Consider the following 1,103,266-nt stretch of genomic DNA (forward strand, 5'->3'; position numbering starts at 1 on the left):
TACTGTCAGGTTAGTGTTAAAATGCTTCAAGATATCATTTTCATAGAAATCTACTTCAATAAACTTTCATCGATCCTCAGTTCAACCCTGCTTTCCGTTCAGTCGTCTTCTTCATTTCATGCAGTGTAATTTGCCTATGACCCTATATCTTTACGAGACATATAGCATTTGGACTTCGTATTTTTGTTAATTCTTCCGATAATTTTAGTATCTTTTCTCTAAAATCTGCTATTTCTTTATACAGTAGCTTCTTGAAATCTTCTGTGTATATTCTTCCTTTTTACGATCTTCGAATGTTCCTACTGTTGGTTTATGGCGTTGCCTACGCTATAATACAAGGCCTGGAAATAGAGCCCGTAAAACGCTATAGAAGTGGTCACACTGCAGTTCATTGGCGGACCGCTAGGATCGCTACCTTGCCCCCTGTTTACCAGGTTCGCGCCTTTAAACGTGTGTATTGAGTTGGTTGTGAATGTGTGTATTCTTGTGATAATAAGCACTCGCAGGTTCAATCATGGTTTATTGCTGTGTTCCTTATTGTCATTCACGACAAATTAAAGGTAGTGGAATTTCATTTCACAAGTTTCCAGTGACTAGTGCTTTAAAAGAACGGTGGCTTGTTGCTATATCTCGCAGAGGAGAAGAGCCGGGATCTCTCTGGGTTCCTACAGAAAAATCGAGGGTGTGCAGTAAACACTTCAGAGAAGAAGACTTTAGTATAAGTACATCTAAAAAGACGCTCCTGGCTAATAAAGTCCCTTCAGTTTTTACAGAGTTCCCCAAACACAAACAAGTCACTTTAAAATGTAGGAAAGCTCCTAAGAAAAGACAGCTTGAAAAAACGGCAGTGAAAATGAGTATATAAGAAATAAGAGAAAATGTGCGGAACAATCGGATTCTCCTGTGCCTGATAATACTGGAGAATCTGACCTGATAAATGTAGGCACCACAACAGTAGGTACACAGTTATCTCCCGTCCTAAAATCAACAGTACCAAAATACATTACCAGGAAATTAAGGAATGAGATCAGAAGAAATAGAAAGCACGTGACAATTATTAAGAAGTTGCGCGTAAAAATTCGTGACTTGGAAGCAGAACTTAGTAAAGTAAAGGAGGATCCCGGAAATCTTGCAAGTCGAGTTTCTAAAATTCAGAAGGAAGCTGAGGGAGGTAATATGAAAGCAAACTTTTTGTTAGAACAACTTCAGAGCTTTGGAAAAAAGAAATGTAAATACCAGGAGACTACAGTTAAAATTTGTGTGCTATTATCTTCAAGGTCGCCAACTGGTTATCGACTTCTCAGAACACTCGATATTTTGCATCTTCCTCATCCAAGAACGTTGAAATCTTATGTTGGATACTCAAAAGGGGAGACCGGCATAACTTCGCTAACTAAAGCCCGATTACTGGTAGAAAAACTGTCGTTAGTGAACGATAACGAAAAGGTTGGTTCCCTTATAATAGATGAAATGTCCATAAAGCCGAAAATTATGTATGACAGGAAATTAGATATGTTTATTGGACTGAATGACATTGACATTGACGCTCTTGGAATCGAAGATAGGTTGGCCAATAAACTACTCTGCATTTTGTTCAAGGGACTCTCTACATATTACAGAATACCGGTGTCTTTCTATTTCACTTCATCCATTACGGGCTCACAAATTGCAAAATTAACCTTGGATGCGTTAAATGCTGTTGAAGAGTGTGGTTTCAGAGTGATCAGAATTGTGACCGACAATTCTCAGGTAAATGTTTCGATGTTCGAAACATTATGTGGAGGAAGCATTACGCGTGAGATACAACATCCAGCTGATAAAACTAGGCCTCTGTTCCTAAGTTTCGATCACAGTCACGTCATAAAATACGTGCGATCCCAACATTTGTCACGAGACCTTTTTGTAAACAATGCTATCGTGACCGGCGATCATTTGAGAGGTCTTTTCAAACTCCAGAAATCTTCAATTATGAAGCCGGTGAGGAAACTAACCAGAAAAGTAGTTTACCCTACAAATTTGGAGAAAATGAATGTAGCAAGAGCCAAAATTGTATTTTCCCCTGAAACAATAGCTGGTTTGAAGAGTATGGAGGTGGTTTGTTCCGAGAGCATTAAAGACAGGAACAGTTTAAAAGAAACAATTTCTTTCATGGAGCATTTTATGAAGTGGCTCGATGCCCATGATGTCTGCAACACCTCGTATGGGACATATTCCAGGAATGAGAACAAACTGGCATTTTTCAGCATTGAAGATGAACGCCTCAGTTGGTTAATAAATTATTTCCTGTCATATATCAAGAACATTCAAATGCATCCAGAGAAAGAGAAAAGATTCACGAGGGAAACGTATCAGGCGTTGGTCTTGACTACCCAATCCACTGTGGTCTGCGTAAAATACCTCATAAGTATAAATTTTCATTATGTCTTGACGAGGAATCTAACAAGCGATGATATCGAACTTTTCTTTAGCCACCTACGACGCAAAGCGGGATACAATGACACAATGGACGCAAGGTCATGCCTTAACGCAATCGAAACAACGCTCCATACAGGAATTATTGCGGCATCAAAACATGGCAATGTTGAGCTGAGGGATGAAAATAAGATCCGCAATGTACGAACCAGTTTACTACAACCAAGAATGTGCCAGATGGATGAAAGATATAGAAGGAATGAAAGTCGCGATGATGTGCAAATTCCGCAGCTTCCTGAACACGTAATGTCTATCATTGCAAAACCCTTGGAAGGTAAATTACATCAGATCTGTGTGAACAACACTTTTTATTTAAGTGTTCGCTAGTACATAAATATGATTAATTTGTTTCAGATTCAACAGCTACAATACCTGGTATTTCTCTAGCTATGGTAGCAGGATACTTAGTGCGGGTGGCAGAAGAACAAACAGACTGTGAAGGCTGTTCAGAACATATCACTTCTCCAGCTAGTGAAAGTCCAACATTGTGTCTTATTCGCTTTCAAGATCTAGGAGCCCTCAGATACCCGAAATCATCGTTTGTGGCTCTTCTACAGCGCATGACGGAATTTGTTACCTCTGCTGTGCAGTTTTTACCCCGACGACAGTTACTAAAAATGTGTACGTTTTTTCTGAAAACCAGGTTCATCAGTGAAATTAAGTGTAGAGAGTGTAAAGACGACAAACTACCTCTTTTTCTACTCCAAAAATTTCTGAGACCTCTATTGGACAACATTGCTTCGAGCCACTCAAGTAGAAGTGAGAAAGTTTTGAAACTGGATAAGAAGCCCCTGAGTAGGAAAGTTTTAAAACTGTAGACACCTACAACATTCAGCTCTCTTTATTTAGGATATAATTTACTTATAGACATACACGGCCATGCGAACACAAGGGGGCAACAGCGCGATCCTAGTGGCTGAACGGTGAACTAAGGTGGCACCCGTTTTCATTAATGCATTTCAAGGCCTTGTATTATAGCGTAGGCAACGGTTTATGGTGAACTTTTCTTATATCACGGTTACCTGGATTCCGTTTGCCTGTATATTTTCCCTTATGTTAGCGGCCATATGGATTCCATTAGTCTGTATTTCATTACTTCGAACTTTCTGCCGCACGATTTACGGAACTTTACCGCTATCCTCGGCAAATGACGATTTCAATTCCCTGTTATTGTTTTATAAACATTTTATATTTAGGGCAATGAAATGGTACAATAGTTATCAAAATAGAGGAGAAAGGAAATGTTTTCGCTGCGGGGAAACAAATTACTTAGCAAGTGATCCCCAGTGCCCTGCAAGAAACAGAGTTTGCCAGGCTTGTAATTTAACGGGGCACTATCGGAAGTGTTGTAGAACAAAAAGGACATGTACGATAGAATCGGAGGAGTCAAATGTTGATGACGAAGTTTCGTACGTGGGCAACGTCAAATATGAAGTCGGCCCTGGATGTAGTAGTGATTTAGACTACACCTTTCTTACAAATGACGAAAAAAACGGGAGACAACGGGGAAGACCACTTGTCTATTGTCAGGGGTACCCTTCGTTTTTATTATTGACTCAGGATCTACTTCCGATGTTATTGACTAAGAAAATTGGAAGGAATTTGAAAGGAAGCGGGTAACCGATAAAGTAAAATTACTAATTAGTTCGAAAAGACTTTTCACGTACGGTAGACCGATCCGTTGGATATTTTAGGAGAGTTCGAGGCGGACATAACGCATTCCAATAGAAAAATTAGTACCACTGTTGTAGTTATTAAAGGTAGGGGGCCACCTATTTTGCGACGTTCCTCGGCTACAAAATTAGGAATATTTCAAATTTCTGAGCACGTTAACCAGACGGTGGTTTCTGACACATCGTGGGTGGGCAAAATAAAGAATTTTCAGCTTAAATTACCAATCGATCCAAAGTCCTGCCAGTTATTCAACCTCTGCGGAGGGTGCCATTGGCATTGAAACAAAAATTAGCAGAACGTATCCTTGAGCTGGAGCAAAATGACATAATTGAAAAGGTTGAAGGAACGTCAAGATGGGTTTCCCCTCTTGTACCAATTCCAAAAGGTGACAGCGTTAGATTGTGTGTCGATATGCGAATGGCAAATAAAGCTGTACTAAATGCTAGTCATCCATAACCAACCATGGAAGACCTACACCCAGAAATTAGTGAAAGCAAATACCTTTCAAAGTTGGATGTTAGGCCAGCCTTTCACCATGTGGAGTTGCTTCCAGACTCACGGGAGATTACCACATTTAGCACACATTTAGGCTTATATAGGTTCAAGCGGCTAATGTTCGGTTTGAATCGGGCAGCTCCTGAGTTCCAAAAGATAATGGAGCATCTGATAAGGAACAAGAATCCTAAAGGAGTTTACGTATTTATTGATGACATTCTGGTGTATGGGGAAACTAAAGAAATACATGATTCAAGATTTAAAAAAGGTTCTTGAAGTTTTTCGCGAGCACGGTATTGAACTGAATGAGGAAAAGTGTGAATGTGATAAAATTTCAATTAAGTTCTAGGGTCACATAATATCAGCTAATGGCATTAGGCCTACCGAAGACAGAGTGGCGGCTCTGAAGAATTGCAGAAGACCACAAAATGTGTCTGAGCTGAGAGGTTTTCTAGGTCTACTGAACTATGTAAGTAGATTTATTCCGAACATATCAACCATGACAGCACCACTGCGACAGCTTACACATAAATCTGCATAGTTTGTATGGAAACAAGTACACCAAGAAGCTTTTAATACAATAAAAAAGGTACTTACATCTAGTTCAGTTTATGGATATTTCAACCCCAAGGACAAAACGATAGTGATGGCAGACGCTGGCCCAAAAGGACTTGGTGCGGTGCTGATACAACGGAACAATGAAGGGATCCCACGCATAATTTGCTACGTTAGCCGCAGCCCGTCGGATGTCGAACAAAGGTACTCTCAGACGGAGAAAGAAGCACTTGGAATTGTATGGGCGTGTGAGCGTCTAACGATTTTCCTGACGGGTAAGCAGTTTTGCCTGTATACGGACCATAAACCACTAGAGGTAATTTTTGGGCCTAGATCAAAACCCTGCGCGAGAATTGAACGTTGGCTTCTGAGACTCCAATCTTTTGACTTCCAAGTTAAGTATGTAAAGGGAAAAAATAACATAGCAGATCGTTTATCACGGTTAAGTGAGAATTCAATCGGTGAAGCCGAGAAGGACAATTATCTGATGCACTTGGCTACGTATTTGGCACCAGTTGCATTATCTTTGGAAGAAATAGAGGAACCTTCAAAAATTGATCCCACTCTAAAAAAGGTCCGGTCACATTTAAAAACAGGGTGTTGGGATCGTAATGACGTTGACCTCCTTCCATTTCGGGCGATGATGTCGCAATTACGCGTCATGGACAATATATTACAGAAAGAAACTAAGTTGGTAATTCCGAAAAGTTTACAAACTAGGGTCCTTAGTTTGGCACACGAGGGTCATCCGGGAATTTTGGAAATGAAAAACAGACTCAAATCTAAAGTATGGTGGCCTGGAATGGACAAAGCAGCGGAACTGACAGTGTGAACATGTCTGGGTTGTCAGATTACCAGCAAACCCGAGAAGCCCGAAAAAATATCTCCGACAGTAATTCCTAAAAAGCCTTCGGAACGAATAGCTGCTGATATTCTGGGTCCTTTCCCTAATGGGGAACAACTATTGATCGTGATAGATTATTTTAGCCGTTTCATGGAAGTAACAAAACTAAGTAGTACTGACTCTAAAACCATAATAAAGGCCCTAGATGGTATTTTTGCAAGATACGGGTATCCTGAGGTTCTCTCAACAGATAACGGCACGAACTTCGTCAGCGCAGAGACGGAAAATTACTTGCAACAGTGTGGAATTCATCACCACAGAGTTACCCGGTTACACCCACAAGTCAATGGCACAGTGGAAAGACTGAAACCAGGGATAACTCAACGACTACAGATTTGCCAATGCCATGAAATTAGATTGGGAGTTAGAGCTAAAAAAGTACCTACTGATGTACCGGAACCATGAGCACCAGACTACAGGGGTTAGTCCGGCGGAGTTATTTTTTTAACAGAAAATTGAGGGACAAAATTCCCGGTCTGGCCCCAAACAAAACAGAAAAGATATTAGAGGAGATGGTGGAACGAGACCTTATTCAAGAGTTTAAAAAGGGAGAATACGCAGACATTAGACGTGGGGCCAGAGGAAATAAATTATCAGAGGGCGACAAGGTTTTGATGCGTAACCCCAAAGTAAACAAATTTTCAACCACATTTGGACCCAAACCCTTGAAAGTCGTCAAAAAGAATGGCAACGCTGTGACAGTAGAGACTTCGGATAGTAGACAAATAACTCGCAACTCTACATTCTTCCGGCTTTTTCATGAGCTGTTGTCTGAGGACGAGTCGGAGAGTGGGAAAGAGCAACCAGAGGAACCAGAAAAAGAAGAAGAATATCAACCAGAGAAGAAAGAAGAAGAAGGGAGTCAAGAATCGGGACCTAGACGAAGTCAACGGCAGAGGAAATCCCCAGGATTTTTGTCAGACTACGATTTAAAGTAAAAAAGAAAAAAGGGAGTGATGTAGTGTACTTTCGATATATAGGAAATCGATGTGTGTGTTGCAAGATCAGAGAGAAGACAATTGTTTATGCTTTGGATGTAATGGCGACTGTCAATAAAGAGGTTGTTTATTTCGTATAAATCGCTAATTATTCAGCGCTAATTATTCAGTACACTGAATGTTCGTAAATTTAATAGATTTTATTCGAAATCTTTTGTGTTAGCACCGGTGTATATTATTGTAACGTTTATTGGTGTATTTAAAGTGAGTTTCTTGTCTGCCGATTTTTTATGCATTCTCTAGCATTGCGATAATAAGAACTTCGTAGTAGATTTATCTCGTATCATTTTGTGTGATATATTTCATTGTAAACTTTATCGGTGTGTTGAAAGTGCGATTGTTGTCGGCCGATTTCATTTGTATCGTGTATCGTCCCGATAGCATTAAAAATATTTCTCTCGTGTTTTTAAAATCTTACGTGTCGTGCAATCAGCTGTTCTGTTCTGTTCGTGAAGTTGATTTGGGCTCGTTATTTCACCCAGACACAATACTTTATTATATTTGTACTAGTTCTACACACGCACACAATTTCAATAAAGTAGTACACCAATGCAGTTGACAATGTTTTCTGAGTACGAAGTATTTGAAGATTGAGGGAAGTAGACCATGGAGCAGACTCACAAAATGGGTTCAAAGCACTTGAGGTAGTTCAGGAAAAGACGTATCACCTAGACAATTGAGAGTGAGGAAATACCAACGAGCTAGAAAGAGCACTATAGAGTGGCTATTATTACTATTAGAAAAGCGCACGAATGTGCATTACAAAGATCATTGACCGTTTTAGTCTTTGCTATAGTCGCATAGAGATTTGTTGTTGTTTTTACATCTTGTGATGTGATACATGTCACAGAACTGATCACACAGAGAACATTCACATTTTTCATTTGGGTCGTGATAAGACATATTTTTACATATTTTATGGTGGTATCCGTGTACTGCTAGTCTTATTATCACATGTCTTAGCTTCTGGTTGGCGTTCGTCCAATTTCGATCCAACATGGCATCTGTGCTGTAGAACTCTAGCGGAATTTCTTCTCTCTTCTTCCGCCTCTCCGCTAGGTGTGCTTCTACATTCATTGTGGATGGCAGTGGTAGTTTTATCCTCAGTTCTTCAATAAGAAAGGGTTCCCGTGCTAGTTCGTATGTTAGGCGGGAACGCGTATATTTTGAAATGCCCATTATGGTCTTTAGGAATTTTGCCTTAACTCCTTCTATGGTGGCCAGGTCTCTCTTTGTTAGTCTTTCCCATATCAAGTGGATTCCATAGGTGAGTATTGGTAGGATCGTTGTGTCAAATAGGCGCATAGCTGTTTTTAAGGATAACTGCTGTAGATTGTTGATGTCGTACATGGCTTTCATGGCTGCAATTGCTTTGTCTTTTATGTGTAGTCTGAACGTCCCAGTAGTCTGTAAGGTTATTCCCAGGTATTTGAATGAGTTTACTATTTCCACTTTGCCGTCTTCGTATTCTATGTTGTCGTTTGTTGCGTTTCGTCCGCCTTTCCGAAAGACCATCTGTTGAGTTTTTTCCAGTTTATTTTCAGGCTGTTATATCCTGCCCATTCAGCCAGCGCTAAGAAAGCGTGTTGGAGATAGAGTGGCTATTGGACCGCCATATTTGAATCTACTTGAAAGCCACGTCCGCCATATTGTAAGCGACCAAATCGAGTGGACTTGTGATGAAGCAAGTACAGAGGCTGCGGGAATAAATACCGTTTCACAGTTTTCTTTATTAGGGAAGCACTCAAAGATGCGCAATGTCTGTTTAAAAGGACATAAAAAAATACAAGATACAGGCTACGTACTTACATATTGTATAAAGAAAGAAAATTAGCGCATTTCCACTAGTCCGAATTACAAAACAAATTACAAGACATTGCCAAAAATTTAGACCCACTTACAGGGAATGAAAATATAGAACAGAAAACCTTGAGCAAAGCAATATAACAACATCGAGAAATAATCTAAATATTGTAGGTGTGGCGTTGGACTGCAGGCGTCTTGTAACATCGTTGTTCACTTTATATTTATTTTCAAAATGCTGGGGAAATGTGCTCTGTAGGATACAATGCAATAATAAATAGTGGTATTGGTTTTTCGTCCTACCGACTACTTAGTACGGTTTTCGGAGAAGCTGAAGTGCCGGAGATTTGCCCCGGTGGAGTTCCCTTACGGGCCGGTAAATCTACTGACACAAAGGTAACCTATCTGAGCACCTTCAAATACCAAATACAAGAAAATAAAAGTAGGCCTAATGCACACGTGCTGGATTGTGCTACACAGGCAACGTAATTCTGCTAATCGCCCAAAACTGTGTACTTTAGTAAAAAAAAGAATCTTATCTAAAATATATTTATTCTTTGTGTTTTCTCTACAATTTATGCAATTGCATGCCACACACGTAGAGAGCATATTTTCTTCGATCTAATCTATCAGAAGTATCGCATCGTATGCGGAGAAATTATATGAATGGCGCTTAAAGTATGGAGTCGCTATTTCGCCTTGGCACCACCCAGAGCACTGTAGCAGCCATGTTAGCCACTCTATAGTCCTCTTTCTAGCTCTTTGGGAAATACGTATACAAGACTAGGAGATATAGGAAAAGCACAGGGACACAAGGTATACTAATCTTCACGCTAGAGTGGCCGTCTCAGCGACTTCTACAAAACATACACACCGGGCCAACATATAAGGGACAAGCAGGAGAGGGCAGGGGAACGACGGAGGGGTGGATATATGTGAGAGTGTAGGACTTTGGACAGATGGAAAGAAATATCTGAGCAACGTATATGGGGGATGTAGGGAGGGCAAAATGTCAGTGAAATCGTAAACAAAAGATGAAGAGGGGCGACAGTGTGTTGATATGAACATCAATGAAAGTGTACACGCGATCGGTGGAGGGGGGAGATGAGAATAAACGGTAGCTATGTGTCTTGGTTGAAGAGGAGGCGTTAGGGAGGGCGGGAGGCAAATGAGAATATGATGAAAGATGTAAGTAGTGTCAATGTATTGTGGGAAAGTGGGGTTAGAGTTGTAAATTAGAGTGATCTAAGAACTGATTTAAGATACGTATGATTGTGGGAGAGGGCTTGTAGACGAGACATGCAATTGACGAGGGGAGTGGATAATTGTTTGGATTAAGTTGGAGTACAGGCATCGGCGAGGAGAGTTGTACAATGGGCATTGAAAAAAGTGATGATTGATATCAGCATCTACAGATCCACAATGGCATAGGGGATGCGGTTGTAAGCGAAATCGAAATTTATAGAGAGGTGTAAGGGAATGATTAAAGCGAAGACGTATGATATTGATGATATGACGACGAGTGTAGGTGGCGTGTTGATACCAGAAAGTAGTAGGTAGTATGGGTTGGAGACTATGATAGAATTTGCCCTTCTGACATGCATATATTGTCCATGTGTTTAGCCATATTTGTCGTTGTTGTGATTTGAGGAGAGATATGACATCTCTGGCTGGAACAGAAAATGTAGCTGGGGTTGTAGATAAGAGGGAAGCCTCTTTCGCTAAGCGATCAGCTCGTTCATTGCCTGGTATGTTCTTATGTGCAGGTATCCAAATGAGGGTTATTTGAACACCTGATTGGTGTAAATTGAAGAGGATGTGTTTGACATTATAAACATACCAGTTCAGCGTAAACTTGTTAGATTTTAGTGTTTGTAGCACGGAGAGAGCGTCAGTGAATATATTAGCAGATTGTATGGATGAATGTTTGATGTACAGTAATGTTTGTCGTATGGCAAGGAGTTCAGCCGAAAAAATAGAAAAGTGGGACGATAAGTGAAACAATTCAGCATACTGAGTCTGTTCATAATAAAAAGCAGCGCCGACACCACAAGAATTTTTCGATCCATCAGTATAAAAATTGGGACAGGCATTAGTGGATGAAATGCGAACTTTTTTAGAATGTAGAGGAAAAAATGAAAGCCGGTAAGGGAGCATAGCAAAAGAAGATTCTTTAGAATGAATAATAGTAGGAGTATATTGAATCACGTCGTATGCCACAGAATAGTATGGTAGCACATGACTACGAATAATAGTAGATTTAAAAGGGGAGACAGACTCAAATGCCCAAATTAAGGCAGGGGCTCGGCAAGGATGTGTGATAGGTGTTGAGAATGATTGAGCGAGTAATTGTATTTTGGGTAGAAGGTTATTGGAGAGCACGAGAAGTCGTTTGAGGAGATACTTAGATGCTAGAAATCTGCGTCGAAGGAGAAGAGGAGGGTCACCAGTTTCAACCAATAAGGCATTAGTAGGTGTGGTAGACAACGCACCAAAACAAACTCGTAGTGCTTGATTTTGAATTGTGTTGAGGGATTGAAGGGCAGATGGTGATGCAAGATCAATTATATGTGCACAGTAGTCGAAACGAGCACGGATGGTGGAGCAGTAGACTAATTTTGCTGTAGCAGGATCAGCTCCCCAGGAACGAAGTGTAATGGCTTTTAGGAGGTTAATATACGTGGCAGTACAGTTGCGTAGGTGTTGTATATGTTGGGAAAATTGTAATTTACGGTCAAGGATAATGCCAAGATATTTATGGTGCGACCGTATGGGAATTTCATAAGTATCGAACAGTAAAGGCTCGGAGTTGTAAACCCGCTTGGTAGTAAAGATTACTGCAGAGCATTTATCGGGTGATAAAGAGAACCCATGAGTGTGTAACCAGGACTGAACTTGAAAGAGCAGCCGTGTTATGCATTTGCGAGCAACATCTACGTCTTTATGGGAAAAGTAGAGAACTATGTCGTCGGCATACATAAGAATTCGGGCAGATTGGAGTACAAGTTGCTCGAGGCCGGATAAATATAAAGCAAACAGTATTCCACTGAAGATATCACCTTGAGGGACGCCGACAGTAGCGTGACGAGGGGATGGCGTAGTGAGAGGAGGTTTGAAGATTAGAGGGCGAGACGTTAACAGATGACGTAGAAGAGTTATGAAAGTGGTTGGGATGCCTTTCTGTGATAACACATCCCATAACATATTCAGGGGGACGGAATCAAAGGCACCTCGTATATCGAGGAAGACAGCAATAGTGTGTGTTCTTTTCGAGATTTAGCTAATAAGATGTCTATTATAAGCATATTGATCGCATCCTGAGCATTTCGACCGTTACAGTAAGTGTTATGTTCTGAACACTCTACTAAATATACGTATCCAGTACTTAACATTATTTTATTAGGAAATGCATTTGTCACAGCATTGCGTAACTATTCACTACAAAGAATGTTCCAATGAGAAGAACAGCTGTTCTCTCCAGAGAGTATACATCTCTGTGTTGTTAGGCTGTTGTTACTAGCGCACTCACTGTATTATTATTTTTAAATACACTATAGTCTCCCCCACTTAGAAATGTGTTATAGACTGAATTTTAAATAAACACTTTGAAGCTGTGAACTTATCAGGTAAGGAATATAGACGAATTAAAAAAAGGGAAAACCAGATAATCTATTGAATTTTGAAAAAGGTACTTCACTTCTCACAGAACAGTTGAGCTGTGTTGGTTCACAAAACAAAATCACGGAACCGCACAGGCAGTCGAGTATGTCTTGATGATCTACGGACACGTACATTTGTTGGAACATCGGGATTCTGTCGAGTGTCACTGCCGTATCTGGGGTTGATGGATTTTCTACTGGAACAGCTGGATCTTGGCGTGGTGATACTATTAAATCAGAATTAAGCGAGACATGGCATTCTGGAGCTCTAGGTACGTCGTATGACTGGGCTGGTTCAAATGTAACTGATTTAGGTTGAATCAGTGTCCCACGCATTTGGTCAATATGGCGTTTCAGTGTCCTTCCTGATTCGTCCAAAATAACTAGGTAGTGTCGCTGACCATACTTCTTTACAACCTTACCAAATTTCCAAGTGTACTTGTTATTGCAAAAGAAGCGCACCTGGACTCTCTCTCAGCTAAATTACGTTGAAGAGTTGCGACAAAATCGGCGATAGACTGTCCCTCTTTCTGATAGACATTTAAAAAATAATGCTGAGAGATAATGGTACTTTTCTTGGGAACAAGCATTTGGCTGAACAGTTTAACCAGATCTGTAAATGACTGAGTTCTGATCGATTTTTCTGGGCCTAGAAATGCAGATAGACTGTTGTAATGCACAGAACCTATAGAGACGCATAGTAGCTGTGCTTTCTTTTCATCATCTGTGATATTTTTCATTGCTACGTAATTCTCAAACCTCTCCATATAGCATGCAAATTTTTCCTTCCTAGAATCAAAATTTTCAAATGGTTGTATGCTTGAACAGTTACCTGAATGCGAGATTTCTCTTCCTGATTCTCTCTGAAATGTTGTTATAAACTGAGTAAGCAGGGTTTGTTGTTGTCGGTTGAAAGCGTCTAATAGTTTAGCAAATTGTTCTGAATCCATTCTTCTGAGAGTAACCTGATTGTGTCAAAATAGCGGTAAATATTTTCGGTGGTCGATTGATAGTACTGTGCAGGATATTAATAATACTTATTTATACTTTCACCTCGTCGCCAACTGTTATGTTCTGAACACTCTACTAAATATACGTATCCAGTACTTAACATTATTTTATTAGGAAATGCATTTGTCACAGCATTGCGTAACTATTCACTACAAAGAATGTTCCAATGAGAAGAACAGCTGTTCTCTCCAGAGAGTATACATCTCTGTGTTGTTAGGCTGTTGTTACTATCGCACTCACTGTATTATTATTTTTAAATACACTATAGTAAGCATACTGATACTTGGGAAGGAGAGAATAATATTCTAAGTACCAGAGAAACCTTTGGAGCAGGAGTTTAAGAAATAGTTTTCGTATACAAGACGGCAAAATTATTCCTCTAATATTGTGAGGGGAGGTCATTGGACGTCGAGGCTTTGGAAGCGGAACTAGGAAAAAAGTGTTCCACTCGGGAGGAGGAGTCGTAGTATGTAACACAAAATTAAAGTACTGAACAAGCACTTGTAGGGCTTTGGTCGGCAACTGTTGTAACATAGCATAAGAGATATAATCAGGACCGGGAGTGGATGATTTGCAGGAATTAAGAACCGACGTGAGCTCAGGGAGAGTGATGGGACGTGAAAGGACTGAACACTGACGAGTGGAAGCAGAGATAGCTGGAGTATAAGGTGGAAGTGTATGATCTGGAGTGAGGGACCTTAGAAAGTCATTCAGAATAGTCGGCGGGATTTGAGGGCGTGGGACGTGAGTGCAAGCCCGGGTGAGAGCACGGATAGCATTCCATAATTGAGATGCAGATCTATGGTTATGGAAAGAGGATATAAAAGTTTTCCAGGCCTGTCGTCGTTTTTGATTGAATACACGTTTGATATGGGCAATATGATGTTTGAGGTGAAAGTAGTGTGAAGGGGTTAGAGTTTTACGATAAATTTTGAAGAGTCTCTTGCGTTTAAGAATTAATTGGTGACATTCACTGTCCCACCACTTTAACTGAGAGGCACCAGTTGTCATGGAGTTTGATGGGGGTGTAAAAGGATGTTATAGGTCCAGATACTGTGTTATTATTTTGAGCAGTGAGTGATAGGATAATTCTGTTACAGGGAAGGTCTCCAATTTGGTTACCATGTAGGAGTTAAAGCACGAAGCATTGAACTGTTTCATGGAACGGAGCGGAGCGATATAATGGTCGTTAAGTGGGTTTTTAGTAACATACCCGTGGCCATAAGTAATGAGGATAGGAAAGTGATCACTTGTATGAGTGTCACTGAGTACCCGCCACCTGGGTATAGAGGCAATGGAGTTACGGCAAAGTGATAGATCGACTGCACTAGGCAACGAACCAGGAGGAGTGAGCCTGGTAGGGGAACCATCGTTCAGAAGCAAGAGATTATGTTGAGTTACAGCATGTAAGAACTGTGTGCATTTGGAGGTGTTGAGCGGGGTTCCGCACTGAGTATGATGAATATTGACATCGCCCAAAAACAACAGTTGGGTATCAGGTGGAAACTGATTAAAAAATTTGAACCATTGGTCAAAAGAGATGTAGTTATCAGGGGGATTATACAAGTTTATAACATATGTGTTCTGATATATAAGACCTAGGGAATAGGTATTTGGTATTATGTATTGTAGATGTAATGGAGTGTACGATAACGAAGTATGTATCATAAGTGCGACACCATCAAATCCTGGTCCGTCATGGCGTTCGATAGAATATCCTGGAAAGTAAAAGTGAGTGGTATGTGAAAACCAAGTTTCTTGCAAAGCGACTGTATGAGGAGATGTTTCGTGCATGAGAATTTTGAATTCGTGTTGTTTATTTTGTAGGCTCCTAGCATTCCATTGAAGGATGCGTACTACCATTATTAAATATAAGGTGTAAACTTTCGCGAAGTTGACTAATAACTGGTAAGATATTGGGGTGATCGCCAATTAGTTGAGTAAGCTGCATGAGAAGATTGAGAACACACTGATGAACATGTTCTCGCTGAGGGAGCGTAGTACCTGTTTGAGGATGCTGTGCGGGTTGCAGAGGCATTGACGGGCTCGATGTTGAGGGAGTTGTCTGACTGGGTTGAATGGGGCATTGATAACTCAGAGATTGAGAGGGGCGAGAGGATGTAGTGGATTGCACTAGCTGGAGATACGCAGCTCTATCATAGCCGGGAGAAGGTTTAGGTGGCAAATCCTTAACAATCACTTGTGTGAATTTGCGTTTGCGAGGGGCGTCTGGTATTGGAGAAGGATGTGGAGAGGGTAGGGGAGGAAATTGTTGAATGTTATTATACTCAGAATAAGTAGGTGGAAATAGTCGAGCAGAAGCTTCTGAGAAGGAAATGTTATCAGTGCACATGAGTTTTTTGATTTCCACTTGCTTCTGATGAACAGCACAATCTGATGAACCCGTTTCGTTTTCCCGATTGCAATGTACACATAATTTGACATTAGCAAGGCAGTCTGAGGTAGGATGATTCAAACCACAGTTGCGACAGCGAAAGTTAGTGGACTGGCAATTGCGTATGGTGTGTCCATAACGCTGGCATTTGGAACAAATAATGGGGTAAAATATAAAGGGATTGACTTCTAACATTACATGATAGATTGAAACATATTTGGGCAACGTTTTGGAGCAAAAAACAATCTTGACGGAGCCGGTAGGTATATATACTGCCTGACCATCTTGGAGGGATTTACGGCGTAGGCGATGAACAGAATGAACTTTGACGTCACTCTGAAGTAAAGTAAGAATATCGGATTCAGTTAGATCTTTCTCAACACCGCGTATAATGCCTACGCGGAAGATATTGGAGTGAGGAATAAAGGCATGCAACTTGTGTGTATCAAGGAACTTATTCTGCAGAAAGTCATTAGCATGATTAGGAGAGTGAAAGTTTACCTGAATCCTGTTACGGCCTTTATACTGGATGGATTTAACAGGAAAGTTCCTTTCATGGAGTAAACGCCCTATAGCCATAGGGTGTAGGTTGCCAATGTTATTACCTTGTTTGGATGAAACAAAAACAAGATATGGTCCTGGGTGGTTTAATGGGTATAAATTACATGCACTAGTACTAGGAGGTTGAGCAGGAGGGGGAGGGTTAGTATTGCATTGGGTCGAAGTTTGCAACGAAGGGATAGGAGTAGAACTATCATTCACGTTTGTATCCATTTTCACTTCTTCTTCCCGTTCAACATTACAATTTGACGCGGGATGAAAGTCCCGAGTACCTCCACTATCAGAACTCATGCCACCACTGCACAATCACACGCAAGCTAGCACTCGAACCCAGGAGTAAGTTCTAGAAACTTCAGACACCGAACACGAAACCTCGAACACAACGAACCGTACAGTACGATGTCGCGGACGAGACTATACAATCAGCTGTTGCTATGGCGGCAACATCGCTTCGTGCGCCACTGCAGGGTGACCAACATTTCGCGTAGCTGTCATGTACAACCTTACGCCGAACCACCTATAGGTGAGTTGCATACGATTGTTTACGCTCGACGATAATTATAACTCTATTATTTAAATATTCATTGATTTCTGTCGAGATGTCGCTTGACAGTTATTGATTTTCCGTGAGTGGATCAGAGACCTTGACAATGTTTTAAAAGCTTTTATAGAAGGTTATCATAACCTAGCTTTATTTCAAATATTGTGACCCCATTAGGAAGAACACCGACATGGCAATGAAAACACACAAATAGCAAAATAAACACAAATCACAAATTACTTACCATGATGGCAGCAGCACAAAATACAACGCATGGAGGACCCAAGCAAGAAGGGTAAAGAGGACTGGTTCTTAAAATTAATGCTTGAAAGATTGTCAGATCAATATTGCTAACTACTAAATAAAAAGTGAGATTAAAAATTAAACTAATTAGTTTAATTGTAAAATAAGTCTTAAAATTTCCCTCAAAATTAAATATCTTTTAAAACCAACAACTCAAAGAAAATCAAACTGAGGACCAAATATTTCATAATGAATTTTGAAAGACATAAATGAAGCTGATATCTACATAGTCTACTTCAAAAATTAAATATTTGGAAGACTTAAAAACTTATAGCTTTAAATGAATAAATAATGTTTAGCTAAAATGCTGAAAAACTAAAATATTGAAAAAAGTCGCAAACAATTTAATAATTTTTAAATATTTGAACCATAAGGTGAATTCATAAATTAATACATTAAATAGATGATCATCTTATTTAAAATAATACCCACTTGATAATTAATATACGGGCCCGCAACAACTAACACTGTTTAAATTTGAAATTTGTTATAGTTCCTACATTAATAATTACAAGCAACACACATGGACGCACGTACTATAAAACAACTGTAGCTCCAACCGCGAATATATTTTACCGAGCTCGATAGCTGCAGTCGCTTAAGTGCGGCCAGTATCCAGTAATCGGGGGATAGTGGGTTCGAGCCCCACTGTCGGCAGCGCTGAAGATGCTTCTCCGCGGTTTCCCATTTTCACACCAGGAAAATACCGGGGCTGTACCTTAATTAAGGCCACGGCCGCTTCCTTCCACTTCCTAGGCCTTTCCTATCCCATCGTCGCCATAAAACCTATCTGTGTCGGTGCGACGTAAAGCAAATAGCAAAAAAATAGTGAATATATTTTACACAAACAAATAAATGAAGATTGAATGACAATAAATAAATAGCAGAAAGCTTTCCCAAATTAAGTCACGTATTACAAGGAAAAATAATATTAACGTTCCACAATAAATAACAGGACACGTACGCACACAACAAGAGCTAGTCGTTACCGACACCAAGCCATCATTTTACAAAAGTAGTCAAAGCCACCACAATTAAATGCGAGCCCATCAGATAAGATAATAAGACACATTACATAATGAATAACAAAGGCGAAGACCGCGAACAGTGAGTAGTATGTTACAAGAGATCGTAAACAGAATGGCATATATAAAATAAAAAGTCGACCAACAAATTTCAATATTTCACAGACTCGATGTTATTGAAAATCATAATAATCATTATTATAATTATTATGGATGATAGTACGAAATTACATTTATTTTTGTTACACAGTTCGCCAAAAGCTTAGATAACTTTGAATGGAGGGGCTTTGAATAAGGCCAGATGCATACATGAGGTGTCATTTAATTAAGGTCCAGAAAAATGCAAATAACGTTCCCATAACGAAAGACCGGGCAGAAAACGCAATAACAACACAGTTAGAAAGCCAATACAAACAAGCAAGAACATTGGGAAGGAATATACACATCATCTTTTAATGATAATAATAATAAAAATCCCGAAGAATGAATTGACAGTATAGCACGAACTATAAGATAATAAGTTTAAACAAACAGAACAATGCACAACCTCATGGACGCATAACTAGCTATTCGAAATAGAATTAGATATGTTAGTCTATACCAATACCTTAACAAGGAAATTTAGGTTTACAGAAGTTTACACAGTTCAATTAAACAACCAACCGTTGGCGAAGTGAACACAGTTCAATTAAATAAAGAAACGTGGTCGATAGGATCCATAAATATGTCGGCAAAATTCACGGTAGCGTTTCTTACTTCAAATCATCCACGGTCTTATAAGATCTGCCGAAATAATTATGATTTTCTAGTACTTACATATTTGTGTGGGATATCCAATTCAAAACTTACACTCACAATGCTTTCTATCTACGCAAATAAATTAAAATTTAGGTTGGAGCACACACCTAAATGGACAAAAGGTTGTCTCTCACTCATCCTGGAGTGTCACACTCCATTTTTAACACTCTCCCAGTACGCCGAAATGTCTTCTTAACGACACGTGTGAACACAGCAATCATAGAAGCTGACAGGAGGCAACTGGCTTCCTTCGTCCCAGAAAAGACGGAAGTGAGACTGCTCGCAGCGCTCAGAGTAGAAGTTCACACTGCGCAACCGCGCAGCTTATCGATCCCCAATCTTCGATCATATATCCAATAGATGGCTGGTGACGTTACATTCCTGAAGCAAGGATCTCAATCAGCTGACTGGTGGGTAGTGCGAGAGTTTTGAACATTGTGTTATAGGCGAGAATAGTGACCAGCGTACTTAAAAGTGACTTTTAGCTACTGTTAATGAAGCGATGGTGCACTATTGCGTAGCGTATGGATGCAAGGAGACCTTCAAAAAAGGATCTGGCATTTCTTTCACGGGTAAATAAATATTTACATAAATATGATGATGATCATACAGTTGTTGTTAGGTGTCTGTAGAATACGTAAAATTACATGTAATTTATTTTATTGGTTACAGTTCCAGTTTCCCGGTTACAGCAATTTTGAATACTGTGCTTTTATTGATTTCAGTTTTCCTGCTGATGAGACAAGAAAAAAGTAATGGGTAGTTGCATTAAGAATTTCTTACTTGGAAAGCATTCAAGATTATTCTCTAAGCATTTTTCACCGGAATGTTTTGATAATGAAGCATTTGGTGTGGGAGTTAAACTGAAGCCAAATGCAGCACCAACAATTTTTAATTTTTCACCCCACCTTTTATCAGCTGAGAAGAGGAGAAAACCTCCAGTGAAGAGGAAACTTCAAGTGGATCCTGTTGCATCAACAAGTTGTGTGTGAGCATATTTTCTTATTTATTTTTTATTATTTTCCATATATTATGCAGGAATGTGGCCTGTCATCCTTATGTGAAATATTTGTGTTTAAGACATTTGACATACTGTTCAACTGCAACATCTATTGCAGCATATTAGGTTACTATATTACACATAGGTAAGACATTATTGTTGCTGACCCTTATAATTTTCATATTTTTTCAGTGTTCCTCAGGAAGAGGAGAATGAGTCTCTTCCTAAAACAAAGTTGTTCAGAAAATCTTACACTGAGGAAATGGTAAAGTCACTATGGAAAGCCCAGACCTTCATGCAGGTTGCCAGGCAAGTTATTCATAAATCTCATAAGAAGCTAAATTTGGAAAGGCAGAAGTATCGGCGAGCTATTAATCAGTTGCAGAATGGGAAAGCCTTAGAAAAAAATCTGAAGGAGAAAATGATGATAACTGAAGATGCTGCTTGCACGCTTGAGGTAAGAAAACAACAGCTTAAATAACTTTTTTCAGTTTCCCTATATCCGCTAGCCTTTGGTGGTGCTATTTGAGGATCCAACCAGTCTCTGGGTTGATGACCTAACTGACAGACATACATAAAATTTGGAGCCTTTAGAAGTCTGTAATTTGTTAAACAAGATATCTGTTAAACAAATGTTTCAAAAATAATGTAATACCATAAATTAACTTATAAAAAAGCATAATGCACTTTTTAACTTCCATTGTTCCAGAAATGTATTTCTCCTGCTGCTGCCCAACTTCTGATGCGAACAAAGGATGGTGATACAAGAGCAGAGTATCTTCCTGAACTTCGCTGCTTTGCACTTACATTGAATTTCTATTCAAGTCGAGCATACAGCTATTTGAGGGATGTATTTCCTCATGGTTTGCCCCATCCAAGTACACAGTGGAAGTGGTATCAGTCGGTGGATGGTAATCCAGGATTCAGTTCAGAGGCCGCAACTGCTCTCATTTCGAAAGGGAAGGAGATGGCTATCAATGGAAAGCCCCTAGTGTGTGCACTGATGATGGATGAAATGTGCATCCGGAAGCACATTGAATTTGATGGAAAACAATTTCTTGGTTATGTGAATTGTGGTACTGAAGTCGAGGATAAGGAGGCTTTAGTGTTTATGATGGTCTCACTAAATGGACACTGGAAAATTCCAGTGGGTTATTTTTTGATTAACGGTTTAAGTGGCTTGGAGAGAGCAAACCTAGTGATTGAGTGCTTTAAATTTTTAAATGACTTAAATGTAATTGTAGTGTCATTTACTTTTGATGGTGCTGCTTCTAATTTATCCATGGCCCGTTGTATGGGAGCTTCTCTTGATGAAAATAATATGGTGAACTGGTTTGAAAATCCCTCAAATGATTCTAAAGTGTTTATTCTTCTAGATGATTGCCATGCAATAAAATTAGTGAGGAATACTTTAGGAGCTAAGATAACTTTTGCCAGGGGTGATAATGTCATAGTGTGTAGGCTTATATGAGGATATCTATGCTTCCTGTGACATTGAATATTTATATAGACTCAAGTTGCTTATGTAAGAGGATGCTGGTGTGGTATGCTAGTTTCACTGATTTGTATTAGTGTTCTACTTTTAGGCATATTCCCTCTAATCATTTTGTCTATAAGTCAGGTTGATTTTTATAGAAATTCATTCTTAAATTACTTTTATATTGGCATGTCTTGTTTCTGTACTTTGGGAACAACATTACTGAATGCTGCAGGATGTTTTCTTTTCTTCAGATGTGCCTCCTATTTATAGGCCTACTTCAAATGTGGCATGTGCATTAGTTTATGTTGGGCTTTAAACTAAGCTTAATTTAGTAGGTGGCAGTGGAGTGAAATTTTACCTGTGTAGCATTTTATGTATCCCTTTATTATTATTATTATTATTATTATTATTATTATTATTATTATTATTATTATTATTATTATTATTATTATTATTATAATTTTGTTGTTGTTGAAGCAGCATATTATAACAGATCCCTACTTCATCGGCATAAATAAGTACTATAACCAGTGCCAATTGATATGCAGTTGACCCTACTGTATTGTTAATTTTTGTTACTTATAAGTCAATATTTCTTGTTATGGTACCTGTTTATCGTTTACCCTGGAGAGTTCATTTTTGTTGCGATCTGTTGGTGGTGTATGGTTCACTTAAGTATGATACTTGTGTTATTTTCTTTCCATAATGATCCTGTAGGTTATGTGTCACTCTTTGCATTTTGTGTTGTTGGGCATTGGTTTGCAGTAGGCCTTTTTCAGTCAAACGTACACCAAGCAAGGTAAATACAGTATTTTAAAGTTGTTTTTGGAAGTTATGAAGTGTTTATTGTAGATGTCAGTCGCATTAATATTTAAAATTAGGCTACACTTCCTTACAGACAACTTTCAGAGGTTACCTTTCAGCTATTAATCTCAATATGATGCGGTAATTGGAAAAATTACTTGTCTCTTACATTATAATAAATAATTAACATTAAACAATTAGTGTTACTCACGGCGATGTAATACTTGCAAAAAACCGATCATAATGAGGGTGTATCCTATCGCAGGTATCTTTTGGTTTTAAACATTTCCGTCGTAATTACGCATTTATGTCCACGGTTTTTATTGTAATTTACGCTTAACCACAACAGCTAAGCAGGGTACATCTCATGTTCCGATTTCGCCGCCTTTTCGAATGTCACTGTTTGACAATTTCCTTATATCCTTTCAGACTCTGCTTCGAACTACCCCCCAGTCATCTGATCGAGATGTTGGCTTCAAGCCGCAACATGGATGAGGTGGCGCCAAACGCACTCTATAGTATTAATACTCTAAGTCCCCAATCGAGTGAATAAGAAGTATCCATCAATGACGTAATAATTGGAGACACGGTTTCAATCACAGTCTAATATACACAGTCGCGAAGCTCGACTCATTTTTTTATCCATGCGACTGCAGCGCTCCACATGGTCAGCAAGCTACCGGTCTACTGGGATGTGTAATTCGGTATACGTTTCGCGAGGTAAACGTGTGGTAATTCCATTATAGATGATTGGTTTTCTATTAAATTAACAAGGTATTTACGAAAGGAGATGTGTATGGAGCAATAAACTGCTCAGTTACAAGAAAACACCAGAGCTATTATTCTTTAGGTTTCCTAAAGATCTGTACAGTAAAAATTGAACTACCGTTTACATTTTCGGATAATAGAACAATATTGTGAAGATTCAGAAATGGAGCTTCAGGTAAGTAGGTATTTCGTTCATCAATGATACAGGAATGTACTCTTAGGTAAATTCTTCCAATTACGAAATTTAAAAAGTTTTAACGCAATCGTAACATCCAACACGTAGCGGTGTTACAATTTTCATTGTGTAGAAAATTGCTTGTCCACCTGTGTCGTGTAGTGGTTAGTGTGATTAGTTGCCACCCTCGGAGGCCCACATTTGTTTCCCGGCTCTACCACGGAAATTTGAAAAAGTGGTACGAGTGCTGGAACAGGTCCACTCAGCCTCGGGAGGTCAACTGAGTAGAGGAGGGTTCGATTCCCAGCTCAGCCATCCTCGATGTGGTTTTCCGTGGTTTCCCACTTCTCCGGGAAAATGCCGGGATGGTACCTAACTTAAGGCCACAGCCGCTTCCTTCCATCTCCCTTGTCTATCCCTTCCAATCTTCCCAACCCCACTAGGACCCTCTTCAGCATAGCAGCTGAGGCTACCTCGGCGAGACACTGGTCCTCCTGCCTAGTGGTATCCCCGACCCAAAGTCTCACGCTGCAGGACACTGCCCTTGAAGCAGTAAAGGTGGGATCCCTCGCTGAGCCCGAGGGAAAAACCATCCCTCGAGAACAAACGGATTAAGAAAGAAGAAAAAGAAGATTACCTGTAAATAGTAGGACTGATCTATTGAAGATAAATGTCAACTATTTGTACAATGACATAAAGTTATGTTCGAATGATTTTGAAGACAGCCAGTGTATGTCAGCAGAGAAGACATTCGTATGGAATGCAGTTCCATTCCGCATAAATCTCCGCAGATTGATTGATAAAGAGATGATCAACCCGTGTCAAAGGAGAACAACACATAGTTAAACGTCGCACCGACACAGATGATGAGTCACTTGACAGCGATGGGATAAGAAAGGGCTTGGAGTGGGAAGGAAGGGACCGTGGCCTTCATTAAGGTACCATCTTCAGTGCGGACGTCCGACTCGTTGGTTGAATGGTCAGCGTACTGGCCTTCGGTTCAGAGGGTCCCGGGTTCGATTCCCAGCCGTGTCGGGGATTTTAACCTTCATTGGTTAATTCCAGTGGCCCGGGGGCTCGGTGTTTGTGCTGTCCCCAACATCCCTGCAACTCACACATTGCACTATCCTCCACCACAATAACACGCAGTTACCTACACATGGCAGATGCCGCCCACCCTCATCGGAGGGTCTATCTACAAGTGCTGCACTCGGCTAGAAATAGCCACACGAAATTATTCAGGACGGACGACAGTGGGGGTTTGAACCCACTATCTCCGGAATGTAAGCTGATAGCAACGTGACCTAAAGCGCGCGGATACCTGCTCGTTGTCAGAGGAGCAGAAATTATCTTGTGGGAAGTCGAGAAGAACCGTGAGAACAGGGGTTATTAGGTATTTCCTGTACGTTTAAGGAGAACGCTCACGAGCTTTGATGTCGTAAAATGATAATTCCTTAATGTACATACCTCTTTTTCCACATTAATGCTGTGAAGGTACTAAGTTATTATTTGTGAAACTAAGATTAGATTACAATGTGAAATTTTGCAAAAAAAGTTTTCATTGCCATAGAAAAATCTTCAAAGTAGTTAAAATTCAGTCATTTAGGTTCCTGAGATCTTCGAATATTATTTGAATAGTTTTTAGTTCATTAATAGTTGTATGATTTCTTTGAAATTACCAAATTCGATTCAATAATAGGATTTCAAAAATGGCTAAGACCTTGACTACAGTGGAGTGATCAGTTGTTCCTTCGGAAAAGAATTACTGTCGTTTACCTTCGGTATTATTACTACGCTGCAGCAATAAGTTAGTCTAGTGTATCAAAGTGTTTTCTTAAATTTACGATTAATATAGTTGTGGAGGTGGTTACAGTTTATAATTTACGTGGGAAGGTGCATTCACCTGTTGGGTAGAGAATTGTACCTGACAGAGCTTGCTGGCCGCTGCGAGCGCTGGCGTCGTTCCGCCTGTCAACGCGATGCCATTTCATCATTAAGGAGTTTCGCGACTGTGTATATTAGACTGTGGTTTCAATTAATTATGCATGGTAGAGTTCACAAATAAGCGAGCGTTCCAAACAATGGGCGATGATGGTGGACAACTTTTCAATCCACAAGCAGACATGCCAAATAAATATTTGTTGATATTTTCAAGTTACAAGTACAAATTGTTTATTGTACAGTTGGTGACGTGAATTTGCGGGAATGTGCCGTGTGGTTGTGGAATATTGGAAGTCGAAGGTGCATTATTGTTAATATGTGTGTCCGACATGTTTGATTTTGGAAACAAGTGCGAAGCTAGTGAGTTGAGAGCAGGTGCGATGCTATCCTTGTCTAATTGGTTAAAGAGTTGTATCATAATTAAAATCTGAACACTGATTAGTGGAGAACCTGTATCATAATGGGACTTGAACTATAATGTTCCTACCGAGCTCGATAGCTGCAGTCGCTTAAGTGCGGCCAGTATCCTGTATTCGGGAGATAGTGGGTTCGAATCCCACTGTCGGCAGCCCTGAAAATGATTTTCCGTGGTTTCCCATTATCACACCAGGCAAATACTGGGGCTGTGCCTTAATTAAAGCCACGGCCGCTTCCTTCCCACTCCTAGCCCTTCCCTGTCCCATCGTCGCCATAAGACCTGTCTGTGTAGGTGCGACGTAAAGCAACTAGCAAAAAAAAAATATCCTAATTAAGATTCCAGTCGTCTTTGAGTCAGCAAGGAGTGCGGATGTACTGAGTGGAGCGCGGAGCAATGGGTAATGCGTTGACACAATACAGGATAGGGATTGGTAGCTGGAACTGTAGAAAGGGAAGCAGAATGGAGGCATGAATGGAGCTGAAGGGTGAAAAAAGGAGGATGGTGGCTAATCTACTGGTAGCGGCGGTGGTGATGGTGCTGTTGATAATAGGAGGAGTGGAAGTTAATCCTGGCCCAGGTCCAGTGGGTTCCATTGCATGGGAAGAGTTCGAAACGATAAGAGATATGATAAGAGAGGCTTGTCAGACGGAGCAAATAAGAGAAATGTTTCGAGAGCTATCCAAGGAGTTTACGGACCTAAAGTTGAGTATTAAGGAAGACGTAAATATATTAGAAGAGGAAGGGTGTAATAAAGATGAGTTGGACCTGTTGAAACAGAAGGTAAGAAGCTTGGAGCGGGACCTGAGAGAAACTAAGAGATTAGTAGAGTGAGGTGTTCAAGAAAGTGTGAGGAAGATTATTCTTATATATAGTGTCCTAGAAGAGGAAAAAGAGTCAAATGTGGAACTAGTGTACAAATTGGTGGAAGTGGTCCAGAATAGGATGAAGATCAACTTTAGTGAAGTTGATATAGACGATGTACATCGTGTGGGGAAAGTTAAGGGAAGGAGGCCCATCAGAGTGAAATGATTATCTACGATGATGGCTAACAGTTTGATAAGAAATTCAAGCAATTTAAAAGGAGAGAAAGTGTGGATAAGAAGTGAGATGAACAGGGAAGCCATCGAGGAGAACAGGATCCTGAACAGACATTTAAGGGAGGCAAAAAGCAAGGCCTTAAAGAGCATATATTAGAGGGCAACAATTCGTGGTTGGAGACGGCAGATGGAATCATATATAGGGGTGGTCCGTCTGATAAAACTTGATGAGGAACACCAACTCAGCAGAAGGAGTCCTTGACGGCAGAGAGAGTAACAAGGAATGGCATAAGGAGAAGTAGCAGTGACGTAGAGGAGAGTGATATTGCGGAAGTGAGCGAAGACAACATCATATCATGTGCAGGAAGTAGAGAACTGCTGAACAGCAGTGCAAGCAACCAGATGGTCGGGAATGCAGAGATCTTGAAGAGTCAGCGCAGCGTAGAGGTGGAGGAAGCTAGTAATGTGTCACGAGTGGTGCGGAGTGAAGTGAAAGGTGTGAATGAAGATAATAGGAAGCAGGGTAATGATTCATCCTCCCCGAGTAAAAGGAATACAGAAAGTAAAATGGAGAGAAGGCAGGTGCTAAATAAGGAACGATCATAAAGTTTGAAGGATTTATGGGGAAAGAAAAAAGGCGTAGGTACGGAGAAAGGGAACGAGGACGAGAAAAAGGAAGAAGAGGAGAGAGATGGAGAAGACATGCAAGGAAGGGTGACAGGGAGTAGGGGAGGAAGTGGTGAAGCACAGAAGCAGAGAGGGGGAGGAAATAAATAACTAGATATGACGATAGGGTTGTGGAATATTAAGGGGTTGATGGGGAAGCTAGGGAATAAAGAAAAAGAGAAATTAGTAAAGGAGTTTGTGATCATTGCCCTAGTAGAGACCTGGTTAGGGAAAGGGGTAGAAATTGAATGGGATGGGTATAGAGTAGTCAACGTCACAAAGAAAAAAATGGGGAGGATTGGAAAAACCCTGGCGGGATAACAGTTTTAATAAAAAATGAGATAGTAGGGAGAGTAGAGAGAATACCGAATGAGGTAGAAGGGGTGGTGTTGTTTAGAATTAAAATGGGAAGTGAAGAGAAGGAGGCAATTTGTCTAGCTCTATTATGCAATCATCCTAAGGATTCAGTTTATGGGAATAAATTTTTTGAAGAACTGATTGAAGAAATAAACAAAATTAAAGGTATATATTGTGACCTTTCACGTACATCTCAATTCGGGGTTCTTAATTTTGGGTCGCGCCTCGGCTGGTAATCATGCGGAGATACATGAAACTCCACTCACGGGACGTGCAAGTTCGACGAGTTTGGTCACAGATCTTACGGTGGACTAATATTGTTCAGGTTGGTGTGAAGAGATGATTACCACCTACTATCCTAAATCAGATAATTATACTAACATTCCTTATACTACAACAAATGAGAACGCTGAAAATATTTCTTTTATGGAAGGATTTTCCGTTTAATGACTAAGAAAATAACTTTAAATGACACCTACATAAATTAATAAACAAATTGAAAGCAACACAAACAGACATAAGTAAAATTGAATATTACGTTAATTAGGAAATAAAATGCCTAACTTTCAACTCTGGTTAACAATTGTTAGTAATATCACCCATTAAAATCGAAAATAAAAGAAACAAGTATCTCAGTGCTGAAGGCTTAAAGTGGATGAAATTTATCGTCCATCACACATATTCTTAAACAGGTAACTGGGAATTGCTAAGTCATCCGCATCGTAGAACTATCCTTACTTAAATACGTTTCAACATTCCGTTGTTTCTTACTCAAATCATTGCGTAGACTGTTAAGAAAAGTCTATTTGACAACTTGAAATCACCGCTAAGTTATGTTTATGATCATCGCGCAGGCAATAAAATGTTCGAATGACATGAGATTGCACCATAATACATCATTCACCAACATTATACAAGTGAAAAAGTAGCTCGGTCCCTCTTGGACATTTCCAACATCTGCACCTAGATAATGGACTTCAGAGAAATATTGCAACATCTACTATGATTTTCTAACTAGTTGATTCTGCATCTCTGGAGTCCACGGCGAAGTTCAGCCTGGAAAACTACGTCAGCTCTAGGCACCAAGTCAAATGATCTACAAAAATATACGACTAGCAAAAGAATTGACTTACTCACCCTCGAAGATCATATCCTTTATATCGTGATCCGATATCGTGCAACATTATTTAATTCGTGAAGATCCCAAATGTTTCCATTAATGCTGTGCGCGCTTTTCTACATTGTATTTAATTGGAATAATCTGACGATCATATTAACAGTGTTCTCGAAACGAAACCCTAAGAATATCATTCCAACCTACAGCCTCATGCCCAAATAATTATCAATCATTATGACAATATTAAAATTCACACGCATGACCGACTCAATTCTTATTATAATAACTTTCATCAGGACCTTCATATCATATCATCCTAAGAATCATAATCCTAATGACACATCTATAACAATTCATATTATATTAACCATTTACATATCTTCAACGATCCTATTATATTAAACACTTCATCACATCACTCAAACATCATGCACAGCGAATTCACACTACTTTAAAGAAAATCTATTCAGGCATTTCACTTTGAAAACTACTAATCTTATCGCCGTATTAGCACAATATTACCGTGACAACATCGCGATTGCATTTCCCGAACACTGTATCTAGTACAAGAACATGATTTCTGATGACTCAAAATTGCGCACATCACGATTACTGAATTCCTCCGAAGTATTTCGAACCACAAATTAAATTAACAATCTTCCCGATGACACTATTTCGGCACGAGCACCATCGATGCCTAAATCATCCCGTATAACCTTGCCAGAGATCGTTAAGGATTCACACGACTCATCGTATATTATACCACGACACAGATTGAATTATCACACAGACGCAATGATCTTGCTCAACAAGAAGCAAATGATAAATAATTGAAATGGTCGCCTTCAAGTTGCAAGACTACATGTCATAAATCGACATAAAGAAAATGCTACTCTGCATTTAAAAGAAAGCAGCTACATAGCGGAATGGTGAATCATTATTTAAGTACTCATCCTTGGTTGAGCTCCGTGACGATGACACCTCTCGTCTTCCAGTTTTATCTTTAGCCATTGGAATCCACCATATTTCTCATCAGATCCTTTGACGTCCCTCTATTGCTTAACTACTCATGTTGGGATTTGCTGTTATTTCATAATCACATCCGATATTCATTAGCTCCATATCACCTGAAACTTAAAATACCTATTAGGACAGGGTTACATGCGTTAGTATAATCCCAAAGTTCGAGTACCACACTTGCCTGAATGTTCTGACAGAACAAAATATATATTTTGTTTTACAATAGCTTATTACTGAATAATATGCTAATATTGCGCTATGTTTAGCTTTACAATCACTCTCTCCGCATTTAATAGTTCTAATCCTTCCAAGACGTAGCAAGATTACGATCCACCTTCATCAGAAAAACAAATTCCATACTACTATATAATAATAACAGACGGTTTGTTTTTTTAGGATTTCTTCTTTCTTGTAGCTCCCATATGTTTTTGACAATTAAAACACATGACACATAATGCGTAGTGATCCCGTACGAATCTTTATATCAGCAAAGGAACTCGTTTAACAATTTACTGCATCGTATCAAGACCAACTACAATTACATCAGACCCTAATGCAGAAAAAGCATGGCGGACATCGGCGTGCGATATGAGAGGTTGAGGGAAAGGTTATGCATGTTTATTCCGAGTCACCTAAAGAAAATATCACAAGTCGAACCTCATGAAATGCAACTCACTAACTCAAAATGTGAATAATTAAACACCATAAGTAACTTTATCGCGTATTGTAAGTCTAAATGAAATTTCAGAGGGGGAAAAACGAAGGGAGAATTATTGTATCAACGTCAGGTTGAAACACAGTATAAAAATATTTCACATATGAATCTCCGGTCAGCAAATGCGATATGTAGATGTCAACAAAGTACATTATTAACCTTATATGAAATACTATGTAACACCATCATTAACCACATAACCCTCTAAAATCCACCTGTATTGTTGAGTAGGTACAAGCGATATTTGTATGATAAACTTGACCGTCTAAAGCACTCGTCACCTTAAAACTCATCTGAATTGATGGCATAATTGTATTTTATATAAAAAAGAACATAATCCTCACGTTAACTCACGGGAAATGGGGTTAGGTTTAGTTTATGCATGTTCACTGTAAAACGTTGAAAATGAATTAAGTTACATCATTCTTGCACCACAGTTTAAGATTAATTTAGTCTCTAAATCATAAATCTTGGTCATGATTTTCCGGATCTTTCTGGGACTGATTTAATTTTCTTTGTAGTAAGGTACGTTGGCTGATAGGGTAAATGCTAGGATAGGCATCATTAGTTTTAACTTCGGAAGTTTGCGCGGCACTGGAATTAGATCACCTATAGGTATATGTCTTCTCTCAGAATACATTTGATTTCAAAAATGATAAAATCATTAATGCACACAACATTATTAGTCCTATGATTCGTTTCGAAGTTTTCATTACGAATGCTCTTAACCCAATTTTGCCGTAATACTAGGACTATTGGAAACGGGAACACTGAGCTCTTACTCACATCCAGGCACAACATATTGCATAGGTAACTAAAAATAAAGAAAGTACTTTCGGAGAACACGAGAATCAAAATTAACCTAATCACCACCGACATTGTTGGAATAAATAAGCTCTTTGAGAACAAACAGCTTCTTACGGTACTAAAAGAGGATCTATAATCTTCTGAAGACCATAAATAAATATCATGTACGATTAATAATATTCAAATTTCCATAAATATTTGGTAACAACACGGCTTACACAAATCAAAACAAACGCATCTCAGCACTCCAGCTGCCGCCATTATGGACAGTTTCGATAGTTCGGTTAAGGTCTGAGATATTGTAGTTGGTCTTGATCGTATTTTAGGTTGTTAATCGACAATTTCTTCATCAATATCGATCATCGAATCGTACCAGACTAGATGAGCAAGGTATGGCCACCACATATAAACTCAGCTTATTCCGATTAATTCAACCGTTCCATGGCCTTCGGTACCTTTCTTCCATATATGTTTTCCGCCATTTATACACATTTTAACAGCCTTTACTTGAAGAAAGTGGAATATTCATTTAATTCTACATTATGTACCACGACGTCTTATTATTTACCGAAATTTTGTGAGGCACCACAGGGCTTAGAGCTTATCATCATTCTGCCGACACCTTCAATCTGCCGCTTGTCGTTCACATAATTAGACGAATCACCTGAGTTCAGACACTCCTGGACGTATGATGATCGGACATATGATTTCATTGACGTTATTTTCATCATAAACTTCCAATATATTTACCAACTTCATCCTGACATACATTGGAAGGTTATAATATGTGGAAAATGGAATGATATTAATAGGAAATTGGAATGCAAGAGTGAGTAATAGGGTACAAGATTATGGGAGGGAGAATAACGAAGAGAGAGTGTACAGAAGAAGCAGTAAAGGCAAAGATATAAATAGTTATGGTGTAAGGTTGTTAGAGTTATGTGCTATAGAACAATTATAAATCTTAAACGGATGGATGAAGGGAGACAGTATGGGAGAATTGACACTCACCACATCGAAGGGAAGGAGTGTGATAGATATAGGAGTAAGCACGGAAACAGCTTTAAGGAAAATAATTTTTGAGTTGGCAGAATGTGGGACAACAGAACACATGCCCATTAAGATAAAATTAAGAGATGATAATGGTGAAGTGATGAGAGGGGCAAGAAAAAGGGTGAGGTATAAGGAGGGATGGAAGTATATTTGGAATGATACTACGATTGAGAAATTGAGATTAAAGAGAGAGGGGAGATAATACAAGGGTAGAATGTGAAAGGGCGCTGCAAGGAAAGGATATGGATAAAGTTTTCAAAATAATAGAACTCCCAGTATGGAAGGTGGGAAAGGAAGTGAAGATAAGAGAAGAGGGAGACAAAAACAGAGTCATGGGGTGGTTTGATGAAGACTGTAAGAGGAAACGAGAGGTTGTTATGTCGGCTCTAACAGAGTTTAAGAAGGGAGGGAAACAAGAAAAAAGAGGGGAATATTGTAAATTAAGAAGAGATTACAAGAAGTTACTGAACGAGAAAAAGAAATGCTGGAAAGAGGCGGAAGCGGAAAGAGTGAACAGATATTGGAAAGAGAAAAGATTTGAGATGATTTGGGAAACTAAAAATAAGCTAAAGAGAACAAGGCCTACGGGGAAGGGAACAAGTATAGAGGAAAATGAGTGGGTAGGATATTTTACAGGTCTTTTGGGTGGGAGGGGAGACTAGCATGGGGATATGGGCAAGACTTACATTCTAAGAGAATTCCAAGTAGGTGCACAGTTACTAGATGGGGAGATAACAAGACAGGAAGTAATTAGTGTGTTAAGTAAAGTAAAAACGAAAGGAGCGGGTGGGGCGGACGGTATTACTAACAGAGTATGGAAGGATGTAGGGACAAATGAATCGATGTTGAAGGTGTTGGTTAAATATTTTAACAAGATACGGGAAACGGCGAAATTTTCTAGTGAATGGAGGAAAGGAGTATTATTTCCTATACACAAGAATAAAGGGAGTCGAAGTGATCCAAATAATTATAGAGGAATGACACTCCTTGACTCGCTGTCGAAGGTATATACAGGAATTCTAGCCAATAAGATTTGAAATTGGGAATAGAAGTATGGAAGGATATCGGAGTATCAAAATGGGTTTAGAAAAGAGAGAAGTACGGTGGATAATGTATGGATTTTGGATACCATAAGTACGAAGTATGCGAAGATAGCAGGGATGAGATTATATGTAGCAGCAATAGATTTAGAGAAAGCCTTCGATGAAGTGAATAGGTAGGCGTTATTTACTAGATTAAGGGATATTGGGTTATCGAAGGAAATGAGGATAGCAATAGAAGGAATATATGAGAAAGTAATGGTGATGGTTAAATTACAGGGGGGCAGGGGCGAATTTTCAAGTGAAGTGGGTGAAGTGCCACTTCACCACTTATTTTTACCATAATGAATTACTTTATTTTACTTATGACATTTGTTGGTTTTACGGAAAGAAAATGTTTTATTGCACGGCGTTTGGAGCACCAAGAGCTCGCATCAATTGATAAGAACCAGGGGAACTCACGAAAGCGCCGGCTGTCGGCCACAGTACGGCGCGTAAGACTGAGTGAAGACGAGAGATTCCGCAGCTGCCTCTAACTCCCAAGTGCTCCCTCCTAGCGCTTGGCCTTGGCGGTTGCCATGACAACCGTGATGTTACCCGCATACTTTCCACATAGCAGAATGTGCAAGTGAAGTTGTCGACGGATCGGAATATTTCGTCTTCCGTGCGTCAACCTGTGTGAAGTACGAGTACTTACGCATCGTGCTTCATTCGTAGTGTTGTGTTGTTTTATTTAAACATGTATTCTATTTACGACATAGTGTGCATTTTATTATAAACACCCTTTTCACGTTGGAGAAACGAAGATCAGAATGAAGTTCTACGTTTTGATGTCCCTACTGAATCACTGCAGATTTGTGCTACAAAAGAAGTGAAACACTCCGGTAAATCTTACAATCTTAGTTTCAAACGATCGTGGTTTAAGGAATTTCCATGGTTGTGCTCCTCTCCAGCTCTATAGAAGTTGTTTTGTTGAGCTTGCTTGCCTTTTATCAATAAAAATAACGTTTGGAATAAAGAAGGATTTTCAGCCCTTTAGAACATAACACAGTCTTTACATAAGCACTCAGACTCTGCAGAAAATAAAATATGGCAGCTAGATTTGAAGACATTGGAAACAAACCAAAATACGATCTCTGATGTCCTGAAGGAAAATGCCAGACTATATATTGTAACTGTACAGTTCAATAAAAATGTACATTTAAATAGGCTTTTCCTTCAGTTGGTAATTGATACAGTGCTCTATTTAAGTAAGCAAGAACTAGCTTTTCGTGGTCATGACGAAACATTTAATTCAATAAATCGTGGTCACGTGCTAGACACTCCGCCAGTCACAAGTACGAGGTACGAGTACAAAACAACCAAAAGCACGTAATTGCTAAATCTTGTCCGCCTCTGTGGTGTAGTGGTTAGTGTGATTAGCTGCCACCCCGGAGGCCAGAGTTCGATTCCCGACTCTGCCACGAAATTTGAAATGTGGTACGAGGGCTGAAACGGGGTCTACTCAGTCTCGGGATGTCAACTGAGTAGAAGTGGGCTCGATTTCCACCTCAGCCAACCTGGAAGTGGTTTTCCGTGGTTTCCCACGTCTCTTCCAGACAAATGCCGGGATGGTACCTAACTTAAGGACACGGCCGCTTCCTTCCCTCGTCCTTGCCTATCAATTCCCATCCCTGTTCAGCACAGTAGGTGAGGCCGCCTTGGCGAGGTACTGCTCATTCTCCCAAGTTGTGTCCCCGACCCAATGTCTCGCGCTCCATGACACTTCCCTCGGGGCGGTAGAGGTGGGATCCCTCGCTGAACCCGAGGGAAAAACCAACCCTGGAGGGTAAGCAAATAAAGAAATAAAGAAGTTTCTAAATCTGTCGCATGAAACCGAACGGGTTATAGCTCTTCACCATACTTTACAGCCACGAGCCGCCACTGCAGGGGGTGAGTTGAGTAAGTGTATTGAATCGAAGAGGAGTGTGAGACAAGGTTGTAAGCTGTCACCGATATTTTTTTGCTTATAAATTATATATTAGACAGACATGGAGGTGAGGGATGGCAATGTCCTTGGATAGGGAAACGTGAGATACCGGGACTTCTATTTGCAGACACTAACAGCAAGTGGATTGAAAAGAGGACTAGAAGAGGTTGTGGAATACACTAGAAGATGGACACTTAGAATAAAAGTACAGAGACGCAACAGTTACCGGTACCACTCAACTCAAGAGGCATTCAGTGCTTGTCAACATACTGGAGTAACATTTTAGAAACACAATATCGGTAATTACTTTCTTAATAAAGAAAACCCTGAAGGTAATTTATTACAACTGTCTTTTAGTACTTTAAGTACGGTACAGTACTTCAAGTTCAGTATTTCATGTACCGATAATCATAATATGACAGAGGTACTGTACAGATTTCTATGTTTCTGTCAATAAGATTACGTATTTGACAGATGATATTAATAAGAAACACAGTAAGACAAAGTTGTAAGGAAGTAAAAGAGTAGGACATGAGCTTTTTCTGTTGATTCTTGTTTCTAAAAAAATAATAATAATTTCACGCTCTGTTAACTATCTTCCCATTCAAATAGCTGTGAATGTATTCATATCATCTGAGTGTTATATGGTTATATATGCATGAACAGTAGATGCCCAATTAAATTTTTTATGAAAAATAGTTGGTATTTTGTTTTTATTTCAATGTACGGCACCGAAATCCACCAAATTCGAATAAATGTAAAATGTGTATTTCTAACTTCAGTGAATGCATTTACTGATGTGTGTGTTTCTTAGTACCATTTTACGAAGAGTTTGTATTTATCACAATCATCATGTTAGTCTAAATGTAGTGAATATAGTTTATGTCATTCAAAATTGGACACGCCCCCCTTTCTCTCGGCCTCCGCTTGACAGATAGATACAGCGTTACCGAGCGCACCCTCTGGCTTTAACTGTAGATGGCTCTGGTTACTTCCCATAAAATATCACCGACTTTGAAATGTTTGTTTATTTATTTATTTATTTATTTATTTATTTATTTATTTTTTATTTATTTATTTATTTATTTACTTATTTATTCAGGAGCAGCAACAACATAACGCCGAATTACAAAGATCCGAGCTATGTACAATAGATATGAATCTAAAATGAAAGATATATAAATACTGTATTTACAAAGAACACAAATATACACAACAAAAACTGTACAATCATATATAATACATATTTACATAAACAACGATTTTAACAAAGAAAAATATATTTACAGTAAATACAGGAGCAGAACTGGAAAGAACAAAAAGGAAATTTAAGTTATATTAGAAATATCATGACCGAAGGAAGGAAACGTTACGAAGATGTCTAGGTTCTTGTTGATAGATAATGTATTAAACATTCCTGGAATACGTATAGAAAGGGACCGTTGGGTGAAAGAAAGCCGGAAGTAAGGAATATGGAATATGGTCTTCATTCTGGTACTACGGGATGGGACGTGGAGGGGAATAAGGAAGCTAAATCTGGAGACCTAAATAGACATTAGCTGCTTTGTATGGCAGCTTTAGGTCGACTACTTTCCTCCGAGCAGAAAGAGTCTTGAGGTTCAGTTTCCCAAGCACTTGTGTAGTGCTTAGGTTCCGACATGCATGGACCCTGGCTCTGACGATAGCACAGAAAAAAGATTGCACACGGTCAAGGTGGCAGAGGTTTGAAGAAGCAGAAATGGACCAGACTGGAGAGGCGTATTCAACAATAGGTAAGATACAGGAAACGTAGAATGCTCGGAGGGTATTTACATCTGTGATGTCAGAAAACCTGTAGAGTAAACTGAGGAGTCACATAGCACGTGAGGTAACCCTGTTTATGTGCGAGACAAACAACAATTTACTGTCAAAATGCACTCCTAAGTCTTTTTGATTTTCAACAAGAGCAATCGGTTGGTTCAGTAGGTGATATTCTTGTAGAACAGGGAATTTACGGAGAGTGAACTAAATGGTGAAACACTTGGAGGTATGAGGTTTAAGACGCCATGTAGTACACTAACCTGACAGTGAATCAAGAGCATTTTGCAATTGGAGTGTATCTGTAGGAGAATCGATCTGCTTGAAGATTTTACTATCATCTGCAAAGAGAAGGATTTCACATGAATGGTGGGAAACAGTATCGATAAGGTCATCAATAAACAGGGCAAAAAGAAGTGGACCTAGGACACTACCCTGTGGGACACCAGAGAGGGTGGTGGTGGGAGAAGACCTGCATCCATCAACGACCACGCTCTGTAGTCTTTCGCTCAGAAAGCTATTAATTTGTCCTAGGACTGTCCCATGAACGTTAAAACTTTCAGAAAGTTTGTCTGCAAGAAGCGTGTGATCCACGGTATCGAACGCCTTCACGATATCGATATAGCATACATCAAGTTGAGAGCCCGCGTAGATGGCAGACGTGGCATGATGGAGGAGGATAGCCAAGTTAGTTACGCAGGAGCTTCCAGGAAGGAAACCATGCTGGTGAGGGGATATATATGGAATTGTAAACGCAAGCAAATGCTGATGGATGATTCTTTCACAAATGATTGATAAAGCAGGTAATATAGAGACCGGGCGATAATTTGCGATATCCGACCTCTGTCCACCTTTAAGAACGGGTGTGATATAAGCAAGTTTCCAGGAGCTCGGAAAGTAGCCGACTGAGAAGCACCGATTGAATATCACACTGATAGGGTATGAAGGACTTACTGCTGTATTCCAAAGGAAGATAGGACTGAGACCATCAGGACCAGTGGGTTTATTTTCTGACAAAGACGAAAGTATGGAGTACACTTCAGATTCAGTGGTAGAAATATTACTGAGGCTATGGGAAGTAACAGGTTTGATTTTAGGAAACTCAGCATACTGCACAGGTTTAACAAAATTAGAGGTAAAATATTCATTGAATAATTCAGGCCTATCTTCTTCACTGGCTACAGAATGGTCCCAGGTTACCACTTCCGGTATTCGTTTGTTGTCTCTTCTGTTATTTATAAGTGACCAGAACCTTTTACTGTTGTGTCTTACTTCAAGGCAGGCTCCGTTAATATATTCTGAGTAATCCCGCCTTAATAAATACTTGTGGTGTTTGCCAAGGTCAGAGAATATTTTATACTTTCTCTCGGAGGGCGCATTCTTCCATTGTCTCCAGGCTACCGATTTTTTTAGTTCAGCACTTTTAGTATCACTCTTCTTCCATGGGGGGAATTTCCTATACATCGAACGAGTAGGAATGAGGTCAGGGATCACAGCAAGCGTCCAATCATAAAATAAGTCTACCGCATCTTGAACTTCACCCACTTGCAACAAATGCCATAGTAAAAGGGACAGGCTACGATTCACAGTCTGCCAGTCAACTTTACGCCACACAGGCACAGAGCTCCGAAGGACAGGTCGATGACATCTCGAAGCACGCGGAGATGTGAGAATGAAAGTTGCTTCAACGGACTTGTGGTTGGAGTTAAAAATATTTCGCCCCACAGAAACAGATGAGGATTCGTTATAGGAAAGCAGGTAGTCAAGAAGACTATTTCCGCAGGTGTTTTCCAAGACATGCTGTTTGAAGTTCAGTCCAGTAATATAGTGGTCCATATACCATTTGTCCATGCTATTAGAAGGCTACCTAATGAAGGGGAAATCCAGGGGACAGACAGATTAAAGTCTCCTAGTATGACAATGTTATCTTTGGAATGAACGGCTTTAAGCACAGAGGAAAGAAAAGCTTCAGAATAGTTGAGATAGGAACGAGGTGGTCTATAGAAACATGCAAATAGATATTTTATGTTATGAAATGTAACTTCAACCCAAACAGCTTCACAGTCATTCATCAGGTCGGAGCGTAGGTTCGCTTGCCATTTAGATTTGAGCAGGGGCGATTTCTCCGAGCATGCTACGCTTGCTGCGCAAGCGCAATATTTTTCTAAAGTAGGCGAGTTAAAAAAATTACAATATGTACCGTATCTGTAATAGATCTGCATTATACAAATCGCATGTTGCATTTATCTTGGCGAGTTTAGCGAGGCTTGCTCGTATCTTGGGAGCTTCAGCGGAGCTGTCGACAAAGCGAGAAATGTATGCGCGCGCAGGTTTCTTCTCTCCAAAGCCGGTTGCAAGCTGTCACATTGTAATGTGTAGTTGGAAGCTCTGGTCTGAGAGCTACAGATCTAGTGTGTTATGTCAGTGAGTAGTGTACTGTAAAGGTCCGCTCCCACCTAGTGGAATCGAATCGAACCGAACAGTCGAAATTTCCGCTCGGCCGCTCACATCTAGCAGCCAGCAGCGGAATAGAATCGAACGGGATTCTACGCGGGAAATATAAGGCACACAATTGACAGTTTAATAGCGCTAGCACTTTTGTGTGAAGAGGCGGAAAATGAAGATAATGAGAGGAAAAGAGAACGGAGAAGATTCTGGGTACATGAAATTAATTTAACAAGAGAGCCGAAAGGAGAGTATGCAACTTTATTTGAATATTTATTGCGCGATGAAGCTAAGTTTCGGCAGTACTTCAGAATGAGTGTGTTGAAATTTCAACTATTTCAGATGGCAGAACCACATTTAACGAAACAGTTTACAAGATTTCGTGCACCAGTACCTCCTCTTCTGAGAATGATCGTCTGCTTGAGGTAAGTTGTAAAATTTTTAAGCCAAAACCGAATATATATATTGAAACGGGAACGCCCTACGAGCATTCACGTTTCATTCTTTTATTATGAGGAGCTCGCTAACACCCGGCCGTAAGCATTTAAAACTTGCGCTGAGCGCACAGGCATAGTGGGAGCTGCAAACAAGCTCGCGATGTTCTAGAACACCGGCCAAGGACAAGCGACGTCACGCAGAAGGTTCCTTCGTGTTCCATAGCATTGCTGCATGAACGAAATATAATATCAATGTTTCAATAACGTCACCTTGCAGGCAGGAATAATGAACGCTGCTAGCCGAAATTTCGTGTCAATCGGTGTGAAGATGGCCAAGATAAAAAAAATTCTTGGGGCCCACATGTGTAGCCACGCCCACCGGCCTTCGGCAATATAAGCGAGTCGCCAGCCTGGGGTAAAGCAGAGAGAGAGTGTGCGGTACGCAGCGGCAGTGTGCTGTAGGCAGTGAGTGAATGGAGTCGGCAGTAAGCCGTGAGTTTAGTGAGTGTGTGCAAGCAAGCACGTCGCGACATAATTCGTCACTCGGTCCGGCTGTATACTTGAGTTCAGAACGTTCGTGTTAAGAGCTTTGATTTCATTTAAAGACTGTGTTCTCGCATAAACTGTGCCAGCCTTGATTTCATTTAAAGACTGTGTGAAAACAGCGGTAGTGTTTCTAGCCAGCCTTGATTTCATTTAAAGACTGTGTTCTCGCATAAACTGTGCCAGCCTTGATTTCATTTAAAGACTGTGTTCTCGCATAAACTGTGCCAGCCTTGATTTCATTTAAAGACTGTGTGAAAACAGCGGTAGTGTTTCTAGCCAGCCTTGATTTCATTTAAAGACTGTGTGAAAACAGCGGTAGTGTTTCTAGCCAGCCTTGATTTCATTTAAAGACTGTGTTCTCGCATAAACTGTGCCAGCCTTGATTTCATTTAAAGACTGTGTGAAAACAGCGGTAGTGTTTCTAGCCAGCCTTGATTTCATTTAAAGACTGTGTGAAAACAGCGGTAGTGTTTCTAGCCAGCCTTGATTTCATTTAAAAACTGTGTTCTCGCATAAACTGTGCCAACATTCCCTCTTAAAGACAGTGGAATGCAGTATCGTGATTTCTTTCCGAGGAACCATGTCAATTCCCACCATAACCTGTTCAGAATCACGTATGATCTTAAGTGCCAGTGATAATCTTCTAAAATTTACGACGTAATGGAACTTGGACTGTCATTTATTTCAACAAGTGTATTGTGCTGATGGAGTACAGTGCAGAGACTGTACCCGGTAAATTTAATTTTCTTTATGAAGTGCTTAATCACTGCACCTCGGAAGGTCCTAGATTGTTTTCATCTTATCCTCGTGGAACTGTGACTCTAACTTTATCCTTGCTGCTAAAGTGCGTTCAACATCATTGACTGTGGGAACTATTTCGGCGTGCTTCGCCTTAGAGAAGTGTCACACCAGTGTCCCATGACGTCCAATGTGGAAGCTCCACATTTCCCCGTTCCTGCCTCAGGTTCGAGTCATCAACACTAATACAGAGAAAACCCCAACAACGGAAGACAACGCCGACGCCGACCGCAAGACGACGCAGCCGCCGCAGGACGACGTCCTCTCCACGCCTTCAGGGATAACTCCACGATTCAGCTGTAAAAAGTGACATAATTCTTTGCATACCTATTGAATAAACTGAAGGATCCACTTAATCATGAAATTTTTTTTCACTACCCTTCTCTCTCACTCTCTTAGCATGGGCCGTACACGCCTTGTCGTTCCTCATGCTCTCCGATAAACTGAAGTACGGGCGTTCCTGTTACAATATATCATAATATATGATAATGACAATTATGTGGGTAGGCCTATGTTTAGACACTTCGTTATCAATCCTGTTGAGTGTTTCCGGCAAGTGAGCTTGTTGTGGGCAAGTTTTATTACAAATTATTGACGAAATTCTAGCGAGCTGTTACGGAGAATGTTAATTTCTCCATAGCAGTACCGATATTATTTTAACGTCAACTCGAACGTGAAGCCTAACCAGTCGTCAGCTGACTGGGAAATTTGATAGCAATAGAAGTAAATAAAAGCAATAATTGTTATATAATTACTGCAGTATAAATGCAATCTAGCTCCATCACTTCACCGTGAAATAATCATCGCATGCATCTCTACCGGTACCGGTACCTACTTTGTAGAAATTTACTGGAAAGAGCAAGTTGGCGTAATCCCGCCGTGATCTTCTAATTTTACTTATTTGTTCTATTCCCTGTCGAATAAGAGTTTTGTGAAGTTCGAAAGCTACTCGGTGTGAACTTATAAGATAAATGACTTATCCTTATTCATATATTCGTTATTAATGGCTATAAATAGGTTTTTCTGCTGCATTCAAACTTTGAGTTTTAGGCCTAAATTCTAATAACAGCCTATATCGAAATAAAATCTTGATCATGACCTTTTAGAGCATTATAAAACTTTGCATTTGTTATTCTGGCTACTGACAACCTATAGCTATTCTGTTCTACTTTTTTGAATTCCTACAAGACAGCAAATTTAAATTAGTGTGGTGCTTTCCAAGTATTAGTGGGCTATTATGTTCTGTAAAATTAGGACTATAGATTGTAAGAGTGGAACTTGAACTCACATAAAAATATCAAAGGAAATATGTTCAAACTTAAAAAAAGAATAAGGAACGTAAAATACTTTCAACACCAACAACTGAATTACCCCCAGAATATCAGAAAAAGTTGAATGAGAGAAAATTGTTCATTTCATACTAGGCCTATTGGTAGACAGATAGGAATAGTCCTGCATAGAATCCTCATTAGAATAATAATTTAAATCCTCTAAGTTTATAGCATTAGGCTTGACAGCAGCTTTATTAAACATTATTAAATTTAAATTTGCTGTCCTGTGGAAAATCAAAAGTCAAACAGTATAGCTGTAGGGTGTCAGTAGCCAGAATAACAAATGAAAGGTTTTATAATGCTTTAAAAGGTCATGATCAAGATTTTATTATAATATAGGCTGTAGGCCTAATTAGAATTTAGGCATAAAACTCAAAGCTTGAATTACTTAAATTTAAATTTTCACTGAATAACTAGGGCTACTAATTTTTAATTGCACTCTGGTTGGACCTGATAATGAAGGTGCCCCAAGTTCTTATTGGAACTAAAACAAATTTTATTTTGTTTTTAGTTCTTGTTTGAGGTTGTTCCCAATAAGTTGGCCTACTAATTGTTAACCTAATTTAAATGATATTTGTACCAGTAGTATTAACATGGTTGATGAAAGTAGATTTGTCTCCAGTACCTATGTTAAAACATTATTAATGGGAGACCTTGTAATAAATATACAGGCAGGTCTCTTAGCAAACTTTTTACAACCTGTCAGTAAGATATTTTCTAATTTCTTGATTCATTGGGACCAGATCATATGAGTTATAGGAAGCAGTTGATATTAATTTTGAATAACTCGTAACAGGTCGAAGGTAGATACCACTAGAGAGAGATTAAAAGTAGCATTCATTGATAACACATGTGATATACAGGAAGGTTTCTTGGAATACACCATAATATGAGGGACTAATGTATATTTTAAGAAGAAGTTTACCCAGTTTTGAAGTTTCTGAGAATAATTACTTGAGGTAAGCTGCAATAATTTTAAATTTAATAAATACAGTAATTGAATCTTAAAATAATCTATTTTATTACAACTTATAGCAGTGAACAGAACAATAACAAAATAATGTACTTTTTGTACTTTTCATTGATAACCCTGTCGGTTGACTGCTTCCATCTCAGCATCTGTCACAGCTTCTAGTACCCTTCTCTTCGTAGCAATTTGAAGGTCCAGAGGCAAAGATTTTACAGTCTCTGCCATACTTAAAAAGAAGTGTGTTATCGCATCAGTTTTGTTTGTTTCAAGAGGGTTCACCTTTTCCAGATAATTAGACAAAACTGTAGCTACAGATGTGGATGGAAGTGTCTGGGATCGTTTCCTTTTAAAACCAGAATGCACTGTTTTTGTTGATGGTGAGATTGTTGCCTGTGAAGTAGATGGTTTTTCTTGTGTGAACTGGTTAGGATCTGCAGCACAAGTTCCTTCAGTGGTTTCTGGCTCAATATACACTACAGACTCAGGTGTTACAGGTTCGGTTGATATAATGGTGTCATTGTCATTCAAAAGAAAATATTGAGTTGGTTCTATTATTAAATTCTGGGATGTGTTTTCTGTGGAAATATTGGATAACTGTGGGGAAATTGGTGCAAGGTATGGCTTCAAGAATGACAGCTCATTCTGAAATCTCCAGTCTTTTTTACCCCTCCCTGACTTCCACTTTTTTCTTTCTTGATCAGAGATTTCCTGTAGCATTCTCTCAAACGCTTCCAGGATTCTTTATATTCAGTTGCTGGAAAAGAAAACAGGCCCATAAGTACCATAATTTAAATTTGTAACATAAATACTATATAAGGCAAAATATAGTGAACTGTTCTCTATTTTGTTTCAGGTTCCTTGCTACAGGGGATAGCTTGCGAACAATTTCGTTCAGCTACAGGTTAGGACATTCCACAGTCATCAAAATTGTTAATGAAACATGTGAAATTTTATCGAACATTCTTCATCCTATATACATGCCAAAACCGACTGAAGAAAAATGGAAAAGTGTTGAGAAGGGATTTCAAGAACGATGACACTTCCCAAACTGTATAGGTTCCATTGATGGGAAACATGTCATCATACAAGCACCAAATAAAAGTGGTTCTTTGTTTTATCATTACAAGGGCACATTTTCTATTGTTCTTTTGGCATTGGTGGACTCGAACTATAAATTCATAGCCGTGGATATTGGAGCATTTGGTTCTAATAGTGATGGAGGAATTTTTCAAATTTCAAATTTAGGAAAAGCGTTGGAAACAAAAAACTTGAATATTCCGGAAAAGAAAAATCTACCTGGTACGGATATCCATTTACCCCATGTTATTGTAGGGGATGAAGCATTCCCCTTAAAGACTTATTTGATGCGACCTTACTCCAAAGCTCAATTAAATGGCAACAAAGAAAAGAAAATATTTAATTACAGACTCAGTAGAGCGCGAAATGTAGTAGAGAACACATTCGGAATAATGGCTCAAAAGTTTAGACTGTATCAAAGACGTTTGCAGCAAACTCCTCAACATGTAAAGAACATAGTTTTCACAACTTGTGTACTGCACAATTTCTTGAGAGACGATGTAATTTCGTTCGTTGAAGAGGAATCGTTAAATTCAACTTCAGCAGCTCTGCAGCGGTTGCATTTTACAGGAGGAAATGCTACTTCTGTTGCAATGGGAGTACGTGATGAATTTAAAACTTATTTTAATGCAGTAGGTTGCGTACCATGGCAAAACGACATCATTAATAGAGGTAGACTGAACACAAATTAAAATCTGTGAAGTGTTTGTTGTCCGCAGCAAAGTGTGGCACTTATGAAATTGTTCAATGTAAATATATACTTTTTATTGTAAATACTGTAAATATAATAAATATAGACCTAAGTGATGTCAATTATCGTACTAGTATACTATATGTGTCCTTCAACATGATACAGTTTTATAGTAAGGTCAACAACAATTATGATATAACTTGTATATAATCTTTCTAACCTGTTTGATTTTTTATTTCCTTGCTTATTTCCTCCCAGGCATTGTCTCTTACGTTGTTGTTACAGTAGTGCTTGTGGGACTTGTCATAAAGAAAACTGTATTTCTGAACTAAACTGATCAGCTTTTCTGTGTCCATTATTATAAATAAAGCAAATTAACTATCGCAAATTAAAACGTCTCTTCAATCTGTAGGAAACAGCTGACTTCCACCTGATACACATTTGCCGCCAAATCCCCGACCGAAAGATGCCGATCGTTTACGAAGTTACACGAATATTGATAATGCTGTTCGATTCCGCTCCGCTAGTCGAAAAATATTCTTGGCAGAGAATCCTGTTCCGTTCGGTTCGATTCGATTCGACTCGTGGCGATCGCCATCTCTATCTCCCATTTAAACACATGTTAAAAAAAATTCTGTTCGGTTCGATTCGATTCCATTCCACTAGGTGGGAGTGGGCCTTAAGTTCCTGATCATCTATTCTGAATGATTTGACGTGCTGCAATGGGTGCCGAACCGTGCATTATTGACAGCTTGTTATCAAATCTATTTTCTCGGAGGACTATCCAAGAGAAAACTGACATTATTAAGAATGGTAGGCCCTGTCCGGCGCTGCCAGATTTAAAGACACGGCACAGGGAGAAAAACAGAGAATATGTACGTTCGTTCTCTGTATCTCAGCTATGTTGTCGATTGCAAAAATTAGATTACAGTCCTCTTTCTATGATGAAGTTATGGATGGTTTTGTAAAGAGAAGCCGAAGAGTAGAGTTTGTTTTCAAGTAGGAAGATCTAATAAATAGTTGCAGTTTTTCTGTGTACGTAGTTTGACGTTTACTTCTTTAAATTATATAATCACTGGCTTGTCATGATTTGTTAATAATTATAAAATTTGTCTCATTGTTATTCTTTTGGCCATTCTTGAATGTGTGACGTAACCAGTTTGAATGCATGATTAAAATGTTCGTGTGATTTACCGATTTTTGGGTTTATAAATTTTATTCATTCAGAACTATGCATGTCCCACCCCACCAACTTTCACGAATGGAAGAGCAAGCCTGACTTTCATGACCAGCATTCGCCCCTGGATTTGAGAGCGATTAAAACACCCCCTCCCCGGGATCAAGTTCTACGATCGTCCCTGAATAAGGAAAACTCTTTAGAGAGTGGGATTTCAGAGTCTAACACAAAATCCGTCAACCAAGTTTCACTTAAGGCGATAACGTCTAAAGCAGCTAATTCTTTGGCATGAAGTTCACAGTCTGTAATCTTATTTTTTATGGACCTGATATTCTGACAGTACACAGAGGACTCATTATTCATTGTCGGACCAGGGTTAATTTGCACATTACCAGACAGGAGTAACAGTGTTAGTAAGAAACTTAACGGGGAACGGCGCGCAAGACAGCGTAATTTAAACGAATCGTGGGTCGATGTTGGGACCGTAAGAAAACAAGACAGGTTAGCCGTCGGAAAGGAAGGAAAATAAAACTTACGATCCGAAGTTAACCATTCTCCTGCCTGTGAGAGGGCGAGGGAATTTCCACGTTCCATTGCGTACCTGCAGGCGGATTACTCGCAGCAGCAGTTGAAGAAGCCGGCCCCGTAGTGTGCGTAAGCATGTCACAGCCCGACCACGTGGCGCACAAACACAATCTCATTGATTTCACCATTATATCGTCACAGATCGCCAACTCACTACACTCCAATTCACCACTAAATTCCTGGGAAGAAATTCTAACACAATTCGAGACAGCAAATCCTTGATTAACCACACACATATTACTAAAGAAGTACAGAGGATACCCACACTGAGACATTCACTCGCCGCCATCTTGAACATGCTGTAAAATAATGTATCACCGTGAGCGAAATTCGTGCATTTACAGAGTGAATCGGCCTAAAACCAACAGCTCTTGTAGGTGGTATGTTTTAATGCGTATAGTAGTATTAAAAATAATAATACCGTTGAAATAATGTATCCCATGATTGTGAGCTAACATAACCTTATATCATTGAAGAGTAAATATGCCTATATATCACCAGCTGTTGCGTGTAGTTAAATACGTCATAGACCTATACTCATTATGATTGTGTGAGAATGTAATAATCATAGTTACTTACCATTGACTTATTAGTAAATCTGTAGTCTTGTCTTGGAATTGCACGTAAACATATCTGCCGCATAACCTCGTCTTTCGTAAACTTAATTCATTCAATTCATTATCACTGTCGGAATTCTCCTTACAGTTGAGTACAGTACGCAACACAGCAGTGCCATTACGTACAACGGTACTGGTAATTGGACAATTGGCAGTCTTTAGGCCCTTATGAGTAAGAATTTTATCATCTCATGACCATATTGTTTGTGGCTAAACAATCTAATCTGTTTACATACGATACCAACAATCTAGGTTAGGTGCTGCATTTGGACATTTGATTGGATATATATTGAATTTATATAACAAATCTTACAATATAATTAACTGGATGAAAATACTGCGGTAGAACCTTTATGTTATAGTATAGATTATTTTAATGATCTGCACCTGATTTTCCTCCGTTACATTACCAATGTACAACCTCCGTGATAACATTGTGGGGTACCCTCTATGACGGCTTCGTTGGTTGATTTCTGTACCACTGTCGTTGAACATATGACGATATAAAAGCAGTATTATTATTCTGACACTTCACATCAGCTATTTACCTTTGTGTTAGCAGTGGAGAGAACCATCTGACTCGGTAAGATCTATCATTCAAAAACAGCATTATTACAGATGAGCCAAACACTCCAAAGCATGGTCGATTCTCGGGAAGCATCAAGCACTTCAAGTGCTGTGCCTACATTTATTGAATGCAAGATATGTCACAGAAAGTTTACAAAGAGGGGCATTAACATACACATAGCAAGAGCTCACGAGCAACTATCTCAGGACTCATCAATGCTAGATAGTGAACAGTTGCACGTTAATTTAGGAATTCCTCAGGCATCTCAAACTCTTCATACAAATTTATCAGCTAGACACAGTGCGAATTCTTCAAACCAGGCATGTGATAACATAAATTGTCAGTGTCCACACTGCGGATGTCATTACTCCAGTTCCCGTGGGGTCAAAATACACATCAGCAGAGCTCATCCTGATATTCACCGTCAAATTTTAGTTTCTAGAAATCGACAGAGGGCTGATCCCTCTCAAAATGTCCAAACAATCGTTCAAGAAAGTGACCCTAATGCTAACACGGAAACTAAAGATGTCAACACACTACCGCATGAATTTAAGCAGAAAATGATGCAGTGGCGAAGTAGATGTTTAAACAATTTGACAGACGAGCAATTTGACAATGAGATTAACATTTGGTGTGAGTTCTTGGCCTCTGCGATTGATCTACTTCCTGGCCCCAAACATCCGTCACGGAAATACTACCAGTATAGGAAAAATAAACAAATCACAGACAACCAAAGGAAATATAAACAGACAACCAACCCTGAACGGGCAACAAAACGGGACCGAATAAAACGCCGCGAAAAATACAAATATCAGCTTACCCAGTACCATTTTTACAATCAGCGCAGAAAGGCTATTAGATCTGTTTTAAATTCCAATGCTGAAAACTGTAAAATTCCTTCGGATGAAATATTTCATTATTTCTCTGAAATTCTCGGGCAACCTAATGACATGATTCGACCCGAATACCCATCTCATACAAGTGATATTGATAGGGAACAAATTGACATTTTATTTAATGACACTATAAGCCCAGATGAAATCAGATTTGCTATTAATCATATAGCCGTAGACACATCACCCGGCCCAGACCACGTCCTCGTCAGAGTTATCAAAGAAAGTATTGCAATTGACATAATATCTCACATTGCCACACGTATGTTGAAAACTGGGGTTGTACCTTCTATCTTCAAAAAGGCCAGGACTGTTCTAATTCATAAAGGTGGAGATTCACTCAATATTAAGAACTGGAGACCTATCACAATCTGTTCAGTAATAAGGAGAATAATTGAGCGGGTCCTTGACAGGCGTCTTCGTGAACATGTTGTCTTAAACCCCAATCAACGAGGATTTACCAACTCCTCTGGAACGCATGTCAACACTGCGATACTCGACTCTCTTCTCCGTGAAGCCAAAAATAAACAAGCTAATCTGACTGCTATATTCTTAGATATCCAGAAAGCCTTTGACAACGTTGGTCATGCCCATTTAAATGAGACACTAAAGTCGTTACCAATTCCATCCAAACTTACGAATTTAATCATGAATCTGCAATCAGGAAATGTCACACAAATTCAGACGCAGGGAAGCAAAACAAGACCTCTCTTGATAAGCAGGGGAGTTATGCAAGGTTCTCCTCTGTCGCCAATCCTGTTCAATCTCGCCATCAATCATATTCTGGATGACCTTAGCGAAACGTCGATATCTACCCAATATGGCTTTCAGTTGAGTCCAGATCATGAAGCTCTAACAGTGTTAAGTTTTGCTGATGATGTAGTTATTGTTGGAAAAGATTCTGAGTCAGCTTTAGTACTTGCTCATGCGGCCATACATCAACTACAAGAAATTGGACTTAGCATCAATACTGGAAAATGTAAAGGAATATGCATCAAACATGGTCACCTGTCAGAAGAAAAACTATTCACGGCAGATGAAAAACAGATACCATGTCTGAAGAAAGGAGAATCTATCAAATATTTGGGTGTAAATTTTTCCAATGAAATTACCTTCCAGTCCGTCGAGGTCCTAAATAAGCTCAAAAACACCCTAGAGCTCCTCATTTCTTCACCCCTTTTGCATTCCGATCAAAAATTTGTAATCATAAACACTTCAATCTGTCCCAGTTTGGTATATAAATTTCAGACAGTACCACCACAAAAGATTCCAGTCAAATTTACAAATGACGCCGATATTATGGTTAGGGGGGCATTAAAGGAAATTTTGCAACTTCCCATGGATGTCCCGAATGATATGATATACGCTGAAATGAAATTTAAAGGTCTGGGTTTATTTTGTGTATCATGGGAAATATATCTGCAACATATTAATGCATGCAAAATTTTGAAATCTTCCAATAGTAATTTTCTACATTCAACGAGAAACTTATGTCAAGAAATCAGCACAAGCCTTGCCGTATTAAATGTAGCAGAAACAGAATCTATTCGAGACAAAAGACATGGCTTTGTAGATACAAAGAAAGTCCGACTCGAACTGAGAAGAAGAGCCTTTGACAACTGGAGCAAAAAAGAGCATAAAGGCAAAGGTGTAGTCCTATTTAAACAGTATACTCCAGCGAATACATGGATTCGTGATCATAAAGGATTGTCTTGCAGTGAATGGCGTGATGCAATAAAAATGAACGCCAATGTCTCTGCTGTGCGTACTGTACCTGGCAGATCCCAGGGCAACAGCCTCTGTCGGCGTTGCCACAGAGAGTTCGAAACTCTTTCACACGTCCTGGGAGCCTGTCCACATGGTGAATTACTGCGCACCTCACGCCATAATGTAGTCAGATCAATGATAGCTAACGCTCTTAGAGGACAAGGTTATAATGTCTATGAAGAAGTACACGGTCTCTCCAACAGAGGAAGCAACCGACGCATTGACATTATTGCTTTTAAGCCATCCTGTTCTGAAGGTTTCATCATTGATCCAACAATTAGATTTGAGACCAACGAAAACCAGCCGGAAGAAGTCGATGCAGAAAAAAGAAGAATTTATGAAGAAACGGCGGACTTCTACAAGCAAAAATATAAGCTCTCATCCATTTCTGTAATCGGCTTGATGTTAGGTGCTCGAGGAACAATACCTGCATTTTTTGTCAACTTCTGCAATACCTTTGGGCTAAATAGAGATTTTATCTATAACATCGCCATTACCACACTTAAGAAGTCCATCATGATCTTCAAGAACCATGCTTGCGGACCTCAAATAAATGTTTGACATGCCTCACTCGACTGCCTACATTTAACATCATACGAACACATTATCTATTGTATCCACATCCATTATTGTTGTGAAGGTACTCTTTGTCTTTGGGCAACCTGCAGCTGTTGCAGGAAGATTGTATAATAATAAATACTCTTCTAATTTCAGCGTTACATGGCCAAACTCATTGATGTGTTATTTACTGAAAAGGTTCAAGCTTGCCTCCCCATGTTGACGTCACAGTATATTCCCAGAACAGTTGTGAGACCTTATATATCTAGGAGGTGTTGATAGAACCTGGACAAGACCATTTAACGTTAGTATTAATTTAAATTACTGTACTGCTGTAGTGTATTTCATATTTCACATTGTTTCCTTTACATTGTGTTTTTCTTTATCCTTTTATTCAGTCGGGGTTGGTATCACGGAGAGCCCAGTACAAATACAGTATAGTGTATTCTGTATTTGCCCATTACAACTTTTTTGGTTCATTACAGGAAGATGTTCTTTCATCTATACCCTCCCCTCCTTCCAAGTAAAACATACGGCTATTGTAATAGACTTGTAGGAGCACTTTCCACACATCCGCCTCAATCGTGTCTGTACGCTTACACATCTCTCTTGCCTTACTTTTTTTTGACAGTACTTTCTGTCCATGTGGCCGAGTAGTCAGTACTGTAACTCTTATTTTTTTTCTTTTTTTCTTTCACTCTCCAACATATGAACATCACCGTCGCGAATGCCTAGGTAAGCCTTTTCATGAGGGTTACCAACTGTCGTTAAATGTTTCGTGTTTCGTGTCCTCACCGACTTTTCACCTTGTGGACTTAATCATCAATGTTTTTTGTTGTATGTACCACCCCTTTGTAACCTTTTCCTTTCATCTGGGTACGGACTTGCACATACTCACCCTTATATGTGGTCCGGTTTTTGTTTGTTGGTAGTAAGACGTCGTGGCAGACCACACAGACGTGAAGAATTAGAACCTTGTGTCCCAGTGTTTTTGTGTTCTTCCCTGATCGTTTAGCTTATATATCATTGGTATTTTCCTAAGTTTCCTCATTCACCGTTGCAATTCGGTTTTTTTTTTTTTTTTTTTTTTTTTTTTACATAGCTCTCCCTCCTCTTTCGTAGTGTACTACTTTCTTTTACTGTTGACATCTCTCCCCGACATTCATTATCCCGCAAACCAGTGACTGGACGTAGAGTCTTACGACGATGTCCAACAACTAAACAAGAAGAAGAAGAAGAACTTTTTTGGTTGAAGAGAAGAAGAAGAAGTTGTTGTTTGGGATTTTCGTTGTAAACAGTGTCTGTGTGATTATTCTTATCATAGTGGAGTTCGAAAAACCGGGAAGATTTTTAATATTTTGTACCAATTATGACTAAAGGTAAGTGTCTCTATGTTAGTTTGTAGATTGTTTTCTCTGACATTTTGGAGAATTAGGCCCATAGTTATTTTCAGGTTATGGAATGAATAACCAAATATTTGACCAGGATCTTAGGTGGACAGCCACTTGCAGTAGCGGGATGTTACAATCTCCTTCCCTCCTGGTTCATATTATTCACTCGCCCTTGTGAGAAATCGGTACGAGTCACTGCAGGTAGAACAACAGAGGGAAGATGAGGAACAGGGAACTGTTGCTGATGTGTATGGAAGTAGGAGGTAGGAATTCTGTCCCCAACGTAATATTAATATATGTTGCTATTTTTCGCAATACGGTTGGTCGCACGGGTAGACATTGTTCATTAACAGTGTTTATTAACAAAGTTAACAAAATACTACTTGAGGAGTCAGGAGGGGATATGCCAAGGGGATGAAGGAAGAACTCAAGAGGTTAGGAATTGCAGATGAAGAATGTCGTGATAGAGACCAATTCAAGTAAAGACTTTCCAACATAAAAGTTCTTGTGGAAGAAAGAAAGAGTGTAGAGGGTGAAGATGGACTGAAGAGAGAAGAGCGCACACAACATTCTGAAAGAATGAAGGCACTGTGGAGAAAGAGGAAGGAAGAAGGGACGATAAGAAGGAAGTGAAGTGGTATTGGCGTGGTCCTAAATTCGGCCGGTTCGCAAGAAATAATAAATAAAGTTAACTAAAACAGCATTCTGATAAACAACATATCTTTAACTTTAAGGGTGCAGGGAAAGAAAGGGCTAAGTCCATTTTTTAATTTTTTAATGTGAATGAGATGTTTATTCCCGGTCCTAAACAATACCTCAGGTGGATTTGGAAAGAAGGAGCTAGGTCCACAAATACAGCAAAAACAAGAAACAGTGCACTGGGAAAGAAGGGGTCATGTCCAGTAAGTCAGGGAAATAAACTGGCTCTTAAACAGTAGTTTTGAACCTTTAAGTTACCAGCCCTGTCATATTAATTATTATTTCCCTCCATTGTACCATTTGGAGGTTAGTTAATGTGTAACAGTTTGTTCTAGGAGTGCTCTGTGAATGATTCAGCAAGAAAGTGTTCATTAATGCTTCAATATGTGTGACTTACGTGAACTATCAGATTCTTCAATTAATAAGGATGATCAGCACAGGGTAACTAAGAAAAGGAGACGTCATGGAAGAATGTCAGAGGTCAGGACCAAACTTAACCTAAGTAGTCATGTAATGGGGCAGAACTGCAATTGGAGCTTGCATCCGGGAGATAGTAGGTTCGAATCCCACTATCGGCAGCCCTGAAAATGGTTTTCCGTGGTTTCCCATTTTCACACCAGGCAAATGCTGGGGCTGTACCTTAATTAAGGCCACGGCCGCTTCCTTCCAACTCCTAGGCCTTTCCTGTCCCATCGTCGCCATAAGACCTATCTGTGTCGGTGCGATGTAAAGCCCCTAGCAAAAAAAAAAAAAAAAGAACTGCAATTGTAAGATGAAATGTTTTGATGTGCTTGGTGAGGAAAGCAGGAAAACCATTTTAAGGAATTTTAATCTCATGCTAAGCAGGGACATCCAAGATTCATACCTATGCGGTCTCATTTCTGTTTTACCAGTCGCTCGTCGACGGCCTAGAAACTTGGAGGGTCAAGCAAGTACTGCCAAACAAGCCACGTACACGTACAGAGTGAGGGGATGTGCTGGTGTAATGAATGATTACGATGTATGCCGTAAAGCTTTCCTTGCAATTCATGGCATTGGTAAAAAGAGGGTCGAGTGGCTGGTAAGAGGTCTTAAAATCACTGGTGTAAGTCCAAAAAACATGACAGGAAAGCATTCCAATCGGCCGTGGAAGATTCCGGAAGAAAGTTTAGATGCTGTTCGTGAACATATAAAATTATTTCCCTCAAGAAACAGTCACTATGGTATACGAGACACCAAAAAAGCATACTTAGCTGAAGATCTCAATATTAAGAGAATGTATGGTATGTTTAAAACTAAGTATCTTACGATCCATGTTTCGTATGAAATTTACCGTTCAGTATTCAACAATGAATTCAATATCAGTTTTGGATACCCACGAACGGACACTTGTTCTACCTGTGATGAATACAAAGCAAAGGTCGCCGCTTTAGAGAAAGAAAAAGCAAACTGTGGGGACTTTGCTAGAGATGCCCAAATTTCTTATGAAATAAGAAGACTTTCAGTTGGAAATAGGGTCCATCTTACAAGGGCTGACACGTTCTATGCCAGAAAACGGAAAGTGCGGATACGTTGAAAACGTTCAAGCGTAAAAGAAGCAATTTGTATTGATTACGGTAGAAATCTGCCTATCCCTAACATACCAACTAATGATGCTTATTACAAGAGACAGCTGTCTCTTTATGTATTCAATATTCATAGACTATCCTGTGCTGAAAGTCAGTTTTATCTCTATACAGAAGTTGAAGGAAAGAAAGGCAGTGATGACGTTTGTTCGTTATTGCATGATTATTTTTATAATCATCTGCCCATGAAAATTAGAGACATTCAAATATTCTGTGACTCTTGCTCAGGACAAAATAAGAATCACACTGTCTTTCGATTTCTTCACTATCTTGTTCATTTTGAGAAGAGATTTGATTCGTAACATTCCCTATTCGAGGAAACAGTTACATGGAGTGTGACCGCAACATGGGCCTAGTTAACCAAAAGGCACGTATTGAAACCCCTGAAGACTGGGCATACGTCTTCAGCACAGCCAGAGAAAACCCCTCACCATTTCAAGTTCGGCTCCTTCATTTATCGGAAGAACCGTTTGCTACGTCGTCTGCCATAAGTGATTTCATTTTTGCGAAGTGGACAGTGCACCTCTCCCAGTTCTACAAGAAGAAATTCCCCACTCGACCTATTCGCAAGATTGTTCTGGACAACAATGACAGAGGAATAAAGTTCCGCTGCACATACACGGGGGAGTGGACTGATCAGGAAATGATTTCCAGAACCCAGAAGCAGCTTCCCAAAGGACAATTCTTCTCGCCAGGACGTAGCTACTCTTCGGTAAGTTAAATTTACATTATTATGTAAACCCGTATCCGCCAATGGAAAATAATGTTACACATGAGGAGCAAAGTGAGTTATGGTCGAATTACTTATTGTTTCAGGTTCCATCCCAATATCTAAGGCAAAGTACGACGACTTGCAACACCTGGCAAAATTCTGTCGACCAAAGGCCCAAGCATTCTTTCAAGCACTCCCGAGAGAGTAGGAGTGGAGTGAAGTTAAACAGTGACATCTACGGTTCACAATGAATCAATACTCTTAATTTCTACTAATGTATAAATGTCTACTGTACAAATGTTGGTAAAATAAGCAAAGTTTTTTTTAAGTTCCTCCTTAAAATAATAATTAAAATAGAAATAATGTGTTGGTTTATTTGCCGATGTGATTGTCCGTTCACATTCACTATCATTTCCATAATAATTATAATTATGATACAGTATGTAAATTACTTTAAATAAAACTGAAAAATTGTCAAATAATGGATGGGGCACCATTTTTACCACATAGCCTCTGTATGAATAGCCCCGTTCTTTGCCTTTCTGTTGTGTAGTTAGGAGAGCAAAGTTCATTTTTCCGAACATAGAATGTTGTTTTTACACCAGATGTAAGTTAAAATTGTTTAAAAATGATATAGCTAGTAGGAAATAACAATAACTAATGTTCTCTTTAGAAAATAGAGTTGGTAAGCAGAGTTAAAATGTTTAAATGCCATTTACTCAAAATTTTAAAAATGTGACTTAGCTCTTTCTTTCCCTGCACCCTTCTTTTGTGAATATTAGTGTGAGGGAGGAGTTGGAGAGTTTGAGGGAGATAATTAGGATTCTCTCAGAAGACAGGAAGGAAAGTAGGCCTCCCTCAAATTATGTACAGGGTACAGTAGGTGTAAAGGAGGGATGGGAAGGAAATGGGGTAATTGTAGAAGACAGGTGGTCTAATGTTTTAAGGGGAAGGAGATTGCAGGCTAAGGGCTCTGTTCAGGATTAGAATTCAGGACAGGTGTCTGTGAGAAATCGGTACGAGTCACTGCAGGTAGAACAACAGAGGTAAGATGAGGAACAGGGAACTGTTGCTGATATGTTTGGAAGTAGGAAGAAGGGAAAAGGTAGGAAAGGGAAATGTAGTGTAGTGGAAAGGAAAAGACAGGTGGAACAGGGTCATGGGAGGGAGAAAAAGTAGGAGGAAGTAGCTTCTGCAGCAGTGAGAGAAGATAGGGCTGACCAGGAGGGGAGGGGTTCAAATGAGGTGGGTAGGGTTGAGGCTCTGGTCATGGGAGATTCCATCGTTAGACATGTGGGGAAAGTGTGTGGAGAAAAGGGAACCAGGGTAGAGTGTTATCCAGGAATCAGGTTGAGGCAGATGTTGAGGAAAGTATTATCCGCACACTTTATCTTGGTGCATTTACACCCTAGTGCTGAATCGGTCGACCTCGGCAATCTTCGAGATTCGTACTGGCAACCTTTGAAACGCAAACTATGAATCGCTTAAGCATCGTTGTGCGACATCTGACATACCCTTTAAGTACTAGTACTGTTGTTGTTTACACAACAAAGCCAAAGTATAGAATTCATGCTAGGAACAAGATTCGCATCGAGAAATGTTTTATAATGTTATATAATGTGTATGTGACATAGTTGTTGGCTTAAGATGATAACGGTTTAGAAATTTCATATCGATCGATCATATTCTCAATTCAGATTTCATTTTCATTCAGTTGGCAGCACCAGGCAGCACTATCAATACCGGGACAGCTCCCTCCTTACTCCTCACCCCCGTACACAAATGCACCAAGATAAAGTGTGTGGATAATAGAAGAGAAGGAAGAGGGAAAGGAGAAGGTGGTAGTGTTTCACATTGGTACTAACAACGTAAGGCAACCAGGTATAAGTACCAACATAGTTGGGGATGTGTGGGATCTGGTAATTGCAGCACGGATGAAGTTTAAGGAAGCAGAGATTTTTATCAGTAAGATACTGTGTAGGAGGGATACTGACTGGAAGGTGATTGGGTATTTAAATGAGACTATGGAGTGGGTATGTGGGGAAACTGGGAGTGAGATTTCTAGATCCTAATGGGTGGGTAGGAGACAGGGATCTGCGCTCAGATGGCCTTCACTTAAACCGCAGTGGTTCATATAAGTTAAGAAACTTGCTTTAAAGGGTAATAGGGAGGTACATTAAGGGAAACGGGGTGGCCTAGGGAGCAGTGTTAAGCGAACAGGGAACTGGAAGTAGGGATGACATAAAAATGTTAGTGCTCAATTGTAGAAGCATTGTAAACAAGGGAATCGAATTATGTAATTTAATAGATATATACTTACCAGATATTGTAATAGGAGTTGAATCATGGCTGAGAAATGATATAATGGACGCAGAAATATTCTCACGGAACTGGAGTGTGTATCATAGAGATAGGATAGGAATGGCAGGAGGGAGAGTATTCATTCGGGTGAAAGAAGAATTTGTAAGCTATGAAAAAGTTAAGGATGAGAAACATGAAATTCTGGGTGTAAGGCTCGTCTCTAAAGATAATAGGCAACTTGATGTCTTTGGAGTGTACAGACCGGGAAAGGGTAGCGCTGACGCTGATTCAGATTTATTTGATAAGATAATCAGCTTTGTGGGAAATGATACGGAAAGGAACGTGATTGTAGCGGGTGATCTCAATTTACCAAATGGCAAATAAGTTAATATGGAAAGGGCACCTGATTCAGAAAGTGATGGAACCAACTAGAGGGAAGAATATTTTGGATGTGATGCTGATAAAACCAGATGAGCTCTATAGGGAAACCAAAGTAATAGATGGTATTAGTGATCACAAAGCTGTTTTTGTTGTAGTTAAAAAAAATGTGAAAGAAAGGAAGGTATTAAAATTAGGACTATTAGGCTGTAACATATGACTGATAAAACAGGTGTGAGGGAGTTTTTAAAAATTAACTATGATCGCTGGAAAATGGTAAATAAAAATTTAAACAGATTCTGGGATGGGTTTAAAGCAATTGTTGAGGAATGTGAAAATAGGTTTGTACCTTTAAAGGTGGTAAGGAATAGTAAAGATCCACTATATTATAACAGAGAAGTAAAGAGACTAAGAAGGATGTGCAGGTTTGAACGAAATAGTTAGTTATGGTTATGGAAGTAAGGAGAAATTGAAGGAACTTACTAGGAAAATGAATCTAGCAAAGAAGTCAGCTAAGGATAACATGATGGCAAGCATAATGGTGGTCATACAAATTTTAGTGAAAAATGGAAGGGTATGTATAGGTACTTTAAGGCAGAAACAGGTTCAAAGAAGGACATTCCAGGATTCATTAATGAACAGGGGGAGTGTGTATGCGAGGATCTTCAAAAGGCAGAAGTATTCAGTCAGCAGTATGTAAAGATTGTTGGTTACAAGGATAATGTCCAGATAGTAATACTAAAGAAGTATTAAGATTTACCTATGATAACAATGACATTTACAGTAAGATACAAAAGTTGAAAACTAGAAAAGCAGCTGGAATTGATAAGATTTCTGGGGATATACTAAAGACAATGGGTTGGGATATAGTACCATATCTGAAATATTTATTTGATTATTGTTTGGTTGAAGGAGCTATGCCAAATGAATGGTGAGTTGCTATAGTAGCCCCTGTGTATAAAGGAAAGGGTGATAGACATAAAGCTGAAAATTACAGGTGAGTCAGTTTGACATGCATTGGATTTAAGCTTTGGGAAAGCATTCTTCCTGATTGTATTAGACATGTTTGCGAAATTAATAACTGGTTTGATAGAAGGCATTTTGGGTTTAGGAAAGGTTATTCCACTGAAGCTCAGCTTGGAGGATTTCAGCAAGATAGGGCAGATATTCTGGACTCATGAGGCCAAATGGACTGTATTGTGATTGAGGTATTTAAGGCATTTGATAGGGTAGATCATGGAAGATTACTGGCAAAAATTAATGCTATTGGACTAGAAAAAGGAGTGTCTGAATGGGTAGCTATATTTCTAGAAAATAGAACACAGAGAATTAGAGTAGGCGAAGCTTTATCTGACCCTGTAATAATTGAGAGGGGAATTCCTCAAGGCAGTATTATTGGACCTTTATGTTTTCTTATATATATCAATGATATGTGTAAAGAAGTGGAATCAGAGATAAGGCTGTTTGCAGATGATGTTATTTTGTAGAGAGTAATGAATAAGTTAGGCCTACAAGATTGTGAGCGGCTGCAGAGTGACCTCGATAGTGTTGTGAGATGGATGGTGGGCAATGGTATGATGATAAACGGTGTTAAAAGTCAGGTTGTAAGTTTCACAAATAGTAAAAGTCCTCTCAGTTTTAATTACTGTGTTGATGGGGTGAAAGTTTCTTTTGGGGATCATTGTAAGTACCTAGGTGTTAATATAAGAAAAGGCCTTCATTGGGGTAATCACATAAATATGATTGTTAATAAAGGGTACTGATCTCTGCACATGGTTATGAGGGTATTTAGGGGTTGTAGTAAGGATGTAAAGGAGAGGGCATATAAGTCTCTGGTAAGACCCCAACTAGAGTATGGTTCCAGTGTATGGGACCCTCACCAGGATTACTTGATTCAAGAACTGGAAAAAATCCAAAGAAAAGCAGCTCGATTTGTTGTGGGTGATTTCCGACAAGAGTAGCGTTACAAAAATGTTGCAAAGTTTGGGCTGGGAAGACTTGGGAGAAAGACGAGCTGCTCGATTAAGTGGTATGTTCCGAGCTGTCAGTGGAGAGATGGCGTGGGAGGACATCAGTAGACGAATATGAATCTCGTTTATAAAAGTAGGAAAGATCACAGTATGAAGATAAAGTTGGAATTCAAGAGGACAAATTGGGGCAAATATTCGTTTATAGGAAGGGGAGTTAGGGATTGGAATGACTTACCAAGGGAAATGTTCAATAATTTTTCAATTTCTTTGCGATCATTTAAGAAATGGCTAAGAAAACAACAGATAAGAAATCTGCCACCTGGGCGACTGCCCTAAATGCAGATTAGTATTCATTGATTGAATTAAACTTTTCGGTAACCTTTCATGTTTTCGTTGATATTTCTGTTCGCACATGCACAAGAACGCAATTAGAGCACGCACATTCGTAGCACGGAATACAGTGATTTCTTATTTCTTCCAAAAATTGACTATCAAATAGCAAGCGAAATTTCTAATATACAGTACCTTTAATTCTGTTTTTAGCTGTGCTCTGATGTAGTTTCATTTCCAGCTTCGCTCCTCACTGAATAACCTAACTTCCCATATTCACTTGTATGTCATCAAAATAATACTATCCTAACTAGATAGGTTAAATGAAGATTTTCTTTATTTCGAACCTTTTCCAAATCCTTCACCTCAGACACAATAACTGAAATGGCTTGTTTTGTTTAAGCAGCATATATTAATATTACGTTGGGGAAAGAATTCAATGTAATAGTTAATCAAGGGCGGACAAAAAGAGTAAATAGTATGTACCAGAAGGGAAGGAGATTGTAACATCCCGCTACTGCAACTGGTTGTCCACCTAAGATCCTGGTCAAAATAGGTATGGTAAGTGAAATGTCACCAGTTGCTTGGAATCTTTAAAGTTTTATCCTGTCTATATAAAAAAAAATAGCCTGTCATTAGTAGAGCCAGCTTTCTGAAAATCTGTATCATTACTTGCATTATCAGACCCATTTACTGTTAACAAGAACTAAAAGTCATGTGGGGGTATTTTCAAGAGAATTTGGAAAGCCTGCTGCATCATGAATTAAAAGTTCTGACATAAGTTTTCTTTCCAAACTTAATTCTACTTGGCTTTCCAGTATTTTTCTTTGCCACACTTCGCATCTGCGTTTTACTCTAATTGTATCACTAAAATAATGAAAGCTGCAGTTGTAGGCGTAAGTATTTTCTTCTTCCTGGTCCTGTTAATTGTAACCTCACAAACGGCTATTTTGGTTTGGACACAATGTTGAAGAAGTTTGTTAACGAAAGTTCATTAAAATGTGGAGAAATGTTTTCAGTAACATTGTTTATTCACTTTGTTTCATTGACATTGTTAATTAACGTTGGTGTGGACTAACCATTATAGTGGATCTTTACCCTTTCCAGTGTTCTCCCTATTACGTTTTTAATTGGCGGACTGCCCTGCTGTTTTTACAGACCACCTGGCTAGTATAACCTAGATATGTGGTAATTACATAATATTAATTCACATTTGAGTCATTGGGTGCTCCAAATTAACATGTTAATACTGTAAAACTGTTCATTTAAATGATAAATCATTATTGTCAGCATAATTGCATCAATTACATTGGAGTTCAAATGTTTAGCTTGACCACCACGTAGTGTTGTGCACGAGCGGGGTCTGGATTAGTGTGGAATTGCATGCGAGTCCTCTCTTCCGTATGATGTCACAAACCTGTACGGCAGTCCACATGTCTACAGCAACCGAGTGGTAGGCCTAAGCATGCTGTTACATGATTTGGAAGGAGCAGTAGAACACTTGAAGTTCAAAATACTCTGTTGTGTTTTGTTTGTGATAACACTCAAATAGTTCAGTTTTGCAGTTAATGTTTACCTGTCTGATATTAGCCTATTGTTAATGCCCTAAGGGCAATGCATTTAATTTTTTCATATTGAAGTTTTGCGTAGTACTCCCCACATGGCTACTCATTGCTGACTCGCAGCTGACGAAAATTTCTGGGGAGAACACGGCATTTCTTATCATCTTTATAGATATATACTTGTTTTCACACTTCTCAGCTATTAGGCTACTTTAAACTCATCTCATAGGTGGTTTACATTCTTATTTACCATTTTCCACTGACCATGATTACTTCTGAATATCTCCCTACTTTCTTATCAACCATATGGTATAACCGCAAAGTTCTAGTTTTATAACCTTCCTTTGTATCATGTTTATTTTTACTATGACACAAGCAGCTTTGTGACCACCTACACCTTGTATCACTTCAGTTTCTGTTTAGAGCTCATCTAGGTTTATCAGCAATATATTTCCTTCCTGTTGGTTCTGTCACTTACTGATTCAGCTATCCTTTCCAGATGAACTTATTTATCATTTGTTGGTCATGCTTTCTGTCATTCACATTACCCTCCCAGCTAACATTTGGGAAAATAAGATCATTACAAGTAATAAATCTCATTGTAGACTGTATTGGACATCAGATCATAAACATTAAGGAAATAATAATTTACACCACCTTTTCAATACTTGTCTTTCCTTATGTTTAGGATATAAACATTACAACTGGTGTTGTTAGTTGTGACATGTTTCGCTTAACTTGTTATAAGCATCATCAGCCAAAATAATTCTTAGCCTAAAGTTAGGTCAGGGCCCCGAACCTGGTGGCCTTAAAGTATATGGTACCCTAAGATTCACATTTACAATATAGAGAATCAATAGTCTTAAAACTATAATGTAAATTCATCTTCTTCGATAGCTCGATTCTTCTCCGGTTGCCTTCCTAAGCCTTCAGATGTTAGGACATGGCGAAGATTTTCTGCACGGGATTGGGCGAAGTGGCACTTCTCCAGTTGGCAAGTCAGTACAAGAATCTTGAGTCGTTCCAGCATTTTTCTCAGATGTACAAGGTGTTCTTGAAAATTCTTGCTGTGAATTAAAATGTTGTTGAGGTACACTTGGCAAAAATCTCCAACATATCCTGATAATACCTTATTCATCAGTTGCATGAAGGTGGCAGGAGCATTCTTCAATCCAAAAGGCATTACTGCAAACTGGTACAATCCTCTCGGTGTCATGAAGGCGGTCAGTGGTCTAGAACTTTCCTTGCCGGGCTGAGTGGCTCAGACAGTTAAGGCGCTGGCCTTCTAACCCCAACTTGGCAGGTTCGATCCTGGCTCAGTCCGGTGGTATTTGAAGGTGCTCAAATACGACAGCCTCGTGTTGGTAGATTTACTGGACGTAAAAGAACTCCTGCGGGACTAAATTCTGACACCTCGGCGTCTCTGAAGACCTTAAAAAGTAGTTAGTGGGACGTAAAACAAATAACATTATTATTATTATTAGAACTTTCCTCGATCTCCACGTGCCAGTATCCGGAGTTGAGGTCCAGCGGGCTAAAAATCCTACACCCACTTACTTGTTTCAGCGAGTCCTTCAGGTCAAGCATGGGATAGGCATCACTAACGATCTGCTCGTTCAACCTGCGGAAGTCCACACACAGTCGATACTCCCTATTCTTCTTCTTTGGTAGGACGATAGGTGAAGCCCAACAGGATGTAGAGGGTTCAATGAGACCTTGCACTTCCATCTCTTGAATCTTCTGGATGATGAAGTTGCGCTTGTCCGGGTTGATTGGATATGGACGTTGCTTGAAGGGTGAGGAAGCGCTGCATTCAATGGTGTGCATTACCGTGGTAGTCCATCCTATTTTATTGGTGATGACTTCCGGAAAGTCCTTTAAGGTGTGTCTCGGCTCATCTTCTTCACTCGGTCGATGATGTGTTAACTGGATATCTCCCAGGCCTACGTTGACTAATGTATCCTTGCGAGTCCAGAGATTTCCATCGTGCCAGGTGACCCTCAGACATCTGTCTTTTCCCCAAAAAAGAATTCATGAGCTGCATAGTCTAGGATCACCTTGTATTTCACCAGAAAGTCATGACCTAATATGTCAGGTTCTGGATCACTACAACGTCAATTACAATAGGCTTGCTCATAAATTTAGCAGTTAGGTTAGTCTGTCCTTGAATGGAATAGGTTATCCCATCTGCTGCTCCCACTACCCTTCCAAGATGGTGAGACTTCATCGGCGGTAGTAATCTGGCGACAGTCCTGTGGACAAATGAATGGCTGAAAAATTCTCCTTGCCAATCCTTAAGAAGATAGCTGGGCGGGGTTGGTCTGTTCTGCTCACAGTCTGACCAATCTCTCTCCTACTTTACCAGGGTTGCTCGTCTGTCAGGTCTTGAGGCGCATTCCTAGTTCCGGTCTCATCCCAATCCAGAATGGGCCAGGCCAGGGGCGGTTTCTCCATAAGGTTGCAGGTTTGCGCTACCCCCATTAATGTTATATGTTTATTTTAGGTTATTTTAGGTTGGATTACTCAACTGCTGTATTTTCATTCAACAAGACAAACCTTTCAATAGCTTGAAAGAGCAAATATTGACTACAGAAGACTACAAGCTGGTACTCTTAGATGTTCACTGCAGCAGAGAGTCAACCTGAGGTAGGATGAAACCTGGGTTGCCAGATGGGTGCGCGAGGCTGATCGAGGGGTGCTTTTAGGCTGCTAGAGGGGTGTACGGGGAGAAGAAAAGATAGGCGTGGCTTCTTATACATTGCTTAAATGGAGGTTTATCAACCTGGTTCCTCCTACCACGGCCGACTTGATTCGTCACTCTAGCCAGCTCCTTGCAGTGCAGCGAGGGATCCAGTCGGCCGTGCTCCTACGTAACCAACTACTAGCAAAGTTGCTAGAGACTGTTGGTGCTCAATGTGAGAGTCTGTTATAGAACAGGGATGTCACCTAGTGACATTGGATGGAAGTTCATCTGCTGGATAGATAATTAATGCCTTTAAATTTGAAAATAAGAACCGCCATTTCTTTCAGTATAGTTATGAACTTTGTTATGTGCGTACAAGCTAAGTAGCTTATTGATTTCACTGTGTAATCATTTGTGTCAGCGTGTGTTTTTATTATTGTTTGTTTTTATCAGTTAGTGATATTTTGCCAGATCATGAATTCGGTGCAGTCTTTAATGTCTGGGCCGTTTATGCAATGGACTGCTGAAGAAAAATCCAAGGTGAAACGAATGGGTAGGCCCACGCAACGTTTAATTTCGAAACCAGATACAATACCGAAATTAGGCTACCTCAAAGTGTTTCATTTCAATATTGTAAAAGAGTTCTTAAATGAAAATAGAAATGTAAAATGTTTGTTTTATTTTTAATAATAAAAAGTATTGTTGATGTAGGCCCCTACCTGGATTTGAAAATTAGCCTGTAATCATATTATATCAATGGTAAAAATTGTGCACCACTGAACTTTTAAACCATCAACCGCCACTGGGCCAGACCTAGTTTACCGATATAAAGGCTGGGCACTTATTCTTTAGGTGTCCCGCTCTTCCACACTGGTAGCACTTCCTAACTGCGCTGGGCTCTTCCGTAGTTTTGCTCGTGCACTCCTCTTCCAGCTGGGCGATGATTCTGCGTAGATCATCAAAGGATCTCGGTTGTGACACTTTCACTAGGGGTCGAATTTTATCGTGGAGTAGCTCTGTGATGTCTAGTAAGTGCTCGTTTTCGCTTACATCCAGGTGCAGACGCTTGAGGAGTTGGTACTTCTGTAGGACGAAGGTGCTAGCTCTCATGCCAGTGGGTTGTGCCTCAGTCAATAGCTTCCTTTTCATGGAACTCTTCACCCCTTCAGAATTAAAGCTAGCGAGGAATTCCCTTTTGAAGTCGTCCAGTTTAAATTTAAACCCTTCAAGTTGTTCCACCAAGTAGCGGCTTGCCCCTTTAATAGTGGTGTGATGAGTTGCACAAAGATATCCTCTGGTAAACTAGACATGTTCCTAATAGGCTGACCGATCGCTCGACGAAGCTAGTCGGGTTCTCTTCCAGTTGCCCGTGGTATTCTGGAAGGCTTTCTATGATCACCTTCGGGTCTAGGTGTCCTGTATTGCCGGTTAGGTTTGAGGGGGTTAGAGGTGTGGCGGGACGGCCTGTTTGAGTTAATCTATTTTCTACTGCGTGACAGATGCTGTCCCTTATATTCTTGCTGGTCGAAATCCTGTTTTCTAACCTTCCTTCAGCAGCAGAAATACGGCTCCCGAAATTTCCCTCGATGGCAACGATATGGCTTTCAAAATTTCCCACAGCGGTAGAAATTCTTCCCTCAACCTGTTGCTTTAGGCCGGAAACCTGGATTTCCACCTCCTCCTTGAGGTTCCAGGTATCCTCTAGAGCTGGCTTACTTTACTACCAATCTGTTCAACCTGTCCCAGTTTTGTCCTGATGTCCAATGTGCTGTTATTCGATCAGTGATGTTGCTAATTTGTGATGAAATTTTGTCATTTACGCTTGAAATTTTCGATTCTAGGCCCTGTTCAATTTTGTAAAGTTGCGTGTACGCTTGTGATATGTGTTCGGTTAAAACTGAGTTAGCTTGGGAAATTTCGTCTGAAATTTTGCCTGAAAGTTTGTCATTTACATCTGAAATTTTGTCATTTACTTCTGAAATTTGATCAGCAGGTTTGTCATTCTGTTCTGTTAAGGTGGAATTAACTCTTGAATCAACGTCTGAGATTTTATCATTGAGTGCCTGCATCATGGTCATTAAGTTAGAACACATTTTGGGAATATTTACCTCATCTTCCGACGTTTTGTCAGAATTTTCTTCGAAGTCGATAAAATAATTTTTTTTTATCTTCTCATTTGATATAGATGTTGATATGTAGACAACATCTGTATCTTTTGATGGTGAGGCTGGCATCAATTTTTGGTAATGAGACTAAGTCTCTCATATTGCATTGGCACTGCCGGTGGCTCCAAGTAGCCTATGCAGTGGCCTCCACGGTATGCACTAGCCATGCGTCTTGGTGGGTGTGCTTTTTACCAACTGATGAGCCTAACTTAGCACACTGGGGCGAAACGCTGGCAACCGTTAATGAGTTTGCTGGAAAATTTATAAAGTCCAATAACGGATCATTTTTATTGGTATCTTCTCCTTTCTCAGTGAGATCTTCCCGTTTGTTGGGAGATTTCTCTTGGTGAGTTCGTCTTTGAGCTGTTTCACTGACATATTTTCTAGTATCACTTTCATTTTGATCATTTTGCATTTACACTCGCATTTAGTCATAAATTTTTACATCCTGTCATGGTCACCAGTTAATGTATTCACAAAAACGCACTGCCAGTTGTTATGCTTATTTATTTCACCTTAATTTTGCATAAACATACACATAACCTTAATCACTGCTGTCACAAACAAAACACACATATCAACAACCTGCCTTCTTTAACAAATGCCTACCACTAAGCATACGCCACATGGAGATTACAATTTTAAAACACAGTTGAAACATTTGACTGCTTACAAGCATGTCACAACACGTGGTCACAAGTATACTCCTGTTAAACCATAACTCCAACTAAGTAATAACTCGTCTTTACCATCAAGACCATCTCTTTATGTATGTGCCTGGCCAGGCTTCTAGAAAGATACATTTTCTCGTAAATTCTAGAGTCTTAAGGCCCAGATATAATGTATAGAATATTCTACAGAGCTCTCGTCACTGAGTGCCATTCTGGATGTTACATTGTGTTTCACAATTCTGTAGTGGATTACGAATCATATATACAGGTAATAAATTATATACAGGTTCTTACATTAATTAAACTCATCTATATATAACAAATGTTTCATGACATAACCTCACAAATAATGCGATCGTAAACTAATAATGATACTAATGAGTGGATGTACATCACAAGTCATAATAATAATCATAAAATAATAATAATAATCCGAGCTCGATACTTGCATTATTTACCCATGGATGAGAGAATATTGTTTTCAAGTTATATCAGTTTATCACACTTGCGTCAAGGTATGTCATCAATTCCAGGTGCCTTGTTTGTTCCTATTTAGGTTTCTTGAAGCTCTAATTCCGACCTCAAAACTGGGTCTCCCATTTTGTTATATTTTCCTTGATACAATTGTTTAATATGTTCCTGCCATCTTTCTGCCTTATCTTCTTTCTGTAGAAGTGATTTTCCATCTGAGCTCTTAATATTCATATACCTAGTTTTTCTTTCTCCAAAAGTTTCCTTGATTTTTCTGTATGCAACATCTACCTTTCTTACCAACTTTCAACATCCCTGCACTTCTCTTTCAGGCATTCTTCCTTAACTGACCTGCACTTTCTATCTACTTCATTCTTTAATTGCTTTTATTCTCTCTGCCCTCCTCATTTTTGGCATTCTTGTATTTTCACCTTTCATCAATCAGGTCTAATATCTCCTGAGTTATTCACTGGTTCTTATATGATCTTACCTTAACTCCTAACTTTCCTTCAGCAGTCCTGCTGATCTTATTCTTCACGACTGTCCACTCTTCATCTGCTGTGTTTCGTTCAGCCTTTTCATTTAGTCCATATGCAACATGCTCCTTGAAACTATCCCTCACCCTCTTTTCTTTCAACTTATCTAGATTACATCTTCTTGCATTCCTTCCTTTCTTCAATATTTCTTCAACTTCAGATGACATTTCATGACCACCACATTGTGGTCAGTGTCGACGTCTGTTCCTGAGAACATCTTGCAATCCAACACCTGGTTTTTTTAATCTCTGCCTAATCATAATGAAATCTATTTGATACCTTCCAGTGTCTCCAGGTCTTGTCCACATGTACAGCCAATGTTTGTGGTGTTTGAACCAAGTAGGTATTAACAAGGACTAAATTATGATCTGTGCAGAATCCAACTTGCCGACTTCCTCTTTCATTCCTTTGTCCCAGTCCAAATTCTCTTAAAGCATTACCTTCTCTTCCTTGGCCTACCATTGCATTCCAGTCTTCCATCACAATTAGATTCTCGTCACCTTCTACGTATAGTATTAAATCTTCTATCTTTTCAGATATTCTCTCGATTTCATCATCTGCTGAACTAGTAGGCATATAGACCTGCAGTATTGTGGTGTACATTGGCTTCGTGTCTATCTTGACAACAATAATTCATTCACTGTGCTGGTAGTAGTAGCAGCTTACCTGCTGCCCTATTTTCTTATTCATTATTAAACCAATTCATGCACTTCCCATGCTTGATTTTGTGTTGATAATTCTGTACTGAGCTCGATAGCTGCAGTCGCTTAAGTGCGGCCAGTATCCAGTATTCGGGAGATAGTAGGTTCGAACCCCACTGTCGGCAGCCCTGAAAATGGTTTCCCGTGGTTTCCCATTTTCACACCAGGCAAATGCTGGGGCTGTACCTTAATTAAGGCCATGGCCGCTTCCTTCCCACTCCTAGCCCTTTCCTGTCCCATCGTCGCCGTAAGACCTATCTGTGTTGGTGCGACGTTAAAGAACTAGCAAAAAAAAAAGAAGATAATTCTGTAACGGGTGAGTTGGCAGTGTGGTTAGGGGCGCGCAGCTGTGAACTCGCATCCGGGAGCTAGTGGGTTTGAATCCCACTGTCAGCAGCCCTGAAGGTGGTTTTCCATGGTTTCCCATTTTCACGCCAGGCAGATACTGGGGCTAAGGCCATGGCCGCTTCCTTCCCATTCCTAGGCCTTTCCTGCCCCATCATCGCCATAAGACCTATCTGTGTCAGTGTATGTAAAATAAATAGCGAAAAAGATAATTCTGTAGTTGCGTGACCAAAAATCTTTCTCTTCCTGCTAACGTACCTCACTTATACCAACTACATCTAATTTTAGTCTATCCATTTTCCTCTTTGTATTCTCTTAACCTACCACAGCGATTCAAACTTCTAACATTCCATGCTCCGACTTGCAGAATGTCAGTATTCATCTCCCTGATGATTGCTCCCTCCTGTGTAGTCCCATACAGAGAGGGCTGCATAAGTTAGTTACGACTTGTTTCCTGTTGTTTTCAGCTGTGTAGCAGTATCAACACAGCTAAGCAATGTTAAATATTATTACAAGGCCCTATCAGTCAATCATCCAGACTGCTGCGCTTGAAATTTCCGAAAGGCTGCTACTCTGCTTTCATTGAACCCTTTGTTAGTCCCCTCGATATGCTTGCACCTACAGTTCAGCTATCTGCTTCATTGAGATGTGTAAGCCTCCTCGCCATGGCAAGGTCACATGGTTCAGAGGGGAGAACATCTGCATTATAGACTGTTATTCGTTGTTTACATCCATACCTCTTATCTTTAAATCATTAGAAACTGTACCCAACATCATTGTCTTCATCTACCTGTACTTCTCTTACCCTCCGTAAACAAGTCCATTGTCCCCCCCTTGGTAACCTATCCTAAAGCCGACGTACATGGCATTTGTAGATCTAGAAAAGGCTTTCAATAATGTTGATTGGACCAAGCTATTTAAGATTCTGAAGGTAATCAGGATCAGGTACCGAGAAATAAGAATTATCTACAATCTGTCCAAAAATCAGTCTGCAGTGATAAGAATCGAGGGCGTTGAAAAAGTAGTGGCAATCCTGAAAGGAATGAGTCGAGGCTGCAGTTTGTTACCTCTCCTCTTCAATGTTTATATGAAACAGGCAGTAAAGGAAATCAAAGAGGAATTTGGAAAGGGAATCACAATCCAAGGAGAGGAAATCAAAACCCTGAGGTTTGCTGATGATATTGTTAATTTAGCTTAGACTGGAGGAGATCTGGAGAAATTGTTGAATGGTAAGGAGTACAAGATGAAAATAAATAAGTCCAAAACAAAAGTAATGGAGTGCAGTCGTACGAAGTCAGGTGAAGCAGGTAATGTTAGATTAGGAAATTAAGTCTTAAAGGAATTAAATGAATATTGTTACTTGGGTAGTCAAATAACTAACAGCCAGGCTGAGTGGCTCTGACGGTTGAGGCGCTGGCCTTCTGACCCCAACTTGGCAGGTTCGAACCTGGCTCAGTCCGGTGGTATTTGAAGGTGCACAGATACGTCAGCCTCGTGTCGGTAGATTTACTGGCACGTAAAAGAACTCCTGCGGGACTAAATTCCGGCACCTCGGTTTCTCTGAAAACTGTAAAAGTAGTTATTGGGATGTAAAGCAAAATAACATTATTATTATTATTATTATTATTATAACTAACGATGGTAGAAGTAAGGAGGGCATACAGTGCAGACTAACGCAAACAAGAAAGGCCTTTCTTGAGAAAAGAAATTTGCTTACCTCGAACATTGATATAGGCATTAGAAAGATGTTTTTGAAGACTTTAGTCTGGAGCATGGCATTGTATAGAAATGAAACATGGATGATAAACCAGCTTAGAAAGAAAGAGAATAGAAGCTTTTGAAATGTGGTGTTATAGAAGAATGTTGAAGGTAAGATGGGTAGACCGAATCACAAATGAAGAGATACTGAATCAAATTGGCGAGAGGAGATCGTTGTGGCTAAATTTGGTGAAAAGAAGAGATAGAATGATAGGACACATCTTAAGACATCCAGGACTTGTTCATTTGGTTTTTGAGGGAAGTGTAGGAACAGTAGGGATAGGCCAGGGTATGTACTGTATATGACAAAGAGATTAGACCAGATGTAGAATGCAGCAGTTATGTAGAAATGAAAAGGGTTTAGCACAGGATAGGGTGTCATGGAGACCTGCATCAAACCAATCTATGGAGTGATGACTCAAACACAACACCACAACCTATCCTGCTTTATTTGCCTCATGTGATCCTACCACCAAGGACGGTTTATGTGCACCGCTTCATCCATTAAATTTATTTCTAACTTGGCCCTTTTCTCCTCTATCAGAGTACCCTAGTGCCTTTGTTCCAACCTGTTTGTACCAGTGATGATTCTTGGTAATTTCATGTCTGTTTTTAATTTTTAAATGCTATTTGTTCGGGGCATCGACCTAGAGAGATCTTTTGCCCCTACTTGCACCATATGTTAGGAACCTTAGCTTAGTATCACTACTTTGTGGATAATATATCTTGAGTCCACCCAACTTTCAGTCCTATGTAGCAAAATCAATCTGAAAACAAATTGGTATAGTTTTGCTCTGGAGCTGACTTTTTTCTTAAAGTATACTGTTGATCAAAACCGAAAACTTAGCTTTGCTGCACCTATATTCAAACTCTTCTCACTGTATTAACATCACCGAGTGAGTTGGCCGTGCACTTAAACTCAGGCAGTGGTGAGCTGACATTCAGGAGATAATGGATTCGAGTCCCACTGTTGGTAAACCTGAAGATGGTTTTCTGTGGTTGCCTATTTTCACACCAGGCAAATTCTGGGGCTGTACCTTAATTAAGGCCACAGCTGCTTCCTTCCCACTCCTAGCCGTTTTCTATCCTTTCATCACCGAAAAGCTTCGATGTGTTAGTGCGATGTTAAACAAGTAGCAAAAAACAAAATGTATTAACATCCTGGGACAAAACACATCCCAAATACTTGAATTCATCTGTCTGTTCCAGTTTTGTATTCCTGACCTGCCATTCAGTTCTCACTGGTTTATTTCCTAATTTTCAAATCGCACTTATTTTTAGGTACCAGGATATTGGATTGCAGGCTTTCAACACAGTTTGCTATTAAGATCAAGTCAATCACTACTGATCTGCATTTAGGGCAGTCGCCCAGGTTTTCCTAGCCTTTTCTTGAATGATTTTGAACCAATTGGAAATTTATTGAACATCTCCCTTGGTAAGTTATTCCAATTCCTAACTCCCCTTCCTATAAACTAATATTTGCCTCAGTTTGTCCTCTTGAATTCCAACTTCATCTTCATACTGTGATCTTTCCTACTTTTAAAGACATCACTCAAAGTTATTCGTCTACTAATGTCATTCCACACCATCCCTCCTCTGACAGCTAGGAACATACCACTTAGTCGAGCAGCTCCTCTTCTTTCCCCCAAGTCTTCCCAGCCCAAACTTTGCAACAGTTTTGTAACACTACCCTTTTTGTCGGAAATTACCCAGAACAAATCGAGTTGCTTTTCTTTGGATTTTTTTTTTTTCCGTTCTTCAATCAAGCATTCCTGGTGGGGGTCCCATACACTGGAACCATACTCTATATTTCGGGTCTTACCAGAGACTGTATGCCCTCTCCTTTACATCCTTAGTACAACCCATAAACACCCTTATAACCATATGGAGAGATCTGTACCCTTTATTTACAATCCCATTTATGTGATTACCCCAATGAAGATCTTTCCTTATATTAACACCCATCCCCATAAGGAACTTTCACCTCATTAATGCAGTAATTAAAACTGTAAGAACTTTTCCTATTTGTTAAACTCACAACCTGACTTTTAACCCCGTTTGCCATCATACCATTGCCTGCTGTCCATCTCACAACATAATCGAGGTCATTTTGCAGTTGCTCACAATTTTGTAACTTATTTATTACTCTATACAGAATAACATCATTCGCAAAAAACTTTATCTCTTATTCCACTTCTTTACTCGTGTCAGTTATGTACATAAGAAAACGTAAGGGACCAATATTAATGCCTTGAGGAATTCACCTCTTAATTATTACAGGGAGAGATAGAGCTTCACCTACTCTAATTTTCTGAGATCTCTTTTCTGGAAATATAGCAACCCATTCGGTCATTCTTTTGTCTACTCTTAATTGCACTTATTTTTGCCAATAGTGTTCCATGATCTACCTCTCAAATGCCTTAGACAGGTCAATTGCGATACAGTCCATTTGACCTCCTAATCCAAGATATCTGCTATATCTCTCTGAAATCCTACAAATTGAGCTTCAGTGGAATAACCTTTCCTAAATCCGAACTGACTTCTCTCGAACCAGTTGTTAATTTTACAAACAAGTGTAATATAATCAGAAAGAATGTTTTCCCAAAGCTTACATGCAATCATGTTGAACTGACTCGCCTGTAATTTTCAGCTTTATGTCTATCACCCTTTCCTTTGTACACAGGTGCTATAATAGCAACTCTGCATTCATTTCGTATAGCTCCTTCATGCAAGCAATAACCAAATAAGTACTTCAGATATGGTACTATATCCCAATACATTGTCTTTAGTATATCCCCGGAAATCTTATCAATTCCAACCGCTTTTCTATTTTTCAACTTTTGTACCTTATTGTAAATGTCATTGTTATCATAGGTAAATTTTAATACTTATTTAGCTTTAGTCACCTCCTCTACTTGGACATTATGCTTTTAACCAACAATCTTTACATACTGCTGACTGAATACTTCTGCATTTTGAAGATCCTCACGTACGCACTCCCCTTGTTCATTAATGATTCCTGGAATGTCCTTCTCGGAACCTGTTTCTGCCTTAAAATTACCAGTTTAGCTTCCGTTCCGCACCTTTCTTTGGTACTTGTTGGTTCTCAGAAAAAGTGATACAGTAAAACCGGCTTTTAGCGGAACCATTATGAACTGGAAAATTGTCCACATTGGGACATTTTCGCAGTCCTGTGAATTGTAGTTTAATATTCATGTAAATTTACCTGTATTAATCAAAACCTGTCTTATGTGTATACGGAAGGAAATTTTGCTACTATAACGGGGGGGGGGGATCTGTAAATTTCCTGCCTAACCATTTTCAGTACACGTTTGTTCCGAATGGATCTAAGATGGCCGAGATAACATTCGATAGCTGTCTCTGTGCTCGATGCTGTAGTTTTGATCGCAGAAGCAGTGAAAGAAGTGTCACCAAATACGGTACCTTATTGCTTTCACAAAGTCAAGTTTGTCTCACACCCTGACGAAGGAACCATAATAAATGAAAATAATGATGTGCTACAAGAAAGTCTCAGACAGTATAATTGTGGCAGTGTCAGCGCAGAAGATTATATGGCCATTGATCTAGAAGTTGAGACAGAGGCGGTATTAGGAAACGTCGAAACCTACGTCACCTTTCACCTCCAAGTGAAGAAAACAAATATTGATGCCGATGATGACGAGAACGAAGAAGATGATTTATGTAACATGAAATCCTACCGACATGTCCTATCAGCTGTAAAGGACATTCAGGTTCTCATCGCTAGTAAAAAATGACACGAAATAGTTCAACATTATTTGCCATACCCACATTTAATTGAGACCTGTGCAGCTAGGGATAGTTGTGTCCATTGTACGATTCTGTTTTAGTGGAAGAAGTAAATTACTTTACTGTACAGTATTACTGTTGGTACTATTTCTATAAAACATGTAATGTGTATTAAATAGGTGTATGTAGTGTACTACAGAGCACTGTGAGGAAGTTCTAAGCCAGTACAGATTTGTGTTAGCGCTGATGAACTAGAGTATGTATGTGTGTGATTAGTGTCATTGTACCTACTAGTGCACATAATCATATACTGTACATCTACTGCTGCATTATTTAACGGAGGTATGTACTTATGATTTTAATTTTATTTTTTAACCATCTTTATGAATCAGAATCCTGCGTACAGCAGAAAAAAATTCCAGTCCCTTGGGTTTCCGCCGAGGACAGGTTTTACTGTAGGTCACCTATGTTGGCAAAAATTGACTGATTGTTGCTGTGATAAATACCGTCACTGTCTATTATGGCAATGCCATTAAGGCTAATAATTTATCTGTAGCTGATATATGAATAGCAATCTGGGCCATATGGTACGACAAGAATTTCAGTGATGATCAGCTGCAGCATTACTTTTGTCCGAAAGCTGTAGACTCCTGGTGTCCTTACCAGCAAGCTGTGGTAAAGGGCACTGTAGGTAAATATACACGTAAAAATAATCTTGCCCCTGCCATTGTGGAGATAGTCAAACCTGTTGTCAAGAATCTTACGAAAACAGAACTCTTCTTAAGATGTGTAGGTGATGGTAACACCCAAAACAATAATGAGTCATTCAACTCTAAAATCTGGAAGGTATGCTCCAAGACAGGGTTTGTTGGAAAAAGAACTGTTAGTGTAAATGATGCCATCATAACTTTTCATGATGGAACAAGGGCTAGAATGAAAGTTCTGCAACAGTTAGGGCTTGTGGTTTGAACATACTTTTTTTCAAGTTGAGGATGAGAAATGCATACTTTCAGGAAATGAAAGGGCTCTGGAAAAAAAAAAAAAAAAAAAAAAATGTAGAAAGAGACTGAGGTAGGAAGGGGAGGCCAGAGTGAATCGGCAGGAGTGGCCTATGTATGCAGCAGGGGAATTTTGATCCACTTCCAACCCTTTTGAAGACTTTATCATTTTTTTTAAATTTAATTTTTATACAACATTTACATAAATTGTTAAATTATTGCAAGGCTAGCATTCGAAGCGGTAGCTGACTGAACCATCACAATCAGTCTAAGCGGTTCACATAACGTGTTTGCGTAACATATGACATTGACAGGTGTATGATATAGACACAAGCCTGGAATGAAACGTCTGGTGACGAGGAATGTACGAATTTGGAAAACACTGATACAAAATAACAATATGAAGGGACAGGGAAGGGAACTACCTATGTAAATTCTTAATGGCTGGCAACCAGGTATTACTTAATTAATAGCCGGTGTCCCTGTTGAAATTGTTAGGATTTCTACGTATTTCCACAGCTTTCTGTATAATCCTGGACCTGTAGTATCTAGTGTGGGTAAGAGCTCGGGCATCTTGGAACATGACGTCATGATCTGACGATTTCTTCTGAGGACCCAGAGCACAGTTCTCTGCAAAATGTTAAGAATTTCACCTTATTTTCTTGACACGGCCTAAGCCCAAAACCTATACAGTATCATGTCTATAAGTACGGGTCGTGAAAGCATTAATGGCAACATTTCTTTACTTTGTTTAAAAAAAATTATTTTCAGTTCCATGTCTGAGATTGTAGTGCACGTTCTAGATGTGGGTCTTATAAGGAACATAAAACAAGTAATTATATAATTCAGGTATTTATGATGAAAATGCTGACTGACTGCTCAAAACACAGTGTAAGTATTTTAAGTGTACTGATGACTAAAGGTCAGATTTTCTGTAAATTTGATGGTGTCTCAATAATATGGAAGTAGTTAATATTTAAACAAATTTTCATGTGGATAGGATCTATGGTTGCTGAAATAAAAAATATCAAAGTCACTAAATTTATACTGATGAACGGTGTACCTCACGAATAAGGGTAGAGAATATCCAGGATGAGGAAATCAGACAGAAGTACATGGATATGATTACTGAAAAGGTCCAAACAATAGACATTAAACAGATTCAGGATATGGACAGAGAATGGGTGGCATAGTGGGATGCTATAGTAGAAATAGCAAGGGAATGCTTAGAAACAACTGTATGTAAAGATGGGAAAAGTGAACTTGGTGGAATGATGAAAGCGGGGGCAGTTTGTATGTATGTTGGGTATTTAGCCCGAAGGCTGGTTTGATCCTCTACAGCTCCACCAACAGCTGTCACAAATAGCCTAGGCGTCACTGAAGAGGCGTACTAGGGAAATGAGGAGTGAAGTAGTTTCCCGTTGCTTTCCTCACCGAACCAGCAGTGCTATTACATATCAGTCTGCCAAGCCCACTGAAATGCATGCACCAACTGACCCTATGAGCGATATTTTCACACCATTCATAACAAGAACTGGCTGCATAAGGAATGGTATTATTAGCATCACTCATACCTCAGTCACTTTCATATCGTCAAAGCCAAGGATGAGACTGAGACAGGTCAATGAAAGTAACAAATTTGATATAGCCCTTACCAGAAGACATAGTGCACTGTAAACACTACATCTCGTCAGCAAAGGCATGGGGACAGTTTATAAACATGAAAAGAAGGCGTATCAGAAATGGCTCCAAACAAGGACTGATGCAGACAGGAAATTGTATGTAGATGAAAGAAACAGAGCAAAACAAATAATTGTTGAATCTAAGGAGAAGTCACAGGAAGATTTCAGTAATAACCTGGATAGGCTTGGTCAAGTGGCAGAGAAACCTTTCTGAACAGTAATAAAGAATCTTGGAAAGGTAGTGAATAGTGTTTTGGGTAAATCAGGTGAACTCATAGTAGATCCCAGGGAATCACTGGACAGGGGGAAGGACAATTTTGAAAATCTCATCTTGGTGATGTGAACAATTTAGCTTCTTGGGAGGAGGGCAATGTTGTTAGTGAAATTATGCTTTTGATAAAGCAGCAGGAATAGATGAAATGAAACGTGAAATGGTGAAATATACAGGGTGAACCTAAATTCCACCAATAAACTTTCGGAGGATTTTCAGGGATACCTTCTGAGTATATTGGCATAAAGGACCCGTGGTTACTGGTGGCTTGTTACAGAGTAATTTCCATTTCGTTGTGTGTGTTGCCCCAGTTAGCTTTTTATCAGTATTGCACTGAAAATAATAATGATATTGATCACACTGTGATAAAAGTGTATCTGAGGGTTGTTGCATTATGCTGTGTTTTGTGTTATACATTTTAGTTATTGTATATTAGAGGCTTTTTCACTGTTGTGAAGGTATTTTCACAGAAACAAGGACGATTGGGTTAACAAACCAAATAAATCATATTACATTATTACCCAGTGGTGTTCTCCCCAAAAATTTTCATCACCCAAGTGGCAGGATTGAGTAGCTGGGCGGAGAATACTACATAAAAAATGAATGTGATAACATTTCAATTTATTCCCCTCAGGGTGTTAACAAAAATATCAGACAGATAAACATTAGCTGTAGATCTATTTTAGTATTATTAATCATGAACAAGACAAAATAGAGTATTTGAATCTTCTAGTGTTCTACTGTTCGTTCATAATCATGTAATACCAGGGCTTACCACTCGGTAGTTGTACAGTGCCTTACGGGTTTGTGACGTCATTCAGAATTGAGTGATCGCATGTGATTCCACGCTAATCCACATACTGCTCATGCACGGCACTGGTCCGATGTAATTGATGCAATTATGCTGATAATAATGAAGATGTATCATTTAAATAAACAGTTTTACAGTATTTACATTTTAATTTGGAGCAGGCAGTGACTGAAATATGTATATATATTATGTAACTAGCACACATTTACGTTATGTTAATCGAGCAATTTGTAAAAGCAGCAGGGCAGTGGATCCATTAAAAAGGTCCTTCAGAAGAACACTGCTCTGTAATGAACCACTGGAGACCATGGGTTCCTAATACCAATATACTCAGAAAGTATCTCTCAACAACCTCCGAAAGTTTGTTGGTGGAATTCGGGTTCATCCTGTAGTGGGAATGCAGGGGTAAAATAGCTTCACAGAGTAATAAGATTTGCATGAAATGTTAGTAAGGTACCTTCTGATCGGACGAAAGTAATAATTGCACCTATCTATAAGCAAGGAACCAGGTAGGATTGCAACAGCTATCATATTTCATTAATCAGTATACCAAGCAAGGTGTTCACAGGCATTTTGGAAGGGAGGAAGCAATCAATGGCTGTGAGTAAGTTGGATGAAAATCAGTGTGGTCTCAGACCACAGAGCGGCTGTCGGGATCAGATTTTCAGTATGTGCCAGGTAATTGAAAAGTGCTACGAGAGGAATCAACACTTATGTTTCGTAGATCTAGAGAAGGCATATGGCAGAGTACCGTGGGAAAAGATGTTAGCCATTCTGAGGGATTATGAGATTAAGGCATTTATGTTGGTTACAGAAAGAATTGATGATATAATGAGTTCTTGGTTTAAGGTATTTACAGGAGTTGGACAAGGCAGTAAACTTTCACCTTTGTTGTTCATAGTTTTGATGGATCATCTAATGAAAGGCATAGGCCAGGAGGAATTCAGTTAGGTGGAAATGTTGTAAGCAGTTTGGCCTATGCTGACAACTTGGTCTTAATGGCACACTACTGAAAGCTTGCAATCTAACATCTTAGAACTTGAAAATAGCTGCTACTAGTATGATATGAGAATTGACATTACCAAGGCTAAAGTGATGTAAGTAGCAAAAAAAATTAAGAAAATTGAATGTCAGGTCGGGAAGACACAGTGGAGCAAATATTTACGATGTGTATTCTCCCAGAATGGTAGTATAGTGAAGTTGAATCAAGGGGCAATAAAGCTAATGTAGTGAGCTTGCAGTTGTGATCAACAGTATTCTGTAAGAAAGAAGTAGCTCCTGGACCAAACTACCATTATACTGGTTTGTTTTGAGAGCAATTTTGCTGTATGGGATTGAATGCTGGGTGGACTCAGGATATGTTATTCATTAGAAGTAACAGGCATGAAAGTTGCAAGAATGATCGCTGGTGCAAGCAGGTGAGAACAATGGCAGGAGGGTATGAGGAGATAAAGGCTAGGTTAGGAATGAACTTGATGGTTGGAGAGGTACGCATATACTGGCTTTGGTGGTGGGGTCATACGGAGCGAATGGAGAAGGACAGGTTACCCGGGAGTGTAATGGATTTGGTCATCAAGGGTATTATTATTATTATTATTATTATTAACAAATACATCGCAAATGGGAAATATCCCGGTGGCAGTGGTCACTTACAGTAGTGTAATAATAAAGTTAACATAGTTACCCAACAACAACAACAAACAACAAGAGTACAACAAGCAATTCCATGGAAAGAAAATATTACAAGAAATGCTACGAGTTTAACATTCTAAATCCAGCAACATCGTATACAAATTCACACACAACTTAAGTATTTCCAGTGCTTAACACTACAGCTTACAATACTATAGGTTGAGCTTACTACTAGCTTAACGTTACAATGGTAATAAAATAGTGTTAAAAACATAATTACCCTACAAGAACAACAGTACAGCAAGCAAATCCCTGGAAAGAAAATATTACAAGAAATTCTACTAGTTTAAGTTTAAAATTCTAAATCCATCATCATGTACAAATTCACGCAAAACTTATTTCCCAGTGCTTATCACTACAGCTTACAATACTATAGGTTGAACTTACTACTAGCTTAACATTAGGCTACAAGTGATGATAAAGTTAAAAATATTGGTAATTACCCAATAACAACAAAAACTACAACATGAGTACAACAAGCAATTCCCTGGAAAGGGAATACCACAAGGAAAACTACTAGTTTCACAATCTAAACCAAGCAGAAAATCACAAATTCCGTGTCCATAATTTACAACATTTGCTTTTCGCTTTACACTGGCAATAATGGTCTTCTTAAATGAATTAATACCAGAAGGGAATCTATCAAAGACTACTGCAGGTAATTTATTCCAATCCCTTATGGTCCGGTTTATGAAGGAAAACTTGCCAGTGTCCATATGCTGATTTCTGGCCCTAATTTTATGCTTTTATGATCATGAGGATTGTTCCAACCTATTCCTAATACTACTCCAGGCAGCCCTTCCCGTATAGCTCTTATAAAGACCACACAGGCGAGCTCTAGTTCTTCTAGATTCTAGACTTTCCCAATTAATGGTATTCCTCCTATTCCCGGTTACGAAACGCATCACTCTTCTTTGTACTTTTTCGAGGGAATTTGTCAAACCCACCCTGTACAGATCCCAGCACGCAGATCCATATTCGAGAATCGGTCTTACCAGGCATTTATAAGCTTTACTTTTGGCACCAGAGTTAGCTTTCTTGAGATATCGCATAATAAAATATAATGATCTTCAGGATTTCTTAACTACATTTTCCACTTGCTAATTGTAACACCCTAAGTACTTACAACTGTCAACTTCAACACTTTCCCCTCCAATTTCGTAATTCCTCTTTCCTGTCATTTTCTTTTTGCTGAAACACAATTTGTTGCTTTTTCTGCTGTGGATTTTCATTTGGTTTTCACGCACCCATTTTTCAATCTTATCTAAATCCTGCTGAAGCAATACTTCGTTCTCCTCTGTCTTTATCTCCCGGTATACGCCACAAACATCTGCAAAGAGGTGCACTTCCGATTTTATCGAATCAGGCATGTCATTCATGAAAAGTATGAAAAGAATTGGCCCAATATCACTACATTGAGCCACACCAGATGTAACACTTATTGGAGAAGACAGCGTTTCTCCCATGCTCGTATCCATTTCACAACTCTGATGTCAATGCCTATACGCGCTGACTTGTTAAGGAGGATGTCATGAGGCACAAGATCGAATGCCTTAGCAAAATTACTATTACAACATATTAGAATCATTCCGTATTGATGGTTTTCACTTTACAAAGCAAAAATTTTTAATTAATTTAATTGTTGCTTTGTAAAGTGAAATCAATTACTATTGCGTCAATCCTTGACCCACTGTCGAGCTTATCCGATATATCTTGAAATACGGAACAGAGCTGACTTTCGCAGAAGAAGCCTTCCCTAAAACCATGCTGCCCCTTAAATCTCATTCCAGAAGAGTTTTATTTTAACCTCAAATAATCTACTATTAATTGCTCCATTTGTTTGCATACGATTGACGTCAGACTTACTGGTCTGTGGTTATGCAAGTCGCTCTTGTCACCCCCTTTGTGAATAAGAAGTACAATGGCCAATTTCCAATCTTCTGGAACCTTTGTATTGTTCAGTGATATATTAAAGATTCTTATTAAATATGGTAGGATCGCTTCACTTCCCGAGTTTAAGTGACTCCGGAAATAGAATCTGGCCCACAAGATTTACTACTTCTGAGTTTAGAAAGATCTTTACGCAATAATGAAGCTTTAATTTGGAAATTATTATTAGTTTTCTAAAAATTATCCCTGAATAACTGTGGCGCCAGATTAAAAACCTTTCCGTAATGCTTATTTAATACTTCTGCTTTATCTATATCTGTTGTCGCCAGTAAATCCCCCAATACAAAGAGAAAGAACTGACTTGTTCTCTCCCTTCAATCTTCATTTATATTTTAAAAAAGGGTTCCAGGAATTTCGATTTTCATTTAGGATATTGTCAAGATATTTCTCTTCAGCCACTTATTTTTCTGCTAGCAAAAGCTTCACCAAACTTCTATACTCTGCTTGGCATGCATCGTTATTATTTCTTCTGTTGAACGCTCTCCTAGTCTTAATGTTTCAGCTTCCTAATAGTCGCTGTGTAGTATGGCGGATCTGAATTTTCCCTAATTACCCTTTTGGGAACTAATTTATTTTGTCCAGTATTTAAAATGGTTTTGAGGTTCTCACAAATGTCATCTATCCCCTTGCCCTCCTTTAACCAATTGGTATAGCACAACCTCAAATAGTTTTGAAAACCTACAAAGTCTCCTCACGCACAGCACCAAATAGTCTTAGAAATTCCCACATGCCACGTATTACAGGTTTCCCAAGAGAGATCAAGTACCACTGCACTTTGGTCACTAATCCCCTGAATTACATCACAAGATATAACTATGTCATTCGGTCTGACTAGAAAAACATCTAAAAGTGCTTGTTTACGTGTGTTCTTTGTAACGACTTCAGAAAAGCCATTATTCCACACTAATATGTTAACTGCTTCCTGCGATAGCGCTCCTCCCCCCCCCCCCCCCCGCATAGTTGACCCAGCCCAGTTTACTGACGGTAGTTTAAATCTCCTGCAATTATAGTTCTTTTCCTGTAGCTTATATTTACACATGTCAATTCTGAAAGACGAGTGATCATGTTTAAACCTGATTTCGGCAGGCAATACGCTCCAGTAATTACTATATTTTATTTATTGGGTGCATTATTTACCTCCAACTCGATTATTTTGCAGTCATTGAGAACACATTTTAACATACTGCTTAGCTCTGACCTAACACAAATGAAAATTCTCCCTCCTTTCGACCCCCTATCCCGTCTAGGCTAAATGTTAGAAATCTTGACCTGAATATTTCTGAATTATATGTGTATATATATATATTATCCGATAACAAACTTTCTGTTCTCACAATTATATCTGGGTCACTATCACCAAGTAAGTTTTCGAATGTTGCGATTTTATTACCAATACTTCCACAGTTTACCTGCAACAATCTAAGAAACTTACCCGATCCGGTATCACTACCTCACAATATCCTGTTGGTGCCCCCATTATCATTGTAGCTGCATTGAATCTGCTCCTGTTGTGGATTGTCATTTGGCCGCCCGTTCCGCGCCGTCCTCCATTTGGGTGGAAAAGGACTCGGTGACCCTCGAAAAGAGTTCACCTAGTCTCGCCACTCCTCGCTGGTTCAGATGAAGTCCATCTCTGCCGAAGTCCCTGTCATCGATCGAACTGTTGCTGTCTACAGAAGGTGATCCAGAACTTTCGGCCACCCACTAAAGCTCTTCGTTCAATCGGCAAATCTTCTTCCATGATACATCTGGTCTCCTTAGTATACCACTAATTACCACATTTGCCTTCGGAAACTTTTTCTTAGTCGAGTACACTAGATCATAAATATCTCCCATTATATATTCACTCCGTTGCCTTTTAAAATCATTTGCTGCGTGGAGAATTAATACTTCCTCCTTCCCCGTCGCATTCGTCATCATTTGCTACGTGGAGAATTAATACTTCTTCCTTCCCCGTCGCATTCGTCCTCCATTTTCTTGTTCACCTGTTCTGCTCGTATTCCCGGCTTGCACATCACTTTCACTGACTTATTTTCCTGTCCTATATGCCGCACAATAGAATCGCCTAACACCATGCAATTTACAGGTTTCATATTCTTCACAGATGAATGAGTGCCTACATTTTTCATATATACATCTCCTGTAACTTCTTTTGCAGCCCTGCAATCATGAGATTTGCTTCATTTAATTCCCGTTGTAGTTCGTCAATTTATTGTCGCTAGTCACATTCCTAATCATGAAACACTTGTTACATGCTATCCTTTCCGTATCACTGTCCACACTTACCACACTTACTGCACTTGAAATGAAACCACATCCCACATGTATCACACTTAGCACCAGAGCTTAAGTTCCTCTTACACCCATACACTTCACATTCACTACCTCTTAGACTGGTTGACCAGGGCCCGGGTTTAATTCCGAGCCTCCTATAACAAGTAGTGCGGTTGTTGTTGTTTTTGTTTGAGTGATCAGTCCATAGACTGGTTTGATGAAGTCCTCCATGCCACCCTATCCTGTGCTAACCTTTTCATTTCTACGTAACTATTGCATCCTACATCTGCTCTAATCTGCTTGTCATATTCATACCTTGGTCTACCCCTACCATTCTTACCACCTACACTTCCTTCAAAAACCAACTGAACAAGTCCTGGGTGTCTTAAGGTGTGTCCTATCATATCTCTTCTTCTCGTCAAATTTAGCCAAATCGATCTCCTCTCACCAATTCGATTCAGTATCTCTTCATTCGTGATTCAATCTATCCATCTCACCTTCAACATTCTTCTGTAACACCACATTTCAAAAGCTTCTATTCTCTTTCTTTCTGAGCTAGTTATCGTCCATGTTTCACTTCCATACAATGCCACGCTTCACACGAAAGTCTTCAAAAATATATTTCTAATTCCGATATCAATGTTTGAAGTGAGCAAATTTCATTTCTTAAGAAAGCTCTTCCTTGCTTGTGCTAGTCTGCATTTTATGTCCTCCTTACTTCTGCCATCGTTAGTTATTTTACTACCCAAGTAACAATATTCATCTACTTCCTTTAGACTTCATTTCCTAATCTAATATTTCCTGCATCACCTGCCTTCGTTCGACTGCACTCCATTAATTTTGTTTTGGACTTCTTTATTTTCATCTGGTACTCCTTACCCAAGACTTCATCCATACCATTCAGCAACTTCTCGAAATCTTCTGCAGTCTCAGATAAAATAACAATATCATCGGCAAATCTCAAGGTTTTGATTTCCTCTCCTTGGACTGTGATTCCCTTTCCAAATTTCTCTTTGATTTCCTTTACTGCCTGTTCTGTGTAAACATTGAAAAGGAGAGGGGACAAACTGCAGCCTTGCCTCACTCCTTTCTGGATTGCTGCTTCCTTTTCAAAGCCCTCGATTCTTATCACTGCAGACTGATTTTTATACAGATTGTAGATAATTCTTCGTTCTCGGTATCTGATCCCTATCATCTTCAGAATCATAAATAGCTTGGTCCAATCAACATTATCGAATGCCTTTTCTAGATCAATGAATGCCATGTACGTGGGCTTCTCCTTCTTGATTCGATCCTCTAAGATCAGACGTAAAGTCAGGATTGCTTCACGTGTTCCTACATTTCTTCTGAAGCAAATTGATCTTCTCCCAACTCAGCTTCAACTTGTTTTTCCATTCTTCTGTAAATAATACGTGTTAAAATTTTGCAGGCATGAGATACTAAACTAATGGTGCGGTAGTTTTCACACCTGTCAGCACCGGCTTTCTTGGGAATAGGTATAACAACATTCTGCCTAAAATCAGATGGGACTTCTCCTGTCTCATACATCTTGCACACTAAATGAAATAACCTTGCCATGCTGGTTTTTCCTAAGGCAGTCAGTAATTCAGAGGGAATGCCATCAATTCCAGGTGCCGTGTTCCTATTTAGGTCACTCACAGTTCTGTCAAACTCTGACCTCAAAATTGGGTCTCCCATTTCATCAGCATCAACAGCCTCTTCATGTTCCAGAACCAAATTATCTACATCTTTACCTTGATACAACTGTTGGATATGCTCCTGCCATCTTTCTGCTTTGTCTTCTTTCCCTAGGAGTGGCTTTCCTTCTGAGCTCTTAATGTTCATACACCTAGATTTCCTTTCTCCAAAGGTTTCCTTGATTTTCCTGTATGCAGCATCTACCTTTCCCAGGACCATACAGCCTTCGGCATCCTTGCACTTCTCCTTCAGCCTTTCTTCCTTAGCTACCTTGCACTTTCTATCCACTTGATTTTTGAATCACCTGTATTCTTTTCTGCTCTCTTCATTTCTAGCATTCTTGTATTTTTGTCGTTCATCAATCAGGTCTAGTATCTCCTGAGTTATCCACTGATTCTTAGTTGATCTTATCTTCCTTCCTAACATTTCTTCAGCAGCCCTACTGACTTCATTTTTCCTGTCTCTCCACTCTTCCTCTATAGTGTTTCCTTCAGCGTTTTATTTGAAACATGTTCCTTGAAACAATCCCTCACACTCTTTTCTTTCAACTTGTCTATATCCCATCTTTTTGCATTCTTTCCTTTCTTCAATTTCTTCAACTTCAGATGGCATTTCATGACTAACAAGTTGTGGTCAGAGTCCACGTCTGCTCCTGGGAAAGTTTTGCAATCCAACACCTGGTTTCTGAATCTCTGCCTAATCATAATGAAGTCTATTTGATACCTTCCAGTGTCTCCAGGTCTCGCCTACGTATACAGCCGTCGTTTGTGGTGTTTGAACCAAGTATTGGCAAGGACTAAATTATGATCAGTGCAGAATTCAACCAGCTGACTTCCTCTTTCGTTCCTTTGTCCCAATCCAAATTCTCCTACTGTACTACCTTCTCTTCCTTGGCCTACCATTGCATTCCAGTCTCCCATCACAATTAGATTCTTGTCACCTTTTACATATTGTATTAAATCTTCTATCTCCTCATATATTCTTTCGATTTCTTCATCATCCGCTGAGCTAGTAGGCATCCTATCTTCCTAGTAGGCATATAGACCTGCACTATTGTGGTGGGCATTGGTTTGGTGTCTATCTTGACGACAGTAATTCTTTCACTATGCTGGCCGTAGTAGCTTACCCGCTGCCCTATTTTCTTATTCATTATTGAACCAACTCCTGCAGTACCCCTGTTTGATTTTGTGTTGATAATTTGGTAGTCGCCTGACCAAAAATCTTGTTCTTCCTGCCAACGTACTTCACTTATACCAACTACATCTAACTTTAGCCTATCCATCTCCCTTTTCAGATTCTCTAACCTACCACAACGATTCAAACTTCTAACATTCCACGCTCCCACTCGCAGAATGTCAGTATCCATCTTCCTGATGATCGCCTCCTCTCGTGTAGTCCCCACCCGGAGATCTGAATGGGGGACTAGTTTACCTCCGGAATATTTTACCCGGGAGGAAGCCATCATCAGTACATCATTCATACAGAGAGAGCTGCATGTCCTCGGGAGGTAGTTACGGCTGTAGTTTCCCGTTGCTTTCAGCCGTGTAGCAGTATCAACACAGCTAAGCCATGTTGAGTATTATTACAAGGCCGTATCAGTCAATCATCTAGACTGCCATCCTTGCAACTACCGAAAGGCTGCTACCCCCCTTTCGATGAACCATTCATTAGTCTGGTCTCTCAACAGATACCCATCCGATATGGTTGCACCTGCGGCTCGGCTATCTGCATCATTGGGACACGCAAGCCTCCTCACCGCAGCAAGGTCACATGGTTCGCAGAGGAGGAGTAGTGCGGTAATGAGTGCCAATGATACAACACACCCCGGGTAATTGCCTGCTGCAGGTCTGCATTCCAGGACGCACTCCACAGACTCCTGCCTGATTCCCCATGTCCCGATTGCTGCTCGTCAAGCTGATAAGGAAATACCCATCGCTGCACAAACATGTCTGCTTGCTTCAAAAGTCAACTAGCAAGAGAAGTAGAGGGAGACCGAGATGACATTTGTTAGGCTCAGTTTCTAATGATTTATAGATAAACAGTATGGAACTAAACAAGGCTACAAAGCTTCTTACAAATAGAGGATTGTGCTCGTGTTTAGTTCATTTGCAGAGTCGTGCAGACTGCATGCTGAAAGGCATAACGGTCTATAATGAATATGTGCTGCTGCAGTTCCTGGTGGATTAAGTTTAGTCAGAATTGCTACATACTTTATTCAGTATTCTATTGCTGGTTCGAACCCGACTGTCTGCTGATAGTTTTATGTGTTTTCCCATTTTCACACTAGGATGTACCTTAACCCTCTCAGTGCCGCACATAATTTTTAGGTACTAGCCAAGAATGCCACCCACTTTTTTTCCGATTTGCAACACTCTGGAAAAAAAATTAGGCACTCTCTCAATTTATATCCATTCTCAGTAAAACTTCTTTCTATTATGGAAAAGGAATGTCCCCTTGAATTAATGGCACTTTATACCTAAAAACATTTATGATTAAAATTAAAATAAATCACAAATTTAAAAATTTAAAATTCAATTAATGAAAATCCACATTTTAGGGCAAATATGTAGTTCTAAAAATCAGCATGACACACTAACTGATAGCATTTCTTGTAGTACAGCCTCTTGGCTGTTGTTTTGGATAAAATTATGTATTTATTATATTTCATATAAATGCTTCGGTCCAGGTAATTCAAGGAAAGGGTGAGATGGATGGTGTGGTAAATCATTATCACCGGTAGCTTCACTAAATAATGGCAATGTGTTATATTGTTAATACCAATATTACCGTGGAAATTTTCGTTACTTTCCTAATTATATTTAACCTCGGCAATTGGGCGGTGTTACACTTAGAAAATTGTTTTCAGAATCACTCTCACTGACTATAACCTCACTAGAAGTGTTTTCAACAATATTATGAAGTCCAGTTCACTTTCTGATGCAACATAATCATAGTCATTGCCTAATCTAGGTATGTAATCAGTTAAATCATCTTTTGTAAATATGTCATCCCTTAAGTCCGCCATCACTGTTGACACGTACACAAGATGTATGGACACGGCCTTCACACTTTTAAATATTCGTCGTACCAAAACAAATAATTGTATGAGGCTTCTCGTGGTAAATTTGGAGACTACACATCTTCCTTGATAAGAATATACTGATATGTGCTACCATCTAATGGAAAAGGAAGAACTACAACAATTTCTAAACGAGTTTGCATGAGGGATGAAATATTATTCCTGGCACTTTCGGCGAGTTCACGGAGGAATGAAAAATCATCCCTTGGTGCTCAAAGGGTTAATTAAGGCCATGGCAGCTTCCCTCCCATTCCTTGCCATGTCCTATTCCAACGTCGCCATACAACCTGTCTGAGTCAGTGTGATGTGAAACAAATAGAAAAAAAATTTGCTTGTCTTCGGAGTCATCAGTTGGTTTAGATACCAAAACTGCCATTAGTTACAGAATGTAATAAACTGAAAGAAAGCTTTAGGTGACATATATATATATATAGAGAGAGAGAGAGGAACAAGACTGGTAACTCATAATGGGATGAACATAATGGCAGGTCATTGTGGGAAGAGAGAGTAACAGAAAGGGGAGACAAGGACAAAACACGAAAACTCTGATCGACCTTCCATTCTGTTCATCCCATTACGTGGTACTTGTCCTGTTCTCTCTCTCTCTATATATATATGTATTATATATGACCTGATTTGACACTTTTTTTTTTTTCCAATACTGGAAAAACTATTTCGATTACATATCATTTTTGAGCTTCTTGTGCTTAATCAACAGAAAGACAGGCAGCTACATGTCTCTAAGGTTAAATTTGACCATTGTGGCCTTTCAGTTTAGTATTCTAAGTTTCCATCTCAATAAAGATGGAATAATAATAGATATGTATTTTGCACAATGTGTATGGATAAAGTTACAAGTTATTTAGTACAGAGTTCAGTCAATGTTATCCTCCTCCTTTTGCACTCTTTCGCGTGGAAACGATCACATTTGTTTCCACATAGTGTGCATATGGAGCTTTCGTCTGGATCATGGAAAGATTTCCTACGGCATAGTATGTAATGGAATCCATGGATTGCGAATCGTGTTATGGTGTGTCTCAGTTTGTATCCTGGCTTTTTCCACTTGGATGTCGTCATTGCGTCTGTTAGATAAAAGTCTCCCCAGATGTCAGCCTTCTTCACTCTTAGTTCTCGGAGTATGCTCTAATATGGGTGTGTAGACGGTAAGCACATTTTTGTTCTTATCTCCTCGATGTAAAAAGGTTCTCTCGTGAGGTCATATGTTAATCTTGACAGTGCAGTCTTTGCTATGCATAGGGTTTTCTTGGGATAGGTGATTTTGATTTTTTTTAATGGCCATTAAGTCTTTTTTTGCTCAGGTGCTCCCATATGATGTGTATTGCGTATGTAATGACAGGTGTAATCTTGATATGAAGTAAGTCTATTGCTGTCATTATGGAAAGTTGTCATAAGAGTTTAATTCGTTCATCGCCACGATTGCCGCAGTTGTCCTGTCATTGATGTGAGATGCAAAGCTTGTGCCAGTCATTTGTAATGTTGACCCCAGGTATTTGAATGTGTTTACTCTGGTTAGTGCTTCGTTCTTGTACATGATCACGGTTGACAATGGAATTCTTCTGCCTTTTCTGAATATCATGTGTACTGTCTTCTTTGGGTTCAGTGTCATGTTGGCGTGTGCCCAGCTTACGAGCTTATTGAAAGCTTCTTGCAATTTTTGTTGTGATTTTGACACCAACGCCATGTCGTCTGCATAGATGTAGGCTATATAGAGACCTCTGCTGTTGCTGTCACTGGAACTACGTTCACCGTTGCAATATTGAACATTTATGGGCTTAGCAGGTCTCCTTGAAGGATCCCTACTGTCTGTTGTATTGCTTCTGATCTGGAGAGGTTATCGTATATATGCAGGTAATTTCTTTTACGTAATTTTATATAAGTAGTGCTCTTGACCTATGATGGATCCTTGCTTGTCAATCAGTGTAGCTCGATCGATCCAGTCGAATGCCTTGGTGTAGTCTGTGAACACTACATGCAGTTTGCCTCTTTGGAGGCAAAGAGCTTCTTTGATGTCTTCATTAGGCATTGTATGGCATGCACTGTGGACCGTCCTTTCTGGAAGCCGAATTGTTCTCCCGGTATCACAGGGTCTATTATGGCTGTTAGCCTCTTCGTCAGTAGGGACGTAAGAAGCTTGAGTCCTATGTTTTCTAGCGCTGTGCCTCGATAGGAGTTTGGGTCTTCTGTGATGTTTTTACAAGGCATTGGTTGAGTAATGTCGTCCAGGCCTCTGTAAGGAATGAGCTGCTCTGTTTCAGATGCTCGTTGAAGATGCCGTCAATTGCACAGGCTTTCCCATTCTTCATTTCCTTGATTGCATTGACTACTTCTGTAACAGTGAAGGGGCCTGTAATTGCTGCCTCTTTTGATCCTTCCGATATGGCAGAGCATGTGTTCTTGTTTAAAGTATGGATTTGAAATGCATTGTCCAACTATCCATCGATATGTGTCTGGAGAATGTCGGTTTCTTCAGCTGGAGTGCTCTGTATGATTCTTTTCTGGCTTGTTCTACCATGATGGTCTCTTTTGCCTTGCGATACTTTTCCTTTTCACCCTTCAGAATTTCTTTGTATCTTTTATTCTTTCCTTGAGTCTTCAGTATTCACATGTAAATTTCCTTGTAGGGCAGTTAGTACACATCTTCTGGCTTCGTAGCATGTCTTATTAAACCACGGTGTTGCTTTTCTCGTATTGATCTTGGTTGATTCTACATCTTCATGAAGGATTGTGTTATTTTCGTTAGCATTTCCTCTGGACTCGCTGGTGGTTGTTTGATAATAGCTTTTATTTCTTCTGTCTTTCCTTGTAAATATTCGATGTTCAATCTCTTGGGGACACTAGGCTGTTGATGATTGGGTCCTGGAGTCTGTCTGTTGGTGTAGAATACTGTTTCCACTGGCAGGTATTAAGATGGAATAATGGTAAACACTTCCCAAGACTTTGTGAAAGTTAAAACTTTTTTTTTCTGTCTATTTCAATTTTGTTTTGATATTATTATAGTTTGTAGAGTTTGCAAAAATGTTTATACTATTATTGGTCAGAATTCTTTGTATGTTCAAAAATTAAAAATTAGAGCAGTTTAAAATTAACCTTGAACTCTCTTAATGTTTGACATGTTCTTTTTTAATAAGCAGATTTTGTTATGATTTAAGTTGATATTTTCAATTTCAGCTTTTCTTAAGAGAGAAGACCAATGCTATTTCCTGAAGAATCTTTTGTTTGTAATAATGAGTTCATTGTGATTCTCTTGGAAAATGTAGAAAGTATTGATGAGTTATTGTCATTATTAACAGGCTATTTTATTCAAACCTTATTTAATATCTATCAAGAAATTATTTTGTCTTTTTGTATCCAATGTTTTAAAAGAGAAATTTTTGGGTATAATACCTTGATTTTGTTTTTGATGTTTTCATTGCAGTTTGGTCTCATCAATTTTTGTCTTAATAATGGTATGTAAATGACTTGCTATGTTAGCAAACAAGAGATCATTGGATGTTGATCCAGAAGATCGTGGACCCAATGAAGCTGGCCCAGATCCATCTGCTCCTATTACACGCCGTGGTGTTCTAACATCTTTCCTTACTGGAAAACCAATGGAAATACCAGAACAGGATGTGGTATGTTTATAATATACATTGTTGTATTGAACAAATTATTTTACTTATGTTATGAGTGTTATGGCCGGTTTCTGGTATACCACAGTTACCTGTGAGTTACCTAAATGCGCTTGTAACTTTAACTGCGCTGTTAACTTTAATGAGTTTCCAGAAACTTAAATGAAGATTTATAAGCCCTGGTAATAAACAGTACAGTTACCGTCATGTTTAGTATCTCTCGTCCTCCAATAGATGTCTCTACGCAAATGTTTTTAGGGTTATTTTGGTAATATCTAGTTACTTTTACTAGCAGAAGTTTTCTATGGTGAAAATTGGTTGGCAAACATGTAAAAGACATCTCAATCGCAATGCGATTATAAGAAGTCAGTGAATGATAGCTATTTGGTGCAACACAATATGAAAATGTTGGATAATTCTAAACAAAATTGACTATTTTCACCATTTTGGTCCTATTGACTTATATACAAATTTCTATAAAATAATTTTCCGCCTTGTCAATACTTTGTACACTTTATCCTATTTAATTACCGTACATGTACATGTTTCGAGAGCCTCTGCTCTCTTCTTTAGCGGTGCCAAATACTAATTATCTTAGGACTATGGTTCATTGGTATCATATTTCAATTATATATTAAAATATATGAATTTTAAATTAGTTACAATATTACTCTAAGTTTTTCTTTTGCTCATTTATATTGTCATTTGTCACATATTTTACCAGAATTTTACCAATCATAAATGATAAAATCTAATTAAATTAATCTCTCTATGTTAATTTATGTCCTTATTAATATCTGAAAATAGTAACTCTTTCTTCATCTTCTATAAAATCTATAAAATTAGTCTCTATCCTGAATTATAAAATAACAAATAATAAATAGCCACTTTGTAAATTAAATTAATAAACTACATTTATGAAGTTAGTAATTTTTTAAAAATATTTCTTCTCTCTTCTTTCTTAACGTCTGCTTTAATTTTCTAGACTTCTTATGCCTCGATCTGTCATCTTTGCACATGAGAATAATCACGTGTTTCCCTCCCTTGATGCACAATATACTATTATTCCAAACTGAGTTGCTTGAGGACATTTCTCATCATTACATCTTACAAATACAGGTACTACAAAACAGAACTGCGTCAAAACTAGATGTGATACGAAAAAAAAAAAAAGGCATCATTTTCAGACTCAAGGCATCGATTTTCATTAAATATAATTTGTTATATTTTACCGCCAAGTCGTTTTGGTTAGTGTAATGGTCCTTATACAGAACACCCTTCATCATTAACTGATGGCACTCTCACAATGATATTTAATAGATTTTTGATCATCAGTGGACCTTTGACTATCTGAGAAATGGCAGAAGAGTGCAACATTTCCATTGATTCCTGTAGATCCCGACAGGAAGACTGGGAATGTGCCTCAGAGCATCCAAGTTTGTCTCACTAACTTACTTACTTACTTACTTACTTACTTACTTACCTACCTACTTACTTACTTTCTTTCTTTTCATGTCCTTCCCATAACTTGGCAGCTTTTATCCTACTGTCCATAGTGTGTTTGAGATCTTCCTGAGTAGAGAAGTCATCCATCTCTCAGCAAGTGAGGGGGTGCCCTTTGAGCTGGATCTCTCCACAATCCATAATTGAATCTATAGTGTAGCCTCAATTCACAAAATTACTTTGGCACTTCGACACCCTGACCCTCATAACATGTTATAAATTTCATGTTCTTTAGGAAGGTGTAACCGCTACTACAGTGGTTACACTAAACACAACAAAGGGAGGAAGGTAAGAGCAACTACATAATACCAAAAACCACTACACACTCAGTGAAACATCAGCTGAAACTACGCGGATCTCCGCCGATAACAACTTTAGTAAATATCAGTAGGGCCAACTAGATGACAATAAACTAGGAAGGAGGGAAGAGGCTGGGAACCTACCAAAGGCATGGATATGGCTTAGGTCGCAGATTCAGAAATAATCAACCGTGATCCTTAGTTTTCAAAATATTATTTACAAATGGATTTTACAAATAAATTCCGAACAAATTCCTCCATGCGGAAGGTACCGACACATAACGATAATAAAATACAACCTACATGTTCGGCTGACACACACCAATTATTAATACACGTTCTTTGACAATAGCTTCCTACAAGTTCAAAGATTCAAACGAACTATACATCTAGTTACAAATCCAGTTGTACAATGCAATTTAGTAAGTAAGAAGAAACGTAATACGCTATTATAATTTACAGTGAAGTTAAACGTACTTTTCAAAAACTGTGGTGTACATCAAGTGACATGGAAGTGACAAGGAAAATATATTAAACTACAGTTTACATATTTAGCGAAACAAGAAACGGGGAATGCCTCGAAAATAAACAGGCAAACCCAGCTGAAAAGCTAAGGCATCATAAATAATTAAGTGGCGAATCTAGGTGAGGTTAGGGTAGACTCCTATATGGAAAGGCAAGCAAACATTCCAGGAAATTTAAGCTGGAACGGAAATCAAGAGTGCTTACCCTAAAGGTGGCCCATCCTGGTAGCGAGACGTCAAAACTTCGGACAACCAGATAGACTGCTGACAGACCACAGACAGACCACGAACTGCTGCCTCGCTCTCTTAATACGGGAAACCCTGGTCTTGAAGTAGCCAATCAGAACGCATGAGCCCGCCTATCGTCACCCAGATTCACCAATCACAACTCCTACTTCAGTCGCGAACTTAAACATACTTTCTCAAATACACATGATCCCGAAACTTCCATTTCCAGAATAGTCAGAACATACTTTCTAGAATACATAACCAACAAAAGGCGACACACCCTGTTCAAAAATTTGTGTCACAAATTTTCTGGACACTTTCAGTAAATATAGAACTGAATTCTACTATTTACATATACAATATGTTATCAAATATTACACTGTACAGGTTAGGTTGTTACAAACAAAACATCTCACCACACTTCAGATCATACAGAAAGTATTACGGAAGGTTTACAGATAAAGTCTTCAGTAAACACTTTTCACTTTCCAAAACATTCTACACCTGTGACATCTTCCTCCTCCCGAAAGTCGAGCCACGCTCGACCATTAACATAGTTTTACTGGGGAGAAAGCGATGACTTTATAAAATCTTCTCACACAGTATAGATAGTAAAGATACATGACCCTAACAATCATTATTTCTTGAAGTTGACTTTCTAACAGAAAGAAAACAAACTGTCACTACACTCCAAAATGCCTTCTGAACCTTTTACAATTGCTTTGACAATTTCTACTTTGTCTACCAAAGGATCTACACTCATTCCTTCTGCCAATTGTTAATAAACCAGAAACTTCTCACATTGTTGCCAAACAGCGTTCAAAGGAAAGATTATGGACTACATATCTTGCACCACTTTTCCACACCAGTCACAGCACAACTAGGCCACAGGTTCTTGCTGATGATGCGGCTGCCGACACGGCCGTTTGCCGCCAGCCTCCATTCAATTTCAGTCCAACCCAGGTAGCTATGTAATTTGCAGTCCAGTGTATCTTGCACCAGATAAGCAGATGGGTGAGACACCGTCCAGTCAGACTGCCACCATTAGGATGTTCGTCACAGGATCGTGGTGCCGGATGGAAACGCCCAAGGCACAGAGTGCGCCTTCCAACCTGGCACTTCCGGTTGCCGCCAGAAGAAGCTGGTCACTGCAGCCACTGTAACATGAATAAACCGCAGCAGACAGGGGAATACTTGGGGTAAAAGTAAGCTGCTGGGCTCAAAGATCTTGCGTAGAGTCACCCAATGGGTGGCTTAATGAGTATGCAGTACGGACTCTCCCTCGCACACCAGGGATATTACGGCACTAGCCCCGGGGTAAGCACTACTATCTGTAATTCATTTGACAAGATTACGGTGTGGGTGAAAGGAAACTACAGGAGTTTACCCTAAACCTGAAAGTAAGGGGAATAAATTCCAAACAGTGACCCTAAACTAAAACCTACCTAACTTATAATACTAAATCCTTACACTAGAGGATACCTAAAGTATTTACCTACACAATTACTTACAATTAACTTATAACAAAACTTATTATTACCTTATAACTAAAACCTTATAAATACAATAAACTTATCATTATATTATAACTAAACTCTTACAAATAGCTTACAACTAAATCTACATGGTCACCAACAATGGTATTTACCCCTCCCTACGTGACTTAAGGTACCTTGACCTGGGAGAGGTGGACTCGGCTGATCCTTTTCCTTTCGGGATCGCTTGCCAATCCAACATTAACAAAGCAGGGGTTTGCTTGTGGCTTTCATGGACAGCAGTGTTAAATGCAAACGACAACCAGTTTAGTGAAGAATCCCACTTGGCGTGGTCTGAGGAGTGATAAGTGATGAGGGCAGATCACAGGTTACGATTCACTCTCTCAGCATGATTTGGCTTCGGGTAATGCGAGGTAGTGGTTACATGAGCAATGGATAGATCAAAACAGAAATTCCAGAACTAGACAGAAGTAAAGGCTCTTGCGTTATCACTTACGAAAAATTGACAGGGTCCAAATGAAGCGAATATCTGTTTCAAGCACGAGATGGTGGTGTTGGCGTTAGCCATACGAGTGGGGAACAGCCACGTAAAACGCGAAAAGGTGTTAACACACACAAGTATGAAACGATGACCATTCCGAGATATCAGGAACGGCCCGCTGTAGTCTATGAACAGTCTCTCCATTGGGCGAGAAGCTTGCTCGGAAGACAAGAGACCTAGACGAGTATTTGGGGCAGGTTTAATAATAATAATTTTTTTTTTTTTAATAGTGTTATTTGTTTTACGTCCCACTAACTGCTTGGGGCAGGTTTACTGATGTTACAAGTCTTACAGGACTTGACAAGGGTACGGATCTCACTATCCATGGATTTACAAATGAAGTGGTTATGAATCTTCTCTCTTGTTTTGAGAACGCCCAGATGTTCGCCCACTGGGGATTCATGAAAATATTTGAAGAGAGCCGGGACCAGGTTAGTTGGGACTACAATCTTAGGGTCTCTACGACCGCGAGCAGGACAACACAGGACACCATTCTTAAGAATGTAGGGCTTAACATGCTCACCGGATTTAATCCTGTTGATAATACCTTTTAACTCAGCATCGTCCTCTTGATGTTTGGTTTTATCCCGGAAAAGGAAGGGAGAGCCGGTGAGAACTACATTGACAAAGGCTGATACTTGTCCGGGAGAGGGGTCTGCCGGCTCTGATTGAGGGTCACAGCTCCCTGGATAGAACATCGTACTGAGGCCATCAGCCACAATGTTTTCCGTGCCACGAATGTGGCAGGCTTCAAATTGCAAGGCTGAGATGCGCACTGCCCAACGTGCTAGACGACTGGTCCTTCGCGGCTTGGCCAGTACCCAACTCAACGCCTGATTATCAGTTTCCAGATCGAAAGGAAGATATTCCAGGTACATTCTGAAGCGTTCTAAAGAGAAGACAACAGCTAAGGCTTCCAACTCATAAATGGAATTATTTTGCTCAGCAGGATTCAGGGCATGAGAAGCATAAGAAATAGGACGACGCCCTTCTTGAAATTCCTGAAGAAGAACACTGGATATGCCTGAGGAAGAGGCGTCAGTCTGAAGGATGAAGCATTTAGAAAAGTCTGGCATGGCCAGTACAGGACCGTTATATAAGGCAGATTTCAAGTCCATGAAGGCTTCGCGTTGGGCATCACACCACAAAAATTTGGCATCCTTTCTTCTCAAGGCATTTAATGGGGCTGCACGTTCAGCAAAATTGGGAATGAATTTTTGAAAAAATTAACCATGCCAATGAATCTGGCTACAGCCTTGACGTCCTTTGGAGGGGGAAAATTCTGGATGGCGGCAGTATGAGACTGTAATACCAATATAATGGTCCGTTATTGGACATTATACATTTTCCAGCTAACTCATTCTTGGTTGCCTGCGTTTCGCCCTCGTGTGCTAAGTTAGGCTCGTCAGTTGGGACTTAGCACACCACCCAAGACGCAAGGCTAGTGCATACCGTGGAGGCCACTCATTCGGGCCACTCATTTACTCATTCGGGACAAATATTTTAGGTTCCCTATGGGAATCAATATCTACATCAGTATGAGACTGATCGATTGAGACACCCCTCCCCGACACAATATGGCCTAAGAAGGACATCTGGGGTTGTGCGAAGGAAACCTTGGTTGCCTTGAGGGTTAGACCTGCTATACGCAGTCTTTCAAGCACTTTGTTGAGATGAACAAGGTGTTCCTCGAAGGTTTCGCTAAAGATCACCAAATTGTCAAGGTAATTATAAACAAACTTGAACTTAATGTCAGATAAAACATAATCCAGTAACTGTGTAAGGACAGCCGCTCCAGTCGCCAAGCCAAATGGGACGCGCTCAAATTCATATAGGTTCCAATCGGTCACAAATGCTGTGAGATGCTTGGATTCTTCGGCAAGAGGTATCTGGTAATAGGCCTGATTTAAATCGAAGGTGGTGAAAATTTTTGCATTAGCGAACCAAGAAAAACAAGAGTGCAAATCAGGAAGGGGGACAGATTGGAGGACTACCTTACGGTTCAACATCTGATTGTAAACTACAGGCCGATAACCACCTTGCGGTTTAGGGACCAGAAACATGGCAGAAGAATATGCTGACTTGGAGGGGCGTATCACTCCGCCAGCGAGCCTTCAGGGCTCATTTTGGGAGGTGACAACCGATACGGAGGAGAGTGAACAGGTATGTTATCCGTAACCTCAATTTTGTATTCTAAGACATTGGTGACACCTAACCTGTCGGTGAAGACATCAGGGAACTTATCGCAGAGTTTCCTAAGTTGATTGGCCTGCTCTTCGGGTAAGTGATTAAAATCAAAAGCCTTGGGTTCGTCAGTATCTTCAGGGACAGCGTTAACGTGACAAGGCAGAATAGGGGAGAGATCACACAGCTCAAAGGTTCTTGCACAAAATTTAAAATGGAATCTGTTGAACTGCAGGTCCAAAATCATGCCTGTTTTAACAATAAAATTGGCACCCAATATGAATTGGCAGAATAAATCTCTTGCTACGAGTACTGGCATTTTCCAGGTGAAATCACGAACTCTAATCTTGACCACTAGTGATCCTACAATGTTCAATGAATTGGAATTAGCAGTATGGCAGGTTAAGGACACGGGTTCTAATGTAGGTAACTTGCAAACAGTTTTCATAGAATCGTACCATGTCTCACTCATCAAGCTGACACTACTCCCAGAGTCTAGTAATGCACGGACGGGTTCATTATTTACCTCTATGCATACATACGGTAGTTTACAAGAACGTATGGCAGAAATCCTGCAAGATTGCAAAAAATGAACACCAGAGTCAGACTGGGAGCAATCATTAGTCTCAAAATGAAGTAAATCATCCAAGGTACAATCATGATAGACAAGACAAGAAGCCATGTTTTGGGGTTTACCATCAGAACTGGCGGTTTGTCATCTAGCACTACTATGGCCTGGGGGTCCAGAGTCAGAAGTGTTACATGGGCACTGCCTAGAGAAATGCCTAGTTGATCCACAGTTACGGCAAGAAGTACTGGTGGAAGAGTCTCTACCCATTGCAGGTTTCGCATTGCCTAATGCCCCAGCTTGGGACAATCCCGCTTGAGATGAGCCGTGGAGCCACAACTGAAGCACGAACGAGGATTATGTGAGTTGGAGGCAGGTGACGGGGTGGTTTTAGAATCCTAAGGAGAGGGCATGCTCATAGGAGGTGGGGCTAATGCGAGGCGTAACTGGTCAGCATATCGAATGCCTTCAGCAGACACTGTAACGGCTTCCAACTGGGCGAACGTTGCTGGTCGGGGTGAAAGAGCCAGATACGATCTATAGTTCGGGGCGAGACCTTCAATTATGTTAGCAGCCATCTGGGCCTCTGAATAGTGGAGCCGGAAAATCTTAGCTTGGAGCTTAATATCTTGAACATATTCAGATAATGACTCGTTGAGATGCTGTACTCCGAAACAGTGCTTCTGCACTAATGCAGACAAGGCACGAGCAGGAATGAAATATTCAAGCACATGGGCATGAAATTGATCTACAGACAATCTTTCGGAAATGGCCCTGACGATATACTCAGAAAGAGCTCCAGATACATGCGGGTATAGAATTTGAAATACGTGATCGTTACTGAGCTTATACACTATTGCCTGATCCTTGACCTCTGTTAGGAACCGAAGGAAGGAAATAACCTCATCAACGGAGTTAGCTGAAAATGTAGAGACTCCCTTAAACACAGTAGTCAATGGGTGAGGCAGATTAGAGAAAATCTGGGGAAAAACAGGCGTAGGGGGTGCCTGGGAAAGCTTATACTGGTCCAGGAGTGTTACTAAGGCATCGTACCTTTGATTCGGGTGCCCTTGTGAAAAGGACGGAGTACAGGGTACGTTAGCCTGCAACGTTACGGGCGCAGACAACCTCACTTGTGAAAGGTCCTCACCAATCTGACAGACCATCAGGGCATTAACCGGTTGTGTAGAAGTTATGCAACCTAAAACAGCACTTGATACCAGTGGCACTAAGACAGGGAGGGGGGGGGGGGGGTGGTTTTGCACCATAGCATCAGAACCGGGCTGATTAACAATAGAGGGCAGACACTGAGCCTCAACAGAATTACCAGTTAGCACAGGAAAACTTGTATGGATACCAACATGCAAAGGGGATGGATCATTAGAATGAGTTACAGGTGTCCTAGTTCCAGACAATGAAACAGAAGATCCCAGGGCAGCATTAGTCACCTCAGACTCTTGAATAACACCAGCACTAGGTGTCAGATTGCACACTTGAGCAGCAACAGATGCATCACCAGAGTTAACACTGTCACACATTTCAGATGGGATGGACACTTGAATTTCAGAAACTGTGTTATTTAACTTATTGCCTTCAAGCAAACCACTGATTCTGTCGAAAATTCTCGACAACTGTACTCGTAAGGCTTGACATTTCTGCCGCTCAACTTCCGGCAATTTGGGAGACAACAAATCCTTAATTCTGTCTAAGTAATGTAATAACTGCCCCTTAACCCTGCGCTAATTGGTCATGCGAGGGCTTAGAAGCACAAAAGGACACAATAATGGCGTTAAATTCAGCTAACTTATCTTTAATCACCGTCAAAGAGTCACGCAACTCGTCTGTAGTTAACTCAGGTGTGGTTATAGGTAAGTTTAGCAACTGTTTCAATAGGCTAGTGTCATCTCTGACATTGCCTGTTGGATTAATTTTTCGGATACGTTCATAAACGAGTTCAGCATTTTTTCTCAAATGGAAAGGATTAGGAACAGCGCAAGCCATCCTGATGGGTAGAAACAAGATTTAAAGTGATACACGAATCACAACTTTTACGGTGTTTTATGTTAGGTATGATCACTGTTCACTTTTCTTCGTCCGCAACCTAGCGCTTGTCTCTGCTACCAAATCTAACCGCTACTACAGTGGTTACACTAAACACAATAAAGGGAGGAAGGTAAGAGCAACTACACAATAACAAAAACCACTACAGACTCAGTGAAACATCAGCTGAAACTACGCGGATCTCCGCTAGTAACAACTTTAGTAAATATCAGTAGGGCCAACTAGATGACAATAAACTAGGAAGGAGGGAAGAGGCTGGGAACCTACCAAAGGCATGGATATGGCTTAGGTCGCAGATTCAGAAATAATCAACCGTGATCCTTAACCACTTGACGTACTTTGACAGATCTCTCCGTCCAGGCTCTCGATCGCACTCCGGTACAAAGATGGATCTCTCCGTCCGCGCGTAGTGTTAATTTCCGGACCCGCTCCAAGCCGGTTTCCTTTGTGAAAGGATTTGATATTAGTAAGGTAAACTCTTGACAGATGGAAGCACTATTTTATTCCATTGATATATTCGATAAACTCATCTGTGCAGTTATTCCGTGGAAAGAATAACCTGTAGCTTAGCAACCTCATCGTAAGCGAAATCATGGCTGCTTCCAAGTTGAGTGACGAAGCGATTATAAGGGAATTTTTAGAAGATAGTGACATTGATATTGAAATAAGCGATGAAGAATTTAGTGGAAGTGAATGTAGTGAAAGTAGTTCGTGTGACAGCGACGTGATTGCTGGTAGGGGTGAACAAAGTGCTGTTTTGTCGTCAAATGTAACACTGAATTTTAGGCCTACATCTGATGCTACACCAACGGCTTCTAATCATCTTTCACTCGATAGGGAATGGAACTGGGAGCACGTAAGTAATACTCCAGAGTATCATTCATGCATCGCAGCTGGTGAAATAAACAGTGTTGTTCAAAGGCGCCTAGGACAATGCCCTAACGAACTGCAAGTTGTGAACGAATTTCTAACAGCAGACTTTTGGGAACATCTAACAAAAGAGACAAATGCTTACGCAAGTAAATGTCTTGTATCGGCTGCCGAGGATACAAATAGGGTAATATCATATGAAGAGGAACACTGGTTTCCTGTATCTGTGGATGAAATGAAGGCACATTTTGCTCTGTGCATCCTATCATCACAAAATAAGAAGCCCTCACTCCAAGACAATTGGTCTAAGCGCAGGGTTATGGAGACTCCAATTTTTGGAGAAACCATGCCTTTCAAGAGGTTCAAATCCAGTGATGCCCCTGAAACTGCTAGTGATAAACTTAGGAAAGTAAGGCCTGTGCTTGATTTACTTTTAGATAGATTTCAAAAGGTCTATAGCTTGGAAAAAAAGTGTCTATAGATGAAAGTCTGATGAAGTTCTAAGGTAGGCTTTCATACGTACAATATAACCCATCAAAGAGAGCCAGGTTTGGCATAAAAATATACAAAGTGTGTGCATCTAATAATGGGTACTGTTGGAACTTCAGAATTTATACTGGGAAGGAGAATGGCAGTGAAGTAACTACAGTGGGATTACTTTCAAGTGAAAAAGTAGTTATGGAAATGTGCGGAGAGCTTTTGGGTTGCTGGAGAACGCTGTACATGGACAACTGGTACAGTTCACCAACATTATTCAGAAATCTTCTGGATGATAAGACTTATGCTGTTGGTACAGTGAGGCCAAATAGGAAGTTCATGTCCAAGGAACTTAGCAGCACAAAGCTGAAAAAGGGGGAACTCACCTTCGTTTCCAGTAATGGGGTTTTGGCTGTGAAATGGATGGACAAGAAAGTGGTGCGCATGCTCTCTACACAACATAGCAGGCCAGATTACCTTGAAGTGGTGAAGTATGATGGCAAGAAGAAGTTCAGACCCAATCTTATTGTTGACTACAACTGTGGAATGGGTGATGTTGATTCTCATGACCAGAGGCTCGCACCATTCCCCTTGATGAGGAAGTATGTAAAAGGATACAAAAAAATATACTTCTACATACTAGACATGGCACTTCTTAATTCTAACATCATTCATCGCCTCCTCAACCCTGACAAGAAGCGAGTAGGCTTTACCAGCTTCCGGATCAATTTGGCCGAACAGCTGTTGGCAAGTGTGACCTTGTCTGACTATCCAAAACGAGGACGCCCAAGACCTGGGAATACACCATTGAGACTTCAGGGAAGGCACTGGGGACACTTTCCAACCAAAATACCCCCAACAACAAAGAAGGTTATCCCGTCACGGAGATGCAGAGTCTGTGTGACACGGGGTCTGAGGAAGGAATCTTCATTTGAATGCCACCGGTGCAAGGTTGCGCTCCACGTAGATGAATGTTTTATGATCTACCACACACATACAGACTTTACAAAGTAAAACTGACAATCGTTTGAATATTTCCTCCCATTAGGTTTCTGTAAAATATGCTTTTTCAGTGTCAGTGATAATATCATGTGAAGTAAGGAAAATAAATGGTACACCAAGGCATAAATAAGTTGAATTAAATGGTATGTGAATGGGTTAATTTTCAAAATATTATTTTACAAATGGATTTTACAAATAAATTCCGAACAAATTCCTCCATGCGGAAGGTACCGACACATAACGATAATAAAATACAACCTACATGTTCAGCTGACACACACCAATTATTAATACACGTTCTTTGACAATAGCTTCCTACAAGTTCAAAGATTCAAACGAACTATACATCTAGTTGCAAATCCAGTTGTACAATACAGTTTAGTAAGTAAGAAGAAACGCAATATGCTATTATAATTTACAGTGAAGTTAAACGTACTTTTCAAAAACTGTGGTGTACATCAAGTGACATGGAACTATCAGAGGCAAAACCCCAAGGAAAATATATTAAACTACAGTTTACATATTTAGCGAAACAAGAAACGGGGAATGCCTCGAAAATAAACAGGCAAGCCCAGCTGAAAAGCTAAGGCATCATAAATAATTAAGTGGCGAATCTAGGTGAGGTTAGGGTAGACTCGTATATGGAAAGGCAAGCAAACATTCCAGGAAATTTAAGCTGGAACAGAAATCAAGAGTGCTTACCCTAAAGGTGGCCCATCCCGGTAGCGAGACGACGTCAAAACTTCGGACAACCAGATAGACTGCTGACAGACCACAGACAGACCACGAACTGCTGCCTCGCTCTCTTAATACGGGAAACCCTGGTCTTGAAGTAGCCAATCAGAACGCATGAGCCCGCCTATCGTCACCCAGATTCACCAATCACAACTCCTACTTCAGTCGCGAACTTAAACATACTTTCTCGAATACGCACGATCCCGAAACTTCCATTTCCAGAATAGTCAGAACATACTTTCTAGAATACATAACCAACAAAAGGCAACACACCCTGTTCAAAAATTTGCGTCACAAATTTTCTGGACACTTTCAGTAAATATAGAACTGAATTCTACTATTTACAAATACAATATGTTATCAAATATTACACTGTACAGGTTAGGTCGTTACAAACAAAACATCTCACCACACTTCAGATCATACAGTAAGTATTACGGAAGGTTTACGAATAAAGTCTTCAATAAACACTTTTCACTTTCCAACACATTCTACACCTGTGACAGAAGGAAGCCTTTTTGAATTACTGCTGTTTCCTTTTACACTGACACATGCTGGATCTCTGGTTTGGTTTGCAGGGGCACTGTCCTTGTATTAAGCTCCTTTTGGATCTAGGTAGGGTGTGTGGTCACTATGAGGTTAAACATCAGTTGCCTGGGGTCCTCAAGTTTTGCTCCTCTACTTCCCTTGCCACAACATGAGGAATGGCTGGAGGTGTGATACTGGCAAGAGGGTAATCCTCTGCACTGGAGTTAGTCTCAGTCAGTCATTGATTGTGTGGGTGGACTCGTTCAGGCCTATGTCCACTAACTTGGTATGAGCAGATGCTTCCCAAACTGGTTCCCCATAGTGTCCTTCTGCAAAACAGAGTCCCAAGGCTTATGGAATGCAGAACCTGAGGGTTTGTTCCTCATGTTGGGTGCATCTACTTTTGCAGGATACTGTTCTGTGGATGGTTGTTGCCCTTTTGTTGTTTGCACTGCTTCCTGTAGGTCGGGATGTGATCCAGTTTGATGTCCAGTTACTGGGGCGTGTCTTAGTGGTCAAGAGTGGATACCCTCCAGATGATCAACTTTTGTTGGGCCTCCCTGTTGCAAATTTACGTGTAAATTATGTTATGATCTGCCAAAAATTTGTGGATTGCTCGAATGGGTACAAAATGATCCTTAAGTGAATCTTGACTGATGATGAAACATGATTTTATAAGTGCAGTGATGAAACCCATGTTCACTCATTACTTTGAGTGGGGAACATCATTTTCCTAGATCAAAGGGAACTCATAGAGTTGAATCAAATATGATGTACAAAATTGTTTCCAGGGATAAATTGTTAATTGATGGTGTTGTCTGAATGTGTTTCAATGTTTCAAAGATAATGTAAGGGAGCAATATCCGAGCTCTGAAGAAAAACTTTATTTCTTCAAGAAGATAATGCGTGGGCATGTACAGTACATTGTTGTTGGTTTGTAAATTATCAAGAAAAGAAAAAAAAGCCAATCAATAATGTTTCCTCACCCATCGTACTCTTCCATCCTATCCTCCACAGGGTTCTTTTTATTTCCAGAATTGGAATAATCTCTATTGATATTTCCTGTGATAAAGGATATGGAACAAATATTGCAGTGTGATGAGAAAATACTTGCCCAATATTGGAAATAGCTTTTTGGGACTGCTTCCAACAGTGTAAATATAGTTTACGGTACTGTATCAACCGATACAGAGGGTGCTTTGTGGGAGAGAATGCTAAATTAATTAGCTCAAAAACTAAAATAAAGTTGGCCTACTCAAACTTTTTGACCAGGATGGTATTTATGTTTTCTTACTTTATCAGTTATATGGGTGCCCTTATAATAATACCTCATTTGTATGGTACCAAGTGAGTTAGCTGCACTGTTTGAGCCAAATAGCTGTGAGCTTGCATTCGAGAGATTGTGGGTTCGAAACCATCCTGTCAACAGCCCTGAAGATGGTTTTCATGGTTTCCCATGTTCACACCAGGAAAATGCTGGGCATAGCAAAGCCATTTCCATACATGCCGTGAAAGTCCTTGGAGAAGTGAAATGTAAAGGCTTCCACTATCTGCGACCCTAGCACAGAGTGGGGTGGAGTGTTTAGCCCTATGCCCGGTCAGGTTTGCCTCCAGGAATCAACCTGGTACTCATTTTTTGTGTAGGCCGAGTGACCCACGAGGCTATGTTCATTTTCAGAAGTGGAAATATAGCTTACATGATTTGCCTTCCTGGCAGGACATCGAAACCATGTCTTCCTGGGTGATCCGACCACACATTTATTGCCTCGGTTAGACAATCCCTCTGGTCATACCTTAATTAAGGCCACTGTTACTTCCTTCCTAGTCCTAACCCTATCCTTGCCCATCACTGCCATAAGACCTGTCGTAGTTGGTGTGGTGTTATGAAACCAATAGCAAAAAAGGGAATCATTTGTGTGATTGGCAGAAAAATTACTAAGCTTATGCACCAAAAATCCGAATGATTCCTTATTTTACTTACTCTGATTTGATGATGCAAAACATCCATGAGGAACAGGCAGACAAACAGGAATTGGCAAAGAAACAACAACATATACACTGACTGACAGAGCAAATGCAACACCAAGAAGGAGTGGTTCGAAAGGGATGAAAGTTGGGGAAAAAACAGAGACGGCACGGACGAATAATTGATGTTTATTTCAAACCGATATGCAGGTTACACAATGCGCACGGCATCGACTCAGTAGGATGTAGGACCACCGCAAGCGGCGATGCACGCAGAAACACGTCGAGGTACAGAGTCAATAAGAGTGCGGATGGTGTCCTGAGGGATGGTTCTCCATTCTCTGTCAACCATTTGCCACAGTTGGTCGTCCGTATGAGGCTGGGGCAGAGTTTGCAAACGGCGTCCAATGAGATCCCACACGTGTTCGATTGGTGAGAGATCCGGAGAGTACGCTGGCCACGGAAGCATCTGTACACCTCGTAGAGCCTGTTGGGAGATGCGAGCAGTGTGTGGGCGGGCATTATCCTGCTGAAACAGAGCATTGGGCAGCCCCTGAAGGTACGGGAGTGCCACCGGCCGCAGCACATGCTGCACGTAGCGGTGGGCATTTAACGTGCCTTGAATACGCACTAGAGGTGACGTGGAATCATACGCAATAGCGCCCCAAACCATGATGCCGCGTTGTCTAGCGGTAGGGCGCTCCACAGTTACTGCCGGATTTGACCTTTCTCCACGCCGACGCCACACTCGTCTGCGGTGACTATCACTGACAGAACAGAAGCGTGACTCATCGGAGAACACGACGTTCCGCCATTCCCTCATCCAAGTCGCTCTAGCCCGGCACCATGCCAGGCGTGCACGTCTATGCTGTGGAGTCAATGGTAGTCTTCTGAGCGGACGCCGGGAGTGCAGGCCTCCTTCAACCAATCGACGGGAAATTGTTCTGGTCGATATTGGAACAGCCAGGGTGTCTTGCACATGCTGAAGAATGGCGGTTGACGTGGCGTGCGGGGCTGCCACCGCTTGGCGGCGGATGCGCCGATCCTCGCGTGCTGACGTCACTCGGGCTGCGCCTGGACCCCTCGCACGTGCCACATGTCCCTGCGCCAACCATCTTCGCCACAGGCACTGCACCGTGGACACATCCCTATGGGTATCGGCTGCGATTTGACGAAGCGACCAACCTGCCCTTCTCAGCCCGATCACCATACCCCTCGTAAAGTCGTCTGTCTGCTGGAAATGCCTCCGTTGACGGCGGCCTGGCATTCTTAGCTATACACGTGTCCTGTGGCACACGACAACACGTTCTACAATGACTGTCGGCTGAGAAATCATGGTACGAAGTGGGCCATTCGCCAACGCCGTGTCCCATTTATCGTTCGCTATGTGCGCAGCACAGCGGCGCTTTTCACATCATGAGCATACCTCAGTGACGTCAGTCTACCCTGCAATTGGCATAAAGTTCTGACCACTCCTTCTTGGTGTTGCATTTGCTCTGTCAGTCAGTGTACTTGGTGTTCTAGGTTCCAGTTTTATATACGGACATTTTTGTATATTACACAAGAGAATAAATAAAACTATCAAAATAATTTGTGGCTGTACTAACAATTTTTTGATTAACAGTATTGCAAGTCTGTTCAGAAATAAATTTTAAACAAATTACTCGTACAATCTACTGTCAACTTATATCATCTATCAGAGGGAATGTGCCTCATTTTTGAAAGTAAGGTTTCAATCTAACCATCTGCAGGGTTTTCTTGGGCAAACTTAAAGGCTACCTGAGAGAAGAAACACTGGAATCTAATTTACTAATCCCACGAACCTGCTACTCAGGCGTAGCAGGGGGAGAGGTGATACTCCCACGTGGCGCGTCCCAAGTGGCGGATAGGGGGGTCCTAACCGGCTTGCCGGCGGACTTGAGGGAAATAAAATACCTCTTGCGGACCAAACACACTACCCCCTGTGGGTGGGGGACGCCCATGTAGAATGCACCTGCGGTATCCCCTGCTTATCGTAAGAGGCGACTACTAGGGGCGGCCAAGGGATGATTGAATTAGAACCATGAAACTACTCTTGATTCGTACCATCATGCGTGGAACACCATGGGTTGCATGTACTTGCGAGTAGTATCACTAAATTGGTACTGCACCATCCTGAGGGGGTTTCTTTCTTGCACCATATTGGGCAACCATTTTTAATATGTGCGCCAGATTGAGCGACCTAAGAATTGCTCCGGCTATCCTCCCCTCAACCATCAATCGCTTCTAAAGATCATTAAATGGATGAATGCATATAATATAAATGATGCTTTGTGTCGGTAGCTATGCTCACTTTAAATACTCATTGTATAAACAGTTACCGCATCATAGAATTTTAGCGATGTCGTAACCCTCATTTTTCCCATCACATTTATTGAAATGATATTTCTTAACTTGCCACGCGACACCTCTCAGGGATAATTAAATTGCATATGCGAACCGTACTATTTTTACGTGAGATCAACTGAGACACCACATTACTTTTTAAATAAATTACCACCGATACCATTCATCATCCAGAATCAATATCAAATCTATCAAGTCCAATCATTCGAAGAAAAGAAAAGAAAATAAAAATATTTTTTTAAATGAATTAATCCAAAATTATTTATATCATAATGATATTAGCCTATCTCATAAAATAATAACATCTAAATTGGATAATCTATATATATAAAAGCAAGTCGGGCTGGAGCGATGTATATATAAATATTTAAAAATGAAAAAAGACGTGAATTAATGAGGCACTTCCAGAAATCTCAGAAATTTGAAACTTGGTACGAGGGAAACTGATGACCCCAGGATCCCTAGAAAAATCGGAAATTCTCAAAATTCCCTGAAGGGGGCACGCTGGGGGGGCTCAAATTTTGGGCTCAGTATAAGAACACAGTCGTATAGTATATCCAAAACGATAACCTATAGGTTTCGTGGGCTTAAAAATTTTCGGGAATTTCCTCATTTTTATCCCCGATCCCCCCAAATCAAGATGGCGGCACAACCTGCGAGACGAGGTAGACAATTGAAATTTGGTGAAATTATAGCTTTTGGTCCCTAACCGACGGGAAAATTCCAAGATGTTCAAATTTTTCACTTTTTACCCCCAAGGATATCGAAATATGGAGGCAATTTTAATGACTGTGCAGACATTCCTTTTGAGCTATTTTTTGGCTAAACGGTAAGTCGTATCACAAAACAGATGGCACAATGTCCCTTCAATTCGGAGTGATATCATTTCAATCACTTACAGGAAAGATAGTATGATCAAACTCTACACGAACATTGGCCCACCCAGTACCCATATGTGAGCCAAATGCTATGTCACATAATTATCCGAAAAGTAATGCAATGTAAGATAATCTTACACAAATTTCAACCTATTCAACGTTTCTGATTCAATCTGACCCATGAGTAGATTAGATGCGAGAAAATATCATAGGACCAGCCATTTAGATCGCTAAATACTGCGCCTTACGGTACAATCCTTTGTCGATGTGACGTACCGTTTAGCAGCAGTTAATCTGTAAATGAAGGTCTGCAATATTGTAAACATTCATATACTTTCGTATGTCCATCTGTATATATTCATTGATGTCGATTTGTAGCGATCGAGAAAGGATGTGTCTGCTATTGTAATCAGTACTCCCTACACCGACTTTGACTGCTGGCAGTAGGAATGGGGTCCTTCTCCAACTCCTGTGTAACTGGCATTAGTAAGGAGGGCCTACCATTTTAATGAATAATTCACTTTTCGATTTGTCTTGCAGAAGGCAAGGGATCATGCAGTTTTGTTCGAAAGTCCCCTACTCTATTGTGTTTGGCTCTAGGCCAGGGTGCCCGCCATTATAAACAAATGTTCCAATCTAAAATTTGACTAGCATTAGGCATAGTGGCCTGCTATTTTCATGGAAACTCACTAATTCCGTGTGACTGGCAGTAAGCTGGCTAGCAGCAGTAAAAAGGGACTGTCATTATAATGATAACTGCACAACTCAATTTTGACTGGTGTTAGGGAAGTTGCCTGGTATTATAATAAAAACTCCTCAACTGTAACCTGTCTGAAAGTAGGAAATGGGTCTACCATTGTAACTAAAACTCCCCAAATCGATTGTGACCGCGCAGTAGGCATTAGGGCCTGCAATTATAATGTAAACTTGCCAACTCGATTGTGAATGGCAGTAGGCAAGTGAGCCTGGCGTTATCATCACAACTCCGCAACCCTCACTTTACATTGGAAACATCGTAGGTGGACCTCCCCATGCTATTTCTCGGATAAGGCTAAGAGACATGCAATTTTAAAACAATCTCATTTGCTGCACGCACAGTATTTCCGTCGATATCCGTATACAATGTAGAATACCGTAGCGAAGCACGGGTACATTTGCTAGTCTATCATTTATTTCATGATTCTAAAATCATAAAAGAAAATCTGATAATATTTAATGAAATCAATCATCTTCCTCCTCTCTATATAAAAAAAAATAAATTTCAATCTATCTTCGATCTGATTCAATGATTCTTCTTGCATCCATTATGCGTATCACAAAGATAAAAGATTAATTCTCTTAATTACATACATTGAAAGTACATATTCTAACTGTTGAAAACGTAGTATAACATTTTTGGGTTAAAAATAAAATAAGTCCCCAAGCCTTATTAAACTTCATATTAAATATGTTAAATCTTAGTCCATCAGTTCTTGTTTCATTCTTTTTTAAAAAAAAAATGCTTATTTTCATCATCATCACATTGATATCCTGTAACTATGATGCATTTCTTTCGATGTTATAACGTTAGCAATCGCAAATAAGTTCCAAATATATATCAGCTCAAAATAGCTATTTCAAATATATATCGTTCATTAAATGAGAAATATTGGTCACCTTGACCATGTCATTTGGTTAAAATATTCAAATAACACCTTAAAATTAAATGTAGGTATCGTGTAAAGAATAATTATAATCGTAGTTCAATAAAAATTATACCTAACATGATTTATGGTTTTACCAATATTCAATCAGATGTCAAAAGTTTCCGTAGGAATGCATTTGGTAACCTATTTTATCTAATTTTGATAGAGATTTAAATTATGGAATTGTTCTATGAATTAAATACATTCTCGACACCAAACTCCAAATAATATTCAGTACAACGTTGATGTATTATTTATGAAGACAACAAGTTTCCCTTCTTTTATTTCTTACTTGGATATTTAATATGAAGACAGTTTACGGTAACCCAATACGATATCTGCAATGTATTTCATTGTATTCGTGTACCACTAACCCAGTATCTTGCATTACCATATAAATATTTTGCCGCATAAGTCAAACATCACCATTGGCCAGTAATACTCCGTATTTACCGCCAAAATTAACCATAAGCATATCTATCTCTCCATTTACCAATATTAATTATCATAATATATCATTATTTACTCCCATAAACATATCTCAGCGAATAATTATTCGTAAATCCATATCCTCATGCCACTCAAATCATAACTTCCCTACGTAAACATTTATCATTTCCAACACGGCGGCAAATCATCTTATCATCTCATTAATGTATTGCAACGGTACACTTTTGGGTTAGATTTCATATATAACACACATAAACACGTTATCCTTAAAATGAAACACATATATAAGCTAAACAAGTTATTATCTACTCACATGTCATCGCGTCGTAACAGCAATCAGATATTAGTTACTCAGAAATTAACTTCCTTCTTTAAAAACATTAAATCTGGGAAACGTCTCTATATATATATACGTTGCTTGAATCCCTTAATGGTTGAAAATCACATTCTAAATCTTTCCTTATTCAATCATAAACATTCCTATATTATGACGTTGATTGTAAACTCTGAAGAACTACCTACTCCCTTAATAATAAATCAACAAGGACAATCTCATTGCAAAGATGGCAACGACTTAGATTTTATCACGAAGAACTACGTAAAAACAACATACTAATGTTCACTACAGAAACATAAATACTACATTTACTGCACATTAATTTCAAGATAATAAAGTAACTCTTTGGAACTTATCTTGCGATCACTGACGTTAGATGACTGGGTTTGGCTTCGATGTTGTCATCTTAGGACTGTGTAGGTCGTCTCCATCCTCCGTTACGTCACCATCAGGTTGAAGTTTTGGGACCCGGGATAATAGCAACAGCTGGGCGGTTTCCGTCGGAAAGTCGGCTCCATCTCCGATTTAGCCTCTCATGTTGTAGCCGTCAGTCATATGCGAAAGAAACATTTCCAAAATGGCAATTAGTTTCACATCCATACTCTTGAAAATGATAATCTCGTTTATATCTCTGATAAAGGTTATTAAGACAGTAATTCAATGTTAATTTCTTTCGGCAGTTTAACAGGTAAAAATCATCAAGTTAGCTTTCTAAAAATCTCTTTTGTCCAGCTGATCAGCCTATAATGCGTTAAACTCGACTTGATTTATTTGTAACGGCCTTCGGTCTATACTCTGACTACTGTCCGGATATTTTTCCAACTTGCTCTGGTTTTCCGTCACGATATTTCTTCAAATATAGGTGTGATTTAAATGTTTCTTCGCTGTGCAAGTTCTTCAGCCCGTAATAACTGCTATATCTCCCTTCTTCTTTATGCTAGGATTATTTTTTTCTCTTGGATAAATTTACGTAGCTTTGCGTAACCGTATTTTTTTATTGTTCACCAACTTCTTCTTTTTTAACAATTTTAAAAACCTTCTATTATTTTATCACGGCCGCATGGATCCTTTATAACTTTCCATTTCACTCCGTGATCTAGGCATACTTATTTCGCCAAATAAACCTCTTTGCCGTCACGTGCATGGCCTTCTTGTTTTTACACGCTTGTATTATATATATATTCCGAAATCACGGCCTATTTCATTTAATATATGCGTTCTTTTCAGATGTGTGGCCCAATTACGCAATCTTCGCGATCTTATTACCGTGTATGGCAAACTTTTAATGTCGTATGACAACCTTTATTCCTTTATCAGGACGATGAAAACGGTACAGGACAAAATAGGTTTGTGATTAGTTGAGTAAAAAGCCTGGCCTGGTGGATTCCAGTACCCGTGCGTTGTACCCATGTGAGCAGCACCGCGGGTCTGGGCGTAGCCTGTGAGTTGCACCGCTATATGAGCGGCACCGTGGGTCAGTGTTGCCTGTGATTGGTACCCACTATGTGAGGAACACCACGGGAATACCGGCGCCCGTGACTAGTACACCTAGGTGAGGAACCTTACTGGTTTGCGTTGGCTATGAGTGGCACCATTGTGTGAGAAACACCATAGGTCTGCATTCCCTGTACGAATTGCAATACTTGTGAGTAGTACCATCTTGTGTTTACCACCGTGAGTCTTCGCTACTTTTGATCAGTACCCCAAAATGACATATACCATGGTTCTACTTTACTCGCGACATGTACCATTCTGTGGGGCCTTAGACATGAATTTAGCACCCCTTCAGACATCAAGCATCATTATGCTTTATAAATGGTCCCTTGGTCAGTAATACTCTAATTAACTACCTTCTTTTTGAGTCTGATCCACTGGTTTTTTTTTTTTTTTGTATGGTTCATGTCCATCCATTCATTCTTCATGACATTTTTTATTTTATTTTAGTCAGTGGATGAATTTGAATTTTTTGTTATTTCATTTCGTACCATTAGGGACCGATGACCTCGATGTTAGGCCCCTTTAAACAACAAGCATCATCATCATCATCATCAAATTACTGATCAGTTATATAAATACCTTTCTGGATAAAATTCTGGCATTCTGGTATCCTTTACGCCTGATAAGAGTGATAACCATATAGCGCCATTCTGAAATTAAAAATAACAGTTCATCTTGTATCTGAATAATGTTGGTATATGCTCCGTATCACTGTGAATCCTATATTGTGAATTACATCAATCATGTCGATCACTACTGATCTGCATTTAGGGCAATTGCCCAGGTGGCAGATTCCCTATCTGTTGTTTTCCTAGCCTTTTTTTAAATGATCGCAAAGAAATTGGAAATTTATTAAACATCTCCCTTGGTAAGTTATTCCAATCCCTAACTCCCCTTCCTATAAAAGAATATTTGCCCCAATTTGTCCTCTTTTCCAGCTTTATATTCATATTGTGATCTTTCCTACTTTTAAAGACATCACTCAAACATATTCGTCTACTGATGTCATTCCACGCCATCTGTCCACTGGCAGCTCGGAACATACCACTTAGTTTAAAAAATATTACTAAAGTTTATTAGGATCAACCTATTCAATGCAATTGAATAATTAACATACCACTCAGTCGAACAGCTCGTCTCCCTTCTCTCAAGTCTTCCCAGCCCAAACTTTGCAACATTTTTGTAATGCTACTCTTTTGTCAGAAATCACCCAGAACAAATCGAGCTGCTTTCCTTTGGATTTTTTCCAGTTCTTGAATCAAGTAATCCTGGTGAGGGTCCCATACACTGGAACCATACTCTAGTTGGGGTCTTGCCAGAGACTTATATGCCCTCTCCTTTACATCCTTACTATAACCCCTAAATACCCTCATAACCATGTGCAGAGATCTGTACCCTTTATTTACAATCATATTTATGTGATCACCCCAATGAAGATCTTTCCTTATATTAACGCCTAGGTACTTACAATGATCCCCAAAAGGAACTTTCACCTGATCAACGCAGTAATTAAAACTGAGAAGACTTTTCCTATTTGTGAAATTCACAACCTGACTTTTAACCCCGTTTATCATCATACCATTGCCTACTGTCCATCTCACAACATTATCGAGGTCATTTTGCAGTTGCTCACAATCTTGTAACTTATTTATTACTCTGTACAAAATAACATCATCTGCAAACAGCCTTATCTCTGATTCCACTTCTTTACACATATCATTGATATATATATATATATATATATATATAAGAAAACATAAAGGTCCAGTAATACTGCCTTGAGGAATTCCCCTCTTAATTATTACAGGGTCAGATAAAGCTTCACCTACTCTAATTCTCTGAGTTCTATTTTCTAGAAATATAGCTACCCATTCAGATACTCTTTTTTTTCTAGTCCAATAGGACTCATTTTTGCCAGTAGTCTTCCATGATCTACCCTATCAAATGCCTTAGATAGGTCAATCGCAATACAGTCCATTTGGCCTCCTGAATCCAGGATATCTGCTATATCTTGCTGAAATCCTACAAGTTGAGCTTCAGTGGAATATTGCTCTTTTAGAGAATATTTATATGTGATGAATCTTGGTATAGAGTTGGTGCTAGATGGTGGCATGTGAGTGTTTTACTGAATTGAGGGTCATTTTGCTATACAGGGAAGTAGGCAAGTTTGGTTCACTCTGATTATCTTATAAATAAAGGTAAAAACAAGCAGTCGATCACTACTCAACCACCCCTTACTATTCATTATACTGTTTCCCTTCTTTAGCATGTATCGCGCCTGCATTCTATTGTATTATCGAACAACTGATCTCTTTGTAGACAGATGGGGACTCTTGCTCTCATATTCGTCGTTCTTTATTTTTGCCTAGCCTTGTCCTTTTTATCTGCTCTCTTGTTTATTCTTGGCCAGTTTTGAAAAAGGAAATGGCAACTGAGGTTTCTGACACAGCTTTTCTATCCTATCGTTTTAAATATGGTATTGTGAAACTCTCGGTTCCTTTGAGAGACTTCTTGTTCTTATTATCCATCAGATAATTATTTTCCTTTAATTATTATTTTGCTATTTTTGGTTGCTTTTAAGTTTTTCTGGGGTTGCGTATTTGTTCTATTTTAATTATTGTTTTGGTGGCCATGATGGCATCATGTGTGAAGAGGTCTGTAATAATATTATTAGAATTGTGGTTTTTTCTAAATTTATTTACATTTGTTGCTGCTGTTTCTGTAACTTTAAGTCATCTTTGATAGATACATTTATTGGTGTCATGAATTTTTTTTGTTTTGTGTTTATCTTGGGAAAAGGTGAAAATTATGGTGTGAAGGATTGATGATGGTTGCTGTGGTACTATTTACAAATTAATCCTGTTTTTTGAAGGTTAAAGTTTTCCTTATACAGGTTTTTTTTCTTTTTTTGTGTTGGACTGAATTGTGGTGAAGTGATAGAACTTGCTTATCTTTAAAATGTTATCCATTGTTTTTTTAAAGGCTTTTGAGTGCATTAAGTGATTGAACAAAGAAATTATTTCTGTGATGGTGTTATACATCATTTGTGTGGGTGTGATATTGACATTTACTCATCTTTACTGCTAGCTCATTTCTTTTGAACAATAAGTTTAATAATATATTTTTCTCAGTCATAGACAGTCTACACACGCTTGGCATTCACACCATCCATCACACATTAGATGTCCCTTTTGACCAACACGCTAGCATTCAGCACGCACCAACACCATCAAGCTGTGCTACTTACAACTTCACTTCACTAACAACACTAATGAAGGCTTATTTTAAGTCATGATACTCGAAGCAAGTTGTTGTTTTACTTTAACATTTGATCTCTTCACTATGGACTAAGCCAAATATTAAATCATCAAGTATTTTTACAAGGCAAATATCACGAGCCAAAGACTTTTTCAATTTTACGACATTATTTGCGAATAAGGTCTAATTTAGCCATTCTCATATCGCTGGAATGTATTTCTTAACATTCTGAAAAATGTAATATTTAAAAATTCAAAATAGACCACTGCTACTAAGCCCTGTACTATGAAACCTTGACACAACTATTTATCAACAGCTAACGGCTGTTATTGTTCGAAGCATTCAACCTCAAGATCAGCATGACTAAGACCGTAGTGATGGTAGTGAGCAGAGAGGGTCATTCAGCAAGGATCACACTAGCAGACCAACTGTTGGAATGTGTAGAAAGCTTCTCCTATCTCGGCAGCATAATCTGTAGCGATGGCTTGCTCGCAAAGGAGATAAATAACAGGGTGCAAAAGTGTTCCCGTTTCTACCAACAAGTGAGGACACTTCTTTGGGATACCAAAGTTCCAAAGAAGGCAAAATTAACCATGTTCAACAGCTACTTTGTACCAATATTGTCGTATGGTATTGAGACATGCACTCTAACCTCACAAGACTTGTCAAGGCTACAGGCTTCAGAGATGAAGTTCCTGAGGTCCAGTATACAAAAAGACCAAGTTGGACAAGATAAGGAATTAGGAGGTGCGAAAGAGAAGTGGTATAAAGACATGCCTGCCAGATCGAGTCAGCAATTCTAGACTACGGTGGTTCGGACGTGTGATGAGGATGGAACCAGAAAGAATGGCCAGACTGAACCTGGAGGGAGAGGTGACAGGAAGAAGAATGGTGGGAAGGCCTAGAACACGTTGGATAGACATTAAGATGGACATCAAAGACAGGGGATCAACAATAGCAGACATCATGGAGAAGAAGACGTACATGAATAGAATGGAATGGAGGAGGCTCATTAACAGTACCTGGGGAACTGGAACTGTGAAATGATGATGATGATTAATTTTAATGCAGACTTGTTTCTCATTGATCTTATATTCTCGTATGTCTGCCAATTTTTATGTTCTGTTTGGAAACCAAGGACAATGTAGATCCTGTTATGTTTTCTGCTCAGTTTGATTGGTTCGTATGTATGTATACATGTGTGGAGACCTATTTTTTGTACGCATGGGCATTCTATATTTTGCTCGATTCCGACACCCTTTGGTGTTTTCTTGTTCGTCTACTCTGTACTATTCATGTCCACTCGTGGTGTGTGGTATGGATGTGTACTGATAACAAGGGTTTTGATTGCGTGATACGTTGTTGCTGGTGTGATGCACATTTTCCCTATTGGCCTGGTTCTGTGTTTGTTTTACCAGACTGGATTCATGAGCAAATTGGTTGTTTTGATTATACAGTACTTGTTGTGAATTATTACAACATGCTTTACTGACTTGTTTTTCTGCCCTACGTTTCTATGTATTCGTGTGAACGAGTTTGTTATCTGGATCTGCATTGCCTTTTGGATGTCCAGTTTCCAGTATCTTTTGTTATTTCATTCTTGTTTCTGGCTCACCCATCCATTCTCTCGTATTATTTTTGGCTCTGCCATCTTTTAATTTCATTTGTGTATTTTGAAGGTACCCATGGAAATTTTAAATTTGTTTTCTTCGTGTATATATTCTGTGCGTACTTCCTTGCCTCGCCCACCTACCCTCACCTTACTTCTCTTTTGATAATATGTTTTCTTTGTGCCTGAAGGATAATAGATTTTCTCTTTGGGAATTGTCGCCACAAAAAAAAATGTGGTAAGGAGGAAAACACTTTGATTCGAGGTCACTTCATTGGCCCAAAAATTTAAAGGGGGAATATTCTAATACCCTGTTGTAATAGCCTTTTTGCATGAGAGAGGCGACTTCTTAATTCGCTGGCATTCATATTTCATTCTGATAATATTGTAAAAAATTAAAAGGGGGATGAAAGAGAGAGATTTCCCTGATGTAGCTCAACCATACATATTCTGATGTCCCTGGATGTTATACGTAAGTAACGTACTCCTTAGTATTCTTTTCTTCTCTATTATGAGGGTAAGGCAGTTTTTATTATGTGCTTCCTTTTCATTTGAATAAACCCCCTTTTAATTAAGATTATCCCTGTCGTAATATATGTGTATCGATTTTAGTGTTGCTTCCTATACTTGGTCTTATTGGTATTGGAAGCCAAGTTCAGCTACTGACTGTTTTGTGTCAGTTTCAATCACGATCTACTTTCATCGTTCCTCTGCGTCGCTTTGCTACCTCTTTATGTGGGGGGGGATCGAGTTCACTACTGACCTGCATTAAGGGCTGTTGCCCATGTGGTAGATTCTCAATCAGTTGTTTAGATTTCTCTTAAATGATTTCCAAGTTGGAATTTTATTGAACATCTCCCTTGGTGAATGAATTCCAGTCACCAATTCCTCTTATAAATGAATGTGACATCACACTCGGCAAGCTTTCTCCGTGTTAGGAGTGAAAGTTTAAGGTATAAAATCCCATTGCCAATTCTTGAGATTCAGTTAGTAAAGAGATATGTGGAGTTTAAGGCATTATGGAAAAATTTTAATAGTTTGAAAGATCTTAACTCCAATCATTGATTTGTTCAAACCTTGTGCCTCCATATCTCAAAAAGGAGAATGATTCATTTTTTCAGAAGTAGAGTTTAACAAGGTCCCTCTTTGTTTATGAATGCCACCGTGGAGAAAAGTTTTGGAAATTGATCATCGCCTCACCCCTCTTGCTTACTCTCTTCTAGATGCTTAATCTTCCTCTGCATTGTGATGTCTCGTCTTCTCCTTAATGTATTGTGAGTTTGAAGTATGATATATTTTCCATGTTCAAATTCCAAGATCATGGGTTTAAACCTGGTAGAGGTACAGTAGACTCTCGATTATCGATGCTAATTGGGGCTTGGAAAACCATGGGTAATTGAAAACTGCGGATAAATTGCAAATGAGCAGACTGTAATGTTTAAGAAGACATTTGCTGCATTAAAATCCTATAAAGTTAAACTATTTGAGATGAAATCAGAAACATAGAAATCAGAGAGAGAATTAATTGGATTCCCTAAACTGCAAGACAAGATAGAGACCATTAAGCTGAAATGTTGTGGACATGTGATGAGAATGGAAGAGGATAGAGTTCCAAAGCAAGTATTTATGGAGAAAATAATAGTGAGGAAGACAATGGGGAAGTCTGAGAAAGAGGGGGATGGAGACGGTGAAGGAGAGTGTAGAGAAGAGAGGAATAAAAGTAGAAGAAGAATAATAAAATACTAATGATATTAGCTTTACATCCCACTAACTACTTTTATGATTTTCGGAGATGTTGACGTGCCGGAATTTAGTCCTGCAGGAGTTTTTTATGGGCTAGTAAATCTACCGACACGAGGCTGAGGTATTTGAGCCCTTCTAAATACCACCGGACAGAGCCAGGATCTAACCAGCCAAGTTTCAGGATGGTTTCCTGACCAAAATGCATTTGAATGGCATGATTGGATCTCTCAAGCTCTAAGCCTTGAATCCCATAGAATATGTAAAGACAAAGTGAAATTATCTATTAAGTAAGAACCGACATCTTCCTTCACATTCCTATGATGGCCTTGTGAAACATTGCGTTGAATACAGGTTGTATGGTGCACTTGAGTGGATTCAGTAAGTCATTTGACAAATTTGTGAAGCTTATACAATTCGTATAATTTGTATGAGCTGTTGAGTCATATCTGAAATATTCCCCTAAAAAATACTGATTATATAATAACAGGCTAGTACAACTTTCTGGATTGAGTAGTATAAACATACTTTTTAATGAAGAAATATAAAAAATTGAAAAAAATTGAAAATAAGATTTTAGTGGTACTGGTAGCTGAATTTTTAGTCTTTACATTGTCAGTAAGAATTTGTCTCAAAAGTTACCTGATGTTTTCTAGTCCTTACATAGATCTCCTGACCTCTATACATGCACCCCCTGTGGGTGGGGGGTGGTAGAATAACACCTATCTTAACCCCTGCCTGTTGTAAGAGGCAATTAAAAGGAGCCCCAGGGGTTCTTAACTTCGGAGCATGGGTTAGTCATCACAGGGTCCTTAGCTGAGTACTGGCTTTGTTTTAATTTACTTGTGCTAGGCTCCTCACTTTCATCTATCATATCCGACCTTTCTTGGTTAACTTCTGACCCTGGCAGTATTAGGCTTGCAAATCCTAAGGAGTCTTTTCATTTTTATGCCTTTTGTGGCCCTTGTCTTTCTTTGGCCGATACCTTAATTTTGAGAAGTGTCGGATCTCTTCCATTTTTTCCCTTCTAATTAGTATTAATGGAGGATAGTTGCCTAGTTGTTACTTCCTCTTAAAACAATAACCCCACGAACCTGGTACGCAGGCGTAGCAGGGGGTTAGGTGATACTCCCACGTGGCACGTCCCAGGTGGCGGATAGGGGGGTCCTAACCAGCTTGCCGGCGGACTTGAGGGAAATAAAATACCTCTCGTGGACCAAACACACTACCCTCTGCGGGTGGGGGACGCCCATGTAGAATACACCCGCGGTATCCCCTGCCTGTCGTGAGAGGCGACTAAAAGGGGCGACCAAGGGTTGATTGAATTAGAACCATGGAACTACTTTTGATTCGTACCATCACGCGGGGAACACCATGGGTTGGCTGAACTTGCGAGTAGTACCACCATATTAGGTACGAAATAGGTTTGTGATTAGTAGCAACAGAGAGTGGTTCCCCTGTGGGTTTCCAGTACCCGTGCGTCGTACCCATGTGAGCAACACCGCGGGCTGGGCGTAGCCTGTGAGCTGTACCACTATATGAGCGACACCATGGGTCTGCGTTGCCTGTGATTAGTACCCACTATGTGAGGAACACCACGGGGCCCGTGGGACCGGCACCCGTGATTAGTACACCTAGGTGAGGAAACTCATCGGTTTGCGTTGGCTATGAGTGGTGCCATTGTGTGAGAAACACCATAGGTCTGCGTTACCTGTACGAAGTACAATACTTGTGAGTAGTACCATCTTGTGTGGAACACCGTGAGTCTTCGCTACTTTTGATTAGTACCCCAACATGACAAATACCATGGTTCTACTTTACTCGCGACATGTACCATTCTGTGGGACCTTAGACGTGGATTTTGCACCCCTTTAGACATCAAGCATCATCGTGCTTTATGAGTGGTCCCTTGGTCAGTAATACTTTTATTTCTGATCTTTTTTTGAGTCTGATCCACTGTTTTGTTTGTTTGTTTGTTTGTTTGTTCGTTCGTTTGTTTGTTATTTGTTTTTGTTGGGTTCCTGTCCATCCATTCATTTTTCATGAATTTTTATTTTTAATTTTGGTCAGTGGATTTTTTGAACTTTTTGTTGTCATTTCATTTCGTACCATTAGGGGCCGATGACCTCGATGTTAGGCCCCTTTAAACAACGAGCATCACCATTAAAACAATAACCACCTCTATACATGCCACATTTAAACATCAGTTTCTCTAATATATTGTTTAATAGGAATTTTCTGCAACCTTTTGTAGCCCTGGGGATGGTAAATTGGACTGACTATCAAATTTCTTCAGAAATGTGTAGGTTAATGATACATACTTAAATTTGTTTGTGTTTTGATATTGACTAAAGGCTGTAGAACCTTGAGCTGGACATAAAGAAATGTCCATGTGACTGTTATTGATTTCAGAAAAGACTTTTTAGCTGTGTGAGAGATAGTATATTCTATGTTTTAAGTCAACTTTTGATCTGAGGTATTAATCAGATATATTATCTTTCAGTTGGGACGCTGCCGCTTTGTTTCCGAATTTGAGAAACTGAATCGCATTGGTGAAGGAACTTATGGTATTGTGTGTAAGTTATATCTCATTTGGAATATTTACATATTAATATACACTAACATCAAAAAGTTTAAACTCACCTGAAAAACTCCAGTTCTTCTGATTTATTAGACAACAGATTAGAGATATTTCAAATTACACATATGTATTTTAAACAAAAATATAAACATAGGCATCCATCACACACAAACTGACCCACTATAAAGCAATTTATGCTTCAAATAGTGGAAAACTATGCCTTTTAGAGCTACATCGTTCAAGCTCTGTGCTCGTCTATGTGTCTTCCTTTTGCTCTGATTGCTGCTCAAAACATACTTGGCATACTTCTGGTTAGTTTTTTGGTCTCTGTGGTTGTAATCTTCCATGCTTGCAAAAAGGCATTGCCAGAGATCTTCACAACTGTTGACAGAAGATTGTTGTGCCTCACAGTAGAGTTCTGCAAATAACATCTCCCTTAGTAAGTGGGGTTAACTTGCTATAATAAATAGGGGAATCGACCCCTTCAGAGCATGACCCCAGGTGGCAGATAAGGATGTTCTTTATATCCATGGACCAACAGGTAGCCCAATTCCTGGGGGCTTTAAGATATTGGGACATCCTTTCTCCACAGGGTCATATATACTGTATTATAACCGTCCGTGGGTCAGTTCAATTAAGGGTTCAAAGATAGTGTGAGTACGCCTCGGCTGGTATCAGCGGAATTGCACGAGTCTCCACTCATGGCATGGACATTCGACGAGCACCAGTTGTATCTCATTTTTCTACTTAACATTAGGCTCTTATTACTATGGCAATTATTCATTCGATTAATTGTGTAAGGTTAATATAATTCCTAATTCAATAAATGAAAATATCGAGAATTTTAGTTTCTTGGAAGGATATTCCAGTTTAATTAATTCAGTGTGAGTAGAAATAAATAACACTAATATTTACATCACAACATGATTGGAAAATATAATAATGAAATCGATATTGAATGCTTTGTTGGTTTATATTATAATATAATCAATCACACATTGGTAATAAATTAATTTAAATTCAAAATTGATTTGTAATAAAATCCAACATGGAACTTGCCTGAAGGCTTATTATCATAATCCATTAAACTATTCTGTTATCTTTAAATTGTCCGCCAATCATAGAATTAAAAATGAGAAAATATTCAATCATTTCACTCATGTTTATCACTCACGTGTCCAATATTCTATCTTTCTGTATTCCATCAGTTTTATCACTTCTCGCATGAATTAACTATCTATCTATCGACTTGAGTTTTCCTAATAACCTATATCCAATGCTACCGTTTCTTACATGAGTAATCATATTATTCAAATACATTGCAACTAGGTCTAACAAATAAATTCACTCAGATCAGGAACAGCATCTCCTGGAAAATCATATCTGCCACACCTAAAATATACAATATCTAGCTGATACCGTCATTAATAAATAAGAAGATTTGGAAATGATCCAACAGCATCTGGCTTCGCCGAGATTATCCTCCTGAAAATTGTGAAGATGTACTACATACATACATACATACATACATACATACATACATACATACATACATACATTATCATTATAGACTGTTATGCCTTTCAGCGTTCAGTCTGCAAGCATCTGTGAATTTACTAAACGTCGCCACAATCCTCGATTTGCAACTAGTGTTGTGACCTCTTTTAGTTCTATACCTCTTATCTTTAAATCATTAGAAACCGAGTCTAACCATCGTCGTCTTGGTCTACCTCTACTTCTCTTACCATCCACAACAGAGTCCATTATTCTCCTAGGTAACCTATCCTCCTCCATTTGCCTCGCATGACCCCACCGCGGCAGCCGGTTTAGGCGTACAGCTTCTTCCATCGTGTTAATTCCTAAATTAGCCTGTATCTCCTCATTCCAAGTATCCTCCTGCCATTGTTCCCACCTATTTGTACCATCAATCATTCTTGCTACTTTCATGTCTGTTACTTTTAACTTATGAATAAGATATCCTGAGTCCACCCAGCTTTCGCTCCCGTAAAGCAAAGTTGGTCTGAAAACAGACCAATGTAAAGATAGTTTCGTCCGTCTGGGAGCTGACTTCCTCGTTACAGAATACTGTTGATTGCAACTGTGAGCTTACTGCATTAGCTTTATGACAACTTGATTCAATCTCACTTACTATATTACCATCCTGGGAGAACACACAACCTAAATACTTGAAATTATCGACCTGTTCTAGCTTTGTATCATCAATCTGACATTCAATTCTGTTGAATTTCTTACCTACTGACATCAATTTAGTCTTCGAGAGGCTAATTTTCATACCATACTCATTGCACCTATTTTCAAGTTCCAAGATATTACACTGTAGGCTTTCGGCACAATCTGCCATTAAGACCAAGTCGTCAGCATAGGCCAGACTGCTTACTACATTTCCACCTAACTGAATCCCTCCCTGCCATTTTATGTCTTTCAGCAGATGATCCATGCAAACTATGAACAGCAAAGGTGAAAGATTACAGCCTTGTCTAACCCCTGTAAGTATACTGAATCAAGAACTCATTCTACCATCAATTCTCACTGAAGCCCAATTGTCAACATAAATGCGTTTGATTGATTTTAATAATCTACCTTTAATTCCATAGTCCCCCAGTATAGCGAACATCTCTTCCCTCGGTACCCTGTCATATGCTTTCTCTAGATATACGAAACATAAACACAACTGCTTATTCCTCTCGTAGCATTTTTCAATTACCTGGCGCAAACTGAAAACCTGATCCTGACAGCCTCTCTGTGATCTGAAACCACACTGGTTTTCATCCAACTTCCTCTCAACGACTGATCGCACCCTCCCGTCCAAGATGCCAGTGAATATTTTGCCTGGTATACTAATCAATGAGATACCTCGATACTTGTTGCAATCCTTCCCGTTACCTTGCTTATAGATAGGTGCAATTACTGCTTTTGTCTAATCTGAAGGTACCTTACCAACACTCCATGCTAATTTTACTACTCTGTGAAGCCATTTCATCCTTGTCTTCCCACTATACTTCACCTTTTAAGGTCTATTTTCATCTATTCCTGCTACTTTATGACAATGGAGTTTATTTACCATCCTTTCCACTTCCTCAAGCGTAATTTCACCAACATCATTTTCCTCCTCCTCATGAGCTTGGCTGTTCGCAACACCACCAGGATGATTTCTTTTACTTTGAGAAGATGTTCAAAATATTCCCTCCACCTCTCCAGTGATTCCCTGGGATCTATTATGAGTTCACCTGAATTACTCGAAACACTGTTCATTTCCTTTTTCCCTCCCTTCCTAAGATTCTTTATTACTGTCCAGAAAGGTTTCCCTGCTGTTTGACCTAGCCTTTCCAGGTTATTACTAAAATCTTCCCATGACTTCTTTTTGGATTCAACAACTATTTGTTTCGCTCTGTTTCTTTCATCTTCGTACAAATCCATGTCTGGCTTGGCCCTTGTTTGGTGCCATTTCTGATAAGCCTTCTTTTTACGTTTACTAGCTGCTCTCACTTCATCATTCCACCAAGATGTTCGCCTTTTCCCATCTTTACACACAGTTGTTCCTAGGCATTCCCTTGCTGTTTCTACTACAGCATCCCTGTATGCCACCCATTCACTTTCTATATCCTGAACCTGCTTACTGTCTACTGCTCGAAACTTCTCTTTAATCATATCCATGTACTTCTGTCTAAAATACTCGTCCTGGAGATTTTCTGCCCTTATTCGTTTGCAGACAGATTTCACTTTCTCTACCCTAGGCCTAGAGATACCTAGTTCACTACAGATGAGATAGTGGTCTGTATCATCGAAAAATCCCCAGAAAACTCGTACATTCCTAACAGATTTCCTGAATTCGAAGTCAGTTAAGATATAGTCTATTATGGATCTTGTACCCCTAGCCTCACATTTGTAGTGGGGAATAGCCTTATGTAGAAGAATGTATTCGTAACTGCTAAACCTGTACTAGCACAGAAGTCCAGCAAACGCTTCCCATTCCCATTAGCTTCCATATCTTCCCCACATTTACCAATCACCCTTTCGTATCCTTCAGTTCTATTCCCAACTCTCGCATTGAAATCACCCATTAGCACTATTCTATCTTTGCTGTTGACCCTGACCACGATGTCACTCAAAGCTTCATAAAACTTGTCAACTTCATTCTCATCTGCACCCTCACATGGTGAATACACGGAGACTATTCTAGTCCTAATTCCTCCAACTGCCAAATCTACCCACATCATTCCCTCATTTACGTGCCTAACAGAAACTATGTTGCGTGCAGTGGTATTCCTGATGAAGAACCCTACCCCAGACTCTGCCTTCCCTTTCTAACACCCGTCAAGTACACTTTATAATCTCCTATCTCTTCCTCGTTATCTCCCCTTACCCGAATTTCACTCCTAGCACATCCAGATGCATCCTCTTTGCTGACTCAGCCAGTTCTACTTTCTTTCTTCCATAAGCCCCATTAATATTGATAACTCCCCATCGAATTCCATTTCGTTCGCCAAGTTGTTTCCAAGGAGTCCCTCACCTGTCAAATGGGAGTGGGACTCCGTTACTCCCATAGGTCCGAGGCTTGCTTAAAATGTTCTGAGCTCGGTAAATTCATGAAGCAGGATGCTACCCTACTTGCACATAGTCGGAGTGAGGATCTCTCCTCTAACGGGTTATGGACCACCGGTGAATTGTGTAGTCCTAGCTGCCTGAGCACAAGGAGGGCCATGACTCAGAATATGTCCGAGATGCCCACTCCCATTCCATAGCAACTGGTATCCTGACTCTCAGGACCACTTACTAGGCCACTCAGCCGTTACCCATGGTTCACGAACTAGGACGTGACTACAGTAACCCACACCATGAACCATGTACTATTGCCTATGAAAATCCATACTATGAAGCAACTACTCAAATGAACACAAATCATGCATTGCTTCAGGTGACAACCACCTTGCTTAAGTATGATACATCTCACTACATTCATATCAATGTCATTTGCTGTCGAAGATCCTCTATCAGTGACTATCCGTTTAAATGTTTAACATTTGCACATCTTCGTGCCATAAATGAATATTTTGATGACCGTATACACGTTTCAGTACTTATAATCTTCGGTAACATTATGTGAAAACATTAACATCAAACCTTATTGCTTGTCTATCTCTGGTGCCACTTCAATTTTGCATGATGAACATTTTGATCAATTATTCTCAACCTTAAATTCATTGAAACTCTCGAAGACTACATTTCACTCCCGTAATGCTGATTTTCAACAAATCATATATTACAGCAACCTCATTTTATCATATGAATATTTTATTGATGATCTTATCATTTATAATTCACAATACCTTACATGCGCATCATGCCTATTCATAATTATCCATCCCAAAAAATACACAAGCATATTTTTCCGAAGAACCATCTCATCATCAAAAACATGTTGTAATCATCCTGGTATTAATCTGACGAAATGCATCTCCACAACACATGCGTATACGAAATTATCTTATAAGAAGACTTTAAAATCAACATTTAAATCACATCACCTCACAAGAATTATCTACGCAATAGCTAGTATACCATTTCAATTATGGAGAAAACATTTCCTATATTCACGAATAATCATAAGAAATCCCGTAATAATTATGACGAAATGTGCGCTCACAAGTTGAATATTGTGCGGGACAAATAAATCCAATATCTCCTTATTGAAAATTTAACCGCAATTACGGATACCACTGAATGTTTGCGACGATCACATTAGGTTACTCAAGTTGTGTCTTAATTACGTCACCTCATGACAAATAAAAGAGAAATCTACGCTACTGCTATGCATTCTACATGATAGAATAGAAGAAAGACAATATCTTGGGTACTTATCCTTGATGGATTCTTGAAGTTATTCTCCATCCTCTCATTTGGTTGGATTTAAATTGTCATTCTATTGCACCATAGATCCTGGCCTGTCAGGACACTAATCCCGTTCAAGCCCTCATAATGGATCTGATTATGACATTACAGAAACTATCTTCAACCATCGTGTGCATTCTGACTTGAAACTTGTACAATCGGAATTGGTACGATATTTATATCATACAATATCTCAATATTAATCTCGCCTTGTTTCTTATAATAAATGTTAGATATTATTATTATTATTATTATTATTATTATTATTATTATTATTATTATTATTATTATTATTATTATTATTATTATTATTATTCTCTTAATAACTTCAAATCCCACAATTTCAACTAGCTCTTTCTTAGAATGTGTCAACCAGTTCTTTCTCGACCTTCAATCTCAATTTTTACAACATCATTGTTTCATAAAACAAAATCCTAATAAAACTATTACAATAATAATATTGGTTTGCATTTCGTAATTTCTGACAAGATCATTAGTTTATAATATCCCTTCCATCTGTTTTTGACATTTGAGGAATGTCTTATATGATAATGTCACTGTCTTAGTTAGGAAGTTAAGCTAAGGAACACGTTTCACCATTCACTCATATCTTCTTGATGTATACAATCGATTGTCTCATCAACGCCTTCTTGATCACTGAACTTGCATCGTTCAAACCATGGCCTCTGCCGCCCGCATATGTCATTGCTGGACCTGAATGTCACATATAAGGCTTTATTCTACCCCTGACATACAAACTTCATTTACTGGTTTTGCTAATACATTAAATGATATTTTCTGAATATAATTATCCGATGACCACGGGGTTTTGAGCTTATGAATTTACGTCCTCATTCTATTTCCAGCCAATTTCTTATTCAAATGAGCGAGTTATCTCAGCTGACAGACACAGTTGGATGTATAACAACTGGACATATACAGCTGGATGTATATTTCCGTGTAATTTTCGTTGACGTCTTCTTTAACATAACCTTCAATGGCTCTCTGATCTGGAAGCCATTGGAAGGATAAATTCCCCCCTTGCTTGGAAAGAAATTTCGAATGAAAGTGAGAAATTTTCTCCTTACTTGCATCTCTTAATTACAATTTCCCATTCTTACTGTAGCACTCAGTCTATGTATTCGACATTAAATTTCCGAATAACTCGCTATTCATTATCAGCTGAATAATTATATCTCATTACAGCATATTCTGAAATACATTCTAATACCCTCGTTTTCTTTACATGTTCTTTGTAATACATCTGACATGTGTTGATCTTTATTCCTCAGAGGATGTATATTCACTAAACTCATCATTTATGTCATTATCTCTTAAAATAACATTTACTTCCTCCTCACTGGTGATGGGAATGTGGTATTGCTTCAGATTTGAGGCGTTGAATATGGAGATATTGCTGGAGTCTAGGCTTTGGATTTTGTAAGCATTATTATCCAAGATTTCTATTGCCATACTTCATTACCAGATTTACAATCATCTTCTTTTGTTCAGCGTTGCCTCCAATTCCTTTATCGATTGCGTCTTCTTGCAAAACGTCTTCACAATCACACTTTTCCGTGATCTCTTCTGTCGAGACACTCATGGTCTTTTGAAGTTCACTCATTCTTCTATTCTCGACCTTGGCTGTGACATGTGATTGTTCCCCATCATCACCTTTGAATCTAATTTCCTCCTTGTTTAAGTCAATAATGATGTTATTCTCACGTATGAAATCCAAACCAATAATCAAATTGTATTGAATTTTGTCCATAACTATAAGTGGATGTTCGATCATGATTTTCCCAATTTCAACAGGTAAATAAGTCTGTATCTTACATTTGGTGACTCTGTCCGGAATAATTTCTCTAATCTTCATGTCTGAAACTGGGATTATGAGAATCTTGGCTCTGGCTTGCAACTCTGAGAATAATATTTTGACCTAGCTCGATAGCTGCAGTCGCTTAAGTGCGGCCAGTATCCAGTATTTGGGGAGATAGTGGGTTCAAACCCCACTGTCGGCAGCCCTGAAGATGGTTTTCCGTGGTTTCCCATTTTCACACCAGGCCACGGCCGCATCCTTTCCAGTCCTAGCCCTTTCCTGTCCCATCGTCGCCATAAGACCTATCTCTGTCGGTGCGACGTAAAGCCAATAGAAAAAAAATTGGAAATTATACTAATACTCGCTCCCTTATCTAATAATGATGATATGTGAATGCCAAATATTGTCACCGAAATAATAGGAAGTCCCCTTTTTAATTTCATTCTGTTCGATTGGCGATCTTCTAGCAGGAAGATAGGAAAACTCAAAAGGGTCCACCTTTTCAATACAAAAATGTTATAGTTTATTTATAACATATATTTGCACTTGGAACTAGTTTCGACGCTGTTTGGCGTCATCATCAGCCAAAATGTGGGAAATAGGCTAGCATGTAGCCATTTATATTACACAAGGCGTTACATTAAACAATACACATCTTACAAGGAGATAAAAACAGGGACGAATATAGAAACAAATGAATCGTTGAGAAAGCAAAAGTTATACATATTAAAAATAACCTTAACCACACATCTTGCAGTGCGAAAATATTCGTCTTGAATGATTCCTGAATACAAAACACACGCACACACATTTCTGAAGAGCCAGCATGCAGGAAAAAGTAAAGTGAAACCTTAAGAGTTCTTCTGAGAAGAGTTCATCATTTTTTCTATGTTCCGACTAACTAATGAAGTCTCCCTTGAGTTCCTGATAAACATACACAACAGGAAATTCTCCTTCACTCTCAACAATAGCTATAAAGACCAACGGTAAATTTCATTTTAAATATTGTGCAGAGACGTGAAAGCATGATCTTGAAACATGATATAACTTCTTCATTTAACCCAATTTTTTACACAAGGTGTTACATTAAACAATACACATCTTACGAGGAGATAAAAACAGGGACGAATGTAGAAACAAATGCATCGTTGAGAAAGCAAAAGTTATACATATTAAAAATAAGCTTAACCACACATCTTGCAGTGCGAAAATATTTGCCTTGAATGATTCCTGAATACAAAACGCACGCGCACACACTTCTGAAGAGCCAGCAGGCAGGAAAAAGTAAGGTGAAACCTTAAGAGTTCTTCTGAGAAGAGTTCATCATTTTTTCTATGTTCCGACTAACTAATGAAGTCTCCCTTGAGTTCCTGATAAACATACACAACAGGAAATTCTCCTTCACTCTCAACAATAGCTATAAAAGACCAACGGTAAATTATATTTTAAATGCTGTGCAGAGATGTGAAAGCATGATCTTGAACATGATATAACTTCTTCATTTAACCACCTTTGAAAGTCTCTCTCTATATTACATAGCTTTATTAACACCACCATTCTGTAGATGCACAAAATAATCTTATAATCTTCACAGGTTCGGTATTCAGCTCGACAAGAATATAAAATTGGTATTAAGGAATACGTTATCTGAGAGTTTGGAGGTTGACTTATCTGGTGAAGGCAGCCAAGGGACTTAAAATGCTGTACCCGAAAATGATACATGTGACATGTCTTGCACATGCCTTGCATAGGGCAGCTGAAGAAGTTAGAAGTAGCTACCCTGAAGTTGATAAATTAATATTGAACTGTAAGAAAGTGTTTGTCAAAGCTCCACTTCACGTTCAGAAATTTCAAGGAGAAGCACCTTCACTACCACTACCTCCCCAGCCAGTTATAACGCAATGGGGGACTTGGCCTGATGCCGCAGTGTACTTTTGCAACAACTTAGATGTCATGGAGAAGATTGTGAAGTCTTTTGATCCTGCAGAATCGTCCTCCATAAAAACCACTCAAGATTTATTTTCAAGCACTACATTAAAAGCGGACCTGGCTTACATGAAGTCCAATTTTAATTCTTTATCTGGAGCAATCACGCAACTGGAAGTTTCAGGTGCAGAACTAAGCGATGCACTGGATGTTGTAAAGTGCATTGAACAGGAATTAAAGCATGCCAAAGGAACAATAGCATCTAGGGTGTGTAGAAAATTAGAAAATGTACTGGAAAAAAATAGCGGACTTGTGTACCTGCGTGGAATAAGTGACATTCTTTGTGGAAACCCTTCATCTGCATATTTCCAGGAATTTCCTCCAAGTGGTTTAACTCTATTCAAGTACGCTCCCATTACATCGTGTGATGTTGAAATAAGTTTTTCTCGCTACAAGGCGATACTCAGCGACAACAGGAGGGGATTCTCATTCAACAATCTTAACATGCAAGTGGTCATAAATTGCAACATTTCTGATAATGGAGACTAGATCAGGTATGAATATTTCATTCAAATAACATATGTTTTGTGTATAAATTAAAACTGATTGAATATTGAACAGTGAAAGTAACTGTAGTGTTTATGTCTTCCACAGAGTCTGACCTTGCCTAGGAGTATGCAGTGTAACCTTAACGAGTTCATGAAATATTCATTATTTTAGTTGATTTTGGGTTAAAGATTTCAAAGAATTAAAACTTTTTAAACTCTAAATTAATTGCAGCCTGTAGCAATCATAATAAAAGTGTTTCTATGTAACGTAGATGCTATTCATTAAGTCATATTTTGAATTTTATAGGTCATATTTTTATGTTTTTCAGGTCATAAATGCATGTATATTTCATACATTTTTAGGTCATAGAAATCTGCCCCCTAGTCATATCATTATGAACAGTTTGGTTAGCATTTTCCATCTCTCCCGTTATTTTTCTGAATTTCTCTTCCCAACTGGCATTCGACTCCGTTATCTTTCCTTGCACCATGACTACTTTTTCTTTAAGTTCTTTTATTTCCTGATCAACCTGCGTCTGAAAATCACTGACATTTAATCTTAATTCGGCCTTTAATTTGGTGAATCTCTCCTGAATGTCTTTCTTATTCTCGCTGATGGCCATAGTTACTTCTTCTCTTAGATTCTTCATGTCTTCTCCTAATGATACTACCTCTTCCTGCATGGCCTTAGAATTTTGTTGAACTACTATGGTAATCTCACGTAAATTTTTCTGTATCTCACTCTTAATTCCTTCTTGCATTTCTACTCTGAGAATATTCTGCGTTTCTAGCAATCTGTTTTGAATGAGCTCTTGGCCTTCCTGGATTTTCCTTCTGGTAGCCTCTCGCATTTCTTGATTCTCTCTTCTCGAAGTCTCCTGTGTTCTCTCTTGAGCTTCACGAATTTCCCTTGTCGAAGCTTCCTGTATCTTTTCTTGGGATTCTCGAATCTCTTTTATGGTTGCCTCTTGTATACTTTCTTGGGCTTCGTGAATCTCCTTTCTAATACTTTCTTGCATTGATTGATTCTCTTTCAACTTTGAATAACACTATTTCACTTCATGACAGCCGAGGTGTCTTCAATGACTCAGGTAGGGAGAGAGAAACTTCTGAATTTTCTGGGTAAGTTGGTTCCTGCCAGTTCTGTTTTTATAAAGCTTTACTTCGAGATTGACCTTTTTTCTGAAGTAGTATATGATCCCAGGGACCTAATCCATAATGAACTTCTAAGTTTTTCAGCTCTCTTTCGTTGTCAATATACCCTCTTTTGTTTTCTATCTGGGATTCGTGGTTCGGACTTTGCCTGTCATGGCAATGCGGTGAATGTAGTGCCTCTTTTTTTTATAACCATGAAACATTTGGAAAAATAGTCTATTTTGTGCTCAAAAATTAGATTTTTAGGGTGATAAATTTGATGAATTGCAGCTGCGTACATTCAGGGTCTTCTGAAATACCATCTCTGGATATAATATGACCAAGAAACGTAAGAAACTTGGAAGAGTTTACAGTGAGGTTAGCAGTGCGCAAATGAGTCAAAACTTCAGTGATATGTTGCTTGTGGGTTTCAAAATCAGGGCTGTAAATTAAAAGGTCATCGTTATCACTGGATCATCTGCTGAAAGGTATAAAGTGGCAGGGAGGGATTCAGTTAGGTGGAAATCTAGTAAGCAGTCTGGCCTATGCTGATGATTTGGTCTTAATGGCAGATTGTGCCAAAAGCCTGCATTCTAATATCTTGGAACTTGAAAATAGTTGCAATGAGTATGGTATGAAAATTAGCCTTTCGAAGACTAAATTGATGTCAGTAGGTAAAAAATTCAACAGAGTTGAATGTCAGATTGGTGATACAAAGCTGGAACAGGTAGATAATTTTAAATATTTAGGTTGTGTGTTCTCCCATGATGGTAACATAGTGTGATTGAATCAAGATGTAGTAAAGCTAATGCAGTGAGCTTGCAGTTGCGATTAAAAGTATTCTGTAAGAAGTAAGTCAGCTCCCGGACGAAACTATGTTTGCATCGGTCTGTTTTCAGACCAACTTTGCTTTACGGGAGCGAAAGCTGGGTGGACTCAGGATATCTTATTCATAAGTTAGAAGTAACAGACATGAAAGTAGCTAGAGTGATTGCTGGTACAAACAGGTGGGAACAATGGCAGGAGGGTACTCAGAATGAGGAGATAAATGTTAAGTTAGGAATGAACTCCGTGGATGAAGCTGTACGCATAAACTGGCTTCAATAGTGGGGTCATGTGAGGCGAATGGAGGAGGATAGGTTACCTAGGAGAATAATGGACTCTGTTATGAAAGGTAAGACAAGGAGAGGGAGACCAAGACAACGATGGTTAGACTCGGTTCCTAACGATTTAAAGATAAGAGGTATTGAACTAAAAGAGGCCACAGCACTAGTTGCAAATCGAGGATTGTGGCGACGTTTAGTAAATTCAGTTAAGTATATAAATTTCATTATTCGTCCATATTGAACCAAGATTACAATTTATTAAAATTCGTATCCACCTTATTCAATACCAAAAATGTTGTTAAGATGAAATTACAACATGTATATTTATTTTATCAGGACTAGTTTCGACACTTTATATTGCGTCATCATCAGCTGATATACACTGGAAACATTGGCAAACATATATAAGTTTATCTACGTCACACACATTATAAAAACTATGATAAAGATTTAAAAACCATATTATAATTATACTATTTCCGAGTCCATATTGTCCAAGACTTGCAATTATTAAACTTTGGATTGCTAAAATCTGATGCAATTTGGTTTAAATAATCATTAAAATTAAACAAAACTAATAATAAAATCACGATCTTCTTAAAAATATTCACTTTGTTTGACGTTTTTTAAAAAATGTTTTTGTAAAACCATATTAAAACCATTCAATAAAGTCTTCAGGCTATTGCCATGTAGTGAACATAATGTCGCAGAATAAAGTTAAACAATCTTCTTAAATGACATTGACACTGTTTGACACTTCAAAATCTTTTAAAACCATATTAAAATTATTCTATGAAATCTTCAAAATGTTGAAATGTGGCGATCGTGAAAAGAGGCGGACTCAGAAGCCGGTGCTTTATGAAGTTACCAATTATTTCATTCTCAGTTCAATGCGGACCTGAAATAATACGAATATATTAACCTTCACTTTAACTGAAAAAGTGTGAAACTTTACGTCTTATAACATGTGACTCACCTCGTGAGATTGCTGTCCTTGCAAAGCACCGTGTAGCTAAGTGAACTTTGTTGTGTCAGCAATCCAGTGTCCAAGGTTGGTTTTGGGTTAAAGAGGGGAACTAGGGGGAGGAGGGAGGAGCAACTGAGGGGCTGCAACCTGTTGGAGCTGTGGAGGGCGTGATCGTGGAAGGCAGTATGTAAAGCTACTGCGCATAATATGAAAAACCGTCTTATTGTCTGGTATATGTATATTTTTAAAAAACTCAATAAGAAAATCAAAAAGAATATTTGGTTTTTCGGAAATTTCATTTAAATTAAAATTTGGATTAAAATACTGATATAAATGTATATAACAGCCCTCCGTAACATCCAGCAAATTACCTTTCCCTAAGCTCTCCAAAATTTCAATGTCTTGTTCTATAGAAGTGAATTTATGTTTTTTAGATCATGTACATGCTGGCCTACCGCTGAAAATCTGTTATATTTTATTGCATTGACGTGTTCTGTGTATCTAATTTTATAACTGCGTCCTGTTTGGCCTAGATATGTACTATCACAGTCATTGCATTTAAATCCGTATACTCCCGATTTGGTATACGGGTTCGACCTATTAACCGAAGTTGCATTGTGCAATACTATAGTATTATTATTATCAGTGCGAAATGAAATTTCCATGTTATGTTTTTTGAAAATATTAGTAAACTTATAAATATATTTGTTATAAGTAAAACTTGCAAATGTCTTATGATTGGGTTTGTTCTTGACCAAAGCAGTTTGCAATCGGAATTTAAACTTGTTAATAATACGTTCAATAAAGCCTTCACTAAAACCATTAGCCTTAGCTATTGAACGTATTATATTGAGTTCTTTTTTCAAATTATCTTTTGTCGTAGGAATTTTAAAGGCCCGTTCTACTAAACTATTAAATGTATATCTTTCTTGTCTCTTTGGATGTTCCGAGTCCTGTCTAATAGTGGCTGCCGTTTGTGTAGGCTTTCTAAAAATACTATACTCAAAAGCAGAACCTGATCTGTTGATTTTTAGGTCAAGGAAATTAATTGATTTATTACTTTCTGACTCCAATATGAACTTAATCTGAGGGTCAATATTGTTAAGTAAATTCACTTCTATAGAACAAGACATTGAAATTTTGGAGAGCTTAGGGAAAGGTAATTTGCTGGATGTTACGGAGGGCTGTTATATACATTTAGATCAGTATTTTAATCCAAATTTTAATTTAAATTTAAATTTTAATTTAAATGAAATTTCTGAAAAACCAAATATTCTTTTTGATTTTCTTATTGAGTTTTTTAAAAATATACATATACCGGACAATAAGACGGTTTTTCATATTATGCGCAGTAGCTTTACATACTGCCTTCCACGATCACGCCCTCCACAGCTCCAACAGGTTGCAGCCCCTCAGTTGCTCCTCCCTCCTTCCCCTAATTCCCCTCTTTGACCCAAAACCAACCTTGGACACTGGATTGCTGACACAACAAAGTTCACTTAGCTACACGGTGCTTTGCAAGGACAGCAATCTCACGAGGTGAGTCACATGTTATAAGACGTAAAGTTTCACACTTTTTCAGTTAAAGTGAAGGTTAATATATTCGTATTATTTCAGGTCCGCATTGAACTGAGAATGAAATAATTGGTAACTTCATAAAGCACCGGCTTCTGAGTCCGCCTCTTTTCACGATCGCCACATTTCAACATTTTGAAGATTTCATAGAATAATTTTAATATGGTTTTAAAAGATTTTGAAGTGTCAAACCGTGTCAATGTCATTTAAGAAGATTGTTTAACCTTATTCTGCGACATTATGTTCACTAAGTAATAATAATAATAACTTAAATGTTTCCACCTTTTCAATACAATATATTCACAAGATTACAAAATTATACGGTACTAGTTTCGACCCATCTAGGGGTCATCATCAGCCGTATTGGAGCAAAGATCATTTGTGGCGAAATCCTAAGACAAATGATCTTTGCTCCAATACGGCTGATGATGACCCCTAGATGGGTCGAAACTAGTACCGTATAATTTTGTAATCTTGTGAATATATTGTATTGAAAAGGTGGAAACATTTAAGTTATTATTATTATTACTTATATATTGTTCAATACGGACCAAAAACATGAAATTCATAACCATCAATTATGTTCACTACATGGCAATAGCCTGAAGACTTTATTGAATGGTTTTAATATGGTTCTACAAAAACATTTTTAAAAAAATGTCAAACAAAGTGAATGTTTCTAAGAAGATCGTGATTTTATTATTAGTTTTGTTTAATTTTAATGATTATTTAAACCAAATTGCATCAGATTTTAGCAATCCAAAGTTTAATAATTGCAAGTCTTGGACAATATGGACTCGGAAGTAGTATAATTATAATATGTTTAAATCTTTATCATTATTTTTTATAATGTGTGTGACGTAGATAAACTTATATATGTTTGCCAATGTTTCCAGTGTATATCAGCTGATGATGACGCAATATAAAGCGTCAAAACTAGTCCTGATAAAATAAATATTATACATGTTGTAATTTCATCTTAACAACATTTTTGGTATTGAATAAGGTGGATACGAATTTTAATAAATTGTTTAGTAAATTCACAGAGGCTTGCAGACTGAACGCTGAAAGGCATAGCGGTCTATAATGATAATGATAATGTATGTATGTATGTATGTATCAATATAAGGATAAACAAATTAAAATTTTGTCGGCAAACAAATGATCAACCAGGCGTTGCATGATTTGGAAGCCAAAATTAAGGCCAAAGGGTACTTTAGTAAATTTCTATAATTCATTAGGTGTGATGAAAGTAGTTAACTAACGACTAGCTGCATTGAGGTATATTTGATGGAATGCAGGATTGAAATCTAGAAGAGAAAAATACTTTGCATTAGCAAGGTGATGGAATGCGTTTTGAAGTTTAGGAACTGGTTATGCATCATAGATAATTTACGGTTCAACTTAGATTATCCACTACCAAACCTTGGGAACCGTCTGGTTTGTCTACAATGAACGCAGGGGAATCATAATTTGATGTTGATGGTTCAATAGTAGAGTCTGCCAACAATTTATCAGTGACTCGGTGCATAGTTTTTAACTGAACAGGATTTAAATGGTATGGTGGGGAACTAACTTGAATATAATCAGCAAGATCAGTATGGGTGTTTAGAAGTAATTACATCAGTAAATGTTGTTAATAACTGATGAATAGAATCAGTGTGACTAGAGGTACAATAAATGGGTAATCAGAACAGTTTATTAGGGGTATCTTGGTATTTGGTTGAAAGTGGAATTAAATAGAAGAAGTAAACTAGTATGATGAAAAAAATCAAAACCAAGAATAATGGGAAGTGGAAGATCTTGAACGATCTGCAATGTATAATGCCAAGAAAACTGATTAATCCTTTAATTAATACAAGTGTGAGAGATAACTTGAAAACAATGTTCTCTTACCCATGGGTAAATATTGTAAGTGTCACATGTACATACGATACAATCGCATTGTTTGTGAGGTTATGCCATGACAAATGCACTGTATATAGACATTTGTATCAGTTCATTTAATGTAAATACCTGTAAATTGATATTTTATTTTTACCTGTATATATAATTTGTAATCCACTACAGTATTTTGAAACACACTGTAACTTCCAGAAAGGCACTAGATGATGGTAGAATATTCTGTACATTATAACCATGTTGTTAGACACACAAGAATTTACAAGAAGGTATTTTGGTAATGTATCTTTCTAAATAGGGGCTGCCTGGCCGAGGCGGTAGAGGCGTGCTCGGTTCGCCCGGAAGGACGTGGGTTCGAATCGCCGTCAGGAAGTCGTAAAATTTAAGAAACGAGATTTCCACTTCCGGAGGTGCATATGGCCCTGAGGTTCACTCAGCCTACACTAAAAATGAGTACCAGGTTAATTCCTGAGGGCAAAGGCGGTCGGGCGTAGAGCTAACAACTCTACCCCATCACGTGCTGCGGTTAGCAATGGTGGAAGCCATTACTTTCCATTCCTCCAAGGGCCTTCATGGCCTGTACGGAGGTGACTTTGTCTTTGTCTATCTTTCTAAATGCCTGGCCAGGCACATATATAAGGAGGTGGTCTTAATGGTAATGATGAGTTATTGTTTAGTAGAAGTTTCACTGGTGAACACGTGTTTGTGGTTGACATGCAGTGGTTGCAGTCTCCATGTGCAGTGATAGGCAATTGTCAGAATGGCAGTTTGTGATGTGAGTGTTTTGCTAGTGACAGCAGTGATTAAGGTTATGTGTGTGTTTAATTTGTAAATAGATGTGAATAAGTAACTGTACCAACTGGCAGCATTTCATGTGCATCTTTGTGGACACATTAAAATTAAGTTGAATAGTTCCACATGTTTCTAGAACATGATTGGAAATAGAGGTACATTGTAACATTGATGAAATTGGTGTCAAATTTGGAAATATTTTCTTTAGATCATTAAAGAAAGAATTACTAATTAAGAAAATTGCAGCTCCAGAATCTAAAAGAGCAATGGTAGGAACATTATTTAATTGAACGCTAAAATAAGATGTATGGGGTAGTTGAACGGAGGTAGTCTGAAATGTACAGGAGAAAATAGCATATTCACCCCAAATTGCCGTCCACTGCCTAATGAAGACCGTAGAAAGAGTTTCCCTGGCACAATGTAGGGCAATTTCCAGCAATATGACCCATACCCATACCATTACAGCAAACGCATCTGATCGTAGTGTGACTTTTGCGATTAAGAGTAGGGTGATGTGAAATTTGGCGAGGAGGTTTAAAGGATGGTTATGGGGGTGAGGGAATATTAATCACCAGATTAGAATTTGGTGGAGGCACAGCAGAATAATATGAAAGATTACAATATGTAATAAGTGTATCTGTCTGAGCGATGTTTTATAACTGAACAGTAGAAGTTGGGTGTTAAAAGAGATATATTAAGTGTTTGAAAGATGGTGGGGCATAAAATTGAACTCACCGGACCAAAGGAAAACATGGACCCCTCCATTTATCAGAGACCCTTCCTGTCCTTTATTAGCAGTACCCTGATTTGGTCGTTGTTTTCACGGATGGTTCGAGGGAAGAAGCGGGAGTAGTCTGTGCGTTTGTTTTTGACAATAACAGATTTCTTTTTCCTGTACCAAAAATCTGTAGTGTGTACACAGTAGGGCTCTATGCCATCTGTGAAGCTCTGCGGTACACACTGTCCGATGAGCGCCGGCAATTTCTGCTGTGTACTGATTTTCGAGTGTGCTGCAATCTATAAATACATGTTTCCCTCGGCACTTTCAGGTGCAACGGATCAAGGACCTGTTGGCCGGGTGTTCGTATGCCGGCACCGGAACTAAGTCGGCTCCCATACGAAACTATCTTTACATCGGTCTGTTTTCAGACCAATTTTGCTTTACGGGAGCGAAAGCTGGGTGGACTCAGGATATCTTATTCATAAGTTAGAAGTAACAGACATGAAAGTAGCAAGAATGATTGCTGGTACAAACAGGTGGGAACAATGGCAGAAGGGTACTCGGAATGAGGAGATAAAGGCTAATTTAGGACTGAACTCGATGGATGAAGCTGTACGCATAAACCGGCTTCGGTGGTGGGGTCATGTGAGGCGAATGGAGGAGGATAGGTTACCTAGGAGAATAATGGACTCTGTTATGGAGGGTAAGAGAAGTAGAGGGAGACCAAGACGACGATGGTTAGACTCGGTTTCTGACGATTTAAAGATAAGAGGTATAGAACTAAATGAGGCCACAACACTAGTTGCAAATCGAGGATTGTGGCGACGTTTAGTAAATTCTCAGAGGCTTGCAGACTGAACGCGGAAAGGCATAACAGTCTATAATGATAATGTATGTATGTATGTATGTATGTATGTATGTAGTTTGTGTTTGCATATTTTAATGTGTTATTTCCACTTCTAATTTCAATGATATATATCTCTGTATTTGAAAACAATGCCTTATTCCATTTAAATCTATATTTTCTATAATTTTATTAGAAAGTAAAGCTTTGCATATTAGATCCACTGCTTATTTTAATCTCATAATCATTTTTCATCATCATTTATTTTAAATTTTAGTTAGTGGATATATTTTAAAATTTTAATTATATAATTTTGTTACATCTCGTACCATTATGGGCCAGTGACCTAGCTGTTAGACCCCTTTAAAATACAAACATCATCATCATCATCATCATCAAAACTGAACTATGGAAATTAGTTCTTGGGGATGGTCGGCGATAGCTAGAACGTCACTGTAAGTAATGATTGAGTCCAAATAAACGTGGGTGGATTCATCAGGACGTTGATGTCGTCTAATTAACTCATAGCTGAGATTAAAACAAATTTCGTATGGTAGAACATGATTATGTAATACTGTTCGAAATTGAATCCAATTTGGAAATTTATTCTATACTGGCCGGTACTGCCTATGAGCCAGTACAAGTCAAAATAGATAAGGACACGCAAAAACACAGCATTATAGAAAAACAAATAAGAAACTTAGCTTAAGTAGATCAGGGTGTTACAAAAAATCCGTGAATGAAAGTAAATCCTGGCACGCTATGAAACTGGTAAGAGTTAACTAAAGAAAAACAATCTAATTCTTTAGGAAAATAAATTAATTTTAATTCAGGAAAGGCCCCGTGTCAGTAGATTTACGGGCACGTAAAATAACTCCTGCGGGACTAAATTCCGGCACCTCGGCGTCTCCGAAGACCTTAAAAAGTAGTTAGTGGGACGTAAAGCAAATAACATTTTTAATATTAATTCAGGAAAGTTTAATTAATCAAGTGAACAACGTAAAATTATCATCCTCTTTTGAGAAATAAATAATCTTTTAAATAGATTTTAAATTAATCATTATACTTAAGCACAGCCGGCTGACTTGGTTAAATAAAAACAAAGTTAAAATTATAATAATTACAGTAGGTTAAGTATACATCTCTTCTTTTTAGTGACCCTTATTTTAACTCAATTAGGGTTATCTTACAGATTTTTTATGTTTCTTTTTCCTCAAACTGTGTACTCTTCTTTGGGGTGATGTTTCGCCCTGCTAGTTTCCACAAAAAGAGTGTTTAATTATAATCCCAAGATAGGAAATTTATAGGTTATAAAACCACTCACAAAAGTAGAAGAAAACCAATACAGCTGAAGGAAAAAAATTTGCACAAAATCTTAAACGGGGAAAATGAACGTGAATCACTCCACCAAATTCCAAACCGTATTAAGGGAAATCGATTACACCAAACTCGTGAATCAACAATCAACAATAGTAATCATTACCATCGACATCACCATGGCAACGTATACACGCTAAAATGGAAAGAAGCAACCAATCCAAAATCCAACAATAATAGTTTTCATACGTGAACAAAAGAGAATCAAGTAGACTGTAAAACTCAAAATAGTAATATAGAATAAAATAGAAGGTGGATATTAAGAAAGAGATCAAACCCAAATGATGAAGCCCTTGTAGAAACCTGCGTGGTCGTTAAACCACCCATTCACATATTTTCTATAGGTCAGATAATAGTACATTAGAGTTTCTCCCCAAATATTAATAATAATATCATGGTAGTAACCTGATCGTAAAATATATAAATGTGAAACCTGATTATTCGTATGCAGATCTAGGATGATAGATGATTTTAAAGTTCAGAAAGGAATGGATGAATTTTATAGTAACACCAAACACACAAGATATTATGATGAATTGTAGGGGTTTCCTTAGAGGCCAAATACACCATCGATGAAGTAATTCCAAAATGAAGAAAATAAATGCTGGAAACTTACAGTATCAGTTGTGGCTTCCCATAATGTGGTAACACGGTACTAAATACTCATGAGAGATGAACCTTGATAAGGTGTACAAAGGGCACTAGGAAAGTTTTGCAACGCTTTAGACTTTTTCAAAACAATTTGCACCACACTCAATACACTTCTCCATACGTCGAAACCAGTCATTGAACCAACTCTGCCACTTTTCTTCGGTTACATTTTCATACTCTTAATCGCATGCTGCCAGAAGCTCATCGTCGAATGCAAAGCGCCGCCCTTTCAGCTTCATCTTCACTTCTGGGAAGAGTGTGAAGTCACATGGGGTAAGATGAGGACTGTATGGAGGGTGATCAAGCACAGTCAACCCTGATCTGGCAAGAAGATCCATTGTTACATTAGCACGATGTGCTGGAGCATTGTCGTGATGCAAGAGCCAAGTGTTGAGCCATGACTTTGGACGGAGCTGCTTGAGAGCCTGGATGACCTGAGGCAGACAAGTCTCACTGTACCACTTTACAGTAACTGTCCTTTGTGTTTCTAGCATAACCCGAGTCAGGATGCAATCATCCTTTTCTTCACTGACCTTGACTTTCGCACAGTCACAGGAGTACCCTCATCTTCAAACAGCTACACCTTGTTCTGGGATTTTGTTGGGATATATTAATAATAAAGCCAAGTTTCGTCATCTTTAACGATGCTATTGACGTTACACAAAGTCCCATTTTCAAACTGTTTTGCATTTTTCAGCACCATTTCACTCGATGTGCCCATTGTTCCTCTGAAAGTGAATGGGGCACCCAAAGGGAACAAACCTTTCTAACATGGAAATGGTTGTGTAGAATTGAATGAATAGCTGGGGCCTATTCCACAAAAGTATGGTCTTGTACATTACAAGTTACTAGTGTGGGTTCTTGTAATGTATGGAGTTGTACATTTCTGTTCCACAAAAGATTAAAAGATCGTCGCCATAAGACCTATCTGTGTCGGTGCGACGTAAAGCCCCTAGAAAAAAAAGAAAAAAAAAGATTAAAAGTGTCTTGTATATTACCAGTGAATTGTTACAAGTTTTACAAGTGATGACATATCAATAAACATACTACGTCATAGCATGGATCAGCTGCTTATCTTCGTATTCCATTCATTGAATTAGGTTATGCTTGCCTCATTTATCGTAATATCGTATTTGAAGGTAAGTTATGCAGCAAAGATTCAAAGAACTCTAATATTTCTGTGAATTTCTTAATGCTACAATGTTATTTTTCATTTTATTTCTTTGATGATAGGAAATTACTCCGTTATTATCACCCATTCTGTTCTTCCGTGATCCTCGCATATGTTCCACGATACTCTAACATACCTTGGTCTGTCATTAGGAATCAGATGCCGCTCATAACGATATTCGGCCGCCAAACTTTATTGTTACAAAATTGCAGACTCTGCATGAATTTTAAAGTGGTATCAAGAGAAACAAAGTTATTCATTTTGAAGGAAATAGAAAGAAGGAAAGATATTCTTTTCCGTGCATTCAGCGAGAGTCTGAAGAAACGAGATGAAATAAATGGTTGGATGGAAATATTTGGCTTTGATAAAGCTCATGGAGCTTTTGAGGGGAAAAGTTGGACATATGTAAGAGATATACTACTCATTAATGATTCCAAGAATGTCCTTCTTGGAACATGTTTGTTCAGTATTTTCAGGCCAACGAAAACTTTGAGGAAATTTTATATCATTTATTGCAGCTACCACAGAATGTATTGACTTACAGACCGAAGATTTTGCCATCCCATGCATATCTGCAATACGATGGTACTGACCACCATTTCCTAGACAATGTATTGTTGTTAGTAACTGTTGTTTAGCAGAGAGAGATTTATTTCTGTTCGTAGGATGTTTTAACCTATACCCAACGTCTATCAAAAGTTCTTCCACTTGTATTGTGTGTAACCTAAAACGTTCATTGTATTCAAATACAGTATTAAACTGGAAATTTATTCTTTCCCTATACAGACGGTAGTTTTTATTTTCATCACCATCACTAGCAGTACTGCTAGACCACATATTTATCAAAATGTATCTGAAATAAGTATATTCAAATAGCACTAGTACATTTATATATTATTGTCCTTTCACTGGTAGAGAATACTTCCCAGTTCACTTGTAAGTTACAAGTACTAGTACTTTCGTGGAACACACCCATAAAAATTCACTGGTAATTTGTAAATATGGAGTAGTAAAGTACAACTGTAGAAAATTCTTTTGTGGAACAGAAACTCTGGTATTTGTACTAGTTACTAGAGAATTTACTTGTAATGTACAGGACCATACTTTTGTGGAATAGGCCCCAGGTGCAGGGATGTGGAGGGTCTCTTCTACCTGCCGATATGTCAACCACCTCTTTTGCTGCACCATTTTCCTCACAGCTTCAGTGTTTTTCTCAGTCACTGATTCAGACGGTCACCCAGAACGAGGATCGTCTTTAACCCCAAATTTTCCCCTCTGGAACTCTTTGTACCAGCGGAAAATTGTTGTCTGATGTGGACAGTCTTTTCCCAGCACAGGAGTCATTTCCTCCAGGCACTGGTGAACAGTTAATCCACTAGCAAAATTGTAGCAGATAATTGCACGATATTCACCTTTAAACCACACTGACATCTTAACTTGCTTTCAATACCACTGCTTGGTAACAACTGGTGTGAAGATCGCACCTTGCTGTCTTCTAGACAGGTTTTCACCCCACTTTTCATCCCTCACCATAACAGGGGTGTCCAGCCAATCGTTTTTGCGTATTGCAAAACTTTCCTAGTGCCCTTTGTACTTAATCCACAGAGGCAAGCAAGGACGATGTAAATAGAAGAAAAATAAAGAGAACTTCTGAGGATGAAAACATCCAGATTGTCCCGTCCGAAGCCAGAACAGAGTGTCGACTTAGAACACATCTTTCTCCCATCGTGGTTGGACAGTTAATCATGCTGCCACAGGCTTACAAGAAGAAGCCGGCCCAATAATGGACCTGTGTTCTCATTGGCTGGAGAGTGCCAACAAGGTTACACCAACTGCCGCAGAGAGCAACACAAAGTAGAAATGGAATAGCGATTACTCGTGCTGAGAAGACGAAATAGAACATGAAGTATTTTAAAACATAAGAGCGTAATGCTCAAGACAAATATTTTAAAATGAAAAATGTGACACCCAGTCACATAGAAAATAATTAGGTGAAGGCAAGTAGGAAATAAATCTAAGGGGGACAGATTTCTATGGCGAATTTGCCAGGTCTAAAATATAAATGGAGAGGGCTTCAAAACGTTACCTCATTAACTTGTTCTAACCAACATACATACATTATCATTATAGACTGTTATGCCTTTCAGCGTTCAGTCTGCAAGCCTCTGAGAATTTACTAAACGTCGCCACAATCCTCGATTTGCAATTAATGTTGTGGCCTCATTTAGTTCTATACCTCTTATCTTCAAATCGTTAGAAACCGAGTCTAACCATCGTCGTCTTGGTCTCCCTCTACTTCTCTTACCCTCCATAACAGAGTCCATTATTCTCCTAGGTAACCTATCCTCCTCCATTCGCCTCACATGACCCCACCACCGAAGCCGGTTTATGCGTACAGCTTCATCCATCGAGTTCATTCCTAAATTAGCCTTTATCTCCTCATTCCGAGTACCCTCCTGCCATTGTTCCTACCTGTTTGTACCAGCAATCATTCTTGCTACTTTCATGTCTGTTACTTCTAACTTATGAATAAGATATCCTGAGTCCACCCAGCTTTCGCTCCCGTAAAGCAAAGTTGGTCTGAAAACAGACCGATGTAAAGATAGTTTCGTCTGGGAGCTGATTTCCTTCTTACAGAATACTGCTGATCGCAACTGCGAGCTTACTGCATTAGCTTTATGACACCTTGATTCAATCTCACTTACTATATTACCATCCTGGGAGAACACACAATCTAAATACTTGAAATTATCGACCTGTTCTAGCTTTGTATCACCAATCTGACATTCAATCTGTTGAATTTCTTACCTACTGACATCAATTTAGTCTTCGAGAGGCTAATTTTCATACCATACTCATTGCACCTATTTTCAAGTTCCAAGATAGACTGTAGGCTTTCGGCACAGTCTGCCATTAAGACCAAGTCGTCAGCATAGGCCAAACTGCTTACTACATTTCCACCTAACTGAATCCCTCCCTGCCATTTTATACCTTTCAGCAGATGATCCATGTAAACTACAAACAGCAAAGGTGAAAGATTACAGCCTTGTCTAACTCCTGTAAGTACCCTGAACCAAGAACTCATTCTACCATCAATTCTCACTGAAGCCCAATTGTCAACATAAATGCCTTTGATTGATTTTAATAATCTACCTTTAATTTTCTAACCAAGTGCTACTTAAATGGGAGAGTGTTTTTTTAGATAGAGAAGACTCATAAGTTGCTGGAAAGGGGCCAATTCTGTTTTTAAAAACCTAATATGAAATAACAAATGAATTAATGACAGGGGATCTGTAGCAATAAGTTGGGGTACTTGGATAAGTGACTGTTTAATAATATGAAAATTAAGTGAATGGTTTAAAGAAGTACTACCAGAAGATGAAGGGTCAAGTGCAGGTTGAGATGGATGAAAGAGTTTCAGATTTTGAGATGGTAAATTAGCATATATATATATATATATATATATATATCTTTGTAAAATAAAATACAAAATAGAGTTTAGATAGGAATATAATAAATTAATTTCAGTAGCAAAGGTTACAAGACTAGAATTACAATGGTAGGTACCTCAAGCACGAAACACCAATAGGTACTCAGGGGGTAACTTTTCCGTCTTCAAATTTAGAAAGGTAATAAATTTAAATACTCACAGAATATGCAGAATACACAGTTAGAAGAAATCTAAGATCTGAACATTAAAAAAAAAAGAGAGGTGTTCAAATGGAGAAAAGTATACTGTTTAGAGTAGCCATGGCACAAAATTTCAGTCTAGCCAACTTGAGCACAAAATAGACTAGTTTTCCAAATATTCCATGGTAAAGAAAGAGGCACTACGTTCACCACATGGGCACGACAGGCAAAGTCCAAACCACGAATCCAAAGTAGGAAAAGAAAAGGGGGGTGGGGTATAATGACAAGGAGAGGGGGCTGAAAAATTTAAAGTCCATCATGGATTAGGTCCCCAGGGTCATCTACTACTTCAGAAAAAAAATGTCAATCTCAAAGTAAAACTTTATAAAAACAGAACTGGGAGGAACCACCTTACCCAGAAAATTCAAGAGTCTCTCCCTCTACCTGAGTCATTGAAGACACTTCGGCTGTCATGAAATGAAATAGTGCCATCCTGGAGACGAAATCAAAGTAGGTTCCAGCCTCAAACTAATCCGTTGCACACTGACCAAGTGTGAAGAGATGGCAGGGAATTTATAGTCAAAAAAGGGTGAGGTAGACAGATGTAATGGTAGGAGCGAGAGGGGAAAGAGACTGGAATGTTGTAGAATAGAGTAGAAGGTTAAAAGACGCGATTAGCGTTGTAGAAGTGTAAAGATCCAAGGAAATAGAAACAAGTGTAAAGTAAGGTTAGAAACATGCGCAAGGATATTGATTATCAGTAGAATTGGCAATTTCTTCCAGTTTTTGTGCCTGATGAAGTCTCCTAATTATTTGCACGGTTTGAGCATGCCCTTCAAAATATAAGTTATCTGCCTCTTCCCTATCACTAGCCTGATCGGGATATTGGATTTTAATGTTGGTCTGAGTTTTGTTATAATGACTATATACAGCCTCATAATTTTTCAGCGTTTTCATTGGGTTATTAATTTTACTGGATTCTTCTGTCCAGGTAGATAAGTATTTACAAAAGAGATCTAGCTGGCCTTTATATGCAGCACGAGCACGTATCAACTTATTATCCAGCGGCGTCTTAAGGGCAGGAACATCTGGAGCGGCTACAGACTGCATTAGACCAGTATCCCAGATTAAGAGTGGGAAGTGACTCATAGTTACGAAAAGAATGCTAGAACAGTTATTTCAATTAGTTTGATATCTAAAGGTGTATCTGTGGTTCCCAGGTTTTGGCATCAAATGAAGGGGTTTTGGATAGATTTAACCAAAATATCCCCTGGAGTAAGGCATGGAAGATCCATGAGAAAAGAAAGTAGTAGTGGATATCAAATGAAGGCACTTAGGGAAAGTTGAGAACCACAGATGTAACAAAGATTTACAATGTATTAAATAATTTGAAAAATACATTAACTAACAAGAAGAAACTGAAATTGAAAAATTTACTCGGTCTGGAGCTAAAGGCCACTTACCTGCGGTTAGACATTGAATGATTATAAGACCGAAGTCTGACATTTAGAAGGCAACACTGAGTTGCAATGCCAAAATTGGCTAATGAAAATTACCAGCAATGTGAAGTTTGACACAAAAAGTAACACTAAGTTGAAAAAGTGAAAGGTAAATTTAAAGTCATGTTGGCAATGAAAAACATTGACTAAAAGAGGCAACACTAGTTGTAAAAGTTACAAATGGTGAGCACTCAATAAATAATCTCATCCTCAATCATATTAATATTTACAAATGCAACAAGGAAATGGCAAAGTGCTTCAATAAATGATTGAAAAGTTACAAGTGATGAGTAGCCTACTCAATAAATAGTCTCATCCTCTATCATATTCATTAAATATTTACAAATACAAGAGAAAATGGCAAAATACCACAATAAATTATTGAAAACTTACAAGTGATGAGTACTCAATAAACAGTCTCATCCTCTATCATATTAATATTTACAATTACAACAAGGAAATGGCAAAGTGCCACAATAAATTGTTGTAATGCAACCTTTATAAAGTCCTTTAAAACTTCAGATTGAAGGAAATAATTTCCACTTAGAATTCCTCAAAGTAAATGAAGGTATTTTGTATTATTGGTCAATTCACTGATTTAAAATATGAAACTGAATTAAAATATTAATGAAATAAAATATTCAATCATCGGACTGTGTATTCACACTTAGTACTTACACATACAATTATTGATGGGCACCAGCTACATATAAATGTAATGATAATAGAATGAAAGTCTTGAATATCTCTAGGGTGTGAGGTAATAAGCTTACTTTGACAACATAACATATAGGTTCTGGAAAAAGGACATTGAAGTATGGTTTCCCCATTAAAATTTTAGGTTATCTAATTATACCATTGAAATAAAACAATAAATTGTATTTGATACTAAACAAAATATATTCTTTAAATTGATAATTGAAATGGCATGACTTGTTGTGATAATATAGATATGATATGAAATTCTGAAATTACAACTGAAAGAAACTCTAGGCATTAAATTTGAAATCCTCCGGACATTTAAAAGTTGTACAAGAAATTTATCCCTCACTGGTTCATGTAACAGTACCTTCAACACTTTGAATGTTATTACAACGTATTCCTTCGAGTTGGTATGAGCTGTAGGTATCGCAAACCTAATTTGGTGATGTATCTTTTTTTTTTTTTTTTTGTTACTTGCTTTACGTCGCACCGACACGGATAGTTCTTATGGCGACGATGAGGGAGGAAGGGGCTACGAGTGGGAAGGAAGTGGCCGTGGCCTTAATTAAGGTACAGCCCCAGCATTTGCCTGGTGTGGAAATAGGAAACCTCGGAAAACCATCTTCAGGGCTGCCGAGAGTGGGGTTCGAACCCACGATCTACCGAATACTGGATACTGGCCATACTTAAGCGACTGCAGCTATCGAGCTCGGTATGTATCCTTTTAGTTTCACAAACGAACATGACTTGAAATTATATTCACACTTCAGAATCAACTTTACAATTAATTCACTGATAACTGTTTGCATTACGACGACTCAATATTCGAACTGACACAAGAACTCTACCGAACAGATAAACGAAACATACTCCGAACATACAACCTGTGACAATAACGTTCGATGAATAGTCCTGTACTATCAACATAAATGAACAATGCACGACAGTGACCTTACCGTCCTTCGAAATTGTCGCCTCTCATAACTATGCACTGCTGAGATCGGCGATACATGTCCTGGAAACTTTGCAAGAAGGCTTCCTTTGGGATGGTGTTCAAAAGCTACATCACGTTTTGTTGGATGTCAGGAATATCGTAAAATCTCTTTCCTTTCAAAGCAAGTTTGATGTGTGACTTTTTGGCTCTAACCTTTGTCCAATGAGGGGGGATCCTGGAGAACGCCATTCCATGCTTTGCCGTTTCATTTTATGACACCTGAGACACCAGGTTTCATCCTCAGTGACAATAGAGTTAAAGAAATTTGATGTTGCATCCGCCATTTCGACAAAATCCTGTGAAGCCTCTAAACGTGCCTGCTTCTGATCCTCAGTCAAGTGATGTGGCACAAGACGTTTTCCTCTTCCCTAACTTCTGGGTAACGATTTGTCGCATGGATTCACGGTTAATCTGCAGTTCATCCGCTATCATGCGCACAGTTAATCGCCGATCATTCGTGATTAATGTCCTCATCTTCTCAATGTTTTCGTCACTGACGGCGGTCTTCCGCTACGGGGTTTGTCAGAAACACTTTCCAGGCCTCCTCAAAAACAAGCGAACCACTCATACACACACTTCAAGACAGTGCTTGATCGTCATAAACATGTACCAGCATCGCATGCGTTTCTTTTGGTGTCTTGCCAAGCTTAAAAGAAAACTGTACATTAATCTTTTGGTCGTTCATGTTCCTGTTTGCAGTTCAGAACCAATGCACTAAACGCGCACTGTGTCAAACAGGTCTTACACAGCACACACACGATGCTCAACTGAACAACGTTGCGAGCAGGTGGTCAAAACCTGCTGCTATGCAGGTGCAGCATTTTGTGTCGCCAGTGTTGCCAGATCGACCATTCTGACTTCATTCTAAGGTTAAGTTGTAAGGAGATTCCCACCTTTCAATACTTGTCAGTTTCTTATAACAGTTTATTGCTTACATGACATAAGCTAGCTTAATCTCTAGGTGTATACTAAATAGATAGAACATATTTCGTTCCGATTATGGAATATCTTCAGCTAAAAGAATAAACAAAAGTGGCAAGACAATTAACCCCTTAAGCGGGGAGCTCGGTTCACACTAGCTCACTCCCAGGTGGGGAGCGATTTCCCTGATTGAAGAAAATATTTAATTACTTGATTAAAAACAATCTTAGACTAAAATGAACTATTGAAGGGTCAAATGAGAAATATTTATTCGAATATAATGTATTTCATTGTTGAAAAATTCGATTATTTTAATTTTTCAATACTGTGTGCAAAAACATACTAAGTGCTTTCACACTGTGAGATCGAGGTTGCTTCTTCCTAACAGCAAAACTCTGGTTTTTGTTTATACAGTAACTTTCACCTGAATATTTTAGGCAGTTTACTATCAATCTCTGCCTGTAAATAAATGTTTCTGCATATGTAAATTGTAGATTTACAAAGTTTACATGTACTTAAAAGATGTACAATGGAATAATTTATAATACTTACGAATTTTTCTGTTATGTTGGTTAGCACTTTCGAGGGATCAAGTTTATATCGCCTCCCTACAATTCATAAGTGACATAAACAGACTATATTACACTACAATACAGTAATATTTACAGTATTTACAGTCTTCACAGTGTTATGTCTTTTACAGCTGTTCATTATGATACAAGCGGAAGCAGGTCATGTTATATAACCTGTCTCACTTTCGCATAATTTATATAATTCCATTCCGAAACGCGATCGTTTTCTTGTTATGTAAACTTTCCACCCTAGCCACCCTTTCCATAGCAAGAGGTTGTCATCAATTGACATTTTGCCACCAGGGATATAAGCTTCCGAAAATGTTGCTAACAGGTGGTCAAATGCTGAATTTATCTCGTATACTTTGGGAGGAAGTTGTGCATTATTCACCTCATTGTCAGAGATATGTAAAAAGCTGTGTAGGAAAATCTAATAATAATAATAATAATAATAATAATAATAATAATAATAATAATAATAATAATAATAATAATGTTATTGGCTTCACGTCCCACTAACTACTTTTACGGTTTTCGGAGACACTGAGGTGCCGGAATTTAGTCCCGCAAGAGTTCTTTTGCATGCCAGGAAATCTACTGACAAGAGGCCGACGTATTTGAGCACCTTCAAATACCACCGATCTGAGCCAGAATCGAACCTGCCAAGTTGAGGTCAGGAGGCTGGCCAGGCCACTCAAACTGGCGAGAGAAAAGTCTCTTGTGTGTCATCAGTTCATAGAAAATAGGCGTAGTGAACAAGCGATTGAGAGAAATAGTGTCCTAATTTAGGTTTCTCTACAATCCCCTGTGGCAACAGTATGGCCATAAGAAGCTTTATTTCGTCCTTATTTGTCCGGACATGGTCTTGATCTCGATTCCTTCCTTTTGTCTTACTAAACTGGGATTTATGTGCGATTTCCTGCTCGGCATCTTTTGTCTGTTCAGCTATGTTCTGGCATATCTCGTCATAAGAAAGGAATTACAATATTTCGCTCAGTTTTGTTTTCCCTAAAAACACTCTTTTTACTTCACGATGGAAATTTGGATCAAAGCGAGAATTTCTTTGTCCATTTTCAATATAAGTTGACGAAGAACTTGCAATGGTTGGATTGTAATCAGTATTATCGTCACAACTGTCACTGTCATGATCGCTACTTGAACTGGAATCGAACACGTGTTATCTCTTTTGCGACTGCTGAACATTCGCATCAGCTACGCCCAAATCCTGTATATTCGAGCTTGCAGTACTTTTTCCAGGTAAATTCCTGTTACTTTCGAATTCCCCTTCGGCAGAACTTACTTCATAATATCACAATTCTCCCCACTAAATTCCAACATTTTGTTTATCATGACCCGTAAATCGCCTTCCTCTAACAGCGGGGGCCGGTAATTTGTTATAGATACTTTAGCGGAAAAAATGTAAGAAAAAGGATCGAATAGAACCCTGGTCTCAGCAGTTTGGCTGGAAATCATGAAATAGCACTGTATTACGTATGCATACGATAATAAAATGCTGTGTAACTTGCGATGAACACACACTCCAGTCGTGAAGGATGAACTCAAGACTGAGGATAATAAATCAGGTCACAGTTCTAAAATGTCATCAGAGAAGTCTGTTTCATGTCATAATCTCTAGAAATTCCTTCTACAGCAATATTATTACATCCAAGGGACGATTAGGCAATGAGCTAATGCTTCAGCGCGGAGCTATTAGGCACTTAGGTTGTTCTTGCCCGGACTCAGCTGCGTTCTTTATGTTGCAACTCGTGGATGACACATTTGTATTGGGATAACATAATTGAAAACATTCACATCAGAGGGCAGACTCATCCAGAATACGTGGCTAAAAAGGAAATAAACCTCTGCAGGCAGGCAACTGAGGAAAAATATAATTTGAATCGGCAGATATATCAGCGTTCCCCACCGAACAAGCGACTTGTAGCCGCGGATCTCGCCGCTTCGCCCACCGAAGGGGTTAAAACACGTAATGATTATGGTGATGAAATAAAATGTTCATTCATTTTGGGTTAAAATTTCCAAGAAGTCTATGTCCAAGTAACGAAGTAAAATCGGCATAAGGGGTCTTCTTTATGCTGGAGACGTGTATACTTGATGATCTTGAAGATAAAATTAGTAATATAAAAGATTTTCTTAGAATATGGTTGTCGGGGGAACTCTTGAAAACAACCGTTGAAGTTGAGTTTTGGAGTTAGACTGTTAAAATGTGTCTGAAACAAGAAGAAATTAAGTTATAAGAAATTGACAAGTATTGGAAGGTGGGAATTTCCTTATAACTTAACCTTAGTTGTGTTGAGCCAATACGGGACAAAATATGAGATTTATAAGCTTCGTTCACCAAACTTTATTGTCACAGGTTGTATAATCCATTTGGTCACTGACGATTACTTATCCATATCACTGTTCGTCATCCGTCTCCTTCCAATTGACTCCAATTGACTCCAATTGACTTCATGGCAAGTCTCTCCATTCAACTCCTTCCAACCAACTGAATTTCCACTATAGGATACAGCCCTTTATATAAACATAAGTTGTTACACACATCTCATTTCTAAAAGAGTATATGATGTAACTCCCACCCAGCTACAAATGTTACATATTGTGTTGTAATAGCATCAGGCAAACTGGGAACTCCAAATGTTACATATTCTCTCATTGCTAAAAACATACAATGACAGCAATGACTCGACAGTTACTGTAACAGTATTACACCGCATGTTGCAATGTTTTAAAGTTATTTCACAAAATATATCCATATCTGATATTAGGCAGTAAGTATCAATGTACATAATTTTGATGCTAACATACACACACCTACTTGTACACAATAAATTAGATACAATGAAACAAGCAATAATTAATTAATATATAGCAAAATCAGATTATAGAATTGAATCAAACAATAATAACAGTTATAATAATAATAATAATAATAATAATAATAATAATAATAATAATAATGCGCCATCCCGGCTCCCTGAGAGGATGCATAAGATCCAGGCTAGCTTAATTACGATCCTTTTTGACTAACATAATCTATCATTTGGGCTATGAGTTCCGAATATGAGAAAGACATACCATACGGAGCCTAAGAAATCTTAAATTACACATAGAAACAACTCTCATACGTTACTTATTGAACTTCTTACGCTACCAAGATGTCGCAGCATTCATCCACTTAAATCTAAGTCTCTATGCTACGAAACACATTGAAAGAACTGTTTAAATTTTTACATAACTTATTTATTATATACTTGTTTCAATCCAAAGGTCGACATTATGCTATCCTCCCTAAAGAATTTCTAATAGAGGAAACTGCAGGATCATCTGATTATTTCGTCCATCTCTAGAGAGCATGGCCTTAATTTCTTAAATCTACCTATTTCTTCTACCCAAATGCATAATTAATCATTCTATTTCCTCTTTTAGCCTCTCTCCATATCAACTTTTCCATTAACACATCCACATTTCTGGTGTAAGGAGAAATCGAAGAAATGCCAGTATCGGGTAAAATACATGCAAGTGACGTTCATCTTGAATCTGCTGGTAATTGACACGTCCGGCACCCACTATGCATTATATAAGAAATGCTACTTGAGTTAGTCATTTTTTTTAATGAATCTGTTGAAATCTATTGCACTAAGTGCTTAAATCTTGACTGATCCAAAAATCAAGGACAGAATGTAATATATGGCAAATTATTGAAGTCCGTATAATCAATTATTTAACTGAACCTCACTATAATTCAGCTCGTAATTAACAAATTAAAAATCATAAGTCCAAAGATGTCGAACTCACCATCTTAGACTTTTAAAGAAATGATTAAATCGAAATAAAGTGGAAAATTAATAGAGTGAAGCAATTAAGTTAAATATGTTTGGGTAATTAAAACTTGTGAAATAGTTTAGAATATATTTAAGTAATTAAAACTTGTATGGGTAATTAAAACATATTGGGGTAATTAAACTTATTTGGGTGCACCCTAGCAAAGAAAAATATTTACAATATGATACCTTACAAGCTAAAGTGTAGACTGAGGGCGGTTTCAAGATATTCAGGACGCATTTTAGGCCTGAAACCATATCTCATGAATTGGAATTCTCCTCTGTTGCCTATGAAGTCTTTGTGTTAATTACTGGCTCTTACTTGGAGCTCATATTAATCTGCTGACCTATAATTATTCCTATCTCTCACAACATACCAATAGGTACCTATAAATATCAACTTGGGAGGATAGTTCCCTAATATTTCTACAAATAACTGGTTTACAATTCTGAATATTCATACTTCTTATTTCTCTTCTTCTTCTGCGTGAATATTGATAAGTCCTCTTTTAAATCAATGTAATTTTTATAAATGGTTCAATAAGTACCAGTAAGTTCCACATACCATTCTAAGATCTGAATCTTCTCATCATTTTAAATTGAACATACGTCCGACATTATATATTCTAACGACTACTCTACTAGTTTCATCTGAAATATACTAGCTAATGTGGTCTGCATTGTGCGAAGACTCGACCATAAAATACAATTCATACATTTTCAGTCAGTCATCAGTGATAGGATGTTGCCTAAGAAGTTACTACATTCCCTTTCGCCTGAGAATAGATCAGAATTAGAAAACATCTGTGACACAGTGCATGTGTTTAGTTCATCCTCCTAACTGAGACTTCGTTGACACTACCAAGTATGTACGCTAACCAACAGGTGTCACTCCAATCCTACTTGAACTTTCTAATGCTTGCTCGTAAGAGAAATAGTACATATAAATGCTACATATTCATTTCCACTTAGTAAAAACTCAACTTGAAACCATTAAGTCCACTACTACATCACCGTGCTCATATTCGCGAAGAATCAATAACTACCACCATTCTAAATTATCAATCTCATATCAACTTCTCTTAAAATAATCGTTATTATACTTCCAAACATATATTCCGTCTCCTTTACTAAATACGTGTCCACTTCATTTAATCGTGGCCTTTATTATTTAATCACGGTTCATGGACATATTTCACAACATTATGACCTTAATTCCGTCATAACCTTAAATTATTGTAAACACATCTGTCTATTTAGCAAGCACATCCTACTGCTGGTTCCTAACTTGACATTCTTTGGTCATAACCAACGTACACGCATACCTAAATCTCTCTTTGACCTAGTATACAATTCACTGTCACCTTAACAAACTCAGTATTTCACACTACATGGATCATATCTCGAACGTAGGCTTTCATCACTGATTGACTACCTATCTATGGATTTGTCATTCATATACGAAGATTACCTATCCACCTTTGCTCTAATTCAATACACCACTTTCGTCGCTTCATTATTTTGCACGGAACAAATTAACAAATCATATTACACTTACATATGAATATAAACATTACTACACTAATTTAAAAGTAAGACTTATCTGAATTCAGCAGCTCCAGTCGTCGGTATATGTCCAGCTGACAGGACATACGTATACGCCTCCTTTTACTTCCCTAGGTGAATGGGAAATACTGGCATAATTCTCCTCTGGGCTTAGTCATCTCTCGGCAGGCAACGTCATCCGACGGCACCCATTTGGGCAGTCTGGCCTATCATCTTCTTAGAACATCTTGCTCACCTCTGGACTAGTTGGAATAGAATAGCAAACAGAATCAGTTAGCATTGCCATCATGAACAGCTGTGATAATCTGTCTAACGCGAAAGATTGTTTCTTTTGAAAGAGTTGATCTACTTGACAAATAATAATCTTCTTGGGGTAGTATAATTCTATGATTTGAAATGAGCGGATTTTCTCTTTTATCTGTCCAGGAGTTATTATAGGATTCCCACTTCTGTATTTCTTTAACTTGGGTGATATCGAGTAATACGTCGGCAGAGACTGCCGTGACGTAAGCTTGTCGTAGTTTATGCTCGACTTTCCACGTATCTTAAAGTTCGCGGAACGAAATTAATAATCTTCTGCTTGATTTGCGACTCAGCTTCCAATAAATCTGTTCTTTGTTTCCGCTGAAATTATCTCTTGTCGATACCTTCTTTAAACTCTGACGTAATTGCTTTCCGTCTTCAACTCAGATTCAGAAGTAGCAATTCAATCTCGTTTTCTTATTTTTTCCCTCAATAATTGTTAGTAACAATCTTCACATTCATTCTTTTTCACTGCCTTCTGGATCTAAATTCTTTTCTCTAGCGCCTGAGGTGAATACTTTTGCTTTCGCTCGCGGTATCATTAGACATTTTGACGTTAATTATTCTCGGAGACCTGGACTCCATCTTTGTCCTTCTTACGGACGGAATTTCTTCTAACAGTGAAATGGCACAATAATAACAATAATAATAATAATGCTATGAGGCTGCATCCGGGAGATAGTGGATTTGAATCCCACTGTCGGCAGTCCTGAAAAATGGTTTTCCATGGTTTCCCTTTTTTTTTTTTTTTTTTTTTTTTTTTGCTAGGGGCTTTACGTTGCACCGACACAGATAGGTCTTATGGCGACGATGGGATAGGAAAGGCCTAGGAGTTGGAAGGAAGCGGCCGTGGCCGTAATTAAGGTACAGCCCCAGCATTTGCCTGGTGTGAAAATGGGAAACCACGGAAAACCATCTTCAGGGCTGCCGATAGTGGGATTCGAACCTACTATCTCCCGGATGCAAGCTCACAGCCGCGCGCCTCTACGCGCACAGCCAACTCGCCCGGTGGTTTCCCATTTTCACACCAGGCAAATGCTGGGGCTGTACCTAAATTAAGGCCATAGCCGCTTCCTTCCAATTCCTAAGCCTTTCCTATCCTATCGTCACCATAAGACCTATCTGTGTCAGTGCGAAAGCAAATAGCAAAAAAAAAAAAAAAAAAAAAAAAAAAAATACAAATAAGAATAATAATAATAACAAAAATAAAATAAAAATACAGATGAATGCTTGTAACGGGATTTGAACTGTTACAGTATCAAACCAATTTGTAGCTGCTTAAAACGATGGGCTTCCAATCCTGAAGAGGAAGTTCATTCTGGAACTTGATAATTCCAGAAATCCTCAGTAGTGAGGAGCTGATGCGGAGAAATGTCCTTGACCATCATCGATGAGTGAAAACACAAGGCATCTTTCGTAACGGAGAGTGCAATAGCTTGGTGTGCATCAAGTAGGCAGCACACTGTTGTAGAGAATATAAGATGCTTCTAGCGAAGCGCAGTGTGCCGACGCTCGATGTGTATCAAGTAGATAACAGGTCACTGGGCTAAGTACCATTGTGTGGTTATACTGTAGAGCAAGAGACAACGTAAGCCAAGAAGAGAGCCCCCCTTTTTAAACAAGGAAGCTGAAGTACGAACAAAAATGTGGAATTAGAAATAGACTAAAGACTAAAATTACTTATCAGCAGTAAAAAAAGGAATATGCACAATTCAAAACCATAAGATATATGCCTTAAAAGAAAATCTGGGTAAAAAATAAATAATTAATCATAACAAAATAATTTGGATAATTTTAAATAATACAGCCGATAAGAAAAGCAAAATTGCAGAAGAATACATTACATCATTGCGAACCAGTAGTAAATGAAGTTGTGTTGATGAAACCTTGTGACTTAATCAATGAGAAATATTAACATGACCAAGACAAACTTGCCAAGCAAGCAGGTTTGGTAGAAAAGTGAGAGTCGCGAACAAGGACATAGCATCAAAAGCAACTTTAAACGGATGATTATAGTGAAGGAAAAACAAATCCTCAATCACAGGTACAAATTTGAATTTTGATTAAGGGTAATGTAATGTATTAAAACTGAGAAGGAAGGAAAAGTTTAGAGCGATTAACACAGGTGGTGAAAAAATATAAAACTTGAAGAAGATTCATGGAAACGCTAACAGTTGCTATTGCCTGGAAGGACAGAAATCTCACTGTGAAGTTCTGTGTGTGATGTTCATTTTCATGACAAGCACATTATTAAGGCTAATAAATTTGTGATTAACAGCAAAGAGATGGAACGTACATGACTGAGGTGGTTGTCATGGACCACGAGGATGAGGAACAAGATAAAATTTAACGATTAGCTTCTGGTGTAGGTGAGTACCAAGAATGAATCCCACAGTAATGCAGTGTGTGTACAATAATGTTATCTACACAGTAGGCGTAAAAGTGGAACTGGAATAGAAGTTTTTATAGTGAAGTGAATACCTCGGAAATTTTCCACAACACTTTTGGTAGGTTTGGTCTTGAAAGGTAATTTAAACATTAAAAAAAGCTGTTAAGCCCATTAAAACTCTAGGTCATCGTTTTACAAAAAATGGTTTCCCATTGTGTATGAAATGCTTGTGTTTGTTGGCCCGTCTCTGATCCACGTGGGCCGTATTTTTACTTTTCTCTGTGTCTAGAACTGAATTTTAACATCTTGGAATGAAACATAACTTCTTTTTCATAGCCTTTAACATTCCAGAGCGCAATACTGTGATTGTGTCGCACAGCTAGCACTGTTCTGTGGCAGAACAACTGAAACAGGTGAAATGAATATAATTTCTCTTCTATATGCTATGGTAACAGATTCCAGGCTGATGTTTGGTGCACACAGGCTGAAGATTATATTGCAAGCATCACTCTTCAGATATATCTAAATAATTATTAAATATCATATATACGTGTGTAATAGATCACAGTAAACAAATACCTACCTGCAACAGGAAATCACTTTCAAGAATAAATAGAAAATTTCAGAGGTGACCTTAAACCTTTTGATGCTAGTGTAGATTGTTATACAGTCTTATTCCATATAATTTTTTATTTTATTGAGATATTAGCCACTTCATGAAGTTTTATGACCACTTTTTTGTTTTCTGTTTGAATATAAGATCGAGCTCGTGACACAAAGACAGACAAAGTTGTGGCATTAAAAAAAGTACGAATGGAGCATGAGAAGGACGGGCTACCTGTGAGTGGACTGCGTGAAATCTCTGTACTTCTGAGCTGCCGCCATGAAAACATTGTTCATCTTAAAGAAGTGGTGGTTGGGCGCAGTTTGGAAAGGTATAACATTTCTGTACACTCTTATTGCTTTGTGTCATCTGTCCTGCGATGATCCTCTATTTGAATAATGTTGATTATAATCATATTTATGATATTGTTGTAAATGACTAGGTCCTACTAGAGAGGAACCGTGTTTTACTTTTGGCTATGTTTACAGACCTAGGAATTGGCCTCTTTTGTATCTCTCAGTCTCTCTTTTGGGGGTTAGTCTCTCATAGTCTCTTTCAGAATAAGTCTTTTCTATAGCTTTCTTGCCATTGGTAGGTGAAGAATTTAAAAGTGTGGAGTATGAGTAGAAGAATTGTGTAAGGTGTTATTTTCCAAATAGAATAAAGGTATGCTCTTTGTCTTATATTTAAGGCTGATCAATATCTAACTTTCTTCTGAAGTTTCTTATGTTAAAAATATCTGTGTGATGAACACAGAAATTGTTCTGTGTACTCTTCGTGATACTCCGACGAAACTAACCTTGAATTACATTTTTCAGTAGAACGGTTTAAAACAGCGTTTTTCTGTAATATACTTTTTGTCATTTTCTATTATTTTTCCATTCCCCTCAGAATTTATATTGGAATGGTTGGCTGTTCATCTGTGAACAGAAGTGTTAATAATAGGAAAGTGCAATTTTAGAACCAGTTGGCTGCTTAAAAATGACAGGAATGGTCATTTGTTGTCAACAAGGACATCAAGACACAGTAAAACTTTGCAAACTATGTGTTTGTGTAAAAAAAATTCTCAAAACGAGGAGTGACATGCTCCTCTCCAGCACTCACACTATCCTTAACATACAAAATTTACCTCTGATTGCATAGGGTATAAGCAGATCATTTTAGTTGCAGCAAATCCTGGTGATTCTTCTGATACAATCCAAAGTGAAGATACTGAGTCAAGCTGTAGTTCTTCTGTGCATGTTATTAAACTCTATAATACAGTTTGAAGATCATCCCACTGCTGAGAGATTGCTTGAACTGTGGGAAGGATAAATTCTTGCCAATAGTAAAGAATCACAGTTTACTTTGTAGAAAAAGATGACCAAACTTTTAGGTCTTTCAGCAACCAAAGCACAATTGTACTTCACTATATTTTCTCCAGAACTTTTTACATGCTTCACCAAAATATTCCAATGAGATGAACCTTTAATTCATATCTTATACCCTCAAGTACAAGATCTGTTAAGGGCAACTGGCTCGACGTATTTGCAAGTGTATTTCTGTTGGTAACTTTGATCTAAATGTGTTACTTGATTAAAAAAATGTGTGCCTGTGAAAGATATTGTTTCTTCAAAGAAAATTTAAAATGTACTTTCACATTGTCTGGAAAAATAACTTCTGAATTTTATGAACAGTGCTAAAGAGCACTGCAGATCGCTTTAGTTGCAACAAATCCTGGTGATTCTTCTGACACAATCCAAAGTGAAGATACTGAGTCAAGCTGTAGTTCTTCTGTGCATGTTATTAAACTTACAATACAGTTTGAAGATCGTCCCACTGCTGAAAGATTGCTTGAACTGTGGGAAGGATAATATAATTTTTTCTTAAATTCTTGTCAAAAATAGAAAAATGACAGGAGGGTTTTCAGGTGCAAATATATGATTGAAAACGCAATGAAGGATTGTGATTTGATTAACCCACTGAGATGTTTAAACCCCTCTCTTGTAAAAAACCGACAAAGCTATCAAGATATAATTTCAGTCGCCAGAGAACTACCTCTCCATAGAAAAGAGGATGTGTTTGTTGACGAATGGAAGATTGTGCAGATAGAGACAGGGACCAGCTTTTGAAGGAAGAATTGGTAATTATTCAGATAAAACTTTAAAGTGAACCAATGTAGCAGGCTAAAAACAATGTAAGGAATTGGCAGCTTTGAGGCTGCTTTGTCTCTGTCACATTGGAATAATAATTGTATTTCCCTGTTTTACTGTCTTCTGTCAGTAATGTAACAAAATTTATTTCTTGACATGGCTTTTTATAAAAAATACGTATCATACTTTTGTTCCTCGAACATAAGTATTTCATTTAATAAAATGCTGTAATATAATCATGTTTTTTATTTAATGAATGAACAGAAACAAATTAAATTTGGCCTAAAACATCAAACTTCTTACAAAATTGTACAAAAATATTTTAATCCTCCTAATCACTACTGTATATTTTACGTCCAATTAAGATGAAACCTCATACATAAATAGGCATGTTTCGACCTGGCATTGGGTCATCATCAGTAAGAGATGTATAATGAATTTAAAACATGGAATACATACAAAATGAAATGTTAGTTAAAAAGTTTTAAAAATCATGATGAAAGTTAAAAAACTGTGAAATGTTGATCGTTAAAATAGTCTTGAGCTGGAGGTCTTTCTGTTTTGGTTCAACTGGTATCTGTCTGTAAAATGGATAATACAAATCGAATTAAGGTTGAGATGTTGATTGTTAAAACAGTCTTGAACTGGAGGTCTTTCTATGTTTCAATGTTATTGTCCTCTGGCATGATTTCAGATGGTATCTGTATACTGTTGTCTTAGTTGTTGTGTTCCGACGTGGGCTGATATACATATTCATTATTGAAGTTGAACCATCTGAATTCATAGTATGTACTAAAACATAAAATGAAATAGCTACTGTTCTTTATCATTTGTCTTTATGTGTGTATACTTGTACTTACATATTCAGTTATTTCTGGTGTCCACTGGCCTGGATTTTTTTTTGGTTGAGGATTACTAAATATATATATATATATATATTTCATCATCATCATCATCATCATCATCAATGTCCTACTCCAGTCACCTGGGTGTGGTTAACAAGCCTCCTCCACTCCTTTCTGTCCTTCCACTTTTCCTGCTCCATTACTTCCGCCACATCCAATCCAGCTTCTCTAATGTCCTTCCAAATCTGATCCATTCACCTTCTTCTCAGTCTTCCAACTGGTCTCTTTCCCTTAACTTCTCTAATTCCCTTCTAATTCCTTTCCCATTCTTTTTTACATGTCCAAACCATCTCAGTCTTGCTTTCTGCATGTTCTGTACTAACGGTTCTATATTTAGCTATTCTCTGATTTTTATATTTTGAATTCTATCTTTTCCTGTCTCTTTAACCAGTGTTCTTAAAAATTTCATTTCTACTGCTTGGATCTTACTATCTTGTCTCTTATTAGTTACCAGCGTTTCTAATCCGTATGTTACAATTGGTATGAAATATTGTTTATATAATGTTAATTTCGTTCTCTTGGGTACTTTGTCATCCCATAAAAGCTCTCTGACTTGATAAAATGTAAATTCTAAATTCCCATGGAGGGAATTAGATATTTTTCCACCAATAGAGCATAGCAAAAATCAGATCAAAAATTTAGAATTTCCATTTGGAATTGCTAGGTGGGCATTAATTCCATTGTGGAGTTTTATCTCCCGTATGCAGTTATCAGACTGTGCCTCATAAATAGGCTTCTGATAAATTTCACCTGCATACACCCCAGCATCAGTGGGTAGGGTCTGACACATCCCACTCTGACGAGTCTAGTGTCAGACCTAAGACGAAATGCTGGTTAATAGAGCAAACGCCTGAAAATCCATACATCTAATTTTTTGATCTGATTTTTGATAAAATGTTGTACCTTTACTTAGTCTGTTATTAATTTCAGGGTTGATTTCATTATTTCCAGTAATAATACTATCCAGATATGTAAACTGTTCTACATTCTCTAACCGTTCTCCATCTATGTTCACTTGGCTTCTCTTTTACACAGTATATGACTACAGTTTTCTTTTTACTAATTACCATTCCAAACTCCTTCAGATTTTCATTCCAAATGTCCAGTCTCCTTTGTACTTCCTTTCCTCCCTTTCCCAATTATATATTTTCCCCAATGTATTGTACCCGTAAAAATGTGTTCATATCTTTAAGGCGCTTGATATTAAATGAACGAGCATGATTCTTAACCTAGGGAGTGGCTTTATCATTGGAGCTGGTACAGAGAGAGGTATAGTTATCAATTTGAGAGATTATTTTGATAAATTGAGTTTATTGATCATCAAAAGCAAGTTCATATCACCTTTGTACAGCAGCGTGGAAGTGTCGTGGCTGGTTGGTACCTCCAAGTCCTGGGATGGTGCTGGACATCGACTGGGCAGGGACCACACCTGCTCGGATGAGGAGTTCTGGAATGTCTGGAGGTTCTGGAAGTGTCTCGACGTTCTGGAAATCTCGACGTTCTGGAATGTCCCGACGTTCTGAAATGTCTCGAAGATTGGCACACGTTCCTGGGTTCGATTCGAGACGTAATTCACACTTGAATTTCCTGCACGGCACTCCACACATTCAGGGCACTGTCTGAACAGATATGACCTTCTAATTATGGTTACTGCACTCTAGATATTAAATCAAAACATTCTGGAATAATCACTCGAAGAACAAGTACTGGTAGAAATGCAAGTTCATAATGCAAGCTCACTGTAAGTCAGAATGTTCTAGAGGATTACTGTCACTGCAGTCCTAAATGCATAGTTCTGAAGATTTAAAACATATTGGCAATGAACTGAATAAGTAGCACTCGGAAACTGTCCTGTTGCATTAATAGGCGAAGTGAATAGCCATTAAAGAAAATAATATTTGAAAGAAACAGTCTGACTTCATAAATTATGGATCACTCAAAATACTGGAAAGTTCTAGGCTTTCTGGAAATGCGATATGCGTATTCTGAATTGTCACAGTCTTTAAGAATCAAAACATAAGTCCCTGTGCAGCACTTGGAAAGTATTGCATATTTCATAATTAAACGTAATGTTGAATGTCCCCTAAGTTTCATAGTCTTTACAAAGCGTAAATTCAACGAGGCACTTGAGAAAACAAGTCACATCGTTTACACGTAAGTTTATGTTGGTAGGGCACAAGTTCATCCTACACGCTCGGAAAGTTTCAATGTTCCAGAAATTGATTCAAAAATATAAGTTCGAATAAGTTCGAAACGTAAGTTCAATGCGATACACAACACTCGTGAAAATTCAAAGTCCTTTCAATCGTCGTCGAATAAGTAAGTCCTTATGTGGCACTTCAAAAAAAAAACAAAGTTCCAATGTGTAGAAATAACAAAGTTCCAATGTGCCAAAATGTTAAAGTCCCAACACGACACTCGAAGAAAATAAAGTTCCAACGTGTCAAAATATTAAAGTTCCAACACGACACTCGAAGAAAATAAAGTTCCGATGACAATGTTCCAGTACGTCACCTTAAGAAAATAATAAAGTCTTATCGCGACACTTGGCGAAAATAACTAAGTTCCAATGAGACGCTTCAGAAAAAAAAACAAAGTTCTTATATGGCACTTTAAGAAAATATCAAAGTCCAATCACTACACACGAAAAAAAACCAAGTTCCAATGTGTCAATATGACAAAGTTCCAATACGATGCTCGCAAAAAATAAAGTCCCATTCAGGCACTTCAAGAATATGATAAAGTCCTGATACAACACTTAGAGAAAATACCGAACTTGGATTTCGCAGACTGTCGACTAGAAGCTCGACACACACAATACTTCTCCTGTCACCCGTGTCACAGAGACGGCGGAGTGACAGACACTGAATTCGTAGGTCGGGTGGGCCTCCTTTTATACACGTTCGCATGGAAGTGTCTAGAACTCGGGTACTATCTACCCTTATAACTTCTATAATACTCGGTGGATTTTCTTGAAATCTTAACAGATGATGTCCATTGTAAGGGCTTTTAAGATGGCAGTGTCAAAATAGCGATAAAGTAGCTCGAAATGTACTTTTGAGGATGAGCTGGAACATTACCATATATGGTAGCGGATAGCTGGCTTACGGCAGCCACGTCACTCGCTGGGTACGTCACTGCGTTCGGCGGGCTGCCTACCTTCCATCTCGCGCGAAGTTCAACAAACATACTTCGGACTTCTCTCGTAGCGGTGTTCCCGGTAGAGTATATTTATTATTTATCACTATTTTCGATGCAGAAACATGTGAACACCAAATGTTGTCTCTTTTTATTCTCTTTTTCTGCCATTTTAGTCTCTTTTTCCTTTTTTTTAATGGTGTGCTCTACCACTTCTAACCTTGTGTTTATTAAAGCTACCATGTCCTCAAGTTTGAGTTGTCCACTTCATGCAGTTTGTACTCACTAATTTGGCTGACCCCATCTTCTGGCACGTTGAACGATTACTTTCCAACAGGGCCTCTCGCAGCATGGTGTCATCCGCATAATGCTCACAAGAAAGAAACTCTCAACACAAATATTTTCAACACCAGGAAGGACACAGATATCGGAACACAAGATAATATACTGGGAGAACCGCGAGGCCCAAACAGTCCAATTGAGGCTTGGATAATGGACTGACTAAAGTGATCCTATGTGGTCATGAAATTGGAAGAAAAAGGAGAATATAATAACTCACCAACCTCTAAAAAAATTATACCAAATGAAAACTAAAGTGTATGATAGGTGATCTCCCACAATTACGAAATTAATAATAATATAAATTATTTTAAATTATTGAAAAAATACGGAACACTAAGAGCAACATTGGATGGATTACAGAAATTAAGGGAGATATGAGGGAACTACAAATTACAATAGAAGTTTTTAAAAGCAAAACAGTCAAAATGAAGAAACTCGCAAACAAACCAGACTACAAACAAATATCAGTAGACGGACAATAAGACGGATGATTTGAGACAAAGGAAGAAGGCTAAGATCCGAGAGAATGAAGTACTGGCCTAACAGAAAACTAAAAAAACACTTTTTATAAAATTGACTAAAGTGGTCCACTGAAGGCCATAAAATGTAAACAACAACAATAATAATAATAATAATAATAATAATAATAATAATAATAAAATTACCGAAAGTAAAATATACACATTGAGCTAATTTAAGTTACATATTTGGTGCACAATATTCGAAATACAGAATCTGACAAGGTTAACCCATCGTTGTACTTCAGCAAGTCTAGGAGTCATTCCTGTGTGGCTCTTGTTCTTTCTTTGGCTTTGATTCCATTACATTCCTTCATTTGCTAAACCTAACTGTATACTCAGTAAGTAATACTTCTTGGTGCTGCTAGATGCCAAATCTTGTGACCTACGGCTTTTTTCACCAAGAGTCTTTTACTTTGGTAAGGGCTATCTTCCTGCTCTATGGAGCATTGTTATCATGTATGTATGTTTGTTGAGTCCTCAGCCCAAATACTGGTTGCTCAACAGCTCCACCATCAGCTGTCATAGATGGCCTAGGCATCACTGAAGTGGCGTGCTAAGGAAATAAGGAGTGAGTTAGTTTCCCGTTACTTTCCTCGCCAAGTCAGAAGTTGCTATTACATATCAGTCTGCCAAGCCCACTGAAATGCATGCATCAACCGACCCTATGAACAACATTTTCACCATTCATAGCAGGGACTGGCTGCATAAGGAATGGTATTACTGGCATCGCTCATACCTCACTCACTTTCATATTGTCAAAGCCAAGGATAAGACTGAGACAGGTCAATGAAAGTAACAAAGTTGCTCTAGGCTATACCAGAAGACATAGTGTACTGTAAACACTAGGTCCTGCCAGCAAAGGCATATTGTTATCATAAAGGACAGGACTTCAAAAGAATTTTAATTAAAAAAGGACAACTGGAGGGGGAGCTGGGGGATAAAAAAAAGGGCAAAAATAGGGAATATTATTTTCAAAAGGAAGGAAAAGAAAAAAAAGGACATGAATTATAAAAGGGGACTTGTCTATGTCACTTTTCAATTTAATGCATAAGGAAATATTTAAATTTATATTCAACATTTTTATATGCTTAAAGGTCAGATTTTCCTCTTTGAATGTAAAACATCTTTGAAGAAAATGACCTCTCAACATCAACAGAAATATGTGGTGAAAACTTGGTTTTGAATCTGAATTCTAAATCCATGCAAGTCACCAGTTTCTCAATGTGCACATATTTTGCTAAACTTTAACTTGAGTTTATCTTTTGTAAATTCCTCAAGTTTGCCCTGAATTTCTTTTATCACACACCATGGAGTCTCTATGGATATACTCTCTTCCTCCAGTCTTGTGATGGCCTCTGGAAGAAATTTAAACTTGTGGACTGCATACAGTTTGGTCTCCAAATTCGGACTTCTCAGCGTCTTCCTAAGTTCAGGCATGAAGTCACTTGCCATGAAGTTTATTCAACTCTGATTGCTTCCATTACCCTGTGCAAAGCATGTGCAACACAGGTTATGTGATGCAAATTAGAATACATAGGTTCCAGTTGTGAAAATGTTGAGATTGTGTGGTGCCTGGTCAGTAACAACTTGCCATACTTGGTCGTACTAAATCTCCAAAGACCAGTGTTTACAAGAAGTCATTATAACTCTGCATGGTGGTAGTGCTGTTGACTTCCAATTTCTACATTGCATACAGCATTGATTTTGATGGATTTTCTGCCAAAGATAGTACAAGAATATTCAGAACAGCTCTTTAAAAACAATCTGAAGTTTCATACAAAATAAAACAAACAGAACGGTTCCCAACATCCTCTTTAACTCTTTCTATATTTGCTTCATATAATGGTAATTAATTATTTTTTTCTAAACTTTCTTTTGTCCAGGATAGATCTGTGTGTTTATTTTTCCAAGGAACTCTTCATTGCAGGATTGTTTACTTTATGAAGGGGGATGCCACATTTTGCGAATGTAATTGTGTTATCAGTAAAAACAGCATTTTGTTCCCTGCCTTTTTCTTCTACCTTCTGAAAGCATGCCTGAATGAAAGACTGTTTCAAGCTTCCCCCTGAGTTAGTTTTTCTGGTGTTTTTTGTACACAAGATGGTATGCTATTCCATCCTTTATGTGTAATCTTACCTTCTGTCTCAATGTACTCTTTCTTGAAACTGCTTATAGCATTCTGTAACTAGCTACTAGAACATAGTTTCACCATTTCATCAACATTGATTATTAAATACTGTTAACCCTTTTAGGACCGGGTACATTCGCCTAAGAAGACCAACTGTTTAGCATGTGGTATGGCGAAAAAGTCCAAGGCGTTCGAGGCATATTTTTCACATCTCCTTTCAGAAACTTGTAATTTAGTCTGTAATAAGTTTTCTTCATGATTCTTTTTTCAAAATCTTGAAAAAATAACCCTTTTTCTAGTGAGATGTAAACGGAAGCAGTTTGAACAAAATTAATATTTTAAAATAAACAATATTTTATATAGACACTAAATTATTTTTTAAATGTTGAAATGAAATATCTGTAGCTTCTAAACTAAGCAAAATTTATGTATGGCAAATATATTATTTACGTTCCATACTTCATTTTCCGTATTATCACAATTTTTTTATTATTTCGGATTGAAATTAATTAACAAAATATTGTTATTGTCAACTTGATCTGAAGTCTAAAAAACAGCACAGCAGTAAGCACACATTGTTTGCCTACACTTTGTAGATACAAATTCAGAACCTCTGAATAACACCAGTACACACCTACAGTATTACACACTGAAACGGACCCAATAATGTTTTAAAATGTTTCCGCAGCCCTGAAAATGGTTTTCCGTGGTTTCCCATTTTCACACCAGGCAAATGCTGGGGCTGTACCTTAATTAAAGCCACGGCCGCTTCCTTCCAACTCCTAAGCCTTTCCTATCCCATCGTCGCCATAGGACCTATCTGTGTCGGTGCGACGTAAAGCCCCTAGCAAAAAAAAAAAAGTTTCCAGTTGTTTTCCTCACTCACAAAAACTTATTTACAAATATGTTCCGCAATGCATGTACCAAGGCATCCTTCTTGGTATTCTTGACAGTTCTTCAGCTGGTCCTATAAGGATTAAAGATTAATAATAATAATAATAATAACAATAATAATCTTATGACGTTAGGTGGCAAGTAACCTAGTGCACTCTTCTCAGTTTTATCGTTTGTTTGTTTGCTTATTCTATCATAGGTTATTATTTTCATTTCCTTGTTGACGTATAACTAATATAATAGAGTTTGAGCAAGACCAACTCCAATCCTCAGACCGTAATATAAAAAAACATGACGGCCGTAGTAGCCGGATAGCCGGTATTGGCTAACACGAAAATATCACGTACATATTATATAAACGGCGGCAATTTAACATGGTAAGTGTTACATTATAGGGAAAATCACTTTTACACGTATGAAAATGCTTCGCCAGCTAGTACGCACCACATATAATCAACTAGAATCACATATATTCTACCAGAAAAGAGCCCAACAAAGTGATTATTTAGAAATTTCAATTAGTCAAATAATGTTTTCTCTCAGATTTCATTTCACTGCATAGATGAAAATACATAATAATGGCGTATGGCCTCCGGAGAGGCCTTGTGCAGGTCTTTTTCTAGTAGACAGCCTATTAGGCGACCTGCATGTCTGTGAAGATGAGGGCCCTACCTAGGATGATTTCTAATGTTGAATACGCCACACAGACCCAGCCCCCGAGCCATTGGAATTAACCAATTAAGGTTAAAATCCCCGACCCGGCCGGTAATCGAACCCAGGACCCTCTGAACTGAAGGCCAGTATGCTGACCATTCAGTCAACGATTCGAGCATGAAAATACATGATAAAACTGTTAAAATGATATTTCTAACATCATTTTGAATGTTTCAAAATAAATTAAGGTGCAGAATTCCTTGATTTATTCTCTCTCATGAGAACTGTGAAACATAATTTGTTACCTCAGTTTTGAAGTGGTGGACAATTTCTTAAATTCAGCACCCAATGAATGGGAAGTACACCTGAAATAATAATGTTATTGGCGTTATGTCCCACTAACTACATTTTTACGGTTTTCGGAGATGTCGAAGTGCCAAACTTTAGTCCTGCAGTAGTTCTTTTACGTGCCATTAAATCTACCGACACAAGGCTGACGTATTTCACCTTCAAATACCATCGGACTGAGCCAGGCTCGAATCTACCAACTTGGGGTCAGAAGGCAGCGCTTTAACTGTCTGAGCCACTCAGTCCAAGTGCACCTGAAATGATTATGTTAATCCAATGAACGGCCCTGGTAATGTTAAGATGATGTTGACATATAGCATAACAGCACTTCACACAATGATAGTAACCTTAGTAATGAAACGTTCAGACACTAAAGGTATAATATGTTTTTACCCATTAAAGAACATGAGCACAAAAACTCTATTGACTAAACATTGATATTTAACCACATGGACGAGCTTCATTCACAGCATGAATCTGAAGGTGTTGGTAGTGTAAAACCCTACGTTACAAACCCAACTAATCCTTCAGGTCACTATATCTTCTGTGTAACAGTATACAGATTGCTCCATCTGTCACACTTATAAGTTTTGTTATACTCCAAGATCCAGCCAATCATTTCCACAGGCAAAGCACAGATTATTGTAAAATACACTTGCATCTAAATCACTCGACATTTTGAAGCACATAGACACTGATGGAATAAAACAATGTCAATTATATTATATCTAAATTAATATTTTTCGAGGAACACGAATAGTTTGGAAGTAGAGAAATGGCTTCCCTAACCTCAGACTTACTCTCAAAATGATGTATGCACGCTACAGTTTTGTCATGGACTTCAAAATAATCACGATGTATATTCCTAATCCATTTCTTTCTTAATGTTATATTCCATAGAAAACTTAAGAATAGTTGTATGAGAGGCATTAGACTAAAACCTGGTCCACCTAGTGCACTCATGTTCTTTAATGGGTAAAAACACGATCAAAACAAGCACATTCTCACATTACTGTGTATAATTACAGATCCTATGTGTCCACTGACTCATATAAATACACTCGCACACTTATATTCTACAAAGAAACTAACATTTATCGTCAACTTTCATAAAATTACACCGACTACATACAATAACAACAAACCAAAACAAACCCACATTTCCAACAATTCCGGCTATCGATTCGCCATCTTTGAACGATCGAGATAGCATTAAGGTGTGAGGATTGGAGTCGGTCTTGGTTTGAGGGCTGTTCCACCATACAACACAATGTAAAATGTTTGAAATTTATTAAGTGAAGACCAGTTTTGACTCCCTTGGAGTCATAATCAGTTCTTGTAGATAATTAAATCAATGGGAATCTGATAACAATCATCATGGGGATTGCCTACATACATCTCCATAGGTTGACAAAAAATCATGACAAAATTATACACACATTGGCAATTGCCTAAACACTTATCAATAGGTTGTCCTAAAACATAATGACAAATTATGTACACACTGACATGAAACACTTGGCACTTTAAGAAAGATCTTGGATCAGGGTTAAAAATATACTGTCATGTGTTTTGTAGAACAACGAACAGACTTGTCAGTCTTGTTACAATCAACTTAAAAACATGTGAACCAGTTGAAATAAAACCTAATAACAAATGGATGGTGTTATGCATCACTTGACCAAGCGCCAAAAGTAGATTTTGAGATATTGACACAAACGCAAAATCCTTTGTATTAATTCATATTTCCTGTTAAATGTGAGGTATTATATACCAAAATGAAGATAAAAACATAAGTTTTCTTCTTAATGTATTCAATTTAGGGATATTTGAAGTATATCGTCGTAATCTGAGATAACGGTGCTTGGTCACTTTATGCTTTATTGCGGTTACATTAGTTTTTGTTTTGCATCACTTGACCAACAAATAAACTTGTCATTTAGTGATCGATTTGACTTTTAAAAATTCAGTGCAGTGTAAAATATGGTACTTGTTACCTAATTTTATTGCTTATTTAAGTACAGGATTAGATTATACATAACAGCATACAACATGACATAGAAAAAAACATGAATTTTAGAATATACAGTAGTATTGATATTACACTGCTAGGTCATAGTATTAAGGCATCATAAACACACAGTTTCTCCAAGTGTAATATAATGCAAGATTTTAAGATTTTTTGAGTTCAAAATCTTCCACAATCAAATCCATCTATATCATCTATTCCATGATCACTAAACAAGCCTTTATAGAAAGGCTTAGCATCATTGGGAATTAGCTCCACGAGAGAGCGCAGGTCGTTCAGTTTCGCTTCTGAAACTTGTTTTCCATTTGGCCATAACAGAGTGAGCAGACCATGTAGAGCTGATCCATTTTCATTCTGAAGTCGCGACCAACTGAAGATTTCTTAATGTTCACTTCAACAGTGCGTTCTGCATCCAAATGCATTTTGAAGAAAATGCTAAGTTTTATCTTTCTTCAACTCTATTTCTCTCACATGCAGCCGGTTTACCTTCTCACTCTTTGTGTCTGCTTCCTGTTTACAATGTGCTTCTCCAGATGAACTGTACTATGAAAACACAACAAGCAGGTTCTTCTTTCGGTACATCTTCATTACATATATATAGTCTTCGGTGGTATAGAGGCGCTGCTGAAATTTGAAAGCACGTTCTACATCTCCAAAGTCACTGGCATTAGGGAGGAAGCTATGGCCTGGAAATAAAAACATTTGTGTAATCTTTTCAATGGGAGGGTGTTGTTCCAAAACTGTTTACAGAGGTAGAACAATCTTTATATTACGATTCTGGCCTCCGCAAGAATCTGACCACAGTATGACTTCTTTGGCGTTGTGCATGTTTTCCATGAGATGCTTGTACAAGCAGGATCCAACCTCCTGAGCTCCTCGTCCTGCTTTTCCTTTCAACCAGACATAACAGTGACCTTTATTATCTTTCCCACTATGAATCCCTAAGTTATATAACCACAACTGGCGCTTGTAAAAAAACACATTTGTGGGAAAACGGGAAACTGGCAGTGTTTTTTCAAGGTCAAAACAAAACGTTTCCAGTTTTTCATCCAACTTCGATTTTTCCATATCGGAGGATTTTAGGTTCTGGGCGTATGCCGCAGGGAAGAAAACCTGTGCGGAAATCTTCTACGCGGGAATCAACATTTAGCATCACACGACCAAGCGACTGCAAGTTTGTCGTGTGGTCATTTGATGCGTAATTCAGACCCAGAAATGGTGGTTGGTCACTTGATGCAAAACTTCAATTTAATGATTGAGAGGTTGGCGTTTGGTCAAAATGAATTTCCCGCCCAATCATATTGAGAATAAAAGTCCGAACAATAACCTATGTAAAGTTTACACCTTTAGCTACCAAATGGTGCAATAATCTAAAAAAATCCATTTTGGCGCTTGGTCAATTGATGCATAACACCATCCAAATTATATACACATCGACATGACTGCTTTCACAGTCCTTTTTTGTGGCAGCACCCAGCACTCCCGCATGCATTGTCTGTAGGGGAACCTAGCCCGCACAATTGTGCGTATCAACATTCAAAACCTCATGGTATTATGTACGATGTTGTAAGTTCACAATTAATGTTCACTACACAATTTACACACTTCATTGATTACATTCTGATATTCAGTAAATCTTCTAGATTAATATGAATGCAATAAATAAATAAATAAATAAATAAATAAATAAATACATACTTACTTTAGGCTTTACTGCTTCCCGCCATCTTGCCGATGAACTGTATTTTTAAATTCTTCTGCCCCCTGGTGGTCAAGCGCTAAATAAAAACAAATGAAGTACATGCTACGTGTCCCGCACAAGCACTGCAGTCCGGTCTAGAGCCAAGAAAACGTCAAATAAACGCAGACATGAATAAAACAATTAGAAATAGGAAATGACTTCCACCATATCAATACTTATTTATTGCACTTATTATGCTACAGTACCGGTTTCAACCTCCTGTATTGGGTCATCTTCAGCTGAACATTACATTCACATATAGATCATGAAGCTATGATTGAAATTGCATTGTTTGGGGAATGCCATATGATAACAAACATTTGGTCACGTCCAAATGGGGCATGTCAAAATGGGAACTGGCGTGTATGTCACTATGTGTGACAATGCAATTGTAATGATAAGGTGGAAGTCATTTCCTATTTCTAATTGTTTTATTCATGTCTGCGTTTATTTGACGTTTTCTTGGCTGTAGACCAGACTGCAGTGCTTGTGCGGGACACATAGCATGTACTTCATTTGTTTTTATTTAGCGCTTGACCTCCAGGGGGAAGAATAACGATATGCTTTAGGTCTTAAAATGAGTTTATAAAACACGGTCTCCACTTAAAACTAACTTATAAGTACTGTATATAAGACAAAAACAATATATATAGGAACACTTCGTGCACATGAACGTTCATGTCTTGCGTGTTATTCACTTCATCGGTTAACTTCTATGTTCAAGTCTTATTTTCATAGTTGTATATTGGTTGATGTTTTTTGAGCTTGAATAATATGATTTGCTTGTAAAATTATCACATATATGTATAAAAGATTTTGTTTTCCTATATATACATAGAGTAAAACACTTTCCAAGTTTAAAAAGAGTACCAGGCGTATGGATACAATTAGGATAAAATATGTATATTCAGCTCTGCTGTGTGTTGAATCTTGTTGTTTATGTTAAAATTGAATCATGTTGTCCTGTGACATCCATAAAATTTGAGTGGCATTGGATTCAAAGGGGTGGTTCCTTTCCCATCTGTAGCTGTGCAGTGATGTTATAATTATCTATGGAAGATAAGATTGAGCTGTGAGTGATATTTTATGTTGGAGGAATATCTAAGGATTGTGTGTGCTAATTTGAATATGTACTTACTGTTATTGGAGTGGTTGAGTTGTGTTTGATATGTGAGCTCGTTTTATTCTGCTTTGTGTTCTTCTTGGGCTCATACCAGCTGCTTAAGGGAAGAAGGGGTACATTCTCACAAAAATGAACAATAGAAATTATTGAATCCAATCTTAAAAGCCACAACACTCTTAAGCACTTTAGAAATAGAAGAATTCATAAAATTACTTGATTTTTCCATCAGTAACAACCACTTTAAATTCCATGATACTATTTACCAGCAACAAGGCGTACCGATGGGATCTCCCGCCTTTGGTATACTCGCCGAAATTTACATAGACCATTTAGAGCACACATCAATTAGTAAAATAGATTTTTTTTTGGTGTAGATTTGTCGATGACATTTTCGTCATCATCGATAACATGTCCACAAATGAAACCAATATATTAGACAAACTCAACACAATAGACCACCACATAAAATTTACCACAGAAAGCGAAAACAATCACACTCTGAACTATTTGGACATAATGATAACCAGATATGAAGACCACCTTTCTTACAAAATATTTAGAAAACCCACACACACTTCAAACACAATTAAAATAGAATCCGTTCACCCCGTATGTATGTTCAGTCCTCAGCCCGAAGGCTGGTTGGATCCTCAACAGCTCCGCCATCAGCTGTCATAGATGGCCTAGTGGGACCTAGTGTTTAGAGTGCACTATGTCTTCTGGTATGGGCTAGAGCAATCTTGTTATTTTCATTGATCTGTCTCAGCTTTATCCTTGGCTTTGACGAAATGAAAGTGACTGAGGTATGAGTGATGCTAGTAATGCCATTCCTTCTGCAGCCAGTCCCTGCTATGAATGGTGTGAAAATATTGCTCATAGGGTCGGTTGGTGCTTGTATTTCAGTGGGCTTGGCAGACTGATATGTAATAGCAACTTCTGGCTCGGTGAGGAAAGCAACGGGAAACTACCTCACTCCTCATATCCCTAGTACGCCTCTTCAGTGATACCCGTTCACCCCAACACACACAAAAGAGCGGCTTACTACAGCATGATAAACAGAGCATTTAATATACCGTTAACAAAAGAAGATTTAAATAAAGAATTACAACTAATTCATGACATAGCTAAAAACAGTGGATACAAGAAAGTAATGGTTAACAATATTGTTCACAAAATAAAATCCCAACCCAAAACCAAATTAACACAAATAGACAAACCCAAGGAAGATTACGTACTATTTACTTTCAATAGTAAACTAACGTTTTTAAAAAACATAACTTAAGAGTAGCATTTAAAACTACACACAACAGTACCAATATCATACACAATATCAGGACAACCAACAGCAACAATAAATACAACCACTCAGGGGTATACTGCATTAAATGCAATAACTGTGAGACAAGCTATGTTGGACGCACCGGTAGGAACTTTCAAACCCGATATTGTGCCAAATTCGCTTATGGGTGCAATATAATGAACACATAAACGCAGTAAAACACAGTCATTTTTCCTCAATAGGCTAACATATCGAAGACTATAAAAACAGTTTCATGAACATCGAGAATGATACACAAATCATGAACATAAACACCAAAGGCCCCCTGCTTAACATAACAAGAATTTTACATTTCTCTAGATCAGTATACCAATCCAAATTTCAACATAAATGAAATTACAGAAAAAACGAACATCATCTTCAATACAGTCTTCCTTGCCCTAAAAAACGGTTACCTTAAGACAACCAAAAAAAAAAAACATGACATGCGACAGAGAACCATCAAACGACACGCCTAGCTCCACCCCTAGCCCCACAACACCAACCCTCCCTACCCCTCTTCCCTTCCCCTCACCGCAGCTGGTATGAGCCCAAGAAGAACACAAAGCAGTATAAAACGAGCTCACATATCAAACGCAACTCAACCACTCCAATAACAGTAAGTACATATTCAAATTAGCACACACAATCCTTAGATATTCCTCCAACATAAAATATCACTCACAGCTCAATCTTATATTCCACAGATAATTATAACATCACTGCACAGCTACAGATGGGAAAGGAGCCACCACTTTGAATCCAATGCCACTCAAATTTTATGGATGTCACAGGACAACATGATTCAATTTTAACATAAACAACAAGATTCAACACACAGCAGAGCTGAATATACATACTTTATCCTAATTGTATCTGTACACCTGGCACTCTTTTTAAACTTGGAAAGTGTTTTATTCTATGTATATACTTGAAGACAAAATCTTTTATACATATAATGTGATAATTTTACAAGTAAATCATATCAGTCAAGCTCCAAAAGCATCAACCAAGTGTACAACTATGAAAATAAGACTTGAACACAGAAGTCAACCGATGAAGTGAATAACACGCAAGACACGAACGTTCAGGTGCATGAAGTGTTCCTACATATATTGTTTTTGTCTTATATACTTATAAGTTAGTTTTATGTGGAGTTAGTGTTTTATAAACTAATTTTATGACCTAAAGCATATCATTATAAACATATAATTGCATTGTCACACATAGTGACATACACGCCAGTTCCAGTTTTGACATGCCCCATTTGGATGTGACCAGCTATTTATCATATGTCATTCCCCAGACAATGTAATTTTAATCATAGCTTCATGATCTATATGTGAATGTATTGTCAGCTGAAGATGACCTAATATAGGGGGTCGAAACCGGTACTGTAGCATAATAAGTGCAATAAATAAGTACTGATACGGTGGAAGTCCTTTCCTATTTCTAATTGAGTAATTCGTCAATACCGATATGAAGATCATAGATTACGACATGAATAAAATATGAAGCTGCACAGTTGTGCGTACATGGTCTGAAAGGGATAACTTTTGTTATGTAGTATTTTTCGATAGGACCAATAACATAGGTATTTAAACATTTAATTTTAGTTGCCTTCCCCTAAAATACAATTTCATCCAGGGTGAATAAAATTGTTCATAGCTTAGACTGTAGTTTCTTATTCCCCGACTCTATATACCAATTTTCATTAAATTCTGTTTATTCATTTTCTCATGGCCCTGTCGTTGATTTGGACTTAGCAACTAAAATACAAATTCATTAATATATTTGTTATCATAGCCGGTACGGTAAAAAAGTATGAGACATAAATGATCGGAAATTTAATTCTATACAACTTAAGTTATGTAGTATTTATCGATAGGACCACTAATAATATAAATATTTGAGAATTAAATTTTAGGCCTTCCCCTAAACTACAATTTAACTCAGTGTGAATAAAATGATTTATAGCCTAGATTGTAGTGGCTCATTGCCGACTTTACAAACCGATTTTTTAAATTCTCTTCAGCCGTTTTCTCGTGATGCCTGTACATACATACAGACAGAAATTACGGAAAAGTAAAAAGTGCATTTCCTTGTTACTCTGGACATGACTGATACAGAAATACCATTCTTTTCAACTTCTGAGCAATGTGCAGACAAAACTCTTATTTTATATATGTAGATGATTGGTTTTATGTGTTAGCTATACAGAACAAACTGCAGATGCGAGATTTTGTCAGAGGGTGGACATTATATAAATAATAAAATCTAGACCAAAACTTTAGAACTACAGATTCCCTAGTTCGTCACTTTCGCTAGTTTGCCATAGTGGGGACAATATTGAATCTATAAGTAACCTAATCTCAAAACCTACCAGGCGAGTTGGTTGTGCGGTTAGGGGCGTGCAGCTGTGTGCTCGCATCCGGGAGATAGTGGGTTCGAATCCCACTGTCAGTAGCCCTATAAATGGTTTTCTGTGGTTTCCCATTTTCATACAAGGCAAATGCTGGGGCTGTACCTTAATCAAGGCCATGGCTGCTTCCTTCCAATTCCTAGGCCTTTCCTGTCCCATCGTCGCCATAAGACCTATCTGTGTCGGTGCAACGTAAAGCAAATAGCAAAAAAAATAAAAGTAAATAATAATCTAAGAACACTGTGATAAATATTGGCAAACCTGTATATCACTTGTGGTGTGTTTATTAATGGAGCATATATTTTGAAATGTGTATTCGCATTTGTCCTGCTTTTTGAAAGCACGGTCTTACTTTCTTTAATTAATTAATTGATTAAATTAATTAATTGATTTATTCTGGTAACCCTAAGTTTACTATTATCCCTTTCTACTCTTATTTGATTTTGGTTTAATGTACTATCATCTCTTTCCAATTTTATTGATTTTGGATTTTGTATGAAACACTCGACTACGGTACGCCCATGACCTTATAAAACATGACGTAAGACCCGCTACTTTATGGAAGTCAGTCTGCCATTTTGGACTAAATAAACCAGATAAGGTAGACGATTTGGAAGTTTCTCTTGATGAATTGAATAATCACTTCGTATCCTCCCATGTACAATTAAACGAAGAAGCAAAAGAAAATCTTTTGTGTGCAAATTACAACACACCACCCGCAGGCAAAGACAAATTTTATTTTAGATATGTCTCACCCCTGCAAGTGAAAGCGGCTGTCATGCGAATTAAAACTAAATCCACAGTGGTGGACAATATATGAATTATAATGCTAAAGAAAATTATCGACGCTATTATTCCAGTATTGACATTCATATACAACTTCTCCCTTCAAAGTAGTGTATTTCGAACTGTCTGGAAAATGGCCTTGGTACATCCTTTACCAAAGACAAAATCTCGTAGACTAAACAGTGAATACAGACCCATAAATATGCTGTCAATAGTAGCCAAGGGACTCGAACACATTGTGCATAATCAAATCACCAACTATCTCAGCGACCACGACATACTAGATCCACACCAGTCAGGTATCCATCGCAATTACAGTACATGTACTGCCTTACTAAGCGTGACTGACGATATAAGACAGGTTATTGATGAGCAAAAACTGACAATTCTAGTATTATTGGACTTCAGCAAAGCATTTGACACTATCGGCAGCCCTGAGAATGGTTTTCCGTGGTTTCCCATTTTCACACCAGGCAAATGCTGGGGCTGTACCTTAATTAAGGCCACGGCCGCTTCCTTCCCACTCCTAGCCCTTCCTTGTCCCATCGTCGCCATAAGACCTACCTGTGTCGGTGCGACGTAAAGCAGCTAGCAAAAAAAAAGCATTTGACTCTGTAGACCATGAGTTGCTCCTATCCAAACTTTATCACCTAGGGTTCTCCTACAGTACTCTGAGATGGTTGGCAGAATATATACACGAACGTCAACAACGTGTCGTCAATCAAGGTACATTTTCTTCGTGGCAATATGTGAAAAGAGGGTCCCACAAGGGTCAACCCTTGATCCTTTGCTATTTTCTGTCTATATCAACAACCTAGCTAAACAGCTGACACATTACAAACGTCACATCTATGCTGACGATGTACAGTTGTACATCCATGCAAAACCAACAGACGTTTCGACAGCAATCGAGCAAATTAACATGGATCTAGAGGCCATGAGTAAATGGTCTTCCCAGCATGGACTTATTTTGAACCCAAAAAAATCCCAAACAATAGTAATTGCCCACCCAAGACTTATTTCCAGCAATTTCCGCATGTCCATCCCTGACGTATGACTTCAAAATCAAGCTTTGCCCTTTTGCAAGAGCGTAAAAAATCTCGGAGTAACCATTCACCAGCACCTCTCGTGGATGGATCAGACAATATCTGTGAGCAGACGAGTTTTTGCCACGTTGCACACATTAAACAATTTCAAATTTACTTTTCCGTTCAGTTTAAAGAAGAAACTAGTTGAAATCCTCGTTCTCCTAATATTCGATTATTGTGACGTATACAGAGACGCGAAAACCGAGCTTCACGATAAACTACAATGTGCACACAATGCCTGTGTAGGATTTATATGTAATCTGAAATTTTCAGATCATGTTACCCAGTCTTACATCGACCTCGGATGGCTACATCTTGAAAACAGACGGAAGCTGCATACCCTGACTTCTTTGCACCGAATCCTTACATTACAATCCCCGACTTATCTGTGTGAACGATTTCATAGCCTTTCTGAACACCATAATAAAAACACCAGAGCGCTGAGCTCGACATTCCTCGCTATTCCTAAGCATAAATCCTCAACCTACAACAATTCCTTCACTGTTGTGGCCAGCCGTGAATGGAACTTCCTTCCGCAGGAGGTCAGAGGGATATCAAACCATGGAAGATTTAAAAGTAGGTGCTCAAAATATCTGTATGAAACGAGCTCGTAGCGCGACAGTCTTCTTCTTTCTCTTATTCGTCTTCTTCCTCTTCGCTTTCTTCTCCTCATGGTCCTTCTTCTTATTATTATTGTTATTATTGTGATTATTATTGTGATTATTATTATTATTATTATTATTATTATTATTATTATTATTATTATTATTATTATTATTATTATTATTATTATTCAATAGTGTGAGCGATTACTCAGCTGTGGTTTCCTGCATAGTTATCCTTATCCCAATCCCCATTTTGTAATGTTTTTCACCCACAGTAAACACACGAAAACTGTAACATGTGATATATTTCTGGAATTTGGACAAATTAATTGTAAATACTAGTAGGTTTTCTATATTATTATTATTATTATTATTATTATTATTATTATTATTATTATTATTATTATTATTATTATTGTAATTCGTTGTATGTTAATTTCTTCATAAGAAGCAATATGTTAATTTATATTGTATATATAGATATTTGTATGTACAGTAGGATAGCATACTACCATAGTAATTTTTTTTCGGTCTCTTTTTTAATTTATTCAGTATTTTATATATTTTTTATGTTATTTATGTATTTCACTGAGCGAATGATGTGGGTAGATTTGTCAGTTGGAGGAATTAGGACAAGAATTGTGTCCGTGTATTTACCATGTGAGGGTGCAGATGAGGATGAAGTTGACAAGTTTTATGAAGCATTGAGTGACATCGTTGTCAGGGTCAACAGCAAGGATAGAATAGTGCTGATGGGCGATTTCAATGCGATACTTGGGAATAGAACTGAAGGATACGAAAGGGTGATTGGTAAATGTGGGGAAGATATGGAAGCTAGTGGGAATGGGAAGCGTTTGCTGGACTTCTGTGCTAGTATGGGTTTAGCTGTTACGAATACATTCTTCAAGCATAAGACTATTCACCGCTACACATGGGAGGCTAGGGGTACCAGATCCATAATAGACTATATCTTAACAGACTTTGAATTCAGGAAATCTGTTAGGAATGTACGAGTTTTCCGGGTATTTTTCGATGATACAGACCACTATCTGATCTGTACTGAACAAAGTATCTCTAGGCCTAGGGTAGAGAAAGTGAAATCTGTCTGCAAACGAATAAGGGTAGAAAATCTCCAGGACGAGGAAATTAGAAGTACATGGATATGATTAGTGAGAAGTTTCGAACAGTAGACAGTAAGCAGGTTCAGGGTATAGAAAGTGAATGGGTGGCATACAGGGATGCTGTAGTAGAAACAGCAAGGGAATGCCTAGGAACAACTGTGTGTAAAGATGGGAAAAGGCGAACATCTTGGTGGAATGATGAAGTGAGAGCAGCCTGTAAACGTAAAAAAAAGGCTTATCAGAAATGGCTCCAAACAAGGGCCGAGGCAGACAGGGATTTGTATGTAGATGAAAGAAACAGAGCAAAACAAATCGTTGTTGAATCCAAAAAGAAGTCATGGGAAGATTTTGGTAATAACCTGGAAAGGCTAGGTCAAGCAGCAGGGAAATCTTTCTGGACAGTAATAAAGAATCTTAGGAATGGAGGGAAAAAAGGAAATGAACAGTGTTTTGAGTAATTCAGGTGAACACATAATAGATCTCAGGGAATCACTGGAGAGGTGGAGGGAATATTTTGAACATCTTCTCAACGTAAAAGGAAATCATCCTGGTGGTGTTGCAAACAGCCAAGCTCATGGGGAGGAGGAAAATGATGTTGGTGAAATTATGCTTGAGGAAGTGGAGAGGATAGTAAATAAACTCCATTGTCATAAGGCAGCAGGAATAGATGAAATTAGACCTGAAATGGTGAAGTATATTGGGCAGGCAGGGATGAAATGGCTTCATAGAGTAGTAAAATTAGCGTGGAGTGTTGGTAAGGTACTTTCAGATTGAACAAAAGCAGTAATTGCACCTATCTATAAGCAAGGGAACAGGAAGGATTGCAACAACTATCGAGGTATCTCATTGATTAGTATACCAGGCAAAGTATTCACTGGCATCTTGGAAGGGACGGTGCGGTCAGTCGTTGAGAGGAAGTTGGATGAAAACCAGTGTGGTTTCAGACCACAGAGAGGCTGTCAGGATCAGATTTTCAGTATGCGCCAGGTAATTGAAAAATGCTACGAGAAGAATAGGCAGTTGTGTTTATGTTTCGTAGATCTAGAGAAAGCATATGACAGGGTACCGAGGGTAAAGATGTTTACTATACTGGGTGACTATGGAATTAAAGGTAGATTATTAAAATCAATTAAAGGCATTTATGTTGACAATTGGGCTTCAGTGAGAATTGATGGTAGAATGAATTCTTGGTTCAGGGTACTTACAGGGGTTAGACAAGGCTTCACCTTTGCTGTTCGTAGTTTACATGGATCATCTGCTGAAAGGTATAAAATGGCAGGGAGGGATTCACTTAGGTGGAAATGTAGTAAGCAGTTTGGCCTATGCTGACGACTTGGTCTTAATGGCAGACTGTGCCGAAAGCCTGCAGTCTAATATCTTGGAACTTGAAAATAGGTGCAATGTGTATGGTATGATAATTAGCCTCTCGAAGACTAAATTGATGTCAGTAGGTAAGAAATTCAACAGAATTGAATGTCAGATTGTTGATACAAAGCTAGAACAGGTCGATAATTTCAAGTATTTAGGTTGTGTGTTCTCCCAGGATGGTAATATACTAAGTGAGATTGAATCAAGGTGTCATAAAGCTAATGCAGTGAGCTTGCAGTTCCGATCAACAGTATTCTGTAACAAGGAAGTCAGCTCCCAGACGGACGAAACTATCTTTACATTGGTCTGTTTTCAGACCAACTTTGCTTTACGGGAGCGAAAGCTGGGTGGACTCAGGATATCTTATTCATAAGTTAGAAGTAACAGACACGAAAGTAGCAAGAATGATTGCTGGTACAAACAGGTGGCAACAATGGCAGGAGGGTACTTGGAATAAGGAGATAAAGGCTAATTTAGGAATGAACTCGATGGATGAAGCTGTACGCATAAACCGGCTTCGGTGGTGGGTTCTTGTGAGGCGAATGGAGGAGGATAGGTTACCTAGGAAAATAATGGACTCTGTTATGGAGGGTAAGAGAAGTAGAGGGAGACCAAGACGATGATGGTTAGACTCGGTTTCTAACGATTTGAAGATAAGAGGTATAGAACTATATGAGGCACAACACTAGTTGCAAATCGAGGATTGTGGCGGACGTTTAGTAAATTCTCAGAGGCTTGCAGACTGAACGCTGAAAGGCATAACAGTCTATAATGATAATGTATGTATGTATGTATGTATGTATGTATGTATGTATGTATGTATGTATTTCACTGGTTAAACGTAAGACAGGGACATGTGTCCCTAACTTTGCCAGTTAAAATAAACCATATCTATCTATCTTTCTATCTATCTATCTATCTATCCCTTTCCCATTTTATTGATTTTGGTTATAGTGTAGTTTCATCCCTTCCCAATTTTATTCATGTTTGGATTTAGCGTATCAATCAATCAATCAATCAATACTGATCTGCATTTACGGCAGTCGCCCAGGTGGCAGATTCCCTATCTGTTGCTTTCCTAGCCTTTTCCGAAATGATTTCAAAGAAATTGGAAATTTATTGAACATCTCCCTTGGTAAGTTATTCCAATCCCTAACTCCCCTTCCTGTAAATGAATATTTGCCCCAGTTTGTCCTCTTGAATTCCAACTTTATCTTCATATCGTGATCTTTCCTACTTTTATAAATGCCATTCAAACCTATTCGTCTACTAATGTCATTCCACGCCATCTCTCCGCTGACAGCTCGGAACATACCACTTAGTCGAGCAGCTCTTCTTCTTTCTCTCAATTCTTCCCAACCCAAACATTGCAACATTTTTGTAACGCTACTCTTTTGTCGGAAATCACCCAGAACAAATCGAGCTGCTTTTCTTTGGATTTTTTCCAGTTCTTGAATTAGGTAATCCTGGTGAGGGTCCCATACACTGGAACCATACTCTAGTTGGGATCTTACCAGAGACTTATATGCACTCTCCTTTACATCCTTACTACAACCCCTAAACACCCTCATAACCATGTGTAGAGATCGGTACCCTTTATTTACAATCCCATTTATGTGATTACCCCAGTGAAGATCTTTCCTTATATTAACACCTAGATACTTACAATGATCCCCAAAAGGAACTTTCACCCCATCAGCACAGTAATTAAAACTGAGAGGACTTTTCCTATTTGTGAAACTCACAACCTGACTTTTAGCCCCATTTATCAACATACCATTGCCTGCTGTCCATCTCACAACATTTTCGAGGTCACGTTGCAGTTGCTCACAATCTTGTAACTTATTTATCACTCTATAGAGTATAACATCATCCGCAAAAAGCCTTACCTCTGATTCCACTCCTTTACTCATGTCATTTATATATATAAGAAAACATAAAGGTCCGATAACACTGCCCTGAGGAATTCCCCTCTCAACTATTACAGGGTCAGACAAAGCTTCACCTACTCTAACTCTCTGAGATCTATTTTCTAGAAATATAGCAACCCATTCAGTCACTCTTTTGTCTAGTCCAATTGCACTCATTTTTGCCAGTAGTCTCCCATGATCCACCCTATCAAATGCTTTAGACATGTCAATCGCGATACAGTCCATTTGACCTCCAGAATCCAAGATATCTGCTATATCTTGCTGGAATCCTACAAGTTGAGCTTCAGTGGAATAACCTTTCCTAAAACCGAATTGTCTTCTATCGAACCAGTTATTAATTTCACAAACATGTCTAATATAATCAGAAAGAATGTCTTCCCAAAGCTTACATACAATGCATGTCAAACTTACTGTCCTGTAATTTTCAGCTTTATGTCTATCACCCTTTCCTTTATACACAGGGGCTACTATAGCAACTCTCCATTCATCTGGTATAGCTCCTTCGACCAAACAATAATCAAATAAGTACTTCAGATATGGTACTACATTCCAACCCATTGTCTTTAGTATATCCCCAGAAATATGATCAATTCCAGCCGCTTTTCTAGTTTTCAACTTTTGTATCTTATTGTAAATGTCATTGTTATCATATGTAAATTTTATTACTTCTTTGGCCTTAGTCTCTTCCTTTATCTCGACATTATCCTTGTAACCAACAATCTTTACATACTGCTGACTGAATACTTCTGCCTTTTGAAGATCCTCACATACACACTCCCCTTGTTCATTAATTATTCCTGGAATGTCCTTCTTGGAACCTGTTTCTGCCTTAAAATACCTATACATACCCTTCCATTTTTCACTAAAATTTGTATGACTGCCAATTATGCTTGCCATCATGTTATCCTTAGCTGCCTTCTTTGCTAGATTCAATTTTCTAGTAAGTTCCTTCAATTTCTCCTTACTTCCACAGCCATTTCTAACTCTATTTCTTTCCAGTCTGAACCTCCTTCTTAGTCTCTTTATTTCTCTATTATAATAAGGTGGGTCTTTACCATTCCTTACCACCCTTAAAGGTACAAACCTGTTTTCGCATTCCTCTTCTTTAAACCCATTCCAGAGTCTGTTTACATTTTTATTTACTGTTTTCCACCGATCATAGTTACTTTTTAGAAACTGCCTCATACCTGCTTTATCAGCCATATGATACTGCCTAACAGTCCTACTTTTAAGAACTTCCTTTCTATCGCATTTATTTTTAACTACCACAAAAACAGCTTCATGATCACTAATACCATCTATTACTTCAGTTTCCCTATAGAGCTCATCTGGTTTTATCAGCACCACATCCAGGATATTTTTCCCTCTGGTTGGTTCCATCACTTTCTGAATCAGCTGTCCTTCCCATATTAACTTATTTGCCATTTGTTGGTCATGCTTCCTGTCGTTCGCATTTCCTTCCCAATTTACATCTGGCAAATTCATATCTCCCGCTACAATCACATTTCTTTCCATGTCGTTTCCCACATAGCTGACTATCCTATCAAATAATTCCGAATCCGCATCAGTGCTACCCTTTCCCGATCTGTACACTCCAAATATATCAAGTTGCCTATTATCTTTAGAAATGAGCCTTACACCTAGAATTTCATGTGTCTCATCTTTAACTTTTTCGTAGCTTACAAATTCTTCTTTCACCAGAATGAAAACTCCCCCTCCCACCTTTCCTATCCTATCTCTACGATACACACTCCAGTGCCGTGAGAAAATTTCTGCATCCATTATATCATTTCTCAGCCATGATTCAACTCCTATTACAATATCTGGTAAATATATATCTATTAAATTACTTAATTCTATTCCTTTCTTTACAATACTTCTACAGTTCAGCACTAACAAATTTATGTCATCCCTACTTGATTTCCAGTTCCCTGTTCCCTTATCACCGCTCCCTAGTCATATCTCTCTCCAATTTTATTAATTTTGGATTTAGTGTACTATCAACCCTTTACAAATTTATTGATTTATAAGTCCATTGAATTTAAACATTAAATACTTATGTTTTAGTCATCTCTTTTTATCTTGCTAAGATACACTTCCATTAACAGTGAATTTATTTGATAAAAAGATGTAATTGCTGAAAGCACTGTTGCCTATATTAATGTTGCATATTGTGCCTTTTTCAGTATATTTTTAGCAATGGAATATTGTGAACAAGATCTGGCCAGTCTACTTGACAACATGCAGGCTCCCTTCTCAGAATCACAGGTCAAATGCATCATGCTCCAAGTGCTTCGTGGTCTGCGCTATTTGCATAGAAATTTTGTTGTCCATCGAGACCTCAAAGTTTCTAATCTCCTTATGACTGACAAAGGTTGTGTGAAAATAGGTAAGTTCACATTTTGAATAAATTGTGGTAGTAATGATGCTATTGGCATGTTAAAAGTACAAAAGGCACTAAGAAAGTTTTGCAATACGCAAAAACAGTTGGCTGGACACCCCTGTTATAGTGAGGGATGAAAAGAGGGGTGAAAATTGGTCTAGAAGACAGCAAGGCGCGACCTTCACACCAGTTGTTACCAAGCAGTGGGATTGAAAGCAAGTTAAGATGTCAGTGTTTTCTAAAGGTGAATATTGCGCAATTATCTGCTACAATTTCGCTCGTGGATTAACTGTTGACCAGTGCCTGGAGGAAATCACTTCTGTGCTGGGGAAAGACTGTCCACATCGGACAACAATTTTTCGCTGGTACAAAGAGTTCCAGAGGGGAAATTTTGAGGATGAAGACGATCCTTGTTCTGGGCGACCGTCTGAATCAGTGACTGAGGAAAACATTGAAGCTGTGAGGAAAATGTTGCAGCAAGAGAGGGGGTTGACATATCAGCAGGTAGAAGAGACCCTCCACATCCCTGCACCAGCTATTCATTCAGTTCTACACGACCATCTCCATGTTAGAAAGGTTTGTTCCCTTTGGGTGCCCCATTCACTTTCAGAGGAACAAAGGGCAAATTGAGTGAAATGGTGCCGAAAAGTGCTAAAACATTTTGAAAATGGGACTTCGCGTAACGTCAATAGCATTGTTACAGGTGACGAAACTTGGCTTTATTATTACGATGTCCCAACAAAATCCCAGAACAAGGTGTGGCTGTTTGAAGATGAGGGTACTCCTGTGGCTGTGCGAAAGTCAAGGTCAGTGAAGAAAAGGATGATTGCAGTATTCTTCACTAAACGGGGCATCCTGACTCGGGTTGTGCCAGAAACACAAAGGACAGTTACTGCAAAGTTGTACAGTGAGACTTGTCTGCCTCAGGTCACCCAGGCTCTCAATCAGCTCCGTCCAAGGTCACAGCTCAACACTTGGCTCTTGCATCACGGCAATGCTCCAGCATGAAATAAATACAAAGTTTTAAAGTTCCACCTTCTCAATACTAAATATCATTTGATGTTTACAAAAACATTACAGTGATATTAATAGGTACTAGTTTCGGTCCACTGTGGACCATCATCAGCCTAGCCAAAGTATAAAAGCAAAAGACATAGTCATAAGTAATGTGGAGAAATGAGAGAGGATCTAGAAGGATGGGATGGTGGTGGAATGACATACAAAAGTGAGAACCGTATACACGAAGTATGATAAAAGTAACAAAGATGCGTTAACATTGACAAATAAAATCCTTGTGAGGTCACATAAAATCTTCTGATGAGAAAGTCTTTGGTTGACGGTTACTCCTGTGTTGCACAATTAAAGTTATATCTGGTATATACGAAGTCCTGTGTTTCTGGAAAGTTCTAGATGTGAGTTCCACATTAGTGTAGAGGGAAAATTGTCCGTTGAGACCAGCATAACTTACACAAAAACAGTCATTTGAGTAAATTGGAAATTCAAGATTTTATTACATTGCTCAAATTAGTCGTAAACAACAACTTTTTTACATTTCATGGTACATTCTACCAACGAAACGGTCTGGCAATGGGTTCACCAGCCTCAGGTATTCTCACAGAAATCTATTTGAACTTTCTCGAGAATATTAAAATCAACAATAAATTCGACAATATCTTTTTTTGGGCTAGGTATGTCGATGATGTCCTAGTAGTTATAAACGATAATCTGGAAGATGCTCACACCACACCACACCACACTTCAAGCACTAAATAACATTGATCCTCATATTAAATTTACCTTGGAGTCAGAAGTAGATCAAAAAATCAATTTTCTTTATCTTACCATCACTAGACAACAGGAATATTTAACCTACAAAATTTACAGAAAACCTACCCAATTGGCCATCACAATCCGACAGGTTTCAGCTCATCCCCTCCCTCACAAAACAGCAACCTATAACAGTCTTGTACATAGAGCATTCAACGTACCCATGAATAAGAAAGATCTTCATACCGAATTGAATACTATCCGCCACATTGCCAGATTCAATGGCTTCAATAGCCATTTTATAGAAAATATCATCAACAAACATAAATTTCGCCCCAAGACCACACTTAAAAAAGAACCATCTAAACATGACTCTTTTTCCACTTTTACTTACGTCAATGGAATTCACAAGATCACCAATGTTTTAAAGAAAAAAGGTATGAAAATAGCCTTTAAAACCAACAACAACAACACATACATCTTACATAACACATCACATGTTAAGAAAATAAATAGGTACGCAAAATCAGGATTCTACAGGCTTAAATGTAACACATGTTCTAATATTTCTTATGTGGAGCAGACCGGTAGGAGTTTTAACATTAGATATTCGGAACATTTCAATGCAGTCAGATATAACAAATTCTCAACCATCGGCCAACACATGGCCGACTATAACCACAAATTCACGAATATCGAAACAGACATGGACATTCTCGAAATAGCTAAGAAAGGACCTCTACTCAATATAATTGAGAATTTTTACATTCATTTGGATCTATACTTTAATGCCAACTACAATCTTAATGAAATAACTGAGAAACCCAATATTTTATTTGACCTTTTCATTACTTATTACAGGAAAAACCAATCGGTTGTTCAAAACTCTTTCTTTAAGTCAATTAAGGGTCCCCCGCCAACACAAACACCATCACTTCCCCTCTCGCCCACCTCACCTTGAACCATTTCCCATCCCTCCCACCTTCCACCACTTACGTCACTCTTCCCCTCCGTATTTCCTCTCTCCTCCCTCTTGCTGATCTACTCCGCGCGATGCTCATTCCACGAGTTGCATTCAATACACCATATTTGTTCTACATAGCGCAAGGTGAGTCATCGTTATTTTGTTTCTTCCCCTTGCTCGTTTTCTATTTGATTTCTCATGTTAATTCTAACTTCTTTTCCCCAGGTTCATTGGGTTCCGATTGAATTGAGACTACTTCTGTTTAACACAGCAAGTTTTTCATTCCACCATTGAACATGTCCAAATCTGTCAACTTTTAATCTTACGCTGGTCTCAACGGACAATTTTCCCTCTACACTAATGTGGAACTCACATCTAGAACTTTCCAGAAACATTGGACTTCGTATATACCAGATATAACTTTAATTATGCAACGCAGGAGTAACCGTCAACCAAAGACTTTCTCATCAGGAGATTTTATGTGACCTCTCAAGGATTTTATTTGTCGATGTTAACGCATCTTTGTTACTTTTATCATAATTCTTGTATACGGTTCTCACTTTTGTATGTCATTCCACCACCATCCCATCCTTCTAGATCCTCTCTCATTTCTCCACATTACTTATGACTATGTCTTTTGCTTGTATACTTTGGCTAGGCTGATGATGGTCCACAGTGGACCGAAACTAGTACCTATTAATATCATTGTAATGTTTTTGTAAACATCAAATGATTTTTAGTATTGAGAAGGTGGAACATTAAAACTTTGTATTTATTTCGAGTATAGTCTTAACTCAATACGGAACCTAACCGTGAAGTTTATTACTTTGAATAATGCTCCAGTACATCTTGCTAATGTAACAACGGATTTTCTTGCCAGATCAGGGTTGACTGTGCGAGATCACCCTCCATACAGTCCTTATCTTGCCCCATGTGACTTCGCACTCTTCTCAGAAGTGAAGATGAAGCTGTAAGGGCAGCGTTTTGCATCCGACGAGGAGCTTCTGGCAGCATGGGATCAAGAGTGTGAAAATGTAACCGAAGAAAAGTGGCAAAGTTGGTTCAGTGACTGGTTTTGACGTATGGAGAAGTGTATTTAGTGTGGTGGAAATTATTTTGAAAACGTCTAAAGCGTTCACTCACATTGCTAAACTTTCCTAGTGCCCTTTGTATGTAGTCTTGGGGCTGGTTCTACCATTTGCGGCTACAATAACGCATGACTTGCTCTCTATGTAAAAGTATGTTTCCGTTCGACCCCTTCAACATGTCGCTTATCTGCAGCATAATTCGTATTTGTCCAGTGTGTAATATGACCAGTTAGAGGGTCCGATAAGAACTTACCTGCCGGGCAAGGTTTGAGAGCTGAACATTATTAGCTGTATTTTTGATGGCATACAGCTTAAATTAGCTTAGTATGTTGATAACATGATACTGTAACAGTGATCAATATTGTACTGCAGGTTTTTAATCATGAATGCTTCCGTTGAGTTGTAACTCTTACATCATCCTCTCACATCTATAGTGTTGGGGATGCACATTATAGGCCTATGTCAAGCTTTTGTGAAGAAATTCGACAAGGGTATAAAATCAGAACATATTTGGAAATCATCTCAAATGGGTTTTAATTTTCAAAATTAATTTTTTTTTTTTCAAATATCCACCTTAAGCATTCTCGTAATTTAATGGCTAAGGCGCTTGTTTTGTAACAGGAGGTACCTACCTGGGTTTGAGTCTTCGTTATTCCAGATTTTTTACTTTCATAATTAGTTATTGTATTCATATGCATGCCTTTTTCATATATTCTTTTATTGATGATATATTATATATAGAGTTCGTGGTTTATAGCATTTAAAAATCAGAGATTTAGTGTTTTAGTCTTCAAATTTAGCATTTTGTAGCATCTGTACTTCTCAAATTTAGCGTTTTGTAGCAAATTGGTTAAAAATAGACATAATTTGCGAAATTGCACACACAACAGTTGGGAGTAAAATCATACTGTTTAATCACACATTGCTCGTCATGCAGTTTTGAATACACTATGGAAAATAAGACAAACATCAACATAAGACTGCAAGAATATTAACATACACACATGAATATGCATATTTACAAATTTACAAACACAATTTCAAAGTGAAAAATACTATTCTGAACATATTCATTTATCACAGTACAACAGATCTACAAGGAATAGGAATTTCAATGAGGATTGAAGTGTAACATGCCAATTGTTCGAATGGTGTCCTCCTTCATTCGAAACCGCCTATCAGTTACAATCATGTTGTACTTGCTAGAAAACCTCTCTACATCGACAGTGTTCATAGGGGGCCAAATGCACTGCAGTGCTGCCGAGACAGATGAAGGAAACTTTAAACTAAGTGCCATCAACATTTGAAGAGTGTCATTGTGTTTTCAATTTTAATGTTCTGCAGCATCTGTTGGTGATATGCCTTGCAGCCCTCGACAAACTGATCAACGGTGACACTTCTAAAATATGGCAACTTATGCTTCAAAGACACAAGTGATTTGGGTACCAGAGCACTGCTTTGTCCTGCAACTGCAGGATTAAATAAATTGCACACTTCGTTGAAAAACACGTTATTACCACTGACGCTCATGTGCTTCGAGAGCTTAGTTATGCATGTAAGCATACACTGCTTAAATTGCACTTAATTTCCTCTTTTGTTCTTATTGCTTGCCAAATAAACTTGTTGTTCTGCATTTGGTGTGATCGTCCTGAATAGAACAGCACCACGTCTGCCTCGGTTGCCCGACTTCTCGTCTGCGATTACTGCAATGGGTTTCCCGTCCAATGCAGCATTCACCTCTGCCCTTGCTGAATCTCTGCAACGTGGAACATACTCTCTAGTAAGGATACTACCTTGGGGCAGATCTCCTGATCCAGGCACATACCTATGGGGCCAATAAAATCTCATTAAACATGGTAATGATAATAATAATAAAAAAGTTTAGAGGTAACGACAAATACTTAAACATTTTGTGTAGTGCTGGCCTAGTGAATCACTGAACGAGTTTTGAAGCTTTTCCCTATAAACTTCCTTTTACATACATGAAAATAAGTGATTATTTTACATCCTAGATGATCTATTAAAATGTAACATTTTAAAATAACGTCCATCCACGTTTGTTTGGTTTTTATTTTTGGTCAAAAATTAGAATAACCCAAACTTAAAATCAACGTGGAGTTGTCATATTAGGAAACAAACATTCGCGTGTTTGCTGATCGAAAATTTAAGAGACGTAACGTAAAATTCAGCAAGGCCGTATAGCAATCGTAATACTTCAAAACAATCATACATGTGGTATACCACTCAAGATGGTGTAAATGCATTTTAAACACAAATATAAATAAGGTCCAAAAATATATCTGAAATCGGCACTTGCTTTTCAAGGTAGTCTCGGAAAGTAGGGGGATGGTCCAGCTTGTGGAAGGGGATATTAGTCTGCAGGCACATCTTCTCAGTATCCTCAATGAACGTTTGTTTCTCGCTGTTTGCTCTTTTTGTCTTTCTATCCATTTGTGCTATTGTGGCTTGACGCCACGTTGTTCGCATGCTGGTTGGGAAAAAGATCGCTCCTCTAGTTTCTGCTTTTGCAGTATTTCTAGACAACAACTTTCTTCTTCCTTTCAAGTCTTTGATTGCCAAGTCGGCACATCAATATATTTGTATCGCTTACTTAAAAAATGTTCCAATTTTAACTCTCGACACGCTGTTTGATCGTCACTTCGCTTCTACCCATGGCTACCAGACAATAAATCGCTACCGTACTTTTAAACAGAACTACTACTACTAACACCTATGTCAAGAAAAACCGACTATGATCAAGGGTCAATACAAAGCAAATGAATGCGTGTGCTTGAAAGTGTATTAAGCTGTTCAACAAGAGATGAATGTATACTTCAAGACAGCATGATGGCTACACAATTGCAGGAAAGATGTTTCACTCCAGCGAAGCCTAAATAACATTAGATCGGTTTCGAAACATACAGAATGGAGTGGTATATCTGCCATACAGAACTTCTTTGAACATTTCCACTGAAATTCAAAGCATGACTGTATCCTCTACATATATGGGCTCAGCGAAGTAGACACTGCACGAAAACATATATGCATGGGTTTGGCGGGTGAGGCATGGTGTTGGGAAATGTATGTGTATGGGCTTGGCATTGAATAGGTGAAGCATTACACAAGACACTGTAATATGCACTGAGCTGTACTAAGTCAGCTTAAAGCAAAAGAACTGGTCATGATGAGAAGGCTAAATTTTAAGTTGCACTGAACAGTAAATATTTCCCAATACTAATACATCTTTTCAATGAAGTATTAACTATAGAACAGAATGTCATAAGAAAATAATGAGCAAAGATGAAAAAGATAGTGAAGCTGACAGTACCGGTAATGTGATATGGTTGTTGGGATTAATAGTTACAAATTTATTCTTCAAGGAAATGGCTGATCGCTAATATTCTTTGGAATACCTGGGTACCTGTTTAGTATAAATGATTTTCAGTTTGGGTTATCTGTTAAGTATTTTAACTATTAAGGGCTTTTTTAAGTGATAGAGTGCCTCCTGCGGGTGGGGGACGCAGACAAAGAATACACCCACGGTATCCCCTGCCTGTTGTAAGAGGCGACTAAAAGGGGGTACCAAGGGATGATTGAATTAGAACCATGAAACTACTTGTAATTAGTACTATTACGTGGGGAAAGCCATGGGTCGCCTTTACTTGCGAGTAGTACCACTTTGTTAGGTACACAATAGGTTTGTGATTAGTAGCAGCAGAGAGTTTTTTTGCAAGTTGCTTTATGTCGCACCGACACAGATAGGTCTTATGGCGACGATGGGAGATGAAAGGGCTAGGAATGGGAAGGAAGCAGCGGTGGCCTTAATTAAGGTACAGCCCCAGCATTTGCCTGGTGTGAAACCACGGAAAACCATCTTCAGGGCTGCCGACAGTGGGGTTCGAACCCACTATCTCCCGAATACTGGATACTGGCCGCACTTAAGCGACTGCAGCTATCAAGCTTGGTGCAGCAGAGAGTGGGTCACTGTGGGTTTCCAGTACCTTTGATTAGTACCACTATATACGGAACATCACGGGCTGACGTTGCCTGTGATTTGTGCCATTAACCTTTTGAACTCCATTACCTTTAGCGTATGCTTCCTGCTCCACTCCTAATTAATTTCTGCACTATGAACAGTTGTAGTGTAAACAATGCAAAAGAATCTAACACAAAATATAAGTATGTTACATGAATATATTTACACTTAGATACACAAAATACATTAATCCTTGTATGTTTTCACTGTGTGGTACTTTTCAAAACAGTTTTCTGGGTGGAGACCGGGTTTTCTCACTTTCTGAATTTTGACTTTAACATATCTGTTGGTCTTGTCAGCAATTTGCTTGAAAAACTCGTCACTAAAAATAAGTTGAAAAAATCCGTTAGGTGTTGAGGGATTGTTCCTACCTGATGCTTTGTATCCACAAATTGTTTCATTGAATGAGAATGCAGGTAAATCAGGATCGCTAGCTTTCCACTCGCGCCATGGTTATGGAGGAGCATCACCACCTCCGGTTTCATTATCACTATCATTTTGTTCACTTTCACTTACATTATTCAATAATAAATCATCCAAGTCAGTTGTTGGTTCATCATCGTCACTATCACTGTCCACTAACTGTTCTAAAATATCTAGTTCCGTGAGTGAAGGCGAAGCAGAAGCCATGTTTACATTCAAACAACAACATCTGTGAGCTTGCATAAACATTCGAGAATAACAGAGCCTAAAACAGTTACCGCAATTCCCGCGAACTGTTGTAAATAGGAAAACGCGTTCTCTTAGAGACCGTTAGATAGCTCTACAATACCAGAATATGGCACAGTCCTCATACGAGCGCTGAAAGTACGAGAAATTGTCATGTCAAGTGGAGCTCGACATCGGAGCGCAAGTCTAATATTTTAATTTCGAACTCCACTCGACATAGGAGTGCAAAAGGTTAAGTGAGAAACACCACGGGTCTGGGCGTTGCCTGTGATTAGTACCACTATATGAGTGACACTGTTGGTCTGCGTTGGCTGTGATTTGTGCTCACTATGTGAGGAACACCATGGGACAATACGAGTCTCTGTGATTAGTACACCTGTGTGAGGTGCACCAGGGGTTTATGTTGCCTACGAGTGGCGCCATTATGTGAGAAACACCCTAGGTCTGCGTTATCTGTACGACGTCCAATACTTGTGATTAGTATGATAATGTTTGGAACACCGTGAGTTTACGCTACCTTTGATTAGTACTGCAACTTGAGAAATACTTTGGTTCTGCTTTACTAGCGATAAATGCCATTATGAGGGACCGTTGACCTGGATCCCTTTAGAAACAAGCATCATCGATTCAGGATTGTGCTTTGGAAGCAGTCCCTTGGTCAGTCATATAGTTTCTGGGAAGGTGAGGCATTGTGGGTCGGATCCACTGATTGTTTTAAATTCATATTCATCCATTCATTCTTCATCATAACGTTTTGAATTCTGGTCAGTGGATGAAATTTGTATTTTTAAATTGTCATTGCATTTTGTCTCATTTCGTACCATTAGGGGCCGATGACTATATGTTAGGCCCCTTTAAACATCATCATCATCATCATCAATGATAGAGACCCTTTCTTCAAGTACTGCAAGCTAAATATTCTGCTTAAAATGATATTTGCCTGCTCTTGGATAGAATTGACATGATCTTTACTTTTTTTTTTTTTTTTTTTTTTGCTAGGGGCTTTACGTCGCATCGACACAGATAGGTCTTATGGCGACGATCATCTTTACTATTACTACTCTTCCTGTGCAAAGTAGTGTTATAAGTTTGAGTTGTGTCTAATCACAACTGTAATCCAGTAACTTTTCAAACTTCTCATTTAAAAGAGATTTTGGAAAATAATTGAGAAGGTGAACAGATGTCGCTTGCTTTATTTAATATTGTTTTTCCAAAGCTATTGTATAAAGAATGAACATATTAATTTAGCAACTTTTGAAATATTTCTTGCTTATTTAATGGTGAGTTATTCTGGAATGTTTTAAATGTATACAATAATGAAGGAAATGAAGTAATTAAAAACCTTCGAACTTAAACTTTAATTTGATTCTCTATTTTTTGTTTCAGCGGATTTCGGCTTGGCTCGATGGTTTGGCTTACCACTGCGTCCCATGACACCTAGAGTTGTTACGCTGTGGTATCGTGCTCCAGAATTGCTTCTTCAGGCTCGAACTCAGACAACATCTGTAGATATGTGGGCAGCCGGTTGTATTTTGGGTGAGCTCCTGGGCCACCGGCCACTTCTACCAGGTCGAACTGAACTGGGACAATTGGAACTCATTGTTGACTTACTGGGAACACCTTCAGATGCCATCTGGCCTGAGTTCTCATCTCTTCCTGCTCTGCAAAGCTTCACTCTGAAGCAGCAACCATATAACAATTTAAAACAACGTTTTCCATGGTTATCAGCTGCAGGTCTACGTCTTCTGAATTTCCTCTTCATGTATGATCCCAAGAAAAGAGCTACTGCAGAGGAGTGTCTTCAGAGCTCATATTTCAAAGAAGCACCGTTACGTAAGTTTACCTGTCTTCAATTCCCTCACTCGGTTCTTGCTGCAGTGGAACCTCGAATCTCCGCTTTAGGAGGGACCCTGGGGGGAAAAAAATGTACAATACGTGAAATGCGAAAATCCGGGAACGAATTAAAACCATCAACTATTTGGCTAAACATCAATGTATACTGTAATTATTATCTTAGAAAATCTCCTATATAAATTACACTAGTTAAAAATCTTGATACTTTAAATTTAGTTTTACCACGGAAGCTACATTACGTTCCCTTGAATATTTCTTTCAGGCCAGCAAATTTGATCAGCCAAGATTGTCGAAAAATATTCTTCTAAATAATGCCAAGCCAAGCATACAAGTAGTTTTATAGTTCTCTAATCTAGATAATTAAAACACAACAGTTAAGGATGAAAAGATTCTGGGAAGAGAAGAAAATACAAGCCAGTAAACCAGTTTTTCCTGCAGTTCTAAGTATTCCAAAATCGGAAGAAGAAAAGAATAAGAAAATAAAGCACATCTGATACAAAAGCACACAACATAATGGTGAAATCTCTCTTTTTTATCATCCCTTGTTATTTGGTCATCAGTAAGTTATATGTAGTTAGGTTTTGTACAGTAAATCTTCTTGTGAAAATTCACAGCCTGTTTCCAGTCATTTGACCGGGTCAGGAATGGAATGAATGAAGGCCCCTTCTAGCGGCGAAGATGGGAATTATGCCAGTTGCCAAAGCCTGTCGTACTCCTCTGGGGCAGTGATTAATGAAATGAAATGATATTGGAGAGTGTTGCTGAATGAAAGATGACAGGAAAATTCGGAGTATCCGGAGAAAACCTGTCCCGCCTCCGCTTTGTCCAGCACAAATCTCACATGGAGTGACTGGAATTTGATCGACGGAACCCAGCGGTGAGAGGCCGGCGTGCTGCCACCTGAGCCACGGAGGCACAGTACATCTTCTTGTACTGCATAAATTATCATTAGGCCTTCTTGAATTTAAAGGTTATGTTGTACTTAAGAATATGGTTTTGAATGCAAGTATCTATTCTCAAAAGTTCTGGAATGCATTATTTCTGATTCTGCCTGCCACTAATCACAAACCACAAAATTAATTGAAAAAAAATCATCAGAACTCAAGAAATTTTGGTTTATTCGTGACCTTTAGCTCAAGTGATAAAAATCATTGTTATCCGTATTGAAGATACTGAATGTAGGATGTTAAAAGGTTTGTTTTTTTCACCTATTCAATACATATAAATTTTATAAATTAGGAATTTATTGTAGATTCCACTTGAGACATGTTTCGCCCTTCATTGAGGGCATCATCAGTCAAAATATCACCTCAAGGTAAAAAATCAGGTAACTGGTTAGTAGTAGACATGTACAAATTAATACATATTATTAACAACATATAAAAATTAAGTATGGGAAAATTTTTTTTTTTTTTTTTTGCATAAAAGTGATGGTTGAACATGTAGGTTTAGATGAAAAGTCAGCACCAATGCCTAAAAATAACAAAGTAGAGTTCTGCAGTGGTGCTCTGGAGAAACAGTTGACGCAATCATATGAAAATAAAAAGTTTAAAAAATATTTACAATAAAACAATTAAGGGAGAAAAGGTGTAGTGTTTGGCATCAATGTTAGTAACCAAAAATTGATGTCAAAGGTTGGTAACTATACAGTATTTACATAGTTCAGTTGAACAGTTGAGATAAAGTTTTTTAAAAATATTTACATTTAACATTCAGCGTAAATGTTTGTAATAAAAACTAATGTTAATGATTGGTAACTATATAGTAATTACATTATCTAATTGAAAGTTGAGAATTTACAATTATATACAAATTTACACAAGAGCAGCTGGTGCGCAAGGATAAAAAATTTTAGTACCAAGTGCGTCCTGATGTTTTAGAGGTTGGAAGAAAGAATTAGCATTGACATTTCAGAAATATGTAGAGCAGATTATTTTAGTTAAAAATCACTGGGGGTAGGGGAAATTTTTATAGCCAAATGAGGTTTTATAGGCATTAAGCTGAAAGTTTTCCAGTTGAAGCGCCGAGATCGGGACGGAGACTGGTCAGTGTGGCTGGAGGTTCATGGGTAATCCGTGCGTTTGAACGACAACAATGGTGACAGTTAAAGTGGGTAATTGCTAATTAGGAAAAATGTTGTGGGTTGAAACTTCTGCTTATTATTTTAGTTGACTTCTGTAGCATCGATTGTGATGTGGAGACATCGGTGAAAATGCCGGAACAATATCATTTTGTCTCACCGGCATTTCACACCGATGTCTCCACATCACAATCGATGCTACAGAAGTCAACTAAAATAATAAGCAGAAGTTTCAACCCACAACATTTTTCCTAATTAGCAATTACCCACTTTAACTGTCACCATTGTTGTCGTTCAAACGCACGGATTACCCATGAACCTCCAGCCACACTGACCAGTCTCCGTCCCGATCTCGGCGCTTCAACTGGAAAACTTTCAGCTTAATGCCTATAAAACCTCATTTGGCTATAAAAATTTCCCCTACCCCCAGTGATTTTTAACTAAAATAATCTGCTCTACATATTTCTGAAATGTCAATGCTAATTCTTTCTTCCAACCTCTAAAACATCAGGACGCACTTGGTACTAAAATTTTTTATCCTTGCGCACCAGCTGCTCTTGTGTAAATTTGTATATAATTGTAAATTCTCAACTTTCAATTAGATAATGTAATTACTATATAGTTACCAATCATTAACATTAGTTTTTATTACAAACATTTACGCTGAATGTTAAATGTAAATATTTTTAAAAAACTTTATCTCAACTGTTCAATTGAACTATGTAAATACTGTATAGTTACCAACCTTTGACATCAATTTTTGGTTACTAACATTGATGCCAAACACTACACCTTTTCTCCCTTAATTGTTTTATTGTAAATATTTTTTAAACTTTTTATTTTCATATGATTGCGTCAACTGTTTCTCCAGAGCACCACTGCAGAACTCTACTTTGTTATTTTTAGGCATTGGTGCTGACTTTTCATCTAAACCTACATGTTCAACCATCACTTTTATGCAAAAAAAAAAAAAATTTTTTCCCATACTTAATTTTTATATGTTGTTAATAATATGTATTAATTTGTACATGTCTACTACTAACCAGTTACCTGATTTTTTACCTTGAGGTGATATTTTGACTGATGATGCCCTCAATGAAGGGCGAAACATGTCTCAAGTGGAATCTACAATAAATTCCTAATTTATAAAATTTATATGTATTGAATAGGTGAAAAAAACAAACCTTTTAACATCCTACCTTTAGCTCAGCCGTGAAATGTGTTCAGGTACTCGCTCCGCAAGCCAATAGGCTACAGGTGAGAAATGATACAAGGTTTCTAAATGTTAGACTGCGCATATAAAATGACTGCAGTTTGTATAAGGACATCTTAAACATAAAAACATAATTGTAAAAATCCTCATCTTATATTCAAGCCAGTACTGTAAAAAAAATTTTTAAATAAAAAAAAGAAATGGCGTATGGCTTTTAGTGCTGGGATGTGTCCAAGGACTTTGGCTTACCAGGTGCAGGTCTTTTGATTTGACACCCGTAGGGGACCTGCGCGTCATGATGATGAGATGATGATGAAGATGACACATACACCCAGTCCCCGTGCCAGGGGAATTAACCAATTAAGGTTAAAATTCCTGACCCTGCTGGGAATCTAACCCGGGACCCCTGTGACCAAAGGCCAGCACGCTAACCATTTAGCCATGGAGCCAGATGCCAGTACTGTAATATCCCAAGACCTCCAATGGCTCTGTATGTGTAAGATGCAGCATCTGTTCAGGGCACGAGAATACAGTCATATACCAGGTGGCTCTCGAACGCAGTACCTTCTACTTATAAATGCCCCGCATGCACAAATGATGAATGGGATGTCTATCAACTGATTTTCACAGGGGAACTACTGCCAGCGGGCAGGTTATGTCAGAATATGGAGAGATAAGAAACAGAGTGTCGCTCGCACCATGTTACTCAGAGCGACTGGTCTAATGCACCCCTTGCATTAGTAAACATCGTTTTCGACCGCATAGTTCTAGGCTGGTGTATGGTACAGCCGCACTATATTTGCTGTCTGCATATCGGCAATGGCTAGTGTGATCAGAAGCGGTGAATACACAGGCATTATTTTAAGCTGGACAACCTGGTCAGAGTGCAACAAAAGCTCCAAACAGACATATGCCTTCTACACAGATATTTTGCCGAACAGTATTAGTTTTTGTTCTGTACAATCAACTCTTTTATCGAGTTGAATGTCTAAACTTGTATAAATTAAGAAGTTCTTAGATTTCATTTACTGCATCTTTGGCGTGTTTACAAACAGTAGCGGCGGTTAGGGGGAAGGGTGAGAAGGGATAGTCGCTCCCACCTCCACCTTGTAGAATAAATATTACATTTTATTCCACTTTAGCCAGCTGAAACTAGGAATTATTTTAAAAAAGCTATTTGTACAAGCCTTGTTGTCTTATATGCTAAATCTTCATTTATTTTATAGCGCTACGGCAAATAGTGGAGTCTTTGCATGTGCTGTGAGGAAGGGTAGTAGGGGTACATATTTTTTTTTTTTTTGCTGAGGTCGTGGCCATTGAGTTATAATTCACCCGCTTGCCGTGCGCGTTCGTCAGTCTGGCAGTCTTTTTATTGTCTATTAGTTTCTTAGTGTGTATTCAAATACCGTATGATTTTTAATTGCATAATCATGCCGTACATCTATGTAATTTTACCGGACGAGCTGGCCGTGGGGTTTCGGGCACGCAGCTGTGAGCTTGCACTCGGGAGATAATGGTTTCGAATCCCACTGTCGACAGCCCCGAAGATGGTTTTCCGTGGTTTCCCATTTTCATACCAGGCAAATGCTGAGGCTGTACCTTAATTAAGGTCACGGCCACTTCCTTCCCATAAGTTCTATCTGTGTCGGTGCAACGTAAAGTCAATTGTAAAAAAATATATATTTAATTGTAATTGTAATTTCAATGCGAGAGAATACCAACTTTACTTTCACTGGACTAAATATTTTGTTTGTATTATGTTATTTTATATGTAAATGTAATTAATCTGCCACATGGATTATTCGTATATTATAGGTTTTTTTTGAGATTTTGATTCAATACTGTATAATAAAATTTTCACCAAGTCTCACAAACATAGTACGGGGCATTTACTTAATAAATAACATAACACAAAGAAATAATTTAGGAATGTTGGTATTAGCTCCTGTTGAAATATGATTACAACTGAATATTTTCTTTTACAATTGGCTTTACGTCGCACTGACATAGGTAGGATTTATGCGATGATGAGACAGGAAATGCCTACGCGTGGAAAGAAAGCGATCGTGGCCTTAAATAAGGTACAGCCCCAGAACTTGCCTGGTCTGAAAATGGGAAACCACGGAAAACCATCTTCAGGGCTGCTGACAGTGGGATTCGAAACTGCTATCTCCCAAGTGCAAGCTCAGAGCTGTGCACCCATAACTCCATGGCCACCTCGCCCGGTATAATTAAATAGAAGTACGGCATGATTATACAATTAAAATAATTTAGTATTTGAATACTCACTAAGAAACTAACAGGCACTAAAGAGACTGCCAGACTGCTGAATGCGCGCGGCAAGTGGGTGAATTATAACTCAATGGCCACGACCTCGGGAAAAAAAATATGTACCCCTACTACCCTTCCTCACAGCACATGGAAAGTCTCCACTACTTGCCGTAGTGCTATACAAATTGGTTAGCCGCGACGAACAACATTTTGTGCGTATTTCCGTCAATAATTATGTTAATAATTAAAGAAAGTAAACGAAGGAATTAGCAGATAAGATAACAAGGTTTGTACAAACAGCTTTTTTAAAAATAATTCCTAGTTCCAGCTGGCTAAAGTGGAATAAAAATGTAATGTTTACTCCACAAAGTGGGGGGGGTGGGGGGGCGACTGTCCCTCCTCGCCCCACTCCCTAATCGCCGCTACTGTTTGTTGACACGCCAAAGATGAAAAGTAAATCTAGTAACTTATGAATTTATACACGTGTAGATATTCCACTTGATGGAGGAGTTGCTTGTATGAAACAAAAACTAATACTGTTTGGTGTAGTACGTGTGTAGAAGGCATACGTCTGTTTGGAGCTTCTGTTGCATTCTGACCAGATTGTCGAGATTAAAATAATATCTGTGTATTCGTCGCTGCTGATCACACTAGCCATTGCTGATGTGCAGACAGCAAATGTAGTGCTGCTGTACCATACACCAGCCTAGAACTATGCGATCGAAAACAATGTTTACTAATGCAAGGGGTGCATTAGACCAGTCGCGCTGAGTAACATGGTGCGAGCGACACTCCGGTTCTTATCTCTTCATATTCTGACGTAACCTGCCCGCTGTCAGTAGTTCCCCTGTGAAAATCAGTTGGTAGACATCCCATTCATCATTTATGCATGCGGGGCATTTATAAGTAGAAAGTACGGCGTTCGAGAGCCATCTGGTATAATGCCTGATGCTGCCAGAAGATTGAATGCATCATTGAAAATTGTAGTAAATGGGCAGAGAAACTATATTTTTATAAAGACTTGAGATCCCACTTATTCAGAAGTGAGCTATGATCAATCACAGCAGTAAGAATGTCCCAATCATGAGGCATGAGGAGTCTTTTAGGTATATTGCAGCCTTTCAAGTCTCAATTCCTGTCTGAAAGCTTAGTAACTATTGCCCTAAGAGAGGTCCCAAAAACCTGGTCGGCGATACAGCCTTTAAAAAATCTGTCAAAAATAAACATCTAACCCTGGACAAAATGTATAGGTTTTACAAGTATGAACATTTAAAGAAACTCGTTCCATCTTCAGGTAGAGTTGTCGGAATGCACTCTGTCTCCTTCCAAATGTTTCAGCCACTCTGCTTTATGATATCCGTAGTTTTGTAGTTTCCCTAAACAATATCAGGCGAACGAAATGCGAAGAGGATCTTTGAAGCAAGTTCACCACCGATTGTTTTTCCAGTACTTGTTCTAATTACCGCAGTGAGTGGACGTTAACGTGAAGATACCTAGGCATGATGTTGCCATCCTTTCGTTCTTGTTATTTGGTTACTGGTTATGTTGTAACTTTTTGTAAGTCTTGTACCACATAATTTACTATTATGGCTACTCGGCCTTTAAAGGTTATATTATGTGGCACTTGAGAATATGGTTTCGAGTGCAAGTATCGGTTCTTAAAAGTTTTTGAATGCAATATATTTGATTCTGGCCGTCTTGAAACATGCTAGCCGATCAAGAAATTTCTGGACTGTTGAGTGGGAAATCGTTTTGTTGAACAGATAATGCAAGATTTCTAAAACATGGTTCAGTTAGGATCTTCGTAGGACCACGTAATTTGAGTGAATAATCTGGGAAAATGTTATTTCTGAGAGTGGATAATCGAGATTCCACTGTAATTTTGTTTTTGTTTATATGTCTAGTCTATTTTGAATGCATTATTCTTCTTATCAATCATTTTGTTACAAAATCCTATGACAATTCAGATCCTCCTATTCCCCCTTAAATCAGATACAGCTAGATTGGGACAAAAGTTTTTCCTTTCTGTATCTCCCCTTTAGTCCTTATCCCTCACTCTGTTTTTTTCTAGACCCTTGTTCTATATTGTACCTTGATCGGGAGGTAACAGCTTTATGTCTGATCATCTGATCGCCTGATCATCGTTGCTCCCTTAGAACCACCCAGGGGTCACATGTAGGGGACTTTTAGGTTAAACCTACGGACGTGAGTAACGTCGGACCCCCTCGTAGACCTATAGTCCACACTGAACAGGATTCAAACCAACCACGGGAACTGCACAGCCTTCCTCTACAAGTGGAACAGAATTTCAACGCCCGAGTGTGACTGCGGTGCTAGACAGCAGAAGATCCAGCACATCATCACCGATTGTAAGACAAGAAAGTATAAAGGCAGTGCTAGTGACTTTGCTCTTGCGACCCCAGAAATTATAGACGACACCCAAAATTTAGATATTCAGTAGAAGTCCGCTATAGCGAGAATTCATAACGGTGAAAAATTTACTCGCTATAGCGGACTGTCGTTATATCCAATTTTTTGTAAGAGTCAAGAAAACGCCTATACACATTAAAATCGGTATGAAACGGCAATCAGTTTGTTCAAAACTTGCGTTTTTACAGATGATACCCACACTACGGCTTACTTGTTTGTTATTTTTCGAAATCTGATACTATGTGAAAGTGTATGTTTAATTTCATCCAAGATGACCTTGAATGCAGTACAACCCCCACTTTTTCCTTCAAAAAATTTAAATCGGGCTTAAAAAGTACTTTATAAGTCGTATGAATGCCTTTCTTGTACAGTACGCATTTTTAGACTATTTTTGTCCTCACGCCAACGCCGAACACTGGCTTTAGTTATGCCATATTTTTCTGCGGCTACATAATTATTTTTTAATGCCGTGGGTGTAAAAACCAATAACTTAAAACCCTTTGAAAATTTGCCGACAATATTTTTTACACACGTCTCTACGATACGACGATCCATCAGAAAAATATTCTTGCTGTCTATAAAACTATAACTTTTAGGGGGTCTACTCAGCGTCAGCTACAACCGGCCGCTACACGCACGTCTTGCTTGCCGGGTTCGGCCAACTTTGACGGCTAGCGATGTATTGGTCTAGTCGCGGGCGTTGAAGATCAAGGAACGAGTTTGCTGCGCCATAGTATGGTCATTCCACCCTTGCATTTTTCGAGCACATATCTCACAATTTCATCTTCAACTTCTTTAAAGTGTCCTTGTTGTGGGCCACTGAATGCATTTTTTGTATAGTACGCATTTTTTAGCTATCTTCGTCTTTACGCTAACGCCAAATATTGGCTTTAGTTAGGCCTATGTTGTATTTTCTTGCGGCTGCACAATTATTTACATTTCTGAGTGTTTAATAAACACTAACTGAAAATTAGCATCATAATATCAACGAGAACCCGCTGAAAATTAGCCAGCAATACCCGTTCCACGTATCTTTACAATATGACGACCCATCACGAAAATATCCCTGCTGTCTATAAAACTTAATTTTACTAAGCGTCAGGTACAGTAGACACATTATAAATTTGCCACTCAGCCGTGGCCTATCTAAGAATTTGAAAGCTTGCATGTTTTGATGCCATTCTGCAGATTTGAGGAACGTTTTTGTAGAGGCTAATAGAATGCAATTCTCTTTTCACTATTTCCCAGAGATCCATTGATATTATTATTTATAAGTTTCATATTCCGTATTGATTGGATTCAATGTAATAGACAAGAAAAATGTTCCACCGATCAATACATTTATTGTGAATGAATTATTGCACTAGTACCGGTTTCGGCCTATCTTGGCCATCATCAGCTAGCACACAAATTTACAGTCATTAGACAAAATTACAAAGATGTTACGTTAGAGCATCCAGATGTCTAATGAAAAATGGAAGTAAAATATATTGCAGTATGTTGCGTTAAAATATCTCTGATTAAAAGTGGTGATGGTTATAATAAACTAAAACCTATTGATTGAGCATGGACATGAGTACATAAACACATTGAAATATATATGCCACATCATAGGACACTAAAAAATATAGCACATTAAACACATTAAAACATGGTATATTTTTAAAAAGTCTATTAAAATTTGAGTTCATGTTGCGTTGCATTCATTCTTATGATGTGGCATATATATTTTAATGTGTTTATGTACTCATGTCCATGGTCTATCAATAGGTTTTAGTTTATTATAACCATCACCACTTTTAATCAGAGATATTTTAACGCAACATACTGCAATATATTTTACTTCCATTTTTCATTAGACATCCGGATGCTCTAACGTAACATCTTTGTAATTTTGTCTAATGACTGTAAATTTGTGTGCTAGCTGATGATGGCCAAGATAGGCCGAAACCGGTACTAGTGCAATAATTCATTCACAATAAATGTATTGATCGGTGGAACATTTTTCTTGTCTATTACATTCCATTGATATTATACAGAGGGACTGTACAACCGCTTGCTGCGGTTAGCGATGTATAGTAAAGAGGCTGTCGTTTATTGTCAGCAAGTTTTGTGTGCGCGGGCGGAAGGATGAAAGGAAGCAGCGTGGTTACCGTGGTAGTTGCCAGTGGTGTTCATTACCGTCAGGCCGCGAATGCAAGACGACCCTTGATTTTTCCCATGAGATTCTGAGAAATATACGTCGTCTTGGATTCGGAGAAACACGGTATAACTCCAGAGGCTTCTGTGGCAAACATTTCAGTTTTCTTCAAACTGCATGAGCTAACCTAACCGTATGTACAGTAGAAGTCCGCTTTAGTGAGTACGGCTTATAACGAGAACTCCGTTAGAGCGACGACTTTTTTCTGCCCCTTAAAAATTCCTATATTAAACTGTGTATCGTCCTTCGCGAGAACCCTATCACTGGCGCATCCGTTATTACGAGCGATTAAGCGCGCTCAATTTTTTCCATTACCGATATTTTTGCACCCCAGCGATGATATTGCATGCGATCGATTACCTTCGGCATCATTTCCTCGCTATGTGCACTAGCGATTTCTCTCGTCGACATTCGAAGGCGACATCAGAGTAGATTAGTAATATCCATCGACAGCTGTTCCGTAAAGAAAATCTGAAATGAAAGAGAACATATTTTCTAATAAATGCGTAAATGACGTGTCCGATAATGGTTGTTAACTCATTAAAAATTAAGACTAACTAAACAACCGCTTAATTTTGAGGCTAAATACTGCAATTAAGTAAGAATGGGATACACCTCGAGATATGGCAAAGTGCTTAATTTATATCAGAGGTTAGTATATATTTTGTCGCGTCTGGTTAAATTACGGAAAGGCTATTATGAAAATTTATAGAGTGAAAGGTATAATTTCTATACTGGCGCTTGAAGTGTGTTTTCATCATAGGTATAGTACGGTTAAGTTGGGATACGTGACGCTGTTTGAATAAGAAAACTGAAACGTTTGTAACAAAATGCGATTGATCATCTTCGGTACGGTATAGTTTTCTCACTTTGTGCATTTGCGAGCTCTCCCATTGACATTCAAAAGCGATGTTGGAGTTGATTAGTAATACCCATTGGCTGCTGTTCTCTAAAAGAAAATTTGAAATGAAAGAGGATAACACGTTTTCGTAATAAATGCATAAATATTGTGGCCGATAGCAGTTGTTCACTTGTTAATAATAAAGACTGAAGTAAACAATATCTTAATTTTAATGTTATATATGGAAATTAAGTAAGAATGTGATACACCTCAAGATATGGCAGAGTACATCACTGATTTCAGAGGATATTTCATATCTTCTTGCGTCTAGTAACAGCTAATTACATGTACATTTTTCGCGAGGAGGTTATTTCTCTACATGCATTTCAAATATGTTTTCATGATAGGCTACATGTACGGTTAGGTTAGGTGACGCTGTTTGAAGAAGAAAGCTGAAGTGTTTGCCACAGAAATCTCTGGAGTGATACCGTATTTCTCCGAATCCAAGACTTTTTTCTCAGAATCTCATGCGAAAACTCAAGGGTTGTTGAATTTGCGGCCTGACGGTAAGTTAATGGATACCACTGGCAACTACCGTGGTAACCACGCTGCTTCTTTTCACACGCGCACAGAACTCGTTGACAATAAACAACCGCCTCTTTATTACACATCACTAGCCGCGACAACCGGTTGTACAGTACCTGTGTGTTTCTCAAATCTGCAGAATGGCATCAAAACATGTGCCCATTCGAATTCTTAGAAAAGCCATGGCTACTCAGTGGCAGAGTCATAACGCGTCTATTGTACTTGACGCTTAGTAAAATTAAGGTTTATAGACAGCAGGAATATTTTTGTGATGGATAGTCGTATTGTAAAGATATGTGGAAAAGGTATTGCCAGCAAATTTTCAATGGGTTCTAGTCGATATTATGATGCCAGTTTCAAGTTAATGTTTAATAAACACTCGGAAATGAAGAATAATTGTGCAGCCGCAAGGAAATACGGCACAGGCCTAATAAAGCCAATATTTGGCATTAGCGTGAAGACAAAGAGCTAAAAAAAAAAAAAATGCGTACTGTACAAAAAATGTATTCAGTGGTCCGCAACAAGAACGCTTTAAAGAAGTCGGAAGATGAAATTGTGAGGTATGTGCACGAAAAACGCAAGGGCAGAATGGCCATACCATGGCGCAATAAACTTGTTCGTTGACTTTCAACGTTCGCGATTAGGCCTATACATCGCTAGCCGCTGAATTTGGCCGAAACCGACAAGTGAGACGTGCGTGTAACGGTAGCCGGTTATATCTGACGCTGCGTAAAAGTAACAGTTTTATAGACAGCAAGAATAATTTCCTGATGGATCGTTGTATTGTAGACACGCATGGAATAGGTATTGCCGGAAAATTTTCAGCGAGTTCTCTTCGGTATTAAGATGGCAACCTTAAACCCATGGAAATAAAGAATGATTGTGTGCAGCCGCGAAAAAAAAAAAAAAAAAAAAAAAGAAAAAAGAAAAAGAGAAATACAGCGTGACAAAAGTCAGTGTTTGCGCAGTCGTCTTGGAGACAGTAAAGAGTGCGGATGTGCTGAGTAGTGTGCTGTGTAGTGCGCGGAGCAGCGGAACAATGGATATCACGTTGACTCAATACAGGATAGCGATTGGGAGATGGAACGCCATAAAGGGAAGCAAAATGGAGACGAGAATGTAGCGAAAAGGTGAAAATAGAAGGGTGGTGGCTACTCTACTGGTGGTGGCGGTGGTGATGGTGTTATTGATAATAGGAGGGGTGGAAATTAATCCTGGCCCAGGACCAGTGGGTTCCATTGGATGGGAAGAATTGGAAGCAATAAGAGAGATGATACGAGAGGCTTGCCCGACGGAACAAATAAAGGAAATGTTTAGAGAGCTATCTATGGACTTTATGGACCTAAAGTCGAGTATTAAGGAAGACGTAAAGAAGATACTAGAAGAAGGAGGATGTAATAAAGATGAGTTGGACGTGTTGAAACAGAAAGTAAGAAGTTTGGAGCGGGACGTGAGAGATACTAAGAGACTAGTAGAGAAGAGTGTGCAAGATAGTGTGAGAAAAAATATTTTCATATATGGTGTCCAAGAAGAAGAAAAAGAAACAAAAGTGGAACTAGTATACAAAGTGGTGGAAGTGATACAGAATAGAATGAAAATCAATTTTAGCGAAGTAGATATAGACGATGTGAATCGTGTGGGGAAAATGAAGGGCAAAAGGCCAATCAGAGTGAAATTATTATCCACCCCGATGGCTGACATTGTGATAAGGAACTCTAGCAATTTAAAAGGATACGAAGGGAGATGAGCAGAGAAAGCATCGAGAAGAACAGGATCCTAAATAGACACTTAAAAGACGCAAAGAAACAAGGCCTCAAAGCACATATCAGAGGACAACAATTGGTGGTTGGAGACGGAAGATGGAATCGTATATGGGGAGTAAACCAGCTAAAAACACTTGATGAGGATCACTTACAACAACATAAGGAGCCCGGGACGGCAGAGGGAGCAGCAAGGAAGGACACGAGGAAAAGTGGTAGTGACGTAGTGGAGTGTGATATTACGGAAGTGAGTGAAGTCCACATCATATCAGGTGCAGAAAGCAGAGAGCTGCTGACCAGCAGAGCCAGCAAACAGATGGTCGGGACTGCGGAGACCTTAAGAGTCAGCGAAGCGTAGAGACACAGGAAGCAAATAATGTGTCACAAGTGGTGCTGAGTGGAATAAAAAGTGTAATTGAAGACAATAAAAGCCAGGGTAAGGATACATCCTCACCGAATAAAAGGAATACAGAAAACAAAATAGAGAAAAGACAGGTATTAAGTAAGGCAAGATCATTAAGTTTGAAGGATTTATGGGGAAAGAAGAAAGGCGTAGGCACGGAGAAAGGGAAGGAGGACGAGAGGAATGAAGAAGGGGATAGAAATGGAGAAGACTTACAAGAAAGGGTGACAAGGAGTAGCGGTGGAAGTGGAGAAGTACAGAAGCAGAGAGGGGGAGGGAAAAAATAACTAGAGATGACAATAGGGTTGTGGAATATCGAGGGGTTGATGGGGAAATTAGGAAAGAAAGAAATAGAAGAATTAGTCAACGAGTTTGAGATCATTGCCCTAGTAGAGACTTGGTTAGGGAAAGAGATTGAAATCAAATGGGATGGGTGTAGAGTAGTTAACGTCACTAAGAAAAAAATAGGGAGGATGGGAAGGAATCCGGGAGGGATTACTGTCTTAATAAAAAATGAGATAGTAGGGAGAGTAGAGAGAATACAGAATGAACTAGAAGGAGTGGTGTGGTTTAGAGTTAAAATGGGAAGAGAAGAGGAGTCAATTTGTATAGCTCTCTTGTACAACCATCCTAAGGATTCAGTTTATGCGAATAAGAATTTTTTTGAAGATTTGATTGAAGAAATAAATAAAATTAAATGTACATATGTAGAAGATGGAATGATACTAATAGGAGATTGGAATGCAAGAGTGAGCAATAGGATACCGAATTATGGGAGGGAGGATACTGAAGTGAGAGGATACAGAAGAAACAGTAAGGACAAAGAGATAAATAGTAATGGAATAAAGTTGCTAGAACTATGTGCTGTAGAAAAATTACATATTTTAAATGGTTGGATGAAGGGAGACAGTATGGGAGAATTGACATTCATTACATCGAAGGTAGGGAGTGTGGTAGATATAGGAGTAAGCTCGGAAACAGCTTTAAGGAAAATAATAAATTTTGAGGTGGTAGAATGTGGGTCAACTGATCACATGCCCATTAAGATAAAATTAAGAGAGGAAAATGATGTAAAGAGAGGGGTAAGAAAAGGCATGAGGCATAAAGAGAGATGGAAGTGTATTTGGAATGAAACTACTATTGAGAAATTGAGATTGGAGCTAAGGGAGAGGGGAGATAGTATAAGAGTAGAAGCAGAAAGAATGCTGGAAGAAGAGGACATAGACAAAGCTTTAAAAATAATAGAGCGCCCAGTATGGGAGGTGGGAAAGAAAGTGAAGATAAGAGAGGAGGGAGACAGAAACAGATACACGGGATGGTTCGATGAAGATTGTCAGAGGGAACGTGAGATAGTTATGTCAGCACTAGCAAAGTTTAAGAAAGGAGGGAAACAAGAAAAAAAGAGAGGAATATTGTAAATTAAGAAGAGAATACAAGAAGCTACTGAATGAGAAAACGAAATGCTGGAGAGAGACGGAAGCAGAAAGAGTGAACAGATATTGCAAAGAGAAAAGATTTGAGAGGATATGGGAAACCATAAACAAACTTAAGAGAACTAGGCCTACGGGAAAGGGAACAAGCATAGAAGAAAACGAGTGGGTAGGGTATTTTGCAGGTCTTTTGAGTGAGAGAGGGGACTGGCATGGGGAAAAAAGTAGGACATTTATCCAAAGAGATTTGCAAATAGGAGTACAGTTATTAGATGGAGAAATAACAATTCAAGAAGTAACCAGTGTGTTAAGTAAATTAAAAACGAAAGTAGAGGGTGGGGCAAATGGTATTACTAATAGAGTATGGAAGGAAGTAGGGACAAACGAATCGATGTTGAAGGCGATGGTTAAATTTTTTAACAAGGTATGGGAATCGGCGAAATTTCCTAGTGAATGGAGAAAAGGAGTATTATGTCCCATTTACAAGAATAAAGGGAGTCGAAGTGATCCTAATAACTACAGAGGGATAACACTCCTGGATTTGTTATCGAAGGTATACACAGGAATTTTAACCAATAGGATTTTAAATTGGGCAGAGAAGTATGGAAGGATTTCGGAGTATCAAAATGGGCTCAGAAAAGAGAGAAATTCTGTGGATAATATATGGATTTTGGATACCCTAATTACGAAATATGTCAGGATAGCAGGGATGAGATTATATGTAGCAGCAGTAGATTTGGAGAAAGCCTTCGATACAGTGAACAGGGAGGCGTTGTTTACTAGGCTAAGGGATATTGGGTTATCAACGAAAATGAGAATGGCAATAGAAGGAATATACGAGGAAGTAATGGTGACGATTAAATTACAAGGGGGTGAACTGAGTAAGTGTATTGAATCCAAGAGGGGTGTAAGACAAGGCTGTAAACTGTCACCGATATTATTTTTATTGTTTATAAACAATATATTAGATGGTCATAGAGGAGAGGGTTGGCAATGTCCTTGGATAAGCAAACGGGAAATACCGGGACTGTTATTTGCGGATGATTTATTGATTTTGGCACTAACAGCACGGGGGTTGAGAAAAGGGCTAGAAGAGGTGGTGCAATATACAAAAAGATGGGCACTCAGAATAAATGTACAGAAGACACAAATAATGGTATGCAGGAAAAGGAAAGACAAGAAAGAAAATAAATTTTGGATAGTAGAACAAGAAGAAATCAGACCAGGAAAAAAAAATTGAGTATTTAGGAGTGAAAATTAGTAGCAACGGAACATGGGAGGAACGGATCAAAACAGCTAAATTAAAAGGGAGAGGAGCATTGGCTATGGTGGGGGTATTAGAAAATAAATTCCCGGATATTAAATACAAAATTCAAAGAATGGTGTTTCAATCAATGGTTAAAGGAAAAATGTTATATGGAGTAGAAGTGTGGGGATTGGAGGAGAATAGAAATGAATTAAACCGGGTGGTGGCTAAATTTAGTAAGATTATGATAGGGGTTCCAAACTGTACAGCCAATGTAGGGAGTAGATTAGTATGTAAAGAATCGATAGATATCACTATAGCAAAGAGGGTAATGAAGTATTGGATGAGATTGGAAGAAGGAAAAGGAGGAAATTTATTACAAGAGGTGTATAGGTTCCAGAAAAGTATGGAGAACGAAGAGTACTGGATGAATAAGTGCAAAAACAAATTACGAAGGATAGGATTAGAAGAATGGTGGGAAAGATGGGGAGAGAGGAAAGATTGGGTATTGAAAAAAGTAGCAAAGAGAGTGGCTGATATAGAAAGACAGATTTTAATTATGGAATGTAGGGAAAGAGACTCATCAGTTTTAAACAAATTAGTAGAAACTATGAACCCAAGAACCGAATTTGAGGGTAGGAGGAGAAAAAGAGGATTATACTAGTGGATTTTGGGAATTCCAAAAAATTTAGGATGGATAGGTCGAGAAAACAAGGATAGATGTATCTTATGTGGAGAGGGATGGTCGGATATGCATATTTTTTCTAAAGGTAGCGAATTAAAAGAGATGAAAAGGAAAGTGTTGAATAAGAAAGAGATAGAAAAAGTAGAAATGGGTCATAAGATGATGACGTGGCTGTGTAGAGAATGGGAAAGAGAAACAAACATATCAAAATATTTAAATTTGGTTAGAGCCAGGTTTGTAAAAAAATTAAGTGAAAAATAGAAAGGTGTTATGTTCCAGATAATGATTGCCAAAAGGAAAAGATTGTAGTATAGTGTTGGAAATATGAAGAATGTATGATATTTAGGCTAAGCGACGCCAAAAAAAAAAATATATATATATATATATTGTGATAAATAATTTTAGGACAAAGAGTTGAAAATAAGAAAGAAGTGTGCTAACTATAATGGATATGTATAGAAATGTGTAATAGAGAATGGTTTTATTAGACTAAGTGATGTAAATATGAGGAAAGAACTATGGTGTGTAAGAGAAATTGTTGATTTGTGGACAAGTTCGGTGAAAAAAAAAAAGTGAAATAGATTATCATTAGATCATCATAGTGAATAGAAAAAATAAATAGGATAAACAGGTACATCGAGATTGGTAATTTAAAGAAATGTGTAATCGATTAGTGGTAATTTTTTTTTTTTTTTTTTAATCTAAGAGATATAAATAGGATGAAAGAACGGTGAGGATTAAGGAAACTCTAAAAGTGTTGACAGTCCAGTGTTGCTCAATGGTGTATAGAAAACAAACTCTAAGACATAGTGTTGTCAATATAGTGGTTAAGTTATTATAAGGTAGATGAATAGGTGTAAGTGAAGAAAAGAGACGAAAAGATGTGAATTAGAAAGGGAGTGGGGATTATAAGGGGAAGGATGGGGTGAGACCGACCCATCCTAAAGTGTGATAAACAAACATGTCCGTACATAAAGAAAATGGAGGTTCAAGATGGGAGAGGCAATGTGTAACAAGTCGACCAGATTAGATTAGTAGGCGGGACAATAGATAAGAACGTGACGAATCGCTGGACGGTCCGGCTTCCACGTCGGCGATTCGTCACACAAAGAAGGGGAGGGAAACACATTGTCATAGAGGTTTAGGTGGGGACGATATCTGACCCACGGGTGTGGCTGAGAGCGGTATGACGGCAGGAAGGCGTTCCCTCATCACCAAGGATACCGCGATCAGCCAGGTGTGTCTTTTCTTTTTGTTAGGTAGTTGTAGGGAGTAGAAATTTAAGTTTTAGTGAAGCGAGGTGCAGTTGATGGTCTGGAGATCCGCCTCAGCAGCATCTTCAAATTAGTTTGTGTGTTTTTGTGTGTTTTTTTAGCTTTTTGTCTTTTCTCTCTCTGCTTTGTTTTGTTGAAAGATAGAATAGATTTTGTTGGTTTATGTAGCCTAGTGGGTGCCCTAACATGTGGACAGGACATCCGCCCTTGTTAGGAGCATCGTAGTAGATTTAGTAAGTGTGTTTTTGTGGTTTTTTTTTAGTTTTTGTCTTTTTTCTCTCTGCTTTGTTTTGTTGAAAGATAGAATAGATTTGGTTTGTTTATGTAGCCTAGTGGGTGCCCTAACGTGTGGACAGGACATCTGCTCTTGTTAGGAGCATCGTAGTAGATTTAGTGAGGTAGTTAGGTAGTTTTAGGAGAGTTATAATAGATATTATATGTTTGTATGTTTGCCTTTGTTGTCTTTATTGCTTGTAAACCGAAGGTGTAAACTAGGGTGGGCAATAAAGAAATGTTTAATACCTTTAAAAAAAAGTCAATGTTTGGCGTCTAAAAATAGTCTAAAAATGCGTAGGACTACTGTACAACAAGGCATTCATATGATTTTACAAACTTCTTTTTGAGCCTGATTTAATTTTTTTGAAGGAAAAAGTGGGGTTCATCTTGGATTCGGAGAAATACGGTACTATATTTTTTTCAGAATGAAATTAAACATACACTTTCACATAGTATCGGATTACGAAAAATAACCAACAAGTAAGCCGTAGGTTATCATCTGCGAAAACGCAAGTTTTGAACAAACTGATTGCCGTTTCATACCGATTTTTGCATGAAGGGTTTTCCGACTTTTATACAAAGATCGGTATAACGACAATCCCTTATAGCGAGTACATTTTTCACTGTTATGAATTCTCGCCATAATGGACTTCTACTGTATATCCTGAAAACATTTCAAACGCATGTAGAGAAATTATAACCTTCTCGCTAAAAATTTACATGGGAATAATCTTTCCTAAATTTAATGAGACACGAGAAAATATAAACTATCCTCTGAAATCAGTGATTTACTCTGCCATATTTTGAGGTGTATCACATTTTTACTTAATTTTAGTAGATTGTTACTTCAGCCTTTATCTTTAGCGAGTTAACAACTGTTATCGGCCACGTTATTTACGCACTTATTATGAAAACGTGTTATCCTCTTTCATTTCGAATTTTCTAAAGAGAACAGCAGTCGACTGGTATTACTGATCGACTACAACATCGCCTTCGAATGTCGACGAGGGCGCTCGCAAATGCACATAGTGAGAAAACTACTATCTGCGCACTTTTTAGTGATAGATTTACACCCTAGTGCTGAAGCGGTCGACTTCGGTTATCTTCGAGATTCGTATTGGCAACCTTTGAAACACAAACTAAGAATCGCTTATCATCGCTGTGCGCCATCTGGCGTACACTTTAAGTACTCGTACTGTTGTTGTTTACACAGCAAAGCCAAACTATAGAATTCTTGCTAGGAACACGTTTCGCAACGGGAAATGTTATACAGTATTATATATTGTGTGTATGACACAGTTGTTTGCTTAAAATAATAAAGGTTTATAAAATTAATATCGATCGATCATATTATCGATTCAATTCAGATTTCATTTCCATTCAGTTGGCAGTATTAACGGAACCCTTCTTACTTCTCCAACGAGTACAAAAATCTGTCACTAAAAAGTGCGCATACTACAGGGTGGCGCACGCTAAGTCACCTGATTTGTTTCATGAATAACACATTTGTTGTTGACAAGATTTGTAATTTATTGATGTAGAAGTAAAGAATAGCACTTGGAAATACAACCTAATGAATCACATGTTCAGTATGACTGCCGTTTTGTTTGACAACTTCTTCAAGTCGCACACGTGCATTTGTGACGACTCTCCGACACAAATCTTCTGGAATGGCGCGGCATAACTTCACAATGGTGGCCCTAAATTACACTGCATTTTCGGGTTTTCTGTGGTACACCTTCTCTTTAAGGTTAATGTCCGGGCTGTGAGGTGGCCACATTCCTCCTCCTTCATAACGTTCTGGAAATCTGTTTGACAATACCATAAGGCCAAGTCTTTCGTGTAGGAAATCAAGCACAACGTTGTCAGTATGGGGGCGTGCTCCATCCTGCATTAACCATTGTGTCTGCAATGGAAGACCTGTGGCCATGAGTTGAGGAAAGAACTGGTTTCGCAGCATGTCTAAATAGCGTTCACCGGTTACTGTAGCATCGAAGAAAAACGGATCGATGATTCCATGGCCTGACATCGCTCTCGCTTCATATGAACACTGTGGAGAGGTTTGGAATTGAATCCAGGCTTTTAGCATGCAATCTAGTGATTAGAAATTGTATACCACAACTTCTTCCACCCTGCCAGCCAACATTCTGATGGTAAATTTTTTTTGACCAACAGTACTCGAACCAGGTAACCAGAGATCGTGGCCACCAGGCAGGCTACATCTCCAGTAATCATGTTCTTGAGCAGAATTTTCTCTTTGATCAGGTGATAAAATATGAGTTTTTAGTTGTTGTGTCCAGGTCCAGGATGGAAGGTCAGGTTGGTTTGAAACGAAGAGTGGAGTCCAGCAAAGAAGTTGTCTTCCACCACTCCTCCGCATAATCATGATGAAGTTTTAAAAGCAATTAAAAGAAAGAATCCAACAACTAATGCCCTGGTTTTTGCTGATGATGCAATGTTATGGGGTGAGACAGAAGCGGGAGTACAAGCTAGACTAGATCTTGGGCAAGGAACTTTTATAACCTTAGGTCTTAAAATCATCAAAACCAAGACAGTTGGCTTGGTGATAAGTAGAAACTCTCCAACTGTTCATCTAAGAATTGGAGATGAGATGGATATTGTAAACAACTTCCAGTACTTAGTGTTCTGTCCTCAGACAGTACCATACATCAAGAGATTAGCAACATAATACAGAAAGCTCCACATTCTATCACGCTGTACGTCAAATACTTTGGGATGAAACGTTTCCGTTAGTTTCCAAGATCAGCTTGTACAAACTATGTTTGGTACCTATATTGACATATGGTATGGAAGCAGCAACACTTACAAAGACTCATCTTCAGGTAACAGAAATGTTCCTTTGTTCTTGTCAACAAGAAACAAAAATGGGTAAAGTAAGGATGTGGATATCCAACAGCATCTTGGATTGGAAAGAAGCTTGCTGGAGAGCCTAGAAGTGAAGAGATGACAATGTTATGGTCACATGAAAAGGATTGATCCCCCAGGCCTCCTAGTGCATACTTTGACCACAATGTTCCTGGGAAGTGATCAAGAGGATTGGAATTAGAGATGTAAACTGCCGTCGCATAAGTCAACAACATCTGTGGATGGACAGGACAAACTGGATGGGGCTCACACACAACCGCACTCGGCTTGCTGGAGCGAAGAAAAGATGATGAGTGTGTTACCTGGCACTCGTTTAGATTGTGCAGCTCCTATACATAGGCACAGTAACTCGTGACCAGCAGATGCTTCTGGATGATTACATATGATACTCTAATGATGTGCAGAACTTCACACATCATGAGATGTGCAACTTGCATTTGAATTTCATTATTAAGAATCCCTATTCACATAATACTTTCTTGAAATTGAGAAGGGTCCACTTCTTCAATACTGTAATATTGTGTCTCTTAGAAGAAATAACTTTTTTTCTATTCTAAATATAAAAACATGTTTCGTTCCTCCCATGGGACACCTTCAGCTCAAAGAACAGTACAACCTTGTTAATTCGAATTCGAATTCGTTGGGACTCAAAAACCGTCAATTCGCAATTTAGAAGTACTAACCCTTGCCGCGTTACAATATATTCTAAGGCCCGTTAACCTTGATTCACAGTTTATACCTTTCAAATGCCATGAAAAAAGAACTATTTCCAAAATGTATCCAAGAAGGTGCATTTACAGTATTCAAATAATGCACTCGGATATCTCGCTGGCAAACATAACCTCACACAACGAAAGAAAGAAAGAGAGAAAGAAAGAAAAAAAAAGCACGATACAAAGACGAGGAGAAATCTATGCTGGCTCCCATGTGCAAGTGCTTTATTAATTGGATTACTATACTGTATGCATTTTAGATGCATTGTATTTACACAGAAAGTACCCGATGTCCTTTAAATCGAATGGTTTTTCGTGGTTTCCCATTTTCACACCAGGAAAATGCTGGGGCTGTACCTTAATGAAGGCCACGGCCGCTTCCTTCCCACTCCTAGCCCTTTCCTGTCCCATCGTCGCCGTAAGACCTATTTGTGTCGGTGCGACGTAAAACAACTAGCAAAAAAAAAAAATTCCCGCCATGGCACTTCTCTCGCACTTCAGAAATGTAAACACGAACCGTGTCACAAAGTATTATAAGACCCATTAATACATGCAATCACCTCGATTCGCAGTTTAAACCTTGAAATGCCATGGAAAAAACATTCCAAAATGTACCCAACAAGGTGCATTTACAATGTTCAAATATTGCATTTGGATAAATCACTGACAAACATAACCTCACGCAACGAAAGAAAAAAAATCACACAATTCAAAGACGAGGATAAATTATGCCGGTTCCCCTGTGCAAATGCATTAATTTTTTGGATTTCTGTACTGTTTGCATTTTTAGATGCTTTGTACTGGCATGGAAAGTGCCCGACGCCTTTAAAACATTGTGGCTTATCGAACTTTCCTATGATGAGGAGATAAAGTTTCTCGCTTCCATGTACATTGCAACGCACTACTATGACCCCCACCCCCACCCTTGTACGATTCGCCAGCTGGCACTTTCTCCTTTAAAACCATAAGACCGTTTGGGCTCGCATTAAAATAAAGCAATGCAGTTTCACCGGCAATGACAATATTGTTCGGTGCCTACGAATTTATTATAAGAGCCATGTTTTTTCGTCAACTGACGGCATCGCCATTGTTCGCGGATTCTGTTTTTCCACACACTGCCTGTTGCGTGATATTACGGCATTCCTTAAAAGGATGAATACAAAAGCATTCCGATTTCATTCAACTTAGCGATCATGAAGCGCACTGTAGACCCACCGAAGTGAGTGTAAGTGCGGAAAGCTACCCCTCCACATTCCGGAACGCGCGTTCTATTATGACGCAGAGCAGATAAATTTCTAGTTGTAATTACTCTGTAACATACTATTGTTTTAAAATGTAAAGGCAGTTTCGAATTATAAGTCTGAATTTCGGTAATGGGGCCGACATTGTACTTCGAATTACGAATTATCCGTATTTCTAATTAAACAATTTAAATAACATGCAAAACTGTATCTCACGTTTCCGGGAACGAGAGCTTCTTCGAATTAGGATTGATTTTGAATTAATCGATTTCGAATTAGGTTCTACTGTGTATACCAACATGTATGCAAAGATTACAAATAGATGTTTAAAAAATAATTTTGAAAATGTGTTTTTGGATATACAGTTCATTGTATCCTGCGTCCTTGTAATGGTGATATCCCAGTCATAAAAGATGGTATGTTTATATTAAAATTTGATAGTTAAAATCTCTTCCTATAAGCTGTTAATTTGTGCTTGATGTTGAAGTGATGATTATAGGTTTAGCCTAACGTGGGAAGCTCCTCTCAGTATGAATTGTGTTGCAATACGAATGTTAAGGGTTCACCGGTATATAGCTTGAAGATTTTCTAAGGTATTTGTTGAGGAGTCTAGAAAAAGAAAACAGAAAGAAGTTCTAGTGTTTTGGAAGGAAAATGGAAATTATTACAATTGCTTTTAGATTTGAAAAGAGTTGACTACTCACTTAGCTGCTGGTCCCTTTAAAATGTTGTTCTTGTCTTTACATTGTGTTTTCGGCGATTAACTGAGAGTATTTACAAAAACTCAACTAACAAGTTGAAAAATTCCTCCTTTCCACCACTTCAATAATCTCTGATTATTCTTATATTAAAAGAACATTAATCTATTTAAAAACAGTACGTTTCATTTTCCTTTCTAAAACATCTTCAGCCATGTTCATAGTTCAGGATTAAAATCCACACAAAGTACAGGTTTCATAAAACAACACGATTAACACCACATCGTTAAGAACATCTTGTCCTAACCGTGGGAAAGTCGTCATATTGTATAATATTTAAAGATAAAAATTTCATAATGTTCCGTAGTGAACTGTGTCACAATTAAATTGAAACAAGAAATAAAGCGGTTCAACTTATTCAATACAAGGAAAGTAGGAAATGTAATGTTACATTCTTATTTGATTAAAAGCGGGACCTACCGGGCGAGTTGGCCGTGCGTGTAGAGGCGCGCGGCTGTGAGCTTGCATCCGGGAGATAGTAGGTTCGAATCCCACTATCGGCAGCCCTCAAGATGGTTTTCCGTGGTTTCCCATTTTCACGCCAGGCAAATGCTGGGGCTGTACCTTAATTAAGGCCACGGCCGCTTCCTTCCAACTCCTAGGCCTTTCCTATCCCATAGTCGCCATAAGACCTATCTGTGTCGGTGCGACGTAAAGCCCCAAGCAAAAAAAAAAGCGGGACCAGTTTCGACCACTATTCTGGGTCATCGTCAGCCAATTAAATAGAAATATAAAACAATGCATGGGAAAACAATAAGTAAAGGGTAAGTTTTTCACTAGAAGCAGTTCAAGAAGCACTAAGACACTATAGGGATTAGCACTGCGTGTTGTAAGATCCTAAAATCCAGTAGAAGTGGAAGATCAGTCATTTAAACGAAGCAAGGTGCAAGTTCTTGAAGAGCAGCATGACATACATAATGTCCGGCACTGTCTTTCAAAATGTTTATCAGAATTGGTGAATAGTTCAGTGAACAAGCCTGCAAATACTGCTAGGCCTGAAGTTATAATACAATTTAATAAATTTGATGTCCTAAAATTAACTAGAAGTTGAAGATAAGTCACTTAAATGAAGTAAGATGAAAGTTCTTGAAGAGTAGCACAACTTACGTAATGTCCGGCACTGTGCTTCTAAATGCTAATGAAACTCGGTGAATAGTTTAATGATTAAGTCAGCAAATACCGGGCGAGTTGGCCGTGCGGTTAGGACTGTGCAGCTATGAGCTTGTATCCGGGAGATAGTGGGTTCGAATCCCACTGTCGGCAGCTCTGAAGATGGTTTTCCTTGGTTTCCCATTTTCACACCAGTCAAATGTTGGGGCTGTACCTTAATTAAGGCCACGGTCATTTCCTTCCAATTCCTAGCCCTTTCCAATCCCGTCGTCGCCATAAGACCTATCTGTGTCGGTGCGGCGTAAAGCCACTAGCAAAATAAAAAATTAAGTCAGCAAATGCTTCTAGGCGCGAAAATATATACAGTAGAACCTCGATAATTTGAAATCGGTTAATTCAAAATCTCGCCTAATCCGAAGCAGCTCTCGTTCCCGGAAACATGAGGTACGGTTTTGCATGTTATTTAAATCGTTTAATTCTAAATACGGATAATTCGTAATTCGAAGAACAATGTCGGTCCCGTTACCGAAATTCAGACTTTTAATTCGAAACTACCTTTACATTTTGTAAAAAGTAGTATTTTACACAGTAATTTAAATTCAGTACTTCTCCGCGTCATGAAAGAACGCGTCTTCCGGAACATGGAGGGGTAACTTTGCGCACTTTCACCTACTTCGGCGTGTCTACAGTGTGCTTCATATCCGCTATATTCGAGCGGAATTATAATTATTTTGTATTCGGCATTTTAAGGAACGCCACAATATAACGTAGGCCTAGCAGGAAGTGTGTGGAGAGATAGAATCCGCGAACACTGGCGATGCTGACAGTTGGTGAAAAAGCGTGGCTTATAGCCTGTAATCAATTCGTACGCACCATGCAATATTGTCAATGTTGATGAAACTGCATTGGTTTATTTTTTATTTTTTTAAATGCTGAGGCCAAACGGACTTACGGTTTTAAAGGAGAGAAGTTTCAGCCGAGATATGTAACTGACTGTGTTGTTATGCAGTGCACACGGAAGCGAGAGACTTCCTTCCCCTGTCATTGGAAAGTTCGAAAACCCACGATGTGTTAAGGGCGTCGGGCACTTCCCATGCCACGCCAGTACAAGGCATCTAAAAATGCAGAGTGTACAGTAATCCAAAAGATAAAGCATTTGCACAGGGGAGCCAGCATAATTTTTCCTCGTCTTTGAATCGTGTTTTTCTTCCTTTCATTGCGCGAGGTTATGTTTGCCATTGTTTTATCCAAGTGCATTATTTGAATAATGTAAATGCACCTTGTTGGATAAATTTATGAAATAGTGTTTTCCATAGCATTTGAAAAGTTTAAATTGAGAATCAAGGTGATTGTATGCATTAGAATGGGCCTTAGCAGTGCCATGGCAGGAAATCGTACAAGTATAGTCACGTACTGTTGTAATGTGGACGGAAGCGAGAGTTTGATAAGCCGCATCGGGCACTTTCCGTGCAAGCAGAAGGCATCTAAAATGCATACAGAACAGTAATCCAATGAATAAAACACTTGCACAGGGGAGCCAGTATAGATTTCTCCTCATCTTTGAATCATGTTTTCTTTCTTTTGATTTCATTGCGTGAGGTTATGTTTGCCGGTGAGTTATCCAAGTGCATTATTTGAATACTGAACTGTAAATGCACTTTGTTGGATACATTTTGGAAATAGTTTTTTTTTTCATGGCATTTGAGAGCTTTAAACTATGAACCAAGTTTAATTGCATGCAGTAATGGGTCTTAGAATATTTTGTGACGCCACAAGGGTTGGCATTTCCGAAGTACAGTTCGTGTTGGCGGTTAATTCGAAATCACGTAATTCAAGTCCGATTTTTGCGTCCCGATGACTTTGAATTAACGAGGTTTTACTGTAATACAATGTAATATAATTGAAGTATACTGTATATTAATGTTTAAATGAAGCAAGGTGCAAGTTCTCTAGGTGCAGCATAACATACGTAATGTCCGGCACTGTGCTTCAAAATGTTTATCAGAATTGGTGAATGGTTCAGTGAACAAGCCTGCAAATGCTACTAGGCGTGAAGTTAATATACAATTTAATAAATTTGAAGTCCTAAAATTATACAGAAGTCGAAGATAAGTCACTTAAATGAAGTAAGATGCAAGTTCTTGAAGAGTAGCACAACATACGTAATGTCCGGCACTGTGCTTCTAAATGCTAATGAAACTTGGTGAATAGTTCAATGATTACGTCAGCAAATGATTCTAGGCGCGAAAATATAAAATACAATTTAATATAATTGAAGTATATGTTAATGCTCATAGGATGTTGTATGATAGATTCTTTATTGATGCAGAACAGTTGACATAAAAAAAGCAATTGCGAGGAGAAAAATGTTAAAAAGCGCAATGCTGGAAACAAATTAAAAACGCATATGAATAGCGTGTTATTTCTTGAAGATACGAGTTTGGGTCGTGTTTGAGGTAGTGTAAGGTATGAATTTAAGTGTGAATGTTGCAATGATCTGAACTGTAGGTGGTATTATAGTATACAGTTCAATTCGAATTTTTTTTTCCGAGAGGAAGAAGGTGATAAAGGAGGAGGATTAGTAGAAGATTAATAGAACAGGTAGTTAAAAGAAGATAGGAAAGGATAGGATAGGGAAATAAAGGAGAAATAGTTTAGGGTGGGTTAGGTGTATGGGTTATTGGAGGTAGAAAACGTGGGTAGGAACTGTGTAGGCATGGAAAATTGAATTCAGGGTTAGAAATTTAGCATTTTTTAGAAGAAGACTTAGGAAGTCGAATAGAATATTGGGTTTTTCAAAAATGTCATTTAAATTGAAATTAGGGTTGAAGTATTGGTCAAGGTAAATAAAGCAATTTCCAGTAGTGTTTAAAAGGGGGCCTTTGTTAATAATTTGAAGTATTTTTTATGTCTTTTTCAATATTGGTGAAATTATGTTTAGAGTCTTTTATGTGTTGTCCTATTGCAGAGAATCTGTTATATTTAATGGCATTGGTATGAAAATTTCTTTTAGAACCAATAACAGAAATCTTGATATATTACACAACTCTAAATCATTAAATAAATCGAATGCTTTTTCTAAATCTGGAGTATACAGATTCAAATATAACTAGTGCAGTGCCTCATACATTGGACAGACTGGACGCAAATTCAATATCAGAACTCCGAACATATCAACGCCATTAAATATAACAGATTCTCTGCAATAGGACAACACATACAAGACTCTAAACATAATTTCACCAATATTGAAAAGACATAAAAATACTTCAAATTAACAAAGGCCCCCTTTTAAACACTAGGCTACTGCAAATTGCTTTATTTACCTTGACCAATACTTCAACCCTAATTTCAATTTAAATGACATTTTTTAAAAACCCAATATTCTATTCGACTTCCTAAGTCTTCTTCTCAAAAATGCTAAATTTCTAAATCCGAATTCAATTTTCCATGCCTTACACAGTTCCTACCCACGTTTTCTACCTCGAATAACCCATCCACCTAACCCACTCTAAACTATTCCTCCTTTATTTCCCTATCCTATCCTTTCCTATCTTCTTTTAACTTCCAGTTCTATTAATCTTCTACTAATCCTCCTCCTCGTTTGCATGCCTGAATTCCGTCTCCTAAAACAAATTATGTACTCCCAGCTAAAGGATGATCATAGAAAACTTGGAAGACCAGAAAAGCGTTACAAAAGTTACAAAGATGCGCTAAAAACCAACATGGAAAAGTGTCAAATGAAAACTAACAACTGGGAAGCTACGGCACGTAACCGCACAGTCTGGCATCGCAATATCTGGGAAGGAACTCACTGCTTCGAGCAAGAAAAGTGCAGAACAGAAATTGACAAGCGCAATGCAAGAAAACAAGGTAAGCTCACGAAGAAAAAACAAACTACACAGCCAGTACCTAACAGAACAAATGTGTGCCAAAATCTGGAAAAGTCTGCGGTTCTAGGATTGTCCTCAACAGTCACTTAAGATCTCACAAAAACTAAGTTCTTCAGGAAGACAATCATACTCGTTTACGAGGGATAGCCCATCACATCAATCCTCCTCCTATATCACCTTATCCTATCTTTTCTTTTCATCTTTCCTCTCGAAAAAGAAATCCGAATTGAACTGTATACTATAATACCACCTACAGTTCAGATCATTACAACATTCAAACTTAAATTCATACCTTACGCTACCTCAAATACGACTCGAAGTCCTGTCTTCAAGAAATAACCTGCTATGCATATGCGTTTTTCATTTGTTTCCAATATTGCACTTTTAAACATTTTTCTCCTCACAATGGTTTTTTTTATATCAACTGTTCTGCATCTCTAAAGAATCTATCATACACGATCCTATAAACATTAATATATACTTCAATTATATTAAATTGTATTACAGTAAAACCTCGTTAATTCAAAGTCATCGGGACGCAAATATCGGACTTGAATTACGTGATTTCGAATTAACCGCAACACGAACTGTACTTCGGAAATGCCAACCCTTGTGGCGTCACAAAATATTCTAAGATCCATTACTGCATGCAATTAAACTTGTTTCACAGTTTAAAGCTCTCAAATGCCATGGAAAAAAAAACTATTTCCAAAATGTATCCAACAAAGTGCATTTACAGTTCAGTATTCAAATAATGCACTTGGATAACTCACCGGCAAACATAACCTCACGCAATGAAATCAAAAGAAAGAAAACATGATTCAAAGATGAGGAGAAATCTATACTGGCTCCCCTGTGCAAGTGTTTTATTCATTGGATTACTGTTCTGTATGCATTTTAGATGCCTTCTGCTTGCACGGAAAGTGCCCGATGCGGCTTATCAAACTCTCGCTTCCGTCCACATTACAACAGTACGTGACTATACTTGTACGATTTCCTGCCATGGCACTGCTAAGACCCATTGTAATGCATACAATCACCTTGATTCTCAATTTAAACTTTTCAAATGCTATGGAAAACACTATTTCATAAATTTATCCAACAAGGTGCATTTACATTATTCAAATAATGCACTTGGATAAAACAATGGCAAACATAACCTCGCGTAATGAAAGGAAGAAAAACACGATTCAAAGACGAGGAAAAATTATGCTGGCTCCCCTGTGCAAATGCTTTATCTTTTGGATTACTGTACACTCTGCATTTTTAGATGCCTTGTATTGGCGTGGCATGGGAAGTGCCCGACGCCCTTAAAACATCGTGGGTTTTCGAACTTTCCAATGACAGGGGAAGGAAGTCTCTCGCTTCCGTGTGCACTGCATAGCAACACAGTAAGTTACATTTCTCGACTGACAATTCTCTCCTTTAAAACCATAAGTCCGTTTGGCCTCAGCATTTAAAAAAACAAAACAAAAACAAAACAGTGCAGTTTCATCAACATTGACAATATTGTATGGTGCGTACGAATTGATTACAGGCCATAAGCCGCGCTTTTTCACCAACTGTCAGCATCGCCAGTGTTCGCGGATTCTATCTCTCCACACACTTCCTGCTAGGCCTACGTTATATTGTGGCGTTCCTTAAAATGCCGAATACAAAATAATTATAATTCCGCTCGAATATAGCGGATATGAAGCACACTGTAGACACGCCGAAGTAGGTGAAAGTGCGCAAAGTTACCCCTCCATGTTCCGGAAGACGCGTTCTTTCATGACGCGGAGAAGTTTTGAATTTAAATTACTATGTAAAATACTACTTTTTACAAAATGTAAAGGCAGTTTCGAATTAAAAGTCTGAATTTCGGTAACGGGACCGACATTGTTCTTCGAATTACGAATTATCCGTATTTAGAATTAAACGATTTAAATAACATGCAAAACCGTACCTCCTGTTTCCGGGAACGAGAGCTGCTTCGGATTAGGCGAGATTTTGAATTAACCGATTTCAAATTATCGAGGTTCTACTGTATATATTTTCGCGCCTAGAAGCATTTGCTGACTTAATTTTTTATTTTGCTAGTGGCTTTACGCCGCACCGACACAGATAGGTCTTATGGCGACGACGGGATTGGAAAGGGCTAGGAATTGGAAGGAAACGGCCGTGGCCTTAATTAAGCTACACCCCCAGCATTTGCCTTGTGTGAACATGGGAAACCATGGAAAACCATCTTCAGGGCTGCCGACAGTGGGGTTCGAACCCACTAGCTCCCGGATGCAAGCTCAAAGTTTTGCGGCCCTAACCACACGGCCAACTCACCCGGTAAGTAATCATGTGAAGTGTGTTAAACACGTCGTAAGTTATGTTAAATCGGTGGAAGATAACAAGAAAATCAACACTTTTTTTGCCAAGTCTGGAAACATTGACAGTAATACCAATATAAATGGTCCGTTATTGGACATTATAAATTTTCCAGCTAACTCATTCCTGGTTGCCAGTGTTTCACCCCCATGTGCCAGGCTGGGCTCACCAGTTGGTACCTAGCACACCTACCAAGACGCTGGCTAGTGCATACCATGGCGGCCACTGCGTAGGCTAATTGTAGCCACCGGTAGTGCCAATGCACTATGAGGGACCCTGTGTCACTACTGAAAATTGATGCCTGCCTGGCCATCAGACGATATAGATAGGGAATCTGAAATATTTGTTCCAAATGAATGAATTTATAATACCAGTATAAATGGTCCATTATTGGACATTATAAATTTACCAGCTAACTCATTCCTAGTTGCCGGCGTTTTGCCCCCGTGTGCTAGGTTGGGCTCATCAGTGGTACCTAGCACACCTACCAAGACGCTGTTGTACCGGAATTTAGTCGCACAGGAGTTCTTTTATGTGTCGATAAATCTACTGACACAAGGCTGACATTTTTGAGTACCTTCAAATATCACCAGACTGAGCCAGGATCAAACCTGCCAAGTTGGGTTCACAAGGCCAGCGTCTCAACCGTCTGAGCCACTCAGCCCAGCATCCACAAACTCGGAAGAAATACAACTCCTCAGCTCTCCAACTTCTCAAGGCTCTGATTTAGTAATTTCCCTCATTACAGTTCTATATCCTTTTAAAATACTTTGACGGATGACTTAGACTTGTAGACAATTCTGCTTTCCTCTCATATTCATTACAATTTATCATCTTGTATGAAATATCCTTTTTATAACAGTCCTTTTTTTAAAATATTATTTTCATCTTAAATTCTTCCCCTTTTCATATCTATCTTTACAGTGGAACTGGAACTGTTTCCTTTGCAACTGCTTAAGGAGCATTTTATTCAGAATTACTTCTGGAACAAAAACAAACATTTTTTTTATTATAAGCAACCCTTTTACAGACTTTGAAATGTACTTCTATTACTTCTGAATAAATAATTTCATTCACATTAGGCTAATTACCCTCATTACGGGTCTATATCCTTTTTACAATACTTAGACGGATGACTTAGACTTGCAGACAATTCTGCTTTCCACTCATATCCATTACCATACCTGCCAACCCTTCCTATTTACCCGGAAACGTGCCGTATTTTAACTCGCCTTCCGATATTCCGATTTATTTTTATTTCTTCCTATTTTTGACCAGTATAACCTCCAGTGCCGGCCCAGTGGTGCAGGGGTAGCGTTTGGTTGTTTGTTTGTATGCTCATGGAGGTACGCAAGTAAATCGGCTCTCCGTGGAAGCGAATTTTTAAGGTGAACGGAAGCAGTGTGTGGTATGGAAAAGTGCAGATCCGTGGAACTTGTGCCAGGGTTCAAGTTGAGATGAGTTTTCGATTGATATTATTGTGTATATCAGAATTATATTAAAACTGGGTCGTCATCCTAATAAAGCTAGCAGCGGTAGTGCCAGCAGTGGTGCCAACGAAATCAAACAGGCAGTGAGAAAGGCACTGGACAAGGCCGTGCTCTCCGGAACGCTTCATGGATAGTATTGTAAGTGTAGTGGCGAGACAGGTGACGGAAATTGTGGTGAAAGAACTTGAGCGTAGTCTCCAGTTCAATGCCAAATTGGTGAATGATCTAAACAAAAAAACTCGAGTACCGTGAAAAAGAAATAAAACATCTCGAAGAAGAAGTTGAGGTGAAATGCGGCTCCCTGGAACAGTACCAAAGGAGGTCAAGTTTACGTCTGTTTGGTATTGCTGAAAGTGAGGGGGAGAACACAGACGACATTGTTTTGAGCCTCTGCAATAAACTGGAGGCTAAGGTAACCAAAACTAACATTGATAGGAGCCACAGAGTAGGACCGAAGGTTCATGGAAAACCTCGGCCCATCATTGTGAAGTTCACGTCCTTCCGGCAGGAAGCGCCAACGAAAAGGAACACCTACTACGATACGGGAAGACTTGACTGCAACTCGTCTAGCAATTCTGAAGGCAGCCATCACTGTTCATGGACTGAGGAACACTTGGACTGATCACAGGGATGTCATAATTAAGTTGGCAGATGGTACAAGGCGTCGTATAATCCGCATGTGTGATATTCCTAGGTGGTAATCTGCAATCATAACTACCCATCACCACATCAATACATAACTACATTCGCTTTTAATGTGAGTACCGGAATATTGTCTTCCCTTACTTTCGTAGTAGGAATTCACTACAGTTAACTTTCACTCTTTCTTTCTCCTCTCTAGCTCTCGTTCTCTCTCTCTCTCTCCCCTCTCCTCCCATTCACTCAGTATCCCATAACACATTTCCTATCACATCTTTTACTACCGATATATCAGGTATCTGTTTTCCCAGTATAACATCGCTAGCTAGAACCCTCTAATTTAAAATTAGACTTATTTGTGTGATTTTCCTTGTATAATTTGTCTGTAGTGTGTTCTGTCATTGTTATTAGCTTTGCATTGTATTTTATTTTTACAGTAATCAGTATTGCTTGAACTGTATTTAACCGTAGTCCTCTCATTAGTTCTGTTTTAGTTTTAATTTTCTGTTCCAAAGTTGGCATACCTTTTAACACAACAAGGACATGCTTCTGATGACAGCAGGCCTAAGCGCATTCCTTTAGTTCCATCCTCTTACCTCCCTGTTCTGACAACTGCTTCCTTCACACACATAGCTGCTAGAGCAAACCCACATCCTCTCTCAGCCGCTACTATTTGGAAGGAAACCATGAAACACTTTCCAAGAGCGCTTAATGTTTGTCACTGTAATGTGCAGTCTTTGCTCTCCCAAACGCGCATGGATGAAATGCATAACCTGTTTTCTTCATGCCAGTTCCATGCAATTCTTATGTCTGAAACGTGGCTGAGCAGCAAATGCCCCAGCTCAGTTGTTGATATGGACAGATATGTCCTTCTATGTAATGAACGCGAGGGTAAAGGTGGTGAGGGGGTGGCTGCTTATGTTGCCAGAGACGTCAACCCACAAGCAGTTAGCCATTTACCTTCACAGTATGAACGTAAACCGGAGTTTTTGTTTGTAGAGATAACACTGTTTAGAGCGAAAAGCTTGCTAGGAGTGGTTTACAAGCCTCTGAATTTAGGGTATTTGACCGACCTTGAGACTGAAATACTAACCTTTCTGCCAGACTATGAACACGTTATTATAATGGGAGACTTCAACACAAATTTGTTAGACAGTACTGCAGCTTCATCTCGACAGTTTCATAATATTTTCGAAGCATGTAACATGACAATTTTACCCCTCAGACCAATCCACCACACTAATTGCAGTCACACACTTCTCAATCTATTAATAACAAACAATTCAGCGAAAGTCCTGCAGCATGGAGAAAAGTCAGCCCCGGGACTATCTGGACATGACATAATCTACCTGTCCTACCAATTACAAAGCCCGAAACCAAGGACGAAAATATTATCATTCAGGGACCTCAGACAAATTGACGCAGATAAATTGGAAGATGATGCTCTTTCCATGTAGTGGATGGAGATAAATCGCGCCAATAATGTAGAGGAAATGGTCTCAAGATTTAATAATCTAGTAACGCAATTCTATAATTGGCACGCCCCAGTGCGTGCGGGAAAAGGTTCCAGAACTCCTAGACCGTGGATAGATGACGAAATTCACCACTTAATGGCTAAACAAGATGCTGCTCATAGATGATACAAGCACTACCCAATGGAAGTGAACCACCAGACTTATCAAACACTGCGTAATAAAACGACTTCTAAAATTCGAAGCGCTAGACTACGTTACGCCCATAACTTGATTAGACCTTACGTATGCCCTGTGGCGATGTGGAAATCTATGAAATATTTTGGCATCAATAACCAGAAATCTGACGTAGAATTAAATGTTGACATAGATGAATTACTATTTCATCTCGCCAATGGGAATTAATCCACTCGTGAAAGAGAAAACAATTAATACGTATGATAATACGCCATCACCACACAGAGATAAATTTTACTTCAGTCACGTCACACCTCAAGAAGTGATTGACTCAATAAAACACATCAAGACCAAGGCTAGAGGCATGGATAATATAGGCCATGAAATGCTCATGAAAATTCTCCACCACATCATTTATCCATTGGTGAATATCTTTAATTATTCACTGCAACAGGAGACTTATCTGGAAATATGGAATATGGCCATAGTTCGCCCGCTTCCGAAAATAAGACTGGCAAAGGACGTTTGTAACTATCGGCCGATTAGCATCTTATGCATATTGTGTAAAGCTTTAGAATTCATAGTTCACAAGCAGATTACCAACTATCTTACTCAACACAATCTACTCAACATCCGCCAGTCTGGCTTTAGACCGAGACACAGGACTTGCAGTGCATTAACACATGTGACGGATGATATACGGGAAGCTATGGACAACAAACAACTGGCAGTTCTAATACCAATGTAAATGGTCCGTTATTGGACATTATTTATTTTCCAGCTAACTCATTCTTGACTGCCAGCGTTTCGCCCCCGTGTGCTAAGTTGGGCTCATTAGTTGGTACTTAGCACATCCACCAAGACGCATGGCTAGTGCATACCGTGCATATCTATACATCAACTGACAGTTCTAGCGTTATTGGACTTTAGTAAAGCTTTCGACACTGTTGACAGAGACATACTTGTATCCAAATTAAATAGTTTAAATTTCTCCGCGAGTGCACTCCAGTGGATCAGTTCCTATCTCACCGGCATTGTGTACTTAATAACAACAATTCAAATTGGCGTACGGTTGACGTAGGAATACAACAAGGATCTGTACTGGGCCCCCCTATTTTTCTCTTTGTATATAAATGGCATAGCTTCCGGATTAAAACACTGTAAATACTACTTATACGCTGATGACTTACAGATATACACAGCAAGCCTGAAAATCTACACTCAGAAACACTTCACCTGAATGATGACTTGATGACTATAGATATATAGGCCAAAAATCACGGATTAAAATTAAACCCATCAAAATCCCAGGCAATAATTATTGGTTACCCTAAATTACTTTGCAAACGTAATCGAACAGCATTACCACAGTTGTCCATAAGTGGTACTCCCATACAGTATAGTATGGTATAATATTTGACGAACATCTGTCCTGGTCTGCCCAAACTATATCTGTGTGTAGAAAAATATACGGAACGCTACACTGCCTCAGTAAATTCAAATTCACTTTCCCTTTTAAACTAAAGAAAATTCTTGTTGAATCACTCGCATTACAACATTTTCATTATTGTGATATAGTTTACAACAACCTAGGAGTAGATTGGGGAAGGAAATTACAGTGTGCTCAGAATGCTTGTGTAAGATTTATCTGTGGACTTCGTTACGCTGACCATGTCACACCGTCTTACATACAGCTCGGGTGGCTTCGCCTGCAAAAACAATGCACACTTCATACTCTTTGCTTTTTGCTTAATATTCTTAAAACTTCTCAACCAGCCTATCTCCGTGATCGCATCAAGCTACTCTCCACAGACCATAACAAATACCCGACCCTGCAACACCATGTGTTTATCCCTTCCTGTACACAGAACAGCAATCTACACTAAATCATTCACCGTTACCAAAGCCCGACAATGGAATCTCTTACCAGTCGACGTCAGAAGCATGTCCAGCAGCTCAGCTTTTAAACATACCTGTGTCGAAATAATGGTAAACATGCATGAATCATCAAATTATGACCTGAAAACACCTCCTCCGCCTCTTCATCATTATTTCCCTCTTCCTTTCGCAGATCTTCTTACTAATCCTTCTCTTCACCTCTCAGTTGAAGGTGATATTTTGATGTACTGTAGAAATGTATACATTTTCGAAACTTTCTCTTAAGTAGTAGTTATAGTACTCATTATTCATATATTTTTAATGTACTCTACATACGATGGGTATTATATAGATGATATGATTTTTTTTAAGTGTGGTTACTTTTATTAATACTATTACTGTGATTATTGTTAAATTTATCATATTATATTATGGTCATCAGTAGTTATTATTAAGTGTTCTAGGTTAAGACTGGTTAAGTGTATGAAAGGGAGTACATCCCTAACTTTGCCAGAATAAATAAATAAAACACATTATTATTATTACTACCCGGAGTCTCCGGGTTCGATTCACGGCCAGGTCAGGGACTTTTACCTGCAACTGAGGGCTCGTTAGAGGTCCACTCAGCCTACGTGATTACAATTGACGGTGAGATGGCGGCCCCAGTCTAGAAAGCCAAAAATAACGGCTGAGAGGATCCCTGTGCTGACCACACGACACCTCGTAATCTGCAGGCCTTCGGGCTGAGCAGCGGTCACTTGGTAGGCCATGGCCAGGGCGGTTGCGCCATGGGGTTTGGTTTTATAACCTCCAGTACGGTCAATACTTTTCCCCTAGAATAAAGGATAAATTCTTATGTGCTCGTGTAAATTACGCAACCTAATTTTTGAGCGTATTTATTTGATGCTTTATTTCGCTAGTGTTTCGTCTGTCGGCTTCGTGTATCATGTTCGCTCACCACAGCAGTGTGTGTGGTTTATACAGCTGGGGATTCGGGACGGCAATCGTCCTGCAAGTGCGTGCTAGCGACTCAAGTTAATCAAAACGAAAGACTGAGTCAGTTATTGTGTGGTTCGCACGTGTGAACATCGTTTCTGTGCATAGTTTTGTTGGTGTTGTAGGCTACGTATTTTTTCTTGCGTTTCTATGCTCCTCCCCGTGTCAAAGTCGTATATTAATGATGTATGGGATATATTGAATTGTTTTGTATGTGGTAGTTTCACGTATTTCAGTGCATAATTTTAATGAGTTCAATGTATTTCAGGAAGTTGTGTTGGTGACAGTTTCTGGTATTTTCTCTTCTCGTTACAGCCAAAAAAATATAACAAACGTTATTTCCGAGTGTTCAGAGATACCTATAAATTTTGTTGTGTGTGTCGGTGTGACATAAATATAATTTGTATGTGTCATAAATGAAAATGATTAGGTACATTTTCTTGTAACCCTTTTTATGTTTCCTTAGTTTAAGTTTTTAAATTGAATGGTCAATTTGCACTGTTAACTCTAGATATGTATGTCTTTTATCCTGACCTTTTTTCTCCAAGATCATGGTGATGAAATCCAAGAATTAAAAATCTTCCTATTTTTTATTTCTAAAAGTTGGAAGGTATGCATTACAATTTATCATCTTGCATGAAATAGCCTTTTTAGAACAGTCCTTTTTAAAAAGATTATTTTCACCGTAAATTCTTCCCCTTATCGTTACAATGGAACTGGAACTGTTTCCTTTGCAAATGCTTAAGGAGTATTTTATTCAAAATTACTTCTGGAACAAAAACAAATATATATAATTATATATTTTGTATAAGCAACCCTTTTACAGACTTTGAAATGTACTACTATTATTTCTGAATAAATAATTTAATTCACATTAATTGCCCTCATTACAGTTCCTAGCCTCCTATTTACACCATCTTGATATTCATTACATAATTTTGCCAGTTGACTTCCCTAGTCACCATCAACATCATCATCCTAATAAAGCCATATTTATTATTATTATTATTATTATTATTATTATTATTATTATTATTATTATTATTATTATAGTCACTGGTGATCATTATCTTAACCTGTAGTCATCATTATTTATTATTTTAATTTCATGATGATGATGATGATTATTATTATTCATCCACAATTTATACGATTCTGATCGTGTTCGAACGATCACATCATGATTTAATTGCAGTTTTTTTTTTTAAATTTCCAATCTTTCGAATTTAGTCATACATGTTAAATCCCAGATGAACTACTAACTTCTGAATTCTCATCGGTCGGGACACAATAACGGTTGAACGCATGATTGCCAAGGGTTGAAACAGCGACCCTTACATTGGTACCACAACCAATATGGTCGAGACCGTTTACCTGTTGGAAAGGTTGGCGCAAACACATGACTTATGTTGTCCACTCCACCGTTCTCGATATGAGGTCTGCCCGGGATTGTTCAGCACCATCCCTGGCTCCTAACCCAGGACATGCTACAGTTAATAGAAGGAATATGACAAAGGGACACTATTACAAGTAATGAAAATCATTTTTGGTCCTGTTGAAAGTATCATAGGCCTATAATGTATACAAGAAAATATTTATTGATGTCATACCCTTACATATGGATGTTTAGGTTAGTGTCCCTTTAATATAATGTGTACAAGAAAATATTTATTATTTTGCCACCTATTCAATACAATACAATTCCATTATCACCATAAGACCCATCTGTATTGGTGCGACATGAAACAATTTTTTTTAAAAAATGCATACAATTCCTGCTTTTATTTTCTTTTTCTCCCCCCACCCCACCTCCCTTGGGGGGTAAATTAATGTGTATTGATTGTTGAAATGCTCTTAAATATGTCTTTTGTTTTCTATTTCAAACTCTTCAGCTCAAACATTTTCTGTTGTGTTTTCAGCTTGTGACCCAAAATTGATGCCAACATTTCCACAGCACCGAAATTTGAAGGCAACCAAACCAACAAGCACTCAAGGTCAGACTGTTGGTCAGGAAGCATCTGGAAGTGCATCGGGTGATCATACTCTGCATCTGCCAGCAATTTCAGATCTGGTTTGTTTGTTATCAAGAAGTATTATTAACCTGTTTTATCCCTTCATTAGTTCTCAGCTAAGTCTAGCATATTCACAGCAAAGTGTGTACTGAAGAAAATATAACTTTAATTTGACTCAGTCCGTAAAAATCAGTACATAGAACAGAAGAAGTAGATTTTATTCATTCATATTTTGGCTGAGTCAAAGCTGCCCCTCTTAGTCATATCACCAGAATCAAAACTAGCATTGTTTTCACAACCACATTATACTTGCAATAAACTTGAAACTTATCAAGTCGTGGTGAGTACCTATGTTAGGGTTATGACTTTTTTATTTTTTTGTAGGAAAATTTATTTCCTATGTTATGAAATGATGAACTTTTTCTCAAAAGTAATGAAAAAGGCCTTAATTCTCTTTAGCTTTTTAAAAAAGTCACCCACAACTTGAAATCTCTAAAATCACATACAGTAAAATACCAGTATAACAAAATTTTGCGGACCTCAGAATTTAATTTTTTATAGTGAAATTTTGTTATACTGAAATAAATCAATTCTTAAGACATCACTCATTGCTAAACCTGTTGAAGAATCTATGTTATTTCAACATGAATTTACACATAAAAAAACCTTAATACTATATTTATTAAATGAGAGGAAAATTAGGATACATATACTGTATATACATGAAGTAATGATATAAAGTACAGGTACTTGCAAGAAGTTTTCAGCATCTCAAATTATACCTTGTACCGGTACATTATGTCCCCGACTTTATATTTTGAAAAAGTCTGTGATTTTTTCTGAACACTCCCAGACACAAACGAATATTCAAGGTAGTCAGCAACCACTGCACTTGAATTTAACATAGATTCTGGCACATCACTTCGTGACAGAAGAAAATCCTTAAGACTACGTGCCATGTTTGTTGCCTGCACAAGAGTCAAACTCTGTTGAACACTTTGAAGCACATCTTCCTCTTCCTCCTCATCATCACACGGATTCCCATCACTTATAATATCTATTGTTTTAGAAATCGGTATGTTGGAATACATGTTTTTTAATATTACTTTCCTCTAATTCAAAATCTTTTGTTCTGTTGCAAAATTCAATTATGTTGTTGAGTACTGCTGTCGAAGTCAATATAAAATGTTTCTTTAAAAAAAAAAATCTGTATAAACTTTGCTGTCATATAGGTAGAGCTCTGAACGGATGCTAATATCCGTGGATTTATCTGCGGATATCCGCAAAATTAGTGTCTTGGCGGATACAAACTGTATGGCATTGCGAATAATTTTGCTGGTAATTTCTAAATAATGACGTTTGTTGATTTTTACTCAGGTATACTGTTGTTTTTGCTTGTGGTTATGTGACCCTTGACATTGGTATGGAAGAATACTGATATATAAAGAGCGTTGAGACCATGAAGCCATAAATATGAACTAAGCCTAACTGGCTCCTGCCCGCAATTAATGAAAGGAAAAAACAAAGGTTAATGCGTCGGTAGTTGTCGCAAGAGAAAATCCCTCATAACCTGTGACTGTACGGGTTCTGGTGCCAGGTGACAGGCCTATTGTATTATGTTAACAGATCTACCCATTTCAATACCTTGGGTGTAATATATTGTTGTTAAATATTTACAATATCTGCAGATAACCATTTTGCGGATGCAGATAACCATTCGCAGATTAGGGTGCGGATGAAGGAAGTGCGGATGCGGATATTATTTTGTATATCGTATAGGTTGGACTATTTCTAAATTTTACTATTGAACTTATGAATGCGTTTATTTTATGAATTATGAATAGTGTAGTTTTAGTATTCTTTTATGACAATTATGATATACAGTAAAACCTCGTTAAGACGTTTCTACAGGGGACAACATAAAAGAACTGTTAAGCAAGAAAACGTACTACTGAATATACTAATAAAAACTATGCAACAGGGATATAGAAACACTAAATATGACTTTTTCCGACATGAGAGGACTTTATGCCGTACAACCGCGGGTACAGTGTAAACTACAGGGTGATCCACAATTATATCCCTATTTTTATTTCACTATTATTCTGTCATTAACAATGTTACATGGTTTCTTTTAATTCTATTATATACTATGGTCCTTGCTATTTAATATTTCAACGTAGGCACCAGCATTAGCAGCACACTGTTGCAGTTGGGGCCCAGTGTTCCTGACAGACCCTTGTATCTTGCTACAAACGTTTGTTTATCCCATTGTTTCAACTTGGGACTAAGTGGACAATGTGCACTTTATGCATGATGGGGCACCTCCCCATTTTGCATCGATTTCACAAGAATGGCTTGACAATGCTTTTCCGGGCCGCGTTATTGGACGTCATGGAAATGTTGAGTGGCCACTGAGAAGTCCAGACTTGACCCCATTCGAATTTTTCCTCTGGGGGTATTTGAAAGAGAAGGTGTATGCCAGAAAACGCATGACTTGGACACTTTGGAAGCAGTCATTAGGGAAGAGTGTACACGGGTAGCAAACAACATGTTGAAATGGTCTGTCAGGAACGTTGGGCCCCGACTGCAACGGTGTACTGCTAATGCTGGTGCCTGCGTTGAAATATGAAATGGCAAGGACCATAGTACTTAATAGAATTGAATGCAACCATGGAACATTGTTAATGACAGGATAATAGTGAAATAAAAATAGGGATATAATTGTGGATCACCCTGTATATATACTATATCTAAAGATGAGAGGAAAGTATTATTAAAAGGTGTGAAAAACATGAGAGAACAAATATGAAAACCTTTTCTGCTGGGGGTCATAAAATAACACAAGTGCACTGAAAGTTGTGAAAAACACCAAGCTACAAATATGAAAACATGTGCACGGGGACCAATAAAAATATTAAAGTATTATTGCAGATCACACTCTTTCTAAAACAAATGTTACTAGAAGCCTTTTATTTCGGAGCAGGGGGTTATTAAATATTATTCTCTGGTCACACTCTTTGACAATGAATTGGAGGTTGCACTTGACCATGTGTGACGGGCAACAATGATTTTCGCCGCCATTTTGATTCGATCAAAACTTAAGACAATCTTACGTGATCGAGTCGAAACTTGAAGGTGCTAGTTCAACATTGGCGACCTCTGCATGCTTCAAGATGCGGATGCCCAGTCCACTTTCTGACAGATTTTCATTTTGTCTTCATTAGAAAGGAATTTCACGACCTTGAAGGGCTGATGTCATTTCTCCTTTCTCCACTTCCCGAAGTATGTTACATTTTTCTTTTAAAGAAAACTGCTTTTGCTTCTTTTGATCCATATTGGCGAAAGAGTGAACTGGCACACTAATACTTGTTTCACGAATGAAAGATAAACAATGAATGCGTCATGAGACGTGAATAAATGAAATGCAGTTCTGAGTGTAGAGATGCGAAACCGTAACATTCATTGGTTGATTGGAAATGTGGCATTCCTACCCAGCCAATAGCGTTACTTCTTACGTATTGGTTACTTTGAAATCGATATCCAGCTCGACCAATTGCGTACATTGTATGGAAAATGGCTACCTGAACCGTATCCTCTAAATGCGAATACTGTAATCCAATCTGCGCACCCCAATATTTGAAGATATTTTTATTAATAGAAAATTGGCTTTAATTTGCGTTTTATTTATAAGAAATTAATCCTACATAATGATGTTCAGTACTGGTACACCAAAAATGAATAAAATAATCTTCACCTGCTCTTGGGTAGGCAACCCGCTCATCAGAATTGTAATGTGTTTGCTTACCATCCCCTGATTTGTAATCGGGTAGTTTTGCCTGTGTGTTTGTCGTATTCTAGGAAATGGACAGGCTGGGCACTGGGGTCAATTATCAGATTGACCTTGATATAAAACACTTTCTGACACCATAAAATTCTTTCTCTAATTTATTTTAAATAGAATGTCAAGTATACCCTTTTCAATAATACTACAGCATACCTGTAATTATTCTTCTCTCAATATTACTTGTAAATAATTAGTTTATTAGTCTTTGACTTCTTTGGTAATACACACAATTCTACATTTCACTATACAACACATATTAATTCCCTTCAGTCTTTAAGGTCTCTTAACTAGTTGATACTTATCTCGGGTTTTGAAGCTTCTCTCTTCTTGCTTCTTTCTTGAATCCTCGTTGTAGGATTCCTTAGAATCCTCCCTGGCGGTTTCAGGACTCGAACATAGAACTCTTAGGTGAACACACAAACTGAAGCTCCTGTCTCCTTCGAACACTCAGCGAGTTCTCTATGTACTGGCTCTGTACTTTACCCTGTGGGACACTACTAACCAGTTCTACTGCTTAACAGTCTTAATTGCTGCCTAATTTGAATAACTTCTTATACTGCTTTCTTCACTAACTGATGGCAGGCTCAACTACTGCCTGATCTGACTAACTCCATATACTGCTATCTTCACTGACTTTATTCTACAGAGTCTGTTCTCTGCCAAGTGACCTAGTGACTGTCCCTTCCCGAGAGAATGCTCCTTTCCAAGTTAACAGAATAACTGCCTGACCAGAATGCCCGATCAGTATCACCACCAGAATGACGACCAAGAATGACCAACATAATGACCAAGAGTCTCCCTTGTCACTCCCCTTTATGACTTCTCTGAGTTTCTAGAACACGTCATCCCCTACTACTATGTTCCCTCACATCACTGATGTGTTAGCTTCCTATTGGTTACTTCAAGTGTGGTCCCACTCATCTCATGCATCTACAGGTGACTGGTGACCTTCCATAGGTTCCTTCTAGAAGGAATGATTGCACTACAATGTGCGTTCTTATTTTTACAGGGCACCTTGCTATGTGACTAACAGTCTTGCTTTTCCTGGTCCACCTAATTTGAGCCTCTAACTATGACCTAGTCTGTTTACTTCTTTCTCTGACAAATATTCTGATTGCACATGTTTGCTTCACTACCTGGCTCACTGTATGTTCCAAGTTGAGACTAGCTTTAAGAAATGCTTTTAATTATAATTGTAATTCTGCACTTATTCACTACACTGATATTTTATTTACTCTTAATCACTCACTTCAACTGTTTTTTATTTATCTTCTCTTTATATGTTACACTTAAATTACTCATGATTATTAGGGATTTCTGACTGGGAGGTCACGGATCGAACCTCGTTCGATGCGCTCGTCCCATAATTTCCCACGGAAGGACGTGTTGCGAATCGGCGCTCGTGACATGTTGTATAGAGTGTGCCACCTGGTATTAGCCAAGACATATAACCGAGCTCGATAGCTGCAGTCGCTTAGTTGCGGCCAGTATCCAGTAATCGGGAGATCGTGGGTTCGAGCCCCACTGTCGGCAGCCCTGAAGATGGTTTTCCGTGGTTTCCCATTTTCACACCAGGCAAATGTCGGGGCTGTACCTTAATTAAGGCCACGGTCGCTTCCTTCCACTTCCTAGGCCTTTCCTATCCCATTGTCGCCGTAAGACATATCTGTGTCGGTGCGACGTAAAGCAAATAGCAAGACGTATAGAGATATGTTGTGCGAAATACCCGGTGATTAAAACAGGATGAATTTCAGTTATATTTTGAAGGAAAAATATTTTAAATATAAGCAAAAAGGTACTTTTTAATTCGTTGTACTGAAAGTTTGAAATTTGTTACAATTAAATATTTCAACACACATTAACCCCTTCAGTGGCGGGTTCAGGCAGACCTCCTGTGCCAGAAAGGTGAGGGGTTTTTTGGAGGAAATTATTTATTTTTAGGAAGCAAGGAATGAGGAACAATTATTAAGGGAACATATTCACATATTATTCAAGGTTAATAAAAACTTACTTTACACTCTGTTTACACTTCTACAGTAGGCCTGTGGCATGATTTCCTAAAATATTGGTGTTTTGAGATTACTGTCCTTTGACCAATATATTTATATTTCAGACTTTTGTATTATTCCCATCAACACCACTAATGCAGTAAACTGCCGAATTTCATAACTGTGCCCTTGCCTGCGGAGATTTATTTACAAGTTTTTCAGTGCACTTTTAGCATATGAATTTGTTTCGGTCACAATCACATTTACAACGTCATCCGTTAGAATTAGTTCAAAACAGCCAATCGCACTCACCTCTGGTAATGATCCAACCCTAACAACAGGATTTTCCTTAAATGGAATTATATTAGGTTGCCCACTATCCTCTGGCTTACACTTTTTCCACACGAATGTATGTTCAACATTTCCTACCATCACCTTAGCTTCTGACGTAATATCTTTTTCACTTTCACTAGAAATATTAAGAAGGTCATCATCCGAAGAATCAATAGAATCATTATCACTATTATCAGATATACTAATGTCACTTAGAGATTCATCTTCGATGTAGTTCCTTATTTTGTCTTCAAACATCTCTTCCGTTTCGCGCTCGCCATTTCTGTTTACCTCGTCAGCAGGTCAGAGATTGTATATGTAAAGTAAAGAAGATGAGGCATATTTAGGCCAGAGACTTCATGAACACAGCTGGAAAACCTCCTGCCATCTGTTGAGAATGCTGGAAAACATTTTCCAAAGAGATTACAATACCCTAGAAATTATTGGGTGATTGCAAAATGAACACTGCAGCTAAACGAGAAGTTCTCGGGCGGTGATGTTATGGGCAAGCCCGCGCCACCCAAGAATTTTTCAGGCGTGCCACTGAAGAGTTTAAATAGGGAAAAGGGAAGGGGCCTAAAAATAATTTTGCTATTCTGAACATTTTGTTAAATCGGCATTCATTATAATGACATTTTACTGTATATATATATTGCACCCGTTAGAACATCAGTCGTAGAACACCTCAGGGGTGCTCAGTAAGAATTGGCATATAAGAAAAAAATTAACTGAATAAGCTTAAATAATGGCATGGTTTATTAAATAAAATATTTGTCATCCTTGCTATCTGTGATTATGAAAAATGATCACTAATGTAAAAATTAACTCTTGCTCTTTAAGTACAAAAAAAAAAGTCAAAATGAGATGGTAACCTTAAATTATGCCCTATTTACCCTGACAAATCAAACAATACAATATATTTGCTTCTTGCGATTTAAGTTAACAATTTGATTTAATTTAATTGTGAATGATCTGGGTTTCCTCGGCCAGATCTGGAAAACACCAAGAAAATCCGTAAGAAAATCATACCGTATCAAAATTCACTTTGCTGAGATATTGACTAAATTTTAAATTAATGAACATAATTGGTGTGATAATAGTTCTAGAACTGAATCGATGCAAAAGAAATAAATATCTGTTCATGACTGTCATCACTTTTAGTCCAATTAAATCGAAAAATAAAACTCAAGTTGTGAAATATCAATTCAAATGGTCTATCATGAATTAAAGAAAAATCTCAGCTCTCGTAACAAAACAGAATGATCTGCAAGGCTGAAATGTAAAACGACGTTGACTATCTCTTAAATAAGACATAAGAAATGACTAGAACAATTGCTGAAATAAAAAATCACAGTTTCCCAAAACCTAAGTACTAATTCTACAGAATATCTACATTAATCGACAATATTTACACAGTCATATCAACACGTGAATCAAACGCTCGACTAACACAATTCCACATCAGCTGATTTAAGGAAGAACATTAGCTCTTCTAACTTAGACATCTTATCTCGATATGAAAGTCATTGAAGGTTGGAGAACAATCTCGAAGAACATAAGTAATGACAAGTTTGGATAACTCCCGAAAGAAAATTATACTGGACACGAAAGAATCGAATATACGATAAAATACACTCATACTAGTTTAAGAACATTTTAATATCATTTGGGGATCTCTAAATATCTCCACAATCATTTATTCTTGAGTGTGTGACTATTTCCCAATTATCAAGACGAAAATCTCATATCAAATGCCTCTCCGATACACCTATCATAAAATGTAACATATTTATATCGCGAAGGTACTATACTAACAATTTACCAATCATGGCCTCTTCAATATCAGGCCCATTGAAATATCTGAACACATTCGTGATACGCCCAGGATGTCACGAAACTCATATTTATCGTCACGTAAAACATCCTTCGCATACAGAATACAGTATCATTTTCTTTCGGGAGTTATCCGAACCTGTCATTACTTATGTTCTTCGAGATTGTTCTCCAACCTTCGATATCGAGATTATCGAGATAATATGTCTAAGTTAGAAGAGGTTAGTGTTCTTGCTTAAATCAGCTGACATGGAATTGTGTTCGTTTCTCCCGATATCGAACTCCAGTAGACGTAAAGTTTGATTCAAAAGAGTGGAATCAATTCTACTACCCGAATCTCATGACTTCGTAAATTCTCCGACATAAACCGCATGTAAAATTCTAAAGGCATATCATCTGGAATCAAGAGTTTACTTTACATGATAACTCAAAAACGATATAACTATGTGAAGAGCTGAACACTTTTCACGTTAAGTCAAGCCTACACTTAAATGATAAATTGATAATCACCAAAATTTCGACTTAATTCACCACACATGAATTACTGAAATTACTAGCAAATGTACCTGTGCTTCGCTACGGTATTCTACATTGCATATGGATTTCTCCATAAATTACTGTAAAGGCAGTGAGTAAGACTATATTAAATTGTACCTACAAACGGACTTCAACATCAGACGACTCGTTCAGTGTTCTAAATGGTTGGTCCTATGACATTTTCTCGTATCTCCTTTATTTATGTGTTAGATTCAGTTAGTCATTGATTGGGGTAAAATTTGGTACAGTTTCCACATTCTACTTTATTTTTTTAAATATTCATGTGACCCTAGAATCATAAAATTTTGCGAACATATGGCCACTGGTCATGTCAATGTGCATGCTCAATGTCGTGATAGCATCTTTCCTATAAGTGTACCAAACGATAACATATACGTGTAAAAAGTACAAAATTAACTTGAACTCGAGAAATGCAGTACTATTTAACGAATAAGGGATAGAGATACAACAAAAAGACGTAGGCCCAAATTTGTAGATCTCTCCAAATTGAAACGCGATCTTTTGTGATACGACTTACGGTTTAGCCACCAATTATTCCGAAAGGAAGGTGTGCACCGTCATTAAAATTGCATCCATATTCCGATATTTTCCAGGGCCAAGAGTTAAACATTTGCATAGCTTGGAAGTTGTATTTCCTCAAAGAAATGATTATCCAGCTTTCGGGATTAGCACTCGCATACATACGGAGTAATTAAGGAAGAAAGTAATACAGTTGAGAAAGTTGAAATTAATAGAAAATAGGATTATAACTGAGGATGGCGGGATGAGTACAAATATGTGAATACCAAGTGAATTATGCTGGTATCAGTTTTGGATATAAGAAAGCGGTAACAGAGGAGAAATTTAGGTGCAGGGATTCTTAGGTAATTCTTCAGTTTCACCTAAATTTTCCACAAATTAAAATGGCATAACACTGGTCTGAACCAAACAATATGTACTCGCTTTCTGTCAATGACCTTACGGGCGAGCTGCTATTATACTGCCGGTTACGTAATGACCTTGCTAGTCTTCAGTCTCAAATGGTTACCAAATTTATTCACGAATGAAATATTATTACACTAGTCTGAATCAAATAAATGTTTGGCACCGCTGAGGAAGAGAGTATTGGCTCTCGAAACATGTACAGGAATTAAGTATAATAAAATATGTAAAGTATTGACAAGGCGGGAAAGTATTTTATAGAAATTTGAATATAAGTCAATACGGACAGGAATAACAAACATGGTGAAAATAATCAATTTTAGAATGTGGTAACGTTCACAGCGTTCATTACAAAGTTTGCACACACAATCACTGCTGGGGATGTGATACTTCTTATTTATGCACAATTTGGTATAAAACCCGTGCACTGCCATCCTGGTCATCAGATGTCGTAATTTCTGGTTTGCTTGTCTCCATTTGGTAGTCATCACTGCTTCTGTTGTATAGAAGTTTTCCGATATTTGATCTTCCTTCTCCCATCTGTTCCGCAGAGCAGTCTTCACTGCAGATGTCTTTGGTAACAAGTGGCTTAAAGTTAGATCTTCCAACAAAAATGTTTCTTTTGCCATAATATAAACTAAAATGTTAAAAAGATAGATGTTCCACCTATTCAATACAATAATACTCTGTTGCACAAATTAATGTCACAACATGTTTAATATGGTTTGGGACCAGTTTCAACACATATCTATGTTATCATCAGCCGATAGAAAAAACATGGCAAGAAGTCAACACACAAAAGACATTAAAGGCTAACTTTAACACTTATGACACTTTCTTGAAGAATTTAATAATTAAAGTTCATGTAGCACTTTTCAATGAAAATAATTTTTGTAGAGATCATAAGCAGTGTGAAGTTCTTGAGCACTCTTGCTGTAGATCTTTAGGTTAAAAAAGGATGCAGCATAATTTACAATTGTTGTTAGGCAAGGAATAAACTTGTTGCTAGGTAACGAATAACATTATTTTGTTTTTGGTACTTATAAAGGTGGATAGTGATATATATAAAGACTCCTATAATATATTGTAGAATATGAACCTATCAGTACTAACATGGATTTTGTAAGATCTAAAGAAAAAGAAAATAAGTTAGAAATGAGAAAGAAAAACAGTGAAAAAATGGTAAGATAAGTAATACTATGAGGTTCACCTTGTTTAGCTTGCCATGAAGTATAAGAGGAAGTAAGAACAGAAATTGAACATAGGTAGGGGATAGGAGGAGGGAGTAGTTTAAGGTGGATCAGGGGTATGTTGTGGTAGGGGCAAGTAGCGCGAGAAAGTGTTGTGTATAACATGGAAGATCAATCGCCTACTTGTCAACTTGAAGCTTTTGAAAACTAAGGTAAGGAAGTCAAAAAGGATGTTCGGTTTTTCAGACAAATCATTAAGGTTTTGGTTAGGATTAAAATATTGATCAAGGTGTATTAAACAATTTTCAGTGATATCAAAAAGAGGGCCTTTGTTTAGGGTACTGATAATTTCAATGTCTTGGTCTAACATAGTGAAATGATGTTTTTCATCCTGCATGTGTCGCCCTATTGCTGAAATTTTTTGTATTTTATCGTGTTAACGTGTTCTGAATATCTCATTTTGAAGCTGCGTCCTGTTTGCCCAATGTAAGAAGAATCACAGGTATTGCATTTAAAACAGTATATGCCAGATCTTGAAAATATATTAGTTCTGTTTAACGATTGGAGTTATAAATCACTTCCATGTTTCTATTGTTAGTTAGAAAGGAAATTTTGGAATTATGTTTTTTGAAGTTATTGGCAATCCAGTAGACGCCTTCATTGAAAGCGAAGGTAGAGTAAGCTGCTGGTTTAGGATTGCCATTTAATAGCGTTGTATTTGTTCGGTGTTTAAATTTATTGATTATTCGTTCAATAAAAAGTCTGCTGTAACCACTAAATTCAGCGATGGAACATACGACATTAAGTTCTTTATTTAAATTATCTTTTGATAAATTTATTTTGAAAGCGCGGTGAACCATACTGTTGTAAGTGGTACATTTATGTGATTGTGGGTGTGAGGAATCTTGTCTTATGGTAGTAGCTTTTTGTGTGGGTTTCCTGTAAAATCTTATAAGGTAAAGACTAAGGTAGTCTGCTAATTGTTATATCTAGAAAATTGATTGATCTGTTGTATTCAGTTTCAAGGGTGAATTTAATATGAGGATCAATCTTGTTGAGATTATTTAGAGTAGAGGATGCATTAATAATCCTATCATCTGGAATTACCAATCTGTCTTCCACATATCTTGTCCAAAAGAATATATTCTTGAAATTATCGTTGTTGGACCAGACCATAGATAACATCCCCAAACACCATATAAAATTATTAATAGGCGACTTCAACGCTCAACTAGGCAGAGAAAGAAAATACCGTGACATCATCGGAAAATGGCCAGCACACAAGAAAACAAATAAAAATGGAGAGAGACTAGTTGACCTGTGTAGAAACCATAATTTAATCTCAAAATCTACATGTTTTAAGAGGAAACCTCAAAAACTCAAAACATGGAAACACCCTGACTACACTAAAGGAGAATGGCAACTGGACCACGTCTGCATGGACAAATACCACCACAAAGAGATCTATAACGTCAAAGTCCTCCGAGGAATAGACACAGGTTCAGATCACTACGTAGAGGAGACAACAAAAGCAAGCCCTTAAAACTAAAAGAAAAACAGATCCTACCCAGCTAATCAACAACAAAAATTACCAGAAAGCAACTGAAAAAATAAAAATCACAGACAAACTTGAAGACTTAGTACACAACCTTAAACAAATTGCAGAAGACCTAGCTCCAATTAAACCACGTAAAAAACACCAATGGTGGAACAGTGAATGTGATGAAACAGTGGAGAAAAGACATCAGGCATGGCTATTACATCAGTCCCAAAAGACAGAAATATCCTATCAAAAGCTAGTAAAACAGAGAAAAGAAACTACCCAAGTCTTAAGAAGAATAAAAAGACAACATCATAAGGACACCCTGCAGTTAATTGAAGAACAGTTCAGTAAAACTAAATCAAGGGACTACTACAAAACCTTCAGAAAGCAGCTCCAAAAATATGAACCCCCACCCTACTGATGAAGGATGAAGATGGTAAGCTGGCCCATAACAATAAAGACAATGCAGAAATTCTGGCTAAACATTTCAACAAGCTTTTAAATTGTGAGGAACCTACAGAACTCCTTTATTTGGACACCAACACCCCGATAAAAACATCACCAGAAAACATCAATCCCCCCACAATAAAGGAAGTCTACCAAGCTCTGAATAAATTAAAAAACTACAAAGCGCCAGGAGAAGATCAGACCTTTGCGGAAATCTGGAAATATGCAGGAACCTCAGCAAAAGTTGCCCTCCATCAACAACTTGTCTCTATCTGGATTAAAGAAGAACTACCAGAACACTGGACAACAGCCCTCATTCATCCTCTGCACAAAAAAGGGGACAAAACCGACCCTAATAACTACAGGGGAATCTCGCTCCTAGACATAACATACAAAATATTTTCAATAATCATCCTTAATAGGATAAGTTTACAACTTGAGAAAGAACTAGGAGAATATCAAGGAGGTTTCAGACCCTGGAGGAGCTGTCCTGATCAGATCATGAGTCTTAAGTTGATAATGGACTATAACAGGAGAAGAAACAGAGATATGGTGATAACATTTGTAGATTTCAAGAAAGCTTATGATTGCATCCATAGAGAATCTCTGTTTAAAATTTTAAGACACCTTGGACTACACCCCAAATTAATAAACATGATAAAATTGACTCTCACCAATACCAAGTCAAAAGTGAAGTTTAGGGGTGAAACATCAGAGACATTTGAAATTAAAACTGGACTACGGCAGGGAGATGGGCTCTCACCACTATTATTTAACTGTGCTCTAGAAATGGTAATGAGGGAATGGTTTAGAAAATGTCCCCCCAAAATAAAGATTGGCCAAAAAATCAAAACAAATTGCCTGGGTTTTGCTGACGATTTAGCATTACTAGCAGTGGACATAAAAGAAGCAAAAACCCAGATATCAGAACTTCAAAACATTGCAAATAAAATTGGCCTCAAAATATCATTTGAAAAAACAGAAATTATGCCCCAAAAACCAACACAGTTAAAAGAAGTCACCATAAATGGTAATAAAATCAAAATAGTAACTCAGTTTAAATATCTTGGAGAAGTAATAACACATAACTTAAATGAAAAAATCTCAATCCAAGTAAGAACAAATAGATTAGCTAAAGCACAAAAATTAACATGGGATATCTACAAAAAGAAATGTCTATCAATAAATACAAAAATAAAACACTACAACACAGTTATAAAACCGGAAGCTACATATGCAGCAGAAACACTCTTTTACCTGAATAAACAATCAAAGACTGACAGACTTCAGAAAATTGAAAGGAGGATTGGAAGAACCTGTATCAACAAAAAATATCAGAAAGATGGACAGTGGTGGTTAATACCTAACAAAGTCGTGTACAAAGAGCTAGAACCCATTACAGATACTATGCGTAAGAGGAGACTGGGATTCTTTGGACATATCATGAGGATGCAGGACTCGAGACTTCTGAAACAACTAGTACAACACAATCTCGTCTCAAAAAATACCACAACAGGATGTAAATGGATCAGAGAAGTAAGAGAGGATCTGAAGGAAATAGGCCTTACAACAGAAGACACCAAAAATAAGATAAAATTGAATACAAAACTCAAGAATACAAACCTCCGCTTTACCCTTACACAAAACAAACCAACAACACGCACATTTTCAACTGAGGAAAGGGCACGAAGATCGGAGCGTCTGAAGAAGTACTGGGAGGACCGCAAAGCCCGAACAATCCCTTCAAAGAGACCTGAACGACGGACTGCCTAAAGTGATCCTATGTGGTCATAAAAGAAGAAGAAGAAGAAGAAAAGTGTTTTCCAAAAAATCTAAGTATATCTCTGCTAAGATCCCCAAAGTTGGTGATCCCATTGCCAAGCCATCTTGTTGGCATATTGTATTGTCAAATGTGAAAAAATTGTTATTGACTGCCAATTTTAAGACAGTCATGAAATCAAGAATCTCAAATTTACTCAGGTGACTGTTTGTATTCATCTTTCTTTCAATAATGGGAAATAATTTTTTGGTATTAATGCTAGGGTACATATTGACAATATCACAAGAATGTAAAGAATGGTGTGGCTGAATTTCAAAGTTGTTCAGTTTTTTCAATTAGCTCAATAGTGCTTTTAATAGACTTTTTCCCCGAGCTCGATAGCTGCAGTCACTTAAGTGCGGCCAGCATCCAGTAATCGGGAGATAGTGGGTTCGAACCCCACTATCGGCAGCCCTGAAGATGGTTTTATGTGGTTTCCCATTATCACACAAGGCAAATGCTGGGGCTGTACCTTAATTAAGGCGAGGGCCGCTTCCTTCCCATTCCTAGACCTTTCCTATCCCATCATCGCCATAAGACATATCTGTGTCGGTGCAACGTGAAGCAAATAGCAAAAAATAGACTTTTTCGATAAGAAATAATTATTCTTTAGAAATTTCTGATTTGAATTGGGCTGTTATACACAATACCAATAGATGTCAGATGTATATTATACACAATGACCTATGCCAACAGATGTCAAGATTTCGAGCCTACCTTCCGCGATCACACCATCATTATTATAACACCAATTATGTAACTAACCAGATCTTTCTCTTTTCTATACCGTGAATATCGGTCAAATTTTTCTAACTAAATAAGATGACATCAGAAATATGCAAAATCTTAAAATATCTACAATCGTGCCAAATTTATGCCTAATAAAGCCAAATAGTCAAATTGAACTAAGTCTGGCCTCACGTTGCGAAAGCCATTAAATGCACCCGTTAGAACATCAGTCCTAGAACATTGAGACACCTCAGGTGTGCTCCGTAAAGATTGGCATATAAGAAAAAAAATAACTGAATAAGATTAAATAATGGCATGGTTTATAAAATAAAATATGTATCATCCTTGCTTTCTGTGATTATGGAAAATTATCACTAATATAAAAATTAACCCTTACTCCTGAAGTACAAAAGAAAATACAAATCATGATGGGATGGTACACTTAAATTTTGCCCATTTACCCTAACAAATCAATCAATACAATATATTTGCTTCTTGTGAATTAAGTTAACAATTTGATTTGATTTAATTTAATTGTGAAGGATCTGGGTTTCCTCGACCAAATCTAGAAAATCTCAAGTAAATCATACCGTATCAAAATTCACTTTGCTGAGATATTGACTAATTTTAAAATTAATGAACATAATTGGTGTGATAATTCGTTCTAGAACTGAATCAACGCAAAAGAAATAAATGTCTGTTCATGACTATCATCACTTCTAGTCCAATTAAATTGAAAAATGTAAACTCAAGTTGTGAAATATCAATTCAAATGGTCTATCATAAATTAAAGAATAATCTCAGCTCTCATAACAAAACAGAATGATCTGCATCACTGAAATTTGAAACAACATTGAGACATGCTAATATAGCATGTTCGTAAAAAGCGATGTTTCCCGTATTGCTAAGAGCTTGTATCAGCTTTAGCTTGATTGGCTTAAATATTTCCAACGTTGTACTACAGAGGGCAGCACCCTCAGTTGTGAACACGGAGGGTCATTCTTTCCGGCGAGTCTGTAGCTATATCTCTTTGACTCGAATGTTTGTTGTGGTTATGAGAGAGGACTATAAAATGGACTCCACGTTGATCGGAGTGGCTTTTCTGAGCTAGAGATGGGCATTTAGTCAATTTAAACTCAGCCTATACTGCCATCCCTCTATATAATTTGACGGCTGATATTGCAGGTATGGTGATGCTTGTATTTATATTGCTCCTGTGATTATCTCGTGGTTTTCTTGTGCTTTTATTCAGAGCTGACTGATGTGCATTTTCGTGCTCTGCGGCGTGAATGGACCGCGTGTTTGTTGATGTTATTGTGATTGTGAGATGTTGGTAACTGGGTCTCTGATCAATTCTATTTATGCGCACTGCATTCTAATGTAATTTGCCATCAAATGAATGTATGCCCTGCGTGTCGACGCGGAGATCCATTCGTGTCGTACGGAGTGCGTAAGCTGGTGGACTTATGCGTGACCGATAGGTCCCTATTATCCTGCTGATGAAATATTTGCGTCGTGCACGTTACTCTGACATATGTGACACCTTTGTTTGTGACCATGAGAGTCATACTACATGAGTTTGTTTCCAACTTATTGAATGGAGCTACTGCTCGCATTGTTGGCCGGTACCGGCAATGTCTGAATGTTTGTGTGTGTGTTCGTGAGTGTGGAGAGTAAAGAGATGACGTATCGGTCAGTTTAATTTTTCCTTTTGACCTTGTTTCCGTACTTTGTGTTTGTTTTTCGGTACGGTGTTAATTATTTTGCCTTGGTCTCTGTTTTGACCGTTTGCTTGCCCACGAGGCCGCCATGTTTGTTTACTTAAATTCGGGTTATGGGCATGCCTATGATTCTCTTTGAATTTGACTATTGTTCTGTGGTCCAGTGATGTTTTCTCGCTCGGCCACATCGATACCTGCATTCCTTTATTATATCTGCTCTGTGTTTCTTCTCCGGGATGCTTGGGGGATCTTATCTTTCTATAGCTATTGTTGTCGAGATGATGATGGAGTTTGATGGACGCGTATGTAAAACAATGTTATTAATCTCGTGGAAAGAACGACCAAACAAATCCGTGTGGATTGTTTTCAGATTAGCTAATTATGTGGTGAAATTATAATTGAGACGGTGAGCACGTCGTAAATTAAATATTAATTTTGGTGTTTAAGAAATGCTGTGTTCACGCAGTTATGTTACTACTTCGACTGAACCAAATGAACACAAGTATCCTTTTTATTCTTTCTATTGTTGGCTTCATTTTCTTTTTCTTTGAAATCTTTTTATATATTAATAAACCCTCATTTGAATTTTATTGCTAGTAGTTCGTTTCATCCCTGTTGTGCATTGTTAATGAGGGACGTTTGCAGTTCAGGGCTGTGTCTTGGCCTTTCCTAGTCGCGGTCCTCGCCTCGAATCTCCCGATGTGGGTATTATATTATGTCATATATTATCGGTAAAGGAGGGGTGCGGTCCAACATTGACTATCTCTTAAATAACACGTAAGAAATGACTGGTACAGTTGCTGCAATAAAAAATCACAGTCTCCCAAAACCAAAGTTCTAATTCTACAGAATATCTACATTAATCTACAATATTTACACAGTCATATCAACACACGAATCAAACGCTCGACTAACACAATTCCATGTCACCTGATTTAAGGAAGAACATTAGCCGCTTCTAACTTAGACATATTATCGCGATAAGAAAGTCATCGAAGGTTGGAGAACAATCTCAAAGAACATAAGTAATGACAGATTCGGATAACTCCCGAAATAAAATGATACTGAACATGAAAGAATCGAATATACGATAAAATACACTCACACGTATTTCAAGAACATTTTAACGTCATTTGAGGATCTCTAAATATCTCCACAATCATCTAGTCTTAAGTGCATCACTATTTCCCAATTATCAAGACGTAAATCTCATATCGAATGCCTCTCCCATACGTCTATCATAAAATGTAACATTTATGTCACAAAGACACTACTAACAATTTACCAATCATGGCCTCTTCAATATCAGCCCCATTGAAATATCTGAATACATTCGCGATCCGCCCAGGATGTCACGAAACTCGTATTTAATGTCATGTAAAATATCCTTCGCATACAGAATCCTCTAACACTATGTCTTATCAGAAATTTTAGTTTCTCCCAATATCGAACTCCAGTAGACGTAAAGTTTAAAAGAGTGTAATCAATTCTATCACCCGAATCTCATGACTTCGTAATGTCCATAAACCGCACATAAAATTCTAAAGGCATATCATCTGGAACCGAGAATTTATTGTACACGATGACTCAGAAGCGAAATAACTATGTGAAGAGCTGAACGCTTTTCACCTCAAGTCAAGCCTACACTAAACTGATAAATTGATATTCACCAAAATTTCGACTTGATTATTCACCACACATGAATAACTGAAATTATTTAAAATTTCGTGGATAATCACCAAAAATCATCGTAAATTACATGTGACAAGTAGAAATACACAAAGACTGTACAGAAACAACTACAAATAAGAACGTGACAACTACAGGATTACACTATCTTATAAGACCATTTGACCATTACAATGAAATCAACTATCCAACTACTGAACAGATAATTAATATGAAATTTATGTCGACTTAGCTCTTTTCGACGCCTTCATTTTGGACGATGACCTATTGCCCTCAATGTTGTGATCACGGTAGGTATACTCTCATCTTGATGTGGTTGGCGGCGGTCTCATGGTTTAAACTCTCGTGGTGAAGTTGAAGTTACACTCGGCAATGGTTAATGTCCTCATGTTTGAATCGGTCGGCAAGGTCCTCTTAGAATAATGTGGCTGAAACTTGTACAGAAAATATTAATAAAGTTGTCTAGTTGTGGGTTCTTTCCTATACCACAGGCAAATACGTACTTTAGCAGCTTCAATAATGTTGACATCTATAAGCGGCAATGTAATGCATGGATCTGAGAATGACCAGTATACCAGGTCACAATATTACGCGCTGTTGCTGCAAGGTAGAAATGCTAGAGACTGACCCCTCGAGCAAGTGAGTGAGTCACAGCTGGCAGGAGAATGAACTTGTCAATCCATGGCGCTCACCACTCACACGCACACCAGAAGTCGTAGTACAGTTCATGTTCTGTTTAATATTGTGCTAAATTCACTTCATATATAGAGTGCCTTTTTAATACAAGTATCGATGATAACAAAATGCACTATGATTTATTATCTCTAGAATGAACTTCTTCTTGCCTCATAATTGTAGTATTTATTTACCACTCAATTCGCTTGCTGGACTTGACATAGGCTTTCAGCACTCTCGTAACTTTGATCGCAAGATTTCTTTTCTTTTTCCAAACTGGATTTTTACTTATTGATGCGCCAACACAAGTCTAGAATCTCCCGACAGAGACCAAATAACTATGAGAAAGTAAAAACAAAACACTCTGTCTGTCCAAAGCACTATCAGACATAACGAAACTGTCACTATATACATATATAAGATACATCTCTGTTACTTTCTTGCACCTTGTCAAACCTTTTTTTTAAACACCTCAAACTTCTTGGAACTCTATAGAGTATTCTGGATGTTTGTAAAACTCTCTAGAGCCTTGTAGGACATTATAAAAGTTTCTGTTATTTAATAGAAGTGTCCAGAAATTTCTAGAACAATCACTAATTTTAGAAGTATATAAACATATAAGCTTGCACTTTTCTAAATAGTTGTGTAATGTAGTAAATTACTTGAATAACTGAAGAAGTCATGTCCTCTACCAAATAGACTTTGCTGTTACGAATGACACCATAGAATCAGTCGAAACTAACTTGAAAATTTGAGCATGAAGACTTTAATTTTATAATTGACTCGTTAATAGATCGGTTTACTGAGCAGCACAATCTCGAAGATTGTTTACATAATGAAAATAAGGACTTAAAAATGTTGGCGGGGTATATTGCATTCCAAGTTACGAAAAAAGGAATAATCATTAGCTTCATCTACGGAGGAATAACTGGAAAATGCATTAGTATTAGGAGCTCTGACTGGATCTCAGCTTTATCTAGAGGAGGCATAATAAATCCATCTCCCCAGTGGTTCGACACTGTTTGCGAACTAGGAAAAGATTTTCAAAGGTTCCACGAAAATGGTCTAAGGAAGTGTCCAAGAGTGAGTGATGAAAGAACTGATAGATATCATCAGACCTAAGTATAGTGAAGTCGACGACTTCGCTGTTACATGTTTTGTGAGAACTCGTTCATTTATTAGAACGTACGTGCCAACCCGATTTACCCGGAAACTTTCCGTTTTTTAACTCGTCTTCCGATTTTCCGATTTATTTTTAATCCTTCCTATTTTTGACCGATACAACCTCGAGTACAGTCAATACTCTTCCCCTAGGATAAATTCTTATATGCTTGTGTAATTTACGCAACCTCATGTTCAAGCCTTCGTGTATCGTGTTTCCTGCTCGCTACAGCAGCACGTGTGCTTTACGGCTGGGGATTCGGGACGTCAATGGTCCTTCAAGCAAGAGAGGCTAGCGCGCACTAGCGACTCAGTTATTGGGGACGAAAGAATGAGTTTCTTATTGTGTGGTTCGCGCACTGTTAACATCATTTCCGTGCGTAATTTCGTTGGAGTTGTAGGCCACGTATTTTTTCTAGCTGTTCTGTGCTCTTCCTTATGTCAAAGTCGTATGTTAATAATGTATGAGACATACCGATCTGTTTTGTATGTGGTAGTTTCGCGTATTTCAGTGCATTTTTGTTTATTCTTACTTCATAATTTTAATGAGTTGAATGTATTTCAGGGAATTGTGTCGATGACAGTTTCTGGTATTTTCTCTTCGCGTTATGGCCAAGAAACATAACAAATGTTATCTCCAAGTATTCAGAGATACATATAAAATTAAATTTCCATTCATTTTACGGTCTAATACAGGAAAATATTATGCGTTTTGTTGCGTGTGTCGGTGTGATATAAATACAGTGGAACTTTGATATCTCGAATCAGCTCGGGAGATAAATTTTATTTCGTGTTATCGAAATTTCATGATATAAAGAATACCTTTTTTGAGCGTGTATATATAGCACATACGCACATAATTGAATCATAATTATATATGGGCTTTCACTGAATACATCATTTTACGACATCGCTTTAATTATTACACTTATTATAGTACGGTAACTTTTTGGAAGACAGGATACAGTAGTGAAACAAGAAACGTAGCTCCGTTGACACGTTTGGAAAAAAATCGCTTCTGTCGAACCTCAATATCGCTTCTGTTTGTTGCGGTTAACCTTTCCTCCTTTCACGTTGAAATTTCTTGTCAATACTACGCAGCCGAGTTTCGTAAATCGAGCTTGTCATCCGCGACTTCTGGGCTTGCTTTCGTACCTGACCGGTAATTAATTGACACCCGAGAAACAGCGAGGCTTTGCCGATTTTCCGATCACTGGAAGTTCAAGTTTTTCGGTTCGCTTCATATTAGTTCCCAGCTTCTCTGTAACCCTTTCTTTACTTGTTGTTAACTGTTCCTCACATACCACAAATGCCGTATTGCACAGTTAATGTTGCTGGAAATTCGAGTTGCAGAGTATCTTTTGCTTCAAAGGAGGAAATATTTCCTTCGAGAAATTCATGTAACCGAATTTCGAGTAATAGAGAAATACACGTGAAGAATAGTACAAATGGTCGGAAAATTTATGTTACTTCGAGATACTGAAAATTCGAGTAATGGAGGATCGAGATATTGAGGTTCGACTGTATTATTATTATTATTATTATTATTATTATTATTATTATTATTATTATTATTCGTATGTATGTGTCATAAATGAGTGATTAGGTACATTTTCTTGTAACCATTTTTATTCTGCTTTTAGTTTAAGATTTTAAATTGAATGGTCAATTCACATTGTAACTGTAGTTATGTATGCCTTTTATCCTGTCCTTTTTCACTTAGACCGTGGCGCAATATATGTGGTGAAATCCAAGAATTAAAAAATCTTCCTATTTTTGATATCTAAAAGTTGGCAGCTATGGATTTAGAATGTTAAACTAGTAGTATTTCTTGTAATATTTTTTTCCATGGTATTGCTTTTGTACTCAAGTTGCTGTAGTTGTTGGGTAGTATGTTTTTAACTTGACTTTCTTATCGCTTGTAGTGTTAAGTACTGGAAGTACTTAAGTTGTGTGAGAATTTGTATATGATGATGCTGGATTTAAAATGTTAAACTATTAGTAATTCTTGTAATATTTTCTTTTCATATATTTGCTTTTTATACTCTTGTTGTTTGTTTGTTTGTTTGTTTGTTTGTTTGTTTGTTTGTTTGTTTGTTTGTTTGTTTGTTTGTTTTTGTTGTTGGGTAATTATGCTAACTTTAATTTATTATTACATTACGGTAAGTGACCATTGCCACCGGGATATTTCCCATTTGGAATGTATTTGTTAATAATAATAATAATAATAATAACTGATAAACCCAAATTGCCACACTTGGGTGAAACGAAGAATACGTTAAATGGAAAATTAATAATTTCCAATAATGGACCAAGTATATTGGAATTATAAAAATACTCACTCAGTACAAATATTCCCTATGGGAATTAAGAATCTGTATTAACTAAGTCCTTAGTAACTTTGCAATGCTTAAGGTCTGTCACTCTACACCTTCACCTTTTCTTCTTTTGTTATCTCTCCTGAAAATTTCCTCAGCCACATTCCTGCAGGATCAGTGGGTAGTATGTACAGTATGAACAGTCAGCAGCATTTATAGATTTAATTTAGAGACCATACACAGTAAATTTCAATTCATTTGTATACAAATCTGGTCTTTAAAAATAGGATTAAAAAGTAAAACAAATGGCAGTTCAAGGGTGTTCAGCTAGAGCGGTCTCCTTAAATAGAAATGAAAAATACATTATTCTTCTAGAGTTATAAATCTGTTCTTTAAAAAATCTATCCCTACGCTGGGTTTTACTGTACTAATTCAAGTCTACAGATGCAGATTATGTACTAAATGGCTTTCAATTTCTCTGTTCTACATTCATTCTGTACATTTGATAATAAAGAAATGTGTGTGCTTAATGTGGAATTCATTGAAATATTTTCCATGTGTTACAGTTGGGGTCACTAGTCAAGAAACGTAGAATTGAATGAGAATCCTTTATGAACTCCAAACATCTCCTGGATGAAGTAAATGATGCCAAATGAAAAACTGCATTTTCTCATTTGTTGATTACAATATAGACCTTGAATATTTTATGAATACTAAACGAGTAGTTCCTTTCTTCAAAGGGATTTTCAAAATAAATCTTTACAAAAATTATAATAAGAAAAAGGAATTTATTGCTTATTTTGAATTTGTGTGCATGTTTAACCCCCACTCCGCTCCTTCATTCCTGTAATATTCCTATTTCAATTACTTTTTCCAAGGTGTACAGAAAATCAGATTTGATATTGTATAAGAGCTGCAGCTTGCCAAATCAATGAATTTACATCACTATTGTTGTTTGTTTGGGGATGAAAAATACTGTTGTTTCATCCCACAACTTTCACCTTATATCTGCTGTTCAGATGCAGTACCAGAATGATTGGAAGTACTCCCCAATCAAATGAAACAAACAAATATCATTCATTGTTTTGTAAGATGATATTAATATTTCAGTTCATTTTATTTATTTATAGTGCGCCATTCCGAGTAGTCCATATTTCGTGGCGTTCAAGAAAATCTGCAGCTAGTGTCGAACATCTCGGGGATTATGTTAAAAAAATTTACATGACTTCGACTGAGAGTTAGTTATTCACTATCTTTCTTCCATTTACGTTAGGCAAGTTTTCTGGACCTTTCAGCTTAGAATCAACCGCAGGATCAGCAATTTCTTATCAGCTATGATATCATTTTATATACTAATATTATAATCTGTAAATAATAATTATGGATTAAAACTTAATAACTATTATTTATTCAAAAAAGTATAGTATATGATGGATAAGGTAAATCTTAGGTTCAAATATTCATCGTTATTTACAATGATATTTCTTTGGAAACATCGGTTTAAATTCACTTTCTTCTTCTTGATCGTCATAGCCTTCAATAAGAAATATAAATATCAGCTTTTCCAAGCTTTTGATTTCATGAATAAATATAATTCATCTCCTGTGAATCTGCATAGATTTGAATTAATTTAAAAAATTATCTTGACTAACATAAATTGTTTCTTATTAAAGAATTAAACATTCAAGAGTTCATTATGTCAAAAAAAATTAAATTATTTGATTAACATGTTTGAAAGATTTTAAATCTCATAATAATATAATAAAATATCTGGTAGTGGTCCTAAGAATGATTAACTCATAGCACTTCTGTCATATCTGATGTACACAATTAAATGTTTACTTAGGCATATGCAGAATAAGATTAGTTTCAATTTTGTAGCTTCCAATGGCTACCTACCATAATATTAAAAATATTATTAATCATAAATAATTATATTCAAAATGTTTTCCTTAGAAATAGGTGAAATTGTCGTAAGTAGATTCAATAGCTTCGTTGTCAGGTTGAAATTGAGGACCGTTTTTGCAAAACTTGCTTTGTGATAAAATGAAATTTTTCAGGAGGAACAAAAAACTATTTTCCAAGAAGGGCTTTAAAATTACAGACTTGGTTTTTATATGATTATGATTAATTTTATGGTTAGGGCTTATTAAAAGGTGATCATCGGAATTGGTCAAGTTTGGGAATTGTACACTAATAGCTTTATCAAAACTTGCTTTTTACATCAAATAATAATTAAGAAATTGTTAGTAAAACAGGAGTTCTCTTGGTTTTTCCATGAATTAAACAAATTTGTTTACAATGTAATATTGTAGTACAGCATTCTTGCTAATTCTGACATCTGTTTATTTATTTATTGATGTCTTTATTTGTGGCGAAGTTAAGGCTCTTGGCCCTGTCTTACACTCAACCACATTATGCGGCTTAATACTGAATACAGACTTAATATTCAAACTTAACACAGTGTATATAATAATAATATAACTTAATATAGACTAAAAGTAAAAGATTACATCCTAAGTCTAAAATTAGAAAAATAAATTCAATATTAACTATTCTAGATAGAATTCATATAATATAACAGTCATTTATGTAAATTTTGTGGACTATTTACTCCAGACATTCACACATAACTGCATGATATAGCCTACGTATTCAAGAGGAAATCTTTAGACTGTCTTTTGAAGGTAATTAATGAGGATCAATTTCTAATTTCAGGGGGTAAAGCATTCCATATTCTGGCGCCCGACACAAGGAAAGAATTACTGAAGGCAGATGTATGATGTAGAGTTATTGCAATTGTTGACCCAGATCGCGTGTCACGGTCATGAAAGGAGGATAGAAAACGGAAATTACTGGAGAGATATTCAAGTATATTTTCAGTCAAGAGTAGATAGATAACGGTTGATACATGGTGATTTCTCTGCTGCTCTACTTTTAACCAAGGAAGTTGTGCATAAAAAGGGGATACATGCGAGGCAAAATTCAATGAAAAAATAAATCTAATCTAATAATAAATCTAATGCAGGAGTTTAAAGCTCTCTGCAATTTCCTATTTTGTTCACTGGTAGCATCCACCAACACAACATCACAATAGTTAAAAATTGGAAGTATCAATGTTTGAACCAGTTTTATTTTTAAGTTGAGAGGTAATACGGTCTGGTGAATCTTGAGGGGATGAAGTGATGAACGAACTTTCCTGCATACGCTAATGACATGCTCATCCCAGTTTAAAGTTTCATTTATAGTGATTCCAAGGCTTTTTACTGATTTACGGAATGGGATAGCAACGCCATTTAGTTGAATGACTGGAGTTTGTAGACGGTGTAAATGGGCAAGCAGTTTTCTCTGCCCTAGTATGATAGCTTATGTTTTCGTTGGGTTGATGGAGAGAGAATTCTCAGCTGCATAACAGCTGATCTGCTCTAAGTTTCGGTTCATATTTTCAATAGCTGCATTTATGTCATTCACTTTTGTGTGGCAGTAAATTTGAAGGTCGTCGGCATAGAGATGGTAGTTGCAGTTTTTCAACTTAGAAGAGATGTCATTCAAATATAAAATAAATAACAGGGGGCCGAGTATAGAACCTTGTGGCACACCATTAACTTTGTACTTCCAATCCGTTCTCTTGTCATTCATGACAACACACTGTCGTCGGTTATGGAGGTAGGAAGCGAACAATTTTAGAGCAGCGTGACTAAGATGGAAGGAGTGCAATTTCGCTATTAATATGTCCGTACTGATAGTGTCAAAAGCACTGCTGAAGTCTAGGAGAATGAGTACGGTCACTTTACGTTCGTCCATTGCTTTCCTTACGTCATCCGTAATTTTTAGAAGAGCAGTAGATGTACTATGTCCTTTTTTAAATCCAGATTTCAAGTGATCAAGTAACGAATGGTGCATCAAATATTGGAGCAGTTGTTCATGCATGAGTTTTTCTAAGACTTTCGAAAGTGAAGAAAGTATACAGACAGGTCGATAGTCAGATGGAGAATTTGATAGAGATTTTTCTAGTACTGGGAAATTAAAGCATCCTTCCAAACAGTTGGGAAGTAGCCTTCCGAAAGACATGAGTTACATATGTGGGTTAAAATTGGCAGTGCTACATCTATCAAGGTAAAACGAAGGATATCGGGATGTCGTCCACTCCTTTTGTTTGCGATTTGATTGATGTTAGTTTCCTTCTTACATCGTTTTCATTTACTTTACGAAATTTGAACAAAGGCCGTTGTGGTAACGGAGTAGATTGAAGAGAATTTATTGTTGTTTTTATAATATGAGGGTGGGTATTAACTATTTCTCTAGTAAAGTGGGCATTTAATTCACACCAGGCAAATGCTGGGGCTGTACCTTAAATAAGGCCACGGCCGCTTCCTTCCCACTCCTAGCCCTTTAGTGTCCCATCGTCGCCGTAAGACCTATCTGTGTCGATGCGACGTAAAAAAAAACTAGCAAAAAAAATCATCTGGATTTATGTCATGCGTATTGGAGTTTGTAGTTTGCCTCCCAATACTTACGGATCTGAGTTGTTTCCAGGTACTTTTTGTGTTCAAATTACTGGCTAATTGTTGGAAGAGGCATATTTTTTGTTTTCTGATTATTTGTTTAACTTTATTTCTAAGCACACGGTACTTTTCAAAATCTTCAGTTGATAATGTCTGCTTGTAACGTCTGTGTAGTGCATCTCGTTCAGCCATTGCGGACTTAATGTCATTTGATAACCATGGAGCAGCTTTGCGAGTCACCCTAGCAGTACGTTTAGGTACGTGTTTGTTATACAATCCCAACAATAATGTGTTGAACCTCTTTACGTTTTCGTCATTGTCAGTCAAGTGCAGTATTTCGTCCCACGGGCATCGATTAGCATCTTATATTAATTGTTGAGGATTTAACATTTTCATGTCTCTATAGGTTATCATCATCATCATTGTTTTGGGAACTTTCAAAGAATAAGCTAAATATATGAGATCGTGGTATGATATACCAGGTACAGAAGTTTGTTCGTGTTTTAGTATTTTCTGAGGATTGTTTGTGATAAGTAAATCTGTTAGAGTGTGTGAGGATCCGTTAGCCGTGTGCACGTGGTGAGTGGGGTTAAGTGGCAATACTGACATGTTACAAGAGGTAAATTAGTTCTGTAAACGATTTGCTTCAACGGAGTCTATTAACAGGTTTGTGTTAAAGTCACCAAATATGAGAACATGTTTACACGTAGGAACGAGTCTTAGTAAATTTCCTTCGAAGTCGGTGGAATTTCCTGCTTTTCGTGGTTTGTAAACAACTTCAATCAGTACTTTAGTCTTATCAACAGATAGTTCTACAAAGATATATTCAGTTAAGGTGTCAGTAGATAATGAAGTTTGTATAATCTTCCCCGTTAAGTTGTTTTAGTAGTATAGAGCTACTCTTCCTCCTCAGCGCTTCGGTCTATTGTGAAAAGCTGCATTAAATCCTTCTATATTTACCGAGTTCAGAGGGACCGAGTCCTTCATCCAACTGTCACTAATTGCTACAACTTTTACCATGCTTCCTTCAAAAATAGCTTTCAGCTCGGTGTGATGGGCAATTATAGACTGAGCATTGACATGGGCACACAGTAATGAGCGGGGGAAGGACGAGAATTCTCTCTCCAGGTGACTACGGGCGGGGTGAGAAGGGGTCAGGGAAAGAGAAGGGTGGGAGGGTTCAGTATCAAGGTGAAGGTTGTTTACCCTGCCCAGGGAGAAAGCTACGTTATTACCTGTGTTAGCCATAATCAAAAATAAACAGAGGGCAACTTACCATGGTTTCCTCTTGCGTACGTAAGCTACTGGAATCATTTAAACATTCATCCACACTAAACTTATAATAAAACCACTTATAATTAAAATGTAAATCCATGAGTCATGTACTCTACTAATCACCTAGCCCTGAAATAACAGCATTTAGTTCCGTTTTAGTGGTCACAGTGAATTTGTTTTTGTTTTTGCCTAGAACTATGATTCTTCCTTCCTGGGTCCAAACGTTACGCGTTCCGAGCTGGTCTCGGGCTTGATTTAACAGATCTTTTCTAGAAGCAGTCAATGACTCCGTAACCAATAGTTTGGTGCCTATGAAGAGCTTCTTAGCGCGCCAGACACGATCGCGAACATGAAACCGGACGAATTTAACTATAATCGGCCTGTTTCCCGAGGTCACGACTTCCGCAGCTGAACTGCGTAGAGGTCCCAATCGATGACAGCGATCGATGTCATCCATCGATAATTCCACTTGTAGGTTAGATTTTACTGTCTCCTTCACTTTGGCATAGACATTCTCAGCCGGTTCTTCTTTCACCCCGTGTATGGGTGGACAGTTTCGTCTACTGTATTGTTCGGCTTCGTCAGCCCTGGCTTCGTGCTGGTCAAGACGCTGTTGAACAACTAGTAACTCCTCCTTTATACAAGAAATTTCCGCCGAGTTGTACTGGCGAAAGTCTTTGAACTCAGAACAGAGGGAAGACAGATTTTCATCGGCGCGGTCGTTTGTGTTGGCAGCCCTGCTGGCACTGGCTGATGTTAACTGTTCCAAGCGAGCTTGGAACTCATCCATCCGCTTAACAAAGTTTGTTTCAAAGTCCGACACACGCTTATTTACACTTTTTACGGACATGTTTTACTAGAACTAGATGTCAGTTCTCTGGCGTAATTGCTGACACACACTCACCGGACCTGTCTGCTAATTATCTTGCTAATTCGGGCTGGTAACACAGAGCTCTCCTACGCAACACACACAGCACGCGCCATCTTGAGAATATAGTCTACGCTCTTTACGAATATGAATTAATACAGAAAAAGAAAAAATGTTACACTTATTCTATGAAATTTATTTACACAAACATTCTATTCAACCTTCACTCAAAATTCTTCTACATCAGAGTCTTCAAAATAGCGTAAACATTGTATTTGGCATGTACACGCATTACGAATGTAAAAGATACAAAAAGGGAGGAAAGTAAGATTATTTCCTTTTTATCAACACCGACACTTTGTCCACTTTTCATTCCACCTCTCCAATATCAGAGTCTTCAAGAAAAACTGAAACATTGTTTTTGTCACTTACTTCAGTGCTCTTCATCACATCCTCAGAAGGATTTGGCATCGTCCGGAACCTCAAAAAATCTCATCAGTTTTACAATATCTTCCTTCTTCTTTTTGCTCACTTTATTTGATTTCTTCTGAACAGTGGCACCGTCCATTAGTTTAAAGTTTTTCTTCCCTGTCTTCGTTATATCTACCTCCGTTTCTAGTCCTGAGAATGTATTTTTCACTGAAACTGACACTGGTCCTCTCCCGTACATTTTCTTATATTTTATGACTCGAACCTTTGAAATTTGGAATGATAACTTACTTTTCAAAAGCTTGCTTGATTTTTCTTTCAGATCATAGACTTTCCAGTTATCTCCCAGTAGTTTCACAACACCGTAGTTTCTCATTATCTCATAGTACTCATATGGAGATAAGATTTCTTCTTTCAATCTGTATTTCTTTTCTAAGTTACCAAATATCCTATCCGAAGGCATAAAACTGTGTCCTCGAATAGGAAAGTAGTGCTGAACCTCGAGGAATACCTTGGATTTCTCCAAATATCTCGATACAGTTGCCAGAAGTATACTATTTTTGTTCTCCGCCATACAGGAATCTGAAAATTATCTAAGAACCAAATTTTTCTCACCTCCCTTAAACAATTTTTTCTCAAGTTTTTCAAGGTAATCTAGTAGAGCTGAAGCTACCTCATTAAAACCTCGACCAGACTCTGTTTCTAACCAAGTGTAGAAATGCACTTCAGACTTATCTATGGGTGTTCTATTTCTCATAATACAAAGATTGTACAGCCAAGCCTGTCTGGAGTAGAAAACTTCTCCAACATTAGCTTGGGGAGGGATTGGTTCTGTTGCATGTCAAACACCACGTCTACATGAGGGTCATTGGTTTTCTTCATAACCTGGAAAAATCTATTTGCTCTTAATTTATGTAAACGATACTCAATTTGAGCCTTTTTCTTGCTTTCTAAGTCGTTGCATGATTTTGATTTTAGTAATAATGATTTACAGGTCGAACAAGTATCGGAATGGGGATTGCCAAAGCCTAGGTTGAACTTTTTATAAAATACACTTTTGAATTTTGATAATGAGCATTTCTATCTTCCCTCTTTCTGTTGCTGTCTGATGAAAGTACTGTACACGGTGTTGATGTTCAGTTCAGGTGGGTAAATATGATCTCTTGGATTTATTTCGGCTGTAGTGGACACCCCTGCATTTGTACTGTTTAATGTGTATTATTATATCTTCCGTGAGTTGCTCCTGTTCCTTCGTTAGGCGAGATCCCCCACGATTTTCTTTTAGGGGAGCACCGGTAGTTAGAAAATGTCCTGCAATAAGACGAAGTCTACTGCGAGATACACCCGTTATTTCTTGAAAAGCCTTCGCACACACATAGATCATTTCGTTGCCCATTCTTATATATTACCTCACTGACACTCCTTTGGGATTTATAGCAGCACCAGGGTCTACAGTTTGTCTTCTTGGCTGGCGAACTGTCATATACTTAAGAAAAAAGCATCTTGCTCACATTTTGCTTTATTGAAGTAAAGAAGTTTTCTAAATTAATCCATATCTTCAAAAGAAAGGTCAGAAACATAGCAACTATGAGGACCTCGCTTGGTCACATATCCTTGAGAATAATGATTACAAGTAACGTTAAGTTCTCCTGCGCTTTCCTCTGAATATTTCATACTTTTCTTCCTTCTTGAAACACTTCCTCTCCTTCTTTTCCTACCTCGTTCAACTGTTGACACAGGACGTGAATATTCCTCAGCCATGTTAAATTTCTTGTCAGCACAACTTTTATAGCACAAAAATCACACAGCCTCTTTCACTGACCTGACAAGACTATCAATAAGGAATATAAGCAGGCGGGAAGTAACAATCGACAATCAAGATTGTTGCATACTTAATTGTCGTATTAATTTTAAACAAAATCCATGCAGTTATAATGAGTAACAGTTTCAGTGACTTCAAAATAAAAATTATTCCCGCAGAAAGCAAGTTTTGCTGTAACTCTTGAGTTGTAGAAAGCAAGTTTTGGAAAAAATCTCAAACTTTTACAAATTATTATAGCAGCAAAAACCAAGATCTGCAAAGACAGATTGCACCATCATATAGAGAGCTTTAATATACACGTATTGTAACAGTAAATATGGTACTTGGATGAGCATGAGAAACGCAGGGCGTGTACCGTTCTGCTTGAAGTGTTTACAGAGGGAAAGGGTTTTTCCTTGAAAAAATCTTAAGTTTTTTTAAATTTATTAATAAGTTCAAAATTATATCACCTCTGTACAGAAGAAATAGTGGGAAGTGTTCTTTCCTCGTCCTAGGGTTGGCGATGTTTTGGAGTTCCGGCTGCTCCTCCTCTCTGCACCATTGAACCATCATTCCTCCCTCGATGGAAGTTCTTGAAGATCTCGAATTTCTAGAAGATCCATGCGGTGTAGAAGTAAGGGCGTTGAAACAGACCATGTAAATGATAAACGTGAACGGACACCCTTAAGCCTTGGACGTGTTAATGCGAACGGCGGCTTCTGGACGGATGAGAAAAGAATATAGTAACGGTTTCAACGAAGTTTATAACACATAAGAACTGTATAACTGAAGAATTATCACACGGTAGAATGTCACTGAAATCTATTCCGTGTTGTATCATTAATCATTTGAAATGAATTCTATGCGGCAAAATGTCACTAAGTTCGAATAAGCACACAAGTTTAACTCTCGGAAATTAAACTCATAAAGTGAATAGTCACTAGAAACTTGTCGTCGAATGTCAATAAAGTCAACCTAATAAAATAGCCACCTAAAGTTTGTGATACTTGGCATAATCTGAAGTTATTCCATACGACATATTTCTTAGTCTGAACACTGTTCAATGTAATCAATTGGATTAAAATGAAATAAGAATCTTTCACTCGTGAAGTTAATCTTGTTCACGCATGTTAATGAAAAATAAAGTGAGGTTGATCATTTATCAACAGTCCTTACTTCGAATGTTCGTAGAATTGAAAATGCACAGTTCAAATACATAGTCCACAGTCCATCATCTACAAAATATTTACACAGTTTAGAGAATTATCTCTACGCGAAATTGTAAGTCAGTAACGTAGTCACCAAGTTCAAGTTAATTCTGTACTCAATCACTTGTTAATGTTTGCCACTTGAGGAATTCGAAGTTAAAGCACAGTAACGTCAATGAGATTTCCCGAAATATTCAATCACTCTGTAAGGAGCAAAGACTGTTCCAAATCCTATCACCATCCACAACATTAACTTTGAATTATGAGCACTTGGAAAAATAATCGCAAGTCTTAGACATTCATTCAGAGTAAACAATCACTTGAAAATATTAAGAGTTTGATGAAGCACAATTTATGTCGCTCTCTGTTGTAGCAGAGTTCTATCATTCACGAGTTCAAGAAAATTGTGTAAGTCCACACTGGACGCTACGGAGTTAAAGTCCAGGACTCGACGAAATATGACAATCACTTCACGTCGTATCGCAGTCCTTACGAGCCGACCGCTCGCTGCTAGCCGCACGAACTCCACTGCGATACACACTGGTCTGCTAAGGTAAGAAGGTCTCCATTTATACCCGATCCACGACAAAATATGTCTTCACATCTCACTCCACAACTTCGTCGTCTCTCGTCGGATTTCTATCAAACCTTGCAGGAATGAAGATAAAATATCGGGCTACATGGTGATGTGGTTGATTTTGTCCAGTTATTATCATGGGGAAAGGTATTAATCGAAGAATCTCAAGGAACATTCCATACTGATCTAGGCTCTCTCCGTGTTACGGGGAGGCAGGCTGTGACGTCATTCCGCTCTACGTCACACACAGCTGTTGCTCGCTGTTCCAGTCTGTCTTCCGCTGCTGGGTCGGCGCGTAACGCGAAGTTTTATATTTAATTAGGGGGACTTTGTTCCGTACCACTGTTCCCGGTACATCTCCCCGTCCTCCTGGGGAAAAGAAAATTCGACAGGATTTTCTTTCAATGATGTTCCCTCCTGAAATATTTCTTTAGGTTGGCTGCATTGTAAATGCCCTCGACGCTTCCATCCAATTTTCGAGAACCTCCGAAATTCTATGTGGTCCTACATAAAGTGGGCAGATCTTTGCATATATGCGGAGTTCGGGGTGTGAAACAGCTGGTTTTCTAATCAGAACATAGTCATTGACCCTAAGTGGTTGTCTCAATGTGTGGTTTCGGTATCGGTTTTCCCTAATCCGAGCAGCGTGTCTGAGTTTCTCCCTTGTTGCGTCCACGCGAGTCTGATGAGTGATTGCTGGATCTTGAGGTGATGGTAGTAATTGGTCCCATGGTCTGTCAGGCGTGACATCTTGACACAAACGAAACTGCCGTTTGGTTTTCAATCAATGGCCAGGGGGTTCAAATACGGAGTGACACATTTAGAAATGATACCATTATTTTCCATCTCTTTTATCACAGTCCTGGCTTCCTCTCGGTACTTCTCAGGAACTGGATAGGGCCGTTTCTTTGTAAGGAGAAGGGTCCTTGACATTCAACCGGTATTCAAAATCCTTAATAACGCCCGGTTTGTCATCAAAATCCTCAGGAAATGTCTCGAATAATTGTCGAGAAGCCTCTGCCACGCAAGAGTCGAACTCTGGGCTTTCAGCCGCACTGGTGAAAAACATGAAGTGATCACGTCCTCCGTCGAACACATCCTCGATGATGGGCACTTCTTGGCCCTCGACAGGTCCTTCTTGATCGGGTCTACCCTCTTCATAATATATTTCATCGACAGGCAGAACATCGCTCATCTTGCCTTCAGCTTCTATAAATGGGGTACCCAGACCTTGGCACTTCAAGCTATTACAGTCTACCAGCTGCAACTCTACAGAGTCGATGTTAAAAAATCGTATAACGTTGGCTGGATAATTAATTCCTCCGTACTTGGTTAGGAAATCTGATCATAGGATGACGTTGAATTTCATCGGCGAGATGACTAAGAATATATGCTCGAACTCGACACCTTCAATGTCAAATGTAATAAAAGCTTGAAATTTACATTTGATATGCCTGTCCGGTACTATCCCTTTAACTTTGATATGTGCGACCGGTATCAATAATATGTCTTCTTCCCCCCTTAATATCTCAATTAATCTCTCAGAAATTAATGAAGCCTGTGCTCCAGAATCAATTAAGGCAGTTACATGAAAAGTATCCAATGTAATGTTAATGACTGGAAGACATCGTTGGACCTTTGGTGTTGTAAGGGTGGGATCTTCATACAAGAGATCTGAGTCATCCAAGTACCAGTAATTAATGTTGGTGACACAAATTATTTCCCCTCTACTCCGGGTTTCAGGTATCTTATTGTTGCGCTGTTGAAGTTTTTTTATTCAGGGTTTGTCACAGGCGTCGTGTTCTGTCTTCTGGCGTGATCTTGGTATTCCAAGGAGGTAGCGCCAGGTAATCCTTCATCTCGGTTTCGATTCTGGATATATTCGCGAGTTTCTCTCCATCTTCTTTCGATCTCGGCGAATCCCTATATCGAGTAGGCACCTCGGTAGGGTTCCCCACGATTGATCACGTCTGTAAGGTGTACTTTGTCTGTATAGACGTTTCCTAAATCGCCGGTAACGAGATGACGAATCTCTCCGTGATTCTACTTCTTAACGGGGTTCGGGATTCGTTCTCGGAGGGTTAACTTCGACATGGTTCGTTGCAACCTCTTTCGTCTTATTAACCCTGGGAGGACTTTGTGTATGGGCAGTGTCGAGTTTCCTTAATAAATCATCCAGTTGTTCTAGGTTTTGAACGTTGGCTGCCACAATAATTTCCTGTACATGCGCCGGGAACTGTAAAGTTACTACCTGTATTAACTCCTGTTCTGGAAAAGCAGGATCAACGAATTGTATCTTTTTTAATTGTGAAATGAGAAAGTCGGAATATCGCGAAGAATTAATCGCAGTGTTATATTTCCTAGAGTACAACTGTAGCTTAATCAAATGTTGTATCTCAGAATTCCAAAACCTCTTCAACAAAGCTTCCTTGAATTTATCATAGGTTTTAATATTAAATTTAAATGCTGTATACCAATTTAACGCTTTCCCTTCTAATAACTTAGAAGCTATCCTTAATTGATAATCGGATCGTACTTTATACTCCTGAAAGTATTCTTCAATGTTAAGAAGGAATTCTTTGGCTGTGTACTCTTCCTTCCCGGAGAATTTTGCAGGTTTATCGTCCGACAATTTTAAAACTGTGGAGATGCTAGAAGTATCTCCGCTAGACCCTTGGCATTGATGTGTTGACACCTCCTTCTCCACCTGAGATATCCTGTTATCAATGGTCTCTATTTTTTCTTGCAATTCGACCTTGATAGTCTTAACTTGTCCGCGGATGGAGTTTTCCACGCTCTGGACTTCCTTTTCGAGGTCCTGCTTCACTTCATTAACGTCGCGGCCTATGCGAACGATTTGAGTTTGTGCGTTGTCTAATTGAGATTTTACATGCTTATCCGTTTCTTCCTGCTTTGTTTTAAGTAAATTTACTTCATTACTTCTTTTCTGGAAGTTAGTCTTAAGAGATTCATGGTTGTTATCCTGAATAAAGGCTATTTTTGCTTGTGCCTGTGATAACTGACCATGAGATTCTTTGAATTTTGCCTTTAAAATTTCAACTTCCTTAATCAATTGATGTGAGGTAGGAAACGAAGCTTTTAAGTCTTCAACTATTTGATGTTTATGGTCTTTCTTTACTGTTGCTAAGTCACGGGTGAGGCCTTCGTTTATTTCCGTAAACTTTGAATTAATCTTCGCATTAGTTTCTGAGAATCGCTTTTCAATCTTAGAACCAGCTTTAGTAAGCCTATGTTCTAGGTTAGCATTTACTTCGGTAAACTTGGTATCAATTATTTTAGTTACTTGTGTGATACGACTTTCTAGGTTGGCTGTAGTTGCAGCATTAGATTCATTAATGCGAGCTTGTAAATCAGTACTAGATTCATTAATGCGAGTTTGTAAATCAGTACTAGAATCATTAATACGAGCTTGTAAATCTGCACCTAATTTAGCAGTGGCCGCGTTAGCCTCGCTTATACTTCGCCCTAAGTTAGTATTCGACTCGGCAATACGTTCATTTAAGCTAATTTTAAGAGCCTCAATAGCAGCTAAAATATTTTCCATTTTGAGGGTAATGTATTTAAACCAAACAACAAGAAAATCACTTGAAAAAAGATCAGTTATAACCATTATTGTCCAATGGTTAAAAGTTCATGTTCAAACATTCTCAAAAAAATCTTCAAGACATTTAACACACAAAAAAAGTCTCATATCATTGATAGCACTTCTTGTATTAGAAAAGTTATATCTTCTTAAAACGTTCACTGGAATGTTAATATATATTCCACACAAAGCACTATGAGTATATCTGGATTAAGTTACGAAGTCAAAGTTTCACACGATTTGAGTGCTACTTTGTCTATCACTGCACATCTAAATTTGTTAATTGTACTCCAAAATTGAGCCTAGAACGGATAAGTATCAATTTCATTTCTACTGCACTCACAATTAAGCTCGAATATGGCTGAGGCGCTAATTTCTATTTCTACTGGACTCCAAATCGGGCCTAACACAACTGGGGCGCCAATATCTTTACCCCTCTCCTCTATAACAGTAAATATGTTACTTGGATGAGCATGAGAAACGCAGGGCGTGTACCGTTCTGCTTGAAGTGCTTACAGAGGGAGAGAGTTTTTCTTTGGAAAATCTCAAGTTTTTTCTGAACTTATTAATAAGTTCAAAATTATATCACCTCTGTACAGAAGAAATAGTGGGAAGTGTTCTTTTCTCGTCCTAGGGTTGGCGATGTCCTGGAATTCCGGCTGCTCCTCCTCTCTGCACCATTGAACCATCATTCCTCCCTCGATGGAAGTTCTTGAAGATCTCGAATTTCTAGAAGATCCATGCGGTGTAGAAGTAAGGGCGTTGAAACAGACCATGTAAATGATAAACGTGAACGGACACGCTTAAGCCTTGGACGTGTTAATGCGAACGGCGGCTTCTGCACAGATAAGAAAAGAATATAGTAACGGTTTCAACGAAGTTTATAACACATAAGAACTGTATAACTGAAGAATTATCACACGGTAGAATGTCACTGAAATATATCCCGTGTTATATCATTAATCATTTGAAATGAATTCTATGCGACAAAATGTCACTAAGTTCGAATAAGCAAACAAGTTTAACTCTCGGAAATTAAACTCATAAAGTAAATAGTCACTAGAAACTTGTCGTCGAATGTCAATAAAGTCAACCTAATAAATAGCCACCTAAAGTTTGTTATGCTTGGCATAATCTGAAGTTATTCCATACGACATATTTCTTAGTCTGAACACTGTTCAATGTAATCATTTGGATTGAAATGAAATAAGAATCTTTCACTCGTGAAGTTAATCTTGTTCACACATGTTAATGAAAAATAAAGTGAGGTTGATCATTTATCAACAGTCCTTACTTCGAATGTTCGTAGAATTGAAAATGCACAGTTCAAATACATAGTCCACAGTCCATCGTCTACAAAATATTTACACAGTTTAGAGAATTATCTCTACGCGAAATTGTAAGTCAGTAACGTAGTCACCAAGTTCAAGTTAATTCTGTACTCAATCACTTGTTAATGTTTGCCACTTGAGGAATTCGAAGTTAAAGCACAGTAACGTCAATGAGATTTCCCGAAATATTCAATCACTCTGTAAGGAGCAAAGACTGTTCCAAATCCTATCACCATCCACAACATTAACTTTGAATTATGAGCACTTGGAAAAATAATCGCAAGTCTTAGACATTCATTCAGAGTAAACAATCACTTGAAAATATTAAGAGTTTGATGAAGCACAATTTATATCGCTCTCTGTTGTAGCAGAATTCTATCATTCACGAGTTCAAGAAAATTGTGTAAGTCCACACTGGACGCTACGGAGTTAAAGTCCAGGACTCGACGAAATATGACAATCACTTCACGTCGTATCGCAGTCCTTACGAGCCGACCGCTCGCTGCTAGCCGCACGAACTCCACTGCGATACACACTGGTCTGCTAAGGTAAGCAGGTCTCCATTTATACCCGATCCACGCCAAAATATGCCTCACTCCACAACTTCGTCGTCTCTCGTCGGAGTTCTATCAAACCTTGCAGGAATGAAGATAAAATATCGGACTACATGATGATGTAGTTGATTTTGTCTAGTTATTATCGCGGGGAAATATATTAACCGAAGAATCTCAAGGAACATTCCATACTGATCTAGGCTCTATTCGTGTTACGGGGAGGCAGACTGTGACGTCATTCCGCTCTACGTCACACACAGCTGTTTCTCGCTGTTCCAGTCTGTCTTCCGCTGCTGGGTCGGCGCGTAACGCGAAGTTTTAAATTTAATTACGGAATCTTTGTTCCATACCGCTGTTCCCGGTACAGTATATCAATAAGAAAGTAAATTTCATTTTTTTTGCAGAAGCAAGTTTTGAAAAAAACGGCCCTCAATTATGTCTTACCACTTCATAAAATTCATTCATTTAACTGCAGGTTGATAAGGAATACCATGGATGAAATTCTTAACTCCTCAATAGTGATAGGCTGTTGTAATGAAGACACTAAGATCGTATATCCTAATGACCTGCTATTTTAGCGTAAATCATTTTAAACCATATATATACACTGACTGACAGAGCAAATGCAACACCAAGGAGGAGTGGTTCGAAAGAGATGAAAGTTGTGGAAAAAACAGAGAAGGCACGGACGAATAATTGATGTTTATTTCAAACCGATATGCAGGTTACACAATGCGCACGGCATCGACTCAGTAGGATGTAGGACCACCGCGAGCGGCGATGCACGCAGAAACACGTCGAGGTACAGAGTCAATAAGAGTGCGGATGGTGTCCTGAGGGATGGTTCTCCATTCTCTGTCAACCATTTGCCACAGTTGGTCGTCCGTACGAGGCTGGGGCAGAGTTTGCAAACGGCGTCCAATGAGATCCCACACGTGTTCGATTGGTGAGAGATCCGGAGAGTACGCTGGCCACGGAAGCATCTGTACACCTCGTAGAGCCTGTTGGGAGATGCGAGCAGTGTGTGGGCGGGCATTATCCTGCTGAAACAGAGCATTGGGCAGCCCCTGAAGGTACGGGAGTGCCACCGGCCGCAGCACATGCTGCACCTAGCGGTGGGCATTTAACGTGCCTTGAATACGCACTAGAGGTGACGTGGAATCATACGCAATAGCGCCCCAAACCATGATGCCGCGTTGTCTAGCGGTAGGGCGCTCCACAGTTACGGCCGGATTTGACCTTTCTCCACGCCGACGCCACACTCGTCTGCGGTGACTATCACTGACAGAACAGAAGCGTGACTCATCGGAGAACACGACGTTCCGCCATTCCCTCATCCAAGTCGCTCTAGCCCGGCACCATGCCAGGCGTGCACGTTTATGTTGTGGAGTCAATGGTAGTCTTCTGGGCGGACGCCGGGAGTGCAGACCTCCTTCAACCAATCGACGGGAAATTGTTCTCGTCGATATTGGTACAGCCAGGGTGTCTTGCACATGCTGAAGAATGGCGGTTGACGTGGCGTGCGGGGCTGCCACCGCTTGGCGGCGGATGCGCCGATCCTCGCGTGCTGACGTCACTCAGGCTGCGCCTGGACGCGCACCCCTCGCACGTGCCACATGTCCCTGCGACAACCATCTTCGCCACAGGCGCTGCACCGTGGACACATCCCTATGGGTATCGGCTGCGATTTGACGAAGCGACCAACCTGCCCTTCTCAGCCCGATCACCATACCCCTCGTAAAGTCGTCTGTCTGCTGGAAATGCCTCCGTTGACGGCGGCCTGGCATTCTTAGCTATACACGTGTCCTGTGGCACACGACAACACGTTCTACAATGACTGTCGGCTGAGAAATCACGGTACGAAGTGGGCCATTCGCCAGCGCCGTGTCCCATTTATCGTTCGCTACGTGCGCAGCACAGCGGCGCATTTCACATCATGAGCATACCTCAGTGACGTCAGTCTACCCTGCAATTGGCATAAAGTTCTGACCACTCCTTCTTGGTGTTGCATTTGCTCTGTCAGTCAGTGTATGTAATATGAAATTACCTTCGAAATTGCCATATGACTGTCAATTATAGATTACTTGAATTTTTTTGATGATTATTGTCTATTATTGACTCGTAAGTTATTACCAAATTGCCATTAATACGTAATATATAGTTTATTCCACATTTATACATCATTACTATTATTCAATATAACCTTGATCCATATTTGCATTACCTAACCATTCATTATTTAACCTTATATGAAAATCTTTCCTTATATGTCTTCATATACATCGTGATTCAGCTAATTTCTCTTATACAACAAGATTCCATAATCTCGTATTCCCTTTCTCATATTTTCTTCATATATTTATAGTGCATCACATGCCAGTATTACTCACTCGTTTCTACGTAACGCTCATATCAATTCATTTCTTTTTTACTTAAAATAACACTTCATGGATCGACAACTAATCATATGCATAGCAATACGCAACTCACTTATCCATATATCTTCGCATTTAACCTATACTGGCTTATCCTTGGCAATAAGTCGTCAATATTTATGAACTCGGTAAACTACGACTTGATATAAACATGTATCACACTTCATTTTAATCAAAACTCCCTATCCTTGGCATGGCTTATTGAGAATTAACTGAAATATTGCTAACGTAACACTTCACTGACATATATTCACTCTCCTACCTTAGGATGTATTTAAATCTTAATGAAGACTACCTACAACCTTCCTTAATGCATCACTATTGAATCACTCGCGTCGAAACTAGATGTTATTAAACACTTTACGTAGATATAACGACCTATTCCTTCCGAACATCATCAGTCAACAACTAATTTGAAGAAAGAAAAACATACTGTAAATGATCTTAAAATAAATTGTGAAACGTATCTTACTCTGCGTCTGCATGTGGCCGGGATATTTGTTTTACGGCTACATCCTTCCTCGCGTACGTTCTTCTCTTATCAACGGCTCAGTCATCTGGGAGTCTCGGTAATTGAGCTCGTATTAACGGGTGATGTCGGCTGGATTCCATCAGTCGTCAATTCCATCTTTGATTTAGCAAACCATTACGTCGATCTCGAACGCATGCATGAAAAACACATTCAAGGACAATATTAATAACTTCTTCCTCTTAGTTGCAAAGCCTTCTTGTACTATTATTTTGCTTTGTAAAATGTGACGTCAATTTATCTGTTATATATATTTCTAAGATGTTTATGGTAGCTTATGATCGCCTAATTTAATGGTATTTTACTTTAAATGCTAGCGTTTTAAAATGCGTTTCCTAAAGAGACTTTCGTTTTTCTTCCATCAATTCCAAGGTAAATCCTATTGTACTTTACCTCATACTTCGTATTTCGTTTTAAATCTTAAACATATGATATGCACGGAAAAGATTTCTCGTAATATCTTCAGTTTTGAGCTATGAATTTGATATTCTAGCTTCAGAATATGTTACTTTCTTTTACGAGATTACTCTTTCGATATTCACGGCTGCTTATTTTAATTCAGTGTTCTATTGTTCTCTCTGTTGACTTTAAAAAATTCAAAATAGTACATTTATCTCGGTCACGACCACTATGATTCGTATTGCTCGTTTCTGCCGTTTGACATATGACCTTTTTAGTGTTATTCACGGCAAATGACGACTTTTAAATTCCGTATTTTAGTAATCAGGACAATGAAAATGGCACAATAACAATAGCCACTAGCAAGAAAACAATAACCACCACCACCAACCCAATGGATGCTAAACGTGGACTTAAACGGTATCCAGTGCAGCACAATTTGTCTGAGTGACACAAGCAATGGTTTCGACAATAATATCGGATATTTTCCATTATTTTGACATATTATCTCCTCCCATTCCCCACCCCCAGCGGGGTTTGGGATGTTTCATCTCCATAGTATTTTTTTCAGATGGTAAGTCATATGTGCACCAAGTTTCTTTGAGAGCTATTCTGGAACATTTCTACATACATCCATAATCTAGGTTGTTTTTACTTTCATTTTCACCCCTTCTCAAACTCTATACTCATAGCGGTTGAAGTATGACTTAACCATTTAGAGTGTCACAGTTCAACTCAGCGACCTCGTAAACAATATATTCGATATTAATATCAGTCATTACCGGTTATTTTTGTTTTCACCACCTCGCCTATGAGTGCTAGGGGTGTTTTAGCCCTACAGTATTTTTTTCTGATAATAAGTCATATGTGTACCTAATTCTTATGAGGGCTATGCTGGAAGAAACTCATATACATCTGTAATTTCGGCCATTTTGGAGATTTCCTTTCCACCCCCTCTCATGTCCATGCCGATGGGGGATAATAACGGACTTCAACGATATCCGGAGTGTCATTATTCACTAAACTATAGACTGTACATTCATAATTGTCGTCTATTATTTATATACTTCATCTATCATTCTGTGATTTTTATATTTCCACCCCTAGGAGTGCTTAGGGTTATATTACCCCTCAGTAATCTCTTCCAGATAGTAAGTAATATGTGTACAAAATTTGGTTGAGAGGAATGCTAGAACATACACACAATACGTCCTTAAACCCGATCGCTTTGAACATTTTATTTTCTTCTCCCGTTCTCACCCTCCAAACCGCCCCCACCCCGCCCGCCAATTAGGACTGAACTTTGTCCCAGGCGGCATCCAGAGTGTCACAGTTCATCTCAGCGAATATTTTCATCTCACCCCCTCGCACCCCCACTCTTAGGAGTGATGGTGTTTTCATATTTCCACGCAGTTTTTCTCCTGATAGTAAATCATACGTGTACCGTACCAAGTTTGGTTGAAATCACACCCGTAGTCCCGAAAAGTATGGATTCAACACGAAAATCGGTCGTTCTTAGTTATAATTATATTTCGCCCCTTCCTTAAAGCTTCTGGGTGTGTCTTCCCCGCACAGTATTTTTTTCAGATAGAAGGTAAAATTTGTACCAAATTCAGCTGATATCTATGCTGAACATACACACAAACATCCATAATCTCAGTCATTCGGACATTTTCTTTTCTTCACCCCAATCGCTTCTGCTAAAATTCCTTCTAATTTTATATTTGTGGTCAGTCCTGCCGATATAATTATTTTCCAACTGAAGCCTCTCACGAATATCTCCCCATGCTGCTTCTCCTGTATAGGCTCTATATAAAGTCTAGTTTTCTCCCTTCTCTTACTTAAAGTTTCCCACCCTAGTTCCTTTAACATTTCTGATACACTACTCTTTCTCCTGAAATCCTCTGTTACAAATCTTGCTCCTTTCCTCTGCACACTATCTGTTTCTTTTATTAGGTATTCTTGGTGAGGATCCCAAACACTGTTTGCATATTCCAATAATGGACTGTTGCATCCTTTAAGTAGCCTCATTACGACATGTAACGATCTGTATGCTTTCCCAACAATGTCATCCACATGACCCTTCCAGTGCAAATTACTTTCAAATCTTACACCTAAGTATTTGCACTTACCATCTTTTGGGATAACTACCCCATCCAAAGTATATTCAAATTCAGTTTTAAAACTCCTGTTTGTAAATGATGTAACAGTTGATTTGCCTCCATTAACCTTCATATTATTCTTTTCAACCCATTATTGGATACTCTCAAGGTCCCTTTGTAATTCTGAACAATCCTCAATGGTATTTATTTCCCTATAGACAATTATGTCATCTGCATACAATCTTATTTTTGATGTTATATTATTCTCTAAATCATTTACGTACATTAAGAAAAGTAACGGACCGATTATACTACCCTGTGCAATTCCCTTCGAAACTTTCTCTTCCTGCGATACGTTATTTCCTACTTTGAATTTCTGGACCCTTGAATTTAGAAATGTTTTACCCAACGTGAAACCCTTACGTCCAATCTTATTCCCCCAGTTTCTTTAATAATATTCCATGTTCCACTCTATCAAAGGCCTTTGAAAGATCTATGGCTATGCAATATAACTGGCCTCCTGAATTCAAATGATCTGATATGTCCTGCTCAAATCCCACCAGTTGTGCCTCACAAGAAAATTTCTTTCTAAACCCATACTGGCTCCTCATGAACCAATTTTTATCATCACATATCCCCCTGATGTACTTTGATATTAAACTCTTCAGTATTTTACAAACTATACTGGTCAGGCTGATTCTTCTGTAGTTCTCTGGTTTCCTTTTATCACCCTTTCCTTTATAAATTGGTATTATTATGGATTTCTTCCATTCCTTTGGTATTACTTATGACATAGTCAAAGAGAAATTTTAAATAAGGCACTATGTACCACCCCATTGTCTTTAACACCTCCCCAGTAATTTGATCACTTCCTGCTGCTTTTCCTTGCCGGAGCAGTTGGATTTCTCTGAAAATATCTTCATTTGTGAATGAGAAGCTTCTTGTTTCCCTCTGTGTCTCTCCCTCTCTATCTTCTGTTACAGTTTCCAACTCCTGACAATCATCTACTGAATCTCTGAATTCCCTACTAAAGAGGTTTGCTTTCTCAGTACCTGTTAAATAGTGTTCACCCCTTTTCCCACCATTGTAGGAATTTTGATTCCTTTTCCTTTTTGATTCGTGATATATGAATACAGCGTTTTCCATTTCCCTTTGTGGTCATTACGCTCTTGAAGAATGCCATTCATATAATTCTCTTTTGCTTCCTTTTTCACTCTATTCAGTTCCCTCATTAGCTGTTTTGTACTTTCTCTACTCTCCCTACCTTCTTTGATTTTCCTGTTTACTATTCTACATTTTTTTAAAATTTTCTTATTTCCCTCGTATAATAATCAGGGTCTGAGGTCATTTTACCCTTCTTAACAGGTACAAATCTCTTCCCTCCTTCCCAAATGATTCCTTTGAATTTAGCCCAAAGTGTATCCACATTACTCCCTTCACTTATCCAACAACTGAATTGTTGATTTAAGGTAAGTCTCAAATTCATCAACTTTAGTTTTTCTGTATAATTCCTTGTCTTGTGTGACCCTCTTATTAAGCCTTTTTGGTACTAGTCCCACATCGATTATTACAGCCTTATGGTCACCTATTCCTTCAATTACCTCAGTTTTATCAACAATTTCCCATGGTTTAACCAAGAATACATCTAGTAGGTTATTGAGACGAGTCGGTTCTTGTACTACTTGTGTAAATCTTCCCTCCCAAATTAACTTATTTGCCAGTTTCTGTTCATGGGCTTCACTTGCAGCTCCATTCCATTCAACTTCCGGCAAGTTTAGATTTCCCCCAATTATTACCACATCATTATTATTGTTTTTATGAGTATAATCTATTATTTTCTCAAATATATCCATATCTCTTTCCTTTCTTCCAGGCCTGTATGTTCCTATAATTCCCACCTCCTTCATATTATCTCAAATTAATTTTATCCCTAATATTTCATCCCTTTCATCGGTAAACCATTCATGTGAACTATAAGTTTCCTTCACCAGAATAAACAACCCCCCTCCCTTTTTATCTCCTTGGTTTCTACGATAGACTGTGTACCCTTCTGGAAATACTTCTCTATAACCCACCCCTTCTCTCAACCACGATTCCACTCCTATCACCACATCAGTCCCATAAGATTCCATCAATGTACCGAATTTTGATTGTTTATTTACTACACTCTGAGAGTTTACCAAGAGCAATCTTAGACCCCCTTCCTCCCTAAAACTTGACTGTTGCTATTGGGTAACTTGAAATTCCTTACTTTCCTGAGTTTCATTTTCTAGTTGGCTGAGCCAGCTTGAAGTACAGCTGGCTCTTTCTACTAGTTTTCCTGGTCAGTATTATAACTCAAGGGAGTTGCCTTTTTTACAGTACATATCTTAAGATTGATAAAATCTAGAACAATATCTGCTATCTTTCGTTTACCTGAATTGTTTAGATGAAGGCCATGTTTTGTGTAACAGTGTCTCTCGAAACTGCTGCTATCAATTACCTGTGTATTACGAAAATGTTTACAAATTTTAACCATATCTGTATTAACTTTGTCCACTTCAATGTTCACACACACGATTCTCTAATCAAATCATGCCCGTGGGGCACGTTCACTACAAAGATGTTAGTGTGAGTCAGCTTACCTAGTGTACATTTAAGTTCAGAAATGACATTCTTAGCGTCGTTGTGTGCTACGTCGTTCGTCCCGCCGATGATCACTACTGCATGACGACTTCCGAGATTTCTTGACGCCTGCTCCGTGTTTTCCAATACCTTCTTCATTGGGGCCCCAGGATAGACGACAGCCGATGCTGCAATATCTTCATTGTTCATTTTCTCCGCAATTCCCCTCGCCTGGCTATCACCAAATATAACAATGTTCGACACTTTCGCCGGTGCACTGTGTGGGATTTTAGGCCAAACTTTGCCGCTTATCGTAACGGATTTTGCGTTTGACTGCTTCCCGCGCGGACACCTATCGTATCGCTTAATTCCCTCAGGGCTGAAAATCTATTTTTGGTGTCAAAATTGTCCTTATTTAAGTGTACACTTTTCCTCCTAGAATCTGAAGCAACTTGACACCACGCGCTAGAATTCACAGAGCCACCTGTGTTCTGAGTGTTTACTGGTACCGGTACTTTCGATTCCATTATGCATACCTTCTCCTTTAAAATCTCATTCTCCGCTTTTAATGCTTGTAAATCCTGTTGCAATAAAGAGAGAATTACAAGTACATTATCATTACCTCCATCCTCTAAGGAATGAGACGCCAGCGATTCCTTGACCGTTGTAGGCCTAGGTTTGTTACCGCTATTCAAATTGCTCTCGCCACAGCTAACACAGGTCCAAGTATCTTCATTTTTAGCAAAACCAGCACTACATATACACTCAAAATGGTACCAAATTGAACACTTTTCACACTGGATACCATTTATCACTCGCTTCTTGTTTACACCACACTTGTTCCCGATTATTTCGCAAGAGAACCTGGAGCTATCTTCACTTACATCCTTCGCTGACGCCATATTGAAACTTGAAATCCTTGAGCGCCTTGATGGAATTTATTGAGATTGACTTACGTTTGCTTTCAGAACACTAGCTACACGATGAGGTTGTCTCATTCCTGTATCTTAATCGGTTAAAAAGTTAGAAATGTTTTCCAGTACATTCAAGAGAAAGGCATATAACATGTGGCACTGACGTCACCCGCAGGTTCATCGCTCGTGACGTGTCCTGCTTGCCACGAGGAACTTCGCATCGAGCTCACATAAGATGTCGGGCACATGATCACATATTACTGCCGTTCTTTTCCAAAATATTCCGACAACTTTAAAATAATGTACCTGGTTAAAACAGATCCTAGTACTGTATAGAGAGTAGGCAAACGGTATAAGCAGTTAACTTATATTAAAGCGTTGGACGTCTCCATCTCGCGAACCAATACATTTTCTCAAAACTTCCTGCAATTCTTAGCCTAGGTTCACTTAAAACTATGTGCTTAACCTCATAAGTCAGTGAAAGGGTGGATAAAGTTTATTTAATATTATTTTATTAAATAAAAAGAAATTAAAAGAAGAGTTGAAAAGCTTAATATCATGGAAAGGAATCTAATTCTTTTGTCAGCTGACTTTAAATCTGCTTGTCATTCGCAAAATATTTGAAAAGGCCTTTGATCTTAACTGAAAAACATAAATTTACGTTATTTACAAGCTTTCAGTGGGGTCTAGAAAATGTCTCCGCTGCACATTAACCAACACATCATTCAAATATAAAATCACGTTTAATTCTAGCCTCTATCGTTTCGGAAATTAATTTCTAAATTTTTTCAATTAATTTACATATATATCATATTTCCCAATCAATTCACAAGATTCAAGTTAGCTTTGCCTGTAACTAGCTGTTAATATTTCACTTTCAGGACCATTCGGTCCGTTAACTATCATAACAAGAAAAACAGTGATCTTCTCACTCGCATTAATTAATCTTCACATTCACGTAAAGTTCTCGAGTATTTCAAGGTTTTCACATTTTAGGAAGAAAAGATAAGATAATTCATTAATTCATCATTCTGCTCTAAAAATAACCCAAATTACCATTTTGCTGTTTACTTCATTCATCAAAAACAAATGTCTATTTTAAAATAATAAATTAAGTGCCAAGGGATATGTTATACGTGATCTGTCATTCTGCCATTAATTACATCTGACATCCATTTAATGTTATATTTCTGGACATTCAGTAGTCTGATTTGCAAAAAGACTCTACTAATTAATGTCAACATCCTTCAATTGCAAATAACCTTACCACTGATACCATTTGATGTGATCAATTAAGCATCCTAACTTCTCGTATTTGAATAAAAGTATTTATGGTTAGAAATTCATAATAATATAGGATAAATTCGCACTATCCTCCCTAGGTGGATTTGTTTTTGATGATCCACAGGTAATTAATTAACATACACATGCTATACGGATCGTACTTTGTGTTATATATGGAATACTGAAGGATTAATATGCGTTACGGGATCAAATATAACTATTCTCAAACTTAAAATGCGTCCACTGACTCAACATCGTCAATAAAATATCTATCTATTCAATCTCGATGAAACAATAATCATTACCATCATTACTCTTCTTGATACTCGACCATTCTTCATATATATCTCATCTACTTCATATTTCACACCTCATATTTCACTCTTCATTACAATAATCATAGTAATCCATCTTAATTTGACGCATATAACCATATAATCACTATTCATCCACTTTATTATCCGATTCTGTTCTCAATTTTCTTCAGATTCGACTAACTCTGTTCATATGTCCACCTATGACCTCGATATAATCTGTATATGATCTTACTTTAACTCCATTTCGTATTATAGTGTCCTAATGTATACTTAATATTAAACACAATTTCATATCACATCAACAGCTGAGATACGTTAACCTCTTCACTCAATATTGACAGTATTGCGAACGGACAGTTTTGTTGTCACTGGTTAAATATATCCTAATTCAAAGAACTTCTCATTCTGGTCAGATGACTACCTAATAACCTCTTATGTTAAAAATTGATTGCCTCTCCGCGTAACACCACTTCTTTAAATATAATTTACGACATCACTTCACATGTATATTTCTCAAGAATAGAAAATGGCACTTCTTAAAAAAATGATATTTAAACTACTTACATTATACTTTTATAAACTTATCTTTTCTTCCTGTCGTCCCACGTTGCTGTGTATGTCCAAATGCTTAGGACGTGGTCAATGCGATTGCGACATCGTATCAGCCTCTGGGAACATCTGGGAAGGTCTTCACTTCGTCTCGGTCTTCAGGGAATAGATTTGTCTGCTCAAGTCCCAATCACCAAGCAGCCTTTGCCTCAGTCTTCTTAGCACATGACTTAGACCATTTATTGCGCAGTTGAAACAGAAATATATATTAAGTTGGTCAGTTTCGTCATCTTAGAGTACAAAGCGTTCTATGTTTTAGAGATGTGTTGCTACTAATGCTTCTTGTAATTATATCGTATTAAATTCTATCGTTTTCCAATATGGTTATATTAAAGCTTCGATTAGAATGAGATTTAATTTCCTATATCTTCTTTAAATCGCTATTAATCTCTATAATTTCTTAAGAAGGAACTGTAATGCTGGGCATCTCGTCTTCTTGGTGTCTTGTGACGTAAGCTATTACGCAATGTTCTTGCCAGCTGTACTGTTTCGACTTTTATTAAATTATAATTATGCGGTGTTCTCGTTAACTCGTAGGATTTCTCCGCTGAATACTGCTATTTAATCTTCAATTAACCTCCTTTTATCAATCTGGTCTTCTTTTTATCAATCTGCCGTAACGATCTGCTTAATTAGCTCCTTCTCGAATGGAATTATTTTTCAATAATGATTTTTAACAATATTCCATCTTTCTTTCTCTTTCACCGCCTTCCATATTTATTTCTCTACTTATACCTGGTAAAAGTATCATCTTCCTGACATTTGCGATCATATTAGCGTTTCATTTCTAACGTTCTCGCGGAATAGCGACCATTTTTGCTCCAGATTATACACTGCTAACAGTGAAAATGGCACGCTATTCATCTCAGCGACCCCAAAAACTATGGATTAGAGATTATTATCGATATTTTATATCCCGCTCCTCCTAGTCCCCCACCTCAAGGGGGTTGAATTTTGGATTTTCAAAAGTCCGGAGTGTCATGATTCATCTAAGCGAAAAGTATGGATTCGACACTAATTTCGATTATTTTCATATATCAATCCCAGTCACCCCCCGACTCAAAGGAGACGAACTTGGACTTACAAAAGTATTCGAAGTGTTACTATTCATCTCAGTGATCCCGAAAAGTATGGATTCGACACTATTTTAGATTATTTTTATATATCACTACCACCCCAAAGGAGAATGAAGTTGGGCTTCAAAATAATTCCGAGTGTCACTATTCATCTCAGCGACATCGAGAAGTACGGATTCGTCAATATTTTAGATTTTTAAAATATCACTCCCGTCTCTCCCCCACCCCAAAAGGGTGTACTTCGACTTTTAGAAATTCCGGAGTATCACTATTCATCTCAGCGACCACGAAACGTATGGATTCGACACTATTGTCGATTATTTTTATATATCACTCCCCCTCGCCCCCACCCCAAAGGGGCTGTTCTTGGACTTTTGAAATATTCGGGGGGTCACTATTCATCTCAGCGACCCCGAAAAGTATGGATAGACATTATTTTGGATTGCTCCCTCGCCCAACCCCCAAAGGGTCTGAACTTTCCTTTTAAAAAATCCCGATTGTCCCTATTCATTTCAGCGACCTCGAAAAGTATGGATTCGTCACTATTTTAGATTAATTTTATATATCACTCCCCTTTCGCCCCCGAAAACGAACTTGGACTTATAAAGTATCCGAAGTGTCACTATTCATCTCAACGACCCCGAAAAGTATGGATTGGACACTATTTTCGATTATTTTTATATATCACTTCCCCTCGTCCCCAACCCACAAGGAGACTGAACTTGGACTTAAAAAATCCCGATTGTCACTATTCATCTCAGCGACCACGAAAAGTACGGATTCGACACTATTTTAGGTTGTTTTTATATATCATACCCCCTCGCCCCTCACCCCAAATTGGCCGAACTTGGACTTTAAAATAATCCGGAGTGTCACTATTTATCTCAGCGACAGCGAAAAGTATGGACTCGGCACTATTTTAGATCATTTTATATAGCACTCTCACCCCAAAGGGGACTGTAGTTGGACTTTAAAATATCCCGATTGTCACTATTCATCTCAGCGACACCGAGAAATATGGATTCGTCAATATTTTGGATTATTTTTATATATCAACCCCCCTCGCCCCACCCCAAAGGGGCTGAGCTTTCCTTTTAAAAATCCCGATTGTCACTATTCATCTCAGCGACCACGAAAAGTATCGATTCGACACTATTTTCTATTATTTTTATATATCACTCGCCCCTCGCCTTCCACCCCAAAGGGGGCTGTTTTTGTACGTTAAAAAATTTGGAAGGTCACTATTCATCTCAGCGACCGCAGAAAGTATTTATACACACTCTCTTGGATTGCTTTTATATATCACTCCCCCCTCGCCCCACCGCAAAGGGGTTGAACTTTCCTTTTTAAAAACCCGATTGTCACTATTCATCTCACCGACCTCGAAAAGTATGGATTCGTCACTATTTCAGATTATTTTTATATATCACTCCGCCTCCCCCACCCCAAAGGGGGCTGAACATTGACTTTTAAAAAATCCGGAGTGTCAATATTTATCTCAGCGACCCCGAAAAGTATGGACTCGACACTTTTCCCGATTATTTTTATATATCACTCCTCCTCGACCCCCACCCCCAAGGGGACTGGACTTGTACCTTAAAATATCTTGAGAGTCACTATTCATTTCGGCAACCCCGAAAAGTATGGATTCAACACTGTTTTAGATTATATTTATGTATTACTCTCCCTTGCCCCTACCAAAGGAGGCTGTACTTGGACTTTTAAAAAATCCGGAGTGGCATTATTCGTCTCAGCGAACCCGGAAATTGACACTATTTTTTATTATGTTTATATGTTTTTATTATTTTTATATGAAACACCCCTCGCCTCCCCCCTAAGCGTTCTTGGCGTGTCTTAACCCCATGCTGTTTGTCTCCTGATACTAAGTCATAAGTGTACCATGTTTGGTTGAAATCGTTCCAGTGGTTTAGGAGGAGATGTAATACATACATACCCACGTACATACAATGACATTTTTAAATAGATAGACGATATATAAGCATGGACACGTTTATAAATGCAGACATTGATTTCGAGATTTACTGCTCCTAAGCGGAACATCATATCGACAAACAGTTTGCGCCATCGGACGCCCCTTTCATCGTTCTACATGTTTGGTCCTAAAACAATGATCGTATCTCCCATACTTATGGGTTAGATTTAGTAGAAAGTTTGAATAGGGTGAAATTTTGTACATTTTTAACATTTTACATCATGTTTAGCATACTTATCTGGAAGCTAGAATCATGAAATTTGGCTCACATATGGTCATCGGTCGTGTCAATGTGTGTGCCAAATTTGATCGCTCTATCTTTCCTACACATGTGTCAAACTATGAAACATAATGTAAAAAGCACAAAATTTGCGTGCAATCGAGAAATACAGCCAAATCTAACATATAAGGGAGAGAGATACGACAAAATATCATAGGACCAAAGTTCTAGATCATTCAAAATTGAACCAAGATTGCGCCATCAGTTTCGTGATACGACTTGCCGTTTAGCCACCAAATAACTCGAAACGAAGACCTGCACCGTCATTAAAATTGCCTCATTATTTTCCGAGGGGGGTAAAAATGATAAATTTAAATATCTCGTAATATTTACGTTGGTTACAGACATAAAAGCTATAATTATGCCAAATTTCAATTTCCTGGCTCGTCTGGCAGATTGTGCCGCCATCTTGATTTGGGAGATTTCAATTGTAGAATCGACAAGCCCGGCAATAAATCGAGGTTCATGCTGAATATGCTATACGAAGAAGGATACACCCTGATCAACAAACCAGACGAAATAACCTAGGTAGATCATAACGGCACAAGTGTGATCGATCTAGTTTGTTTATAGAGGGAACATCTCCATAACGAATCTAAGTGGTCTTTGGACGGCATTCACTACACCATTTACCAAACATATACCCATCAGGACGACAATCACACTCAAAGAACCCTAAGAAAATGCACTGAACAAAATAACCAAAAGAACTTCCAGAAAGATAGACGTCAATTCCTTAAACAAAAACACTAGAGCAATATATGAAGCTAATCATCAACTAAAAGCCGTGCGTTGGTAACGATACAAGAAGCCCTAAAACCTGCAACCATCCCGGCCATACAAAGGACAGCAAAACCACGGTTCGATACAGAATGCTATCTGCTGCGAAACGAAGTTCTGCAAGCCCTACATGAGGCCAAACTACACAAAGAAAGGACCGTTCTGGAAACATACGCACTCGAACGTAAAGAGTACAAAGCCATGCTGAAAGCGAAAAAAGCACTATATATAGAAAATCAAGCCCTTAGGGAGGCAGAAGAAGCACTTAAAGAACCTTTTGTAGCCACCAGGAGAAAGTCTAATAGAAAACAAGCGGAAATCCAAATGGAAGTATGGAAAAAGCACTTCTCACAGTTTCTGAACCTAGCACAATCGCAAACTGCATACAACACCACCCACACACAGGAACTAGCCCAGTCCCACAATTCACAACAGAGGAAGTGAGAGCAGCAATAAAGGAGACAAAAGATAGAAAGGCGACCGGCCCAGATGGGATCTACAATGAGATGCTAAAAGACTCAGCGGAAACACTAAATGCGCTATGGATAGACCTGTTCAATAGATGCCTATCATCAGGGGAAAATACCAGACGAATGGAGGAAATCCACGAAAAAATTTATCTACTAAGGTAAAGGCGAAAGCAATTACCCAAACTCATACTGTGGTATTGCCATGGAGAACACCATTTTCAAAGTCTTTACAAACCTAATCCTCAAGAGACTCACTCCGGCACTAGATCCAATGATCCCTGAACAGCAATTCGGGTTCAGAAAGGAAGGTCCACCTTGCATGCCGTAAGAAATATATTAAACGACATAGAAGAAGCTCTTAGACATCCCAAAGGAATATTTTACACAGTATTTGTAGACTTCAGAAAAGCTTTCGACTTACTGACCAGATAAAAGCTTGTTCAGAAACTAGAACACATGTTAACGTAGGACCACGGATTCACACGGGTAATAAGGAACATTTTGGCCTACAACAAAGTAGAAGTATTTGACGGAATATCGACCTCAAAAGAAATAATCCAGACAAATGGAGTTCTGCAAGGAGACCCAATGAGTCCCACCCTGTTTAACGACGCGAGAGCAGACGTCAAAATGATTCTAGAGAAAACAACTTCAGTTTATCTCTATGTTTACGCAGACTACATGGTTCTGAGTTCCCCAGACCGATAAGAGATACAAAAACTACTAAACCACCTTCAAAATTGGGCAGTTGATAACGATCTCAGCATAAACCAGAGAAAGACAGTGTACATGGCTTTCCGAAAAAGAGGAAAACTAGCAGCGGAAAACAAAATGACTCTCGGCGAAGAAGAACTCACGTCGGTTAATACACTGACTGACAGAGCAAATGCAACACCAAGAAGGAGTGGTCAGAACTTTATGCCAATTGCAGGGTAGACTGACGTCACTGAGGTATGCTCATGATGTGAAATGCGCCGCTGTGCTGCGCACGTAGCGAACGATAAAAGGGACAAGGCGTTGGCGAATGGCCCACTTCGTACCGTGATTTCTCAGCCGACAGTCATCGTAGAACGTGTTGTCGTGTGCCACAGGACACGTGTATAGCTAAGAATGCCAGGCCGCCGTCAACGGAGGCATTTCCAGCAGACAGACGACTTTACGAGGGGTATGGTGATCGGGCTGAGAAGGGCAGGTTGGTCGCTTCGTCAAATCGCAGCCGATACCCATAGGGATGTGTCCAAGGTGCAGCGCCTGTGGCGAAGATGGTTGGCGCAGGGACATGTGGCACGTGCGAGGGTTCCAGGCGCAGCCCGAGTGACGTCAGCACGCGAGGATCGGCGCATCCGCCGCCAAGCGGTGGCAGCCCCGCACGCCACGTCAACCGCCATTCTTTAGCATGTGCAAGACACCCTGGCTGTTCCAATATCGACCAGAACAATTTCCCGTCGATTGGTTGAAGGAGGCCTGCACTCCCGGCGTCCGCTCAGAAGACTACCATTGACTCCACAGCATAGACGTGCACGCCTGGCATGGTGCCGGGCTAGAGCGACGTGGATGAGGGAATGGCGGAACGTCGTGTTCTCCGATGAGTCACGCTTCTGTTCTGTCAGTGATAGTCACCGCAGACGCGTGTGGCGTCGGCGTGGAGAAAGGTCAAATCCGGCAGTAACTGTGGAGCGCCCTACCGCTAGACAACGCGGCATCATGGTTTGGGGCGCTATTGCGTATGATTCCACGTCACCTCTAGTGCGTATTCAAGGCACGTTAAATGCCCACCGCTAGGTGCAGCATGTGCTGCGGCCGGTGGCACTCCCGTACCTTCAGGGGCTGCCCAATGCTCTGTTTCAGCAGGATAATGCCCGCCCACACACTGCTCGCATCTCCCAACAGCCTCTACGAGGTGTACAGATGCTTCCGTGGCCAGCGTACTCTCCGGATCTCTCACCAATCGAACACGTGTGGGATCTCATTGGACGCCGTTTGCAAACTCTGCCCCAGCCTCGTACGGACGACCAACTGTGGCAAATGGTTGACAGAGAATGGAGAACCATCCCTCAGGACACCATCCGCACTCTTATTGACTCTGTACCTTGACGTGTTTCTGCGTGCATCGCCGCTCGCGGTGGTCCTACATCCTACTGAGTCGATGCCGTGCGCATTGTGTAACCTGCATATCGGTTTGAAATAAACATCAATTATTCGTCCGTGCCGTCTCTGTTTTTTCCCCAACTTTCATCCCTTTCGAACCACTCCTTCTTGGTGTTGCATTTGCTCTGTCAGTCAGTGTACCTACAAATCCCTCAGCGTCATCCTGCAAACAACGTGCCACTCTTTCAGACACCACATAAAGGAACGAGCAACAGCTGACATCAGAGGAATATACGATCTGAAGAACATAACCAAACTCTCACTACGAACAGCAATGACACTCTTCCACGCCAAAATAACTCCCACTATCTCATACGGCCTAAAACTCATATGGGAAAGGCTAACCACAACAGACCTCACCACGATATAAAAAGTGAAAGCACGATTCCTTAAGAGAGCACTGGGCGTGGCAAGAGCATCACCGTCCAGACTAGTCTATGAATTAGCAAGGGAACCTTTCTATATCGAAGACCTTCAATTCAAACTCCACCTGCCATCTACCCTGCAAATGGGGAAGGTACTTGAGCAGAAGCATCTGAAGCAACAGGACATACCGGTACCACCGGATTTTTACGAAACGGAAGCAATGACCGATAGACGATGGACACAGGAAAATCAGGACCTAAGAAACGTAGTCATAAGACTCGCCGTACACGGCTTCCATCACAAAATTTGAAAAAAAAGATATCATGAACCGGACAAAAAATATATATGTTCCCTGTGAGAAGTCATGCGACAAATACCACATAACACTGTGTAGTAACAGGTAAAAGAGCATAGTTGACTATAGCAAAGACTAAACCGCCTCGAGCATACAGTATGTAAATCGCAGTATTTTGTGTGACTTTGTAACCTTGAAATCTAATGTTTTATCCCATTATATGGCCATCTGGCTGCAATAAATTCTTATAATATTTAAAATGAGGACTTTCAGGAAATTTTTAAGCCCATGAAACCTACAGGTTTGGATAAATATATACGACTGTGTTCTTACGCTGAGCCCCAAATTTGAAACCCCCAGCGTGACCCACTAACGGAATTTAGAGAATTTTCAATTTTTCTACGGATCCTGGCGTCATCAGCTCCTCTGGTACCAAGTTTTAAGTTTCTAAGATGCCTGGAATTGCATCATTAGTTCACGTATATTTTCATTTCATTTCATTTTATACCACAATTTATATAATAACAATATGCCTGGTATATATATCGTTCCAAACCGACTTCCATTTATTAGTACAGATTACATTTCACCCACTTCTCTAGGGTTTCTAAGAGTGTCTTGTCCCCAAAGTATTTTTTCCAGATATTTGTTACGCCCCGCACCGGAAAAATACCAAAGGGACCTGAACTTGGACTTCAAAAAATCCGGAGTGCCACTTTTCATCTTAGCGAACCCCAAAACTATGGATTCGACACGATTTTTGATTAGTTTTGTATTTCACTCACTGCTCCCCACTGCAAAGGGGGGGGGTGGACTTGGACTTTAAAAAAACCGGTGTGTTTCCATTTACCTCAGACAACCCGACTACTATGGATTCGACAATATTTTTTATTATTTTTATATATCATTCGCCCACACCCCAAAGGGGGCAGAACTTGTTTAAAATTCCGGAGTGTCACTATTCATCTCAGCGACCCAGAAAACTGTAGAATCGACACCATTTTCTATTATTCTTATAAATTACTCCTCCCTCGCCCCCCACCTCACAGGGGGTTGAACTTGGATTTTTAAAAAATCCGGAGTGTCGCAATTCATCTCAGCGACTACAAAGAGTATTGATTCGGCGCTATATTCAATTACTTTTATATCTCACCCCCTCACCCCCCAATGGTTCTTGGGGTGTCTTACCCCCACGTAGTTTGTCTCCTTATACTAAGTCATAAGTGTATCATGTTTGGTTAAAATAACTCCAATGGTTTAGGAGGAGATATAATACATGCATACCCACAAACAAAGACATTTATACGTTGTATATATAGATAGATTATATGGACTCGCCTTTCCTCGCTCGCCCCAGTTGTTCTTTCTTAGGAGTGGGTGACAACTCGTGTCATTCCACTGTTGGTATTCTACATTTTTCATAGTGTCTGAAATGTTTTTTCACATCTAATACACAGCTATATTCTTCAAACTGGGCAGACCTATCAAAGATGGTCCTACGACATCACGATCACGGCATGGTCATGAACCTACTACAAGAAAGGCACATTTTAAACATCGCAGCGTGTTCCCATCCTCCTATATACTGCATTTCTTACCGGAATATAATTATATCGCGTAAGCTGCTGTCGCGTAGTAACAATCTGTCCATCAAGTCGATCCAGTCTTGGTGTGGCTTTGCAATTAAATTAATTGCATAAAATTACTCATGTAAAGCTACCAATCGTATTTCATTCACACCACTTCGTAACCCTCCCAAAAGTAATAAGTACAAATTGTGCAATTTTCAGCAAAATCGATCCAGTAGTTTTTGAGTCCATTCGAGACAGACAAACATTCAGTTTTATATACACGCCTGACAAAGAAAGTTAAGCATCCAACATGGAATGAAAGAGAAAAGGCCGTTGGCAGTTACAGGTGGAATGTTGGCGCCAGGTCAGTAAGGAGTCACACTCCCCCTGGCTGCAATGCATGCCCTTATGCGGTTCGGAATGGTACCAAACAGCCTATGGATCCTCTCCTGATGCATGTTCGCCCACAGTTCTTACAGCTGTCCCTCCAGATCCCGCAGGTTGGTACTGGGACGGAGTCCCCTTCCAACGTCATCCCACATGTATTCAATGATGGAGGGGTCTGGGGATCTTTCTTGTCACGGGAGGACCTCAACATGTTCTAGGAAGTCCATAGACAAATGTGTTGTGTGTGGACGTGCATTATCTTGTCGAAACACTGTCCCAGGGTGCTGTGCCATAAGGGGTAAGACGTGCGGACGCACAATGTCTGTGACGTGTTGCTGTGCCGTCAGTCTGCCGAAGCACTATTAGAGGTGACCTGAATAAATGGCAACGGAGGATTGGGCGGTAGGATCCCAAACCGGCGGATTCGAGTCGTCAAGACACTGTGCGGAAACTCGCAGGATGTTGTAGAGTCTCCCGTACATTTTCGCAGATGGCGGGTGCCGAAGTTATGAGATCCCGCAATGCTTGGCACACCATACGGCGGTCCTCTCTCGGGGTGGTGTTTCTTGGTTGAACCGAACCTGCACGACGTGACTGGGTGGCCTCATATACCCATTGAGTCCAACATCGGGCCACTGTGACATCTGAATGGCCCATATGCCCGGCAATTGCACGATACGACCAACCAGCCTCAAGCAGTTCCACAATGCGGCATCTGTCAATATTGGTGGATAGGCTGTCTAACGCGTCTGTGAGGCCTCGCGGGTGCTTCGTACTGTACGTAGTCTTCTCTGCACGTCTTGCTTGTCTGACTTGCAGCTGTTGACTGGTAACAAGTTATCAACAACTGGACGGTGCCATCACGAATGCACTCTGGTGCGCATTCTATAATTACAGATCCTTGTAAATCTAATTATTTACTCATACATCAATGGTATGCATGTATACCGAAATGGGATAATATTGGACCACTCCTTCTGGGTGCTCAACTTTCTTTGTCAGGCAGTATATATACAGAATGATCAGAAACAATGTGAACTGGGTACATGTACGTTAGATGGTTGGTCATACTTATAATTATAAATAATTAGAAAATTAGATTAGAAAAAAGAATTAGGTATTGTAACAGGAACGCCTGTACAGTAGCTTTATTGGGGAGCATGGATTCACGCCAGGGCGTGTACAGTCCATGATAGGAATCACAGAGAAGAGGGTATTTGAATACGTTCTTTTGAAATTTAAGTCTTTGTTTATTCAAGTTAGACAAGAAATATATCACATTTTACAGATGCTAGCTATTTGCTTTACGTCGCACTAACACAGATATGTCTTATGGTGATGATCGGATAGAAAAGGCCTAGGAATGGGAAGGAAGCGGCCGTGGCCTTAATTAAGGTGTAAAAATGGGAAACCACGGAAAACCATCTTCAGGGCTGCCGACAGTGGGGTTCGAACCCACTATCTCCCGATTACTGGATACTGGACGCACTTAAGCGACTGCAGCTATCGAGCTCGGTCTTTTACAGATGTGAAGGATGAATTTGAGAAAGGCTAAACAATAGTTGGAAGTAACGCTGTCTATCGGCGTCGGCGATATCCCGCGTTGCCGAACTCCTTCCCCCTCACCATGGATCGTACTGTACGTATTCCTCTCTGCACGTCTTGCTTAACTGTCTGACTTGCAGCAGTTGACTGGTAACAACTTATCTACAACAGGACGGTGCCATCACGAATGCACTCTGGTGGGCGTTCTATAATTACCGCACCACGTTATCCCACGGTGGTTGACAGGTCTTGAAGGTCCCATGGGGATCGGCATCAAATCCGAGAGTCTGACGCCTAATGATCGATTACGTGCGACGTGGAATTATTGATTTAGCATTTAATTCCACTTCGGTCCCATGAAGGGATGAAGGGAGTAAAGAAGTGCATAAGCATCGCACAGAATGTCAATGAGATCTGGTACGACACTTCTTTACTGCACTACTACACATTTTGCGAATTAGTGCCTTCACTTAATATTACTAGTCAATACAGTTCGTAGAATTTACAAGTTCCACAGTTCATAATGAAAGAAGAAGTTTAACACAGTTCAACATACCAAATTAAATTATTGTCATTCGATGCACTGTTCTAGTTCCTCAAGCCTACTTAGCGAACACAGTTCAAAAACCTCGAGTCTATTCTGTCACTAAGGCACAGTCTTATGAAAATTATTCTGTTATTAAAGCACAGTTTTTTACGAAATAAATTCTGTCACTATGGCACTGTCTTGTGAACCTAAATTCTGTTATTAAAGCACAGTTTTTATGAAATAAATTCTATCACTAAGGCACAGTCTTGTGAACTTAAAAGGCATGATTATAACATGATCAGCATAGGTCGAAGGAAATAAATTAACACTGTCCAACAAATAAACGACACAGTCTTTAGAAATTATTATGATACAGTTCGTTGCGAAAGACTAATATGAGTCAAATGGTCTCGTTTGTAACTGAACTATCACTTCCGTGAACATGTACAATAACACGACGGTATACTATTACGTGGCGAGTCCGCCCAGATTATGCAAGTTGAAAATAATTTATGATTATTCGCTCGGACAGTTTCGTTCCGTTCTCAAGAATGTTAATTACTCGAACTGTTCATCAGCTGTTGACGAATAAAAATATTATATCACTTCTTTCTCGCACAAAAATAGAGCTCAAAGTTTCCCCCTTCGACACTTAGAAATTTGTACGTCCACAGGCACGAACACTTGTACTTCCCGTAAACACAACTACCGTCGACAGTCTGCCAAACAGAGTAACGATCTCTGACCGATATCTTCCACAGCTGGCCCGAACACCGTGGCAGCTGGGAATACACACAGATTCTTATTTAAGCTAACTCAACTAGCTCCTTTTTACCCGTAGTCCGGGCATCGTGATTCGTCAATATTGTATCTTCAATTTCTTGGTTATCCCGCCGCCGATTTTAATGAAATTTGGTATTCTACCCTCTGTTGTTATGTACTACACGTTGATGTAATTGGATTTTTTGTATCTTGTTCGATTCTGGAAATCATGAGATTGAAGGAATCGAATGTTCGATGGCCACTTCATATGTCCTTGACCGGCTTTCCATCAGCGAGAAGATTGGGTGCATAGCTGCTACATCCGCCACCTGTGCACACAGCGGTCTTTTCAAACGTCTAGTACACCTGTTGTTACGAGTTGAACTCGTATGCACCAGAAATACTTTGATAATGAATGTCGCTGTGACATTCCCGCTTCAGAATCTCTTGCCGTTGTCATTTATCAGATGCTGAAGTTAGCCACTCAGATCGCTTTGGGGACAACTTCTGCATGTGGCTTATGACCGGCTTGAGCAGGCCAGAAGAAGAAATCAACTTTTCCAGGGGAGAGATTTGAACAAGGACCTCCCTCCTGGAAGGGCTCAGCCCATAGCAAGCACGCTACGGTGGCATTGGCTGAAACTTACGATGTGTTAGGATCTGACGTTCATTTCTCGACATGGCTCTCAAGCGCAACCAAACCACGTGCAGATTTACCAACACCGCCTCGTAAAGCCCATTTGATTTGGCCCGCGAAGCAATCTGATTGGTTAATTTCAGCAGCTGATAAAAACACAACGGCGCGAAATATCAACGTATTTTTTCAAATCACTTATCAGTATGGACAACCTCTAACGCTCATATACTCGGTTCACATGTTCTTCCAATTACCCTGTATATCTATATGTATAAAATAAAAGCTTTGTCTGTATATTGCTCGGAATTTAAAATAACGTTATTTCTGTATTGGACGTGTCCACAGTAACAAGAAAATGCACTTTTTAAATGTTCCGTCATCTCTGACTTGTCTGCCTGTATGTACGTCGTATGTACGTACGTACACACATCACGAGAAAATAGCTTAAGAGAATTGAATGGAAATCCGTATGTAAAGTCGGTGAATGAGCCACTACAATCTAGGCTATAAATCAGTTTATTCACCCTGAGTTAAATGGTAGTTTAGGGAAGGCCTAAAATGCAATTCTCAAATATTTATGTTATTAGTGGTCCTATTGACAAATACTACATAACTAAAGTTATATAGAATTACATTTCCGATCTTTTATGTCTTATACAGTTTTACTGTACCGGTTATGATATCAGAGATCTTCATGAATTTGTATTTTTAATGCCAAATTAATGCTGAGCCACGAGAAAATAGGTAAACAGCATTTTATGACAATTGGTATATAGAATTGGGAAGTAAGAGACTACAGTCTAGGCTATAAATACTTTTATTCACCCTGTATAAAATGGTATTCTAGTAGAAGGCGCCTAAAATTTAATTGTTAAATACCTATGTTATTGTTCCTACGGAAAAGTACTATACAACAAAAGTTATAGAAAATACAATTTCCGATCATTTATGTTTTATTCAGTTTTATCGTACCAATTATGATAAGAGTGGTATTTCAGAGTCAGAAGAAAACTTAATGTGAAAGCCTACAATATAGAAAGCTCATAAAATTGATCAACAATAACATTATTCCGACCATTGTTTGTTGTGATATTCTTTGTCTCTTATGCTGCAACTCATCTCCGATAGATATGGGATTACCGCTATGTACCGAGTATAACAGCCTGCTTGAACATTGGCAGGAAGTAGCTGGGGAGTTAGATAACTTCCTTTTTTAGCATGCCATTCCTCTGGTTCATACATTTTCTGATACCGCTGGTACATAGCACACTGGTTCATCATAGTATTTCGGCTATTCGATCCCTACTGTGAGGCGCTGATTAGAATGGGCAAGGTGTAAAGGAATAATGATGGAGGAGTGTTCACGGCTGTTTGCGGCCGGATCATGCCAGCTTAGGACCTTTGGACTGTTAGATCGTTAGCGTAGTACTGTGCGTTAAAAGTGAGAAAATGTGTGGTTTTTCATTTGATCCAGTATTTCATATGATAGCATTGCTTTTAATCGTGACATTCCTACTGAATTCATTGTAATGACCTATGCTGATTTCAGTTGGGAAAACCACTAAGACAGTCCTTCTGAGGATATAAAACGGCATGTGGAGAGTGAGAGCCAGCATTATAATGAAAACTCCCCAACTTGATTGTGATTGATGGTAGACAAGAGGGCCTATAATTACAATGAAAATTCCCTAACCCAGTCTTCACATGAGAAAAGACGTTTGGTGACTTCCTCGTTGCGTTTCTGGGGTAACGTTGAGAAATATGCAATTTAATACATTCTTACTCACAACGTATACATTACCTAACGTAGAATCCTGTATACATTGTGGAATTCCGTAGTGAAGCACGGGTACCTACATGAGCTAGTATCTTAATATAAGGTAAATAATTTTAGTGTTGAGAAGGCAGAAATATATTTTTTTCTAATTTCAGTGGTATTTAGATTTAAATCAATATGGTTTATAATCAAACCATAATGGTTGAAATAATAAACTTGGAAGATCATCCTATGCCTCAAGTCAAAGATCTACTGCATGATCATCCACCTTGTGTGAGTATATGCTGGTCAGCAATATGGAGACATGAACAGATGCTTCACACATTAGAGATGCAGATGCTCAAATGATCTGTAGAAGTCAGATGGCTTGATTTTATAAAAAATGAATCCGTATGGAATACCTCATCAGGTACCCAGCGTGTTGGCCTTTGGTCACATTGGTCCCGGGTTCGATTCCCGGCAGTGTTGGGAATTTTAAACTTCATTGGTTGATTTCGCTAGCACGGGGGCTGGGTGTATGTGTCGTCTTCATAATTCCAACCTCATCACGACGCGCAGGTCGCCTACGGGAGTCAAATAAAAAGACCTGGACTTGGCAAGCCGAACATGTCCTCATACGCTCCCGGCACTAAAAGCCATACGCCATTTCATTTCATTTCATTTCACCTCATCAGGCAAGGTGAGGGAATCAAGGTCATGTGGTCAAAACAGACCTAGAAACCATTTTAAGCCAGACACTCACACTCTGAAAAATAAGTAATGGATAGGCTGCTTGCAGAAAGACATGCTTGCCCTACGCATCTTTTCTACTAATGATGCAGACTGAACAAAATATTGGGCATGATGCAAAAAAGGTGGATCCCTCATCTTGTGGAAAAAAATACTATCTGCGCACTTTTTATCGATAGATTTGTGTACGGGTTTGAGGAGTAAGGAGGGAGCAATTCCGGTTCCAGTAGTACTGCCAACTGAATGGAAATAAAATCTGAAATGAATCGATAATATGATCGATCGATACGAATTTTGCTAAACCTTTGTTATCTTAAGCCAACAACTGTCACACACACATTATATAACATTATATAACATTTCTCGATGCGAATCTTATTCCTAGAGTGAATTCTATAGTTTGGCTTTGCTGTGTAAATAACGACAGTACTAGTACGTAAAGTGTACGCCAGATGTCGCACAGCGATGCATAAGCGATTCATAGTTTGTGTTTCAAAGGTTGCCAGTACGAATCTCGAAGATTGTCGAGGTCGACCAATTCAGCACTAGGGTTAAATCTATCCAGAAAAGGGGCGCAGATAGTATTCTGTAAACTATTTTGCCTGACTAAAAGAAACCATGACACTAGAACCCTGAAGGGCCTTGGCCTACCAAGAGACTACTTCTCAGTCCCAAGACCAGCAGATTACGAGGTGCCGTGTGGTCAGCACGACGAATTCTCCCGGCCGTTATTCTTGGCTTTCTAGACCGGGGACGCTCACCATCAGATAGCTCCTCAATTGTAATCACATAGGCTGAGTGGACCTTGAATCAGCCCTCAGATCCAGGTAAAAATATCTTACCTAATCGGGAATCGAACCTGGGGCCTACGGGTAAGGGGCATGCACGCTACCCCTACACAATGGGGCCGGCTGATGACCTGACTAGAGGTAAAATATTATCTGCTTAGAACGCATATGTAATTTTTCAGACAACGGGGTAAATAAGATTGTAGTGGTCAGAACAGATATTATTCTAATGAACTTTCAACTTTTTTCTTTGTGTAACGGTCCGGCTCCATGGCTAAATGGTTAGCGTGCTGGCCTTTGGTCCAGAAGGTCCCGCGTTCGATTCCCGGCTGGGACGGGGATTTTAATTTTAATTGGTTAATTCCAATGTGTCGGGACTTGGTATGTGTGACGTATTCAGCATTAGAAATCATCCTAGGTAGGGCCCTCATCTTCACAGACCTGCAGGTCGCCTAATAGGTCGTCTACGATAAAGAGACCTACACCAGGCCTCTCCGGAGACCATACGACATTACTCATTTATTTCTGTAATGGTTCCTGGTATGAAATGACTTTACTTACAAATGATAGGTGTATCATTAAAATGGATTTCTTGTTCATTAAGTTTGGCATGTTGAGTTACAGAAGACTTCTCTGACCAACAAAGATGTTTACTGATTGTGATTTCATCTGTGCCTCAAAACAGCATGCCTGAAAGAAACAATAGCTGTGATATTAAGGAAAGTAAATGGGTGAAGAGAGAAGGAACTCTAGAGATGGTGGATATTACTGGTCATAGTCAGCAGTAAAAACTTTTTCATAACAACATTTATTTAGCATTTATTCAACGGTAACAATGTAGTAAGTGGCTAAAGAATGTTCATCCTTGACTACAGCTTTCTGTTCGTGCTTTTTCTTCACTTGTTTTTCATTTCTTGGACAATCCATGCTGAATATTGTAAAATTATATGATATAAATGAATATAGAACCTTTAGAACAGAGGAATGACTGATTGAGCCAGGATGTGTTTGATTATCTACTAATATATCTGACCTGTTTTTCTATCCTTATAGAAGAGTACTTGATATTTTCTATCTCTGTAGGTGGTTAACATTGCCTTTGTTTGGTTATCGTCAAGATATAAATTTTACAATGAATTACACCAGTTTCAATATTGAAATGAATTGGTACATATACTTTGTTCTAAATTTAATCATCTATGCATAACAGATGTCAATAATAAAGAATATTTTTATTTTTTCTCTCAAAGGTGAAACCATAAATGGGTTGCAGGATTGTGAGCGACTGTAAAAAAAAAACTTGACAATGTTGTGAGATGGACAGCAGACACTGGTATGATCATAAATGGGATGAAACGTCAGGTTGTAAGTTTCTCCAAGAGGAAGTATCCATTCAGTTTTAATAATTGCTGTGTTAATGGGGGTGAAAGTGCTTCATGGGGATCACTGTACGTACTTGTGTTAATATAAGGAAAAGATCCTCATTGGGGTAATCACATTATTGAGGTTGTAAATAAAGCTTACAGATCGCTTCATATAGTTATGGGGGTAAAGGAGAAGGCATGGAATTCTCTGGTAAGATCTCAATTAAAGTATGGTCAGGTTGTATGGGACTCTCCCCAAGATTACTTGATATGATTTGTTCTGGGTGATTTCCAACAAAATAGTAGTGTTACAAAAATGTTGCAAGTGCTGGGTTGGAAAGACGTGGGACTAAGGAGACAAGTTGATCTACTAAGTAGCATGTGCTGAGCTGTCAGTGGAGAGATGGATTGAAATTACACTTGTAGACAAATCCGTACTTGAGAGGCAAAATGGCGTATGTCCACCTTTTGTGATTCTGATATATGGCAACTTTTGTGTTCGGTATAATCGAACGCATCTATGGAATAAGGGCGGATGTACTGTTGCCATTCCCTGTGGATGTAGAGTGTGGCATAAAGGCGGTAGTCCAGAGTGCTTTTAGGACAGAAAAGTCGCATATGGAACATCGGCCTTTTTCCTTCAAAGTAATTTCTCCGTGGGAAGAAAGTCAATGGACATTCGCCTTATGCCTACATTATAGGAGTACGATAATGAAGTCTGCTTATTATTGTGAACTTTATAATTTTTCCTGTGTTACGGTAATATAAAAGATCTGCATTATCGCATGCAAATTTGCGTGAAAACAACATCAGTAAAATATTATAAGCCATAAGAAGATAAAAGTTTCCTGTGATTTGGGTGTTTTAACGTACGCAAGCTGAATAGTTTTTCAAGAGGGAAGATGATATTGCAACTTGCATTGAAGCAAGCATGTGAAGTGAGAGGTAAATATATTTATGTGTCTTACCGAAGAGTTCCGTATTAGCCTACATTTTGTTACTGACTATGCTTTGTGGATTTCCTCCCAATCACCAACTAAGAATTATAGAATGGAAGTAATACTAACTTCAACTGATTAAATTAGATCCCATTTACGCACGTTGTATTATTAGTAATACCTTAATCATCATAATTATTACAACTTCCAATGCAAATATCGCATATTTCTAGAGTCTAGCTCTTGGGACCAAAAACGTCAGATAATAGGAACCTTGATGTAGAAAGTTCCAAGAAATAGAACTCGTAAAGAAATGAGTAGTTCTACAAGAGAAGAAAGATGACAAAACTCTACACACGGGAAAATAAAACATGAAATAATTCATGTGTGTAAATTTTTGTTTTTGAATACGCTGTGTCATTGACAAGTTTTTATGTAGAAAAGTATGAACGGGGTAGTTACATGTGGTCGAAGAGGGAAATCTACGCCGACCAATAAAATACCAGGGACAATGATACAAGTGCAAAATGCTATATTCTGAAATACCCACAATATGAGAGCCATCATTCCTAACAAAGGACAGAAAGGAAGTATCTTGGGCCTCATTTTAATATTTCAATGATGTACAGAGAATACATCACAGAAAAAATGAAATGAAAATACCATCCCTGAAGAAGAAGTAGCCAAAGAATGGTTATATTGAAAAATTTTCAACGAAGACTTCAATCTATTTTTCCAGTTCCGTAACAAGGACTCTTGCAATGATTGTGATTGGTTGCAAAAACAATTTAAAGATGCTGAAAATGAGGAAGAGAAGCAGAAAATTGTAAATGAATTGGAAAATTACCATACGGAAACTGATTGCATGTACAGCTTTAAGAAGAAAAATAAAGAGGAATCGAAAGTAGACGCAAGGAAGAAAACAATCACAATGGGCCTTCAGAAATGTCTTCCTACACCCTGCCTATCAAACTGTCAATCGTTTTATTTGCGCAAGCTCTGGACACTGAATGTGGCAATTCATGACGCCGCTTCAAATGCTGTGGGATGAAACAATTGCTGGGAGAGGTAATAAAATAGTGTCTTGCTTACTGAAGGGGATTCAGTGTCATTTGCCGGATCAAACTCAGGTTTTAACAGTGCGGTCCGATAATTTTGCCGGTCAGAACAGAAACATTCAAATTGCTCTCATGTACAACTTACTTCTGACACAGTTCCCACAACTTCAAGAGATCAACCATAAATTCCTTCTGAAAGGCCACCCACACATGGAGCTGGACAGCATTAATTCAACCATTGAAAGGAAAAAAGTCAAAACTCACCAACTTGGAGATTGCTGTGCCATGTGTTTGTGCTCATGCCAGGTAAAAAAAGTCTCTAGTAGTCCATGAAATGCAATGTAGCGATTTCAATATATCAAATATTTAACTGAAAAATCTGGATCTCCTTTCATAAATCACAAGAAATCTACACTACCGGTAAAATGTTTCTAATCTCAAAAGTTGTATGACAAGATTTCAGCTGACTAACCTGGAATTATTGCCTACAAGACATCCTTCAACGACACGTGATTTCAAGAAAATGATATCAGAAGATATCATAGAAATGGTCACCTGTTACCAAAGGAAATTCCGAACCGTACGAAGAGGACCCAAACCAATTAGTTCAGAAAAATACATAGACCTGCAAGCGTTAACTCATTGGAATCCACGATAGTAGAGTGCATTTTACAGTGATCTCCCTTACAGAAAAGAAGAAAACGAATATCCTGCCGATGAGTGATACTTCTAGACATAAATCGAAAATTCTGGAGAATATTTCATTCGGGAAGAAGTAGGCGGATATTAATTACCTTACACACAACTTCAGTAACAAATATAATGTGAAAACGTGAACATTTTCTTAATGTGATAATTATTATAAAGTTTTGTATGTGATATATATTTTTCTTGCTAATTCAGCTACAGAACAGATATAAATTGATATTACAAACTGGCATTTACCCATTAACTTACTTTTAGAGCATCCAGTTTAATAAGGAATTAAGAAAAAGGCGTATGTCCATTTTCACGATTTTCCCAAGAAAATTTAGATTGGAATTTATGAATATGTACTTGTTTAACATCCACACATATATATATATTATATGCAAAATAAATATATAAAACATTTAAAATTCTACCGTATTTCTAAATTGAGCAATTGGCATAAATGTGCAGCCAGTTACTGATTTTAGCACAAACTGTAAAATTAACAAAATAAGCCCTTTTGCTTCTCAGGCACGGAAACAAACTTGAGTGGAGCTCTTCAAGGTAGGAAAGAAAATAATAATATGAGGATAAAGGTGGAATGCAAGAAGACAAATTGTGGCAAATATTAATTTATAAGAAGAGGAATTATTAGGGATCGGATTCATTTATCAGGGGAATTGCTTGATAAATTTTCATGTTCTTTGAGATCAGTAATGAAAAGACTAGATGAACAATTAATATGGATCTGCCATCTGGGCAACAGCTCTAAAAGCAGATCAATGGTGACTGATGACGATTGAAAATTTCTTTTAATTTGGATACAATATTATGTACACTTCAGTGTTGAATTCCGTAAAAAAATTTAATTATCTGTTACATATTACATGCCTTTCAGAGAAAGCATGTATTATGAATACTACCTATTTTACTGAGATGCATTTAGTCAATGGAAGCTTCTGTATTTCAGTGGTTTATATTAAAATTTATATTTATTTTACTGTACATTTGGAAGTATATCTACTAATATACCTCAGGTATTAATTTTTACATAGCTCAGCTCCATGAAACTTTTTCCTACTTAATAGGAAACAAACCTGTGTACATTCACCAGAATACTTGGGTACATACCTTCTAATAAAACTATGAGTAGCTGAGTACTCTAGTCATCTTCAACATTTCGTATATACTTTCTATCAACTTGAATGATGTATCACTACTTTTATTCTTTGCCATAATGGTGAAGTTATCCTGGATGAGATGATACAAATCAGCATAGAACTGTAAGCAAACAGTGCAGAAATAAGCTTTGGAGTTTATCTTTCTAAATTATGTATACTATTTTATACAGCCTAGGTTGCAATCATATCTCTACCTAAGTTCAAAATATATACTAGATAATCCATAGAAACCATTACAATTTTAATGACAACTTATGGACAAGTTATAGCAAACGTGCGCAATCTGTTCTGAAATATAGAGTAACTGTGGGAAATCCCTCAGGCAAATGTTGAAAATTGCATTCATTCATAACTGTACTCATCACACCATATTCTTTGATGCTATCCAAAGTGTATCCTCAATGTTACTGATTTCATCCCTAATGGCTTCACAGAATATAGCAAGTGACTACTCTTATATATACTCTGTCCATAAGGTAGCACCATAAGAAGAAGTCTAAAGAGAATAGGTCAGGTAATCTGCACAGATTTTGTGAGAACAGGCGATCACCAAAGAAGCCAGCTACAAGTTTAGATGTATGATATGTTGTGTCATCTTGCTAGAAATAGAGGTCTGTCAATTCATTATCATCCAGATGTTTCCTTCCCACTTCTAGTCCTTTCCTATCCTATCGTCCCCATATCACCTATCTGTGTCAGTGTGACGTAAAGCAAATTGTAAAAAATCTTTCTCAAAAATGTTGCTTAATATGTATGATCTTAAATGCTACCAATATCAAACCCCATTTTTGTAGGAAATTTTACGATGGTGAAATAGTTTATTTTAAATTCTGTACTCACTTTTCCCTCCTTGCGTGCTCCTTCATTTTCATTTATCTCACGCTCCTTTATATCATGGTTAGATAATGTGGAGGTAGAAAGCGTGATAAATATATATATATATAATGCAATAAATGATTATGATATTAATTAACATTTCGAGAATGAGTGTAAACACTGTCTGTGCTGGTCATGGCAAGGCGAATTATTGCCTTTCGAACGGGACATGATAGTGGGAGCCAGATGAATGGAACTTTCCATATGCGAACATTTAACATTCCTCGAACGACACCGTGAGGTGTTTATCGGCAATACCTCATGGAAGGCATTACCACCCACAGTGAACAATGCAGTGACCGACCACAGATGTTTATGATCATGATTAGCAGCATCTGCTTGGCCCCGCTGGATCAAATCACACCCACATTCCATGTAGGAGCTACCAGATGCATATGCAGCAGGTCAATGCAGCATTTTTTAACGTCAGTGAGATATGGGAGCAGAAGAATAACCAGAGTGATTTAGTTAACACCACAAGACCGGGCACAGAATCTCACCTGCGCACGTGAAAAATGGACCCAGGAAGAATGACGACATATAAACTGATGAAGAGCAACTGTTCCAGTTGTTTCGGGACCACTTGCAGCCCTTAATGGACTTCACGTATTCCCTACAACGATGAGATATTCTAGCAGGATAATGCACCGTATTTTAAACGTATCGGTAATTGCCTGAGGGAATCAAAGCGTTTTCCAGCATTTTGTTGGCCGTGTGGGAAGTTGTGTTGCATTCGATTGCGTAAGACCTCCGACTATGTGGCGCCGTCTCAAGTATTCTGTGGCTTGTGAAATTCCCGACCAAATAAAGCTATCTCAAGAAAGAACCAAGAGGGAAGACAACATTCTGATCGCCCCGCCCACTAAAATGGCCGAAATACAGTAGTGCCAACTTGCGAATTGTGTTTAAGACAGGATATTTCGGGCTGACTGCATTACTTAATACGTCAAAGATTGGCAAGTCATACGTGAGCATTTTAGACCACTGACTAAACTTATAACGGATTATTAAAATTCAGTAATATTCAAATTGCGCCGCAGAGGAAAAGGTACGCATCAGTAGAGTAGCCGCGCTAGATGTGGACTCAGACCAGAAAGGGAAATACCAGAAGGTGCGTCCCTATTTTAACAAAGATATTAACCTATTCAACGATCGAAATGCACTCCGCATGTGATAATCTGTCATGGAATTATGAGCTACTCGTTTTGTTCGCATTATCAATATCAGAAGACCATTAGAACACCAAGTATAGAAATTAAGAGTGGTGACATCTGAACTCTCGCATAGCTAGTTGGGTGTAGTTTACTTAACGAATCGTCCCGTCGCAGGAGCAGTGATTTACTAACGAGTGTTCGAGGAGGGCAGATGTCTGACCGTGTCGCGAATCTGCAGATATATATTTCCTTTTTGCGGGAGTGATAATGAGTTGTGTCGCGAGGTAGTAAGAAGAAACAATTTGTACCTGAGATATATTGCGTACGAATATTGTTTGCGAACGGAGATTCTGGAAATTCAGGGGATGTGGAAACGGTGTGTTAAATAAAGCGGTCATAGACCGATTGCATTTCAGCAGTACCCGTGGAGGCTGTGTACCGCGATGTTAAACGCGAGGTAGATAGTTTCCTGTAAACAGTGTTGGAGAGATAGTTCTCTATAGGCTTCGTGCGCTGATTGGATAAATGCACTGCTGCGCTGCGAGTGGCGAACATTGAAGTTAATCCGATCGCCACGCACATATCTGTCGTCTCACCGCACGATACCATGGTCGACTAAATAATAACAGTAGGAATTCAGAGTGTTTTATGCAACAACAATCGGACAAATTATTCCAAACTTGCACGAAGTGGTGTATTAAATTTACAAGAAAAACTGTTCGCAGAAAATAGCAACAGGGCGAATAAAAGCAAATGTTATAAGAGAGAAAAGTTGGTTCAATAAATACGCTACAATTTCACGATAGAGGCAACATGGTAATTTATGTGTTACTAGCAAGATACTCGTGCTTCGTTACGGTATTATACTGAAATTTATAACAAAATGCTTAACGTTTTATACATAATCCGCAGAAATTCACGATCTGACTCGTTTTCTGACAGATTACGGTAAAGTTCCTCCCATTTTCAATCTTTCCTTCCAGCAATCGATTTCGTACTTCCCGGGCTAGGTCCAGGTATTCCGCCCGGTGGGTTGGGTCCCTAAATCTTTGCCATCTTTCTTTCCTATAATCATGGTCTCGAACTCGCATCTCAAAAGCGGTGAAAGAGAAATACAACAAGGAGAAGAGATTAGGGGAACCTTTCCTAATAAAAAGGTACCGGTACAGGTTTAATATTCTACCAATTGAAATCCCAGATTTTGGAACCGCACATACACTACCAAAAATTTTACACGAGGATATATAAGAATATCTTATTAAAGTTACCAATAAATGATTATGTGTTTGTATTTATAATATGATCAAATCCACCTCTGTAATATAACGGTTAGCGCTACTAGTTGCCTTCATCGCAGGCCCATGCTTGATTCCCTATACGGCCAGAAATTTAAGATTGACATGAGGGCTGGTATGTGGATAAAACGGTACACGCAACACATTTCCAATAGTGGTGTGCTTGAAAAGAGTTGCACCACCTCTGGTCGAGGACATGAATTTACGTTTGAGACAAATGGCGTCGAAACAGAAGTCGGAGTCTGGGAGCTGCAATGGAAACATGCAACTTAAAGAGGACTTTATCATATGTGACGGCTGTGATAAGTCTTATCATAGAACTTGCGTCGAACATAACAGATTTTTATAAACCTACTTCCTCTAAAACCGGTTAGTGGTATTGTGGTCATTGTAACGATAGTGAGTGTGTTAGCAACAAAAACAATAGTGACTGTCCTAACCCTAAGGACCTTCTTCTTCTTCTTCTTGATGGTGTGGGTTGGATTCTGTGAATTTCGTCCAGTCACTATATTTGTGGTGTAAACTCAAGTGACTTGGATATGGAATTTTGTTATATGCGTTTTATTTTGAATGTGAGATAGATAATATGTTATGGGACCAATTATTGTAAAAAAATCACACGCTTTGTTATGATTCGCTTGTATTTATCTGTAGAGGTTGGAATAAATTTTACAGTGGAAACAAGAAGCATATTTTGACTATATGAAGGAGGGAATAGCTCACCTTTTACAGATGCAATTTGGACTCATCAATAAATTTATTTAATGTATCAATTAAAGTGGGAGTGAGGGTTGACAATAAACAGGAAACACTTCTAGGAAGGGGGATGGATAAATTTAGAAGGCGTTGCATAAATTGATGACGGGGAGAATCAAATTGTGGACACTGAAATAAAATTTGATTACTGTCACCATGTGGGTGGCCACACACGCAGGTAGAGAGGTTAGAAAGGTGGAAATGGTACTTGTATTGTGGTGTAAGTGCGTGGTTGAAAAGAAGACTATGATATTTGTGATTTGCCTACGAGTGTATGATCCATAAGAAACCAAGGTTTATGAGGAATATGCGGCTGAATTTGATAAAAAATTTGCCTTCTGTACGAGTGGAATATTGCCAATTCTCTTGCCACGAACTGTATGCTACATCGTAAAGTTCAGGAAGGAAGTCAAGGGGAGGAAGGGCTACAAGAATTGGTGCTGTATTTTGAGTACTAGCTGCCTTAGCTGAAGAATCAGCTCACTCATTTCCAAAAATACCGGAATGCTCTGGGATCCACACTACTGTTATGTACACGCCTGATTGTTCGAGTTGATACAAAAAATATTTCACATTGTATAAATACCAATTATAAGAGAGTTTGGGAGAGGTTAATGCATAAAGTATACTTTGAGCATCCGTATATATAGTTGTTCGTTTATAATGCTGTTGCTGAACGTGAATAAGTGCTTGTCTAATTGCAAATAACTCTGCAGAAAATATAGAAAAATTATATGATAAATGGAAAGTTTCAATTATATTGAAATTCGGAATAAAGAATGCTGCTCCTACGCCTTAAGTTTGCTTATCGAAAGTGTGAAATGAGCGGACATTGCTACGGATTTGAGTTGCTCTCTGCGTTAAGCATGGTTTTCCAATACCATGCTTGATAAATATAGGATAATGATAACTAGAATATGTGTCTGATAGTGTTTGCCATGTGATCATGGGAGCCATGTGGGATCTACAAAGAGTTAGATCTACAGCAATGGGAGGTGCGTCAGCGGGGTATATTCTCGTGCGAGATCCATCATTTAATCATGTGAAATCATATTGCTGAAACTCAGATAGGAGATGAATTCCCTTTGGTGTATCATGCTGACTTCACCATAACGTATGGTGACAGTTGAAGTCTCCGAAGATAATGACGTGATCTAAAGTATGAAATTGACTAAAAATTGTGCCCATTGATTAGCAGTAATGTAAACATCAGGAGGGCAGTAGACATTAATGAAATGGATATTATTGTGCGTAACACCTACGGCGAAAGTATAAGGAATTAGGTAAGTGAGAGGTAAAATATGATAGGTAAGATTTTGTTGAATAAAAATCGCTACGCCAGCACTACCTGGTCCATCTTGTCGTTCAAGATTGAAAACCGGTAAATGAAACGTGGAAGAGCTAGAAAACCATGTTTCCTGAATGATAATGATATTAGAAGAGGTTTCGCGAATTAATAATTGTAACTCATGTTTTTAGGAACTATGCTTCTTGCATTCCACTGCAAAATGCGAATCATATAATGCCATCATATTAGTTATTTGATCCCTTAAATTATATATATCATGTGAGAGTTGCTCCTCTTCTCCGGCACTTTGTAATAGGAGTCCTATGATTTTTAGAATTTCTTGTTGAAGTTGACTTTTTTTCTGATGTAGAATAGTTGCCTGTTGTGATTGTGAATTGCTGATACTCTTAGAAGCGGGTGAGGTAGAAGAAGAAGAAGTGGAAGGATCAGTAGGGGTTACCTGGTGGGACAGATAGACTGGCCCCTGTGAGGGGGTTCGTTCATTACGTAAAATTGCCATATATTGCTCCTTATCAAACCCGGGGGTTGGAGAGGGTCTTGGAGTAAGTATTACCGCTTGGGTGAATTTCCTTTTTCTAGCCACTTGACGTACTTTGACGGATCTCTCCGTCCTTGCTCTCGATTGCACTCCGGTACAAAGACGGATCTCTCCGTCCGCGCGTAGTGTTTATTTCCGTACCCGCTCCAAGCCGGTTTCCTTTGTGAAAGGATTTGATATTAGTAAGGTAACCTCTTGACAGATGGAATCACTGTTTTATTCCATTGATGTATTCGATAAACACGTCTGTGCAGTTATTCCGCGGAAAGGATAACCAGTATCTTAGCAACCTCATCGTAAGCGAAATCATGGCTGCCTCCATGTTGAGTGACGAAGCGATTATATGGGAATTTTTAGAAAAGAATTACATTGATATAGAAATTAGCGACGAATAATTTAGTGGATATGGAAAGCAGTGAATGTAGTTCGTGTGTTCATTCATGCATCGCAACTGGTGAAATAGTGTTTTCCAAAGGCACCTAGGACAATTCCCGAACGAACTACAAGTTGTGAACGAATTTCTAACAGCAGACTTTTCGGGAACATCTAACCAATGAGGTAAATGCTTATGCAAGTAAATGTCTTGTATCGGCTGCCGAGGATATAAATAGGGTAATGTCATCTGGAAAGGAACACTGGTTTCCTGTATCTGTGGATGAAATGAAGGCCAGATTACCTTGAAGTGATAATGTATGATGGAAAAAAAGGCGTTCAGACCTAATCTTGTTGTTGACTACAACTGTGGAAAGGGTGGTGTTGATTCCCATGACCAGGGACTCGCATCATTCCCCCTGATGAAGAAGTATGTAAAATGATACAAAAAATATACTTCTACATGCTAGACATGACACTTCTGAATTCCAACATCATTCATCCCCTCCTCAACCCTGAAAAGAAGCAAGTAGGCTTTACCACCTTCCGGATCAATTTGGCCGAACAGCAGTTGGCAAGTGTGACCTTGCCTGACTAAACAAAATAAGGCACCCAAGCCCTGGGGATACAAGACTGAGACTTCAAGAGAGGCACTGGGGATACTTTCCGTCCAAAATACCCCCAAAAACGAACAAGGTTATCCCATCACGGAGATGCAAAGTATGTGTGACACGGGGTCTGAGGAAGGAATCTTCATTTGAATGCCACCGGTGCAAGGAGGCGATACACGAATATGACTGTTTTATGATCTACCATATTCATAAAGACTTCACAAAGTACATCTGACAGTAGTTTGGATATTTCCTCTCATTACGTTGCTGTAAAGCATGCTTTTTTAGTGTCGGTGATAACATCATGTAAAGCAATGAAAATAAATGGTACACCAAGGCATAAATAAGTTCAGTTAAATGGTATGTGAATGGGCTAGGATTTTCTGGAGGAAGAGGAGTAGAGGCGTCATTTCGTGGAAGAGGGGGGTAGTGATTTGGATGCTGTTGTGGATAGTAAATGGGTAGCGTAACTTTCGCTTTAGCCTCTTCAAACGAAAGATAATCCGTACTCATAACTTTTTTATTCCTTGTTGGTATTTATGCTCTGGACATCCGTTGGATCCGGTTGAATGACTACCCTTACAGTATGCACATTTTTGAAACTCTTCGGTACACTGATTGGTGGAATATGCAAGAGAACATTTTCTGCATCTGACAAATTGAGCTTTGCACTGTTTTTCTGTGTGACCAAAACCGTTGGCATTTTCGACATAATATGGGTGAGAAAATGAACTGTTCAACTTGTAAATATACGCTAAAAAGAGAAATGTATTGAGGCAAAGCCTGGGTTCGGAAAATAATTTTAACAGACCCTGTAGGTAGATACTCAATAATTTCATTATTGACTACCCGTCTGTTGAGTCTTTGTACTGACTTAATGGGAACGGTAGATTGTATGTATATGAGTATTTCATCATCCGTGAGGTTTTTATCAACGTCTCGGATCAGGCCAACTCTTAGTATATTTGAGGACGGAATGTATGCTTTTAACTTTAACGTGTCGAGAATGGAATGGCATAAAAATCGTTAGCTTGTAAGGCAGTAGTAAATGACACTTGTAAACGATTCCTCCCCTTTCGGGTATTGGATTTCACATTTAAAGCATTTTCGTGAAAATATCGCCCAAGTGCCATAGGGTGTAATTGTCCAAGATGCTGGTTATTATTGGATTCTACGAATACGTTAAATGGGCCATAATGATTTGGAGGGAAAAATTACTTTTCTATTTGAACACTAGCACCGTTATCTACTTGATTATTCTTTTGAGCAGGTGATTGTTCAGAGCTTTGAAGTGATTCATTTTCCATTGAATCTTCGACTTCCTGATTCATTGGTATTTGATCACTCAAATTATGTCCGCCTCCTCCGCTTGAGGCGGCAATCGTACCCACAAATAAATAACAATTAATATTGATTAAGTGATAAACACAGAATAACAAATGTATAGGAAGCATACGTGATACACTCAGTGCACTAGTGAACTTAAGCGAACAGCTTGAATGCTCCGCACGAACTCGTAAAAAATCACTAACTCAATCGCAAAATGTTACGCAGATCTCAGAAATCCTCAATGTACAACGCGGATACTAATAAATACTAATAAACTTTCTAACTATTTTCCGAAATTCAAAACAACACCTTTTTACGGTTGCTAAGATAAATAATGGTGCATTATCTAACCTGAGGACCTGACTAGTGTGATTAACCAAATGAACAATTGACTCACTAAAATTGAATCTATCGATTGTGAACAGAAAGATATTCAAAAGTCTGTCTCGTTTTGTGCCGCAAGTTATGACGAAATGAAAACTGAACTAATCAAAATGAGTGATAATTTCAATAAAGCTATGACGGGAATCACTGTTCTGCGAAACCATGTTCAAATACTTCAAAACGAGCGTGATGTAACTAACAACGAGATACAGCGGCTCAGATCTGAAAATAATGAGCTCCAGCAATATGTTAGTATAAATAACCTCGAAATTCATGGGCTCCCGGTGGTTACCAATGAGAAGCCTATCCAAATCGTGAAAGATGTTGCCAAGTGTCTAGGAGTAGACATAAACACCAATGACATTGGCGCGTGCCACAGACTTTCTTAAAATAAATCTAAATGAAACAGAACTACCGCCCCCTCTGTTGGTAACATTTTGCAGTCGCTTGAAGAAAGATGAAATACTAACAGCAAAGAGAAGCAAACCAGGATTGCCCTCCACTTATGACGGTATTCAAGCTAAATCACGGAGTGTATATATCAACGAACACCTGACATCCCAGAATAATATCTGCACGAAAAGGCAAGGGATCATCGACAGCACGGATTTAAGAATACAGTAGTACAGTATGTATTAATATTAGTACTCAAAGGGTCACTTCAAATTATACGTCATCTTCTCTAAATCAATTTTAACAACTGTTCTTTCTATTCATTGTTATTATTAACCACTGTCGATATGTTATACTCAAATCCAGTAGAGACAATACGCGACACTCAGCGAGATATCGAGGGACAGCCATTACAGCTCTCTCTAGCGGATTGACCTTAGAACTACTGATTCTATTATAAGAGCACCTGTATTTGTGTGTGAAGTTTTTGGTGTTATTTATCCGTTTTCAGTGAGTTGACATAATTAAATAGTAGCGTGTGTCATTCCTTGATATCTCCTCTTAACATGAGGGGAAAGGTATGTGCTGTGTTTGGCTGTAGTAACTATGAAGTAGAGAAGAATGCGCGGTCTTTATTTCGTTTCCCTCGTGACAAGAAAATGTAAGTAATATTGTGTTTGCATATATATTCCTCCAGTGACAAAGAGATTTTTATAGTACTTCATATTCTTCTGACCTGCTCGGCCCATATTTTAACTGGCTTAATATATAATACGCATATTTATTGTATAGTGCAGCAGTTAACCTTCAATACCGATATGTTGTTGTAGGTATGATCTGTGGGTTTGATTTTATTCAGGAAAATACATATGCATATGAGTGTGGCTGGTTGTGTTCCAAGTTACCCCATTTGGAATGCCGTAATGCGTCGTAAGCACTGAAGAGAATATGGGTGATTTAAGAAATGTACATATTTTGCTGAAACAATATGATGATGCAAATTTGCTTTACCCTAATGTAATGGCATTATGGCAAGTATTGCTTATAAGGAAGGTTTGAATGTTTTTGAGGCTAATTTTATAGATTTTCTTTCTGTTAGTAGGCTTCAAGTTAAAACGGAAATTGTCTAGCTCTTAAATGTAAATTCTTTGAATCATGTGGGTAAGGAATGTGCCGATATTTCTGTTGACGCTTGTTTTAATATGATGATTACAATGCTTTGAAATGAGAAAAAAGAAAAATCTAGCCGTGAATGTTCAGGCAGGAATTCTAATGCTAAAAAAGTAATTCACAGCAGTCCATTTCACATCTTGATTATATGTCTAATTTCAGTCTTTAAATAATAACCTGTTAAATAATTGTTCATTCTTTCATCCAGAATTGCTTTAGCAACTTTGAAGTTAATATCTTAGTAACGCTTTCTTTCTAGACGTAATTTATTTGTCCATTTCCGTACATACATTTCCATTGATATTTGAATTTAGCGCGAAGTTTTAGGTCAAGCCACTAGGAGCGCCATTTGCGAATTTTCTCCCATTTTAACAAGGCTAAATCCGGAAGTGTCACGTATTGCCTCTACTGTATTTGATTTAGGTATGTATGGACGAAGGACTGTAAAATTTATGTTGAAAAGGACGACACTGGAAGGACTACGCGTATTACCAGCATAGATGACATCAGCAAACTTCATTCCGATATAACGAACAAGACATTTTACCAAGACAGTGGAAGCCATATTAACAGCAACTAAAAAACAACATCTTCGTGGACATTCAAGATGGCCTTTGCGGTAAAACGCCAATGACGACAGGGACGAAATCGAGAGACCACAATATCTACACTAATCCCTACGACTGTAGGGAATTAAAATTTGTGAGTGTGCATGACTACACTATTCACAGTAATAACATTATTGCTGACTGTAATAAGCTACAAATATTGCATATTAACACTAGAAGTGTTAAAAATAACCTAGACGAATAAGAAATACTGCTCCATAACTTAGGTGGTCTTGGTTATATCCGAAACCTGGGTTAAAAGTAACGATGCCAAATATTACAATTTAAATAACTACTCATGTTTGTTTGCTTACAGAGATACACAAGAGGGTGGTAGGTCAGGGACATTTATCCATAAAAACTGGAAATTTAACATACTTATTAAATGTGAAATGAAACATACCTTAATCTTGTTTGAGATTTGGCGAGACATCTCACCTGGTAATTCCAATTCAGGTAGTCTGCATATAATTGGAGGATACAATTCTATGAGGGGCATTTCAACGTCATTTTTAACATCTTTGCAAAATTTCCGTTCTCAGACTAACAATACTCCTTGTTTCTTATTGGTGATACAAACAGTGACACTTTTACTGAAGACTAGCAGTTTCCCGCTGGCTCCGCCCGCAACGTACAAAGTATGCTGTTGTTCGCTACTATCCTCACGGACGTATTTGCAAAGTTTCGAGTTAATGGAGTAAAGCACATGATCTGCTATGGAAATAGAATGTAATATTATGTCAACAAAACACTTGAAAAGAAATCACACAAAGAAATTGAATTAAACGTTCCTTGGAACAACGCTACCCGCCGAACTGTTAAAAAAGTCCTTAAAAGATCTCCGTCATGGAGGCACTGTACTCATAACTTTTCTCGGAATCTACCAGTTTAAGTAGTTATTACCTCAAAAGAAGGCGCTTGGTCCACTGAGTGTTTTTAGGCCAAAACGAACTGCGTACCTCAATTAGAACGAAAGATATTGCTGCTTCAATGAGAAAAGTGTTCAAAAAAGGAGACGTCAAATTGAATATGCACTCATAACTTTCCTCAGAATCAACTAATTTGAATAGTTATCAGCTGAAATAAAAGAGCTTGATCCACTGAGTGTTCTTAGGCCAAAACGAACTCCGTACCTCAATTAGAACCAAAGTTATGATTGCTTCAAGGGGTCAAGAAATTGAAAAATCAAATAATTTGGGGAAGGTGGAAGTTAAGTGATTTATAGTACCTGATGACTAATCCTTGCATGAATACCTTTCAGTTAAAAAAGAATGAAAGAAATCGACCGGGTAGAATGGCTAAAATGGCTGACTTTAATTTTCATAAATGTTTTAATACATAGACCGTTTTAAAAAGCAGTATATAAATATCCTATCATGCTATGGGTTCAAACTGCATAACAAAATGTCTGCAACATGCACGACTGACAAAACATCAACTCTTCTGGATCATGTAGCAGTTAACACAGATAAAATATATTTCACAGTTTCGAATGTAGATAGTGACATAAGTGATCATAACATACTTATCACAGGTGCTGTATGGCCACATAAGAGAACCTATATCCAAAACAACACTTTGATTTTACCCTTAAAATGCATGGATAAAAATAATTTAAATAACACTAATTTCCTGCCAGATAATGCAAGACATTCTTTGGGAAATTAAGATGAACACATGTACAACTCCCTTATTGCTGAAGTAAAAAAACACACAAATAGAGACAATCACCATACCAAAAAGCAGAAAAACGCATCCAAAACACATCTTGCAATTCCCTGGATAACATCTGAATTGATAAAACTCGTTAAGCGACGTAACACTCTTCACTCTAAACTTAAGATTGGGCAACACAAAGATAATATTCCCTTGAGAGAAGAATACATTAAATGTAGAAATTCGGTAACATTCCTAAAGAAAACTTAAACAAATTATTGTTCAAAAAAAATTAAACGTACATGATAAAAATCTTAAGGGAACGTGGGAAATTTTGAATGAAATTATATATAACAAATAGTACAGCTCAGTAACTATCAAAACTCTGTCAATAGGGAACGTGGTAATTATTGATAAACAAGAACTTGCTAATTAATGCAATAAGTATTTTACCTGCTTAGCTGATAATATTGCATCCCAGATAACCACACATGACTACACAGATCTGAATAATAACTGCCAGTTTGAATAGCTTTTTTTATATTCAACAGATAACATGGAAGCAAAATATATAATTAAGAATTTAAGAATGTTAAAAGGTTGTGGAGTAGATGGGATTACAGCTACTGTAGTCAAAAGGTTTGATGAACAGCTAATAACTAACCTTGTTACATTCATTAATGAATCCATGGCAACAGGGGTCGTACCGCAGGCTCTAAAAATTGCTAAAGTCATCCCGATTTTACGAGGAAGGAACACTAGTAACACAGTGAACTATAGACCTATATCCATACTACCCATGATTTCCAAAATATTAGAAAGCATTATAAAGCTAAGACTAATAATAATGGCGTATGTCCTCCGGAGAAGCCTGGTGCAGGTCTTTTTCTAGTAGACTGCCTAATAGGTGACCTGCATGTCTGTGAAGATGAGGGCCCAACCTAGGATGATTACTAATGTTGAATACGCCACACGCACCCAGCCCCCGAACCATTAGAATTAACCAATTAAGGTTAAAACCCCAACTCGGCCGGGAATCGAACCCAGGACCCTCTGAACCGAAGGCCAGTACGCTGACCGTTCAGCCAACGAGTCGGACAAAGCTAAGACTAATGGCTTTTCTTCAAAAAACAGATAATTTTATCGAGCCCAGTATTGTTTCAGGGAGAATTCCAGCACAGAACTCGCAGTTAATGACCTTGTGTCGATGCTTCAGGAAAGCGCTGACAGGAACCGGATTGCGGCCGGATTTTTCATTGATCTCGCTAAAGCTTTCGACACGATAAATCATGAAATTCTGTTATCTAAATTAGAAGATGTTGGAATTCGTGGTGTTGCATTAGAGTGGATCCGCAGCTACCTTAGTGGAAGAAAGCCATTATTTTTCGTCAATGTTTATCAAAGCACGGACAAAGAGGTGAACTGTGTGGTTCTACAGGGGTACCGGTATATCTTGGTCTATACATTGTTTCTGATATACATAAATGGTATAAATATTATAAATTTAAAAGGTAAAATTATGCTTTACGCTGATGATACAAATGTATTCTACACTGGTGACAAAGTGGACTCGGTAATCAATAATGTGCAAGAGGACATAATCGCAATAAACAAGTGGCTTAGTATCAATGAATTAACTATGAACGTCAATTTTGGTCTAATAATAATCATTTACGCTGGGTAGAGCACGTTGATTACATTGCAAAAATGATAGCTCAAGTACCTGGGCTATTGAGAAAATTAAGATATATAATCCATAGGAAAGTTCTACTCACAGTATATTACTCACTCATTCACAGTCACAGTACCTAAACGTAATTTGCTCTCGTTGCACAAAGACAGTCCTTCATGAACTTACGGTAATATAAAATAGAGGAATCAAAAATTTCTAAATCTTCCTTTTGACACACCCACTCAAGTTCTATACGTTAATAGTAAAATTATGTCCATATCTATTTCCACTGCTTTTAGATCATCAATATTAATTCACAAATTTAAATTAACAGTGTCCTGCAGGCTAGTAAATACACGCTGAATTCAGACATTCATAATAATAACGCACGACAAACAGGTGACATAGCTCTCTTTCAAATACCCTCATATAAGTATGGCAACTGTAGTTTTAAGTTCTCATGCATTCAGTCATATAACCATCTTCCAAGAGATTTAAAATCAGTTTCCAATCTGTCATCTTTCAAAATTAAATTAAAGAAAGTGCTATGGAATCAGTACGTAAGTAAGTAGACGACTTCATTGATAAGACTTTGTGTAATGGTAATATAAAGGAAATATGGGAATATTTAGAGTAACGTTCATTATAAAAAAATTATGTATTTATTTGAAGCCAATGTATATGTATTATATTAATTTTAGACGCTAAACAAATTGTATTGTACAATTCCTGCATATGAGCGTTTGGCTGGTTGGAATTAATTAATAAACTAAATAAAATCAAAATCAAAGTGCTGTGTTTATCTGAGCTATTGATATTGTGCATTGGAGGCCTATTTTTATAATGTATTACATTTCTCTACCGCCTTTTGAAATCCAGTTCGTGAAGTTGTGACGGCATACTATAAAATTTCACGCAGTGGTCTGTAGTACAGTAAGGTACATTATTATTATTTTACTTATATATATACCTGAAAGAACATGTTGACTGACTGATACAACATCGCCAAGGACACAAAGGAATAAAATTTTGGGGATAAACTTATATTGCAGTGTAGGTACTCACTAAGGAAGGACCTCCATTTAGGGCAGTCGCCCAGGTGACAGATTCCTTATCTGTTGTTTACCTAACGTTTTCTTAAATAATTGCAAAGAAATTGGAAATGTATTTAACATCTCCCTTGGTAAGTTATTCCAATCCCTAACCCCCTTCCTAAAAACGGATATTTGCCTCAATTTGTCCTCTTGAATTCCAGCTTTATCTTCATATTGTAATTTTTCCCACTTTAAAGACACCACTCAAACTTATTCGTCTACTAATATCATTTCACACCATCCCTCAACTGATAGCTCGGAACATACCACTTAGACGAGCAGCTCGTCCCCTTTCTCCCAAGTCTTCCCAGCCCAAACTTTGCAACATTTTAGTAACGCTACTCTTCCGTCGGAAATCGCTCAGAACACATCGAGCTGCTTTCTTTGGATTTTTTTCGAGTTTTTGATCAAGAAATCATGCTAAGAGTCCCATGCGTCGCAACTATATTCTAATTGGGGTCTTACTAGAGACTTATATGCCCTCTCCTTTACATCCCTACTACAACCACTAAATACCCTCATAACCATGGGCAGAGATCTGTACACTTTATTTACAATCATATTTATGGGATTACCCCAATGAAGATCTTTCCTTATATTAACACCTAGGTACTTACAATCATCCCCAAAAGGAACTTTCACAACATCAATGCAGTAATTAAAACTGAGAGGACTTTTCCTATTTGTGAAACTCACAACCTGACTTTTAACCCCATTTATCATCATACCATTGCCTACTGTCCATCTCACAACAATATCGAAGCCATTTTGCTGTTGCTTACAATCGTGTAACTTATTTATTACGGTACTATGTACAGAATAACATAACTTGCAAAGAATTTTATCTCTGATTCCAGTTCTTTACACATATCATTGATATACGGTATATAAGAAAGCAGAAAGGTCCAATAGTATTGCCTTGAGGAATTATCATCTTAATTATTACAGGATACGATAAAGCTTCGCCTACTCTAATTCTCTGAGTTCTATTTTCTAGAAATATAGCCACGCATTCAGACACTCTTTTTTTCTAGTCCAAATACTCTCATTTTTGCCAGTAGTCTCCCATGATCTACCCTATCAAATGCCTTAGATAGATCAATCGCGATACAGACCATTTGACCTCCTGAATTCAGGATATCTGCTATTTCTTGCTGGAATCCTACAAATTGAGCTTTAGTGGAAGAACCTAAACCCAAAGTGCCTGCTATCGAGACAGTTATTAATTTTGCAAACATGTCTAACATAATCAGAAAGAATGCTGTCCCAAAGTTTACATGCAATGCATGTCAAACTGACTGGCCTGTAATTTTTAGCTTTATGTCTGTTACCCGTTCCTTTATATACAGGGGCTACTAGAGCAATTATCCATTCATTTGGTATAGCTCCTTCATGCAAGCAATAATCAAATAAGTACTTCGGATATGGTACTATATCCCAAACAATTGTCTTTAGTATATCCGCAGAAATCTTATCAATTCCAGCCGCTTTTCTATTTTTCAAATTTCGTATCTTACTGTAAATGTCATTGTTATTATAGGTAAATTTTAATATTTCTTTAGTATTAGTCACCTCCTCTATTTGGACATTATCCTTGTAACCAACAATCTACAGATCAATATTGATTGATTGATTGATTGATTGATTGATTGATTGATTGATTGATTGATTGATTGATTGATTGATTGATTGATTGATTGATTGATTGATTTTCAGCAATGATTCAACTCCTATTTACATATCTGGTAAGCACACTCAGAAACGAAGAGAACAGTACAACTAACGGCATCTGTTGGCGCAAAACCAAACCAAGAGCATCCCCGACACATACTGCCGTCAACACCAACTGGAGGGCATTGAGGTATCACACAGAGCCCCCACAGTACACATTACGATGGGAGAGACCTCCAAGGCAAACAACAAAACATGAAACTTTCGAAGAAAAGGTACGCCGAGCACCAGCAAATAAGATAGCGACAACACGTTGAATATAAAGACAATGTTTTCGAATATATTAACTGAACTCAAAGAAATGTGAAAACAGAACGAGGAGTTTAGAAACGAAACCAAGCAAGATATCATGAACCTGAAAGAAGAAATTCAAAGCTTAGACAAAACTCTAGAAACCAAATGCGTCACACTAGAGAACAAAATAATCAACGCACACAAAGAGACTAAGAAAAAAATAAAACAGCTAGTAGACAGTATCCAGGCAATGCAAGAAGCGCAAGGGCGCAGACAACGTAGAGAACGTTGAAACTCATCGTTATGAAAAGTAACGAATTCGATAAAGATACGTGAAACAAACTAAACAAGTAGATCGAGGTAGAAGTAGAAGAAGAGTTCACCAGAGCTACCCACATAGGCACAGATAAATCCGGGAAAAGATCAGTAAGGGTCGAACTCACGCACCTGAAAGATTAAATTTCCATCATAAAAAACAGGAACAAATTCAGAAAATGGCGCCGGTCGTGTTGCTCCTCAAGCTGTTGAGAATTTTTTGAAATGCAATAGTTTAATGGAAAGTAGTGAGTGTAGGCTATATAATTTAATGACGGGAGAAGTAGGTGTCAAATACCAGTGGATGTGTTCATCAGAGTAATAGTAGTGACATAGGCCAAAGGGAAAATAATTCGCGAAGTTTTTGTGTATGTGACGCACGCATCGTGCATGCGGAAACGGGAAAATGTGTTGACTGTGTTAATTTATTATCCGAACTGGCATCAAGGATTGAAATTATTCGAATGTTAAGGGAGGACATTGAAAATGTTAAACGTAATGGACTTAGTTTAAATAGTGTGACTGATGTGCAAACTGAGACATGGTCGGAGGTAATTACGAGGAGTTGCAACAGTTGGCCTAAAACTAATCATGACCTAGGCATTGAACTAAGGAATAAGTTCCAGGTCCTTGAATCAATTACCTCTAGTGAATAAGAATGTGTAAAGAATAATAACGTTCCAGACATTACAAAGAAGCCTGCACTGGGGTTGAGGAGGGGAAAATGTAAGGTAGTTGTGTCCGGGGATAGCCATGGTCGGGATATTGCTGTCGAACTTGGTGATATGCTACCGGGGACTGAAGTTGTAGGTCTTGTCAAGCCACGTGCTCTGTTCAAAGAAGTCCTTAAGTCAGATATGGAAGAGATAGGAACACTTGATGAGAATGACTACGTGGTTATTATGGAAGGGACGATGATATTTGCTAGAAATTAATCATCAAATGTGATTTCTGGGATGAAGAAAACACTTTGTAAATTAAAGACCACCAATGTAATATTACTGTAATATTCCACATCGACATGATTTAACTGAATGGTCTTGTGTAAATAAGTTAGTTAATGATGCAAACAGGCGGCTACAGAAGATTGTCAAATGCTTTCAAAATACAGATATAATTGATATGGGCAATATGGATCGAGGATATTTCACGAATCATGGCATGCATCGTAACAGGCGCGGTGCGTGGTATTGTTGCAGGGTTGCACAACTCCCAATAATTTTGCACTTCATTTGTCGTCTTTTCTTCTAATGGTTTAGTATAAACCTAACATACTGTATATTCGAAAACATCTTAAAATCAACCATATTCTGTCGTTTTCTGTACTAATGCTTCGTAACGGACGAACAAACGCTGCTGGCTTCGAAACAAACTCAGGGGGATTGCTTTCCTACGGGAACTCCCTAGCGGACAGCGCGGCGCAATGTACCACTGCAGGGACGAGCCTAAGCCTGCATAGCATCAGGTAGCACACTCGCCGGTATCGGTCTCCGGGAGTTGCACGAGACTAGCAAGTCCCCTACCGAGAAGCAGTTCCAAATGTCCCCGTTAGCTTGCGCCACTCTGCGGAGATTACTTCATTCCTAGTTTATCTCCTCTCGCAAAATTAATTTGATTTCCATTTTTAAAATTTACAAATTTACTGATAAGTCTTACGGCGACGATGGAATAGGAAAGGAGTTTGAAGGAAGCGACCGTGGCTTTAATTATGCACATCCAAAGCACTTGCTTGGTGTAAAAATGGGAAACCGCGGAAAACTATCTTAATGGCTTCCGACAGTAGTGTTCGAACCCCCGAATGCAAGCTCACAGCTACGCGACCCTAACCGCACGGGCAACTTGCTGGGTAATTTCTTTTCCACGCCATACCAGACCATCCACAATATTACCAACATCTTGCCTCAATGAAAAACTGGACGGCAAATTTTAAATTCAAGTGAGGCAAAAGTAACTGTGTCAGGCTGAGTGGCTCAGACGATTCAGGCGCTGGCCTTCTGACCCCAACGTGGCAGGTTCGATCCTGGCTCAATCCGGTGGTATTTGAAGGTGCTCAAATATGTCACCCCGTGTCAGTAGATTTACTGGCATGTAAAAGAACTCTGGCACCTCAGCTTCTCCGAAAACAGTAAAAAGTCGTTAGTGGTACGTAAAGAGTAACTGTAGTTACAGTGCATAATTAGCCTCTTCTTTCCTGGGTTGTAAATGCCGGATATATTACAGTTTTAGTAGGAATGTAGTTCATTACTTAACGATAATGGAGTTTCTTGTTGTTTCTGTAAGCTATAAAAATGTGACACTGGAGATGTTGGTGGAACACCCAACTTCAGATACTACCAGCCGCCACTGAATCTTTAGAAGAAGGAAAAGCAGCAATGTAATATGATAAGGACAAAATAAGAGAGACCCAAGGAACAATTATCATGAATAATGCCATACCATTACCGTTCGATAAAGATGAGGAAGATGCGTAACACTTGCAGGTAATGAAAGTTGGAAGAGTTGATGAAGTAGTTGAAGTGAGTGCTATCACTAAAGAAAGATGCCCAGGAGAAGAAAATCAGCTGAAAGGGATTAATGTGATTTTACCTCAATCATCAGAGACAGCAATACCAGAAAGCACCGAGTATTCAGGGAAAACTCGTGAAGAAACCATTGAGCTCGTCCGTAGGATTCACTTGGATGAACGAGGAGAGGAGTTACTGGAGAAGCTGAGTGTTGGATTACCATCAGGACGAACTGAAGGAGGGCAAGGTAAACAACCAGAAATAAGAACGTCAAGTGGGACAAGGAAACCACGGTAGCTAAAGAGAGACGGTGGGCGTCACGCGCAGCCGGCCAGGAGCGTGTGACGCCAGCGGACTCTAGTCTGCCAGGCGCTGTAACTTACTGCAAATCAGTGTGCCGAGCGCCCCGCTTATCTTCGTTATCACAAACACGTTTACGTAGAAGTATAGTATTTTCACATGAAAACCAGTAAGACAGGGGCGTATATAAGGGGGGGGGGCAGGGTGCCTGCCCCCCCGAAAAATGTATAAGCCTTGAAGAACCGGACCAAAATGATGGGAATTTTCGATCGTTGTTAAATGAGAATCTAATAGAAATAACAAGAATCCCTAGGATCCGTATGTAATGAACTGCATTCATATTAAAAGTGAAATATATCCAGCAATTAAAACACAGGAAATAAAAGTATAACTACAGTTATTCTTACCTCACTTGAATTGAAAATTCGCCCTACTGTTTTTTATTGATGCAAACTTGTCAGTCACCCTTTGATTGAAAACTGCGATTTCCATCAGCAGATCTCTTTCTATAGAAAGCATCGCCAAAGGCCGACAATCTTTCCTGGGTCATAGAGTTCCTTAAGGAAGTTTTTATTTTATTCAACGTAGAAAAACATCGTTCTGCTTCGACAGACGTCACAGGGATTGTAAGAATTAAACTTCAGCAGTTCAAAGCACTCAGTTCAGTGAACGTCCTCTCTAGGTTGTTGCTTATTATAAACTCTGCTAAACTAACAGCACCCGACAATGATCTGAATTCTTGTGCTCAAAAGGGGCTGCCTGGCCGAGGCGGTAAAGGCGTGCTCGATTCGCCCGGAAGGACATGGGTTCGAATCCCCGTCAGGAAGTCGTAAAATTTAAGATTTCCACTTCCGGAGGTGCATATAGCCCTGAGGTTCACTCAGCCTACACCAAAAATGAGTACCAGGTTAATTCCTAGGGGCAAAGGTGGCCAGGCGTAGAGCTAACCACTCTACCCCATCATGTGCCGAGGTTAACAATGGTGAGCCTTTACCTTCCATTCCTACAAGGGCCTTCATGGCCTGTACGTAGGTGACTTTGCTTTACTTTCTTGTGCTAAATAGATGGACGATAGTTCATGGCGTAGTTTCAGTTTGTCCAAAACCGTATACACTATTTGTTGAAACTAAACTACACAAACACCGGCAGCTTTGTGACGAACTCTTACTCATAGAATCCATCAGTTTTAATAATAACGCACAGAAAAATTATCTACAACCAAAACACTCAATCACCTGAAAATACACCAAGACCTGCACGTGATAAATGTAAACATAACGTCTATATTAACACCAACAACTCCATGTCGCAATCGTCCAGCCGTTTACCAACATGTGACAATGTTGGCACAAAGCTCATTTTACGGTTGGCAAATGTATAAAATGAAGTTATGCTGATGAGAAAACGTTTCCTCCGAAAGTATATCCTTAAAACAAATTTGGAGATTTAATAAAAGGTTATGATTGCCCATGAAGTACCAATGTTGGTAACATTGTGAATGGTGCGGTGCAGCTTACCCTTATCTTAGTGGCGTGGAAAAGAAATTACCGTTGCGAGTGGAGAGAAAGCAGGGATGAAGACATCTCTGCAGAGTGGTGCAATCTAACGGGGACATTTGGAGTTGTTTTTCGATAGGGGACTTGCTGGTCTCATGCAACTCCCTAGGACCGATACTGGCGGGCTTGCTACCTGATGCTATACATCGTATACAGGCTTAGGCTTGACCCTGCTGAAACTAAATAGTGGCGCGCTGGGCGCTAGGGAGTTTGGCGTAGGAAAGTCAACCCCCTGAGTTTGTTTTGAAGACGGCGGAGTTTAATGGTTCGTTACGAAGTATTAGTACATCGAACGACAAAAGGTGCTTGGTTTTAACACATTTTAGAGTACATGTTAGGTTTATTAAACTGCAAAATAGGAAGAAAAGACGACAAATGAAGCGTAAAATTATTGGGAGTTGTGCAAACCTGCAACAATACCACGCACCGCCCCTGGTTGAGATACCGAGCCAACAGTGGAGATAATATTCTTAAAGACCAATTGACGACCAGTGGTGGGAAGACGATGTTCACAAGTTCTTTCATTCAAAACGAACTTATTAACACATTCGGTCACTTAATGCAATCAAAAATTGTAGAAAATGTCAGAAAGTCTGTTTTTATTCGATTTTAGGAGATGAAACCACTGACATCAGCCAAATCAAACAGATTTCTCTCTGTGTACGTTATGTAGAGGAACAAACTTTCAAAATCAGAGAAGATTTTCTGACATACGTCCCCGTTTATGACGTCACTGGAGCAGGTTTGGCCAACATAATATTGGAGACCTTGTCAACATTAGGGCTTGACCTGAGCAAAATGAGAGACCAAGGGTACGATGGTGCTCCACGATGAGCCGGCAATTCGGGCTACCGCTGGCGCTGTATACACATTATTCTTCACACACTCTAAATTTATGTTTGTCAGATGCGAAAAAAGTACCCTCTGTAAGAAACTGTATGGGTGTCATAAAAGAATTCTGTGGATTCTTTCATATATCAGCCAAAAGAAACGAAATATTGAAATCAATGATTTCTGAATGTTGTCCAGAACAAAAGAAACAGAAACTTATTTCTTTGTGCGAAACCCGATGGGTAGAAATTCACGACTCTGTAATTTTATTTAAGACTTTTCGGAGCCTTTCTCTCCCTTTGCAATATAGAAGAGGAATTAAGTGATTCAACATCTAAGGCTCACACTCTAAGTAGTGCTATTAGTCAATTTGCATTTCTTATTAATCTTTTTGTTTTGAGCTGGATGCTATCAACCATGCATAACTTATCTGAGCAGTTTCAAAACAACAATATAGATCTTCCACAGGCCTTGACTAACGTCATGAGTGTCTTGCACCTTCTAACGAAGGAGAGAGCAAATGCTGATGACTCATTTAAAGCCTTGTATAATCAAGCAAAGTCATTCGCTGCCAAACTTGACATTAAAGAAGAGATTCCAAGAATTTGCTGCCTTCAAACAGCACGTAGCAACGTCCCTAATATCACAGAAGAAGAATACTATTGAGTAGCTGTTTATGTGCCATACCTGGACGATTTTTGTAACTCACTAAAATAACACTTTGAATCCCACAAGGAAATAGTTCCATCCTTACAAAACATCCTTCCACAATCGTGTATCGTAACAGATTTCGGTTCACTGGTGGCTGATTTTAGTTTCTACGAAGAAGATCTGTCACATAAAGAGATTGTACAAAGTGAGTTTATGTTGTGGAAAGAAAAGTGGAGTCAGGAAGATCCTTCAGATCTTCCCAAAATGGCTGTAAGTTTTCTAGAAAAATGTGACAAGACTTTCTTCCCCAACATTTATACCCTTCTCAAATTACTCGCCGTTCTTCCTGTTTCTATCGCAACCGTAGAAAGAACTTTCTCTAGCCTAAGGAGACTGAAGACTTACTTAAGGAACAGCACATCTGAAAGTAGGCTTAGCGGGCTTGCTTTACTCTCTATCCACAGAGACATTATAGTTAGTGACGAAGAAGTTCTTGATAAGTTTGCAAGTGTACCAAGAAACCTGGATTTCGTTTTGTAACCATTGGTGTACTGTATGTATGTATGTATGTATGTATGTATGTATGTATGTATGTATGTATGTATGTATGTATGTATGTATGTATGTATGTATGTACGTATTAGCCCAAATCAATGTTTCCTTTTTCCTTTCTAAAGTGTTTGAAATCGTCTGACCTCTTAAAATTACATAACCTAACTTTACATCAATCTTGGACCCCCCCCAAAATATATTCTATATTCGCCACTGCAGTAAGACATTGCATTAAAGTTTTGTGTGTGTGTGCGCGCTTTCGTAAATATCGCAGACCTGCTTTAAAGGCAAGAATGGTAAGACCTTTTGCTGATATGTTTAAAAAATCATTTTTAAATGTTCCAATATACCGGAAATTTTAGTATTTGCAGTTCCCAATTACTTGAAAGAATTTAAAATAATTACCCTATACACGTACAGATGAAATATATCAAAGCTTAACAATCAAGAAGTAATATTAACCGATACATATAAATTACACAAGATTAAATACTGCATGGTTTTAATTTTCCTGAAAATAGTAAATACTGTACTAACATTATTGCTGTTTTTATTACTAACAAAAATCTTCTTCTTCCGTGAATTTGTCCTGAGACAGGTATCAACTGAACAGCCTCCATGATTCTCTGTCCTGAGCATCTTGCTTCAGTTGTTCATAGCTTCTCCCTTATTTGACATCTGTCAACATTCCAAATCTTCTTCTTCCTCTTCCGTTTCTTCCATCTATTTTTCCCTCCATTACCCTCTGTTGAAGACAATTTCTACGTAGTATGTGACCCAACCAGGATACTTTCCTCTTCCTTATCGTATTCATCAAGTGTTTCTTTTCTCCTACTTTTCTTAGCACTTCATCATTTCTCACTTTATCTGTCCACTTCACATTTTCCATTCTTCTACACAAACATATTTCACTTTGTTTCTTTCTTAATGTCCATGTTTCAGCTACATACGACACTACACACCATACAAAACACTTTGCGAAACTCTATAATCTATAATAATAATAATAATAATAATAATAATAATAATAATAATAATAATAATAATAATAATAATAATAATAATAATTGTACCGGTCGGTACACCTCCACTCCGCTAATTTAAAATGTGCGCCTGTTGAAACTCCTCTGTTGGAGGAAGTCTGAACTTTATCTACGCTACTAATTCTCTACTTTCTCTGAAGATGTCACCACATGGAAAACTTTGAGTTTTTGAACTGTGTCATTTTTGATGTGTTTTTGTTTCGCTTGAAGTAAGAAGTGTGAACTTTCTCTTCTAGAGGACACTACTGAAGATCACCAATAGTGCAACCTAGTGCGGAGTCAAAGAACTATTTTGTTGGAGAAATTTTTATTTCAAATGTTTGTTCTTTGCTAAATTTCTTTCTGTTATTGTTTAAGTTGGCTGTATACCCCTCTTTTTCCCCTTGTTTTAGATTTATCCAATCCCGAATTTCTTTGAGTTATTTCCGACCAATCCGATGTATCTTCCCCCAACTTGGATATGTTTCTGTACCCTAGCCAATAAAGAATTTACGGGAGGGTGTTTTCATTCCCCTAACGCCTCGAAACTTCTGCGAGAGGATATAAACTGCTGATTTTTGGGTCTCCGGGCCACTTCTGTTCCATCTTTCAGTGTGTAAAGTACATAGCAGGGGGCGGGAAGCGCCTCTTTCTTCTCCAGCTGTTCAACACCAGGTAATGGCCTCTTAATAACTTCTTTTCTTGCTAGGTTGGCAGTTTAACTCTCGGAGCGGGTTCGAAGCGTTTCCACCATGTAACCTTTTCCTAAAATGTAACCAATCTTTTCATCTATTCTCTTTTAAGCGGCATATTGGGATAGAGAGTGCTAACCCTCTCGAGCTCCCACTCACATTGTTTTGAGGTGAACTTATTTTCTCAACCTATTCTTCGTTAATGTAAAACCAACTGCTCTTTTCTAAAGTCACCTCTGTAGTATGGGATTAGCCCTTGCATTAGTGGCCTAGAGCCAGATTAGGTTTTAAAAACAAGTGTATTAGGAGTGCAAGATCGCCTCCTCTCAAATTGTTATTTTAGAGGTCATGTAATTGCCCCTTTTCATTTAATAGACCTCAGTAGGTTGGGTATTTTACCCCTGTGTCTATGTCCAGTGAGGACAACTTGAAGGTGGAGTTTGGTGTGGCCTGGGAGAGGCTTAAATTTGAGAGCGAGTGGCTCTTTTGAAAATTGAGTGTTGTATGCCTCGAGGAGGCTTTTCAGTGTAATTTGGAGCAAGGGCTCCTAGGCATGAATGGGGTTTTCTGCCCCTCTGTTGAAACTTGTGTTTGGGGTAAAACTGAGCTGATTGCCCAGGCATTGTGTTTTCAGGGCTCGAAGCCCAAATCTTGTAAATATTGTAACTACCCTTTGACTTGCTACTTTGTACCTGCCATGCTTGTTATTTCCTTGTTTTTGAAAAGAAAATATAACCTGGTTAAATTTTAAATTAATTTTACTTTAGTAGCTTGAGACCCGTTCACCACCCCGCACCTTCTTTCACGCATAACTACCACAAAAACACGGTAACAAGTGGTAGCAGAGCGTGGTTGAATGGGTCTCAATTTAGCCCCTTTTGACGGCTAAACATTGTTTTGTTCCGAACTCTAACAATTTTCTCAGTTGCTGGAATTTTTTGACCTTTTCAAAATTGTTCTGTCATCATGCCCGGCCCTCGCGATGTTCTCCATCTTAACTATTTGCGCAAGGAGGAGTTGATCTATGAATTGACTATTAGAAATGTACAATCTGGAGGCACGGTTGCAGTAGACACAAACAAGCTTAGAGAGTCCCTAGATTTGCCCATTTCCATCCCCAATTTGGGAGAGAAAGAAATTGACGACTCTCTTTCCACGATCACGGAGAATATTACTGGGCTAGCTTCTGTAGTTAGTTTTTTTGATGAAAATGATCCTTCTCCTAATCAAATTAAGCGTGTGCAAGCTAGGCTGTTTCATTTTTCCAATAGAGTTAACGATCTGTTATCTCTAAAGTTGAATGACGTTCAGAAGAAGGAAGCTAGTACGCTGCTTGAAAATATGTCTGAATTATCTAGCAAGGTCACTCAATTGTTAACAGGGGAGGTTCCTCCCAAAAGCGATCAACCCACCATAGTGAATGTAGGTAGCGAGGAAGAGCCTCATAAGGGAGAAGTTAATAGGAAAACCATCGCCGCTCAAACTATCTCTGCCCCATTGGACGACGAATCTGAACGCCGTGCATCGTTGAGTAACATCCGTTCTGAATTAACTTCCTTGCCATTGAAACCTTTACCTACTATGTCACCCGGGTTTAGCAGCTTGCCTCATCCATTGGCAATGTTGCTAAGAGGAATCTCTAAGTTTTCTGTTAATACCACCAGTGATGTAATTTCATTTTTAAGATTTCTAGTTGAATTTCAGGATCATGCACTTGTGTTTTCTCTTTCTCCATGTCAAATTTTGCAAATTATCTATCCGTATGCTATTGGTATTCTCTCAGATAAAATCGTAAAAGCCATTGCCGAGCAATCATCTATTGAGGATTTCCATGCCCATTTGCTAGCTAACTTCATCCCGGCTAGGGCCAGGTCTTCCCTTATTCAGAAGTACTATTACCGTGTACAACGCTTGGATGAAAACTTGGCTGATTTCATACAGGACATTAAGTTTTATACTAGGGTGTTTGCTCTGCACTTCCCTGAGGACCAGATTGTACAAGCCATTGTAGAAGGCATTTCACCATCTTATAGGTCATATTTGTGTTTCGCGGCATGCCCGCAGACTTTCTCTGAACTTGAAGCGTTGGCCGTCTCAGCGGAAGGAGTTAGGTACGCCGATTCTTTGCGTGTGGCAAAAGAACCCCCTCCTTCGTTCAGTAATACTCGGCCTCCACCTCGCCGACCAGTCACACCCCGTAAATATTATGCTTGCGGGTCGTCTGACCATCTTCGCAATAAATGCCCATTGGTCAAAACTAGTAGGGCAAATAATGGAGCTGGTTCAGCACAAGGCTGTTTTAAATGTGGGGCTTTCTCACATATTGCCAAGAATTGTCCCAATTCAAATAGCACCCCCTCCTGCTCAACTTCTGGTGCAAATTCCACCTATGCCAATAATAAAAAGTGACTAGTGGCTTCGGCTGAGTCCACTAATCCATCTTCCCGAGACTCAGCCCCTGGTAAACAGGCTGTAAATTCAGGGAACGAGCAATTTTCAAATTAATCTTTTGAAGGTCCCAAAGAGTGTCTTAGGATTGCGGCGGATACCCCCGCACCGGTCCCCTTTCTCAAAATTGAGCTAAATAACGAGCCTATAACAGCTCTCTTAGATTCAGGTAGTGTTTGTTCTATTATTTCGGCTGATTGGTATTCAAAATTGAAATCTGTTCGTAAGCTTCCTAACTATTGTTTGTCGGTGATCCAATACGTTTCGGCTAATTCCTCTCCATTAGAAATTCTCGGTTCCTTATATGTCAAAATTCGTATTTTTAAATTCACATGGAAAGTTAAATTGTTTGTGGCCAAGCACTTGTCTTGCCCCATTATATTGGGAGCGGACTTTATTTCTCACACTGGTCTTGTGCTCGATCTTCAGAGTAGGTCTTGCACTTTCAAATTTGCCTCTAATTGTAATATCCCTCTATTAAAGTGTAATTCTGCATCATGTTCTTCTATTTCGCCTACCCAGGATGAGATGTTGTTAGATCTTAGACATCTACCTGAGGAGCAGGCTGATAGTATTCGCAAATTGTGTCAGTCGTTTCCCGAGGTGTTCTCTGATACTCTTGGTGTTACTGACCTGATCGAATACAAAATTGAGGTCACGGATTCGATTCCTGTCCGTTTTCCACCGTATAGGCTATCTCCACCTAAAATGAAGGCTCTAAAAGAAATCATCGATCAGATGTTGAAGGACGGTATTATCAGGCCCTATAAGTCGGCGTATTCTTCGCCTATCTTTCTAGTTCCGAAACCCCAAGGAGGCTTCAGGCCTGTAATTGATTATAGGGCTCTCAATCGGAAGGTGGTGTTGCAATCTGTGCCCCTTCCTTTCATTCTTGTTTTTCATGGTTTCGTAAGGCCAAGTTCTTTACTATCTTGGACTTGAATCAGGCCTATAATGAAATTCCCCTTGCCGAAGAGTCTAAACATCTTACAGCGTTTGCCACGGACTGGAATTTATACGAATACAACCGCGTGCCTTTCGGGCTCCCTACGGGAGCAGCTGTACTCACTAGGCTACTAGATAGGGTCTTCTCCGACATCAAGTTTGAGTACTTTTATCACTACTTGGATGATGTCGTCGTATTTTCAGAGACTTTTGAAGAACATCTAGATCATCTGCGAGAAGTTCTCGATCGCCTTCGTAAGGCTGGGTTAACTGTTAAGTTGTCCAAGGTTGCCTTTGCTAAGCCCTCTATGTCATTCCTAGGGCATATTGTGTCACCTGATGGTGTAGCAGTCGATCATTCTAGAACACAGGCCATCCGTGATTTTAAACCTCCCAAGGACATTAAAGGTATCGCCAGGTTCATTGGTATGGTGAATTTCTTCAGGAAGTTTATTCCTAACTTCGCTAATAGAGCGGCGCCCTTAAACCTTCTTCGTAGGAAAGGCATCAAATTCGAGTGGGGACCTTCTCAACAAGCCGCTTTTGAAGACCTTAAATTAGCTCTTTGTAATGCCCCTGTACTTGCTATGCCTGATTTCTCGAAGAAATTCATTGTCCAAACCGACGCATCGTCGTCAGCAGTAGCTGCAGTCCTTCTTCAAGAGACTGAACTAGGGAGGCGACCCATCGCCTATGCGTCTAGGACATTGTCGGCTCAAGAAGCCAAGTATTCCATCTATGAGCTCGAAGGTTTGGCAGTCTTATTCGCCTTAGAGAAGTTCCGTCTCTATCTAGAACATGTCAAATTCGACCTGGAGACAGATAATCAAGCCCTAAGCTGGGTCTTAGGTAGGCCGCGTCGTACTGGTCGTATAGCCCGCTGGGCCATTCCTATTTCTGCCTTCCAGTTTGATGTTAGACATATCAGAGGTACCGAAAATGTTGTTGCTGATGGACTCAGCCGTATGTTTTCTAACGACGTCGAGACCCATGAACCGGTCGACAGTTCATCACCTTCCGAGTCCATACTATCTGAGGTTAACGCCATCCTAACAGATGCTCCCATGCTCTTTAGGGATATCGAGAAATACCAACGTGAAGATCCGACGCTGGCTCCGATAATGGAAACCCTTTCTTCTCGGGAACATGTTGTCCCTTATGTTCTGAGGAATGGTGTTCTATGTTGCCCTTCGAGGCATGATAAGATGATGAAAGTTGTTGTTCCAGCGGTTCTTGTACCTATGATCTTCAAGTATTATCATGAGACCCCATTAGGAGGGCATCTTGGTATCTTTAAAACTCGTGAAAAGATTCGTGAAATGTTCATCTGGAAAGGTATGGACGGTGAAATCCGTGAACTAGTAAAGGCTTGTAAATCCTGTTTGCTTAGTAAACCGACCATGTCCACCAAGGTAGGCCTCTTGTCTTCTCAGCAAGCGTCGCGCCCCATGGAACGCCTGTATATTGATTATGTAGGACCCTTCCCCCAGTCAAAGGGTAATGCTAACAAGTTCATCTTTGTATGCGTAGATGGTTTTACCAGATTTTCTTGGTTATTTCCGACTAAGCTGGCTACCGCTCAGTCCACCATTACTTGCCTAAATTCTATTTTTGCTTCTTTTGGTCCGTGCCAATATATTGTGTCTGATAATGCTAAGGCGTTCACATCAAATCTTTTTCGTAAATTCTGTTTTGACTTATCCATCTATCATGTAACTACTTCTGCTTATTACCCTCAACCATCTCTGGCTGAACGGGTTAATCGTAATCTCAGGTCCGCACTTATTGCCTATCATCATGAAGATCATTCTAGGTGGGACACGTCCCTGCATTGGTTAGCTTTTGCTTTGAATTCGGCGGTTCATGAATCTCATAAGTTCACTCCAGCTTCCTTGATGTTTAAGTTTGTTCCCAACACGCCGCTCTCTAACCTCTGGTCTCTGAGTGACATTCTACCCGAGACAATAGATCCGGATAACATTAAAGATCTTTGGAAGAAGGCTAAAGCCAATCTTAAGGTATCTCATGAAAAGGTTAGGGAAAGGTATGATCGTGGACGGAGACCCACCACTTTGAAGGTAGGTGACCAGGTGATGGTCAAGAACTTTGTTCCCGCGGGCAAGCTTGCCCCCAGATTTCATGGGCCTTGTATCATTCTCGATTTTCTTACGCCAGTTACGTTGTTAGTAAGCAATCCAGCCACCGAGAGGATATTTAGAGTTCACCTGTCCCAGGTGAAACCGGTGTAATTTCTGTGTTAACTTGCTTCATATTATTTTGAAAGGAATATGAAGGTTATATTTTTTTTGAGTTTTCACTTTTAAGGCTTTCTGCCCCTTCTATAATATTTTGTTTTATATGTAAGCATTTGTGTGAAACCTCCCCCGATTTGTTAAACTGCCATCCTGTCCTTGCCTCGGCCATTACCACGCTCCCGTCTCCTGCTCCAATACACACTGTGGCTGAATTATATTAAATGCCATGGACATCTGCACGCCGCTGACCCCTCAACCTCTTCACCAAGCCTGTGCCCTCAAAAAGATGATGGTCCAACACAATTCGGCCGCCTAGCTTTAATGTTTCAGTGCCCCCGCAGCCGCGCGGCGCCGTGCAGCAACTGGGGCAGAGGACGGGCCCCCTCTTCTCCAGCGAGGACGACATGTGCACGGCGAGCCGGAGCTCTCCTCCCGGCCAAGGCTGATGTGCGGCGCACGACCTGCTACTTGCCCGCAGCTTGTATATCTTCACCGCGGGCGCGGCGTGTTTCAACACCTCTGCTCCCCTCATAGTGCGGGCGAGCGGTATCTCAGGGTACTTGAGGGGTCCGAGCGGCCTCCTTTGGACGCAAGCTGCAACGGCCGGTCTGGCCATCCAACTTCATTAACATCAACCACATGAACAGTTACTATAAGCAATGACTACACTTGGGAATTCAACAGCAATATTTGGTGGACATTGCAAAATTTTTCATCACTTTTAAGTATTAAAAGTCTATCTTCGGAATTCTACTTCTACAAACTTAAAGACTATACTTCACCTGCAACAACAAAATTTTGAAACTGAATCAAACCAAATTAAGAAAATCTTATAATTTTTTTTTTGGGCAATTAATCTCCATATCTACATCAAAACTTGGACCTTGGTTTCAAACAATTTCATGTGTCACCCCGGGAGGAACTTTTGGGGGGGGAGGTCTGTACCGGTCGGTACACCTCCACTCCGCTAATTTAAAATGTGCGCCTGTTGAAACTCCTCTGTTGGAGGAAGTCTGAACTTTATCTACGCTACTAATTCTCTACTTTCTCTGAAGATGTCACCACATGGAAAACTTTGAGTTTTTGAACTGTGTCATTTTTGATGTGTTTTTGTTTCGCTTGAAGTAAGAAGTGTGAACTTTCTCTTCTAGAGGACACTACTGAAGATCACCAATAGTGCAACCTAGTGCGGAGTCAAAGAACTATTTTGTTGGAGAAATTTTTATTTCAAATGTTTGTTCTTTGCTAAATTTCTTTCTGTTATTGTTTAAGTTGGCTGTATACCCCTCTTTTTCCCCTTGTTTTAGATTTATCCAATCCCGAATTTCTTTGAGTTATTTCCGACCAATCCGATGTATCTTCCCCCAACTTGGATATGTTTCTGTACCCTAGCCAATAAAGAATTTGCGGGAGGGTGTTTTCATTCCCCTAACGCCTCGAAACTTCTGCGAGAGGATATAAACTGCTGATTTTTGGGTCTCCGGGCCACTTCTGTTCCATCTTTCAGTGTGTAAAGTACATAGCAGGGGGCGGGAAGCGCCTCTTTCTTCTCCAGCTGTTCAACACCAGGTAATGGCCTCTTAATAACTTCTTTTCTTGCTAGGTTGGCAGTTTAACTCTCGGAGCGGGTTCGAAGCGTTTCCACCATGTAACCTTTTCCTAAAATGTAACCAATCTTTTCATCTATTCTCTTTTAAGCGGCATATTGGGATAGAGAGTGCTAACCCTCTCGAGCTCCCACTCACATTGTTTTGAGGTGAACTTATTTTCTCAACCTATTCTTCGTTAATGTAAAACCAACTGCTCTTTTCTAAAGTCACCTCTGTAGTATGGGATTAGCCCTTGCATTAGTGGCCTAGAGCCAGATTAGGTTTTAAAAACAAGTGTATTAGGAGTGCAAGATCGCCTCCTCTCAAATTGTTATTTTAGAGGTCATGTAATTGCCCCTTTTCATTTAATAGACCTCAGTAGGTTGGGTATTTTACCCCTGTGTCTATGTCCAGTGAGGACAACTTGAAGGTGGAGTTTGGTGTGGCCTGGGAGAGGCTTAAATTTGAGAGCGAGTGGCTCTTTTGAAAATTGAGTGTTGTATGCCTCGAGGAGGCTTTTCAGTGTAATTTGGAGCAAGGGCTCCTAGGCATGAATGGGGTTTTCTGCCCCTCTGTTGAAACTTGTGTTTGGGGTAAAACTGAGCTGATTGCCCAGGCATTGTGTTTTCAGGGCTCGAAGCCCAAATCTTGTAAATATTGTAACTACCCTTTGACTTGCTACTTTGTACCTGCCATGCTTGTTATTTCCTTGTTTTTGAAAAGAAAATATAACCTGGTTAAATTTTAAATTAATTTTACTTTAGTAGCTTGAGACCCGTTCACCACCCCGCACCTTCTTTCACGCATAACTACCACAAAAACACGGTAACAATAATAATAATAATAATAATAATAATAATAATAATAATAATAATTATATTGAATGTCCAGTATAGTATGGAGCCCTATTTCGCAAATGTATATTAGGGCTGTAGTTTATAATCACAAAATATTTCAAAACGAAAGATCTAGAGTTCAATTTGTTAAAGATAATAATAATAATAATAAAAATAATAATAATAAATCTGCATAATAAAAATAGCATCGCTATTTACTTAGGCCTAACTTTCAGGACTTAATTATATTCAACATCTTCGATTTTTCCGTGCAGCGTCAGCCTGCACATTCGTAGCCGGATTTTCATTCACTGACCTCTTGAGTGCCTCCTTTTTATTCAGTTCTTTCTTTGTAATAAATGGACGAGTTCTCGCAAAACACGTAACAGTGAAGTCGTCGACTTCACTATACTTAGGTCTGATGATATCTATCAGTTCCTTCATCACTCTTGGGTACTTCCTTAGACCATTTCCGTGGAAAATTTGAACATCTTTTTCTAGTTTGCAAACCACTGGGGAGATGGATTCATTAGGCCTCCTCTAGATAAAGCCGAGATCCAGTCAAAGAAAGTTCCTAATACTAACGCATTTTCCAGTTTTCCCTCCGTAGATGAAGCTAGTGATGATTTCTTTCTTCGTAAATCGGTATGCAATATGCACCGCCAACATTTTCAGTAAGTCCTTATTTTCATTATGAAAACAATCGTCGAGATTGTGCTGCTCAGTAAATTGATCTAATGATGAGTCACTATAAAATTAAAGTCTTCATACTCTGAATCAAATATGTCCAAGTTAGTTTCGAATGATTCTACGGTGTCATTAGTAACAACATAGTCTGTTCGGTCGAGGACATCTACAATTAATGTTTCACACTCTTCCCTATTACAGTTAACAGTTTTAATTATGTCACATGCACTTTTGCTCAGTAATAGGGACTTCATCATCTGGATAACTGTCATGGGCATGGGAAGGTCATAAAATCGACCTAACTCCATGATCATAGAAAAATATGACTCTAAAACACCTTGATTATATTTCGATGCTAGTAGATATTGATATTCTTCAAATTATAAGTTTTGAAGTAATCCATGCAAACTACGGATGGAAACCATACAGCCTATTGGAAAAGGTAGTAAATCAGTTTTTCCAATAACACTTGCTGATGAAAACAAGTCGAACATTTAATTCAAGGTAACATTCTGTTCCTCTAAACTTGTTCTCTAAGCACGTATGAACTTGTTTGTTGGATGATGAGGGATTCTGTTATTGATAACAATAAATTCATCATTAACAGTTTCAACAAACTGTACTACATGTTCATTCCCAGGAAAAATATACGATATAGCCTTATCCACAACGTCAGAGAGAAGTTCAGCAGCTTTTCTGACGTTTTGTGATTCACTACCAATTACTAGCAAATGTTGTTCGGTTATTTTGTGAGTGATTTTTTAAGTCTCCGATTTTTTTGGTTCTATACTAAGTCTGCAAATATGTCTTTTGTAACAGTTTTTTCAGATGCAAGCGTGTATCCTTGGTTTAAGAGATGGTTTCTTATTTACTTAAGAATGTGAGGAACATAACAAAACGCCCTAATCACATGATCATCAGTACATGGATTTTTTATGGAAGACTTCTCTGGACTTATTCCCAGCTCGATGCTTGGCTTTCGGTTGGAACCACTCATAGCACTCACAAAAGCACTTAGGCGAAATCCTGTTTCCTCAATAAATGTTTACCGTTTCATAAAATAAATCAGTAGTGACGGTCTGGTCGAATTGATAGTAAACAGCCTGTTTCAATTTACCAGTTAGACTTCTTGTTATAATAACCTGCACATTTCCATGGGGCCCTCGAAATACATCTTTAGCACCATCGTAGTATATATCAGATTCAACTTTCATCTCGTCCAAGCTCATCGCTACATTTCTTTTAAAATTATCATTCATATTATTTGCTTGACACTTTTGTAGGTTAAAACTGATATTAAAAAACCCAGGTGGAGTTGAAAATTGTTACAAGTGCCGTGTTATTGTTGTTTCACTGGGGAGGGGATATTTTAGTATCTCCAACATATGACAAAGCTTTTTAGAGATACACCGAATTGTAACTGCTTTGGCTTTCAGGAGACCAGATTGTATGTTTTCCCTTTAGTAAACATTGTTTTTACATTTAGAAAATATTTCCTCAGAGTTTTAAAACATTTCCTCCAATTTCTTTATGTTGGTTCGGGGTCTTTTTAGATCTTCAGTAAGTAATTTGATTTTTTCTTTCTTTCTTTCTTTCTTTCTTTCTTTCTCTTTTAATTCTTCATTTTCGACCATCACACTAGCTATTTCTCACTTCAAGAGCAAGCTGTCTTTTTTTGCGGTACCTGTTCGTCAATTTGTCCTTCCTGAAAAGGTGCATATACTTGCGATTTTAGAGTTAAAAGTATAATTTCTTTACAAAAGTGTAAAATGTAAATTCGACCGGGCAATTTGGCCGTGCGGTTAGGGATGCGGAGCTGTGAGATTGCATCCAGGAGATGTGTAGAAATAATTTAGATAGGGGAGAAATTTTGGAGCATGACGTTATTTTAGGACTATGTAATTCCATCTGATAGTAATGCATGAGCATGGGTTAAAGAAGAAGACATCCTAAAGTTTTAGAGTGCTTTGGGTTAAGTGGGAATATTGTTATTTTGTTAAGGATCACGACCGGTTTTTCTTCTTTGTTGAGGCATTTTTCTTTAAATCCTTAATGTAAGAATATAGCGTCATATATATGCCTTCACTGAAAGATGCCTCTGTGGGTCCGTGGTCGGCCTCCGGATCACAAGATAGCGGGTTCAAACCCGGCAGCGGTAGTCGGATTTTTGAAAGGCGGAAAAAGTCCATTCGACACTCCATGTCGTACGATGTCGGCATGTAAAAGATCTCTGGGGATACATTTGGTATTTACCAGACAAAATTAATTAAATCTCAGCCATAGACGCCCAAGAGAGACCCGGTTTACTCTGTCTTCCATCTAGAGGGCCTAGAGTAAAATGGAACGTCGAAATTGACGAGTAGACAGCCAGATGGCGTAAAATTGAAATGTCTGCACACGGTAGCTGAGGCCATACGATTGTTATCATTATTATTATTATTATTATTATTATTATTATTATTATTATTATTATTATTATTATTATTATTATTATTATTTACTGAAAGATGTGTAAATATCTGGGATAGCAAAGCATTCTGATTTTAAAGAAATTGTGCATGTTCGTAGAATAGTAGGTTCGATTACATGTTCCCCCAAATTAGATAGGTAACGTTTTTCTAGAGGATAATCTCTCCGTATACCGTTAATAATCACCACGTGAATAATCTTAAAGATGTGTTCTTTATAGGTTAGAGGAAAACCTTGTGTTTATTTTCTGAGCGTTCGGTAAGTTCAGAACTCGGGTCCTTCAAAATTAAATTCTGTAGATTGTAAGGATAAAATAATTTCGACTTGAAATAAGGTAAGTGTATGAGTAGGGTACGTAGGAATAATTTTATCAGTTGTGTTTGAAATGAAGACAACCCCGATGTTGTAAGAGTCTTTAGAATGCTGTGGATTAGTTAGGGGTCTGTGTTATTTAAAAGGATGTGTGGCTCGCCTTTTAACGGCGCTTTCATAGTGACAGATGAAATATGCCGGAGGGAGGGAGACCTCTCCGCTCGTCTCGTTTTTAGGACAAACTCTACAGATAGGAATAAATATGTCAGACCTTACTATGAAAAGTAAGATGCCCCTAGTAATAGAATGAGATCTGTATTGTATTCCAAACTACACTGTGTTCGATTCGGTATGGGAATATGATTTATTTGTACACCAGATTAAAATACAGTTTTTTCATTCTATAAAATGAATAGGTAGGGATTTCAGTGGTCCTATCTTGGTGGCGTGCAGAAGAACATCGGTTCGAGTCCCAAGGTAAACCCAGGATTTTCGTCACACACAGTTTTCCATGAAATACAGCCATTTACATTTTTCTGTTACCAGAGGAGTTGTGTATTGTGTGTGTACGTTTATTTTACGATGTTCTTTAATACATATTATATTCCTATGTGTGTGTCAGACTTTGAAAACGGGTTGTTTTGGTTGCTACTCTGTGGAATGTTGGTTCGAGCCGGACATTTGCTTCTTTTTGTGTTGTCTATTGTGTCTTGTTCATATGTATTTGCATTAAATGGCGTTATTTAGGATTTTTAACATATCGCTTGGCAACTACTCCAGAATACGGGAGTATGTTATGTTTTCTTCCAATGTAGAAGAAATAGGTTAATGATAAATCATCGCATTTACAAATAAATATATGTATTAGGGAATATTTCAAAGTAGTGATCAAGGAGTCGGTGTGCTTATCATATGGTACAGAAATAAAAGAAAGATCATTCATCGAACGTGAAATTGAAAATTGAGCGGAGTCATACTTCCGATTTTAGTTATTTTGGCCGACATGTATAGCATTATATTTAGGGTTACTATTTTGTGTGTTTTAACAAGAGTGATTAAACGTGTTCAAAAATATACATTCCTAGTATTCTCATTTGCCGTAGTCTGCATAGCATGCTTATTTTCCCCCGTTGTGATATACCTATAAGTTAGTATTAGAATGTTGTATTTGCCGGGAACACACTACGGCTCCGAGAGACTGGATGTTGTAACTACAGTAACGGAGGGATGTGCGTTCGACCCTCGTACGGTCTGAAGTGCATTTCTTTACCCATCAGTTTGGAGTTATAGATTTTTAGAGGGGATTCCACATGAGGTGGCATATGACTCTTGACCTAAAAGATCCCATGCCTTCCGGCTTTTTCATAAGATGCATTTTCGGAATTTTCAATTGGCAGTTTCGATATATTATAATTTCGAAAATGAGCGAAAGGCATGGCTGTGCCATATTCAAATTATAGGATTTTACACGGAAATTCCAATCCTCACTATTAAATGACAGAACAATTCTGGAGTCACGTAGGGCATTGACATGCTCATTATTGATCTCAGCAGAAATAAATGGAGCTGATATACAATATTATCAAAAACGTTGAGGCAATCTACTGGACATTGGTATTCAACTATATTATAATAATTTTCATCTGATAAAGTATCGTTTAAAGATGTATCAGATTAGCTGACCAAGCTGATCAGTCTAGTCATGGACAAGTGCAATTACAATAGTCTCTGCTATTGGAAGACTTAGAGTTATTACGATGTCTGCTGATATGCTGCAGAGATCCATGATTATAACACCCGGAAGAGGCAGAATTTCCCCCTTTCTGGACCTTAATGATAGATCACATAAAGGGACACTTATTTCGAAGATGTTCTGGTGAACCACAGCCAAAAAAATTGTGAGGAAAATTGGATATAGAATTCTTACGCGAGGGAGTGTCGTACAAAGCATTAAAAGGTGGAGGGGTGCGCAATTCCTAACATGTTGGCATATTCGAACCCCACAGCTGAGACAGACATACCCTCTAATTCAACAAAAGTTTGCAGGCTAAAAGCAAAACACAAATGAGGTCAGTAGGGTGAAGAAATGCCCTTTGATAATAGGAAAGGCAGTTTAGGGATTTTAAATAGTTTGAACTGTACCCAAAAATAGTATTTCTGTACAGAGATGAAAGTGTCCTAGATGCATTAAAATGAGCATGGAACTGCTCCAGCGAACTCTTTTCCGAGATGGCCTTAACAATATTATCTGCAAGAATACCCACAATATAAGGGTAAAAAGTCTGAAATATATGCATCATCACAAAATTCAACCAAGAAATGAAGGGATATGATTATAATTTTCATACAGTCGAACCCGCCCTAACGGACACCCTTATTCAGCGGATACCTCTCTATACGAACAATGTTCCACAGAACCGATTTTATTTTACATAAGACAAGAGTTAAATTGGCCTCTTTTAAAACCATTCTTCAAACATAAGGAAATCGCTTTTGAATGTTTGTACTATTTCGAGTGCAAGGGGAGAGAAGGTGCATCGGAATGCAGTTCTACCTAGTGGTGTATAGGCCTATTCCGAGAATTCTAATTGCTGGGAAATGCTGCCAGAGACTGTTGACTCACAAGTTATCTGGGGATTTCTTCCCTTCTTTCATCATTCTATTATAACTCGGATTGTCGCTGATAAGGTCGAGCTCAGGTAGTCAACTTGAGAAGGAAAGACAGTTCAGGCGCTAATTAGTGAGACAGAAATACCGTAGCATTTCAGTTGTCTGCTAAACATGAGTAACAAGGGACGATCGCGTTTAGATCTCGAGGCAAGAAGAAATGTGATTATAGAAAGTGTGAAAGGACTTTCAGTGAGAAAGCTTGCCGAAAAATTCAACTGCGGGAAAACTCAAATAAACACTATTGTGAAGAATAGAACTGAAATTTTAAAGGAGTGGGAGGAAAACAGGAATCGAGGAGTGAATATTTACACAGACGAAGCTTCACGATTTCTTCACGAAGCTGTAATATTTGTAAATGATGTAAGATCACTTATAATAACTCTCTATGAAATACTAACACAGAAATGACTTAGAATAATCAAAATAAAGATATGTATGCTTATATTTAAGGTGGATGTTCTTTGCTGTTAAAATGTTCGATTATTTTTACAAAGCTGTTTTAGCGGACACCTCTCCTAACGGACATTTTCCCTCGGAACCGACGGTGTCCGCAGAAGGGAGGTTTGATTGTATAATTAATTATAATTTAGGAGTACGTTTTAACAACAAATTAAGAGGATGATGCAAATTACCGAAATTTGGAGCAAAAACAGAATTAATATGGACAGGGGTACAACAGATTGAGATTAATGAGGAAGTTGGACATTTTGACAAAACTGCAATTGATACCCAAACTGATAGATTTCATGATCACTATTATAATCATTGGTGTTATAAACCTCAGTTCGATCATCAATACCCTTGCTGCCAAGAGACCTGGCCAACAAAGTATTCACTTTAGAGGATAATATGTTACTTTTGGTGAAGAACGAATGGGCAGTTTTACATTGTTCTACTGTTAATTTTGGAGGAAATAGATCCTAAATTCAATTAACATAATACAGAATGCATCTTAATTGACTAGAAGAAGGATTCCCACATTCCAGAAAACTAATGACATAAAGTTAGCTCATGTTTTGGATGTCACGGTGGACAGAGACTCACCAAATGCTTCCTCGTCCAGCACAGGATCTGCGATCGGTTGATCCAAGGTTGCTTTAACCCTCTGGGAGACGCGCATGTTTATAAAGTGCAACACGATCACCTTTTTACAATATTTGTTGTTGTAATTGGCAGGAATGTGTTTCCATCACAGTATGTATAGCCTAAGAGGTCATTCACCAGATGATCATAGTTCCATAAATTTTGTTGCACCAAGCATTGTTACTAGAGACTTCATCTCAATAGGTACATTATGTGTTGCACGTTGTTTGCGCAAACCTGGCCATGTGAGTAATATTTGTTCCACATTTCTTGCATGATGTTTAGCTTTAATGACTTAGTGTGAATATTTTTATTTATTTTCAAAATCTTCCTCCACTTGGAGGCTGCTAAGGACAAAGAATACACAAACAATTTCATTCAATAGTAACTGTGATTACAGTTAAAGATGTTTGGTTATTATTGTAATCATTACTTATGTATTGCCTGAAATTACTTTGTGTATTGTTGATAATGGGTCGGGTCCAAGCCAAAATATTTCAAAGACTCACGGTCGCATTCATTGTATGTAAATCATTTAAAAGAATTTGCGTGAATTTTGTAGACATTTCTTGTACAAAAACTATTCAAATTGTATCAATATTTTGCATTCATTTTTTGTAAATCATTTGCAAGATTGTGTGTGTATCCACTGGAAGTAATAAAGGAACTTATGACTGCACTTCCTGTCATTAAAATTCTAGGGGGCAAGAAGTGGCACAAAGTGCAATGCGCGCCTGCTCTCGTAACAAAGAAACATGCACCTGAAAAAGGGTTAAACAGCGGGATGCCAGTATTAAATGTGTCAGCAGGTGGCATTGTTCTTATCTAAAATTCGTTGAGTTCTTCCTTGCACAGAAATGAAGAGCAAGGCACATCCCAAGGAGTTGACATGGCACAGGAAAAAATTAGAAACGAAATTACCAAAAACAAAATTTTCCGTGAGGACACAATAATAGCAATAAGTCAAATTACAATTTGTCCAGGACTGTTAAATTTCAACCTCTGCTAACACTCATTATGATACATAGGGTGTGGGGAAGAAGCGGCAGAGCCGTAGGGCTGCATTAGTATTATTTCCTTCTTTTCCTTTTTTGAATTCACTTTTCCTTTCAACAAACCAACAATTTAACAATCTGACAAAAAACAAATAATTGATTTGTAGCACTAACAAAGGGTACAACATTTACAAATATAAACATGTATCATGATCACAGAGCACTTGACTTTAGTATGAAAATGTGGGTTCCCAGCTTTTAAGAGAGATAATAATAATAATAATGGCGTGTGGTCTCCGGAGAGACCTGGTGCAGGTCATTCGATTTGACTTGCGTAGGCGACCTGCGTTTCGTGATGAGAATTGATTTATGATGAAGACGGCACATTCACCCAGTCCCCTTGCCAGGAATCGAACCCGGGACCCCTGTAGTCAAAGGCCAGCATGCCGACGATTTAGCCATGGAGCCGGACTGATTTGTGGTGAAGGCGAGAGGTTTGTTGGCCATGACCCATACTAGGAACTGTCCCGTTATTCGCCTTACTGTAGGCGAAAGGAAAACCGTTCTCAGGACAGCCAGTGGTAGGGGAACAGACCCTTTCTCTGTCGCAAATGCAGAGGTGTAGAACCACGGTAGAGCCATGGCCACCCCTCCTCTGCTCGGTTGGCCGGTCGGTGTTCAGTGCTGTCGGACCACGGATCAGCTCCCCCTATGGGTGGGGGCGGTAGAATAACACCCACGGTAACCCCTGCCTGTCGTAAGAGGCGACTAAAAGGGGCCCCAAGGGCTCGGTACTTTGGAGCGTGGGTTAGCGACCACGGGGCCCTCAGCTGAGTCCTGGCATTGCTTCCACTTACTTGTGCCTGGCTCCTCACTTTCATCTATCCTATCCGACCTCTCTTGGTCAACTCTTGTTCTTTTCCGACCCCGACGCTATTAGGTTTGCGAGGGCTAGGGAGTCTTTCGTTTTCACGCCCTTCGTGGCCCTTGTCTTCCTTTGGCCGATATCTTCATTTTTCGAAGTGTCGGACCCCTTCCATATTTTCCCTCTGATTAGTGTTATATAGAGGATGGTTGCCTAGTTGTACTTCCTCTTAAAACAAAAATCACCACCACCACCACCACCACCACCACCACGGATCAGCCTACTGTGCAACCACTGAAACCACTGACACATATTTCTGCCTTCGATATACAGTAGGTACAAATGGCACTGTATTTGAAGTGAGTTTCCACTGTCTTTGGCTGGCGTTTCGTCTAGGTCACAGCAAAGCCCCCTGCACACGCTAATGTCATGAAAGGTAGCAGCATATTGTTCATAATACTGTACGGTACGTAAATTAGCGACCAATTCCTTGGACGTAGATCTTAATAGGTGGAGCTATCTTGTGACCAAGGACCAAGGGGGATGTTCGGGGAGGGGCGGGCCACCTAGAAGGTTACGCCTTCTCTCTGGCCAGGAGATTTGGCGGGGTTTGGGAATTTGATGGGGGTTTGAAGTTAAGAAGGAAGAAGCTTTGATTTTGGAGATGTGAAGGGGTTTGGCCTCTTGGCTAAGGGTGCAGTGTCAGCTCTTGTGCTTTTTATTGGTTTAGTTACAATGGTGTTACATGTTTACATATTTTACATTTGGTTTACAATTAATGGTGCTTATATTTAGGTTACAATTGTTAGTATGCGTGATTTTGGATTAGGTTAGACTGTGGGTATGGTGGGATGACTATGGTTGGGAGTAGGTGTGGGTTAGGAGTTGTAGGGTGGCTGTACAGTTGTGAAGAGAAAGGATGAGGAATTGGAGGAGATCCAATGTGGGTGTGGGTGGCTGGTAGGGGCTGGAGTGAGGGAGAGGTGGGAGAGCTTGGCGATATGGTGGGATTGGCGTGGGGGGTGGCTGGGGGCGAGGATGCATAGTGGCTGATGTTTGGCGGGTGGATGGGGGTGTTGAATAGGAGGGTTCCACTCGATGATGTTCGCCGTAAATTTGTGCTCCTGTGCTGATGAGTCGTTGTACGTCTCGTTCAGATGGTAGTTGGAGGCGGACCATATAGGTAAGGCCGTGTTTGTTACGGATCCTTATGGCCCTCTTCATTGGGATGTCTGCGGTGCGGAGTTCCTGTATGATGTCTCTTGTAGGGATGTCCGGGTTTATGCCACGCAGAACACAGCTGTAGATGGACGTGGAAGATGGTGGCTGCTCGGTCGGCGTTGCTCGGTCAGCGGGGTACTCTTGCTCGGACGGTGTTACGTGGTCAGCGGTATAGTCCTGTAGAGTTATTTCAGACGTTGTCTGCTGAGGACTGGGGGTTGGTAGATGGGAAGAGGGGGAGGGTTGATGTCATGACCGGGAAGGAATGGCATGATGTGCTGGTGGTGGTTATAGTTGTGGCGTGGGTACTGGCAGTGGTTGTGATGGTTGTGGTGGTAGTTGTGGTAGGGAGGGAGAGTGGAAGTGGTGTTGTTTTTATTGGAGGCTCATGAAGGATGGGAATGTATTCGGGCTTGGCTTGGACTTGGTCTAGGATGTTGTGCGGCGGTGTTATTACCACGTAGTTGTAGTTCCTTAAGTTCCATCCAGCATTAGGCGGCGCACATCTTGGTTGGCCATGACTTGTAGTAGAAAGTGCTCTGAAGGTCTCTTCGTTCGGCCATCTATTACACGGAAAGAGTTTACAACATGGGCATATTGCGTTTTAAGTGTTTGTTATATTTCTGTCTCTGGGATGAAGAGATCCACCCAGGGGAGGAGTACATTAGGCATGTTTTAGTGGTAGTGGGGAGGCGACTGCCAACTAGGCGTCTGCCTATTTGTGCTTTGTTGAGCTCGGCTGGGCTGCGATTAGAGATGTGGGCCACCCGGCCGAGAAAAAAGTTTGGGATGAGTGATTTGTGGCACTACGAGATCGGAGAGGCGATCTTGTGACGTAGCATGAGAATTTTTGTGCTGGATCAGCTGCATTATTGTTGTACGTAGATCATGATGCTACATAGACATGGTATAGGCTTTTGGGCTTATGCCGTGTTAAGAAAATAAGGTGAAATTCTTTATGTTTCGCAGAAAACTTTGCTCTGCGTCATCAGAAGAAAATCTCGACTGTCCACCAGAAAGGCTACTAAAACATTGAGGTTTGAATTTAGACGTTAACCAATAGAAGTGGAAATGGTACGTTCATTCGTCACCAGATGGCTCCCCGTACGCGGTACAGAACTAGCGTTCGAAGCGGAAGCTGACGGAACCATCAGAATCAGTCTGAGAGGGTCACATAACATAACAGGCGTAGGCCCATATGAAGGCGTGACATTGACATTGTATACTGTACAATGGCCAAACATGCCGGTATTGAAAATGTGGATTTCTTTACATTAAAATTTCTTGCGTGATTCCCAGTTCAATACGGAACAACCGTGAAGGTTTTAACTTTAGATAATATAGTTGATCTCGAGTTTCCTTATCACATTTACGGTGCTTACCTGATTTCACACTCGTCAACAATTGTTTTAAATTCAGCCCATAGGCAGTCTACATTTTTATTTACCATTTCTCACTGATCATGATTTCTATTTAAATCTCCTCCATGCCTCTCTTGTGAACTGTATGTTATTACTAGGGCCCGGATTCATATGCACTAAAAACAACAAAAATATGCATGCATATACGTACTAAAATGGTGAAGATATGCACGCAGATATGCACTAAAATAAAACAAAACACACTTACCAAACGTATTAATTTTAACTCTGTGCTAAACTGATAAACGTGTTTCATTCCTTGCAAAATGATGCATAGCAGTAAGTTATCAACAGTTCTTCAATGTTTTCAGCGGCCAATGATATTCTGTTGTCGGACAGAATTAATTTACACGCTGAAAATGTTCATTCTGCGTCGACGGACGTAACTGGGCAATACTTGTACACTGGCACTGACTGCTCGGAACAGTATTTTGGCAAAGACTGCCTTGATCCCACGTATGTAGTTACTTATGGACTGAATCACCTTCAGTCCTGGGTTTGAGTCCAACACCGCACTGAGTTTCCTTTTAACTTTTTATCCAGTTTCACCAGGGACACCATTTAAAGAACTAATGGTGTTTTGAATTAACTGAAGGGGTGCACTCCGAGTTTCTAGGCCCTTAGTCGCCATCGAAAGTGACAAGTAATGTATATTGTGCCATTTCAATGTTATAAGAAATTCCGTCCGTAAGGACAAAAATGGAGTCCAGGTCTCCAGGAATAATTAACGTCAAAATGTCTGACGATACAGCAAGCGAAAGCAAATGTATTCACCTCAGGTGCTAGAGAAAGGAATTCAGATCCAGAAGGCAGTGGAAGAGAACGAATGTGAAGAGTGTTACTAACAATTATTGAAAAAAATGAGAAAACGAGATTGAATTGCTACTTCTTAAAAATCAGAGTTGAAGACGAAAAGCAACTACGTCAGAGTTTAAAGAGGGTATCGACAAGGAATCAGTTCAGCGGAAACAAAGAACAGATTTATTGGAAGCTGCGTCGCAAATCAAGCAGAAGATTATTAATTTCGTTCCGCGAATTTTGAAATACGTGGAAATTCAAGCATAAACTACGACAAGCTTACGTCACGGCAGTCTCTGCTGACGTATTACTCGATATCACCAAAGTTAAAGAATTACAGAAGTGGGAATCCTATAATAACTCCCGGATAGATAGAAGAAAGAAAATCTGTTCATTTCAAGTCATAGAATTATACTATCCCAACAGTATTATTTGACAAGTAGATCAACTCTTTCAAAAGAAACAATCTTTCGCATTAGACAGATTATCACAGCTGTTCATTATGGCAATGCTAATTGATTCTGTTTGCTATTCTATTCCAACTAGTCCAGAGATGAGCAAGATGTTCTAAGAAGATGATAGGCCAGACTGCCCAAATGGGTGCCGTCGGATGACGTTGCCTGCCGAGAGATGACTAAGCCCAGAGGAGAATTATGCCAATAGTTCCCATTCACCTAGGGAAGTAAAAGGAGGCGTATCCGTATGTCCTGTCAGCTGGACATATGCCGACGACTGGAGCTGTTGAATTCAGATAAGTCTTACTTTTAAATTAGTGTAGTAAGGTTTTATATTCATATGTAAGTGTAATATGATTTGTTAATTTGTTCCGTGCGAAATAATGAAGCGACGAAAGTGGTGTATTGAATTAGAGCAAAGGTGGATAGGTAATCTTCGTATATGAATGACAAATCCATAGATAGGTAGTCAATCAGTGATGAAAGCCTACGTTCGAGATGTGATCCATGTAGTGTGAAATATTGAGTTCGTTAAGGTGACAGTGAATTGTATGCTATATCAAAGAGAGATTTAGGTACGTGTGTACATTGGTTATGACCAGAGAATGTCAAGTTAAGAACCAGCAGTAGGATATGCTTGCTAAATAGACAAATGTGTTTACAATAATTTAAGGTTATGACGGAATTAAGGTCATAATATCGTGAAATATGTCCATGAACCGTGATTAAAATAATAAGGGCCACGATTGAATGAGGTGGACACGTATTTAGTAAAGGAGACGGAATATATGTTTGAAAGTATAATAACGATTATTTTTAGAGAAGTTGATATGAGACTGATAATTTAGAATGGTGGTAGTTATTGATTCTTCGCGAGTTTGAGCACGGTGACGTAGTAGTGGAATTAATGGTTTTCAAGTTGAGTTTTACTAAAAGGAAAATGAATATATAGCATTTATATGTACTATTTCTCTTACGAGCAAGCATCAAAAAGTTCAAGTAAGATTGGAGTGACACCTGTTGGTTAGCGTGCACACTTGGTAGTGTCAACGAAGTCTCAGTTAGGAGGATGAACTAAAGACATGCACTGTGTCACAGATGTTTTCTAATTCTAATCTATTCTCAGGCGAAAGGAAATGTAGTAACTTCTTAGGGAACTCCTATCACTGATGACTGATTGAAGACGTGTAGGAATTGTATTTTATGGTCGAGTCTTCACACAATGCAGACCACATTAGCTAGTATATTTCAGATGAAACTAGTAGAGTAGTCGTTAGAATATATAATGTCGCACGTATGTTCAACTTAAAATGATGAGAAGATTCAGATCTTAGAATTGTATGTGGAACTTACTGGTACTTACTGAACCATTTATAAAAATTACATTAATTTAAAAGAGGACTTATCAATATTCACGCAGAGGAAGAAGAGAAATAAGAAGCATGAATATTCAGAATTGTAAACCAGTTATTTGTAGAAATATTAGGGAACTATCCTCCCAAGTTGACATTTACAGGTATCTACTGATATGTTGTGAGAGATAGGAATAATTGTAGGTCAGCAGATTAATATGAGCTCCAAGTAAGAGCCAGTAATTATCAGAAACTTCATAGGTAACAGAGGAGAATTCCAATTCATGAGATATGATTTTAGGCCTAAAATGCGTCCTGAATATCTTGAAACCACCCTCAGTCTACACTTTAGCTTGTAAGGGTTCACGTTGTAAATATTTTTCTTTGCTAGGGTGCACCCAAATAAGTTTTAATTATCCAGATATGTTTTAATTACTCATACAAGTTTTAATTACTCAAATATGTTCTAAACTATTTCACAAGTTTTAATTATCCAAACATATTTAACTTAATTGTTTCAGTCTATTAATTTTACACTTTATTTCGATTTGATCATTTCTTTAAAAGTCTAAGATGGTGAATTCGACATTTTTGGACTCATGATTTTTAATTTGTTAATTACGAGCTGGATTATAGTAATGTTCAGCTGAATAATTGGTTATACGGACTTCAATAATTTGCCGTATATTACATTCTGTCCTTGATTTTTGGGCAGTCAAGATTTAAGCACTTAGTGCAATAGATTTCAATAGATTTATTTTAAAAGATGGCTAACTCAAGTAGCATTTCCTTTATAATGCATAGTGGGTGCCGGACGTGTCAATTACCGGCAGATTCAAGATGAACGTCGCTTGCATGTATATTTTACCCGATACTGACATTTCTTCGATTTCTTCTTACGCCAGAAATGTGGAAGTGTTGAGTGAAAGGATGATATGGAGAGAAGCTAAAGGAGGAAATAAAATGATTAATTATGTATTCGGGTAGAAGAAATAGGTAGATTTAAGACATTAAGGCCATGTTCGCTAGAAATGGACGAAGTAGTCAGATGATCATGCAGATTCCTCTATTAGAAATTCTTTAGGGAGGATAGCAGGACATTCGACCTTTGGATTGAACAAGTATATAATAAATTAGATATGTAAAAACTTAAACTGTTCTTTAAATGTGTATCGTAGCGTAGAGACTTAGATTTAAGTGGATGAATGCTGCAACATCTCAGTAGCGTAAGAAATTCAATAAGCAACGTATAAGAGTTGTTTCTATGTGTAATTTAAGTTTTCTTTGGCTCCGTATGATATGCCTTTCTCATATTCTGAACTCATAGCCCAAATGATAGAATTATGTTAGTCAGAAGGATCGTAGTTAAGCTAGCCTGGATCTTATGCGTCCTCTCAGAGAGCCGGGAACGGCGCAATATGGATGAAACTGATATCTTCTTCTTCTTCATCATCATTTAGGCCTACGATGGACCACGTGGTTCTTAACTCTGGTGAGCTCTTTTCTTGCTCTCAGCCCAGTATTCCTTCATTCTAGCGCTATGGATGTCTTTTCTTTCACTCCTACTCCTGGACGCAGTGATTTAGTTGTTAGTGACTGGAAACTGATATCTTTGTATACATTTTCAGATTCAAATAAGCACTTTGTTACACGAACCCATGCAGAATGACTATCGTCAATATTTTAATAATGTTATTGGCTTTACGTTCCACTAACTACTTTTACGGTTTCCGGATACGCAGAGGTACCGGAATTTAGTCCCACAGGAGTTTTTTAACGTGTCAATAAATCTACCGACAGGAGGTTGTCATTTGGGCGCCTTCAAATAGTAGTAGTAGTAGTAGTACAGCTTTATTTTCTCCCGATCTTACAGTTTACAAAACCTAATCGATCTTAACGGAGAAAAATAACAATTCTCAATTGGAAAAAGAAGAAAAACAAAAAACATGCAATAACTACGAGAATTTCAGCAAGGACAAAAAACCAGGAAACCTAGATGTCATATACAATACATTGTTAAGAGTACAATGATATCCCCCATTGGTGGGCATAGCAGCATGAAATAAGAACACAAGGGAAAGTTAGTCCACTGGTCTCTCTGCCAGCTGAATTTAAAAATAAAATTGAAATTAAAGGGGCAAATAAAAATAAAATTAAAAGGGCAATTAAAAATAAATTTAAAAGGGCAAAATACGGCAACCCATGTTAAAACCACCTCACTTCCTGGATACGTGATGGCATGTGCCACCCGCCTGAACTAGCAACTGTTGTATATGCTAGTATGTCTCTCTGTGGTGGCACATACCAGCACCTCTCCTCCCCCCTTTCCCGCTACTAGTCAGCAGCTAGGAAGGTCGACCACTCCACTGTGCTGATTCAGTACATTGTTTGTGTCATGACTTGCCACTACACTATCATCCTTCTCTTGGTACAACTGAGACTTCGCCTTTAAGACTACTGAACATCTGTTTCTTGTTTTAGACGAAAACCTACACAAATTCCCGGCACTTTTCCTTTCCACCACTATCCACTCTGTAAGCGTTATTAACATACGCTACTTGTGCCATATATTTGGACTATCAACTGTCTACGCGACACTTATTAAATTATGTGAACTATCCAAGCAAATAACATTTTGTGGATTAAGCATTTTACTGTTGGACTTTGTTTTATTGATAATGTGCCGATATCATCATTCTTAATATTGCCATTATCTGTTTGGAACTGGAATTCAACACTATGTGACTAGTGGATGGTAATACTACTCTTTGGATGTACGACTATTGGGACATGACAGCGCGTAACTTCCTGCAAGTTATATCAAATACAGTAGAGACAATACACGACACTTACGGATTTCGCCTTGCTAAAATGGGAGACAATTCGACGGTGGCGCTCCTAGTGACTTGATCTGAACAAATCGCGCTATATTCAAATATCAATGGAAATGTATATACGGAAATGGATAAATAAATTACGTCTAGAAAGAAAGTGGTATTGAGATATTAACTTCGAAGTTGCTAAAGCAATTCTGGATAAATGAATGAAGAATTATTTAAAAGGTTATTATTCAAAGACTGAAATTAGACATGTAAACAAGGTGTGAAATGGACTGCTATGAAATGGCTTGATCTTTCATTTATGCATTACATTTTTAGCTTTAGCATACCTGCCTGAAATCTTACGGTTGGATTTGTCTTTTTTCCTCATTTAAAAACATTGTATCATCGCATTAAGACATTTGTCAATGAAAATATCGGCACATTCCTTACACATATGATGCAATGAATTAACATTTAATTGGTGGACAATTTTCCTCTTAACACGAAGCCTACTAACAGAAAGAAAATCTATAAAATCCCGGCTTTAATCTGAGAAGAGCGATAAAAGAAAGAAAAGTTTGAAAATGTTGTCGATAGTGATGTTTTGAGGAATAATTACGTACAATTAGAGTAAAAATGTAACATACCCTTGGCTGTATAGTCGAGGATTTTTAAAGTCGCTGGCCTGGCAATTATCTGAACAGATCTTATAATTCTTATACAAGCGTAACGTCCCTTCTTTCTTGTACACTTTATCCAAATCGCTTCTGTGACATTTCAAAACCCACAGATCACACCTACAACAACACATCGGTATTGAAGGTTAACTGCTGCACTATACAATAAAATATGCGTATTATATTTTAAGCCCGTCAAAACATGGGTCGAGCAGGTCAGAAGATTGTGAAGTACTATAAAAATCTCTGTCACTGGAAGAATATATATGCAAACACAATATTACTTACATGTTCTTGTCACGAGGGAACCTGAAGAACGACCGCGCGTTTTTCTCTACTTCGTAATTACTGCAGCCAAACACAGCACATACCTTTCCCCTCATGCTGAGAGCAGATATCAAGGAATGACACACGCTACTATTTAATTAATGTCAACTCACTGAAAACGCATAAATAACACCAAAAACTTCACACAAAAATACACGTGCTCTTATGACTGAATAAGTACCGTTCAGGCCTATCCGCTAGAGTGAGCTCCAATAGCTGTCCCTCGATATCTCGCTCAGTGTCGCGTATTGTCTCTACTGTATTTGGTTATATTTAGTGGAGTCGATCGTATTGTGGACTGGAACTTGTACTCCTGCGCTATCTATGTGCGAGCTGGATTACTAGGTGTGCTTTGACGGAGCCCACCAGGTCGTGCAGTGATGTTGCACAGTGTCGCCCCTTGTGGCGTTGATCGGAGTGCCTCTCTTGACTTGTTGACTTTGACGAGTGTGGAAGCTTAACTGGATTCGGTGTTCGGTTGTTGTGCAGTGCACACGTCTCTCTCCGGTCACTGGTGCAGCGGCTTTTCACGTCTGTAGATAAGTAGAGTGCTTTGTGTTTTGTATCCTAGTAATTCTTCCCTTGTAGCTGTATAGGTGCTTGTATAGTGTAATCATCTTTCGGGGTACTATGTCTGTAGATAGTGGCGGTGGCCCTTTAGGCAGACCTCCTGATAATGGCAAGGATGCCATAAGTGAGGATTTACACATGGACGCTAGTAACACGGATACCCAACGAGACAGTTCTCAAGATACACTACGTGACATGGATCAGCGCCAGCAAGTTCCTGTATCTAAATATTCTAACACTCATATTGGCCCCTACATAGTTTATGTGGAATCGACCGAATCTCAAAATAAAATCGGACATATTTATCCTATGACTCTGGGTCGGATTTTCTATGAAAAACAAATTGGGGAAGTCAAGGCCATTCATAGGAAGGGACGAAATAGGATCCAAATTACTTTCATGTCTAGCAAGGCTGCAAACGCCTTTCTTTTACATCCAATTATGAAGGAAAAGAAATTGAAAGCTTTTATTCCGTCATCGAATATTCATCGCGTAGGAGTAGTACGGGGAGTAGATACTACTATTTCCGAATCCGACATTCTCACCTATTTAGAATCGCCATATCCGGTAGTGAAAGTACAACGTCTAAACCGTCGATCCTCCAAAGAGGGAAAACTGAATATATTCCTACAGGTACTGTGAAGGTTATATTTGAAAGTCAACAACTTCCGAAAAATGTGTCCATTTTTAAGGTCATTTTAGAGGTTCAGGCCTTTATATTTTCTCCTTTATTATGCAAACTATGTCAGCGGTATGGACATACCGCCACTAATTGTCGTTCCAAGGAGCCGAGATGTGGAAAATGTTCACTAAATCACTCTACCGAAGATTGCACTCACCAACTAGTTAAATGCGCTAATTGTGCAGAAAATCACCCTGAGGGGGCTGAACGTTGTGAAATCCACAAACAACAGAAAGAAATTAAACGCATTATGAGTGTTGAAAACAAATCATATTTCGAAGTAAAAAACTATTTTGCCCCATTAGAGTCCATATCTAACCCCCTTATGATGCCGCAACATTTCCCTCCTTTACCCACTAGATCTTCCCAATCGGAAGAAACTCTCCCTCGAAAGCGTAAATTTACTATGGTAGTTAGTAACCCCCCCGCCCACCTGTCACACCAGGTTACGACAGGGCATCATATCTGAATTTAATAAGTAATCCGAAAACGGTTCCAGAACATTCTGGCACTCCAATAGTGCGTTTGATACCTGCTACTCCTACCGAGACTGCATCTACATCACGTAAGCCAAGTCCTCAAGGGCAACCTTCGGATCCCCACGCGCCAATATCGGCATCTCCCTCTGTCATGGCTTTACATTGTAAATCAAACGTTAATTCTAATGAACAATGTCGAAACGCCTTTAACAAATTTGCAGATATACTCGAAGAAATGGGCCCAAACGTCCCATGGAAGCATAAGTTAAAATCAGTATATGATGAGTTTCTTCTATACGTGGGACCTTCCCCTACTGCCAAGTAAAACATGCGGATACTGCAATGGAATTGTAGGAGCATATTAAATAAGAAACATGAATTAGTGAGTTTGATAAATTCTTTTGATCCTGCGGTAATTTTATTGAGCGAAACTTGGTTGAAATCTCATTTTCATTTTCGTATGAAAGATTTTACGGTCATACGGCATGATGCACCCATCTCTGGAGGTACATGCATTTTACTCAAACAAGACATCTACTTTCAGGAAGCTCCATTAAACTATATCATACCGGGCACTCAAGCCCTTGTAGTAAAAGTTCAAGATTGGACCGTGGTTTCAATATACTGCCCGCCGTGGATAAAAGGTAACTATGTCCAATGGGACAATTTTTTTTCACAATTCTCACAAAACAACACCCTAATCGGTGGTGATTTTAATGACCACAATCATCTTTGGGGGAGCATATCTAGTTGCCCCAAAGGGCGGAATATTGGAAGAATCACCGTAAAACAGGAACTGGTTATCCTCAACGACGGTTCTCCTACTCGTTTAACAGCTCCTAACATTAATAAAAGTGCAGTAGATCTCACTATTTGCACAGTAGATTTGGCACATAAAACAAATTGGAATGTAATTTATGATACCCATCAAAGCGACCATTTTCCCATTCTAATAGATATAGGCCCACAGGTTATCAGGAATGTCTCTCACTTTACTGCATCCCGTAATCTCCGCTCTTTTGATTCTACGCTATTCACGACCTTTCTTGCAGATAAAATCCGCTCTACACTTCCAGCTCCCCATATTCTTGACTATGATCTACTATTATCCTTTATTCATTCTTATTTAGATACTTATCATCCTATTGAACACAAGCTGTTTTTTAAAATGCAGAGAAATGCTATTCGTTGGTGGGATTCCGAATGTGCGTCTTTAGTTCGTCGCAGACAAGCTGCCTTAAAAGCTTATAGAACATCTGGCTCCTATGATCACTATATCCAATATTAAAAAATAGTCGTTTCTATACAGACTATTTTTAATGAAAAACGACGAACAGCGTGGAAAGTATTTGTCACATCTATCAATCGACAAACTCCTCTCAAAGATATATGGGCAGCCATCCAACATTTAAGTAATACTCATACAAATTCTGTTTCTCAATCGCACCCTCACGGAATTGCCCAATTTTACCACCAACTAACACCAGATTACGTGGAACCTTCTTATGAATATAGTTTAATACCTTCCTCCGAAAAATTTTCTAGTCTATTACAGAATATCTCCCTCCATGAGCTAGATATGGCACTCGAACATCGAAAAAATACTAGTCCGGGCAGAGATACTATCACCTATAAAATGTTGAAATATCTACCGTTCCACGCTAAGCAAACGCTGCTAAATACATTTAACGCCATACTCGACAGCCATGCAATTCCTGTCGATTGGAACGATTTTCAAATTATACCCCTATTAAAACAAGGTAAACATCCTCAAGACCCAAACGGGTATAGAGGGATCGCTTTGGGTTCTTGCCTTCGTAAAACTTTTCAACGAATCCTCTTGCACCGTCTCCTATGGTGTTTAGAATATTATAATATACTTCCAGTGTATCAGTTTGGGTTTTTGAAATGCCGAAGTACGGCAGACGCTCTTAATATATTTTTTACAGATTTATTACTCGCTCGAAGTCGAGGTGACGTTTTGACGGCTATATTTCTCGATATAAAAGGAGCATATGATAATGTGGACATTGGAGTACTTCTTGCCAAATTACATAAGTGGCAATTTCCTCTTCCGTTTATTAATATCATACGGCAATTATTCACCAATCGTCACATTTTTCTAAAGACAAATGGCCAGAGTCTCGATTCTAGGTACACTTCTAAAGGTCTCCCACAAGGTGATATTTTGAGCCCTATCTTATATGTTATATACCTTTGACTTAGAGCGGGTGATTTCTCAACAGGCTAGAATCCTACAATATGCTGACGATATAGTTATTTATTCCATTAAAGAATCGGCACTTGAATCCCGTACTACCATTGAACGTACATTAACGATCCTCCATAGATGGCTCCTACATCATAATTTAGAAATAGAATTTCAAAAATCCTCTGCAATGATTTTTACGAAGAAACGAAATTATCATACGCCAATTACCTTTGGTTCCTATGAGATTCGTATCAAAACTTCGATCAAATATTTAGGCATTAAAATTGATAACAAACTACTCTGGAAAGAACATATCGAATATATTCTTTCCAAATTAGAAACTAAATACCTTATCATTAAATCTCTCACTAAACGCACCTGGGGATCGGATCCGTATGTCCTTCTTACGGTATATAAAAATATCATCCGGTCAGTATTCGAATATGGCTGTCATTTTCTTGATATAGCATCTAATAGCCAACTACGCAAACTTGATACCTTTCAGTTTAAAATACTCCGCTTAATCATGGGGGCTATGTCTTCCTCCCCAACGAACGCACTTTTAGCTGAATCATCGGAACCGCCATTAAAATTTCGACGACGACTACTCGCTAGCAAATATCTTCTTAACAAATTAAATAAATATCGCCACCCAATCCTCCCGAAACTACAGCTGTTACACGAATATTATCAAAACCGGAATGTTAATGAAGAACATCAACCGGCTCTATTATGGGCATTTAGCCAATTCGGTCACTTTCGTACTAGCATGGTACAAACATTAAACCACCCGAAATACTCTATACCTTTTCGAGCTAGTACATTTAAACCCGACATTCTTCACACTATCTTCGAAACTAGTCCTCCAATACTACGAACAAATAGTCATGTCACGAACAGTCTATTTCAATTTGCGTTCAGTAGGCATAACCAAGAGCAATATATTACTTTTTACACTGATGGTTCAAAGAATCTATCCCCAACTGGTGTAGGTGCTGCTTTTTACTCCCCCCAACTGGATGTGAAAAAAAATACACTCTCCCACACCTCGCTTCTTCTTTCACGGCCGAAATTTTCGCCATACGCCAGGCTTTATTGTACATAAAATATTCTGGAATATTAAAAGCTCTCATTTGTACTGACTCCTTAAGCACCTTGATGGCTTTAGACAATCCCGAACATACCAATAATTGGTACATTCAAAATTTACGCAAATTAAGTTATGACTTGTCCCTCCGTAATGTTAATGTATTATTCGCATGGATTCCGGGCCATTCTGGAATACACGGTAACGTCACAGCAGATATCGTAGCTAAAGAGGCCGCCCTGGGTACTGGATTAGACTACTATATCGCAGTTCCACACACAGACTTATGGGAACACTGTCGTCACTTCATCCACGATCAGTGGTGTGCAGAATGGCGCCGAACTTCCCAGTTGAAAGGTAAGCACTTATTCACGCTTATGCCTGATATTCCTCATAAACCGTGGTTCGCCTTTGGTAACTACACTCGGCGTCATATTACTACAATCATACGGCTCCGCTTAAATCATGTCTGTACGCCTGAACATCTCTATCGCCTTAATCTTATCGAAAGTAACTTATGTCCATGCGGTCGGGCAGTAGGTACTGTAAATCATATCTTTTTTCAGTGTCAGACATATGAACATCAACGTCGCGAATTCATAGCTAAGCTTCTTCATGCGGGTTACCAACTGCCGTTAAATGTATCGTGTTTAGTGTTCCAACCGACTTTTCGCGTTGTAGACTTAATACTTACTTTTTTAGTTACCTGTAACATCCAATTGTAACCTTTTCCTTCCCTATAGGTACGAACTTTCGCATCCCAACCCCTATTTGTGGTCCGGTCTTGTTTGTTTGTAGTAAGACGTCGTGACAGACCACACAGACGTGAAGCATTAGAACCCTGTGTCCCAGTGTTTTTGTGTTATGCCTTGATAGTTTAGCCTCCATATTATTGGTATTTTCCTCAGTTTCATTATTACCGGCTGTAATTAGCTTCATTACATCGCTAACCCTACTATCTCGTAGTGTACTAATTTCTTCTAATGTTGGCACCTCTCCCAGACATTAATTATCCCGCAAACCAGTGACTGGATGTAGCGTCTTACGACGATGTCCAATAACTAACCAAGAAGAAGAAGAAGAAGAAGAAGCTTAACTGCTCAATAATGGCATGCTTACCGGCACATAAAATTTTATTTTACCGTCGGGGATTGGATAAGGTCGTATAACTGCCCCAGCAGGGGATTGTTTTTGCCTTTTATATTCTTCGTTCATATTAGTATAGTTGTGTGATGTAGCATGTAAGTTTATTACTTAAATTCTGATGAGTATGAGTGTTGGTTCGAAACACGTCGGTTACTCAGTTATATGACCTCTTTATAAGTACGCTGTTGTAATTTATTGGTGTTAATGTTGTGTTCTTGGGGTGTGTTATTTATATTATAGGTTGTGTTTTTAAATATGATTTGAATTTTATCTAAGTTTGGTGTATTGCGTTCTAGTTTCAAGTGAACGTCATATGTTGCTGTAAAGGTCATTATTGTCTGCGTAACTTTTAAAATTTCGCCCTTGCCTGTGTGTAACCTTGTTTTCCCTGATTTTCTTTGTTTTCTTGCGTATATGTGTAAGTTTTCTGTGTTATTTCCTGGATGCGAGTGCGGTTACTGTTTTCAAAATTTTGGTATGTATCGCTGATGTTGCGGTATTCGTGTTTGCCCCTGTGTTTGGTGTTGTGATTCTCTGTTTGCTTTTCTGGCATCCTTTCGTGTATTTCGGCCTTCTTGTACGTGTTTCGAACTAATGCTCTGCTGCACTAAGTTTTCATTTTTTAAGATATCTTTTATTATTATTATTATTATTATTATTATTATTAATTTATAAATCTTTATTTCTCATGGGTAATTATTTCCTGAATTGGGTTGCTACCATTCCTAATTTTATTTCTATCGCGGGTGTTTAAGGTGCTATTTACTTAATTAGAAGCATGTAATCTCGCGTAATATTAACATAATATTTCAACTATGACTGTAACGTATGTGGGTTTAAGTCAAGGGTTTTGGGCAGCCCTAGCGCGAGATGTTTGGGGTCTGTCTTATCTCTCATTCCCCATTGTTGTTTTATCTCGTGTGCTTGCCCGTTATGTAACTTCTGATTATTGTGTCGGTATCGGCCGAGATAACAGCATCTTGTTCGTGCTCCGTGTGGATGACAATGCATTTGTTTGTCTTCTCATGTCATATTGGTTTTTCGATCTCAGTGTTGTGAAGTTGATCTTTCTATTTTAACATGTTTTGGGCATCTTATTTATCACCCTAGCTTTCTACTGCTTCTGTTTTTTAAGGGTGCTATTTTCATTATTATGATGATCTTGCGGGATGACATTTGGCTGAGATTTTTGTTACCTTGTGCTTTAACGTGATGTGTCAGGTGTTCTCATTTTCGTGGGTATTGTGGGGACATAACCTCCGTTGGGTGTGTCTGGGGCCCTTGATTTGCCATACAACCCATTTTTCTGGTGTTAATATTAAATTTGATTTCATGTAAATATTTTTATAATGTGTAAGGTAAGAAACTGGTGCACCAGTGTAGCTTGGGGATATGTAATGAATTTATACTTCAGATGTGACCTTATTTACCTGTAGCTTATTTATTTAATGTGAAATTATTATTCTTCTATAACCTCATCATTATTTTCAGAATTTTCCTTTCTTTTCACAATTTTATGTAATGTAGATTATTATTTATTAATTATATTTTTATTTTACCTTTTTGAAAACATTGGTGTCATTTTGATATTGAATTTGCCTCGTAGTTCCTCGATCCCCTCCTCTCCTTCCATTTTGGGTTTGTTCCAGTACTCTTCCTTGTTTGTTATGAATTATTGGATCTTTGCTAAATTATCTTGTACGTGCAAGTCCCTATGACACACGTCATTTATATCTTAAATTGTTAGGGGCGTTGCAACCCCAAAAGCTTATCTACATTGCACGGATGAGAAATCCACTCCAAGTGATGTTTTTTAAACATCCGTCTCTCTTCCAGCATTCCTTTACACTCTGTCAGCAAATGAAAGCCTTTCCTTTCTTCACCACATAATACGCACAACTTATTTACTTTTAACTTAGTCCGACTTTTGTTAACATATACACCTAACCACCACCAGATTAACCCCTTCTCACCCCCCTATTTACATTTGCCATTCTCAGGTTTAGCATCTGATTTACTCTCAGAAACATTTTTAGGGTAGCCTTCTCCCGGTATTCGGCCACCAATTCTTGTTCAGCAATATTTATCGCTCTCTTAATAACGTGTTTCCAATGCGCGCCCTTTCTCCCGCCCCATTTAACGTTATAAAACTCGTCCAACTCCAGTCTATCTAAGGTGTTCTTCACCTTGTCCACCCACTGGTCACCATAATTATCCTCTATTTGACATTGGTAGGCCGAGTCTAGGATCCGGTCCCCCACCCCTTCTCTTAATCTACACCAGTAACCAAGAACTCTTTTTAAAATATCGATCTTAATATACTCCCTACACAGCATCTTCACACCTGCACTCGCTGTGTACAAGGGTAGGCCTGTAACAATCTTGCAGAACCTACTGTCTACCTGTTCTAATATCACACACTCTTATTCTACTCCCCAAAACTCCGAAGCATATAGCATTTTACCCTTAACTACCGTGTTGAATACCGTACTTTGTATAGCACAGCTTGCTCCCCTAAATTTATTTTCCAATATCCTATTTACTGAGAGTGCTGCTTGGGCTTTCCATTTAATACGCCTAATCTGCTCCATCCAACTACCATTTCTACTCAGCATTACCCCCAGGTACTCCATCTTTTCCACCACCTCAATCTCTTCCCCGTTTATTGCACACTTACACCCGGTTTCTTTTTATTCCCTTTCCAGCATACCATCACCTTAGATTTCTTACTGTTGATCTTCAATGGCCCTTTCTCCGCAAAACTCTCTACTTTATTTAAACTTTTTTGCAAACCCCCAGCTATTAACGACAGCAACAACACATCATCGGCAAAGATTAATCTTGGAATTTCTTGTTTGCCTAGTACTGGGTAAGCCCATTTTCTCTCTACATGGCCATCTAGTAGGTCGTTTATAAACAATAGGAAAAGGATTGGGGACAATTTACATCCCTGTTTCAACCCAACTTTCGACTCAATCACTCCACTCACCACCCCGTCTTCCACCCTGATGCTACAACAGACTTTCTCGTATATACTTCTGATCGCTCTTCTCATCTTCTCTCCCGCCCCAACCCTCCCCAATCTTTCAAACAGTGCCTCCCTGCTTAATGTACCAAACGCCTTCTGGAAGTCAATTGTGGCAATAAATCCTTTGGCTCCTGCTTTTCTTACATATTTATCAATTATGGTTCTCACGATCAATAAATTATCAGCCTTCATCCCCCCTTCCTAAATCCATTTTGAAAACATGATATAATTGAGTAATCCTCCGTCCGCTTCCTCAATCTATTTGCTAGAATACCTGTGTACACCTTGCTCAAGGAGTCCAGTAGGGTTATACCTCTATAATTACTGGGATTAGTCCTGTCCCCTTTATTTTTATAAATAGGACATATAATCCCCTTCTACCATTCCTAAGGGAATTTTGCCCCCTCAAATAACTTGTTGAAGAATGTTACCAGACACTCTATCATCTGCTTATTTTTTGCTACTTCCTTCCACTTTCCCTACCCGCAGTCCTGGTCTTCAAATTTTTTATCACTACCCTCACCTCCTCACCTGTTATTCTCTTTTCCAGCTCTTGGCAGCCCCTCTCTAGCCCTCTATCTACTTTATCACCTCCGTCGACCTTAACCCAACCTTGCTGTTCTCCTAATAATTCCTTGAAGTGCTCTACCCATGTTCCATACCCGATTTTCGGTTTCGTCACTCTACTCGTCCCCCTGTTTACTTTTTAACTCTCGCCCATACCTTTTCTCCTTCCTTGTTCTTGCACTCCCTATTTAAAGCTTCCATTTGAGCATCCTGCCAAACTTTTCTTCTCTCCTATAATATTCTTGTATTCTTTCCTCATCCTGCAAAATTTTTTCCTTAACCCCCTCTCACTATGTTTCCTGAACTCAGTCAACGCTCTCAGCACTGCCTTCCTTCTTTCCTTATATTCCTTATCGAACCAACCCTCTCCCACCTCTCTATTCTTATTCTTGTATGATTTTTCCTCAGCTATTTTCCTCCCCGGATACTGCAACATCTCTACAGCTCTGTCAATATTATTACCTTTCACAGCTGCCTCAATCCCCACACTGATGATCTGGAATACATCCTCCTCCAGATATTTGCCTAACTTCGCTCTCCTCTCCTCTGACCAGATATACTTAGGAACTCTTCTCTTCCTGAACTCTTCTCTTCTGCACCCCCATCCCTATTTACGATTATATATACCAAGGAGTGGTGGGATTCCAGCCAATCCACCACTCCCATCCTGTTAATTCTGTCCAACATATCATCCGAACTCATAATTAGATCAATAACACTACCTCCTTCGTATGTAATGTAAGTCATTTTTCCGTCCTTATCACCCTGCCACCACACATTTAGAATATACAATTCACACGCCCCGCATACTTCTAACAACTTCTGACCGTAAATATTATCACTTTATCTTCACTTTTCCTATCTCCCATCTTTACTCTCCTCACTTCTTTACAATACTCTGGACAAGAGCTTCCTATTCTTGCATATAAGTCCCCTAACAAAATCAGTCCATCCTCTTCGTACTTCCCACTAATAATACTGTATTAATTTCCTCTATCACGCCATCGAAGAAGTAATCATTCGCATATATTGATCCCCTTGGAGGGTTGTATATAAAACCCAAACACACATTCTTTCTTTCCACCCCCCCCCCCCCCATTTTAAACCAAACCCATAATATCTCTTCAAGCTCATTTTCTATATCTATGACTTGATCACTTAGTTCTTCTTTAACTAATAATGAAATTCCGCCCGAAGTTCTCCCATTCTTTCCCCGCTTTTTCTTCGTTTTAATCTTTATCACGCACCCCTTCCAGGTTAAATTTGTCCCTTCTTTTAGCCATGTCTCTAGGAGGGCCACTATATCAAATCTCTCCACCATCTTGCAAACCTCTTCATTCCCCAACTTACTTCCCACCCCTTCAATATTTATCACGCCTATCTTCCACCCTAGCTACCTACTACTCTCCCCTAACCCCTCCTTATCACCCTTATTTTTATTTATCTCAGCAGCGTTATTTAACTTCTAGTTCTACGAAGACCTTCTGTATCCTATCTGTTCTCTCCCTTCTTAACCGCCCTTACAGACTCTTTGTTCCCCCTCTCCTCCTGCCCTTTATTTCTCTTCCCCCATAGATCTTTCAGACTTACACTTCTAGTCCTGGTCGTTACCTCTCTTCAGATACTTGCCGCCTTTCCACTCCAGCACTTCCCGGTAGTGTATGACTGTTGACGTCATGCTCCACTCCCTGATCGTCCTCTTCTTCTTCCCGTCCACATGCACTCTTGCCTCCTCTTCTTTCTTCACGCTGGTCCTCGCTCGCCCTCTCGCCAACCGCCGTTTCTCCCTGATCCACTATCGAGCTTTTCTCTTATCTCGTCACTCCTATCGCTCTCTTTTCTGTAATCGTCTGTAAATAATTTTGGACCATATGTTGCAGCCTTTCTATTGACCATTTTCTTGTCCAGCGGCCGTTTCCCACCACCAACTTGTCTCCCCTAATGAACGCTCTCAATCCTTGTTTCCTCGCACGCCACATATGTCTTCTTAGCACTTTCAACCCTCTGCTCGCTTCACTACGTATGTCCTGGCTCAACCATACCTTCTCTTCCTTTAAATTCCCCGCGTTCTTTAGGATAATGTCTGCCATCAGGGTAGACATCAGCGTGACCTTAATTGGTCTCCCACCTCCAACTTTCACTCTTCCCACTCTCTGTCTCATCAATATCTACTTCACTAAAATATATCTTCATTCTGTACCGTATCAAGTTCACTATCTTAAAAACTAAAGCCACCTTATCTTCTTTCGCTGTTTCTTCCACTCGGTATATAAAAATGTTTTTTCTCATTCGTACCTGGATCCCATCAGCCATTTCTCTCTTCAGTTTCGCCACCCCCCCCCCCTCCAGCATCTGGACTTTCAATTGCATTTTATCCATCTCCGCCTCATTTCTCCCCACCTTCTCCTTCAGCTCGTCCACCTCACTTTTAACGCAATGACGCAATTCCTTTAGCTCCTTGGAATGGTTACGTATCATCTCCTTCGGTTGGTCTATCTGACACGCCTCCTTCACCACTTCTTTTAGCGCCTCTATCTCTTCCCACTCTAGGGCACGAATTGGACCTGGCCCTGGGTTTAACTCCACTCCACTTATTATGAGCAGCGCTGATAGCACCACCGCCACCAGCAGCCCTGCCAACACCCCTACTTTCTCAGCCTTCGTCCTCTTGCACAAGTCCGTTTCCTTCTTCCTCCTGCATAGCCAACTCCCAATCCTCGCTCGATAGAGCTCTAGCGCTATCCCTATACTTCAGCACTCACTCAGCACATCCGTCCTCACTGATTACTCGATTAAGACTTGTCTTCAAATACCACCGGACTGAACCAGGATTGAACCTGCCAAGTTGGGGTCAAAAGGCAGCGCCTCAACCGTCTGAGCCACTCAGCCCGGCATCAATACTTTTAACTACATCTTTCACTTGATTAAAGTTCTCATGATAGAACGATGGTGCAGATAACCAAGTTCCCCCGTCTTGTCGGAACAGGTTCCGGTGGAAGAGAAACCTGAGGCAGATGAGTTTTGTACAACTGTATACGAGCCGGTGCTTTTAGGAACAGTATTTTCCACTTGAAATTACTTTATTGACAGATGGAAAGAGTTTATGTATCTCTTCTGCAGTACGATGCAATCCATGGGCCAAACATATGACATACATGATATTTGAAAAAAAATACTCTAAGAGGCTGACCAGGTTTCGACATATACGAAGCTGCATCTGTGACTAAAATGCGCACTGTTTAACAATCACTCTCCGATTTACTAGGCCACAGAAGTCGCAGGGAATCGTTAAAATTTTGTAACTGTAGCGTGGTTAGTTTTTTATAGCACTTTGTAAGAAAGTAAATGAGGTTTGTCGGGTTCCTCTGGACATTCTTTACCCACTATAAAGTTCGCAATGTATTGATAACACTAATCGGTTGTTTCATCTTCCATTATCCAGACACAGTTCCCTCCGATGTTAGACCGTATCGAATCCATGACAAAAGCGTGCAGTGAAAGTGAATAGTTCTTCCTAAGGTAAATTGGGTGATGTTATGCATCACTTGATCAAGCGCCAAAAGTAGATTTTGAGATATTGACACAAACACCAAATCCTTTATATTAATTCATATTTCTTGTGAAATGTAAGGAATTATATACCAAAATGAAGGTAAACACATGAATTTTCTTCTTAATGTGTCAAATTTAGGGGTATTTTAAGTATATTGTCGTAATCTGAGATAATGTCGCTACCGAGCTCGATAGCTGCAGTCGCTTAAGTGCGGCTAGTATCCAGTATTCGGGAGATAGTAGGTTCGAATCCCACTGCCGGCAGCCCTGAAAATAGTTTTCCGTGGTTTCCCATTTTCACACCAGGCAAATGCTGGGGCTGTACCTTAATTAAGGCCACCACGGCCGTTTCCTTCCCACTCCTAGCCCTTCCTTGTCCCATCGTCGCCATAAGACCTATCTGTGTCGGTGCGACGTAAAGCAACTAGCAAGAAAAAAAGATAACGTCGCTTGGTCACTTGATGCTTTATTGCGGTTACTTCAGTTTTTTCACTTGACCAACAAACAAAATTGTCATTTAGTGATTCTATTTGACTTTTAAAAATTCAGTGCAGTGTAGAATAAGGTACTTTAAAACTAAGTTTATTGTTTATTTAAGTACAGGATTACATGTTACATAACAGCATACAACATGACATAGAAAAAACATGAATTTTAGAATATAGTATAGAAATTACACTGGTAGATCATAGTATTAAGGCATCATAAACACACAGTTTCTCCAAATTTAATATAATGCAGGATTTTAAGAGTTTTCAAGTTCAAAATCCATATTTCTACAATCAAACCCATCTATATCATGGTCTATTCTAGGATCACTAAACAAGCCCTTATAGAAAGGCTTACCATCGTTGGGAATTAACTTCATGAGGGAGCGCAAGTCGTTCAGCTTTGCTTCTGAAACTGGTTTTCCATTGGGCCATAACGGAGTGAGCAGACCATGCAGAGCTGATTTATTTTCATTCTGAAGCAGGCGATCAACTGTAGATTTCTTAATGTTCACTTCTACAGTGTGTTCTTCATCAAAATGCGTTTTGAAGAAAATGCTATAAGGTTTACATTTCTTCAACTCTATTTCTCTCACATGCAGTCAGTTTACCTTCTAACTGTTTGCGCCTGTGTTCCTGTTTACAATGTGATTGTCTAGATGAACTGTACTATGAAAATCCGGTCTATTCATTCTGTGCACAACAAGCAGGTCGTTCTTTCGGCATAATTTTATTACATTTATGTATTCTTCAGCGGTATAGAGGCACTGCTGAAATCTTAAAGCACGTTCTATATCCCCAGAGTCGCTGCCGTTAGGAAGGAAACTATGGCCAGGAAATAGGAATTTTTGTGACATCTTTTCAATGGTAGGGTGTTGTTCCAAAACTGTTTTCAGAAGTAGAACAATATTTATATTTCGATTCTGTACTCTGCAAGAATCTTACCACAACATGACTTCTTTGGCTTTGTGCACGTTTTCCGTCAGATACTTGTACAAGCAGGATCCAACCTCCTGAACCCCTCATTCTGCTTCTCCTTCCAACCAGAAATAACAATGACCTCTATTATCCCACTACGAATCCCTAATGGCGCTTGTAAAAAACATTTGTGGGAATACGAGGCAATGGCAGTGTTTTTTCAGGGTCAAGACAGAACGTTTCCAGTTTTCATCCAATTTCGATTTTTCCTTTTCGGGGGATTTTAGGTTCTGTTCATATGTTGCATCTTTAAGATGTTCCTTCTTCTTGTCCTCAAATTTTTTCTGGCGGAGGAATTATTCATCTGGTTTGCCAGAAATTCTCACTGCGCTTGTTCTCTTGCATATTTTGAATTGTATTTGGACATTTTTATGGGGTCAACTACTTCTTTTGTCTTTTTCTGAGGGTATCTGTTCTTTCCACCAGCGATTCTTCATTGATCCCTTCTACCCTTTGGTGATATTATCTTCTTTAAGGTTAGATGTACTCTGCCACTGGAAATTCTAAAGGTCTGGAAAAGAAAGTCCTGCAAGCCGTGTGCCGCTTTGGTACCGAAATATGGCAGACACAAGTGACAGACACCCTCAGAAAAAAAAAAAAAAACACAGAATAAAATCAGTGACGGCCGGTCAGTATGTGCTACCGGGCTCCAGCACGTAGCTTGGAACTGTAAGGAATATTATTTATGTACAGTACAATTATCCTGGTGCCTTTTCGTTGTTTTGAGTACGATATGAATTTGTGTTTCGTGAAAATCAGGACGAGATCTGTCGAACACCTAGCGCCGTTCTCCCGGAGAACAAGGCTCGTGCTCATGTGAAGTGAGCCCTTGCTTGTAGCCTGAAGGAAGCAATACGCAGGCGCAGCCAACCTTGCAACACCCCCGTAGCCGGCGGAGTATACCATAAACCGGGATCAACTTTCACTGATCCCGTCTATAGTTACTTCCTCTCCCGCAAGGGGGTAGAAGTAGTCGATGTCTAGTGCTACCTAGATGTTGAACGTGGTAAGCGAGTCTGCCACTAGAGAGTAGCATCGTCTGGGCTCGAAAGCAAGGTCTGTCTAGGGAGGTCTGGTCACGCTACCACAATCCTTTGCGGTGGCGGCCATATTGGGTCTCAAATATCGTTGTTACGTGGGAGTGCCTGATGTAATGATGTGAGTTATTACTTGTATTTTGAAGGAAAACGGAATACTGCACCGCACCAAATTGTCAAAATAAGACAACTGACGGAATTAGAGTGTTTCGCTTCCCGAGAGATAAGAAAAGGAGAGCTCAGTGGGTACAAAACTGTAGGCGTGACAAATGACAACCTACAGATAATTGCTTCTTGTGCGAGGTTAGTGAAGTTATACATTCGTATTATTCCTGAATAACAGTATGATTATATGAACTATGTTTTATATTTATAGGTCTTATTATGTTTTTTTTTCTTTTTGCTAGTGGCTTTACGTCACACCGACACAGATAGGTCTTATAGCGACGATAGGTGAGGAAAGGCCTAGGAGGTGGAAGGAAACGGCCGTGGCCTTAATTAAAGTACAGCCCCAGCATTTGCCTGGTGTGAAAATGGGAAACCACGGAAAACCATCTTCAGGGCTGCCGACAGTGGGGTTCGAACCCACTATCTCCCGGATGCAAACTCACAGTCGCGCGCCTCTAACCGCACGGCCAACTCGCCCGGTGTATTTTCTTCTAGCATCATTTTGAAGAATGGCAATTTGAACTAAAGAGAGCAGATGGACGGAAACTACTCAAGTGGAATTCCATCCCAAAAATTTTCGAAGTCCCTAATCCACCTAAGTCTTTGACATATAATAGGAAACCTCCCAAAGAAAGAGAATTGTCTTTCAAAACAAGCAAAAAAAGTAACAGGAAATGTGTAATACTAGTATTGATGTTTATGAAAATTTCCTTTTCATGTATCCGGCTCCATGGCTAAATGGTTAGTGTGCTGGCCTTTTGTCACAGGGGTCCCAAGTTCAATTCTCGGCAGGTTCAGGAATTTTAACCATAATTGGTCAGTTTCTCTGGCACGGGAGCTGGGTGTATGTGTCGTCTTAATCCTCATTTCATCCTCATCACGACGCGCAGGTCACCTACGGGAGTCAGATCAAAAGACCTGCACCTGGCGAGCCGAACTTGTCCTCAGACGCTCCTGGCACTAAAAGCCAAACGCCATTTCATTCCATTCCTTTTCATGTAAACTACAAACTGTATCATTCTAACCCTACATGCAACGTAGAAATGTTTCACAGATATTTGAAATACTTGTTCCTGTTCAGTTACCAATTATAATCACAACAAACAATAGGCCTATCACTTCAAACCAACAATTTATGTCCAGCTGGCCATCATTACAACAATTGTATTGATAATAGCAGTCTTATACTGTACCGATACTGTAGTTATTATTTACAGCTAAATTTCATTCATCTTAAATGCTCTATAGAGTACATTCTATGGCTGGACAAATACTTAAAGATCACAATACTCGCTTCACTCGCACTAACCAACTACTGTAATTTAATGTACCGTAGCCTAACATAATATCCTAATGTAATCCCTAAAATAGTCTACCCTAGGTTAACTCAACTTAATAATGACTGAATTTCTATTTCTTATGAAATCGTGTCTACCAATGGCTTTAATTTTCTTAACCATTATTATTATTATTATTATTATTATTATTATTATTATTATTATTATTATTATTATTATTATTATTATTATTATTTGCACGAATATTAGGACTCAGCTAAGAGCCCCGTGGTCGCCAACTCAAGCTCCCTGGTTAGGAGAGCCTGACGCCCCTTTCAGTCGCCTCTTATGACAGGCAGGGGATATCGTGGTTGTTGTTCCATTGCCCCTCTTAATAAAGAAAACGCTGAAGGTAATTTATTACAACTGTCGTTTAGTACTTTAAATACCGGTACAGTACTTCAAGTTCAGTATTTCATGTACCGGTAATCATGATATGACACAGGTGCTGTACAGATTTCTATATTTCTGTCAATAAGATTACGTATTTGACAGATGATATTAATAAGAAACACAGTAAGACCAAGTTGTAAGGAAGTAAAAGAGAATAACATGAGCTTTTCTGTTGATTCTTGTTTCTCAGAAAAGAAAAAAAAAAATAGAATTTCAGGCTCTGTTAATTATCTTCCTATTCAAATAGCTGTGAATGTATTCATATCATTTAAGTGCTATACAGTTACACATACATGGCTAGGAGATGCCCAATTAAATTCTTTATCAAAATTGGTTGGTATTTTGTTTTTATTTCAATGTACGGTACCGAAATCCTCTAAATTCGAATACACTTGCCTTTGGTTACGCTCGCTTAAAGACCCAATATGGCGGCTCCATAAGTAGCATTCGTGACTTGACCTCCCTAGACAGACCTTGCTCGAAAGTAAAGCGTGCGGAGGCAATCTATCTCACACATGCTTATTAAAATATCCATCTTCCTTTTGTGTCAAAAATAAGGAATTCGTAGGTGAGTCAAAGAATCTTTGACTGACCCTAAATGTTATCCCGCATTATAATGTAATTTACTCTGGTGAAATGAAATAGCGTATGGCTTTTAGTGCCGGAAGTATCCGAGGACATGTTCGACTCGCCAGATGCAGGTCTTTTGATTTGATGCCCGTAGGCGACCTGCGAGTCGTGACGAGGATGAAATGATGATGAAGACAACACATGCACCCAATGATGGCTAAAATACTAGACCCTGCCGGGAATCGAACCCGGCATCCCTGTGACCAAAGGCCAGCGCGCTAACCATTTAGCCATGGAGCCGGACATTTACTCTGGTAATAGGGGAGGTCTCAATGAATCAGTTGGCAGCTCTTTCAGTTGCTTTGTGCGGTTTTTAATCTCGCGGTTATATTACTGGTGCATGTTTTTTCTGTAATTGTCTTAGTGCTAAAGTTTATACGAAGATTTATCAAATTATTTATCCACTGCAGTGTATATAAAGTGAAATTAAATTAGTGTTCTTAGTGGAGATCTATATTCCCACATTTCTATTTGCACTGATGTAAGTTGCGCCATTAGGTTAGTAAAAACATTATTTCTCGAATGAATTATTTATCTCGTAGACAGTTGTCGAAGAATTCATCTGCTTCCAAATTAATGTTGTTTTTGTTTGTTCTGAGTTATAAATTGTGAGAAAAGTTGTATTATTATTATTATTATTATTATTATTATTATTATTATTATTATTATTATTATTATTATTATTATTATTATTATTATTATTTGCTAGGGGCTTTACGTCGCACCGACACGGATAGGTCTTATGGCGACGATGGGATAGGAAAGGCCTAGGTGTTGGAAGGAAGCGGCCGTGGCCTTAATTAAGGTACAGCCCCAGCATTTGCCTGGTGTGAAAATGGGAAACCACGGAAAACCATCTTCAGGGCTGCCGATAGTGGGATTCGAACCTACTATCTCCCGGATGCAAGCTCACAGCCGCGCGCCTCTACGCGCACGGCCAACTCGCCCGGTATTATTATTATTATTATTATTATTATTATTATTATTATTATTATTATTATTATTATTATTACCAAGTTTGAAGTATGCGTTGTTCATCATGGCAATATGCAGATTTAAAACAGCGTATTTAGCTTGTTTTTGTAGCACGTAGGACGATTTTTTCACGAGCCGCCCCTGAATAAAATCACAGGCACAGGACAGGCAACTTACATCAAGGAGGCCACGGTGTCTCTTGTAAAAAGACGTGGATCGAAACACTTCCGTGTAGGGATAAATTATCAAAGTTTCAAATAATAATTAGGTACACCTTTTACACTTAATCAAAATGTTTGTAAATGTATAAATGAAAGACACGGAACAACAAAAAAAAATTAAAACGTCGTGGTCTCTGAAAATTTCGAAATGATCTAAAAAAAGTAACTTACTAAGGAGGAAAATTAACAACTAGGCAAGGAAACTAATTGAACGCGCTCGGCTGACGCAAGAATAAAAGAAAATATTAGTACAATAATAAAATTATTATAATTAACCTAGCTTAAAATGGGATACTTGGTACATGATTAATTCTTTGGTTTAATAGAAAAAACCACACAGACGAGTCAATTATAATCTGGTTATTTGTCAAATTTTGATGGTATCAAGGACGTACCACCGAGCTTCCGCAAGCCATTTCATTAACATCCACAAAATTGTACGGCAGATACATTTATGCACTAAAGTAGTATAATTGGATGGTTCGGCGGCCTCCTCCTCCTCCGGCTCTCGGAAGAGGCCTCCTCCTCAGCCAGTGGCCTCCTCCTCCTCCTCAGCCAGTGGCCACCTCCTCCTCCTCCTCAGCCAGTGGCCTCCCAGTGGCCTCCTCCACCTCAGCCAGAGGCCTCTTCCAGTGCTGCCAACTTAACCTAACTAGCGCGAGATAAACAAAGCCACGTGCTTTTTGACAGACAACAACGCACCGCTAACCTCAGTACTGCCATCTTGACGGGCCTAAACCTCAGTAGTGCCAACTTAACCTCACAAGCGCGAGGTAAACAAAGCCACGTGCTTTTTGACAGCCACGTGCTTTTTGACAGATTTGTAAACAAAGCCACGTGCTTTTTGACAGCTGTTATCGACAACAACGCATCGCAAACCTCAGTACTACCATCTTGACGGGCCTAAACCCCAGTAGTACCAACTTAACCTAACTAGCGTGAGGTAAACAAAGCCACGTGTTTTTTGACAGCCACGTGCTTTTTGACAGACAACAACGCATCGCTAACCTCAGTACTGCCATCTTGACGGGCCTAAACCTCAGTAGTGCCAACTTAACCTCACTAGCATGAGGTAAACAAAGCCACGTGCTTTTTGACAGCCACGTGCTTTTTGACAGATTTGTAAACAAAGCCACGTGCTTTTTGACAGCTGTCATCGACAACAACGCATCGCTAACCTCAGTACTGCCATCTTGACGGGTCTAAACCTTAGTAGTACCAACTTAACCTAACTAGCATGAGGTAAACAAAGCCACGTGCTTTTTGACAGCTGTCATCCGCCATCTTTAAACCACAAAGCACTGTGCTGCCCTCTTTATCGCAGTAGCTGCAAAATTCGTCACCTGTCATCCGCAGTGCTGCCATCTTGACGGGTCTAAACCTTAGTGCTACCAACTTAACCTAACTAGCGTGAGGTAAACAAAGCCACGTGTTTTTTGACAGCTGTCATCCGCCATCTTTGAGCACAGTGCTGCCCTCTTTAGCTACTTACCTTTGAAATGTGGTGGCGGATAATTTGAAAAATGCTTTTTGACAGCAGCCATCTTTGTACACCGTGCTGCCCTCTTTAGCTAGATACCTGTGGTGGCAGACAATTTCACGTGACAGCAGCCATCTTTAATCAAGAGAGCACCGTGCTGCCCTCTATGTGGTGGCGGCAATTTGAAAAATTCTACATTCTCTTGTTTGGAAACAAACCCATGCGCTTTTTTTGACAGCTGTCATCCGCCATCTTTAATCCAGAGAGCACCGTGCTGCCCTCTTTAGCTACTTACCTTTGAAATGTGGTGGCGGCAAATTCTACGTGCTCTTGTTTGGAAACAAAGCCATGTGCTTTCTTGACAGCTGACATCCGCCATCTTTAATCTATAGAGCACAGTGCTGCCCTCTTTATCGTAGTAGATGTAAATTCGTCACAGCTGTCATCCGCAGTGCTGCCATCTTAACGGGCCTAAACCTTAGTGCTACCAACTTAACCTCACTAGCGTGAGATAAACAAATCTACGTGCTTTTTTTTGACAGCTGTCATCCACCATCTTTAATCTATAGAGCACAGTGCTGCCCTCTTTAGCTACTTACCTTTGAAATGTGGTGACGGATAATTTGGAAAATGCTTTTTGATAGCAGCTATCTTTGAGCACCGTGCTGCCCTCTTTAGCTAGATACCTGTGGTGGCAGGCAATTCCACGTGACAGCAGCCATCTTTAATCATGAGAGCACCGCGCTGCCCTCTACATAGTGGCGGCAATTTGAAAAATTCTACATGCTCTTGTTTGGAAACAAACTCACGTGCTTTTTTCTGACAGCTGTCATCCGCCATCTTGCATCACAAACCTCTGTGCTGCGCTCTTTAGCTAGATACCTTTGAAATGTGGTGGCGGCAATTTGAAAAAATCTATGTGCTCTTGTTTAGTAAACAAAGCCACGTGCTTTTTTTTGACAGCTGTCATCCACCATCTTTAATCAATAGAGCACTGTGCTGCTATCATGCGGGTAATTTCATCACCTGTCATCCACCATCTTTAATCTACAGAGCACCATGCTGCTCTCTGTAGTAGCGGGCAATTTGAAAAGTTCTGTTAGCTGTCATCCGCCATCTTTGAGCACCGTGCTGCCATCTATGTGGTGGCGGTAAATTCCACGTGCTCTTGTTTAGTAAACAAACTCACGCGCTTTTTTTGTCAGCTGTCATCCGCCATCTTACATCGCAAACCTCAGTGCTACACTCTTTAGTTGAAATATGGTGGCGGATAATTTAAAAAGAAAAATTCTACAGCAGCCATCTCTCGGCGCTAATTGCACAAGATGGTGGCTATACATGACTCCTTAAAGGTGCTTATGCAAGATGGCCGCTATACATAGACTCCCTTGGGATGCTTGCGCAAGATGGCGGTTATACATGGCTCCTTTTGAAATATGGTGGCGGATAATTTAAAAAGAAAAATTCTACATCAGCTATCTCTCGACGCTAATTGCACAAGATGGTGGCTATACATGACTCCTTAAAGGTGCTTATGCAAGATAACCGCTATACATAGACTCCCATGGGATGCTTGCGCAAGATGGCGGTTATACATGGCTCCTTATGAGACGCCCTAGAGATGCTTGCGCAAGATGGCGGTTGCTCTTATGAGGTGGCTTAAGGGTCCTTGCACAAGATGACTAGAGACGCCCTAAGGATGCTTGCGCAAGATGGCGGACGCAAGTTGGCGGCTATACACAACTCCTTATGAGACGCTTTAAGGGTGCTTGCGCAAGATGGCTGCTGCTCTTAGCTTAGAGGCTAACGTGTCGTGCTAGTTCGATTCATTAAATTTGGAGGCTTAAATGCAAAATGTTAAATATCTCGAAAACGATGCATCGTAGAGCAAAACGGACAAAATTTTTCTGACCAATGATTTAACAGCTGCTGTTATGCATGCGGTGGAGGGCAATTTGAAATTCTATGCGCTTAATCAACAGAGCGCCCTGCTGCCCTCTTTAGCTGAAATGTGGTGGTGGATAATTTGAAAAATTCTTTTGACAGCTATCATCCTTAAACAATGGCGACTATACATAGGCTGTTAAGGCCTTATCATGCTCCTCCTCCTCCTCCTCCTTCTCTACCTCCTCCTCCACCTCTTATGTCAAGGCATAGCTTTATATCGAACAAGTTTAAACCTGCATCGCGAAGGCAAGCGCGTGCAGCGATAACATTATTGTGCATGTTTAGACTTTCGAAACATAAGAAGAGTAGAATCAAACGCTGTACTCGATACGACATGTGATCAGAACATTGATTGATGCGTTCAGAAAACAAAATAAGTGATCAAGACTAGAATCGAACAATGTACTCAATACATCATGTGTTTAGAATATGTCAGGGGATACGCTTGTTCTAAGAAGATCAGATTGAAACATAACAAGACTAGAACAGAACACTGTAATCGATGTTGTTAACTTCAACATGTGATCAGAACATTGATTGATGTGTTCAGAACACAAAATAAGTGATCATGACTAGAATCGAACACTGTACTCGACACAACATGTGATCAGAACATTGATCGATGTGTTCAGAACACGAAATAAGTGATCAAGACTAGAATCGAACACTGTACTCAATACAACATGTATTTAGAACATGTTAGGGGGTACCCTTGTTCTAAGAAGATCAGAATGAAACATAACAAGACTAGAATCGAATACTGTAATCGATGTTGTTAACCTCAAGATATGATCAGAACATTGTTTGATGTGTTCAGAGCAAAAGTACAATTTTGATGATTTGCGCAGCTAACTCGCTCGGTAAACGATGTGGCCAAAGTATAACTTCAAATTATTTACCTTCCATCATTCGTCTTGTGTGTAAAAATCAGTCGAACAAGTTATCGCATAAACATAGCTGAAAAAAAATCGTGATAGGGTATGGAACCCAGGGGTTACATCTTGTCAGAAGAGCAAAAAGGATGAAAGGACTCTTCCTCCTCCTTACCGCACATTCCTTGGCTAAAGGGCTAATGGGCTAAAGGGCTAATGGGCTAAAGGGCTAATGGGCTAAAGGGCTAAAGGGCTAATGGGCTAAAGGGCTAAAGGTGCAACAACCTCGTCGATCGCTATCAGCAAGAACGCTTGTACTTTGTAGAAAATTAATCTTTATTTGTAAATGGTTTTATGTTCAGAACAAGGAATGGAACCTAGGGGTTACGTCTTACGTAATAAAATCCCCGAGGTGCGATGAGTTACGTTTTTCGAACTAGTGTTTGGAACACTGAACTTTTCAAGATGATAGCAGAGAGTTTAGCAATGTTCTGTTGTTGGATTTTAAATTCCGCGCTACAACATGCATAAGGTGGCAGCCTTGAGGTTTACCGCCGTAAAGATGGCAAGAGTGAGGTTAACAATGTTCTGTTGTTGGATTTTAAATTCCGCGCTATAACATGCATAAGGTGGCAGCCTTGAGGTTTACCGCCGTAAAGATGGCAGCAGTGAGGTTAGCGACGCTCTATTGTCCTTCAAAGTGAGGTTAGGGTTCGTCAAGAAGACAGCTGTCAAAAAAGCACGTGGCTATGTTTACCAAACAAGAGCACGTGGCTGTGACGTCACGGTCACGTAGTATGCCGCCTCAGCATGCAAAGTTTAATGTCTACAACTACGTAGTTAACACTCTGCTATGTTCACAAGATTTTTTACACATAACTATTCTTTATGCTTTAAGTTCATTCACATAGGCTATGCTAAGATAGCAGCACAAACACATGCGAACTTTGTACATTCTAATGGAATAAGTTTAGTACTATGTGCATCATGGATACATGATGTGTGCACGCATTTAAACTTGACTATACGTAATGCTGCTGCTTTGTTTACAAGATTTTTATACATTGCTATTCTTTATGCTTTAAGTTCGTGCACACACAAGCGATAGTCGTACGCTCTGGCAGGAGAAGTTTAGTACGACAGTCGATGCTTACATTATCGATAGGTGATGTGTACACGCTTTAGAACATAGCTCATCTTTATGCTTTAAGTTCGTGCACATGGGTTTGGGATACACAAAAGCGATTGCTACATGCTCTAGCGGAAGAAGTCTAGTACGATAGTCGATGCATGTAAAATCGATAGGTTATGCTAAGATAGCAGCACACTTACATGATTTTAGCACAATCTAGTGGAAAAAGTTTAGTATGATAGTCGTTTCGTGCAAAATCTTTAGGTAATGTGTAAACGCTTTGAAACAAGGCTATTCTTTGTACTTTAAGTTCATGCGTACAGGTTATGCTAAGATAGCAGCACAATCTAGCGCAAGAAGTTTAGTACGAGACATGCAAAATCGATAGGTGACGTGTACACGCTTTCAAGCATGGCTATTCTTCGTACTTTAAGTTCATGGGTATAAGTTATGCTAAGATACCAGCACAATCTAGCGGAAGAAGTTTAGTACGAGTTTCGATGCATGCAAAATCGATAGGTGATGTGTACACACTTTGAAACATAGCTATTCTTTGTACTTTAAGTTCATGTGTATGAGTTATGCTAAGATAGCAGCACAACCTAGCGGAAGAAGTTTTGTACGAGAGTCGATACATGTAAAGTCGATAGGTAATGTGTACACGCTTTGAAACATGGCTATTCTTTGTACCTTAAAGTCATGCGTATAGGTTATGCTAAGATAGCAGCACAATCTAGCGGAAGAAGTTTAGTATGATATTCGATACATACATTATCGATAGGTAATGTGTACACGCATTGAAACAAGGCTATTCTTTGTACTTTAAGTTCATGCGTCTTAGTTATGCTCGCGATAGTCGATGCATGTAAAATCGATAGGTTATGCTAAGATAGCAGCACACTTACACGATTTTAGCACAATCTCGTGGAAGAAGTTTAGTACGAGAGTCGATGCTTGCAAAATCATTAGGTAATGTGTACACGCTTTGAAACAAGGCTATTCTTTGTACTTTAAGTTCATGCGTCTTAGTTATGCTAAGATAGCAGCACAATCTATCTGAAGAAGTTTTGCACGAGAGTCGATACATGCAAAATCGATAGTTGATGCGTACACGCTTTGAAACATGACTATTCATTGTACTTTAAGTTCATGGGTATAGGTTATGCTAAGATAGCAGCACAATCTAGCGGAAGAAATTTAGTACAAGATTCGATGAATGCAAAATCAATAAGTAATGTGTACACGCTTTGAAACATGGCTATTCTTTATACTTTAAGTTCATGTGTATAAGTTATGCTAAGATAGCGGCACAACCTAGCGGAAGAAGTTTAGTACGATATTTGTTGCATGCAAAGTCGATAGGTAATGTGTACACGCTTTGAAACATGGCTATTCTTTGTACCTTAAGGTCATGCGTATAGGTTACGCTAAGATAGCAGCACAATCTAGCGGAAGAAGTTTAGTACGAGAGTCGATGCTTGCAAAATCGATAGGTAATGTGTACACGTTTTGAGACATAGATATTCTTTGTTCTTTAAGTTCATGCGTCTTAGTTATGCTGAGATAGCAGCACAATCTACCTGCAGAAGTTTAGTACGAGAGTCGATACATGCAAATTCGATAGTTGATGTGTACACGCTTTGAAACATGACTATTCATTGTACTTTAAGTTCATGGGTATAGGTTATGCTAAGATAGCAGCACAATCTAGCGGAAGAAATTTAGTACGATATTTGATGCATGCAAAATCAATAAGTAATGTGTACCCGCCTTGAAACATGGCTATTCTTTGTACTTTAAGTTCATGTGTATAAGTTACGCTAAGATATCAGCACAACCTAGCGGAAGAAGTTTAGTACGATATTTCTTGCATGCAAAGTCGATAGGTAATGTGTACACGCTTTGAAACATGGCTATTCTTTGTACCTTAAGGTCACGCGTATAGGTTATGCTAAGATAGCAGCACAATCTAGCGGAAGAAGTTTAGTACAAGAGTCGATGTGTGCAAAATCGATAGGTGATGTGTACACGCTTTGAAACATGGCTATTCATTGTACTTTAATTTTATGGGTATAGTTATGCTAAGATAGCAGCACGATCTAGCGGGTGAAGTTTAGTTCGATGGTCGATGCATGTAAAATCGATAGGTCATGTGTACACGCTTTGAAACATAGCAATTCATACTGCTGCTCTATTCCCAAGACTTTTAAGCATAGCTAACCCTAATACTGCTCTTAACGACGTCGAGCTAAGGATTGATTACGTGACCGTGACGTCACAGCCACGTGCTCTTGTTTGGTAAACATAGCCACGTGCTTTTTTGACAGCTGTCTTCTTGACGAACCCTAACCTCACTTTGAAGGACAATAGAGCGTCGCTAACCTCACTGCTGCCATCTTTACGGCGGTAAACCTCAAGGCTGCCACCTTATGCATGTTATAGCGCGGAATTTAAAATCCAACAACAGAACATTGTTAACCTCACTCTTGCCATCTTTACGGCGGTAAACCTCAAGGCTGCCACCTTATGCATGTTGTAGCGCGGAATTTAAAATCCAACAACAGAACATTGCTAAACTCTCTGCTATCATCTTGAAAAGTTCAGTGTTCCAAACACTAGTTCGAAAAACGTAACTCATCGCACCTCGGGGATTTTATTACGTAAGACGTAACCCCTAGGTTCCATTCCTTGTTCTGAACATAAAACCATTTACAAATAAAGATTAATTTTCTACAAAGTACAAGCGTTCTTGCTGATAGCGATCGACGAGGTTGTTGCACCTTTAGCCCTTTAGCCCTTTAGCCCATTAGCCCTTTAGCCCTTTAGCCCATTAGCCCTTTAGCCCATTAGCCCTTTAGCCCATTAGCCCTTTAGCCAAGGAATGTGCGGTAAGGAGGAGGAAGAGTCCTTTCATCCTTTTTGCTCTTCTGACAAGATGTAACCCCTGGGTTCCATACCCTATCACGATTTTTTTTCAGCTATGTTTATGCGATAACTTGTTCGACTGATTTTTACACACAAGACGAATGATGGAAGGTAAATAATTTGAAGTTATACTTTGGCCACATCGTTTACCGAGCGAGTTAGCTGCGCAAATCATCAAAATTGTACTTTTGCTCTGAACACATCAAACAATGTTCTGATCATATCTTGAGGTTAACAACATCGATTACAGTGTTCGATTCTAGTCTTGTTATGTTTCATTCTGATCTTCTTAGAACAAGGGTACCCCCTAACATGTTCTAAATACATGTTGTATTGAGTACAGTGTTCGATTCTAGTCTTGATCACTTATTTCGTGTTCTGAACACATCGATCAATGTTCTGATCACATGTTGTGTCGAGTACAGTGTTCGATTCTAGTCATGATCACTTATTTTGTGTTCTGAACACATCAATCAATGTTCTGATCACATGTTGAAGTTAACAACATCGATTACAGTGTTCTGTTCTAGTCTTGTTATGTTTCAATCTGATCTTCTTAGAACAAGCGTATCCCCTGACATATTCTAAACACATGATGTATTGAGTACATTGTTCGATTCTAGTCTTGATCACTTATTTTGTTTTCTGAACGCATCAATCAATGTTCTGATCACATGTCGTATCGAGTACAGCGTTTGATTCTACTCTTCTTATGTTTCGAAAGTCTAAACATGCACAATAATGTTATCGCTGCACGCGCTTGCCTTCGCGATGCAGGTTTAAACTTGTTCGATATAAAGCTATGCCTTGACATAAGAGGTGGAGGAGGAGGTAGAGAAGGAGGAGGAGGAGGAGGAGCATGATAAGGCCTTAACAGCCTATGTATAGTCGCCATTGTTTAAGGATGATAGCTGTCAAAAGAATTTTTCAAATTATCCACCACCACATTTCAGCTAAAGAGGGCAGCAGGGCGCTCTGTTGATTAAGCGCATAGAATTTCAAATTGCCCTCCACCGCATGCATAACAGCAGCTGTTAAATCATTGGTCAGAAAAATTTTGTCCGTTTTGCTCTACGATGCATCGTTTTCGAGATATTTAACATTTTGCATTTAAGCCTCCAAATTTAATGAATCGAACTAGCACGACACGTTAGCCTCTAAGCTAAGAGCAGCAGCCATCTTGCGCAAGCACCCTTAAAGCGTCTCATAAGGAGTTGTGTATAGCCGCCAACTTGCGTCCGCCATCTTGCGCAAGCATCCTTAGGGCGTCTCTAGTCATCTTGTGCAAGGACCCTTAAGCCACCTCATAAGAGCAACCGCCATCTTGCGCAAGCATCTCTAGGGCGTCTCATAAGGAGCCATGTATAACCGCCATCTTGCGCAAGCATCCCATGGGAGTCTATGTATAGCGGTTATCTTGCATAAGCACCTTTAAGGAGTCATGTATAGCCACCATCTTGTGCAATTAGCGTCGAGAGATAGCTGATGTAGAATTTTTCTTTTTAAATTATCCGCCACCATATTTCAAAAGGAGCCATGTATAACCGCCATCTTGCGCAAGCATCCCAAGGGAGTCTATGTATAGCGGCCATCTTGCATAAGCACCTTTAAGGAGTCATGTATAGCCACCATCTTGTGCAATTAGCGCCGAGAGATGGCTGCTGTAGAATTTTTCTTTTTAAATTATCCGCCACCATATTTCAACTAAAGAGTGTAGCACTGAGGTTTGCGATGTAAGATGGCGGATGACAGCTGACAAAAAAAGCGCGTGAGTTTGTTTACTAAACAAGAGCACGTGGAATTTACCGCCACCACATAGATGGCAGCACGGTGCTCAAAGATGGCGGATGACAGCTAACAGAACTTTTCAAATTGCCCGCTACTACAGAGAGCAGCATGGTGCTCTGTAGATTAAAGATGGTGGATGACAGGTGATGAAATTACCCGCATGATAGCAGCACAGTGCTCTATTGATTAAAGATGGTGGATGACAGCTGTCAAAAAAAAGCACGTGGCTTTGTTTACTAAACAAGAGCACATAGATTTTTTCAAATTGCCGCCACCACATTTCAAAGGTATCTAGCTAAAGAGCGCAGCACAGAGGTTTGTGATGCAAGATGGCGGATGACAGCTGTCAGAAAAAAGCACGTGAGTTTGTTTCCAAACAAGAGCATGTAGAATTTTTCAAATTGCCGCCACTACGTAGAGGGCAGCACGGTGCTCTCATGATTAAAGATGGCTGCTGTCACGTGGAATTGCCTGCCACCACAGGTATCTAGCTAAAGAGGGCAGCACGGTGCTCAAAGATAGCTGCTATCAAAAAGCATTTTCCAAATTATCCGTCACCACATTTCAAAGGTAAGTAGCTAAAGAGGGCAGCACTGTGCTCTATAGATTAAAGATGGTGGATGACAGCTGTCAAAAAAAAGCACGTAGATTTGTTTATCTCACGCTAGTGAGGTTAAGTTGGTAGCACTAAGGTTTAGGCCCGTTAAGATGGCAGCACTGCGGATGACAGCTGTGACGAATTTACATCTACTACGATAAAGAGGGCAGCACTGTGCTCTATAGATTAAAGATGGCGGATGTCAGCTGTCAAGAAAGCACATGGCTTTGTTTCCAAACAAGAGCACGTAGAATTTGCCGCCACCACATTTCAAAGGTAAGTAGCTAAAGAGGGCAGCACGGTGCTCTCTGGATTAAAGATGGCGGATGACAGCTGTCAAAAAAAGCGCATGGGTTTGTTTCCAAACAAGAGAATGTAGAATTTTTCAAATTGCCGCCACCACATAGAGGGCAGCACGGTGCTCTCTTGATTAAAGATGGCTGCTGTCACGTGAAATTGTCTGCCACCACAGGTATCTAGCTAAAGAGGGCAGCACGGTGTACAAAGATGGCTGCTGTCAAAAAGCATTTTTCAAATTATCCGCCACCACATTTCAAAGGTAAGTAGCTAAAGAGGGCAGCACTGTGCTCAAAGATGGCGGATGACAGCTGTCAAAAAACACGTGGCTTTGTTTACCTCACGCTAGTTAGGTTAAGTTGGTAGCACTAAGGTTTAGACCCGTCAAGATGGCAGCACTGCGGATGACAGGTGACGAATTTTGCAGCTACTGCGATAAAGAGGGCAGCACAGTGCTTTGTGGTTTAAAGATGGCGGATGACAGCTGTCAAAAAGCACGTGGCTTTGTTTACCTCATGCTAGTTAGGTTAAGTTGGTACTACTAAGGTTTAGACCCGTCAAGATGGCAGTACTGAGGTTAGCGATGCGTTGTTGTCGATGACAGCTGTCAAAAAGCACGTGGCTTTGTTTACAAATCTGTCAAAAAGCACGTGGCTGTCAAAAAGCACGTGGCTTTGTTTACCTCATGCTAGTGAGGTTAAGTTGGCACTACTGAGGTTTAGGCCCGTCAAGATGGCAGTACTGAGGTTAGCGATGCGTTGTTGTCTGTCAAAAAGCACGTGGCTGTCAAAAAACACGTGGCTTTGTTTACCTCACGCTAGTTAGGTTAAGTTGGTACTACTGGGGTTTAGGCCCGTCAAGATGGTAGTACTGAGGTTTGCGATGCGTTGTTGTCGATAACAGCTGTCAAAAAGCACGTGGCTTTGTTTACAAATCTGTCAAAAAGCACGTGGCTGTCAAAAAGCACGTGGCTTTGTTTACCTCGCGCTTGTGAGGTTAAGTTGGCACTACTGAGGTTTAGGCCCGTCAAGATGGCAGTACTGAGGTTAGCGGTGCGTTGTTGTCTGTCAAAAAGCACGTGGCTTTGTTTATCTCGCGCTAGTTAGGTTAAGTTGGCAGCACTGGAAGAGGCCTCTGGCTGAGGTGGAGGAGGCCACTGGGAGGCCACTGGCTGAGGAGGAGGAGGAGGTGGCCACTGGCTGAGGAGGAGGAGGAGGCCACTGGCTGAGGAGGAGGCCTCTTCCGAGAGCCGGAGGAGGAGGAGGCCGCCGAACCATCCAATTATACTACTCACTAATCAACATGGAAAACATTAACACGAAGTATTGAAAGAAAATTTTGAAACATATCCTAGCAAAAAGGAATCAATTTAGGATGCCCCACAAATACCAAAATCTTTTACAGAAAATTCGCCATGCCAGCTAGTTCAAAACAATCATCATCATCATCACTATGGCAACCCCAAAACAAAACAATAGAACAACGAACCCTGGAACAATATCCAACAATAAGAAAACTTACATGCAATCGAAGCAGATCCCATTTCACAAAATAATCACAAGGTTAATTAAAATAAGATGAAAAGAATAACAGAAAATTAATATAATTAAATGGGATCCAATTATTATTTTATGAACCTTCTTGCAGAAACCCTGGCGGTAGTCAAACCGCTCTAACATTTTTTCTCAGATATTACGTAATATTTCAAATCCCATGATAAAGATGATAATAAAAATAACGTGATTAACTGAACACCGTAGATAGGGAAACGGTTTGACAAAATAACAATAACATGTGTGACTGGTAAGAATAACTTAAATTCCAAAAGACACAAGGAGAAGCCCAACCAAATTTTAATTTAAGAAGGGAATATTACAAGAGGTGAATAAGGACGTAATTTCCAGAGGTTACGCAAAACAGAAGGGTCACCACGAGAAGCAGGTGTCTTGTTCAAGAAGATAATTTGAAGTCCATGACGAAAAGGGTAGGCCAAAATACAGAACAATTACTTACAGTTCTTGACGTCATTCCAATACAGCATTTAACTTTAAAATCATCCCAATACAAAACTGACCACTCAAGCATGGGTTTATAAGATTTAAAAATAAACTGTAGAGGCCACAGAAAAGATTATAGAGACCACGACGACAGACACAGTCCTAGGGTGATAACACCCTAATTTACTAGATTCATCCTGGGTCCATCTTGGTGGTAGAGAACGCCTGCGCACGACGCCACCAAACTCCACACCCTTCGTTCATCACGGCGGAACACAGAATGGCCGACAATCTCTTTCTGACTGTGACCGCTTAGCTGAACGAGGTAGCTGTAATTGGCCAGAACAAAACAGAAATTTGTCTCGCTACCGACTAGTGGCAGCACCACATGGGAACTAGTGTTCCAAGCACAGAAACGAAGTAATTCATAAATAAAATGTGACAGAAAGTCACCAAGAAGATTACTGAAGAACAATAATGGGAAAATAAATTACCAGGTGACACGAATTTCCATTTCGAAAATGAGAATGGAGGGGTGATCAAATAACCTCGGCTATAATCTGAATTCCACGTGTGACGTACTTCCTGGTCACTGTTTTTCTCTTTGATTTTCACTCATTTCTTGTGCTCACTCACCATGGCGCAAATGAGTGCTGTTTGAGCATCGTGAGAATCTGTATTATAGAATTTTTGAAATTTATTTCGAGCATTTTCAACACATAACTTGGAGAGACATTTGCAAAGGCATACATATTCGTGAAACTCCTTAGTATCCCTCAATCACATAAATGAGATTGTAAATAAAGGGTACAGATCTCTGCACATGGTTATGAGGGTGTTTAGGGGTTGTAGTAAGGATGTAAAGGAGAGTGCATATAAGTCTCTGGTAAGACCCCAACTAGAGTATGGTTCCAGTGTATGGGACCCTCACCAGGATTACCTGATTCAAGAACTGGAAAAAATCCAAAGAAAAGCAGCTCGATTTGTTCTGGGTGATTTCCGACAAAAGAGTAGCGTTACATAAATGTTGCAATGTTTGGGTTGGGAAGAATTGAGAGAAAGAAGAAGAGCTGCTCGACTAAGTGGTATGTTCCGAGCTGTCAGCGGAGAGATGGCGTGGAATGACATTAGTAGACGAATATGTTTGAATGGCGTTTATAAAAGTAGGAAAGATCACAATATGAAGATAAAGTTGGAATTTAGGAGGACAAACTGGGGAAAATATTCATTTATAGGAAGGGGAGTTAGGGATTGGAATAACTTACCAAGGGATATGTTCAATAAATTTCCAATTTCTTTGAAATCATTTCGGAAAAGGCTACGAAAGCAACAGATAGGGAATCTGCCACCTGGGCGACTGCCCTAAATGCAGATCAGTATTGATTGATTGATTTATTGATTGATTGATTGAATTTTCCTCTCTTAGTCATGTAAGGTTGATTCCTTATACATTTCATTTTTCTTGTCCCCCTATTTTGACTGGGATATTTTCTTTCTTGTCCTATCATTGGTCTTCCAGAGCATAGTTCACTTTCATCACTAGTTTATGTCCCCGATTTCTCCTAAAACAGGAAATTATTACTATTAATAATAATATTTAAGGTTATAAATCTGCATAAAGAAACTTAAATAGATAAACTAAGTTGTAAGTATCTTTAGTAATGCAATTAACACACGTGAAATTCATTTAACCGGGAGAGTTGGCCGTGCAGTTAGGGGCGTGTGACTGTGAGCTTGCATCCAGCAGATAGCGGGATCGAAGCCCTATAGATGGTTTTCCGTGGTTTCCCATTTTCATACCAGGCAAATGCTGGGGCTGTACCTTAATTAAGGCCATGGCCGCTTCCTTCCAACTCCTAGGCCTTTCGTATCCCATCGTCGCCACAAGACCCATCTGTGTCGGTGCGACGTAAAGCCACTAACAAAAAATAAAAATAAAGGAAATGCATTTACTGCAGTCAAGTGTTGTTGGCGAACATCTGCTGGAGACAATGTTGTGGGTCTACACCTACATTTACCTGTTTCTTATCATATTTTCCCAAAGCGATTGGAACAGTTTCCTCTGTTGTATTATTTTCCTAGAATAGTGGTTCTTTGATTACAATCACTTAATATTTTAGGGAAAGCTAGCAAACGTGCATACACAGTTTAAATTTCTTATTCAGCAGTGTATTTAACAGCATATTGTGTCGTGATGTATTTTGATATATAATAAGTGTAACGGTAACAAGCCGCATCAACTTACCACAAATTCGCATAATTTAACAAAAGAATTTCGGTCATCTTCCAGTGAAATCAGCGTTATGAAGCTGTTCGTTGAGTGCCAGTGATCTAAGTTTATTGAAACTGGCGTAGCGATTGCAGGTGTGATGGGATCCTCTGAAATATCTTCGGTTTCCTAAGATAGGAATGCATTTTAAAGTCATTAAACAATACATATAAGGACTGATTTGTGAATTAACAGAAGATTATTGAGTTCTACCATCGCCCACTATTATACATCAGCCTCCCCACTTTAAGAATACATGCGAACATCAAGAAATACTCACTTTCTCCACCGGAGCACTGCAAGCGTGTTCAGTCAGAACGAGCGGCACGCAGTTCCCCACAGCTGTTAGGCCTACATTCTGACGATTTTCCTGTTGATCGGCTTACTGTTTAAGTATTTCACCCTCTCAAAAACGTTCAGTCACTTCATCTCCAATGTTTTTTAAGATACTCGGGATAAGAGTTTTGCAGATTGCCTGACCTAATTTCACAGCATGTTTAGAACTGTCATTTGAGCCGCACTTAAAACCTCAGAACTCTTCAAAACAGGCAGAACTACGGTAGTTAAAGTCGTACAAGCTCCTGTATTAACAAATTTTGCAGCTTCACACCCGAAATCATTAACAATGTTCATAATCCACACCAACCGTTCTGATGGATAGAAGAAGACATTACACCGATCTTGCTTAAAAATTATGTCCATTAGTGGAGAACTACATTTTTTTTGTTGAATTAGGCTACGGCATGATTCACAAGTTACTTATTTTCTTATTTCTATCACAACGAAACAACTGAGGAAAGCAAGCGATGCAAGTTTAATAGACACTACCTCCAGACCTGTAAAAGAAATACGGGTATTAAGTTTACAGCATAATAACAGTATGGTTATTACTTAGAATACTGTTATTTAATAACCAACAGTAAATATTTTTTGTAAAAGTGAGTATACGTACAATGCGGCTTGTGAAGATTTTGCAGGATTTCTGTCAATGTTCCTGGAATGTTAGGGATCACTTCCGATGGGACTGATTGAGATGACTTGACACAGCTAATAACATTCATCTCACGAGTATGTTGATTTGGCCGTTTCAAATGAATTCCTATCTTCAAAATTTTGTTGAGGGCAAGTAGTACAGCCCTTGAATCCAGCAAGTCATTGTTGCCTGAAGTTCTCCTCAAAATGCTAAAGAACATTTCTAGGGAATCGCTGTTAAATACTCTAGTTAGCACAAAATGAAAGCCAGACGACAATGAGTATCGGATACAGAGAACTGTAGAACACGTAGTTAGCCGAATAGCCTCATAAGTTTCATTGTTGAGAAAACTCGCTCCTTGCTCATGGCATGCTTCCTTCACATCCTCAAAATATACCAAAAACTCACTCTCCAGCCAGTGAAGCCTGTCATCATCTGTGTTGAAAAAATGGACTTTGGCAGGGCAAAACGTAGCGTTGTTGTGACTGCTAACATCATGGATATTGAACCATTTCTGAATCATTTTCATGAAGTATATAGTCGCTGTGCAGTCTTGGAACAAGTGGGCTTTTGGATGTCCAGAATGTTTTTGGAAATATTCCAGAGCTGTTATTACTGGTGTAGAAAATATGTCCTTCGCTCGATTCACATTAATTTCTTCTATGTTGTTTGGGCTTACATATTTTCGAGTCAGAAAGCGAACAGGTTTTACCACTTGACTCGCTTGCAATTCATATCAATTCTTCACGTGAGAGCCACTTATTGTGTCTTCTCCGTCAAACAGGGTCTTCTCTAAAAATGTGTTTCTTACGTTCTTTAAAATGTGACATTGGTCAAATGCAAGAAATAAGGGTCGGTTTGGGTCATTTGGGTGAGTAATTTGTGGCTTCAAAATCTTGCTATTGGAAAGTCGTCTCATCATATTAACATTGGTCTTATGATTATCGGAAACTAGACGTATTACAAGAAATCCACAAGCCTCAATCTCTCTGATAACAGACAGTGTCAAATTATACATTTCCTTGCCTGAGATTCGTTTGGTAAAGAAGTACGCGGCTGGAAGTCTGTACTTAGTGCATAACCCCGCTATCATAAAACAAAGCAAATTATTGGCAAGAATTTGATATTTCCTCACATTCTTGACGTTCTTAATTTCGGATCTTGTATTATCTGGAACAGATGTGGTTTTATGACCAAAGAAAGTATCTAGCTTTCTGTCATATTGCAATTGTTGTTTTATTGCCATTTCATCCACTATCAAGGAACATACTCTTTCAGCCTCATTCAAACGTTCAGATTCTAAGGTTAATCTCCCTTTCACAAGGTTCGTAACTCCTGTGTCGCATGAAGTATCACCCAAATACCTGGACAATGTGCTCTTAGAAGGCAAATTTAGTATATATTTTCTAGCATACCTATAACCTTTGGGCGATATGCATTCCCAAACTATACTATGTTTTACCGTGGATTCTGTACAACTCGGAGAGCATTTCTCAAAATTCCTATTTGCTCAAGAAGGAATGACGACTTGGCATTTGAGGGATCATGCTCGGCTGTTTTAATTATTCGTGACAAGGCTTTATGATAATTATTGTTATAAATCTCCAACTCCTGATTAGTTTTATTCAGTTTGTTTTCAAGACGTGAAAGTTTAGCCCGCGCTCTTCACAGTTTTAGTCACAATTTATTTGTTTCTATTTTGAGAAGCTTCTCGTCTAAAATGTCGCACTGGACATCAACGGAAGGATGAAAGTCATAATTTGCGGGACACTCGTGCAGGGAAACACCTGAAGTATTACTTTCGTCACAGCTTTGCTCAGTTGATTCATATTTCCGTTTCTTACCTTTGGCAATGACTGAATGTTTTATAATAGGTCTACGTTCTTCTTTGATCTGTTGGACTTTGTAATAGGGTTGGTCAGACCGGAACATTCAGTTGTTCCGCAGCATTAGGAGCTTGAGGCGGAGTGTTTCGGTATAGAGACGGGACACAGGACTGTAAATGCGCCGTAGAGGGAACTCCGAGAGGCAACATAACATGCTCCGCGTCAGCTGGAATGTACCTGTACCGAAGATAGATTAGTTGGCCTTGGCTGTGTCCGATTGTCGATACCGGCTGTGTGCCGCCCTGTGCTAGAGTGTAAACATTTTTTCATCCAGTTATATCTTTAATTCTAAAGTGATGACCTATATTTTTCACGGGCTTAAAAGTTTCCTTAAAGTCCAAATTAATTTTTAACGTCAATCCCCGTGAAAGTGTTGAGGGAAATTTTCGAGATATTAAAGAAAGTAAATGAAAGTTGAGAGGGAAGGAATTCGAAGTGCAGAGAGCATAACAGCACGAAAGTACAACAATGTTTTCATCCAGTTATATTTTTAATTCCAAAGCGATGACCCATATTTTTATTGGGCTTAAAAGTTTCCTTAAAGTCCAAATTAATTTTTAACGTCAATCCCAGAGAAAGTGTTGCGGGAAATTTTCGAGATATTAAAGAAAGTAAATGGAAGTTGAGAGGGAAGGAATTCGAAGTGCAGAGAGCATAACAGCACGAAAGTACAATGTTTTCATCCAGTTGATTTTTTAATTCCAAAGCGATGACCTATATTTTTCTTGGGCGTAAATGTTTCCTTAAGGTCCAAATTAAGTTTTAACGTCAATCCCCGAGAAAGTGTTGAGGGAAATTTTCGAGATATTAAAGAAAGTAAATGGAAGTTGAGAGGGAAGGAATTCGAAGTGCAGAGAGCATAACAGCACGAAAGTACAACAATGTATTCATCCAGTTATATTTTTAATTCCAAAGCAATGACCTATATTTTTCTTGGGCTTAAAAGTTTACTTAAAGTCCAAATTAATTTTAACGTCAATCTCCGAGAAAGTGTTGAGGGAAATTTTCGAGATATTAAAGAAGGTAAATGGAAGTTGAGAGGAAAGGAATTCGAAGTGCAAAGAGTATAACAGCACGAAAGTAATTAAACCGTACGAAAGACGGTAAACTTTGCATAATGTCGCATGGAGTCCTGTTCAGGACTTTTTTACTAGAGGAAAACCGGACAGAGTGAAATACAATTGATGTTCTATTTTGTCTGCAAAGGGGCCTTCAACCGGCACAATGACAAGACATTTCAAACTTAAACATCCCACAGTTTTTATTTTCGTATTCCGCTTGTACAATGTGTACGTGAATAGAGCACTGACGAATGTTCCTTCAACTGTGCGAGTACACTTTTAATAGGTGAAAATAACATTGTGACATTTATAAACACCTGTACTGCCAGTGTAATCGTGACAGGTCTGTTTCAGAATGAATGAAAACATTCTTCTCCTAAAAAGAAAATTTAGACATGATTTTTGGGTGAGTATTTCATTCAAAGTTCCAACTGCTTTCTCACGTGCCGTGAAGTTTTATCCTGGCCCTAATTACTGACAATACAGGCCAATACATTCAACTGGTGAAAATATTCTTGAATTAGTTACTTTTAAGCACCTGCACTGCTATTGTAACCGTGTTATGATAAAACTTCATATTGGCCGGAAAAATCTTAATCTAAAAGCAGCCTTTAAACGTGATTATTGGGTGCGAATTTCAGTGTTCCGACTGTTCGTTCACGTTCCGTGCAGCTTTATGCTGGACATGGCCATAACTACACACAGGCACACACTACACAGCACGTTCCGTACAGGCACAATCCCGCTGGCGCGGAGCATGTAATGTTGCCTCTCGAAGTTCTCTCTACTGCGCAGTTACAATCCCGTGTCCCGTGCGTCCACTGCACAGTTCAGCTAGTAGGCGAAGGGCAGTTCATAATGGCGCTTCTGACGGGACAGAGAGTCAGTGTCTCCGTCTCGCTTGAGAATGTTTCGGAACAATTGACACTCGGTGTTCTGGAACAGCGGAACATAACTGTGCACCGGCACAGTGTGCCGAAACAGGGACATAGTGTCCAACCCTACTTTGTAAGAAGGATAAGAAGGGAAAACAGAGTGAACAGCAGCATCCTGCAGTTTTTTAATTTTCAATCCAGGTCGATAGTCAGACTCACGAAAATGAAGGCTACATACCACAGAAGATGTAGAATTTAAATTGGGCCTGAATTCTGCTCTTGATATAGCTTTAAGCCATTGTTCTCTGAGGTCAGTTCGGTTGGGAAATTCGTGATATGATACTCCTTTCACTTTACTACTCCGGCTTGTGCAGCAAGGCACGCAGCAATACACCATTGCTATTGATAGAAATCTGCTATAGGACATTAATAAGCCAAGTTAATGTAGCATATGGCAAGATCGTAAGCAATAACTAATTAAAGCAAATATGTTACGATAGCCTTCAGTGAAGTAAGAAATTAGATTAAAAGGGTATGAGAAACTCGAACGGTGCGCGAGATTTAAGCCTGCCTTGTAATTACTGCTTTTAATAAATTACTACCATTACATACCTTCTTATGATTAAATGTGCTTCCACTAATATCATAACACAATCTCAGTAAACTACATAAAGAAACGACACTCGACACATCGTTTACTCCTTCTTTCTTGTTGTTCCTAACGTGCCTTCGGCGCGGGTCTCGTCCACGCTTCTAGCGCCACAGCGGCCAAAGTAGTCCCTACGTGATGTTCGCAAAGAAGCACGCAAGCCGAGCGAAGTGGGAAGGCTGAGAGGTATACCAGAGGGCGATGGCTCTCCTCACCTTAAGCATCTGATTCTTCGCTAACAAAAGAATTTGCTCAGACCAAGATATATGATGATAACGGTCTATTGCTATATTCTTAGGCTTAAAACACTTATTTTCACAATGAGGGATTTCGGTAAATAAAGAAAGGGGAGGTTAACTACAATGATGCCACGTTGCAGAGAAACAGTGCAAACTCGAAAGCTGTGTAACAAGGAAGGAACGGAAATCTGCTACGCAGGAATCCACATTTAGTATCACATAACCAAGAGACGGCACGATTTTCGTATGGTCATTTGATGCGCAATCCAGACTCAGAAATTTTGGTTATTCCCGTGATTCAAAACTTTAATTTAATCATTGAGAGGTTGGCGTTTGGTCAAAATTCATTTCTCGTAAAATCATATTGAGAATAAAAGTCCAAACAATAACCTAAGTGAAGTTTACACTTTTAGCTACCAGATGCTGGAATAATATTTTTTTTAAATCAATTTTGGCACTTGGTCAAGTGATGCATAACACCACCCAATTCATCTGGTATCTTTCGATTAGCACAATACTTTTCAGAAAACGAGCGTAGATGTCGAGTATTCCATTTATTCCGCGGAATGTTGCTGCATACGAAAGCTTTAAAAATATCAGCGGAATATGCACTCACCGTGTTTTCACGTCGGTTAAAAGTAGCCGCTGCGTGTTCTCACTCCATTCTTTTGATCTGAAATGTAAAGTTGTTTTCGAATGCTATTCAATTTGAATTTTTTAACTTTTTTTACACTCTTGTCGCACACTTGACAGCAGGCTACACTACATCACCATCGCTTGTATATTCACTATCCCTAATAACCACTGTTTAATTATAAACGAGCTAGAGCTCTTATCTTTAGGCATTTAAAAATTGACGAAGAGCAAGTTAAGAGATCAACGCACGTGTTTAAGAAAACCTTGGGAGGCTATAAGCAGGAATGTCAGAAAGAAGGGAATAGTTGTTGTGAAAGGATCATTAGCCGTCCAGCTGCTTTTATTCCGACACTGAAAGCACTTTCCTTGATCAGGGAAGACTTCTCGTGTTGCCAAGGGATGTACAACATATAGAGTTCATTAGATATTTCATGGTTAGGAGCGCGCGGTTGTGATATTGTATCCGGGAGATAGTGGGTTCGAATCCCAATGTCGGAAGCCCTGAAAATGATTTTCCGTGGTTTTCCAATTTTCACACCAGGCAAATGCTGGGGATGTACCTTAATTAAGGCCACGGCCGCTTCCTTCCCACTCCTAGGCCTTTCCTATCCCATCGTCGCCATAAGACCTCTTTGTGTCGGTGCGACGTAAAGCCACTAGCAAAAAGATGTTTAATTTTTCAGAAATTCTAAATAATCGATCACACATAAGAGAAAATATAACTACTTATGTTCTAACGTTCAAAACATGCATTTGCATATGCGCATATGCATCTTTTAAATCTAGGCCCTCGTTATTACCTAATAATTTTACAAACTTCGTTTCTATTGCATTCATTTTTAACTACGCCAAAAACAGTTTTATGTTCTCTTATACCATCTGTTTCTCTCATCTGGTTTTATCAACAGCACACCTAGAATATTTTTCCCTCTTGTTTGTCCCATCACTTTCTGATTCATCTGTCATTCCCAGATTAACTTATTTACCATTTGTTGGTCATGCTTTATGCTTTCTGTCATTCCCATTACCTTTCCAGTTAACATTTAGTAAACTGATATCACGCGCTACAATAACCTTCCTTTCTGTATCATTCACCACATATATGATTATCTTATCAAATAATCCCCCGTCAGCACCACTCTTTCCATGTCTTTACACCCCAAAAACATAAAGTTGCCAATTATCTGTAGAAAAGAGCCTTACACGTAGTATTTTATGTTTCCCATCCTTAATTTTATTGTAGCTTACAAATTCTTCTTTCACAGGTATGAATACTCCCCCCTTCCCCCGCCAACCATCGCTATCCTTTCTCTGAGATAAACCCTCCAACTTCCATGAGAACATTTATGTGTTCATAATATCACTTTATGGTTCAACTTCTATTACAATATCTCAGAAATATACCTCTATTAAATTAATTCTATATCTTTCCTTACAATACTTCTACAGCTTAACACTGTCAACTTAATATCATCCTTACTTGACTTCCATCTCCCCATACTGTATTCACCGCTTGCTAATCCACTCAGTTTCCCCGAATGTACCTCCCTAAAAACCCGTAAACAAATCCCCTAACTTATACATACAATTGTGATTCAATAGAAGGACATCTGAGTATGAAACTCTATCTCCTACCTACCAATTAGGACCTACAAATCTCAGTCCCAATTTTCCACACACCCGTTCCATAGTCTCATTTAAATCCCTGATCACCAGTCAGTATTTTTCTATACAGTATCCCATTGGTAACAATCTCCCCTCCCTTTAACTTCTCTCACGCTGTCATAACCAGATTCCGTACATCCCGAACTATGTCGGTACCTACCAATTCATCCTTGCCTTACATTGTTAGCACCAAAATGGAAAATTACCGCCTTTTCCTTACCCTCCTCGTTCCCCCTTATTTTCCTGAACACCTGCCTTCACCTAATACCTAAATAGCACTCTACCCTTGTTCCCTTTAATCACACAATTTCCCCACGTGCCGAGATGCTCGTGACCAGAGCCTCAACTCCACCCTCCTCATTAGATTCCCTCCTCCCCTGGTCTTCTCTGATGCCTGTAGAACCTACTTCCTCCTCCCTTCTGTCCTTCTCAAGATCCTGTTGCACCTACCTCTCCCTATCCTCTACTCTTTCCTCTGACTATCTGTTTAAATCATCTTTATGTGTCTTCTCATGGAAAATATTGTAAAGGGAAAATATTTTAATTTTCCACTTCAATTTTAAAATATCTGGTACTCTATCCCATATCGCTAATGTTGGTATGGTTATTACCTTCATCTGATGAAGACTGGTTGGATTGAAACATTGAGACATCTCAGAGCAGTCTACAATAGTTGCCTCGAATGGTGTTACATGAACTGTGTTCTGACTGGGCTGTAAATCAATACAAATTTGTTTAAATTCTGACATCTGTCATAGCACTTTACAAATTAAATTAAGCAATGTTACAATATACTCGTATATACATGTTATATTTTATAACGGATTTTTTTATTTATTTATTTCAAAAGAGGCACCTGAGCCAAGGCTCAGAATGGTACAGTGCAATTAATTACATTTGGCAACAAAGAGACTTGAGAACATCAGCTTCTAGGACAAAAATATAATATACTGTACAATGAATAATAATAATAATAATAATAATAATAATAATAATAATAATAATAATAATAATAATAATAAGGTATCATAGTGATAGAAATCAAATATGAACAGCAGTGATTTAGTATACTAAATCAGTACTCTATAGGCTTGGCATTTTTACTTTTAGAAAATTAACAAGCTTGGTTTTAAAGATAGGTAATTTAGCGGCTTCTCGAATATGCTCAGGAAGGCTATTAAAAAACTTTACAGAGAAATGCCATAAAGAATTAGTGCTATACTTAGTAGACTTTGATGATTTACAGTTAATTTTAGTAGATCCTCTTGTACTGTATGATTTTAAAGTTCTTCCTTAATTATGATGATGATGATGATGTTGAAGAAGTCATCAGTACATAGACTGGTTTGATGCAGCTTCCATGCCAGCCTATCCTGTGCTAACGTTTTCATTTCTACGTAACTACTACATCCAACATCTGCTCTAATATGCTTGTCATATTCATACCTTAGTTTATCCCTACACTTCCCTCAAAAACCAACTGAACAATCACGATGTGTCCTATCATTCTATCTCTTCTTCTTGTTAAATTAGCCAAATCGATCTTCTCTCACAAATTTGATTCAGTATCTCTTCATTCGTATTTCAATCTATCCATCTCACGTTCAGCATTCTTCTGTAACACCACATTTCAAAAGGTTCTATAATCTTTCTTTAGTTATCATCCATGTTTTACTTCCATACAATGCCACGCTCTAAACAAAAGTCTTCAAAATCATCTTTCTAATTCCTGTATCAATGTTCGAAGTGAACACATTTCTTTTCTTAAAAAAAGGCCTTCCTTGCTTGTGATAGTCCACATTTTATGTCCTCCTTACGTCTCCATTGTTAGTTATACTACTACCAAGGTAACAATATTTTACGTCCCCTAGGAATACCCAGAACAACATATACAAGTGAGTAAAAACCAATCCACAACGCAAATAACAAGAATAGCACCTCCAGAAAATTAAGTTTTTACCTTGGTCTCCGTAACTAGAGTAAAATAATAATTGTGAAGCATATCCATCAAATTAAATTAAAATAAAGAGGCCAGGATACGTGATGAAAACCAAACACTTGATATGTTAACATTAAGAAGAAGTATTTCAAATGAGAGGGCGAGACCTCGCAACATGAAAATACAGTAAATATCTTTAATGAATGGAAGATAATTTAAAATTACGAGTGAACAGAATATATTTTCAATTAAAATGTAAATAGTAAAATCATATCCATGAATGTAGAAACATTTAAAGCATTAGTAAGTAATCTTATTGTTGTTGTAGTGTATAAATTATTAAAATAATTCATTGGAATTTGGAATAATTAGTAAGCAACAGTAGCCTACTACCATCATAATTGACTAGAGTGACTAACATGAGCTTGAAACAATTAATATGTAATGGTAACCTGTTATCCTTTAAAATGATAAAATAATTAATAGGAAGCTTCCTTTCGAAAATAATTCACGTAACCTTGAACTGAAGAGTAATAAACTCATTAAAATAGGCTTCATGATAGATATTCAGTTAATTGGATCCAATTAAAGTTCAAATCAAAGATCCAGTTCAGATCTTATTTAAAGTTGAAATTTGTTTCCAAGTTGTAATTCTTCCAAAATAAAAGAATTAGTCATAATTCACCGTAACACTCTCTTTTAAGGTTAACACCCAACATTATAAGGAAAATGACATATTTCCACATTAAAATCATTGGAGAACAACTCAATAAGTGATCAAAATCTTACAAATTTGCAACACCAGGCAAGACCTAACTATCTCAATAAAAAACAGCCCAAATAATAATGGGATGAAAAACACAACAGAACACGGACATGGGCCAGTAACATGAGTGGCTAAGAATTAAGAAAAGAAAAAGTAGAAGAAAAAACTTCAACTTTCTACCTATTACAGAAATAATTATAATATTATATGTTAGGAAGTATAATTTATATTTTATACAACACCATCAGATAAGGGAAAAACAAAATATTGGATTTGAAAATTAATATAAAGTGCCTCTGTAAATGATTCAACGAACTCATGAGGAAGAATAAAATGCATAAACCCAGAATAAGAAGAATAAGGTAGAGACCACAGAAAAGGAAAGCAAAAGGAAGGAGAAGAAAAACAACAAGAACAACTGTAGAGAAAAGATGAGGAAAAATAACAACCCAGAAAGGAAAACAGAATAAAACTAGAGAACATCACGAGATAGAAAATCACCAGTGAATGATATACTGAGGTTGGAGCCCGCGAAGTTCTGAACAATCCTGAGCGGACACTTTGTTTGGCAGTATTGGACGCTGCCATTGGTATTTTATAGGCAGCGGAACTTATGAAGCTGAGACGGACGTTCTCGATCTGTGGTCACGGAAGGGGGATCCTGGAAATTTCTCCCAAACTATGGCAGGACACCGTTTCCCGGATATCATGAGGTTTCTTCGATTCGATGAAAAATATACCACCAGGGCTCACCTGAAAATTGATAGATTGGCCCTTGTATCTGTTGTGCTGGACAAGTTTATACCTAATTTTACTATTTGCTTCAGACCGAGTGAGAACATTACCGTGGATGAACAGCTCTTTCCATCGAAAGCTGCCCATTTATGCAGTATATGGCCAATAAACCAGAAAAGTTTGGTGTGAAATTTTGGTTGACTGTCGATGTGGAAGCCAAGTATGTTGTAAACGGTTTTCCGTATCTTGGAAAAGATGAAACGCGACCCACCTATTAGACCCTAAGTGAACACGTACTATTGCGTCTTGCTGAGTTTTTCATCAATCAGGGAAGACGTTTGCAAAGGGAACAAGACTATTGAAAGGTCTACAATCTGTATAAAACTGGTCTGCGGTTAAGTTCACTTCAAAGGTGACCGAGCAAAGTGTGTGTACGGTGTAACAAATAAGTTGAAAAGCAGAAAGTGACATTTATGCAGATATGTATCTAATGTAAGCTAAAGTGTGTAAGAAGAACATTCTGCCTTACTAGTGTACTTATTTATTTATTTTTATTTATTTATTTATTTATTTATTTATTTATTTATTTATTTATTTATTTATTTATTTATTTACCCATAATAGTGTTTACAAGTCATGCATGATAAAAATTAAATTATGATCTATGATGTTTTTATACTCAATTCGAACCTTTTCCTGGCACCAATATCCTCAAGAAAGGAATACGTGCCACTATCGGTCAAAGTGACCGCTTTGGTAAAAGTAGGTAGAAAGAATGTTTGGTAATCCTAGTGTTAAGGGGAAGGACCCTATCCCCAGTAAAATCTGTTTAGATAATAAAATTTTGGAAAGAGTCAATGAATTCAATTATCTGGGATACAATTTATCTTACCAAGTGGAAATTGATATCTCTGCAAAAATAACCAAATTTACCAGAACAACAGGAATCATAAATCACATCATGAAGCCATCTCTTGTCCAAAAACACACTCGCTTACGTCTTTATAACACATTAGCCAGACCAACCCTTTTCTACGGCAGTGAGACATGGACAATAGGAACTCAAGACATTTCCAGAATCACAGCACGTGAAATGGTGTGCATGTGCAGAACAGCAGGCTATACAAAATGGGATCGTAAAAGGAATGAAGATGTGCTTAGAGTAATCGATGTGAAACCAGTAATCAATTACATCTATGATTACCAAGAAAACTGGAAACGTCACGTTCAAAGGATGGAATCTGGAAGGTTACCGAAGGAGATCCTATGCTATCAACCAAGAGGACAGAGATCTATAGGATGTCCAATGAAATGATGGAAAGAAAATACAAGACCATAACTGGCCACATGGCCCAATACTTGGAAGGATGATGATGATGCTGATGCTGACATAACATTTCTTGCCCAAACGCCAGCCTCACCTTCCGGAGCTGAACAAACCTGTTCACACAGACGAGGCTCTGTTGACCGAGTCACGGCGGTATAACCGTTACATCAATTACGGAGGACATGCTGTAATTTCAGCTAGTCCATTAGCTGAGAGGTGGCAGCTCCACCAATGGTCTTACTTCCTTCCTTCAGGATAGCAACCCATCGGAAGGACATTTGATTGCTTTCAAGTCTTTCAAAAAAAATGCAAGACAGTAACGGGACACATGGCCCAATACTTGAAAGGAAGATGGTGATGATGATGATGATGAATAGTAGGCTAAGTTCTCATTGCTTGATCATTCTTTCATTTATTCGGCATGGCATTCTTTGATCATTAATCCCAGAGTAGTTACTATATTTTACATTGTGAAGTTGTTTGGATAGATTCACATTGTATAGTGAGAAGGTTAGGAAAGGGACAGCAATAACATTCATACAAAATCATCACTCTGAAGCTTGGCCTTCAAAACTACGTAGGTCTACATACATCTGTGAACCAAGGAGGCAATTCATGCACAATTAATGTCCTGGAGCGACATGAGGAGCCCGACAAACCTTTGGAAATAGTTGTTGGAAGCTGGGAGGACTCAAGGCACTAGACTTTAAGTAATTAAGATTAGGGATGACTTTAGCAAGTAAGGTGCATCCAAGTGTAAGGATGGTCGACACACTTCTCCTTACTAGATAAAGTGGAATTCTAGAAGTATCAGGCAGTGCCTATCGCAGTATTACCTTGAGGTATGTTATAAGCGTATAAATATGTATAGGAACACTGCGGGTAGCTAAATTCTGGGTATACCAGTATTGTACAAATTAATAGTTTGTCAATTTTAGATTTACAAATTTGTTTAAGTGGGAAGATGAGTTGGTATAATCCAATGGTGATTGTCAATATCGTTTTGTTCTTTTTGTTTTGTTTCCAGAATAAATTCACATAGTTAAACTTATGGTAAATCATCTTATTGATGGAGTGAAAACCTGGCATTCAACACATACTTTGTTTTTAAGGTTAAGTAGTAGCAGGTAAGCTAATGGAGCAAGTTTGGAGCCTCATCAGCCCTATGACCATCGCATTGGTAGAAGGAGTTTGTTCATACTCACCCAAGTTATTTAGCTCTGCAAGTATTTTGCAGATGGTGCCCAATTTCATTATTCATATTCAGTATTGATTTCGTTAGTGATATTTTATTCTAGTCACAATCATTTTGCCTGAATTCATCCTTTATTTGCAATAATTTTACTGTGAGAAATAATAATTCTACTTACCAGACGTTTGCGATCCAAATATTCTCTCATGCGTAGCACCATATTACGCCGACCTGCCTGCAAGTTCCACCGGCTCCAAGTGAAATTATGTGAAAGACAAAACATGGCCATGCAGTGGTATAGATGGTTTTCCGCAGACTGGTGCTTTGGATTAGCACCCTCTACATAGCAAAGTGTATCAGATTCTGGAAATAGGTCTACACCACCCAGTCGCATTTTCTGCAAGCAATAATATATTTCTATTGGGAACTTCTGTTTTATGATTGTAAATTTCATAACAGTATTAAATGTATCTGGGAGTAAAAATATTCTTAGTTATCAACTTTGTCATTGTATCTAATAATGTACCTATGTAATTGGAAATGCTGTAGCATTATGTTAAATTCTGTTGTCATCGTTTTAGTGCATGTGTATGTAACACAATTAATATTAATTTTAACTGAATCTCTTACCACCTATATTCATATCCATCTTTGTGCCTCTCCCATTTTCCTATGTATATATGGCCTCCCAGCAAGTGTTGAAGCTAGGAAGTCCAAATGAGTTTGTCAAGGCTGAAATGAAATGGATGAAGAAGAATTGAGATAGATGAGGAGAAAAGATGATGAGGTGAAAGCCTATCCATTTGAAGACAGCAATGTGCAGAGATTGTTCTTGACCTTTTATGTTTTGATGTTTATGCTTTCTCTTTCTCTGTTGCTTCCCTTTATAATTCTGCCCTGTCACTGTGTTCCCTATTACGTGTTCCTATATATATTGCACCCGCCCCTACCCAGAAAGGCTCCGGCATGATATCTACAGGGCGTTAACGGGTTGAAATAAAATGAAATAGGCGCTTATGTAGAGTTACCTTAAAGGCATACAGGGTAAGAGAAACGGGTCATACCTAATTACAATGAGAACACATTCGGGTTAAAGTTTAAATTAATACAAGCGGTTTATTAGCCTTGATGATGATGGTAATGACGCATTTATATCTACAAATGAATTACATGGATTATTATCAATTGTTGTGGTTTGTTATCGACTTTTAGTCGTGTGTGATGGATCCGAGTATTGTTTATCGCAGAGCGATTCGCCATGACCTGATACGAACGGAAAACATTTACCACAAACACTGAAGCTATATGATATTATTAACTAATAAGATTAACATGCATGAAACAAGTCTGAGCAATCCCTATACTAAAAACACACAATTATTCCCCAACGAAATACCAGGAAGAACTCACATAAATGCGGAACAAACGCCCGGGTTTGAACCGACCCTCACTAGGATACAATTCGCCACCCCGATGCTCAGAACCACCGCACACACTCATTATTGTCACATCATGATACATAGACAACTTAGAGAAACACAGATTATATACAGTAAACACGTGAGACACCCATCCTCCATTTTGACATTTTGGAGTACCAATGCCGACGCAGGGAACTGAACTGACACCCCTTTGGATGGAAGTAGGACACGGAAACCCTAGCTACATTATACTCAAATGAATAATGACAGTAAACTAACAAATATTGGTACCAATCGCCGTGTCATTTAATAGCGAATACTTCATTCTGGCGTGTTGAATATTTCCATTATTAGCCGATTCCTACAGGCCTTGTTTCCTTTAACTCAAGGCTCCCCTCTTATATGAGCGGACACACACACAAAAAAACACTTCCCTTTACTAGGTCAAACGCCCCAACCCCCTGCCGTGGGCGGTTGATGGCCTCGGCCTACACAGGCATAACACGCCTTTTTTAACAAAACACCTCATCTCGAGGTTCGTTCACAATAAACTGAGCTCTGTTGCTCATTAAGCATCGGCTCTCAATACTTCACCTCAATTCAACACATATATTCATTTACACTATCTTGTTGCTTGATGCTTGTTATTTTAAGGGGCCTAACATCGAAGGTCATCGGCCCTTTTACACTATCATGACTTCACAACGCGACACCGGTTTCTATGATACCAATACTTGTATGATTACCTTCATTACAATTTATTATTATTATTGCTGGATTTATCATTACACTATCTTCCTACATGACTTACCTGGTAATTAGATCATACTGTGTGATCATACCGAACTTCCTCGTAATGACGATGTAATTGATCCCTAATAAATTTGTGATTACAGATAATTAATTTCTAATTAAATCGTCACACGGTAATACAATAATGAATTAAATATTCACACGCTAATCAGCTCAATCAAAAATTCATACTGTAAATAACTTCTAATTAAATATTCACAGTGATCAACCCACTTAAATTTTCACACGGTAATTACTCAATTAAATATTCACATTTAATTACCCACACGATAATTACCTCATCCTCAAGTTGCACTTAAATTGTGATAAACCTGCCAATTTAAATTGTATCAATCCCTATCTAAACATTTCAGCGGAGGCCTGTGGTGTCAGTTCCGTAGTCATATCTCGTAGTTCTGGGTGCTCACGTAATCTAATTACACTACTTACCAGCCATGCATTATCAACGCTGGACTAACTACAAGCTAACTTGAATTACTCTGAATTACTAAAAATTGGTCTCCTGACGCAACAATAATTACAAGTTCCCCCAAATAAAATGAGTAAGTCAATCTACTACTGCATGCAAACTTATCGTATTATACCTTTATTTACAATTAATCGCCCAGACCTGTTATTAATTACATAACGTAAATAGAAGCTACGTGCATCATGATAGCACATCTACATTAACTGAAGTTACAATCTCTAACATTATAGCGTCAGGTTATGATAACTGTTTCCCGCCCCATCTGCTCATGTCATATTAAATATGGTTAATACTCATCTCCATCACTTGATGACCCGTTGTCGGCTTGGGAAGTCCATTGCTGGTTTAGTGCTGATACATTGGGACCAAGGCAGTTACTGGTGGCACCATTCTTCCTTCAGGCTGGGAGTTCATGGTTCTAGGTTGACGAAACCGCTGCCAGTACTCCTGAGGTACACAATACGTCACTATTTATTCCAAAATATGTTTCGTTGCGTTCAGTGTGAACGTCCGGCCACGATATCGAATCTTACTCCGCAATCCGCGGTTCAGAACCGTGTTCCGCGTACCTTTGTTACTACTCGACATAGTACCGCCGTAGTAGTAGTAATAATAATATTATTATGAATTGTATTGAGTGTTCGCGACACGTCCCTGATCTTAAAATTTAGTCTCGGGTGTCACGTCTATCCAATCTGTGGAATATTTACGCACAGTACACTATTTCACTGGTAAATTAAATTTAAATTCACTCAAACAAAGGATCGATAGGAGCTTAACTTCGCATAGCTCCGCCCTCGGTAAGCCACGAGTCCCGAATCACGCGCTTCACCATCGGAAGTGCTTTTTTTTTACAAAGAGACCATTTCTCCCACCCCTAATCTGCATACGACCTATCCACGGCCCATTAGAGGTGTAATAGTACGACTATCAGGTGACCAATATTTGCTTGATGTGATTGAGACATATCCATTCAATTATCCTTCGTTGGATCTCCTTTAATTAATTAATGTTTGCCCTGCTTCCCCTCCATACTAGTGTGAACTCCCGTCTCGAGCATGTGTGGTGATGATAACCAGATGGCCCTCGGTAGTTTTCCACGCAAAATTGAGGCTGTATTCTTTCTCCCTTCAAAGATTAGCGAGCAATAGGACATTAGAGACTCTAAATAAATGCCCCACTGGCATTAATCTCTTTTAAATCGGGAGACGTTTCTAGAATCCGAATTTCATTAATTTTTAGATCGTAGATAATTAAGTTGGCTAGTCCGAATTAAAGATAGCTTCTATATTTCGTTTCGAAAAAGTTGGTTTCCCCTCATTCTCTGAGTCTTGAGGAAGGGATGTCTTCTCTCGAGTGATGTCATGGGGAATCCCCATTTATAACCCCTCCCGAGTGTAGGTAGGCTTGGCTTCTGCCGCGAGTTCCAGCTACACAAAGGACAATATTGCGCAATAGTTCGCAAACAAAGAAATCCTGTAAAATAACTTTAAAAGACTCCATTTATCTGTCTTAATGATGCGGATATTAATTAATTTCGGTCTCCCTTTCTTTAAATAGTGTAACCCGTAGTGGGTGACATGGTACCTGAGCTGCAAGAAAACGTGTAAGTTTTTATTCTGGATGAATCGAACTATTGGACGGCGATCTCAAGAGTGTTTTTCTATACAACAAGAAATTGTAATTTTAAGAAATTGTAATTTTATTTTGTTTTCTCGGTGAAAATGTTTTGTGTATTTCGAGAAATTGTTTTTCTTTCTAGGTAAAGACTATTCGAAAATTATTTTGAAAGAAAATCATTTAGAAACAAACTGTTTGGACATATGAAGAAAAATGTGTTATTATGTTTTGTGTATTTCAATTAACCCAGTGATAACTAGAAAACTTGAAGATTGTATAATTTTGTCTTGCTGGTTTTATGTTTTAAAATATTGGGTCCAGTTTAAAAATGAACTCCCTATACCGACACGTGTAAGAAATTGATGGATCAACTGTTGCGTCAGCAATTTCTTCATGGCTTGTCGTTTGCTTGTTGCCCATATAAGGTTAGGGTTTTTGTAATTGGTTGTAATTAGAAGTGTTGTAATTGGTTTAACATGAAGGTGTTTTCCGATTGGCGGTTTGATATCGAACGATTTCCGGTATGATGTGAGGTACGCGCGTGCTACCGTTTTCTTGTCGTCTTTCGCTTTCGATCTTCGAAGGGGTCGGACGCGCGGTGCGCGCGGTCCGGGCCTACGGGGCCAACCTACCCTAAGGTAAGCACGTTTAATTATCTTACAATTTTGTAATATGAGATTTTTTTTCTAAATTTAACTTTCGTGTGTTTCGGCCTTTCTTCTTAAATTTCGCGAAATGTAAATGTTCTTATCCTGCCAGGAAATCACCTCGGATCTTAGTTTGGGCTATTTCATTTATGCCTCTGTGTTACACGAGGCCACCCTTTGTTTGGAGGTTTTCTGGTTTTAAAATTTCTTTTATCCTTAATGTTGCAAAGAAGTAATGGAATATCTAACAAATGAAGGCTTTACAATACACAACAGACAGGAGGACTGGACATACATAGGGCATAACGGAGCTAGCACAATAGACCTAATAATCACAAAGGGCTTTAGATCAAAACACCTTGCCACCACAGTGAAAAAAGAAGCAGCAGTCATCCGTAAACACATTCCAGTACAATTAAATATAGAAAACGGTAGAAGTAGCAAATTAGAAGGAAGACGAAATATAACATTTGGCAAGACCCTGGACATGGAAAAAATCAACTATAATAATTGGGGCCACCACACAAGATTCAAATAGGAAGGCGAGGCCATGGTTGGACAGAGAATGTTATGAACAAAGAAAACTGACACTGAAAACACTACATAAAACTAGAGGACAAATGGCAAGCGCAACTACCGAAAATACCAACGAGAACGAAAGAAATACATGGACCTAATAAAAAAGAAGAAAAAGCAACACCTGGAAAAAGAACATAAGAAAATGGTAGAGGAGGCAGAAGAAGACCCCTACCGAGCTATGAGGCCAAAAGGGCAGAAAATACAGCCCAACATACCTATGGAAACATGGATAGATCATATAAGAATAGTAATTTGCTCAAAAGAAACAAGACCCATGATTAAGACACCTATGACTCCACAAGCTGATGAGATCTTCACCACGGATGAAATTGCGAAAGCGATACAGAAAATGAGGAATAAGAGAGTACCAGGAGTAGATGGAATAAGAAGTGAACACTTAAAGCAGACAGCACAAGAATACTTACCGATATGGACCTCCCTTCTAAATAAATGTTTAGAATTAGGAAGTATACCAGACGAATGAAGAAAGTCAACAATCAAGCTATTATACAAGGGAAAAGGAGACACAGAGAACCCAAACGCGTATAGAGGAATAGCGTTAGAATCTACATTACTGAAACTCCTAACAGGAATCCTCGCCAAAAGGCTGGCAGAGAAGCTAGAACCCCTTCTACCAGAGGAACAGTTTGGTTTTAGAAAGGGAAGGTCCACGACTCTGGCAGTAGAAAACCTGTTGGAACAAATAAAACAGACGATAGAAAGACCAAAAGGAAAACTTTATGTGGTTTTTGTTGATTACTCAAAAGCCTTCGATACGGTCAACAGAAAGGTATTAATAGATAAACTGGAGGAACTAATTGGAAGAACGAGCACAACGACCCTGATATCGAATATACTGGCAGAAAACTACATACAGATAGATGATGGAATAGGCATATCTGACTGGCTGTCGCAGATGAACGGTGTCCTCCAAGGCGATCCACTCAGCCCTATCCTGTTTAATATTCTCACGAACGATGTCACCAAAGGAATGGCAGGAACAAGCACATACGCATACGCTGATGACATGGCCATCGCAGCAACAGATATAGATAAACTGCAAGTATCGCTAAACACACTATGTGAATGGGCAGAGAGAAACGACATCCAGATAAACGAAGAGAAGACGGAATTGGTAGTATTTAGGAAAGGAGGAAGACTCACTGAAGCAGAGAACATCAAATGCAATGGCAAACTACTCAAGAGGGCTAATAATTTTAAATATCTAGGTATCACAATTCAAACAACGGGAAAGAGTTTCAGTTTACATATACGATCTAGAGCTTTGGCGGCCATTAGGGCTATGAATGAAATCAGGAACATCACACAACTATCGATCAGCACAGCTATGGACTTGTTTAGGTTAAAGATACTACCTGTTCTGACGTATGGCCGAGAATTAGTGGCAGAATACCTCACGTACAAACAGCTGGAAGAATTGGAGCGAGTAAAGGCTAGATACCTGAAGAGAATTTTAGGAGTCCCGCAGAATGCAAGATCGAGGCTAGTGTATGAGCTTACCAGGGAGACTTTCTTAATAGAGGATCTGAGATGCGAGCTCATACTTCAAGCTAGTACCAGCTTCAAACAGCTTATACAAGATCTGCATGAGAAGAAAAACAACATACCAGAGGACTTCTATGCAACATCTGCTATGCAAGACAGGACCTGGATGGAAGCTAATCATGATATGCGACACGTGACGACGAGATTGGCGATCCATGGTTTCCACCACAAGGTGTGCTGCAACAAATTATTTCACGAACCAAATGACGAATGTGTGTGTGAGTTGTGCATGGAATTCTGTGATAGATACCATATTGTAAAATGCAGGAATAGACAGAAATCCATCGTAGCTTATAGCAAAGAAAAGTAACGTGTATGTAATGTAAATGTAATGTAATGGTATTCTGCACGGCATGTGCACATTTTTCAATAATAATTAATGTTGCAATGTGTTAATTTTCCGCCAATTTGCCTCCAGTAGCTCTGTATAAAGACATCACGAAAAATTTGTAGTCGTCCTATGATGGACCATCCAGGAGATTGTTTGTTATATCCTATCTGGTTTATTGTTCAAGATTCAAGTTGCAGTTGTATTTCTGTTCCTTTTTACGAACTGTTTCCTATAGGTTTCTGTTCTTTTCTTTGTTTTTCTAATTATATTTTATGCGAAGGGTATGGGCGTGTACGTTCTTTTCCTTACAACATCCTACGATCTTACTGCCTCATAGGGTCCAAGTTCGCTTTCCACACTATTCCTGTCTGTAGTTGTCATTTGGACCTTTAAGCTTTAAGTATCCTATCCGCATCTTTTATTTCACTTGCGATTTTATTTTATGTATGTAGCCAACCTTATCCTTGCTTCCTTTGTGTTTTGATCACTTGCGTGATACCGTTAATACCGTATTGCTGGTATCGGAATGATCGTGATGATTATCTTTTTTATTTATTATTACTTCGACGTTCACATTTTATGTATCTTTTTGGCCGCGAAAATCAATCCCGACTACATTTGTCAAACCCGGCTACAAATAGCATTGCGTCCATAATTTCAAGGATCAGTATTAACCAAAGGTCCTTGGATCATGCCCCTGTCGGGTGCAATATATATGCTTTGTCACTTGTTTGTTCCTTTCCATCATTCACCCCTTATTTCATGTTGCAATGTTTTGTGTGTCTTAAACATTATAATAAATTCCATCTTGAGGGGTCAATTTTTCTGTAAGCACACTTCACTACTCGTTTCTTAGAAATAGGGAATACATTTTTAAATGGTACATTTTACACACTAAATGGAATTACCTCACCATGCTAGTTTCTCCCAGGGCAATCAGTAATTCTAAGGGTACATACTGGTAATTCTGGGTGCCTTGTTCCTATTTAGATCTCTCAATGTTCTGTCAAATTCTCAAAATTGGTTCTCTCATTCCAGTATATTATTATTATTATCCACCTACTTCTTTCCAATGATATAGGCCTAGTTGTTGAATATGTTAATCCCATGTCTTCATACCCTAGAAGCAGCTTTTCATCTGAACTCTTAATATAATTGTACCTAGTTTTCCTTTCTTCAAACATTTAATTGATTTTCCTATATGCAGTATCTACGTTTACCATGTTGCTATGCATGGATGGTGTTTGTAAACGAAAGACATCAAAATCTTTTGAGTGCAGCCTTTGTCAGTGTAGGATAAAATAAGAATAATGGTGGTCATTGCTTACAAGTAGATTATTGTGTATTAAAGGGAGGCAGGGAGATAGATGAAACAAGATAATAGAAAGGAGTGGCTGTTTAATTTAAAGGTTGGGTAATTCTCTAGACCTGGGTACCAGCAGACACTGAGGAATTTCTTAAGGCAAGAGTGTGGGAAAAATGGGGGTAAATACTTTGGTCTTCACAAAATCAAGCATTCAATCTTCTCTTACACTCAACCCACACCTGTGATTTTCTTCCTTAAAGCCTGACAGCCATATTCAAGCACCCAAATCTCAAAAACATTCTCACACCAAACCCTTTGCCTTTCTGGCTGTTTCCCTCTGAACACGACTGCGGAAAGACCTGACATTTAAATTCCTTAAACATTTACCCCCATCTTCACACCTTCTCGTCCATAGAGATTCTGAAGTTGGACATAAACTGGTGCTCAGGTCTAACAAAGCACCAAGCATTAACATTAGATAGCTGCCCCTATTTTTCATTTTCTTGTCTCGCCTATCTCCCCACCCCACCTCTTTATCTTACAATAGCATTGTACCACCCCTATAATAATTAACAAAGATGGACACCAATAATCCCAACAAAACAACAGTCTAGAATAAATTCCACGCAAGTAACTCGCAATAGGAAACTTTCTAATCAACCGCACTCAAGAAAAGGAGAATAAAATCCCAAGTAAAACAGGCAGGATGATAACAGTCAAAATACATTGCGATAAATGGCAAGACAACAAGCAGAATGAGAACAAATCAGAAAAATATATCAAGAAAACGTACGGATATACACCAAATACAAAATAATCACTTACCTTGGTGCAACACTTAACAAGCAATAAAATTGTTAGAAGTGTGTATGAACAGGCCCATGAAAGTAGTAACCCAAAAGTCCAAAAGTCCAAGAACCCATGGTTTCCTGCACTAACATTTTAAAACTTAAAAATCAATAAATAAATCAAATTATTCCACTAAAACAATGGCAATCGAAACTACTAGATAAATAAACTGTTTAAAGTAACTTATTAATCAGTTTCATTAAATTATTGAAGTGGACTGAAAGTACAGAATTAAAAAATGTAATTAACAATGTTGATAACAGAAATACTAAAATTAACTCTTGGTGTTTCAATGTAATTAGCAGTATTTAAAACTTCTAATTTACGGTAAAAAATTAGTTTATGATTTGCCAATAGGTTGCAAATAAAATTTTAACCCTAAATTAATTTATTATAAGGTTTTACATTCCGATTGTCCAAAAGGTTGAAAGCTTAATACCCTTAAGACACTGATCACCAGTGCCTCAAATTCAATGTCCCTGTTTACTTCACAATATTTAAACCATAAGATTAAATCTTATTAAATATCAACTCAAAGATATTAGTCGTACCAGTACCAATAAAACACAAAATAGATTCACACATCAAGATTATAAAAGAATATTATCTCACGAAACGAGATCCAAGATCAAAATACATATATTTTATAACTGTTAGACTCTTCAGTCTGCCAAAACTAACTTTGAGTAGGCTAAACAAATTTATAAACTATATGAAAGAGAAAACATATGGTAACAGTGTGTTGTTGTTGTTGTTGTTGTTGTTGTTGCTGTTGTTTGAGTCATCAGTCCATAGACTGGTTTGATGCAATTCTCCATGCCACACTTTGTTGTGCTAACCTTTTCATTTCTACATAACTGCTGCATCCTATACCTGCTATAATCTGCTTGTCATATTCATAACTTGATCTACCCCTACCATTCTTACCACTTACACTTCCCTAAAAACCAACTCCACAAGTCCTGAGTGTATTAAGGTGTGTCATATCACTCTATCCCTTCTTCTGGTCAAATTTAGCCAAATCAAACTCCTCTCATCAAATCGATTCAATAGCTCTTTATTTGTGATTCAATCTATCCATCTTAACTTCAGCATTATTGTCTAACACCACATTTCAAAAGCTTCGATTCTCTTTTTCTGAGATAGTTATCGTCTATGTTTCACATCCATACAATACCACGCTCCAAACGAAAGTCTTCAAAAACATCCTTCTAATTCTTATATCAATGTTCAAAGTGAGCAAATTTCTTTTCTTAAGAAAGGCCTTCTTTGCTTGTGATAGTCTTCATTTTATGTCATACTTACTTCTGCTATCGTTATTTATTTTAATACCCAAGTAACAATATTCATCTACTACCTTTAAGACTTCATTTCCTAATCTAATATTACCTGCATTACCTGACTTTGTTCAACTGCACTCCATTACTTTTGTTTTGGACTTATTTATTTTCATCTTCTACTCCTTTTCCAAGACTCTGTCTATACCATTCAGCAATTTATCCACCTATTTTGCAGTCTCAAGTAAAATAACAATATCAGCAGCAAATCTCAAGGTTTTGATTTCCTCTCCTTGGATTGTGAGTTCCTTCCCAAATTTCTCTTTGATTTTCTTTACTGCCTGTTCTATATAAACATTGAAAGGGAGGGATCAAACTGCAACCTTGTCTCACTCCTTTCTGGATTGCTGCTTCTTTTTCAAAGCTCTCGATTCTTATCACTGCAGACTGATTTTTGTACAGATTGTAGATAATTCTTCATTCTCGGTATCTGATCCTGATCACCTTCGGAATCTCAAATAGCTTGGTCCAATCAACATTAACAAATGCCTTTTCAAGATCTAAGAATGGCATGCATGTGGGCTTGTCCTTCTTAATTCGATCCTCTATGGTCAGACACAGAGTCAGGATTGATTCACCCGTTCCTACATTTCTTCTGAAGCCAAATTGATCTTCTCCCACCTCAGTTTCTTCTTCTTCTTCTTGTATGTTGTTGGGCTTAGTTTAACTCCATACCCAATAACCACATCGTTTGGTAATGCAATCGTTTGCGTTGATTTAATATCCGTTGGTTGGCAATCTTGGGAAGTGCAAGTCTTGGAAGTTGGTTTTCGTGGATAAAGATGAATCAGAGGAGTATGCTTGTGCTGGTAAAGGATGATTAAAGTCTTAAGTAACCCTATATGAGGTTGTAATAAAAAGTTTAGTTTCACCTATATGTGATATCAATGATAGATATGGAAGTTCTTCTATAATCGGTGAGCTGAGGTTTGTACTGTTGTTTATCATGTGCAGGTTAAAGGAATAGCCAGGTTATGTATTGTAAGTGTGAGAATGTTAGTGACATTTGTGGGCAAATAAATGAGTGACCTATAAGGTGATTTTACATTCATCAAGGAAATTAGTGAGCATATTAACTAATGGCTCCGTAGGAGTATGAATGAGACAAGCGACACTTGTTGGTAGAGGAACGTTATGATTTATTAGTACTTGGAAAAATGTTTTTCGTTGGTTAGAATAGTTAAAACATTGGAATACTAAGTGATGAATCGTGCCACTAGCTTGCTGACAGGAGCAAATATCTGTGCCACTGATATGAAATCGGTACTTATATTCAGGTGTAAGCGCATGATTGAATCTTAAGCGGATTAGTGTAGTTATATGTCTCCGAGAGTGAGTGCCCATAGTGAACCAGGGGGTTCTTTGCAGTTCCGGTTGTAGTTGATAATAAGCTTTACCCTCGTTTTTGCGGAATTTTTCCAGAGAGAAGACCATTTTTGAAGTACGTTCTGTTTGATAGTAGGGTAATAATCCGCGTGTGGAATGGCGAGGTGATAGGGAAGACCTTGACCTCTGGCTACTGCTTTAGCTAAGTGATCAACCTGAATATTACCGGGTATGCTGCAATGACTAAGGAAAGGTTGAATAACAACTTACGGATGTTCCATATATACCAACTAGTAGATTCCTGAAGGGTTTTGATACTTTGGAGGACAATTAATGAATCGTACAGATGATGGCATTGGGAATATTATATTGCCGTAAACATAAGAGAGTTTGTAGAATAGCAAAGGTTTCAGCAGTGTATATGGAAGCGTTAGATGGTAAAGTAAATTGTTGCTGGATGTTAAGCTGGGGGATGCAATAGGCAGCTCCAGTTCCCTCTGAAGTCTCAGATCCGTCTGTAAAGCAATTTGTGTATTGTTTATGCGGACTGAGAAATTCTTGTAAAGTTTTATTAACTAGAGTGGGATTCAGATTACCCGGAAGGTGTTCGAAAGTAGTAGTAATGATGGAAGGGTGGTATGTTGATAATTTGTATTCGTGAGAGTATGCCGGTAATGATCTTGACTGTAAAACATTATTCCTTAAGAGAAAAAGTACTTCATATGCCAGTAGAAGCGCCGGTATGTTGCTGGCTTTCAATTTTTGACAGATTTGGTACTCATTTAAAAGCTGCAGTTTAGGTAATATGGGATGACGATTCATTTAACACGTATTATTTACAGAAGAATGGAAAAACAAGTTGAAGCTGAGTTGGGAGAAGATCAATTTTGCTCAGAAGAAATGTAGGAACACGTGAAGCAATCCTGACTTTACGTCACAACACGTGACACCCGAAAAACCAACGCTCAAGGACTGAGGTACTCAAAGAAACAATTTTACGGCTCATTAATTTACGCCCGAGCTCGGAGTCTGATAAATTAAAACATAATTTAGAAAATACTGGTTTAAAACCCTCTTCCTTTAATAACAGAATGGATTTTAATGACATTACAGGTAAGGAGTTACACAACTTCTTACGCCCCAATACACTGCGTAAATTTCAACCAACACATAATTTTACAATTTTAGAAATATGCGTTCAACCAAACCTAATCTTCAAAATATTCATTATATCAACAAAACCCCAAAATGAACATAAGAGCAAATCTAGATAACGATGTCCAAACACAACATCGTAACCTTCAAAACATTATTTTATTTTCCGAAGTAATCCAACACAACAAACATGATTTAGTAGCCCGTATCCAGAAAAGATCGTCCACAGATGGACTTCAGGTGGAATCGATCACTTCATTTCTCCTTGAGTTTAGGTAGAACTGGTAGAGTACTTACAATTTCTTTCAGGAAACCTTTAAAACCAAAAAATAAAACTTATTCATCAATCAATCAATCAATACTGATCTGCATTTAGGGCAGTCGCCCAGGTGGCAGATTCCCTATCTGTTGCTTTCCTAGCCTTATCCGAAATGATTTCAAAGAAATTGGAAATTTATTGAACATCTCCCTTGGTAAGTTATTCCAATCCCTAACTCCCCTTCCTATAAATGAATATTTGCCCCAGTTTGTCCTCTTGAATTCCAACTTTATCTTCATATTGTGATCTTTCCTACTTTTATAGACGCCATTCAAACCTATTCGTCTACTAATGTCATTCCACGCCATCTCTCCGCTGACAGCTCGGAACATACCACTTAGTCTAGCAGCTCTTCTTCTTTCTCTCAATTCTTCCCAACCCAAACATTGCAACATTTTGTAACGCTACTCTTTTGTCTGAAATCACCTAGAACAAAACGAGCTGCTTTTCTTTGGATATTTTCCAGTTCTTGAATCAGGTAATCCTGGTGAGGGTCCCATACACTGGAACCATACTCTAGTTGGGGTCTTACCAGAGACTTATATGCACTCTCCTTTACATCCTTACTACAACCCCCAAACACCCTCATAACCATGTGCAGAGATCGGTACCCTTTATTTACAATCCCATTTATGTGATTACCCCAGTGAAGATCTTTCCTTATATTAACACCTAGATACTTACAATGATCCCCAAAAGGAACTTTCACCCCATCAACGCAGTAATTAAAACTGAGAGGACTTTTCCTATTTGTGAAACTCACAACCTGACTTTTAGCCCCGTTTATCAACATACCATTGCCTGCTGTCCATCTCACAATATTTTCGAGGTCACGTTGCAGTTGCTGACAATCTTGTAACTTATTTATCACTCTATAGAGAATAACATCATCTGCAAAAAGCCTTACCTCCGATTCCACTCCTTTACTCATATCATTTATATATATAAGAAAACATAAAGGTCCGATAACACTGCCCTGAGGAACTCCCCTCTCAACTATTACAGGATCAGACAAAGCTTCACCTACTCTAACTCTCTGAGATCTATTTTCTAGAAATATAGCAACCCATTCAGTCACTCTTTTGTCTAGTCCAATTGCACTCATTTTTGCCAGTAGTCTCCCATGATCCACCCTATCAAATGCTTTAGACATGTCAATCGCGATACAGTCCATTTGACCTCCAGAATCCAAGATATCTGCTATATCTTGTTGGAATCCTACAAGTTGAGCTTCAGTGGAATAACCTTTCCTAAAACCGAATTGCCTTCTATCGAACCAGTTATTAATTTCACTAACATGTCTAATATAATCAGAAAGAATGCCTTCCAAAAGCTTACATACAATGCATGTCAAACTTACTGGCCTGTAATTTTCAGCTTTATGTCTATCACCCTTTCCTTTATACACAGGAGCTACTATAGCAACTCTCCATTCATCTGGTATAGCTCCTTCGGTCAAACAATAATCAAATAAGTACTTCAGATATGGTACTATATCCCAACCCATTGTCTTTAGTATATCCCCAGAAATCGGATCAATTCCAGCCGCTTTTCTAGTTTTCAACTTTTGTATCTTATTGTAAATGTCATTGTTATCATATGTAAATTTTATTACTTCTTCGGCCTTAGTCTCTTCCTCTATCTCGACATTATCCTTGTAACCAACAATCTTTACATACTGCTGACTGAATACTTCTGCCTTTTGAAGATCCTCACATACACACTCCCCTTGTTCATTAATTATTCCTGGAATGTCCTTCTTGGAACCTGTTTCTGCCTTAAAATACCTATACATACCCTTCCATTTTTCACTAAAATTTGTATGACTGACAATTATGCTTGCCATCATGTTATCCTTAGCTGCCTTCTTTGCTAGATTCAATTTTCTAGTAAGTTCCTTCAATTTCTCCTTACTTCCACAGCCATTTCTAACTCTATTTCTTTCCAGTCTGCACCTCCTTCTTAGTCTCTTATTTCTCTATTATAATAAGATGGGTCTTTACCATTCCTTACCACCCTTAAAGGTACAAACCTGTTTCGCATTCCTCAACAATTTCTTTAAACCCATCCCAGAGTCTGTTTACATTTTTATTTAACATTTTCCACTGATCATAGTTACTTTTTAGAAACTGCCTCATACCTGCTTTATCAGCCATATGGTACTGCCTAACAGTCCTACTTTTAAGACCTTCCTTTCTATCACATTTATTTTTAACTACCACAAAAACAGCTTCATGATCACTAATACCATCTATTACTTCAGTTTCCCTATAGAGCTCATCCGGTTTTATCAGCACCACATCCAAAATATTTTTCCCTCTGGTTGGTTCCATCACTTTCTGAATCAGCTGTCCTTCCCATATTAACTTATTTGCCATTTGTTGGTCATGCTTCCTGTCGTTCGCATTTCCTTCCCAATTTACATCTGGCAAATTCAGATCTCCCGCTACAATCACATTTCTTTCCATGTCATTTCCCACATAGCTGACTATCCTATCAAATAATTCCGAATCCGCATCAGTGCTACCCTTTCCCGATCTGTACACTCCAAATATATCAAGTTGCCTATTATCTTTAGAAATGAGCCTTACACCTAGAATTTCATGTGTCTCATCTTTAACTTTTTCGTAGCTTACAAATTCTTCTTTCACCAGAATGAAAACTCCCCCTCCCACCTTTCCTATCCTATCTCTACGATACACACTCCAGTGCCGTGAGAAAATTTCTGCATCCATTATATCATTTCTCAGCCATGATTCAACTCCTATTACAATATCTGGTAAATATATATCTATTAAATTACTTAATTCTATTCCTTTCTTTACAATACTTCTACAGTTCAACACTAACAATTTTATGTCATCCCTACTTGATTTCCAGTTCCCTGTTCCCTTATCACCGCTCCCTAGGCCATCCCGTTTCCCTGAATGTACCTCCCTATTACCCTTCCAAACAAATTTCCTAACTTATACGTACCACTGCGGTTTAAATGAAGGCCATCCGAGCGCAGATCCGTATCTCCTACCCACCCATTAGGATCTAGAAATTTCACTCCCAGTTTCCCACATACCCACTCCATAGTCTCATTTAAATCCCCAGTCACCCTCCAGTCAGTATCCCTCCTACACAGTATTCCACTAATAACAATATCCGCTTTCTTAAACTTCACCCGTGCTGCATTTACCAGATCCCACACATCTCCAACTATGTTGGTACTTATATCAGCTTGCCTTACGTTGTTGGCATAACGCCGAGCGAATAGGTTCAACCGGGGTCGATCAGCAGCACCATTTCTTCTTCTTCAACCAAAATATATATTAGATTTCACCAGTACAGCAAGGGAGGACGCTTCCTTTTTAACGATCGACAACAACCAAAACAAATGCCACACTCTTCATTATAGCACGCCCATACTTTGACAAGTGACTGTCTCGCCAACTAAATGGCCCCACTATACAGTCAGGCACTCGGAGGTGATCGATAGCAGCAGCGCACAATAGAACAATTGCGAAAACACAGAGTAGCAATAATTACAACCCGGTGACATTTCAAGGAAACGGAAACTTGCAGAATAATGTTCCTCGAGTCTTTTCAAGTATGTAGTGGCAAGACATCTCTTAATATAATATAATCGCCATAGTTTTATTCAATATTTTTGTCGTCAACATTTTGCATCCACAGTATTAACACTTGTAAATATTCATCAATACGTTTTGCGTAAGTTATGACTTCTTATACCATGTGTGTTTTAAGATTGATTGAAGCTGATGATGCCCAATAAGTAGTGGGCGAAACATGTACCCTTCAAATTTTTGGTAATTTCCATGTGTATTTAACCATACTATAATGGAATAAATGGTATTAAAATTACTCTTTGTATAAACTTTGTGATTAGCTCCTTTGACATCCAGAAAAACCGCTATAGTATCTTGTTTTCGGCACCGTGCTAATAAGAGGTCCGTTAGAAAAATATTTAAGGCGTCTGTGGTATTTCGTCCTTTTATGAAAGCAAATTGGCATTTCGGTAAATCATTATGATACTCTAGATGCCATATTAATCTGGGGAGAAGGATGCGTTGAAAGGTTTTACGTAGACAGGACCCTAATATTATACCTCTATAATTTTGAGGTTGAAAGGGATCCGTGCCTGGTTTATGTATTGGAATGATGTCAAAATTATTCCAGTCTGATGGTATTAAGGCATCTGTTAACGTTTTATTATACCGGTTAGGAATGATGGATTTAGCCTTAATTGGTAGGGAGCTGAGCATCTGGTAAGTTATAAAAACTGGTCCTGGGGATGTAGTCTTTTATGTAGGCGACTTCTAATTCCTGATGCGTAATAGGAACCATCAAAGTTTGATACTTATTAGAAAGGTGTGAAAAACTTAAGATGCATTCAGGCTGAACAAAATCGGGTGTTAGATTGCAGTAGAATTGATATAATTGAGGAGGAGATAAAGCGATAGGTTGGGGTGTACGCCGAGTGTTACTAAGAGAGCGAATTTTAGCCCAGATGATCTTGCTGGATGTAGTACTGTTAATACTCTCTACGAAGGTTTTCCATGCGGTTCGGCGTTTATTGTTAAATAAACATCCAATTTTGGCACAGATTCGTTTATATTGCATATAATTAGTAAAACTGAAATGTTTTCGTAAATTTTTCATCAGGTTTCTCCGTCGTCTAATCCAGACCTCACATTCTTGATCCCACCAACGAATGTTGAGCGTCGGATTATGGTTGGCTGAGGTTTTGTAAATGATTGGATGATAGATGTCGAGATACGATTTTATACAGTGTAAACGCGAATCATATTCCGCGGATGTCGTTTTAAAGGTATGACTGAAATAATCCTGAATAAATTGCGAAAAGAGATCGTAATCCATATCATTCAGATTGCATATAGGTATCCGAGGAAGCGTGTGAGTTGAAAGAGGCTTGTGATTAGACCATGTAACGAGAAAGGGGAAATGATCACTACCATGAAGATCCTTAATAGTTTGCCAAGATAATTTATGCGCTATATCCGTGGTACATATAGTAAGATCCATCGCACTCGGAGCATTTGTAGGGGCTGTTAGCCGGGTGGGTGATCCATCATTAAGTATGGTGAGGTTGACTTCAAGAGAAGAGGTTAAGATATGAGTTCCTTTGGAGCTATTGCTCTTGCTTCCCCAGGTTATGTGATGAGCATTGAAGTCACTAAATATAATATTTTGCTTCGCACCGCTAAATTGGTTAAAAAATTGGACCAATTATGGTAGGAACCATGTATATCGGGAGGACAGTAAAAGTTAGAAAAGATAAAATCTTTTATTTGTATGCGATGAAAGTAAGTGCCTGCTATAGCCTGTTCCGACTGTAGAAGATGATGGGTATGCAATTCTTAATTAAAATTGCAATTCCACCATATCCTGGACCATGTAATCGTTCGATAGTATATATCCCCTTATGCTAAAGTTAATATAATTTGGAAACCATATTTCTTGTAAAAAGATAATGTCTGGTTGGAATTCGTTAATGAGTAAGATTAACTCATGTCGCTTGTTTACCACACTCCTACAGTTCCATTGCAGTATCTGCATGTTTAGTATCTAAAATACCGGGCGAGTTGGCCGTGCGCGTAGAGGCGCGCGGCTGTGAGCTTGCATCCGGGAGATAGTAGGTTCGAATCCCACTATCGGCAGCCCTGAAGATGGTTTTCCGTGGTTTCCCATTTTCACACCAGGCAAATGCTGGGGCTGTACCTTAATTAAGGCCACGGCCGCTTCCTTCCAACTCCTAGGCCTTTCCTATCCCATCGTCGCCATAAGACTTATCTGAGTCGGTGCGACGTAAAGCCCCTAGCAAAAAAAGTATCTAAAATGGGGAGGATATTATCAAGTATCAACTTTAATATGTGTCTCCATTGGACATTTGGACCCATTAGTTTCATCAGATTAACAAGTCGTCCTGGGTCTCTTTACGTAAATCTTTAACAGGGGTTACTTGTGATGTGGAAGGGGTTATTCCCTGATTGTTTTCGCTAGCAAGATTAGTAGGGACCTCCGGTGTAATAGTATGGGTGGTCGGAGTTTGGGTAGCTGGTGATTATTCCATTGGGGGGTTCGTATTATATTGAGATAGGTCTCCCTATCATAACCCGGACGTGGATGAGTTTCCCTGTGTACATAGGTAGTGATTTTGCATTTACGCGGGTTGAAATTACCAGGTCTGGTTACCAGAGTTTCAGATAAGGACGGAAAATGATGGGGTAGTATGGTAAGATTATAGGTAACGGGCTGCAGTCTATTTCTGGTTTCTTCAAAGGAAATGTTTTCAGTACACGTATGCTTCTTACTAGCCGTCTGTTGTTGCTGTACAGCACATCGAGAGGATCCTACCTGGTGATTCTGATCACAGTGTAGGGATTTGACAAGCGTTTGTTGACAATCTTTCATGACATGGTTATTGCTGCATCGGCCACAACGAGGAGTTTTCGCCTGACAATTGGTAGCTGTCTGTCTGTAACGTTGACAATGTTTACAAATAATAGGATTAAAGATGAAAACCTGAACGTCCAAAATGACGCTAAAAATAGAAATCTGCTGAGGGAGAGCTTGAGTTTCAAAAGTGATATTCAACAGTTCCAGTCGGAACATACTCGAATGAATCAGCGTTAGATTTCCTTCGTTTAAGGCACTGGACACTTACAACCGGCACAGGTGAATCTATAAATTGCTTAATTTCATATTCAGATAACGTCAAATCCACTCCCCTTACTAAACCGACCCTGTAGACATTGGAGGAAGCTATATAAGCTTTCAGGTTTTTCTCACTGAGAATGGGGTGTTGCATAAAATGATTAGCAGCGTCAGCTGTGAAACAAGTTAATTGGATCCGACTTTTCCCTTTTCTATGAATAGCTTTGATACCCGGAATTTCCCGCTCATAAAAGAGCCTACCCAATGCCATTGGGTGTAAGTTGCCCACATTTTTGGTGTCATTTGCTTCAACAAACACAAGATAGGGGCTCGTATGATTGCCAGGGTGTTTTGTCGCTGGTGGAATTTTACTTCTGGGAATTGTATGTGAATTAGTATTCTGTTCATCCCCAATTGGTGGGTTGTCAGACTGTTGAATGGCGGTGCTTGGTGCTTGTGTTGGGTTAGGAGGTCTATCCTCAAGAGAATCCATGGAGTCATCTTCCCCGTTATCTGAATTGAGAATAATTGAATCAGCTATATCAACTGGACCATCTACCAATAAATCGCCACCCTCTAGGAGGTTCGGACTACGGTTAGTTCCTCCTCCCCCACTGTCAAATGCCATAGTGAATAAATTACATGAAAAACACAATAGCACTCAGAATATAGCATACGATATTTAATACTAAGTCACTATGCTACGAAGGCAGCAACTTGCACACGCTAAGATGAATAACACTTGTCTTCGCTGTGAACGACCACACTCAATGAGAGCTCGAACATGACTGAACTCAGTTTCAACTTGTCTCTCCATTCTTCTGTAAATAATAAGTGTTAAAATTTTGGTAACAGTATTATACCTGAAAAAGACTCAACTTAATTAAATCCATCAATCCATCAACATATTTTTAACGAGTCAATTTTGTTATGTTTCAAAAACAACTGCAACTACTTTAATTGATGATATAAAAAACATACAGTATGAGGGACCACGCCCCAATAATATAGAAATAAAAACCAGAAATCATAGGGAAACAATTAAAACATGAAGAAGTAACATATTAATCCCAACTGGAACATTAAATTTCAAGTATTACAATAGAGTAACGGTTGTTTTTTGTTTTTTAACTTTACAGTTCTCATGTTTGAGTAATGAAACAAATAAGACATAATAGATGTTTAAACTGGGAGAGTTTTGAGATAATATCTTCAATACTTAGCAGTGATTGAAATAAGAGAATCTGATCATATAATGGAGTAATTAGTAAGGAAATTAAATTGATGATGTTTGTTGTTTAAAGGGGCCTAACAGCTAAGTCATCAGCCCCTGATGGTACGAGGTGCAATGAGGTAGAACGATAATTATAACTTCAAATTGTATCCACTGACTAGAATCTAAAACAAACGATGATGAAAAAACTACCATGAATCCAAAACAATCAGTGGATCAAATTCATAATGTCTTATTTTTTGAGATGATGCTTGTTGTCCAAAGGGGTCCAACATCCCAGCCATCGGTTCCTCATAATAGTACTAATCACTGGTAAAGCAGAACTATGATTTTCCTCAATAGCGGTAATAATCAGAGGTAACGTAGACTCATGTGTTCCTCGCATGGTGGTATTAATCACAGGTAATCTAAACTCTTGATATGTCACACATAATGACACCACTCACGGATAACACAGACCCATGGTGTTTCTCATATAAGAGTACTACTCACAAGCACCGCAGACCCATGATGTTCCTCACATAGTGGGATTAATCATGGTCGCCGGCTAGATCCGTGGTGTTCCTCACATAGTGGTACTAATCATAGGCCATGGTGTTGCTCACTTAGTGGTACTAGTCACAGGCATTTTAGACTCATGGTGTATCACACATTATTGTGCCACCTACAAGCAACATAGACCCATGGTGTTCTGCACATAATGGTACTACTCTCAGGCAAAACAGACCCATGGTGTTCCTCACATAGTTGTACTAATCACAGGCAACACTCGAACCCGTGGTGTTCCTCACATTATGGTAGTGCTCCTAGGTAACATAGTCCCATGGTATTCCTCATATAGTGGTACTAATCGCAAGTAACATTGACCCATGGTGTTCCTCACGTAATGGAACTAAGCACAAGTAGTCTCATGGTTCCAAGTACATCATCCCTTGGTCGCCCCTTTTAGTCGCCTCTTACGGCATGCAGGGGATACCACGGATGTATTCTTTATCTGCGGCCCCCACCCACAAGGGATGGAGATTTAATTTAAGTTTACCATACGCATAGGGTACATACAACAAACTGCTTAAGGAAGGTTGAATAAATAGTATGATGATAAATTAACCAGAAACCAAAAACAATAAAGACATTCACCAGAGAATAACATATCACGGAACCAAAAAGGAAAAGTAGAAATATTAATACTCAAACAGAAAGGCCCAAAAGAAAAGAAAACCAAAGAGAAGGTAAAAGAACAAATGTATTAAAAGAATAAATTAAATGAAAAGCAGCAAGAAATAATTCAAAAAGATAATAGACAAACAGGGGTCAAGAGCATCAATAAATCTGAAATGAGATGAAATATATTCAACAAAATAGGACTGGGAAAACTACTAAGAACATACACCATGTTGAAAAATTTTGCACACAAGATTAAACGAGAAAAATAAAATCACAGGAATGACCAAAAACATACAGGGTAAAGAAAAAACTTAATTAACTTATTTTCAATTACTTAATCAACCTTTTCCTACATGCTATGAATTAGGATATAATTACACCAATCATAGGGGACCTTTATATAGCAAACTAATGTCTTCATCAAGATAAGATTAAGGCACAGAGAAAACCCTCACCCTACAACTTAAACCATGAGGTTCCTTCCTTCGCCTTTCCTTTTTATCAAGAAGGTAAAATAGAACTATCACAGAAAACATCCTGCTCATTTGAGCTCTCTAGACAAACTGAACAACTGCATGAAGCTTATTCTTGTACAACAAAGGGTACCCACTAGCACTCTCCACTATTACACGTAGTTTCCAAATGCACCAACAGCTACGGATAACATGATAGCAAGCATAATTGGCAGTCATACACATTTTAGCCAAAAGTGAAAAAGTATGTATAGGTAGTTTAAGGCAGAAACAGGTTCCAAGATGGATATTCCAGGAATCATTAATGAGCAAGGGGAGTGTGTATGCAAGGATCTTCAAAAGGTAGAAGTATTCAGTCAGCAGTATGTAATGTCCAGATAGAGGAGTGACTAATAATAAAGAAGTATTAAAATTTACCTATGACAACAATGACATTTACAATCAGATACAAAAGTTGAAAACTAGAAAAGCAACTGAAATCGATAAGGTTTCGGGGGATATATTAAAGACAATGGGTTGGGATATAGTACCATATCTGTTTGGTCGAAGGAGCTATACCAGATGAATGGAGAGTTGCTATAGTAGCCCCTGTGTATAAAGGAAAGGGTGATAGACATAAAGCTGAAAATTACAGGCCAGTAAGTTTGACATGCATTGTATGTAAGCTTTGGGAAGGCATTCTTTCTGATTATATTAGACATGTTTGTGAAATTAATAACTGGTTCGATAGAAGGCAATTCGGTTTTAGGAAAGGTTATTCCACTGAAGCTCAACTTGTAGGATTCCAGCAAGATATAGCAGATATCTTGGATTCTGGAGGTCAAATGGACTGTATCGCGATTGACATGTCTAAAGCATTTGATAGGGTGGATCATGGGAGACTACTGGCAAAAATGAGTGCAATTGGACTAGACAAAAGATTGACTGAATGGGTTGCTATATTTCTAGAAAATAGATCTCAGAGAGTTAGAGTAGGTGAAGCTTTGTCTGACCCTGTAATAGTTGAGAGGGGAGTTCCTCAGGGCAGTGTTATCGGACCTTTATGTTTTCTTATATATATAAATGATATGAGTAAAGGAGTGGAATCAGAGGTAAGGCTTTTTGCGGATGATGTTATTCTCTATAGAGTGATAAATAAGTTACAAGATTGTCAGCAACTGCAACGTGACCTCGAAAATGTTGTGAGATGGACAGCAGACAATGGTATGTTGATAAACGGGGCTAAAAGTCAGGTTGTGAGTTTCACAAATAGGAAAAGTCCTCTCAGTTTTTATTACTGCATTGATGGGGTGAAAGTTCCTTTTGGGGATCATTGTAAGTATCTAGGTGTTAATATAAGGAAAGATCTTCACTGGGGTAATCACATAAATGGGATTGTAAATAAAGGGTACCGATCTCTGCACATGGTTATGAGGGTGTTCAGGGGTTGTAGTAAGGATGTAAAGGAGAGTGCATATAAGTCTCTGGTAAGACCCCAACTAGAGTATGGTTCCAGTGTATGGGACCCTCACCAGGATTACCTGATTCAAGAACTGGAAAAAATCCAAAGAAAAGCAGCTCGATTTGTTCTGGGTGATTTCCGACAAAAGAGTAGCGTTACAAAAATGTTGCAATGTTTGGGTTGGGAAGAATTGAGAGAAAGAAGAAGAGCTGCTCGACTAAGTGGTATGTTCCGAGCTGTCAGCGGAGAGATGGCGTGGAATGACATTAGTAGACGAATAGGTTTGAATGGCGTTTATAAAAGTAGGAAAGATCACAATATGAAGATAAAGTTGGAATTCAAGAGGACAAACTGGGGCAAATATTCATTTATAGGAAGGGGAGTTAGGGATTGGAATAACTTACCAAGGGAGATGTTCAATAAATTTCCAATTTCTTTGAAATCATTTCGGAAAGGGCTAGGAAAGCAACAGATAGGGAATCTGCCACCTGGGCGACTGCCCTAAATGCAGATCAGTATTGATTGAAGTACTTACTTGATTATTGTTTGCATGAATGAGATATACCAAATGAATGGAGAGTTGCTATAATAGCCCCTGTGTAAAAAGGAAAGGGTGATAGACATAAAGCTGAAAATTACAGGCCAGTCAGGTTGACATGCATTGCAAGTAAGTTTTGGGAAAACATTCTTTCTGATGATATTAGACATATTTGAAAAATTAATAACTGGTTTGATAGAAGGCAGTGTGGGTTCAGGAAAGGTTATTCCGCTGAAGCTCAACTTGTAGGATTCCAGCAAGATATAGCAGATATCCTGGATTCAGGAGGTCAATGAACTGTACCGCATCACGATTGACCTATCTAAGACATTTGATAGGGTAGATCATGGGAGACTACTGACAAAAATAAGTACAATTGCACTTGACAAAAGAGTGACTGAATGGGTGGCTATGTTTCTAGAAAATAGAATGCAGAGAATTAGAGTAGATGAAACTTTATCTGTCCCTGTAATAATTAAGAGGGGAATTCCTCAAGTCAGTATTATTGGACTTTTATGTTTTCCTCGAACATACTTTGACCACAATGTTCCTGGGAAGAGACCAAGAGGAAGACCTCACGATGTTTGGGAAAAACATATAATGAAGGACCTTGAAATTAGAGATGTGAACAGGTGTTGCATATATGAGCAGCATCTGTGGACGTATAGAACAAACTGGAGGAGGCTCGTACACAACCGCACCCGGCTTGCTGGAGCGAAGAAATGATGATGATGATAATGTTTTCTTATACACTGACTGACAGAGCAAATGCAACACCAAGAAGGAGTGGTCAGAACTTTATGCCAATTGCAGGGTAGACTGACGTCACTGAGGTATGCTCATGATGTGAAATGCGCCGCTGTGCTGCGCACGTAGCGAACGATAAATGGGACAAGGCGTTGGCGAATGGCCCACTTTGTACCGTGATTTCTCAGCCGACAGTCATCGTAGAACGTGTTGTCGTGTGCCACAGGACACGTGTATAGCTACGAATGCCAGGCCGCCGTCAACGGAGGCATTTCCAGCAGACAGACGACTTTACGAGGGGTATGGTGATCGGGCTGAGAAGGGCAGGTTGGTCGCTTCGTCAAATCGCAGCCGATACCCATAGGGATGTGTCCACGGTGCAGCGCCTGTGGCGAAGATGGTTGGCGCAGGGACATGTGGCACGTGCGAGGGGTCCAGGCGCAGCCCGAGTGACGTCAGCACGCGAGGATCGGCGCATCCGCCGCCAAGCGGTGGCAGCCCCGCACGCCACGTCAACCGCCATTCTTCAGCATGTGCAAGACACCCTGGCTGTTCCAATATCGACTAGAACAATTACCCGTCGATTGGTTGAAGGAGGCCTGCACTCCCGGCGTCCGCTCAGAAGACTACCATTGACTCCACAGCATAGACGTGCACGCCTGGCATGGTGCCGGGCTAGAGCGACGTGGATGAGGGAATGGCGGAACGTCGTGTTCTCCGATGAGTCACGCTTCTGTTCTGTCAGTGATAGTCACCGCAGACGAGTGTGGCGTCGGCGTGGAGAAAGGTCAAATCCGGCAGTAACTGTGGAGCGCCGTACCGCTAGACAACGCGGCATCATGGTTTGGGGCGCTATTGCGTATGATTCCACGTCACCTCTAGTGCGTATTCAAGGCACGTTAAATGCCCACCGCTACGTGCAGCATGTGCTGCGGCCGGTGGCACTCCCGTACCTTCAGGGGCTGCCCAATGCTCTGTTTCAGCAGGATAATGCCCGCCCACACACTGCTCGCATCTCCCAACAGGCTCTACGAGGTGTACAGATGCTTCCGTGGCCAGCGTACTCTCCGGATCTCTCACCAATCGAACACGTGTGGGATCTCATTGGACGCCGTTTGCAAACTCTGCCCCAGCCTCGTACGGACGACCAACTGTGGCAAATGGTTGACAGAGAATGGAGAACCATCCCTCAGGACAACATCCGCACTCTTATTGACTCTGTACCTCGACGTGTTTCTGCGTGCATCGCCGCTCGCGGTGGTCCTACATCCTACTGAGTCGATGCCGTGCGCATTGTGTAACCTGAATATCGGTTTGAAATAAACATCAATTTTTCGTCCGTGCCGTCTCTGTATTTTCCCCAACTTTCATCCCTTTCGAACCACTCCTTCTTGGTGTTGCATTTGCTCTGTCAGTCAGTGTATATATCAATGATATGTGTAAAGACGTGGAATCAGAGATAAGGCTTTTGCTTTTGCAGATGATGTTATTCTGTACAGAGTAATAAATAAGTTACAAGATAGTGAGCAACTGCAAAATGACCTCGATAATGTTGTGAGATGGACAGTAATCAATGGTATGATGATAAACGAGGTTAAAGTCAGGTTGTGAGTTTCACAAATAGAAAAAGTCCTCTCAGTTTTAATTACTGCATTGATGGGATGAACGTTCCTTTTGAGGATCATTGCAAGTACCTAGGTCTTAATATAAGGGAAGATCTTCATTGGGGTAATCAAAAATATGATTGTAAATAAAGGGTACAGATCTCTGCACATGGTTATGAGGGTATTTAGGGGTTGTAGTAGAGATGTAAAGGAGAGGGTATATAAGTCTCTGGTAAGAAGCCAACTAGAGTATGGTTTCAGTGTATGGGACCCTCACCAGGATTACTTGATCCAAGAATTGGAAAAGAATCCAAAGACCGGGCGAGTTGGCCGTGCGCGTAGAGGCGCGCGGCTGTGAGCTTGCATCCGGGAGATAATAGGTTCGAATCCCACTATCGGCAGCCCTGAAAATGGTTTTCCGTGGTTTCCCATTTTCACACCAGGCAAATGCTGGGGCTGTACCTTAATTAAGGCCACGGCCGCTACATTCCAACTCCTAGGCCTTTCCTATCCCATCGTCGCCATAAGACCTATCTGTGTCGGTGCGACGTAAAGCCCCTAGCAAAAAAAGGAATCCAAAGAAAAGCAGCTCAATTTGTTCTGGGTGATTTCCGACAAAAGAGTAGCGTTACAAAAATGTTGCAAAGTTTGGGCTGGGAAGACTTGGGACAAAGGAGACGAGCTGCTCGACTAAGTGGTATGTAAAATCAAATAATAATACTAGATTAAAAATTCCACCTGTTCAATACATGTATTGAAATGTTGGAATGACATCAGTAGACAAATAAGTTCGAGTGGTGTCTTTAAAGGCAGGAAAGATCACAATATGAAGACAAAGTTGAAATTCAAGAGGACAAATTGGGGAAAATATTTGTTTATAGGAAGGGGAGCTAGGGATTGGAATAACTTACCAAGGGAGATGTTCAATAAATTTCCTATTTCTTTGCAGTCATTTAAGAAAAGGCTGGGAAAACAACAGATAGGGAATCTGCCACCTGGGTGACTGCCCTAAATGCAGATCAGTAGTGATTTATTTATTTATTTATTTATTTATGTATCAGGATACATGCATGGCCCAAGCGGACAAGACAGACAACATTTCGAGTGTCATGAACTGATATGGAAAGATACATAAATCAGTGTAAACCCGAAATAAATAATTATATTGATTTAAAAAGGTATAAATCATGATGTAAATTTCTATATATTATAGATGATAACCAAAAGTTATTAAGTACATATTATTGCCACAGTGTCTACTTGTTAACAATGATCACCATTATTTGTTTTCTATCCAACACTGACAAAGGCATCTCACCCCTCCTCACATTACATTCAAACAAGTTCCCACCTATACCAATCTCTTCGCCCGTCCTAAGGTAATGGCCTCCTGGGGTCTGTGACGGCACTACTCACCGCAATCTGTCCCTCGTCTCCCACAACACACACCAACCACCGTATCCCCAGTAGCAATAATGTAATATATGACATGATGCAAAGCCCCCAAAGGTGTCCTCACCCTTCTCCTTCTATTGGCTTGGTTCCGCACTCAACACCCGGTGTCTCCCTGCCTCTAGCGGTCACCAGTAATGCAGTTAGTGACAATGTTTTACGTGTGTTATACATACAAATATTGATATCCTCTTCATAACATTATAATGTAGGTATCAGCATCCTGTAGCTCACCATTTTATAAAAACAATCTCCACCTGGAAATCTGCAAATAGCAACTGCCACTCATAATACCAGGACAAAATTGTATATCATGTACAAATTCATATGGTAACCTAGAACATCTAAACCATTAATTACTGCTAATAATTAACCCATGTACAAACTCTAGTTTAGACACCACCTATTAAAAAACGGAAGATATGTATATATATGTACCCATTTGTAATAGAAAAGTATACATTATGACATAGTACTCTGTACATAACTACTTGTAACCAACATCCTTTATGAAATACAGAAGTAGAATCAGTACCGGTAATAGAGAATAGTGACTCCAGAATGGCTATATAATTATGTATTATAATCAACACTGCACATAATCAAATTACTAGGGTAGAAAGTAACAAAAACCTGTATACAGCTTACCAAAATGTTATTTGTAATCACAGACATTGAGAGCAGCGTCCCTTGTATAATTATAGAACTAATTACCTAATTAATATACTGTAATCAACAATGTAGATATCCAACCATAAAAGTGGTGTGAAGTATGTGGTGTACATAAAAACTAAATCCATTGTGCAATGTACCGGATCTGTTTCATTCGTAAAAAAGTAACGAACCTGTATAAAGCATATCCTCTACATAACGACATTATAACCACATCAAGTACTTAACTATTTTAGGCCTAACTTACACTCCATATTTGATGTTAGAACACTATTTTGTGAATAGGAATGTACGTAAATATCAACTGTGATACATTCAAGGAGCCAAACAAACTTATTACACCAGATGCACCGGGCGAGTTGGCCGTGCGCGTAGAGGCGCGCGGCTGTGAGCTTGCATCCGGGAGATAGTAGGTTCGAATCCCACTATCGGCAGCCCTGAAAATGGTTTTCCGTGGATTCCCATTTTCACACCAGGCAAATGCTGGGGCTGTACCTTAATTAAGGCCACGGCCGCTTCCTTCCAACTCCTAGGCCTTTCCCATCCCATCGTCGCCGTAAGACCTATCTGTGTCGGTGCGACGTAAAGCCCCTAGCAAAAAAATACACCAGATGCAACAAACACTACAAAAAACCATTGTAATTACAATGAGACTATGTAAATATCAATCAGAAATATGTAACAGCAATTCGTAAACTAATGTAAACTTGTTACCATTGATGCTTTCATGGCCCATAATTATAGACATGATATAGGCTTTTGGGCTTTTGCTGTGTCAAGAAAATCAGGTGAAATTACTCATGTTTTGCAGAGAACGTTATTCTTGAGAAGAAAATATTGACTGTTCGCGAGGGGCCGAATCATTCAATATTAAAAACTTCATATCTGGTCCGTATTGAAAGGAAATAACATACAAAAGAGGGAAATTTGATTGATCCACTTTTCAATACATAATATGTTGTTAATATAATCGACAACATTTTTATTCAGTACCGGTTTCGGTGTCTATAGACACCATCATCAGCTGAATCAGGTCGTATGAACAAAGATATACAAGTATGTAGTACGTATAATAGACCCTTAGTAACGTTAATAGGATGAAGTAAAAATACAATGCTTAAAAGAATATAAACAAGTTATGTGCTTGTTGGTCAAAGTATACAATGAAAGTGAAGATATTAACAAATGTTTAAAGACTTGATCACTTTGGAATGGTTAAAAAGTCTCAAGCGTAGCACTGCTAAACACTAGGAGAAAATAAAACATGGACATACAAAAACTGACGTAGGATGCAATCCTTCCACAGAGTATTGATAATAAAATAACAGAAGTAAGTTTGATGGTGGCTTGTAACATCAACTCATAAAAAGAAGCCGACATTTATGAGGTACTCGAAGAAGTGGATCATATTGCAGGCAAAGAGTAGATACATGGCCAGAAAGTTCTCGATCCAATTCGGAACCTGAAGTATGAAAAGAAAGTTAATTAAAATGAGATATTGGAAATAGGGCAAAACACTATAAAGTTAAGTAGGAGGCTCACCTCAAATGGCCTGATGTATGCGTGGAGAGAGGCAAGGAGCAAGTGCTAGAGTTTGCTAGACGCATAGAACATCGTTAAGGGGGGGAAAGGGGCGGGACAGGAAGGGGAGAGGAGGGATGATGGAAGGGGTGGAGTCAGGTGGGCGTGGTAGGGAAGGACAACGTGATAACGTGTGACGTATAATCTGAAAAAACAAGCTATTTTTAGGGAGTTTAACACTGTTGAGAACTGAAATAAGAGAATCAAATAAAATTCTGGGCTTTTCGGAAATGTCGTTCAAGTTGAGATTAGAATTGAAGTATTGGTCTAGATGTATGTAACAGGCTTCCGTGATATCCACTAGGGGGCCTTTGCTCAACGTGTCTAATATTGTTAAATTTTGATCAAATACATTAATTTGTGTTTATAATTTTGTATGTGCTATCAACTTTGGAAAACATTGTATTTAATTGCATTGAGATGTTCGGCATATCTAATCTTGAAGCTCCTGCCAGTTAGTCCTATATATGAACTGTTACAGTCGCTGCACTGAAACCTGTAAACTCCTGACCAATGTAAAAGTTGAGAATAACTTAGGCCTGGGATTATTTTTATTAATATTTAGAGCGGTGCCTGAATTTGTTGATAATACGTTCGATGAACCTTTCATTATAACCATTAAACCTGTCTATCGCACGTATAGTATTAAGTTCTTCACTTGGGTCTGCTTTCGACATTGGAAATTTGAACGCGCGATCAACTAAGCTATTGTAAGTAGCACATTTGTGGGAATAGGGATGCATGGAATCTTGTTTTATTGTTGAGGCTGTATGAGTAGGTTTTCTGTATATTTTATAAGAGAATGAAAAAGTCTGGAGATCGTTATATCTAAAAAGTTGATGGAAGCATTAGTTTCTGAATCCAGTGTGAATTTGATATCAGGGTCTATGTTGTTGAGGTTTGAGAGGGTATTCAGTGCATCGACAGAACGCTCATCGATGATGACAAATGTGTCATCTACAAATTTGGCCCAGAACTTAATATTACTAAACTTATTATTCCTTTCAATGGCATTGTGTTCCAGAAAGTCCATTTCTGCTAAGATGCCAGAGGCTGGTGATCCCATAGCCAAGCCATTTCGCTTATAAATAACCTTGTCAAATATAAAATAATAAACTATATGCCAAGCCATTTATACAAACTTGCTCAGTTTATCAAGGGTTATGAACGTTATGTTGTTGGTCCGTATTGAACTGAGATAACATATAAATTATACACAGGAGAGTTTTCCACCTATTCAATACTAAGTTGTATTTACAAATGTTATTTACATTACATAGCACCTTGCCTAAATCAACCACACTTCAGATTGTAAATTACCGAGCTCGATAGCTGCAGTCGCTTAAGTGCGGCCAGTATCCAGTATTCGGGAGATAGTGGGTTCGAACCCCACTGTCGGCAGACCTGAAGATGGTTTTCCGTGGTTTCCCATTTTCACACCAGGCAAATGCTGGGGCTGTACCTTAATTAAGGCCACGGCTGCTTCCTTCCCACTTCTAACCCTTTCCTGTCCCATTGTCACAATAAGACCTATCTGTGTCGGTGCGACGTAAAGCAACTTGCAAAGATTGTATATTATATATTCATAAGATTGTTACTGCTTAGAAACATGCTTCAGGATTTTGTCAAATATTGTGTATGTATAATATGGCTGTGACCCTGAATAGGGTTGAAACTAGTCCCATGTAATGTAAATAACATTGTAAATAGAACTTAGTATTAATAGGTGGAAAACTCACCTGTGTATAATTTATCTGTAGCTCAGTTTATTCAACAGTTTCTTAAAAATACTGCAGAGCTTATTAAGAAACTATATAAATTTATATTGCAACCGCACTGCACACTGCATTCTTTCGATATCATTAACATGTATCCAAGCATAAAAACGAAAAAACTTTTTTCCATCATTGAGAATAATTTGAATTCTAATCCTCAACTGAGTAAACTTGAAATCTCTGATTTTATGTCTGTTTTAAAATTATTACTGGATAATAATTTTACATTTGACAAGGTTATTTATAAGCAAAACGGCTTGGCTATGGGATCACTGGCCTCTGGCATCTTAGCAGAAATATACTTAGACTTTCTGGAACACAATGCCATTGAAAGGAATGATAAGTTTAGTAGTATTAAGTTCTGGGCCAGATTTGTAGATGACACGTTTGTCATCATCGATGAGCGTTCTGTTGATGCACTGAATACCCTCACAAACCACAACAACATAGAACCTGATATCAAATTCACACTGGATTCAGAAACTAATGCTTCCATCAACTTTTAAAATTTAATGATCACCAGCCACCCTTCTTCATTCACTTACAAAATATACAGAAAACCCACCCACACAGCCTCAACAATAAAACAAGATTCCATGCATCCCTATTCCCACAAATGTGCTACTTACAACAGCTTAGTTGATCGCGCGTTCAAAATTCGAATGTCAAAAGCAGACCTAAACGAAGAACTTAATACTATATATGCGATAGCCAGGTTTAATGGTTATAATAAAAGGTTCATCGAACGTATTATCAACAAGTTCAGGCATTGCTCTAAATATAACTTAACAAAAGATAATTCCAGACCTAAGTTATTCTCAACTTTTACATTCAATCAAAATATATACAGCGTTACCAACCTATTCAAAAAACATAATGTCAATATTGCTTTCCGCACCAACAACAGAAATATGGATGTTATCCACAATTCCAACCTGGTCACCAAATCGGACCCTTTTACTATGTCAAGAGTTTACAGGTTTCAGTGCAGCAACTGTAACAGTTCATATATGGGACAAACTGGCAGGAGCTTCAAGATTAGATATGCCGAACATCTCAATGCAATTAAATACAATAGGTTATCCGCAGTTAATCAGCACATACAAGGTTATAAACACAAATTTAATGGATTAGATTAAGATTTAACAATATTAGACACGTTGAACAAAAGCCCCCTAGTAGATATCACGGAAGCCTGTTAGATACATCTTACCAATACTTCAATCCTTATCTCAACTTGAACGACATTTCCAAAAAGCCCAGAATTTTATTTGATTCTCTTATTTCAATTCTCAACAGTGTTAACAGGTTGACGATGGCGTATTGTTTTCCGAGTTTATTCATTAGGAACGAAGTGAAAAATCAGAGATACGTGAACTCTAATGGATACATTATATAGTATTACACATCTTAAGTATGGCCTATAGGCGTTAGGGTGCACCGTGTGCACTGTGTGCTGAGACCGCCCGGCGGGTCTCATCGTCCACAAGTAAGGAATGGGGTTCGTGCGCACTCGGTGACCCGCCGGTGACCTCACTGAAATTGGCAGTTTATGCAGCATTGTTTGTTTTGGTCAAACATAGTGTTTTGAAGCAACATGTTAAGTGTGTATGCAGTTCTGCTGATATAATCCTTACAATGACTTGGTAAGTGAGCTGAATTTCTTACTTTCTTACGTTTCAAATGAATCAAAGATATGTATTAGTTATATTTTGAGACATATCGTACATTATATCACTGCTTGGGGTATCCAGTGAAGAATATTAGTTTTTTCAGAATTAACGGCATGGATGTGGGAAATATTTCTAAATTACTCCAAGAGATTATGTCAGAGGACGATGAGGAAAACGAAACTGAAGTTAACTCTTGCGAATCAAGCACGTGCATTCCAGATCCCCTTCCGTCAACTTCTCATGAGACTCCAAACCGACTGCGGGAAATCCGTTCATCAGCCGCAATTCTTTCCGTAATCGAGGATGATGCAGAAGACGCAAATGACAGTGGTTCATCTTATGTGGCTTCATCTGAAAGTACTTCAGGTGATCTTACGTCAAAGACTCGGAGGAAGAAGATCGGCCTCGTCCACGTAAAATACAAAAGAGGGACAACCTCCAGCGTCGAGTTAGTGGACACCCACCTGGGGATCAGCTGCGACAACGAACACAACACACAGGGCAGATATCTGCAAATGTACAACCAGGTCTTCAAACACCAGTGAATCGGGTAGGACAGAAAATAAATCTTTCATGGTTCGATGTCACTGGACAACATCTTAAACAGTTCCAACGTCCACCAACAGAGAAAATTCAGAATTTATATAACAGGGATACGCCAATAGAGATACTCAAAGGTCTAATTAGTAATGACATTATTAACTTGATACTGGTGGAAACAAACCGCAATGGAAAAAACACAAAACAAAATAAATGGACAGATGTAACTGAGCCCCAGTTGTGGAACTTCTTCGCACTCATTATTTATATGGGGCTAGTAAGGTACCCTAAAATATCAGACTACTGGTCAAGCATTTTTATACCACAACCCTTTTGTACCGTTAGTAATGACACGTGACCGATTTAAGGATATTTTGAGATTTCTTCATTTTGCAGATAATGCCACACTAGATAAGTCGGACAAGCTCGGTAAATTAGACCTTTGCTTGACCTTCTTGTGCGTAATTTCAAAACTTTCAAAGTTCCTGGGGAAGCTGTAATAATTGATGAAACAATGGTGCCTTTTCGAGGTCGTTTGTCCTTTAGACAATACATCCCTGGCAAAGCTTCAAAATATGGTGTTAAAGTGTTCAAGCTGTGCGATTCGAAAGGATAAACTTATGAGGTAATTGTTTATCAGGGAATGGTGACCCATGTTCCTTCTACATCTGATGACCGAGTCAGTAATATTGCTGTTAAATGTTAATGCAGGATTAAGTTGGTCAAGGTCGTACGTTGGTAACAAACAACTTCTATAATAATTTGTCGATTGCCCATTATTTGATATAAAATGACGCACACTTAGTAGGAACTCTAAGAAAAAATGTGAAAGGTATTCCCAAAAATGTACTGCTATGTCCATCAATGAAGAAGGGAAAGATAGTTGGTAACGAAAGTAATACTGGAATTGTTGTAGCAAACTGGAAAGATAAAGGTAATGTGAGATCCATCTCTACAAGACATAAATTAGATCTGATTTATACAGGAAAAAAGAATAGGAAAGGCAGAAACGTAGTGAAACCTGAAGCAATTTTATACTACAACCCAAAGAAGCAAGGTATTGACTTACTGTATCTGACCAACTGAGCAGCTATTTCACTGTACTGAGGAGGACAATTAAGTGGTATCATAAATTTGCGCTGGAACATCTGCTTGGAACGGCTACTGTGAATGCGCTCATTTTACATAATGAAGTAATGGGGAAGAAATTGCAAATTGGAAAATTTTGAGAGGAGTTAGTCATTGGAATTTTGAGGAACAGTGTGAGAACAGCAGATACTCTCTCCACTTCTCCCAAACGCCGTCATATTTTGAAGAAAACAGAAGAAAAAGCCGAAATAGAAAAGTACGTAAACGTTGTGTCGGTTGTTACGCAGAACTAGTGAGCATCCATGAGAGAACTTATGCTCAGAAGCACTGCAAGAAAGTGTTCACATACTGTGAGGACTGTCCCAAGAAGCCATCATTGTGCCTGCTTTGTTTTCATAAGCAACAGTGAAGTGGTACCTCACATTGTTACATTCATTCCCTTTTTACCATCAGTGTATTAGTTTCAAAATATTAACTGTTTTAATAATCCATGTGCACGATTTAATTTTCTTTATATTATTATTAATAATAATAATAATAATAATGCTGTTAAATATTTAACTCCAGTACAACCGATAGTTATGATTTTCTGAACAGTTTTAACCTGAATGTCTCTGTTCTTATATTTGTAGATATTTTCTTCATAGAAAATGATTTAAGTAATGGAACAAGCATATTGAATAATTTCTTAATTATCCTAACTCCTATGTATTCCCTGCATGTCTCACTGTATACGAAGTTAGTTTGCCTTATGTAGAGACGAACCAGAAAGGACGAAAGCATAATCTGTGAACGGTACGCGATACGGCTCCAGTATATATAATGTGTCACGAGACCGCCGGCGGGTCTCACCGTCTATAAGTAAAGATTTGGCATGATGCGCCGGCGGGTCTCATAGTCGCCAACGTGTTAAACTCCCTAAAACAGCTTGTTTTTTCAGATTGTACGTCACACATTATCACGTTATCCTTCCCTACCACGCCCAACTGACTTCACCCCCTCCATCACCCCTCCTCACCCCTTCCTGTCCCGCTCCTTTTCCCCCCTTAACGATGTTCTATGCTTCTAGCAAACTCTAGCACTTGCTCCTTGCCTCTCTCCACGCATACATCAGGCCATTTGAGGTGAGTCTCCTACTTAACTTTATAGCGTTTTGCCCTATTTCCAATATCTCATTTTAACGCTTAACTTTCTTTTCATACTTCAGGTTCCAAATTGGATCGAGAACTTTCTGGCCATATATCTACTCTTTGCTTGTGCACCCATAATCGAATGAGCCTAATGGAAATGATAATTAAATTATTGAAATTGCATATGTGAATACTGCAGAGGCAGGGAAAAGCTAGCAGTCTCACAAAGCGCCACCCAGGAGCCGCGATGGCTGGAAGTACATCCGTCAAATATGCTTTAAGTCACGAACAGGAAATAGCTAACTAAAAACCTCCCTCCAATAAAATTTTATGGCACCGAAGAATACAGACTTTCTATTTGGTTTCTCACGGGAAGTCGGCGATGTGGAATGTGCCCATCCCTAGTGTGCGACAAGGAAAGAGAAAATACCTGTCACCCCTTAGCAGTAAGTGGTTGCACCCAAGCTACGATGCGCGGCAAGATATTAACCAATCACAATTTACGAAATTAAATTGTCTTGTCCTAGCGGGAATCTGTATTCAGTTTTCCGTGATTTGGTGTCGAAAGTAGTAGTGAAATACAGTGTCCTGTCCTGAGAATAATATTTAACGAATATTTCACGCAAATACGTGGTTAATTATTTCTCAAAATATAAGTTTTCAACATTGTGTGGAAGAGTGGTTGCGCCCAAAGAGCGAAGTGTCATGGCGGCAAGGCGCCGTGCTCCGAGTGTAAATAGGCCCTATGACGCTTTTCACTTTATAAATTAAGCCACGATCATTTCTGATAACGCAGTGCAACACACAAATTACACCAAATTTTGAAATATTTAGAGTGCATTTCCGAACATTTTAACCTACGGACAAGCGGAAAAACGATCCAAGGTACCGTATTACTACGCCGCATCCCCTCCAATCGGACTATTTTCGAAGTGGGGGTGTGAGAATTTACAAAAGCAGTAGCCGCAGTGTGGTGATACCTCAGTTCTACTTGAAATTTCAGTGCAGACAGGCGATTCTACAGAGTGTGCAGCGCTAAGAGACGACTTAACATTTCTGTGAGTAGAGTCTTAGGCAAGCAACAAACATTTAGGGAGAACTCTAAAGTAATATCAGATCATATGAAACAGTCAGACAATTATCATAACAGAAATGACAATGGTAGTTATTTTACAAACTTTTCACAAATGAACATTTAACGTAATGAAACAGGCGGTCAACGGAGATGGACAATAGGAGTTTGCATAACATGTAAATATACTACATTCCTTAGCCCATAGTTAGCTTGCACGTTAGTATTCTAGTGGAGAAGTATTGTTTTGGAGGACTGTATTTTCATAAACATTTCTCAATGTCTTACATGGGAACATCATAATTAAACGTGCGGAATCTATAAAATGGTTATTTTCATCTGAGACATTTGGGAGCAGACATTAGGTGAGATAATTGCAAAGAGAGACTTTGTTTACTAGAGGAGCTTAACAGTACAAGGACTGGTGGCCACTTTCATTTGTCAGAGTGAGGTCGATGGCTGCTAAATCCCTTGTGTAAACAGGCGGTAAAAGGGGGAAGCTGGACAGAGGCGACCGGGAGGAGTCCGCGCCGGGTAGATGTTTTTCCTGACAGTACACGTCAACTCATCGAGAGCTATTGCAGTGTAATTTGTTTTTCTTCATATGATTGTTTAAAAGGCGTGTGTGAAACGTGAGCTACGCAAGTATGAAAATGGATCCAATTCGTGTGTATAAAGTGTTGAAGAGCCTCCGCAAGATGAAGAAAATTGAGTAAAATTACGTAGCGGAGACCGGCGATGATCCAACCAGCATTCCAGCACAAAGGTAAAATGAGCATTGTATAATCATGTAACAATATACTTGAGGGCTATGAGCAATCAGTGGTCAAATTTAGGATAGCGATTTATATAGGTTCATAGATAGTAAATTTTCACGTACCGGATTGTGTAATTACATTTTAGATGTCATTTGTAGTTAGAGTTGGAAGTGAGACTAGGACAATCACATCTGACGACTCGGGATGTGAATGCCATGGTGTCATAATAATAATAATAATAATAATAATAATAATAATAATAATAATAATAATAATAATAATATAATAATCAGAAAATAATCGTATTTTTCTTAGTGAGCCTCTCTCACATATTTCTGGACAAATTTTGTTATGCGTTACTATTTTAATAGACGTGAATCTAAAATCTCTGTAGATATTTTATGTCCAGTGCAATTTCAGATTTTAACATAATACGGGATATTTGATAATATAAATATTTTGTTGATATTGATTTTGTGGACGCTGCCGAGTTGTGTTTTTATTTTAACTAGCTGTAATCGCAGCGTATCCAATTTTATTATTCATTTGAGATGATCGTTTGCGTTGGATATCATACTTTATATTTTGCGATATGTGTTTAACTCGTAAATAAATATTTTTTATTTTTTTTGTGTACGTGGATTCATATTTTCGATAGCTGTATACTTGACAGGCAAATCTTGTTGTTACAGTCTACAAATAAGGATAGGGAAACCATTGCAGGTCAAATCTGATATTTCATGGTATGAGAATCTGAAATAAGATGAAATAGATGAACAAAGAGATAGCAATACCCCTGATGTTAGCAAATGAAAAATGGAGAATATGAAGCTTGAGGACCATGTTGTACTATGGTGTCGTAATATGTAGATGCGTACGACACATTGTATTATTATTTAAGATTGGCCCGTATTCAAATGAGCGAGGCTACATTGGCAAATAAATGTCACTTTGAGAATAATGAGATGAACGTGAATTGAGAGATAAATAATTTAACTAGCATAGTTAAATCTTCGACGATATATGTGACATTGGTAGGTAGAAGGCTTACATATTTATAAATTCTCCAGGGACGAACATATCACTCGAAATATACAAATCAAAGGCCGAGTTGAGACATGGAACAGACTGACAAAGCAATATGTATAATTTGCAAGTTAATTGTAATCATGAATACGTGTGATTCTTAATTAGAATTCATGAAAGTTGTGAGATATCATGCCCAGACCTTTACGCCTGATGTCACGAGATTGCCGTCAAATTCACTCTATTGTTACTTTAAATCGGTTTGATCACGATTTTTGCTGCATCTTGGTTTGTGCGTATTTTCATTTAAATTTTGGGTAGGCAGTGATCACGTCCGTTGTTGGGATTTTTCTTTAACGTTTTCTTTTCTTTTTTGCGCGGATATTTTTTCACCATGTTTTGATATATTTTTATTAGTGACTGAAGGTACGTGAAAGATTGTTCATGATTTAAATAATGTAAATAAGATAGGAGTAGTTAGGTTACTTTGAATTTATTTGTTTTCTTTTGGAGCATTGTGGTTACTCCATTGTCATGTACATTTTGTAAATATTAAATTTCATTGTGTTAAGTTAGCAAGACCTCAGATCGTTCATAGCCAGAATCAAAGTAAATATTTATGCTCTAGGACATCGTAAATCACAAAACTTTGAACCCCACTACGAAAGTTTAATTAGGTAAATGGTTCGACCATTGATAAAACTGTGTTATAAGTGCCGTAAAATAAGTAGACAAGATGGAATTTGCCTCCATCGATGGTGATGCCATGCAATTTTAATCATTCTCTGTGCAAATACAGACAGCGGCAAGTTAAATAAAATTAATATTGTAAAAGGGTCGAATTCATTTAATAAGGTAAAACTAAGGCACTTGGCCTAACTTGTTCTATTTCATTTGTAAAGTGTCCAGGCTCTCACAGCTAGATATGTGTAAATTAATTAAATAAGTAACTGTTCATCATCAACGTTTGATTTGATAACTCTTCTTGGTTCAGCCAATGTTTATTTAAGTTTGTGGCTAAGAATTAATATGGTAGTGAGATATCGTGTTCATGGATTTTTCTTTATTAACCATGGTTATTTGGACACAATAATATATTTTACAGTTTGGTATTTATTCAACTTAATTTGAACTTGGAGCCAACAAGCTGAGGACATCCACATTTTGAAATCTGAGTAATTAATTAATTAATTATTTAATGTTACGCAAGTCCAGTCATTTGAGATATGATGTAAATGAAAGTCATTTGGTGTCTTATTCAAATGCTGTATATAAGTGGACCAGTGGTCGGTTGTGGTTGTGTCACGGACATAAGAGACACCAGTTCGATGGTGAAGTGTATTATTCAAATTTTATCGACCTTCAGTCAAATTCATTTAGGCAGATGTTTTATTTTTTGAGGAGATTTGAATTGTAATATTTTCCAGTAATCTTACTGCATTTCAATTTAATTTAACTTCATTTTAAATTTCATTTATTTAAATATTTTGCCGATTTTGTTAATAAACCATTTTTAGTATTTAAATTTAATTCAGTCTCTGGGTACCTTCATTTTAGTAGTTAGTTGACCCCTCGTCTTTCATTTCCTCACCCCCGATCGTGTGTGGCCTGTCAACCCCGAGGAAAGCTGACGGACGTGACCATCCCTGAGAAGATAAGAGTCTACATGAGCGGTAGGTATTATGTGATGTCATTTCTTACATGAGCTGCCGGCACATGAATCCAACAAGAAGAATACTGCATCGGACGCCTTGAAAAGTATCTCATAAATGACGGCTCCTTTTTATGAGTTGATGTTACAAGTCACCATCGAACTTACTTGTGTTATTTTATTATCAATACTCTGTGGAAGGACTGGATCCTACGTCAGTTTTTGTGTGTCCATGTTTTATTTTCACCTAGTGTTTAGCAGTGCTACACTTGAGACTTTTTAACCATTCCAAAGTAATCAAGTCTTTAAACATTTGTTAATATCTTCACTTTCATTTTATACATTGACCAACAAGCACATAACTTGTTTATATTCTTTTAAGAATAGTATCCATCCTATTAATGTCACTTATTACTAAGGGTCTATTATATGTACTACATACTTGTATATCTTTGTTCATACGGCCTGTTTCAGCTGATGATGGTGTCCATAGACACCGAAACCGGTACTGAATAAAAAATGTTGTGATTATATTAACAACATATTATGTATTGAAAAAAGGTGGATCAATCAAATTTCCCTCTTTTGTATGTTCACGAGGAACAGACGAAGTGGAGAAATCTTCCTCGTGATCAGTTGAGATTTTCTTCCGAACAACAATATCAACTGGTATGTTGTTGTTCTACACCTTTCTTGTACATGTGCATTAACGTACTTGATTGATATTAGTTCTAACCAACAATAGCAGTAGAGCGGAATAAAAGCCAGAATCTGCAATATTGTTACCATCAAGGATTCTCCTCCAGTAATCTGAAATTTCTAATGAGTGAAAATTTATTCCTTTTAGAAACACTTTCTGATAAGTATGCTTTTTGTGTGTTCGGTTTTACAGATTTAAATGTTTTATTTTATTTTATTTTATTTTATTTTATTTTATTTTATTTTATTTTATTTTATACTATAAATTAGAGCCATCAGAAAGGAACTAACTTTTATAGAAGAGTCTGTTAGTTGATTATAATGCACTTGCAGAGTTCTTCAGCTTATTTCTGGGGTCAATAAAGCCACTTAGGCTTATTCTGGTTTGGGTTAAGGGTTTAAGGCCAGATGCCCTTTCTGACGGCATGTGATTTTTGGGATGAAAATCTCAACCCAGGATCGACCAGGATTCAAACCTCAGCCTTCTAGGTGGGAAGCCATCAGCTACGCCACCATGCTAATCATGCCTCCGGTTGAGTAAAATCCACTTCTCAATCATTATTAACACAATATTACCTTTACAAGGACGTGAGGATCATAATAAACTCCTACAATCTCTTGAAGAGCATTGGTAGCACCATTCTGTAATAAGCTCAAGCATACTTTTTCTTCCTGTAATGGAGAATACAATACCAGACATTAATATAGTGCCACTGAGGTACAACTTTATGCATTTTCAATTCAATAATGAAAACTTTTATAATGTCCCACTGCCTAATTTTGACAGATATTCTGTAACAAAGGTTGATTATCGTTCTTGCCATGAGAAAGGAACTAATGCGATACTGTATTAACTTTCTTTACATTGCTCTTATTCCAGCAACTAAGCAGAAATTAGCAGAAAGTAGATAAGTTCGAACGTGTATATAGATGGAGACTGTACCAAAAATAAGAGTAATATCCTAAGATACCACTTTGTAACTGAAATGCAATATGATTTTTAAAAAGAAAGGAAAAATCAAATTTCTGAAACTTTTGAAGTCACTAACAAAGAGAATCCAATGAAGAAAGAAGATGATGATGAAGGTGAAGAAAGTCAAATATATTATCAGTGATGGTCTAATATGAGTGCTTGTCATATCAGCAGAATACCTCACAATAAGCTGAGCTAAAAAATATTCTATCTACTCGCCAGAGATTTTTCCAACAGAAAGATATAAATAGATAATGAATATCCTTGTCACTGGAAAAATATTCCACCTGAAGTCAAGATAAAGGTTTAAAAAGTATTCAAACACCTTTCTGTATGACTAATTTGAATGGTAAGGGCATATATTGAAGTAGAAATTAATATCTTTTTTTGCTAGGGGCTTTACGTCGCACCGACACAGATAGGTCTTATGGCGACGATGAGATAGGAAAGGCCTAGGAGTTGGAAGGAAGCGGCCGTGGCCTTAATTAAGGTACAGCCCCAGCATTTGCCTGGTGCGAAAATGGGAAACCACGGAAAGAAATGAATATCTGTCCATAATATCAGAATACTCTTGATTCATGAAAACAAAGTTGTTCATGACAAATGCATGAAATACAAATACTTCCAGGAGAAATAGAAAAATCTATATAATTGTGTTAGGAAAAGGAAAGGAAGCAGCTATGATGTGTCTATGATAATACTCAGGCATCATCATCACTGGTGGTCTTCCTATCGGCAGGTCTTCGCATGAATTCTCCACGCTGTTATATCTTCAGCCATTCTCTTTGTCTTCCAATAGCTTCTATTTATCTTTACACTGTCTATTAACATATCCCTTCCTTCCTCTCTTCAGTTTTCCTTGTATCTTCCTTTCCAATGCTTCGGTTATTAAACAATTTCGTCGCAAACAGTGGCCTAACCAATTTTTCTTCCGTCTTTGAATGCATTCTGATATTGTTTTCCTTCCTTCACCCACTCTTTTTATACTTCCTCATTCCTTCCGTTTTCCTGCCAGCTGATTTTCTCCATCTTCTGCCAGATCCACATTTCAAATGCTTCTAGTCTTCCTTCTTCCTCTTTTCTCAACGTCCAAGTCTCAGCCCCATAAAGTGCCACACTCCACACAAAGCACTTCACTAACCTCTTCTTAAGGTCCCTATTTAGAGGCCCACTCAACAGTGTCCTTTGTTTCATAAATGCTTACTTAGCCATTACAATTCTAGTCTTCACTTCGTCCAAGCAATAAAGATAATTTCTGATTATGCCTCCGAAATATTTGAATTTAGACAATTGTTCAATCTCCTCCCCTGAAAGTATTACTTTTGCTGTTGAGTCCTTCTTTGAACCCATGATCATTGCCTTGGTCTTTTTCCTATTAATTTTCATGCCTAACTTCTTACAGGATCTGTTCAATTTTTCCAACATAGCATTAATCATTTTCTCAGTTTCTGCTAGAACCGCCATGTCGTCTGCAAATCGAATGCATTCAATTCTTTTTACTCCAAATGCCACACCTTGTTTTCCTTGAAAGCAATTTGCAATTAACTCCTCCAGGTATACATTAAACAGCGTTGGTGAAAGACAACAGCCTTGCCTCACCCCTCTACCAATTCTGCTCCCTTCTGACAGATCATGTCCTATTCTGATTTGGACAGTTTGGTTTATGTAAAGATTTTTAATTAGCTTTCTTTCTTTCCAGTCTACTCCATTCTTCATCAGTATGCCCATCAATTTCTCCCATTGAACTCTATCTAAAGCCTTTTCCAGGTCAATAAAAGTCACAAATACCAGTCTTCCTTTTTCAATGTATCTTTCTCCAATAGTTCTTAGTAACCCAATAGCATCTCTTGTACCTTTTCTCTTTCTAAATCCATACTGCTCTTCCTTAATCAATTCATCTAATTTTTTATGTAACCTTTGATTCAGGACTTTCAATAGTACTTTTGCTGCATGGGAAATCAGACTTATGGTCCTGTGATCGTCAAACTTGTATGCATCCTTCTTCTTTGCCATAGGGATCATTACTGTGGTAAAAAATTTCAGGCCATCTCATATATTCGGTTACAAAGTGATGTTAAAATTTGCGTACCCTTAACTCCTAAACCTTTTACAATTTGTATTGGTAGGCCATCAATTCCACATGTTTTTCCTCGTCTCATTTTTTAATATCAAGTGCAACTTCATCCTCAAGTATAGAGTATCACTTTTCATCTTCAGTCACTTTACTTTCTTCTTCTATTTGGATGTCTAGTGGCCTATCTTCAGTCGCATACAAAGACTCTACATGTCCTTTCCATTGTTTTAAAGTCTCATTTGGATCAGAGATTATTCCATCACTTAATTGAATTGTTCCTCCTGTCCTACAGCTTTTCCTTTTAAATGCCATCTTCTTTGCTTCTTGATACATCTGTTCATATTTCCCTTCTCTTTGCAAACTGTCAATCTCCTCACATTTCTCATTTAACCACTTTTCTTAGCTCTGTCAGTTTCTCTTCTTAACTCATTATTTAGCTTTCTGTACTGCTTTTTGCTTTCTTGTGTTTTAATTGCTTTCCACTTTCTTCTTTCTTCCATTTTCTCCAGCATCTCCTTTGTTACCCACTCTTTTCTGTTTCTTCACCCTTCTCTGATGCCAAGTGCTTGTTTTGCATCCTCTTTCATTCCATCTCTAATTGCTATCCAGTCTTTATTTATGTTTCCTGTATCTACAGTGGTTTCCATCATTTCGGTAAAAATCCTCTCCATCTCATCATGGTTTTCTTTTTCCTTAAGCTTTTTTAGATTTAGCCTCTAACTGCAGCTTTAGTGGTTTTCTTTAGTTTTACTTCCACCTCAGCTACCACTAGGTTGTGATCTGAGTTTATGTCTGCTCCCAGATAAGACTTTGCATTTTTCATCCCATTTCTGTATCTCTTTTGTATGATGATATAGTCGATCTGATATCTTTGATCATTCAGTGGAGATTTCCAAGTATATCTGCGTCTTTTGTGGTGTTCAAATAATGTATTTCCTATCACTAACTGGTTCTCTTTACAGAAGTCAATTAGGATCTGTCCTCTATTGCTCCGTTCTCCAAGTCCATATTTTCCAACAATTCCCTCTTCTACACCTTCTCCAACTACAGCATTCCAATCCCCCATAATAATAACACAAGCACCCTTTTGCTCGTTCCAGATTGTGTCTTCTATTATCACATAATATTTTTCCACCTCATCTTCGGGGGGTTTAATGGTTGGCATATACTCCTGTATTAACACCAAATCTTTTCCTTGGCCCTTTAATCTCATCATCATTATCCTGACATCATTTGCATCTACTTAAATAACTTTCCCTTTGAGGTCGTTTTTTAGTAGGAATCCTACTCCATTGGTTCCATACTTCTCTTCTCCTGAGTAGTAAAAATGGTAATCACTACTTGTAACTTCACCACTTCCACCCCAAAGCACTGGAAACATACCAAGGATATCCAGACGGTTCTTAATCATTTCTTGCTTGGCATTTTCAAGTTCTCCACTTTGCAATAGTGTTCGTACATTCCATGTTCCTATTCTGAGTCCGTTTCCTACATTACTTTTCCTCTTCAGAACAATATGTTGCTTTACTTCCTGGTCAGGAGTTTCTCTCATTATAGTTCTCTCCCGGATATCCGACTGAAAGGAATTCACTGGAATCTCTTACAGTGAGAATCATTTCATGCACTACTAGGGAAATATAAATGAATGTGGTAGTTTCCCGTTTCTTTCTACATTTAAACTAACATATCAAGAGACATGTATAAAATTTATTCTCACTAAACGTTTCAACTATCAAAAATCTGCACCACACGAAAAAATAAAAATCTATAAACACTTCTAGACCTTTCAGATTAAGGATGTATTCCACAAGCAAAAACTGTAAAAATATGTAAGTTTAAAGTAATAAATATCTTCCCTTATCATTATCTCCATAAAACCTGGTCACGTTTTATATCTTCCACCAGCTTTGAGTGAAATGTAGATCATATCCTATGCAACACCATGCGAAGCGTGAAGTTTGCCCTTTTAAAGATGGCTGACTTAGTTAATGTCAAAAGTAGTAAACAAACAATGTGACCTAGGCAACATTATGGAGAGAGTATAGAATTTCCGTCTTCATCGTGATTTCTATGAGAGCGATGGTAAATTGAAATAAGTTGTCGGGCTCTTAGGGCAAGGTTGTAAACAAATAAATCAAGTACCCTTCTTCTTAGTATTATCTATGGACAATTGTAGGCAAAACAAGATGGTTCCACTTAGGCATAAAATTTATAACAAAATATGATCCCAATATTGATTAAAAATCCATAGATTCACCAAACAATACCAACACGTAATTATAATCCAAAACAATGTCAGAATCACTTCCCTGAAAGTATAAATGAAGCGTAATTATTCCAAAAAGATATATGTTTTGCTCACCAAACCTACACATGAACTTATTGCATGGAGTAACGTTCTCAGGACAATATATTAAAATGTATTCTAACTACTGTATTGCTAACAAATGAAATGCTTAGTATGACAGAGTATTTATCAAACAAAAAAAATAACAACTTGGTGACAGTTCTTGTTTGTAACACTAATTATCCTGTCTTTCAAAGGATCTAAACAGAAATTCAAGGATCTGGTAACATAGGTCAGAAGGTAATGAAACTAAGAGGCAAACAAAAGCTTATTATGTGATACATGGAAGTACTATTTAATGTCTATGCTACCTTACTTCATTGGAAACTATACATAATAGGGTTATTAGCTAGTAAGGAGCACCTAAGTGGAAAAATTCCTAATTTCATACTTAATGGTGCAATTTCCCACTGTATTTATGGGATAGCATCCTTTGCTCATACCAACATTCAGAATGCTGAGTAATTATCAGCTTCTAAGGATAATGAAATACACGCAATAATTGAAGCATAACCTTGAACAAGGGTCTATGTTACATTTCGCGAGCTTTGTGAAAATATACTCCGATGCTGCTGTTGCTTGCTGAGTCAGGAAGCCTAGAATAATATAACATAGACCCTTATTCCATAAAAGTCATACTGCTGATTCCTCAAAATAATTATATCTAAAGCATAAAAGTAAACATTGTGAGAGAAAAAAAACGACGACGATCTTTAATGCATATATATATTTCTTATTTAAAGAACCAATCTTTTTTGTCCTTGATCATCTTTCTTATTGCACTGAGTGAAAGGGGGTACATGATCATTGTTGTTATCAGGTTGCACTTTTGTGCTGGTAATAAAAAACATTCACTTTCTAAATTGTACCGCATACGAAATGTATTAATAATCATTTGATGTGGCGAGTGTGAAAAATGTGTAAATTGGGCTTTGTCTTAAAACTGAGCAATAGGATGGAAAAGGAAAATGTCTGAACATCCGGTAGGAAGCCAAATGCTTCCTGCCACCTGACATACTGGCGCAAGCAAGAACATGGTGCCTTTGATTTGACAAGGCATCAAAGAAGTGGAAAATTCCCATCTTCAAGTTAGGGGATGTGTAGACTGCCCTGTCTTGAAATTCTGCATGTGATTGATTGATTGATTGCTTGCTTGCTTACTTGACTGATTGATTGATTGATTGATTCGTTGTTCTGCAAGGGTGCTGCATGTAAACTGGGGATTTATAGCTTGGAGGCTTAAGTTAGTGAGCCAAGGGCGCCCATACCCGGGGGCAAGGTGGGGCCGCCCCCCCCCCTAACTCTCAGGGAAAGGCAAAAATCTAGTCTAGTCAGATGTTTTCCTTTCAAGAAAATGATTTAAAAGTCAGTATTACGTAGAAGCGGTAGTGCCGTTCCCCACCACCAGGCAGGGAACACCATAGGTTATTCTTCCACAGAATACAAGTCGCCATTTATCTTCCAAAACATTAAAAATAGTATGTACCCCCAGGTCTGCCCCCCTACAAACTGTCATATGGGTGCTGATGTAGTGAGTGGATTCTCATCTTTGCTCTCAGTCAGAGTGGACGTCATTCCATTCGAGCTCTTGCTCTACAGTGGAGTTTAGGCTGATGTTGTAAGATAATATAGTTTTCATTTTTATAATGTCTTAAATTGACTTGTTATTTCTTACAGGAATTCTACAGGGCAGTCACGCATCTTTGATGATTTAATTTATTTGAAATGGTTACGCATTTTGTTTTGAAGCAGGCAACCGTACCATATAACTTATAATGTAAAAAGTCATGTCATTGTATTTTCCTTCATTTGTCTCTTCCCAGTAGGACGGAACTAGCCCACTGTATAACAGAATCTTAAATTCTAACTTAGGGTTTTTCTATCTACAATGTAATCGTAAATATGACTTCCTAATTTTCATTTTTGTTTACTCTGGTACAAAGGGACAAACCCACTATATAAAGAAATCTTCGGTTCCACAGTACATGAAATTGGAGATGGTGCCGCCTCATGGCACGCATCCATGTATGTAAGGGTAGTTCATGGTGATGTTTTTAGAATCTCCTTGATGTTTTATTTGAGCTTACTAACAATTTAACCTTTTGCTAATGGAACTTTAAATTCACTTTGACATAGTGCTTTCAGACCAGATGGTGACTTATGTTGAATAACATCATGTGAGCTCATAGAGCAGGATCATGAACCCAAGTGCCTGTGCACAGACCCGTAGTTAAATAGTTCCTTTTAAGAATTTTAAGCATTTAATGGAAATGATTTTTATTTTAACAGTAGGCCTAAATTCTCACATCAAGGTGTAGATGTGGACTTCATAATATTTACAGGTAAGATACATTGTTGTTCTTCCTTAACCCAGCAATGCTGTGCGGTACCGTATAGTACCAGTGCGCCTTACTTCAGATTTTCTCATACTGATCCTTACTCGCACCATAAATCTGGCAACTTCGTTTTATACTGTCAAGGAGATACTCCCTACAATGCCTGAAATCAACAGAGGGTTTTATTTTAGTGTTTGTTTGAGGCAAAAACTTCTTGGAATTTGAGATCGTATCAAGAGGAACAAAAAGGACTGCACATCTAATGTAAGTTGCTCTATTTTGTTTATAAATTTTGACAATACAATTTTGTATCACAAGGTATATTATCTTGAAATATCAGTCTATGACTTGAAATAACAAGCAACTGGTCAGCATTTCTATGTTAGCTGTTACGACACTAATTATTTCGTTGGTACAATATGGTACCGCATGGCGCTCACCGTACCTCTGTGTCCTTTCTTCCTCCTTACTTTTAAGGGTGATTCTAAAGAAATAATTCATACTGTAGTAGCAAACAATGATTTATGTGTGTCATTCAATTGTATAATTGTAGATTTTACTGAACAAATCCACGTCATAACACACGTGGAGTGTGCGATATATCGCGTTTAATGATGTGCAAACTTCATTTGAGTGGCTTGATGATTGAGGAGGTTCTACGTGTTATTGAAGAAGGGGATATTCATGCTGAAGTCATATACATTGAACCATTGGAATCTCATGTATTATCTGATGAAGATTCGGCTGAGGAAGGTGAAGGGGATCTTGCAGATAACCTTACGGCAGGTCAACTCCGAGCACCAGCTGAAGTAGTGCTGAAGGAGCAAATTCATCACAGCAATAGAAAATCCATACCCAATAATGATTCAAAGCCCGCGAAAAGAGCAAAATGATCACCTCGTCCTTCAGCTGCCTGGATAGCGATGACCTAGATCCCACAACAGTCCACTTCCCTACTGCAAAAGTTTCCACTTTTCTAAATATGATTCCGAGCAAAATATTTGAGTTGATTTGACTATGAAATTGTGACCTTTTGTGTGTTCTGAAGCCAGCGAGTATGTGCTTTTTTAAATGAAGAAGATCCTAAAGTAACCCCGAGGAAGTGAAAATATTTGCCGTCATTTTACTTCTAAGTGGCTATGTGCAAGTGCCACCATCAGAAAAGGGTAGGTGCAAAATATTTATTACAATACATATAATTGGGTGGTATTTTGAAGAGAAATAGATACACTTATTCACTCTTTTTTTTCTTCTTAGAGTATCTGATACTTTGAGATTCAATGACCTGCATTACTATATTGCTTCAACAAACCAACGCCGGTGCTGTGCGGCCACCAGATGCGAATCCTGTGGCCACACAGAATGTGTCAAGTACTGTGAGCGTTTTTGTAAACTACATTTTGCCATTCTAAACTAGTGAAAAGTAGAAATAGGTGACTAAATAAGAAAACTGACGTCTATAGTAATATTATTCCTTTTTCCTAAAGATATGTCACGACGTTTGGGCTAATGTTATTTTTTGGAATTCCCAAAAGGATATCACAAATGAACCAATAAACACAGTTTGTTCTTTTGTTTATTACTAAGTAATTTTTAAATGATGTTCTGCAACAATATTAAGCATTAAACTTCATGGTATTCTACGGAGGTAATAATTTTTATGTTTCACCCAAAAGCTATGTCAAGCGTCGTGTGGTACCGTATGGTACCAGGCCCTCATTTACAAACTAACCATCCATTTTTTAGAAAAACACTTTTAAATGTTCCCTGATGTGTAAATGCCAGCAATAACAAATGTAAATTAAAAATCAAAAATGGAAAACTCTGGCATTCTTGAGTTAAAGTTTTGCTCCTATGAGTGGGTTTACAGCTAAAGACATTTTATTCTTGCTGTTACCTCTACTACAGTGGTAACACAAAACAAGGCACAAACACAGTTAAAAGGAGAAGGTAAGAGCACAATATCAGAAATCACTACACATTCGGAAAAACATTAGTTGGCATTACGCGGATCTCCAACGAAAACATGTACGTAAATAGGGGGGTGGTTTTGCACCATTGAATCAGAATCGGGTTAATTAGGAACAGAGGGCAAACCCTGAGCTACAACAGAATTAGCAGGAACCACAGGAAAACGTGTAAGGGTACCAACATGCAAAAGAGATGTATCATTATAATGACTTACAGGTGTCCTAGTTCCAGACAATGAAACAAAAGATCCCAGGGCAGCATTAGCCACCTCAGACTCCTGAATAGGCCTAACACCAGCACTTGGTGTCAGATCGCACACTTGAGCAGCAACAGATGCCTCACCACAATTAACACTGTCACTCATTCCAGATGGGATCGACACTTGAATTTGAGAAACGGTGTTATTTAACTTATTGCCTTCAAGCAAACCACTGATTTTGTTGAAAAGTGTGGAAAACTGTTCTACTAAGGTTTGACATTTCTGCCGCTCAACTTCCAGCAATTCGCGAGACAACAAATCCTTAATTCTGTCTAAATAATGTAATAACTGCCCCCTTAACCCGGGCTAATTTGCCCTGCGAGGGCTTAGAAGCACCAAAAGACACAATAATGGCGTTAAATTCAGGTAACTTTATCTTTAATCACGGTCAAAGACTCACGCAACCCGTCTGTAGTTAAGTCAGGTATGATTATAGGTAGGTTAAGCGACTTTTTCAACAGGTTAGTATCATCTCTGACATTGACTGTTGAAGTAATTTTGCGAATTTTTAACTCGTAAATCAGTTCTTCCTTTCTCAAATGGAAAGGATTAGGAACAGCACGAGCCATCCTGATAGGTAGAAACGAGATTTCAAACGGTATACGCACCACAACTCTTACGAGGTTTTAGGTTAGGTATGATCACGGTTCACTTTTCTTCCTCCGCAATCTAGCGCTTTCCTCTGCTACCAAATGTTACCTCTACAACAGTAGTAACACAAAACAAGGCACAAACGCAGTTAAAAGGAGAAGGTAAGAGCACAATATCAGAAACCACTACACATTCGAAAAAACATTAGCTGGCATTACGCGGATCTCCAACAAAAACATGTACGTAAATATCAGTAGGGCCAACTAGTGGACAACAAACCGGGAAGATGAAAAAGGCTGGGAACCTACCAAAGGCATGGACATGGCTTAGATAGCGGATTCCGAAATAAATCGCCTTGATCCTTAGATTTAAAAAATATTATTTACAAAATAATGTTACAAATACATTCCAAACACAATTCCAAGTTACGAACTATAAGTTCAGTGATATACATAGCTTAGAGGTTCTTTGATATTGCTTTTGTAGCAGTGTAACTTCAAATTTCAAATCAACTATACATCTAGTTACCAATACAGTTGTACAATGCAATTTACAATGAACTGAAACAGGTTCTCCAAAATCTAGCGTACCTCAAGTGATACAGAACTACCAGAGGCAAACCCCAAAGGAAATAATATTACCGTAAACTACAACCTGCATATCTTAGTGAAACAAGAAATGGGAATGCCTCGGAAACGAACAGGTAAGCCCAGCTGAAAAACTAAGGCGTCATAAGTAACTAATTTGGCAAATCTAGGCGAGGTTAGGGCAAACTCCTGTATGAAAAGCAAATCGGAACATTACGGAAATTTTAGCAGGAACGGAATTCAAGAGTGCTTACCCAAAGGAGTACCATCCCGGTAACCGGGCGACGTCAATCAGATAGGCTGCTCACGGACAGGCAGACAGTCCAAGACCGACAGAATTCAGAATACCGAATAATTCGAACACTGCCTCGCTCTCTCTATATAGGAAATTCCGGCCTTGGAGCAGCCAATCAGCGTGCACGAGTTCCCTATCGCCACCTAGACTCACCAATCACAACCTTACTTTCGGTCGCGAACTTTGACTAACATTCTAGAATACGCCTGATCGCGAATGTCGTATTTCCAGAACAGTCAGAAATATTTTCTAGAATACATTACCCACAAAACAACACACCCTGTTCCATAATTCATGTAACTTTCTGGATCCTTCCAGGAAATATAGAACAGAATTCTACTATTTACAAATGCACATGTCACCAATCTTACACAGTACAGGTTAGGTCATTACGTTATATCATGCTTTACAAATAACAGTACAGGTTAGGTCATAATAAATATAACGTCATATTGTACTTCACAAATAAAGTCTTAAAAAGACACTTTCCACTTGCACTACATAGTTCACTTGTGACACTTGCATTTTAGAGTTTTAGGTAATGTTAAGGAACCTGCAATGTTAGAGTTTTATGTTTAATAAACAATATTTTAAGGAACCTGATTTTGTTCAGGAGTGCAGTGTCACCAAAATTAAATTTCCCGTAGGGTTGTCAACACCTTCCACATCCTTTTGTCTGGTCATATCACTTTTAGCAGTCCCTGTATTCTGTTTATCTTTTCCTTTGTTTATAATTGTTCTTAATTTGTAAAATGTTACCATGCAATACACAAATACAGAATAACACTGGCCGTGAATTGCAGAATAGATGGTAGCTGTAATTATTGTAACTTGACATGAGGGAAGCATGTACATTATTTTCATGTTCTTTGTTGAGAAGAAAGTCAAATTTTTTCAGTGTCAACTCTGTTAATACTAATTTAAAGATTTCCAGTCTACAACACTAATTATAACACATAATACTATGAAATGCCTGTAAAAGATAACACAAAGCTTTAACGTTGTACTGTTCTTTCATGTATGACATCGACGCTTGTTCTACGATTGTGGAAAGCACATTTCACTTCAAAATTTTCTGAAGAGTAATGCCAGCTATTATCATATGCTAAAACTACATGTATAGGTAGATGGAAGACGCATCACAAACCTTTATTTTGCAAATAACTCAGTTTTTATAAAATATAACATAGATTCTTGTTTGCAATTATGCTTCAGTTGTTGGGATAGAAGGCATGGTCAGATACAGTACCTCCCACTTATAGTTACCCAGCCATATACATAATCGACTTCAACAGACACCACCCCAAATGGAAATACATGGTTGAGGACAAGTGTGAGTCCCAGCTTGTGAGCTAGTCTGAAGTTATTAACTTACTTTTGATTCTTGATGCTAAGGATAAGGGCAAATTCAAATCAACTTGTTGGAAGCAAGAATACAATGTAGATCTCTGCTCTGTCACAGCAGGTGGAAAAGGAAATCTCCTTCCAGCCACTAATAAATAATAGAGGATCTTCTCCACAGTCAACACAGACTTTCTGTGACAGCTGTTGGAATTCAGATACCTCTAGTTGGGTCAACATCCAGCAATGCTGAAACTTCAATAATGCCAAGTGGAACCAATATTCAACTGATCTAAACTGTTTGACTTAGCCCACCAGTTGTATCAAACTCCACCTGCTTTGTTGGGACTGTGACCTCAGTGGCAAAGATATGTTGCATGAGGAATACATCCCTGTATGGAATGAAACCTGTGAGGACCTATATGAACAAACTTACTCAGAGGAGACTCTGAAATACCTGATGATCTTCTATAAAGCCTGGATGACTCTAGAAGACAGAAGTAGAATAGCATGTTTGGGAACATGGACTTCAAACATTCCAGCAGGAAAGGCTTCAAACATTTTTCAAAAACTCAGTGGAAGTATTGTTGTGTGTACTTCGCTATCTCAGCTCTGCGTCTAATAGCTCCGCAATACGCCGCAGCCCGGATCTTTCTCGACTCTACGAGGTTCCTGTAGTGCGCTTGCTTGTGACGTCAGCCAGCGTTATAAAAGAAGCTGCATTCCGCTCCTTCCCAGGACTCCTCAGTGTCCAATGCCAGATTACACTGCAAGTCGAACACGGAGGCTATCCCTCTTAAACATGTGTATCGAACAGGTGGACTGAAATTCTGGTTGTGAGGTCTCACCTCTAGACACTGCCTCACCTCCCGCTTCCTGTAACCAAGTCGAGCCCCGATGTCAGTATTCTACTCATCCCACAGTCCTCACTTAGGCTCCGACATTAACATTAGTATTCTACTAATTGTGAATATTTATGTCAGCTCCTGACAAGCCTACGACAACTACTAGCATTCTGTTAGTACGAACTTTCATTGCAAGTTACACTACTAATTCTACAAGGCAGATAGTTTTCGACTATCTTGAACACTCTCTATTTGACAGACTATCTCCGCAAGATAGATTCATGTGTATATAGAACTCTCATGTATATAAAGTATATTTCAATAGATCCTCAGTCTACTGTAATATCGTCATTAGTTGCGTACAAGTTCATCCAGCTTCAAGAAAAGTTTAGTTGTATTTATGTACATATTGTGTAAAAACCTATTGAATCAATAAATTTATGTTGTGTTTTCTGTATACCGATTCCTTGTATACAACACAACAAATTTGGCGATGAGGAAAAGTCATACGTCAGTCTCGCCTATTTAACAAAATTTGGCGACGAGGTACAAACCAAAAAGTGCTCTGTACACTTGCCACATTCAACAAAAATTTAGGCATGAGGCAAAGTCATCCGTACGTATCGCCAACACATTGGGACCAGCACACATTCTACACGGGCACGTCAGCATCTTTAATGTCAAGCACACGTTCCAAGTGGTTTCGCAATTTCAGCACTCTAGCTACGAGACACAAGTTAGCAACTCTGCCAACAATTCGCATTTCTACAGTGCAGCTCTGCCCAGGATACCGCCCTGTTCGAACTATGGCCAGCCAGCCTACATTCACGCCTCTCTCCCAGCACCTGTTCAACACGCGCCAGCTCTCTCGCTCTCTCACTCCCAGCCGATCGAGTGAAGGTCAAGTTCACAGCCAGGCTCCTTACACGCTGCTTCAAAAGTTGTGCTCTCTATCGCAAATCTCACCATGACAACGACAGAACAATTCGCCGCTATCTTACAAGCTTTGCAACAGCAACAACAGCAATTCATGCAGCAACAGCAAACAGCATTGCTTACAGCCATACAAACTCTTTCTGCTTCTGCACAGCCCCCAGCAATTCCTCAATTCTCTGCTTTCGACCCGGCCAAGGAAGAATGGTCAGTGTATTTAGCCCGCCTTCAGCAACACTTCATCTGCCATTCAATCATGGACGAAAAGCGCCAACGTGCTCTCTTTCTCAGTTCGGTCGGAAATTCTACATGTGAATTACTGCCAAAATTAAGCCCTGAAGAGCAGATCTCAGAAGTGCCTTTCGCGCAGCTATTAGCTCGTATCAATGATCACTATGTTAAAGATCCTCACATCGTAGCCGCTCGCTACAAGTTTTTTCAAAGCAGGAAACAACCACACCAGACTCACACAGAATGGATAGCAGAACTACGAGGTCTCGCCAAGCCCTGCCAGTTTATCTGTTCCAAGGACGGTTGTCGCACGCCCTACACAGATTCCCTCATTCGGGACATGGTATTCTCCATACTCCCCAGGACAAAGTTCGTTTCGACGCTGTAAAAAAAAAGTAACCCTTCTTTGGAAGAAGTACAGCGTATTGCCACAGTCTACGAAATGACTACCACGACTGCAGCGGAAATAGCTACTAAACATGAAGTCGCTCACGTCTCTCAGCCAGCCCGCCTGTCGTCTGTTCCGTCCAACCGCGCAGCCAGATCGCTCTCTGCCAAGCGCTCTCGACAGGTTCCCTCTCGCTCTTCTACGAAGAAACACACTTCTCAGAAAACGTCTTAGCTTCTGCCTTCCCGCAGAGGATGTTTTAAACATCACGAACGCCGTGATTGCCGTTTCTTCAAAGCCACTTGTGATCACTGTCATAAGGTCGGACACATCAAGACTGTATGTAAAAGTTCGCTCCGTCCTGCCCATACTCATTTGGCACGGAAGCCTACTACACAGCTCAGACAGGACATGGAAATAGATCAGATCAATCTCATTCTTCCTACCAGGAATTCTAGCAAGATAATCGTTCCAATCTCTTTCTCTGATCGCTCTACTAATTTTCAATTAGATACTGGGTCACCTGTCTCTATCATCAACCTTGCTACGTATCACGACTTAGGCTCACCGTCGTGCTCTCCAGCTGACATGCAGCGTGTTACGTTTAACAAGAGGAAGATTAATATTAAGGGACAAATCACTCTTCCAGCCAGCTGTAAAGGTATTCAGAAGGTCATTACATTACTCGTAGTCAACAACTACATGGCATCTAATATTCTCGGCATGGATCTATTCAATTTATTCGGATTCCAAATTCATGACAACGTCAATGTAATCTCTGCCTTGCAACCTACCTCTGATGTTACAGCTCTCCTCGAGCAATTTCCGGAAGTCTTCGAATCTACACTAGGCACCGCCAAAGACTACACAGCTCACATACAGCTGAAATCAGGAGCCAAGCCTCGCTTTTTCAAAGCCTGTCCAGTCCCACTTGCACTTCAGGACCAAGTTATTAAAGAGTTGCAAAGATGGATAGAAGCCGGTATAGTGATACCCGTCAATTGCAGTAAATGGGCTATTCCACTCGTCGTAGTTAAGAAACCCAATGGCAATATACGCATTTGTGGTGATTTTCGTTCTACGATCAACTCGCAAATTGAAACCGACGTCTTTCCAATTCCTCGTCCTGAGGACTTATTTCGCCGTTTAGCCGGTGGTCAGTTCTTCTCTAAAGTGGATCTCAAAGAAGGCTATCTACAGCTACTTTTAGACGAAGAATCCAAGCAATGTCTCACGCTGAATACTCCTCTTGGACTGCTCCAGCTCTAGCGTCTCCCTTTCGGCGTCTCTTCCTCCGCTGCTATTTTCCAGCGCTACTTAGCACAGCTAACCGCCTCCATTCCCGGTTGTGGTAATTACCTTGATGACATTCTTGTGACTGGAAAGGATCATCAAGAGCACCTTCATAATCTGCGCCTCCTTCTCACTAAATTGAAAGAAAATGGCCTCCGAGCGAACCTCGCTAAATGCACGTTCTTTCAACCCCAAGTTCACTACCTAGGTCACATCCTCGATAAGAATGGCAATCGACCTAGTGAAAGGAATGTCTTTGCGATTTTCAACATGCCTGCACCGCAGAACATCAAGCAGCTCCAATCCTTCATAGGCAAAGCGAACTATTATAACAAGTTCATTCCAAGCTTCGCTTCAGTGGCAGCTCCGTTGAACGCCTTGCGCAAGAAAGGTGTTAAATTTCATTGGTCTCAACAATGCCAACATGCCTGGCAAACTATCAACAAGGCCCTTGTTCAAGCTGTCAAACTCACTCACTTTCAGCCTGGCAAGCTCCTAACGCTCGCCACGGACGCCTCTGATTACGGAATCGGCGCCGTTCTCTCCCAGAAGGATCATCACGGACAAGAACGTCCTATCGCTTTCGCTTCAAAGACACTCAATGAGCATCAACGTCGTTACTCACAGATCGAAAAAGAAGCTTTAGCTATCATCTTTGGTATTCGCCGTTTCAACGAATATCTCTATGGCAACCATTTCCTGATCATTACTGATCACAAGCCTCTTGTACACTTATTCCATCCTGGTAATAAGATCCCTGAGTATTCTCTCAGAAAACTTCAAAGATGGTCCATGTTCCTTTCTGATTATTCCTATCAGATTGCCTATCGTGCCACATCCCAGCTGATGCCCTCTCTCGCTTACCAGTAGGTCCTGATACTGCCTTCGATTCTCAAGAATCAGAATGTCTTCAGTTGGCCATCGAACTCGAGAACAGAGTAACCAGCTTTCCCATTGACGCTACCTGCATCGCTACAGCAACGGATAAGGACAAAACACTCGCTACAGTACGTGCTTACATCCGCAACGGTTGGCCTCTTCAACACAAGCTTCCTTCCAGCCTTGTACCTTATCATCGTCTCACGACTTGTGCCGGAGTCATCTTATTAGAAACAGGCACCTCTTCCGAGTGGTTATCCCACTTAGTCTACGACAACACGCTCTCGATTTGTTACATCAAAGTCATTGGGGAATATGACGCACCAAGCAACTCGCCCATCAACACTGCTATTGGCCCGATATTGACGCCGCCATCGAGAAGCTTATCCACCATTGTGAACCATGTCAGATTCATCAGAACGCCCCGTCCTCTGACCTCGCTCCATGGCCTCCTGCTACTTCTCCATGGGAACGAGTACACATAGACTTCGCCGGACCTTTTCTCAACTCCATGTGGCTCATAGTGATAGATTCTCTAGCCAACTTTCCCCATGTTGTTGACATGCATTCCACTACTACTGCCGAAGCTACCATTCGTGCACTTCAGAAGATATTCACAACTGAAGGATTCCCTCAAGAGCTCATTTGCGATAATGGACCGCAATTTATTGCTGCTGCTTTCCAGAACTTCTGTACACATAATGGAATTCGGCATATCCTAGTACCGCCTTTTCACCCTCAATCTAATGGTGAAGCTGAGCGTTTTGTGCAAACTTTTAAGAAAAGTATGAAGAAAGCCGTATCTTCTGGTTTAAGTAAAGAGCAAGCCTTGTTACAACTCCTAGGAAATTATAGAATTCTGCCTGGTGCTGACAATGTCACTCCCGCTCAAAAGCTCCATGGAGACCCTCACAGAACTTTACTTTCTCTGTTGCAGCCTCTTCCTGCCCAGCCAAAGCGCTTGCAACCTAAGTTCAACGTCAACGACAAGGTCTACATACGGACTTTCAAGTCCAATCCGCTCTGGTTACCTGGTATCATCTGCCGCACCTTGGGCCATTGTCTCTACGAGATTCAGACTGCTGAGAAACGCATCTGCCGCCACCAAGACCAGATACGCCTTCGATACCGTCCATCTCCTTCTATTGATTCTCTTGTAAAACCTGACAAATCTATTGCTGAACGAGCTCTAGATCACTTAATCAACATGGGTTCCTTTCAGGACGATTCTGCGCCCCTCCGCAGTCCAGACTCCGGACACCACAACAGAGACGGCCGACTCTCCTGCCCAGCATCGCTGCCGCCGCCGCTTCGCGCCGTATCGGCGTAATTAGGAGGGGAGGGTGTTGCGTGTCCTTCGCTATCTCAGCTCTGCGCCTGATAGCTCCGCAACACGCCGCAGCCCGGATCTTTCTCGACTCTACGAGGTTCCTGCAGTGCGCTTGCTTGTGACGCCAGCCAGCGCTATAAAAGAAGCTGCATTCCGCTCCTTCCCAGGACTCCTCAGTGTCCAACGCCAGATTACACTGCAAGTCGAACACGGAGGCTATCCCTCTTAAACATGTGTATCAAACAGGTGGACTGAAATTCTGGTTGTGAGGTCTCACCTCTAGACACTGCCTCACCTCCCGCTTCCTATAACCAAGTCGAGCCCCGATGTCAGTATTCTACTCATCCCACAGTCCTCACTTAGGCTCCGACATTAACATTAGTATTCTACTAATTGTGAATATTTATGTCAGCTCCTGACAAGCCTACAGCAACTACTAGCATTCTGTTAGTACGAACTTTCATTGCAAGTTACACTACTAATTCTACAAGGCAGATAGTTTTCGACTATCTTGAACACTCTCTATTTGACAGAATATCTCCGTAAGATAGATTCGTGTGTATATAGAACTCTCATGTATATACAGTATATTTCAATAGATCCTCAGTCTACTGTAATATTGTCATTAGTTGCGTACAAGTTCATCCAGCTTCAAGAAAAGTTTAGTTGTATTTATGTACATATTGTGTAAAAACCTATTGAATCAATAAATTTATGTTGTGTTTTCTGTATACCAATTCCTTGTATACAACAAGTATTGCTTGCTGTAGGAATGACTAAAATCACATCACCCCAAATCACGTTTCAAATCACATTGCAAATATGACAAGTGAAACTACTCAGTCAATAGAAGCTCTCAACTCAAACCACCCCAAATTACATGACTCTTTTCATGAAGCTGGATGTAGACAGTTCTGAGAGACATCAAATCATGTAAAGCAGCTGGTTTTGATGAAATTTTCTGTGAGTTTCTTATAAACAGTGGCCCTAACACAAGGTGATGGCTAAGTAGGCTCAACAGATAAAAAATTAGTCACCCTGGTGCAAATGCACAGATGGATCATTAAGACTGTACAGATGGCGCTCAACCACATGTGCACTGACTCTACATAAACATAAGGAAGTAGTGATCAGTGGGATATTGATGTTTCCATCGGACAGTGTACGTCAACATGGGTAGATGCAAGGATGTGACAGAGAGGCAAAAAGGGTTCATTGTGTTCGGCCATACCCATGGCCATACGGTGTGTGAAGTTGCTGGATTTGTTGGTGTTTTTCAGTGGACTGTTCAACATGTCTATAAGCAGTGGTGTACTACATCTGGCCACGAAACACGTCAGAATTGTGGTTGGAACAAAGTCCCGACTGAGAGGGACCGGAGACGAGTTTCATGGCTTGTGAATCAAAATCGCTTCCAAATCTGACAGAAATTGCTGCAGTCAGTGAGTGAAGGTCCATCCCAATCTTTTAGCAAGAGAACATTGCTACAGGAACTACATGCACCTTGCAACAGGCCATTGCCCATACAGGCACATAAAGCTGTGCGTCTTCAGTGGGCTAGAAATCATTGAACGTGGACAGTAGCTGACTGGTGGAATGTAATATGGTCTGATGAATCATGTTTTTGCCTGTATTCCAATTATGCACGTCATCGAGTGGACTGAAGGCCATATGAAGCACTTCATCCTGGATATGTGCAAGGTCAGGTTGCAGCCAGAGGTGGATCTGTGGTGTTTTGGGGGTGTTTTTCATATCATGGATTGGACCTGGCTGGATGCGTATGTGACTAGTTTTATGAACACTCCCCCACTCTATTACATCTTGGTTGGCCAGCAAATTCACCTGACTTGAACCCTATTGAAAATCTATGGGACAAGTCAGAACAGTAGGTAAAACGCCGACTTCAGCATCCCCACAATTTGGTGAGATTGCGCAGTCAAATCCTCAGCAAGCGGCTTAACCTGCATGTAGCGTACCTGCACAACCTTGTGGACTCACTTCCTAACTGAATCCAGATGGTTATCGAGTCCAGAGGCGGAGTTACACATTATTAAATAATGCTTGTAATATTTTCTCTGAGGGGTGACTTAACATTTTGTCCAGTGAGCTTAAATAGGCAACTGAAAAATTACCACCTGAATTTAAGGAAAGCACGGTTATTGCCATACCAAAGCCTACCAGACCAACTGATGAAGTTAAGATATACTGCTCATATTGCCCTTTTGAGCGTGTCCTACAAAACTGTTGAGAGACTCATCTACACCAAGAAAAGTCTAGTGGTCAATGACGCTATTCGAGATGCGCTGATTGAGTGTTGACCCTGACATCATATATAGAGGCAGGCTATCATAGACCCTCCAAGACCTGTACAGTATTTATAGACTTGAAAGCAGCATATGATATACAGCCTGGAGGCAACGATTAATATTCAAGCTACTACAAATCATCCTGTGCCTCATCTTGGCTAACGTAACTTTTTTAAAAAATATGTAGATATGTAGTATATGGGAAGGCAGGGATGAAATGGCTTCATAGAGTAGTAAGATTAGCATGGAGTGTTGGTAAGGTACCTTCAGATTGGACAAAAGCAGTAATTGTACCTATCTATAAGCAAGGGAACAGGAAGGATTGCAACAACTATTGAGGTATCTCATTGATTAGTATACCAGGCAAAGTATTCACTGGCATCTTGGAAGGGAGGGTGTGATCAGTCGTTGAGAGGAAGTTGGATGAAAACCAGTGTGGTTTCAGACCACAGAGAGGCTGTCAGGATCAGATTTTTAGTATGCACCAGGTAATTGAAAAATGCTACGAGAGGAATAGGCAGTTGTGTTTTGTAGATCTAGAGAAAGCATATGACAGGGTACCGAGGGAAAAGATGTTCACTATACTGGGGGACTACGGAATTAAAGGTAGATTATTAAAATCAATCAAAGGCATTTACATTGACAATTGGGCTTCAGTGAGAATTGATGGTAGAATGAGTTCTTGGTTCAGGGTACTTACAGGGGTTAGACAAGGCTGTAATCTTTCACCTTTGCTGTTCATAGTTTACATGGATCATCTGCTGCAAGATATAAAATGGCAGGGAGGGATTCAGTTAGGTGGAAATGTAGTAAGCACTCAGGCCTATGCTGACGACTTGGTCTCAACGGGAGATTGTGCCGAAAGCCTGCAGTCTAATATCTTGGAACTTGAAAATAGGTGCAATGAGTATGGTATGAAAATTAGCCTCTCGAAGACTTAACTGATGACAGTAGGTAAGAAATTCACCAGAATTGAATGTCAGATTGGTGATACAAAGCTAGAACAGGTCGATAATTTCAAGTATTTAGGTTGTGTGTTCTCCCAGGATGGTAATATAGTAAGTGAGATTGAATCAAGGTGTCATAAAGCTAATGCAGTGAGCTCGCAGTTGTGCTCAACAATATTCTGTAAGAAGGAAGTCAGCTCCCAGACAAAACTATCTTTACATCGGTCTGTTTTCAGACCAACTTTGCTTTACGGGAGCGAAAGCTGGGTGGACCCAGGATATCTTATTCATAAGTTAGAAGTAACAGACATGAAAGTAGCAAGAATGATTGCTAGTACAAACAGGTGGGAACAATGGCAGGAGGGTACTCAGAATGAGGAAATAAAGGCTAATTTAGGAATGAACTCGATGGATGAAGCTGTACGCATAAACCGGCTTCAGTGGTGGGATCATTTGAGGCGAATGGAGGAGGATAGGTTACCTAGGAGAATAATGGACTGTGTTATGGAGGGTAAGAGAAGTAGAGGTAGACCAAGACGACGATGGTTAGACTTGGTTTCTAATGATATAAAGATAAGAGGTATAGAACTAAATGAGGCCACAACACTAGTTGTAAATTGAGGATTGTGGCGATGTTTAGTAAATTGACAGAGGCTTGCAGACTGAACGCTGAAAGGCATAACAGTCTATAATGATAATGTATGTATGTATGTATATATGTATGTATGTATGTATGTATGTATGTATGTATTTATTTATTTATTTATTTATTTATTTATTTATTTATTTATTTATTTATTTATTTATTTATTTATTTATTTATTTATTTATTTATTTATTTATTTATTTATTTATTTCGTTTATCTGCTGATATTTCATGAAGCGGGGCCTGATATTGGAAGGTTGAGCAGCATCTATTGGTTGTAAAGCTGAATTTTGCTATGGTATGTCCACACAAATCACCACACTTTACATATGCACAAACTACATTTTTTTCCACCAAACACACAACTCTTTAATGTCTTTTTACATTATTGTCATGAAGTGTGATATACTTTAAAGCATGTGTTGGGGTGCAAAAATGGCTTCTGGCTGCAGGTTTTGCAGTAGTAAATAGTTCCGTTAGAAGATATTTCTGTTCATTTAGCCTTGACTTCTAGGAAGGGGCAAAGGATGTTCTTTTGCTTTTAATGTCACTGTAGAGACAAGTTTCTTCACAAATTCTAGTTACAAGTTCATTACCAAAAAATAGTTCATAATACTCTATAGGCTTCGTAGTGTTGTTGTCAAAGGAATAACTGGGCCAGTACTTACATGCAACAAGGGTACTGTATGAATAGGCCCTGAATCCATATCTGACACATCTCTTTACCCTGAGACACAGCTACCATCAGATGCCGTGCCGCCACTTGTGCCGTTCTTGCTCTCACACTCATCACTTTCACTTGTTTCACTATCACTGTCAGGAATAAAATCATCACTCATATCCAAAGCAGATACTATTTCCTCATTAGGCCTTAGCCTTTTTCATGATATTATACAAACATCACCAAAATAAACACTCCAAGTATGCACCCATTCCTGTGTAACATTGGTAGCTTCTTGCTCCATGAGTAGGTAATGGGTTGGCTGGGGTGGAGACCCATGCCGTCGAAATGCAATCTAAATTATTCAAAATAGGTTCATGATAGAAGAACTGGACCAAACTCCAGGAGGGAATCCATGGATGGTACAAAGAAACAAATGAGTAAAGTAGGCAAGGATAACATGTGAAATAAGCCCAAAGGTATCCGTAAAGGGAAACTGGGTCGAAGAAATCATTCAATGCTTTATTTAGAACAAGAATTATGTAAATGGAAAGGACAAGTTTCTTGCTTAGAATGAAAAAAAAAGGCTTGATCAGGAAACCAACATAGTGGTTTACAGAAATTCCAGACTTTCTCAGTGCCTTTACACAATTGCATAAGATTTGGCATAGACACCATTGATAGATAATTTTCCCAATAAAAAAAAGGAAAAAGAGGATTAAAACAACACATTTTTCATGAGGCTGATAGGATAGCAATTTGAGGCAGTATAAAGACAGCAGTGGGAATTAATTTGAAATTTCTTATTTTATTGTATTAAAATTATTTTTGTATAAGATTTTATTCTGTTTGGCCATTTGGACTTGGAAGAATTGTTTCAATCTCATAAACCTGGACCTATCCAGATCATTTTAAATTCTGTTTTAGAAACTTATTTACGGGTTGTATAAAAAAATTATCATTAATCAGTAAATTTTAATATTTTTGTTTTTGATCCAATTATTGTGTGTCACCCTGTACTATACTGTACTACCCGTGCAGTTCTGGAAGTGCATTTCTTGTGCATTTCTTGTTGCATAAACAAAGACATCTCTCGAAAATTTATTATCACTGTGTCAGCAAGAAAGAAGAGACTTTAGATTGGAGAAAATAAAAGTAAATGTAATTGGTGAATGTGAAAGTCGAAGGTGAATTCTGCATTTTTATTGATCCTCTTTGGTGGTTGCACCATTTTCTGTTTCTCGATCTTACCGCACTTCTTCGGTGGGAGCGAGGTAGCATCTGTGTCTTTGATCATCTGACCATCTTAGCGAGCGGACGTGCTTGTCCTTCGGTCCCCTCGTGGGAAACCCGGTCTCAGGGTAAGCACTGTTTCTGCATTTATTTTGGTTTTTAACTTTGTGCAAATGTGATCATTTACCCTTTCCTTCTGCAGGAGTTTACTCTCGAATTTTGCGTTCACTGCTAAATTTGTCAAAATTATTTGGCTTCTCAGCTAAGATTACATAGCCTACTATTTGTTTGGAGTCAATACCCTTTTTCTTAATCTTTGTATTATGTCGTAATTATCCCTCGGGTTTGCCTCCCGGTATTTCTGTATCACCTTGCATAAGTACGGAAAATCTGTGCACATTACCTGAAGAGTTTTAGATAATGATGTAAGTTTACTGTACCTTTGTGTTTGGTTTTATTTCTATATTTGTGTAGAATGGGACTAGCCCTCGTTTTAATCGACATGTATCGTCAGATTAGTGTTTCTATAGGTTTAAATTTAGTTATTAAATTTCTTTTAGTGAACTGCACATGTCTGCAGGCATGCTCATTAACTCCTTAATTTCCCTTTGTAAAGGTCTTTCAATTTTGAATTTCTGATTTTGTCTTCTTTTCTAAAAAATAAATGTTGTAATCCAAGGGCAATTACCCTCTTTGTTTTCTTTCATAGGAAAAGGTTACGTTCCATTACCTCTCAGGGTTCCACGCCACTTTCCACATCTATTCTGTAGTTATCAATGTTTCCTAACCTGTTTGTTTACATTTTGTGCTGCGATACTTTGGTTGAAACTAAGTTCTTTTTGAAATGAAAATCCACAGCCTGTTTCCAGTTATTCGACCGGGTCAGGAATGGAATGAATGAAGCCCTCATCTAGTGGCGAGGATATGAATTGTGCTGGCTGCCAAAGCATGTTGCACTCCTCAAGGGCAATGATTAATGAATGGCGGATGAAATGAAATGATATTAGAGAGTGTTGCTGAAATGAAATACGACAAGGAAAACCAGAGTACCCGGAGAAAAAACTGCCCTGCCTCTGCTTTGTCCAGCACAAATCTCACACAGAGTGACCGGGATTTGAACCACGGAACCTAGCTGTGAGTGGCCGGCGTGCTGCTGCCCGAGCTACGGAGGCTCTAAGTTATTGTATATGGTTAAAATTTCATTCTCTTTTATTATTATTCATACACTTCTCCACAGGAAATATGGGTAGTAACAGGGCATAGGATGCACCAAATGCCTTACAATAATCAGTATTTACACATTATTATACAAATATTGATGTACAGGTATATCCAAAACTCCAGATCACAGGATCTTTATTCTTGCAAGAGGAATGATGGCACAATGTTGTATGTCGACAGGAGGACAGAATGTTGCATAATTTTGTAGATGTTCAGTGGAAGACCCAGTTCTTGCAGACTCTTGTGAAGTATGTGTGTGGAATGAGGCCGTTGACTGACAGAATCACAGGGACTATCCGTACCAGTTTCATCTTCCAGATCCTTTTGATTTCTTCTGCAAGTTCTTTGCACTTGAAGATTTTTCATGGTACTTCCTGTCAATGTTATATATTTTTTTGGTTCTTTATCTGATTCAGGAGTATGACTTGAAGATCTAGTACTCCTCGGCCTCCTGATTTTTGTGGAAGAGTGACTCTTTCCATGCATGAATTTTGATGATGTAATCTGTTTTTCTAGGTATGCTGTCTATTTCTGTAGCAGACCATTTCAGAATTCCGAACGAAGAAACAAGAGTTGGAATAGCGTACGTGTTTATTGCTTTAATTTTGTTCTTGGCAACCTCAATATATATATTTGTCAGTGAGTTCCCGTTTGATTTTCTTGTGCTCCAGAGTTATATTCTGAGCAAATCCAAGGTACTTGTAGGTCTCTGTTTGTGTCATTCCCTCAATTAAAGATCCGATATGTTCATATATTTGGGAGTTTGCATACTGACCACGTTCAATTGTTAGCAGATTTTTTTAAAAATATATGTGCGTGCGTGTGTGCGTGCGTGCGTGCGTGCGTGCGTGCGTGTGTGTGTGTGTGTGTAATCAGCCAATAATGGTTACACAATTCAAGAAATTCTTGCCCCAACACTATAAGGAAAGAGGAGTGAAACTCTAAAAGCACTATGTAAGTCAGTAATCAGGTACAGAGTATAAAATAATATCAATTAAGTATGGAATGAAAAAATATATAGTGCTCATATTGTTCCAGGAAAACTAACTTATTTTCTCCGACTGGGATTAAGTAACAAACTGGAACACAAAACAATGAAAGCAAATAGTCTACATTTTGACAAATCAATGCTAAATTTAAGTTACTGGTAGTTGAATAAATCAGCTTTGACTAGCAAAGGTGCTGTATCTCAGTAAGCTCATGGTTACCATATGAGAAATGGTTACAAACTCTGGGAACAATGGCCCTAAGAGCTAATAAGAGGGAACAGTAATAGTTCGCTTCAGTAGAGAATAGTGTAAAAGAAAAAGATTAACAGTTAAGCTAAACACTTTCTCAGAAAAGTTTTGTAAGGGAAGGGCACATCTAATGGAGGTTATAGAAGCACCAACACATATCACAAAATAAAACATGGGTCCAAAATTTTCATTTGCAGTCTTTGTCAATGGAGGATAGGACGATGATGGTCATTGTTGGCAAGTAGATGCTGTGTGAGGTGAGGGGAGTGGGAGGACAAACAGACAAGAGAATGGAGAGTGATTATCTAATGTTAAGGCTGGGTGCTTCCCTGAACCTGAACACCAGTTGACATCCCACTTTAGAATCTCTAAGGGCGAGAGGGTGGAAAGTAAGGGGTAAATATTTGAGGACTGTAACTGTAAAACATTCATCAAACGTTGTTTGATGGTGCCTGGTGTGAATGGGGACAGGAAGATCTATGCGGGAGTTTTGCAGGTACTGCGGTGACTGCAGATTTGTTTAACTAGTGTATTGTTAGTTAAGCCAATGTAGAAAGCTGGATAGAGTCTGCACTGAAGTACAGTCATTGCAACCTTATATGGGGTGAGACTTTTGTTGTTGCTGCTGGTAAAAGTGGTGGTTGGTGTATGTAAATGGCAGGTCTTACAGTGGCTGTGTTCACAGGGGAAAGAGCCAGAAGTGGGTGGAGGTTGGCATGGTTCATAATTTTAGGTGTGTGCCTGAAAATGACTGTGGGGCTTCTTGGAAGAATATCCCAGGAGGTGTGGGGTGAGGATGAGAGAAGACAGAATGCTTGTTATAAAATGTGATTTATTTTGTGTAGACCCGGATGATATGTGGTAATGAAGGGTATGGGGTTAGGTTGCTTAGGGAGTCTGCAGATAGAGTTCATGGCCCAGGTGATCTGGCAGTCAACCAATTGGGTAGGGTAACCCGTAGCAGTAAATGCCTTCCTCAGGTTGTTGCCGTAGGAGGCATGGGCTGTACAGGCTGATCAAATCCATTTGCCCTGGATGTCCAGGCAGAATGATAAAGATCCCCTTCCACTCTGACCTCAAGGATACAATTTAATGTCAAAAAAGTCATTATTGGTCCGAATTGAAATAAAATTTACAATCAAAGATAAACGTAGGGTTTTCCACCTGTTCAGTACTAAAAAATAGTGAAATTATTAAAATATCACATTTTTGTTGTCATTTTTGGTACTGGTTTTGGCAACTTTATTTGCCATCATCAGCCTAGGAGATTGTTGCAGGACATTTTGATAGCTACATTAAAGTATTTATAACATATGTGGGATTCGAACCTACTATCTCCCGGATGCAAGCTCACAGTCGTAGAGGCGCGCGGCTGTGAGCTTGCATCCGGGAGATAGTAGGTTCGAATCCCACTATCGGCAGCCCTGAAAATGGTTTTCCGCGGTTTCCCATTTTCACACCAGGCAAATGCTGGGGCTGTACCTTAATTAAGGCCACGGCCGCTTCCTTCCAACTCCTAGGCATTTCCCATCCCATCGTCGCCATAAGACCTATCTGTGTCGGTGCGACGTAAAGCCCCTAGCAAAAAAAAAAAAAAAAACATATGTATGTACATAAACAGAACCTTCTAAAATAAGTTTTGTTATTTACAATTGCGTATATACCATAAAACTTATGTAGTTGAAAAACAGAGACTAAATCACTCCTTATGAGGTTCTAGAAAAGGCATAAAAAATAATCTATATACAATCATTTAAATGTACACTATGTGGTAAACTTGAGGCTGTGAATTAATAGACAAGATTTCATTGAAATGCGCTATTTTCAGGTGAATTATCTGGAAAGATCTCGAATCAAACGGACCTCGAGCACCAAATTCACGAGCAAAGAGTTAAAGAGGAAAGGATACAATTTGAGAAGTAGAAGTCGAGCATCCTTTATTAGTCCGAATACACTCAAAACGAATAAATAACCTGAAGAAGGCATTTACTGCGGCCTAAGGGGTAAGTGATATCAATATTTACTCATCTTTACTGCTGTCACCTACTCTCACCGCTGCATTGTGTGACTTCGCCTACCTTACATGTATATTACACAAGGTGTTACATCAGTGTGAATAAATGAGGGAACATGAAGACGCAAAGTACAAAGTCAGTTTCAAAGTGGTCATGAAGGGTGAGTCAAAATTGTATAAACATGAGATAACATAATCACTTAAACAATAAACATATAAACATATAAACTGTAACAAAACCATGCGGAAGTACGAGATGATTGGTATTGGAGATTCAAATTATTTCAGACACTTCCATTGAATATTGCCTGCCGCGAGTGTAGTACAAAACATCGGTTATATTTCAGTAAACACAATCTTCTCAAAAATGCACGTAACATTATAAAATATTTGGGTTGAGATGAAATTTGGCAGTTAGGGATTGAAATCACTTATTCAATAAGCGTCAATTCAGAAAACAGCTGTGAAGGGTTAGACAAGAATTGCACAAGCGTGAGTTTGGACTCGATAAATGCAAAAAACACATGAAACACACTCGAAAATGTAGGTTCGTGATGGATTTGGCACAAAAGCTCTGCGTTTAATCATTCATTGAATGGCACCGGTGCGAGTGTAGTTCAAATGTGAGGTAGGATTTAACAGCATCTTAGAATTGCACGTGACATCTGAACTCATGGTGCGAGATGAACTTGGCAGTGAAGGTTCGAATTGTAGATATTCAGTAATGTCAATTCAAAACAGTCCATGAAGGATGAATGCAAAAGCTATATCATACGAGTTAGGATTTTAATTCTTTAACTGCCAATTTCACCTTGTACTACAAAAAGTTGAATATGTTATTTGTATTTGAAAATATTATTTAATGAGTCCTAACTCGTATGATATAGCTTTTGCATTCACCCTTCATGGACTGTTTTGAATTGACATTACTGAATATCTACAGTTCGAACCTTCACTGCCAAGTTCATCTCGCACCATGAGTTCAGATGTCACGTGCAATTCTAAGAGGCTGTTAAATCCTACCTCACATTTGAACTACACTCGCACCGGTGCCATTCAATGAATGATTAAAAGCAGAGCTTTTGTGCCAAATCCATCACGAACCTACATTTTCGAGTGTGTTTCATGTGTTTTTTGCATTTATCGAGTCCAAACTCACGCTTGTGCAATTCTTGTCTAACCCTTCACAGCTGTTTTCTGAATTGACGCTTATTGAATAAGTGATTTCAATCCCTAACTGCCAAATTTCATCTCAACCCAAATATTTTATAATGTTACGTGCATTTTTGAGAAGATTGTGTTTACTGAAATATAACCGATGTTTTGTACTACACTCGCGGCAGGCAATATTCAATGGAAGAGTGTCTGAAATAATTTGAATCTCCAATACCAATCATCTCGTACTTCCGCATGGTTTTGTTACAGTTTATATGTTTATATGTTTATTGTTTAAGTGATTATGTTATCTCATGTTTATACAATTTTGACTCACCCTTCATGACCACTTTGAAACTGACATTGTACTTTGCGTCTTCATGTTCCCTCATTTATTCACACTGATGTAACACCTTGTGTAATATAAATGTCTACATGCTAGCCTATTTCCCACATTTTGGCTGAAGATGATGCCAAACAGCGTCGAAACTAGTTCGAAGTGTAAATATATGTTGTAAATAAACTATAACATTTATTGTATTGAAAAGGTGAACCCTTTTAAGTTTCCTATCTTCCATTCTCAGTTCAATACGGACAAAAATGAACTTCTTAGATTTAAATAATTTTTAAAAAAAAAACCTTACATGTTTCGTCATCCTGCTGTTCTGCATTCTCCGAGCTGCCTGCTGCTATGTGTCGCATCTGATCATCTGTCCGTCTACTCGTCCGGCCGGCTCTTCGCTTACTGTGCATGATTTTGCTCCCTCCTCCACTCACGTCACGTATTACATCAGCTTTCTCGCATGTTCTGTGTTCGTTACCCTCCGCCTATAAAAGCTCACGTTGATTTTCTTTGTGGCGATTTAGGATATGAGGTGATATTTGTGTGGAGGGTTTCGTTTGTCGTTATACAGCTGGACAGTATTTCTTCTGGTCTACGAACTGGTTTCTATGACAAGGTGGGCGAGCAAACAACATGCACACAAACGTTTGAATATTTGAGCTAATGGTCTCGCCTTTCTGGCTTGACATACAAAACTTCATTTAAGTAAAAATTCTTTTGAAACATGGGCTTACTATTTTGGTGGCATTTCAAGCCTTGTAATTCCTAAATTTTGGAAAGTGTTGCGGCAGTATCTTCAATTGTGGACATATGATTTTGAATTTGATAATGGGTATCTTGTAGATCATTGGAAAGTTGTACATATTTTGTGGGAACTGTCAAGCATTTTGAGTGCACAGACTTTTTCATCCTCTCTCCTCACCTTTCCACTGAGTCATTTCCTTTCGATCCTCAAAAAAAAAAAAGTGTAGGACCAAAAGTTAGAAAATAATATGTTTGTTTTGGATCTGTCATTAATTAGTTGTGTCATTCACACTGATTATGTATAATTAAGATGATTTCAAAAGAGATTACATTGTGGGATTCATAAAATTGTGGCTCACAAACCCCAATTCTGTTTAGCTTTGGCCTGTTTTAACATTTCTCATCAACATTGGTGCTGATCTAGTCATTGTTCCATGTAAAATGATTCATCTTACTTCGACCACTTTTAATTGTAAGAAGTGCTTTATTACTCTGTTTTTTTCTAGTTGTGAGGTTTTTGTCGTTCCTCGATAATCTTTGTACAATCTTGGTGATTTTATTCACTCTGTATGTGTACCCTAGGTATTATTACAATCAGTGTTTGTCCCTCAAATTTTGTTCCTTCTTTTGGATTACATTCTTTAATCTATTTCTGCACTTTCCTACTGTAATGCAAAGCATGTTGTTTTTTATCGTGTGAAAAATAGTAGAAATTCTAGTCAGGATCAATATTGCGCCTAAGCATTTTGAAACTACTTGCTGAATGGCCTTGTTAGTCTTGGATGTTGTATGAAATTGTTCTTTTGAGTATCACAACAACAAAAAACAGGGAAAATTGTAACAGTTTAATCCTGTTGATATAACTAAATTTTTCAATAGCAATTTTGAAAATACATATGCTCTGCCCTTTGGTTGTTTTCAAAAATTTTTATTTACCCTATTCATTCTAATGTCCATGTACCTGCCATGACTTTACCTTCTGGGTTTGCCCCACAGTATTGCTCGCTGCCTGTAATGGACTCTGCTGTCTAGCTGTATGTTGTTGACCACCTTATGCGGAATATAACTGGTATTATTATTATTATTATTATTATGCAGTGTGGGAGGTGGAGAATACAGCAGAAAGGGCACAAATGGGCAACCATCATTCCCGTAAATTGACACTTCTTGTGACCCTGGATGTGAAGAATGCCTTCAATTCGGCAAGATGGAGTGACATGTTGGTAGCTCTTGAAGAAACTTTCAAGCTACCACAATATCTTATGCGCATAATGAGAGATTACTTCAAAGATCGCACTCTGTTGTATGATACGGAAGATGGAGAAAAGACAAAATGTCTGATGGTTTGTGCAGCGCAGGGATCGATCCTTGGTCCAGATCTTTGACATAATATATGATGGCTTGTTATGTTTGGAGATGCCAGAGGACACAAAACTTGTGGGCTACGCTGATGATGTGGCCGTGTTGATAGTAGCTCGTAATGTTGAAATGGCTCAAATCAAACTGAACCAAGAGATGCGGCGCATAAAAGAATGGATGATGAGCCACAGTCTAACATTAGCCGAACACAAAATGGAGATAGTTCTTCTGACGAGGAAAAGGATCGAAACTCTTGTACCAATGACTGTTGGAGAGTTAGTGATTGAAACATCTGCAAACACAAAATATCTAGGAGTGACACTTGACTCCAAGCTCACATTCTGGAATCATATTCAGAGAGCGACAGACAAGTCAGTAAAATACACGACTGCACTTAGCAGAACTAATGGGAAATATTAAAGGTAACAGTAAACGACGTCTTCTCATGTCGATGGTCCAGTCAGTGCTCCTATATGGCTCTGAAATCTGGGCTGGATCCTTGAGATTTGCTTGATACCGGAGAAGGATAGCTGCCGTACAACAGAGAGTGTCTTTACGTATTGCATGGGCATACCGCACAGTTTCCGAACCTGCAATCCTCACGGTGGCAGCAATAGCCCCAATACACCTACTTGCATTCTAGCGACATGAAGTCTGGCGTACCCAAGGAGAGCTGTGAAAGAAATGTGTAAAGAAGCGTGCCTTTAGTCAACGGATGAGGCGATGGCAACTCAGATGGGAAAGTGACCCTCGAGGCAAATGGACCAAGCGACTGATACCACGCTTGGATATCTGGGTTGAAAGGGCCCAAGGTAAAGTAAATTACTACCTCATGCAGCTTCTAACAGGACATAGATATTTCTGGAAATTCCTGCATAAAGTGGGCAGAGCGAGTGACGCAGCATGCATATACTGTGATGACACTGACAACATATTTCACACCTTTTTTGTATGCGGCCATTGGACGATTCAGAGAAGATGTGTGGAAACTGAACTAAGAGAATTGACAACAGATAATATTATTTAGGTGATGCTGCGAAACCAGGAATCCTGGGATCGCGTGGCAATGCATGTGGAGGACGTCCTTCGTCAGAAGAAGAAGGATTTGGAAGCATACGAACGTTCGTAAAGGAGAAATGAAGAAAGAAAACGTCTGAAAGACAAAGCACGATATCACCCTGAAGTAATGTGAGAGCGGTTCTGGGGTGATGACACACATCGTGGGAAAAGGGTGTGTGGTTTTTAGTGGGTAACAATCCCACACACTTGTGAAGTGGGGACCCTTCACAAGTGTCTTTTGAAGATTTTCCACAATCCCTCGTAAAAAAAAAAAAAGAAGAAATTATTATAACTAACTCAAATTTCATACCCGACATATGGTAGCAGAACATTTCTTTTACTATCAGTTAACTTGTTGTCTTTTCGTATTATATTACTAATTGTTGACTATGGCGTGTTTTTCAGATAATTTTCCCTTAGGAGATAACCATACCATTTCCTCCTCTCCATCTTCAAGAATCTTTCCTTGCCTATTTTACCTCCTGCAGATTTAATTTCCTTTTCTGACACACCTACCTCATCTAGTTACCTTTCTTCTTCCCCACAGGTATTTGATTTATTAACTAGTAACGGTCTTAAACCATCTTCTTTTGTTCATCAGCATTCTAGATACTTCTATCAGCTTTGTCAAACGTACAAATGTCCGACTCATTGGCTGAATGGTCAGTGCACTGGCCTTCGGTTCAGAGGGTCCCGGGTTCGATTCCCGGCTGGATTGGGGATTTTAACCTTGATTGGTTAATTCCAATGGCTCGGGGGCTGGGTATTAGTGCTGTCCCCAACATCCCTGCAACTCACACACCACACATAACCCTATCCTCCACCACAATAACACGCAGTTACCTACACATGGCAGATGCCGCCCACCCTCGTCGGAGAGTCTGCCTTACAAGGGCTGCACTCGGCTAGAAATTGCCACACGAAATTATTAACGTACAAATGTGTTATATTATGTCTTCAGGAAACTCACAGGGATGAGCAACTACGGCGACCAAAAATAGCGGGAATGAGACTTGTGGCCGAGATTCCCCACAGACAGTATGGCAGCGCTGTTTTTGCCAAACCAAATTTACAAATTTTGTCTGTTGCAGCCACCACTGAAATTCAAATCGAGATAATAACTGTGGAACTCAGTAACTGCACCGTTTTGGGTGTCTACAAACCACCAAATGTAGATTTCTCCTTCAAAATTCCAGATAACTAATACAAGCAAAAGACAAAATTTGTGGTCGGAGACTTCAACAGCCATACCAGCGCATAGGGATATACAGATGATGATAATAATGGAGAAGCTGTGTTAGAATGGGCTAATGATTTCCAATTATAACTCATTCATGACCCCAAACTACCTCCATCCTAAAAACAGCAGTAGATGGCGACGAGGCTTCAACCCAGATCTGATATTTGTGAGTGAACACGTGGCACAGCAATGTGTGAAATCAATGTACAATCCCATTCCAAATACACAGCATCGACCCATAATGTGTCAACTTTTCTCAGCAATTCAACCAATAAAGGTTCCGTTTCAAAGAAGATATAATTTCAAAAAAGCAGACTGGCAGAAGTTCAGCTCAACTCTTGATAAAATAATATCAGATATCCACCCAGCACCAGAGTTTTATGATCAGTTTGTTGAAACTGTGAAGGAAGCTTCCCGTGTTTCCATACCACGAGGATGCAGAGTTAACTATATACAAGGTCTAACTTCAGACACAGCTGCCCAAATGAACACATATATTTCACTGTTTCAGGAAGATCCACTAAGCGAAGACACTATCTCAGCTGAAAGGAAACTGCATTCCTCAATTGCAGAGGCAAAGAAAGAAATTTGGATCTAAATTATGGAGGAAACAGACATGTCAAGGAATAGCCGAAAGGCTTGGAAGCTTCTCAAATGACTTAGCAATGATACAACCAAGGGACCAGTCCTTGCGAATGTTATGGCAAACCAAATCGCAAATCAACTTGTCATCAATGGGAAAACAAATCACCCAATAAGGAAAATGGAACATAATATCCTAAAAACTGAGGTAATGAAGTCCAGTAACCTATCCCGGTCATTTGAAATAACAGAACTACAGAAAGCGATTCAATGTAGCAAAAATGGAAAAGCGGCAGGATTAGATGATATCACAATAGAACAGATAAAACACTTCAGTTCAACCACACAGGCATGGCTCTAAAACTTCTTCAACAACTGTTTTACTTCCCTAAAAATACCAAAAATATGGAGAAAATCCAGGGTGATCGCATTTCTGAAACCTGGAAAGGAACCTTTGGACCACAAAAATTTCAGACCAATCTCCTTACTCTGCCACCTGTACAAAATAATGGAAAGAATGCCGCTCAATTGCTTCATGGGAGCAGTAGACAAAGTCCTAATCCCTCAGCAATGTGGCTTCCACCAAGGAAAGAGTTACAAAGCACAGATTTTACATCTAACCCAGCACACTGAGGACGGGTTTGAAATGAGGAAGATTACTGGTGTGGCTTTTGTGGATCTCTCAGCCGTCTACGATACAGTAAATCACAGGATACTATTACACAAACTTTATAGAATGACTACAGACATTAAGGTAACCAAAATGATAGTTACTCTCCTGGAAAATCATCGCTTTTTTTGTTGAATTCCAAGGACGCCGAAGCAGATGGAGAAATCAAAGGAATGGACTACCTCAAGGCAGTGTACTGGCTCCTATTCTTTTCAACATCTACACTAATGACCAGCCATTGCCAGAAAATACTAAAAGCTTTATCTATGCCGATGACTTTGCACTTACAACTCAAACTGATACCTTTGATGAAGTAAAGATCTGTTTAATTGCTGCATTAAAAGAGCTAGGTACCTATTATGAGAAAAACCAACTCAAACCAAATCCAGCTAAGACTCAAATCTGTGCATTCCATCTGCGGCATGCACAGGCCTCTCAGAAACTCAAAGTACTCTGGAAAGGGAACTTACTGGAACATTGCTTTACACCAAAGTACCTGGGAGTTATTCTGGATCGCACATTAAGATATAAAAAACATTGCCAAAACTTAAAACAAAAGATAGCTGTTAGAAACAACATTCTATGAAAATTATCAGGAACAAGCTCTGACTCGTTGGCTGAACGGTCAGCATACTGGCCTTCGGTTCAGAAGGTCCCGGGTTCGATTCCCGGCCGGGTCGGGGATTTTAACCTTAGTTGGTTAATTCCTATGGCACGGGGGCTGGGTGTATGTGTTGTCTTCATCCTCATTCCATCCTCATCATGACACGCAGGTTGCCTAGGGTGTCAAATAGAAAGTCCTGCACCTGGTGAGCCGAACCCATCCTGGGATATCCCGGCACTAAAAAAGCCATACGACATTTCATTTTCATCAGGAACAAGTTGGGGAGCACAACCACAAACAATTAGAACATCAGCTCTAGCTCTATGCTACTCTGCAGGAGAATATACCTCACCGGTTTGGTACAGGTCAGCTCATAAGAAGCAGGTCGACATCGCTCTAAAGGAAAACTGCAGGATCATTACTGGATGTTTGAAACCTATACCCGTTGAGAAGGTCCAACTTTTAGCTGGTATTGCTCCTGGTGAGATTCGTAGGGAGGTAGCAGCTAACAAAGAAAGGTTCCAATCATCTTCTTCACAAGCACACCCTTCTATGGATATCACCCAGCCACACAAAGGCTAAAATCTAGAAAAAGTTTTTTCCACACATCAGTTAACCTTGAGGGGAAAGCAGAGAATGCTTAGGGTCAAAATGTGGAAGGAAAGAAAGAATCAACCACCTTTCCAACTGGATAGAGCCGAAGGAAAGTCTTCCATGTGGACACCAGGGGAAGTGGATAGCATGGAAAGCCCTTAACAGACTCCGCACAGAAATTGGCAGAACAAAAGTAAATTTGCGGAAGTGGGGTTTCTTAAGTGATTCATCACTTTGTGATTGTGGATAACAGCAGACGATCCAACATCTATGTCAGTGTGTTTTATGTCCTTCAATGTGCACTATGAAAGACTTGATTGCAGCCTCCCCCAACGCTATTGATGTCACCCAATACTGGGCAAGAATTATCCAGCTCTTGAACTGTTGCTTTATCTGTGACTGTATAATAGACCTGTATATATGTATAGCAGGAATGTAGATATCATGTTTTTTTTAATACTGTGACTGTATAATAGACCTGTATATTTGTATAGTAGGAATGTAGATATCATGTTTTTTAAATACTGTGACTGTATAATAGACTTGTATATTTATATAGTAGGAATGTAGATATCATGTGGTTTTTTTAATATCTGTAAGTAAGGTTGATACTTCTGACACGAATAAAGAAAGATCAGCATTCTATATCTCCACATCCACCACCTTTGCTTAATTCAGTTGATAGCTCCCTTAATGTTCAAATAGTAAAACAATCATTACTTCAGGTTCCTCAGTTGTTAGCTACAGACCATTGTAACCTTACTATTTGATTTTTTCATGTCCAAAAATTTTTTAATTTAAACATGGCTCTTTCTCTCAGTTGATTGGTCTTTTGTCTTGTAAAACTACTGGGTTTTTTTCAAAATTTTGGGCAGATAATATGTCTTATTTCTCTACATGGTACAAATTGCGTAATGCTAAACATAACTAATTTCTTCCGTATGAAATTCGATACAAGCCTAGTGGAGAGTTCATTCGACGCCATCAACATTCAAATGAACCAGCACATGATTATTTGGATTCCATTACTACATACAGTAATGTGTTGAATATTGCTCACACTACCACTGAATTAATTTCCATTGTACAATTTTACTCCACTCCTTCTTTTCGGCAATTATTTAATGCTTTAAATCCCCACACTTCTCTGCTTCATTTATATTCAATGGCACAATCTCATGCAATTTATGCATTAGGAGATATTTCGTATCATCCATCTGTTCCACCGCATATTCCTTTTCCTTCTCAACCAGCTATATCATTATCACCGTCATCTCCTCCTCCCAATGTTATTCATCCACCTACGATTTGCTTTCATTGTAAGGGTGTTGGTCACATTTCTGGAAATTGCTCTACTCTTTATTCGGGAAACTCCCGTTACCCTTGTCCTTAGGCAGCGGATATAATAATGGGGAAAATCTGCCAATTCATAATGAAGCTCTTTCCCCTCCTTCGCACAGCGCGTCTTTACCTTCATGTGCCTCACAAATTTCTTATTATTATTCTTTTATTAACTCTTCTCCATCTATACCTAGTGCCTACCATGTGTTAGTAACCATTAATGGACTACCTACTCTTGCTTTATTAGATTCTAGGGCTGTGGTCTTATTTATTAGTCTGAGCTTATTTGAGTTAAAAAAACATTTTTCCTCTTTTGAAATGTTTGCCATCTAGCACCCAGTGTGTCTCTGCTTCTAACCATGTGATCCAAGTCCTTGGTTCTATTTCTTTAAATGTGAAAATGCCACTTTTTCCTTGGTCGTTTTCCTTTTTAGTGGTTCCATATTTGTCTTCCCCTCTCATTTTAGGTTATGATTTCTTTTCTCATGCTGGCCTTATTTTGGATTCTGCTCCTTCTACGGTTTCTTTTCATTCTTCTTCTAAATGTATTCCCTTGATCAATACTGTTTTTTATCCTTCTTCTTACCATTTCTCCTCTTCTAATATTAGTTCCATTCACTCTGATCAAGTACAATCTTTACTTACTGAATTTTTGGATGTTATTACTACCACCTTAGGAACTGTACAAAAACTTTTCTGCTCATATTCATTTGATCGACACTACTCCTGTCCGTTCCTCTCCATATTTTTTTAAGCCCACCAAGGATGAAGATTGTCAATCAATCGGTTGACAAGATGCTTCTTGCTAACACTATCATTCCCTCATCATCTAATTACACTTTCCCCGCCTTTATTGTCGATAAACCCAACAGTTCATCAAGATTTATTGTGGATTATCGAAAATTAAATTCTCGAATACTGTATGATTTTTCTAATTCAAAATTTTTCACCATTTTGGATTTTAATTTGGCTTATAACCAGATACCCCTTGATGAGATTAGTTCTTGATACATGGCTTTCATTACTCCAAATGGGTTGTATCAATTTACCAAAGTCCCGTTTGATTTAAACTTGGGTTCGCAGATTATGCAGTGTTTTGTTGACTCTTTGTTTTCTGACATTAAATACAAGTTTTTGTTCCCCTTTATTGATGATATTTTAATTTATACTCCCGATTTTTCTTCTCACATCCAACATGTTCGGGAAGTTTTAACCCGTTTACGCTCTGTTGGGTTGACCGTCAATCCCTCCAAGGTTCTAATTACTCAAACATCTATAAAGTTTTTAGGTCACATTCTCAGCGCTCAGGATGTCGCTGTTGACCCCGATAGTCTCAGCTATACATAAAATACCCCCACCCAAGAATTTAAAATAACTACGATCCTTCCTCGGCATGATCGGTTTTTATGGCAAATATATTCTAAAGTTTCACAAATTGCTGAACCTTTAAACCTATTAAAAAGAAAAGGCATAAAATTTCATTGGACTGAACCTCAACAAACCACATTTTGCACTCTAAAAATCAAAACTATCTCAGGCCTCTCTTTTACAGATTCCCGATTTTAATCTCACATTTGAACTTGCTACTGATGCCTCTGATATTGCTATTGGAGTGGTCTTGCAACAAACATTTAATGGTCAGACACTCCTGATCGCCTTCTTTAGCTGAATCCTATCCCCTGTAGAACGCAAATAGTCCGTATATGAAAAGGAATCTCTTGCTATGATCTTATCCATTGAACACTTTTCTGAGTACATTGATCATCGTGAATTTTTGTTTAGTACTGTACCATTACGTTACAGCTGAGATGATAATTAACATGGAGATGTAGCGGATAAAATGGCGTGGAGCAGCTTCTGACAGCGCAAATATATATGAAGTGTATCCAAGTGGCATGTTGATCGTAATTAGAAGGCGGAGACTTATAAAGACTGGCGAGAAAGAAAAGAGTTTCTTAGATAGAACAACTATGGTCCTTAAAAAATAATTGAATTCATTCTATTCTTAACTACTTTGTAAGAGAAGATCGCATTTAAAAAAGATAGTAATTTTACTGCGAGCCAAGAAGAGTGTTATCAATGTATGAGAAGAAAGCCGAGAGATAATATGCATTCGAGCGGAGAATTTAGTTATTTACGCCTGCAAAATAAGCCGAGACGAGAGGAGAACTCATACACTTTCGTTTTAAAATATTGAAGTTAAGGAAAGCTATAGACCAGTAAAAGATTGAGGAAAAAAGGGCCAGTTGCATTATAATAAGTGGCCGGATACCGTCAAAACAGCAGAGATATTAATTAGAAGCATTAGTCAACATTCAGCAGACAATATTTTAAATGAAAATAAGCTTTATTGGGGATGTATATATATTTAGAGCACAATTTCGAAGTGTTAAGAAATACCAATAACCATTCATACTTCCTAGAAGGCTTATTATGAAAGATATAGCTATGTATTCTGCCCAAATAATGTTGTCTTCTTCTTGCATGGACACCGGTGTTATGATGAAGCAAGCTTAAACTGGTGGAGGAAGACTACCTGAGATGCTATGACTCAAGCCAGACTGCCGAGACCGATACCCAGCTGTGACGTATACGGAGACTGAAGCTAATTGCTTAGAGATGGCATAATAAATGAGCAGGAGCCAGCAGTTGACCCAATTGAGATGAGATAAGTAATAAGTTTCCAAATTACCAGTTCAAAGTTATTTGTAGTTGTTGAAATATAATAGTAGGAGTGCAGAATTGTCTACAAATAAATTATATGTGCCAGTATGTGAATGTCAGTGCTAGGTTTTAAGAAGTTAACCGCAAGCGTGTGCCAATTTGAGTAATAGTTATACCGTACTTGTAAGATGATTTTAGGTTATTGTAAGCATATATGGAATGTGTATATCGATGTTTATGTACCAATCTACTCGGAAAGATCATTTAGCGTTGAACTAGGCAAGATCAAGAAGAGAGTCTGTGAATTGCAAAGTAAAACCTGGATACTGAAGAGACCAAATCGGCAGACATGGCCATTATGACTGTATTATAAGAAGAAATGGATTAAATATTGGGAATTCACGGTTAACAAGAAGAATATGTCGTCGATGGACTAGTAAACCGTAACAAAGAGGTTGTTTAGAAGATATGAGTTGAGAATTTGTATATGCAGATGAGTCTATAAGAAGAGATATATGAGAATTATGAAGTAATGATAGTATTGAAGAATATTAATTGTTCATTGTGTGAGCAATGGTAGGAAGATGATGTTACGGATTTATGTGTTAGTTACGGTTATTGTACGATAAATAAGACACAAGCAGCAAGGTTAGATCATGCTCATATGAATATAGAGATACAGTCCAGGTGATTAAAGGTCGATTGGTAGTATAACATAAGAGATTATGCTAGGTTAATTGAATCTCACATACAGTACTTTATGGAGTAGATATAGGGATATTAAGGAACATCGCCTTACAGAACAAATGTTACCCAATGTGAATGTAGATTGGTGAACTGAATTACAACATAGTATCGGCACAGCGGTAAATGATATAAGAGTTTATTTTAATTACAGTAGCACATGAATATATAATCGTACAGCATGATCTTCATAATTTGAACTGATTGGTTATTCTATTAGTGGCACTTATTGATAAAATATTTGATTTCTACTAGCATATACAAATGAATATGACAATATTTACTTAGTATTATTATAGATATAGTCATTTAGAGTGTGATGACAATTTGATACCATTCAGGAAACTTATTGATTATCTCATATCTCGAAAAAGTTAATACAAAAATCCAAACTAAATATGAAGAATCCCTACTTCCTCTTGAAATAAAGAATTAAACCTCATTTACCCCATGAACTATTTGTATGCAAAAGTGATGAACTGAAATGATTCAACAAAAGTATTAATGACAAGTTATGAGTGAAAGGTTATAGTAAATCCAATTTCAACTATGTCAAATGAAATAATGTATGTATTCAAGTTAAATATGTAACACAATTTCATTTTCTTTTCTCTACAGCCCTCTATACGATTTTATTTTATTTGATATCATATTAGCATGCTAATAAACTAGAGTTAGGATAATTTCTGCATTTTCTTTCTGAAAATAGGAAATGATATGTAGCCATAAGGTAGTATAAATGCTAACAGTAATAATCTATGAGATGATATGATCGATATCATGGTAACTTGTAACATGACTATTCTCCCGCTACAACCCACCAACCACATGTATGCAACAAACTGTTCATCACACACACTCATAGAGCTCATTATAACAAACAACCCAGTAAAGTAATAACCCATGGACAAATCCCTGTACCATCCATTTTGACCCACAACCTTATATATTTATCGTATTCGCTCAAAGTGCCTAAATACAAACCCAAGTACATAACTGTCAGAAATACGAAGGACTTAAGCTTGGATTACTTGAAATATGATGCTTATCAACTACCATGGGATGATATACGGAGTCTAAATGATACTGACACTAAAGTTAACTTGTTTAATACGATGGTAAAGAACTTATATGACAGACATGCCCCCAAATGTTGAATAAAGGTTTCTCGCCCTTCTTGTCCATGGCTAAATGATGAAACCAAGAGAATGATGGCCCACCATGACTCTTTATTTTGATATTATAAGCAAACCCTAGATGACAGTCTTTGAATCTTACTGCATCTTAAGAAATTGCACAAAGCAATTGATCAGAAATAAAAAATGTGCATATTTCCGGAATTTAGCTAACAACATAAATTCTAATCGTGCATGGGACCAACTTAGAGCTCTGGGAATAGGAAAACATCAACAGAGACAGATAACTCCTGACATTCCACTTGACGAACTGAATGATTACTTTAGTAGAATAAATATTCAACCTACCCCAATTAACTGCACCGACTCACCACCCTCCCCTCCAGCCAATCCACCATTCACATTTCACAGTGTCACAGAAAATCAGGTTAAAAAGGCTTTGTACTCGATTAAATCAAAGGCCACAGGTGTAGATGATATTCCTATTGGTTTCATACATAACATTATGGGTGCTGTCCTGCCTATACTGATGCACATACTGAACTTTTGTTTACTAAACGGAACTTTCCCAACTGTATGGAAAACAGCCAATATTATACCAGTACCTAAGAGTTTAGACCCACAATCACCCTCTGACTATCGTCCAGTGTCCATACTCCCTACGCTTTCTAAAGCCTTCGAACGTTTAGTATACAAGCAGGTTCTGGAGTACCTAAATAAAAAAGCTCTTTTGGACCCTTTGCAGTCTGGATTTAAGAAGGGGCACAGTACCACGACAGCACTTGTGAAGGTTACTGAAGACATTAGAAATGCTATGGACAAACAACTGCATACTATACTTATCCTTCTTGACTTCAGTAGCGCCTTTGACACTATAGACATTCAGACTATGATAAAAAAATGGAACTGCTAAATTTGGACCTGGCTGCACTTAAGTTTTTTAGTTCTTATTTGAGTAACCGTCAACAGCGTGTAATAGTAAACGACAAAATCTCTAAATGGAAAATGAAACTTAGTGGTGCCCCACAGGGCAGTATTCTAGGGCCCTTACTTTTCTGTATTTATATCAATGACATATCATCTGTGACAGGAAATAACACACACCACCTCTATACTGACGATCTTCAGATTTACCGACACTGCAAGACTTCAGACTTAGATGAAACAATACAAGATATTAACAATGACCTCCGACGACTCAGTATATATGCATAACGAAATTCTCTTATACTAAACTCCACAAAATCTCAGGCAATCATAATTGGAACACGAAAATTATTGAACTGCTCAAACAATATTGCAATCCCGCCTATCCTACTAAATGGTAACATTATTCCCTACAGTAAAACAGTTAAAAATCTCGGCGTAATTATGAATGAAACACTTGATTGGTCTGATCACACGAAAATCATCTGTAAAAAGATTTTTGGAGTGCTTCACCCTCTTAAACAGCAAAGGTATGTATTTCCATTTGAGCTTAAGGCCAAACTAATACAGACACTGGTTCTCCCTAATCTTGATTATTGTGACGTTGTTCTAGTTGATATGACAAGAGAAGAAACACTTAAACTTCAACGAGCACTGAATTCCTGCCTGCGATTTTTTTACAATATTGGGTACGATGTTCATATTACCCTATACTATAAGGCTTTCTCATGCCTGAAGCCTGATAAATGTCGGCAGTTACACACTTTAACGATGGTGTTTAGAGTACTAGCGGAAAGTCAGCCACTGTATAACTAAATTAACCTTTTTATCATCATTTCAGAACTTAAATACATGTTCCAGATCCTCTCTTTCTATTCCAGTGCACCGCACAAATAAAATTAAAAGATCGTTTGTAGTGAGCGGTGCCAGATTATGGAATTCCCTGTCAGCTCAGGTCAGAGAAACTAGCTCTTTATAAAGGTTTAAGGTCACCTGCCAAGACTACCTGCTGAGGACAGCTAACTGAATGGCTGAAGTAGGAATGTGTGCGCGCCTGATGATTAGTCATTATTAAGAGTTCTTACTATTAATTAGTTTTATTATTAACTTAGTAATGTATTTAAATTTGTTCTCAATTCTATTAATATTTTGTTTGGTTTTAACTATTTTAAATATCTCAGTATTTTATTTATGATTTTGATCAGTACCGGTTTGTGGTTAAGTGGAAGAGAGGGCCTCGAGCCCTAACTTCGCCACTGAAAAAGGCATTAATAAATAGATAAAATAAATAAATAATGGCTTGATTATGGGGGGTTGAATGATTGAATATACAAATGTCTTTACTCTTCAATGGAACCTGCGATTATATTAACAGATTTTTATGGACTAAGTTGATATTTTTACCCTGAGTAGCTGGCAGGAACATATACTTACTACCACCATACATGATTTATGCAATTAACCCCCATTCTTGAAAAGAAGAATGAAATAATGGTGGGTTGAAGGGTGTAGTACCGATAATCAGGCCCTTTCAAGGTTACACAACAACGCCCCTAAAATTGGGCTAACTGGTCGGTGGTTACTTCGCCTTTCTCATTTCAAATTTACGTTAAAATTTGTTTCTGGTATCCATAACTTGGTTGCTGATGCCTTATTTCATCTTTTTGACGATCAACTCTCCCATGATTCTGAAATTTATCAACTTCCTGTACATTCCGTTATGCCCATTTCCTTTTTGACGAATTTTCTCCTTTCTTTTCAGTCTTGTGTAGATCACCAAAATTCTGACTCTTATTGTCAACAAATTATTAAAGATCTTTCTACCCCTGGTTATTCTGGTCTCTTTCACCTACAAAATCAATTATTTTTAAACCCACTCCCAGGGCTACTCCTCGTCTTGTTCTTCCTTCTGATTTACAATCCATGGTCTTTAAATACTTTCATAATTCACCTGTTGGGGTACATTTTGGGATAGCAAAAACCTATTCGCACTTGGCTTCTCAATTTTTTTGGCCTTGTATGAGGAGAGGATTTGGTTCCAAACACACTCTCACAACATAAGGAAAATGTCAAGAGTGTTAGCACGACCAGGGATAAAATAAGTGAAGGACTACTTACGATTATCCCAATCAAAAGGTCGTCGCACACTGTGGAAACTCTGGACACAAGAGGTCTAGCGAATCATCTTAAAATAAGCTTACTTAATTAATTGGCTGAAATAATAACTCAAAATAAATTGATCAAACCAAATTTAATTAGGAAAATAATTTAAAAAAAAAAAAAATTTTGACCTCAAACAAAATAACAAATGAATTACCACCGCACAATGAACGTGCACACCATTCAGAAAAATTAATTAAGGATATTAATTGAAAATAAATTATTTTAACACTGACTCAAATTGCCAGGATGCAGTAAATGTTTTGAAAATAAACAAACGTAGGCCAATAGAAGATTTAAAATCTTAAGACAACTATTTTGAAAGAAGCTTGAAAACTTTCCTAATGAAATTCTCGGTCACTCCAGGCCTGCATTTAAAATTAATCAAATCGAAGAAAAGGCATGACTTCATTTAATACCAAGAAATTATTCGAAACATGGGCATAAATCCAAAATTAGGATTAATAACCCAAATACTCTCCAATGAACGGTAGCTTAAACCAAATGAATTAATCAAACTCAACGAAAAACATTCCACACGCACAAGGATCTACACCAAAAATCAGCTGAAATAATAAGTTACCAATAATACGACGATCCTCAAATGTCAATGTCAACACGGCATGGCCACGGTAAGTTTGCATTCTGTTACACAGATGTAACATGACGAGCACCGAAATCAAAACAAGCACTTGAAGTACCGAGGAAGTCATTAGAAGTCCTACATTAAAGTCCCACAGATTCTCTTTTAGTAGCCCGACATTCGCTTGAAAATATTATAATAAAAAAAATAACTTGTTTTGGTGCACCAAACTAAAATTAATTGAAGTCAAGAAGGTAAACAAATGCCAACATGATTATTACAACACTGAAGCCTAAAACAAATATTATCATGTTACAAGATTTTTATGAAGACCTGTTTTAGGAAGTTAATTTCTTTTAAAAACACATGCCCAATTTCACATACGAATTTAAATATCTCCGCGTATTAACACAATTATCTAATCCATTCCTAGGTCGCTTAGTTCACTACAAAGATGGATGCACCTTACTTAGGAGGTCGAAGAAAACAAATATACAACTAAAAAATTCAGAAGGATAACCAAATATTCAGGCCTATCGCCCAGATGGACAATCCATCACCCATGGTCTAGTTTCTCCACCATCTCCTCTTCTTGCATCTTGATTTACTACTCTTCTTAAAGCACAATCAGTAGAGAATAGGTTCCTCCGTCTTCAAACTACAAATCAATAATCGGAACAACTGCTATCTGCATTGTCGACAGACTACGACAGAGAAAGCTTCACATCTAGCGCCCAGATAGCACCACAACTAGCTATCTCGCTGCTTAAATTCCAAGTCGACCGCTAGATAGCACACCATCATCAATTATAGAAGTCCATGGAATTCTGAAGTTTGAATACACGGAAGGCCAGACAAGAAAATAGACACATAACCAAATGCATCGTACCATCGCGAAAAATAATTTTAAATCCATTACAGCCTCCCCCCCGAAACCATCAACTTGGGGTGGGGTATAACAAGCAGTCATAGATAAAAACCATCTGTTGTCTCAAGAATATATGTAAGAAAAGTTCCATCTAGAATAATTTAACATAAACACTTCTCCAGGAGAGCAGAGGTATACTTGGGTGAGGTATAACAGGGATACAGACCACACGCAGTTGTTTAGTGTTCAATTAAGTCCAGTTTTCACGCGCAATATCATCAGCACGCCAGTTTTCCTTGAAATGTGCAGATAATACCGAGGTTTCTAAGGTAATCGAACTTCGCATAATCACAATAAATTTTCAGAGGTACAACCTACACAATAAGACAGGTCTTACAATGTTTTAAACATAACAAAATTCTCTTTTGAAATTGATTCCGGGCTACAATAATAGGGGAAGACAAGACTTCATGAGTGATAACCAAATTACCACATAAATACCTCCCAAAAGAAAACACAAGAAGAAGAAAGAAAATAGAAAAATAATTAGGAAAACATAAGCCTCCACGAGAAGCAAGTCAGTGCAACAAACATTAGATAATTCTTTAAGTAACTTATCGCACTAATCACTTTATCATCAGTTTCCTCCAATCAGTACAGAATACTACAGCAAGAGGCATAATCAGAGTATCAAATCACTCACGCTAAATTACCACATCAAGCTAATAGTAGCGAATAAATCAATACATGAATAAAGATAAAATTTTAACAGTCATATCTGTGAAATCATAACCCCCAAATCAATAGATGATAAAGCCTTTCTTTTTAAATTTTCAAATCATTTCTTGGCTTAAATTAATATTCCATTCTCACAGCTTCAACTTCCATAGGCTTACTACACATATACTCATTCCAAGCAGAAGGTGAAAACAAGAAACAATAAATAGAAGAATACTGAATAACACGTTTAGAACAATAAGCAAAGCTAGCGTAGAAGATATGAATGTTTAGAGCCAAGGGTAAAAGGTTAATTACAGTTGGAGACATATGTACAATTCAGATGTAAGGTACGCGTAAGGTGGGTCATCAACAACCGAACTATCAGCAATTACCAGGCAATCACACACAATATCAACACCTACACCGGGACAGAAAATGACCAGAAGAAACACGGGAAACAACACTATTCTGAAATCATATACTCCTTCTACAAGCCCCCATATGCAGGTAGAGGATCGATGACCGCAGTACCGACTGCACGAACCGAATAATCCCATACTTATTCTTCTACATCACAGAACGATAACTTACCATATCAACGACATCATTCAGGTGAAACTCCCATAATAAAATGCCTTAGCCAGGCAGGTTAATTAAAATGAACGTTTAAATCCCCAAGCAAAAGCAAGATGACTTCAGAAGAACGGGTTATGGCAGAGAATATAAGAAGTTGAACCACAAGTCAGGTGACAGACCCGAAACTAAACACATAGTTAAGAATTTTTCCCAAAATGAGTTGTAGATACATAAAATGAGTTTTCACCAAATCCACCTTTGACACCAAGAGAGAAATAAAAAGGCAATGTACAACCTCCTCAAGGTGTCCATACTACAATAACCCACAAAATAAGTAACTCAAATAACAACAATACATCACCACTCAAATGACCGCCAGTGCCGATGTGTCAGCCACGAAGGTAAAGGACATACAAATCCTCGACACCATCTCACAAATCACAGAGTGCCCACCCAATATCATTTCACAACAACCACAATAACACCATCATGACTTCAGAGGAACACAGTCACCTCTCAACGAAACCATAATGCCACCCCAACATAATTCCCAAAATCAAACCCATGATACCAAACTTCACCAATACTCAAGGATCAGAAACCATACCCTAAGGTCAAAAGGAGGTACACTCCTTAGGTCATGAATCCTCTAACCATCTCAACATCACCTCACAATAACGGACGGAAGAAGTAAAACTCTAAGTACATTACATGAACCTACAACTCAAATTAAACAACATTTTCAATAAAACAAGTCCCAATTTCCCCCAAAACACCTAAGGAAATGATGATAACAGCGATGAATAGGCAGGATACCAGATCACCTTACAACATGAAGTCCACACGAATATTCAATATTTCCACAGGATGAAATCACTTAACACAACTTTCCTTACACTTCCCCTTTGAAGATGGCAAGAACACCTAACAGTAGACTATACTACAACTTCAAAACACTAGAACATAATTGACAGACCAGAACGTAAAAATAATTTTTCAACAGCCACAGGTTCAACTTTCCTCCACAACTACATCACCAAGTTGAATAAGAAGAAGGACAAGCAATCGATCCACAATTAATAATTATGTTTCAAATAATCTAGAACTAGATATCAAACAAGCAAAATCCAAGATAGAAATGGTAAACAATTCATAGCGAGGCAAAATAGGCCCGATCAGTTGGAGACCACTAGTACTATTAGATGAAGAGAGCTCAATAAGTTTGTCATCACAACAGATCAACAATTAATGGAAAGCTATCAAACATCAGATCAAACAGCATAGAATTAGAGATAGCAGAAACTCAGGAGGGAACATAATCTAGAATCAGGTAACTAGCCTACTTCACAGAAACACAGATACAATTCATCCCACCATGGAACATCCAACCAATTAAAAAGGGCAAATTAAATCCTTCGATTAGAAGAACCAACAGGGAAATAACGAGCAAGAACCCAAACTACATATACCACAGTTGTCCTTTGCAGAACCTCGGCATTACCCGGTCTATAAATAGGTGATGTCAAGATCACACTGTCGCTCCACGGCAAAACAGGTACCTTCCCCAATATTCCCCAGGGGACGAGGTAAATAAAATATAAGTAGCGGAATAGAAGTCGAGTCGATGGAAATGCTCAAGAATCCTTGAAAAAGACAGTTACACCGCAAATGGCCCCCATAAACCATCATTAGTAGGATTCCAGTACCGGCTAGAGGATTTGCTATTTAGTCCCATACCTAAGTATCAAATCCAATAACACGGCAAGATGACAACAACCATGTCAAGAGACATAAGAACCACTGAGAGAAAATGCCATTGAGTGGCAGGTAAACATAAAATGGGCTTTACAGAAAAAGGTTAAACACAAGAGGACGTCGGGTCAACAGGCAATGAATGAAGAGAGGAAGGAAGGAACCAGATCACAAGAACCAGATACATAATTACCACGAGGGTGCACACTAACAACAATGCAAGGGACAGTCAGGCATGAGAAACATCAATCACCAAATAAGGTTTACCCCAGGATGAAAACAAACAGAAATTAAGAAAGGCCAGGTAAATTAATTAATACTCAACCAAGAAGATCACGATTACAGAAACTTGAAGTGGCTCAAACACCTGATGAATACCTCACAACCAAGGTAAGAGGGCTTCGACACATCAGAATAGCAGAACACATGCAAGCAATAATCAAGACAGGGAAAACCAGTAAAAACTCCAAGGTTTAGGTACAAGACCAACAAGTCATCCCAATCAGATACTGATCCACATGGCTCAACCATGATGATAACTGCCCAACAAACGGTTGACATATAGAGATAACCAAAACATTAACCAGGTCAGTAACGATAGTCATACAAGGTAGATGGTATTCATATCGAATTCCACACAAGGGCAAAATAAAAAAAATATATCACTAATTGATTGTGACATAACCCATACTTGATCGCACAAGAGTGGATGCATATAACGGCACACATCAAGCTCACTACACATTAGAAGTAGGTAAATTAAACCCAATTTAAGAAATAACCTAATAAGTCAGATAAGATTCATTAATTTCAGAATAAAACACACCAAAGCGCACAGCTACATCACTGATTAAATAATTTTTCAAGAAACCATGATGTACACACCCGATCATCAAATACTAACAATCAAGGTACAGTACCAACATGAAAATAACAGTGGTTATTAAAGGGTAATAAGGCCAAATAAATATATACCATCATCAATGTCAAGGTAACAGACCTCAGCCAATAATAATGAAAGAGCGCAACACATCACAGCACACCATTCCACACCTAATGTTTTACACCAGTAAACAGATATAGAAGGCCATGCTCAGAGATTAGGTTGAATATTTTCTCGGCTGCTCCTTAGCTCCATAAGCATACCCCTTATTGGATGAAGAAGAGATGACACGATGAGTAGTAAAATTATTAGTCCTACACGAAACAGAGGGAGGAGGATACCTAGTGTGCCGGGTCTCATCTCCATGTTTTACATCCTCGGCAAATGTACAGGCTTCCTCAAGTTCTCCAAAATTACTAGGACACTTAGTCAAAGATAAAAAGGACCGATTTTGAGGAGTAATGCCTTTGATTACACAAGCTACCATCTCTTCTTCCGGTACCATGATTTTAAAAACCTCGCAATAAAATTTCAAATCCAAGACATAGGCCAATAGATTTTCATGCAAGAACTGCGTCCTATAACAATGTTTTGGAACCAGACTTTGCAACGCAAGGGACGGAATAAATCTTGCCAAGATCAACTCGTGAAATTCATTTACACTTAAATTACTGCTAATAGCCTTAGAGATTTCTCTTTTAAGAACACCTTGACAGTTGGGAAATAACACTCTAAAAATTTCCAGGGCATCCATGCAATACACATTAGCCGACTCAGATAACTCTACTAGAAACCGCAGGAATCTGATGGTTTCGTCAATGGAATCTACAGAAAAGGTCATTACATTTTTGAAAAGATCCTTAATAGAATTAGGAGCCGAACATGACCTAATCAACAAATTCTCAACCGCAGGACTAAGTCCGCAGCAATGAGATAAGGATGGATTATTGACGGTCTGAGAAGTAATTAACTCATTAGTGGCACCAAGGTTGTTACCTTCGTTAGTTTCAATCTCATCACTTAATGATAACTGACCAACCTTCTTCATATTAATCATAAAATCGAGTTCAACCGAAACATTAATTACTGAAGTCAATAACGAAGTACATTGAGACATCAATTCACCTTCAGGTCCAAGAGAAATCAAATCTTGCACCCTGTTAATAAAGTGATTGGTACGAGCTTTTAATCTTCTCAATTGGTAATCTGATGGATTACACTCTTTTAACTGTTTTACAAACACTAATAATTCGTTAATAGAACTGGACATTGCCTGCACTGACTCACCCAAGTCGATGCTCATGTTACCTGGATCTACAGGGGAATCAAGGCAGGCCAGAAGCAAGTTAACATCGCCTTCCATAGAACCAGTGGACACCAAACCCCGAATATCGAGCTCGTACAACAGCTCACCCTTCCTCAGCATTCTTGGCAACAACACGGCACGTGCACTCATTTTGATATGAAACAGAAAACGCCAAGGTTAGCACTCCACACAAGCCTGTCTTTCCCTTCACAAGTTTAGTTAACTAGTCTCAATTGATTTATTATTTCAGCCAAGGTGATATCAACGGCCTGACAACATAGCCAACGGTTACAATAAACAAGAAAGAAAAATATGCTTCCACAAGATATCAGAACGTAGCTGTACAGAAAACTACACAATCTGATACCAACACAAATAATGAGAATAACAGAACGTAGTTGCAAGGCAACCACGCAATCTGCTACCAAACACACTCTCACAACATAAGGAAAATGTCAAGAGTGTTAGCACGACCAGGGATAAAATAAGTGAAGGACTACTTACGATTATCCCAATCAAAAGGTCGTCGCACACTGTGGAAACTCTGGACACAAGAGGTCTAGCGAATCATCTTAAAATAAGCTTACTTAATTAATTGGCTGAAATAATAACTCAAAATAAATTGATCAAACCAAATTTAATTAGGAAAATAATTTAAAAAAAAAAAAAATTTTGACCTCAAACAAAATAACAAATGAATTACCACCGCACAATGAACGTGCACACCATTCAGAAAAATTAATTAAGGATATTAATTGAAAATAAATTATTTTAACACTGACTCAAATTGCCAGGATGCAGTAAATGTTTTGAAAATAAACAAACGTAGGCCAATAGAAGATTTAAAATCTTAAGACAACTATTTTGAAAGAAGCTTGAAAACTTTCCTAATGAAATTCTCGGTCACTCCAGGCCTGCATTTAAAATTAATCAAATCGAAGAAAAGGCATGACTTCATTTAATACCAAGAAATTATTCGAAACATGGGCATAAATCCAAAATTAGGATTAATAACCCAAATACTCTCCAATGAACGGTAGCTTAAACCAAATGAATTAATCAAACTCAACGAAAAACATTCCACACGCACAAGGATCTACACCAAAAATCAGCTGAAATAATAAGTTACCAATAATACGACGATCCTCAAATGTCAATGTCAACACGGCATGGCCACGGTAAGTTTGCATTCTGTTACACAGATGTAACATGACGAGCACCGAAATCAAAACAAGCACTTGAAGTACCGAGGAAGTCATTAGAAGTCCTACATTAAAGTCCCACAGATTCTCTTTTAGTAGCCCGACATTCGCTTGAAAATATTATAATAAAAAAAATAACTTGTTTTGGTGCACCAAACTAAAATTAATTGAAGTCAAGAAGGTAAACAAATGCCAACATGATTATTACAACACTGAAGCCTAAAACAAAAATTATCATGTTACAAGATTTTTATGAAGACCTGTTTTAGGAAGTTAATTTCTTTTAAAAACACATGCCCAATTTCACATACGAATTTAAATATCTCCGCGTATTAACACAATTATCTAATCCATTCCTAGGTCGCTTAGTTCACTACAAAGATGGATGCACCTTACTTAGGAGGTCGAAGAAAACAAATATACAACTAAAAAATTCAGAAGGATAACCAAATATTCAGGCCTATCGCCCAGATGGACAATCCATCACCCATGGTCTAGTTTCTCCACCATCTCCTCTTCTTGCATCTTGATTTACTACTCTTCTTAAAGCACAATCAGTAGAGAATAGGTTCCTCCGTCTTCAAACTACAAATCAATAATCGGAACAACTGCTATCTGCATTGTCGACAGACTACGACAGAGAAAGCTTCACATCTAGCGCCCAGATAGCACCACAACTAGCTATCTCGCTGCTTAAATTCCAAGTCGACCGCTAGATAGCACACCATCATCAATTATAGAAGTCCATGGAATTCTGAAGTTTGAATACACGGAAGGCCAGACAAGAAAATAGACACATAACCAAATGCATCGTACCATCGCGAAAAATAATTTTAAATCCATTACACTTGTGAGCTTTGTCAGAAGCATAAGCCTCTTAATCACCAACCTTATGGCACTTATGCTGCTTCTCCAGCTACTTTTCCTGCCGAAAAGTTTTATATCGACATTGTAGGACCGTTAGTTAAATCCTCACAATGTAATTCCTACATTTTCACTCTACTTGATGGCTTTTCCAAATTCCTTATCGTGTGTCTGTTGCGTAGTGTATCTTCTCAAACTATTATTAATCTTCTGCATAATTAAATCTTCCCCATCACAGGTCTTCCTAAAGTTTTGATTTCCGATAAGGCTACCATTTTTACATCAAAGCCCTTTTATGATTATTGTTTTTCTAATGGCATAAAAAAATCTGTATTTCACCGTATCACCCCCAAACAAGTATCGTTGAGCGATACCATCAAAATCTGAAATCTTTCCTATCTATCTTTCACTCCCACGACCATAAATCTTGGGATAAGGAATTACACTAATTTGTCCTTGCCCTTAATGCTACCAAGAATAGCTCTACATCTTATACTCCTACAAAGTTGTTTCTCAGTCTTGAATTGCACACACCATTGGCTTTAACTTGGAACTTGTCATCTTTGCTTGATACCCCTCCTCATTTACTTACTCATTCTCAATTGAACGATGCTTTTCAAAAACTGCTTCAGGCTAGATATTTGCATAAAAAACTTGTAACTCTCATGTTAGGGCACCTACATTCAAGCGTTTTGACCTCGTTTTATGTAAGAATCATCCCATTAGCTCTGCTTCTCACAATATTTCTGCCAAGCTCTCTCCTCGATGGCTTGGTCCATTTCAGATCCTTTCTTTTCCTTCCTGTACAACTGCTCTTTTGCAATCCGTCTTTAACCCTCAAGATATTAAGAATGCTCATTTTTCTCTTTTGAAAAAGTTTTCTCAATAGCCTTGTGTTGGGGGGAGAGGGTGATTCTGTGCCTCTCGCTCCTAGTCCTTGACAAAAAGTTTTTTCCCATTTATTGTTCCCCTAGCCACCTTTTTTTCTTTTGTCTATATTTGAACGTATTTGGCTGCATTGATATTTCTGTTTGCTGAATATGTTTCTGCTTGCTCAGTCATCTTCCCTCCATCCACCTATCACTTTCATGCCTGACTCCCCCATGATAATCCCCCCTTATGGGTCTATTTAGGACTTTTCATGGGATTTATGAAACTTAAATTTTTTATGAAGCCACAACTATTTTGTTACAATGCTAAAAAGAGAAAAATGTTCCACCTTTTCAATACAATAACACTGTTGCGTGAATCAATGTAGCAACATATTTAATTAAATATTTAATTGCTGAATATGTTTTTGCTTGCTCACTCATCTTCCCTCCATCCACCTATCACTTTCATGCTTGACCCCCCTATGATAATTCCCCCCTGATGGGTCTATTTGGAACTTAAATATTTAATTAAATATGTTGCTACATTGATTCGTGCAACAGTGTTATTGTATTGAAAAGGTGGAACATTTTTCTCTTTTTAGCATTGTAACTATTAGTTCAATACGGATCAGTGATGAAGTTTTTACTTTAAACAACTATTTTGTACTGTTTTATTTGGTCCTGGCCTTTTTCATTCCTCCTTTATATGTTTTTGCTTTTCCCATCCCTTTTCTTCTTACATTTGTTGTCTTCATTTTTCTGTCCGACTCGTTGGCTGAACGGTCAGCGTACTGGCCTTCAGTTCAGAGGGTCCCAGGTTTGATTCCCGGCCGGGTTGGGGATTTTAACCTTAATTGGTTAATTCCAATGGCCCGGGGCCTGGGTGTGTGTGTTGTCTTCATCATCATTTCATCCTCATCATGACATGCAGGTCGCCTACAGGCGTCAAATAGAAAGACCTGCACCTGGCGAGCCAAACTCGTCCTGGGATATCGCGGCACTAAAAGCCATATACGACATTTCATTTCATTTTCATTTTTCTTTTTCTTGTTTCCGCTCCTTGCTGCTATCGACGACCACCATCATCGTGTTCCGGGGAAGGCGCCTCTCCGGGAGATCATCATGGATCTTTTACCTTCTACGATCACCCATCCTTTGGATTACCTCTGGAAGCGGGAGTATTGTGTGACTTAGGACTCCACTTTTCTTCACCTACCTTACATGTTTTGTCGCCCTGTTAATCTGCATTGTGCGAGCCGCCTGCTGCCATGTGTCGCATCTGATCAGCTGTCCATCTACTCGCCTGGCTGGCTCTTTGCTTACTGTGCATGATTCTTCACACCTCCTTCCTCCGCTCACATCACGTATTACGTCAGCTTTATAATACCAATATAAATGGTCCGTTATTGGACATTATAAATTTTCCAGCTAACTCATTCCTGGCTGCCAGCGTTTCGCCCTCGTGTGCTAGGCTGGGCTCATCAGTTGGTACCTAGCACACCTACCAAGACGCTGGCTAGCGCATACCGTGGAGGCCACTGCATAGGCTACTTGGAGCCACCGGCAGTGCCAATGCACTATGAGAGATAGTGTCTCACTACCAAAAATTTATGCCTGCTTGGCTATCAGATGATATAGATGTTGATTCCCAAAGGGAATCTGAAATATTTGTCCCGAATGAGTAAATTTATAATACCAATATAAATGGTCCGTTATTGGACATTATAAATTTTGGTATTGTCCCTTTGGGAATCAACATCTATATCATCTGATAGCCAAGCAGGCATAAATTTTTGGTAGTGAGACACTATCTCTCATAGTGCATTGGCACTGCCGGTGGCTCCAAGTAGCCTATGCAGTGGCCTCCACGGTATGCGCTAGCCAGCGTCTTGGTAGGTGTGCTAGGTACCAACTGATGAGCCCAGCCTAGCACACGAGGGCGAAACGCTGGCAACCAGGAATGAGTTAGCTGGAAAATTTTTAATGTCCAATAACGGACCATTTATATTGGTATTATAAATTTACTCATTCGGGACAAATATTTCAGATTCCCTTTGGGAATCAACATCTATATCATTACGTCAGCTTTCTCGCATGTTGTGTGTTCGCTACCCTCCGCCTATAAAAGCTCACGTTGATTTTCTTTGTGGCAAGTTAGGATATGAGGTGATACTTGTGTGGAGGTCTTTATTTGTCCTTGTACAGCTGGACTGTACTTCTTCTGGTCTATGAACTGGTTTCTATGATGAAGTGGGTGAGCAAACAACATGCACACAAACTTTTGAATATTTGAGCTATTGGTCTCGCCCTTCTGACTTGACATACAAAACTTCATTTCAGTGAAAATTCTTTTGAAACATGGGCTTACTATTTTGGTAGCATTTCAAGCCTTGTAATTCCTAAATTTTCGAAAGTGTTGTGGCAGTATCTTCTACTGTAGACATATGATTTTGAATTTGATAATAGGCGTCTCGTAGATTTTTGGAAGGTTGTACATATTTTGTGGGAACTGTCAAGAATTTTGAGTGCGCGGACTTTTTCATCCTCTTTCCTCATCTTTCCACTGAGTCATTCCCTTCTGATCCTCAAAAAAATAAAAGAAAGAAGTGAAGGATCAAAGGTTAGAAAATGATAATGTTTGTTTTAGATCTGTTATTAATTAGTTGTGTCATTCACACTGATTTTGTATAATTGAGGTGATTACAAAAGAGATTGTATTGTGGGATTCATAAAATTGTGACTCACGAATCCCAATTCTTTTTAGCTTCAGCCTGTTTTACCATTTCTCGTCAACATTGGTGCTGATCTAGTTGTTGTTCCATGAAATATGGTTCATTTCACTTCAACCCCTTCTAATTGTAAGAAGTGCTTTATTACTCTGGGTTTTTTTTTCTAGTCATGAGGTTTTTATCGTTCCTTGATAATATTTGTACAATCTTTGTGATTTTATTCACTCCGTATATGTACCCTAGGTATTATTACAATCAGTGTTTGTTCCTCAAATTTTGTACCTTCTTTTGGGTTATGATCTTTAATCTATTTCTGCACTTTCCTACTGTAATGCAAAGCATGTTGTTTCTTATCATGTAAAAATAGTAGAAATTCTAGTCAGGATCAATATTGCGCCTAAGCATTTTGAAAGTACTCGCTGAATGGCCTTGTTAGTCTTGGATGTTGTATGAAATTGTTTCTTTTGAGTACCACAACAACAAAAAACAGGGAAAATTGTAACACTTTAATCCTGTTGTTATAACTAAATTTTTCGATAGCAATTTTGAAAATACATATGCTCTGCCCTTTGGTTGTTTTCAAAAATTTTTATTTACCCTATTCATTCTAATGTCCATGTACCTACCATGACTTTACCTTCTGTGTTTGCCCCACATTATTGCTCACTGCATGTAATGGACTCTGCTGTCTAGCTGTATGGCATTGACCACCTTATTCAGAATATAACTGGTATTATTATTATTACTAAGATAAGTGTCATACCCGACACTGCTTAGCTCATTTCTTTTGAACATTAAGTTTAATAATAAATATTCTCAATTACAGACTATCTACACGCACTTGGCATCCACACCATACATTACAAATTAGAGTCACCTTTGATCAACACGCTGGCATCTAGCACGCACCAACACCATCATGCTGTACTACTTACAATTTCACTTCACTGGTAAGATTAATGAAGACTTATTTTGAGCCAAGATACTCCAATGAAGTTCTTATTTTACTCTAACATTTGATCCCTTCGCTATAGACTATGCCAAATGTTAAATCATCAATTACTTTTACTAGGCTAATATCACAAGCCAAAGATTTCAACATGTTGTTCCTTTCTTTTTTCAATTTTACAACATTATCTCCGAATAAGGTCTAAATTAACCATTCTCATATCACTTGAATATTAAATATCTTATCATTCTAAAAGAAAAATTATATTGAAAAACTCAAATTGGCAACTGCTACTAAACCCTATACCATATACCCTTCACACAACTATTATCAACAACTAACGGCTGTTATTGTTGTTGTTCATAATGCACCAAAGGTGTTTATTCGACCTTTTCTTCAACTGCACCTATTTTAAACTAGTAAACAATTTAAGAGACTCCAGTCAAGCTTTCCTTTTACACCAATGTTAAATCATCAATTACTTATTGCAAGCCGAAATTCTCGAACCTAAGACTTCAACCAGATATTTTTCAATTATTACATCTTTACTTCTGAATAAGGTCTCAATTAACATTCTTTCAAATTGCTGGAATATTTTTCCTAACATTCCAAATAATATAATATTTAAATTTTCAAAACAGACCACTGCTACTAAGCACTGTACTATGTACCTTTGTCACAGCTAGTAATCAACAGCCAACGGCTGACATTGTTGTTATTCATTTTAATACCAAATATTGTTATTCTTTTCCTTTAGACTGCTCCTATTTTAAGTATGTTAATATTAAATCTTAGTAATTATATTTTAATTATAAATCAAGTGCCTGATATAACCTTGAGGAGGTACAGTGACTGAAGATGCCTTCTAAGAAAGGTGAAACATGTCTCACATTTCATAAGGTAATAATGATCAATTCCTAATTGTATAAAAACTATAATGTATTGAATAGGTGGTTAAATAATAAATTAATCAGCATCCTACAAGTATAGTATCTTCAATATGGAACCATAATTATATTTATCACTTATAACACAGCAGATATCTGACAACAGGTCAAAACTAGGACAGGCTGACCAGATAGATAGTAGAGTAAGCCAACTGGAACGGGATATCTCGAACCTCAAGGAGGAAGTGGAAATCCAGGTTTCCAGCATAAAGCAATAGGTTGAGGGGAGGATTTCTACCATTGAGAGAAATGGGAAATTTTGAAAGCCGAATCTCTGCTGTCGAGGGGAATTTTTGGAGCCATATTTCTGCTGTTGAAGGAAGGTTAGAAAAGCGGTTTTCGACCATCAAAGGACATATGCAGAATATAAGGGAAAGCATCCCTCATACAGTAGAAGATAGATTAACTCAAACAGGACGTATCAACATACCTCTAACCCCTTCAAACCTAACCGGCAATACGGCACACTTAGACCCAAAGGTGATTATAGGGAGCCTTCCGGAATTCCACGGGCGACTAGAAGAGAACCCGACTAGCCTCATCAAGATATTGGTCAGTCGGTTAGGAAGGACTAATGTACCAGTAGACATCTTCGTGGAACTCATCACACCGCGATTAAAGGGGCAAGCTGCTACTTGGTGAAATAACTTGAAGGGTTTAAATCTAAAATGGATGGACTTCAAGAGGGAATTCCTCACTAGGTTTAATATGGATGGGGTGAAGAGCTCCATGAAAAGGAAGCTACTGACTGAGGCACAACCCACTGGCCAACTCTTCAAGTGTCTGCACCCAGATGGAAGCAAAAACAATATCTTTCCAGATATCATTTCGATAATTACTTATAAATTGTATAATTTTTAATTTATAAATTGATCTTTTTTCATGAATTATTAAGAAAAGAATATTTATTAGGACAATATTTCTCTATGGAATATTGTACAAGTGTTTCCTTGACGACTGCTTTCTATTGTAGAAATAATTTATATATTTTCTCTTGAGTTATTTGTTTGTTTTAATCTTGTCAATCTTATGTTAATTTTAAGGACACTTCCTCTAAAGCATTACTTTGTCAATTTTATATATTTTTCATCTAAACAGTGTTATGTGGCTGAAGATGTTGATAATATATGAAACATGTACCACTTTTGACCATTAAAAATTGCCTTAAGCAATCATTGTATCGACTAGGTGGAAAATAAATAAATACTTAATTATGAATCTATTGAAGTGCGATACGGACCATGAAGCTGATTTTATGTAATCCTAGTGAAAGTATCACAACCAAGATCCTTTGATGATCTATTCAGAATCATCGCCCAGCTGGAGGAGGAACACAAGAGCAAAGCAAAGCTGCAGTTAGGAAGTGCTACCAGTGTAGAAGTGCGGGACACCTGAAGCTGAAGAACAAGTGCCCAGCCTTGACTAGGTCCGGCCCGTTCTGGATTGAGGTGGGGATGGGACCGGGAACAGGAATGTGCATCAGGACATGAAGGACAAGCAACCCTGGTCAAGGGGAGAGGGATTGGTCAGATTGTGAGTAGAACAGGCCAACCCCGCCCAGCTATCATCTTAAGGATAGGCAACGATAATTTTTCAGTGATACTCAACAGCCAAGCAAGCCATTAATTTGTCACCAGGACTCTCACCAGATTACTACTGCCTATGAAGTCTCACCCTCGTAAGGGTAGTGGGAGCAGCGGGAGGCGTAACCTATTTCATTCAAGGACAGACTAACCTAACTGCTAAATGCATGAACATACCTATTGTAATTGATGTTGCAGTGATTCAGAACCTGATACTTGACATCATATTAGGTCATGACTTTCTGGTGGAATACAAGGTGATCCTGGACTATGCAGCTCATAAAGTCTTTTTGGGAAAAGACAGACATCTGAGGAATGCCTGGCACGATGGAAATCTCCGTACTCGCAAGGATACAGAAGTTGACATAGACCTGGGAGATATCCAGTTAAAGCATTTTTGACCGAGTGAAGAAGAGGAGCTGAGACGCACCTTAAAGGGCTTTCTGGAATTCATCACCAATAAAATAGGATGGACTACCACGGTAACGCACACCACTGAATGCAGCGCTTCCTCACCCATCAAGTAACATCCATATCCAATCAACCCAGATAAAGACAACTTCATCATCCAGAAGATTCAAGAGATGGAAGAGCAAGGTCTCATTAAACCCTCTACATCCTGTTGGGCTTCACCTATCATCCTACCAAAGAAGAAGAATGGGGAGTATTGACTATGTGTGGACTTCTGCAGGTTGAACAAGGTTAGTGATGCCTAACCCATGCCTGACCTGAAAGACTTGCTTAAACAAGTAAGTGGGTCTAAGGTTTACAGCACGCTGGATTTCAACTCTGGATATTGGCAAGTGGAGGTCGAGTAAAGTTCTAGACCACTGACCGCCTTCATGACACCGAGAGGATTGTACCAGTTTGCAGTAATACCTTTCGGATTGAAGAATGCTTCTGCCACCTTCATGCGACTGATGGATAAGGTATTATCAGGATACGTTGGAGAATTTTGCCAAGTGTACCTTGACGACATTTTAATTCACAGCAAGAATTTTCAAGAACACAGTGTACATCTGAGGAAAGTCCTAGAATGACTGAAGATTCATGGACTGACTTGCCAACTGGAGAAGTGCCACTTCGCCCAGTTCCGCGTAGAATATCTTGTCCATGTCCTAACATCTGAAGGCTTAGCAAGGCAACCAGAGAAGAATTGAGCTATCAAAGAAGATGAATGCCCGTGGGCCAAGCGACAAGTACGTTAGTTCTTTGGGTTGTGTGGGTGGTATAGCAGCTTCATGCCACACTTTGAAGAGAAGGCAATACCACTCACCGATCTACTCAATAACAACCGCCCATTCCGATGTACTAACAAGGAAGAGGCAACATTCCAAGACATTAAGGCTGCGATATGTAACGCTCCCTGTCTAGCCCACCTGGCCCTCAAAGGGAGATGTGCCTGCAGACGGACACCAACGACTCAAGCTTAGGAGCAGTGTCATTCCAGGAGAGGAGTGACGGCGGAAGGGACATCATCGAATATGCCAGCAGAAAGCTATCTCCCACCGAATAACGCAACTGCACTGCCGAACAGGAAGCCTTAGCCGTGGTGTGGACCATGGGCAAATTCAGAGGCTACTTAGAGGGAAGGAAGTTCCAGCTCTACACCATTAACGCCACTCTCAAATGGTTGAACTCGGTCTCTGGCTCAAAATCTAAATTGATGCAACGGGCTCTGTTAATTGCAGAATTTGATTTTGATATGTGTCACCGTTCCAGGATCGACGAACATAGGAGCAGACTGTTTATCCAGGCACCTGGTGATAGAACCTGAAGCTAAGAACACCATTGTCGAGGGGGAGTTCCCACGAAAATACCAGAGTGAGCCTAAGGAACCTGTCCTTATAACCATCAAGATGGAGCTTGGTCTGAGAGTAATCAAATAGTGGCAGGAACAAGACAAGCCCTGTAGGAGCATGAAGGAATGGATTAGAAGATGGAACACCAACAGTCAACTCGTGCCGAGGGAATTCAAGATGTACTACAAGAACTTCCGGGTTCACGGAGGACACTTAATGTAGAGGTCGCACCTCTCCGACATGCCTGCAGTAGTGGTGATCCCCAGACAGCACACGGCGGATATCCTCGAGAAGTTCCAAGACAGCACTGAAGCCAGATATCCAGGAGGCGAAGAGACGTATCAGTCTATCTGACAAACATTCTTCTGAGTGAACATGCGGAAAGACATCCTGGACTACGTGAAGGGGTGCTACATATGTGCCTGCACCAAAGCGAGCAACAGGAAGGCAGGTTCCAGTCAACAAGGAAAATGGCTGCAACGCCCTAGGGAGGTTGTAGTCCTGGACTTGATAGGTCCTTACCCTGGAACTCCACGAAGTAAAACAGGACTCCTAGTAATCACCGATCTCTTCACAAGATGGGTGAGGCCTTTCCGATACCAGAAACCACGACGGGACACATCACCAGCCTTCTACAAGATGAGGTATTCAGCCACTATGGTTACCCACGGTGTATTCTGTCAGACAACAGGTGTCAGTTCATGGTGAGTAAGTGGCAGCATATGATGACAGAATGGGATGTGGAGCACTGGAGCACCCCTACCTACAACCCAAGGGCCAATACAACAGAACGACAGAATCAGGAGCTAAAAAGGATGCTACTGGTCCACCTGATAGACAAAGAACATCAATTGTGGGACCGTCAGATACCGAAGTCAATCTTTTCCCTGCGACAACGCATCAACCGTGTCACTGGCTATTCCCCAGCAGAGCTGCTCCTTGGCTGACAGCTATACAGCACCAGGGATTGGGAGATTCATCCACCACCCACTTCTGGTCAAGGTGATGCAGCTGTTTCTCTGGCAGAGTAGCAGCAGCAGCAGCAGAACATCAAGGAGATGCAAACTTTGGCCGAGAAGAGATCCCTTACCCAGGCCAAGGCTCAAGATGTCGTAGAGACCAAGATCTTCCTACCAAGCAACAAGTACTGCGATGTAAGCACCCAGTCAGTAATAAGATTGGACGATTTCACGTAGGTCTCACACCTAAGTGGGTTGGTCCCGTTGAGGTGGATAAGCAGTTGGGACATGACGTCTACTTACTAAAGACCAATCCTCCTGTCAAGGTCAATGTATCGGAGTTGCAGTGAGTCACCCAACCGCGGTGCATACAGAGGAACCCTGGTACTACCACATGTCCACCTGGAGGAGAGGCTACTGATGACACAGTTCAGTCTTGTCATGAGGAGAATGTGTCAACTATCATCGAGGAAGAGGCTGGCAGCGTGGCAACCCCAACCCCAACCCCTGACACGACACGATCTGGTCAAGTAGAGGAAAGCACATCCAGCGACATCAAGGAAGAGAGAAATACAATCTACGACCAAAGCAAAGTCGACGAGTGTGACAGACTGTGGAAATTGTTTCAAGTTATAGGGGGGAAATTGACGCAAGTGTGATAAACTGATATAACTTGAAAACAATATTCTCTCGCCCATGGTTAAATAATGCAAGTGTCGAGCCTGAATTATTATTATTATTATTATTATTATTATTATTATTATTATTATTATTATTATTATTATTATTATTATTATTATTATTATTATTATTATTATTATTATTATTATTATTATTATTATTATTATTATTATTATTATTATTATTATTATTATTATTATTATTATTATTATTATTATTATTATAATATAAGATTGACATCGGACTTAAAGTTTACTATGCTGTTTAAAATATTATTTTGGATTTACTGTAGAAAACAAATAATGAACATGTATGGACAATTTTGATTTTAAAACTGTTAAGGTGAAATTTTATGTTTGTTTGAAGAGATTTTATATTGTGTAACAGGATGTTTTAATGGGGTAGGTAATTTGTGAAACACACTATTTTGTCACGTGTTATTTGTGGTGAAATCTCAATTGCATCATTCTAGAACTTACTGGACTAAAGGCAGAGTGAGTTCTTATTGGCCATAATAAGAAAGTTTCTTATTGGTGAATGTGAGAGCTGCAACTGTATTCCCATGCCCTAAATGATTATCTCCTGATTACTCCATTTCCGGCTTCTGGCACCTTGGCCATAGTCAAGCTTGTTTCCTGTGTCTTTTATTATGACCAGTGAAGAGAGCAGACGTCTTTGCAACTGAGCTGCTCAGCGGCATGGCGTGATTATTATTATTATTATTATTATTATTATTATTATTATTATTATTATTATTATTATTATTATTATTATTCATCAGTGTACAGTTCCAGTTTCCCAGGTAAAGTTAATGAGGCTCTTTCACTTCTTCCTGTCCATATACAACTTGTCATGGAGAACATCATCCACTGTCCATCCTCTGGTAACTAGATCAATCTTGATCATGTCCATCCATCAGGTTTTAGGTCTTCCTCCAGGTCTTTTTCCCTCCACCTGTCTTTCCAAATTTATTCTGGCTGTTCTTATAGGCTCCATCCTCATCACATGCCCGTACCACCGTAGTCTGGATTTGCTGATTCGGTCTAATAGGGATGTCTTTATTCCGGCTTCCTTCCTCACTTCTTAATTTCTTAACTTGTCCATCTTGGTCTTCTGGATGGTGGATCTAAGAAATTTCATCTCTGATGCTTGCAGTCTTGATGAATCTCTTTTTGGGAGGGTGCACACTTCTTTACCATAGGTGAGTATTGGTATGAAATAGCTGTTAAACAACATCAGCTTGGCTGGTTTTGGAATCATATCATCCCATAAAAGTGTTCTTACTTGTTGGTAGAATTTTGATCCCTTTTACATGCTGTTTGTAATTTACTTTCTGACCATATTATCACTAGAGATTACACTTCCAAGGTAAGGAAAACTATCCACACACTCTAGCTGGTGGTCTCCTAGTTTTACACTTGCTGGACACCCTTCTCTGTTGACTGCCATCACCACTGTCTTGGTCTTGCTGATGTTGAGATTATATTCCTGGAACTGGGATTTCCATATGTTGAGTCTGGTCTGTACTTCCTCTTCTGTTTCACCCAAAATTCATTATATCATCAGCAAAGGCCACTGCATTCAGTTCACCTAACTTTTCCTTGATGTTCTTCATTATATTGTCCATAACAGTGATGAACAGTAGTGGGGACAGTGCACTTCCTTGCTGAACTCCACTCTTGGTCTCAAACCATGATGATCGACCTTTCCCAATTTGTACACAGCTAGTACAGTCTTTGTACAACGTCTGAATTTTCCTTACCAGTCCTTCAGGCACATTTCTTTTCCTCAGACACTCCCAAATCTTATCTCTTATAACACTATCATAGGCCTTTTCTTTATCCAGGAATACAATGACCAGGTTCTTGTCTTTCTCCCAATATTTCCATTAGCATGCGGGTCCTAAAAATTAGATCCATTGTTGATCTGTTACTTCTGAATCCATATTGCCCCTCCTCTAACTGTGTTTCAGTTACAGTTCTCAATCTCCTTTCTATGATCTTCTCTAGAATTTTTAGCCCATGAGACAACAAGGTTATTCCTTTACAGTTGGTGGGTTTCCATCTGCTGCCTTTCTTAGACAGGGGAATTATAACGCTCTTGCTCCAATCTGCAGGTATCTTGTTGTCTGTTGCATTCAGTACTCTGTGCAGCCATTGTATACCCTGTATGCCTGTTGCCTTTATCATGCCCGCATTCACTTCATCTGCACCTGAAGATTTTCCTTTAGGCATAGATTTTAAAGCTGTCTCAGTTTCTGTCCAGGTGATGGGAGGTTTTTCATTGTAGGCTTTGATTTCCAGTTCTGTATTTTGTTCTTGAACTGGTCTATCAGTAGGTGCTCGAATTAGTTCTTCAGGATTCTCTCATGTCTTTTTCTGTCTAAACCAGATTTCCATTTTCATCTTCAAGTTCCTTTATGGTATTCATTGGTTTCCTTTTACCTCTGATAACACTATATAGTATTGACTCTGCTGTCTTCCTCCAGTTTCTGAGTGAATATATTCCATGCCTTGGTCTTTTTTATTTTTATTTTATTTATTGGTGACAAAAGGTCCCACGAGCCTTTGGCTCGTAATATGGACAATACAGTACATACTTTTTTAAGGCAACACAATAATTACATTTCATATACAATGGCTTTTCTGTAAAGTGACAAGTACATTTTTTTTTAACATGTTAGGATCATTGTTTTTCAGAAGTATATTCAGATATTGCATGGCTGTAATATACTAAATATGGACAATATATATATTATTGTATTAATTAAAGCAAGTTATATAGAGATTATATTAAGATATCTGTAAAAGAGTAATATTCCTTCAGTTTTTTCTTAAAATATATAACCGATTTAAAGTTCTTTATAACAGGAGGTAACACATTATATTCCCTAAACATTGATGATTCTATGCCTTTCACTCCGTACTTTACTGAATTAGAATGAGAGGGATATATCCTTAATGATCCTCTAGTTTCATATCCATGAATTTCACTAAAATGGGAGAAGTTAACAGTAGAATGGGTTAATTTCCTGTCTAACTTATACATAAAGACTGCTGATGAAAATGCAATTTGTTTATGGAATGGCAGAATATTTGACTCTGAAAAAACTTCATGTGATGGTTTGAGGAAGGGGAATCCATACATGATTTTGATGACTCTTTTTTGTAGGATTTCCAAATTATTAATGTAATCTTTCCTACATCTTCCCCAAATAAAGCTTGCGTATGTTAGATGTGGGTGGATCATTGCATAATATATACACTTCAATAATTGTTGATGAGAAAAATTACTGTATCTTAATCTGTGCATTATTCCTATCAAAGGGGTAATTTTGCTGATTACGTAATCAATATGGCTTTTCCAGGAAAGTGTTGAGTCTAATATTATACCAAGATACTTAGCTGAGTTGACTCGCTCTATTACTTGGTCCTTTAGGATAAAAGTGTTAGCCGCTGTTATCTTATGGGCTGTTTTATGAAAGATTAGGTATTTTGTTTTAGTCACATTTATGATCATTTTTTTTAGATAAAGCCCAGTCCGATAACTTGTCCAAGTCACAATTTATGTCTTCCATAATTTGCGTTTCACATAGTCCTTTGTAAGTTATTAAGATATCATCAGCAAATACTTTACATTTCCCCTTTAGTGTTAGAGATTGTATGTCATTAATATAAATCAGAAATAGAATTGGACCTAGTACTGAGCCCTGTGGTATTCCCGTTTTTGTCTGCTGCTTAAAACTTTTAGTATTGTTAATCATCACATATTGTGTTCGATTTGATAAATAATTTTGGAACCATTTGTGTGCTAAACCCCTAATTCCTGCTAATTTTAACTTGTTCAGAAGTATTTTGTGGTCAACGAGGACAAATGCTTTTTTAAGATCTATGAGTAGCCCTGCTGCTAATTTATTTTCATCTAAGGTCTTTTGAACATCTATCACTGTATCAAATACAGCATTATCAGTTCCTTTATTTGGGATAAACCCATATTGATTATTGGAAAAGTAATTAGTTTTACACAGAAAATTTACCAATCTAATTTTTACTACCATTTCTATGAGTTTTCCAATTGCAGATAATATACTAATTGGTCTGTAATTGGATGGATCTGTGTTATCTCCTGATTTAAAGATAGGTACAATTCTGGCACATTTGAGTAATTGGGGTATTTCTCCACTGAGAATTGAACGGTTAATAATTTCCACAATATATGGCACTAAACTTTCAACACAGGTTTTTAACATGACATTGGTTATTTTATCTTCAGTTAAATTATTTTTATTTTTTAGAGAAGTGATAATTTTGAGCACTTCACATTCATCAGTAGGAGGCATGAAAATACTATTAGTTTGGCTTTCAGCTGTTGTGCTGCCATGAACTTGCTCATCTTCAGGAAGACCTTTTCTTATATTTTCAGCTACATTAACGTATAGTTCATTTAGGTTATTGCATATGTCCTCTGTGTTTGTAATGCTGACATCATTTACCACCAGATGGCTGATTTCATGTTTCTTTTTGGTTTTTGCAATTCTGTAATCTGTGTTCATAATACCTTTTTTGTAACTCTCTCTTCAATTTGGTTATTTTATTACTGATTCTTTTGTATTCTTCAATTACTTCTGCAGAGGGGTTTTTTACTTTAGATTTTGAAAACAGTGAGTCTCTTCTGTAACTGTTCTTTTAATGCCCACTTTCTTGTTTGGGTATAATTGTTCAAGGTTTCCATTCTTTGACGCTACTCTAGTAAGATCTGGTTTATTTTTCTCCCGATCCCTTTCTTTCCACAAGATATATCTTTCCCTGAAAAGAATGAAATGGCATATGACTTTTAGTGCCGGGATTGTCCGAGAACATGTTCGGCTCACCAGATGCAGGTATTTTGATTTGACTCCCGTAGGCGACCTGCGCATCATGATGAGGATGAAACGATGATGAAGACGACACATACACCCAGTCCCAGTATAGAAGCGAAGAGTGATTGCTACGACACTGGTTTAATTTAAATCATTTAGCTCATGGAAAGCGGGAGAGATAAGAAGAAATTTTGGTGCCAGCGAAATTAACCAATGATGGTTAAAATTCCCGACCCTGCCAGGAATCAAACCCGGGACCCCTGTGACCAAAGGCCAGCATGCTAACCATTTAGCCATGGAGCCGGACTTCTTTCCCTGATTGCTGCTCTCACACTTTCATTCCACCTTCTCCATTATTTTCATATTTGTCTTACAATAACCTTCAGTTGCTACCTTAACCAATGTGTCCCTTAGTCTGGTCAATTCTGCCTCTCCAGTTTTCTTTTTATCTCTTGGTAACAGGGTTTTGATCCGGTTCTGATACTCAGTTCTCTTATCTGCTTTCTGGAGTTCCCATACTTTGATTTTTGGCATTTTCCTGTTCTGTACTTTTGGCACATAGGAGTTTGTCACGTCCACTGCTAATAGATGGTGGTCACTGTCAAGGTTCTCGCTGGTTATTACTCTGACATCTGGTACCATTCTGCTCCTTTCTTCATCTGAGATGACATAATCAATTACAATCTTTTGTAGTCCATCCCAACTGTATCGTGTTATCGCATGGCTCTGTTTCTTCTTGAACCAACTATTTTTCACCACCAACCCATTCCTGATACAGAACTCAAGGAGATGTTCACCTTCCATAATTTGTCCACCATATCCATGAGGTCCCATTACGTTCTCATATCCTGTTCTATCCATCCATCCCAATCTGTGCATTCAGATCTCCTATAATGATTACTCTCTTTTTACTAATAACTTTTTCAAATCATCAAGAAACTGGTTCTTATCCTCTTGACAACATCCAGTTTGAGGTGCATACACCTGTACCAAAGTTAGTTTTTCTTTCCCTAAATGCACAGTCACCTTTATTATTCTCTCACTAACATAATGAATGTCAATGACTCCTTCTAGATCTTTATTCATGATGAAACCAACACCATTCCTCATCTCTTTGTTATTTCAATGCCAATACAGTGTATACCATTTTCTTAATTTCTTCATTCCATGCCCTCTCTATTTGGTTTCACTCAGCTAGAGTATCATTAATTTCCTCCTTTCCATGAGGTCCACTAGTTCTTCACATTTTCCTGTGAGTGAGTGAGTTGATGGTCCCAATCCGTGTTAGTCTCCTCCAGGATTTAGGCATTTTTGCAGGACCCTGTCTATCATTAGGCCATAAACCATCATCCCTGACACGAGTGTGCTCATGCTGGCATCTTAATTTAGTTGATAAATGCGTTCCTAGGCTCTTATGTGTTTTGAAAGCAACTACAAATAAGCTCTTTTACTGGCTTGCTAGGCCTAACACAATTGAGGATTTCCTTTTGGGGTTTACTCCCTTAGCCTTTGAGGATCCCTCCTCATCCCACAAGGCAGTAGGTTCCATCTGTACTAACCCCAGAGGAAAGGGTTGCCTCTTCCGCCAGCTCCACCGTACCAAATCATATTCTCCTCTTTTGCTGCTGTTGAAGTCTTCACTCGTTACCTTGAGCTGGGACCCTTTACCAGATGTTACACACCAGGTCAATGTGCTCTGGGACTCACATAAGCAGGGGCGCCACTCCCTGGTCAGGGCTGCCTCTAAGAGGGTCCCTATCTCTATGATTGTGTATAACTGTATGTTGTTAAGGAATAGACGTAGCGACAATAAAGTGGTTTTATGTAAGGAAGCGAATGTATCTTGTGTGATATTTATCATATTTACTCGTTTATTAGACCCCCTTGTGTATTAAGACCCCACCCCTGGCTTTTTGAGATGAAGAAAATGAAAAAATTAAAAGAATAATTATTATTATGACTTGTAATGTATGGCTATGAATGTTTACATCCATTTATTATTATTATTATTATTATTATTATTATTATTATTATTATTATTATTATTATTATTAATGTTGTATATAGACATTTATATGAGTTCAGTTTATGTAAGAACCTGTATATAATTTATTATTACCTGTATATATGATGTGTAATCCACTACAGTATTGTGAAACACACTGTAACATCCAGAATGATGTATCTTTGACACTAGATGATGGTAGAATATTCTGTACATTATATCTATGTATTAAGCACTCTAGAATTTACGAGAAGGTATTTTGTAACATATCTTTCTAAAAGCCTGGCCAGGCACATATATAAGGAGGTGGTCTTGATGCTAGAGACAAGTTACTGTTTAGTTGGAGTTATGGTTTGACAGGAGTTGTACTTGTGACCACATGTCGTGTTTGTGCCAATATGCTGTGGCAGTCAGCAATCATCTGTTTCAAGGTTGTTCCGTGGGTTCCGTGATAGGCAGTTGTTGAAATGGTAGTTTGTTGATGTTTTCGGAGTGAAGTGTTTTGTTTGTGACAACAGTGATTAAGGTTATGTGCATTTCATTTGTAAATAATTGTGAATAAATCTATGTACGCAAGTTGACAGCATTTTGTGTGCGTCTTTGTGGAGACATCAATCTACTCCAATCGAGAGGCCAGTCAATCGATTGATGTTCAGATGTGTTCCAGTTAGAATGTTGCAAGAACATTTCCAGAAGTCGATATTTCTAGACTCTTTGTTGAACAGTATAAATATTGAGCTGACAGGCCAAGAGTCAGCCAGTGTTGGACTCGGAGTGAGTGTGGGGTTCCATGGTGGGGTCAGTGTTGGACTCTGTGGTGGAGTCAGTCGGTTGGTCAGTCAGTCAGTCAGTCAGTCAGTCAGTCAGTCAGTCAGTGAGACAGTGACAGAGAGAGAAGGTACAATAAGAGTATGTAGAATGTTGGTTGGAGTGAGTTGATATCTGTATTTGTCAGAATCAACTTGAGTAAGAGAGTGGTCAGTCTTGCCTTGTGATGGCAAAGTGAATAACGAGTGTACAGACTTGTTGATATCTGTACTTTTCAGAATCGACTGTGTGATGTTGAAGTGAATGACCAGTGTGAGAACTTGTTGATATCTGTACTTGACAGAATCAATAGTAAATTGCTTCAGTGTGTTTCCCTTAATAGTGTAGTGTTGTGTATAACTGTATGTTGTTAAGGAATAGACGTAGTGGCAATAAAATAGTTTTATGTAAGGAAGTGAACGTATCTCACGTGATATTTACCATATTTACTCATGTATTAAGGCCCCCCCCCCCGGCTTCCTGAGACAATGAAAATGAAAAAAATCTCGCATACAAGACCCCCCAGCATAATTCGTCAAAGAAGAACAACAATTCCGCTTCAAAGTGGGTACAAGCCTTACTGCAGCTCTGATGACATCGCACAAATTCGTTAATAGTTTCGTTCATACGATCCACGCAATGCTACACATACACAAACTCTCCAGAAACCATTTGGGAATAAATTCTCACTGTTTGGACTCGTGGCTGAAGATGACGCAGTGTATATGGGGTAGAAACTAGTCCCAATTATATAAGACACTATACAAACTAATGGTATTGAATAGGTGGCCCTTCTCTACTCTTTGATAGTGATCAATTGTCAATATCGACCATAATGAAATTCATAACCTATGATTTGGACCCTACCGTCAGGAACGAAACTATTTTTAAAAGTTTCAAAAGGATGTGATCTCGAATGTTCTCAATGGCAGTGAAGATGACGTCATTTGGAATGACAACATGCCGGCAGCAGGGAAGTTGGTGACACAAGACCATAATTCAAATGAAAGCAGTGATTAGATTTACTCAGGTTTACTATACGGTAGGCCTACTGCTCAAATGACAGAGACAAATGATTGGCCATTAAGTTCTTTTCTATCAGTATTGCATAATATGATCATACGATACCCTTCTCCCTTTTCTCTACGGGTCGAGTATGAAGTGAGACAAATTTTTGTACAGAGTTTTCACGATCTTACACCCTTCCTGACATCAACCTAATCAGAGGAATTAATGAGATGAAACGAATGAAGTGATATGATTAACTAAAACTGACTACATTTACTTTAGTCCGGCCCGGCGATGTAGGGGGCAACGTGTCCGCCTGTCAACCAGCGACCCTGGGTTCGATTCCCGGTCGGGTCAGGGGTTTTTAATTGTAAAATGATTAATATCCATGCCCTGGGGACTGGGTGTTTGTGTCGTCCCTAATGTTCCTTTCCTCACATTCAACACTCTACACTTCCGCAATTACACTTACACACAGGCTCCTATCATATGGTGAAAGTAGTGGCAAAAGATCTGCAAAGGTTTACGCCACAAACAAATATCATAAATTTTTAAAAAAACTTTATATGTAGGCCTAAAAGCCGTGTTGACCATTTATTGTCTTTTTACATTTAGAAATACTGCCTTCCAATGAAAATAGCCAGTATAACTCAAATACATTCATAAGTTTGTTAAAGAATAGTGCAGAATGTTTACATGTATAATTTATAGCTCCTTATTAGCCTAGAAGCCATGTGTTCTCTGCACAAAATTTGAGGTTATCGCATATTGAACCCCCACTTACCTTTTTTGGCTGTAAAAGTGGAAGAAAAAAGGGTCTAATACACAAGTAAATAGGGTATTTACACCAAAATAAAATCACATTGAGAACAAAAGTATGAAGATGGCTATGCTTCTGATACTTAGAAAGTGTAATTGTCCAAGAAAATAGATACCAAATTATGAAGAAAAGACTAACCATGGCAAAACAATTAAAAGGAAAAGGCTTTCTATCGAAAAGTAACTATGGTCCAGATTTGCATTACAAAAATTTACACCTCACTTGTGAATTCTCTCATGGAAAGAAGTTTAATACAAATGGTTATGGTGATTCCTTCACAAAGAAGAGTACTCGTAAGCACTGAAACACAATATAATTTGTGATAGTGGAAGCCATTTCTATGCAGTTTCGACTCAGTTACATATAAAGAAACTAAAACCCACACAATTCTTTTGATAGAGTGCAACATCTTACACATTATTTTCATATCATTTCTTGAGATTATTATAAGACAGACCCAACAGCATAGCCATGTTAAAACACTGGATCCCATGAAGTTAATCAACAATAAGTGGGATAATGGCTTGGATAGATAACACTAGCGAACATGATTTTGTGGTAAAATAGAAAATATGTAATTCTTATGGAAATTGCTGCCCTGATTCTGAAAATGATGCTATTTTTTTCCTATCATGTCTAGTTTTGACGCAATTCAGTGTTTTAGTATCTGCATGAATTTGTAAGATGTAATGTTGAGAGATGTTCTCGCGCAACTATTTTTTAGAATACAATTATTTGATTTGTTATTGTTTGCATTTTATTATAGGTTTATTGCTGTCTAAATTTTCATTTTGTAGTTGGGGGTTTCCTGGTAAATTCATAACAAACTCCCCCAGATACGCAATAGACCGCGTGGTATGTAGGATTGAAGATAAGACAGTTAGACCACCTGAATAACCAGACGTGTTAATTTTCCTGTTTCCTATGCGAATGGGATAGCAGGGCATGGGATAAACATTGGGATACAGTGAATTGGCCAGAAAGGAAACAACTACAACCAGGATCCAAAAATGTCTTGAATGTAAGTCTCGTTGACCATGAAAAAATTCTACTTCTACCCTTGCACATCAAATTAGGATTGATGAAACAGTATGTCAAGGAATTAGATAAAAGTAGCCTATGCTTCCAATATTTATCCACTAAATTTCCCTCATTATCAGATGCAAAAATCAAAGAAGGCGTATTTGATGGACCACAGATTCGTAAACTGATGAAGGAAAAAAATTTCACAGACACGATGACCAAAATTAAGAAAGAGGCATGGAACGCATTCAAAGATGTAGTGACTAAATTCCTTGGCAACATTAAGTACCCTCAGTACAAAGAAATTGTAAGGAAAATGTTGGTAAAGTTTAAGGAACTCAGTTGTAATATGAGCCTTAAGATTCATTTCTTAGCTTCGCATCTGGATTATTTCCCTCCAAATTTAGGAGCTGTCAGTGAAGAACAAGATGAAAAGTTTCACCAGGATCTCAAAGATGCAGAACGACGCTATCAGGGACGTTGGGATGTGAATATGATGGCCGATTACTGTTGGCCAATTGCACGAGACGACCCTTCTAGAGATCATTCGGGAACTTAAAAAAACAGGAAATTCCACAGAAAATGGGAAAAGACGGAGGTGTGAATCTAACCTGTACATAATGTAAGTAAAAAAACTATGCATGTTTAACCATGTAATTTTATTCAAGGTACAGTTATATTAATTTAAAAGCAACTGTACAGCCGAAAATAAATAGGCGCTTTATGCTTCAGTTTCACGAATTTCAATTACATTAAAAATATAATGCAAACCATCTACTTGCTTACAAAGCAGCATTTATGTGTATTTAATGCATGCAAAATATGATTATGTTTTTCAAGCTGAAATTTACATTAATACATCAAATTTAATCAATACTAAGAATCAACAATTTTACGTAAGAACAAAATAAAATTTTGTAAAATTGCCACTAATCCAGACGTGATACGCCAGAACTAATTTTTTTTCTCGAATTCTGCGTTAAGAAATTCATAAAACCCACCTATTTTCATTTTTACTGCACAAAAAAGTTTTTTTTGCAGGCTAGTGTAACCCACATACTGTTGGCTAGTGGAGAAGTGGAGTGAAACTGCACATCCTACTGCAAGTAACTTTTAGATCACTGCACAAGAATAACAAGAATATTTCATGATCTCCAGGATATATTGTAGTAAATTCAAGCGACTTAAGATTTTTAATTTAAATACTGAAATTTCTAAATAAATAATAAACAAAAAACTTAAGATCTAACATACCTTGAAGGTGAATTCAACACTAACGATAGCAGCTGTGATACTGAGCACAACTTTGTCTTCCTTGAAGTCCGGCTTAATCTCCCAAGTCTGGAATGGGAAGTTGCAGTAGCGATAAGCAGCAAGTCCAAGAAGTCCAGAGCGTCCCAGACAGAATGTCAGGATCTGTATAATATCACTGCAATTGATTTGTGATTTTGAAGTTTAACTTCTAAAATGTACAAGGGCGAATCAAAAAGTAAGTTACACTAGCTCACCGCGAGAGCACACTGTGTTACATAAAATCAACTTCATGGTCCGTATCGCACTTTAACAGATTCACAACTAAGTAATTTTTATTTCCCACCTTGTCGATACATTAGTTGCTTAAGGCAACTTATTGGTTAAAAGTGGTACATGTTTCATATATTATTAACATCTTCAGCCACATAACACTGTTTAGATGAAAAATTCATATATTGACAGAGTATCAATGCTTTGAGAGAAAGTGTACCACATGTACCACTTCTAACCAATAAGTTGTCTTAAGCAACTAATGTATCGACAAGGTGGGAAATAAAAAATACTTAGTTGTGAAGCACACTGTGTGTTGTGACCATGGCCAATGCACAGCAAACTACAATAACTGCTGATATGTCCGATACAAAGGTTCGTTATTGGACATTATAAATTTTCCAGCTAACTCATTCTTGGTTGCCTGCGTTTCGCCCTCGTGTGCTAAGTTAGGCTCATCAGTTGGGACTTAGCGGTGTGGTATCCTGTCGTGTTGTATGCGCAGCACGGGCTAGGCTCAATGGCACGTCAACTGGATGTTCATTCCATATTGGAGGTATGTGCAAGGATCAGATTTCTATGGGCTAAACGGCTCAATTGCACGGACATTCATCATGAAATCACTGCTGTATAAAGTGAGCGTGCAATTTCTCATCCAGGTATTGCAAAGTGATATAAGCAATTTGACGCTGGACACACGGCTCTCACGGACGAATATCGCAAAGGCAGGCCCGCAACGTCCAGTACTGTTGCAAATGTTGACCATGTGGGTGGGATCATTAGAGAGAATCGGCGCGTAACACTGAAGGAAACTGCCAGCATGCTGAACATTTCGTATGGCAGTGTGTCCTCCATCGTTCACCAGCACCTTGGATTTCGTAAACTGTGTCAAAGATGGGTCCCATGTCTCCTGCCGATGTTTACAAGGGACAACCTTTCCAATCGTCACTGGCATTTTTGCAACGGTATTCTGTGGAGAGCAACGAGTTTCTACAGTGAATCATCACAGGGGATGAAACATGGATCCACCACTTCACCACCGAAACAAAGAGAACATCGATGGATTGGGTGCATGCCATATCACCACCACGAAAGAAGGCCAAGGTCCAACCTTCAGCAGGAAAGGTAATGGCGACAGTGTTCTTTGATATTATAACCTTTCAATTGTCTCGAGGTCAAGAGCGTTTAAAAGAGCTCAATAACCAACTATACGACGTCAATATACGAAGGCGAGTTTAGTAAACGAAATTGAGAATTTGAAACTCTGTTTAGCACTATTCTAATCTGGTCTTTACAAGTTTCAGGGTGGAAGAACAACGAAACTAGTTATTATTACGATGAAGGATCTAAATAAGACGGAGATGTGTGCCTAAGTCGAGACTGGGATCCTGATGGGTCCGAGTTCTGCTGGAGCCGCCACAATAACATGAAAACAGATGTCCATAGCTACCACAACCTAAAAGATGGGATGAACAACAGAGTCTTCGGATGTTAACTACCCAAGCATTGTCTTCCCATATTCTATTTGTAGAAGCTTATAGTAGTGTTAGATCTGTCATCATTGTGGGTGACCTTTTAAGAATATGACTTGAGTAACCTAACGTGTCTGTCATTATGTATCTGTGTGAAGTGTTGATCCGATCATTGGTAGGAGTGGAATTCGGTATATTGTCGGTATCAAGTAGTAGAGGTATACAGGCACGATTATATTTCATCTAATGTCCTGATACTGTCTAAATAATCGTAAGAATCTATTTGCGATGAGATAATATCGAGTGCTGTGTAGGTAAGTTCAGTGAGTGATGGTGCGTAATTTAAGTCAATGTCAAGATCCTCTTAGAATGACTTGTGCCGCAGAATAATTTAATGAAGTGTGTATATGCTGTAAGTGATATGTTTTTATATGCGTATAGCTGAGGTTCTTCGATACCTGCGCTTGTATATTTGAATAATGATGTAGACATGGTGTACGTTTTTGATGAGATATGGTAAATATTAGGGTCGTCAAATATATTATGATAGAATAGTGTGATTATGATAAGAATGAGGTTTGTTGAAATTGATACTACAGTACCGTGGTAAATCTTCGAGAAGGTCAATGAACCTAGGGTAGTAATGTTATGTGAGATGTTCATCGTGTGATTTTAAAGATTCTGAATAGGCAAGCGGAATAATATAATGCTAGTATTTTCAAAGGTATCCCCGAGAGATTAAATGTTAAACGTGTAGAAAACATCAAAATACGAATTTATGGCACAGCATAGAGGTAAAACGGATATATTAGCAGATGAATTGTTAGGATCTTCGGTAAAGGAGATATCAAAACAGTAAAATAAGGTGTTTAAGAGGTTAATGTCACCTGATGAAGTGCGTTGGCATTCAAGGTAGCAGCTTGCTGTAGTTATTTGGCAGTAGTAGTATTTTCAGGAAACTGGAGGAGAGCAGATGCAGTATAGTCCTTCCGATATTATCATTTCGTTGAACATGCCAGTAGTTAGATGTTGTTGATTTTCAGGTACGGCGAAGCTGAATGTTCCCGATGAGTGTAACAGCACCATGATTGTTCATTTATTGAATTTATTTGTGTCTTTGGATAATTGATAGATAATTATATTTTTCTTATGCAACGTTAGGGAGACTAACCGTCAGGATATTCAAGTTGTATACTAGATAGCTAGACAGTTAAATGATCAAACAGATAGAACTGGAGAAGGCAGACTATGGGCAAATATTGACTCAGATGAATGAACAAAGTGAATGACTTTACGATTGGCAGATTTTCAGAACTGTTAATAATTTCATTATTTGTGGAAAATATTTCAGATATTGTGATGAATTACTTAAGAGTTTTAATTTAACGTCAGATAATGTTCTTTTTTAATGTGTTTTCAGAACCAACAAAGATTGATAAGATGTGTGTTACTTCTCCGTCATGTCGTCTAATCAGATGATGATTATTATTATTATCATTATTATTATTATTATTATTATTATTATTATTATTATTATTATTATTATTATTATTATTATTATTATTATTATTATTATATTTTTCTTCATGATTACTTAATTAAATGGAATATCCTTCCAAAATGTTATTGTGATCTTTCATTTTTAAATTATAATTTTAAGAGCCTTTACATAGTTAGGTAGGACGTGGAAATTACTCTGTTTGAGCTGATGTTGGAAGAGATCCGACCGGTACTTGCTGAATGGCCATGCCCACGAGTGGAGTTTCTTGCGAACCGTTGATACTAGCTGAGGTTTAATTGAAGAAAATCATATCATTTCGAACCACCTACATCCACAAACGGTCACAATATGGAGGGTTGGTGCACGTGAAATTTATGCCAAAAAGCACAACAACCAACTTGGCTTCATATTATCAAACATTCAACCGGTTGCATAAGGCAATTAAAGAAAAGTGGCAGGGAAAATTGAGCGCCGGTGTGATTTTGTTGCATGATAACACAACAGCTCACACGGCCCGCCAAACGTCTGAACTGCTGCAGTGATTCAAGTGAGAGATATAGGAACATCCTCCATACAGTCCAGACTTAGCGCCATGCGATTATCATGTGTTTGATAAGCTGAAAAAGGATCTTGGTGGACAATGATTCTGAAACAATGAGGAGGTGAAAGTAGTTGTCTCCATAGTACTGGAGGTGATTTCTACACATCCGGAATCAAAAAGTTGGTTGACCATTTCTAGAAATGTATACAGTCTCTTAGGGACTATGTGGAAAAGTGAACTTACATTGTATGTTCTCATAGCTGTGTTGCCTATGTGTAGGTGGCCATAATTTGGAAGTTTAACTTACTTTTTGATTCACCCTCATAGGTGTCAAGCTGTAAACATATAGCACCAGGTTAAGACTAAAATAACACTAATTTTCATGTCTTTGCATTCTTTACTGAACATTGTATCTCTTGCCAAACATTTATTCTCAGTTTCATGCCATATCCAGAGTTTGAAATTAATTGAGTTAAAGTCATTGCATTACTTGTAACAAATGTGTTATTGTATTTTCTTACCTGTAATCAGTACTTTTTTACAAAATGCCATTTTTACATTTGATTACTTCTTGAAATAAAATTGTACCATATGCAACAAAACAAATGGCACTGGAATGTTATTTAACTGTGTTGCTGCAATATGTGTTCAAAATATATACCATCATGTGTCACACATTGTTCATAACTTCTTTGAAGGCTATTGAACACGTTGATGAACAAAGGTTGCTGTAAGGACACGAAAAATGACTTTATCTTCTCATGCAATTCAGGAATATTATGTAGGTGGGTCTTCCGTCTTGAAAACAGATTCTTTCAACATGGGTCACGTGTAGGCATCTGGGGGCCATGAAATATGGGGAGCAGGAAGGGCACAGGAATAGAGTTCTATGAGAAATTAGGCAATTTCCTATGTGTTGTTGTAGAAGGATAAGTGACTCACACTGCAGTGTGGGCTATAGCTCCGTCTTGCTGTATCCAATGACGTTGGATGGGTAAATATCTGGCGCAACAAAAAATGGTGCAAATCTCACATGAATGGGGTAACAGTGACATCTCTGTAGACTACCAGGTCCAATGTTTTTGGATTTTGTGCAACATCCTCTAAAATATAAGGGCCAAATATTCTACGACTGGACACAGTGTGCACCAAATCATAACCTGCGCACCGTGTAGTGGTTCTCTACAATGACATCAGGCCATACAAACCCTAAAAGATGAGTTGTTTATTGGTTTATGTAGCCATCGAGGTAGGTATGGCTTTCATCTGAAAACCATATGTTCAGAAGAAATCTGGATCCTCATACATCATGGACATCACTTGTCTTTAAATTCTATAGACAAGACTCACTCATCCCTTTCTGTTAAACACTGAGCAACTTGAATGCGGATGAAAATCCACCAGGTTCTTTAAACATCTGCCAAATAGATCTATCACTGAAACCGAGTTTCAGCAATGTTTGACATAGGCTATGCTTTGGGGAGAAGTTGCCCATGATTCTCATTTGTAGTGACAATTCTTTGGCATCCTACTGTCCCCTTTCTTTGACTGATCCTGTATGATGGAATTAGTCAATGACAGCTAGCATTGTTCAGTTATTTGGTGCCTCCTTATTAAATCACTCCTTGTACTGTACTCTAATGTGAAATAAATTCAGCCCATTGTGATGTCCCACTCTGTACGACCAAAAATTATGTGCCATCATAAATACCTTTCCCTCTGTTGTGAAAACCATAACTGCAGAAATCAATACAACACTGAATTCACAACATGTCAAATTAGTACATACAATAAGTAATGACTTTGTAGGAAAACATGGACAGCAGATGAGCAATAATTTCTGTGACATTTGTTTTTCTGCCTACCATAATAGTTACATTCTAGTAATTGTTACACTCTAGTAATCCAAATGGGCTATATCACATGGAAGCAGAAACAGGGAACAATTAAGTGGTGAAAAGATAACATCTTCAGTTCTACTACTGCAGAACCAGTAGCTGCACCAATGCTGGAAGAGGTTCTTTCTTACCTCTCAGTACTTCCAAAGACATCAGACTTATCCTACAGTATCCACATCTACTGGGGATGTTATTAAAATTAAACACGGATATTTCTTCAAGTGCCACTCTAGAGTGTATTTTCAGTAAATGAAAAGATGTACATTGCTCCAAAATGTCAAGGCTTATTGGTAAGAATTTTAAGAACCAATTATTTTGTAAAGTAGGCCTAAATGGCAAATTATTTGAAATTCTGAAAGTCACTAAAATAAAAATAATAAAAATGAAAAAAAAAATTTTGGAAGTTCCAGTCATGTTTAGTCTCACTTAGTGATGATAGTCACTTAATGTCTCTATACTAAAAATTAAAAAAACTATTTAAAAAATGAAGTAATATCTTTTTTGGTGCAAGCTATGGTATCATATCAGCTATGACCAACTCAATAGGTAGCTCCAGCCTTCTACACTTGACATTTCCACAGGGATGACATAATAGTTATGTTTTAATATGGAGTCACAAGTCTTATTTTCGTGATGGTTTGTAAGCATGTCATTGTTATTTCGACATTATTAAATATATTCATTGGTGTTTTCAAGTGATAATTTTATAAAAATCATTAGTAAAAGTGTGTTTTGTGCAGTACTATGTACAGAGTCTGCCAGAAAAAAGTATACACTCCTTGTCAGACTGTATTGGGATATTGACATAGTCCATTGTTTTGAAGTACCAGTATGATGTAGTATGATCTTTCGCTCAACAGATGTCGGGACTTGCATTACAATAGTAGGAAAACAAAATGACTGGAGCACACTTGACGTTCAAGCAGCAAAAATGCATTCTGAAGTGGTTTATCAGGTTTGATAATGCCGTTGAAGTGTAACATCAGTGGAGGAGGGAGACTGAAACAGAACCTCCAACATGCCTAACAAATAAACTCATCACGGATATGTTTGAGACGCATGGAGTGATTTGTGTTATTCTCAAAGGAAGATTGGGAAGAATGCGTACAGCTACTAGCCATGCTTTGCCGGCTCTCGTGTTGGAAAGGTTTGCTACTTCTCCACAGAAGTCCGCTATGCAATGTGCATGGGCAGTGAGGATTAGGTGCAAGTGTATGATGAATTTTGAAAGCCGCTAAGTGGAAAGGTTATGCCCTAGGATTACTGCATGCGCTTAATAATGCTGATCCTGATCGCCGACTGCAATTTTATGAATGGTACCAACAAACAGTTAGTCAAGATGAACACTTTCTGATGGAGGTAGTATGGTCTAATGAGGCCCGGTTTAAACTTAATGGAACAGTGAATCGACATAAATGTGTCTACTGGTCACTGCAAAATCTGCATGTTCATGTGGACAAGGCGATCGATCTACCAGGGGTTGTTTTCTCATGTGGACTGTCATCTAGGGGCTGAGTACGAACCTTTTTCTTTGATCGTACTGTCACTTGAGAAGTGTACTTGGAAATGTTATGCACATTCATTTTACTAGCTATATGTGTGCTTTATGGAGCTGATGATGTGGTCTTCTACCAACAGGACAGGGCACCACTACAATCCTGTGTAGCAGTATGAACTTTCTTCGATGACAATTTGCAGGGGCATTGGATTGGATGAAGAGGGCCCATTGAGTTTCCCCCATGGTCGCCAGAACTTACCCCTTTGGAATTTTACTTGTGGGGAAATGTGAAAGATCAGGTCTATCAACATAAGCTGCGCATGCTGGAGGCCCTTTGCCAGGAAATTACAGCGGCACATACAGCGATCTCCATTGCAATGTTGACCAACATAGTTGCAGCGAACGCTCTTCGTTCTGTTATGTGTCTGGCAACCAATGGCGAACATTTTAATATAACCATATGCTTAACTAAAGAATGTATTACATGTGTGATCAATATTTTAAATAAATAATAACAAAAAATTGTTTTTGTTCCATAAGGAGTGTATACATTTTTCTGTTGTACTCTATATTGTACTATGGTATTGTGCCAACAATATTTCCTGGGCAGCCCTCATATATGTCACAACCAACATGTGCCAAACAAAAATCATCAGAAGAAAGGAGAGGGGATATATTGCAGAATTATGAACTTTCAAGACATAGAGTGAAGGAGACAAGATATCAGAGTATGATGACTTGATGGATAAGTTAACAGATATAAATGTACTTGAATTTTCAAGCAAAATTTATGTCAATAAAGTTTTGTTCTACAAACTTCAAATTAGATGAATTCCAACTTTCAAGGTATCTTTTAGATATCTATAAATTTCCAAAGACTTAAATTCTTAAATGGTCACCAGATACCTTCTAAAAAATCTAGCTGTGTACCAGCCTCATGCAAAAGATGAAGTGTCAGTGATTTCCTTAAATTGGTATTCTGTTAAGGGGAGATTGTTTCCTGTGTCTAAGTCAGCACATGAATGTTTTCTAAGTCATTTGAATGATTTCAGTAACTCTTCTCCATCACTGGATGCACTTAACAAGTTAAATAATATGTGTTGAATTCCAGATGAGTGTATTAATAAGTTATTAAACCTAGACTGAGATGACACATTGCCACCCATTCAAAAACTCAGGCTTTTAAAAGAAGAACTCTAGCTCAGTGTCTCTAAAGAAAGAAAGAAAGAAAGAAAGAAAGAAAGAAAGAAAGAAAGAAAGAAAGTATTCATCAGATATATTTCTCTGTGTGCCCTCAAGATATATATTCATATCTTGAATTGTTACAAACTTCTCTGGAGAGTAGGAAGCTGGACAATTAGCAATAAATTTCAAATGGAATTCTCTGATGGCTGCCAATCGCTATGTCGCAATGCATACATTTCCAGTAATTACATCATCAAAATGAAGACATTTCATCAAAAATAGAAAGCGCCTAGAGCTAAAAATTTGCTTGTAATAAGAAATAATGCCCTCAAAAATGTCATAATCTTGGTAGATGTAGTATTCTTGTAGTCCCTATTTCACTATTCTTCATTCTTTGACTGGCCCTTGTAAGGGAATAGAGATAAGTAATTTTAATTTCCCTGTGATGAGATTGATGAACTGATGACAACATCTGGATCATTTTTAATTTGATTATTTTGAAAGCATTCCCTATTTGAATGCCTCATTCATTCTAATGGAATTTTGAATGAATAATTGAAAAAATAATTGAATGGGAAAAGAATTGAATAAACAGTTATTTTGTAGTCGATTATCCCATCACTATACTAACATTTATGATTCCAAGGGCCAATCAAAGAATGAAGAATAGTGAAATAGGGACTACAAAGATACTACATGTACCAAGATTATGGAACTTTTGAGGGCATTATTTCTTATTACAAGCAAATTTTTAGCTCTAGACACTTTCTATTTTTGATGAGATGTCTTCATTTTGATGATGCAATTACTAGAAATGTATGAATTGTGACAGAGCAATTAGCAGCCATCAGAGAATTCCATTTGAAATTTGTTGCTAACTGTCTAGCTTTTACTCTCATGGTGGTGGTGGTGATTATTGTTTTATGAGGAAGTACAACATTTTTATCTGGTTAATTAATGATTTTGATACATTCCTTTTCTGTAGGCATTCCCATACATGTTTTCTCTTAACTGCATCAAAAGCTTTTTCCAAATCCAAAAATACAAAGATGATTTCCTTCTTCCTTTCCAGATGTTTTTCCATCATCGTTCACATTGTAAATATCAAGTCTTTTGTTGATCTATTTGATCTAAAGCCATATTGTTCTTCCTCTGTGTTTCTATTATATCCCTCAGTCTTTTGTGTATGACTTTCTCCATTATTTCTAGCCCATGTGATAATAGGGTTATATCTTTACAATTTTCACATTTCTTCCTATTTCTTTTTTTGAACAATGGTGCAATGCTTCCTTGTTGCCAATCTTCAGGTATCCTTTCATCCTTCCATATGGCATTGAGGGCTTGGTATAGCCACTGTAGTCCATTGCTTCCTGCTGCCTTAATCATATCAGCAATTAATTCGTCTTTTCCACTTGCTTTACCTTTGGTCATTACTTTCACTGCCCTTTCAAGTTCAAACCATGTTATCGAGTTCTCTTTTTCTCCATATATTATTTCCATATTCTCATCTCCTTCTTCCTCTGAGCAGTCATCCTCACTATAAAGTTTTTCAAAATATTTTGCCATCACCTTCTGAAGACCCTTTTCGTCATGTACTATGGATCCATTTTCTCTCTCTAATGCCTCAAATTTTTCTTGATTTATTCTTTTTTATTTTATTACTCTGTATAATAGTTTCTGATTTCCTCGACTATCTTGCTCAATTTTGTTGGTAAACTCTCCCCAACATTTTTCCTTTTCTTCCTTGATACACCTCTTTACCTGTAGGTTCAATCTTTTGTATTCCACATGTAACCATTTTATCTTATCCTCATCACTCTGATATGTTCTTTTTGCTTTTCCTTATCCATTTTTTTCTTCACCTTGTACCTTTCTTTTAATTTTTATTTTATTTTTTATTTTTTATTTGTTTTTTATTTTTTTATTTTTATTTTATTTTATTTTTATATTTTGTCTGTCCACCACCATGTCTCCTTTCCCTTAAACTTTGCTTTTGTTTTCCCACATACCTCAATTGCTGCTTCCACAAATGTCTGTCTTAAACTGTCCCACTTATCTTCTCCACTTCATATTTCCATGCTAGGCAATTTCCTTTTTATCCATTCTTTTATCCACCTCCTCCAATTCACCTTCCATACTTTTACTGGGGATTATCTTCACATTCTTTAAGGACAACAAAATTTTAAAAGTTTAATTAAAAGCTCCAATTTTCCCCTCAATGAACAGGAACAACAAAAACTTCTTAATACGAACCCTAGTATACCAACAGCCAGAACCATGCCTAATAATAATAATAATAATGTTATTCGCTTTACGTCCCACTAACTACTTTTACGGTATTCGGAGACGCCAAGGTGCCGGAATTTAGTCCCGCAGGAGTTCTTTTATGTGCCAGTAAATCTACCGACACGAGGCTGTCGTATTTCAGCACCTTCAAATACCACCGGACTGAGCCAGGATCGAACCTGCCAACCTGGGGTTAGAAGGCCAGCGCCTTAACCGTCTGAGCCACTCAGCCTGGCAGAACCATGCCTAAAATCCACAAAAAGGATATACCGATGCACCCTATCATAAACTGTAGAAGTAGTCCTACCTGCAGGGTACCTAAATGTATTCACAATTTCCTAAAGAAACATTTCGTTTTCAATAATAAATACCCCTTAGGAAACTCAGTTAAATTTTGTGAAATTTTGAATAAGTTTATTCTAATACCCAATCATGTGTTAGGTTCTTATGATGTCGTAAACATGTACCCAAATATTCCAACTGATGAAACAGTAAGAATCATCAGCGATAACATCAATAAACATAGTAACATTAGTAAACAAAAAATCGAAGATTTTATGAAGATCTTAAGATTTGTTTTAAGTAATTATTTCTCTTTTAACGGTACAGTTTACCAACAAAAAGGTCTAGCTATGGGCGACCCTCTATCTGGCATCCTACCAGACATTTATACGGTTTCTATAGAGCATACAAAGACTTTACCACAAATTAAAGGCATGTGTTTGTGGCTCAGATTCGTGGATGGTACGTTAGTAATTATTGACAAGGAGATCACCAGTAGTGATGAGATCTTTGATCATTTAAATAAAATTGACCCTAACATTAAATTTACTAAAGAAGACGGGATGAATAATTCCCTAAACTTTTTAGACATAACGGTCACACGTTTTCATAATGCATTCAATTTTTGTATCTTTAGAAAACCTACACACACTCCCACTACAATTAAGAATAACTCCCTACACCCTAAGGCCCAAAAACAAGCCTCATTCTATAGCTTGATTTATAGAGCTCTGAAAATTCCCTTTTCTTCTAACAACTTAAAGGCTGAATTGAATTATATAAGAAATCTTGCCTAAGTTAACGATTTCAAAATTGATATGGTCAGTAGTCAGTAGTCTAATCAACAAAGTAAAAACTAAATTATCGATGAACCTCATCCCAGACAAGCCTAAAAAATCAAAATTCGCTACATTTACTTTTAATAATCCTGCCATCCACCAGGTCGCTAATACCCTAAAGATGCACAAGATTAATATAGCTTTCAAGACGGTCAGCACCAATCAAAACATATTTCTTAACCACAATAAGGTCAATTACAATAGCAACATTTACTCAAGATATGGTGTATATAGATTAACCCTCCTCTGCGAACCATGTGACCTTGCCGCGGTGGGGAGGCTTGCGTGTCCCAATGATGCAGATAGCCAAGCCGCAGGTGCAACCATATCGGATGGGTATCTGTTGAGAGACCAGACTAACAAATGGTTCATCGAAAGGGGGGTAGCAGCCTTTCGGTAGTTGCAAGGACGGCAGTCTAGATAATTGACTGATATGGCCTTGTAATAATACTCAACATGGCTTAGCTGTGTTGATACTGCTACACGGCTGAAAGTAACGGGAAACTACAGCCGTAACTAACTCCCGAGGACATGCAGCTCTCTCTGTATGAATGATGTACTGATGATGGCTTCCTCCCGGGTAAAATATTCCAGAGGTAAACTAGTCCCCCATTCGGATCTCCGGGTGGGGACTACACGAGAGGGGGCGATCATCAGGAAGATGGATACTGACATTCTGCGAGTCGGAGCGTGGAATGTTAGAAGTTTGAATCATTGTGGTAGGTCAGAAAATCTGAAAAGGGAGAGGGATAGGCTAAAGTTAGATGTAGTTGGTATAAGTGAAGTACGTTGGCAGGAAGAACAAGATTTTTGGTCAGGCGACTACCGAATTATCAACACAAAATCAAACAGGGGAAATGCAGGAATTGGTTTAATAATGAATAAGAAAATAGGGCAGCGGGTAAGCTACTATGACCAGCATAGTGAAAGAATTATTGTCGTCAAGATAGACACCAAACCAATGCCCACCACAATAGTGCAGGTCCACATGCCTACTAGTTCAGCGGATGATGGAGAAATCGAAAGAATATACGGGGAGATAGAAAATTTAATACAATATGTAAAAGGTGACGAGAATCTAATTGTGATGGGAGACTGGAATGCAGTGGTAGGCCAAGGAAGAGAAGGTAGTACAGTAGGAGAATTTGGATTGGGACAAAGGAACGAAAGAGGAAGTCGGCTGGTTGAATTCTGCACTGATCATAATTTAGTCCTTGCCAATACTTGGTTCAAACACCGCAAACGACGGCTGTATACGTGGACGAGACCTGGAAACACTGGAAGGTATCAAATAGACTTCATTATGATTAGGCAGAGATTCAGAAACCAGGTGTTGGATTGCAAAACTTTCCCAGGAGCAGACGTGGACTCTGACCACAACTTGTTGGTCATGAAATGCCATCTGAAGTTGAAGAAATTGAAGAAAAGAAAGAATGCAAAAAGATGGGATCTAGACAAGTTGAAAGAAAAAAGTGTGAGGGATTGTTTCAAGGAACATGTTGCACAAGGACTAAATGAAAAGGCTGAAGGAAACACTATAGAGGAAGAGTGGAGAGTCATGAAAAATGAAGTCAGTAGGGCTGCTGAAGAAATGTTAGGAAGGAAGAAAAGATCAACTAAGAATCAGTGGATAACTCAGGAGATACTAGACCTGATTGATGAACGACGAAAATACAAGAATGCTAGAAATGAAGAGGGCAGAAAAGAATACAGGCTCTATAAGTAAGTGGATAGAAAGTGCAAGGTAGCTAAGGAAGAATGGCTGAAGAAGAAGTGCAAGGATGTCGAAGGCTGTATGGTCCTGGGAAAGGTAGATGCTGCATACAGGAAAATCAAGGAAACCTTTGGAGAAAGGAAATCTAGGTGTATGAATATTAAGAGCTCAGATGGAAAGCCACTTCTAGGGAAAGAAGACAAAGCAGAAAGATGGCAGGAGCATATCCAACAGTTGTATCAAGGTAAAGATTTAGTATGCAAAATATATGAGACAGGAGAAGTCCCATCCGATTTTTGGAAGAATGTTGTTATATCTATTCCCCAGAAAGCCGGTGCTGAAAGGTGTGAAAACTACCACACCATTAGTTTAGTATCTCATGCCTGCAATATTTTAACATGTATTATTTACAGAAGAATGGAAAAACAAGTTGAAGCTGAGTTGGGAGAAGAACAATTTGGTTTCAGAAGAAATGTAGGAACACGTGAAGCAATCCTGACTTTACATCTGATCTTAGAGGATCAAATCAAGAAGGACAAGCCCATGTACATGGCATTCACAGATCTAGAAAAGGCATTCGATAATGTTGATTGGACCAAGCTATTTATGATTCTGAAGATGATAGGGATCAGATACCGAGAACGAAGAATTATCTACAATCTGTATAAAAATCAGTCTGCAGTGAGAAGAATCGAGGGCTTTGAAAAAGAAGCAGCAATCCAGAAAGGAGTGAGGCAAGGCTGCAGTTTGTCCCCTCTCCTTTTCAATGTTTACATAGAACAGGCAGTAAAGGAAATCAAAGAGAAATTTGGAAAGGGAATCACAGTCCAAGGAGAGGAAAGCAAAACCTTGAGATTTGCCGATGATATTGTTATTTTATCTGAGACTGCAGAAGATCTCGAGAAGTTGCTGAATGATATGGATGAAGTCTTGGGTAAGGAGTACAAGATGAAAATAAGTAAGTCTAAAACAAAAGTAATGGAGTGCAGTCGAACGAAGGCAGGTGATGTAGGAAATATTAGATTAGGAAATGAAGTCTTAAAGGAAGTAGATGAATATTTTACTTGGGTAGTAAAATAACTAACGATGGCAGAAGTAAGGAGGACATAAAATGCAGACTAGCACAAGCAAGGAAGAGCTTTCTTAAGAAAAGAAATTTGCTCACTTCAAACATTGATATCGGAATTAGAAAGATGTTTTTGAAGACTTTCGTGTGGAGCATGGCATTGTATGGAAGTGAAACATGGACGATAACTAGCTCAGAAAGAAAGAGAATAGAAGCTTTTGAAATGTGGTGTTACGGAAGAATGCTGAAGTTGAGATGGATAGATCGAATCACGAATGAAGAGATACTGAATCAAATTGGTGAGAGGAGATCGATTTGGCTAAATTTGATGAGAAGAAGAGATAGAATGATAGGACATATCTTAAGACACCCAGGACTTGTTCAGTTGGTTTTTGAAGGAAGTGTAGGTGGTAAGAAGGTAGGGGTAGACCAAGGTATGAATATGACAAGCAGATTAGAGCAGATGTATGATGCAATAGTTACGTAGAAATGAAGTTAGCACAGGATAGGGTGGCATGGAGAACTGCATCAAACCAGTCTATGGACTGATGACTCAAACAACAATAGATTAACATGTTCACAGAGTGGATTTTCATATGTTGGACAGACTGGGAGGAGTTTTTCCATGAGATACGTGGAACACTGTAACGCCTTTAAACACAACAAGTACTCAGCTGTAAGCCAGCACATGACTAAGACAGGACACCACTTTACAACTATAGAGAAGGATCTTACTGTTATTAAATGTATCAGTAAAGGAAAGTTAATGAATGAAATAGAAAATTTACACATCTTTTTGGACCAAACCTATAATAACAATCATAATTTACATGAGGTCACAGAAAATAAAAATCCTTTATATGAATTAACACCCAAATTAATACACATTGTGAATTCACACCAAAATAAAATCCTGAATCTTTTTAAATCCCCTCATCCAAATATTTCATCCACCAAACCAAACGTCAGGTCTACCCACACCACCCTTATTAACACCCCTCCAGTAATGACACAGGCGCTTAAAGATCAACGTAACCTCTCGCCCCTCTACACCCCACCCCTCCTTTACTGCACCAGTATAACACCATGAATAGAAATGTTAGTCAGGCAGGGTCTGCTGGAACAGTCAGATCTACTTAACACTACCTTGACAAGTAAGTTACTTCTCAATTGACATATTAACTACTTGAAGTTTCTTGTCAATAAGCGTGCTTCAAAATATTAATTTTAACTTCTCTTTTAATTCATTACAGACAATATCCCTCTCAAAGGCTAATAATCACATCTACAAGTAAAATTATTGACACCTGACTGTTCCTAACGTCAAAGACACAGTTCAACAATTAAGCAGCAGCCTAAATCTGGAAAGTGACACCGCTTTATGCGACAGAAAACATATGATCATTTTTCAAATTTACAAAATTTTAATCACAACACTCAACTTATCTAATTCATTTTTAAATATCCAGCTGTTGTTTATAACTAAAGGACATTGTTTTTATCAAGTTCAGATGAAGAACATTTGAGATTAATGTACCCAAAGAAGATTACAATCTTTACTCAAGACTGTTACTATCCCAATGATCTGCAAATTCCTAATTTTCATTTTTTAAAATTTTTTTTAGTTTTCATTTTAATTTTTAATTTTCATGAGTATAGACAATATAAATCACAATACTCTTAGTGTGCAATCTGGCATTCTTTTATATTATAATTGTAACATGTTAACTTAAGATGTTTTTAATGTGTAATGCATTTTTCAGTGTAATCCTTGTATGAAGATAATGTTTCAGACATTTGACCTTAAGGTTACCTACAGGCTGATGATGCCCTTAACAAGGGGCGAAACATGTCCCTGAGAAGTGTATATTGTATTATGAAGATTTCACCCATGTAGCATGTGGCATGTATTGAATAGGTGGTGATAATAGAATAAATTATGTTTGTGATAAACTGCTTATTGTTATAACAAAATCGATGAGTGTTCCATACTGTCCATCCCAACTATATCGACTGATCTTATGGCTATTCCTCTTCATAAACCATGGCTTCTTTATTATCAGGTTATTTCTGATGCAAAAGTATAACAGTTTCTCTCCATCTTCATTTCTATCGCCATACCCATCTGGGCCCAGAACATTCTCATATCCCATTCTATCAGTTCCCACATGGGCATTCAGATCTCCCATTATCATGATCCCATCTCCAACAATATGTGTTTCCAGTTCTTTGAGGAAATATTCTTTTTTCTTCCATGTTACATCCTGTCTGTTATCTTCAGTAGTTCCTTGTTTACATGTATGTGCATTATTATAATTCTTTCATTTACATACTTACTCAACTTCAGCTATTGGTTCAACATTCTGATTCACTATAAATCCCACTCCATTTGTTTTCTCTTTACTGTTACTCATCCAGTACAAGGTGTACCCCTTTCTTAGTTTCTTCATTCCTTTCCTTTTCCATTTTACTTCACTTAATTGATGAGATGCTGGTAGGTTTTTGTGGCCACTGTGGATATCCAGTATACATAGACTCAAATTTTACACTCTGTGCAACAGTAGAATATTTTATATGATCAATTTGAAACTCTACTGTGGCAAATAAGCTGAAAGTCGTTACAGTTGTTCCAACAAACCGATGGACGTTATAACTGACCACCCAATAAAGAATTCATACAGGAACATTACCACTGATAATTATTACAGTAGCATTCCACTGGCTGAATTATTACTGGAGCAAGGGTAGACATTTGTTGGTACTGTAAACAATTAAAATTTAAAAGGGAAATTACTCTTGAATTTCTGATACACAAATCTTGTCGGGTTGGTTCTAACAGGTTTGGATTCCAACCCATGTCCTATATGATGAAAAAGAAGACAGTTGTCCTTACTTTATCGACTATGCACGCCATAGGTAAAATAGACCCCACAACTAATAAACCATTTGTTATTGTTGACTACAATGGGACTAAGTATGGCACAGATATTGTTGATCAGATGTGTTCTACATATACAACAGCAAGGAAAAAAAAGCGATGGCCACTTGTAGTGTTTCTCCGAGAACTTGATATTGCAGGGATAAACTAATACAAGATATTTCTGGCCAACAACCCATCAAAGGATTGTGTGAGAAGGAAATATGTCACCGGTTTGGGAATGTGTCTGATGGAGACAAATCTCTGAGAAAGACCTCAGCTTCTTTCTCTTCCAAATGATTTACAGGTATTTTTATCTAAGTAGGCCTACCTATCCAAGTTTCATGAAACTCAAGAGACTACTAAGTGTACATCACAAAAGAAAATCTGCTTTATTTGTGGAACACACAAAAATACGAAGACTGGTGTTGCCTATGACTTATGTCAATGAAATATGTACTGCAATCTCAGCCAGCATAAAATTACTTGTGAACAGTGTAGTCAAGAAGATGAAGATGAAAACTAAATGTGCTTGATTTCCTTGCGAACAGTAATTTTCTACTTCATTCCATGTCTGTAATGGAGTCCTGTGATTGAATTTTTGGACATCTGTTTGTGTGTTTCCTAAAATGCGTTCCATGTATACAGTGTATATATGTTTGTCTTTTTATAATAAACACTACATCATTCAATTACTGTATGTTAATTAATTTTCTTAACCTACAAAATAATAAAATGCACATATTGTTCAAGAAAGTTGGTAAAGTATGTTGTGCAATACAAACACCACAGTGTGCAAAATAATGGGACATGGAGTGGTGCATGCAGTCCAGGATTAAATAGTGATTGATGTCTCAACTTTATATCAATTAATACCCAAATGTAAATTACATTATTAGTCCTGTTTAATCAATATTTCTTTCGTAGGCTATCCATATAAATAAAATTACAATTTTGTCTATACACTTCAAATTTTTACCTCATAGATCATTTTTATCTCAAGTAGGTGTACAAATAAATTTTTGTCTGTCTGTCTGTTTGTTTCCTTGTTTGTTTGTTTGTTTGTTTGTTTGTTTGTTTGTTGGTTGGTTTGTGTGGTCATCATAGGAAAACAGTTGGTCAGAATTTCTTGACTTGGAGAGTGCACTAGGCTACATATTATTCTATTAGTATGTAAGTAGCATAGTAATATTACAAGGACCACAACAAGAAATGCTAAATTTCTTCAATAATCCAATAATATCAGCTGTATAAAAAATCTCAAGATTATAAATGCCTCCAATGGCACTACAGCCCTGATGGGCCTTGGCCTACCAAGCGACTGCTGTTCAGCCTGAAGGCCTGTAGATTACAAGGTCACATGTAGTCAGCATGACAAATCCTCTCAGCTGTTATTCTTGCTTTCCTAGACCGGGGTCACCATATCACCGTCGGATAGCTCCTCAACTGTTATCACGTAGGCTGAAGGGACCTCAAACCAAACCACAGGACCAGGCAAAAATCCCTGACCTGGCCGTAAATCAAACCGGGCTCTCCGGGTGAGAGGCAGGCACACTACATCTAGACCGTGGGGCTGGATATTCATTAGCCAATTGCAAAATCTTACTCTTGCAATGAAATCTGTAGGTTGTATGTTATGGACTGAATGAGTCTGATAAGATCATAAATGTAAAAATTTTGTTGCACTGCGTGTTGATGAATGTGAAATAACAGTTTCCTGATCTACTCTCCAAAGCGACTTATGTGGCCTGACTTACAGTCTTGCCTGTATATCTTCTAACCTCTCCTATTCTCCTTTGCTGTTTTTCTTATTAGTTATGGAATCATTACTATGCCACTTGTGAACGAGTTGTTGCACGTAACGTTTTGAGGGTACTGTAGAACCGGGAAACGGTCTATGGAATTTTCAAAGGCACTTATTAACTGGTTTCTTCTTCTTTTGCAAATAACACTATGCCAAAAATATTATGTGTGCTGTAGAGTACTTAACCATTGTGATAATAACCTCACAACACACCTTAAAACTCCAATAGTTACTAGCAAACTGCTATATTAGCTGTCAAGACTTCTTATCATGCCAAACTTGACACGAGCCATATGGTGCACGCTTGGGGATTTCCATTTCCTGTGAGCAGAAGTGTGAAGTCTTAAACTATAACTTATTCCCTGTATCATACTTCTCATAGTATTGTCTCCTTCCGAGCTCTTACTTTTTCCTGACATCACCTCATTCTACATTTGAACAAATGCACATCTTTTGGGAAAGTGTTGAAGAAGTCCTTTGGTAAGCTGTTCCATTTTCTTTCCCCACCACTCACAAATGAATATTTCCCTCAGTTATTGTACCATTGACTTAGCATGATTTTAAACTCATGATCAAAATTACCCCTATAAACTCTTTCAGTATTCAATTTCTTTCCATTATCCTCCCCGACACTTTACCCTGTATATGCCAAGTACGTATTAATTCATATATTATTCTAACCTGTTTGTCCTCATTGAATTTGAAGTCATGGCATTCAGCAGTTGACCAGTAGCCTTTTTCCTCATCCCACAGAACTGTAAAAGGCGGTTCAAACCACAACACAGTCTCAGGTAATCTGCATCAAGAGTAAAAAGCATAATATAATTTACATTAACTTAAACAACACCAATGAATTATTCAAATCATCAAGTTTGCAGATACATATTAATTTCCATAGGCAATTATTCAAAATAAACTTAAATTCCCAAACTTAGTGGCAAAATGAAATCGAATGGCAGGAATTAGAATGCTGAGTATTGGTGAAGACATCTTTCCTTATGGTTCAGGCTGTTTCACTGCTATTTATTTATTAATATCTTTCTGTACATGGCAGGGCTCAGGCTATGAAACCTGCTATTATGCCAAACCATATAAATGTACACCTGCATAAATAGGTTCAAATCTCAGTGACTTAAAGTGAAATTTGTGATAACTGCCTTTGTTGATCAGTGGTAGAGTGTTGGAATCTCGATCAATGATTGTGGATTCAAACCTGAGAGAGAGAGTTGGGTTTCTGAAGTTGAAAAACAGTTCATTCACTACGCCGTAATGTTTGATGTCGGGACGCAAAAGATCTCTGGTGACACATTTTAGTGTTTATCCAAAAAATTAAATAAAACTCTGCCATGGATTGTCCAATAGAAGTCTGTTTCCGTGCCATCTGGTAGAGTAAATGGAATATCTAAATTGACACCCAGGTAGTCGAAGTGGCATCAAATCAAAATACTTGCAAGTAGTAGTAGTAATAGTAGCAGTAGCTGTTAAACTTTGTGATAAAATGCACTCCTAAATTGTGTCCTCCAGCATATTTCTCTGTTCAATCATGAACTCTCCTATTACTCAACAGCAATAATTTTGTCTCTGATTGTTACTACTTATTGGTACAGCCATGTTCCATAGTCTCCATATTTTGCTTAGCCCTGTCCTTTTATTATCAATACTACCTTACTTTCTCAATACTTTTTATTTACTGCATCAAAGCTTTTGTCCCAAAGCACAATCATCAACTAATAATATTATCCATAGGATGGCCAAATCCCAAGATGTAAAAAGAGGGGCAGGATGGCTAAAAATGAGGAACAGTGGGAAAATATGATGGATAATGAATTTTTGTATCCTTTAATAAATGTCTTCATTGAACTGAAAATGAAAATGCACAGCCTGTTGACTGGATCAGGAATGGAATGAATGAAGCTGCCATCTAGCAGTGAGGATAGGACTTTTGCCAGCTGGTGAAGCCTGTTGCACTCCCTGGGGCAATGATTAACAATTGACAGATGAAATGAAATGATATTGGAGAGTATTGCTGGAATGAAAGATGACAGGGAAAACCAGAGTGCCTGGAGAAAAACCTGCCCCACCTCTGCTTTGTCCAACACAAATTTCACATGGAATGACTGAGATTTGAACCACGAAACTCAGTAGTTAAAGGCTGGCACGCTGTTGCCTGAGCCACGGAGGCTAACAAATGTCTTCATTATCGTACATAAATTTCAGTACTTCTCCAGTATTAGTCACCTACTTTATCTGGACACTATTCTTACATCCAACTATCTTTACATACTGCTGACTGAATACTTCTGCCTTCACATATACACTCCCCTTATTCATTAATGATCACTAGAATTTCCCTTCTAGCACCTGTTTCTGCCTATATGAGTACATGCATACACGTATGTATGTACATATTTTATGTAGCTTTTAATTTTGTATCACAGACTTTGGACAAAAATTATGAAATATTGTAATGTAATATACAACAGCAGAGGGAAAGAGGGTGCCCAGCAAGAAAGCAATGCACTGCCTGTGCATGACCGAGAGGCCAGCAATTTCTTGTCCTGCAGTATAGTAATATTGTGAACATGTCTCATACAGTGACCCCCAAACAATAGCTTATGGCAAACTCAAGAGAGAGGTGCATAGCAAGCTGAAGGGAAAGACAGACTGTATTCCCCCAGAACCCTACTGGTCCTTCCTGCTGGAGACATCCGCTGTTCTCTTCAATGAGAAGGAATTAGGAAACAGGCACATTATCATTAAAAATGGGAAAAATGAAAAACAGGCAATTATTTCCCTTTTCTTACTTTAATGTCATTGCAACTGCCAAAAATTACTACCATTTTTATTTAGCAGATCTGGCATCTTTGAAGGAAATTCTGCAACATGCATCATAATTCATCTTCTGTTATTCCACTAATCACTCTTCAAATTTCGCTTTGCAGGGTTTCAGCTGTACTATACATGGATTGTTTTGGTAGATTTCCTGTTTCAAATTTACAGACAAATAAAAGTCATACATACTGAGATCTAGAGAAAGAGGTAGGCATAATTGCCTGCTAATTATCTGGTCACCAAATTCTTTTCTATTTTGCAGCCATAGAAGTAGTGCACTGTGGGTCATAGCATCATCTTGCTAAAAGTAGATACATTCTCTCTCTTTCTCAGTCAGTATGTTATAGAAGTGATGTCCAGATATTGTTGGCAGGTCATATTTTTGTAAAAAAGACTAGGGGTCCAATTTTTTTGTGTCCACTAACTGCACACCAAACACCCACTTTCATGTTTTGAAGAGGTATCTTGTACATCACAGGGGCTGCCTGGCCGAGGCGGTAAAGGCGTGCTCGGCTCGCCCGGAAGGACGTGGGTTCGAATCCCCGTCAGGAAGTCGAAAAATTTAAGAAATGAGATTTCCACTTCCGGAGGTGCATATGGCCCTGAGGTTCACTCAGCCTACACCAAAAATGAGTACCAGGGTAATTCCTGGGGGCAAAGGCGGCCGGGCGTAGAGCTAACCACTCTACCCCATCAAGTGCCGAGGTTACGGATAGTGGAAGCCTTTACCTTCCACCCCTCCAAGGGCCTTCATGGCCTGTAGGGAGATGACTTTGCTTTTGCTTTTATCTTGTACATCACATGGGGATTTTCAGTGCCCCAGTAATCAAGTGCTCTGAGAATTACTGTGCCCAATGAAGTCAAACTAAACTTCATCAGACATGATGAAAAGCAAAAGATCTAAATCTCCGTCATGCATGGAATGCAGCACCCACTGGCAGAAGTTAACACAAGCGACAGGATCTGCAGCATTTCACTTGTACACTACCAAAACCTTATAGGGTAAAAAATGTCTGAATTGTAAGTCCTTTCATCACTGAAGTAGGCAAGATACCTCACTCCTATGCTAAGGGCTAACCTGAAGACTCGCTTGTATATCTTCAAGTTTTTCATCAGTTAAGACCCTCTTCTTTTAATAAGATTTTGTGTTTAAGATGGGATCCAGTTATGTACCTTTTTCCAAAAAATACAGACATATGAATTTAATGGTATAGAACTTTCCAGAAATCATTTGCAATACTTCCGCACAAACTTATCATATGATTTCTGTTTTAAAAGATATGTTTCAAAAAGAAACACTCGTTGCCCAGTGATGTACTTAACCATGATTGATAATTGTTACTGTGAATTTTATAACCCCAATCACTGAGCATATCAAGTAAATCACATGTCTCACTAACTCAAGTACAGATAATGTCTGAGCCTTACAGGACAGAGATGGTACAAAGTAGCTGTTGTCTCCCACCAGGTAGCTCTTTGCTCATGCCTTGAGTGGGGTATATAGCCTGACCTTCCTGTCAGCTCGATGTGCATGCTTACTTGAGTTTGTTGTAAACTTGTGTGGTGGTCTCTGTATAACCAGAAAAAATGCTTTTCCAAAGCATACATCCAACACAAGTCAAGCTGAATGGTCTGTAATTATCAAATTTATGTATATTACTCTTTCCTTTGCTCAGCGAGGCTACTATAGCAACTCTCCATTCATTTGGTATAGCTCCTACATGGAAATAGTAATCAAATAAGTACTTCAAGATACTACTGTATATCCGAACCCATCGCCTTTAGTATATCCCCAGAAATCTTATCAATTGCAGCTGATTTTTTAGCTTTCAACTTCTGTATCATTTCTGTAAATATCTATCATAAAAGATAAATTTTAAAACTCTATTTGGACATTATTCTTTTGTACAAATATCTTTACATACTGCAGACTAAATACTTTTGCCTTCTGTAAATATTTACATGTACTGTACACTCCTTTTGTTCATTAATGATTCCTGGAATATCCTTCCTCGAACCTGTCTGTGCCTCACAATACCTATACATACATTTCCAATTATTCTTACCAACAGAATTGGGCAATCCAAACACAACAAGCTACTGTATAGCACTGTTAAAAACAAAGGAAATTATACTTACTGAACTGTTATACAATAAATGACCCACAAGATGATCCTGCAAATCCTATAAGCAATAATACTGGAAGGTTGACCTGGCTGGAAGTGGTGACAGGAATATGTAAAATGGAAAACAACAAGTCTGCAGGACTGGCTAGATGAGTTCAGTGTGGATATGATCAAAGCACTTGGAAAACCTGGAATGCAATGGTTGTATAGAGTACTGAATAAAGTTAGGGAAGAAAATGAAATCTCCAGTGATTGGAGGCAAGGCATGATCATTCCACTATTTAAGAAAGGTGACCAAAAGAATTGTAACCCTTCTATCTCATCGGTGAAAAATATATGAGTCCATCCTGGAGAAAAAAATTGAGAAAATTTGTTGAACCTAAACTTGAGGAAGGACAACATGGATTTAGAACAAACAGATCAATGCTAACGTTCATTTTTCCAACAAGAATGCTCTTTGAAAAATATCCAGATAAGAATAAAACGGTTATAGTTGTATTCTTGGATATTGAGAAGTTATGTGATCATTAGAGATGGGAATTTGCCTATTTGACTATTTTATTTCTGTGTTCAGAAATGTAGGCTTTTGAGATATAAACCCATTTTAGGGTCCTTTAAGCTAGATTTCATTGGTTTTATTGTGCCTATAAATGCCTATTTGGAATATAATTGCCTACTTGATGCCTTTTGAATCTATTGAAGCTGATTTTCATCCAGTGCATTATATTGTAACTGATGTGCTTGACAGTATTATCTCCCCACGAACAAAAATGGCAATTCTTGGAAGTCACCAGAAATAGTCCTCAGGAAATTTCCATCAGGAGAAACAAAGAATAATTTGACCTCGAAGCCTTTAACCCTTCCAGCCTTCTAAGACATATGTGAGAACCAATTAACGTCAAACTACGTTGCACAACACATATCCCTTATTCCTCCTTCTTGATGTGAACTGTTGTATGCATACACTTTATCTTCAGAATGTATTGTGATTTATTGTGAAGAAGAAGTGTGTCTGTGGCAATGCCCAAAGAAAAATCACCGGGCAAGTTGGCTGTGCGCTTAGGGGTGCAGCTGTGAGCTTTCATCCGGGAGATAGTGGGTTCGAGCCCCACTGTCAGCAGCCCTGAAGATGGTTTTCTGTGGTTTCCCATTTTTACACCAGGCAAATGCTGAGGCTGTACCTTTATTAAGGCCACGATCACCTCCTTCCCACTCCTAGGTCTTTCCCAGTCCATCACCACCATAAAACCTATCTATGTCGGCGTGACATAAAAAAAATTGCAATTGCAAAGAAAAATCATCGCCCTACTGGCTGAAGCGGTGGATCTCACAGAGGATCCCAATTTCACTACGGATGGAAGGGAAGTCTTCTGCCAAGCTTGCTGTAAGGAGGTTTGTTTGTTCCATTTATCTTTATTTTTTGTAAATGAACTATGATCGCATTTCATCTTAGCATTTGTTGTTGTTGTTGTTGTTGTTTGAGTCATCAGTCCACAAACTGGTTTGATGCAGCTCTCCATGCCACCCTATCATGTGCTAACCTTTTCATTTCTATGTAACTATTGCATCCTACATCTCCTCTAATCTGCTTGTCATATTCATATCTTGGTCTACCCCTAACGTTCTTACCACCTGCACTTCCTTCAAAAACCAACTGAACAAGTCCTGGGTGTCTTAAGATGTGTCCTGTCATTCTATCTCTTCTTCTCGTCAAATTTAGCCAAATCGATCTCCTCTCACAAATTCGATTCAGTATCTCTTCATTCGTGATTCGATCTATCCATGTCATCTTCAGCATTCTTCTGTAACACCACATTTCAAAAGCTTTTATTCCCTTTCTTTCTGAGCTGGTTATCATCCATGTTTCACTTCCATACAATGCCAAGCTCCACACAAAAGTCTTCAAAAACATCTTTCTAATTCCTATATCAATGTTTGAAGTGAGAAAATTTCTTTTCTTAAGAAAGCTCTTCCTTCCTTGTGCTAGTCTGCATCTTATGTCCTCCTTACTTCTGCCATCGTTACTTAATTTACTACTCAAGTAACAATACACATACACTTCCTTTAAGACTTCATTTCCTAATCTAATATTTCCTGCATCACCTGCCTTTGTTCGACCGCACTCCATTACTTTTGTTTTGGACATTTATTTTCATCTTGTACTCCTTACCCAAGACTTCGTCCATACCATTCAGTAGTTTCTCGAGATCCTCTACAGTCTCAAATAAAATAACAATATCATCGGCAAATCTCAAGGTTTTGATTTCCTCTCCTTGCATTGTGATTCCCTTTCCAAATTCCTCTTTGATTTCCTTTACTGCCTGTTCTATGTAAACATTGAAAAGGAGGAGGGACAAACTGCAGCCTTGCCTCACTCCTTTCTAGATTGCTGCTTCCTTTTCAAAGCCCTCGGTTCTTATCACTGCAGACTGATTTTTATACAGATTTTAGATAATTCTTCGTTCTCGGTATCTGATCCCAATCACCTTCAGAATCTTAAAAATAGCTTGGTCCATTCAACATTATCGAATGTCTTTTCTAGATCTATGAATGCCATGTACATGGGCTTGTCCTTCTTGATTTGATCCTCTAAGATCAGACGTAAAGTCAGGATTGCTTCACATGTTCCTACATTTCTTTTGAAGCCAAATTGATCTTTTCCCAACTCAGCTTCAACTTGTTTTTCCATTCTTCTGTAAATAATACATGTTAAAATTTTGCAGGCATGAGATACTAAACTAATGGTGCGGTCGTTTTCACACCTGTCAGCATCGGCTTTCTTGGGAATAGGTATAACAACATTCTGCCGAAAATCGGATGGGACTTCTCCTGTCTCGTACATCTTACACACTAAATGGAATAACCTTACCATGCTGGTTTCTCCTAAGGCAGTCAGTAATTCAGAGTGAATGTCATCAATTCCAGGTGACTTGTTCCTATTTAGGTCACTCACAGCTCTGTCAAACTCTGACCTCAAAGTTGGGTCTCCCATTTCATCAGCATCAACAGCCTCTTCTTGTTCGAGAATCAAATTATATACACCTTTACCTTGATACAACTGTTGGATATGTTCTTGCCATCTTTTTGCTTTGTCTTCTTTCCCTAGAAGTGGCTTTCCATCTAAGCTCTTAATATTCATACACCTAGATTTCCTTTCTCCAAAGGTTTCCTTGATTTTCCTGTATGCAGCATCTACCTTTCCTAGGACCATACAACCTTTGACATCCTTGCACTTCTCCTTCAGCCATTCTTCCTTAGTTACCTTGCACTTTCTATCCACTTGATTCTTTAATCACCTGTATTCTTTTCTGCCCTCTTCATTTCCAGCATTCTTGTATTTTTGTCATTCATCAATCAGGTCTAATATCTCCTGAGTCATCCACTGATTCTTAGTTGATCTTTTCTTCCTTCCTAACATTTCTTCAGCAGCCCTACTGACTTCATTTTTCATGACTATCCACTCTTCCTCTATTGTATTTCCTTCAGCCTTTTCATTTAGCCCTTGTGAAACATGTTCCTTGAAACAATCCCTCACAACCTTTTCTTTCAGCCTGTCTAGATCCCATCTTTTTGCATTCTTTCCTTTCTTCAATTTGTTCAACTTCAGATGGCATTTTCTGACCAACAAGTTGTGGTCAGAGTCCACGTCTGCTCCTGGGAAAGTTCTGCAATCCAACATCTGGTTTCTGAATCTCTGCCGAATCATAATAAAGTCTATTTGATACCTTCCTGTGTCTCCAGGTCTCGTCCACGTATACAGCCATCGTTTGTGGTGTTTGAACCAAGTATCGGCAAGGACTAAATTATGATCAGTGCAGAATTCAACCAGCCGACTTCCTCTTTCGTTCCTTTGTCCCAATCCGAATTCTCCTACTGTATTATCTTCTCTTCCTTGGCCTACCACTGCATTCCAGTCTCCCATCACAATTAGATTCTTGTCACCTTTTATATATTGTATTAAATCTTCTATCTCTTCATATATTCTTTTGATTTCCTCATCATCCACTGAACTAGTAGGCATATAGACCTGCACTATTGTGGTGGTGGTGGTGGTGGTGGTGGTGGTGGTGGTGGTGGTGATTTTTGTTTTAAGAGGAAGTGCAACGAGGTAATCATCCTCTCTGAACAAATAAGTGGAAAAGAAATTTAAAATATAAAACAAAATTATTTATTCAACAAAGGAATTTGGAAACGCAGTACAAAATAAAACAAAAAATAATTATAAAACTAGGCCGAAAGGATTACTAACGTATCAAAAGGGAACGTACGTTCCCTGAGTAACAGTACACTTGTAATTTACATACCCTTGATAAGTCCACTGTCGCACATAAAGCGGATGACGAGATCAGCAGTAGTCGCGTCATTGGCTAGTATGCGTTCGAGTGTTTCCTGCAGGCCGAGGCTCCGTCTTAGGCCAGAGAGATCGGCGCACTCTGTGAGGATGTGGGCCACGGTGAATTCGGCACCACAAGAACACACTGGGGGTCTTCCCTCTTTAGGAGATAAGAGTGCGTGGATCGTAAATGACCTATCCTCAGCCTGCACAGTACTATGGCCTCTCTCCATGAAGGTCGGAAAGAGGACCGCCACACGGTAGTTGTCTTCTTAATTGCTCTCAGCTTGTTGGGAGTTCGGATATCTAGCCACTCCGATACCCAGAAAGCCAAGATGGTTCGACGTAGCTGAGAACAAATATCCTTAGCAGGTACATTGACGGGTCTTGGAGGTAAAAGTGGTGGGCATTGGTTTGGTGTCTATCTTGACGACAATAATTCTTTCACTATGCTGGCCGTAGTAGCTTACCCGCTGCCCTATTTTCTTGTTCATTATAAACCAACTCCTGCATTACCCCTGTTTGATTTTGTGTTAATTTGGTAGTCGCCTGACCAAAAATCCCGTTCTTCCTGCCAATGTACTTCACTTATACCAACTACATCTAAATTTAGTCTATCCATCTCTCTTTTCAGATTCTCTAACCTACCACAACAATTCAAACTTCTTACATTCCACGCTCCGACTCGCAGAATGTCAGTATCCGTCTTCCTGATGATCGCCCCCTCTCGTGTAGTCCCCACCCAGAGATCTGAATGGGGGACTAGTTTACCTCCAGAATATTTTACCCGGGAGGAAGCCATCATCAGTACATCATTCATACAGAGAGAGCTGCATGTCCTCGGGAGTTAGTTATGGCTGTAGTTTCCCGTTGCTTTCAGCCGTGTAGCAGTATCAACACAGCTAAGCCACGTTGAGTGTTATTACAAGGCCATATCAGTCAATCATCTAGACTGTCGCCCTTGCAACTTTCGAAAGGCTGCTATCCCCCATTCGATGAACCATTCCTTAGTCTGGTCTCTCAACAGATGCCCATCCGATATGGTTGCACCTGCGGCTCGGCTATCTGCTTCATTGGGACACGCAAGCCTCCCCACCGCGGCAAGGTCACGTGGTTCACAGGGGAGGTGTAGCATTTATGGGCCTATTCATTTATGTATTGTGGAAAGTTGTCTTGTTGCAATGCTGTATTTGTCGTGAACTTTCAATAATTGATATTGCTAAAATGTAAATAATCATTTAATTATTGAACGAGGAGTTAGAACGCTGGTGGTCTCTTGTCACAGCATGGATGAAAATTAAAAATTGGAATTTGAACTCTGATTCATTTCCTGTGAAAATAGAGATTACAGCTGAAATATTTTCTTTCTTTCTTTCTTTCTTTCTTTCTTTCTTTCTTTCTTTCTTTCTTAATCGTTTACCCTCCAGGGTAGGTTTTCTCTCTGACTCAGCAAAGGATTCCACCTCTACCATCTCAAGGGCAGTGTCCTGGACCGTGACACTTTGGGTCGGGGATACAACCGGAGAGGAGGACTGATACCTCGCCCAGACGACCTCACCTTCTATGCTGAACAGGGGCCTTGAGAAGACATGGGAACACTGGAAGGAACAGGCAAAGAAGAGGGAAGGATATGGCTGCATCTTTAAGTTAGGTACCATCCCAGCATTTTCCTGAAAGAGAAGTGGGAAACCACAGAAAACCACTTTGAGGATGGCTGAGGTGGGAATCAAACCTCTACGCCATGGCCTCTCAAACACCCAAAATCGCACATGCACAAACAACGGTGCAGAGTTCCTGTGCACAGTGCATCGGTCCCACTCGGTTCGGCTCGGACCAACGCTTCGCCTCTGGGCTACTCGGCTAAGCTTGGCTCAACTCAGCTTGGATTTGGAACGCTACAGAGCAAGTGAGGAGGAGGGAGACAGGGGGAGCGAGGGAGTCAGGCATGGGGAAAAAGAGAGTCAGCGCTATTGCTCCAAATCGAGGAGTGGGGGTCTGCACTCTGGTCAACCAAGCGAAGTCATCTTTTGCACCGTGCACAATGCATGCACCAAGCGCATGCACCCTGAGAGGCCCTGCTCTATCCCCACCTCTACCTCCCCGTTCCAACTATCGTGCCACTTTTCAAATTCCGTGGCAGAGCCGGGATTCGAACCCGGGCCTCTGTGAGTGGCGGCTAATCACGCTAACAACTACACCGTAAAAGTGGACTACAACTGAAATGTAATTTTAAGAATTCATAATAACTTTCACCAATGCTGTGTGTAGGCTACAGTGAACTCTATTATGCTTTCCCAAACCCTTCGCGAAACATAGGTTGAAGATCGAATGTGGTGCAGCTAGGACGATTTCACAGAGGTTGGACATATATCATGGCTTGGATGATGTCACAGCGTGTTTTACAAGGCTGCAAAGACTATCTTTACAAGACCAGGCCAGTGAAAAGACCTTTGGTCTGGTGTGATGAGGTCCAGTTAGTAACCGTTGTGCTGGTGCAGGGAATAAGCAAAGAGAGTCTGGGGTGTGTAAGTTCAAGCATTCCACTTAGAGTCTTGCAAAACTGTGACAAAAAGTAAGGTTATGGGCGCATGCCACGACAATTTCAAAACACGCAGTTTTCTCATTTTCAACGAGGGTGGCAGCCTTGTGGACACACATGATGCAGGATCTATTGCAGGCAACAGAAAATAATCTTCATGACCATGACAGCTGACCCGGCTGACCAAAGCCAGCGAATAGCAACATATAAAATGTTCATAGGTCTGAGATTTATAGTGCCTCCATTTTAATTGTTCTATATAAGTAAACTGGTCCGACTCATTGGCTGAATGGTCAGTGTACTGGCCTTCAGTTCAGAGGGTCCCGGGTTCGATTCCCGGCTGGATCGGGGATTTTAATTGCTTCTGATTAATCTTCTGGCTCGGGGACTGGGTGTATGTGTCCGTCCCAACACTCTCCTCATCATATTAAGACAACATACCACACTACCAACCACCACAGAATCACGCAATAGTGATTACATCCCTCCATATAGGGTTGGCATCAGGAAGGGCATCCGGCCGTAAAACAGGACCAAATCCACATGTGCGACACAGTTCGCATCCACAACCCCACAGGTGTGGGGAAAAGCGGTAGGAAAATAAGAAGAAGATAAGAATACTGCTAGGGGCAGCTTGGTGAGTCTTTGGCAAGCATATAGGAAGGATCTCTACGCTCCTCAGGTATCGTTTGATGTCATTTTAATTGTTTTCTCACCAAGTGAACTCGACAGGAAACTGCCAGATTATAACTGAACATTTTTGAGGACATATTTCCATGTAAATTATGAATTCTCTTTATCGTTCTGCGATGCGATTTAATTTAACATACTAAATATCACACGAGAACACGTTCACTTTGTTGTATAAATTACTTTATTTACACTGCATGTTGCAACACACAACTATACACAGTAGCAAATGACACTATATACAACACTCAATAGCGGAGTACCCTGAAGTCGATTCTGACAAGTACAGATATCAACAACGCTGACGCGCACACTATAACATACTCTCCCTTGAATTCACCGCCTCACTCACTTGAGTCCAATACTCAGACTCCACCTCGGAGCCCAACAGTCACTCCCAGTCCATTACTTGCCTGAGTCCCAAGAACTAAGAACTGCGAACTTAGAACTGACTTCACTGACTGACGGCTCAATATTTATACTACTCGATCAACCATCTATAATGATTGACATCTGATATGTTTTTGACATAATGGAATTTTCTACTGCTTTCGACTCTAGATTTTGAGGTTAAACGTATACATAATTCGTATTTGAGGTTATACAATTTTATACTACATATTTACAGAGAAACCATGTACTAGTCATGTTTAACCTTTAATAAAAGATAATTTAGCATTAAATAAACTATAATTAAAATATATTAAACATACTAAATGAAGGTTTTACACCAATTACGATGTCGTACCTATGGCATCTTGTCCCTACTTTAAAGTTTTGTAAGTCTAGAAATATTGCCTCTAATAGTCTTTCTCTTTTTCATGAAACAAAGGCATGGTTATACTAAGCATTACTGCCAATTAGCCCAGCTGTATAAATTTAAGACATATGAACATTGTAATTTAAGTCAATTTTATTGTTTATCAGATCAAATGTGAAAAGATACCATATAGATCAACATAGAGAAATACTGCGATGCATTTGACATGAGTACAGAAAGTGGATTGCACCTTTTCTACCAGTCCACTGTGAACATCAATCAACAACAATTTTCTATAGACCTATGCACTGCAATGGTGGGAGCTAATATCTCTCTGCATAAACTGGAGCATCTTCACACTTCAACAAGCTGCCGGGAGCAATCACCGAGTTGGAGAAGAGTGACTTCCCCCTGGTGGAGTCATTTAGGGTTGTGGAAGAAGTCAGGAGAAGTTTTGACTGTACCTCTGGGAAGGTAGCCGCTGTCAGCAGAATCCATGATGGAAAGTGGCAGTAAAATTAGCCAGGGTGGTACGAGGTGAGGTAAATGAAGCAGTTGAACTTAAACCAGATGAAGTGGCTTCATTGAAATTTTGTCCAATCACTTCCTTATCTTCCCAACGTAAGGAAGGTCCGACAGACACTACGAGACAGAGAAGTTCAGTCATGGACGAAGTTGCCGCACAAAGGAAAGGGCGTCGGACTCTTCCAGGAATACACGCCAGCGAACAAATGGATAAGAGATCACCGAGGCTTATCCTGTGCGGAATGGAGAGAGGCCATCAAGATGACAGCGAACGTGTGCGCCGTTCGCTCCGTGCCAGGAAGGTCCCAGGACAACACCCTCTGTCGGCGTTGCCACAGAGAGCACAAAACCCTTGCCCATGTCCTGGGAGCCTGCCCTCATGGGGAGGTATTGAGAAATTCCCGCCATCATACAATACGACACATGATTGCGACCTCGCTGAGGGATCACGGTTTCACGGTGCACGAAGAGGTCTCTGGCCTAGCTACCGACGGGAGTAACAGACGTATTGACATGATAGCCTTTCAACCAGCTAGCAAGCAAGGACTAATCTTAGATCCCACAATACGCTTCGAGTCGCACGTTAGCCAGGCCGAAGAGGTGGACGCCGAAAAGAAGTCAATTTACCAGCCAACTGTAAACTACTATAAAGATAAATATCACCTAGACAATATTTCCGTCCATGGACTCATGATCGGAGCTCGAGGCACAATCCCTAAATTTCTTGTACAGCTATGGGATTCTCTCGGTCTCAGCCGGACACGACTCCACGACATCGCTATCACCGCAATACGAGGTTCAGTGACCATACTCCGCAATCATCTATATAACATCTGACGAACCGTATTGCAAATCTATTCCTGAGCCTTTTGGGGAATCTTCTACCTGGCACACTAGCAAAGTCAACAGTAACTTAGAAGACAAAATACTGTGTAGTCGACATACTTTGTCCTTGTGGCAACCTCTGCATGGGGGAAGTTGTAATAATAAAATGATGTTGAGAGATCTTTCTCTCAGTACAAAATATTCTGCCCGACAGGAGAACAAGATTGTTTCCGGATAACATTGAAAAGTTGCTTGTTGTAAATTCCTTTTATAGTAACTGAGTGTGTTATTAAGTATTTTTTCATGCCAATTTTGTTGCCTATTTTATACGTTAGTGCCTATTTACATGCCTATTTTGGCTAATTTAAGAGCCTATATAACCTGCCTATATTAACTGTTTTAGTGCCTATAATTCTCATCTCTAATGATCATGTACCACCTAAGAACAAAGGGGAATGTCTGAGATGTAAAGAAGTGCCAGATGAGATTATAGCCTGAGTAAAAGAACAATATTGAGAGACAAAAAAAGAATTGCAAATTCAATGAGGCAGGTCAAGTTGTTTTGAACCAAGAGCAGAGTCCAACAAGGAAGTTGTCTATCAACACTTCCCTTCTTCGATGAGGTTATAAAAGCAGTGAAAAGAAAAGATCAGACAACAAATGCATTTGCTGATGATGTTATGCTACGGGGTGAGACAGAAGCAGAAGTTCAAGTTAAACTAGATTTTTGACAAGATGAATTTGAAAGAATGGGAATGATCATCAGCCAAACTAAAACTGTTGGTTTAGTGATGAGTCTAAATCGTGAAGCAGCCCACCTGCAAGTGCAAATTCGCAAGGACTCATGCGCAGACTTCTAACATGAGGCTGCGCGCGTGTTCTTAACGACTACAATTATGCTTAAGTGAAATATCACTTTCAAATGGACTGAATACTGATTTGTTGCTTTTTTATAATGTTTTTGTAGCACTTTAGCGCATACAAATAATAATAATAATAATAATAATAATAATAATAATAATAATAATAATAATAATAATAATAATAATAATAATAATAATAATAATAATAATAATAATAATAATAATAATAATAATAATTTTTTGCGAGGGAGTGTGGAAAATCTTTCATAAGGCGCTTGTGAGGGTCCGCACTCAACAAGTGTGTGGAGATTCTTACCCACTGAAAACCACACTCCCTTTTCCCACGACATTATCTCCGCCCCGGAAACCGCTCTCGCATTACTTCAGGACGGATGTCATGCTTAATGCATCTTGTGCTTCATCTTCCTTCTTCTGCTTTACTGTCTGTCGTAATCGTCCAGGTCCTTCTTCTTCTGACACAGAATATTTTCTATGTAGACTGCCACTTGGTCCCAAGATTCTTGACTTCGTAGCATTACTGACACGATCCCTTCTGGCGTCAATTCTCCCTGCATAACTTCTAAGCATCTTCTTTGTGGCAGCCAATAATAATAATAATAATAATAATAATAATAATAATAATAATAATAATAATAATAATAATAATAATGATGATGATGATGATGATGATGATGATGATAATAATAATAATAAGCACACCATGCCACTGAGCAGCTCAGTTGTAAAGACGTCTGCTCTCTTCACTGGTCAGAATAAAAGACACAAGAAACAAGCTTGACTATGGCCAAGGTGCCAGAAGCTGGAAATGGGGCAATCAGGAGATAATCATTTAGGGCACGGGAATACAGTCGCGACTCTCACATTCACCAATAAGAAACTTTGTTATTTTGGCCAATAAGAACTCACTCTGCTTTTAGTCCAGTAAGTTCTAGAATGATGCAATTGAGATTTCACCACAAATGACATATGACAAAATAGTGTGTTTCACAAATTACCTACCCCATTAAAACATCCTGTTACACAATATAAAATCTCTTCAAACAAACATAAAATTTCACCTTATCAGTTTTTAAATCAAAATTGTCCATACATGTTCATTATTTGTTTTCTACAGTAAATCCAAAATAATATTTTAAACAGCATAGTAAACTTTAAGTCCGATGTCAATCTTATATGCATAATTTCTTCAAGTTACATAAATAATTTTCTTCTTCATTAGTCCAAATAATAAAACAAGAAAAACAAGAATTTCTATTTCCAAAATTAAATAACACAGTAATAACTTCAGAGAATGCCAAACAAAATTCTGAAACAGTGATTCTTCTTTTAGTCCTCATCAAACACTACAAATACAGGTCACAGTTTTTGTTTTGTTTTAGGCTTCTTTTGATGCTTTTATCATATTTTACTGAATTATATTGTTATTGTTTTATTTGAAATAACAACACACAACATGTAATAAAGTAACATAAGCAACATAATAAAATAACACAAATTTGATTAATCAGTGAATGAAAATCTACAACCTGTTTTCCAGTCATTGACCAGGTCAGGGATGTAATGAATGAATCATATATAGGCTATTAGTACGATGGAGTCACCACTCCCAAATTGATTTATGAATGACTGAGAGATGCTATGAAATGAGAATGGAGAGTGTTGCTGGAATGAAAGATGACAGGGAAAACCGGAGTACCCGGAGAAAAACCTGTCCTGCCTCTGCTTTGTCCAGCACAAATCTTACATAGAGTGACCAGGATATGAACCACTGTATCCAGTGGTGAGAGGCCGAAGCACTCCCATCTGAGCCACGGAGGCTCTTGATTAATCAGTATACAAACTAAATTAACAATGCTACATACATTAAACAATTTCTGAAATTAAAATGGACATAAGCAATGAAGTATATTGAAAAAACCGCTACATAAAACTAAATTTCTGAAATTAAAATGAACATACGAAACTAAGAATATTGGGGGAAAAAACTGTTAAATAAAACTGCAATTTTACAGAGAAGATAATTAAATATCTTTACATAGTACAATGTTCAGTACTGTACTAGGTACTATACTGAACACTGATAGTACAGTACTGTACTAGGTAATATGCTGAGCAGTGAGAGTACAGTATTGTACTAAGTATACAAAGTGAACCAAAATGCGTGCAATCAGGCATCGCAGCGCGACTCCTCACATGCTAGCAATAAAAAAATTGTCTATCACAAAAGTTCGTCCTGCGAGTATATCCGACAGAAAAAGGACGTTGAAGAGTGTAACCACATGTACGGTAACTACCTCTGTCAGCATATTTTAGTCGTGCTGTACAGTTGGTGCAGTGGATAGAGTTGTGGGTTAGCATGCAGGAGGTCGAGGGGTCGATTTTGGGTTGAGTCGTATGTTTTTTATTTTGTAAATGTAGTCCAGGTAGTATGGTATCTGACATCTTAATTGTCAATAGCGATTGCAGCGGGTCCCCTAGAAACCATTTGCACTTTCATTCTACGATCCTAGAAATGGACGAACTATCGTTTTCATTGGTCAGCTTTGAAAGATGCCCTTTCCACATCATGGGCGTGAATTTGTTGGCTGTTGACGATTAAGACCTGGACTACATTTACGAAATAAAAATCATACGCCTCAACCCAGGATCGACCCCTCGACCTCCTGCATGCTAACCCAAAACTCTATCCACTGCAGCAATAGCACGACTAAAAGTGCGCTGACAGAGGTAGTTATCCTACCTGTGGTTACTGTGTTGCCAGATTGTCACTCTTCAACGTCCTTTTTCTGCCGGATATACTTGCAGGATGAACTTTTGTGAGGGACATTTTTTTATAAATGGCATCTGAGGAGTCGCGCTGTGACACCCGAGTGTGCGAATTTCGGTTCACCCTGTATATTGAACAGTGAGAGTATAGTACTGTACTAGGTACTATACTGAACAGTGAGAATACAGTGCTGTACTAGGTACTATACTGAACCGTGAGAGTACAGTACTGTACTTAGGTACTATACTGAACAGTGAGAGTACAGTACTGTACTAAGTATATACTGAACAGTGAGAATACAGTGCTGTACTAGGTACTATACTGAACAGTGAGAGCACAGTACTGTACTAAGTATATACTGAACAGTGAGAATACAGTACTGTGTCTTATGACATTCATCTCTTCATCTTCAGAATCAGCAGATTCCTTGGTGTCAGTGTTATGGTCATTATTCTCGACAACATCTTCTACATTATCTGCCTCTTCCTTCAAATACAAGTCTTCATCACTTTCATTTTCCTCATTACCAAACAGATTTCTTTTTACTGCACCTAGTTCCCTTTCTAATTGTTAATTATGTTACTCCTCTTTTTCAACACTTTTAAGCAACCTGAGAATGTTTCCTTGTTCAGTTGAGTTCATCTTGGTAACACAAATTACAGCACATGAGCACTCACACATGGTCCAAAAGACTACAACATTCGTTTTGTGATAGCGTGCACGTGCTACCACGGTCTAGTAGTCTTCACTCCAGACAAGACTCTTGGTGACTGTGCGACTGCTGTAGCAGCAGATTTGCTTGGTAATACCCCCACCATGGATATCATGGAGGAGGGGACCGGTCTGCCAACCACACGACCAATGGCAGAGTAAAAGAGCCAGCACGTGGTCTTTTCCCCACTGTGCGAGTTACCGCAGGTTAAGAATTCGGTATCATTAATAACTTCAAATACTTAGGAACCTGTGTTTCTTCTGACCATACCAAAAACCAAGAAATAGGCACTAGGATACAAGCTGCATCAAAATTCTACCATTTCATTCGTCAACTATTTTCGGATGATACCTTTCCCCCAAACTTCCAAGCTCACACTGTACAAAACATATCTTGTACCAATTCTAATGTACAGACAACAAACAGTAATGTTGACTACACCAGAAAAAAGTTGCCTACAGGCCACTGAAATGAAGTTCATTCTTATCTCCAAAACCCAAAGAGAGATGAAATAAGGAACGAGTATATCCGACAACAACTTGGATTAGACAAGAGGCTGTTAGAAACCTTATAATTAAGCAGATTATGATGGTATGGACATATAAGAAGGATGGCTTCAATTAGAAACCCAAAAGCATGATGTAAATTGACAGCAAAAAGTAGAATAAGCAGTGTATGGACGAGATGAACTGAAAGACGCATATAAACACCCCACACATGGCTTGTTGGAGCAGAGAATTGATCATCATGTTATTCTTAGCTGACTGTTTTGCTAAATTCAAATTCCTAGATCCTTCAATCTCTCTTCACCTCCACAACCATTCCTAACTCTATTTCTTTCTAAGATACACCTCCTTCTTAATCTCTTTTATTTTCTGAGTCTTTATCATTCCTTACCTTCTTAAAGGGTACATTCCTGTTTTCACATGGCTCAACAATTGCCTTAAACCCATTCCATAGGCTGTCTATTTTTTCTTTACAATTTTCCATTGAATATAATTACTTTACAAAAGCTCCCTCATGCTTGTTATCCACAATACTGTATGGCACTGCTGAATAGTTCTGTTTTTACAACCTTCCTTTCTATCACATTTGCTTTATCTACAGCTAAAAAAGCTTTGGGATCAGTTATACCATCTACCACTTCAGTTTCTCTCTCTATATATATACCAAGCTCGATAGCAGCAGTTGCTTAAGTGTGGCCAGTATCCAGTATTCGGGAGATAGTGGGTTTGAACCCCACTGTCGGCAGCCCTGAAGATGGTTTTCCGTGGTTTCCCATTTTCACACCAGGCAAATGATGGGGCTGCACCTTAATTAAGGCCACAGCCACTTCCTTCCCAGTCCTAGCCCTTTCCTGTCCCATCATCTCCATAAGACCTATATGTGTCGGTGCAACGTAAAGCCAATAGCAAAAAAAAAGTTTCTCTATACAGCTATTTGGTTTTATTAGCACCACATTTAGAATATTCTAACCTCTATTCTCTATAGAGCTATTTGGTTTTATTAGCACCACGTTTAGAATATTCTAACCTCTGGCTGTTTCCATCGCTTTCTGATTCAGTTGTCCTTTCCAGATTAACTTATATACACTTGTGTCCATAAAAGGGGGCGTGACTCAGTGTGCTGCATTTTACATAAATGTCAATATCTCAAAAAGTAGTTAAGATAGGGTTATATAATTTACAACAAATTAAAGCTGATAAAATAACGAATCCAGATAATGTGAAATTCAAAATAGAAAAAAATGAGACTTTTTGGCAATTTCTGGGTGTACACATACCTTAATTAAGGAAACCACGGTAAACCATCTTCAGAGCTGCCGACAGTGGGATTCGAACCTACTATCTCCTGGATGCAAGCTCACAGCTCCACACTCCTAACCACACAGCCAACTCACCCGGTATCCTGGTGTTTCTTGGAATCAGTTTAACATTGATTTTGGATAGATAGTGATCCAAATCTAGCTTGGCATTCCTTAGAAACTTCACATTTAGTATCTCTCTCTGAGTTTTACGGGAGACTGTGATGTGGTCAATTAGAAACTCCCAGAGATTGAGATTCGGAGATGTCCAAGTCTTCTGCTTCCTGGGCAGGTGTTTGAAAGCTGTAGATTTCATAACCAACTTAAAGGCCTTACATAGCTCCATGAGCCTTTCTCCATTGCGGTTTGTCCTCTGGTGTGCCGGATAGTTTTCGATACTGTTTTGGAACTTTCTCTCTTTACCCAGCTGTGCATTGAAATCACCACGAAGTATAATCGTGTGTTTGTCTGGGATCTCACAGAGAACATCTTCAAGATCTTCCCAGAATTTATCTGTTCCTTCTGGGTCTCTCTTATTCTCTTGATTGAATGGCGCATGAACATTCACGATAGTGTAAACTTTGTTTGTGCCAGAAGGAGAGTGTTGAAACCTGGCTACTAGGTGAAGTGAAATTAATGACTGAATCCAGAATCTTCCTACCGACTATGAAACCTATTATTATTATTATTATTATTATTATTATTATTATTATTATTATTATTATTATTATTATTATTATTATTATTATTATTACTGAAATCAGTTTTTTCCACCCTGATAAAAACTTTCAGACAACGGACATGGCTGACATTACACGTAAGCACTTACACAATAGAAATTGATATACGAATTGTAGATGAACATACGTTATATTGACTAGAATAAGCTTCTCCAGCTGTTCTTCCTGTTTCTTCAGTTCAGCCTCAATTTCTTCTGGAAGACGACGTTGCCCAGGTTCAGGTGGAGGTGGGGGTGTGTACTTTATATGAAAATCCACTGGTTCAAGTTCCTGAGGTAGAGTCACTGTAAAGAAAGTGCTTATTTCAGTACCATATGTAGCAGGAACATAGTTCATCTCATTTATAATTGCTATGATCAAAGAACTAACCAGTGAAATCTATATACAGGGTTATTCACCTAATATGATACACAGATATAATGTCTAAGCCATTAAAGATATCAGTATTCTGTTTTCATATTTGTAAATGATACCCAGAGGCTTGTAAAATAATGTGCTATGTATTCCCATGGGGTGATTAATATCCAAGATATTGATAGTAACTCCATATTTTTAAATGGAATGACAAATTCAAATATGTATTTTGAGATATCAATAAGAAGAGCATGCACGGTTTTGCATGCCGCATCAGACAGTGTGAAGTCGGGCAAGGTCATAGTGGCACGCAAGCAGATTCCTGGGTGTGATTTCAGCCACAGAACGGATACCAAGCATGTAAGCATATCATACACATATGATGGGTTTGCAAAGTGTGTATGACAGGCGAACTCATAACACGACAGGGAGGGTTGATGTTTTTGAAAGGAATAAAATAATAACTATGACCTGAGAATTGAGAAATAAACATAACACAGAACACCTGAAGATCTCCTTCTAGAAAAGCAAATGAATAATGTAGTAGCGTGCATTCGGGTTCGAGTCCTGCCTCGCTCAACCTGAAAATGATTTTCATGGTGTCCCATGTTCAACACCAGGCAAATACCGAATTGGTACCTTTGAGATAGACCACGGCCAACGTCCTTTCCAAATCCTTCCCATTTCAATCCGTGGGGAAAGATGCCAAACTGAGCGCAACCCGTTACACACGGATTTCAAAACAAAACAAAGAAACTTTAATCTCCCTTCCCCGTTGTGTGTTCGCCAGTCATACAATAACGTTGCACACCCAGGGTATGTTCCGGTACATCACATTATGTGTACGATAGTTTACAGTACATACCCGGTATCCACTCTGTGGCTGAAATCAATGCCAGGAAACAGCTTTCATGCCTATACATCCTTGACCGACTGCATGCTGTCTGATGGGGCATGCAAAAGCCCAAATGTGGTTTTTATTGATATCTCAAAAAGTAACTGTCCGATTTTGAAAATACTTACATATTTGAACTTGTACGCAGTTGTACTTTTAGGCACGCTGTATGTACTTGTGCCGTTCCTTTTAAAAATATGGAGTCAGTATCAATATCTTGGTTATTAACCACCCCATGGGAATAAGTAGGACATTAATTTACAAGCCCCTGGGTATCATTTACGAATATGAAAATAGAATACCGATATCTTTAATGGTATAGACGTTATTTCTATGTAACATCTTAGGTGAATAACCCTGTATATAAAACAACATGTCCCAACCGACCCATCATCATCACCAAGCCAAAACTCCTGGACATAAAGAAACAAAATTTTGGGGATACATTTACTGTATAGAGAGCAGGTGTTCATTAAGATAGGATTTTTGGATATTCCATCGCTAATGGAGTTAAAGGGGGGGTGAATTGTTTAAATAAGTATATATATATATATATATCTCAAAAACTTACAAGTGTACAGATGTAAAAATTGGTATTTGGAATCTTCTTTAAAACCAAAGAAACAATAATGTTTTTGGAAAATAGCCTTAAGGAGCTTGAAAAATGGTGAAAAAGGGGTTGAATACCTTTTATGAGGTATCTCAAAAACTGAAGAAGTTACAGACATAAACATTGGTATTTGGAATCTCCTTTAAAAATAAAGAAACATGTATTTATTTGTTTTTTGAAAATCCAATTTATGGGGCTGAACAGGCGTGACAAATGGGGTTAATTTTAAAAAGACTATATCTATAATATATCTCAGAAATATAAGAATGTTACAGTCGTGAAGATTGGTATTTGTAATCTGCAGAGAAACACATACAATTTGTTTTTGGAAAATCCACTTAAGGGGAACTGAAAGAGGGGGTGAATTTTAAAATGAGCATATCTACAGTATATCTCAAAAACTTAACATATTACAGGTGTGAAATGGTATTTTTAATCTTTTAAAATAAAGAAATATGTATTGTTTTGTTTTTGGAAAAACCAGTTGAGAGGGGGGTGAATTTTTAAAATGAGCATATCTGCAGTATATCTCAAAAACTTAACATGTTACAGACATGAAAATTGGCATTTTTAATCTTATAAAAATAAAGGAACATGCATTTCTTTTGTTTTTGGAAAAGCCACCTAAGGGGCGTAGAAAGGACTGAAAAGGGAGTTGAATTTATATTTATTGGGACACCTGTACTGATATCTCCACAACTGAAGATGTTACAAACATGTAAATAAGTATTTGGGTCTCCCTTAAAAATAAAGAAATACATATTATATTTGTTTTTGGAAAATCCACTTGGGGGGGGGGGGTGAGAGAATTGAAATATTAGTTGAATTCTTTGCATGAGGATACCTATATCTCAAAAACTAATGATGTTGCAGATGTGAGAATTGATACTTGGAATCTCTTTTAAAAATAAAGAAATATGTATTCTTTTGTTTTTTGAAAATTCAGGGGTTGAAAGAATTGAAACATTAGTTGAATTATTTGTATGAGGATACTTATATCTAAATGAAAACTGAAGATGTTACACACGTAAAAAATGGTATTTGGAATCTCCTTTAGAAATTAAAAAACACACATTTAGGGGAAAATAAACTCCTAACCCTCCACCACCAAAAGAAATAGGAGTTGAATTCTTTTCATGAGGATACATATATCTCAAAAGCTGAAGATGTTACAGTCGTAATAATTGGTATTTAGAAGCTCATTTATAAATTAAAAAAAAAAAACCAGGTTTTTTAATTTTTGGAAAATACAGTTGGAGTGTGAAAAGAATTGAAGAAAATTGAATTATTTTTATGGGGATACTTATATCTCAAAAACTGAAGGTTACAGGCATGAAAATTGGTATTTGCAGTCCCCTTTAAATATAACGAAACACACATTTTGGTGGGGGATGATGAACTTAACAGGCAAAGAGTTGAATTATTTTTATGAGGATACTTATATCTCAAAAACTGAAGATGTTCCAGACATTAATTTTTTTATTTGGAATCTTCTTTCAAAGTAAAGAAACCCCATATTCTTTTGTTTTCAGAAAATCCACTGAAGTGGGTGTGAATGAATTGGAAAATTAGTTGAATTCTTTGTATGAGAATACTTATATCTCAAAAGCTAAAGATGTTACAGAAATGAAAATTGGTATTTGGAATCTACTTTGTTTTCAAAAAATCCACTTAAGGGAGGCAGGAGGGTGAAAGAATTGAAAACTTAGTTGAATTATTTGCGAGGATACTTAAATCTAAAAAACCTAAAAGAAATTACAGACATGAATGTTGGTATTTGGAATCTCCTTTAAAAATAAAGAAATGAATATTTTTTTGTTTTTGGAAAATCGACTTGAGGGGGATGGGGGTGAAAATAAGTAAAGTAGTTGAATTCCGTTTATAAGGATACATATGTCTCAAAAACTGAACATGTTACAGGCATGGAAGTTGGTATTTTGAATCTCCTTTAAAAATAAAGAAACACATAATTTTTGTTTTTGGAAAGTCCACTTAAAGTGGGAGCAGGGTGGAAAGAAGTGAAGAAGAAGTTGAATTATTTTTATGAGAATACTTATATTTTAAAAACTGAAGAAGTTACAGGTGTGTTTATAAAGAAACACATATTTTTTTGTTTTCAGAAAATCCACTGAAGAGAATTGAAAAAGCGGGTGAATTTTTAAAATGAGAACTGGTTATTTATTTATTTAGCATACAACATTAAAAATGAAACACACAATCACAAATTAAATATACAATACACTATGTAGGTTACAATTTCACCTTCAAGCTCTGCAAATAGTCAATACAAAAAGGATTTGGGTCAAGAAAGTCTTTTGGGTTACCCTGATAAGCACTCAGGGGGCATTGTTCCACTATGTGACGGACTGTTTGCTTAAGGGCACCACAGTTACATTCTGGGGAGGGAAGTTTGCCCCATTTATAGAGGAAGTCAGCGCACTTTCCATGGCCTGTCCTGATACGGCATATCTACAGCACATGTCAAAAACTTAACATGTCACAGACATGAAACTTGGTAATTTAAAAGTCCTTTAAAAATACAGGAACATGTACCTTTTTGTTTTTGGAAATGAACATTTCTTGTTTTCAGAAATGAAATGGCGTATGGCTTTTAGTGCCAGGAGTGTCCAAGGATGTGTTCAGCTCGCCAGGTGCAGGTCTTTTGATTTGATGCCTGTAGGCAACCTGCGCGTTGTAATGAGGATGAAATAATGAAGAAGATGACACATACACCCAGCCCCTGTGCCAGCGAAATTAACCAATGATGGTTAAAAATTCCCAACCCTACCGGGAATTGAACCCGGCACCCCTGTGACCAAAGGCTAGCATGCTAACCATTTAGCCAAGGAGCCAAACTTCGTTTTTGGTAAAAGCACTCAACAGGGGTGAAAAGAAGTGAAAAAAAGAGTTGAATTATTTTTTGTGAGGATAATTATATCTCAAAAACTGAAGATGTTACAGATATAGGTGTTTGAAATTTCCTTTAAAAATAAAGAAACATGTTTTTTTCGACTTGAGAGAAGACTCAGGTTTACAGTTCTATGTCGCATGGTCATCTTGGCCCCAAAAGGCAATACCAACAAACATGGTTTAAAAAAGTTTCTGACCGAGCTCGATAGCTGCAGTCGCTTAAGTGCGGCCAGTATCCAGTATTCGGGGGATAGTGGGTTCGAACCCCACTGTTGGCAGCCCTGAAGATGGTTTACTGTGGTTTCCCGTTTGCACACACCAGGCAAATGCTCTGTACCCTAATTAAGGCCATGGCCATTTCCTTTCCATTCCTAGCCCTTCCTGTCTCATCATCGCCATAAGAACTATCTGTGTCAGTGCAATGTAAAGCAACTTGCAAAAAAAAAAAAAAAAAAATGTTTCTGGGGTAAATGAAACCCAATTTTTTGGTGAGGTTTTGCTTTAGAGATTTTCAGATAATGTCTCATTACAGTACCAAGAAACAATTACATTTTTCAAATAATGAAATCCACGCGAGCAAAGCCACAGGTAACTGCTAGTATACAAATATTTCTTACATACACCATATACAATGTTACTCGTCATTATTGCAGTGATTATGAGATAGAGTGTTTATGGTGCACAGTATCTTCTGGAATGGGTTAGAAAAATGTTGTTGCTTTCATAGATCTGTCTCAATCTTTGGGATTGACAATATGAGCAATGGATATGAAATTACACCTTGTGAGTAGGCTAGAAATCTCCAGCCCACATTTCAATAGCAATATAAATAATTGAAGCAAAAGTAACATCATATCCATACAGGCTATGAAAGCCTTTGGAAGCGTGGAAGGTAAGGAAAGTAAAAGCTCCTTGGCATTTGGTTGGGTGTTCATATGGACTAAAGTCATATGATGCTATTGATGGTGATTTGCCCATTGGATGGAGATGTTAAACCTTGACCAGACCCCTTGGTGCTATTTAACAGGAGTAAGCTATGTGCCTTCACTGGGTTTCACTCTCTCCCTTCCTTCAATCATATATCACGTCATTCATTTAATCTAATAAACACCTTTGATGAGATTGATATTAGGAAGGGCATCCAGTCATAAAAATCACTATGAAAATTCATCTCAGCTTCATACCTGACTGATTCCGGAGAGAAATGGGACAAGGGATGCACACACATTTTGGGGTGAAAGGAAACAAAATCTAGAAATAAGATAGGGCAGATATTAAAAAGAATTTCACTTTAAATCATTATGAGAAATACAAATGGTATTATGTTCCAAGAACCGGGAAATGCAACTGACAATTACAACTGCATGTTAACTAATCTGACAAGAACGTCAATGTAAAAAGTAATGGTCCTATTCTTCATACGTTCCATACACTGAGGCTCATAAGCAGTGCAAGAAATGCAAAGCTGATTTTCAAGAGTGATATCCATAAAACTACTCCTGTTCTTGCATTCGAATGGTAATCATTGTACTGAATGTGCATTCACAGATCCATGTTGATTCAAACATTGTCAGTATTTTGATTACTGTATCTGTGATGAATGGAAATTTGTAAATTTTTCTTAGTTCAATACAGAATTTTCTATAGTTAGTGGATGTCTTGCAAAGCTCATTCATACTTAACAGAGAAATTTCACATTTCCAGTGTTGATCTCACTTCATGAATGGGAAACCAATCTTTAAATTCAGAAATGAGCTGAGGTATACACTAACACATCAAATATTTTGTCTGTACTTGAAGACCTTTGAAGGAACTGAGGAAATAATGTTTTTCCCTTGTACCTTCATGAATTTTGAACAAAGCAATTTACTTTTGTTATTTTCTTTGAAATATTCAAACTGATTTTTCTCTCATTTCTGACATTTTGTGGTGGGTCATAGTTAATAAATCTCTCTGCAAGCCAGGTGTGGTCTGTGGTCTGGCTATTGAGAAGGTCTGATGTAAAATAATGCCAATTGGGATTGAATGTGTGATAGGAAATCATAACCTAATATTTGTCAACATTCAGAATAGTTAAGCACAAGAAGTTACGCATTCCACACACACTGGTGTTATTATTCTGTATCGGTGAGGGGTAGATCATGTGGTAGCTAACCTCAGTTCTTCTTGAAAATGATAATCACGCACCATCTTTGTAGGGAACTGCTCCTAGCATTTTTGAAGGTTAGTAAAGGAGTGAGTTGACTGTGCATTTAGGGAGCTTGCATTCGGGAGATGGTGGGTTTGAATCCCACCGTCGACAACCCTGAAGATTAAGATAGATGTTCGTAATGTTTCCTGCTTGGTTTTCCATGGTTTCCCATTAAGGCCACAGCTGCTTCCTTCCCACTCCTAGCCCTTTCCCATCCCATCAGCATCATAAGACCTATCTGTGTTGGTGCAGCATAAAGCACTTTGTAAAAGAGAAGGGGTTTCTAGCTTGTGAAGTGATGAACTAATTGATTATGCTTATTCCTAGTTCTTGGTATAGTTGAATATAACAAACAAACCAGGGTGCACTGACTGGAATGTGGAGAATTTTGTTTTGAACACTGGAATTCATTTACTGTATCTAACTGACTCCTGATACAAGATCTTCTGAATAGCTAATACTGTAGCTCTTCTGTATAATGTGTTCATACATTGTCTGTTTACTAAGAATGTTGACACTTTCATTTGTGGTGTTGTATGTGAATATCTTTCATACTGATTCAGAGTATCGAGAGAGTGTGTGTGTTCATGTTGATGTGTTTGTATTCTAGATCTGTTTCCCATAACTGGCAAAAGTCAATAATGAGTTTTCTTGAGTTCATCGGTGAGTTTTTCTTACTGGTATTGTGTGCTAGAATTTCGGTCAATTTGGAGTAGGTGGCAACTATGCTTCGTGTTTTGTTCTTTGTTCTGAATGCTGTCTTGTAGTTAAACTTCTAAATGTTCAGCTATGCCTTTGTAGATTGTGTGTAAAACACACTTATCCCATCTCCTGATGACTCAATGGTTTCAAAGTATCCTATGGCATCAACGCCTGGATCTGTCATCACTATTTTCAAATATCTCTAACATGCTCCACTGAACGCACTTTGAAGAAGTCATTGTGCAACTGTTCTCGAGACATTTGTACAAGCTAACATTTCGCCTTTTCTGTCACTGACTTGTCTACATCGTGGCTTATCTAGAATAGCTGAGAACAATCACTGATGTCAGCACACCTTTTACCAGTACTTTGTTACTTTGTGTGGGAATGAGAAGCTGACAGATGCCGACCTCATGAGTTTTAGGTGGGACTTGCCCTTCAAGCTCTACGTTCTTTTGGGACAAAGTTTTGCCACCCTACTTTGCCATCATGGACTCAGGTCAGTCAATGGGGGGTGGTTTAATTCATTCCATAACTGGACAGGGTATGGCAGGCATCCTAGATGGTAATGCCATCTCTCACGCCAGGGAGATTTGTTTTGGTGATGTGCTCTGCAGAGAAGGTAGGGTGGGTGCTGCCATGGCCTAAATTAGGCACTGTCCTGGCATTTTCCTTAGTGCAGGGGAATGAAAAACCATGGAAAACCATTCTCTGACAGCTCGTGGTGAGGATCAGCACCTCTGCCTCCCAAAATGTACAGCTGCAAGGCTAGCCAAAACTAGCTGTTAAGTTGAAGCCTACACTACTTGGTTCCAGCCAGTGATGGACGGATGGACGGGCAAGAGGTTGGTTCAATCCTTCTACACTAGATGGTGGAGAAGGCAGACCCTGCTAGCAAAACTTAAACGCACCGAATAAAAACTTTTGTGGTAGTAGTAGCAATTTTGTTGTTAAAATTATCCCTCCATTCTGATGATTTTGGATGTCACCTGACCTTCTGGTTTTTTCCACAGAAGGCAGAAGGCAATGGGAAACCACTGCACTACTTAATCCCAAGTTAAGCAACCATGGTGTTGTCACAGCAAGATGTATCGTTTACTGATCATGAGGCACGATACCCAAGATCCGTCAGGGGATGTAACGAGGCTTCCAAGGTCGTCATTAAGCTAAATCCTCGCATAAACGAGTGAATGAAAATTGGAAAGTGGAATGTGAGAACGCTGTTGGAAGCAGGAAAAATGAAAGAAGGTAAAATTGTCATGAATGAAAGAGAACTAGATATTCTGGGTCTATGTGAAATAAGACGGCCAGGAAATGGTGATTTCTACAGCGATGACTTTAGAATCTATAGTGGTAGTACAAGTGGAGGCAGTAATGGAGTAGGACTGCTAATTAGATGTAACTGGGCAGGAAATGTGATGAACACCTATCACGTTAATGAGAGGATTCTAGTTAGGACAATCAAAACAAATTCCAGGAATCTGGTTATTGTTCAAGTGTACTTTCCAACATCAAACAGCTCGGATGAAGAAATAGAAGAAATGTATGAGAACACTGATGAAATATGGAATCTGACAAAGGAATCAGATAATGCCATAATCATGGGAGATTTCAAAGTTATTGTTGAAATGAAACCAGAGCGAGAAGGAAGTTTGGTCTAAGTGTCAGGAACAAACAAGGGGAGAGGTTACTAGACTTCTGCGATCAGTACAATATGATCATGACAAACATGTTATTTGACATTCCATTATTCAGGAGATACACTTGGAAAGCCCCAGGTGACAGTGCTCATTATCAAAATGACTATATCCTTGTCAAGAGAAAATATTGCAATCAAGTCAAAACAAGTCACAGCTATCCTGGGGCAGAGATTGACAGTGACCATTGCCTAGTCATGGCCAAATGCAGTATCCAACTGAAAAGAGTTGATCCCCAAAAAGCAAAACCTTTAGATTTAGCCACGTTAAAAGACCATCAAACTATGGACATTCATGTAAAAAAAAAAAAGAATTAAAGAAAGGAAATGAAGAATTGTAATGGGATACTATAAAAGAAGGTTTGCTAGGTGTAACTCGTGAAATAGTGGGAACAAGAAGACTGGAACCAAGAAAACCATGAATTACCAGATAAATATAAGATTTAATAGTGAAGAGAAATCAGTACAGGAGAGGGAACATGACAGAAAGCCAAGAACAATACAGAAAAGTCAAAAATCAAATTACAACTCAGTGTAGAAGAGCGAAAGAAGCGTGGATGGTCAAGGTGACTGTGAATATCAGAAAAGATGTAGTTGAAGGAAGGACGGACAGAACATAATAGAAGCATAAAAATTTTAAACTGGAAACCTAAAGTGAAGAGCTCCGTAGTAAGAAATAAAAATGGGAAAATATTAACAGATAATGATGACATCAGTACAAGATGGAAAGAATACCTTGAACAACTGTATAAAGGAGGAAATGTGCTGAACGATCTAAGGTGTATTGAACCAGAACATGAAGTAGAGTAAGATGATAAAGGTCCTACAATAACAAAGAGGGAGTTTGAATCAGCACTTCAGTGATTACATGAAAATAAAGCTACTGGTCCAGAAACATACCTCGAGAACTGCTTAAGAATATGGGAGAGAAACTGAAAGAATGTCTGTCTGCCATTGCAGATGCTATGATGAAGGTGAAATTCCAAAAGACTTCATCAAAAGAAAACGGTTATGATACCAAAGAAGGGAAGTAGTGTAGAAAGTTCCAGTCACAAAACCATAACTATGCTCTCTCATATATCCAAAATACTATTATCAAAAATTAAAAAAACAGGATAAATAACAAATTAAATTTATAAATCGATCAGGACCAGTTCAGCTTTAGGACAGGGATGGGAACAAGAGAAGCTGTCTTAGCTCTCCAAACAATATTAGAAAGGAGGTTGGAGATGAATAGGAACACCGCTCTAGCATTTATAGATATTGAAAAGGCTTTTGATAATGTGAGTTGAGACAAACTGCTCAAAATTCTTAAATCTAAAGGAATGGACTGTAAAGACAAGAGGCTGGTATTGCGACTCTATGAAGGACAGACCACGATGGTAAGTATCGGAGGAAGTATCCAGACACAAAAATCAGGAAAGGGCTGCTCTCTCTCACCATACCTTTTTAATGTATTTATTGAAGAAGCCATAAATAAGTTTAAGGCAAATACCAAAGGAGTAAACATAAATGGGCACCATATCCAATTCATTCGATTTGCAGATGACATATCCAGGTGTTAATATAAGGAAAGATCTTCATTGGGGTAATCACATAAATGGGATTGTAAATAAAGGGTACAGATCTCTGCACATAGTTATGAGGGAGTATAGGGGTGTAATAAGGATGTAAAGGAGAGGGCATATGTCTCTGCTAAGACCCCACCTAGAGTATGGTTCCAGTGTAAGGGACCCTCACCAGGATTACTTGATTCAAGAACTGGAAAAACCCAAAGAAAAGCAGCTCGATTTGTTCTTGATTATTTCCGACAAAAGAGTAGCATTACAAAAATGTTGCAAAGTTTGGGCTGGGAAGACTTGGGCGAAAGAAGATGAGCTGCTCAATTAAGTGGTATGTTCCGAGCTGTCAGTGGAGAGATGGCGTGGAATGACATTAGTAGATGAATACGTTTGAGTGGTGTCTTTAAAAGTAAGAAACATCACAATATGAAGATAAAGTTGGAATTCAAGAGGACAAATTGGGAAAAAATATTTGTTTATAGAAAGGGGAGTTAGGGATTGGAATAACTTACCAAGGGAGTTGTTCAATAAATATCCAATTTCTTTGAAATCATTTAAGAAAAGGCTAGGAAACAACAGACAGGGAATCTGCCACCTGGGCGACTGCCCTAAATACAGATCAGTATTGATTGATTGATTGATTGATTGATTGATTGATTGATTGATTGATTGATTGATTGATTGATTGATTGATTGATTGATGGGACCTTGTCATTGTCTTCCCAAAAGTAGTACTGCACTAGACTACTTTTCTCTTATAATTGATAATAATATTTTTGAACATCTTGCCACTCATACCAATTGGCACGATGTTTACTTGCAACATAGGAAATGTTTGATATGGCATGGTTTGATATTACCAGTGAAGACATACATGCGTATTTTGGAATCCCAATATACCAGGTGGTCCACCAGCCCCTTGCGATCCAGTTTTATACATCCCTTCACATTCACTACAATTCTGAAAGACATCAGTCCCTCTCCTTAAACCGAAATAATATAATGAGATGTGTGTTTACAGGCTAGAAGACAGCAGGAATCGTGAGCGCCACTATTAATTCATTATAGGTACCTTGAATGAACCCGTAAAATGAGTACAGATATGCAGAACACGTAATTTAAAACAGGAGGTGGACACACAGACCGGGAGCACGGTACTATATAGGCTGGGAAGTGGGTGTGGTAGGTCAAGTGTCGCAGTAGCTCATATGACAAGCGGGCGGGGAGATATGTGATAGTGGACAGTGCTCAAGGTAGGAGGTCCCAATCCCACATAAGAATATTCTTTAACAGCCAGTTGCCTGGGGTGTGGTAAGGTTACATACTTGACAGCTTCCAAGGACTGATTTGTTTATTTGACCCTGTAAAAGACCGTACGTATCGTTACATTGGGTATGGTGCTGGGTTGGATGAGGATGAGGAGATGATGGTCTGTGGCCAGTTAGCTACGTCATACATGTTTCAAGCTTCGTAGACCACAGGTAGGGCAAGGTATGCCCCATTGGAATGATAATAACATGCGACTGGTTACGACCCGTACATGCCGTATTTTTTTTATGATTAATTGTATTCAATCATTACGCAAGACGTTCAGAGCTAACTTGATTTGTTTACGTTCGGAAGAGCGAGCAGGCTAGCCGCTGACAGCTGTGTGTGTGACGTAGCTGCAGGGAGAAGATAGACTACCCGCCTGACACCACGTGTAGCCTGCATGGCCTGGGATGTTCTGGATATGAACGTCATGCCTTCGCGAACATTCGATTGAAAAAAATTCATAACTTCTCTAATAATAATCACAGCAACTTGAGCGATACGTCATTTTGAAGAGGATAGCATAAACATCTCAAATTCCGAAGCCCAAGGAAATTCGTCAAGGGTTTCGTGAGAAAATCCGCTTCAAAGAGATCGCGTTATGTGATGACGTAGGAGCCCCAAACCGAATATAAGGAGAGCTCACTTTACCCAGATCAGTCATAGCTGAGTGTTCAGCCTGACTCTCCACGCTGCAGTGTTTGTCGAAGTGCTGACAGAGTCTATCTTTGAATATTTAAAGTCTTCATGTGGGACTTAAACTCTGACAGTCGTGTTGAACTCATCAATTATGCGCGTGTGAACTCTAATGTATAACAAAGTCTTTATAATGGACAATGAGTCTATCAATCAAGTTGAACTTATAATCTGTGCGCGTGTTTGAACTCTGATTATGACAAGTCATGTATTGGACTTAGGTGACAACAGTAATGTATAACTTATATTCTGTGTGCATGTACAGTAGAAACTTTTCAATATAACTTACTTTCGTTTTTGTGGAACTGAGTTCATTACCACGTTGCCTGTGTGAAAATCTTGGAACCAATATTAATTTAAATGTGGCACTACCACGATATACTACAAACTGTGATATTTCTTTTAAATATCAGTCAGCAGAACTTAATCTCTGAACCCATATCATTAATATCAGTGTGACACTATTACGTTATACTATTAACTGTGACATTTTTTTCTTTAAATCTCAGTCAGCATGATTTCCTTAATAGACATGAGTATTTATGAAAGTGTTCATACTTTCCCATGAATGTTACTGCAAATGATTACCACGATAAAAGTATAATCGTGTGCTACGACACCAAGGTTTCACTCCGAACTCAAACTGTGTTCTTTATCCCGTTCAAACAAAATTGTGTATTATTTCTTCTGAAGTGTGTAAGTTATTTGTGTGTGACTGACAGCAGTGTCTTTGATAAACTCTCAAACAATCATCTATTTTATTTAATGTCAAGTGTGCCTAACAATGAACTGTGCTTTTCCTTTCAACCTTATTTCTTCGTCAAAGTGTTAAGTATTATTTCATGACTGACAGCAGTGTCTTTGATAAACTCTAGAGCAGTCATACATTTCTTTCAATGTCAAGTGCTACTTTATTTAGTGGAAAATCACCACGAACTGTGCCAAGTGCATGAAGAATTTTCAGTTTCAGTCATTCTATTCATGAACTGTGTGCTTTATTTTCTTCCAATCTCAATGCTACTCACATCTACATCTTTAGTGAACTCTTAAATTCTATCTACAAGATTAAGAGTGAATTCGATGGCATATCCCAACCATATTAAATGAAACAGTGCTGTTAAACCAAAGTGTCGGGGAACTGTGTAATTCTGGACACTCGTATAAGTTATGTGACGAGTGATTACCCCGCAACATCGTCGGAGATCATCGGAGAACGTCGGAGATCATCCAGAACGTCGAAAGTTCGAGACTCAAACCCATTTCAAACCAACCTGGGTGTTCCGGCCTTATCTTAACATAATATTGGCAACTTCCAGAACGTGTTCCAGCCCCGTTCAGCCTGGTGAACTGGGAGCACGGGTCATCAAAAGGCGATGTTGAAGACAGCTACTATCAACAGTAAGGTGATGTGCACTTTGAAATGCATTTTTTGAATAAAACTATTATTCAATCAATTTAAAAAATTTCTTGTAGATAGGACCCTGCCTCCTGTACCAGGCCCTAGCTAGAAACCACCCAGAATTGCCCTGAGACCTACTTCGTGCTAACTTTAAAATTCATTCATAAAGTCGGGCTATTTTACTGGTACAGTATGTAGCTGTGCGAACTCCCCTCCTTTGAAGAAATTCACAATACAAAGTTTATTCACTGCCTCAAGGTGTATTCCAGTGACAAGTATGTGGATATGTTACTTATCTATGGAGAAGCTAGACAGAATGCATACCAGGCACAACACCTGTACCAAGAACACAAAATTATAATAATAATAATAATAATAATAATAATAATAATAATAATAATAATAATAATAATAATAATAATAATAATAGTAATAATAATAATAATAATAATAATAATAATAATAATAATAATAATAATAATAATAATAATAATAATAATAATAATAATCGTATGGCCTCAGCTACCGTTTGCAGACATTTCGATTTGACGCCATCTGACTGTCTGCTCGTCAATTTCGATGTTCCGTTTTTACTCTAGGTCTGCTAGATGGCAGACAGAGTAAATCAGATCTCTCTTGGGTGTCTATGGCTGAGATTTAATTAATTTTGTCGGGTAAATACCAAATGTATCACCAGAGATCTTTTACATGCCGACATCATACAACATGGAGTGTCGAATGGACTTTTTTCCGCACTTCAAAAATCCGACTACCTCTGCCGGGTTTGAACCCGCTATCTTGGAATCCGGAGGCTGACACTCTGCCATGGATCCACAGAGGCACTATTCGGACAGACAACCAACGGGCATGACATTTTGGAGTGTAGAAAGATGCCTGCAGGATACTGCATCCCTGGGAAGGACACAGCCTATTCGAGATCATCCTGTGAGGTCTGCTGACAATGAAGAGCTCACGTTTGATGCTATCCGGCGTAACCCTCATACTAGCACACAGGCCATTGCACAGAAGACGTGGTGGTGGTGGTGATTTTTGTTTTAAGAGGAAGTACAATGAGGTAATCATCCTCTCTGAACAAATAAGTGGAAAAGAAATTTAAAATATAAAACAAAAATATTTATTCAACAAAGGAATTTGGAAACAGTACAAAATAAAACAAAAAACAATTATAGAATTAGGCCGAAAGGATTACTAATGTATCAAAAGGGAACGTACATTCCATGAGTAACAGTACACTTGTAATTTATATACCCTTGATAAGTCCACTGTCGCACATAAAGGGGATGACGAGATCAGCAGTAGTCGCGTCATCGGCTAGTATGCGTTCGAGTGTTTCCTGCAGGCCGAGGCTCCATCTTAGTCCAGAGAGATCGGTGCACTCTGTGAGGATGTGGTCCACGGTGAAGTTGGCACCACAAGAACACACTGGGGGGTCTTCCCTATTTAGGAGATAAGAGTGCGTGGATTGTAAATGACCTATCCTCAGCCTGCACAGTACTATGGCCTCTCTCCGTGAAGGTTGGAAAGAGGACCGCCACACGGTAGTTGTCTTCTTAATTGCTCTCAGCTTGTTGGGAGTTCGGATATCTAGCCACTCCGATTCCCAGGATGCCAAGATGGTTCGACGTAGCTGAGAACAAATATCCTTAGCAGGTACGCAGGTACACTGACTGGTCTTGGAGGTAAATGTACAGCTTCCGTTGCAGCTTCATCCGCAAGTTCGTTTCCCGCAATCCCAACGTGGCTTGGAAGCCACCTGAAAGTGATTCTGGTGCTAGCATCCCTTAATCTGGCTAGAAGGTCATGTATCTGCTCCACAAGTGGGTATTGCGAGAAACAGGTTTCAATAGATTGCAGAGAGCTTAATGAACCGGTACACATAAGAAGGTGGCTTCTTTCGCCACATAGTGCAAACTGCAGAGCCTCTAAGATAGCGTAAAGCTCTGCAGTATACACGCTACATACTTTAGGGAGCGAGATCTTCGTACTCATATCATCAATGACGAAAGAGCAACCAACATTATCTCCGGTTTTAGAACCATCCGTGAAGATAAGTCTCGCAGCCAGATATTGGTGAACGAAGTCCTGGAAATGCCTCCGATAAACGGAGGAATCCGTGTTCACCTTGGGTCCACGCAGCAGATCTAGACATATATCCAGTCGCGGAACCAACCACGGAGGTACCTCGCTAAGAGTTCGTTCAAGACAACCACCGATATCAATATTCAAATCATGACACAAGTATCAATCCGAAACCCAACCGGCCGTGCGGCATTCGGCCGGTCTTGGCACCGCTGGTGGTATTGGGTACGATAGATGCATTGATAGCTTAGATGTAGCAGCATTTCACGAATTTTGGCAGCGTACGTGAAGAGTAACTGCTGCCTCCTTATCCGTAAAGGTGGAACTCCCACTTCAGCGAGTAGGCTGGGAATGGGGCTAGTACGGAAAGCACCCGTTGCCAGCCTTACTCCACTATGGTGAATACTGTCTAAAAGGCTCAGCGTAGATTTTAATGCTGAGCCGTAAGCCGCACTTCCATAGTCAATCCGGGAGAGGACCGTAGCCGTGTAAAATCGTAGCAGTACCGCACGGTCAGCCCCCCACGAAGTGCCGCTGAGAAACTTAAGCATGTTAAGCCTCTTCATGCAGGCAACCTTCAATTGACGGATGTGGGGCTGCCACGTAAGTCTCTTATCAAAATGGAGACCCAGGAATCTCCTGGTGTCAACCATGGTAAGACACTGTTTCACAAGCGGAGCTCTGGTTCGGGATGCACAGGCCGACGTCGACAGAAGTGTACAACAGAGGTTTTTGCTGCTGAAAATCGAAAACCATGTTGCAGGGCCCATCTGTTGACTCGGTTAATAGCTTGCTGTAGCTGTCTCTCAGCAAACGCCACCCTTCTGGAGCTGTAATGCAGAGCTAAGTTGTCTACATACAGCAAAGGAACGACTGCGGGCCCAGCAGCGACAACTATGCCGTTGATGGCAATTGCGAACAGCGTGACACTCAGTACCGATCCCTGAGGTACTCCATTTTCCTGAATATAATATTGAGAAAATGCATTCCCTACTCGGACTCGAAAGAGACGGAGTGACATGAAGTTCTCAATAAACTTTGGCAAATTTCCCCGAAATCCCCACTGGCGTAGTGTGGACAGAATTCCATATCGCCAGGTAGTGTCGTAAGCTTTCTGCAGGTCAAAAAACACGGTGACAAGGTGTTCCTTCCGGAAAAAGGCCTCCTGAATGTCACTCTCCAGTCTGACCAGATGATCAGTGGCAGACTGATGAGAGTGAAAACCACACTGGTAGTTAGACAAGAGACCCTCCTTTTCACGGCCCACACAAGGCGCCGGTTAACCAGCCTTTCAAATAGCTTATAGAGGCCATTTGTAAGGCATATTGGCCTATAACTATCCAGAAGTTTTGGATCTTTACCTGGCTTGGGAATTGGTATCACAATTCCCTCACGCCATTGAGATGGAAACACTCCCTCACTCCATATTCTGTTGAATAGGGTGAGGATATCCTTGAGACATCTCTCAAATGCTTGGATTTTGTCTGGTCCAGGAGCCGTATCTCTGCATAGCGCGAGTGCACTCCGCAACTCCCACTCCGTGAAGGGCACATTGTAGGGATGCGAAGAGATGGTGTGCCTCTGCTTCGCGCTTAATTGGAAGAAATGCAGAGTCGTATCTCCTAGAGCTGGACGTATCTGTGAAATGTGACACGATGTGGTCTACAATGACTGAAGGAATCGTAACTATATCTCCATTAATGGCGATTCTGGGTATTGAGGGCACATTCTGTACTCCGACAATACGGCGGAGTTTTGTCCACACTTGTGATGATGGAGTATGTGTCGTGATGGATGACACATACTTTTCCCATGTAGCTTTCTTACTTTCTCGCATCAAAAAACGGGCCTTCGTGCGCAGACACTTAAAAGTGATATGATTGGCCACCGTAGGATTCCAACGATAATGCTTAAAAGCCCGTCGGCAATCATGTATGGCCGCTGCAATTTCGTCCGTCCACCATGGGACCTGTTTCCAGTGACAAATACCAGATGAGGAAGGAATTGTTTCCTCCGCAGCAGCCAAAATTCCAGTAGTAATGGAAGAAACGTGGTCGTCAACAGACTCCAGCATATCATCAGCCATCACTGCGCGTTTCAAAAATTCTGGCCAATTTGCCCGCCGAAGTAACCAGCGCTTGGGTACTTCGGACTGTCTTTGATTCAAGAGAGAAATAATTATCGCGAAGTGGTCACTATCACAGAGGTCGTCATGTACTTGCCACCATAGCAGGGTAACTAGCGCACGGCTGCACAAAGTGACATCTAGGTGTGAGAATGTGCCATGTGCGCTGCTGAAATGTGTTGGTTCCCCTGTATTAAGCACGCAAAGATCAAACAGGTTGATCATTCGCTCCAGCATCCTTCCCCTAGCACAGGAAGACGGAGAACCCCCTAGTATGTTACGGGCGTTCACATCTCCCAAATTGAGGAAAGGGGGCGGCAACTGAGTGATCAAATCTTTTAGTGAACGAATTTCAAGGTCGTAATCCGGTGGAATATCCACATTGCAAACCGTTGTCATTACTGGCAAGGGAATGCGAACTGCAACTGCATCTAGCTGAGTACGGAGCGGTACTTCTTCGCTGAAGATGTCGGAGCGAACTAGGGTACAAACGCCCCCAGTTGCCGCGCCATCCACAGCTAATCTGTCTTTGGAATAAAGACGATATGCTCTCATAGTCATGTCGTGTCCAGGTCTCAAACGAGATTCCTGTAGACAGACTATGGAGGCCGCATAGATGGAAATCAATTGACGTAACTCAGCTAGGCAACAGTGATAACTACTGCAGTTCCACTGTAATAGTGCCATTGTGTGGATAGGTAAAGCCTCGAATTCAGAGCAATTTCTTACCCTTCGTTCGGTCCATTACCTGCCAGGTTCCGCCATCTTTGTCGGTATCGTTATTGTCACAATCACCATCCACGACAATGAGTGGTTCAGTCACCATTGTCTCCTCAGAAGAAGGAGGCACGGTGACTGGACCCTCCGCGGATGGTGATCTCATTGTTCGGGAACAGTGGGCCTTCTTCCTGGGAGAACTAGGTTCTCCAGAAAGTGATCGAACAAGAGGGTGTCGGGGCCTCTTGCTCTTGCCCACTGTTTTTTTCTTTTTTGGAGGAGAGCCGGCAGATGGCTTGCCGGATTTCTTCGAGGATCCAGTGGACCCCGACTGAATTGGAGAAGGCTTCTTATCCAATTTCTTAAGGGAGCTCTGTGGCTTCACCTTCTCCTCCTTTATGATCTGGGCATTGGAAGGAGGGCTGGACTTTCCAGCCCTATTTGGGGAAGTCTTTCCCCCCGCCCTGTTGGGGGAGGACTTCCCAGCCGAACGTTCCTGGGTAGGGCCCTTCCCAGGCAACGTCGACAGTAACGCTCTTTTCAGTGCTTCACGATTTGAATCTCCAGTTTCATTAGTTATTGAATTTTGTTGCTGGCTATGACTTTTCAATGCATTTTCAGTACTGGTGTTCTGTACAAAACTCTGTGGAGTGATCCGCATGTTTGCGACCTTTTCAGCAAAGGAGATGGAGAACTCTGGAGCAGCCATGGACTTGAACTTCCTCCGGGCGTCTGGATAAGATAGCTTATCCAGCATTTTTATCTCCTGGATCTTCTTCTCCCTCTTGAATGTGGGGCACTCCTTGGAGATGCACACAGGTGGTGGTGTGCATTCAACCCCAACATGCTCGCACTTCTCACACATTTGCAGGTTGTCGAACCTGTACATCGCAATGAGGTGTGGCCAAACTTTTGACAGTTATAGCATCTCATTGGTGCCGGAATATATGGACGAACAGTCAGACGATACATTGCCACTTTTATCCGTTCAGGTACGGTCTCGGCGTCGAAGGTAAGAATGAAAGCACCCGTATCAAGTAGCTTATCACCCACACACCTCTTTAACCTCTTCACGTCAGTTACACCCCGATGTGCTAGGTACCGGATCATCATATCATCGGAAGACTTAACCAGATCCCTGTGGAATATAACTCCCTTGCAGGAGTTAAGGGTTTGGTGCTTCTCGATTTTCATCTCTACCTTTCCGAATAACTTGGCTTTAAGTAGCCGTCTGGACTGTTCAGACAGTAGATGTCTTGATAAGTACGGATCAATCGCGGAGCTTGCGCATCTCGTCGACTTCAACAGCAACAATTTCTTTGATGGAATTGCTGATCATGAAAGGACATTCATCAAGAAAACTCTTACCATCGACCCTGGAAGCAACCGGGAATCGAGGAAGACGTTCGTCACTTACATAATCCACTGGAACTGGAGTATACCGCTTTCGTTTCTTAGCAATCTTAGATGCTGTTTTTTGAAGGGTGCCACCCTTTGGAACAAAAGAATTAGAAGAGAGAGGTTCCGTTTTTGGTCCCACGAGTACTCCGGAAATATGAGGTCGACCTTCGGCAGAGCCAAGGAGATGTACCGAAGGCAAGGCTATTTACTCCAGAGGGCGCCCAGTATCTGGAGGGGGTCGCTAGGAACTACTCTCCCAGTAGCCATGCATCACCTCGCCACGACCCCAAACCTGTGATTGGGGGAGGATAAAACCTCCGTACTAACCTAATCTACCCGAGGCAGAGAGGGTGGCCAGACAGGAAGAGGAATGAAATTTAAGAAGGTGAGAATAGAAGGGTAGAAATAGTGATGAAGAATAAAGAGCACAGACACCTCTCAAGCAACTCGGGCAACACCTTGTTAGTCTGGCCCTACACCAAGGCCAATCCAGCATGGGTAACCCTAAGCTGACACAGCCCTCGGGATCAACAAGCACACAAGCCTCCACACCGACGTCAAGGCCATGGTGTCCCTAGAGGGGGCACAGAAAACAAACATCAGTCGAGCGTCTGTTATGCGGATATTGCATACCCACCGGTTTTACCCGTACCATCTGCACTTACACCAGGAGCTCCATGGTCATGATTTCAATGCCCAGGTGGCATTCTGTCAATGGATCCTACAGCATATGGACACTGAACCTGCTTTTCTAGCGACTCATTTACAGACGAAGAATGATTCCACAACAATGGAACTGTTAATTGCCATAATATGCATTACTGGAGTGATGCATTACTGGACTGTGGATAATTCCTATTGGGTGTGGCAGACAGCTTTTGAGGTGAATGTATGGTGTGGAATCATGGGTGATCACCTCATCGGTCCCCATTTTTTGAGGGCCATCTAACCAGCCAACACTATCTGTGGTTTCTCCAAGATGAACTACCACCGTTTATGGAATATGTGCCACTTCTTGACCGCTGCGGGATGTGGTTTCAACATGACGGAGCTCCACTGCATGTGGTGGTGGCCGTCCGGAACCATCTCCATGTGACGTATCCTGATAATAATAATAATAATTTCGTGTGGCTATTTCTAGCCGGGTGCATCCCTTGTAAGGCAGACTCTCCGACGAGGGTGGGCGGCATCTGCCATGTGTAGGTAACTGCGTGTTATTGTGGTGGAGGATAGTGTTGTGTGTGGTGTGTGAGTTGCAGGAATGTTGGGGACAGCACAAACACCCAGTCCCCGGGCCATTGGAATTAACCAATGCAGGTTAAAATCCCCGACCCGGCCGGGAATCGAACCCGGGACCCTCTGGACCGAAGGCCAGTACGCTGACCATTCAGCCAACGAGTCGGACAAAGGTAAACTCGTGTCCTCATCCCAAGGTGGCGCAGCTCTTTTCAGGCACACCCCCATTGGAGGTGAGCTGCATGTACCATTTCAACCACATACCAGCCCTCCTGCCAGTCTTAAATTCCTGACAGTACCGGGAATCGAACCCGGGCCCCCGAGGACGGCAGCTAAGAACACTAACCGTTACGCTACGGAGGCGGAGACGTATCCTGATAAATGGATAGGAAGGGGAGGACCTGTCCCCTGGCTGCCAGACCACCCAATCTTATGCCCCTAGATTTTTTTCTGAAAGGCCATGTAAAACAACTGGTGTATGCACAGGAGCCAGGCAGTCCTTGTTACCTTGGACAGCTCATCATCGAGGTATGCCGATCCGTTTCGCCAGAGATGTTGCAACGGGCCAGATGGTCCTTACAACATCGTGCACGGCTCTGTATCGACCACAGAGGTTGTCAGTTCGAGCAGGTGCTGCGTTAAATGACATGGATAACTGAAATCCTGTTACATGTTTTGCTAGCCTCTATCAATCCAGCTCCATAACAATGGCCTCTTTCAGGACCAAATAAACAAATCAGTCTATGAAAAATACTCGTATTAAGTATACAACCTTGCCGCATCCCAGGCAACTGGCTTAAAAAAATTACTTGCATGGGATTTGAACCTTCTAACCCTCGAGCACTGTCAACTATCACACATCCTACCACACGTTAGCCATGTGAGCTACTGTGTCACTTGACCTACGGTGCCCACTTTCCAGCCTATACAGTACCATGCTCCCGATCTGTGCGTCCATCTCCTGCTTTAAAGTACGTGTTCTGCATATCTGTACTCGTTTTAGAGGTTCATTTAAGGTACCCATAATGAATTAATAGTGGCGCTCGTGATTCCTGCTGTCTTCTAGCTCGTAAACACACATCTCGTTATATTACCCCGGTATAGAGAGAAGGACCGATGTCTTTCAGAATTGTAATAAATGTGAAGGGATGCGTAAAACTAGATCGCAAGGGGCTGGTGGACCACCCGTTATATGGGCATTGTCCAACATCCTGACATTGAAATGTATTGTTCTGATGCTCTTTTGGAAATCCAGGCAATGCCACGCAATTGTTTCAAAGCACTTATGAAGTACCTACATTTGGTGTCAGAGGAGGAACAAACCTGGAAAAATAATGATTACCTGTACAAGATAAGCCCGGTACTGGATCGTGTGTGAGTTTTCAGAGAGATTTACCAGCCAGAAAAGGAATTGTGTGTTAATGAAATCATGATCCCTTTCAAGGGCAGGCTAGGCATAAAACAGTACATGAAGTCCAAACCTACCAAACGGGGAATGAAGGCATAGGTTCTTGCTGCAAGATATTGAAATCTACCTGGGGAAAAATTAAGAGAGGAATAAGGATTTGTTGCTTGGTGAACAAATTGTTCTGGATTTGAGTAGGAGCTACTGGGGGCAAAATCACCACATAAACTCAGATAATTTCTTCATCATACCAAGACTTTCTCAATACTGCATGAACACAAGACGTATGGATGTGGAATGGCAAGAACAAACAAAAAATACTGACCAGGAGCTCTAAAAATTTCCAAAAATTTGAAACTAAAACAAGATGGTTCCAAAACCTTGCAAACTGAAGAAGTCATTGCAACAGTATGGCATAATAAAAGAGATGTTGCCCTCCTTAGTACTAACAGCTATCCTGAAAATTTTGTTATGGTCAGTAAGAAAACAGGACATGGTAAGGAAAGGATCAACATACCAATCCCTGAAGCTGTAATCAACTATACGCAATGTATGGGTGGAGTTGATCGAAGCGAACATTTTTGCTTGTACTACGGTGTTGGCAAACCATCAGTAAAATGGTGGAAGTACGCTTTTTATTTTAAAATAGACACTGCTACAGTGAATTCATTAATTGTGTTCAAAGTAACAGGTCTACCAGCAACAGACATGGAAGAACACAGTCAGACTTCAGGAAAGCAGCTTGTTAATCAGCTGACAGGCAATTTTACTTGCTGCAAATGAGTAGGTGGAAAAGAGGTTCCCCTACTGCCACAACATCTCGCAAACAATTACATTCAATAATAAATGTTTCTGGTGGAGTAAAGAGTTGTGTCTTGTGCACCTATGATAAAAGAAGGACTCCATCCGGAAGAAATGTGCAGTCCGCATATTAGTGTAAACAGTGTGATATAAGTTTGTGTAAAATCAATTGTTTTCTGGTGTTTCACCACCAACAAAGAGGAGTCAAAATCTCTAACATTATAATGATCTCTAATGTAATAACCAGATATTGTTAGCTTTTCTTTGGTGAAACAATTATCTTTCTATGTTTGTTGGTTCTTGTATAATACAAGAAAAAATACTTTCCTTTCTGGAGATAACATATATATGAATGTGGCCGGGACAGGGTTAAATGACTGACTATAGTTTGTTATGTCAGACATCAGTTTAGAAGCTGGTTGGAACCTCAAAGAGCACCATCAAAGTTTATGTGATTTTAGGAAAATATATTAATTTAATGAATCTAATTAATGAAGGAAAATATATTAATACAACATAGTAATTTTAGAGCCAAGAATATATAGTAGATGATAAAATTGACTGTCAGATGAGAGAATACACTTTAACAGAACAAAGGCCATTAAAATTGAAGCACACTAGGCAAGATAAGGTGTGAAGTAGGTTGCTGTTCATGCTATCATCACTGAGCCAGAAAGTACTATTGTAATACCAATGACACTATGAATGACACCTTTTATAGCTCTGTGGGCTCTGGCTTTATCCTGAATATTGTTTCTCAGTACCACCCTTACCTCATAAGCTTTCACAAATCACAGACACAAATATGACACATATCAGTGAAAGCTAAGCTATGTTTTACTTCAGTGAGTGCAATGAGATAGATGGAAAAACAAAAGCTTCCATCAAAGATTTGAAAACAGGTATAAACATATGACTACCTTGGTATGTTTTGTTGACATAAGAGGTATCAGATAACTAGCACTGTAACATTTGATGCAAAATAATGAAGAGGAATAGAAATGTCATACTCATCAGTTTCCACTGAAGGCAGTATATATTATGTGTACTTGAACAACACATTATATTGATTAAGTAGAAGAGGTGAACTTATCAGTCATTATCAAAATGAAGAAAACAGGTGGACGTCATGTGAGATAAAACATATAAGCTGGTAATAATGTGTCCATTGTTTGTGAGTCAAGAGCAGGGGATCAAGGCTAGTGAGATGCCAATATTGAATCTAGCTCATGTCATATGTGGAGATAAGATTAGTATGCATGAGAAGATCTTGATTTTTAGTATAAGTGAGTGTCAGCAGTGCAACTTTTCACTGAAATGGAAACAGCAATGTGCTTCAATCATACTGAATTAGATGTGTGCAATTGATTTACAAAATAACCTGTAAATACTGAAAAAATGTAAGAAATAGAGAGAATTGGTGTGTAAGACAGAAATGTCAAACACTTCCCTTTTATTCATTATTATATCTAGTAAGGAAGCTTCACTACATTAACACAACATAGTCATTTTGGAGTCAAGAATATATAGTACTGTAGATAATAAAGTTGACTGTCAGTTGAAAGAATACACATTGACAAAAGAAAGAAAACTGAAAATATTTTTACATTTCTCTACTAAGAGGTAATATTTTCAATGCATATATTGCAGTTCATAAATTCATTTTTTCAATATTTTGATATTATTTGAGAGTTTTCATACATTTAAAAATGATCACACAAAAACTCATTCAGTCATTCTCATGATGTCATGTTTGAAAATTAGATTTCAGTCATCATTTATCTGCATTTAGGACTGACACCCATGTGGCAGATTCCCTACCAGTACTAACTGTTTACCTAGTCTTTTCGTAAATTATTTCAAATAACTTGGAAATTTATTGAACATTTCCTTTGATACATTATTCCATTCCCTAATTCCTCTTCCTATAAATTAATATTTGCTCCCAGTTTGTCTTCATACAAAGGGTGTACTATATTGCTTTACACTTTTTTTTTTTCTACCCAAATGAAGTACATTACACATCAGTTATTCCGTCCACCTTCTCAACATAATCTCCTTGTAACAGTATATGCACTTTTGCCATCAATGTGTCAGTCTCCCAAGACCTTCCCAAACCACTCTTTCGGAAGGCAGCATACCCATGCCTTGACAGCTGTGTCCAGTTCTGCAAAATCCGCAAAATGGTGATCACACAGAGGTTTCTTCATATCCCCGAACAGGTGAAAATCACTTGGTGCCAAGTCGGGAGAGCATGGTGGGTATGGCAGCATCGTGAATGCCACTTGATCAATGGTGACGGTCTCATCACGTCACAAGCCTAACTATGAAGTCGGCTGGATCTTGACCATGGCATTGCATAAGTTCTCTGCACACGTCCACACGCCTCTGCTTTTTGTCTGCAGACCAGAGTCTAGGCACCCGTGTGGATGATACCTTCTCCAACTGTAAGTGGCCATGCACGATCTGCTGCAGGGTGTTTTGGCTAATTCCCGTGGCTGCCTCCATTTCCATAAATGTGATGCATTTGTTTCCTTGGATGGTCTGTTCGAACCGGGCAATATTGGCTGGTGTTGACACTGTCACATTCCTTCCAGAAATGGTTCCCTTGTCCACCGATGTGTGCCCTGTTTTCCAACCTTCCTCCTAGTTGTAAACTGTTTTCCGTGACAGCACATGTTCTTCTTGTCATAGGAACCAAGTTGTATAGCACTGTCCCCGACAGTTGCTTTCCATGTTGTCTGCTCCTACGCTGACAGTGTTGTTATGAAATGGCTATGACGAGTGCATTCATTGGACCCTGTATGAGTGCTGCTACCAAACGGTGGAACAAGACTCTAGGTACACGTCACAACCTTCAAAAGTGAAATGTGAACCATTTCTGGACGTACAAAAAATAAAGTGCAAAACAATATAGCACAACCCTCGTAGTATGGTCTTTCCTACCTTTACATGCTCCACTAAAGCTTATTCGTTTACCAATGTCATTCCATGCCATTTCCCCACAGATAGCTTGGAACATCCTGCTTAGGCAAGCAGCTCATCTCTTAATTCCTAAGTCTTCCCAGACCAAAGTTTGCAACATTTTTGTAACACTACTCTTTTGTCAGAAATCACCAGAACAAATAATGCTGCTTTCCTTTGAATTTTTTTCAGTTCTTGAATCAAGTAAACCTGGTGCAGGTCCCATGCACTGGAACCATACTCTAATTGGGGTCTTAACAGAGATTTATACACCATCTCCTTTATATCCTTACTACAGCTCTTAAATAACCATGTGAAGCCTTATTTACAACCCTGTTAATGTGATTACCCCAATGAAGATCTTTCCTGATATTAATACCTAGGTACTTTACAGTGATTCCCAGGAAATATTTCCACCCCATCAAAATAATTAAAATTGAGTTGACTTTGCCTCTGGGTGTAACTTACAACCTGACTTTGCATCCCAGTTACCTTCATACCACTATCTTCTGTCCATCTCACAACATTGCTGAGGTCTTTTTGCAGTCACAATCTTGTAATTTATTTACTACTGTATAGTGTAGAATCATCTGCAAAAAGCCTCCCCTTCCTATAAACAAATATTTGCCCCAATTTGTCCTCTTGAATTCCAGCTTTATCTTCATATTGTGATCTTTCCTGCTTTTAAAGAAACCACTCAAAACTTATTCGTCTAATAATATCATTTCACGTCATCTCTCCACTGACAGTTCGGAACATACCACTTTTTACAATTTACAGACTTCATCATACAGATACAGTTTAAATTAAGAACTAGTGTAATTTACGGTAAAGGAGTGAGTTACTGTATAAAATATAAAAATAACTTGTGATGGTGAACAATTATTCACTCAAAAGTCAATATATATCAGCATTTTAATGGTATCTGTTTTTGTTTATGGAGAGGAATCCAAATTAGATTACATAATCTCATTAAGCACTTTCCAGGAGCAATATACTTCTCATAATTATTTATCATATTAAATTACAGGCCTTTCTACTTGAAAAATTGAGCATTCTTTGAATTTTCTCCAGATATTTGCTGAATGAAAACATCACTCTATGTAAAGTGGCACTGCCACATTCAGTGGAATCTAATTCTTGTAGTATTAAATTTGACCATAAAAAATGGGACTGGTGTCAACAATATTGAATCACAAACCAAAATGCTTAGTTTTAATGGAGAGCTGCGTATTCCAGTGACTAATGTCAACACTCTACGGGAGGAGATGAAATGCCCGGATGAAATTAGTCAACTTCCCCTACTGAGCTGCTATGTTTTAGGTGAGTACCTCATTGTCAAGCTTTGGACAATTCAGTGTGTTTATTCTAAGTTAATAAGCATAAACATATCCCTGGCTGTCAATATATACAAGTTGGTATATGTTTCACCACAAAATATGGTCCAGCGTGCTTGGAACTGAACCCTTAATCAGATAAAAAAATGGCCGGTTAAACCAAAAATATAAAAATAAAAGTTTTATCCAGCATTTTAAAGTACCATTACAGTATATTTACTGGACTTATCTCCGACTCCTAATTCATTACAAATAATAAATATATGTTGTTCCATATTGACTTTATAATACCTTACAATAATTTATTTTTGGTGGTCCAACTGTTAACACTCACTTAAAATTAAATAGTGTGTACAGTCATATAAAAAACTAGAACATGTTTCAATCCTTTTGGGGTCATCTTCAGCCAGCCCCTGCGGGAAAAATTCTTAGAATTCAAGAATAAATTTTTTTGACAAGAAAGCATGATAAAAAAGAAAGTTTATGGACATTAAGACATTAAACAGTTTTAAAACAACATGCTGAGCTTTTCATAGTCTAGAAAGTTTTTGTATTACTAAGCTGATGGTGAACTTTATATCTCTTGTAAAAGAATGCCACTTAATGTTGGTTGTAAAAGTAAACAATGCTAGAAGAAAATTTCTCCTTAGTTTATGTGGTGGACTTTGTTGTCAGACAGAGCATTTCAATTACATAAGCATCAGTATTGAATGTTAAATATGATGATAGGTGTTGGTATTATTTATATTGTTTTAACTGCACAGATTCATATTTATCTAAATGTTCTAATGCACTGTATGTTTCTGCTGGACTGTTAAAATATTCCATTTCCTTACAATCATGAAAATAGAACACCTGCTTACTGCACTGAATGAAAATGGCATCCACTATTATATCAATCAGTCACTACTGATTTGCATTTAGGGCAGCCTCCCAGGTGGCAGATTTATTTATTTATTTATTTATTTATTTATTTATTGGTGACAAAAGGTCCCATGAGCCTCTGGCTCGTGATAGGGACAATATTTTCCTAGCCTTTTCTTAAATGATTGCAAAGAAATTGGAAATTTATTGAACATCTCTCTTGGTAAGTTATTCCAATCCCTAACTCCCCTTCCTATAAACGAATATTTGCCCCAATTTGTCCTCTTGAATTCCAACTTTATTTTCATATTGTGATCTTTCCTACTTTTAAAGACACCACTCAAACTTATTCATCTACGGATGTCATTTCACGCCATCTCTCCACTGACAGCTCGCAACATACCACTTAAAACTAAGAAACAATGTTAGGTTTTGGTTCACCCAATCAATACACATCATTTTTCAAGTGAACTATTTAATTAATAAACATATTAAATTATTTAGGGACATGTTTCGTCTCTATTTGAGACTTCATCAGCTTTAAAATCATGTGGTAGATTATAAAACTCAAAATCATGAAAAAAGTGGAAGGACCCAAAAGCCTTTTTAAGGACTATTTGAGAAACGCAAAAGATATAAATATATATACATTATTTACATAAAATGACCTCACTTCTTCCAAAAAATATTTTTTCTTCAATGTTAAGAAATGAAATATAACTTGAAATATGACAAGCCTGCCATAACATCTCGTACGCAATAAATGTCCATTGTTGCTGTCTGTATTTAAAATTGAAGTTCCTTTTGAACTGTTGAGAAAACACGGGAGAACAAATATACCCATTTTTAATGAGGTAGTTTAACAATTCTTGCAAACAATCTTTCTGCAAAGTTAAATATGAACGACCTTACTTGAAAAATGTTTCAAGCATTGTTGGAATCTGGTAGTTTCAGCGTATTGACTGGGGAGATCAAAATTCTGGCCTTGGAAAAGGATTGGTACTAAAATCATATTAGAATATTCAAAGGCATTAACTTGTATAATTTTCTTTCAAATTGAGCTATTCTGGTAGAAGAAATCTGAAGCCTTATGAGACCGCCTGTCATATGGCAAAGACCAGTGCTGCATAACCACCATATTGTGGCTTAAATCTTAAGAATATTCCTTTTTAAAAAAGACAAGGTCTGGAAAGAAAGAGAGATAAAAATTAATGGGTTTAAATCCCTTAGATATCTAAGAAAAGAGATTCTGTCACGAATGTATGACGTAAAAGCTTACCATAAATGAAACTCCCTATAGCTGGTTTAGAATGAGCCTTGCTCTGACTTGCTTCTCGCCATGCTACTGTGCGTGTTGTAGTGGTGTTTTCTTTCACCCAGTGGAACTTGGCTAGTGGCAGTAGGGGGGGGGGGGCAGTGCTATTAGTGGGGGAAGGGGAAATAGCTCGGCCTGTAGTAGGAGCAGGAGGGCAGGAAGTTTGAATTAGAGGCGGTGATTCAAATTATTAATTTTTCGTGATGATAGAAGTGATGGAATTTGTTCATATAACGGATTTTTGTTCTCTTATTCGTCATTTAAATTTTTGTTAGCATTAATACTCTGGTCCAAACCTATAGAATTATTTTCTAATTGCTCATCAGGTTCCCTTTGCTTTTACTTTTTTTTTTAATGGTCAAGTCTTTATTTATGTCAGTAAATTAATGACCAGTATCCCCCATAAGGACAATCATTGCAGAATACTTCTTGTGTCTGTTGGCATTGACGTGTTCAAGATATCTGGTTTGAAAACTTCTACATGTTTGTCCCACATACGTGATGAAGCACTGATCGCATTTAAGTTTATAGATTCCTGAATCTAAGAAATCCTCTTTATAGAGATTAACACTATTATGGTTATAAAATATATGACCATTATTGCTTTTAGTCTCTTATAAATTATACAGAAAGGATACTTTTACTCCTGTGACCATTAAAAATGATTCTTTACATCCTGGGAGTCATAAGAGGGCTGCCTATTTCAGTATGGTTTATCAAGCCTTCAATTTACCTTCATCTCATACAGAAAGAGAAAAGGAATTATGATACATACAGAAGATAGCTATTATGAATGGGTTTAGTGTTAATACCATTAATAAAATTATAAGTAAAGTAAAAAGAAAGAACAACATAAGATTAACACCAAAGAATCCCAAGAGTTCAAAATATGCAAATTTCACTTTTACTAACCCAGGGATTTTTCAAATTACAAAATTATTTAAGAAACATGACTGTCAAGTCTCATTTTTGACTAAAATTTTTGCAACACTGTCGGTTATTATACTTTTCACACTTCGCTGTACACTGAACAGTGGTACAGTATGCAGCGAGCCACTGTCACTTGCCTAGGCCTAGCCTAAAAGGGAAAAGAAAAGTGGGTGAATCCCTGATGTGTCATAACACTCAGTCGAAGTCAGTTAATTTGCACCTAAGACTTATGGTCAGCGTAACGTTGCCTTGAAGAGGAAATAGTTCACAGGAGGACGAACGATCGTAAGAGGGGCAAGAGGAATAAAATAACACAAATTAATAATGCTGGAAATGAGGGGAAGTGGGAGATGGATAACATTGTGATTCCTCTTAGTTATATTTTTTAAAATTTTAAAAATACATTGCACTACAAAATTTCTTTTCTCTTTCCTTCTGTAATAACTGAACCCATTTCTTTACAGTTTCGAGTCAGTTAGTTTCTTCAGTCTACCAATACTAATTTTGAGTAATAAATTGATTAACTACCTGAAAAACAAAACATATGGTAACAGTATTATATTTGAAAAAGAAACAACTTAATTTCATTTATTGAAAGACATATTTGTGATCATTTGATTTTCCTAAAGGTAAACTTGAGCCGGCCCCGCGGTGTAGGGGTAGCGTGCCTACCTCTTACCCAGAGGCTTCAGGTTTGATTCCTGGCCAGGTCAGGGATTTTTGCCTGCACCTGAGGGCTGGTTCAAGGTCCACTCAGCCTACGCGATTACAATCGAGGAGCTATCTGATGGTGAGATGGTGGCCCCGGTCCAGAAAGCTAAGAAAAACGGCCAAGAGGATCCGTCGTGCTAACCACACGACACCTTGTAATCTTTAAGCCTTCGGGCTGAGCAGCGGTCGCTTGGTAGGTCATGGTCCTTCAGGGCTCGTGCCTCATGGAGGAGAAGGTAAACTTGATACCATGTTTTCTCCTGTCTCCCAAGAGATATTTATTTTTCAAGTATATTACTGTTACTATATGTTATCATTTTCAGACAGTTTATAAATTTATTACTCAAAATTAGTTTTGGCAAACTGAAGAACCTAACAATCATTTTATAAAATCTACAAAATTTCAGCTAGACCGTATATGATGGATACGCACGTATGGTCCAATAATCGGACCACACACTGTACATAATGGGAAAACACTGTATTTGTACGGTCCAGACTGTACAGTTGGTAACACTGCCTACCAGACACCACCACCACCACCACCACCACCACCACCAACCACCACTACACTAAACAACTTCAAATGGTATTGAACGCCGGAGAGCATTGGATGCAAAATAAAAAGGCTGGGGGTTTGGTTCCCACCAGGTTGGTCATCTTTGTTCTGCACTTCAAGTCTCCTCACTATACACAAGATGAACAAAAATAACATTATAACCTAATAGGCTGAAAGTCTATTTCAAAAGATATGCTTGGTTTACTTGGAAGGGTGTGAGTTTCATTCCTGTTGTGAAGTCCTGAAATTTAGAAATGAGGTTTCCAGTTCTGGAGAATTCCTCAGCCTACACCAGAAATTAATATTAGGTTAGTTCCTGGTGGCAAAGTCAACAGGGCATAGAGGTAGCCACATTATCCTACTTAGTGTTAAGGTTACAAATTGTGGAAGCCTTTACTTTTCATTTTTCCTGGCCTGTTCTTAGATGGCTCTTTCCTTTTTTTTTTTTTTTTTTTTTTTTTTTTTTTACTTTAAAAGATGCCAAAAAACTTGACTGATTACATATTTTCTCAATTTGACTTTTGGATTCTGAACAAAATAAAATGTTTCAAAATCACAAAACATCAAGAAATTGACATGTATCAATAAAATTAAATGAAAAGACGGATAACTCTATCTCTATGTGTACAGGCATGGGTTTTATGTAAACTTGTTAGAAATGTTGTTCTTGTTGTCTTGGTCAAAGCTAAAGTCAAAGCTAAAAGGAAGCCCTTAAATACTAACACCCACTACATTGTCCGGCCCCACAGTGTAGGGGGCAACGTGTCTGCCTGTCACCCAGCGGCCCCGGGTTCGATTCCCGGCCGGTTCAGGGTTTGTTTATTCTAATGATTAGGTAATATCCCAGGCCTGGGGACTGGGTGTTTGTGACGTCCTTAATCTTCCTTTCCCCACACACAACATTCCACACTACCGTCATTCCAATTACACGCAGGTTTATACAATATGGTGCCAGTAGGGGCACAAGATCCACATGGGTCGACACCCCAAACAAATAGCATTTAAAAGAAAAGAAAAAAAAAAAACACCCACTACATAGTGACAATAGTAATTTACCATGAAAAATAACAACTTCACTACAGTCTTTAATGTAAACAACAATAATTAGGTACCAAATGACTCTTGTGTGGGTATTTATTGACATATTGTTATAGCATTAAAGCTGTGTCCCTCAAGGGAGAAGTGGATAATTTCCAGTCTTGTGTTGATGTCTGCATATTCATGTCCTGTGCCTAGTAATGTCCAAACCAGATTCAGTTTTATGTTTTAGTGCTCTGAGGTGTTCTGTGTATCTTAATTTGAAATTTTGACCAGTTTGTCCAATGTAGTTTAGGATTCACTGCATCTGAATTTGTATGAATTTGTAAATATCTGGTTAAGCTGTGTGCTGGATGTTGTTTTTAGTTTGAATATCTGTTCTGAATTTTGATCTTTGTTCTGTCTTGTATGCTAATTTCTGAATTTTAGGTTTTAGGACAAGTTCTTTTTTTTTTTTTTTTTTTTTTTTGCAAGTTGTTTTACGTCGCACCAACACAGTTAGGTCTTATGGCGACAATGAGACAGGAAGGGGCTAGAAGTGGGAAGGAAGTGGCCGTGCCCTTATTTAAGGTACAGCCCAAGCATTTGCCTGGTATGAAAATGGGAAACCACGGAAAAACATCTTCAGGGCTGCCGACAGTGGGACTCGAACCCACTATCTCCTGAATACTGGATACTGACCACACTTAAGCGACTGCAGCTATCGAGCTCGGTAGTTCTTGTGTTAGTATTGAAATATGTTAGTCTGATTTTGAGATGTGATGGGTTTGTTTATTCCTTTCATTATGTTCAAGTCTATCAGGAAGTATGTATATGTAACCTATAGAAACTGTTGGGTACTGTATCATATGTAGTTCATATTTGTAATGTTTCATGGAGAGTGGTTCATTGGTGAGTCTGTGTAACATGAATCAGAAAGCAGAGTGCTTGTGTTATTGATCAAGGTGTTAGTTATAGTATACCGTATCTTGGATTTACATTTCTGATTGTTGTTTCATTGTAACAGTGAATAAAATTGAACTCATCTATTGGATTCATATTCTGGTGAGTAGCGTAAGATTTTGAGAAGTCTGCTGATATGAGCGAGTAGTTGTGCACATTCTTTGGGACTGCCTTTGTCAATTTGTTAGTGTCAGTATATTATCTATCTACCAGACGAGTTGGCCATGCGGTTAGGGGCGCGCAGCTGTGAGCTCGCATCCAGGAGATAGTGGATTCAATCTCCACTGTCAGCAGCTCTGAAGATGTTTTTCCGTGGTTTTCCATTTTCACACCAGGCAAATGCTGGGGCTGTACCTTAATTAAGGCCACGGCTGCTTTCTTCCCATTCCTAGGCCTTTGCTATCCCATCGTTGCCATAAGACCTATCTGAACCTGTTGGTGCGACGTAAAGCAAATAGCAAACGAAAAAATATATATATCTGGTTAGCATATTTACTTTTGCTGATGTATAGGATTTTGATATGTGTAATGTCTTAGAAAATTTGCCTGAAATAGGTAACTAGGTAAAAACTATAGCAAAGAAATTACTTAACATTGTCTCATGACAGCCAAAGATATTAGAGTGGGTATAAGAGAGTAAATATGATGTATGAAAGTGACAATAATTTTCAGTTCAAGGAGTACTCCAGTATTTTCTTTCATGGAAAAGTATTTATAGAATGGCCCCTTAAAAATTAAATACTACACAAAGAGGAAACATGTTTTATTTCTTAAATTTTTTATTTAAACAATAAAGCACACAAATTGTGCATAAAATAAGAGGGTCACTTAGTTTGTACAGTGGTCAATTATAGACCTTGCTCGTTTTATACACTCCACAACATGATAATGGTCACAATGCAGTCCAAACAGTTCACAAACATAGTGGGGATCAGGCTCATGGTAGAACTTAGACATGCAGACCTTATGGTGGTAGCCATGCACCACCAAAGAATTTACAAAGTGGTGAAGGTCCTGGTTTGCATTAGTCTATGCCCTGTTCATCATGTGATATAGATATTGATTCCCATAGGGAGAGAGAGCTCTGTCTAGGTCTCCTCCCTTTTCATTTTCCTTTCTTCCATGAGCTTTTTCCAGTCAACCGTAGAAGGTAGGAATAATTTGAATCTCAAATCTTTGATCAGGAAGAACTCTCCAGCAAGTTCATAGAGGAGTCTGGAGCATGTATATTTAGATATGCTGATGGTTGTCTTTAAGAATTGCACCTTGACCTTTTCCAAGGTGGCTAGGTCATTCTTACGATGGAAGTGTCTGAACTGGGGAATTGTAAATTGTGCTGAAAACATGTATACACATTGGGTGAGGCCAATTAGACAGAACCATGAAAATAAATATTTCCAAAATTAATTCCTACCCTCACTAGACACCAGTAAGATTATAACATTTTTGAACTGAGCATGCTGGTCTGCCTCGCGCCTGGTTGGCGGCTCAAGAGAAACATTCCAAACTACTGTCCTTCTGTACTCAAGCTCACAAGCTGCACTGCGGCATGGGTCATTTTATGTCACAGCCTTAAAATATATTGCAGGTTTTATTGTTTTATTTTTGAATCATGTAATGTAAGGTATCACAAACAAGTATCATTACAACACAGACCAAACAGAACCAATAGTCACACAGGTGACCACGCTACTCCACATACTCAAAAGCCTTTCATTTATAGTACATATCTACACATGCGTCTCTCATGTTCCTGTTCAGCAGCAATCAAATTATCATCATCAGAATTGTTTGTTTTACTGTCATATGATAGCTCATTTCAGGTGACAATAAGAGCAAAATAACTGTCCAGGTTTATTTTGCTGCTTTTCATGCAACTTATAGTGATCCCTGTAAGTACCAATAAGTACAAACAATAAACATACTGTTTACAAGAGATGAATGCTGAGAGGCATTTCAACACATCTTCCATATGTTTTCCCCACACAAAAAGTAACTTTTCCAATGTTGATATCCATCATTCAAAACATGGGATACTTCCTGTGCACAAATATATCGGAAGTGGTTTTCGACCGACCGACCAACCAATCCTGATCTGCATTTAGGGCAGTCGCCCAGGTGGCAGATTTTCTATCTATTGCTTTCCTAGCCTTTCCTTAAATGATTGCAAAGAAATTGAAAATTTATTGAACATCTCCCTTGGTAAGTTATTCCAATCCCTAACTCCCCTTCCTATGAATGAATATTTTCCCCAATTTGTCCTCTTGAATTCCAACTTTATCTTCATATTGTGATCTTTCCTACTTTTAAAGACGCCACTCAAACTTATTCATTTACTAATGTCATTCCACGCCACCTCTCCACTGACAGCTCGGAACATACCACTTAAAGAAGAAACAATAAAACTTTTGTATCCACCTATTCAATACATTAAAAGCAATTATAAAATTAGGATATCATCTTTATTTTATTGCTTAAATATTAAAACATAGTAGGCCCTACATGTTTCGTTCATATTTTGAACATCTTCAGCTATAAATTTTCTTGCAAGGTTAAATGATAAATGAAAAATTGCCCTACACTGGTCAAGACTACAAGCAATTTATGAATTCGACAAATTTGAAGTTAAATATTTAATGTAGGACAAAATTCATAACCTACAATCAACAGTGCACATCAGTTTTGTCACTTTTATGGATGAATAGTATAATATTTAAACCTAACCTCAGTTGTTTTGAGAGTGTAAAGAGTCTAATATGTGAAAAGTTACACCAGTAGTAACAAAATTTTTGAATGTGTATACAACAAATAATTTGAAAACATTAAACAATTCAACAGATCGTAAATATATTGACATTATATTTTAAATGTTAGAATACCCTAAGGTTTTAAAGGTTGAAACTTAATTATTATTTTCAATAAGACGACATAATATACAAACATTTTAATATTTAAGAGGTTTTTCAAAGCTTATTATGGATAAGTTAGTCAATGGAAAACCATAAGTGTAAGTTCTAAAACAGTGTTATCATTTAACCTTGCAAGAATATTTATAGCTGAAGATGTTCAAAATATGAACGAAACATGTCCTATGTTTTAATATTTAAGCAATAAAATAAGGATGAGATCCTAATTTTATAATGGCTTTTAATATATTGAATAGGTGGATATAAAAGTTTTATTGTTTCTTCTTTAATAGACTTTCAATACAGAAAAATGAGGATAGTCCCTTGCAATATACCACTTAATCAAGAAATTAGTAAAATAACCACCTAATCAATACTTTATTATTGCCTCAGGCAAAATTGAATATAAATTAGCACTTACAGGACATGTTTCGACCACTTAGTGGTCCTTTTCAGCTGTATAAAGAAAGAATTGAGAAGAAAAAACATTAGGACAATAAACACAAATAATAAAAGTTCTTTGGAGACTCCTTTGTTAAAAAATGGAGGTCATCAGAACAGGACATCTTGCCTCTCGTTCTTCTTTGGAAAAGATGTTTATTCTGCACTGTCTAGATGGTTTGTCTTTGAGCACGACCTGGTGAAGTAACGATGTGACACAGTCTGACAGTTCATGCAAAGCTCTGGAGAGAAGGGAAGTAGAGTTTTGTCGTCATCTAAAATATCATGTGAGGGAGGAGGGAGATTGCGCTGTGCTTCTGCGATGTCGTGTTTGATTATATCTCTTGTCCGTCTTGTCTGTTTTATGTCTACCCATTCCATGTATTTACTGATGTATGATAAATAAAGGAAATCTAATGAACAACCTTGAAAACATCCACATCGTTCTTGATAAATTAGAAAACGGTGAAGAGAATCTTAATGAAAACAACGAACAAAAAAACATCTTATATGAGAGCATTAATAAATACTTGGAATGGGTAGACATAAAACAGACAAGACGGACAAGAGATATAATCAAACATGACATCGCAGAAGCATAGCCCAATCTCCCTCCTCCCTCATATGATATTTTAGATGACGACAAAACTCTACTTCCCTTCTCTCCAGAGCTTTGCATGAACTGTCAGACTGTGTCACATTGTTACTTCACCAGGTCGCGCTCAAAGACAAACCCTCTAGACAGCGCAAAATAAACATCTTTTCCAAAGAAGAATGAGAGGCAAGATGTCCTGTTCTGATGACCTCCATTTTTCAACAAACGAGTCTCCAAAGAACTTTTATTATTTGTGCTATTGTCCTAATGCTTTTTCTTCTCAATTTTTTCTTTATACAGCTGAAGACGACTACTAAGTGGTTGAAACATGTCCTGTAAGTGCTAATTTATATTCAATTTTGCCTGAGGCAATAATAAAGTATCGATTAGGTGGTTATTTTACTAACTTCTTGATTATATTCATCGATATGGTCATGAAATGGACAACTTGTAATATACCACTTAGTCGAGCAGCTCATCTTCTTTCTCCCAATTCTTCCCAGCCCAAACTTTGCAACATTATTGTAACGCTACTCTTTTGTCGGAAATCATCCAGAACAAATCGAGCTGCTTTTCCTTGGATTTTTTCCAGTTCTTGAATCAGGTAAGCCTGGTGAGGGTCAGATACACTGGAACCATACTCTAGTTGGGGTCTTACCAGAGACTTATATGCCCTCTCCTTTACATTCTTACTACAACCCCTAAACACCCTCATAACCATGTGCAGAGATCTGTACCCTTTATTTACAATCCCATTTATGTGATTACTCCAATGAAGACCTTTCTTATATTAACACATAGATACTTACAATGATCCCAAAAGGAACTATTTGTGAAACTCACAATCTGACTTTTAACCCCGTTTATCAACATACCATTGCCTGCTGTCCATCTCACAACATTATCGAGGTCACATTCCAGTTGCTCACAATCTTGTAACTTATTTATTACTCTATACAGAATAAAATCATCTGCAAAAAGCCTTACTTCTGGTTCCACTTGTTTACTCATATAATTTATTATTATTTATTTATTTACATATTTTACGCCCTTATTGGAGCACTGAAATCAATACATTTGAGTTAATTTCTTCTTTTTCTTCTCCCAGAACTTTCTCATCCTCTCCGACCTGGAAGCCCTTTGTGTGTCCGATATAGTATATTGTTTCCGTTCAACTGTTTTTAGTTTGAGACTTATGCTCTTGTTCTTCAAAATCCTCTTCTCTTTTCTGTCTTTGATTTGTTGCCGAGTTATACCCAATTCTTCCAAATCATCCTGAACTTCTTTGAACCAATTATTATTGATTTTATTCTTCAAACAGTGATCGAATAGTTGTTTCACTATCCTGGTGTCTGGTAATCTTGATATGTGACAGATAAAGGAAATTCTTCTTTTACGCATTGTAGATATTATTGATTCACATTCACGATATACAGTGTTGTTAGGCAACAATCTCCACTGTCCATCAACTTGGTGTTTTTTATTAATAAATGTTCTAAGAATTTTTCTCTCAGTTTTCTGTAATTTGTCTGTTGTAGATTTTATATTTAATTTGAATAAAGTTTCACTAGCATACGTTGCCTCTGGTTTAACTATGGAATTATAGTGTTTCAGCTTAGCATTTATCGAAAGAGATTTTTTTTAATAGGTTGGCCAGGTAAGTCTTTGTGCTTGTTTAAATTTAGTTGTTCTGTGTTCTAATGCTTCTTTTTGATTTGTGTTCCATGTTATTTATTCCCCATGATATTTGAATTTCTGAACAATTTTAATCTCTGTATTACTGAATTTTTTAGCTATAATTTCTTGTTGTTCAATTTGAAATTTAGCCTCTTCTATTGTATTTGCAAGTAATGCTAAATCGTCTGCAAAACCAAGGCAGTTGAGTTTAATATTTCTACCAATCTCGATAGTTGGTTGGCATTTCTTGCTCCATTCACGCATAACCTTCTCCAATGCACAATTAAATAACAATGGTGAAAGTCCATCTCCTTGTCAAAGTCCAGTTCTTATAGTGAATGATTCTGATAATTCACCTCTACATTTAACTTTTGCCTTCGTATTTATTGTATATAAGAAAATATAAAGGTCCAATAATACTGCCTTGAGGAATTCCCCTCTTAATTATTATAGAGTCAGATAAAGCTCTGCCTACTCTAAATCTCTGAGATCTATTTTCTAGAAATATAGCAACCCATTCAGTCATTTTCTTTCTAGTCCAATTGCACTCATTTTTGCCAGTAGTCTCCCATGAGACACCCTATCAAATGCTTTAGACAGGTCAATCACGATACAGTCCATTTGATCTCCAGAATCCAAGATATCTGCTATATCTTACTGGAATCCTACAAGTTGAGCTTCAGTGGAATAACCTTTCCTAAAACTAAACTGCCTTCTATCAAACCAGTTATTCATTTTGCAAACATGTTTAATCTAATCAGAGAGAATGCCTTGCCAAAGCTTACATGCAACGCATGTCAAACTTACTGTCCTGTAATTTTCAGCTTTATGTCTATCACCCTTTCCTTTATACACAGGGGCTACTATAGCAACTCTCCATTCAATTGGTATAGCTCCTTCAACCAAACAATAATCAAATAAGTACTTCAGATATGGTACTATATCCCAACCCATTGTCTTTAGTATATCCCCGGAAATCTTATCAATTCCAGCCGCTTTTCTAGTTTTCAACTTTTATATCCTATTGTAAATGTCATTGTTATCATATGTAAATTTGAATACTTCTTTAACATTAGTCTCCTCCTCTATCTGGACATTATCCTTGTAACCAACAATCTTTACATACTGCTGACTGAATACTTCTGCCTTTTGAAGATCCTCACATACACACTCCCCTTGTTCATTAATTATTCCTGGAATGTCCTTCTTGGAACCTGTTTCTGCCTTAAAATACCTAAACATACCCTTCCATTTTTCACTAAAATTTGTATGACTGCCAATTATGCTTGGCATCATGTTATCCTTAGCTGCCTTCTTTGCTAGATTCAATTTTCTAGTAAGTTCCTTCAATTTCTCCTTACTTCCACAGCCATTCCTAACTCTATTTCTTTCCAATCTGCACCTCCTTAATCTCTTTATATCTCTATTATATTAAAGGTAAAAACCTGTTTACACATTCCTCAACAATTGCTTTAAACCCATCCCAGAGTCTGTTTACATTTTTATTTACCGTTATCCACTGGTCATAGTTCCATTTTAGAAACTGCCTCATGCCTGCTTTATCAGCCATATGGTACTGCCTAATTGTCCTACTTTTAAGACCTTCCTTTCTATCACATTTATTTTTAACTACGACACAAACAGCTTCAGGATCACTAATACCATCTATTACTTCAGTGTATCTATAGAGCTCATCTGGTTTTACCAGCACCACATGCAGGATATTTTTCCGTCTAGTTGGTTCCATCACTGAATCAGCTGTCATTTGTTGATCATACTTCCTGTCGTTCACATTTCCTTCCCAATTGACGCCTCGTAAATTCAGATCTCCCGCTACAATCACATTCCTTTCCATGTCGTTTCCATATAGCTGATTATCTTATCAATTAATTCTGAATCTGTGTCAGCGCTACCCTTTCCCGGTCTGCACACTCCAAAGATCTCAAGTTGCCGATTATCTTTAGAAATGAGCCTTACACCTAAAATTTCATGTTTTTCATCTTTAACTTTTTCGTAGCTTACAAATTCTTCTTTCACCAGAATGAATACTCCCCCACCCACCATTCCTATCCTATCTCTATGATACACACTCCAGTTCCATGAGAAAATTTCTGTATCCATTATATCATTTCTCACCCATGATTCAACTCCTATTACAATATCTGGTAAGTATATATCTATTAAATTAATTCTATTCCTTTCTTTACAATACTTCTACGGTTCAACACTAACATTTTTATGTCATCCTTACTTGATTTCCAGATCCCTGTTCCCTTATCACTGCTCCCTAGGCCACCCCGTTTCCCTGAATGTGTACCTTCCTATAACCCTTCCAAACAAATTTCCTAACTTATATGTACCACTGCGGTTTAAATGAAGGCCATCCGAGTGCAGATCCCCATCTCCTACCCACCCATTAGGATCTAGAAATTTCACTCCCAGTTTCCCACATACCCACTTCATAGTCTCATTTAAATCCCCAATCACCCTCCAGTCAGTATCCCTCGTACACAGTACACAGTACACAGTACACAATCTCCGCTTTCTTAAAATTCACCCATGCTGCATTTACCAGATCCCACACATCTCCAACTAGGTTGGTACTTATATCAGCTTGCCTTACGTTGTTGGTACCAACGTGAAACACTACCACCTTCTCCTCCCCTTCCTCCCTCTCTTCTACTTTCCTCAACATCTGCCTCAACCTAATTCCTGGAAAACATTCTACCCTGGTTCCCTTTCCTCCACACACTTTCCCCACATGTCTAACGATGGAATCCCCCATGACCAGAGCCTCAACCCTACCCACCTCATTTGATCCCCTCCCCTCCTGGTCAGCCCTAACTTTCCTGATGGCTGCAGAAGCTACTTCCTCCTCCCTTTTCTCCTTCCCATGACCCTGTTCCACCTCTCTTTTCCTATCCTCTACTCTACATTTCCCTTTCCTACCCTTTCCCTTCCTCCTACTTCCACACATCTCAGCAACAGTTCCCTGTCCCTCATCTTCCCTCTGTTGTTCTACCTGGAGTGACTCGTACCGATTTCGCACACACCTGTCCTGAATGTTGATCCTGAATAGAGCACTTAGCCTGCAATCTCCTTCCACTTAGAACATTAGACCACCTGTCTTCTACAACTCCCCCCTTTCCTTCCCCTCCTTCTTGTACATCTACTGTAACCTGTACTTTGTGTGAGGTAGGCCTATCTTCCTTCCTGTCTTCTGTGAGAATCCTAATTATCTCCCTCAAACTCTCCAACTCCTCCCTCATACCCCTCAATTCCTCGCCACATCCACAGTTCCTGCACTTGCACTCCTTAGTCATTCTTTATGGTAAAAATAAAAATAAAAATAAAATAACTTATATGCAAAAAAAAAAAAAAAAAAAAAAAAATTAACGGAGGGATATATTGTCTGGGATAGTACTCAAAGATCACACGACAACAAGGTAATTAATGTACGACTCTGCAATACTACTTGGTCTTACTCTATTTTTATACTACAACACCCTAACAGAATAAAAACTCCTGTTAATTACTGAATACTGTAAGCAATACACAAGAATTACACAATTCTAAACTGCAATTAAGCCGATCCTAATTACAACAAAATTTTAGTAAGAGTGTTTCTACGGATACCTCTACTATACCAGTACTACACAAATATTTTACAATAATAAAATGAACACGCTAAATTCTAATAAGATATTACTCGTATACTACTGTACAGTTCACTACAATAATTTTAAACTATGTTCAGACGTATCCTAATTACAATACCGGTAGCCTACCGTATGTCACTACTGAACACAAACAGAAATGAAAATTGCAAGTTTGTAATGTGCAAGAACTACTGTACTCAAAGTATACCAAAATGCTTAGACAGATTATTATTAGTACTGTGCTCTAATAGATGCACACGAATATAGCAGGCAAGTTACGGTACTATCTAAATATACTGTATCTACACTACAATTCTCAGCTGAAATGTGGTTATATGAATTTTTACCGCTGGTGGATTACTATTATTTTCCCTACTACGCGGGACGGAGAATAAGTGTCCTTAAATGCTGAAAAATAAGAGGTTGTCTACAATAATTTCTGTCAAATCTACGCTGGGGGCTTGAACGGCAATATTATTAGGATATAGTAATTTGATTATTTGATTATTAACTTTTACTCGATGAATAGACGAAGGTGGAAAGTAAAAAGTATGCAGGGAAATAAGACTATAAATTATCGGAATAAAGTACAGCTGATTTTGTATTTATTTACACAACTACCATGTGCATGTAACAACAATCGTCAACAATCGAAAAACTGTTAAGTACCATAATTATCCAGTGAAATTACCATGTATTCTCTTTAACTTCTTTTTAAATTAAATTTTACAGGCGTATCGTGTTATTTACTTTAATAAATTTTTACCTTCGTGATAGTTTGAAGGGATATCTATACGAAATATCAGAAAAGTGCGGCGGAAGTTACAATGAATTACAACTCCTTATGATAATCTTCCTTTGTAAGTAATATACCAACGAACCTAAAGATATTTAAAAATATTGTTATAAAATGTTAATATTATTACCTAAAGTATTATCTAAATCTAAATTCGAAACAAGGTACACCTAGCTAGCCTACTTAACCTAGAATATGTAATACTAAATGGAGAGAAAAAAAACACGTGCGCGCGCACACACACACACACACACACAATTTCAATAGGTTTTAACTATTTTATCACTACGCCAAAGTACAGGGAGCACTGTACTGTAATGAAGAGACCTCTGGCATAGCCAATCATGCACACACCTCTGGCATGGCAATTTGAACGTATGCATCTTAATTGTGCCTTCTAGTATGAGGGGAAAATTAATTTCAGAATTTTTATTTTTTTCACGGTTTTATTTAGTTGAGCTCACCCAATGTGCATGCAAATTTTCAGCACAATCGGCAATTCCTCAGTTCAGACACTTCCCTCATTAGTTAATTTGTCCTATGTAATCTTTATCCCATAAGTGAGAACAGGACTTATTTTGGCATCAGTTAAGTACCATGGCTGTCACAAGAGATAATCTGTTTATGATTGTCACTGCTGCTCTTAACCTTGTGTGTAGTTTGAAAGAGGTAGTCATCATCTGAAGATATTTATAGCTATTTACTGTGTATTTACTTTTGCTTGAAGATCACTCGTTCATGTGGGGATACACGTCCACCCTTCCTAAAGATCATATGTTCAGTCTTCCCTGCATGCACCTCTAACTCATTTGTGTCTGCCCATTTGTCTGGCACAGTTATTGCCACTTGTAGTTCTTTAATGCTATGTGACCCTATAACCATATCATCTGCATATAAATATATCATCAATTCTTTCAATATTTCTTGTATTGCCCGAACAACGTCATTAGTGGTGACATTAAATAGCAGAGGGGTGAGTGGGTCACCCTATAACATACCGTTGGTCTGCACAATCTCTTCAGAAGTTGTTACATTGTCTGAGATAAGACAGTGTTCTTCCTCAACATGCTGTGTATCAATACAATAAGCTCTCTATCTTTCTCTACTAGTGACTCAAGTTTTGCAGAGATGATGTTTCTGTTAACGCTGTCAAAGTCTTTTGAAAAGTCAATGAACACTATAGAATTTGCCCTGAGGGAATCAAATTATATTTTTTATATCATCCAGAAGTTTTCTAATTGCTTGTGTCATGTTCCTACCTCTTCTGGAGCCAAACTGCTCTTCTGGTAGTTAATTGTCAATTTCTGCAGAGAGCCTCCTCATTAATAACTCAGTAAAGTTATTGAACTACTGTTTACAGTTAATTACAAGTTCGCTCACAGTGAGTTTCCCACTCGACACAGTTTTACTGACAGTCATAACACACATTTGAACGCACATATAAACACTGGTGCATCAAACTCCTTTTCTCCACATGGCTTCTCACAGTACAGCATTGTTCCAGAACAGTTAATAACTAGCAAGCCTTGATGAACTCTGCATAGCTGTCTGATGGAATCACTGCCAATGGATGACTCGCCACGGACTCACAACCAAGTTACATTCACTGATCTGCAATTAACTCACTCAAGACTGATTTGCATGTGCCAGTTGTGGTCTTACATAGGCCTGAAGAAGATTCTAGTAGATCCCACCTCCAGGTCATCATGAGCACCTAGTCCATTGTCAATGAGCTTCCAGCTTCTTCTAAGAGCTTCCTAATTGTAAGCCTCAAAATTTCACTGGCGCTCTTGAGCCAGTCAAGATTGTTGTTGCTGTGCTGAGATTATTTATCATTCTCTTGCTGGCATTATTGCTGGCTGCCCTAAACTTGGTCTTCATTTTCACAGAGTGTGCTCCTTAGACCTGCTTAAGACACAAGCTGGTCTAGATGGATGACCATCATTTTCCCTTGGGGAGGCTGCTGAATCCTCTAGATTACATCATTAATCCTGGAGAGAACAGTCTGGAGACCTTCCTGTGGTGACTGGAGTTTCAGTGTCTTTCCCTTCATCTGTACAGGTCAGTATCGCCAGACTCAGTCACCTTCCTGGAACCCTGCCAAGTTTGCCTGCAGGTCATATTAGACTTTCATCCCATTGCTGTCTTGAACATTTACTGTCTTGCTCTCAGGTCTTCTTGGGTGGTATGCTTGAAGACTGTCAGCCATTTTTGTATGAAATTACATAATATTTTCTAAAACTTTCTAAAACACATTTGTAGATCATCATCATTTTCATTTCACCTTGTCCAGCTCCTGCAGGTTATTGCCTCTCCTTCTACCACTCCTCTTCAGTAATTGTATTTCATTGCAGTCTTCTTTTTCTTATACTGTTCTTGACAGAATCTATCCGTCTTGCTCTGGGCCTCCCTCTTGTCCTCTTTCCCTCTATCTTAGCCTCTAATATTTGTTTTGGTATCCTTTCCTCTGCCATCCTCATCACATGTCCAAACCATCTCAATTTATTCTTCTCCATCCTATCACTCAGTTTATCTACCCCTATTTCTTTTCTGACTTAAACATTTCTACTCTGTCTCTCCTTGTCCTCTCCATTATACTTTTCAGGAACTTCATTTTACCAGCCTGAATTTTACTCTCATTTCTTGCTGTCAGTGTCCAAGCCTCTGATATGTACATTAATATATGGATATAGTACGTCTTGAACATTATCTATTTACATTTCATAGGAACTCTTCTGTTCCACACCAGTTCCTTACATTCTGTGGAACTTATTTCCTACTTGTATCCCTCTGCTGATCTCCTTGCCCATCCTTGCATCTTGCATCTTGCATTATTTCATTTACTTATATTTGAAGCACTTAACAACCGCAAGGTTTTGTCCCCTGATACTAACAATTCTTTCTCTTTCTCTTCCTGTCATTATCACTGTTTTGCTCTTCTCCACCCTAATTTTCATGTCATATTTATCAATATTGCTATTTAAAGCCTCTAGTTGGATTTGCACTTTTGTATAGTTAACTCCCCAGATCACTTTGTCACCTGCAAACAACAATATTTTCATATTCTCTCTATATGTTGCCTTTGTTTCTTTTAGAATTTCATCATTATAAATATAAGTGGAGACAATACACTTCCCTTAGTCCAGTTTGGTTTCTAAATCAGTCTGTTCTCCTCATTGGAGTCTGAACACAACTGGAACAGTTTTTATATATTGCTTTAACTTCCACAGATATCACAACAAAAATCACAGATGTAGCATAAACAACAAGCATATGGGAAAAAGTAGTTTATGGCCATATATTATCCACAAGGTTGACCCAAAATTAACAAAAATAAAAAAATAAAAAAATTGCCAAAAAATGTAATTTTAGATTAAATAATAGTTGAGTCTGTCACATATACAATTCCATTATAAATACAGTATATAATTATTCACATCTCTATGTGATCTGATTCTTTTTTGTGCACTAGTTTCAGATTTACCAAAAAACAGAACAGTAAAATAATTGTTAAAAACTGAGGTTATGCCAGCAATCGTATGACAGAATAAATCAGAAATCATACATTATTAACATTTAATAGATAATCACATTTACTTTCTTACCACTGAATAATTCATGCTGTTATACAATTGTTTACTAAATATTTGACAATATCAACATGATGAATGATGAATTGATGATACAGCCACAATGCAAAAATGTTCACACAAAAATTTTATTTACCTACGATACGCTATGACATAGCTAATTTTATCTAAACATACAAAAACTTCAAATGACAGTTACTAATGACCTTCTGGCTACATTCTATATATAAATCAATGAAAACAGCACCAGAAATCACCACTGTAATATATTATTTTGACTCAATCTTAGCTAACAATCATGTTCAACAACATAAACAAACTTTATTTTATTTTAATGGTAAACAAACAAGAAACACAGTGCAAACTCTATGAGTAAATGAAGGTTGACATCTAACTTGTGCTGTCTAATGATGAATTGTAGAACTTATTCAAGCTTCCAGTGTGAACAAGCAAAGTGGCCGCTTGTGTTAACATGCTAAGGCTATGAGCCAAGTGTTCTGCATTCGGCAGATGAGTGGGTTCAAACCCCACTGATAGCTGTCCTGAGAATGGTTTTCTATGGTTTTTCATTTTCACTTCCATACAAATGCTGGGCAATACCAATTCGTAGCCCACAGCTGATTTCATTCACCTCCTTACCCAATTTCATTCACCGTAATTCATTTCATCTTGATTAATCCTCAACTGAGGTTGGCAACAGCAAGGGCACCCAGCTATAAAATCATGCCATATAATTTCATCTCACCTCATCCCTGACCCCGTATCAAAGGAAATGAGCAAGTGAGTGCCTGCATACTTTGGATCACATGGCTATCAACTCACATTAGGGAGACAGTGGGTTCGAACTCCAATGTCGGCATTCCTGAACATGGTCTCCCATGGTTTCCCATTTTCACAGCTGGCAAATGCTGGGGCTGTATCTTTCTTAAGGACACATTCATTTCCTTCACACTCCTATCCCTTTCCTATCCCATCATCGCCATAAGACCTATCTGTGTCTGTGCGACATAAAGCAAATTCTTAAATAAAATAAAAATAAAAAGGGAAACAGGACTAAGGGGTGGACATACATTCAAGCTTTCAGTGGATGACAATCTGGTGCTGATATGTTGCTACCCTGACAGTCTTTGCACCAGACATGGGTAACAATATAGGGATGGATGGTAGACCATTAGGATTATGGACATCCTCTAATCTTGGTTGGTCTGATGTGTTGACACCAGCTTCCTCAGGTGCTCCTTGGTAGTCTTCACAAAATGTCCTACTGAGCTGTTCGACTGGAGGTGGAGAAGTGTTGTTCAGGCCTTGCATACTCCAACTCACTACAGAATTTCCTTCATCAACCTTGACTCAAAGTTCCTGCCCTGATCACTGTGCAGCTCTCTCGGAAACCTTAAGCAACAGAAGAACTTCACTAGGGCATTGACCACTGTTAATCCATTCTGATTGGGGATGGAATGAACCACAGGCCACTTGATGAATAGTCAATGGCTTATCTAAATCCCATGAAATGCAGCATCTAGCTGATACAAACAACACCCTTGCTTTCTTCAATGCAACTAAAACTATATATGGTCCACCTCACCACTGAATAAATCCCATAAAATCAAAAGATGACACTGAATTTCTTAGATACCCAAACTCCATCAACTCCTGCTGGAAGGAACAATTTGAAGAACTACCGAACAGGGACACACAAACTGATGATAACATCTTTACCCAAATTCCTCAGAGCCATATACAAGACCACCTTGATGAAGCCCCCACTCTATTAGAAGTGGAAATTGCCAACTCAAGAATAATAAGGCACCAGGCATGGATGGAATTCCTGCTGAGCTCTTCAAGAAAGGGAACACATCACTAGTTCTTCACATACACAAGCTCATTGAAAAGATATGGAAAACTGGAACCCTACCTAGTGATCTAAGGAAAGCTTTGATAGTAACCATATTTAAAAAGGGTGATAGAGTGCAGTGTGGCAACTTATCGAGGGATATCATTGCTTTCTGCTGCTGGCAAAATTCTTGCTAGAATTCTGTCCAACTGCCTGAAACCACTGGTTGAAACAACATTGCCTGAAACTCTATGTGGTTTTAGACCAAATTGAGGCACAACTGATATGATCTTCTGTGCCAGGCAATTGCAGAAGATACCTGGAACAAAGTCAATCTTATATACAGCATTCATTGATATCGTAACAGCCCTCAATTCAGTCAATCAAGAAACAATTTGGAGAATCCTATCTATAATTGGTTGCCCTCTAAAATTCATACAGATTCTTTGATTGTTGCATGATGATATCAGTGGTGCAGTCCTTAACAACAGTAGACCTGGAGAACCATTTAAGGTGTAAAACAGGGCTGTGTAATTGCCCCCACACTGTTTTCAATATAATTATATTGGTGTCATACTTTATCTGGTCAAAGAAAAAATACCAAAGAGTGTAGAAATTGTATATAGGCCAGATAGAGTCAATCTTAGAAGACTACGAGCAAACACTAAGATATCTACTACTTCTATTCTTGATCTCCAGTATGCAAACAATTATGTTATATTGGCAAACTCAAAATATGATTTTTAGCATACCCTGGATGCATTTAACGAGGCATGTAGTAGCACTGGTCTAGAAATAAATACCACTGAAACACAAATTTTATATGAACTTGCATGGACCTGTAATGCTGCTGCTCCTGCTATCATCATTAGTGGAACTAGCTTAAAAAATATTGAACACTTTCCTTATCTGGGCAGTCACCTCTCAACAAATGAGAATATTGACACTGAAATTCAATATTGCCTCAAGTGTGCCAACGTAGCCTATGGTTGTATGTTAATTAGGGTATTTGATAACCACAATATCAGTACTCGAACTAAGCCGTATGTATACTAAGCCATTGTTGTTCCAACTCTACTTTAGGTTTTGAAACTTGGGTTACATACAGAAGGCACTTATTACATCTGGAAAAATACTATCACTGCTGCAGTAGGAGAATACTAGGAATAAAGTGGCAAGACAGATGCATTAACATACAGTAAGTGTTTTGGAACAAGCTAATACAACCAGCCAACTTTGTCAACTTGTGAATACAAAAAATAGCTCAATTTTATTTAAAATATAACTGAAAGTAGATAAGATTGCAGACTGAAATAGCTTAAAACAGGCAAGATGAACTCGCCTAATTATTGAAAAGTATGGTCTCTTCACCTACCGTCTTCAACAGCACTACTAAAGGTAGCAGAAAATGCATTAGCAGTATGCTGCTGTGGTTCCAATTATTTTAAGCACACTTGTGGGGAGTTTAAATGAATGGCAACAGCTATTGGTTTTTCCAAGGCCAAAATATACAAGCAGAATGGCATCTAATATTTGTGTCATCCTTTTGTTTCTTGATTTTGATTTTACAATATTAACTTAACCAAAGTCATGTTGTACATCAGCATTCGAATATGGCAGTCTTAATATAGAAAATATCATGTATACAAGTTCTTGATAGCGATTTTCATCACCATCATCTACCTCAAACCAAAACTCTATTGTATTAAAGTATTTTCCCATTTGGTGTAAGTAATATTTTTTCCACTGGATTACCAATAAGTCAAGGTCACCTGCGATGGATTTTAGTATTTTCAAGTTTTTCCCCAACAGAAAACACGTTTGTCATTTTCTTAGTATTTATATTGTGTGAAAGATGTGACTGCAGTTCATCAGTCAAATTTATAGTAAAATATGTTCATCTTTGGCTAATTTTAAACTCTATGTCAGTTATAATAATATGTCTAATGTTCATTTAAAGCTGGCTGAAAATCAGAAACAAGATATTGTTTTGAGTCCAAATAACTTTCAACTGAGATGACTAATCTATACATATAAAATAAGAGTTTTGTCTGTACATTGCTCATAATTTTATTTTAGCTAATGTATTTACCACCCGTGTTTCACCTACAGGTATATCAAGGGATATTTACAGTTATGATAACAACATATGGATAAATTATTGAATTGAATGGAAGATTTTCTTGAGGAATTCTGTTACTTGGACAGTGTTCCAGTGGTATTTCACAATCGTTGGCAGGGGAGTTGATCGTAGCACAGCTGGTCGTTCTCTCAAGTATGTGGTGCATTCAGTCAACAGGTGTCAAGCAGACTGTGGAGATTTTTCCGGGCAGCTGCAGAGTGGTGAATCCATTATGTTCATTTTGTGGAGATAGGATTTAAAGCGACCATGATTTGTAATAAACTGGGTGGTTATGAAGTTGGGCCAGATAGATAAGGACAGTCTGTGTGGTATATTAGGAATGAATAATTTTGTATGGAAGGAATCTTCGGAGCTGGTATATATGGAGTTCCAAATTGTTCTATAGTATTCAGTTAATACTTATTTGGCATAATTTAGAGGTGGTGATTTGTAGTCTATTGTAGATTTATAGCTGGCAGCAATCCTGGAAAGATAGTCAGCTCTCTCATTCCCCCCAAGTCCTGTGTGTCCTTTAATCCAGTGAAGAGTAATCTTGTTCGTTTTGTTGAGGGTAATAAGTTTGTCTCTGATTTGAGTGGCGAGAGGATGGGTAGTTTTCTTATTAGCTATGGCAAAAATTGCAGCTTTTGATCAACATGAATAGCATAAGTTGAAGTATAGTTTTTATGTAGTTCTATCCATTCCACAGCCATGATGATGCCCAATAGTTCGGCTTGGAATACCAAGCAATTGACATCTAACCTTTTTATTTGAATGAAGATTTCCTTCGAGTTTTTCTCGACTACCATTCCTGCTCCGACATGGTTTTGCGTTTTCGATCTGTCTGTGAAGATGAGGACGTCTGCTTTACCTACAGCACCTGAAGTATTTATGTTTATATGATTATCTCTAGGATGGTGTCTTCTTGATCTTGTTTGGATTTCAGTTCCTTTCAGTGAAGGAACTACTGCATTTGTGGGTTGACCTCTGGAGATGGCTTTGATGTCGTTATGTAAAAGAATGGCTGCATCTATGGGCATTGTGCAGGCTATAGCTTGCAAAGCATTGTTTGAGACTGTTCTGTATGCCTTTGTTGCAAATATGAGAAAATATCTTTGTATTTGTTGCAATTTCAATTTGGCTCTTTGTGATATGGAGATGCTCCATACTTCTGCGGCATACAATATGATGAGTAGAATAGCATGATTATATATCGTCATCAAATGATGATAAGACATGCCCCAAGTCGCTTTGGAACATCTGACTAAGTTGTTCCGGATTTGCATTATTTTAATGTCCAGGTATTGCATGTGCGGGTACCGGTCCATTTTGTTGTCCAGCATTACTCCCAAATACTTCATTTTTGACACAATGTTGAGATCCCAAGCTGTAACTGAAGAATGACTGGTATATTCTTCCTTCTTCCTGATATGCATTGGCATTAGTGCTGACTTTTCCTTAGATATTTCAAGTTTGTGTTTTTCGCACCAATCCCGCGTGATTTCGAGGGCTGTCTGAAGCGTGGAAAGGATATGAGAATGAGAAGGACCTGTGAACATGAGCATAAACAACTATACCCAGGTCGGGCTCATTTGATAGCTATACGATTAAGCCACTAATGATGATGTTCCACAGAGTGGGACCAGCGACCGAACCTTGGGGGCATCCTTTTGTGATGGCTTTTGAGGTTGAAGTCTTTCCCAGGGTGAAGTGGGCTGTGTGATCTTGTAAGAAGTCCTTAATGATGTTAAAAATGTTTGAAGGACAGTTTTGTTCCCGTAAGCGAGCTAGAATACTAGGGTGCCATGTATTGCCGAAAGCACCTACAAAATCTAGAGCAAGAAGACAGCTTTTCAGTCCAAGTCTTTTACACTGGTGAACAAAATCTGACACTGCTTTTATTGCATCTGTAGTGGATCTTCCTGCTGTGAATCCGTATTGTTGTGATGGTACCTGCCCGTTGGCTTGAAGAAAGTAGTTTAACCTCTCCATAGATAGTTTTTTCCAGACATTTACCAGGGATTGATAGTAAGCTGATCCCTCGGTATCCTTCTACTGACTGCAGTTTTCTGCTGTCTGCTTTAGGAATTGCTATTACGTTGGCGTTTTTCCATATTTTAGGGAAGCATCTGAAATGCAAGCAATTATTGAAAGTAGTATTCTAAAAATTTGGTAGGGTACTGTGTATATTTTTAACTATTGCTCCATCAATTCCATCGGGTCCTGGGCACTTTTTATCATTAATTTTGGTTATAATATCCTCTACTTCATGGTCTGCAAATTCGAGTTATGGTTATGTGTTAGGAGCCCTCAAGTTCGAGTTTATCAATCTGATGTTCTGTTGTTCATCATTATCAGAATCCGAGACATCATCTGGAAAGAATTTTTTGAGCAGTGCCTTTGCTGTGTCTATCTCTGACGAGGTTGAGGATCCATCTGTTAGGGTTAAAGTAGTTGAAGGCATACATTTGGTAAAGCCTGTTTTACTACCCTTGTAAATTTTCCAAGGAGATTCTTTGATGTTCTCTGTACAGAATTGTTTCCAGGATTCACGTTTCACTTTAATTAACTCCAATTTGTATTGATTGCTGAGGGTTTTAAATTTATTTTCATAGATAATTTTAAGTGTTGGGTTTCTACTTTTCTTCAGTCTTCTTTTAGCTGTGTTAACTTGTTTCCTGAGGGCATTTAACTGGAGAGACCACCAAGGCTTGAAATTATTTGTTGGTAAGAAAGGTGGGAAACAGATTTTATTTATTTCATTAAGTTGTTGCCATATGGATGCTAGAGTGTCTTCCATGTGTGTTCTTGTGTTAACATTAATTAATTGCATCATCCATAGATTGCCAATTTGACTGATTTTATGTTGGAATAATTTCCAGTTTCCTACTTGCATGGCGAATTGTCTAGTAGAGTTGCTGACTTGACAAATTAAGTTTCTAGAGGCGGTGTGAGTAGATAATTAGAAGGAAATAAGGTTATGATCTGATGGAATGTCTTCTTCACTGACGTGCCAGTTCAGAATTCTGTGGGCTAAGTTGGTAGATGTGACAGTAATATCAATCCAGCTATCCCCCTGAGCACCAGAGAATGTGGGACCATCCTTTTCATTTGCTGTGATCAGACTGTTCGCAGAAAGAAATTCCACAAGTATTCTGCCTCTAGCATCTGTGATTGGGCTGAACCAGAGACTATGCTTACAGTTGGAGTCTAGACCCCAGATGAAGTTAGTTGGGTGCATGGAATTCAGGAACACTTGTATGGGTGAGAGATCTTGCTGTAGTGTATCATACGGAGGCAGATATGAACTGGCTATGTAAATATCTTGATTGGCTGACAAAGCAATGATAACATTATCAGCAGTGGAGAAACTGTGAAGTAGAATAAAATTATGTGAGATGTTGCTTTTGACGAGAATGCAGGCTCTAGGGTCATTATCAGACGTGATGTAGTAGGATGTGTAATTTGAAGGAATAAAGCAGGTTATTCCATTATAACAATAGGGTTCTTGGTTGAATAATATTTCATCATTGTTGTGATTTTAAAATAATGATAAATGCCCCATAGCAGCTTTGCAGTGATGAGTATTTAATTGTGCACATACAAGAGTATCCATGTTAGAAGTCGGTCTTGTTGCTAATTATTGACTTTATTCTTTGAATTCTGGGGCATTCTTGGTTAAAGGCGCTGTGGTTTATGTCGAGCTTCTTGCTGTTGTTTTGTATGAATGAATTCACTCTGACACAGTTAATACAGCGTTGAATTCGTGGGTTATCACAATCTTTCCAGTGATGGTCACCAGCATATTTTGAACACTTTTGCTGGTTGGAGCAGAATTTAGAAGTGTGTCCAAATCCTAAGCATTTAAAGCATCTAGTGACCATTATGAAGTCTTTAACTCTGCACATGGTCCAGATTAGTTTGATTCTTTGGAGTGCAATTAATTCTCTCCTTAAATCCGGGCTCACTTCAGCAACAATATGCCTGGAGTCGTCAAATTTCGCTTTCGTAAATCTTGTTTTCAGTGTAGGTTCTTTAAGGTGAGTCAAATTGTTCTGCTGAACGATGATGTCTTTTATTTCGGAGTCGTCTATATTACTGGGGACGAATTTTAGAAGTACAGTTGGAAGTTTCTTCTTTGGGTGTTCTACAGAGACTGTACTTAATTTTTAAAATTCCATTTCTAAAACTTCACAATCTGAATTATTGTTGCACTCGAGTAGCAGCTTATTGTTCTCTAAATTTTTCATCCTGTGGATACAAACTTTCAGTGCCTTGGGGTCTATGGATTCCTTAATCAGCTGTTTTATTTCATGTCCATTCATGCTTGGGTCGACCGGTTTTATGATGAGGGAAGCAGATGCTTGCTGGATGGGGCTGCTAGGTGTCGCAGAGGGGCTGAGTAGAGGGGTTTGCCTGGGCGTGATAGCTTCTCTGTCCACCGAGAGAATGCTCTATTTGTTCACTATACAAGCGTGGAGTGCTTCTGTCTTCCGTTGTTATAACTTTCTTTATTGTGAGTTAAAAGCCCAAAAAAATGCCACTAATTCTATTTAATAGATCATTCATCTCACTCACTGATTTTATTGCCTCTTCCTTTAATGTTCTGTCCATGTTGCTTCTTGAGTTTAACGCTTGTTTCACTTTTTCTAAATGATTTAGTATGACAGTCACTAACTCACTTCCAGCTTCTTCCGCCATCTTGAATAAAGAATGGTATTTCTGTATCAGTGATGTCCACAGTAACAAGGAAATGAACATTTAGCTTTTCTGTAATTTCTGTCTGTATGTACACGCATCACGAGATAACAGCTGAAAAGAATTTAATGCAAATCAGATATGAAGTTGGTAGATGAGCCACTACAATCTAGGCTATAAATCATTTTATTCACGCTGAGTAAAATGGATGGTTCATGTTTGTGGGTTACTGTAGTCACGTCCTAGTTCGTGAACCATGGGCAACGGCTGAGTGGCCTAGTAAGTGGTCCTGAGAGTCGGGATACCAGTTGCTATGGAATGGGAGTGGCAATCTTGGACATATTCTGAGTCGTGGCCCTCCTTGTGCTCAGGCGGCTAGGACTATACAATTCACCGGTGGTCCATAACCCGTTAGAGGAGAGATCCTCACTTGGACTATGTGCAAGTAGGGCAGCATCCTGCTTCATGAATTTACTGAGCTCAGAACACTTTAAGCAAGCCTCAGACCTATGGGAGTAATGGAGTCCCATTCCCATTTGGCAGGCGAGGGACTCCTTGGAAACAACTTGGCGAATGAAATGGAATTCGATGGGGAGCTATCAATATTAATGGGGCTTATGGAAGAAAGAAGATAGAACTGGCTGAGTCAGCAAAGAGGATGCATCTGGATGTTCTAGGAGTAAGTGATATTCAGGTAAGGGGAGATAATGAGGAAGAGATAGGAGATTATAAAGTGTACTTGACAGGTGTTAGAAAGGGAAGGGCAGAGTCTGGGGTAGGGCTCTTTATCAAGAATACCATTGCACGCAACATCATTTCTGTTAGGCACGTAAATGAGCGAATGATGTGGGTAGATTTGTCAGTTGGAGGAATTAGGACTAGAATTGTCTCGGTGTATTCACCATGTGAGGGTGCAGATGAGGATGAAGTTGACAAGTTTTATGAAGCATTGAGTGACATCGTGGTCAGGGTCAACAGCAAGGATAGAATAGTGCTAATGGGTGATTTCAATGCGAGAGTTGGGAATAGAACTGAAGGATACGAAAGGGTGATTAGTAAATGTGGGGAAGATATGGAAGCTAATGGGAATGGGAAGCGTTTGCTGGACTTCTGTGCTAGTATGGGTTTAGCTGTTACGAATACATTCTTCAAGCATAAGGCTATTCACCACTACACATGGGAGGCTAGGGGTACCAGATCCATAATAGACTATATCTTAACAGGCTTTGAATTCAGGAAATCTGTTAGGAATGTAAGAGTTTTTAGCGGATTTTTCGATGATACAGACCACTATCTGATCTGTAGTGAACTAAGTATCTCTAGGCCTAGGGTAGAGAAAGTGAAATCTGTCTGCAAACGAGTAAGGGTAGAAAATCTCCAGGACAAGGAAATTAGACAGAAGTACATGGATATGATTAGTGAGAAGTTTCGAACAGTAGACAGTAAGCAGGTTCAGGATATAGAAAGTGAATGGGTGGCATACAGGGATGCTGTAGTAGAAACAGCGAGGGAATGCCTAGGAACAACTGTGTGTAAAGATGGGAAAAGGCGAACATCTTAGTGGAATGATGAAGTAAGAGCAGCCTGTAAACGTAAAAAGAAGGCTTATCTGAAATGGCTCCAAACAAGGGCCGAGGCAGACAGGGATTGGTACGTAGATGAAAGAAACAGAGTGAAACAAATAGCTGTTGAATTCAAAAAGAAGTCATGGGAAGATTTTGGTAATAACCTGGAAAGGCTAGGTCAAGCAGCAGGGAAACCTTTCTGGACAGTAATAAATAATCTTAGGAAGGGAGGGGAAAAAGGAAATGAACAGTGTTTTGAGTAATTCAAGTGAACTCATAGTAGATCTCAGGGAATCAGTGGAGAGGTGGAGGGAATATTTTGAACATCTTATCAATGTAAAAGGAAATTATCATGGTGGTGTTACAAACAGTCAAGCTCATGGGGAGGAGGAAAATGGTGTTGGTGAAATTATGCTTGAGGAAGTGGAAAAGGTAGTAAATAAACTCCATTGTCATAAGGCAGCAGGAATAGATGAAATTAGACCTGAAATGGTGAAGTATAGTGGGAAGGCAGGGATAAAATGGCTTCATAGAGTAGTAAAATTAGTGTGGAGTGTTGGTAAGGTACCTTCAGATTGGACAAAAGCAGTAATTGCACCTATCTATAAGCAAGGGAACAGGAAGCATTGCAACAACTATCGAGGTATCTCATTGATTAGTATACCAGGCACCGGGCGAGTTGGCCGTGCGCGTAGAGGCGCGCGGTTGTGAGCTTGCATCCGGGAGATAGTAGGTTCGAATCCCACTATCGGCAGCCCTGAAGATGGTTATCCGTGGTTTCCCATTTTCACACCAGGCAAATGCTGGGGCTGTACCTTAATTAAGGCCACGGCCGCTTCCTTCCAACTCCTAGGCCTTCCCTATCCCATCGTCGCCATAAGACCTATCTGTGTCGGTGCGACGTAAAGCCCATAGCAACAAAAAAAAAAAAAAAAGTATACCAGGCAAAGTATTCACTGGCATCTTGGAAGGGAGGGTGCGATCAGTCGTTGAGAGGAAGTTGGATGAAAACCAGTGTGGTTTCAGACCACAGAGAGGCTGTCAGGATCAGATTTTCAGTATGCGTCAGGTAACTGAAAAATGCTACGAGAGGGATAGGCAGTTGTGTTTATGTTTCGCAGATCTAGAGAAAGCATATGACAGGGTACCGAGGGAAAAGATGTTCGCCATACTGGGGGACTATGGAATTAAAGGTAGATTATTAAAATCAATCAGAGGCATTTATGTTGACAATTGGGCTTCAGTGAGAATTGATGGTAGAATGAGTTCTTGGTTCAGGGTACTTACAGGAGTTAGACAAAGCTGTAATCTTTCACCTTTGCTGTTCGTACTTTACATGGATCATCTGCTGAAAGGTATAAAATGGCAGGGAGGGATTCAGTTACGTGGAAATGTAGTAAGCAGTTTGGCCTATGCTGATGACTTGGTCTTAATGGCAGACTGTGCCGAAAGCCTGCAGTCTAATATCTTGGAACTTGAAAATAGGTGCAATGAGTATGGTATGAAAATTAGCTTCTCGAAGACTAAATTGGTGTCAGTAGGTAAGAAATTCAACAGAATTGAATGTCAGATTGGTGATACAAATCTAGAACAGGTTGATAATTTCAAGTATTTAGGTTGTGTGTTCTCCCAGGATGGTAATATAGTAAGTGAGATTGAATCAAGGTGTAGTAAAGCTAATGTAGTAAGCTCGCAGTTGTGATCAACAGTATTCTGTAAGAAGGAAGTCAGCTCCCATACGAAACTATCTTTACATCGGTCTGTTTTCAGACCAACTTTGCTTTACGGGAGCGAAAGCTGGGTGGACTCAGGGTATCTTATTCATAAGTTAGAAGTAACAGACATGAAAGTAGCAAGAATGAGGAGATAAAGGCTAATTTAGGAATGAACTCAATGGATGAAGCTGTACGCATAAACCGGCTTCGGTGGTGGGGTCATGTGAGGCGAATGGAGGAGGATAAGTTACCTAGGAGAATAATGGACTCTGTTATGGAGGGTAAGAGAAGTAGAGGGAGACCAAGACGACGATGGTTAGACTCAGTTTCTAACGATTTAAAGATAAGAGGTATAGAACTAAATGAGGCCACAACACTAGTTGCAATTCGAGGATTGTGGCAACATTTAGTAAATTCTCAGAGGCTTGCAGACTGAACGCTGAAAGGCATAACAGTCTATAATGATAATGTATGTATGTATGTATGAGTGAAATGGTAGTTTAGGGGAAGGCATAAAATTTAATTCTGAAATATTTATATTACTAGTGATCCTATCAATAAATACTACACCGGGCAAGTTGGCCGTGCGCATAGAGGCGCGCGGCTGTGAGCTTGCATCCGGGAGATCGTGGGTTCGAGCCCCACTGTCGGCAGCCCTGAAGATGGTTTCCCGTGGTTTCCCATTTTCACACCAGGCAAATGCTGGGGCTGTACCTTAATTAAGGCCATGGCCGCTTCCTTCCAACTCCTAGGCCTTTCCTATCCTATAGTCGCCATAAGACCTATCTGTGTCGGTGCGACGTAAAGCCACTAGCAAAAAAAAAAACTACATAACTAAAATTATAAAGAAATTTCAGATCATTTAAATCTTATACATTTTTACCATACCAGCTAAACACAGATATTCATGAATTTTTGTTGCTAAATCCATATCAATGCTGAGCCACGAGAAAATGTGTTAACAGAATTTAATGAAGATCGGTATAAAGAGACAGTCATAAGAAACTACAGTCTAAGCTATAAACAATTTAATTCACCCTGGATGAAATTGTAGTTCAGGGGAAGGTGCCTAAAATTTCATTTTTTCAATACCTATGTGATTGGTCCTATTGAAAATTACTACATAACAAATGTTATAGAGAATACAATTTCCGATCATTTATGTTTTATTTAGTTTTACTGTACTGACTATGATACAAGTGATATTTCAGATTTGGAAAAAAAACTAAATGTGAAGGCCTACAATATCAAAAGCTCGTAACACTGATCAACAATAACATTACATTGACCATTGTTTGTTGTGATGTTCTGTGTCTCTTATGCTGCCACTCAACTCAGATAGATGGGATTACTGCTGTGTACTGAGTATAACAGCCTGACCGAATACTGGCCTGAAATAATCGGGGAGTTAGAAAACTTTCTTCTTTAGCATGCCATTCATCTGGTTCATATATTTTTTGATACTGCTGGTACGTAACACACTGGTTCATCATAGTATTCCAGCTATTCGATCCCTACTCTACGCGCTGTTTTGAATGAGCAGTGTGCACACTTAAGGCAGAGGCTCAGTTAGTAATAATATGACCCGGTCTAGAATTACAATTTAGGCCTATTCCAAATTATAGCACCACAATTCACTAAATAACTCAAAATTCAATCCTGAAAAGAGCTGTTTCTTATGAAAAGCTTCTTCCTCTTCACGCATATTAAATTCTACATTCATTTAATTCCAAATTAGCAGTGAAGAGGGGGTTTCTCCTCTGACTTGGAGGAAAAAATTGCCTCCAAGTCAGATAGATTTTTCCGCCACCAGTGTAGTGAATTGAGATTTTCCAACTCATCGGGTACCCCTATTAAACATATTAGTAAAAGGGCATAGTATTTGCCCTGGGACTCTCCCCTATTCGACCCCCCCCCCCCCTCCCGAAAAGAGACGAAGAGAGTTCACAGATCACGGCTGTCTGTGGGTTGGTCATTCCAGCTCTGAAACTTTGGACTGTTAGATCGGCAGCGTAGTGCTGTTCATTAAAAGTGTGAAAATGTGTGGTTTTTCATTTGATCGAGTCTTTCATATGAAAGCATTGATTTTAATCGTGCCATTCCTACTGACGTCATTGTAATGACCTATGTTCACTTCAGTTGGGAAAACCACTAAGAGGATGTAAAAAGGCATGTGGAGGGTGAGTGTCTGCCATTATAGTGAAAACTCCTCGACCTGATTGTAAGTGGTGGTAGGCAAATGGGCCTACCATTACAATGAAAATTCCCTAACCCAGACTTCATATGAGAAAAGATGTTTGGTGACTTCCCCATTGCGTTTCTAGGGTAACATTAAGAGCTATGCAATTTAACACAATCTTGGTCACAACGTGTACACTACCTAACCTAGAATTCTGTATACAATGTAGAATTCCATAGCGAAGCACAGGTACATCAGCTAGTCTTGCTATAAAAATCAACACACACCTACTCAATGACTCTAGTGATTTAGTTAGTCATTTATTAACTTAGTTGGATCAATATTCTCTTCCTCAAAGGCTTTATTGGTTTTCTAAATTTTCACCAAAATTGGTTTCAAATAAGAAAAGTAGGTCACTGCACATGGCAGAAAGCATTCGAGCAGGTTATCACTTTTCTCCTTGTTTCAGCAAGTCAAAATATAATTTCAGTTCATTGTACTGATTTAAAATGCAACTGACACTGGACTCTATAGAAATCCAGCAAGTATTGTTCATTTGGGAAATTTTAAACGATTTGTTGCCACAATTTATTCTTCTTCTTCCTCATCCATTCCCTTTTCCAGATTCTCTCTGGGTAAGGTAGTGTACCAAAGCCCTCCACCTTACTCGATCATTTCAACATTCCTCTTCTAGTACTTTATTGCTATTGACTCCTCCATTTGCAATACAGTCCACAACAAAGCTCCTCCATCTCATTCTAAGGCATCTCCTAGGTCTCTTTCCAGTCACTGTATCCATGAATGTTCTCTTTGGTATTCTCTCTCTTGGTATTCTCATCATGTGTCCAAATTATTTTAGCTTTGCTATATCAACTTGAAGTTTACACACTCCCACTCTTCTCCTTATTTCCTCATTTCGTATTCTATCTCGTCTTGTCTTTCCCTGTATGCTCCTCAAGAACCTCATTTCAGCTGCTTGTATCTTACTTTGGTTCCGCTTAGTTAACGTCCAGGCTGCTTGAAGCATAGGTCAGTATAGGTCCTTTATTGGTCCGTATTGACTGTGGCAAACAATTAACACAAGGGTTCTTAATGGGTCTGCTCTGTCAATATTTACAGTATTGTTTTCACTAAAACATAGTTAATCTACATTATTCATTATCCATACATGTTTTGAGAATATTATACCATTCTCTCCATCAGCAATATCAAAATAACCTGCAAAATATCCTTGCGTTCTAGGACCCAAGACAAAAATTACAATTAGTCAACACGTGTTGTTACATATCTAAAAACTTAACACTAAAATATATTCTTCTTAATGTTGCTATTTTCAGGATATGATTCCTTAAATGTTAATGCATCTGTTCTTGAAATTAATGTTCAACAAAACACACTTAAAAGTTTGTATAATGCAGGACCAATATGATGAGTTGGAAAAAAAAAAAAGATTGTGAATGTATTGAGATACAAGGTAATGAAAGGTTATGTCATTAATACCTTATAGACCAGCTATAATAAATAAATAAACATTTTTACATAAAATTCAGTGCTTGTGTTAAGGCTGTCAATATCTTATACTACTATAAATTCAATTCTTGGTTTTGCTGCCCTTTTTAACAAGCTTAAAGATAAGTAATGGAGCAACATCGTCATCTGATAATATTGACCAGAAATAAAAACAGTGCAGATGAGTCTGCCAGGTTGTGTGATGTTCTTCTTTATATTTGTAGTGTGGCACCATGCTATGTGTCGCTCTGCGGGCAGACACGCAGACATTTTTCTAAGATGTTTACTTCTAGGCTATTGGTGAAGATAATCGAGAAGTATGATAGAGCATGTTAGAAATGACAAACATTTACTTATTTTCAGCTCAGATTATATTTTACCCTCTGTTTTTGTTATAAATTAAATTTACAAATAAGATCATTTTATCTTACTTAACAACATCTTAATAATGACTATTTTTATTATGTTAGTAGCTCCAAATGTACCATTAATATACTGTACTTTTTATTCACTGATATTATAAGTCTTGATATAAAATTTATCTTTTAAAACCAGACTAAACAAATGAAAATTGTTACATTATTTAATTTATTGATGTTATAAATCATTATATAAAAGCTCTGATTTGAACTTTACTTTGACAGATGAAATATGTTTATATTATCACTGAAGAAGATAATGTTTGTTTTTCTCGAAACATGTACGGTGCATTTAGTAATAATTTTAATTTCATGTGGCTATTTCTAGCCAAGTGCAGCCCTTGTAACGCAGACCCTCCGACGAGGGTGGGCGGCATCTGCCATGTGTAGGTAACTGCGTGTTATTGTGGTGGAAGATAGTGTTATGTGTGGTGTGTGAGTTGCAGGGATGTTGGGGACAGCACAAACACCCAGCCCCGGGCCACTGGAATTAACCAATGGAGGTTAAAATCCCCGAGTCGGCCGGGAATCGAACCCGGGACCCTCTGAACCGAAGGCCAGTATGCTGACCATTCAGCCAATGAGTCGGATGGTGGTTTTAGTGAATAAATAAGACTGATAAACATAAAGTGTGTTTGCAAGGCGGATCTTTCCAGCATCCTATTTTAAATAATTTTTTATGTTCAGAGTTGTCAATGGAGAGATATTGTGGAGTGACATTAGCAGACAAATAAGTTTGAGTGGAGCATTTAAATGTAAGAGACAATTCTCATGATTGATCCGTACTGAAACTGACTATAAGCAAATTATCGCTTGCGGCTTGTATTGAATAGGTGGTGATAATAGAATAAATTATTTTTGTAATAATTTGCATTTAAATGTAGGAAAGATCATAACAGAAGATAAAGATGGAATTCAAGAGGACAAATATTCATTATCTTATATGACAAGGAATACGGGACTGGAATAATTTATCAAGGGAAGTGTTCGATAAATTTCCAAGTTCTTTGAAAATGCTTAAGTAAAGGCTATGTAAACAACTGATAGGTAATCTGCCACCTGAGTGACAGCCCTAAATGCAGATCACTGATTGATTGATTGACTGACTGATTGATTGATTGATTGACTGATTGATTGATTGATTGATTGATTGATACTCTTTAATTGAATTCCATACTCTTATTTCATCAAAATCATTAACTTATATTTACTCTCTAATACACAAAAGTACATTATAAAATGAAGCAATACTTCCTCTTCCATCTCCAATGAACAGAATCAATGCCCACAACATTGCTCTCACCTCCACTACTTACCCTCCTCTCTCCAAGATATTGTCTACAGAACAACATTTCACACTTTTTGCATTACAGCTTAATGAATTCCACAAGAGGCTACTCTGATTTAAATGTCTGGAATGTGGGTTAGGATTTCTTATCTGTAGTAAATTATCTGAATTTATGCAGTGCTTCTGCTACTCAAGGCGTTTTAGTGGGTTATTATTTTATCACTAAACATGCCTTACAAGATACCCTTTAATCCAATTCCACACTTTCATTTTTTAAATTATTAACCACATTTACTCTCTAATACACAAAAATACATTTGAGATGAAGAAAAAGCACTCCCCTCCCCTCTCCAATGAATGGAGTCAATGCGTGTGGCATTCCCCTAACATCCCTGGTTCACCTCTGCTCTCCATGGAACAGAGTTGTTGCCAGCAAAATTTCTCCTCACTGTTAGCTGCCAGGACCAAACCAGGGGAACTGGCTTCAATCCAAACATGGTTGCTGAGGGTAATGGATGATTAGTTGCTTAGATCAGTACAGAAAAATTTGTAAAAGTTACTAAAGTGACAATGGACGACTACAATATTCATTATTTACAATTCAGAATCATTGACAAGTTTGCACAATGTGCATGATTTAAGGTGACCGATAGCATCTGAGGGCATTCCTATAGAACATGCCATTTTCTGTTTAATAGGCATACTATTTTTATAGGTATGCTATAGTGTTATATATATTATAATTAGTGCTTTCGAGAGACTGGAAACCTTTAAAGTTACTTCATTTCCTTGTCGTTTCCAAACCACATGGACAACTATGGGCCGTAAATCCACCATAATATCTTCTTGTTTGTTTTTGTTTTTCAAGACTGCCTGGTGGTGCCAGTTAAGCTTCATGAGGGACTATGTCTCCAACCTATAGAGAATGAGTAGGACTATAGTGTTGTAGAGTTATACTTTTGTGATGTTAAATAGGAAGTATGATTAGAATAGTAATTTGCATGAGAGGAATGCTGTTTTGGTGATTTTGTTTGAGGTTTAGGACATCCTCCTTGATGAGTTTGTCTTAGGTAAGTACAGCTTTTAGGTACTTGAAGTTGCTGACCCTTTCGAAGGCCTTATCGAGTATTCTAACGTGCCTGTTTTGGTGTCCATTTCTGCTGACAGCCAGTTACTTCTTCTTCTCTCATTATTTGCTTTTATTACAAAGAATAGCTGTATCATTCCAATTGGTTAGATCTCATTGTTTTGAAATTGTATCTTATTTTGCAGTCTCTATGCATCATTTTTGCATCATGTTTGGAAATGTTTTGGCCTTCTCCCTACAGACTGGAAACCTTTAAAGTTACCTCATTTCCTTGTCGTTGGTCACTTAACTATTATAGACAAATCATACATAGAGAGCTAAGAACATGGAAAGCAACATGAAAATAAACATGTACAAGGATATAAACAACAACGGCAGGTTAATGCAGGAAGAGGGAGCTATAGAAAGAAGAGAAAAGGACAAACTTAAAAACATAACAGGACAAGGATTATTTCCACATCTTCATACACTGCTGTCTTCAACTTACATTTGCTCTCTGATACACAAATACATCAAAACCAGTTCTTCCACATCCACTTTTTGTGAGCCCCTGAAGATCTTGTTTCTGCTTTCCATCTTCATCAGTAGTGCTGATATCAACACTCACTGAATATTGGAATCACAGTACAATAGTCTTAGTAGCATGTCATAAGACAAATAGACAGTTCACATACATGCTTGTCATGAGGTCAAGAGACTGTTGACATAGAAGCTCACCATAAAACCACACCAGGTGATTTCTTTCAGTTGTATATTGTAAATTTGATGTTTATTCATGAAGTGATGTTATTATAAAAGTAATGTACACAATTCATGTGTAAATTATATTTCCATACACATTGTTTTAGAATACTAGCTGAATTTTTTGTCGAAATTCAACCACTTATGTAGAAGAGATCACTTTACACACTCATTACATAAATAACTATTGAGTTTACTGTCACTATTTTTTAATATTTACAGATACAAATTACTACAACTGTCCCAACTCTAATGAGGAGTTGAAATATGAAACCTCTCATGATGAGACCCACGTTGCTGTTCAATTAATGCGTCTTGATGGAGGCCGTTTACCTCTCAAAAATCTCACCACAACACGAATAATAAACCTACGAGCAGATTATGGTGGTTTGGAGGATTTAGATGAAAGCACGCTACAGAATTTTCCTGAACTTGAAAAACTTTCTCTTACAAAACACTGGTTTAGTAATATATATTTCATTGATCATGTCTTCAGTGAGCAGAGAAACTTACAAGAGCTGTATCTTGACAACAATGGAATCACTTCATGGAATGATTCAGGTAATTTAAAATGCATTTCTAATTTAAGTATAAGAGATCAGCATTAATGATAAGAAAATATTGGAAATTTGAAGATCTTCTTACACATAGATATATATATATATATATATATATATTCGAAAATTGAGGAAGTAGTGTCAGCATTAGGAAATTTTATAATTATGGCAGTAATTTTAAAACAAAATATTGTATAAAACTTATTGTTATAAAATGTATTACTAAACTTCCAAGTATTGATGTGCATTTAAAGCAGTGACTTAACTCGGTAACTTCTGTCTTATGACCAATGTAGATGGCAGCAGTGTAGCACAGACATTTTGTGGATACTAGACTACAGTCATTAATCTCAGTTTACAACAGGTTTCACACATCCCAACATTCTGCAGCTTTCCATTCCCTAAGAGGATCATATATTATTGCATTATAGTTTCAACCTTCTTTTCTAATAAATATGAGGGCGTTTTTTTTTTTTTTCAACATCCGGAGGGTCATAAATGAAAGACAAGTGTATGTATCCAAATGAATTTATTACCAAATGTTAGGTACAAATGTGGTTACTTTTCAACATAATCACCATGGAGGTTGAGGCATTTGTCATACCTGTGGACAAGCTTTTCGATCCCCTCTGCACAGTATGTTGCCGCCAGTGAGTTCAAACAGGCCCGAACGTTGGTTTGAAGATCTTCCTCCTCCTGGAACCTTTCCCCTCCCTCAACGCTGCTGCCATCCGGTGACTTTTGTGGTCATCAGACAACATCTTCGCCCTCACAGGGCTCGTGTCACCCAACAACTTCTGCAGGAGGAATTTCGGTGGGACGTTTTTGACCACCCACCGTACAGTCCCGATTTAGCGCCGAGTGATTTCCACCTCTTCCCGGGACTGATAAAGTGGCTGGGAGGGCAGAGGTTCCAGGAGGATGAAGATCTTCAAACCAACGTTCGGGCCTACCTGAACGCACTGGAGGCAACATACTGTGCAGAGAGGATTGAAAAGCTTGTCCACAGGTATGACAAATGCCTTAACCTCCATGGTGATTATGTTGAAAAGTAACCACATTTGTATCTAACATTTGGTAATAAATCCATTTATATACGTACACTTGTCTTTCATTTATGACCCTCCGGAGGTTGAAAAAAAACGCCTTCGTATTTTTGACAAAGCTGGAATTCTAACCCAGGATGAATGCCTAAATGCATTCCATAGTTGTATGTTATTTTATACAGAAAGGCAAACAGTTTCTAGTTGTGATCAATCAGGTGGAAGTCTCCTAAGCCATTCAGCTTATCAAGTACTTAGGTCATGTCTTCTCCCAGGACCTATTCATGTACAACCGGGCGAGTTGGCCATGAGGTTAGGAGCGCGCAACTGTGAGTTCGCATTCGGGAGATAGTGGGTTCGAACCCCACTGTTGGCAGCCCTGAAGATGGTTTTCCATGGTTTCCCATTTTCACACCAGGCCACTTCATTCCCATTCCTAGGCCTTTCCTGTCCCATCCTTGCCATAAGACCTATCTGTGTTGGTGCGATGTAAAGAAAGTTGCAAAAAAAAAAAATCCTTGCTATGTTGAATGTAGCTGGCATAAACGAAGTAGTAGCTATTGGGAATGGAATGAATATCAGGAGAAGGAGACTGTTTCTGAGAACATTAACTGAGCAGTTGGTATCGGTACAGATTAGGCGAAGGAGCATGAATCCAACAGGTCTCCATTCGACACTGCGTTTCCAACTTGAAAAGTACCGACCTGCAGAGCAAGACAAAGAAGCAATAGCCACTGGAACTACCCTTCTCTCCACTTGCTGAAAAGAAATGATGTGACATTTGCAAGCTGCAAGAAGTGTAAGAAATATTTCTGCCTGGAACAAGGAAGAATGATTCAACATGAATGCTTTGAAAATCTGGACTCGGGGGAAAAAAAAAAAAGGAAAGATGAACTGTTCATTTGGTATTTTTTTTCTTTTGTTTTGTAATACATTGCATACTTTTCTGTTTTTACATTATTATTACTTCAAATTCTGTGAACAAGGTTATGGTATATAATGCTATAGTTCTTATTGTAGGGTATAATATTATTGTGTGTAAAATAAAGACTACCTAAGAGATACGACACTGAATATTCTTGTAATATTTGAAACAATATAAAACAACCTGAAGGACTTTATTGTTGCTGTTAACAATGGAAATAAGAGTAAAAGGAATGTCAATTTAACTCAATTATATCCAAACATGCCTACAGGAAATGTAGTTTTAAAACTAAGAACACAATGGTGCTTCCTAGATGCCACGCGACTTATTGTGTCAAAGTTAGAGTACGACCTATGGAGGGTTAAGTATCCCCAGTAACCGTCTATTTGCAACAAGTACTGTGGCCTCATCTAGTTCTATGCTTCTTACCTTGAAATTATTACAGTTGCTTCTTTAATTTAATTTAATAGAGAAATGTACACTCAAGTTTGAGCATTAATTAAATTTCAAATTTCAGTCTTTGCTATAGTCTGTAATTGTCCTGGTTCTTTTCGTGCATGCTATGATGTGATATTTACTACACTTCTGTCCACACAAAGTACACTTACAATCTTCGTCTGGCTCATGGAACTTCTTGTTTACACATATCTTGTGGTGAAACCTGTGTATGGAGAGTCGTGTTATGACGTGGCGCTGCGTGTTGCACTCTCTAGTCCAACTATTGTCCATCATCGCTGGTGAGGCATAGAAGTTGAGGTCACTTTTCTTCCTTTCCCTGATGTTTACTAGTGCTCTGCTTGCTTCCATTGATTGTAGGTAGAATTGTGAACGTATGTCTTCTATGAAAAAGTCTCCCGCATCATTTCGTATACCATTCGGGATGGCGCTGTCTTTCCAACTCGGGTAATCCTTCATGAACATTGCTTTTGTTCTTTCTATTCTCATCAGGTCTCTGATCTTCAGCTTCTCCCACACTATCCCAATTCCACATGTTATCACTGGCGCTACTGTCGTCTCTAAAAGTCTCATCGCCATGCTAATTGATAGGTTTGATATGTTTTGGATGCTGTATGAGGCTCTAATTGCTGCTGCCGTTCTTTCTTGAATATGTATACCAAAGGACGCCGCCATTGCCTGTAGGGTTATTCCCAAATATCTGTAATTTTGTACCTTTTGTAATGACTTTTGGTGTAATGTTATGTTGTCTTTGGGCGTTGATTTCCCACCTTTTCTGAGGGTCATTTGTACTGTCTTTTCTTCATTTACCTGTAGGCTATTTTTCTTCGCCCAGGTCTCTAGTCTGCAGACTGCCCTTTGCACATCCTCCTTTTCTTTCACTCTGATCACCATTTCGTCTGCGTATAAGTTCAGCTCTGCTTTTGATCCTTCCTGTACTAAACGGTTCACATCTGCTGTGTAAATGTTGAAAAGTGTGGGACTCATGGAATCCCCTTGCATAACTCCGTTTGTCTGCATTATGTCTTCAGAAATTTCTACGTTGTTGTTTATTCGGATTATGTTCCTCTGTAGACATCCTTCAATTATTCTCACTAGTGGGTCTCTCTTGCTGATTGTCCATTTCATTTTCTCAATTAGCTATTGCCTGTTGATTGAGCCTTCTTGAAGTCAACAAGGACTGCATGATATTTCCCTCGTTTGTGTCTTAGGCTTCTTTTACCTGATTTATTAGGTATTTCACTGCCTGGACCGTGCTCCTGCCTTTCATAAAACCGAATTCGTTTTCTGGAATGTGCCCAATGAAGGCTTCTAGTAATCTTTCATTTAGTATCTTCGTGAAAACTTTAAAGGATGCGTTTTCTAGTGCTACTCCTCTATAAATGAGTCTAGTGATGTTCTGCTCCCTTTTCCTTTGAACAATATCTTTAGAGTTGCTGTGTTCCCTCCCTCTGATATTTCCCCAGTCTGTATACATTTGTTCATTAGGTATTTCCACAATTCTTCCATCTTGCCGAGTGAGTCTTTTAAGTGTTCCATGTAAATTTTGTCTGGTCCTGCGGATTTCTTGTTTCTCCCTCCATGTGCTGCTTTCCTAATTTCATACGTTGTTATTGGCTCCAGAGCATGTGTGGGTTCTGCTGTTTCTATGTCATATGCTTGCTTCAGACCTTGCTTATTCAGTATGTTCGAGAAATGATGTTCCCAGTTCTCCATATGAATTTCTCCAGTTGCGATTGACGTCTTCTTTTTCAGCGCTATGTATGGGCCTGTTTTTGCTTCCTTGCTTGTTTCCTTCCTTGTTTCTCTGTATATTCTTCTTTTTTCTTTTTTTAATAGTTTATAATTTTTCCCTTTTTCTGCATATGTTGTTAGGTCTTCTGGGCGTCTGTACAATTTTGCTGCATTCAGGGCCTTTAGAGTTGCTTTTCTTTCCTTGTAACACTCTTGATCAAACCATGCTTGTGCGTGTCTTCTTTCCTTTACTATTATAGCTTTCATTATTACTTCGGTGGCTGTTTCTAGGGCTTCTTCTAGTCTTTCTTCTTCTATTAGTTTTCTCGCTTTCCCAATGTTTTCCTTGTTTTCTATTGTTTCCCCCTGTATTTTCCTGGTATGTATACTTGGTCTTTTGGCTTCCTCCCTCTTTTGATAGATTTCCATGCGTAGGCATGTCATTATACGTATGTGTTTCCTTATTGGTGCTGCCAATGAGTTCCATAGGCCTTCTTGTTTACATACTTGTAGTTGTTCTCCTCTAAAAAATAATAGGTCGATGGCGCTATGACCGTTCTGTGCAAAGTAGGTTGGTGTCTCTTTTTTGTTCACTATTCTGAAGCCTTCTTCTTCTAGTGTCTCGAGAAGGATGCAAGTTTTGGTATTTTCTTTGTCTAACCTGCAGTTAAAATCTCCGGCAAGTATTACGTTCCTTTCTGCTCTCGTTTGCTCTATAGTATAAATATTTTATCCATTATGTTTTCTATAGGTGTATTTGACTGAATATAAATTCCTATTATCGTAATTTCTGATGTGATTATTGTGGCCATGTTTTCCTCCTTGATGATTTGCTTGATATCTCCCAGTTTCCCTTTTATGAAGATTGTGACTCCTCCTGCTGGTCTTCCTTCCGTCGGGGTCGCTAGCGTCTGTATACCATAGGAACCTTGCAGCTCCATAGGTTTCATGAGGAATGTCTCTGTCAGTATCATAACATCTGTGTTGTCTATTGTCTTCTGTAATATGTGGGGTATTGCGTTTCTTATTCCCTCTATATTCCATAATAATAAAGTTATTTCCTTGCTCAACCAAGGTTCCTTCTTCTTTGGCAATTGGGTGAGATGTTTACTGAAGTTCCACCCCTCGTTCTTCCTCCGGTCTCCTATCATACCTCCGAAAGTGAAATCTTCTGACTTTTATTCCTTGTGGCCAGAAATCCGCGCTCTGTGCATCCTCCAGATAGATTTATGGGAACCCGACCTTAAAAGCTTTTCTGTCTCCGAGTGTATGAAGTTCTTCACATTCTATGTGTCCCATAACGCCATTCCTTCCCAAAAATTTTCTTATATTTGTTGCAGTGGTGCTCTGTTTAAGCCGACCTACGTACAGCCATGCCATTTTTTCTGCCACTTCTAGTTCACCGTCATCCTTTTGTCTTTGGTTGGTTAAGGGCGATATGTTATTTCCATTGTTTCTCATTCCCCTTATTGTGTCTTTCTGGCAATTTTGATTCTTTTCTTCGCATGTACTGGTGCTTGTTTCATCTAATGTATTTTGTGCGGTCCTGTCCGTGTGGTTTATTTCTGTTGTAGTTTTGCTTTTTAGTCTTTGGTTGATTTTTTGCTCAATTATTTGATCTAGCTTGTTTTCTAGGAATTCCATTATGTTTTCTAATTTCTCATTTACAGTCTCAACATTTACTGTCATCTGCTTGACTATAGCGTTATAACGTTTCTTGCCTTGTGTTATTAGAAATGTAGGATTTGCTGCATGTTGTATTCTTCCTTGGTGGTTTTCCTTGTCATCAGCAGATGGTGTGCTATTCTGATTCTCAGTTGCACTTTCATTCATGCAGCTGAGAGATGTCCATGTTATTTCTTTCCCCGAATGTTTCCTGAGAACGATCTATACCCTCTATATCTATACCATCCAGATTGCTGCTCTCTCCGGTAGTTGGCGCCTTTGACTGTTTGTCTTCCCCTCATATTTCTGTTGTTGCGTCTATAGATGGCACCACCTGTGTCACGCTGCTGCTATCGTCCCCTTCTTCTTCTGCTTCTTCTTTCAAGTCAATGCGAAGTTTTCTTAACCTCTACTGTTGTGTTTGCTTTGAAATGTCCACACTATTTCCTGGCTTCACTTTTTTCTCTATAGCTTTATATATTCTGTTGTAGTACTCACTGCATTCAGAATGTTGTCTTTGGTATCCTTCTTTACATATCCTCCCATTTCAGCTATATTTCTCAATTTTTGTAGAGCGCTTTTTGCTTGCACTTCCATTACTTCCGCCAGTGTGAACGAATTATTTCAATGTTGCTTCTTTTACCCTGCAAGGCTAAGTCTATTATTCTCCTAGTTAATCTACCCTCCTCCAGTTACCCCACATGAATCCAACACCAAAGCTAACACTCACTCTCTCTCTCTCTCTCTCTCTCTCTCTCTCTCACACACACACACACACACACACACACACACCTTTACGTCCTGTCATTGCTCCCACCAATCCAGCTATCTTTCTTGCAACTCTCATCTATCTTATTTCTGGCTTATAAATAAGATAATCTAAATTCACCCAGATTTTACTCCCATGCATGGCTAATATTTGTAACATATCTATATATTGTACCAGGAACTGTTCCAGCCCGGTACATTATTTTAAAATTGCCGGAATATATGGAAAAGGGATGGCAGAAATATGTTCGTATGCCCGACATCTTGTGCGAGCGCAATATGAAGTTCCTCGTGGCGAGCTGGACACGTCACGAGCAAGGAACCTGCGGATGACGTCACTGCCACATGTTGCACGCCTTTCTCTCGAATGTACTGGAAGAAAAATTTCTAACTTTTCAGCCGATAAAGACACAGAAATGAGACATACATCATCGTGTAGCTCATGGTCTGAACGCAAACGTATGTTAATTTCAATAAAATCCATCGCGGCATTCAAGAGATATAAGCGAGAAAGGAATCACACTTCCCCCAGTGACGTGGCAAGCAACCTTGGGTCGTACGGGATATAAACAGCAGGCCAGACCGTAGCAATTCAGTTCACATTCTTCACAGCTGGCTCACATGTCATGCTGCACATGATGAGTCGAACTTAGTATTCATACTGCCAGACATCGTAATACTTATATAATTTCGACAGCAAGTTGACACTTAGTTTCTGTTAATACCAGTGAGTAACTTATAAACTGTGGGACTTTCAATTCGTCAGATGTTCAAACTTAGGAAATTAACGTGTGTATAACATCAAAGTCATAAGATATGTAATACACTGACTGACAGAGCAAATGCAACACCAAGAAGGAGTGGTCAGAACTTTATGCCAATTGCAGGGTAGACTGGCGTCACTGAGGTATGCTCATGATGTGAAATGCGCCGCTGTGCTGCGCACGTAGCGAACGATAAATGGGACACGGCGCTGGCGAATGGTCCACTTCGTACCGTGATTTCTCAGCCGACAGTCATTGTAGAACGTGTTGTCATGTGCCACAGGACACGTGTATAGCTAAGAATGCCAGGCCGCCGTCAACGGAGGCATTTCCAGCAGACAGACGACTTTACGAGGGGTATGGTGATCGGGCTGAGAAGGGCAGGTTGGTCGCTTCGTCAAATCGCAGCCGATACCCATAGGGATGTGTCCACGGTGCAGCGCCTGTGGCGAAGATGGTTGGCGCAGGGACATGTGGCACGTGCGAGGGGTCCGGGCGCAGCCCGAGTGACGTCAGCACGCGAGGATCGGCGCATCCGCCGCCAAGCGGTGGTAGCCCCGCACGCCACGTCAACCGCCATTCTTCAGCATGTGCAAGACACCCTGGCTGTTCCAATATCGACCAGAACAATTTCCCATCGATTGGTTGAAGGAGACCTGCACTCCCGGCGTCCGCTCAGAAGACTACCATTGACTCCACAGCATAGACGTGCACGCCTGGCATGGTGCCGGGCTAGAGCGACTTGGATGAGGGAATGGCGGAACATCGTGTTCTCCGATGAGTCACGCTTCTGTTCTGTCAGTGATAGTCACCGCAGACGAGTGTGGCATCGGCGTGGAGAAAGGTCAAATCCGGCAGTAACTGTGGAGCGCCCTACCGCTAGACAACGCGGCATCATGGTTTGGGGCGCTATTGCGTATGATTCCACGTCACCTCTAGTGCGTATTCAAGGCACGTTAAATGCCCACCGCTACGTGCAGCATGTGCTGCGGCCGGTGGCACTCCCGTACCTTCAGGGGCTGCCCAATGCTCTGTTTCAGCAGGATAATGCCCGCCCACACACTGCTCGCATCTCCCAACAGGCTCTACGAGGTGTACAGATGCTTCCGTAGCCAGCGTACTCTCCGGATCTCTCACCAATCGAACACGTGTGGGATCTCATTGGACGCCGTTTGCAAACTCTGCCCCAGCCTCGTACGGACGACCAACTGTGGCAAATGGTTGACAGAGAATGGAGAACCATCCCTCAGGACACCATCCGCACTCTTATTGACTCTGTACCTCGACGTGTTTCTGCGTGCATCGCCGCTCGCGGTGGTCCTACATCCTAATGAGTCGATGCCGTGCGCATTGTGTAACCTGCATATCGGTTTGAAATAAATATCAATTATTCTTCCGTGCCGACTCTGTTTTTCCCCCAACTTTCATCCCTTTCGAACCACTCCTCCTTGGTGTTGCATTTGCTCTGTCAGTCAGTGTATTTCACCAATATTTGAACTTGACAAATATCTTAATTTTCGTGTGAATAACCGTAACAAACTTGAAGTTAGCACAGCTACTTTACATTGTAATGATCTTGGACTGTTTCAACTTTGAATATTATGAGTGTAGGTTGCATCACGCTGACTATTTTGAGTATTATTAAAGCCTAGAACACTTAAATTGTGCCGAAAGACTGTTCGCGTATCGTCATAACAGACTGTACCATTTAAAACAATCCGTGTGGATAGACTGTATAATGAACTTTGTAATTCAGTGATATTGTGAAGTATAGGACTCATACATGAATACTTGTAGAACTGTGATAGTGAGAAGGAACATTACGAGATATTACGAGAGAGAGCTATTTATTTATTTCTTTGCTGTGAAAGTGAGTCGTGATAAACTGAGCTTCGAAAGAAAGTTATTTTTGACAATACGAACAGTGTGCAGTATAGTACGCGAACCTTTTCTTGAGCGCTGATCTCCATAGTAATGAATGGGAACTAGGGCTCAAGAAAATGTTCGCATACTATAAGTGTCAAGATGAACTGTGCAGGGAAGTGTATTTTCTCATTATCGTAATTTACGATAATAGACAGTGCTCCGATGTATTTCTCATTCAGTGAATGATGATTATTTATGAAACAGTGATAATCAGTTCTAACAGTGCAAAATCAAATGGTGCACATTTTCAACCTAGCCAGTTGAACTTTCTCGTGTTAAAGACACTCTTTTAGTAACATGAGAAATCCTGACTCGAGGCGATGGAGAACGACGGAGAATGACGGCGAATGATGGAAACGATGTAGACTGATGGAGACTTGATGCAGATCAACGTGGATTTGGTACTACGAGGGACAGTTCCAGGGATGTGGTACTATGGAACATTGTGGCGTTTGCTGTTAGCTGAGTTCCAGATTGCTGCTTGCAGAGCAGTATTCAACTGTTCGATCTCAACAAGAAGGCGTATGTCAGGTGATATCAGTGTTTTTTCCATTCAAAAACATAATTCTGACTTTGAACAGAACTTTTATAAACAGTTTCATTACTGACAAAGAACATCAAAAGCTCACTTACTTAATATTTCATAAACTTGGAAAATTAACGCTTTACGGCACTCAAAAGTAAAGACAGACTTTCAAATAACAGTGTGCTCTCGTAATGTCGTATTTTCTCACTTGTTGGAACTTTAGGATTTCAACTGAGTGTTTCATTCATAGTGAAAGTGTATCATAAACTCTCAATTTACGATATTTATGCCAAGTGCATAATAAATTTTTAAAAAATAATAATAGGACAATACTCCGGACTTTACACCACAAGATCAGATTTAATTTAAAGTGTTTCATATTTGAGTTTTATGTGTTTACAAGGAGGAATTACAGATTTTACTTTATTTAATTTATGCAGAAAGCGTAATCAGAAATTGCAAGTGCCAATAGAAAAGACTTTAGGATTTGTTATCTACTTACAACATGCTTTATTATTAATTTATGCCATGAAAGTTATGATGGACATGACTATTTGAGAAAGACATTATTCAGTTGAATTTCACTTGATCAACTTGCTTTTTCGATATTCTGTTGTTGAAATTGGGATTTGTTTTCTAGTAAATATCTATTATTCGGTGATATAATAGGGTGGCCTTCCAGAGATTGAATAAAGGAAAGAAAGATATAACATCTATTATTTCGCCTTGTGATCCTCCCTCTCCGTACCATCTCCTAAGGACTAGGCACCACTCAGAAAGACCTCATGCTCTTGAAAATCAACTTTTCCTGGTACAATATATAAAATAACTTGTCCCGACTGACTGACTGACTGACTGACTGACTGACTGATTCATCATCGCCGAGCCAAAACTACTGGGGATAAAGAAATGAAATTTTGGGGATACATTTATATTAGAGTGTAAGTGCTCACTAAGGCGGACTTTTGGATATTCCATCACTAAGGGGGTGAAAAGGGGGGTAAATTGTTTAAATGAGCATATCTATATCTCAGAAACTTGAAAGTCTACAGACATAAAAATTGGTATTTAGACTCACCTTCAAAAATAAAGAAACACATTTTTTGTTTACACAAAATCCCCTTAGTGGAGGGGGGGGGGGGTTAAACAAGGATTGAATACCTCTTATGAGGATACTTATATCTCAAAAACTGAAAATGTTAAAGACATGAAAATTGGTACCGATAATTGGAATCTACTTTAAAAATAAAGAAACACGTATTTTCTTGTTTTAGGAAAATCCAATTAATGGGGGATGAACAGGAGTGACAAAGGGGGTGAAATTTTAGAACGATTATATCTACAGTAAAATTATCTCAGAAACGTAAATTATTACAGATGTGAAAATAGGTATTTGGAATCTCCTGTAACAGTAAAGAAACATAATTTATTTCTGGGAAATCCACTTAAGGGGAACTGAAAAAGGGGGTGAATTTTTAAAATTAGAATATCTACCAGAACATCTCAAACTTAACATGTTACAGACGTAAAAATTCGTGTTTTCAATCTCTTTTAAAAGTAAAGAAATAGGTGTTTTTTGTTTTCAAAACCCATTTGGGGGGGGGGGGGGTAAAAAGGAGACTGAAAAGTGGGTTGAGTTCTTTTTATTAGGATAGTGACATCTCAAAGACTGAAGGTGTTACAGAGGTGAAAATTGGTATATATGATCCCCTTTTAAAATAAAGAAATAGGTATTTGGGAAGGAGGAATCAACGTAAGGGGGTTGGGGGTGAAAAAAGTGTTGAATTCTTTTTATGAGGATACTTATATATCAAAAACTGAAGATGTTACAGAGATGACAATTTGTATTAGTAATCTTCTTTCAAAGTAAATAAGCACATATTCTTTTGTTTTTGGAAAATCCACTTAAAGGGGGGTGAATGAATTGAAACATTAGTTGAATTCTTTGTATGGGGTACTTATATCTCAAAAACTAAAGATGTTATAGAGTAAAAATTGTTATTTGGATTCTCCTTTAAAAATAAACACATATATTTTTGTTTTTGGAAAAATCAATTTATGGGGGAGGGGGTGAAAATAAGTAAAGAGGGAGTTAAATTCTGTTTATGAGGATAATTATATCTCAGAAACTGAAGATGTTACAGACACATAAATTGGTAATTTGAATCTCCTTAAAAATAAAGAAACATGTATTTAGTGTTTTCGGAAAATCCATTTAAGGGGGTGAAAAGAATTGAAGAAGCAGATGAATTTTTAAAATGAGCACTGGTATATCTACAGTATATGTCAAAAACTTAACATGTTATAGACATGAAAATGGTTTTTTGAAAGTCATTTATAAATAAAGGAACACGTATTTTTTTATTTTTGGGAAAAGCACTTAACAGGTGTGAAAAGAAGTGAAAAAAGAGTTGAATTATTTGTTATGGGGATACTTACATCTCAAAAACTGAGGATGTTACAGACGTGGAAATAGATATTTTTAATCTCTTTTAAAAATAAAGAAACATGGGTTCTTTTTCGACTTCAGAGAAGACTGCTCCTCACAAGTACAGTTCTATGTAGCATGGTCATCTTAGTCCCAAAAGCCAATACCACAAACGTGGTTTACAAAGAGTTTCTGGGATAATTGAAACTCAAGTTTTTGGTGAATTTTTATACTTTAGGGATTTTTAGATAATGTCTTAGTACAGTACCAAGGAACGATTACTTTTAATTAATTACAAAATCCACGTGAGCGAAGCCGTGGGTAACTGCTAGTCACTTATAAAGAAATAGATGCTGATGGCTGGAAGGGGAAACATAATTATTTCAATGCATATAATATTCTTGCTGTTGTTGAAATGTAATTAATTGGCTTGCCAAGTTCTTTCACACCTATGTATTCTCAGTCCCTCATAAATTTACTTGTTTCCAAGTTTCAACAGTAGGATGAGTGTTTACACACATTCTTGAAAAGCTGTCATACCCAACATTGACAGGTTAGTGTTTGTATAATTGCAGCAGTAATCCCATCTAGAGGAGATGAGTGGCAGCACACCTCAACTAACAACAATAGTTTTTTAGGGTAATATTATTGTTGATAAATTTTATGGACTTAAGATACTGAAGGCCATTACATTTCATTTCCTTCAGGCTCGGTGGTATTACTTCATTTGAGATCTAGGCTTCCAAACTACTCTTTTATGATTCTCATTTCCCTCATTCTTCAAATGATGGTTCCCATTTTTCTTCTCATTTCAGTAGTCATCTTCATTATCTTCATGATCAATAGTGGCTAATAACCAAACAAATTTGCAACTTATTAAAAACAATTAAAACGGCAACCACCACCATTGTTAGCTAACTCATTACCATGATGACAACAATATATCCACATCAGCGATGCTCCGTTGATGGATTTGGCAATAAAAACTTAAATTTGTCAATATACTGGTATCCATTATTATATCTTTATTGGTATAAATCTATTAGAAATCTATTGAAAGTTAGGTTTTCTATCTTTTCTTTGCACAACATTTATATAGAACTCATATTTCTGTAGATATTTGAAGGATTGATTGATGTTTGTTTTTTATAGGGGCCTAACATCGAGGTAATCAGCCCTGTAGATATTTGAACTGATGTGAAACATGTAATAATTGCAAAGCTATCCATTATTATTCCTTGTACGGCAAAAAAAAGCATGAAACATACAAAATCAAAAAAAGTCTTTTGCTCAACTTTTATTAAGTAACTTACAGTTTATTTCTGCAACTCATATTAGCAGAGAAATTCAGTATTTCCTGTTTTGGTGAGCTCTAATGAATCCAGTAATACCGGGAGTAAAATTTAATACTGTTCTCCTGGTCACAGGCTGCAGGAATCCCCAAGCAAGCACTATATAGCTTGTGTCAAGGTTGGTGTATTAAGAAGTGCTGATGCTTAGCACTGTCACTCAGTTTGCTAGCAACTATTGGACTTTTAAGGTGTGTTGATAGCAATGGTTAAATACACTATAATGCAGAGAATATTTTTGGTCTAGTGTTATTTGCACAAAAAGAATAAGAATAAGAATCCAATTAGAAGGTGCCTTCGGATATTCTGTGCACGGTTTTACAGTTTGACAGTACCATCAAAACATTATGTGCAACAAATCATTCACAAGTACTGGTTCCATAACTAATACAGTAAGAAAAATCAGCAAAGAAGAACACCTTTCACATAGGAGAGGTTAGAGTAATTTATTTAAATTACCATTTTGCTTTAGCCTATGTCACACTGACACAGATAGGTCTTATGGCAATGAAGGGATCGGAAAGGGCCAGGAGTGGGAAGGAAGTGACTGTGGCATTGATTAAGGTACAGCCCCAGTATTTGCCTGGTGTGAAAATGGAAAACCAGGAAAAGCCATCTTCAGGGCTGCTGACAGTAGGGTTCAAACCCACTATCTCCCAAATGTAAGCTGATAGTTTCCTGGCCCAACTCAAGTGTTGGGAGTGACATTTGCTTCAAAGGAGCAACCCTTGATTTGGAAGACAGTTGGAAAGACAGCGCCATCCCAGATGGTATATGAAATGATGCGGGAGATGTATTTCATCAGGGAAAGGAAGAAAAGTGAAATTGACCTCGACTTCTATGCCTCACCAGCGAAGATGGACAATAGATGGACTAGAGAGTGCAACACGCAGCACCACGTCATAACACAACTCTCCATATATGGGTTTCACCACAAGATATGTGTAAACAAGAAGTTCCATGTGCCAGACGAAGATTGTAAGTGTACTTTGTGCGGACAGAAGTGTAGTAGATATCACATCACAACATGCACGAAAATAACCAGGACAATTACAGACTATAGCAAAAGACTGAAATGTGAAATTTAATTAATGCTCAAACTTGAGTGTACATTTCTCTATTAAAATTTGGAAGACAGTAAATACACTGAGCTGTTTCCACTCAGGTTTGTGCAATGAACATAAACACAGGCACCATAGGTTCTTTCTGAGGCATCGGATAATCCGTGCAGTTCTATGCTGGCACTTATACAATCTACTATTATCCTCCGTGGTATACAAATTTTGTTCAATTCACGTAGTTGATTGTGAGTTGATTCCATCATGTCAGAATTTCTTCGGGCAATGGTTCATCCCAATTTAACTGTGGTTACCAAAGGACTTGGATGAATGATTTACATCCTACAATCACCAGCCCTAGAAGCCATAATGGATCACACATGGAGGCTACACTAGCTAGCAACATCCTTTTCATCCATACAGCATTCTTGTGGGTACAATCTGTGACACTGAATTGTAAAAATCGCTGCTGGGATGCCACCATCTATTGGGAGGAGGCTGCAAGGTACCTAGTTCTCAAGAAATGTTGACAGAATAGCCCTTGAGATGTCAGAGTTGTTGGAGTGCCATTTCTGGATAGGAAAACCTCCAGTCTTTGGTAATGAGTTAATATCATTATAGAATTGGTTGGTATGTCAACACTGTCTGTACCTGTCAGTAGATCGTCCGGGTAGAAGTCTTGCTTAACAATTTCTGATGCCAAAGGATATATGTGTTGACAGTCAAGTGCCACCTGAAGTAAGCATCGAGTTGCTATGTATGGGGCTGCTGCAGTGCCTTAGGTTACAGCTGTCAAATGATAGATTTTTTAATTGTTGACTAGGACAAATGCGCCACACTATCCTTTGGAGATCTCTGTCAGACTTGTTATCTTGTTTACCTGGATTTGTTGGATACATTTTCTCAATGTCAGCAGTCAATGCATACTTGTTAGGACGGAAGCGAAGCACTGTTGAAAATAAATCATGCTGAACTGTTGACCCAATCATCATTAAGTCATTCAGCAAGAATAAGGAAGTGGTTTTAGTGAAAGCACTGTAGACCACTCTGACCCTGGTAGTGGTGCTCGTGTCATTAACTACTGAAGGGTGAGGCATATAATAGCATGAATGAGACTGGTTGACAAGATCGATGAGTTTCATGTGTCCCAGCCGCAAATACTCATCCATGAATGCAACAAACTCATTCTTGAGATCAGATTATCGCTGCCATCTTCTTTCACTAAAACCAAAATACATCTTAGCATTGCTGAGGGAATCTCCTAGTTCTCCAACTTCCTTGTGTAGAGGCAGTCTTACAATAAATCTTCCAGTCTTGTCACAGGTGAAGGTTTTTCCTTCTTAACTAGGGAGTTTCCACTGAGAAACAAACATTCTTAGCGGGGAATATATTTTGACTAAAAACCAGTTAATTTGTTACACCCATTATCATGATGTGGGTGACCGCCTGTTACTCTTCCACAAACGATGAAGAAACTCGTCCTGCCCATTATGCGCTTGCGCGAATGACAAAGGAACTCATCCTGCCCATTGCGCGTTCATGCCTTCGCAGAAGACAAGTTATCTAGACCTGTCTATTTTGACATAAATATGTCTTATGGCTGGTGGTCAGCTGAAAATTCGTGTTATAGAAGTTAGCATCACAAAATATGTGACAGTAGTATGACTCTAGCAACCATGCAGGCTGTAATGTAGGCCTAAGGTATGGATCGATGGTCATAAAATGTTACCTAGCAACTGTGCAGTCTATGCCTTATGGTTGGTGGTCATCTGAAATTAGCAGCCATTGATGGATGATCATAGGATATAAACTTCATGGTTTTGATCTGTATTGAATTGTGACCACAATAATAACTAATCTTATGTCATAATTGTCCACCTTTTCAATACTATATTTTGCATTAGGCCATTATCGGCCTTAATGCAAAATTGTACAAACACATCTAATAACTAAAACAAATGTACAAAACACACACAAATGACATTAAAAAGTGTTAAAAACATCTGGGATGAACTATGTAATGTAAACATAGCTTAATGTAGTACTGAAAAGATGGACTATTACGACATAATTTTAGTTATTATCGTCACTGATGGATGGCCATAACCGAGAGACATATTTATGATCATTTGATTTTCGCAAAAGGAAAAGTGGTTTCTTTTGATTTGCATTTCTTAGTTCAAACCATAATTCAATATTTGATTCGACTTCTTGCAACTACATTATGAGACCACATTTGACACTAAATAACAATCAATAAAATGATGCTACTGTTGTAATGAAATCAGGGAGATGAGAAGAGTAATGGACTGGCCCTTACCCATGCCAAACGGGACCACGCCTCGAAAGCGGCAGCCATTTTCTTCGGCACCAGGGCCGGCTGGGGAGCAGTGTGAGCTACTTGCTAGTCATAAGTTTGTTTTCACCCAGTAAGTTACCTGTGACAAGTCACCTAATGGAACCATTGTTTATCACAGGACTTTGTGTGTACGGTTGCAACAATAGAAGTGACAGGAACAGAAAACCCAGCATTGTTTTTCATCAGTAAGTTTTCTTCTTGTAGAAGAGTATGTATCAAACATAGACACGCATGTTTTTTTTTCATGGAGAGAACGTCATTGTTTTAAAACATGGATTGATGCAGATTCCCTAAGAACCTAGACCATTGGGCCCTGTGGACGAAGGCAGTTTATGAGGAAGAACTGGGCACCTGGTGTTCATAGCGTTATTTTTACAAGTGAATATTGCATACTTATCCAGGCCGAGACTGAGAGAGAATGCCTTTCCGAAAGTATTCCCTGCCTACAATAATAATAATAATAATAATAATAATAATAATAATAATAATAATAATAATAATAATAATAATAATAATAATAATAATAATAATAATAATAATAATAATAATAATAATAATAATAATAATAATAATAATAATAATAATAATAATAATAATAATAATAATAATAATAATAATAATAATAATAATAATAATAATAATAATAATAATAATAATAATAATAATAATAATAATAATAATAATAATAATAATCTGGCATCTGTATAATCTGGTAAGGGTCCCAGCTCAGGGTTACGAATGAAGACCTCAACGGAATCTACAGCGAGAAGTTGAACTTCGGAACGCTGGAGATTGCAGAAGAGGCAGCCCAGTACTCAGGGAATAGTATGAGTATACTATATATCAGCAGTGTTTGTCTCCCATGTTAGGGGCAGATACAAGGTGCTCAGTCAACGGTTTTGAAGGCTGAAGAGGAATCTTAACTCCCAACGGCAATGAGAGTGTAAGAATGTAGTGGAGTAAACCATGAAAAAACAATCATTTCGGACTAACAATCTGATCTTACTTTGGAAGCTAATTCCTTCCTTCACAAATCACAACTTCATTTGCAAGATGGAAATGTTGCTGAAAAATGCACTACCCCAGGTGGCAGCTCGGCAGAGAAATCCACCATTGCACTATGGAATGCAATGGGACCTAGGGTTCTGGGAAGTCCCAACATCTGCGAGAAAGACGAGTCGGGCGTCTTGAAACACCTTCCAAACTCCAATTCAAGAAGAACTATTCCATCGGAACAATTCCATCGGACTTACCAAAGTCATAAAACAAAAAGAACTAGAAAAACTTTTGGACTAAAATCGAATCCAGATTCTAGCTGTACAAGAGACAAGATTCCTGGAAGAAAATATCCTAGACATCAACCAATACAGAATATTCAAAGGAAAGCTGGCATTTAGAACAACCACCAACATGCCTCTGCTCAGAACCTGCTTCTACATAAACAAGAAGGTAGTAAACAATGTCACAGACTTCACATCAAAATCTGAGAGATTGTCTCTACTAACTATTAAATGCAAGAATAAGATATACACTCTTATCAACTGTCACGCTCCGATTAATGAAGACAACAAGAAAAACCCACAGAAAGTTGATGACTTCCGGGATCTTCTGGAAACTGAAATCACCCGGATACCCAAGAGCAATGTAAGTAGGCTATCCTGCTGGGAGACTTCAACGTACAGATTGGGAAGGAACGAAAATACAGACATGTCGTAGGGTAATATCCAGCACATAAGAGGACAAATAAGAATGGGGAAAGGCTCATTGGACTCTGCAAAGCTTTTCAGTTGAAACTTATGTCCACACACTTCAAGAAACTCCCGAGAAAATCAAAGACCTGGGTATCTCTGAATCCCGAACTAGGGGAATTCCAATTGGATCATGCAGCGATAACAAGGAAAAACTCAAAGGTGATGAACATCGAAGTGTTTAGGAACAGTGAATTTGATTCAGACCACTATCTCTCCAAAGTTAAATTTATTCTCTCCCAGTAGGACAAAGGAGAGACCCACCTAAAATTATGAGATACAACACAAACAATATGAACCTCACTGAAGACATCATTAGAAACTTCAGGGACAAAATCTGGACCAGCAAAAAGGGGAACTGGCAAGAACTATCCACGGGAATCAATGAAGCCGCAAATAAAACACTCGGACAGGCTAGGAGGAAAAGTGAAATATGGTGGAATGAAGAGTCCGAGGAATCTCTCAGGGAGAGGTCCGACAAATGGAGAAAATGGAAATGCTCCAGAGAAAAGGAACACATGGTACAATTCAGGCAACAGAGGAAAGAAACATCCAGGACATTGCGAAAGACTAAATGATCATTTGAAAGAGCTCAAATGGAAGAAATCCAGACCAACTTTGTCAAGAACAATGCCAGAGCCTTTTATCAGACCTTTAAGAGCTTACTCAAAGGACACCAAGCACCAAGTTTGAGCTTCAGAAACGAACAGGGTAAAATCGGACTGAAGAACCAAGAAAACTGTGAGATATTAGTCAGATACTTCCACACTCTCTCGAATTGTCCTTCCCCAACCTCCAAACTAGAATTTCCAAACATACCAGAGAACTCAGAAGATGACGAACCACCAACAAAGGAAGAAGTCAAAGAAGCCCTTGAAAACCTAAAAACAAAAAAACAGGACAAGTGGAGAGGACTCAATAATGGCAGAAATGTTGAAATGGGCAGAACCGGAAATCTTAGATGATCTTCACCAAATCATCAAGGAAATCTGAGAGAAGGAGACAATCCCAGAAGAATGGAAAACAGCACTTACCCATCCACTGCATAAGAAAGGTGACAAACAGGACGTCAACAACTATAGGGGTTTGTCCCTTCTCCTGATCACCTATAAAATCCTCTCAAAACTGCTTCTTAATAGAATAGAGGTGAATCTGGACCAACAACTACGGGAATACCAAGCAAGGTTTAGTAAAGGCCACTGCTGTAATGAACAAATATTCAACCTGAATCAATACTCGGCCACAGAATGTTGAGTGGTAAGAAAATTGTGGTGTTGTTTATAGATTTCAAAAAAGCCTTTGATTCAGTGGACAGAGAGACTTTGGATAAGATCATTAGGGAATTTGGAGTCAAAACCAAACTGGCAAATATAATCAAAGAGACACTAACAGGCACAACCTCCATGGTAAAATTCTTCAGGCATCTCTCACAATAATTTGAAATCAAGACAGGCGTGAGGCAAGGTGATGGACTATCCTCACTCCTATTCAACTGTGTCCTAGAAAAGATACTGAGAATATGGAACTCAGAACTTGAACATCAAGGGATAATCCTGATCTGTCTAGGGAGAAAGTCAGGAGGGATTAAAGTCAACTCCTTGGCTTTTGCTCACGACTTTTCTATACTATCAGAAAGTCCAGAGGTCGCAATCATCGCATCCATTCTTGGAAAGAATTTCCAGCCAAACAGGACTGAGGATCTCAGCACAAAAGACCAAAATTCATGACGAACATCAAAGATGGACAAAAATTCCAGGAAACAGAGACAGGATGGGTAGAAAGGGTCAAGAAGTTCAAGTATACCTTGGTGAGACAATACAGGAGAATGAACTAGAGAAAGCTGCTGTGGAAGATCGGCCAGTGAAGGCCTGTCCATGAACTACAAGCTGGAGAAGCTAGAAGTCTGGAAAGAAGAATCCTCAGAAAAATTATGGGATCTGTCCAAACTAAAAGCGGATGGAATCTTTGGAGCAACAAAGAAGTTTACCAGAAGGTGGAAAGAATCTCAGAGACCATGAAATAAAGGAGGCTGGTGTTTCTTGGATATCTGTACAGAATAAATGCAAACAGACTTACTAAACAGATATTTGATTACTTCTGGAGAAAAAGAAAGATCACTACAGCATGAATTAAGGAAACGAAGAAGAATATGAAAAGGTTAAGCATCTTGGAAGACCAGCTATTAGAAAGGAGTATGTTTAAGAACACACTGAAGAATTTGGAAGGTGTTCAAGTCGCAGGAAGAACTAAGAAGAGCGGAAGAGCCTGGACAGATGAACAACAGAAGGAGGCCAGCGAACGCATGAAGGAGTATTGGACACAGAGAAAACTCCACACAAAGAGAAATAAATAAAGTTGTAGTGTGATCCTTAGTGGTCCATTCGCTTGTAAAAAAAAAAATGTTATTTGCTTTACGTCCCACTAAATACTTTTGCGGTTTTTGGAGACTGCAAGCTGCCAGAACTTATTCCCGCAGGAGTTCTTTTATGTGTCAGTAAATCTACTGACACAAGGCTGACGTATTTGAGCACCTTCAAATACCACTGCACTGAGCCAGGATCGAACCTGTCAAGTTGGTTTCAGAAGGCCAGCACCTCAACCGTCTGAGCCACTCAGCCCAGCAGGACTTAAATTAAGATAGTGGCTGATATGCTTTATTGTTCCATTTGGATAACATTCTAAACAATAATAGTTTGCAGAAAAGGAAGGTACCACAGTCCAGGAATGTTGACACACTCGAGCCAAGTAATATCGTATTGAAGTGGGCTACCAGTGCCATTAATACTGCTCAGGTGCAAAAGGTGAGAACATTTCCTATTTTATTACAGGAAGAGCTTCAAACACAATATACTCCTATTATAGTTCGGTAGTCCCCATTTTAACTAATAATATTCTCATTTGTGTCCGCCTCTGTGGTGCAGTGGTTACTGTGATTAGCTGCCACCCCCAGAGGCCCGGGTTTGATTCCCGGCTCTGCCACAAAATTTGAAAAGTTGTACGAGGGCTGGAACGGGGTCCACTCAGCCTCAGGAAGTTAAATGAGTAGAGGTGGGTTCGATTCCCACCTCAGCCATCCTGGAAGTGGTTTTCCATGGTTTCCCAGTTCTCCTCCAGGCAAATGCCGGGATGGTACCTAACTTAAGGCCACGGCCGCTTCCTTCCCCCTTCCTTGCCTGCCCTTCCAATCTTCCCATCACCCCACAAGGCCCCTTTTCAGCACAGCAGGTGAAGCTTGGGCAAGGTACTGGCCATCCTCCCCAGTTGTATCCTCCAACCCAATGTCTCACATTCCAGGGTACTGCCTTTGAGGCGGTAGAGGTGAAATCCCTTGCTGAGCCCGAGGAAAAAAACAACCCTGGAGGGTAAACAGATTAAGACAGAAAGAAATATTCTCATTTGTTAATTCAAGGTGTTCAATCCCAGATGAGGAAAATGGAGAAAACTTTGAACATGCACAGTGTCAAAAGAAAGATGAAAAACTGAAATTGATAAATAGAAAAATGAGGGCTTCATTGAGATGTACGAGAATGATCATAAAAATTTACGAAGAAGGAATGCTAGAATGACAAAAAAGAAAGCAACAGCTATAAAAACCTTATTTCATGACTTGAAATTAAAAAAGTTTCTGATTACAATGCTGGTTCCTGTCAATTTGTGGTCTGTGAGCGGCTTACTTTGATCAAAAGTACAGTTTTATATGTTACAATTTTGTATACAGTGTAGTACATTATCATTAGATGCCTTGGGCAACAATACTGACTTTCTTGCCTAACACCTTTGTCATAACACGCTTTGCACCTCCTTGTCACACACTTCTTTTGGTCACTGGATGGGATGAAGTCTGGGAAATGCCTCTCTGTAAAACGTGTCAGGGAGCTGTGATGACAGTATTGGAGGCAGGAAGTAAAGAAGTAAGGATCAGATAAAATTGTTAGTGCTAAACTGTAGAAGTCTTGAAAAGAAAGGAATAGAATTAATTTAACAGATAAATATTTACCAGATATTGTAATAGGAATTGAATCATGGCTGAGAAATGATATTATGAATGCAGAAATTTTCTCACGGAACTGGAATGTTAATTGTGCAGACAGGTTAGGAAAGATAGGAGCAGGAGAATTAAATTCATACTGGTGAAAGAAGAATTCATAAGCTACAAAAACGTTATGGATGAGAAATATGAAATTCTAGGTGTACGACTTGTCTCTACATTGAGATAATAAGATACTTGATGTTTATGGGTCTACAGAGCTGACAAGACTGCCGCTGATGCTGATGCAGAATTTTTCCATAAGAAATCAGCTATGTGGGAAACGGCACAGAAAGGAACATTATTGTAGCAGATGATTTCAGTTTACCAAATGTTAACTGGGAAGGGAATGCAAAGAACAGAAAGCATGACAAACAAGTGAAGAATAAGTTAGTAACTTATGGGAAGGACAGCTGAATCAGAACGTGACAGAATCAGCTAGGAGGGAATATAATCTAAACATGGTGCTACTGAAACCAAATAAGCTCTATAGATGGTATAAGTAATCATGAAGATGTTTTGATGATGCTTGTTGTTAAAGGGGGCCTAACATCTTAAGGTCATTACCCTATGTTTTTGTCAGAGTTAAAAATAAATGTAGTAGAAAACAAGGTCATGAAGTAGAACTATTAACCAATACCATACAGCAAACAAGAGAACATGTGGGAAAAAGCAGTTCTGAGTGAAAAATGATAAATAAAAACCGAATGGGTTTAAAGCAATTTTTAAGAAGTGTGAAAAACAAGTAGGTAGCTTTAAGGGTGGCAAGGAATGATAAGGACCGAATATTTTATAAGAGGGAAATAAAGAGATTAAGGAAAAGGTGCAGGTTAGAAAGAAATAGAGTTAGGCGTGGTTGAGGGAGCAAGGAGAGATTGAAGTGACTTACTAAAAATTGAATTTAGCAAAATGTCAGCTAAGGATAACATAATTAGCAGCAATATAAATTTTTAGAGAATAATGGAAGGATAAGTTTAGATACTTTAAAGGTCGAAAAAGGTTCCAGGAAGGACATTCCAGGGACCATTAATGAACAAGAGGAGTGTATATGTGAGGACATACAGAAGGCAGAATTATTCAGTCAGCAGTATGTAAAGGTAGTTGGATGTAAGGATAATGTCCAGATAGGGGAGGTGACAAATACTAGCAAATTACTGAAATTCACCCGTGACAATAGAGATATTTACCAAAAGATGCAAACATTAAAACTAGAAAAGCAGCTGGGAGAGATAAGATTTCTGGAAATTTGTTAAAGACAATGGGTTGGGATATAGTGCCATATCTGAAATACGTACTGGAATACTGTTTGTAAGAAGGAACAATACCAAATGAATTGAGAATTGCAATAGTTGCTCTAGTGTACATGGAAAAGGGTGATAAACATAAAGCAGATAATTGCATGCCAGTCATCTTTACATGGGTTATTTGCAAGCTCTGGGATTATCTTTTCTCTGATTATATTAGACATGTTTGTACAAATTACTAATTGGTTTGACAGAAGGCAGGTCAGGTTTGGAAAGGTTATTCCAATGAGGTTCAACTAGTAGGATTCCAGCAAGATATAGCAGATACTTTAGATTCAAAAGGTCAAATGGACTGCATGGCTACTGACTTGTTCAAGGCTTGCTATTTGAAGCACTATCATTTGAAAGCAGACTTACCTACTGTCTTGTGATACTCTAAATATATATATAAAAATATGTGTGTGTAAAATGTAACCTAATGTATTATATGGAACCAATAGGAGGGGAGAGGATGTGTTAAATTGACTTATATCCTTGATGTAGCATAAGGTTAACTTGTGTGAAAATAACTCAGCACAGGGTTCTTATACATCAGGAAATACATAGCATTTAAAAGGTTAATCCTATGATCTCCACTAATCACAACAAAATGAAGACTTCTGGGCTAAATTTTTAGAATGTTAAGAGAGAATTTCTTTGGTTCTCTATATGTGGAAACCAGCATTTGCATAGATCCTGGCATTAATAACATGACAAACTATGGGTTTCTCATTTTTACAAATTCAGCATTAAATCCATTACTAATATGTTGAGCACTAAGAGGTAGATAACTAACTACTTGGCTATCAGTACTTGGTATAACATCTCTGTGATATTCAGATATTTCTATGTTTCTATTTTCTTATTGCTCCTTAAGAAAATATAAAGTTGGTTCTGTTGTTAGATTATATTCTCATAGTACTGATAGTAAAATCATAATTCATTTGATATATTTGCTTCCAGGTGCCATAGGTCATGACACCCTGGCAAAATTGAAAGTACTCAGCCTCAGTGGAAATCCAATTGAGTTTTTTACTGACAGATCTTTTAGATGGCTGAAGAATTCAAAACTTGAATCTCTCATTCTGCGTGATTGTACGAGTCTCATGAAGATCGACTCAGGTATGACTTTAAGAAAGATAAGTTACTTTTAAATATACTGAAGGCCTCTAAAAGGGCACCATTATGTATTCAATGGACCCAGTATGAGCAGACTGCATAGATCTAGGGAGTACAGTGACATGATTAGCAGTGCAGCCCTTTGTGCATCATATGAGCCAGTTATGCCCTCAGAAAGCAGTATAAGTGGGGAGGACAGAGAAACACTGTTACTTAGTAGAACTGTCTTTACATATCATGCCTTGTCGCAGAAGACAGCAAAAACAAAGTCGTCTCCATATAATTCATGAAGGCCCTTATAGGAGTGGAAGGTAAAGGGTTCCAATATCTGTAGCCTTGGCACTGTAGTAAGCGGGACAGAGTAGTTAGAAATATGCTTAGTCACCTTCTGGTACTGTACTCATTTTCTCTGAAGACTGAATTAACTTCAAGGCAATGGGCCCTTCCAAAAGTGAAAGTGTTTTTGATTTCCTGACAGGGAATCAAACTTGCATCCTTCTGGGTGAACCGAATATGTCTTTACTACCTCAACTAGACAGCCTCTCACACAATAACAACAGATTTCTGAGTTTAATTCGTGGCAATTTGGTTATATTACTTCAGGTACAACTAAGCAACCATCCCCTCTCTGGTTTTAATTGCAGAAGATTTGTGGTACTGGTATAGCAAGACTGCATGTTATTCATCCAAGACACTGGCACTCGTGTATGCATGGAATCAGTGGTGCCAACAGGGATGAACTCACCGACATGAAGGATCTCATTGACCCTGTCACAATATTAAACAAGAGGATAGACATCTTGTGAACATGGTTGTTGTGGATTGTACAGACACATTACCAAAAATCATTCAAGAATTCAGGTGGACTGCAGAGTAAATATTCTCCACATGCATGTTTGGACATTATTGAAACAACAGGGCACCTTTGAAAGTACCCAATTCATTGGTTTTCTTTGACTGCAGACCATTTGTATTTGTTGCTGCTATAATTACCAGAACTCCTGCATGAAGGGACAAATGTCATGACATTGTTATTTCTGACAAATCCTGTCTCTGTCTGCACCCCAGCACTGATTGCATCTGTGCCTGGTGGTACCATGACAATAGACCAGGTGCGTTCAGCACTATGCATGGCCATGTCAGTTTGGCCTGGGTGATGTGGTATGTGGTGCCATTTGATATCAGCCCTGCTTTTACCCGATAAGCATTCTCGGAACATTGTATTGTACATCCCTGAAGTGTGGGAGTTGTTAGATTTTCTTATCTTGAGGGCTTGCCTGGAACCATTTACCAACAGGACAATGCATAACTGTATGTAACATGAAACATCTAACAGTTCCTGAACCACATTTATTTCTTCCTTGGCCTCCATGTTTAAACAATTTGTCATTTAGTGAACATACCTGGTCCATGAGTGCACATCAATTAATACAGTACAGAACACCTTACAGTAGATGAACTCTGACAATATGTAAAAAATGCATTAATTATGCAGTGGTGATGATTGTTTTAAGAAATAATACACTTGGGCAGTTATCCTCTCGTAACACTACTGTGTAATCAGATGAAAAATGGAAGAGGTCTCATTCTTTGAAGAAAGAGTATAGGTGAAAGAAAGTGAAGGACCATGAAGACTCTCCAGGTCTCACAAATCTATTACCATCAGGGTCAGAAGAGATCAAGAATGGGCCAAGGGAGGATGGATAGAAAAGATGAAAGTAGGACTCTTGTGCAAGTAAGTGGAAGCAATACCAGACCCAGCTAGGATTCCTATGGTTGCCATCTCACAATTTCAAGATGAGAGTGGTGGTAGTGTTGATTATTGTTTTAAGAGGAAGTACAACTAGACAACCATCCTCTTTATAACACTAATCCAAGAAAAAGAATGGAAGGGATCCGACACTTCAAAATATGAAGGTATCGGCCAAAGATAGCCAAGAGTCAGGAAGGACGTGAAAACAAAAGACTCCCTAGGCCTCAAGTGATCTAATACCATCGGTGTCAGAAAAGAACAAGAGTTAACCAAAGGAGGTCAAATAGGATAGATGAAAGTGAGGAGCCTGGCACAAGTAAGTGGAAGCAATGCCAGGACTCAGCTAAGACCTCCGTGGCCACCAAACCAGGCTTCAAAGTTCAGAGCCCCTGGGGCCCCTTTAGTTGCCTCTTATGACAGGCAGGGGATACTAACCACCCCCACCCACAGGGGGGTCTCAAGATAAGATCCCCTGAGGTTAACCCTATTCGTTACCTCTTGAAACACCATAGATGTATCGTACCATGAGGGGAAACTGCATATGCCAGACGAACACCAAAACATTGCTTCTTCTCTATGCTGTGCCATATGGTTGCAGTAATTGATGGCAATGATAGCTCAATGAGATACTCCCTACGTGTTCCACATGCTGAATCAAGCAACTGGTTTATTCATTTCACCCTTCTATCATTAAGTACTGAAAAATAACTTTAATTGTTCTTGTCATTTGTAGTGTTGCCATTTTAATGGCCAGTTTTATACACAAGGTCATTCGGTTAATATCTGATCAACTGTGCAGTACTATTGTCACCTGGTGAGTGATTGTTGGAACTACAGGTATACTGTGGTGAGCAGTGTTATGTCTGAACTTGTCAGTGTGTGTCATCCTAGAGTCTTGTGAAATGGCATTAAAAATCAATCGTAATTGGGAAGGGTATGTTATGGCCCTTTTCCATTTGAAGAATGAATAATCTTCTGTATTTTTGCCCCAGAACCGCAATCCACTTCCGCGGCCAGAATAGCTTCCTTCTGTTTCATGATGCCAAACAGCATAGAGGGTGCCAATTCATATTTTATTTGCCATCTGTGAAAAAGGTACTTGGCTATCCCTTTCAATATCACTAATGATGTCGATCTTTTGTTGAAGAGTCAGCTTCTTACATTTAGCAACCATAATGAACCTGGTCCACCGTAACTCGCAGTACAACTCTTATAACAGACACAAATGTAACTCGTAGCATAACTTGAAACAACACAGGAACAAAAATAGTGAATGATGCTGGAGATATTCTTCAGTCTGCACTCTCCAGGCGATTCTTAAGCAGCGATTGGAGCTGCGAGACGGAAATGCCTATCCGGCGTAACAGCTTTGCGGCTATAGGTTAAGACAGCTGACCTCACTGGAGACATAACCATTGAACTATAGTTAGTGAAGATTCTTCTTTTTCAGATAATGAATGGACATAGGATATGGGATTATTTATACATTCATTTATATATTTTAAAACGAATTATTATCATCATCATCGTCATCATCTTCCTTCCAAGTATTGGGCCATGTGTTCCGTTATGGTCTTGCATTTTTCTTTTTGCAAGACTTGAAAGCAATCAAATGTCCCTCCGATGGGTTGCTAGCCTGAAGGAAGTAAGACCACTGGTGGGGCTGCCACCTCTCAGCTAACGGACTAGCTGAAATTACAGCATTTCCTCCGTAATTGATGTATTATTATTATTATTATTATTATTATTATTATTATTATTATTATTATTATTGATTGCCATTATTATAGATGCTGTAAAATATGATGGTAGAAATCTCGAAAGCCTAATGTATATGAAATTAATAATTTTAAAATGGATATTTTAAGGTTAACTAGCAACCTACCCTGACTAAAACGGTCCTAACTCCCGAACCGTTCATTCAAATAATATACTTTAAAGGGTATTTCAACCTTAATGAATCATAGAGGAGGGCGTAAATATTTGGAAAAATGTATTTATTTGTTTACTATTTATTTATTTATTTATTTATTTATTTATTTATTTATTTATTTATTTATTTATTTATTTATTTATTTATTTGAAGAGTGTTAGTTTTTACCGCCGACTATGAACTAAAATCGCTCTAAAGGACAAACGGTTGGAGGTAACTATATGCCCTCACAGACTTTCTTTGTAGAGCTTGAACAGCTCTACATTTCGTATGCTTTTACTTGGGGCTTATCGATGACAGTTCAGGCAGCGTAAGCCATTTTTTCTAGAATATATTTTCATTTTGTTCAACATCCATAGCCATTTTCAGTTTTTAATTGCTTTTAATCTTCTGAAATATATCTTTCACCATAAATTATGTGAAGTTTACAAGATACCTTTTGCCTAAATGTTTATATTTCGTGAATTTACTTGAGTCTCGCAGCATGTACGCATATGTCAAAGTCATGGCTCCAGTTGTACAGATAGTCTCACCCGCAACTGCATTTCACTCCCATACAGCTGTACTACAGTTCAATGGACATAAGTAACCAACATCATCTAGCATGATAGTGACTGCTGCTTGCTGGTAACAGTGATTTCCAGAGGCCAGACCAATTTATCACGGTTCCACACATCACTAAAGGAGCGCTTTCATTTAGCGTGTTAACTTCGGACTGAGATTACATGAAAACGTAAGTTCATTAACACTATTTACAACAACTTTAGAAAAAATTATCGCAAATTTTCGTTACAACGGGATGTGCGATTGTAATTTATGTGAAATATATTCCTTAGAAGTGGATCTTTCCTTATATTGGGTTTCATTATAAGGCGGTTTAAATAACATTGTGCTTATGCTGATCTGGCTGGGCCTTATGAAAAACTTCGTTAAAAATGGGAATTCCTTAAAAGCAGGCACGTTAAAATGGGGTTCTACTGTAAAATAGTGTATTTTATGTATAGAAGTATGAATGTCAGAGGAAGGAAATATTGTAAAACACCGGTTAACCAAACTCAGATTAACTGAAAGCTGGATTATCCGATATGCCTCCGGAATTGCAAATCCAAAAAACACATACTGTACTGGATGGGAATAATCATGAGGGCGAGAGCGCACTGGGCTCTGGCTAGTGGAGAGGTGAGCGCATGACCTTTAGGTGATTCCCTAGCCACTGACTCCCAGTCCAGTGACAGCTGACGATGGCTTTAGAACACTAGAGTTAAGCCTAAGTTAAAATTTGTTAAGTCTTTCAATAACCTACTACAGTTTTTCATACCTTACTTTTTTAAATGTGAAAATTCCAAGTGAACATTATACTACTCTGTACTGTACATTAATACATTTTCTTTTAAAGCAACACAAACGATATTATGTACAAGTGTTGTTTTTTAGGCTGCCCTTAGTTTGTTGAACAATGCAGTGAGTCATTGCCAGCTGATGTCCTTCTAATGAAAAGATGGTGGGACATTGCTGCTCGAAAACGTTGGGAGGGATACAAGAAACAAACAAAAATTACTGAGTTTCTTGAATGAGTAATTCATACTAAGTACAGTTCATATTGATGTAAAAAATGTAATTTTAACTTTAATAAAGATCATTACTGGAGCCTACAAGAAAGTTTTGAATTAGTTTGGTCTTCAAAACATTTCAGAATTACATACGGTACTGTAAATAGATTTTAAAAAATAATAATAGATATTCATAGCTTAACCAAAAAATCATTATCCGAAACAGCTCCCCCCTCTTTAGTTCAGTTAACCAGGGTTCTACGTCAATAATGTAACTGATAAAATAACTACACTACAAATATTCTACTTAGACGTACCCTAATTATAAAATACTAGGAATAATAGGCTAATAAAAGAGCCTCCGTGGCTCAGATGGCAGCGCGTCGGCCTCTCACCGCTGGATACCGAGGTTCAAATCCCGGTCACTCAATGTGAGATTTGTGCTGGACAAAGTGCAGGCGGGACAGGTTTTTCTCCGGGTACTCCAGTTTTCCCTGTCATCATTCATTCCAGCAACACTCTCCATTCTCATTTCATTGCATCTATCAGTCATTAATATATCACTTTGGGAGTGGCGACCCCATCGTACTAACAGCCTATATGTGCTTCATTCATTACATCCCTGACCCGGTCAATGACTGGAAAACAGGTTGTAGGTTTTCATTTTCAATAGGCTAATAAAAGAGAAGAAAGAAGTACAGAAGAAAGAACAGATAAATGAACAGATTAGAGTCAAGCTATGGATGTCAGAAGGATACTGTGGCTGAGTTGGACAGATAAAATCTCAAACTATGAAGTAATGAGGTGAATGGGAAAGAGAAAGGAAATATTAAATAATGTCAAAATCAGAAAGCTATGGTATCTTGATCATGTTATGAGAGGAGAGTAATATCTTCTACTGCAGCTGGTCATTCAAGGGAAGATTCAAGGCAAAAGAAGACAGGAAGGAGATGCATTTCTTGGAATAATAATCTGAAAACTTGGTTCTACTGTTTCACTGTTGAGCTGTTTCACATTGCATCATCTAAAGCAAGAATCTCAATGATGGTAGCCGACCTTCTGAGAAGAAGAAGAAGAAGAAGAAGAAGAAGAAGAAGAAGAAGAAGGAGGAGGAGGAGGTTGACAGTCTAAAATCATTTAAAGAGAAACCACTAAAAAGGAGACCCAAACAGATCATTTCTGAAGAGGAGAGAAAGATAAGAGGAAAAAAAAAAAAAAAGCTTCTCAAAAAGTTGGCCAAATTCGGGGGGGGGGGGGGGGTGAAATTTAAAAAAAGGCTAATTATAGAAACGTGTAGTTACACTAAATATGTATATGCAGATAATTACTACTACTACTATTACACACAAACAGAAAAAGTAGGCAAGATACTATCTAATCAAAAAATAACTACACTACAATTCTAAACTGCACTTAATGCTATCTTAATTACAACAGGTTAATGGAAACAATAGAATTCTAGTAACAATACATCCCAACCAAACTGCTGTGAGGTTTGTTTTAAAAGTCACATCCCTATGGTTTTGGATTCAGTGTTAAATTGGAGGTCCCAAGATTATGGTCACAATATTAACAATCTCATAAAACTAAAAATCTTACTTTCTTACTTTTCAATAATAAGGGCTGTTGCATCATAAAATGAATACATTTCAGTCATAGTTTACACTGAGAAAGTGTTTCCCACTCTTTTGACACTTATTTACTCCTTTTAAACCAATTTCTTAAAACTGTACACCTTGTTTTTAAAATAGAAGTTTTTAAAAAAATACTGGTGCTTTTCTTCAGCATTATTTTAATGTAAAATATGGTAGTAGAAATGAGGTTATGAGTTGGGAAAGGAAATTATAACAAAAATTGCAAGCAATAGATTTAATTTGACAACATTTGTATTTCTTCCCTTATGATATGCAATTTCTCTCATTTTTACAGATTTGACAGGTATTCATGGACTGAGAAATGCTGCACTGAGATATCCCTTACTTTACAACTTTGTCTACCTGTCTCCCTACCTGTGCACAGTTAAGGACAAAGGAGTCAAAGTAAATTGGTCACATCAAATTTTGGTGGCTATAGCTGTGGTTCTTTTCTCCATTCATACTTCAGGAAGATGTTCATATAATACTTATCCTGGTCTCAGATCCTAGGAATTGCATGACTGTTCATTCCAGAATAAGATTATCAGACAGCACACAGAGGTGAATGGCTCTGACACCACCATAACTAGCAAATATGTTGTTTTAATGTGATGTTATCTTCAATCAGTCATCAGTGATCACAGCATTTAGGGCTATCACCCTTTTCTTAAATGCTTCCAAAGAACTTGGATATTTATTGAACATTTCCCATGATAAGTTATTCCAATCCCTATTACTCATCCTGCAAATGAATATTTGCCTCCCTTTGCCTTCTTGAACTCCAACCTTATCTTTATATTATAATCTTTCCTACATTTAAAAGCTCCTCTCAAGCTAGTATGTTAACTAATGCCATTCCATACCATCTCTTCACTGACAGCTCAGAACATACTGCTTAGTTGAGCAGCTCGTCTCCTCACTCCCAAGTTTTCCTAGCCCAAAGTTTGTAACATTTTTGTAACACTATTCTTTTGTTGGAAATCACTGAGAAAACCTTTGGATATTTTTCCAGTCCTCATATCAAGTAGGAAGCAAAATGTTAATTTATATTGTGTATTATAATAGTTATTCTTATGTACAGCAGGATAGCATAGTACCGTAGTAATTTGTTTCAGTCTCTTTTTCATTTATTCTGTATGTTATATATTTTTATGTTAATTATGTATTTCACTGGTTAAGTGTAAGACAGGGACATGTGTCCCTAACTTTGCCAGATAAAATAAATCATATCTATCTATCTATCTATCTATCAAGTAATCCGGGTGTGGGACACACTGGACCTACACCAGCAATTATGGCCTGGGGAGCAATTTCCTTTGAGAGTAGGAGCACCCTTGTCGTTATACCAGGAAACTTGACAGCAGATTTATACGTCAGACAGGTGATTGAACCAGTTGTGCTGCCATTCACTCGCAGTATTCAAGGAGGTGTTTTCCAACAGGATAGTGTTCATCGTCATTCAGCTGGTGTCACCCAAGGTGCTCTACAGAGTGTCAACCAGTTGCCTTGGCCTGCGAGATCACCAGACCTTTTGCAACTGAGCACATATGAGACATTATGGGATGACAAATCCAGTGTCATCCAATACCAGCATTAACCATTGCTGATTAGACTGACCAAGTGCAACAGGCATGAAACCCCATCCTACAAAAGGACATAAAGCACCTGTATGACACAATCCATGCATGTTTGCATGCTTTCATTCAAAATCATGGTGACTACAGGAGTTATTAATGTACCACCATGTCACATGTCTTCTTGTGCATACTTGAACCTGTGATCTGGAAACTTTAACACTAGAACGACCAGAGCGGCCATTTTGACCGTTAGCCAATTTCAAGGTATTTCCACACTTGTACTTTTTTTACACACAAGGTTATCCTTTTGCGACTTTTAATCTTTTAGGGTTATGCACATTCACGCCAAAAATTACATCCGTAAAGAATAAGGCAACACCGATAATGTCCATTATACCTAGGAAGGCCAAAAGCGGTCATTTTGACCACTTCACTTCGTTGATACAGAGAGCTCTATTCTGCTCATGGCTTGCTTCCTGTGATATCTTTACAAGTGGTGCTATAGGAGTGCATGATGTAACTAAATAGTATGCCTCTAGCAGTGGTCGCAAGTGGACGAGTTAGTGCCTGTCCCTTGTGTAGTATTGTGCATAATAATGGCTCGGTGGCAAAAACTTACTCCTGTTCAATTATTAGCAGAGCTTGAAAAGTTAGGAGAAGACAAATCAGGTAATAATAATTTTGTGCGGCTATTTCTAGCCAAGTGCAGCCCTTATAAGGCAGACCCTCCGATGAGGGTGAGCGGCATCTGCCATGTGTACATAACTGCGTGTTATTGTGGTGGAGGATAGTTTTATGTGCAATGTGCGAGTTGCAGGGATGTCAGGGACAGCACAAACACCCAGTCCCCGAGCCAAGGGAATTAACCATTTAAGGTCAAAATCTACGACCCGGCTGGGAATTGAATCCAGGACCCTCTGGATCAAAGGCCAGCACACTAACCATTTAACCATGGAGCCGGACGACGAATCAGGTGACGAAGATACATCATCAGATATAGATGTGATGAGTGACGATGAAAATTTTTTACCTCAACAGTGTGGTAATATGTTGGATAGTAATTAGGCTAATGAGAATATGCACACAGTGGGCTTCGTATCTACAATAGGTGCAGTTACTCATTCAACCAGCCGTGATCAATTTTGCAGCAGAGGATGATCTCTTAGCAGCGGGCAACCTGTTCAAAGAGGAAGGGGATGAGGTGGGAGGGGTCATGAACTGGTAAAATCAACTTCATTTGCACTAAGTAATCAGTTATGTGGTATGGATGGAACAACTATTTGGACTGTTATCAACAGTAGTGGGAAACCTCCAGGAAGGATGGCTGCACAGAATGTACTAAAAGAGGCAGGAGGGCCTACTTCTCATGCTAAGAGTAGAAAACTAATAGCAAAGCCAGTGCCTGGCATTTGTTCATTGACACATCCACGTTGAAGTATATAAAGATGTGCACAGAGACTGAAGCTCGTAGACATACAATGGATATTTGTTTATTTCTTTGGAAGAATTAGATGCTTTTATTGCTTTGTTATACACACTTGGAGCTTATAAACTTACTAGTCTAGCAGTAGATCATGTGGTTGTTTTTATGGGGTCCCCCTGTATTCACTAACACTATGGCAAGAAACAGGTTCAAAGAAATACTAAGGTATTTGAGATTTGATCTCTGTAAAACTAGATCCACTCATCTGCAGACAGATAAATTTGTTTAGGCATCTGCTATCTGCTATCTGCTAAACACCCTCATAACCATGTGCAATATATATAAGAAGACATAAAGGTCCAATAATACTGTCTTGAGAAATTCCCCTCTTAATTATTACAGGGTCAGATAAAGCTTTGCCTACTCTAATTCTCTGAGATCTATTTTCTAGAAATATAGCAACCCATTTAGTCACTCTTTTGTCTAGTCCAATTGCACTCATTTTTGCCAGTAGTCTCCCATGATCCACCCTATCAAATGCTTTAGACAGATCAATCACGATACAGTCCATTTGACTCCTGAATCCAAGATATGTGCTATATCTTGCTGGAATCCTACAAGTTGAGCTTCAGTGGAATAACCTTTCCTAAAACCGAACTGCCTTCTATTGAACCAGTTATTAATTTTGCAAACATGTCTAATATAATCAGAAAGAATGCTTTCCCAAAGCTTACATGCAATGCATGTCAAACTGACTGGCCTGTAATTTTCAGCTTTACGTCTATCACTCTTTCCTTTATACACAGGGGCTACTATAGCAACTCTCCATTCATTTGGTAAAACTCCTTCATGCAAGCAGTAATCAAACAAATACTTCAGATATGGTACTATATCCCAACCCATTCTCTTTAGTATATCCCCCAAAACCTTATCAATTCCAGCTGCTTTTCTAGTTTTCAACTTTTGTATCTTAATGTAAATGTCATTCCTGTTCTAGGTAAATTTGAATACTTCCTTAGTATTAGTCACCTCCTCTATCTGGACATCATCCTTGTAACCAACAATGTTTACATACAGCTGACTGAATACTTCTGCCTTTTGAAGATCCTCGCATACACACTCCCCTTGTTCATTAATTATTCCTGGAATGTCCTTCTTGGAACCTGTTTCTGCCTTAAAGTACCTATACATACTCTTCCATTTTTCACTAAAATTAGTGTGGCCACCAATTATGCTTGCCATCATGTTATCCTTAGCTGACTTCTTTGCTAGATTCACTTTCCTAGTAAGTTCCTTCAATTTCTCGTTACTTCCACAGCCATTTCTAACTCTATTTCTTTCCAATCTGCACCTCCTTCTTAGTCTCTTTACTTCCCTGTTATAATATAGTGGATGTTTACCATTCCTTACCACCTTTAAAGGTACAAACCTATTTTCACATTCCTCAACAATTGCTTTAAACCCATCCCAGAGTCTGTTTACATTTTTATTTACCGTTTTCCACCGATCATAGTTACTTATTAAAAACTCCCTCATGCCTGTTTTATCAGCCATATGGTACTGCCTAACAGTCCTACTTTTAAGACCTTCCTTCCTTTCACATTTATTTTTAATTACCACAAAAACAGCTTCATGATCACTAATACCATCTATTACTTTGGTTTCTCTATAGAGCTCATCTGGTTTTACCAGCACCACATCCAGAATATTCTTCCCTCTAGTTGGTTCCATCACTTTCTGAATCAGGTGCCCTTCCCATATTAACTTATTTGCCATTTGTTGGTCATGCTTCCTGTCGTTCGCATTACCTTCCCAATTGACATTTGGTAAATTGAGATCACCCGCTACGATCACGTTCCTTTCCTCATCTTTTCCCCACATAGCTGATTATCTTACCAAATAATTCTGAATCAGCATCTGCGCTACCCTTTCCTGGTCTGTATACTCCAAGGACATCAAGTTGTCTATTATCTTTAGAAATGAGCCTTAGCCCTAGAATTTCGTGCTTGTCATCTTTAACTTTTTCGTAGCTTACAAATTCTTTTTTCACAAGAATGAATACTCCCCCTCCTACCATTCCTATCCTATCTCTATGATACACCCCCCCAGTATTACATGTAATAAATATCATTTTTGGTCCGTATTGATGATATTTGATTGAAATAATAACTTTAAGTTATTTATTAGACCACCTAATCAATACAAAATTTTCTTGGATGATTGATGTATTGATTAGGTGGTCTAATAAATAACCTAATGTTATTATTTCAACACCCCCCAGTTCCGTGAGAAAATTTCTGAATCCATTATATCATTTTTCAGCCATGATTCAACTCCTATTACAATATCTGGTAAGTATATATCTATTAAATTACTTAATTCTATTCCTTTCTTTACAATACTTCTACAGTTGAGCACTAACAGTTTTATTGTCATCCCTACTTGATTTCCACTTCCTTGTTCCCTTAACACCGCTCCCTAGCGCACCCTGTTACCCTGAATGTACCTCCCTATAACCCTTCCAAACAAATTTCCTAACTTATATGTACCACTGCGGTTTAAGCGAAGGCCATCTGAGCACAGATCCCTATCTCCTACCCACCCATTAGGATCTAGAAATTTCACTCCCAGTTTTCCACATACCCACTCCATAGTCTCATTTAAATCCCCAATCACCTTCCAGTCAGTATCCCTCCTACACAGTATTCCACTGATAACAATCTCCGCTTCCTTAAACTTCATCCGTGCTGCATTTACCAGATCCCACACATTCCCAACTATGTTGGTACTTATACCTGCTTGTCTTACGTTGTTAGTACCAACGTGAAACACTACCACCTTCTCCTTTCCCTCCTCCTTCTCTTCTACTTTCCTCAACATCTGCCTTAACCTAATTCCTGGATAACACTCTACCCTGGTACCCTTTCCTCCACACACTTTCCCGACATGTCTAACGATAGAATCCCCCATGACCAGAGTCTCAACCCTACCCACCTCATTTGATCCCCTCCCCTCCTGGTAGTCCTATCTTTCCTGACAGCTGCAGAAGCTACTTCCTCCTCCCTTTTCTCCAACCCATTCGATGGTCGTGGGTTCGGCTCCCCGTGTGAAGAATATTTTTCTCAATTTTTATATTATTCATTTATTTTAATTTATTTTATTTATTTATATGCAAACAGCACATAGGACGTAATTTCTTTTAATGAGTGCACAATTTTAGAAAATTTGATGGTGCGAACTTTCCCAGTGTGTTCAAACAGAATTTTTTTTTTTTTCCTTTAATGTCTATCTCCCCTCCTTGGGGAATGTGCAATAAACGTGAATAGTTGTTTCGCAGTAAGATTTGTTTTCACCTGACAAGTGAAGGTTGCTCCTGGCAGCTGTACACAAACAATAGTTTCTTGCCACAGGTAGAAAAAAAGTCTGACAATGAAATCCCAATTTTTTACCTTTTCTATGCCTTTTGCATATAAATAAATAAAATAAAATAAAATATTCACCTCTTTGCGTAATTGGAAAATGAATAATATAAAAGTTGACAGAAAAAGCAGTCTCCATGCGGGGAGTCGAACCCACGACCATCAAATTACCAGTTCGAGCTCTTACCACTACGCCAACAGCTGCTTGGCGTTTGCGCTAACGTAAGTGGCTTATACGGTACGAGAGCCACGTCAACATTATTATTTTTTTTTTTAAATTACTATACGCTTGGCCATCTGGAGTTCCCACTTCGGGTACTTTATTTCTAGTCAAGCCCTGCATGTTCTGTAAATTTGTGCGAAATCAGTAGTGACGAGTAGGGAATGCCCCCTTGTGAGAGACTGAAGGAGAAGAAAACTAGTATTGTTGGAACAATCAATCGAGTGAGGAAGGAAATCCCAGAGTCAATATAAGCATTACGCATGAATCTGTATGTGACGGTCGTAATTCAGAAGGAAGATCACACTACTGTCAAAGAATGGTATATCAAGGAAAAGTGAACAAGAACATGCTTCTGCTAAGCATTTTACACCCGAGTGTTCAAGTCAGTGAAGATAACAAGAAACTCCCTAGTACTACTGAATTTTGTAACTGAACTAAGTATGGTGTGGATGTAGCTGATCAAATGGCATGTAAATACACCACTTAGGCTAGATGCTGAAGGTAGCTTGTACATGTATTTTACAAAGTACTTGATCTAGCGGCATTAAATTCGTGAATATTCTACAAGGAAGTTACGGGACAGAGAATCTCTCGACATCACCTTCCAGTCAGTATCCCTCCTACACAGTATTCCGTGCTGCATTTACCAGATCCCACACATTCCCAACTATGTTGGTACTTATACCTGCTTGTCTCACGTTGTTAGTACCAACGTGAAACACTACCACCTTCTCCTTTCCTCCTTCTCTTATATTCTTCGAGTAATACAAGAACTAAGATCTGATTTTGTGAAGACAAGAGCTGGTTGACTGAACTCCCTACACTTCAGTCTCAGCCTCAGACTCGGGTCCATTGTGCCAGGGGCAACGACAATGTCAAGTGAACTCCTGCTGTAAACAGAAAAAAAAACCTCTGACACATGTTCTTCGTGCAACAAAGTAGTCTGTGGAAAATGTTCATGCAAGGTGATCACTTGCATAAATTGCTTATCAAGTGCCTGAATAGACTTGTAAACAAATAGAGACTGTTATTTTTATCATAAGTTTTCACAAAGGCATTCAATACAAGTCTGCTGAAATATTTCATTGTTACCTATTAAAAGTGAGACGGCCCCGTGGTGCAGGGGTAGCATGCCTGCCTCTTACCCGGAGGCCCCAGGTTTGATTCCCGGCCAGGTCAGCGATTTTTACCTGGACCTGAGGGCTGGTTCGAGGTCCACTCACCCTACGTGATTAGAATTGAGGAACTGTCTGATGGTGAGATAGCGGCCCCGGTCTCGAAAGCCAAGAATAACGGCCGAGAGGAATCGTCGTGCTGACCACACGACACCTCGCAATCTCCAGGCCTTAGGACTGAGCAGCGGTTGCTTGCTAGGACAAGGCCCTTCAAAGGCTGTAGTGCCATGGGGTTTGGTTTGGTTCTATTAGAAGTGAGAGAATATGAACAATTATTAATATTTAACAATGGATTGATCTGTATATAATAAATCCCAGTGGTTAACTATGTTATTATAAAATAAATTATTGAACATTCACATGTTGCCAGATCCTGGATGCTAGATATATATCAGTAAGCAGCAGTGGTCAAAATGACCACCTGCAGCCTCTATAAGTATGAGAAAAGTTTGGCCATTCTAGTGCTAACCAAATAGAAATGTTATCTAGACAATTTTTGTTTTATAACTGTGTCAAAACTGAAAAGAAATGCCTTCAGACATTACAAAAAACAGAAACCTAGACATTTGCTTAGTCTAAATTGCATTCCTCTAAACTAATGTCTTCTTGGTGTTGGAATTTTCTTTTTTACCAGTGTATATATAGGCCTTTTGGCCAGGATTCAATCTCATCTGCCTGGGTGAATGACAATATCTCTGAGAAGTAAACCTTCTCTCCTATGATGCCGATTTGCGAGACACCCATATATTTTCTGAAAGCTTATGTCACAAGTAGAAAAAGTATGTAATCTTAGGGGCAGAGGAACAAGCGATTTAGAGCTATAGGACTCACAAAGTATCAGTAAAATGTTGGAAACATGACACCAGAAGTTGCTAATACGCTTGTTTCATGTATTTATATGAAATAATATGGTAAGAACATGGAGGTATTAATATAAAGGAGGAAACAACTCATTGAAAATAAACAATATACATTGGGATGTTGAAAATGTGACTTGTTATTGACTTCAAATGAAATCTACTACTTCAAGTTCATTGGCATCTGAGTATGTGCCTTTACCTAAAAGGTGAAAGCAAGATGGTCCAGCAAATATGAGAGAAGGGGACTGGATTGCATACAAGCTTTAGTGTACTGGACTACAGATCCTATGACAGGCGAACCTCAGACAAAACGTCTGTCGCATGCGTCAGTAATGAACCAGTTCAAGAAAATTAAGAATGTGAACATTCTGTACAATTTGGAGAAAACAATGAATGCTCCATCGATCCAAAAAATCAATCAGGCTGTCCTTCAGAAATTCAAAGAATAGGAAACAGAAGGAGCAATTATTCACGACCAGACATTGCAACTGTGGGCCATGCAACTTAACGATGGATCTGCAAAATACAATTGATTTTAAAGCTTCTGATTCCTGGATATATCACTTCAAGAAGTGGAATAACATTGTGACAGAGCAATACCCACAAGTTGGCAGGAATTGGCAGGATAAGGAGACAAACTTGTCACTGGCAAACGATGATTTTGTTGCAAAGATTTGCAACCTCATCGTTACAGAAAACTTTCCATTGACAAATGTCTTCCATGCTGACCAGAGTAGATTTGACAAAGAGTTACATGGGCATCAAACTTTGCAAACCAGAGGAACAATAGTTGTTTGCATTGTTGTTGGATCAGTCTCTGCAACACAGCACAGTTTAATGATAACGCCTGTGATTTCAATGGAAGGCGAAATACTGCGGCCAACGTATGTGCTTGTATCTGAGCCATCTGGAAAATTCCTGCAGTCAGAGCTAGCAGATCCTCCAAATATAAGATTGTATGCTGGAAAAACAGCGAACATGTCGAAAGCAGACCTTAAATGGTTCTATCGTGATGTATTTTGGCCAAGTATACCTGATGAAAGGAAGAAAATTCTGCTTTTAGTGGATTCATGATGTTCTAATAAAGATCATGTATTGTCTGCTTCCGAAATACCTGATGGTAAACTCCTACAAAAAGAACTTGTACCTGAAGGATGTACGGGGAAGACAATACAGATCTTTTGTTCGTTAGACAACGGGCACAATCATTGTTGAGACACAGGAGCACATTTGGCATCGTGATAGTTTTCTAGCTCTGCAGTCCATTTCCTTATATCAGTTTAGCGCTCCTTATTTCAAGAATTTGATTAAGTACCGGTATGCTTTTTATAAGGGCGGATACTTGGATGACGAACCTGGAATGTGGATTGCGCCAATGGATTACTGCTTCAATTCATTGACTAATGATACGTATGCAAAATGAAAGGCTATCGCTTTTGTAAAATTTGCCCATTGTGAACTATCTTTCTGCCCGTCTCACTATTTATTTGATGAATTGCACATTGATTGTCTCATGTAATAGATTTCGTATATTGTTTCTTTTCAATGACTTGTTTCTTCCTTTATATTGAGATCTACACCTTCATACCATATTATTTCATACAAATACATGAAAAGAGAATTTTAGCAACTTTTGGTGTCATGTTTCCAACACTTTACTGATACTTTGTGGCTCCTATAGCTCTTAAGTGCTTGTCCCTCTGCCCCTAAGATTTCATAGTTTTTCTACTTGTGACATAAGCTTTCATAAAATATATGGGTTTCCAGCAAATCAGTATCAAAGAAGAGAAGGTTTACTTGTGAGTTTCATGCCACACCTCTACAAATGTTGTATCTTTCATGCTTCTGTTGGAATGAACATTTTTGTTTTGTATACATCAATTTAGACTGATGACATTTTATAACACAGAACATCTTCATCTGAAAGAAAGATGGAGAAGCAACACTATTATTGCAAAAGAGAGAGAGCATCAGTGAGTGTCTCGTCAACACAATTGCGTGTTTCACCCTATTAATCTAAAGATGGTAGGTTAAACTTGATTTGATCACAGCACTTGTTACTGATTGCTCATTCTGTTATATACGATTCTCTGTCACAAGGAAGATCATCATCATCATCCTTTTTTTCTTTCCATGGTGTGATTTACGTCACACCAATACAGATAGGTCTTATGGCAATCATGGGATAGAAAAGACCTAGGAGTGGGAAGGAAGTGTACACGGACTTAATTAAGGTACAGCTCCAGCATTTGTGTGGTGTGAAATGGGAAACCATGGAAAACCATATACAAGGCTGCTGACAGTGGGGTTCGAGCCCACTATCTCCCGGATGCAGGCTCACAGCACGCCCCTATCCGCATGGCCAACTTGCCTCGTATCATCACCATCATAAGCAGTTTCCAGCTGTAGGCCAGGTCTGTTTGGAACATAAGCCTCTCCATTTCCTCTTGTCTCCCCACCACTTCTCCCTCTTCACTCTTGCCCAGTCCTCTCCTCTTCTCTGCGCACACACTTCCACTCCTTTTACCCGCCTGTCTCTTGGTCATTTCCCTGTTATCTCCATTTTGTACATCCTCCTGGGTATCCTTTCCTCTGTCATTCTCTCCATCATGTCATTCTAGATGTCTCTATCCTGTTCTGCAGTAGCTCTTCTTTACTATATCTCTAAACTTCTCATTTCTCATCCATTCTTGTTGCTCCTATCCTGTTTCTCAGAAATTTCATTTCACTTGCATGTATCATAGTCACAGCTCTCTGCCTGATTACCCAAGTTTCTGTAGCATACATCAGAATAGGTATATAGTACGTCCTGTATATCACTCTTTTGCTTCTCTGAGGGACATCCTTGCTCCAAGCCAGGCTTCTGACACTTTTCAGGAACACTTCTGCTTGTCTTCCACACTCGATTATTTCCTTATCATTTTTTCCACTTTGCTCTACAACACTTCCCAGGTACTTGAAACTCTCTACCTTCCTAAGTTGTTCCCCTTCAAGCATTATCCCTCTCACAGATTTCCCCTTCTTTCTAGTTGTGATCACAATCGCCATCTTTTTGGCATTACATTTCAATCCATATCGTTCCTCCTCATCTTTCTATACATCTGACTGTTCCTGGATATCCTCTTCCTTTTCTCCCCAGATTAACAAGTCATCAGCTAACATCATCACTTTCATTTTTCTTTCCCCAATTTTCCTTGCCACTTTTGTCATTAAATCATCCATTACTACAATGAAGAACAAAGGTGACGGAGCACTTCCTTCTCTTAATACACGTATTTGCTCAAATTAGTCTGTTCTCTCTCCTCTTACTTTCACACAACTGGCACTATCTATAATCATAATAAACAGGTCACAAGGAAGAGCACTTCCTTCTCTTAATCCACTTATTTGCTCAAACTAGTCTGTTCTCTCTCCTCCTACTTTCACACAACTGACACAAGGAAGATATTATTGACAACTTTGAATGCATTCATATTCAATTGAATACTTGAAAAGGATATTTATTTTCATATGGCATAATGACTTGTTATAAGTAGAATTTCTCAGCACACATTCTTAGAACTTTCAAAAAGTACGGTAAGGATGTGCTTTAAGAAATCCAATTTGCATCCCTAATTTTCTTTAAAATGTAGAGATCATTAAGGTCAAAGAGTTTTATTTTTCATTCCATGCTTAGATATGTGTTCTAAAGACACACATAGTAGCGGCGACTAAAGGGGGCGAGGGGGGCAGTCGTCCCCCCACTTTGTAGAGAAAACATTACATTTTTATTTCATTTTTAGTTGGCTGAAACTAGGAATTATATGAATTGTTAAAAAAACAATTCTTGCAAATTTTAAATTATTAACAAAATTATTCATATACAGATAAGAAAGGATTTCGACCTTATCAATACTGTTTATGTAAAAAAAATATCTTACAGTACCGGTTTCAACCTATCTGGTCATCATCAGCTGAACATAGTTTGTACCTTTACATATATGTTAGGCAATAATTGACATTACTCTGTCTAAAGGGAGATGCCGTAAGGAAACAACATATCTGAATGTGTCCAAATTGAGCATACTAAATGTAAAATTGAATATGCGCTATCATTTGGTACGTGGGTATAAAACTGTCTTCTTTAAGACTTGGAATTTGACTATGCAACTTATTCTAATGCTTAAATCTAAGTTGTATGTACAAATACAATAAGCACATTAAAATGCACTGAACACATTAAAATATATTAAAACAACATGTGTAAAAACACTTCATAGGTTCGTGAATTTTATGTAGGGGTCTATTGTATTAAGTTTGTCCAGTATGATGTTTTTGTCAGTGGATCTATTGTCGATGATAACGAAGATATCATCAACAAATCTGCACCAAAAGAATATATTATCTATTTTGCTGATTGATGTGTATTCTAGATAGTCTATGTAAATTTCGGCCAGTATACCAGAAGCAGGAGATCCCATTGGTAGGCCCTGTTGTTGGTAGATATTGTCATAGAATTGCCATTAGAAACAAATATTTTTAAATCTATGACATTATCTACCAACAACAGGGCCTATCAGTGGGATCTGCTGCTTCTGGTATACTGGCCAAAATTTACATAGACTATCCTCTAGCCTGGCAAAATGCAGAAACTCATCATGGCATTGATTCCACAAGTGGATAAAACATTTATGGAAAAGTTGGCCCTCGCCATCTGGATACCTATCCTCAGTTCCCTGCTATTTGTATGAATAGTTCTTGGATGCAAATGGACCCCTCCACCACATTCCATATTTGCTCAATGTGGTTCACATCAGGCAAACAAGGTGGCCACAGAAGTCATTGAAGCTCTCCAGAATGCTCCTCAAACCAATTCTGGACAACTAGGGCCTAAAAACATGGTACATTATCCTGCTAGACCACCTCAACATTGTGGGTCCATGAAGGACTATAAAAATGGTCACCAAGAAATTCAACATAGTGGTCACCAGTCAACGAACATTCAAGTAAACCAGTGGATCGGATCCAACCTGGCACGTGAACATACTTATTACTATTAAGCAGCTATCACTAGCATGTATGCTGCCTTGTTTACAATTGGGGCTCATGGCTTCTTGCGGTCTGCGGCATACCTGAATTATATCATCGGCTTGAAGCAACTGGAATCATGACTCAGTGGACAACAGCACATGTTGCCTGTCCTCCAGGGTCCAATAAGCAATGTCTTGTGCCCAGGTAAGGTGCTGCGCCCTGTGTCATGGTGTTAACAAGGGCACTCTGGTGTACCTCCTGCAATGAATGTGGATATCATTTGAGCCAGTGTGGTTTGTCTGTTACCACAGTCAATTCTAGGCAGATGCCACTGATCATGATTTTAAAGCAGCCACAGTAGGCCACTGCATTGTCCACTGTGGCTGTAATACCTTCCATGAGGCATTCCTGATACATATGTGACCGTCAATGAGGGATGCTAAATGTCTGCAAAACTTTAGCAATAGAATGCCCTATCTGTCTGGCTTCCCCACATCCTCATGCCCCATTTGAAAGTTGATAATTCACATTGCCTTGCCATTATCAGAACAGACTGTGCTCATACTCACTCAAGATATCAGATGACAATTTATACAAGTCCGATCACTCCCAAGACATCACGGTACAGTGACGCCAGCGACTATTATATTTACATACCAGTACTGCTATCCCTTGACTTTTGCCACAACAGTATTATAGGACATGGTTATAAATAAATTAGTAATTATATCATATCAGCTACTGCAATGCACAGCTACTGTAATGAAGAATTATTTGTCACAAGTACTGGCATAACTACACGCTATAAGCACAGAGCTTATTCTTCATGTATTCAATGCAGTTTACAGTTTGCATCTCATTTTGTAAAGCAACAGAGACTTAAGCCTCAACTAGTGATATATATACTGACGGAAAAGAAAAAAACCAATCCAAACACCAAGAAGGGGTTGTACTAGATTAACGAATGTTGGTAGGCGTGTTTATACATCTGAAAGATGATGATGGTTCAAATTTCCTGCAGATAGTATAAGTGTGGCACTAGTAGCAGCTCCCTGATGTTCCACATCAGGTTTGCTTTAAATACGGGCTTTACTGTGCAAGAGCGTTAGTTACCTGTGAAATTGAACAGAGTGACTGTGAGTGGATAAAGAAGGCCTTTACAATAACAAAGAGGCCAGTATCAACATCCCACCGCGGTTGAACGAGGCCGTACAATAGGGCTACGTGAAGGTGGATTTTCTTTCCGCGCTATTGCAGAACAACTTGGCAGGAATGTCTCCACTGTGCATGCGTGCTGGCAGCAGTGGTCAAGAGAACATACACTTGCAAGAAGATCGGGCTGTGGATATCCCCGTGGCACCACCAAGGAGGAGGACCATCGTATTTGGCATATGGCTGTGGCGCAGCGGACTGCATCTGCAGCAGCAATTCGAGTGGCAGCTGGCACCACAGTGACACAACGAACTCTTCAAAATCGGTTACCTGAGGACAGCTCCGAGCCAGACGTCTTGCAGCGTGCATTCCACTTGCCCCAAACCACCGCCATCTGCGGCTTCAGTAGTGTCAAGCGAGAGCTCATTGGAGGATGGAGTGGAGGTCCGTTGTGTTTTCCGATGAAAGCCGATTCTGCCTTAGGGCCAGTGATGGCAACTGGTTAGAAGGAGGCCAGGTGAGTGCCTGCATTCTACCATTCTGCGGTGTCGACACGCTGGTCTTAAACTGCAAGTTCTGGTCTGGGGAGCAATTTCCTATGTCAGCAGGAGCACTCTCATGGTTATCCCATGCACCCTGACTGCAAATGTATAAGTCTGTCAGGTGATTCAACCTGTTGCGCTGCCATTCATGAAAAAGCATTCCCGAGAGTGTTTTCCAACAGGATAATGCATACCCCCATGCCGCTGTTGTAACCCAACGTGCTTTACTGTGTGTTGACTTGTTGCCTTGGCCTGCTCAATCCCCCGATCTGTCCCCAATCATGCACGAATGGGACACCATTGAACGGAAACTCCAGTGTCATCCACAACAGACATTAACCGACTGTCATCCACAACAGGCATTAACCAACCCTGTATTGACCAACCAAGTACAACAGGCATGGAACTCCATTCCACATGCTGACATCCATCACTTGTATGACACAATGCATGCACGTTTGCATGCCTGCATTCAACAGTCAGGTGATTACACCAGTTATTAATGGATCAGCCTGGCACATTTGCGATGGCTTTTCTTGCATGGATATTAATTTGTAGTCTTGTACCTTTAATCAATTAAACATGTTAATTCAACACAATATTGCCAAGATTTCTGCATTCTATATTCCTTATTTCATGGTGTTTGGATATTTTTTTCTGCCAGCACACACACACACACACACACACACACACACACACACACACACACACACATGCACGCATGCACGCACGCACACACACACACGCGCGCATGCATGCACACACACACAAGAACGTGTTAACCATAGAGAAAACGACAAATGAAAAATTATCAACCATTATTGGAATCATAACAATAACAGAGGAGCTACTGGAGGAAATCTACCTTGTTTCTCATGCATTTGAACTGAGAATGCAGCAATGAATGTGTAACACCCAATATTTGAATAACAGAAGGATTATTTTTATACTCATACAAACTAAACTTAGTTCTACTAGATGTATATTTCTAATGTAATTAATGTTCAGTTATTCATAATAACAGGATAACTGAAATATACAGTATTATTTCCTTTAACTTGTTACAATTTCCAGCAAAATGTTTATGTATTTGAAATTCTGGAAGGAATAGGAGCACCTTAACCTCCTCAGCATCTCTGTCCCCAGAATTAAGCAAACCAAAATACACAGCATATTATCTCTTTAGGAATGTTGGTTCCTGTGAGTGGCTCACTGAGACACCTCGACCTGTCACGCAGTGGAATGAGCAGACAACTCCTCCAAAATGTAATTGAAGGGCTGAAAAGCACAAAGAACAACAGTAAATTGGAAGGACTGAGCCTAGCACAAATGGGGCACACAGAGATTCCAGGTGGGCTGTTCTACTACGTGGCCAGTTCTCTCAAGTATCTCTCGCTCTATGGAAACCATTTTACCTTCAAAACCCAGTGAGTACTATGACGTGATAAATAATATTATGACTTCCCTTCCTCTCATTCATATTCTTGTATAGAACGTGAGTAAAAAATAGTGGATAGGTTTGATATCCTTGGAGATAAGGTTAAAGAAACAGAATTTTATAAGTAGAAATTGTGGAATCTTGTGAAACTTTTCAGAAAATTTTCCACTACATAAGTAAATAAGTTTCAAGAACTAGGGACTTTACATTATACAGGTTATAAACGAGTGATGAGAATTTTTTTTCATCTGTTATGCAAAAATATATCCAAGGAAACAATAAGTTATCACTCAGAGTAATTTATGTAACAATAAGAGTTTGATATTCATTGCACAATCTTTTTAACCAAGTAAAATCTACTCAAATTGTGTTCTAAATATATTTGTGTATCCCGTTGTTTCCCACAAGTTCATAATATGGTTCCAAAATAGAATAAACCATTCAACCAGTGTAATGAATATTCTGTGATAGTGTCACTACGCTGCAGATGTAAACTGGGCATGAAACTTGGAAAGCAAATTTCTATAAAATTGGTATGAGGAGAAAGCAGATGTAAAGGAGCAACACTTCTCCTCCTGCCAGTACTGAATTAAGTAATTTGGCAGTATGTAACCTACAGCAGACATGGAGCATATCCACTTCCTGTTCTTCAGATCTGGGGTCCAAGCCTTACAAAAGGGTCAATGGGAAGTTCTAAGAGGTTAATTTGCCATCATTCCAGAATGTGATCATAATATCTTCATTTATTAACTGTGTCCATTTTATGTAATCAAGTTTCACTCCTCTTGATCTAATTATCTTTACCTGGATTAATATTCTCTTTCAGAGCACTTCTGTGTAGAATCTTTAGTTCAAATGCTCCAGCTAATTATGTAATTGGTTTGTTTTATGGCATTTCTAATATTTTAAGATTTGCAAAATATGCCATTAAACTGTCTGGTCCACAGTTGCCAAAAAGTATAAAAACACAGACATTTTCCATACAAAGTCTACTGGGCTGAATGGCTTAGACAGCTCAAGTTAGCAGATTTGATCTTGACTCAGTTCAGTGGCATTTGATGGTGCTCAAATACACCTACCTTGTGTTGGTAGATTGACAAGCATATTAAGTACTCCCATGGGATTAAAGTCCAGCCCATAAGTGTCTGCTAATACAGTAAAATTAGTAAGTGAGATGTAAAACCAGTAACATTATAATCATTCATCTGAAGCCATTCCATTTTTCATATACATTTAAAAAGGCACATAACCCTTTTCTGGATGACTATGAATTTTGAGGATCACTGGAAGTAATGGGCAATATAATCCCCAGGTTGAGTGGTAGTTCTCAGTAAGGGGTCATGCACTAACTACAGTTGCTCCATCCACCAGCTATTCATATAGAACAAAAGAGTTCAATAAATTAAAATAGAATAAGTTCCACATCTTCAAGGTCCATAGTTAGCAATACTAATTCCAGACCCACGTGGCAGTCATATTGAAAAGTTCAAAACCAACCGACCGACCAATAAATACTGATCTGCATTTAGGGCAGTCACCCAGGTGGCAGATTCCCTATCTGTTGTTTTCCTAGCCTTTCCTTAAATGATTGCCAAGAAATTGGAAATTTATTGAACATCTCCCTTGGTACGTTATTCCAATCCCTAACTCCCCTTCCTAAAAACGATAATTTGCCTCAATTCATCCACTCAAATTCCAGCTTTATCTTCATATTGTGATCTTTTCTACTTTTAAAGACACCATTCAAACTTATTCGCCTTCTGATGCCATTCCACGCAATCTTTCCACTGACAGCTCCGAAATTCCACTTGTAATACCAATATAACTGGCCCATTATTCGACATTATAAATTTTCCAGCTAACTCATTCGTGGTTGCCAGCGTCTCGCCCCAGTGTGCTAAATTGGGCTCATCAGTTAGTAAATAGCAAACCTACCAAGACGCATGGCTAGTGCATACTATGAAGGCTCATTCGTTTGTTCAAACATGTTTTCCGGACCACCTAGAGGGTTACGCCCTCTCTCTGGCCAGGAGAGGTGAGGGGGGAAAAGGAGAAGCATTAAATGAAAGAGAGGGATAAAGCTTGGATGAAAAAAGAGGGAGAAGTGGAAAACTGACCTCATGGCTAAGTAGTGCAGCGGAGATGGAACTTTATTCAGAAGAGACATAGTACAGAATATTAACAGTACAGAGTATAGATATAATGAGTTATGTTGGGGGTGCTAGGGAGAAGATGCGAGGCTAGGATATGGTAGAAAGGGGAGAAGTGAACAAGGAAGGGAAGTCAGGAAGTCAGGTGAAAGTGGGGGTGGGGGTATGTAGGGAGGTGGAGGTGGGACTGCAAATGAATGATGAGGATTGGGAGGAGGGTTAGGTCGGGTTCGACTGCGAAGTGTAGGAGGACTGTGGGGGTTTGGGGGGGAGAATGGGAGGGTTCGACGCGATGATGGCAATCATAGATGTGTATAGCGCGAGCGATAAGGTGCTGGACATCGGTAGAGGTTGGCAGTTGTAGCCGCACCAGGAAGGTAGGTCCGTCAGCGTTGTATATATGGAATGCCCGTCATATGGGAAGGCCTGCCTGGCGAAGGTCTAGAGCGATGATGGCATATGCAATGCTGGGATCCATGCCTCTGATAACACAGCTGTAAGTGGAGGAAGATGGCGGTGGCGTCGGAGGTGGTGGTACCACGGTCTCTGGAGGAGCGGCGGAAGATCCCTCGGCAGATTGCTGGGTCGATGAAGGGTGAGGTGGTAGAGCAATGGTGGGAAGGGTGGTGAGAGAAATGATCAACAGGGGGGGTCGGATGGGACGAAGTCGTGGTAGTAAGAGAATGGAAAGGAGAGATGTTTACACAAGTGGTGGTGGTGGTGGTGGTGGTGGTGGTGGTGGTGGTGGTGGTGGTGATGGTGGTAGTGGTGGTAGTAGGGACAGGTAGGTAGATGAAAGAGTAACAGAGATGGGAACCGATACAGGGGTGGACATGGGAAAAGTGGTAGGGTGAGAAGACATAGATAATGGCGATGAGGAAGATAGAGGAGGCGGTTGGACAGAACGCGCTACAGGTCTCCATCGGCGTCAAAGTCGTCTTGAAGGTGAGGTGTTGTAGGTATCACTTGATGGAGGTGGCGATTGATGAGTGCTCCATGTTCTTGAACGGATAGGCAGGCAGTGGCTGAGTTGAAGTAGAGGAGGACCTCCGGTGCAGGATCAGAGCCACAAAAGAGGCGTTGAACAAAGGAGACACCAATCGGGTGGAGGTCAGCATAAATAACCTCGTCCAAGAGAGCTAGGTCAACGTCACAAACGACGCAGGAGTACATGACTGGGAACGGCCGTCCACCAACTTGGGGGCAGTCTATGTCTTGGTGACCTGGCTATGTGCTGAGGTAGAGATGGTATGGCACCCCGGCTGAACAAAAATTGTGAGGATGTATGCGAAGAGAAAGTAGTCCTCTGCATTGGAGATGGCAACAAAAAGCCTCATGGAGGCCGCTGCATAGACTACTCGGAGCCACTGGCAGTGCCAATGCACTATGAGAGACTTTGTCTCATTTTCAAAAATTGATGCCTGCCTGGCCATCAGATGATATATATGTTGATTCCCATAGAGACCTGAAATATTTGTCCCAAATGAGTAAATTTATAATACCAATATAGTTGGTCCGTTATTGGACATTATAAATTTTCCAGCTAACTCATTCCTGGTTGCCACTGCAATTAGCCTCCTCAGTATCGGCGGGTAAACCATGAACCTTACCGACATGAGGAAATGCATGACAGGACCGACCAGCTAGTGCATAAAAAAATATTAATGCAAAGATCCATGATAGGCCTAGCAAGCCATTGGTAGTATATTATATCGCTTTCAACAATCAAACGAGCCTCGGATCGAATGTAAAACCAATACCAAAAGTGACATAGCCTTTGTGAGATATGTCAGGTATGATGGCCAAAACAGCTCCAACGATAAACAGATCTGTTCAAAGAAAAATATAAGAATTGGGATTATTAATGTAGCATCTTTAGTAAATGATGTAAGAATTCAAGAAATCACACAGATAATGACAGAGAGAAACATACCGATAATGGGACTGAGTGAAATAAGAAAAAAAGGAGTGGTAGTAAGGTGCTGGATAGGGGATATAAATTGTGGTGGTCAGGAAGAGACAAAAGAAGAAATGGTGTTGCAATAATAGTGGCTAAAGAACTGGCCAACAAAGTACTCAATGTGCATTATGTTTTCAACAGAATAATTAAAGTTCAGTTAATGATGGAAGGAAATATCCTTGATATAATCCAGGTTTATGCTCCTCAAATGGATTGTGAAATACTGTATATGAAATGGAAGAGTTCATCACTAAACTGTAGGATGCTGTAACATCTAACAAGACTGTGATTATAGGAGACTGCAACGCTGCAGTTGGGAATGATAGAGGAGGATATGAAACAGTCATAGGAAGCCACGGAGAAGATCACAGAAATGATGAAGGGGAGATGTTATTAGACATGTGTCTGAGAAATAAATGGATCATTGGTAATGGATGGTATAAGAAAAGAGTAGTCACAAGTTTACCAGATACAGTTGGAACTTGCAACAGAAATCCATAATTGATTATAAAATAATAACGGAAGAAATCAGAAGATGCTTGACAGACATGAAAGTGATACCAAGCATTAATCTTGATGGTGACCACAGACTATTGGTGGGGACATTGATGAAACCAGAAGGAGTAAAAAGACAGGAAAATAGCAAATGCTGGAAGCTAAAAGTTTGAGAAATCAAAGAGATATATAGGGAAAATATTAAAACTCACCTTCCTAAAGATGAGAGGGAGGATGTTGAGGAAGAATGGAAAAGGTTCAAAAAGGCTTTAGTCAAAGCAACAGAAGAAACCTATGGAAGGACATCAGCAAAAGTTAGACAAAAAGAAACTCCATGGTGTAATGAGAGAATTGCAGACACAGTGAAGAAGAAGAATAATGCGTGGAGAGAATAGTTCAGAAACAGAGCAGAACATAATAGAGACAAATGGAAGCGACTAAGCAGAGCAGCTAAAAAGATGTACTGGGAAAAATTTACAAAAGAGATAGAAGAGAATTCTAAGAATGACAAGAAAATATTATACCACATATTAGGTAACAGAAGGAAGCAAAAAGAAAATACATCAAAAGTCATCAACAAAGATGGAAAACCTGTGTGGGAAGAAAAGCAAGTTTGGAAGTATGGAAAGAATACTTCCAAAATCTATACGAAGGACAAAATGAAACAAATTAACCCAAGGAAATAGATGAAGATAAAATAAATATCACCATTACAGTGGAAGGGATGAGTAAATGATCAGATGAAATAGGAAGAGAAGATTTACAAATGTTGGATGTAGAAAAAGCCAAATTAGAAATGAAAAATGGCAAGGCTCCTGGAATAGATGACATCACAGTGGAAATGATTAAAGCTGCAGGACCTATTGGAATGCAGTGGCTGTATAGAATAATGAAGACAGTATGGACTGACGGAGAGATTCCTGATGACTGGACAAGGGCAATTATTGTACCGTACCTATTTTTAAAAAAGGTAATAAGGCACTTCGTGAGAACTACAGAGGGATAACATTACTGTGTCATTGCATGAAGATTTATGAAAAGATAATCTTAAAAAAACTCAAGAACAAGATAGATTCACAATTAAGAGAAGAACAACAAGGATTCAGACCTGGAAGATCAACTACTGATGCCATATTTACAGCTAGACAAATAGTAAAAATGAAATGGGAATTTGGGAAAGACATCGCAGTTGCATTCTTAGATATACAAAAGGCTTATGACATGGTTAGAAGAGAAGAGATATGGCTAGGGCTGAATAGAATGAAATTGTCAAGAGAAATGCAATTCAGAATTAGACACATGTATAACAAACGTTTGAATTGTGTTATAATAGATGGCAAAAATCAGAATGGTTTAGAACAGACAGAGGAGTTCGACAATTAAGTGTACTTTCACCAGTGCTCTTTAATATAGTGATGGACAACATTATGAGGAAAGTTCGCCAAGGATCAACAGAAAATGATATGAAAGTTATATGCAGATGATGTAATGATATGGGAAGAAAATGAACAAAAAATTGAAAAGAACAACTAAAGGGCAACTAGAGGGCGTGCTCTTTAATATAGTGATGGACAACATTATGAGGAAAGTTCGCCAAGGATCAACAGAAAATGATATGAAAGTTATAGCATATGCAGATGATGTAATGATATGGGAAGAAAATGAACAAAAAATTGAAAAGAACAACTAAAGGGCAACTAGAGGGCAATTGAAGAAGCAGGCATGGAAATACGTTTAATGAAACGAAGGATGTTAGGTGTAATGGAAAAGTTCATAAAGAATTAGATGCTTTTAAATACCCAGGAAGTAAGCTAACTGAGAAAGAAAACATCAAGGAAGAAATTTAAGGGAGGATAGGAAATTGCTCAAAATTTTATTACTGTGTATTAGACATAATTAGAAATTTAAAAGTACGGTACCTACCAAAACAAAAATCATGATACTGAGAGTTTCTCAGATATTAGTGCCAAACCAAGTGTGTTTCACGCGTCCTCACACCTGACCCTGTTGATTTTCGTCCGTCTAACTGAACAATGCAGCATTTTCATTTCCTTGTCATATGGTGCTGGGTTATCAGCTAGCATTCAGCTCCACATAGTGCGACTGGACGGACAATACAGCGATGTATTTTTAATTTCAAATATGTAGGCATCCTCCTTTGCATGTATATATCTGCCACGTGTCTCCACCTTATCCAAGCTCCCTTTGCCTTTTCCTGAATGATACAGATGTTGATTCCCATAGGGAATATGAAATATTTGTCCCAAATGAGTAAATTTATAATACCAATATAAATGGTCCGTTATTGGACACTATAAATTTTCCAGCTAACTCATTCCTGGTTGCCAGCATTTCATCCCCTGTGCTAGGTTGGGCTCATCAGTTGGTACTAGCACACCTACCGAGACGAATGGCCAGTGCATACAATGGCGGCCACTGCGTAGGCTACTTGGAGCCACCGGCAGTGCCAATGCACTATGAGAGACTTCGTATAATTACCAAAAATTGATGCCTACTTGGCCATCAGATGATATAGATGTTGATTCCCATAGGGAATATGAAATATTTGTCCCAAATGAGTAAATTTATAATACCAATATCAATGGTCCGTTATTGGACACTATAAATTTTCCAGCTAACTCATTCCTGGTTGCCCGCGTTTTGCACTCTCATAGTGCATTGGCACTGTCGGTGGCTCCAAGTAGCCTACACAGTGGCCTCCACGGTATGCACTGGCCATGCGTCTTGGTAGGTGTGCTAGGTACCAACTGATGACCCCAACCTAGCACACGGGGGTGAAACGCTGGCAACCAAAATGAGTTAGCTGGAAAATTTACAATGTCCAATAATGGACCATTTGTATTGGTATTATAAATTTACTCATTTGGGACAAATATTTCATGTTCCCTATGGGAATCAACATCTTTATCATCTGATGGCCAAGCAGGCATCAATTTTTGGTAATGAGACAAAGTCTCTCATAGTGCATTGGCACTGCCAGTGGCTCCCACGGTATGCACTGGGCATGCGTCTTGGTAGGTGTGCTAGGTACCAACTGATGAGCCCAACCTGGCACATGGCGGCAAAATGCTGGCAACCAGGAATGAGTTAGCTGGAAAATTTATAATGTCCAATAACGGACCATTTATATTGGTATTATAAATCTACTCATTTGGGACAAATATTTCATATTCCCTATGGGAATCAACATCTATATCACCTTATGGCCAAGCAGGCATCCATTTTTGGTAATGAGACAAAGTCTCTCATAGTGCATTGGCACTGCCGGTGGCTCCAAGTAGCCTATGCAGTGGCCTCCACGGTATGCACTGGCCATGCATCTTGGTAGGTGTGCTAGGTACCAACCGATGAGCCCAACCTAGCACACGTGGGCGAAATGCTGGCAACCAGGAATGAGTTAGCTGGAAAATTAATAGTGCCCAATAATGGACCATTTATATTGGTATTATTTTCCTGAATCTCATGCAACAGGTCACTATCACAGGATATCTGGGACCCAAAATACTTGAAGGATTCGATTCTCTTCAACTTTCTTCCATCAACATTGATTGTTGCAGTGTCATCACATCAACTGGTCATATACTCTGGTTTATTTAAATTTAATCTCAGTCTGTAGCAGTTCTTAAATAAAAAATAAATGAACGAACGAATGAACGAACGAATGAACAAACAAACAAACAAACAAACAAACAAACAAACAAACACTGATCTGCATTTAGGGCAGTCGCCCAGGTGGCAGATTCCCTATCTGTTGTTTTCCTACCCTTTTCTTAAATGATTGCAAAGAAATGGGAAATTTATTGAACATCTCCCTTGGTAAGTTATTCTAAACTCCCCTTCCTATAAATGAATATTTGCCCCCATTTGTCCTCTGGAATTACAACTTTATCTTCCTAATTGTGATCTTTCCTACTTTTAAAGACACCACTCAAATTTATTTGTCTACTGATGTCATTCCACGCCATCTCTTCACTGACAGTTTGGAACATACCACTTAGTCAAGCAGTTCGTCTCCTTTCTCCCAAGTCTTCCCAGCCCAAACTTAGCAACATTTTTGTAACGCTACTCTTTTGTCGGAAATCGCTCACAACAAATCGAGCTGCTTTTCTTTGGATTTTTTCAGTTCTTGAATCAAGTATTCCTGGTGAGGGTTCCATACACTGGAACCATACTCTATTTCAGGTCTTACCAGAGACTTATATGCCCTTTCCTTTGCATCTTTACTACAAACCCTAAATACCCTATAACCATGTGCAGAGATCTGTACCCTTTATTTACAGTCATATTTATGTGATTACCCCAACCTTTCCTTATATTAACACCTAGGTACACATTGATCCCCAAAGGGAACTTTCACCCCATCAATGCAGTAATAAAAACTAAGAGGACTTTTCCTATTTTGGAAACTCACAACCTGACTTTCAAACCTGTTTATCCCATACCATTGCCAACTGTCCATCTCACAACATTATCAAGGTCATTTTGCAGTTGCTCACAATCCTGTAACTTATTTATTACTCAAGTATTACAGTTCTTCATGTGATCTTGCACCCATTATTATATCAGCTGTGTACAGGAGACCAAGGTATCTCTCATGGAGCTCTTTAGTGATGCTGTCCATTACAATAATGAAACGGAGGGGAGAGTGTGCCATACCTTGGTGGAGTCCAGCATGTATGGGAAATGAATCTGATGTTTCAAGTGCACATCTTACAGCACTGGTGGACCCCCTATCAAGCAACTTTGTCCATTTGATGCATTTTTTAGGGATGCCATGATTGCACATACTGTGCTAGGTAACAATTCTACCAAGTAAAATCTACTCAACAAATTGTATTCTAAATATGTTTATATATCCCATTGTTTTGCATCAGTTCAAAATATGGTTCCAAAATATCAACACGGGAAAAAATACAGATATTTTATGATAATATTTCATGCAAAAAAAAAAAAAAAAGAACCAGTCAAATAACAGCCTCATAGCATTACAAAGCCATTACCATAGCCACGCACAAACCCACACTGGTTTCTTATCACCTTAATGTTTTGCCGCAGCCTAGATTACAATGTCCTCTCAAATACCTTCATTCTATGGGAGAGTAGGTAAATTGCCTGTAATAACTACATTCTGCCACGTCATCCTTTCTGCTGTCAAAGTGGAAGGATATGTTTTCCCAGAGCTCTTAAGTTGAAGATTTACCTTTCCATCACAGGATGGTCTTTCCAGACTTTGAAATTTATCGTTTCTGGCAGTTGCTGCAGCCTTATTAGATATTTGTGGTGTTGAGTTGAACCCAGGACCTGTAGTGGGTGTAATATCTAGGCACCCAAAACCGTGAAGTCAATTAAGTATTCCACATGTTGTAAGAACTTGTGCGTGATGTGTTTAAAGTGGTTCCCCGTTTGCTGTGCTAAGGTAAAAAAAGAAAATTTGTCCTGATAGCCTTTTGTTTTATAAAATTTGTGGCACTGTGGAAAATATCAGGCAGACAATCAAGGTTAGAGACTTAAAAACAAAGAAACTAGAACGGAAGTTTGCAGAATTCGAAGAAAGACTGACAGTGCTGTGACCTTTCAAACTATGGAGATCTTTCAAATTATAAGACCAAAAATGACAGAACATTATTTGGTAGATCAGGAAGAAAGTGATTCGAATACAAAAAAATTCTCGTCTTGTACTCATCATGGGTAACACTGTGATACAGTGGAGTGGTGATATTTCAAAAAGGACTGGTAAAAAGGTACAATGTTATCAGGGAATAAAGTCTGATCAGCTGGGCCAGCAGATTGAACGAGTGGAAGATAGATGATGATGTGTTATTCTCAAGGTCTAAAAAGATAAAATGGATCTCCTCTTTCTTCTCCCCATGATTTTCCATCAAGGAATTAAATCATGGCTGAGAAATAATATTATTATGGATCTGGACATTTTTTCATGGAACTGGAGTGCTTATTGTAGAGACAGGTTAGGAAAGATAGGTGAGGAAGTATTCATATTGGTGAAAGAAGAATTCGTAAGCTACAAAAAAGTTAAGGATGTGAAATGCGTAATTCTAGGTATAAGACTTATCTCTAAAGATAATAGGCAACTTAATGTTTTTTGGGTGTACAGACTTGATGCAGAATTATTTGAGAAGACCTTCAGCAATGTGTGGAATGACACAGACAGGAATGTTATTTTAGCGGGTGATCTCAATTTATCAAACGTTAATTGGGAACGGAATGTGAATGACAGAAAGCATAACCAGCAAATGGTAAATAAGTTAATCTGGGAAGGATAGCTGAATCAGAAGGTGATGGAATCAACTAGAAGGAAAAATATTCCAGATGTGGTGTTGATGAAACCAGATAAGCTCTATAGAGAAACTGAAGTGATAGATGGTATAAGTGACCATGAAGCTGTTTTTGTTGTAGTTAAAAATAAATGTGATAGAACGGAAAGTTGTAAATATAGGACTATTAGGCAGTACCATATAGCTCAACATACGAGGCATGGGGGAATTTTTAAAAAGGAATAATGACAGTAGAAAATGGGATGGGTTTAAAACAATTTTTGCAGAGGGTGAAAAAAGGTATGTACCTTTCAATGTGGTAAAGAATGGTAATATGCCCTTCCCGCATCCAGGATGGGTCACATAAAAGATTCCCTATCCATTGTAATATTCTTATTTGTTAATATAATATTTTGATAAAATATTGTTTAGTGACTTCTAATTGTGTATTACCTCATGATATTTACTATATCTCCTCACAAGCTTACGAAAAAAGTGATAAGTTTCCAGTTATTCAGCAAAATCTTGCCTTAAATCAGTAGAAATTATCTGTTCATTCAAATTCATATCTTGAAATAACCTTCCTATTTACGTTAAAGTAATCATTAAATCTAGCATGGTATTTATAACCTACAGTGGGTCTCAACATGACTGTGTGATCTCGCGTGATTCAATTAAAGCATTAGAGAAAATTCATTCTTGAAGATACTGTACAGAACTAACTTATCTACATTCTTATATACAGCAGCAAAGATCCAACATGTTAATCTAAGTATGCCATACTCAATTTTAGAAGAATGCAACTTTACAGAAGAAATCCTAAGTTAGTATTTCCAAGTGTAATGCATATTCGTTCTTACAATAATGTCTTTTGATGACCATGTTCTAACATCCTATTCTATGAAGGTTAAGATATGCCACAATTATTGTTATACTGTACATGGATTCTTGACAAAATATGCAATGTTATTCCATCTTGCACATAATTGATCCTAGCTTGTGCCAATCATCCCCTTTCTTACTTTAAAAATTCTATTTCTTCTTTCATTTCATCGTGGGATACAATTCATCCAACTCATCTTTAATTTCTTTCATATAACATATCTATATCCTCTTCATTTATTTATTTCAACTCGCATCTCTTCTTACTATTCCCAACTTTTCACATAATCGCTTCTCTCTGGTGCACAAATAACCCCATTCTCATGTCTTCTCATCATTGGATCATATCTTGTCGAATTACTGTACAATAACATTCCCCCTGTCTACTGACATTTCCATATTTTGTAATACTCTTATTTATTATAGCAACGTATCACCTACTCATATTATTTAAATATGTCATCTACATTCATATTAACCTATCACTTGGAATCTATGCAATATCATGAAGTATTCTTCTTGACAGAACTTCACATCTGCTATGGCATTACTTGGATATTTGTTTCATATCTAGGGTTTGGTTATATTTCTATAGAAGACTGCCTAATTCCTTTATATCAATCTAATGAGAAATCACTTGTGAGAATCTAACATGATATAGTTTAATTTGAAGATGAAACAGCACAATCGCAACACTTCAATTACCAATTTATCTACTTAAAATAATACCTACTGAACTACATGTTTTTTATTTGTGAAACTTATCTCTTTTCCATTGCTTTTTGGGATGATTTATGCATCATTCATTTTCTGCTGCCGAGGGCAATCTCCATGTTGCGTGCCCGGCTTTGCGGATGTCATCTGCGATGTCAGTCAATCCTCGTCCAGCTCAGGTTATCCCAGGTAGCCTGTTACCCATCTTCTTAAAGAGCCGTCATCTTGTCTCGTTCAATTATAGAAATACAGAACATAAATGAAATCAGCTGATACATGTGGGTGCTAACAAAGCCTTCTGATTTAACAGTTATTTATCTCATTTTAGAATTTCTTTGACTGATCTGTAACTTTTATCAGACTCCCAATATGTCTGCAATATTATCAAAATATATGTCTAATGGATTAGCTTTATGATTTATGCCAGCAATGGTATTGCGTTCTTGCGACTTATTGATTCTCTAGTTGATTCTATTCCCTTGGTGTCTTCAATCTGGCTGATTTTCAACTCTTGGTAAATGTTTCAAGTGAAATTTATGCGTTTTTGTGTAAAAATATTACTTTGTTGCATGTTGCTTCGACGTAAAGCGTAGTTCATATTATCTTCTTTAACCAAACTCTCTTCTTTCTTGATGTTTCTATCTGATTTAATTCACTCCTTACTTGCGATACATCTGCTTGCTGAAAAAGTCAGTCATCTTGTTATTTTTAACAGTGTTGAGTCCATTATTTTAACAATCCGGCTCCTGTTTTTTTTTTGGTCTTTTTCTCACTACCATTATGATTATATCTACTTCAATATTGCGTCAATCTTAGCTTCTATGACCTTTTATGAAGTTATTCATTTTGCTTAATCTTGATGTGGGTAATCGCGCTTACTCCGACTCGATTAGATTTTCACTTCGGGAATAGTGTAATGGCACGATAAGGACCCACTATATTATAACAAGGAAATAAAAACTGTTATGACTGGAGAGTTATGACTGAAATATTTGATATTTGGACCAGAAAACAGTTTTTTGTATTATTCACAAAAATATAGTTCAGCTAATGGTATCAATGCTCTGCCATTTTTAAAGACGTTAGCAACCATTTAAAAGTAGAGTGTTATGCATTTAAAAGTCTAGTATATGCCCTGAAGCAGCAAATTATGTTATGACATGTTCTTCATTTATGATTTGAATATTCCAAGGCATATATACTACAGAATTACAGCTTTGAATGTTGCCAATAATTTGTTCACTATGTAGTCAATAAATGTACTGTAAATACTCATTCATATAAATTAATTTAATAATGGAAGATCATTACACTCAGTCTACTGAAGCATAATAATTATTCATCACATACGTTTACTTCGATAATTTATATTTACATAAAATAATGTTCTTTATGTTTTATTTTGTAGTTCAGATGTTTAGACAGTACACACATGGTTCCTGTGTTTATACTATATACAACAGAAGTCACATTTCAATCAGAATATACTTTGTATTTAATTCCAGTTTATGAAGTTTAAATTAACATATACAATTCAAAGTGTATTTGTGCTATTATGGAAAGACAAAAGGGCCCTGGAAGCAGCAACAGATCAGCCAAGAAGTGTAAAGCTGCTAAATTAACATTGGTAGACATTCAGTGAGTGCAGCCTAAGTTTTATAGCATTATAATGGATTTGAAATAGTACAAATGTACTCAGACGTGTTCACTGCGACAGCCAGGGACCCACCCACCAGCCCCCAGAAGTACATTTACTTGTATAACCTAATGTAATTTAGCATGCACCATCGCAATTACCATGAGAAGTCTGCGAGAAAGAAACAAAGGACAGTGCAATCGCACCCAGATGTTTGTGTTAAAAAAAGGTGGTCAGTCGTCAGGAAAGGCAACGGCCATGACCAGTCACAATAATCACGGATACTATCCATGTTCACCATAAGCAAGATACATCACTGGGTGCATAGGGTACCTGGTCAGAGGAGGAACCCAGGTCCAGTTGTATAGAGCGGTCCCCGTCACCAACGGCCAGGGAGTACGTCCTCTACACACCCATGCCAAATTTAGAAGATTTGCTAAGAGAATATTGGTAGTCTTTTGATCTAGACAACCTTCAAGAGGTAGAAGAAGCCCCTCCATTGCAGCCTGACCTGCAGACGGTTCAGGACCTTCGGGTCCGCTTCACCCAATGAGAAGTGATATGAGACGAAGATTTTGAGGACAGCTCCCAATCAGGCACTCCTGGTGGGAAAGAAGATGATGGTACAGTACTCCATATCTCTCCAAGGATGAAGATCCCTTGCAGTATGCCCCCAGCCTGTCCTGGCGCCTGCCCCACCCACTGTCGTAACCACCACCTGAGTATCATCAAACGGATCTACACAGAGCTCCGCTCCTCCAGTTGCCCAGATGAGCAACACACTACACATTGATAGCGGTCTTGCTACCCATCCTGTGCTCTACTTGGATATTCCATGTAGCCAGTATGCCACCCGGATCATGGTCAGGGGGATCAACCTTTCACGGCCCCCGCATGAACCTATGATTTTTAGGGTTACCCAACGGTCTGCGCTCATAGACCAGATGATCTAGGACTTGGCTGCTAACGGCAACATCAAGAGGGGCAAGTGTTTATCGGCCTTCCCACTCTTCTTCGTCCTGAAGGAGTCTGAGGCCACAAGGGTCATTCTTGATCTTAGCGCCTGGACTCCCTTCATTAATTGCCCTCAAGTCTCTCTCCAAGTCCCAGCACAAGTGCTTACTTCTATCCCACCTCACCATCTAGCTTTCAAGCTCGACCTTATGTCGAGCTTCTAACGGATCCCCACAGACCAACATACCCACCATGCTTACGGTATTTTCTACCACGGCAAACGGTACTGTTGGACCGATGGTGCAGAGCCTGGCCCCATCCATCATGCAGCGCTGGGCCACTACAGTGCAGGAGCTTCTGACCGAAGAGTTTGGCATTCAGATGATCCCCTATCTGGATGACTGGCTCATCTATTCCCCCGAACTAATGGTTGAAATTGATTTGTGATACTCTATCTAACAGTGACCCTAGATATCTTCCTAAGTACAACAAGTCAGTCCTGCACCATACACCATATTCACCTACCTTGGCATCACAATAGACCTTCCCACCCAAGAAGTCACACTTCATCTTGAAACTCAGCAGCGTACCCTCCTCAATGAGCACACACTCCCTCAGTTGCTGCCACACCAGCTTCAGCAGGTGGCAGGGTACTTCTCATGGCTAGGCTATGTCATGGGCTGACCTTGCTTTCTGGCCAAACACATTCTCACAGGCAAATTCTTCTGGGTTTAGCGATTACTCATCCCTCTACTTCATGGCTACACCACGTTGCATGCATCTGGGATGAAGGACCATTGAGATCTTCTGTGACGCCATCCCCTGATCCATCACCGCCGTCCCACCTTTTTTCAACGAGCCCAAGGCACAGGCCTTCAAGCAGCGGACCTGCATCAATGTCACAGAGGCCATCGCAACTGTTGTTGCAGCACATTATGCACTAACTGACCTTGCTTTTGTACCATTTACTCACCTGTCTGTGTATACCAACAGCGCCATCACCTGCTACTCCCTCAGTAGTGGGGCGGAGCTGTCCTCTGTGCAACGCTATTCTTGTTAGCCTTCTATATCAATGTTCTAATGAAAGCAGCGAAGATGGGGGTCACCATCTCATAGCTGGCCATTGCTTCTGCCGATAAACCAGCGGATGTGCCCTCTAGGGTAATGCTGGCTTCAATACATGAGAGCCTCCAAACACTATAAAAGGGGGCTCACCCTAAGAGGGAGCCTCACTCAGCAAGGTAGCAGCTGTGGCCAGTTTATGAAGTTTAAATTAACGTATAAAGTTCATAGTTCATTATGGAAAGACAAAAGGGCCCTAGAAGCAGCTACAGATAGGTAAAGAGATATCCTTCCAAGAAGAGTAAAGCTCCTAAATTACCACTGGTAGACTTTCAGTAAGTGCAGCCTAAATTTTATAGTCTTATCATGGATTTGAAATTGTACGAATCTTATGTGAAATATCTTGTAGAGGAGAGATGTGTTCACTGCAACAGCCAGGGAACCACTTACCAGTCCCCACCGTATATAGTTCATAGTCTGTTTGTGCTATTATGGAAGAAAAAAAGGGCCCTAAAAGCAACTTCCGACCAGTAAAGAGACCTCCTTCCAAGAAGAATAAAGCTGCTAAATTACCATTGGTAGACATTCAGTAAGTGTGGCCTACGTTTATAGCATTATAATGGAATTGAAATAGTAAAAATCTTATGTAGAGTACCTTGTAGAGGAGAGATGTGTTCACTGTGACTGCCAGAGATCGACCCACCAGCCCCCAGAAGTACATTTAATTTTATAAATTATTATAATTTAGCACACACCATCACATCGACCACGAGAAGTCTGTGAGACAGAAACAAAGGACAGTGCAATCACGCCTAGATGTCTGCAATGAAAAAAGGCTGGATTAACAGAACCTATGCTAATTATTGTTGTTCTGTTTTGTACATTGTTTCGTTACAGATTGCATTTAGTTCTGCTTTTATTGTGCGCGGGTTGGTAACAGAATGCATTTGACTTGTTTTGTGGGAATGACATCCTATCTAATTGTATCTCAGCCAATGGAAATGTTACTATGTGCTTGAGCAGTGGAGAATGGCACTTACTGAATTTCTACCCTAATTGGTGTTATGTTGGACTAGCATGTACTGTCAAAATACTACCATTAGTATGTTATGACAGAAAGGGATCAAGGGATTTGATTTCTGGTATGAGGGTCACAAGAGCTTGGGTGAATGTCAGAACAATTTTTAAGGATCCTCCAATGCACTGGAAAAAGACATTGGTGAAATTCTATGGCAAAGGTCTCTTGAGAAAGGTTTTTGCTACACTTCAGTGCCCATTTGAATGAAATAGAAGTGTATGGTTTGGGCCACAGAATTCAAAAGGAAGAGTGCAGTAACCATATTTGCAAGTGACTTGGTATTGCTCTTCACACGATGGTAAAGGAATGGAAGATGAAGGCAGTGATACCGGGTGGCCAAAAAGAGGGCAGCTTGAAAGACAGGACAATAACCAAGTTGACTCATTATTATAGGTATGCCATTGTCGATAATATTCCATATGTAGGAAATATGAAGAGAGCAATTTATGCCACTCTTAGACATTGCATATCAACTGACAACAACCCTCAGCATTTAACTTGTCCTAAAGGTGTTGATTCTTGGCATTTTTATAACAGACAAGAAGCTGAAGGAAAACCAATCGATAACCACAAAAGGATTAATTGTAAGTTAATCCTTCTGCTGTGGTATTGATAGCACCTCTGTACCAGCAACTGGCTTTTAAATAGTCTTTTGCTTTTTCCTTGCTTTGCAATTTTTCAATAATTTGTTCCATACAAAATGCCCCTTATGATGCAATTCTCATCAGAACTTGTTTTAACTTAGTGAGATTGTTCTCAAAGGTACAAGTTTTTAAATTTGTAATGGCTTTTAAAATACTTTAAATTTTAGTGTGACTTTTGATGTTCAGTGTTGGATTAATATTGATTTCCTTTTACATACATACATACATTATCATTATAGACTGTTATGCCTTTCAGCATTCAGTCTGCAAGCCTCTGAGAATTTACTAAACGTTGCCACAATCCTCGATTTGCAACTAATGTTGTGGCCTCATTTAGTTCTATACCTCTTATCCTTAAATCGTTAGAAACAGAGTCTAACCATCGTCGTCTTGGTCTCCCTCTACTTCTCTTACCCTCCATAACAGAGTCCATTATTCTCCTAGGTAACCTATCCTCCTCCATTCGCCTCACATGACCCCACCACCGAAGCCGGTTTATGCGTACAGCTTCATCCATCGAGTTCATTCCTAAATTAGCCTTTATCTCCTCATTCCGAGTTCCCTCCTGTCATTGTTCCCACCTGTTTGTACCAGCAATCATTCTTGCTACTTTCATGTCTGTTACTTCTAACTTATGAATAAGATATCCTGAGTCCACTCAGCTTTCGCTCCCATAAAGCAAAGTTGGTCTGAAAACAGACCGATGTAAAGATAGTTTCGTCTGGGAGCTGACTTCCTTCTTACAGAATACTGCTGATCGCAACTGCGAGCTCACTGCATTAGCTTTACAACACCTTGATTCAATCTCACTGACTATATTACCATCCTGGGAAAACACACAACCTAAATACATGAAATCATCGACCTGTTCTAGCTTTGTATCACCAATCTGACATTCAATTCTGTTGAATTTCTTACCTACTGACATCAATTTAGTCTTCGAGAGGCTAATTTTCATACCATACTCATTGCACCTATTTTCAAGTTCCAAGATGTTAGACTGCAGGCTTTCGGCACAGTCTGCCATTAAGACCAAGTCGTCAGCATAGGCCAGGCTGCTTACTACATTTCCACCTAACTGAATCCCTCCCTGCCATTTTATACCTTTCAGCATATGATCCATGTAAACTACAAACAGCAAAGGTGAAAGATTACAGCCTTGTCTAACTCCTGTAAGTACCCTGAACCAAGAACTCATTCTACCATCAATTCTCACTGAAGCCCAATTGTCAACATAAATGCCTTTGACTGATTTTAATAATCTACCTTTAATTCCATAGTCCCCCAGTATAGCGAACATCTTTTCCCTCGGAACCCTATCATATGCTTTCTCTAGATCTACGAAACATAAACACAACTGCCTATTCCTCTCGTAGCATTTTTCAATTACCTGGCGCATACTGAAAATCTGATCCTGACAGCCTCTCTGTGGTCTGAAACCACACTGGTTTTCATCCAACTTCCTCTCAACGACTGATCGCACCCTCCCTTCCAAGATGCCTGTGAATACTTTGCCTGGTATACTAATCAATGAGATACCTCGATAGTTGTTGCAATCCTTCCTGTTCCCTTGCTTATAGATAGGTGCAATTACTGCTTTTGTCCAATCTGAAGGTACCTTACCAACACTCCACGCTAATTTTACTACTCTATGAAGCCATTTCATCCCTGCCTTCCCACTATACTTCACCATTTCAGGTCTAATTTCATCTATTCCTGCTGCCTTATGACAATGGAGTTTATTTACTATCCTTTCCACTTCCTCAAGCATAATTTCACCAACATCATTTTCCTCCTCCCCATGAGCTTGACTGTTTGCAACACCACCATGATGATTTCCTTTTACATTGAGAAGATGTTCAAAATATTCCCTCCACCTCTCCAGTGATTCCCTGGGATCTGTTATGAGTTCACCTGAATTACTCAAAACACTGTTCATTTCCTTTTTCCCTCCCTTCCTAAGATTCTTTATTACTGTTCAGAAAGGTTTCCCTGCTGCTTGACCTAGCCTTTCCAGGTTATTACCAAAATCTTCCCATGACTTCTTTTTGGATTCAACAACTATTTGTTTCGCTCTGTTTCTTTCATCTACGTACAAATCCCTGTCTGCCTCGGCCCTTGTTTGGAGCCATTTCTGATAAGCCTTCTTTTTACGTTTACAGGCTGCTCTCACTTCATCATTCCACCAAGATGTTCGCCTTTTCCCATCTTTACACACAGTTGTTCCTAGGCATTCCCTTGCTGTTTCTACTACAGCATCCCTGTATGCCACCCATTCACTTTCTATATCCTGAACCTGCTTACTGTCTACTGTTCGAAACTTCTCACTAATCATATCCATGTACTTCTGTCTAATTTCCTCGTCCTGGAGATTTTCTACCCTTATTCGTTTGCAGACAGATTTCACTTTCTCTACCCTGGGCCTAGAGATACTTAGTTCACTACAGATCAGATAATGGTCTGTATCATCGAAAAATCCCCGAAAAACTTGTACATTCCTAAAAGATTTCCTGAATTCAAAGTCTGTTAAGATATAGTCTATTATGGATCTGGTACCCCTAGCCTCCCATGTGTAGCGGTGAATAGCCTTATGCTTGAAGAATGTATTCGTAAGAAGCTAAACCCATACTAGCACAGAAGTCCAGCAAATGCTTCCCATTCCCATTAGCTTCCATATCTTCCCCACATTTACCAATCACCCTTTCGTATCCTTCAGTTCTATTCCCAGCTCTCGCATTGAAATCGCCCATTAGCACTATTCTATCCTTGCTGTTGACCCTGACCACGATGTCACTCAATGCTTCATAAAACTTGTCAACTTCATCCTCATCTGCACCCTCACATGGTGAATACACGGACACAATTCTTGTCCTAATTCCTCCCACTGACAAATCTACCCACATCATTCGCTCACTTACATGCCTAACAGAAACTATGTTGCGTGCAATGGTATTCCTGATAAAGAGCCCTACCCCAGACTCTGCCCTTCCCTTTCTAACACCCGTCAAGTACACTTTATAATCTCCTATCTCTTCCTCCTTATCTCCCCTTACCCGAATATCACTTACTCCTAGCACATCCAGATGCATCCTCTTTGCTGACTCAGCAAGTTCTACCTTCTTTCTTCCATAAGCCCCATTAATATTGATAGCTCCCCATCGAATTCCATTTTGTTCGCCAAGTTGTTTCCAAGGAGTCCCTCGCCTGTCAAATGGGAGTGGGACTCCATTACTCCCATAGGTCCGAGGCTTGCTTAAAGTGTTCTGAGCTCGGTAAATTCATGAAGCAGAATGCTGCCCTACTTGCACATAGTCCTTTCCTTTTAATTTAGAAAATTAATTTTCATTTCTGGACAGAATGGTATTCATCTGATACTAAAACCATTTACTATTTCTACATATATTACGTAAATGTCAACAAAATTTCAGCCTGATCAAATGATAACTGTTACACAAGGGACTTTTCATGGGACTACTTTTTAAGCAAAAATTTGAAATAACATTTGAACCAATACAGCTAAATATCTCTACTCCGGTAAAATATGTATTTATTTGTACCTAAATGAAACAACAAAGTTTGGTAAAAATCAGATCAAAACTGTAAAAGTTTAAAAATTCAGGCCTAACTCCCCTAAAAAAGGGGGTGTAAGTTAGAAAGAAATAGAGTTACAAATGATTGCAGGAGTAAAGAGAGACTGAAAGAAATTACTAGGAAATAGAATTTAACAAAAACATCAGCTAAAAATAACATGAACGGAAACATAATTGGCAAGCATATGAAATTTTATGGAACACTGAAGGATATGTATAGATAGTTCAAGGCAGAAACAGGTTCCAGGAAGGACATTATGTGGATCATTAATGAACAAGGGGTGTGTGCATGAGAGAACTTACAGAAGGCAGAAAGTGTTCAGTCAGAAGTATGTATAGGAAGTTGGCTATAAGAATAATGTTCAGGAAGAGGAGGCAACTAATATTGGTGAATTACTGAAATTTACCTATGATAGCAAAGACCTTTATAAAAAGATACTAAAGTATAGAGCTAGAAAAGCAGCTGGGATTGGCAAGATTTCTGGAGATATACTAAATTCAATGGGTTGGGTTATAGTGCCATGTCTGGAATACTCACATGAGTACTGTTTGCATGAAGGAGCAATACCAAATGAATGCAGAATTGCAATAATAGCTCTAGTGTACAAGGAAAAGGGTGATAAATAATTGTTCCACGAACCATGCCAGTCAGACAACGACGAGCGATGAACCGACAGCATGGGACACAAATCCAACTTTGAGCTTTCAATTTTAATATACACTACTCGAGCTGGAATTACTGTGGCTGCTGGCACCAGACTTGCCATCCAATGGATACTCATTACAGGATTTAAAGTATACTCATTCCAATTACGGGATGAGTCCCGAATCATTATTTTTCGTCACTATCTCCCCGTGCCGGGAGTGGGTAATTTGCACACCTGCTGCCTTCCTTGGATGTGGTAGCTATTTCTCAGGCTACCTGTCTGGAATCAAACCCTGATTTTCCGTTACCCGTTGCAACCATGGTAGGCACAGAACCTACCATCAACAGTTGATAAGGCAGACATTTTAAAGATGCGTCGCCGGTACGAGGAACATGCGATCAGCCCAGAGTTATTCAGAGTCATCTAGGCAAACAGACCCGACAAGCTGACCGATTGATTTTGATCTAATAAAAGCGTACCTTCCACTTCTTAATAATAATGTTACTTGCTTTACATCCCACACTTCTTTTTTACGGTTTTCGGAGGTTTCCACTTCTGGTCAGGGCTCTGTTTGCATGTATAAGCTTTACAACTACCACAGTTATCCAAGTAAAGTGGTATGATCTAAGCAACCATAACTGATTTAATGAGCCATTCGGGGTTTCACCTTAATTTGGCTTGCACTGAGACATGCATGGCTTAATATTTGAGACAAGCATATGACTGCTGGCAGGATCAACCAGGGAGTTATCATAGGCCAGTCAGCTTGACATGTGTTGATTTGTAAGCTCTGGGAGTGTGTTCTTTCTGATTATATTTGACACATTTGCAAAATTATTACTTGGTTTGATAGAAGGCAATCCAATTTCAGGAAAGCTTATTCCAGCAAGGCTCAGCTTGCAAGATTCCAGCAAGATATAGTGGATATTTTAGAATGAATGAATGAATGAATGAATGAATGAATGAATGAATGAATGAATGAATGAATGAATGAATGAATGAATCAATCAATCAATCAATCAATCAATCAATCAATCAATCAATCCCTGATCTGCATTTAGGGCAGTCGCCCAGGTGGCAGATTCCCAATCTTTTGTTTTCCTAGCCTTTTCTTAAATGATCACAAAGAAACTGGAAAATTATTGAACATCTCCCTTGGTAAGTTATTCCAATCCCTAACTCCCCTTCCTATAAACGAATATTTGCTCCAATTTGTCCTCTTGAATTCCAACTTTATCTTCATATTGTGATCTTTCCTACTTTTAAAGACACCACTCAAACTTATTCGTCTACTGATGTCCTCCCATGCGATCTCTCCACTGACAGCTCGGAACATATTCAGTACATAATGAAGTCTGTACATAGCTGCATTCCATTTTAAATCATAATTTTCTGCTTCTGAATCGCTATCTTTCACTTCTGATCCAGAATTGATCAAAATTTCCACAATCTCATCGCTGGACAGTTTGTTGGCAGCCATTTTACTCATGAAGCTCTGCTTGACAGTGACCAATTACACTAGCCTGCAAAATATTTTTTCCTCCAGTAAAAGGTTTAAAAGGTGATCTTACGTAACTTAAGTTTGCCCAAGTTCAAATGATTATCAACTGATAATTTTTATAAGTTTCTTTGATAAACAGAATACCCAAAGGGAATTGAAGGAAATTCACTTCTATTATGTGGCAACATTGCTTTCAGGCTTCTCTTCGATGAATCAATAAATAAACACCAGTCATTACTATCATAATTTTCACCACCAAACTGAAGAATTAAACCTGATATGTCACAGCAATAACTACATGTTTATCCATTTTGAAAAACTTACAGAATTCTTCCTCCCAGCTCTTGTATCAACTAAAGACCACTTCTGGTGCCAGCATTTTCTTTCCATCTCGTTCCCGCAATCTCACTCTTTTCCTTGGTAAGACCTAAGTCCCGCATGAAATTGTTCAGCTCTGCCTGAGTGATTTGTCTTCTGAAGTGAGTGGGGAGAAATCCTCATCCACCTCAAAATGTTCTGTAAACTCAGATGAAATTGATTGTTCCACATCCTCTAGTTGCTTTGGTGGCACTGGAACAGGAATATCTAAATTGTGTGGCACAGGTCTAATAGCTGATTCTAATATTTTATTTTTAATTTATTAACTTTGTTGTACCCTGATACACTGCACAGACAGAAGTAGCAATTGTTATAATGATTTTTGGTTCACGCCAAATCATGGGAATTCCAAATGGCATGGATTTCTGTTTTCCACTAAACCACTGTCTTAGTCCTTTAAAACATGTTTTACATATGGTATGCAGTGCCTACTTTTTGTATGGCATATTCTCACATTTGAATGTACTGGAATACCTTGACAGGCAGTTTAACTTCGAAATATGCAAGGTACACTTTCTTAACCCTTTATAGGTCAGTGGCTAAACATTTAGCCACCTGAATTTTCCCTGAGTGATCAAATTTTATTTTTTTATAGAAGAACATTATTTGTAGCAGGGGTAATTGTTAATTGGATTTGATATTGTTTTTTCATAAAACCCTTTCAAACGAACTTCAGAATCTGGTGGCTAAATATTTAGCCACTGTCAATTTCTAATGACAATAGGCTGGTGCTAAATATGTGCACTGTTAGCTATTAGCTTCACATGGATTATTGACAATAGTTAAAAAACATTATACTTACATGAAGTTATGAATATTGCGATATAATATAGTAATCACTCCAGAAACACTCAATATATAGCAACAAACTGAGAATATACACAACATGTGATAATGGTAGGTATGCAAGAACTCAAGTGTCTAAATATTTAGCCACTTTCATCCCAAATGGCAGCACAATGCAGGAAATAACAAACAGAACAGAAAATGGCCAAATATTAAGCCACTGAACGTCTGCAGACACCAGCAAATTCAATAAGGCTCAATATCAATGGCTTCTGTCAAGCATATTCAACTTTACTGAAGTGTCTAAATATTTAGCCACTGTTCATGTACGCAAACTAAACATAAAATAATGTGAGCATTAAAGGTGTAATATTATGTTTTTGTCTCTGTAACAAGTATGAACCACATACATAACAGAAATTGTTTGGGTTGTTCACACACTGCCTTCTTAATGCTACAGAGACTAAAGCCATATTATATTAACATATCACTATACACAACACTAAGGAACACTTAAAAACAAGTAAATATTACATTCCGACAACAACGAGAAAAGACAGCCAACTGAAGAATATGGTGGTACTACGCTAATATACATTTACCTAAGGGGTGTGTTTAACTTTTCTTTCCTCAGATTTTTTTATAAGCTAACATATTTTGGCACTCTTCTCTTCAGAGCTATCAGTGCTGGCAAATTTATTACTTCCCTTCACCATGTTGATCTTATATTGTCAAATCACCCAGCCCTTTGAGAATTTTTCACACATGGCCGGCCAAAGACAACAAAATGAGGGTCAAATGGGTGTTACGTTTCACGAAAATATTCTCTGTAGTTTCGCTTTTACTATGTGTTATTATGTAATACACTATAAAGTTCCCAAAGCATTCAATAAATCCAATCCAATTTAACACTGAGGTTGTATTTTATTTCCACCTGGGAGTGCTAGGGGTGTCTTACACCCATAGTATCTTTTTCCAGATAGAAAGTCATAAAAGTATGTATTCCACCAATTGTTATGACTGACATTTTCTTTTTTGTATGTAATAAAATTATTTTCATATTTCCATAAATTTGCATAATATAAGAATTTTAGGATATCTTTCTTTATTGATATCTTGTAAACAGTATACATTATGATAAAGCATTTCTGTTTTGTCTTTTCACTGAATTCTACACACTAATGTTCAAGTTGTTCACATGTGTTGATGCCTGGTAAAAGTTTTCAAAACATGATGAAACGTATTCAAATTTCCTTCAATTTACGTTAAATCTCAAACACTGATACATGCAAAATATCTAATTACATAAAATATGTACAAATTATGGCAAAACAGTTGGTGTTTTCAAAATCAGCTCATCACTTTCCATATAAAACACCTACACGCTTTCATCAAAGTCGGGAAATCATTGCAGGGTAGTGTTATCACATGTGGTTACGGGTGACAGAGTAATTTCTAATAGGTGTTGCGACTTAGTGTATTTTTTTGTAAGTACTTGAAACCCTACATCACATGATGAATGGGTGGTATTCATTTAAACTAAAACCTTGCCACATAATACAAACAGTTAAATGTGAAAATGAACAATGCTCGGGTTTTGTATGCATGGAGGTGTTAGCTGACCTGAGCAGTGTTTGAGCATAGTAGGGAAAGTGTTACCTTTAAACTTTTCTATTACCGGGCGAGTTGGCCGTGCGCGTAGAGGCGCGCGGCTGTGAGCTTGCATCCGGGAGATAGTAGGTTCGAATCCTACTATCGGCAGCCCTGAAGATGGTTTTCCGTGGTTTCCCATTTTCACGCCAGGCAAATGTTGGGGCTGTACCTTGATTAAGGCCACGGCCGCTTCCTTCCAACTCCTAGGCCTTTCCTATCCCATCGTCGCCATAAGACCTATCTGTGTCGGTGCGACGTAAAGCCCCTAGCAAAAAAAAAAAACTTTTCTATTTCATACAATTTATTAGAATCTTCTTGTGTTTCAGAAAACCTGATGGTGCTGATATTTCCACAGAAAGAGATTTTCCAACTACATTTCCACATTTGCCTAAATTAGAAGAATTAGATCTACGAGCTAACAGTATGAATTTTCTGCCACCTGACATTCTACAACCACTACCTAATCTTACAAAACTACTTCTTGGTAGCAATGAATTTTTAAATCTTGATAATAATCTATTTAGACCTGTGAAGAAACTAACTTTCCTTTCACTAACAAATAACAGAAACACAAAACTACAAATGAGTGATGGAATATTCTCAGATCTGAAAGTACTGGAATATCTTGACCTGTCATTTTCAGCACTATCTGTACCAACTATGAACACATTCAAGGGACTCCATTCTCTTCAGAAATTATCTCTTTATTCCACAAAGTTAGAGAGAATAACAGAGCAATGCTTCTCAGAATTAAAGAACCTTCAAGTTCTTGATATAAGTGGGAATAAACTATCAAACAGCATACATCCTACTGCTTTTGTAGGTCTTACAGAATTGCAAGAGCTATATGCCCGAGGGTGTGGACTGAGTCTCAGAGATGTACGATTAGATGATCTTCATAACATAACAGTCTTTGATTTAACTGCCAACAATGTGGAGCAACTTGACATGTTTGTGAATAAAAACCTGTCAAAATTAAATACACTTATTCTCACAGGAAATAAGATTGTTAATTGGCAGGAGCAACTTTTTTCAGAATCATCAGTTCGGAAACTCTTACTTGCAAAAAACTTGATGAATGAAATAACCGCAGCCATGTTGAAAGACTTTAATATTATGAATATAATAGATGCTTCTGAAAATCCTTATCAGTGCTACTGTACAATGCAAGACATTTCCTTATCAAATCTAACAAATTGGCCTAAATTATACACCTGTCAGGCAAAAAATTCTACACTGATTCAGTTACAAAATATCTCTGCAGAAAACTGTGTGCCAAAAAGTACTTCATACAAAAGTAATGGAAATGACAATGAAGATAACTTGGAAGATTCTGCAAATACAGCGATTGTAATCTCTGCTGTGTGTGGAATGGTAATATTTACGGCACTTACAGCATTTTGTTATTGGAAATGGTGGCATATCCGCATTTGTACCCGGATGCTGCATAATAGTGGTTGGTTTTCAATAATGAGCAATGAAGATGAAGCTGAAAGTAACAACACAGAGAAGTACTTCTATGATGTGTTTGTGTCATATAGCGATCCTGATCGCCGATGGATAATGGATCACTTGCTTCCAAATCTTGAAGCAAACTATCAAGTAAAGGTGAGTGCAAACTAAATTAAAGTTCACAATGCATAACTGCAAACTTTATAACAGTCTGCATCTTTCTATAACCTTTTCAAGGTAGTCACATGATACATTTAAGTGTTCACCATATGAAGATCCATGAGGTCAGGAGGGAGATGAACTGCAGTGTTATCAATGGGCATCTTTTAAATGATTTTCCAGGGTTTTCTTCATTTCAGCTCAAGGCAAATACTGGCATGGTATACTTCTCCTAATTTTAGTCAATTACGAACACTCAAACCACAACAGATACCACATATAAAACAGGCACGGTGGGCCTATGTTTAGCATGATAACCAGGCTAATACCATCCAAAATTAAAGATAAATGAAAATGACTATATAATATGAGAGTTGGGGCAAAAGTCATTGCAACCATTTTCTTTCTTGCAGATACCAGCCTGGTTTTGGAAAATGTAATATATACAGACGAAAGGATGAGGTGGGAACTACATGTGTGGACTTGAAAAACATGTGAACATTGTGCCTCACATATTTATTATGGTAGTGTAATGGAAAATACTGGTTTCATTGTGTAAAATACCACAGCCAAGCACACTAGTGTTGGCTACTGAGTGTATGATCCAAAGCAGTGTATCGATTCATTCAAGTGTTCAAGTGAATCGAGTCGCAGGTACGGCGAGCTCATGGCATACGATTCAGCTGATCCAGAGCAGACAGTGCTGAGTGGCTCACTCATGGATCAGTGAGACACAACACACACATGGTTCATTATCGGCACACTGGACATTGGCAGGGAGTCGAACTTCCGCTGCAGCAAGACATACAGAGCCATAGCACACTGAAAGAATCCTATGCTATAACAGACTCCTGCTCTCAACTCGTTTGAAAATAATACCCACTTACATTCACTGTCCTCTTCTTACAGGGAGGTTTAAATAATAGTTGGATTTATTTGCAGTGTTAGAAAGGTAGTCAAAACATAATTCCAAAGTAGCTAGTAAGTAGGTAGGCTATTAGGTTATTCTATTTATTAATTTAGTGAAAGTATTATAATTTAGTTGACATTCATCAGTTAATTCAACTCAGCTCTCTAGCCTACCCTATGACTATGAGTAATGCTCATGACCCCTGAAAATTATCTGTTTTATATTAGGAAGAACTGCTCAGTATTCTCTCAGTTCGTATGTCGCATTATTGCACAAGATTTCAATAATCGAATCACCGAGACCACTGGTATATGTGGACAGTAAATAAGTGAGCTGTCTGATGCAATAATTTAACTAAAAAGATGTTGAATCAGAAAACCACGAATACAGTGAAATTTCCAAGTTCTTTGAAATCATTTAAGATTTAAGGCAAACAGTTGATAGGGACTTTGCCACCTGGGCAACAACACCAATTGCAGATCATTGATGATTGTGTGTACAGATATGTTTTCATCTAATTCTATACACTTACTTTATGCAGCTGTCACTGTAGGAGGAAATGTGAAGAGGTGGTTTGTATGAGAAACCTGAATCTGAAAGTTGGATGACGCATAGGAAAGCAGTTTATAGAATGAAGACCAGATGGGAGAAGCGAGCACTGAATGCTGTTGCTTCTGTCATATCAGTTCACACTACACAGATGTAATAGGAATGGTGACTGTAATGTGCCGTGAATCGATTCAGTAACATGATCGGAATCAAATGAATTGATTCAGTAAAATGAATCAAATATCCCATCACTAAAGCACACACCTACATTACAGCACAGCACACATACAGTTGACATGCAAACCTGGGTCTCAAGGCCCTCAAAGTAGTCCCCTTCAATGTTAACCACACACTGCCAATGATGTGGGAGGCACTGAATACCATCCACATCACCATGTGTGAATCAGGTAATTTCTTTTCGCTTAGCATTGGCAATGTCCTCTCGTGTCACAAATCGCCTACCACATAATGGTTCCTTTACCTCTCATATGAGATGAATGTCACAGAGCAAAAGATCAGGGGAGCATGGCAGGTGCTCCAATTCTTCCTATACCCAGCATCACAGTTGCCACTCTACACACTCTGCTTTATGTGGTTTTGCGTTGTCGTGCAGTATGATTGCACTGTGTACAAGATCCGGACATTTCTCCCGAAAGCCACGTCGTACCTATCGCATCAAGAAGTCCCTGTAGTACTCTGTGCTCATTGTTCTGCCATATGGAATGAGGTGGCACGCAGTGACACCCCTGACGTCGTATACAACAATCATCATCAATTTCGCAGGGGAAGGATTCTGACGGAACTTCTTCTGCCTTGGTGATTCGGTATGCCGCCACTCCACAGACTGACGTTTGAGTCCCAAGTTTGTATGCCCTGGACAAAAATTTATCAATGGCAATTATTCATGACAAGAAGTGGTTGCTGTTCTGTTGCCAGCATGCTAGGTGGTCGAAGCATATTGCATCCACTGTTGAACTTCCATCAGTGTATGCGGTACCAACTGTGATGCGAGTTTGTGCAGTTACAGCTCTGTCCACAATATACTGTGGGTGGTGAGTTTCTCAATGCCACTTGCCCTCTCTAACTCCAGTAGCGTCCATCGTCTGTCTTCCTCTAGGAGTTGCTCGATACTGGCACATGCCACGTCGGTCCGCACACTGACAAGTTTTCCCGAGTGTTGCTAAAACTTGCTGAAACTTCCCTACCCACCATGCTACTGTACAGAATGGGAGGGCATTATTCCCAAGGCTTTCCACCAATTCACTGCAACATTCCCTTGCATTTCTCCCTGGAGAACAGCTGTTTTGATGTATGCACACTGCTCAACACAGGTTACTTCTATCTAGCATGTAGCTTGCCACACAACTGATTTCACAGCGTTTTGTGTGCTACTACCAGTAGTCACAGATCCATCTCTTGTTGTGAATAGGCACTATGCCTGCATAGGTTCCACGCGATAAATAGCAGTTTGTGATCTGCTCACATATCTGCAAGAAGAAAAATAAATAGTTGCAGTGACTTTTGCCACAACCCTTGTATTATGGCATTATTCTGTTTATTTAATACCATATAATACAAAAATCATAAAGCCTAATTACTCTTCCTTATAAATAACACATTAAATGATAAATGCTTCGCATCTGTCGAGCGATGAAGACACACCATCTGTGTGTTCTGTTTGCCGTTTCTCCAGGGCAAACATGAGCAGTCCGAATTCAGACGGGGAACACTTGCACATTCGATGTACTTGGGAACACAACACACAGCTGACCATGCTGATAAGAAGGCTTGCGCGTTTGCCCCGCTCGAAAGCCTGCAATGGCTTAGTTTTCATTAAAGGGAGATTCAGTTGTGATGGAGGATGAATGTGGCTGTTTTACTGAAGACTTAATTAAAACATTCTTTCTCTCACTGAACTTTTATTGCTATGAAACAAATCAAAGACAGTGGGAGAACCTCACCTAATGTATCAGCTATGGTAACAGAAAGAATAGGCAGTGCTTCATTTTAATCCTGGTATACAAATGATACATAGGTCTGTAGCGGTAAGAAGTTTTGTTCCTTGTATTGCTGGCCTTGCAGTTTATTCTCAACAGACACAAACGTTTGTACAGCAACAGAAGTTTGTGATGTTATAACAGTTATTATGCACTATACAAATGACCTGAACAGTCTGCAGGCTATGTTAATTACAAAATAGCTTTACTGAAGCTTGGCAGCACTAGAATAGAGGAATCTCTAAGCCTTGCCTTCAGAATTAATCAGGACAAACATAGTGAAAAAGTTAAAGCAAATGGGTATATAATTAGTTGTCCAATAGATAACACCATTATTGTAGCTGTGACAGAAGATGAGGCTACGGACTGGTATACAAATACGTACATCCTCGCTTTCTTCTGTGCTTCATTAGGTTTCACATGATGGTATTCAGGAGAGATTTATTGAGTTCATTGATGTAGGTACTGGTGATGGTGGTGGTGATCAGTTTTGTTTTAAGAGAAAGTACAACTATATTGGTAATCACCCTCTCTGAACAAATTAAATGGAAAGAAAAATTAGAACAAAATAAATCTATATATTCAATGGATGAATTAGAAAATTAATAAAAAATAAAAAATAATTATTTTTTTAAGCCAAAAAGATCCAAATGCATCAAAAGGGGATTAGTTCCCTGAATAATAGAACACTTGAAATTTATAAGCTCCTAATAAATCCACTCTCACACATAAAGCGAATAACGAGTGTTACCGTATTTTGTGGTAGTTAGAGGTGAAAGAAGGTGCGGGGGGTGAACAGGTCTCAGGCTACGAAATTAAAGTGAATTTAAAATTTAACAAGGTTATATTTTCTTAGCAAAAAGACAAGAAATAACAATAATGGCAGGTACAGAGTAGCAAAACCCCTAATCGAGAATGTACAATTACAGGATTTGGGCTCCGAGAGCCAGACACACAATTCTGAGCAATTAGCCCAACTTTACGATATACAGAATTCAACAAAGGGGCAGAAGACCCCAATCAAGCCCAGGAGCACTTGCTCCAAATTACACAGTAAAGCCTTCCTCGAGGCATACAACACTCAATTTTCGAAAAAGACCCACTCGCTCTCAACTTTAAGCCTATCAAAGGCCACACCAAACTCCACCTTCAAGTTGTCCTCTAAGGACATATACACAGGGGTAACATACCCAACCTACTGAGGTCTATTAAGTGAGAAAAAGGTTAAGTACATGACCTCTAAAATAACAATTTGAGAGGAGGCGATCTGCACTCCTAATACATTTTGTTTAAAACCTAATCTGGCTCTAGGCCGCTAATGCAAGGGCTAATCCCATACTACGGAGGTGACTTTAGAAAAGAATAATTTACATTACATTAAGGAAGAATCGGTTGTGAGAAATAAGTTCACCTCAAAACAATATGAGTGGGAGCTCGAGAGGGTTAAGCACTCTCTATCCCAAAATGTAGCTTTAAAAGAGAATAGATGCTACGAGTCTTTACATTTTAGGGAAAGTTACATGGTAGAAACGCTTCGGACCCGCCCCGAGAGTTAAACTGCTGAGCTAGCAAGAAAAGAAGTTATTAAAAGGCCATTATCTTGGCGTTGAACTGCTCCCCGAAGAAAGAGGCGCTTCCCGCCCCCTGCTATGTACTTTACACACTGAAAGATGGTACTGAAGTGCCGCAGAGACCCTAAAATCAGCAGTTTATATACTCTCGCAGAAAGTTCGAGGCGTTTCAGGAAGGAAAACACCCGCCCACAATCATTTTATTGGTGGATAAAGAAAACCCCTACACAATATGAAGAAGAAACACGTTATTGGTGGAAAATTAATTAAAGAAATTCGGGATTGGCTAAATTCAAAACAAGGGGAAAGAAAGGGTTAATATTGCCAACTTAAACAATGACTGAAAGAAATTTAGCAAAGAACAAACTTTAGGAATTAAATTTTCTCAAAAAAACAGTTCTTTCACTTTGAACTAGGGTGCACCGTTGTAGTTCTTCAGTAGTGTCCTCTAGAAGAGAATGTTCACACTTCTTACTACAAGCAAAATAAAAATACATCGAAAACAACACAGTTCAGAAACTTCAAAATTTCCAAGTAGTGGCATCTTCAGGGTAACTTGAAAATTAACACATAAGACAAAGTTCAGACTTCTTCCAGTAGAGGAGTTTCAACTGGCGCAAAGTTTAAATAAGCGGCGTGGAGGTGTACCGCCCGGTACAATGAGATCAGCAGTATTCTCGTCATCAGCTGGTATGAGTTTGAGTGCCTCCTGAAGGTTGAGGTTCCATCTTAGGCCAGGGAGATCAACACACACTGTGAGGATAATAGCCATGGTGAATTTAGGACCACAAGAACACACTGAGGGGTCTTCCCTCTTTAGGAGGTAAAAGTGCATAGATCTTCCATGACCTATCCTCAGCCTACATAAAACTATGGTCTCTCTCCATGAAGGCTGGAAATAGGACCACCACATGGCAGTTGTCTTATTCATTTCTCTCAGCTTGTTGGGAGTTCACATAGCTAGCCTCTCTAATTCCTAGGATGCCAAGATGGTTCGATGTAGCTAAGAACAAATATCCCTAGCTGATACATTCACAGGTCTAGATGGTAAAAGTACTGCTTGTTTTGCAGCTTGATCTGTAGGTTCATTACCCACAATCCCAACGTGGCTTGGGAGCCACCCGAAAGTGATGCTGGTGGCAGCACTAGTGCCAACAACCGCAGAGAACTTAATGAGTCAGTACCCATGAGGAAGTGGTCTCTTTCGTCACCCAGCGCAAACTGCAAAGCTTCTAGGATGGTGAGAAGCTCCATACTATACCTGCTACAGACACTACGAAGTGAGATATCCATGCCAATGTTATCAGAGACAAAAGAGCATCCCACATTTTCTTCGATCTTAGAACCGCCTGTGATGACATGTTGCGTGTCTGGATACTGGTGAGCGAAATCCTGCAAATACCTCCGATGAACAGAGGCATCCATTTTCACCTTGGATTCACGGAGTAGATCTAGTCATACATCCGGCTGCAAAAATTGCCATGAAGGTACCTCTCTAGGGGTTCGCTCAAGACAACCATCGATAGCCACATCTGACTCACAACACAAACTATCAATTCGAATCCCAACTGGCCATGTGGCATTCAGCTAGTTTTGGTACCTCTGGTGGTACTCGGTGCTAAAGACCCATTGATTGCTTAGATGTTGCAGAATTTGATGAATTTTGGTAGTATAAGGTGTATCTGGTGCCACCTTATTTGTTAAGGTGGAACTCCTGATTCAGCGAGTAGGCTAAGTATCGGGCTAGTATGGAAAGCTCCAGTTGCCAGCTCACCTCCACTATGGTAAATAGTATCTAAAAGGTTCATCATGGATCTCGGTGCTGAACCATAAGCTGGACTACCATAGTCAATAAGGGAAGAGACCATTGTCATGTAAAAATTCTCTTCATGAAGGCAACTTTCAAGTGATGGATGTGGGGCTGCCACATTAGGCGCTTATCAAAATGGAGACCAAGCAACCTGCAGGTGTCTACCAGTAGTAAGACACTTTTCACAAGTGGAGCTCTGGTTCAGGATGCACAAGCTGATAATTACAGAAGTGTACAACTGAGGTTTTCACTGCTGAAAATAAAATAAAAACATATTGCAGGGCCCATTTGTCTCCGTTAATAGCTTGCTGTAGCTGTCTCTAAGCTACCGCCATCTTACTGGAGCTGAAATGTAGAGCTAAATTGTCTACATACAGCGATGGAATGACTGCAGGCCCAGCAGCAACAACTATGCCAATGATGGTGACTGCAAACAGTGCAGTACTCAGAACATATCCATGTGGTATTCCATTTTCTGGAACATAATATTGAGGAAAAAGCATTCCCTACTCGGACTCAAAAGAGCCAGAGGGACATGAAAACCATGCTAAATTTGATTTGTTTTGGAGGCAGTGCACAGATGAACACTCATCAGTTTCATCAAAGAAAATGAAGTTTTAGCTAAAAGGCAGCAAATTGTTGATGTGTAAAATGGCAATAAGAAATCTTACTGTAGACTGTATTGTGAAGGGGGTACTCCATACAATGGTTAGACACATAATTACATGTTTTTTCAGTAATTAAGCTGGAATTTCTTTCTCTTTAGAATTTTGAGATGGTGGTGGTGGTGGTGATGGTGGTGATTATTATTTTAAGAGGAAGTACAACTAGGCAACCATCCTCCATATAACACTAATCAGGGGAAAACTGGAAGGGATCCGACACTTCAAAAAATGAAGGTATTGGTCAAAGAAAGACGAGGGCCATGAATGGCGTGAAAATGAAAGATTCCCTAGGCCTTGAGTGCTCTAATACCATCGTGGTCAGAAAAGAATAAGAGTTGACCAAAGGAGGTTGGATAGGATAGATGAAAGTGAGGAGCCTAACAAAAGTAAGTGGAAGCAATGCTAGGACTCAGCTGAGGGCCCTGTGTTCGCCAACCCACGCTCCCAATTTGAGAGCCCATGGGACCCTTTTAGTCCCCTCTTACGACAGGCAGGGGATACCGTGGGTGTTATTCTATTGCCCCCACCCACAGGGAGACTTTATAATTTTGACTTATTCAAAACTTTTTTTAACCCGTGAGGGGTCGCGTCCAGTCGTTTCAACCATTTCTGTTTATTTTGATCAATCCTTCCGCGAACACTGTTTATTATACTTCCTACCCCTCAGTACCTTTCAATGGACTTGTCCACACTTCTGTCACACCACTGTTATCCGTCTCCACTCCTTCAGTGAGTGACAAGCTGGCTATCGGTCGTTTCGTTCGCATGCGACTCCTCACATTGCCTGTCTCCATTCTATTCAACCATACACGACTCATGGCCTAGACTTATTTATAATGCAGAAAGTGCATTCTTATCATTCATTGTTGAGTAGAGGGTGAAGGAGCATTGTCTAGATGTGTGTTAAATGAAATTAAACATGATTTTAAAAGTATTTTCCATAAACAGAACTTGAAATTTTATTTTCAATTTCATCAGCAAAAGGCAATCTCATTATTATAATTATTGTGTTAAAAAGTGTTTGTCTGTGCTTAAATAGTATTATCTTATACTAGCTGATGTACCCGTGCTTCGCTACGGGATTCTCAGAAAGACTGACTTAGTGGTTTTCTTAACCTGAAATCAACATAGGTCATTACAAAAACGTATGAATATAGCGATTAAAAGCAATGCTATCATATAAAATACTCCATCAAATGGAAAGCCGCACGTTTCATCACTTTTAACGAACAGTGCTGCGGTTAGATTGCGGTGCCAATCTAATAGTCCAAAGTTCCAGAGCTGGGATGACCAGGCCGCAGATTGCCATGAACACTCATCTGCCATTACTCCGCTAAATGTGCACACTGTTCATTCCACTCAGTGCCTCAGAGTAGGGATTAAATAGCCCGAATGCTTTCATGATCCAGTGCGTTACGTACCAGTAGTATCAGAAAATTTATAAACCAGGGGAATGTCATGTTAAAGAAGAAAGTTATCTAACTCCCCAGCTACCTCCCATCAATATTCAGGCAGGCTGTTACACTCTGTATGACTGGGCGAATTGACTGTGTGGTTAGCGGTGCGCAGCTGTGAGCTTGCATCCGAGAGATAGTGGATTCGAACCCCATTGTCGGCAGCGCTGATGATGGTATTCCGTGGTTTCCCACTTTCACACCAGTCAAATGCTGGACCTGTACCTTAATTAAGGCCTAAGGCACTCCTAGCCCTTTCCTATCCCATCGTCGCCATAAAACCTATCTATGTCGCTGCGACGTAAATCAAATAAAAAATACTCTGTATGCAGCAGTAATCCTATCTACCGGAGATGAAGGGCAACAGATGACACAAAGCACATCACGACAAACAATGGTCAATGTAATGTTATTGTTGATCAATGTTATGAGCTTTCTATATTGTAGGCCTTCACATTTAGTTTTCTTTCAACTCTGTGATTTGTAAAATATTTTATACCATAAACTGTAGTTTCTTATTCTCCGACTTTACGTACCGATTTTCACTAAATACTGTTTACCCATTTCTGGTTACTCGGCGCTGATATGGACTTAGTAACAAAAATCCAAAATCATGAATATCTTTGTGATCATAGCCAGTACGGTAACAATGTATAAGACATGAATAATAGGAAATTTAATACTATATAACCCTAGTTATGTAGCATTCATCGATTACACCTCTAATAAGAAATATTTGAGAATTACATTTTAGGCCTTCCCCTCAACTACCATTTCCCTCAGCGTGAATAAAATAATTTACAGCCTAGACTATAGCGACTTATTTCCTGACATTGCATACCGATTTTCATTAAGATAGGACTACTAATAACAACAATATTTGAGAATTATATTTTAGGCATTCCCCTAAACTACCATTTTTCTCAGCGTGAATACAATTATTATAGCCTAGATCAGGGATGGCGAACCTTTTCCAACTAGTGTGCCATTTTAAGTCTGCTTTATTATTCTCAACTATCAACTGTGCCACTTGTTATTTTCCTTTAAGAAATTGCTACAACCTACAAACCCCCACCCCCAACCGCGACTTCCTTTCCAAATTCCAATTATGTTTCATAATATTTATTTATTTATTTACTGATTTATTTACTTTTAGATATATATTTTGTAAATACATTTGATTGCATGTTCCGTGGTCGTATTTTGCAAATACCGCAAAAAATATATCTTTAAATATGTAAGTTTTTAGAATACCTAATATTATTTGTAAAAATATAAATAATAAGCTTCCATTGTAACACACTTCGTCAATAAATATTATTACCGGGCGAGTTGGCCCGCGCGGTTAGGGCGCGCAGCTGTGAGCTTGCATCCGGAAAATAGTGGGTTCGAGACCCCCTGTCAGCAGCCCTGAAGATGGTTTCCGTGGTTTTCCATTTTCACACCAGGCAAATGGGGCTGTACCTCAATTAAGGCCACGGCGGTTTCCTTCCTACTCGTAAGCCTTTCCTCTCCTATCATCACCATAAGACCTATCTGTGTTGGTGCGACGTAAAACAAACTGTGTGAAAATAAATGTTAGATATAAAAATGAAAAATACTAATATTGCCAATGGATTTCACTTCCTCCTTTAGCTTCATTATCTTTCCATGTTTATAGTTAGTATGCTCAACAATTTTACTTATTTGTCCCTCATCACATCTCCACAAGAAAATCGAAAAAACAGCTATCCTCGCTTGTAAGGTCACATCCATGCTTTCATCAAAACATACTGCATACATCTGGGAGTTATCCAAATTAACATGCAATTGCTCAGAAACTTCTTCACTCATTCTTATTATTCTATCCTTGACAGCATTTCAGCTGGCTGGCATTCCCTTAATTCTGTTAATTATTTGTTGTTTGTTAGGGAAGTTCTCAAATAATGTGTGGGACGTTATTTCAAGAAAGTGGTTTCCCATGTATGCTGTACTATCCAGTGAGATAGATATAACAGCCGCACTTATATTATTCCTAGGGTGGATGTATGATACAAAAGAACTAGTTTGTTTTGTGTAGAGTTCGATATTTTGTGAAACGAACTCTCTTTCTTCATTTGGCATGAAACAAACATTTGAATGATTAGTCTCGAAATGGCGCTTTACATTAAATGGGGGGAATACAATTGTTTTTGAACGCATGGCAATACATCTTTCTATAATTCCGATTTACCTTGTCCACGGTTCTTGAAAAATCCGGTCACTACCTTTGTTAAGTTTCTGTTCTTTTCGGCACTGAAAACATGTTTGCAAGGTCCGTATACAAAACTACCAGAAAACGACACTTATCTCACTTGACTTTCAGATCTATCAGTGTAGCAGTGTTGCCATATTGCACGTCCGAATGGAACAAGTATTTAGATTTTCGATATTTATTTCTTACACGTGAAGCACTATAAGATATGTATTGTCTGTAGAACAAGACGTATATTAAAACATTATTATGTTCATGTGGCGTGTCACCGAAATCATGCTCGCGTGTCACCTAGTGACACGCGTGGCATAGGTTCGCCATCTCTGGCCTAGATTGTAGCAACTTATTCCCCAACTTTGCATACCCATTTTCTTTAAAATACGACACCTAATAACATAAATAGTTGAGAATTCAATTTTAGGCCTTCCCCTAAACTACCATTTCACTCAGCGTGAGTAAAATTATTTATAGCCTAGATTGTAGAGGCTCATCCCCCGACTTCACATACCGATTTTCATTAGACCACTAAATAGTTGAGAATTCAATTTTAGGCCTTCCCCTAAACTACCATTTCAGTCAGTGTGAGTAAAATGATTTATAGCCTAGATTGTAGAGGCTCATCCCCTGACTTCACATACCGATTTTCATTAAATTCTCTTCAACCGTTTTCTTGTAATGCGTGTACATACAGACATACAGACAGACAGACAGACAGACAGACAGACAGACAGACAGACAGACAGACAGACAGACAGAAATTACGGAAAAGTAAAAAGTGCATTTTCTTGTTACTATGGACATGACCGATACAGAAATACCATTATTTTCAAATTCTGAGCAATGTACAGACAAAACTCTTATTTTATATATATAGATTACCCTAACAATAAATAGCGTATTAAGTTAGCGCTTGGTATTTTATTGATTTCCGGCCAAAACAACAGTACGCGACTCCTGACTCGGCACGCGACCCCACGCGGATTAAATTTGCTTAACGTCGCAGCAACACAGATACGTTTTATAGTGACTATGGGATAGGAAAGGGCTAGGATCAGGAAGGAAGTGACTGTGGCCATAATTAAGATACAACCCAGCATTTCCTTGGTGTGAAAATGGAAAATCAGGGAAAACCATCTTCAGGGCTGCTAACAGCAAGGTTACTTAAAACATACATAGACACTTTTAGTGCATGGCCATTCATAGTTACTTCAACATCCTGGTACCCAAAACCAAGTTGTCAACCATCTACGAATCAACAGAATTTAAGAAGTCCTGCACACTACAACTTCATAAATATTTAACATGTTCAGGATTACATGTGATATTGCCTGAAGTAACCAAACTCTGTTCTTTAATTTTGACTATTCCTGATATTAGTGGCTCTATTGAACAATCTTTCTTGGCAACGAAACAGATAAAGCTTTATTTAAGATACACCATTGCATGAAATATTATAAAAATTCATCATTAATTTCAGTTGAGAAGAAACTCCTGAAAAGCTGCAAAAAGGGTTCCATGATTCTGTTATAGACATTTTTCTACCAAAAATCATTGGATTGAGTTGTGTTACAAGATGTAGATGGAGGATTGATTTGTGTAATTTTAAAAATGCTAGTTTCTATTTAGGGGCAGCCTGCCTGAAGGTGGTACAGGTGTGCTTGGTTCCCCCGGAAGGACATGGGTTCAATTCCCCGTCAGGAAGCAAAAAATTTAAGAAACAAATTTTCCACTTTCGGAGGTGCACATGACCTTGAGTTTCACTCAGTCTACACCAAAAAATTAGTACCAGGTTAATTTCTGGAGGCAAAAGTGGCTGGGCATAGAGCCAACAATTCTACCCCACCAAGTGCTGAGGTTATGGATAGTGGAAGCCTTTACCTACCCAGTGGTCTCTGCTTTCTTAATTCATAAAAATGAACCTGTATCTTCATTTAATGAATACTATAATGAATTAAAAAAAAAACTGTTATTTTGATTCCTTTTACCAAGGAAATTATCTGAGTGAATGAATGAATGAAAGGAAATTAGCAAAGGATAACACTTCTCACATAATTATTGCAAATGCAGTAAAAGTGTAGCTTAAAAATGATGGCCCATAGTGTGGTTAAGCCATGGCACTGTCCTGATTCTGATGTAATAATGTAAAGAATGAAACATGTGTTGTTTGAGTCATCAGTCCATAGACTGGTTTGATGCAGCCCTCCATGCCACCCTATCCTGTGCTAACCTTTTCATCTCTACGTAACTACTGCATCCTACATCTGCTCTAATCTGCTTGTCATATTCAAACCTTGGTCTACCCCTACTGTTCTTACCACCTACACTTCCTTCAAAAACCAACTGCATAAGTCCTTGGTGTCTTAAGATGTGTTCTATCATTCTATCTCTTCTTCTTGTCAAATTTAGCCAAATCAATCTCCTCTCACCAATTCGATTCAGTATCTCTTCATTCGTGATTCGATCTATCCATCTCACCTTCAGCATTCTTCTGTAAGACCACATTTCAAAAGCTTCTATTCTCTTTCTTTCTGAGCTAGTTATCGTCCATGTTTCATTTCCATCCAATGCCACACTCCACACGAAAGTCTTCAAAAACATCTTTCTAAGTCCTATATCAATGTTTGAAGTGAGCAAATTTCTTGTCTTAAGAAAGCTCTTCCTTGCTTGTGCTAGTCTGCATCTTATGTCCTCCTTACTTCTGCCATCGTTAGTTATTTTACTACCCAAGTAACAATATTCACCTACCTCCTTTAAGACTTCATTTCCTAATCTAATATTTCCTGCATCACCTGCCTTCGTTCGACTGCACTCAATTACTTTTGCTTTGGACTTATTTATTATAGGCCTATTTATGTCCCAGTGGTCTCTGCTTTCTTAATTCATAAAAATGAACCTGTATCTTCATTTAATGAATACTATAATGTAAAAAAACTGTTATTTTGATTCCTTTTACCAAGGGAATTATCTGAGTGAATGAATGAAAGGAAATTAGCAAAGGATAACACTTTTCTCATAATTATTGCAAATGCATAATGTTTAAAATTTTAAGATTCATTATTTGGTAATCAAATTATGATGAATCGTTAGGTAACTCTTAAATCATAATGAAAGTAATGAAACATAAACTTATATACATGTATAGGAAACAGATGAAAAGCAGCAAATTATCATGTACGCACATGTGGATAGAGTACAACGAAAAGAAACACATGGTTCCAAAATTTTCAGCTGCAGCCTACTTCAATTAATCACTACTGATCTGCATTTAGGGCAGTTGCCCAGGTGGCAGATTTCCTATCTGTTGTTTTCCTAGCCTTTTCTTAAATGATTGCAAAGAAATTGGAAATTTATTGTTCATCTCCCTTGGTAAGTTATTCCAAACCCTAACTCCCATTCCTACAAACAAATATTTGGCCCAATTTGTCCTCTTGAATTTCAACTTTATCTTCATATTATGATCTTTCCTACTTTTAAAGACACCACTCAAATTTATTCGTCAACTGATGTCATTCCACGCCATCTCTCCACTGACAGCTCGGAACATACAACTTAGTCCAACAGCTCGTCTCCATTCTACCACGTCTTCTCAGCCCAAACTTAGCAACATTTTTGTAACGCTACACTTTTGTTGGAAATCACCCAGAACAAATCGAGCTGCTTTTCTTTGGATTTTGTCCAGTTCTTGAATCAAGTAATCCTGGTGAGGGTCCCATACACTGGAACTACACTCTAGTTGGAGTCTTACCAGAGACTTATATGCCCTCTCCTTTACATCCTTACTACAACCCCTAAATACCCTCATAACCATGTGCGGAGATCTGTACCCTTTATTTACAATCGAATTTATGTGATTCCTTATATTAACACCCAGGTACTTACAATGATCCCCAAAACGAACTTTTACCCCATCAACGCAGTAATTAAAACTGAGAGGACTTTTCCTATTTGTGAAACTCACAACCTGACTTTTAACCCCATTTATTATCATACCATTGCATGCTGTCCATCTCACAACATTATCGAGGTCATTTTGCAGTTGCTCACAATCTTATAACTTATTTATTATTCTGTACGGAATAACATCATCTGAAAAAAGCCTTACCTCTGATTCCACTTCTTTACACATATCATTGATACATAAGAAAACATAAAGGTCCAATAATACTCCCTTGAGGAATTCCCCTCTTAATGATTACAGGAACAGATGAAGCTTCCCCTACTCTAATTCTCTTAGTTCTACTTTCAAGGAACATAGCCACCCATTCAGTCACTTTTGTCAAGTCCAATTGCAATCATTTTTGCCAGTAGTCTCCCATGATCTACCCTATCAAATGCCTTAGACAGGTCAATCGCAATACAGTCCATTTGACCTCCTGAATCCAGGATATCTGCTATATATTGCTGGAATCCTACAAATTGAGCTTCAGTGGAATAACCTTTCCTAAACCCAAACTTCCTTCTATAAAACCAGTTATTAATTTCACAAACATGTCTATTATAATTGGAAAGAATGCTTTTCCAAAGCTAACATGAAGTGCATGACAAACTGACTGGCCTGTAATTTCCAGCTTTATGTCTATCACCCTTTCCTTTATACACAGGGTCTGCTATAGCAAACAATAATCAAATAAGTACTTCAGATATGGTACTATATCCAAACCCATTGTCTTTAGTATATCCCCTGAAACCTTATCAATTTCAGCTGCTTTTCTAGTTTTCAACTTTTGTATCTTACTGTAAATGTCATTTTTGGCATAGGTAAATTTTCATACTTCTTTAGTATAAGTCACCTCTTCTATTTGGACATTATCCTTGTAACCAACAATCTTTACATACTGCTGACTGAATACTTCTGCCTTTTGAAGATCCTCATATACACACTCCCCTTGTTCATTAGCGATTCCTGGAATGTCCTTCTTGGAACCTGTTTCTGCCTTAAAGTACCCTATACATACTCTAGTTCTGTTCAGGATGATCACTACTTACATGTAGATGGTGTTGTTTTGGTAAAGGGAGAAGGGAGATAGGCAAGACAAGAGAATTACCAAAAAGAGTGGTTAACTAATGTTAAGACCAGGTCCTTCCTTGGACCTGATCACCAGAAGATGTCCAATTGTGAAAAACTTTCTCTAAGGGCAGGAGAGTGAGAAGATGGGAGTAAATATTTCAAGACTTTTAACTGTGAAAAAAATCATTAGTAATTATATTGATGGAGCCAGGTATCAATACAGACTCTTCCCAGCTTTCTACATTGGCTTCAACTACTGATATTCCAGCCAAATGAATATGCGGCCACAAAACCCATACCATAGATCTTTGTCCCCATTCATAGGAATTCAAGCAAGAAATGCTGTGAGAAGGGAACGTTATTTAGAGGAATAACTAACAATAGCAGAATCCAAAAAATAAAATTTCAAAATAACCTGTAATGTTATGTCAGATAGCAAGGCTATCTATCTGGAGTCTACTAAGAATCTGAAAATGTTATAAATAAGGAGAAAGTTAAAATAGTAATGAATAACAATTTGGTAAATCAGGGGGACTCTTGTAAATCCTGAGGTAGTTTTGACAGATGGAATGAACTTATTGGAAAGAAATTTAATATAACAGGAAGTCTTGTTAGTGATGTGGCAAGAGAGTAGATGTAAAAAGAGATACAGACTAAAATAAGAATGAACACACTGGAAAAACTGTACTTATTAATCAACTGGCAGGGTGTTGTGAGATGAATGAAGGAGGTTACATTTACTAGGAGACTAATGGACAAACTCAACGACAATAAGAAAAGCAGAGTAAGGGAGACAATAGTATAATGCTGGCCTTGGAAGCATGTTTCCCTACATATATGTTAAAATGTAAGTAACATAAGAGGTTCTTTCCTTTTTCTGAACAGTGCTCTAAATACTCTGAAAGTACAATTCATAAACATCTTTAGTTACAAGCTCAAATCATTACCATTCCTATTTTACACTCAATCTTCATTTCTAATTTGATTGTTTTTAAATCTTAGAATTGTTTGTCTTTAAAGAGAATAAGTCTTGACCTGTCATAAAATGAGAAAATCAAAATATATTATGAGGCTGTGATGGGCAAAGAAATAAACTTGAAGGACACCCTAGAGTTGTATAGTGGTGGTTGGAAAAAATATTTTTTAACAAAGGGTGATTGATGAGGAATTTAAAAAGAAGAAAGAGGAGAGTACAGTGAAGGAAATAGAAACAATGCCAGACTAAGCTTGCGTGTATCATCATTACATGTTCTGTTGCTCATGTGTTCTTTGAGAGGAAGGTAAGTTACAAGTGCATGAAAGTAATGTCCAAGTTCTTGTTTTCTCTTTGAAGTGTTGTATGCTTTTTATCTCCATGTACTGTATTCAAAATATATTGAATGTATTTAATCATCTTCTTAATATATATATTTATATAGAGTATGTTTATGTGTAAAAATAGGTCTGTCTACATGAAAGAGACTTCAAAGCTGGCCTTAGCATCCTGGAAAACATCATGGCATGCATGGAACAAAGTCGCTGTATTCTACTGGTACTCTCTAAGGCATTTCTAAAAAGTCACTGGTGCCAGTTTGAACTTAATATGGCCCAGCACTTTTTATTAGAAATGAAGCGAGATCAATTGCTGTTGGTATTACTTGAACCAGTTCCTAGAGAACATTGCTCAAAGATGATGCGTTACCTCATGCTTAGCAAGACTTATCTCCAGTGGCCTTCAAATGATAAAGATAATTATAAGGTTGAAGAACAACTATTTTGGAGAAGACTACACAAGGCAGTAGGATGTCCTCAAGATATTGCAATCTCCCTAGCCTAAGCACTTCCAAAATATTGTGATCTGCACTGGATAGTAGTTTTTTAATACAGTTATGAAGAAAAAAATTTTCAACACAAATAGATGGTTTATTCAGATACTATAAAGACTTTCAGTTTTCAAGTTTCTTCTGTAAGTGAAAAATTTTCTAGTGACATACACATTTTTCATTCAGTGTGCAATATTACTGTAAATCTGGAGTTATTCCTCAAGGAATTGACTGATATCCACATTTCAATAAAGATGTACCGTAACTAATTATTCAATTAAGATTATATATTTATATGACAATTATATCATTGTAATTTACAATAAAGAAGTATAATTTACTTTTGCAGGATATTAATTAAAATAATTATCAATATTCCTCGATTTAATGCTTGGCTCCTGTTGTATAAGTGTACAGATTGGAACTTACAGGAAGGGTTGTCAAACCATCACCAGGACAAAGTTAGTCAATCAACCAGAGATTATTATGTTTTTATGTTTGGTTCACTGTAAGGCTGCCAATTAACTATATAAATTAATAATCATATTTGCAATCATCCTGATTTGTTTGCAGTATAAACATTTTGTAGTGTGAGTCATGCCCCAAATAAAATAGTGATAGTTAAAAGTGTAATGTGCTCAATGTAAGTATAACTTACCCATAAACTGGTAGCAATGAGAGGATCCAAGTATGAAAAAATAATGTTGTTTTCAACTCTAAAGAAAATGTCAGAGAGAAGAATACCAAAAACTAAAAGAAAAGCAATCTTGAGAGAGGGCTTCAGAAGGATATCTAAAGCAAATACTTTCTATACAATGGCAGATTGATAGCCTGAGTCACATGAGGTCCTTTTCTTGCTGGTGATTTAAAAATATTTTATCTCAGGTTTTCAGTCACTATGGTATAGGAAAGGGAAGGAAGCAGCCATGACCTTAATTAAGGTACAGCTCCAGTATTTGCCTGGTGTGAAAATAGAGAACCATGGAGAATTATCTAATAATAATGTTTTTGGTTAGTCTCACTAGGAGACACCAAAGTGCCTCGATTTTGTTCCACAGGAGTTCTTTGATCTGCCAGTAAATCTACCGATATGAGGGTGGTGTATTTGAGCACCTTCAAATACCATCGGACTGAGCCAGGATCGAACCCATCAACTTGAGCTCGAAAGGCCAATGCGCTACCTGAGCTACCCAGCCCACCAAAAAATCATCTTCAGGTCTGCTTATGGTGAGGTTTGAATCCACCATTTCTCCAATACAAGTTTATAGCATGCAGTCTGTACCATGCATGCAGCCATCTTAGTTGATCCAGAATAAATTCTACAGGACTACTGGTGGGGAAGGGGGACTGATCTTTACTCCAATGTAACTTCAGTAAACAAGACACATAGAATGTTTAACCAAATCAATTCAGGATATGTCATCCATTTATGACATCATTTATACAGTAAGACTTTTAAACTGTTGTTTCCCATAAGGAGCTTCTTCATAGGCAGTTATAAATTATGTTGAATGAAATTTCAAGACAGGCTTTCACATAAAATATTATAAAAAGTACATAAATTTTAATTATATTCTATTTTTGTTTCATTGATATCAAAAGATGCAAGTTAAAAAATTACATTTCTTAAGTAAAAGCATTTTAAAAGTCTTTATACAGGGTGAGTCTATAGGAAATGGCCATAGCTTAATGTCCGAATAGAAAAAAATAAATATTCAATTTTGACCCTGCTCAAAAAAGGTTATGGTGCAACAACATTGAATAACACAAACTCACGGAAAAGAAATTATGAAGCAGTCTGCTAGCTTGAGTACCACACAGAATTTGGTGTATGCCTCTTGGCATTGTTACTGGACTCAGTTGCCGACCCACTCTTTTTTCCATTTTTAAGAAACCTTTCTAGGTGTGCATAAATGTAGAGAAAAAATGAATAAAACAGGAGTAGCTTTAAGATTCTTAATTTGATCCTGGCTCAGTCCGATGGTATTTAAAGGTGCTCAAATATGTCAGCCTTGTGTCGGTAGATTTATTGGCACATAAAAGAACTCCTGCGGGACAAAATTCCAGCAAGTCAGCGTCTCTAAAACCCAAGAAAGTAGTTAGTGGGATGAAAAACCAATAACATTATTAAGATTCTTGAACTAATTTTTTTTAAAGTTCATTTGGGCCACCTGAGTACCACAAAGCTTGTGCTTTAGCTGGGTTTTTTTTTTTTTTTTTTTTTTTTTTTGCCGCTTCTGGTGTTCTTGATGGTAGGTTTGGCTGCTACTTTCTTCTTGATACCTTGAGCTTTTATGTTGGCCCAGTAGTCCTTCATTTTCTTGCTGAACTCTATCTTGCATTTCTAGAACCATTTCCTGGTTTCATTGCGGTTATTATTATTAACAAAATCAATTCAGGGTATGTCTATAAAAGGTTCTGGACTCTACAAAGAAAGCTGGGAAGCATTTCTACAGTTCATTAATGTGTGTAAATCTCTCATCAAAATCAATAACCTAGGCCGTACATGTGTAACAAACGTAACTTCGGAAGTCATATTCAGAAAGGCACGGAAAAGCTTGGGCTAACTACTGTTAACTCTCCTGATTGCATATGAAAGCAGCTTCGAGAAAAGGAGTTTAACTCATGGTGTTCTTTTCCTAAGGAAAGGTAGTTATCTATCTATCTATCTATCTATCTATCTATCTATTTATCTATCTATCTATCTATCTGTCTATCTATATACAGGATATAAAGCAGAATGACCGTCTGTATGCCCATCTGTTTCTTATACAAATCCATACTGTTCCACCAATCTGAACCAAATTTTGTATATTTACCTTTCAGGACCCTGCAGGTTACCCCATCTACAAGAAATGTTAACATCCCTCTTCATTCCCTAAATTAAGGCCCTTTGGTGTGTTAACATAGGCTAATATAGTTGAAATATTCAATTTGTTGTAAAAGGATGAGACAAAGCTCATTTTAAGCCTCACGGCGTGTAGAACAAAACTTGGTGAGGCCTAAAACCAACTGTTTTGGAGATATTGGCATCACACTACCCCGCTCTAAGAATTGGAAGAAAAAATAACCAGCAGTAACCATGGCAACGTCAGCTCAAGGATTCTGCAGTGGAATACAGGCCTGGTGGTCAAAGTCAACCATGTGCAAATGTAGGCTAGGTAGAGGAGAGATTCTGCTACACATATGACTGTCTCGAAAAAGCACTGTGGGGGTAAGCCACCCCTAGGGGTTGCAGTTGGGAGAGGGTGGTATATATAAAAATAATCAAAAATTGTGTCGAAACCACAAGTTTTGGGGTTGCTGAGATGAACAGTGACACTCTGCATGTCGTTTACATCCAAGTTCAGTCCCCATTGGCATGGGGGTGAGAAGGGCTGAAAAAAGTCCAAAATGGCCCAGTTTATGGATTTATGTGTGTGCACCCCTCTGAGCGGGAGTAGAAAAGGGATGAAGTAAAAAAATAGTAGAAAACAACCAATATTAAAGTAGAATTCATAGTTTTCTGGGTCGCTGAGATGAATAGTGACCCTCCAGATGTCCTTTAAGTCAAGTTCATCCGCATCGGCACGGATATGAGAAGGGGTGAAAAAGAAAATATCCAAAATAAGCGACATCATGGATGAATGTATGTTCCAGCATAGCTTTCAAACAAACATTGTACACATATGGCTTATTATCTGAAAAAATGACTGTGGGGGCAGGACTCCCCTAACACTGTGACACTTTGGATGCTGTTTAAGTCATAGTTTAGGCCCAGTTGGAAGTTGAGAAGGGGTGAAAAAAAAGAAGAATGTCCAAAATGACCGAGATTATGGATGTATGTGTTATATTCCAGCATAGCTCTCAACTAAAATTGGTGCACTCATGACTTACTATACTATCTGGAAAACATCAAAATCAAAATCTCTTTATTTGCAAATGAGGTGTCTACCTCGGTGGCAAATGGTACAATAAAATACATTATTGTCAAGCACTTAATATTAAATTAACAAGAGAAGAAAATTTTCCTATAATACAATATTATACAATTTACGCTAACAATGTTTTTTATTAAACACACAGCTCATCCTTAATAAATGTATATTGTTTACAAAATTCTACTTATAATATCTCCTGTACTACTTACAAATATGCTTGTTGTTTTAAGGGGCCTAACATCGAAGGTCATCGGCCCTATAACTTACAAATATAGTCAACTGATATACAGTATGTGGAATTACTTCAAATGATACTATACAACTGGTATAAGATTAATATTTACATTGCATTTATTTATTTACTTTTTTTTTTACCCGTTCTGGATCCTAAGTAGCATAACGACCTGCTGCGTCTTAACCAGAGCCCCTTTTGCCACCACTTTTCAGAGTTCCTGAAGGGCCTTCACAGCTACCGTAGCGGTCCCAGGGCCCTCGAAGTCCCCACTGTACTTCACCCCTACAGGCAGTCCCCTACTTTGGCTGTCCAAACTCCTTAGACCAGGGGATGGAATTAATTTATTCACACACATTTTTTTTATTTACGATAACCTGCACTGGTCGAATGCCCTCTAACACTTCATTTATTTTCTTTGTTGCTGTTTATTCTCTTCTTGAATATCTGTACAGATTTTGGAAAAGGATCAAACACTACCCCTGGTAAACTGTTCCACTCCTTCACACCCTTCCCAATGAATGAAAATTTACCCCAATCGCTTCTGCTAAAATTCCTTCTAATTTTATATTTGTGGTCAGTCCTGCCGATATAATTATTTTCCAACTGAAGCCTCTTACAGATATCTCCCCATGCTTCTTCTCCTGTATAGGCTCTATATAATCCTATAAGTCTAGTTTTCTCCCTTCTCTTACTTAAAGTTTCCCACCCAAGTTCCTTTAACATTTCTGATACACTACTCTTTCTCCTGAAAACCCCTGTTACAAATCTTGCTGCTTTCCTCTGCACACTATCTATTTCTTTTATTAGGTATTCTTGGTGAGGATCCCAAACACTGTTTGCATATTCCAATAATGGACGAACCATACTCAAGTAACTTTTTTCTTTTAATTCTTTGTTGCATCCTTTAAGTAGCCTCATTATGACATGTAACGATCTGTATGCTTTCCCAACAATGTCATCAATATGACCCTTCCAGTGCAAATTACTTTCAAATCTCACACCTAAGTATTTGCAATTGCCATCTTTTGGGATAACTACCTCATCCAAAGTATATTCAAATTCAGTTTTAAAGCTCCTGTTTGTAAATGTTGTAACAGTTGATTTGCCTCCATTAACCTTCATATTATTTTCTTCAACCCATTGTTGGATACTTTCAAGGTCCCTTTGTAATTCTGAACAATCCTCAATGTTGTTTATTTCCCTATAAACAATTATGTCATCTGCATACAATCTTATTTTTGATGTTATATTGTTCCCTAAATCATTTGCGTATATTAAGAAAAGTAACGGACCGATTATACTACCCTGTGCAATTCCCTTCCAAACTTTCTCTTCCTGAGATACATTATTTCCTACTTTGACTTTCTGAACCCTTGAATTTAGAAATGTTTTTATACAACGTGTAACTCTTACGTCCAATCCTATTCCCTCCAATTTCTTTAATAATATTCCATGTTCCACTCTATCAAAGGCTTTGGAAAGATCTATGGCTATGCAATCTAACTGACCTCCTGAATCCAACTGATCTGATATGTCCTGCTGAAATCCCACCAGTTGTGCCTCACAAAAAAATTTCTTTCTAAATCCATACTGGCTCCTCATGAACCAATTTTTATCATCACATATCCCTCTGATGTACTTCGATATTAAACTCTCCAGTATTTTACAAACTATACTTGTCAGGCTGATTGGTCTGTAGTTCTCTGGTTTCCTTTTATCACCCTTTCTTTTATAAATTGGTATTATTATAGATTCCTTCCATTCCTTTGGTATTACACTATTATTTATGACATAGTCAAAGATAAATTTTAAACAAGGCACTATGTACCACCCCATTGTCTTTAATACCTCCCCAGTAATTTGATCACTTCCTGCTGCTTTTCCTTGTTGGAGCAGTTGGATTTCTCTGAAAATATCTTCGTTTGTGAATGAGAAGCTTCTTGTTTCCCTCTGTCTCTCTCCCTCTCTATCTTCTGTTTCAGTTTCCAACTTTGACAATCATCTACTGAATCTCTAAATTCCCTACTAAATAGGTTTGCTTTCTCAGTATCTGTTAAATAGTGTACACCCCTTTATCCCACTATTGTAGGAATTTGGATTCCTTTTCCTTTTTGATTCCTGATATATGAATACAGCTTTTTCCATTTTCCTTTGTGGTCATTACCCTCTTGAAGTATGCCATTCATATAATTCTATTTTGCTTCCTTTTTCACTCTATTCAGTTCCCTCATTAGCTGTTTTCTAGTTTCTCTACTCTCCCTACCCTCTTTGATTTTCCTGTTTACTATTCTACATTTTCTTTTTAATTTTCTTATTTCCCTTGTATAACATTATGTGGAGCAAGACACTCCTAGCTTCCTCCACTCATAGCCCTTTCTTATCCCATAATAATGAAAATAATCAAAAACAATTAATGTTACTGTCGAATCCATAGTTTTCAGGGTCGCTTAGATGAATCCTGACAGTCCGGATGCCTTTAAGTTGAAGGCCATATCCCCTCACAGCTCTCAACCAAACTCGGTACAGATATGAGTTACTATTACAATGAAAAAGAAGCTTACACCTAATCTATACTTTATTTTATCATATTTGATCTACAGGACCAGTTTCGACCTTTCTTAGGCCATCCTCAGCTGGTCACACAATCTGATATTAACATATATGCAATTATAAACAATACTAAATCTAACGAGGAATATCACATGACAATAACACCGTCAAATTTGTTGTTACTCATGATTAGGGACAAACATCGAATAGGAAACTTGAATTTGATATTTAAATTCACTATCTTCTCATAGATAACATATATAAAAATACATTTATAAAAAGTTTGGAATGTTCTTAAACTTGAAAAGTTCATTACATTTCTTGGTTCACTCTAAAACTAGGCCCAGAGCTGATAAACATGAGTGATTACACAGATGAGCGTATATAATGTTCACATATCGTTAGTCATATGGGACGTTGGACTTGTGGCTAGCACTTCCTTATTTCATGAGCCATTTAGTTACACACTTGTAATAAAATTGTAATGTCTAAAGTTAACTTAACTCTAATTATGAGGCAAAATTAGATCCGTTCACAAAGTCTTGATAAAACAGATATTGGTGTGAACACTAAGCAGTACATGTAAAGTTAAAACATATGTTGACCGGGCGAGTTGGCCGTGCGTGTAGAGGCGCGCGGCTGTGAGCTTGCATCCGGGAGATAGTAGGTTCGAATCCCACTATCGGCAGCCCTGAAAATGGTTTTCCGTGGTTTCCCATTTTCACACCAGGCAAATGCTGGGGCTGTACCTTAATTAAGGCCACGGCCGCTTCCTTCCAACTCCTAGGCCTTTCCTGTCCCATCGTCGCCATAAGACCTATCTGTGTCGGTGCGACGTAAAGCCCCTAGCAAAAAAAAAACATATGTTGAAATTCAATGACCTGCATTGTGCACATAAAATATCTTCACTATTTTACATGTAATGTTTAAAATTCTTAAATATTGATTTTGTGTCATAACATACAGGCAAAAAACATTAAAACACATGTTAATGCTGGAAAGCAATATATGAGATTGTGTTAACTCAGGTGAGATTAAGGAGGAAAATATAGTGCAGTTTCTTGAAGCGTGCACTCTATGATGCCCGTGCTATTTGTGTTCAAAGAAGAATCGTAACATGTTGTCCTATTTTAAGATACACCATGTGGCTTTTGATTGATCTAGGGGCTCTCTCTTCCCAGCTGTGTATGGATATGACAATTATATGTGAAAGATAAAAAGAAAATGGAGGTAAAGTGATTTCATTTTAGCAATTGGGAATGTCTATTAAACATGTGAAGTGAGTGTGAATGGACCAATATGCAAACCCTAACTTTAATTTAAATGAAATTACAGAAAAAACAAACATCATTTTCAATAAAATTATCCCTCCCTTAAAAACACTTATCTAAAAAAGAATCAACAAACAAAACCCGATATACGTCAAGAAACCACCTAAAGACATGCACACGGAGCAGTGCGCGACGTGCTCTCAAGCAACACACATCGCTAAGTCATCTACAGCAGTAAGTACATATATCCACACTCACTACACACATTTAATAGACATTCCCAACTGCTAAAAGGAAATCACTTAGCCTCCATTTTCTTTTTCTTTTTCACAGATAATTGTCATATCCATACACAGCTTGGAAGAGAGAGCCTCTACATCAATCAAAAGCCACATGGTGTATCTTAAAATAGGACAACATGTTACGATTCTTCTTTGAACACAAATAGTACGGGCATCATAGAGTGCACGCTTCAAGAATCTGCACTATATTTTCCTCCTTAATCTCACCTGAGTTAACACAATCTTATATATTGCTTTCCAGCATTAACATGTGTTTTAATGTTTTTTGCCTGTATGTTATGACACAAAATCAATATTTAAGAATTTTAAACATTACATGTAAAATAGTGAAGATATTTTATGTGCACAATGCAGGTCATTGAACTTCAACATATGTTTTAACTTTACATGTACTGCTTAGTGTTCACACCAATATCTGTTTTATCAAGACTTTGTGAACAGATCTAATTTTGCCTCATAATCAGAGTTACGTTAACTTTAGATATTACGATTTTATTACAAGTGTGTAACTAAATGGCTTATGAAATAAGGAAGTGCTAGCCACAAGTCCAACGTCCCATATGACTAACGATATGTGAACATTATATACGCTCATCTGTGTAATCATGCATGTTTATCAGCTCTGGGCCTAGTTTTAGAGTGAACCAAGAAATGTAACGAACTTTTCAAGTTTAAGAACATTCCAAACTTTTTATAAATGTATTTTTATATATGTTATCTATGAGAAGATAGTGAATTTAAATATCAAATTCAAGTTTCCTATTCAATGTTTGTCCCTAATCATGAGTAACAACAAATTTGACGGTGTTATTGTCATGTGATATTCCTTGTTAGATTTAGTATTGTTTATTGTTGCATATATGTTAATATCAGATTGTGTGACCAGCTGAGGATGGCCTAAGAAAGGTCGAAACCGGTCCTGTAGATCAAATATGATAAAATGAAGTATTGATTAGGTGGAAGCTTCCTTTTCATTGTAATTGTGTATAATATCAATATGGAAATGAAACTATTAGATTACGATATGAGTTACTATTTACAAATTACTAATCTCATATTTGTTCCATATTGAAGATAACAATAAGTAAAATTCTTTCAAGCATAAAATTTACTGTGTCCACCTGTTCAATATAATTATATTCTGTAGTGATTAAATTCTACATGAATTACATATACCGTACTAATTAGGTACATGTTTCGCCCTAGTTTTGGGCATCTTCAGCCTAATAATAATCTTAAGGTCAAGTCCTTAAACCAATTAAACATTAGAACTTAAAACTAAATACAATGGTCTTCTGCTTAAAAGTTGTTTTACAAAAAGTTGTGCTTTAAGTGATATTTACATAGATTTAAAATGTGTACATTAATTAAAACTCAGAATTTGTGACAAGGAAGCAATTAAAATTATCATACAATGACTAGAAATTGTCCAAAGCATAAATTGGAGCTTCTCCAACTGTATGGATGAATCATTAGGTTGATAGTTTATACAAATGTGTTTACATTGATTGACTAGAAATTGACCAAAGCGTAAATTGGAACTTCTCAAACTGTATGGATGAAACATTAGGTTGATGTACCTAATTAGTATGTGTAATTCATGTATAATTTAATCACTACAGAATATAATTGTACTGAACAGATGGACACAGTAAAAGTTATTCTTGAAAGAATTTTACTTATGAGTTACTATATCGAAAAGATACTGTAGGGTTAAGACACCCCTGGGGGAAGGGTTGACATGTAAAAATAAGTTCACGCTCAGCACACATCGGCATGGTGATTATCGTATTCACAAAGACGCACACATTAGATGCTGTCAATTGTGTACACTATTTTATTTGTAGACTATATACACATTATACACACGCATTAATGAACCGCCATCTTGATAAACACTTGACTGCTACATTAGCATGTCAACTGATTACCAACACAACAAGATCACAACATGAGTTCACACACTAGCGACTTTCACTAACAAGTCAACTCAACTCCCAAGACTGCCTCTTTATATACCTTGCCTGACCAGGCTTCTAGAAAAGTATGGCACAATATGTTTTCTCGTTTCTTCTTGAGTCTCTAATAACCTATGAACAAATGGATCGAAAATTCTATAAAACTCTAGCGACAAAGGTGCGTTGTTCTGGAACCTTACCCTGTGTTGCACAACATTACATCAGACTTATACATCATATTTGCAGTCCGGCTCCATGGCTAAATGGTTAGCGTTCTGGCCTTTGGCCACAGGGGTCCCGGGTTCGATTCCTGGCAGGGTCGAGAATTTTAACCATCATTGGTTAATTTCTCTGGCACGGGGGCTGGGTGTATGTTTTGTCTTCATCATCATTTCATCTTCATCATGACGCACAGGTCACCTACGGGTGTCAAATCGAAAGACCTGCATCTGGCGAGCCGAACATGTCCTCGGACACTCCCGGCACTAAAAGCCATACGCCATTTCATTTCATTTCATTTCATTTCATTTCATTTCATTTCATTTCATTTCATCATATTTGCAGGTAATAATAAAATATACTATTAATTACATGTTCTTACATTAAATAAAATCATATAAATTAAAAAACACATCTTTTTTCAAGAAAATTCACTTAAGGGGGATGTGAAAGGAAGTGAAAACTGTTGAATTCTTTTTATGGAGAAACTTATATCTCAAGAACTGACGTTACAGAATAGAAAATTGGTATTTGGAATCTCCTTTAAAAATAAAGAAACGCGCATTTTTTGGAGGGGTGAATCAAGTTAACGGATGTGGGGGGGAATGAAAAAGAAGTTGAAATCTTTTTATGAGGATACTTATATCTCGAAAACACTCGTTTTGGGCGAGGAGGAAATCAATGGGGGGGTGTGTGAAAAAGGGGTTATTTTTATGACGATATATATATCTCAAAAACTGAAGATGTTACAGTCGTGATAATTGGTATTCGGAAACACTTTTTTTTTTGTTTGTTTACGGCTGTTATAGACCACGTTAGGTAACAGTTACATGTGTCTGGAAGCCTTCTTCACAGCCCAAAACTTTAGCATCCTTTCTCCGAGAGCCTGTCTTCTTCCTTCTGTCTACCCACGGTTAAGTTTTGGTTCATCATGGAATCCCTGGAATTTGTTGATCACTGACCTAAACTTTGATCGGTTTGAGATGTCTTCTGAATTTAGTCCCAGCTGTTTGAGATCCTTTTTCACCTCTCTGAACCATTTTCTGACACTTTAGGTCTGCTGTCTAGTATTGTGAAAATCCTTTCTGTTAGTCTCTTCTCATCCATTCTAAATAAATGCCCATAGAATTTAAGTCTCCATCTTCTCATGGACTCAGCCTTTCATTGTCATGGTAAAGTTCTTCCCTTCCTCGCAACCGATACTGTCCGTCCACAATCTTTGGATCCATTACTTTGCGAGGGATCTTTCTTTAGAATTTCAAAGCTTCTCTCAGTCCTGCTTTCCCTGTCATTTTGAGGCATTCACTAGTGTACAGATATTCTGTTTTAATCACTGTACTGTAGTGCCTTAGTTTAGCTCGCCTGGAGATGGTTTTCTTCTTGTATACAGAATATGTCCTACGGAAAGCCGCAACCATCTTCTACCGTCTGGTGCTGTTTGCTTCTCTTTCATTGGTTTTCAATCGCACTATTTCACCCAAGTACTTAAAGATATTAACTCCTTCTATTTTACCGTGTTCTTTCTTCAGGTACCGAGGGGCTATTTTGATGTTTGTTATATATTTAGTTTTTTTGAAAGAAATCTGTAGTCCTGCTTTTTTGCTTGTAGTTTTAGTACATTCTGCTGTTCTATTGCTGTGTCAGTATTCTTAAATAGCAGCACAAGGTCATCAGCAAAGGCAAGGCAATTAATCATGACACCATTCTTGATCCTCCAAGAAAATAGTCGTTTTCTGTCCTGTTCTTTTTCCCATTCCCAGATAATCTTCTCCAACACACAGTTGAAAAGAATTGGTGACAGTCCATCACCCTGTCTGACTCCTGTTTTAATTTCGAACTGCTTGGAGATCTCTCCCATGAATTTAACTTTCGAATGTGTCCCAGTTAAAGTCTGCTTAATAATTACCGTTGTTTTGGGGTCGATATCAAATTCCATTCAATATATTGAATAGCACTTCCCTGTCAACTGAATCATACGCCTTCTTGAAGTCTACAAAAACCATTACCAAATCCTTTGAGAGATTATTCTCTAGTACACGTTTCAGACTCCTGATTTGATCAGTGCATGATCTTCCCTTCCTGAATCCTGCTTAATACTCACCTAGTTGGTGATCCACTTGTTCCACAAGTCTCTTCTGTAGTGCTTTAGACAGTGTCATATGTTACAGGTGTGATGGAAATGCCTGCGGGAGTTGTTAGGATCTGCTCTATCACCTCTTTTGTGTACAGGATGAATGATAGCATTTTTCCAGTCTTCAGGGAAAACCTCCATTTCCCAGGTCTTTTCTATTTCTTGCCTTAAAATTGTGATTGAGATTTCTCCACTACTTTTCAGCACCTCTGCTGTGAGAGAGTCTTCCCCTGCAGCTTTGTTGTTCTTTAAGTGTGTAATTATTTCACAGAGTTCTTTTTCATCATGGGGTATTGAGTTTTCATTCCATTGCTTTGGATCCTCTTTTGGCCATTTATTTTTAGGTTTTTCACAGTTCAACAATTTCTCAAAATATATAGTTAAAACCTCACAATTTTCATTCTTATTCACAGCCAATTTTCCATCTTCCTTTCGAAATCCCATGGTAGATGGTTGATATCCATTTATGTGCTCTTTAAAGGTCCTGTAAAAGGTTCTAGTATTGTTTTTCTTAAGTTCCATGACAATACTTTGGATTTCTTCAGATATTTAGCTCCTTTTGGTTTGTGTACCTTTTTGTATGTCTCAAATTTATCTTCTGTTTTATCTGTGTACCATGTTTTATAGGCTGCAGCTCTCCTATCAATTGCTACATCACAGTCTGTGGTCCACCATCGGTGTCTGCGAGTCTGTCACAATGGTGCAACATCCTTAGCTATATTTGCCATATTCTCTTGAATATCCTCGCAAGTCTCCATTTTCTTCTCCCGCATAATCTTTGAAATTTGTTTCTGTTTTATTGAAGTTTTTCATGGTTTACTTTTATTGACATATTCGCAGAGAGTCTATTCTTGCTTAGCGGTAACGGCTTGAATTTCATGCGGGTCAAGAAGTGATCAGAGTCAAGATTGGCTCCTTTCTGTACTAGCACATTCATAATTTGTTTAGTGTTTCTCCCTGAAATTACAACATGGTCCAGTTGATATTCACCTAGGTCTTTCCATGGAGTGCACCACATTTTCTTTTTCCTTGGCAGTTTCTTGAAGTACATGGACATTAACTTAAGATCAAAAGTCTCACATAAGTCAATAAATCTCTTCCCATTTGTATTTGTTCTGGTGTGAGCTGGATAACTACCTACTATTTTTCGAAACTGACGTTCTTTCCTGACCTGCTCATTGAAATCACCCATCAGAATTTTGACACGATTGCTTGGCGTCTTTAGCAATTCATTCTCCAATTGATCTGAGAATATTTTCACCTTATCAGGATTTTTTCTGTTATCTGGGAGCGTGTGCATTGATTAATGTGTATCTCTTGTTTGCACATTTCAGTGTTAGAGTGGAGAGTCTATCAGAAGGAGAAGAGAAGTCCATTACAGAGTCAATAACTCGTTTATTTTCACAAAATGCTGTGCCAAATTGCTGCAGATTTCTTCCAATTTTCCATCCAGGTTTACCCATAAAGATTCTGTAATTTTTTGAATCAAATGTATTAATATCAGTAAAATGTATCTCTTTCACTGCTAGTATTAGGATATTCTGATTTTCCATTTCATCCAAAGCCTGTTTTAATTTCCCCATCTGAAGTGGAGTCTGTATATTGATAGTTCCAAAATAATGATGTTTCCTTGTTCAAAAAATTTGTTTTAGGTTAGTCGTATTTGATGGTTCCTGTTTGTGGGTTACTGTAGTCACGTCCTAGTTCGTGAACCATGGGCAACAGCTGAGTGGCCTAGTAAGTGGTCCTGAGAGCCGGGATACCAGTTGCTATGGAATGGGAGTGGGCATCTGAGTCATGGCCCTCTTTGTGCTCAGGCGGCTAGGACTATACAATCCACCAGTGGTCCATAACCCGTTAGAGGAGAGATCCTCACTTGGACTATGTGCAAGTAGGGTAACATCCTGCTCAGAACATTTTAAGCAAGCCTCGGACCTATGGGAGTAATCGAGTCCCACTCCCATTTGACAGGCGAGGGACTCCTTGGAAACAACTTGGCGAACAAAATGAAATTTGATGGGGAGCTATCAATATTAATGGGGCTTATGGAAGAAAGAAGGTAGAACTGGCTGAGTCAGCAAAGAGGATGCATCTGGATGTGCTAGGAGTAAGTGATATTCGGGTAAGGGGAGATAACGAGGAAGAGATGGGAGATTATAAAGTGTACTTCACGGGTGTTAGAAAGGGAAGGGCAGAGTCTGGGGTAGGGCTGTTTATCAGGAATACCATTGCACGCAACATAGTTTATGTTAGGCACGTAAATGAGCGAACGATGTGGGTAGATTTGTCAGTTGGAGGAATTAGGACAAGAATTGTCTCCGTGTATTCACCATGTGAGGGTGCACATGAGGATGAAGTTGACAAGTTTTATGAAGCATTGAGTGACATCATGGTCAGGGTCAACAGCAAGGATAGAATAGTGCTAATGGGTGATTTCAATGCGAGAGTTGGGAATAGAACTGAAGGATACGAAAGGGTGATTGGTAAATGTGGAGAAGATATGGAAGCTAATGGGAATGGGAAGCGTTTGCTGGACTTCTGTGCTAGTATGGGTTTAGCTGTTACGAATACATTCTTCAAGCATAAGGCTATTCACCGCAACACATGGGAGGCTAGGGGTACCAGATCCATAATAGACTATGTCTTAACAGACTTCATATTCAGGAAATCTGTTAGGAATGTAAGAGTTTTTCACGGATTTTTCAATGATACAGACCATTATCTGATCTGTAGTGAACTAAGTATCTCTAGGCCCAGGGTAGAGAAAGTGAAATCTGTCTGCAAACGAATAAGGGTAGAAAATCTCCAGGACGAGGAAATTAGACAGAAGTACATGGATATGATTAGTGAGAAGTTTCAAACAGTACACAGTCAGCAGGTTCAGGCTATAGAAAGTGAATGGGTGGCATACAGGGATGCTGTAGTAGAAACAGCAAGGGAATGCCTAGGAACAACTGTGTGTAAAGATGGGAAAAGACAAACATCTTGGTGGAATGATGAAGTGAGAGCAGCTCGTAAACGTAAAAAGAAGGCTTATCAGAAATGACTCCAAACAAGGGCAAAGGCAGACAGGGATTTGTACGTAGATGAAAGAAACAGAGCGAAACAAATAGTTGTTGAATCCAAAAAGAAGTCATGGGAAGATTTTGGTAATAACCTGGAAAGGCTAGGTCAAGCAGCAGGGAAACCTTTCTGGACAGTAATAAAGAATCTTAGGAAAGGAGGGAAAAAGGAAATGAACAGTGTTTTGAGTAATTCAGGTGAACTCATAATAGATCCCAGGGAATCACTGGAGAGGTGGAGGGAATATTTTGAACATCTTCTCAATGTAAAAGGAAATCATCCTGGTGGTGTTTCAAACAGCCAAGCTCATGGGGAGGAGAAAAATGATGTTGGTGAAATTATGCTTGAGGAAGTGGAAAGAATGGTAAATAAACTCCATTGTCATAAGGCAGCAAGAATAGATGAAATTAGACCTGAAATGGTGAAGTATAGTGGGAAGGCAGGGATGAAATGGCTCCACAGAGTAGTAAAATTAGCGTGGAGTGTTGGTAAGGTACCTTCAGATTGGACAAAAGCAGTAATTGCACCTATCTATAAGCAAGGGAACAGGAAGGATTGCAACAACTATCGAGGTATCTCATTGATTAGTATACCAGGCAAAGTATTCACTGGCATCTTGGAAGGGAGGGTGTGATCAGTCGTTGAGAGGAAGTTGGATGAAATCCAGTGTGGTTTCAGACCACAGAGAGGCTGTCAGGATCAGATTTTCAGTATGCGCCAGGTAATTGAAAAATGCTACGAGAGGAATAGGCAGTTGTGTTTATGTTTCGTAGATCTAGAGAAAGCATATGACAGGGTACCGAGGGAAAAGATGTTCACTATACTGGGGGACTATGGAATTAAAGGTAGATTATTAAAATCAATCAAAGGCATTTATGTTGACAATTGGGCTTCAGTGAGAATTGATGATAGAATGAGTTCTTGGTTCAGGGTACTTACAGGGGTTAGACAAGGCTGTAATCTTTCACCTTTGCTGTTCGTAGTTTACATGGATCATCTGTTGAAAGGTATAAAATGGCAGGGAGGGATTCAGTTAGGTGGAAATGTAGTAAGCACTTTGGCCTATGCTGATGACTTGGTCTTAATGGCAGATTGTGCCAAAAGCCTGCAGTCTAATATCTTGGAACTTGAAAATAGGTGCAATGAGTATGGTATGAAAATTAGCCTCTCGAAGACTAAATTGATGTCAGTAGGTAAGAAATTCAACAGAATTGAATGTCAGATTGGTGATACAAAGCTAGAACAGGTCGATAATTTCAAGTATTTATGTTGTGTGTTCTCCCAGGATGGTAATATAGTAAGTGAGATTGAATCAAGGTGTAGTAAAGCTAATGCAGTGAGCTCGCAGTTGTGATCAACAGTATTCTGTAAGAAGGAAGTCAGCTCCCAGACGAAACTATCTTTACATCGGTCTGTTTTCAGACCAACTTTGCTTTACGGGAGTGAAAGCTGGGTGGATTCAGGATATCTTATTCATAACTAAAAAGTAACAGACATAAAAGTAGCAAGAATTATTGCTGGTACAAAGAGGTGGGAACAATGGCAGAAGGGTACTCGGAATGAGGAGATAAAGGCTAATTTAGGAATGAACTCGATGGATGAAGCTGTACGCATAAACTTGCTTCGGTGGTGGGGTCATGTGAGGCGAATGGAGGAGGATAGGTTACCTAGGAGAATAATGGACTCTGCTACGGAGGGTAAGAGAAGTAGAGGGAGACCAAGACGACGATGGTTAGACTCGGTTTCTAACGATTTAAAGATAAGAGGTATAGAACTAAATGAGTCCACAACACTAGTTGCAAATTGAGGATTGTGGCGACGTTTAGTAAATTCACAGAGGCTTGCAGACTGAACGCTGAAAGGCATAACAGTCTATAATAATAATGTATGTATGTAGTCATATTTGTCGTTAATACAGCATCAGTCTGGCTACCAGATGGCTCTGACTCCATCTTGCATGTTGGTACAAGCTCCCCAGAATTTGAAGGCTTTTTGTGCCACCTGATGCGACGGTGGATTTCCATTGCTGGGTAACACCTGGGGTAGTTTTCCTTGAAAGTGTTTCCATCATTAATAGTATTACCTCATGATAATGCTTGGTGGGACAGATTACTCTCTCCGTAGTTAGAACTATGGTTGTTAGCCATAGAGCCCGTTCTTCCGCCCTCTCAGCTGTTGGGAAATATCCTCTTCTGCCACTGAGACCGCTGACTGCAGATCTTTTTGCCTCAGTTGATCCGTGGGTGTTTATTTGGCTAAGCCTTATTCACACCTGTCCTGCATATCTACAGAGACATTCCCTATCAGCCATTTGGGATGCGCCATGTTGGGGTTGAGGCCCCAGTGTCTTCCGTGAAGTTATGCCAAACACCTACTCAGTTCAGTGTCTGACCCCCACGGAAGCTGACTGGGCATGGGGAAACTCCTTTATAAATAAAGATCTTTATTTTAAGCAGAAGTGAGAGATAACTAATATGCTATAATGTTGTTTACAGATGATGATGATGATGATGGTGGTGGTGGTGGTGGTGGTGATGGTGATGATAATGATGATGATGATGATTATGATGATGATAATCGTATGGCCTCAGCTACCGTGTGCAGACATTTCAATTTGACGCCATCTGGCTGTCTGCTCGTCATTTTCGACGTTCCGTTTTACTCTAGGCCCACTAGATGGCAGACTGAGTAAACCGAAACTCTCTTGGGTGTCTGTGGCTGAGATTTAATGAATTTTGTCGGGTAAACACCAAATGCGTCACCAGAGATCTTTTACATGCTGACATCATACGACATGGAGTGTCGAATGGACTTTTTTCCACCCTTCAAAAATCCGACTACCTCTGCCGGGTTTGAACCCGCTATCTTGGGATCCGGAGGCCGACACTCTACCACTGATCCACAAAGGCAGCTATGATGATGATGATGATGATGATGAGGAGGAGGAGGAGGAGGAGGAGGATGATAGTAACAACAACAATAATAATAATAATGTTATTTGCTTTACATCCCACTAACTAATTTGATGGTTTATGGAGATGCCAAGGTGTCAGAATTTAGTCCCGCAGGAGATATTTTACATGCCAGTAAACCTACTGACACAGGGCTGACATATTTGAGCACCTTGAAATACCACCGGACTGAACAAGGATAGAACCTGTCAAGTTGGGATCAGAAGGCCAGCGCCTCAACCGCCTGAGCCACTCATCCCGGCTTTTGTTTACAAACACACAGCCGCACAAATTATTATATTATATTATTATAAAAGGCACAGATACGGTAAGAAACTACCTTCACTTACTCAGTAACATATATTTACATGATAGATGTCATGTGTAACTAGAAAAGAGATAAATACATGGGCACACAGAATTGCAGATGGCTCGTGGAAAATAAGAGCACTTGCACCAAATCAAAAACAGCAGTACTGCAAACACTGAATCAACAATCAGGTAAGGGTGAGTTGAACAGTGGTCATTGCCATTGTCAAGATTAAGGAAGCTATTTCTATTATAGTTGGGGAAACCAAATTTAAAAATAAGCAGACCTAACAGTAAACAGAGAATATCATTTGAAAAAACAGAAATTATGCCCCAAAAACCAACACAGCTAAAAGAAGTCACCATAAATGGTAATAAAATCAAAATAGTAACTCAGTTTAAATATCTTGGAGAAGTAATAACACATAACTTAAATGAAAAAATCTCAATCCAAGTAAGAACAAATAGATTAGCTAAAGCACAAAAATTAACATGGGATATCTACAAAAAGAAATGTCTATCAATAAATACAAAAATAAAACACTACAACACAGTTATAAAACCGGAAGCTACATATGCAGCAGAAACACTCTTTTACCTGAATAAACAATCAAAGACTGACAGACTTCAGAAAATTGAAAGGAGGATTGGAAGAACCTGTATCAACAAAAAATATCAGAAAGATGGACAGTGGCGGTTAATACCTAACAAAGTCGTGTACAAAGAGCTAGAACCCATTACAGATACTATGCGTAAGAGGAGACTGGGATTCTTTGGACATATCATGAGGATGCAGGACTCGAGACTTCTGAAACAACTAGTACAACACAATCTCGTCTCAAAAAATACCACAACAGGATGTAAATGGATCAGAGAAGTAAGAGAGGATCTGAAGGAAATAGGCCTTACAACAGAAGACACCAAAAATAAGATAAAATTGAATACAAAACTCAAGAATACAAACCTCCGCTTTACCCTTACACAAAACAAACCAACAAAATGCACATTTTCAACTGAGGAAAGGGCACGAAGATCGGAGCGTCTGAAGAAGTACTGGGAGGACCGCAAAGCCCGAACAATCCCTTCAAAGAGACCTGAACGACGGACTGACTAAAGTGATCCTATGTGGTCATAAAAGAAGAAGAAGAAGAAGAAACAGAGAATGAAAAGCTGCGACATCCTAGCAGGGGTGTTTAACTTCCAGCTAGATCCTCTGTCCTATCTCATGATCCCAGCAAGGGTGTTTAACTTCCAGCTAGTTCCTCTGTCCTATCTCATGCATTTAGGACAGTTAGAATATTGTCTCAGTAAATGCTCCTCACATAAAACATAAAAATAATAAATGCATCGATTTATAATAATGAGTACAAGCACCTCATGGTGGATATATCTGCCTTATAGACTCCCCCCCCACTATCTATGCCACTGTGTGGAGGTGAGCCCATTGTTGTTCAATTCAAACCAGGGAAGGAACCCAATAATCTGAAGAATATCTGACCTGTATTCTTCACAAAATCACTACCACCAATGATTAAACATTATTCCCGAACAGACTGGCTTTAGATCTAGGAAATCCTGCTGGGAACAAATATAAAACCTAGTCCAACAAATAGAAGATGGTTTTGAAGAAGGAAGATTACCAGCCTTGATCTCATTGATTTAACTGTCACTTACAAAACAGTTAACCATAATAAACTGCTGCAGAAGCTCTATCACTTGACAAAGGACTTTCAATTGACATCTTTAATTGTCACCCTTCTCCAGAATTGCAGATTCTATGTCAATCTCATTGGGAAGAATAGCAGGTTATACATGCAGAAGAATTCTCAAGGCAGTATTCTAGCTCCTTTGCTATACAATACCTATACCACTGATCAACCCATTCATGAAACAACCAAGTAGTTTACCTGTGCAGATGACACAGCTGTTAATGCACAAGGGAGGAGCTCTGAGGAAGTACAACAGAATTTCACAATGGCTCTGGACAAATTATCAAGGTACTATGATGACAACTTCCTGATACTGAATACATCAAAGGCCCAAGTCTGCTCATTCCATCTATACAACTGAGAATCAAGCAGAAAACTGAACATCTCTTGGCTTGGTCAGCAGCTACTATACTGCCTTAATCCAAAAAATCTCAGGGTTACTACTTTGATCTCTTACATTCCGGCAACATTGCCTCAACATAAGAACTAAGGTTAATACCAGAAATAATTTCCTGGGAAAGATTACTGGAAAAATATGGGGATCATAACAAACAGCACTCATAACATCAGCCTTGGCACTCTGTTTCGCAGCAGCTGAGTATGCTGCCCATGAATGGAGTGCATCAGCTCATGCAAAACAGGCTGACATAGCCCTCAATCAAACAGTTTGCCTCATTACAGGCCATCTCAAACCTACCCCTGTACCTGTTTGCTGACACTGTGCTGCTCAAGACAAGAAGAGAAGTTGCTGGAGAGTCAGAAAGGAAGAAGTAAGAGACAGATCCTAGGCACCAATGGTATGGTCATCAACCAGCCAGACCTAGACTTTGATTCCGGCATAGCTTCGTGGCAAGAACAGCACCTATAGAAGGAAGTGAGGAAACCAGAAGTTTTCAGAAATAGAGAGCTGAGAACCAGTTTCTCATCATTCCACTACCACCAGGAACCAATCTGCCTTTCCCTGTGAGGAAGACTTTGAGCCAACTCTGCACAGAGGTTTCAAACTGCAAAATGCACTTAAGAGTAATTGGGGATGCTCCTGGAAGGAGAAACATCCTGTGTTCCTGTAGGATATTGCAGGATTCACAGCTTTTTCTGACTTGCAGAAACAGTAGCAGCAATTAGGCGGAAGCGAAAGAGGGCAGTCCCCCCCCCCACTCCCCCACACTTTTTGGATATGTAATATTTTTATTCACATTTTTGCTGGCTGAAACTAGGAATTATTTATACAAAAGCAATTTGAAGAAGCCCTGTTGTCTTATCAGCTAATTCTTCCCTTTATTTTCTTTAAATGTTAACAAAATTATTAGCAGACACACGCACAAAATGTCGTTCGACCCGACTGACTAATTTTTATAGTGCCACAGCAAGTAGTGGAGACTTAGCACAAGCTGTAAGGATAGCAGGGGATGTATCTCTATATATTTTTTCCCAAGGTCATGGACACAACGTATGATTCACCCGCCTTGCCACGCGCATTCGTCAGTCTGGCATTCTCTTCAGTGTCTGTTAGTTTCTTGGTGTGTAGTCAAATACTAAATTATTTTAATTGTATACTCACACCATACTTGTATTTAATGGTAATAAATGCCTAATATTGTTCCTTTGGTGAAAGTTTATTGGATCAAAATCTTTAAAAAATCTCTTATTACCGCACTTAAATTGGTAAACTCTCAACCTTTACCTCTTTGTCAAAATTCGCTCAGAAAGCATCATAAACTTACCATTTTGTAGTTTGTTTCTTCAGTTTTGATGTATATAATCCCCCACCTTCACCCCGATCGCCATCCGCTACATCCCACAAACACGGGCAGTGTTTGTTGTCTGTATACTTTTTGCCCCCACACTTTTAATCTAGGTCAACCCTGCACAATGGAAGATTTGTTTGTATAGAACCTTGAATTTTCCCAGTTTACTAAAACTAATGTAAGATTAAAAAATAATAGAAAAAATCTGAAAAAAGAAAACATTAAAAAATGTATGATCTTTTGCTTGCAATTGAGAATGCTGTCAATGTAGCAATGTTTTGAATGAACATCATATAATCTAGACATAAAAAGTAAAAGTATCATTTAAAATGTACATATGAAACAAAAAAAAAACAAAAAAAACCATACTGATACTGCAATACAACTATTTATTTATTAAGCGTATGATGCTATAGTTGACAATCGACTATGTACAAGTTCTTAACAGGCACAAAAAATTGACTCTATATACATAATATATATATATATATACAAACTCCACATTAAAAAGGTGGGGGTCTTTCAGTCTCTTATAGACAAATGTCCAGCTCTTCCAGCCAAGAGAGTGCTTCAGGGGTCACTCAATGAATGTCCTCGATGGAACCAGCAAAAGCTCGCAGAGGGCAATCCTTCAGAATGTGCAGGACGGTTTGCGCTTTAGCATCACAGTAACAAGCTGGAGAGTCTTTCCAACCCCAATGATGCAGAGCAGAAGCACTTCTTCCTACTCCGCAGCGTATCCTGTTGAGTGTGATCCAGGTGGAGCGAGGAAGGTTGAACCCAGGCAACTTTGTAAATGGATCCCTGATGTTAACAATGCCATGAGGGTGTGATTGAGACCAATTGTGTTTCCTTATTTCATCAGGCTTGAAATGTGAATTAACTAATTTCTTTACCGTCTTCCACGCAGGTTTCCGTGACTTGAGTCTCATTATGGCATTTTCATCTGTATCCTGATGTACTGGGAGGTGTTTTTTGCTATCCTGGTCCACAGTCTAACAAGGGCGCTTTGCCGTCTGATGTGAGGAGGATGAATGTTGCTCAGTAATGGTAACCATTGAATAGGAGTAGAGCGCAATGTACCAGATATAATTCTCATTGTGTGGTGAAGTTAGACATCAACCAGACTAGTGTGGGAGCTACTGAGCCATACAGAGGAGCAATATTCAGCTGGTGAATATACTACTGCTAGAGCAGTTGTTGGTAGTGTACATGCACCTGTGCCCCATGAAGTACCAGCTAGTCTACACAGCAAGTTGTTATGGCTTTTAAGCTTAGCAGCCAGTTTCTCAAGATGACGTCGAAAAGGTTAAGGACCTGTCTAAAGTTACACCAAGATATTTTGGGTTGGTATTACACTGCAGTGTGTGGTTTCCGAACCTGATGGTAGGTTGATAGTTTGCCAGCCTGTTATTTAGGTGGAACGCAGCCACCTCTGTCTTTAGTGGACTAGGTTTCAGGCGCCATTTATTGAAAAAATCACCTATCTTGTTAAGGTCTTGGGATAGAATGTCTTCTGCCTCATTGAAGTCTGTCATTTGTATAGTGAGATTGATATTGTTATGGAGATATCCGTGGTAGTTAGAGGTGAAAGAAGGTGCGGGCGGGAATAGGTCTCAACTACAAAATTAAAGTTAATTTAAAACTTTAACAAAGGTTATATTTTCAAACTTAACAATGATGACATAGAATTTGTAAACTTAACAAGTCAACAACAAGCCAAAATCAGGTACAAAGAAATCACAAGATTTAGGGGGTTATTACAAGATCTGGGCTTCGAGCCCCAAATATAATTTCTGAGCTCTCAGCTCACAATAACAAGATACCAAAGGGCAGAACACCCTTAATTACATGGAGCATTAGCTCCCAACTTTACATCTCAAGCCTCTCTAAGGCACTTTTAGCACAACACTATAAAGAGCTTCCCGCTCTCAATCTTTCAAGCCTATAAAGGCAATAACGGACTCTTACACAACCTGCCATCAAGGCATAATAAAGAAACAGGGGTATATCGTACCCAATCTACTGGGCCTTTGCAGGAAGGAAAACAAAACGGGTTAAGTAAATGGCCCAAAATACAAAATTGAATGGAGGCGATAACTTGCACTCCTACACCAAGTTTTGTCTAAAACCTATGTGGCGCTAGGCCGATCATACAGGGGCTAATCCCAAGCTAGGGAGGTGACACATATGAGAAAACGTTTACTACAATAAAGAAGAGAAGAACGGTTATGAAAATGTCGTCACCTCCTTTTCAAAAATGAAGGGGAGTTCGAGAGGGTGAAGCACTCTCTATCCCCGCTTTACAGATTTGTAATTTATAGGTAGACAGAAAAGAATTTACATTTTAAAAAGGTAGGTTACATACTAAAGGTTTCGAACCCTCCCCGAGAGTTAAACTGCTGAGCTAGCAAGAAATGAAGATGTTAACAGGCCATTACCTTGGAGGAGAACTGCTGCTTGAAGAAAGAAGCGCTTCCCGCCCCCTGCTACATATTCACACATGAAGAAAGATGTTACTGAAGTGGCACCGAGACAAGAAACTCAGCAGTTTATATACCCTCATGGAACATTCGAGACCTTTCATGAATGATAACAACCCGCCCACAAACTTTTATTGGCCAACAGCAAAAACTAATACACAAGACGAGGAAGAAACACCTTATTGGTGGAAAATTAATTACGTAAATTCATGATTGGTTATATTCAAAACGGGCGGAAAGAAGGGATTTATATTGCCAACCCACAAACCACAGAACAAAATTTAGTAAAAATAAAACTTAGGAATACAATGTTTCTTCAAGAAAGTTCATTCCATTGCACCAGAGTGTGTTACCATAGTTTTGGGTAGCGACATTTGTTAGAGAATGTTCAAACTTCTTGATACGGAGCAAACAAACACAAATCAAAATAGACACAATTCAGAACACTTCAAAATTACCAAATTTACAGTAGTGACATCTTCTGAGAAACCGTTGAGTTAATACAGTTTGTTAAAGTTCAGGCTTTCTCCTGTAGAGAAGTTTCAACTGGCGCAATATTTGAATTCGCGGCGTGGAGGTGTACCGCCCGGTACAGATATCATATGCATAGATGAACTTGTGAGATACGGTTGCTGGGAGATCATGGTTGTATAAGTTAAAGAGAATGGGAGACAAGACTGATTCCTGTGGCAAGCCATTATTAAGTTTATGAAATCTGCTACGGACATGCTCTGTATGAATTTGGAAAAATTGCAATACAATGCAAACTGTGAACAAAAAAACCATTTACTGAATATGTTAACAAAGTTTCAGAGCAGAGAAAGTAAATATTTAATGTGGCCTCCTTGCATTTCTACATATGACTCACTTAAAGTGAATGTTGATATTTGGACTTCTTCCAAAATATCCCCTCATGCATATACTGTCAACAGGTATTCTCAATTGACTGTTTAAGTTTCTCAACAGCCAAAACTGTGCCTCTTTCTTACACAAGAGCTTTAATGTACACTACAGAAAGAGATCACACAGGTTTAAGTATGGGGACCTCAGTGAATACTCATGGGGCTCCTGGGCCTATCCACTTCCTGCAGTATTGCACATTAAGAACATCTTTCACCTATTGGCTGAAGTGCATAGGTATGCTATCAGGCATGAACTACTTGATGGATCTTGTTCTTAGCAGTATTTCTTTCAACAAACAAAGAAGCACGTCTTCAAGGAATCTACTGTAGGTAAGTTCATTTAGATGACCTGGCAACCAGCATGTTCTTAGAAGTTTCTAAAAATGCCACACCAAACATTTAACAACAATTTTTGCTGATGTCCAGCTACCAGTACAGATTGAGAATTTTTTAAAACTGTTTTGTACTTAATGCATGTTTATCACTCCATCCCTCCCCTGCAAACCATGTGATTTGCCGCGGTGGGGAGGCTTGCGTGTCCCAATGAAGCAGACAGCCGAGCCACAGGTGCAACCATATCGGATGGGTATCTGTATAGAGACCAGACTAACGAATGGTTCATCGAACGGCGGGTAGCAGCCATTCGGAAGTTGCAAGGGCGGCAGTCTAGATGATTGACTGATATGGCCTTGTAATAATACTCAACATGGCTCAGCTGTGTTGATACTGCTACACAGATGAAATCAACGGGAAACTACAGCCGTAACTAACTGCCGAGGACATGCAGCTCCCTCTGTATGAATGATGTACTGATGATGGCTTCCTCCCGGGTAAAATATTCCAGAGGTAAACTAGTCCCCCATTTGGATCTCCGGGTGGGGACTACACGAGAGGGAGCGATCATCAGGAAGATGGATACTGACATTTTGTGATTCAGAGTGTGGAATGTTAGAAGTTTGAATCATTGTGGTAGATTAGAGAATCTAAAAAGGGAGATGGATAGACTAAAGTTCGATGTAGTTGGTATAAGTGAAGTACGTTGGCAGGAAGAACAGGATTTTTGGTCAGGCGACTACCGAATTATCAACACAAAATCAAACAAAGGAAATGCAGGAGTTGGTTTAATGATGAATAAAATAGGACAGTGGGTAAGCTACTACGACCAGCATAGTGAAAGAATTATTGTCGTCAAGATAGACACCAAACCAATGCCCACCACAATAGTGCAGGTCTATATGCCTACTAGTTCAGCGGATGATGAAGAAATCAAAAGAACATATGAAGAGATAGAAGACTTAATACAATATATAAAAGGTGACAAGAATCTAATTGTGATGGGAGATTGGAATGCAGTGGTAGGCCAAGGAAGAGAAGGTAATACAGTAGGAGAATTCAAATTGGGACAAAGGAACAAAAGAGGAAGTCGGCTGGTTGAATTCTGCACTGATCATAATTTATTCCTTGCCAATACTTGGTTCAAACACCACAAACGATGGCTTTATATGTGGATGAGACCTGGAGGCACTGGAAGGTATCAAATAGACTTCATTATGATTAGGCAGAGATTCAGAAACCAGGTGTTGGATTGCAAAACTTTCCCAGGAGCAGACGAGGACTCTGACCACATCTTGTTGGTCATGAAATGCCATTTGAAGTTGAAGAAATTGAAGAAAGGAAAGAATGCAAAAAGATGGGATCTAGACAAGTTGAAAGAAAAGAGCGTGAGGGATTGTTTCAAGGAACATGTTGCAAAAGGACTAAGTGAAAAGGCTGAAGGAAACACAATAGAGGAAGAGTGGATAGTCATGAAAAATGAAGTCAGCAGGGCTGCTGAAGAAATGTTAGGAAGGAAGAAAAGATCAACTAAGAATCAATGGATAACTCAGGAGATACTAGATCTGATTGATGAATGACGAAAATACAAGAATGCCAGAAATGAAGAGGGCAGAAAAGAATACAGGCGATTAAAGAATGAAGTGGATAGAAAGTGCAAGGTAGCTAAGGAAGACTGGCTGAAGGAGAAGTGCAAGGATGTCGAAGGTTGTATGGGCCTAGGAAAGGTTGATGCTGCATACAGGAAAATCAAGGAAATCTTTGGAGAAAGAAATCTAGGTGTATGAATATTAAGAGCTCAGATAGAAAGCCACTTCTAGGGAAAGAAGAAAAAGCAGAAAGATGGCAGGAACATATCCAACAGTTGTATCAAGGTGAAGATGTAGATAATTTGGTTCTGGAACAAGAAGAGGCTGTTGATGCTGATGAAATGGGAGACCCAATTTTGAGGTCAGAGTTTGACAGAGCTGTGAGTGACCTAAATAGGAACAAGGCACCTGGAATTGATGACATTTTCTCTGAATTACTGACTGCCTTAGGAGAAACCAGCATGGCAAGGCTATTCCATTTAGTGTGTAAGATGTATGAGACAGGAGAAGTCCCATCCAATTTTCGGCAGAATGTTGTTATACCTATTGCCAAGAAAGCCGGTGCTGACAGGTGTGAAAACTATCACACCATTAGTTTAGTATCTCATACCTGCAAAATTTTAACACGTATTATTTACAGAAGAATGGAAAAACAAGTTGAAGTTGAGTTGGGAGAAGATCAATTTGGCTTCAGAAGAAATGTTGAAACACGTGAAGCAATCCTGACTTTACCTCTGATCTTAGAGGATCGAATCGAGAAGGACAAGCCCAAGTACATGGCATTCGTTGATCTAGAAAAGGCAGTCGATAATGTTGATTGGACCAAGCTATTTAAGATTCTGAAGGTGATTGGGATCAGACTCTGTAACCGTCTAGGCTTCTCCAGCCATACTTTTACACTATATCACTTGATATCAAGATTATCCGCCATTGGCAATTATTTATATGACATATTTATTTTAACTTCTATCATTTATAAATAAGGCTTTTGGAATCATATTGTATATGTTAGAACATCATTTATTATTTAAATTATTATATTACATAGGATAGGAATTCATTATGTATTGTAAATATGGTCAATGTTGAGACAGAGTTGTTGTCATTTCATCTCATACTTGTGTACATGGAAAAGTTATTCTTGAAGCAGGGAAGTTGCATGAGTGGTTAAACTCATGAGCAAGGCACTACACAGCTACCCGCGTGCAAGGCTAGCAAGCTTTGATACTACATCATCGCCATGCCTACTGGTTACTTATGAGTAACAACACAGTAAAGGTTTCCACCTATTCAATACAAAATATATACACAATATTTTAAAATTACATGGAACTAGTTTCGACCCATCTAGGGGTCATCATCAGCCACATCAAAGCAAAGATCACTCTTGACGAAATCCTAAGAACATGTTAATTTTAACAGTAAGATTATTATGAAATAACAAGTGAATGTGGTAAATGAAAAGAGATGTTAGTATGGGACAGGTGAGTAATAGCTAATAAATATACAAGGAATATACAAAAGAGGTTTGGAACAAAGTATAAAAGGGCCCCCTCTTATGTATATTCCTTGTATATTTATTAGCTATTACTCACCTGTCCCATACTAACATCTCTTTTCATTTACCACATTCACTTGTTATTTCATAATAATCTTACTGTTAAAATTAACATGTTCTTAGGATTTTGTCAAGAGTGATCTTTGCTTTGATGTGGCTGATGATGACCCCTAGATGGGTCGAAACTAGTTCCATGTAATTTTAAAATATTGTGTATATATTTTGTATTGAATAGGTGGAAACCTTTACTGTGTTGTTACTCATATGTTATTCTCAGTTCAATATGGACCAACAACATGAAATTTATAACCCTTAATTACTGGTTACTTGTGAAGAAAGAAGAGGGAGATGATAATGCGATCTACGAATCAGATGCTTCATTGTATTGAGATTTGGCATTGAGCTATTACCAAGAGTGGGGAGAGCCCGGGTATAAGATCAGACACACATGACTACCAGAACTATAACTATTTTATTGATTTTTGAGACAGTGAGTGCTCGCTTTGAGACAGTTATCTTCGTTACAGTGTGTTGTCGCTTCGACACAGTACTTAGCTGCTGTGATGCTGTCGGATCTGCGTGAGACGAAAAAAGCTTACGGCTTGTGAGATATTCAGTAATTATTCTGGACGAAGAATTACGTTTAGTTCAAGTCCATGGCATTTATTCAAGTCTGTATAGTATCAGTAGATTAGCTAAGTTGGATTGAGATTTCTGCTTACATGGAAAAATTCATATCTCTGAATTTTCTCCTCCTACGATCAACGCTGATCAATTTTCACAAGTATAGGGCCAATGTCTAATTTAAAGACTAGGCAATTAGGGAGTTCTAGTCCAGATAGCCTAAATCACATCACAGAAGGAAGGAAGGATGTCCATGGAGCCAATTCTACAACTAGAAGAGGGGAACGAGTAACCACGGAAAATAGATGACTTCAACGGAAGCTGCAATTGGTGAGCTTCAATTAGATAAAGCAAGCAACAGTTAATTTAAGTAACGTAAATTCTAAAATCCCTCCAAGCTTAAAGGAACTTTTCTGATTCATCTCATTTTTTTTGTATAAAAAATCATTTGTATTTTATATTGCGTTAATTTTCTTTCTTAAGCGATACTTAAGGGTTAATTATTTAAAATCCTACCCCTGTGATTTAAGTATAAGTCTCTATGCTAGTAAATATAAATTTTGCTTTACAGTTTTGTTTAAAACTGTAACGCTGGGGCCCAAACATTACATAGAGAAATGGGAAACCATGGAATGTTATTTGATTCTATTTGCGTGGCATTTGCGGGCAAGCCACATATAGTTATATTTATATTCATGTGTCCCCAGGTAATAACTTTCGTCTCCTCTAATGAGAAGCGTAGGAGAGCGAACAGTTACAATACCGAGAACGAAGAATTATCTACAATCTGTATAACAATCAGTCTGCAGTGATAAGAATCGAGGGCTTTGAAAAAGAAGCAGCAATCCAGAAAGAAGTAAGGCAAGGCTGCAGTTTGTACCCCCTCCTTTTCAACGTTTACATAGAACAGGCAGTAAAGGAAATCAAATAGGAATTTGGAAAGGGAATCACAATCCAAGGAGAGGAAATCAAAACTTTGAGATTTGCCGATGATATTGTTATTTTATTTGAGACTGCAGAAGATCTCGAGAAGCTGCTGAGTGGTATAGACGAAGTCTTGGGTAAGGAGTACAAGATGAAAATAAATAAGTCCAAAAAGTAATGGAGTGCAGTCGAATGAAGTCTTAAAGGTAGATGAATATTGTTACTTGGGTAGTAAAATAACTAACGATGGCAGAAGTAAGGAGGACATAAAATGCAGATTAGCACAAGCAAGGAAGAGCTTTCTTAAGAAAAGAAATTTGCTCACTTCAAACATTGATACAGGAATTAGAAAGATGTTTTTGAGGACCTTCGTGAGGAGCATAGCATTGTATGGAAGTGAAACGTGGATGATAACTAGCTCAGAAAGAAAGAGAATAGAAGCTTTTGAAATGTGGTGTTACAGAAGAATGCTGAAGGTGAGATGGATAGATCGAATCACAAATGAAGAGATACTGAATTGAATTGGCGAAAGGAGATCGATTTGGCTAAATTTTATGAGAAGGAGAGATAGAATGATAGGACACATCTTAAGACACCCAGGACTTGTTCAGTTGGTTTTTGAAGGAAGTGTAGGTGGTAAGAACGGTAGGGGTAGACCAAGATATGAATATGATAAGCAGATTAGAGCAGATGTAGGATGCAGTAGTTATGTAGAAATGAAAAGGTTAGCACAAGATAGGGTGGCATGTAGAGCTGCATCAAACCAGTCTGTGGACTGATGACTCAAACAACAACATCACACCATCACAAAGGAGCAAGCTCATCTGTGAACAGTATCATTCTGGATAAGCTTGGATATTCAGTATTGCGGTACAGGACCCATGTCGTATACTCCAACCTTTTAGAGTAATTGCAAGGTAGCTGCTCCTGGAAGTGTTGCAGATGAAATGGATGCAGTCCTTCATCCAATGTTCTCCTTGTGTATCTGTGGTATGTGCAACGTTGAGACAATTTGTTGCTTAAGGAGAGCCAGATTGTCTCTTACTATTCCATGATTTCTTCTTCCAGTACTGGATCGGTCATAGGCTGCTGCCCATGACTGGCGTATGTGCTGAAAGTGACCAGAGAACATCTTTCTCTCAGATGTCAATTGACACCTTCAAAATTTCTCTGATCTTTAAGCCATCTCCTTGGGTATCTTTCTTAATACATTATGCAGCATGTGAAACAACCATTTCCATTTGTCAGTCCATATACTAAGTGCACATCTGTCAATGCTGCATAAGAAAACAATGAAGTAAACACAAAGCTTGCAGAGCACAAACTGACAAAGTTTAGTCAAACCAATCTCTATACAAACATGACATCATTTTTTGCTTCGTCACTGCCACCACCTTCTTGTCATCGGGGGCAAACACGATAGTGCATTTAATTTCATTGGTTCAGTTACACACATTGCAATAAACGTGATCTTTAGAATATATCCTTTTGCGTTGGATATTTCAGTACCGGTAACAGGAATTAGGGCTATATGGTGGGTATATCAAGTTTTTTTTTTTTTTTTAATGCCATTTGTTCGGGACCTCAACCTATAGAGATCTTTTGCCCCTACTTGTACTGATATGAACCTGCGTGTAATTGGAATGGAGGAAGTGTAAAGTGTTGAATGTGTAGAAAGGAACGTTAAGGACGACACAAACACCCAGTACCAAGGTCAGGGATATTAATCATTTACAATTGAAAACCCCTGACCCAGCCGGGAATCGAACCCGGAGCCATCGGGTGAGAGGCGGACGCGTTGCCCCCTATACCACAAGGCCGGACTATAAAAAGGTTAATAACTTATGAAAACATAACAAGCTGATTTAAGTTTCATTTATCATAGTCTATCAACAATTAAGCGTTAGCCATTGCCCACTGAATCACCCTGCATATTAAATATCAAATCAGCTCCATCTCATGGAGAATACAATGAAACAATCCTAAGCTTAATATCCACAGCAAATCATTTAATGTACTGCCCACTACAATAATGACCAAATCAGCACAGACAGCCATTTCCTTACAATTATAAAGGCCCTTAAGAAATGATGCAAGTGTAATAGACTGATATAACTTGAAAACAATATTCTTTAACCCATGGGTAAATAATGCAAGTATTGAGCTTGAATTATTATTATTATTATTATTATTATTATTATTATTATTATTATTATTATTATTATTATTATTATTACTTGTGAGGTATGGCTATGAAGTGTTTACATCCACTTATTAGTATTAGTATCATTATTATTTACGATCGCATTGTTTGTGAGGTTATGTCATGAAACATGCGCTGTATATATACACACACACACATACTAGCTGAAGTACCTGTGCTTCGCTACGAGATTCTCAGAAAGACTGACCTTGTGGTTTTCCTAACTGAAGTCAACATACCAGATCAAAAATTAGATGTATGACTTTTCAGGCGTTTGCTCTATTAACCAGCATTTCGTCTTAGGTCTGACACTAGACTTTTCAGAGTGGGATGTGTCAGACCCTACCCACTGATGCTGGGGTGTATGCAGGTGAACTTATCAGAACCCTTTTATGAGGCACAGTCTGATAACTGCATACGGGAGATAAGACTCCACAATGGAATTAATGCCCACCTCAGGAAATATTTTCAAATCTTGTGTGATTCCAGACTCCCTGACCACCTGAGGGTGGGTGCGATAGAATAACACCCACAATATCCCGTGCTTGTCGTAAGAGACGACTGGAAGGGGCCTCAAGGGATCTTAACTTGGGAGCGTGGGTTGGCGTCCATGGGGCCCTCAGCTGAGTTCTGCCATTGCTTCCACTTGTGTTAGGCTCCTCACTTTCATGTATCCTATCCAACTTCCCTAGGTCAACTCTTGTTCCTTTCAGACCCTGATGGTATTAGAGCACTTGAGGCTTAGGGAGTCTTTCATTTTCATGCCCTTCGTGGCCCTTGTGTCTTTCTTTGGCTGATACCTTCATTTTTTGAAGTGTTGGATCCCTTCAATTTTTTCTCTCTGATTAGTGTTATATAGAGGATGGTTGCATAGTTTTACTTTCTCTTAAAACAATAATCATCACCACCACCAGACTTCAACTTCATTTCAACAATAAAACAAGGCCAACAAATGAGTTTCTTCGTATAGTGACTACCACATTACCATAGATAACTACTACTATACCAAGATACCTGGAAATTTTGCATGTACATCTTTCCAGAGGAAGAACCAGTTATTTTCTAATAAGTCAAAACTAGTTGGGGATGATTGCTTGATAAAATTTATTTTTTATCCTCCTCCTTCCATTTGGAAAATGGAGTTTCTCAATATAAACTAATTCCTCGGATGGTTCCATGTTAAAACACGACTTTGAGGGAACACTATTCTTTCACACTATGAGAAAAGGTTTAATAAGTACAACCTAGCACACTACGTATTTAGACTCCTAATGAATTTTAAATGCACTTCCTCTTCAAACATACGCCAATAATTATGCTGCGCTTCACACAGTAACTATAAAAACGCTAAGAGATCACCCTTTTAGCTATGCTAATATGTGCTCTTCGAAAGTGCTTATTTTATTTACAGTTAACTCATAATCCACCACATGGCAACGATTCACATTATAACAACAGACATTTATTTTCAATATAAAAGCATACTCCGTACACCACACAATCAAATTTATAACAAGGTTCTTTTACAGCTGTTGGAACAGTAGTCACAAAACTTGCAACAATATATACTAGTAAATTTGTCTTTGTTCAATTGTGTTTCATTGTGATATTGAGATACTAACATTGGCAGCAATGCTATAGGTCCGGAAAAGTGTTCAACCTAAGCAGATAGCCAGGGTTATATATTCAGGTGTGTTCGGATAATATCGTCCCAGCTCGTGCCAGAAACCAAATATCCCAATGCCTTGATGGGCTGTACCAAACAAAATACACCTGATGAAGGTCTGGTGCGTTGTCATGGCAACTGTTGTGTTATATGTCACAAGTCAGCCCGCACTGCTGTGAACATTGAGAGGGCACTCAGACCGCAAGGTGCACTTGTAAAGGAAATGAACTGTGGTGCTTGCTTAATTAACTATGATTGCTTCGCCAGTTGAGTAATCACAACATATAAGGCACTCTTCATTTTTTTTAAACAAATGGGTTTTAAAGAGAAAATATAGGAATGCAGAAAATGATAGACAGTTGTTCTGAGAAATGTTAGTGCAGCCGCGCTGTACGTGATGCACTTGAAAAGCCGCTGCTGCTCTGTGTGAACATTGCAGAGAGGTTTGGAATTGAACCCATGTTTTTGGCATGCAATCTAGTGATTAGAAATTGTATACCACCACCTCTTCCATCCTGCTGTCCAATATTCTGATGGTGACATTTTTTTCACAACAATGGGACTTGAACCAGGTAATTATTGTGTCGGACCATATAGACTGTTTGCCTTAATGATCATGGCCACTAAGCAGGCAATTCTTGTATTGAAAATACTATTGTATTACTACTGTATCTTTGCTTCTGGAGCCACATGGCCCCAACAATTGTGCATTCTACAGCAGAAGTGAGTACAAGGTTAATTCTTGTGGTCAAAGGCGGTCGGGCACAGATCCAACCATTTAGTACCAAGTTAAGAATAATAGGAGCCTTTACCTCTCACTTCCTTAAGGTCCGCCTCTGTAACATAATTCTTAGCACTATTAGCTGCTCTTCTTGGAGTCTGGGTTCGATTCCTGGTACTGTCATAAATTTAGGAATGGGAGGGCTGGTATGTGGTTAAAATGGTACATGCAGTTCACCTCCATTGGGTTGCGCCTGAAACGAGCTGCACCACCTCAGGACGAGGACACAACTTTACTTTTATTTTTACTTCCTGATGTAGCCACAAATACGCACACAAAATGCTGTCAACTTGCCTAAACTGATTTTTATTTACAATTAATTATTTACACATTAATCACACATAACCTAATCAATTTCCGTCACAAACAAAACACACACATCAACAAACCACCATCTTTAACAACTGTCTATAATGAAGCACATGGAGGTTGCAACCTTGAAACAGTTGACTGCCGACTGCTTACATTAGCATGTTGGTCTAAACGCAACATGTGCTTACGAAAACAACTCCATCTAAACAATAACTTCACTCCACCATCAAGACTTCCTTATATATGTTGCCTGGCCCAGCTTCTAGAAGGATATGTCACAGCATATCTTCTAGTAAATTCTAGAGTGCTTAATACATAGTTACAATTGGAAGGAAGGCTCTCCATAGTTCTCGCCTTACCTAGTGTTATTCTGGATATTACAATGTGTTGCACAATACTGTAGTGGATTACACACCATATAATATATGGTGTGTAATGCATATTATACAGGTAATAATAAATGATATACTATTAATTACAGGTTCTTACATTAACTAAACTCATATAAATCTATATATATATATAAAATAAGAGTTTTGTCTGTACATTGCTCAGAAATTAAAAAGGATGGTATTGGAAATGCACTTTTTAATTTTCCGCAATTTCTGTCTCTGTCTATCTGTCTATCTGTCGTATGTACATGCATCACGTGAAAACGGCTGAAGATAGTTTAATGAAAATCAGAGTGTAAAGTCGGGGAATAAGTCGCTATAATCCAGGCTGTATATAATTTTATTCACGCTGAGTGAAATGGTAGTTTAGGGGAAGGCCTAAAATTTAATTCTCAAATATTTACATTATTAGTGACCGTATCTTAACGAAAATGGGTAGGCAAAGTCGGGAAATAAATCACTGCAAGCTAGGTCATAAATAATTATATTCACGCTGAGAAAAATGGTAGTTTAGGGAAGGCCTAAATTTTAATTCTCAAATATTTATGTTATTAGTGGTCTTATCTTAATGAAAACTGGTATGAAAAGTGGGGGAATAAGTCACTATAATAGAGGCCATAAATAATTTTATTCACGCTGAGTGAAATGGTAGTTTAGGGGACGGCCTAAAATTTTATTCTTAAATATTTATGTTATTAATGGTCGTATCGATAAATACCACCTAACTAAAATTATATAGTATTAAATTTCCGATCATTTACATCTGATACATTGTTATTGTACCTGCCATGATCACAGATATATTCATGAATTTGGATTATTGTTATTAAGTCCATATCAGCTCCAAGTTGCGAGAAAACGGGTAAACAGAATTTAGTGAAAATTGGTATATAAATTTGGAGAATAAGGAACTACAGTCCATGCTATAAATAATTTTATAAGACGCCCTAATATCACAGAGTTGAAAGAAAACTAAATGTGAAGGCCTACAATATAAAAAGCTCATAAAACTGATCAACAATAACATTGTTGTGATGTGCTTTGTGTCTTCAGTTGCCACTCAACTCTAATAGATAGGATTACTGGTGCATACCGAGTATTTTTTAAAATTTGTCTTACATCGCACTGACACAGATAGGTCTTATGGTGACATGGGATAAGAAAGAGCTAGGAATGTGAAGGAAGTGGCCTTGGCCTCAATTAAGGTACAGCCCCAGCATTTGCCTGGTGTGTAAATGGGAAATCACGGAATACCATCTTCAGTGCTGCCGACAGTGGGGTTCAAATCCACTATCTCCCGGATATAAGCTCACAGCTGCGTGCCCCTAATCACTCGGCTAACTCGCTCGATCGTACTGAGTATACCAGCCTGCCTGAATATTGGTGTGAAGTAGCTGGGGAGTTAGATAACTTTCTTCTTTAGTGTGCCATTCATCTGGTTCATAAATTTTCTGATACTATTGGTACGTAACACACTGGTTCATCATGGCATTCAAGTTATTCAGTCCCTACTCTGAGGCATTGATTGAAATGAGCAGTGTGCATATTTAATGGAATAATGGCAGAGGAGTGTTCACGGCTGTCTGCGGCCTGGTCATTCCAGCTCTGGAACTTTCTACTGTTAGAACGGCACCATAGTACTGTATTAAAATTAAAATTATAAAATTATTTTATTAACAACCACCTACTCAATACAATATATAGTATTGAGTATTGAGTAGGTGGTTGTTAATAAAAGAATTTTATAATTTTAATATATTATCCTCAATACGGTTCTATTATGAGATTAATTACATGTAACCATAGTACTGTTAGTTTAAAGTGAGAAAATGTCCGGTTTTTCATTTGTTCGAGTATTTTATATGATAACATTGCTTTTAATCGCTACTTCTCATTTCCAAAAATAGAATGAGTTAGCTGGAAAATTTATAATGTCCAATAACGGACCATTATATTGGTATTATAAATTTACTCATTCAGGACAAATATTTTAGGTTCCCTATGGGAATCAACATCTACATCATTTGATGGCTAGGCAGGCATCTATTTTTGGAAATGAGACATAGCTCTCATAGTGCATTGGCACGGCTGGTGGCTTCAAATAGCCTATGCAGTGGCCTCCACAGTATGCACTAGCCTTGCGTCTTGAGTGGTGTGCTAAGTCCTAACTGACAAGCCTAACTTAGCACACGAGTGCGAAACGCAGGCAACCAAGAATGAGTTAGCTGGAAAATTTATAATGTCCAATAACGGACCATTATATTGGTATTATAAATTTACTCATTCAGGACAAATATTTTAGGTTCCCTATGGGAATCAACATCTACATCATTTGATGGCCAGGCAGGCATCTATTTTTGGAAATGAGACATAGCTCTCATAGTGCATTGGCACTGCTGGTGGCTTCAAATAGCCTATGCAGTGGCCTCCACGGTATGCACTAGCCTTGCGTCTTGGGTGGTGTGCTAAGTCCCAACTGACGAGCCTAACTTAGCACACGAGGGCGAAACGCAGGCAACCAAGAATGAGTTAGCTGGAAAATTTATAATGTCCAATAACGGACCGTTATATTGGTTCTCCTCGATGTTTTTAGCCAAGGAAATTAACTATTTAAATATCACCACGGTTCTCTGATCGTTCTTCATTTTTGATTCCAATGGATTCTAATAGTCCTGTCGCCAGTTAACATATCCACAAAGATGCACACCAGATACTGTCAGTTGGTACAATTATTTTGTTCACATCTATTTACAAATTAACACCTACATAACCTTAAACTCTGCTGTCACAAACAAAACACACATACCACAAAGCCGCCATTAAAAAAAGTGTCAATCACTGCACATGGAGATTGCAAACTTAACACAGAGTTGAAACCCATTCTCTTTGGTTGAATCAGTTGACTGCTTAAAATAATGTTACAACACGTGGTCACAAGTATAACCTTGCTACTATAACTCCACTGAACAATAACTCTCTAACGAATCCCTCTTTAACCAATAACTCGTCGACAAGTAACTCTCTAACCACTAACTCTCTGTCAATGTCAAGATCGTCTCCTTATATATATCCTGCCCAGGCTTCCAGAAAGATAAGTTTAAAAAAAATATCTACTTGAAAATTCTACTGTGCCTAATACATAGATTATAATGTGCAGAATATTCTCCATCAGTCTAGTGCCTATTACCATTCTGGAAGTTACAGTGTGTTTCACAATTATGGATTACAAATTATATATACGGGCAAGAATGAATTATAATATTAATTTACAGGTATTTACATTAACTGAACTGATATAAATATTTATATATAATACATGTTTCATGACATAACCTCACACACAGCGTGATCATATCATATGTACATATGATGTAATAATAATACTAATACTAAATGGATGTAATAATAATAATAATAATAATAATAATAATAATAATAATAATAACAATAATAATTTGAGCTCAATATCTGCATTAGTTACCCATGGGTGAGAGAATATTGTTTTCAAGTTATATATGTTTATTGCACTTGCGTCAACATCTTCAAAGAAGCATAAAATATATTTTGTTTAATACTTACCATACCGTCTATCTGTTCCTCAATATAAAGAAGCTTTTCATGCCTTAAGCAGATAAAAACATCCTTAAGGAGTTCAACATCCCTGGAGAAGTCACTGCTCAACGACTTGATGGATACAATGCCCTTTTACGATGACATTACATCATTGAGAAGTTTGCTACTTCAAAGGACCAAAGAATAGATTTAACATAAAAACAATAGGTGTTACTGAATGTGAGTAATATTTGCTTATTTTTAAGTTAATTTTATAGTCATATTATTCATTTTAAAGTAGGTTCACGAAAATGATACAGCGGGTTGATTTGTAGGCCATTATCTTCTCAAAGCATTACCCCGATAAGAGATTTCCTCCTAGCTAGATTATTCAACACTGCTAGGAAGACCTGCACCTAGCCTCCTGGGAGGCCATACATCATCAATCAAAAATACAAGAAAAAATAGAACAGAAAGGCATAGTAACATAATGTGTGTGGGGATAATATTTAAGCTCTCAGGAAGGAAATAACAATATTACCCTGCTTTAACGTTCCCAAATTCAAAAAATTTTCCCATCGTTTGCAACATTTTTTGGCCGTCCCCTCAGATTTCTTATGCTCACAATGTATGTTCTTCAAATGTCCCCACAAGAAGAAGTCTAATGGCGTTAAATCCGGTGATCTGTAACGGGCCTATCGGGGACTGGTGGCTGGTTGGAAATCACGTCTGTTTTCCTTAGGCATCTTTCAACACGGCGGAATGTGTTACCCTCAGCTATAGTCGTAATGTACTTACGATGCTGAGATAATGTAGTTACCAAATTAGTTAATATATAGCTTAAGCATACAAGTGGTAGAAGAAGAAGCACAAATAACAATGATAATAATAATAATAATAATAATAATAATAATAATAATAATAATAATAATAATAATAATAATAATAATAATAATAATAATAATAATAATGATTGAACGATGGAAATATGCAGTGAGAAGGAACTAGGCCAAGAGAAAAATATAGGAACAAGAGAAAACCAAAGGTTAACAATATAAATAAGATATATTTAACAATAAATAAAGGAATAATTAAACATTTCTCAACAAGGTAGTAAATCGCAGACAAGAGTTTGATAGACAGTGAATTATATAGAGGAAACCTCAGAAGACAAGGAAAATGTGCCACATTTACAATATAGATTATTAGAAATACATCAAGAACCATATGAATAAGTATTAAGCATACAATGAAGAGTAATAAAAGTCGAATAAAAGGAAGCAACCTGAAAGAAGATGCGAAAAGAAGGGAAAGGGGAATGGAAGTAGGGATCGAACTGGGGAAAGGATTCTCTTTGCCGGGTGTAGTTATGCTGCAGGATCTGTTATTGTTATTATTATTATTATTATTGCAAAAAGTAGCATTGGTCCTAGGAAGCAGATAATGTGATTTCAAAATTCCATTGTCCGTAGTACAGTTCGTGGTTGAAAAGTTTTAGTAGAAATAATGTATTACATATTTAATTTTGATGCCGGAATAAGCTGGCGAAAGCAAAGTTCAGCTGGGGCAGATGGCCCATTGAAGAATTTAATGTCAAAATAACATTATGATAAGTCTTGCTCACCAAATAACCTGAAGAAATAACAGTCCAGATGGTAATGACAATATAGAATGTAGCACAGTTGTTTCGGTGCTCCACCACTCCGAGACGAAGGCAGACTCAATTTTTAGAGCGGCAGAGCGAGAATATATAGCAGTACAGAAACGTTGAGAAGAGTAGAGAAGCTGAAAGCCAGCATGTTCCAGAAACGTCATAATCACATGTCCAATAGAGGTAGCACAAGCGCACACACAAGCGGAGAAGGCGATGAGTGGAGAAGATGACATCAGAGTCATGTGATGAACAGAGTAGGCAGACGACAGGTGAGCAGAGCAGTAGAATGAGTGAAGCAGCGGCGGCGTGACCATAGAAAAAGCAGCATACGAAGGAAGGAAATATACATAACATGAGCGGAGATAGTAACAAATGTCATAGCAGCCAGGTGTTGCCTGTGAGGATACTGTTCCTGGCACAGACATAGCACCTCGCTCGCATTTTGTCTTGCTTCCCCATAAATGAGAAGCATGTCAACGTATTCCTCTGTGGGAAACATGCCGAATGACAGCAGAGATTGCTGTACATTCAGGCCCTAACCAGCGGAGTATGCACAGGGAACAAAATGAATAACAGCATCATTCTGCTGTTTGAATGTGACAAATGTGGGCCTGTGTTTAGGTATTCAAACATCATGCCGATGCAAAAAATATTTGAACGATACAGGATTCGAACCACCGCTGGCCCATTTTGTTGATTGCTAGGCGAATGCCTAACCATATCCGCTACGCTACACTGCTGGAAACATGCTGGTGGTACGACGAGAGCAGAGTACATATGCCATCCGGTTCGGTGTTTAAGACATTAATTACTGCACTGTTACCTAGTTTTTATGCATCAATTCCCCCTCTTCGTTACACCCGGTCACAACGCACGACACATTAACATAGTTACATGGTAAAAGGATGTTGCTACATGATTTCAAGGCGTCATGTTTTGCGAACGGATGATATAACATTTCACTAGGGTTCAGAATCGTGCATAAAATGTGCTCACTGAACATTAGTATCATACAGTACGCCTGCAGGGGAATAGCACCGCTATAACCATGTGCACATTAGTTGGGCTGCAGCAAACGTTTTTCGAAGGGGCTGCTGAATCACACTGTATATTACTAGCTGTATTACCCAGCATTGCCTGGATAGGTTTTGAATATTTACCTTTAAGATATGTATTACCAGTTAGTTATGTGTGAAGTGAATTTTTATAGAATTCCTTTTTGACATGCTGATTGACATTTTACGATCTATTATATATTTTTAGAGTTATTTAGATGTGTTTGATTTCAAGTTTTAGATTATTTAATTTTTGAGAAAATTTTTGTCCTCATGGAAGCTCAAACTGACTGGGAAGTATCTGATCCTATCAAAAAAATTATAAATTATAACTATATGTTTTTACCTGTCGCACTATAGATATGATGGACACGATTTCACTGTCATTGAGATTGTCATCAATCAGCTTTCCGACCCAAAAGCAGTGAATTAACACTAATGTCTGTTATTTTAGACTTTTACTTTTAAGCCCATCTCAGGCCCCATCTCACTGGAGGCTGAACGTGGACTTCCAGAGCATCATGTAATTCATCTCATCGACACATAAACAATTGAGTCGAAATTAATATAGGTTTTTTTGCATAATTTTTACATGTCATCCCCACCCCCAGAGGGGGTTGGGATGTTTCATCTCCATAGTATTCGTTTTCCAAATGGTAAGTCATATGTGTACTACGTTTTGTTGAGAGCTATTCTGGAACATACCTACATACATCCATAATCTCTGTCATTTTCACTCCTTCTCAACCTCCATTCTGATAGCGGCTGAAGTATGATTTAATCAGCATCCTGAGTGACACAATTCAACTCAGCGACCTTGTAAATAAGGATTAGACATTGATATCAGTCATACCGAGCTCGATAGCTGCAGTCGCTTAAGTGCGGCCAGTATCCAGTAATCAGGAGATAGTGGGTTCGAGCCGCACTGTCGGCAGCCCTGAAGATGGTTTTCTGTGGTTTCCCATTTTCACACCAGGCAAATGCCGGGGCTGTACCTTAATTAAGGCCATGGCTGCTTCCTTCCAATTCCTAAGCCTTTCCTATCCCATCGTCGCCATAAGACATATCTGTGTCAGCGCGACGTAAAGCAAATAGCAAAAAAAATCAGTCATTTCCTTTTACTTTTATATTTCAGCCTCTCTCATGCTAGGAGAGTTTTCCACACAAGAATATTTTTTTATAGTAGAAAGTCATATGCGTACCAAGTTTCACTGAGAGCTATTCTGGAACATACCCACATACATCTATAATCTCAGTTATTTTTACATTAATTTTCACCCATTCTCAACCTTCATTCTGATTGTGGCTGAGTATGATTTAACCAGCATCCAGAATGTCACAGTTCAACTCAGCGACCTCATAAACAATTGATTCAACATTGATATAAGTCTTTTTTCTTTTCTTTTTTTAAAATATATAAGTATCTGGGTATAATATTAGACTCGACACTTTCCTGGAAAAGCCATATTGATTATGTAATCAGCAAAATTACCCCTTTGATAGGAATAATGCACAGATTAAGATACAGTAATTTTCTCATCAACAACTGAAGTGCATATATTATGCAATGATCCACCCACATCTAACATACACAAGCTTTATTTGGGGAAGATGTAGGAAAGATTATATTAATAATTTGGAAATCCTACAAAAAAGGGCCATCAAAATCATGTATGGATACCCCTTCCTCAAACGGTCACATGATTGCATTTTCATCAGCAGTCTTTATGTATAAGCTAGACAGGAAATTAACCCATTCTACTGTTAACTTCGTCCATTTTAGTGAAATTCATGGATATAAAACTAGAGGATCATTAAGGACATATCCCTCTCACTCTAATTCAGTAAAGTATGGAGTGAAAGGCATAGAATCATCAATGTTTAGAGAATATAATTTTTGTTACCTCCTGTTATAAAGAACTCTAAATCGGTTATATGTTTTAAGAAAAAACTGAAGGAATATTGCTCTTTTACAGATGTCTTATATAATCTCTATATAACTTGCTTTAATAAATACAATAATATATATATTGTCCATATTTAATATATTACAGCCATGCAATATCTGAATATACTTCTGAAAAACTATGATGCTAACATGTTAAAAAAAAAAAAAAAAAAAAGCAATGTCTTAGTTATCCAAAAATGTACTTGTTACTTTATGGAAAAAGCTATTGTATATGAAATGTAATTATTGTGTCGCCTTAAGAAAAGTATGTACTGTATTGTCCCTATCACAAGCCAAAGGCTCATAGGACCTTTTGTAACAAACAAACAAACAAACAAACAAACAAACAAACAAACAAACAAACAAACAAACAAACAAACAAACAAACAAACAAACAAACAAACAAACAAACAAACAAATAAATAAATATTCATAAATATTTCACCCCCTTCCTAGGAGTTTCCTTCAACATTATTATTTTTAGATAGTAAGTCATATTTGTACTAGTAGACTACTGAATGAGGGCTATGCTGGAAGAAACACATATACATGCATAATTTAGGTCATTTTGGACATTTTCCTTTCCACCCCTTCTCGTCCCCATGCCGATGGGGGTTGAACATGGACTTCAGTGACATCCGGAGTGTCATTATTCACCTCAGGAACTCCGAAAAGAATGGACTGTACATTAACATTTGTCGTTGTCTATTATTTTTTATTTCATCCCTCTTTCCATATCTTTTATAATTCAACCCCACCCCTATGGGTGCTAGCGCTATCTCACCCCCATAGTAATTTCTTCCAGATAATAAGTCATATGTGTATCAAGTTTGGGTGAGCAGAATGCTAGAACATACACACATACGTCCATAAACTCGGTCACTTAGGATATTTTCTTTTTCACATGTTTTCACCCTCCTGCCAACTGGGACTGAACTTTGTCTTAAACGGCATCCAGAGTGTCACAGTTCATCTCAGCGGTGGGGGCTCAACTTGGACTTAAATGACATCCAAAAGGTCAGTATTCATTTTACCAACAATGAAAACTATAAATTTGATACTATGTTGATTATTTTTATAACTCACCCCCCTCCAACACCTAGCTCTAGGGGTGCTAAGGTTGTCTTCCCTCTACGCGATTTATCACCTGATAGTAAGTCATAAGTGTATCAAGTTTTGTTGAAATCGCTCCAGTAGTCCCGTAAACTATCGATTCAACACTATTATTGTTTGCTTTTAGTTATATTTCACCCCACCCCTAGTGGTTCAAGGGATGTCTTACCCCAACACTAAATAACAGTCTAACACAGGGATCTGTTTTAGCACCATTGCTTTTCATGACATAAAAAATTCCGCAGTGTCACTATTCACCTCAGTGACCATGAAAAGTATGGATTCGACGCTATTTTCAATTTTTATATCTCACCCCCTCCTCACCCCACCACCACAAAGGGGCTGAACTTGGACTTATAAAAAATCCTGTGTCACTATTCATCTCAACGACCCACAAAAGTATTGATTCAACACTATTTTCACTTATGTTTATATCTCCCCCCTCACCCCATGCCCCAAAGTGGCTGAACTTGGACTTATAAAAAATCTGGAGTGCCACTATTTATCTCAGTGAGCCCATAAACTATGGATTCAACACTATTTTCGATTATTTTTATATCTCACCCCACTTACCTCCCACTCCAAAGGGGGCTGAACTTGGACTTTAAAAAATCTGGAGTGTCACTATTCACCTCAGTGACCCCCAGAAGTATGGATTAGATGCTATTTCCGATTAATTTTTATATCTCATCCCTCCTTACTCCCTACCAAAAAAGGGCTGAACTTGAAGTTTAGAAAGTCCAGGGTGTCTCTATTCATATCAGCGACCCCAAAAAGAACAGATTCAACACTATTTTCGATTATTTCTAAGGTCACCACCCTTGACCCCTGCCCCTAAGGGTGCTTGGGTTGTCTTACCCCCACACGATTTGTCTCCTGATGCTAAATCATAAGTGTACCAGGTTTGGTTGAAATTGTTGCAGTGGTTTAGGAGGAGATTTAATACATACATACATACAAACAATGACATTTATATACTGTATATAGACCTATAAATAGATTACACAGAATTGCCTTTGCTCACTGGGAATCCCCAGTTGCTTTTCATTAGGAGTGGGTGATAACTTGTGTCATTCCACAATTGATATTCTATATTTTTCACATTTTCTTAAATATTTTACAAGTATATCTCGATTGCAGCAGGTTGGATTGTGATTTCCAAATAACAGGCATAAGAATGAACCTCCTATCAACAAAGGTGCTTCATAAAACATGCTGGCGTGTTCCATCCTCCTATACACAGTCTGTCCATCGGTCGATCCAATCTTGGTGCGGCTTTGCAATTAAATAAAATTACACAAAATTACTCATCATAAAGAACTACCCATGGATTTCATTCAAACCACTTCATTAACCCTCTCAGGAGTAATAAAAACAAGTTGTGAAATTTAGCAAAACTGGTCCAGCAGTTTTTGAGTCTATTAATCTCAAATATACCAGCATCCTATTTTATATAGAGAGATTAGAAAATAAATAAACAATAGTCACTTAAATTAAAATCAGATAGAATAGAGTTACACCTACTGACCAATATTTCAATATTATATTATATTATATTATTATATTATATTTCCGAATGTATGTACTATATTTGAAGATTCAATTTATCAACTTTTGAGACAAAAATAAATGTGATCACTAGAAAGTGCGCATGTTCTTCACTGTAAAGCAAATGTTTAATAGCAAATTTAAAGCACAATTTTTTTTGCACCTTGGTTTCAAAATCTGTGGAATAAGCCTTTTCGTATTTGTTACAAAAACATGTTCTCCTCTTTCATTCACCCAAAGTCCATATTAGAACCTTCACGATGCCTGAAAAAATTATTTTGTCTACTCCGACGGAAGTTAGTCGAGGCATATTAATCGAGAGAAAGCGTATTGTTGTTGTTGTTGTTGTTGTTGTTGTTGTTGTTGTTGTTGTTGTTGTTGTTGTTGTTGTTGTTGTTGTTGTTGTTGTTGTTGTTGTTGTTGTTGTTGTTGTTGTTGTTGTTGTTGTTGTTGTTGTTGTTGTTGTTGTTGTTGTTGTTGTTGTTGTTGTTGTTGTTGTTGTTGTTGTTGTTGTTGTTGTTGTTGTTGTTGTTGTTGTTGTTGTTGTTGTTGTTGTTGTTGTTGTTGTTGTTGTTGTTGTTGTTGTTGTTGTTGTTGTTGTTGTTGTTGTTGTTGTTGTTGTTGTTGTTGTTGTTGTTGTTGTTGTTGTTGTTGTTGTTATTATTATTATTATTATTATTATTATTATTATTATTATTATTATTATTATTATTATTATTATCAAAGACTTTATTCAATTCACATGTTGTCCTCATCTAATATATCGTAGATTACATTATGACTCACAATATATGTGTCGCTATTAATAATCATTATTCATATTGAAGATCCTATTTTGCCTTTCATTCTATTATCATGACATACCCTAGGCATTACATTAACACACATCCTATAGTATTCAGCCTATCATAAATAACTTTTGACAATTTGCTTCCTATATTGATATATTTTATAATTCTATTATTATTATTATTATTATTACTACTCATAGTTACAGATTGAAGATCACACCCATAAAATATCAGAATTATCGTTGATGACAACTGGCTAAACCTCCAGTATCAGCATAAATTATTTTTAAAAATTCTCACTCCTAAATATTGCATGAACACACAAATATAGAAGCATCTGATGAAACAGATGCCACATAAATAATCTAAGATGAAATTCTAAAAGGAATTCAATTATGTTACGTCCATCTATTCAATACACTTCTGCCATTTATTAAATGGGTTATTTAAAAGTTACATAGTAATCTAAAATACCTTGGACATGTTTTGACCTGACATAGGTCATCATCAGCAAAATAACAAAGAAGAAAGACATACGACATAAAACAGTGATACATAAAAATCCGAGATAAACACAACTTTATTACTTGTAACATAAATAATCTGAATACTCGGTAATTAGTCTGATGACACCGCGGTTTCCTCCAAGTTAGGTGTTAAAATATTTACATGTATAATTAAATAAATACAAACGGAATCTTCAGTAAAAGAAATATGGATATTCAATCTATTTGTCGCGGTCGTCACGTCATAGTAGATTGATAAACAATTACCACCTAGGTTTCCATACCAATCCGTTTGGTTTTATTTCACGGTGTTTGCTATTATGGTTCCATAAAATAGTTGGATATTACCATCCTCCTTATGATTCACCTGAAACTTAAAGATATCTGTTAAGTTCATCTCTAACAATTTACAGGTCTCTGATAACCGTATAGTAAACTTTACGATAAAGGATACTTGCCCTAATCCATATAATAATAAGAAGAAGGTGCAATCAGTTGAGCATAGAATCTTAAGTCCTTACTGTAGTCTGTGATCGACTTCGTTCTTTTCGTGTACTTTAGTATGTGGTATGTGTCACAACTTTTACCACACAGCACACACACGCAATCTATGTCTGATTTGTGGAATCTCTTGTTAATACACAGCTTGTAGTGAAAGCCATGTACTGAAAGTCTGGCTATTACATGTCTTTGCTTGTGGCTCTCTGTGGTCCAGGACTTCTCTACCAGAGCAGGCGAGCTGTAAAATTCTGGCTGTATTTCTCTCTTCTTATTTCAGTTCCTTAGTAGGTCTTGATATGGACCTGTTGATGGTAGGTAGTGTTGGATCCTGATGTCCTCTATGAAGTAAGTTTTACCCATCATCTTGTATAGAAGTCGTGATGGGGCTGTCTTTCCTACTCCCATTGCTCTTTTCATGTACATCGCCTTCACCTTTTCAATTTTGGTTAATTCACCTGGTACCGGGTGAGTTGGTTGTGCGGTTAGGGGTGTGCAGCTGTGAGCTCGCATCTGAGAGATAGTGGGTTCGAACTCACTGTCGGCAGCCCTGAAGATGGTTTTCTGTGGTTTCCCATTTTCACACGAGGCAAATGCTGGGGCTCACCTTAATTAAGGCCATGGATGCTTCCTTCCCATTCCTAGGCTTTTCCTGTCCGATCATTGCCATAAGACCTATCTGTGTCAGTGCGACGTAAAGCAAATAGCATAAACAAGTTAATTCACCAAATTTTAACATTTCCCAGATGATCTGTATACCATAGGTGGTGATCGGTGCTATTGCAGTTCTAAAAAGTGCCATTGCCGTGCTGATAGATTCCTAATGTTCTTAATGTAGTATATTGCCCCGATTGTTGCCGCTGTTCTTTCTTCTATATGAAAACTATATTGTAATGGTTATAGCGTCCGCCATCCCAACTTGCTACGGGCCGAGCTCGTCACCCATTGCCCCACCCCCCTTATGCTGGACCGCGCCAATTGCGAGCAACACTTAAGCGATGGGCCAGCACTTCTCTCTTCTATCCATGGTCGTACCACATGGGATGACGGAAATTACTCGACTATTAATCTGGAGTCTTCCATCTCGCGAGGTTCCTGGATCCATCAAACATCTGGACGATTCTAGAAGGGCCAGTACAGGTATATAAGAGAGGAACGACCTGCCTGCAGGAGTGAGAGTTCGAGTTAGTTAGTGAGTGAATGAGAGCGAGATTGAGCTTGCTGGTGTGAGTTAGCGAAGAGCGCAGTCAGTGATAGCCTGGGCCGAGATGTCAGCCTGATGGAGTATCTGCCTGTTGGACCCGAGGACTCGTTCCTGTTTCCCGATGACTCTGTGTGTGTGTGTGTGTCATTGTAGATGGAACACGAGAAACTAAGAGAAAGAGCACGAACTGCGTGTGTGTTATGAGCAAAAGTTGTGTGTAGTCTTGTGTAGTTTAGTGCGTAGCTAATAAATCTTAGTATTGAAGCTACCAGTCTAGTGTTAATTGATCCTACTACCCCGCCAACTCGTTACAACTGGCATCAGAAGTGGGATGTACAAGTGTGATAAACTAGTAGATAAACTCTTACGTAAAAACTGGTGTCAGAATCGAGTACCTGGTAACTTATTTTGTAGGCGGCAGAAATTTCTTTGAGTGAAATCAATTCCGAACAGTTTCAGATTTTTCTAAGCAAGTTTAGTGAGCTTGAAAATAAAATCTTATCTGGTTATGGCGAACTCATTGAACCAATTGAAAACAGACTCAAGTGAACGGAAGAGCGAACAGTTAAAGTCAGAAAACGAAGTGCGCTCTCTCAAAACCGAGGTCGACGATGACGATGTGCGGGATGACAACGAACTGGACGAGAAGGGATCCAAAGAAATGCTCGCGGTTGTGGAGTCCGGAGTTCGAGGCCTAGTGGTGAACGTGAGTGCCCTGCGTGCAGAAACGATGGCTATGGAGACGCGAACGAATTCTGCTAGTAGCGACGGCGGCTCCACCATTGTGAAGTTGGAAACCCTACAGGACGACGGAATTACTTCCAAGAGAACATGCCAGACCCAGTCGAGACCACATCGACGTCCAAGAAGAGTGCCAAATACCTGATCGCCGGACTACGTGTACAGAAGATGATAGTTCAACGCAGCCCCCAGCCAAGTTCGACCTACGAGGAGGTTGTGGGAGTGCTCGACGTACGCTGCGGTGTCCACCAACCGAGAGCCACCTACCGAGTCCAGTCGCAGGAGAGGACTCAGCGCACAGATATAACGCAGTAGATAATCGACGCCGAGATCGAGTGACTAGGCGATGTGATTGTGGAAGAGTTATCGCGAGGTGACACCAAGCTCGAGGCGGCTGATGGCTGTGATAAACTACGTGGCGCTGAGATCCATCCAGGGAGGACGATCAGCAAGAAACAGAACTACGAAGAGGCTCTGACTATGGCCCATGAGACAGAGGCAGTGACTGCAACGGCACGGCTGGAGGGACCCGTACTAGCAGACGGAGCAGCAATGAAAGACGAACCGATGACCAATGAACGAGGATGCCACCTGACCAGGACACTTGTTCCGGCACAAAGCTGCATGCCGGTATGAACATCAAATTCCACACCTTGGAAGAAAAGGAAATTCAACAGGGCTAAATCCGGGGCGAGCAAATCAGTCCTGGGCATCGCACCAGAGGACTACGAAGGTGCTCAAGCCCTGAAAGTAGACGCAGGTGTGGACGAAAGGAAAACCACCGAAGTTCCGGCTGCCATGCGAGGACTTGCTGATCGTTATCAACGGGGACGAGGACACCGTCGACCGGACCCAGCGGATCCCCCATGGGAAGGTGGTGGCCAACCGAACAAACCATCTTGCAGAGTATTGTGGAGCAGCTCGGGACGAGCAGCCTTAAGGAGGGGGCAATGTAATGGTTATAGCGTCCACCATCCCAACTTGCTACGGGCCGAGCTCGTCACCCATTGCCCCACCCCCCGTACACTTGACAGTGCCAATCGCGAGCAACACTTAAGCGCTGGGCTGGCCCTTCTCTCTTCTATCCGTAGTTGCGCCGCATGGGACGACGGAAATTACTCGACTATTAATCTGGAGTCTTCCATCTCGCGAGGTTCCTGGATCCATCGAACATCCGGACAATTCTAAAAGAGCCAGTGCAGGTATATAAGAGAGGAACAACCTGCCTGCAGGAGTGAGAGTTCAAATTAGTTAGTGAGTGAATGATTGTGAGTTCACTGGTGTGAGTTAGTGAAGAGCGCAGTCAGTGATAGCCTGGACCGAGATGTCAGCCTGATGAAGTATCTGCCTGTTGGAGCTGAGGACTCGTTCCTGTTTCTCTGATGTCGTGTGTGTGAGTCCCTTGAGACCGGCTGCTGGAGAAGAACCTTGGGTGTTCTGGAGCAGGGCGAAGGGAACACTGAGTGCCGACGTGTGCAGACTGCGAACGGAGTTTGACGGATTGAGTGAACTGCGGATACTATCCCGACCTGCAAGACTGTCGTGTAGGCTGTGGACCATGACAGCGCTAATGAATGAGTAACTGAGTGAGTATAGTGTAAATAATCGAAAACTGTATAGTGTGAGAACAAGTGAGAAACCATGAGAGAGAGCGCGAACCGTGTAAGTGTACTTGTGTAAGTTGTAAGCTCGGCTATCGTCTGTGTGTGTGTAAATCTGTAATTGTAGTGCTTAGTAAATAAATCTTAGAAATAGGACGCTACCAGGTTCTGTACTAATTTATTTACTTATTTACTCCACCAACACGTTACAATATGATGATGCTGTTGTTTGCAGTGTAACCCTTAGGTATTTGAACTTGTTAACTCTCTCAAGTGGAGTGCCTGAAAACACTATTTTGTTGGTTGCTGCTGCTTTTCCACCCTTCCGAAAAGTCATCTGTACAGTTTTCTATTGGTTTATAGTGACATCATTTTCCCTGACCCAATACTCCACTTTATTAATTGCTTCTTGTACTGCTGTCCTGATGGGAGACCCGGTCACCATGTCATCTGCATACAGGATTATAAGTGTATTCGAGTTCTCCTTAATGATTTTCATGATGTCTACTGTATAGATGTTAAATAGTGTAGGACAGATAGGGCCCCCCTGCAATACGCCATTCGTTTGAATAATCCGTTTGGATGTTTCTACATTGTTATTTATACATATGAAGTTATACTTTAAGAGATTTCCATTATCCTTACAAGTGGGTGGCTCTTTTCAGTCATTCCTTTAAGTTCCTCGATAAGCTTCTTCCTGTTTACGAGGTTGAACGCTTTCCTGTAGCCTACAAATGCCACATAATACTTCCCCTGGGATGTCTACGGGAGTCCTCTATTTGCTTTAATAAGTAGGAAATTGCTTGTAATGTACTCCTGCCTTTCCTGAATCCAAACTGACATTCTGGGATTTGATTGTCGACAATTTCCAGTAGTCCTTCATTTAGAACTTTCGTGAACATCTTGGACATAACATTTTCTAATACCACCCCAGTATATGAGTCCAGGCTTGTAAGTACTTCCTTTCACTTTATAGAGAATTTTCATTGTTTCTGTTCTACAGCTTTCATGTATCTGTCCTAATTCAGTGCATTTGTTCATTAGATCCACCCAGAGATCTTGAAAAATATCCATAGATTCTTTCAGGCGCTCGACATAGATACTGTCTGGTCCCGCTGCTTTTTATTTTTTCCCTCCTTTATTACCTGCCTTACTTCCTCCTTCATTACTGGATCATACATCTGAACCTGTTGTGTTAGTGGGTCATATGCCTGAGCTTTCTGTTGCTGGCTTAGAATTTTGCTGAAGTGGTTTTCCCATCCCTCTATTGGTACTTCTCCTGTAGTGGGTGGGTTCCTCTTTCTTAGAGCTAAGAAAGGGTCAGTCCTCGCGTCCTCTGCCTGTTTCCTTGCTTCTCTCTCGGTATGGTCTGCTCATTTCTGTTTTAGTAGCCATTTGTACTCCCTTCTTCTCTCAGTGTAGCATGATAAGTCCGCTTGCTGTTTAGATGTTTTAGCTCTGAATCATGCTCATACTGTTGCTTTTCTCTTTCTGTAGCACTCCCAGTTGAACCATCTTTGTGCTCACCTTATCCTCCTTTTTGTGGTGGCTGCTTGCATTTCTTTTGAGGATATTTCTAAAGCCTCAGATAATTTTACCTTCTCGAAAAGGTCCCTTGCCTTCTCTATTTCTCCTGTACTATTCTTCAGGATTTCAAAATCCAGTTTCCTCGAGTATCTGATTTCCTCCAACACATTTGCCTTTGTTTGTTTAGTTTCCATTTGAAACAGCATTATAATTGGGATATGCTTCCTTATGGGTGCTTGTGAGGAAGTTCACAGTCCTTCCTGCTTCTTTAATTGTAGATTGCTCTCTCTGTAGAAGATAAGGTTGATTGTAGTAGTTCCGTTTGGGGCTTAGTCTGTCTTAGTGCACGGTTTGTCAGTTCTGCAGTTGAAATCTCCAGCAATAATTACATTTTTCTTGTTTCTTATTTTTTCTGTTACCTTAGATACCGTTTCTGTGATGTTTCCATTTGTTGACCTGGTGGGATGTATATTCTTATGAGAGTGACCATTGTAGTCCTAATTATTACCATATTCTCTTCTTTAGAGGTACCCACGAGATTTTCCAAATTTCCTTTATAGTAGCATGTGTCTCCTCCTGCTGGCCTCCCAGCTCTCGGTGTTGCCAATGCATGCACTGCGTAGAATGACTGCAGATTCAGTGGTTCTATAAGAAATGTCACGGTAAATATTGCTCCATCAATGTCCTTTTAATGTACATAGGTACTTTCCTGTATGTATGGCAATGCACTCCTTAATCCTTCAGTGTTCAATAGGAGTATTTTTATGGGCTTATTCAAGTGATCCTCGCTCTTCCTCATCTCTTCGTGAGTGTCGCCTCCAAAATCAAAATCTCTTCCCAAAGTCTCCCTTCAGCCAGAAACCTGGATTCTCCATGTCAGAATTATTCTTGAATGGTATTCTCACCTTAAACGCTTTGTAGTTCCCCTTGGCATTGAGGTCCTCACATGATATACCCACTCTAATTGCACTTTTATTAAGGAAACGCATTAGAGTTTCACTGGTCACCACCAGTCCCACATATAACCAAGCAGTCTTTTCTCCTGCTTGTAGGTCTTCATCCTCCTTCATCCCTACAATTATTGGTGGTCTCGGTAAGATCCATTCTTTTCTCTTCCTTTTCACCACTTGAATCCACTGACTGGTCTTTCCTTCTCCCTCTGCATCTGCTATCTCCATCCATTTGTCTGCTTCTCGTTCTTCTGTGCTGTTCTCATATGCATTCGGTCTAGTGATCCTAATCAATATGTACACATAACTCAAGGGATATTACAATATTTTGTAACTTAAACTAAACCTTATTCTAACACCTGGTCATATCAATTCAAATAACTTGTAACAATGAGACTCACGGTATCACTCATATCTCAAAATTTCTTGCATCTCAACCAATACACATTAAACAACTCATAATGTTGAATAGTTTCACCATCTTGGCATATTCAGTATCACATTCCTTTCGCTTTTCATTTGAAGCTTCACCAGCAATGTTCATTGTCACGTTTGAGCAGCATATTCAGAACCAAGATTACTCGAGTTCACAATGGTCACCAATACTGTTACAATTGTATGAGTATAAAAGTCTATACTTACATTCCTCACTCTGAATTGTGTTATTCACACTCAGCATCACAATTTATAACATTAACTTTATGTTAAACTCCGGCGTCACAATGCTACTGATGTTCTATATGTCACTATTTAAAATCATGAAGCGGGTCTGTAAGAAATACGGTCAACTAGTGTTGTTTATCCAAAGAGCTCTCAAGATGAATGAATGCTGATTGGCGCAGAGCTCATCTACCACAGTAGTCTTACAGTGTATGATGACTGATATCCCATGTTGTAATGTGCATATGTGACTTCAATAATTCACCAGTTTACCAAGGGAGATGTTCAATAAATTTCCAAATTTTTTGCAATTATGTAAGAAACGACTATGTAAACAATAGAAAGGAAATCTGCCACCTGGGCAACTGCCCTAAATGCAGATCACAGGTGATTGTTTGATGAACTATCTACTCTTAAATATTCAGTAATAAGCTGAAAATAATGAGATTTGGAATTAAATAGATGTCTACTAGACTGATCCATCTTCCTAGGAATCTGCGCACTTAGATTTCAAAATTTAGCACCCAGGGCTCGATATATTTTCCCAGGATGATGATCCAATCGATCCTTACCTACGAATGACCACAATATATTGTAGCTTATTCTTGTGCCATGAAAAAAAAAATGAAATGTTGTATGATTTTTAGTGCCGGGAGTGTCCAAGGACAAGTTTGGCTCGCCGGATGCAGGTTTTTATTTGACACCCGTAGGCGACCTGCGTGTCGTGATGAGGATGAAATGATAATGAAGACAACACAAACACTCAGCCCCTGTGCCAGCGAAATTAACCAATGATGCTTAAAATTCCCGACCCTGCTGGGAATTGAACCCGGGACCCCTGTGACCAAAGGCCAGCACACTAATCATTTAGCCATGGAGCCAGACTCTTGTGCCATGATGGTAAACAACCAATCAAAGCCAATACTTATTTTTAAAAAGTCTATTATGATTAAAAGTAGAAAAGATCATGTTATGAAGATCAAAAGTTGGAATTCAAGAAGAGAAATTGGGGCAAATATTTGTTATAGGAAGTGTGCCATCCTACTCCATATGCTATATATACTGACTTTACAGTTTTGGTGAACTTACCTCTTCATCTCTCACCGAGCTCGATAGCTGTAGTCGCTTAAGTGCGGCCAGTATCCAGTATTCGGGAGATAGTGGGTTCGAACCCCACTGTCGGCAGCCCCAAAGATGGTTTCTCATTTTCAAACCAGACAAATGCTGGTGCTGTACCTTAATTAAGGCCACAGCTGCTTCCTTCCTATTCCTAGGCCTATCCCATCGTCGCCATAAAATCTATCTGTGTCGATGCGACGTAAAATAAAATAGCAAAAAAAAACTCTTCATCTCTACTCTGCATATCTTTTCACGTTTAATCCTCCACTCCCTCCTGCTGATATTCATCTGGTCACCATATTTGATGCTCATCTGTTTCCTGCGCTGACGTCATTCGTCACCAGTTCAGCTGTTTGTCACAACACTTTTTCTAGAAAGACCTCTCTGCCTATATATTCTTGCCACCCCGCCTACTATGGCAGGTGGAATCAAGAACTAGAAAGTGCACAAGACCTTGTCGAGGCATGAGATTTCTCTGCCCATCACTTCGCTGTTGCTACCTTAAGGGGATGATATGGAGACCTTCTTATTTAAATTTTAATTTTAACCTTTCTTTTCTACTGGCATCTAGGCAGGAGTTGGGGGAGTGGTCTACACTTTGTGGGCAATCAAGAAACTTATGCTAAGAACTTCCCTTAATTCGTGTCAAATTGCAACTATAGAACTAGATGGCCGTTCACCATAACCTCTATACATCTAACGTATACTTCACGTTGTGTTCTTTCAGTATCCTATTTCTCCCATCCCTACCCTTTATACCATAGGTTGTACTAGCCTTGTACCTTGTATAAGATCAACTTTTTTTCACGTACCGCATCTTTATGTTAACGAATTTTCTTATAACCTATTTCTTCTAAATATGTACTTGGAATTGCTGATAATGCTTTTCATGTACATCACATATTTATCCATCAGTGCATTTATTATGGAATGTGTGACTATCACTACAAATCCTAAGCATGAACTATGATACCTTGGAACTACTTTTCTATTAATGTTTCACACACATTTTAAGGCAAACTCATGTTGTTATGGAACTTGTTATAATCATTATACATTCTAAGTATGTGCTATGATACCTTCGATCAACTTTTTTTTCATGTATCACATCTTTATGTTAACAAATTTTCTTATAACCTATTTCTTCTAAATACGTACTTGGAATTGTTGATAATGCTTTTCATGTAGATCACATATTTATCCATCAATGCATTTATTTAGCACATCTTTATCCTTAGCATCGCTGTTAGGTTTAGTTATTATATTTGGAAAATCTATTATTCATCAACAAGCTTTAAATATATTAATTTACATCAAGTTGGTACCCCCATTAATTATCAGCCATGTTTTGAGAACTCATGTATATCCTAAATTTACTGATATCTATTTGTATATTCCATTCTCACTGTACAGTTTTTCAATTTGTGGTCTATTCTTCTTTAATTGTTATGATCTAAATTAATTTATATTGATGATGCTTGTTGTTTAAAGGAGCCTAACATTGAGGTTATCGGCCCTTAATTTATATTTATATGTACGTTCCATATTCTTTTTTTTTTTTTTTTTTTTTTTTTGCTAGGGGCTTTACGTCGCACCGACACAGATAGGTCTTATGGCGACGATGGGATAGGAAAGGCCTAGGAGTTGGAAGGAAGCGGCCGTGGCCTTAATTAAGATACAGCCCCAGCATTTGCCTGGTGTGAAAATGGGAAACCACGGAAAACCATTTTCAGGGCTGCCGATAGTGGGATTCGAACCTACTATCTCCCGGATGCAAGCTCACAGCTGCACGCCTCTACACGCACGGCCAACTCGCCCGGTCGTTCCATATTCTCAATCTTGCCAAATATTAATTGATGTCTATTTCTACACTCCTTTTGTATACTGTACAGTCTTTCTATTTATAAAAAAAAACATAATCCTGCCAAATTGTTTTTGCTATATGTTGTTAACTTTCTGCTGGTTCGAAACAAAAAATATACATGTTATTTGAAATCCTGTTATCTTGTTTTGCCCTTATGTTCATTGGTCCTGGCAGTCCTCTTTTTCTGAGCCCCTCTTATCATTCCACTGTGCACTAATATACATTTACTGCGATTTTATTGATAATTAGTCTTTGTTTACATTAGCGTTACCCCCTAGGTGACGTTACAAATTTGTAGCACAACGTCGTTTACATACCCAAAACTTAGGTAAAAGAAGAGGAGTTAGAGATTGGAATAATTTACCAAGGGAGATGTTCAATATCTCCAAATTCTTTGTAATTATTTAAGAAAAGACTAGGTAAACAACAGATAGGGAATCTGCCACCTGGACGACTGCCCTAAATGCAGATCAGTAGTGATTGATTGATGAAATACAAACATTTATTTTACTGACTGAAAATAGCAAAATTAGTGTAAATTGCAAATGTTAAAGTTCATATTAAAAATTGTGTTGCTGCAAATGTGAATTCTGCAGGTTACTAATTATGATGTATAAAAGTGGTGAATTTTTATAACATTGAAAATAAAAGAAGGCACCTGGAATGAGCCATAGCAATATCTGCTGACAAAAATCAAGGATGCCTTAATGTTTAAATTCCCCTTACAAAAACAATCACTCATCGTAGTAGTTATATCATTCTTTCCATTTTCTCTCTGAAATTACATGCAAGTCTTCAGTGCCTAATCTCTCTACTGAGAATATAATTTGCTACTTCCCGATTTGAGAATGTTTCTCACTTAATATTGACTTACAGCAATTAGAAATTCAACTTCCTAGTATTTTCCTTCAATCACTTCCTACTTCCAGCACTATTCATAATTCAGTAAGTTAGAAATTCAGTAAGTAAGTAAGTAAGTAAGTAAGTAAGTAAGTAAGTAAGCAATGAAGCAATTTCTCACAGTTCCTGTTATGAAACAATTGTCTACAATCCACTACACAACATAACCTCTTAACTGAAATAAGTTTGAATAAGACTCGCAATAGAATTTTTGTTTACATTCATCAGTTAAAAGTAGTACTCACATAGAGTTATGACATGCCCCTTCCGAAGTTCACGAGGCTGTGGTAGTTGTCTCAGCATATCCACAAACAAGACACCATTTAAAATTCTGAACTTCCGTAAGTTGAGTTCATCATCATTACATGAATAGAGCAAGTCCACTTTCAGCAACTTTGCAACTTCATCTGAAAAATTAATCATTATTTACTATTAGTTAAATTTATGGAAAATTAAGGTATCAAGTATGATGATTGCTATAGCCTATGGGATGGGTTTAAAGCAAAGAGTGTGAAAAAAAGTACGGTATGTACCTTTAAGGTGGAAGTAATGATAAAGATCCACTACATTATAACAGAGAAATAAAAAGCTTAAGAAGATGGTGCAGGTTAGAAAGAAATAGAATTATGAATAGTGCTGGAAGTAGGGAGTGATTGAAGGAACATACTAGGAAGTTGAATTTAGCAAAGAAATTAACAAAGAATATAATGGCAAGCATAACACACAGTCATATGAATTTTAGTGAAAAATTATGAAAAACGTATATGTACTTTCAGACAGAAATGGGTTCCAGGAAGAACATTCCTGGAACCATTATTGAGCAAGGGGAGTGTGTATATGAGGATTTAATATTCATTCAGCAGTATGTAAAGATAGTTGGATATAAAGATAATGTCCAGAAATGACTGCAACTACACACTATGGACCCCAGCATAAACTCACATCTCAGCTGCCATAACTGGCCCCAACTACTCCCCCGCTGGTGATGATACAGTTAGTGCCCTAGAACTCAGAACTCATTATACAGCAAGTGTCAGGAAAGCATCACTGCAGCTATGAGCATCTTGAAGCTGCTCTATAATTTGTAAGGGAGCAGTGGTGGCTGGAGAAAGAAGCTACATAACTGGTGCGGGTAAAAGGTGGGATCTTGCAGGATTACGATTGTCGTTGAGGATATCTGTGGCAAGTGGGGAGAGGGTGAGGGCTACGGTGATGGAGTGTTTGTAATGAACTTGACCAGTTTTTAGTTATTTTATATGGAGGTCATGTATCTGAGTTAGGATACTGGGAAAGATCATAATATGAAGATAAAGTTTGCAACATTTTTGTAACACTACTCCTTTGTCGGAAATCACCCAGAACAAATAGTGCTGTTTCCCATTGGAAGTTTTCCAGTTCTTGTATCAAGTAATCGTGATGTGGGTGCCATACACTAGAACCATACTGTAATTGGAGTCTTACCAGAGATTTATACACCCTCTCCTTCACATTCTTATTAAAACCCCTGTAAGAGATCTGTAACCTTTCTTTACAACCTTGTTAATGTGATTACCCCAATGAAGATCATTCATTTTATTAACACCTAGGTACATAAAGTGATAACCATGAGGTACTGTCATCTCCATTGGAGGTGGGAGAGGTATTTTACGTATGTTTTAAACTTTGAGTAATTTTGCTGAGTGTGATAGGGGCACTTAACGAGTGTGAATAATCTATATTAGAAAAGTGTAAAAAGAAAAGCTGAAGTTCAGGGAGATCAGAACAGGAACAATTATTAATAATGCGTTTGTGGATTTGGGTAGCTCAGTAGTTGCTGTTCATGGTCCCAAGCTCAGGGAGAGGAAGGAGGGTTGGCTCAATGCCGTAAAATGACAGCCAGAAAACATTGTGAGGCAACCTCTATGGATTACAACCGTAGTTGTAACTTGGAGTTTGCTCCATCCAAGACTATATGCCTTTGACAGTGATGCAAGTGTAATAAACTGATATAACTTGAAAAAAAGAATTCTCTCACCCATGGGTAAATAATGCAAGTATCGAGCTAAAATTATTATTATTATTATTATTATTATTATTATTATTATTATTATTATTATTATTATTATTATTATTATTATCATTATTTTAAGATTGTTGCCTGCATAACAATTTTTCCCTCTCGGTAAATATTTCTGAACTAGCCACATGGCTATAGAAAATCTGTGTTCGTAATAGTGGTTCGCCACTTCGTTATTCATTAAGTAATTATTGGTCAAGAATACCCTTCTTTTCAAAACTCATCAGCTGGAAACTTCTCCGCTGAAATGGTTATTTTGTTGTCCAACTGCTGTGCGCACGTCCTGTCAGTGCCTTACTGTATTCTCCTGCACTCTAGTGGCGTAGGTATGAACTACCTCACGAACTACCTCACCACTCGGTGGCTCTTCCTCTGTGTACATGTGATCGCTGTGGCGGTGGACTGTGGGATCTTGGGAAGAATCGCCATTGCTGTTCTGTGAGAAAGAGGAGATGGATGTGTGGCGTCTCTCTCTCCCTAGTGAGATGATTTGGACAAAAATGCTCGAGCCTGGTTGAAGTTACATTGGTAGGGCTTTGCCCTAGTGAAACTGAAAGTTATTTTGTTTTATATTCCTCGGCTGGAAATTGTATTTTATGCATTTCTTCAACAGACGTAAGTAGAATGTAATGCTGAAGCGTCCTCACAACTACAACTGCATGAAACTGTAAGTGTTGATCCAACTAAACTTTTACCGATTTATTGTGAAAAAACTGAAAATTTCCCCATGTGAGGAATGTGTGTGCGACACGATGTAATTTGGCGTCATCTAAAAACTAAGTCTTGCCTTGTGGAATTCCAAATTTTTTGGCTTGTTAAATGGAACTTATAGCATGTGCATTTACGTCAGTTAACTAGGGACTTGCGTGCTATGTGAACGAGTTTTTGATTTCTTCGAAATTGTAATTTAAAAACTTGATGTTTATTTATGGCTTTCTAGACCTAAGAGTTTTGTGGTAAAAGCAAGTTTTAACTGGGTTAATTAACCAAGCGAGCCGCCGCAGGGGTGTGGGGTTTACGTGTATATTCTGTTCCGGTTCTTTCTTCTTTTCTTGCTTCTCTGTTTAATTTTATTTTTAAATAAAATCCTTCTTTTCTTGGTATTTGGGTGGTTTTCTGCGTCCGGTTTTTCTCTTGTCCTTTGAAAGTTTCGCCTATTGTTGTTTTGCGGCCCGTGATTGGCCCCTTCCTTCCCTTGACCTATTGTTGGTTGTTGCCATGGCAATGCTAAGCTTGTTGATGTTGTTGAGATGGGATTGATGTTTTGAATTGATGTGCCTGTTTTGAATTCTGCCTTGTGGGCAATTTAGTTTGGTCACTTTAATTTTTCTTTGGCATTTTAATTCTTCCTTCTGCTCATTTTTCTACCCGGTGTCGCGCACCTCATTATTATTATTATTTCCCTTTTCTCTGTTTTTCTTTTCGGGAATTGGTACGTAATACCTACCCATCCTTGTAGGGGCTCGTTTGGATATATCCTAAACAAGGTTTTCAATATTAAAAAAAAAAAAAAACTGTTTCAGTCAAGGTTGTTTTTCAACGTTGAAAAGATGTATGAAAAACTTTGGTACAGGTCGAGGAAACCTTTTGGTTTGTAAGAAACTTTATGAGTTGATGAGGTGTTTCATTATTCTACGTAGTCTTACTGAGTCCTTTAAATAATTAATTAATTAATTTTTCATTATTAAGAGTCGACCATAGGGTTTTTAGTTTTGAGTTTTAAGTTATTATATTTAATTTTAATTTTTCCAGCAAGGATATTCCTTTCAATTTTGTTAATTACTTAATTTTGGTGATTAAATATCTCTTGGTTCCCCAAATAAGTGTTGGTGTTTTACTTTAAGGGGGTGGTAATTTGATATGACCAGGTGCACTTTTAATCTGCTCCTCTGGGGTCTCTGCTTTATCTTATGGTAAGTGCTTTTCTTTCCTTTCTTATGTGTTAGTCTAGCACGTTTTCATGTATCTGAACCGTGCCTTGGCTGCATGATCAGACCTTTAGTGCTGTCACTTGGGGTAATTGCGGCTTTAGTTGCTCTAAGTGCTACAAGATTATGATGATGATTATTATTAGTATGACTTGTGATGTACATCCAATTAATAGTATCATTAGTTTACGATTGCATTATTTGTGAGGTTGTGTCATGAAACATTTGCTGTATATAGATATTTATATGAGTTTAGTTAATGTAAGAACCTGTAATTAATATTATATAATTTATTATTACCAGTACATGATGTGTAATCCACTACAGAATTGTGAAACACCCTTTAACATCCAGAATGGTACTAAGTAGACGAGAATTCTGTAGAATATTCTGTACATTATCTCTGGGCCTTAAGCACTCTAGAATTTATGAGAAAATGTATCTTTCTAGAAGAATGGCCAGTCACATATATAAAGTGGTGGTCTTGATGGTAGAGACTAGTTGTTGTTTAGTAAGAGTTATGTTTCAACAGGAGTATACTTGTAACCTCGTGCTGTGTTTAGGCAGACATGCTAGTCAGCAGTCAATTGTTTTAAGGTTGTGATCTCCGTGTGTCATGTGCTTAGTGGTAGGCATTTGTTAAAGGTGGCGGTTTGTTGATGTGTGTATTTTGTTTGTGACAACAGTTGATTAGGTTATATTCATGTTTACGTGAAGTTAAGGTGAAATAAATAAGTGTACCAAGTGACAACATTTTGTATGCGTCTTTGTGGATACATTATTGGCGACCATGGGACAGGACATAAGAATCTATGAGTGAATACGAGTATAGCATGAAACAGATAAAAATGCAAGTGATAATAGAAAATATGTTGGTGAAACAGCTCAAAGACAAACTCACCAAGAGAAATCTCCCAACGAACGGGAAGAAGAAATCGCTGCAGACGTGATTACAGGAAGATTTCACTGAAAAAGGAGAAGATCCCAAAAAGATTTTCATCGAAGTCGACGAAGATCCAGACAAAACTTTGGAAGATGAGGTAAATATGACCAAAATGTGTTCTAAGCTAACGAACATGATACAGACACTCAATTCCACCTTAACAGACAGCATTACGAAAGTAAATGACAAAATCTCAGATGTTGATTCATGAGTTAATTCCACCTTAACGGAAGAGAATGACAAACTTGGTGATCAAAATTAAAAAAGTAAATGACAAAATTTCAAAATACCTTTTGTAGACCTGGAAAAAGCTTTTGACAATGTTCAGTGGAAAAGACTGTTCAAAATTATGAAGGATATCATTTGGACTGGAAAGACAGAAAAGCAATACTAAACCTCTACATCAATCAAAGAATAAACATCGAAAGTAATGAAAAAGTATGCAAGGTGAGGATCAGGAAAGGAGTAAGACAGGGGTGTTCCTTATTGCCATTTCTATTTAATTTGTACATTGAAGAGGCCATGAAAATGTTTGAACCAAAGACACCTGGCATTAAAATAAATGGAACAACTGTACACTGTATTAGATTTGCCAACGATATTGCACTTCTGGCTGACAATGAGAAAAACATTCAGGTCATGCTCAACAAATTAACATCCATCTTAAAAGATTTCCAACTTAACATTAATGTAAGTAAAACAAATGTTATGGTTGTAAGCAAATCTAAAATGAAGCCAGAGGCACATCTCAGAATTGGAAATATTTTAATAAAACAGGTTCACAAGTTCTGCTACTTAGGATCAGTTATTACTGATGACTACAGATGCACTGTGGAAATAAAAAGAAGAATTTCCCTGTGTAAGAAAGCCTTTGAGGAAAAGAAGCAGCTCTTAATTAATAAATCCTTAAATAATGAACAAAAGAAATTGTTTATCAAAACATTCATTTGGAGTGTGCTGCTATATGGCTGTGAAGGATGGACTCTCTTGAAGGAGGACGTGAAACGACTAGAGGCAATGGAAATGTGGAAATGGAGGAAGATGACAAGAACTAGCTGGATTGAGAAGAAAACTAATGAAGCAGTGCTTAGAGAAATAAACACCCAGAGACATTTAATAACAACGATAAAAAGGAGAAAAGCGTCAGTTTTTGGTCACATTCTCCGGCATAATGACTTCATAAAGAACTTGTTCAAAGGCAAGGTGATGGGAAAGAAAGGCAGAGGGAAACCACAGAAGAAGATCATTGAATAGGTAGTTGAGATGATGTGATACCAAGGTTATGGAGAGATGAAAAGGATCGCAGAGAGAAGAGATCAATGGTTGCAACAACAAGGCAAAGCCTTTAGATAATGATGATGACAAAATTTCAGACAAAATTTCAGATGTCAATTCTGCCCTAACAGAAAAGATTTTGGATCAAATTTTGAAAGTAAATGACAAAATTTCTCAAACTAACTCAGTTTTAACCAAACAAATATCACAACTGTACACGCAGGCCTAGAGTAAAAAATTTCAACTGTAGATGACAAAATTTCATCGCAAATTACCAACGTCGCTAATCGATTAATGCAGCAGATATTGGATATCAGGTCAAAACTGGGACAGGTTGAACAAATCGATAGTAGGGCATGCCAGCTGGAAAGGGATATCTCGAACCTCAAGGAGGAGGTGGAAATCCAGGTTTCCGGCATAAAGCAACAGGTTGGGGGGAGGATTTCTACCATCAAGGGAAATTTTGTTAGCCAAATTTCTGCCGCTGAGAGAAATTTTGGGAGCCGTATTTCTTCTATTGAAGGAAGGTTAGAAAACCAGATTTCAACCATAAAAGGAGATGTGCAGAATATAAGGGAAAGCATCCTTCACGCAGTAGAAAATAGATTGACTAAAACAGGATGTACCACCACACCTCTAACCCCCTCAAACCTAACTGGCAATACAGGACACCTAGACCTGAAGGTGATAATAGAGAGCCTTCTGGAATTCCATGGGCAACTGGAAGAGAACCCGACTAGCTTCATCGGCGGATCGGTCAGTCTATTAAGAAGGACTAACCTACCACTGGACATCTTCATGCAACTTATCACACCGTGATTAAAAGGGCAAGCCGCTACATGGTGGAACAACTTCAAGGGTTTAAATTTAAACTGGATGGACCTCAAGAGGGAATTCCTTGCTAGGCTTAATTCCGAAGGGATGCAGAGCTTCGTGAAAAGGAAGCCACTGACTGAGGCACAATCCACTGGTATGAGAGCTAGTGCCTTCATCCTACTCTTCAAGCATCTGCACCTGGATGGAAGTGAAAACGAGACCTTACCAGACATCACAGAGCTACTCCACGATAAGATTCGACGCCTAGTGAAAGTATCACAACCGAGATCCTTTGATGATCTACGCAGAATCATCGCCCAGGTGGAGGAGGAACACAAGAGCAAAGCTACGGAAGAGACCAGCACAGTTAGGAAGTGCTACCAGTGTGGAAGAACGGGACACCTGAAGAACAAATGCCCAACCTTGACGTCGGAAAACTAGCTCTGGCCCACTTTGGATTGAGGGGGGGAAGGAACTGGGAACAGAAATGTGCCCCATGACCTGACAGATAAGCAACCCTGGTCAAGTAGGAGAGGGATTGGTCAGATAGTGAGTAGAACAGACCAACCCCGCCCAGCTATCATCTTAAGGACTCTCAATGAGAATTTTTCAGCCATACTCCACAGCCAAGCAAGCCATTCATTTGTCAACGGAACTGTTGCCAGATTACTACTGCATATGAAGTCTCACCACCTCTGAAGGGTAGTGGGAGCAGAGGATGGGGTAGCGTATTCCATCCAAGGACAGACTAACCTAACTGCTAAATATATGAGAATGCCTATTGTAATTGACGTTGCAGTGATTCAGAGCCTGGTACCTGACATCATATAAGGTCATGACTTTCTGGTGGAATACAAGGTGATCCTAGACGATGCAGCTCACAAAGTCTTTTTGGGAAAAGACATATGTCTGAGGGTTGCCAGGCATAGTGGAAATTTCCAGTCTCACAAGGATATGGAATTCGACATAGACCTGGGAGATATCCAGTTAATGCACCTTCAACTGAGTGAAGAAGAGGAGCTGAGACACACCTTAAAGTGCTTTCCAGAAATCATCACCAATTAAATAGGACGGTCTACCACTGTAACACACACCACTGAATGCAGCGCTTCCTCACCCATCAAGCAACGTCCATATCCAATCAACCCGGATAAGCGCAACTTTGTCATCTGGGAGATTCAAGAGATTCTACATCTTGTTGGGCTTCACCTATCGTCCTACCGAAGAAGAAGAAGAAGAAGAAGAAGAAGAAGAAGAAGAAGAAGCGGGAGTATGGACTGTGTGTGGACTTCCACAGGTTGAACGAGAAGACCGTTAGTGATGCCTACCCCATGCCTGACCTGAAAGACTCGCTGAAACAAGTAAGTGGGTCTATGGTTTTCAGCACACCGGATGTCAAATCTGGATACTGGTAAGTGGAAGTCGAGGAAAGTCCTTGATCACTGATCGTCTTCATGACACCGAGAGGATTGTACCAGTTTGCAGTTATGCCCTTTGGATTGAAGAATGCTCCTGCCACCTTCATGCGACTGATGGATAAGTTATTATCAGGATATGTTGGAGATTTTTGCCAAGTGTGTCTCGACAACATTTTAATTCACAGCAAAAAAATTTCAAGAAAAACTTGTACATCTGAGGAAAGTACTGGAACGACTGAAGATTCATGGACTGACTTGCCAACTGGAGAAGTGCCACTTCGCCCAGTCGCGTGCAGAATATCTTGGCCATGTCCTAACATCTGAAGGCTTAGAAAGGCAATCGGAGAAGAATCACGCTATCGAAGAAGCTGAATGCCTGTCGTCCAAGTGACAAGAATGTCAGTTCCTTGGCTTGTGTGGATGGTATAGCAGCTTCATGCCACACTTTGAAGAGAAGGCAATACCACTCACTGATCTACTTCATAACAACCACCCGTTCCGATGGACAAACAAGGAAGAGGCAGCATTCCAAGACATTAAAGCTGCGATATGCAACGCTCCCGGTCTAGCCCATCCCAACCCTCAATGGAAAATGTGCCTGCAGACGGACGCCAGTCACTCCGGCTTAGGAGCAGTGTTATTCCAGGAGAGGAAAGTCGGCGGAAAGGACATCATCGCGTATGCCAGCAGGAAGATATCTCCCACTGAACAACACTACTGCACTGCAGAGAAGCAAGCCTTAGCTGTGGTGTGGGCCATGGGCAAATTCAGAGGCTACTTGGAGGGAAGGAAGTTCCAGCTCTACACCAATAATGCCGCTCTCAAATGGTTCAACTCGGTCTCTGGCTCAAAATCTAAATTGATGCGATGGGCTCTGTTCATCACAGAATTTTATTTTGATGTGTGTCACTTCCCAGGACCGACAAACATAGGAGCAAACAGGTTATCTAGGCACCCGGCATGGAACCTGAAGCTAGGAGCACCATTGTCGAGAGAGAGTTCCCATGAAAACACCAGAGTGAGCCCAAGGAACCTCTCCTTATGACCATCAGGAAGGAACTGGATCTGGGAGTAATCAATCAGTGGCAAGAACAAGATAAGCCGTGTAGGATGATGACGCAGAGACAAAACATTGATACCCGTCTTGTCCCGAACAAATTCAAGATGTTGACGCAAGTGTGATGAACTGATATAACTTGAAAACAATATTCTCTCACCCATGGGTAAATAATGCAAGTATCGGGCTCAAATTATTATTATTATTATTATTATTATTATTATTATTATTATTATTATTATTATTATTATTCCTTGTGATATACATCCACTTATTAGTATCATTATTAGTTTACGATTGCATTATTTGTGAGGTTATGTCATAAAACATTTGTTGTATATAGACATTTTTAATGAGTTTAGTTAATGTAAGAAACTGTATATAATTTATTAATACCTGTATTAATAATTTGTAATCCAATACAGAATTGTGAAACACACTGTAACATCCAGAACAGTATTGGGTAGATGCGAACTTGGTAGAATATTCTATACATTATATCTGGGCCTTAAACACTCTAGAATTTACAAGAAAATGTATCTTTCTAGAAGCCTGGCCAGGCACGTATATAAAGAGGTGGTCCTCGTGGTAGAGACAAGTTATTGTTTAGTAAGAGTCATGGTTTAACAGGAGCTGTTCTGACCAGACGTGCATCATGCTAACAAGTGTTTGATGCATGTGTATTGGCTTAGTAAAATTGATAGCTGACATGCAGTGGTTGCAGTCTCCATGTTGAAGTGATAGGCAGTTGTTAAAATGGCAGCTTTGTTGATATTCTCGGAGTGAAGTGTTTTGTTTGTGATACAGTGATTAAGGTTATGTGCATTCAATTTGTAAATAACTGTAAATTAATCCGTGTACACAAGTTGACAGCATTTTGTGTGCGTCATTGTCAATACATCAATGTGCTACAATATCTTCCAGGTTGACGGAGGACTCTTGATGTACAGATCTCACCTCTCCAACACACCTGCAGTAGTGGTGATCCCCAGATAGCATACGATGGACATCCTCGAGGAGGTCCATGACAGCACTGAAGCCGGACATCCAGGCCACAAAGAGATGTATCAGTCTATCCGACGAAGATTCTTCTGGGTCAACATCCAGAAAGACATCCTAGACTATGTAAAGGGCTGTTTAATCTGAACCTACACCAAGGCGAGCAACAGGAAGGCAGATTTCAGTCAGCGAAGAAGACGGCCGCAATGCCCTAGGGAAATCACAACCCTGAACTTCATGGGTTCTTACCCTAGAACACCATGGGGTAAAACATGACTCCTAGTAATCACCGACCTAGTCACAAGATGGATTGAGATCTTCTACAAGATGAGGTATTCAGAGAGTTCGGTTACCCACGGTGTATTCTGTCAGACAACGTCACCGCAGTCACTTATTGCCCTGCGACTACGCATCAACCACGTCACCGGCTATTCCCCAGCAGAGCTGTTCCATGGTCAACACCTATACGGCACCGGGGATTGGGAGATTCGTCTACCACCCACTTCTGGTCAAGATGATGCAGTTGTTTCCCTAGCAGAGTGGCAGCAGCAGCAACCGCAGGACATCAAGGAGATGTAACCTTTAGCTTTGGCCGAGAAGAGATCCCTTACCAGGCCAAGACTCAAGATGTTGAAGAGACCCAGATCTTCCCACCAGGCCAACAAGTACTGCAACGTAACTACCCAGTCAGTAATAAGATTGGAGGGTTTCACGCAGGTCTCGCACCTAAGTGGGTTTGTCCCATTGAGACGGATAAGCAGCTGGGCAATGGGGCCTACTTACTAAAGACCAGCCCTCCTGTCAAAGTCCATGCAACGGAGTTGCGGCGAGTCACCCAACCTCTGTGCATACAGAGTAAGCCTGGTACTACCACGGGTCCACCCGGAGGAGAGGCTACTAATGACACAGCTCAGTCTGGTCGTGATGAGAATGTGTCAACTATCATCGAGGAAGAGGCTTCCAGCGAGGCAACCCTGACCCCTGACACAGCATGATCCGGTCAAGAGGAGGAGAGCACATCCAGCGACCTTGAGGAAGAGAGAAGATACAATCTACGCCCAAGGCAAAGTCGACGAGTGTGACAGACTGTGGAAATTGTTTCAAGTTACAGGGGGGGATTTTGATGCAAGTGTGATAAACTGATATAACTTGAAAACAATATTCTTTCACCAATGGGTAAATAATGCAAGTATTGAGCTCAAATTATTATTATTATTATTATTATTGTTACCGAGTTTTTGTGGTAGTTAAGCATGAAAGAAGGTGCTGGGTGGTGAATAGGTCTCAAGCTACTAAAGAGAAATTAAATTTTAAAATTTAACAAGGTTATATTTTCTTTTCAAAATTAGGTAACAACAAATAGAACAGGTACTTAGTAGCCGAAATACAACTTGAAATGTACAATTACAGGGATTAAAGAATTTGGGCTTCGAGCCCTGAAAATACAATTCTTGAGCAACTAGCTCAACTTTACGATATACCAATTTCAACAAAAGGGGCAGAAGACCCCACTCAAACCCTGGAGCCCTTGCTCCAAATTACACAGCAAAGCCTCCTCGAGGCATACAACTCTCAGTTTTAGAAAAGAGCCACTCGCTCTTAAAGTTAAGCCTCTCCCAGGCCACACCAAACTCAACTTTCAAGTCGTCCTCAAAGGACATATACACAGGGGTAAAATACCCAACCTACTGAGGTCTATTAGGTGAGAAAAGATTAATACATGACCTCTAAAATACAACTTGAGAGGAGGCGAACTTGCACTCCTAATACACTTTGCTTTTAAAACCTAATCTGGCTCTGGGCCACTAACGCAAGGGCTAATCCCATACTACAGAGGTGACTTAGAGAAGAACACTTTACATTACATAAACGAAGAAAAGTTTGAGAAAATAAGTTCACCTCAAAACAAATGTGAGTGGGAGCTCGAGAGGGTTAGCACTCTCTATCCCAATATGTAACTTTACAAGAAAAGAAGAAAAGAGTAGTTACATTTTAGGAAAAGGTTACATGATGGAAAACGCTTCGAACCCGCCGCGAGAGTTAAACTGCCGACCTAGCAAGAAAAGAAGATATTAATAGGCCATTACCTGGTAGTAGATCGCTGCCGAGGAAAGAGGCGCTTCCCGCCTCCTGCAATGTACTTAATACACTGAAAGATGGAACAGAAGTGGCCCGGAGACCCCAAAATCAGCAGTTTATATCCTCTCGCGGAAGATTCTAGGCGTTAGGGGAAATAAAACACCCTCCCACAAAATCTTTATTGGTTCGGGAAAAGAAACCCCTACATAGAGGAAAAAGAAACACATTATTGGTGGAAAATTAATTAAAGAAATTCGGGATTGGCTAGATCCAAACTAAGGGGAAAAAGAGGGGTATACAGCCAACTTAAACAATGACAGAAGGAAATTTAACAAAGAACAAACTCTTGAAATAAAAATTTCTCCAACAAAATAGTTCTTTGACTCCGCACTAGGTCGCACTATTGTAATTCTTCAGTAGTGTCCTCTAGAAGAGAAAGTTCACACTTCTTACTTCAAGCGAAACAAAAACACATCAAAAGTGGCACAGTTCAAAAACTCAAAATTTTCCACGTGGTGACATCTTCTGAGAAAGTAGAGAATTAATAGAATAGATAAAGTTCAACCTTCCTCCAGAAGAGGAGTTTCAACTGGCGCAACTTTTAAATAAACGGTGTGGAGGTGTACCGCCCGGTACAGACCTCCCCCCCCAAAAGTTCCTCCAAGGGGTAACACAGAAGAACATAAACTTTTGTTTGAAATAAGTTCCAAGTTTTGATGTTGAGATTAAGATAACTTGCAGAAGTATTTGAGAAATTTCTTAAGTCGGTTCCAAAATTTTGTTGTTGCAGGTGAAGTAAAGTTTTTATGTTTGTAGAAGTTGAATTTCTGAAGATAAACCTTTAATGCTTAAAAGGTGAAGAAAAGTTTTTGCAATGTCCACCAAATATTGTTGTTAAATTCCCAAATGTAATTATTGCTTATGGTGACTGTCCATGTAGTTGATGTAGATTGAGTCGGATGGCCAGACCGGCCGTTGCAGCTTGCGTCCAACGGAGGCCGCTCGGACCCCTCAAGTACCCTGAGATACCGCTCGCCCGCACTATGAGGGGAGCAGAGGTGTTGAAGTACGCCGCGCCCGCGGTGAACAGATACAGGCTGCGGGCGTGTAGCAGGTCGTGCGCCGCACATCAGCCTTGGCCGGGAGGTGAGCTCCGGCTCGCCGTGCACATGTCGTCCTCGCTGGAGAGGAGGGGGCCCATCCCCCTCCCCAGTCGCTGCGCGGCGCTGCGCGGCTGCGGGGGCGCTGAAACATTAAAGCTAGGCGGCAGAATTGTGTTGGACAATTATTTTCTTTGAGGGTACAGGCTTGTAGAGAGAGTGAGGGGCCAGCGGCGTGCAGATATTCATGGTATTCATTAAGCCACTGTGTAGAGTGGAGCAGGAGACGGGAGCGTGGTAATGGCCGTGGCAAGAACAGGATGGCAGTTTAACGGGTCGGGGCAGGTTTTACATAGGGCTTACATCTAAAACCAAAATATTACAGAAGGGGCAGAATGCCTTAAAAGTGAAACTCAAAAAAAATATAACCTTCATATCCTTTCAAAATAATATGGAGCAAGTTAACACAGAAATTACACCGGTTTCACCTGGGACAGGTGAACTCTAAATATCCTCTCGGTGGCTGGATTACTTAGCAATAAGGTAACCGGCGTAAGAAAATCGAGAATGATACAAGGCCCATGAAATCTGGGGGCAAGCTTGCCCGCGGGAACAAAGTTTTTGACCATAACCTGGTCACCTACCTTCAAAGTGGTGGGTCTCCGTCCACGATCATACCTTTCCCTAACCTTTTCATGAGACACTTTAAGATTAGCTTTAGCCTTCTTCCAAAGATCTTTAATGTTGTCCGGATCTATTGTCTCGGGCAGAATGTCATTCAGAGACCAGAGGTTAGAGAGCGGCGTGTTGGGAACGAACTTAAACATCAAAGAAGCTGGAGTAAATTTGTGAGATTCATGAACCGCCGAATTCAAAGCAAAAGCTAACCAATGCAGGGACGTGTCCCACCTAGAATGATCTTCATGATGATAGGCAATAAGTGCGGACCTGAGATTGCGGTTAACCCGTTCAGCCAGAGATGGTTGAGGGTAATAAGCAGATGTAGTTACATGAGAGATGGACAAGTCAAAACAGAATTTACGAAACAGATTTGATGTAAAAGCTTTAGCATTATCAGATACAATGTATTGGCACGGACCAAAAGAAGCAAAAATAGAATTTAGGCAAGTAATGGTGGACTGAGCGGTAGCCAGCTTAGTCGGAAATAACCAGGAAAATCTTGTAAAACCATCTACACACACAAAGATGAACTTGTTGGCATTACCCTTTGACTGGGGGAAGGGTCCCACATAATCGATATACAGGCGTTCCATGGGGCGCGACGCTTGATGAGAAGACAAAAGGCCTACTTTAGTGGACATGGTGGGTTTACTGATCAAACAAGATTTACAAGCTTTTACAAGTTCTCGAATTTCACCGTCCATACCTTTCCATATGAACATTTCACGAATCTTTTCACGAGTTTTAAAGATTCCAAGATGCCCCCCCAATGGGGTCTCATGATAGTATTTGAAGATCATAGGTACAAGAACCGCTGGAACAACAACTTTCATCAACTTATCATGCCTCGAATGGCAACATAGAACACCATTCCTCAGAACATAAGGGACAGCATGTTCCCCAGAAGAAAGGGTTTCCATTATAGGAGCCAGCGTCGGATCTTCACGTTGGTATTTCTCAATATCCCTAAAAAGCATGGGAGCATCTGTTAAGATGGCATTAACACCAGATAGTATGGACTCGGAAGGTGATGAACTATCGACCGGTTCGTGGGTCTCGACGTCGTTATGAAACATACGGCTGAGTCCATCAGCAACAACATTTTCGGTACCTCTGATATGTCGTACATCAAATTGGAAGGCAGAAATACGGATGGCCCAACGGGCTATACGACCAGTACGACGCGGCCTACCTAAGACCCAGCTTAAGGCTTGATTATCTGTCTCCAGGTCGAATTTGACATGTTCCAGATAGAGACGGAACTTTTCTAAGGCGAATAAGACTGCCAACCCTTCGAGCTCATAGATGGAATACTTGGCTTCTTGAACCGATAGAGTCCTAGATGCATAGGCGATGGGACGCCTCCCTAGTTCAGTCTCTTGAAGAAGGACTGCAGCTACAGCTGACGACGACGCGTCCGTTTGGACGATGAATTTCTTCGAGAAATCAGGCATAGCAAGTACAGGGGCATTACAGAGAGCTAATTTAAGATCTTCGAAAGCGGCTTGTTGAGAAGGTCCCCACTCGAATTTGATGCCTTTCCTACGAAGAAGGTTTAAGGGCGCCGCTCTATTAGCGAAGTTAGGAATAAACTTCCTGAAGAAATTCACCATACCAATGAATCTAGCGATACCTTTGATGTCCTTAGGAGGTTTAAAATCACGGATGGCCTGTGTTCTAGAATGATCGACTGCTACACCATCAGGTGACACAATATGCCCTAGGAATGACATAGAGGGCTTAGCAAAGGCAACCTTGGACAACTTAACAGTTAACCCAGCCTTACGAAGGCGATTGAGAACTTCTCGCAAATGATCTAGATGTTCTTCAAAGGTTTCGGAAAATACGACGACATCATCCAAGTAGTGATATAAGTACTCAAATTTGATGTCGGAAAAGACCCTATCTAGTAGCCTAGTGAGCACAGCTGCCCCCGTGGGGAGCCCGAAAGGCACGCGGTTGTATTCATATAGATTCCAGTCCGTGGCAAACGCTGTAAGATGTTTAGACTCTTCGGCAAGGGGAATTTGATTATAGGCCTGATTCAAGTCCAAGATGGTGAAGAACTTGGCCTTTCGAAACCATGAAAAGCAAGAATGAAGGTCGGGAAGGGGCACAGATTGCAACACCACCTTCCGATTGAGAGCCCTGTAATCAATGACAGGCCTGAAGCCTCCTTGGGGTTTCGGGACTAGAAAAATAGGCGAAGAATACGCTGACTTAGAGGGCCTAATAATACCATCCTTCAACATCTGATCGATGATTTCTTTCAGAGCCTTCATTTTAGGTGGAGATAGCCTATACGGTGGAAAACGGACAGGAATTGAATCCGTGACCTCAATTTTGTATTCAATAAGGTCAGTAACACCAAGAGTATCAGAGAACACCTCGGGAAACGACTGACACAGTTTCCGAATACAATCAGCCTGCTCCTCAGGTAGATGTCTAAGGTCTAACAACATCTCATCCTGGGTAGGCGAAATAGATGAACATGATACAGAATTACACTTTAACAAGGGAATTCTATAATTGGACACAAATTTGAATATGCACGACCTACACTGGAGATCGAGCACAAGACCAGTGTGAGAAATGAAGTCCGCTCCCAATATGATGGGGCAAGACAAACGCTTGGCCACAAACAATTTGATCTTCCATGTAAACTTAAAAACCCGAATTTTGACATGTATGGAACCTAGAATTTCTAATGGAGATGAATTAGCCGAAACATATTGAACAGGAGAAGAGACATAGTCAGGGAGTTTACAAACAGATTTCAATTTAGAATACCAATCAGCCGAAATAATGGAACAAACACTGCCTGAATCTAAGAGAGCTGTTATAGGCTCATTATTTAACTCAATCTTAAGAAAAGGAACAGGTGCGGGGGTATCCGCCGCAATCCTAAGACACTCTTTAGGGCATTCAAACGATGAATTTGAAGGCTGGTCGTTCTCTGCATTTACAACCTGTTTACTAGGGGCTAAGTCTCGGGAAGATGGATTAGTCGGCTCAGCCGACGCCACTAGTCACTTTTTATTATTGGAATAGCTGGAATTTGCACCAGAAGTTGAGCAGGAGGGGGTGCTATTTGAGTTTGGGCAATTCTTGGCGATATGTGAGAAAGCCCCACACTTAAAACAGCCTTGTGATGACCCTACTCCATTCCTTGTCCCACTTGACTTGATCAGAGGACACTTATTCCGCAGATGGTCAGGCGACCCACAAGCATAACATTTACGGGGATTGACTGGTCGGCGAGGTGGAGGCCGAGTGTTACTAAAGGAAGGCGGGGGTTCTTTCGCCACACGCAAGGAATCGGCATACCTAACTCCTTCCGCAGAGACGGCTAATGCTTCCAGTTCAGAGAAGGTTTGCGGGCACGCCGCGAAACACAAATATGACCTGTAGGGTGGTGAAATCCCTTCAACAATAGCTTGCACGATCTGATCCTCAGGGAAGTGGAGAGCAAACACCCTAGTATAAAACTTAATATCTTGGATGAAGTCTGCCAGGTTTTCATCCAAGCGCTGTACCCGATAATAGTATTTCTGAATAAGGGAGGACCTGGCCCTAGCCGGGATGAAGTTAGCTAGCAAATGGGCATGGAAATCCTCAATAGAAGATTGCTCGGCAATGGCTCTAACTATTTTGTCAGATAGAACACCAATAGCATAAGGATAGATAATTTGCAAAATTTGACATGGGGAAAGAGAAAACACAAGGGCATGATCCTGAAATTCCACTAGAAATCTTAAAAATGAAATTACGTCACTGGTGGTGTTGACGGAAAACTTAGAGATACCTCTAAGCAACATTGCCAATGGATGAGGCAAGCTGCTGAACCCAGGTGTCATAGTCGTTAAAGGTTTCAAGGGCAAGGAAGTTAATTCAGAGCGGATGTTACTCAATGACGCACGGCGTTCAGATTCGTTGTTCGATGGGGCAGAGATAGTTTGAGCAGCAACGGTTATCCTATTGACTTCTCCCTGAGGAGGCTCTTCCTCGTTACCTACATTCACCGTGGCGGGTTGATCAGTTTTGGGAGGAGCTTCGCCGGTTAGCAATTGAGTGACCTTATTAGACAATTCAGAAATAGTTTCAAGGAGCGTATTAGCTTGCTTCCTCTGAACGTCATTCACCTTTAGAGACAATAGATCATTAACTCTATTTGCAAAGTGATACAGCCTGCCTTGCACACGCTTAATTTGATTAGGAGATGGATCGTTTTCATCAAAAAAGCTGACTACCGATGCTAGCCCAGTAATATTCTCGACAATCGTGGAAAGAGAGTCGTCAATTTCTTTCTCTCCCAAATTGGGGATGGAAATGGGCAAATCAAGGGACTCTCTGAGCTTGTTAGTGTCTATTGCAACCGTGCCTCCAGATTGAACGTTTCTGATAGTTAACTCATATATCAACTCCTCTTTGCGCAAGTAGTTAAGGAGGAGAACATCGTGAGGGCCGGGCATGATGACAGAACAATTTTGAAAAACTCAAAAAATTCCAGCAACTGAGAAAATTGTTAGAGTTCGAATCAAAGCAATGTTTAGCCGTCAAAAGGGGCTAAATTGAGACCCATTCAACCACGCTCTGCTACCACTTGTTACCGAGTTTTTGTGGTAGTTAAGCATGAAAGAAGGTGCTGGGTGGTGAATAGGTCTCAAGCTACTAAAGAGAAATTAAATTTTAAAATTTAACAAGGTTATATTTTCTTTTCAAAATTAGGTAACAACAAATAGAACAGGTACTTAGTAGCCGAAATACAACTTGAAATGTACAATTACAGGGATTAAAGAATTTGGGCTTCGAGCCCTGAAAATACAATTCTTGAGCAACTAGCTCAACTTTACGATATACCAATTTCAACAAAAGGGGCAGAAGACCCCACTCAAACCCTGGAGCCCTTGCTCCAAATTACACAGCAAAGCCTCCTCGAGGCATACAACTCTCAGTTTTAGAAAAGAGCCACTCGCTCTTAAAGTTAAGCCTCTCCCAGGCCACACCAAACTCAACTTTCAAGTCGTCCTCAAAGGACATATACACAGGGGTAAAATACCCAACCTACTGAGGTCTATTAGGTGAGAAAAGATTAATACATGACCTCTAAAATACAACTTGAGAGGAGGCGAACTTGCACTCCTAATACACTTTGCTTTTAAAACCTAATCTGGCTCTGGGCCACTAACGCAAGGGCTAATCCCATACTACAGAGGTGACTTAGAGAAGAACACTTTACATTACATAAACGAAGAAAAGTTTGAGAAAATAAGTTCACCTCAAAACAAATGTGAGTGGGAGCTCGAGAGGGTTAGCACTCTCTATCCCAATATGTAACTTTACAAGAAAAGAAGAAAAGAGTAGTTACATTTTAGGAAAAGGTTACATGATGGAAAACGCTTCGAACCCGCCGCGAGAGTTAAACTGCCGACCTAGCAAGAAAAGAAGATATTAATAGGCCATTACCTGGTAGTAGATCGCTGCCGAGGAAAGAGGCGCTTCCCGCCTCCTGCAATGTACTTAATACACTGAAAGATGGAACAGAAGTGGCCCGGAGACCCCAAAATCAGCAGTTTATATCCTCTCGCGGAAGATTCTAGGCGTTAGGGGAAATAAAACACCCTCCCACAAAATCTTTATTGGTTCGGGAAAAGAAACCCCTACATAGAGGAAAAAGAAACACATTATTGGTGGAAAATTAATTAAAGAAATTCGGGATTGGCTAGATCCAAACTAAGGGGAAAAAGAGGGGTATACAGCCAACTTAAACAATGACAGAAGGAAATTTAACAAAGAACAAACTCTTGAAATAAAAATTTCTCCAACAAAATAGTTCTTTGACTCCGCACTAGGTCGCACTATTGTAATTCTTCAGTAGTGTCCTCTAGAAGAGAAAGTTCACACTTCTTACTTCAAGCGAAACAAAAACACATCAAAAGTGGCACAGTTCAAAAACTCAAAATTTTCCACGTGGTGACATCTTCTGAGAAAGTAGAGAATTAATAGAATAGATAAAGTTCAACCTTCCTCCAGAAGAGGAGTTTCAACTGGCGCAACTTTTAAATAAACGGTGTGGAGGTGTACCGCCCGGTACAATTATTATTATTATTATTATTATTATTATTATTATTATTATTATTATATAATTCGCTGGGGCCATCAAGGACCACGTTAAGTCTTGTTGCATTTGACACTGAACTTGGCCTTCTTTTGAGCCCAAATTTCCCTCATTCCTTGTGAGTGGGCCTGCTTACGCTCCTCTGTCCAAGGGGCACCATATCTTCTCTTCGGTTGCTCGTCTCGGTTTAGCCCGTTCGTCAATATTTTCTTACGGAAGAGATCTCTGTTAAGGGCGTCTTCAGCTGAGATATGTAGCATTTTCAGGTCTTCTTTGGTATTTCTAAACCAGGGAATTGTGGTTTTGGGGTTTGAATCAAAAAAGTGAAAGAAATCTTTAGTTAACTTTCTTCCGTCCATTCTTTTCAGATGACCATAACATCGTGCCCGTCTTTTTCTGATTGTGTCGGTAATTTTCTCTATTTTGCTGTAGACTTCCTTGTTAGATCTCTTTTGATGGATTCCATTTCTGTACTTTGATCCCAAGATTCCTCTCACAATTTTGCGTTCTCTTTTCTCCAGTTCTTCAAGGAGTCCTTTGTTGGCATTTAGAGACAGGGTTTCGGCTGCATATAGAACTACTGGCTTCAGAACTGTTTCATAGCGACATATCTTGGTGTTTTGGGAAAGGCATTTTTTTGTTGTAGATTGTGCGGGATGTTTGGTAGGCTATTTCCAGTTTGCGTACTCGCTCCTGAAGTGCTTCTTTGTCCAGTCCATTTTTTATGATGATCTCACCCAGGTATTTGAATTTGTCTACTTGGGTGATGTCCCCGTATTTTGTATGGAGTTTTGGTGGAGCCTCTTTGATGTCAGTCATTACTGTTTTCTCAAACGATATCTGCAAACCAGTTTGTTCGGCAATTTCCTTTAAAATTTCAACTTGAGCTCTAGCGGTTTCTATGTCATTTGAGAGAACAGCAATATCATCGGCAAATGCTAAGCAGTCTGTTGCGATCCCCTTGGATTTGGTTCCTATTCTCAATGGACTGTAGTTGGTTCCCTGTAATCTCACCCGCCAGGTTCTGATGATCTTTTCAAGAACACAGTTGAAGAGTATCGGGGATAGCCCATCACCTTGTCGGACTCCTGTTTTGATGTCAAAGGAATGCGAGAGACATCCGTGGAACTTCACCTTGGATTTTGTATCGGTCAGGGTGGCTCTAATTAATGCCAGCAGTTTCAAATCAACTCCAAATTCATTTAAGATGTTTAGCAGGACTTCCCGGTCAATGGAGTCATACGCTTTCTTAAAGGCCACAAAGACAGACACATACTGCTTGGACCTTAGTGTACAATATCTGATGATCGTTTTGAGATTTTGGATCTGTTCAGCTGTTGAGCGACCTTTCCTGAACCCTCCTTGGTATTCACCTATTTGATGTTCGACTTGTGCTTAAAAACACTCCAGGATGGCAAGTGATAGAATTTTGTAAGTAGTTTTCTGTAGTTGTTGATGTTCTTCATGCTGCCTTTTTTGTGTAATGGATGGATCAAAGCTATTTTCCAATCTTCAGGTAGGGTCTCCTTGTTCCAAATTTCTTCTATTTACTTTTGCAAGATATCAAGTGATTCCTCTGGGGCATATTTCCATAGTTCTGCTACTACTGAGACTTCCCCCGGCGCTTTGTTATTTTTGAGATGGGCAATGTGGCTCTTGATTTAATCTCTTTTGGGTGGTCTGGAATCTGGGTACCTGAGTAAGGGTTGCTTGGTCTCAATGGCGCTTTGCGGTTTAGAGCAATTAAGTAAATTCTTGAAGTAATCTGCCAGAATTCTGCAATTTTCTTCATTTGACGTCACCAGTGTGCTATACTTTCGCTCAAAGCATAGAAATGAAATGGCGTATGGCTTTTAGTGCCGGGAGTGTCCGAAGACAAGTTCGGCTCACCAGGTGCAGGTCTTTCTATTCGACACCCGTAGGTGACCTGCGCGTCGTGATGAGGATGAAATGATGATGAAGACAGCACATACACCCAGCCCCCGTGCCATTGGAATTAACCAATTAAGGTTAAAATCCCCGACCCAGCCGGGAATCGAACCCGGGACCCTCTGAACCGAAGGCCAGTACGCTGACCGTTCAGCCAACGAGTCGGACTCAAAGCATAGAGATGGTGGTTTATAGCCAGTGAGTTTGCGTCTGAAGGCTCTGTAGTACTCTCTGCTTTCATTCTTCCTAAAGTTTTGTTCTATCTTTTCAATGAGAGTCCGACTTGTTGGCTGAACGGTCAGCGTCCTGGCCTTCGGTTCAGAGGGTCCCGGGTTCGATTCCCGGCCGGGTCGGGGATTTTAACCTTAATTGGTTAATTCCAATGGCACGGGGGCTGGGTGGCTGTGTTGTCTTCATCATCATTTCATCCTCATCACGATGCGCAGGTCGCCTACGGGGGTCAAATAGAAAGACCTGCATCTGGCGAGTCGAACCCGTCCTGGGATATCATTTCATTTCAATGAGAGATTTTTCGTATTTATGTTTCTCAGTTCTGAACACCCTAGCTGCTTGGGCACATTGGGTTTTGTAGGTTTCCCAATCATTTTCTGATTTCGTAGAGTAGTACTGTTTCCACGCATTGAGTCTTTCTTGGAGGACTGATTCGCAGGTACTATTCCACCAGGCATGCTTTTTGCTTCTCTTGATTTCTGCAACGTCTTTGGCGGCCTCAACAAGGAGACTTTTGGCGTTGTTAAAGTCACAGTCATTTGGTCTAGCCTTCTCCTGGAACTCCTCGACCCTTTGTCGAAGTTTATCATTGTCGAAGTGTGTGATCTGTTTGGTTGTCTTCCTTGTGTTTGCGGGAATTGGTTTGAATTTGATAAGAGACATATAATGATCTGAGGCCACATTGACGCCTTTCTTTACCTTGACACTCATAATCTCAGGGCTGTTTCTCCTGGAGATTGCAACATGATCAATTTGGAACTCTCCGAGAGCTTGGACGGGAGAACGCCAAGTCATTTGCTTTCTGGGTAGATGGCGAAAGTGGGTCAACATGACCTGCAGGATGTGATTTTCACAAATGGACACCAGTCTTTTGCCATTGGGATTGGTTCTTTTGTGAGCAGGGTAATTTCCTATAACTTTCTTGTACTTCTGTTCACGACCTAGTTGGGCATTGAAGTCACCCAAAAGAAGCTTGACATGGTGTTTGGGGATTTTGTTTAATTTTTCATCCAGTAGGTCCCAGAAATTATCAACTTCGTCTGGATCAGACTTGTTCTTATCGTTTGTAGGAGCATGTGCGTTAACTAGGGCGTAGGTTTTGTTCGCGCATTTAATTGTGAGTATAGACAATCTGTCATTCACAGGTTCGAAATTTGCAACCGATTTAAGGATCTTGGTTCTAACAGCAAACGCGGTTCCAAGCATCACAGCTCCATTGAGGATTCCTCTTTGCACTTTGCTCTTGAAAAATCGGTAGCCTTCGGATTAAAAAATCTCTTCATCTGGGTACCTTGTTTCCTGTAGGATCATTATGGATATCTGATTTTCGTGAAGAGCTTTGGTGAGGGTTTTCAGCTTGCCAGTTTGTGTAAGTGAATTTATGTTGAAAGTTGCTAGAAAGGTTTTAGATTTTGGCCTGAGTTTTGACTCTTCGGGGTACACCGAGACGCTCCGACTCATCTCTTGCATGATGTTGAGTCTCCCCCAGAATCCGAACGAGACTCGTGCGCCGTGGCGTTCACGACGAGGGATTTATCTGAAGATTTACCCCCTGGGGTATGTTTCTTGAAATGTTGTGCCATCATGCTTTTTGACTTGACTTAGCTTTGGACGGGTACCCATCCGTTTACAACTAGGGTTGTTAGCCCTAGAGGTTGCCTCAAGATGTTTTCTGGCTTCTGGTCATTTACCAGTCTTCGCCGTAACCCTGGCAAGGGACCAGTTTTTTTTTTTCACGGTGGTATTTTATTTCCCTACTACCCTCTGACTCTACAGGCGGCAGAGCCAGTGAGCTTCCCCAATTCCAATGGGACGCGCCCGATGTAGGTAACCAGTAAATCCCCACATGGGTATTATTATTATTATTATTGTTGTTGTTGTTGTTGTAAAGATTTTGTGTGGCTATTTCTAGCTGAGTGCAGCCCTTGTAAGGCAGACCCTCTGATGAGGGTGGGAGGCATCTGCCATATGTGACTGCGTGTTATTGTGGTGGAGGATAGTGTTATGTGTGGTGTGTGAGTTTCAGGGATGTTGGGGACAGCACAAACATCCATTGGAATTAACCAATGAAGGTTAAAATCCCCGACCCGGCCGGGAATCGAACCCGGGACCCTCTGAACCGAAGGCCAGTACGCTGACCATTCAGCCAACGAGTTGGACATTGTTGTTGTTATTATTTTACAATTATGATGATTATATTAGTATGGCTTGTGATGTAGCCTACATCCACTTAATAGTATCATTATTAGTTAACGATCGCATTATTTGTGAGGTTGTCATAAAACATTTGCTGTTTATAGATATTTGTATGAGTTTAGTTAATGTAAGAACCTGTAATTAATATTATATAATTTATTATTACCAGTATATGATGTGTAATCCACTACAAAATTGTGAAACATACTGTAACATCCAGAATGGTACTAAGTACTAAGTAGATGAGAACTCTGTAGAATATTCTGTACATTATATCAGGGCCTTAAACACTCTAGAATTTACGAGAAAATGTATCTTTTTAGAAGCCTGGCCAGGCACGTATATAAGGAGATGGTCTTAATGGCAGAGACGAGGTTTTGTTTAGTAAGAGTTATGGTTTAACAGGAGTATACTTGTGACCTCATGCTGTGTTTAGGCAGACATGCTAGTCAGCAGGCAATTGTTTTAAGGTTGTGATCTCCATGTGGTAGTGGTAGTGGTAGGCATGCACCCAAAACCTGTTGAGACTGAACTGTTTATTGCTCTACCCTCAACAGGTTTCGGGCGCATAGACTCAGCGCTCCTGAAAGTGTAATCTTGTGAACTTGTGACATGCAGCTTGATACTACAATTTTAACCAAGGACATTCTAATCATTTTATGTTAGACAAACACCTACACTGATATCCTCTTTTTATGATTTGTAAGAACAATCAGGATCCTGATTATTCACCTTACAGGTTTGAGTTTGAGGCTGATGATGCCCTTAATATGGGCGAAACATGTCCCTTGTAACTCTTTATGATAAGATTTAATTCTTAATTTTACTAGATCTCTTTGTATTGAATAGGTGGATATTAAAAATAACACTTGTAACATACTTTGTATTCACCATACACTTCTGTCAATTGGCGATGGATTTCAATCGGTTGAGTACCTTTTGCATTCAAAAACTGAATAACTGAGCGCACTTCGCACTTGGCGGTAACATACAACAGGAGCTCCATTCTCAACAGATGCCAAACCAAGACTGAGTGCCTCAGTGCGGCGTGCGCATGTTTATATGTGAACGCGGGGAAACACTCTTCACAATATTGTGACCAACAGTCACACGAACAGAGTTCTGTATTTATAAAAACATAGGGGACCTTCGGCCTGAGCAGCGATTGCTGGGCAGGCCAAAGCCCTTTCAAGGGCGAAAGTGCCATGGGTTTTTTTGTTTTTTAGACCTTATTTTTGGATTACCCTCGTATATATGATGTAATAATAACGCTGATACTAACTGGATGTCAACACTTCATAGCCTTACATTACAAGTAATAATAATAATAATAATAATAATAATAATAATAATAATAATAATAATAATAATAATAATAATAATAATAATAATAATTCGAGCTCGATACTTGCATTATTTACCCATGGGTGAGAGAATATTATTTTCAAGTTATATCAGTTCATCACACTTGTGTGAAGTTCTGTTTTAAAGTGATGCAATTTTAAAAATGAATGAGAGCAAAAGTTCTGTTTTACAGATGTAAAAATAAATGTGTGTTGAATTTGTAATGCCAGTGTATGTTTCCCAAGAAAAGTAACTCTGAGAGGCAATTAAATACATTTCACAGCTCTTTTAACAAATCAATATTTTTATAAATCACTTTGTAACATAAGTCAAAATATGAGGCTCAAATATTCAGATCTATACAGTGATAATAATATTATACTTCATTTTGTTTATTATGCTTAGGCCCGGTTTCATCAACACTTATTAGTACTTAACAAGCTCTTAAACCATTTTAACATCCAATTTAACAAAATTAGGGTTTCATCAATAACTGTTAACGTTAACATATGTTAATCTTTTTATTAAAGTTAACATCCCCAATTCCCAAGTTAAATGGCTAACATTTAGCAACCTGTTCCAGAATCGATGCTGTGAATTGCCCTTTGGATGTAGAATTGCTCTATCTAGATCTTTTTAACAACAATCCTAATCAAAGAAGAGGTTTGCAAATGTAATGATTTTGAAAATATGACGGATGGAGAATTTCTTCAAAGGTACAGGTTATCAAAAAGAGTCGTTGCTAAGGCTGTTGATGAAATTCGAGTGAGGTTAGAATATCCTACGAAGAGAGACTTACCTCTTTCTCCAATGTTACAGGTACTGATAATGTTAAGATTTTATGCTACTGGTTCTTTATATATAATGGTCAGAGACAATGTTAGAATTTCTAAAGCCACAGTTAGTAGAGTTGTTAGTCAAATTTCTGCAGCAATAGCATCCATGAGAAGAAGGTATGTAACATTCACTTCAGTAAAAGAACGTCAGCAAATTATCCAAAACTTCTATGCAATAAGCTGTTTTCCTAGTGTTTTAGATGCAATAGATTGTACACACATAAGAAACACTGGAAGCAATAGGGCCGAAATATATCGTAATCCGAAGCGATACTTTTCTGTTAATGTTCAAGTGATTAGTGATCCTACCCTCCAAATCAGGGATAGAGTTGCTATGTGGCCTGGTTCTGTACACGACAGTACAATATTTAATACTTCCCATATCAGAGCACAGTTTGAAGTGGGGACAATTAACGAAGGAATTTTGATAGGTGATATCCAAATCCACTAAGAAAGTTTCTTTTAACCCCATACTTACATTCTGAAGGACGACCTCAAAACCGTTACAATGTAGCACATATCAGGATATGGAATTGCATGGAAAGGATGACAGGGGCCTGGAAAATATGATTTCCTGCTCTTAGCTTGGTATTACATGACCAATTCATGAATAATTCCTTTTTGATGGAGAAAAATTAGGACCTCGATTCCTTTTCACTTCACATGCCATATTTAACAGCTGTATTCAAACAAAAGTGCATTGGAGCATGCTGTAAAACAACATGTTTATACCACTGCCTTCTTGATTCACACTAGTCTGCAATGTTGGGAAAGTTAGCAGCCAATTAGTTAACATTTCACATGAAAAGTTTGAAGAAACATAAGAAACCTAACATGTTATTCAATTTTTAACTCAGTATTAACTAATCACTTGTTAGTATATATTTAACACGTGTTGATGAAATCGGACCTTAATTTGGTTGTTCTCACTTTGTCACTAATAAATTCATTAAAAAAAATTTAAATATAAGAACAGGCATTTTGCTTGGCACCCACATAGTAAAACACATTTTCTAAAATAGCTCATCATACTTAAAAGGTTGCCTTCTACCTCTGGTATAGACTACAAATGATATATGAAATTTCAGAGAGAGGAAAGGCATAAATAGAAATATAAAATGTGAAGAACTCCACACCCATAGAAATAGAAAATCCTTCAAGGTTAGACTTCCGTATGATTATCTAGAAATTACACAATGACTGGAGTTTTGGCCCCAACAAATAACAGTCAAATGATTTAACTTCCAGAGAAGTAACGAACGATTTCAAAGATACAACGAAAATATCAGAACAGAGTTGCACTAAACTAAACAACACTATAGCCACAAAGAGAATAAACATCCTATTATGGAACATTGAGGGAATGAAAAGTGCACCTTGCAGACCAGAGGAGATAATGGAGGTCACTGATACAAAAATATTCACAGAAACCTTCCTCACTGAACCCATAGAACGTCAAGGATACTACACTGTATATATGCTCTGTCAAGGATACACAGAGGGAAGACCAACAGGAGGAGTCACTTGCTTTCTGAAGAGGACAACTGGGAACATGAGAGAATCATCAAAGAAGAAAATATGATAATAGTCAAAACCACTGCAGTAATGCTGATAAGTGTATATATTCAACCATATATACCTGTTGAAAACATAACAGACACTGTATACAAAACCACAGAACAAACAAGGAAGACAAAAATATAATACTAGCAAGAGATCTAAACTGCAGACTTGACAAGCATAATGCCAAAACATACATACTCCTAGAAGCTCTAGAAGAAGACAGTTGCAGACTAGCAAACAATCCAGAAATACCAGCCTACATCACATATAATGGATCCAGTACAATTGATCTAGTATTCTATAAGGGAGAAGAGCTACAGCTACAAAAACAAGGAGGACTATGGTCGTCATCAGCAGCCTCAATAAGGAGACCTATCCCCATGATGAGAAGTTTTGACATTTAAATACAACTGAGAAAAGAGGCAAATGTACCAATTGTGTATACAAGGAAAAAAAGAACAAGAAATAATCAAACAGAACAAAGACAACATCAAGGAAGTGAGAAATCTAATGAGGGAAAACCGGAGGAATGCTAAAAGCCACAAAAATCAGAAATAGAAGACAAGCCCAAATATGGTTCGACTGAGAATGCTACAAAGAAAGAAAAGAAACACAGACCCTTTTATAACGATGAGGAAGAGAATCACATATACAGTAGGAGAAATACATATGAATACTATACACAGCAAAAAAATACAGACGGCAAGCAGACCTAGAAAAGTACACAAGGAAAAGAAGGGAGTACAAATATACACTTAAAAGAAAAAGAGTGGACCACATTGAGAGAGAAGCAAAGAAACTAGTGGAGGATGAAAAAATAGACCATTTTATAATGATGAGGAAGAGATTCACATATACAGTAGGAGAAATACATATGAAAGATTGGGAAATGTACTTCTCGAGGATACTGAATAAACAGAACAAAAACCGAGTGTATAACATGGAAGAGATAGAGCTCGTACATAATTTTGAATTAAAAACTACTACAAAACTCAGACAAGCAATCAATGGAAGAAAAGAAAATGGCAGGCCCAAATATTATGTATATATGGAGCATCTCAAAGACTCCTTTGATAACATGGGAGAACTATGGACAGACCTGATGAACAAGTGTTTGCAGATAGGAAAAATCCCAGAAAGTTGGGCAACAGCGACACTCAAGATTTTCTACAGAGGTAAAGGAGACAAGACATCCCTGTATTCACTCAGCAGAGTAATAATAATAATAATAATGTTATTTGTTTTACGTCCCACTAACTACTTTTTTAAGGTCTTCGGAGACGCCGAGGTGCCGGAATTTAGTCCCGCAGGAGTTCTTTAACGTGACAGTAAATCTACCGACACGGGGCTGTCGTATTTGAGCACCTTCAAATACCACCGGACTGAGCCAGGATCGAACCTGCCAAGTTGGGGTTAGAAGGCCAGCGCCTTAACCGTCTGAGCCACTCAGCCCGGCACTCAGCAGAGTGGCACTGGGAAACACCTCCTTTGAGTCCATGAACGATTACTAGCGACTTTTGAAGGAAACATCCCAGAATGCCAGTTTGATTTCATGAAGAGAAGGAGCACACAGCAAGTGGTGAAATATTTACTGGATCAAGTAGAAGATACCCTGAGACACCCAGGAAGAAAATACCATACAGTTTTTGTTGGTTCAAGAAAGCATTTGATTCAGTGAACAGAGGAAAACATTGAAAAGCTGAAACAAATGACTGAGGAGAGAAATCCTCTAACAGGAGCAATTTAATTGTGCCTCCAATGAAACCTCATCCAGATAAACAACAACGTCAAAATCTCAGAGAAAATTGTGGAAATGAACGGAGTCCTACAAGGTGACCCTTTGAGTCACAAACTGTTTAACAGCTAATGTAAGTAGCCTCACAGAAAAAAAATCAACAGCAGAAATATGCAGATGATATGGTGATAGGATCGAGGAACAAAGAAGATGTTCAAACTGCACTACACTAATTAGAGATCTTGGCATGAGTAAATGACATGGATATAAACAAAGAGAAGACAGAACAAACGAACATTTAGCAATGGTGGAAAAACAATGGCTAAAAATGGTATAATTTTACACAATAAGACTATAAGTAGTAGGACAACATGATGTGACATTTTAGGTCTATTGTAATTGGCAGTGAGTTTTATGTGACCGGACTATACGCCATGTGTTCCGCGCAGAGTGTCGGCAGTGGAATCCAAAGGGGTGACTTTCTTTTCTTCTTCTTTTCGTATAACCTGTTGAGGGGTGAAAGACAATGTTATCACCGCAAGAGAAGACGGGAAAAATTTTAATACTGCTGAACTCTTCATCCACGAGAAGTATTACATTCAAAATCTTTCATAATATCACAACTTCAGATTCGACGTCTTAATAAACATTCTCCAACAAGTGTGCATAAAAGCTGTGATATCACATTTCAGGAAGGCATAAATAATAATATTTGGAAATTAAATTAATTGTGGAATTAATTAACAAATTAATTAACAATTAGGGGACATGTTAATCACAACGTCGAGGAATTCAGGACATCAATCGAGTCACGAGGTATGACGTCAGAGCTCAGAATATAGGTGGCAAACCGAACTAGAATATTCTCACTTGCTTATCCACTGGTTACAGGAGTTGCTCAGAAGCTCACTACGCAGGGAGGTCTTTTATAGACCTGGACAGCTGTTACTTGCACCACGAGGAGAACATTGTCATTTCTTGGCAGTTTAACAGACCATCTACAGTCATAGCAGACGTCAATATTGTCTAGGAAGAAAGTACGTATCATTACATGTCAATTGTGAAACCACGAGTGGGGAATTTGTACTAACATTTTTGTGAAAGTTTCAGTGCACATCAAGCAGTACCAGTTCGATACCGGCCAAGGCAATGAAGACCTATAGTAAGAAATTCGTGTTCCCTGGAGACATCGCCTAGATCAGGATGCAGTACTAAAAGATAGGACCAATGTTGACAGCGTCCTAATGCCATGAATCCAGCCTAGAAGGAGACCAGGGTCATCAAGACATCCAAGTTAAGTCGACATTTCATTTATACTGGGTATTATCTGTTCTATGTAGTGGTAATAAGTAGTTAACTTTCTTCTTGAAGGGATTATTGATTGAACAGTAGTTTGAGTAGATTTCTAGTATCTTTACCATATCATTTTCTTGTGTCATACGATGTTGAATTTGGATTTTATTCTACTATGTGATTTTAAGGTGTGTGATGACGGTATGTCAACCTCATCGACCACATGGGTTTTAATAAGTCATGTCATCAGACAAGTATCTGGTTTAAATATCGGCCATCGGCTAACCTTTAAGGAATATTACATTTCCATTCAATTACTACAATATTGAGGATTGTGTACGCGTGATATTTTATTCTTCGGAATTTATTTCTCAAACATTTTGCCGAAAGTGTTTGCTACATTTTTCATGAGAGAGCAGGCTCATCTGACATATTAATGCTATGCTAACGATACGGATAGCTTTCTTTTGGATCCGATTTCATACTTTTAAGGGAGGACATTGTCTGATTATTATATTTATATGTGGTTCCAGTCATTTATGAGAATTTTTCCATAATATTTTGGACGGATGTTGTGAATTATTTTCGCTATTGTACCTCTCACGTTGTGCCATGTGGAGAAATGTTGCATGGATTATGGTGATTTTATGTGCTATTTGGGGGCGAATCTTCACATCTCTATGATCAGAAGCACATGTAATCTATTTTCTGCGATGTTGTGTGCAATGATGAATGGATATTTAGGAATAATTTATCATCATTTTTGGTGTACTTGCGAGTTGTTGTTTTCGTGAAAGAACCATAGGCGATAGCGTCTTCATAAAATATTATTGAACCACGAGGTAAACCACATGTCTTCCTACAAAATAAAATTGAGCGTATGAGATGGTTAGAGCCTTTTTGTCATACTGGATGAGCATCATCGCAATAATATCAAAATCGTAGCTGCATAATATTACTCAATTCCTCGATATTTGATCAATTTTGGTAACGTCCTCAGTTCGATGCAGATATCGACGATATTATCAGTCACTATTACCCAGACTATTGGTACCGGACGGATTACTTATAGGTGCAAACCATTATTTATGGGAGTCTTCCATTTCCATGAAATGGACGGATAACGTGTGGACGTGTGTGTATATTTGTAAAATAGTATCCTTAGTAGTAGTTGGTTACAATTCTCTCCTTGGTGGATGATGGTAACGGGAGACTTATTACGTGCATTTTTATTTTGTTATTTCCACAGGTTGAGTGATTTTATTTTATTGTGAATTATTGATGTGTGTGTTACCATCATTGTTCTGAGTTTCGGTGTTGTGTTAAGGTCATGACACATGGTTAAAGATATAATTTAATTTAAATTTTTTTTCTGCTTACTTTTATCACGTAGTCACATGTATTCTGAGGTTACGCTGAACAGATAATCACTGAAAGGTCGAGTTAAATTGGAGAAATAATTAAAAAGTGAAATTAAGTGACAAAAACAATCTATTAATTTTTTTGTATTTCATCTTTTTGACCAGTCATGTAACTTAAGCATTTAAAATCTTGTTCCAGATTTTCCGGCATGATTTGACATGCATACGAGCATCATTCTCTAAGCAAAATTAAATTTTACATTCAAAATAATATTTGATAAAATATGACTTTTATGAAAACAATTTTTGTCAGAATTAATAAAAATTCATTGACATGTACCATTGCATTTGCTTTAATTTTTGGATGTACAGCAAGAGTTAACATAAAATTAAAATTTTTAGTGATCATCTCACACAATCATAATTCTTAGGATGGAATTATTTTGTAATAAATCATCCAGCATTAATTTGTATTTCGATGGTTCATTATTCACTGATATCTGCCCATTTCCTTGATCCACACCATTTTTCTTTTTGGAACATGTCAATCCCTTACTGAGCACCCCTGAGGGTGTCTCGTGTCTCTAATGTGTTAGTCGCGGCTTAAACGGGCAGATATTAATTGGCTTCCTTCACCGTGGGGCTCGGTGGATTGACATGGTGGATCATAATCGTAATATTCGATACTTTATAAAATTTACATTTTTGAACCATCTTGTTTTGCTATATTTAAAATTCTGACAAATTACGCGACTTACTTATCATTTTTATAGTAGTAGGATCATGCGTTCTGAAAGAATGATGCTCGTTGTAAGCACTTAATTTCACTTATGCTTGTTGACCATACTTTTAAGGGGGATTCTTGGCATTATTGATGTCTGTTGGCTAGGTTCATATTGTATAACTGATCCGTATAAGTAATGGATGAGATTAGGGCGTTGTTGGCTGCGCTTACTCAGCGTATGGACAATAACCAGGAGGAAACCACGAACACTTTAACTAGGGTGATTGAAGAAAATAGAGTAGCACGTGAGGAAACCACGAACACTTTAAAAAGAGTGATGGAAGAAAATAGAGTAGCTCGTGAGGAAAATAGGAAAGCTCGTGAGGAAACTAGAGTGGCTATAGAACAGGTGGAACAACGGATGAACCTTATGGGAACGGTAATCCAAGAAGAAAACAAAAAAGCTCAAGAAGAGTCACGGAAAAGTCTGGATGAACTTCTTGCGAAGTTGAAAGAGACATATTGTCGTATTGATAACATAGCGCTAGAGTGTCAGGAAAATCAAAATAAGACATTGGAAAAGGTTACACATTTAACTCAACAATTACAAGAGGATAACAAGATTCTCACTGGCAAAGTCACCTCACTTCAGAGTGATATAGCCCTTGTCAAAGCTAGTATGGACAATGTTAGGGAAGAAGTAGACTCCATAAAAAAAGGAGGTATCTGATGCTAAGGTAGAACAGGCAAAGGAAATAGGCAATGTCAGGAAAGATCTAGAAAAATCAGTGAAGATCTCACGGATGTCAAGAGTAATTGTCAGGTGAATAGGATCGAGATTGAGGAATTAAATCTCCAATTCGATGATATAAAGAAAATCATGGATGAGGACAAAACAAACATTACAGATAAAGTCGGTACTCTAGCAGAAGATGTTCGAGTGAACAGACTTGGAGTCGGAGAAACGGCCGATGAAAAAAAAAAAAAAAACTGGAAAAGGACCACAACATTCTCAAACTTCAAGATAGAAGTACGGGAGTCTTAATAAATTCCATCCTAGATCGCCAGAGCCAGATCGAAGAATCGGTCAAAGAACAGGCACATGTAAACATTCGGACGAAACAGGATAACGAAGATGGTCAACAAAGTCCTGTCAACTTAAATCTTTTCAATCCCGAAATAGCTAGTTCACCAATTGGGAATGTTCCTCAAATTATAAATATTATATGGATGGGCGAGGATAAACCTAGGAAATTTAGCGGCACTCAGGAACAGTCTCCCAAAGGCTTTATTCATGAGCTGGAGGACTACATGAAAGAAAACAAAATTTCACCCGATCGACAACTCAGAACTGCGGAGAAATTCTTAGACGGAGGAGCTGTGAATTGGTATCACGTGTTCCTCTATACTTTTGAGAATTTTGAAGGTTTCAAAAGGGCATTTCTGCAGAAATATTGGAGTTCAGACCATCAACAAAATCTTAGATTAGAATTATATTCCAGGAAATATAATGTTAATGGACCGACACGCTATGCGGATTACTTCGCCCTACAGTTTAAGCGGATGAAAGAGTTGGACTCTCCATTATCAGAAACGGATTTAATTAGAGCTCTAGAGAAGCAATTTCCGCTAGAGATACGACGCATTTTGATAGCTGCTAATGTCCAAAACGCAGTTCAAGCTGATGCGATTTTGCGACAGCTGGATAATACCAATGCTCAGCTGGCGTAAAGACCTTCGAAACCACACCATCCGCAAGTGAATGTCATGGAAATCTCTGGACCAGGAGATAAGGAAAATGTAACAGGGAGGAGAGGAGCAAATCGACAGTACTCTTACCCTCATTCACAACACAGGTCTGACTTGAATAGGGAAGAAGAGCGCAGAAGATTATCTCCACATTATAGGAGAGAGGATAGGAGACAGGAAGGCTATCGGTACAACCGATATCGAAATGGATCTAGAAGGGACAGAAGAAATCGACCCTACAACCACTCACGACAAAATGGTAATCAAAATCATCGGAACTTCCGAGATACCATGGAAGAACGACACCGAGAAAGTATGAAATACATCGATGAGCTACGGAAAAGCAATCATGAAGAGGACAAGTGGAGACAAACAATGCAAAATATGGAAGTAAATCCGGATTGCATGAATGCGGAAAGTATAGCATTCCAGGAATATAGAAAGTAAGCTGGATCAAATAAGTTAAGTCCATAGGCACCTCCATACGAGCCAGATGAAGGCTCTAATAAGAAAAGGTCCACATCGAACTAAACTCCCAACGCACTGAAAACAGTTATTTTCCGCAAACCACTACAAGAACAAGATTAAATGTTGATCTGCAAATCCACACTATCTGAGCCTAGTGAACGCATATATGAAAAAATTAGCAGACTTGTACGTCAGTCCTTAAAAGATTATTAAAGCCTACAACAACAATGCCTATAAAGTGCAGAGCCTGGACGGTGGACATGAATTCATGTTTAACTCGGCTCATTTAAAACTGTATTATCCATCTGAAGGCAAAATTCCGGCACGTGTCAACGTTACTGAGCAAGCAACGGGAGAATAGAAGAAAGAAAAGCCGCATAAATCCTGCACGCCTGGCAGCTACAGTCATTGTGTAAACGAACTACTCCAACTCTCACAGTTATTGCAAGGACTCATTCAACAACCTCATCAATGAGCTACCTAATGGATCTAACAGTAAATATGTTGGAAGATAGTCCGCCTAGTCAATACTATTCATTTATTTACCTTTCACCTTAACATCTAGGTAAATAAATGAATAGTATTGACTAGGCGGACTATCTTCCAACATATTTACTGTTACTAAGTCAATACGGATCCAATCCCGAGCATCATGGTCAAGATTATTAATAATAATGGATCTAAGACGAAAATGCACACAATAAGTTGTATGAGATCGTTAAGTAAAATTTTATTGGGAATAAAATTTTAAACTAGTCTGGAGGTGGATGTGACATTTTAGCTCTATTGTAATTGGCAGTGAATTTTATGTGACCGGACTATATGCCATGTGTTCCGCACAGTGTGTCGGCAGCGGAATCCAAAGGGGTGACTTTCTTTTCTTATTCTTTTCGTATCACCTGTTGAGGGGTGAAAGACAATGTTATCACCGCAAGAGAAGACGAGAAAAATTTTAATACTGCTGAACTCTTCATCCACGAGAAGTATTACATTCAAAATCTTTTGTAATATCACAACTTCAGATTCGACGTCTTAATAAACATTCTCCAACAAGTGTGCATAAAAGCTGTGATATCACATTTCAGGAAGGCATAAATAATATTTGGAAATTAAATTAATTGTGGAATTAATTAACAAATTACTTAACAAGAAATTAGGGGACATGTTAATTACAACGTCGAGGAATTCAGGACGTCCATCAAGTCACGAGGTATGACGTCAGAGCTCAGAATATAGGTGGCAAACCGAACTAGAATATTCTCACTTGCTTATCTGCTGGTTACAGGAGTTGCTCAGAAGCTCACTACGCAGAGAGGTCTTTTATAGACCTGGACAGCTGTTACTTGCACCACGAGGAGAACAATGTCATTTCTTGGCAGTTTAACAGACCATCTACAGTCATAGCAGACGTCAATATTGTCTAGGAAGAAAGTACGTATCATTACATGTCAATTGTGAAACCACGAGTGGGGAATTTGTACTAACATTTTTGTGAAAGTTTCAGTGCACATCAAGCAGTACCAGTTCGATACCGGCCAAGGCAATGAAGACCTACAGTAAGAAATTTGTGTGCCTCGGAGACATCGCCCAGATCAGGATGCAGTACTAAAAGATAGAACCAATGCCGACAGCGTCCAAATGGCATGAATCCAGCCTAGAAGGAGACCAGGGTCATCAAGACATCCAAGTTAGGTCGACATTTCATTTATACTGGGTATTATCTGTTCTATGTAGTGGTAATAAGTAGTTAACTTTCTTCTTGAAGGGATTATTGATTGAACAATAGTTTGAGTAGATTTCTAGTATCTTTACCATATCATTTTCTTGTGTGATACGATGTTGAATTTGGATTTTATCCTACTATGTGATTTTAAGGTGTGTGATGACGGTATGTCAACCTCATTGACTATGCGGGTTTCAATAAGTCATGTCATCGGACAAGTTTCTGGTTTAAATATCAGCCATTGGCTAACCTTTGAGGAATATTACATTTCCATTTAATTACTACAATATCGAGGATTGTGTACGCGTGATATTTTATTCTTCGGAATTTATTTCTCCAATATTTTGCCGAAAGTGTTTGCTACATTTTTCACGAGGGAGCAGACTCATCTGACATATTAATGCTGCGCTAACGATACGGATAGCTTTCTTTTGGATCTGATTTCATACTTTTAATGGAGGACATTGTCTGATTATTATATTTATATGTGGTTCCAGTCATTTACGAGAATTTTTCCGTGATATTATTTTTGCTATTGTACCTCTCACGTTGTGCCACGTGGAGAAATGTTGCATGGATTATGGTGATTTTATGTGCTATTTGGGGGCGAATCTTCATGTCTCTATGATCAGAAGCACATGCGATAATTGGTACCGGACGGATTACTTATAGGTGCAAACCATTATTTATGGGTGTCTTCCATTTCCATGAAATGGACAGATAATGTGTGGACATGTGTGTATATTTGTAAAATAGTATCCTTAGTTGTAGTTGGTTACAATTCTTTCCTTAGTGGATGATGGTAAAGGAAGAATGATTACGTGCATTTTTATTTTGTTATTTCCACAGGTTGAGTGATTTTATTTTAATGTGAATTATTGATGAGTGTGTTACCATCGTTGTTCTGAGTTTCAGCATTGTGTTAAGGTCATGACACATGGTTAAAGATTAAATTTAATTTTAAAAAATTTCTGCTTACTTTTATCACGTAGTCACGTGTATTCTGAGGTTATGCTGAACAGATAATCACTGAAAGGTCGAGTTAAATTGGAGAAATAATTAAAAAGTGAAATTAAGTGACAAAAGCAATCTATTAATTTTTTTTGTATTTCATCTTTTTGACCAGTCACGTAATTTAAGCATTTAAAATCTTGTTCCATATTTTCCGGCATGATTTGACATGCATACGAGCATCATTCTCTAAGCAAAATTAAATTTTACATTCAAAATAATATTCGATAAAATATGACTTTTATGAAAACAATTTTTGTCAGAATTAATAAGAATTCATTAACATGTACCATTGCATTTGCTTTAATTTTTGGATGTACAGCAAGAGTTAATGTAAAATTAAAACTTTTAGTGATCATCTCACACAATCATAATTCTTAGGACGGTATTATTTTGTAATAAATCATCCACCATTAATTTGTATTTCGATGGTTCATTATTCACTGATATCTGACCATTTCCTTGATCCACACCATTTTTCTTTTTGGAACATGTCAATCCCTTACTGAGCACCCCTGAGGGTGTCTCATGTCTCTAATGTGTTAGTCGCGGCTTAAACTGGCAAAATATATACAGTATATATTGTGACCGTACACAGGTCTCGGCTGACTGAATATGGGTCAGTGTGCTACTGGGGTTCGGTTTGTCGGCGAGGCACATGTGGCCTTGGCCAGGTGATAGAGAACCAGTTTCTGACTTGAAGGGGATAGCTAGCTGACTGACAAAAAATAATAAAAATAAAAGCGAACGAGAGATAAAAATAACCAGAGTGTGTTCATCTGCAATTACATCGATTGGTAATAAATATCTTTGGTGGCATGATATGCATAATTATGAAGGTTCAGATGAATCATATTTGACTGAACCGTGTTAATAATGTCATGTGTGAACTATACAAATTAAAAACTGAATTTTTACTTGATTTCAACGGTATTTCGGCTAGAAATGATGGTGAAATTATGTAATCAAACCCCAGAAGAATTCAGTACTTGAGTTGACTTCACTTCCGACCACGAGTGCCATACACAATATTTAAGACAAATCATAAGAGTACAAGCTCTCACATGCTGACATGTTCCTGGTCTACTATCTACAGCCACTTTGTGTACTTTGCTAGCGGATTTCAACGCAGAACGTCAGTGGAATACTATCATCAGGAATAGTGGACTCATTCCTGTGTTCGATGCTTTCTACAATTATGCAAATCTACGACTTGAGTTAGTGCAGTAAACAGACGTCGAAATAGCAGATAAAATTTATAAAGTACGTGTTCTTTTCATCCTAAATTACATGTGTGCTCAGGATTTCTTTTAACACATTTGGTACAAGTTTCGGCAACCTCACAAGTGTAAACGTGGAAGAGGACCTCTACGTTATCATCGCCAGAAGAAGATGGAACTTCGTGCCATGGACTCCACGTATTTCATCATGAAGCTCTAAGCCCATGACCAGCGTCGGCAGTGGCGAAATGCAGGGACTTTCGCCTTAGAATGGGTGATTGAAGACCCGGACTTCGAGATGTGAAGACAACCAAATAAGTTAAGTCGACTACGTCTTATTTATATCTGTTCTATGTAGCTCTTTATTTCTACTCTTCATCTTTCCTTAGATTTGTTCTATAATATCTAGTTAATTTATTTTTACAACATTTCACTGGTTATTTCTAGAGGTGTGATTGGACTTGTAGCTTAATTTGCATACTTGCTTGTTTCATGACCATGTGTTGACGAGTTTGATGATGATGGATCAGTTGAAGTTATCCATGTGTTATCGGAACCATCCTTTCTTATTGTACGAATTTCATTATGATAGTGAGTTAATCTGTGTCCGATGAATTTATAGAGGTGATATTTCTCTAATATTTTTAACATTTTCATGGGAATTGGACTTTTACTCGAACCTTATATTTATGATAGCAGGTCATCAGGATATTAATTCCGAATCAAGTGTATGAATTTATTTAGAGTACATACAATATGGTATGTGATAACTAATGGATTAGTTAATCATCGAGACAAATTTGATGAGGATATGACTTGTTTTGGGACGATGGCAGGTCCTTATTATTTTCATGACTACACATGAGTGATAATGGGTTACGATGAGTTAGGGTCGTCGTTATGATGTTGTACCGTACGTGTGATTTATGAGGAATTTGTACATACGATATGAGTCTTTGTGAAATTGGAATTTTCACATGTTAATGTAGTGGTATTTTTATACATGATGTTGATCATGATATAATGGAAATACGGAATCTTCGAGATTTTACGAGGTGTAGTTAACATAATAATGTCTTCTGATGATAAGGACAAGTCCATATTGATTGATGTACTCCATAATTCAATATAATATCCTAATAGTGTTCATGAAAGTCAGTAATTCTAAGTTTAAGGTACGGTAAATTTACTGGAAGACCTTAGGTCGGGAGAATAGATCCTCAATTGAATATTCTAATACTGTTACAGTTCGGAACCAGGCATGCTCACTTTTTGATGCCTTATTTCGTACTCACATGGAGACTTTATCTTCTTAACATGTTGGAACGAGTTAATGGAAGAGTGGCGAGATTGATGATGATGTGTAAATATTGTAGATATTTCTTTCTTTGATATTTTTCAGTAGCTAGTAGTAGATTTAGAGATTTTCTGGTGTTAAGACAGTTATTTTCTATGCATTTGTGTTGTGCTGATGTGTGACACTTTGATGATGTTAATTCGTTATGTGAATGGGATTTCCACGTTGAGGATATATTTTTCCCTATTTATTGATTTTTCTGTAGGGTCATAATGCTAATTTTTTGTTCATTTAATGACCAAGCGATAATAAGTTTTGTTATTAGTTCTCACAAGGAGATAAGTAGGAAGACGTGAACAGGTATATTTGACGTCTCGAATTAACTTGTAGAAAACAAAGGCAAATTCAAATGTTCATGTCAATGTTAACAAAATTTTTGATGAACAGAATTTCACTCTTGTTTTGTCAAGGTATTAATTAATTAATCTTGGATATTTTTATTATACACTTTTTTTAAATTAATGCATTTTTCCAGATTGTTCGAGGAATACTACGCAAGACCTCATTTTTTTAAATTAACTCGACTTTAAATTACTAAATGAACGTTTTAAAATGAAGAAAAACAATGTTATGTTCAAACACTCTGTTAGAATGGTAGGGAAATTAAGTTACGTGTACCATCCCATTTGTTTGTATTTTTTTTTTGTCACATCAAGAGCCATAGTAGTTAACGTAAAGTAGCGATCATTTTCATTATCATAGATGTCAGGATGGCTTATATTTTATTTTCATTGAATAAAAGTGTGATATATTCTTTATATTTAAAACATTCTTATTTCCAAACCTTATGTCAATCCTGCCACTTTCATTTTATTTTTAAGTCAGCGGTCCTGTGAACTGAGCACCCCTGGGGCGTCTCTTGTTCACCAGCAGACCTAGTCGGGGACAATATATATCTCTCAGAGTTAAGCTAAAGACAACTACATCATCTGTTGGTAAACATATCCAGGAGAGAGCAGCAGCGGCTATCAGAACCTCATACAATAATCCAAACATAACAATATATCGACAAACACAGTGATGCAGCTATTCAAAATGGTAGTGACACCAGTCATAACATGTGGCATAGAAATCATCTGGGAAGAACTCAAGATAAGTGACATGAAAAGAATAGAATAGGTCAAGACAATATTCATGAAACAAGTATTAGGAGTTGGGTAAACAGCGCCATCATGACTGGTATACGACCTCATGAAGGAGATGGTAGAGGTCATCAAGCTACAGCACTGGTTATCATCCACAGGACCTTACCAGGAGCTAGTCAATACCAGAGAAGGAAAGAAAAAGGAGACAGGACTAGAGTTCTACGCCACTTCAGCCATGATGGATGACAGCTAGAAAAATAAATGCAAGAGGCAGAGACATGTCATAACTAGAACAACAATCCATGGGTCCCACCACAAAATATGCAAGAACAAGAGATTCCATGATGGTGTTACATTATAACCATGTTGTACACTAGCCAGGCATTTATTCCTGCCAAATCCAGAAAGTTATAGAACGAATGAACTACCCTGCGCCTGGCTGGTGCCTTGGTTGAGTATTTACAAGCTATTTGATTGACCACATCTACTCCATATTTTGTGCTGTTGTAAAATGTGACTGTAGCTTCCTCTTTTTGTAACCAGGCTCTATTTTCACATTATGGTGCACAGTGCTGAGAATGAGATCATTTTTGTTGCTTTTTCCCTGATAGATTGTCAATGATGAATCATGTTTTTGGAGCAGCACTGTGCTGTGCAAATTGTGTTTTGCCTTTTTCACACATACTGGTACTTCCCTGCAAGCCTTATTCAAGGTACTGACAAGACTTGTTGCATTTGATTTCAATGTTTTGGGGAGAGATAAGGAGGTGAAGATATTGTCACATGTGACATTTCTTCCCTTCTTCATATGAGGTTCCAACAACTTCTTTGCTACAAAATCACCAAGGCACTCGTTATTTGGCCTAGCATCATCTTTTCCGAGATATGGGAAGTTTTCATGACATGTTTGGAGTCTTTGTCTACCACCATCCAATACTTCTGCCCATATTTGTCTGGTTTAGAGGCCATAAACTGTGTAAATTTACAACGGCATTTAGAAGGGAAGTGCTGCTCGTCAACAGTTATATATGCTCCAGGTATATAGCTACACTGGGTATTTGCAATGAAGGCGTACCAGTTTTCTGATACCAATGGCAAATTTGTCTTCCTTTAGTCTTTCTGACCTTGTCAATTTAACATCGAATCTCAAGAAACACATTACTTCTTTGAATCTATCACAAGCCATTGTTGATTTTACAATAGGATTGTCCCACTTCTCTGACCACAGTGAGTCCAGTTCTAAGCCTTTCGCACCAATGACACTGCAAATGTACAGTATAGCAAGAAAGGCTTCCATCTCCTTAATCTTTAGACATCTATCGTCTGACATCAGTATACAATGTGCCTCTGTCTCAGTTAGAGGATTCAATCTCGGGATCCTGGCTGCTTTTCAATCCCATAGTTTTTGGATTTAAGTTTTCTGGATCCTGGAATTTTTGGGATTGACATCATTTTTAAAAATTTGCAAAATAGACTGCGTGAAGCAAAACTCTCCGTGCGTTTCAATAATCCCGTGCAGTTGGAATAGTCCAATTTTGAGCTCATCAATGAAGTCATTAAAATCTTGGCTCCAGTCAAATTAACTGTAGAAGCAATCTGTCATGCTGATGCAAATTTATGCACAGCTGATGTTGCCCTTAAGTTTCTTTTTAAGCAGTTAAATGACAATAGCTCTGATTTGGCTTCTAAATTCAAGACACATTTACAAAAGTGCATGAAAGATCGCCGAAGAAATAAGTTGAGTGGAGTATTATGCTACCTACAAAATCCTCATAGTGACAATGTGGCGTTGGCATTCGATGATGAAATAAAGTGTACATTTCAAAGACTGAGCAAAGTCCTGATAAAAAACCAGATTGTTTCTTTAATTGAGAGAATTAATGGTAAAAAAAATGACGAAGAGGAAGAACAAAGTATGCAAGTCGACCCTACAAATACAGAAAAAAGTGATTCAACGCTCAAAGAAAAGCTTCAGCTGGTAACATAAAACAGCATGAAAATTATATCTCCTGAAGCATTAAATAAAAATGAATTTTCCAGAATTGTTAAGAAGGAAATGAACCTATACGGGTCATCAAATTCTACTCGGAGCTATAACCTAGAGCAGGCTTATAAGTATTTACTAACGATTCCTCCAACTTCCATTGAAACTGAATGTGCTTTCTCAGCAGCTGCATATATGTGCAACAAATTGGAAAGCAGGCTTGGTGATGAGACATGGACGCGTTGTTATTTCTCTGATCATATTTTTGTAATTCAAATTAGAATGTTCTTATTAAATTAGTTTTCTTTATATTTACAAGAAATGTGAAATGTGACTGATTAATGTTATTTTTAAATACTTTTTGCTAAGAAACTTTCTACCTACTTATTATGTTGTTACATGAAAGTCGTCTAGTTAGTCTATGTTCAGAGAGATTGTTCTTAATTTCCAAAGTGTATTTGCATAGTTTGTTACATAAGAGTTTTTTTTTTTGGTTCATTTATGGAAGTTTAAAGAGATCTCACTGATTCTTGGAAAAGAATAATTTTAATATGGAGACTGAGTAACTTTAAATCTGGTTAGTCTGACTCTAAGTCTCATTAGTTAGAGTGATTACATTAGCTAGGTGTATACCGTAAAATATGTCGATTTTGTCTAAATTTCGATTTGCTGATTAAACAGCTGATTTCTGTAAGATTTTCTTAGTTTTTATTTGTAACCTTCAATCCTGGGATCCCGGGACTGACCAAGTGTAATCCCGAAATCCTGGGATTAGAAATAAGGGCCGGGATCAAATTCCCTAGTCTCAGTACATGTCACAATATGTTTTTAAAATCTTGTCTGTGATCTTAACTCGCCAAGCACTTACGCAAGTCTCATTCACATTACGTTTAGCATGTGCAGTAGGTCCAGCATGATCTCTGAACACATTTTGAGCTCCAAGTCTACCAGCTTAACATCACCAATTACCCCAACTTTCCAGGTTGTGCCATCTGGAGATACAATTTTTGTACCTGCGGGAAGATGAATCAGGCTGTCAACACAAAGCCTCATTTCACCTCTCTGTTGTCGTCAAATTGTACAATTCCTTAACCATTAGCGATGGCGTTCTCTCCCGATGAAGGAACTAAACAGTGCTCCTGGCAGCGCCCCCTTTGACAACTGCAATAAGTCCCTGGCATTACAAGACCTGATTAGATACAAAGATAAAGTTTGTCTTACTTTTTCCACCCAAAAATAATATTTACAGCAAGTAAAAATCCACCAGGCTATATAAACATAATACCCTGAACATAAATATCACAGTGATAAAGAAACTGTAAACTAAATACTTTTAGGCCTGAAATTTGCAAAGAATCTAAATTATAGTCTATAAATTATGAAATGAAAGTTTAGAAATGCATACCTGCTCTATTAGGATTGGCTACAGCTTCAAATTGCATGACATCTTCTGATGATGAATCTGAAGGTACAAGCTGTGATCCTTCATCAGACAAAAATTCCAAGGGTTCCTTTTCAGATTCCTCAATGGAAATTTAATTTATGGCATCAATAATATTTTGTTCAGTAGTGAGTCACTGATGTGCAGCCATTGTCAACTATTCACACACTATCTACACACCGATACTGCAAAACTAATAACCTATTGCACAACAAAGCATGAGTAGTGTCCTTTCTGTACGATTGTTCAGATGTGACTAAGCGGTTTTGTACCGCTCCTTTCCTCTGCAGCCAATGCAATGTTGCCAGCTTGGGCATAGTAATTATGCTTGGGGAATCTTGGTGACACATGGACTAAAAGTATAATAAGCTAAATGGAAGAACAGGTGTTAACACATTATTATCAATGACAGGTCAAATCTGACCCAGCTGTAGTTCTCGGTAAATCTGGATTTTTTAAAACAGGGGTTTGCCCTCCCTGAAAACTTAAATTATGTGTGGTTGTTAAAGACCCTTATTTATGAAAAGTCATGAAAATCTAGCACTCCAGGTAGAGACACAGAGAAGATAGGGAAGAAAGAACTAACAGCTAGGTCACAAATGACCTAGCCACGGTTCTAGTGTTAAGAAGTGTTATGTTTCGGTTTCATTAATAGTAAATGTGATCCATAAGTTCTATTCAGTACTCACCTTCTTTCTCCCTGTAGCGTTCTGCAGCTGTTTGGATGGGGGGCAAGTCATGCACCTCTTGCAATAGAGCAGGATAATCTGGTTCGGGTTCTGGTGCATTGCTAGTTGACTTTGAGCCCTTCTTGTCAGCACGTGTCTCAAAGCCACTAGTTGTTGTAATGGGTCGTGCAGAAGCAGCATATTGAGCTATTATCATTTGACGTCTCTTGATACGCTCCTCAAACTCTTCATCTACATTTATCTGTAATATCTTCCTAGCCTCCCATTCAGCTTGCACTACATCATACAAATCTGAAATCCAAAATAAAATAAATATGTATTTTTTATTTATTTAATAACAATAGTATCTTAAACATACAGAAAAAATCTAGTAATCAGGCAAATAGAAAATCAGCAACATTAATCATCAACCTGGATGGAAACACCTTTGAAAGGGTGTCACATTTCAATTAGTTAGGATGCTGGCCAACACAAGAATGGGGTCCAGATGTAGAAATTGAAACAAGTATCAGCACTGCAAGAAGCATATTTTTGACATTAAAACATTTTGTGTGCAATCATGATCTCCAATTCAAAATCCATTGGTGTGCCATAAAGATTTGTGTTACTGGTGCTGCTACACAGTCTCAAAGGATGGACACCAAAAAATTCATCAGTGAATTGACTGCAAGCTTTAGAAATATGTATGTAACACAGAATGGTCATGATCCCTGGGGTAGACTATGTCATCAATGAGGGGGTACTAAGGCTTCTCCCATTCCCATTATTTGTTCATACCATTTCAGGTTGCTTGTTTCTATTCTGTCTCGTGGTTTTGAAACTCTAACCTTCTTTTTAATCTCTTCATTTCTAATTCTGTCTTTTCTTGCCTTCCCAATGATACTTCCAAGAAATTTCATCTCGGCCACTTGAACTCTACTCTCATCTTGTTTTGTTGTAGTCTGTGTACCTGCTGCATATGTCAATAATGGTACACAAAACTGTAAAAAATGTCATATTTATTTTAATGTGAGAGAAAGTCTCATTTAATGTTAAAAACTTCTCACGTCTCACGCGCGACCACTCACGGTACATTTCGGCTAGTGACCACGTGCGGGTTAACATTAAAAGAAAATTTACCCTAGTAAAAAGAAATGAAGCAAAACACTGATGTGAATCAGAATTGTGAGTGGCAAGGAAAGGGTAAAATAAAAGGAGAATCAAATTTCAACTCTCTACATACCACTAACCTAACCTAACCTAAACCCATGGCACTACAGCCCTGAAGGGCCTTGGCCTACCAAGCGACCGCTGCTCAGCCCAAAGGCCTGCAGATTATGAGGTGTCGTGTGGTCAGCACAACAAATCCTCTTGGCCATTATTCTTGGCTTTCTAGACCGGGGCCACTATCTCACCGTCTGATAGCTCCTCAATTCTAATCATGTAGGCTGAGTGGACCTCGAACCAGCCCTCAGATCTAGGAAAACTGGAAAACTGTTTCAATTTCAATGGAGTTTAGAAATATCAAACAATGAAAATTTAATCAATAATGCTGTTATCTTCTTTTTTCCAGGGTTGGTGGGGGAGGAATGTTGGTCAGTTCTCAGGTATAGATGGAAATGAATGATTTGCAGAAAGTCCCTCAGTATCTGTATTACTATTTTTACTAACTTGCAAAACGAAAGTTTAATTTTTTTTAGGAAGGTTGATGTCTGATTAGGGAGGGTGCCTCTTGCTCCGAATAGCAGGCCTCTGACAATCCACCGATCAATAGCTATTTTATACTTGGATGACAGGTAAGGCAAGCGTGGAACATAAATAGGTCCACATCCCGGGCCTGATTTAGGTCTCTTTCAAAGTGAATGGTGGGATCTAAGTTATAAGAAGTTCTGTAAGGGAAAAATGATGCTGCCAGATGATACTCGAAATTCAATGCTGTATAGTGCCAGAAAGGTCAGAGGGATGGGAATAATTAGTGCGGAATGGGAAGCCAGTATACAGCATTACAATATTTGTGATCGCTTACTCCATATTCAAAACGTTCATCTACCACACGTAAAGAAGTTACCTGAAGAACAAGATATGGCACTCCACAGACTTGACATAAAAAAAGAAAGTCTTCCCCCAAAGATTGACGGATCTAGGTAAAAATTCCTGACGCTGCCGGGAATCAAACCCAGGACCGCTGTGACAAAAGGCCAGCATGCTAACCACTTAGTCATGGAGCCGGACAGTTCATTAGGAGGGAATGATAGATACCATCTGGTCCAACAGCCTTAGTATTCATGCCCTTAAATACTTTGATTATATCCTCAGAGTAAATATATGAAAAGTGAAAGAAATCATTTGTGTTCATGTAACCATGAATATTTTTGGATGTTCTGTGAGTTCACTGGTGAAATTTTTAAGAAATATTCATTTTATAATTCTGAAAATTTGAATGAAGATATAACTTGTGAACTTTTTTTGGTAATACCTAGGGATTTTATTGTTCTCCATAAAGCAGATGGAGTTGATCTCTTACTGAACAAAGAGTGCATGTGTTTGACATCTTGTTTCGAGGCGAGTTTGGTTTTATTATGCAAGTTGCGATAGGTTTCAAAGTCTGCAGGTTTCCTGATTTTGATATGCCTTCTCTTTGCCTTGTCCTGTAGAGAGATTAATTTTGTTAGGTTCACCAATTAAAAAATCAGAAAACACCCCGCTGAAGTCATATATTTTTACTTTTTATTCAGGAGAAAAAACAAGCACTTCTCTATGTCAGCCATTCACATTTTTTTTTCAACACCCACACCCCCTCTCCAACCCAGACATCTCTCTCTACTGCCAACCCCATCATATTACATTTAATTTCAAATATGTTACAAACTCAACATCCTCCCACCTTGAGTTGTGGGAACAACTCAACACATCATTTATCCACATAACAATACAAAACTGAATTTACTATACACAATACAAAACAGCAAGATCACCTCTCCCCTTTTCTTGTCTCTTTTGGAACTCAAAATAAATAAAAACACTTGAGATAAATATCACATAGAATAAATGAACACTTGTGAAAAAATATCACTCAATCCTCAAATCTTTTGGGTTTAATCACCAGTCTCCCACTACTAGTTTTCAGTTTGGAGCTATCGGTCGATGATTTAATTGTCCTTCGGTCACTTTCTTTCTTTTCACACAGCTTAAATTGTCTGAAGACATGGTCTTCTGCAGATGTCACTTCGAGTGGGTATACCTTCTGCACCGGTCTCACGAGTACCCCTCTTTCAGTCTTCAGACGAACAAGTCTCACAACACCACCTTTGCCAGGGATAACTTCCATCACTCTTGCCAACGGCCAATTCAGTCTCTTGGGGTTGTCATTGTCTACTAGTACTACTTCATCCACGAAGGGTTTGTACTGACTTTTTGTATGGTGGTTCTTCTGAATTAGTTGTCCAAGATACTCATTCCTAAACCTCAACCTTAAAGTTTCTTTTATTTTCTGTCTATATCTGTATCTTTTGTCGAATCTTACATTTTCTATCATGTCGATATCGGGCATTCCAACCTCCTTGACCTCTTGCAGAAACATTGCAGGGGTTATTGCCATCAGGTCACTTCCATCATTGGACAGGTAGGTAAGCGGCCGAGAATTCATCACAGCTTCGATGTCACACAAGACTGTCATCATTTCTTGGTACGACAAGCACGAATTTCCCAGAACTTTCCTGAGCATTTGTTTGAGAACACCAATCAATCTCTCCCACCAACCTCCCCACCATGGTGCAGCGGGAGGATTAAATTTCCATTCAATTTCATTTGCAGAACTATATTCAATAATTTTATCCCACTGAATCGTCTCCAAGGCATTACAGACGCCATGAAAATTCGTCCCATTATCACTGTAGACTATCGCTGGCCTTCCACGTCTGGATACAAAGCGTCGAAAGGCTTCTAGGAATGTTGAGGTAGCCAAAGATGTCACAAGCTCCAGATGGACCGCACAAAAAACAGCACACGTGAACAAACAGACCCAGGCTTTCTCTCCTCCTCTCAAAATCAAAGGTCCTGCAAAGTCTACCCCTGATATCTCAAAAACCGAAGCCTCTCTCACTCTGTCAACGGGTAGATGAGCCTGTTCCGCTTCAAGATGTTTTCCATGGTATCTTCGGCAGACAACACATGATGCAATTGCACTCTTCACAGTTCTTCTTCCACCGAGGATCCAGTATTTCTGTCGGAGCCCGCTGAGCAGAATCTGTGTACCAGCATGACATAACTCTTTGTGTTTTTCCCTAATGAGAGCACGAACTAAAGCATGTTTTGCAGGAAGGATAATAGGACAGCGGAAAGCGTAATCATCCCGACGTGCTATTATCTTTGTTTTCAGTCTCATCACTCCCTCGTCATCAGTGAAAACACAGAGTGTGCGAAATCTCTCGTCCTTTACATCTACAAAACACTCTTTTTGTATGAACTTCATCACAATTTTCTCCGCTCTGGTCGTCTCCTTAACTGATAGTTCTGCGTATATCCTAGTTAATTTTTGTTGTCGACAATTGTGCAGAAATCTCAAGATCCACCCCATCATGCGAACTGTTTTCCGAAAACTCGAGAAATAGTCGAGGTGCCACTCTTGCGTATTTGACTTATTTTCTATTGCGGTCATAGTGTTGACTTTTCTTCTTTTTTCTTCGAACACTTCTTCATCGTTTCTTGTAACTTCGGAGCAGGGCCATTGAGTAGGGGATTGTTTCAGCCATTTCGGACCCTCCCACCATCTCTGTTCCAGTAAATGCTTTGGATCACATCCTCTTGATGCCAGGTCAGCTGGATTCATGGTTCCAGGAACATGTCGCCACTGTTCAGTTCTGGATAATCTTCGGATTTCTTGAACTCTATTCCATACGAATGTTCCCCAAGGTTCGTCTAATTTTATCCAGGATAACACTGTCGATGAGTCACTCCAATAATGAACAATAATTTCCTTTGACCTTAATGATGGTAACACTGATGTGGCAAGTCTAACACCTATGGTAGCTGCTAATAATTCCAGACGCGGTATGGTGATCTTCTTCTTGGGTGCCACTCGTGCCTTTGCTTGTACAAGCCGTAGATCCACGTTATCAATCCTCTGTACTCGCAAGAATATAACTGCTGCATATGCGGTTTGAATAGCATCGCAGAATATATGTATAGAGATATCTTCAACCGATTGCAGCCTTCCAATCAGACATCTGTGAATCTTAATCTCAGCCAGGAGAGGTAGTTCTGCCAACCATTTCAGAAACCTTTTCTTTGTCGATTCATTTACCTCAGTGTCCCAGTCCAGCTCAGAAGCCCAAAGTTCCTGCAGAATTAATTTAGGGCAGAGAGATACAGGACATGAAAAACCAATAGGATCAAATAATCTATGAGCAGCTCTTAGTATTGTCCTCTCTGTTATTACATCAGGTATGATATCAATGACATGTGCCAGATTCAACTCCATAGTATCGTTTTCTTTATTCCAAACGAGTCCCAACACTTGTGATAGGTTTTCAGTTGTTTTGTCGTGAGAATACTCCCACCCTCACAGGTTGAAAGATGCCTTCTCCATAATTATTTTTGCCTCTTTCATGAATGAATTGAGCTCAGCTTCATTGTTAACACTTGTAGTACAATTATCTACATAGAAACATTCTCTCAGTCTTTCTATTGTCGGAACCAAGTAGGGATTGTTATCAACTGCTTCTCTCTTCATCTCGTTCAAATGGAATTCTATTGTTGCCGACAGCAAGAAAGGAGAACATGCAAGACCGAAAACAACTCTATTATGACGAAACACTTTCATCTTTTCTGTACTTTCCTTATCCCACCAAAAAAATCTTAGAAAGTCACGGTCTCTAGGATGGACGCTTATTTGGAGAAATGCCTTTTCTATGTCTGCGATGACTCCAATATCATTTTCTCTGAACTTGAGTAATGAACTAGGAATCAACTCTATAAGGTTAGGTCCTTTTTCAATACAATCATTTAGAGAAGGAGCGTTCCTCTGTTTCGCAGAGGCGTCAAATACAGGTCTTATCTTGGTGGTGCTGTTCTCTTTCAAGACAGGTCGATGTGGTAAATAGTGTCCGCCATTCGCCAGCTCTTCTTCGGATACCATTGCAATAATTCCTTGCCCCATCCAATCTCGTAAGACACCATCGTATCCTCCATAATGTTGCTCAGTTTGTAGTTTCATTGTGACTGTCTCCAATCTGCGCTGAGCTATTTCGCTATTGTCCGGAAGAGGTGGATGTTGCTCGCTCCAAGGTAGACACACTTCATATCTGTTGTCTTCATTCAGCCTCACAGTCTCAAGGAAATTCTTCCTAACTCGTTCATTCTTCTCGACGGTAGATTCCTTTTCTGCAGGATCAGTAATTCCAAGAATTTCTAAGTCCCAGAGATCACAAATTTTTGTTTGTTTTGAAAACAATGATGTCACCAACAGTGACGCTGCATCCCTTCTAGGTTTATTACTTATAATTTTTCCCATTAGTGTCCACCCTAGAACAGTCTCTACTAGAACTAGACCACACTTTAGTTGATGTGTCTTTCCAGTAAGCAATTCACCTGCGACATCTGCCCCCAGTAGAATCTGTATGGGTCCTCGGTCTTGTACGTCTGTTAAACAAATCTTCAGATCCTTTATCTCATTACTCCAAGCACCATTTCTAACATATGGAACATCTTCACAAATTATTTCTTGGCTCAAAACTTGCAGTTCCTTGGAATAGTTTCCCTCTAATCTTCTTAAACTTATGTTGTAACAATCATGCTTTACCTCTTGGGAACGTACTCCCCCAAACAAAGAGTGTATTAGAGTTTCCTTTCCGACTGACTGGTATCCCATTTGTTCAGCTAAGCCATGCACAATGTAAGATTTAGTAGACCCGGTATCAATGATCGCTCGCACTGTTTTTTGTTTACTCTTACCCATAACAACAACTGCCAGAGTTTGTAAATATACCTCAGGAGAACAAGAGACGTTAGCCATAGACTTATCTACATGAGTGGCATCCTCACTAATCGACTTTCTTTCTCCCTCAAAATTATTTTTTGAAACACTTTCTTTGTCTTTGTTACCAAGTTTATAACACATTAGTACCACATGCTTCCCACCACAAACAATACATCTAATAATGGATTTACAAGCTTTACTTTGATGACCTCTCTTTAAACAATTAAAACAACAGTGCTTGTTACTCAAGATTTTCCTTCTTTCCTCCACAGTCATTTGTTGAGCTTTAATGCATTCTGAACTTGAATGAAGTTTAAGACAAAATACACACTCCTGTCTTTTAGAAATATCAGTAGATAACAAGGCAGAAGCAGTGGGGATATTTGGTTCAGTGGCTTCCCTTGGTTTTTTGCCTCCTTAATCTTGAGCCCTTGGGATGTATTAATGTTGAACCCTTTCATTGCTAATGAAATTCTTTCCTCACTAACAACTTCACTTTGGAGAAAAGCCATCAGCTGTTTCAAACGATCTTTGGAGACAGAATCACATCTGAAAGAAGTATTCCTTTGCCAGGCCCTTAGTAAGTCTTCTGGCAAGGATGATTCAATTAAGGGGTATAGCATTGCAGTGCACTTTTCTGTAGTAACTCCTAAACTTTCCAGAGACCTGAGATGTGATTCTAATTTATCATATAAACTACTAAGTTTTTCTGTAGAATTTACTGCATTGTTTAAAACTAGCTTCAGTAGTTCATGAACGTAAACTTCTACCTGTAAGTCCTCCCTACCAAATCGAGCTTGAAGACTGTCTATCGCTTTATGATAATTGTCGGCAGTCGGAGGGAAACTTGTGACTAACTCGTACGCTCTAGAACCTTCTATCATAGCTTGAATGAGATACTGGAATTTATCTTCCTCCCCCATGTCCTCATCTTCGTGTATTTTACGGAACTGACTCCAAAAATATAACCAGTCAATTATTTCCCCAGAAAACTTCTTCAATTCTATTTTTGGAAGTCTGTATTTCTTTCTTTCAGCTATATTTTCATTTACTACACTTTGGGTAGAGGAAGCCGGCACAGTGGTATTCAAAAATCTTGTTGCTTTAGCCCTACAGCTCAAGAATTTACGTCTATATTCATCAGCTGATTCTTCCTCATCTGCTATTTGATCAACCTCACAATTATCATCTATCATCTGTTGAAATACCAATCCATCTAAATTAGCGATAGTATCATACCTTTCTTGAAGGATTTCTAGTTGTACCTGAATTTCTTCTGTGTCTGGTTCACCGTCTTGTAACGACGACATAACCTCGTTGTATACTCGTGTAAATAACCGCCGCTTTACGGTCCTTGCTTTCGTGAGGTTTTCCATCTTTTTTATTTTCACGGGGGTCTTACTTTATTAATGATGTCCTGTCACGGTCGCCAATAAATGTTAGGTTCACCAATTAAAAAATCAGAAAACACCCCGCCGAAGTCATATATTTTTACTTTTTATTCAGAAGAAAAAACAAGCACTTCTCTATGTCAGCCATTCACATTTTTTTTTCAACACCCACACCCCCTCTCCAACCCAGACATCTCTCTCTACTGCCAACCCCATCATATTACATTTAATTTCAAATATGTTACAAACTCAACAAATTTCTTAATTGCAAATGTTCCCATGGGTTAGGTGGGTGTTTGGCTCAAATTACTTTTATTGGGGCATGCATATCGTACAATGCATAAATAAATTATTAAATTTGGTTACTTTATCATTAATATTACACTGAGAAAGTACTTCATACCAGGGAGCTGAAACTAGAACTTCACTACAAGCTCACAGTTTGGCAGAACTTCAGAACAATCGGATGTTCCCATCAGCACTATTTATATTTTACATTAATGTTCTTCTCAGAGATTGTGAATTTTTAATGCAAATATAATATAAACTATATCAAGAATGCAAGAAGTATAACCCAAGAGAAATAGATTCAGCATATAAACTCGCACATTGTTACAGTGGTTGTTTCTAATGGTTTAAGTGATCACATGTTTATTTAGAACTAACATCTACAAGACTGCAAAATAATTTTATACTGTAAATCATTTATTTAAGAAATGGACAGTATTTTAATTGCATACATGTTTTCATGTACCATAGTCACTGTTTATCATTCACAGCAAATTTTAAATGTTTTTATGCATCACAGTCCAGATCTTTAAGAAAAGTGTCTGATAGTTGTGTCAGAGGGAAGCATTATAGACGATAAATCAAACTCCGCCAAACAAAGTCATTAATATTCTTGATCTATTGTTCTGGTTTTAGAAGTTTTGTTTTTACGAGATTATTTAAGTCAGAAGTTATTTTGCTTATTAGTTTATGTCTGTCAAGAGAAATTGTTGAAGTCAATTCCTAAATACTTGATTCGTTCATTGTTCACTGAAGCTCAACTTGTAAGATTCCAGCAAGATATAGCAGATATCCTGGATTCTATTTGCTAGTTGCTTAACGTCGCACTAACACAGATGGCGACGATGGGACAGGAAAGGGCTAGGAGTGGGAAGGAAGCGTCCGTGGCCTTAATTAAGGTACAGCCCCAGCATTTGCCTGGTGTGAAAATGGGAAACCACAGAAAACCATATTCAGGGCTGCCGACAGTGGGGTTTGAACCTACTATCTGCTGAATACTGGATACTGGCCGCACTTAAGCGACTGCAGCTATCGAGCTCCGTTATCCTGGATTCAGGAGGTCAAATGGACTGTATCACGATTGACCTATCTAAGGTATTTGATAGGGTAGACCATGCGAAAGTACTGGCAAAAATGAGTGCAACTGGACTTCACAAAAGAGTGACTGAATGGGTTGCTAAGTTTCTAGAAAATAGAACTCAGAGAATTAGAGTAGGCGAAGCTTTATCTGTCCCTGTAATAATTAAGAAGGGAATTCCTCAAGGCAGTATTATTGGACCCTTATGTTTTCTTATATATATCAATGATATCTGTAAAGAAGTGGAATCAGAGACAAGGCTTTTTGCAGATGATGTTATTCTGTACAGAGTAATAAATAAGTTACAAGATTGTGAGCAACTGCAAAATGACCTCCATAATGTTGTGAGATGGACAGTAGGCAATGGTATGATGATAAACGGGGTTAAAAGTCAGGTGTTTCACAAATAGGAAAAGTACTCTCAGTTTTAATTAGTGTGTTGATGGGGTGGAAAGTTCCCTTTGGGGATCATTGTAAATACCTAGGTGTTAATATAAGGAAAGATCTTCATTGGGGTAATCACATAAATATGATTGTAAATGGGTCTCTGCACATGGTTATGAGGGTATTTAGGGGTTATAGTAAGGATGAAAAGGAGCGGGCATATAAGTCTCTGGTAAGACCCCAACTAGAGTATGGTACCAGTGTATGGGACCCTCACCAGGATTACTTGATTCAAGAACTGGACAAAATCCAAAGAAAAGCAGCTCGATTTGTTCTGAGCGATTTCCGACAAAAGAATAGCGTTACAAAAATGTTGCAAAGTTTGGGCTGGGAAGACCTGGGAGAAAGGAGACGAGATGCTTGACTAAGTGGTAAAGTGGTATGTAATACCAATATAAATGGTCCATTATTGGACATTATAAATTTTCCAGCTAACTCATTCCTGGTTGCCAGCATTTTGCCTCTGTGTGTTAAAATGGGCTCATCAGTTGGTACTTAGCACACCCACCAAGACACATGGCTAGTGCATACCGTGGAGCCCACTGCTTAGGCTACCCGGAGCCACTGACAGTGCCAATGCACTATGAGAGACTTTGTCTCATTACCAAATATTGATGCCTGCTTGGCCATCAGATAGCCCAACTTAGCACACAGGGGTGAAACGCTGGCAACCAGGAATGTGTTAGCTGGAAAATTTATAATGTCCAATAATGGACCATTTATAGTGGTATTATAAATTTACTCATTCGGGACAAATATTTCAGGTTCCCCATGGGAATTAACATCTATATCATATGTGGTATGTTCCGAGCTGTCAGTGGAGAGATGGCGTGGAATGACATCAATAGACAAATAAATTTGAGTGGTGTCTTTAAAAGTAGGAAAGATCACAATATGAAGATAAAGTTGGAATTCAAGAGGACAAATTGGGGCAAATATTCATTTATAGGAAGGGGAGTTAGGGATTGGAATAACTTACCAAGGGAGATGTTCAATAAATTTCCAATTTCTTTACAATCATTTAAGAAAAGGCTAGGAAAACAACAGATAGGGAATCTGCCACTTGGGTGATTGCCCTAAATGCAGATCAGTAGTGACTGAGGTTTGTTTTTATTGATGGGATTATTGTTCCTTCGAGTGTAGTGGCGTTTCCTTCAGTTAATTTTCCTTTCTTCGGGATTACAGATTTGCTTTCAAGAGGATGGATATGTAAACCAATTTCTGCAAAGCTGCTTTCAGCTAAATTTAACAAGGTAGTAGCATCACTTTTGGTTTTGGTGAGTATGACTAGGTTGTCTGCCAAAGCAAATTAAGATAACAGCAGTAGGTCATCAGATAAAATATAGCCATAACATTGGCATATATCATGGTCAGTGAGATTTTGTATTACAGCATTGATATTTAATTTTTATCTTTATTTATCCTCAGTATGAAAATTTATCGTACATTTTATGTATTCTTGTTATTAGGTTTTGTATACCGGTATTAACTGATATATTATTTAAGTTAGAATGGCAGTTAGTTACAGCCCAAGGCTGCAATGAGACAGAAATCCATGAGCATGTGCTGGGATTCTGCCGGAGCAGTGAGCTAATGCGCAACCATAGCCACCACCGTGTAAGAACGTAGATTGCTCAAGGCTTGAGACAGCGTGGATGGGAGGTGCACGAGGAGGTCCACTGCATCTCTACTGATGACTAATTGGAGGGCTGACATCATAACCAACAACAGAAAGGACATTAGATCCCACCATTCTCTTTGATGTGGACCTAGAAAAGCAAGCTATTAATGTTCCGTGCTTGCCTTATCTGTCATCTAAGTATAAAATACCTATCGATCAGTGGATAGTCAGAGGCCTGCTATTTGGAGCAAGAGGCACCCTCCCTAGTCAGACATCGACTTTCCTACAAAATTTGAAAGTTCCATTCTTAGAGTTAGGAAAAACAGTAATACAGATACTGAGGGACTCTCTGCAAATCATTCATTTCCATCTATATCTGAGAACTTGACTAACATTCCTCCCCAACTAACCCTGGAAAAAAGTTCACAGCATTAACGATTATTTTTTGTTTTTAATTTGAGATTTTTAAACTCCACTGAAATTGTAACTGTTTTCTGGATCTGAATGGTCACCCTCATTGGAGGACAGATGATTTATTTCTTTAATAAATCTTTCTCTTTAACTTTAAATAAATACATTTCTACTCCACAATCACTCAATAATAGTAATAGGCTGTTTTATTACATTTACAGAATACCCACCCAGACAATCAACACTATCAAACAAACCCCACTACATCCAGGAGCACACAAAAAAAAACACCTTACAACAGTATGATTCATAGAGCTTTCAATATCCCCCCTTCCTGTAAAGATTCCATCACGAAATAAAAACTATTTATGCAATAGCTGAAAATAATGTATACAATAAACACTTCATAGACAAAATAATAAATTTTAAGAGTAAATCTAATACCTCTTGAATCAAAGATTGTACCCCTAAGAAAGGCCTTCATTTACATTCAATAGTAATAATGTATACCAAATTATTAACATTTTTAAGAAACACAACATAAAATTAGCATTTAAAACAAATAAAATCAACTCAAATTTATTTTTTAACCCACACATTGTTAATAACAACAATACATTTTACAACTCAGGTGTTTACAAACTCAATTGCTAGAGCTGTAACACATCTTACATCATGCAAATCAGTAAAAACTTCACAATAAGGTACCAAGAACGTATAAATGCTAACAAATCCAAACTGTTTTCAGCTACGAGCCTACATATGAAAGTTTCCAATCATAGCTACACTTCTCTATTTATCAAGATTTAATAATCCTTATTTTGCACACAGAGGCACCCTGCTCAATATATTTAAAAATCTATACATTCACATAGACCAATACACCAATGCAGAGTGTAATTTAATTAAATTATACAAAGCCATTACCCCTTTTATTTGTAAATATATACCAAAGAACTTACTGTCCCATCCTCAACAAATCAAGTTCTGCCTCTCCCTCTCCTTCATCTTTCACCACTCTCACCTCTCACTTCCCTTCCGCAAGTGGCAGCAACACATCTCACCATGATAGCAATGCTCAGCCTAAACCAAATCTCTAAAAGGAGCATTTCATTGTGGCCAGGCAATGTGGAGTAACTGTAATATTTCAGTTATTGTAACACCTATTCTCTTGTTTCTACTTAAATACAATACTATTCTAATACAGCATTTTCTACATTACAGACATACACACACATGTTCAACATTCAACTTTGGCCATAACTCAACACAATATCCATACTAACAGCCAATTACAACTTCACAAGAAGTCACAGTTTGGCAGAACTTCAAAACAATTGGTTGTACCCCTTAGCCATATTTATATTTTATTAATGTTCCTCTCAGAGGAGTTTTAACACAATATTGTTAATAATAAAAATTATATATCATTACAGTGATTGTTTCTAATGGTTTAACCAATCACATTTGTATTTAGGAGTAACATCTACAAGACTGAAAAATAAATTTATAACACATTTATTCAAGAAATTTACAATATTATAATTGCATAAATGTTTTCGTGTACTATATGGTCATTGTTTATCATGCATAGAAAATTCCAAATGTTTTTATGTATCACAGTCAAAATAACGTTCATGGCATTAATCAAGATGTGTTAATTTAAAGTTATTTTACTGAAGATGCCCCAAACACAGGGCTGAAACATGTATTACTAGAATGTAAACAAAACATATTGTATTGAACAGGAGGAAATGTAGAATAGGAAAAATTTCAAAATAACAGTATATTTCTCGAGTGCAGAACTCCTTTGCACTTTCTTGGACTTCTTGATTCCACAGTATTACCCTCATACACTGGTAAAGGCCATTTGCATGTTGTCCTCTCTTTCCAATCTCCTCAGATATTTTCTCCTCTTCTCTGATTACACATCCCAAGTACCTGAAACTTTTCACAACTTCTATTTGTTTTCCACTTACTTTCACTTCTCCCTTCTTTCTTTCCTATCTTTTATCATCACTATGGTTTTACTTTTCTCAACACTCATTCCCATTCCAAACTCTACCACTTCATTCCACACATTAATTTGTTCTAGTACTTCCATTTCACTTTCTCCCCACATCACTATTTCATCTGCAAACAGCAGATCTGTAGTTCTTCATTCCATCTTCTGTTTTATACATCTGTGGATTTCATCCATGGCTGTGATAAGAGTATGGGAGACAATATGCTTCCCTGTTGAAGGCCTGTTTCCACAACAAACCATTTTGTTCCTCCTACCTTGGTCTTTATAATATTGACATATTTTCTAAACAAAACTTTTATCATTTGAACACAAGTACATGAAATCAAGGTTGGAATAGCCTGGAGACCACAGTTGATATCCATTTCCAACAGTACTGCTCAAGAAAGGATGAAGGGAAACCGACCGACCGACCATCCTACAAGTTGAGCATCAGTGGAATAACCTTTCCTAAAACCGAACCGCCTTCTATCAAACCAGTTATTAATTTCGCAAACATGTCTAATATAATCAGAAAGAATGCCTTCCCAAAGCTTACATACAACACATGTCAAACTTACTAGGCTGTAATTTTCAGCTTTATGTCTATCACCCTTGCCTTTATACACAGGGGCTACTATAGCAACTCTCCGTTCATTTGGTATAGCTCCTTCGACCAAACAATAATCAAATAAGTACTTCAGATATGGTACTATATCCCAACCCATTGTCTTTAGTATATCCCCACAAATCTTATCAATTCCAGCCACTTTTCTAGTTTTCAACTTTTGTATCTCATTGTAAATGTCATTGTTATCATATGTAAATTTTAATACTTCTTTAGATTAGTCTCCTCCTCTATCTGGACATTATCCATGCAACCAACAATCTTACAGTGCCTTTTGAAGATCCTCACATATACACTCCCCTTGTTCATTAATTATTCCTGGAATGTCCTTCTTGGAACCTGTTTCTGCCTTAAAGTACCTATACATACTCTTCCATTTTTCACTAATATTTCTATGACTGCCAATTATGCTTGCCAAATTTCCAATTTCTTTGAAATCATTTAGGAAAAGGCTAGGAAAGCAACAGATAGGGAATCTGCCACCTGGGCGACTGCCCTAAATGCAGATCAGTATTGATTGATTGATCCTTAGCTGCCTTCTTTGCTAAATTCAATTTCCTAGTAAGTTCCTTCAATTTCTCCTTACTTCCACAGCCATTTCTAACTCTATTTCTTTCCAGTCTCCACCTCCTTCTTAGTCTCTTTATTTCTCTATTATAATAAGGTGGGTCTTTACTATTCCTTACCACCTTTAAAGGTACAAACCTGTTTTCACATTCCTCAACATTTATTTTTAACTACGACAAAAACAGCTTCATGATCACTAGTACCATTTATTACTTCGGTTTCTCTATAGAGCTCATCTGGTTTTACCAGCACCACATCCAGGATATTTTTCCCTCTAGTTGGTTCCATCACTTTCTGAATCAGCTGTCCTTGCCATATTAACTTATTTGCCATTTGTTGGTCATGCTTCCTGTCATTTGCATTTTCTTCCCAACTGACATCTGGTAAATTCAGATCTCCCGCTACATACCTCTTGATGTCTCCACAAAGACGCACACAAAATTCTGTCAGTTGGTATACTTATTTATTTAGAACTATTTATCTACACATTACACATTAAACACACATATAACCTAATTAACTACCATCACAACAAAACACCATATCAACAAACCATCATTTGTAATAACTGCCTGTCACAGAGCATATGGAGATTACAACCTTGAAACAGATGACTGCTTACAAGCATAACGTCCACAACACGAGGTCACAAGTACAATTCCTGTTAAACCATACTCCAACTAAACAGTAACTCGTCTCCACCATCAAGACCACCTCCTTACATATGTGCCTGGCCAGGCTTCTAGAAGGATATGTTACAAAATATATTCTAGTATGTTCTCGAGTGCCTAACAATATAGTTATAATGTAAAGAATATATTACAATCATCTCATCCTACCTAGTGCCATTGTGGATATTACGTGTTTAAACAATACTGTAGTGGATTACACATCATATATACAGGTAATAATAAATTATATACTATTAATTACAGGTTCTTACATTAATTGAACTCGTGTAAATGTCTATATACAGCACATGTTTCATGAAATAACCTCACAAACAATGCGATCATTCGACTACATAAATAATAATAAAAATTCTAATACTAAATGGATTGAAACACTTCATAGCCATACATTACAAGTCGTCGTCATAATAATAATAATAATAATAATAATAATAATAATAATAATAATAATAATAATAATAATAATAATAATAATAATAATATTTTATGTTTTATTTTATGAAATACTTCCTCTCATGCAGAGGCTGCCTTGCGACAAAGTATACTTTTACATTTATTTTTAGAAGATAAATAGGTATACTGTACTTGATAAATATTGAAGGTAACCTAATTGTAACAGTGATTTCTTAGAATTATCAGTGAGCCCCTTAAGGCTATGATGGCAATCTCCCATAATGCTGTAACTGGCAGAGACATCTGTTTACAGAAATTAGCGGCAAAAGCGGGAATCGTTCCCCTTGCTCCAATCATCAGACCTACTATGTCGATTTCCTCTATCTGGTATTTCTCCCTGTAGTAAGGAACTGTTGGTAAGTAAATATTCCTTTTCTCTAGGTTAACATCTGAGGGCTGCGACTTATGGCTTTCAAAGCAAATTGTGGGGTCGATGATGTAACCTCTCTTCTTATTCTTGAAACAATGATGTCAATCCTTCTGTGGCTTCCATTGTCCGCTAAGCCATGAACCTCTTCAAATACCTGGAAACCATGGTCTTTTAGCGTTGCCGCAATTAACGAGCGAATGTTATGGTGACGCGTATTCCTTAAAAGTTCACCATGAGGACAAGATCCCAGAACATGCGCAAGAGTTTCAATCTCCTTGAGGCAGCGCCTACAAAGGGAATCGTTCTGAGATCTTCCTGGTACCGATCTGACTGCTGAAATGTTTGCTGTCATCTTAATTGCTTCACGCCATTCACTACATGATAAGCCTTGATGGTCTCGAATCCAGGAGTTAGCAGGAGTATATTCATTGTACAAACATACACCTCTTCCTTTCTGCTGCAAGTTACACCACTCACTGAATGCCCTTTCTCTCAGTACTCTTCTCACTTTCCTGACATCTGTTATTTCTAGGCATGGATGCAGCAAATTGTCAGATGGAGGGACATTGAGGGATTGTAGTGAGAGAGTTATTTCTTCTTTCAGATATCTTGTAGCACGGATGTATTCGTCACCTGAGCTTAATAGTACCTTACAGATGTTAATGTGCTGAAGATGAGCTTCCCAAGTGGCGCAGAAGAGTCCCAACCCCTTATATTTTTTCTCAGTGTAGACCATTCCATTAGGAATGTCTGCAGGTATTTGAAGAATTTCCTTAAGAGCACTTCGAATTAGTATGTCTGTATCAGCAAGGAACTTTTTCGGAATCTTCTCTGGCTTGATAGTTTGGAATGGGTATATGAGAGATGGGCATATAACTGTGTTTATTACTTTAAATTTCTGGTCAGCCTGTAATAGTGGAGAAGAAACCAATTTCTCCATTTTATTCCGTAATTTTTTTAGTTCCTGTGTAGGTTGAAAAATTATTTCATTTGAAAAATTAACTCCCAGATAGAGGATTGTTTCCCCACTTTGCAAACTCGATATATCATAGCTCTTAAATTCAGCTGGGTCTTCGATTAACTTTCCGTGTTCGATGCAGATTGCCGTAGATTTCATTGGGTTGATATAAAGCCCTATTTCATGAAATCTCCTTGTGACTATATTCGAGAGCACAAGTGCTGCTGTACGACTATTTCCTATGACAACCAAGTCATCAGCAAAACCCATGATCGTTAAAGGTGGAAGATGCGGTACTAAAGAAAATCCATAGTGGCTTGTGAGAGAGTCTTCAGTTAGTTCGTTTAAAATATGATCTGTTGCTAGATAATAATAATAATAATAATAATAATAATAATAATAATAATAATAATAATAATAATAATAATAATAATAATTCAAGCTCCGTACTTGCATTATTTACCCATGGGTGAGAGAATATTGTTTGCAAGTTATATCAGTTTATCACACTTGCATCACTCTTAACGAAAATAAATTGTTCCAGAAGTCTATTTCTCCAGAAAGAGACCTATTGAGAGCAAGAATGTTAAACTCACCTTGCGAATATGTCTCAGGAAGTGATGGTGTTGGCCAAGATGGACATCTGTCGGAATAGTGATCATACTTTAAGTGCAATGCCCTCAGAATGAAGTCCACATCACCAAGTGATTCAGGTGTCTGAACCGTTATTCCCAGTTGATCAAAAGAACAGAACTTGATTTTCCTGCCACAATATGTACATAAGGTATTATAAGTTAGAAGGTCAATTTAATATTTAAACAGCATACACTTTTCCATTTCATCTTAACTGTATTCCTGCAAAGGAATATACTGTATGAATTAAAATATGCATTTAAGATTATTACCTAAATTTAACACATGTTAATACTTGATCACAGACTGAGATAAAGGTAGCAGATCCACTCGTAATAAACCACAGTAAATAAACAGTAAATAACAAGAAAGTAAAAATAGTGAAACAATTTAAATACCTAGGAAAAATGATAACATACAACTTCGACAAGAAATCTGCATGGCAAGAAAGAACTAATAAAATGATAAATGCTCAAAAATGAACTTTATCTACAAACAATAAAAATTGTCTCATTCAAAACAAAATTAAAACATTGCAAGACAGTGGTTCAACTATTTGTGACATTTGGCAGTGAAACTCTTTTAAAAGTCACTCAGAGAAACAGAATCAACAAAATCCTAAAAGTAGAGAGAAGAATAGTTAGAACCTGTATAAATAAAAGAATATCAAAAAGATGGACAATGGTGGATAGTGCCAAATGAACAGGTGTACAGAGAACTGGAGCCTATCACAGATCCTACACAGAAGAAAAAGACCTCTTTTTTGGTCACAATATGAAGACAGCAAAACCAGATTACAAAGAAAAATTATAGGGAAACTCTGAAATCAGAAGCAACAAGTAGGAAGGATTAAGGAAATTAGAGAGGGTATGGAAGAACCAGAAATAACTCTGGAAGATTTGCAAAAAAAGACATATAATTTAAATAAACCAAAAAACATAACAATAAGATTTAAACCAAAAATAAACAAACAACATACAATGAAAAGGGTATTTACAGACGAGAAACGACAGAAAAGATCAGAACGAATAAAAAGCTACTGGGCAATTCGGAAAGAAAACTTATCGAAGAAGACGAACAGAAAATGATTGACTGAAGTGGTACAATGAGACCATAAAAGCAGAAGAAGAAAAATAAGAAAATCAATCAATCAATCAACCAATTACCAGTGATCTGTATTTAGGGCTGTCACCCAGGTGACAGAATCCCTATTGTTTATTTACCTACTCTTTTCGTAAATGATTTTTAAAAAGTTGGAAAATTTACCAAATGCCTCCCTAGGTAAATTATTCCAATTCCTAATTCCTTTTCCTTAAACAAATATTTGCCCCAATTTTTCCTCTTGAATTCCAACTTTATCTTCATATTATTATATTTTCTATTTTGAAAAACTTTATTCATGCCTATTCATCTACTAATGTCATTCCATGCCATCTCTCCACTGACAACTCAGAACATATTACATATTACAAACTCCATTATGGGTTGGTATTATTTGAAAATTAGTATGACAGATACCTTGAGGTTCCACCTATTTAATACAACTTATAATCTTACAGATTACATGTACTTTATTTTCTTTATATTAAAAACACGGGACATGTTTCATCTTGTATTTGATACATCTTCAGCTTAAAAAATCATTAAAATTCATTAAAGTCATTAAATCATTAAAAATCATTAAATTCTTCTGCTTGGAACAGGACTCGAGTTTTTGTAAAATTGGCCTTGTTTTTGTAATATTCCTATTATAGATTTAAAATTTCATTCTTTTTTCTTCATCCTGTGGAGAAAAGTCATTCATATTTACTAATACCTTTAAAAAAAGCAATGTTAAACATATACAGTATAAACATTATCATATAAAACACCCACATCTAACATACGCAAGCTTTATTTGGGGAAGATGTAGGAAAGATTACATTAATAATTTGGAAATCCTACAAAAAAGAGCCATCAAAATCATGTATGGATTCCCCTTCCTCAAACCATCACATGAAGTTTTTTCAGAGTCAAATATTCTGCCATTCCATAAACAAATTGCATTTTCATGTATAAGCTAGACAGGAAATTAACCCATTCTACTGTTAACTTCTCCCATTTTAGTGAAATTCATGGATATGAAACTAGAGGATCATTAAGGATATATCCCTCTCATTCTAATTCAGTAAAGTACGGAGTGAAAGGCATAGAATCATCAATGTTTAGGGAATATAATGTGTTGCCTCCTGTTATAAAGAACTGTAAATCGGTTATATGTTTTAAGAAAAAACTGAAGGAATATTACTCTTTTACAGATATCTTAATATAATCTCTATATAACTTGCTTTAATTAATACAATAATATATATATTGTCCATATTTAGTATATTACAGCCATGCAATATCTGAATATACTTCTGAAAAATTATGATCCTAACATGTAAAAAAAAAAAAGTACTTGTCACTTTACAGAAAAGCCATTGTATATGAAATGTAATTATTGTGTTGCCTTAAAAAAGTATGTACTGTATTGTCCCTATCACGAGCCAGAGGCTCATGGGACCTTTTGTCACCAATAAATAAAAGAAATATACTTAGTTCTTCTGTTGGGAACAGGACTCGAGTTTTTGTAAAATTGGCCTTGTTTTTGTAAACAACTCCTCAATATTTACTGACTATACAAAAGGTTGTTTTTTGGAGTAGCCTTATTTCAAACTGCACGGAAGAGAGAACTTCTCAAGGTACATTGTGAACCAAAACAGACACAGACCTGCAGGGTCTTTTTTATTTTTTTGGCCGCTCCGTGTGTCAGGGGAACATGCACGGAAGGCGATAGCGCGGCTGGCAGCTGGGAAACTTATTTGCCGAGAGTTCTATTGCTTCATGACCGACTAAGGTGATCTAATGCAGTATGGTAGCGATAACCATTGCTTCACAGCAATAGTTTAGTTTAACATCTGTAGTATTGGTAGCATGTTCAATGTATTCACCTTAAAATAGCGTCGTTTCTGTAGGAATTTTAAGTAATCGTGTGTTTAACGAGTGATATATACAGTAGAAGAGTGTGTATTCATTGTGTTGTGCTGTGTGAAGCATTTTTCTTATACAGAGTGGCGCTTTCGATTCATTCGCAAATTTCCTGGCATTCTCCTTCCCCATAGGAGTATGGTACGTAAATTAGTAAAGAAGTTCTGCACCACTGGGTCCATTCTTAAAAAGAAATCACTCAGGGGATGAACCGTCATAACAGGGGAAATGCTTGACAAAATAGGAGCTCTCTTGGAAAGAACTCCAACAAAATCCGAGTTGCATCTCGCCGTACAAGCTAATGTGTCACTATCTGCCCACAAAGCAACAAAACTGTTAAAAGCAAAACTGTACACACCCGCCCCTGCCCAATATTTAAGAGGACCTGACAGTTTTGCTAGGGTTCAGTATTATAATTGGTTGCTTCAGTCAGTTCACGATGGGTATGTTGACCCAGAACTTTCATTGTATAGTGATGAAGCATGGCTACACTTAAGTGGCTATGTAAATACTCAAAACAATCGCTACTGGTGTGCATAAAATCCCCACCAGTTGCATGTCCATCCACTTCATGATGTAAAGATAGGAGTTTGGTGGGCAATAAGTGCTGGCAGAATTATAGGGTCTATATTTTTCTGTGGAACAATAAATGCTGATCGATATACAGACCTCATTCTGAGACCATTCTTTCAAGAGCTGATGGAAGAAGAAAGAAGTAATGATTACTTCATGCAAGATAATGCAACGGCACATACTGCTAATCAGTCTGGAGGTAATATGGGAAGTTTTCAAAGATCATGTGGTTAATTATTCGCCTAGTTCTCCTGATTTAAATCCCTGTGATTATTACCTGTGGGGGATGCTGAAGGGAAAAGTGTATGTGAACAACCCTCACACAAGAGAAGAACTACAAGAGAACATTACACAAGTTATTTCGTCCAGTGTCCGCAAACCTATTTACGAGGTGTCAGGCATGTTCAACAGCTGAGGGACAACATTTTGAACATCAAATATAATGCTAGGAAGGTTTTAGACTAATAATTTCACTAGAAATGGATTTCTATAAGTGTGAATTGCCGTGAGTAGTGGGGAGGAAAACCGCACATTATGCCGGCTAGCAGCAATATACCCCATCATTCAAAACAATTTAACCAAATACAGTGGCCTAAGTATATTAGAAATACAGGATTTCATGTCTATGTTTAAATTAGTTATAAGTAACAATTATTTCACTTTCGATAATGTTATTTATCAACAAGGACTGGCTATGGGATCGCCGGCTTCGGGTATCTTAGCCAAGATTTACTTGGATTTTTTGGAACACACCAAAATTGATAATAATAATAACTTTGACAACATCCTTTTCTGGGCAAGATATGTAGATTACACCATAGTAATTATGGATGAGAGCATCACAGACACTGCTACCACCCTCATTAATCTAAATAACATTGACCCGCATATAAAATTCACATTTAAATCCAAAATTGAATGGAAAATTCATTTTTTAGACTTAACTATTATCAGGCACCCAAGCTACTTAAGACATAAGTTTTTCAGAAAACCCACCCAAACAGTCACTACAATCTGTAAAGATTCTTCACACCCCCAAATTCACAAACGAGCAGCGTGCAATAGCATGGTGTACCAAGACTTCAATGTTCTAATGTCTGATGTATGTATGTTGGGTATTCAACCCGAAGGCTGGTTTGATCCTCCACAGTTCCACTGAAAGCTATCAACATATACCCTAGGCATCACTGAAGAGGCGTACTAGGGAAATGAGGAGTGAGGTAGTTTCCCATTGCTTTCCTCACTGAGCCAGTAGTTGCTACTGCATATCAGCCTGCCAAGCCCACAGAAATGCATGCACCAACCGACCCTGAAAGAGACCTCAAAAATGAGTTGAACACCATTCGTAATAGAGCTAAATCTAATGGATACAACAGTTTCTTTATTGAAAAAATAATACATATCACCCCTCTAGCACTTTGAGAAAAGATAAACAAAACAACTCCTCCCTTTCTATCTTTACGTTCTATAAACAAATTTACAAAGTCACCAACATCTTTAAAAAGCACAATGTAAAAGTAGTTTTCAAAACCAACAATAGGAATGCACAAGTCTTACATAATGCCACATCCATAAACAAGTTCAATAGTTTTTCAAAATCAGGAGTATACAGGATTATTTGCAACAGTTGTAATTCTTCTTACGTCAGACAGACTGGGACGAATTTTAATATAAGGTACTCAGAACACATCAATGCCCTGAAGTACAATAAATTTTCAGCTGTAGGACAGCATATGCATGACTATAATCACAAATTCACAGACATAAAACAAGATATGGAAATTTTCAAAATCATTAACAAAGGACCCCTCCTTAACATTACTGGAAGCTGCTTCATACATATAGATCAATATTTTAACCCGAATCATAATCTTAACCCTCTTGGAGCCAAGAGCCGATCTGGTCGGCCGCTCCCCATCAGCTGGAAGAGGCCACAGCTCCGCTTCCACTCTACTACTGTAAAGTGCCAGCCGTTTTCAGTGGAAATACATGTATTTTAAAATTTGTGTATACCTAATGGTGTATAGCAAATACCAGCATGAAATTTTCTACATATCGACTAAGTAGAATATAAAACTGGTTTAGAGTGTTATAAAGAGTCAAAAACATTTTACTGTTGATTTATAGTTGTCGATAATGTTTGTTTTTAGGAAGAGAAAAACATTTTTGAACTTTCTCTCTCAATATCTACTTGGAAAAAATAATTCACGATAAAAAAAGAATATACGTAATTATGTATAATGTATTTCTAAATACAACTGTATAGAATAACTAATTTGAATGAGAAAAATAAAAACATAAAAAATAAAAATTCAAACATATGTCACTAGTAAAAACAAGACAATTTTACTCACCAATAAAATTTGAATATATGTATCGATGTTTGGCAAATACTGACAAGAAATTTTCTATGTGTGGACAACACAGTATTAAAATCATTCTGAATTATTAAATAAGTAAAAAATAATAGTTGATATTATAGCTTTGTTTTCACAAAAATTATTTTCTCGTTTTTGGTTGAAGTATTGATTAGAAAAATAATTTTACAATACAACAGAATTTACAAAATCTATGGCGCTAAAGCCCTGATTTGCTTTGGCCTACTAAGCGACTGCTGCTCAGTTTGGTTACCTGCAGTTTACGAGGTGAATCATGGTCAGTGAGACGGATCCTCTCAGTAATTATTCTTGGTTTTCGCAGACCGGGGTCGCCCTCTCACCCTCAGATATCTCTAAATTGCAATCACTTAGGGTCACTTAGATTGAGTGAACCTCGTACCAACCCTCAGGACCAGGCGAAAATTCTTGACTTGGGCGGGTGAGAGGCAGGCACGCTACACTTGGCCCGCGGAGACCGGCATTTACGTAATGATGGAGGACTATACGTGACTATAAGCTTTAGCAGAGAGAAAGTGAAAAGTAAATTGAAGTATGATATGGGCATGTTCAGGTCCAAATAGTTCTTTGAAGGACACAGGAGGTTGAGGAATGTTGTCGGGTTCATTGGGACAAATTTCCATAACATGTTCTCCAGAGACATCATCATCATCATCTTCTTTATAACTAGTTTCATCTACCACCATATTCAGAGTAGCTTTAGTGCCGTTAGAAACAATTAAACGTCTCTTCTTTAGCAGCGGTGATTCCGCGGGCATGTCCGGTATAATTTCGTAGCTACTCTCTGAACTAAATTCACTATCGCTATCCAATAAATCATCCGCGTTAGCTTACCATTGTTCCTAATACTACATTAATTTATCATCATCAATACCTGCTGAAAAATTATCACGTGAACAACTTGCCATTATGCTGTCACTAATCCACTCACTGCAAGGAGCAATCTTTTACTGACCAGTTAGCGGTATTTGTAAACACAGGAAACAACTCTTGTGAAAGGTGTAACACCCTCTTAAAACTGCCAAAGCAAGGTCAGGCACACAATAACGTGTAGCCCCTTTACTACAGGTTGTAACAAAAGTATGCACGTCACTATAGGTTGCCTCAAAATTATGTATATCACAGAATTTTAAGCCGGCCGATGTAATCAGCTCTGGCAACTTCCGACTGGATTGTTGAAGGCCGACTAGATCGGCTCTGGCAATTTAAAGGGCGGGTGCTTGCACTACCGCCTGGCACCAAGAGAGTTAATGACATTTCAGAAAAGCCAAATATCCTATTTGACCTTCTAATTCCTACTTTTTGAAACATCAAACCAACAAGTCATAATTCAGTTTTTCATAATATTCACAGCACCTTTCCTCAGCAGTCATCTCTTTTCCCACATCATTTGGCCCCACCTTAATTTTCCCCCTTCCCCTCTATCGCCCCTCTCCTTTCCATGACCTCTCCCCTTGCTCCACCCCTTCTCCCCTTGCCACGCCTCTCTCTCCTTGCCCCACCCTTTTCTTTTCCTTTGAATCTCACAACCGTTAGTATGAGGCACACAACAATAGGTCACGCACCACATGCCGCAACAAGAGGTAAGTCTCATTTAACCTATGCCATTTGACTAACATGCTTTCTCCTTCAATTCATTCATTTTATCTAATTTTATCCATCATTTATTCAGGTTATCTTCATGGACACTGCAATGAATTGCGAATTTATACCAGCCACAAATTAAGAACTGTCAGTGAGATGAACCATATTTGCCCCTACCTGGCTACAGCTGGATAATGGGAAATGATGATGATGATGATGATGATGATGATGAGTAGCATGTCAACGGAATCACAACATGAGTTCACGACTTCCCCACAAGTCTCATTATAACAACTCTATCCTCAAGAATGCCTCTTTATATACGTTGCCTAGCCAGGCTTCTAGAAGAATATGACACAACATGTTTTCTTGTAATTTTGAGAGTCTCCAATAGCCTATTTGCAATGTAAGGAATTTTCTACATAATTCCAGTCACACACTGCATTGTTCTAGACTATTACAGTGTGTTGCACTGTACCGTACACATGGGTAATAACCCTCTAGGACAATGCCCCTATTTCCTGATTAAACATCTGACTAACTCAGGGTTGGGCACAGAAGTGGGTTGATTGTTGAGGGTAAGTCTAAATGTCGAAGTTTAACACTTATCTTTAAGTATATGACAGGAATAATGGAGGTTTATCTCGAATGAGAAACAATGATATGGGGTAAGATGAGTTTATTCCATAAAATAACCCCGAATCACACTATAACAAATAAAAATCCATATAATAAAATGAGAATAAAATTTGCATTGAAATAAAATTGAAATAAATATGGACCACAATCTTTAATTACACAAAACAAATACATGATAAGATGAAAGTTCAAAATCACAACATTAAAATATTTGTGAGCTTCAAAATAACTTCACATGGAGAAGTACGATTGTAAGTATCACCATAACACGGATAGAAATTTAGGGAAGTTGCCACAATAATTATCTTTAAACGAGAATTAAGACACAATGGAACATAATAGGAACTACGAAAATATTAGTGGCATTTCCCTATGCTATATTTACAATAATCACAACATAATTAAAATATCTCAAATATTTACATTGGATCAGGTAGGGAAAAACTTATATACTACACTGACTTGACGTGAAACGCGGTTCACCAAAGGATCTAGTAAGAACTAGATTGACCACAAACATTCACTCAGCACTCGGGCTGTTCCCCATTAAACAACAAGACAACATATCAAAACAACATGAAATTACACAAAACACCATCCTGTAAGAGAAAACAAATAATATACTTTAATAAACACATGGAAAGCAATGGGCAACATTGCGTTCCTCTACTGCATTTACGCATCGGATAGTGCCATTCATCTGTCACACATTTCCTGCTTTGCAGTGGGCTGAAAAGAAATGTTAAAACTCAATACTGCTCTGAGGACTTGGTCACTGTTCCGACAAGATTGTATTACTGAAACAGCTTCTCACATCGCACTGTCTATATAAACACGGCTGATAAGCTAACTTGTAAGGCAAGCTCATATCTCAACATCAGCTTGGAGACTCACATACACAATCGTACTTCTTGTCAGCATGCTACTATAATTCAACACACATCATATTCACTGGCCTGACAGTAATTTCCCATCAATTCTGATTCTCAATAATATCTCAGAATATATTCATAGGCCTATTCTCACTGCACACAATTCTTATAACATCATCAGGCATGCAATCTGCCTGCATAATTAACTTCATCTTTCAGCATGCACTAAATTCTCTTGTATATCTCATTATAAATCCGGGTTCGATTCCATCTCAAATCATTCTACGAAACAGTTTCTAACCCACATTAGAAGAATCTTTTCTAGTCAACGGTGCATATACAGCTCCACACGTGTCACAGCTCCTGAAATACATGCGTCATGCATCCTATCTGTCACAAATCTTTCTAAATGGAAAAATAAAATTTAGTCTCAACGCCGCAAGTGTGTAACTCGGAAAGTGGATGAATTTGGCAATCTAATCCTTCCATCTCTAGCATACAAAAAACATAGGAATAACCCTAAGCTAGGCAACATGCATAAATACACAATAAAATCAAAATAAATCCTAACATCTCCCTCAATACCCCGTCTAACTAATCATCACGAGAATTCAAGAACAGCTCCATCAAGAACTTGGAGAGTATCAGGGGGGATTTCGACCTGGAAGAAGTTGTCCTGACCAAATCATTAGTCTTAAGTGGATTATGAACCATCAAAGAATGAGAAACAAAAAGCTAGTTATCACTTTTGTTGACTTCAAGAAAGCATATGACAGTATTCATCGTGAGTCATTACTTAAAATCCTTAAAGAATTTGGGTTACACCAGAAACTCATTAATCTCGTTGGTGTTACCCTCAAGAACACTAGAGCAAAAGTTAAATTCCGAGGAGAGTTGTCTGAATCATTTGAAATCCGGACTGGACTTCAACAGGGGGATGGTCTCTCACCAATACTGTTTAACTGTGCATTGGAGAAAGACATGCGAGAATGGTCTAAAAAATGTCTGCCAAACATCAAGAGTGGCAAAAATATCAAACTCAATTGTCTAGCATTTGCAGATGACCTTGCGCTACTTGCAAGTAGTGTGGAAGAGGCTAAACTCCAAATTGAAGAATTAGAACAAATAGCAGCAAAAATTGGATTACAAATCTCCTTTGAAAAGATGGAAATGATGCCATCCTTCAAAGTGGAAACATCACCTATCACACTGACTAATAACAAACAAATTAAGGTTGTTAATAAATTTAAATATCTTGGAGAGATTATAACTTGGAACTTAAAAGAGAAAATATCAGTTGAAAATAGAATTAAGCTTACCAAATTAAAACAAGCACAACACATTACTTGGCCAACCTACAAGAAGAAATCTCTCTCGATAAATGCAAAATTTAAACACTACAACTCCGTTATTAAGCCTGAAGCAACCTATGCTAGTGAAACCTTATTCAATTTGAATACAAAATCAACTACAGATAAATTACAGAAAATAGACAGACGAATCATTAGAACAATTCTAAACAAAAAAACACCAAGTAGATGGACAATGGCAATTACAGCACTACCTAATGAAGTTGTATACCAGGAGACTGAGTCTATAACAGATACAATGCAGAAAGGAAGAGTTGCTTTTTTCTGTCACATATTAAGACTACCAGAGACTAGGATACTCAAACATTTATTCAACTACTTTTGGAAAAGTAAAACTAAAAATCACTGGTTCAAAGAAGTCCAAGAAGATTTAAATGAATTAGGCTTGACAATTCAACAAATTGAAAACAGAGAAGAGAAGAGGATCCTGAGAAATAACGACGTGAGACTTAAACTGAAGACCTATACACGCAAACAGTACAACATAACTGACGAAGAACGGGCAGCCAGGTCAGAGAGAATGAAATATTCCTGGGAACAAAAGAAGAAACATCAACCTAATTTGTAACCAATATTCATAAGACTTGACTGTATATAGATTGATTTCAGTGCTCCAATGTGGGCGTAAAATAAATAAATAAATAAATAAATAAATAAATAATAATAATAATAATAATAATAATAATAATAATAATAATAATAATAATAATAATAATAATAATAATAATAATAAATGTTGGCGTAGGGATGTGGCAACCCCATCGCCCAGTGGGAAACCACTGCAATCAGCTACCGGAGTATTGGCGGGAAAACCATAACGTTCGTGGGGTATGGAGGAAATGCCTACTCCCAGTCCTGAACAACTAGGATGAAATAAGGCAAAAAGCCTTCTTCACAATTCATCTTTCATCACCCATCATTCACCATTCATCACCTTGCCAGATCACATCTGGCATTGTAAGCCTTGACTTCGGTCAGAAATGTATTGATCATTGATGACATGCAGACCCATCCGATCAAAAGGAAACTTAAATTTAATAAATCAGGACAGTTCTCATATTTCGCTACAGTGAACATAAATTCATTAATGAAAGTGGGCAAATTAAAACACCTCACAGACGTCTTAGATCAACATAAGATACTGATAACTGCTCTTCAAGAATTGCGTAATATGGATCAAGACCCCCTTGAGTCAGGGGGATATCGCCTATACAAGGGTCCCCCAGGTGAAAGAGTACTAAAGAGTTTGGAGTCGGCTTTTTGGTTCATACTAGTATCTTAGATTCAATTGAAGATTTTTTTTCCACCTCCCCCCGAACGGCATTGATGACAATCAAAGTAGAGAATAAAAAGTACACATTGATAAATGTCCATGCTCCAATGAATGAAAAAAACAGGACCAACAGGGAAGACACAGACAAATTTTGGGAAGAACTAGACCAACTATTATCATCCATTTCCGATAACCATATTAAAATCATGCTTGGCGATTTCAATGCTAAAATAGGCCGTGAGAAAAAGTTTCGTAATGTTGTAGGTAAGTGGCCAGCTCATCATCTAACTAACAGGAATGGTCAGAGATTGATCGATCTTTGTATTGATCATGGGCTACTTTTGGAAACCACACGATTCAAACGACGACCACATAAACTGATGACCTGGAAGTGCCCTAATGTTAAATTAGGGGAGTTCCAAATTGATCATGTAGCTATGGATAAGAACTATCATAAGGAAATTTACAATGTGAGGGTCCTCCGTGGAGTGGACATAGATTCAGATCATTATTTGTCCAAAATTAAAATAAAATTAACTCCAAAAAAGAAACGCACTCTCTCCAAATGTAACAGGAAGAAAACATATGACCCTAGCTATCTCATTAATAATAAATTATATTATGAACAATCTAAAACCTATCTAAGTGATGATTTGGGAACGGTAATTAACAAGCTAAAAACCATTGCTGAGGAAAATGCTCCCGTTAAAAAGAGGAAAAAACATGCTTGGTGGAATGAGGAGTGCGATGCAGCGATTCAACACCGACACAAGGCATGGTTGATTGATCAACAAACGGAAAACAGAACAGTCACGCGAAGAACTTGTTACTGCTAGACGACATTCGGCTAAAATCATCCGAAGGGTTAAGAGAAATTATCCCACGGAGATGTTACACTCTATTGACGAAGCATTTACTCAACATAAGACAAGAGATTACTATAAAACATTTCGGCAATACCAAACTAATTATACTCCCCCAACACTCCTAATGAGAGATACTAATGGAAAACAGGCACATACTAATCAAGATAATGCGGAAATTTTAGCTAGATACTTTGAGAACTTACTTAACAGTGAGGAACCTTCAGAATATCTGCAATATGACACACATCCAAAAAATAGGATACCTTTAGAAAAGGTTACACCGCCCGTTTATAATGAAGTACGAGCAGCAATTGATTCCCTTAAAAATTATAAAGCACCGGGAGAGAACCAAAACGTCACAGAGGTATGGAAGAATGCTAATGACCAAACCGTTCAGAATCTACATAAACATCTTATAGATATTTGGAATACTGCTACAATGCCTGAAGAGTGGAATATGGCAATAATTCAACCATTGCATAAAAAGGGCGATAGATCTGATCCAAATAATTATCGGGGAGTATCATTATTGGATATTACATATAAGATTTTATCTAAGATTATCTATAACAGAATACAGGGACATCTTGACTGTGAACTAGGGGAATATCAAGGTGGATTTCGTCCAGGAAGAAGCTGCCCTGACCAAATCATCAGTTTAAAATGGATTATGAAACATCATAGATTTAGAAACAAAAATTTAGTTATTACGTTTGTTGATTTTCAAAAGGCGTATGATAATATACATCGTGAATCACTGTTGAATGTCCTTCAGGAATTTGGTCTACGTTCCAAACTTATTAGCCTGATTGGTATGACTCTTAAGAATACTCAATCTAAAGTTAGATTCAGAAATGAGTTATCCAAATCATTTGCAATTACAACAGGCCTCCGCCAGGGAGATGGACTTTCGCCATTATTGTTCAATTGTGTATTGGAAAAGGTCATGCGAGAGTGGACTAAGGTGTGTCCTCCAAAAGTCAAAATTGGAAAAAATATCAAACTAAATTGCTTGGCATTCGCGGATGATCTTGCGACACTGGCAAATTGTTTTGAAGAGGCTAAAGTTCAATTGGAAGAACTTGCAAATGTAGCGAAAAAAGTTGGATTGCAAATTTCGTATGATAAAACAAAAATAATGCCTACTTTAAGAACTTTAAATTCAGAGCTATTATTAAATAATAATAAACGAATTGAAATTGTAAGTACATTTAAATATTTGGGTGAAAATCTCACTTGGAATTGCAATGTTAAACCACCAATAGAGAGCAGAATATATAAACTGAAGCAGGCACAACGGATAACTTGGCCTACATACAAAAAGAAATGTCTTTCGATTAATGCTAAATTTAGGCATTATAACTCTGTTATTAAACCAGAAGCAACTTATGCTTGTGAAACATTATTTAAACTCAATACTAGATCAACAACAGAACGCTTACAACGAGTTGATCGAAGGATACTCAGGACGATCATAAACAAGAAACATCAGGTGGATGGACAGTGGAGATTGTTGCCGAATGAGGTTATCTATCGGGAAAGTGAGTCCATCACAGACACGATGAGAAATAGAAGAATTGCCTTTTTTTGTCATATATTTCGACTAAGTGATAACAGAGTTTTAAAACAATTATTTAATTACTTTTGGAATAGTAAATCAAAAAACAATTGGTTTAAAGAAGTTCAAAGTGATTTGGAGGAGTTGAATATTACCATGCAAACCATAGAAAACAGAGGCGAGAAAAGTATTTTGAAGAATAAATGCATCAGGCTTCCTCTGACCACTGTACAGAGGAAACAATATGTTATAACGGACGCGGAGAGGGCAGCCAGGTCAACCAGACTCAAGACTTTTTGGGAGAAGAAAAGGAAGACAAATTTGTTGTAGTCTGATTTAAGTGCTCCAATGTGGCGTAAACTCTGTAAATAAATAAATAAATAATAAATGTAAAAAAAACCTTCATAGCCATACCTCACAAGTAATAATAATAATAAGAAGAAGAATCAATATTTCCATTATTGACCCATGGGTTAGAGAATATTGTTTCCAAGTTATACTAGTCCATTACACTTGCATCAAGCAAGAAAGATGTTAGAAACAGAGTTGTTGAAGGGAAAGATACCTAGAGGAAGACCGAGGGACAGATGGCTGAAAGATGTAAAGAAGAGCATCAAGGCAAGAGGAGGGAACTGGACGACAGTGACAGAAGAGAAGTGGTGAATGGACAGAAAATGATGGAGAGGCTTATGTTCCAAGTAGATCCAGCCTGTGCTTGGAAACTGCTCTAGATGATGATGATGATGATGATGATTATGTACAATTGATTCTACTGAAGATGACCCAAAAAGTTTGAAAATTTTAAGTGTAGAACACTTGATGTATTGAACAGGAGGATAACTTGATCAATAAACTGTTATATTAGCAAACTTTACATTCTTCCGAAGGCATTTTCAGGAAGTGGTAATTAAGGTAAATTTTGTGTTTTGTTTGGTGATATGTTGTATGATTTTTCTGTGATATGTTGTTTGATTTCTTATGTTTACTTCTCCGCCGACTTCTTTCTCCACCGCTGCCCCACCAGCATCCAAGGAATTTCATAGACCTGACGCTGATACATTATTATGTATGAGCGGTAGCAGTGCACTCCGCACATGCAGTTTCCACATAGTGGAGAGTATAAGACACTATATATTCCACTGACTCACCTAGCAAAAACCCCAATATGTCATCTGCCACTTCCTTTTCACTTTGCAAAATGTCTTGCATTCCTTTCTGATTCAATGCCAATGCCTGCATCTGTTGCTGTAGATATAAGGCAATGTTTGCTTTGTTTATGGTTGCCATTGCACTAATTTATATCAAGACTATTAGCAGTATAGCACTATTGTGATGTACGTACCGACTGTACCATTTAACTGCATTTTATAGATTCATGCTCTGTTCACCTTTGGATACCTGCAGTTCCGCCCTCTTGCTATTAGCAGCCAACACTGCACATGCATGGTAGATGGTAGATGGTAGATGGGGCTTCTAACGCATTCAGTACCATTGGCCTTTTTGTGACCTCACACTCATGAGAGTACCTTATCAGAAGCTGTGCAGACTTACGGCTCAATGGTTAGAATGCTGGTCTTTGGTCCAAAGGGGTCTGGGTTCAATTCCAGGCAAGATCAGGTATTTTAACTTTCATTAGTTTATTCCTCTGGCTTGGGACTGGGTGTGTACTGTCCTCATCATAGAATTCATCTTACGTAGGACCCCATCCTCACAGACGTCCAGGTCATATATAGGGTGTCAACTCGAAAGACCTGTACCAGGCCTTCTCAGAGGCCACACATCATCGTATGTTATTTCACATACAGGGCGCCAGGAAATGTTCTTCGCAGTGCCTACGTGCTGCTGCGCGAGGTGGCATCAGCAGTTAAGTTGGCAGCATGGCTGCTGCCGCTTGTATCAAAACAAAACAAACAAACAAACAAACAATGAACAGTAAGCTTTGTACTCACCACATCAATTTGTAACAGATGCTGGAAGTGCTGTCCTTGTGTTCGAAGACAGACTTCAATACGTTTACACATATTGTCGAAGACTTTCACTAAAGTGTCTTACGTAATGGGCTGCACATAACTAATGATATTCACTTTAAGTTCATCAATCCTTTTTCGTCTGTTAAAACCGAAGGCCTGCCTGTTCCCGATACATTGTGAACTGAGCTGATCACACGAAATTTACTTATCAAATCCTGAATGGTATACCAGTTTGGACATTTTGAATTAGGAAACCGTGTCTGAAATTTTAGTTTTACATTTTTACCAATTGCCTTTGCAAAAAGCATATTCCACCAAAATAGTTCTCTCTTCAGTAGTAAACATTACCACTTGTATCCTTTGCACTATTCCAATAATCTATCTAAATGCTCACTTAATGCAATACACACTGACGATTTTGACAGCGAACAGCTCACACGTGGCCTTTCTGTACTGCTATTCTGTTGACCTTGGCCTCTCGGCGAGCGAGGGTGACAGATATTACACCATGCTGCCAACTAACTGCTGATGCTCCCTCACGCAGCAGCAGGTAGGCACTGCGGAGAACATTTCCTGGCGCGTGTTATTATAAATAGAGTGGATGAAATTCAAAGACACAGTTGAAAGTAAAATGAAGTTTCAGAATAGGAAAGCCTACACTATGTAAAGATAGTAAACTTGTCAAGTATGTTTAAAATGTAAATATGGCATCAGATGCACAGGTCAATTATATCCAACCTCAGAGCTTATTGAATCTACGATTTATACCTATTAAAGCTATTGGCATTAAGAACATAATTATAGTCTGTGTCAAAGAGGAAACTGTTTCCATTGTGGAAGTCTTAATGAAGTAACAATATTTTGGCCTGGCACAAGTGGTATTTAACACAATGAAATTTTCCACAGAACAAAGCACATTAAGTGAGATAGTGCGATAACATAGCAACTGCTTGATTGGACATTTCTGAGGAGTCTCTTGAGAGCAAAATGATTCCCATTTACCAAAGACTATAGTAACGGGATATTTCTTTTTGGATAGTTACTGCAAAGCAGGCATAACTGTCATATACATAGGATTACTTTCTCTTATCATAGCACTTGTCCACCTACATGGTGTAATGGTTAGCGCTATTAGCTGCAATCCTCAGAGGTCTTAGTTCAACTCCTAGTACTGCCGGAAATTTAGGATTGGTAATAGGGCTGGTATTTGGTTAAAGAGGTACAAGCAATTCACCTCCATTGGGAGCATGTCTGAAAAGATCTGCAACTGTACAGAATGTTAACTCCATGTGAAGAAGTCAATTTTGTAACTACAGCATTGTTTAAGCCCACATTATAGATTATGTATTTAGTAGTGTATTATAAGTATTATTTATTTCATTGTAAGAACATAATGCCAAATTGGTGACATTCTGTGGCACCAAAAGTTGGGTAATCTTTATTAGGCAAGAGGTATAAATATAAAGAAAATTGGGTAAGAGGTTGGTTTGTCCAACACGATGCATATCACTCAACAGTTTTCAGGGCATCAGTACGGTAATATTTAGCACCAATACTGTGAATACAGCATGCCACATGTAACGAGAATACAATGTAGTGATTGGCTCGGATGGACAAAAATGCACGTGTAGGAGGCTGGTTCACTGGGAGTGTGATTGTCTTTGAGAATTGTTCATTGTCTTGACTCTCGACTGGGACATCTGACTGACTTCGGTTACTTTAGTGGTTACTGAATTGTGCTGTGAAGTGCTAAGCTAGTTAACTTTGTACTGTGAGTATGTGTTTGCCGTGGTGAGGGCATGAGGCATGAGAGCATCTAACCTCAACTTTAGGTGGCATAAATAGGAGCACTCATTACTTTGGAGATAAATCGTGAGGTTCAGGCTACCTGCAGAAGTGTGAATTCAACATGTTAGGAGTATTGATATGTACAGTTGTTCCACCAAGTGATCATGAAACATTGGGAGATTAAGGTTTTAAGAAATTGAAGGTTTGAAATTGATATTTAAGATTTTAAGGAAAATCTAGGTAAACAATTTATAGGGAATCTGCCACCTGGGCAACAGCCCTAAAGACAGACAGACAGACAGACAGACAGACAGACAGACAGACAGACTGACTGACTGACTGACTGACTGATTGATTGATTGATTGATTGATTGATTGATTGATTGATTTTTTCAATGCTTTGTGCATAATTTACATGGACAAGTTTTATTCGTGTGTGCTGTAGGAGGTTATGTGGCGGCGATTAGTGATCCAACATTTCTCACTAGCCAGATTGTGTACATTAGAGCTAAGAAGAAGGTACCTTATTTTGTAAAACCTGTACAGTGTAATTTAGAATGTGTTCTATGAAAAGCAGGGGATGGAGAAAATCCTAATGTGATGCTTTTCTAACAAGGTCGTCATACCAGCTAGTTCAATTTCAGTGATAATTTTGTTTAAATTCAGTTATTATTTTGTTTAGTGATGGAAGAGTGTGTGTTTCAAATGTTGTCTCATGTAATGAAGGTGTATGTTGTTGGCATGTTCCATGTATATTTAGGGATTAGTATATCTACATATTTTAGGGGCTGACTGGCCGAGGTGGTAAAGGCGTGCTTGGTTCACCCGGAAGGACGTGGGTCGGATTCCCCGTCAGGAAGTCAAAAAGTTTAAGAATCGAGATTTCCACTTCCGGAGGTACATACGGTCCTGAGGTTCACTCAGCCTACACCAAAAATTAGTACCAGGTTGATTCCTGGGGTCAAGGGTGGCCAGGCGTAGAACTAACCAGTCTATCCCATCAAATGCCGAGGTTACGGATAATGGAATCCTTTACTTTCCAACCCTCCAAGGACCTTTACAGCCTGTACGGAGATGACTTTGCTTTGCTTTTATCTATATATTTTTGTTTGGTGTGTAATTTGGGGAGAGAGTATAACCTAGCCAGTATATCCTCAAATGGGCCTTATACGATCACTAATATTGACAATCCAGCCATCAAACTCATGCCAAACAGTCTCGATACTGCCCTACCTTTACACAATCAATATTAGCGACAATACTTTTGTTAGTAAATTTGCTCAGTATCTCTCGTTTTGCTTAATGAGCAAGGTGAATCTGTGTGGTTTTATTTGGTTATTTCTCGGTTTCCCAGTTACGTCATTCCAAACAGTGGTGTATATTGAGGGCTACCAAGGCTATCAGTGAAGCCCAAATCTCAATTGGAATTATCTTTATTCTTTATTATTTTTCTCCAGATCTACAGTAAAAAATACCCATTTGATCTGATAAATGAGAAAAATAACAATGTCCAGCCTATAGCCAGAATAAACTAAAATTAAATGTACAACAGATGCTGATATATGGCCCATGAATAACTCCTTATCGGAAATCCAATGTCCATAGCACTACGACAGTAAACGGCACATGTAGTTTACAAACCTACATTTCTACAATGACAAACAGGCAAAATTAAAAAGCAAAATAGAATGGCAAAATTAAATACAATAAGGCAAACTAAAATAAAACATGCCGCTGATAGAGGCAAAATTAAAATGGCAATGAGCGACTGATGCTGATAACCAGTTGACTTAATAAAGTTGTGCACCCACTGGGGTTACGCAACATTAACCATGTCCCAGATTTGCTTGCCTGAGTAAGCCAGTCTGGAAACACAATTCCACTACTGGCTAACCCCGTCAAGATCATGTTTTCTGCTGAGTGCGCTGACTTTTCTGTTTACATAGGGCAGTCCTCTACCATTTAAATTAATGTCTCTACTGCACTTGCTCAATCTGCTGAGTTGTCCTATCTCTATTACCACACAAGCACTGCACTATTTAGAGTTCCAACTTCATACACAATTGTGCAATAAGAAAGCAGTCCAACGTTTCAAACTCTGCAACTAAATACTCTGCAAAACAAACTTACCCAATATCAACCCCCACACTGAAGATTAAATTTACTATACAGACATAGCGCTCCACTTCGTACTCAATTGCGCAATAAGAAAGCCATCCAATGTTTCCAACCCTTTAACTAAATACTCTGTAAAATAACATTGCTCTAAATCACCCCCAAAAATAAAATTTATTATACAGAATTATATCACCATATACCAACTTAACTATAAACATATCTCCACGTCACACTTCACCAATACGTTCACTCTACAACAACTACCACCGTGTGCCATCACACCACCTCATTCACTCCTCTCCTTAACCATAATAACTTCATCCTCCAAACACTAACCACAGTGACATGGTACCACATTTACCTTAACAGTCCAAATACATCACTCCCATCTCTACATTCAATTACCATTAAATGGCTTCTTCACTGATAGCTTACTAACAATTAATACACATTCAAGACACTAGGCCTTTCATTTACAATTACCCTCTTAACAACCCAAGGCAACTCAAATGTACACATACCACTTCTTCTTCTTCTTCTTCTTCTTCTTCTTTTTTTATGACCACATAGGATCACTTTAGTCAGTCCGTCATTCAGGTCTCTTTGAAGGGATTGTTCGGGCTTTGCGGTCCTCCCAGTACTTCTTCAGACGCTCCGATCTTCATGCCCTTTCCTCAGTTGAAAATGTGCGTGTTGTTGGTTTGTTTTGTGTAAGGGTAAAGCGGAGGTTTGTATTCTTGAGTTTTGTATTCAAATACCACCACTTACTATAATCGCTCTCACATATAACTCCAAATCACATTTCACCAATAATTTCTTCATTCAAACAACAATCATCATATAACACCATCTCCTAAACATGACCAAATACCATTTGCTAATTTCAACTTGAACCGCTGCTATACGGTCTTATTCACTTGAATACCATAATACTTTCACACTTTTCTCCACCCAACCACCACATATACCTAATAACACCTTTATTGAAGCAAAACCGATTACACCATTCTTAATCTCCACCTTAAATAACAATTCAATGACTTCCTCACTCTTAGCTCACTTACATTTAATACACACATTGCGTTACTTCCTTGTATCATTTCTCATTATACTATCTACACAGGACACTAGGCATTTCACATACACTAACCTCTTCACTTTCCTCCCACATTTACCGTAACCGTCCAATTTCATCACTCCCAACTCTACAGTAAATTACCATTAAATGACTTCTTCACTCTTAGCATACTATCAATTAATACACCAAGACACTAGGCATTTCATATACAAGCACAACTCCAAATCCCATTTCATCAATAATTTCACAATCACTATCAGCATCTCTTTTTACTCTAATACTGAACTCTTGTATCCAATGTATCTGCTCTGATACTTCACCACTCACACTACTACCAAACACCACTTGCTAATTTCAACTTACACACTACAAACCAACTACACCTTACACAACTAACATAAAGATACCACTCTCACTCCTTATGTTGTCAACCTACCTTCTGTGACAATTCTCTTACTTCTTGCTAACTTTATTAGCGTTTTTACTTCTTGTAACAATACCCTCATCATTTTCTCTTATTCCCCACACGTCTCTTAAGCTTCTGCTCCTCCGTTCCAGTACTGCTCTACTCTCCTCCAGGTTGCCTGTGAACATTCCTTTCTCCTCTGTGCCTCCATTTCTTCACTGTTTCCACTCTGCTGACTTCCCTTGTCTCTAGCTGTGACCATATCTGTATCCCTGGACCTTCCTATTCTTGTCCCATTATCCACTACTCCTTCCTTATCACTGTTCATGATCACATTTTCACTTGGTACCTCTCCCTGTATTTCTTCGCACAGCTCACTGTTTCTTTTGGTTTTGACCTTATGCCTTCCCCGTCTTCTCCAATATTACTGTATATAACTTGCCTATCTTCCCCACTAATCACTATACTCCTCTCTGTTACTTCATCTTGTTTTATCTTCTTTTTTTAGGTCCATCAAATTATTCATAGACCAGATTCTACTCCAGCTGCTGTTTGACACTACTAGTTTCTGTCCTCTGATAACTGCTCTCAGTCCTTGGTGTCTAGCTCATATCATATGTTTTTTGAGAATTTTTGCATTCCTAATCGCTTCACTTCCCACAGGTCTCTTGATCCATATTTTTTCCCTCTGCATGTTGCCCGCATTTCCAACCACAATATCGGCCATCAACGTAGAAAACAGTTGTACTTTAACAGGCCGGTTACCTCTAACTCTCCCAACTCTCTGCACTTCATCTATGTCCATTTCGCTAAAGTTAATTTTCATTTTCCCCTGAATTAGGTCGTTCTTCGTCTTCTTCATTTTGCCTCATGACTGAGGTATCGTGACTATCATAATATTCAGCCATCTAGTCGATGAACTATACTCCGCCATTCTTCCCTATCTAAAGCTTTCAATGTGGTTGCTCCGAGAGAACTCTGTAGGGGGCATTTCACCATGTCAATCCATCGCGTTGGTACTCGTCCTCGTTGTCTGGTTCCCTAGACTTTGCCCTCAACAATCAGCTTTTGAAGACTACCATCTTGGCGCATTATATGTCCAAAGTAGCGTATGATCCGCTGAGAGACCTTACATGATAGACAAACTTTTATCTGAAGTTGGTTCAGGATTGATGTTTTCGTGCAATGAGCTGTCCAAGGAATCCTTAACATTTTCCTCCAGCGCCACATTTCAAAGCTTTCTATCCGTTCACGATCACGTATGAGGATGGTCCATGTCTCTGCACCATACAAGAAGACTGAGAAGACTAGAGATTCAACGACCTTCTTTTTTGTATTGATGGTGATGTTATTATCTTTCCAGATCTTCTGCAGACGGATCATTGCTACCTTTGCTATTTCAATTCTTCGCTTTATTTCATCTTTGGAACCACCAGCATTGGATAGTAAGGAGTCTAGATATACATACTGATGTACAAATTCACACCCTCTAATCTGTTTGATATGTGGACTGTTGTTATTCTTACGATCAACAATCATGACTTTGGTTTTCTGTCGATTTAGGCGTACTGTCAATACTGTCAATTCTGATCTGTATTTAGGGCAGTCGCCCAGGTGGCAGATTCCCTATCTGTTGCTTTCCTAGCCTTTTCCTAAACGATTTCAAAGAAATTGGAAATTTATTGAACATCTCCCTTGGTAAGTTATTCCAGTCCCTAACTCCCCTTCCTATAAATGAATATTTGCCCCAGTTTGTCCTCTTGAATTCCAACTTTATCTTCATATTGTGATCTTTCCTACTTTTATAAACGCCATTCAAACTTATTCGTCTACTAATGTCATTCCACGCCATATCTCCGCTGACAGCTCGGAACATACCACTGATGTTACAAGTGACTATTCTCATTTTGGTTCCGTATTGAAGTTGACGTATGTCTCAAGTGTTATTACAATATTATAAGTCCACCTGTTCAATACAATACAATATGATCCACTATTTCATATGGTCAATTGTTTTTTATACATAATACATAAAAGTCAAAGGTACATGTTTCACCCTCCTTAGGGGCATCATCAGCCTATATCAATCTTAAAAAATAATAATAATACATATACTTATAAATTATAGGTTAAAATGTTGAAAATGGTTTCGTAAAACATTATACAATAACATCTAAAACAACGATAATGCACCAAAGTATGTTAAAAGAGAGTGAAATTAACAGTTTGAAGATTAAAACGTGATTAAACATGAGATTTTGAGAGTCTAAAACTAAAATGGATCCATATTTTTATAATATCATTAAGACTGTGAAAGCCTTGAGTATAAAAACAATCATCAAAGGGGGATGTTTCTTCAATTCCCAAGTTGAATCCAAGGTGGTAAAATCACTTTCAGTTATTTAAAACGGAAGTGTGAATGTAACAAACAAGTTTAAAATGTATATGATTGGGATATCTGAAAGTCAAGAAGAAAATGGAACTTCTGTAGAGGCGATGCTTGTGATAAAACGTATGTCAAAGCTAGCAGAGTTCGGAAATTACGGTAGTCAAATGGATCTAAAAGATAGTCAAGTTGATATATAATTCCGTTGTAACATGTGTTGGAAGAAATGTTCAGGATTTTCTGAAACAAAATGTAGAAGAAAGTATGTTAATAATACCGTACTGTACAAGAGACTTCCCGTACGTCAAAGATGGCTAATGCGGTACTTACTCGTACGGAGCGTACTAAGTACGTCAGGTTGTTACAGCAACGCTAGCTTGACTGGGTTTTCGACTTCTAGTGTTATAACGGTGTGGCTGAGGCAGTGAAGGGCATGGAGGGGGGGTAATGGTGGGTGGATCCTTGCGCGCATGTGTTGTTATTGGCGGGCTGTTAGGAGCAAGATGGGCGGGCCTATCATTTGACGAGGTGGTGGAAGCTTTAGAACAAGAAGTTCTAAAAGTTGGCGGGATTGTATTATGTTTTGAATTCACCATGCCTAATAACTTTGGAGTTAGCTCATATAAAGGATTTTTTGTTTCCGTGATATCGTTAAGATTATGGTCTTTGTTATAGGCTTGGTCTAAAAAGATGTAAAGATTTTCTAATTCATTCATAAGTTTTCCTTTGCCTATGCATTTTAGAATAGTGAGATCTTTATCAATTGATGTGAACTGATGTCCTGTTTCACTCATGTGTGAGCTCATCGCTGAATATTTGTTGTGCTTTAAGGCATTATAATGCTCCATATATCTCGTATGAAAGCTGCGCCCAGTCTGTCCAACATAACTAAATCCACACTGAGCACAAGTGAGTCTGTAAATACCAGATCTCGAAAAACGGCTGTTTTTATAATTGACTTTATTATGATTGAAAAATATACTTTGATTTGTATTGACTGTTCTGAAAGCAATATTAGTGTCGTATTTCTTCAGTGTGTTGGCGATCTGGTGGATGGCTGGGTTATTGTATGTAAACGTAGCGAAACTAGTCTTTTTAGGTTTATCCGGAATGAGATTCGTGGATAGTTTGTATTTAACTTTACTGATTAACTGGTTAATCATTTCAACCTTGAACCCATTAAGCTTGGCCAAGTTCCTTATATAGTTTAATTCTATTTTTAAGTTGTTAGGGGATAGTGGGATTCTTAAGGCTCTGTGTATTAAATTATAGAATGACGCTTGTTTTTGAGATTTAGGATGTAAAGAGGAATTATTTATGGTTATAGGAGACTGTGTGGGTTTTCTGTAGATTTGAAAATCGAAGGTATTATTGGCGCGCGTGATCGTTATATCTAAAAAATTTAAGGACTGTTTAACTTCGTCTTCTTTAGTGAATTTTACATTAGGATCAATTTTATTTAAAATCTCTAAAACTTCGTCGCTGTTAGTAACATTTTTGTCAATAACTACAAAAGTGTCGTCAACAAATCTCAGCCATAAACATATACCTTTTATATGTTCTTTAATTTTCGTGTATTCTATTGAGTCCATGTAAATATCGGCCAAGATGCCGGACAAAGGGTCACCCATGGCTAAGCCAGTCTGTTGATAAATCTTGCCATTAAAGGAAAAAAAGTTGTTATTCAATACAAAATTCAGGATCTTCATAAATTCATCAATTTCCAGCTTACTCAGGCTGCTATGTTTTGAAATATTGTCATAGATAATTTTGACTGTTTCTTTAGTAGGTATATTTGGGTACATGTTTATGACATCATAGGAACACATTATATGGTTAGGTTGTAAGTCAAATTTACTTAAAATATCGCAAAATTTGATTGAATTCTTTAAAGGAAGTTTATTATTAAACTTGTAATGTTGTTTGAGAAAACCGTGGATATATTTGGAAACTTTATAGGTAGGGCTATTACGGCAGTTAATAATCGGACGTACGGGAATGTTGTTTTTATGGATTTTAGGTAGGGCTCTGGCTATTGGAATGCTGGGGTTCATGTTGATCAGTCTCTGTTGTTCCTGTTCATTGAGAAGGAATGTGGAGTTCTTAATTAGAGATTTTAAATTACGTTGTATTCTTACGATAGGATCTTTGCTAACTACTGTATAAATCTTATCCTTAAAAAATTCTTCAGTTTTATTTATGTAATGGTCCTTATCCATTAACACCATAGACCCTCCCTTGTCAGCTATTGTGACTATGATGTTGTTGTCTTCTATTTTCGTTCTCAAATTACTTAGTAAAGATTTTTGATTAGAGTCGGATTTAGCATTAAGTTCTTTAGCTAGTGTAGGTAATTTCTTTTTTATATCAAATCTAATGTCATTTTGAACTTCAAAGGGGAGTTTAGAGATATTAGCTTCCACCTCAGCCACTGTGGTAAACATTCCCGTACGTCCGATTATTAACTGCCGTAATAGCCCTACCTATAAAGTTTCCAAATATATCCACGGTTTTCTCAAACAACATTACAAGTTTAATAATAAACTTCCTTTAAAGAATTCAATCAAATTTTGCGATATTTTAAGTAAATTTGACTTACAACCTAACCATATAATGTGTTCCTATGATGTCATAAACATGTACCCAAATATACCTACTAAAGAAACAGTCAAAATTATCTATGACAATATTTCAAAACATAGCAGCCTGAGTAAGCTGGAAATTGATGAATTTATGAAGATCCTGAATTTTGTATTGAATAACAACTTTTTTTCCTTTAATGGCAAGATTTATCAACAGACTGGCTTAGCCATGGGTGACCCTTTGTCCGGCATCTTGCCCGATATTTACATGGACTCAATAGAATACACGAAAATTAAAGAACATATAAAAGGTATATGTTTATGGCTGAGATTTGTTGACGACACTTTTGTAGTTATTGACAAAAATGTTACTAACAGCGACGAAGTTTTAGAGATTTTAAATAAAATTGATCCTAATGTAAAATTCACTAAAGAAGACGAAGTTAAACAGTCCTTAAATTTTTTAGATATAACGATCACGCGCGCCAATAATACCTTCGATTTTCAAATCTACAGAAAACCCACACAGTCTCCTATAACCATAAATAATTCCTCTTTACATCCTAAATCTCAAAAACAAGCGTCATTCTATAATTTAATACACAGAGCCTTAAGAATCCCACTATCCCCTAACAACTTAAAAATAGAATTAAACTATATAAGGAACTTGGCCAAGCTTAATGGGTTCAAGGTTGAAATGATTAACCAGTTAATCAGTAAAGTTAAATACAAACTATCCACGAATCTCATTCCGGATAAACCTAAAAAGACTAGTTTCGCTACGTTTACATACAATAACCCAGCCATCCACCAGATCGCCAACACACTGAAGAAATACGACACTAATATTGCTTTCAGAACAGTCAATACAAATCAAAGTATATTTTTCAATCATAATAAAGTCAATTATAAAAACAGCCGTTTTTCGAGATCTGGTATTTACAGACTCACTTGTGCTCAGTGTGGATTTAGTTATGTTGGACAGACTGGGCGCAGCTTTCATACGAGATATATGGAGCATTATAATGCCTTAAAGCACAACAAATATTCAGCGATGAGCTCACACATGAGTGAAACAGGACATCAGTTCACATCAATTGATAAAGATCTCACTATTCTAAAATGCATAGGCAAAGGAAAACTTATGAATGAATTAGAAAATCTTTACATCTTTTTAGACCAAGCCTATAACAAAGACCATAATCTTAACGATATCACGGAAACAAAAAATCCTTTATATGAGCTAACTCCAAAGTTATTAGGCATGGTGAATTCAAAACATAATACAATCCCGCCAACTTTTAGAACTTCTTGTTCTAAAGCTTCCACCACCTCGTCAAATGATAGGCCCGCCCATCTTGCTCCTAACAGCCCGCCAATAACAACACATGCGCGCAAGGATCCACCCACCATTACCCCCCCTCCATGCCCTTCACTGCCTCAGCCACACCGTTATAACACTAGAAGTCGAAAACCCAGTCAAGCTAGCGTTGCTGTAACAACCTGACGTACTTAGTACGCTCCGTACGAGTAAGTACCGCATTAGCCATCTTTGACGTACGGGAAGTCTCTTGTACAGTACGGTATTATTAACATACTTTCTTCTACATTTTGTTTCAGAAAATCCTGAACATTTCTTCCAACACATGTTACAACGGAATTATATATCAACTTGACTATCTTTTAGATCCATTTGACTACCGTAATTTCCGAACTCTGCTAGCTTTGACATACGTTTTATCACAAGCATCGCCTCTACAGAAGTTCCATTTTCTTCTTGACTTTCAGATATCCCAATCATATACATTTTAAACTTGTTTGTTACATTCACACTTCCGTTTTAAATAACTGAAAGTGATTTTACCACCTTGGATTCAACTTGGGAATTGAAGAAACATCCCCCTTTGATGATTGTTTTTATACTCAAGGCTTTCACAGTCTTAATGATATTATAAAAATATGGATCCATTTTAGTTTTAGACTCTCAAAATCTCATGTTTAATCACGTTTTAATCTTCAAACTGTTAATTTCACTCTCTTTTAACATACTTTGGTGCATTATCGTTGTTTTAGATGTTATTGTATAATGTTTTACGAAACCATTTTCAACATTTTAACCTATAATTTATAAGTATATGTATTATTATTATTTTTTAAGATTGATATAGGCTGATGATGCCCCTAAGGAGGGTGAAACATGTACCTTTGACTTTTATGTATTATGTATAAAAAACAATTGACCATATGAAATAGTGGATCATATTGTATTGTATTGAACAGGTGGACTTATAATATTGTAATAACACTTGAGACATACGTCAACTTCAATACGGAACCAAAATGAGAATAGTCACTTGTAACATGGTAGCCAACCAGGCAAATTCCAAACTAAATAGGTTTATCAATCTTAAAATTAAAATATCCAAGTTGTCTAAAGATATAACATTTTTAAAGCAATGTTTAAAACTAAAATTGATCCCAAAATTTTTGAAACCTACACAAAGAAAGAACTTAACCGTCCCAAGTATGAACAAAGTCCAAGATAAAGTAAATGTAATATGGTTAAGGAATGAAATTAAGTCACTATACAAGAAGAAATCCCAATTGAACTTACAACTATATAAAATTCATTTAACGGTAGCTCAGACATTAACTCCATTAGAATGGAATTCTTTCCAATTTCACGTAGACTACAAATTGATGGTTTTACTCGACAAGAAGCAGGCCACTTTAGACAAGAAATTATCACATTTAAAAGAATCTCAAACACTATCCATTGTACAGAATACAGATAAACAGAGAACAACTACTTCAAATGTTCACACACCCACAATTGTTAATTTAACCAACGTGCAGTTTTCTGGAACAGAAATGGAACTCCTGAATAAAGGTCCAAAGTATAACTGGCCTAGTGAAAAAAAGGACTTAGATATTATTACCACAGTGGCTGAGGTGGAAGCTAATATCTCTAAACTCCCCTTTGAAGTTCAAAATGACATTAGATTTGACATAAAAAAGAAATTACCTACACTAGCTAAAGAACTTAATGCTAAATCCGACTCTAATCAAAAATCTTTACTAAGTAATTTGAGAACGAAAATAGAAGACAACAACATCATAGTCACAATAGCTGACAAGGGAGGGTCTATGGTGTTAATGGATAAGGACCATTACATAAATAAAACTGAAGAATTTTTTAAGGATAAGATTTATACAGTAGTTAGCAAAGATCCTATCGTAAGAATACAACGTAATTTAAAATCTCTAATTAAGAACTCCACATTCCTTCTCAATGAACAGGAACAACAGAGACTGATCAACATGAACCCCAGCATTCCAATAGCCAGAGCCCTACCTAAAATCCATAAAAACAACATTCCCGTACGTCCGATTATTAACTGCCGTAATAGCCCTACCTATAAAGTTTCCAAATATATCCACGGTTTTCTCAAACAACATTACAAGTTTAATAATAAACTTCCTTTAAAGAATTCAATCAAATTTTGCGATATTTTAAGTAAATTTGACTTACAACCTAACCATATAATGTGTTCCTATGATGTCATAAACATGTACCCAAATATACCTACTAAAGAAACAGTCAAAATTATCTATGACAATATTTCAAAACATAGCAGCCTGAGTAAGCTGGAAATTGATGAATTTATGAAGATCCTGAATTTTGTATTGAATAACAACTTTTTTTCCTTTAATGGCAAGATTTATCAACAGACTGGCTTAGCCATGGGTGACCCTTTGTCCGGCATCTTGGCCGATATTTACATGGACTCAATAGAATACACGAAAATTAAAGAACATATAAAAGGTATATGTTTATGGCTGAGATTTGTTGACGACACTTTTGTAGTTATTGACAAAAATGTTACTAACAGCGACGAAGTTTTAGAGATTTTAAATAAAATTGATCCTAATGTAAAATTCACTAAAGAAGACGAAGTTAAACAGTCCTTAAATTTTTTAGATATAACGATCACGCGCGCCAATAATACCTTCGATTTTCAAATCTACAGAAAACCCACACAGTCTCCTATAACCATAAATAATTCCTCTTTACATCCTAAATCTCAAAAACAAGCGTCATTCTATAATTTAATACACAGAGCCTTAAGAATCCCACTATCCCCTAACAACTTAAAAATAGAATTAAACTATATAAGGAACTTGGCCAAGCTTAATGGGTTCAAGGTTGAAATGATTAACCAGTTAATCAGTAAAGTTAAATACAAACTATCCACGAATCTCATTCCGGATAAACCTAAAAAGACTAGTTTCGCTACGTTTACATACAATAACCCAGCCATCCACCAGATCGCCAACACACTGAAGAAATACGACACTAATATTGCTTTCAGAACAGTCAATACAAATCAAAGTATATTTTTCAATCATAATAAAGTCAATTATAAAAACAGCCGTTTTTCGAGATCTGGTATTTACAGACTCACTTGTGCTCAGTGTGGATTTAGTTATGTTGGACAGACTGGGCGCAGCTTTCATACGAGATATATGGAGCATTATAATGCCTTAAAGCACAACAAATATTCAGCGATGAGCTCACACATGAGTGAAACAGGACATCAGTTCACATCAATTGATAAAGATCTCACTATTCTAAAATGCATAGGCAAAGGAAAACTTATGAATGAATTAGAAAATCTTTACATCTTTTTAGACCAAGCCTATAACAAAGACCATAATCTTAACGATATCACGGAAACAAAAAATCCTTTATATGAGCTAACTCCAAAGTTATTAGGCATGGTGAATTCAAAACATAATACAATCCCGCCAACTTTTAGAACTTCTTGTTCTAAAGCTTCCACCACCTCGTCAAATGATAGGCCCGCCCATCTTGCTCCTAACAGCCCGCCAATAACAACACATGCGCGCAAGGATCCACCCACCATTACCCCCCCTCCATGCCCTTCACTGCCTCAGCCACACCGTTAAAATACTAGAAGTCGAAAACCCAGTCAAGCTAGCGTTGCTGTAACAACCTGACGTACTTAGTACGCTCCGTACGAGTAAGTACCGCATTAGCCATCTTTGACGTACGGGAAGTCTCTTGTACAGTACGGTATTATTAACATACTTTCTTCTACATTTTGTTTCAGAAAATCCTGAACATTTCTTCCAACACATGTTACAACGGAATTATATATCAACTTGACTATCTTTTAGATCCATTTGACTACCGTAATTTCCGAACTCTGCTAGCTTTGACATACGTTTTATCACAAGCATCGCCTCTACAGAAGTTCCATTTTCTTCTTGACTTTCAGATATCCCAATCATATACATTTTAAACTTGTTTGTTACATTCACACTTCCGTTTTAAATAACTGAAAGTGATTTTACCACCTTGGATTCAACTTGGGAATTGAAGAAACATCCCCCTTTGATGATTGTTTTTATACTCAAGGCTTTCACAGTCTTAATGATATTATAAAAATATGGATCCATTTTAGTTTTAGACTCTCAAAATCTCATGTTTAATCACGTTTTAATCTTCAAACTGTTAATTTCACTCTCTTTTAACATACTTTGGTGCATTATCGTTGTTTTAGATGTTATTGTATAATGTTTTACGAAACCATTTTCAACATTTTAACCTATAATTTATAAGTATATGTATTATTATTATTTTTTAAGATTGATATAGGCTGATGATGCCCCTAAGGAGGGTGAAACATGTACCTTTGACTTTTATGTATTATGTATAAAAAACAATTGACCATATGAAATAGTGGATCATATTGTATTGTATTGAACAGGTGGACTTATAATATTGTAATAACACTTGAGACATACATACCACTGAGTCGAGCAGCTCTTCTTCTTTCTCTCAATTCTTCCCAACCCAAACATTGCAACATTTTTGTAACGCTACTCTTTTGTCGGAAATCACCCAGAACAAATTGAGCTGCTTTTCTTTGGATTTTTTCCAGTTCTTGAATCAGGTAATCCTGGTGAGGGTCCCATACACTGGAACCATACTCTAGTTGGGGTCTTACCAGAGACTTATATGCCCTCTCCTTTACATCCTTACTACAACCCCTAAACACCCTCATAACCATGTGCAAAGATCTGTACCCTTTATTTACAATCCCATTTATGTGATTACCCCAATGAAGATCTTTCCTTATATTAACACCTAGATACTTACAATGATCCCCAAAAGGAACTTTCACCCCATCAACGCAGTAATTAAAACTGAGAGGACTTTTCCTATTTGTGAAACTCACAACCTGACTTTTAACCCCGTTTATCAACATACCATTGCCTGCTGTCCATCTCACAACATTTTCGAGGTCACGGTGCAGTTGCTCACAATCTTGTAACTTATTTATCACTCTATAGAGAATAACATCATCCGCAAAAAGCCTTACCTCCGATTCCACTCCTTTACTCATATAATTTATATATATAAGAAAACATAAAGGTCCGATAATACTGCCTTGAGGAATTCCCCTCTTAATTATTACAGGGTCAGACAAAGCTTCACCTACTCTAATTCTCTGAGATCTATTTTCTAGAAACATAGCAACCCATTCAGTCACTCTTTTGTCTAGTCCAATTGCACTCATTTTTGCCAGTAGTCTCCCATGATCCACCCTATCAAATGCTTTAGACAGGTCAATCACGATACAGTCCATTTGACCTCCAGAATCCAAGATATCTGCTATATCTTGCTGGAATCCTACAAGTTGAGCTTCAGTGAAATAACCTTTCCTAAAACCGAATTGCCTTCTATCGAACCAGTTATTAATTTCACAAACATGTCTAATATAATCAGGAAGAATGCCTTCCCAAAGCTTACATACAATGCATGTCAAACTTACTGGCCTGTAATTTTCAGCTTTATGTCTATCACCCTTTCCTTTATACACAGGGGAAACTATAGCAACTCTCCATTCATCTGGTATAGCGCCTCCGACCAAACAATAATCAAAAAAGTTCTTCAGATATGGTACTATATCCCAACCCATTGTCTTTAGTATATCCCCAGAAATCTGATCAATTCCAGCCGCTTTTCTAGTTTTCAACTTTTGTATCTTATTGTAAATGTCATTGTTATCATATGTAAATTTTATTACTTCTTTGGCCTTAGTCTCCTCCTCTATCTGTACATTATCCTTGTAACCAACAATCTTTACATACTGCTGACTGAATACTTCTGCCTTTTGAAGATCCTCACATACACACTCCCCTTGTTCATTAATTATTCCTGGAATGTCCTTCTTGGAACCTGTTTCTGCCTTAAAATACCTATACATACCCTTCCATTTTTCACTAAAATTCGTATGACTGCCAATTATGCTTGCGATCATGTTATCCTTAGCTGCCTTCTTTGCTAGATTCAATTTTCTAGTAAGTTCCTTCAATTTCTCCTTACTTCCCCAGCCATTTCTAACTCTATTTCTTTCCAGTCTGCACCTCCTTCTTAGTCTCTTTATTTCTCTATTATAATAAGGTGGGTCTTTACCATTCCTTACCACCCTTAATGGTACAAACCTGTTTTCGCATTTCTCAACAATTTCTTTAAACCCATCCCAGAGTCTGTTTACATTTTTATTTACCGTTCTCCACCGATCATAGTTACTTTTTAGAAACTGCCTCATGCCTGCTTTATCAGCCATATGGTACTGCCTAACAGTCCTACTTTTAAGACCTTCCTTTCTATCACATTTATTTTTAACTACCACAAAAACAGCTTCATGATCACTAATACCATCTATTATTTCAGTTTCCCTATAGAGCTCATCTGGTTTTATCAGCACCACATCCAGGATATTTTTCCCTCTGGTTGGTTCCATCACTTTCTGAATCAGCTGTCTTTCCCATATTAACTTATTTGCCATTTGTTGGTCATGCTTCCTGTCGTTCGCATTTCCTTCCCAATTGACATCTGGCAAATTCAGATCTCCCGCTACAATCACATTTCTTTCCATGTCGTTTCCCACATAGCTGACTATCCTATCAAATAATTCCGAATCCGCATCAGTGCTACCCTTTCCCGATCTGTACACTCCAAATATATCAAGTTTCCTATTATCTTTAGAAATGAGCCTTACACCTAGAATTTCATGTGTCTCATCTTTAACTTTTTCGTAGCTTACAAATTCTTCTTTCACCAGAATGAACACTCCCCCTCCCACCCTTCCTATCCTATCTCTACGATACACACTCCAGTGCCGTGAGAAAATTTCTGCATCCATTATATCATTTCTCAGCCATATCCGATTTCTAGGCTTGCTTCCTCTACTCTCTTGATCAGCTCTGTCAACTCCTCTTCAGATGATGCTATCAAGGTGGTGTCATCAGCAAATCTCAAGTTGTTGATCTTGCATCCCCCAATGGAAAATTCTTTGTCCTAGCCATCTAATGCAGTTCTCATTGCATATTCACCATAGAGATTGAAAAGTCATGGTGACAGGATACATCCCTACGATCTCCAGCCCTCGTACAAAACTGCTGAGACTGTTCGTTTTGAATCTTCACAGTGGCTGTGTTTTCCTTATACAAGGACTTGAGGAGATCAATCAAATGGAGTGGCAAACCCATGTCATCTAAAATTTTCCAAAGATGATTCCATTTGACAGTATCAAAGGCCTTTTGGTAGTCAATAAAGCACAGGTATACCAGAACATTGAATTCTCTAGCCTTTTCTATGATTTGTCTTAGGCTTAAGATCTGTTCTTGAGTGCCTTTCATGAATCCAGTCTGGACTTCAGGAATTTGATACTCTAAGAATGCCCGGAGTCTCTTATGCAGGATATGAAACATAACTTTACTGGCATGTAAAAGCAAAGCAATTAAGCAATAATTTCCTAATTTTTTCCTCGATCCTTTCTTGTGGATTGGGACAAAGATTGACTGTACCCATTCCTCGGGCCATCTTCTAGAATTCCATATTGCTTGGCAGATTTTCAACAGCATTTCAATTCCAGCATCGCCTGTAGCTTTCAAGACTTCTGCACTTATTCCATCAGGTCCACACGCTTTTCCAGTTCTCAGTATTTTCAAAGCCATTTCTACTTCATCTTGGAGGATGTCAGGTTCAGGATCTGACATTGTCTATCTTCACTTGGTCTTGTGCATTACATTGTTCACTGTACAGATCCTGGCAGTACAATCCATGTTTCCAGAACATTCTCTATATCCACAACATCATCACCCTGTGAGTTCTGTACAATCCAGGAATATGGCTTGAATTCTCAAGTGATTATTCTAATTTTGTCAAAAAGATCCTTGCTATGGTTTTGATTTGCATGGTCTCCAATCTCAAAACAAATGTTACTAAGGAAATTATTCTTATCTCTTCTACAAGAAGACTGAATCCTTCCATCAAGATCAAACATTTGCTCTCTTTTTTCTTTAGTGTTAATGCAAGATTTTTTTTAAAGGCACCTTCTTTCTTCTACAAGCTGAAGGGTCAAGTCAGAGATCTACTGTTGCCTTCTAGTATTTGGTACTCGAGGTTCATTCAAAGAGGACTCTACCCAGTTTTTAGTCACATTCCACAGCCCTTCTGCAGTTGTTACTGGATCCTGTAATATGGAGGCTCTTCGCCCCAATGATTCCTTGAATGATCATGTGATCTTTCAACTGGTGTTTGAATTTTATTCTTATTTCTGTTCTAAGAAGCTGATGATCACTGCCACATACTGCACCTGGACAGGTTTTGGTGTCCATTACAGAAGACCTCCATCTTGAACTGATCAGGATGTAGTCAATCGATTTTTATATTGAGCATCAGGCGAAGTCCATGTGTACAGGTGCCGTATGTGATGCTTGAAGACTGCATTAGCTATAGTGAACCTGTTTTGAATTGCAAACTCAAGAAGCCTGTTGCCCCGTTCATTTCCTTCTCCAATTCCATATCTTCCTATCGATGTTCTGACATGTTCATCATGTTGTGTTGAACCAATTTTGGCATTGAATTCTTCCATAACAATAGTTAGTTCTCTGCTTGGAAAAGCTGAAACAGTAGCATCAAGATCTTGATAGAGGCGGTCAATTATTTCATCAGACGCATCCGCTATTGGGGCATAAACCTGAATGATGTTGACTGAAAGTGGCTTGCATTTGAGATTTAGTGTTATAATGTGATCATTAACAGGTTTATATCCTTTCACTAGGCCATTCAGTTTGTCACTGATCACAATTGCAACACCGTTACTGCTTTTTTCTTCATTTCGAGAAAAGTAGACCCAATGATTACCACTTCTAAAATGGCCATTGTTTTTCCAGTGAGTTTCACTTAGCCCAGCCACTCCTATATTATACCTTTCCAGCTCTTGTATTATCAGGAGAAGTTTTCCTGAAGCTAAAAGTCCTCTCACATTCCAATTAGCCACATTCTGCTTTGTTCTTCCAGTCACAAATTTTGCATATGCAGCCTGGCTGCCTCCATGCACATGCCCAGTAGCACATTTCACACTTTGCAGCGTGGAACCGCAAAAGCGCCGGTTGTCAGCCAGGTCGCATGATGGATTAGATCCATTTAAAGCAGGTATCATGATAGTGTTCATGGGAATAATAGTGTAGTGAGGTCCCTCTCTCTTCCACACCGCAGTACCACAACCGAAAAACCAGTCATTCTGGTGATGCTTGAGGCTTCCCGCTCTTGACCCATCTCGAGCATGAATTGCTCTGTGCATCAAGTCGATACTGATAGCGCTGCTGCCCGACATCAGGTTTTCAGTGGATTCCAGTGGCATTTCTTCCACTGAGGGACCACTGCCCTTCCTCAAGGAGCTCAACCGCCCGAAGCCGTTGGCTCTCTGAGGGTGTCAGGTTATTTCTCACTGCCTAACACTCGGCGTGGAATCGCTGGCTGTATGGTCTACTTCATACCGTCAAAAATACATCCATTGTAATGGTGCCAACAGGTGTAGACTCTAGTTCCTTGGCAATGTTGATAAGAGCATACATAGTTTCCATGGCATTGATGGCAGACAGAACAAAATGGCTGACACTTAGGACAAAGCAAATATAGTAAATAATATCGAGTGTCTCTCTTAGTAATGTTGTCTATGGACTGAGGGCAAAACAAGATGACCATCGCCTATGGCATAAAAACACAATAGACTTACGTTAAAAATCAATATCAATTGATCATAAATTTACTAGACAATACTCACACACAGTAAATATATGCCACAGTGTCATAAATACTGCCAGGAAGCCGCTAACAAAGCACAGTTCCCTTTATATATAGATATTTGATGCTCTGACACCACAAAAGATCTTGAATTTGGCAGCCATAGGTCCACCACTTCATAAATTGTGAGCATTTTCTCCTCCCTCTTCTCCTCTGGCACACCATATATATATTATATAAATAGGCACTTCTTCCTGCAATTTAGAGTTCTGGCTTCCACTTCTGCTTTAAGTTTCAGCATCTCCTCTTCTAGTCGTCCTATTTTCTCCCTTAATGCTACGTTCTATCCATTTAGCCACAAAGCCAGACTTTCATTTGCTAAACCTTAGGCTACCATCTCGACTGATCAGTAGCTGAGGACGGGGCAGTTGCCTGTAAAGCAGCCTTGACAACACAGCAGGCTTCTCCGTTGGCTACTGGCTGCAGCTCAAAACTCTGAAGGCTTGACATTCACTAAACCAACTATCGAAAAGAGGTAACCTAAGTCTAGTGGTAGCCCATGTCTTAATCCCAGCATACACCACTGATTCCAAAACATGGATAATCATACAAAATGTTGCATAGCTATTATTTTGGCACTTGGAACTACTCGTCGAGTGAAGTAGAAATGCTGAATGAAGAAATGGTTGAAAAAAGAGAGAATAATATTCTCATCTAATACTGTTGAAGGAATCAGCCTCAGCAATGTTGAAGATTTCAATAATTACTTTTGAATGGAGGAAAGTACCTTTGACAAACCATTATAGATGACTGAACCATTTTTGAAAAGGAAGGACACAAATATGAGAGAAAGGATAACTGCTAAGGAAAGATTAGCCTTAACCCTGAGTTACCTAGCCAATGAAAGACATTTTGAAGGTTTCTGTCATCATGTCACCAACAACTATCAGCGAAGCTGTAGTAGAAATGTGCAAAACACTTATATATGCCATCCCAATGTTATAGCAATAAGCCATTGGGTTCTTTCACGATCTAAATGAACATACGAAGGTGGTACACACTTGGTACATAGCAATTAAAATGAAAACATAGGGAGATGTATTAAGTACTAGAACAAGGAGTACATGTACTGAATATAACAGACACTACCAAGTCAACATTTACCTAAAACTAATTGAAGTAACTATCAAACACTGCAAAACTGAAGTTAACAAAAGATTTGAATGAACAGTTTAAAATCACCATTAACTTTTAAAGTTCTCAAAAATTGCTGTCAGTGAGAGGTCCCCTGTTTGGAAGTTAATTTGGTCTGGTGGAGTAGTCACAGGCGGGGGAGAAGTATTGAAACTGAATGTCATGAATGCTGCAAACTATCTGAACTTTGAGGTTTCTGTGGTACATTGATTTTAAGAGTCACAATGAAGAGTCCCCAAGCTTGCCTCAAATAGGATGTTGCTTATTGCGTTCTGTATAGGACTGGGCAGACTGAAACCGTTAATTGTTTCGGAACATTAGGAGCTTGAGGTGGAGTGTTTCGGTACAGTGTGTCAGCACAGGCACACGGGACTGTAACTGCGCAGTAGAGAGAACTTCGTGAGGCAACATGACATGCTCTGCTTCAGCAGGAATGTGCTGCTGTACCGGACGTGCTATGTGTAGTTACGGCCAGTGTAAAGCTGCATGGAACGTGAAGGAATCCAGTTGAAATCCTCTTCAGACTTACATGGATGATAACTTTATAAGCTTCACTACGTGGGCAACATACCGCATATTTAAGAGAAGATGAAATAATCTGCTATTTAAATGAGACTTGATCAAACATCCTCTACTAGCTATCTTGTCATCTAACCAGCAATTCACTTTGAATATTATTAATAATAGACTCTCGTTCATTAAGAAAAGATTTTGTTCTATAGAAGATTTTAACAACCCACAAATCATTTTAAGCTGATAATACTGTTCTCCTGTACATAATGAAAAAATCTGTGTAAATATTTTAATTTCTTTTTGACTTCAATTATCAACATTCAACACTCTTACAAAACAGAACGCATTAAGTTTTCCGTATGTTCCGAAGGCCAGTTGCCGGTGCAACGGAACTCATAGAACAAAGAGGATACGACGGAAAACGGAACACTCCAGCTCGTGGCGGCACAAAGCCAGTATCCAGAGTCAGATAGTAGGTGAAGGGCGGTGCATAGTGGTGCTTCTGACGGGACAGCGAGTCAATGTCTTGGTCTCGCATGAGAATGTTTCAGAACAACTGATGCTCCATGTTCGGGAACAGTGGAAAATGACTATGCACCGGCATAGTGTGTCGAAACAGGGACATAGTGCCCAATCCTACTTCTCTGGAAAACCTCTTTGCCTGGATTATAAAGTCAGTAATTTTTCTTCCCAAGCTTTAGCAATAGTGGGAATGATGCTGTCATCATCCGATGAGGTTTCCAAAAGTGTACATGCTTTCTGTAAAAGCTCATTTAGCTTTGAAATAGGAGATTGATTTTTTTTTTTTTTTCTGAGGGTGAACCAAACTGAGGATTGATGGAAATATTGATGCTTACCCCTCCACTTTCTAGTACTGATGTCCGAAGAACAGAAAATCCAAATTTCCTCCAATACTCTCAAGAACAACATGTTCTGAAAATATTTGAAGGACCAGACTGACCATAATAAGGAACTATACAGGGTTGCTTAAAACAAGCAAACAAAGTTGTTACAGAAGAATGAGAGAAGTGGTTGAACAAGTGGAGTGATGAATTGAAAGAGGGTGTTAATGGTAATAAGAAAATGTTATATGGGATGATGAAAAATAGAAATAAAGAACCCTCCGAATACCTAAGAGATGATAATGAAAATCTAATCACTGAATATTAGAAGATCAAAGAGAATTGGAGGACTTACTTTGATGAATTGCATGCAGCCTACACAAAAAGACAGTACTGGTACTATCTCATGCAAGTCTGCCTCTAACAATGGGTTAGACTTAACATGGACTGATGTAGAATATGCCTGGAAATACATCAAAACTGGAAAATCAGCTGGTGCTGATGAAATTAATGGAGAAATGATCAAGGCTATGGGCATTTCTGGAAAACATTGGATCTACAGACTCTTTTGTAAGATCTGGAAAGAAGGGGACATACCAGTCAATTGGAAAACAGGCATCATAATTCCAATTTTCAGGAAAAGAGATAGAAAGAAATATTTCAACTGTAGAGGCATCACTTTAACATCTCAAGTTGGTAAACTTTATTAAAGAATTATAGAGCGTAAAATCAGACCCCTTATTGAAGAGAACCTCTTCAAAGAACAGTATGGGTTCAGGAAGGGGAGACCAACAACTGATTTAATCTTTACAGTCCGTTAGTTAATGGAAAAATACTATGAACACAACTGAGATTTGTGGTTAGCCTTTCTGGATATCAAGAAAGCATTTGATGCTGTGAACAGAGAGAAGGTGTGGGAAACACTGAAGAAAATTAGAATACAGGATGACATGATACACAGGATCAAGAATTTGTATGAAGATACCCGAAGTAAAGTCAAAACACCTGTAGGAATGACTGCACCCTTTGATATAAAATCTGGGTTAAGACAGGGTTTTGTCTCCTCTTCTTTTCATCACTGTGATGAACGAGATTCAGAGAAAAGTTCATCAAACCACTGGAGGTAAGAAAATGAAAGTTATCTTGTTTGCGGATGATATATGCTTGTGGGGAGACTCTAAAGTAGACCTTCAAGGACAAATAAACTCCTGGACAGAAGCTGCTAAAAATATGGACTCATATTCAGCCAAGAGAAAGTGACGTTATGGTCATGAAGAGATATGGACAACCAATGGGACACATTGAAATTGAGGGGAAACAGCTACAGATGAACCATCAATTCAGATATCTTGAAAGTGTTATCTCTGATACTAGTTCTATAGGCAAGGAAATTTCCCCACAGAATTCAGGCAGGTAGCAACTTTTACAAAATATTTAAATTCATAATATATGGAACAAGAAAATACCAACAAAATGTAAGAGAGTCATATATGAAACCTATTAGTACCAATCCTGACCTATGGTTGCAAAACATGGATCATGAGAATTCAAGATGTTAGTAGAATCCAGGCAGCAGAAATGAGATTTGTCTGTAGCATGATCAGTAAAACAAGGAGGGACAGAGTCGGAAATCCACAAGCAAGCGCAAGTCGTAAGACTGCAGGACAGAATAACAGTGCAGCGACTGAGATGGTATGGACATATGCGACGCATGGGAGATAACAGATTACCGAAAAAATGTATGATGTAAAACTTGAAGACAAAAGACTAAGAGAGCGACCAAGACTCAGGTACAAGGACATGGTGAAGATTGACATTCAACAGCAAGGACATACTTTGGAAAGCATCGATAAAGGAGAGAAGTTCAGAGACCGCAACTGGTGGAGAAGCCTCGTTTGCTGACCCATCGCTTAAGATGGAATGACGTGGGATATGTATGTAAGTATGTATGTATGTATGTATGTATGTATGTATGTACGTACGTACGTACGCACGCACGCACGCACGCATGTATGTACGTATGTATTCCATCAATATTGACTGTCAATCCATTACTTTTCACCTTACATGGTCAATATTATTGTCAACTGAATGAGGCATTGTCAATATTATTGATTGTGCAAGGCCTGCTTTATACCTTTTCAGTTCAACAGGTCATCAGGTCAGGTAAGCAAGGCAGGCTTGTGTCAGCCTATGACCCACCCTGGTAGATATATTAGTCTCATGCTACATTTATGCTGTGTATTATCAAATACACTGGTGCCTAATGAGTTATTTAAAAATTGTATCCCGTATTAATCAAGTAAATGTACTGGGGAGTCCAGAAGCCCGTAGATGCCACTTGGGGCTACAGCCGCTTAAGATTCTTGTTCATAATACTAATAATAATGAATTTGTGAGAGTTACCCCAGCGTGTTTCTGCATTAAAAGTGAGTGTTATGAGTTTATTAATCATAGTAAAGTTGTGACCACTTTGTGGGGCGAGTGACTGAAGTGTATGAGCTCAGATATGCACCACCTTGGGATGAGGACACAAATTTACATATCATATACTACCATCAACTTTACTGTATGTTTATGAAACCAAAATTTTGATCTTCAATCATTTAATAAAAGATAAAAGCTCAAACATATTTTCATACTCATAAATTCAACTCATATAAAGTTTTGTTTTATAACAAACAGTAGAGAATAAAAATATGAAAGTATATAGATCTAAGAGATATTGCAGCACAGAGAACTCACTTTGGTTGCTCCTCTGGACTGTAGGTTGGAGGTGGAGGTAATATGCCCCAAAGACACAAGGTGAAGTGAGGAGTTATTCGTTCATAGAATACCTCTTGATCAGTAATAAATGTCAAGTTTCTCTCCACACATCGAAGTAGAATATATGTGGCTGTATCCAAATGCTGCTGCAGTGTGCTACGAATGGAGTTACGGATCTAAATTAAGAAAAAAATACACGAATATATAAATTAACAAAAACATCTTTTTACATGAATATCTTAAGTTTCAATCAATAAATATTGCAGTATGGTAAAAAGGTGTGAGCCATTGTCTTATTTATATAGTGGCACAGTATGAAAGGACAATGTTTATATTTGTAAAGGATATAATCTGGAGGATCATGTGATTCTGAATGCTTACTGGGAGATAGTAGGTTCGTATCCCACTATCGGCAGCCCTGAAGATGGTTTTCCGTGGTTTCCCATTTTCACACCAGGAAAATGCTGGGGCTGTACCTTAATTAAGGCCACGGCCGCTTCCTTCCAACTCCTAGGTCTTTCCTATCCCATCGTCGCCATAAGACCTATCTGTGTCGGTGCGACGTAAAGCCCCTAGCAAAAAAAAAAAAAAAAAAAATGCTTACTGGCCTGCAGGTATGCCACATTATATTTGTAGAGGTCATATGCTATATTTACATATTCTTAAGTTGGTGTATTGTTACACAGTATTTGAACAGATGCAATGGATAGTAATTAATGAACTTTAGAATAATTGATTATCACCATTACAATTTCACACTCCACGTATCAATGAATGAAAAGTAACTCAATCTAAATAATTACTTTAATCATTTTTTTTTTTCTGAAATCCAAACTAGGCTTTATCTCTATCTACTGTTGTACCAGTACATCAATAAATAACACAGGCAAGTAAAGGTTTTTTAACCGACCGACCAACCCTCATTAAACTTAGGGATGTTGCCCAGGTGGCAGATCTCCTATCAAATGTTTACCTCGTCTTTTCTTAAATTATTTCAAAGAAGTTGGAAATTTATCGAACATCCTCTTAGTAAATTATTCCAGTTCCTAATTCCTCTTCCCATAAAAGGACATTTGCCTCATTTGTCCTCTTGAATTCAAATATGGTCTGATATAAAAAGTAGGTATTATAATATTAGTTATGTGAATTACATATCCCAAAATGCCACGACAGCAATAATAATGTTAGAGTTACGAAGTAGTTCAGCGCAAGACTACACTTCAGTTCTCTACTCAGGTCGATGTGGAGCTTAGAACGTAGGCTTTGCCACTTCCAGCCAAGGTTGTAACATGTTACCTGGGATCAGCTGATATTCTATCCTATTTTACATCTCCATTAATAATAGGGAACATGCATGATCCGGGGTTTTAATTAAAAATATGATAATCTGATACAAAATTGCATGCAGAATTCAAAAATGTGATCAGAATGTACAAATAATAACTCCAAACATGATAAAAATCTACGAAAATGTCACGTCACGCATGTACGCGATCTCATTGGCCTGACGTCATCGTACAGGTTGACTGAATTAGCAGACGAAATAACACGTAGTGTGCTGTGAGAAGCAGGATACACTTCGCGTATTTCTACTTTACGTTAGTGTCTAGTATGGTTAAATTCGAGGTCTATACATTGGATAATAATCTGAGTGGTATATTTTAGACTTAAAATGAATCCTGCGCAGACAGTGAGGCAGAAAACTTATAAATGGTGTAGAGTTCCGATGTGCAATAGCACATCGCATACCATCCCAAACAAATTGTTTATAAACGTTCCAAAGACGCTAAAACTAGGGAGAAATGTATTTTGGCGAGCTGGAGAAATGCTGGTGATATATCGGAAAAGTCTACAGTTTATTTTTTTTGAAGATTTTAACGTAAGATGAATTTGTTTGAATTTTCAAATCACTTGTCCATGTCAGCTGTTCTAGTGGTAAAAACTTTAAATTTTAATGTATGATGCTTTATTTAAATGCCTCAATTACATCTTGGAATATGAAAGTAATAAACCGTGCATTAAATAATGCTGATTATTAAAGTATTCTCCAAACCTAACCTATGTTTTGGGTGATCCATGTCAAGGTAATAAATCAAAGGGGTTATGAACCATTTTGACAGCTCTAATTCTACCAATATGTCTTGGCATGGGACAGTTATGTATGTCTTTATTGAAGAGCTTAATTGGTAAAGAAATTTAAAGCTATATCTAAATACCCTATAATGTAACAAAGAATAGGCGTGTACATCATGAAAGGAAACGACGTGAATTTAACAAATGTATAACTCTACACAAAACCAATGCTTGTCTGTTGGAGTCTTATAAGTTAACAATGCTCAATTATAATAATTATCATAATATTAATGAAATAAATAACATAATTGCATACAGGTGAAAATAGTGATGTAGGTGTTTAAAATATAATCCAACTTAGCCTAAGTTTTAGGTTATACAAGCCAAGTCAATAAACCGAAGGGTAAAAATACCGCGCGAGTTGGCCGTGCGGTTAGGAGCGCGCAGCTGTGAGCTCGCATCCGGGAGATAGTGGGTTTTGAACCCCACTGCCGGCAGCCCTGAAGATGGTTTTCCGTGGTTTCCCATTTTCACACCAGGCAAATGCTGAGGCTGTACCTAAGGCCACGGCCGCTTTGTTCCCATTCCTAGGCCTTTACTGTCCCATCGTCGCCATTAGACCTATTATGTGACGGTGTGACGTAAAGCAAACAACAACAACAACAAAAAATTAAAGTCACAGCACCCAAAGCCATTCCTGTATTGAGCGACTAAAATGTCACCAGGACACTTTTCTTTCCTGATATGCTCAGCTTGTTAGAAGCCAAATGTAATTAATGTTACTGGCTTCACGCCCCGCTAACTACTTCTACGATTTTCGGAGACGCCGATGTGCAGGAATTTAGTCCTGCAGGAGTTATTTTACGTGCCAGTAAATCTACCGACACGAGGCTGACGTATTTGAGCACCTTCAACTACCACCGGACTGAACCAGGATCGAACCTGCCAAGTTGGGGTCAGAAGGCCAGCACCTCAACAGTCTGAACCACTCAGCCCGACTTGTGAAAACTAGATGAAGTCATATTTACCTTTATCATGTTTAACTTTTTCCCTCCACAAAGATATTTAATTCTCTTTCATGGGCCCCGGAAGTGGGTAGGCCAGTTGTCCCAACCATAAATATATATTTTTTTGGGAATGATAGATTATAGCCCTATAGTACTATGATCTTTCTTTCTTTCTTTCCTTCTTTCTTTCTTTCTTTCTTAATCAGTTTATCCTTCAGGGTTGGTTTTCTCTCGGACTTAGCGAGGGATTTCACCTCTACCACTTCCAGGGCAGTGTCCTGGAACGTGAGACTTTGAGTATGGTGATGCCACTGGTGAGGAGGGCCATTACCTCTCCCAGGAGGCCTCACCTGTTATGCTCAACAGGGGCCTGTGGAGGATGGGAGGATCGGAAGGGATAGACAAGGAAGAGGGAAGGAAACGGCCGTGGCCTTAGGTGCCTGGAGGAGAAGTAGGAAAATACAAAAAACCACTTCGAGGATGGCTGAGGTGGGATTCGAAACCCTTCTACTCACATGACCTCCCGAGGCTGAGTAGACCCCGTTCCAGCCCTCGTACTATTTGTTTTCAACTTTCATGGCAGAGCTGGGAATCGAAACCGGGCCTCCGGGAGTGGCACACATTAACCACTACACCACAGAAGCGGACTAGTACTATAATGCTACCTATATGTTTATGTTAGTGCTGAAATCCGATTTCTTACTTTACTAATGCTGAAAGCCCGAAAATGTAATGTTATTCTTTAATAGGGGAATCAGTCTAGAAGGAAATGTTGAAAGTGATGTGATATCTATCCAGGTTCGTTGTTATCCTAATACTATGGGTTACAGTACATTGCACGTATATAAAAGATGCCACTTACAAACTTGTTTTTTATCCGCGAAATTCTGCGGCCACAAAAGTCACTATTTTTCAAGAATGATGACATCTACAGATGATAGATTGTCTGATTGTGCTGTTTTGAACCTTTCTTCTGTCATTTTGAAGTTATTCGCGATCATGAATAATAAACAATCGGCTTTTAGCAACGGCTGATGCACAACGGCTGGTAGAGCTCCATGCGGTACTGGATCGTGACGTCACAGCGCGCCGCTTACGTCAGAGGCCGTTTCACTCGCCTTGCGGAAAGGCACTATTAAATATTTTTTTAATGGTAGAAAACAAGGCAACATACCACAATGTAATACGTTTACGTACTATTTCATTGGTGTACTTTTCAAAAAAAATATTTTTGAAAATGATGCATGTTCCCAATTGAAATTTGAAGAAGTAGATAATGGTAACATGAGCATCTCTATAAGGTCTAAAGACCTCCAAGTTGGATAACAATAGGAACATTATTATTAGAAGTTATTAAAGTATTAAGAAAATGATGCAATCAGTGTGACTTTTCTCTCTGGCTGCAATTCCCTGGTTCCAAATCACACACATTATCCAGTCTACAATCTGCAGCTATACCATGCTGGTCAGCTGTTGGAACTGATATAAAGTACTACATAAAACTTTTCTTGTCTTGAGACATAATTACTTTTTACGTGAAACAGTACAACAGACTTAGTTATTTTCTTCATTGAAAATAGTACTTTAACTTTGTTCTACGTGAAACACAACTACAGACATGGTTTCTTTCTTAACTGAAAATAGTACTTCAACTTTCAGCAATAGAGTATGAATGAACACTTAGGTAAAATTTCTCATGTTATGAGACAGTGATTTTCATTTGAACAGTACTCTATCATTTGGCAATATATTGTGATTAAATACTCAAATACAATCTTTGTGAAGAATAGTCTTAGCTTATTCTACATTACAATCTATGATCATTTAACATGACGTGACGTTAACGTAAATAAATCACTGGGACAGAGTTACTTTTGTGATACAAGTGTCTAATCATTTCTCTGATTAACCATTTTCATTGTGACAGAACTTGAACAGGCAGAAGCAGTGTTCACACATGTAAATAAACTCTAAGAATATCAACTTGTAAAAGCTCACTAATTCTCAAAAGTGAATTATTCTTCAGGCGTGACAAGTGATTGCTGGTTCGATTCCACGTGAACATTAGAACTTTATTTTTACCTGAAAGATTGTCTTTGTTAGCAACGTCAGAGAGACTTTATTTTCCTTCTTGCAAATTAACTTGAAATTCACCTAACAAACTTAGAAGTTCATCAATTTTGGTTGCATTTTAGGAACTTGTACTTTAAACCTCATGTTACAGTTTTTGAGTGAGTGCAATCCATCATCAAATACATCAAGAACATCCATAAGCTTGAGTGGAGTTTTCAAAAGTTGAAAAGATCACAATATGAAGATAAAGTTGGAATTCAGGAGGACAAATTGGGGCAAATATTAGTTTACAAGGAGAGGAATTAGGGATTGGAATAATTTACGAAGGGAGGTGTTCAATAAATTTCCAACTTCTTTAAAATCACTTAAGAAGAGACTAGGTAAAAAACTGATAGGGAATCTGCCACCTGGGCAACAGTCCTAAATAAAGATCAGTGGTGACTGATTAAAAAGAATGGGCGAGAGCCCATTACCTTGATGAACATCAGTCTTAATCTGAAAGGATTTAGAGATTCCCCCATAAATTTCACTCTTGTGAATAAGTGTTGGTTTGATGATGGAATGAATCTTATCCTCCACACCGTCGAGGATATAGAAAAGACTGAATTGGTCGATTGAGCCATAGGGAACCAGGCTGAGGTGCTCAGACAGTTGAGGCACAGGCCTTCTGTCCCCAAATTGGCAGGTTCGATCCTGGCTCTGCCCGGTGGTATTTGAAGGTGCTCAAATATGTCAGCCTCGTGCCAGTAGATTTACTGGCACACAAAAACTCCTGCAGGACAAAATTCTGGCATCTCAGTGTTTCTGAAAACCACTGAAAGTAGTTAATGGGACGTAAAAGCAATAACATTATTATTATTATTATTATTATTATTATTATTATTATTATTATTATTTCTGATGAGGCCTGCTAAGGACCACGTGCCAATTTCAATTCAGTTCTTCATACTTTGTTGTTTTCTCTTCCGCTCCATACAATATTCTTTCATGCTTTCACTATGCTGTTTCCTTCTGTCCTCGGACCACTTCGCACCAGGCTTCTTGTTCAATCTTCCTTGGAGTCCTTCCATACTTACTACCCTCTTTCTAAAAATTTCTCTGTCCATAGTTTCTTCTTCTCTTATATTATTTAAATCTTTCTTTACTTCTTGAATCCAGCTAGTTGTTGCCCTTTTGTCCCAAAGGTACTTGAAAATCCTTTTTGTTAATCTGGAATCATCCATTCTGTAAATATGACCAAAAAAATTGCAATCTCCTTTTTCTTATGGTTTCTGTTATATTTTCTATGTTCCTGTATATTTCATCATTAGATTTTAATTTCCATACTTCTGTTGTTTTCACAGGGCCTAAGATTTTTTTCATGATTCTCCTTTCTAGTACTTCAAGTTTATCTAATCTATAGTTTAGTACCAGGCATTCACTTGCATCATATTATTATTATTATTATTATGATTATTATTATTATTATTATTATTATTATTATTATTCATTCATTCAACTTCGCTAATCGGCCAGCTAGGGACCACGATAAGCCTCACTTTACATTCTGCCATTTGTTCATTTTTTGCTTGATCCACATCATCTTCATTTGCTCACTGTGTTTAGCACGACGTCCATTTAGCACCAGTTGCCCGTTTTTCATCCTGGAAAGTCCCAAAAGTCTTAATGGCTGCTCTGAAAAGATATCGGTCTTGTGCATCTTTTGCTTGTAGGCCCAGTTCTTTAAGATCTTTCTTGACATTAACGTGCCATGGCATTGCCGTTTGCCATTTTTGGTTTTGAGTCAAATATACTGAAGATACATTTCATCCATCAAGAGTCGATCATCCGTCGTATATGACCGTAGAAGTGAACTCTGCCTTTATGCATTGTGTCCGTGATCTTCTCTATCTTAGAGTATACTTCTTGCCTGGATTTTCTAATGTAGATGCCATTTTTGTAGTTTGGGCCAAGTATGGTGTGTAGGATCTTTCTTTCTCTCCTCTCTAAATACACAAGCAAGCATTTCTTGGACAGGATAAGGCATTCAGATGCATACAGCGATACTGGTTTGATGACAGTGTTGTAGTGACGAATTTTTGTGTTCAGGGAAAAGCACTTTTTGTCGTAAATGTTGCGGGTGGTTTGGAAAGCAACTTCCATTTTCTTGATTCTTGCTGCTATGGCCTCTTTGTCAAGTCCATTTTGCTGAATCCATTCCCCAAGGTATTTAAATTTACTAACATGGTTTATCAGGGGCTGCCTGGCCAAGGCAGTAAAGGCGTACTCGGTTCACCCGGAAGGACGTGGGTTCGAATCCCTGTCAGGAAGCCGTAAAATTTAAGAAACTAGATTTCCACTTCCAGAGGTGCATATGGCCCTGAGGTTCACTCAGCCTACACCAAAAACGAGTACCAGGTTAATTCCTGGGGGCAAAGGTGGCCGGGCGTAGAGCTAACCACTCTACCCCATCACGTGCCGAGGTTAACAATGGTGGAAGCCTTTACCTTCCACTCCTCCAAGGGCCTTCATGGCCTGTACGGAGGTGACTTTGCTTTGCTTTGCTTTGCTTTGCTTAACACAGATTATCGTTCCATATTTGGTGTTTAGTTGTGCCGTATCATCTTTGATATTCAACATTACTTCTGTCTTTTGAAAGGAAATTTGTAAACCTGTTTGTTCTGCTACTTCATTCAACACATTGATCTGTTCTGTTGCACTTTTGAAATTTTCTGTCATCAGGGCTATATCATCAGCGAACGCTAAGCAATCTATTTCCACTCTGTTTTTCTTTGTCTCAATCCTTACGGGTTTGTAAAGGTTTCTTTCTTTTAACGTCTTTCACCACTCCTGTATTACCTTCTCAAGTACGCAGTTGAACAAAAGAGGTGACAGCCCATCTCCCTGTCGAACGCCTGTCTTGACCTCAAAGGGTTCAGAGAGACATCCTTGGAATTTTACTTTGTATTTGGTATTAGTTAGTGCTGCCCTTATTATACCAGCAGTTTCTCATCAACTCCCATTTCTGCAAGGATGTTAAGCAACACATCACGGTCGATGGAGTCTACAAATGTAGATACATAGGTTTGACCTCTCAGCATATGGTATCTTATTATGGTTTTAGGTTAAGTATTTGTTTTGCACTTGATCGCCCTTTCCGAAAACCTGCTTGGTATTCCCTGAGTTTGTGTTCAACTTGCTGTTCTAGTCTTTCAAGGATGGATAGTGACAGGATCTTGTAGGCTACTGACAGAATCCACGGTAATTGTTCACATCCCTTATATTTCCTTTCTTGTGTAAAGGATAGATCATGTTATAAATCTCATTTTTGGTCCATATTGAAAATTTACAATTCAACAACAATAAAGGTGTTTTAATTTAATCCACCTATTCAATACTTTTATATGACAGCCAACCAGGCAAAATGTAGATTAAATAAGTTTCTCAATCTGAAAATGAAGATTTGTAAGTTAGTAAAGGATTTAGCTTTTCTTAAACAATGGTTGAGACTAAAACTGGTACCTACTTTTCTTAAATCAACACAACGTAAGAATATAAGCAGTCCAAGCCATAATATAACCCAAAATAAGGTAAATGAATTATGGCTTAAAAATGAAATCAAGGCATATTACAGAAAGAAATCCAAACTGAATTTGCAATTATATAACGTTCACTTAGTGGTGACACAGGATTTAGCCCCATTAGAATGGCAGTCATTTTATCAACACATGGAACACAAATTAACATACGCACTTAGTAAGAAACAGGATACATTGAATAAGAAATTGAATCATTTGATAGACACACAAATACGTCACAGTAAACAAATGAAACAAGAACAAATTAAAGGCCCATCAGACACTGTTACTCCCACGGTAGTTAACTTGACCAAGGTACAATTTACGGAAGGAGAGAATGACGTACTTAAAAGGGGTCCAAAATACAATTGGCCTAATAAAGATAGAGAAATAGACATCATTAACACAGTTGCAGAAGCGGATGCGAACATATCAAAACTCCCACGCGATGTACAAGACGAAGTAAGATTGGAGTTAAAGAAGAGATTACCCAGATTAGCTAAAGAGATTTATACCAATTTTCATCCTAAACAACAGAAAACAATAAAAAACATGAAATCGAAAATTGAAGATAACAATATTATAGTAACCAAGGCTGACAAGGAGGGTGCGATCGTTTTGATGGATAAAGATACATATATCAAGAAAACTGAAGACTTTTTTGATAATAACAAATACACATTAGTGACTAAAGATCCGTTAGCTAAAATTCAATGCAACTTAAAGGCATTACTTAAAAAATCCACATCTCTCTTTACCGAACAAGAACAATTAAAACTTATCAATATGAATCTTAGGCTCCCAGAAACTAGAGTTTTGCCCAAAATACATAAAAAAGATATTCCGATTCGTCCGATTTTATCAATTGCCAAAATTCTCCCACGTATAAGGTCTCCAAATACATTCATAATTTTTTGAAAATATATTACACTTTTAATAATAAACAACCATTAAGAAATTCCATTGACTTGTGTGACATTTTGCTTTAATTTGGCGTGCGTCCAAACCAGATGATGTGTTTGTATGACGTAATGAATCTGTTCCCGAATATTCCGACAGATAAAACTGTTAATATCATTCATGATAATATTTGTAAACACAGTAATCTTAGTAAAATGGAAGTAGAAGAATTCACTAGATTGTTAAATTTCGTGTTAGACAATAATTACTTCTCATTTAACAATAATATTTATAAACAGAATGGATTAGCAATGGGTGACCCAATATCGGGCATCCTTGCCGACATATTTATGGATTCAATCGAACGCAATGAAATAATAGCAAAAATTAAAGGAATTGATTTATGGTTGAGATATGTAGATGATATGTTTGTAATCATAAACAAAGATGTCACTAATAGTCAAGATATCTTAAATAAGTTAAATGAAATTGAACCGAATTTGAAATTCACGAAAGAGGACAAAGTTGATAACTCATTGAATTTTCTAGATGTAACAGTTACATGTAAGGTTAACACTTTTGATTTCCAAATATTTAGAAAACTGATACAATCATCTACAACTATAAACAATTTTTCTTTACACCCAAATTCACATAAACAAGCATCTTTTCACAGTCTGATTTATAGAGCACTTAGAATCCCTCTATCTCCCAAAAATTTGAAGAAAGAATTAAATTATATTAGGTACCTCGCTAAACAAAATGGTTTCAAAATAGAAATGATCAACAAATTATTCAATAAAATTAAGAACAAGTTATCCACAAATCTGATACCAGAAAAAAACAAAAAAACTAAGTATTCTACATTCACTTTTAATAATCCAGCTATACACGAGATTACTAACGTATTCAAGAAACATAATTTAATATAGCTTTCAGAACTACTAATACTAAACAGTCCATATTCTTTAATCATAAAAAAGTTAATTATGATAAAAATCGTTATTTGGGATCAGGAGTATACAGACTCAAATGTACTCAGTGTAATTTTTCATATGTTGGACAGACTGGGAGAAGTTTTATGACAAGATACATGGAACATGTTAATGCAGAAAAACATAGGAAATACTCAGCGATGAGTTTGTATATGAGGGAGACTGGTCACAGATTTTAATCCATAGAGAAAGACCTAGCGATAATTAGAAACATAGAAAAAGGGAGAATATTGAACGAATTAGAAAGTTTATATATCTATTTAGATCAGACATACAATAAGCAACAAAATCTTAATGAAACCACGGACAGTAAAAGTATGTTACATGAATTAATGCCAAAATTATTGAAGTCAGTTAGTTCGAATAAATTTAGGATACCTAATATATTTAATTCTTCATACTCTAATACTCCTCCAATACCTACAGATATTAAGCCTACTTCCAGCAATACGGTTGACTCCACCCCTTTGTCAGCCTCGTCACAATTGACTCCACCCATCCTCTCCTCCGTTCCACACTCCCCTATTCCTTCCCCTCCAAGTTCACTGCCGCCTCTGCAGCACAGTTACAACACCAGACTCAGAGCCAACAGAAGGGCAGCAACGAGCACAACAGTAGCTAACAAATAACAACTTTCAACTAACATGTAAGTCCTCATCTGTTTCAATTTATGTAATCCGAATTCTCTCCTTACGTTCAATTTCTTATTTCATCTTTTCCTTCTCTTACAGAAAACATTATTTCAGTATCTACTGACATTTCCTGGCAAGGTTTCAGCTAATATTATTACCTACAGTGCTAAGGGCCACTTACAATTTTTCAACTGATGCTTCTGTCTCACTTCATGCTGACGAATTTCATCAGCGGCCTTGGACATATTATATTTATGACAATCATGTTTATGCTTATGTTCACTCCCTCATGTCGTTGGCTTTATATTATTACCACTTTGGTTTTCCACTAACATTTTAAATGAACCGTTTTAATTGGAATTTTAATGGAAGAAGTTTTAGTCTCTGACAAGATTATTGTTTAATCATTGACAGTGTTTCCATTAGCATCTTTATATGTTGTATCATTTTTCACATTTTTATGTCCCGAATTTTAATAACTGGCTAAACTTTTAGCTTCCACTTTTAATATTAGTTGTACTCTTGATTGTTTTTAGGCTGAAGATGCCCTACTGAGGGCAAAACATGTCCCGTTTAACTGTGAGTCTATTTATGTAACCACTATAAGTGGAAATAAAAGTATTGAATAGGTGGATTAAATTAAAACACCTTTATTGTTGTTGAACTGTAAATTTTCAATACGGACCAAAAATGAGATTTATAATATGTAACATACCACTTAATCGAGCAGCTCATCTCCTTTCTCCCAAATCTTCCCAGCCCAATCTTTGCAACATTTTTGTAACGCTACTCTTTTGTAGGAAATCACCCAGAACAAATCGAGCTGTTCTTTGGATTTTTTCCAGTTCTTGAATCAAGTAATCCTGTTGAGGGTCCCATACACTGGAACATTACTCTAGTTGGGGTCTTACCAGAGACTTATACACCCTCTCCTTTACATCCTTACTACAACCCCTAAATACCCTCCTAACCATGTGCAGAGGTCTGTACCCTTTATTAACAATCATATTTATGTGATTACCCCAATGAAGGTCTTTTCTTATATTAACACCTAGGTAGTTACAATGATCCCCAAAAGGAATTTTCACCCCACCAATGCAGTAATTAAAACTGAGAGGACTTTTCCTATTTGTGAAACTCACAACCTGACTTTTAACCACATTTATCATCATATCATTGCCCACCGTCCATCTCACAACACTATCAAGGTCACCTTGCAGCCGCTCACAATCTTGTAACTTATTTATTACTCTGTACAGAATAACATCATTTGCAAACAGCCTTATCTCTGATTCCACTTCTTTACAGATATCATTGATATATATAAGAAAACATAAAGGTCCAATAATACTGCCCTGAGGAATTACCCTCTTAATTATTACAGGGTCAGATAAAGCTTAGCCTGTTCTAATTCTCTGAGTTCTATTTTCTAGAAATATAGTCAACTATACTATACTATTTTGCAAGCTATGCTATACTATTTGGTTAAAGGAGGGTAACGGGATGGACAAAATTTGGGAGAATTTCAAAACCATTTTAAATACTGGACTGAATAAATTTGTTCCCAAAAAGATAATTAGTGAATATTCAGATCCGCCATGCTACATCGCGACTATTGGGAAGCTTAAATATCAAACTAGGAGAGTGTTCAATGGAAGAAATAATAATGATCCATGCAAAGCGGAGTATAGGTGTTTGGTGAAGCATTTGCTAGTAATAAAATATCTTCACAATATCCTAAATTAAAATTCCTGGAACCTTTTTAAAAAAATATATACGAAGATTGAAGGGAAAGGACAAGGCAATTCTGTCTCTTTTTATAGGAGGAAATTTATTGGCAACAACAGATACAGATAAAGCAGAAGCATTAAATGGGCACTAAGGAAAGGTAATGAACGTAAGTTTTCATGGCTCATTGTATTAACATAAAGAAATAAATGTGTAACTGGATTAAAGCCACTATATATATGTCTATTTAATGAACCCTAGCTTTCAGCCAAATTGCATTTGTCTTCATCAGGGCATGTGAAGTTCTGCCTACGAGAATGAGTAAAAAAATTCGAAGGAACGTCGAAGTCCAATTAGTGGGGTAGGCCATGAATAGTACGGTCATGACTTCCATGTTCCTTCAAATTTCTTAGCTCACTGTTGGAAGCAGAACTTCACATGCCTTGATGAAGGCCAATGCAATTTGGCTGAAAGCTAGGCTTCATTAAATAAATATATATAGTGGCTTTAATCCAGTTACACATTTATTTATTTACATTACAACGGAAAGGTTTATAATCTGGCAGCACAGTTATTCGGGGACAATTTTCTAAAAACTAATAATGATTTCCAAATTAAAGTTTCATTATTGCTTAATGGTCTTTCCAAACTCAGAAAAAATATATGTGGACGAGATTCTATTACCAGAGGGGCACTTGAACTCAAGGGTTAAGCGATCCTACCATACATAATAAGAAAACCCATTAGCGCCCACTGATACCATATGGTATCAGGAGACAGTAGAAGTTTAACTGAGCTGGTACTGGCTTGAGTCGCAAGAGGGGTTTAGTTGGAGCTTTATACGTTCTTTGGCTTGAAGTGACGCATGCGCCTGAAGAAGCTTCCGACACTTACGAGTGGTTTGTTGGCGGGAGCACTTGCATGAATTCAGGTGTGATTCTCTGGAGTGAAAAACATGGACGTTCGATATGTGTAAGAATAATATTACCCTTATTATCTATTATTCCTTTCTAATCAGTATATTATAACATTGACGATGAATCAAAGAAACCTTCTGTAACATTTGAATTTCAACAATGTTATTTGTGACAACACAGCAATGCCTCTAAGTGCGTGTTACCATATGGTATCACTGGGCGTTTATGATATCAAGCCGTTGATACAGTAATTTTTTTTAAATATATTATATCGTACATTCGAAGGTTACTTATGTGCTAAATGTAGTTGATTATATATTTGTTTATCTTTTATTATTCCAGGGGTGGACTGACCTTATCAGAAGTGATGGATATATTGGAAGCAGACGATGAGTTAGGACATCAGACTGAGGGTATTTTCATTGAACCACCGGATGGTAATGTTGACACAGATGAAGATTCAGCCAATGAATATGAGGGAGGAATGGTTCATAACCTAACTGGACATCAGCTGCGTGCTGCAGCTGAAATACGCTTAGCAAACAATGAACGTATTGGAGGAGATTATGAACCCCTTGAAATTTCCCCTACTACTTTCTCACCATCCATTCAGCCTACGGAGAAAAAACAACAGCAGCAGCAGCAGCAGCAGCAGCAGTGACAACAACAACAACCTGAAAAACAAGCTCCTGAGTGGATTCTAGAAAGATTAGCCAACCCAGCTATTTATGAATGGATTGACGGTGACTTAGAATGTGTTGATGTTCCCTGCCCTCCTCCTGAATACACAACCTATTCAAATATGTCCTGTGTTAATTTATTTGAATTGTTTTTTGATGATGAAACACTAGAATACCTTGCTGAAGAGTGTAAGCGTTATGCACAGTACCAAAATGAAACCAACCCTGAAACAACAGTGCCAGAAATGCGATGCTTCTTTGCTATTTTGTTTCTAAGTGGGTACAATCCTTTGCCTTCAAAGAGGATGTACTGGGAAGCTAGTGAAGATGTTAACAATGTCCTTGTCAGCAATTCAATGAGTAGAAATCGCTTTCTTCAGATACAGAAATTCTCCACTGTGCGGACAACACAAAACCAAATGTTGAAGACAAGATATGGAAGATGCGACCACTGATGGACAGGATAAAGAAAAAATGGCTAATTTTGTTCCAACTGTGCCATTGAAATGAAATGGCGTATGGCTTTTAGTGCCGGGAGTGTCCGAGGACATGTTCGGCTCGCCAGATGCAGGTCTGTTGATTTGACACCCGTAGGTGACCTGCGCATCGTGATGAGGATGAAATGATGATGAAGACGACACATACACCCAGCCCCCGTGCCAGCGAAATTTACCAATTAAGGTTAAAATTCCCGACCCTGCCGGGAATCGAACCCGGGACCCCTGTGACCAAAGGCCAGCACACTAACCATTTAGCCATGGAGCCGGACAACTGTGCCATTGTCGTATGATGAATCAGTGATTAGGTACTATGGACACCATGATTGTAAACAATTTATACGCGGTAAGCCGATAAGGTTTGGCTACAAAATGTGGTGCCTAAACACAAGTGATGGATATTTGATAGACTTTGACCTGTAACAGGGCAAAAACCCGTGTGGTGACAGTGGCTATGACAGACTATTTGGTAAAGCTGCATCTCCGTTAGTGCTTATCCAGGATGAACTGCCTACCATACTCAGTGAGCTGTGTCAACAGGTTGGAACAATATTAACCATTTATTGTACCCTGTACAATGATAGCAGTGTAACCGCCCAGTGATACCATATGGTATCACCTAATATCTTGTAAAATAAATTCTTGTTTGAAAATATTGTGTTATTTTCCCAATTCGTATACCCTAACCATAAAAAATTAATGAAAATATCATTAAAGTAGGAACATTTTTTTCTGGGCGCTAATGGGTTAATATATCACTGAACAATACGAAGGTTCCGGATGATTGGAAGTGGTGGTGATTGGTGGTGATTGGTGGTGATTATTGTTTTAAGAGGAAGTACAACGAGGTAATCATCCTCTCTGAACAAATTAGTGTAAAAGAAATTTAAAATGAAAACAAAATTATTTATTCAACAAAGGAATTTGGAAACGCAATACAAAATGAAACAAAAATTTATTGAATTAGGGCAAAATATTACTAACGGATCAAAAGGGAACGTGTGTTCCCTAAGTAACAGTACACTTGTAATTTATATACTCTTGATTAATCCACTGTCGCACATAAAGCAGATGACGAGATCAGCAGTAGTCGCGTCATCGGCTAATATGCGTTTGAGTGTTTCCTGCAGGCCGAGGCTCTGTCTTAGGCCAGAGAGATCGGCGCACTCTGTGAGGATGTGGGCCATGGTGAAGTCGCCACCACAAGAACACACTGGGGTAGGGGGCGGCTTCTCTCGTTAGGAGATAAGAGTGCGTAGATCGTAAATGACCTATCCTCAGCCTACACAATACTATTGCCTCTCTCTGTGAAGGTCGGAAAGAGAACTGCTAAACGGTAGTTGTCTTCTTAATTGATCTCAGCTTGTTGGGAGTTTGGATAGCTAGCCACTCCGATTCCCAGGACACCAAGATGGTTTGACGTAGCAGAAAACAAATATCTTTAGCAGGTACATTGGCAGGTCTTGGAGATAAAAGTAATTGGCCATTGTGGTTCCTATTCACAAAGTGGGTGACAAGAAAGACTTGAATAACCACAGACCAGTAAGTTTGATGTCTATCATATGCAAACAAATGGAGCAATTAATAGTAGATTATTTGCAGTTAAAATGGGACTCTTCTGGAATGATATTTAAGAGGCAACATGGTTTTAGGGAAGGCTCCTGTGAAAGCCAGCTATGTTCCATATGCCAAGATATATCGGATAAGCTCGACAATGGGTCAAGGATTGATGCAGTTGTAATTGATTATGCTAAGGCATTTGATTTTGTGCCACATGACATCCCCCTAAAAAAGTTAGTACGTATGGACGTTGACATCAGAATGGTGAAGTGGATACGAGAACTCCTCAGTGTAAGATCTGAGAGGGTGTGCGTGGGAGAAACGCTATTTTCTCCAATAAACGTTGAATTTGTTGTGGCTCAAGGTAGTGTTAGTGGGCCAATTCTTTTTATACTTTTCATGAATGATACACCTGACTCAATAAAATCAGAAGTGCACCTCTTTGCTGGTGACTGCAACACATACCAGGAGAAAAAGACAGAGGCGGACGAACTATCGCTTCAGCAGGATTTAGATACGATTGAAAAATAGGTGCGTGAAATCAAATGAAAATCCACAGCAGAAAAAGCAAGAAATTGTGTTTAAGTAAAAAAATATTAAGAAAAAAATGACAAGAAAGAGGGATTATGAACTTGGCGGGGATATGTTATTGAAGTTGACAGTAGGTGTTACTATTAGGAAAGACTTAAAACTCGTCAAAGCAAGTGGAAAATGTAGTTAAGAAATCCTGGAGATCGTTACATTTTATTATGCGGAATCTCAAGAAAGATAATTCTGGTGTCATAAGTAAAGCTTATAAATGTCTAGTAAGACCGATTCTTGAATATGGAACTGCGTGCTGGGATCTGTACAGGTTAGGTTTAATACATTCCCTAGAAAAAGTTCAAAGAAGAGCAATGTGTTTCATAAATGGGAATAGGAGGAATCCCATTAATTGGGAAAGTCTTGAACTAGAAGAACAAGAGCTCGCCTGTGTGATCTTTATAAGAGCTACACAGGAAGGACTGCCTGGAGTAGTATTAGGAATAGCTAGTAACTCCCCTCATAGTTATCAAGAAATGATCACAAGCTTAAAATTACAGCTAGAAATCAGCATATGGATGTGAGCAAGTTTTCCTTCATAAACAGGACCAAAAGGGATTGGAATAAGTTAGCTGTAGCAGTCTTTGATAGATTCCCTTCTGGTATCAAAATGTTTAAGAAGATCATTAGTGCTAGTATAAAGTAGTTGTAAGTGACGGACACTGAATTTGTGATTTTCTGCTGGATTTAGAATGTTAAACTAATAGTATTTCTTGTAATATTTTCTTTCCATGGAATTGCTTGTTGTTGTAGTTATTGTTGTAGTTGGGTAGTTATGTTTTAACTTTATTTTTTTGCTAGTGGCTTTTCGTCGCACCAACACAGAGAGGTCTTATGGCGACGATGAAATAGGAAAGGCCTAAGAGTTGGAAGGAAGCGGCCGTGGCCTTAATTAAGGTACAGCCCCAGCATTTGCCTGGTGTGAAAAAGGGAAACCATGGAAAACCATCTTTAAACCATCTTCAGGGCAAACTTTAATTCATTAAGACTTGTAGTGTTAAGTTAGTAGTAAGCTCAACCTATAGTATTGTAAGCCATATCTTTAAGCACTGGAAATACTTAAATTGTGTGTAAATTTATATACGAGGTTCCTGGATTTAGTATGTTAAACTAGTAGTATTTCTTGTAATATTTTTTTATTTCCATGGAATTGCTTTTTGTACTCTTGTAATAATGTTGTTGTTGTGGTTGTTGTTGTTGGGTAATTATGTTTAAACTTTACTTTATTATCACTTGTAATTTTAAGCTGGTAGTAAGCTCAACCTATAGTATTGTAAGCCGTAGTGTTATACACTGGGAATACTTAAGTGGTGTGTGAAATTGTATATGATGATATGTAGTATTTCTTGTAATATTTTCTTTCTATGGAATAGCTTGTTGTAATCTTGTTGTTGTAGTTGATGTTGCTGGGTAGTTAGGTTTTTACTTTATTATTACTTTTAATATTAAGCTAGTAGTAAGCTCAACCTATAGTATTGTAGGCCATAATCATAGCATATTGAAGAGGAAGTGAGTAGTATAATTGGATGGTTCTGCCACCGCCACCGGGCTCCCAGAGGCCACCTCCACCACCACCACAGCCAGAGGCCTCCCAGATGCCTCCTCCACCACCACCACAGCCAGAGGCCTCCCAGAGGCCTCCTCCACCACCCGCGGGAAATTTGAATTTGTAAACAAAGCCACGTGCTTTTTGACAGCTGTCATCGACAACAACGCATCGCTAACCCCAGTACTGCCATCTTGACGGGCCTAAACCTCAGTAGTGCCAACTTAACCTAACTAGCGCGAGATAAACAAAGCCACGTGCTTTTTGACAGCCACGTGCTTTTTGACAGACAACAACGCATCGCTAACCTCAGTACTGCCATCTTGACGGGCCTAAACCTCAGTAGTACCAACTTAACCTAACTAGCGTGTAGTAAACAAAGCCACGTGCTTTTTGACAGCCACGTACTTTTTTTTGACAGCTGTCATCCGCCATCTTTAAACTACAGAGCACTGTGCTGCCCTCTTTATCGTAGTAGCTGTAAATTCATCACCTGTCATCGGCAGTGCTGCTATCTTGGCGGGCCTAAACCTTAGTGCTACCAACTTAACCTCACTAGCGTGAGATAAACAAATCCACGTGCAGCCGTCATCCGCCATCTTTAATCCATAGTGTAACAGTAAATTTGGTACTTCGGTAGAGATGAGACGCAGGGCGTGTACCAGTCGCTGAAGTGCATACAGAGGGAGAGGGTTTGTTTAAAAGAAATCCTAAAAACTTTTGTTTCAGAGTTTATTAAAAAATTGAAATTAATATCACCTCTGTACAGCGTATACAGTCGAAAACGTTCCTCGTCCTATGGCTGGCGATGTCCTTGGATTCCGGCAGCTCCATTTTCCATAGCAGCGAACCACCATTCGTCCCCCGATGGAAGTTCTAGAAGATCTATTCGGTGCTTTGAAGATCCATGGCGTCGAGGTAGTCCTTGTAAATGGTGAACATGAATGAACATCGTTCAGCTCTGGGGCGAGTTAGTGCAAAGGCTGCTTCTGCACAGATGATAGAGTGTTTATAAATGCTTTTAACAAAGTCCAAACACAAATGTCTCGGTGAAATGTCACTTAATTTTGTCACATGTCAAGTGAAAGAAATATTCATAAAATAAAGTCCACTCGGAACTGATTGTCGAGTTTAAAGTTACTTAAAGTTTGTTGCACCTATTACAACGTAAAGTAATGTCACATGACTCAGTTTATTGAAGCACTGTTCAATTTAAATGAAATAAAGATGTTCCACTCGTGAATCAGAACTCATTCACGTGTTGAAAATAATATGAAACCAAAAGACGAAATTAATTGAGTACTGACAGTTCTTGGTTCGACTGTTCGTAAACTAAATGTTCGTAGCATTGGAATACACTGTTCATTAGAATAGAAATGCACTGTTCACACATGCATAGTTCACAATTCATTACCTAAAATGTCGACACAGTTTATGGATTGGTAAATTAAATTTGGATTCAAACACAGTTTATAACTTAAAGTATTTAGTACTCGGCGAGGAGCAATCAGTTCTAAGTCCATAAAATTTCAATTTTGAACACTCGAGAACGTTTGCGGGTCTTGGACACTCGTATAGAGTAACAGTCAATAGATAATGTCCAGAAGATACACAATTCACCTCACGTCCTATCGGAGTAAAAGGTTGTCATAATATAAAGAAATCTGCATAAGTCCACATTCAACACAATTAGAATAAAGTCCATGAACTTGACACTTAGTAGCGGCTTCACGCTCGATCACGGTACCCGCGAACCGACTGTGCGAATACTACAGTCTAGTTTGCACATAGAAATCCCAGCCACAAACTGGTATCATATTCTGCCGCGCACTGCTGCTCATTATAACATGCTGTAACACACTGATCTGCTGAGCGAAGCAGTACGAATTTATATCTGATCCGGGCCTCCACCTCTTGTTCCATAACTTTATAGTCCCAAGTCAGATTCACGTGAAATTTGGCAGGAGCCTAGCTAAAGGATTAAGTTATATGGTGATGTAGTTCAATTTGTTAAATTATTATCGTGGGAAAAGTTATTATCCGTCGAATCTCGTAGAACATTCTACATCAGTCCAGGCTCTGTAGTGCGGCGAGGCATGCTGTGACGTCACCCGCTCACTACGTCACACGCGCGCAGCTGTTGCTCGCTGCCTAGTCAGTCCTTCGTAAGCGGTCCGGAGCATAACACGTAAGTTTAAGATTTTCATGACGGGGACTTAGTTTGTACCGCCGTTACCGGTACAATAGAGCACAGTGCTGCCCTCTTTAGCTACATACCTTTGAAATGTGGTGGCGGCAAATTCCACGTGCTCTTGTTTGGAAACAAAGCCATGCGCTTTTTTGACAGCTGTCATCCGCCATCTTTAATCAACAGAGCACCGTGCTGCTATCATGCGGGCAATTTCATCAGCTGTCATCCGTCATCTTTAATCTACAGAACACCGTGCTGCCCTCTTTATGGCCACTACCTTAAGCACGTAGTAGCGGGCAATTTGAAAAGTTCTGTTGGCTATCATCCGCCATCTTTAATCAAGAGAGCACAGTGCTGCCCTCTTTAGCCAGATACCTTTGAAATGTGGCGGCGGCAAATTGAAAAATTTCACGCGCTCTTGTTTGGAAACAAACTCACGTGCTTTTTTGACAGCCATCAACCGCCATCTTTAAGCAACAGAGTACAGTGCTGCCCTCTCTGTTGTGGCGGCAAATTCCACGTGCTCTTGTTTGGAAACAAATCAACATGCTTTTTTGACAGCTATCATCCGCCATCTTTAATCACCGTGCCGCACTCTTGCGTCAGTTGTTATCCGCCTAGCAATTCTCTTTCTATATAATAATTTCGTGTGGCTATTTCTAGCCAAGTGCAGTCTAAAAAAATAAATCCTAGTCTTGTTACATCAGGAAGGGTAACTGGCTAAATCCCGGTCTTTCAGCGTCAGGAAGGGCAACCGGCCATACCGTGAAACAATAGTATATGATGTAAGAGGCTAGATACTGCTTTGAGCATCTAGCTGTAAAACCCCGATTCACGTGTTAAAAAGAGCATCTAGTTGTAAAACAGATTCTTAATCCCAGTTCTTTGATGTCAGGAAGGGCAACCGGTCGAAAACAATAGTGTATGATGTAAGAGGCTAGATACTGCCAGTTTTGCGTCAGGAAGGGCAACTAGTCTTAAAACAAATTCTTGCGATTTAAAATCTTAGTTTTGCGTGAGGAAGGGCATCCGGCTGTAAAACAATAGTTCGTGATACAGCGATTTAAAATCTTAGTTCTTGCACTAAGAAGAGCATCTAGCTGTAAAACCCCGATTCTCGTGTTAAAAAGAGCATCTAGTTGTAAAACAGATTCTTAATCCCAGTTCTTTGATGTCAGGAAGGGCAACGGGTCGAAAACAATAGTGTATGATGTAAGAGGCTAGATACTACCAGTTTTGCGTCAGGAAGGGCGACTAGTCTTAAAACAAATTCTTGCGATTTAAAATCTTAGTTTTGCGTCAGGAAGGGCATCCGGCTCTAAAACAATAGTTCGTGATACAGCGATTTAAAATCTAAGAAGTGCATCTAGCTGTAAATGCCCGATTCTCGTGTTAAAAAGAGCATCTAGTTGTAAAACAGATTCTTAATCCCAGTTCTTTGATGTCAGGAAGGGCAACCGGTTGAAAACAATAGTGTATGATGTAAGAGGCTAGATACTGCCAGTTTTGCGTCAGGAAGGGCAACTAGTCTTAAAACAAATTCTTGCGATTTAAAAAGTTTTGCGTCAGGAAGGGCATCCGGCTGTAAAACAATAGTTCGTGATACAGCGTTTTAAAATCTTAGTTCTTGCACTCAGAAGAGCATCTAGCTGTAAATCCCCGATTCTCGTGTTAAAAAGAGCATCTAGTTGTAAAACAGATTCTTAATCCGAGTTCTTTGACGTCAGGAAGGGCAACCGGTCGAAAACAATAGTGTATGATTAAGAGGCTAGATACTACCAGTTTTTCGTCAGGAAGGGCAACTAGTCTTAAAACAAATTCTTGCGATTTAAAATCTGTAAAACATATTTTTATTCCCAAGAGAATCGAACCCGAGACTGCCGGGTGAGAGGCAAGCACACTAAACCAAACTGTAGGCTATGGGTTACATTTTTTTTGTTCTACAGTCTTTGAAGTTGTATCGGCGCAGTCATTCAGAGCGATGTGTGGAATGCATGTGTTGACTGAAATTGTACACTCGGCTTCCGGCTGCACTAACCTTGAACGAAGACACTGCGTGGTGATAAGCTACTTGTAACTCATAGAACGTCTTCTTAGCTGAGTAGCATTTAGCCCGTGTAAGCTCCTAACATAAAATATCATGATTGTACGGAGAGGTTAAAACACAGTGCCAGCATATAGCCCACTCCTATCGAAAGAACATGCACGGCGCCGGCATGTAGGCTACTCCTGTTGAAGGAGCCTGTTTAACACCCCTCTATCAACAGCCCTTACTTAATGCTGGCTTTTTGCACGCCCTCGAAACTACCTAAGAATGTAATATACTACCGTAGGGAGAGGGTAAAACCCGGTGCCGGCACATAGCCTACTCCTACCGAAGAAGCCTGCACACAGCTTAACGCCTCCATCCGACAAATGAATCACCCTCAACACTCTTGTACTCACAATCATTTTCGAAGGAGTCTGCATAAGGTTTAACGCTCCCATCAACAGCCCTTACTTAATGCTAGCTTTTTTGCACACCCCGCCCCTTAGATCATACACCATAGTTTTACGACCGGTTACCCTTCCTGACTAGGATTTTAAATCGCAGTATACGCGATAAATTTGTTATAGCGGGTTTTATAACTAGATATCCCGGTACCGGCACATAGCCTACTCCTACCGAAGAAGCTTGCACAAGGCTTATTGCCCCCATCCGACAGATGAATCACCATCAACGTCTTGTACTCGAAATCATTTTCGAAGGAGCATGCACAAGGTTTAACCCCCTTATCAACAGCCCTTACTTAATGCAGGCTTTTTTGCACACCCCGCCTCTTAGATCATACACCATAGTTTTACGACCGGTTACCCTTCCTGACTAGGATTTTAAATCGCAGTATATGCGATAAATTTGTTGTAGCGGGTTTTATAACTAGATGTCCCGGTACCGGCACATAGCCTACTCCTACCGAAGAAGCCTGCACACAGCTTAACACCTCCATCCGACAAATGAATCACCCTCAACACTCTTGTGCCCGCAATCATTCCCGCTACTTCGGAAGATAGCGGGTTCGAACTCCCACTGTTGGAAGCCGTAAAAAATAGCAAATGCTAGGCGAGGGACCTGCGCGATCGTCATAACGTGTAATTACATGATCTAGCTAAATGTAGTTTTAGCTCAATACCTTTAAGTGCCTACAGGTAAGGAATACCGCGGATGTAGCTTAGTACCCTCCCGTTTATGTCCAGAAGTCGAGGATCGCGTGCTAACTTTCCAAGGCTCGATCCGCTGCAGAACTCTTAAATTCTGACACCTCGGCATCAACAGGAGGTTCGATTCCGGCTTAAATACGTCAGCCTGCGGGACTCAGTGTAAGACCTTCAGGAGAGCTCTTGTTGCATAAACATTTAGTTCCGACTGTACTGCAGTTGTCAGCGATTTTCACATCCGCTTGGTAACAAGCAGCATATTGACTCGCTGCAGTCTGCGTGAAGCGCTCACAGTTCTCTGAATGCGTTTATTACGTACACATCTCCCGTCTAAGTACTGTCTGCTGTGAATATTATTCTTCAGCCTTTATCTTAAGGTAAGCTAGAACTGTTAGTTACTGTTTGCAAAGCAACTTCTACGCTAGGTAATAGACATCTACATTCATATATGTTTGTTGTTTTCTTTTTAGATACGACCAGAATATTATCATTCGAGTTACAGGCTTGAACGCACGCATTTTATTCATCCGAGTAACAGTCTGCAGTGCGAAGATTTTAAGGTATGTCTGACCTCTATTCGTTGAAACTTGGTTTCTTCCGAACATCGTAACTAAGCTAATCATAAATAGTTGTTCTCTTCAATCCTCATGCTATAGACGAGGTTAATCTTATAATTTCAAACACGCACACATAGCTATGTCTGTCCTCAACAGGCTGAAACTTGGTTTCTTCTAAAACATCGTAACTTTAGTCTATTGATAAATAGTCGTTCTCTTCAATCCTCATGCTATTGACGAGGTTAATTTTATAATTTCAAACACACACATAGCTATGTCTGACCTCAACAGGCTGAAACTTGGTTTCTTCTAAAACATCGTAACTTTAGTCTATTGATAAATAGTTGTTCTCTTCAATCCTCATGCTATAGACGAGGTTAATCTTATAATTTCAAACTCACAGCAATGTCCGACCTCTATACGTTGAAACTTGGTTTCTTCCGAACATCTTAACTTTAAGCTAATCATAAATAGTTGTTCTCTTCAATCCTCATGCTATAGACGAGGTTAATCTTATAATTTCAAACTCACAGCAATGTCCGACCTCTATACGTTGAAACATGGTTTCTTCTAAAACATCGTAACTTTAGTCTATTGATAAATAGTCATTCTCTTCAATCCTCATGCTATAGACGAGGTTAATTTTATAATTTCAAAAACACACATAGCTATGTCTGACCTCAACAGGCTGAAACTTGGTTTCTTCTAAAACATCGTAACTTTAGTCTATTGATAAATAGTTATTTTCTTTAATCTGCATGTCATAGACGAGGTTAATCTTATAATTTCAAACTCACAGCTATGTCCGACCTCTATACGTTGAAGCTTGGTTTCTTCCGAACATCTTAACTTTAAGCTAATCATAAATAGTTGTTCTCTTCAATCCTCATGCTATAGACGAGGTTAATCTTATAATTTCAAACTCACAGCAATGTCCGACCTCTATACGTTGAAACTTGGTTTCTTCTAAAACATCGTAACTTGAGTCTATTGATAAATAGTCGTTCTCTTCAATCCTCATGCTATAGACGAGGTTAATTTTATAATTTCAAACACACACATAGCTATGTCTGACCTCAACAGGCTGAAACTTGGTTTCTTCTAAAACATCGTAACTTTAGTCTATAAATAGTTATTTTCTTTAATCTGCATGTCATAGACGAGGTTAATCTTATAATTTCAAACTCACAGCAATGTCCGACCTCTATACGTTGAAACTTGGTTTCTTCTAAAACATCGTAACTTGAGTCTATAGATAAATAGTCGTTCTCTTCAATCCTCATGCTATAGACGAGGTTAATTTTATAATTTCAAACACACACATAGCTATGTCTGTCCTCAACAGGGTGAAACTTGCTTTCTTCTAAAACATCGTAACTTTAGTCTATTGATAAATAGTTATTTTCTTTCATCTGCATGTCATAGAAGAGGATAATCTTATAATTTCAAACTCACAGCAATGTCCGACCTCTATACGTTGAAACTTGGTTTCTTCCGAACATCTTAACTTTAAGCTAATCATAAATAGTTGTTCTCTTCAATCCTCATGCTATAGACGAGGTTAATCTTATAATTTCAAACTCACAGCAATGTCCGACCTCTATACGTTGAAACTTGGTTTCTTCCGAACATCGTAACTTTAGTCTATTGATAAATAGTTGTTCTCTTCAATCCTCATGCTATAGACGAGGTTAATCTTATAATTTCAAACTCACAGCTATGTCCGACCTCTATACGTTGAAACTTGGTTTCTTCCGAACATCGTAACTTTAGTCTATTGATAAATAGTTGTTCTCTTCAATCCTCATGCTATAGACGAGGTTAATCTTATAATTTCAAACTCACAGCTATGTCCGACCTCTATACGTTGAAACTTGGTTTCTTCCGAACATCTTAACTTTAAGCTAATCATAAATGGTTCTTCTCTTCAATCCTCATGCTATAGACGAGGTTAATCTTATAATTTCAAACTCACAGCAATGTCCGACCTCTATACGTTGAAACTTGGTTTCTTCTAAAACATCGTAACTTGAGTCTATTGATAAATAGTCGTTCTCTTCAATCCTCATGCTATAGACGAGGTTAATTTTATAATTTCAAACACACACATAGCTATGTCTGACCTCAACAGGCTGAAACTTGCTTTCTTCTAAAACACCGTAACTTTAGTCTATAAATAGTTATTTTCTTTAATCTGCATGTCATAGACGAGGTTAATCTTATAATTTCAAACTCACAGCAATGTCCGACCTCTATACGTTGAAACTTGGTTTCTTCTAAAACATCGTAACTTGAGTCTATAGATAAATAGTCGTTCTCTTCAATCCTCATGCTATAGACGAGGTTAATTTTATAATTTCAAACACACACATAGCTATGTCTGTCCTCAACAGGCTGAAACTTGCTTTCTTCTAAAACATCGTAACTTTAGTCTATTGATAAATAGTTATTTTCTTTAATCTGCATGTCATAGAAGAGGATAATCTTATAATTTCAAACTCACAGCAATGTCCGACCTCTATACGTTGAAACTTGGTTTCTTCCGAACATCTTAACTCTAAGCTAATCATAAATAGTTGTTCTCTTCAATCCTCATGCTATAGACGAGGTTAATCTTATAATTTCAAACTCACAGCAATGTCCGACCTCTATACGTTGAAACTTGGTTTCTTCCGAACATCGTAACTTTAGTCTATTGATAAACAGTTGTTCTCTTCAATCCTCATGCTATAGACGAGGTAAATCTTATAATTTCAAACTCACAGCTATGTCCGACCTCTATACGTTGAAACTTGGTTTCTTCCGAACATCGTAACTTTAGTCTATTGATAAATAGTTGTTCTCTTCAATCCTCATGCTATAGACGAGGTTAATCTTATAATTTCAAACTCACAGCTATGTCCGACCTCTATACGTTGAAATTTGGTTTCTTCTGAACATCGTAACTTTCACCTAATCTCTATTGGTTGTTCTCTTTTCAGATGATCCCCTGCTCGCAGTGCGATGTAACTTTTACAAGACGAGATACCCTTACGCGTCATAAAAAATCGAAACATCGTGAGGCGTCTGATACGTTCACCTGCGAGCAGTGTGAGGCATCGTTTACGAGGGTAGATGCCCTTACGCGACATAAAAAAGTAAAACACCCTAACATAACATCCGCTTTATGTGAAGTTTGTGGGGTGTATTTCGCTAATGTAGAGCAATACCAGGCTCACTTAGTAGAGGTACATCAAATATCTACTTGCCCTCAGGTAGTAGTAGGGAAAAAGCGTGCAGCTACTGATGTAGCTGTATAAAGTGCTAGTAGTAAAAAACCTAGGAAAAATGAACTTCAAACTATTCACTGCGAGCACTGTAACACTGATGTACCATCTTCGCATTTTCAGGGACACTTTCGGAGTAATGCACATATAAATAATGCGTGTAGAAGTGGTAGTAACGCAAACATCGAGGAAATTAATACAGCATTTAAAAGTAGGATTGCTAGTTACCGAATTCGCACTAGTCAAAAGTTTCAGAGCACTTCAAACTTTTTAAATTGTGTTCAACCGGATGTACAACAGCTTCTTGCTAAATCTTTGTCCAATCATAGTTTATTTAAAGTTAATTTTGAACTTTTCGCCTTGTACATTAAAAGCACGGATGAATCCGAAATAACGGACATTAAATCATTTAATACGAAGAATTTTGTCATAAGTGGGTCGACTAATTTTGGTGATGTACTTAGGGATGTCTCTAACATTATTTCAACTAAGAGCGAGGAATTTCAGGAAAAGGAATCAGGGTGGGCTTTAGTTGAAATAATGTATCTAGAAGTTAACATCAATAAGTACAATCCTATGCGTGGATCTTCACACATCGAGCTGCCGACATGGATTCAGCAAAGAAAAGCTGTTGTAAACATCCAAAACAATGACGAAGCATGTTTTGCATGGGCGGTGATGTCGGCTTTAAATCCTGCTAAATCGAATGTAGCGAATAGAACATCATCGTATCCACACTATTCAACGCAGCTAAATTTCGATAGTATAGAATTTCCCGTGCAGATAAAGGATATTAAGCGCTTTGAGGAACTAAATAACATTAGCATTAATTGTGTATGGTGTAGAGAAAAAGTCTGTAGTAGGTCCTCTGTATTATACATGTCATAAGAAGAGTACTCATGTTAACTTACTCTATATTGAAAACAGTGAAAATAGCCACTTTTGCTGGATTAAAAATCTGAGTAGACTTGTTGGTAGTCAGTTGTCAAACAGGTGTAACAAAAAGTGGCTATGTGATGGATGCTTGCAGTATTCAGTTAACGAAGCATTCCAAGAATGACTGCAATCATGTACGTACAGAGATACCTACTACAGGCAATAATGTTTTAAAATTTACAAATTTTAACAAGCAGATGTGGGTACCGTTCGTGATTTATGCAGACTTTGAAGCCATCCTCACGCCATGCAACACATGCTTACCTAATCCTGACAACTCTTTCACTAATACTACGCACATGCATGTCCCGTATAGCTTCGCGTATTACATCAAGTGTAGTTACGATAGTACGCTTAACAAGTTAGACTGTATCGAGGACATGATGCTGCTAAAGTATTTTTAGAAAGACTTGAAAGTGATGCAGTTCGTCTTGGTCGTATTCTAAATAGTAATATTCCTATGAAGCCACTCACCGAAATACAGTTAAATGATCATGAACGTGCTACAAAGTGTAGCATTTGTGATGGGGAATTTTCCGAAAATGACCCGAAAGTTTTTGATCATGATCATTTAACTGGTTTCTACAGATGTGCCGCTCATTATAGCTGTAATCTTAAGGATAGAGTTCCTAAATTTATCCCTGTAATTTTTCATAACTTATCTGGTTACGACTCTCATTTCATCATTTCACAATTTGGAGCTTCGGATGAAAAAGTAGATATAATCCCTCAGAATAAAGAGCAGTACATTGCGTTTGCAAAGTCTGTAAAAGTAGATGCTGAGCATTCTATAAAACTGAGATTCCTTGACTCGTTTCGCTTTATGGCGAGTAGCCTCGATAAACTTTCTAGTCATTTACAGCCTGAACAATTTACGGAAATTCGACGCGTTTTTCCCGAAGAAGCGCAGTTTAATTTACTTCGGCGTAAGGGTGTTTTTTGTTATGAATATCTTGACTGCTTAGAACGCCTCGAAGAACGTGCCTTACCATCGAAACAATCCTTTTACAGCTCGCTGAATTCAGCGGATATTAGTGATGATGACTATTTACATGCACAACATATCTGGGAGCAGTTCCACATTCAAACGCTAGGTGAATACTCCGATTTATATTTAAAGACAGATGTACTTTTGTTAGCTGATGTTTTTGAAAATTTTCGCTGTGTTTGTAAGAAAACCTACAGCCTTGACCCATGTCAGTATTTTACTGCGCCTGGGTTAAGTTGGGACGCGATGTTAAAATACACGCAGGTGAATTTGGAACTGCTAACTGATATTGATATGGTGCACTTTATAAAATCATCTATTCGAGGCGGTCTAAGTCAGTGCAGCGGGCGGTATTCCAAGGCAAATAATAAGTACATGCCGAGTTTCGATTCTAGTCAGGAATCTCAGTATATCGTTTATCTCGATGCTAATAATCAGTATGGGTGGGCGATGAGTCAGCATCTACCGGTGAGTGGTTTCCGCTGGCTAACGCAGTGCGAAATTGATGCTTTAGAGCTGCACGCCCTAGGCGATGAAGCTGATAAAGGCTATTTCCTCGAAGTTGACTTACAGTATCCTAAAGAGTTACACACTTCTCATAATGACCTACCGTTCTGCCCTGAAAATATGAAGCCCCCGTACATCGGATCAACGACGAAAATGCTAATTGCTAATTTGTGCGATAAATCTAAGTATATCATTCATTACCGAAATTTAAAACAGTGTTTGCAGCATGGTTTGAAGTTATCCAAAATTCATCGCGTACTAGAATTTAATCAGTCACCGTGGCTAAAGCCATATATCGATCTGAACAATAATTTAAGAACGAATGCGGTTAACGAGTTTGAAGAAGATTTCTACAAGCTCATGAATAACAGTGTGTTTAGTAAGACTATGGAAAATGTTGACAAACGCGTTGATGTAAAATAGATTACAAACTGGGAGAATATTAAGAAAAGGTATGGTGCTAACTATTTGATAAGTAAACCAAATTTCCACAGCTGCACCATCATACATGAGAATTTAGTTATTATACAGATGAATCGTGTTAAGGTTAAGTATGACAAACCTACCTACGTCGGCTTCGCAGTACTTGAATTGGCTAAAACACTCATGTATGAATTCCATTACGATTATATGATAAAGAAGTACGCGCATAATGCGCAATTGCTCTACACAGATACCGATTCGTTTATTTATCAAATCAAAACTGATGACTATTACAATGATATAAAGCCAGACTTGGGTAGGTTTGATACAAGTAACTATCCTGTAAATAATCAATATCATCTACCGCTAGTGAACAAAAAGGTTCTAGGTAAAATGAAAGATGAATGTGCTGGGAATATTATCGATTCATTTGTAGGTACTAAATCCAAGTCATATTGCATAAAACTCTTAAATGAGTTACAAATAAAGAGATTGAAGGGGATTAAAAAGAATGTCGTTCAGAATCAGCTAAGTTTTGAAAACTATAACAATTGCATTAAAAGTAATCCACCTGTTTTGCATAAGCAAATGTCTGTCATTAGAAGCAAGAAGCACCAGTTGTACACTCATTTAATTAGTAAGGTAGCCCTTAATAGCGATGATTGCAAACGGTTTGTCATTCCAAATTCTACCAACACTCTAGCCTGGGGGCATAGTAGTATTGATCGGTACTACTTTACATAAAGCAGATGTGTGTGTAAACATTATGTTAGAGGTGTGTACTTACGTTACGCTGTCTTACATCACAATTCACTGTACATATTGTAGGGAGAGGTACGCTGAGAGCGTAGTACGGCAAGTTTAAACTTGTACATTCAAGAATTGCATCGAGAAGTACGCGAACATCACTACGGTAAAACGATTCGAGATAAAACTTGTACATACAAGATGTAAATAAATAATGTAGAATTGGCATATTCTTTTATTTTAGATTAGGTATTACCTTCTCCTCCTACTCCTTCCTCTCGAAGAAGAATAAGAGCAAGAAAGAAGATGTTGATTAAATTCGTAAGTATGTTATCGTCTAGTTCGGTAAGTATGTCGAGAACAGAAATTTTTTTCCTCAAAAGTGTTTGATTCTAGTCTTGCAATGCAGTGTTCTACAATATCGAACTATGAACAGCAGTATGTGTTCAAGTATAAACATGCAGGTACGCGATATGTGCAAGATTGCGTTCGATAAAGCTATGCCTTAGCAAAGTAAAGGAAGTTATAAGAGTTGCTATCTTACGTAAGCTGTTCAAAATTTTTGTCTTACCTTTTCTCTTAGAACAAAGGGATACGCTAGATATGTTGTAAACACATCAACCGATGTTCTAATCATATGTTGTATCGAGTACCGTGTTCGATTATATTCTTAATCACTTCTCTTGTAATATCTTCTTAGAACAAAGGTATTCCTTGAATGACAGCTGACGCGAGAGTGCGGCACGGTGCTCTATAGTTTAAAGATAGCGGATGACAGCTGACGCAAGAGGGCAGCACGGTGTTCTGTGGTTTAAAGATGGTGGGTGACAGCGCATAGGTTTGTTTCCAAACAAGAGAATGTAGAATTTGCCGCCGCCACATTTCAAAGGTATCTAGAGGGCAGCACTGTGCTCTCTTGATTAAAGATGGCGGATGATAGCTAACAGAACTTTTCAAATTGCCCGCTACTACGTGCTTAAGGTAGTAGCCATAAAGAGGGCAGCACGGTGTTCTGTAGATTAAAGATGGCGGATGACAGCTGATGAATTTGCCCGCATGATAGCAGCACGGTGCTCTGTTGATTAAAGATGGCGGATGACAGCTGTCAAAAAAGCACATGGCTTTGTTTCCAAACAAGAGCACGTGGAATTTGCCGCCACCACATTTCAAAGGTATGTAGCTAAAGAGGGCAGCACTGTGCTCTGTTGATTAAAGATGGCGGATGATGGCTGTCAAAAAAGCACGTGAGTTTGTTTCCAAACAAGAGCATGTAGAATTTGCCGCCACCACATAGAGGGCAGCACGGTGTTCAAAGATGACTGCTATCACGTAGAATTGTCTACTACCACAGGTATCTAGCTAAAGAGGGCAGCACGGTGCTCAAAGATGGCTGCTGTCAAAAAGCATTTTTCAAATTATCCGCCACCACATTTCAAAAGTAAGTAGCTAAAGAGGGCAGCACTGTGCTCTATAGATTAAAGATGGCGGATGACAGCTGCACGTCGAAGGTAAGTAGCTAAAGAGGGCAGCACTGTGCTCTATGGATTAAAGATGGCGGATGACAGCTGCACGTGGATTTGTATATCTCACGCTAGTGAGGTTAAGTTGGTAGCACTAAGGTTTAGGCCCGCCAAGATGGCAGCACTGCCAATGACAGGTGACGAATTTACAGCTACTACGATAAAGAGGGCAGCACAGTGCTCTGTGGTTTAAAGATGGCTGATGACAGCTGTCAAAAAAAGCACGTGGCTGTCAAAAAGCACGTGGCTTTGTTTACTACACGCTAGTTAGGTTAAGTTGGTACTACTGAGGTTTAGGCCCGTCAAGATGGCAGTACTGATGTTAGCGATGCGTTGTTGTCTGTCAAAAAGCACGTGGCTGTCAAAAAACACGTGGCTTTGTTTACAAATTCAAATCTCGCGCTTGTGAGGTTAAGTTGGCACTACTGAGGTTTAGGCCCGTCAAGATGGCAGTACTGAGGTTAGCGATGCGTTGTTGTCTGTCAAAAAGCACGTGGCTGTCAAAAAACACGTGGCTTTGTTTACCTCGCACTAGTTAGGTTAAATTGGCACTACTGAGGTTTAGGCCTGTCAAGATGGCAGTACTGAGGTTAGCGATGCGTTGTTGTCTGTCAAAAAGCACGTGGCTGTCAAAAAACACGTGGCTTTGTTTACCTCGCACTAGTTAGGTTAAGTTGGCAGTACTGAGGTTTAGGCCCGTCAAGATGGCAGTACTGAGGTTAGCGATGCGTTGTTGTCGATGACAGCTGTCAAAAAGCACGTGGCTTTGTTTACAAATTCAAATTTCCCGCGGGTGGTGGAGGAGGCCTCTGGGAGGCCTCTGGCTGTTGTGGTGGTGGAGGAGGCACCTGGGAGGCCTCTGGCTGTGGTGGTGGTGGAGGTGGCCTCTGGAAGCCCGGTGGCGGTGGCGGCGCCAGAACCATCCAATTATACTACTGAAGTGCGACATCTTCATGAGTTACCGTGGACCATCGCACAGATGGCACTGCCATCCACAGTGATGACTGAGCGCAAGGATAACAGAGGCATTATCGGAACTACTACTCCAAAATCTACTAAGGAACTCAAGCATTCAACTTACGTTTGAAAATGATTTCATCTGTTGGACACTTTGGAATATTTCCTAGATGATTTCGCTGCCTTTGAAGTAACCAGCTCCCTTCTTGCCTCCTTCGTGCGGAAGAAGAATCGACATTTCAAGTAGTGAAATACGAGTTTTGGTAGCAAACACAGCACATGATCTTCATAGCACCCCAACTGCGATGACTTCACTTTCATAACATCTAATTTATCCAAGCACTCGAAGAAAGTATCACCCCATAAACTATCAATACACGATAGCTTTTCTGGAACAACAATTTCCACTCGCAACAACACATTATAAACACTTTCCGACGCATACGCATTTTTTATATGTGGCGCTTTGCATTGAGCCGTTATCTTTAATTAGTGGTAGGGAAGCAGACACATTATCAGTCGGTTTGCCGAAAAGGAAAGGACGACATAAATCACATTGAATCACTTTTGAAATATTCCGCACTATGTATCCGGCTAAATGATACACTAAGTACTCTTTGCTACAATTTCACCCACTTAACTCAGGTAAACTGTTTTCCCAGTTTGGTATTTGAATGTCCTTTTTAATGTTCACAATTTTTTCCCTAATTTCATCTACATATTGTGTCTTCACTGCACGATTTTTACTTTCAATTTCTCTTGCAAGAATATGCATTTCATTAACAAGAGACATCAATGGGGATTCAGCCCTGTACTCATAGTTTCCACCAGATGAAGGTAAGTTTAGTCGTTACGTAAATAGACTGAAATGTGTGTAAATGTAGAAAGTCAATAGTGGATGGATGATCATCACAACTTAGTGATCGCAGGATACCAAAATGACGTTCCAGGGGATCTTGATTAAATTTTCCTGTCAAAACATAGGTATAATTGTGTTCCCACAAATATTCAGACACTTCTAAGGTACTTTCCATGGTAACTCTTAAAGACTCCGGTGTCTTTTGTCAAGCGAATGAATTTTGAGTATCTCTGAGAACATTCTGCCATTTAAATAAAGTTTCATGTGTCTGTGATCCTTTATACAGTGCTTGAGTGGGAATAGCCAAATTTAATGCGTCAATCAGACAGTTTAAATCGGTTGTGAAAATTTCCGTTTATTTAATGTCTTGTAAACCCTGTGTTTTAATACCCCGATAGAATGCTATACCATTAGCGATTGATCTACTGAATAGTTGAAATGCCAGTCTTACATTCATTCGCTGAAACAAATTAGGATCCAACTGGGCAGAGGTCAGTTTGTAGCAAACTTTCAATCCGGAATATTCAGGAGACAAGTCACATTCGTGAACTTTCCTGTAGAATGAATAGTCGACAATATTGCCATTATAATTAACCTGTCCTTTGTCATGAAAATGATTTCTTTCACATTTAAATATATGTGGCACGTCTGAAAATGCCCGTAATTTTCTGTTGGAGTCAGCTGGGTTGGAAATATAACACTTCAGATTCTTTATGTTACCAGATATTCCTAAGCATTTCCACAACTTTTCACTTGACTGCCTACCATCTGATGTGAAACCAATCATTCAGACACCTACTTGCTCTAATTGTATGATGACGTGAATGAGAATGTTTGCAGTTATATCACCAGGGGTGGCGTTCCGGCTAGCATGTATCGCTATGGGTTGTATCCAGTTATATAGAAAAGGAACAAACATAAAAACTAGAGCATGATTTGCCAATTGACCCTTGCTTTTATCTTCAATAAATTTCCCCAATGTCGGCAGCCCTGAAGATTTTGTTTAAAAGTTGCTTTATGTCACACCGACTCAGATAGGTCTTATGGCGACGATGGGACAGGAAAGGGCTAGGAGTGGGAAGGAAGCGGTCGTGGCCTTAATTAAGGAACAGCCCCAGCATTTGCCTGGTGTGAAAATGGGAAACCACGGAAAACCATCTTCAGGGCTGCGGACAGTGGGGTTCGAACCCACTATCTCCCGAATACTGGATACTGGCCGCACTTAAGCGACTGCAGCTATCGAGCTCGGTGTGTACCTTAATTAAGGCCACGGCCGCTTCCTTCCCAGTCCTAGACCATTCCTGTCCCATCGTCACCATAAGACCTATCTGTATCAGTGTGATGTAAAGACAATAGCAAAAAAAATATTCCCATATCAACAAAACCAGTCACTTGCAACAATACCGAGTTAAAGTGAATTTCTTTTCGTAACTTTACCTCGTCAAATTTCAACATCCCTAAACGTTCATGTTCCTCCTTTCCATTAAAAAAAATCTGCTATGGCAGCGGTAGCATGCTCATTTATGCCATACAAACATTTTAGGCTCTTCACCAAATTTCTCAAGTGGGATTCAGAAGGCAAAGGCAGTAAGTCATGATTTAAACAGTGCCGAGAACCCTTGGGAGAATTTATTTTTAAAAGAAGTGCATGAAGAAGAATTTAATCACTATATCTCATTCCTTTTTTACTTTTCGGTTGACATTTCTTTAACATTTTATCGACTATAATTTTCTGTTTTTTTTACTGAGAGAACCAAATTGTTTGGACTGAGTGAAATTTCTCTTTGATTTTTTATATCATAAATGTCTTTTTCAAGCAAATGTATCTTAGCTTTAGCGACATTGAGTTGATTCTGCATTCTAATGAAATTACGTTTCTGATTCTTCAATCTCCTCTTTAATAGCACAATTGCTTTCCTAGCATCTGCGACATTAGAGCCATCTTCAACTGCTGAGCATACTGGTTGATCACTATCACTGATATTTACGATCTGTTCAGGGCTTTTCTTAGAGAAATTTCTTGGTGTAGATTGCCAATTCATGGGGGAGTTGCATTTCTTAACTGCCTTACAAATATACTTGGGTAGATTAGGAAATATGCGAGGAAATGCTTCTGGTTTTAATTTCCAGCGTTGTCTTGGTATCTCTACTCTTTCACCATTCACTATAAACGAGTCTACTTTTACTAGAAAGTCATCACAAAAATGAATGTCACACATGACACAGTTATGAGCTAATTTTCAGTCTTTTCTATGGATAGCCTTCTCCCGTTTCAGTAAAACACCACTCTCTTTAGGGGGCCTCAAGAAATGCCTACCTGAAGATGATCGAAGAAATGCCTACCTGAAGATGATCGGTCATATCCAGATCTGCAGCCGGGTAAAAAACACGAGGGCATGATGTGGTAGTTTCCTCCCGCACTGATATACGTTGCCTTATAGTAAAATAGCGACAAAGACCGAGGTATTTAAAACATAACACTTCTTACACCACTCAATCGTGAATACACTAATAATGCAAACTGTCGAAACATCTCTGACAGTGACAATAATGACCAATAAAAATTACTATAACTGAAGGCGAATATAACGCGAGCTAATGGCCAAGGATCTCTGTTGACATTACCAAGCGGGTGTCCCACCAACCTCTTGAGCTCTCTTACGAGCGAACGGAAATGATGTCGCACTTCCTCTTCGATACGCTATGCCATAATGTTAAGCACTGGAAATACTTAAGTTATGTGTGAATTTTGTTGGATTTAGAATGTTAAACTAGTCATATTTCTTGTAATATTTTCTTTCCATGTAGTTGCTTGTTGTACTCTTGTTGTTGTAGTTGATGGGTAATTATGTTTTAACTGTACTTTATTATCACACTACTGTACGTGACCATTGTTACTGAGATATTTCCCATTTGTAATGTTTTTGTTAATAATAAAATTAGTAATCTATCAATGCTTACATCAAGTAATTTTAGAATTTCAGGGTGAATGTCATCTGGACCTGCTGCTCTTCCAGTTTTTTATAAAGTTACAACCCTTTGCACATCACTGTTCGCAATTTCGGGATGAGGCTCTGTACTTACTGGGCCTGATGGTGAAATTGGGTTTGTTCCTTCTCCAAATAGACCTTGCACATAGTTCACCCATTCTACCTCTGCTTCCTCTTTACTGGAAATCATTAGTCAAGTGTATGGTCGAGTTTTGAAGTTACCTGTTACTTCTTCTACCTTCTTATGCATATTAAACACATCAAGTTTGCTTTGTAGGTCCTCAATTCCTTAACAACTCACTTTCATCCACGATTCCTTAACCTCACTAATTGTCTTTTATATAAACTTCCTTATTTCATTGTAGTTCTCTAAATCAATAGTCTTGTATATCCGTCATAAGATGTCATATTTCTACTATTTTCCAATTTTTCTTAGCTGATTCAGTTCTCATTTTCAGAGTTGAGCTCTGAGCAGTTGTGATTGCTCCTTTCAGTTGTTGCTAAAGATCTTCAATTTCATTTTCCTCCTTGAAGGTTTTTGAACTCTCATCCATGTTGGCTGCTTGCACTTGCTTAAGGCCACTGTTAAGAATATTCCTTACTTTTATACATTTCTCTGAACTCCTCAATGCAGTTAGGTTTATTTTCCTCTTCGTTCTTTTAAGAATTTTCTTCAGTCAAAATGTACCTTATGCCGCTAATAGATTATGATCCAATTCTATGTCTGCCCCTGAGTAGGTTTTCACCCCATGTGTCCCATTTATGAATCTCTTGTTGTTGTTTGAGTCATCAGTCCATAGACTGGTTTGATGCAGCTCTCCATGCCACCCTATCCTGTGCTAACCTTTTCATTTCTACGTAACTATTGCATCCTACATCTGCTCTAATCTGCTTGTCATATTCATACCTTGGTCTACCCCTACCATTCTCACCACCTACACTTCCTTCAAAAACCAACGGAACAAGTCCTGGGTGTCTTAAGATGTGTCCTACCATTCTATCTCTTCTTCTCGTCAAATTGAGCTAAATCTATCTCCTCTCACCAATTCGATTCAGTATCTCTTCATTCGTGATTCAATCTATCCATCTTATCTTCAGCATTCTTCTGTAACACCACATTTCAAAAGCTTCTATTCTCTTTCTTTCTGAGCTAGTTATCGTCCATGTTTCACTTCCATACATGTCACGCTCCACATGAAAGTCTTTAAAAACATCTTTCTAATTCCGATATCAATGTTTGAAGTGAGCAAATTTCTTTTCTTAAGAAAGCTCTTCCTTGCTTGTGCTAGTCTGCATTTTATGTCCTCATTACTTCTGCCATCGTTAGTTACTTTACTACCCAAGTAACATTATTCAGACTTCATTTCCTAATTTAATATTTCCTGCATCACCTGCCTTCGTTCGACTGCACACCATTACTTTTGTTTTGGACTTACATATTTTCATCTTGTACTCCCTATCCAAGACTTCGTTCATACCATTCAGGAGCTTTTCAAGATCTTCTGCAGTCTGAGATAAAATAACAATATCATCGGCAAATCTCACGGTTTTGATTTCTTCTCCTTGGATTGTGATTCCCTTTCCAAATACCTCTTTGATTTCCTTTACTGCCTGTTCTATATAAACATTGAAAAGGAGGGAGAACAAACTGCAGCCTTGCCTCACTCCTTTCTGGATTGCTGCTTGTTTTTCGAAGCCATCGATCTTTATCACTGCAGACTGATTTTTATACAGATTGTAGATAATTCTTCGTTCTCAGCATCTGATCCCAATCACCTTCAGAATCTTAAATAGCTTGGTCCAATCAACATTATCAAATGCCTTTTCTAGATCTACGAATGCCATGTACGTGGGCTTGTCCTTCTTGATTCGATCCTCTAAGATCAGACGTAAAGTCAGGATTGCTTCACATGTTCCTACATTTCTTTTGAAGCCAAATTGATCTTTTCCCAACTCAGCTTCAACTTGTTTTTCCATTCTTCTGTAAATAATACGTGTTAAAATTTTGCAGGCATGAGATACTAAACTAATGGTGCGGTAGTTTTCACACCTGTCAGCACCGGCTTTCTTGGGAATAGGTATAACTACATTCTGCCGAAAATCAGATGGGACTTCTCCTGTCTCATACATCTTGCACACTAAATGAAATAACCTTGCCATGCTGGTTTCTCCTAAGGCAGTCAGTAATTCAGAGGGAATGTCATCAATTCCAGGTGCCTTGTTCCTATTTAGGTCACTCACAGCTCTGTCAAACTCTGACCTCAAAATTGGGTCTCCCATTTCATCAGCATCAACAGCCTCTTCATGTTCCAGAACCAAATTATCTACATCTTTACCTTGATACAACTGTTGGATATGCTCCTGCCATCTTTCTGCTTTGTCTTCTTTCCCTAGAAGTGGCTTGCCATCTGAGCTCTTAATATTCATACACCTAGATTTCCTTTCTCCAAAGGTTTCTTTGATTTTCCTGTATGCAGCATCTACCTTTCCCAGGACCATGCAGCCTTCGACATCCTTGCACTTCTCCTTCAGCCATTCTTCCTTAGCTACCTTGCACTTTCTATCCACCTGATTCTTTAATCACCTGTATTCTTTTCTGCCCTCTTCATTTCTAGCATTCTTGTATTTTCGTCGTTCATCAATCAGGTCTAGTATCTCCTGAGTTATCCACTGATTCTCAGTTGACCTTTTCTTCCTTCCTAACATTTCTTCAGCAGCCCTACTGACTTCATTTTTCATGACTCTCCACTCTTCCTCTATAGTGTTTCCTTCAGCCTTTTCATTTAGTCCTTCTGCAACATGTTCCTTGAAACAATCCCTCACACTCTTTTCTTTCAACTTGTCTAGATCCCATCTTTTTGCATTCTTTCCTTTCTTCAATTTCTTCAACTTCAGATGGCATTTCATGACCAACAAGTTGTGGTCAGAGTCCACGTCTGCTCCTGGGAAAGTTTTGCAATCCAACACCTGGTTTCTGAATCTCTGCCTAATCATAATGAAGTCTATTTGATACCTTCCAGTGTCTCCAGGTTTTGTCCACGTATACAGCCATTGTTTGTGGTGTTTGAACCAAGTATTGACAAGGACTAAATTATGATCAGTGCAGAATTCAGCCAGCTGACTTCCTCTTTCGTTCCTTTGTCCCAATCCGAATTCTCCTACTGTACTACCTTCTCTTCCTTAGCCTACCACTGCATTCCAGTCTCCCATCACAATTAGATTCTCGTCACCTTTTACATATTGTATTAAATCTTCTATCTCTTCATATATTCTTTCGATTTCTTCATCATCCGCTGAACTAGTAGGCATATAGATCTGCACTATTGTGGTGGGCATTGGTTTGGTGTATATCTTGACAACAATAATTCTTTCAGTATGCTAGTCGTAGTAGCTTACCCGCTGCCCTATTTTCTTATTCATTATTAAACCAACTCCTGCATTTCCCCTGTTTGATTTTGTGTTGATAATTCGGTAGTCGCCTGACCAAAAATCTTGTTCTTTCTGCCAACGAACTTCACTTATACCAACTACATCTAACTTTAGCCTATCCATCTCCCTTTTCAGATTCTCTAACCTGCCACAACGATTCAAACTTCTAACATTCCACGCTCCGGCTCGCAGAATGTCAGTATCCATCTTCCTGATGATCGCCCCCTCTCGTGTAGTCCACACCCGGAGATCCGAATGGGGGACTAGTTTACCTCTGGAATATTTTACCCGGGAGGAAGCCATCATCAGTACATCATTCATACAGAGAGAGCTGCATGTCCTTGGGAGGTAGTTACGGCTGTAGTTTCCCGTTGCCTTCAGCCGTGTAGCAGTATCAACACAGCTAAGCCATGCTGAGTATTATTACAAGGCCGTATTAGTCAATCATCTAGACTGCCGCCCTTGCAACTACCGAAAGGCTGCTACCCCGCTTTTGATGAACCATTCGTTAGTCTGGTCTCTCAACAGATACCCATCCGATATGGTTGCACCTGCGGCTCGGCTGTCTGCACGAATCTCTTATCTACTAGGATATAGTTGATTTATTTCTGACAACATGGTTTGGATAATCTTGAGGTGATTTCCATGTATACCGTATAGTCCTCTAGGAGGTAACTGAAACTAAGTTTTAGAGACAAACATGTTTTACTCTTGGCAAAATTCCATGAGTTAACACTACGATCTCCAAGTCCAAATTCTCCAACAATATCTTCAACTCTTTCTTTTCAACTTAGCATTAATGTTATCCATGATTATTGTTATTTCATGCTTTCTGATGTGAGATCGTAGATTCCATACTTTGGAATAATATAATAATAATAACTTCGTGTGGCTATTTCTAGCCGAGTGCAGCCCTTGTAAGGCAGACCCTCCGATGAGGATAGGCGGCATCTGCCATGTGTAGGTAACTGCGTGTTATTGTGGTAGAGGGTAGTGTTGTGTGTGGTGTGTGAGATGCAGGAATGTTGGGGACATCACAAACACCCAGCCCCCGGGCCACTGGAATAAACCAATTATGACCATTCAGCCAACGAGTCAGACTTTTGGAATAGAATCTGTTAATCTCTGAATCAGGCTTATTAGCTATTGGGGCTTGTACTTGAATTATGTTTATATATAATAATTACTGTCCTTAAAGCATATCTGGATCCAGCTCCATGATCCTTAGACTTAAGTGTTCACTTATGGCTTGGAGCATAAGAGTAACAGACAACTACTCACACTGGAGTCTTGCCTACGTATTTTCTGTAGGTTCAGCTGGGAGTATTCATTCTAGTAAACATTAAATTTGCATAGTATGCACAATACATATTTCAATTTGTTTATGAGGATATTTGAAGAATAAGAATTCTGATCCTTTGACTGAGGAGGGCATTGCCTAACTAAAGGAAGAATCATAATAGGTGGAAAGCTACTGTCGGCTTTGAGAAGCTTATCAAGGTTGAATGAGAGCAGGAGTTGACCTAATGATGTTAAACAAGGAATATAAAACAGAAGAGTGTGGCAAAGTGAGGAAAAACAATGCTAGCCTCAGATATTGCCAAGATTTTAATAATGACATTGTTATACCAACTTCCACTTACTTATGCCAGCTTCCTTGCTTTCATCTTTCCTATCTGTTCTCCCTTAGTGCCCTGACTGTGCACCACTTCGTAATCTGTAGACCTTTGGTCTGAGCAGAGGTCACTTGGCAGGCGAAGGTCCATCAAAGCTGCAACAGCCCTGAAGATGTTTTCTATGGTTTCCCATTTTCACACCAGGAAAATGCTGGGGCTGTATCTTAATTAAGGCCAGGGTCACTTCCTTCCCATTTCTATCCCACTCTCACCATAAGATCTATCTGTGTCAGTAAATTTAAAAAAAGTTTTGATTTTCAATCCAAGTGCAGTTTTTCAAATAAAATTTTGTTTTGGATTTCATGATAAAAGATTACAATACCAACAGGCAGTAAAAATACAAGCTTGCTTTTGAAATAATTTTCATGTCTATCATGGCCCTTTCCTTTGTTTATCCAGTACCCTCATTATTAAACATGATGAAATTCTTTAGTTTTCTTCTACATTTAATGTTAGAAATATTAATAACCTTGTTGATCTGCCTCTTGAAACAATTATCAACACTACTTCACCAGACTCAACTAGGAGTCGCTGTTCACCACATATGTCTCACCAAGTATCTGAAGTAGTCAAAAGTTAAAACTTACCTCTTTCCAGAGCTCAACTTTTCTTTCTGAATTATCCAGTGGATTCTCAATGAGTTCATCCAATACTTCAGTAAACTAAAGAAGGAAAGAAGAACAATAAAAATAATGTAGCCATTTGCTGCTTTATTTATCTATATAAAAATGAATGACTGTCTGTTTGCCTTCTGAAATAACATCATGTCTAAACTGCTGGGTGGAATTTCATGAAATTTTGCACAAACATTGACATATGTTTATTGATATGAAGGCAATAGCTTGACAGCCAATATACTGATAGTCTGTGGTGAAAGTATGTTGGTTTGTGAAGAGGTTTCTTAAACCTGAAATATTCCTTAGTAAATTATCTTTCCTAATTAAATTCAGATTTCTAAGAAGGCTAAGAAGGCAATTTCAAGAGCACTAAAAGCTCCAAAACTACTAAAAAATCTGGGAGAAATGAAATTAAAATTTATGACTTCTGTCACATTTTTTACAAGTATTTTGGTTCTTTGAGGAAATTCTACCATACTCTACCTTATTCTATTCAGAATAACAAAGTTAGTGGGTCATATTTTGTCTCTTTAAGAGATATCAGCCATAAAAAGGAACAAAAACCAAAGAGCAAAGAAACACATACATTTTAAAAACACTACAATATTTCTTATAAAACATATCTTAGTATTTGGTGATAATCTAATCTTGAAGTCCAGTGATATCGCTAAATGGTTAGCATGCTGGCCTTTGGTCACAGGGGTCCCGGGTTCGATTCCCAGCAGGGTCGGGAATTTTAACCATAATTGGTTACTTTCACTGGCACGGGGGCTGGGTATATGTGCCATCTTCATCATCATTTCATTCTCATCACAACGCGCAGGTCTCCTACGGGTGTCAAATCAAAAGACCTGTATCTGGTGAGCCAAACTCATCCTCGGACAGTCCCGGCACTAAATGCCATACGCCATTTCATTTCATTTCATTCAGTCTTGAAGACTCGAGTCAAATGTGCCACTATTAAGACATATGAAATTTAAAATACAGTAACATGCATTCAACTGAAAAGGATTCACACCATTGAGGTGTTTTTTCACAAGTTGTGTCTTAAGTGTTTATGAAATCTTGGTTATTAGATGGTTTTCAAAAAAGTTCTTATGGAGCACTGATATGTATGACAGTCTTTGACAGAACTGACCAATGGAATTAGAATATTAGGGGTCCGCACTATGTCGCTAGGCATGCTGGGATTGCCAGGACAGGAATCAAAACAACAAAAATGGCTTTGTCTTTTTTTTTTTCTTTTTTTTTTTACCGAGGAATATTCTGTGTGTATTAATTGCTAAGTATGAGGTACATCCACTCGGATATTCAGTGGACTCCATGGAGTACCACAATAAAATGAATAAATGGCAGCGTACGAGGAGATTGCAAGAGAAATATGATGTGGTTGTTGAGTTGCTAATTGCAATTTAAAGTCTTTGATGTGGAGTTTACAAATTTTACTTCCAGGTGGAAATCAAATCACATTTACTATGATGAAAAGCAATGTAATGGTATCACAAGTTACCAATTTTTGGTGAGGTTACTGAAGTACTGAAGTGCTACAAATTAAACAACATATTTGTCTTTCACCATAACAAAGAAAAACCTCAACTTCCCATTCATGATGACAATGACAAGATTTGGTCCCTGTATGTTCCCTGTATTGAAAAAATTAAAATTAATAGCTGAATAATTAAGTATAAAATTGCACACTATAGCACACTAAAGTCAGTAGGTAACAAAAAAAAAAAATTCACAAACAGAATCACGCTAAATAATTTAAGTTTGTTGTTTGTATGTTTAAACCATAACTTAATCTCAAAATCTACATGTTTTAAGAGAAAACCTCAAAAACTCAAAACATGGAAACACCCTGACTACACTAAAGGAGAATGGCAACTGGATCACATCTGCATGAACAAATACCACCACAAAGAGATCTATAACGTCAAAGTCCTCCAAGGAATAGACACAGGTTCAGATCAATACGTAGTTAAAATGAAACTCACTCCCCAGAGGAGACAACAAAAGCAAGCCCCTAAAAAAAAATACCGAGCTCGATAGCTGCAGTCGCTTAAGTGCGGCCAGTATCCAGTATTCGGGAGATAGTAGGGTTCGAACCCCACTATCAGCAGCCCTGAAGATGGTTTTCCGTGGTTTCCCATTTTCGTACCAGGCAAATGCTGGGGCTGTACCTTATTAAGGACATGGCTGCTTCCTTCCCACTCCTAGCCCTTTCCTGTCCCATCATCGCCATAAGACCTATCTGTGTCGGTGCGACGTAAAGCAACTAGCAAAAAAAAAAAAAAAAAATTAGATCTTACCTAGCTAATCAACAATGAAAATTACCAAAAAGCAACTGAAAAAATAAAAATCACAGATAAAATTGAAGACTTAGTACACAACCTTAAACAAATTGCAGAAGACCTGGCTCCAATTAACCCACATAAAAAACACCAATGGTGGAACAGCAAATGTGATAAAGCAGTGGAGAAAAAACATCAGGAATGGCTATTACATCAGTCCCAAAAATCATAAATATCCTATCAAAATTTATTTAAAAAAAGAGAATAGAAACTGCTCAAGGCTTAAGAAGAATAAAAAGACACCATCGTAAGGACACACTGCAATTAACTGAAGAAGAATTCAATAAAACTCAATCAAGGGACTGCTACAAAACCTTCAGAAAACAGCACCAAAAATATTAATCCCCCACCCTACTGATGAAGCCCTCATTCACCCACTGCACAAAAAAGGAGACAAAACCAACCCTAATAACTACAGGAGAATCTCGCTCCTAGATATAACATACAAAATATTTTCAATAATCGTCCTTGATAGGATAACTTTAGAACTTGAGGAAGAACTTTTGTTTTTATTTTTATTTGCTATTTGCATTACGTTGCACCGACACAGATAGGTCTTATGGCGACGATGGGATGAGAAAGGGCTAGGAATGGGAAGAAAGCGGCTATGGCGTTAATTAAGGTACAGCCCCAGCATTTGCTTGGTGTGAAAATGGGAAACCATGGTAAATCATCTTCAGGGCTGCCGACAGTGTGGCTCGAACCCACTATCTCCTGGATGCAAGCTCACAGCTGCGCGCCCCTAACCTCACGGCCAACTCGCCTGGTTGAGAAAGAACTAGGAGAATATCAAGGAGGTTTCAGACCCTGGAGGAGTTGCCCTGATCAGATCATGAGTCTTAAGTTCATACTGGACTATAACAGGAGAAGAAACAGAGATAAGGTGATAACATTTGTAGATTTCATGAAAGCTAATGATTGCATCCATAGAGAATACCTGTTTAAAATTTTAAGACACCTTGCACTACATAAACATAATTTATTTATTTAGTGTATGGCTTTACAGATACAAGACACAATGATTTTGAAGAACAAACTATATATTTATATAGTTAACTGTCTCTGGAAGTGCATGAGCAAAGTCACTGATATCGCCACTGTACTTTCTTTTTGGACATTCACTGATAATATGCAGGATGGTCTGCTTAGAGGCACCACAGTCGCAGATAGGCGTAGGAATTCTTTTCCACTTGTAGTGGAAATTTGCACAGTTACCATGGCCCGATCGTATCCTGTTAAGAGTAGACCAGGTTTTCCAAGGAAGCTCAAAGCCAGGTGGTAGTGACGAACCTATGTGTGGCAAAGTTCACTCAGGCCTAGTATCCTGTCTTCTCTGCCATTCCTTAGTAATATTGAAGTTGGTATTCTTAAGTTCTATTGCAGTTCTTATTGGTGGACTTCAGGACCTTAGACAATTCAGATGAACATCGGCGATGTCGTCATGTATTGGTAATTGGGGATTATTTATTAATTTCTTAAATTCCCTGAGACCGGGCGAGTTGGCCGTGCGCGCAGAGGCGCGCGGCTGTGAGCTTGCATCCGGGAGATAGTAGGTTCGAATCCCACTATCGGCAGCCCTGAAAATGGTTTTCCGTGGTTTCCCATTTTCACACCAGGCAAATGCTGGGGCTGTACCTTAATTGAGGCCACGGCCGCTTCCTTCCAACTCCTAGGCTTTTCCTATCCCATCGTCGCCATAAGACCTATCTGTGTCGGTGCGACGTAAAGCCCCTAGCAAAAAAAAAATTTAAAAAAATAAAAAAAATAAAAAAAAAAAATTCCCTGAGGAGAGCATTTTTACGTCGAAGATCTGGTGGGAAGATATGGCTGAGAATAGGTAGACAATATGTGGGTGTAGACCTTATTGTGCCAGTGACGAGACGCATCGTGGTGTTGAGCTGCGTACCTATGAGGTTGGTGTGAGGGCTATTCAGCCAAACAGGAGCGCAGTACTCAGCAGCCGAGAACACAAGTCCCAAAGTGGTTCATTGGAGTAAAGTTGCTGTTGAACCCTAAATTGTACCACATAATTTTTGGATTACGTTGTTGTGAGTTCTTACTTTGGATTGGACGTTACAAAGGTGTTGTCTAAAGGAGAATATTCTATCTAAGGTAACTCCTAGGTATTTAGAGAATCTATTATGTCTCAATAACTGATTTCCAATGTACACCTGCAATTGTTTGTTAGTCATCTTGCTGTTTAGATGGAAGCAGCATACTTCTCTTTTATTGGCATTAAGTGTAAGTCTCCACAATTTAAAGTACTATACCAACACTTTTATGTCGCCCATTAAGGTCATCTTGGATTTCTTGAATGTTGTATCTCTGGTAACAACAGCCCAATCATCGGCATATCCAAATTTTCTTGAAAATGTGGCAGGCATGTCTGAGATATATAGGCTAAATAAGATTGGAGCAAGAACAGAACCCTGAGGAAGTCCATTATTTAGTGATCTTTTTGTGCTCACAGTATTCTCCATATGTACTTGGAAACGTCTTTGGCTTAGCATATTATTCAAGAGCCGGGCAATCGTCTTACATGGTATCACTTTCAGAAACTGAAAGAGTAGGCCATCCTTCCAGACTGTATCTTAGGCTGCTGTCAGATCAATAAAAGCCACTGATGTCTTAAGCTTTCTCTGACAGCTTGCTTCTAAGTTGTAAGACACATTATTTGGTCTGTAGTCCTTCTGTTCGGTCTGAATCCTGCCTGCTCCACTGGGATTTTCTCAAGGATTTATGGGCCAATTCTATTGAGAAGGAGCCTTTCTAGTAAATTATATGTCATACTAAGCAAGGAAATAGGTTGATAGCTCTCTGGCTTATTGCTGGCTTTGCCTTTCTTCAAGATGGCTATGGTCTTTGTTTGTTTGAATAGCTTTGGCAATTGCCCACTCGGTAGAATGTTCGTGAAGAAGGTGGAAAACCATATTCTTGCTCTATCCCCACAACGAGTGATAAATTCTGGGTGAATATCATCCATACCTGGTGCTTTGCCTGGCTTGATATCAGCAATTACAATAGTTATCTCATTCTCAGTAAAAGGTCTGGAGTACTCTGACATATCTGGGACACTGTCCTTCAGGATTTTAAGATTCTTCTTTATTCGTTCCAAGAATACTTTATCCCTGCTACTTTTGGATGTCATGACTATATGAGATGCAATTTTGTTTGGGTGAATTTCTGAATTCATTCGTGTAATGGGTTTTCCATCCCCCAGCTTCCTGAGAAGGGACCAAGCTTCATGACTGGATTTTGTAAAGTCAAGAGATTCAACTTTTGAAATCCACTTTTGTCTTCTTGCAGAATCTAAGCTATATAAAAGTTGATTTGCAATTTCGTGATCACCACTATCAATGTATTGTTGATAAATATTATCTGTTTCCTCACTCCATCCAGGGTATACTCTCTACAAAAGCCCCTAGGGATGTGCTTTTCTGCTGTAGATATCACAGCTCCCACAAATCTCTCATATCCTGTACTTGTTGGTGGTATCTTTCGCAAAACATTGTCAAGGTCCTCTGTAAAAGCAGACCAGTTAGCTTTACTGAAGTTCCAGCATGGTCATGGGGTAGTTGAAACTAGAGGAATCTGGATTCCAAGCTCATAGAGGACTGGTCGGTGCTGGCTATGAGGAAAGTCTGTGAGCACTTTCCGGATCGGTAAGGATTTATCGTCTTTGTTTCTAGATACAAAGCATAGGTCAGGGCAATACTCTAATCTCCATGCTGCAGATCTAAAAGTACCTCGATCCTTGGCGTCAAAAACATAGAAAAGGTCATTAATCTCAACCCAACCCATTAGCGCCTCTCCATTGTCATCGTTGGTTCTATAATTCCACTCCTGATGATGACTGTTGAAGTGTCCTACATAGACAGCTGGGTGTGGATGCACATCTAAAACTTAACTAGGCCACTTGACATTGGGTGGTTTATAGATTTTTTTTTTTTTTTTTTTTGCTATTTGCTTTACGTCGCACCAACACAGATAGGTCTTATGGCGACGATGGGAAGGGAAATGCCTAGGAAGTGGAAGAATGCAGCCGTGGCCTTAATTAAGGTACAGCCCTGGCATTTGCCTGGTGTGAAAATGGGAAACCACGGAAAACCATCTTCAGGGCTGCCGACAGTGGGGCTCGAACCCACGATCTCCCGATTACTGGATACTGGCTATAGATAATTGAGACTACGGTGTCACCTATTCGAGTAACAACAGTGTGAATTTCCTCACTTGTACTGGAAGAGACAAGGTAGGCATTATCTACGGTGGAGAGTACATAGGTGGCATTACCATACGCTTGATGATAGGTAGCTCCCAGAAGATCATATCCTGGAATCTTTCCTCTTGTTCTCAACTGCTGATCATCTGGAGCATGAATTTCTTGGATAACTACTAAATCAACTTCATAAGAAAGTAGCAGTTGCTCACGTCCGTAGGTTTAACCTTAAAGTACCCTACACGTGATCCCTGGGTGGTGCTAAGCGAGCAACAGCGAACAGGTGACCAGACATATTTCCCTCCGTGGTCAAGATACAACATTAATGAACAATGAACATGATAAAATTGACTCTCACTAACACCAAATCAAAATTGAAGTTTAGGGGTGAAATATCAGAATCATTTGAAATTAAATCTGGACTACAGTAGGGAGATGGGCTCTCACCACTATTATTTAATTGTGCTCTATAAATGGTAATGAGGAAATGGTTTAGGAAACATCCCCCAAAAATAAAGATTGAAGAAAAAATCAAAACAAACTGCCTGGGTTTCGCTGATGATTTAGCATTGCTAGCAGTTGACATATAAAAGAAGCAAAGTTCCTCTGGTTTTTACAATAGTCATGAAATCATTTTTCTGATTTATAAATGGAAAAGATGGAAGCCAAAATAATCCTTATTGTGAGCTATCCATTGGAGACAGACATATTCTTCAACTACACTTTTGCAAATCTAGTTAAGATCTAAAAATAATTTCCTTATGGTTTTTGTTCTATCTGCAATCATTATGTAATGCTAGAAATTTTGAGGGCCAATATCAAGCTTATTTATGCTAACTTATTCATATCTTCTTTTATTGAATGCACCTCATTTATCTTTATAGTATACATCTGGCTGGAAATCCTGCTATGGTAATGGAGTAAGACCATACAACCAGCAACTCAATGTCGTGTGTAGTGTGGCGGTAAATAACTCAACTCCCTAAAGATGCCTACAGCTTTGAATGTATGAGCCCCTCTAAGTGTGGTGATGGTTACCTCATCATCATCATCATTGAACCCTTCCAGCATACCAGGTAGGGTGGTTGTAAACGAGCACTCTCCAATGCTGTCTGCCCAAAAATGTTTTGTTGTTCATGACAAATTCCCAACTCCGTCCTCTGCTCTCCACATCTTCCCTCAGTTGGTCTATCTTTTTCTGCATGTTGGTCTTCTTTCCATATAAGCATGTGGTATTCTTGAGCTATTCATTCTTTTAACATGCTCGAACAGTTAAAATTTGGATAACCTCTTTCCACCATAGATTCAGTTAGTCCCAGGTTTGTACGGATCTCTTCGTTCTTTTGGATGGCAGTTCTATGAAATTTCATCGCACAAGCTTGAAGCTTGTTTATGTTATTTGATGTTAGTGTGCATGTTTCCAAGGAATATGTAAGAATGGGAATGAGATATGACTTGTATATGTTTGTTCTTTGAGGAACCTTCTTGTCCCATAGTAAATTTTGCACATGACTATAGAAATTGAATCCTTCGGTTACTCTATTCAGTACTTCTGACTCCACCCTGACATTACTTGCCACATGCTACCTAAATATTACCTACATATATCTGAATTGGTTTACTACTTCAACCTGTCTGTCGTACAGTTGTAGGTTGCACTCAGAATTCTCCTTGCTAATTTTCATTGCCACAGTTTTTGTTGTGCTCACTTTCATTCCATATACTTCGAATTTAATTTTCCACAAATGGTTCCCTCAGTGGAGGAAATGACACTGGAAGCCATCACACATTAGGCCCAATGGCAAAACGAGCAGAGGAGGAACTTACTACTATTGTGGTTCCTAACAGTTGTGGAGGCAGAAGAAGTCATGCCAAATGAACTGGCTGTGAAGGCGGAGTTCAATTTTTTTTTGCGCCAGCAGCTGTTCACTGCAGTTCTGGTATCCTGAAATCATGTCTCATGCTTCATGTGCCGTGATGAATGGTTCCAGAATCACAGTGTGTGGGTCACTTCCTGGCAATTTGCAATCCACCTTAAACAAAATCACACTAATGGCAATCTCCCTGCCATTTTTATTTAGAAGTCTAACAGCAATGGAATAAGGTCAGTGGTAACAGGTTTTGGGTGAAGCTTGGGAGTTACTGGTCTGGACCTGCATGTTAGCAATAGCTGTGTGATGGTTGCCTTCCTGAGACCCATGACTACTCAGAGATCTGGTCCTGCATCTGTGACTGGGTAGGCCTTTTCAGGCCAACTGCTGACCACCCTGAAGGGAAGGTCGTAGAAAATGTGAGATAAACATTTGAATCTGGCTGGGAATCCACATTCAGAAGATTACTGAAATTTTTGTGCACAGAAACCACGAAAGAAATATATGAACATGACTATTGGAATGTAGAATGTCAAGACTCAACTGGAGTTAATGGAGGACAACAACAACAGACCAGAGGAAAGAATGCTTCTTTATGCATGATCTAGCTAGACTAGGTTCAATATTGTTGCTCTCAGTGAAACCAGGTTATCAGGTGAAGGAGTGAAGGACAAATCAGTGAGACCGATTCTGGCTACCATCTTTTGAAAAGGGAAGGATGCAGGAGAGCCACGCATCTATGCTGTCGGATTTGCAGTAAAAAAAAAATTGTGAAAGAACATAGGCTTACTTCTAGTGCAATCAATGAAAGATTCACGACCCTTCGAACTGATCTTGCTGGAGATAAATTTGTTCCCACTTTCAATAATAATGATGAAGACTCTAAGAATCAGTTCTATCACCAACTGAACAGTATTCTTGCCAAGACAGCTACTAAAGATAAACATTTTTTGTTTGGCGACTTTTATGTCAGGGTAGGAAGAGACAATCAATTATGGGGAAATGTCATGGATAATCAAGGTTTTGGAAATTGCAATGCAAGTGAACTATTACTTCTTGGTCTCTGTGCGGAGCATTGGCTTTTCATCGTCAATACAAAATTCCACCTAACTTCTTTAAGACCATGTGGACAGCTAATTTCTCAGGTTGGTTGAGTCTGATACACCTGGTATGTTCTTTGATGTGAGTACATACCGTTCTCGAAGTCTGCCCAATATAAACCTTGCCACAAGTACAGGGAACTCTGTAGATACCAGGTTGTTGCAATTTAGGCACACTATCTTTAATTGGTCGCAGGAGTTGCCTAATCTTAATTGATGTTCCAAAAACTGTTTGTAGATGGTACCTACGTTTGATTTTAGCAATATGATCCGTCATGTTATGTATGTAAGGTAGGTAAGCAGTTCCTTTAACATCTTGTTCCTTAACAGGCATCCGATTATGCGTCGATTTCAGAACCGTTGAGATCAAAGCTCTGCTGTAACTGTTGCTCTCAAAGGTGGTTCTCAAGGTGTTAATTTCCTCTTGTAGAACTGACACTTCACAAATCCTCCTGGCCCTGGTAGTCAGAGTTGTAAGAATACCATGTTTCTGCGCAGGGTGATGGTGAGAATCTGCATGGAGATATCTATAGGTGTGTGTAGGCTTGCAATAAACACCGTATCCTAAAGATCCATCCTATTTCTTGGTGACAAGAACATCTAAGAATGGTATTTTGCCGCCAGATTCCATTTTCATGGTGAAACAAATGGAAGGGTGCTGGCAACTAAGGTGATCTGGAAAGTGACCAAGATTGTCTTCACCTTCCATCCATACGACGACAGTATTATCCACATATCGCCACATATCGGTTTGCAAGGTGCTGACGACAAAGCTTTCTCTTTGAAGTTTCCCATGAAGAAATTAGCCACAACAGGAGAGAGAAGACTCCCCATGGCCACACCATCCGTCTGTTCATAATATTTCCCATTCCATAGAAAGTAAGAGGAGGTCATGCCGTGATAGAAAAGCCTAGCGATCTCTTCAGTAAAAATATCATTAATGAGAGACATAACACTATCAACAGGTACTCTCGTAAACAGAGACACCACATCGAGACTCACCAAGATATCACCTGGCTGAAGTGATATAGTTTTTAACTTCTTAATGAAGTGTGTGGAGTCAATATAGGAAGGGGTGTTACTCAGGAGTGGTTGAAGTAGTCTACCTCAATATTTAGAAAGGGCATATGTCGGGGAACCAATTGTACTAACAATAGGCCTAAGAGGAACACCTTCCTTATGTATTTTGGGAAGCACATCGGAGGAATAGCATCCCCTGGAAGGAGACTCTGTGCTGTATCTATTGGAATAGAAGATTTATTGACCAATTTGATGGTCGCATTTAAGTAGCGAATTGTGGGATCACGACTGTTAATCCTGTATATAGGATCAGCTAACAGAGGCAAGATCTTGTTGTCATTGTCATCCTTATCCGCCACCACTGTCACATTACCCTTGTCAGCGGGAAGAATTATTATATCAGAATTGTCCCTTAGATAATTTTAGCGCCCGGATTTTGCCTTGTTTTAAGTTGGACTTAGGTGGATTAGCAGTCTTGAGAACTCAGGAACATTCTTGTCTAATTTCCTCAGCCTCTTCAGGTGTGAGGTTATGTACCAAGGAATCTATAGATGTAATATGTTCCTCAATTGGAATTCTTCTAGGTACTACAGCAAAGTTGAGACCTTTGGCGAGAACTGCCTGTTGGGTTTCATTCAGAGGCATACTGGACAAATTTACGACAACTTTGTTGGTATCAAGTCTAATAGCATGTGGTTTCTGCATCTGACATAACCTTTCATATTTGGAAATATGCCTGCCCCTTATCTGATCTAGTATGCTGTTGGCTTGCACCGCAGTAATGCAATCAAAGACCTTCCATAATTCCTCATTTACGAAGTTTGAGAGGCGTAGATGCAGCTGAAGCAACTCCCTCAAGATTAAATCCAACTCCTTACGAGTCTGCTGTATCCTCTCTATCAATAACGCCTTGCTTGTACGATGTTCGAGTATCATATCTTATGGTGTTCTAGAGGCTACAACCTCAGTGAATCATGGCTACCTATTATCAGAACCATTAAGGGCACCATTTTAAGTTTCTTGTTGTTTTCTCCTAGCAACCTTTAATGCATCATTTCATTTCTCTGTTCCGACTCGTTGGCTGAACGGTCAGCGTACTGGCCTTCGGTTCAGAGGGTCCCGGGTTCGATTCCCGGCCGGGTCAGGGATTTCAACCTTAATTGGTTAATTCCAATGGCACGGGGGCTGGGTGTATGTGCTGTCTTCATCATCATTTCATCCACATCACGACGCGCAGGTCACCTACGGGTGTCAAATAGAAAGACCTGCACCTGGCGAGCCGAACCCGTCCTGGGGTATCCCGGCACTAAAAGCCATACGACATTTCATTTCTCTGTTGTCTCCTGATGAAGAAAGGCAAGGTTCCTTTTGAAACGCGTAGAGTGTGTTTATAATTACATGACAAAATCCCAAAATATACTTTATGAATAGTTACACAGGCTGTGAAAGTCTAAGTGATAATAATAATAATAATAATAATAATAATAATAATAATAATAATAATAATAATAATAATAATAATAATAATAATAATAATAATACTGCCTATCATTAAGACTGCCAGCCCCACGGTGTAGGAGGTGTAGGAGGCCCCGCGTTCGATTTTCGGCCAGGTCATGGATTTTTACCTGGATCTGAGGGCTGGTTCGAGGACCACTCAGCCTACGTGATTATAACTGAGGAGCCATCTGATAGTGAGACGGCTGCCCTGGTCTAGAAAGCCAATAATAACGGCCGAGAGGAATCTTCGTGCTGACCATATGACACCTCGTAATCTTCAGGCCCTCGGGCTGAGCAGCGGTTGCTTGGTAGGCCATGGCCCTTTGGGGCTGTTGTGCATGGGGTTTGCTTTGTTTTTATTATTAAGACTATGGTTATAGACCACAATAGTGTGTCTACGATTGTGTTTTAGAAAAGATGGCGTACTGCAGCTTACTGTGCAAATAAATACATTGCTATAATAATTTATTTGAAATTGTTAACCTATTTGTAAAAAATTTAAAATAAGTTTTGTAAACAGTTATTTTGTATTAATTAAAACTGTTACCATGTTTTAGTGGACCAGAGAGGTATAAGAAAGTGCTGGTATGAATGGGTGGACAGAGAAAATATGAGAGTATAATTTAAAGTAATAAATTTTGAAATTTTATTTATTTCCCTTTTTTTTCTTACTCCATCTGGTTCTACACTACGATAACTCGAATTCCAATTAGTTCACACACTGAAAACAACGCCTTAGTGTTTTCTTAATATTTCCTGAATTACAGCTGTGTATGTTCAACCCTTGTCCCGTTTCTCTACAGGGTTGGGTATGAAGAGAGATGAATCTTCATAGCGAGTTTTTTTATGATCAGATGCCCTTCCTGACATCAACCTCATCAGAGATTTTAATGAGATGAAATGAATGACATTATATATGATAGTAGGAAGGGAGAAGGTGAAACCCATTGCCAGCATAAAGCCTAATCCTGTCGAATAGCACAAGTGGTCTGCTCAAGGCTTTACGTCTCCATCCAGCAGACAAATCACCATCAGCAGCATTGTATGCCCTCACTCCGTATGAGCAATGTGGAGAGGTTTGGAATTTAATCTAGGCTTTTGGCACGCTATCTAATGGTTAGAAATTGTATGCCACCACCTCTCTTACCCTGATAGCCAACATCCTGATGATGAAATTTTTTCAACCATCGTGACTTAAACTGGCTAATCCTCTTTTATCATGGTGGTTTAATCCACCAAGTTGGGTTCAGGAAACCCATTGCAGTTGTAGTCACAAGGTCTTTCACTGGAAACACCCATCTCACATGAAGTCCACACACAGACTCACTCGCTCGCCAGAGGCAAGTCCACTCAGAGTTCCGAACAGAAGCAAAAGAATAATAGTGCCATGCTAACCAAATGATGCACTATATAAACAATCCAAAATAGTTGCTAAGTAATGCTAGGACAGTTCAACTATTCGAAAGGCATTATTGCATCACTAAGTCTTGAATTGCAAAATTATAATTGGCACTAATTTCCATATCACTGTAGACAGTCTCAAAATGATATAGTTACGCTACAAAATCAAAGAATATTTCTATCAGATACTATAACATTTCCTGAATCATCTTACGCATCACATCTGACACAATGATTATAAACACTTCTTGAAGTATAATACAGTGAAATCTGTATACAACGATCACCAATACAATGATAATCCCCTCAGTAATGATAAAATATTCCGGTCCCAGCACTAATTCCATTAATTCCAAGAAAAATTCCTCTCAGTTTAATAATACTCTAATTAACGATAAATCACTCCATTACAATTGCCTTTTTCAGACTCCTGTGATGTGCTTTCCTTCCAATACTGCAACAATCCAAGCACAAAAGTAACTAGGAACATACTGTCATATGAAGACTTCCCTATTGTGTAAGCATATCAAGCAGAATTTTTATAGGTGTGTATTTAGCTGAGGAATGGGTTTGTTGAGCAACTCTGGGAACTCAGCAGCTCAGAATTCAAGGAAGATCTAGATAATGTGCATACCAGAAGGATTTAAATGGCAGTATTGTAGTACTGAACAGCTGCTTAAAACCAAAACAGCCCCTTAATTATTTTGTTTTAACACATTTTCATACTTTCCAAGGACTGTTGTAATTTTAGCAGTGAATCTTGAAACAATTAGGTCTTCATGAGTTCTCTGTGAAGAGGAATGTGAAACAGACTGCCATTTCATATTTCTTTAACTATGGTAGTTTCAAAAACAATTATCTCACAAAATGACAAGGTACAGTAGGGACGGACAATCCAAATCCTTAGTAGATTACATAATATCTGACAGAAAATCTGGTCAAACTATTTGTAATGTTTTGGTTGTACCAAGTGAGAGCCGCCCACAGGCTGCTTCTTGCAATCATCAAAAATGTAAAAATCCACACACCAAGGAAAACCAAAAACCAAAAATTAAAACCTGGGAATTGAAAAAGGTAGAAAATGAAATGATGTATACAAAAAAGGTGGCCTCCACTATACCTGCAGACAGAACACAAGGAGGAAATACAGAGTGGAACAGATTCAAAGAATGTCTTGTTGGAACTTCTGTAGAAATATGCAGCAAAATTAGTAGTAAAGCAAAGGTAAGAAAAACAGCCTGGTGGAATGATGAAGTAAAGAGTGCAGCTCAGAAGAAAAATTAAGCAAGAAAGGCTCAAGATAAAGAAATTCAGAAAGGAGATGAAAAAGATTAATTAAAAATGAGTGAATTACAACAGACATACCGTAATGAGATTATACACTGCGAGTGAAACGAGTAGTAGCAGAAGAAAAATAAAAGTCTTGGATTGATTTTACAAATAAATTGGAAGAAGATAATAAAGCAAGTTCCAAATTGCTGTACAGTGTTATTAGAAATACCAGGAGTAATTATGAGTAAATAACAGTTTTACAGAAACCAAATGGGAGCATCACTGGGGGAGACACAGAAATAAGAGAAATTATGAAATTGTACTTTGAGAATTTATACAATGGTATAAAGAAGGACTCCAGTCCTAATGCACAGATTCAGTCAAGCTGCAGTGATAATATATCTGAAGAAATGCCACCAACTTAGAATGAAGTAGAATCAGCCCTTAAAAGTATGCGCAATGAACATGCTACTGGCTTTGATGAACTAAGTGCAGACATGATTAAAGCTGCTGGCCTACAAGGAATTCAATGGCTATACAGGGTGATAAGGACAATATGGAAGGAAAATAATACCAGATGACTGGAAAAAGGGAGTTATAGTTCCCCTGTTCAAGAAAGGAAGTCAAAAAAGTGCAGCAACTATAGAGGGATTACCTTACTGTCCCATGGTTTTAAAATATTTGAGAAGATTCTTGAGAAAAGATCAAGGAAAATTATTGAACCCCAACAGCAAGAAGAACAACATGGATTTAGGAAAGACAGATAAACTATAGACCTCATATTCACACTGAAAATTATATTAGAAAAGCACTTGGAGACAGATCGTAACTTGACATTTGTGTTTCTAGACATCGAAAAAGCATTCGATAGTGTCCCTAGAACAACTATATGGGAGTGTCTTAAAATGAAGAATGTACTTTGGAACTAATTCAGAGAATAAAAATGCTTTATAATAACTGCTACAGCTGTGGTCAAGTAGGAAATGGATATTCAGATTGGTTCCAGACATCTAGCGGAGTGCAACAAGGCAGTGCCCTTTCACCATTACTATTCATCACCATCATGGATGAAATCACAAAAGAAGTGAAGCAGAAAACCAACATGGATCTTAAAGCATGTGCTTTTGCAGATAATATAGTTATCTGGGGAAATAGCAAAATGGAATTCCAGGAAAGGCTGAATGTCTGGAATGATCATCTGAAAAAGTATGGACTGAAAGTAAGTGCTACAAAAACTGCTGCAATGTCTGTTAATATTCAAAGGTATAAACTTAATTTTTGTTTGCGTACTGAACTGAGATCATGTATTAATGTGTCACAACATCAATTTTAATTATCATGTCCTTTCTCAATTGTGTGATTAATGTATTTTATGGCTGATGATGATATTTAAATGTTGAAACCGGTATCATTATTAAACAAATGTTGTAAATAATATCTTATACAACTCGTAATTTGTATTGAAAAGGTTGAAAAACTTATGTCTGTGATGTCTGTTAATAGACAGAGAAGTAAAGATAATATAATACTGGAGGGTATACAACTGGAAACAGTAAACCAGTAAATCAGTATCTTGGATGCATAATATCAAGCGACAACAGAATACAGCTTGAATTAAATAACCACATTCAGAAATCCAGTCAATTCTATCAGCAAGTTCGATATCTGCTCTGGAATAAACAAATGCCAGTAAGATCAAAACAAACTCTGTTTTGAACATACTTTGTCCCTATATTGACTTATGGGTTGGAAACATGCACAACTACCAAAAAAGATGACAGCAGACTTCAGGCTTCAGAAATGAAGTTTCTAAGAAGCATGCTTCAAAAGACAGGAAAGACAAATTAAGAAATGAGAAGATTAGAGAACAAGCTGGAATAAATCAATCCCTGAAGGAGACCATAACTAGGGCATGTTTGCGATGGTTTGGTCACGTCAAACGTATGACCGAAAGAAGAATTGCAAAACAATGGTTGCATACGGAGATTACTGGAAAGAGACCTGTTGGAAGACCTAGGAGGAGATGGCTGGACCAAGTGAAGGAAGATATCACATCCAAAGTAATCAACTGGGATGAAGTCTTGAAGGAGCAGTGGTACATGAATAGACTAAAATGGAGAGCGCTCGTAAACCACACCCCGGAAACTGGAGTGGAAACTTGATGATGATGATGGTAGTTTACAGTAGTGGAGTGATGTGTAGTATGAACTACAATTGTGTGTGGGAAATTAAAATTATGTGGTCAATGTGAATGTACTCTGCTGGACATAGATAAGTATTGTCGTGTGTGCACTGTGCGAGCGTGTGTGCTAGTATGTGTTTTATGTTTGTTTTTCTGTTGCTGCAAACCTATTATTACTGGGAATTAAATGATATAATGTGATAGGTAATTAATGTAATTCATCTTTCAGATATTAGTGTATTCACCAATTGACATGAGAAACTGTTATTCTAAATCCCTCTTTATAATGATAACTTCCACTACAACATCTTTTTTCTATCTGCATGGTATCATTTCATCATTTCACTGTATTACAATATACCGTATATACCCCGAATAATCCCCGCCGTCGATTAATGCCTGCACCCTCATTTTAGGAAGGCTCATTTTGAAAAAAAAAAAAAAGAAATGAACTAAAATTCCTTCCATCGAAAGAGTAACATAGGCATAAACAAACATTTGGTATCACTCCGTGAGGTCCATGGGCTCTTTACGCAAATATGAACATGTAAAATGAAAATGAGCAAGTAGGCCTACTTACGTGACAGGTATTTCATTAATCGGAACTTGCAACAGGCTCGATTCCCTGTAGATGGGAAGATTCGTTGTCTCTTGCATCATTAGAATCCTCTCCTAAATTACTTACAAGTTCGTCACACTCCACGTCTAAAGCACGTCTCACACGTCGTCTCTTTTTACTGGACAGTAACACGACCGATGGTGCCATGTAAACACTTGAAATAGACACACCGGCAAAATCTGATGTTAGTTTTGTGATACAGTAAAACCTTGTTAATTCAAAGTCTTTGTAATACAGAAATCAGACTTCCAATTATGTGATTTTGAATTAACAGCCATCTTGTAATTTAGAAATGCCAACCCTTGCCAGTTTTCGCGGATTCTGCTTTTCCGCGTACTGCCTGCTACGTGATATTGTGGCGTTCCTTGAAACACTAAATACAAAAGAACTACGATTTCACTCTATTTTCAATTATGAAACACACAATAGACACACCGAAGTGAGTGAAAGTGCAGAAAGCTACCCCTGCACGTTCCGGAAGACGCGTTCTATCGTGACGTGGAGAAATTTTGAATTTAAATTACTCTGTAAAATACGGTACTATTTAAAAAAAAGTAAAGTCAGTTTAGAATTAAAAGTCTGAATTGTTTTCTGTTTAAATATGACATATGGGGACACATCTACGATTGCACAAAGCATAACTGTACACTCAGCATCAAAAATTAGGTGAGCCAGGAGCGTGTTGGCAATCTTAACGCAAATAAAACTCACACCCCAATTTCGTGCCTCAAATTTTTTTTAAAAATATGCGGGGATTATTCGCGTAAATACGGTATATGTATATTGATGGGAATTTCATGCAAGATTCATAGACTGGACCTGTAACCCTCAAAATAAAATAGTATTTCTTTGCCATTTTATTAATATAATAATATTTTACTTCATCTACTTACCCTTATAACTTCATCACTCTTTGCAAGTACATGGTCAATATCATTCAACCTATCATCATTCTGCCACATATGTAGATAGATATGCATTTGTTGAACTGAGGCAGGGTCTGGAAGTCCATCACATTTGAGGTAACGTTTCCACTGTGATTAAAAAAATTTAAAAATGAAAAATAATTTTAATGAAAGAACAAATAATTATTTTCATAGCTCATTAATCATTGAAAAATTTGAAAATTTTTGGAATCAATGATGAGGATATGTTTAACTGTTTAATCACCCAGGCCACATATACTATAAAAATATTTAAATTATTTCTGTAAATTCTTCTTTCTTTAACAAATATTTAATGAAACTAAATCATCACAAACTACATGCATCACAATTAAACAAACTGGACCAAACACACAAGACATGAGGAAGAGGAGATCAACAAATGAATAGTGGTAATTGTTGTTTTAAGGGGCAAAAACAGCAAAATTACCAACCCCTATTAATAAACTTAAATTATGAGATACATTAATGTTTTGCAATATCTTGTAACAATATGTTTAAACAATTACTGGTATATAGTATATTTATAATAATTTACAAAATGTTATGTTGTGTATAACAATTTATAATAATTGTCATGTAATGTATTTAAATAATCTAATTAAAATACATAATTTAGATATACAGCAGCACTTTAATGTTAAATATAGAGTTTTCTAATAAAATATATACACTGTTTGTTCATCAATAACTTTCTAATAAATTGAGATAAAAGCCTGAAATTTAGTAAAGATATAGCTTAATGATCAACTTTTTGAAATCACTTGGGGTGTTCAAAGTGGCCACCATCAGCAGTCAAACACAATGAATGCTGCCAAACAGTGCCAAGAACACAGTTCTGTAACGAATGCAGTGGAATTGCTGTGATAACAATTCAATGTTTTTGCATAGTTCAGCCAATGTAGGTGGCTTTGCTCAATACACAACTTTATTTAGGGTCCCCAGAGGTATAAGTCTAGAGGTGGGAACCATGCTGGAAATTCAAGAGCACCTCTTGCCTATCCATCGTTCAGTGAAAGTTTCATCAAGGTACTCTCTGACGTCTCAATGGCAGTGAGCTGGGGCAACACTTTGTTACAGATAAAACCTCTCATCCCCATACAGTTTTGGGGTTGCAGGTAAAATTGATGTCTGCAGCTTATTGACATAAAGCACCCTAGTAACTGTTCCTTCAAAGAAGAACGGTCCAATCAAACACTGAGAGGACAACCCACACTACACATTAAGCTCTGGTAAATTGATGCGTTGGTGGATGTGTTTAAAATTCCTTTCACCATTGTCGCTCTACTGCTGAAATGTTTTTAAACTTGAAGAACCACTTCAAAATCACCTTCCTTTCTTTGAATGATATAGCCTTGTGTCCACCATTTTGTGTTTCTCTTCATACCATCTATAAACAAACTAAAAAATGTTACAAATCGAAGGCTACTTAAAACTAAGGCATTAAGCTACCATTCACCAAATTTCAGACTTGTATCTCAATTTAGTACAAAATTATTGATGAACAAACAATGTACACATTTTATTGGAACCATCTGTATTATAAGTATTAAGTGCAGACTTAAAAACTCATAGGAGTATTTTATTCTTCATATTCAATGGGGTCTCTGCTCTTGTTGTTGTTTAAGTCATCAGTCCATAGACTAGTTTGATGCAGCTCTCTGTGCCATCCTATTCTGTGCTAGACTTTTCATTTCCAGATAACTGCTGCATCCTACATCTGCTCTAATCTGCTTGTCATGCTCATACCTTGGTCTATCCCTACCTTTCTTACCATCTACACTTCCCTCAGAAACCAACTGCACAAGTCCTGGGTGTCTGAAGATGTGTCCTATCATTCTATCTCTTCTTGTCAAATTTAGCCAAATCGATCTCCTCTCACCAATTCGATTCAGTATCTCTTCATTCGTGATTCAATCTATCCATCTCACCTTCAGCATTCTTCTGTAACACCACTTTTCAAAAGCTTCTATCCTCTTTCTTTCTGAGCTAGTAGTTATCATTCACGTTTCACTTCCATACAATGCCACACTCCAGACGAAAGTCTTCAAAAACACTTTTCTAATTCCTATATCAATGTTCGAAGTGAGCAAAGTTCTTTTCATAATATAGGCCTTCTTTGTTTGTGCTAGTCTGCATTTTATGTCCTCCTTACTTCTGTTATCATTAGTTATTTTACTACCCAAGCAACAATTTTCATCTACTTCCTTTAAGACTTCATTTCCTAATCTAATATTTCCTGCATCACCTCTAACTTCATTCGACTGCACTCTATTACTTTTGTTTTGGACTTTTATTTTCATCTTGTACTCCTTACCCAAGACTCTGTCCATACCATTCAGCAATTTCTCCAGATCTTCTGCAATCTCAGATAAAATAATAATATCATCAGCAAATCTCAGAGTTTTGATTTCCTCTCTTGGATTGTGATTCCCTTCCCAAATTTCTCTTTGATTTCCTTTACTGCCTATTCTATATAAACATTGAAAAGGAGGGGGGACAAACTGCAACCTTGCGTCACTCCTTTTGGGATTGCTGCTTCTTTTCCAAAGCCTTCGATTCTTATCACTGCAGACTGATTTTTATACAGATTGTACATAATTCTTCGTTCTTGGTATCTAGTCTCAATCACTTTCAAAACCTCAAATAGCTTGGTCCAATCAACATTATCAAAGGCCTTCTCAAGATGTATGAATGCCATGTATGTGGGGTTGTCCTTCTTAATTACACCCTCTAAGATCAGACGTAAAGTCAGGATTGCTTCACATTGATGTATTCACAAAGATGCACACAAAATGCTGTCAGTTGTGTACATTAATTTATTTTGAACTTAACTCACATTAAACACACACATCAACAAACCACCATCTTTAACAACTGCCTATCACTAAGACTACCATCTTGAAAAACATTTGACCATTATATAACAACATGTCAACATAAACACAACACGAGCTCACAAAAACAACTCCTCTCCACTATCGAGACTGTCTCTTCATACGGGTTGCCTGGCCAGGCTTCTAGAAGGATATTACCCAACACCTTTTCTCGTAAATTCTACAGTGCCTAATACATAGTTACAATTGTAAGGAAGGTTCTACATAGTTCTTGTCGTACCTAGTGTTATTTTGGATATTACAGTGTGTTGTACAATATTGATGAAGATGATGATGATGATGATGCTTGTTGTTTTAAGGGGCCTAACATCGAAGGTCATCGGCCCCTTTGTACAATATTACTGTGGATTATACATCATATATACAGGTAATACTAAATTATATACTATTAATTACAGGTTCTTACATTAACTAAACTCATATACATCACATGTTTCATGACATAACCTCACAAGTTATAATAATAATAATAATAATAATAATAATAATAATAATAATAATAATAAGAGCAGCGCTGGATACCGTGGTTCAAATCCCGGTGACTCCATGTGAGATTTGTGCTGGACAAAGCAGAGGCGGGACAGGTTTTTCTCTGGGTACTCCGGTTTTCCCTGTCATCTTTCATTTCAGCAACACTCTCCATTATCATTTCATAGCATTTATCATTCATTAATAAATCACCTTGGGAGTGGCGACCCCATTGTAATAACAGCCTATATATGTTTCATTCATTACATCCCTGACGCGGTCAATGACTGGAAAACAGGTTGTAGGTTTTCATTTTCAATAATAATAATAATGATAATAATAATAATAATAATAATAATAATAATAATAATAATAATAATAACAATAATAATAATAATAATAATAATAATAATAATAATAATAATAATCATGTATTCATAAAGATGCACACCAAATGCTGTCAGTTGTGTACATTAATTTATTTTCAACTTAACTCACACTTGTATTATTTACCCATGGGTTAAAGAATATTGTTTACAAGTTATATCAGTCTATTACACTTACGTCAACATGTTCCTACATTTCTTCTGAAGCCAAACTGATCTTCTCCCATCTCAGTTTCATCTTGTCTTTCCATTCTTCTGTAAAGAATATGTGTTAAAATTTTGCAGGCATGAAATACTAAACTAATGGTATGGTAGTTTTCACACAAGTCAGCACCAGCTTTCTTGGGAATAGGTATAACAACATTCTACCGAAAATCGGATGGCACTTCTTCTGTCTCATATATCTCACACATTAAATGGAATAACCTCGCCATGCTGGTTTTTCCTAAAGCAGTCAGTAACTCAGAGGGAATATCAACAATTCCAGGTGCCTTGTTCTTATTTAGGTCCCTCAAGCTCTGTCAAATTCTGACCTCAAAATTGGGCCCTCCATTTCATCAGCATCAACAGCCTTTTCTTGTTCCAGAACCATATCATCTATGTCTTTACCTTGATACAACTGTTGGATATGTTCCTGCCATCTTTCTGCCTTGTCTTCTTTCCCTAGAAGTGGTTTTCCATCTGAGCTCTTAATATTCATACACCTAATTTTCCTTTTTCCAAAGGTTTCCTTAATTTTCATGTATGCAGCATCTACCTTTCCTAAACCATACAACCTTCAACATCCTTGCACTTCTCCTTCAGCCATTCTTCCTTAGCTGCCCTGCACTTTCTAACCAATTCATTCTTTAATTACCAGATATTCATTTCTGACCTCTTCATTTTTTGCATTCTTGTACTTTCATCATTCATCAATCAAGACTAGTACCTCCTGAGTTATCCATTGATTCTTAGTTGATCTTTCCTTTCTTCCTAACATTTCTTCACCAACCCTAGAGATCTCATTCTTCATCACTGTCCATTCTTCCTCTATCGCATTTCCTTCAGCATTTCCATTTAGTTTTTGAGCAACATGTTCTTTGAAACAGTCCCTCACACTCTTTTCTTTCATCTTGTCTAGATCCCATCTCCTTGCATTCCTTTCTTCTATTCCTCCAACTTCAGATGACATTTCATGACCAGCAAGTTGTGGTCAGAGTCCACATCTGCACCTGAGAAAGTTTTACAATCCAACTCCTGGTTTCTGAATCTCTGCCTAATCATAATTAAGTCTATTTGGTACCTTCCAGTGTCTCCAGGTCTCGTCCATGTATACAGCCATTGTTTGTGGTGTTTCAACCAAGTATGAGCAAGGACTAAATTATGATCGGTGCAGAATTCAACCAACCAACTTCCTCTTTCATTCCTTTGTCCCACTCCAAATTCACCTACTGTATTACCTTCTCTTCCTTGGCTTATCAGTGTATTCCAGTCTCCCATCACAATTAGATTTTTGTTACCTTTTACATATTGTATCTCTTCATATATTATTTCAATTTATCTTCATCTGCTGAAGTAGTAGGCATATAGACCTGCACAATTGTGGTGGGCATTGGTTTGGTGTCTATCTTGACAACAATAATCCTTTCACTATGCTGGTCGTAGTAGCTCACCCGCTGCCCTATTTTCTTATTCATTATTAAACCAACTCCTCTATTTCGCCTGTTTGATTTTGTGTTGATAATTCTGTAGTCACCTGACCAAAAATCTTGCTCTTCCTGCCAATGTGCTTTACTTGTACCAACTACATCTAACTTTAGTTTATCCATCTCCATTTTCAAATTCTCTAATCTACCACAATGATTCAAACTTGTACATGCCATGCTCCGACTCGCACAGTGTCAGGTGTATGCATCTTCCTGATGATCCGAATATGGGGCTATTTTACCTCTAGAATATTTCACCTGGGAGGAAGCCATCATCAATACATCATTCATACAGAGAGAGCTGCATGTCCTTGGGAGTCAGTTACGGCTGTAGTTTCCTGCTGCTTTCAGCCGCGTAGCAGTATAAACACAGCTAAGCCATGTAGAGTATTATTACAAGGCCATATCAGTAAATCATCCAGACTGCCACCCTTGAAACTTCCGAAAGGCTGCTACCCCCCTTTCGATGAACCATTCGTTAGTCTGGTCTTTCGACAGATACTCATCCGATATGGTTGCCCCTGCGGCTAGGCTATCTGCTTCACTGGGACACTCAGCCTCCCCATCGTTGCAAGGTCACATGGTTCGTAGGGGAGGATCTGCTCTTATCGTTATGTTATAAGTTGGAGTAGACTGATTGATTGACTAAAGAGTGTGACCGGAGTTGGGACAGCAGTGGGGAAATGACTGAAACCTCTTCAATTTTTTTGTTTTTGTTTTTTTTGCTAGTGGCTTTACATTACACTGACACATGTAGCATTATTAACAAAATACGCTACTTGTGCCATATACTTGGACCATCAACTGTCTACGCGACAGTTATTAAATTTTGTGAACTATCCGCACAAGTAACATTTTGTGGATGAAGCATTTTACTGTTGGACTCTGCTTTATTGATAATGTGTCCATATCATCATTCATATTATTGCCATTATCTGTTTGGAACTGGAATTCAATACTATGTGACTAGTGGATGGTAATACTACTCATTGGATGTACGGCTATTGGGACATGACAGCGCGTAACGTTTCTGCAAGTTATATCTAGTGGGGTCGATCGTATTGTGGACTGGACAGTGTTGCTATTTTGAAATTTATCTTGTCATTTACTTCTATTGTTAGGGGCCCTAACAATAGAAGTAAATGACAAGGGTCATAGGGACGTGCACGTACAAGATAAATTTCAAAAGAGCAAATAAATCATGATAAATCAGAAAAACACTTCAAGGATAACGGATGAGAGGAAGCAAGGAAGGGTGCTGAAGCCTACCCATTTAAGGAATAGAGGTGGGGACCCAGGAAATTGCGTAGCAGACACGGCAAGGAAATAACACCAATATTTTCAAAAATTTAAAATAAAAATATAATGAATAAATAATAATTTACATTAGACTAAATTATGAAAAGAAAGAAAAATTCTGAAAATAATAATAAGGTGATGGAAGAATAATAAAGTCACATTAAATAAATAATCTGCATGTAAATAAGGTTAATTCTGAAGTACTTATAAAGAGGTCATATGACTGAGTAACCGATGTGTTTCGAACCAACATTAATACACTCACTAGTAATTATGTAATAAACTTACATGCTACACCACACAACTATAATAAAATAAAAATAGAATTCTAAAGCAAGTACAATCCCCTGCTGGGGCAGTTATACGACCTTAGCCAATACCTGAAGGTAAAATCATAGTTTTATGTGCCGGTAAGCACGCCATTATTGAGCAGTCAACCTTCCACACTCGTTGAAGTCAACCAGTCAAGGGGGACACTCCGATCAAGGCCACAAGGGGAGACACTGTCCAACATCGCAGCACGCCCTGGTGGGTTCCGTCAAAGCACACCTAGTAACACAGCTCGTACATAGATAGCACAGGAGTACAAGTTCCAGTCCACAATACGATCGACCCCACTAGATATAACTTGCAGAAACGTTACGCGCTGTCATTTCCCAATAGCTGTACATCCAATGAGTAGTATTACCATCCACTGGTCACATAGTGTTGAATTCCAGTTCCAAACAGATAATGGCAATATTATGAATGATGATATGGGCACATTATCAATAAAGCAGAGTCCAACAGTAAAATGCTTCATCCACAAAATGTTATATGCGCGGATAGTTCACAAAATTTAATAAGTGTCGCGTAGACAGTTGATGGTCCAAGTGTATGGCACAAGTAGCGTATTTTGTTCATAATGCTACACACAGATAGGTCCTATGGCGACGATGGGATAGGAAAGGCCTAGGAGTTGGAAGGAAGCGGCCATGGCCTTAATTAAGGTACACCCCAGCATTTGCCAGGTGTAAAAATGGGAAACCACGGAAAACCATCTTCAGGGCTGCTGACAGTGGGATTCGAACCCACTATCTCCTGGATGCAAGCTCACAACCGTGCGCCTCTAACCGCCCTGTATTTTTTTTTTGAAAAATTAATTTGTTGTCTTAAAAATTATTTATGTTGAGCATTTGAACATTGGACTTATTGTTTTGGAAAATTGGTTTATTGTTTTGAAAAAATTTTAGGTTTAAATTATCATGTAGCTGTGAGTTTTGAAATTATGCATCTAACTTATGAGGCAATGTGTTCTTACACATGCCGTTTTTGGTGGAGATATTAATGTTGCATAGTGTTGCATAAAAGAAAGATCTCGAACATTTAGCAGCGGAAATGAACAGACCTTTAGTTGGTCGGAATAAGAAAACATTTACTTGGTGAATGTGAAAGTCGGGTGTAAATTCCGTTTCCTGACTGGTTACCTTGGTGGTTGGACCATTTTGGCTTCTCGCACTTTCGTGGGAGCAAAGCTTGCATCCGTGTCTTTTGCTTCTGACCAGCCTTGAGGGCATACGCGCTCTCCATCCATCCCGTCATGGGATACCTATTGCAGGGTGAGCACTATTTCTGGTTGTTTTTCGGACATTAACTTAATTGAAATGTAATTTTCCTTAGTACATAGGAGTTTACCCTCGAATTTCACATTCGCCATTTAATCATGTAAATGACTTAGCTTTTCAGCTAAGCATTCACATTTTAATTTTGGAGGCAATTCCCTTTTCATTTTGTTTAAAGAAATATTGCATTTAACATGTAATAACTTTTCCTCGGGTTTGCCTCCGGTAGTTCAGTCTCGCTTAATACACACATTGAAAATCGATGTTCCTTATGAAAGTGTTTTAGGTAAGGATACTAGGTTTCGGTGCCTCTGTGTTAAGTTCTTATTCCTTTTCTCTGAAGTTGGCAAAATGGGAGTATATCTCATTATAAAACATGTAAAATTTCTTTGATATTGTGCACATAACTGAAGGTACAATTAAATGAATTTGTTCAGTTCTTTCTACTCCCCCCTTTTAAGTGTAATTTGAAATTGTCATCGTATGTAGTGCATATCTGTAGATGCAGTCAAAACTCACATTCATTTTGTAGATGAGTTTGATTATTTCTGTTATTGTTTCATTTGGCATTATTGTTCTTACCGATATGTGTTCATTTAATATTTTCTGTAATGTCGTGTTTTAGCTCGGTGTTATGTTTAAATTTCTGGTTGTCAACCTTGTAACATTACATGTGTTTTATTGTATTTTGGTCTTCTACTGTACCTTGGTTCGATTCTGAGTAAGCATGGGATATCTTAGGGCGTGTCTAGTCAGTTCCTAAATTGTTAAAAGCAGATAGGAGATTATGGGGTCTCTAAATCTGTCCGAAAATGTTCCTAGTGTTCTATCGTTTTTATTGTGTTTTTAAATTCATAAGATTATTATTATTATTATTATTATTATTATTATTATTATTATTATTATTATTATTATTATTATTATTATTATCATTTAATTATCTTTGTGTAACCAGAAACAAGGTTACAAGAGTAACTGAGAAAGAAATGCAAGTGCACTGTAATTTCCAATTATGAGAATAAGATAGGATAAATGTAGTTTGTTATTCTTTCACTCTGCATTGGTTTATATGTTTACTTTATTCGGACGAATTGCTGCTTCATCTCACATTTTGAAAATTGGATGGTCCTACGTATGGTTCAAGAATTTTTTGGGGCTATTGGTGCAGATCTAAAAGTGTGTGAACAACTTAGTGTGAACAATTTTAATACAATCTGATTTGAATCACAGTGACTTGAGCAGAGGTGACCATACCTTATGTGTTGAAGTGCTGCAGCACATTGTCTATTTTGAAATAAATTACTTTAATAATATTATCTACAATCAAATACAGTGTATTGAATAAGGCGTCAGCCTAAGAACGAAATAATTCAACTCCCCTCACAACCAGGCAACTAGTTGTGCGCTCCACTTCAGATACTGTGCAGATCACAGCTCAGCGAGAACTCTGCCTTTTGCTCGTGTGCCCAACTTGTCCGATGTGCTGTGGAAAGAACAGGCAAGACATCACTTCTCAGTGATTCTTCACTCAACCACAGAGGGGTAGCACTGGTCATACATGCACTTTGACCGAAATGAGAATGTGGCAGGACTCAGTGGTAGTATTAAGAGGGGACCACTCACAGCAAATGGGAAAACAAAATACTGTAGAGGAAGCCATCCGCTGTTATCACCAGGTCTTTTAATACTCCCAAGGCCTATTCTATAGCCACACTTGTAAATTGATTAACTATAAAAATTATACTTTTTATCTTGTCAAAATAAGGACACAAAATTGTGATTTTCTTTAATTACAAAATGTCTAGTTTATAAATTTCACTATAGCAACTATACATGTCATTTTGCCTTACGGCATTGCTGGTTTTGTTTCAATGCTTTTGGTAACATTGAGAAGTTCTGTTTTTGTATGAGGAATGTGTATATGTGTTGGGGTTGTACAAGTGTTTGTTCAGTATGGAAAACTCAGTGGAGAGCCTCCTGAAAACTGCATTTTCAACCAGAACTCTGGAAGAAAAAACTAAGGTAAAGAAGTTAGGTAGACCTAACCCAGACTTAAAAATTACTCAGAAAGCCACTTCTAACAAATCTGCATACACTAGAAAATTGAATAGAAAACTGTATGAAAACTACTGGGTGTATGAATGCGAGATTAGAAATGCCCTTTTCTGTTTTCCATGTTTGTGTGTTGGCAATAGTGATTCTTCGGGAACAGTGGGTGTTGGGCATCTAAACGCTTTAATTAAGAAGCATAATTACAGTAAGAAATACATTAATAAATCTTTAAACTTAAGGGCATTAGGAATGGTTAACATTGCAACATTATTAAGCTGTACTTATCATGAAGAAAAAGAAAAGCACAATCAACATCTGCAAAAAAATAGGTAGGCCTATGTGTCATCAAGAATTGTAGACTGCACTCTGCTGGTCATAGGTAAGGTATTGTCGCATGCGCACTGTATAAGCCTGTGTGCATGCACATATTTTTTGTTTGTTTTGTTTTTTTGTTGCTGCAAACCTCATATTATTGGGAAATAAATTATATGATGTAGCGGGTATTTAATGTAATTCAACTTTCAGATATTACTGTATTCACCAATTTACATGAGAAACTGTTATTCTAAATCCTTCTTTATAACGATAACTCCTACTACAACATTTTTTTCTATCCGCGTTCAAATTAGCTTTAAGGGGATACGACGAAAGTGATAGTTCCGATAATTCTGGTGTTTTCTTTGGCTTAGTAGATTTAATTTCTAGCAAAGACAGTGCAGTAAAGGAGCACATTGAATCTAATAGAGTTTTTTAAAAGGACCTCTAAAACCATCCAGAACAAGGTGTTGGACTGCATGCTAGAAACCTGCAGAGAAGTGATAGCAGAAGAAATACAGCAAGCAGAGTTTATTAGTGTAATAACTGATGAAACTACTGATGTTTCAGGGCAGACGCAGTAAGTGATGGTATTTCAGTATGAGAAAGATTGTATTCCATACGAACGATTTTGAGCCTTCCATAAATCAGAAGGTCAGGATGCAGATGCTCTTGCATCATGTATTTTAAGTGAAATGAACAACATGTTTAAAGGTAAACCGCATAAAGTTATTGCACAGACCTACGACAGGGCATCAGTAATGAGTGGTGGTAAAGGTGGAGTGTAAACAAAGATAAAAGCCTGCTATCCCAACACACATTACATCTACTGCTATGCTCACCAGCTGAATCTGACAATGGAACATGCTGCTTTGCAGAATCAGTTGGCTAGGGTGTTCTTCTCTCACCTTTCAACATTCCCTGTTTTCTTTTCAAGGTTGCCGCAATGGATGTCTGCTTTAGAAGCAGTGGCAGCTCAAAGAAATCCAACAGGACCAGCGACTAGATGGAATTTCAGGTTGCGCACCATAAATGTGGTGTACGAACAAAGTGAATCCATTATCGCTCTCAAATGCGATTTTATTTGACGTAAATAAATATCACACAAGAACACGTTCACTTCCTTGTGTAAACTACTTTATTGTCACTGTAAGTCACAACACACAATTACACACAATAGCAAGTGCCACTATAACAATTAAGAGTGGAGCCTGGTATCAATCAATCAATCAATCAATCAATCAATCAATCAATCAATCAATCAATCAATACTGATCTGCATTTAGGGCAGTCGCCCAGGTGGCAGATTCCCTATCTGTTGCTTTCCTAGCCATTTCCTAAATGATTTCAAAGAAATTGGAAATTTATTGAACATCTCCCTTGGTAAGTTATTCCAATCCCTAACTCCCCTTCCTATAAATGAATAATTGCCCCAGTTTGTCCTCTTGAATTCCAACCTTATCTTCATATTGTGATCTTTCCTACTTTTATAAACGCCATTCAAACTTATTCGTCTACTAATGTCATTCCACGCCATCTCTCCGCTGACAGCTCGGAACATACCACTTAACAGTTCAACAATAATAAAGGTGTTTCAATTTATTCCATAGGTGGAATAAATTGAAACACCTTTATTATTGTTGAACTGTTAAAAAATTTTCAATACGGACCTAAAATGAGGTTTATGACATGTAACATACCACTTAGTCGAGCAGCTCTTCTTCTTTCTCTCAATTCTTCCCAACCCAAACATTGCAACATTTTTGTAACACTACTCTTTTGTCGGAAATCACCCAGAACAAATCGAGCTGCTTTTCTTTGGATTTTTTCCAGTTCTTGAATCAGGTAATCCTGGTGAGGGTCCCATACACTGGAACCATACTCTAGTTGGGGTCTTACCAGAGACTTATATGCCCTCTCCTTTACATCCTTACTACAACCCCTAAACACCCTCATAACCATGTGCAGAGATCTGTACCCTTCATTTACAATCCCATTTATGTGATTACCCCAATGAAGATCTTTCCTTATATTAACACCTAGATACTTACAATGATCCCCAAAAGGAACTTTCACCCCATCAACGCAGTAATTAAAACTGAGAGGACTTTTCCTATTTGTGAAACTCACAACCTGACTTTTAACCCCATTTATCAACATAACATTGCCTGCTGTCCATCTCACAACATTTTCGAGGTCACGTTGCAGTTGCTCACAATTCTGTAACTTATTTATCACTCTATAGAGAATAACATCATCCGCAAAAAGCCTTACCTCCGATTCCACTCCTTTACTCATATCATTTATATATATAAGAAAACATAAAGGTCCGATAATACTGCCTTGAGGAATTCCCCTCTTAATTATTACAGGGTCAGATAAAGCTTTGCCTACTCTAATTCTCTGAGATCTATTTTCTAGAAATATAGCAACCCATTCAGTCACTCTTTTGTCTAGTCCAATTGCACTCATTTTTGCCAGTAGTCTCCCATGATCCACCCTATCAAATGCTTTAGACAGGTCAATCGCGATACAGTCCATTTGACCTCCAGAATCCAAGATATCTGCTACATCTTGCTGGAATCCTACAAGTTGAGCTTCAGTGGAATAACCTTTCCTAAAACCGAATTGCCTTCTATCGAACCAGTTATTAATTTCACAAACATGTCTAATATAATCAGAAAGAATGCCTTCCCAAAGCTTACATACAATGCATGTCGAACTTACTGGCCTGTAATTTTCAGCTTTATGTCTATCACCCTTTCCTTTATACACAGGGGCTACTATAGCAACTCTCCATTCATCTGGTATAGCTCCTCCGACCAAACAATAATCAAACAAGTACTTCAGATATGGTACTATATCCCAACCCATTGTCTTTAGTATATCCCCAGAAATCTTATCAATTCCAGCCGCTTTTCTAGTTTTCAACTTTTGTATTTTATTGTGAATGTCATTGTTATCATATGTAAATTTTATTACTTCTTTGGCCTTAGTCTCCTCCTCTATCTCGACATTATCCTTGTAACCAACAATCTTTACATACTGCTGACTGAATACTTCTGCCTTTTGAAGATCCTCACATACCACCCCCCCCCCCCCCCCCACCTTGTTCATTAATTATTCCTGGAATGTCCTTCTTGGAACCTGTTTCTGCCTTAAAATACCTATACATACCCTTCCATTTTTCACTAAAATTCGTATGACTGCCAATTATGCTTGCCATCATGTTATCCTTAGCTGCCTTCTTTGCTAGATTCAATTTCCTAGTAAGTTCCTTCAATTTCTCCTTACTTCCACAGCCATTTCTAACTCTATTTCTTTCCAGTCTGCACCTCCTTCTTAGTCTCTTTATTTCTCTATTATAATTAGGTGGGTCTTTACCATTCCTTACCACCCTTAATGGTACAAACCTGTTTTTGCATTCCTCAACAATTTCTTTAAAGCCATCCCAGAGTCTGTTTACATTTTTATTTACCGTTTTCCACCGATCATAGTTACTTTTTAGAAACTGCCTCATGCCTGCTTTATCAGCCATATGGTACTGCCTAACAGTCCTACTTTTAAGACCTTCCTTTCTATCACATTTATTTTTAACTACCACAAAAACAGCTTCATGATCACTAATACCATCTATTACTTCAGTTTCCCTATAGAGCTCATCTGGTTTTATCAGCACCACATCCAGGATATTTTTCCCTCTGGTTGGTTCCATCACTTTCTGAATCAGCTGTCCTTCCCATATTAACTTATTTGCCATTTGTTGGTCATGCGTCCTGTCGTTCGCATTTCCTTCCCAATTGACATCTGGCAAATTCAGATCTCCCGCTACAATCACATTTCTTTCCATGTCGTTTCCCACATAGCTGACTATCCTATCAAATAATTCCGAATCCGCGTCAGTGCAACCACTTCCCGATCTGTACACTCCAAATATATCAAGTTGCCTATTATCTTTAGAAATGAGCCTTACACCTAGAATTTCATGTGTCTCATCTTTAACTTTTTCGTAGCTTACAAATTCTTCTTTCACCAGAATGAACACTCCCCCTCCCACCCTTCCTATCCTATCTCTACGATACACACTCCAGTGCCGTGAGAAAATTTCTGCATCCATTATATCATTTCTCAACCATGATTCAACTCCTATTACAATATCTGGTAAATATATATCTATTAAGTTACTTAATTCTATTCCTTTCCTTACAATACTTCTACAGTTCAACACTAACAATTTTATGCCATCTCTACTTGACTTCCAGTTCCCTGCTCCCTTATCACTGCTCCCTAGGCCATCCCGTTTCCCTGAATGTACCTCCCTATTACCCTTCCAAACAAATTTCCTAACTTATACGTACCACTGCGGTTTAAATGAAGGCCATCTGAGCGCAGATCCCTATCTCCTACCCACCCATTAGGATCTAGAAATTTCACTCCCAGTTTCCCACATACCCACTCCATAGTCTCATTTAAATCCCCAATCACCCTCCAGTCAGTATCCCTTCTACACAGTATTCCACTAATAACAATCTCCGCTTTCTTAAACTTCACCCTGAAGTCGATTCTGACAAGTACAGATATCAACAACACTGACTCGCTCACTATAACATACACTCTCTTGAACTGAACTCACTGACTGACAGCTCAATATATATATACTGTTCGATCAACCATCTAGAATTATCAATTTCTGGAAGGGTTCTTGCAACACTCTAAATGCAACACACTCGATACATCGATCGACCAGCTAGTCGAATGGAGTACTCCAGTAATGGATCCAGCCCGAACTTTCAATTACTATTTACCAATACACATGGAGATGTCTCCAACATTCTTAATGTCTCTCCATATGTACCAAATTATAATAGAATACACCTAATATACAAACATTATAGAGTTTTCTACAGCTTTCGACTATACATGTTTTGAGGTTAGACTATACACAATACGTATTTGAGGTTATACAAATTTATAATACATATTTACAGGCAACCCTGTATTAGTCATATTTAACATTTAATAAAAGATAATTTAACATTTAATAAAATATAATGAAAATATATTAAACATAATAGTTGAAGGTTTTACAACAGTTAGGATGTTGTACCTACAACAATTCATCATCATCATCATCATCATCATTTCCCAACTCCAGTTTCCCGGGTGTGGTGTACAAGCGCTCGCCATCTCCTTCTGTCTTCATACATCTTCCGATCCAGTACATCCTCCCATTTGTATCCTCTCCTCTCCACATCTGATCTTACAGTCTCTATCCAACGTTTTCTTGGTCTTCCCTGTGGTCTTCTTCCTACGAGATTAAGGTTGAAATATTTTCTGGCAGGTCTTTCCCTGTTCATTCTCGTTATGTGCCCATACCACTGAAGTCTGCGTTTCTTTATGACACTGATAATAGGAACCTCAATACCAGCTACTTTCCTGTTCACTTCATTTCTGATCTTGTCTGGTTGTTTGGTTCATGGTTCTAATGAATCTCATTTCAGTTGCTTGGATTCTACTGAAGTCTTTGTTGAGTAGGGTACATGTCTCTAAACTGTACGTGAGGATTGGTACGAAGTAAGTGTGGTACATGATTGTTTTCGCTTTCTGTGGTATTTTGCAGTCCCAGAGGAGATTTCTGACTCGACTGTAGAAGTTTGATGCTTTCTGTGTCCTGTTGAGTACTTCCTGCCTAACAACAATCATCCCCCCTAAAACCTTCAATATTTGTCCTGTACATTCCTTACTCTAGGTCTTGAATTATATCTAGGCATCCTTATATCTATGTCTTCATCTCTCTTATCCTCCAAGTAGGTATCGGCGTGTGTTGATCCTCCATGAAGTCCACATTGTTCTGGGGCCCCATAGAGAATGTCAACTCCTCGTTCTCTCGGTCTTCTTGTAAGGGTTGAGGTAACGCCTTCAATTCTGACATATGCACCTTCATCGGTGGTGCAGTCTTCAGGAGATACACACCATTCATTTCCCAACTTCTTATCCATCTCGAAAGGTCCGAGCCACTTTGGAGCCATCCCAGTAAGGAACTTCTGAAGCTTGTTGCTGAGGGGATGGTTTTGATGAAGAACTAGTGTTCCAGGTCTGAACTCCCTTTCCTCCGGTGTATCATTGTTCTCGGCTTCTTTCCTTGAATGCTCTTCGGATTGGCGGTGCACCTGTTGAATCTGCTGCTGGTTCCGCACATGCCATGTATCAGGATCCTCCAGTTCCTCTCTTTATCCATGGATGAAGTTCCAGTAGTCAATTCTCTTGATTGGACATCCAAGGAAAAGTTCTGCAGGTGAGAAACCTGTGACGCGGTTAATCCGCTGTCTGATGGCCAGAAGGGACTCATTTGCCCCACTCACTTACTTTATCAGATGTCGGAGATCTGGCATGAGGTAGGCATTTGATAGTCTTGTTATTTATCTGACGTAGATCCACACAAAGTTGGTAATCACCATTTTTCTTCTTAGGTAGTACTATTGGAAAAGTCCATCCTGATACTGAAGGTTCAATCAATCCCTGGTTCTCTATTTCCTTGACTTTTTCTACAACAAGTTTTTGTTTATCTGGGTTAAGTGTGATAAATCCGATTTTATCAGTAATGACTTCAGGGAACTTATTCAGCAACTTCTCAAGGTCTTCCTTCTCCTCCACCCACAACAGCCCTGTTTTCAGTTTGGCCAATACATTGGTTCCTAAAGTTTCCAACTCAAAGGCTTTATTTTCTACCCATGCCAACATAATACTGCTTTTATTACCGAAGAATATTTCATTGGCTGTATATTTAGTTAAGTTATGTCCTAATATTATGTCAGATATCAAATCCTTGACAACCTTTACCGGTATATCTATGACTTCACTAGAACACTTGGCTTGAAGAAAGGTACAACCCTCAATCTTGTAATGTATGTCATGGGTTGTCCCCTTGACTGTTGCCACCTTAGCAGGATGAACAGGTTTTAATACTTTTGCCACATTCATGTTCACAAACAAGTGTGAAGCTTGAGTGTTAAGGATAGCGATGGAAGGCTTGTCATTAATCATCAAGTTAATAGCCGGGTGGGGTGGATTAAGTTCATCATCACTATAGATTTGACCAATATGTTTAACTTCTAGCCAGGTGTAATATATCTGGGGCTTCTTCATTCTTCTGGAACCATCCTTGCCCCGACTTGAATGGTCCCAAGCTAGTTTCCCGGGCAGCGGTCTTTTAAATGCCCGGTCCGCCCACATCGGTAGCATTTCTGGGGTTTCTCCACTGTTTAAGTTTTTGTTTTTGAGGCATGGTAACTTGTTTCTTTGTCTAAATTTTCTACGATGTGAAGGAGCTCTTCAAATGTTTTTGGTTGTGCCACCTTAACAAGCGACTGAACCTTATCATGTAGCAGTTCAATTATACAAGATACACTCGTGTCAATATTTTCCCCCTCATGGACTCTCTTAAAGTGCTGGAGTTTTTGAATTACGAAAGTTCCTACTCTCATTCCACTGGGTTGTGCTTCAGTTAGAAACTTTTTTGTACTGAAGTTTGGACAGCCTCCGAGTCAAATCTCTGGACGAATTATTTCTTGAATTCCTCCCAGTTGAGGCTGAGCCCTTTAATGTTCTGCCACCAAGCCCCTGCTGATGCTTTTAGTTGCTGGCTGATAATTAGCAAGTACAGTAGAAGTCCGCTATAGCGAGTACGGCATATAACGGGAACTCCGTTATAGCGACGACCTTTTTCTGTCCCTTCAAAATTCCTAAATTAAAATGTGTATCGTTCTTCGGTTACAGCGAGAGCCCTATCACTGGCGCATCCGTTATTACGAGCGATTAAGCGCGCGCGATTTTTTCCGTTACAAACATTTATACACCCCAGCGATGATATTGCATGCGATAGATTACCTTCGGCATCGATTCCTCGCTATGTGCACTAGCTTTTTATCTCGTCTACATTCGAAGGCGATGTCGGAGTCGATTAGTAATACCCGCCGACAGCTGTTCCGTAAATAAAATTCGAAATGAAAGAGAACATATTTTCGTAATAAATGCGTAAATAACGTGTCCGATAACGGTTGTTAACTTGTTAAAAAATTAAGGCTGACTAAACTACCACTTAATTTTGATACTAAATACTGCAATTAAGTAAGAATGGCATAAACCTCGAGATATGGCAGAGTGCTTAATTGATTTCAGAGGTTAGTTTATATTTTGTCGCGTCTGGTTAATTTACGGAAAGGCTATTATGAAAATTTATAGCGAGAAAGTTATCGTTTCTCTACTGGCGCTTGAAGTGTGTTTTCATCATACGTATAGAACGGTTAAGTTAGGATACGTGACGCTGATTGAATAAGAAAACTGAAACGTTTGCAACAAAATGCGATCGATCATCTTCGGTACGGTATAGTTTTCTCACTTTGTGCATTTGCGAACTCTCTCGTTGACATTCAAAGGTGATGTTGGAGTTGATTAGTAACACCCATCGACTGCTGTTCTCTAAAGAAAATTCGAAATGAAAGAGGATAACACGTTTTCGTAATAAATGCGTAAATAACGTGGCCGATAGCAGTTGTTAACTCGTTAAAAATACTGGAGTAAACGATATCTTCATTTTAATGTAATATACGGAAATTAAGTAAGAATGTGATACACCTCAAGATATGGCAGAGTACATCACTGATTTCAGAGGATATTTCATATATTCTCGTGTCTAGTTACGGCTATTTACATGTACATTTTTCGCGTGGAGGTTATTTCTCTACATGCGTTTCAAATAACCTATGTTTTCATGATAGGCTACATGTAGGCCTACGGTTAGGTTAGGTGACGCTGTTTGAAGAAGAAAGCTGAGGTGTTTGCCACAGAAATCTCTGGAGTGATACCGTATTTTTCCGAATCGAAGACTTTTTTCTCAGAATCTCATGCGAAAACTCAAGGGTTGTTGCATTTGCGGCCTAACAGTAAGTTAATTGATACCACTGGCAACTATAGGTGGGCCGGCGTAAGGTTGCACATGACAGCTGCGCACAATATTGGTCACACTGCAATGGCGCACGAAGCGATGTTGCCGCTGTAACAACAGCTGATTGCACGACACATGTGTTTTTAAAAACATGGGAGAAATGTTTTTAATGTCATCGCGATGATACACAATACAAATGAAATCTGCCGACAAAAATTGAACTTTCAACTCGCCGATTATTCATCACACAAAATTATACGAGATAAATATACTACGAAGTTCTTATTGTCGCGATGTTAAAAAACACGGAAGAAATCGGCCGACAAGGATCTCACTTCATATACACCTTCACCAATAAATGTTAGAATAATATACACCGGTGCTAACACAAAATGTTTCAAGTAAATTCTATAAAATTTACGAAATTTCAGAAACCTTATTTTCATACCTGATTCACAAAGGCAGAGGCTCGATACCCTCCAGTTCACTGCCATCACTACCGTCGCCTTCGTTGTCACTGTCATCATCGTCTAGGCAGATCATCAACTCCTGAGAGTCACTGATGATGCCCATGTATTGCCATTGCCGAATTAATGAATGCTGCGACATGGCTAAATTTCTTCCTGCACAAAGCCGCATCCATTGGAGCAATACTCTCCCGGAACAGTCCTTCCACTTCAGTAACTGTGAAGGACGTGTTGTAAGTGCGTACGTAATGTTTTACTTCACCCCATACCGTACTAACTCAATGAGGTTGAAGTGACAGTGGTACGGCGGCAACCTAATAACCTCGTGCCCTTGTTCCTTCGCTACCTCGTCGACTTTTTTTTTTTTTGCTATTTGCTTTACATCGCACCGACACAGATAGGTTTTATAGCGACGATGGGACAGGAAAGGCCTAGGAATGGGAAGGAAGCGACCGTTGTCTTAATTAAGGTACACCCCCAGCATTTGCCTGGAGTGAAAATGGGAAACCACGGAAAACCATCTTCAGGGCTGTCGACAGTGGAATTCGAACCATCTATCTCCCGGATGCGAGCTCACAGCTGCGCGCACCTAACCGCACGGCCAACTCGCCCGGTGTCGGCTAATTTAGTCGTACACATATGCGCTGGGATATTTCTTTACTGCAGCCATTCCACTTACAGTTCTTTACGGGCGCTCGAAGAAGGGGTCTTGTCCATTATTACGGAGTGGTAATGTGCATTGTCCATAACAATCTGGGACTTTGAGCTGTAAAAATCGTACTCGTGTCTTCGTATTGCATCAGCCTGGAAAGAATTAATTCCTATTACAGGAGATAGCTTAATTCGTTTCTTTCCCGGAGTGCTGTGAAACAAGTCCCTACTATCAGCCCCGTTTTCGCTATTGCTATGTACCCCAGTCACTTTTTCCTTCTGTTCTTGGAGGCGAACACCTGTTTGAATGACAGTACGCTTTGAAAGCCCTAATGTTTGAGATATGCGATCCACAACATGATCTACAGGAACGGAGAGACGGCAATACAAGCGTACGAATTTCGTCTCCCTCTCGTAAAACTCACGAGTTCTCCGCACTAATTCTAATGCCTGACTATTAAGGGACACTCCGCGGCTCAAAGGATTATCACTTCGCGCTTCATGACTATGTTGTCATTTCCGAGACATCGCACTGCATTCGTTAAAATAAAATTTCACAATTATCTCAAAATGAAAACAAAACTTTCATAAACGCGCGAATCACACCCGACCACGTACTAGCGGCGACAGACAAAACGGCAACACTTCAATACAGTAGTCAAGCTACTTATAGATGGCACCACTATACTACCTATATTGCCAACAACAATCAACTGAAAATAGTTCGTATTTGTTTTGTAGCTCGTTTAAACCTTATAATATATTTTAAATGCTCATATTTGTGTAGGCAAATAAAATATTATGAACACTATACGGAATTAAATACGAATTAACATGAATAAAATGCGCAACTGTATCTGACATGAAAAGTTGTGGACTGGAGATTCTGACTGACGGGTGACGTTCTTCATTTCACTTTTGTAGTGGTGCCAACATGACTTACAACTGTCAAGTGCAACCTTATGCCGGCCTACCTATACTGCGGTAACCACGCTGCTTCTTTTCACACGCGCACATAACTCGTTGACAATAAACGACCGCCTTTTGACTACACATCGCTAGCCGCGACAACTGGTTGTGCAGTGCCTGTGTGTTTCTCAAATCTGAAGAATGGCATCAAACCATGCGACCCTTCGAATTCTTAGAAAAGCCATGGCTACTCAGTGGCAGAGTCATAACGTGTCTATTGCACTTGACGCTTAGTAAAATTAAGGTTTATAGACAGCAGGAATGTTTTCGTGATGGATAGTCGTTTTGTAAAGATATGTTGAAAAGGTATTGTCGGCAAATTTTCAATGGGTTCTAGTCGATAGTGATGCCAATTTTAAGTTGATGTTTATTAAACACTCGAAAATGTAAAATAATTGTGCATGCGCAAGAACATACGGCATAGGCCTAAATAAAGCCAGTATTTGGCGTTAGCGTGAAGACAAAGAGCTAAAAAATGCGTACTGTACAAAAATTGCATTCAGTGGTCCGCAAGAAGGACGCTTTAAAGAAGTCGAAGATGAAATTGTGAGGTATGTGCACGAAAAACGCAAGGGCGGAAGGGCCATACCGTGACGCAATAAACTCGTTCGTTGACTTTCAACGTTCGCGATTAGACCTATACATCGCTAGCCGCTGAATTTGGCCGACCCCGACAAGCGAGACGTGCGTGTAGCGGTAGCCGGTTATATCTGACGCTGCGTAAAAGTAAGTTTTATAGACAGCAAGAATAATTTCCTGATGGATCGTTGTATTGTAGAGACGCATGGAATAGGTATTGCCGAAAAATTTTCAACGAGTTCTTTTCGGTATTATGATGCCAATGTTAAGTTAATGGTCCTTAAACCCGCGAAAATAAAGAATAATTGTGCAGCCACAAGGAGAAAAAAAAAAAGAAATACGGCGTGACGAAAGTCAATGTACGGCGTCTAAAAATAGTCTAAAAATGCGTAGGCCTAATGTACAACAAGGCATTCATATGATTTTACAAACTTCTTTTTACATACATACATACGGTACATACATACATTATCATTATAGACTGTTATGCCTTGCAGCCTTCAGTCTGCAAGCCTCTGAGAATTTACTAAACGTCGCCACAATCCTCGATTTGAAACTAGTGTTGTGGCCTCATTTAGTTCTATACCTCTTATCTTTAAATCGTTAGAAACAGAGTCTAACCATCGTCGTCTTGGTCTCCCTCTACTTCTCTTACCCTCCATAACAGACTCCATTATTCTCCTAGGTAACCTATCCTCATCCATTCGCCTCACATGACCCCACCACCGAAGCCGGTTTATGCGTACAGCTTCATCCATCGAGTTCATTCCTAAATTAGCCCTTATCTCCTCATTCCGAGTACCCTCCTGCCATTGTTCCCACCTGTTTGTACCAGCAATCATTCTTGCTACTTTCATGTCTGTTACTTCTAACTTATGAATAAGATATCCTGAGTCCACCCAGCTTTCGCTCCCATAAAGCAAAGTTGGTCTGAAAACAGACCGATGTAAAGATAGTTTCGTCTGGGAGCTGACTTCCTTCTTAGAGAATACTGCTGATCGCAACTGCGAGCTAACTGCATTAGCTTTACTACACCTTGATTCAATCTCACTTACTATATTACCATCCTGGGAAAATACACAACCTAAATACTTGAAATTATCGACCTGTTCTAGCTTTGTATCACCAATCTGACATTTAATTCTGTTGGATTTCTTACCTACTGACATCAATTTAGTCTTCGAGAGGCTAATTTTCATACCATACTCATTGCACCTATTTTCAAGTTCCAAGATGTTAGACTGCAGGCTTTCGGCACAGTCTGCCATTAAGACCAAGTTGTCAGCATAGGCCAGGCTGCTTACTACATTTCCACCTAACTGAATCCCTCCCTGCCATTTTATACCTTTCAGCAGATGATCCATGTAAACTACAAACAGCAAAGGTGAAAGATTACAGCCTTGTCTAACTCCTGTAAGTACCCTGAACCAAGAACTCATTCTACCATCAATTCTCACTGAAGCCCAATTGTCAACATAAATGCCTTTGATTGATTTTAATAATCTACCTTTAAGTCCATAGTCCCCCAGTATAGCGAACATCTTTTCCCTCGGTACCCTGTCATATGCTTTCTCTAGATCTACGAAACATAAACACAACTGCCTATTCCTCTCGTAGCATTTTTCAATTACCTGGGGCATACTGAAAATCTGATCCTGACAGCCTCTCTGTGGTCTGAAACCACACTGGTTTTTCATCCAACTTCCTCTCAACGACTGATCGCACCCTCCCTTCCAAGATGCCTGTGAATACTTTGCCTGGTATACTAACCAATGAGATACCTCGATAGTTGTTGCAATCCTTCCTGTTCCCTTGCTTATAGATAGGTGCAATTACTGCTTTTTGTCCAATCTGAAGGTACCTTACCAACACTCCACGCTAATTTGAGTACTCTATGAAGCCATTTCATCCCTGCCTTCCCACTATACTTCACCATTTCAGGTCTAATTTCATCTATTCCTGCTGCCTTATGACAATGGAGTTTATTTACTATCCTTTTCACTTCCTCAAGCATAATTTCACCAACATCATTTTCCTCCTCCCCATGAGCTTGACTGTTTGCAACACCACCATGATGATTTCCTTTTACATTGAGAAGATGTTCAAAATATTCCCTCCACCTCTCCAGTGATTCCCTGGGATCTGTTATGAGTTCACCTGAATTACTCAAAACACTGTTCATTTCCTTTTTCCCTCCCTTCCTAAGATTCTTTATTACTGTCCAGAAAGGTTTCCCTGCTGCTTGACCTAGCCTTTCCAGGTTATTACCAAAATCTTCCCATGACTTCTTTTTGGATTCAACAACTATTTGTTTCGCTCTGTTTCTTTCATCTACGTACAAATCCCTGTCTGCCTTGGCCCTTGTTTGGAGCCATTTCTGATAAGCCTTCTTTTTACGTTTACAGGCTGCTCTCACTTCATCATTCCACCAAGATGTTCGCCTTTTCCCATCTTTACACACAGTTGTTCCTAGGCATTCCCTTGCTGTTTCTACTACAGCATCCCTGTATGCCACCCATTCACTTTCTATATCCTGAACCTGCTTACTGTCTACTTTTCGAAACTTCTCACTAATCATATCCATGTACTTCTGTCTAATTTCCTCGTCCTGGAGATTTTCTACCCTTATTCGTTTGCAGACAGATTTCACTTTCTCTACCCTAGGCCTAGAGATACTTAGTTCACTACAGATCAGATAATGGTCTGTATCATCGAAAAATCCCCAAAAAACTCGTACATTCCTAAAAGATTTCCTGAATTCAAAGTCTGTCAAGATATAGTCTATTATGGATCTGGTACCCCTAGCCTCCCATGTGTAGCGGTAAATAGCCTTATGCTTGAAGAATGTATTCGTAACAGCTAAACCCATACTAGCACAGAAGTCCAGCAAACGCTTCCCATTCCCATTAGCTTCCATATCTTCCCCACATTTACTAATCACCCTTTCGTATCCTTCAGTTCTATTCCCAACTCTCGCATTGAAATCGCCCATTAGCACTATTCTATCCTTGCTGTTGACCCTGACCACGATGTCACTCAATGCTTCATAAAACTTGTCAACTTCATCCTCATCTGCACCCTCACATGGTGAATACATGGACACAATTCTTGTCCTAATTCCTCCCACTGACAAATCTACCCACATCATTCGCTCATTTACGTGCTGCGTGCAATGGTATTCCTGATAAAGAGCCCTACCCCAGACTCTGCCCTTCCCTTTCTAACACCCGTCAAGTACACTTTATAATCTCCTATCTCTTCCTCCTTATCTCCCCTTACCCGAATATCACTTACTCCTAGCACATCCAGATGCATCCTCTTTGCTGACTCAGCCAGTTCTACCTTCTTTATTCCATAGGCCCCATTAATATTGATAGCCCCCCATCGAATTCCATTTTGTTCGCCAAGTTGTTTCCAAGGAGTCTCTCGCCTGTCAAATGGGGGTGGGACTCCATTACTCCCATAGGTCCGAGGCTTGCTTAAAGTGTTCTGAGCTCGGTAAATTCATGAAGCAGGATGCTGCCCTACTTGCACATAGTCCAAGTGAGGATCTCTCCTCTAACGGGTTATGGACCACCGGTGAATTGTGTAGTCCTAGCCGCCTGAGCACAAGGAGGACCACGACTCAGAATATGTCCGAGATGCCCACTCCCATTCCATAGCAACTGGTATCCCGACTCTCAGGACCACTTACTAGGCCACTCAGCCGTTGCCCATGGTTCACGAACTAGGACGTGACTACAGTAACCCACAAACATGAACCACTTCTTTTTGAGCCTGATTTAAATTTTTTGAAGAGAAAAGTGGGGTTCATCTTGGATTCGGAGAAATGCGGTACTGTATTTTTTTCAGAATGAAATTAAACATACACTTTCACGTAGTATCGGATTACGAAAAATAACACACAAGTAAGCCGTAGTGTGGATATCATCTGCGGAAACACAAGTTTTGAACAAAATGATTGCTGTTTCATATCGATTTTTATGTGCATGAAGGGTTTTCCGACTTTTATACAAAAATCGGATATAACGACAATCCGCTATAGCGAGTAAAGTTTTCGCTGTTGTGAATTCTCGCTATAACAGATTTCTACTGTATATTTGCGTAGATACATTTTTGACCTACCCAGTAGAGACTCTGATGTCTTCAGAAATGTTTTAGGACTCTCCTCGAGCCCCCCATGAAATTCTAGTAGGCTGTCTTTGATTACTCTGGGATCAACCGGTATCCCGAAGGGGAGGTCCATACTACTGCCAGGTTGACTACTGCCTATAGAAATGTTTTTCTCCAGGGTTAAAATTTTTCTATTAACCTTGGATTCAAACTCCGTATATTTCTGGCCTACTTCAGTTTTAAAGTTGTTGGATTCCTGCTCAATTTCTGCAATCTTCTCCTCCACTTTGTTTTCCAAGGTGTACATATCACTTACTACTTTATCTACATCTAATTCTAAGCTGCTGATTTTGTCATTAATTTTTGAAATATATACTTTCAGATCTTTGACCAAAGAATTGATTCGGCCCTTTTTTTCTTGAGACTGGGCCTCAATTTCCTCCTCTTTTTCAGACTGGGCCTCAATTTTCTCTTCGAGTTTTCCAGACTGGGCCTCGATGTTTTTAGACTGGGCCTCGATTTTTTCAGACTGGGCCTGAATCAAAGCAGTTGGTTGTGCAAACATAATGCTTACCCGGTCGTTGGTTTATTCCTCCGAGGCGACTTTGAAGTCAATACTGCCTGGGTCCTCCTTGTTGTCTATCAAATCGTGGCATAGTCTCTCTTGTAAGTCCGCTTTGTTTCCAGCCGTCTGTAAACCTTGGGATGCCGGCGCTTTTCGTAAATTCGCCACGGTCCTTTGGTAGATCATCATTGCTAAGTCTCAAAGTGTCCTGTCGCAGTTGCCAATTTATCGCTTTCAAATGCGATTTTATTTGACGTAAATAAATATCACATGAGAACACGTTCACTTCCTTGTGTAAACTACTTTATTGTCACTGTAAGTCACAACACACAATTACACACAATAGCAAGTGACACTACAACACTTAATAGCAGAGTACCCTGAAGTCGATTCTGACAAGTACCGATATCAACAACACTGACTCGCTCACTATAACATACACTTTCTTGAACTGAATGACTCACTGACTGACAGTGCAATATATATATGGTTCGATCAACCATCTAGAATTATTGATTTCTGGAAGGGTTGTTACAATACTCTAAATGGAACACACTCGAAACATTGATCGACCAGCTAGTCGAATGGAGTACTCCGGTAATGGATCCAGCTCGAACTTTTGATTACTGTTTACCAATACACATGGAGATCTCTCCAACATTCTTAATGTCTCTGCATGTGTCTGGATAATAAATCTTACAGTAAGTTTCCAGAACCCTCCATATGTACCAAATTGTAGCAGAATATACCTAATATACGAACATTATAGAGTCTTCTACAGATTTTTACTTTACGGGTTTTGAGGTTAGACTATACACATACCGAGCTCGATAACTGCAGTCGCTTAAGTGCGGCCAGTATCCAGTATTCGGGAGATAGTAGGTTCAAACCCCACTGTCGGCAGCCCTGAAAAGGGTTTTCCGTGGTTTCCCATTTTCACACCAGGCAAACGCTGGGGCTGTACCTTAATTAAGGCCACGGCCACTTCCTTCCCACTCCTAGCCCTTTCCTGTCCCATCATCGCCATAAGACCTATCTGTGTCGGTGCGACGTAAAGCAACTAGCAAAAAAAAAAAAAAAAAAAAAGACTATACACAATACGTATTTGAGGTTATACAAATTTATAATACATATTTAGAGGGAAACCATGTATGAGTCATATTTAACATTTAATAAAAGATAATTTCACATTTAATCAAATATAATTAAAATTTATTAAACATAATAATTAAAGGTTTTACAACAGTTAAGATGTCGTACCTATGACATCATAAGATAGTGTTTATTAATGTTGCAGAAAACACCATTGTATAAAACTTGCTTTGAAGCAAATAGGCTTCATCACAGATTAGAAGATGAGGAATTCATCTTTTGGCTATCATTTTTCCATGAACTGATGCCACATGTGGACATTACGTACAACCAGTTGCAGTCAAAGAACAGCTGATGCTGTAAAAATAAAAGCTGCTGTGTCACACTTCATTCGAATGATAAAACAATATAAGGGAATAAGTAGAAAATATTGCCAGTACTTCTGAAGAAACGTGTGCTTCAGAAAGCTATCATGTCAGTGTACTGATGCCAAAGGAGTGTGTGATAGAATAACACACGAGGCCCATGATTGCTTCGAAACCTTGGATCAGCTGGAAGCAGCAAAATTGTTAGAGTCCACCAACTTTGAACGATTTTGCTAAGCGTTTCCCGGAGAAAAATTTGTTGCGACTGTCTAGGACTATAGCATGCTGGAAGAGAAGAGGCTCAGAACAAAACTGTTGGTTCTGTATTGTAGGCCAGATTTTAAGAATATTGGTGGTTCAGTCCCACTTCTGCAGTTCATAATTTCTAGTAATCTGCAAGGTACATTCTGCCAAATAACTAAGCTATTATTAAAGTAAACAAGAAGAAAAAAACCATGAATTAAAGATTGGAAATTGGAAGTCAAACAGCAGTTTCAAGAGGAAATCAGAGCTAAAATACCAATAACAGACAAAAAGAAAGGTAATGAAGAATGGAATGATTTTAAGGCAAGTCTGGTTGGTAGCGCAGATAAAATATGTGGAAGAACAAGCAGAAGAGTTGGAGAGAAATGAACATCTTGGTGGAATGATAGAATGAAAGAAGCCATAACGTAAAGGAATAAAGCCAAAAAAAGTTCTTGATGTGGCTAAGTCTGACAGAAGAATCAACAGCAACCAAACAGACAATAATAAATTGGAAGAGATGGCAAAAGAATATAGTTACAGGAAGCTGGAAATCAAGAGGGAAAGTTGGAAAGAATTTACAATTAAACTGGAAGAAGACAGTAAAAGTAATATGAAAATGATATATGGAATAGTAAAAAGTAAAAGATCAGATAAAGAAGCAATTACAGCTCTGGAGACAGCAGATGGGAATATAGTTTGCAGTATGAAAGATATCATGGATACAATCGGACAGTATTTTGACAAACTCCTAAATGGTCCTGATGACATCTCTGTTGTGGATGTAGGACAAAAAAACAATAGAGGAAGATATCCCAATTACATGGACAGAAGTAGAGCAAGCTCTCCATAGGATGAGAAGTGGTAAGTCAGCAGGAGCTGATGAAGTTACAGCTGACATGATTAAAGCTGCTGGTTCACCAGGAATACAGTGGCTGTATAGATTCACAGAACAATATAGAAGGATAACAAAATACCTGAAGATTGGACAAAAAGGGTGATAGTTATCTTCAAGAAAGGGAGTAGAAGGAAAAGTGAAAATTACAGAGGCATTACCCTCTTATCACACGGCCTTAAAATTATGGAGAAGATCATTGAAGCCAGAATATGGGATATACTAGAGCCTATCTTAGAAGAGGAACAACATGGCTTTAGGGCTGGAAGAAGCACAACAGATCTGATATTTGCTTTGAGAATGTTGGCAGAGAAACACTGGGAAAGAGGAAAGACCTAATTATTGTGTTTATGAACCTTGAAAAAGCGTATGATAATGTTCCTAGATCAACTATTTGGAAAAGTCTTAGAAAACTTGGTGTACCAGAGTACCTTATTAGGAAGATCCAAATGCTATATACTAATTGCAAAAGCTGTGTCAGTATTGGAGATGGTCACTCTGAACGGTTCAACACAAACAAAGGAGTACAACAAGGAAGTGCCTTGTCACCTCTTCTATTCATAGCAGTTATGGATAAGATTTTCAAGGAACTAAAAGGAAAAGGTAAGAAAGATCTTCAGGCAGATGATGGGGCAATATGGGATAAAACAGAGGAGGGAGTGAAGAATAATCTGAATGTATGGTGTAAGAAGTTTGATGATTATGGAATGAAACTGAACCCATCAAAAACAGTAGCATTGAAAATCAGCAGACATAATACAGAATGCAACATAAAAATACAGGACCACCAAGCTGAAGTAGTACACCAATTCAGATATTTAGGAAGCATAATGGTTAGTAATAACAGAGCTGAGATAGAAATAACAAACAGAGTAACCAAAGGCTCTAACTTCTACAGTATCATTAGACACCTACTATGGGATGAGAAGGTCCCACAAAGAACAAAAATGACCCTGTACAAGTTATATTTCATTCCCATCCTTACATATTCTCTGGAAATCTGCACACAAACATCAAAGGACTGTAGTAGGATTCAAGCCTGTGAAATGAAATTTCTTAGAACTGCCCTCCAAAAGACATGACTTGATCACGTGAAAAATGATGAGATCCAATCTAACCTAGGTCTAAATGAATCGATGGACAAAAGACCTAGGTCATCTAGATTTAAATGGTTTGGGCATATTAAACGAATGAATAGCACAAGGTTACAATGTGCTTATTTGGAAAAGAGAATAACAGGTAGAAGACCAGCTGGAAGACCAAGAAGAAGATGGATGGGCCAACTGAGGGAAGACGTGGAGAGAAGAGGATGGAATTGAGAATCTGTCATGGACAACAAAATTCTTTTGAATAGGCAACTTTGGAAGACATTTGTTTTCAAACACCCTACCCAGCTTGCTGGAAGGGCAAACCAATGATGATGATGATGACGACGACAGTCATATTCAAGTGACTTGGAAGATACTTGCAATCAGGAGTGTCTGATCATCTGTAGTGATTTTTGTAGGCAGGGAATGATGAAATGTGCTGTCATACTTTTAAAAGCTTTTCATCGGAGGTCACATTTGCTGGATTATGCTTACCTTGCTTATCAATCAAAGAATTACTACAGTTAGCTTTTAATAATGCTCTGTGTATTCTGGTGCTATTAACATCCAAGATTATCATGAACATGGCTTTACATGTGAGAACATTAGACCCTGACTTAAGGTAGTACTCTTAGCCTTCTACTCTCTTCTTTCTTTCTTCTTCGCTTAATTGCAACAACTTTAACTGCACTAGCAAGAATAGCTGTCTGGGTCTCCCATGATGTATTACTGTAAAACCTTTCAAAGTTTTTACACCTTTCAACATACGTAATATTTTCTGCACATTTCAACTGACAGTGACAGTCAAACTCCTCACACACTTTTTTTGGAACTATTTTTCCTTTAACATTAATGTAAGACTTACCAGAATTGCGTGAACATTTTCTTATGTTTTTTTCCAGACAACAGTGTTAGCAAATCGATTATTTTTTGCTTTTTCCAGTGGCCGAATAAATTCATCATTCATTACTTCATTAATAGGCCTAAGTAAGTTTTCTTTGTAACCTCTCTGGATGGAAGCACTGGCACTGTCATTAGGCAAGAGTTCAGTGTTGTTTACATCTTGCAGTGCATGGGTTGAAGTGGCTCCTTGGTTGATAGGCAGGATTTCTGCATTGTTCATAATTTGCAGTGGCGTTGAAACAGCTGCTCCACCTTAAGCCCAATCACTCTCTTGAAATTTTCTTCTTTACTTCTTAATCCTGAGATTTCCTTGGCCAACTCTTAGGAATTTCTTCATCGTCCAATCCTGAAAACCCAAAGAAATATGTAGGCCAAGTTTTTATCATGAAAATATATTAAAAAACAATGTGAACATGTTTCATGACAATTGGCTGCTTGCCATTGATAAATAAATAAATATGCAGCTCACAGGTTATACTTGTTTTTAAACATCCAAAGTCTAGGCTTAGCAGTAAATAGTTATTCAATAATTACAGTAACCCAGCATTACATTTTATTACACTTTGGCATTAAAAATTATTGTTAATAATTAAATGTTTTGATAATACAGTTAACTCATCTCTACATACAACCAAGCTGAACTAAAGACCAATATATATCCACCCATAATGAACTAGGTATAATTCTGTCTCCAACCAGAGTGAACTATAAACCAACCTAAACATAACCATAATAACATCACTGAATTTCTTTTAAAATGGCAATTAAGGATGCCGGTTACACCATAAATAATAAAATATACTATGCTTAAGAGAATGGAGCAAAAGTAGGCTAATAAACACAATGCAATTACTTAAAATAAGGTAAATAGTGAGTATGTCACTTAGTGCACCATGGGTGGTCAGATAAAGTTAGAAACACAGCCTCATGGACGGAACAAAAAATGAGTTAAAAAATTATTTTAAGTAAAACTTGAGTATTCAACTTACCAGAAGAAGTTGAAGGAATAAACGCATCACGTCCTGAGAAGCAAAAATCACTCATATTGTTCAAAACTTCTTCCATTTCATCATCATCCAAAATGAGGTTAGCCATTTTTGCGTGTTACTTAGTTCTGTGTGGCTGGCTGCAATGTTGCCACACTAACATCCAACAAAAATGGAATTTCTTTTTTTCTCAGCTGTTTTTATCTGTGTCGCTTAGTTCGTTATTGCAGACCATAGGATATAAAAATCTGCACCATGGACTACCAATAGTCTATATTTTGAAAAACTGGTGCTTAGTTCACTTTGGCATTATACCAACCAAATACTCTTATCCTCTCTATATTTTCTTACTGTGACATAGTACTAATTGATGCCACGGGAGAACAACTAAACCGATTACAAGTGCTATGAACTCTTGCATGCGGTTTATTTTTTCCTAATGCTATGATGTTCATGTTACCCCTTATTATCATCAACTTTCCTTTCTAAAATTTAAACAGTATAGAAACTTCCATGTGGCAGTATTAATGTTTCGAGTATTAAACAAGAATATCCCATACTACTTATCTTCACAACTGAATTTTCTTTCCCCTTTCCACTAGCATAACACACGCTCCGGCAGCACACTTGCTATCCCTCTCAGGAGGTCAGCAGCATATAGCTGCTCCTTTGTTGCAAATCAAGCTAGAATATGGAACTTTCTGCCCCATAACATTACAGCCATAAAAAGCTTAAATCCCTTTAAGTCGTCTTGCCCTGAGCATCTCCTTGATGTGTGTCACCAGATTGAATGAATCTTGTGGTGTAAATGTGTGTGTGAATGTATATTTACTGTGCTTATGTAGTTTCTAATATTAAGAATATTTATTGTGCTTATATTACGTCTTTTGTCTCATGTTACTCTAACTTGTAATGGTAATTTCTAAGATAAGATTAAGGGGGGACATCAATGAAATACACCAAAATATTGATTATTTTTTTTAGTCTCATATTTCATTGCTTAGCCTTTAGAGATTATATTCCCAAAGTTTGGATGCAAATTAAATCTCTAAGTCTATTAAATAACTTAAAAGTTTTTGATGAAGCACATAGGCCATGCCCACTTTACACGACATGAAGTCGTACCAGTTCAAGTCTTCTTTTATTTATTGCTACTTATTCTTGCATATTGGCAGAATTCTGTACTAGGAGGTGTAGTATAACTACACAAGACCGACAAAGTTCACAACAACTGTGTTTATGATTTTGAAGGCTGTGAAATTGGAGTGATTATTGCTTTAGTTGATATCTCTGTGGTTGCCATGTGACTTGCTATGTATTGCTGATTGTTTTTCTGAGCGGTGTTCATGGCAACAGTTTTGGGGAACACAATAAATCTCTGATCAATAATGTTCGGAGACGAAATGTGAACCTGGCAAAAATGATGTAAATAATGTTGTAGCCAGTATCTCCACACCTACAAGTGCGTCTAAATCTACTCTACAGTGATGAACTAGAGGAAGATAGTGGATTTACGTTAATTGATATCCATTTAAACATAGGAATTTCATTTTGTCCGTATTGAACTGAGAAAGGATGTTAGGAAAAACTTAAAACGGTCCACCTTTTCAATACAAAAATGTTATATTTATTTATAACATGTATTTGCACTTGGAACTAGTTTCGACGCTGTGTTTGCGTCATCATCAGCCAAAATGTGGGAAATAGGCAAGATGTAGGCATTTATATTACACAAGGCGTTACATTAAACAATACACATCTTATAAGGAGATAAAAACAGGGACGAATATAGAAACAAATGAATCGTTGAGAAAACAAAAGTTATACATATTAAAAATAACCTTAACCACATATCTTGCAGTGCGAAAGTGTAATATAAATGCCTACATCTTGCCTATTTCCCACATTTTGGCTGATGATGACGCAAACACAGCGTCGAAACTAGTTCCAAGTGCAAATACATGTTATAAATAAAATATAACATTTTTGTATTGAAAAGGTGGACCGTTTTAAGTTTTTCCTAATTGATATCCAGTCACACAGTCTACCTGAACCAGCAATAAAGCCGGTCTATCGAGCCCTTTTGAAATCCCGACCTTCTGGGCTGTTATCTCCGTGGAAAAACACAAAATCCCAATGAATCCCTAAAGTCAATGATATGTCCTAAAATCACCTTTTGCTCCATCACCACTGTCAATATTACCACAAATAATGCTGTTCTTGTCTATAATGCTGGAAATGAAGGCAGAATTAATACTATCCTAAATATGGGCTTCAAGACTGGAGTGTGCACATGCTGCATCCTCAGAACTATCAACCAAAAAGGTGTTGCTGCAGCCGAAACTGAAGTTCTGGCTGGAATGAAACAAGGAAGGCAACAGACAAGGGGTGAAAAGAGAAGTGCAGAAGATGAGGAAGACAAAGACTACTGTCCTGGAATATTTTAGCTCAATAAATAGAGTTTTGTGAATGGCAAACTTTCATTGATGATTTCCGGTATATCCATTTTTTGTAACAAATGTTCCTCTTATTTTTCTCGAGATTATGAAAGGTATGTATGTATGTATGTTGGGTATTCAGCCCGAAGGCTGGTTTGATCCTCTACAGCTCCGCCAACAGCTGTCATAAATAGCCTAAGCGTCACTGAAGAGGCGTACTAGGGAAATGAGTGAGGTAGTTTCCCGTTGCTTTCCTCACCGAGCCAGCCGCTGTTATTACATATCAGTCTGCCAAGCCCACTGAAATGCATGCACCAACCGACCCTATGAGTGATATCTTCACACCATTCATAACAGGGACTGGCTGTATAAGCAATGGTATTACTATCATCACTCATACCTCAGTTACTTTCATATTGTCAAAGCCAAGGATGAGACTGAGACAGGTCAATGAAAGTAACAAATTTGATATAGCCCATACCAGAAGACATAGTGCACTGTAAACACTACATCTCGCCAGCAAAGGCAGCTATGAAAGGTAGCTGAATGAAATTTTTACACTTAATAAACTAATAAGAACACATATTTTTACCATAACGGAAATGGTATATTTGACAAAATAATATTTTTAAAAGGCATTTGTTGAACATTTTTTACTAACTTTTTAAATGCAAATTTTTAAAATATTTTTAAAATGCTGATAATATACCAAGAAAAATATCATTGCGCCTATTTCTTTAAACACTATTGGAGAGATTAAATTTCAGTTTTCAGAAAATTTGATTTGAAGGTTTCTTGAAAAAAGGTACATAAATTGGTATTCAAATATTGAAATTTGTAATTTCAATATAAACTCAAAATTTTGAGGTAGAAATCTGAAAATTGCAGAACTTGTAGCTAATTATACTAGTAATGAGTCTATCAATTCTCATGTGTATTGGTTGATGTCCCCACTATTAAATTAATAAAGGCAAATATAATAATAATATATGATGTATTACCTCTTCTTGAATTCGATTCTCTAATTTTATCTCAAACATGCTTGATTCGTAGTGATATGTGAATTCAAACGTGGTTTGCAACTGTGACAAACGTGATTCATGCTCTTCAGCATCATGACGTTTCGTTTCTTCAGCTGTCTCACAATCAGTCTTAATACCCTGCTTTTCTTCCTGAATAAGTCGATTTCTAAACATACAACCAGAAAATAGGAAATTACTTAAATCATTTTTTCAGGATATTCATAAACAATAGCTTCACAAGTAGCCATTATACCTATCAGGCTATTTGTAACACACAAGAGATAGTTTATCATGGAATAACTGAAACATAACATAAATCACTACAATGTTAACATATTTCTTCTTAGACTTAACTCTAAATTTCATCTCCTGTTGTCACTTTTAAAAAGTACTCACTATAAAAAAAATTGTATATATATACACACACACAGAATAAAATATTTTCATATAGTAACTGCATCTCCACATCAGTAAATATGGAAACCGAAGAAAGTTACCAGAAACCTAGTTCATTAGCTGTTTGTTTTAAGGCTCTGCTACAGTATAGATGTGACTGGTCCTTCTTTGGTAAGCTGTTGACTCTCTGCAAGAGTCTATTAAGGGTAATGTTAATATCAATCCATACTTCACAAATATTTCACTTATTATGTGTAGTGATGTGTCAAATAATGAGGTTGAGATCTGTAGTCTTCAAATCAGAGTCGTCATACCATACGACATTGCACCTTTTGTGGAGAGGCTAGCTAAATGTTTTTTTGTTTCCAATGTCAGGCCATGTAATATGATATTGAGTAAATGACTGTGTATCAACAAAATAGATTTTAAATCCATTCTGTAACAGTGGATAGTCTGAGGATAATTAGTAGACTAATTCCTAGCAGGATCAGAGATACTGAAAGGCACCTGACACCTCTGGTCTTTTCAACTGATCAATGTGCTATTTCAGAACGTATTTTTCATCTATTTTGACTCAGTCATGTAGTCAATTGAACTTCTCAAGGATAACCCTTACTTTCCAGATCTCGTTATTAACCTATATCCTGACCAAGATTATCTCTCCCTCACACAGCTGTGGAGAGGGTTTCCAACCTGTTTCTGATTGAGAGGTTTTAAAGAACAAGCTTATATGAATTTAGCATTACACTTTAAGTAACATTTCTGTGAATTCACCTCGTATATTTTCCATTAATTCTTGCACATTTAAATTATATAAACAGTATACAGAAAAACTATATAACATCTGCAGTAGGACCATACCATTTCAGATAGGATATAATGTGTGGTATAGTCATCAAAGTTTCTTAACTTGGCTTATTATAACAATGTGAGGCATAGGCTGACCAAATTTTTTTTGGCCACTGGAGGGCACTTACCTATATCCCTGAAATATGTTTTGGAGTACACAATAGGTATGAAATTAAAATACAATTGTTGATATAGTGTATCATTTTATTGCATAATTTATTCAGACTCTTAACAGAGAACAAAATTATGTCACATTTTATTATACTTCTCAGATGATGCTAATAATAAATGGGGGAACACTTCAAAATAATCAAGAAATCATAACAAGTTTGCTGGAAATTAAACTTGTTCATCATAATGGCTTTTAGAGTTCTTACTTAGTGAAACATCAGCTAAGGATAACATGACGGCAAGTATAAATGGCAGTCATGAATTTTAGCAAAAAAATGGAAGGATATTTAGAGGTACTTTAAGGTAGAAACAAATTCCAGGAATCATTAATGAACAAGATGAGTGTATATGTGAGGGTTTTTCTTCAAAAAAAGAGACAGTCACAGAATAACAAGGTACAGTTGGGATGGCCAGTATAGAACATTGATTGACTACGTAATCACAAATAAAGATGGTGGCAGGTACATCACAGATGTAAAGGTCATCCCTAGTGAAAGCATGGACAGTGACCACAGATTGTTGGTAGTAGACTTCAAACATAAGGCAAATGAAACGCAGAAACTTATTATGAAAAAACCAAGGGTTAAAACTTGGAAGTTGCAAGAAGCCCAAATAAAGGAAGAATACAAACTAAGGATTCAATAGAGTTTGCCGAAGTGTGAAGTAACCAGCGTTAATGAAGAATGGAAGGCCTTCAAAGACACCTTTGTGGGAGAAGCCAAAAACCTATGTGGAGTTACAAGTTCTATCAAAAGAAAAAAGGAGACACCATGGTGGAATGATAGAGTGAAAACAGTGGTGAAAGAAAGAAACCAAATAAAGAAGGCACTGGACAAGGAAAAACAAAAACAGGGACAAGAACGAAAAGAACAAGAAATACAAAGACTTCAAGGAGTATACAGGAACAAGAAACTTGTTGTAAAGAACACTGTAAGGGAAGAAAAAGAGAAGAAATGGAATGAGTTTGCAGACAAACTGGAAGAGGGCAGTAGAGGAAATATGAAATTGCTATACAGAGTAGTGAAAATCAAGCGAAGGGATCAAGAGACCATAAAAGCAATAGAACGTGATGATGGAACTCTGGCACAAGAAGAGGGAGAAATTAAACAAGAACTCAAGATCTATTTCGAAAAGCTGCTGAATGGAGATACAGAAAACATAACAACGGATAGAGGAGAGCCAAGTCGAGGAACCACAACTGAACCACCAATTACATGGCTTGAGGTTGAAAATGCGCTCAAGAGCATGAAGAAAGGAAAGGCAGTGGGCATAGATGAACTAAGTGCAGATATGCTGAAAGCAGCGGGAGTTCCAGGAATCCAATGGCTCTATAGACTGCTCAACAAGATATGGGAGGAAAATACTATTCCTGAGGACTGGAAGATGGGCATCATTGTACCTTTGTTCAAGAAAGGAAGCCGACGAAAATGTACTAATTACCGTGGTATCACACTACTGTCTCATGTCCTGAAAATATTGGAAATAATAATAGAGACCAGAATCAGAGATATTGTTGAACCAATTTTGGAAGAAGAGCAGTATGGTTTCAGACCAGGAAGGTCAACTACAGACCTTATATTTGCAATTAGGATGCTAATGGAAAAATACTGGGAGAAGAACAAGCCTTTATTTCTAATATTTTTGGACATTGAGAAAGCATACGATAGTGTACCAAGGGAAAGAATTTGGCAATGCATGAAAGAACTTCAAGTGCGAGACAGCCTCATAGACAAAGTGAAAATGTTGTATAGTGGGAACAGAAGCTGTATTCAAGTAGGATGTGGTTTGTCGGACTGGTTTGAAACAAAGAGAGGAGTGCAGCAGGGCAGCTCATTGTCACCACTTCTATTTATTATTGTAATGGATGTAGTAATGAAATGCATTGTGTGATTTATGCTTTTATCATGAGGGGGGGGGGGTCTAAGTAGGTTAGCAAATGTATATAAAGCACCTATATGTGTACTATTTTCTTGTATAAATGTCTATTATTTACTTGATCAGGGTCATCAAAAAAGAATAGCCATATCTAAAAAATTGTTGCTTCAATCTGGACGGATATGTTGGGTCAATCGTAGTCTCGAAATGAAGAGAAAAGAAGGAAGATTTATTTAAACTGCTTTTAGTAGTCACTGCTCGACCTTGGCTGGGTGATGTAACCCTCACTATGAATAGTGTGTCTGTACGTGTGCTGTGTAGTCAGGCCAATATAATATGGACCGTACAGCAGAAAGCTCAGTGTGCTTTGACGGTATTGAATTGTTAATAATAGGTCCACCACATCCCATGTCTAGCAATTCTCTCTCTTTCTCTAAAAATGTGTTTAATTTTCTGAATGTATTGATTTGTCCTCCTCTTTCAACTCTACCTAAATTGTTGTTTGTGTTACCACCACAGAAAAAAACCTTACTTGTGAGATCATCACTTCACTTAAGTATTTAATCACAGTGTCTGAGGTTTCTCCTGGCTTCATCTTATCTTCATCTTCATTATCTCAATATGCCATGGTGTAGGTTAAAGAAAACTCAAAAATATCATATGGTGTTAAGTATAATCCTATATAATAAGTTAGGTTAGGAATTCTGTCAGCTCCCATTGAACATTTTCAAGTGGCGTCTTTATCAATGGTTGTTAGCAAATCCACGGTACACTATCGCTAAGTGCATTAAAGAGGACTGGACTACTAACTAACTCTGAGTATTAATTCCTAGGTATCTATATATCTTCAGAAGAGGGGAATGTCTTCTGTCATATTTACTTAATAATAATAATGGATATCTAGTTATTTAAATGTGCTATGAATAAATGTATTCAGCAACAATATCTTTAAGAATTTTTAGTTCTGATTTCATTTGAATGGCCACTATGTATTGAACTGGGTGAGAGTTCTCTGCCAGATGTTATAGGGATTCGAAGTTGAGATGGACTGACTGCGAGTGTGAATGAACAAGAGTATCACTGCACTGCCGATGGACTTTTTTTTTTTTTACAATAATATAATTAACTAGCTGATGTGCCTGTGCTTTGCAACAGAATTCTATATTGTATAGCAAATTCTAGGTTAGGTAGTGTACACATTGTGAGCAACAATGTATTAAATTCCATAGCTCTTAACGTTACCCTAGAAACGTGACGGGGAAGTCACCAAACGTTTTTTCTCATATGAAGACTGGGTTAGAGAATTTTCATTGTAATGGTAGGCCCGCTTGTCTACCATCAGTCACAAACAGGTTGTGGAATTTTCATTATAATGGCAGACACTCACTCTCCACCTGCCTTTTTACATCCTCAGAAACACTGTGTTAGTGGTTTTCCCAACTGAAATGAACATAGGTCATTACAATTACATCAGTAAGAAAAGTGCAATTAAAAGCAATGCTTCCATAAGAAATACTCGATCAAATGAAAAACCACACATTTGTAACGATCTAAGTCCAAAGTTCCAGAGCTGGAACGACCAAGCCGCAGACAGCCATGATCCGTGAACACTCTTCGTCTTTTTCGGTGGGGGGAGGGGGTGTCGAATAATAGAGAGTCCCATGGAAAAAACTATGCCCTTTTACTAATCTGTTTTCTAGGAGTATGCGATGAGTCAGAAAATCTCAGTTCACTACACTGGTGGCGGAAAAATCCATCTGACATGGAGGTAAATTTTTCCTCCAAGCCAGAGGGAAAACTCACTTTTCACTGATAATTTGGAACAAAATGAATGTAGAATTTAATAACAGTGAAGAGGAAGAAGCTTTTCTTAATAAAATAATAATAATAATAATAATAATAATAATAATAATAATTGTATGGCCTCAGCTACCGTGTGCAGACATTTCGATTTGACGCCATCTGGCTGTCTGCTCGTCAATTTCGACGTTCTGTTTTACTCTAGGCCCACTAGATGGCAGACAGAGTAAACCGGATCTCTTTTGGTCATCTATGGCTGAGATTTTAATGAATTTTGTCGGGTAAATACCAAATGTATCACCAGAGACCTTTTACATGCCGACATCGTACGACATGCAGTATCGAATGGACTTTTTTCCGCCCTTCAAAAATCTGACTACCTCTGCCGGGTTTGAACCCGCTATCTTGGGATCCGGAGGCCAACACTCTTTTCAGGGTTGAATTTTGAGTTATATAGTGAACTGTGGTGCTATAATTTGGAATAGGCCTAAATTGTAATTCTAGACCAGGTACTACTACTACTACTACTACTACTACTACTACTACTACTACTACACTACTACTATGTGAGCCTCTGCCTTAAATGTGCACACTGCTCATTCAAAACAGCGCGTCAGAGTAGGGATCGAATAGCTGGAATACTATGATAAACCAGTGTGTTACGTACCAGCAGTATCAGAAAATGTATGAACCAGAGGAATGGCATGCTAAAGAAGAAAGTTATCTAACTCACCAGCTATTTCTTGCCATTCAGTCAGGCTGTTATACTCGGTACGCAGCAGGAATCCCATCTATCGGAGTTAAATCGCAGCATAAGAGACAAAGAACATCACAACAAACAATGGTCAATGTAATGTTATTGTTGATCAATGTTGCGCTTTTGATATTGTAGGCCTTCACATTTAGTTTTCTTCCGACTTGGACAAATATTTTAGGTTCCCTATGGGAATCAATATCTACATCATTTGATGGCCAGGCAGGCATCAATTTTTGAAAATGAGACATAGCTCTCATAGTGCATTGGCACTGCTGGTGGCTTCAAGTAGCCTATGCAGTGGCCTCCACGGTATGCACTAGCCTTGCGTCTTGGGTGGTGTGCTAAGTCCCAACTGACGAGCCAAACTTAGCACACGAGGGCGAAACGCAGGCAACCAAGAATGAGTTAGCTGGAAAATTTATAATGTCCAATAACGGACCATTATATTGGTATTACAGAAATACCATTCTTTTCAAATTCTCAGTAATGTACAGACAAAACTCTTATTTTATATATATAGATTTATCGATACGACCACTAATAACATAAATCACTTACTTGAGAATTACATTTCAGGCCTTCCCCTAAACTACCATTTCACTCAGCGTGAATAAAATAATGTATAGCCGAGCTTGTAGTGGTTCATCACCCGACATTACATACCGATTTTCATTAAATTCTCTTCAGCCGTTTTCTATTGATGCCTGTACAATCATACATACATACAGACAGACAGAAATTACAGAAAAGTAAAAAATGCATTTCCTTGTTACTGTGGACATGACAGATACAGAAATACCATTCATTTCAAATTCTGAGCAATGTACAGGCAAAACACTTATTTCATATATAGATTACGTTTCAGGCCTTCCCCTAAACTACAATTTCACTCAGCGTGATTAAAATAATTTATAGCCTAGATTATAGTGACCTATTTCCTGACTTTGCATACCAATTTTCGTGAAGATACGACCACTAATAAAATAAATATTTGACAATTAAATTTTAGGCCTTCCCCTAAACTACCATTTTTATCAGCGTGTATAGCCTATATTGTAGCGACTTATTTTCCATCTTTATCTAGCGATTTTCATTAAGACACGACCACTAATAACATAAATATTTGAGAATTAAATTTCAGGCCTTCCCCTAAACTACCATTTCACTCAGCGTGATTAAAATAATTTATAGCCTAGATTGTAGTGGTTCATCACCCGACTTTACATTCCGATTTTCATAAAATTCTCTTCAGCCGTTTTCTCGTGATGCGTGTACATACATACAGACAGACAGACAGACATTACGGAAAAGTAAAACATGCATTTTCTTGTTAATGTGGACATGACCGATACAGAAATACCATTCATTTCAAATTCTGAGTAAAGTACAGACAAAACTCTTATTTTATATATATAGATTATATTTTTTTTAAAGGAGATCCAAATACCAATTTTCAAGTCTGTGATAACTTTTGTTTTTATTAGATGTAAGTATCCTCATACAATTAATTCAATTAATTTTTCAATTCTTTCACCCCCCCCCCCCCCTCCTTCATTGGATTTTCCGAAATCAAAGGAATACATGTTCCTTTACTTTTAAAGCAGATTCCAAATACCAATTTTCACATCTGCAGCATCTTTCGTTTTTGAGATAATAGTATCTTCATACAAATAATTCAACTAATTTTCAATTCACCCCCTCCGCCCCCCAAAGTGGATTTACGAAAACAAAAAATATGCATTTCTTTATTTTTAAAGGAGATTCCAAATACCAAATTTCACACCAGTAACATCTTCAGTGTTTGAGATATCAGTATCCTAATAAAAAGAATTCAACCCCATTTTCAGTCATTTTTACTCCCCACCCAAGTAGTTTTTCCAAAACAAAAAAGCATGTTTCTTTATTTTTAATAGAGATAAAAAATACCATTTTTCACTTCTGTAACATGTGAAGTTTTTGAGATATACTGTAGACATGCTCATTTTAAAATTTCACCCCCTTTTTAGTTCCCCTTAAGTGCAGTTTCCGAAAACAAATCACCTGTGTTTCTTTACTGTTACAGTAGATTCCATATACCAATTTTTAAGTTTGTAACATTTTATGTTTCTGAGATATACAGTAGATATTGTCTTTCTAAAAATTCACCCCATTTGTCACTCCTGTTTAACCCCCATTAATTAGATTTTCCAAAAACAAAAAAATACGTGTTTCTTTATTTTTAAAGGAGATTCCAAATACCAATTTTCAGGTCTGTAATGTCTTCAGTTTCTGAGATATATCCTCATTAAAGGCATCCAACCCCTTTTTCACCCTTTTTCACCCCTCCTAGTGGGATTTTCCAAAAACAAAAAATACGTGTTTCTTTATTTTTAAAGGAGATTCTAAATACCAATTTTTACATCTGTAAACTTTTGAAGTTTTGAGATATATATACACTCATTTTTAAAATTCACCCCCTTAGTGAAGGAATATCCAAAAATCCTCCCTTAGCGAGCATCTACATTGTAATATAAATGTATCCTCAAAATTTCATTTCTTTATGTACAGTAGTTTTGGCTCTGCGATGATGAATCAATCAGTCAGTCAGGACATGTTCTTTTATACAGGATGTCCGAGAAGTCCCCATACCCCTAGTTTCATACATTTCATATTATAGTGGAGTACTTACATATAAAAACTATGAATCCAGGGAATCTGTATGTGCACCATCATGCCTTACACAGAGATTGTAACATATGCAAGTAAGATTTTCCATTCACATACCCATAAAAAAAAATACGGTCCGCACAAGTGACGTGATGATATCCCGGCCCATATCGTAACATGAGGGGGGTTCCTTTCCAACTCTTGCACATAATGAGGATTTTCCTTAGACCAGAAAACCACATTCCTCCTATGTGAACTGTGATATATCGCACATTCATCAGAAAATAACACTCTTGAGCGAGACACGACAGTTGGGAATTGTGCCAACAAAGCACGGCAGGCTGCAACTCGTTGCTCCATGTCATTGTCAGATCATTCATTCACATGCATCGGCCTAAATCCTTTCATTTTCAAATTTCTTTTAATGTGGTCATGCATTGTTGACCACAGTACTTGAAGTTCAGCTGCTCTTTTGCGAATGGATTTCAATAGAGACTGCTCAATTGATTGAATGACGGCGGCACAAGTTTCTTCCCACGTCTTCTTACATCCACTGCGCGGCCTGTCTTTGACACTGCCTGAACCAAACGCACGTTTCTCCCAATCAAGCAGAGTAGCTTTACGAGGTGGGGGTTTGCCAAAGCGATCTCTAAATGCACTCATTATCACTGTCATTGTTTGCTCCGTATGTGCTCATTCGTGCACCCACACACACGCCACTAATCGCCCCTCAACAGTGTAGCTGTGTCCGCTCACATCCACCATGACTTAACAACTGAAATGAGACTGACAACAACGCTAGCAGCAGGGATACCAATACCAATAAAACAACTACTGAATCCCCCAATCATACAAACTCAATTGTCCATGCCATAATATAACAAAATAATAATATGAAACTAGGGGTACGGGGACTTCTCGGACATCCTGTATATATAGATTTCTCCTTGTGTATATCATGTGGTTGAGTAGATGATGCCTCGGTTCTAATTGTGGGGTCTATTATATACCCATTACTTGAGCCCAGTAGTGTGGCTATCATATCAATCCAGTGGCTTGACCCAGCCTGAGACAATCCCTGTACCTCCTCATAGACTGTGTACTGCTTACCTCTCAGGGTGTCAGCAATCATAGACAACAGTGGTTATTATCTTGGGACCTGCCAGGTAATGCATGAACTAACTGAAACTACATTTGCTCTCAGTTTGATAGCATTTCTCCAGGTGCTGCTGGTTAGACCTTCAGGTTTTCTTACCCACTGGTTGGCTGGTGAGTATTCCTTGTATAACACCTCTTGTGGCAAGGCACACACCAGGCATCAAGTTCTTTCTCACGGAGTTGTTGTCCTCGGAGTGAGACGTTGACTGATTCATATTCAGTGTTCAGGAGTAGGCCAAGTTTTCTGAAGCACTTTTCTGCTTCTGTATGGAGGTCGCTGGTATGATTAACGTGTATATTCTTGATTGTTTTCAACCACATTAGTCCAAGTCTCTCTCTTGCCCTCCTTCCTTATATCTGAGTCTCTATCATCTACTTCACTATCCTTCCTTCTTCCATCCTCTTAACATGTCCAAATCATCTTATTTTATTTTACTCCATTCTGTCATAAAGCCTTTCCACTCTGATTTCCTTCCTGACATCCTCATTTCTTTGCCCTTTCTTGTCTTTCCTATCATACTTCTTAAATATTTTAATTTCGTTGGCTTGAACTTCATTCTCCTGTCTTTTCATCAGTGTCCACTTCACTGGTACTTCCTTCCTCTAAACCAGGTTTCTCACACTCTCGTAGAATGCATTTCCCTGTTGACTCCTTTTTTACTGATCTCCATATCCAGCTTTGCATTCTGCACCTGTTTGCTTCCCCAAGAACGTGAAGCTCTCCACAATTTCAAGGTTTAATCCCCTAATATTTATAATTTTTTTTCTCTTTTCTCCTCTAGTTAGCACCATTTTCTTACCCTTTTCTATGCTGATTTTCATACCATAATTTTCAAAAATCTCGCTCAATATATTGAGTTCCACTCAACTACTTCTATGTTTGTTCCCCACACCACAATAGCATCTGCTAACAGCATTACCTTCAGTTATCTGTCCCCAAATTTTACCTTTGTCTCCTTCACAACTTTGTCCATAACCATTATGAATCACAGTAGTGACAGCACACTTCCTTGCCATAGTCCAGTTTTATTCTGAAACTACTCTGTTCTCCCCACATGTGTCTGGACACTGCTGAAATAATTTTTGTACATTGCTAGCACATATTCTATCATTTCTCTTCCAAATCTTTCTGTTGCATTACCTCCCATACTTTTGCTTTGATGACTATCACAAGCCCTTTCTAAATCAAGAAATGGCATCACCATATCTCTTCTGTAATGTTTTTCCATTAACTGAATCATATTGAAGGTAGGTTCTAGTATTGATCTTCTACTTTGCAAGTCATATTGCTCTTTTTTTATCATCGTCTTTCCACCTTCTTTCTCATTCTCTTTTAAAGTATCTTTCAATTATTTTTGCTAACTGAGATATGAGTGTGATTCCTTGATAATTATTGTGTATTTTCCCAAGCCCTCCTGAAATATAGGTATTACTTGATACCAAGTTTTCTTTCCAAATACATCTAAATAGACTCTACAGGCATTGAAGACCAATGGGTCCTGCTGCTTTTATCATTTCCACACAAACATAATCCATTCCCACTGCTTTTCCCACTTTCATTCATTTGACAACAGTTTTCACCTCTTCCATTGTGATTTTACACTTGGAATCTGTCTTCTCACACTCCATCTCTCTATCATCTTGTTTACACCCCTTTTTGCACTCAGGAGTTAACCAAGTAGTCCTTCCATCCTTTCCGTATCTTCTCTGGTTGTGTTATTATTTCTCCTTTTTTCCCTTTAACCTACTTTGTGTAGATTCTTTTTTTTTTTCCCCTTCCTTCTCCCCCGTTTTATCTTTGCATTAAAGTATACCACACATGTCACCCCCTACTACAAGACACTCAACTGGTTAAAGATAAAGCAAATGGGAAATTTGCACTTTGCTACACTCAACTTCCAACTTTTAAAAGAAGCAACCGCACAGTATCTTACCTCAGATTTTAGCTACCTCTCATTCACTCATCAGCATTACACTTGATCTAACTCCTCTCTTACTATACCCATAAATCGTACATCAGTGTATAATCGTTCATTCCAAGTGTCCGGTGCCAGGTTACAGAATTCCCTCCCATTGAGAGTTAGGAACTGCACGACATTAGCCTCTTTTAGAAGATCTTGACAGGATTCCCTCCTAAGCGGGTAGCCAGGTTGTATGAATGCATGGGTGAATGTGAGAATGAATGATGTAGTACTTAAGTTGTCATCATCATCATCATCATCATCATCATCATCATAATCATCTTGATAAGTTACTTGTATTAAGATGCACTAATAACGTAGAGCATTAGTTTCCTAACTGTAGAACCAATGGTATATATTATGTTAAAACTTACTTGTTTGTTTTTAAATATTGTTAGGATCATCATTATTACACCATGTCATCTCGTTACACACAAAATGTTGTCAATATGTTTTTTTTTCACAGCAGATTGTTTTTCTAAAGCTGCTTTCCCCATAACAATCATCATCAACATGTCATAATTATCTTATAATTTGTAAGAAAAAACAATTTAACCTTTAGCAAAGAATGTGGTTAAGTGCAAGAGAGAGCCAAGAGCCTTAACTTTGCCACTTATAAAGGCATAAATAAATAAGTATTGGCTCTACTTAAGCCTTCCATGTTGATCTGTGGAATGCAGATGCTAGGTCCAATACTTCTAAATAGAGAATCCTTAAAGGGACTACTTACCATAGATTCTTTCATGTTAGTGATATGTATATTAGCCAGGAGATCACAAGGATTGTCTGGCAGCCAATAATTTGTTGCTCGCTTAGCAAAACCCAGGGGAGATATATAGGGTAGCTTAGGGTTAAACCTACAGATGTGAGCAACTGAAATTAAGCTTTAATTTGACATTTCTGACTCTATTTAGGTAAATTTTATAGAGCATATAAATTTATATTTATGCCACGTTAATTGTTTTTGTCATATTTTGTCCATATCAATGGTTTAAGGTCATATTTTAGGGGCTAGATGGTGGATTTCAATTGTGGTGTCCACTGCAAAGCATGTATGCATTAGAGGCCCCTGGATACCTACCTTGGATTTCCAAATAGTGTGGCTTATTACTCAGTCAGTCTTCCACCTTAGCAGTGTCAGAGAGTGTGAGAATAACATCATCTAGACTTATTGTGCTCGTACTTTGATGCAGCTATGGAATGTCACCCTGAACTTCGAGGATGTATTCATCTTGATAAGAAACAACAAAATTTCACTCCATATTATCTATTGTTAGCATTGCGCTTGGCCAGCTCAGCTAAAGAACTCTGTTGCTCCCTTCACAGTGATATTTTCAGTGTCTTAGTGAACATCATTAACATGCAAAAGCTGTGCAGTAAAAGCACAAAGTCGAATACTCATATGAAAGAATTTGGAGATGAATTTTAGTACTAATGGAAAAATACTTCTCTGTAAAGTGTATACAATTAAAGAAACAGTAGGGAAATGATTTCAAGAGTAACAGTTTTTTAAGTTTAAATGTAAACCTCAAATTTCAGTACATTATTTAGAAAGTACGTAAATACAATATTAGGTCATATTGTGCATTCTTTTTACCATATTTCAATATTTTGGGGGTATATCTACCTGCATTCTTCTCAATATTTTTAGGTCCTAAACATCCGAATCCTAGTTATGAGCGTTACTAAGCAATGATATTGCTTTAGTGTCATCAGATGCAGGCCAGGATGTGCAATTCCTGTCTTACCAGCATACGGTTAAAGTAGAACATTGGTAGTGAACTGAACTACACATCTTGCCTTTTATATCATCTTAACCACCTGGTTACTTTTTGCCACAGATGAGAGAATCACCCTGCATTTAGAAGAATTTTATAATGACTTTACATTAACTATTACTACAAAATACTGACTCAAGCATAACGACTCACAGGTAAAGAAAGCCTCAATAGCTCATACACAGACAGATACATTTGTGTACACATCAAATAAGCAATGTGTTGTGGTGTTCAAGTTGAGAGTGATACCATCATCATTTGACCAATGACTTAAAAAAAAAAACATAAACTATGTTTCATAAATCTTTCTCAAGAATAATACATCAGGAGAGTCTGCAATCAGGACACCAGAAAAAGCTGGCCTTGGCCTTGGATTGAAACCATCTAACCATACCTCCAGAGCTCTAACACGAAGCACATTCTTGTATTCTTGGCTTCATATGAGAATATTCTTTCAATAATTTTACTCTGATAGTAGTGCAGTGAATTGGATTTATCCATAAATTTATTAGTTTGATTGTCTTCCTAATAAAAGTATAGTTGCATACCGTTCTCTTTCACGTTCCAGACGTTCCTGTTCAGCCTGTTCTGCTGCCAGACGTGCCCGTTCTTTCTTTGACAATCTTTTCTTCTTGGGACCCTGGAAAAAAATAAACTTGGATTATTAATAGTCACAGAATATATTGCTCTTACTGATTCAAGATACTGCTATTAATAGACTTATAAGCTGAATATGTAGCACTTAGAACACTATAAAACTCCTGTAAACAAAAAATAGACAATTATAAGTGGAATAACATGTTTCGTTCTACAAGAACATCCTTAGAATCTACCAAATCACCTTTAATCACACATACATACATACAATATTGTTTACATTGTATAAACAAATGTGAGTGACTGTAAATAATATAATAATTTCACAAATAATTGAGATGAATTATGAATAATAGTCCTCAATTAGCATTTTAGAAATTTAGAAGTTTTATGCATTTGTGAACAAAAAATTATGAACAGAAGTATGGTCTTCAATCAATACTGATCTGCATTTAGGGCAGTCGCCCAGGTGGCAGATTCCCTATAACTTTGAAAATGTTTCTGCTAAATGTTGCACTAAGTCCAGCTTTAAATTCTTCTATTCGTGGTTTCTTAGTGTACTTGTCCATGAGCAGTGCAGGGAAATGATTCCTTCTTTGATCTATGGGGACAGGTAGTGCTTTCCTGACTGATTCTAATTGCCCTGCCATATGCTGGAATTAATGCATGGTAATAGCTTTGGAGGGAATAAATGTGTAGTAAAGATTTGAAGAGTAAGTTTTAATGATAAAAGATAACCTACATAATGGTCTCGGTTTTGAGCCACTGCCTAAATTAATTGAGTTTAGTAGATAAATATAACCTCCCCGACATTCCAGATGTACTTTGCATCATACTAACCTCCATTGAGATTTTTTAAGAGCTAATGAAAAAATAAGTGGACTGAGTTTTCTTAAATTTAGTAGTACAAAGAGAGGGAAATTTTTGCTGTTTGTGACCATTCAGGATGGTTTGGTTGATGTTTTATTTTTATTTTTGTGATGAGCATTTCTAATGCATCTGTAATTTTCAATGATTTGCTATTTTATGAACAGGTAAGATAAATTATGAATAGAAGTCTGCTCTTATCACATTAGTAACTTTGAAAAAATTTCTGCATCTATCTGACCAGCCTCTTCAGTGCTAAGTGTTGGACAGAGTCCAGGTTAATTGCTTCTGTTTGTGGTTTTGTAACATCCTTTTGTCTAAGAGAGGTGCGGGGGAAAAAAACTTCTTTGCTCTGAGGGAACACGGGGGCATTCTCCTGACTTGTTATTTGTCCTGCTGTGTGCTATAAAGAATGAACAGTAATAGATTTGGAGGAAACAGAAGTGCACTGATGAAAGCCTGGCTGGTGGCCATGATCATTAAAACATCAAATCTATATGGCTGACACCATGGTTAGCTGGTTCAAGCCCCATTACTCGAACAAATTTCACCATCAAAATGTTGGCCAGCACGGTATGGAAGGTGGTGGTATACAATTTCTAACCACTAGATTAAGTGCCAAATGCCTGGATTCAATTCAAAACCTCTCCACAGTGCTGATATGGAGTGAGAACATATGACACTGTTGATGATGATTTGACTATTGGATGGGGACGTAGCCTTGAGCAGAATCCTTGGTGCTATTTGACAGGGGTAGGCTATATGCCGGCACCATGTTTCACCCTCCCCTTTCCTACTATCATATATCACGTCATTCATTTCATCTCAGTAACTACTCTGATGTAGTTGACGTCAAGAAGGGCATCCGGTCATAAAAACTCGCTACAAAGATTCATCTCACTTCATACCCGACCCCATAGAGAAACGGGACAAGTGTTGGACATACATACAAAAATGCAGTAATGAATTAAAGAGTATCTTATGAGATTTAATTTTTAGAGCTAAAAGATAACCTACCGTACATAATGATCTTGCTTTTGAGCCACCACCTAAATTCATAATATTCATAATATTCATAATATTCATATTCATAATACTCATATAACCTATTCCCTACACCTATTCTCAAGAAAGCAGGCGCTGACAAGTGTGAGAACTACTGTACCATTAGTTTAGTATCCTATGCTTGCAAAATTTTAACACATATTATTTACAGAAGAGATGGAAAGACAAGTTGAAGCTGAGTTGAGAGAAGATCAGTTTGGATTCAGAAGAAATCTAGGAACGTGAAGAAATCTTGACTTTACCTCTGATCTTAGACAATCGAATTAAGGAAGACAAGCCCACATAAATGGCTGTAAGTGATCAGTCCAACGTTAACACAACTTAAGAGTGCATGTAGGTAGAAGCCGCTCAGGGGGACTGAAGGATGTGGGAATTCCCACGTAAAATAAATACAACAGTCAAGGTAACAAAAGACTGTTCTGTTCTGTATGTTCTTATGTCAAATACCAGCAACACTAAGAGGAGTTCCTACAAATCTAAATTGCACATCGGTTAATCAGAGCAATCAATAATCCTTGTAATATAGTAAGACTTTAATGAGACAGCCCCATTTTTACTCAACAACATAATTTGTAATAAGAACAATAACAAGAGGATTTTACGTGTCACATAACAAAAACAAACATTTTATAATAATGGACTGTGCATTTAACACTTAGATATTTAACAAATGGATTTTAAATTGCCATGCCTGTTTTTACTGTTTTTATTGTACTTTCTCATTTTGTCATCACTCATTTATGTATCACTGATTTAAAATGTTTATAATGTATTTTGTTAATTCAATTATTAACCACCTGAAGACAGTTCAAGAGAACTAACACATGTACCGGTGAAACTTGTAAAATAAATGTCTTTCCACTATGTATCAATATCAATAATGTAAAGTCATACAAAGTAATATTTGTGAAATTAATAACTGGTTTGATAGAAAGCAATTCGGTTTTAGAAAAGGTTATTCCACTGAAGCTCAACTTGGATCTGTCTAAAGCATTTGATAGGGTGGATCATGGGAGACTACTGCCAAAAATGACTGCAATTGGACTAGACAAAAGAGTGACTGAATGGGTTGCTATATATCTAGAAAATAGATCTCAGAGAATTAGAGTAGGCAAAGCTTTATCTGACCCTGTAATAATTAAGAGGGGAATTCCTCAAGGCAGTATTATTGGACCTTTATGTTTTCTTATATATATATCAATGATATGTGTAAAGAAGTGGAATCAGAGATAAGGCTGTTTGCAGATGATGTTATTCTGTACAGAGTAATAAATAAGTTACAAGATTGTGAGCGGCTGCAGGGTGACCTCGATAGTATTGTGAGATGGACGGTGGACAATGGTATTATAAATGGGGTTAAAAGTCAGGTTGTGAGTTTCACAAATAGGAAAAATCCTCTCAGTTTTAATTACTGCGTTGATGGGGTGAAAGTTCCTTTTGAGGATCATTGTAAGTACTTAAATCTTAATATAAGAAAAGACCTTCATTGGGGTAATCACATAAATATTGTTAATAAAGGGTACAGATCTCTGCACATGGTTATGAGGGTATTTAGGGGTTGTAGTAAGGATATAAAGGAGAAGGCATATAAGTCTCTGGTAAGACCCCAACTAGAGTATGGTTCCAGTGTATGAGACCCTCACCACGATTACTTGATTCAAGAACTGGAAAAAATCCAAAGAAAAACAGCTCGATTTGTTCTGGGTGATTTCCGACAAAAGAGTTGCATTACAAAAATGTTGCAAAGTTTGAGCTGGGAAGAACTTGGAGAAAGGAGACAAGCTGCTTGACTGAGTGGTATGGTCCAAGCTGTCTGCGGAGAAATGGCGTGGAATGACATTAGTAGATGAATAAGTTTGAGTGGCGTCTTTAAAAGTAGGAAAGATTACAATATGAAGATAAAGTTGGAAAGTTGGAATACAAGAGGACAAATTGGGGCAAATATTAATTTATAGGAAGGGGAGTTAGGGATTGGAATAACTTACCAAGGGAGATGTTCAATAAATTTCCAATGTCATTGAAATCATTTAAGAAAAGGCTAGGAAAACAACAGATAGGGAATCTGCCACCTGGGCGACTGCCCTAAATGCAGATCAGTATTCAGTGATTTTTTGAAGCGTATTGCAAGGTGGAACAATATAATTTTCTCTTAGGAGTCTTTGAGAGTTGGGTTTCCTAAGCACTGACATATCCCACAATTCAGGTTTTTACACACTCATAAATAAACCCCATTATAAATTACTGTTGAGGCACATAACAATACAATTTTTTTTAAATGGCCACATCATAAATGAAAAAAGTAAAAAAAAAAAATCACAAAATTACATAATCTTCATGAGAGAGAGAGAGAGAGAGAGAGAGAGAGAGAGTGTGTGTGTGTGTGTGTGTGTGTGTGTGTGTGTGTGTGTGTGTGTGTGTGTGTGTGTGTGTGTGTGTGTGTGTGTGTGTGTGTGTGTGTGTGTGTGTGTGTGGTATTTCACAAAATATGGTGATAGACATAGCATGGTTTTACAGTCTTTGCACTACTCTTCTGGTTCTCTTTTTGGGCTGATTTTGTCATTTTGAGGTAGGTTATTATTTTCTTTATACAATTGGCTTTACGTCGCATCAACACAGATAGGTCTTATGGCAACAATGGGATAGGAAAGGGCTAGGAGTGGGAAGGAAGTGGCCATTGCCTTAATTAAGGTACAGCCCCAGCATTTGCCTGGTATGAAAATGAGAAACCATGGAAAACTATCTTCAGGGCAGTTGACAGTGGGGTTCGAGCCCAAGATCTCCCGAATGCAAGCTCACAGCTGTGCAGCACTAACCGCACGGCCATCTCGCTCAGACATACATTTTACCATAGTATCACATGCACAACTTCCTGTTGAAGTCAATGAAGAAATAAAGAGGATATATTCACCAACCATACCATATTACCTCAATAAGTACAACCTTGAGGACATCGAGGTCATAGGACTCATGCTGAGTGCAAAGGGCACCATTCCTAAACTACTGGCCACCTACTTAACGACGCTTTGGTGTGCCGAATGAGACCATTGTGAGCTGAGGCATACAAACATTGAAAGCCTCGATATCAATCATAAGTCATCACCTCTACGCTCCACCCACTTAATTAAATCAATAATTTATCTGTACTGCTTCTTTGTGACAAAGAATTGTTTTTCCACTTTATCAATAGAATTATATTTTATTCTGTATTGTAATTGGATTAGGTATTAAATTTATATTGTACGATATTGTTTGTCGGTTTGGCACTTATGCCACTGTTCCAACCTGTTTGTACCAGCAATCATTCCTGCTACTTCCACTTCTGTTACTTCTACTTTATGAATAAGATTTCCGGAGTCCACTCCCGTATAGAAAAGTTGGTCTGAAAACAGACCGATGTAAAAATAGTTTCATTCAAGAGCTGACTTCCTTCTTACAGAATACTGCTGATCGCAACTGTGAGCTCACTACATTAGCTTCAATGCACCATGATTTAATCTTGCTTACTATACTACCCGGTGTAGAAAGCCAAGAATAACGGCCGAGAGGATCCGTCATGCTGACCACACGATACCTTGTAATCTGCAGGCCTTCAGGCTAAGCAGCAGTCGCTTGGTAGGCCATGGCCCTTCGGGGCTGTTGTGGCATGGTTTTTTTTTACTATAATACCAACCTGGGAGAACACACATCTTAAATACTTGAAATTATCTATAGTACGCGCACCTTTTCTTGAGCCCTGGTTCCCATTCGTTACTATGGAGATCCGGGCTCAAGAAAAGGTGCGCGTACTATACCTGTTCCAGCTTTGTATCCCCAATCTGAAATTCAATTCTATTGGATTTCTTCCCTACTGACATCAATTTAGTCTTAGAAAAGCTCATTTTCGTACCACAATTATTTCACCTACATTCAAGTTTCAAGATATTAGACTAAAGGCTTTCGGCATAATCTGCCATTAAGACCAAATCGTCAGCATTTTCATCAAACTGAATCCCTCTCTGCCAGAGAGTGTTCAGAGCAATGAGAGGAAGAAGAACACATTCCACACTGCAAGATTTTGCTTCACCACAACAATTTGTGATATATAAAGCCATTTCTTTTCAGTTTAAACACCTTTAATTTATATCTGTTAGTTTCTTCAGTCTGTCAACACTACTTTATAAATAAATAAATTTAGAAACTACACAAAAAAAAAAACATGTAACAGAATTCTACCTGGAAAAGAAACAACTTAATTAAAAATAAAATGACAAGTTTCGTTCTTGAAAGAACATCAGATTCTATCAAATCACACTCGAAAATATTTAGAAATGTATAAATTTTTATGTTTAAATTCTACTTAGATCCTTAAATACTTGATATTTGGATTAATGGTTGGTGCTAGAGGAACCATTCCTCTCTTTTTCGTCAAGTTCTGCAGGAATCATTCCAGGAATCATTAATGAACAAGGGGAGTGTGTATGCAAGGATCTTCAAAAGGCAGAAGTATTCAGTCTGGCTACCTTAAGTGGCTACCTTCTCTTAAGGTAGCCGATTGTTGGTTACAAGGATAATGTCCAGATAAAGGAGGTGACCAATACTAAAGAAGTATTAAAATTTACATATGATAACAATGACATTTACAGTAAGATACAAAAATTGAAAACTAGAAAAGCCGCTGGAATTGATAAGGGTTTGGAGTATATGCTACAATGGGTTGGGATAGAGTACCATATCTGAAGTACTTATTTGATTATTGTTTGCATGAAGGAGCTATACCAAATGAATGGAGAGTTGCTATAGTAGTCCCTGTGTGTATAGGAAAGGGTGATAGACATAAAACTGAAAATTACAGGCCAGCCAATTTGACATGCATTACATGTAAGCTTTAGGAAAGCATTCTTTCTGATTATATTAGACATGTTTGTGAAATTAATAACTAGTTTGATAGAAGGCAGTTTGGGTTTAGGAAAGGTTATTCCACTGAAGTTCAAAATGTAGGATTCCAACAAGATATAGCAGATATCCTGGATTCAGGAGGTCAAACGGAGCGTATCGTGAATGACCTATCTAAGGCATTTGATAGGGCAGATTATGGGAGACTACTGGCAAAAATGAGTGCAACTGGACTTGACAAAAGAGTGACTGAATGGGTTGCTATGTTTCTAGAAAATAGAACTCAGAGAATTAGAGTAGGCGAAGCTTTATCTGTCCCTGTAATAATTAAGAGGGGAATTCCTAAAGGAAGTATTATTGGACCTTTATGTTTTCTTATATATATCAATCATATGTGTAAAGAAGTAGAATCAGAGACAAGGCTTTTTGCAGATATGTTATTCTGTACAGAGTAATAAATAAGTTACAAGATTGTGAGCAACTGCTGACCTCAATAATGTTGTGAGATGGACAGTAGGCAATGGTATGATGATAAAACGAGGTAAAAAGTCAGGTTGTAAGTTTCACAAATAGGAAAAGTCCTCTCAGTTTTAATTACTGCGTTGATGGGGTGAAAGTTCCTTTTTGGGATCATTGTAAGTACCTAAATCTTAATATAAGGAAAGATCTTCATTGGGGTAATCACATAAATATGATTGTAAATAAAGGGTACAGATCTCTGCACATGATTATGAGGGTATTTAGGGGTTGTAGTTGGGATGTAAAGGACAGGGCATGTAAGTTTCTGGTAAGACCTCAACTAGAGTATAGTTCCAGTGTATGGGACCCTCACCAGGATTACTTGATTCAAGAACTGGAAAAAATCCAAATAAAAGCAGCAAATAGTTCTGGGTGATTTCCGACAAAAGAGTAGGGTTATAAAAATGTTGCAAGGTTTGGGCTGGGAAGACTTGGGAGAAAGAAGATGAGCTGCTCAACTAAGTGGTATGTAATACCAATATAGTTGGTCCGTTATTGGACATTATAAATTTTCCAGCTATGGTAATGTCCAATAACAGACCAACTATATTGGTATTATGAATTTACTCATTCGGAACAAATATTTCAGGTTCCCTATGGGAATCAATATCTTTATCATAAGTGGTATGTTCCGAGCTGTCAGTGGAAAGATGGTGTGGAATGACATCAGTAGACAAATAAGTTTGAGTGGTGTCTTTAAAAGTAGGAAAGATCACAATATGAAGATAAAGTTGGAATTCAAGAGGACAAACTGGGGCAAATATTTGTTTATAAGAAGGGGAGTTAGGGATTGGAATAACTTACCAAGGGAGATGTTCAATACATTTCCAATTTCATTGCAATCATTTAAGAAAAGGCTACGCAAACAACAGATAGGGAATCTGTCACCTGGGCGACTGCCCTAAATGCAGATCAGTAGTGATTGTTGATTGAATCTTTTTACCTCGATCAGTTACTAATAAGAGAGGTTGCAGTGACTGCCTTGAAATATTCAATCCAAATCCTGAAAAACCATATCTCCCAAACCTTTTAATGCAATAACATACTATGTCAAATGTGCTTACCAACCATTATGTAATCAACTCAAAATTACTTTTTATTTAATTTAAAGATACAGCACACAAATTGTGCATAGAGTTGAGAACAAACTAGAATTACTGTCATCACTCACTTTTACAAAAGTTCACAATAGAATATCTCTAATTTATGTAAGTGAGTACATGGTATCGGCTGCATTGTACACTGCATAATTTACATATGCAGGATTCGTCTGCATCAAGGAAGAACTCGGTATTACACAGCTTATGGTGGTATCCACGTACCGTCAATGAGTTAACAAGGGGTTGCAGGTCTTGGTTAGTGTTTGTCCATGTCCTATTCATCATGGCCTCGGTTGTATAAAAGTCGATCCAGATTTTGTCTCTTTTCTTCACTCTGTCCTGTATTAGTTTCTCCCATGCGTTTGTAAACGGTAGCGCTTTCTTCATCTGGAGGTCCTCGATGAAGGAGGTCTCCTTGGCAAGTTCATGTGCTAGTCGAGATTTTGAGTATTTCGATATCCCCAGGGTAGCTTTCAGAAAACGTGGCTTGACTGCGAGTGTCCTTAAGTCCGCCATAGTCAACTTCTCCCAGACGGTTTCCAGCCCGTATGTGGAGATGGGAGCTATTTTCACATCAAATAATCTCATAGCGGTTCCAAGCTTAGTTGCCATCACCACGTCATATGTCGCTATGTTAAAGAGCAGGGGGTTGAGTAGATCGCTGTGCAGTACTCCATTAGTTTGCATTATCAGATTCAAAGTTGTAATATGGTCATCAATTTGTAGGTAGTTAGTCGTCAGAATGTTGCTAATCAATTTCGTGAGTTTGTTGTCTTCACCCACTATGGCTTCCAGTTTCGTAATTTTTTTTTTATTTATTTTTTTTTTTTTTTTTGCTAGGGGCTTTACGTCGCACCGACACAGATAGGTCTTATGGCGACGATGGGATAGGAAAGGCCTAGGAGTTGGAAGGAAGCAGCCGTGGCCTTAATTAAGGTACAGCCCCGGCATTTGCCTGGTGTGAAAATGGGAAACCATGGAAAACCATCTTCAGGGCTGCCGATAGTGGGATTCAAACCTACTATCTCCCGGATGCAAGATCACAGCCGCACGCCTCTACGCGCACGGCCACCTCGCCCGGTTCGTAATTATTAACGGTCTGTTTAACGTGTCAAAGGATTTTGCATAATCAACAAACGTTACATGAAATTTGCGTCTTGGATGTTGTACATCAATGTCATTGATCAGGTTTTTAATGGTGTGGAGGGTACTCTGATCTTTGCGGAATCCAAGTGTTCATCTGAGAGTTTATGGTCAACTGATTCTGTAATCCTTTTTGTGAGAAGTTTTGTCAAAACCTTCAACATGTTCTTTTTTAAAGCTATCCCTCTGTAGGAGTTTGGATCTGATTGGTCACCTTTTCCTTTGAACATTACTTTGATAGTCGAAGTTCTCCATGCTGTGGGGATGTTACACACTTGGAGACATAGGTTCATTAGGGCTGAGATCTTTGAAAGTAGCGTCTCTGTTGAGTCTTTCACATGTTTACTGCAAATACCGTCAGGTCCTGTGGCCTTATTGCTTTTAAGTGACATGATAGCTTTATATACCTCCTCCACTGTGAACGGGTCTGTTTCTTTTTTATATGTACCTGATACTGCTACCTCAAGATTGTAGCAATCTTTGTCTACATTTAGTATTTTCCTGAAGTGCTCTTCCCAAATAGCCATGTCAGTTCCTCCACTACTTTGTATTTTCCTAGGGTTCAACACTACAAACAGGTCATTGACAGCTTCTTCTACTATTTTTATTGCCCCTTTTTCCAGGTGTTCCTTGTGTTTTACTAACACTAACCCTTTATATGCCTTCTTGACAATGCTGTATTATTTTATTGCCTCCTGGCTCATGTTGAAGTTTGCTACGCGCATGACATCCATGATGCTCTTTATCATCATACAGCAGTCTTTGTCGAACCATATTCGTGATCTTTTTTTCTGCTTATATATAATTACTGACTAGATTGTCTTTTCCAGGAAAAGGGCAGCTGCATCTATGTTGTTGCTCTTTATGTGTTCATCAAGTTCTTTCCATTCCTCAATTTTCAGCCGAAGAATATCTTTGTCAATCTATCATGAGGGGTTAGTATCTTCAGGCTTTCCTCTCTTCTCCATTCCTGAGATGATAAATTGTGCCGAAACTGGGCAATGTTTCTTTATCATAACCTCTTCTGTGGTAATACACACAGTGAAATTTAATAGCTTAATGTTATAGCCTTTATAGCAAACTAAATCTATAGTGCTGCTCCTTGAATGTGTAAAGTACGTTCTATTTTCAATCTTGTTGACGAGGATGAAACCTTCCTCAGTGAATGGTTGTCGCTCTAAGGTTGTCGAGGTCCAGTTGGCAGTTTAAGTCTCCTGCATGTATTATGTCTCTGACCGAACCTACGTGACCTATGGAAAACATGATGGTTGCTATCAGCTCTTCAATAGGTGTTAGTGGCCCTATAATAATAAAAATTTTGTGTGGCTATCTAGCCGGGTGTAGCCCTTGTAAAGCAGACCCTCCGATGAGGGTGGGCGGCATCTGCCATGTGTAGGTAACTGTGTGTTATTGTGGTGGAGGATAGTGTTATGTGTGGTGTGTGAGTTGCAGGGATGTTGGGGACAGCATAAACACCCAGCCCCCGAGCCACTGGAATTAGCCAATGAAGGTTAAAATCCCTGACACGGCCGGGAATCGAACCTGCAACCCTCTGAACCGAAGGCCAGTACGCTGACCATTTAGCCAATGAGTCGGACTTAGTGGCCCTGAGAATATGTCTATCACAGAGGTCCATTCGAAGTTTAATTACTTTAAAATCTATCTTAGCTTTTTATAATACAGCATATACTAGAGATGGGAGTTACATATACAGTAGTAACATGATACTGTATCCTAATCCATACCAGTAAGCTGTTCCAGAAATATTATGTTCCTCCGGAAACCCTAATACAAAAGTAACTGTCTCAGTGAAACCAAGGGAAGGGTAGGGAGTTTCTGATTGGCTAACGGATATTAGGAAGTATAGCAGCTCACTTTAAGTGCTCACTCTTGCACAGGCATGAGCGATACTTTTGTAACAGTTTAGTGGCAGTACTGATATTCCTATTCTGTTACTTGCTGGCCGGTTACAGATATTCTTTAGTTATTCGAAGTGCTTTGTATTAGGCTTACTGGTGGTAATACATACAGCAGCGTAGTTCCTCGGAACAGTTACCCGTGGTCTTTCCACCTTTCATCACGAGTTTCACTCCGTATTCTGGACTTTGAGTGAGTGGATGTGTATTACATTCGATACGATATTTGTAGACAAAAACTCAATTACAAGAAAACTGTTTCTAGAAACGCACTGAAATAAGGTACCCAATAATAATAATAATTATTAGGCTGCAGTTGTTTCCGTCCAAATCCTGTCCTATCCCATCATCACCGTAAGATAAGTCTGTGTCAGTGCGACATAAAACAACAAATAACAAAAACGAACTGGGTTAAACTCTGCTTACGTCTTGCCTGATAGGGCTATTTCCTCAAGACCCATTACAGCGGCATCTGAAGTGTATATGACATTCGTTCATAAACATATTTTTATAAAGTCTGGTTCTAGTGTTGGTTTAACTAGAGATCCTTGGACACCTATGAATGCACATAGCTACCTAGCAGCCATGGCGCATTTTATAAATAAAAGTTTCGAAATATTGGTTCTCGGAATTAAATGGGTCATTGCAAATATCTTTCTACGAATAGGTAAGAATGTGAGTGACGAGCTGGCGAAAGGGACAGTGGGAGAGAAGAAAGTGAGATGAAGATTTAGTATTGCTATTTATAAGTACTTACTAAGGTGCAGTTAGGGGCTACAAGAGACAAAGGTACAAGGAATGTTCCTTCCAGAAATTGAACTGCAACTTGTATTATGTTATTTTTATACCCTAATACTCCAACCTAATACTACACTGTAATGGATACACAGGAACATGATACTGCAATGTAACCATTTGTCCCATCCCTAGTATATATTTTGTCTTCATGGGCAATCTCCATTTGGGGAAAGTCAAAACAAATAATAATGAAATCCTCACTTCTCTCCAGTCTAGAATCAAATATTATAGTTTCTAAATGTATTAATTCATAAATGTATAAATGTCCGGCTCCATGGCTAAATGGTTAGCGTGCTGGCCTTTGGTCACAGGAATCCCAGGTTCGATTCTTGGCAGAGTCGGGAATTTTACCATAATTGGTTAATTCTGCTGGCACAGGGACTGTGTGTATGTGTTGTCTTCATCATAATTTCATCCCCATCACGAAGCGTGGGTTGCCTATGGGCGTCAGATCAAGAGATCTGCATCTGGTGAGCTGAACTTGTCCTCGGACACTCCCAGCACTAAAAGCCATATGCCATTTCCAATTCATAAACTAGTTTCAACAGACTGAAGAACCTAACTGTTAAATTAACTGAGTCAAAACTGACAGGAAATGGCTTCAAATATCACAAATTATTCAGCCATTTAGGCAAATTATGAAGCCAAAGGACTCAAATCACTCAAAACAAAACAAAAAAAAGCAAAGGAGTGTGATTTCATAGAACAAAACATGTCATTCTATTTTTAATTAAGTTGTTTCTTTTCAGGTACAATTCTTTTATCATTTATGTATGTGTGTGTTCAGTCCTCAGCCCTAAGATGGGTTAGATTTGCCATCAGGTGTCATAGATAGCCTAGGCACCACTGAAGAGGCATACTAAGGAAATGAGGAGTGAGGGAGTTTCCCGTTGATTTCCTCACTGAGCCAAAAGTTGCTATTACATATCAATCTGCCAAGCTTACTGAAATGCACGCACCAACCGACCCTATGTGCAATATTTTCACAGCATTCATACCAGGGACTGGCTGCACAAGGAATGGCATTACTAGCATCCCTCATACCTCAGTTACTTTCATATTGTCAAGTCAAGGATAAGACAGAGACAGATTAATGAAAGTAATAAAACTGCTCTAGCCTATACTAGAAGACATAGTGCATTGTAAACAATAGATATTGCCAGCCAAGGCATTCTTTTATCACATGTTTTCTTTTTCATGTAGTTTCCAAATGTATTTACTCATAAATTAGCTTTAACAGACTGAAGAACCTACCGGTTATAAATTCCCCACAACAATTCACTGTCTCACATGGTTTTGAAGACAATGGGATTTCTTTTCTTTCTTTGCAATTTGCTTTACGTCACACCGACACAGACAGGTCTTATGGTGACGATGGGATAGGAAAGGCTTAGGAGTGGAAAGGAAGCGGCCATGGCCTTAATTAAGGTACAGCCCAAGCATTTGCCTGGTGTGAAAACGGAAACCACAGAAAACCATCTTCAGGGTTTATCGACAGTGGGATTCGAACCCACTATCTGCCGGATGCAAGCTCACAGCTGCGCGCCCCTAACTGCACGACCAACTCACCCAGTAATGGGATTTCTGGTAGAATCTGAGCACAGCAGGTGAACCATCTACTGTATAGTCCAGATCTAGCTCCTAGCAACTTTTTCTTCTTTTGATAACAGTAGGAAAGCTTCTGAGTTGGAAGTCCAGAGGAAGTTATTGCATTTCACAAAGAAGAGGTTAGTATTATCACTAAAAACGCATGGTGCAGGTGCTTTCATGATTGGCTTCAGAGGATGTAACTTGTTTCATAGATAGCTGAAGTGACCAATACAAGAACCACATGCTCTATTTCAATGTTGGCATACCAAATCTAATAATAATAATGTTATTTGCTTTACGTCCCACTAACTCATTTTTACAGTTTTTGGAGACACCGAGGTGCCGGAATTTAGTATCGCAGGAGTTCTTTTACGTGCCAGTAAATCTACCGACACAAGGCTGACGTATTTGAGCACCTTCAAATACCACCGAACTGAGGCAGGATCGAACCTGCCAAGTTGGGGTCAGAAGGCCAGCGCCTCAACTGTCTGAGCCATCAGCCCGGCATATATATACCAAATCTACCAAAATCCTTGTTGTTTAAGAGCATGACAGTCCTGATTTTCTAATTTTCTACATTATCTTTTATCAAAATGTCATGGTCTCTCTAGGACAGTGCATCTCAACATTGTCTCCAAGTTGGTGATGTCACTTTAGCACTTTATAATAGCAGACTTGAACTTCCATCTATAGCTTTTGCTGCCCTCCCTGACGACAATGTCCATTTATTGAGAATAAATCATTTGCATTGGATGATATGTGTTAAGCATGCAGGCAATGTGCCACTCCATCTATATTTGATAAACATTGCCTCAATGTTCGAGGTGCTCACCTCTTCCAAGATGCTGATGTTTGTTCGACAATCTTGTCATTTTACTCAAAGTATTCTTCACTGGTGATATTTTCCTAGATATTTTAAGGTTCTCTTGTAAGTATTCCAAATCTCAGATCAATACAGAACTGTTGGTATCATTATAATCTTGCAAATCCAAATTACAATTAATTAATTTATTCATTCATTCATTCATTCATTCATTTATTTATTTATTTATTTATTTATCTATCTATCTATCTTGCAAATCTAAATTACACTGTAACATCTATATTAGTATTTATTTATTTATTTATTTATTTATTTATTCTTTCATTTATTTATTTACTTATTTATATTCATTTCATTCCAGTTTTGACTAAGTTAATTTATAACTGTTAATTTCTTCAGTCTGCCAAAACTAATATAAATAAATTTATATAATGTCTGAAAAAGAATAACAGAATTATACTTGTTTCTTTTTCAGGTATAATTCTATTTCCATATGTTTTCTTTTTTGGGTACTTCATAAATGTATTTATTGAAAAATCAGTTTTGGCAGACTGAAGAACCTAACAATTACAAAAAGGGTTAGGATTTTTAGGTGCCCACCTCTTCTCTAAGGCTAAATTAAAGCTCTTTGGAAAGATGCCACAGTGTGAGATTTTCTCTCTAGTTGAGAAAGGAGGCATTTTTCTAGCACCTTTTTTCCCTTTCTTTGGTACTTTTATCCCTTTTTTCTTAACATTGCCCATAAACTCCCCTTTTTTCCTTTCTTTCCCATTTTTTTCTTTTACTATAGCTTTTCAATAATCTTCTAGAGTGCATTATATCATGTATAAGGATTTCTACTAAATTACTGTATGCAAGGTGAGTGAGATTTTATTAAATTGCATGTCTCTTAGCGTTATCAAAGAAACAGCATGGAGAGGTCCCCATATGTTCTTTCCCATGTAAGGTGCAAGTAGTGGAGTTGTGATGATAATGGCAGGCTCACTTGCCTACTGCCATTCACAATCAAGTTAAGAAGTTTCATTATGGCAGGCCCCCTTGCCTACTGCCTGTCACAATCAATTTGGAGAGTTCTCATCACAATGACAGGCCCCCTTTCCTACTTCCAGACACATTCCAGTTGAAGAGTTTTCATTATAATGGCAGGTACTTTCCCTGCAGCCAGTCAAAATTGAATTTTTCTGTTATCGTTATAATGACAGGCCCCTTTCCTAATGCCAGTCAGGTTACTACCAGTCACACTCGAGTTGGTGAGTTTTGATTATAATAGCAGGCCACTTTGCTTAATGCCTGTCACATTTTAGATGGGTAAATTTGTTTATAATAGTGGGCACCCTTGCCTACTGTCAGACACAATCAGGTAGGGGAGTTCTGATCAAAGATGTATGCTTCCTTGCCTTCTGCCAGTCAAATAGAGAAGGAAATTATTCATTACAATGGTAGGCCTTCCTTACTAATGCCATTAACACAGGAGTTGGAGAAGGACCCCATTCCTACTGCCGGTCAAAGTAGATATGGGGAGTATTGATTACAATAGCAGATGCCCTCCTGCTGACAGTCACTATCAATTTGTAAAGTATTAATAATAATGGCAGACACACCCTTTCTAGATTGCTACAAATCGACTTCAATGAATATATATCGATATACGGAAGTATATGCACATTTTCAATATCAATCACTACTGATCTGAATTTAGGGCAGTCACCCAGGTAGCAGATTCCCCATCTGTTGTTTTCCTAGCCTTTTCTTAAATGATTGCAAAGAAATTGGAAATTTATTGAACATCTCCCTTGGTAAGTTATTCCAATCCCTAACTCCCCTTCCTATAAATGAATATTTGCCCCAATTTGTCCTCTTGAATTCCAACTGTATCTTCATATTGTAATCTTTCCTACTTTTAAAGACACCACTAATGTCATTCCATGACATCTCTCCACTGACAGCTCGGAACATACCACTTAATCATAGGTAATAAATTTTATATTAATCCATATTGAAGAGTAAATAGTGTAAAATAAAAGCTAAAGGTTTCCACCTATTCAATACTGTTTGTTGTAACCTTAAAAATGTTACATATATTGTTGAAACTAGTTTCGGTTTTACCAGAGACCATCATCAGTCAAAAATAAAGTTAAGGCAAGATATGATTAATATATATATATATTTTTTTTTTCTTCTTGCCAGTGGCTTTACATTGCACCGATACAGTTTAGGTCTTATGGCGACGATGGGACAGGAAAGGCCTACGAGTTGGAAGTGGCCGTGGCCTTAATTAAGGTACAGCCCCAGCATTTGCCTGGTGTGAAAATGGGAAACCATAGAAAACCATCTACGGGGCTGCTGACAGTGAGATTCGAACCCACTATCTCTCGGATGCAAGCTCACAGCCGCACGCCCCTAACCGCACGGCCAACTCGCCCGGTATGAATATAGATAAAATGAAGCAAGCACGAAATTCAATGTAAGACAACTAAAGATTTGAAAAACACTCATCACAAACACAAGTCTTGTGCAAGCTCTCAGTTTTCCTCCAATTTGAAGACTGTAACAACTGTGACAGCATGTATATTGGAAAGACCGAACACGTAAATGTAATTAAATATAGGAGATTTTCTGCAGTAGGGCAACATGTGAATGACTATAAACATCAATTCCAAGGTATCAATAACGATATAGATATCATTGAAATAATCAATAAGGGCCTAATACTCAATCTAACTGAACAATGTTTCATCTTACTCGATCAATACTATAATCCAAACCTTAATCTTAATGATATATCTAAAAACCCACAATTCTGTTTGACACACTTATCTCAATAATTAATAATCTAGAATTGCCAAAAAATCAATCAATTCACAAAATAATACATCATAACATGCTTGCTTATTACCCCCACCGTAGTTCCCACCCTCGCAATGAATGTCCCTCTATCGCGACCTTCCCTTTCCTTGCTCTCTCTGATGGCCTGCTGTCTGCTAGTTAGCTTATCAGTTCCTCTCTTACTCTTCAACATTCAACTTGGCACTCGAGGTGAGTTTCTATTTACATATAATTTCTTCCAGGCATTTGTCTCACTCGTTGTGCTAACACGCGGCTCAATTTCTTCTTTTAGGTTCCGTCTTTGGTTCTAGATACTTCCAGAGTTTTTCAAGATCCACTCGATAATACTACTCTCTCAAAAACCTCGTCTGTAATTCTATACTAACTTACAATTCTTAAGTTAATATTTATGGTCACGCAAAAACCAAGCCCATTTTACTTACTGAACTTTTAGGGATATAACAACCTGTGATACTGTGTCATATCATTACATTTTAGCTATATAAGATATTTTTATTAAAAAATCCACACATTGTTAAGTTCAAGTTGAATGCCTCAAAATTTTAATTACTACACATTTATGAGGAACTTCTTTCACTTGAATAACCGGTTGTAGCAACTAGCTCATCGGCATATCTATATTGATTACAAATGATTAATAATTGAATCAAAATGTTCAAATAGATAAACCAAATTTTACATATACCACAAGAACTGGAAAGTAGTTAACAACCTGCCAACATGAAAACTAAGCTATACAATGGACTTATTCTTTTTATTTACTGCACTTTTTTGAATAGAATAACCTGTAACACAGATGCCATACTATATTTTAGCCGTATAAGACATTTATTTAAACTCCACACATTGCTATATCCAAACTGAATATATTAGAAATTAATTAGTTAACATTTAGGAGGAACTTTAAGTAAACGACTGGTTGTTGTAACTAGTTCATCAGCCTATTTATAATGATTACAAATGTTAATATTGAACTAAGAAACTCAATTTCATAAATATTACTATGACTACAAAGTAGCTAACGACCCATGTTTTTCTTACAATGTGAAAAAAGCTCATTCCACTTTTTGTAATTTTAACTGTACAAATATTTTGGTGTACACCTTTCTATATTCAATTTTAATGATAAACATCCTTTTGTACATATGCAAAGTAATTCAATTCAAGCACGTACATTTTAAAAGTACTGATATTAATTTTAAGAAATGTAATATTCTCTTTTTCTAATGTCTTTGTCTTACTTCCTAGGCTGATGATGGCATACCCTATTGCCGAAACCAGTCCCAAATAAATGAATATGTGATGACTTTATAATTATCATTATTTTTTGTATTGAATAGGTTGATCCATAATTATTATTTTTTGTATTGAATAGGTTGATCCCCATACCTAACAATTTTGAATGTATTTGTATGAATCTTTAGGGTTGAATTTGGTGCTGAATTCATTTTTGTCGACGATAATGCTTGCCGTCATTGAGGTGCACCAGTGAGGAACTTCATGAGAGAGGTGGGTACCATATGAATTGGCCAGAAAATTCACCGGACATGAATGGCATTGAGCATTCATGGGATAGGTTGAAAATGGTTGTTTTGATTGTTCACATTCTCTACAGACACTCCTAGACCAAACTAAAGATGCCGGGTGCAATGGGACCTTCTTCCTCAAGATGACATCAATGTACTGATCGCAAGCATGCTGCAGTGTGTCAGAGATCTGAACAATGCTACAGGAGACCATGCACGGTACTACAGAGTGAAGAAAGGACAACCTTTACTTTAAAAAATGAACACAAATTGTAATCTTTTCATTATTACTGTTTATTTGAGTCTGATATCGAAAGAAAAATGTCTAAGGTTGTAAAAGTTTATATTTCCAGGTTGTGTATGTCTGTGATACAATCAATGATGGGAAAAGTACAAAATAAAGGTAATTGGGAGGCTGAATTAGAGTTAACAGAGAAATATTTTACTCAATTACAATTTACTAATTACCTTTTCAACAAGTAATCAGTAAAATCACAATTACAATTACTTCACAGAATGCGAGTCTTTAAGAAATCACTGATGTTTTTCACATTCGGCTGGAACGATATTAAAATTTGCATTTTTTTACAACAGAGACATTAAGTGGTTATCACCACTAAAAGAGACTAAAGAAACTTTCAAAATGATCGCTCCCAAGCGAAGTTTGCACGTATCATTCATGTTCTCATTATTTTCAGGGCCAACTAATTATAAATATTTATTCAAATAGGGGAATAAAAATTCCTTAACCCCATCACCGACATATGTTTATTCCAGTTCCATTCTCGACCATGTGGTTCACGAGTATCTAAATCTCAACCAGTAACCACAAGAAACTGCAAGTTAATTAACAAGTGTGTGTCGTATCCCAGACATTATACCTCTGGCACAACAATGTGTGAGTGCCGGGGCTCCAAAGTAGCCAAACACTTGATGCGATGTATATCGATTACTACAATATAACGATTACTAAAATGTAATTATTACAATTTTATTTCAAAAAGTATATTATGAGTAAATTACGAGTAAAAGTTACATTTTATGAAAAGTTATGTTTACAAGTAAAACTGACTTAAAAGTTTCACTGTTACAAGTAATTCAATTACTTTTACTCATTTACTTCCCAACTCTGGAGACAATAAAGAACATTCTGTAACTTTATCATTCGATTGCACCCTTGATATTCCAAACTTCTTTTTCTTTTATGGTGTGTATGCAAAGGAAAATTATGACCCTTTTAAATTCCTTCATAAACTACAAACACATGCGCTCTAATATTAAAAATCTTATAATCATAATATGAATGAAAATCATTCAGCCAAATATCCTGGCTCTAACTATTCATATTAATAAAACTGTCAAACTACATTACTTTCTCCTTTGGCTTTTCTACACTTGCTTTCTTCCCCTTTCCACCCTTTTTTTTCTTGGCCTGAGGACTTTCAACAGGAGGAGGAACTGAGGCATATGCAGGAGCCAAAAAAGATAGATCACCAGTAAAGGTTTGAGGCTGTTGTGTAGGTATTTGCTCTGGTAGCTGGACTGAGGATTCTTTGGGGATGGTTTCGTGTAGTGATGCAGATGCTTTTTCCTCAGAGGGCTCAACAGAAGAGACTTCTTGTATAGTTTCAGGGTGTGGTGGGGATGTTCCCTCAGAAAGCGCATCAGATGGTTCCGATATGGATGCCTTTTCCTCCAAGGATGGGACAGGAAGATCTTCAGGTATTGGTTCAGGAGGTAAATCATCATCTCCTCCTTCAGTTTCTATTACCATTTTTAAGCAGTTTTCCTCTGAAGAACGAGTATCTTATATTCTGAAACAAAAACAAAAGCCATGATAAACATATAATACAACCTAATACACAAAAATAAATATGCACAAGACATATTATATATTCCAAATGTTAAGCAATCAATTAGAGGTAAGATAGAGTGAAACTTTGGATTGCAAGAAAATTGGTCTGCGAGTGCTTTGCTACACAAGCAAAAATTTAAAATGAATTCCACCTTGATAAATAAAAGTAGTGCTGATCTATCTGCTGAGTGTCACATAACCACAACTGAGTCAAACATTTTGCCCTCCCCTTTCCTTCATGCTAAATAAATAAATAAATGGCGTAAGGCTTTTAGTGCCGGGAGTGTCTGAGGACAAGTTTGGCTCGCCAGATGCAGGTCTTTTGATTTGACTCCCGTAGGCGACCTGCGCATCGTGATGATGAAATGATGATGAAGACGACACATACACCCAGCCCCCGTGCCAGCGAAATTAACCAATTAAGGTTAAAATTCCCGACCCTGCCGGGAATCGAACCCAGGACCCCTGTGACCAAAGGCCAGCACGCTAACCATTTAGCCATGGAGCCGGACTCCTTCATGCTGTGCAATAGTGAATAATCTTCTCTTATGCTTGAATTCAGTTAGCATGCCTTGCGCATATAGTCAACATCCATATGAGCATATATGTACTCTGCTGTATACTATAGCATTGTAGTCACATGTGTGCACTGAATTTATTTGTGTCCAAGTCTAGTGATTGTTATTTAGTAACTTTACTACAGCAATGGGCCCTGTGAAGAAAATAAGAAGAGGAAGACTAAGAAGAAGGAGATTATTATGGTGAAAGTTAAGGAAATCGAGGTGTAAAGAAGGTATGTATATGCCCGATGTTGCAAAATTTTACATATGAAGTCTACATCAAATATTTGTACAATATATGACCTGTTGAACGGAAAGGGACCCAAAGAAGACAATGGAAATTTTACAGCAGAGCTGAATAAAAGTGTCTGCGGTGTAAAAATTGCATTTCTATATTTTGACTCTTGCATTACCTATGGGTCTTCTTAACAAACTAAGTTATGCAGCAGTTTGAGTTTTTACCACTCAATGTCATGAAAACTTTGTACATTTGGTAAGAAAATTAGCAAAAGCTGTAACGGCATTTTCCTCAAAATATAGTTTTCTTAATAGCAACATTCAACTTCTGAAGTATTGCACCTAGAAGCATGAACCCTTTTTTAAATATTTGATATCTTATACCAGTTTTAAAACCACAAGAATCTCAAAATTGAAAAATAAGACTTTGGGCCCCTTTCTGTGCAACAGGTCACATATTAAAGAAGACAGAAAAACTAAAGGGTCTGGATGCAGCAAAAGGAGTCCTGAGAGTATCAAGGCAATGGCCACATGTTTTAGAAGATGTAGATCAGTATATATTTTTGGGTTGTGGATCGAATCGTTCATATTTTATTTATTTCTCATGGGAAACCTTTATATATGAGTGCTTTGGATTATAAGGCCATTTACAGAAAAAATTATGTTTGCAATTCAAGGCTTTACTGGAGTTTGTATAACTTTTTCCAATCTTGATATTGACATGTGGCATTCTGATGGAAAGACCATTAGATTGAAAAGTAACAAAATTTGGAGTTCCAAAGTTAAATCATTTCACTATCATTGGTCTGCTGTGAGAATTTTTACCCAGAAATGATCCATCTTTACATATCAGGGAAATTTTGGGATTATACCTTAACTCATGACCCAGTGAAGGCCAAGTGCAGGGAAACCAGCAATAACATCAGTGAGAGATGATAATTGTGGCACAGTGGTGAAAACGAGGATGGGATCAACAGTAAGCAAAGCAATAAAGTCGGTGAATAGTTGAGGCTTGCGATAAGGAAGCTCCTAGAAGAAGCTGGAAGCTGATTAACAATGGATCAGGTGCCTAGAACTACCTGGAATTGAGACCTACAAGAATCTTCTGCGGACGAATACAAAGAGTGGAACTGGTTCATGCCAATCATTCTCGAGTGCGTCAATTGCGAGGGAAAATAAGCAGTTACCAGATGGCTGCAAATCCGTGATAAAGTCATTCATCGGGAGGGAGTCGGTCAGATTTGCTTGCTAGATGTGAACTGTTCTGGAATAACACTAGGCTGTGAGAAGCCATGGAGAGAGAGAGGGGGGGGGGGGGGGGGGAGTGTGAACTCAAACACGAGTGAACTTGAAATGATATAGATGTTGATTCACATAGGGAACTTGAAATATTTGTCCTGAATGAGTACATTTATAATACCAATATAAATGGTCCATTATTGGACATTATAAATTTTCCAGCTAACTCATTCTTGGTTGCCTGCATTTTGCCCTCATGTGCCAAGTTGGGCTTATCAGTTGGTACTTAGCACACCTACCAAGACGCAAGGATAGTGCATACCGTGGAGGCCACTGCATAGGCTACTTGAAGCCACTAGCAGTGCCAATGCACTGTCAGAGACTATGTCTCACTTCCAAAAATTGATGCCTGCCTGGCCATCAGATGATACAGATATTGATTCCCATAGGGAACTTGAAATATTTGTCCTGAATGAGTAAATTTATAATGCCTTGCGTCTTGGTAGGTGTGCTAAGTACCAACTGATAAGCCCAACTTGGCACACGAGGGCGAAACGCAGGCAACCAAGAATGAGTTAGCTGGAAAATTTATAATGTCCAAAAATGGACCATTTATATTGGTATTATAAATTTACTCATTCAGGACAAATATTTCAAGTTCCCTATGGGAATCAACATCTATATCATCTGATGGCCAGGCAGGCATCAATTTTTGGAAGTGAGACATTGTCTCTGACAGCGCATTGGCACTGCTGGTGGCTTCAAGTAGCCTATGCAGTGGCCTCCACAGTATGCACTAGCCTTGCGTCTTGGTAGGTGTGCTAAGTACCAACTGATAAGCCCAACTTGGAACACGAGAGCGAAACGCAGGCAACCAAGAATGAGTTAGCTGGAAAATGTATAATGTCCAATAATTGACCATTTATATTGAACTTGAAATTGCAACTAGTATTTCAATAAATTTAGTGGACAGTAAAATGCACTACCTCTCTGTGTAGCAATTTTAGTTTCAAAGACCCTGATAACCCATCACAATACACTCAGTAGATATTTCACATACCATTCCATTCACCAGAATGATGTTTTTTTTCTTCTTCTAGTTGCTTTACGTCGCACCGACACAGATAGGTCTTATGACGACGACAGGATAGGAAAGGCCTAGGAGTTGGAAGGAAGCGGCTGTGGCCTTCATTAAGGTACAGCCCCAGCATTTACCTGGTGTGAAATTAGGAAACCATGAAAAACCATTTTCAGGGCTGCCGGCAGTGGGATTCGAACCCACTATCTCCCGGATGCAAGCTCAGAGCCGCATGCCCCTGGCTGCAAAGCCAACTCACCTGGTAATGATGTTATTAACCCCTAAATGAAACATCTAGTTCAAGAAAACATCTGTAGAGAAAATTAACCTAGAACATAACCCTAGACTTCCCAACAAATAAAACTATGTCATTACAGTTCTTTTGATAAAATAAATACATACATATAAGCATATGTCTCAACAATGTATTATTATGTTTTCAGCTTGGTGAGGCCATTTTTTGTAATTCTTTGTAGAGTTGATTTCAGTGGTATTTCTCATGTGTTTAATTCTTCAATTATACTGAATACAAACCATAATGTCAACAAACTAAAACGAGTACAGAGGGTAGTAAATATTAAAATTACAAAATACAACGGACAAATTTAATGAAATATTTGGGGATATTAATTGACAGCAGGTTCAGATTCAAATTCAATAGACATATACAACATACAGCTGAGTCTATGAAAATGATACACACCTTGTAAAAGTCAGCTAAAATTAAATGAATATTGTGTTCCTATGTAATGAGTATCATTTACAAAGGAGCAATACTTCCATTACTCTTGTATGGAGTTCACATTTGGGTAGACGCCTTAAATACAAACCATAATATCAAGAAACTAAAACAAGTACAGAGGGTAGTAAATATTAAAATTACACAAGCCTTCAGAACAACGTCACATGAAGCATTATGCATACTAGTTGGAATGACTCCAATTAATATTAAACTTTTGGAAATTGCAAATGATTACAATATAATTGAAGAATTAAACACATGAGAGATACCACTGAAGTTGACTCTACAAAGAATTTTAAAAATTGGCCTCACCAAGCTGAAAACATAATAATACAAGACAAGAAGGATGAAGTATTGTATACAGTCCAGATGCACACATACAGCAGCAAAACTGAGTCATATCTTGGATCTGGAATAGCTATATGTTTCAACTCTGAACTAACTCACCAACTTAGGTTCAAATTATATAATAGATACTCAAACAATCAAGCTGAACAAGTTGCAATACTGAAGACCATTGAGAAGTTACAAGACATAGACAATATACATGAAAAATCTACTGTAATACACACTGACAGTAAAATAACCGTGGATCCTTTACAAAACAACTGCAAGCATGATACACTAATAGAAGAAATACAAAGTATTTTACAATATCTTCATCAAGAATTTGGATCATACATTTTACATGGATCAAGGCTCATGAAGGAAATGAACTCACAGACCATCTGGCCAAACAAGCTGCAAACAACCTGGACTTAGAAGTGGTTCACAATCAAACACCTATTTGTACAATCAAACAAGGCCCGAAGGAGGAAACCATTCAATTGTGGGAGAGCAAGTGAGAAAATACTACAAACAGAAGCATAACAAAATCATACTTTTCTAATGTAGGGCTAGGACTGGGAAGGAAGCGGCCATGGCCTTAATTAAGGTACAGCCCCAGCATTTGCCTGGTGTGAAAATGGGAAACCACGGAAAACCATTTTAAGGGCTGCCGACAGTGGGGTTCGAACCTATTATCTCCCGAATACTGGATACTGGCCGCACTTAAGCGACTGCAGCTATCGAGCTCGGAGGACTGAAAATTAAACTAAACCTAAGTCATAATATGACAGCTATGCTGGTTTATGCATACAGCTTCATGGCCATGGAAAATTTCCTGAATACTTCTCTAACGTTCAAAATAACAGAAGACCCTACAGGTGTGTGTGGTAAAACAAATCATCAGATAGTTGACTGGCCAGTGGCCCACCGAGTTTATAACACTTACAAAGGTCACCTCTCTCGGTGTTGAGTAACTTACACCCCCTGACAGACGAGCAACTCTGGTCAAGTACAAGAGGGATTGTTCAGACTGTGAGTAGAAGAAGCGAACTCCGCCCAGCTTTCGTATTAGGACTGGCAAAGAGAATTTTTCAGCCATACTCGACAGCCCAGCAAGCCATTCAGTCATCAATGGGACTGTTGCCAGGTTACTACAGCCTATGAAGTCTCACCATCTCTGAAGGGTAATAGGAGCAGCAGACGGGGTAACCTATTCCATCCAAGGACAGACTAACCTAACCGCTAAATGTATGAGTATGCCTATTGTAATTGACGTTGCAGTGATTCAGAACCTGACACCTGACATCATTAGGTCATGACTTTCTGGTGGAATACAATGATCCTAGAATATGCAGCTCATGAAGTCGTGGGAAAAGACAGACGTCTGAGGGTTGCCTGGCACGATGGAAATCTTCGGACTCGCAAGGATACGGAAGTCGACGTAAACCTGGGAGATATCCAGTTAACACATCTTCGATCAAGTGAAGAAGAGGAATCCGGAAATCATCACCAATAAAATACGACGGACTACCATGGTAACGCACACCACTGAATGCAGTGTTTCCTCACCCATCAAGCAACTTCCATATCCAATCAACCCGGATAAGCGCAACTTCGTATACCAGAAGATTCAAGAGATGGAAGGGCAAGGTCTCATCGAACCCTATATATCCTTTTGGGCTTCAGCTATCATCATACTGAAGGAGAAGGAGAAGAAGAAGAATGGGGAGTATCGACTGTGTGTGGACTTCCGCAGGTTGAACGAGAAGACCGTTAGCAATGCCTTCCCCATGTCTGACCTGAAAGACTCGCTGAAACAAGTAAGTGGGCCTAGGATTTTCAGCACACTGGATCTCAACTCCGGATACTGGCAAGTGGAGGTCGAGGAAAGTTCTAGACCACTGACTGCCTTCATGACGCCGAGAGGATTGTACCAGTTTGCAGTAATGCCCTTTGGATTGAACACACAGAACACACAACACCTCTCAGCCAAGCACTCACAGGTAGCACGTCACGGAGAGCCTAGCACGGCCATCAAGCTCGCACCCTGCAACAGCCAGCTCACCAGCCGCCAAGCAAAATTCAAGCCCCGCTTAGCCTGCCAGCCAATCAGCGGGCAAGACGAAGCACCGTACACCGAGCAAGCCAGCACCCTGCTAGAAGCCAGCTCGCCACCGCCAAGAGACACCTTGTACCTCCGCACAGCCTGCCAACCAATCAGAGGGCAGGACCAAGACCAACAGCCATATCAGCCAGCCTGCTTTACCAATGTGTGGGCAAACGAGCAATTCTGTCTAGTGCTCAGTGCGGTCATCAGTTCGTATCTTGTCTTGGCATGATCCAATTAAAACTAAACCTGACACGACTGGTGCCCACTGAGTGCGCCAATTCAGACGCAGGTCCTCGAAAGAATTTGACCATTTCCAGTGCTTCACAGCACCCCTGACCCTACTAAGCCACAGTTCCTAACCCTGAGCTGGGATAATTCTGGTGGATCGAGTAGCCAGAATCCCAGCCCTTCCCATCCCCATCATGAGTACCGACTCCAGTTTCGATTACAGTAACTGGTCCTGGAAATCACCTACCAGCCCCAAAACCGAACCCCCCTAACAGAAAAGGATTATGAAACCCCGTTTCACTACATCCGTTTTGATTTCCCATTCCCTACCTCAGAAAAATGTGACATCCTAATAATACCACTCCAAACATCCAGACCAGTCCCACTTGCCAGAAAAGCCATACTACAGTCAATCAAACCCATCCTGGAAGATCTCATCGCTGTCACTGAAGAAACCCACAATAACCTGCTCCTAATCACTCTTATTAAGAACAAATTCACCTCCATCATCATGGAAACTATCCAGAATGCAGCACTCCCGCAACCTATTATGATCAACCCCCTCCACTGCACATCCAACCCAAACTTCATCCCCGCATCTTATCCAGAAACACAAGACGCCAGCACCTTAACTGACCCTAAACCACCAACCCGCTCCAGAACTATCCAAACTGATAAACAGAAACCAATCCCAAAAACCAAGACTCAACTAATCCAAACTAAACCACTAGAAACCCCTCCCGCACCCACCCCCACTCTTCCGCCATCCACACCAGTCAAATCCACAACAGTCCAAACCGACCCAGAAACATCACCAACTAATCCACCACCACCCACCCAATCTGCAGAAGCTCAAACCAACCAACAGCCATCACTCACAGACACCCACACACAAACAAAGAGCAGACATAAAAAACCTGCTCACACAGCACCACCTCACCACCGAACCCAGACTCCTTCACACTCATCCTTCATCACACAGTGCTTTAATTGCCTGAAATTGAACTACGTAGCAAGTTCCTGCTCTAAATCCACCCGATGCAATAGGTGTGGTGGTGCTCACCACCACACAGATAGTAAGATGCCATGGGACCAGGCGAGGTGCGCCAACTGCCAAGGCAGTCATGCCGCCTCGCTTCCTGGCTGCCCATACATCAAGAGCACAATAAAAGCACACTACAGACAATCCAGATACTTACATCCAACCACACAACCACCCCCGCTACTCAGCCTACCGATCCCACCACCCACGAACCGAACCCGGGACCTATGATTACTCTCCCCACCCCACCCACCCCAGATGCAACCACCCTTCTCCAGCTATTACTGCTAAACCTAATCTCAACCCAAACCAGACCACTCCCAACGCCCACCCGCAACACCATGATGCCCCCAAGTAACTGCCCCCACCAAGCAAACAACCCCACTAAGTCCAGCGTAAGAACCATGAAAACTCCTCACTTCCTCCTACAACAGCCAAAGCACATCCTACTACAATCAAAACCCTCAATCAATCAAATACGCACCCACAAAACAGACATCACCTCCACCTAAAAGAAGCACTGGAAACAGACAGGACGCCTAGGCAGGATGCACTCAAAACTGCTGCGACTTCAAATGCTGTTATTTTCTAAAACTTAAATAGTGTCACCAACAACGACACACCAGAATGTGTGATTTAAATGCACACATTCCAGCGAACAATCCAGCGACAAGGCCCGATACAGTTAAGCAACATCGGGCATGGTCAGGGTTTGGATGGGTCACCATCCAGGCTCGGCTCTTTCCGCTGGTCCCTAAAAACTTTTAGAAATACTCCTAATACAGCCATGGCACAAAACGTGCAATGTAACATTTGTCATTCTTTTTGCACTTAACCGTAACCACGAAACAGTAATTAATTTCACCATTTTTTATTATTATTATTATTATTATTATTATTATTATTATTACTTCGTTATGCCCGTTTACAGAGCGTGTTGGAACTTGTTAGCTTGATGATGGTTTTCCTTTCTTCTTCTCCTCCCAAAATCTCTTCATGAACTTGCTATGCTGTTTCTTACGTTCTTCCGTCCATTGTTTCCCTGTGGTTCTTTTAGCCTTTTCCGTGAACGTGTGCTTTGCAACCAGATTCCCAAAAGTCTTGCAATCCCTGATGACATCTTCTGTGATGTTCATTTCTTTTAAGTCCTGCTTTATTTCCTCAAACCAGCTTATTTTGACCTTCTTTGAATTAATTATACCAAGCAATCTTTTTGCATATCTAGTGTCGTCCATTCTACAGATGTGGCCATAGAATTTCAATCGTCTCCTGCGTACGGTATCGGTGAACTTGTCGATTGCTTTGTACAAATCTACAGTTTTTCTTTTGATCCATTTACATGAACGGGGCCATATATTTTCCTCAGAATTTTTCGTTCTTGTTTTTCAATTTCATCAATTTTAGAGTGGCCTCCTAGAGATGTGGTTTCTGAGGCATACCAGGCTTCCGGAAGAACAACAGTCTTGTAATGCCAAAGTTTTGCATTTCGTGTGTTACGACCGCGCTACTACGTCTTACCTTCTGCCGCATTCTTCTGCTTGCTCGCCCAGCTGTTCACTAACTGGCCTGCTATCTCACACTGCTGCTTCCTCGTTGTGACGTCACACCTACGTATTTTTCATCGAGTAACTTCTCGAATATGTTCACCACCTATATAAGCAAGCTATTCCTTACTCTCGGCGGTCAGACATTCAGTTGGAAAACAACTCGAGTGGAGAGAGCGGAACTGTTCCCCAACGGCTGGTCCGTTGCGACGTTTTACCTACTTTTATTTGTGAATTGCTGCATTGATTTATCAACAGACTGGGTGAGCAAAAGTTATAACCTTTTATATCTTTCGCTCTCAGTATCAAGATTTGAACTTTGAATGTTGAATTATTTGGGGTTTCGTGGTTTCAATTCTAACTAAGTCCTTCAGACTGGAACCTTTTATCAACCTCATGCGCCAGAATCAACTGTGCTTGGACAAGTGAGAGTAGTGTTGCCACACCTTGAACTTTTCACTGACCCGAGTGGTCATTTACATTGCCAACGTGATAGCGTCTAAGCAGCCTGGAAGGATCCCCCCCCCCCCTCTTCATTCCTTTTTTTGTCTCTTCTTCCCTCCTTACTCCGCTTTCTTTTTCTTTCCTTTTCTTCCTTTCGGATATTGAGTACTAAAAATTCTTGTCCTCCGATGCGCTATAACCTTCCTGCCCTCCTTTGGGTGCAAAATCGAGATTGTAAGGGTGGCCTTAAATCATTGTTTATATAAAGATTTAGTGCCTTTGTTTCTTAATTAAAGTGTTTGTGTACTTATATAGGTGTTGATTATAGTTTTCCCTGTCAAACCTTGCTCTTGGGCTTTTCTTGAAAGTCATAATAATAGATCCCAAGAAATCTTAATAATTATTATTCTTGTTTGTGTCTTGGTTGTCAAACGGGCTGAGCCCTTATCAAAAGTTTGTAATTCCCCTTTTTTGCTTGTTGTACCCTGCTTATTCTAGTCATTTGAAGTTTAAAATACAACTTGTTTTAAAACCATTCTCCTCTTCTTACATTTGGTCAGTTGTGCGTTCTCTCTCATTCTTTACCTTTCCCTTTTCCTTTCTTCTTTTTAAAACAAAATTGTACTTACCACGGACACCCCTCTCGGGTAGCCCGCCGTGGCGTCCACTGGCTCTGCTGATTGGTGAATGATAAAATCTGATATACTAGGTTTCACCCAACGAGGCATTGACCGCAAGTCTTTCCGTGGTTCGACAAGTCGCCACCAGTGAAATAACTTTGGTTTACCTTGAGCGTTGTGGTGTCCCAATGATTATCTTTTGACGATCTTTGTTGTTATGGGTCGACCATCTCATTTTCTATGCTAAGGTTTTCGTTCCTTTTGCCACTGGTATGAATAAAATATTTATTGGCACCCCACATTGACTCTTCACGCCACACTTGACATCACTCTTTTATTGTAGTGGTTCCATGTTATTCGGTATGCTTTCAGGAGTTTGGTGGCTCTTTCTAAATTAGCTTTCCTGTCCAATCCGGATGGTACAATGATTTCTCCTAGATATTTGAAGGAAGGGACCTGTGTGATTATTATTATTATTATTATTATTATTATTATTATTATTATTATTATTATTATTATCACCATCTATATACTTATTATTCTTATACTTATTTTCACAAACAGGCCAGTTGAGGAGCGCAATAGCACACTGGTACAGGCACCGTAAAGGCCCCCTCGGGGGTTCGAACTGAACTATAGGGAATGCTCCTGCCACCTTCATGCGACTGATGGATAAGGTATTATCAGGATATGTGGGAGTTTTTTGCCAAGTGTACCTCGACGACATTTTAATTCACAGCAAGAAGTTTCAAGAATACTTTGTACATCTGAGGAAAGTGCTGGGACTGAAGATTCATGGACTGACTTGCCAACTGAAGAAGTGCTACTTCGCCCAGTCCTGCGTAGAATATTTTGGCCATGTCCTAACCTCTGAAGGCTTAGAAAGGCAACCGGAGAAGAATCTGGCGATCGATGAAGCTGAACGCCCGCAGACTAAGCGACAAGTACGACAGTTCCTTGGCTTGTGTGGATGGTATAGCAGTTTCGTGCCACACTTTGAAGAGAAGGCAATACCACTCACTGATCTACTCCATAACAACTGCCCGTTTTGATGGACCAGCAAAGAAGAGGCAGCATTCCAAGGCATTAAGGTTGCGATATGCAATGCTCCCGGTCTAGCCCATCCCGACCCTCAGCGGAAGATATGCCTGCAGACGGACGCCAGCCACTCCGGCTTAGGAGCACTGTTATTCCAGGAGAGAACAGACAGTGGAAGGGACATCATCGGGTATGCTAGCAGGAAGCTATCTCCCACCGAACAACTCTACTGCACTGCTGAGAAGGAAGCCTTAGCCGTGGTGTGGGCCATGGGAAAATTCAGAGGCTACTTGAAGGGAAGGAAGTTCTAGCTCTACACCGATAATGCCGCTCTCAAATGGTTAAACTCAGTCTCTGGCTCAAAATGTAAATTGATGAAATGGCGTATGGCTTTTAGAGCCAGGAGTGTCCGAGGACAAGTTTGGCTCGCCAGGTTCAGGTCTTTTGATTTGACTCCCGTAGGCGACCTGCGTGTCGTGAAGAGGATGAAATGATGATGAAGACAACACACACACCCAGCCCCCTTGTCAGCAAAATTAACCAACGATGGTTAAAATTCCCGACCCTGCCGGGAATCGAACCCGGGACCCCTGTGACCAAAGGCCAGCACGCTAACCATTTAGTCTTGGAGCCGGACATCTAAATTGATGCGATGGGCTCTGTTAATCGCAGAATTTGATTTCCATGTGTGTCACGTTCCAGGACCAACGAACATAGGAGCAGACAGCTTATCTAGGCACCCGGCGATGGAACCTGAAGATAGGAGCACCATTGTCAAGAGGGAGTTCCCACAAAAAAATCAGAGCGAGCCTAAGGAACCTGTCCTTATGACCATCAAGAAGGAACTTGATCTGAGAGTAATCAAACAGTGGCAAGAAAAAGACAAGCCCTGTAGGACCATGACTCAGTGGATTAGGAGACAGAACACCGATAGTCAACTTGTCCCAAGGGAATTCAAGATGTGCTACAAGAACTTCCGGGTTGACAGAGGACTCTTGATGTAAAGGTCGCACCTCTCTGACATGCCTGCAGTAGTGGTGATTCCCAGACAGCACACAATGGACTGCTTTGAGAAGTTCCACGACAGCACTGCAGCCGGACATCCAGGAGGCGAAGAGACATATCAGTCTATCCGACGAAGATTCTTCTGGGTCAACATGCAGAAAGACATCCTGGACTACGTGAAGGGGTTCTACATCAGTGCCTGCTCCAAGGCGAGCAACAGGAAGGCAGATTCCAGCCAACGAGGAAGATGGCCACAACGCCCGTGGAAGGTCATAGCCCTGGACTTGATGGGTCCTCACCCTAGAATACCACGGGGTAAAACAGGATTCCTAGTAATCACCGACCTCTTCACAAGATGGACTGAGGCCTTTCCAATACCTGAAGCCACAACGGGACGCATCACCAGCCTGCTACAAGACGAGGTATTCAGCCGCTACGGTTTTCCACGGTCTATTCTATCAGACAATGGGAGTCAGTTCACGTCGAGGAAGTGGCAGCAAATGATGACAGAATGGGGTGTGGAGCACTCGACCACCCCTATTTACAACCCAAGGGCCAATCCAACAGAACGATGAAACCAGGAGCTGAAAAGGATGCTACGGGTCCACCTGATAAGCAAAGAACATCGACTGTGGGACCGTCAGATACCGCAGTCACTCTTTGCCCTGCGATGACGCATCAACCGTGTCACCGGTTATTCCCCAACGGAGCTGTTCCTTGGTCGACAGCGATACAGCATCGAGGATTGGGAGATTCGTCCACCACCCTCTTCGGGTCAAGATGATACAGCTGTTCCCCTAGGAAAGTGGTGGCAGCAGCAGCACCAGAACATCAAGGACAAGCAAGCTTTGGCCGAGAAGAGATCCCTTACCCAGGCCAAAGCTCAAGATGTCGAAGAGACCCAAATCTTCCTACCAGGCGCCAACAAGTACTGGGACTTAACCACCCAGTCAGTAATAAGATTGAAGGGTTTCACGCAGGTCTCGCACCTAAGTGGTTGGTCCCATTGAGGTGGATAAACAGCTGGGCCATGGGGTCTACTTACTAAAGACCAACCCTCCTGTCAAGGTCCACGTACTGGAGTTGCAGCAAGTCACCCAACTGCTGTGCATACAGAGTAAGCCTTGAGGAGAGGCTACTAACGACACAACACCATCTGGTCATCATGAGGAGAATGCATTGACTATCGTCAAGGAGGAGGCTGGCAGTGAGGCAACCCCGACCCCCAACATGGCACGAACTGGTCAAGAGGAGCAGAGCACATCCAGTGACATCGAGGAAGAAAGAAGATACAATCTACGTCCAAGGCAAAGTCGATGAGTGTGACAAAGTGTGGAAATTGTTTCAAGTTATAGGGGGGATATTGACGCAAGCGTGATAAACAGATATAACTTGAAAACAATATTCTCTCACCCATGGGTAAATAATGCAAGTATCAAGCTCGAATTATTCATTGTTATTATTTTATGATTATGATTATTATTGTGACTTGTGATGTACATCCATTTAGTATTAGTATTATTATTTACGTAGTCGAATGATTGTATGCTGTGTGAGGTTATGTCATGAAACATGTACTGTACATAAATAATTATATGAGTTCAGTTAATGTAAATATCTGTAAATTAATCAATACTAATATATAAAGATGTAAAGTTTGTTTGTATGTAATGGCTAATCACAGCAACTACTGGACCGATTCTAAAAATTATTTTACTAATGTAAATATTAATTATCCCTGAGGGACATGGGCTATATTTTATTTTCAAAACAATTGGGGGGGGATATAAAAATACTAGGTTAATATAGGTGAAATATCGAATTTGTCATACAAGGACAAGACAAAGCTCAATTAAGCCCCTTGACACAAAGAACAAAACTCGGTATGCCCTGCAGGCCCAAAAACCATGTTTTAAGGTCCTAAAACCAACCGTTATGGAGATATTGGCACCACACTACCCCTACTCTATGAATTGGATAAAGAAATGAACTGCCGTAACCATGGCAACGTCAGCCCCAGTATTCTTACAGCAGTGAGATTATCTACAATATAATCACAAAAACCTAACATGTTACAGACATGAACACTGGTGTTTGGAATCTCTTTTAAAAATAAAGGAACACACATGTTTGTTTTCATAAAATCCACTTAAGGGGTGGGGTGGGGGTGGGGGACATGGAAAGTAGTGAGGAAGGAGTTGAATTCTTTATATGAGGATACATATATCTCAGAAACTGAAGATGTTACAGACATTAAAACTGGTACTTGGATCTCTTTTAAAAATTAATGAAATATTTTTTTTGGGAAATCCACTTAGGGGAGTGAAATAATAAAATAAAAAAAAGTGGGTGAATTTTTAAAATGAGTATCTTCTTCTATTGCTTTTCCCACACCTGTGTGGTCACGGGTGCAAACTGTGTCGCACATGTGGATTTGACCCTGTTTTATGGCTGGATGCCCTTCCTGATGCCAACCCCGTGTGTAGGGATGTAATTACTATTGCGTGTTCCTGTTGTGGTTGGTAATGTGGTGTGTTGAGTGAATATGAAGAGGAGAGCATTGGGACAAACACAAACAACCTGTCACCAAGCCAGATGAATTAATCACGCGTGATTAAAATCCCCGACCCAGCCCGGAATCAAACCCAGAACCCTGTGAACGGCAGGCCTCAATGCTGATCACTTAGCCAAGGAGTGGGGAAGTTTTTAAAATGAGTATATCTACAGAATATCTCATAAACTTAACATGTTACAGACGTGAACATTGGTATTTGTAATTCCCTTTAAAAATAAAGAAATGCATACTTTTTGTTTTCAGAAAATCAACTTAAGCGGGAGATCGAAAATAAGTGAAGAAGGAGTTGAATTCTCTTTATGTGGATACTTATATCTCAAAAACTAAGATGTTACAGACGTGAAAATCGGTATTTGGAATCTCTTTAGAAACAACTAAGATGTTACAGACGTGAAAATCAGTATTTGGAATCTCCTTTAGAAACAAAGAAACTCTTTTTTTCGACTTAAAAGAAGACTGTTTCTCACATGTAGAGTTCGATGTTGTAACTGTTCATACCCTCATCAAAACACTTGGGGAGATGAAAGTTATTATCTTGGGACACATGAATATCAAATAAACTATTTGTGGCTTGCCCGCAAATTGCCACGCAAATAGAAACAATTAACAATCCATGGTTTCCCATTTCTCTATGTGATGTTTGGGCGCCAGGGTTACAGTTTTAAACAAAACTGTAAACCAAAATTTATATTTACTAGCATAGAGACTTATACTTAAATCACAGGGGTACGATTTTAAATAATTAACCATTAAGTACCGCTTAAGAAAGAAAATTAACGCAATATAAAATACAAATGAATTTATTATACAAAAAAAATGAGATGAATCGGAAAAGTTCCTTAAAGCGTGGAGGAATTTATAATTTACTTTACTGAATTTAATATTGCTTGCTTTATCTAATTGAAGCTCACCAATTGCAGCTTCCGTTGAAGTCATCTGGTTTCCGTGGTTACTCGTTCTCTTCTTCTCGATGTAGAATTTGCTCCATGGACATCCTTCCTTCCTTCTCTGATATGGTACGGGTTATCTGGACTAGCACTCCCTACTTGCCTAGTCTTTAAATTAGACATTGGCCCTATACTTGTAAAAACTGATCAGCGTTGATCGTATGAGGAGAAAATTCAGAGATATGAATTTTTCCATATTAGTAGAAATCTCAATCCAACTGAGCTATACTATTTATACGGTACAGACTTGTACCAAATTCCGTAGACTTGAACTAAACATAGATCTTCGTCCATAATATTTACTGAAAATAACACAAGCCGTACGCTTGCTTCGTCTCACACAGATCCGATAACATTACCGCACCTAAGTACTGTATCGAAGCGACAATACATTGTACAAAAATAACTATGTCGCGGAGCGACCACACAGTTTCAAAAATCAAATCACGTCGTTCAAAGTAGATGTTCACAGTAGAAGTAGTAGTGATGGAGTATCCGTAAGTATCTCGCTACGCACTTGATAATATCACCGGGCTCCCCCACTCTAGGTAACATCTTAATCCTAGATCTCAATATAACGAAACATCTGATTCGTAGATTGCATTATCATCTCCCCTTCTCTTCTTTCTTGTCGAGTCCAGTAGGCGTGGTGATGATGTACTCTGCTGGTATGCAGGCCTCGCGCGCGGGTCGCTGTTTACTGCCTTCGCCAAACCCATAAGTCACGCAAAATCCCAACTTTAAGAATAACTTTCCGTATACACAAATATGAGATGAAATGAAAACAACTATGTCTCAACATATTGACCGTATTTACAACATAATGAATTCCTATCCTACATAATATAATAATTTAAATAATAAAACGATGTTATCATATATACAATATGATTCCAAAATGCCTTGATTACAAATGATTGACGTTGAATAAATATGTTATTACGAATAATTGCCGATGGCGGATAAACTTGATATCAAATGATATCGCGTAAAATGATATTATATTAAATTAGTAGGGCTGGAGAAGCCTGGACGGTTACAATGTCGCATGTTCCAGATTTAGCTCTGCCAGTAGCCTGGTCATCTTAGCCTTAAAAGGAAATGCTACAAACAAGGTTTACAAAGAGGTTCTGGGGTAAATGAAAAGCAATTTTTTGGTGAGTTTTTATACTTTAGGGGTTTTCAGATAATGTCTTAGTGCAGTACCGAGGAACCATTAATTTTTATCAACTTACCAAATCCTCGCAAGCAAAGCTGTGGGTAACAGCTAGTATTATATAATTTAGTCTTACCTGTATATATAATATGTAATTCGCTATGGAATTTTGAAACACTGTAACTTCTAGAAAGGCACTAGATGATGGTAGAATATTCTGTACATTATAATCATGTTGTTAGGCACTCTAGAATTCTCGAGAAGGTATTTTTTCACTTTACAAAAGAAAATATTTATAAAATCCTCCTATCAATACAAGACTTGTAAATTAGTAAGGCTGGAGAAGCCTGGACGGTTGCAATGTCGCATGTTCCAGATTTAGCTCTACAAGACTTGTATTAATAGGAGGATTTTATAAATATTTTCTTTTGTAAAGTGATAACCATCAATACGGAATGAGATTCATAACTTGCAAGGTATTTTTTGTAATGTAGCTTTCTGGAAGCCTGGCCAGGCACATATATAAGGAGGTGGTCTTGATGGTAATGATGAGTTATTTGTTTAGTAGGATTTTCACTGGTGAACATGTGTTGTGGTCAACTGACATGCCGATGTAGGCAGTCGGTAGGCAACTGCTTCAACTGTGTTTCAAGGTTGTAATCTCTATGTGAAGTGATAGGCAGTTGTTTAAAATGGCGGCTTTGTTGATGTTCTCGGAGTGAAGTGTTTTGAATAAATAACTGTACCAACTGACAGCATTTCGTATGCATCTTTGTGGATACGTTAATACATACATGCATCTTCATTATAATCTGTTATACTTTTCAAAGTTCAGTATGCAAGCTTTCATAAATTAAGTAAATGTCTCCATTATATCACATTTTCAGCTAGTTTTGTAGCTTTATTTAGTTCCACATCTGTTAAAAAATCATCAAAAACTAAGTCTAACCATCGTCACCTTGGTCTCCTCTACTTCTCTTATCCTCCATGGCTGGATCCATTGTTCTGCTAGCTAATCTATCCTTCTCCATTCACCTCATATGACATCCTCCACCAAAGCTGGTTTATGCATACAGCTTCATTCATTAAATTTATTCCTAACTTAGCCTTTATTTCTTCATTCTAAGTACCATTCTGCCAAAGTTTGCACAAGTTAGAAATGCTAATTTTCATATCGTACTCATTGCATCTCTTTTCAAGCTCCAAAATATTCATTTGTAGGCTCTCAACACAGTCTGCCATTAACCTCTCAGGTTGGTTCTATGTACACATGTATGCTTGCAATTAATAGCCAAAATGGTGGTGTGCCTTATCATGTGTACACTCTGTACAGTACTACACAAAGACAGCATTTATATGATATCTGAGTTCCAGAAGCCTTGATCTTCCCAACCATCTATATTTCAAACAAATATTTCATAAGCTTTTTGCTTTATGCATCAATGCAGTGAGGAATAATTTTTTATTCCCCTGTTGAGACAAAATAGAACTACCAACATTCAGGTGCCTTAACTGCCATCTGTCTTAAGAATTTCAACTTTTAACAGTTGAAAGAGGAGGGGCTTTCTGCTTCTGAAACTGAAAGTGCTCTGTAAGCAGGGCAAGCAGTTTTCCTACGATTCCAACAGTGTAGAAAGTGACATAGATTATGCTCAAGAAGAATTTTTTCGCCTCTTGGAGACATGGAACATGTCACTGTAACACTTGCTTATAGTGACACTCACTTGTCAGTGAGCATGCCATGGGTTGTTAAATGTGTATAGCAAGTAGAAAGTTCCCTTCACTGGACAGTCAGGGCCACAGAAGGATTTTGGAAGTGTTTTGGAAGTGTCTTTACTCTTCTTTGATGAGGTTATAAATACCATAGTAGAGAAGATGAACAGATATGCTTACTCTGATGGCCTTGTTGTTTGCCTCGATCAGGTCCTGTGTAGTGCAGGGCTGTTCTAGTAGAGAACAGATGAGCAGGTGGTTCGGATCTTGTGTTAGACCACACTCGCAGGATGCATCTCCATCAGCTGGAGGTATGCCCAGTTTTGCATGTTGGTCTTGCAAAGAGGGACGCCCACCCTAAGATGATTAAGTGATCTCCAAATAGGGTAGGGCAGGTCATTTCCTGGAGCTAGCTCTTTCTTTGCAGGGGTATCAGACGGCAGCATGCTCTTCCACCTGGTGATGCCGTTAGACTCTGGTGTTCCTACCAGTGGTTGAGTCCTGGTGTTGAAGCTCTTTCTCGACTTCATTCGACAGACTCCAGCATGGTGATCGTGCAGTGGATGGCGAGAATCGTTAGTCTGCTTCGTCCTCTCTGCATCAGCAGCAACAGCCCTTCTGATAATGGGGGGAACTATTCCAACAATCGGGTAGAGTTTGTCAACTGGAGTTGGCTTTAGATATCCCAACAAGATTCATACGGTCTCATTGATTGCAATGTCAACCTGTTTGGTGTGAGTGGATGCACTTCACACAGGTGAAGCGTACTCTTCAGGGGAAACACACAAAGCAAGAGCAGAGACTCTCAGGACGCAAGGGCTTGCTCCCCAGGTGGTGGCTGTTAGCTTTCTCAAAATATTGTTCCGTGAACTAACTTTCAGCCCAGTGTTGTGGCAATGTTTCTTGAAGGACAGTGTTCAGTCAAGAGTAACACCTAGATACACAGGTGTTGGACAATGTTCAAGTCGTTTGCCTTGCCACGTAATGTCCAGTTCCCGCCGAGGTTCTCTATTCCTATTCCTTAAGTGAAATGCGCATACCTGAGTCTTGTTGGGATTTGGCTTTAGATGAAATGTGATATTTGATAGTAGGAAGAGGGTGAACCCGGTGCCGGCACATAGCCTACTCCTATCGAATAGCACCAAGGGCTTAACGCCGCCACCTGACGGACGAATTACCCATCACCATCAACAGCGTCACATGCCCTCACTCCATATGAGCACTGCGGAGAGGTTTGGAATTTAATCCAGGCTTTTGGCACGCATTCTAGTGATTGGAAATTGTACGAGTATACCACCCTCGTTTACCCTACCCTGCCAGCCATTATTCTGATGGTGAACATTTTTTCGACCAACAGGACTTGAACCAGCTAACCACGGTGTCAGACCATTTAGGCTTCAGCGCCTTAACGATCATGTCCATCAGGCGGGCAAGCAATACATTCTCCAAATAAAGAACATAAAATTTCAATCTGCCTACCTTCCAACACAGAATATCACATTCTATGAATCTTTGAACTTATGGAAAGGTCAGTTACACCTAAAACCTCCATCGACATGACGATCTTACCACTAGACACAACTAATCATGTTCATACACTTAGATATACAAGCCATACTGGAATTGACCTCCTGATTACAAATAACCCGCATAAAGTTCTTAAGAATGCTCAATTTCCTGTACCTGGCATCTCAACTCATGACTTAATTTACCTGTGCTATTCTCTACGTGTACCAAAATACAATGCTAAATACATTAGTCTCAGGGATCTGAAATATATCGATCTACAACTCCAAAACGATGCATACACTTTACCTTGGGAAGATATAAAGCAGTTGCATGACACAGACATGAAAGTGACAAGATTTAACTCCTTACTCATAGGACTATATGACAAGCATGCTCCAGTTAGGCAAGCTAGAGTCACTCGCTCGCCTGCACCTTGGTTAACAAGCGATATAAAAGCAACAATGGCTCGCCATGATGCAATGTTTCGCCAATACAAGGAAACAAATAATGAACTAGATTTTGAACAGTATCATCTTTTACGTAACAGAACAAAGCAATTAATTCACAATAGCAAATTTAATCACATTAAAAATGTAACAAGGAACTTAAATGCACGTGAAACCTGGAACGAACTTCGAGCTATGGGAGTTGGAAAATGCAAAGAGTCACATGTGCCAACTATATCTCTCGATACATTTAACTCTTACTTCATAACTAACACAATAAAGGAATCTCAACCTCAAAATCATATCAATCTAAATAAAAGAATCAGTGACCCTACAGAAAATGAACACAACAACCTCAAAATCATATCAATCTAAATAAAAGAATCAGTGACCCTACAGAAAATGAACATAATTTCTCTTTTCACCCTGTCAGTGTAAATGATGTAAAGCATATTTTGAATTCAGTTAAGTCACAAGCTAAAGGAGCAGATAACATCCCAATAGGCTTTATAAAAAACATTATTGGCATGGTCCTACCAATTATTACCCACATTGTAAACCACTGTCTCACCACAGGGACGTTTCCAACTGCATGGAAGGATGCTCTAGTAACCCCAACATTAAAGCATACCGGTACCACTGCAAATGCGCAATCTGATTACCGGCCTATTTTAATTCTTCCCCCTCTCTCGAAAGTTCTTGAACGAGTTGTACATGAGCAGCTAGTAGAATTCTTAACCAGACATTCTCTTTTTGACCCATTGCTATCTGGCTTCAGAAAGGGACACAGTACTACGACTGTACTTCTTCGGGTAACAGATGACATAAGACTAGCAATGGACAAACGGCAGGTGACGATACTGACACTCCTTGATTTTAGTAGTGCATTCGACGCAGTAAATATAGACATACTATTATCCAAGTTACGCTCTATGCATATCGGCCCGATAGCACTAAATTTTTTTAAGTGCTACCTTACAAATTGTCGCCAGTGCGTAGTGGTAAATAATCAAAGATCCCAATGGGCTGTAAAATCGTCCGGTGTCCCTCAAGGGTCTGTTCTAGGACCCTTACTGTTCATCTTGCATATTAATGACATATCTTCCACACTTCAGTATTGCAACTACCACTTATATGCTGATGATCTGAAGATATACAAACACACCACTACAAACAATTTACATGAAACAGTTCAGCATATTAATTTGGATATTGAAAGGCTCACTGCCTATGCCAAAAACAAATTCTTAATCCTAAATCCTCATAAAACACAAAGTATTATCATAGGAAACTCTAAATTATTACATGTAATAAGCAATATCAATCCTCCTCCAATCATAATTAATGACATTGCTGTACCATACCTTAAAAATGTAACTAATCTTTGAATCTCCATCAATGAGAATCTGACCTGGAATGAACACGTAACAAATGTATGTAGAAAGGTTCATGCAGCTCTATATCCCCTGAAACGTCACAAGAATTCTTTCCTCAAAAACTTAAATTAAAATTAATCCAAGCACTATTATTCCCAATTTTAGACTACTGTGATACGGTACTAGTCAATCTAAATGCTGAACAAGCTTTGAAACTTCAGCGAGCACAAAACTCATGCATACGATATGCCTTCCAACTGCGACATGACGCTCATTTCACACCATATTTCAGAACATTGGAATGGCTATGCATAAATGAACGAAGGAATTTTCACCTAATGACACTTGTTTACGAAGTGCTCTCGGCGAACACTCCTACTTACCTCATCATCATCATCATCATCATCATCATCATTTCCCTTTATCCAGCTGTAGCCGGGTAGGGGCAAATATGGTTCCTCTCCACTTTCTTCGGTCTTTCCACCACTCCTCCTCCAACACTGTGTCCCAGTCCAGGTTTCTTTCTATAATGCTGCGTTGGATGGTATCCTTCCATCTCAATCGTGGTCGTCCACGGCCTCTCCTTCCTTGGATTTGCATTTCCATCACCTTTTTTGGCATTCTTTCGTCGCTCATTCGCTTTATGTGCCCAAACCATCTTAGTCGGCTCTTCTCTATTCTATCATTCATTTTTTCCACTCCAATTTCTTCCCGGATTTTCTCGTTCCTTATTTTGTCTCGTCTACTCTTCTGTATCATACTCCTCAAGAATTTCATTTCGGCTGCCTGTATTCGACTCTCATCCTTCTTTGTCATTGTCCAAGTTTCTGCTCCGTAAGTTGTTATGGGTACGTAATACATCTTGTACATAGTATCCTTTGCTTCCATTGGCACATCTTTGTCCCATAACATATTTCTTACACTATGATAGAAACAACTTCCAGCTTGAATCCTTTTACTAATCTCAGCATCCAGTCGAGCATTCTCCATTAATTCACTCCCCAGGTATTTAAACGTTTCCACTACTTCCAGGGGCTTGTCTGCAAGTCTAATCTGACCTTTCCCTTCTTTCTCCCCTCTCGTCATAACAAGAGTTTTACTCTTTTCTACACTTATTTTCAATCCACATTCTTCAATCTTCCCATTCACCACATTCAACTGTTCTTGAACCTTCCTGTCGTCTTCTCCCCAAATCACAATATCATCTGCAAATAACATCATGTTCATTTCTCTTCCTCTATATGCTGCTTTTGCTGTTCTCATGATGTCATCCATTACTATTGTAAACAGGATTGGTGATAGAACACTTCCCTGTCTCAGCCCACTAGTTATTTTGAACCAACTTGTCCTGCCAACTTGTGTTTGCACGCAACTACAACATTCCTTATACAATGCCATGATCATTTTTATTAATCCCTGTCCAATTCCTTTTTGCACCAGACTGTTCCAAACTTTCGTCCTAGGGACACTGTCATATGCCTTTTCAATATCAATGAATGTCATCACCATATCATTCCCGTACTCCCAATGCTTTTCCATTAGTTGTCTCATAATGAAAATGGGCTCTATTGTTGATCTTCCACTTCTGAAACCAAACTGATTTTCCTGTATCTGCTTCTCAACCCTCAACCTTATTCTTACCTATCTTCTAATTTTCGTTTCCTTTCCTCATTCCATGAAATTAGTACCCGTTCTGGTTCCCTACTTGAAATTCCACTAAGTTGAACGAATTCCTACAATCATTCCTTTTTAGTTACTGCATCGAGACTCTGGAATACACTCCCAATGGATATTCGGCACCTTACTTCCTCTAATAAATTCAAATCTGCCTGCCGAAAGTTTTTCCTCTGAACATAAAACTGAGTTGTGTGAATCATTGTGTGTTTGTTGTGTGAATGGGTTTTCTGCATTTATTGTTGTTATTATTATTATTATTATTATTATTATTATTATTATTATTATTATTATTATTATTGTCACACTAATTGCCGTACTGATATGTAGGCCTAACTTAGTCTTAGAATTATCTGTCCGTAATTTTATTTCCTTTTAGAATTTCTACGTCTTACTTTTATGTTTACATTTTAAATTTTACTGTTTATAGTGGTTAAGTGTAAGAGAGAGCCATGAGCCCTAACATTGCCACAAATGTAAGTCAGGAATAAATAAATAAATAAATAAATAAATAAATAAATAAATAAATAAATAAATAAATAAATAAATAAATAAATAAATAAATAAATAAAACAGTGTATTCCTCTGAAAGCTGTGAAGTTCAAAATAAAAACATACAAAATTTGTGAATCATCTTCTTTTATCTACTATTCACCCCCCCCCCCCCCCCCCACAGACATTCAAGATACCATTGCTAAGTCACTCTGAAAATTTCATGTTATTAACTCGCATAGCTTCTGGATTGTGCAACATTTTATGAAGTGCTACAAAATCTCACTCTGCTAGCCAATTTAAATACCACCTAGGATGAAAATGCTAACCCATTTAAATGCCTGCCTGAGAGGTTAAGTCCAAGTCATCAGCATAGGCCAAACTGCTTACTACCTCTCCACCTAACTGAATCCCTCCCTGCCATTTTATACTCTACCTTTCAGTAAATCATGCATATAAACTATGAACAACAAAGATGAAAAATTAAAACACTGCATAAACTACTTCAAGCCAAGAACTCATTCTATAATCAATTCTCACTGTGCCCTGATTGTCAACATAAATGGCTTTGATTGTCTGTAATAGCCTACCCCTAATCGCATAATTGCTCAGTACAGATAACATCTTTTCCCTTGTACTCTGTCGTATGCCTTGTCCAGATCTATGAAATATATGCATAACTGCCTATTTCCCTCATAGCATTTTTCAATTAATTGATACATGCAGAAAATTTGGTCCTGGCAGCTCTGTGGTCTAAAACTACACTGGATTTTATCCAACTCACTCTCAACCATTGATAGCACCATCCTTTCCAAAATACTAGTGAACACCTTCCCTGCTATACTGATCAATGAAATATGTTGATAGTTGTTGCAATCCTTCCTGTTCCTTGCTTATATTTGTATCTTTTAAATCTATGAGAAAAGAAAGTTGTAAATGAACTGTAAAAATTAAATATTTAAAAAAAAAATCGTACATCTTACCGGCCTTCAACACAGTTTCCCTGATTCTCTGAACATTGTACATAGCATTGTTATTCAGCCAGTAATAAATTCTCTTCATGGAAGTTTATAATGGTAATTCAGTAACACTTTATGAAGTTTTTTGTGGCATTGTATGCTCAAATATTCAAATCACTAACCTTTCCGTGTAGTCTTAACATGAAATTGATAGCAGTATTTTGTGTTTTATGAATGACGTTGAACTTAGGGTTAATTTGCTGCTGGAGATTATTCGTAGTATACCATAAATATATCGACTGTTCTTATATATACTGTAGAAATAATTGTTTTTATTTTACAGGAGTTCCGTTGCTGACAAGACCTAGTGTTCATAGTGTACTATATCTTCTGGTATGAGCTAGAACTAATTTGTTAGTTTCATTGACCTGTCTCAGTCTCATGCCTGGCTTAGACAATATGAAAGTGACCAATGTATGAGTGACGGCAGTAATGCTGTTCTTTATGCAGCTTGATGCATACTACTATCATGAATGGTGTGAAAATGTTTCTCATGGGTCAGTTAGTGCATGCGTTTTAGTGGGCTTGGCAGACCGATATGTAAAAGTAAATTCTGGCTTGATGAGGAAAGTAACAGATACCACCTCACTCTTCATTTCCCTACCATACCTCTTCAGTGACACCTAAACCATCTATGACAGCTGATGGCAGATCTGTTGATGATCCAACCAATTTTCAGGCTGAGTACTCAATATACATACTTAACAGGGCAGTGCCATAAAGCTTGAACTATGTGGGAGCTGATGCATACTAACGATACTTTATGTTGCTATATTATGATAATTAATGGTTTATATGTTATTTTTTCATATATATCTAAAATACATATAAACAGAAGCTGTTTGCCCCCCCCCAAAAAAAGAAATTTCTCACATTTTCAGTTCCACTAGTGTACATATGGACAGTAGAGTGACCCTTCCTTTACAACTTAGGAATTTTTGAATGCTCACCTTTCAATTTTCTTCAAATGACTCTAAAACATACAAAATTTTGTTGAGATCGGAGCATTTTAACCCATGCCAACTTGAGCACAAAGTCACATGAAGAACAAGTCTGGACTTGCTACCCAGCACTGAATCAGGCTTGAGCCTATCAGTACGTGCATTGCTATCCATCATGTCACACGTGGTTTTGGGCCGCTAATCTAACATTAGGGTCACATCAATTATGCAGTGCCTGGGAATGAGTGCTTTTAATAGGAAATATAAAACTCCAAATAACTGGACACAAATTATCATCAAATAGACAAGTGCTTGAAATTTTATTTTATAATATGATATTTTGGGAGAAAGCAAGAATTTTGACAAGAGCTAATTAGCATTGTTCACAAAATCTTAAATTTGTATTCGGAGTGGAGAGAATTGCAAAAAAATGTAAACAAGTGTGAAAATACTTTTAAGCGTTGTGAACAGGAGTTCAGAAATAATTTGGACAATCTATTTGATATTGCACATACGAATGCTCTACAAGTGATGAAGTTGAAAGAGGACAGGATGTTTTTACTTTGGCAGAGAGAGCCAGGATGTAAAGGCTACCTTACAGAAGTAGACCAAAAACTCATGGATAAAGAAGAAAGGGTGAGCAAAGGAAATTACAAGATGAGAAAAGAGAGAAACAACAGTATGCAGCATCTACATCTTCTGCTGTACCTCCTTCCTCATCAGCTGAAGATTCAAATAACGCACTTCCAAGTTCAGATGAAAATAACATTAGTGAATTTTTTGAAGAGACTTCTGAGAGTACATCAACGTAGAATGCTGCAAGGTGTTATTACTCCTAAATTAGTGGTTGCTTTGGATAGATGCCAGCTGAATGTAACAGATTCTGTATACATCCTTCAGGCAACACAGAGACACTTGGCCACAATACAGAAGAACTCTCTATTAACAAATCTTCTATTCATCGAATCAGACAGAAAAAGAAGAGAAGAGTACTTTCAAGAATGGTATGCCTGCAATTCTTATTGTTCACTGGAATGGTAAACAGATACCTGCAGTGAATGTCAGGGACCCAAAAGAAGAATGGCTTCCAATTGATGTTATATTCTTGTTGCTCACTGCAATTCTTATTGTTCACTGGGATGGTAAACAGATACATGCAGTGAATGTCAGGGACCCAAAAGAAGAATGGCTTCCAATTGATGTTATATTTGGGGGACAGTGAGCAGCTCATTAGGGTTCCAAAATTACAGAATTCTTCTGGTAAAGAGCAAGCGAATGCCATTTGGAATGCATTAACATATTGGGGTATAGAAGAAAATGTACAAATTCTCTGCTGTGAGACAACTACATCAAACACTAGATGTTTTAATGGAGCTTGTGTCTTACTTGAACAAAAATTGGACAGGGAATTGTTTTTTCTGTGCCGACATCACATATATGAACTTATTTTACAATGTGCATTTCAATGTAAAGTACGTGATATAACAAGCAATCCTAACATAACACTTTTTCAACATTTTAGGGAAAGCTGGAAAAGTGTTAATGCCAATCATTTTCAAAGTGGCAAAGAGAATGTGGGAATGTTTTTTTAGTGAGTCGAAAATGTTGGACTTTTATGAAAGTGAATTACATAAACCAACAATGAGAGGCGATTGTCGTGAATTCATTTAGCCCTCTCTAATGTTTTTGGGAGGATACTCTGGGACAAAACCTAAAAATATGCCCTCCTGATGCGATGCATCAAGCTCGATGGATGGCAAAAGCTATTTATTGTCTAAAAACGTTTCTGCTACGATCACAACTTGTAAATGATGGATAAAATTAATTAAATGAAATAAATTTGATCTATTATTTATTCAGGTTAATTTCATGGATACCACAGTGAATAAGTTTGCATTTATACCAGCCACAAATTAAGAATGTGTCCGTTTTAACTGTATCTTTGTGTGCCAACCTGACAATGTCCAACAGCATTTTAGCATGATTTTAACAAGCACTACGGGAACATTTTAACATGATGCTAAGAATTTAGAGCCTAATTTAATTTTGTCATATTTTACACATAGTTCATCCCAGATTTTTAATCTCAATTGTGTGTTTGTACATTTGTTTTAGTTATCAGATGTATTACATTAAGGCTGATGATGGCCAGCCAAGGCCAAAACTAGTCCCTAGTTTAGAAATGTAATTCAAAGATTGTGTATTATAGTATTGAAAAGGTGGACCATTACGACATTAGTTTAATAATAATTATTGTTTTGTGAAATAACTGCAAAGAATTTGGAAATGTATTGAACATCTCACTTGGTAAATTATTCCAATCCCTAACTCAATTTCCTATAAACAAATATTAGCCCCAATTTGTCCTCTTGAATTCCAACTTTATCTTCTTTCTTATTTTAAAAAACACCACTTAAACTTATTTGTCTACTAATGTCATTCCAAATCATCTCTCCACTGACAGTTTGGAACATACCACATAGTCGAACAGCGTGTCTCCTTTCTCCCAAGTCTATCTCAAAGTTTGCAACATTTCCGTAATGCTAGTTGCTTTTCTTTGGCTTTTTTCCAGTTTTCGAATCAAGTAATTCTGGTGAGGGCCCCATACACTGGAACCATATGCTAGTTGGGGTCTCACCAGAGACTTATATGCTGTTTTTAATATATTGCTGCTCAATATCCCACATGGTATGTACTTTTAAAAAGACTGTACTTGTGTTTACATTGTTTATTTTTTCTTCGATATTTACGCTTTATTTTACTTCAGGCTGATGATGACCTATTACTAGGTCGAAACTAGTCCCTATGTAATTTAAACTATTTACATTTTGTATTGAAAAGGTGGACCCAAAATAATATATTAATTTGCTCTATTGTAATCACAGTTCAATACAGATCCATCATTATGAAACTTATTTCTTTTAATTAGCCAACCAGGCAAAACGTAAAGCCTATTTATACTTAGGTTTAAAAGTTAAAATAGCCAAATTAGGCAAGGATATCCAGTTTCTTAAACAATGTATTACATATAATTTGACACCTAATTTTCTCAAAGGCAACTTGAAAAGATTTCGACCTTCACCTCACATTGCTAAGACCCAAATTAAAATGAACAAAATTTGGCTAAGAGAAGAAATTAAATTCCTATACAAGAAAAAATCTTTCTTAAATCATAGATTATATGAAACTCACCTCGTAGCTGCAAATTTACTTTCAAGTGTTCAATGGAATTTATTTCAATCTCTAATTGATAATAGACTTTGCAACATATTAGCTAAAAAACAGAAAACCTTGGATAAGAAACTTTGTATACTAAAAGGTTCTAAATCTAATAACACCCGTGCTACTAATAATAGAAATTCCTCTAGCACAACGATTCAATTTCACCCACCGATTATTAATTTATCCAATGTTCCTCTGAATGATGACGAAAATTCAATTTTAGCCAAAGGTCCTAATCACAATTGGCCTAATCTTAATAAGCTTGACACCTCTACTACTATGATCTTAGAATCTGAACTAGCCATCAGTAAATTACCCCTCGAAAAACAGGATGAAGTTAGGTTCGAAGTAAAACGTAAAATTAACGACATTCTTAACTCAAGTATGAACCCCAACATCCCTATCGACAATAAAGAATCAATCATTGATCAAAAGCAATTATGCGCTCTTAAAAAGAAGATTTCTGATAATAATCTTATTGTCACTAAGGCTGACAAGGGAAATACCACTGTTATAATGAAAAGAAATGAATATATTAATAAGACTAAAGAATTCTTCTCTGACAGTTCGTTCACTGTTGTTAAAAAAGACCCTACTCAAAAAATCCAATGCCTTCTTAAACAAACTCTTAAAAATACTTCATTCCTTTTAACTGAACAAGAAAAAACTAAATTTATTAGCATGAATCCAAGTCTTCCGACCGCTAAAGCCCTTCCTAAGATACAGAAACCCGGCATCCCTATCCGCCCGATCATCAATTACAGACCAAGTCCTCTTTATAATGCTTCTCAATTCATTCAAAAGTTTCTAAGAAGATATTATCATTTTTTGTCTAAAAAATATATTAAAAATACTACAGAGTTGATCGAGAATCTTAATAAATTTCATATCCAACCTAACCATTCCCTTCACTCGTTCGACGTTGTTAATATGTATCCTAGTATTCAAACCTCTAAATTATACCCTATCATTGAAAACAATTTAGGCAAATACAGCCACCTAAGTGCTTTAGAAATACAAGACTTTATATCTATCCTGAAATTGGTTTTAAATAATAACTATTTCACTTTCGACGGTATTATCTATCAGCAGGAGGGTTTGGCCATGGGATCGCCGGCTTCGGGCATCTTAGCTGAAATCTACTTGGATTTTTTAGAACATACTAAAATTGATAATAATAACAACTTCATTAATATTCTTTTTTGGGCTAGATATGTTGATGACACTTTGGTAATCCTAGATGAAAGCACAACAGATGCAGCTTCCACTCTTATCAACCTTAATAATATTGACCCACACATAAAATTTACGCTCGAATCTGAATCTGAATGAAGAATAAATTTTTTAGACTTAACCATCATTAGGCAACTACTGTATATTCCTTAAAATTCAACATCTTCAGAAAGCCTACCCAAACATCTTCCACTATTCATCAAGATTCCTCTCATCCGCAAATCCATAAAAGAGCGGCTTATAGTAGTATGGTTCATCGAGCCTATACGGTCCCAATGTCTGAAAGTGATCTTAAAAAAGAATTGAACAATATTCGTATGATTGCTAAACTCAATGGATACAATAGTTCTTTCATTGAAGATATTATCAATAAATACAAACATCGTCCTATAACCACTCTGAACCAACTGAAAAACTCCATCGTCTTGCAGGGATAGCACCACCCGGTGTGTGAAGAGAAGTAGCTGCAAATAAGGAAAGGACAAAGGTTAAGCACGAAAGTACTCATCTACTGCATGGACATGAGCTTCCAGTACAGAGAATGAAATCTAGGAAGAGCTTCCTACGAACATCTCAGGAACTTATAGTATCAGCTGAGAAGGCAAGGATACAGCTATGGAAGACGAAGATCCCCCAAGGCTCTGAGCAGATGGCGGTTGAGGAACGTTTGCCACCCGGTTGCAATGAGAGCTGGACAATCTGGAAATCTCTCAATAGGTTGAGATCAGGAGTGGGAAGGTCCAAAGTTAATTTGACAAGATGGGGCTTCATCAATGGCGACAACACCAAGTGTGACTGCAGAGAAGATCAAATCATCCAGCATATGCTTCAGTGTCCACTGTGTCCATCTTTGTGCACGCAAGATGACCTGCATCGAGCTACGAAGAGAGGACTCGAAGTAGCGTTGTATTGGTCCAAGATTATTTAAATGTTACTTGAAATTATTGTAACTGTTTTCTTTTTTTGATATATCTGACACGAGAATAATAATAATGAACCACTCTGAAAAAAGAAAAACCAAAAGTTTCTTCATTTTCTACCTTTACGTTCAATAAAGATATACGATACTTGGAACATGTCAATGCCCAAAAACACAATAAATTTTCTGCAGTTGGTCAACACATGAATGATTATAATCATAAATTTACTGACATTAAACAAGATATGGTAATTCTCAAAATTATGAATAAAGGACCCCTCCTTAACAAAACAGAGAATTGCTTTATAAATCTAGACCAATATTTTAATCCTAATTTCAATCTTAATGACATTTCCGAAAAATCGAACATTCTTTTTAACCTGCTCATTCAACTTTTCAGACAATCAAAATCTAATATTAAAGGTCCGATTTTTCATTCTATTTATAGTACTTTTCTTAATCATTCTTCCATATTCCCACATCCCTCAGCCCCACCCTAAAAAATTTTTTTTAAAAAATCCTTTTCTTCTCCTTCCTTTATTTTTCTCACTTCACCTCCTCAAGTTTTCCTTGCATCTCACCTACCACCATTTTCTCTCTTCAGCTTATTACAACACGCATCAATTCTCTTATGACATAAATACTTTCTTCCACCATATCAAATATTGTTTATTTCCTTACTGTCATTTATTAAAAAAAAAAACATTTTCTTCTCCTTCCTTTATTTTTCTCCCTTCACCTCCTCAAGATTTCCTTTGAACCTTACCTACCACCATTTCTCTCTTCAGCTTATCACAACACGCGTAAATTCCCTTATGACATATTTAAACATTTTCTTCCACCTGACCAAATTTATTTATTTCCTAGTGTCATTTATTCAGAGTCAATTGTATGGTCTGCATTGAACTGCGAATTTATATCCACCTTTATTTAACTCCATATACATTATTCCGCCTCGTGAAACATCCATCGTCCTTCAAGATTCCAGAAGCAGAAGAGCTTTCTTCTAGCATCTTACTTCGCATCGACAATTATTTCTAGTTTATAAACATCTTGAGAAGACAATGTCATGGTACTTTAATTTCAATTGCTCTCTGAATAAACAACATCATCGCTTGAAAACCAACCTTTTTCGATTTCCACTTTCACAACTTGTCATTTTTATACGACGCACAGGACCTTTTTAATGGATCTCTATATTTTAATATAGCGCTTCTCTGGACTCCTAAGCCTCCATGCGCAACAATTACCTAGTTCCAAAAAACTGAAGAGCCTTTCCAACATCCATGTGTTTTGACGTCTATGAATACCTTAAAAAATGACGTAACTTCTTCAAATATACAACAGCAAACTCAAGAAGCCAGCATTCAACTGATAATTCTTCTTTATAACATCTTTTAGTGCTCACTGGACTTTTAACACTATACGGCGCACATAACTTTATTCATAAATAAACAACATAACTTCTGCTCAGTGCTTCGTCAATTGGAAGAGTTATTATTTTTAATATATTGCTGCTCAATATCCCACATGGTATGTTCTTTTAAAAAGACTGTACTTGTGTTTACATTGTTTATTTTTTCTTCGATATTTACGCTTTAATTTACTTCAGGCTGATGATGACCTATTACTAGGTCGAAACTAGTCCCTATGTAATTTAAACTATTTATATTTTGTATTGAAAAGGTGGACCCAAAATAATATATTAATTTACTCTATTGTAACCCCTAAATACCCTCATAACGATGTGTAGAGATCTGTACCCTTTAATTACAATCCCGTTTATGTAATAACCCCAATGAAGATCTTTCCTTATATTAACACCTAGGTATTTGCAGTAATCAAAATCAAATCAAATCAAAATCTCTTTATTTGCAAATGAGGTGTCTACCTCGGTGGCAAATGGTACACTAAAATACATTATTGTCAAGCACTAAATATTAAATTAACAAGAGAAGAAAATTTTTCCTATAATACAATATTATACAATTTACGCTAACAATGTTTTCTATTAAACACACAGCTCATCCTTAATAAATTTATATTGTTTAGAAAATTCTACTTATAATATCTCCTGTACTACTTACAAATATAGTCAACTGATATACAGTATGTGGAATTACTTCAAATGATACTATACAACTGGTATAACATTAATATTTACATTGCATTTATTTATTTACTTTTTTTTTTTTACCCATTCTGGATCCTAAGTAGCATAACGACCTGCTGCGTCTTAACCAGAGCCCCTTTTGCCACCACTTTTCAGAGTTCCTGAAGGGCCTTCACAGCTACCGTAGCGGTACCAGGGCCCTCGAAGTCCCCACTGTACTTCACCCCTACAGGCAGTCCCCTACTTTGGCTGTCCAAACTCCTTAGACCAGGGGATGGAATTAATTTATTCACACACATTTTTTTATTTACAATAACCTGCACTGGTCGAATGCCCTCTAACACTTCATTTATTTTCTCTGTTGCTGTTTATTCTCTTCTTGAATATCTGTACAGATTTTGGAAAAGGATCAAACACTACCCCTGGTAAACTGTTCCACTCCTTCACACCCTTCCCAATGAATGAAAATTTACCCCAATCGCTTCTGCTAAAATTCCTTCTAATTTTATATTTGTGGTCAGTCCTGCCGATATAATTATTTTCCAACTGAAGCCTCTCACGGATATCTCCCCATGCTTCTTCTCCTGTATAGGCTCTATATAATCCTATAAGTCTAGTTTTCTCCCTTCCCTTACTTAAAGTTTCCCACCCAAGTTCCTTTAACATTTTTGATACATTTCTCCTGAAATCCCCTGTTACAAATCTTGCTGCTTTCCTCTGCACACTATCTATTTCTTTAATTAGGTATTCTTGGTGAGGATCCCAAACACTGTTTGCATCTTCCAATAATGGACGAACCATACTCAAGTAACTTTTTTCTTTTAATTCTTTGTTGCATCCTTTAAGTAGCCTCATTATGACATGTAATGATCTGTATGCTTTCCCAACAATGTCATCAATATGACCCTTCCAGTGCAAATTACTTTCAAATCTCACACCTAAGTATTTGCACTTGCCATCTTTTGGGATAACTACCTCATCCAAAGTATATTCAAATTCAGTTTTAAAGCTCCTGTTTGTAAAAGTTGTAACAGTTGATTTGCCTCCATTAACCTTCATATTATTTTCTTCAACCCATTGTTGGATACTTTCAAGGTCCCTTTGTAATTCTGAACAATCCTCAATGTTGTTTATTTCTCTATAAACAATTATGTCATCTGCATACAATCTTATTTTTGATGTTATATTGTTCCCTAAATCATTTGCGTATATTAAGAAAAGTAACGGACCGATTATACTACCCTGTGCAATTCCCTTCCAAACTTTGTCTTCCTGAGATACATTATTTCCTACTTTGACTTTCTGAACCCTTGAATTTAGAAATGCTTTTATCCAACGTGTAACCCTTACGTCCAATCCTATTCCCTCCAATTTCTTTCATAATATTCCATGTTCCACTCTATCAAAGGCTTTGGAAATGCAATCTAACTGACCTCCTGAATCCAACTGATCTGATATGTCCTGCTGAAATCCCACCAGTTGTGCCTCACAAGAAAATTTCTTTCTAAATCCATACTGGCTCCTCATGAACCAATTTTTATCATCACATATCCCTCTGATGTACTTCGATATTAAACTCTCCAGAATTTTACAAACTATACTGGTCAGGCTGATTGGTCTGTAGTTCTCTGGTTTCTTTTTATCACCCTTTCCTTTATAAATTGGTATTATTATAGATTCCTTCCATTCCTTTGGTATTACACTATTATTTATGACATAGTCAAAGAGAAATTTTAAATAAGGCACTATGTACCACCCCATTGTCTTTAATACCTCCCCAGTAATTTGATCACTTCCTGCTGCTTTTCCTTGCTGAAGCAGTTGGATTTCTCTGAAAATATCTTCATTTGTGAATGAGAAGCTTCTTGTTTCCCTCTGTCTCTCTCCCTCTCTATCTTCTGTTTCGGTTTCCAACTCTTGACAATCATCTACTGAATCTCTAAATTCCCTACTAAATAGGTTTGCTTTCTCAGTATCTGTTAAATAGTGTTCACCCCCTTCTCCCACCATTGTAGGAATTTGGATTCCTTTTCCTTTTTGATTCCTGATATATGAATACAGCTTTTTCCATTTCCCTTTGTGGTCATTACCCTCTTGAAGTATGCCATTCATATAATTCTCTTTTGCTTCCCACTCTATTCAGTTTCCTCATTAGCTGTTTTCTAGTTTCTCTACTCTCCCTACCCTCTTTGATTTTCCTGTTTACTATTCTACATTTTCTTTTTAATTTTCTTATTTCCCTTGTATAATAAACAGGGTCTGAGGTCATTTTACCCTTCTTAACAGGTACGAATCTTCTCTCCTTCCCAAATGATTCCTCTGAATTTAGCCCAAAGTGTATCCACATTACTCCCTTCACTTATCCAACAACTGAATTGTGATTTAAGGTAAGTCCCAAATTCATCAACTTTAGTTTTTCTGTACAATTTCTTGTCTTGTGTAACCCTCTTATTAAGCCTTTTTGGTACAAGTCCTACATCCATTATTACAGCCTTATGGTCTCCTATTCCTTCAATTACCTCAGTTTTATCAACAATTTCCCATGGTTTAACCAAGAATACATCTAGTAAGTTATTGAGACGAGTCGGTTCTTGTACTACTTGTGTAAATCCTCCCTCCCAAATTAACTTATTTGCCAGTTTCTGTTCATGGGCTTCACTTGCAGCTCCTTTCCATTCAACTTCAGGCAAATTTAGATCTCCCCCAATTATTACCATATCATTATTATTGTTTTTACGAGTATAATCTATTATTTTTTCAAAGATTTCCATGTCTCTTTCCTCTCTTCCAGGCCTGTATGTTCCTATAATTCCCACCTCCTTCATATTATCACAAACTAATTTTATCCCTAATATTTCATCCCTTTCATCAGTAAACAATTCATGTGAACAGTAAGTTTCCTTCACCAGAATAAACACCCCCCCTCCCTTTTTATCTCCTCGGTCTCTACGATAGACTGTGTACCCTTCTGGAAATACTTCTCTATTACCCACCCCTTCTTTCAACCACGATTCCACTCCTATCACCACATCATTCTCATAAGATTCCATCAATGTACCGAATTTTAATTGTTTATTTACTACACTTTGACAGTTTACCAAGAGCAATCTCAGACCCCCTTCCTCCCTAAAACTTGACTGTTGCAATTGGGTAACTTGAAATTCCTTACTATCCTGAGTTTCTTTTTCTAGTTGACTGAGCCAGCTTGAAGTACAGCTGGCTCTTTCTACTAGTTTTCCTGGTCAGTATTATAACTCAAGGGAGTTGCCTGTTTTACAGTACATATCTTAAGATTAATAAAATGTAGAACAATATTTGCTATCTTTCGTTTACCTGAATTGTTTAGATGGAGGCCATGTTTTGTATAACAGTATCTCTCAAAACTGCTGCATTCAATAACCTGAGTATTCCGAAAATGTTTACAAATTTTAACAATATCTGTATTGACCTTGTCCACTTCAATGTTCACACACGAGTCTCTACTCAAATCATGCCTATGGGGCACTTCACTACAAAAACGTTAGTGTGGGTCAGCTTCCCTAATGTATGTTTAAGTTGTGATCTTACATTCTTGGCGTCGTCGCGAGCTACGTCGTTCGTCCCACCGATGATAAGCACTGCATCGCCGCTCCCGAAGTTCCTAGTTGCTGCTTCTACGTTTTCCACAACACTGCTGATAGAAGCTCCTGGATATATTTCTCCGGTTGCTGCTATATTCTCGTCGTAAATCACTCCTGCAATTCCCCTTCCTTGGCTACCACCAAACACAGCTACCTTCGCTGATTTAGGCCTAACTGGATCTTGAATCTGAATTCTAGGCCTAAATTTTAAACTCGGCACGGCAACGGATCGCGATGATTTGGTTTCACGCGCGCGATCACTTTCTTCCAGGATTAAATTATTTAGGGCAGAAAACCTATTTCTAATGCTTATTTCCGGAAATTCAGTTGTAGATTTCTTCTTAGCCGGCCATCCACGAACTACTCGACACCACGTGCTCGAGTTTGTTACTTGTACCGGTATATCACTCGAAGAATGGTCAGTCCCAAATTCTAGCGATCGCAGTCTTTCTTTTAATTCTTGATTTTCAACTTTAAGAGTCTCATTGTCCTTTTTTAGAATGTTTATAATTTCTAATGCACTTTTATATTCCTCATCGACTGTTTTGGGTGCTTCGTCAACGCCGTCCCCAACAACAACATTCCGAACACACTGCTCACAAATCCAGTCAACATTTTCATTAGTTTTTACGTCTCTAGGGCAATTTCCGCATTTATAATGCCACCATCGATCACATGAATCACACAACATTCCATTTTTCACTAATTTTCGACATTTTCCGCACTTTTCGTCACATTTTACGGTTAATTTACTCGGAGAATAAAACACTACGTCGTCATTACCGGGCGCCATTTTGAAAAGAAGAAAAAAATCCCTACAAGGAACTTTCACTCCATAAATGCAGTAATTAAAACTTATTAGTGAAACTCACCAATGACTTTTAACCCTGTTTATCATCATACCATTGCCTACTGTCCATCTCACAAAATTGTTGAGGTCTTTTTGCAGTTGCTCATAATATTGTAACTTATTTTTTACCGTATACAATAGTATAACATCATCTACAAAAAGCCTTATCTCTGGTTCCAGTTCTTTACTCATATAAAATGAAATTGAAAATCCACAGCCTGTTTTCAGTCATTTGACTGGGTCAGGAATGGAATGAATGAAGCCCCCATCTAGCGGCAGGGATAGGAACTGTGCCGGCTGCCGAAGCCTGTCGCACTCCTCTGGGGCAATAATTAATGACTGACAAATGAAATGATATTGGAGAGTGTTGCTGGAATGAAGATAACGGGGAAAACCGGAGTAACTGGAGAAAAACCTCTCTCGCCCCCACTTTGTCCAGCACAAATCTCACATGGAATGACCGGGATTTGAACCACGGAACCCAGAGGTAAGAGGCCAGTGTGCTGCCACCTGAGCCACGGAGGCTTTTTACTCATATAATTTATATATGCAATCAAGTCAGAGGTTTAAATGTATTGATATAGGTAGTGAAAGCATAGTACAACAATTATTAAATACTAGTGTTTTATCACTTTTTATAGTGAAAAGTAACAAGTGATTGACAGTGGCCTACCATGTCCAGCCATTTTCAGGGCTGCCAACAGTTTTATTATTACAGTACATATAAAATTTTATAATGGTGAAGTGACTGTAATGGCCAAATTAACGTTTTTCACCTTTAAAAGAAAATTGTAATTCTCTGCAGACTTTCTCTTTTTTCTTCCACGTCTTTCTATTACATTAATTCATTTTGTGATCAGAATAATCTGGTAAAAGAAATGAGGGGAGGCAAAATGTCCAGGCTTATATTTAATTCATTAATTTCTTCTATAACAACGCCTGAACTTCTGGCTCAAGAAATGCCACTGATGGTGGTGGGTTACTTGGAATAAAGAGATAAAGGCCTAGTGGGAAAGAACTCAATGAATGAAACTGTGTTTATAAACAAACTTTGATGGTGGGGTAATTTAAGACAGATGGAGAAGGATAAGTTACTGAGGAGAACAATGGACTTGGTAGTGGACGGAGGGTATGAGAAGCAGAAGATGACCAAGACATGTAAAACTAAATGAGGTCATGAAGCTAGGTGTACAGAGGATTATGAGGGCATATTGTTTATCATCATCATCATCATCATCATCATCATAAGCAGCAGCAGCAGCAACAATCAATCATGAGTATGTAAATCTTCCTAGTCTTCTTACTGATGTATCTTCAGATGGCTGATAAGGACAATCCGTGAGTTACATACTCCACCCACAATAGTGACAAACATATGTTGAGGAACCTGCTGGTAGTTGGCCATTTCTCCTTAGGACATCCCTACGTTTTCACCAAGTCTTCTGTTCCGTTGCAATACATCTCTGATGTTCAAAAACTGATACTCTTTGATGGATGGTGTTTCTCCAGGCTGAATGTTCCAGAGCGCACATTTCCCAGTTAACAGTATCGATGTTACGTTTCTTCAGGGTGGCTTTGATGCAGTCTTCTCTAGCCTCCAATGTGGCGGTGCCCCTTACTCAATTCAGAGTAAAGTACTTTCTTTTCGGGATGTGATGATTGGGAATTTGAACTGTGTGTCCAACCCACTGCAGCTGATGTCAGGCTAGGATCACCTCCATGCTCACACTTCCAGCTTCCTCGAGAATACTGATATTCATACATTTATCCTGCCAGGTAATTTTCAAGTTACTTCTAAGACTTCTTTGATGGAACTTTTAAAGTACTTTTATGTGGCACCTGTATATTGTCCATGTTTCACATCACTATAAGAGGGTTGGTACTACAACGGATTTGTACACAAGTAGGCCTAGAACAACTGATGTCATGATTATTGAAGACTCTTTGAAGCAGTCTTCTAAACTCTATCCTAGCACATTTAAGACAGTGATGAACTTCTTCATCAACATTGGGTTTTGCAGAGAGATGGCTTCCAAGATATGGGACAGGCATATGGTTAATACATACCAGTAAAGGATTGCAGACTGAACACTGAAACGCATAACAGTTTATAATGAAGATTTATATAAGGTTATCAGTATTAGAATGTCTAAAAATCAATGCTGTTAAATACAATGGCATGACTGGAAAAGAACTCTAAAGCCTAAATATACAATCACATGTAATAAATTAAAGACCTACAGAAATCATCATATTTCAAATCTCACAACGTTGATCATTTCATAACGACTGTACAAGGAAATAATAAGACAAAAGATGATTACTGGAAAAATAGAAGTGGGTTTATTCAAGATCATTAGAGTTAAATCTGTTTAAAAAGGTACAGAAGTACAGTATAATTTTCAACACGAACTTATGTATTTTAAAATGGAAACCTCCTACTACCTTTAGGATAACTGAAAGCAGGAAAAAAGATATTAAGTGTTGTTTGTTACAATGTAATACATTAATGCAATCTCAAGTAATTGTAATACGAAGTTGACACTTGAGATACACACCTCAGCAGTTACAATTCCAAAGGACATTAAATATCGCATAGAGGCAGCCTGTGATAGGATTACATCAGACATCCTGTGAAATGTTATCCGATCATTACTCAGGCCGAATAAAAGGGTGTGTGGAATGTAATGGGTAACACTTTGCACATTTAATTTATAAAGGTATTCCATACAGTACAGAATTCATACAAAAGCAAAGTTAATAAAATGTTGGCATGCTCGTGTAATGCACTGTTTATGTTTATTTCTAAACAAACTGTTCATATTATTAAGTTACATTATCACTGTTCTTCCGTCATCCTATTTTCTCCAACAGACGTGTACAGTAACTGAACTACTGAGGTTTATATTTCAAGAGTCAACTTCATGTAAAATTACTCGAGAATGAATTAATGTATTACATTCTAACAAACAACATTATTAATCTCATTCTCCTGCTTTCAATTATGTTAAAGATAATAGGGGTTTCCATTTTAAAATACCTAAGTTTGTACTGAAATTATACTTCTGTACATTATTTAATTAATTGTATCCACTAATTTCATGAGCCCTTCTATTAGCGTTCTGTCTATGAAAGTTGTTTTTCGAAATTCCTAGCTGTTTAAGAAATGTTGCCAGTGGTAATGTCAGGTGATTCACCCTGTAAGTTATATATCAGACTTGGAGGAAGCACATGATTAGAACACTGGCTTTCCACCTGGACAAGCAAGGTTTGAACACCAGTCGGTCCTGTGGGGTCAAAAAGGGTATCCAGCCTTAAATAATTCTGCCAAACCTGATAATGAGCTGCAGCAGCTCTAGTTATCCAACAATCTGGGACAAGCTGAAGAAAGTTTATATATACTGTACATTATTCAAAATTGAAACAGCATCACCAAGAAAAGAAAAAATAAAGGTATTTATATTGATTTTGGAGATACGGAATGGTGCAACACAGGCACAAAATCACCATCAGTTTCAGGATAATAGTATTGGTAACAGTGATTATTATTTCAAGGGGAAGTACAACTCTATACAACCCCTCTCATAACTATAATCAGAAATTAAAAGGAAGAGGTCATATCCAATGAATCATAAAGTATCAACAAAAGTAAGGAAAGGGTAAGGTGGTGGTGGTTGTGATGTTTGTTTTAAGAGGAAGTACAATGAGGTAATCATCCTCTCTGAACAAATTAGTGGAAAATAAATTTAAAATAAAAACAAAATGATTTATTCAACAAAAGCATTTGGAAATGCAGTACAAAATAAACCTAAAAATAATTTAATTAGGCCAAAAGTGACTAATAAATCAAAAGGGAACGTGCGTTCCCTGAGTAACAGTACACTTGTAATTTATATACACTTGATTAATCCACTGTCACACATAAAGCAGATGGCGAGATCAGCAGTAGTCACATCATTGGCTAGTACGCATTCGAGTGTTTCCTGCAGGCCGAAGATCTTTTAACGACAAGTGTTTTATTATAATACACCTAACTATTAACCAACTAAATAGAATACATCATAGAAACCCATCATTGTTTACAAATATAGTATCAACCAACGCAAATGTATGATTAACAGCACGATAATTACAAGAAGAAAGCATACGCAAGACATGTACAATTAAACTCATCAAGTTTTAGACTTATTTATATCATTGTTCATGAACACCAGCATCAAATGATGTAATTCATAGCCATAAGACTCTACCAAGAAAGAAGAAGATATGTGCATGACATAAAACATATAAATTAATCAGTGCTTTACGTATGTTTTTAGTACATTATTTTTAATGTGTTTTATGTGTTTGTAAAACTGATTAGCTCTTAAGTTTATGTTAAGTTTTTATAATCTCAATTTAAACCTCAAGGTCATTTACACTTACGTACCACAATTTAAATGATAAATCATAACTTATATGCCCCATTAAACATATCAAGATCTGCCAATCAAAGATGGCATCTCCCTTCAGACAATGTAATGTAATTCACGCAAAACATAAACATTAGCCAGCTGATGATGGCCAAATAGGCCGAAACCGGTACTGTAAGAACTAAAAGTATAATAAATTGTATTGATCAGGTGGAATCCTTCCTTTTCCATATATGTGTAATCTATCAATACGGACTTGAAGCTCATAAATAATGATTAGGTCAGAGAGATCGGCGCACTCTGTGAGAATGTGGGCCACGGTGAAGTTGGCACCACAAGAACACACTGGGGGGTCTTCCCTCTTTAGGAGATAAGAGTGGGTAGATCATAAATGACCTATCCTCAGTCTACACAATACTATAGCCTCTCTCCCTGCAAGCCGGAAAGAGGACCGCCACATGGCAGTTGTCTTCTTAATTGCTCTCAGCTTGTTGGGAGTTTGGAGAACTAGCCACTCCGATTCCCAGGACGCCAAGATGGTTCGACATAGCTGAGAACAAATATCTTTAGCAGGTACATTGACAGGTCTTGAAGGTAAAAGAACCACTTCCTTTGCAGCTTCATCAGCAAGTTCATTTCCGCAATTCTAACTTGGCTTGGAAGCCACACAAAAGTGATTCTGGTGCCAGCATCGCTTAACCTGGCTAGAAGGTCATGAATCTGCTGCACCAGTGGGTGTTGCGAGAAACAGGCTTCAATAGACAGCAGAGAGCTTAACAAGTCGGTACACATAAGAAAGTGGCTTCTTTCTTCACAAAGTGCAAACAGCAGAGCCTCTAAGATGGCGTAAAGCTCTGCAGTATACACGCTACATACACTAGGAAGCGAGATCTTCGTGCTCATATCATCGGTGACGAAAGAGCAACCAACATTATCTCCGATTTTAGAACCATCCGTGAAGATATGTTTTGCGGCCGGATATTGGTGAACGAAGTCTTGGAAATACCTCCGATAAACGGAGGAATCCATGTTCACCTTGGGTCCTCGGAGTAGATCTAGATATATATCCGGTCACGAAACTAACCACGGAGGTACCTTGCTGAAAGGTTGTTCAAAACAACCGCTGATATCGATATTCAAATCACAACACGAGCTATCGATTCGAAATCCAACCGGCCGTGTGGCATTCGGCCGGTTTTGGTACCTCTGGTGGTACTGGGTACTAAAGATGCATTGACAGCCTGGATGTAGCGGCATTTCACGAATTTTGGCAGCATATGTGAGCAATAACTGCTGCCTCCTTATCCGTAAAGGTGGAACTCGCACTTCAGCGAGTAGGCTGGGAATGGGGCTAGTATAGAAAACTCCCGTTGCCAGTCTAACTCCACTATGGTGAATACTGTCTAAAAGGCTCAGCATAGATTTTGATGCTGAGCCATAAGCCGTACTTTCATAGTCAATTCGGGAGAGGACCATTGCCGTGTAAAATCCTAGTAGCACCGCATAGTCAGCCCCGCACGAAGTGCCACTGAGAAACTTAAGCATGTTAAGTCTCTTCATGCAGGCAACCTTCAACTGACGGATGTGGGGTTGCAGGTGTCTACCACTGGGAAGACACTGTTTCGCAAGTGGAGCTCTGGTTCAGAATGTACAAGCCGACGTCGACAGAAGTGTACAACTGAGGTTTTCACCGCTGAAAATCAAAACCATGTTGCAGGGCCCATCTGTCGACTTGGTTAACAGCTTGCTGTAGCTGTCTCTCAGCCACCCTTCCAGAGCTGTAATGTAGAGCTAAGTCGTCTACATACGGCGATGGAATGACTGCGGGCCCAGCAGCGGCAACTATGCCATTAATAGCAATTGCGAACAGCGTGACACTCAGTACAGATCCCTGAGGTACTCCATTTCCGTGAACGTAATATTGAGAAAACGCATTCCCTACTCGGATTCGAAAGAGCCGGAGGGACATGAAGTTCTCAATAAACGTTGGCAAATTTCCCCGAAATCCTCACTGGTGCAAAGTGGAGAGAATTCCATATCGCCAGGTAGTATTGTAAGCTTTCTCCAGGTCAAAAAACACGGCAAGTAGGTTTTCTTTTTGGACAAAGGCCTCCTGAATGGCACTCTCCAGTTTGACCAGATGGTCAGTGGCAGACCGATGAGAGCGAAAACCTCACTGGTAGTTGGACAAGAGACCTACCTTTACCATGGCCCACACAAGGCGCCGGTTAACCATCCTTTCAAATAGCTTACAAAGGCTATTTGTAAGGCATATTGGCCTGGATCTTTACCGGGCTTGGAAATTAGTATCAAAATTCCCTCATGCCATTGTGGTGGAAACACTCTCTCGCTCCATATTCTGTTGAATTGGGTGAGGATATCCTTGAGACATCTGTCACTCAAATGCTTAATTAAGCATTTGATTATGGATTTTGTCCGGTCCAGGAACTGTGTCTCTACATAGTGCGAGTGCACTCTGCAACTCCCACTCTGTGAAAGACACGTTGTAGGAATGTGAATCACTAGAGGCGAAAGAGAGATGGTGTGCCTCTGCTTCGTACTTAATTGGTAAAAATGCAGGGTCGTGTCTCCCAGAGCTGAATGTATCTGCAAAATGTGATGCGATGTGGTCTGCAATGACTGAAGGAATCATTCTTGATTTACAAGTTTCATTTCCGTATTGATAATTCACTAATATATAGATAAGAAAAGGTTCCACCTTATCAATACAATTTTATTATTAACTACAGGACCGGTTTCGACCCTACACGCCAGGCAGTAAAATCCAACGCAACCCAACCACGACAGCAATAACAACATATATCAGCATACAGTTATAGACGAGGAAGGAACCACCACTCTGCATCAGAATACTGACGCACAACCTAGACCACAATTTACTCCAGTACCAATCACATCCGCACATATTTACCTCCGTCTATATACTGGATTTGTTAATAATACAGGATTTTACCAACCATACAAGTGGAGATATTTTAACACAAAACAGGACATCCTAAGAGGGCACTGCCTATGAACGCAAGCACTGATTTATTCTGTAACTATATTGGACTCAAAACAAGAACGTAGACTTACGCAAGTCGTATAAATTAATTTCAACGAAAGTGTTCTATAGGCATTATTATAAAGGATTTTAACATGTACTGTGTATTTTAATATGTGATTTTAACAAGCACTATGTATTTTAAAGTGTTTAATGTACTTGTAATTTAGAATTAAGTTTAAGTTAAGATTCACAAACGAATTTTAGATCTAAAAGATAACTCCACACCTAAGTACCTGAATTGTATTATATTAACCATTTTACTCTCAAACATGCCCAATTTGGACGCTTGGACGTAATGCTTCCCCATGGCTTCTCCATTTAGAAAGGCACATTAACTATTATTTGACATATGTAAAGGTATCAATGTACAGCTGATGATGACTGTTTAGGGTCGAAACCGGCCCTGTAGTTAACAATAAAATTGTATTGATAAGGTGGAACCTTTTTCTTATCAATATATTTTTGAAGGAATTGTAACAATATCTCCATTAATGGAGATACCGGGGATTGACAACACACTATGTACTCCGACAATACGGCAGAGTTTTGTCCACACTTGTGATGATGGAGTACGTGCCGTCATGGAAGACACATACTTTTCCCAAGTAGCTTTCTTACTTTCTCAAATCAGAAAACGGGCTTTCGTGCGCAGATGCTTAAATGTAATATGATTGGCCATTGTAGGATTCCGACTATAGCCATTTGTTAATAATAGCCCGTCGGTGATCACGTATGGCTGCTGAAATTTCGTCAGTCCACCATGGGACCTGTTTCCGGCGACGAATACCGGACGAAGATGGAATTGTTTCCTCTGCAGCAGTCAAAATCCCAGTAGTAATGGAAGAAACATGGTCATCAACAGGCTCCAGCATATCCTCGGCCATCACTGCGTGTTTTGAAAATTCTGGCCAATTTGCGTGCCGAAATAACCAGCGCTTGGGTACTTTGGACTGTCTTTGATTCAAGAGAGATAGAATTATCGGAAAGTGGTCACTATCACAGAGGTCGTCATGTACTTGCCACCGTAGCAGGGGAACTAGTGCACGGCTGCACAAAGTGACATCCAGGTGTGAGAATGCGCCATGTGCGCTGCTGAAATGTGTCGGTTCCCCTGTATTAAGCACGCAAAGATCAAACAGGTTGATCAGTCGCTCGAGCATCCGCCCCCTAGCACAGGATAACGGAGAACCCTATAGTGTATTAGAGGCGTTCACGTCTCCCAGCATGAGGAAAGGAGGAGGCAACTGAATGATCAAATCTTGTAGTGCACGCATTTCAAGATCATAGTCTGGTGGAAAGTACACGTTGCACACCATTGTCATTACTGGCAACGGAGTGCGAACTGCAACTGCATCTAGCTGAGTACTTCTTTGCTGAAGATGTCAGAGCGAACTAGGGTACAAACGCCCCCATTTGCTGCGCCATCCACAGTCTTTGGAATAAAGACGATATCCTCTCACAGTCATGTTGTGTCCAGGTCTCAAACGAGATTCCTGTAGGCAGACTATGGAGACATAGATGGATATCAATTGACTGAACTCAGCTAAGCGACACTGATAACTACTGCAATAGTGCCATTGTGTGGATAGGTAAAGCTTTGAATTCAGAGCAATTTCTTGCCCTTCGTTCGGTCCATTACCTGCCATGTTCCGCTGCCTTTGTCGGTATTTTTGTTGTCATCATCACCATCCATGACAATAAGTGGTTCAGTCTCCATTGTCTCTTCAGAAGAAGGAGATGCGGTGACTGGGATCTCATTGACCTGGAACAGTGGGCCTTCTAGGTTCTCCAGAAAGTGATCAAGCAAGAGGCCACCGTTTCTGGCTTTTTCTCCAATTTCTTAAGGGAGCTCTGTGGCTTCACCTTCTCCTCCTTCATGGTCTGGGCATTTCCAGCCCTATTGGGGGAGGAATTCCCAGCCAAACGTCGGCAATAACGCACATTTTGATTTTTCTGCTGGTAAAACTCCAGTTTCTTTAGCGATTACATTTTGTTGCTGGCTTTGACTTTTTGATGCATTTTCAGTACTGGTGTTCTGTACAAAACTCTGTGGAGTGATCCGCACATTTGCGACCTTATCAGCAATGGAGAACTCCGGAGCAGCCACAGACTTGAACTTGAACTTCCTCCAGCATTTTTATCTCCTGGATCTTCTTCTCCTGCTTGAATGTGGGGCACTCCTTTGAGATTGGAGCATGCGCACCCGGGCAGTTTACACACACAGTGCAGTCAACCCCAGCATGCTTGCACTTCCCACACATTTTGCAGATCATCGTACCTATACATCGCAGTGAGGTGTGGCCAAACTTCTGACAGTTATAACACCTCATTGGTGCTGGAATATACGGACGAACAGTCATGTGATACATTGCTACTTTTATCCGTTCAAGTACGGTCTCATCGTCGAAGGTAAGGATGAAAGCACCCGTATCAAATAGCTTATCACCCACACGTCTCTTCAACCTCTTCACGTCGGTTACTGGATCATAGTATCATCAGAAGACTTAACCATAAATATTAAATATTTCCTACATGTTACAAATACTGTATACCACTAGGGTATGAAGAGAACAAGAATGGCAAAAGGAGGTATACAAGAAAGATGAAAATGAGGAACTGGGCACAAACAAGTGGAAGTGATGCTAGACACAGAGGAAGTAAAATAGGTTTGATATCCAATATGGCATCAAAGTAGATAAGTTTCATGTTCCATACAGACAAGTGTGGTATGGGGTTAGATCCCAAATTTGTTTACTAAATCCAATTTGACAATGGGTCTGACGACCTCACAATGCTTGCCAACATTGGGACATTATACACAGCTACTGAATGACAAGAAAGATGTCCCAGAGCTGCAAAATGCCTAATTTTTCCCTTGCCATGCAGACAAAAAAGAGCCTCTCAAAGGGAGTGTGGCCCTAGAGGGGCCATTGTTTGGTGACAAAGATTAGCCTGTGACAAAAACAAAAGATAGCTTAGAGCTATTAAATGACCTTTTTACTTGCCATGCGTACAGTATACAGCACAGCCATAGAAAAGAGCCTCTCGAAGAGAGTGTGGCCGCTGTTTTGTGACTGATTTGGCCTGGACAATTAAATGTGAATTGTTGCCCTTTTGTTATTTTCACCAAATCCCGCCTGGTGGGCATGATCATTACAGCATCAAATCTGTATGGTCTGATATCGTAGTTAGCCAGTTTGAGCCTTGCTGGTTGAAAAATTTTCACTATGGTATCAGAATATTGGCCGGCAGAGTAGGACAGGAGGTGGTATAATCACTAGATTGCATGCCAAAATCCTGGATCTAATTCCAAACCTCTCAGCAGTGTTTATAGGGAGTGAGGGCAAATGATGCTGTTGATGGTGATTCGTCCATTGGATGGAAATGTTAAGCCTTGAGCAGACCCCTTGGTGCTATTCAACAGGAGTAGGCTACGTGCCAGCACCGGGTTTCACCCATTCCCTTCCTACTATCATATATCACATTCTTCATTTCATCTCATTAACTCCTCTGATAGGGTTGACATCAGGAAGGGCATCCAGTTGTAAAAACTTGCTATGAAGATTCATCTCACTTCACACCTGACCCCGCAGAGAAACGGGATAAGGCCTGGGCATACATACATTGGGAACCCTGTGACACACATCATGCAAGCTCTATCGAAGACAATACGTACATTGCCTTCATCACAGCCGGCCAATGGAACAAAGAAAATGGTCGCATATTGTGCTGTCAGGCTGTTCAGTTTTAATTCGCCTATACAGAGAGTAATAATATTTTTTGGGATGGGTAGGTGGGTGTCTGGTGAGCATCGAGGAAGGATCTCTCCTCTCCGGTACTTCAGGAATATAAAACAATATTTTTCTATGCTTCCAGCACTTCAACCAGTTAAAAGTACCATTCGCAGAGTATCCATGGTCACAAACTGTTCTCGAAATGTTAGACTCCCTGAGGACTCACTCCTTTAAGTTGCATCTTCCCATGGACGTATTCTAGGTTCCCACCCACTGAAAGTGCCAGGTATTTGTTTAAATAGCATTATCCATGTGACTAAATGGTAGTGGTTATTAATTTAAGAGGAAGGATAACAACTGGGTAACCATCCTCTCTTAACACTGACTAGTAGAGATTGTTTTTAACATTGCACTAACACATTAAGGTTGCATATGCAAGGATGGGAAGGAAGTGACTGTGGCCTTAACACAGTACAGCCCCAGCATTTACCTGGTGTGACAGAAGAGAGAAGGGAAGAGGTCAAAGGTATCTGCAAAGAAAGGGAAGCGCATGAAAATGACTCTGGGGATGGTGACTTTTTAAGAGGAAATCAGTGGCGAAGCATGCTAGTATCCACCGTTACCACTAGTAACAGTTTGAAAATATAAAAATCTCGTATTCTTTAATTTTTTTTTTTTCTTCGCCAGAACATGTCCCAAGAACTCTATTGCAGTAGATAGCCACCATCAAAGCTGAGAGAGAGACTGTTACCAACTCCAGGCAGTGGATATGCGTTGAATCTCTTCTAACAGGTAGGTGAGTATTAATGCGCCTGCGCCAAGCAAAGTCCCTCACCCCCCGACATTAAGATTTATCCTACTACGTTCTCTCGCCATGTTACCACAATGCAAAGTGGTAATGAATGCATACAACGTTGGTGCTGAGCATTTCTGTCCATTCTTTCCACTGCATTCAACAGTACACTGTTATAATTAGTGTTAATTATTGTTTTCTGGTATAATACGATGTGACTTTTCAGGTTAAAGTGTGAATTTACTTTTAATTTGTCTATGGTAAAGATAGCATATATATAATACTGCACAACTTATAAAACATTAAAATAAGTGCCGTCGCTAGCTCCTCAAAAATAAGAGAGTTTATGGGCCCAGAATGCTTATGCATAATAGAAAATAAACACGCCAATTTTGTTATGAACCTTTGAAGAAAAGAAAAACATAATTGAAAAAGTTAGACTCATGCCTTCTCTTAAAAATTTAGTCAAGGAATCGAAAAGAACAGCACGATATTTTCATGACTCATGGTACAGAGATCTGCCTAGGTTATGTGATTGTGCAACAATGAATAAACTGTATTGTTGGGCATGTGTACTATTTTCCTCAGAAAAAATGTTTGGAATAAAGATGGTATGGAGAATTTATATAGTTTCAGAGTTTTAAAGAGACGCCATGAGGTGTCTCAATCACACATCAACGCTGTTGCTGATATGATTCAGTTCGGAATGTCCAGAATATAGTACAGCTTACAGAAAGAGAATTGGCGAGCCTAATGAGCTATTAAAAATAACAGATATATTATCAGTACTTCAACAGATACTGTGCATTTTCTTTTAAAGCAAGGATTACCTTTCAGGGATCATCAAGAAACAGTAGCACCTACCCGATGGATATATTCTGGAAGGCTGGTTGAAGCTGTATCTTCTATCTACACAGATCTACTTGAATTCTTCAGAGAAATGAAAGATAACGCTGACGAATGGGACGACGGAACAAGATTTCAAGCTAAGTGTTACTAAGTTACCCTGCAAGACTTTGATCTCTAGTTCCTATTAAATTTATTTGGTGAAGTGCTCCCTCAGTATGATGTTCCATATGAAAATATGTGATATTGCCTTCTGTTCCAAAGAGATCCAGCAGTTTAAAGCATTGTTGCAGACGACCAGAAATAATTTCAAAAAATGTGGTCAAATTTGGAAGACAACGAAGGGAGACAAGATTACACTCAAAAGCGCCAGAGAATTGATTTTATAAGAACAAAGAAAACATGATACCTGGGATTGTATTTGGAAATAATTGACATCATGTCCGTGCAACTATCAGAGAGAATTTCCTTCAGTTAATTGTGGTGCGAGTGACAATATACTCTCAAGGAGGAGTGTGGTAACACTTTTCAAAACGTCATGCGTCGCCACTGGAGGTAAAAATCCCAATGGGCCAACATCCACTAGTAATCAGTAATTAGAGGCAATATGGAAGAGGTCTAACCCTTCAAAGAAAGAAGGTAGTCTATTGGCAAAAGAAAAAAAAAGGGCCATGAAAGGCATGGAAATGAAATACTCCCTTGAAATGAAATGGCGTATGGCTTTTAGTGCCGGGAGTGTCCGAGGACAAGTTTGGCTTGCCAGATGCACGTCTTTTGATTTGACTCCCGTAGGCGACATGCGCGTCATGGTGATGAAATGATGATGAAAACGACACATACACCCAGCCCGTGTGCCAGCGAAATGAACCAATCATGGTTAAAATTCCCAACCCTGCTGGGAATCGAACCCAGGACCCCTGTGACCAAAGGCCAGCATGCTAACCATTTACCCATGGAGCCGGACCGTAGGCCTCATAAACCTAATTTACTGTCAGGGTCAGAAGAGAACAAGAGCTGACCAAAGGAGGTCAGACAGGAAAGGTTAAAAGTGAGGAGCCTGGCATAAGAGGAAAAAATATCAGACTCAGCTAGGACCCTGCAGCTGCCAACCCACACTCCCAAGCTGAGAGCCCTTAGGGATCCCCGTTTAGTTGCCTCTTATGAAAGGCAAGAGACCATAAATGTATCCGATAGCCCCCACCCACGCGGTCACAGGTTGTTTACTAAATCCAATATGACAACGGCTCTGACGACCTCACAATGCATTGAACAGGCTTGCCAACATTGGCACATTCATTATACACAGCTACTGAATGACATGGAAGATATCTCAGAGCTACAAAATGCCTAATTTTTCCCTTGCCATGCAGGCAGGAAAGAGCCTCTCAAAGGGAGTGCGGCCCTAGAAGGGCCACAAGTAGGATACCTACCATGGATGTTTTCTATGCCCCCACCCACATGGGATTTTAATGACTTCTGTCCAAACATGAGCACAGAAGAATCAGATCACTGATCCCTCTTCCCCTAGGGCTCATTTTTAGATTTGCAATCTCATTCCTTCAAGGTTTCAATTTCGATGTTGGGGAACCAATACTTACAGCATACGTTTCAGTACCTATTGGTACCTGCCTACCGGTACCGTATAATAAACAACGATGTGGATGTAAACAAGATAAATAAAGCGAGTATGAAAACAAATCGAGCGATTTTGGGATGATCACTGAATGAAACCACACATACATTGCATACAGATTTGATCTGACGCGAGCTACTACCAACTCACAGCCAAACACGACCAACAAAAATGACCCCCCTGTGGGTGGGGGCAGTAGAATAACACCCACGGTATCCCCTGCCTGTCGTAAGAGGCGACTAAACGGGGCCCCAAGGACTCTGAACTTTGGAGCGTGGGTTGGTGACCACGGGGCCCTTAACTGAGTCCTGGCATTGCTTCCACTTACTTGTGCCAGGCTCCTCCCTTTCATCTATCCTATCCGACCTCCCTTGGTCAACTCTTGTTCTTTTCCGACCCCGACGCTATTAGGTTTGCGAGGGCTAGGGAGTTTTTCATTTTCACGCCCTTCGTGGCCCTTGTCTTCCTTTGGCCGATATCTTCATTTTTCGAAGTGTCGGACCGCTTCCATATTTTCCCTCCGATTAGTGTTATATAGAGGAAGGTTGCCCAGTTGTACTTCCTATTAAAGCAATAATCACCACCACCACCACCAACAACAACAACAACAACAACAACAACAAAAATGATGTACGGTGCCGGTACCTACAGTGTATTCCGCTATAAAATAATGTTATATTAATCTTACCTCGTAGGCTTCTTATTCTAATAGGAACTCTTCTCTATTGACATAATGATAAAATAAATATCATACACAAGGGGAAATGGAAAAAAAAAAAAATTGACCACAATAATTTGCTTCTTTAAGTACTGATTCGACCCAGTCCCCAGAATACCGGTACTGTCGTCCGAGAGACGACTCTTCTGTACCGTATATACTTCGTAACCATGACAACCTACAAACTATGTGCGCGAATGACGCCTGGAATCGCGAGAATGTCGCATGCGAGGAATCGGTTCCCGATAACGTCACCAGTAGTGACGGGTTGCGACTCGAGTCGATTCCACATGCCTGGGGCAAGACCAACGAGCTAGAAAGAGGACTATAGAGTGGCTAACATGGGTGCTACAGTGCTCTGGGTGGTGCCAAGGCGAAATAGCGACTCCATAGTTTAAGCGCCATTCATATAATTTCTCCGCATACGGTGCGATACTTCTAATAGATTAGATCGAAGAAAATATGCTCTCTACGTGTGTGGCATGCAATTGCATAAATTGTAGAGAAAACATGAAGAATAAATAGCATATTTTAGATAAGATTCTTTTTTTACTAAAGTACACAGTTTTGGGCGATTAGCAGAATTACGTTGCCTGTGTAGCACAATCCAGCACGTGTACATTAGGCCTACTTTTATTTTCTTGTATTTGGTATTTGAAGGTGCTCAGATAGGTTACCTTTGTGTCAGTAGATTTACCGGCCCGTAAGGGAACTCCACCGGGGCAAATCTCCGGCACTTCAGCTTCTCCGAAAACCGTACTAAGTAGTCGGTAGGACGAAAAACCAATACCACTATTTATTATTACATTGTATCCTACAGAGCACATTTCCCCAGCATTTTGAAAATATATATAAAGTGAACAACGATGTTTCTGTTGACAATGGCTAACGTAAATGAGTCAATTATTTATACCGAACAGCATGTCCGTGATGTCATTGACCCTATCCCTCTTCATTGTCGTCCGCCTTCACCCTTACCTTCCCCTTCACAAGCTGTGGCAGGAGACATTCTTAAGGAAATGTTAGCTCCCCACCAACAATATTTTCAGTGTTGTCATATCAATGCACAATCGCTTCTTTGTCACTTTGACAAAATACAGGCTCTATTTAGTAACAGTAACTTGCATTGTATTTGTGTAACAGAGACATGGTTACAGCAGTCACTCAAATCTGATCTCGTAAAGCTGAATAACATGACGTTACATCGCCTAGATCGTTTAAATCGTGTAGGGGGCGGTTGCGCTATATATTGCCGTAGCGACTTAAAAAGTAAAATAATTATGACCTCAGATCCTAAGACTCCATTTCGACCTGAATTCATGTTTGTTGAACTCTTGGTTAATAATCAAAAACTACTGATCGGAGTGGTATACAAGGCGCCGGGCATACAACATATATCTGACCTAGAAGTGGCATTATCGAAGTTAACTCCGCTGTACGAAAACATAATCATTCTTGGTGACTTCAATACTAATCTCCTAGTTACAAGTAACGAATCAACATACTTACAAAACCTATTCCATGGCATGGATTACAATATACTAACACTAGACGCGACTAACCATGTTCACAGAATAAACCACACGTCTCACACACTGATTGACCTTATTATAACAAACAATCCGCAGAAAGTGGTAAAACATGGACAGCTTGCTGTACCAGGTATTTCGACCCACGATCTCATATACTTATGTTACTCTCTCAAGACACCAAAGTACAAAACCAGGTACATAATGCGAAGAGACTTCAAGCATTTTAATACAGAGATCATGGGCGCCCGCAGGATCTTTTCCAGGGGGGGGGGGCAGATTAACAATTTTCTTGAATATAAAAACCAATATAACATCAGCAACATTAAATTCTTTACAGAAACTTCCAGTTATAACATATGCTAGATGACTGTCAGTAATTTCAGTTTATGAAATAATCTGGTATGATATTAAACAATTGAACATCAACATCTTTAGAATTCCAGGGGGGGAGCAAGTGCCCCCCTTGTCCCCCCTTGCGGGCGCCCATGACTGAGATAATACGAAATGAAGCATATCACTTGCCGTGGAATGACATTCTACTGACTAATGACATTGATGATAAGGTTGACAGACTGAACTCTTTAATATTAGGACTGTATGACAAACACGCTCCGAAGAAGCAAATTCGAGTTTCTCACCCTTCGTCTCCTTGGCTAACAAATGAAATTAAGTCGGTCATGGCAAATCGTGATGCTTGGTATAGGCGATTTAGGCGAACTGAAAGCACTAGTGATTTCGAAAATTACCGTATTCTCCGAAATCAAGTTAAGAAATTAATTCGTAACAGCAAGTATAAATATATTCAAGAGATAACAAACAGACGAAATTCAGCACTAATATGGAAACATTTGCACCAGATGGGTATAGGTCGCAGCCTGACCATGCAGACACCCAGTATACCACTTGATGATCTAAATTCTCATTTTACGAAAGCAGCATACACTAATAATGATATTACTGACAATAATGACTATGATGCTAACTATCCTAATAATGATAATAATAATAATAATAATAATAATAATAATAATAATAATAATAATAATAATAATAATAATAATAATAATAATAATAATAATAATAATCAACCAGTTGGTGACCTAACTGATGATGATATTAACGCCATAAATGCTCATTCCCGAGTAAATCAAGTAAAATTCACTTTCAAAAAAGTTGGGGCGAACGATGTGAAGCGTGTAATTTACTCCCTCAAGTCTGATGCTCCGGGTAATGACGACATACCATTATCTTTCATAAAAAATATTATTGGTGCCATATTACCTATTCTGACACATATATTTAATCATTGCCTTGTACAGGGAGTATTCCCAACTGTGTGGAAGCACGGTATCGTCATTCCTATTCCTAAGAAGAATTCTCCTAGTTTACCATCAGATTATCGCCCTATATCCATTCTCCCACCCCTTTCCAAAGTACTAGAACGCTTGGTACACGAACAAGTCCTCACTTACTTGACTAACTTCTCACTGCTTGACCCTTACCAATCTGGTTTCAAGAAAGGACACAGCACAACGACTGCCCTACTGAAAGTAACTGATGATATCCGACAGGCAATGGACACTCGACAAGTGACTGTACTGGTTCTACTTGATTTTTCTAGTGCTTTTGATACTGTTGTTCCTCAACTGCTACTTTCAAAATTGGATTCATTAAATTTCAGCAAAATGGCAATAAACTTTTTCAGTTCGTACCTCAAAAATCGGCGTCAGTGTGTCAAAGTAAATATTAGCAGATCTGAGTGGCTTAACAAACCCCTCGGTGTCCCCCAAGGGTCTGTACTTGGACCATTGCTGTTTGCAATTTACTTACACGATGTTGCCAAATCGATTACACATTGCAAGTATCATCTTTATGCTGATGATCTGCAGATCTACTACCACTCAACAACTGATAAAATTCAGAGTGCTGTAGAAAAAGTTAATGCTGATTTAAGTCTCATAAGTAATTTTGCATTGAGTAACAATCTCAAAATTAATCCTCTTAAAACGCAAGCAATAATCATTGGTACTTCAAAAAACTTACACGTCTTAAAACAATACGAAATTCCTCCTGTAGCACTAAACAATACCATTATTCCATTTTGTGAAACAGTTATGAATCTTGGTGTGGCTATAAGCGAAACATTGAACTGGTCGCAACATGTGATGAAAGTGTGCCAAAAGGTATATCAAAGCCTGCATCCTCTGAAGCGGTTTAAAAATATATTTCCTCGGTCCTTGAAAATAAAGCTCATTCAATCACTCTTGTTTCCAATTCTCGAATACTGTGATACAGTTTTTATTGATATCAATAACGAGCAAAGCATGAGACTGCAACGTGCCCAAAATGCATGCATCAGGTATGCATTCGACATACAACCATACGCCCATGTATCCCCATTCTATACACAATTATCTTCGTTACGACTGAATGACAGACGTAGACTCCACGCAACTACTTTGGTGTATCAAGTGCTTTCTGAAAACACTCCTCCTTACCTATCCACCAGATTTCGCTACCTTAGTTCCCTGCACCTGTTCAATACCCGGTCAGGCTGTACGCTAGAAATTCCTGTGCATCGAACCGCAACCTACAACAGATCGTTCACAATCTCCGCCACGAGCTGGTGGAATGAACTCCCCAATGACATCAGGGAAGCTAAATCTAAGACAAAATTTAAAATCCTTTGCCAGCGTCATCTTTTAAGCACTTCCAGTCTTTCTTGAGTGTGAATGGGATGCATGAATGAGAGTGAATATGGTTGTTTATTGCAATGTGTTCCTGTATATAATTTAGTTATACTTTACTCACCTTAGTTTAGTTAGTGATACTTTAGTTGCTTTAGTTATACTTTAGGTTGTAAAGATTTCATATGTTTAAATTTTATGTAAAATATACATTGTATATACATGAAGTGGTTAAGTGTAAGAAAGGGCCGGGAGCCCTAACTTCGCCACAATAAAGACGCTTTAATAATAATAATAATAATGTTACAAGACGCCTGCTGTCCAACGCCACACCTACAATATTTAGAATTTCCTAGTCACCTCATCCCCTTTGCCAACGATACGGAGTAATATGAGGACTTTCAGTCCTACATCACCACTACTACTGAGCGAGTTGGCTACGTGGTTCGCGGTATATAGCTCTTAGCTTGCATTCGGGATATAGTGAGTTCTAATCCCACTGCCGACAGCACTGATAGCTGGTTTTCCGTGGTTCCCATTTTCACATCAGGCAAATACGGGGGCTGCTGTGCCTTAATGCCACTGACACTTCCTTCGCAGTCCTAGCCTTTTCCTATCCCATCGTAGCTATAAGGCGTGTCTAAGTGGGTGCTACATAAGGCAAATAAAAATCGGCGTTACCATAATCTTCTTCCAAAGATAATCGAAGTGAATTATTCAGGAAAGTTAACTTATGTGATTTAAGATCATTATCACAAGAAGAACTGTTCTCTTTTTTAGCAATTATTTCAAATTGTTTATCCTACAAATTCTTGTTATTATTATTATTATTATTATTATTATTATTATTATTATTATTATTATTATTATTATTATTATTATTAAGGGATACTTTATTACACCATTGTTCACTTCAAACCTTGTACCACACGGCTCTAGAATACTTATTTTTCGTAAATCATTATTAGTTTTACGCCCTACTAACTACTTTTTCGGATAAGCCGAGGTGACGGAATGTTGTCCCGCAGGAGTTCTGAGGGATTTGAGCACCTAAATACTATCGTACTGAGCCAGGATCTAACCTGCCAAGTTGTTTAGTGTCCGGCTTCTTGGCTGAATGATCAGCATGCTGGCCTTTGGTTCAGAGGGCACCAGATTCGACCGGGTTGAGCATTTTAACCGGGTAGTCGACAGTTAATTCCTCTGGATCCGGGACTGGATAACCTTCTTCATCTACACACAACAGAACATTCTACAAACCACTACAGAAGCACGCAATAGTAAATACATCACTCCACCTAGGGTTGGCGTCGTCAGGAAGGGCATCCGGTCGTAAAATTAGGCTAAATCCATACAAAATGCCAATTCCAGGTAAATGGAAATATATCAGGATTTATTATTATTATTATTATTATTATTATTATTATTATTATTATTATTATTATTATTATTATTATTATTATTATTATTATTATTATTATTATTATTATTATTATTATTATTAAAGTTATATGAATTATTTCTCGATGTTGTTATATTGCTTTGCTCAAGGTTTTCTGTTCTATATTTTCATTCCCTGTAAGTGGGTCTAAATTTTTGGCAATGCCTTGTGATTTGTTTTGTAATTCGGACTAGTGGAAATGCGCTAATTTTCTTTCTTTATACAATATGTAAGTACGTAGCCTGTATCTTGTATTTTTTTAATGTCCTTTTAAACAGACATTGCGCATCTTTGAGTGCTTCCCTAATAAAGAAAACTGTGAAACGGTATTTATTCCCGCAGCCTCTGTACTTGCTTCATCACAAGCCCACTCGATTTGGTCGCTTACAATATGGCGGACGTGCCTTTCAAGTAGATTCAAATATGGCGGTCCAATAGCCACTCTATAGTCCTCTTTCTAGCTCGTTGGGCAAGACCAACTACAATTACATCAGACCGTAACCCAGAAAAAACATGGCAGACATCGGTGTGCGTTATGAAAGGTTGAGGGAAAGGTTATACATCTTTATTCCGAGTCACCTAAAGAAAATATCACAAGTCGAACGTCATGAAATGCAACTCACTAACGCAAAATATGAATAATCGAACACTAAAAGTAGCGTTATCGCGTATTGTAAGTCTAAATGAAATTTCAGAGGGGAAAATAACGAAGGGAGAATTATTGTATCAACGTCAGGTTGAAACAGACACAGAGTATAAAAATATTTCACATTATGAATCTCCGGTCAGCAAATACGATGTCAACAAAGAACATTATTAACCTTACATGAAATACCATGTAATACCACCATTAACCACAACCCATTATGTAAAACACGCAAAGAAATTTCTCCAACAAAATTTCAATCCTCCAAAATCCACCTGTATTGTTGAGTAGGTACAAGCGATATTAAGCGGTTAAGGTCTGAGATATTGTAGTTGGTCTTTCATCTACAATCAAGGTAACGAGAATAAAAGGTAGGCTACTCCGGCGATTGAAGCTTCCATTGGCAGGAGCGCTATGACGTCATGCGATATGAACGATAGCGAGTAAGGTTCACAGTCGCAGTACAGCAAGCCCGTGAGTTCTCATGCCTGTGAAACAACTTCTCAACATTTCATCAAATAATAGTCTGGTTTAGTCCGATTTGATAGTAACGGCACTTCCAATAGATTAAAAAAACGTGCAAATGCGTTAAATTTCGTCACATGCCGAGCTGGTAGAACATCAACTAACAAATACATGACATATAATACGATAAGAAATAAAACATTGCCATGCAACTCAAACTAATTAACTTACTTCCTGATGACGTATATATTTATATCAAATGGAATAGGAAAATATACATCATATCGACATCTTTATGGTATTATATTAAATTATTAAAACGTTCGTGTCAGGAGACTTGATGAACCAGCCCAAAGCTTAGCCTTCTTATTGGAATATTTTCTCAGTGCTAGCTCCTTACTCTTTGCATTAAAATGCCATATCCTAATAAATGTCCTGGTCCTTACGTAGATACAAATTATTTTGTCATGGAATACTGGAAATTTTGACTTAATAATAGATATAAGAGTTTTCATTGCGTTTTTGCACCTGGATACAGTCTTACCGTGAAACACACCAAATGAAATATCGAACTGGGCTATGTTTTTAAACCATTCATGACTGGGATGTGTGAGGCCCCCTTTTGAAATAACCGAGATCCAATAACAGGTCTCTTCTCGCACGACATTTTTGTCTCTTTCTTCGTATTTACTGTATATCGGATCACGGATACTGTACTATTTCACGAGCTGCAAATATATTCAGAAATATAAGTTATTAGCACATCATAATGTTAATGTTATTGGTTTTTACGTCCCACTAATTATGTATTTGAGCACCTTCACCACCGGACTGAGACAGGATCGAACCTGCCAAGTTGGGCTAAGAAGGCCAGCGCTCTACCATTTGAGTTGCTACTCAGCTCGCCTATTAGCACATAACAATGATTGAATCGGTTATTTATGAAAGAGCTCTTGTCACGAAAAGTAAACTGTTGGGAAATTTAAAAAAACTGTTTATTTTCCTACTATTAATAACTACGGCGGATTTTTTATTCTAGTTATTTTGAGTCTACTAACCGCTAATAATAACGATGATTAAAAACAGTTATGTTGTATATGTTGCATGATAGTGCATATCAAAGTTGTCTGACGAGAGTCCTTTCATAAACAAAAGGTTGACAAAAGCCCATTCATAGAGACAAAAGTAAAAAAATGCAATGATTGATTGAGACGTTATGAAGGCTATTTATCTTATATTAAACATTGTTTACACAAATGAGATTGGCCATAAAAGATACATGAGAATGGGTTTTAATAAACACACAATTTACATTAAAGTCTCATATCATTACATTTCACAGTTCTTTTTCAACTGTCGGCCACTGAATCACTTCATCATAAAAGAAACCATCTTCCTCAGGGACGAACTGAACAAGGTTCTTTATATCATCCATTTTCTTTTTAGGACTAGGTATTTTTTCTGTGTATGCTTTTTGTATGGGTAGAGAAATGCATGATTGTGTCGGGATAGCTAGTTTGAATGTTTTGTAGAGGATTCCACTAATAAAAGCTGATACTGTTACTTTTCCTTTACTTGATCGCTGGAACGAGAATTCATGGTAGTTAGAAATAGTAAAATATTATGTTTTTCCCTTCTTTTCAGATTTGGTTTCTTCTAAAACAGTACATTTTTATAGAACTGAGGCCACCATTTTTGAAAAATCCAAAATATTTCTGTTTCTGTTAAATCAGTAGCATACATTCCTCGTACTGAAGACATTAATATCGTTTCGCATACGTCTTTTATTGTGTAAAATCGGTCACATTTCCTTAATTTTTTTGACAAGGCGAAAGACTCTGTCACAGGGCAGATACGAGTGGCCCCTTATAGGCAGTCTGTAAACAAACTTTTTGAATCTCCCACTGTCTGTAAGAGAAAGTAGGAACCTAATCATTGTTTGATTTTTGTTTTGACCTGTACAGGTACAATTCATCAACATTTTCTGGTATATTATCATTGATATACTTCATTATAAAAGAGCAAACTTTCTTTGCTGCCCTTTCCTGCAACCCCTTGGTGGTGCAAGTAAAAGTATGCTGTGTCAGTACTGCTCTTGTGGATACAAAATATATAAACTGACAGCTGCCTAAGGTAATAGACATCCTGAACTGGAATTGTGGGCAAAGAAATGTTTGCCACGTAGTCAAAACACAAAAGCACAGCATTATCATGTTCTGCACAGTATTGTTTTGTTTCAGGTAACGAACTATAAAATTTGTTACTCCGCCTTTTGTGCACGAGTAACTGTGCAACAGCTACTCGTTTTGCTGTCTCATTAAGCTGAGGGTTTTTGATTCGTGTATTAAGCATCTCACACTCACAGCAAGTGTCAATTTGGGACCTTCCAAACCGGTAGTTAAAATGGTCTTTGAATACCTTATAATAAAAACTGTATTTTACATCATTGCCATGACATTTTTCTAAAAACATATTGTACATTTTTATGTCAAGACTTGCGTCCAAATATTGTATTTCTTTTGACGAGTACCTAGTGACTAATTTTTAGCGGGAATGTCTTTATGAGGTCTTTGA

General features: G+C 38.6%; 4 protein-coding genes and 1 long non-coding RNA gene across 18 annotated transcripts; 3 read left to right on the forward strand and 2 right to left on the reverse strand.

The window, feature by feature from the left end:
• Nucleotides 1-53,062: 53,062 nt before the first annotated feature.
• On the forward strand, nt 53,063-268,043 carry Cdc2rk (cyclin-dependent kinase 10). 2 transcript variants are annotated; one of them, XM_067142389.2, is made up of 8 exons: nt 53,063-53,197; nt 93,755-93,953; nt 125,274-125,346; nt 164,973-165,147; nt 193,597-193,799; nt 203,704-204,150; nt 244,396-244,547; nt 267,827-268,043. In XM_067142389.2, the coding sequence occupies exons 2-8, from the start codon at nt 93,804-93,806 to the stop codon at nt 267,860-267,862; spliced, it is 1,236 nt and encodes a 411-aa protein (XP_066998490.1). In that variant the 5' UTR covers nt 53,063-53,197; nt 93,755-93,803; the 3' UTR covers nt 267,863-268,043. The 2 variants fall into 2 exon arrangements, with proteins under 2 accessions (XP_066998490.1, XP_066998489.1); XM_067142388.2 differs by having other exon boundaries at nt 93,811-93,953.
• Nucleotides 268,044-315,778: 47,735 nt separating this feature from the next.
• LOC136864159 (dynein axonemal intermediate chain 7) lies at nt 315,779-974,689 on the reverse strand. Its single transcript, XM_068226132.1, has 16 exons — nt 974,510-974,689; nt 969,717-969,857; nt 951,262-951,336; nt 907,666-907,862; nt 864,739-864,905; nt 846,285-846,575; nt 800,154-800,282; nt 603,373-603,390; nt 594,283-594,297; nt 577,590-577,746; nt 556,607-556,721; nt 536,653-536,814; nt 459,917-460,012; nt 416,778-416,996; nt 411,252-411,353; nt 315,779-316,069 (listed from the first exon to the last, which is right to left on the reverse strand). Exons 1-16 carry the CDS (start codon nt 974,687-974,689, stop codon nt 315,932-315,934), a joined length of 2,202 nt encoding a protein of 733 aa, XP_068082233.1. The 3' UTR covers nt 315,779-315,931.
• Nucleotides 518,783-740,985, forward strand: LOC136856716 (toll-like receptor 13). 12 transcript variants are annotated; one of them, XM_068231075.1, is made up of 8 exons: nt 518,783-518,906; nt 535,806-536,020; nt 605,612-605,860; nt 645,277-645,615; nt 670,634-670,792; nt 694,227-694,467; nt 721,228-722,509; nt 740,151-740,985. In XM_068231075.1, the coding sequence occupies exons 3-8, from the start codon at nt 605,623-605,625 to the stop codon at nt 740,523-740,525; spliced, it is 2,634 nt and encodes an 877-aa protein (XP_068087176.1). In that variant the 5' UTR covers nt 518,783-518,906; nt 535,806-536,020; nt 605,612-605,622; the 3' UTR covers nt 740,526-740,985. The 12 variants fall into 12 exon arrangements, with proteins under 12 accessions (XP_068087176.1, XP_068087178.1, XP_066990878.2 ...); XM_068231077.1 differs by lacking the exons at nt 518,783-518,906; nt 535,806-536,020 and adding exons at nt 602,750-602,973; nt 624,197-624,368; XM_067134777.2 differs by lacking the exons at nt 518,783-518,906; nt 535,806-536,020 and adding an exon at nt 602,750-603,196.
• LOC137503706 (uncharacterized) lies at nt 909,219-923,333 on the forward strand. Of its 2 annotated transcripts, XM_068231083.1 has the most exons (3): nt 909,234-909,284; nt 920,747-920,811; nt 921,911-923,333. In XM_068231083.1, exons 2-3 carry the CDS (start codon nt 920,795-920,797, stop codon nt 922,227-922,229), a joined length of 336 nt encoding a protein of 111 aa, XP_068087184.1. In that variant the 5' UTR covers nt 909,234-909,284; nt 920,747-920,794; the 3' UTR covers nt 922,230-923,333. The 2 variants fall into 2 exon arrangements, 1 of the variants encoding a protein (XP_068087184.1); XR_011019305.1 differs by lacking the exon at nt 920,747-920,811 and having other exon boundaries at nt 909,219-909,284.
• Nucleotides 974,690-1,005,827: 31,138 nt separating the features above from the next.
• On the reverse strand, nt 1,005,828-1,040,660 carry LOC137498542 (uncharacterized). The gene is made up of 3 exons (XR_011017823.1): nt 1,040,616-1,040,660; nt 1,019,730-1,019,821; nt 1,005,828-1,005,956 (listed from the first exon to the last, which is right to left on the reverse strand). It is a non-coding gene; the product is annotated as an uncharacterized lncRNA (long non-coding RNA).
• Between the last annotated feature and the right edge of the window lie 62,606 nt (nt 1,040,661-1,103,266).

This window comes from Anabrus simplex, chromosome 1 (assembly GCF_040414725.1).
Source record: "Anabrus simplex isolate iqAnaSimp1 chromosome 1, ASM4041472v1, whole genome shotgun sequence".
NCBI classification, from domain to species: domain Eukaryota; kingdom Metazoa; phylum Arthropoda; class Insecta; order Orthoptera; family Tettigoniidae; genus Anabrus; species Anabrus simplex.

Bases quoted from the DNA above. Each gene is read 5' to 3' on its own strand.
- Cdc2rk (XM_067142388.2), top strand. The intron at 204,151-244,395 runs GTAAGTTTACCT...TTGTGTTTTCAG, and splicing joins TTTCAAAGAAGCACCGTTAC to CTTGTGACCCAAAATTGATG. The intron at 244,548-267,826 runs GTTTGTTTGTTA...CATGTGTTACAG, and splicing joins TGCCAGCAATTTCAGATCTG to TTGGGGTCACTAGTCAAGAA.
- LOC136856716 (XM_068231075.1), top strand. From the start codon at position 605,623: ATGAAAACATCACTCTATGTAAAGTGGCACTGCCACATTCAGTGGAAT. The intron at 605,861-645,276 runs GTGAGTACCTCA...TAATATTTACAG, and splicing joins ACTGAGCTGCTATGTTTTAG to ATACAAATTACTACAACTGT. The intron at 694,468-721,227 runs GTGAGTACTATG...CTTGTGTTTCAG, and splicing joins CATTTTACCTTCAAAACCCA to AAAACCTGATGGTGCTGATA.
- LOC136864159 (XM_068226132.1), bottom strand. From the start codon at position 974,689: ATGTCATCTGAAGTTGGAGGAATAGAAGAAAGGAATGCAAGGAGATGG. The intron at 556,722-577,589 runs GTATGTTCATCT...CTCTTGATGCAG, and splicing joins CTTATTCTAGTCAATATAAC to ATTACCTGAGACTGTGTTGT. The intron at 536,815-556,606 runs GTTAGAATAATA...GATATTATACAG, and splicing joins AATTCAATGAGGACAAACAG to ATCCTGACATTCTGTCTGGG.